At 45.1% G+C, this 1,153,433-nt stretch overlaps 7 protein-coding genes, 1 long non-coding RNA gene and 2 pseudogenes across 29 annotated transcripts; 6 read left to right on the top strand and 4 right to left on the bottom strand.

The window, feature by feature from the left end:
* Positions 1-60,650: 60,650 nt before the first annotated feature.
* Positions 60,651-99,955, top strand: LOC117978810 (probable E3 ubiquitin-protein ligase DTX2). 5 transcript variants are annotated; one of them, XR_010112617.1, is made up of 11 exons: positions 60,652-62,920; positions 64,619-64,792; positions 73,612-73,723; positions 75,161-75,261; positions 80,371-80,511; positions 84,614-84,693; positions 86,471-86,629; positions 87,599-87,760; positions 88,529-88,618; positions 93,716-93,870; positions 99,908-99,955. XR_010112617.1 is itself a non-coding variant. In XM_063605917.1 (9 exons), the coding sequence occupies exons 3-9, from the start codon at positions 75,219-75,221 to the stop codon at positions 93,776-93,778; spliced, it is 738 nt and encodes a 245-aa protein (XP_063461987.1). In that variant the 5' UTR covers positions 60,654-62,920; positions 64,619-64,792; positions 75,161-75,218; the 3' UTR covers positions 93,779-93,869. The 5 variants fall into 5 exon arrangements, 3 of the variants coding, with proteins under 3 accessions (XP_063461988.1, XP_063461989.1, XP_063461987.1); XR_010112616.1 differs by having other exon boundaries at positions 60,653-62,920; positions 99,903-99,952; XM_063605917.1 differs by lacking the exons at positions 73,612-73,723; positions 99,908-99,955 and having other exon boundaries at positions 60,654-62,920; positions 93,716-93,869.
* On the top strand, positions 93,793-102,792 carry LOC134728416 (putative postmeiotic segregation increased 2-like protein 11). Its single transcript, XM_063606251.1, has 5 exons — positions 93,793-93,941; positions 94,748-94,819; positions 99,903-100,042; positions 102,004-102,090; positions 102,268-102,792. The coding sequence occupies exons 1-5, from the start codon at positions 93,793-93,795 to the stop codon at positions 102,372-102,374; spliced, it is 555 nt and encodes a 184-aa protein (XP_063462321.1). The 3' UTR covers positions 102,375-102,792.
* A 604-nt stretch (positions 102,793-103,396) lies between these two features.
* LOC117978809 (protein CASP-like) lies at positions 103,397-169,024 on the top strand. Of its 7 annotated transcripts, XM_063605913.1 has the most exons (12): positions 103,397-103,758; positions 106,820-106,906; positions 133,088-133,158; positions 158,360-158,487; positions 159,238-159,304; positions 160,251-160,363; positions 162,945-163,061; positions 165,103-165,186; positions 165,871-165,927; positions 166,911-166,991; positions 167,783-167,847; positions 168,091-169,024. In XM_063605913.1, the coding sequence occupies exons 2-12, from the start codon at positions 106,881-106,883 to the stop codon at positions 168,158-168,160; spliced, it is 879 nt and encodes a 292-aa protein (XP_063461983.1). In that variant the 5' UTR covers positions 103,397-103,758; positions 106,820-106,880; the 3' UTR covers positions 168,161-169,024. The 7 variants fall into 7 exon arrangements, with proteins under 7 accessions (XP_063461983.1, XP_054970521.1, XP_063461982.1 ...); XM_063605912.1 differs by lacking the exon at positions 103,397-103,758 and having other exon boundaries at positions 105,110-106,906; XM_055114546.2 differs by lacking the exons at positions 106,820-106,906; positions 133,088-133,158 and having other exon boundaries at positions 103,421-103,758.
* On the bottom strand, positions 111,172-253,602 carry LOC117978808 (speedy protein E18-like). Of its 2 annotated transcripts, none has more exons than XM_063605911.1 (9): positions 250,100-253,602; positions 120,324-120,502; positions 119,157-119,375; positions 117,623-117,850; positions 116,531-116,589; positions 115,219-115,304; positions 112,937-113,180; positions 112,710-112,814; positions 111,172-111,856 (listed from the first exon to the last, which is right to left on the bottom strand). In XM_063605911.1, exons 1-8 carry the CDS (start codon positions 250,156-250,158, stop codon positions 112,755-112,757), a joined length of 1,134 nt encoding a protein of 377 aa, XP_063461981.1. In that variant the 5' UTR covers positions 250,159-253,602; the 3' UTR covers positions 111,172-111,856; positions 112,710-112,754. The 2 variants fall into 2 exon arrangements, with proteins under 2 accessions (XP_063461981.1, XP_054970516.1); XM_055114541.2 differs by lacking the exon at positions 250,100-253,602 and adding an exon at positions 122,295-127,449 and having other exon boundaries at positions 120,324-120,904.
* LOC117978807 (SH2B adapter protein 2-like) lies at positions 170,126-222,242 on the top strand (annotated as a pseudogene).
* On the top strand, positions 222,264-294,213 carry LOC129398161 (polypeptide N-acetylgalactosaminyltransferase 17-like). 2 transcript variants are annotated; one of them, XM_055114552.2, is made up of 5 exons: positions 222,264-224,658; positions 231,392-231,478; positions 232,803-233,161; positions 291,373-291,540; positions 292,628-294,213. In XM_055114552.2, exons 3-5 carry the CDS (start codon positions 232,922-232,924, stop codon positions 292,754-292,756), a joined length of 537 nt encoding a protein of 178 aa, XP_054970527.1. In that variant the 5' UTR covers positions 222,264-224,658; positions 231,392-231,478; positions 232,803-232,921; the 3' UTR covers positions 292,757-294,213. The 2 variants fall into 2 exon arrangements, with proteins under 2 accessions (XP_054970527.1, XP_054970529.1); XM_055114554.2 differs by lacking the exons at positions 222,264-224,658; positions 231,392-231,478 and adding an exon at positions 231,674-231,758.
* LOC129398162 (uncharacterized) lies at positions 234,449-278,913 on the top strand. Its single transcript, XR_010112619.1, has 2 exons — positions 234,449-236,332; positions 273,455-278,913. It is a non-coding gene; the product is annotated as an uncharacterized LOC129398162 (long non-coding RNA).
* LOC117978811 (speedy protein E5-like) lies at positions 240,675-250,741 on the bottom strand. Of its 2 annotated transcripts, XM_055114537.2 has the most exons (8): positions 249,829-250,741; positions 248,658-248,876; positions 247,116-247,343; positions 246,027-246,085; positions 244,714-244,799; positions 242,361-242,679; positions 242,134-242,238; positions 240,675-241,280 (listed from the first exon to the last, which is right to left on the bottom strand). In XM_055114537.2, exons 1-7 carry the CDS (start codon positions 249,986-249,988, stop codon positions 242,179-242,181), a joined length of 1,131 nt encoding a protein of 376 aa, XP_054970512.1. In that variant the 5' UTR covers positions 249,989-250,741; the 3' UTR covers positions 240,675-241,280; positions 242,134-242,178. The 2 variants fall into 2 exon arrangements, with proteins under 2 accessions (XP_054970512.1, XP_054970511.1); XM_055114536.2 differs by having other exon boundaries at positions 240,723-242,238.
* Positions 294,214-362,401: 68,188 nt separating the features above from the next.
* Positions 362,402-1,025,259, bottom strand: CALN1 (calneuron 1). Of its 9 annotated transcripts, none has more exons than XM_034952089.3 (7): positions 1,025,129-1,025,259; positions 980,984-981,227; positions 856,219-856,343; positions 683,723-683,866; positions 599,878-599,990; positions 391,665-391,821; positions 362,402-370,820 (listed from the first exon to the last, which is right to left on the bottom strand). In XM_034952089.3, the coding sequence occupies exons 2-7, from the start codon at positions 981,112-981,114 to the stop codon at positions 370,693-370,695; spliced, it is 798 nt and encodes a 265-aa protein (XP_034807980.1). In that variant the 5' UTR covers positions 981,115-981,227; positions 1,025,129-1,025,259; the 3' UTR covers positions 362,402-370,692. The 9 variants fall into 9 exon arrangements, with proteins under 9 accessions (XP_034807980.1, XP_008961619.1, XP_054970496.1 ...); XM_008963371.5 differs by having other exon boundaries at positions 981,036-981,227; XM_055114521.1 differs by lacking the exon at positions 1,025,129-1,025,259 and adding an exon at positions 989,907-990,246.
* Positions 711,886-714,001, bottom strand: LOC129398202 (tigger transposable element-derived protein 1-like; annotated as a pseudogene).
* Positions 1,025,260-1,153,433: the final 128,174 nt, after the last annotated feature.

Below are 1,153,433 nucleotides of genomic sequence, written 5' to 3'. Positions count from 1 at the left end.
CAGTAAACAACTAAACAGCACTATCCACAATAAGCAGTTGTTATTTATTAATGACCTATTATTTCACCAAACTTATAGTATTAAAATTGTAATTAGTAGTTGCTATCCATTAAGTACCTATGAGCCTAGCACCATACAATACAGTATACATTGCCCTTAATCTTCATATTACTTAATAATATGATTAATAATCCCCAAAATATGTAAAATTAATTGAATTAGCATACATAGGAAAAATTCAAATGCATTCTAAAATTTCTCTATTAAAATAAGCTAGATAACTATGTGGTCAAAATGCTGTCATCTATTACCTACGTTGACTTATTGATGAATGTGTGTAGATACTTTGTCACTGGGTCACTTATGTCTTCAGGCTGCTTATCCATGTCTGCAGAATTTTGCACAGAGTTCTTCCAGGAACCGCCAGGCTTTCTCAGGATAAGATGTATCAGATGCATTCAGTGTGATCAGACACATTGGGGTACATTTCACCCAGAGGTGTACCTGCTGTTTGTAATGCTGCTCAGGATTTGTGCGTACAAACATAGGAATTCTGACAAATTCTATCTTACACAATTCCCATAAAAATATATGTTGTGGGATTATGGTTACACTTATACTTTTCAGGTATATTCCTAATAGGAGAGACCCATCATTTTGACTAGGCATCTACAAAAACTTAACTCTACCCCTGTCTCTTACAATTTTTCATGTTTAATGTTTAGAAGAGTTTTCAACAGACCATCTTCTAGCTCCAGATATTTCACCTTTTCTCTGCCACTACCCAAGTATTTTTCTATTTCTTTAATTTTTTAAATTAAACTTTTTTAAAGTAAATCATAGATCCACATGCAATTGTAAGAAATAATACAGAGAGACCCACTTCTTCCATATGGCAACGTCTGGCAAAACTATTCTATAACATCGCAACCAGGATATTGATGTTGATACAGTCAAGATTCAAAGTACCACCATCACCACAAAGACCCCTTATGGTGTCCTTCTTCCCTCCTGCCAGACCCACTTCCCTCCTGCCCCCACCTCCTCTTTAACCCTGGCAACCACCAATATGTTCTCTATTTCTATGTTTTTATTTTTTCAAAGATTTTATATAAATGAAATCATATAGTATGCAACTTTTGGTGACTGCCTATTTTCAGTCACCTGAATTTTCTGGAGCTTCATCCAGGCTGCTGTGTATATGAATAATTTGTTCCTTTTTATTACTGAGTAGTATTCCATGGTATGAAAATACCGCCCAACTATTTTTATTGCCAAACTCTGTAGTTCACGTTCATATCACAACATGACCTCCACCCCAGCACCTTCATGACATGATGCCAAGTAAGTCAACTTAGTGGGCAAAAGGAATGTTCCTTACAGGTATTCAAATTCAGTTTAGTGATGCCTGAATTATATTTGGAAGTTTTTAAACATTCCAAACTTCATCTCCAACTCAACTTTCTCTTAGTAAAATGCAAAAGTTAATTAATTTTTAAAAGAAAGAAAAGAAAAAGAAAAAATTATGTTGCCACTCCAATCCTGCCTGATATGAAGGGAAGTATGGCAGAGGGGAATACAGCGTGGAAAGAGACAGCGGTCTCACACAATTATGGTTAAAATATTTTACACTTATAAATTGTAAAGCAGTCTGTGCTCAGATGAATACATGGCTAGGGCCTCTTTTAGGAATCTTGAAAGAGGTCGGAGGAAGCATGGGACCTGGAGCATAGGGCTCTTTAGAATAAACCTGCTTCAACTTTCAAATTGCCTATATGTTAACAGGATCTCTCTTGTTACCTGGAGAAGCTGCCATGCTTATCTCACCAGGCACAAAAATGCTTCCAGCCAAGTCTTCACAATTGCCCTGAACAGGTAAAATGAAAGATACCCACACTTGAGGCTGATGCCCCAGAATACAAATTATTAATGGGTACAAGACCTATTAATGACTTGAGTCTGTAGAGAGCACCCAGAAAAAGAAAGAGCTCTTGATGTCTCACATAAAAAGACATTTTAATTATTGAACATTTAGTGGCAGGGATGAGGGAAGGGGAGTGTGGGAGGGCCCAGGTGGAAAGCAGAAATTTTCCTCTGCGACTCTCTAGCAACAGCAACTGCCAATGACAACAGCAGCTATGTGTTGAACGTTTGTTCTGTGCTAGTGCTGTCAATTCATTTAAGTCATAAAACAATTCTTTGAGGCAAGTACTTTATTATGTCCATGTTTAAAAGTCAGACTTATTAAGGTATAATTTATTTATCCTTTTTACTGCAAGCCTCGAAATCAGGTAGTGTAATTTTGCTAGGTTTGTAATTCTTTCTCAAAATTATTGGTCAGTCTTGGCCTTTAGCTTTTCCATATAAAATGTTATATCATCTTATGAGTTTTACTAAAAAGCCTTCTGAAATTTTGACTATTGTCGCATTGAATCTTTGATGAATTTGGGAATAATTGATATCCTAAAAATATTGAATCTTCTTAACCATGAATATAGTATATGTCTCCATTTATTTGGGTCTTTAATTTGTCTCAGCAACATTTTGACATTTTTATCAAACAAATCTTACAGATACATTGTTAGATGTATATCTAAACCTCTCATGACTTTGATAATATTTAAATGATATTTCCAATTTTCAATTGTTTACTGCTAACAATTGATTTTTATATTGACTTATTTACTGTGACCTTGCTAACCTCATTTTATTAGTCCTAGTAGATATTTTTGTAAATTCTTTGAGATTTTCTTTAGAAAGAATTATCCTGTTTGTGAATAGAGACACATTCATTTATTTATTTTTGATCTGTATGTCATTTATTTATTTCTCTTGTTATAATGTACTTGGTATAACCTCCAGTGCAATGTTGGAAAGAAGTAGTGAGAGTAAACACCCTTACCTTATGCCTGACCTTGGGAGGAAGGTATTCATTCTGTCTTTTACTATTAAATCTAATATTAGCTGTGGACTTTTTGTAGATATCCTACATCAGATTGAGGGAGTTTCCTACTATTCCTAGTTTGCTGAGAGTTTTATAGTTGAAAACTATTTTCAATAGTTGCATAATTCATTGTTAACTAGAATATGGTCTATGTTGGTGAGTGTTTCATGTGTACATAAGAATTATGTGTTTCCTGCAACTGTTAGGTGGAGTGCTTTCTAAATATTAAGTAGATTCATATTATCAAGTAGTTTAGTGTTATTAGAATCTGTTATCCAGGTCCTCTATATTCTTACTAAAATTTTGTCTACTGATTCCATCAGTCAATTAGATAGCAAAGTTAAAATATCCAACCATAATTGGGATATACCTATTTCTCTTTTATGTTTTATCAGATTTTTGCTTTCCATATTTTGAAGCACTGTTATGAAGTGCATACAAATTTACAAATTATTATTTTTTCTTGGTGAATTCGCTTCTTTATGTTATATGTCTCTTTACTTCTGAAATTATTGATTAGCTATTACAATATATTTTTCACTCTTTTTCTTTCAACCCATCTATGTTGTTATATTTTAAGGTTTTGTTTTATAGACAGCATATGATGTATTTCTGCTTTTTGATTCTATCTTAATATCTATGGTTTTTAATTGGGGTATTTTAACCCTTTATTATATTGCTATTTGTTTTATTTTTCCTTTGTCTAATCTGTTCTTTTTAGTTTTTCTTTGTTTTCTTCTGCTGTATTTTATTTTATGACTCCATCTTATTCCCATTTTGGTTTATTAGGTAAACATCTTTATTTTTTCAATTTTTTAATGATTACTGTACAATTTAAATTATATTTTTAAAATTTATCCAGTCTATCTTCAAATGATATTTCTCCACTTTAGATACCATTAGAAACCCTGAAACAGTACACTTTTATTTCATCCAGTCCATTCTTTATGAAGTTGCTGTAATGCATTTCATATCTATATAAGTTATAAACCCCATATTGAATGTTGATATTTTTTCTTGTTTTTTATTTTTTTATTAAAACAGTTCAAAATTAAATCAAATTCTTTTGTATTTATCTTCATTTTTACCACTTTTAGAACTCTGTATGTCTTATGCAGATCAAAAGTTTCACCTAGTATTATACTCTTGCTTGAAGAACTTACTTTGACAATGCTTGTAGTACAGGTCTACAGGCAATGAGTCCTCTCAGATTTGTTTTGTTTATTTTTTGTCTTTATTTTTATAAAGATATTTTTACTGGATAGCAAATTCTGAATTGGCAGGTTTTTCCCCTCCAAGTACTTTAAAGTTGTAACTCCATCGTATTTTAATTTGCATGATTTCTGCAAAAATGTTTGCTATTGTTCTTAGTTTTGTTACCTTATGTATAATGTGTTTTGTTGTTTTTCCTTTTGACTGCCATAACATTTTCTCTTTGTTTTGGTTTGCAGTAGTGTAAGCATAATGTGACTAGGTATATTCTATTTTCTCTATCTATCTATCTATCTATCATCAACTGATCAATTGATTGATCTATACTTATACTGCTTGGGATCACCTGGGCTTCTGGAATTGAAAATTTGTTGACTTTCATTATTTTAGAAAATTCTTACCTAGTCTCTTCAAAATTTATTCTGCCAAGTTTCTCTCTCTTCTTGTCTAGGACTCCAATTACACACATATTAGACTATTTGACATTGCTTCATAGCAGCTGGATGCACCATTATGTTTTCTTCTCTTTATGTTTCCATTGATATACCTTCTAGTCAACTGAGTCTATTCTCTGCTCTGTCCAGTTTGCTCATACACCCACTGAAGGAATTTTTTATTTGTGACATTTTATTTTTTTATTTTGACCCTTTGCACATGACACATATTTCATATAGTTTTCATCTCTGCTGAAATTACTCATTTGCTTATGTATGTATAACATCTATCCACGAAATCCTTTAAAATATTAAACATAGTTTATTTAATGTTTCTATCTGATAATGATGTCTGGATCATCTATAAATCTGGTTTTGCTGGCTACTTTATACCTTGACAGTAGGTTGCTTCTCCCTCAATATCTCTTTCTCTCTCTCTCTCTCTCTCTCTCCCCACCCCTGACCAATGAGTATGTGTGTATCTTGTAATTTTTGGTTTATTGCTGAACATTGTGTTTAAAATAATATAGACTGAGGTAAACAGTCTTTATCCTGGAAAACAAGCATGCCTTTTATTTTCTCATGCCATTCATATGCATGTCATGTTGGGAAGGTTTAGTCAGTCTAATCAGTTTTTGAGCTTGGTTTGTGTTTTGTTATTGCCATGATAACCTTCATTCCAGCAATAACTTCACATTCCACTAGCATTTCACTGTTGATACCTTGTGCTTAATTGGATTTTGTCATAGGAGGATTCTCCCCTGTGTTCTTGCTCTATTCTCAATTTTTAACAGTCCTTGTATGCTTATGCCATTTAGGAGTATCTCTTTATACTATTGTTCTGTCTTAATTATTATTTTGCACATTGTTCAAGGTGTGATGGGTAAAGTGGGTAGTTTTCTATTATCTTGACCCAGCCTCACACTTACGTAAGTCCTGGGTGTCTAGACCTTGAGAATGGAGCTCTCTCAGTGTTCCTGCCCATCCTCATCTGGTAGCCAAATGTTTCCCTTATTTCTGTAGGAGGGTGGGGGAGCTGGGTGGGAGAGAATACTGTTATTTCCCCCTGTGCATTGTATCATCTCAAAATCCTGGGTCCTAGCAGTGTTTTTTCCTCTCTCTCAAGGAATATAGATTTTGTTTTCATTCCTCTTTTGGTTCCAATTTACCCCTGCCTATTTCTATTGGCAGGGGTTTTCTTAGCACTTCTACAGTAGTACACTGCTATTGCTTATTACTCAGTACAAACCTTCTGGTTGGAACTGGCAGCTTTTGCTTCTATTCCTTCCTCCTTTCCTTTTCCTGGGACTGGAAGTAGTTGAGTTTTTAACTCCTCCTCCAGAAGCAAACTACTTTGCTTTTTACTTCTCCCACAGGCAGTAGTTCTTTGCCAGGGTGCTAGTAGAAGAAGGAGTTACCCGCCCCTTTTCTGGGATCAGAAAAAGGGAGACAACCGGTATTCATTTGAGAGAAATATGAAGATGCACCATTGAGGGTGTTCACTTAGTTTTCCTCCCCTTCCCTGAATACTTTCTGTGGGCACAAGTAGGGCCTGTAAATTTAAAAAATACTTAGAAAGTACAGACTTCACACATATCTGAAGTCCTGGGGATTCTACTCTATCATATTAACTTTACACTTGGCCTTTTAAAACGTGTTAAAAATTTTGGCTATTTTCTCCTTACTGGCTGTAATTGACAGTCACCTCTTTCTTTCATAATCTTCCAAAGGTGAAATGGTTTATTTGACTAATCTCCTTTTGGAGGGAGTTTCTCAGCCTTTGAAAATAAGATTCTGTGATTGGAAGCCTCGTCTCTTTATTTTTTATTTTTATTTTTTTTGAGACGGAGTCTCACTCTGTCACCCAGTCTGGAATGCAGTGGCACCATCTCGGCTCACTGAAAGCTCCGCCTTCCAGGTTCATGCCATTCTCCTGCCTCAGCCTCCCAAGTAGCTGGGACTACAGGTGCCCGCCACCACGCCCAGCTACTTTTTTGTATTTTTAGTAGAGGCAGGGTTTCACCGTGTTAGCCAGGATGGACCCGATCTCCTGACTTCGTGATCTGCCTGCCTTGGCCTCTCAAAGTGCTGGGAATACAGGCGTGAGCCACTGTGCCCAGCCGTCTCTTTAAAAGAGTAATGTTTTCATAGATTTTGTTGTTATTTTTGTTGGTGGAGTAAAATGACATTCTCTTGCAGCTTTCTACATTTTTAGCGAAAAGGGAGACAACCAGTATCATTTTATATGAGAAATATGAGACTTGGAGAGGCCAAGTAACTTGCCGTGTATCGTAATCTATTAAATGTTAAGGCCAATATTTAAGCTCAGATTTTTCTGAAATAAAAGCCTATTGTCTTAAACATCACACTGCAATATATCTTGTGTAATCTTCTCATCAAAAGTACGTATTTGAGGTGTCTAATTAATTCTAGTCAGACCCAACTGTTTTCCTTTTTATTCCAAATGAGCACTGGAAGCAATGTTAAAACTATTCAACGAGTCAATACATTTTCTATCCTAAGTGCATCTAGAGTACAAGATTTTTTTTTTTCTTCAGGTGAGTATGCCTAGAAAATCTAAGCCCTTCTCTGATACCTCAGCCATTTTGGAAAGTAAATGCTCAGCACTTTTGCCATTATTAAATAGGCTTGGATAACTCTAAAAATTTCTACTAGCGCTGCCTTGTAAAAATGCACAGGCAAGCCCAATGAGGACATCATGTGATCACAGGAGCTTGAGCTTAAAAAGAGAGGACAGCTTCAGGGAAGAAGAATTCTGCATCAAATTGGGGAAGGCAATGGAGAGGCAACTCGGAACAGATGGCGCAACAGAAAGCAGCCTAGTAGGAACTGATATTGTTACCAGAGAAAGTATCAAAATCAAAGGCAGAGGCAAAGATAGAAGCTAGAGCACAGAGAATGGTCAAGAAAGGAGGACAGAATTAGGCTTTTGAAAGAGGTGGAAAAGTGGCTTGGAAGAGATCTACAAATGTAAAATATATCCTTCTAGTCACCTGCAGAAGCCATCCTGGTAGTTAGGAACCTGTGAGAGTCTGATATGCAGCCAGATGGCCCTCACACCTTGGCCAGACATGTGTTTATACAGTAAATTCTATCTCATAAACCACTTTCTCATGTTATCTTATTTGAAATTCATGGCAATCCTATGTAGCAGGGACAGAAGGTATTGTTAGTTCCATTTACCAGATGAAAACCCTGAAACAGAATGTTCATAATTCATCAGATTTTGCAACCATACCTGCACTCATAGATCATGACATAAACAACAATGCTATTTTTTCATCAGTCTGATCATGCATATTTATGTGTTTATATTTACTTCCAAGGTGTCTACAGAGTTGCACACACTCTCTGAATGTTGCTAAGATATATAAATGTGGTTACTTTTAAAAATCACAAGAAATCCATTAATGATTCATTCCATTTAACAAATTACAACATGATAAAAGGGAAGAAATTTAAAAGGGAAGAATTCTCTCCAAAGTTCAAGCAACAAATTTTCATGTGATGTTGGGAAAAGCAAAATGTTTTACAGCTTTTAGAGGCGTAAATCAAAACCTTCCCACTAACACTTACAACCATTTTGAGGTTTTATTAAAGAAAAAAATTATCTGAAAATTCATTACTTGGATGATGAATAGGACTAGAAAGAAAGAGGAAAGGCCTGCATGTGGTAAGTGGAAGGCATTGAGGAATATTTGGAACATTCTTTTCTTAAGCCCCTCTATAAACTGTTTTCCTACATCATCTTTAAACTGCACAGATCGGTTCATGAATCTGGCTTCCTCACTATAGCAGGACATTCTTAAAGGCAGGGTCTGGACGGATTCACTTTTTATATCCTAAGTGCCCAGCAGAGTTCCTAAATGCAGTAAATGTTCAATAATATTTGGTGGATAAAAGAATGGTGCCATTACAAAACACACATATACACACAAGTACATATACTCACATAATAGTAGCACCCATACCATTCCATAAATGTATACAATTTTATACATACCTAATCCATATGTATGTATATGCACACATATTTTCATCTATATAATGGGCTATATATCATTATAAATAATACAGAATCATATAGGTGTTGTTGCTATGTGAGTATGTGTATACTCATATAAAAGTATGTTTCATACACGTGTGTGTATATGTATACATATATGTATATAGTCATTTTATCTTTGAATTTTTCACATTATATTTTAATCTCAAATAAGCTTTAGTGAAAGTGAGTTATAACAATGAGAATAACTGATTTTAGTCTTGACTAATGAGAATCTCAACTAAAAATGTAAGTCTGAAGCATAGCATGTCAAATATACATATGTTTATATAATATAAATTATTTTGGAGGTCCCCGATACTTTTCATTACCTGATCACAATTACAGGTAATTGAAAGTTATTAGAAACTAAGCATAAAGCTGTGCACTCCCGACACCACAAGACCTCCAACCCACTAGTCAGCTAAAACCGCTTTCTGATATACTCTGCACAATGACCCTGGTGGCTGTCAGCTCTTTCCTGCTTTCCTGCTTCCCTGGAACCTGACAGGGCCCCAGTGATGATTTACCTATGTCACGTTATGTAGTCCACAGCTTGACTGAGGTCCTGTTCTGATTCACAGCGGAGTGTTGAACAAAGTCTGTCTGGAATAAACTGAATGCATTCAGGAAAATTTCCTTCTCGTTCATTCATTTATTTCCTCATTCTCAAACATTGAGCATCTGCAATGTTACAGATACTGCATTAAACATTGGGGTCACAAAAGTGAATGAGGCACAGTCCCTGTCTAACTGCTGCTGAGGTTTCCACAGTGACATTTTCTTAAACCCCAACTTATACAGGGTGTTTTCAGAGTGGGATTGTACATGTTCCAAACCCAAGTGATTTTGTTTAATAATTTTGACCATCAAAAATCCAGTTTGAAAAATGAACCGGAATACAAATATACAACATTTAATGACAGAGAAAAAATAAAGGCATACAGTTTTTTAAAGAAATATTTCATCCTTTGAAGAATACCGAGAAATCTGAGTTCAAAGGTGATGTGAGCATGCTTCAATCATGACTATACACAACAGAATCTGTACTCAGCTCAGTATTGGCTAGAGAAGTTCTCTTTCCCTCATTTAAGCCAAGACCAGAACTCCAAGGCTGAGGCTTGACATAGGTGTACTGTAAATGAAGTGTTAATGAGATGGAAATTCTCCAAGTTGCTTTTGAGTCTCACTCTATATCAATGTAGACCTGCCTAAAATATGTAAGAGCTAAGAATCCTTTTGAAATGATTCCAAACTCTTGAGTCTGAAAACCGAGCTGGGAATTCCTTTGTAACAGTTTTGTGGGTTATTTTGGCACTTTGGTTTATAATCCTAGCTGGACCCCATCTGAAGTTCTAAAGCTCATAAAATAAGAATGAATGGACAATGTAAATAAGCCAAATTTGAGAAACTTCAGACCCTGCTTGGCTGAATGTTTCTGTTAATCTACCTTGTCTGTGCTGGTAGAACTGCCATTTTGCTATAACTCCTTTGTAAATAAGAAACTTTTCTTCTCATCAGGCAGGGGATCTTTCTCTTCAAAGGCTGTGATGTATTATACTATATTGAAATTAAATTGTTTGGATATGTTTTGCTGAATACTGATAAAACTATGATATAAAGCATATTATCCTTAATCAAAGGTTACTTTTATTTGCAGATTTTAAAGGCAACAAAAATTTTTATTTGACAGGTTCTAATAGTTCTAGTTTGGCATACCTGCACATTTTTATTGTATCCTGGGAACAGGCATAAATCAACTGATTTCCCACAGACAAATAAAAGTGGTGGAGTAATATAGTTCCTGGAATTTAACACTTCATGGTCAGGAGGTCACATATGCTAAGTTGCTTATTTACGCGCCTCTTAAAGTTTAAGTCTGTGGGCAAGAGACATGAAGCAATGTGACTTACTATATCAATGAAGAATGTATTGTTCTTTTTCTTCGGGTAGATACAATTAACAGTGTTGGAACAGCAGATCACACAAGAATGTCATCAGAAACATCAGCCATTTTTTCAAATGTGCTTGCTTGATGATTCTCTTTGTTATTACAATCATCAGTTTTAAACAATGAGATTTATTAAACATTTTTTTAAGTGGGGAAGAGAGAGTTAGTGTGTACCAATCATTGACATATTAGCTGGCATCTCGAAGCCTAAACTTGCAGTTAGGCCAATGTAGCCAGAATGGAGGTGATGCAGCAACCCAGGTGCCTCCTCTGGCCCTCACTTTTGCTGCCAAAACTGATCTTACAGCCCACATATTACAGATGGTGACTGTAAACTGGAGAGATAGCCATTTGACCCACATTTAACTATGATACAAGATAAGCAATAGTTATTTTCACAGCTTTCCATATAAAGGATTTTGATGAGAACAAAGTTACATACAAACAAAGTTCATTTACGCAACACAATTGTATTGAGATCCCAGTATGTAACTAGTACTAAACACTTCTTATACATTATTCCCTTTTCACATGCTCACCCATTTAAAATTTGACAGCATTCTTCAGATCAGTATATTAAGGCTTAGAAAAGTTTTGACTTGCTAAAGACACATAGAAATCAAATGAGTCAAGATTTGAATCCATATCTCCCTGCTCAGCATCTACACTTTTCTTCGCTGGAGAGTACATTAGAAGCCTAAGCTGATCATATTCCATTAAACCTCAAGTCATTTTGAGCCCAAGGCTTCAGTTTCTTCCTTTAGAAATATATCTCCCTTCAAATATACCTGGAATTTATAGGTGAAACACTGGCAAATTAATAAAGGAAATCACATCAGTGCCCTAAGAAAGGCAGGCCAAGAGTGCTGGTAGGAACCATAGAAGCAAGAAAACCCCTGCAGCTTTATCACAGTCCACATGCAGTTACTTATTGCAGCATTTAAAGCCTTAAACCCTTGTCCCTTACCTGGTGGCCTCACTGGATCCAGCAACAAGGAAGGAGGCTGGGCATGGTGGCTCACGCCTGCAATCCCAGCACTTTGGGAGGCCGAGGTAGGCGGATCATCTGAGGTCAGGAGTTCAAGACCAGCCTGGCCAACATGGTGAAACTCCATCTCTACTAAAAATACAAAAATTAGCTGGGCATGGTGGCACATGGCTGTAATTCCAGCTACTTGGGAGGCTGAGGCAGGAGAATCACTTGAACCCGGGTGGCACAGGTTGCAGTGAGCTGCGATCACACCATGGCACTCCAGACTGGGCAATAAAATGAGATTCCATCTCAAAAAAACAGCAACAAAAAAAAGCCAGCATGGTACGCCTGTAATCCCAGCACTTTGGGAGGCCTAGGCAGGCGGATCACCTGAAGTCAGCAGTTCGAGACCAGCCTGGCCAACATGGCGAAACCCTGTCTCTACTAATGATACAAAAATCAGTCGAGCATGGTGGTGGCACGTGCCCGTCATCCCAGCTACTGGGTTGGGAGGCTGAGGTAGGAGAATCGCTTGAACCCAGGAGGCAGAGGTTGCAGTGAGCCGAGATCACGCCAAGGAAGGAGGTAGAAGGAAGGGTTTTCTTCCTTCCATATTAAGGAGGCCAACTGCATTGCCAGGACTCTCCAGGAGGCAAACTGAAAAATGAAGCTCTTTCTGTTTTTCTATGCAAATCGCAATGCTGAACTTTCTGAGACCTGGCATAATGCAGTCACATGTCTTGTTTTTGCATTCAGAATATTGTCTTTTCATAGTCTTGCAGAATATGTTAAGGAGGTTTCACTATATATCACAAATCATGGTTTAAATTTCAAAGCATTAGATAAAAATGACCTTACACTGCATTTGTAGATGTCACTCTCAAGCCATCCCAATGTAGTTTCCATGGGAACTAATGTACATCAAAGAAGAAAGAGAGAGAAAGAGAGACTGTAAGATCAAATTTTTAGTTCCTGCCTCCTCTTTTTTTGGGAAAACCAAAATGAGCCCCATGTTAAATGCTGTTGAAATTAGATACTGAATCTTATCTTCTATGTGAATGCAGCTTTTTGTTTTTTTCCTCCTAAGAAGGAGTACTACCTATATGGTCATGCACAATTTTTCCATAGAGTCCATCCATATAATTTATAAGTTGTATTTACAGCCTCAGAAGGCACATGTGCTTATTTAGGAGGAGAGTCAACATCATCCATTATTACTTTGTTTTCAAGTTGCTTTCAGAATTATTATTATTACACAGATTTACAACTTGTTGAGAATCCACTCTATGGCAACCATGAGTGAAAGTGGTTCATGAATGAAAGTTTATAGTCACATAAGAACACATTCCTAGATTGTCCTCTGTTGGTGTAGTGTCTTTCATAGTCATATGCCAGACAGAGTAACATGAGTAGCTGTCATTAGCTTCCCATCCAAAAAGAACAGTTACCAAACAGTATTGTTAAAAAGAGCATGTTGCAGCTATTTTTCTTTTTTTCTTTTTTTTGAGACAGAGTCTTGCTCTGTCACCCAGGCTACAGTGCAGTGGTGCCACCTCGGCTCACTGCAAGCTCCGCCTCCCGGGTTCAAGCTATTCTCCTGCCTCAGACTCCTGAGTAGCTGGGACTACAGTCACGTGCCACCACGCCTGGCTAATTTTTTGTATTTTTAGTAGAAACGGGGTTTCACAGAATTAGTCAGGATGCTGTCAATCTCCTGACCTTATGATCCACCCACCTCAGCCTTCCAAAGTGCTGGGATTACAGGAGTGAGCCACCACGCCCAGCACAGCTATTATTCTTAAATCCAATGCCACATATCAAGGCCAACTTTATCTACCTCTGTCTCATAGGATTCACCTGGGTTATAAAATAAATTCAATACTTTAATCGGGGGGTGGTTGGAGAGAGACAATGATATATTATATTCTCAATTATAATTGAGAATGGTGATATAAAATGTATTTGTAGCCTGTAGATAATTAACTAGAAAAACAGGTGATCATGTGGTTTAAAATGACAATTAATTTAAGAACTTAAAATAAATGTTTTTAAAAAGATATATAATAGTATTATATGTCTTAATAATTATATTTATTAAATATAATAAATATCATTACTATTATACTATATTTACAATATTATATACTATTATATTTATATTTATAAATATGTTATATAATAGTTATATTTATATTATATATTTATATATTATATTATATAATATATAAATATAAATATAATAACTATATTATAAATATAATAGTTATAAAGACAATATGACAAATAAATATTAACCATTTAATTTATATCAGTCACTACCCTAAGGATTGTTCTTTTATCTAATACATTTTATTCTAATAACTCTGTTAATTAGGAATTCATGTTCCCATCTAACAGATTAAGACATTGAAGGACAAGAAGGTCAAATAAAGGGCTGAAAAAAATCTCGTAACTTCTAAGTGAACCAGGCAGTTTCCAAAACCTGCCTCTTAGCTATTATGCTATAAATATTTGAGAAAAGTATTTACATTGACAAATAACTATGAAGTTTTTAGAACTTATGAAGATCATGATGAAGAAAAAACTATTTGTAACATTAATTATCAAATTGTTTATTCCTTTCTGAAATCATTTATTCAATATTATTTATTTGCAGATAATAGGTACCAGGCATTGAGAAATTCAGAATGAATACGAAAATGGAATAAACAAAGGGTTATAAAAAAATCTAGGATGGGTTATTCATTTTAAAAGAGAATGGAGCTTAGGTGAAAAAAAGCGAAAATATACACAAGGCCTTGAACATTCTAACATAATGAGCAAGTCATACCCTGCCAGATCCATGAGAGTGGATGACAGGATGTGCTGGAAAGGAACATGGGAAGTACCTAAAATGAAAAGGACCTGAAATGCAATTCTAAAGATTTCGTCTAAAAGAAATGGCAAGTTGGCAGATAATTTTTAAATTCAAGTGTAAATAATCTGATAAGTATTTTAGAAAGCTGACTGGATGGTATAAAGAGGGTGGATTAGAGAAGGAAAATATGGGTGGCAGGGAGATCTATGAGGGTTTTGTGATGGGTTGAATAGTGTCCTCCCAGGAGATATGTTGAAGCCCTATTTTTGGTACCTGTGAATATGACTTCATTTGGAAATAGGATCTTTGCAGATGAAATCTAGTTAAGATGGGTTCATTAAGGTGGGCCCTAATTCAATATGACTGTTTTCCTTATAAAAAAAGGAAAAGACGGAGAAACAGGGAGAAGAATGCCACATAACAATGAAGGTAGAGAATGGGGTTACACAGCTACAGACCAGAGAACATGAAGAACTGTCACCAACACCACTGGTAAGAGAAGGGCACAGAACAGATTCTCCCACAGAGCCTTTAGAGGAAGCAAGACCCTGTCAACAGCTTTTCTGAGTTCTAGCCTTCAGAACTGTGAGAGAATAAATTTCAGCTTATGGTACTTTTTATATGACAGCCCAAGGAAACTAACACAAGTATTGGTGGAACACTTCTTCAACAAATAGCACTTGAATTAAGGCAGCGGCACTAAAAATGGAGAGGAGGAGGTATGTGGTAGACCAGGGATATATTTGCTAAAGGACAAACGAAGTAATGAGACTTAGAAACAGAATGATGGAGCCACAAAGAATGCCTGAAATGGTAATAGGATACATGCTTGAATGTTGATGGGCCCCATTTCCACAAGCCTCCAAATCTGCTTCTAGATCCCATTCGAGCAAGGGAGGATTTGTTCAGAAGAAAGGCCTTTTGAGAGCACCAGTCCCTCCACCAGCCAGTCTAGTCCTAAGAGCTCTGAAGGCCAACCTTGGAAGTGGTTTAGGAGGGAAAATGCAGGACCCAGGATTTCAGTTGCCAAGCCGGAGAGCAGGGGACCCAGGAAAGAATATTGGCATTCACTTGATTTTTCCATCTTCTGATATAACCTTCAAATGTTAATAGTGTGTCGAAGAATTTATTGGAAGTGAGAAACAAGAAAACAGTGAGTCTAACCTAGTCATTCTAGAATTGGGAGGTAATAGAAAAGAGAGAAATGGGAAAGTTGCTCAAATGCAAGTCCAGTGAATCAGAGAGAAAAGGCTCAAAGCAGCAGAACAAAGCTTCAATAAAGAGATATTGTGACTTGGAGAGATGGCCTTTTGTCCTTTGTTCTATTACCGGTCAGAGGATGGGGAGCACACCCGAGCCTGAGACAACAGCTCTGCTAAGGGCCCTTGAGAGGGCACGGTGGGGTCAGCACCAAAGCCAGACCACTAAAGAGAAAAAGAGAGAAGGACAGGATTGCAGAGGAGAAATGAGAATGGCAGAAAAAATAATTTTTTAAGCCAAAAGGAATCAGAGAAGAGCAGAAGTGCCTCTAGGATAAAGCGTAGCAGGCAGTTAGGGAAAAAGGGCTGTTAACTACCTTGAAGCTCTGACTACATTAGAAAGCCTCGCAAGACAGTCGTTGCTTGCACGGGCAGGTAGAGAACTTTTCCTGTCCATTGTTCTTCTGAATTATAAATCACTGACCTCTTTATGATTTCTAAAGGGAAAATGACTTCAAGCTTCTTAGAGTTCCCCTAAGGCATTCTCTATATTCAATATAATATGGGAAGCCCTGGGTTTGTCTTTGTATGTTTCATCTGCAGTGACCTGAAATCTTCATAACCCTCTTCCTTTCTCCACTTATCAACTAAGGCGTGGTTGGCAATAAGGATGGGTGGGAGAGAAAAAAAAAAACAGAATTTGAGGAGGAGAGCATTTAAACCATCAGGCTGTGTGTTCTGTGACATCAAAGACTGGCAACATTCTAAAGGTAAATGTAACTATGCATCCCTTTGGGATTTTCAGATATCTTGTACAATCTATTTTATTCCTCTAAACATGGAGACTATAGAGCTGTGTGGAAATCAATCGTTTAATTCATTCATTCAACAAACAGGTGGTGAGTGCTCATCATAACAACCACATCATAATAGCTAACATGTTGAATGATTATCACACATCAACTACTATGCTAAGTGCTTTTCATGGTTTATGTCATTTAAGTATCACAAATAATACTACGAGATAGGTGCTCTTGTTATGTCCACTTGACAGATGAAGAAACTGAGGCCCAAGTCCCAGTCCTAAGATGAGGCAGAGCTATGTTAGAATTCAGGTAATATTACTCAGGAGGCCATGTATTAAACCTCTTTATAACATATCCCTGTATCATATCTGCATTAGGCATAGAAGATTCAAGGGTTATAGGGTTTCAGAGAAGGGAAGGGCTGAAGGGAGTTAATTAGGACAGGCTTTAGGCAAAAGGTGATACATGATGTTAGCTTTGAAGAAGAGGCAGATTTGAGTCAGCAGAGCGTGAAATCAAAGGCTCCCAGGTAAGGAATGGGAAAGCATGTGAGTGTAGTCCAAAGTCAACATAAGACAAAAGGCATTGTAGATAATGAGGGGACAATTTCGACCAGAATGGTGACCCTATGAGCAGTAAAAGAAGTCCGAGAAGATTGAGTTAGCCATTGGAGAGAAGTGTCTGACATGTTGGTGTTGGAAAATAGAAAATCTTGATGGTTTTCTTAGTCTAAGCAGTGTTGAAGGTAACAGCAGTGGTACACAGGATGAATTACACCTAATAGAAAGCCTGGCACCCAAGGATTTCAGCTAGGGTTTGTAGAAAGATAGAATTATATGAGATGTGTTCTCAAGGAAAAGTGATAGGACTTGTTCTCTGTGACATATTGAAATAAAGTATATGAACTGATTATACCAACAATAACTAACTTTATTGAGCATATACTGTGTCCTATAGTGATTTACATGTAATCATAGATTAATTCTCATAATAGCACCACGATTTAGAATTAAAGGAAGGCCCGTTCTAATCCTAGGATTTCTTTCGTTATCTATTGAAGACAATGAAAACAGTAATTCTTTAAATAATGTTGTGTTATGGGGGTATTATGATACCATTGACAGGAGTGAAATAGTTTGGAAGTTTAGGAGCAGAAAAGGACAATTTTGACTGAAGGCAAGTAAACCAATCAGGGGCAGTGTAACTCATTAGGTCGTCATAATAATAATTATTGTTATTATTATTTATTTTGATTCGACTATGAATCAAGATGTCCTGCAGATACCAAAATCAGTGGCTGCTCAAGTCCCTGATATAAAGTAGCCTGCCTTGACTACCCTTCTCTTTATAATTATAATTATTATTACAGCTAATTACTGCATGCTTATTATGTACCAGTGTTCTAAACATTTCACATGCCATAGCTCAGTTAAGATAGTAATAATTATAGTGTTCACTATTACAATAATAAGAGTTTATATTTACAGTGCTGATAGTGTTCCAGGCACTGATATGTTTTTAAATAGATTAACTCATTGAATCATCACAAAACCCACATGAAGTAGATACTAATATTCTACCTTCACTTTACAGATGAGGACACTCTGGTCCAGAGAATTTAAGTAACTTAACCAAGATCACAAAACTAATGATTGGCAGTGTCAGGGTTGAGCCCAGACTCTCTGGCTGTAGATTCTATTCTCTTAACAACTGCTCTACAAAATCATGATCTTTGGGGTCAGGCAGGTCTGGGTTGCAATCCCAACCTTGTTAACTTACTACTAGTGAGAACTTCGGTATGCTCCTTTTTTGTGTCTAAGTCTCAGTTTTCCCATAAGCAAATTTCAAGATAAGATAACAATAGTACTTTTCATGCAATAATTCCTATGAGATTAAGCTCTCCTACCCTTCTCTGTGCTTATCACATTGCTTCAAAACAGGAAGTCTTTGGTGTGTGTTTTACTAGTGAATGAATAAATGAATAAAGCACTTATCATCCATGCTGCACAATTAACATTTTGTTGTATGCTACTTTATATTATTTAACTTTTCTGTGCATGTACTTTTCTTGTCAATCCAGCTAGATTATATGCATCCTAGGACTAAACCACATGCTTTTTACTTTAATATGTACCCAGTTCTCTGAACAGTGATGTGCACATAGAAAGCTTCTCAATAACGATGACTCCCATGAATGAAGCATTTACTATGGCCTAGACATTGTGTTAAGTATTTAGTCTTCATAGCAACCCTAGATAGTAAGTACTAATGTTAATTCCAATTTACAGAATAGGAAACTATGCCTTAGTGAGCTAAAGTGATTTTCCAATGGCCATACCATTAGTCCATACAGAGTCAGATTAGATTGAGCTCTACTTATCTACAGAATTCCTGGGCTTGACCACCATGCTGTACTAGCTTGGTGTTAAAGCCCTGATTGATGGGTAATTTGACAAGAAGTCAGAGCCCATTATCACCTGCCTTTGGAAGGGAATTTCCTGCATCTGAAGTTCTTGTCTATTTGGCCCACTTGGCTCAACCACCTAGTTCACGGCTTTTCTGTAGATTTCTCCTCTTAGCACTCCCTCAACAGGCACAAACCACATATCCAAGTCAGGGATGCCATAAACAGTGGCTGCTGCTGTGGCTGGCCCACAGAGCATGGAAGCAGGAATACTCATGAGCCCCCTCTGTCATCTCAGTATATTATGGCTTCAGCATTCTCTTTGCTTAACAACCTCTGGCTGATCCACTGTGAAAATTGTGTGCAATAGTCTTCAAAATTTCTAATTTCATACCTGTGGTGAAGTAGCCTTGTGGCTGGTCAAAGAGAACACCTTTAAAGCTGACAGTGGAAAAAGCCTTGGCTCCTAACCTTCTGCAAAACTGTTTTTACTACTTCCTGCAAGCTGTTATTGGTGTCTTTATTTAGGCTGTATTTCTTCATTTCAGCGTCTATGTTTAGCAGTTATATAAAGGAGCGAAATGGGTTTAATGGCCTCAAGTGGCAAAGCAGCGACATGTGGTCCTTCTTGGAGCAACAAAAGGTCAAAAGACTGTGGAGGAGACTTCTTGTTTCCTGGTGACTAGGGGTCAAATTTCTTTTATCTGTCTGAGTCAAGGGGAAATGATGTTCCTTTGAAAGTCTCATCTTGTAGGTAGAGTGTAACAGAGTAGGGAGGTAGGGAAGGTTCCTTAAAGGGCCATGCAGATAATCTCATCTGTTGATTTGTCCTATTGTGGGTGATACAGACTCACATTCCCTTTCTGGAGAAGGGAGGGTTTTAATTAAAACTAAATAGATATCCACTGGGTCTGGGTATGTACATAATCTAGAAACTGTGGGCTTCTCAAGGCCTCTGCATTCAGCATCTCAAGAAGTCCTATGGGTACCAATTGATCCATCCTGGAATCACTCTCCTCTGCTTGCATGGGACTTGCCTTTCTGCCCTCCTTCCTTAGCACTCCCACCAGGCTAGGTATGAGCCCCGAGTAAGGAGCCCTGGTCTGATTCCAGCTTCTTTCTCTTATTGACTCTGTGATTTCAATAAGATATTTGACTTTACAAGTTCTGCGTCTTCATCTGAAGACGGAGATTATAATGAAAATACAAACCTTATGGATTTATTGTGCAGAGTAGAAGGACAAAGTACACAAAATGCTTTGGATAATTGTTATCTAACATCAAAATTTAGGCTCACATACCTGATGCACAGTAAGCCAAACACTGACACATCAGCATAAATGTTTATTCAATTTGGCCAAAGTGAGAGGGCAGGAAAGACAGTCTCTAAAGTCCAACCTTCCTTTACACATAATTGGGGGCTTCTATGAGTCAGGTAGGTATACAGGAAATGGGATACCCCAAAGACCAAAGCTGTTTATGTCTCTCGGCCTGATCAAACTTCTGGATGCCATCAAGGTTTGTGTGACCTAAGATTCATTTTTCTTCTCCAAAAAAAATACAGTTTATCAATCTTGCAGGCCAGGGGTGTAAGGATATGAAGTTACTAGTGACTACCTTCTACCAAAATGACTATGTGCAAGCAAGCATGCATGGAGGCAGAAAAAGGCAAGGAAAAGAGAAAACTAAGTTAAACAAACATCTTATGATTCTTATAATAAAGACTCAGTTACACAATAACGTTGTGCACACTAAAATCCCAATGAATGGGTGCTGTTAGTATAGGCAGCTGGCATATTTTTCCCTAGACCAATCAGTCTTGTATTTCTGTTTCAAGGCAGCCTGCACAGATTCTCCAAAGCAATTCTCAGCTTATTCATAGTAGAATCAAAATAATCAGGTGAAAGAAAAATTTATTCATAAATTCTTAATCAAAGCTTCCGCTGTACCCACCCTGAAGCAGTATGAGCACTAAAACCATCCTATTTCTTTTTATTATACTTTAAGTTCTAGGGTACATGTGCACAACGTGCAGGTTTGTTACATATGTATACATGTGCCATGTTGGTGTGCTGCACCCATTAACTCGTCATTTACATTAGGTATATCTCCTAATGCTATCCCTCCCCCCTCCCCCCACCTCATGACAGGCCCCGGTGTGTGATGTTCCCCTTCCTGTGTCCAAGTGTTCTCATTGTTTAATTCTCACCTATAAGTGAGAACATGCGGTGTTTGGTTTTTTGTCCCTGCGATAGTTTGCTGAGAATGATGGTAAAACCATCTTATTTTTACCATCTATTAAATGGGACAAAAACTTCAATACTTCTACAGTTGTTGTATACAATTAAATAATCTTCTAAATCCGATTGTCCCTCCTTCTCTTCTTCTCCTTTGATAAACAACACACCTCTCTGCATAGAGCAACAGAACTTCCTTTTGATTCTGGCCCACAACTTCCTATGTACACCTCGTTTGTAAAGAAGCTCATCTAAAGTCAACCAGCAAACGATGGGCCCTCCAACTCTGATAGCCTGTCACCAGCCCTAAGCTGCCAGGCTTCCTTTGAGTCTCTGTCATTGGTGAGATATAGGGACATGTGACCATTTTGCCATGGCTCTATGTTGCTGAACCAGGTGGGGCTGTGAGTTGCAGTGGGGCAAGTGGATCCTTTTGATCATTAGTTATTTTTGAGTATTGACTTTAATTTGTAAAATTTCCCATCTTAATCTCTGCCCTAGTCTCTAAGCAGATCCCAGGTCATTGAGGAGAGTTCAGGTATGCCAGCATGTTTTGGTGTTTTCCAATGCCAAAATAATATTTTGCCCACTGAATTCACAAGTGTTTTAGATGGTCATCCAGTTTTTGTATTGACCCCTCCTAAAGAGGTAACAGTTATCCCTTGGTATCAATCAAGGCATGGTTCCAGGACCTCCCTTGGATACCAAAATCCATGGTTGCTCAAGTCCCCAACATAAAAAAGGTGTAGTATTTGCATATAACCTACACACCTGTGTGTATATTTGCATATAACCTGTGTGTAGGTTCTCCCCTTTCCTTTAAATCATCTCTAGATTACTTTTAATACCTAATACAATGTAATTTCCATGTAAATATCTGTTACACTGTATTGTTTATGGAATAATGATAAGAAACAAGAAGTCTATACATGTTCACATAGATGCAAAATTTTTGAATATTTTCAAGCCATAGTTGTTTGAACCTGTCATGTGGAACCAAGGGATACAGAGGGCTGACTATATTTAAAAAAATGAAAGAATATTCTTTGACCACAGCAGGGGGCTACTGGCATTTGGGGATGGGGACAAAAATGTTAAATACTTTGCAATAAGAACATTAACACACAGTGAAAATTGTCATGTCAATGCTCCCTTCCTTGGGAAAACTGCAATTAGTTATACCTTTTCTCTCTCCTATTAGAGAAATCAACCAAGCCAAGCCTGAGTATCTCAGAATCAGCATCCTTCAAACTCAAATTTGAGTCTTGACTACTCAACATCTATAAGCGTTAAGCACTTACTTTGTCATTCAATACTCGTTTAATCTCCTAAAAGAACTGCAAGCTTCTTATTATTGCCCCTACTAGTGGAAAAAATAAAGCCAGAGAAAGCAAAGATTCTAACACTGAGCCCAGCACAAGTCTACCACCTTATGCTGTTTCTATGACATTAACTTTATAGCATGATCTGGATTGCTAAAAATGTTCAAGTTTGGGTCTTATAACAATAGAAAGAGAACTATATAAATCTACAGTAAGACTAAAAGTAGCTAAAACATATTACAAAAATAAAAAACTGGAGTACCTCGATTATATACAAAAGAGCCTTTGAAAAATGTCTAGGTGAATTTTTGTCTGTGTACCTATGTTGACATCACAAAATAACAACTTTCAATTCAAAACTCATTCCTTCTATATATTTTTCTCATACCTATTTTAATTAAAAGGCTTAACTTGAATATTAATCTTTCATGTCCTCCTTATCTATTTGACCCTCTGGAATACTGCTGAGTAATGTGGCATTCACAAGAATATTACTGTGTCCACTTATGTGATTTAAAATGTATTCTCAATAGCCAAAGTGTCCTCCTGACTCTTTGAAATTCAGCCATCCTATGTTTCAGATGGCCTTTCACTTGGGCTTTTAAACCACTTTACAGACATCTCTTTATTCTCCTTTATTTTATAAATTGGGAAATAGATCAAATAGAAGTTAGGTGGCATATAGAGGTCAATGGCAGATTACTGGAAGACCCAGGGAAAGGTATCACCCTTGACTCACCTGGAGTTATCCCTCAGATAATTTAACATTTCTTCAGAAGACTGAGGTAGCCTCTGAATGTAGGAGGCAGACTAAAAGATTATTTTTTTTCATGAGGCTGCCTCAAGCAGATTCACAATTAATTGTGATTCAACTGGCATCTCCTTTCTTGCTGCCACAAAATATCTATATTGAAATCAGGTTGACTGTTCATCTTTTCTTTCTGTTACATCTGCTAGGGATCAATAGAGATAAAAATATTTGGAGCTTTGTGTTCAATCTAAGTTCCTGCATGCAGTTGCTTGATATAATGATTTTGTAAGGAAGCAAGTAACCAAAGTATTTTTGCAGTGTTTTTGATAAAGGACTGCTCTTTGCTGGTGTCCTCCTCTCCACTACTAATTGACAAAACATCTTGAGGAAAATATCCATATGTTTAAATTATCCTTAAAAGCTCTATTGGCATTAAAAAAAGACCTCCGTTTTGATAAAGATTCCGATAAATATTTGGCTTTTCCAAGTCCAGCTTTATGACTAGAAATTTCTAGATCAAGAGTCTGCAAACGATGGTCTAGAACCAAATACAACTGCTGTCTGTTTTTGTAAGTAAGGTTTTATTCGAATACAGTCTTGCTTGCTCATTTAAATATTGTCTAGGCTGCTTTCATGCTACAATGGCACAGTGGAATAGCTGGGATAGAGACTATATGGCCCGCAAAGTCTAAAATATTTACAACTTCTCTATTTACATAAAAATTTGTCAACAACTGTTCTACATTAAACAATATATCAGCCCTGGCAGATGTAACTGGTTACCTTGAGTATCTCATAGCATGTATGCAGTGTAATTTTCAAGTTCCCAAACAAAACTTTCCAAAAGCCATTTCTTAAGACCACACACTATAGAGTCAGATCCACCAAGTTTTGAATTATCTGAACAGAGCTTTGCAAATGTCAAACCAGTATAGTAGATGATGACGATTTTGCTGAAAGATCACTCCACTTTCATCAGGGGAAACAAGCTATTGGGAATATATTTTAGGACCTCAATTTTCCACACATTGCTCTAATTACTAGAGTGCTATAGATGCATATCTCTGATTTACAGTCCACCAAGTCAAGATTTCTGAATTTCTTGGCATAAGTTTGGTAGTACAGTATTACTTTGATTATGGCTTCTTATATCTGGCATAAATATATTCCCTTTGTGCATATTCTTTTTAGATACAGTACAAAAAAAGTATGACTCTTCCTTTTTTCTCTCCTTTTACTTTAGGAAAAGCAGCTGTGAAGTCATAATTATGTTCACTTCCCACTGGCAACTGGCAAGCCCTTTATTTTTGTGCATTTGGAACTCACCAAGAATAAATAAAGTCCATTCCCTCCTTGAGGGGCTATTCTGCCATTCCATCTAGGATTTAAAAGTTTGCCAATTCCTAAAACATCTATTGTTATAAATAGTCTTGTGTCTTTCACAAAGCGGACTTTACAAAATAAGGTAAGGGACTTTACAAAAAAAGTACATGAAAAAAATCATCTCTAAGAAAGAGCAACAAATCTGCTAGCTCTTAAGAACTTATAATTATCATTGCTGGTTAATTGGTATTATAGATTACCCAGTTCTGACATGTAATTTTCTAACACAAAGAGGTTTCTATCATGTTACATTGTGCTTTGCATTTAGGGACTTTTTATTTTACATTTACACACTAAAAAACTAAGGGCAGAAGTCTTGAAATATGCAAGGATTTAGATAATGAATTGTATCCTAAATTTAGAAAATATATCAGACAATACAGATGATTCATTGTAGAATTTGTAATTCTGGAAAGGCAAGTTTTGGGGACCATTGTTTATAAATAAGCTAACTTTTATTGGCTCAAATCTGGATAAGTACCAGAAGCATTAACGAACATTTCTTCAGCTGCACACGGACCTTCAAAAAGTTCTAAAACAGGGTATGTTATTATGTTTTACAGGAAGATGTGTTTAATATTTGTAAGTCAATATGGATAATAACACTGATTTAAATGGACTGATAGATGCATTTGTCTTTTAATGTCTATTATAATAACAATTGCCAAAAGCCTATGAAAAATTCAACATTTACTTGTTGACTAGTCTGTTTTTGATTCATATATGCAATTAATTCTTAAGTGAAGTTTTTCAGAGACACTAGCCTCTCCTTAAAAGGCAACCATGTTCATTTGAAAATGTGAACAGACTATAGATTTGAGATTCTGGCTTCACGCTTTGTCCTGGGAAGCAACCTTGGATTTGGAATTTAATGGCTTCCTGGCTATCTGGACTGTGAAGAAATGCTTCTGAGGGGAGACAGATGTTTGTCTGAAACTCTATTGTTTAAAGAGCTGGACTTTGTCTGTAACAGCAGGTATGAAGATCAGAAAGAAAGATTGGGAGCCCAAATGAAGGCATTAGTACTTTGTAAACATAGACCTCTTGCCTCAGTCTGGGTGGATTGATGATAATGCTACAAAGAAAAATGCAGCAAAGGAAACTTAGGAATTAACCTAAAAGACACAGTGTCTTAGTAAACTAAAACGAAAGTAAAAGGAGACCTTCAAAGCCCACTGCTTGTAAGATGAGCTTCTTTTTTGAATATTATTCCTTAAAGGACACCACACACACCCAGGTGAACTCATGGAATTTGCATTAAATAATTGATAACTTTTTGACATTTATTTGAAGTTTCCTTCCAGGAAAAAATGGTTCAAGTAGCACTCTGGCATTATTTCATAATTAAGCAGCCTTTTGCATGTACCATATGCAACCACCAAATCTAAGGTCCTGTGTTATGTAGCCTTTCCAACCTTTCTAAATCTCAAGTTTTCAGTAAATTTAATGTTTTCTTTAGAGAAAAAGACAGTGAGAGACAGGCAGTGTCCATTTGAACATAGCAAATAGTCTGACCAGATGACGAGTCTACTAGCTCTTCTAGTAGCTGCCGCAACCAGCAACTTAGTGGGGGCAACATCCTCAGCCATGCCATGTGGGCTTTGCCTGAAGACAATAGATAACAGCCAAGAGGCAGACAAAGAAAATATGTGTAAAAACAATGGTAAATAAAGTAAATAAAATTAACGAATTAGATAAATGAATAAAAATAAAGAGCAAAAGCAAATGTCAACATGCATCAATTCCCCATCCAAATTACATACCTCATGTAATTTTTGTAAACATTTTGTAAGATTTACCTTCTTGATTTATCAGCAATCATTCTGGTTTGCAATAAAATAATACCTGTAAGTGGTTTAATTGGAACTGCTGCCACTGCTTGAGATTTATGAATTGGAATATTACATGATAATCCACAGGATCACCTTGCTTTCCTATTGCTGAAGTTTCCCTCAATTCTTCCTTCCATTCATTCATTTATTCAACAAGCCTCCATTGAAGGTCTGCTATAATTCACATAGGGGTCCCCCTCCCTTAAGAATTGCAAATTATACATGCAAGAGAAAATACTGTTTTCACTTTTTAAAAATTATTTCATTTCTATTTTTAAAAAGAGATTGTTTTCAGACAAATGGGCTACCCTGTACATTTTTTACTTTGACAAGTACATTCTGCAACGTTTTGTGGGAGAACTGAGTTTATCCTTTTGTTAACTTCAAAAGGTCAGGTATGTGCCTCAATCCTCATTTGTTTCTATTACAAACATCTTAGGAATCCATAAAGTTACATAAACTTTCAAATACTTTGATATTTGATGAGCAAATCTATGTTCATTCTGTTCATAACCTTTATGACATACCAAACACCAACCATTTTATCTCCAAATTCCACAAATGAAGGGGTCATTATCACCCACCAAAAAGCAGTTTACAAAGATTTTAACAATGTATAAACAATCTTGCTTGAAACTAATGAACTCTTACAATCTTTCTGTCTTTTTTTAAAATTTTTGCCATTACTTGTTAAAGAAAGTGACCCTATTGGATCGTGTTTTCATGTAATAAATTTTCTGTGAAATTTACTGTTTAGTCCTTGGAAGCATATTACTAAAAATCAAATTGGATTTTCTTCTGAAAGAAGGTTACAGAGTGTGACTTCATGAGTGGAAGTATGTTATGGCTAAAGAGCCCATATTTCATGCTGTAATATAGCCAAGTTACATTGGTATATATACTCCTTGGCCGTTGAAACAATGTTAAACACTATTTTTCTTTTGTCTAAGATACAGTTAGTTAAGCTGTCATTAAAAAATAAACAAATTGATAATCAGAAAAAAAAATCAGAGCAAAGCAAGCTGTCAAAGGTTGGCTGTAAATCCAGCACAAGGTAAAATGTGGCTATTTTAAAAAGGGCAACTTCTTCCTAAGATAACTGTTTTTTTTTTTTTTCTCTGCTTAAAATAGTCATTGAGGGATATTCAATTGGGACCAGAGAAAGGGGAAGCCAGAATCATTCATCAGGCACATACTTTGTGTCAGTTATAAACAGTACATTTCAAAATTAAGTATGAGAAACTCCAGGAGGAGATTAGACATGAGGAAACAAGCTCGGTAAAGCTAAGAATCTTGCCTATAGTCATCTGTGCAGTAAGAATACACTGTGACTATTACAGCTAAAATATCTTTTTAAATGCCAGGTATTTTCTATTCTAATTCTTGGAACAAATTAGAGAACTGAGATTTAGAGTGGCCCCCTCCTCTGCCTAAAAGCACTCCAGATCTGGTCATTTAGTCTCTTTGGTATGCCACTTGTCCCCAGGGAACCAAACTAACAAGTTTTTCTTCTGGTGTGCTCTTTAGCAAAAATGTAGAGTCATCAGACATTAGTGTGTTTGTTGCCAGCTTCGTGTGTGTGTGTGTGTGTGTGTGTGTCCCTTTCTCCCCTGCACTTCCAACTGATTTAACTTTCCACTTGTAGGTGGGTGTAGCTCAGAGAAGATCAAGAAATATTGCACTCCCTCTACCCAATATTGTGGAACAAATTAAAACATGTTCAATAGTTGTGTACCTACAATAGGTAGGAGAGCTAGGGGCTGGGGATTCAAAGATGGCAAACACAATTTATGCTCCTAAGCAAATACACAAGCTCAGCAATGGGATAGACAGGATCAAGTAAGACTGAATGTGCTGTGCTATAATTTGGGCACAGATCACATCCTCTTAATGCACAAAGAAAGAAATAACTCCAACAATGAGAGGAGAATGGATGGGAGGGACTGATGCAAACTTCCTGATGCCTGTAACATTTGAACTGATCTGGAAGGATGATTATAAAGGATTTTAATTGACAAAAACAATGGTGAAAGAGACTGCATGAGCCAGTGCAGGAACATTCTTACATTCTAATTATATTCTTATATTCTCATATTCTCACAGGACATTATCTTTACCAATGTTAAATGATTAAACTAGGTAATAAACAAGGCACACAATGATCAAAAGAAAGGGGCTCTGGGGATGAACATTCTGCCTTTAATCACTAATGGTGTGGCCTAAACTGTGGGGATTAAGAATGCTCTGTAATACCCCTAACTATGCAATGGGGATAAGAAGAACCTCTCCTCCACCTGGGCATTCTTCATTGTTGTCTTCATAAAGACTTAGGTGTATGGAAAACTGGGCCCAGTGACTGACATATGACAAAGCACTTGAAACATGATTCTATTTTTATCATTATTAGTTCTACCAATAATAATTATATACAATTAATAGAAATAATTCGCTTCCCCAAAATCAAGAAGACAGAATTTTAATATAAAATAAAGTTTTAAACTAAGGATATTTTTCTTCACTAGTAGAATTTTTGACTCAGCATCAGCTGGCAAAACGATTTAGGAAAATTAAGGAAATGTTCTAGCATACTCCAAATCACATGATGTAGTTGCCTACATATTCCAAAGGCTTTCATTCTTTGCTCATTGGCATCCATATTTCCACAGAAAAGGTTTGCAAGCTCAGGGCATTATGCTAATGTCTAAGACATTCCATCACCATTAAGGGACTTTAAAATTATTCCTAGTGACAACAATATGGTTCTTTGTGTTATTAAGTAAATCATGGAATAATAAGAACAGGAAGAACACCATCTCATTCACTAAATAAATGATCACTATCATTAAAGAGCTATTAAACCAAATTCTATCAGGTATTTTTTTAAAGATGTGTTCATTCTTTCTACTCACTTGCTAAATAAGAAAGAAGAAAAGCTCAAGAGTCTTTAAGCAGAAGCTCTGTTCTGCAGCTCACAGAATGGATTAACACCAGCTGGAAAAATCTGGGGAAAGTAGGCTAATCCTTGCTAAGTTGGTGGCCCTATCTAGCTGCTGCAGAAGCTGCAGCATCTGGGACTGGCTTTTACTCCCAACTGGCTTCACCCTTCCCCTATAACTCTTATCCTAATGTTATTCAAAGACAATTCCATCATTTGCCCTGATATAAGCATCAGGCACACAAAGTCAACCCACAGACACTCCTGCCTATCCCTAGAAATTTTGAAAGCTCCAGTATCTGTTTAGCACTAGTAAATCATTTCCTGCTTGGTCAATCCATATTTTACTTTGCGTATACAGCCTCTACTTTTATCCAGTTATATTTTATTAATAAAAATAATTCCTGTCTTCCAACTATACCAAGGAAAATTTCTTCTTTATGACACCATTTTAGAACATTTATTTACAACATACGGAAATACAATTATATCTTTAAGTTAACAACTTGTAACTGAGATAAGAAGGCATTGCTTCTCTGAGTTTATTTTGTTAGAGCTATTCTTTTTTTTTTAAAGGAAGCTTCTGCTCAGAAAATGTGAAAGAAATAATCTATCTCAAGACCTTGCTGTTCTTGACTGTTCAAAAATTCTTTAAATAAAATATAATATGGAAGCTGTGCTCTGCATGTTGAGACCATTTCACTGTTGAGCCTTCACAGCCAGAAAACAGGCTCAAAATAATTAGACTTGAACAAAATCACATTATTTACTTTTTGCTTTAATAAGGAGGTGATTATTAGAAGATGAACCATGACTACCAAGATAGGTATAGATTCTTTTTAACAAAATTAATTTAGATTATATTCACTATCTTAAGATACTTATGCACATAAATCATATCTCTATGTATTTTTGCATGAAACATAGAGTATATGAAATAAAATGAATGCAATGAATAGAAATTTAATCATATATTTACCTGAATTATTAGATTATTCATAAATAGCTTATTAGAGGCAGTAAAAGTTGACAGAGAATGATTGCAATATGCAGATGTGATGTAAGTCTGTGATATTTTAGAAGAAATTTTCCTGTAAATCACACATGAAAGATGCAGCCACTCATGCTGGACAACTGCCTGGTGTTCCCAAGAAACATAGGGACAACCAAAGGGCACCTCAGTAAGTTTATACTGGACCATAGATAATAAACTCATCAACAAACACCAGATTTTTGTTCTGGAGAAAAAGATGAAAGCTTTTGAACAGTACTAGTCATCACCCAGGAAACTGTGGTGGAGTAAAAAAATTTTAAGAAGATATCAACATTGCAGTAAATCAACCTAACCTGGAAATGTGTTTGGTGACAAACTGAATTTTCCTAGGTGTCGGCAAACTAACTCTTTTAAGGCCCCACTAGGGGCCTTAAGTGATCTACTCCCCAATTCTTCCATAGATGCACAAAAATACTAACTGATCTATTCATTGTGTGTCTTTAGAAATGCAGACATTTAATGGGTTACGAAGCTTAACTGCTAGACACATTCATTAGATGTGAACAGTTAATATGTAGTCATTTCTGTTGGCTTCTAAATTATCCTCATCACTCTTTTGAGACATAGCAGCTCATCCTAGGCCAATGATATCAACCATGGCTGTACTGTGAACTGTAATCCAGTATCTTTCTCTCAACACCTCCTCTCTTCTCAGCTAAGGGTGTTGTATGTTGAAGATGCTCTGCTTTTCCCTCTGACTTTCATCACTTAAAACTTTGTTGATTTCACCTGAGGCAAATTGACAAATATTTTTAATCATCTTTCACCTTTCTCACTTCCAACCCTTCTCCAATTGCCTGACTGAAATTTCTATTCCTTTTCCTGTTTTTTTCCTACATATTTCAGAAATGGCCCTGATTTGAGCAGAAAATATTAAGAATAATGCTAATAAAAACACATTCATGTTTTCAAATGTAATTAAATTTTTAAAAAGTTTAATGCTCAAACACTTCTAGAAATATCCTGAATTACATTTCAGAAGTTTTATAAACTATCTCAGCTATTTCTTTTCCTCTTCAAGTGAATATTTTATCATCATACATATTCAAAATAAATAAAATACTATGTTATTCAATTATTATGTTACCATACTACTGCTGTTTTAGTTCATTCAGCTATAACAAAATATGACAGACTGGGTGGCTTATAAAGAACAGAAATTTGTTTTACACAGTTCTGGAGGCTGGGAAGGTCAAGGTCAAGGCACTGGCAGATTTGGTGTCTGGTGAGGGTCCACTTTCTGGATCATATATAGTGCCTTCTCCTTGTGTCCTCACATGGTCAAAGGGGTGAGGGGTCTCTCTTGAGCAGGTTTTATAAGAGCACTAATCTCATTCCTGAGGGCTCTGACCCCATGACCTAATTATCTCCCAAAGTAACCACCTTTTAATACCATCCCCTTGAGGGTTAGGATTTTAACATATGAATTTGGTGAGGACACAAACATTCAGACCATAGCAATTGCCTTTTTCTCATAACATATAAACTCTCAAACTATATTATATGGTAATTAGACTTTAGAAATTAGTTTTAAAAATCTAACTACAATGTTCAAACAACGAATTCACTAGGAAACTTTTAGAAAATAACTGATTTCTAAGTTGGAGACATACTATGTAACTGTATTAAGTCACAAAGCTCAAATTCAGTTTTTCTATTTGACTTCAGTGTCAAGATTCTTCACATTTTTGCTAGGCTACTTACTCTCCATGTTCAAGTTATCTCTAATGACTATATCAAAATAGAACACAGATGAAAGCAAAAATAGAAATTGAACCACAAACATGAAACAGGTAACAAACAGAAAATGTCTCTGAGAAATGCCTTATAATTCTAAAATAAATTTGGAACTAGATTTTTGCAGAATACTGCTTAAGAAATTAAATTGTAAAACATAAGGGAATCATTTGAATAAGCCATTAATAAGATTAATGGAAAATAATTTATTCTCATTTTATCTCTAGATGCCATGTCCAGCCAAATAAATGAGACTGAACTTCATGGTTGTTGTTTTTACTTCATTCCGGCAAAAGAAATGAAATTAAATATAAAAAGCAGATGACCAAATAAAGTCCAAATGAATGAAGTATTGCTCCTAGTATAACTCACAGTTAATATAAGTTGACTATCCTCTCTGTAGACAACATTTTTCATCAACATTTTTCACCATACAGCTAGACCTCAACTAACAGTCAAGTGTCAAAAAAATGAATCACTTTAGAAACCATCTTAATAATGAGACAATTGACTTCTGGTACCCAATTTAGAACATCTACAAAAGGAGTGGTGAGCAGATTTCCACTGTGATGCAAAATCTTATTCGTTGGGCATTGATAGCTGAGTGCTGTGTTAAGGATTCTGAAGTGGTAAATCCCAAAGAATGCTGTCAACACACTTAGTAAGTAGTTAACACAGGACTTCTCTAGTATTAAAATTCATAATAGTGGCCAGGCGCGGTGGCTCACACCTGTAATCCCAGCACTTTGGGAGGCCAAGGTGGGCAGATCATGAGGTCAGGAGATCGAGACCATCCTGACTAACATGGTGAAACCCTGTCTCTACTAGTCTCTACTAAAAATACAAAAAATTAGCCAGGCGTGGTGGCGGGCGCCTGTAATCCCAGTTACTCAGGAGGCTGAGGCAGAAGAATGGCATGAACCTGGGAGGCAGAGCTTGCAGTGAGCCAAAATCGCCCCACTGCACTCCAGCCTGGGTGACAGAGCGAGACTCTGTCTCAAAAAAAAAAAAAAATCATAATAGCAAATAAATGGCATTCACGTTGTACCATCTCCTTTTTTGCTCATGGCAAGTAGTGTAATCCCTGCCAGAACATGGGAGGAGACAATGTAACACATGTGCCATTCATTTACTCAGAGGTATACAGTGTCTTTCCTTATGTGTTACCAAGTTTAGGCTGTCTGCACCCCTCTGTGCACTGTTTTTTGGAGACTGTTCCAATGTCACTAGGTAAGATGCTACCCCCTGTGATATAGCAAGACATATTTTGTGCCTAGAGTTACAAGGAAAATCTTTTTTTTTCCATAGAAACAAGACTAGGCATGACAAGTATATGTAGTTTTATTTGTTCAACAAATATTGAGATAATACACTATGGTTAGTACTGACGTAGAGCTAATAAGGATGACCTGATTTTTCTTCCCCTAGAAGGGTCTTTAACCTGTTGCCTGCTTGAGGAGTCCTTTATTATATTTCAAGTCCAGTAGTGTTAACAGAATATGTCCGTTAAATATATAGACTTAGATCTCCTTTTATAAATAAGTCCTCTTGAATTATATTTTCAAATACATTTGAATCATCCACCACTTTTCTAAACTCTACAAGCTCATATTTCTTTCCGTAGTCTTCTCATATCTTTCCTGAACTCTTACATGAATTTTTTGTGCTTTTATTTTATGAAAGCAGTTGCTTTAAGTCTTATTTTAATTTCATTGATACATTTAGGAACAACTTTTATTGTTCTGTGAAAAACGGGTTTGTTTTCCAGAGATTATTCTGTAACTGCCACTTGGTTTTTATGTTCTCTTTAAAAATGACAATACATACTATGCTAGTTTTTGTTGTTTTTAAGAATATACCTTTTTCATTTGACTAAAAATCCTTGACCAGCTCTTTCCAGAAAATGTGGCAGGGGAACAGAGTCATGTTCAAGTCTAAAAAGACAGAATTATATATGTTATTTCAATTTTACTTCGCCCCAGTCTACCAAAATCAATTCTGCAGAGCTGCTCACAATGTGAAATTTCCTTATGTCCTCTACCTCACTGATACTCTACCTGCAAATGCAGCTCATCTGTGAACATGGCCCATGAAGATTTCCCTCTCTATTTCTCCTCAGAATCAGACTCAGGGAATTTCCCACTAAGAGTCCCTAGACCTTGGTCCTGTTGTAAAGAAAAACGTGCCGTTTTGCAATAGATTGTGCCACTTAAGTTAGAAAGGAATGCTTTGCCAACATTTTCTGAGCTCTGAAGTTATGACCATTTTTTTCCAGTGTCTCTCTCCACTCACACCTGTTTCACCTTGACTGATTTGGGCTGCTCGCTTCTTATTTTGCAATTCAGAGATTTAAGTAGTCTGCTGGTTTCAACCAAAAATTTAACTTTTTTGCTTTTTATTTTTCTGGTTAGTTTTTAATAATAATTGAAAGAAAAAATAAGAAATGGTCATTTTAATCAGCCACCATAAAACTAAATTTTTTAATGTTTCTTTAAGGGAATATTTTAACTATATTTTGTTTCTTGTATTGTAATTGGGCTATTTAGGTTATCTACTTTTCTTGAGTCAATGTTAGTAATTTTCATTTTTCTAGAAACTATGCATTTCATCTGGATTCTAGATTTTTTTTAAATGTATATGCTATTTTACATATATTTCGTTACATGTATAATGATTACATATATGATAAAAATGATATATGTTATTCTTTTTATTTTTAAAAAGTTCTCTTTATTTGTAATTATATCCCCTTATCTTCTTTCTTCAACTAACTTACAAAGTAGATTGGTACAGATTACCGGATACTTTTCAATGTTGTTTAATTCATAATTTTTTCTTTGCAAATTCTGATTTACTTGCATTTTACTTATTATTTTCCTTGATTTAGAGTACAATACTTTATATTAAACTATGTTGTTTTCAATTAAGCATTTTGGGGATTGTGAAATTAACTCTGAATATTGCTTTTATTGTATCTCAGAGGGATTGATGGTTAATATTCTCACTGTTTGTTTTTAAAAAGTTTCTAACACCAATTTTGATTCTCTGTTTATTGTCACTGTTATGCATTTTTTAAATTTCTATGGTAAATGGATTTAATTGGCTATTAATTCATTGTTCTTTTCTAAATTTACGCATGTAGTTTAATGATATAGTCTGAATTATATCCATTTGGTATTTTGTTTTTAATTTCTTGAGATGATGATTAATGACTAATGTCTAGTAAATTATTTTAGATATTTCATTAATGTTAAAAATAATGTATATTCTTAGCTTAAGTAACATATTTCTGTTTAGTAAATATATGTTGTTCATCATGTTTTAAAAATTTCCTGTATTCTTAGTTTCCAAGAAAAAAGCATTAAAGTGCCATAGAATATTAAAGAGCAATTAAAAGAATGAAGATCTCTTCATATGCTGGTCAGAAAAGTCTTCCATATGTTTAGTGTTAAACTAAGTTTGGAACATCTCCTACAAGTCTTTGCCCAAATACTCTCAGTGAAGCTTGCCTGGCCATCTTATTTAAAATTGCGGCACTCCTCACTACACACACAAACTTCTCACCCCTCTTCCTCTGCTGTGCAATTTCACCGCATTGCCATCTTCTAAGATGTTACATGATTTGATATGTGATGCTTATTGCTCATCATCTGCTTTTCTCCACTAGAATGGAAACTTCACAAGCCCAGTAGTTTTTGCTTCCTTTGGTGACCAGTGTATCTTGGTGCCTGTACATGTGGATGCTCAGTAGTTACAGGTTGAAAATATTAGTATGTGCATTACGGTAATTCATGTAAAAACAAAACCACAAGCTACTTTGGAAACAAGTATATGCAAATGTATAGAAAAAGATCTGGCAGTACACTCACCAAATTATTAACAGTGTTTGATTTTAGGGTGTGACTGAAAAATCAAGACAGCTATTACATTTTATCAGATATCTTTTCATTACCTGCTGAATTTAATACTTAAAGAGTATTGTCTTTGTCATTGCAATGTTAAAATTTTTATTTGGAATAATAAACCATTCAGAAAACAATTAAACATTTTGATAACAAAGAGTAATAGATGAGGACTATCCTTGACATACATGAAAATACACTATAAGATTCCAATCATTCAATTAGAATGGTATTGATAAGAGAACAGACCTACAAATCATGGAACTAAACAGATATCTGATATAGATTACTTAGCATATGTAAGAAAGTACCACATAACAAAAGAGACCTTTCAAATCAGTGACAAATAGAAGGATATAGGAATAACTATTAGCTTTTGGAAAGACAGGGTAAAACAATGTAAATTTTCACTTTATATATAAAAATATGAGTAGATTTGTGAACATGAAACATAGCACTCAGCACAGAAAACATCATCAATAAAATTTAAAGTCCAATATTGTCTTAGAAAAAATTTTGAACAAACATAAAGACATTAGATTGAGATCCTTATTAAATCAAGGTCACTAATGAAAAACACTAAAACTCTAGTAAATAGACCAGGCTCTTAAGTATGTAGAACTGATTCAACTATAAACCACCAGTTTGTTTCTCTGATTTAATGGGACAAAAGGCACTTGCAGATGGTTACTTTATACAGAGTGACTCTATGAACAAAGTCTGTGGAATCCACAAACAGCACACTTGCAGAATTTTGAAAAAGCTTTGAGATTGTGGGAGTACTGCCCTTTACATAAACTGAGACTTCCCATGTTTATTTTTATTGTAGTTTAAACACAATTCAAGGATGCTAGTTCAATGACAAATCTGCACGAAGTAAACTGGGACAAGAGGTTATTCAATTGCCCAGAACAGGAAGAATTTGTCTCTCTATCATCCCTGTCAATAATAATTAGCCCTTTCTGAAAAGGGTGTTGTAGATACACAGTCAAAATGATCCTTAAAGGAAGGATATAATTTGGCTTACAGAAATCCATTACCAACAAATAACTGCTTGTGGAGGAAATATACAACAAAGCACCACACTTGGAAGTGATAATCACAGTAAGTAGCATCCCTAGCCTAGATTGGGTCTTATATAAGAAACTATCATATTGCCAATTAACAAGTATTTTCTCAGTGTGATGACACTTTGAAATGGCTAAATACAAAATTGGGAGGAGGAAAGAAATTGCTTAGTCTCTTCCCTACCCCTCATCCCCTGCCTCCACAGCTCCCCAAACTACCCAAGAGAAAACTCAATAATTCTGTAAGAATGCTTTTCCTGGCTCAGTTTTATAAGAGACTTGGAAATAATACAACATCAGTTTATAAACCAGACAGGGCTTGGCCTGCTATGTCAACATAGAAAATCAATCCAGGAGTCCCAACCCTGCTTTGTGGCCTTTAGGGCTGCTTCAGAAATCAATTCCCAAGAAGGATAAAAGGTCACTGCCATGGGGCTCAGGAACACATGCCTCAAATTGCCAGCTGCAGAGCTCAATTCCCCCAGGGACTTGGCAATTTTGGCTCTAAATGTGGATTCACAAGGGAGAGCCATCCTGACCAAGCACATATGCTCTTTTGAGGTAGTGGCCATTTTCATGCCGACATTTTTGAGGACCTATCATGGGTCAGGACTGAGCTGAGGCTTCCCATGCATTGCCTCACTGAATCTCCACAATAACTCCTGTATGAGTCCGTTTTCACACTGCTGTAAAGAACTGCCCAAAACCAGGTAATTTATAAAGGAAAGAGGTTTAATTGACTCACCGTTTTGCACAGCTGGAGAGGCTTCAGGAAACTTACAATCATGGCAGAAGGCGAAGAGGAAGCAAAGACTTTCTTCCCATGGTGGAAGAAAAGAGACAGCGTGTATGTCAGTGCAGGAAAAACTACCATTTATAAAACTATCAGATCTCATGAGAATTTGCTCACTATCACAAGAACAGCAAGGGGAAACCATATCTATAACCCAATCACTTCCCACCAGGTCTCTCTCTAAACATCTGGGGATTACAATTCAAGAGGAGATGTGGGTGTTGACACAAACCCTAACCATATCAGCTCTTGAGTAGATGCTATCATTATCATCATCCCCCTTCACAGAAGGGCACAGAGGGACTTAGAGCATGTGGCTGGCCAAGGTACTAATCTACCCAGTGAAGTCAGACCTTTTAACCTTTTTCTGGTATGTTTGTATTCATTCACTGGGGCTGCCTTAACAAAGTACCACAGATTGGGTGGCTTATTCAACAGAAATTTATTTTCTCACATTTTTAGAGGCTAGAAGTCCAAGATCAAGGTGGCGTCTTCTGAGACTTCTCTATCTGGCTTGTTTTTTTCCTTTGTCTTCATATGATCTTCCCTCTGTACCTGTCTGCCTCCTAATCTCTTCTTACAAGGACACCAGTCCTAGTGGATTAGGGCCCACTTTAATGACCTCATTTAACCTTAACTGCTTCCATAAAGGTCCTACATCCAAATGCAGTCACGTTCTATAGTATTGAGGGTTATCACTTTAACATATGAGTTGGGGGGAGCACAACTCAGTCCATCACATTCTCTATTATTGTAATTGTTCAGATCCATTTATCTCTTATAAACCAATGATCAAAACCTGTACATCCAACTCTCTGCCCATCCCATAAGAAATACCTGGTTGTGGCTGGAGAAAGAGCTACAATATACTGGCTGGTCTCACTTGGCATGTTCTTGACATTCAGGATAGGCGGAGTGACCCAGCAATCATATGGACACCATCCATTCCAGTGACACTCAGACTTCAGCGTGCATCAGAATCCCTGCAAGGCTTGCTAAGACACAGACTGCTGCGCCTACCTCAGAGTTCCTGATTCATCAAGCTGGAAGTAAGGCCTGAGATTTTTGCATTACTAACAAGTCTTCAGGTGATACCAATGCTGCTGATCTGGAGACTGCCTTTGAGAGCCACTATTCTCTTTCCCAATCAACTGTCCTTTCTCACCTCCCTTTTAAATCTCCAGCACCTGCTCCCTCATGTTCATTCTCAATGCACAATCTTTTTTTCTCCTTCACTGACAGAGGTGAAACAATTAAAAGAGAATTTCCCCAGTCTCTCACTACTGCACCTGCTCACCCTCCCACAAGCACGTGTACTCACTGTGCTTTTCTTGCTGTTTTGAAAGGTGAATTGTCTGTGGTCTTTCTAGAGCCAATCTCTTCACATGTGCACCAGATTGCAAGCCCTGCGGCCCACTCAAGGGCATCCCTGCATGTCTTCTCCCATCTCTTACCTTGTCAACTCTTTCCACTTTTTGAGTCATCCTCCTCAGCACAAAAGAGTGTTACTCATTTATCTTAAAAAGCAAAAAACTAAGCCAACAAAAACAAGAAAAAACAGAAAGAAAACCTTTTACTGGACCCTCTCTCCCTACCAGGTATGACTCCATTTCTCTTTGCCTTTGCAGAAAAACATTTAGAAAGGGGGTCTGTATTAATTCTATCCAGTTCCTCTCCTCTCATTCTCTCACAGACCCACTGAAATCAGGTCTTAACTCTCAACAAAATTGCTCTTACTGAGGTCTCAGATAAACTTCAGGTTGCCAAATTTCATGGCTCACATTTGGTCCTCTCACATTTTACGCCCCTTGACAGAGATGACACCATTCCTTGATACTTTTTTTTTTTTTTTTTGGCTTGTAAGGCTTCCTAATTCACTGGTTGCTAGTCTCAGAACTTTGTGAATGATTTATCTTTGCTTATACCTCTTAGTGCTGGACTGACTTGCCTCAGATTGTAGTTTCTTTTTTTATCCACTCTCCTTCCTTTGGGGATCTCATCCAGGCTCCCTCTGTATGCCCTTTGTTGCCAAATTTACATCTCCAGCCCTGGATGCTCCTTTGCCTCAGACTCCAAAACTATATTCAAAGTCTCTCATTTAGATCATTCAAACTTTTCAAGAGTGACTCCTGATCTTCTCCCAAATATCTGAGCTGCTCAAAGCTTTCCATCTCAGTAGATGAAAAATTCACCCCTCTAGTGCTTAGGTCAAAAATCTTTGAGTCACCCTTGTTTCCTCTCTTTATTACTCCCACTGCACATCCGATTCACCAGGAAGTCTTCCTGTGTTTACCCTAAACATAATTCAGAGACCAATTACTCCTCACCGCCTCCATGGCTATCACTTTCGTCAGACTTGCTACATTTTAGCAATCGTCTTATAACTGTTTTCCTGTTCCCACCCTTGCCTCCTTCCATTCTATTGCCCACAAAGAAGTATAAGTGATCCTTTTGAAACATAAGTCAGATCACGGCATTTCTTTCCCAAAAAGAAATACAAGTGTCTAAATTCTTCGCCTACCTCAGAGTAAAAGTCCAAGTTCTTATATGGCCTTTAAAGACCTCTGTGTACTCTCCTCCTCCCTCCATTAGTTCTCTGATCTTCCCTTCTTCTTTTCTTCCTCATCCTACTCTGCTCCAGCCACGCAGTCTTTCTGGCTATTTCTTGAACATAGTAAACATGATCCCTCCTCTGAGCTTTGAGTTGTTTCCTTTGCCTGGGAAATTCCATCTGGAGACTTCCGGGCTTGCTGACCTATATAGGCAAGTCTGTACATGAGACCTGCTCTGACCACTCAATTTAAAATGGCAGCAAAATCCTTCCTGGCACCCCACCTTTAAAATGGCAACAAAAGCCTTCCTGGCACCTTTCCTTTCTAGCTTTGGACCTATTACATAATCTATGTATCTTTTGTGTTATCATCTGCCTTCCCCGCCAGTATGTAAACTCCACAAAGGTTGAGATTTTTGTTTGGTTCACTGATGCATCCCAAGGACATAGTTCAGTATCTAACTTGCAGTGGAAACTCACCAAGTATTTATCAAATTATTTGATAAATGAATGTGATGATAAATGAATGTGACTGTAAAATGATACTTTATAGTCACTGGAGAGATCAGTCTCTGACATCCCCAGGAACAAAATCAACATTCTTTGGAATAGTCATTGATAAAGGGTTCATAACTTTTTGTGCCATGGACTTCTTTGGCAGTCTGTCGAAGCCTATGAACCCCTTCACAGATTAGTATTTTTAAATGTACAGAATAAAATCAATAAACTACAAATGTAGTAAATTATTTTATCAGAACATTTTTAAAATTATAAAACAAATTTGTAGCTAATAGTAATATACATACTTTGTTATCCATTAATTGACAACATCTGGTAGTGGTTCTAATAACGACCATAATTTTGAAGTACTGATGTCTAGAATGATATTTCAAGATGTCTGTAATAACTCTAATGTGATACGAATGTATCTGTAATTTCCATTGTGAATAAAGTCACTGGTACTGCTAATAGCACCATAGTTTCTTGCCTATATTCATAAATGAAGGAAATGTTAAATTTTAGCTAGTAAAAAAAAAAACAAAATGAAAATGAGGTTGTGTTTTCTACAGATACTTAAATGAATGCTTTGGAAACACTTGTAAGGAGTAGAAATAAAAGCAGAAAGACTTTCCCTTTTCTTACTCCCCCAAAAGGTGCTACTGAATTGTTGCAGATGAGGAAATTGTAAGATAATTGAAAAAATGATAAAAATCTGGAAGAATTCTGTACCAAGACTGTTTTTGCTTTCGCAAGTGTCTAAATTCTTGTTCTACTTTAATAGAATCAAATCTGCAAATTATCAGCGTGATGATGTACATGGTTCATATAAAGCAGACAATGTGGAACTCCAAGTATCTGAACAATCAGATCAAAATACCCAGACTACATATCAAGAAAGCAGGCTGAGTGTGATGATTCATGCCTGTTATCCCAGCACTTTGGGAGGCTGAGGCAGGAGGATTGCTTAGGAACTCAAGACCGGCCCAGGCAACACAGCAAGACCCGTCTCTACAATAAGAAAGAAAAGAAAAAAAAATAGAAAAGAAAAGGAAAAAACAGAAAAAGAAAGAGCTGGGCATGGTGTCACTTGCCTGTAATCCTAGCTACTAGGGAGGCTGAGGCAGGAGGATCCCTTGACCGCAGGAGTTTGAGGTTGTTGTGAGCTATGATTGTGCCAGTACACTTCAATCCAGGCAACAGAGCGAGACCCTATCTTTTAAAAAAATAAAATAGAAAGCAGTGCCTCCATGTGCTTCAATGTGCATTTATGTATTTAAGATAAAATAAAATTTTTATGATGTATATTTTTAATTTCCTATCATTTTTCACTCACAGTTTTGTGGTTTTCTCTTTCTTTTCTTTCCCTTTCTTTTCCTTCCCTTTATTTTTCTTCTTCCTTTTTTTTTTATTCACCAACTACCCACCTTCCCTAATTCGTAGGTTAGAAGGATTTCTCTACAGTTCTTTCTCTTTTTTCCAATCTCTTCTGGATGTTTCTTTGTCTCAAACTACATAGACATTGTGGAAATCAGTATCTTCATTTCAAGTCTAGGTGGGTCAAATTTGATTCTCTTGTATTTTCACTCTTAAAATAGCATCTTGAACTTTCACCTGTGATCCATCTATAAGGATCAAATGTAAGGACTTCAAGAGGGCATCTGCCCAATAATTTCTGTATACCCAGTACACCAAACAGGGTGGTATTGTTGATGTGTACTCAGTGCATACAATAGTATAGTAGTGTTGTATATGCTTTGCAGAGAGTAGCATTATTGTTGTTATCAGCACATAGGACAGGACAGTTTTATTGCAACATAACCAAAACATAGGTTAAATGTTAATGTTGTTGTATACCCAGTGCATAGAACAACATAAAATTGTTGTTATATGTTCAATGCAAACCACAGAGTAGAATGCTCAATTTTTGTTGAATGACATAAATGAATTAAATGGACACAGCATCACCTACATGCCTCACCTACAAAGGCCTAACTTGTAATGGGATTACTATTGTTGTTTTAATAAATTAAGCAATGAATACAGTTTCAAAAAGTACTTAGCTTTATTTTTCAACACAGTAAATATGAATATAACCCATATCAGTAAAAGTTGTTTGGGGTCTTCAATGATATCTTAAGACTATAAAGAGGTCCTGGCCGGGCGCGGTGGCTCACGCCTGTAATCCTAGCACTTTGGGAGGCCGAGACGGGCGGATCACGAGGTCAGGAGATCGAGACCATCTTGGCTAACACGGTGAAACCCCGTTTCTACTAAAATTACAAAAAATTAGCCGGGCGTGTTGGCGGGCGCCTGTAGTCCCAGCTACTCGGGAGGCTGAGGCAGGAGAATGGCGTGAACCCGGGAGGCGGAGCTTGCAGTGAGCCGAGATCGCGCCACTGCACTCCAACCTGGGAGACACAGCGAGACTCCGTCTCAAAAAAAAAAAAAAAAAAAAAAGAGGTCCTGACACCAAAAGGGGGAGAAGCACCGCAATCTTGCATGCTCCTGGTTCCTGAGAGGTTATTGCAGTCTGCCATACTATTGTATTTCCAGTACTTACATGGTGTTTTGGCAAAACCTGAGCATGTGTTGTCAAGTGGCTGATGAGGATGTGATTCTGAGAAAGGCACCACGAGATAAAAGATATGAATCTCAGCTGGTCGCGGTGGCCCACACCTATAATCCCAACACTTCAGGAGGCTGAGGTGGGCAGATCATGAGGTCAGGAGATCGAGACCATCCTGGCTAACACAGTGAAACCCCGTCTCTAGTAAAAATACAAAAAAAAAAAATAGCTGGGCATGGTGACAGGCACCTGTACTCCCAGCTACTGGGGAGGCTGAGGCAGGAGAATTGCTTGAACCCAGGAGGCAGAGGTTGCAGTGAGCCAAGATCATGCCACTGCACTCCAGACTGGGTGACAGAGTGAGACTCCAACTCAAAAAAAAAAAAAAGACACGAATCTCTTTAACGTGAGTAAGGTTTAGATTTTTATCCTCGTAGAAGAAACAGCAACGCAGAGAATAGACAAATCTACTAAGGTCTCAATTCCTACAAGTTCCCCCAGCTGCTGAGTGTGAAGCCCCACGAGGTTCTTTGAAAAGTGTTCCTTTGCCAGTCTAAACTGTTCTGGGACTTCATTATAGCAACGCCTGCTCACCACAGGCAAGGAACCAGCAATCTGATGAAGGATTTATTGAAAATGTGGGTAAATCAGAGTTTTTGTTCCCATGTGAATGATTCCCCCGGCAGGCTTGAGCTTTAGAAGCTCTATAAATACTTACTAAGTAATTAATTGATTGACTAAAGAAATAAATGAAAAAATAACAATAATTATAAATCGAGGAAATGTCAAATATGTATTATTGTCACAATGGATGAAAATATCCCAAAAGAGATCATTTGGTTGTGAGTTAGGTTTTAAAGTATACGCAATATTAGAAATGAATAATTGAAGATAGTTTCAATAATTTTAAAAACTACTGCCCAATGGTAAAAGATATAAAAGATGATGCAATTTACAAGGCAGATGTCCTATATCTCTTGAATTATTTTAGACTGGGACACAAAAAGCCCAGGCAGTCAAGATGATATTAAATGATTCAAAAATAGCATTATTTCAATTAAACAAATAAATGCCCAGAAGACCTATACAACAAGCTGAAAAAGTTAGGTGCTTATCACATCAGGATTCTATACTACCTTCCTTTAGGAAAAAAATATTATTGAAATACTAAATTGTATTGAAACATTGTTTTTAAAAGAATTAGGCAATGCACGGAATATACTTTTGAGTCTTTTTCCCTGAGTTTCAAAACACAATTCAGTTGTTTCCTTTCCAAGAAGTCAAACAAATATTATTATTTACAAACTAGGCAAATAGCATCAAGAGAAGAAAATATATTTCTTTTTACTTTTTCTGCCACTGAAGATCTACTAACACTAGCAGAGAAGACCATTAATACATAATAAGGCCACATTCAATGCCCCATGATTTTTATTATTCTACATCAACTTAAACAGGGGAATTCTAATTCTTTTGACTATGCACTTCCTCTTTTTCCATTTTCTTTTTTTTTTTTAATTAATGTTAAAACTTTCAGGGCTACAATATTGCAGTCTATTCTTTCAAAGCACTATTTGCCTATTAAAAGAAATTCCACCAAGTTCAGACATTGCCTTAGCAATACGGTAGAATATTTCTCTACTAATAAAAAAATCAACTCCTGCAGTTTTAACCAACACCTATGTGTAAATAGTCTTCTTATTTATATCACATTTACAACATTTCTGCTACTCAGTTAAGGTGCATAAGAGCAGAAACTGTGACTTCTCAGCACTAGGACCTAGCCAGATAGTCATTGCCCGGTTCAAAATAAGTTCAACAACTGTTAAATGACAAGTTTAGATGGTGCCATCTGAATCCTCCATAAGCACTGCAAATTCAGCATTTCATTCTCCCATTCTTACTTATCTGTGTTGATTGCTTCACCACCTACCCATTTGTTAAGGTCAAAAATGTTGGCTTCATCAATGGCTGTACACTCTCCTCCCTTTGAAATTCTTACCCTATTATTTGCCTAGTCCTACAGATTCTCTGCGAATTCTCTATTACTACACAAATTTAGCTTTCATTATTACTCATCAAAATATTACTTTTGTCTCTTTCATTGTCACCAATAGAATGCCTTCTCTACCTTCTCCAACCTATTTCATTATAAAGCTAGTTGTGCTTGCTTTCTAAAAAGTGGATATGCTTTTGCTTTCCTCCCAGTTTCCCCTCTGTTTAGATTTTTAATGGCTCCTGATTTTCTGTATTATCTAAATGCTCAGCATGTCCTACTGGACTTCACTACTACCTTTAAATAACAGCTCCCCGACCAGCTCTTGCCTAGACTCTCCTTGTGCCTTATATGACCAACAAATGTCTCTGTCTTAAGTTAGTTTCCCCAGAAGCAGATTCTGAGACAAAGATTTGAGTACCGGTGCTATATTATTTGGGAAATGATCCCGGGAAAGAACAAATGTCTGGAGAGAGATAAAGAGAAGGAAAGAGAACCAATAATTTGTGCCTTGTCAAGCAGGTGTTAGAGGTAGGGCAACTGAGTTCAATCTCATTGGGGAGTCCTAAAAGATAATGAGGAACACTCTTCCTTATTATCCAACCCCAACCCCTCCTGCCTCCAAGGGCAAGGAAGGTAGAGTGTGTATTCTCCAATCCATTTGCCACTGGCCAAGAACTGCTACTGTATACATTCATCACTTACCATTTCCAGCCTGCCCAATAAACAGAAAGTCTCAGGTAGAGAGTTACAGGTGATTCTAGCAGAATGCCAGAATGACATGGGTAGGCATTGATGCAGGACTGATTTTATGCACATACCACACAGCCTCACATATACACTATTGTTGTGCATAAACTGTTACTTGTGTAGGAACTCTCATTGTTGTTGTTCCAGTGATATTCTACTCAATCTTTAATCCCAATGTCAAAGGTCACTCTGATTCCATTTCTGAGGAAGAATTAATGATTCCTCCTGTACTTCCATAATACTTCCTTGGAGATTAAGATTTCAACTTGTACTCATGGTTCCACCTTTGTATCACTATGCAATGCAGTAATCTCCATTTAACAAATCAGGAAACAGTCAGAAAGATCATGCCAGAAATTACATGATTCCTAAAAGTTGGAGTGTGGAACTCCAACCTAGCCCTCTTAAAAATCTACTTTGCCCAATAAATCAGATATCCTCAACCTGAACTGACTATGTATCTGCTATATTAAATAATTAAAGACCAACTGGCCTAAATAAATGCCCTGCTATTCAGAGAACCAGCACTGCAATGTGGAACAGATCTACCTGCCTTATAAGCAAGAAGTCCAGTTTCTCCTTCTTCAGGCTCTTCACTCCTCTGGACTGTTCATAATCATGAGGGTTTCACAAACCAAAACAAGAACCTTACAAACTTCCACACTCAAGCCTGCAAAGACCCAGTATCTCAAGTAAGCACTTCCATTGGGTCTTGTTGCAGCATGGTGGACAATGGAATGTGGCCCCACGGTCTATTAGTCAATATTGGTCTCCTGCTATGGTCATCTCACTGCTCTAGATGCTTTCCAGCTGTTCTTCAAGGAAGCACACTGAAGCAGTAAGTTCTCAGTCCTTTCAGTCTCCTACACAGTCAACTCAGGGTGTTCTTAGTTCCAGGCAGCAGGACAGAATGGTTCAAGCACCTGTCACTTCGTATGAGTAGTGCTCTTTTTCCTTCCCTTCTTTTGCTTCTTATCCCCATCTCTTGAGCCATCATGTCAATATCACACTGGTTGTTCTTTTTAACTCTATTTACAGGTATGAATCTCAGCCCACAAATTCAGGTGAGCAAGAAATCTACAGTCTTTACATTATAAAACTTTATTTTTTGTTGTAAGAGCCGCCTTTCTCGCATAAGTAGTGGGAAACTTAAACTCAGTCCCATTCATGATTTTCTGTCCCTTAGTGGGTTCTCAGAGAGTGCCTTGGGATTAAGGAGTGGGATCTCTCTTATCCTTAAGCATCTGTCCACACACAGACAGCTACTGAGACACCCTCTGTCTTTCTCCACACGGCCCCTCTGGCATGCTGGCTCACTCCTGCCAGGCACACTTGGGACATAAAACCTTTCTCTGAGTTTGTCCATGGAAACCACCTTCTCAAATACCCCATACAGTCATTTCCTCTCAGGGGTTTTCCACCACTCAACCTTACTTCTGTTGACTGAGGCCTTGGTCTCTACCACACAGGGACTTTTACAAACTATCTTGCTTTCTCCTTGCAAGTGGAGACACATCTCTCTAGTCTTACAGGCTTTAGTCCAGCTCTCCCTACTGCTTCTGGCCAAGAGACTCTGTCCAGCCTGCCAATTCTCTCTTCTCTGTGGGGCTTTTAAAGGACAGATAAACTAACTAATAAAAAGCCAGAAATATCGGAGTGCCATTTGTTCTTTCTGCTTTTTAACACCCCTTCCCTGAGTTGAATGAGAGGAAGAGAATCAGAGATTCAGGGAGAAAACAATTCTAGATTAATATTACAAATGATTTCTCCAGATGTACCTAGAAACACAAAGAAATAATTATAGCCATTTCATCCCATTGGGGTTGTTAACTCTGTCCTTCTTACTCTACTTAAGCTAATATCCTAAATCCTTGTGCACTAATATCCTCTTTATATCCCACTTCCTCTCCAAAATATATCCTCTTTCCCTGCTCCTATTCTTGTAGGAGTAATTCCAGAAGGCCCTGACCATCGCTCCCCTTTTAGGGAGGAATTGCTCCCTCAAAGTCCAAGGTGGTTTTCTGGCTACAAATGTATTCTCTAATGGGGTAGTCTACATGAAACAACAGAAAACAAAATTAAATGTGTCAATTGATGTAACTTGATAAACCTTAATATCAACATATTTGCTACCAAAGGATGTGGAAAAAGGAGCAGGTGGAGATTAACCAGTGATTAGGAAACAAAATTCTGAGTCAGAACCTGGTCTTCTGTTTCAAACTTTATCCCTTCATCATAAAATACATGCATGTTTCTAGATAAAGCAACCTTTTACTCTTTTCCAAAAGGGGAAAAATATCTCTGTGAGTGTCTATTCCTAAATTCTAACAAGTGTCATCTTAGAAAACAAACAAAAAAAAATTAGAAAATTGCTGAACAATCCTGCTAGCTGCTATTCAGTTATGAAGATCATAGTCATTCTGTTCGTGAGATACTCTAGAGATGTTATTCAGAGGCTGCTTAGGAGAAAAAAAAGAAAAATGCAAACTGTTAGATCTCAGTTAAATAACTGAGTTTATTGCAATTTAAGCTAATAGTTATTCAGTATTCAGTCAACTATTTGGTGCAAACAAATAAATATTCTTCCACTTGTTAGTCCCTAGGGGCTTTCTTAATCCTATCTGAATTTACTTTCTGTGAATTTCTGAGTAATCAGAAGTTATAGGTTGGATACATCTTGTGCTAGGGACACCCATGGTGTAACTGCTTCATTTTTTCTTTTCATTTCAAAGGAAATGGTCCATCCAAAGTGAAAATTGTTGTGTTTTTTTTTTTTTTGGTGGTAGAGTATATTTTCCTCTTTGTTGGTGTTGTTATTGTTGCTGTTGTTTTAATCAGATAGTTATTTCAAACAGAAGCAATCAAGTTCCTTTTTTCATTGCCATCTCCCTCTACCCCTCCTACTCAATCCATGCTGTTAAGAAAATATCCTTGTTAGTAATGTGACATAAAGCAGCCTTAAAAATCCATAATTCAGCTGGGTCTAGTGGCTTGCACCTGTAATCACAGTATTTTGGGAGGCTGAGGTGGGAGGGTCAATTGAGCTCAGGAATTCAATCACACCACTGCACTTCAGCCTGGGTGACGGAGCCCAGACCCTGCCATAAAAAAAAAAAAAAAAAGATTCAGGCCCGGTTTGGTGGCTCACACCTGTAATCCCAGCACTTTGGGAGGCCTAGGCAGGCGGATCACCTGAGGTCAGAGTTCGAGACCAGCCTGGCCAACATGGTGAAACCCCCATCTCTACTAAAAATACAAAAATGAGGCCGGGCGCAGTGGCTCACACCTGTAATCCCAGCATCCCAGCACTTTGGGAGGCCGAGGCAAGCAGATCACCTGAAGTCGGGAGTTCGAGACCAGCCTGACCAACATGTAGAAACCCTGTCTCTACTGAAAATATAAAATTAGCCATGCGTGGTGGCACATGCCTGTAATCCCAGCTACTAGGGAGGCTGAGGCAGGAGAATTGCTTGAACCTGGGAGGCAGAGGTTGCAGTGAGCCAAGATCTCGCCATTGCACTCCAACCTGGGCAACAAGAATGAAACTCTGTCTCAAAAAAAAAAAACAAAAAAAAAAACGAACCGGGCATGGTGGTGGGCGCCTGTAATCCCAGCTACTTGGGAGGTTGAGGCAAAGGAATCTCTTGAACCTGGCAGGCAGAGGTTGTAGTGAGCCGAGATCACGCCATTGCACTCCAGCCTGGGCGACAGAGTGAGGTTCTATCTCAAAAAAAAAAAAAAAAAAAAAAGATTAATAATTATTTTTCATCAGTTCGTTCAGTCTTGTAATTAATTCTTGCTGTGATCTGTATTAGCAATTTCACAAACCCATCAGTTTCTTCATTCGAGTTTTGGATTTTTTTTTTTTTTTTTTTTTTTGACAGAGTTTCACTCTTGTTGCCCAGGCTGGAGTGCAACGACAGAATCTCAGCTCACTGCAACCTCCGCCTCCCGGGTTTAAGCGATTCTCCTGCCTCAGACTCCTGAGTAGCTGGGATTACAGGCATATGCTACCACACCCAGCTAATTTTTTTGTGTTTTTTTTTTTTTAGTAGAGACAGGTTTTCTCCATGTTGGTCAGGCTGGTCTCCAACTCCCGACCTCAGGTGATCTGCCCACCTCGGCCTCTCAGAGTGCTGGGATTACAGGCTTGAGCCACTGTGCCTGGCCGAGTTTTGGAAATTTAGTTCAATAGTGTGAACTCAAAGTTATTAGAAACCCGTACTTGTCAGACTTCATTCTTTCCATGAAGCTCCTTGAAGACATAACTCTCTGGGATTATAATTGCCTGCAAGAAGCTTTCAGAAAGACATTAGACTAAAGCAATTAAGTGTGGACATGAAGACTTCAAGTGACCATGGCCAAAACCTGGTCTGAGTCCATGGTAATGACGACATAATTGACAAGAATGTTATTTCTGAACCAAAATTGACTGATACCATTTATACCAAGACACATCAGATTTTTAAATATGTTATACCATTTTTCAGTATATTAATAAGATATCCATATAAATATACCTCAAGGTGAAATATTTCTTATTTTGCCAATCCTTCTCTTATAATTTATTTTATGTATTTCTTTTTTTTTTTTTTTTTGAGACGGAGTCTCGCTCTGTCACCCAGGCTGGAGTACAGTGGCGCAATCTCGGCTCACTGCAAGCTCCGCCTCCCAGGTTCATGCCATTCTCCTGCCTCAGCCTCCAGAGTAGCTGGGACTACAGGCGCCTGCCACCACGCCCAGCTAATTTTTTGTATTTTTTAGTAGAGATGGGGTTTCACCGTGTTAGACAGGATGGTCTCAAACTCCTGACCTCGTGATCCGCCTGCCTCGGCCTCCCAAAGAGCTGGGATTACAGGCATCAGACAACGTGCCTGGCCTTATTTTTTATTTTATTTTTAAAATTTTTAAATTTTTTGGCCGGGTGCAGTGGCTCATTCCTGTAATCCCAGCACTTTGGGAGGTCGAGGTGGGTGGATCACCTGAGGTCAGGACTTCAAGACCAGCCTGGCCAACATGGTGAAACCCAGTCTCTACTAAAAGTACAAAAATTGGCCGGGCGCGGTGGCTCACGCCTGTAATCCTAGCACTTTGGGAGGCCGAGACGGGCGGATCACGAGGTCAGGAGATCGAGACCATCTTGGCTAACACGGTGAAACCCCGTTTCTACTAAAAATACAAAAAATTAGCCGGGCGTGTTGGCGGGCGCCTGTAGTCCCAGCTACTTGGGAGGCTGAGGCAGGAGAATGGCATGAACCTGGGAGGCGGAGCTTGCAGTGAGCCGAGATCGCGCCACTGCACTCCAACCTGGGAGACACAGCGAGACTCCGTTTCAAAAAAAAAAAAAAAAAAAAAAAAAAATTAGCCAGGCAGGGTGGCCGGCGCCTGTAATCCCATCTACTCAGGAGGCTGAAGCAGGAGAATCACTTGAACCTGGGAGGCGGAGCTTGCAGTGAGCCGAGATGGCGCCACTGCACTCCAGCCTGGCCCATAAGAGCCAGACTCCGTCTCAAAAAAAAAAAAAAAAAAAAATTAAAATTTTTTTTGTAGATACAGGAGTCTCGATATTTTGCCCAGACTGGTCTCAAACTCCTGGGCTCAAGCAATCCTCCTGCCTTGGGGTCCCTTGGGATTACAGGCATTAGCCACTGTGCCCAGCCTCATATAATTTAATATATCAGATAAGCCCAATTGGTTTAATATTTCTTTTTTTGCAGATCCTTTGAGAGGTTCAGGGGTCCTCTGGAACATCCTAAAGTTAGTTTGAGGTCAAAAATACTTAATTTTGATTTTTTTTTTTTTTTTTTTTTTTGAGATAGGGTCTTACTCTGTCACCCTGGCTGGAGTGCATGGACACAATCATATCTCACTGCACTCTCAAACTCTTGAAGCAAGTGATTGTCCCATCTTAGCCTCCAGAGTAGCTGGGTCTACAGGCATGGGCCACCACGTCCAGCTAATTTTGTTTATTTTTTGTAGAGATGGGATCTTGTTATGTGGCCCAGGTGGGTCTCAAACTCCTGGGCTCAAGCAATCCTCCTGCCTCAGCCTCCCAAAGTGTTGGGAATTCAGGTGTGCGCCACTGTGTCTGCCTTAATTTTGATTTTTGAAAAGTTTGTCAAATATCAAAGTTTTAAAACGCTTGATCAAAGTAGGATCACAAGTCACTGTGAAATAAAACCAAAGTGAGAAAATATTTGAAAGACACAAAACACAATAAATACTCTTTTTTTTTTGAGAGGGAGTCTTGCTCTGCTGCTCATGCTGGAGTGCAGTGGTGTGATCTCAGCTCACTGCAACCTCTGCCTCCCGGGTTCAAGCAATTCTCCTGCCTCAGCCTCCCAAGTAGCTGGGATTACAGGTGCTCGCCACCACACCAGCTAATTTTTGTATTTTAAGGAGAGACAGAGTTTCACCATGTTGGCCAGGCTGGTCTTGAACTCTTGATGTCAGGTGATCTGACTGTCTTGGCCTCCCAAAGTGCTGGGATTACAGGCGTGAGCCACCGTGCCTGGTCAATTTTTTTTTTTTTTTTGAGACAGAGTCTCGCTCTGTCACCCAGGCTGGAGTGCAGTGGCACGATCTCAGCTCACTGCAAGCTCCACCCCCCGGGTTCACGCCATTCTCCTGCCTCAGCCTCCCGAGTAGCTGGGACTACAGGCGCCTGCCACCATGCCCAGCTAGTTTTTTTGTATTTTTAATAGAGACAGGGTTTCACCGTGTTTGCCAGGATGATCTCGATCTCCTGACCTCATGATCTGCCTGCCTCAGCCTCCCAAAGTGCTGGGATTACAGGCGTGAGCCACCGCGCCCAGCCCTGGCCAATATTCCTGATGAAACAGATTCTCTGTTTCCTAGGCCAGTTACCTTAAAGGTAAAGAAAAATCTTTTACAATTTTCTTGTAAAGGGTAGATCAATGGTCCACAAAAACTCTGTTGTTGCAAAATAGGGGCCCAAATTGCGGCCTTGTATCCATCAGTGTGCTTTTGATATTAATGCTCAGTTTTTAGCCTAGGCAACATGGGAAGAACTCACCGCTACTGAAAGTAAAAATTAGCCAGGTGTGGTGGTGCACACCTGTAGTCCTGTCTACTTGGGAGGCTGAAGTGGGAGAATCACTTGAGCCCAGGAGATTAAAGCTACAGTGAGTTATGATCATGCCACTGCACTCCAGCCTGGGTGACAGAGTGAGACCCTGCCTCAAAAAAAGCTTCAATTTTAGGCCGGGCGCAGTGGCTCAGGCCTGTAATCCCAGCACTTTGGGAGGCTGAGGCGGGCAGATCACAAGGTCAGGAGTTCGAGACCAGCCTGACCAACATGGTGAGACCCCCGTCTCTACTAAAAATACAAAAATTAGCCGGGTGTGGTGGCACACATCTGTGATCCCAGCTACTCAGGAGGCCGAGGCAGGAGAATCGCTTGAACCAGGGAGGTGGAAGTTGCAGTGAGTCGAGATCGAGCCACTTCACTCCAGCCTGGGTGACAGAGTGAAACTATCTCAGAAAAAGTAAATAAATAAAATAAATAAAGGAAAAGAAAGTTCAATTTTTAGAAAATCTTATAAATATTTATGGCTTTTTTTTTTTTTTGAGATAGAGTTTCCCTCTTGTCACCCAGGCTGGTGTGCAGTGGCATGATCTCGGCTCACTGCAACCTCCACCTCCTGGATTCAAGCGATTCTCCTGCCTCAGCCTTGTGAGTAGCTGGGATTACAGGCGCCTATCACCATGCCCAGCTAACTTTTTGTATTTTTAGTAGAGATGTGGTTTCGCCATGTTGAGCAGGCTGGTCTCAAACTCCTGACCTCAGGTGATCAGCTCGCCTCAGCCTCCCAAAGTGCTGGGATTGCAGGCATGAGCCACCACACCTGGCCGAAAAATCTTATAAATAATCCCCTTCTAATTTCGGCCACCTTAATCACACACCAAATTCCTTTCATGAGATTAATCTTCCACAACTTCTACACTTCCTTAAATCTTTGATTTTGTCCTATACTTCTTTTTTTATATTAGCAATCTACTTTAGGACAGAAATTTACTTTCCTTTCCTTTTGATTTTGACCAAAGTCCTCTCTTATGCAAAATGAAAAATTACTCTTTTTTCAACTTTCTTTACCAAAAATACATCCTCATACTTATAACTTTTTTTCACATCTCTCCTACTTACTGGCCTTCTTCCCACCTTGTTTCTATTTCCTTCCTAAATCCATATTTTGAAACAATCTTTAAATAACCCCCAACTTAAACAAAATTGCTCTTATTTAACAAAAAACTTATCTCAAAAAACCTAGCACGGTCACCAAGCGTGCTTTGCTTTTCTTTCTCTCTCTCTCTCTTTTTTTTTTTCTGGAGGCGGATTCTCGCTCTGTCAGCCATGCCGGAGTGTAAATGGCGCGATCTTGGCTCACTGCAACCTCCGCCTCCCAGGTTTTGAGAGATTCTCCTGCCTCAGCCTGCTGAGTAGCTGGGATTACAGTTGCGTACCATCACAGCCAGCTAATTTTTGTATTTTTTTGTAGAGATGGGGGTTTTGCCCTGTTGGCCAGGCTGGTCTGAAACTCCTGACGTCAGGTGATCCACCCACCTCAGCCTCCCAAAGTGTTGGGATTACAGGCATAAGCCACCGCACCAGGCTTGATCCCTTTTCTTGAACAACTTATATATCCCAAAGCAACACACCAGAATATTCATTTACAATGAGAATGAAACTATCCCCACAGGAGCGACAAGAACTGCATGCTGGGTTCTGGACAGAAATAGAGTTATAATTAAGCATTAATCAGGCTGCATTTTGGCCCACTTCCTTGTTGCTAAAAGTCAGGTGGCACTAGTTCCTGACCATTGCATACCATTGTTCCTATAGATAGGATTTCTGACATTAGAGTCATAAGACTGTTTTAAGAATTTATTTGGGGATCTCCTGGGGCTGTATCACAGGGGGAAAAGTGAAATAAAAAAAAAAAACACAATCAATTTGGGCTGGGTGCGGTGGCTCACACCTGTGATTCCAGCACTTTGGGAGGCTGAGGTGGAGGGATCTCTTGAGCCCAAGAGTTAGAGACCAGCCTGGCCAACATAGTGCAACTCCATCTCTACCAAACAAAATATAAAAATTAGCCAGGCATGGTGGTGAGTGCCTGTATTCCCAGCTCCAGAGGCTGAGATGGGAGGATCACTTGAGCCCAGGAGTTGGAGGCTGCAGTGAGATATGATCCAGCTACTGCACTCTAGCCAGGGCAACAGAGCAAGACCCCAACTCAAAAAGAAAAACAAAAGAAATTTAGATTAAAAAAGAAAAAGGGCTCGAGTTTGAATGCAGTGGCTCAAGCCTATAATCCCAGCACTCTAAGAGGCTGAGGTAGGAAGATCGCTTGAGCTCAGGAGTTCCAGGCTGCAGTGAGCTGTGATCATATCACTGCACTCTAGCCTGGACAACAGAGTGAGACCTTGTCTCTAAAACAAAACAAAACAAAACTTGAGAATGGGCCAGACGCAGTGGCTCACGCCTGTAATCCCAGTACTTTGGGAGGCCAAGGCGGGTGGATCATGAGGTCAGGAGTTCAAGACCAGCCTGGCCAAGATGGTGAAACCCCGTCTCTATTAAAAATACAAAAATTACAGCGTACCCGTAATCCCAGCTACTCGGGAGGCTGAGGCAGGAGAATCACTTGAACCTGGGGGGCGGAGGTTGCAGTGAGCCGAGATCGTGCCACTGCACTCCAGCCTGGGTGACAGAGTGAGACTCCATCTCAAAAAAAAAAAACAAAAACTTGAGAATGATAGTGTTACAGGAAAGGGGTCCCTACCCAGACCCCAAGTGAGGGTTCTTGGATCTCACGCAAGAAAGAATTCAGGGCGAGTCCATAAAGTGAACACAAGTTTATTAAGACAGTAGAGGAATGAAAGAATGACCACTCCATAGACAGAGCAGCCCCGAGGGTGGCTGGTTACCCATTTTTATGATTATTTCTTGATGATATGCTAAACAAGGGGTGGATTATTCATGCCTCCCCTTTTTAGACCACATAGGGTATCTTCCTGACGTTGCCATGGCATTTGTAAACTGTCATGAAGCTGGTGGGAGTGTAGCAGTGAGGACGACCAGAGGTCACTCTCGTCGCCATCTTGGTCTTGGTGGGTTTTAACCGGCTTCTTCACTGCAACTTGTTTTATTTATTTATTTATTTATTTATTTATTTATTTATTTATTTTTTGAAACGGAGTCTCGCTCTGTCACCCAGGCAGGAGTGCAGTAACGCGATCTCGGCTCACTGCAAGCTCCGCCTCCCGGGTTCACGCCATTCTCCTGCCTCAGCCTCCCGAGTAGCTGGGACTACAGGCGCCCGCCACCATATCCAACTAATTTTTTGTATTTTTAGTAGAGACGGGATTTCACCGTGTTAGCCAGGATGGTCTCGATCTCCTGACCTTGTGATCCGCCCGCCTCAGCCTCCCAAAGTGCTGGGATTACAGGCGTGAGCCACCGCGCCCGGCCACCACTGCAACCTGTTTTATCAGCAAGGTCTTTATGACCTGTATCTTGTGCCAACCTCCCATCTCATCCTGTGACTTAGAATGCCTTAACCATCTGGGAATGCAGCCCAATAGGTCTCAGCCTCATTTTATCCAGCCCCTATTCAAAATGGAGTTGCTCTGGTTCGCCTGCCTCTGACAATAGTAGGAGTTAAAAATAATAATAATAATAACTTCTTTAACTCCACTCCAGGTGGCATTTCTTAGTGCCTCTGAAGGTTCTGATCTAGAACCAGCCCCCAGCTCACCCAGAGCAAGGAAAGATCATGAAAACCCAAGCAGAAGCAAGACACTGGGTTCCAGCATCAATGCTAAGGCTAGAACATTTTCTGATGTTTTGCTTGGAAAGGCAGAATTTGGTTGTCTAGTGCGTCCACTAATTGGCCTCCATCTGATACCCTGGAGGGATGGGCTGATTAGAAGCCACAGCTGCTTTGCTCATTATTTCTGATGAATGGACATCACCTGGCGTCTCCAGTGATGGCGCCAGCTCAGGACCCAGGTGTGACCTGCACAACAAAGAAAAGCAAGATAGCTTTGCAGCCAACATGGTGAAACCCCATCTCTATTAAAAATACAAAAAAAAAAAAATTAGCCGGACGTGGTGGCGGGCGCCTGTAATCCCAGCTACTCAGGAGGCTGAGGCAGGAGAATCACTTAAATCTAGGAGGCAGAGGTTGCAGTGAGCCAAGATCATGCCACTGCACTCCAGCCTTGGCGACACAGAGAGACTCTGTCTCAAAAAAAAAAAAAAAGATGGCTTTACAGCCCTGAAGAGTAAACCAGTCTTCCCCAAATAATTATCTTATGTAAGTCCCAGCCCCTTGGAACATGTTTTGAAAGGGCTCGCCCATCTGGGCAGGTGACTCACGCCTGTAATCCTTGCACTTTGGGAGGCTGAGGCAGGCGGATCACCTGAGGTCAGAAGTTCAAGACCAGCCTGGCCAACATGGCGTAACCCCATCTCTACTAAAAATACAAAAATTAGCCAGGCATGGTGGGACACGCCTGTAGTCTCAGCTACTTGGGAGGCTGAGGCAGGAGAATCACTTGAATATGGGAGGTGGAAGTTGCAGTGAGCCGGGATCATACCATTGCACTCTAGCTTGGGCAAGAAGAGTGAAACTCCATCTCAAAAACAAAAGAAAAGGCTCACCCTTTTCACTGGTTCCCTTGTGGCAAATCTAAAATAAGGTACGTGTGCTCGCCGTTCACTCATCTGAAAAGTTCTAACAGTTTTCAAATACCCTCTACCCATACCCCACCCCCACGTGTTGTCCTTTTATTTTTTGTTTTTATTTGAGACAGAGTCTCACTCTGTTGCCCAGGCTGGAGTGCAGTGGCACAATCTCGGCTCACTGCAAGCTCTGCCTCCCGGGTTCACGCCATTCTCCTGCCTCAGCCTCCCGAGTAGCTGGGACTACAGGCGCCCGCCACCATGCCCAGCTGATTTTATTTTATTTTATTTTTGTATTTTTAGTAGAGACGGGGTTTCTCCATGTTAGCCAGGATGGTCTTGATCTCCTGACCTTGTGATCCGCCCTCCTCGGCCTCCCAAAGTGCTAGGATTACAGGCATGAGACACCGCACCCGGACCTTTTCTTTTTAAGAGACAAGATGTCACCCTGTCACCCAGGCTGGAATGCAGTGGTGTCGTCATAGCTCACTGCAGCCTGGACCCCCTGGGTTCAAGTGATCCTCCTGCCTCAGTCTCCCAAGTAGCTGGGACCACAGGGGTGTCCCACCACACCCAGCTAATTTTTTTATTTTTTGTAGAGATGGGGTCTTGTCTTGTCACCCAGGCTGGTCTTAAACTTCTGAGCTCAAGCGATCCTCCCACTTGGACCTAGCCAGGTGCTGGGATTATGGGTATTAGAGTTTAAATTTCTTTGCTCAACACCACTCCCCATTTTGTGGCCAACAGTCACATTCTTTCTTGGGCCACGTCATTCATTTTCAGTTGCTTCAGAGCACTGGTGGCCCCTTGGGTGTGTTGAACAAACCCCAGCCTTTGAGGAGTTCAAAAAAAAAAAAAAGAAAGACACCATCTCTAGGCGGAAAATTTCAGACAAAGAACCCCTGCCAGGAATATTTCCTGCCGCTGCTCCTGCCACTGCCCCTTAGGCTGTGGACCTTTATGCAAGAACGCAAGTGGCAAACTGCCCTACTGTGTATGTTGTGGGGAGTGGGGGTACTGCCAGAGAGGAGAGAGCCCTATTTTATTTTATTTTATTTTATTTTAAAGACAGAGTCTCACTCTGTTGCCCAGGCTGGAGTGCAATGGCACGATCTCGGCTCACTGCAACCTCTGCCCCCTGGGTTCAAGAGATTCTCCTCCCTCAGCCTCCCCAGTAGCTGGGATTACAGGTGCGTGCCACCACGCCTGGCTAATTTTTGTATTTTTAGTGGAGACGGGGTTTCCCCATGTTGGCCAAACTACCGACCTTATGTGATCCTCCCACCTTGGCCTCCCAAAGTGCTGGGATTAGAGGCATGAGCCACTGCGCCCAGCTGACAGCCCTCTCTAAATCTTTAAAAATTCAGTCAGCCGTGGTGGCTCATGCCTGTAATCTCAGCACTTTAGGAGGCTGAGGCAAGAGGAATGCGTGAGCCCAGGAGTTTGAGACCAACTTGGGCAATATGGTGAGACCCTATCTTGACAAAAAATACAAAAATCAGCCTGGCATGGTGGTGCACACTTGTAGTCCCAGCTACTCAGGAGGCTGAGGCAGGAAGATCACTTGAACCCAGGAGGTCAAGGCTGCAGTGAGCTATGATCACGCCACTGTACTCCAGCCTGGGAGACACTGTCTCAAAAAATAAATAAATAAAATCTTTAACAATTCTTCAGCTTATCCCCCTACCTTCTGGGGGCTTCTTGGGTCTCTTCCCAGAAACTTTCTTCGTCTGTAAGCCCATTTATTGTATGCTATTGTTTAAAAAACACAAATGAGTGCATATTCTCATATTCTCTACCCTCTATTTTGAATATTCCTTTTTTTTCTTTTTTTCAGACCGAGTCTCAGTCTGTCACCCAGGCTAGTGCAATGGTGCAATTTTGGCTCACTACACCCTCTGCCTCCCAGATTCAAGCAATTCTCCTGCCTCAGCCTCCCGAGTAGGTGGATTACAGGTGTACACCGCTGCACCCAGCTAATTTTTGTATTTTTAGTAGAGACGGGGTTTCACCATGTTGACCAGACTGGTCTTGAACTCCTGATCTCAGGTGATCCACCTGCCTCCGCCTCCCAAAGTGCTGGGATTATAGGCATGAGCCGCCTTGCCTGGCTCAAAGTTCCTTTTTGGTTTAACAATAGATCTAGGCCACTGTGAGTCTTCCTCATTCCTTCTAGGGCTACCTAGTGTTCCAGGGTTATTTAACCAGCCCCCTCCTACCAGGCAGTTGTTTTGTCTCTGGCCCTTTGCTACGTATGTATATTAGTTTAAAGTTCACTTTGCAAGTGGCCAAGCCTGTTTCCCTCATTTCCAGGTTCCCAGAGGGCAGACATCCTGCTGCAATTTCAGAAGTCAGCACACTCTTCTCTCTCCTGTCTAAAATACAAAAGTCCATGCCCCCCACTCTCCCTCTTGATACTGTCCTATTTTACTTCTTTTCACAACCAGAAGTCTTTATTTTTCCCAAATAAAAATAGTCCGTCTTTTCAGATTTTAAAAATGGAACTCTGGCCGGATGCGGTGGCCCTCACCTGTAATCCCAGCACTTTGGAAGGCTGCAGTGGGCAGATTGCCTGAGGTCAGGAGTTTGAGATCAGCCTGGCTGACATGGTGAAACTCTGTCTCTACTAAAAATACAAAAATTAGCCCGGATGCGGTGGCTCACGTCTGTAATCCCAGTACTTTGGGAGACCGAGGCGGGCAGATCACGAGGTCAGGAGTTCAAGACCAGCCTGGCCAACATGATGAAACCCTGTCTCTACTAAAATACAAAAATTAGCTGGGCATGGTGGCATGCGCCTGTAATCCCAGTTACTCGGGAGGCTGAGGAAGAAGAATTGCTTGAACCTGGGAGGCGGAGTTTGCAGTGAGCTGAGATTGTGCCATTGCACTCCAGCCTGGGCGGCAGAGCAAGACTCCGTCTCAAAAATATATATATATATACAAAAATTAGCTGAGTGTGGTGGTGCATGCCTGTAATCCCAGCTACTCGGGAGGTGAGGCAGGAGAATCACTTGAACCTGGGAGGCAGAGGTTGCAGTGAGCCGAGATTGTGCCATTTCACTCCAGCCTGGACAACAAGAGCAAAACTCATCTCAAAAAAAAAAAAAAAAAAAAGGAAAATAAAAATCCCTGATAAAGGATCAATGACCTTAGGATAATGTCATTCCAGGTAAGTATCTTTAACGGGGTACTTGGTCCTCCAAACATTTTCCCCACTATATCGTAATTGTGTGTTTAAGTGCCGGGCTTTCTAACTAGATACAAAGCTTTCCCAGGAAAGAAATCCTTTTCTTTTCTTCTTTCTTTCTTTTCTTTTCTTTTTTTTTTTTTGAGACAGATTCCCACTGTGTCGTCCAGGCTGGAGTGCAGTGGCACCATCTTGGCTCAGTGCAACCTCCACCTCCAGGGTTCAAGTGATTCTCTTGCCTCAGTCTTCCAAGTAGCTGGGATTACAGGCACGCGCCACCACACCTAGTTAATTATTATTATTATTATTATTATTATTTTTTTTTTTTGAGACGGAGTCTCGCTCTGTCACCCAGGCTGGAGTGCAGTGGCACAATCTCGGCTCACTGCAAGCTCCGCCTCCCGGGTTCACGCCATTCTCCTGCCTCAGCCTCCCGAGTAGCTGGGACTACAGGAGCCCGCCACTACGCCCGGCTAATTTTTTTTTTTTTTTTTTTTTTTGTATTTTTAGTAGAGACGGGGTTTCACCGTGGTCTCGATCTCCTGCCCTCGTGATCCGCCCGCCTCGGCCTCCCAGAGTGCTGGGATTACAGGTGTGAGCCACTGCGCCCGGCCTCCACACCCAGTTAATTTTTGTATTTTTAGTAGAGACCGGGTTTCACCATGTTGGCCAGGATGGTCTCAATCTCTTGACCTTGTGATCTGGCTGCCTCGGCCTCCCAAAGTGCTGGGATTACAGGCGTGAGCCACCGCTCCCGGCGAGAAACCTTTTCTTTTTCTTTTTTCTTCTTCTTCTTTTTTTTTTTTTCTTTTGAGAAGGATTCCTGTTCCGTCGCCCAGGCTGGAGTGCAATGGCGCGATCTTGGCTCACTACAGCCTCTGCCTCCCGGGTTCAAGCGATTCTCTTGCCTCAGCCTCCCGAGTAGCTGGAATTACAGGCACGAGCCACCACGCCCGGCTAGTTTTTTTTGGTATTTTTAGTAGAGACGGGGTTTCGCCATGATGGCCAGGCTGGTCTGGAACTCCCGACCTCAGGTGATCCGCCCACCTCTGCCTCTCAAAGTGCAGGAATTACAGGCATGAGCCACTGCGCCCAGCCAAGAAACCATTTCTGATTCACCTATTCCCTCCCGCACTCCCACTACACAGTAGCTAAATAAATAAATAAATATTAAAAATAAATAGGAAAGAAAGAAAGAAAAAAAGAAAAGAAAAAAACAAAAATTTAAATTTAAAAAGGTTGTGCTCGATGGCTCACACTTGCAACCCCAGTGCTTTGGGAGGCTGAATGAAGCAAGAGGATCGCTTGAGGCCAGGAGTTTGAGATTGGCCTGAGCAACGTTGCAGCATTTCAAAACCCCCATCTGTACAAAAAAGAAAAATAAAATTAATTTTAAAAACAGAAAAAGAGAAACAGTAGCACATGTATGTACTGGCACCATGTATGTACTAGTAAAAACTAGTTAAAATTAAGTCAGTAATTAATGAAGGAATAAGTCAATGAGTGAGCAGGCGAAGGAAGAAAACATAGACCGGAGCAGGGGCGCCTTGGGTTGAGCCCTTCCCCGCTGAGCCCCGCCTTCTGCCCGCCCTTGGGCCCTACCGGGACTACATTTCCCAGAAGGCCGCACGCCCCGGGCATGCGCAGCGGCTTGCTCGGAAGCTGCGACGCAGTTTCACTCCGGCTGCCTTCTCCTGAGAGACGGAGCAACAGCCAGAGCCCTGGCCAGGCCGAGCCGGAGCTGCAGCCCGAGCGCGGTGGTGCCCTCAGCCCCGTCCTCTTGTCCTCCTCAGCCTCGGTGAGAGGGCGGGCAGGCCACCTGCGCGTCGCTAGGGCTGCGGTCCCAGGGGCGCGGGGTGGCGCGGGGAGCCGGAGCCTAGCTGGGACCAGAAGGAGGCGGGCGTGGGTGTGAGGGGGGCCGACGGCCGGGGCGGCGGGGACACCCGGGGGTCCCAGGAGATCGGGGGTGTCGGGGGGATCGGTCTCCGGGATCAAGGTCCTGAGGGCGGGAGTTGGGGGACTTGGGAGGCGCCGACAGCTTTGGACGGGACAGGGTGCCGGGTGCGAAAGGGGACGTTCGGATGAAGGCTGAGGGGCTCGCAGGCGGAGGGGCGCGGTTCCGGGTCGCTCGGAAGGAGCGCACCCCTTTCCAAAGTACCCGGAGGAGGCGGTGACGAGATTGCCACCGGCTCCCTGACGAGGGGTTGGTCCTGCTGAGGTCTACCCCCAGGTGAAGGGACTCACTGGGCCGGGGGTTGTACTTTGGAGGAGTTTGCTTCCTAACTCTGCTTCCCTGCTTTCCTGTGGGGGGTCTTCCCAGGAGTTCCTGGGGCCCTGGGTCACTTTTTGGGGTGCGTAAGGGGTGCCGACAAAGATTTAGAACTCGGTTCCCTTTTCTGGAGCTGCGCTTTCATCGCGACTGTCTCAGCCAGCTGCCCTCCTCCTCCAAGCTGGCTCCACTTCTCTAAGCGCCAACAGCGATGGAAATAAATAGCATGTGTACAGACGCCTGGACCCTTGAGAAACTCAGAATATTTCTGCATGCCTTCCTAGCTCCTCTAGCGCTCTAGAAGGTAGACTTTCTGGTAGCCACCATCCGGGCTTAAGCCATCCGGATAGCAAATCCTCTGATTCGGTTGCTCTGTGACCTTAAATATTTACCCTCTCTGGTGTGTTGATTTCCTGGATGCTTAGCTGCCAGACTGGCTTATGAAGTCCTTTTAGAGTTTTCTGTAAAAGGGCTCAGGCCAGGCACGGTGGCTTATGCCTGTAATCCCAGCCCTTTGGGAGGCCGAGGTGGAAGGATCATTTGAGTCCAGGAATTTGAGACAAGCCTGGGAAACGAAGAGGATTCCTGAGATCACTGTCTCTATAAAAAATCAGATGGGCGTGTTGGTGGGTGCCTGTAGTCCCAGCTACTTGGGAGGCTGAGGCAGGAGGATCGCTTGAGCCCAGGAGTTGGAGGCTGCAGTGAGCTGTGATCACACCACTGCACTGCAGCATGGGCGACAGAGGGAGACCCCGTCTCAAAAAACAAAAAACAAAGAAACTAAAAAAACGAACTTTTTTTTTTTTTAAGAAAAGGGCTCAGAGCCAGGCGTGGTGACTCGAGCCTATAATCCCAGCTACTCGGGAAGCTGAGGCAGGAGAGTAGCTTGAACCTGGGAGGCGGAGGCTGCAGTGAGCCGAGATCACACCACTGCACTCCAGCTTGGGTGACAGAGCAAGACTCCATCTCCAAAAAGTAATAATAATAAAAAATTTTAAAAAGAGCTCAGGGTTTTTTTGTTTGTTTGCTTTTTGTTGTTTTTTCAACCATCTCCTTGATTGTTAAGTGGGTAGAGGAAGACTGTTGTACCTCCTGCTCCACCCAGGCTATTGGAAAATAAATCTGGTGATTTTCAGTCCCCAGGCACAGCACACGGATCCAACATCTGTACCTTTGTTTTTACTAACTGCTGTTTCTTAATTTAAAACCTGATCATCTTCTTCCTAGTTGGCAAAGGTGCCTTGGAATTTGTGTCGCTGAGTCAGCAAGCCTTTCAGATTTGCCCGGTTTTTGTTGTTTGTGGTTTGTATCAAGATGGGAACTCAAACAAGTCATTCCTCCTAAGGAGCTGGTGTCTTCATCCAGAAGGGACAGTTTGTGCCAGCTCTCCAGAGAGAAAAGGTGAGAGCCATGGGGACTTGACCTTGCTGCCTTCTCTATCTGGTGCAGAGAAGGTGGGGATTGGGGAGGGTGGAATTTGAGGTCTGCAGGATAAACGTGTGCCCTGGGAGTTGACTGTTGATTGCCACCTGTCTCAAATAAATTGCAGTGGCGTCTTGCCACTGCTTCTCCTGTTTAACTAACTAGTCTTAGAAGATGCTTTCCACTTTAAGACATGCTTTATGGGATAGAAGACACAAGTCACGATTTCTGCATTTGAACTGGCAGTTTTCATTTCTTTTGTTGCATAAACCCTTACTGGGTGCCAGACAAGATCTCTGTCTTTTGGGAGTGCATTGTTTGGTGGAAAAGACAAAGCAGAGTCAGCGACAAGGTGTTGTCAGTGTGATATATACTGAGCTGGGAGAAATCACAAGGCTCTCCTACCCACATCCAGAAAGGGGACGGTTAGAGGGAAGGTCAGGAAGGCTCCTGGAAGGTGGTAGTTGAGGGGGGTTGTGAAGGAGGAGTAGGACTTAGAAAGTGGGGCACAGTCGCCTGGGAGAGGAGTCAGCGTTTGCAAAGTCATGAAGCTACCGGGACACAGCTGGGCTACTGTAAGTAGCTTAGTATGTAATAGAGGAGGCTGGAAAAGCAGGCAGAGGGCTCTGAGCGAGGAGGGTTATGTGGGCCATGCCAAGACTCGGGAGTGGAAGGATTTTAGGAGATTTCCATGAGGGTCATTTTATTAATTATTTTTTTGAGTTGGGGTCTGCTTCTGCTGCCCAGGCTGGAGTGCAGTGGAGTGATCATAGTTCACCACAGCCTCAAATTCCTGGGCTCTGGGGTAGCTGAGGTGCCTACCACCATACCCGACTAATAATTTTATCTAGAGACAGTGCCGCTCTACGTTGTCCAGGCTGGTCTCTAACTCCTGGCCTCAAGGGATCCTCCCATCTCAGCCTCCCAAAGTGCTAGGATTACAGGCCTGAGCCACCGTGCCTGGCCTCGTGAGGGACATTTTAAAGGAGCACACTGGAACATGTGGAATGGGTTTAGACTGGATTATTCGCTTTGTGGCGGTCTTACAAGCAAGGCCTGGGAAGCGGGGAAGGACCTGGCAGCTTGGCATTGAAAAGAGTGGCTGTGGGGGGATGGGGCAGGGCATGGAGCTGGAAGGCTGAGCCAGGGTGAGGCAGCAGGGAGGGCAGAGGGTGGACCTGGAGAGCGGGTGAGAGGGCAGAAGGGGGCTGGGCGGAGCGGGGTGCTGTCCCAGCCTCACCACGCCCTGCCTTCCCGGCTTCCCCTGGGCCTGGTCTTCCTGAGGTCACCCCGCGTCCTCCTGTGTCCGGACAGTCCTGACCTGGACACACTGCCTGCTTCCCCATCCCGGCTCCACCCCGATGTTGGCAGGCCACTTGACCTCCTGTGCCTCAGTTTCCTCATCTGTAAGAGCGGGTGGGAGCCGTGGCATCTCATTTGCATGTGGCATGTGGGTGCCGAGGTGCCGTGGCCGTCCAGAGCCTACCTGACCCCTTGTACCTGAGTCCTGGCGGTCACCACACGGGTTAGAATCTACAGTCCTTTCACTCACGATGATTAAGGGCCTCCACATGGAGCAGAGTTAAAGGCCTGTGGCCTCTGCTTGCGGGCTGCATGGTGAGCATTGTGCCCGAGAACACTGGGTCACTGCCTGTACACTGACTCCCGCCTTGTGCCAGGCCCTAAGGACCCAGAGACCAGAGTATCAGCCCTTACTCCTGAGCCCTAGTCTAGTGCAAGGGGCTGTCAGCGCGGTGTGAGGGAGGGCAGAATGTGGAGCACGTGGCAGTGGCTGCAGGTGGCACGGGTGACCTGGCCCCCGTGATGATGCAGCCCAGCCCAGAGTGCCTGGTAGAGCGCTCAGCTCCTTGAGAGAGAGAGAATGATACCACGGGCCCAGTGCAGACCAGAGCGGGTGGCATTTAAAATGAGGAGATTGGTCAGGCACAGAGGCTGACACCTTTAATCCCAGCACTTTGGGAGGCCAAGGCAGGAAGATCATTTGAACCCAGCAGTCAGAGACCAGCCTGAGCAACACAGCGAGACCCCATCTCCACAAAAAAAAATTTTTTAAATTAGCCAGGCATGGTGGTACACACCTGTAATCCCAGCTACTTGGGAGACTGAGGCAGGAGGATTGCTGGAGACCAGGAGGTCAAGGCAGCAGTGAGCTGTGATCGCGCCACTGCACTTCAGCCCCCTAGGTGACAGAGCGAGACCCTGTCTTAAAGCTGGGCCCAGTGGCTCACGCCTGTAGTTCCAGCACTTTGGGAGGCCGAGGTGGGCAGATCACCTGAGGTCAGGAGTTCAAGACCAGCCTGGCCAACATGGTGAAACCCCATCTCTACTAAAAATAAAAAATTAGCCAGGCATGGTGGCCAGCGCCTGTAATCCCAGCTACTTGGAAGGCTGAGGCAAAAGAATCCCTTGAACCCAGGAGGTGGAGGTTGCAGTGAGCCAAGATCGTGCCACTGCATTCCAGCCTGGGCAACAAAGAGCGAAACTCCATCTCGGGGGAAAAAAATAAAGAAGATAAAATGAGGAACCCCCCCAGGATTTCCCTGGATTTGGCCAAGGTGAATGCTCTGGGCTGGCCGTAGCCCTCTGACTGGCTGACTTGGGGCTTCGTCATTCATTATTGAGAATGTTGGGCTTGGAGCACATTTTGAGAATTCAGAGTGGTAGCTGGGACAGGGCTTTCTGAGAGTGCCCTGGTGCGGGTGGTGAGGGAGTGGGCGGGCCTGGGGCCGCCCTGGTCCCAGGGCGGAAATCATCTCCTTTCTCTGCACTGGCCCTGGTCGGCATCCTGCTGCCTCCCTGCTCACGGGCCCACCCCTGCCCACCGCAGCCACGTCAAGGGCTGAAACTTCACAGGGTGGTTGAGACCTCCTTGGCAGCTTCTTGGACCTCTAGTATTTGTTCAGACTGGGTTTCCGAGGACCCTGCCAGCTTGTGTAAGACACAGTGACAGCGCCTCCCGCTCATTGGTTCGTGTCATGTGCCAGGCCCTCCTGAGCAGGCTGCGTGAGTGACTTCACTCATCCCACGATGCTCTCAGGCTGAGCAGTGTTCTTCACTTACAGGAGAGCACATTCAGGCCCATGAGGTTGGCGACACAGCCAGCAAGTAGCGGAGCTGGGATTCAGCCCAGACCCCAAGAGTGGGCTATCTGGGGCACATGGGGAGTTATTGACATTCCAGGGAAGGCAGGGGGCTCTTTTAATACATTTTAATTTTATTTTATTACTATTTTTAAAGACAAGATTTTGCTCTGTCACCCAGGCTAGCGTACAGTGGTGCAATCATGGTTCACTGCAGGCTTGAACTCCTGTGCTCAAGTGATCCTCCTGCCTCAGCCTCCTGAGTAGCTGGGACCACAGGTATACACCACCACACTCGGCTAATTTTTCAGTTTTACGTAGAGGCAAGGTCTTGCCATGTTGTCCAGGCTGGTCTTGAATTCTTGGCCTCAAGCAATCCTCTTGCCCCAGCCTTCCAAAGTGCTGAGATTATAGGCATGAGCCACCACACCTGGCCCAAAAGGCCTCTTGAGGGATGAGCTAGGAGGAGGCCAGTAGACAGGAGGGTGATGGGCTTTGGGTGAGTCAGAGTTTTCCTGGGCATCTTCTGCCAGGAGTTGGGGCACGTGCATCTGAGATCTTTCTGGGAGTTGGGAGTATAGGAAGGTGTCATCGGGGGTCTCTGAGGACATAGACATAGGCAAGCCAGGCTCAGGGAGATGCTCCCCCAACTTCCCTCCCTGAGTATCTGGGTCAGCCTGTTTCAGAGAACAGTGTGCTCTATCTTCTGGCCCAGGAGGGTTCTTAGAGGTGCTGGGACTTCTGTCAGCTCTGTTCCACCCAGCTTCCTGGAGCTTCTTAAGTTCTTAGGAATTATTTTGAGGCAAATTTCTAGATAGTGCTAGAGCTGGGATTCTGGAGTTAAGTCATTTAATGTGGATTTGTTCCTTTCTCCTGGTATTAGGCCTCGTTGGTCTTTCCTAAACCATTTCCATTTCTCCCAGTATTTCTCTGGGGTCCCCGTCCCTGGCCTGAGGGCCCCCAGAAGTGCTGATGTGGGTCCTACCGGTGTGGGCCAGGCAAGTTACAGAAAAGAAGGTGGATGGGCCAGTCTGTCTTCCCTTGGTGCTGGGGTGGGCATGCTGTGGCTTGCCCCACGTTGTAAGTCAGGAGGGAACCAGGCCAGCAGGCTCTGTTAGTGGAAACAGCCTCAAAGGGGCCTGCCTCCTGGGGTAGGTGTAGGTGCATCCTGATTCCTTTGGTTTTCTTGGAGCTGGGAGAGGTGTAATTCACCTGCACGAGCCTATCTACGCGCTGAAAAACAGGCTTTTCCCCTGCCTGATTTGTAGTGAGGCCCCCTGCAGTTAACCCTCCTCTGATGGATGTAGAGCCGGACGGGGCTTAGTAAATACCTGACCTCTTAACCTAGCAGGCGGCAAGGTTCTCACAGCCAAGTGCATGTCAACAGCATCAGGTGAAAGTTACCTTGGATGTGAGGAGGCAGGCAGGGCAGGCAGGGCCCGTCTAGAGCCAGCGCCATGGGCTGGGGAAGCCCGAGAACCGACTTTTTACTGGCAGCCACTGGAAATACCATGTGAGCGCGTGAAATCGAAAAATTTCCTGGAACTCACGTGCACAGCTTCCACGTGCCCCCTGGGAACAGGCCGTGATACAAGAAAGCGTGTCATCTGGGGCTGAGCTGCTGGGTGGCAGCAGATTTCCTGGTAGCTGAAGTTGATCCCTTTAAGCACCAAAACTTGTGTTTTAATGATGTTGGATGGAAATCTTTCCTAAATGTGTCATGCATGCTCTTGTCTCCCTTAATGGAGAGAGTGTGACACTGCTTAGCACTTGGATGGCTTGGGGTGGTGGTTATGACCAGCAGTCTGTCACAGCTCAGCGAGGTGAAGCCTGTGGGCGTTTTGCTCTGTGCTGAATGGCTCAGTGGCCCTACAAAACGGTGCTCAGCTCTTGGTGGCTTTCTGTTGTGGTGGGCTGCTGCTGCTGCTGCTGCTTTTGCCCTTGCCTCTAAAAGAACTCACTTCCTCTTCCTCCTGCTGCCACCTGTCTTTTGGCTTGTGGGATTGGAGTCATGGGGCCCAGATGGAGCCTTGCTCCTGACTTATGATAGGCCCTCGGTCTCTTTTCTTCTCTATTTTTTTCTTCTTTCTTTTCTTTTTCTTTGTTTTTTGTTTTGTTTTGTTTTAAGAGACAGGGCCTCACTCTCTCACCCAGGCTAGAGTGAAGTGGTGTGATCGTGGCTCACTGCAGCCTCAAACTCCTGGGCTCAAGGGATCCTCCTGCCTCAGCCTCCTGAGTGGCCAGGACTACAGGCTTGTGCCATTGTGCCCAGCTAATTTTTTAAATTTTTTGTAGAGACAGGTCTCACTATATTGCCCAGGCTGGTCCCAAACTCTTGGCCTCCCAAAGCACTGGGATTACAAGTGCGAGCCACCGTGCCCTGCCTCTTCTTCTTTTGAGCTAGTCGGTTTCTGAGGTTGCCTTCTGCTCTATTGTTGCTGTGGTTTTCAGGATGTAGTTAGGGCCCTACAGGAAAGTGCCTGGTGGCCCTTAGGGCCTGGCTTCACCTCCCTCTGCTCCTCCAAGACCTTGGCCCCATGGATATTTGTCCTGGGTCTCACCACTGCCCTGGCGGCCTTTGGGAATCATCCTCACAGGTAGAGGAATTGAGGCTCGGGAAGGGGACTTGCCATGCTCAGCACACACGGCTTTGAGCGGGAGCATACGCCTCTAGCATCGTCTCCAGCCTCTGCAGCTCATGGGACTGGCTGCCAGCCCCAATCCCAGAGGGTGTGGACTTGGAGAGGGGCTTTGGATCTCCTTCCTCTCCGGCCTCCTGGCTTTGCCCCTCGCCCTGCATAGAAAACTCGGAGTCCTCATGTCTCAGTTTCCCACTCTGTCTGGGATCTCCTGGAGATGGTCACAGACAGGAAAGCCAGGGAGGGCCTAATAGGTGGACCAGGAGTTGGGGAGAGGAGGAGGGTGCCTGAGGCCATGACTATAGGGACTTCTCAGAGAAGGACACTTCAGGGGGCAGTTGGTGCCCCCATCTGGGAATGTTCTGCAGGTCCGAGTCCTCTGAGGATGGTGAGGGCGATTGATAACCTCTGAGGTTCCGTCCACCCCTAGGGGCCCCTATCTTGGGAACCTCTGGATCCTTGTACGGTTCAGTTCCTAGAGGTCACAGCAGGGACACACACCGGGGAGGAACTGTGATTATATGGGGGAAGTGGTGACATTTTTAGAACTTTCTACAGAACATTCTCCTGGTTCCTGCTCTCCATTCGCAGGGTGAGCGCCCACTGGAAGCCTCGCTGTGCTTCTGCTTTCTCCTGTAGTCCTTGGAAGCAAGGACTTCTTGTTCGTTCTTTAGGAACGGAAGCAAACGTTCTCGTTCAGATATGTGCCTCTCCCTGGTGAAGGAAGACCTCACTTCCTGGGATTTTTCTGTGGGATGGTGCAGCCAGGGACCCCATCTCTGGTGGGGGTGGGGCAGAGGGGGGTGCACCATGGGCTTAGAGCCCCTCTGGGCCAGTGCTGCCTAGCCTGCTGCATAGCCCATTTGTTTTGTAGACTTGCAGTGCCAAATTTCAGCTTTCTGGGCTCCAACTACGGGCTTGAGCTCAGTGCTGCCCTAGAGGGTCCTGAATGCCTTCACTTACGGAACCTTAGAGTTGCAGAGACCATCAGAGATGATCCACTTTCCTTTAAAAAAAAGAAAAGAGGGCTGGGTAGGGTGGCTCACACCTGTAATCCCAGCACTTTGGGAGGCCGAGGTGGGTGGATCACTTGAGTTCAGGAGTTCAAGACCAGCCTGGCCAATATGGTGAAACCCCGTCTCTACTAAAAATACAAAAATTAGCCAGGCGTGGTGGCGGGCACCTGTAATCCCAGCTACTCGGGAGGCTGAGGCAGGAGAATTGCTTGAGCCTGGGAGGCAGAGAGGTTGCAGTGAGCCGAGATCACGCCACTGCGCTCCAGCCTGGATGACAGAGTGAGACTCCGAGAAAAAAAAAAAAAGTCGGGGGAAGAGTTGAAACCAGCTGAGGAAGGGGAGGAGCTTGCTCCAAATGAATGAAACTGAGTGTTCAGTAGAGTCAGGACCTTGACCCAGGTGTCCAGACTCCCTGCCCTTCTTAGCATTATCAGGGCCCCCAGATCCACTGCCAGCCTTGCCTTTGGATCGGGAGTAGGCAAGGAGAGCAAGAAGCTGCTCTTTGCTTTGCACAGCTACAGAGGCAATCCTGTTTGAGAACAGTCAACAAACAAACTCAAACAGGCCATGCACAGTGGCTCATGCCCATAATCCCAGTGCTTTCAGAGGCCAAGGTGGGAGGATCTCTTGAGGCCAGGAGTTTCAGACCAGCCTGGACAACATAGCAAGATTCTGTCTCTCTCTCTATATATATATAAAATTAGCCAGGTGTGGTGGTGCTCACTTGTAGTCCCAGCTACTCAGGAGGGTGAGGCAGGAGGATCACTTGAACCTGGGAGGTGGAGGCTGCAGTGAGCTATGATCGCACCATTGCCCTCCAGCCTGGGTAACAGAGCAAGACCCCAACTCTGGGCCCAGCATGCTTCCAGTGTGTCACTCTACCGGCATGACCCTACCTCTTAAAAAAAAGAAATATGATGACTTAAGACCAAATGAGTGGCCAGGTATGGTGTCTCATGCCTGTAATCCCAGCACTTTGGGAGGCTGAGGTGGGCAGATCACCTGAGGTCAGGAGTTTGAAACCAGCCTGGCCAACACGGTGAAACCCCTGTCTCTACTAAAAATACAAAAATTAGCAGGGTGTGGTGGCTCATGCCTGTAATCCCAGCTACTTGGGAGGCTGAGGCACGAGAATTGCTTGAACCCAGGAGGCAGATGTTGCAGCGAGCCAAGATCATGCCACTGCACTCCAGCCTGGGCCACAGAACGAGACTCTGTCTCAAAAAAAATAAATCCAAAGACCAAATGAGTGACTTGAACATAATCATTGTAGGGAACAAAACCCTCATATTAAAAAAAAAACAAACCCTTTATTTTATGGTAATTAAGTTTCCGGAAAAGTTAACAAAAGTAGTTGGGTTTCCATATCTCCCTCATCTGGCTTCTGACATTAACAGCTTTCATAACCATGGTTCAGTTGTCAGACCCAGAAAATTACCGCTGGTTGGCTGGGCGCGGTGGCTCACTCCTGCAATCCCAGCACTTTGGGAGGCCAAGGCAGGCAGATTACGAAGTCGAGAGATCAAGACCATCCTGGGCAACGTGGCGAAACCCCGTCTCTACTAAAAATACATAAATTAGCCGGGTGTGGTGGCACGCACCTGTAGTCCCAGCTACTCAGGAGGCTGAGGCAGGAGAATCGCTTGAACCTGGGAGGCAGAGGTTGCAGTGAGCCAAGATCACACCACTGCACTCCAGCCTGGTAATAGAGCGAGACTCCGTCCCCTCACCCCCCCGCCAAAAAAGAAAATTACCACGGGTATAATACTCTTAACTAAAGGTTTTTTTCTTTCTTTCTTGGTTTTTCACCAGTTTCCCACTACTGTCCTCTTTCTGTCCCAGGATCCAATCCAGGGTCCCACTTCGCTTCCAGTTCTTATTCTCCCCGTCCTCCTCTGGGCTGGAACAGTTTGTCAGTCTTTATCTTTCATAACCTTGTTACTTTCAAAGAGGTGCTTTGTTGAATGTCCCTTAATTTGAGTTTGTCTTGTTTTCCCATGTTTGGACAAAGATAATGCCCTTTATTATTTCTTTTTTGACAGAGTCTCCAGCCTGGGCTGGAGTACAGTGGTGAGATCATAGCTCACTGCAGCCTTGAACTCCCAGGCTCAAGTGATCCTCCTGCCTCAGCCTCTCAAGTAGCTGGGACCACAGGTACATGCCACCACACCTGGCTAGTTTTTTATTTTTTAGAGATGGGGTCTTGATTGTTGCCCAGGCTAGATAATGCATTTTTGACATTAAATCCCCCCAAAATGGTGTTGCATCCCTCCCAGAGCATCCTATCGTGGGGTTTATGATACTGACCTGTCTTTTACTGGTGATGAAGGTCATGATCATTTGCTAAAGTGGTGTCTGCCAGGTTTTTTCTCCTCTAAACAGGTGCTATGAGAACCTGCTTTTTTTTTTTTTTTTTTTTTTTTTTTTTTTTTTTTTTTTTTTTTTTGAGACTGAGTTTCTCTCTGTTGCCCAGGCTGGAGTGCAGTGGTGCGTTCTCGGCTCACTGCAACCTCTGCTGCCCGAGGTTCAAGTGATTCTCCTGCCTCAGCCTCCCAAGTAGCTGGGATTACAGGCACCTGCCACCACGCCTGGCTAATTTTTGTAGTTTTAGTAGAGATGGGATTTTGCCATCTTGGCCAGGCTGGTCTTGAACTCCTGACCTCGCGATCCACCCACCTTGGCCTCCCAAAGTGCTGAGATTATAGGCGTGAGCCACTGCACCCAGCCTTTTTTTTTTTTTTTTTTTTTTTGAGACGGAGTCTTGCTCTGTTGTCCAGGCTGGAGTGCAGTGGCACGGTCTCAGCAACCTCCACCTCCTGGGTTCAAGTGATTCTCCTGCCTCAGCCTACTGAATAGCTGGGACTACAGCTGTGTGCCAGCATGCCCAGCTAATTTTTTGTATTTTTAGTAGAGATGGGGTTTCACCGTGTTAGGATGGTATCAATCTCCTGACCTTGTGATCCACCTGCCTCGGCCTCCCAAAGTGCTGGGATTTCAGGCGTGAGCCACCACGCCTGGCATGAAAGCCTGCATTTTGATGACACTAGTGAGTGTAAAATATCTTTTTTTTCTTTTTATTTCCTTTATTCACAACAGGTATGAAATGATTGTTTTCAGAGTCTTTTTTTTTTTTTTTTTTTGAGACAGGGTCTCACTCTGTCGCCCAGGCTGGACTGCAGTGATGTGGTCATGGCTCACTGCAGCCTCAACCTCCTGGGTTCAAGCCATCCTCCTGCTTCAGCCTCCCAAGTACAGGTGCGCACCACCACACTTGGCAGACTTTTAAAATTTTTTTTGGAGATGGAGTCTCACTATGTTGCCCAGGCTGGTCTCAAACTCCTGGCCTCAAGTGATCCTCCCACCTCATCCTCCCAAAGTGCTGGGATTACCGGTGTGAGCCACCACACCCCTCCTGAGTCTCTCTGAATTGCCCAGGAAAACAAAACCAAAGGCCTCCACACAGGCACCCAAGGAGCATAAAAGCGCGAAGGCGCCTCAGTGACTCCCACTTGGCCATGACGCAGTGTTTCTCCAGCTCTCGTTTCCAATAAGTCAGCGGTGTGCAGTAAGCTCTGCTCTTTTCTCCCCCAGTGCCTCCCTCCCCAGCGGTCCCTCGAGCAGCCCGGGGAGCGTCCCTGCCACTGTGCCCATGCAGATGCCAAAGCCCAGCAGAGTCCAGCAGGCGCTCGCAGGTAGGTGCCTGCCCTCAGGCTGCAGAGCAGTCTGTGCCCTGCGGGACTTGGTGGGGAGGAAATTGTGATGTGGGGCCTTGTCACCCTCTGGATCCTCAGGGAGAGCCAAAGGGGCTCCCTGGGGGAGCAGTGCCTCTTTCTGGTGATGATGTCACCCCAGAGTGAGCCCAGGTGCCCCTCCTTTTGCTCTCTGGGGACGTGGGCCTGATGATGGTGGGCGCTCGGGTGCAGACCTTTTCACATCCTTTAACATTTTTGCATTGAATTGCATTATATTTAAATAGTCACTTTCCTGTCCTGAAATACTTTAAACATTTCCTTAAATGGGCCCTCTGGGGAATTAATAGATCTATTTCGGCTGTAGTTACTCTTACATCTTGAATAAGAGGCACTTTTTGGGTCCAACCAGATCTTTTGCTGTACTAACCATACATCTTACATCTTGGAACTGTTTTGGGTTTGGTTTGGTTTTTTGTGAGACAAGAGTCTCACTCTGTCACCCAGGCTGGAGTGCAGTGGCGCTAACCCAGCTCACTGAAGTCTTGAACTCCTGGGCTCAAGCAATCCTTTCACCTTAAGGATCCTTAAAAATACCTACTGCTGGCCCCCACACCCATTCTGTTTTAGCAGCCTGGCTAGCAGGGTTTTCAGAAGCTCCACAGGTGGCAGGATTTTTTTTCTTTTTTCTTTTTTTGAGATGGAGTCTCTCTCGCCCAGGCTGGAGTGCAGGGGTGGGATCTCGGCTCACTGCAACCTCTGCCTCCCAGGTTCAAGCAATTCTCCTGCCTCAGCCTCCCGAGTAGCTGGGATTACAGGTGCATGCCACCATGCCCGGGCAATTTTTGTATTTTTAGTAGAGATGGGGTTTCGCCATGTTGACCAGTCTGGTCTTGAACTCCTGACCTCAAGTGATCCATCTGCCTCGGCCTCCCAAAATGCTGGGATTACAGGCATGAGCCACCGTGCCTGGCCATTTTTTTTTTTCTTGTTATAAGAGACAGGATCTTGCTCTGTTCCCCAGGCTGGTGTGCAGTGGTGTAGTCATAGCTCACTGCAGCCTCCAACCCCTGGGCTGAAGCGATCCTTCTGCCTCAGCCTCCTGAGTAGCTGGGATTACAGACACATGCCACCATGCCAGGGAAGTTTTTTAATTTTTGTAGAGACAGGGTCTCACTATGTTGCCCAGGCTGGTCTTGAACTCCCAGGCTCAAGCCGTCTTCATGCCTTGGCCTCCCAAAGCGCTGGGATTCCAGTCATGAGCTGCCACGCCCAGCTGAGGTTATTTTCTAACTTCTGGAGATTGCGAGGTATGTAAGGAGGTGGATGGCGCCATCGTTGTTCACAGGGTGATGTGGCGGAATTCAATAATGAGTTGGTGTTTTAGGGGAGTCGCTGTCGTAGTGGCTAAGAGGGGACAGGCCTGGAGGCAGGGCGGCTGGTGCAGAGCCTGACCTCAGACCTGGGGGCACCAGCCAAGTCCTGACCAACTTCGAGGCAGTGGAGTGGAGGGGGAGGTTTGGCTTGAAACATTCAGAGGCATGAGCCGTCAGGCGGGGGGTTGTGAGGGGGGATTGGGGGTAGACTGAGGCCTGCTGGAGTGCAGCCAGTCACAACTGAGGAGCAGCCTGGGGCTTGGCGTGTGAATTCATTTCGTCCTTAAATCACTGAGGTGGAGGCTTTTGTTCCCATTTTCATTAGAGGAAACTGAGGCTCGGAGAATTTAAAAATTCTCTGCCAGCCCTTGGCAGAGCTGAGACACAGCCCCGGGCCTTCTTGCCTATGACGGTTCAGTGCTGCTGAGTCTAGGGGGAGGTTGGGAGGGGGTGATGGCTGTGGAGTGGCCGTTGGAGCTGTTCGGGGGCAGTGGGATTTGGCTGTGGGCCTCAGAAGAGCAGTCATGGGTGGAATGGGGTGCCCCTGACCCCTCGTGGGAGTGTGTGTGCCACAGAGACCGTGGGCGGGACTGAAGAGAAAATGAAGGAGCAGCCAGAGAGGTGGGGGCAGGAGGGAGAGGAGCTGGAGTGGGGCAGGGGAGACAGAATGAGCAAGACACACTGGCCAGAAAGTCCCTGCCCACTGAAGTCACCGTGCGGCGCCGTAGGGAAATCACAGTGTACCGTGTGTGCATGTGCGGCCGTGGTGGCATTGGAGACAGGTTGTTGGTAAACAGACGGGGCCCCCACACGGTTCCTCATGGCCCAGCTCCTTCCAGCTCTGGGGCTCTCGCAAGCCTTCGTGGCCAGGCCTGACAGTGAGCGACCTCTGAGGCCATGACACAGATCTGAGTGCCCTGGGTGTGGAGTTAGCACCTGCCCCCTTCCTCTGCTCTTGAGGCTGAAGGTCCTGTCCAGGCTGTGTCCCAAATTGTCCATCCTGTTGTCTGTCCCCGTTGCTCTCAGAGCAATCCTGGAGCTAAAGCAGGTATTTTAACATCCATTTTACTTGTGGGGAAATAGATTCGGGAAGCTGGTTCAGGCCTAAGGAAATAGGAGAGCCTGGAGGCTGTGTAGACTCCTGCCTCCCCCAATTCAAGGCCCAGTGTTGGTACCTACTGGGGGAGCATTGTCTAGGGGAGCAGGGAATGAGAGGAGCCTGGCCAGCACCCCGGAGCCAGAGCTGGAGAGCAGTGTCCTGTCACCCTGGTGTGCTTGTGGGTTGAGGAATTATACCGTGCCCGGCTGCGGAGACGAGCGTTTGCGCACAGGGTTTTTGCAGGGAGGTTTATAACCAGGAGGTCATGCTTTGGAAGGACTGAGTGCTGGAGGCACTGCTTCCAGGTGACAGTGCCTCCAGGTGACAGCTCCCCTGGCTGTGGCATAGCCCAGTCCCTCTATCGGGTGGGGGCAGGGACTGTGAGGCTGGGGCAGGGTCTCCACCCCTCACCTGGTCACAGCAGCGGTCCATCCACAGCTCACACTGCTGCCTGGGGCAAGGATGGGTGTCAGCAGCCTGCCCAGGACTGCTCAGCTGGTGAGGGCTGGCACTGGGCTCGAACCCAGGCTGGGGAGGTCAGAGCGCACAGAGGAGAGGCTTGGATCTCAGCCCTGGCCCTGGGTGTCAGAAGGAGGGGTGTCTGCAAATTGGAAGTGAGAATCAGTGAGTGGGGGCTTCACTCTTCAGGGCTCTGACAGCGGGAATCCTCCCAGATGGGTGGAGAAAAAGGCTGTGGCCCTCCGAGTTCTTCAGGTGATTTGAGGGCTGTCAGGAGTTTGGGGGGTTGTCCCTAGCCCTCCTCCTCTCCAGGCTTCTGGGTTGAAACTTGTGTGTTTGTGACTTGAATTCAGGGGAGTGGGTCCTGCATTGAAAAGGACACGTGTGTCACTCATGCGGCCTCCTGGGGGCTGGTGGTGGCCCAAGGATGTCTTCATTCCTCAGCAAACACAGAGGGCTGCAGGTTTCCCAGGGATCAGGCACTGCCCCAGCGGGGTGCTGGAGATGCAGCTACGGGTGGGACCTCATGGAACTCGTGCTGAGGGAAGACAGTCCATAGAAACAGAGGGGAGTGCAAAGCAGGAGTCCAGCAGGGTGGGGCGGGAGGCTTGGAGGGACAGGCCCCGTCAGGCAGTGTTCAGGGAAGGCCTGCCCGCCGAGGCAGTGTTGCCAGAGAACCCTGGGTAGGGAGACGTGTCCTGGCCTTTGGTCCTCCCAGACGACGTGGGCAGCGCAGAGGCACCAGGTTCTCTTGAGGAAAACTGCACCTGTCCCTGTCCTCTCCCATCTCTCTGCCACCCGCGCCCGCTTGTCCTTCTCTCCACCCGACATTCAGTTCCCACAGGAACCGCATTTGAGCCCAGGAACAAGCTTGGGATGTTGGGGGCATTGAACTCCTGGGCTCAAACCTCTGTCCTGGGATGCACGCTTTGGTGTCTCCTGCTGAGCGGCCACTGCAACTCACCCTGCCCACCTCGGCTCTGCTGCCCAGGCTGGTGGCTGGTCTCCGCTTCTGTCCCCACAGCCAGGCACATGTGCCGGGTTGAGAAGCTTTGTTCTTCTAGTGGGGGCGCAGTGGCTGGCCTGGCCTGGCCTTCACCCCTGAGTCACGCCATCTGTTCCTGGATGGGGAGTGGGGTCCAGGAGGACTGGGATCTCTACCAACTCCCCCGGCAGCCGGCTGTGCCCAGCTCCTGAGCCAGGTTCTGCAGACCCTGGAAGCCACCTTAAGGGATGGCTAAGAAGCTCTGGGCTTCCCCTTTCTCTGGAGAGGAGGTGCTTTTGACGTAACTGACCGATGACAGGGAGGACCGGGGAGCTGGCACTATGGAAAGTGGGGTAGGCCGAGGGTGTGGCAGGAACGGGTTCGTCCAACAGGACACGCTGTGTCCCAGGAAGCGCTGGGTCATCAGGGAGCACGAAGGAAGCAGTGTCAGAGGAGAGTCCCCCAGGGCAAGTGTGGGGTTCCCTGCAGGCATCCGGCAGTGGTGAGCTCTGGAAAGAGTGGCCGGTCTGTCCCAGCATAGCTGCTGGCCACAGGCCCACCCTTGCCCGAGGGCGCCAGAGCCACAGCCTGGGGCTTTGCTGCAGCCCAGCCCTCACAGTATGGGGATGCTGCAGTGTGGGAGCAGGCCCAGGGGCCGCGTTCCTGCCCGCCTACCCCAGCGCTGTCGCTGAAGGCCGTGGCACCCAGATCAGCCAGGAGGGGCATGGAGCACACACAGCGCCCAGTGGAGGCTGGAGGCCTAGTAACTCCAAGCCAGGAGGGCCCAAGGCCTCCTGGGGAAGCTGAGCCCTTGGAGCCAGCCCCACCCAGGAGACCCCATGTCCTGGGCGGCTTCCTGGAGTGGCGTCCTCCGCCCTCTGCTCTCCTGAAGTCACGGGTCCTGCCCTGGTGCCCACCTGCACACTGAGGGCACGGGCTTGTCTGTTGCTCCTATAGAAACCTGTGGGCTCTGGGGCCAGGGCTACCATGAGCCAGGCTGCCCCACCCTCTGATTCCTGGCCTGGGTAGTCCTGGAAGCCCCCAGAGGCCACATTCCCCAGGGAGACCTGTGCGTCCCCGTGGCCATTGATGGTGTCACATCCTTGGCCTGAGCAGGGTTTGTTGGCGTCACATGCTGAATGAGTCTTCTAATGTCTCTCCCTCTCTGCGTGTCTGCTCTCACACCCGTGCAGGCATGACGAGTGTTCTGATGTCAGCCATTGGACTCCCCATGTGTCTTAGCCGCGCACCCCAGCCCACCAGCCCTCCTGCCTCCCGTCTGGCTTCCAAAAGTCACGGCTCAGTTAAGAGATTGAGGAAAATGTCCGTGAAAGGTAATTCCTGTTCCCAAAAGCTCTCTGGCCTTTGCTAAGCCTCCTTCCAGCCTCGCTGCCTCCGACTCTTCTGCACAGACCCTCTTCCTTCTCTCTGCTCCCTGACTCCTGGGGGAAGGGGCTCAGTGGCCCTTCTCCCTGCCCCCACTCGGCAGCAGAGGCGGCCCCTGGAAGCTGACTTTCCACCGCAGCCCCAGAGTTCAGCTCCTCTCCTCCAGTCACAGCTGGCATGAGGGGGCTTGTTCTTGAGGACTTTGTGATTTTTGTAAGCAACAAGTTGTGGGTGAGAGGCGGCGCCCGGCTCAGGATGCGGGGACAACCGTCCCTTCCGCCGGGGCCAGCACGTGTCTCGGGAAAGGCCCCCAGACAGCAGCCCAGGTCTGCTGCCCAGGTCTGCTGCCCTGACCCCCAGCCCTGTGTGGCCGCCACTTGGGCTGCTTGAGAGGGGTCCCTCGGTGACCCCTGCCCTGCTCGTTGCATGGCCACAGAAGAAGGGGCTTTAGGACCACAGCAGGTCCAGGGAGTTACAGCAAGACCTGCTTGGAGCAGCCTGTGATGGTCAAGTTCTGAACCTTTCCCAAGCGGGTGCTGGCCCTGCTTCCACCCCTGGGCTGTGGAAGTGTGGACTGTGGCCAGTCCAGACGCTCTTGAGTGGGCGTGGTGGCAGGCAGGGAGGGTGGCCGTGGCCCTGCTGGCCCTCAGTGTCTGTGTCATCTCAGCAGGTCCTCTCAGAGCCTCCACTTAGCAGAGGGGCTTGGCGAGGTCTAGGAAATACTCGAAGCACCTGGCATGCGGCAAGGGTGGCTTCCGATCGTGTCTGACCTCCGGCCCACAGGCGAGGAGGTGGGCTCAGGGAGGGGTGGGCCTCGAGCTCCTGCCCCCAGCCCAGGGCTCTGCACGCCCTGCCCTTCCCCTGCCCTGGGGGAGGAGCCAGACTCATTGGCAGCCCGGGCTGGCAACCTTCTGTGGCACTCGTGTTTACCTGGGAAGGACATGCTCTTGGTGCGTCACCTGGCTGGCCCCTTCTGAGACACGTGGCTAATGGAAAGCTCCCTTCTGTTCTGAAAAGCTGCAAGGGCTGGGGTGGGTGGGCGGGGGTGGGATGCTGTGCCCGGCCTCACCAGGGCTGGGCAGAGGCGAGGCCCAGGGTCACCCGGAGATGGCTCTGTAGTTGGCAGGCTTTTCCAAAGGAAAAGGCCCCCCTCAGCCAGAGTAGGGCATTCCAGCCACACGGAGGGTGACCCTGAGCTGGGGGCCATCGTTCTGGTCTGACGTTCTCGCCACCGTGACAGGATTTGGGTTTGGGCAGTCTGTATGGGTGTGTGGAGGTGTGGGGGTGTGTGAGGTGTGTGGAGGTGGGTGTGTGAGGTGTGTGGAGGTGTGGGGTGTGTGGGATGTGTAGAGGTGAGGGTGTGGGGTGTGTGGAGGTGAGGGTGTGTGGGGTGTGTGGAGGTGTGAGGTGTGTGGAGGGGTGAGGTGTGTAGGGTATGTAGAAGTGTGTGGGGTGTGTGAGGTGGGGGTGTGTGAGGTGTGGGGGTGTGAGGTCTGTGGAGGTGTGGGGTGTGTGGAGCTGTGTGTGGTGTGTGGAGTTGGGTGTGTGGAGGTGTGGGGTGTGTGGAGGTGTGGGGTGTGTGGAGCTGTGTGTGGTGTATGGAGGTGTAGGGTGTGAGGAGGTGTGGGGTGTGTGAAGGTGTGGGGTGTGTGGAGGTGTGGGGTGTGTGGAGCTGTGTGTGGTGTGTGGAGGTGTGGGGTGTGTGGAGGTGTGGGGTGTGTGGAGGTGTGGGGTGTGTGGAGCTGTGTGGGGTGTATGGAGGTGTAGGGTGTGAGGAGGTGTGGGGTGTGTGGGGTGTGTGGAGGTGTGGGGTGTGTGGAGGTGTGGGATGTGTGGGGTGTGGAGATGCGTGGGGTGTGTGGTGTGTGGAGGTGTGGAGTGTGGGGTCTGTGAAGGTGTGAGGTGTGTGTGGTGTGGGAGTTGTGTGGGGATGTGTGTGGGGTGTGTGTGTGGAGGTTGGCGTGTGGAGATGTGTGGTATGTGGAGGTGTGGGGGATGTGTGGGGTGTTTAGGGGTGAGGGTGTGTGGGGTGTGTGGAGGTGTGGGGTGTGGAGATGTGTGGGGTGTGGAGGTGTGAGGTGTGTGGAGGGGTGAGGTGTGCAGGCTGTGTAGAAGTGTGTGAGGTGTGGGGGGTGTGACGTGTGTGGAGGTGTGGGGTTGTGGGTGGAGTTGTGTGGGGTGTGTGGGGGTGTGTGGAGGTGTGGGGGGGTAGGTGGAGTTGGGTGTGTGTGGGGGCTGTGGGTGTGGATTGGGGTATGTGGTGTGTGTGTAGGTGTGGTGTCTGTAGGTGTGGGGGGTGTGGGTGGAGTTGGGGGTGTGTGTGTGGAGTGTGTGGCGGTGGGGGTGTGGGTGGAGTTGTGTGTGTGTGGGGTGTGTGTGGATTGGGGTGTGTGGTGTGTGTGTAGGTGTGGTGTCTAGGTGGGGGTGTGGGTGGAGTTGGGTGTGTGGGGGTGTGTGGGTGGATTGGGGTGTGTGGTGTGTGTGTGATGTGTGTGTAGGTGTGGTGTCTAGGTGTGGGGGGTGTGGGTGGAGTTGGGTGTGTGTGGGGGGGTGTGGGTGTGGATTGGGGTGTGTGGTGTGTGTAGGAGTGGTGTCTGTAGGTGTGGGGGGTGTGGGTGGAGGTGTGGGGTGTGTGGGGTGTGGGTGTGTGGTGTGTGTGTAGGTGTGTCTGTAGGTGTGGGGGGTGTGGGTGGAGGTGGGTGTGTGTGGGGTGTGGGTATGTGGTGTGTGTGTAGGTGTGGTGTCTGTAGGTGTGGGGGTGTGGGTGGAGGTGTGGGGGGTGTGGATGGGGGTTGGGGGGTGTGGTCTTGCCAGCAGTTTCCCTCCAGGTCACAGCAGCCATGCCATCACAGCAATTCCAGCTTGGTTACATATTCGTCTTTCCCGTTTGAGATCGGGGAACCGAGGCTCAGAGGTGGCATGATTCGTTCACAGCAAGAGAACTAGAATTAAACAAACCGTGCCGACTCCAGCCTCCGCCCCACCACGCCACCTCCCTGCCAAACTGTCCCCTCCCTGGCCCTTTTTGGTGTAAAGGGAGTTCAGCAGGTGCAGTTGTGAGCCCTCAGGCTTAGAATTCTCTGCAGCCCCTGAAGGCCGTGAGCTTGGATTCAAACCAGAGCCCCTTCTGGTCCTGGAGTCTGGGACGACCGCAGCCCCACCATGACCTTGGGGTGGAGCCCCTGTCAGGAGCGCCTCCACGGGTGGCACTGGGCTCCCCGTCCCTCTTTCACCCCCGCACGGGCTTGGCTGCCGGCTTCTGTGGTTCTGCTACTCCCACTACCTAGAGAACGCCCCGGGCCGCGCCGATCCTCACCAGCTCGGGGAGCCTCTTGTCCGTAGGAGAGGCTTTACTGGATGTGGGGTTCGGTGTTTATGGAGATGCAGCCCTTCTCCCTCCAGCTTCGTGCACGTGTGCACAGACAGCGAGTGAGGCCGTCAGGGTGGGCTCCTGCCACGTCTTGGCCCCTCCCCAGAGTCGCTGGACTTAGGAGCTAGTCTGCACGTGACAGACCTTCCCAGTCAGTGGCAGGCGTTTCCCGGGACAGTGTCTGTGTGGCGGTTGGCGTGTGTGCAGCTGCCTGTACATGCTGGACCCCAGGCTCCCTTGTCCCTGTGATGTTCATGCCAGGGTAATGCAAGTTGAATCAAATCGTGCTGCCACAACGCCCCCTGGAGTAGTTTGTGCCCGAAGCGGCTGTCTGACTTCCGCGCAGCCTCAGAAGCGCCGGGGTCGGTTTCCTCACTCAATGTGCGCGGGGATGCGGCTCCCAGGAGACTGTGCTGCTGTTTCTGCTCTTCTGCATCCTCCATGGCTCCTGGGGCTGAGCCGGGTCCGCGGACGGTGGGACTGGGGAAGGCTTTGCCCGACGGAGCTCGGGGCTCTGTGCCTGGCGCTGAGCTCTCCCGTCCCGCACACTGGCCTCCCTGTCTGGGCCCCTCTCGCATTTCCTCCTGACAGCTTAGACCTCTCCCTTGCCTTCCTCGCTCTCTGGCATCCTCTCCAGCCTGTGCTCCTCAGGACGCTGCTTATGTACTTCTCTCTTCTAGGAGCGACCCCGAAGCCAGAGCCAGAGCCAGAGCAGGTCATAAAAAACTACACGGAAGAGCTGAAAGTGCCCCCAGATGAGGTTTGTGTCTTGGGACCTTGGCTGCCTTTGTTTCTGTTTGGAAACAACTCCACATGGAAAGGACATCCGCCCCATCTTGCTTGAAGGGTGCTTCCCAGGTGCCTCTGGGTGCCAGGGCCTTCCTCCAGCCCCTTTGGTTTCATCTCCCAGTCTCCCGAGACCCACATCGTTATGGTCTGAGCTTTGCACTTAAGGAGCTGTGGTCCTGAGCAAAGCCCCTCCTCTCCCGGCCCTGGCCTCTCCATAGCCTGATGGCCATCCTGGGAGCAGGAATTCCAGAGACAAGGGATGGGCCAGCCTGCCCCACTCTCCACCTTGCGGATGCTCCTGTAGAAGTGAGGTGGCCTCGTCCAGGTGGCTGTCCTGCCCCCCGGCTATTGGGAGAGCTGGTCAAGTTTCTTATAATTTTTTTATTCTTAAAGACGGGTGCACACTGTCGCCCAGGCTCAGTGCAGTGGCGTGATCACAGCTCACTGCAGCCCTGTCCTCCTGACCTCCTGTAATGAACAGGACCAATCAGACTCCTGTTGCGCTTCCATAGAACCTGAACCTCTGCTGAGCCACGTTTTGGGGGCTGCAGCACCACTTTCCCCTGATTTTAGCTGGGAGCCTGGGAGATACTGTTGGGGGAGGGGGTGGGTGAACGGCCGGGAGTACCAGTACCCAGAGATCTTCAGATACTTGGGGGCGGGTGGAAGGCCAGGAGCCCTAGTACCCAGGGACTCTTCACTTGTCTCTTTCTCCAGTCTGTTGAGTCCATGAGAAAAATCTGGTAAGTAAAGGTTTGGAAAGGAGCCTGAACGTCCTCCTCATGTGTCCCACCCCTTCCACAAGCCCTTGCCACATTCCCACCTGCCCAGCGCTCAGCTCTGTCTCGGCCCTGGTGTCCATCTGGTGTGACTGGGCCATTTCACCCCAGGCTCCTCCTCTCCAAGCTGCCATCTGCACAGCCAGCACGCAGCTTGGATCATGGGAGCACTCCCTGCCTGGAACCCCCAGCAGGACCCCCAACTCACACACAACCCCAAGCCCCTGAGTGTGGCAGCCAGACCCCCGAGGGCGCGCCTCTCCCTGATCCTGTCTCATCTCCTGCTCCCAGCCCACCCCCTGCCAGCTTTAGTGCCCATGCGCTGGCTCCTCGTTCAGAACGTCCTCCTCCCTCTTCCGGGTGCCCACTCTGTGCTTGTCCATCTGGCAATTCCTGTCTCCCTTGTAAGACCCCACTCCGAGGGCCTCCCCCAGGATCCTGCCCTGTCCGTCCTCTCCATTTGGTGGCTTCTGCTGTCATGTCGAGCCTGTGCTGCTGGTAAGCCCTTCAAGGGCACAGGTCCCGGTGACTCACCTGTGTCTCCAGCCTGTGGAATGGACTTTTTTTTTTTTTTTTCTGAGACGGAGTCTCGCTCTGTCGCCCAGGCTGGAGTGCAGTGGCACAATCTCAGCTCTGCAACCTCTGCCCCCTGAATTCAAGCGATTCTCTTGCCTCAGCCTCCCGAGTAGCTGGGATTATAGGCGCCTGCCAACACGCCCAGCTAATTTTTGTATTCTTAGTAGAGATGGGGTTTTCCCGTGTTGGCCAGGCTGGCCTCAAATTCCTGACCTCAAGTGATCAGCCTCCCAGAGTGCTGGGATTACAGGCCTGAGCCACTGCGCCTGGCCTCGGAATTGACTTTGACTGCACTTCCAGCATTTCAGCACATGAAAGCCTCTTTTTCCAAGACTGGCCCACGTCAGCCCAGCCCACTGTTGGCAAGCATGACCCGTGTTTGGTCTCCTCCAGGACTGCATCATCTGCATGGAGAAGCTGTCCGCAGCGTCTGGATACAGCGATGTGACTGACAGCAAGGCAATCGGGCCCCTGGCTGTGGGCCGTCTCACCAAGTGCAGCCACACCTTCCACCTGTGGTGCCTCCTGGCCATGTACTGCAACGGCAATAAGGTGCCCCCACTGGCCCGGGGCGGAGGCGGGTGGCCCGCCCCCACAGTCCTGAGCTGTCCCCTGCAGGGGCGGGAGGGTTCCGGGTGTGGCTGTAGGAATGGGCCTCTGCAAAAGATGGTGCTGGGCGTGGGGCCAGCTTGAAGACCTTTCTAAAGGCCTGGCCGGCTCTCCTAGGCCTGCCCTACTCTTCTAGGTCTGCCCCACACTTTAGAAAGGAGTACCAGGGCGGCTGGTTCCCTCCACCCCTCCAGCCAGGCCTGAGAAGATTCTGGGCTTCTCTGAGCCTCAGGGCACCGCCTCCCCCTCGGCCACTTGTAAGCACCGCAGACACTGTCTCCCTTCTTCCTTACAGCATCCCTGTGCAGTCAGCACAGTGCTCATGAGGGAGAGGCTCAGAGCAGGGGCTGTGCCCACGGTCACCCCACTGGGAGGTGGGAGCCAGGCCTTGAGGCAGGGCTGATCCTGGGCCCCATGGTAGCCTACACATGAAGAGCCGCGCCCAGACCGACCCCCAGCTGCTCTCCCTGCATCGGCCTTCAGGCGGGATGGGCAGAGTTTAGAGGCTTAGAGAACCGAGTCATGTGGCGCATCGGAGCCTGGCTCGGCCTTCCCTAGTGACTGCCGTCCTGGGCAGCCAGGGCCCAGCTCCGCAGATCAGACGCTGCAAGGCTGTCTATCCGACTGCAAATGCGATTCACCCGTGGAGATTTCTGCTCAGGATCCGAGTTTTCCCACTCGCCACCTGTCTCCTGATAGCATGTCCCTTAACGAAAATGGCATGAGTTGCTGGTGCAAAACAAAGCTTTCCAGGGAAGCTGTTGGAAGCCAGTTTCCGGGCAGGAGGCTGCCAGCAACTCCCTGGGATGGTGGCCAGCCCATTCCCGGGGCCCTTTACCATCTGACGGTGGAGGTGACGGTTTTGGGTGTTCTCAGACTGCCAGCTCAGTGGGTTGCGTCTGCCTCTCTCAGGATGGAAGTCTGCAGTGTCCCTCCTGCAAAACCATCTATGGAGAGAAGACGGGGACCCAGCCCCAGGGAAAGATGGAGGTATTACGGTTCCAGATGTCGCTCCCCGGCCACAAGGACTGCGGGACCATCCTCATAGTTTACAGCATTCCCCATGGCATCCAGGTGAGGGGCCTTCTTGAGTCCCCCACTCCTGGCCACTCCTCTTCCCACCCCACCCACGTCCCAGCAGTCTGCCCCTGGATCAAGGCTGAGGATGCCCATGTGGCCAAGCTCAGGCCCCCAGGTCCCCTAAGGCCAGGGCCATGGAGGGCCGGGAATGGGGAGGCAGTGCCGGGGCTTAGGGCAAGCTCTTAGGGCTGTGGCAGCAAAAGGCTGGCCCTCCACTCTTTCCTGAACCAAGGAAGGCTTCCTAGAGGAGGAGCCATCTTAGCTGGACTTGTTCTGGGCAGAAGGGCAGGCAGTTCAGTGGGAGGAACCCTGCGGAGGGGCTGGAGAAGCGGGGCCACAGCAGGGTGTGCGTCGAGGAACCTTGGGTTGGGAGTGGCAGGGCCAGGCGTGTGGGTGTCAGGAGCCCAGGCACAAGGCCCCAGAGTCCCAGAGGAGACTCAGACAGGCCCTAGCTCTTTTGGTCTCCTGTCTTGAGCCAGGGTGGATCGTAGGGCCTGGGGCAGGGTGGGAAGATAACGGGGCAGCAGGCAGCGGGCACTGGCTGCCAGCCAAGGTCCACCTGTGGTGGATGGAGGCATCTTTTTGTCTTGTTGAACCATGAGCCTTTCCCCTGGTTTCCCTCCACTTCTCCACAGCTCAGAGGGAAATTCAGGAACATTTGGGGTTGGCATCTCGGAGCGGGGGAGGAGCTGGAGCTGTGCAGGGGTCTGTCCCTGTGCGGGCTCTCGGAGCACCCTATCCTGGTGTCTGTTCCTCCCGCAGGGCCCTGAGCACCCCAATCCCGGAAAGCCGTTCACTGCCAGAGGGTTTCCCCGCCAGTGCTACCTTCCAGACAACGCCCAGGGCTGCAAGGTGAGTGCCACCATGCGCCCCGGGGGTGGACGGGGCCCTGACCAGGCGGCAGGAGGCCAGGCGCCACACTGGACTCTGCTTCTGCAGTGGAGGGTAGAGGCTGAGGCCGGGCCGAGTATCTGCTGCTCTTTTCTGGGGACCTGCTGTAGGTACAGGGAGGGCAGCCTGGAGCTCACATAGCCTCGAGGGAGGAGAGGCCATCACCTTCCAGCACCCTGCTGGGTGGGGTCAGGAGCTCCTGAGAGTCAGAGTGTGACAGGCAGGGACCGGGGGCTGTGTTAGACCAGGTGACCACGGAAGGCTGGAGCAGTGGTGTCTGCACTGGGACATGAATAGGGACTTTGTGGCTGCAGCCAGACCCAAGGGGCTGGGGGCCCTGCTGGAGTGATTCGATCCTGGCGCCCGCCCCCCTCCGATTGGGAGAGGCAGCCCCAGGGACCCCCACGCCCATATCCGTGGCTCACCTTTTGTCCCCCGTGGCCACAGAGCTGGTGCCCTACACACCACAGATAACAGCTTGGGACCTGGAAGGGAAGGTCACAGCCACCACCTTCTCCCTGGAGTAGCCGCGCTGTGTCTTGGATGGCTGCAGAGAAGGTTGGGGACGAGCCTTCCAGGAAGGCAGGATAGCTGGCGAGGAGGGTGGGAGCCCGTGGTGTGGGTGTGAAGACAGGGCTGCCCCCCAGGCCAGCACCAGGGGTGCCTTGGGTGCTTCTCCTTGAAAGGATTCTGAGGATGAGGATAGGAGAAAATATTTTCAAATTGCATACCTGATAAGGATCTAGTATTCAGAATATATAAAGAACCCATAGAACTCAGCAATAGGCCGGGTGGAGTGGCTTATGCCTGTAATCCCAGCACTTTGTGAGGCCAAGGTGGGTGGATCACCTGAGGTCAGGAGTTCGAGACCAGCCTGGCCAACGTGGTGAAACCCCCTCTACTAAAAATACAAAAATTAGCTGGGCGTGGTGGTGTGCACCTACAATTCCAGCTAACTTGGGAGGCTGAGGCAGGAGAATTGCTTGAACCCAGAAGGCAGAGGTTGCAGTGAGCCGAGATCACGCCACTGTACTCCAGCCTGGCGACAGAGCAAGACTCCGTCTCAAAAAATATATATAAAAACAAAACCATGAGATGCCACACTACACCCATTACGATGGCTATACTAAAACAAAACGCGGTGTTGGAGAGGATGTCGAGAAATGGGACCCTCATCCACTGCTACTGGGAATGTAAAATGCAGCCACTTTGGCAAACAGAACCTCAAAAAGCAGCATTAGCATATGACCACAGTTCCACTCCTAGGTACATTCTCAAGAGAACTGAAAATGTGCCCACAGAAGCCTGCGCACAGATGCTCATGGCAGCATTATTTACAGTAGCCCCACAGTGGAAAAAACCAAATTCTGCATCCACGGATGAATGAAAGTGTGATACGTTCACAGGATGGAATATTACTCAACTGTGAAAAGGAATGAAGCAATCACAGTCGAGGAGGAACCTTGAAAAAGTAACAAAAGCCAGACACAAAAGGTCACATGTTGTGTGACTGCATCCTATGAAATGTCCATTATGGGCAAAACCATGGAAACAAGAAATAGCTTAGTTGTTACTGGGGACAGGGGAGAATGGAGAGTTACCATTTAATGGGTGTAGTGTTTCGTTTTGGAGAAGTAAGAAGGTTCTGGAATTGGTGATGGTTGCACAACCTTGTTGATATACTAAAAGCTGTTGGGCACTGTGGCTCATGCCTGTAATCTGGGCACTTTGGGAGGCTGAGGCAGGAGGATCCCTTGAGCCAGGAGTTCAAGACCAGGCTGGGCAACACAGTGAGACCCTGTCTCTACAAGAAATATATTTTTATTATATTTTTTTGAGACAGAGTCTCACTCTGTCATCCACGCTGTAGTGCAGTGGTGGGATCTCAGCTCACTGCAACCTCCGCCTCCCGGGTTCAAGTCATTCTCCTGCCTCAGCCTCCCGAGTACTTGGGATTACAAGCACGTTCCACCACACCCGGCTAATTTTTGTAATTTTAGTCGAGACGGGGTTTCACCATGTTCGCCAGGCTGGTCTCGAACTCATGACCTCAAGTGACCTGCCCACCTCGGCCTCCCAAAGTGCTGGGATTACCGCCGTAAGTCACTACACCCAGCCTCAAAAACTATATTTTTAAAAATTAGCAGCTGGGCACAGTGGCTCATGCCTGTAATCCCAGCACTTTGGGAGGCCGAGGCAGGTAGATCACGAGGTCAGGTGTTTGAGACCAGCCTGGCCAAGATGGTGAAACCTCATCTCTACTAAAAATACAAAAATTAGCTGGGCATGGTGGTGGGTGCCTGTAGTCCCAGCTACTAGGGAGGCTGAGGCAGAAGAATTGCTTGAACCCAGGAGGTGGAGGTTGCAGTGAGCAGAGATCACGCCATTGCACTCCAGCCTGGGCGACAGGGTGAGACTCCATGTCTCAAAAAAAAAAAAAAAAAAAAAATAGCCAGGCATGGTGGCTCACGCCTGTAACCCCAATACTTTAGGAGGCCAAGGCAGGAGATTTGCTTGATCCTCCCAGGAGTTAGAGATCAGCCTGGGCAACATAGCAAGATCCTGTTTCTATAAAAAATACATTTTAAAAAATTGGCCAGCCGGGCGCAGTGGCTCACACCTGCAATCCCAGCGCTTTGGGAGGCTGAGGTGGGTGGATCACCTGAGGTCAGGAGTTCGAGACCAGCCTCGCCAACGTGGAGAAACCCTGTCTCTACTAAAAGTACAAAATTAGACAGGTGTGGTGGCACATGCCTGTAATCCCAGCTACTCAGGAGGCTGAGGCAGGAGAATCACTTGAACCCAGGAGGTGGAGGTTGCGGTGAGCCAAGATCGAGCCATTGTACTCCAGCCTGGGCAACAAGAGTGAAAACTCCATTTCAAAAAAAACAAACAAAAAATTGGCGGGTGTGCCAGGCACGGTGGCACACGCCTGTAATCCCAGCACTTTGGGAGGCCAAGGCGGGTGGATCACTTAAGATCAGGAATTTGAGACCAGCCAAGCCAACGTGGTGAAACCCCATCCCTACTAAAAATACAAAAATTAGCTGGGCGTGGGGCATGTGCCTGTAATCCCAGCTACTTGGGAGGCTGAGGCAGGAGAATCGCTTGAACCCAGGAGGTGGAGGTTGCAGTGAGCCCAGATCACGCCACTGCACTCCAGCCCGGACGACAAAGGAGACTCCATCTTAAAAAAAAAGTAATTAAATAAATTTTAAAAATTAGCCGGAGCATGGTGGTGTGTGCCTGTGGTTCCAGCTACTGGGAAGGCTGAGGTGGGAGGATTAACTGAACCTGGGAGTTTGAGGCTCCAGTTAGCTGTGAACTGACCTCCCTGGGTGACATATATATATTTAAGCCACTGAGCTGTGAAGGTTGTGAAGGTATGTGAGTTATGTCTTGAAAAATACACACATAGTGAGCGCCAAATCCCGGGAGTAGTGTTTAAGTGTCGGGCTTGTCAGCTGTCAAGGGCTCTGCAGCCCTTTCTCTGAATCCAAGTTGTTCTTCCTGTGGACAGGGAACCGAGGCTGTGAACTGGGAGGATGTGGCCTCGTGGGGGGCAGGGCCAGCGTGCTGTGATGGGGATGGGGCTGGGCAGGTTGGGGCTGCCTGCTACTCCCCACTCCTGACTCTGGGTGGGGACAGAAGGCAGAGGGAGGCTCCTGGCACCTGGGGCACAGGAATCTCAGGCATGTGGTCCTGAGCCTGTTTCCAAAAGCCAGACCCTCCTCCCCAGGGCGGAGAGACTGGGAGGGGCCCCAATCCAGGCTCCGGGATGGCCTGGCTGGCATCTGGGGTTCCAGTGGCCCCTCTCCCTTGGCCCTGGCAGTGGGGCTGGATACTGGCCTGCCTCCCACCAGAGTACCCCCAGCTCCTCCCTTCTGTGGGCTGGCCTGGGAGGAAGGGGGTGGGGTGCACTTACATTTGCAGGTCTTTCCAGCCCCTGGGGCAGCCTGATTAACCAGCTTCTCCAGGGCCAAGCTGTTGGGGGTGGGGTGCAGCCCGAAGCAGCCAGACCAGCCCCTGAGCCTCCCGGGTGCTGGCGGCTGTCATGGGGCTACCCTGGGGGCAGCCTCACCTAGGGCTGCAGATGCTCCTCCTGGCGTTGAACTGTCTCTGGCCCAGCCTGAGCCTGGGTGAGTGGGGGTCCCGGATGGACGCGTCCAGTCAGACCCAAGGGGCTGGGGGCCCTGCTGGAGTGATTGGACCCTGGGCGCCCGCCCCCCTCCGATTGGGAGAGGTAGCCCCAGTGACCCCCACGCCCATCTCCGTGGCTCACCTTTTGTCCCCCGTGGCCACAGAGCTGGTGCCCTACACACCACAGATAACAGCTTGGGACCTGGAAGGGAAGGTCACAGCCACCACCTTCTCCCTGGAGCAGCTGCGCTGTGTCCTCCATGGGCTTGCCAGCGCCAGCGATACCGTCTGGCTCGTAGTGGCCTTCAGCAATGGTGCAGGGACTGCTGTGGGGCCTGGGTGAGGGTGACGGCTGAGGAGAGTGGTGGGCCCTAGGAGCCCCTCACCAGCAAGCGCCTTCAATGATTGAGCCCCTGTGGGGGCCTTTGGGAGAGTAGGTGTGGATGAATTGGGCTTTATCTAAAGGGGTAATATGTGTATTGAAAAATACACACGTAGTGAACACCAAATCCCGGGAGTAGTGCAAGTGGTGGGTTTGTCAGCTGTCAAGGGCTCTGCAACCCTTTCTCTGAATCCAAGTAGTTCTTCCTTTGGACAGGGAACCGAGGCTGCGACCTGGGAGGATGTGGCCTCCTGTGGGGCAGGGCTGGTGCACTGCGATGGGGCTGGGGCTGGGGCTGGGCAGGTTGGGACTGCCCGCTGCTCCCCACTCCTGGCTCTGGGTGGGGACAAAAGGCCAGAGGGAAGCTCCCCTTCAGGGGTAACAAAGTCGACTGGGTCTGGACTATCTCTGGGGGCTCTGAGGGAGGAGGTGGCATGGGGGGTCAGGGCTGGAGACTGGGTGAACACAGAACCCCCACTCATAAGGACAAAGCTGCTTTCTCCCCTCCCACCTCCATCTGTTCTCTCATCCTGCAGCCTCCAGGGGCTTCCAGAACCCGGAGACACTGGCTGACATTCCGGCCTCCCCACAGCTGCTGACCGATGGTCACTACATGACGCTGCCCCTGTCTCTGGACCAGCTGCCCTGTGACGACCCCATGGCGGGCAGCGGAGGCGCCCCCGTGCTGCAGGTGGGCCATGACCACGGCTGCCACCAGCAGCCCTTCTGCAACGCGCCCCTCCCTGGCCCTGGACCCTATCGGTGGGTGGTCCCCACCGGAGCCCTGGGACTGGGGCTGTGCTTGGGGTGGAGGCATTGCTGGGACCAGGGATGCTCTCTCTAGCATCTTTCCAGGGAGGGGTCCCCCGGCCCCGGTCCTCCCCTTTGCAAGCCCGGGCTCCTTCCACTGTAGAGTCAGCAACAGTGCTCACCCCCGCTGGGGCCGGGCAAGGCCCAGGAGGAGCGGGTGGGCACCTTGGGGAGGCGGGATCTTAGTCAAGGTGGGAGGGGGCAGCTTCCTCAAAGTCTAGGCCCCTGTCCCCCACCACGGGCAGATCTGGCAGGAAACTCGGGGGCCAAGTTCAGACCCAGTCTCGTCGGTATTAGGCAGGGAGCAGGAGAGGTGGCTCCCACCCACTCTTACAGATGAGGAAACTGAGGCACAGGAGGTCAAGTGGCCTGCCAACATCGGGGTGGAGCGGGATGGGGAAGCAGGCAGTGTGTCCAGGTCAGGACTGTCCGGACACAGGAGGAGGCGGGGTGACCTCAGGAAGACCAGGCCCAGGGGAAGCCGGGAAGGCAGGGCGTGGTGAGGCTGGAACAGCACCCCGCTCCGCCCAGCCCCCTTCTGCCCTCTCACCCACTCTCCAGGTCCACCCTCTGCCCTCCCCGCTGCCTCACCCTGGCTCAGCCTTCCAGCTCCATGCCCCGCCCCATCCCCCGCAGCCACTCTTTTCAGTGCCAACCTGCCAGGTCCTTCCCCACTTCCCAGGCCTTGCAGAGCTCCCAGCCCTGCAAAGACACAAACCGAGCCCCTCTGCGGGGCTCCTGGTGCCCTGGGTCCTCAGGCTGCTGGTGATTGAGCCCCCTGCCCCCCGGCTACTGCTGCCCCTCCTGGAGGCCTGTGACCCCTGCCCCATGTGCCCTGCTAAGCCACCTTCACCTGGTCTTTTGGCTTGTGACATTTAGGAACCAGGGCCCCTAAACCAGCATCCCCGGCCCAGGTCTGGTGTCTGGAGAGCAGTTGCTCAGGGGGATGAGGGGTGGTGGCACAGGCCAATTGGCTGGAGACATCTGAGGGGATTCTCAGAGCAGGGCCAGGCCATGGGCTGCTGCTCTTGATGGGCACCCCCACTCCACATCCATGGGAGGGCCCCAGAGGAGCTGCCTGGGGCTTGGCCCTGCCCAGGGTGGTCCCGGCCTCTGAAGCTCTCCCCTCCTCCCCCACCACCTCCCATCCCCAGGGTGAAGTGAGACCCTGTCTTGAACGAACAGGCCAGGCGCAGTGGCTCACACCTGTAATCCCAGGACTTTGGGAGGCTGAGGTGGGCAGATCACTTAAGGTCAGGAGTTAGAGACCAGCCTGGCCAATGTGGCAAAACGCTGTCTCTACCAAAAATACAAAAATTAGCAGGGCATGGTGGTGGGGGCCTGTAATCCCAGCTACTTGGGAGGCTGAAGCAGGAGAATCACTTGAACCCAGAAGGTGGAGGTTGCAGTGAGCCGAGATCTTGCCACTGCCCTCCAGTTTGGGTGACAGAGCAAGACTCCGTCTCCAAAACAAAACAAAACACACAAACAAACAAACAAAAAACCCCACCACGGTGGAGCCCAGGTCCCTCTGCCTGGAACTGAGAGAGAGTTAACAGACGGGCTTGGTGTCTCATGCCTGTAATCCCAACTTTGGGAGGCCAGGGCAGGCGGATCACTTGAGGTCAGGGGTTTGAGAGCAGCCTGGCCAACATGGTGAAACCCTGTCTCTGCTAAAAATACAAAAATTAGCCTGGTGTGGTGGTGGGTGCCTGTAATCCCAGCTACTTGGCAGGCTGAGGCAGGAGAATCACTTGAACCTGGGAAACGGAGGTTGCAGTGAGCCGAGATCGTGCCACTGCACTCCAGCTTGGACGACAGAGCGAGACTCCAACTCAAAAAAAAAAAAAAAAAAAAAGACAGAGTTAAAAGACCACCTCCCTGTCAGTGACCCTTCAGCAGAGACTGTCTCACGCTGTCCTATCCAGACCCAAGACAGTTGGCTAGGGGCCCGACCCCGGAGAGGTATGACAGGGAGAAGGAGGGGGCCGTTGGTGTTTGCTGTGTGAAAAGATGAATTAATCCTCCCCGGGTTCAAGGACCAGCTAGGAACAGGATTGCCACGGCTTTTTTTTTTTTTTTTTAACGTGGAGTCTCACTCTGTTGCCCAGGCTGGAGTGCTGTGGCGCGATCTCTGCTCACCGCAACCTCCACTTCCCAGGTTAAAGTGATTCTCGAGCCTTGGTCTCCTGAGTTGCTGGGATCACAGGTGCCTGCCACCACACCCAGCTAATTTTTGTACTTTCAATAGAGATGGGGTTTCGCCATGTTGGCCACAGGCTTTTGCATGTCCTGGGGCCCTTCTGTGTTTGTTCTTACTGTGACAATCCGTGCTGATGCCAGGCGCAGCGCCAGGGACTTCCCATGCGAGTCTGCAGCTGCCCCTCCCTTCTGCACAGCCTCTCTGAGCCCACTGAGGAGCTGCCGTCACCCTCAGGAGCCGCCTGGAACTTGACTTTGGAAACACCCTCTAAACAGATCTTGGAACCTAGGGTGTAAAGACTGAATCATAGTCCAGGAGCCGAGGGGAGGCTACTGGCCCCCACTGAGAGCCAAGGGGGCTTCCTAGGGGTTCTTTCTTTTTTTCTTTTTTTTTTTTTTTTGAGACCGAGTTTTGCTCTTGTTGCCCAGGCTGGAGTGCAACAGTGCGATCTCAGGTCACTGCAACCTCTGCCTCCTGGGTTCAAGCAATTCTACTGCCTCAGCCTCTGGAGTAGCTGGGGTTACAGGCGCCTGCCACTACACCCGGCTAATTTTTGTATTTTTAGTAGAGATGAAATTTCACCATGTTAGCCAGGCTGGTCTCGAACTCCTGACCTCAGGTGATCCATCTGCCTTGCCCTCCCAAAGTGCTGGGATTACAGGTATGAGCCACCACGCCTGGTCCCTGGGGTTATTTCTGAGCTGACTCTTTTTTTCTTTTCTTTCCTTTTCCTTTCTTTTGAGATGGAATCTTGCTCTGTTGCCCAGGCTGGAGTGCAGTGGCATGATCTTGGCTCACTGCAACCTCCACCTCCCGGGTTCAAGTGATTCTCCTGCCTGAGCCTCCCAAGTAGCTGGGATTACAGGTGCCTGCCATCATGCCTGGCTAATTTTTTTGTATTTTTAGTAGAGACAGGATTTCACCATGTTGGTCAGGCTGATCTTAAATTCCTGAGTTCAACAGATCCTCCCACCTCAGCCTCCCAAAGTGCTGGGGTTACAGGTGACAGCCACCATGCCCGGCCTTGAGCTGAATTTTGAAGGGCAAATGGAAGAAGGAGGCCGAGGCAGGAGGATCTCTTGAGCCTAAGAGTTCAAGACCAGCCTGGGCAACACAGCAAGACCCCATCTCTAAAAAGTTTTTTTAAAAAGAGGGAAGAAGGAGAGAGAGCTACTCAGAGAGACCAGGGGTGTATACGGTCCTGTTCTGCAGTGGCACCCATGGTGGCCAGGGGGTGGTAGCAGGGATTGTGGGCTGGGAAGAACCAGATCTGAACCAGGGCAGACAAAGAGGATTGGAGAGGAAGAGTTGGATTCCAGAAATATGCAGGAGGTGGCCGCAGGAATTGGGAGATAAGGCAGAGGGAAGAGGCCATGCCCAGTTTCTGATGTGGCCTGGGCGTGAATGCAAAAATTGGGGTCTTCTGTGCTTTGCAAGTGAGTGCACCACCACAGTTTGCTTTACGGCAAGGCCCCAGGAAAAGGGGTTCTGGGGATGTCATCTCAACGGCAGGTGTGTTCCACAAGAACATTAATACATCGTTAATATTTTTGAAAGACAAGACTGGGCATGGTGGCTCACACCTGTAATCCCAGCACTTTGGGTGGCTGAGGCAAGTGGATCACTTGAGCTCAGGAGTTTGAGACCAGCCTGGGCACCACGGCAAAACCCCGTGTCTACTAAAAATACAAAAAATAGCCAGATGCGGTGGCTCGTGCCTGTAGTCCCAGCTACTCGGGAGGCTGAGGCAGGAGAATCGCTTGAATCTGGGAGGCAGAGGTTGTAGTGAGCCGAGATCACACCACTGCACTCCAGCCTGGGCAACACAGCGAGACTCCATCTGAAGAAAAAAAAAAGAAGAAGAAGAACCCAAGGGAGGGGGCACTGCCCAGCACAGGCACAGTCCCATCAGGCCCTGGGGAGCCATGCCAGGGCGTTCTGCCCAGCACAGTCACACCTAAAAGGGTCCTCAGCCGAACCCCATCCCCTTGAATACCAGCTCGTGACGGCTTTGAGCAGAACATGTCACGGGAACGGCATTGTGCAGAACTTTTTATTAAATGGCATTTAAAATATTCCCCAGGACTGTGTAGTTGGGGAAACACCACAAAATCCATTGGCCCGGAACATAATGGCTCAATGGTTTGAAACAAATGCATTGTTAAAAAGGAAAAACTGTTGCGGGGTAATGACTTGCAGATGACTCAGCAGGCCAAACATCAAAGGAATTCGGATGGCAGCAGGTGGGCACAGGCAGCCAGGAAGTACCCCTCCCTCACTCTCACTTCCAGCGATTGCTTTACCTCCCTGGAGTGTCTAAGCCACCCATTTCTCTCCATCATCCCTGCAATCCCCAAGCAAGAGCCACCTTGGTCTCCTGCTGGGATGTCCGTGGCTCCTCTCTAGCTGAACTCTCCACGTCTACTCCTGCCCGTCGCCCATTCCCCTCTCAGTATCCAGAGGGACCAGGTTCTTTGTTCTTTTTTTTTTTAAGATAGAGTCTCACTCTGTTGCCTAGGCTGGAGTGCAGTGGTGTGATCTCGGCTCACTGCAACCTCCAGCTTCAGGTTCAAACAATTCTCCTGCCTCAGCCTCCCAGGTAGCTGAGACTATAAACGTGCGCCACCGTGCCTGGCTAATTTTTTTGTATTTTTAGTAGACGGGGTTTCACCATGTTGACCAGGCTGGTCTCAAACTCCTGACGTCGGGTGATCCACCCACCTCGGCCTCCCAAAGTGCTGGGATTACAGGTGTGAGCCACTGCACCCAGCCAGGACCAGGTTCTAAACCTGATCACATCGCACCTCTGCTCCCAACATTCAGGAACTTCACACTGCAAGAACAGAATCTAGGTTCAGACAGGTGTGGCGGCTCACATCTGTAATCCCAGCACTTTGGGAGGCCAAGGCAGGCGGATCACTTGAGGTCAGGAGTTCGAGACCAGCCTGGCCAGCATGGTGAAATGCCATCTCTACTAAAAATACAAAAATTAGCCAGGCATGGTGATGGGTGCCTGTAATTTCAGCTACTTGGGAGGCTGAGGCAGGAAAATTGCTTGAACCCGGGAGGCGGAGGTTGCAGTGAGCTGAGATCACACCACTGCACTCCAGCCTGGACGACAGAGCGAGGCTCTGTCTCAAAAAAAGCAAAACAAAATAAAACATACCAACATCTAATCTCTATAAAATATTTTTAGAAGTTATCCAGGTGGGCCGGGTGCAGTGGCTCATGCCTGTAATCCCAGCACTTTGGGAGGCCGAGGTGGGTGGATCACTTGAGGTCGGGAGTTCAAGACCAGCCTGCCCGACGTGGTGAAACCCCATCTCTACTAAAAAAAAATACAAAAATTAGCCGATTACAGGCATGAGCCACCCCACCAGGCCATGCTTTCAGTTTTCAAGAAAGAAGACACCATTGTTGCCAAAGATTTTGGTAATTTGAGAGATACAATGTATGTTTTCTCCAAGTGGATCCTAGATAGTAAGGATCTGTTGAATTTGAAGTATCTATCCAGAAGTATTTTGGGTACATGTTTAAGGATTGTAAAACTGTGTTTCTATTTCTGGATATAATAAATGTATTTGTTAATATAATAAATGAACAGATTAGACCCATAAACTATTTACAGTGTTGAGTCATTTCCCACAGTTAAAATCAGGATGAAAATATGTAGCTGAATACTTGCTTTGTTTCTTGTAACATTTCTTTAGTACAGAACCTGCTAAGGCCATCAAACCTATTGATCGGAAGTCAGTCCATCAGATTTGCTCTGGGCCAGTGGTACTGAGTCTAAGCACTGTAGTGAAGGAGTTAGTAGAAAACAGTCTGGATGCTGGTGCCACTAACATTGGTAAGTTTGGGAGAGTTTTAAGCCACAAGAAATGATTAGTGTGTGTTGTTGCAGTCAAGAAACATTTGTTATTGAAATAAGAGTATCAAGTGTTGATGTAGTAATAAATTATTATTTTTAAGTTAAAGTTAGCACCTATTATGTGCCTAGTACTTAGCTAGGTAGTAATAATAATAACAACAGCTTTTATTGTGTTCTTATGGTGTGCCAGGCAGGTGTTATGCTAAGAATTGCACAGAAATATCTCATTTAATTTGCAGAATAGCTGGGCGTGGTGTTTCACGCCTGTAATCCTAGCCCTTTGAGAGGCCAAGGTGGGGGGATTGCTTGAGGCCAGAGTTCAAGACCAACCTGGCCAACATGGTGAGACTTCATCTCTATTAAAAAAATAAAGCAGGCCGGGTGTGGTGGCTCACACCTGTAATCCCAGCACTTTGGGAGGCCAAGGTGGGTGGATACCTGAGGTCAGCAGTTTGAGACCAGCCTGTCCAAAATGGTGAAACTCTGTCTGTACTAAAAATATAAAAATTAGCCGGACCTGGTGGCAGAAGCCTGTAATCCCAGCTACTTGGGAGGCTGAGGCGTGAGAATTGCTTGAACCCAGGAGGCAGAGGTTGCAGTGAGCCGAGATCGTGCCACTGCACACCAGCCTGGGACAGAGCAAGACTCCGTCTCAATAAAATAGGCATGGAGTAATGGCTCACATCTATAATCCCAGCACTTTGGGAGGCAGAGCAGGGCTGATCATTTCAGGTCAGGAGTTCAAGACCAGCCTAACCAACATGGTAAAACGCTGTCTCTACTAAAAATACAAAAATTAGCCAGATGTGATGGTGCATGGCTGTAGTCTCAGCTCCTCGGGAGGCTGAGGGAGGAGAATTGCTTGAACCTCGGAGGTGGAGGTTGCAGTGAGCCAAGATCAGATCATGCCACTGCATTCCAGCCTGGGTGACAAGAGCAAAACTCCATCTCAAGAAAAAACAAGAAAAAAAAAAGAAAATAACACAATAAAAGAAACCTAAAAAATTATTAATCAGCTGAGTAACTTTATGAGATAGAACTTATTATCTTCATTTTACAGATGAGGAAATTAAGGAACAGGAAATTTCCTTTTTTTGAGATTATAAAGCTAATAAAATAGGATCCAGGAAGTCTGATTCCAGAACCAGTTGTCTTTTTTTTTGAGATGGAGTTTCGCTCTTGTTGCCCAGGCTATAGTGCAACGGTACGATCTCGGCTCACCGCAGCCTCCGCCTCCCGGGTTCAAGCAATTCTGCCTCAGCCTTACGAGCAGCTGGGATTACAGGCATGCACCACCACACCTGGCTAATTTTGTATTTTTAGTAGAGACAGGGTTTCTCCACGTTGGTCAGGCTAGTCTGGAACTCCTGACCTCAGGTGATCTGCTCACTTTGGCCTCCCAAAGTGCTGGAATTACAGGCATGAACAACCGCGCCTGCCCCCCTTTCTCCTTACTGGGTATGTTAAAATTATTTCTTTCAAAAGAAAAGGCTGGTCAAAGTGCAACGGTGTTAACCACTAATTGATCACAACCAGTTACAGATTTTTTTGTTCCTTCTCCACTCCAACTGCTTCATTTGACTAGCCTATGGACAAAAAAAAAAAAAAGAGGAAAGAAAAAGCTAAACTATTTAATCTGGGCTAGTAAATGGCCAGAAAGGGCTTTATAAAAATGAAATATACAAAATGATACTCGTACGTTTAACTAAAGGTATAGTTATGACTCTTCAATTTGCATATGTTATAAATAATATCAATATAAAAGCTTATAGCATGGGTCCATTTTTTTTTTTTTTTTCTTTTTGAGACGGAGTCTCACTGTCTCCCAGGCTGGAGTGCAGTGGCGCGATCTCGGCTCACTGCAAGCTGCGCCCCCCGGGTTCATGCCATTCTAGCATGGGTCCATTTTTAATAAATACATAAATATTTAAACTTTCTAGATCTAAAGCTTAAGGACTATGGAGTGGATCTCATTGAAGTTTCAGACAATGGATGTGGGGTAGAAGAAGAAAACTTTGAAGGCTTAAGTAAGTTGACTTTTTCTAATCCTATTATAAAATAATTGGGCCACATGTCTCAGAATTTTGAGTAACACTGTCTTGGGAAACGCAAAAACAGTTTTTTAAGCCAGTTACTAGATATCATGTATATCTGTTGTTTTAGCACTTGAGGTGTCTTAGTCCTTACTTTACAGTCTCTTTCAGCTCTGAAACATCACACATGTAAGATTCAAGAGTTTGCCGACCTAACTGAGGTTGAAACTTTCGGCTTTCAGGGGGAAGCTCTGAGCTCACTGTGTGCACTGAGGTGATACAATGTTTTTATCCATTCACTTGACCCCTTAGAAAAACCTCTCAGAAAGTTAATTGGAATCGTTATTATTTACAATTTTCTATCTCGGTATCTCAGCTTCTAGCTTCTGAATTCTGTTTTGTCTCACTGCCAATCTAAGTCCTAGTACTTCTGAAATGTGGGAAATAAATGAATGAAATGAAGCAAATAGTATTGTTAAAAAAAAAAAGGTTACCCTTATTAGAACAGTAACTTCTCAATTTTAACATAACATATAGGTAATAAATGATAGTTACCACTGCTTTTCATCATCAAATTTTAGGGAAACATTTCTCCAAAGCACTATTTAATTATAGCCCAGATACTAAATTTGTATAATTATATTTAAATATATATACACATATATATGTGTGTGTGTATATATATACACACATATATGTGTGTGTGTATATATGTGTGTGTGTGTGTGTGTGTATATATATATATATATATATATATATTTTTTTTTTTTTTTTTTTTTTTAGACAGAGTCTCACTCTGTCACCCAGGCTGGAGTGCAGTGGCACAGTCTCAGCTCACTGCAATCTCTGCTTCCCAGGTTCAAGTGATTCTCGTGCCTCAGCCTCCTGAAGAGCTGGGACTATAGCGTGCACCACCACTCCTGGCTAATTTTTGTATTTTTAGTAGAGATGGGGTTTTGCCATGTTGCCCAGGCTGGTCTGGAACTCCAGGCCTCAAGTGATCTGCGCTCCTCGGCCTCCCAAAGTGCTGGAATTACAGGCATGAGCCACCGCACCCTGCCCTACATATACATTTTAATTATAATATCTTTTGGATTCTTCAAAAATTTAAAAAAATTTTTTTAATTCTTTAAAAAATTCTTTAAAACAATTTTATTTGAAGAGTAATAACAAAACAAATCTCTATTTGTGAATAAATAAACCTTGAGATCATTTATGGTTTTGCAATTCAACCTGAAAAATGAAATCAAAGCTTTTATCAAAACAAAGCATGTTTAGTGCTCTCTGTCTCACTGTCTTTTAGATGCCAAACCTTAGATTTTATGATGACTCCTCAACCGTTTAGATCTTGGTTATCTCAGAGGGATCATCAGCTTTTTAAGAAAGTTTTGAGAGAAAAGCAAGTGAAGAAAAGCATAGTCAATGTTCAACATCACGGGTCTCTCACTGAACACACCACACCTGGTATTCTCTCACAGCGATGTCACCATTTCTACCTGCCACGCATCGGTGAAGGTTGGGACTCGACTGGTGTTTGATCACGATGGGAAAATCATCCAGAAAACCCCCTACCCCCACCCCAGAGGGACCACAGTCAGCGTGAAGCAGTTATTTTCTACACTACCTGTGCGCCATAAGGAATTTCAAAGGAATATTAAGAAGGTACAGTAAATTAATCTTGGTTTTCAAGAGTATTGGTTAATGCACATGAGCAAAAGATTTACTAAAGATGTTTATTCTTCAGTTGATTCTCTTGCCATAATCTATTGAGAAATGCTTTATTTGCATTTCTCGTTAAAGACTTAACATTAAAGACTTAACTTTAGGGTGATTTACTTTTTTCTTTTCATCACATAGTGTTTATTAGGACTGGGCAACATAGTGAGACTCTGTTTCCATGAAAAATTAAAAAAAAAATTGACTGGGCATGGTGGCATCCACCTGTAGTTCCAGCTACTTGGGAAGCTGAAGTGGGAGATTCACTTGAGCCCAGAAACTTGAGGCTGCAATGAGCTATGATTACACCACTGTATTTCAGACTGGGAGACAGAGTAAGACCCTGTCTGGAAAAATATATATACATATATATATTATTTTTATTTTTAATTTTTATCTTTTTTTGAGATGGAGTCTCACTTTGGCGCCCTGGCTGGAGTGCAGTGGCACGATCTCGATTCACTGCAACCTCCACCTCCTGAGTTTAAGCGATTCACCTGCATCAGCCTTCTGAATAGCTGGGATTACAGGCATGCACCACCACACCTGGCTCATTTTTGTATTTTTAGCAGAGACGGGGTTTCACCATGTTGTCCAGGCTGGCCAGGCTGGTCTCGAATTCCTGACCTCAGGTGATCCGCCCACCTCGGCCTCTCAAAGTGCTGGGGTTATAAGCGTGAGCCACCATGCCTGCCTTATGTACTTATATTTTAATGAGACTATTTCTCTCGGTTTTCTGATAAATGAGTTACTGGAAACCTTATGAATCTGAATGCAAAAGAAACAGCTAAATGTTATGTAATTGTTGTGTTTAAAAACCAGATTATAAAACTATCTGTATTATATGATTACAGTTTTATAAAAAGAAAACAACGGCCTAAATGTGTATAGTATAAAGGCTGGAAGAGTCAGCACTTTCATGTTCTCAGCGGTTATCCTTGGATGTGAGATCTCATGCACTTTTTGCTCTCTTCTTTGTGCCTTTCCATTTTGTATGTGTATTTTTTACAATCTAAAAAGTTACTTAAACATATGCAGCTAAAAATTTTTTTTACTCGTAAAGCATTTGGTGCTAATTTTAACTGTTCTTTTTTTAGACAGAGTCTTCTCACTCTGTCGTCCAGGCTGGAGTGCAGTGGTGTGATCTTGGCTCACTGCAACCTCTACCTCCTGGGTTCAAGTGATTCTCCTGCCTCAGTCTCCCAAGTAGCTGGGATTATAGGTATGTGTCACCATGACCAGCTAATTTTTGTATTTTTAGTAGAGATAGGGTTTCACCATGCTGGCCAGGCTGGTCTTGCACCCCTGACCTCAAGTGATCTGCCTGCCTCAGCCTCCCAAAGTGCTGGGATTACAGGCATGAGCCACCACGCGTGGCCTTTTTTTTAAAGCTTTTTTGTAAGTCAGCTAGCAAGAACACAGGAAGAAATACTCAAATCTCCCTTACCCAGCTGGGGGCTATGTCAGGTTTTATAAGCATAGGGTAATGAGTTGTGATTTGATTGGATCTTGCAATAAAGTAATGCTGGGAGGTGTGATCTGACTGGATCCTGCCATGGGGTGACAGCAAAACTCAATCTGATTGGATCCTGGCTCCTGCCATGGAGTGTCCAGTTCTTAAATCAGTCTCAGCTCTTCAGGCCGAGCTTTTAGTTTCCACTCCGTGGTTGCATGCTTGGTTAACCTGGGCATGCACAGGGTACATGCCCTTCAACCTGTGGGTCCATGGCAATTGAAAAACAACTGACAACCTCATTACATAAAAGTTGAACTGAGCCGGGTGCAGTGACTCACGCCTGTAATCCCAGCACTTTGGGAGGCCAAGGCAGGTGGAGGTCAGGACTTCAAGACTAGCCTGGCCAAAATGGTAAAACTCCGTCTCTAATAAAAATAAAAATATTAGCCAGGTGTGGTGGTGCACCCTTATAATCCCAGCTATCTGGAGGCTGAGGCAGCAGAATCACTTGAACCTAGGAGGTGGAGGTTGCAGTGAGCTGAGTTCATACCATTGCACTCCAGCCTGGGTGACAAGAGTGAAACTCCGTCAAAAAAAAAAAAAAAGTTGAACCAGATTTGGTCTGATGCAGTTACAGATCTACAAACCTCACCGTCACACTCCTGCCAACACCTTCCACTCCTCATTGTTGAGGGATTAGGGATGGAGGTCACGCTTCTGCTTCGACTTCATGCTGAGCAGGGCACTGAGTCCCCTAAAGTGAAAGGAATGAAACTCTTGGGCTTCTGAGTTCAAATGAGTTCTGGGGTCACCCGGAGTAGCTTGAAAGGCTGGTATTGTTGCAATACAAGCTGAAGGTGGAAGTGTTGGAGCCTGGAGGACAAACAGCTCACCATCCATTTAAATAAATAGGACCAAAAAGTAACAGAACAGTGGCCACGAGGGGCCCCAACAGAGGAAGAAACCAGGTGAGGTGCGGTATAGTGGACTCGACTGCCTTCTAAATCTCAGTTGTTGGCCGGGTGCAGTGGCTCACGCCTGTAATTCCAGCAAAAGAAAAGCCGAGGCAGGGTGATCACGAGGTCAGGAGTTCAAGACCAGCCTGGCAAACATGGTGAAGCCCTGTCTCTACTAAAAATACAAAAATTAGCTAGGCATGGTGGCATGTGCTGTAGTCCCAGCTACTCGGGAGGCTGAGGCAGGAGAATCGCTTGAACCCGGGAGGCGGAGGTTGCAGTGAGCCGAGATTGTGCCACTGCACTCCAGCCTAGGTAACAGAGCAGGACTCCATCTCAGTCAATCAATCAGTCAGTCTCAGCGGTTGAACTACCCTTGACATGGTTCAGCTCTGTATCCACACCCAAATCTCATGTCAAATTGTAATTCCCAGTGTTGTGGGAGGGACCTGGTGGGAGGTGATTGGCTCATGGGGGCCGACTTCCCCCTTGCTGTTCTCGTGATATTGAGTGAGCGCTTGTGGGATCTGGTTGTTTAAAAGCGTGCAGCCCTCCCACTTCACTCTCTCTGTCTCTCCTGCTCCAACATGGCCAGACGTGCCTGCTTCCCCTTCGCCTTCTGCCGTGATTTTCAGTTTCCTGAGGCCTCTCCAGCCATGCTTCCTGTACAGCCTGCAGAACTGTGAGTCAATTAAACCTCTTTTCTTCATAAATTCCCCAGTTTCTCATAGTTCTTTATAGCAGTGTGAAAACAGACTAATGGCCCTTCTGGTTGAAGGAATGCAGCCATTCTGCTTGTTTGACTATGTCCTTTCTATTCATCTCTATTTCCTGGGAAGTGTTTATCCCAGTGCAATAGGAGGTATTGGTGACCGCACAGTCCCCTCACTGTTCTGCTAGTAAATAGTTGAAGGTTGATCATTGATCTCCTGCATTTTCAGTCTGGCATGGAAAAGCCCCCGTGCAACTGGTAAAGATATCAATAAGCACCAGGAGGTATCTAAATCCACCAGGAGCCATAGGCGTCACGTTGACGTCCATTTACCAGTCTTCCCTGGCAAGATTCTTCTGAATTGTGCTGCCTTGACCAAAAGCGGTATGGGAGGGGCTGGGCGCAGTGGCTTGTGCCTGTAATCCCAACATTTTGGGAAACCAATTCAGGTGGATCATTAGAGGTCAGGGGTTCAAGACCATCCTGGCCAACATGGTGACATCCCATCTCTACTAAAAATACAATAAGTTAGCTGGGTTTGGTGTTGGGTGCCTGTAATCCCAGCTACTCAAGAGGCTGAGGCAGGATAATCGCATGAACCTGGGAGGAGGAGGTGGCAGTGAGCTGAGATCGTGCCATTGCACTCCAGCGTGGGCAACAAGAGTGAAACGTCGTCCCAAAAAATAAAACAAAAGTCCGGGCGTGATGGCTCCCACCTGTAATCTCAGCACTTTGGGAGGCCAAGACGGGTGGATCACGAGGTCAGGAGTTCAAGACAAGCCTGGCCTAGATGGTGAAACCCTGTCTCTACTAAAAATACAAATATTAGCTGGGCATGGTGGCATGCACCTGTAATCTCAGCTACTCAGAAGTCTGATGCAGGAGAATTGCTAAAACCCAGGAGGGAGAGGTTACATTGAGCCGAGATTGCACCACTGCACTCTAGCCTGGGCGACAGAGCAAGACTCCGTCTCGAAAGAAAGAAAGAGAAAGGAAATTCCCCAGGGAAGTACCTCGGCTTATTTCATAAACAGGTACTGAAGGAAGCAGAGGCATGTGGAGGACTTCCCAACCTCATGCAGCTATTTGGGCCATGGCATCTGAAATTTATTATTTCAGAGTCACCCCTTTGATGACCTTAGCAGTGAACTGCAGTCATCTGTTTAGGCCTTTCCATGGCCCACGTCAATGCCGGTATTTCTGTCTGTTGCACATTTGATTTCCTTGTTGTTGGCATTTAGAAGGCCCCCCGTTTCCCAGATCACACCACGGGCATGGACCACAGAGATTACATCTTGTGAGTCTGTAGAAATGGTCAAGGCCTTGTCCTCTCTTAGGTCCAGAGATCAGGTTAATGCAGATTTTCCCGGCCATCTGTGCTGAAGTCCCTGTGGGGAGGCTGCTGGCTGGTTTCCTGTAGGTAGACAGCTACACGTCCTGCCCTTCATTGGCTTCTTTTCATGAAGCTCCTGCCATCTACAAAACATGTCTCCCTTCTTGAATCACATCTCTGTTATTGAAACTCTAGAAGTCGACCGGGCATGGTGGCTATGCCTATAATCCCAGCATTTTGGGATGCCTAGGCGGGTGGATCACCTGAGGTCAGGAGTTCAAGACCAGCCTGGCCAACATGGCGAAACCCCGTCTCTAATACAAATACAAAAATTAGCCAAGCATGGTGGCCACTGTACTCCAGCCTGGGCAACAGAGCAAGACTCCGTCTCAAAAAAAAAAAAAAAAAAAAAAAGAGAAAGAAAGTGTCATGCTTTTCGGCATTCTGTGAATTGTTTTAGTGAGTTATCGAACTTGAGGGCATGGTGGGAACCTCCAAATTTGCAGCCACTTGGTGACAAGTACATGTGGTCTGAGGACACCCAAGCCTGCAGGTGTGTCTAAAGCAAGGGCAGCCTGGTGGGGGCTGGTGGCCTTAACCTGTGGCATTTGAGGTAACATCAGGGAGTTGACATCAGAATTGCATCACATAGGCTGGGTGCGGTGGCTCACGCCTGTAATCCTAGCACTTTGGGAGGACAAGGTGGGCAGATCACGAGGTGAGGAGATCGAGACCATCCTGGCTAACACAGTGAAACCCCGTCTCTACTAAAAATACAAAAAATTAGCCAGGCATGGTGGCGGGCGCCTGTAGTCCCAGCTACTCGGGAGGCTGAGGCAGGAGAATCGCGTGAACCCAGGAGGCGGCGCTTGCATTGAGCCAAGATCACACCACCGCACTCCAGCCTGGGTGACAGAGCGAGACTCCATCCCCCCCCCCAAAAAAAAGACAAAAAACAGAATTGTGTCACACAGGCCAGATGCAGTGGCTCATGCTTATAATCCCAGCAATTTGAAAGGCAAGGTAAGAGGATCGCTTGAGCTTGAGTCTGAGGCCGCAGTGAGCTATGACCACACCACTGCACCCCAGTCTGGGTGACAGCGCAAGACCCCAACTCCAAAAAGAAAAAAGAAAAATCACAAAGAATTGCATGGCAGAGTGCCTGTCTTTCACAGCTTTAACTGTTGAAGGAACTTTCTTTTTTTTTTTTTTTGAGAGGGGGTGAGGAGACACAATCTCTGCTAGTGATTCTCTTGCCTCAGCCTCCCAAATAGCTGGGATTATAGGCGTGCACCACCACGCCTGCCTAATTTTTGTATTTTTAGTAGAGACAGGGTTTCACCATGTTGGCCAGGCTGGTCTCAAACTCCTGCTGGGATCATGGGCGTGAGCCACCACGCCCGGCCACCTTTAGAGTTTTCTTACCACCTGGTTTTCCTCTCTCAATATCTTTCTCTCATTTCCTGCCTTAAAACTCTAGCTTGGCATCTGGGCGCAGTAGCTCATGCCTGTAATCCCAGCACTTTGGGAGGCTGAGGTGGGTGGATCACTTGAAGTCAGGAGTTTGAGACCAGCCTGGCCAACATGGAGAAACCTTGTCTCTACTATTTTTAGAAAAGTTAGTCGGACGTACAGACGGGTGCCTGTAGTCCCAGCTACTTGGGAGGCTGAGGCAGGAGAATTTGTTTGAACCCAGAGGTGAAAGTTGCAGGGAGCCGAAGTTGTGCCACTGCACTCCAGCCTGGGAGACAGAGCAAGACTCTGTCTCCAAAACAAACAAACAAACAAACAAAAAAACTCTGTAGCTTGAGCCTTCTCTTCTATTGTTTTTCTTTAAAAAATAAAAATTAAAAATAGATGTAGATGCTATGTTGCTGAGGCTGGCCTCAAACTCCTGGCCTCAGGTGAACCTCCCGCCATGACCTGCAAAACTGCAGGGATTGTAGGTGTGAGCACTGCACCCAGCCTTATGTTTTTTTCTACATAAAAAACAGCACAGGATTATCTTCCAGAGCTAATAAATATGTTCAAATAACCACAACCCCATTAAGGAAAAATATCACTGGGCAGCAAATAATCAATCTAGACCAATATGATCACAATTGCTGTGAAGGTGAGAAAAGTTCATTTTTATTATGTTTCCCCAAGAGACGCACTCTATTGTTCTCTTGAAAACACACAGCTTGTGTCCTCCTTTAGAACACACATCGTCTTTAAAGTAACATACAAACATGCCAAAACAAGGTAAAAAATTACATCTGAATTCTCACATTTCAAACATATATGAAATATCAAATAAAAATTTATTTTTACAAGAATTTAGGGGAACTACTACATAGCTATAAATGTAATATATATGTTAACTAAGTATCATAGATAAAAACCATGCTCCCTTCAGCAGCACGTGTAATAATAGATACAAAGATTGAAAGGTAAAAGATTTAGGATGAAAAGAATCCTCTCTTAAAAAGGAAAACAAAATTATATGTATGTGTATATAACAGTTATAACACCCATCACACAGCTTTATAGAAACAGCATCTATTCAAAAATACCAGTATTTCCAAAATATTTAAAATAATATTTAAAGTAATAATAATATTTAAATAAATAAATATATTTAATAAATATTTCAATAAATAAAATAATATTTAAATAATTCTATACCCATGTTTTTCAAAATAAACCAATAAAATAGATAGTATATATTAGACGTGTTAGTATATATATCTGAGACATGTTAAAAATCACAACTGAATTCTCACAATTCAGTCACAAACCTAAACAGCAAATAAAAATTTCTATCACCGGAATTATGTTTTTTTCTGGTGGGGAACTACCAATAGCTATAAATAGAAGAGATTATTATGGAAGTATCATAGATAAAAAGAGTGCTTGCTTCAGGAGCACATATAATAATACAGAAACAAATTTAAAGATAATAAAATATTTAGGATAAAAAGAATTGTCTCTTAAAAATGAAAAGAAAATTATCTTTATGTATATATAACAACTATAACTCTCATCAAAAAACTACAGGAACAGCATGTTTTCAAAAGTACAACAATTTCCAAACTATTTGAAATAAATCTATGAATAATTCAATGGCCAACATTTTCCAAACAAACCAATAAAATGCAGAGTGTGCATGAAGCTATCTGTTACAATCTGTGGCACTGATATTTCACAAAAGAATTCTGTGCCAATCTGAGCCCCTGCACTGTGCCTTCAAATGCTCCTGGACCGTGGCAACCAAGTCCGTAAGAAGCAGGACCTCCAGGTTCCGCCCCAGGGAGGTTGGAATTCAGCAATATAAAAAGGGTGGTGGTGCCGCAGGAAAGGGTGGAACTGGAAACACTCCTGGTTTCTTAGTTTTCTCCAAGGACTCCTAGAAGTACCCCCACCCCCCTCCCCCCACCCCTGCTCCTAGGAGGACAACGTGATGACTGTATTGAGCTCCATCAAGAATGGTCCAGGTTCTTCTAGATGATGTGCACAAATGGTTCCTCTCCTCCTTCCTGGTGTCTGCCATTAGCATTGGAATAAAGTTCCTGCTGAAAATCCACATCTCCCCTGGGTCCGGTGTTCTGGAAGTGAGAGAGACAATGTCACACTTCAAGGAGGCAGCTCTCTAGACAGGAAGGTTATTCACATCCCATGTCAATTCTAGAGTTCAGAGAAATTGAGAAATGCAATTTTATCTGCTGCCTTTCATTCTATACCCTGCTTCTGAACCATCGTGTTCAACTGTGAAACTCACACTTTGGTGACCACGACTCCAAAACTCACTTAATACACCCAAGGTCAGCCCCAGTGATCTGCTTCATAGCAAGGACTTTGGGTGGGTCTTCCCAAGGAGTAGGGCACCCTCAGAGAATGTGGCTTTGGACTTCATCACAGCTGGGGCCTTTTGTGTCACTTAAGATCTAAACTTGTAACCATGCTAGATGTGTTTCTAATGTGACAACATCACGAACCACGAGTCCAGAAGCCTGATCCTTAATCCTACCTCCTCATGATGAAGTCTCATGCTCTGTGCTCACCGTGGTTAGCTGCACAAGATGTAAACCAAAGCTTCACTGAACCCTCGACCCAAATCGGTAACTCAAGTGCGTCAATCATAATGAACTTCCCCAAACTCAGTATTTGTGATTATTTTTGAGGCAGGGTCTCACTCTGTCACCCAGACTGGAGTGCAGTGGCAGGATCAGGGCTCCGTGCGGCCCCGACCTTCCAGGCTCCAGCGATCCTTCCGCCTCAGCCTCCTGAGTAGTTGGGAGTAGAGATGCGTCCCACATCGCCTGGCTAATTTTTGTATTTTTGTGCAGAGGGGATCTCGCCACGTTGCCCAGGCTTGAAGCGGGATCAAGCAATTGGGTTCCTCGGATTTCCAAAATAGACCCCAATATTCTGCCTTTACCCCGGAGGATGCAGATGTACCTTCTCTCAGGCCGATGACCTCAGGCCTCCACGGTCCCTGGAGCTCTAGGAAAGGTGAGCGCGATCTCGCGCCCACACCCAGTGCTCTGGGTCATAAGCCTGGATCTGGAAAAACAAATGCCCTTTGAGAAGACGGGGACTCGCCAGGATACCCCTCTCTCCCCTCATCCAGCCTCCAGCCCACCCAATTCCTCCCCAGCTCCTCCACCTCCCCAGGCCCCACTCACCTCCTCCAACTCCTCCGGTGAAACCCAAGCCCTGCCGCTCATGGAACAGAAGAACTGGAACCGAAGTTTCTGGAACAGGGCTATCTGAGAGCGGTTCTTCCTGGCCCTCGGGTTCATGTAACGGCATAACTGGAACCGACGCTTACGGACCAAGGGTATGTGAGAGCGGGTCTTCCCATACAGGAAGTAGAAGATGTTTTGTTTGGAGTCCTCGTCATCCTCCTCCATGTCATTGGCCAGGTAGCTGAGGACAGAAATCAGGTTGCTGCTCAGGGGCACCACCAGGAGAGACCTCTGGCTGAGGTCAGCTTCCCAGAGAGGAAGGTAAGGGACCGTCCCTAGCTCAGGACTGGCACCCACCCTGCAGAGAGCCACGCCTTCCTCAGGAAGGCTCTGCTGAACAGAGACCTGATCAAGGGCGTCTCCCACTCCTTCAGGATGGAGACAAAAACCCAACTGGTGGCCGAGAGTGGTGGCTTACGCCTGGAATCCCAGCACATTGGGAGGCCAAAGCAGGAGGATCACTTGAGGCCAGGAGTTTGAGACGGGCCTGGGCAACATAGCAAGACCCTCGTCTCTATTAAAAATAGAAGAAATATGCCAGACGTGGTGGCTCATGCCTGTAATCCCAGCACTTTAGAAGGCTGAAGCAGGTGGATCGCTTGAGACAAGGAGTTGGAGACCAGCCTGGTCAACACGGAGAAACCCCATCTCTACTAAAAATACAAAAATCAGCCTGGTGCGGTGGCACACCCGTTAGGCCTAGCTACTCAGGAGGCTGAAGCATAAGAATTGTGTCAACCCAGGAGGCGGAGGTTGCAGTGAGTCGAGATTGGGCCACTCCATTCCAGCCTGAGAGGCAGAGCAAGACTCTGTCTCAATAAACAGACAAACAAACAAACTGTCCAGGTGTGGTGGCACAGCCCTGTAGTCGGAGCTAATAAAGAAGCTGAGGTGGGAGGATCGCTTGAGCCCAGGATATGGAGGCTGCGGTGAGCTATGGTCTCACCACTGCACTCCAGCTTGGGGGACAGGGCAAGTCTGTCTCAAAAAAATAAAAGAAATTGAATACATTGATATTTTGCCAGGACCCTGCCTTCTACAGGCATCTAGTCTAATGGGACTGGGAGTAATCAAGGCAGATGACCTAATCCCAGTGTCCAGGATGTAACTAGAGAGCTACGGGCATGCAGAAGTTGGAAGATGAGGGAAGGCATCACAGAGGCTGTGGGGTGAACTGACTTCAAGGAATGGGTCCTTCCCTTCAGAGCCACATGTGTGCGGGACACCCAGACAGAAAACACAAACACAAAGTCGAGTGGAGGGCATTTGGAAGGAGCAGTGAAGCCGAGCTAGGAAATACCAAGATGGCGAGCCAGTGTGCTTGTAGAGATTGTAGAGAGGGTAGAATTGACACTGTGGACCCTGGCCTCGATAGAGAAAGGCATCAGCTAAGGAAGTTGTTCAGGTGGGCAGTGAGGTTGTCGTGCTTTGGAAAGATGTTCAGGCTGCACTAGGAAGCCCCCTGGCTTGGGGAGAGACTCCAGGAGACCCCAGCAGGGAGCATTTGACAGTGGATTCGAGTGATGCGAGGGGGACCTGAACTGTGGCCTCTGTCATGGGAACCCAGAGGAGGTCGATGGCGTTTGTGGTTGATGTGGGAAGGAGAGAGAGAGAAGAACCAGAAACGTCTGCTTGCTGGAGGAAGCGGCATGTCCGCTCCTCCACTCCTTTTCTTTTCCCCTTATGAGCGGTTTATGGTTCCTTTTGTTTTATTCTTTTATTTGTACACTGGCATTGGAGTTTGTTTTTTTGGCTTTTTTTTTTTTTTTGAGAAAAAGTCTCACTCTGTCACCCAGGCTGGAGTGCAGTGGCTCGACCTTAGCTTACTGCAACTTCCACCTCCTGGGTTCAAAGGGTTCTCTTGCCTCAGCCTCCCAAGTAGCTGGGATTACAGATGCACACCACCACGCCCAGCTAATTTTTCTATTTTTAGTAGAGACGGGGTTTGGCCATGTTGGCCAGGCTGGTCTTGAACTGCTGACCTCAGGTGATCCGCCTGCCTCGGCCTCCCAAAGTGCTGGGATTACAGGCGTATGCCACTGTGCCCAGCCAGAGTTTCTGTTTAGAAGCAACAGTCTATGATAGTATAATCCTCTCTTTTTTGTACACAGAGTAAAGAGGACAAATAGGTGAAAGAATAAATGAAAGGCTGGAATCCCACTTCCCCCGCTGTCCCAGGGCATTGGATATTGACGGATAGGAGGCAGCAAACCACTCACAGAGCCAGGAAGAAATGAATGCGTTGGTATTGCCAGGAGGGGAGGCCGGCCCGGCTGAAATACGCTATGACCATAGCCAGGAGATACTGATGGAGAGAAAGGAACACAGGGAGAGGTCACATCTTGGAAGAGGAAGATTGTGGAGAGGGGGAATGAGGGTCTGGGGAGGGGCTGCCCATCAGAGAAGGGACCTCAGTGTTGGGGTGACTGTACTCATTTGGAAATTGCGGGATGGAGGGGTATTCGAAGGTCGGATGCAAATCCGAGAAGCCAGAGGAAGGGTTTTGGGTGATGCTTCCAGGATGGTGGGCTCCATTGGGGTCTTTGGAGGGGGTGTGTGTAGGTTGGCTGGTGTCAGGAGGGTCTTTTGTGTGCCAGGCAGAGAACTGTCCCGAAGAGCTGAGAGTAGAGGGGCCAGGAGCTTCAGGGCTGCGGCCAGACTGTGGCCCAGAGCTCAGATCCCAAAGGACCCATAGGAGAGGCAGGGGCCACTCATTCACTCTGCAAGAGACCAGCAGAATCCTGAGGGAGATGCTGACAAATCATAAAAAGACCAAGAATAGCTGGGAGTGGCGGCTCAAGCCTGTGATCCCAGTACTTTTTGAGAGGTGGAGACAGGAGGATCATGTGAGCCCAACAGTTGGAGAACAACCTGGGCAACATAGTGAGACCCTGTTTCTACAAACATTTCAAAAATTAGTTGAGCATGGTGGCATGTGCCTAGTCCCAGCTCCTCAGGAGGCTGAGGAAAGAAGATGGCTTGAGCCCAGGAATTAGAGGCTGCAATGAGCTATGATCATGCCACTGCACTCCATCCTGGGGAGCAGAGCTAGACTCTGTCTCACAAAAAAAAAATTTGTGGGTGCCAAGACTCAAGACTGTGGGAGCTGGTCGGGCACAGTGGCTGACGTCTATAATCTCAGCACTTTGGGAGGCCAAGGCGGGTGGATCGCCTGAGGTCAGGTGTTCAGGACCAACCTGGCCAACATGGCAAAACCCCGTTTCTACTAAAAACACAAAAATTAGCCAGGCGTGGTGGTTCATGTCTGTAATCCCAGCTGCTTGGAGGCTGAGGCAGGAGAATCGCTTGAACCCGGGAGGCATCGGCTGCAGTGAGTCAAGATCGAGACACTGCCCTCCAGCCTGGGCAACAGAGCAAGACTCTGTCTCACAAAAAAAAAAAAAAAAAAAAAAAAAAGACTGTAGGAGCATCTGGTGGGAGGTGGTGGAGGGAGAACTGTGGGTTTGGAAGCTGCGCCCTCCGCCCAGCCATGCGTTGGAACAGGAACAGTTACATGGAGAACAACCTTACCTTGTCCGACACCCTCAGATCTTTGTCCCAGGCCAGGAATCTTTTAATGACAGGATCCTCTGTGATTAGAGAGCAGATGTCAGTGTGAGAAGCAGGACAGGGTTTCCGTGGGAGCAGCAGGGCAGCAAGGAGAAGTGTGCCTCCCGGGGGGAGGTCTCAGGATTGTGGCCGCGGGTGAGGTGGATGGGAGAGGGGAGAATGACTTTCACTGGGCAAGGGAGAGAGGCTCCTGCTCTGAGACTCCCCTGAGAAGAGGCCGAAGGAGGCCCTGGGTGTGAGAATCTACAGGATGTAGAGCTGGGAATCAGCCAGGACCCCCTCCAGCAGACACGGAGGGACCACTGCAGAGTCATAAAGGAATTCCCATCATTTCCTCATGAGACAGTCACATCAGGGTGTGACCATGGCCTTGGTATCCCCCACTATGGATGGAGACACTTAGGTTTAGAAAAGTCAGTAAGAGACATTAAGTTTCAGAGGGCACAGCTGAAACCACTTTCTTTGTTTATTGATTTTGTTTTTCTTTATTTGATTTTTATTTTTACTTATTTATTAATTTATTTTGAGACAGAGTCTTGCTCTGTGGGCCAGGCTGGAATGCAGTGGCCTGATCTTGGCTCACTGCAACCTCTGCCTCCCGGGTTTAAGCGATTCTCCTGTCTCAGCCTCCCGAGTAGCTGCGATTACATGCATGAGCTACTGTGCCCAGCCTTGGTTTTTCTTTTGAGACAGGGTTTTGCTCTGTCACCCAGGCTGGAGTGCAGTGGTGTAGTCATAGCTCACTGCAGCCTCAAAGTCCTGAGTTCAAGCAATCGTCTTGCCTCAGCCTCCCAACGTGGTGGGATCTCAGGCGGGAGCCACTGCGCCTGGCCCGAAACCAAGCTTTCTTATCCCAAGCGCTGACCTTTATCAAGTTGACCTAATCCTTTATCATCTCCTAAGTGTCCCTCATGAGTGATCACTTCACATTCCTCCCACATGGAGAGCTCACCCACTGGGGCATATTTTTCCCATTGGAAAAGTGTGGTTATTGGAAGTTTCCTGTTTTTGGAAAGAACAGGATTGGAGGTGCTCTCTGGGGTGTCTTCCTACCAAGCAGCCTGTTGAAGGCCTCGTGGTGCTCAGGGAGCACGAGTGACACTCGCCGTCGCTTCAGCTTCATCTTGAGGCCACACAGCATCTCCGCCACCCAGATCTCCTCAGGCTCAGGGGCGAGCACCTTCCGTAGCTCCTCCTCCGACTCCTCAGATTCGTCCCACCACTCCCTCTTCCTTTTCCAGCAAAAGGACCTATGCGGGGGGCTGGGATCTACCCCAGGGGCTGAGTAAAGAAACCAGGCCACGGTGTAATGCTTCTGCAGTTGATCACACTAGAGCCCGACCCAAAACCCCAAACCATTCTCCATCCTCCCCAGCCTCTCAGACTGCTGGCTTCTCCAAGCCATCTTTCCTTCTGTCTGTCTCCTCTGCTGAGCTCCATGTGCCGCTCCTTCTCCTCCCCATTCTCCCGTTTCTCTGTCCTCAGAACACTTCCTCATATCCTTCCCTGGTCCCTGGCTGAGTCCCTTTGTTGTTGTTGTTGTTGTTGTTGTTGTTGTTAAGAAACAGTCTTGCTTTGTGGCCTAGGCTGGAGTGTAGTGGTGCGATCTTGGCTCACTGCAACCTCCGCCTCCTGGGTTCCAGTGATTCTCCTGCCTAAGCCTCCCAAGTAGCTGGGATTACAGGTGCCCACCAGAACGCCCAGCTCATTTTTGTGCTTCTAGAAGAGACAGGGTTTCACCATGTTGGCCAGGCTGGTCTCCAACTCCTGGCCTCAAGTGATCTGCCTGCCTGGCCTCCCAAAGTGCTGGGATTACAGGTGTGAGCCACTGCACCCTGCCTCAGTACCTCCATTCTTCCCACACACCCTCCTCATGTGCTCCTTCCTGACTTCTGGGCCCTTCCTTCCTTCTTTTTTTTTTTTTTTTTGAGACAGCGTCTCACTCTCTCACCCAGAATGGAATGCAGTGGCGCTATCTTGGCTCAAAGCGACTTCTTCCACCTGGGTTCAAGCGATTATCCTGTCTCAGCCTCCCGAGTAGCTGGGATAACAGGCATGCCTGGCTAATTTTTGTATTGTTAGTATAAATGAGGTTTCGCTATATTGGTCTGGTTGGTCTCGAACAACTGACCTCAAGTGATCCACCCATCTCAGCCTCCCAAAGTAATGGGATTACAGGCATGAGCTACCACACCCGGCCTTCGTTTTTCTTTTGACACAGGGTTTTGCTATGTCACCCAGGCTGGAGTGCAGTGGTGCAGTCATACATAGCTCACTGCAGCCTCAAAGTCCTGAGTTCAAGCAATCCTCTTGCCTCAGCCTCCCAACGTGCTAGGATCTCAGGCGTGAGCCACTGCACCTGGCCCGAAACCAAGCTTTCTCATGCCAAGCGCCAACCTTTATCAAGTCTAGCCTAGTCCTCTATCGTCTCCTAAGTGTCCCTCATGGGTGATCACTTCTGAGTCCTCCTGCGTGGAGAGGTCACCCACTGGGAGCGTATCTTTCCCACTGGAAAAGTGTGGTTATTGGAAGTTTCCTCTTTTTAGAAAGAACAGGATTGGAGGTGCTCTCTGGGGTGTCCTCCTACCAAGCTGACTGTTGAAGTCCTTGTGGTGCTCAGGGAGGATGGGTGACACTCGCTGTTGCTTCAGCTTCAGCTTGAGCCCACACGGCATCTCCACTACCCAGGTCTCCTCAGGCTCAGGGGCGAGCTCCTTCTCCGGCTCCTCCGCAGATTCATCTGACCACTCCCTCTTCCTTTTCCAGCCAAGGGACCTACATGGGGGGCTGGGATCTACCCCAGGGGCTGAGTAAAGAAACCAGGCCACCGTGTAATGCTTCTGCATCTGATCACCTTAGACCCCGACCCAAAACCCCAAACCACTCTCCATCCTCCCCAGACTCGCAGACTGCTGGCTTCTCTAAGCCATCTTTCTGATTTTGTCCTCTGCTCAACCCCATGTGCCGCTCCTTCCCCTCCCCATTCTTCTCTCTCTCTGTCCTCCGAACACTGCTTCATGTCCTTCCCTGGTCCCTGGCTCTCTGAGTCCCTCCTTTTTTGTTTTGTTTTGTTTTGACACAGAATCTTGCTTTGTCACCCAGGCTGGAGTGTAGTGGTGCAATCTCAGCTCACTGCAACATCCATCTCCTGGATTCCATTTATTCTTCTGCCTCAGCCTCTCAGGTAGCTGGGATTACAGGTGCCTGCCATAATGCCCAGCTCAATTTTGTACTTTTAGTAGAGACAGGGTTTCACCATGTTGGCCAAGCTGGTCTCAAACTCCTGGCCTCAAGTGATCCGCCTGCCTTGGCCTCCCAAAGTTCTGGGATTACAGGTGTGAGCCACCGCACCCAGCCTGAATTTCTCCATTCTTCCCACACACCCTCCTCAGGTTCTCCTTCCTGACCGCTGACCCTTCTTTTCTTTTCTTTTCTTTTTTTTTTTGGAGTGCAGTAGCGTGATCTCAGCTCACTGCAACCTCTTCCTCCCAGTCTCAAGTGATTCTCCTGTCTCAGCCTCCTGAGTAGCTGGGATTACAGGTGTGCACCACTACCACTTGGCTAATTTTTATACTTTTAGTAGAGATGGGGTTTCACCATATTGGCCAGGCTGGCCTTCAACTCCTGACCTCAGGTGATCCACCCCCCTCGGCCTCCCAAAGTGCTGGGGTTACAGGCGTGAGCCACCGCACCCGGCCCCCTTCCTTCATCTTAGTCAATCCTATCCCACCTCTTCTTCCACCAGTCCCCTCACCTGATGGTCCCAATGCTTCATCATCCACCACCTCCTGGAGGGGGTACCCCGAGGTGCTCCGCTGGGGACTCTGCTCATTCTGGGGGTGCGGTTGACGGCTGGTCGTGATCTTTCCTGTAATCTGTCCCCTCTTACGGAACCTAGTCTCCGTTCTGTCCATGGCCTTCTTCTGGACACTGCTCGGATTCAGAAGAGTATGTTATCAATTCTGAAGCCTAGGAGAAGTCAGGAGTGGAGAACAGCTCTGAGAAGATACTGTTGTCCAACTGATCTCCAGGCACCACGGAGTCCGGTCCCTCCAATCAGGAAGGTCGGAATCTCTGATGTCATGGCTCATGCCAACCTGGCAACCAGTTTGAAAAAAAACACTTGTAACTGCCAGGCTGATCTCTTGTCCTGGAGATCCTGGGTGAATGGTATCTCCTGCCACTGTCCCAACCTCAGACCGTTGTCCAAAAGCATCTTCAGGGACTCCACATCCCTCTGTTCCCTGTCCCAGCAGAGGCTGTGTTCTCTCCACTCAAAGCCTGAAGCATGTTGGGGTCTCTTCGTCTCTGTACATGCCCATTTCAGAGTCCAGTCTGGTGGGAGAGGGAACAGAGTGGGAAAGAAAACTAGGGTAAGCAGAAACGATGAAACCTTATAAGAGTGAGATTATCATGTACAAGAGTGAGATTATCATGTACAAGAGTGAGATTATCATGTACAAGAGACATTTTGAGGCCTAAAAATCATAGGAAACTGCCCCTTAGCTCACACATATTTCCAATGGTGTCCCCAATTTCAGGGAATCCATGGATTACCTAAGCCAGCCCCTCCAGTTAGGCTAAGAAATTCTAGTCTATATATCAAGTTTTGTATCATATGTATTGCTCTGAACTCAGAAATTTCCCTTCCATTTATGGAGTCTATGAATAAAATATCACATGTACAAAAAGACTAAGTTGAAAATTTCAGCTGTGCACAGTGGCTCATGCTTGTAATCCCAGCACTTTGGGTGGCCAAGGGAGGAAGATTGCCTGAGGCCAGCAGTTCAAGACCAGTATAGGCAACATAGCAAGAGCCCATCTCTAAAAAAACAAAACCAAACCAAATTAGCCAGGTGTGGTGGCTGGCACCTGTGTTCCAACTACTTGGGAGACTCATGTGACAGGAAGATCACTTGAGCCCAGGAGTTAGAAGCTGCAGTGAGCCATGATCTTGCCCCTGCACTCCAGTCTGGGCAACACAGCAAGATATTGTGTCAAAAAAATTTTTTTTGATAAAAAATAAAAGAGTTACATGACATTCAGAGACCATCCAAAAAACCTGTGGGTTCCCGGCTGGGCTCAGTGGCTCATGCCTGTAATCCCAGCACTTTGGGAGGCCAAAGTGGGTGGATCACTTGAGGTCAGGAGTTTGAGACCAGCCTGGACAACATGGTGAAACCCCATCTCTACTAAAAATACAAAAAATTAGCCAGGCATGGTGGTGGATGCCTGTAATCGCAGCTACTCAGGAGAGGGCGCTGGAGAATCACTTGAACTCATGGTGCGCAGGTTGCAGGGAGCCAAGATCGCACCATTGTGCTCCAGCCTGGGCAACAAGAGCAAAACTCCATCTCAAAAAAAATAAAGAACCTGCGAGTGAGTTCCCACACGTTTTCCTAATGGGCTGCTGCTTTCCTAGGAGTCTCTCGCTCATAGAAAAGGCACACACTGAAAGAGGAAGCAGATCCCATTGCTGTGGAAGTCCCATTGTTAGGAAGCTCTGCTTTTCTGGAGTTCAAATTCGCATTCATGACGCTTTAAACCGTCAGAGCTGGGTGGGTCCTCCTACAACAAAATAGTTTGCTCTCTCCTAGTTACCAGGCTTTCAAATATTAGAAGATCGATGTTCTGACCCCATTAAAATTTCTCTTTTGTGGAATGAAAAGCTCTGACTTAACCCATCTTCAAGCCTGGTTTGATGGAGGAATAGGGGCTGAGTCACCTGCATTTCCCCTCCCTGCACAAAGTCCTAGGCCCAGATCTGGGGTCTGTCTCTGCTGAGGGTGGGGTGAACCAGGAAGCACCTCCCTCTACATCTCCTTGATGAATGGGTATAATGGTTGCCATGGAACTGGGGCTTGTTTGATGACCTGGGGCTGGGTGGGCCTCTGAGAGCCTTTATAGCTGATTGCCTTTTGGGAGAAGGCAGGTGGGAGCCCTACCCTGTCTCATGAGTCACCCCAAAGGTGCATGGGCAGGCAGGTGCTGGGGAATCGGCTACTCCCCAGAGCTTGGCGTGGCCATCCCTGTGGCCCCTCTGGGAGTCTGGAGCCCATTCCCTCACACTGGTACTCACTGCGGCTGGGGACATCTGCACTAGGAAGACAGGACACGGCATGGAAGCTGGCCTCTGCCCAGAAGCCATGACATTCTGGTCACCAGCCTGATGCTATAAAACGAGTGTCACGGCCGAGCATGGTGGCTCACACCTGTAATCCCAGCACTTTAGGAGGCCAAGGCGGGTGGATCATGATGTCTGGAGTTCGAGACCAGCCTGGCCAACATGGTGAAATCCCGTCTCTACTAAAAATAAGAACATTAGCCAGGTGTGGTGGCACATACCTGTAGTCCCAGCTCCTCTGGAGGCTAAGGCAGGAGAATCACTTAAATCCAGGAGGCGGAAATTGCAGTGAGCCGAGACGACGGCATTGGACTCCAGGCTGGGCAACAGAGCACGACTCCGTCTCAAAAACAAACACAAAAAAACGAGTGTCACCTGGGGCTACTTGGCCAGACACAGAGAGCAAGGAGACATCCCTATTATCTGTCAAAAATAATTGTTGGGGCTGAGCACAGTGGCTCATGCCTGTAATCTCAGCACTTTGGGAAGTCGGGGCAGGAGGACTTGAGGCCTAGAGTTTGAGACCAGCCTGGGCAACATAGCGAGCACCTCATCTCCAGAAAAAATTTAAAAATTGGCTGGGCGCAGTGGCTCATGCCTGTAATCCCAGCACTTTGGGAGGCCGAGGGGGATGGATCATTTGAGGTCAGGAGTTTGAGACCAGCCTGGCCAACATGGTGAAACCCCATCTCTACTAAAAATACAAAAATTAGCTGGGCATGGTGGTGGGCACCTGTATTCCTAGCTACTTGGGAGGCTGAGGCAGGAGAATCGCTTGAACCCAGGAGGCAGAGGTTGTAGTGAGCTAGGATCATGCCATTGTACTCCAGCCTGGACAGCAAAGCTAGACTCCATCTCAAAAAAAAAAAGAAAAAGTAAAAAATGTAAAAATTAGATGGGCATGGTGACATGTGCCTGTAATCCCAGGTACTAAGGAAGCTGAGGTAGGAGGATGACTTGAGCCTGGGAGTTCGAGGCTGCAGTGAGCTCTGATCGCACCACTGCACTCCAGCCTGAGTGACACAGCAGGACCCTGCTTCGAAAAAAAAAAAAATTACTGGACACAATTATTGTGCCAGACCCCTAGGTTAACAGTGAGGATTCAGTGGGAGAACTAAACAGATAAACAGATCCAGTCCCCGCCCTCAGAGAGTTACAGTTTAATGGGAAAAAGAGACATTCACCAAAGAAGGACACAGCCCACTAGTGAGTTACACTCGAGAGGGATCATTTACAGAACAAAGCAGACTATAAAAATACAGCGATTGGCTGGGCGCAGTGGCTCACGCCTGTAATCCCAGCACTTTGGGAGGCAGAGGTGGGCCAATGACTTGAGGTCAGGAGTTCTCAACCAGCCTGGCCAAAATGGTGAAACCCCATCTCTACTAAAAACACAAAAATTAGCCAGGCGTGGTGGTGGGCACCTGTAATCCTAGCTAGTTGGGAGGCTGAGGCAGGAGAATGAATCACTTGAACCCAGGAGGTGGAGGTTGCAGTGAGCTGAGACCGCACCATTGCACTCTAGCCTGGGCAACAAGAGCAAAACTCCGTCTCAAAATAAATACATACATACATACATGCATACATACATACAGGGATTAAAATAGTCTAGTACTGACACCTGAACAGATAGATTGATCCAAGAAATGAAACAGAAATTCCAGAAGTTGACCTGAATACACACACACACACACACACACACACACACACACACAGAGGAAGGCATGAAAGACTCCATGACCCTCAAGGTATAAGATGCATTATTTTTTTTTTTTGAGACAGGGTCTCACTCTGTCACCCAGACTGCATGCAGTGGTGCACTATCCCAGCTCAGCTCTACCCTCCATCCCCCCAACCTCCCCCAACCACCCTGAGCTCAAGCAATTCTCATGCCTCAACCCTCAGCCTCATGAGTAACTGGGACGACAGGCGTGCACCACCATGCCCAGCTAATTTTTGTATTTTTAGTAGAGATTGTGCGGGGTGGGGGGTGGGGTGCGGGTTTCACTGTGTGGCCCAAGCTGGTCTCAAACTCCCGACCTCAAGTGATCCTCCCGCTTCAGCCTCCCCAGGTGCTGGGATTACAGGCATGAGCCACCGCACCCAACGGGGACAGGACAATTTTGCCAGCTGGAGAAGGGGTGGCCCCCAAATGTCCCCTTCACCACCCTCCTGCCTCTTCCTTCAGAACACTTTTTCCCTGAAGCCCTCCTGGGTAGCCCCCTACCCACACACCTCAGCATTGGGAGGTGGGGAGTGTGGGGGTCCCCCTTGCTCCTCAGCCCCATTTGGAGTAATGTCCTGTGCAGCTGAGCTCACAACTCCTCTTCCACCTGTCCCTCCACCCGGTGTCATTGGCAATTGCTCACTTCCTGGGCCTGCATCCACTCGGCTCCCCTATCCCTGGGCACCAGCCTCAGCTAGCTCCCATGTGGACTAATGACCCTTGTCCCTCCCCTCAGCTGCCTCTCTTTTTTCTTTTTTTTTGTTTTTGAGACAGAGTCTGGCTCTGTCACCCAGGCTGGAGTGCAGTGGCGCGATCTTGACTCATTGCAACCTCCACCTGCTGGGTTCAAGTGATTCTCGTGCCTCACCCTCCTGAATAGCTGGGATTACAGGCACCCACCACCATGCCCGGCTGATTTTTGTATTTTGGTAGAGACGGGGTTTCACCATGTTGGCCAGGCTGGTCTCGAACTCCCGACCTCAGGTGATCCGCCCGCCTCAGCCTCCCAAAGTGCTGGGATTACAAGCATGAGTCACCGCACCCAGCCCATCTTAAGCTTTTTTTTTTTTTTGACGAGGTCTCTCTCTGTCGCTCAGGCTGGAGTACAGTGGTGCCATCTCAGCTCACCGCAACCTCCACCTCCCAGGTTCAAGCGATTCTCCCCGCCTCAGCCTCCTGAATAGCTAGGACTACAGGCGTGCACCACCACACCCAGCTAATTTTTATATTTTTAGTAGAGACAGAGTTTCACCATGTTGGCCAGGCTGGTCTCAAACTCCTGACCTCAGGCGATCCATGCACCTTGGCCTCCCAAAGTGCTGGGATTCCAGGCGTGAGCCACCGCCCCTGGCCCATCTTCACTATTTTTAAGTGGACAGCACGGTAGTATTAACTATATGCACATCGTTGTGCAATAGATCTCTGGAACTTTTTCACCTTGCAATACTGAAACCCTACACTCAACAAACAACTCGCTTTCCCTGCCCCGCTCCAGCCCCTTAAAACTTCTACTCTCCTTTCTGCTTCTGTGAATTGTACTATTCCAGATACCTCCCATAGATGGAAGCAACCACTATTTGTCTTTCTTTGTAACTGGCTTATTTCACTTAGCATTATGTCTTCAAGTTTCATCCATGTTTTAGCATGTGTAAGAATTTCCTTTCTTGCTTTTTTTGTTTGTTTGTTTGTTTGTTGAGACTGAGTTTCACTCTTGTCACCCAGGCTAGAGTGCAATGGTGTGAACTTAGCTCACTGCAACCTCTGCCTCCCGGGTTCTCTTGCCTCCCGGGTTCTCAAGCAATTCTCTTGCCTCAGCCTCCAGAGTAGCTGGGATTACAGGCACCTGCCACCACGCCCGGCTAATTTTTGTATTTTTAGTAGATATGGGGTTTCGCCATGTTGGCCAGGCTGGTCTCGAACTCCTGACCACAGGTGATCCACCCACCTCGGCCTCCCAAAGTGCTGGGATTACAGGTCTGAGCCACCACGCCTGGCCTTGTTTTTGTTTTTGTTTTGGAGACAGAGTTTGGCTCTGTCGCCCACGCTGGAGTGCAGTGGTGCGATCATACCTCACTGCAGCCTCCCCTCCTAGGCTCAAGCAATCTTCCTGCCTCGGCTTTCTGAGTAGCTCGAACTACTGACACACACTACCATGCCTGGCTAATATTTTTATTTTTTGTAGCAAAGTGGGGGGTCTCATTATGTTGCCCTGGCTGGGCTTGAACTCCTGGCCTCAAGTGATCCTCCCATCTCAAGCCTCCCAAAGTGCTGGGATTATAGGCATGAGCCACTGTGCCCAGCCTCAAACACTTTTTCTTTCAACGACATTGACCTATAGTGAATATCAAAAGCATGCACTGAAACTCAAGAGCTGCCTCCTCTCCTGTGCCAGGATGCACTGTAACTTTTGTGAGCCCTAGGCATGTTTGACTTATATGGGTTAAGATATTCAAATACGGCTAGGCACGGTGGCTCACACCCGTAATCCTAACACTCTGGGAGACTGAAGTGGGCAGCTCACCTGAGGTCAGGAGTTTGAGGCCAGCCTGGCCAACCTGGTGAAACTCCATCTCTACTAAAAATATAGAAATTACCCAGGCGTGGTGGCAGGTCCCTGAAGCTCTGGCTACTTAGGAGGCTGAGGCAGGAGAATGCCTTGATCAGGGAGGCAGAGGTTGCAGTGAGCTGAGATTGCGCTACTGCACTCCAGCGTGGGTGATAGAGCGAGACTCCACCTCAAAAAAAAAAAAAAAAGATATTCAAATGTGTATTTTACAACTGCTTTGGCATAAAGACTGACTGATACCAGTCAGGCCAGATTCATTATTACATATTCATTACTATTATACTCCTGTTTGACTAGGCATGGTGGCTCACATCTGTGGTCCCAGCCCTTTGGGAGGCCAAGGCAGGACTTGAGGCCAGGAGTTCTAGACCAGCCTGGGCAACATAATGAGACCCCCCATTTCTACTAAAAATAAAAAAAAATAGCCAGTCATGGTGGTATGCATCTGTAGTCCCAGCTACATGGGAGGCTGAGGTGGTAGGATTGCTTGAACCCAGGAGATTGAGGCTGCAGTGAGCTATGATTGCACCACCACACTTCAGCCAACAGAGCAAGACCCTGTTTCAAATGCATACATACATACATACATACATACATACATACATACATACACACACACACACACACACACACAAACTAACCAATCAACCCCACTTGGGGTGCACAGTCATGAATTTGAAATTAGACTGGCCTGGGCAACAGAGTAAGACCCTGTTTCGAAAAAATATATATATATATGTATTTTTTTTTTCTTCTGATTCTAAAAAACATAAAAACACCCAGGCACGATGGCTCATGCCTGTATTCCCAGCACTTTGGGAGGCCGAGGTGGGCAGATTACCTGAGGTCAGGAGTTCAAGACCAGCCTGGCCAACATGGTGAAATGCTATATCTACCGAAAATACAAAAATTAGCTGGGCGTGGTGGCGCGTGTCTGCAATCCCAGCTACTTGGGAGGCTGAAACAGAATAATTGCTTGAAACCGGGAGGTGGAGGTTGCAGTGAGCCGAGATCGGGCCACCGCACTCCAGCCTGGCAACAGAGCGAGACTCCATCTCAAAAAAATAAATAAACAAAATAAAATAAATAAAAACATTTTTGTGGGTCTCTAAAAATACATAGCCAGAGGCTAGGGTATGGTGACTGTAATCCCAGTGCTTTGGGAGGCTGAGGCAGGAGGATTGCCTGATCCCATGAGTTCGAGACCATCCTAGGCAACATGTCAAGAACCCAGCTCTACTTAAAAAAAATATTAATTTTTTTTTTTTTTGGACATTGCCCAGGCTGGAGTGCAGTGGCACAATCTTGGCTCACCACTACCTTCGCCTCCCAGGTTCAAGCAATTCTCCTGCCTCAGCCTCCCAAGTAGCTGGGACTACAGGCATGCGCCACCACACCTGGGTAATTTCTGTATTTTAGTAGAGACAGGGTTTCACCATGTTGTCCAGGCTGGTCTTGAATTCCTGACCTCAGGTGATCTGCCCGCCTTGGCCTCCCAAAGTGCTGGGAATACAGGTGTGAGCCACCGTGCCTGGCTGTTTTTATGCCCGCCAGAGATTGGTGTGTCTGGACTAAATGGTGGAGCCAGGACTAGGCTCCCCTCCCGGCCCCACCCTCTGACTCACCCCCTCCCCAGAGAGCAGTTTCTGGGAATGTGCTAAAAACTTGGCTGGCTTCCCTAGCTGAATCCTGTGTTAAGGATGTTCTGCCCTAGGAGTCCCCGAACTCACAGGCTGTGCTCCCATGGGGAGGGATGATGGGGATGAGAAGGGGAGGGTTTCATGTGCCCTTAGGGGCTGGAGCTACAGCAGAATGGCAGGTGTTGAGAACAGTCCAGCAACCCCCAGGCAGGGAGCCTTCTTTTTTTTTTTTTTTTTTTTTTTGACTTTTAAGACAGAGTTTCACTCTGTCGCCCAGGCTGGAGTGCAGTGGCCCAATCTCAGCTCACGGCAACCTCCACCTCCTGTGTTCAAGTGATTCTCCTGCCTCAGCCTCCTGAGTAGCTGGGGTTACAGGCATGCGCCACCACCTCACCCAACTAATTTTTGTATTTTTTTTTAGTAGAGATGGGGATTTCACCATGTTGGCTAGGCTGGTCTCGATCTCCTGACCACCACCAAGCGATCCATCTGCCTCGGCCTCCCAAAGTGCTGGGATTACAGGAGTGAGCCACTGTGCCCGGGCCCCAGTTTCCTTCTGAAATGGAGTGTGCTGTAGGATTCTTGGCATGTCACGGGAATCTCAGGCAAATAGAGGTGATTATCTACCCAACAGGGTGTCATGAGAATCAAATGAGAAAACTGTGGGTGCCAGGAGTCCAGGAGACATCTAGTGGGTGCTAAAGGCTGTCATCTGGGGTGTGACATGGAGAAATTCCATTTTTGAATTAATTTATTTTAAATTTTTATTTATTTATTTTTGAGACAGGGTCTCCCTCTATCACCCAGGCTGGAGCACAGTAGCGCAATCTCAACTCACTGCAACCTCTGTGTCCTGGGTTCAAGCAATTCTCGTGCCTCAGCCTCCTGAGTAGTTAATCATGCCCAGTTAATTTTTTTGTATTTTTGGTAGAGACAGGGTTTCACCATGTTGGCCAGGCTGGTCTTGAACTCCTGACCTCAAGTGATCCAGCCGCCTTGGCCTCCCAAAGTTCTGGGATTATAGGCGTGAGCTGCTGTGCCTGGCATTGTTTATTTTTGTTTGTTCTTTCTTTTTTTTGAGACAGGATCTCGCTCTGTCACCCAGGCTGGAGTGCAGTGGTGCAATCACAGCTCCCCGCAACCTCCATCTCCTGGGCTCAGGTGATCCTCCGAACTAGCTGGGACTACAGGCTCATGTCACCACTCATGGCTCCCTTTTTTTTTTTTTTTTTTTTTTTTTTTTGTATTTTTTTGTGAAGACGGGGTTTCACAGTGCTTCCCAGGCTAGTCTCGAACTCCCGGGCTCAGGTGATCTGCCCACATCAGCTTCCCAAAGTGCTGGGATTACAGGCATGAGCCACCAAGCTGGGCCTATGTATTTATGTTTTTTAAGAGACAAGGTCTCACTTTGTCACTGAGGCTGGAGTGGAGTGGCATGATCATAGCTCCCTGCAGCCTCAACCTCCTGGGCTCAAGCAATCCTCCTGCCTCAGCCTCCCGAGTAGCTGGGACTGCAGGTGAGCACCACGATGCCCAGCTAATTTTTTAATTTTTTTGTAGAGACGGGTTCTTGCTGTGATGCCCCGGCTGGTCTCAAACTGGCATGGAGAAATTTAAGATACTGCGGTGAATCTAGCCACTGTTTGGGCTCCCAAGCACAAGAACCCCCTTTGTCTCTGCCCAGGGGCCTCCTTCTCCCGGCTCCCAGCAGAGATGCCAACAATCTGTCGCTGGCTCTCCCAGCCTTGTCTTGAAGAGGGATTCAGAGTGTAACAGTTGCAGTGGCAGCACAGGGCATCCCATGTTGGTGTGAGATGAGGGGTCTGGGGCCAGGGCCAGCGATGGGGGTGTCTGCACCAAGCCACTTGTACAATGTGATGTGCGGCCTTCATGCCTGATTCTCGGGAGAGTCTGTGACATACTAGATATCCATCTAATGAACGCTTTTTTGTTTAGTTGGAGCTGGTTCTTGCTGCTTTGAACCAGAAATCGGGAAAGCGTGGCACAACAAAGCTAAGGGGCTTGTGGGTGGCATTATTGAGGGTCTACTGCTCTGGAGAAGGGAGGATTTCATTTGTTTACATCTGTTTTGTGCAGCTATACTCTAGAAGGGCTGGGGACCAGGTCACTGTGGGATCTAGAACTCTTGGCGGAGGTGGTTGAAGGCTCTGGGGGAGGGAGGGATGTGCTGGCTGGACTGTTGTAGGGAAACCAGCCATGGTTTAGGCCCCAAGGGCCTCTCTTGGAAGGCTGAGGTGGGAGGATCTCTTGAGGCCAGGAGTTCGAGACCAGCCTGGGCAACAACGTAGCAAGACCTCATCTCTACAAAAAAAATTTGAAAAGTAGCCGTACATGTTGGCTTGTGCCTATAGTCAAAGCTACTTGAGAGGCTGAGGCAGGAGGATTGCCTGAGGCCAGGAGGTCGAGACCAGCCTGGGCAACATAGTAAGACCTCATCTCCATAAAAAAAATTTTACATTAGCTGTACGTGTTGGCTTGTGCCAACAGTCAAAGGTATTTGAGAGGTTGAGGCAGGAGGATTGCTTGAGGCCAGGAGTTCAAGACTAGCCTAGGCAACATAGTGAGACACCATCTGTACAAAAAAATACAAAGTTAGTGGTGCATGGTGGTGTATGCCATGGTCCCAGCTACTCCAGAGGCTGAGGTGGAAGGATCACTTGCACCCAGAAGGTCAAGGCTACAGTTAGCCATGATCCTACCACTGCACTCCAGCAGGGTCCACAGAGCAAGACCATGTCTCTCTCTAAAAAAAAAAAGAGAAAAAGAAAAAAAAGAGGCCAGGCGTGGTGACTCAAGCCTGTAATCCCAGCACTTTGGGAGGCCGAGGCGGGTGGATCACCTGAAGTCAGGAGTTCAAGACTAGCCTGACCAACATGGTGAAATCCCATCTCTAAAAAAATACAAAAATTTGCTGAGCATGATGGCAGGTGCCTGTAATCCCAGCTACTTGGGAGGCTGAGACGGGAGAATTGGTTGAACCTGGGAGGCAGAGGTTGCAGTGAGTCGAGATGGCACCATTGTACTCCAGCCTGGGTAACAAGAGCGAGACTCCGTCTCAAAAAAAGAAAAAGGATTACAAGACTGATAACAAGTAGGCTACTAGGACCGGGGGAGCTGACATTCTCCTGAATGTTGGTGGCCCTGTACTCAGAAACAGCCACCACCTCGGGAAACGTGGCAAATCCAATGGACTTTCTGCATGCCCCTGTCTTCTGGCCTGGAGATTCCTTTTCTAGGAATTTATTCTCAGCTGCATTTGCTCCCATGCAAAATGTGTGAGCCATGCAGTTGTCAGGTAAAAGCAAATGTTGGCAACAATTGGCCTGTTCACTAACAGGGAACCCAGACCTGTTGAAGAGAGATGGTATGTCTGCCCAGTGACAGAGAGAATGGGCATGCTTGCTTGCTTGCTCTTTTTTTTTTTTTTTTTTTTTTTTTTTTTTTGAGACAGGGTCTTGCTCTGTTGCCCAGGCTGGACTGCAGTGGCGCGATCTTGGCTCACTGCAACCTCTGCCTCCCCCAAGATTCAAGCAATTCTCCTGCCTCAGCCTCCTGAGTAGCTGGGACTACAGGCGTGTGCCACCACGGCCAGCTAATTTTTGTATTTTTAGTAGAGATGGGGCTTCAGCATGTTGACCAGGTTGCTCTCAAACTCCTGACCTCAGGTGATCTGCCCGCCTCAAGTCTCTCAAAATTCTTTTTTTTTCTTTCTTTTAAAAGACACATTTTCAGCCAGGCACAGTGGCTCACACCTGTAATCCCAGCATTTTAGGAGGCTGAGGTGGGTGGATTATGTGAGGTCAGGAGTTTGAGACCAGCCTGGCTGATATGGTGAAACCCTGTCTCTACCAAAAATACAAAAACTAGCCGGGTGTGGTGGTGGGTGCCTCTAATCCCAGCTACTCAGGAGGCTGAGGCAGGAGAATCACTTGAACTGGGGAGGCAGAGGTTGCAGTGAGCTAAGATCGCACCACTGCACTCCAGCCTGGACGACAGAGTGAGACTCTATCTCAAAAAATAAATAAATAAATAAATATAAAAATAGAAGACACATTCTCCCTCAGTTGCCCAGGCTGGAGTGCAATGGTGCAATCATAGCCCACTGCAGCCCCAAACTCCTGGGCTCAAGCAATCCTCTTGCCTTGGCCTTCCCAAGTGTTGGGATTACAGGCCTGAGCGCCTGGCCGGATGTTTTCCTATGTATAAATATGTATGACTCTCCAAGTTAAAAGAAGTGAAACTGTAAGTGTAAACTGTAAGCTACTATTTGTGTATAAAAGAAAAATATATATATATATATATATGCTGATGCATTATAAGCAGAGACTGCTGCCAGAACAACTCACAAGGAGCTAAGAACACTAGATGCCTGTGGGAGGGAATCTGTGTGGCTGGGTGAGACTTGTAAGACTTACTTTTCTTTTTTTTTTTTTTGAGACAGAGTTTCACTCTTGTCGCCCAGGCTGGAGTACAATGGCGCGATCTCGGCTCGCTACAACCTCCACCTCCCAGGTTCAAGCGATTCTCCTGCCTCAGCCTCCCTAGTAGTTGGGATCACAGGTGCCCACTACCACGTCCAGCTAATTTTTTGTATTTTTAGTAGAGACAGGGTTTCACTATGTTGGCCAGGCTGGTCTCGAACTCCTGACCTCAGGTGATCCACCCGCCTCAGCTTCCCAAAGTGCTGGGATTATGGGCATGAGCTACCACGCCCGGCTAGAGACTTACTTTTCATTGTAATAATTGCAAACTCTCAGTATCTTTTGAATTTGATCAAATGTGCATGTACCATACAAATAACAAAATAGGAAAACAATATAACAGAAACTAGAATCTGTGCTAGACAGCCCCCCACACACAATATCTCCTGTGTACTTTGTTTTTTGAGACAGAGTCTCAATCCTTTACCCAGGCTGGAGTACAGTGGCTGGATCTCAGCTCGCTGCAACCTCCCACTCCCAGGTTCAAGCGATTATCCTCCCTCAGCCTCCGGAGTAGCTGGGATTACAAGCACCCACCACCATGCCCGGCTAATTTTTGTATTTTTAGTTGAGATGGGGTTTCGCCGTGTTGGCCAGGTGACCTCAGGTGATCCGCCCACCTCGGCCTCCCAAAGTGCTGGGATTATAAGCGTGAGCCAGCACATCACAATATCTCCTGTGTACTTTGGGCAGGTGTTTCTGCTCTCACGACCTCTTTGCAGTCGATGAAACTGAACCAGCTCACAAGCTCAGGAAGCTGCCCAGGGTCACCCAGCAAGGGAGTGAGTGGTGAAGCTGGGTCCCGACCCAACTCTGCAGTCATGCTTGCGACAATGCCCTCAGGGGAGCCAGCTCCCCAGGGCCAGTCACTGCTGTGCAGGGCCCCAAGACTGAGCCATGAAGATGGATAATTCTAGAAACTCCGCTCTGGACAGAATCTGTGAGAAGGTTCTCACCCCAGTGGAAAGACCTGCCATCAGGGAGTACTTGGGAGGCCAACCCTGGCAAACCTGGCCCCGCCCCGGTGCCACCTGTGTGACCTCCTGACCCTCCAACAGGAAATCTTCCCACTGTGAACCTCATCGAGGTCCACTGTGGAGGGACGCAGGAGGAGTAAATGAGGTGACAATTGAGAAAGCCGCTCCTCCCAAGCAGGTGCACAAAAAATCAAAACAAAAACAGGTCTCTCAGACCCAAAACCTCTGAGCTTTGAGTTAAAATAAAACACATTTACTCCACGTATTTTTTAACAAAAAGAAAACGTCACATCAGGAAACTCTGATTTTGTGGTAGCTGACATGGTGTTTTCTTGTACGTGAATAGAATCCTGACATGTAGTGCACATTGATGTATAGCTTTAACTGACCCTGGGTTTTGCAGACCAGGGTTTGTTTAATACACTCCATTCTAGGCCAAATCAGGACAAAAAAAAAAAAAAAGAAAAAAAAAGAAAAGATCCGAATCTAGGTGTTTTATAATCTGCTTTTTAACCTCTAACCGCAGAGCACGCTGATCAGACCTCATATCTTGGAGGTTTAGGAGACAAGTTAGAACTGTAGCATGTACCTGTTAATTTTGTTTAATTTATGGTGTCTCAATCTGTCTGTGCGTCTGCACATGTGCAAGCATTGAAAGAAAGGAGAGAGTAGTCCGGGCGAGCACAGCAGGCAGTTCCAGGGCCAGATGGGCCCATCCCCAAGTAGATAGCAGTCTATGGATCTCTCTCTGGCACAGAAGGCACCTCACCTCATACCACTCTCCTGGACACCTGATGAACTGAGCCCTCCCAGGGGAAGACACTCCCCAGGCCTGGGCAGGGCTTACATGCGCACTCTCTCTCTTCTTTCCCTTTTTCTTCCCACCGCAAGCACTGATGACCCTGTTGAACTCGTGGGAAACTTCCTTTCTCTGCAGGAGAGAGAACGTGGCATTCTGGGCTCCCCACTCCCATCCCTGTAGAAATGGCCCAAACTCACACCAAAACGTGGATGCTCTTCAACTTCCAAACCTACCATTTGCCCTTCTTTCATTTCGCCTCTTAGTTCTTTTTACGCACAGTTTTAGGGCAGTCTAAGTACAAACTGAAAGTCTAACTTGTCTCTGATTCCTCCCTTGTCTATGTGTATATGCGTGAGAATAGAGGCGGGTGAGAGTATGCGTGCGTGTGCGTGTGTGCAATTTTATACGTCTGTGTATTTTCTTAAGTACCTGTGCACACGTAGAGTGCATTACTGCCACCTTTTTCAATAAGCTGTTTTATCAGTTACGGCTTCTACAAGTTTGCTAATTTAGACTTCTTTATTGCCATATCTTTAAACTAACAATAGATGATTTCGGTATATATATATATATATTTTTTTTTGCTTATTTATAGGTGCCGTATTTTATTATCTGATTGTTAGGAAGGGATGAAAGGGGCAAATATTCTTTAGAGGGATAGACTGCCGGCAGTATTGGGTATAATTTACAAGATGTAGTTGTCATACTGTATATTACTGATTGAAAACTTTTTGACCGTATTGTGTATCCTTGAAACCTTTGTCTTAGGTCAACATCTTTGGATGACATTTTAATGGTGCATTCATTATTTCTTAAGTTTAATTAATATTACTTTTTTTTTTATTTGGGGGCTGGGAGGGAGTTATAATTTTAAAGGTACGCTCTGGCTGTTCCACCTCCGTGTGCTTGTTAATTAACTTGTAGGACTTTGACTGTAAGATGTGAAACCACGTTTCTTGCATGATGTTTTAGAGATTATTTCATTTACAGTCTTTTAACCTGCAGTTGCAGCACTTAGTTCATGTTTTCACAAATTTCGAGAGTCACTACACTAAAGACAATGCCTTTTCATGAATAAGAAGTTTTCAGAAGGCTCTAGGGGGCTGGGAGGCAGGCTGTTCGTTTGTCTTTTGTTGGGGGTATCATTTCTGAACTTGAAATCCAGTTCAGGGAGAAGAGAATTCAAAATTAGAGGAGCTTAAGGGGACATGGGTCAACATCTAGCTCAATTCAGGTGCATTGAGAAGAGTGAGTTCCCATCGGTGACCCTTAGGACAGTGAGTGGCAGAGCCCTGACGACTGTGGTGTCCTCTCCACAAAACCCTCAAGGGACTTTTGTCATCATGTGTGATGAATCTTTAAATATCGTCTAATTTTCATAAGAATGAAAAGAAGTTAACAGGAAATAGTAGGCTAGGGTTTAGTTTTAAAGGCATGACTGTTATTTACAAAGGTGTTAAATCTGAGGAAATTGACAAATACAGATTTGTCCATTCTAGTGGCCAAACAGTAACAGTCTAAAATGCAGTCATTTTGACCCTCCCAAGCAATTTAGTCATATGTGTTGTTTTCTCTTTTCTGTTTATACTTCTTAGATTTTTAACTAGGTTACTGTTGGTTCCCATTCTGTCTTTTTTGCCAGACTTACATCTGGTGCCAGATACAATCAGTTGGTTAAATTTTGCTTGCAGTTCTGTGTATTTTTTTTCCTCTATTATTTATTTTTTTTTAAAAAATAGAGATCCTAACCTTAGATCTTTGATGTGAAGCTAGCACTGTCTGTAATACTTGTAAGAGCTGCCACTAAAATAATACAGCAATCCGTGGCCAGGGGAGCACCCCCTCCTGGTTGGGCCCCTCAGTTGGAGTCTAAGGGTTAATCTCTCATCTTGCTAAGCAGTATTCAAGTGCCTTGAACAGTGTCCCCTCGGCATGGCTCCCCTTCAGCAGGCTGGCATTCCAAGCAGTGGCCCCCGCAGGCAGCCGACCCCCTTACTCTTCACGCTGTATGAATTTAAAAAGCTGATTTGTACCTTTCCCCTGGGGGAAACGGTTCCATATAAAACACTAACACTTAATTACAAGCTCCATTATGCCATTTTAAATGGCTTCTTTTTGTTAATTGGAGGCATTGTTCATAACTTAAGGCTTTTGCCATTAACTTAGCTGGCTAAGCAGAGGCTCGGCGTAAAATCAGTGTTTGCATTTAGCCTCTTGACCCGGAGTTCCGGCCCGAGCTCCCTTGTGATAGCCGAGATGGCAGGTGTGTGAGTTCTGTCCTAGACCTGTGCCCAACTCACTTCCACCCCAAAGGCGTCTTCTGTCCTCCTCCCCAACCCCCGAGCTCCCTGGTAACCTCCTCTTGAATTTCTGTATCAGTGAAGACATCTGTGGTTTCTGCTCACCAGATCTCTCTTTAGAAAGGGTTATCAGAGCCATGGAGCTTAGCTCAACTGGATTCTTCTAGACGATCTTAGGAGGCATCTTGGCATGAGGCAGCTTCTAAGCATCTCCTGGGACAGGATCGGGGTGACAGCCCAGGGATGCATGTGTGGGAGAACTCTCTGAGAAATGCCAGGATCGTGGCTCACAGGGGCCCACCATCAAAACCTGCTACTTTGTGCAGGTAATTGAGGCAAAAGATACCAGTCAACAGCCTCCCTGGGGTAGATCCCTTGTACCTCCAAAGTACAAATACCTCCCTGCTCAGTTTCCTTCCTGTCGCCATCTTTGTTTTCTTCCCATTGAAAAACCATCCTGTCTGATGTGGACGTTCAGGTCTGCTGGTTGGCGGTCCGGGCCCAGAGTGCAGCAGAGCTCTGCGTTAAATATTCCTTTCTGGCCACCGCCCAAGCCCAGGTGGCCAGCTCTCATACCCTATCTCCCTCTTTGGCCAGGGCCAGCATCAGGCATGCAGCTCATGACCAGTTTACACAGGCTGCAAAGAGATCGCTGTGGGCCTCGGCTGACTACTTTAAGATTATGCCACAGCCAGGCCCTAAAAAGAGAGGGGAACAGGAGTCCCCAGGTGAGCTCTCTCATGGGCAGGTGCCTTCCCGACTAAGGTTGGACTGGATGACTTTGTTCCTCCTGCATGCATGTCCTTTGATGCAGGGGTGATCAATGAACTCTGTTGACATTCTATGCAATGTTTTTTATTCCTCTGATTTTAGCAAAGCAAATCTTACTGAAAAATAGCAGAGCCAGGGGAACAGACGCATGTCCTTCTGGGAGTCACACAAAAGCAGAGAGATTTTGAACTGAGGGGTGACAGCCTTTGCCTTAAATGCAGTATGACAGGCGCTTCTTGGCAGACCAGTAAAAACAAAAGCCCATAGACCTTACTCATCCCAAGGCCGACAAGCCAGCTGTACAGGGTGAGATGTAGCAACACGGGGCATGAGCGGTGGGCGTGCTGGGCTATTTGCTGTGGTACTTTAGGCTGGAGGTTTGGCTCCTGTGCTGCCGGTGGGGGGCCCTGTCCCTCCCCAGATGTCCTCCCTCTTCTTCACACTCCTCATTGTCCCTTCTACCTCACTAACCTGTGTTCTCCATCTGATGTCACCCAGAACCACACCCCACAGAACTGTGAGGCACGTGGGCTGGAGAGAGCAGAAAAGCTGCCAGCGCAGCAGACACGAACATCCCTCTGCCTGGTGGGCCGGCTTTGGGTGTCTCTCCTTTTGTGAGCGCAACACGGACAAACAGCTGTGCTCTGCAAGGCACACGGATGTTTCCCTTCCACCTGTTCCCAAAGCTCCAGCAGCTGTTTCTTTTGCAGGCAGGGCGTGGTCTCGGGCCTCTGAGGGTCTTGTCTTTGGTCTGCCTTCCTTTCTGTCCAGTCCTGCTCAGCTGTTAAGATCCATCATGGCCATTATCCTTGTCCCGGACTGCCCCAAAGTGGCCACATGAGGACACTTCCTAAGATTCCCAGCTGGCTTTGGGGAACGCTGTAGCTCTTGGGTGTCTCTTGTCTCTGGCATGGTTTTAGCGTCACTGCGAACACTCCTTTGCAAACATCAAACATCTCAAAGACGGAAAAGGATAGATGGCTTCCTCCAGCCTACACGCCCCGTCCACAGTTGCATCACCCTCTTATCCCAAAAGAATATGCCAGTTCCCATCCAGCACCGAAGAAAATCAGCTCCTGGGGCTGCTGGTTGGAGGTGGGTCTGTCCACTGTGGGGGCCAAAGTGTTCCCCTGCTGGAGACAGTTTGCAAGTAAGAACCTAAGGATGGGGACAGCATCCTGTGCTTGGGCATTGACCAGCCAAAGCTCACATTTAGAAATCCCTCAGTGCTTCTGTGGTTTCACCTGGGCATCGATGACATTAGGGAAGTCTTTGTGACCACAAGGGCAGGGCTTGTGCCCTGAGTGGCAAGGTGGTGACCTGAGGCCAGTGTGATGTGGTTGGATCTCAGCGTGTACTGAATGCCAGTCTGGCCGGCACACTCGAACGCTAAGAGAATGGTCCAATTTGATGATCTTATTTCTATTTCGATCAGGTTTTGACTTTTTGTAGATGAAAACTACCAGGGAAAAGGGGAAGCAGGTACCCAATAAAGTTTAGAAAGATCCAGTCTGTGAAACCCTTAGAGATGGGCTGAAAGTTAAGTCCACAACCCTTGGGCTTAATCAGGACGGAAGAGGAGGGGGTGTGGGGGGCAGAGCGTAAAACAAGCCCCAGCCCTACTCCCAGCCCCCCAGCCCAGTCTTCCCAATCCCAGAGGCCCCGGCGGCCTGTGCTCCTCACCACCCTGGTCAGGGGAATGGAAGGAAATGCAATTTCCGCCTGTCTGCCCAACTTCCAAAAACTGCCTCCTCCTGCCCAGGTGTCTCCCACCACCACCTTCCCTCCAAAGATAACCGTGTCCATGCCATCCGTGGCATCATCTCGAGTTTTCATTTTTGGATGAAGTGACATTTAGCTTTAACAAGACATTTCCAAAGTGCCTAGTCTCCTCCAAAATGCCAACTTTAAAAGTTGGGCATTGTAGGCGAAAAATCCCGAAAAAAAAAAGACAAAAAAAAAAAAGGCTGGCGAGAGAAAGACATTTGGCTATGCATAAATGTGCACTTCCCCCATGCCCCCGTTCTTAAACTCTTAAGATGCCTTTGAGTTGCTTTTCATGAATCCTTTTAGTTTACCCGATAATGTTAAGAAAGCATTAGTCTGCGTTACTGTAATTTCTGTAGTGTTTACGCTTTAATTTCTACCACAAAATATGCTATATGCTATGTATCAAGCTTTCTGTAATCAGAAAGAAAAGATGCCTTATATCCCAATGTCACGGCTACATCCCTATGGAAATTAATCAGAAGCACAGTGTGTACGGAAGCATTGGGACTTCTGCTGGTGAAACAAGAGACCATTCAGCAAGACACATTGAAGTGGCACGGAGCTGCTTTTGTTTTATAATTCTTTTTTCCCCCCTTTTCCTCCTTTTTTATTGTTATTATTTTTTTGTAGTTTGCTTTAAACAGAAAGCACTTAAATAGATGACTATGTGTAAAAGCTCTGTGCAATTGAAATCATTTTTCTTCATTTTAAAAAAATAACGTATTGCACACCAAATGAACTCAAAGTAGGCTTTAGACCAGGACGATTCAGGTTATGAATGAGTTTGTTCACTGTAGTTCCGTTTGTTCATGAACCGAAGGGAAAACAGGCCTCCCCAACTCCCTCCAGTCTCCCAGCCTGCCTCTTGGTGACCACTGTGCTGGGCGTGCAGGGCCCGCGGGCTCTGGCTGGAGCCGCTGGCCTGACAAGGCAGGATAGGGAGTGTCCGTGATTCAGAAGCTGAGACCCTTCCCCAGTGTCTGAGGCCACAGCCATCCCTTCCAGCACTTAATCTTGTCTTGTTGAAATGGACTGACTGCTACTGACCTGCCGGCGTGCGTGAGGGTGATTATAAAAGGATGTTTCCTTGAGAAAAAAAAATATATATTTCTATCCTCTTCTATTTATTATTAGGTTAATCATTTAAGTACTTATCAGGAGTGTATTGTTATTTTGTGTTTTGTTGTCATAAATGCTTTTTGCTGTCACTCTAGTGGTTACTATCCTCTGCCTTCCTCTCCTCTTCTACTCCCCCAGAGAACCAAGGCGTCTGGGGGATTGACTGGGGGGCAGAGGGGGTTTCCCCAGCAAAATCAAACACCTGTCTCCAGAGTAGCCACTCAAAAACTGGTGGTCTCTACGTGTCTAACTTTTTAAATGAGAGTGTTTATGAACAAAAAAATTTACCAACGTTTGAGGGAGTTGCTGAGTTGAAGAATGCTCGCTTGAGGAGCTTCAGAGGAATCTTAGCAAAGCCAAGTTCAGTTCCCCAAAGCCTCCTAGAGCCTCTGGTAAGACTTCTGGGTTCATGAAGTTTCGGCGAGCCGTGGTCAGAGAGGGCGCGGTGGCCTGGCCAAGACTTTACCTCCAAGCGAGAGAGTGATTTCTTGCAAGGCCCGCACGGGTTGATATGTTTTGGTTGGTTTTTTGTTGTTGTTGTTTTTCTTGCGTACAAAGTTGGTCAAAACCATCTTTCAAAGCAACAGTGTTTTGTAGTAGCAGGCTGTGGCTTGAGGGCTCACCTAGGAGATCATAGGCAGAGGGCCCCTTTCCCCTATAGGTGGTTCAATGTGGAGGAAGGTTGGGTGTGGAGATTGCTTGCTGTGGCCCCAAGCTCAGCCAGCAGGACACCCAGTTGTTGCCAATCGGGTGTGAAGGTGAGGCGCCCTGCCTCGATCCCATGGGCCCAGCAGAAGGAAACTTACCCCAGGCCAAGGCAAGGGCCCTGCTCACCCCAAGGTAGGCTGGGAAGAGCATCTCTTTCCATATCGTCACCTCCCCTTCTCCAAGATTGCCGGGGGCCCTGATTTTGTTCTCTCTTTGAAAGAAACCCTCCACTGAAACAATGGTCCCCATCTCCCCAGAAGCCTTTTTTTTTTTCATTTTTCTCTAATTAGTCTATGCATTTCTCTCTCTCAAACCATCTTCTGCCTCTTCCCTTGAGAAAACGGGCATCTCACGTACCCCCATCTGAGACCTCTTGGAAAAAAAAAATCCCGTGTATTCTGGAGATGTGAGAATTCACCCAAAATTCTTAAAACATTGGAGAATAGCTTGTTATAAAATAAAAGTGGGGGTAAAAAGAAGGTGGTTTTCCCCACATCCCTTTGCATTGAATAAGAGACCTAGTTCTTTGTGTTTGTGCAATAACTCTTTGCTGCTTGCCTTGAGAGCGGGTAGCACCACGCTCCTGTCCAGACTACTAACAGCACAAGGCACACTCACAGGGTGGCGGAATCTTCCGGAAAACTCTTTATAAGCTCAGCTCCCCCCACCCCACCCCCACTCCAGCATTTTGTCACGTCTTACATTTTAGCAGTATTTTATATTTTCTGTAACGCACCAAGTCTTAGATCTTTCTAGAGCTTGTTCATCCTCACAATCACAGATTTTTTTCTCCAATCCTCACAGAGACCCAATTGACCAAAAAAGAAAAAAGGAAAAAAAAAAAGGCATCTTTTTTTTTTTTTTTTTGTACAAATCGCTTTGAGATGCCTCTGGTGTGTTGCTGTGTGACATCTCTCTGGTAACATTTTCTTGCTATTTGTTTTTCTACATTAAGAGTCAAAGTTGACCTGGCTGGCGTAGGGGTGGGGGAGGCACCCGTCAGCCCCTTGGTGTTGTCCCTCTGTCTTTGGTTAGCCATATGATGTTTGTTCTCAGCACTGTACAACGGTCCCTATATAATACGGAGAAGCAATATCACTGTATGAGACTCACACCATGTATTATTATTCACTAGCACCCTAGGTGTGATAATTGAAGTAAATATCTTTTATACAAACACAAGAATGTGAGGGTTGTTTTTATTTAAAGTGCTCTGGCCTGAGGACGAGCAGCAAACACTGTCATTCGGGGTCCAAAGGGCACCTCAAGAATCGCCGTTCCCGAGGTCATCCTCTTTGCACCTGTCCGCAGGTCCTCGGGCGTGTGGCTTCCGGGCACACAGAAAACCGTGTGGTTCTAGGATACATGGGGATCTCGGGCACTGCTCTGTCAATCTGCATCTGGTTCACAGGAAGGGCTTCACCAGGGCCTGCGTTCCTACTTGCTGTTGTCACCAGCACTGTTTGCCTACCCTTGAACCAAGCCCTTGCCCTCCCTGGCGTCCGCTTCCTTGTCTGTAAAATGGAGACACCATCGCCTGTCATATAGGCTTGCTGTGGGGAACCAGGAATGGTGGCCAGTGCTGGTGCAGCACTGGGCTGGTGGTGGCAGCCCCAATCGATGGCACTCGGGCGACCAGGACTACGGCCAGTCTCCTCTGCCGTGTGGCCTGCAGCTGGTCAGTGGTGTGGCCTCAACCTTCTGTGTGGGGGTCTCACTGTGCCCCTGACTCCTGATGTAACAGAAAGACAAGTGAAAGGCACCAGTTAATGCTTGCGAGTGGGACAGTGGCTTGCGGGTCTCTGGAATGATGGGGCTACTGAGAAGAGTCTCTTTCCAGATGGCGCTCGGGCTGGACGTGGGGGGAGAGCTCTGCAGAGGTGGCTGTTAGGCTTCTCCGCGCAGTTGTGACTCAGAGGCTGTTGCTCGTCTTGGGTTGGAAAAGAGCTGTCTGCCAGGCCGACGTGTGTCTGGTGGAAGTGGGGGATGACTTGGTCGCGTATTAATTTGGAGATTTCAGATTGTGAAATGTCCACATGTGATACAGAATCGTAAGCCCCTCTCCCAATTCAACTGGATTCAATCCTTCCTCCAGTGGGAGAACCCAGAGTATGGGATGGAGACACCCCCCAGTGCCAGGTGCCCTCGGCAGCCCCGTGTCTGATGCAGTCACTTAGGGCTGGGGGTGTCTCTAGAGTTGCCCAAAATGCTGGTCCCCTCAGATAGGAGAGGCCTGCATAAAACCCTAAGAGCTGGCCCGGCGCAGTGGCTCACGCCTGTAATCCCAGCACTTTGGGAGGCCGAGGCGGGTGGATCACTTGAGGTCAGGAGTTCAAGACCAGCCTGGCCAACATGGTGAAACCCCGTCTCTACTGAAAATACAAAAATTAACCAGGCATGGTGGTGGGTGCCTGTAATCCCAGCTACTTGGGAGGCTGAGGCAGGAGAATTGCTTGAACCTGGGAGGCGGAGGTTACGGTGAGCCGAGATTGCGCCACTGCACTCCGGCCTGGGCGATAGAGCGAAACTCAGTCTCAATAAAACAAACAAACAAAAAAATAACCCTAAGAACTCTGCCAATTTGGTATTTGACAGACTGAAGTCTAATGTGGTTAATTTTTCTGTTTGCTAGTTTAGGTATGCCCCTATGTATTTCATGATCTGCTAACTAAATTAAAATAAGAAATGTTAAAAAAAAAAAAAAAAAAGAAAGAGAAAGGAAGGAAGGAAAGGAAGGAAGAAAGAACAGTTGGGCACAGTGGCTCATTCCTGTAACTCCTATAGGCCCAGCACTTCGGGAGGAGGTCAAGGCAGGAGGATTGCTTGAGCCCAGGAGTTTGAGACCAGCCTGGGCAACATAGTGAGACCCCATCTCTACAAAAAATAAAAAATTAGTTGGGCATGGTGGCATGTGCCTGTAGTCCTAGCTACTCTGGAGGCTGAGGTGGGAGGATCACTTCTGCCCAGGAGTTCAATGCTGCAGTGAGCTATGATGGCACCACTGCACTCCAGCCTGGGCAACACAGCAAGACCCTAAATCTTGAAAAAAAAAAAAAAAAGGAACACTTAGCTCAAAGTCTTTTTCCTCAGAAAGTTGAGACAGGATCTCAGTCTGTCGCCACCTCCTCCTCCCAGGCTTAAGCAACCCTCCCATCTCAGCCTCCCAAGTAGCTGGGACCACAGGTGTGCACCACCATGCCTGGCTAATTTTTTGTAGAGAAGGGGTTTCACCATGTTGCCCAGGCTGGTCTTGAACTCCTGAGCTCAGAAGATCCACCCACCTGGTTCTCCCAAAGTACTCGGATTATAGGAGTGAGCCACTGTGCCCGGCCTCCCCATGTGCTTCTAAAGTGAGATTTAATTAAGCAAAACTGCAGTTGCACCTGGTTTTGCAGGGCCAGCTTCAGAGGCAGAAAAAGAGTGAGATTTCATGTTCTGACTGCAATTGGGCGATGCCTCCATTCCAGGCAAATGGTTCAGCCTTGACCTTTCTCCCGTCCCTGCAGTTAAGTGGGTCTGAACAGAACCTTGTTCCTTGCTTTTGTTTTTGTTTGAGACAGAGTCTGTCTCTCTTGCCTAGGCTGGAGTTTAGTGGCGCGATCTCGGCTCACTGCAACCTCTGTCTCCTGAGTTCAACCAATTCTCCTGCCTCAGCCTCCCGAGTAACTGGGCTTAGAGGTGTGCGCCACGACGCCCAGCTAATTTTTAGTATTTTCAGTAGAGATGGGGTTTTACCATGTTGGCCAGGCTGGTCTCAAACTCCTGACCTCAAGTGATCTGCCCACCTTGGCCTCCCAAAGTGCTGGGATTACAGGCGTGAGCCACCACACCCGGCCCCTTATTTGTTATTTGTTTCGTTTCGTTTTGTTTTTAAGATGGAGTCTGGCTCTGTCACCCAGGCTGGAGTGCAATGGTACAATCTCGGCTCGCTGCAACCTCCACCGCCTGGGTTCAGGCGATTCTCCTGCCTCAGCCTCCCAAGTAGCTGGGATTATAGGTGCCCGCCACCACACCTGGCTTTTTTTTTTTTTTTTTTTTTTTTTGTATTTTTAGTAGAGATGGGGTTTCACCATGTTGGCCAGGCTGATCTTGAACTCCTGACTTCAAGTGATCTGCCTGCCTCAGCCTCCCAAAGTGCTGGGATTACAGGCGTGAGCCACCATACCCACCATACCTTATTTGATGCTCTGAAGAAACACAATTGCAGGTAGACAGGGTGGCGCGACGTGATGATGAGATATATTAGAGCACTTGAATTGTCTGCAATGGTCCTGTGTGCTTCTGTTACAAAGCCCCTCTGAGTGGCTGCCTGGGGGCATGCTGCTCCTCTCCACGGTCCTAACATGCCAGCTTTGGGGGCACACAGCTTGCTGGTATCTACTTCAGCTCATCACTGATTCCTGTGAGGTGGCAGAGGCCTGGGCCTGCATGTACGGACCCAACCAGGGAACTGGGAGGGCTCCACAGAGCTACCGTGATGTTGCCCGGGCTCCCGGCCAGTGGGCCGTTGCTTAGCAACCGACTCATACAGTGTGGAGTGACCGGCCTCCACAGACAGGGGAGACACAGCCTGGGCCCAGCCTTAGGCAGGCATTGCTGAAGTTCCTGTCTTTTCCAAGAAATTCAGACTCTTAGAATACCAACAGGAAGGGCCCTGGTTGAGCATGGTGGGTCACGCCTGTAATCCCAGCACTTTGGGAGGCTGAGGTGGACAGATCACCTGAGGTCAGGAGTTTGAGACCAGCCTGGCCAACATGATGAAACCCCATCTCTACTAAAAATACAAAAATTAGCCAGGCATGATGGTGCATGTCTGTAATCCCAGCTACTCAGGAGGCTGAGGCAGGAGAATCACTTGAACCCAGGAGGCGGAGGTTGCAGTGAGCCAAGATTGCGCCACTGCACTCCAGCCTGGACGACAGAGTGAGACTCTGGCTCAAAAAAATAAAAAATAAATAATACCAATACGAAGAGCCCCCTTTTTTTTTTTTCAAGCAGAATCAAGTATGGATAAGTAATAGCAGAGCTTCCCATTTGGGGCAGTGGTGTGGCCTCCAGGGAGCGGGATTTGAGGACAACCCTCCCATTGTTCAGGGAGGCGTCAGTGTCTCTGTGGTCAGGAGACACTGGCTGTATCAGGATCCCAGCAGCGTCTCTTAGTGGCTGATGACCGTGAGCAAGTCTTAAGTCGATGCTCAGGAAATCTTTGAAAGAATAAATGAGTTTAACTTCCTAGTGCTTCTGTTTCTGTCTCTGTAAAGGGGATATAAAAAGCCAAACTCGGTCGGGCACGATGGCTCACACCTGTAATCCCAAGGCTTTGGGAAGCCAAGGCAGGAGGATCACTTGAGGCCGGGAGTTCAAGACCCACCCTGGGACACATAGCAAGACCCCATCTCTACGAAAATGTTTAAAATTCGCCGGATGTGCTGGCACATGCCTATAGTCCCAGCTACTTGGGAGGCTGAAGGATCGCTTGAGTCCAGGAGCTCAAGGCTGCAGTGAGCTATAATTGCACCACTGCACTCCAGCCTGGGTGACAGAGTGAGACCCTGTCTCCAGTTGAAAAAATAAGAGGTAGGTGGCTCATGCCTGTAATCCCAGCACTTTGGGAGCCGAGGTGGGTGGATCACGAGTTCAAGAGATTGAGACCATCCTGGCTAACATGGTGAAACCCTGTCTCTACTAAAAAGACAAAAAAATTAGCCAGGCATGGTGGCAGGCACCTGTAGCCACTCAGGAGGCTGAGGCAGGAGAATCGCTTGAACCCAGGAGGCAGAGGTTGTAGTGAGCCGTGATACCTCCACTGCACTCCAGCCTGGGCGACAAGGCAAGACTCCATCATGGATGGATGGATGGACGGATAACTCACAGGGTTACTGAGAGGACCCAGGGAGAAGACCTGGAAACCACTCACCCAGTACCCAGTGGCAGGGCAGAGCCTGGAAGGATCCAAGTGAGGCCTATGCAGTTACTGGCAGTGGAAGCAGCAGAGGACTGGCTGGCCCTGCCAGGGTCTTGCTGCCCGTGGCCAGGCCCCATCTCCTGGGGTCTTTAGTCTCCTCTAACACACATGGCCTCTGGGTTTGGCTGTGATGGGGTGGGACTGAGCCGTGGTAGATGCTTACATCAGACGGATTGCAAAGAGGGCCAGCTGTGCCCCAGCCTGGGAGACCCTGCAGCTGTGGGAATCCCGGTGCAACTTTCCAACTGAGGAAACAGATGCTTGCCGCGGGGTAGTATCCACTCGCCCGTGAGCTAATACATACCGAAGGCTGACCGTGGGCCGCTGCCTTACACGCTGGGGTTATTACAGGGCAAACCAGGAGCTCACCTTCTTGTGGGAGGGACAGACAGTAGACGTAATAAATAAGTGAATGAGATAGTTGCTTCGAAGGTGATCAATGTTATAAGGAGGATGGGAAGAGCAAGTGAAAAGGGTTAAACTTTTTTTTTTTTTTTTTTTTTTTGGAGATAAAGTCTTACTCTGTTGCTCAGGCTGGAGTGCAGTGGCATGATCTCGGCTCACTGCAACCTCCACCTCCCAGGTTCAGGTGATTCTCCTGCCTCAGCCTCCCAAGTAGCTGGGATTACAGGTGCATGCCACCACGTCCAGCTAATTTTTGTATTTTTAGTAGAGACAGGGGTTTCACCACATTGGCCAGGCTGGTCTCAAACTCCTGATCTCAAGTGATCCACCCGCCTTGGCATCCCAAAGTACTGGGATTACAGGTACGAGCCACCACACCTAGCTTTTTTTTTTTTTTTTTTTTTTGAGATGGAGTCTCACTGTTGCCCAGGCTAGAGTGCAGTGACACAATTTCAGCTCACTGCAACCTCCTCCTCCCAGGTTCAAGCAATTCTCCTGCCTCAGCCTCCCAAGTAGCTGGGACTACAGGTGCACACTGCCATGCCCAGCTAATTTTTGTTATTTTTAGTAGAGACAGGAGTTTCATCATGTTGTCCATTCTGGTCTCGAACTCCTGACCTCAGGTGATCTGCCCGCTTCAGCTTCCCATAGTGCTGGGATTACAGATGTGAGCCACTGGGCCCAGCCGAAAGGGGTTAAAGTTTTAAATCGGGTGGTCAGGGTAGGCCTCCCTAAGAAGTTCACTTCTCTGTTTAATTTATTATCTTTTTCTCTTTTTTTTTTGAGACAGGGTCTCACTCTGTCACCCAGGCTGGAGTGCAGTGGTGCGATCTCAGCTCACTGCAACCTCCACCTCCGGGGTTCAAGCGATTCTCCTGCCTCAGCCTTCCGAGTAGCTGGAATTACAGGCGTGCATCACCATGCCCGGCTAATTTTTGTATTTTTAGTAGAGACGGGGTTCACCATATTGGCCGGGCTGGTCTCGAACTCCTGGCCTCAAGCGATCTGCCTGCCTCGGCCTCCCAAAGTGCTGGGATTACAGGCATGAGCCACCATTCCCAGACAGAAGTTAACTTCTTCTTTTTTTTCTTTTTTGAGACAGAGTCTTGCTCTGTCACCCAGGCTAGAGTGCAGTGGCGTGATGTCAACTCACTGCAACCTCCGCCTCCCAGGTTCAAGTGATTCTCCTGCCTCAGCCTCCCAAGTAGCTGGGATTACAGGCGCCCACCACTGCGCCTGGCTAATTTTTGTATTTTTAGTAGAGACGGGGTTTCACCGTCTTGGCCAGGCTGGTCTCGAACTCCTGACCTCAGGTGATCCACCCGCCTCGGCCTCCCAAAGTGCTGGGATAACAGGCGTGAGCCATCGTGCCCAGCCCAGAAGTTAACTTCTAAACAGTACTGGCAGAGCTGAGGGAACGAGCCCTGCAGATGTGAGAAGGAAGGACGTTCTAGGCAGTGGGAACTGCCAGTTCAAAGGTCTCGTGGTGCAAATGTCTCTGGAAACCAGCATGGCCGCAGCATCGTGACCAGGAGGAAGAGTGGGAGGTGATGAGGTCAGAGAGACCAAGGAGAGGCGGAGCATGGGGGCCTTGTCGGCCATTGCTGAGGCTTTGGTTTTTACTCTGAGTCAACTGGGAGGCATTGGAGGGTTTGAACAGAGGGTCCTGGCTCTGGTGGGGAAACAGGAAGTAGGATTTATTGGTAGGAGTGAGTAAGGAGGGGTCAGTACAGGGGAAGCCCTCAGAAGCTCACCCAGGAGGCCACAACTGGGGCTGCGTTTAACCCCCCCAGCCATGCCAGATGAGCTGCTTCTCAGCCACCATGTGGGATCAATTTCTTCCACACTGAACTTGGTCAAGGCCCGCTGCTTTGTGCTGTGGATCTTCTGGCAGCCAGGGAACTTAGACTTGGCCCTGCATATGGCCTCAATCACACGCTCATGGTTCTGCTCTTAGTACGGATAGACACAATGACCTGGCCAACATAAACCCTGGCTGTCACACCCTGGGGCTTTCCAAGGGCACCCCGAATACTTGCCTGGTGCCTAGACCACAGACAGCACGAGGTCAGAGACACAAATGTCCAGTGGAAAGAATTGTCTCCAACGTTCCTTAGGGCAACCCATGTAAGAAACAGACTGTGTGGCCGGCCGTGGTGTCTCACGCCTATAATCCCAGCACTTTGGGAGGCCAAGGTGGGTGGATCACCTGAGGTCAGGAGTTCAAGACCAGCCTGGCCAACATGAAGAAACCCTGTCTCTACTAGAAATACAAAAATTAGCCGGGCATGGTAGCGGGCGCCTGTAATCCTAGCTACTTGGGAGGCTGAGGCAGGAGAATTGCTTGAACCCTGGAGGCAGAGGTTGCAGTGAGCCGAGATTACACCACTATACTCCAGCCTGGGCAACAAGCGCAAAAATCTGTCTCAAAAAAAAAAAAAAAGAGAAAGAAAGAAACAGACTGTGTACTTTACTGAGGAGGCTGCTGTTTACAACCACTGCACCCTACAAGGTCACTATTTTTTTTAAGAGACAGGGTCTCACTCTGTTGCCCAGGCTAGACGGCAGTGGCATAATCATCGCTCACTGCAGCCTTGACCTCCTGGGCTCAAGCAGTCCTCCTGCCTCAGCCTCCCAAGTAGCAGGGACAGGCGTGCACCACCACACACGGCTAATATTTTAATTTTTTGTAGCGACAGTCTGGCTATGTTGCCCAGGCTGGTCTCAAACTCCTGGACTCAAGCAATCTTCCTGCCTCAGCCTCCCAAAGTCCTGGGATTACAGGCATGAGACAGTTGCACCCGACCAACTTTTTAAAATGCTCTCTCTGGCTGCTGCTTGGTGCCCAGATCATAGGTTGCAGAGGGAGGCCAATGAGGAGGCTGATGCCATCATCACAATGAGAGGTGGTCATGACTCGGACTAGGTGGCAGCAGTGGTAAAAAGAGACTGGATTCCGGAGATATTTTGAAAGTAGAGCCAAAAATGAGACTTAAGGCAGGGGCAGGGGCAGTGGCTCACGCCTGTAATCCCAGCACTTTGGGAGGCCGAGGTGGGTGGGTCACTTCAAGCCAGGAGTTTAAGACCAGCCTGACCAACATGGTGAAACCCTGTCTCTACTAAAAATACAAAAATTAGCCAGGCGTGGTGGTTCATGCTTGTAGTCCCAGCTGCTCAGGAGGCTGAGGCAGGAGAATCTCTTGAACCCAAGAGGTGGAGGTTGCAGTGAGTTGAGATCACGCCACTGCACTCTAGCCTGGGTGACAGAGTGAGACTCCGTTTCAAAAAAAAAAAAAGAGAGAGACTTAAGACAGATTCAGCATCAGAAGTGATGGAGAGGAGTGAGGCTACCTCCCGGGGTTTGGTCTGAGCCACCGAAGGGTCGCAGAGAGCTGGGTCAGGCCGGGAAGGGGGTCTCTGCCTATCCCTGCAGATGTCACCTCCCGAGGCTGGACTACAGGGGTCCACACTTGGGCTTGGGGAGTACAGACTTGGGGAGGAAGAGATCAGGCTGAAATTCAGACCTGTGAAGGTTGAAATGCCAGTAGAAGATCAAGTAGAAGATAAATCCAAGGAGAGGCGTGGACTGGAGTCCCACACTGGGGAGGCATCGGCTTGTCAATGGCATCCCGCATGGCCAGAGCGGATGAGGGGGCAGAGTGAGGCATCTGCGGACGGTCCCTGTGCAGCAGCGGCAAGAAGCTTAGCAGGGAGGGCAAGGACCAGTCAAGGAAACAGGGCAGAGCAGCCAGCCAGCGAAGGAGGCCCAGGAGGGTCAGTGACCTGGAAACTAGCTGCTAACACAGCAGCTCAGATGAGAGCCAAAAAACAAGGACGTGGCAATGTGCGGAAGTCATTAGGGACCTTGGCAAGGACAGTCAGCGTGAGGGGTGGCAGAGTCTGATGGGAAGGGCTTGAGGAATTGGAGGAGCGGAATTAGACGCTTGAGAAGAGACAGCTTCTTCAAGGAGTTTTGCCGGAGTGGGGTCAAGGGAAGGGGCGTGTGTGCATGTGTACATGCCTGCTAGGAGAACATGCTTGCATGCATGTAGAAGGCAAGAGCCGGTGCTGCAGGAGAGGGTGGCATTGCTGGAGACCCCATTGCGTAGGGGTGGGGGCCAGCACCTGCAGGCATGGGGAGCCGGCCGGGGGGGGCTCAGTGGTCACCTGAGGCTACCTGCAGGATCTACAGGTGCAGAGGCAGGGAGGGGTGGATGAGGCAGCAGCTTGGCCCCCTCAGTGTCCTCCTAGCAGAGATACCATGTGCACCGAGCGTCTCCACCATTCCTACCTGGCCTGCAAGTGATTTAATAAGACAGGGGCAGCCGGGCGTGTGGCTCATGCCTGTAATCCCAGCACTTTGGGAGGCTGAGGCGGGTGGATCACCTCAGGTCAGGAGTTCGAGACCAGCCTGGCCAACATGATGAAACTCTGTCTCTACTAAAAATACAAAAAAGCCAGGCATGGTGGTGCATGCCTGTAATCCCAGCTGCTTGAGAGACTGAGGCAGGAGAATCACTTGAACCTGGGAGACAGAGGTTGCAGAGAGCCGAGATCATACCATTGCACTCTAGCCTGGGTGACGAGTGAAACTCCGTCTCAAAAGAAATAAAAAATAAAAAGACAGGGGCCCCTCGCGCCTTCAGGAAAACCATAGGTACAACACCGCTGGCCTCGCTATGATAAGTCTCTGCATTTAATCCTTCTGCAGTCAGAAATCATGCCTAGACTTTTTTTGGGCGTGGTGCAGAGAGGGACAGGGTCTTGCTCTGTCACCCAGCCTGGAGTGCAGTGGTGCAATCGTAGCTCTCTGCAGCCTGGAACTCCTGGACTCAAGCGATCCTCCCGCCTTCGCCTCCTGAGTAGCTGGGACCACAGGTGCACACCACGATGCCCGGCTAAGTTTTGTATTTTTCTGTAGAGATGACGTTTTGCCATGTTGCCCGTGCTGGTCTCAAACACCTGAGCTCCAGCGATGCTACCACCTCTGCCTCCCAAAGTGCTGGATTCCAGCCGTGAGCCACCGCACCGGGCCCTCCTGAAGTCTTGACCTTAAAGATGCTTTGATTCCCTCCTCCCCTCTGTGAGGTGCCCCCTCTAGGATGTCTTTGTGGGTTCTCCCAGAGGATGAGGTCCCAGTCTTTCCTGAGGGGAAGGGGACCGTCTTGGGCCCTTACCCCACAGACTCCTTTTCTGAGCCCCTTTCCCTGTCTTATGCTCACTTATCCACCCGTCGCCTGTCATCCCTCTCTCCCCTAAACAAAATCTGTCCCTCTCTCCTGGGTTTCTGGGTTGCAGATGGTCCATTCCACACACTCTATGCTTCTCAAGCTCCCCTCTCGGGCACACGTTACTGCTCTTCCACCACTTCTGCCCATCGGGCTGTGCCTTGCAGCCCTGCATGCCCCCACCACCTCGACAACAACACCTTCGCCTCGCTCAGCCTCTCTGTAGCTTCTGACCCCCTGACCCTCCGTATTCATTGACCCTTCTGCCTCATCTTGGTGCCTTCACATGCATCCTCCTGGTGTCTCCCCTGCCTCCTGCCGCCTCTTCTCAGGGTCTTTGCGGGACCCCCTTTGTGGATCACCCCCTGAAGCTCTGGCCACCTCACAGCAGCACTGTCTCAGGACCTGTCCACCACCCCTGATTTTCTGTATGAGCTGTTCTTGCATTGTATAGAGAAATACCTGAGGCTGTGTAATTTATCAAGAAAAGGGGTTTCTTTGGCTCATGGTTCTGCAGGCTGTACCAGAAGCATGGCGCTGGTGTCGGTTTGGCTTCTGGGGAGGCGTTGGAGGCTTTACTCATGGTGGAAGGCGAAGTGGGAGCAGGTGTGAGACATGGCGAGGCCAGGAGGAAGAGAGAGAGAATGGGGGTGGGGGAGGTGCCACGCTCCTTAACCAGATCCCTATCTCAGAGACAGCACCGCGCCACAAGGGACCCGCCCTGTTCCCCAAACACCTCCCACCAGGCCCCACTTCCAACACTGGGGATTAATTACTTTTTTTTTTTTTTTTGAGACAGGGTCTCACTCTGTCACCCAAGCAAGAGTGCAGTGGTGTGATCACAGCTCACTGCAACCTCTGCCTCCTGGGCTCAGGTGATCCTCCCATCTCAGCCTCCCTAGTAGCTGGGACTACAGCTACACCACCACACCCAGCTAATTTTTTGTGTGGGTTTTTTTGTTTGTTTTGTTGGTTGTTTGTGTAGAGACAGGGTTTTTCCATGTTACCCAGGCTGGTCTCGAATTCCTGGGCTCCAGTGATCCTCCCTCCTCAGCCTCCCAAAGTGCTGGAATTATAGGCAAGAGCCACTGCACCTGGCTTGATTACATTTCAACATGAGATGTGGACAGGGATGAATATCCAAATTATATAATTCCACCACTGCCCCCTCACGCAAATCTCATGTCCTTCTCACATTGCAAAATACAATCATGCCTTTCCAACAGTACCCCAAAGTCTTTTTTTTTTTTTTTAGATGGAGTTTCACTCTTGTTGCTCAGGCTGGAGTACAATGGTGCCATCTCAGCTCACTGTAACCTCCGCCTCCCAGGTTCAAGCCATTCTCCTGCTTCAGCCTCCCAAATAGCTGGGATTACAGGCGCCCGCCACCATGCCCGGCTAATTTTTTTTTTTTTTTTTGTATTTTTAGTAGAGACGAGTTTTCGCCATGTTGGCCAGGCTGGTCTCAAACTCCTGACCTCAGGTGATCTGCCCGCCTCGGCCTCCCAAAGTGCTGGGATTACAGGCATGAGCCACCACGCCCACTCCCAAAGTCTTAACTCATTACAGCATTTTGGTCACAACCATCGAACAAGTCTCTAAGAAGTTCCAAACTTTCCCTCATCTTACTGTCTTCTTCCAAGCCCCCCAAACGCTTCCAAGCTCTGACCGTTGGGGCCCTAGATCTCCTCAACCGGCATATCCAGCCTCAGGTCCACAGGTCCAAACCCCACCACACACATGCCCTTAGCTGTTCACAAGCACCTTCGTGCTTACCAGAACCGAGCCAGCCAGCTGCCCACCCCTTCCCCCACAGGGGGCCAGGCCCGGGCCTCCCCACCTGGGTTCTGTACAGCAATGGGGTCGACAGCTCTCTCTCCAGCTCCTTCTGTGGCCTCGCCCCAGAGCCCTGTACTCCTGAGGTTGAAGAACTTGCCGAAGGTCGTGAAATTCATAAAAGGCAGGGCCAGAATGCAAGCCCGGTTCTGGACTTGACATCAAGTGGCCACCAGAGATGTCACCCCAGCTTCCCCACCTGCGTGTTCCAGCCTCCAGCAGAGAAGGCAGGGTGAGGCAGCCGGTGGGGGATAGGGGACCCTCCCATGGCCGGTGAGGCCCTGTCCTTCTCTAAGTACATCTAACTGAGGCCCCTCTCTGGGGGAAGCCCGCACAGCCAGTCTCCTGGCCTTCGCTTCCTCCCAGCATGGAGTGACAGTTTCAAAGCACAGCTCTGGTTGCTGCTGGGATCCAGCTGGGCTCTGGGACAGTGTCCAGATCCTGTCCCCTGCAGCCTCCAGTTCTCTGTCCACCCCCCTCTACCCACAGCCTTCCCTCCAGTCTCACCGTCTGCCAGCCTCTGCTGCCCTGTCTTACCCAGCCTGTTCTCTCTGCCTCACGAGCAGCCATCCCCCAATTCTGCTGCCCGTGCAACTGGCCTGTGCTCCTATCACCCCAAGCCACCTCTTCAGGGATGGCCTCCCCCAACCACTCAGCCCTGCACCCTCAGATCCCCTCAGGAGCTAACCCAGTGCCCAGAGCATCTGCAGCAGTGCCAATGGCCAGGCCTCCAGGCCAGCTTAACACATGGGCCTTTTCCAGGATAGCAGGCCACCAGCTGGGAACTGGGGCAGCCTAGGATAGAGGGTTTGCAGCCAGGGTGCTCACACCTGCACAGAATGTCACCTATATACACGGCAGGACTGTGTGCCCACCCCTGCAGTAGCAGACACAGGAACAAGTGCACGGGGACCAGGCCCACGCACCCCATCATCTCCCTGGTGCCCACGGATGGTGCTGGGAGCTGCAAGTTGCTGCCACCCCAGGGACCTGACCAAGACCACACTGGGGTGGTCACAGACTGGGGGCAGATAAAACAGGCAGTGCAAGGAATCATCTCAGCAGCTTTTTATCCACCCCTCTTGCCAGGCGCACACCTCCAGGGAAAAGGGCTCACTCTGGCTGGGCAAAAGTCACCTCTGCAAAGGTTCTCCATCTCAGCCCTGTCTCTCTGTCCCCTGGGCCCTCATCCCTGAGGTGGAATGTGGCTTCCCTGAGCCCTGTTGGAGCTTAACGCCCTCTTTTTATCCCAGGAGTCTGTCCCCATGGTCCCAGCACGGTTCTTGGATGTGCTCCTGTTTGTGGCCAAACTGAAGCATCCCCTCCCTTGGTCTAGGACCTTCACCTCTATTAATGTGACCCAAGGCCCCATTAGCTTTCTGGTGGCTTCCTCTCCCTACATCTCACAACCGCTGTCCATCTCCCATCCTAAGCATGAGTGGCCGGCTCTGCCATCCCATCCCACAGGCCAGGACCCAAGGACTCTGTACTCAGGCCAGGAGGGCATGGTATTTATCGTCTCTCTGGACCTCTCCCCTTTGGGGTCTCCTTAAAGTCCCTGCAGGTGGCCCAGGGCCAGCCCCAACCCTGCCTCCAACAGTCCTCCCTCCAAGGCCGGGTCCTGCCTTCAGGTCCTGCCTCTTCCCTCATCCCCTCCTCACTTCCACAGATACCACCTTCCTGCCAGGGACCCAGGGGCTCAGTGAATGTCTGAAGGAAGAAATCCATTTAGGGGCCCAGTGCGGTGGCTCACGCCTCTAATCCCAGCACATTGGGAGGTTGAGGCAGACAGATCACTTGAGGTTGAGACCAACCTGGACAACATTGCTAAACCCCGTCTCTACTAAAAATACAAAAATTAACTGGGCATGGTGGCAGGCGCCTGTAATCCCAGCTACTCAGGAGGTTGAGGCAGGAAAATTGCTTGAACCTTGGAGGCGGAGGTTGCAGTGAGCCAAGATGGAGCCACTGCACTCCAGCCTGGGTGACTGAGTGAGACTCTGTCTCAATAAAATAAAATAAAATAAATCCATTCGGGGCCTGAACGAGGCAAGACTCTGGTGTGGGCAAGGGCTTAGACAGAGCTGGGGGTGGATGCCTTGGGTTCGGTCCCAGGTCGGGAAGCCTCCGTTCTTTGACTGTAAAATGTGAATCGTCTTTTCTGACTCATCTTTAAGGACTTGGTGTGCAGTGGGAACCCAGGAGCATGTGGGGGTGAGGCTGGGCTGCCCCATCCTGGCCCAGGACACTGAGCCCAGCCAGGGCAGATATGACAGCCGGTCAGCAGGCCGCGCAGTCAGGGATGAGTCCACGGAGGAGGCTGCACATACCATTTCCCTGGCACTGCCCACAGCCTGCGGCCTTTGGGCCTTTCTGAGGCCACAGTGCCCCCTGGCGGCTGTGCAGCCTACCCCAAAGGACAGCGTCCTGGGTCTCAGGCCTCAGTCTCCCTCTCTGCGGCCCCAACAGCTCACCCTAAACAAGGTTTATTGTCACCATGTTACATGTCACCATTTGGGACCAGAAAGGGGGATCCAGTGGCCCTGAGCCGCACAGTCAACCAGAAACAGGGCCAAACCTCACCCTCAGGGCTGCCTGGCTCCTGGGTCACTGAAGTCCTTCCTGGCAATGCGTGCTTGGGTCTGGGTCCCTTCCCCAATGTCTCTCACCCTCCTGCAGGGCAGGAAAGTCACAGTTTGGATGCTTTGTTATAAAGATGACCCTGGCACCTGGAGGAGGGAGAGACAGACAGGGCTGTGGGTTGGGGGACTCCTTGGGGACCACGCTGCCCCCACCACTGCAGCTGGAGCCTCTGTTGGGGGCGGGACCAAGCACCTCTGTTGTCAGCCCAGAGGTGGGACCCCTACGCGCCCCACTGCAGCCCCGCAGCTTTCTCTGCCTCTCCTACCCCCAGGCTTCCCACTGGACATTATCCCAGAACATCAGCTAGGAAGCAACTTGAGCCTCCTTGCCCCTGCCTGACAAGCAAAGTGAGGCCCAGAGAGGGAAAGGGGCTGGCCAGGGCCCCCCAAACAGCCGTGGGCAGAGCCACGTTGCACCGGTTTCTCCTAATCCCTGACCTGAGCTCCTTCTCCTACCCAGGGGATTTCATCAATCCAGAGAGTGCTTGGGGCCAGGAGTGCCTCTGACAGTCAGGGAGGGCTTCCTGGAGGAGGCCCTAGGTCTAATGGGGTCTTCTAGGCAGTGGTGAGTTGGGAGGGAATAGCCAGCACTCTCACAGCATCCAGGCAGCCCTGCTTCCAGACCGTGGGTTGGAGAGGCAGAACCAGGGGAGGGCACCAAGGATCCCACCAGGCTCCCTCTGACAGCCATGTCTTCCTTTGGCCACAGGACGCTGTGCGGAGCTGCAAGTCCGTATCACTGAGGCTGTGGCCACAGCCACTGAGCAGAGAGAGATGATCACCCGCCTGGAGCAGCACCTGAGCATCATTCAGTCCATCCAGCGGCCCGATGCTGAGGTGAGCCCACCCCCCTGCCCCATGCCCATCTCGCTACCTGCCCAACTGACTTAGCCTCTGCAAACACTGACTTCCCAGATTAGCCTGTGTATCAGGCAGCTGGTGACAACCCAGAAGGGCTGTCACCTAAAACCACTGGGTTCTCCCTGCTTACTCCATGAATACCACCCTGCCTCCGATTTGGGGTGACAGGCCATGGGGCAGAGGCCACAGGGCTTCCTAGCGGTAGCACAGAGGCCCGTCTTTCCAGGCACTGCCCTGAGAGCAGAGGCAGAGGCAAGGCCAGGACCATGCACCCATCTCCCAGCTAAAGGACCTGGAGCCCAGAGATCACAGCAGGCTGGGACATAAACAGCCCAGGGAGGGCATCTCCTCGCCCACCTCCCATTCTATAGAGTCCACAGTGGGACTCCAGGAGAGAAGTCTGGGCTGTCCCAGGTCACGTGGCAGGCTGGTTGCAGGGCCAGGGAGGCCCAGGTGTCTGATGCATGTCAAAGCTGAGTGGCTGCGAGGAGAGCTGCACTGCTGCTGAACTCTGGCCTCAGGAGTGACTCAGGGCCCAGCCGTCTCTTCTTTGGTAGCTCATGCCACGTGTCCAGGTCCGGGCCCTCCTGCAGCCAGCCTGCACCCCGGATGGCCCCACCCACTCCTTGCCACACCCACCCTGCCATTTGCCTTGGCCATGCTGAAAGGGAATATTCCGTGCCCATTGTGCGGAGGCACCTCCTCATCGCTTCCTGTCACCTGCAGGGTGCCGCTGAGCACCGCCTGGAGAAGATCCCAGAGCCCATCAAAGAGGCCACTGCCCTATTCTACGGTAAGGAGAGGCCTGACCCATGGGAGGAGGGGAGAGGAGGGAGGAGGAGGGAAGAGGAGACAAGTGATACCGCCTGAGAACACAGATCCCCAAAGAGTAGTCCCTTCCTCTAAAAAGGTCAGGTCCCCACGCCTGCAATGCAGCAGCAACCTTCAAAGGGTCGGGTAAGGCTAGGTGTGGTGGTGCACACCTATAGTCCCAGCTACTTTGGAGGCCGAGGTGGGAGGATCGCCTGAGCCCAGGAATTGGAGGCTGCAGTGAGCTATGATGGTGCCACTGCACTCCAGCCTGGGCGACAGACCAAGACCCTGTCTCTAAAAAACAAAAAGGTGAATGAGCCCTCAACCTGCCTTTCTGGATCTTAGACTGACACCCCCCACCTTGGGGCCCTGACCCTTCAGCCCTGCCGGTGGCCTGTGAAAGGCTGGTGAGTGGTGGTCAGCCAGGCCTCACTGCCAAAGTGCAGCCGGAGGTCCATGCAGTGAGGGGAAGGCAGCCTCCTTGGGTATTGAGGACAGAACCTGAGGCTGCTAGACTGGGATACTGGGGGTGTGCCCATGCCTCCCCAGTTCCCCTCCTGCCCCTTTGCTTCCCCAGGGGATATAGGCCTAGTCTGACAGCTGCAAGGGTCTCAGATTCAAGGACAGAGTGACTGGGAGGGGAGTTCTGGGCCTGGCCCTTTGACAGCGCAGACGGGGGTGCTGGGCCCTTCCCCAGAGTGCGTATTGTCAGGTCAGCCCCTGCCATCCATTCTCACGCTCCCCGGTTCCCCTGGCTGTCCCCTCCCCTTCCCCGACCTGCTCAGCACCAGGGAGTCAGACACCATGTGGCTTCTACCCCATGGCATTTGGCAGAAATCCCCCAGGGCTGGGGGACCCACCCCAAAGGGCCGCCTGCTGGGTTCCACCTCCTGCCACCCCCCAAGCCACCCTCCTCTACCTGCTAGGACCTGCTGCACCAGCCAGCGGTGCCCTCCCAGAGGGCCAGGTGGATTCACTGCTTTCCATCATCTCCAGCCAGAGGGAGCACTTCCGTGCCCGGAACCAGGAGCTTGAGGCCGTGAGTCACATCCTTCTCTCCCTGATGCTCCTTGGGCCCAAGGACACAGTTGGGGAACACACAGGCTTTCAGGAGAGAGATGCGGCACAGACCGTAAACCTCAGGGGGAAGAGATTTGTTCTGTGCAGTCAGGGAGGGCTTCCTGGAGGAGGTCATGCCACACTGGGCTTTGAAAGAAGACTCAGATGCTCACAGTAGAGGAGACATGGGGGCCAGTGAGCCAGAAGGGAGCATAGATCATTCCAGGCGAAACAAGTCGCCAGGCAAGTGCCCTCTTGCCAGGCTGGGGGGCGTGGCCTTCAATCTGCAGGGAGGGGCACCAAGGAAGGATTTAAGCCAGGCAGTGGCACTGCAAGAATGCAGGGTGAGCCAGGTGCGGTGGCTCACACCTGTAATCCCAACACTTTGGGAGGCTGAGGCAAGTGGATCACTTGAGGTTGGGAGTTTGAGACCAGCCTGGCCAACATGGTGAAACCCCGTCTCTACTAAAAATACAAAAATTAGCCGGGCATGGTGGCGGGTACCTGTAGTCCCAGCTACTTGGGAGGCTGAGGCAGGAGGATCGCTTGAACCTGGGAGGTAGAGGTTGCAGTAAGCTGATGAGATCGTGCCACTGCACTCCAGCCTGTGTGACAGCAAGACTCCATCTCAAAAAAAAAAAAAAAAATCCTTCCTTTTTAAGGCTGAATAATATTTTATTGTGCATATAGACCACATTTTGTTTATCCACTCACCTATTCATTTACATTGCTTCCACCTTTTGGCTGTGGCGAATAATTCTGCTGTGAACATGGGTGTATAAATATCTCTCCAAGTCTCTGCCTTCAATTCTTTTGGGTACCTACCCAGAAGTGGAATTACTAGATCCTATGGTAATTCTATGTTTAACGTTTTTAGAGGAAGCGTCATATACTTTTTTGTACTGCTCAAGTTTTGGTTGTGTTTGTTTTTTGAGACGGAGTCCCGCTCTCTTGCCCAGGCTGGAGTGCAGTGGCACAATCCTGGCTCACTGCAACCTCCACCTCCTGGGTTCAAGCGATTCTTCTGCCTCAGCCTCCCGGATAGCTGAGATTACAGGCGTCTGCCATCACACCCAGCTAATTTTTGTATTTTTAGTAGAGACAGGGTTTCTCCATATTGGCCAGGCTGGTCTCGAACTCCTGACCTCAGGTGATCTGCCCACCTCAGCCTCCTAAAGTGCTGGGATTACAGGCATGAGCCACCGCGCTGGCCACTGCTTGAATTTTGAATAGTGTGAAAGAAACACTTATTCAAGCATTTGAATAAATTGAAAACTGAGATTCCATTTCACGTTGCCTTTAGATTGGCAAATCTTAAAACCACAGCGTGTGATTCCATGAATATGAACATTCGGTATAGGCAAATCCATAGAGACAAAAAAGAGACTGCCGGTTACCAGGCAGTAGGGGAGGAGGGAATGGGGAGTGACTGCTGGCAGGTTTGGGGTTTCTTATTGGGGTGATTTTAAATGTTCTGGAATTAGGTAGTGGGGATGGTTGCATAACATTGTGAATACAAATGACCGAACTGTACACTTTGAAATGCTGATGTTTATGTTATGGGTATTATATCTCAATAATAGTTTTTAAAAGGCTAATACCAATGACAAAAAAAAGTATGAAGAAATCTGATCAGGCATCGTGGCTCATGCCTGTAATCCCAGCACATTGGGAGGCCAAAGTGGGAAGATTGCTTGAGCCCAGGAGTTTGAGACCAGCCTGGGCAATGCAGTGAGACCCCGACTCTGCAAAAATAAAAAAGTAGCTGGGCATGGTGGTGTGAGCCTATAGTCCCAGCTACCTGGGAGGCTGAGATGGGAGGATCGCTTGAGTCGGGAGGCTGAGGCTGCAGTGAGCTCTGGTCATGCCACTTTATTCTAGCCTGGGTGATAGAGCAAGACCCTGTCTCTAAAATATAGAGACAGGGGCCAGGCGCAGCAGCTCATGCCTATAATCCCAACACTTTAGGAGGCAGAGATGGGTGGATCACCTGAGATCAGGAGTTCGAGACCAGCCTGAACAAAATGGTAAAACCCTGTCTTTACTAAATACAAAAAAACTAGCCAGACATGGTGGCACATGCCTGTAATCCCAGCTACTTGGGAGGCTGAGGCAGGAGAACCGCTTGAACCTGGGAGGCAGAGGTTGCAGTGAGCTGAGATTGATTGCGTCACTGCACTCCAGCCTGGGCAACAAGAACGAAACTCCATATCAAAAAAATAATAAAAATAAAAATAAAAAATAAAATAAAATATATAGACAGGGTCTTGCTCTGTCATATATTAAGGTTGATGCAAATGTAATCATGGTGTTTGCCATTACTTTTAAGGGCAAAAACCACGATTACATTTGCAGCAACGTAATATATATGAAGAAACCTGACCCAAGATCCCTGACTTCTGCCTGTGGTGGGGCCACAGTGGGGGAAGGGGCAGCTTTACAGAGTCAGGCAGGTCAAGGAGAAGGCTGTGGGCACAGAAGGGGCTCCAGGTAGACGGAGCAGCACCTGTGCCAGCACGGAGGCCTCTCCCCCACCCCTTTCCTTGCCCCTCCCCCCACAGGAGAACCGCCTGGCCCAGCACACCCTCCAGGCCCTGCAGAGTGAGCTGGACAGCCTGCGCGCCGACAACATCAAGCTATTTGAGAAGATCAAGTTCCTGCAGAGCTACCCTGGCCGGGTGAGGGCCCTCCCCTGGCCTCAGCTCCAGGTGGACCAGGCAGGGAGAGAGGCCGATCGGGGCTCTGGAGATGGGAGGGTCGGGGACCAAGACCTGCTGGGCAGCACTGGGCCCCAGAGGCCCCCTGAGGCCTTCCGACATCTCCCCACCCACCCACCTGCCTGCTAGCTGCCCTCCCTAAGCCGGGAGAAGCTCACAGAGTGCAGCCCCTGTCCAGATTCATTCATAAAAACTGGCCAGAAGGACCAGGCACGGTGGTTCATGCCTGTCATCCCACCACTGTGGGAGGCCGAGGCAGGAGAATTGCCTGAGCTCAGAAGTTCGAGACCAGCCTGGCCAACATGGTGAAACCCCGTCTCTACTAAAAATACAAAAAAAGTATCCGGGCATGGTGGTGCACACCTGTAGTCCCAGCTACTCAGGAGGCTGAGGCAGGAGAATCGCTGGAACCCAGGAGGCGGAGGTTTCAGTGAGCCAAGATCACACCACTGCACTCCAGCCTGGGCAACAAGAGCGAAACTCTGTCTCAAAAACTAAACTAAACTACACTACACTACACTACACTACACTACACTACACTACACTACACTACACTACACTACACTGCACTGCACTACACTACACTACTAAACTAAAAACTAAAAAAATAAAATAAATAAAATAAAATAAAATAAAATATAAAATAAAATAAATAAAATAAAAAAATAAAATAGTAAAGTAAAATAAAATAATAATAAATAAAATAAAATAAAATAGAAAAGAAAATACTAGCCAGAAGGGCCAGGCACAGTGGCTCATGCCTGTAATCCCAGCACCGTGAGAGGCCGAGGCGGGTGGAGTTTGAGACCAGCCTGGCCGACATAGTGAAACCCCATCTCTACTGAAAATACAAAAATTAGCCAGGCATCGTGGCACGTGCCTGTAGTCCCAGCTACTCAGGAGGCTGAGGTGGGAGGATCACTTGAGCCCAGGAGGTACAGGCTGCAGTGAGCTGAGATCCAGCCACTACACTCCAGCCCAGGTGACAGAGCAAGACCCTGCCTCCAAAAAATAAAAATAAATAGGCTGGGCATGGTGGCTCAGGCCTGTAATCCCAGCGATTTGGGAGGCTGAGGCGGGCGGATTATTTGAGGTCAGGAGTTCCAGACCAGCCTGGCCAACATAGTGAAACCCCGTCTCTACTAAAAATATAAAAATTAGCTGGGCGTGGTGTCATGCACCTGTAATCTCAGCTACTCAGGCGGCTAAGGCAGGAGAATCGCTTGAACCTGAGAGGTGGAGGTTGCAGTGAGCTGAGGTCACACCATTGCACTCCAGCCTGGGCGACAGAGCGAAACTCTGTCTCAAATAAATAAATAAGCAATAATAAAAAATGTAAACAGAATTTGGTCCACACTCCAAAAAGCAACCAAGAGAGTGGATCAGAAACTCACTTGCCGAGTTTTTCTGGGCTAGGGAGGCCTGTGTGTGGCTTCTCTCAGCCCCCAGGCCTCCCAGGGACCACCCCGTGCCAGGAAACCCTTTCTATGAGTGAGAGAAGAGCGTGGGGCATAGTGGGGCAGGGATTCACCTCTCCCTCTTCCTTTGGGGCCCAGCAGCCCCCAGCCCTGTCCCCACCCATCAGAGCCGCTCCTTGGCCACCAGAGGGCACTCAGACTCTGCAAACCAGCCTGGCTCTGGGTGGCCAGCTGGGGGGCATCTCCTCTCCCAGCTGCCTGCCTGCCCGCATGACCACCCCACACTCCCAGCAAACCCACCTTCCTGCAGCTGCGCCCGGCCCTGCCTGGGCCTCAGTTCCCCATCTGTGCCCGGAGGCACTGTGGCCCTGACCCCATGGGTAACTCCATGCCCCTGTGGCAGGAGGCACCAGCCATATTCACGTTGTCACCCCAGCACCCTCTCCTCCCGCCTCTGGGATCTAGGGCTCCCTCCCCCACTTCCCTTTTTTGCAGATGAGGAAACTGAGGCTCCCCTGGGCTCCTGCCCTTCCCGCTGGGCCCCAAGGCACTGACTGGTTCTCTTCCCCTCCCTGTCTGTGCAGGGCAGCGGCAGTGATGACACGGAGCTGCGGTACTCGTCCCAGTACGAGGAGCGCCTGGACCCCTTCTCCTCCATCAGCAAGCGGGTTTGTGAGCCCAGCCTGGGCAGGGGAGGGGAGGGGCATCAGCCCAGGGAAGCCCAGGGGTCCCCCCCATCACCTGCCCCCCATCCCTGAGCACTCGGCCTTCCCTGGCTCCCCTCCACCTGCCCTCGTCTGGGTGCTCTCGGCCAGCCTTGCCACGCCAGCCCTGCACACCCTGGCCCCTCAGGCCAGGAGCCCCCCCAAGACAGCCTCCCCACCGCTTCAGTGCAATGTAGGCCCAGGGCCCATTCAGGAACACCTGCCGATGGCTACCTGAGGGTGTGTGGCAGTGACCGGGTTAACCTGGAGTGCATTTGCGGGACAGGCAGACAAGGAAAAACCAGTTACAGCTCCCAGAGTCGGGCGATCCATTGTGGGGACCCCACCCCACAACTCCCCTCCCCCACCCAGACTGCAGAAGTTCTGCCCGTGGAGAACTTTCCCATGGGCAGAATGGACAGCTGCAGAGGCGAGGAGGGGCTCTCACAGATGTCAGGGGAGTCCAGAATGTCACACTGAGTAGACTGTGCACCCAGGGAAGCCCCTGGCAGCACCCTGGCAGCCCCCTGGGGGTCTGCAAGAACAGCGGGCAGGGTGTCCTGTGGCTGGCCAGGCCCTGCTCTCTGCCACAAGCCAGGGCCTGTGAGGTCCTTTGGGGTCCTTTCCTGATTGTCCCTCCCTGTGCAGGAGCGGCAGAGGAAGTACCTGAGCTTGAGTCCCTGGGACAAGGCCACCCTCAGCATGGTGAGTCCCTGCCCCTACCCACCCCCTCCCTGGACAGGCCTGAGCCTCTGTCTCCAGGCACCTCTTCACCTGCCCTGCAGCCCAGGCTGGAGGAGCCGCCTGCCCTGCCAAGAGTGGCTGTGTGATCTGGGACAGGGTCTCTCCCCTTCCCGGGCAGATCCTCTGAGAGCATGGTTCACAGCATGGTTCTGAACTGGGCTATAGAGGGGGCATTCCTCAGAATTCCTGCAGCCTAGAGTCAGACATGGTGGCTCACACCTGTCATCCCAGCACTTTGGGAGGTGGGAGGATTGCTTGAGCCCAGGAGTTCGAGACCAGCCTGGGCAACACAGTAAGATCCTGCCTCTACAAAAAATAAAATTAGCCAGGCGCAGTGGTGTGCACCCGTAGTCCCAGCTACTCAGGAGGCTGACGGAGGAGGATCACTTGAGCCTAGGAAGTCAATGCTACAGTGAGCTGTGACCACTACATTCCAGCCTGGGCAACCTTGTCTCAAAAAAAACGTTTTTAAAGAATTCCAGTGGCCGGGCACAGCAGCTCACGCCTGTAATCTCAGCACTTTGGGAGGCCAAGTTGGGCGGATCACCTGAGGTCTGGAGTTCGAGACCAGCCTGGCCAACATAGTGAAACCCTATCTCTAGTAAAAATACAAAAATTAGCTGGGTGTGGTGGCGCACGCCTGTAATCCCAGCTACTCAGGAGGCTGAGGCAGGAGAATCACTTGAACCCAGGAGGTGGAGGTTGCAGTGAGCCAAGATCACACCACTGCACTCCAGCCTGGGCGACAGAGGGAGACTCCGTCTCAAAAAAAAAAAAGAATTCCAGAAGCCCATGTCCCTGGCCCATAATGATGGAATAGGGGCCCCAGCTTCCTGTCCCTTCCCTACCCTTGCCACCCTAGGGCCCTTTCTGTGAAGCCCAGGCAGCCCTGCAGGGGTGGGTGAGGCCGGCCCCATCCCCACTCACCCCCTCCTTGCTCCCAGGGGCGTCTGGTTCTCTCCAACAAGATGGCGTGCACCATCGGCTTCTTCTACACACTGTTCCTGCACTGCCTGGTCTTCCTGGTGAGTGTGCACACGGGCGGGCCAGAGGCACATTCACCACCCCCAGCCCTGACCTCCAGGGCAGCAGGGGCCTGTTACGGTGGCCTGGCCCCTGGGCCTACCCCAAGCTGCATCTCTAGCTTGCGGCCACGCCTCTCCCCTTCGAGAGCCTTGGCCCACCCCAGGGACGAGAAGGACCCACCCCATTGGGACCTCTGGCCAGGGCACCAGCCGGGCCACTCCGTGAAAGAGGCCTGGCTGATCACATCTGGGACTGGTCCCGGACGGGCTTCATAGGAAGAAGGGATGGAGTGGGAAGGGAGCAGGTCTAATGAACTCCACCAAGGGACAGTCACGAAGACTGCACAGAGAAGGGGCGTCTTGAACTAACCTCCCCAGCTGTGGAGGTGGCGTTCTAGTTAGCGGATAAGGGCCTCCATGTCTGCCAAGTTGGGGGAGAAGAGGGGTGGAAGGCTGTGTCTCTGGAAGGATCCAGCCTTGGGGACTCCTGTCCCCAGCACAGTCAAGATGGCCCCTACAGAGCTAACCTGGGCTCAAGTTCTGACCCCAGGGTCCAGCGGCTCCTGGCCCTTCCAAGGGTTGGCCCACAGTATTAGAGGAGGTGCCTCCGTGTCTGGGCCCATCTGATCATCTGCAGAAACAGTGGGTGCAGGAACATGTCTAAGGCCCACCCGCCCCGGAGTCTGGGGCTCGAGAACCTTTATGTTCCAGGCCAGGCCCAGGGGCCATGGGTGGGCTGCAGGGGTGGCCTTGAGGCGAACGGGCAGCTCACCGTGTCTCCACCTGGACAGGTGCTCTACAAGCTGGCATGGAGCGAGAGCATGGAAAGGGACTGTGCCACCTTCTGCGCCAAGAAGTGAGGACCCCCACTTGGGCCCCCCCTCAGCCCCACAGCGAGCTCCCAGCACCCCCACAACACCCCCGAGTTCCTGCCTCATGTCCCCCACTCCTTAGCCCTCCATCACAGCCCCCCATTCTGGCCCTCCCCCACCCCTCCTCCCGGTATCCACTACCCCCTAGCCCCACCCCATCACATGGTACACACCCCCCTTCCCCAATACACACACTCGGCCTCAGCAAAGCTTCCCGTGTCCCCCAGGTTTGCTGACCACCTGCACAAGTTCCACGAGAATGACAACGGGGCTGCGGCTGGTGACTTGTGGCAGTGATACCCCGGGGCCTCCCCCGTGACAGTGACGGCTGCGCCTCCACCCCGACTGCTCAGTGCATCTAATCAGACTCCCCTGAAGAATTCCCCCATGGAAACTGCCCTTATCCGCTGTCCAGCAGCTGCCAGAGGCCCCAGGTCACCTCGGGTCCCCTTGAAAGAATGTCTCGGTCACATCAGGCCCGCTAGGTCCAGAGAGCGAGCCCCCAATACCCGGCCAGGCTAAGCCGCAGAGACCCTCTCAGCCCCCACCTCAGGTTAGGGCTCTGCCCGCAGCCTGACCTCTAGCCCTGGTGGCAGAGGTCCCTCAGCTGCGAGGCTGATTGGGTGACCACCGATTCCAGCTGCGGTTAATCCAGCTTGTGCCTGTCTGCACTGCGATCCTCTTGGGCTCTCCTAGATCCCCCCATGCCCCGTAAGAGGTGGAAGACGCTTCCTTCCAGGACAGCAGGCTTTGAGTCCAGCACCCCGAGCCTGCCTTTGCCACCGGCCCCACCCTGCAGAGTATAAGAGGCTTGACAGAGTCTGCCCCCTCCCCCACTGCACCCCAAGAGAGAGAGCCCCAGCCAGCGGAACAGTTTCTATTACCCCCTCCCTGCCCCCAGACCCATGTGATTTCTGCTTTCTTCTTTAGCAAGATATTCTGGTTTCTAGATAAGGAAGAGTCTCTAATGAGCCCCCGAGCCCCAGTCTCTTCAGACTCATGGATTGGTCTGAGGGGCCTGAACGTCTCCTAGCCAATCAGAACTGGCTGTGGACCACCCTAGCACGGCTACCTCTCAGGGCCACTGGCAGGCCTTCCTGAGTTAGATTTGTAGTTGCATATTTAGCTTTGCACATTTGAAATAAACCACGGTTGCAGCCACCCTGGTGCCCTGTGCTCTGGGACGCTGGAGGGACTGGAGGCTGGTGGGGATGCCTGCGGTGCCACCCCTGGGAGCTGGGGCTGGCCTCACAGCTGGGCACACAGAACATTCCTCCCCCTCTTCTCATCTCCAGGAATTCCATGAGTACGTTCAGAGCTCTGCTGAAACCCAGATCCAGTGTCCGAGTGCTTTTGAGAGGACAAGTAGCACCATCAAAAAGGGAAACCCATTCCTTTATTCAAAAACCACCCGGGGCCAGGCGCGGTGGCTCACACCTGTAATCCCAGCGCTTTGGGAGGCCGAGGCAGGTGGATCACTTGAGGTCAGGAGTTCGTGACCAGCCTGGCCAACATGGTGAAACCCCGTCTCTACCAAAAATACAAAAATTAGCTGGGCTTGGTGGCGCATGCCTGTAATCCCAGCCACTCAGGAGGGTGAGGCAGGAGAATCGTTTGAACCCGGGAGGCGGAGGTTGCAGTGAGCTGAGATCGTGCCAGTGCACTCCAGCCTGGGAAACAGAGTGAGACTCCATCTCAAAAAAAAAAAAAAACCACCTGTCGGGCTGTGGTTGGGTGTATGACGTGTCTTAGTCCACGTCAGTTCCTGGGGAATCTCTGCTTCCCTTTCTGTGCTCCCCTTTCCCATGGGCGCCCGCCTGCCAGGGGCTGCAAAGCCTGTGCCCATCAATCCCCCTGAGCACCAGCCTCGCATGGGAACCCCCCGAGACACAGGTTCTGGGCCACCTCACCTCCAGCCCAGCCTCAGATAGAGGAGCGCATTCTCTGGGTCTGGAGTGGGTGCATTAACCCATTGTCCAGCTGTCACAAGACTGGCTGCAAACCCAGGTCCCCCACTGCAGCCCACCAGGCCAGGGTCCCCTGTGCTACCTCTGTCTCCATTTTAGTTCTGAACAGTCTAAAGCGTGTGTATCCAGGGGCCTTTCTTTGGGGTCCCAGTCCCAGCACCCCTCATCTCCCCCATGAGGACTTCTTCCAAGCCCCTCAAGCCTCCTGCCCTCAGGGACCCAGGATGGACCTTTCCTCCCTGACCCTCATTCCTATCCCCAGCGAGGTGACAGCTGTTCTTGGCCAACCACGCCCCCTCCACCCCCACAGCCACTTCCACATCTCCATCAGTTCCTCCTTGTGGGTCCGAGGCGCTCTGCTGCCGGCCCCTCCTCACTTCTTCCTCCCTGGGGATGGATCCAAGCTATTGTCCTGCCCATGGCTTCCCATCTCAGGACCCTCTCTGGCCGCTATCATCCCAGCAGTGGAGTTCAGCCCACTACTCTGAACCAGGTTAGTCCACCGCGGGGTCAGGCTCTCCCCTCTCCCGGGAGGGTGGAGACCACAACCAGGCCATGTATGGAGCTTCCCTTTCTCCCACGCTCGGGCACCCCCTCCTCCCCCTTCCCGGCCTCATTCATAGGTGTCCTGGTTCCCAACCAGGCGTGCAGGCCTGTGTGCAGCTCCGATCGAGGGCTGGCCCACTGCCGAAGCTTTCATTAAAGTGTCTGCTGGCCTGGTCCTGCGGAGGGAACAGAGCCGAGATGTGGGGCAGGGAAGGGGTCTGCCTGTCTTCCGTGCCCCTGTGGAGGGCAGCACCGGAGTTTTGGGCAGCAGGTGAAGGCTCTGTCCCCTCCACCTTCAACTCTGGAAGCCCCACCTTTCCATCCCTAAGAAGGGTTTGATAAAAACCCTTGTCTGTAAATTAGAGATGGGAAATGGCTCTGGGAAAAGTCAGAGGTCAGTTTGGGCCCGGGAGGGCGACAGATGGAGGCAGCTCCGGCTGGCAAGGAGACCAGGACAGAACTGCCAGAGGTGGGGGCAGGGGACAAGGAGGGAGATGAGGGGAGAAGACACCCAGGGGTCCCCCCCTGCTATCTCCAGGAGCAAGACTACTCTCTTCTCTGAGCGGCCCTTTCCACACCTCTGCCCCCACCGAAGCCCTCCCTCCCCTCTCAGACCCCTTCCAGGCCTGCTGAGCCCCCTGCACCTCTTTCAGGAAGCCTCCCAGAGCCCCCGCGCCGTGCCCTCAGCACCAGGGGTCAGGCTACAAGTGCCCCGCAAAGCCCAGCGGGACTGTTTCCTCAGCCCCACTGGTCTCTGCCCTAACGCAGGCGAGTTCTGGAGCCAGGCAGGGGTGAGCAAGGTGCCAGGGTTGTGGCCCCTCATCGCCCCTCTATGATCTCTGACACCTCTCCGGGTGGCATCAGGCCCCCATCACAGCGAAGGCTGGGTGGTGGGGGCACTGCGCTCAGGGGGGCCGTCCCGCCCTGTGGCCCGGGGGCGATTTCCCGCACCGGAGGGCTGCAGGGAGGGGGCGTGGTGGCGCCCTCGGGATTTATGAGAACCAGGCGTCGACTTCCTCCGTTGCGACATCCAGGCCTCCTCCAGGCTCCCATTGTCCCTGCTGCGGAGAGTCTGGCCACAGCGGCGGCTCCCGCGAAGCACCCGTCAGCGAGGGGCGCTTCGAGGGCGTCCGCGTCCCATACACCCGCCACGCAGGACATTCCCCCGGCCCCACGCTCCGCGCTCCCGGGGCCACCACCACCGCGGGCTCGAGGGGTGGCCTCCGCGAGGAGTGGGAGTCCCGCGCCTGGCCTGGGGCCGGCTCGGCGACATGGGAACCCCCGCCCAGATGGGGCGACTCGGAGCCGGCTCCTAACCCCTCTCTCCGGGCCCCAGGACCGGGCAGTCTCGGCACCGCAGCTGCGGGGAGCCAGCAAGCACCGGCCACCGGCGCCGCTCGGGCTCCGCGGATGGCCGGGGGCGGGGCCTGAGCGGCGCAAGTGGGGGCGGGCGGGGGCGGGGCCAGGACGCGCGAGGGGGGCGGGGCCGGGGCTCGCGGCGGGGGCGGGGGCGGGGCCGGGGCCGGGAGGGGCGCGCCGCGCGGGGCTGGGCTCGGAGCGCGCGGAGCTCGGCTGCCAGAGAACCGCGCGGGGGACGCGCCGGGACCGCGAGGAGCGCACGACCCTTCGAGGCGGTGAACGAGGGAGGGAGCCCAGTCCGCCGCGGGCCATGAGCCACCGGGCCCGGGGAGCCCGGCCGCGGTCCGGGCAGCGCTCAGCCGGCGCCCCAGCCCGCTCGGCCGCAGCTGCGCGCCTGTAGGTATGGCCTCCTTATACCCAGTTCCTCGCTCCCTGGTCCTTCCCCCGGGACCCCTGTCTGTCCCCGGGGACGTGCGCTGTGTGCGCACCGCTGCCCGAAGGAGAGCGGCCGCACGCGCCTCGGTCCGCGCGTGTCGTCTTTGTGTGCGCGGGTGGGAGGGAGGAGGGCGCGCGAGGGAGGGGAGGCGCCCCCGGCTGGGATCTGCTCCCCGATCCCCATCCCGGACGGGGCGGGGAGCCGCTGGAGGGGCCGAGCCGCCTCTGGAGCAGCTGCGCCCCCGCCCCCTGCTAGGGCCCCGGCCGGGTAGTGGGGCGAGAGCAGCCGGGCCCTTAGAGGAGGGGTCTCTGGTTGGGGGAGGGGGTGCCCAGGTCTCTTCCCTACGCTGGGAGCGCTGGGAGGGGGCGTCAACCTAGAATGAGGGTGATGGCCACGGGATGGGATCGGGGAGGACCTCCTCCAGGCCACAGGCACGCCCTCCCTTTGGCCCAGGCCCCCCTTTCTCGACCCGCCCAGCCGGGGAGCTCCCCGGAGCCCCCGATTGCCGGGAGGATCGTGGAGGGTGCCCAAGAGGCCGGCGCCTTTAAGAAGGGGCGGGTTCGTGCCCTCCATTCAGGCCCTTGGGCCTCGGCCATTGATGAACCTGCGGGCAGCGCGGGCCGGAACCGCGCCAGCCCAGCGGGCTGAGGCCGGGCAGAGGCAGGGACGCATCCTGGCCCCCTGCAGCCCCGAAATGGGGGCCTTCAGGGAGGGAAGTCTGCAGTGACTGGAGCCTCTCAGGAGCCACGCAAGGCAGACCGGGCAGCCCCAGGCGAGACTCTGAACACGAATAAGCCAGGATCTACGTGCACTTCGAGCTAGTGCAAGGGAGAGCCTCAGGCTAGGCTGTCAGACCTGGGTGGAGCCCTACCAATGCCCCCGAGCCAACATCACCTACCCTGTAAAATGGGATGGTGCTGCCTGCCTCCTGGCTAAGGGACCGGCAACTCCCGGCAGGAATTGCGTCCCAGAGTCAGGTCCCTGGAGCTCCTCTGGGAGGACTGGGGACAGGGGGTGTGGTTTCCCCAAGAGGTTTTGACTGCCTCTTGAGCTGAAGCCCCCCCTACTGTGTCCCACCTTGAACTCTCCCAACCTCTTCCCTCCTGGCCTCCCCGCTCCACGCAGGAAGAGGTTGGGAGAGTGACCTAGAACTTTTCAGCTCCAGGAGCTTTGGGAGAGGTCTGGTGGTGGCGGTGGTGGCACTTCTTTTAGGCTAGTGTGGATCAGGGCATTTTTGGGGGTCTCAGAGACAGTTTCCCACCAGCTACTTCCTTAGAGGTCTGTCCCACCAACATACAAGAACAGCCCCACCCCGTGGCAGGCCGGCTTCTGATGCTGCTTGGTTGAATGCTTCTAGGTAATCAAGGGTTAATGCACACGCTTTTCTTTTTACCCTTGTTGTGAAAAATCTGTCTAAAGTTTCTAAATCCCTCTTCCCTACTTAGCGTGAATCTCCTAGGGAGGACTTCTATACAAATACCCAGGGGTGGGCTTCCTTTGGGGGTCTTGGAAGTGGGATCTCCACCCAAGTGATCCTGGGCCTCCCAGGGCTGAGCTTTTGGTTTCAAACTTACTTGTGCCAAGCTAAGGGCATCAGGGTCGCCGTTCGTGTCATCTTTACAACAATCCTGTGGGTTTAGTGCTATTATAATCCCCACACACTTAGGGAGGGGAAGTGACTGGCCCAAAGTCCCGCAGTCAACAAGCCAGGCCTCCCAACCACTCCTCTCTGACAAGAGGCTGGCACTTCTTGCCCTGCCTACCCAGCCTGGGTTGCAAGGAATTGGGGGTTTAGGGGCTTCAGGCCTCCTGGCTGCTGTCTTCCTGGGGCTACGCTCATTCTTACTGTCCAAGTGAGGCCAGGGGACTGGTCAGAGCCCTGGGGCCTGGGGAGGTTTCTCTTCCCTGCTCACCTGGCTGGGTGCCATTTTATGGCTATGCTCTGTCTAGGGGGATAGCAGGTGTGACCCCTCAACACGAGGTCACAGCCCACACCTGTTTGGGCAGAGCAAGGCAGGGCATCGCTGTGTGGGCGTGCAGCATCTTTTGGTTCCTCTGGGTGAAGCAGGGTTTGGGCCCCGTTCTCCACATACTTCCGGGCCATCTGAGGGTAGCGCCCACCTGGGGGGTGGGGAGGACAGCCAGCCAGGAGCTCACGGTTCGGTGGAAGAGACAGGTCACAGCCATGTGGTGTGGTGGAGGGGCAGGGGGCAAGGGTGGAAGTGGGAAGAGGATCAAGGGGCGTTCCCGAGGCCTCTGTGGGCTTGGGGGCCTGCCTGCTATTGGGGCAGAACAGGGGAAGTAGGCAGTGCCCAGCTGGGTGCTGAGGCTCTGTGCAGAGGACAGGCAGGAGTTGGAGGAAGAGGATGTATTTGAACTTGGATGTGGTGAGTTTGAGGTACCTGGAGATCAGCCAGGCTGGGAGTTGAGCTCAGAGAAAGGCCCAGGGAAGCTTTATTAGCACCTGTAGTCTCCAGAGTTTGGGGATGCTCAGATCTTAGGGGTGCCACCAGAGGTCTCAGGAGGCACTGGTATGAGTGTCCTGGAAAAGCCAGAAGGCAGCTGGGTGGGATGAGTTGGTGAGGGGCACTAAGGGGGTATCCTGCAGGTTTAGGGGGCTGGGCCAGGGCCCATGTGAGAGTTATGAAACTGGGGGAGTGGAAGGGGCTGAGTGTCTCAGGCCAAGGCTAGAGATGGGAGGGGGGAACCTCTGCTCTGCAACCCCAGAAAGGCAGGGTGGGGTGGGAGTAACCAGGGCCAGTGCAGCTGGAACCAGCCCAGCCTGCCCTCCACCTGCAGAGCCCATCCAAGAACTGTCCAGCACTGGGTGATCCTGAAGGAGGCTGAGTCTGCCTCTTGAGCCCACAGGCCCTGGCTTAGCTTGTTGTCCTGGCCCCCACTCCCTGCTTATCTGACCCGCACTTCCTGCAGAGCCCAGCTGTGGATTCCCCCGCCCCCCCACCCAGCCGCTCAGAGTGCCCCATCCTCTAAAGGTGGTCATTTCCTTTCGTGAAACAGGGATTCAGTCTTCCCACTCTGCCCTTGGAAGCGGAGTTCCCCAGAAACAGGTCTCAGAAAGGGACCAGCCTGGAACTTGGCTCCATACCCCTTTTTTTAAATTATTTTTTTGAGACAGAGTCTTGCTCTGTCGACCAGGCTGGAGTGCAGTGGCGTGCAATCTCAGCTCCCTGCAACCTCCACCTCCGGGGTTCAAGGAATTCTCATGCCTCAGCCTTCTGAGTAGCTGGGGTTACAGGTGTGCACCACCACGCCTGGCTAATTTTTGTGTTTTTAGTAGAGACGGGGTTTCATCATGTTGGCCAGGATGGTCTCAATCTCTTGACCTCCTGATCCACCCGCCTCGGCCTCCCAAAGTGCTGAGATTACAGGCATGCTCCACTGCACATGGCAGTCTTGAGTTTTGGAAATGACTGGGCTCCTGGGAGGAGAACAGACTTTAGAGGAAGTAAGATCAGGATCCCGGGGACCATAAAGCAGCTGCTGGAGTGCTGCATGCAGGAAAAATAGTTATGTGAATCCCAGGACGGCAGCCTGGACCTGGAGGAAGGAGCTGAGTCCTCGGTATATTTCAAAGGTCCAGCCAGCAGGATTCCATGTGACTTCTTCCTTTCTACCGGGCTTTGGGGAACATCAGAAGAGGTCACTGAGGAAGTGAGGTCACCAGAGGCTCATGGGGACCCCACTTGAAAGCATCCATCATCCCAGCCTCTTCTGCCAGCCCCAGGAATGACCCTGAGGTCCCTGAGACTACTATTTGGGGAGAGAATGAATGCAGGACTGCCCCTTCTGCAGACACCACCTCCTGCCTCCCCAGTTGTCTTTCTCTTATTTTTTGCAGTCTCCCTCTGTCGCCCAGGCGGGAGTGCAGTGGCGCAATCTCGGCTCACTGCAACTTCTGCCTCCTGGGTTCAAGTGATTTTCCTGCCTTAGCCTCCAGAGTGGCGAGGACTACAGGCGTGTGCCACCACTCCTGGCTAATTTTTGTGTTTTTACTGCAACCTCCGCCTCTTGGGCTCAAGCAGTTCTCCTGCCTCAGCCTTTCGATGGCTAGGGTTACAGTGTGCACCACCACACCCGGCTAACCGGCTAATTTTTGTATTTTTAGTAGAAACGGGGTTTCACCATGTTGGCCAGGCTGATCTCGAACTCCCAACCTCAGGTGATCCACCCACCTCGGCCTCCCACAGTGCTGGGATTACAGGCGTGGGCCACCGCGCCCGGCCCCAGTTGTCTTTCTCTTTACACACATCCATGCTGCTTGGAATGGCTGCCTGCTGTAGTCCCACAACACACACGTGTGCATGTACACACACACCCACACAGCCCCAGAGCGTCCTAGGGGAGCTGGAAGGAGGGGACAGGTGGGCGCATTGATCACAGGCCTGAAAGTCACTGCGCGCTCTTCTCGCCCGCAGCCGCAGGTGGCTGCGATGGGATGGAAGCCATGAATGGTGCCGGCCCTGGCCCCGCCGCAGCCGCCCCCGTCCCGGTCCCGGACTGGCGGCAGTTCTGCGAGCTGCATGCGCAGGCGGCCGCCGTGGACTTTGCGCACAAGTTCTGCCGTTTCCTGCGGGACAACCCAGCTTATGACACGCCCGACGCCGGCGCCTCCTTCTCCCGCCACTTCGCCGCCAACTTCCTGGACTTCTTCGGCGAGGAGGTGCGCCGCGTGCTGGTGGTTGGGCCGACGACTCGGGGCGCGGCCGTGAGCGCGGAGGCCATGAAGCCGGAGCTCGCGGACACCTCTGCACTCAAGGCGGCGCCCTACGGCCACTCGCGGAGCTCGGAGGACGTGTCCACGCACGCTGCCACCAAGGCCCGCGTTCGCAAGGGCTTCTCGCTGCGCAACATGAGCCTGTGCGTGGTGGACGGCGTGCGCGACATGTGGCACCGGCGCGCCTCGCCCGAGCCCGACGCGGCAGCTGCCCCGCGCACCGCCGAGCCCTCCGTCGAGCCCCGCGACAAGTGGACGCGGCGCCTGAGGCTGTCGCGGACGCTGGCTGCCAAGGTGGAGCTGGTGGACATTCAACGCGAGGGGGCGCTGCGCTTCATGGTGGCCGACGACGCGGCCGCGGGCTCCGGGGGCTCGGCTCAGTGGCAGAAGTGCCGCCTGCTCCTGCGCAGGGCTGTGGCCGAGGAAGCTTCCGCCTGGAGTTCTTCATGCCGCCCAAGGTGAGTTACCCCATAATCCCACCTCCTGGGGGGACCAGAGGAGGCGCCTGGGCAGCAGCTGAGGGTGCCAGGGACTGCCTTTGGGGACCGCGTGGTCTAATCCGGTTGACAGGGTGAAGTATTTGGTGCCAGGACCCTGGGAGGTGGGCCTGTCATGCCTCTTGAACAAGTCACCCCTTCAACCCCGGTTCTTCCTTTGCGAGGAAGGGTCCTCTGGCTACACCAAAGGGTTCTGGGGCACTAATTTTTTCTTTTCGTGTGTGTGTGTGTGTCCGTGTGTGTGTGTGTGTCCGTGTGTGTGTGTGTGTGTGTCCCTCTGTCACCCAGGCTGGAGTGCAGTGGTACGATCTCGGCTCACTGCAACCTCTGCCTCCCAGGCTCAAGGGATTCTCCTGCCTCAGCCTCCCAAGTAGCTGGGATTTACAGGCACCCACCACGATGCCCGGCTAATTTTTGTATTTTAAGGAGAGACAGGGTTTTGCCATGTTGGCCAGGCTGATCCTGAACTCCTTACCTCAAGTGATCTGCTTGCCTCAGCCTCCCAGTGGTGGGATTACAGTCGTGAGCCACCATGTCCAGCCTTTCTTTCCTTTTTGTTTTGAGACAGGGGCCGTCACTCAGGCTGGAATGCAGTGGTACAATCATGGCTCACTGCAGCCTTCACCTCCCAGGCTCAAGCAGTCCTTTCTTAGCATCCCAAGTAGCTGGGACCACACACACCGCCACTCCCAGCTAATGTTTTTTATTTTTCGTAAAGACGGGATCTGACTATGTTGCTCAAGTGGTCTGGAACTCCTGAGCTCAAGAGATCCTCCCCAACCTTGGCCTCCCAAAGTGCTGGGATTACAAGCATGAGCCACTGTGCCCAGCCCAGGGCACCGTTCTTGATGTTGTTCAAGAGCCCGGCTACCTGCCCTCCTCTCCTGCAGCCCAAGGGTGCCTGGCACCTCCCAGAGCCGAGGCCTGCAGGGATGAGGGCAGGAGTGACCGAGCACATTCGCAGAGGGCTCCCAGGGAGGTCTGTGTCTGACTCCATGGGGCTCTGCTCTTCCCCAGCGCAGCTGCCAGACTCCAGCCCAGCCCCTGCCCAGGGGGTCCTTTTCTGGCCAGGGGGATGCCAGGCTTCTTTCTGGCTGTCACCAACATTGTTGCTTACTGGCATGCACTGACCCTTCCCCTCTTAGGGGCTGGCCATCAGGTCCCTGGCAGTAGTGTCACGTCTTCTCCAAGGTGGCCCCCCTGCTTTGGAAAGTGGGAATAGCTGTAACAATAGTGCCCACCCTCTGAGAGCCCACAGTGTGTCCAGACCCCAGCCTGGTGGGCATCTGCACAGACACACTGTCATCCTCTGGGTTCCCCACCCCGGCAAGGTGAGCACATGGTCCCCAGATTACAGAAGAGAGCGCAGACAGATGCTCAGAGAGGGAAGTGTGGCCTGCCCAACGTCACCCAGCTGGCGGGTGCCAGAGCTGGTCTAACATGGTAGGGCATGGTGGCGCACACCTGTAGTCCAAGCTACTTGGGAGGCTGAGGCAGGAGAATCGCTTGAACCCAAGAGGCAGAGGTTGCAGTGAGCCAAGACTGCACCACTGCCCTCTAAGCTAGGCGACAGAGTGAGACCCTATCTCAAAAAACCAAACCAAAACAAAACAAAACAAAAAACTGGGGGCCGAGCGCGGTGGCTCATGCCTGTAATCCCAGCACTTTGGAAGGCCGAGGCAGGCGGATCACCTGAGGTCAGGGGTTCGTGACCAGGCTGACCAACATGGAGAAACCCCATCTCTAATAAAAATACAGGATTACATGCCTGTAATCCCAGCTACTTGGGAGGCTGAGGCAGGAGAATCACTTCAACCCAGGAGGCAGAGATTGTGGTAAGCCGAGATCACGCCATTGCACTCCAGCCTGGGCAGCAAGAGTGAAACTCCGTCTCAAAAAAAAAAAAATCTGATCTAATGATACCTGCCACCCTGGTGGTCCCAAGAACAAAAGGAACATGGAAGTGGAGGTCCTTGGGCACTGAGAGGTTTAGGCAGGGGGAGGTTTTGCTGGTGCAGCAGCCGACAGCACCCCCAGGGACCACCGGGGACCCCACACCCACCTCCCGCATCAGGGCCCACTCTGTCCCTGGGTGCTCTCTGAGTCACCCGCCACTTCTTGGCTCTCTCTCCATCTCTCAGTCTGCTGGGGTGCAGGGGTGTGGGCTCCCCAAGGCTCATTGCCCATGAGCCACATGGGCCCTGGAAAAGTGACTTCCCGGGGACACAGCTACTCTCTGAAGAGCTTTTTCCCCAGGTCCCAGCACCCCTACACTTCCCTAGGGCTTTTTTCCTGCCCAGGCCCCTGCCTTTAATTCCCTGGGAGAAATCCTAGACCCCTAAGCCCGACTCCACTCCTTGTCAGAAAGGGAAACCAAGGCCCAGTGACGGGTGGGGTGGGGCTTACCCGGGGTCACCCAGAGGGCAGGGACAGAAGCCCAGGGCTCCAGTGCCTTGGGCCTGAGTGACAGTCACAGCTGCCCTTCTGTAAATAGCAGTGTCTGCTGCCCTCGGAGAAGGGGAAGGAGCAGCTGGTGCCCGCCCCCGCCCCACTCCACCGCTTAGTCCCAGCAGAGCCCACTAATTTTGCTGCTGGCAGAGGGCAGCGTTCCTGCAGGGTCACTGGGCCCTTCCCCTCCTTTGTGTCATGCAAAGGTGGGGGCATTTGTGGGTATTCAGGAGTCATTCCCATGGGAGGGCAGCTCCTACCACGCTAAGAACTTGGTTGAGTTTCCCAAATGTGTCTGGTCCCAGGAGACAGGCTCCCAGGGTGAGTGAGCCCCCTGGGATGCCCTGAATGATACCCCCACTGCCTCTGCACCCACCCACGGTCCAGATCTCTTGCCTCCAAGAGGCCTAGATGCACCCTTGGAGCAGTCAGGAGCTCGGGGCCTGCAGGCTCAGAAGCCATTGCCTGGCACCTTAGATTTCCCTCTCACACAACCTTTGAGGTGCCAGCCCTGGTGAGTCAGGTCTCTGGCTTCCTGCCTCCTCACCCCTGCAGGAAGAGCCTCCTGAACTCCAGGTCCCCTCATTGCCCTATGCCAGGCCAAGCCCTGGGGACCCAAGGAACAATGAGGCCGGCCCCCCGCCATTAGGGAAACCACTGGGAAACCTGGTATTTTCAAGATGTTTGCAAATCTTACTGGGGTGAGCCCCGGAGGAAAAGCTTGGGCTACCTAAGTGTTCACCAGGTGGCCAGCACCCTGGAACAGCACTTTTGGAGGTTCAAGCTCTGTGGGCAAAGGCCTGGAGTTGTAAAACAAGTTGACCATTCAGGCATGTGGGCACAGTGAGTTGTGGCTGGAGCAGGTGGGAGGAAGCTGGACCAGGACTGATGGACCTCAGATTCCAAACTGGGGAACCACAGCATCTCTGGCCAGCAGGATACCTGCTGAAGCTTCCAGTCCAGGCCTCCACTGCAGGCCTCTGTCTGCTCTGTCCCCAGCCCCGCTGGCCGGCACGATGGCCACACACCGGGGTTAGCCAGGCCCCATTCATGCTCCAAGCCTAGCCCTGCACCCGCTGGACAGGGGCCAGTTCTTCCTGGAATTCCCATCTGCCTGCCCATCAAATGTGTGGCCTTTCCATTTCCTCCTAAGAAAGTTCCTGTCCTGGAGACAGCCCTGCTGGGAATCTCACTCAGGCCAGCCCCAAGGGGGCCTCAGGCTCACGGCAGGGAGCTTTGAGGCAGAGCGAGTGGGGCCAGGCACAGAGTGGTGGTCCCACAGAGCCCTGCCAGCTCACCTTGGATCAACCCTGCCCGCAGCGTTGTTGGGAACGCTGGTCCCTTTTACTCACTCCAGGAAACAGTGAGCCCCGTTCTGAGTCGGGGGCTCCAGGCCCTGCTCTGGAAGGTGGGGTCTGTAGTAGGAGACCAGCATTTTTTCTTTAAGCAACCAGGTTTTAAGACCCATCATTTTTTATTTTTTTATTTTATTTTATTTTATATTTTGAGACAGGGTGTCACTCTGTCGCCCAGGCTGGAGTGCAGTGGTGCAATCTCAGCTCACTGCAACCTCCGCCTCCCGGGTTCAAGTGATTCTCGTGCCTCAGCCTCCCAAGTAGCTGGGATTACAGGCACGCACCACCACGCCTGGCTAATTTTTGTATTTCTAGTAGAGGTGGGGTTTCATCATGTTGCCCAGGCTGGTCTGGAATTCCTGACCTCAGGTCATCCTCCTTGGCCTCCTGAAGTGCTGAAATTACAGGTGTGAGCCACCACACCCAGCCAAGACCAGCATTTTTTAAAACGTGAACTAGAATAGAATAGAAAATATCACACTCTATCACACACAGGAAGGGTAACTATTGTCTGGTGAGATGTTTGTTTCAGAGATATTTTTACCTGCTTATGTGTGTATTGGGCCCCAGTGTTAAATGTATTTCTCACAATGGGTCAAGGTCAAAAATAAGAAAACCACAGATCTCGTGGGTGCATTGGGCAGAGGGCAGCCCAGGTGGGGTTTTCTCCTCAGGGCTTGGAGGTGGGAGGCTCAGATGTCAATTCTGGTTCTGTCCTGGACTTGCAAGGTGACTATAGGAGGAGGTCCTTTTTTTTTTTTTCTTTTCTTTTTTTTGAGGCATCGTCTCACTCTATCACCCAGGTGGGGGTATAGTGGTGCCATCATAGCTCACTGCAGCCTCGACCTCCCCTGATCAAGCGATCCTTCCACCTTAGCTTCCCAAATAGCTGGAACTACAGGCACGCATGCCACCACACTCGGCTAAGTTTTTTGGTCTCTTTTTGTTTCGTTTTTTTTTCTGTGAAACGGAGTTTCATTCTTGTCGCCCAGGCTGGAGTGCAATGGCGCAATCTCAGCTCACCGCAACCTCCGCCTCCTGGGTTCAAGCGATTCTCCTGCCTCAGCCTCCCAGATAGCTGGGACTACAGGCATGCACCACCACGCCTGGCTAATTTTGTATATTTTTTAGTAGAGATGGGGTTTCTCCATGTTGGTCAGGCTGGTCTCAAACTCCTGACTTCAGATGATCCGCCCGCCTCAGCCTCCCAAAGTGCTGGGATTACAGGCGTGAACCACCGCACCCAGCCCATTTTTTGGTCTCGAGTAAAGATAAGGTCTTGCTATGTTGTCCAGGCTGTCCTTGAACTACTGGACTCAGGCCATCCTCCTGTCTCGGCCTCCCAAAGTGCTAGGATTACAGGCATGAGCCACCATGCCTAGCCAGGAAAAATTTCTTTCTTGTTTCAAAGAAATGCCTTCCTCAGCTTCCCCCTCTGTGAAATGGGGATTGGGATACCTCTGTACCAGGGCGGCTGTGGCAGTCTATTTGAGGGCCACTCTAACGCCTGGCAGCGGGGAGGGGATGGAAAGGGTGTCGGGAAGTGCTGGGGCCACTCACTGTCCTTCTTCTGGCCCCCAGGCCTCCAGGCCCAAGGTCAGCATCCCACTGTCAGCCATCATTGAGGTCCGCATCACCATGCCCCTGGAAATGCCAGAGAACGATAACACATTCGTCCTCAAGGTGAGGTCTCACCCCTAACCTCAGAGATCCTCCGGCTGCTCCAGGCCACCTTCCCTTTAGGTGCTACAGCTCCGTAGGGGAGCGAGGGGAAGGAGCCTAAGGCAGGACAGTAGTGGGAGGGAGCCCTGGTGTGGGGGGTTCCCAGACCCTATGACAGATGCCTAGCACATAGCTAAGACTTGAGTCTGGGCTCCACAGCCAGGTGCCTCGGGCGTCACCCAACATCTGGGCCCCTTGCTCCCATTTACCCCTGGGCCTGGGCGAAGCTCATCAGTTTCACTTCCTGCCCTCCCTTCCCCCACTGGAGCTAGCACACACCCACCTCCACCAGCTGGCAGCAGTTATGCAAATGTTCCTGTCCCAGAGCACCGGAGTGTGGGAACTGGGCGGTCTCCCACAGAGGGCACAAAGGCATCAAGTGTGGGCGGGGAGGCATCCCGGTGGGTCTAGGGGCAGCCCAGCCTTTCCCAGGCCCCACACCGCTGCCAGGGTGGCCTGCAGGGGTTTCTGAGGACACGGCTCCAGGCTGCCAGAGCTGTGGTCCCTGGGCCTCCGCAAAGGATCAGAGGGTGTTGGTGAAGCAATGTCCCCGGGGAGGCCTGGTCCCACCCACTCATCCTGCATGAAGCCCCCACCCTCTTCTCCCAGCTTCTGGTTGTGTTTGTGTTTCTGCCCGTTCTCATTTGTTTAGTCACGGACTCACTTATTCATTTAGCGAGTGTTTACCAACCCCGGACCCTGAGTCATCCCAGGCTGGGGGCTGGGGACACAGCCCCTGCCCACCTGGTACCCTCTAAACTGCTGATCATGCATGACAGCCTTGAGGCAGAGGGGCTCACCTGCCTCAGTTTCCCCATCTGTTCAGAGCGGGATTAAAGGCAGTCTCCGAGAACCCTCCCAGCTCTGTCATCCTGGGAGCCCAACAACTACATTTTTTTTGTTTTTTTTTTCTTTGTTTGGAGATGGGTCCCACTCTGTCACCCAGGTTGGAGTGCAATGGCGCGATCTCGGCTCACTACAACCTCCTCCTCCCGGGCTCAGGTGATCCTTCCATCTCAGCCTCTTGAGTAGCTGGGACCAAAGGCACACGCCACCATGCTTGGCTAATTTCTGTATTTTTGGTAGAGACAGCGTTTCACCATGTTGCCCAGGCTGGTCTCGAACTCCTGAGCTCAGGAGATCTGCCCTCCTCAGCCTCTCAAAGTGCTGGGATTACAGGCGTGAGCCACCATGCCCGGCCCAACAACTGCATTTTGACAAGAGGCACACCACCGGAAGCCAACAGCACGGGACCTGGGTGTCCCAGAGACCTGGGTTCAGGCCCTGGCCCTGCCACTGGCTGCTGTGTGACTTTGAGCAAGTTCCTTGGCCTCCCTGAACCTTGGTCTTCTCATCTATAAAATGGGGGAAATGGCTCCTCTCCCTCACAGGGCCGTTGGGAGGAGTTGAGCAGAATGCAGGGTTATGCTCTGGGCCTGGCCCCAGCAGGGATGTCTCCTGCCCTCTTCCCCTTCAGAGGCTTCGTATCTCAAGCGCATGGCCATGCCGGTAGAACTCCAGGCACTAAGACATGCAAGCCCCCCTACTCAGTGTGCTTGGCCAGCCTGTCTCTCCACTCAACTTGAACCCCACCCCTGGGGTGCCAGGGCATGGGTTGGGGATGCTGGGCCACCCATCCCTCCCCCTGCCAGCATGGCCTCCTCAGAGGCTGCGTCTCTAAGGCAGAGGAGCTGAGATCAGTGGGGTGGGACATATCCCCAGTGGGGAGGCCCAGAAGGGAGGGAATACAGAGTGTGAGCTGCAGGCTCACAGAGTGTGAGCTGGGTCCCTGGCCTGAGTTCCAGGTGGTGCCCGACGGTGACCCCACTTTCTTTCCTGCTGCTCATGCCCTTGAGCCCTGCTGTGGGAGAGGGGGATCAGCCATTTGAGCCACTCTGACCCTATGTCCTGTGGTCTGGAGCCCATCTGCTGACCGTGTTCTGCACTCCCGGCCACCTTCCTCCCCAGGTAGAGGATGGAGCCGAATACATCTTGGAGACCATCGACTCTCTGCAGAAGCACTCGTGGGTAGCTGACATCCAGGGCTGCGTGGACCCCGGGTGAGTGTCCAAGTGGCCCGAGGATGGGTGGACAGGCTGGATATATCCTTGGTCCAGCCTTCACCAGGAGCAGCTTCCTAGCAGGGCGGGAGCTCAGCTTGAGAAATGAGCTATTCAATGCGATTCAGGTTGGTGCCAGCCAGGATCACCCTCCTTAAAATACCCCCTACCTCCAATCGCCAGCAGACTCTGTGAGGCCTGCTCTATGGGGCCAGGGCCTGGGGACCTGGAAGGAAGTTGGACCAGGTCTTGTCTTCACCCCAAGAGAGCCTCAGAGCACTGGGAGTTGGGCAGAGATGGCAGTGAGTCCCCAAAGGGCTGGGGGCCTGGTGCAGTGGCTCACATCTGTGACCCCAACACTTTGGGAGGCCCAGCTGGGAGGACCGCTTGAGCCAAGAGTTCAAGACCAGCCTGGGCAACATAGCCAGACCCTCTCTCTCTCTTTTTTTTTTTTTTTTTTGAGACAGGGTTTTGCTCTGTTGCCCAGGCTGGAGTGCAGTGGTGTGATCTTGGCTCACTGCAATCTCCGCCTCCCAGGTTCAAGCAATTTTCCTGCCTCAGCCTCCTAAGTAGCTGTGATTACAGGCACCCACTACCATGCCCAGCTAATTTTTATATTTTTAGTAGAGACGGGGTTTCATCATGTTGGCCAGGCTGGTCTCGAACTCCAGACCTCAAGTGATCCGCCCAACTCAGCCTCCCGAAGTGCTGGGATTACCGGCATGAGCCACTGTGCCCAGCCAACCCTGTCTCTTAAAATAAAAAAAAAAAGAAAGAGCTGGAGAGAGGCTCCTAACCCAGGCCTGGGCTCAGGTCAGGGAAGAGTTGCTGTTAGGCATGCTCACCTAACCCGAGGCTTAAATAAAGTGTGGACCAATGCCAGGCAGAGGAGGATGGGAGAGGGCAGAGAGAAAAGCCCAGCAAAAAGAGTGGAAATGGAACTGGGCACGGTGGCATGCATCTGTTATCCCAGCTACTCAGGAGGCTGAGGCTGGAGGATCACTTGAGCCCAGGAGTTGGAGGCTGCAGTGATCTAGGATTGTGCCACTGCACTCCAGCCTGGGCAACAGAGCAAGACCCTAACTCTTAAAAAATAATAATAAAAATTTGGCCGGGGCCAGGCACAGTGGCTCATGCCCGTAGTCCCAGCACTTTGGGAGGCTGAGGCAGGCGGATCACCTGAGGTCAGGAGCTTGAGACCAGCCTGGCCAACATGGTGAAAACCTATCTCTACTAAAAATACAAAAATTAGCCAGGCATCGTGGCGGGCATCTGTAATCCCAGCTACTCGAGAGGCTGAGGCAGGAGAATCGCTTGAACCCGGGAGGCAGAGGTTGCAGTGAGCTGAGACTGTGCCATTGCACTCCAGTCTGAGCGACAGAGCAAGACTCTGTCTCAAAATATTAATAATAATAATTTTAAAAGGTGTGCAAGTGTACAAGCACCTGGGACTCGCAGGGAACATCAAGGCCTTTGGGGTAGCCAGTGAGGAGGAGATTTTGATGAGAGCTCAGGAAACGGGTAGGTCAGGGACAATGGGAGCCATGGCAGGTAATAGGCAGAGGGCAGTTACGGTCAGCTGTGAACAGGAAGAGCAGCAAGAAGGTTGGCTCCACCATCCAGGAGAGATGCCAGGCCAGGAGTAGGAGGGATAGGCAGCCCGACAGGCTGAGCAATTGGCAGCAGCTCTGCTGGCTAATGGGGTGAGCCAAGCCCCGGGGGGAAGGGCCGCTGCTTTCTAATTAACAGCTTCATTTAAAGAAACACAATTAAGGTCCTGGGCGCCTCCCAGGCCCTGATCCACAAAGTGATTGTAATCCCTCCTCCACCGCCCTCCGGACCATCTGCTCTGCAAACTCTTTCCCCAGCCGCTGTGAAGGTGAACCTCACTTAGTGGAATTTTTGAGCTGGCAGGGTCCCAGACACCTCATGTCACAAATCGGGAGAGAAACCTTCCCACCCTCTGAGGGTCTCCACGGGATCCCAGGAGGAGCCCAGCCCCTCAGGGATAGTGGGCAGGGATCATGGGCCCTCAGTGGGGACTGTCCACTCAGTGGTATCCGGGCCAAGAGAGAGCCTTCCCCTTGGCTTTCTGAAGTTTCAGTGGAAAATCAATTTGCAAATGGCAGATAAATGAGAGAAAAGGCATACAAATTTATTTATTTATTTTTATTTTATTTTATTTTATTATTTTATGTTTTAGAGGTAAGGTCTTGCTCTGTTTGCCAGGCTGGAGTACAGTGGTGCAATCAAGCTCACTACAGCCTCGACCTCCTGGGCTCGACTGATCTGCCTGCCTCAGCCTCCCAAGTAACTGGGACTGTAGGCACATGCCACGATGACTGGCTTAATTTTTTTTTTTTTTTTTGAGATGGAGTCTCGCTCCATCATCCAGGCCGGAATGTAATGGCACAATCTCAGCTCACTGCAACCTCCACCTCCCAGGTTCAAGCAATTCTCCTGCCTCAGCCTCCCAAGTAGCTGAGATTACAGGCACCTGCCAACAAGCCCAGCTAATTTTTATATTTTTAGCAGAGACGGGGTTTCCCCATGATGGTCAGGCTCATCTCGAACTCTTGACCTCAGGTGATCTGACAACCTCATCATCCCAAAGTGCAGGGATTACAGGTGTGAGCCACTGCAACTGGCCTTTTTTTTTTTTTTTTTAGAGACAGGATCGGGATCGTGCTATGTTGCCCAGGCTGGTCTTGAATTCCTGGGTTCAAGAGACCCGCCTGCCTCAGCCTCCCAAAGCACTGGGATTACAGGCATGAGCCACAGTGCTTAGCTGCACAAGGCAGATTAATAGGAGAAAAAGCGTGTAAATTTATTTAACGTGTATACATAGGAGCCTTCAGAATGAAGACTCAAAGATACAGGGGAGGGCCGGGCGTGGTGGTGCACGCCTGTAATCCCAGCACTTTGGGAGGCTGAGGCAGGCACATCACCTGAGGTCAGGAGTTCGAGACCAGCCTGGCCAACATGGGGAAACCCCATCTCTACTAAAAATACAAAAATTAGCTGGAGGTGGTGGCGGGCCCGCTGTGATCCCAGCTACTCGGGAGGCTGAGACAGGAGAATTGCTTGAACCTGGGAGGCGGAGGTTGCAGTGAGCTGAGATTGCACCACTGAACTCCACTGGGTGACAGAGTGAGACTCAGTCTCAAAAAAAAAAAAAAAAAAAAAAGCCCAGGCATGGTGGCTCATGCCTGTAATCCCAGTACTTTGGGAGGCCGAGGCAGGCAGATCACGAGGTCAGGAGTTTGAGACCAGCTTGGCCAACATGGTGAAACCTCATCTCTACTAAAAATACAAAAATTAGCTGGGCCTGGTGGTGGCATGCGCCTGTAATCCCAGCTACTTGGGAGACTGAGGCAGGAGAATCACTTGAACCTGGGAGGCAGAGGTTGCAGTGAGCCGAGATCACGCCACTGCACTCCAGCCTGGGCAACAGAGGGAGACTCTGTCTCAAAAAAAAGATACAGGGAAATGGTCCATTTTTATGCTTAGGTTCAGCAAAGTATGGACAGCAGTGTAGAAAGAGGATTGGACACAAAGGGTAGGATCTAAAGGGAATAGACTGAGCAGGGGACCCAGCCAGGCCTGTCTGTCCAGGTTCTTCTTGGCCTCTCTGAGTAGCATTCCTTCCTTCTGGGTGTGGGACAGAACCCTATCTTGAATGGGGGTCTTATGACCTACAGTCAAACCAGGCAGATTGGGTAATTTCTTTCTTTCTTTTTTTCTTTCTTTCTTGCTTTCCTTTCCTTCTTCCCTTTCTTTCTTTCCTTTTGTTTTTACTTTTTTTTTTCTGCTCCGTTGCCCAAGCAGGAGGGCAGTGGGGCATGATCACAGCTCACTGCAGCCTCCAACTCCTGGACTCCATTGACCCCCCTGCCTCACCACCATGCCCAGCTAATTTTCTTTTATTAAGACGAGATTCTCAGGGCCGGGCGCGGTGGCTCATGCCTGTAATCCCAACACTTTGGGAGGCCAAGGTGGGCGGATCACCTGAGGTTGGGAGTTTGAGATCAGCCTGGCCAACATGGAGAAACCCCATCTCTACTAAAAATACAAAATCAGCCGGGCGTGGTGGTACATGCCTGTAATATCAGCTACTCGGGAGGCTGAGGCAGGAGAATTGCTTGAACCCCCGGGAGGCAGAGGTTGCAGTGAGCCAGGATTGCGCCATTGCACTCCAGCCTGGGCAACAAGAGCAAAACTCTGTCTAAAAAAAAAAAAAAAAAAAAAAAAAAAGACGTGTTCTCGCGGCCAGGTGCAGTGGCTCACGCCTGTAATCCCCACACTCTGGGAGGCCAAGGCGGGCAGATCACCAGTTTGAGACCAGCGTGGCCAACATGGTGAAACCCCATCTCTGCAAAAAATACAAAAAAGAAAAAAAAAAATTAGCTGGGCATGGTGGCGCATGCTTGTGATCCCAGCTACTCAGGAGGCTGAGGCAGGGGAATCACTTGAACCTGGGAGGCAGAAGTTGCGGTGAGCTGAGATCATGCCACTGCACTCCAGCCTGGGTGACAGAGCAAGACTCCCATCTCAAAACAAACAAACAAACAAAAAAGATGGGGGTCTCGCTATGTTGCCCAAGCTGATCTCAAACTCCTGACCTCAAGTGATCCTCCCACCTCAGCCTCCCAGAATGCTAGGATTACAAACATGAGCCACTGTGCCTGGCTGGATAATTTCTTTATGACAAGTTTTTACATAGAATATTTTTAGGTTGGCCGGGCGCAGTGGCTCACGCCTGTAATCCCAGCATTTTTGGAGGACGAGGCAGGCAGATCACGAGGTCAGTTTGAGACCAGCCTGGCCAACACAGTGAAACCTCATCTCTACTAAAAATACAAAAAAATTAGCCGGGCATGGTGGCAGATGCCTGTAATCCCAGCTACTCAGGAGGCTGAGGCAGGAGAATCGCTTGAACCCAGGAGGCAGAGGCAAAGTGAGCCGAGATCGCGCCACTGCACTCCAGCCCTGGCAACAGAGTGAGACCCCGTCTCAAAAAAAAAAAAAGAATATTTTTAGGTTTTATGACTACATTTTGGAAAAAGGGGTTCTGGTTTCTGTGACCCACCTTGGGAAAGAGGGACTTTTGTTTCTCTGGTGCCTCTGGGGAGAAGAGGACTGAGAGACAAGTAGGCAGGAGAAGGTCAGAGAAAAACTTTTTTGTTCGAGGCTGCTGCTGAGGACTTTGTTTGGCGGTATTGTTTTCTGAGCCCCAACAGTGGCCTGGTCAATCACACGGTGGCCACAGAGCCAGTGTAGGGTGGGACAGAGGGACATGGAGGCAGAGGGAGGTGACCAGAGCCAGGAGGCCTAGATGCTGGGCCATGGGACTGCCAGCCACTGCCTCGCCACATAAGTAGCCTGTGTTCCGAGTCCAAGTCCCACGGCAGGACATGGTTTCCATTTCTTGTTTCCACAGTGACAGTGAGGAAGACACCGAGCTCTCCTGTACCCGAGGAGGCTGTCTGGCCAGCCGCGTGGCCTCCTGCAGCTGTGAGCTCCTGACTGATGGTAGGGAGGGGGACAGGGTTGAAGGAGGGGCACACTCAGGGTGGACAGATAAAGATACGTGCATCTTACCTGCCACTTCCCCAGCAGTCGACCTGCCCCGCCCCCCAGAGACGACAGCCGTGGGTGCAGTGGTGACAGCCCCCGACAGCCGAGGTCGAGATGCCGTCAGAGAATCCCTGATCCACGTCCCGCTAGAGACCTTTCTGCAGACCCTGGAATCCCCGGGCGGCAGCGGCAGTGACAGCAATAACACAGGTGCCAGTGGGGACAGGCTGCTCTTCCCATCCCACCTCTCCTGGACCCCCACCCCCAGCCATGGCCACCCATGGGCTCCCTAAACCTTGCTAAGCCTCAGAAGCTGTGACATCTCATCCTCCTGGGTCCTTCACACGTCTCCGAAGTACTTCTGGCTTTTGTAGACTTGTCTAGGAACCTGGCCCCTCCCACTGGACCCAGTTTCAATAGAAAATGTTCACAGGGGCCGGGTGCGGTGGCTCACGCCTGTAATCCCAACACTTTGGGAGGCCAAGGCGGGCGGATCACCTGAGGTCAGGAGTTCGAGACCAGCCTGGCTAACATGGCAAAACCCCATCACTACTAAAAATATAAAAATTAGCTGGGTGTGGTGGTGCACACATGTAGTCCCAGCTACTCGGGAGGCTGAGGCAGGAGAATCACTTGAACCCGGGAGGCGGGGGTTGCAGTGAGCCGAGATCACGCCACTGCACTCCAGCCTGGGCGACAGAGTGAGACTATGTCTCAAAAAAAAAGAAAGAAAAGAAAATGCTCACAGGGGCTGGGTGCAGTGTCTCACACCTGTAATCCCAGCCAGTGTTTTTTGAGGCTGAGGATCACTTGAAGCCAGGAGTTTGAGACTAGCCTGGACAACATAGCAAGACGCTATCTGTACAAAATTCTTGAGACAAGAGTCTCACTTTGTTGCCCACGCTGGAGTGCAGTGGCGGATCACAACTCACTGCAACCTCCACCCCCAAGTTCAAGCAATTCTCATGTCTCAGCCTCCCGAGTAGCTGAGATTACAGGTGCCCGCCACCTCGCCTGGCTCATTTTTGTATTTTTAGTAGAGATGGGGTTTTGCCGTGTTGGCCAGGCTGATCTTGAACTCCTGACCTAAGTGCTGGAATTATAGGTGTGAGCCACCACGCCTGGCCACAAACATTTTTGTGCCTGTAGTCCCAGCTACTTGGGAGGCCGAGGTGGGAGGATCACTTGAGCCCAGGAGGTCAAGCCTACAGTGAACTGTGATCACACCATTGTACTCCAGCCTGGGCAACAGAGAGAGACCCTGTGAAAAAAAAAAAAAAAAGAAAAGAAGAAAGGAGGGAGGGAGGGAGGGAGGGAGGGAGGGAGGGAGGGAGGGAGGGAAGGAAGGAGCTCACAGAAAAGGGTCCATTGGGTTGGAATCAGGGATTGGGAACAGGTGACTGGATTTGTTCCTAAGTTTGCTGATGACTTACAGAGCAACTCCAGGATAGTCCCTCACAGCTCTGTGCCTCAGTTTACCTCATAGACTTCACCAGTGGGTTGGGTCAGCTCCCTGCCCAACTCTAAAATTATTCCAGCTGGGCACAGTGGCTCATACCTGTAATCTCAGCACTTCAAGCGGCCAAGGCAGGAGGATCGTTTGAGCCCAGGACTTCCAGACTAGTCTGGGCAACAAGACTCTGTCTCTACAAAAAATAAACAAAAATTAGCCAGGCATTGTGGCACAGGCTTATAGTCCTAGTTACCCAGGAGGCTGAGGTGGGAGGATTGCTTGAGCCCAGGAGGCCAAGGCTGCAGTGAGCTATGATTGTGCCACTAGACTTCAGCCTGGGTGACAGAGCGAGACCCTATCTCAAAAAATAAGTTAAATAAATAAATAAAATTATTTGGCTGGGCGCAGTGGCTCACACCTGTAATCCCAGCACTTTGGGAGGCCAAGACGGGCGGATTGCCTGAGCTCAGGAGTTAAGACCGGCCTGAGCAACATGGTGAAACCCTGTCTCTACTAAAAATACAAAAATTAGCCTGGTATAGTGGTGCATGACTGTAATCCCAGATACTCGGGAGGCTGAGGCAGGAGAATCACTAGAACCTGCAAGACGGAGGTTGCAGTGAGTCGAGATCACGCCACTGCATTCCAGCCTGGGCAACAGAGCAAGACTCTGTCTCAAACAAAAAAATATTCAGGCCAGGTGCAGTGGCTCACACCTGTAATCCCAGCACTTTGGGAGGCCAAGGCAGGAGGATCACTTGAGCCTAGGAGTTTGAGACCAGCCTGGGAAACACAGCAAGACTCCATCTCTAAAAAATAAAAAATAAGGCTAGGCGCAATGGCTTACGCCTATAATCGCAGCACTTTGGGAGGCCGAGGTGGGTGGATCATCTGAGGTCAGGAGTTTGAGACCAGCCTGACCAACACGGTGAAACCCCATCTCTACTAAAAATACAAAAATTAGTTGGGTGTGGTGGCGGGCGCCTGTAATCCCAGCTACTTGGGAGGCTGAGGCAGGAGAATCGCTTGAACCCGGAAGGCAGAGGTTACAGTCAGCCACCGGGATTGCAGCATCGCACTCCAGCCTGGGCGACAAGAGCGAAACTTCGTCTCAAAAAAAAAAAAAAAAACTAAAACCCAACAAACTTTTTAAAAATTATTCCAACAGCATTTTGCATGTAAAAAAACCAACAAGATGCCACCTCTCTTCTCACATTTATTTATTTGTCCCCCTTTCTCCTTCCCCCCATGTTCCTCACACTGTCATCCCCACCTCAGGGGAACAGGGTGCAGAGACGGATCCCGAGGCTGAACCCGAGCTGGAGCTATCCGACTACCCATGGTTCCACGGGACACTGTCCCGGGTCAAGGCTGCTCAACTGGTTCTGGCAGGGGGGCCCCGGAACCACGGCCTCTTCGTGATCCGCCAAAGTGAGACTCGGCCTGGGGAGTACGTGCTGACCTTCAACTTCCAGGGCAAGGCCAAGGCAAGTGTGTGGGGGGCGCCATGGGGGTGCAGTGGCCAGGCCTGAGGGAGAGGGGTCATGGTGACCCCGGTCCTGAGGCTGTGCCCTGGAAGCAGCTGCAGGCAAACAGGTGTGGCATGACTTCCCACGGGCCCCACTCACCCCAGCCGTGCTCCGTGAGCCACCTGCGTCCCTCCTACACATCACTGAGGGACTGCAGTCAGCCCTATTTCAGCCTCTCCATTCTCCAGAAGGGGAGGCCACCTACTGGCGGCTGAGCCCTCAGGAGGCTGGGCCCTTCTAATAACCCAAATTTGCAAATCCTTTCAGCTCCTGCGCGCGGGGGATCTCATAGCACTGGAGCTTCGGAGGGTCTCCACCCAGAGATCGCCCAGTGGGGGGTGGGAGCCAACCAAGGCCCTCAGAGCCCCACCTTCTGCCCCACCGACCTCAGACAGCCCCTCTTCCCTGCCCAGGTTAGGTCACCAACCCCTGAGGAACACACACGGGCAAACCCTAGAGACCCAGCAGGGGAGGAGGAGCTGGGCTGGGTGGGAGAGCTGTGCAGGGTCTGGGGGGTGGGGTTCAGCATTGGAGGGGACAGCCTGATCAGAGACCTGCAGGGGAGGGAGAATTGTGGAGGGGAAGACAGTCAGGGAGGCGATCCCGACAGCACCCAGCTGGATCAGAGGCATGATGGTACACCCAGGCGGTGTGCTTTCAAGGAAGAGGATTCCTTGCTATATTGACCTAAAATGCTTTGTTTTTGTTTTTGTTTTTGTTTTGAGACAGTCTCGCTCTATCCTCCAGGCTGGATTGCAACATCGCAATCTCAGCTCATTGCAACCTCCGCCTCCCGGGTTCAAGCGATTCTTGTGCCTCAGCCTCCCAAGTAGCTGGGATTACAGACACGTACCACCACACCTGGCTAATTTTTGTATTTTTAGTAGAGTCAGGGTTTCACCATGTTGGCCAGGCTGGTCTCAAACTCCTGACCTCAGGTGATCCACCCACCTCAGCCTCTCGAGTAGCTGGGACCAAAGGCACACGCCACCATGCTTGGCTAATTTCTGTATTTTTGGTAGAGACAGCATTTCACCATGTTGCCCAGGCTGGTCTCGAACTCCTGAGCTCAGGAGATCTGCCCTCCTCAGCCTCTCAAAGTGCTGGGATTACAGGCGTGAGCCACCATGCCCGGCCCAACAACTGCATTTTGACAAGAGGCACACCACCGGAAGCCAACAGCACTGGACCTGGGTGTCCCAGAGACCTGGGTTCAGGCCCTGGCCCTGCCACTGGCTGCTGTGTGACTTTGAGCAAGTTCCTTGGCCTCCCTGAACCTTGGTCTTCTCATCTATAAAATGGGGGAAATGGCTCCTCTCCCTCACAGGGCCGTTGGGAGGAGTTGAGCAGAATGCAGGGTTATGCTCTGGGCCTGGCCCCAGCAGGGATGTCTCCTGCCCTCTTCCCCTTCAGAGGCTTCGTATCTCAAGCGCATGGCCATGCCGGTAGAACTCCAGGCACTAAGACATGCAAGCCCCCCTACTCAGTGTGCTTGGCCAGCCTGTCTCTCCACTCAACTTGAACCCCACCCCTGGGGTGCCAGGGCATGGGTTGGGGATGCTGGGCCACCCATCCCTCCCCCTGCCAGCATGGCCTCCTCAGAGGCTGCGTCTCTAAGGCAGAGGAGCTGAGATCAGTGGGGTGGGACATATCCCCAGTGGGGAGGCCCAGAAGGGAGGGAATACAGAGTGTGAGCTGCAGGCTCACAGAGTGTGAGCTGGGTCCCTGGCCTGAGTTCCAGGTGGTGCCCGACGGTGACCCCACTTTCTTTCCTGCTGCTCATGCCCTTGAGCCCTGCTGTGGGAGAGGGGGATCAGCCATTTGAGCCACTCTGACCCTATGTCCTGTGGTCTGGAGCCCATCTGCTGACCGTGTTCTGCACTCCCGGCCACCTTCCTCCCCAGGTAGAGGATGGAGCCGAATACATCTTGGAGACCATCGACTCTCTGCAGAAGCACTCGTGGGTAGCTGACATCCAGGGCTGCGTGGACCCCGGGTGAGTGTCCAAGTGGCCCGAGGATGGGTGGACAGGCTGGATATATCCTTGGTCCAGCCTTCACCAGGAGCAGCTTCCTAGCAGGGCGGGAGCTCAGCTTGAGAAATGAGCTATTCAATGCGATTCAGGTTGGTGCCAGCCAGGATCACCCTCCTTAAAATACCCCCTACCTCCAATCGCCAGCAGACTCTGTGAGGCCTGCTCTATGGGGCCAGGGCCTGGGGACCTGGAAGGAAGTTGGACCAGGTCTTGTCTTCACCCCAAGAGAGCCTCAGAGCACTGGGAGTTGGGCAGAGATGGCAGTGAGTCCCCAAAGGGCTGGGGGCCTGGTGCAGTGGCTCACATCTGTGACCCCAACACTTTGGGAGGCCCAGCTGGGAGGACCGCTTGAGCCAGGAGTTCAAGACTAGCCTGGGCAACATAGCCAGACCCTCTCTCTCTCTTTTTTTTTTTGAGACAGGGTTTTGCTCTGTTGCCCAGGCTGGAGTGCAGTGGTGTGATCTTGGCTCACTGCAATCTCCGCCTCCCAGGTTCAAGCAATTTTCCTGCCTCAGCCTCCTAAGTAGCTGTGATTACAGGCACCCACTACCATGCCCAGCTAATTTTTATATTTTTAGTAGAGACAGGGTTTCATCATGTTGGCCAGGCTGGTCTCGAACTCCAGACCTCAAGTGATCCGCCCAACTCAGCCTCCCGAAGTGCTGGGATTACCGGCATGAGCCACTGTGCCCAGCCAACCCTGTCTCTTAAAATAAAAAAAAAAATATAAAGAGCTGGAGAGAGGCTCCTAACCCAGGCCTGGGCTCAGGTCAGGGAAGAGTTGCTGTTAGGCATGCTCACCTAACCCGAGGCTTAAATAAAGAGTGGACCAATGCCAGGCAGAGGAGGATGGGAGAGGGCAGAGAGAAAAGCCCAGCAAAAAGAGTGGAAATGGAACTGGGCACGGTGGCATGCATCTGTTATCCCAGCTACTCAGGAGGCTGAGGCTGGAGGATCACTTGAGCCCAGGAGTTGGAGGCTGCAGTGATCTAGGATTGTGCCACTGCACTCCAGCCTGGGCAACAGAGCAAGACCCTAACTCTTAAAAAATAATAATAAAAATTTGGCCGGGGCCAGGCACAGTGGCTCATGCCCGTAGTCCCAGCACTTTGGGAGGCTGAGGCAGGCGGATCACCTGAGGTCAGGAGCTTGAGACCAGCCTGGCCAACATGGTGAAAACCCATCTCTACTAAAAATACAAAAATTAGCCAGGCATCGTGGCGGGCATCTGTAATCCCAGCTACTCGAGAGGCTGAGGCAGGAGAATCGCTTGAACCCGGGAGGCAGAGGTTGCAGTGAGCTGAGACTGTGCCATTGCACTCCAGTCTGAGCGACAGAGCAAGACTCTTGTCTCAAAATATTAATAATAATAATTTTAAAAGGTGTGCAAGTGTACAAGCACCTGGGACTCGCAGGGAACATCAAGGCCTTTGGGGTAGCCAGTGAGGAGGAGATTTTGATGAGAGCTCAGGAAACGGGTAGGTCAGGGACAATGGGAGCCATGGCAGGTAATAGGCAGAGGGCAGTTACGGTCAGCTGTGAACAGGAAGAGCAGCAAGAAGGTTGGCTCCACCATCCAGGAGAGATGCCAGGCCAGGAGTAGGAGGGATAGGCAGCCCGACAGGCTGAGCAATTGGCAGCAGCTCTGCTGGCTAATGGGGTGAGCCAAGCCCCGGGGGGAAGGGCCGCTGCTTTCTAATTAACAGCTTCATTTAAAGAAACACAATTAAGGTCCTGGGCGCCTCCCAGGCCCTGATCCACAAAGTGATTGTAATCCCTCCTCCACCGCCCTCCGGACCATCTGCTCTGCAAACTCTTTCCCCAGCCGCTGTGAAGGTGAACCTCACTTAGTGGAATTTTTGAGCTGGCAGGGTCCCAGACACCTCATGTCACAAATCGGGAGAGAAACCTTCCCACCCTCTGAGGGTCTCCACGGGATCCCAGGAGGAGCCCAGCCCCTCAGGGATAGTGGGCAGGGATCATGGGCCCTCAGTGGGGACTGTCCACTCAGTGGTATCCGGGCCAAGAGAGAGCCTTCCCCTTGGCTTTCTGAAGTTTCAGTGGAAAATCAATTTGCAAATGGCAGATAAATGAGAGAAAAGGCATACAAATTTATTTATTTATTTTTATTTTATTTTATTTTATTATTTTATGTTTTAGAGGTAAGGTCTTGCTCTGTTTGCCAGGCTGGAGTACAGTGGTGCAATCAAGCTCACTGCAGCCTCGACCTCCTGGGCTCGACTGATCTGCCTGCCTCAGCCTCCCAAGTAACTGGGACTGTAGGCACATGCCACGATGACTGGCTTAATTTTTTTTTTTTTTTTGAGATGGAGTCTCGCTCCATCATCCAGGCTGGAATGTAATGGCACAATCTCAGCTCACTGCAACCTCCACCTCCCAGGTTCAAGCAATTCTCCTGCCTCAGCCTCTCGAGTAGCTGGGATTACAGATGCCCGCCACGATGCCTGGCTAATTTTTGTATTTTTAGTAGAGATGAGTTTTCACCATGTTGGCCAGGCTGGTCTCGATCTCTTGCCCTCGTGATCCGCCCGCCTCGGCCTCCGAGAGTGCTGGGATTACAGGTGTGAGCCACTGCACCCGGCCTCCACACCCAGTTAATTTTTGTATTTTTAGTAGAGGCGGGGTTTCACCATGTTGACCAGGATGGTCTCAATCTCTTGACCTTGTGATCTGGCTGCCTCGGCCTCCCAAAGTGCTGGGATTACAGGCGTGAGCCACCGCTCCCGGTGAGAAACCTTTTCTTTTTCTTTTTTCTTCTTCTTCTTTTTTTTTTTTTTTTCTTTTGAGAAGGATTCCTGTTCCGTCGCCCAGGCTGGAGTGCAATGGCGCGATCTTGGCTCACTACAGCCTCTGCCTCCCGGGTTCAAGCGATTCTCTTGCCTCAGCCTCCTGAGTAGCTGGGATTACAGGCACGAGCCACCACGCCCGGCTAGTTTTTTTTTGGTATTTTTAGTAGAGACGGGGTTTCGCCATGATGGCCAGGCTGGTCTGGAACTCCCGACCTCAGGTGATCCGCCCACCTCTGCCTCTCAAAGTGCAGGGATTACAGGCATGAGCCACTGCGCCCAGCCAAGAAACCATTTCTGATTCACCTATCCACTCCCGTACTCCCACTACACAGTAGCTAAATAAATAAATAAATATTAAAAATAAATAGGAAAGAAAGAAAAAAAGAAAAGAAAAAGACAAAAATTTAAATTTAAAAAGGTTGTGCTCGATGGCTCACACTTGCAACCCCAGTGCTTTGGGAGGCTGAATGAAGCAAGAGGATCGCTTGAGGCCAGGAGTTTGAGATCGGCCTGAGCAACGTTGCAGCATTGCAAAACCCCCATCTGTACAAAAAAGAAAAATAAAATTAATTTTAAAAACAAAAAAAGAGAAACAGTAGCACATGTATGTACTGGCACCATGTATGTACTAGTAAAAACTAGTTAAAATTAAGGCAGTAATTAATGAAGGAATAAGTCAATGAGTGAGCAGGCGAAGGAAGAAAACATAGACCGGAGCAGGTGCGCCTTGGGTTGAGCCCTTCCCCGCTGAGCCCCGCCTTCTGCCCGCCCCTGGGCCCTACCGGGACTACATTTCCCAGAAGGCCGCACGCCCCGGGCATGCGCAGCGGCTCGCTCGGAAGCTGCGACGCCGAGTTTCACTCCGGCTGCCTTCTGAGAGTCGGAGCCACAGCCAGAGCCCTGCCCAGGCCAAGCCGGAGCTGCAGCCCGAGCGCGGTGGTGCCCTCAGCCCCGTCCTCTTGTCCTCCTCAGCCTCGGTGAGAGGGCGGGCAGGCCACCTGCGCGTCGCTAGGGCTGCGGTCCCAGGGGCGCGGGGTGGCGCGGGGTGGCGCGGGGAGCCGGAGCCTAGCTGGGACCGGAAGGAGGCGGGCGTGGGTGTGAGGGGGGCCGACGGCCGGGGCGGCGGGGACACCCGGGGGTCCCGGGAGATCGGGGGTGTCGGGGGGATCGGTCTCCGGGATCAAGGTCCTGAGGGCGGGAGTTGGGGGACTTGGGAGGCGCCGGCAGCCTTGGACGGGACAGGGTGCCGGGTGCGAAAGGGGGCGTTCGGATGAAGGCTGAGGGGCTCGCAGGCGGAGGGGCGCGGTTCCGGGTCGCTCGGAAGGAGCGCACCCCTTCCCAAAGTACCCGGAGGAGGCGGTGACGAGATTGCCACCGGCTCCCTGACGAGGGGTTGGTCCTGCTGGGGTCTACCCCCAGGTGAAGGGACTCACTGGGCCGGGGGTTGTACTTTGGAGGAGTTTGCTTCCTAACTCTGCTTCCCTGCTTTCCTGTGGGGGGTCTTCCCAGGAGTTCCTGGGGCCCTGGGTCACTTTTTTGCGTGCGTAAGGGGTGCCGACAAAGATTTAGAACTCGGTTCCCTTTTCTGGAGCTGTGCTTTCATCGCGACTGTCTCAGCCAGCTGCCCTCCTCCTCCAAGCTGGCTCCACTTCTCTAAGCGCCAACAGCGATGGAAATAAATAGCATGTGTACAGACGCCTGGACCCTTGAGAAACTCAGAATATTTCTGCATGCCTTCCTAGCTCCTCTAGCGCTCTAGAAGGTAGACTTTCTGGTAGCCACCATCCGGGCTTAAGCCATCCGGATAGCAAGCCCTCTGATTCGGTTGCTCTGTGACCTTAAATATTTACCCTCTCTGGTGTGTTGATTTCCTGGATGCTTAGCTGCCAGACTGGCTTATGAAGTCCTTTTAGAGTTTTCTGTAAAAGGGCTCAGGCCAGGCACGGTGGCTCATGCCTGTAATCCCAGCCCTTTGGGAGGCCGAGGTGGAAGGATCATTTGAGTCCAGGAATTTGAGACAAGCCTGGGAAACGAAGAGGATTCCTGAGATCACTGTCTCTATAAAAAATCAGATGGGCGTGTTGGTGGGTGCCTGTAGTCCCAGCTACCTGGGAGGCTGAGGCAGGAGGATCGCTTGAGCCCAGGAGTTGGAGGCTGCAGTGAGCTGTGATCACACCACTGCACTGCAGCATGGGCGACAGAGGTAGACCCCATCTCAAAAAACAAAAAACAAACAAACTAAAAAAACGAACTTTTTTTTTTTTAAGAAAAGGGCTCAGAGCCAGGCGTGGTGACTCGAGCCTATAATCCCAGCTACTCGGGAAGCTGAGGCAGGAGAGTAGCTTGAACCTGGGAGGCGGAGGCTGCAGTGAGCCGAGATCACACCACTGCACTCCAGCTTGGGTGACAGAGCAAGACTCCGTCTCCAAAAACTAATAATAATAAAAAATTTTAAAAAGAGCTCAGGGTTTTTTTGTTTGTTTGCTTTTTGTTGTTTTTTCAACCATCTCCTTGATTGTTAAGTGGGTGGAGGAAGACTGTTGTACCTCCTGCTCCACCCAGGCTATTGGAAAATAAATCTGGTGATTTTCAGTCCCCAGGCACAGCACACGGATCCAACATCTGTACCTTTGTTTTTACTAACTGCTGTTTCTTAATTTAAAACCTGATCATCTTCTTCCTAGTTGGCAAAGGTGCCTTGGAATTTGTGTCGCTGAGTCAGCAAGCCTTTCAGATTTGCCCGGTTTTTGTTGTTTGTGGTTTGTATCAAGATGGGAACTCAAACAAGTCATTCCTCCTAAGGAGCTGGTGTCTTCATCCAGAAGGGACAGTTTGTGCCAGCTCTCCAGAGAGAAAAGGTGAGAGCCATGGGGACTTGACCTTGCTGCCTTCTCTATCTGGTGCAGAGAAGGTGAGGATTGGGGAGGGTGGAATTTGAGGTCTGCAGGATAAACGTGTGCCCTGGGAGTTGACTGTTGATTGCCACCTGTCTCAAATAAATTGCAGTGGCGTCTTGCCACTGCTTCTCCTGTTTAACTAACTAGTCTTAGAAGATGCTTTCCACTTTAAGACATGCTTTATGGGATAGAAGACACAAGTCACGATTTCTGCATTTGAACTGGCAGTTTTCATTTCTTTTGTTGCATAAACCCTTACTGGGTGCCAGACAAGATCTCTGTCTTTTGGGAGTGCATTGTTTGGTGGAAAAGACAAAGCAGAGTCAGCGACAAGGTGTTGTCAGTGTGATATATACTGAGCTGGGAGAAATCACAAGGCTCTCCTACCCACATCCAGAAAGGGGACGGTTAGAGGGAAGGTCAGGAAGGCTCCTGGAAGGTGGTAGTTGAGGGGGGTTGTGAAGGAGGAGTAGGACTTAGAAAGTGGGGCACAGTCGCCTGGGAGAGGAGTCAGCGTTTGCAAAGTCATGAAGCTACCGGGACACAGCTGGGCTACTGTTAAGTAGCTTAGTATGTAATAGAGGAGGCTGGAAAAGTAGGCAGAGGGCTCTGAGCGAGGAGGGTTATGTGGGCCATGCCAAGACTCGGGAGTGGAAGGATTTTAGGAGATTTCCATGAGGGTCATTTTATTAATTATTTTTTTGAGTTGGGGTCTGCTTCTGCTGCCCAGGCTGGAGTGCAGTGGAGTGATCATAGTTCACCACAGCCTCAAATTCCTGGGCTCTGGGGTAGCTGAGGTGCCTACCACCATACCCGACTAATAATTTTATCTAGAGACAGTGCTGCTCTACGTTGTCCAGGCTGGTCTCTTAACTCCTGGCCTCAAGGGATCCTCCCATCTCAGCCTCCCAAAGTGCTAGGATTACAGGCCTGAGCCACCGTGCCTGGCCTCGTGAGGGACATTTTAAAGGAGCACACTGGAACATGTGGAATGGGTTTAGACTGGATTATTCACTTTGTGGCGGTCTTCTTACATCATGCCAGCTTCTTCGTGGGGAGAGGCAGGTGAGTGGTTTTGCCCTCAGTTGCTTATAGTCTAGTTGAAGAGATAAAGTGAACATAGAGAACTGAAAAGGAACTTGCTAAGAGGGTGTTTTCTTTCATTCTTTTTGTTGTTGTTGTTTTGTTTTGTTTGTTTACTTTTTGAGACAGGATCTTACCCTGTCACCCAGGCTGGAGAGCGGTGGTGCAATCTCAGCTCACTGCTCAACTTCGCCTCCCAGGCTTAAGAGGTTCTTGTGCCTCAGCTTCCCGAGTAGCTGGGCTTACAGGTGCACACCATCATGCCTGGCTAATTTAGAGGGTGTTTGCTTTCTGCTGGGCACGTCCAGGCATCGTGGGAAGTGCTATTTAAATTGGGCCATAAAAGGGTGGGTAAGGTGAGGACAGGGGACCAAGTGGGTGGGATTCAGGGTGGAGCACAGTCATGGGGGTGGGGACAGACACGCTGATGCACATGGGAGTAGTGGATCCTCACTTACACTCTGGAAGGGGATTGTGGAGAGGGAGGTATAGATGAGGGGATGGAAGGGAAGGGCACCGGCAAATATTGTTGATAGCAAGGGAAGGACCGTATTGTGATCGGCTTTGACTGTCAGCCTAAGGAATTTGAATTTCATTCTAGAGATCCAGGGGAGGTGTGTAAAAGACAGGATCAGAACGTTAGTTCAGGAAGCTTAATCCTTTCTGCCCCCCCATCTGAGATGTACAAGAGGGTTAGAAAGCAGAGTTGGAGAAGCTGTTTGGGAGGGAGCACTTATTTTTGTTTTGTTTGGTTTGTTTTTTTGAGATGGAGTCTCGCTCTGTTACCCAGGCTGGAGTGCAGTGGCGCCATCCTGGCTCACTGCAACCTCCGCCTCCCAGGTTCAAGTGATTCCCCTGCCTCAGCTTCCCAAGTAGCTAGGACTACAAGCACCTGCCACCATGCCTGGCTAATTTTTGTATTTTTAGTAGAGACGGGGTTTCCCTCTGTTGGCCAGGCTGGTGTCGAACTCCTGACCTCAGGTGATGCACCCACCGAGGCCTCCCAAAGTGCTGGGATTACAGGCGTGAGCCACTGCACCCGGCAGGGAGGGGGTACTTATTAAAGTGAGAGGCATAAGGGTCCTGGCCAGGTGTTAGCAGGGGGCTTCAGAGGTGAGGAGAGAGCAGGGCAGGCAGCTGCTAGGCCTGGGGGAGCGGGCTGCGGAGGACTGAGAATCTGAGGTTTTTCTCTTGGCCGCCTGGGGGAAATCCAGGGGGAAAAGGAGAATGAGGAAGGAAGATGCGTTTGGCCTCAGACGTGTTGAAGGTATTAAGAGGCCAACAGAAAATGAGGCCATGGGCTAGAGAGAAGAGCCCTGATTCATTCCCCAAATGCCTCCCGAAATTCTGTGCGCCGAGGCTTGTGTTTGGCACTTGGAGTACAAAGATGACTTCAGCAGTCTCTTTGGTGTTTGCCTATAGCTCACTGCAGCCTTGAACTCCCAGGCTCAAGTGATCCTCCTGCCTCAGCCTCTCAAGTAGCTGGGACCACAGGTGCATGCCACCACACCTGGCTAGTTTTTTATTTTTTAGAGTTGGGGTCTTGATTGTTGCCCAGGCTAGATAATGCATTTTTGACATTAAATTCCCCCAAAATGGTGTTGCATCCCTCCCAGAGCATCCTATCGTGGGATTTATGATACTGACCTGTCTTTTACTGGTGATGAAGGTCATGATCATTTGCTAAAGTGGTGTCTGCCAGGTTTTTTCTCCTCTAAACAGGTGCTATGAGAACCTGCTTTTTTTTTTTTTTTTTTTTTTTTTTTTTTTTTTTTTTTTTTTTTTGAGACTGAGTTTCTCTCTGTTACCCAGGCTGGAGTGCAGTGGTGCGATCTCGGCTCACTGCAACCTCTGCTGCCCGAGGTTCAAGTGATTCTCCTGCCTCAGCCTCCCAAGTAGCTGGGATTACAGGCGCCTGCCACCACGCCTGGCTAATTTTTGTAGTTTTAGTAGAGACGGGATTTTGCCATCTTGGCCAGGCTGGTCTTGAACTCCTGACCTCACGATCCACCCACCTTGGCCTCCCAAAGTGCTGAGATTATAGGCGTGAGCCACTGCACCCAGCCATTTTTTTTTTTTTTTTTTGAGACGGAGTCTTGCTCTGTTGTCCAGGCTGGAGTGCAGTGGTACGGTTTCAGCAACCTCCACCTCCTGGGTTCAAGTGATTCTCCTGCCTCAGCCTGCTGAATAGCTGGGACTACAGCTGTGTGCCAGCATGCCCAGCTAATTTTTTGTATTTTTAGTAGAGATGGGGTTTCACCGTGTTAGGATGGTATCAATCTCCTGACCTTGTGATCCACCTGCCTCGGCCTCCCAAAGTGCTGGGATATCAGGCGTGAGCCACCACGCCTGGCCTGAAAGCCTGCATTTTGATGACACTAGTGAGTGTAAAATATCTTTTTTTTCTTTTTATTTTCTTTTTTCACAACAGGTATGAAATGATTGTTTTCAGAGTCTTTTTTTTTTTTTTTTTTTTTTGAGACAGGGTCTCACTCTGTCGCCCAGGCTGGACTGCAGTGATGTGGTCGTGGCTCACTGCAGCCTCAACCTCCTGGGTTCAAGCCATCCTCCTGCTTCAGCCTCCCAAGTACAGGTGCGCACCACCACACTTGGCAGACTTTTAAAATTTTTTTTGGAGATGGAGTCTCACTATGTTGCCCAGGCTGGTCTCAAACTTCTGGCCTCAAGTGATCCTCCCACCTCATCCTCCCAAAGTGCTGGGATTACCGGTGTGAGCCACCACACCCCTCCTGAGTCTCTCTGAATTGCCCAGGAAAACAAAACCAAAGGCCTCCACACAGGCACCCAAGGAGCGTAAAAGCGCGAAGGCGCCTCAGTGACTCCCACTTGGCCATGACACAGTGTTTCTCGAGCTCTCGTTTCCAATAAGTCAGCGGTGTGCAGTAAGCTCTGCTCTTTTCTCCCCCAGTGCCTCCCTCCCCAGCGGTCCCTTGAGCAGCCCGGGGAGCGTCCCTGCCACTGTGCCCGTGCAGATGCCAAAGCCCAGCAGAGTCCAGCAGGCGCTCGCAGGTAGGTGCCTGCCCTCGGGCTGCAGAGCAGTCTGTGCCCTGCGGGACTTGGTGGGGAGGAAATTGTGATGTGGGGCCTTGTCACCCTCTGGATCCTCAGGGAGAGCCAAAGGGGCTCCCTGGGGGAGCAGTGCCTCTTTCTGGTGATGGTGTCACCCAAGAGTGAGCCCAGGTGCCCCTCCTTTTGCTCTCTGGGGACGTGGGGCCTGATGACGGTGGGCGCTCGGGTGCAGACCTTTTCACATCCTTTAACACTTTTGCATTGAATTGCATTATATTTAAATAGTCACTTTCCTGTCCTGAAATACTTTAAACATTTCCTTAAAGGGGCCCTCTGGGGAATTAATAGATCTATTTCGGCTGTAGTTACTCTTACATCTTGAATAAGAGGCACCTTTTGGGTCCAACCAGATCTTTTGCTGTACTAACCATACATCTTACATCTTGGAACTGTTTTGGGTTTGGTTTGGTTTTTTGTGAGACAAGAGTCTCACTGTGTCACCCAGGCTGGAGTGCAGTGGCGCTAACCCAGCTCACTGAAGTCTTGAACTCCTGGGCTCAAGCAATCCTTTCACCTTAAGGATCCTTAAAAACACCTACTGCTGGCCCCCACACCCATTCTGTTTTAGCAGCCTGGCTAGCAGGGTTTTCAGAAGCTCCACAGGTGGCAGGATTTTTTTTCTTTTTTCTTTTTTTGAGATGGAGTCTCTCTCGCCCGGGCTGGAGTGCAGGGGTGGGATCTCGGCTCACTGCAACCTCTGCCTCCCAGGTTCAAGCAATTCTCCTGCCTCAGCCTCCCGATTAGCTGGGATTACAGGTGCATGCCACCATGCCCGGGCAATTTTTGTATTTTTAGTAGAGATGGGGTTTCGCCATGTTGACCAGTCTGGTCTTGAACTCCTGACCTCAAGTGATCCATCCACCTCAGCCTCCCAAAGTGCTGGGATTACAGTCATGAGCCACCGTGACTGGCCATTTTTTTTTTCTTGTTATAAGAGACAGGATCTTGCTCTGTTCCCCAGGCTGGTGTGCAGTGGTGTAGTCATAGCTCGCTGCAGCCTCCAACCCCTGGGCTGAAGCGATCCTTCTGCCTCAGCCTCCTGAGTAGCTGGGATTACAGACACATGCCACCATACCAGGGAAGTTTTTTATTTTTTGTAGAGACAGGGTCTCACTATGTTGCCCAGGCTGGTCTTGAACTCCCAGGCTCAAGCCGTCTTCATGCCTTGGCCTCCCAAAGCGCTGGGATTCCAGTCATGAGCTGCCACGCCCAGCTGAGGTTATTTTCTAACTTCTGGAGATTGCGAGGTATGTAAGGAGGTGGATGGCGCCATCGTTGTTCACAGGGTGATGTGGCGGAATTCAATAATGAGTTGGTGTTTTAGGGGAGTCGCTGTGGTAGTGGCTGAGAGGGGACAGGCCTGGAGGCAGGGCGGCTGGTGCAGAGCCTGACCTCAGACCTGGGGGCACCAGCCAAGGCCTGACCAGCTTTGAGGCAGTGGAGTGGAGGGGGAGGTTTGGCTTGAAACATTCAGAGGCATGAGCCGTCAGGCGGGGGGTTGTGAGGGGGGATTGGGGGTAGACTGAGGCCTGCTGGAGTGCAGCCAGTCACAACTGAGGAGCAGCCTGGGGCTTGGCATGTGTGAATTCATTTCGTCCTTAAATCACTGAGGTGGAGGCTTTTGTTCCCATTTTCATTAGAGGAAACTGAGGCTCGGAGAATTTAAAAATTCTCTGCCAGCCCTTGGCAGAGCTGAGACACAGCCCCGGGCCTTCTTGCCTATGACGGTTCAGTGCTGCTGAGTCTAGGGTGAGGTTGGGAGGGGGTGATGGCTGTGGAGTGGCCGTTGGAGCTGTTTCGGGGCAGTGGGATTTGGCTGTGGGCCTCAGAGGAGCAGTCTTGGGTGGAATGGGGTGTCCCTGACCCCTCGTGGGAGTGTGTGTGCCACAGAGACCGTGGGCGGGACTGAAGAGAAAATGAAGGAGCAGCCAGAGAGGTGGGGGCAGGAGGGAGAGGAGCTGGAGTGGGGCAGGGGAGACAGAATGAGCAAGACACACTGGCCAGAAAGTCCCTGCCCACTGAAGTCACCGTGCGGCGCCGTAGGGAAATCACAGTGTACCATGTGTGCATGTGCGGCCGTGGTGGCATTGGAGACAGGTTGTGGGTAAACAGACGGGGCCCCCACACGGTTCCTCATGGCCCAGCTCCTTCCAGCTCTGGGGCTCTCGCAAGCCTTCGTGGCCAGGCCTGACAGTGAGTGACCTCTGAGGCCATGACACAGATCTGAGTGCCCCGGGTGTGGAGTTAGCACCTGCCCCCTTCCTCTGCTCTTGAGGCTGAAGGTCCTGTCCAGGCTGTGTCCCAAATTGTCCATCCTGTTGTCTGTCCCCGTTGCTCTCAGAGCAATCCTGGAGCTAAAGCAGGTATTTTAACATCCATTTTACTTGTGGGGAAATAGATTCGGGAAGCTGGTTCAGGCCTAAGGAAATAGGAGAGCCTGGAGGCTGTGTAGACTCCTGCCTCCCCCAGTTCAAGGCCCAGTGTTGGTACCTACTGGGGGAGCATTGTCTAGGGGAGCAGGGAATGAGAGGAGCCTGGCCAGCACCCCGGAGCCAGAGCTGGAGAGCAGTGTCCTGTCACCCTGGTGTGCTTGTGGGTTGAGGAATTATACCATGCCCGGCTGCGGAGACGAGCGTTTGCGCACAGGGTTTTTGCAGGGAGGTTTATAACCAGGAGGTCATGCTTTGGAAGGACTGAGTGCTGGAGGCACTGCTTCCAGGTGACAGTGCCTCCAGGTGACAGCTCCCCTGGCTGTGGCATAGCCCAGTCCCTCTATCGGGTGGGGGCAGGGACTGTGAGGCTGGGGCCAGGGTCTCCACCCCTCACCTGGTCACAGCAGCGGTCCATCCACAGCTCACACTGCTGCCTGGGGCAGGGATGGGTGTCAGCAGCCTGCCCAGGACTGCTCAGCTGGTGAGGGCTGGCACTGGGCTCGAACCCAGGCTGGGGAGGTCAGAGCGCACAGAGGAGAAGCTTGGATCTCAGCCCTGGCCCTGGGTGTCAGAAGGAGGGGTGTCTGCAAATTGGAAGTGAGAATCAGTGAGTGGGGGCTTCACTCTTCAGGGCTCTGACAGCGGGAATCCTCCCAGATGGGTGGAGAAAAAGGCTGTGGCCCTCCGAGTTATTCAGGTGATTTGGGGGCTGTCAGGAGTTTGGGGGGCTGTCCCTAGCCCTCCTCCTCTCCAGGCTTCTGGGTTGAAACTTGTGTGTTTGTGACTTGAATTCAGGGGAGTGGGTCCTGCATTGAAAAGGACACGTGTGTCACTCATGCGGCCTCCTGGGGGCTGGTGGTGGCCCAAGGATGTCTTCATTCCTCAGCAAACACAGAGGGCTGCAGGCTTCCCAGGGATCAGGCACTGCCCCAGCGGGGTGCTGGAGATGCAGCTACGGGTGGGACCTCATGGAACTCGTGCTGAGGGAAGACAGTCCATAGAAACAGAGGGGAGTGCAAAGCAGGAGTCCAGCAGGGTGGGGCGGGAGGCTTGGAGGGACAGGCCCCATCAGGCAGTGTTCAGGGAAGGCCTGCCCGCCGAGGCAGTGTTGCCGGAGAACCCTGGGTAGGGAGACGTGTCCTGGCCTTTGGTCCTCCCAGACGACGTGGGCAGCGCAGAGGCACCAGGTTCTCTTGAGGAAAACTGCACCTGTCCCTGTCCTCTCCCATCTCTCTGCCACCCGCACCCGCTTGTCCTTCTCTCCACCCGACATTCAGTTCCCACAGGAACTGCATTTGAGCCCAGGAACAAGCTTGGGATGTTGGGGGCATTGAACTGCCGGGCTCAAACCTCTGTCCTCTGATGCACGATTTGGTGTCTCCTGCTGAGCGGCCACTGCAACTCACCCTGCCCACCTCGGCTCTGCTGCCCAGGCTGGTGGCTGGTCTCCGCTTCTGTCCCCACAGCCAGGCACATGTGCCGGGTTGAGAAGCTTTGTTCTTCTAGTGGGGGCGCAGTGGCTGGCCTGGCCTGGCCTTCACCCCTGAGTCACGCCATCTGTTCCTGGATGGGGAGTGGGGTCCAGGAGGACTGGGATCTCTACCAACTCCCCTGGCAGCCGGCTGTGCCCAGCTCCTGAGCCAGGTTCTGCAGACCCTGGAAGCCACCTTAAGGGATGGCTAAGAAGCTCTGGGCTTCCCCTTTCTCAGGAGAGGAGGTGCTTTTGACCTAACTGACCGATGACAGGGAGGACCGGGGAGCTGGCACTATGGAAAGTGGGGTAGGCCGAGGGTGTGGCAGGAACGGGTTCGTCCAGCAGGACACGCTGTGTCCCAGGAAGCGCTGGGTCATCAGGGAGCACGAAGGAAGCAGTGTCAGAGGAGAGTCCCCCAGGGCAAGTGTGGGGTTCCCTGCAGGCATCCGGCAGTGGTGAGCTCTGGAAAGAGTGGCCGGTCTGTCCCAGCATAGCTGCTGGCCACAGGCCCACCCTTGCCCGAGGGCGCCAGAGCCACAGCCTGGGGCGTTGCTGCAGCCCAGCCCTCACAGTATGGGGATGCTGCAGTGTGGGAGCAGGCCCAGGGGCTGCGTTCCTGCCCGCCTACCCCAGCGCTGTCGCTGAAGGCCGTGGCACCCAGATCAGCCAGGAGGGGCATGGAGCACACACAGCGCCCAGTGGAGGCTGGAGGCCTAGTAACTCCAAGCCAGGAGGGCCCAGGGCCTCCTGGGGAAGCTGAGCCCTTGGAGCCAGCCCCACCCAGGAGACCCCATGCCCTGGGCGGCTTCCTGGAGTGGCGTCCTCCGCCCTCTGCTCTCCTGACGTCACGGGTCCTGCCCCGGTGCCCACCTGCACACTGAGGGCACGGGCTTGTCTGTTGCTCCTATAGAAACCTGTGGGCTTTGGGGCCAGGGCTACCATGAGCCAGGCTGCCCCACCCTCTGATTCCTGGCCTGGGTAGTCCTGGAAGCCCCCAGAGGCCACATTCCCCAGGGAGACCTGTGCGTCCCCGTGGCCATTGATGGTGTCACATCCTTGGCCTGAGCAGGGTTTGTTGGCGTCACATGCCGAATGAGTCTTCTAATGTCTCTCCCTCTCTGCGTGTCTGCTCTCACACCCGTGCAGGCATGACGAGTGTTCTGATGTCAGCCATTGGACTCCCCGTGTGTCTTAGCCGCGCACCCCAGCCCACCAGCCCTCCCGCCTCCCGTCTGGCTTCCAAAAGTCACGGCTCAGTTAAGAGATTGAGGAAAATGTCCGTGAAAGGTAATTCTTGTTCCCAAAAACTCTCTGGCCTTTGCTAAGCCTCCTTCCAGCCTCGCTGCCTCTGACTCTTCTGCACAGACCCTCTTCCTTCTCTCTGCTCCCTGAATCCCCGGGGGAAGGGGCTCAGTGGCCCTTCTCCCTGCCCCCGCTCGGCAGCAGAGGCGACCCCTGGAAGCTGACTTTCCACCGCAGCCCCAGAGTTCAGCTCCTCTCCTCCAGTCACAGCTGGCATGAGGGGGCTTGTTCTTGAGGACTTTGTGATTTTTGTAAGCAACAAGTTGTGGGTGAGAGGCGGCGCCCGGCTCAGGATGCGGGGACAACCGTCCCTTCCGCCGGGGCCAGCATGTGTCTCGGGAAAGGCCCCCAGACAGCGGCCCAGGTCTGCTGCCCTGACCCCCAGCCCTGTGTGACCACTACGTGGGCTGCTTGAGAGGGGTCCCTCGGTGACCCCTGCCCTGCTCGTTGCATGGCCACAGAAGAAGGGGCTTTAGGACCACAGCAGGTCCAGGGAGTTACAGCAAGACCTGCTCGGAGCAGCCTGTGATGGTCAAGTTCTGAACCTTTCCCAAGCGGGTGCTGGCCCTGCTTCCACCCCTGGGCTGTGGAAGTGTGGACTGTGGCCAGTCCAGACACTCTGGAGTGGGCGTGGTGGCGGGCAGGGAGGGTGGCCGTGGCCCTGCTGGCCCTCAGTGTCTGTCATCTCAGCAGGTCCTCTCGGAGCCTCCGCTTAGCAGAGGGGCTTGGCGAGGTCTAGGAAATACTCGAAGCACCTGGCATGCGGCAAGGGTGGCTTCCGATCGTGTCCGACCTCCAGCCCACAGGCGAGGAGGTGGGCTCAGGAAGGGGTGGGCCTTGAGCTCCTGCCCCCAGCCCAGGGCTCTGCATGCCCTGCCCTTCCCTTGCCCTGGGGGAGGAGCCAGACTCGTTGGCAGCCCGGGCTGGCAACCTTCTGTGGCACTCGTGTTTACCTGGGAAGGACACGCTCTTGGTGGGTCACCTGGCTGGCCCCTTCTGAGACACGTGGCTAATGGAAAGCTCCCTTCTGTTCTGAAAAGCTGCAAGGGCTGGGGTGGGTGGGCGGGGGTGGGATGCTGTGCCCGGCCTCACCAGGGCTGGGCAGAGGCGAGGCCCAGGCTCACCCGGAGATGGCTCTGGAGTTGGCAGGCTTTTCCAAAGGAAAAGGCCCCCCTCAGCCTGAGTAGGGCATTCCAGCCACACGGAGGGTGACCCTGAGCTGGGGGCCATCGTTCTGGTCTGGCGTTCTCGCCACCGTGACAGGATTTGGGTTCGGGCAGTCTGTATGGGTGTGTGGAGGTGGGTGTGTGAGGTGTGGGGTGTGTGAGGTGTGTGGAGGTGTGGGGTGTGTGGGGTGTGTGGAGGTATGGGGTGTATGGAGGTGGGTGTGTGAGGTGTATGGAGGTGTGAGTTGTGTGGAGGGGTGAGGTGTGTAGAAGTGTGTGGGGTGTGTGAGGTGGGGGTGTGTGAGGTGGGGTGTGAGGTGTGTGGAGGTGTGTGGTGTGTGGAGGTGGGTGTGTGGAGGTGTGGGGTGTGTACAGGTGTGGGGTATGTGGAGATGTTGGGGTGGGCAGGTGTGTGGAAGTGTGCAGGTGTGTGGGTATGTGCAAGTGTGGGGTGTGTGGTATGTGGTGTGTGCAGGTGTGGGTATGTGGAGGTGTGGGGTGTGTGTAGGTGTGATATGAGGAGTGGGGTGTGGAGGTGTGGGGTATGTGGAGATGGTGTGTGGAGGTGTGTGGTGTGTGCAGGTGTGGGGGTGTGGAGGTGTGGGGGTGTGGAGGTGTGGTGTGTGTGGAGTGTGGGGTGTGTGGAGTTGTGAGGGGTGTGGGTGGAGTTGGTGTGTGGTGTGGGATGTGTGGAGGTGGGTATGTGAGGTGTGTGGGATATGGAGGTGTGGGGTATGTGGGGGTGTGTGGAGGTGGGGGTGTGGGTGGAGTTGGGTGTGTGGGGGGTGTGGGTGTGGATTGGGGTGTGGTGTGTGTAGGTGTGTGTGTAGGTGTGGTGTCTGTAGGTGTGGGGGGGTGTGGGTGGAGTTGGGTGTGTGTGGGGGGGGTGTGGGTGTGGATTGGGGTGTGTGGTGTGTGTGTAGGTGTGGTGTCTGTAGGTGTGGGGGGTGTGGGTGGAGGTGGGGGTGTGTGGGGTGTGGGTATGTGGTGTGTGTAGGTGTGTCTGTAGGTGTGGGGGGTGTGGGTGGAGTTGGGTGTGTGTGGGGGGTGTGGGTGTGGATTGGGATATGTGGTGTGTGTGTGTAGGTGTGGTGTCTAGGTGTGGGGGATGTGGGTGGAGTTGGGTGTGTGTGGGGGGGGTGTGGATTGGGGTGTGTGGTGTGTGTGTTGGTATGGTGTCTGTAGGTGTGGGGGGTGTGGGTGGAGTTGGGTGTGGGTGGGGGATGTGGGTGTGGATTGGGGTGTGTGGTGTGTGTGTAGGTGTGGTGTCTAGGTGTGGGGGGTGTGGGTGGAGTTGGGTGTGTGTGTGGGGTGTGGGTGTGGATTGGGGTGTGTGGTGTGTGTGCAGGTGTGGTGTCTGTAGGTGTGGGGGGTGTGGGTGGAGTTGGGTGTGTGTGGGGGGTGTGGGTGTGGATTGGGGTGTGGTGTGTGTGTAGGTGTGGTGTCTGTAGGTGTGGGGGGTGTGGGTGGAGGTGTGGGGTGTGTGGATGGGGGTTGGGGGGTGTGGTCTTGCCAGCAGTTTCCCTCCAGGTCACAGCAGCCATGCCATAACAGCAATTCCAGCTTGGTTACTTATTCGTCTTTCCCGTTTGAGATCGGGGAACCGAGGCTCAGAGGTGGCATGATTCATTCACAGCAAGAGAACTAGAATTAAACAAACCGTGCCGACTCCAGCCTCCGCCCCACCACGCCACCTCCCTGCCAAACTGTCCCCTCCCTGGCCCTTTTTGGTGTAAAGGGAGTTCAGCAGGTGCAGTTGTGAGCCCTCAGGCTTAGAATTCTCTGCAGCCCCTGAAGGCCGTGAGCTTGGATTCAAACCAGAGCCCCTTCTGGTCCTGGAGTCTGGGACGACCACAGCCCCACCATGACCTTGGGGTGGAGCCCCTGTCAGGAGCGCCTCCACGGGTGGCACTGGGCTCCCCGTCCCTCTTTCACCCCCGCACGGGCTTGGCTGCCGGCTTCTGTGGTTCTGCTACTCCCACTACCTAGAGAACGCCCCGGGCCGCGCCGATCCTCACCAGCTCGGGGAGCCTCTTGTCCGTAGGAGAGGCTTTACTGGATGTGGGGTTCGGTGTTTATGGAGATGCAGCCCTTCTCCCTCCAGCTTCGTGCACGTGTGCACAGACAGCGAGTGAGGCCGTCAGGGTGGGCTCCTGCCACGTCTTGGCCCCTCCCCAGAGTCGCTGGACTTAGGAGCTAGTCTGCACGTGACAGACCTTCCCAGTCAGTGGCAGGCGTTTCCCGGGACAGTGTCTGTGTGGCGGTCGGCGTGTGTGCAGCTGCCTGTACATGCTGGACCCCAGACTTCCTTGTCCCTGCGATGTTCATGTCAGGGTAATGCAAGTTGAATCAAATCGTGCTGCCACAACGCCCCCTGGAGTAGTTTGTGCCCGAAGCGGCTGACTCTTCCGCGCAGCCTCAGAAGCGCCGGGGTCGGTTTCCTCACTCAATGTGCGCGGGGATGCGGCTCCCAGGAGACTGTGCTGCTGTTTCTGCTCTTCTGTATCCTCCATGGCTCCTGGGGCTGAGCCGGGTCCCCGGACGGTGGGACTGGGGAAGGCTTTGCCCGACGTAGCTCGGGGCTCTGTGCCTGGCGCTGAGCTCTCCCGTCGCGCACACTGGTCTCCCTGTCTGGGCCCCTCTCGCATTTCCTCCTGGCAGCTTAGACCTCTCCCTTGCCTTCCTTGCCCTCTGGTCTCCTCTCCAGCCTGTGCTCCTCAGGACGCTGCTTATGTACTTCTCTCTTCTAGGAGCGACCCCGAAGCCAGAGCCAGAGCCAGAGCAGGTCATAAAAAACTACACGGAAGAGCTGAAAGTGCCCCCAGATGAGGTTTGTGTCTTGGGACCTTGGCTGCCTTTGGTTCTGTTTGGAAACAACTCCACATGGAAAGGACATCCGCCCCATCTTGCTTGAAGGGTGCTTCCCAGATGCCTCTGGGTGCCAGGGCCTTGCTCCAGCCCCTTTGGTTTCATCTCCCAGTCTCCCGAGACCCACATCGTTATGGTCTGAGCTTTGCACTTAAGGAGCTGTGGTCCTGAGCAAAGCCCCTCCTCTCCCGGCCCTGGCCTCTCCATAGCCTGATGGCCATCCTGGGAGCAGGAATTCCAGAGACAAGGGATGGGCCAGCCTGCCCCACTCTCCACCTTGCGGATGCTGGTGTAGAAGTGAGGTGGCCTCGTCCAGGTGGCTGTCCTGCCCCCCGGCTATTGGGAGAGCTGGTCAAGGTTCTTATAATTTTTTTATTCTTAAAGATGGGTGCACACTGTCGCCCAGGCTCAGTGCAGTGGCGTGATCACAGCTCACTGCAGCCCTGTCCTCCTGACCTCCTGTAATGAACAGGACCAATCAGACTCCTGTTGCGCTTCCATAGAACCTGAACCTCTGCTGAGCCACGTTTTGGGGGCTGCAGCACCACTTTCCCCTGATTTTAGCTGGGAGCCCTGGAGATACTGTTGGGGGAGGGGGTGGGTGAACAGCCGGGAGTACCAGTACCCAGAGATCTTCAGATACTTGGGGGCGGGTGGAAGGCCAGGAGCCCCAGTACCCAGGGACTCTTCACTTGTCTCTTTCTCCAGTCTGTTGAGTCCATGAGAAAAATCTGGTAAGTAAAGGTTTGGAAAGGAGCCTGAACGTCCTCCTCATGTGTCCCACCCCTTCCACAAGCCCTTGCCACGTTCCCGCCTGCCCAGCGCTCAGCTCTGTCTCGGCCCTGGTGTCCATCTGGTGTGACTGGGCCGTTTCACCCTAGGCTCCTCCTCTCCAAGCTGCCATCTGCACAGCCAGCACGCAGCTTGGATCATGGGAGCACTCCCTGCCTGGAACCCCCAGCAGGACCCCCAACTCACACACAGCCCCAAGCCCCTGAGTGTGGCAGCCAGACCCCGAGGGCGCGCCTCTCCCTGATCCTGTCTCATCTCCTGCTCCCAGCCCACCCCCTGCCAGCTTTAGTGCCCATGCACTGGCTCCTCGTTCAGAACGCCCTCCTCCCTCTTCCGGGTGCCCACTCTGTGCTTGTCCATCTGGCAATTCCTGTCTCCCTTGTAAGACCCCACTCCGAGGGCCTCCCCCAGGATCCTGCCCTGTCCGTCCTCCCCATTTGGTGGCTTCTGCTGTCATGTCGGGCCTGTGCTGCTGGTAAGCCCTTCAAGGGCACAGGTCCCGGTGACTCACCTGTGTCTCCAGCCTGTGGAATGGACTTTTTTTTTTTTTTCTGAGACGGAGTCTTGCTCTGTCGCCCAGGCTGGAGTGCAGTGGCACAATCTCAGCTCTGCAACCTCTGCCCCCTGAGTTCAAGCGATTCTCTTGCCTCAGCCTCCCGAGTAGCTGGGATTATAGGCGCCTGCCAACACGCCCAGCTAATTTTTGTATTCTTAGTAGAGATGGGGTTTTCCCGTGTTGGCCAGGCTGGCCTCAAATTCCTGACCTCAAGTGATCAGCCTCCCAGAGTGCTGGGATTACAGGCCTGAGCCACTGCGCCTGGCCTCGGAATTGACTTTGACTGCACTTCCAGCATTTCAGCACATGAAAGCCTCTTTTTCCAAGACTGGCCCACGTCAGCCCAGCCCACTGTTGGCAAGCATGACCCGTGTTTGGTCTCCTCCAGGACTGCATCATCTGCATGGAGAAGCTGTCCGCAGCGTCTGGATACAGCGATGTGACTGACAGCAAGGCAATCGGGCCCCTGGCTGTGGGCCGCCTCACCAAGTGCAGCCACACCTTCCACCTGCTGTGCCTCCTGGCCATGTACTGCAACGGCAATAAGGTGCCCCCACTGGCCCGGGGCGGAGGCGGGTGGCCCGCCCCCACAGTTCTGAGCTGTCCCCTGCAGGGGCGGGAGGGTTCCGGGTGTGGCTGTAGGAATGGGCACCTCTGCAAAAGATGGTGCTGGGCGTGGGGCCAGCTTGAAGACCTTTCTAAAGGCCTGGCCGGCTCTCCTAGGCCTGCCCTACTCTTCTAGGTCTGCCCCACACTTTAGAAAGGAGTACCAGGGCGGCTGGTTCCCTCCACCCCTCCAGCCAGGCCTGAGAAGATTCTGGGCTTCTCTGAGCCTCAGGGCACCGCCTCCCCCTCGGCCACTTGTAAGCACCGCAGACACTGTCACCCTTCTTCCTTACAGCATCCCTGTGCAGTCAGCACAGTGCTCATGAGGGAGAGGCTCAGAGCAGGGGCTGTGCCCACGGTCACCCCACTGGGAGGTGGGAGCCAGGCCTTGAGGCAGGGCTGATCCTGGGCCCCACGGTAGCCTACACATGAAGAGCCGCGCCCAGACCGACCCCCAGCTGCTCTCCCTGCATCGGCCTTCAGGCGGGATGGGCAGAGTTTAGAGGCTTAGAGAACCGAGTCATGTGGCGCATCGGAGCCTGGCTCGGCCTTCCCTAGTGTCTGCCGTCCTGGGCAGCCAGGGCCCAGCTCCGCAGATCAGACACTGCAAGGCTGTCTATCCGACTGCAAATGCGATTCACCCGTGGAGATTTCTGCTCAGGATCCGAGTTTTCCCACTCGCCACCTGTCTCCTGATAGCATGTCCCTTAACGAAAATGGCATGAGTTGCTGGTGCAAAACAAAGCTTTCCAGGGAAGCTGTTGGAAGCCAGTTTCCGGGCAGGAGGCTGCCAGCAACTCCCTGGGATGGTGGCCAGCCCATTCCCGGGGCTCTTTACCATCTGACGGTGGAGGTGACGGTCTTGGGTGTTCTCAGACTGCCAGCTCAGTGGGTTGCGTCTGCCTCTCTCAGGATGGAAGTCTGCAGTGTCCCTCCTGCAAAACCATCTATGGAGAGAAGACGGGGACCCAGCCCCAGGGAAAGATGGAGGTATTACGGTTCCAGATGTCGCTCCCCGGCCACAAGGACTGCGGAACCATCCTCATAGTTTACAGCATTCCCCATGGCATCCAGGTGAGGGGCCTTCTTGAGTCCCCCACTCCTGGCCACTCCTCTTCCCACCCCACCCACGTCCCAGCAGTCTGCCCCTGGATCAAGGCTGAGGATGCCCATGTGGCCAAGCTCAGGCCCCCAGGTCCCCTAAGGCCAGGGCCATGGAGGGCCGGGAATGGGGAGGCAGTGCCGGGGCTTAGGGCAAGCTCTTAGGGCTGTGGCAGCAAAAGGCTGGCCCTCCACTCTTTCCTGAACCAAGGAAGCCTTCCTAGAGGAGGAGCCATCTTAGCTGGACTTGTTCTGGGCAGAAGGGCAGGTAGTTCAGTGGGAGGAACCCTGCGGAGGGGCTGGAGAAGCGGGGCCACAGCAGGGTGTGCGTCGAGGAACCTTGGGTTGGGAGTGGCAGGGCCAGGCGTGTGGGTGTCAGGAGTCCAGGCACAAGGCCCCAGAGTCCCAGAGGAGACTCAGACAGGCCCTAGCCCTTTCGGTCTCCTGTCTTGAGCCAAGGGGGATCGTAGGGCCTGGGGCAGGGTGGGAAGATAACAGGGGGCAGCAGGCAGCGGGCACTGGCTGCCAGCCAAGGTCCACCTGTGGTGGATGGAGGCATCTTTTTGTCTTGTTGAACCATGAGCCTTTCCCCTGCTCCACAGCTCAGAGGGAAATTCAGGAACATTTGGGGTTGGCATCTCGGAGCGGGGGAGGAGCTGGAGCTGTGCAGGGGCCTGTCCCTGTGCGGGCTCTCGGAGCACCCTATCCTGGTGTCTGTTCCTACCGCAGGGCCCTGAGCACCCCAATCCCGGAAAGCCGTTCACTGCCAGAGGGTTTCCCCGCCAGTGCTACCTTCCAGACAACGCCCAGGGCCGCAAGGTGAGTGGCACCATGCGCCCCGGGGGTGGACGGGGCCCTGACCAGGCGGCAGGAGGCCAGGCGCCACACTGGACTCTGCTTCTGCAGCGGAGGACAGAGGCTGAGGCCAGGCCGAGTGTCTGCTGCTCTTTTCTGGGGACCTGCTGTAGGTACAGGGAGGGCAGCCTGGACCTCACATAGCCTTGAGGGAGGAGGAGAGGGCATCACCTTCCAGCACCCTGCCGGGTGGGGTCAGGAGCTCCTGAGAGTCAGAGTGTGACAGGCAGGGACGGGGGTTGTGTTAGACCAGGTGACCACGGAAGGCTGGAGCAGTGGTGTCTGCACTGGGACATGAATAGGGACTTTGTGGCTGCAGCCAGACCCAAGGGCCTGGGGGCCCTGCTGGAGTGATTAGACCCTGGCGCCTGCCCCCCTCCGATTGGGAGAGGCAGCCCCAGGGACCCCCACGCCCATATCCGTGGCTCACCTTTTGTCCCCCGTGGCCACAGAGCTGGTGCCCTACACACCACAGATAACAGCTTGGGACCTGGAAGGGAAGGTCACAGCCACCACCTTCTCCCTGGAGCAGCCGCGCTGTGTCTTCGATGGGCTTGCCAGCACCAGCGATACCGTCTGGCTCGTGGTGGCCTTCAGCAATGGTGCAGGGACTGCTGTGGGGCCTGGGTGAGGGTGACGGCTGAGGAGAGTGGTGGGCCCTAGGAGCCCCTCACCAGCAAGCGCCTTCAATGATTGAGCCCCTGTGGGGGCCTTTGGGAGAGTAGGTGTGGATGAATTGGGCTTTATCTAAAGGGGTAATATGTGTATTGAAAAATACACACGTAGTGAACACCAAATCCCAGGAGTAGTGCAAGTCGTGGGTTTGTCAGCTGTCAAGGGCTCTGCAATCCTTTCTCTGAATCCAAGTAGTTCTTCCTTTGGACAGGGAACCGAGGCTGCGACCTGGGAGGATGTGGCCTCCTGTGGGGCAGGGCTGGTGCACTGCGATGGGGCTGGGGCTGGGGCTGGGCAGGTTGGGACTGCCCGCTGCTCCCCACTCCTGGCTCTGGGTGGGGACAAAAGGCCAGAGGGAAGCTCCCCTTCAGGGGTAACAAAGTCGACTGGGTCTGGACTATCTCTGGGGGCCCTGAGGGAGGAGGTGGCATGGGGGGTCAGGGCTGGAGACTGGGCGAACACAGAACCCCCACTCATAAGGACAAAGCTGCTTTCTCCCCTCCCACCTCCATCTGTTCTCTCATCCTGCAGCCTCCAGGGGCTTCCAGAACCCGGAGACACTGGCTGACATTCCGGCCTCCCCACAGCTGCTGACCGATGGCCACTACATGACGCTGCCCCTGTCTCTGGACCAGCTGCCCTGTGACAACTCCATGGCGGGCAGCGGAGGCGCCCCCGTGCTGCAGGTGGGCCATGACCACGGCTGCCACCAGCAGCCCTTCTGCAACGCGCCCCTCCCTGGCCCTGGACCCTATCGGTGGGTGGTCCCCACCAGAGCCCTGGGACTGGGGCTGTGCTTGGGGTGGAGGCATTGCTGAGACCAGGGATGCTCTCTCTAGCATCTTTCCAGGGAGGGGTCCCCCGGCCCCGGTCCTCCCCTTTGCAAGCCTGGGCTCCTTCCACTGTAGAGTCAGCAACAGTGCTCACCCCCGCTGGGGCCGGGCAAGGCCCAGGAGGAGCGGGTGGGCACCTTGGGGAGGCGGGATCTTAGTCAAGGTGGGAGGGGGCAGCTTCCCCAAAGTCTAGGCCCCTGTCCCCCACCACGGGCAGATCTGGCAGGAAACTCGGGGGCCGAGTTCAGACCCAGTCTCGTCGGTATTAGGCAGGGAGCAGGAGAGGTGGCTCCCACCCACTCTTACAGATGAGGAAACTGAGGCACAGGAGGTCAAGTGGCCTGCCAACATCGGGGTGGAGCCGGGATGGGGAAGCAGGCAGTGTGTCCAGGTCAGGACTGTCCGGACACAGGAGGAGGCGGGGTGACCTCAGGAAGACCAGGCCCAGGGGAAGCCGGGAAGGCAGGGCGTGATGAGGCTGGAACAGCACCCCGCTCTGCCCAGCCCCCTTCTGCCCTCTCACCCACTCTCCAGGTCCACCCTCTGCCCTCCCCGCTGCCTCACCCTGGCTCAGCCTTCCAGCTCCATGCCCCGCCCCATCCCCCTCAGCCACTCTTTTCAATGCCAACCTGCCAGGTCCTTCCCCACTTCCCAGGCCTTGCAGAGCTCCCAGCCCTGCAAAGACACAAACCAAGCCCGTCTGCGGGGCTCCTGGTGCCCTGGGTCCTCAGGCTGCTGGTGATTGAGCCCCCTGCCCCCTGGCTACTGCTGCCCCTCCGGGAGGCCTGTGACCTCTGCCCCATGTGCCCTGCTAAGCCACCTTCACCTGCTCTTTTGGCTTGTGACATTTAGGAACCAGGGCCCCTAAACCAGCATCCCCGGCCCAGGTCTGGTGTCTGGAGAGCAATTGCTCGGGGGGATGAGGGGTGGTGGCACAGGCCAAGTGGCTGGAGACATCTCAGGGGATTCTCAGAGCAGGGCCAGGCCATGGGCTGCTGCTCTTGACAGGCACCCCAACTCCACATCCATGGGAGGGCCCCAGAGGAGCTGCCTGGGGCTTGGCCCTGCCCAGGGTGGTCCCGGCCTCTGAAGCTCTCCCCTCCTCCCCCACCACCTCCCATCCCCAGGGTGAAGTTCCTCCTGATGGACACCAGGGGCTCACCCAGGGCTGAGACCAAGTGGTCAGACCCCATCACTCTCCACCAAGGTAACGCTGGGCAGGAGGGGCGCTGCCCCCAGTGGACTCACGATCTCTCTGGGCCACCTCTGCTGAGCTGGCCACACCCCTGCTCCCACAGGGCTGGGGTCCTGGAGGCCATGTCCAAGTCGGGCCCAGCCCCCAACAGAACCTCATGCTGGGGGAGTGGGGCACCCAGCCAGCCCCCTCGGCAGGGGCACCATCTTGGCCCATCCGCAAGCGTTTGCCACATTGTGGGCACAGACAGCCTCCCCCCTCCTGTAGGGAGTCAGCCTGTGTCAGCCCCTGCTGGGAGGGAGGAAGAGGGTGTGGAGGAGGTCAGGGTCAGGGTCGGGGCTGGCTGGGGAGGCAGCCAGCTTGAGTTCTGAGCAGACCCCAAGGGGCAAGCGTGAATGTACCAGGCCCAGAAGTTTCGAGTGCCACGGCCCAGGTGTCGGGGGTGGGGGTCTCCTGGGAGACAGCTTCAGAGGTCAGGGGGTATGGGGTGGAAGTCTTGTCATCTGAAGGCCTTGACTGCTGGGCTCCAGGGAGCAGGGCAGTGGATGAGCACGTGGGTGGGAGCAGCCTAGAAGGTAGGAGCAGGGCGGAGGCTGTGGTCCAGGCTGGCAGAGAACAGATGCTGTGCCGTCCCGAGGAAGAGGGACGGGGGGTGGGATCAGGGGGGCGCCTGGGGATATGAGACAGCCAGGCCTTGAAGCTAGGCCAGCGTGGGTGGGGAGGGAGCGAGGGAGGAGATGACAGCCAGCCCTGGGGTCGAGGGGCAGCCCCTCTGAGCAGTTGGTGTGTGTGCAGGGAAGACCCCCGGATCCATCGACACCTGGCCAGGGCGGTGAAGTGGCAGCATGATCGTCATTACCTCCATCCTCTCTTCTCTGGCCGGCCTCCTACTCTTGGCCTTCTTGGCAGCCTCTACCATGCGCTTGTGAGTGGGGACACCCCCTCGGGCCCCTCTCCCACCCAGAACCCCTCTGTTGAATTGGTCCCAGTGTCTGGAAGCCCTCCAGGCATGCCATGGGGTTTATTTTTGGTAGAGACAGGGACTTGCTATGTTGCCCAGGCTGGTCTGGAACTGCTGGGCTCAAGCAATCCTCCCGTCTCGGCCTCCCAAAGTATTAGGATTACAGGCGTGAGCCACCTTGCTGAGCCCCGTGGTTTCGAGCTGGGCAGCGCCCCTCCCTGGGCCTGTGCAGGGAACTCCCACCCTGAGTATCTCGCACCTCAGGGGTCAGTGATGGGGCCAGCAGCCCCTCTGAGGACAGGTTCGGGAGGTCCCGCCTCACTCGGGCCCTGTCTTTTCAGTGTGTCCTCAGCCAAGGCCCTTCTCCTCCCGGGCCTCACCTGCTGTCTGTGGATCCTCTGGTGGTTTAGTAAGCTGACGCCAGGGTAGTCAGGGTGGTCACCTGGAGAGGTGGTCCTCCAATTGGTTCTAGAAGGGAGGAAGGAGGGATCAGAGACTGCAGGTGAGGCCAGGTGCAGTGGCACATGCCTGTAATCCTAGCACTTTGGGAGGCCGAGGTGGGAGGATCACTGGAGGCCAAAAGTTCAAGACCAGCCTGAGCAACATGGTGAAACCCTATCTCCACTAAAAATGCAAAAATTGTCCGGGTGTGGTGGCAGGCATCTGTAATCCCAGCTACTCGGGAGGCTGAGGCAGGAGAATCGTTTGAACCCGGGTGGCGGAGGTTGCAGTGAGCTTAGATCACACCACCACACTCCAGCCTGGGTGACAGAGCCAGACTCCATCTCAAAAAAAAAAAAATGAAAAAAGAAAAGAGAGAGAGAGAGACTGCACATGAGGGAGCTGGGAGGGAGGAGAGCAGGCCTTGACCCAGCACGTGCCCCATGTGGCAGGGACATATGTCTCTTCCTCCTCCTCTCCCCGCCCAGCTCCAGCCTGTGGTGGCCGGAGGAGGCCCCGGAGCAGCTGCGGATCGGCTCCTTCATGGGCAAGCGCTACATGACCCACCACATCCCACCCAGCGAGGCCGCCACACTGCCGGTGGGCTGCGAGCCTGGCCCGGACCCCCTCCCCAGCCTCAGCCCCTAGCCTGGCCTCTTTGCATGGGGCTGGGGGAGATGGGGCGCCGGGAGTGAGTGCATGGTGCTTTGTCCCAGCTCCTGCACCCACAGGCCCCCTCAGGGCTCCTTGCCTTTCCCCCCCTACCAGCACACCCCGTACCCTGCCTGGAATCCCAGCACCAGCCCCCCTGCCTCTCCTCTGCCTTTCTGGTTTCTCTCCCTCTCCAAGCATCTGTAAGTTGCACTCAGGAGGGTTTAGGGGAGGGCCATGGGTAGGCTGGCCAGTCCCCACCTCCATCCCCACCTCTGTCTCACCTGACCTCCTGCGAGGGAGGCTGGAGACTGTGTGGACAGGCCGCCCTGACCGCAAGCTTCCAGACCCTGGGAGGAGGCCTGCAGAGGACTGTGCTTTGCCTGATGCAGGGAGCTGGGCCCATCCTGGGGCCTATGAGACCTGAGCCACCCTCCGTCCCCCATCCCACACATCAGTGGCTGGGCGAGGTGAGGATTCAGAGGCATCTCTACTGCCCCTGGGCACAGCACCTTTCTGAGAGTGGGACTCTCCATGGTCATCTGACTACCAATTCTGGCCACCACCTCCAACCCTCTTGCGCATATGGATGGCTCTAGCCCTTATCCACCCCCTCAAGCATTTATTAAGCATCTGCTGTATGCGACATACAGTGTTAGACTTGGGGCTTCAGGCATAGCCGGTCCTGACCTTGGGGAGCTGCCTTCTCTAGACCTGAGACGACCACGTGTCCAGATGTGACCTGTTGCTGTCGGGGGTCTGTCAGGCCCTTAGACCGTCACCCCAGTAGGCTCTCCAGGACCCAGGAGCCTCCATCACCTGGAAGGACCCTCTGTGCAAAACCTCAAGTGTCCATCTGTGCACAAGGCCAGTGGTTCCCGTCGTCGCCACTCGGGGGTTGCCGGTGAGCCGCAGCCAGGCCGCCTCATGGCCAGTGCGCGTGCGCGCTCCTATTCGCTGCCCCTTCTGCCTCCGAGGCGGTAGCAGATGCCACGTTGGCGGGGTCGGTGAAGGTCAGGACTCTAGGCCTCCCTCCGCCAAGCCAGAGTGATGAGCAGTCACGCCTGAGAGCCCACTGCGTGCCATGCAGTCCGCACAGCCGCAGCGATTTTCTAGATGGAGAAACTGAGGCTCAGTGACTTGCCCGCTGCACTCTGTCCACGGCCGCTGCACACGCCCCCTTGGGCTGCGCTCCCGGACCTTCTAATGTGACCACGGCTCCCGGCATGCAGGCCCTGCCAGCGGAGGGAGCCCGGTGGTGACCCTTGGTCTGCAGCCCTCTTTGGAGGTGAGTAAATGCGGTCTGGAGCCCACCCTGGCCTGAATGGTGCCCCTGCTGGGACAGGAAATTTATACCGGGAGCCCAGGGCCCTGCTCAGCTTCTGCCCCATGGGGTTACCCCGAGCCTGTCCCTTGATTGCTGTCCCGGCTTGTACTTTGAGGTGCCCCCATCTCCTAGGAAAATCCACACATGCGTTTCAGGGCCAGGTATGTGGTTTAGGTAGTGCTCCCTCCCAAGCAAGCCCTTGAGCCCCTCATCTCTGGAGGCTTCTCCTCCATGCTGGCTGCACCCCCACCAGCCACCAGAACCCCTTCAGGTATAGACAGAAACAGATTCAGTCAAATTCCTTGGTGTCCCAGGTGACGTCTGGCCAGGGGAGCCAGCCCCTTTAAGTTACACTATTGCATGGCTCACACCCGGAATCCTAGCACTTTGAGAGGCTCAGGCAGAAGGATTACTTGACCCCAAGAGTTCCAGACCAGCTGGGGCAACAACATAGTGAGACTCTATCTCTACTAAAAATGAAAAAAAAGATTAGCCAGGGGTGGTGGTGTGCACCTCTAGTCCCAGCTACTCGGGAGGCTGAGGCAGGAGGATCACCCGAGCCCAGGAGTTTAAGGCTGCAGTGAGCCGTGACCATGCCACCGCACTCCAGCCTGGACAATAGAGTGAGACCCTGTCTTGAACGAACAGGCCAGGCGCAGTGGCTCACACCTGTAATCCCAGGACTTTGGGAGGCTGAGGTGGGCAGATCACTTAAGGTCAGGAGTTAGAGACCAGCCTGGCCAATGTGGCAAAACCCTGTCTCTACCAAAAATACAAAAATCAGCAGGGCATGGTGGTGGGGGCCTGTAATCCCAGCTACTCGGGAGGCTGAAGCAGGAGAATCACTTGAACCCAGAAGGTGGAGGTTGCAGTGAGCCGAGATCTTGCCACTGCCCTCCAGTTTGGGTGACAGAGCAAGACTCCGTCTCCAAAACAAAACAAAACACACACACAAACAAAAAAACCCCACCACGGTGGAGCCCAGGTCCCTCTGCCTGGAACTGAGAGAGAGTTAACAGACAGCCTTGGTGTCTCATGCCTGTAATCCCAACTTTGGGAGGCCAGGGCAGGCGGATCACTTGAGGTCAGGGGTTTGAGAGCAGCCTGGCCAACATGGTGAAACCCTGTCTCTGCTAAAAATACAAAAATTAGCCTGGTGTGGTGGTGGGTGCCTGTAATCCCAGCTACTTGGCAGGCTGAGGCAGGAGAATCACTTGAACCTGGGAAACGGAGGTTGCAGTGAGCCGAGATCGTGCCACTGCACTCCAGCTTGGACGACAGAGCGAGACTCCAACTCAAAAAAAAAAAAAAAAAAAGACACAGTTAAAAGACCACCTCCCTGTCAGTGACCCTTCAGCAGAGACTGTCTCACGCTGTCCTATCCAGACCCAAGACAGTTGGCTAGGGGCCCGACCCCGGAGAGGTATGACAGGGAGAAGGAGGGGGCCGTTGGTGTTTGCTGTGTGAAAAGATGAATTAATCCTCCCAGGGTTCAAGGACCAGCTAGGAGCAGGATTGCCACGGCTTTTTTTTTTTTTTTTAAACGTGGAGTCTCACTCTGTTGCCCAGGCTGGAGTGCTGTGGCGCGATCTCTGCTCACCGCAACCTCCACTTCCCAGGTTAAAGTGATTCTCGAGCCTTGGTCTCCTGAGTCGCTGGGATCACAGGTGCCTGCCACCACACCCAGCTAATTTTTGTACTTTCAATAGAGATGGGGTTTCGCCATGTTGGCCACAGGCTTTTGCATGTCCTGGGGCCCTTCTGTGTTTGTTCTTACTGTCACAATCCGTGCTGATGCCAGGCGCAGCGCCAGGGACTTCCCATGCGAGCCTGCAGCTGCCCCTCCCTTCTGCACAGCCTCTCTGAGCCCACTGAGGAGCTGCTGTCACCCTCAGGAGCCGCCTGGAACTTGACTTTGGAAACACCCTCTAAACAGATCTTGGAACCTAGGGTGTAAAGACTGAATCATAGTCCAGGAGCCGAGGGGAGGCTACTGGCCCCCACTGAGAGCCAAGGGGGCTTCCTAGGGGTTCTTTCTTTCTTTTCTTTTTCTTTTTTTTTTTTGAGACCGAGTTTTGCTCTTGTTGCCCAGGCTGGAGTGCAACAGTGCGATCTCAGGTCACTGCAACCTCTGCCTCCTGGGTTCAAGCAATTCTACTGCCTCAGCCTCTGGAGTAGCTGGGATTACAGGCGCCTGCCACTACACCCAGCTAATTTTTGTATTTTTAGTAGAGATGAAATTTCACCATGTTAGCCAGGCTGGTCTCGAACTCCTGACCTCAGGTGATCCATCTGCCTTGGCCTCCCAAAGTGCTGGGATTACAGGTATGAGCCACCACGCCTGGTCCCTGGGGTTATTTCTGAGCTGACTCTTTTTTTCTTTTCTTTTCTTTTGAGATGGAATCTTGCTCTGTTGCCCAGGCTGGAGTACAGTGGCATGATCTTGGCTCACTGCAACCTCCACCTCCTGGGTTCAAGTGATTCTCCTGCCTGAGCCTCCCAAGTAGCTGGGATTACAGGTGCCTGCCATCATGCCTGGCTAATTTTTTTGTATTTTTAGTAGAGACAGGATTTCACCATGTTGGCCAGGCTGGTCTTAAATTCCTGAGTTCAACAGATCCTCCCACCTCAGCCTCCCAAAGTGCTGGGGTTACAGGTGACAGCCACCATGCCCGGCCTTGAGCTGAATTTTGAAGGGCAAATGGAAGAAGGAGGCCGAGGCAGGAGGATCTCTTGAGCCTAAGAGTTCAAGACCAGCCTGGGCAACACAGCAAGACCCCATCTCTAAAAAGTTTTTTTTAAAAAGAGGGAAGAAGGAGAGAGGAGGAGAGAGAGCTACTCAGAGAGACCAGGGGTGTATGCGGTCCTGTTCTGCAGTGGCACCCATGGTGGCCAAGGGGTGGTAGCAGGGATTGTGGGCTGGGAAGAACCAGATCTGAACCAGGGCAGACAAAGGGGATTGGAGAGGAAGAGTTGGATTCCAGAAATATGCAGGAGGTGGCCGCAGGAATTGGGAGATAAGGCAGAGGGAAGAGGCCATGCCCAGTTTCTGATGTGGCCTGGGCGTGAATGCAAAAATTGGGGTCTTCTGTGCTTTGCAAGTGAGTGCACCACCACAGTTTGCTTTACGGCAAGGCCCCAGGAAAAGGGGTTCTGGGGATGTCATCTCAACGGCAGGTGTGTTCCACAAGAACATTAATACATTGTTAATATTTTTGAAAGACAAGACTGGGCATGGTGGCTCACACCTGTAATCCCAGCACTTTGGGTGGCTGAGGCAAGTGGATCACTTGAGCTCAGGAGTTTGAGACCAGCCTGGGCACCATGGCAAAACCCCGTGTCTACTAAAAATACAAAAAATAGCCAGATGCGGTGGCTCGTGCCTGTAGTCCCAGCTACTCGGGAGGCTGAGGCAGGAGAATCGCTTGAATCTGGGAGGCAGAGGTTGTAGTGAGCCGAGATCACACCACTGCACTCCAGCCTGGGCAACACAGCAAGACTCCATCTGAAGAAAAAAAAAAAAAAGAAGAAGAACCCAAGGGAGGGGGCACTGCCCAGCACAGGCACAGTCCCATCAGGCCCTGGGGAGCCATGCCAGGGCGTTCTGCCCAGCACAGTCACACCTAAAAGGGTCCTCAGCTGAACCCCATCCCCTTGAATACCAGCTCGTGATGGCTTTGAGCAGAACATGTCACGGGAACGGCATTGTGCAGAACTTTTTATTAAATGGCATTTAAAATATTCCCCAGGACTGTGTAGTTGGGGAAACACCACAAAATCCATTGGCCCGGAACATAATGGCTCAATGGTTCGAAACAAATGCATTGTTAAAAAGGAAAAACAGCAACTGTTGCGGGGTAATGACTTGCAGTTGACTCAGCAGGCCAAACATCAAAGGAATTCAGATGGCAGCAGGTGGGCACAGGCAGCCAGGAAGCACCCCTCCCTCGCTCTCACTTCCAGCGATCGCTTTACCTCCCTGGAGTGTCTAAGCCACCCATTTCTCTCCATCATCCCTGCAATCCCCAAGCAAGAGCCACCTTGGTCTCCTGCTGGGATGTCCCTGGCTCCTCTCTAGCTGAACTCTCCATGTCCACTCCTGCCCGTTGCCCATTCCCCTCTCAGTATCCAGAGGGACCAGGTTCTTTGTTCTTTGTTTTTTTTTTAAGATAGAGTCTCACTCTGTTGCCTAGGCTGGAGTGCAGTGGTGTGATCTCGGCTCACTGCAACCTCCAGCTTCAGGTTCAAACGATTCTCCTGCCTCAGCCTCCCAGGTAGCTGAGACTATAAACGTGCGCCACCGTGCCTGGCTAATTTTTTTGTATTTTTAGTAGACGGGGTTTCACCATGTTGACCAGGCTGGTGTCAAACTCCTGACCTCGGGTGATCCACCCACCTCGGCCTCCCAAAGTGCTGGGATTACAGCTGTGAGCCACTGCACCCAGCCAGGACCAGGTTCTAAACCTGATCACATCGCACCTCTGCTCCCAACATTCAGGAACTTCACACTGCAAGAACAGAATCTAGGTTCAGACAGGTGTGGCGGCTCACGTCTGTAATCCCAGCACTTTGGGAGGCCAAGGCAGGCGGATCACTTGAGGTCAGGAGTTCGAGACCAGCCTGGCCAGCATGGTGAAATGCCATCTCTACTAAAAATACAAAAATTAGCCAGGCATGGTGATGGGTGCCTGTAATTTCAGCTACTTGGGAGGCTGAGGCAGGAGAATTGCTTGAACCCGGGAGGCAGAGGTTGCAGTGAGCTGAGATCACACCACTGCACTCCAGCCTGGACGACAGAGTGAGGCTCTGTCTCAAAAAAAGCAAAATAAAACATACCAACATCTAATCTCTATAAAATATTTTTAGAAGTTATCCAGGTGGGCCGGGTGCAGTGGCTCATGCCTGTAATCCCAGCACTTTGGGAGGCCAAGGCGGGTGGATCACTTGAGGTCAGGAGTTCAAGACCAGCCTGCCCGACGTGGTGAAACCCCATCTCTACTAAAAAAAAATACAAAAATTAGCCGATTACAGGCATGAGCCACCCCACCAGGCCAACCTGGCCAACATGGTGAGACTTCATCTCTATTAAAAAAATAAAGCAGGCCGGGTGTGGTGGCTCACACCTGTAATCCCAGCACTTTGGGAGGCCAAGGTGGGTGGATACCTGAGGTCAGCAGTTTGAGACCAGCCTGTCCAAAATGGTGAAACTCTGTCTCTACTAAAAATATAAAAATTAGCTGGACCTGGTGGCAGAAGCCTGTAATCCCAGCTACTTGGGAGGCTGAGGCATGAGAATTGCTTGAACCTGGGAGGCAGAGGTTGCAGTGAGCCGAGATCATGCCACTGCACACCAGCCTGGGACAGAGCAAGACTCCGTCTCAATAAAATAAAATAAAATAAAATAGGCGTGGAGTAGTGGCTCACATCTATAATCCCAGCACTTTGGGAGGCAGAGCAGGGCTGATCATTTGAGGTCAGGAGTTCAAGACCAGCCTAACCAACATGGTAAAACCCTGCCTCTACTAAAAATACAAAAATTAGCCAGATGTGATGGTGCATGGCTGTAGTCTCAGCTCCTCGGGAGGCTGAGGGAGGAGAATTGCTTGAACCTCGGAGGTGGAGGTTGCAGTGAGCCAAGATCAGATCATGCCACTGCATTCCAGCCTCGGTGACAAGAGCAAAACTCCATCTCAAAAAAAAAAAAAGAAAAAAAAAAGAAAAAAACAAAATAAAATAAACATAAAAAATTATTAATCCACTGAGTAACTTTATGAGATAGAACTTATTATCTTCGTTTTACAGATGAGGAAATTAAGGAACAGGAAATTTCCTTTTTTTGGGATTATAAAGCTAATAAAATAGGATCCAGGAAGTCTGATTCCAGAACCAGTTGTCTTTTTTTTTTTTTTTTTTTTTTTGAGATGGAGTTTCACTCTTGTTGCCCAGGCTATAGTGCAACAGCACGATCTCGGCTCACCGCAACCTCCGCCGCCCGGGTTCAAGCAATTCTGCCTCAGCCTTACGAGCAGCTGGGATTACAGGCATGCACCACCACACCTGGCTAATTTTGTATTTTTAGTAGAGACAGGGTTTCTCCACGTTGGTCAGGCTAGTCTGGAACTCCTGACCTCAGGTGATCTGCTCACTTTGGCCTCCCAAAGTGCTGGGATTACAGGCATGAACAACCGCGCCTGCCCCCCTTTCTCCTTACTGGGTATGTTAAAATTATTTCTTTCAAAAGAAAAGGCCGGTCAAAGTGCAACGGTGTTAACCACTAATTGATCACAACCAGTTACAGATTTTTTTGTTCCTTCTCCACTCCAACTGCTTCATTTGACTAGCCTATGGACAAAAAAAAAAAAAAAAGAGGAAAGAAAAAGCTAAACTATTTAATCTGGGCTAGTAAATGGCCAGAAAGGGCTTTATAAAAATGAAATACACAAAATGATACTCGTACGTTTAACTAAAGGTATAGTTATGACTCTTCAATTTGCATATGTTATAAATAATATCAATATAAAAGCTTATAGCATGGGTCCATTTTTTTTTTTTCTTTTTGAGACGGAGTCTCACTGTCTCCCAGGCTGGAGTGCAGTGGCGCGATCTCGGCTCACTGCAAGCTGCGCCCCCCGGGTTCATGCCATTCTAGCATGGGTCCATTTTTAATAAATACATAAATATTTAAACTTTCTAGATCTAAAGCTTAAGGACTATGGAGTGGATCTCATTGAAGTTTCAGACAATGGATGTGGGGTAGAAGAAGAAAACTTTGAAGGCTTAAGTAAGTTGACTTTTTCTAATCCTATTATAAAATAATTGGGCCACATGTCTCAGAATTTTGAGTAACACTGTCTTGGGAAACGCAAAAACAGTTTTTTAAGCCAGTTACTAGATATCATGTATATCCGTTGTTTTAGCACTTGAGGTATCTTAGTCCTTACTTTAGAGTCTCTTTCAGCTCTGAAACATCAAACATGTAAGATTCAAGAGTTTGCCGACCTAACTGAGGTTGAAACTTTCGGCTTTCAGGGGGAAGCTCTGAGCTCACTGTGTGCACTGAGGTGATACAATGTTTTTATCCATTCACTTGACCCCTTAGAAAAACCTCTCAGAAAGTTAATTGGAATCGTTATTATTTACAATTTTCTATCTCGGTATCTCAGCTTCTAGCTTCTGAATTCTGTTTTGTCTCACTGCCAATCTAAGTCCTAGTACTTCTGAAATGTGGGAAATAAATGAATGAAATGAAGCAAATAGTATTGTTAAAAAAAAATGGTTACCCTTGTTAGAACAGTAACTTCTCAATTTTAACATAACATGTAGGTAATAAATGATAGTTACCACTGCTTTTCATCATCAAATTTTAGGGAAACATTTCACCAAAGCACTATTTAATTATAGCACAGATACTAAATTTTTATAATTATATTTAAATATATATATATGTGTGTGTGTGTATATATATACACATATATGTGTGTGTGTATATATATACACATATATGTGTGTGTGTATATATGTGTGTGTGTGTGTATATATATATATATATATATATATATATATATATTTTTTTTTTTTTTTTTAGACAGAGTCTCACTCTGTCACCCAGGCTGGAGTGCAGTGGCACAGTCTCAGCTCACTGCAATCTCTGCCTCCCAGGTTCAAGTGATTCTCGTGCCTCAGCCTCCTGAAGAGCTGGGACTATAGCGTGCATCACCACTCCTGGCTAATTTTTGTATTTTTAGTAGAGATGGGGTTTTGCCGTGTTGCCCAGGCTGGTCTGGAACTCCAGGCCTCAAGTGATCTGCGCTCCTCGGCCTCCCAAAGTGCTGGAATTACAGGCATGAGCCACCGCACCCTGCCCTACATATACATTTTAATTATAATATCTTTTGGATTCTTTAAAAATTTAAAAAAATTTTTTTAATTCTTTAAAAAATTCTTTAAAACAATTTTATTTGAAGAGTAATAACAAAACAAATCTCTATTTGTGAATAAATAAACCTTGAGATCATTTATGGTTTTGCAATTCAACCTGAAAAATGAAATCAAAGCTTTTATCAAAACAAAGCATGTTAAGTGCTCTGTGTCTCGCTGTCTTTTAGGTGCCAAACCTTAGATTTTATGATGACTCCTCAACCGTTTAGATCTTGGTTATCTCAGAGGGATCATCAGCTTTTTAAGAAAGTTTTGAGAGAAAAGCAAGTGAAGAAAAGCGTAGTCAATGCTCAACATCACGGGTCTCTCACTGAACACACCACACCTGGTATTCTCTCACAGCGATGTCACCATTTCTACCTGCCACGCATCGGCGAAGGTTGGGACTCGACTGGTGTTTGATCACGATGGGAAAATCATCCAGAAAACCCCCTACCCCCACCCCAGAGGGACCACAGTCAGCGTGAAGCAGTTATTTTCTACACTACCTGTGCGCCATAAGGAATTTCAAAGGAATATTAAGAAGGTACAGTAAATTAATCCTGGTTTTCAAGAGTATTGGTTAATGCACATGAGCAAAAGATTTACTAAAGATGTTTATTCTTCAGTTGATTCTCTTGCCATAATCTATTGAGAAATGCTTTATTTGCATTTCTCGTTAAAGACTTAACATTAAAGACTTAACTTTAGGGTGATTTACTTTTTTCTTTTCATCACATAGTGTTTATTAGGACTGGGCAACATAGTGAGACTCTGTTTCTATGAAAAATTAAAAAAAAAATTGACTGGGCATGGTGGCATCCACTTGTAGTTCCAGCTACTTGGGAAGCTGAAGTGGGAGATTCACTTGAGCCCAGAAACTTGAGGCTGCAGTGAGCTATGATTACGCCACTGTATTTCAGACTGGGAGACAGAGTAAGACCCTGTCTGGAAAAATATATAAACATATATATATTTTATTTTTATTTTTTATTTTTATCTTTTTTTGAGATGGAGTCTCACTTTGGCGCCCTGGCTGGAGTGCAGTGGCACGATCTCGATTCACTGCAACCTCCACCTTGCGAGTTTAAGCGATTCACCTGCCTCAGCCTTCTGAATAGCTGGGATTACAGGCGCGCACCACCACACCTGGCTCATTTTTGTATTTTTAGCAGAGACAGGGTTTCACCATGTTGTCCAGGCTGGCCAGGCTGGTCTCAAATTCCGGACCTCAGGTGATCCACCCACCTCGGCCTCTCAAAGTGCTGGGATTATAGGTGTGAGCCACCATGCCTGCCTTATGTACTTATATTTTAATGAGACTGTTTCTCTTGGTTTTCTGATAAATGAGTTACTGGAACCCTTATGAATCTGAATGCAAAAGAAACAGCTAAATGTTATGTAATTGTTGTGTTTAAAAACCAGATTATCAAACTATCTGTATTATATGATTACGGTTTTATAAAAACAAAACAACGGCCTAAATGTGTATAGTATAAAGGCTGGAAGAGTCAGCACTTTCATGTTCTCAGCGGTTATCCTTGGATGTGAGATCTCATGCACTTTTTTGCTCTCTTCTTTGTGCCTTTCCATTTTGTATGTGTATTTTTTACATTCTAAAAAGTTACTTAAACATATGCAGCTAAAAACTTTTTTTACTCGTAAAGCATTTGGTGCTAATTTTAACTGTTCTTTTTTTAGACAGAGTCTTCTCACTCTGTCGCCCAGGCTGGAGTGCAGTGGTGTGATCTTGGCTCACTGCAACCTCTACCTCCTGGGTTCAAGTGATTCTCCTGCCTCAGTCTCCCAAGTAGCTGGGATTATAGGTATGTGTCACCATGACCAGCTAATTTTTGTATTTTTAGTAGAGATAGGGTTTCACCATGTTGGCCAGGCTGGTCTTGCACCCCTGACCTCAAGTGATCTGCCTGCCTCGGCCTCCCAAAGTGCTGGGATTACAGGCATGAGCCACCACGCATGGCCTTTTTTTTTTTGAAGCTTTTTTTGTAAGTCAGCTAGCAAGAACACAGGAAGAAATACTCAAATCTCCCTTACCCAGCTGGGGGCTATGTCAGGTTTTATAAGCATAGGGTAATGAGTTGTGATTTGATTGGATCTTGCAATAAAGTAATGCTGGGAGGTGTGATCTGACTGGATCCTGCCATGGGGTGACACCAAAACTCAATCTGATTGGATCCTGGCTCCTGCCATGGAGTGTCCAGTTCTTAAATCAGTCTCAGCTCTTCAGGCCGAGCTTTTAGTTTCCACTCCGTGGTTGCATGCTTGGTTAACCTGGGCATGCACAGGGTACATGCCCTTCAACCTGTGGGTCCATGGCAATTGAAAAACAACTGACAACCTCATTACATAAAAGTTGAACTGAGCCAGGTGCAGTGACTCACACCTGTAATCCCAGCACTTTGGGAGGCCAAGGCAGGTGGAGGTCAGGACTTCAAGACCAGCCTGGCCAAAATGGTAAAACCCCGTCTCCACTAAAAATAAAAATATTAGCCAGGTGTGGTGGTGCACCCTCATAATCCCAGCTATCTGGAGGCTGAGGCAGCAGAGTCACTTGAACCTAGGAGGTGGAGGTTGCAGTGAGCTGAGTTCATACCATTGCACTCCAGCCTGGGTGACAAGAGTGAAACTCCATCAAAAAAAAAAAAAAAAAAAGTTGAACCAGATTTGGTCTGATGCAGTTACATATCTACAAACCTCACCCCCACCCTCCTGCCAACACCTTCCACTCCTCATTGTTGAGGGATTAGGGATGGAGGTCATGCTTCTGCTTCGACTTCATGCTGAGCAGGGCACTGAGTCCCCTAAAGTGAAAGGAATGAAACTCTTGGGCTTCTGAGTTCAAATGAGTTCTGGGGTCACCTGGAGTAGCTTGAAAGGCTGGTATTGTTGTAATACAAGCTGAAGGTGGAAGTGTTGGAGCCTGGAGGACAAACAGCTCACCATCCATTTAAATAAATAGGACCAAAAAGTAACAGAACAGTGGCCACGAGGGGCCCCAACAGAGGAAGAAACCAGGTGAGGTGCGGTATAGTGGACTCGACTGCCTTCTAAATCTCAGTTGTTGGCCGGGTGCAGTGGCTCACGCCTGTAATTCCAGCAAAAGAAAAGCCGAGGCAGGGTGATCACGAGGTCAGGAGTTCAAGACCAGCCTGGCAAACATGGTGAAGCCCTGTCTCTACTAAAAATACAAAAATTAGCTAGGCATGGTGGCATGTGCTGTAGTCCCAGCTACTCAGGAGGCTGAGGCAGGAGAATCGCTTGAACCTGGGAGGCGGAGGTTGCTGTGAGCCGAGATTGTGCCACTGCACTCCAGCCTAGGTAACAGAGCAGGACTCCATCTCAGTCAATCAATCAATCAATCAATCAATCAATCTCAGCAGTTGAACTACCCTTGACATGGTTGAGCTCTGTATCCACACCCAAATCTCATGTCAAATTGTAATTCCCAGTGTTGTGGGAGGGACCTGGTGGGAGGTGATTGGCTCATGGGGGCCGACTTCCCCCTTGCTGTTCTCGTGATATTGAGTGAGCGCTTGTGGGATCTGGTTGTTTAAAAGCGTGCAGCCCTCCCACTTCACTCTCTCTGTCTCTCCTGCTCCAACATGGCCAGACGTGCCTGCTTCCCCTTCACCTTCTGCCGTGATTGTCAGTTTCCTGAGGCCTCCCCAGCCATGCTTCCTGTACAGCCTGCAGAACTGTGAGTCAATTCAACCTCTTTTCTTCATAAATTCCCCAGTTTCCAGTAGTTCTTTATAGCAGTGTGAAAACAGACTAATGGCCCTTCTGGTTGAAGGAATGCAGCCATTCTGCTTGTTTGACTATGTCCTTTCTATTCATCTGTATTTCCTGGGAGGTGTTTATCCAAGTGCAATAGGAGGTATTGGTGACCGCACAGTCCCCTCAGTGTTCTGCTAGTAAATAGTTGAAGGTTGATCATTGATCTCCTGCGTTTTCAGTCTGGCATGGAAAAGCCCCCGTGCAACTGGTAAAGATATCAATAAGCACCAGGAGGTATCTAAATCCACCAGGAGCCATAGGCATCACGTTGACGTCCATTTACCAGTCTTCCCTGGCAAGATTCTTCTGAATTGTGCTCCCTTGACCAAAAGAGATATGGGTGGGGCTGGGCGCAGTGGCTTGTGCCTGTAATCCCAACATTTTGGGAAACCAATTCAGGTGGATCATTAGAGGTCAGGGGTTCAAGACCATCCTGGCCAACATGGTGACATCCCATCTCTACTAAAAATACAATAAGTTAGCTGGGTTTGGTGTTGGGTGCCTGTAATCCCAGCTACTCAAGAGGCTGAGGCAGGATAATCGCTTGAACCTGGGAGGAGGAGGTGGCAGTGAGCTGAGATCGTGCCATTGCACTCCAGCGTGGGCAACAAGAGTGAAACGTCGTCTCAAAAAATAAAAAAAAAGTCCGGGCGTGATGGCTCAAACCTGTAATCCCAGTACTTTGGGAGGCCAAGACAGGTGGATCACGAGGTCAGGAGTTCAAGACCAGCCTGGCCTAGATGGTGAAACCCTGTCTCTACTAAAAATGCAAATATTAGCTGGGCATGGTGGCATGCACCTGTAATCTCAGCTACTCAGAAGTCTGATGCAGGAGAATTGCTAAAACCCAGGAGGGAGAGGTTACATTGAGCCGAGATTGCACCACTGCACTCTAGCCTGGGCGACAGAGCAAGACTCCGTCTTGAAAGAAAGAAAGAGAAAGGAAATTCCCCAGGGAAGTACCTCGGCTTATTTCATAAACAGGTACTGAAGGAAGCAGAGGCTTGTGGAGGACTTCCCCACCTCATGCAGCTATTTGGGCCGTGGCATCTGAAATTTATTATTTCAGAGTCACCCCTTTGATGACCTTATCAGTGAACTGCAGTCATCTGTTTAGGCCTCTCCATGGCCCACGTCAATGCCGGTATTTCTGTCTGTTGCACATTTGATTTCCTTGTTGTTGGCATTTAGAAGGCCCCCCGTTTCCCAGATCACACCACGGGCATGGACCACAGAGATTACATCTTGTGAGTCTGTAGAAATGGTCAAGGCCTTGTCCTGTCTTAGGTCCAGAGGTCAGGTTAATGCAGATTTTCCCGGCCATCTGTGGTGAAGTCCCTGTGGGGAGGCTCCTGGCTGGTTTCCTGTAGGTAGACAGCTACACGTCCTGCCCTTCATTGGCTTCTTTTCATGAAGCTCCTGCCATCTACAAAACATGTCTCCCTTCTTGAATCACATCTCTGTTATTGAAACTCTAGAAGTCGACCGGGCATGGTGGCTATGCCTATAATCCCAGCATTTTGGGATGCCAAGGCGGGTGGATCACCTGAGGTCAGGAGTTCAAGACCAGCCTGGCCATCATGGCGAAACCCCGTCTCTAATACAAATACAAAAATTAGCCAAGCATGGTGGCCACTGTACTCCAGCCTGGGCAACAGGGCAAGACTCCGTCTCAAAAAAAAAAAAAAAAAAAAAAGAGAAAGTATCATGCTTTTCTGCATTCTGTGAATTGTTTTTAGTGAGTTATCGAACTTGAGGGCATGGTGGGAACCTCCAAATTTGCAGCCAGTTGGTGAGAAGTACATGTGGTCTGAGGACACCCAAGCCTGCAGGTGTGTCTAAAGCGAGGGCAGCCTAGTGGGGGCTGGTGGCCTTAACCTGTGGCATTTGAGGTAACATCAGGGAGTTGACATCAGAATTGCATCACATAGGCTGGGCGCGGTGGCTCACGCCTGTAATCCTAGCACTTTGGGAGGCCAAGGCGGGCAGATCACGAGGTCAGGAGATCGAGACCATCCTGGCTAACACAGTGAAACCCCGTCTCTACTAAAAATACAAAAAATTAGCCAGGCATGGTGGCGGGCGCCTGTAGTCCCAGCTACTCGGGAGGCTGAGGCAGGAGAATGGCGTGAACCCAGGAGGCGGAGCTTGCATTGAGCCAAGATCACACCATGGCACTCCAGCCTGGGTGACAGAGGGAGACTCCATCCCCCCCCCCCACCAAAAAAAAAAGACAAAAAACAGAATTGTGTCACACAGGCCAGATGCAGTGGCTCATGCTTATAATCCCAGCAATTTGAAAGGCAAGGTAAGAGGATTGCTTGAGCTTGAGTTTGAGGCTGCAGAGAGCTATGACCACACCACTGCACCCCAGTCTGGGTGACAGCGTAAGACCCCAACTCCAAAAAGAAAAAAGAAAAATCACAAAGAATTGCATGGCAGAGTGCCTGTCTTTCACAGCTTTAACTGTTGAAGGAACTTTTTTTTTTTTTTTTTTTTTGAGAGGGGGTGAGGAGACACAATCTCTGCTAGTGATTCTCTTGCCTCAGCCTCCCAAATAGCTGGGATTATAGGTGTGCACCACCACGCCTGCCTAATTTTTGTATTTTTAGTAGAGACAGGGTTTCACCATGTTGGCCAGGCTGGTCTCAAACTCCTGCTGGGATCATGGGCGTGAGCCACCAGGCCCGGCCACCTTTAGAGTTTTCTTACCACCTGGTTTTCCTCTCTCAATATCTTTCTCTCATTTCCTACCTTAAAACTCTAGCTTGGCATCTGGGTGCAGTAGCTCATGCCTGTAATCCCAGCACTTTGGGAGGCCGAGGTGGGTGGATCACTTGAAGTCAGGAGTTCGAGACCAGCCTGGCCAACATGGTGAAACCTTGTCTCTACTATTTTTACCAAAGTTAGTCGGACATACAGACGGGTGCCTGTAGTCCCAGCTACTTGGGAGGCTGAGGCAGGAGAATTTGTTTGAACCCAGAGGTGAAAGTTGCAGGGAGCCGAGGTTGTGCCACTGCACTCCAGCCTGGGAGACAGAGCAAGACTCTGTCTCCAAAACAAACAAACAAACAAAAAAACCCTGTAGCTTGGGATCAGCCTTCTCTTCTATTGTTTTTCTTTAAAAAATAAAAATTAAAAATAGATGTAGATGCTATGTTGCTGAGGCTGGCCTCAAACTCCTGGCCTCAGGTGATCCTCCCGCCATGACCTGCAAAACTGCAGGGATTGTAGGTGTGAGCACTGCACCCAGCCTTATGTTTTTTTCTACATAAAAAACAGCACAGGATTATCTTCCAGAGCTAATAAATATGTTCAAATAACCACAACCCCATTAAGGAAAAATATCACTGGGCAGCAAATAATCAATCCAGACCAATATGATCACAATTGCTGTGAAGGTGAGAAAAGTTCATTTTTATTATGTTTCCCCAAGAGACGCACTCTTATTGTTCTCTTGAAAACACACAGCTCATGTCCTCCTTTAGAACGCACATCCTCTTTAAAGTAACATACAAACATGCCAAAACAAGGTAAAAAAATTACATCTGAATTCTCACATTTCAAACATATATGAAATATCAAATAAAAATTTATTTTTACAAGAATTTAGGGGAACTACTACATAGCTATAAATGTAATATATATGTTAACTAAGTATCATAGATAAAAACCATGCTCCCTTCAGCAGCACGTGTAATAATAGATACAAAGATTGAAAGGTAAAAGATTTAGGATGAAAAGAATCCGCTCTTAAAAAGGAAAACAAAATTATATGTATGTGTATATAACAGTTATAACACCCATCACACAGCTTTATAGAAACAGCATCTATTCAAAAATATCAGTATTTCCAAAATATTTAAAATAATATTTAAAGTAATAATATTTAAATAAATAAATATATTTAATAAATATTTCAATAAATAAAATAATATTTAAATAATTATATACCCATGTTTTTCAAAATAAACCAATAAAATAGATGGTACATATTAGACGTGTTATTATATATATCTGAGACATGTTAAAAATCACAACTGAATTCTCACAATTCAGTCACAAACCTAAACAGCAAATAAAAATTTCTATCACCAGAATTATGTTTTTTTCTGGTGGGGAACTACCAATAGCTATAAATAGAAGAGATTATTATGGAAGTATCATAGATAAAAAGAGTGCTCGCTTCAGGAGCACATATAATAATACAGAAACAAATTTAAAGATAATAAAATATTTAGGATAAAAACAATCGTCTCTTAAAAATGAAAATTATCTTTATGTATATATAACAACTATAACTCTCATCAAAAAACTACAGGAACAGCATGTTTTCAAAAGTACAACAATTTCCAAACTATTTGAAATAAATCTATGAATAATTCAATGGCCAACATTTTCCAAACAAACCAATAAAATGCAGAGTGTGCATGAAGCTATCTGTTACAATCTGTGGCACTGATATTTCACAAAAGAATTCTGTGCCAATCTGAGCCCCTGCATTGTGCCTTCAAATGCTCCTGGACTGTGGCAACCAAGTCCGTAAGAAACAGGACCTCCAAGTTCCGCCCCAGGGAGGTTGGAATTCAGCAATATAAAAAGGGTGGTGGTGCCGCAGGAAAGGGTGGAACTGGAAACACTCCTGGTTTCTTGGTTTTCTCCAAGGACTCCTAGAAGGACCCCACCCCCCTCCCCCCACCCCTGCTCCTAGGAGGACAACGTGATGACTGTATTCAGCTCCATCAAGAATGGTCCAGGTTCTTCTAGATGATGTGCACAAATGGTTCATCTCCTCCTTCCTGGTGTCTGCCATTAGCATTGGAATAAAGTTCCTGCTGAAAATCCACATCTCCCCTGGGTCCGGTGTTCTGGAAGTGAGAGAGACAATGTCACACTTCAAGGAGGCAGCTCTCTAGACAGGAAGGTTATTCATGTCCCATGTCAAGTCTAGAGTTCAGAGCAATTGAGAAATGCAATTTTATCTGCTGCCTTTCATTCTATACCCTGCTTCTGAACCATCGTGTTCAACTGTGAAACTCACACTTTGGTGACCACGACTCCAAAACTCACTTAATACACCCAAGGTCAGCCCCAGTGATCTGCTTCATAGCAAGGACTTTGGGTGGGTCTGCCCAGGGAGTAGGGCACCCTCAGAGAATGTGGCTTTGGACTTCATCACAGCTGGGGCCTTTTGTGTCACTTAAGATCCAGACTTGTAACCATGCTAGATGTATTTCTAATGTGACAACATCACGAACCACGAGTCCAGAAGCCTAATCCTTAATCCTACCTCCTCATGATGAAGTCTCATGCTCTGTGCTCACGGTGGTTAGCTGCACAAGATGTAAACCAAAGCTTCACTGAACCCTCGACCCAAATCGGTAACTCAAGTGTGTCAATCATAATGAACTTCCCCAAACTCAGTATTTATGATTATTTTTGAGGCAGGGTCTCACTCTGTCGCCCAGACTGGAGTGCAGTGGCAGGATCAGGGCTCCGTGCAGCCCCGACCTTCCAGGCTCCAGCGATCCTCCCGCCTCAGCCTCCTGAGTAGTTGGGAGTAGAGATGCATCCCACATCGCCTGGCTAATTTTTGTATTTTTGTGGAGAGGGGATCTTGCCACGTTGCCCAGGGTTGAAGCCGGATCAAGCAATTGGGTTCTTCGGATTTCCGAAATAGACCCCAATATTCTGCCTTTACCCCGGAGGATGCAGATGTACCTTCTCTCAGGCCGATGACCTCAGGCCTCCACGGTCCCTGGAGCTCTAGGCAAGGCGAGCGCGATCTCGCGCCCACACCCAGTGCTCTGGGTCATAAGCCTGGATCTGGAAAAACAAACGCCCTTTGAGAAGATGGGGACTCGCCAGGATATCCCTCTCTCCCCTCATCCAGCCTCCAGCCCACCCAATTCCTCCCCACCTCCTCCACCTCCCCAGGCCCCACTCACCTCCTCCAACTCCTCCGGGGAAACCCAAGCCCTGCCACTCATGGAACAGAAGAAGTGGAACCGACGTTTCTGGAACAGGACTATCTGAGAGCGGTTCTTCCTGGCCCTCGGGTTCATGCAACGGCGTAACTGGAACCGACGCTTACGGAGCAAGGGTATGCGAGAGCGGTTCTTCCTGGCCCTCGGGTTCATGGAACGGCCTAACTGGAACCAACGCTTACGGAGCAAGGGTATGCGAGAGCGGTTCTTCCCATACAGGAAGTGGAAGATGTTTTGTTTGGAGTCCTCGTCGTCCTCCTCCATGTCATTGGCCAGGTAGCTGAGGACAGAAATCAGGTTGCTGCTCAGGGGCACCACCAGGAGAGGCCTCCGGCTGAGGTCAGCTTCCCAGAGAGGAAGGTAAGGGACCATCCCTAGCTCAGGACTGGCACCCACTCTGCAGAGAGCCATGCCTTCCTCAGGAGGGCTCTGCTGGACAGAGACCTGATCAAGGGCGTCTCCCACTCCTTCAGGATGGAGACAAAAACCCAACTGGTGGCCGAGAGTGGTGGCTTACGCCTGGAATCCCAGCACATTGGGAGGCCAAAGCAGGAGGATCACTTGAGGCCAGGAGTTTGAGACGGGCCTGGGCAACATAGCAAGACCCTCGTCTCTATTAAAAATAGAAGAAATATGCCAGACGCGGTGGCTCATGCCTGTAATCCCAGCACTTTAGAAGGCTGAAGCAGGTGGATCGCTTGAGACCAGGAGTTGGAGACCAGCCTGGTCAACATGGAGAAACCCCATCTCTACTAAAAATACAAAAATCAGCCTGGTGCGGTGGCACACCCGTTAGGCGTAGCTACTCAGGAGGCTGAAGCATAAGAATTGTGTGAAGCCAGGAGGCGGAGGTTGCAGTGAGTTGAGATTGGGCCACTCCATTCCAGCCTGAGAGGCAGAGCAAGACTCTGTCTCAATAAACAAACAAACAAACTGTCCAGGTGTGGTGGCACAGCCCTGTAGTCAGAGCTAATAAAGAGGCTGAGGTGGGAGGGTCGCTTGAGCCCAGGATATGGAGGCTGCGGTGAGCTATGATCTCACCACTGCACTCCAGCTTGGGGGACAGGGCAAGTCTGTCTCAAAAAAATAAAAGAAATTGAATACATTGATATTTTGCCAGGACCCTGCCTTCTACAGGCATCTAGTCTAATGGGACTGGGAGTAATCAAGGCAGATGACCTAATCCCAGTGTCCAGGATGTAACTAGAGAGCTATGGGCATGCAGAAGTTGGAAGATGAGGGAAGGCATCACAGAGGCTGTGGGGTGAACTGACTTCAAGGAATGGGTCCTTCCCTTCAGAGCCACATGTGTGCGGGACACCCAGACAGAAAACACAAACACAAAGTCGAGTGGAGGGCATTTGGAAGGAGCAGTGAAGCCGAGCTAGGAAATAACAAGATGGCGAGCCAGTGTGCTTGTAGAGATTGTAGAGAGGGTAGAATTGACACTGTGGACCCTGGCCTCGATAGAGAAAGGCATCAGCTAAGGAAGTTGTTCAGGTGGGCAGTGAGGTTGTCGTGCTTTGGAAAGATGTTCAGGCTGCACTAGGAAGCCCCCTGGCTTGGGGAGAGACTCCAGGAGACCCCAGCAGGGAGCATTTGACAGTGGATTCGAGTGATGCGAGGGGGACCTGAACTGTGGCCTCTGTCATGGGAACCCAGAGGAGGTCGATGGCATTTGTGGTTGGTGTGGGAAGGAGAGAGAGAGAAGAACCAGAAACGTCTGCTTGCTGGAGGAAGCGGCATGTCCACTCCTCCACTCCTTTTCTTTTCCCCTTATGAGCGGTTTATGATTCCTTTTGTTTTATTCTTTTATTTGTACACTGGCATTGGAGTTTGTTTTTTTGGCTTTTTTTTTTTTTTTGAGAAAAATTCTCACTCTGTCACCCAGGCTGGAGTGCAGTGGCTCAACCTTAGCTTACTGCAACCTCCACCTCCTGGGTTCAAAGGGTTCTCTTGCCTCAGCCTCCCGAGTAGCTGGGATTACAGATGCACACCACCACGCCCAGCTAATTTTTCTATTTTTAGTAGAGACGGGGTTTGGCCATGTTGGCCAGGCTGGTCTCGAACTGCTGACCTCAGGTGATCCGCCTGCCTCGGCCTCCCAAAGTGCTGGGATTACAGGCGTATGCCACTGTGCCCAGCCTGAGTTTCTGTTTAGAAACAACAGTCTATGATAGTATAATCCTCTCTTTTTTGTACACAGAGTAAAGAGGACAAATAGGTGAAAGAATAAATGAAAGGCTGGAATCCCACTTCCCCCGCTGTCCCAGGGCATTGGATATTGACGGATAGGAGGCAGGAAACCACTCACAGAGCCAGGAAGAAATGAATGCGTTGGTATAGCCAGGAGGGGAAGCCGGCCCGGCTGAAATACGCTATGACCATAGCCAGGAGATACTGATGGAGAGAAAGGAACACAGAGAGGGAGAGGTCACATCTTGGAAGAGGAAGATTGTGGAGAGGGGGAATGAGGGTCTGGGGAGGGGCTGCCCATCAGAGAAGGGACCTCAGTGTTGGGGTGACTGTACTCATTTGGAAATTGCGGGATGGAGGGGTATTCGAAGGTCGGATGCAAATCCGAGAAGCCAGAGGAAGGGTTTTGGGTGATGCTCCCAGGATGGTGGGCTCCGATGGGATCTTTGGAGGGAGTGTGTCTAGGTCGGCTGGTGTCAGGAGGGTCTTTTGTGTGCCAGGCAGAGAACTGTCCCGAAGAGCTGAGAGTAGAGGGGCCAGGAGCTTCAGGGCTGCGGCCAGACTGTGGCCCAGAGCTCAGATCCCAAAGGACCCATAGGAGAGGCAGGGGCCACTCATTCACTCTGCAAGAGACCAGCAGAATCCTGAGGGAGATGCTGACAAATCATAAAAAGACCAAGAATAGCCGGGAGTGGCGGCTCAAGCCTGTGATCCCAGTACTTTTTGAGAGGTGGAGACAGGAGGATCATGTGAGCCCAACAGTTGGAGAACAACCTGGGCAACATAGTGAGACCCTGTTTCTACAAACATTTCAAAAATTAGTTGAGCATGGTGGCATGTGCCTAGTCCCAGCTCCTCAGGAGGCTGAGGAAAGAAGATTGCTTCAGCCCAGGAATTAGAGGCTGCAATGAGCTATGATCATGCCACTGCACTCCATCCTGGGGAGCAGAGCTAGACTCTGTCTCACAAAAAAAAAAATTTGTGGGTGCCAAGACTCAAGACCATGGGAGCTGGTCGGGCACAGTGGCTGACGTCTGTAATCTCAGCACTTTGGGAGGCCAAGGCGGGTGGATCGCCTGAGGTCAGGTGTTCAGGACCAACCTGGCCAACATGGCAAAACCCCGTTTCTACTAAAAACACAAAAATTAGCCAGGCGTGGTGGTTCATGTCTGTAATCCCAGCTGCTTGGAGGCTGAGGCAGGAGAATCGCTTGAACCCGGGAGGCATCGGCTGCAGTGAGTCAAGATCGAGACACTGCCCTCCAGCCTGGGCAACAGAGCAAGACTCTGTCTCACAAAAAAAAAAAAAAAAAAAAAAGACTGTAGGAGCATCTGGTGGGAGGTGGTGGAGGGAGAACTGTGGGTTTGGAAGCTGCGCCCTCCGCCCAGCCATGCGTTGGAACAGGAACAGTTACATGGAGAACAACCTTACCTTGTCCGACACCCTCAGATCTTTGTCCCAGGCCAGGAATCTTTTAATGACAGGATCCTCTGTGATTAGAGAGCAGATGTCAGTGTGAGAAGCAGGACAGGGTTTCCGTGGGAGCAGCAGGGCAGCGAGGAGAAGTGTGCCTCCCGGGGGGAGGTCTCAGGATTGTGGCCGCGGGTGAGGTGGATGGGAGAGGGGAGAATGACTTTCACTGGGCAAGGGAGAGAGGCTCCTGCTCTGAGACTCCCCTGAGAAGAGGCCGGAGGCCCTGGGTGTGAGAATCTACAGGATGTAGAGCTGGGAATCAGCCAGGACCCCCTCCAGCAGACACGGAGGGACCACTGCAGAGTCATAAAGGAATTCCCATCATTTCCTCATGAGACAGTCACATCAGGGTGTGACCATGGCCTTGGTATCCCCCACTATGGATGGAGACACTTAGGTTTAGAAAAGTCAGTAAGAGACATTAAGTTTCAGAGGGCACAGCTGAAACCACTTTCTTTGTTTATTGATTTTGTTTTTCTTTATTTGATTTTTATTTTTATTTATTTATTAATTTATTTTGAGACAGAGTCTTGCTCTGTGGGCCAGGCTGGAATGCAGTGGCCTGATCTTGGCTCACTGCAACCTCTGCCTCCCAGGTTTAAGCGATTCTCCTGTCTCAGCCTCCCGAGTAGCTGGGATTACATGCATGAGCTACTGTGCCCAGCCTTGGTTTTTCTTTTGAGACAGGGTTTTGCTCTGTCACCCAGGCTGGAGTGCAGTGGTGTAGTCATAGCTCACTGCAGCCTCAAAGTCCTGAGTTCAAGCAATCGTCTTGCCTCAGCCTCCCAACGTGCTGGGATCTCAGGCGGGAGCCACCGCGCCTGGCCCAAAACCAAGCTTTCTTATCCCAAGCGCTGACCTTTATCAAGTTGACCTAATCCTTTATCATCTCCTAAGTGTCCCTCATGAGTGATCACTTCACATTCCTCCCACATGGAGAGCTCACCCACTGGAGCATATTTTTCCCATTGGAAAAGTGTGGTTATTGGAAGTTTCCTGTTTTTGGAAAGAACAGGATTGGAGGTGCTCTCTGGGGTGTCTTCCTACCAAGCAGCCTGTTGAAGGCCTCGTGGTGCTCAGGGAGCACGAGCGACACTCGCCGTCGCTTCAGCTTCATCTTGAGGCCACACAGCATCTCCGCCACCCAGATCTCCTCAGGCTCAGGGGCGAGCACCTTCCGTAGCTCCTCCTCCGACTCCTCAGATTCGTCCCACCACTCCATCTTCCTTTTCCAGCAAAAGGACCTATGCGGGGGGCTGGGATCTACCCCAGGGGCTGAGTAAAGAAACCAGGCCACGGTGTAATGCTTCTGCAGTTGATCACACTAGAGCCCGACCCAAAACCCCAAACCACTCTCCATCCTCCCCAGCCTCGCAGACTGCTGGCTTCTCCAAGCCATCTTTCCTTCTGTCTGTCTCCTCTGCTGAGCTCCATGTGCCGCTCCTTCTCCTCCCCATTCTCCCGTTTCTCTGTCCTCAGAACACTTCCTCATATCCTTCCCTGGTCCCTGGCTGTCTGAGTCCCTTTTTTTTTTTTTGTTGTTGTTGTTGTTGTTGTTGTTGTTGTTGTTGAGAAACAGTCTTCCTTTGTGGCCTAGGCTGGAGTGTAGTGGTGCGATCTTGGCTCACTGCAACCTCTGCCTCCTGGGTTCCAGTGATTCTCCTGCCTAAGCCTCCCAAGTAGCTGGGATTACAGGTGCCCACCAGAACGCCCAGCTCATTTTTGTGCTTCTAGAAGAGACAGGGTTTCACCATGTTGGCCAGGCTGGTCTCCAACTCCTGGCCTCAAGTGATCTGCCTGCCTGGCCTCCCAAAGTGCTGGGATTACAGGTGTGAGCCACTGCACCCTGCCTGAGTACCTCCATTCTTCCCACACACCCTCCTCACGTGCTCCTTCCTGACTTCTGGGCCCTTCCTTCCTTTTTTTTTTTTTTTTTTTTTTTGAGACAGCGTCTCACTCTCTCACCCAGAATGGAATGCAGTGGTGCTATCTTGGCTCAAAGCAGCCTCTTCCACCTGGGTTCAAGCGATTATCCTGTCTCAGCCTCCCGAGTAGCTGGGATAACAGGCATGCCTGGCTAATTTTTGTATTGTTAGTATAAATGAGGTTTCGCTATATCGCTCTGGTTGGTCTCGACCTCAAGTGATCCACCCATCTCAGCCTCCCAAAGTAATGGGATTACAGGCATGAGCTACCACACCCGGCCTTCGTTTTTCTTTTGACACAGGGTTTTGCTCTGTCACCCAGGCTGGAGTGCAGTGGTGCAGTCATAGCTCACTGCAGCCTCAAAGTCCTGAGTTCAAGCAATCCTCTTGCCTCAGCCTCCCAACGTGCTAGGATCTCAGGCGTGAGGAACTGCACCTGGCCCGAAACCAAGCTTTCTCATCCCAAGCGCCAACCTTTATCAAGTCTAGCCTAGTCCTCTATCGTCTCCTAAGTGTCCCTCATGAGTGATCACTTCTGAGTCCTCCTGCGTGGAGAGCTCACCCACTGGGGGCGTATCTTTCCCATTGGAAAAGTGTGGTTATTGGAAGTTTCCTCTTTTTAGAAAGAACAGGATTGGAGCTGCTCTCTGGGGTGTCCTCCTACCAAGCTGACTGTTGAAGTCCTTGTGGTGCTCAGGGAGGATGGGTGACACTCGCTGTTGCTTCAGCTTCATCGTGAGCCCGCATGGCATCTCCACTACCCAGGTCTCCTCAGGCTCAGGGGCGAGCTCCTTCTCCAGCTCCTCCGCAGATTCATCTGACCACTCCCTCTTCCTTTTCCAGCCAAGGGACCTACATGGGGGGCTGGGATCTACCCCAGGGGCTGAGTAAAGAAACCAGGCCGCCGTGTAATGCTTCTGCATCTGATCACCTTAGACCCCGACCCCAAACCCCAAACCACTCTCCATCCTCCCCAGACTCGCAGACTGCTGGCTTCTCTAAGCCATCTTTCTGATTTTGTCCTCTGCTCAACCCCATGTGCCGCTCCTTCCCCTCCCCATTCTTCTCTCTCTCTGTCCTCCGAACACTGCTTCATGTCCTTCCCTGGTCCCTGGCTCTCTGAGTCCCTCCTTTTTTGTTTTGTTTTGTTTTGTTTTGACACAGAGTCTTGCTTTGTCACCCAGGCTGGAGTGTAGTGGTGCAATCTCAGCTCACTGCAACATCCATCTCCTGGATTCCATTTATTCTTCTGCCTCAGCCTCTCAGGTAGCTGGGATTACAGGTGCCTGCCATAATGCCCAGCTCAATTTTGTACTTTTAGTAGAGACAGGGTTTCACCATGTTGGCCAGGCTGGTCTCAAACTCCTGACCTCAAGTGATCCACCTGCCTTGGCCTCCCAAAGTTCTGGGGTTACAGGTGTGAGCCACCGCACCCAGCCTGAATTTCTCCATTCTTCCCACACACCCTCCTCAGGTTCTCCTTCCTGACCGCTGACCCTTCTTTTCTTTTTTTTTTTTTTTCTTTTGGAGTGCAGTAGTGTGATCTCAGCTCACTGCAACCTCTTCCTCCCAGTCTCAAGTGATTCTCCTGTCTCAGCCTCCTGAGTAGCTGGGATTACAGGTGTGCACCACTACCACTTGGCTAATTTTTATACTTTTAGTAGAGATGGGGTTTCACCATATTGGCCAGGCTGGCCTTCAACTCCTGACCTCAGGTGATCCGCCCGCCTCGGCCTCCCAAAGTGCTGGGGTTACAGGCGTGAGCCACCACACCCGGCCCCCTTCCTTCGTCTTAGTCAATCCTATGCCACCTCTTCTTCCACCAGTCCCCTCACCTGATGGTCCCAACACTTCATCATCCACCACCTCCTGGAGGGGGTACCCCGAGGTGCTCCGCTGGGGACTCTGCTCATTCTGGGGGTGCGGTTGACGGCTGGTCATGATCTTTCCCGTAATCTGTCCCCTCTTATGGAACCTAGTCTCCGTTCTGTCCATGGCCTTCTTCTGGACACTGCTAGGATCCAGAGGAGTATGTTATCAATTCTCAAGCCTAGGAGAAGTCAGGAGTGGAGAACAGCTCTGAGAAGATACTGTTGTCCAACTGACCTCCAGGCACCACGGAGTCCGGTCCCTCCAATCAGGAAGGTCGGAATCTCTGATGTCATGGCTCATGCCAACCTGGCAACCAGTTTGAAAAAAAACACTTGTAACTGCCATTCTGATCTCTTGTCCTGGAGATCCTGGGTGAATGGTATCTCCTGCCACTGTCCCAACCTCAGACCATTGTCCAAAAGCATCTTCAGGGACTCCACATCCCTCTGTTCCGTGTCCCAGCAGAGGCTTTGTCCTCTCCACTCAAAGCCTGAAGCATGTTGGGGTCTCTTCGTCTCTGTACATGCCCATTTCAGAGTCCAGTCTGGTGGGAGAGGGAACAGAGTGGGAAAGAAAACTAGGGTAAGCAGAAATGATGAAACCTTATAAGAGTGAGATTATCATGTACAAGAGTGAGATTATCATGTACAAGAGCGAGATTATCATGTACAAGAGATCCCAGGAATACTGACTTGATGAAAAAGTCACATGAGAGCACTCAGTTTGGCAGAGCTTTTCTGCCGAATGTTTACTCACATTCACTGTCCGAGATTCTATACTGGGGGTACACACGTCCTCTGCCCTAAGGCAATTTTGAGTCCAAGAGACATTTTGAGGCCTAAAAATCATAGGAAACTGCCCCTTAGCTCACACATATTTCCAATGGTGTCCCCAATTTCAGGGAATCCATGGATTACCTAAGCCAGCCCCTCCAGTTAGGCTAAGAAACTCTAGTCTATATATCAAGTCTTGTATCATATGTATTGCTCTGAACTCAGAAATTTCCCTTCCATGTATGGATTCTATGAATAAAATGTCACATGTACAAAAAGACTAAGTTGAAAATTTCAGCTGTGCACAGTGGCTCATGCTTGTAATCCCAGCACTTTGGGTGGCCAAGGGAGGAAGATTGCCTGAGGCCAGCAGTTCAAGACCAGTATAGGCAACATAGCAAGAGCCCATCTCTAAAAAAACAAAACCAAACCAAATTAGCCAGGTGTGGTGGCTGGCACCTGTGTTCCAACTACTTGGGAGACTCATGTGACAGGAAGATCACTTGAGCCCAGGAGTTAGAAGCTGCAGTGAGCCATGATCTTGCCCCTGCACTCCAGTCTGGGCAACACAGCAAGATATTGTGTCAAAAAAAAATTTTTTAATAAAAAATAAAAGTTACATGACATTCAGAGACCATCCAAAAAACCCGTGGGTTCCCGGTGGGCTCGGTGGCTCATGCCTGTAATCCCAGCACTTTGGGAGGCCAAAGTGGGTGGATCACTTGAGGTCAGGAGTTTGAGACCAGCCTGGACAACATGGTGAAACCCCATCTCTACTAAAAATACAAAAAATTAGCCAGGCATGGTGGTGGATGCCTGTAATCGCAGCTACTCAGGAGAGGGCGCTGGAGAATCACTTGAACTCATGGTGCGCAGGTTGCAGGGAGCCAAGATCGCACCATTGTGCTCCAGCCTGGGCAACAAGAGCAAAACTCCATCTCAAAAAAAATAAAGAACCTGCGAGTGAGTTCCCACACATTTTCCTAATGGGCTGCTGCTTTCCTAGGAGTCTCTCGCTCATAGAAAAGGCACACACTGAAAGAGGAAGCAGATCCCATTGCTGTGGAAGTCCCATTGTTAGGAAGCTCTGCTTTTCTGGAGTTCAAATTTGCATTCATGACGCTTTAAACCGTCAGAGCTGGGTGGGTCCTCCTACAACAAAATAGTTTGCTCTCTCTCTCCTAGTTAACAGGCTTTCAAATATTAGAAGATCAATGTTCTGACCCCATTAAAATTTCTCTTTTGTGGAATGAAAAGCTCTGATTTAACCCATCTTCAAGCCTGGTTTGCATATTCCTCTCTCTTCCGGCCACCTTGTCTAGTCACACTACACTGAGGCCGTGCCCATCGTAAATGATGTTGATACGTTGTCAAAAAATTGGCAAACCAGGCGCGGTGGCTCATGCCTGTAATCCTGCCACTTTAAGAAGCAGAGGCAGACAGATCACCAGAGGTCAGAAGTTCGAGACCAGCCTGTCCAACATGTTTAAATCCGTCTCTACTAAAAATACAGAAAAAATGAGCTGGGCGTGGGGGTGCACATCTGTAATCCCAGCTACTTGGGAGGCTGAGGCAGGAGAATCGCTTGAACCTGGAAGGCAGAGGTTGCAGTGAGCCGAGATTGCATCACTGCACTCCAGCCTGGGTGACAGAGCGAGACACCATCGCAAGAAAAAAAAAAAAAATGGCTAAACAGCCGAGGTTTGGTCTGATATGTTCAGAAAAAAGCAAAACAGTCACCTCTCACCTTTTCTTTTCCCGCAGTGATGCAGTTGAATACAACAATGGCTGTAGGTATGCGGCAGAAATATCATTCAAGTGAAACAGAAGGGCTTTCCTGGCCAGACACAGTGGTCACTCCTGCAATCCCAACACTTTGGTTGGCTAAGGTGGGAGGATTTCTTGCAGCCAGGGGTTCAAGGCTGCAGTGAGCTGTGATCCACCACTGCATTCCAGGCTGGGCATGAGTGAGGCCTCTCTCTAAAAAAAAAAAAACCCTTCACTCCCCAAAAAAAGGGATTTGCAAATACCAGCCTTTCAGCATGAGGATCACATGGAGGAACATTAAGATACAGATGCTGGGACCCAGCCCTATTGATTGTAATTCAAAAACTGAGGTGGGGCCTGATTTAGCTCCATCATTGGAATCCATTCCCATTTGAAACTCTCTGGGTTGGACAGTGCAAGAGAGATCCTAAAGAAAGCAAAATCACTATGGACTGAAATGAGCAGACAAGGTTTTCTGAGCATGGTGAAATATGATCTGGGCCTCGCTTGGGAGGGCTGTGGCCAGGCCTTGAGTCCTTGGCTCAGTGGGACCTTCTGAAACAGCCTCCAAGCTGCGCCCCTGCTTCCTTTGCTTTTGGATGACCCCCTCCAGCAGCTTTGGTGCTGATGGGAATAAGTCGACCTGCAGCGGAAGTTCAGCCCAAGTCTCAGCCCAGCAGCCTCCCCAAACCTGGCCAGGGTCTGGTCATGCTGCCATCTCTGCAGTTCTCTGTGGAGTTGTGGTTTCTGTACCTTGAAGAGAACTTCCCCTTCTGGGACCCAGAAACCCAGTGAACCCTCAGGAAAAAAGGGAATGAAATTACTGAAGACAACTCTGTGGCAGGGAGAGGGAAAAGAGGCTCTTGTTTTTGTTTTTTATTTTTTATTTTTTTTATTTTTTGAGACAGAGCTTCACTCTTGTTGCCCAGACTGGATTGTAATGGCTCAATCTCGGCTCACTGCAACCTCTGCCTCCCATGTTCAAGCACTTCTCATGCCTCCGCCTCCAGAGTAGCTGGGACAATAGGCACACACCACCACACCCAGCTAATTTTTGTATTTGTAGTAGAGATGGGGTTTCGCCATGTTGCCCAGGCTGGTCTCGAACTCCTGGCCTCAAGTAATCCACCTGCCTTGGCCTCCCAAAGTGCTGGGACTACAGATGTGGGCCATCGTGCCCAGCCCTCACTGCATGGATTTTCTAAAAAAAAAAAAAAAAGATTACATTTGTCTTACTTGCCAAAAGGGAAATTAACCTTATCTCCTCTCCTTTTTAAAGAGTATTTCATTGATAAACCTTGTAATATAAATAACTTCTTTTGTGCCTTTGATATGTACCTAAATCTTTTAAAAAGGTAAATGAACTTCTTGCCAACATTACAACCCAGGATTTTTTTTTTTTTTTTTTTTTTTTTTTTGAGACAGAATCTCGCTGTCACCCAGGCTGGAGTGCAGGGGTATAATCTCGGCTCACTGCAAACTCCACTTCCCGGGTTCAAGCAATTCTCCCATCTCAACCTCCTGAGTAGCTGAGACTACAGGCGTCTGCCACCACGCCTGGCTAATTTTTGTATTTTTAGTAGAGACAGGGTTTCACCTTGTTGGTCTGGCTGGTCTTGAACTCCTGACCTCAGGTGATCCACCAGCCTCGGCCTCCCAATGTGCTGGGATTATGGGCGTGAGCCACCGTGCCTGGTCACAATCCAGGAATTTTTTTCTTAAGAGCCTAAGAGTCTTGTCTTTGAAATGTAAACCTGGAGGAAAATAGTGTCCCTATCTTCCTGTTGCCTAGGGAGTTTAGCCTAGGCACCTTGAGCTGTTACTACCTGCTTGTCAAGGAGATGTGAGAAGTTTTATTTTTTCATTGGATACAGGTAATTAACTAGCATGGATGGCCACGTTGATTTCCAAGTGAATTTAGGATGAGTGTTTAAGAATGCATAGCAGGCCAGGTGCGGTGGCTCACACCTATAATCCCAGCATTCTGGGGGAGGCCGAGACGGGCGGATCACTTGAAGCCACACAGAAATCGAAAGAAGGAGTTTGAGTCCAGCCTGGGCAGTATGGCGAAACTCTGTCTCTACTAAAATACAAATATTAGCTGGGCATGATGGCACATGTCTGTAATTCCAGCTACTTGGGAGGCTTAGGCACGAGAATCACTTGAACCCAGGAGGTGGAGGTTACAGTGAGCCAAGAAGATCACACCACTACACTCCAGCCTGGATGACAGAATGAGACCCTGTCTCAAACAAAACAAAACAAAAAAAAACTGCATAGCAAGTCCTTTTGCATGAGGATGAGTTACTATTTATCTTGAGAGCGTGTATGCAATGGATTGTATCTGCCAGGCTATATAAAAAGGACGCTTTGGCCGGGCGCCATAGCTCACGCCTATAATCCCAGCACTTTGGGAGGCCTAGGCGGGCGAATTACGAGGTCAGGATTTCGAGACCATCCTAGCTAACATAACGAAACCCCATCTCTACTAAAAATACAAAAAATTAGCCAGGTGTGGTGGCACGCACCTGTTGTCTCAGTTACTTGGGAGGCTGAGGCAGGAGAATCGCTTAAACTGGGGAGGCAGAGGTTGCAGTGAGCCGAGATCGCACCACTGCACTCCAGCCTGGGCGACAGAGCAAGATTTTGTCTCAAAAAAAAAAAAAAAAAAAAAAAAGGAGGGTTTATTTCTCTTTGCATCTCATTAATGGATGATCTGTGATGGGCATCACAGTCTGGTTTAATGCTTATTCAATAATAAAATTGTTTTCTTTATTTTCTGAATTTGTGGAGAGAATATTGTAGGTTAACAGAATAATCTATTTATTTACTTATTTATTTTGAGATGGAGTCTTGCTCTGTCTCCCAGGCTGGAGTGCAGTGGCCTGATCTCGGCTCACTGCAATCTCTGCCTCCCAGGTTCAAGTGATTCCCCTGCCTCAGCCTCCCAAGTATCTGGGACTACAGGCACGCACCACCACACCCAGCTAATTTTTTGTGTTTTAGTAGAGATGGGGTTTCACCATGTTGGCCAGGATGGTCTTGATTTCCTGACTTCATGATCCGCCGGCCTCGGCCTCCCAAAGTGCTGGGATTACAGGCGTGAGCCACCGCGCCCGGCCCATTGCTGACATTTCTAAACGGCAAAACAAATGCAGAACAACCACCTCAGACTGGTTACCGTGTGAGAGGGTTCAGTGTCTTTTGTGCTTAAGCCACTGTTGACATGGGGTTGTTACTTGTAGCCAAATGCACACACCAAGACCTTTGTGGTCTCCATCGGTGTCGACTTGTCAGTGAGGGGGTGCACTCACTGAGTCCCCAGCCTGATGGTTCCACCTATGCCTCCTGGATCAGCCTCCTTTTTTTTTTTTTTTTTTTTTTTTGCCAAGAGATAACACAATTTATTTAAATATATTCCAACTCAAGATGAAGGCAAGCGGTTTACTTAGAAAGGTTTACGTATTTTAGCTATAGTTTTTCACTGAACCATCTTTTTTGAAGTGCCATTCTTTTCATTCATGCTTCTTTTATTCTCTCTCTTTAGAAGTTCACAGTGTTATATAAGTCAAAAACAAGACAGAAACCACCCTAAACATGTGGCTTTATGTACATAAAAAATTCAGTAATGTTGCCATAACCCCTAATACAGTGCTGGATCAACCTGCTTTAAGAAGCAGGTGGCGGCAGGTCTCAGCGTTGTAGAACCCCAGTATTTAGGTCCGTGTACCCGATTCACAGTAAGGCAAACATTGACACATCAGCGCTTAGGAGCAGAGAAAGATACATTCAATTTGGCCAAAGCAAGAAGGCGGGAGACCTGAACTGTCACAACCGACTGACTTGAACTCTCACATAACTGGGGGCTTTCATGAGTGAGGTGGGTATCCGGGAGGTGACATCCCCAATGATCAACACTGTCTGCACCCCTCGGTGAAACTTCTGGATGCCATCAGGGAGGTCTCCATGACCTAAAGATCATTGTTCTTTAGAAGAAAGACAAGTTCATTAATCATGCATGCAGCCCCTGGGGTCAGGATATAAAATTTATCAATGATGAGTGACTCCCCCCTACTGAAATGACTATGAAATGAATCATGCACAAAGAAACAAAAGGACAAAGAAAAAGGAAAATAAGTGAAACAAACACCTTATTTTTTGTTTGTTGGTTGGTTTTCAGTTCTAGGGTACATGTGCACAACATGCAGGTTTGTTACGTATATGTACATGTGCCATGTTGGTGTGCTGCACCCGTTAACTCGTCATTTACATTAGGTATATCTCCTAATGCTATCTCTCTCCCCCTTCCCCCCAACCCCTGACAGGCCCTGGTGTGTGGTGTTCCCCACCCTGTGTCCAAGTGGGAATTGAACAATGTTTTTGTTTTTGTTTTTTTGACACGGAGTTTCTCTCTTGTTGCCCAGGCTAGAATGCAATGGCATGATCTTGGGTCACTGCAACCTCCGCCTTGTGGGTTCAAGCAATTCTCCTGTCTCAGCCTCCTGAGTAGCTGGGATTACAGGCATCCACCACCAGGCCCAGTTAATTTTTGTATTTTTAGTAGAGACCGGGTTTCACCATGTTGGCCAGGCTGGTCTCGAACTCCTGGCCTCAGGTGATCAGCCCGCCTCAGCCTCCCAAAGTGCTGGGATTAGAGGTATGAGCCACTGCGCCCGGCCACCTTATGATTTTTATAACACAGGCTCGGTTGCAACAGGACTCAGACTCTGGAATGGCACTGGGAGGAACAGGACATCGTGGCAAGGCTAGCTGAGTCTGCTGGCAGGGACAGCACCCTAGGACTTCAGGTTCCAAATAGAACGTTAGTGAGAGGTTGCCACGGTGGCCCAAAGACATCCTGGCCCGAAGTCTCAATTAGTTTCCTGAATCCCCATAGCAAGGTAGAAACATCCGCTGACCCGGGGAAGTGGGGAGACTCAGGCCCTTTTCTTTTTTTTTTTTTTTCCTTTTGAGATAGTGGCTCGCTCTGTCACCAAGGCTGGAGTGCAATGGCGTGATCTCGGCTCACTGCAACCTCCGCCTCCCAGGTTCAAGCAATTCTCCTGCCTCAGCCTCCCGAGTAGCTGGGACTACAGGCGCGTGCTGTCGTGCCTGGCTAATTTTTTGTATTTTTAGTAGAGATGGGGTTTCACCATAACCAGGATGGTCTCAATCTCCTGACCTCGTGATCTGCCCGCCTTGGCCTCCCAAAGTGCTGGGATTACAGGCGTGAGCCACCACTTCCGGCTAACTCGGGCCCTTTTCTATGGAGCTAGCCAGGGACCAATGGGACAGCCCCCAAGGCAGCCCTCAGCAGGTGCACAGGTGATAAGAATGTTGTGGAAGTGGCAGCCGCCCCGTGGCTGGCATGGGGTCAGCCTCTGTATCTGAGGCACACAGTGATGCATGTTGTGACTTGAAGGGTCTCAGGAGCCCACTCCACCCCTAAGAAGTGCCCCACATAGGACAGTGCAGTGGCTCATGCCTGTAGTCCCAACACTTTGGGAGGCTGAGGCAAGAGGATCACTGGAGGTCAGGAGATCAAGACCAGCCTGGACAGCATAGCAAGACTTCATCTTTATGAAAAAATTTTAAAATTAGCCTGGCATGGTAGCACACACGTGTAGTCTCAGCTACTCAGGAGGCCAGGGTGGGAGAATTGCTTGAGCCCAGGAGTTTGAGGCTGCAATAACTTAAGATCACACATACCACTGCTCTCCAGCCTAGGAGACAGACCAAAACCTGGGGAGGGGAGGGGAGGGAGGGGAGGGGATAGGGAAGGGAGAAGGAAAAAAATGGGGGGGAGTCCCTAACCTGAAATTCCAGCACTAACAAATTATTTGATTTTAGACAATGGTCTCTTTCTGTGTCCCCTTTAAACTCTAAGTCCCCACAAAGGAACAGCATAATGAGTGTTCCGTTCCCTTAGAAGATTTGTGTGGAAGAGAAGTCACCAGAAAGCTGAAGGGAAAAGATAGGGCAAGGTCCCCAAACCTTTTCTGGAAAGGGTTGTGTGGTCTCTGGCCCACTATTCACTCTCTGCCATCCCAGCATGAAAACAACCACAGACAATTCACAAATAAATGAGTGTGGCAGTGTTACAACAAGTCTTCAGTTACAGACACTGAAATCAATTTCACGTGATTTTCACATGTCAGGAAATACTATGTTTCTAATTTTTTTCCAACCATTTAAACATGTAAAAGCAATCCTTAGCTCACAGTCACAAGGAAAAATGTTGCAGGATGAATCTGAATCATAGGTGATAATTTTCCAATCCCTAGGATAGAAACATGCCTGTAATCCCAACACTTTGAAAGGCTGAGGTAGGAGGATCACTTGAGACCAGGAGTTTAAGACAAGCCTTGGCAACACAGCGATTTCTTATCTGTAGAAAAAAATTTAACAATTAAAATTAGCTGGGCATGATGACCTGTGCCTGTGGTCCCAGATACTTGGGAGGCTGAGGCAGGAGGATTGCTTGAGCCCAGGAGGTCAAAGCTTCAGTGAGCTATGATTGCGCCACTGCACTCCAGCCTGGCTAATGGAATAAGACCCTGTCTCGATTAAAAAAAAAGAAGAAGAAGATAGAAAGGAAGGAAGGAAGAAAAGGAAGGGAGGGAGGGAGGGAAGGAAGGAAGGGAGAAAGAAATGTGGAGCGGAATGATCATTTATCTAATACTAGGATAATATTTTATTTATTTATTTATTTATTTTTGAGATGGAGTCTTGCTCTGTTGCCAGGCTGGAGTACAGTGGCATGATCTCGGCTCACTGCAACATCTGCCTCCCAGATTCAAGTGATTCCCCTGCCTCAGCCTCCCAAGTAGCTGGGACTATAGGTGCACGTCACCACACCCGGCTAATTTTTTGTATTTTAGTAGAGATGAGGTTTCACCATGTTGGACAGGATGTCTCGATCTCCTGAGCTCATGATCTACCCACCTCGGCCTCCCAAAGTGCTGGGATTACAGGCGTGAGTGATAATAGGATAATCTTATTATGGGGGGCATAGACTCTTGGCTTCCTAAAGTTTCACTAAAAATCACTGACTTGAGGCAGTTTGATTAACAGGAGAAAAGACACACAAATTTATTTAACGTATATACAGGGGACCCTTCAAAAGGAAGACCCAATCTCCCAAGGAGTTACAGAAACTTAAATACCATCCTGATGCCACAGTAGAAAATGCAGACTCAGCCAGGCTCGGTGGCTCACGCCTGTAATCCCAGCACTTTGGGAGGCCAAGGCAGGTGGATCACCTGAGGTCCAGAGTTCAAGACCACCCTGGCCAACATGGTGAAACCCCATCTCTACTAAAAATACAAAAATCAGCTGGGCGTGGTAATCCCAGCAGGTGCCTGTAATCCCAGCTACTCCGGAGGCTGAGGCAGGAGAATTGCTTGAACCCGGGAGGCAGAGGTTGCAGTGAGCCAAGATAGCACCATTGCACTCCAGCCTCGGCGACAGAGCAAGATTCTATCTCAAAAAAAAAAAAAAACACATGCAAATTTCCCCCAAAAGACAACTTTGCAGGGTCCCCACATCTCCCCCTGACAACCTTTTTTAGAGACAGGGTCTTGCTGTGTTGCCCAGGCTCCAGTGCTGTGGCACGACGATCATTCGCTGCAGCCTCAAACTCCCGGGCTCAAGCGATCCTCCCACCTCAGCCTTCCAAGTAGCTGGGACCACAGGCATGTGATTCCACACCCAGCTAATTTTTTAATTTTCTTTTTTAATAGAGATAGGATCTCACTTTTTGCCCAGGCTGGTGTTGAACTCCTGGCCTCAAATGATCCTCCCACCTTGGCCTCCCAAAGTGCTGGGATTACAACTGACAGCCACTATGCCCAGCCCAAGGCTACTTCTGTTTACTGGCGAAACAGCAGCCATTTCAAAATATGTGAAAAATATATATTTTGGGGTAAAATATGTTTATTTCCTTCACTGCTAAAAGCTCTGAAAAGCCCCAGCTGGGGTTGGCTGCCTGGGGAAGGAAACTCATCAATCCCACAGAGGTGGGAGAGGCGCTGATTTTGCCCGGCCTCAGTGCTCTGGCTCTGAGTCAGCTACTTAATGAGCTCCCTGGAGCTGACCCTGAGCACAGCAGGAAGGTGTGAACACTCCCTCCCAAAACAGTGAAAAGGTGGAGGGAGTTTTGTCACCTGTTGCAGGCTCCAGCTGCTCCCAGGGGTAATGGCCTGGGCGGCATTCACACCCCCACTTAGCTGTGGGCAGGAAACTCACAGCCAGGCTGCTGGGACGAGAAGAGCCATGTGATGGCTTGAAGTGAAAGAGAGCCAGAGGGATGTCTTTGGGGAGATGAGAAGAGACTCACTAAAGCAGAATTCACAAGGAATTATTTTCTTCCTCCTTCCAGACTCAGCAGGATGGAGGGAAAGTCTCACTGCAGACAGGGACACAGTCAGATGACGTGGCAGCCAGGCAGCAGACAGCTTTTGCTGATGATGAGCTATTACATTAGTCAAGACTTTACTGCAGGTGATAAAACCCACTTCCAATACACCCAAGTGAAAAAGAAGATGATTTGTGTTTCCCATGACTGGGTTGTATAGGGGCAGAGCTGTGCTCTGGAATGATTGGGACCTGACGGGATATGGGATCCATCTCCAGATCAGCTTCTGCACACAGTCAGTGTGGACAAAAAGAGTCACACTGTAAAATATTTGAAGAGATTTATTATGAGCCAAATATGAGTGACCATGGCCCATGATACAGCCTCAGGAGATTCTGAGACAAGTGCCCAAGGTGTTAGGCAACAGCTTGGTTTTATACATGTTAGGGAGACACAAGACATCAGTCAGTACATGCAAGGTGTACATTGGTTCAACCTGGAAACATGGGACAGCCTGAAGCAGGGGAAGCCGGGGAGGGGGGTTGGGGTGATCTGAGGTCATAGGTGGATTCAGAGATTTTCTGATGGGCAATTGGTTGAAAGAGTTAAGTTATCAGGCCGGGCACGGTGGCTCAAGCCTGTAATCCCAGCACTTTGGGAGGCCGAGGCGGGCGGATCATGAGGTCAGGAGATCGAGACCATCCTGGCTAACACGGTGAAACCCCGTCTCTACTAAAAATACAAAAAATTAGCCGGGCGTAGTGGGAGGTGCCTGTAGTCCCAGCTACTCGGGAGGCTGAGGCAGGAGAATGGTGTGAGCCTGGCAGGCGGAGCTTGCAGTGAGCCGAGATAGTGCCACTGCACTCCAGCCTGGGCAAAAGAGTGAGACTCCATCTCAAAAAAAAAAAAAAAAAGAGTGAAGTTATTATCTAAAGACCTGGAATCAATAGAAGGAAGATCTTTGATTTTTCCCAATATTGAACCCAGACAAGGGACTATAGAGACCAAGAATCTTATTTGTACATGAAGCCTCCCGGTAGCAGGCCTCAGAGAGAATGGATTGTAACTGTTTCTTATCAGACTTAATAAGGTGCCAGAGGCCAGGTGCAGTGGCTTGTGCCTGTAATCCCAGCACTTTGGGAGGACGAGGCGGGCCGATCACGAGGTCAAGAGATTGAGGCCATCCTGGCCAACATGTTGAAAACCCATCTCTACTAAGAATACAAAACTGAGCTGGGCATGATGGCATGCACCTGTAGTCCCAGCTACTCAGGAGGCTGAGGCAGGAGAATCGCTTGAACCCAGGAGGTGGAGGTTGCAGTGAGCCAAGATCGCACCACTGCACTCCAGCCTGGCGACAGAGCCAGACTCCATCTCAAAAAAAAAAAAAAAGGTGCCAGACTCTTAGTTAATTCTCTCCTGGATCAGGGAAAAGACCTGGAAAGGGAAGGGGATTCTCTACAGAATGTAGATTTTCCCCACAAGAGACAGCTTTGCAGGGCCGTTTCAAAATATGTCAAAGAAATATATTTTATGGTAAAACAATTCAATTTCTTTTGGGGCCTGCTATCTGTCATGTGACGCTATGCTAGAGTCACATTGGAATGTGATACCTTACTGCTCCAAAAAGTCTGTTTTGTCAGTCTTAAGATCTGTTTTAATGGTTAATGCAGGTCAGCTGCGTCGGAATTTCAAAGGGCTGAGAGTATAATGAGGTATGCCCACTTCCATCAAGATCTGAACTAGATTTTCAGGTTTACTTTGGAAAGCCTTTTGCCAAGGGCTGGTGGGGGGAGGGTGGTCCATCAGTCAGTTGGGGGGCTTAGAATTTTATTTTTGGTTTATACCAGGGATAAGGGAATGGGCAGTTCTGACCTTTCATCCTTACGTTGTGTGTCCAAAGAGGAAATAAAGCCCCTTTTTTCAGCGTGATTTGCCAAAATCCAGGTAGGTCCTCCAGTTGGTGCAGCGTGGGTCCTGCACACATCCAGACCATCGCCATCTCCAGGGGGCAGCTATAGCAGCTGACCCAAGTCACAGTGATGTGGCCAGTCTCAGGGCCATGACAGGTTAGGGAGGCTGAGCCCCCCAGCTTCAGTGAGTGAGTGTATCCCACAAAAGGGGATGCCATTGTAGGCTGAACAAAACAAATGCCCCGCACAGCACCCCATCCCTCCCACTGTAATTCTGAAGGACATGACTGCCCTCCAAATGAAGAATCCGCAAGTGGAATGAGCACATCTCCACTACTCTAAGAACAGCCAAAATAGGCAGTGAAGCTCAGCTTTCAGGAAGCGTTGCTTTCATTCAGAGTGGGTGTGCTGATGGAGACGGGAGAAAACTCAAAAGGGGGTGGTGGTTATTGTCAAAAACAAAAGGCATTTTAAAAACTCTGGATATGCTCTTTCTACCCCTAGGCCTTAAATGGCCTTTCCTGTCTTCATCTGGGAATCTCCTATGCATCTGTTAAGACACTGCTCAAGGCCTGGTGCAGTGGCTCACACCTGTAATCCCAGCACTCTGGGAGGCCAAGGTGGGCAGATCACCTGAGGTCAGGAGTTCAAGACCAGCCTGGCCAACATGGTGAAACCCCATCTCTACTAAAAATATACAAAAATTAGCTGGGTGTGGTGGTGGGCACCTGTAATCCCAGCTACTTGGGAGGCTGAGGCAGGAGAATCACTTGAGCCTGGAATGTCAAGGTTGCAGTGAGCCAAGATCACACCACTGCACTCCAGCATGGGTGATAGAGCAAGACTCCATCTCAAAAAAAAAAAAAAAAAAAAAAAAAAAAAAAGACATTGCTCAACCATCGCCTCCTCCGTGAAGCCTGCCTTGGTTCTCCAAGACAAAGTTAGCATCTCATTGCTGCTCCAGATTCCAAGAGTAGTTTGCATTTACTTCACTGGTGTTTGTTTTTTGTTTGTTTGTTTGTTTGTTTGAGACAGGGTCTCACTCTGTGAGTGAGGCTGGAGTGCAGTGGCACCATCTCAGCTCACTGAAACCTCCACCTCCTGGATTCAAGTAATCCTCATGCCTCAGCCTCCTGAGTAGCTGGGGTTACAGGCACACACCACCACACCTGAGTAATTTTTGTATTTTTAGTAGAGATGGAGTTTCGCCATGTTGGCCAGGCTGGTCTCGAACACCTGACTTCAAGTGATCTGCCCATCTCAGCCTCCCACAGTGCTGGGATTACAGGCAGAGCCGCCATGCCTGGCCTCTTCACTGGTTTTTAATCTCTGGCTCATGGGTACTGCCTCTCTCCTGGGTACTTCGCTATGTGAAGTTTTTCTTCCAGCATCCCAAGCATAAACCTAACCCTCAGCAGGTGTTCCTGACCAGTTTGGTGGGTGGTTAAACTACACAGCAAGATGTATATTTCCTGTGAGAGATGGTGTTATTTACCACGTGGTTTTCTCCTAATAGAACCCACCTCCCATAATAGAGGCTGTAAATTCCACCAACTTCTGCTCCCAGCCTCCCTTACAAATGGAGGTTGACAGGGGACTCATTTATGGTGAATAAGACTTAAGAAATCTCCAAGGGGCTTTTCCCCCTCCTTGATATAAAGAGCACCTCAAGAGAGAGAAACTCTCTTGCCTGTCCTCTTCCTTCCTGTCGCTGAACACAACTGTGAGAGACTGTGATGCCTGGAGCTGCAGCAGTGATCTTCAGATGATGAGGCAATAGCTGTGGTGGTCATCTTGAGACCGTGAGGCAACAGCTGTGGCAGCCATCTTGAGACCATGAGGCAACAGCCTGGAGACAAAAGCCAACATGTTCAAAATGATGCAGTAGAAATGTTGGAAGTGGGTCTTTGATTATTCATCCTTAGATTCAAGGTGGGTAACATACTTCCATATCACTTCAAAGAGAAAACAGAAACCTCTATTGTTTAAAGGCATTTTTAGTTAGCGATTCCATTACTGGAACCAGAGAGCATACTCACTGACATATGCTTTCTCACCCATGGCAGCAGTTAGGGACTCCACAGTACAAACATCTTTTCCCATCTAGCACCAGTTTAGAAAAAGGAGGGCCAAAAACTACCTCAAAAATTAAAATTATGGCCGCGAGCAGTGGCTCATTCCTGTAATGCCAGTACTTTGGGAGGCCGAGTCAGGTGGATAACTTCTGATCAGGAGTTCAAGACCAGCCTGGCCAACATGGTGAAACCTTTTCTTTACTAAAAATACAAAAATTAGCCAGGCACAGTGGTGTACGTCTGTAATCCCAGCTACTCAGGAGGTTGAGGTAGAAGAATTCCTTGAACCCAGGAGATGGAGATTGCAGTGAGCTGAGATCACACCATTGCACTCCAGCCTGGGCAACAAAGTGAGCCATGATCATGTCTCAAAAAACGTATATATATATATTAAAATTATGGGTCATGTATTATGGCTCATACCTGTAATCCCAATGCTTTTGGATGTTAAGGCAGGAAGATTGCTTGAGGCTAGGAGTTTTGAGACAAGCCTGGGCAACATAAGACCCTATCTCTACCAAAAAATATTTAATAATTTAAAAAATTAAAATTATGAAGGTATTGTCCTTGTTTTGTTTCCAACTATCAATTTATTTGAAGTTAAACACTAAGTGAATAATAATGTTCTGTGGCTTCAGCATAAACTCAAAGATCGGACCTCCTGGTTGGTCACCTGAGTACATGTCTAAGTCACCTATCTATTCAGTCTTTCCCCTCATGTTTTTGTTTTGCTTTGTTTTGTTTTGTTTTTGAGATGGGGTCTCGCTCTGTTGCCCAGGCTGGAGTGCAGTGGCATGATCTCAGCTCACTGCAACCTCCACCTCCCAGGTTCAAGTGATTTCTCCTGCCTCAGCCTCCCGAGTAGCTGGGATTACAGGTGCCTGCCACCATGCCTAGCTAATTTTTGTATTTTTAGTAGAGATGGGGTTTCGCCATGTTGGCCAGGCTGGTCTCGAACCCCTGAGCTCAAGTGATCCGCCCGCCTCGGCCTCCCAAAGTGCTGGGATTACAGGCATGAGCCACACAACCTCCCCTCATGTTTGTGAAGCATCATTTCCCTCCCCAACCCTCTGACCCTGAAGATGGCACCATGAATAAGGATGCTGTGCCACAAGGGTAATATTTCACTCAGTAATTTACTCAAAGGCTATGAATTATGCAAATATGCTGAAAAGCTATGTGCTGAGTTGCCTTAGGTGAAAAAAAAGAAAATCAGGCAAATATGTACTTTAACCATCAAGCCAATGCAATAATCTGAATGTTACTTGCAAATCACAACTCAAAAGTTTGAGTTCAGAAGCTAAGCAGGAGCTGGTCAGGTGGATGGAGGTAGGGATGGGTATTATAGACTGAAACAGTGAGCGGTGGGGAACAGCCAAATGTCCTCAGGCTGATAAGCTATTCCACAGGACTCAGGAGTGAAATGTGTCAGAGCAAGAGGTCGGAGCATGTGGAGCCAGCCGACATGCTGAGGAGTTTGCACTTGCCCATGGGCTTGAAGGAGACATTGGAGGGTTTAGGTGGAAGAGACATGGTCAAGTACACATTCTAAAAGCCAGGTGCAGTGGTGCACATCTTTAATACTAGCACTGTGGGAGGCCAAGGCAGGAGGACCGCTTGAGGCAGGACTTCAAGACCAGCCTGGACAACACAGAGAGACCCCATTTCTACAAAAAAATTTGGCTCATGTCTGTAATCCCAGCACTCTGGGAGGCCAAGGTGGGCGGATCATGAGGTCAGGAGTTTGAGACCAGCCTGACCAACATGGTGAACCCTGTTTCTACTAAAAATACAAAAATTAGCCAGGCGTGGTGGCACATGCCTGTAATTCCAGCTACTCGGGAGGCTGAGGCAGGAGAATCGCTTGAACCTGGGAGGTGGAGGTTGCAGTGAGCTGAGATCGCCCCACTGCACTCCAGCCTGGGCAACAAAGCAAGACTCCGTCTCAAAACAAACAAAATATTAGTAAAGCGTGGTGGCATGTGCCTGTAGTCCTTGTTATTCTGGAGGCTGAGGTGGGAGGATCACTTGAGGTCACAAGTTTGAGGCTACAGTGAGCTATGATCATGCTTCTGAACTCCAGACTGGGTGGCAGACCCAGTTTCTTAAAAAACAAAGCAAAACAAAAACAACACACACATTTATGCATTCTAGTATCATTACTCTGGAAGCTATCTGGTGGCTGGACAGAAAAGAGGGAAATGGAATTTAGGTTTAGTCATAGAGTTATAATTTGTTCTGGGATTTTTTTGTTGTTGTGTGTTTTTTGAAACAGGATCTTGCTCTGTCACCCAGGCTGGAGTGCAGTGACACAATCACAGCTCACTGTAGCCTCAAACTCCTGGGCTCAAGTGATCCTCCCACCTCTGCCTCCTGAGTGTCTAGGACTGCAGGCATGTGCCACCATGCCTTGCTAACTTTTTAACTTTTTGTAGAGACAGGGTTTTGCCATGTTGCCCAGGGTGGTCTCAAACTCCTGGCCTCTAGCAATCCTCCTGCCTTGGCCTCCCAAAGTGCTTGGATTACAGGCATGAGCCACTGCGCCTGGCTAAGTTAATAGTTCTTGCCAGTGTCTGCCATTTAAACCCTGAATCTAAAGGGTGTGGGTCATTCACAGTGCCTGACATATAGGAAGGAGGAAGGGCTCAATAAGTAGCCACCATTATTATTTCTATGATTATGTGTCCACCACCACCATCTGCAGAATGATGGCTAGATAAAACATATCAGCTAGAGGAGTAACTCAGCTGATACTGCAACCTCCACCTCCTGGGTTCAAGTGATTCTCCTGCCTCAGCCTCCTGAGTAGCTGGGATTACAGGCACCTGTCACGATGCCCAGTTAAATTTTTTGTATTTTTGTAGAGACAGGGTTTCACCATGTTGGCCAAGTTGGTCTCGAACTCCTGACAAGTAATCCACCCACCTCAGCCTCCCAAAGTACTGGGATTACAGGCGTGAGCCACTGCACCACTGGCTGATACTGTTTCTATCAGCAACACCTAACACCACCAACCCCAGTGACATGCCACACACACTTGCTGACGACCTGCTATGGCAGCCTTTCAACTGTACCTTCATGCTCCATGTAGGCCCCTGTCTTTCACCACTCCACATTCTACCTGATTCACTAGGGCCTCACTTTTCATACTGAACCCCAGCTCTCCCCATCCTAACACTGGCAGTCAGAAGCTGGCTGTGTTATAGAGGAAGTGCTGTCTTCTTGTCCGTTGGGTAGGGTCTAGGTCAGAGATAAGTCACAGGATCCCAAGTCCCTAGGAAGAAATGTTTCAGGGACCATGGGAGCCTTTCACCAGGAATTACCATTCTGTGTGTGGCAAACAAATGGTGAGAGTTCCCAGACCATCTTGTGCCCCTGCAGACATCACAAATCGATCACTGCACTCTTTCCTGCTAAACCAGATGTGCCTGAATGTCCTCCTCAACATGGTGCCCAGGCAATCATTAGTAACAGGTCTAAGCGAGCACATGCTTCACTAGGGGCCTTAGTCTGTTTATGCTGCCATAACAGGATACTTGAGACTGAGTGATTTATAATGAAGAGAAATTTATTTTCTCATTCTACAGGCTGGGAAGTCCAAGATCAAGGTGCTGGCATTTTGCCAGGGCCTTCTTGCTGTGTCACCACATCCATGGCTGAAGGTAGAAGGGTCAAGAGAGAGTGAGAAGCTGGGCACGGTGGTTCACGCCTGTAATCCCAGCACTTTGGTTCACGCCTGTAATCCCAGCACTTTGGGAGGCCAAGGTGGGTGGATTACTTGAGCTCAGGAGTTCAAGACCAGCCTGGACAATATGGTGAAACCCTGTCTCCACCAAAAATACAAAAAAAAATTAGCCAGGCATGGTGGTGTGCAACTGTAGTCCCAGCTACTCAGGAGGCTGAGGTGGGAGGATTACTTGAGCCCAAGAGGAGGAGGCTGCAGTGAGACAACATTGCACCACTGCACTCCAGCCTGGGCAACAGAGTGTGACCCCATCTCAAAAAAAAAAAAAAAAAAAAAAAAAGGAGAGAGGGTGAGAAAGAAAAAGAGAGCTGAACTCGCCCTTTTATAACAAATCCACTCTAGCAATAACAACATTAATCATTCACTGCACCCTCATGGCCTAATTGTCACAGGACAGACTCCAAAATTGGGGTTCATCTTGGAAGGCCACACAGATTTTTGGCTTTGTGCAGGAAGGAATTCAAGAGCAAGCCGACAGAGTGAAGTGAAAGCAAGTTTATTAAGAAAATAAAGGAAGAAAAGGGTGGCTACTCCATAGGCAGAGCAGCCCTGAGGGCTTCTGGTTGGCTATTTTTATGGTTATTTCTTGATCATATGCTAAACAAGGGGTGGACTATTCATGAGTTTTCCAGGAAAAGAGGCAGGGAATTCCCAGAACTGAGAGTTCCTCTCACTTTCAGACCATATAAGATAACTTTTGGATGCTCTCATGGCATTTGTAAATTGTCATGGTGCTGGTGGGGCTTTCCTTTGGTATGCTAATGTATTATAATCAGGGTGTAAAGAGCAGCGAGGATGACCAGAAGTTGCTATAATCGCCATCTTGGTTTTGGTTGGCTTTTTTTTTTTTTTTTTCTGAGACGAGCTCTTGCTTGCTCTGTCGCCCAGGCTGGAGTGTAGTGACGTAACTATATATCACTGCAGCCTAGACCACCTGGGCTCAAGCAATCCTCCTGCCTCGGCCTCCCAAGTAGCTGGGACTACAGGCACATGCCACCACACCCAGCTATTTTTTTGTATTTTTAATAGAGGTGAGGTCTTGCTATGTTGCCCAGGCTGGGCTTGAACTTCTGAGCTCAAGCAATCCTCCAAGTTTGGCCTCCCAAAGTGCTGGGATTACAGGCATGAGCCACCGTACCTGGTCTTGGCAAGCTTCTTTACTGCACCCTGTTTTATCAGCAGTCTTTGTGATCTGTGTCTTGTGAAACCAGTCCTGGTGAACTCCTATCTCATAATCACGTCTCATTAGGCCCACCTACCAATACTGTTGCATTGGGGATTAAGTTCCCATCACATGCTCTTTGGGGGATACTTTTTTTTTTTTTTTGAGATGGAGTCTTGCTGTGACATCCAGGCTGGAGTGCAATGGCACAACCTCGGATCACTGCAAACTCTGCCTTCTGTTTTCAAGTGATTCTCCTGCCTCAGCCTCCTGAGTAGCTGGAACTATAGACATGCACCACCAAGCCCAGCTAATTTTTGTATTTTTAATAGAGATGGGGTTTCACCATGTTGGCCAGGCTGGTCTCGAACTCCTGAGTTCAGGTGATCCGCCTGCCTCAGCCTCCCACAGTGCTTGGATTCCAGGCATGAACTGCCATGCCCGGCCTAGGGGATACTTTCAAACCATAGAAGGGCTCTTATCCCCTATGCTCATGTTTTCCCCCTCTACTGCTCTGGAGTGAATTAGATTATGCTGACATTCCTGGGCCCTCGTCTCTATCCCCTCCTTAAAGGAGGAAGATGCTTCGTAGTGGTGAGAATGGCGTTTCCTAATCCCCACCTGATATGGTTTGAATATGTGTCTCCACCCAAATCTCATGTTGAAATGTAATCCCTGATGCTGAAGGTGGGTCCTGGTGGGAGGTGATTGGACCATGGGGGTAGTTTCTCATGGTTTAGTACCATCCCCCCCTTGGTACTATACAGTAAGTTAGTTCTCATAAAACATGGTTGTTTAAAAGTGTGAGGCACCTCCCCTGTCTCTCTTCCTCCTGCTCCTGCCATGTAAGACGTGCCTCTCCTTTCTCTTCACCTTCTGCCACGATTGTAAGTTTCCCAAGGCCTCCTCAGCCATGCTTCCTATACAGTCTGCAGAACCAGAAGCCAATTAAACATCTTCCCTTTAAAAATTACCCAGTCTCAGGTATTTCTTTATAGCAATGTGAGAACAGACTAATACACTACCTGAGCAAGGGTTAATGTGTTGGCAGACAGCCCAAGCCCTCTGATTTACTGAGTCACAGGCACAAAGGAACTGCAGGCTCCTCCCTGCAGGTGTGTAGAGGGACCCTCTCTCTCCCATCAGCATGCACACAAATCTTGCAGGGGAAGGGAGGCCCCAGTTGATTGAAAAAACTATTTTGACTTTTCAACAGTCCAAGTTATTTCATCCAACTTCTCCTAAGCAAATAATCAGAGTATAAATTTCTAGTAGTTCTCAGTAAGAGACAATTAGCTACCCAGTTAATTAGCTTCCTCAATAAGGGGGGAGGCAAAGACATTAACGGAGGCTTCAGTGTGTTTGATAAGTGTTTGCAAGTAGAAGAAGCCCAGAGAATTGCAGAACGTTTGCCTGCTGCGATTTTTTTTTCTTTTTTTTTTTTTTTTTTCAGACAGAGTCTCGCTCTGTCACCCAGGCTGGAGTGCAGTGGCGCGATCTCAGCTCACTGCAAGCTCCGCCTCCCAAGTTCACGCCATTCTCCTGCCTCAGCCTCCCGAGTAGCTGGGACTACAGGGCCTGCCACCACGCCCGGCTAATTTTTTGTATTTTTAGTAGAGACGGGGTTTCACTGTGTTAGCCAGGATGGTCTCGATCTCCTGACCTCGTGATCCGCCCACCTCGGCCACCCAAAGTGCTGGGATTACAGGCATGAGCCACCGCGCCTGGCCTGCAATTTTTTTTTTTTTTACAAAGATGCGCTGTCTTTGTTCCCCCAGAAATGTGTTGTTTCCCTGACAGTCAGATGCATCCCTGCCTGCCTTAAACAAACAAAGGTCTGTGATCACTTTCTTTAACATCAAGGCCAGAGTTCCTGAAATCAATGAGAAATTCTAAACATACCAGGATGCCTTACAAACAGGTGGGCTTTTTGTTCTCCAGAAAATGCAATGAATTTAAAACATTGTACCAAACATCTTCAAAACCTAGTCATGAAAGTAACATGCTTTATTACATTAAATGAAATTAAATCAGTAGAGGACAAATGCACTAAGGAGGCTAATGGCCAACATGATTAGTCACTGCTAACTTGCATGAAATCAATAGTAACCAAGAGGAGTTCATCAGTTTGCACTGAAACAAAACATGAGAGAAGAATCCAGCATACTGGAAGAACAACGAAAAAGATTAAATAATCTTTTAGCTGGGAAAAATATGTTGTTTTGAATATTTTGAGTTTATTTTAACTTCAACGATAAGCTTAATTCCAATTTCAGGATATTATTTAAGGAAAAGCTTAGACGTGTACTCCACAAAGAATTAAGAAACGCATGTCCTCATAACTTTTATTATGTTCTTTTGATTAAAATAATACATATTCATTCCTATATGCTCCTTCATATTACAAATGATTTTTACATCATGAAGATGATGCTATTCTGTGTTCTGTATTCTGTTTCGAACTTAGAATTATACTTCATAAACATCTTCTGTGACTAAAACTTCTCCAAAAACTTTCACTGGCTGCTGGCGTTCCACTAAAAGTGTCATCAATGACCCCATCAAAGGATATTTTTCTGTCATCCTCCCAGAATTCACTTCTCATTGGCATCTGGTCCTGTCAATTCTTCTTTTTTTTTTTTTTTGAGATAGAGTCTTGCTCTGTCACCCAGGCTTGGAGTGCAGTGGTGCGATCTCACCTCACTGCAACCTCCGCCTCCCAGGCTTAAGCGATTCTCCTTCCTCAGCCTCCCAAGTAGCTGGGACTACAGGTGTGTGCCACCACCTCCAGCTAATTTTTTGTATTCTTAGCAGAGACAAGGTTTCACCATGTTAGCTAGGCCAGGCTCAAACTCCTGCCTCAAGTGATCTGCCTGCCTCGGCCTCTCAATGTGCTGGGATAACAGATATGAGCCACCGTGCCTGGCTGATTAGTCTTTTCTTGATCCACTCTTCCCACTGGATTTCTGTGACTCCACGGCCTGGTGTCTCTCCTAAAACTGCCTTTGCAAAAAATTATAACAGTAAGGAAATGACGACAGTGAAAGATTGGATCTCACCAATCCCCATCTTGCCTTCAACATCCAAACTGCCTTTAATCATATCTGGGCTTGGGCCAAGCAAACTTTGGGAGACATTTAGTTTATAGTTTAAATGATAATATCCCTTCTCCAAAACTCAACCGCCTTCGTAAAGCTAATGAGAGACCACCAGGCGAGGAGGATGAGAAGAGTCTGAATTCTGCTGAGATGCAGACTAAACAATTACCAGCCATTATTCCAGAGGTCACAAGATTTGCAACCCCCCAATAACTCCTACAGATAACGTCACTATTACAGAAACTAAGATTGGCCTTTTGAGATAAGGTTTCAGGTTTGTGCATTTCCGACAACCAACGGCTCCACTTGGACCCACCAAACTCCCTCTGGCCCCACCCAGAAGTGAACTCGGCAGACAAGGACCATTTTTCACACCCCTATGATTGCATCCCCAACCAATTAGCAGCACCCCTACCCTAGCCCCCTGCCCACCAAATTATCATTACCTCTGAATTTTCAGGGAGATCAAGTTGAGTAATAATAAAACTCCAGTCTCTCATTCAGCTAGCTGTATGTGAAGTAAGCTCTTTCTCTATTGCAATTGCCCTGTCTTGGTAAGTCAGCTCTCTCTGGACAGCCAGCAAAATGAACTCATTGCACACGGTTACAGTCTCATCTCTACCTGCTGTAGACTCGCCTCCTCTGTTGGAGCTCATCAAGGCTGGGTCTCTCCTGTTCTCATTTTATTCTCTCTCCTTAGGTGATCTCAGCCCTCCTCCAGGCTTCGATTATAACTTACAGGATTGTGATTCACACATTTCAGTTTCCACCACAGGCCCCTCCAGACATGTCCATCTGCCTGCTGTGTTGACTTTTCCCTTTGGAGTCTTGAGGCAGCTACAAGCTTACTGACCAGAAATGAACTCAAGCTCTCCCTGAAGCCTGGTCCTCTTCCAGGATCAGCCAGCCTGGAAGATGGCACTGTCATCCACCCTGTTCTCAGGCCTGCCACCCAGGAGTCAACCTTAGCCCCATCTAATTGTCAGAGGCATCTGAACCAGAGCAACTCCATCTTGAGTAGGGGATGGGTAAAATGAGGCTGAGACCTGCTGGGCTGCATTCCCAGACAGCCAAGGCATTAGCCACAGGATAAGATAGGCAGTTGGTACAAGACACAGGTCATAAAGACCTTGCTGATAAAACAATTTGCAGTAAAGAAGCCAGCCAAAACCCACTAAAACCAAGATGGCAACGAGAGTGACCTCTGGTCGTCCTCACTGCTACCCTCCCACCAGCACCATGACAGTTTACAAATGCCATGGCAATGTCAGAAAGTTACCCTACAGGGTCTAAAAAGGGGAGGCATGAATAATCTACCCCTTGTTTAGCATATTATCAAGAAATAACCATAAAAATAGGCAACCAGCAGCCCTCAGGGATGCTCTGTCTATGGAGTAGTCATTCTTTTGTTCCTTTACTCTCTTAATAAACTTGCTTTCACTTTACTCTATGGACTCGCCCTGAATTCTCTCTTGTGCAAGATCCAAGAACCCTCTCTTGGATTCTGGATCGGGACCCCTTTCCTGTAACATAATCAATTTGGTGCCAAATGCATGAAGTGTTATCTTCTAGGTCTCTCAAATCCATCCACTGTTCTCCATCCAGGAGAGTGTCACCAGGGCTGGCACAGATGGTTGCATACTGCAGAAAGGTCACCACCCAAGCCATTACCTCTCACCTGTTCCATGAAAATACCAACTCATCTCCTTCCCTTTTGGCCTCTCCAAGCCATATTCCAACCCACAGCTAAAATGATTTCATTAAAATGCAAATCTAATGTTGTTCCTTTGCATAATTGCTCTGGGGAGAGTTCTGGCCTCTGTCTCCCTGAGTCATCACCCATTATGTGTCCCTGGTGTCCCCGTGTGGCCTGGCTCTTTCCTTCACTTTCCACATCATCCTTCAGCTCCAGCCACTGTGGCCTTCCTGCAGCTGCCCAGGTGTGTCACGCTCCAGTATTTGTCCATTTTCACGCTGCTGATAAAGACATACCTGAGACTGGGTAATTTATAAAGAAAAAGAGGTTTAATGGACTCACAGTTCCACGTGGCTGGGGAGGCCTCACAATCACGGTGGAAGGTGAAAGTGACGTCTTACATGGTGGCAGACAAGAGAAGAGAACTTGTGCAGGGAAACTCCCCTTTATAAAACCATCAGATCTTGTGAGACTTATTCACTATCTCGAGAATAGCACAGGAAAGACCCACCTCCATGTTTCAATTACCTCCCACTTGGTCCCTCCCACAAAACATTAGAATTATGGGAGCTACAATTCCAGATGAGATTTGGGTGGGGACAGAGTCAAACCGTATCAGTCTCCATAAATGCCCTATGATGTAATCTATAATTATCCCAATTTTTTTTTGTTTTTTTTTTTTTGAGATGGAGTCTCACTCTGTCACTCAGGCTGAAGTGCAGTTGCACAATCTCCACTCACTGCAACCTCTGCCACTCAGGTTTAAGCAATTCTCCTGCTGCAGCCTCTGCCACCCAGATTCAAGCAGTTCTCCTGCCTCAGCCTCCCAAGTAGCTGTGATTACAGATGTGCACCACCACGTTCAGTTAATGTTCGTATTTTTAGTAGAGACGGGGTTTCACCATGTTGGCCAGGCTGGTCTCAAACTTCTGACCTCAAGTGATTCGCCCGCCTCGGCCTCCTAAAGTGCTGGGATTACAGGCGTGAGCCATGGTGCCCACCCAGCCATTATCCCCATTTTAAAAAATGAGGAAGCGGAGTCCCATAGGGCTAAAGTAATTGGCCCAGGGCCATAAAATCATTAAGTAGCAGAGCCTGGATTTCTTAAGCAGGCCCCAGAGTCCAAGTCCTTAACCATTATACTCCTGTCTCTCTAATGACACAGCAAGGTCAGAAATGCTGCTCTAGTTGGCAAGCGAAGAAAGTGAGCTGGTTGAGCTGTGGTACAGAAAGCCAGTGCTTGCTAGCATGTCCACACTGAACCAGGATACAGCCCTCCCTTCCCATTTCACATATAGAGACAAAAAAGAAAATTCATGTTATCAGCGGTCTGTCCTACTGAGAAATAAAGTCTTTGCTTCCTTAACCAATTCAGCAGTCAAAGGTGTGCTTTGAAGATGTGCTTAGGAATATTCTCCTGATTCCCTAGAAGTCGGAGTGGACTACGCATTCCCTCTCTCACCCAGCTCTTCCAGCTCTCATCCTGGTGCCCCACACCAAGAGAGGGCCCAGGTCTCTCCACAGGTCATGTGGGCCAGACCCTGCCTCCATCAGAACTGCCCCAATCTATCCACTCCTAGAACTGTCTCTGCAAGAAAATCAGCCTGAGGTTTTTGTGGCACAAAGATGTATCCCCATTCATTCCAAGTAGCAAATGCATTTTCTGGAAACATAGTGCTTGAATCCAGCATGATGAGTCATATGGCAGAAGGGAGAAGCCAGCAGAGGAAGGGCCCTTGGGACCATCCCAGCCCCCAGGAGCTGGCCCTCTCTGCAGGAACCATCTGGTTCCATAGCATGCTTTCTAAGCTCCCATATATATTTTTAAATCAACTATATGGAAGCGTAAGGTAAATAAATACACTGCATCTATTTAGAGTGTGCAATCTGATGAGTTTTGCCAGGTGTGTGCACCTGTGAAGCTGCTCTTGAAATCAAGATTCAGAACATTTCCATCTCCCTCAAGGATTTCTCATGCTCCTTTTCTAACCCCAGCTCTCAGGCAGCCACCACTTGCCCACTGTGAGACATTTATTTTCTATATTCAGTTTGGGATTGGGCATTTGGAATTTTTCCAAAGGCAGCATCCTCTGTAGATGTCTACAGGCCCCTGGAGACAGAGCATCTTCTCAGGCCTGTATCCTCCATGCCTGGGACTGGGTCCTTGCTCTCAGGACAGCCTAGAGGGGCTCCTGTCCACTGCTGGGCTGCCTCTTTCTTTGCTTGGCCCAGCTTCCCAAACACCCAGGATAATAAAGGAGAAACTCTGTCAATTTCAATAATATGCACATGTACTTGCAGTCATAAGAAACCATTCTTCTGGGCTTTAACCAAGCAATAAATAAATTTACTCCAAAGCAGATCTGAATTAATGGAATATATCTCTCTGTCTCTTGAGTAGAAGCTGGGAAACCTGAACTTTTCTTTTTTGGTGTTTGTTTTAGAGATAGGATCTTGCTCTGTCACCTAGGCTGGAATGCAGTGGTGCAGTCATAGTTCACTGCAGCCTTAAGTTCCTGGGCTCAAGTGATCCTCCTGCCTCAGCCTCCCTAGTAGCTGGGACTACAAGCATGTGCCACCATGCCCAGCTAGTTTATTTTATTTTATTTTTATAGAGACGGTGTTTCACTATGTTACCCAGGCTGGTCTTGAACTCCTAGCCTCAAGTGATCCTCCTGCCTCACCCTCCCAAAGTGCTGGGATTACAGGTGTGAGCCCCTGTGCCCAGCCAAGAAACCTACATTTTGCATTTAGCCATTGTTTTCTACACTGACTGCTGGATTTTAAAATCAAGAGAAAGGCCTCTAATAGGAAAGCAATTGCAAGCCATGTTTTTATTGATAATCTGATGGATTTTGCCGTGTTCTGGAGTCATTCTGCAATTATTTATCTGGTTTTTGTTTATTTGGCTGTAACCTGCATATTCTAGTTTTCCTTCAAGGCTGTTAAATTTGGGTTAATAGTTGTATGTGTCTCTTAGATCACCTCAAATGGAAAATTCTTTTCCCCTAAATGAGAATTAATTGTATTTGAGCTCAGAGGGTTTTTTCCTAATGCATTAGGGTGTGGATAATGACGTTCATTTCTCCTCATGAGCCCAGGAGCCAAATAGAGTAATCCCATTCACTTCCAAAGACATTTATAGAGCATTTGATTTTTGCAAGATACTTTTGTTGGTCCTTAATGCTGGATAAAAATGGGTATAATGCTGCTAAAAATAACAATAAGAAAATCCTATAGCAAAGAAAGACACATTTATAAAATACGAGATTATGTAAGTTGGAACAATCATATCTGGGTGGGGGCTATATGGAGCCAGTGGAGACAGGGTGGGGCTAGGGAGAGAATATCCTGCATATACAGGGAAGGCAGGCTGGACGGTCAGCTGTTGTTGAGAAACCTCATATCATCTATCAGACTAAGCCAGAAAAGCAAGAGTTACACCTGAAAAGGTAAGTGGGACCATAGAGTAAAAAGTCATGGTAGAAAGTTTATTCTTAAATTGGTGGACCATGAGAGCAATGGAAGATTGAGGCAAGGAATGGTATGGTTATAACCTGCAGGACTGGGTAGGGTAGATGGGAACTGTGAGGGTCTGGAGGCAAGAGAACCAGTGATAAAGATCTGTCTTTATCTGCATCTGTCTCAGAATAGTAAGAATATTCGGGTATCAGAATAGTCTGGAATTTTGGGAGGAAATATTTAGAGGCAGGAATCGGAGGACATGCAAATTTGTGGATGAAAGGATGAGGGAGGGGAAGGGCGCAAAGTTGATTCAAGTGCACAAGTCTAGAACTAGGGGACTCTGGGTGCGTAACAGGGAGCTAATTGTCTATTGGCTCCACACTGCAGGAATGAGAGTCACAAGTTTCAGGCAGTCGTAAACTCAGAGAATAATGCATTACCCATCCTTCTCCCACTAGCAGGATTACCTTGGCAACAGTGAGCATCATCATACCAAGATGATAGATTTCACAGATAGTGGCTTGGCCATAATTTGGTGAATGAGCATCACAGTAATGAAATAGCTTTCAGTAGTAGAGTACATTAGATACTTTGAAGGGTCTCCCTGCTCTCATATAGACAGATTTTAGATAAACTATAACAAATATTATTTAGATTTTTCTTCTAGGCTCATAAGAAAGTGGTTGTATCAGCCGGGAGTGGTGGCTCATGCCTATAATCCCAGCACTTTGGGAGGCCTACTCAGGCAGATCACCTGAGGTCAGGAGTTCAAGACCAGCCTGGCCAACATGGCAAAACCCTGTCTCTACTAAAAGTATAAACATTAGCCAGGCGTGGTGGTGGGTGCCTGTAATCCCAGCTACTCAGGAGGCTGAGGCAGGAGAATTGCTTGAATCTGGGAGGCAGAGGTTACAGCGAGCCATGATCACGCCACTGCACTCCAGCCTGCACAACAAGAGCGAGACTCTGTCTCAAAAAAAAAAAAAAAAGAAAAGAAAGAAAGTGGTTGTATCAGTGAGCTTTTGCTGCATAACAAATTATCCCAAGACATTTTCAGATAAACTAAATCTGACAGTGTGTCTGTCCTATGACAGACAGTCACCAAAGGAACTTCTAAAGAATGTACTGTAGGAAAAAGGAAAATGACTGCAGAAGGATGTCTTGAGGCAAGAATGAATTATAAGCAAAGAAATTTATAAACACATAAATCTATGCAAACATTTATTGCATAAAATCATAAGAATAATGTCTAATTTGGGGAACAAGGGAGATATAACCAAAATACTGAACTATTAGAAGGAAGTGATCAGATTTGGTATCCTAATGTCTTTGAATTTTATTGAGGGGAAGCAGATGTTAAGATATTTTATAAAATTAGATTTTGCAAAGTTGTCACTGGTTAAATTTGAAGAGTAAACAATAAAATAATAGAAATGGAGTGTGATTTTTAAATCTGTAGAGGGGAACAATGAAATCTGATAACATGTCAACAAATCAACCAAACGCAACTAATCCAAGCAAAGGCAAGTAGAGGAGAAAGAAGGAAACAGAGGAGCCTGGACAAACAGAAAGCACAAAGAGAGATGGTAGAAATAAGTACAAATATATCATTAATTACAATGAATATGAATGGATTTAACTCTTCAGTTAAAAGACAGAGATTGCCACCTTAAATTTTTAAAACTCCAGCTGTATTCCATTTTCAAGAGACACATAAAAAACGTCAGGAGAGCGCCAGGCCCAGTGGCTCACGCCTGTAATCCCAGCACCTTGGGAGGCCGAGGGGGGCAGATTGCCAGAACTCAGGAGTTCGAGACCAGCCTGGGCAACACGGTGAAACCCCGTCTCTACTAAAATACAAAAAATTAGCTGGGCATGGCAGCGTGTGCCTGTAATCCCAGCTACTCGGGAGGCTGAGGCAGGAGAATTGCTTGAACCAGGGAGGTGGAGGTTGTAGTGAGCCAAGATCATGCCACTGCACGCCAGCCTAGGCAACAGAGCAAGACTCCATCTCAAAAAAAAAAAAAAATGACCAGGCGCAGTGGCTCACACCTGTAATCCCAGCACTTCTTGAGGCTGAGGCCAGTGGATCACGAGGTCAAGATATTGGTACCATTCTGGCCAACATGGTGAAACCCCGTCTCTACTACAAGTACAAAAATTAGCCTGGCATGGTGGCGCACCTGTAGTCCCAGCTACTCCGGAGTCTGAGGCAGGAGAATCGCTTGAACCTGGGAGGCAGAGGTTGCAGTGAGCCGAGATTGCACCACTGCACTCCAGCCTGGGTGACAGAGTGAGACTCTGTCTCAAAAAAAAAAAACAAAACCCAAAAACCAAAAAAAAAACCCTCAGGAGAGTGAAATGTTGAATTAAAAAGATGGAAAGGGTTATGTCAGGCAAATTCTAAAGAGCAGAAAGCTGGGGTAACCTCGTTAATATCAAACAAACTAGCCTGTAGATCAAAATGCGTTATTAAAGATGAATGCGGCCTGGACACAGTGGCTCATGCCTGTAATCCCAACACTTCGAGAGGCTGAAATGGGAGAATCATTTGAGCCTAGGAGTTTGAGGCCAGCCTGGGCAAAATAGTGAGACCCTGTCTCTATGATTTTTTTTTTTTTTAAATAACCAGGTGTTATGGCATGCACCTGTAGTCCCAGCTACTTGGGAGGCTGAGGCAGGAGGATCACGTATGCGCAGGAGTTGGAGGCTGCAATGAACTATGATCACTTTACTGCACTGCAGCCTGAGTGACAGTGAGACCCCTGTCTCAGAAAAAAAATAAGGTGAAGTGTGTCAGTGTATGATGATAAAATATTCCATTTTCCAGTAAGATAGAATAATTATTGGCCAGGCACAGTGGCTCACGCCTGTAATCCCAGCAGTTTGGGAGGCCAAGGCGGGCAGATCACTTGAGGCTAGGAGTTCAAGACCAGCCTGGCCAACATAGCGAAAGCCCATGTCTACTAAAAATACAACAACAACAAAAAACTAGCCAGGCACAGTGGTGCACACCTGTAGTCCCAGATACTCAGGAGTCTAAGGCCCAAGAATCACTTGAGCCCAGGTGGCGGAGGTTGCAGTGAGCCGAGATCACACCACTGCACTACAGTTTGGGTGACATAGTGAGACTCTTTCTCAAAAAAAAAAAAAAAAAAGAATTCTTAACTACTTAACTTGTATGCATTCTCAAATCTGTCTTCTTCTAACCTTCACTGTCACACTTGAGTTCAGACCTTCATCCGCCCCTCTACTTCCATCCTCATTGCAGTTCATTCTCCACTCAACTGACAGTGTGGTCAGCCTAAAATTCAGATGGCTCTTGATGAGAAAGCCCCGATTCCTGAGCTTGATGGACTCCATCTAGTGGAGTCTCACCTTCACTAGACCCAGCTCCCCCACCTCTATACTCCATCATGGTGAAAGCTATGCTTGGGTTCTCCAAAACACCACATTTCCTCTGGTCTCCAGGCCTTTAAACAGCTGCTCCATATTCCTGGTCTGATCTGTTTTTCTCTTACTTGCCTAGTTGGCTGACTCCATCAGGGCTTGACTTCAATGCCTTCTCCTCTGGGAATCCTTCTTTGACCTTCCTCTTTTGGATGGGGACTCATCCTATTCTGCTTTTATGAACCCACCGTGTATTTCCTAGCAATATTTCACATTTTATCATTGCCTTTTTACTTGCCTGACTCCAGTGAGTAAGCTGTGAACACCTCGAAAGCAAGCACTGTGTCATTCATTCATGATGTCAACAAATATTTATCAAGCACCTACTATATGCCAGGCATTCTTCTAAGAGCTAGAGATAGAGCAGTGAACAAAAAAGTTAAGCAAACACACCCCTGCCTTCATGCCACTCTCATTCTAGCCAAGGGAGCCAAACAACAAACTGGGTAGGTAAGGAAAATAGATGGTTTAATAGAAGATAATAGGTGTTTGCAGAGAAGTAAAGCAAGGAGAAAGATAGGGAGTAAGGGGTGGATGTGAAATTTTAAATAAGATGATCAAGGGAAAGTCTCAGCAAGAATATGACATTTGGCCGGTCACGATGGCTCACACCTGTAATCCCAGCACTTTGGGATGCCAAGGTGGGCAGATCACCTGAGGTCAGAAGTTCAAGACCAGCCTGGCCAACCTGGTGAAACCTTGTCTCTACTAAAAATATAAAAATTAGCTGGGCATGGTGGCAGGTGCCTGTAATCCCGGCTACTCTGGAGGCTAAGGCAGGAGAATCGCTTGAACTCAGGAGGTGGAGGTTGCAGTGAGCCAAGATCGCGCCATTGTACTCCAGCCTGGACGACAGAGTGAGACTCTATCTCAAAAAAGAAAAAAAAAAGAATATGACATTTAAGCAGAAACTTGAAAGAGGTGAGAGAGTGAGCCATTCAAACATCTGGAGGAGGCACTCCTGGGTATCTACCCAAAGAAAAAGTAGTCATCCTATCAAAAAGATGCCTGCACTTGTATGTTCATCACAGCACTATCCACAATAACAAATTCATGGAATTAACCTAAGTGCGCATCAAGAGTGGATGGGATAAAGAAAACGTGGTGTAAGTGTATATATATATATGTGTGTGTGTGTGTTTGTGTGTATATATATATATATATATATACATACATGTCATGGAACACTATGCAACCATAAAAAAGAATGAAATCATATCCTTTGCAGCAACATAGATGTAGCTGGAGGCCATTATCCTAAGTGAATTAACAAAGGAACAGAAAACCTAATACCACATGTTCTCACTTATAAGTGGGAGCTAAACATTGGACATAGAAATGGAAACAATAGACACTGTGGACTACCAGAGTAGAGAGAGAGGGAGGAGGGTAAGGGTTGAAAAGTGCCTACTGGGTACTATGTTTACTATTTGGGTGATGGGTTCAGTAGAAGCCCAAACCTCAGCATTATGCAATATATCCATGTTACAAATATGTACACTACCCCCTGAATCTAAAATTTTTAAAAATATAAAAAGAGAAAGATACCTAAAGGAAGAGTATTCAAGAGAGAAGGAACAGCCAGTGCAAAGGCTCTGAGCAGGAGCAGGCATGGACGGTTCACAGATCAGCAGCGAGGCGCATGTGGCTGGATTAAATAAGATGATCAAGGAAAAGTCTCAGCAAACAATATGACATGTGGCTGGAAGTTCTGGAAGCTCAGAAAGCTATTATTGGATTGCAAGACCCATCGCAAGGATCTTGGACTATTATTTTGGGTGAGATTGGAAGCTTCCAGAAGATTTTCAGCAGAGAGATGGCACACCCTGACTCCAATTTAAAGTAACATGATTTTAAATAATTTAGTATTTTAAAAGCAGTCACTCTGGATGGTGTGTTGATAAAAAGCTGAGGGAGGCAAGGAGGGGGAACTGGGGAACCAGTTAGGAGGCCATTGCACTAACCTTATCAAGAAAGGAAGTTGGCTTAGAACAGGGAGGTAGCTGTGGAGGTGGAATCTGGATATGATTTGCTAATGGATTGAATATGGTGGATCAGAGAAAGGGGTAAGTAAGGTGTTTGGCCTAAGCAACTGTAAGGATGGAGTTATCATTACCAAGAAGGAATAGATGCTGGATGAGTGTATGGGTGATGGTGGTTACACAAGAGGATCAGTTCAGTTGGGTCATCTAAATTTAAAATGCTTATTAGACATCCAAGTGGTATGTCAAGTAGGGAGCTGGATATACAAAGTTGGAATTGAGGGAAATTTTTGGTTTGGAGATAGAAGTTTCAAACAGCCAAATTAGCATGTAAATGCTATTGAAAGCGCTGAGGATGGAAAACTCTCCAAGAAAGTGACTACATATAGGAGAAGTTATATCAACTGTACTCAGCACAGTGCCTGGGGGCAATTGAAGTTTATAATTTATAGATCCTGGTTTATTAGGCTGTTCTTGCCTTGTTTTAAAGAAATACTGGAGACTGGGTAATTTATAAAGAAAAGAGGTTTAATTGGCTTTTGGCTGTACAATATCTGCTCAGCTTCTGGTGAGGCCTCAGGGAGCTTTTGCCCATGACGGAAGGTGAAGCAGGAGCAGGCACATCAGTGGGCAAGAGTGGGAAAAAGAGAGTGAGGTGAGAAGGTCCTAGACTTCTAAACAACCAGATCTTGCATTAACTAACTAAGCAAGAACTCATTTATCACCAAGGGGATGGTGCTTAAACCATTCATAAGGGATATGGCCCCATGATACAGTTACCTCCCTCAGACCCCATCTCCAACACCATCAATCACATTTCAACATGATATTTGGAGGAGACAAACACTCAAACCGCATCACCTGATAACCTTTAAAAGAGCAATTTCAATAAAGTAACAATGGCAGAAGTTAGGTTTCAAGGCATTAAAGGTATAAGAGAGAGGAAATTCAAATTAAGAGATAAGTAGAGCTGTGGCTAGAGTCATAACGATCTGGTTATATTTGTAGCTTGATTGAAGAAATGAAAGAAAGGAGTGAATAATGGCTTAGGGTACCTACAGTGTGGGAAGAGGGTCAGAGACCGAAGGAAATGAGAGTGAAGGAAGACAGGTTTTTGAGAAGTAAGGGAGACAACTTTTCAACAAAATGGAAAGTAATATTCTCTGAAGGCAGTAAGGGCCCAGGACACCAGGATAGGAGATTGAGGAGGAAGAACACATTTTTAAAAATCTAGACTGTGGCAGGGATGGAAGGCAGTGTTGGCTGACAGAGAGTCACATGAGGCAAATGAAAAGGTGAGAAGGGCCCAGGCACAGTTGGAACACAGGTCTCCAGTGGGTGTGGTCAGTTGGCACCTGTCCCTGGCTGTGTGAAAGCAAAGACCAAGGAGACTCGTAAAACCTGCAGTTCAGAGTGACCATGAGGTCCCTGGGTGGTTGGTGTGATCACAGAGGTGTATTAAACACACTACTTGCACTGGCAATGAACATTCTGAAAAGGGAATTAAGAGAACAAAACCATTTACAATAGCATCAAAAAGGATTAAATGCTTAGGAATAAATTTAGCCAAAAAAATGCAAGACATGTACACTGAAAATGAGAAAACATTATTGAAAGAAATTAAAGATCTAAGTAAAAAAGATATCCTGTGTTCATGGATTAGAGGACTTAAGAGTGTTAAGATGGCATTTCTTCCTAAATTGATCTAGAGATTCAATGCAATCCCTATCAAAATGCCAACTGCCTTTTTTTTTTTTTTTTTTTTTTTTGCAGAAATGGAAAAGCTAATCCTAAAATACATATGAAATTCAAGGGACACAAAATAGCCAGAACAGTATTGAAAAAGAACAAAGTTGCAAGACTCACACTTCCCAGTTCTAAGACTTACTACAAAGCTATAATAATCAAAGCAGTATAGTGTGGCACAAAGATAGACGTGGAGATCAAAGGAATCACATTTAGAGTCTAGAAACAAACCCTCACATTTATAGTCCATTGATTTTTGACAAGAGTGACAAGACAATTCAATAAGGAAAGAATAGTCTTTTCAGCAATGGTGCCGGGACACAGATATCCACATGAAGAAGAGTGAATTTGGACCTCAACCTTATACTATACAGAAAAAAAATTCAAAGGGCATCAAAGACCTAAATATAAGAGATGAAACTATAAAATTCTTAGAAAACACAGGGGTAAATCTTCATGACCTTGGATTTTGCAATGGTTTCTTAGATATGACTTCAAAACCACAAATAACCAAAGAAAAAATAGCTACTTTGTATTTTACCAAAAAGAAAAACTTTGATGCTTCAAAGGACATTATCAAGCAAGTGAAAAACAACCCACAGAATGGGAGAAAATATTTGTACATCATATGTCAGAAAAATGTCTTAGTATCCAGAATATGTAAAGAACTCTTATAACTCAAAAATAAGAAGACAAATAACCCTTTTTTTAATGGTCAAAAGGGTCGAATAGACTTTTTTTTTCAAAGAAGATATAAAACGGTCAATAAGCAAATGAAAAGATGCTCAACATCTTTAGTCATTAGAGAAATGCAAATTAAAACCACAGTGGCCACTTCACACTCCTACTAGGATGACTAGAATCAAAAAAAGCAGACAATAACATGAGTTGGCCAGGATGTGGAGAAATTGAAACCCCGGTTCATTGCTGGTGGGAGTGTAAAATGGTACAGCTGCTTTGGAAAATAGTTTGGCAGTTCCTTAGAAAGTTAAACATAGAGTTACCATATGGCCCAAGGATGAGTAATTCTACTCCTAGGTGTATACCTCAGAGAATTGAAAACATATGTTCATATGAAAATTGTACATGAATATCCACAGCAGCATCATTCATAATAGCCAAAAAATGGAAACAACCCCAATGTCCATCAGCTTGAAAAGGAATAAACAAAATGGTCAAAATGAGGAGACCACACCTTGAAGAGACACATTAAAGCAGCACATACATCCAGTTGCTCCAAAGACCTGAAAGGAGAGGTCTGGGGGCTGGAAGACATTGTGCAGGAGAGAGAATCACACTGAAGCCTAGGAAAGTTGAAGCCAGAACATTCTAGAGGAAGGCCAATCAGTAGCATCTCCAGGCAGAGAAACACACCTAGACAAAGACTTAGAGGCAGGAAAGCCTATTCAATGTGCAGAGGACAGGAAGAAGAGACCCTCAAGGAAGGAGCATGAGGGATGAGGAGTCATGGTAGGTGGACAACACCCCAAAGGCTCCTGGTTCAGGACTGGGGCAAACTTTGGACATTTGGTTGACAGCAGATCCAAGGGTTCACTACCCACCTGCCTCATGGTAGAAAAGCAGATGTGAGATCTGTTTGCCTAACTTTAGCCCCATCATTCTTCAGACCACAGTACTGGCTTCTAACTTTCTCAGAAAAGGAGGCAAGTATTGGTCCCTTGGCCAGACCAGCAGAACCTATGCACATGACCCAGTATTTTCAGTGAGATAAACACCTTCCCCTGGAAAGGAAATCCCACTCAGGGGCCCTCCTCACCTGCCCCAGCCTACCCTGCATGGCTGCATGGCTTAGGACTGCCATGTGGCCTCTGCAGGTCCTGGCATTCTAGGTCTCATTGTTTCACTCCCTAACAGACCTCAGAAAGGAGAACCTCTAACTCCCAGTGACATTTAGCTTCCCTCTTTAAACATCTGGGTCACAGATATGCTCAGTTAATTAATGTTCTTAGTGCTGCTCATCTGCCTGCTGGATAATAGATTGATTCATAATTTCAGTAAGCAGCTGTGTATATCTTTCCCTGAACATAAAGGCAGCTTGCTGTCATTCATCACTTTGCATTTGGAGAATTTAAATATATTCAGGCAGACATTGTTTAGGGAGGGGGAGGGAGGGCTTCTGATTTTCTTACCATTTTGCTTCTAATGACTTTGATTTGGAACTAATTGGGGTTTAAAGCACACGTTAACCACATCTCTCTCAAGGGCACTTAATAAACTCCCTGTCCCTTGTTCAAGGAGACCAGCCAGGCCCTCCTTTTGGGATAAGAGCCAAGAGCTTCTGAGTGCCTTTCACCAAGAAATGAGAACCCTATGCAGAGAATCTTATCTGCCAGAAAAGAGCCACTCCTGTCCCTGAGCAGAGCTACTTATTTCATTCCTGGGCAGAATATGCTCAAGCTTTCTGGAGGAGGTGGGGTTCTCCTGGCAATCTGGGAGGGGGCTCTTTTGCTGCTCAGCTGCTGGGCCATGGCAGCCAACCATCAGGTATTCGGTGACCAAAAGAAAGCGGCCAGCACCCAGCCAGGTGACCAGATGTCTTCATGCCTCAGTTTCCTCATCTATAAAATGTAAAGAATAATAAAACATATCTTGCAGAGTTGTTGGGAAAATTGCATTATTCTCTTTACAATGGTTAGAAATGATGCAGAGTGTTTTTTTTTTAATTTATTAGGCAACAGCTGTGTAGATGTGGCTGCCTTTTCAAATGATGCCATTCACCACAGTTATGTGCTCAACCCCAAACACGTTTTGAGCACTTGGTCTGTGATTTGCTCCTAGTAAGGAAGGAAATCAATTAGGCACAGCCCCTCCCTCTCAGGAGTGTGAAAGATGGGTGAATGGATGCATTTTTTTTTATTTTGGAATATGATTCTTAAACAATATAATTTTCCTTCCCCAGGAAAGTAAAGGCAGCAGAGGTGAGGCTACTAGCATAGTACAGGCCCTGTTGTGGGAAGGTTGCCAGGCAACACCTTCCCTGTATCAGTCAGGAATTGCTGCATAACAACTACCCCAAAACGTAGTGGCTTAAAACAATATGCATTTTTTATTGCTCACGAGTCTACAGGTCAGCTGGATGGTTCTCTGATCTGGACTAGGCTTGGCTGATCTAGGCTGGATTCATTCGTGCATCTCCTATCAGCAGCTGGCAGGTTGGCTGAGGGCTCCCTGATCCAGGTTGGCCTCATCCATTTGGTTAACTGGTGGTTAACTAGCAATTGGTTGGGCCACATGACTCTCATCCTCAAACAGGCCAGCCTGGGCTTATTGTTCCAAGAGACTGAAAGGATTCATACAAGGCTAAAAGTCTAGTCTAGGAACAGGCGCCTCACTTCTGCTCCATTCCATTGGCCAAAGCAAGTCACAGGGCCAACCAACATTCAAGGGATGGGGGAACAGACTCCATTTCTTGATGGAAATTGCTTCAAAGCCATCTTGCCATGGGTGTATAGAAGGAATAGCAGAGGATGTGGTCAGTTTTGCAACCTACCACAATCATCCAGCATTTGTTGTTGTATATAGAGCATAAAGCAAGTACTAGGATTATGTTGCCCACTTACGATATTTTTGCTCTGCTCTTTCATTATTATAAATTCTGTTGCAATAAATACCCTACCCATGAATTTTTTGTTTGCAATTCTGATTATTTCCTTCTGATAGAGTGTATTAGTCCAGTCTCATGCTGTTAAAAAAGACATACCCAAGACTGGGTAATTTATAAAGAAAAAGAGGTTTTAATGGACTCATAGTTCTACATGGCTGAGGAGGCCTCGCAATCATGTTGGAAGGCGAGGGAGGAGCAAAGGGATGCCTTATGGGGCGGCAGGGAAGAGAGCATGTGCAGGGGAACTGTCCTTTATAAAACCAGCAGATCTCATAAGACTTATTCATTATCATGAGAACAGCATGGGAAAAACCTCCCTTCATGAATCAATTACCTCCCACCGGGTCCCTCCCACAACACATGAGGATTATGGGAGCTACAATTCAAGATGAGATTTGGGTGGGGACACAGCCAAAACATATCATGGAGTTCTACAAATGGATTCTTTTTAATTTCTATTTTGATTCAGGGGAGTACATATATAGGTTTTTAACAAGGGTGTATTGCATGATGCTGAGGTTTGGGGTATGCTTGAAATCGTCACCCAGGGAGTAAGCATAATACCCAATAGGTAGTTTTTCAACTCTTGCCTTTCTTTCTCCCTCCCTCCTTTTGGCATTCCCAGTGTCTGTAATTTCCATCTTTATGTCCATGAATACCCAATATTTAGCTCCCACTCACAAGTGAGAACATCATACAGTATTTGGTCTTCTGATTCTGCATTAATTCTCTTAGGATAATGGCCTCCAGCTGCATCCATGTTACTACAAAAGACATGATGCTGTTCTTTTTCATGGCTGTATTGTATTCCATGGTGTATAGGTACCACATTTTCTTCATCAAATTCACCATTTATGGGCACGTGGGTTGATTGCATACCTTTGCTATTGTGAATAGTGCTGCAATGAATGTGTAAGTGCATGTGTCTTTTTGGTAGAATGATGTCTTTTCCTTTGGGTAGATACCCAGTAATAGGATTGCAGGTCAAACAGTAGTTCTACTTTTAGTTCTTTGATAAGTCTCCAAACTTCTTTCCACAGTGGATGAACTAATTTACATTCCCACCAACAGTGTATAAGCATGCCTTCTTCTCTGCAGCCTCATCAACCTCTGTTATTTTTTGACTTTTTAATAATAGCCATTCTTGCTGGTGTGAGATGGTATCTCATTGTGGTTTTGATTTGCATGTGTCTGATGATTAGTGATGATGAGCATTTTTTCACATGTTTGTTGGCCACTTGTATGTCTTCTAGTGAGAGTGTCTGTTCATGTCCTTTGTGCATAAAAGTGGATTAATTGAATCAAAGACCATGAACATTTTAAAAGAACAAAGTATATATTTAGAAATCTCCTTTTTGAAAGGTTGTAGTAATCTACCCTCCCTCCAGCCCAATAGTGAGAGGGCCCATCTTAGACTTCAGTCACCAAAATGTGGTGAATAATCTCTGATTTTAGTTTCAGTTTTTGGGTTTTTTTTTTTTTTTTTTTTGGTTTTGGTTTGTTTTTTGAGACAGAGCCTCACTCTGTTGCCCAGGCTGGAGTGCAGTCGCACAATCTCCGCTCACTGCAACCTCCGCACCCCCAGGTTCAAGCAATTCTCCTGCCTCAGCCTCCTGAATAGCTTGGATTATAGTTGCTCACCACCACACCCAGCTGATTTTTGTAGTTTTAGAAGAGACAGAGTTTGGCCATGTTGGTCAGGCTGGTCTCGAACTCCTGGCTTCAAGTGATCTGCCTGCGTCAGCCTCCCAAAGTGCTGGGATCACGGGCATGAGCCACTGAGCCTGGCCTAATCTCTTTTGTAAAACGTGGTATCTCATTATTTTAGATTTTTGTTTCTTTTCATACCTATGAGGTTGAGTACTGTTTAATGTCTGTTTCTTCTTCAGTGAATGGCTTCTTTGAGCCTTTTGCAGCAGGGTAGATTTAGTCAATCCCCCTTTGTAAGTGGAGAGGAAATGGAGACTCAGGTTACTTGTTCAAGGTGGCCCAGCCAGCTGAAAGTAGAGCCATTTAGAAATTAGACATCCAGCTTCTTCATCTATTTCTTCTCCCCGACGTTGCTGAACAGAAGACTAGGTCCTAAAACACTGACTGAGGATATGCTTAGATAAAAGATCAGGGCCGGGCGCGGTGGCTCATGCCTGTAATCCCAGCACTTTGAGAAGCTGAGGCGGGCAGATCACGAGGTCAGGAGTTCAAGACCAGCCTGACCAACATGGTGAAACTCCATCTCTACTAAAAATAAAAAATTAACCGAGTGTGGTGGTGCACGCCTGTAATCCCACGTACTCAGGAGGCTGAGGCAGGAGAATTGCTTGAACCTGGGAAGCGGAGGTTGCAGTGAGCTGAGATTGTGCCATTGCACTCCAGACAGGGCAACAGAGTGAGACTCTATCTCAAAGAAAAAAGGAAAAAAGATCAGAGAGTTGCCCTGGGGACTCTGTATCCAGGCTCAGAAGCCTGGGTGGCTTTCTGGAACAGGGCTGTCCTGTGAGGTGAGCATATGGCCTGAGTGACAGGCTGGGATGGTGGCCAGGACCGTGGTATTGACAAACAGCAGGAGTAAAGCCGAGAGACCTGAGCCCTGCTTCCTCCCATGTCTCACTCCTGCCTCCCACTTCCATTCCCCTGCTGCTCTGGTCTCTCGACAGCTTGCCAGCTACACCAAGGAAGGCTTCCTGCACTTGGGTGCCCTGGGGACCACCACACTCCTCCCTGATACCCGCTGCCTGGTGGACAACTCCAAGAGTCGGCTGCCCCAGCTCCTGGACTGCGACAAGGTCAAGAACAGCCTGTACAAGCGCTGGAACTTCATCCAGGTGAGTGCTGTATGGACAGAGCCAGCACCCAGAGTAGCTGCAAGAGGCTGCAGACCACAGAGGGGAATCCTGCTTCCCCAGGGGTCCCCAGCAAAGAGCGACCCTGAACCCAGGTCTCCCTGCCCCGGGCTGGGCTTGTGGACCCAAAGCACTTCCTGGGGGCAGCTGTGGAGTTTCTGCATGGAGTAGCATTTCTGATTCCTACGTCAGTGCTAGGCTGGTTGAGCTCTGATCAATCCTGAGATAGGAGTGAGGGGGGACTTCCTTGAAATACACTAAGTACCCACAGCCAGTGGGGTTGAGACCATCAGACCAAGAATATCCCAGGAAACTCAACATCCTGACCCCATCCTGACCCCATCCCCCACCAATGCTCCTCACCTGATTCAGATACTCCAACTGGGTGAAGCTTATTTAGGTTCTGACTTCAGAGTCCTCAGAGGAGGTCCTTATGCTTCCCTGCCCCAGTCTCATGCAAAGAATTTTGGTGGAATTGATTCTCTGCAAGAAGCTATGTGCCAGGCGCCATGATAGTTAAGCCTCTCTCTTTCTTTCTCTCTCCTATTGCACTCTTTCTCTCTCCCTCTCTCTCCCTCTCTCCCTCTCTCTCCCTCTCTCCCTCTATCTCCCTCTCTCTGCCTCTCTCTCCCTTTCTCTCTTTCTCTTCTCTGTCTTGTCTCTCCTCTATCTCCTGTCTTCTCTCTGTTCCTCTCTTCTCTTTTTTCTGTCTCTCTCCCCTTTATCTCTTTTTCTCTCTCCTCTATCTTCTCTCTTCTCTCTCTTCCCTTTTTCTACCCCTCCTCCCTTTGTCTTCTCTTTGTCTCTTTCTTTGTCTCATTCTCTCTCCTGTCTCTTTCTCTTCTGTCTCTATCTTCTCTCTTTCTCCTCTCTTCCCTCTTTTTCTCTCTCTCCTCTTTCTGTCTTCTCTTTGCCTCTTTCTCTGTCTCTCTCTCCTCTTTCTGTCTTCTCTTTGCCTCTTTCTCTCTTTCTCTTCTTTTTCTTTTTCTCTTTCTCCTCTCTCTGTATCTCTCGCTGTCTCTCTCTCCTCTCTCTCTTCTCCTCTCTCCTCAATTTTGCCCCCTCCCAGAATGGAGCCATCATGAACAAGGGCACGGGACGCTGCCTGGAGGTGGAGAACCGCGGCCTGGCTGGCATCCACCTCATCCTCCGCAGCTGCACAGGTCAGAGGTGGACCATTAAGAACTCCATCAAGTAGAGGGAGGGAGCTGGAGCACTGGAGCCTGGCCCCCAGGACATGGCTGCTCCCCCCAACATCTGGACCAGCTGCCCTGGCAGAGAGACAGCAAGGGGCCGGCAGGTGCTCAATGGGCCCCCCAGGGCTTCTCCAGGGCAGCACAGGGACCCCGGATGAAGACTCTGTCCCCCCTCAGGCATTCAGCTGCCCACAAGTTTCCTGCACCCTGGAAAAGCCCCCCACCCTTCCTCTGGGAAACTGAGAGCTGTCTTCCACAGCCTCTGATGTGGAGCTGGTACTGAGGAGCAAGACTGTCCAGTTCTCCTCCACATCTCCCATCCCAGAATCAGGATCTGGGACTGGCAGGGTCCCCTCCTGTGTCTCATCTCTTGCAGCAGCAGCTGCTGAACTCCAGCCATCAACACGGTGGGAGGCAGCGGGGGCTTCAGCCATGTCCTAGCTCCCCACCCTAAAAGGAGGCAGTGAGGACCGGGCACTATTTCCTCCGAGGTTACTTCTATCCAGATGACACCTGCCTGTTCACGCCCCAAGGCAGCTACTGCCCCTAACCCTTCCCACCAGGGTAGCTTTGGGCACTGCAGCTCTGGACTTTTCTGGCCCCTCCTGAGATGACCTGATGGAGCTGATGCTTTCTCTCCTAATCACCTGGGCACTAGGCTCTTATCAGTGTGCTTGGGCCAGCTCTCCTGCCTGTGTCTAGAGGAAGCCAGAGACAGAAATAGGCTAAGCCTGCAGTCGGATCTCAGCCACAAGGGCCCCGCAGGATGGAGCTGGGTCCAGGACCAGGGAGCCCTGACTCCCAGAGGCTGCCACCGGGGAGAAGCAGCGGTCCTCCATCCAGAACCTAAGGGCTGAAGCAAAGGCTGCCAGGACCCTTGAAGATGCTTTTGGCTCACCTCATTTCACCCCACGCTCTGCTGGCTGGCAGAGGAGAAGGCAGTCGTTTCCTCTCTGAAGAGTATTTTTTTTCGATTGCCCTCTGGTTAGGGTGCACATATAAATCAGAGTTAATATATGAACGCGTGTGCATGCACAAGCCTGTGTGTGCCTGCGTGCTGTGCGTGGCAGGGTGTGTGTGTGTGTGTCTGGCTGTGCGTTCCAGAGTGTGTGACGATGCTGACCTAGCTGTGTGGCCTTGGGCTTGCTGCTTCATTACTCACCTGGATGGGGACGAGGGATGAGAAGGGTGTGGGTTTGGCTCCATGTCACTGGCCGGAAGGATGTGTCTCAGCCCTGCCCTGTGGGGTGCCCCCGCTGGGAGGCTGTCCCATCTCCCAGTCCCCATCTCTTTTTCCCCACACTGTCCCTGGCCAAGCCCTGCCCAGAGCTGAACCCTGTAGCTGCCCCCTTGCCCTGTGTGGGATTCGCAGTGTCTCATTTGGTGACATCTTACTGGTGATCATCTCCTCACCCCATCTCCCACCTTGTGGAATAAATACATGTTAGCACTTCCCAGAGCGGCCTCCTTTGTGTCTTGATTTCTCCAGAACTGGAGGTGGGGAGGGGAGTGATGGAGATGTAGGAGGAGAGCTTCTTTGGCTTTGAGGGTTTAGTGTTACTTATTTATCTATTTATTTGAGATGGGGTCTTGCTCTGTGGCCCAGGCTGGAGTGCAGTGGTGCAATCATGACCCACTGCAGCCTCAAACTCCTGGGCTCAAATGATCCTCCCACCTCAGCCTCCTGAGTAACTGAGACTACAGGTACACATCACCGTGCCTGGCTAATTTTTTAAAAAAGATTTTTTAGAGATGGAATCTTGCTATGTTGCCCAGGCTGGGCCTGAACTCCTAGCCTCAAGAGATCTTCCCACCTTCACATCTCAAACTGCTGGGATTTCAGGTGTGAGCCACTGCATCCAGCTAATTAAAAAAAAAATTGTAGAGAGGGGTCTTGCTATATTGCCCAGATTCATTTCAAACTCCTGGCCTCAGGCAGTCCTTTCACCTCAGCCTTCTGAGTAACTGGAACCACAGGCACAGGCCACTAGACCTGGCTGATTTTTGAGAAACAGGTTCTTGCTATGTTCCCCACTCTGGTCTTGAATTCCTGGCCTCAAGTGATCCTCCCACCTCAGCCCCTCAAAGTGCAGAGATTACAGGTGTGAGTCAGTGCACCAGGTCTGGGTTTGCTCTTAGTAAAGGCAAAAGGCCCCCGCACACTGGGGCTGACTAAGGCAATGCCGGTCTACCCTCGCACTCGCCTTTTCCCCCTCAAAGCAGGACAGAACTGGACACCTGACCCTCGCTTACTAACCCTTGTGTGTCCCAGGTTAGGAACGTCAGGTTGGCACAGAAAGCTGTAAGGAAGGGGCGACTTACCATGGGACTTGGCCTGATCCAGCCGCTTCCTGCCACTATCCAGAAAATTCCACCTTTTTTTTTTTTTTTTCACTCTTCTCACCCAGGCTGGAGTACAGTGGCGCAATCTTGGCTCACTGCAAACTCTGCCTCCCAGGTTCAAGTGATTCTCCTGCCCCAGCCTCCTGAGTAGCTGGGATTACAGGCGTCTGCCACCACACCTATTTTTTTTTTTTTTTTTTTTTTTTTTTTTTTTTAGTAAGAGACGGGGTTTCACCATGTTGGCCAGGCTGGTCTGGAACTCCTGAACTCAAGTGATCCTCCACCTCGGCCTCCCAAAGTGCTGAAGTTACAGGTATGAGCTACTGCATCTGGCACCCCCTCTTTTTTAGGGCCACACAGTGGCAGGACAAGATGGCCCGCTTTGCTTGTTTATGTGGCGTGGGGGATGCTGGCTCAGGACCCCTGAGACTCTCTGGTACCAGCACATGTGCTCTGAGCTCTGAACCTTGGTTATAAGGTCCAGTAGCCTGGAGGTGCTGTTCACATCAGAACCATCTGTCAGCAGCTTCCCGCCATGGGATCAGGATACCTGGGGAGACTGCTCAAAGCATGAGGTCAGCATCCCAGGGCAACACCCTCTTGACCCCATGGGGTCCCATCTGGGCTTGATGGCACTGGGAGTGGCCATGGACCAAGGGAGTGAAGAAGAATTAACAAAGCAAGAGAAAGGGAGGAAGAGAAAAGAGAAGCAGGACCCTGGTGGGGAGGAAAGGATCGGTCCTAAGTCCTTCGGGAGAATTTAAAAGCTCTGGATGGCCGGGCGTGGTGGCTCACGCCTGTAATCCTAGCACTTTGGGAGGCTGAGGCGGGTGAATCACTTGAGGTCAGGAGTTCAAGACCAGCCTGGCCAACATGGTGAAACCCCATCTCTACTAAAAATACAAAAATTAGCCAGGCGTGGTTGCGTGACCCTGTAATCCCAGCTACTCGGGAGGCTGAGGCAGGAGAATTGCTTGAACCCAGGAGGCGAAGGTTGCAGTGAGCCGAGATGGCGCCACTGCACTCCAGCCTGGGCGACGGGGCAAGACTCCGTCTTGAAAAAAATAAATAAAATAAAAGTTCTGGAGATCGTAGGAGTTCGAGACCAGCCTGGACAACATGGAGAAACCCCATCTCTGCTAAAATATACAAAAATTAGCTGGGCATGGTGGCAGGCACCTATAATCCCAGCTACTCAGGAGGCTGAGGCAGGAGAATCTCTTGAGCCCAGGAGGCGGAGGTTGCAGTGAGCCGAGACTGCACCACTGCACTCCAGCCTGGATGACAGAGCGAGACTCTGTCTCAAAAACAAAAACAAGGCCAGGCACCATGGCTCATGCCTGTAATCCCAGCATTTTGGGAGGCCAAGGCGGATCATGAGGTCAAGAGATAGAGACCATCCTGGCCAACATGGTGAAACCCCATCTGTACTAAAAAAAAAATAGGAAAATTAGCTGGGCATGGTGGCGTGCGCCTGTTGTCCCAGCTACATGGGAGGCTGAGGCAGGAGAATCGCTTGAACCAGGGAGGCAGATGTTGCAGTGAGCTGAGGTCACACCACTGCGCTCCAGCCTGGGTGACAGAGTGAGGCTCTGTCTCAAAAAAAAAAAGAAGAAAACAAAAAGTTCTGGAGACCCCATGTCTCTGCACAAGGATGGCCAGGGCAGCAAACTCCAAGCCTTGAGCTGAAGGGAAATCTCACACTCCTTCATTATGTCAGTCATTGGCATCATCTATAGTTTGAGAAGTGACAGATCCATTTCCTGACCTGAGCACCCTCCATGGTCCCCTCTGCCGTGGGGGAGAATGCAGGCCAGGACAGGAGGCTGGGCTCTGGCTATGTCACCCTCCTGCCCTGCCCAGCCCCTTCCCCTCACACCAGAACTCCTGCCCTCCCCTAGCTGTGACCATTTCTTTCTCTTTCCTCTAATTTCTTTTCCACTCAATGTATATGGCAAAAAAAACACAAAAAACAAAAAACAAAAAATGTTGCAGATGGTAGTCCTGGTAAATGCTCAAGCTGTCAAGCCAATGCCTTTGAATCTCTGTTATTTCAGACATCTCACATGTTTTCTTTCTGGTTAGATGGGTGCTGGGGGCTAAGGAAAGAGAAGAATCGGAAAAGATAGAATCAGCACACTGGGGGCCAGACACTGCCCTTATAAGCCACTCCAAGCCTTTTTATGTGAGTTTCTGAAGCCATTTTTTTCATCTGATATTTTTTCTACCATCCTTGAAAAACAACCCAGTTTCCTAAAGTGAGGGAGGCCCCTGAGCAGAGCAGGTCACTCGCCCAGGGCTGCAGTGAGTGAGTTATCATTGATTGACGTGCTATTTCTCCTCCTTCCTCTTTGCCAATGCTTTTCTGGGAAGGGTAGGGTCACAGCCAGCCAGGAAAAGGCTTGCAAGGGGCTTGGCGCCTGTGTAGGGAACTAGGCATTTCATGAAGCCTTCCCAGGCTTCAGTAAGCCCAGCAGCTGAAGCCAGGAGCCCAGTCCCTGCTGAGTGTCAGGATGTCAGCCTCACGTTTCCATCTGAGCTCCCTGTGCCTGCCAATGATCAGTTCCTGATGTCCCACAATCATGAATCTCTGAGTGTCTTGGCTTCCCTGTTTTTTCACTTCTCAGATAAGTCTCCTTAGACCCAAGTTTGGGGATCACTGCTCAACCCCAAAGTGCAGAGGTGCATTTCAGTTCTGTTCAACAAATATATTTGGACACCTCTGTGGTTTGCTTCTTATGATTTCTTTTTTCTTTTCTTTCTTTCTTTTTTTTTTTTCTTTTTTTTTGAGACGAAGTCTTGCTCTGTCCAGCCCAGGCTGGAGTGCAGTGGCACAATCTTGGCACACTGAGACCTCTACCTCCCGGGCTCAAGCGATTCTCCTGCCTCAGCCTCCCGAGTAGCTGGGATTACAGGCACCTGCCACCACGCCAGTCTAATTTTTGTATTTTTAGTAGAGATGGGGTTTCACCATGTTGGCTGGTCTCAAACTCCTGACCTCAAGTGATCCGCCCAACTCAGCCTCCCAAATACTGGGATTCCAGGCGTGCGCCACTGCGCCTGGCCCTTATGATTTCTTGGGAAGGGAAAGGAGAGAGAGAGAGAGGAAAGGAGGGAGAGAGGAGATTGAGCTAAAATGTGTTAAGTGTGAGGCACTGTGATGAAGAGAGAAGCAGCATGGTTTTTGCCCTTGGAAGCTCCTATTTAAGAGAAGAAAACAGACACTGTAGCAGGACGAGTCACAGATAAAACTCCTCAGACACCAGATGAAAGAAGGAAGAGGTTTTTATTCGGCCGGGAGCGTCGGCAGACTTCGCATCTTAAGAGCCGAGCTCCCTGAAAAAGAAATTCCTAGCCCTTTTAAGGGCTTACAACTCTAAGGGGTCCACATGAAAGGGTCATAATAGATCAAGTAAGCGTGAGGAACATGACTGGGGGCTACATACATCAGCTAACAGAACAAAAAGTTTTACAGTGCTTTCTCATACAATGTCTGGAATTTACAAATAACACCAGTAGTTTTGGTCGGGGGTTAATATTATTATTATTATTATTTTAACCACCAGGGCCAGGTGGTGGTGCCAAGGTCATCTAGCTATTTATCTTACTTCTGTTTCTTTCCAACTTTTTGCTTTCTCCCTTTTCTCCTGTCTTATAAACTAGGGAAAAGGGAGGGTTGGGGAAAAGCTGGGAAGGACAACAGGAGAAGTGGTGGTCTCATTCCAACACAATATATTGGGCTTCCGCCCTGTAGCCCAAGCAGTCATGAAATGGGGTCTATGCCTATTGGCATGAATAGGGCTCCAGGCATATTAGAAAATTCCAGTGTTCTTTCCCCCAAAGAGGCCCCAGCCGATGGATGGACCTCACACATGTGGCTTCCAGCTTGACCTCCTCTGCTGGGTATTGATACAGCCTCCCAATACTGATTAGCCAAAAACAAGGAACCAAGAATGGAAACAAGGAGAGCCAGACAGGGATCAATCGATAATGCTGTGGATGGTTCCAGAAGACAGGATACTGTCCAGCCTCACCAGAGATTATTATCATCCTTAATACATGGTTGATGGGCTCATATTCCTCCAGGAACACAACTGCATCTTACCCACTCCCCTAGTGGACGCCCACCTACCTGTCCAAGTAATCAGTCAGTATCTGCTTGATAAACTCTAGAGACAGGTTGTTCTAAGGCAGGAAAACTCTTTCTGACAGTGAGCCAAGCATGATCTGAATCTCAAGAATGTCTTCCCACTGTCCCTCCCTCTGGAGGCTGAAGACAAGACTAAGCTTTCTGTCACCTGATGAGATTTAAACCTACAGTGAAGGCTGGGCAAGGCACCTCACACCTGTAATCCCAGTGCTTCCGGAGTACAAGGCAGGAGGATGCTTGAGGCCATGAGTTTGAGACCAGACTGGGCAAAATAGTGAGACCTCTGGCCGGGTGTGGTGGTCATGCCTATAATCCCAGCTCCTTGGGAGGCCAAGGAGGCTTGATCACCTGAGGTCAGGAGTTCGAGATCAGTCTGGGCAACATAGTGAAACCCCGTCTCTACTAAAAATACAAAAAAATTAGCTGGGCATGGTGGCACACGCCTGTAATTCCAGTTACTCAGAGGCTGAGGCAGGAGAATCGCTTGAACCTGGGAGGTGGAGTGTTGCAGTGTGCCGAGATTGCACCACTGCACTCCAGCCTGGGTGACAATGGGAGACAGAGCAAGACTGTCTCAAAAAAACAAAATGATACAATACAAACAACAACAACAACAAAACCCAAATAGTGAGAACTTGTCTCTACAAAACAAAAAATTTAAAAACTACCCCGGTTGCAGTGAGCTGTGATTACATCACCACACTCCAGCCTGGGCATCAGAATGAGACCCCTGTCTCTAAAACACAAAAAAAATTTAAGCTATAGGATGCCTGAAAGTCAGTGGGCCCCTTTAAGCTTGAACACAGCTGCCATAACTATAAGGGGAACAACCTCTATTCCGTGGGCAGCACCTTGATCAGTGGATAGAATTCATTTCTGCCACCTGGAGAAATGGTTAACTTTCTTGGCTAGAGAAGCCATATGCCATTTCCTGCAGGATGGGGTGTATATTGTTGACAATTTTAATCTAGTGTGTCCTTTTTTCTTTTTTTTTTTTTTAAGAGGCAGTGTCTTGTTCTGTCACCCAGACTGGAGTGCAGTGGTACAATCATAGCTCACTGCAGACTTGAACTCCAAGGCTCAAACGATCCTCCTACCTCAGCCTCCCAAGTAGCTGAGGCTACAGGTGCACATACTGATACAGGAGTTAAGAAGAAATTACTTAGGTAGATAGTAAGGGCAAAGAAGTCCTCGGTAACATTTTCCTTTTAATAAAAAGCAACCCCCAAATGATTTTCTTTTCTAACAAAGAGCAGCCTGTGAAATCAAGCTTCAGACAGAGACAAGCAAGCTGGAAGCTTGCACTGGTGAATGCCGGCAGCTGTGCTGACAGGATAAGGCTACCTGGGAATCGGCATGTCCAACACAGCAGCTCCATCTTCCCTTCTCTTTGCCAAATCATGTGGACAGTAAGGAGAAGACAATATGGCACCAGCCAGGCAAAGACCCCATTTGCATAATAAGGTTAGAATGGGGTGACCAGCCTCCCCTGGCACACTATGTAAACGTCACACCTGGCTGAACCAATCTGTGGGCCTTATGGAAATCAGACACCATCTCCTCAAGCCTGCCTATAAAATCTGGTGTAGTCCAAGGGCTGGATTTTCTTTTTCAGGAATCCCTCTCTCTCACAAGGGAGAGACCTGTTCTCCTTTCTCTTTCTTTTGCCTATTAACCCTCCGCTCCTAAACTCACTCCTCCTGTGTGTCTGGTCCGTGTCCTTAATCTTCTTGGTGTGAGACAATGAACCCTGGGTATTTACCCCAGACAACGACACTGCTTCAATACCACCTTACCCGGCTATTTTTTTTTTCTTTTGTAAAGATGAGATCTCACTATGTCACCCAGGCTGGTAGTATTTCTTAAATAAAGTAATAAGTGGCATCCTTCTAAAGAAAAAAAAAAAAAAAACTCTCACAGACCCTCAGGGCTGACCTAATTTATTTTTTACTATAGTGTTTCTCAAATATGTGTAAACATAAAATGGCTTCTACTCATAGGTCTATTGCAGCTATAATATAAGAATAAATTTACAAGTCGATATGAACAAACCAACAAAGTAGATAAAATTTCAGTTAACAGTATTCATTTAACCTGGTGGCACTGTCACTCACCGAAATGGAATCGTTGCTGCTTCTGATGTGAATGTGGAACCAACTGAACCAGCAGAGGTTCTTCTGTGTCTCATGATAACCTGATTCTCCCTCTAGTTTCCTGTACTCTGGAGTATTTTGGAAATGTTTACTCACCATTCATTTACCCCATATTTATTGAGCACCTACCGTCTCTCTAGGGTGTAGTAAATTAGTAAGCAAAGAGGATAGAAATCCTGCTCTCTGGGAATTTATATTCTAGCAGCTTTCCTGAGCAACAAACACATTTCTATTAAAATCTCCACCCTCAGCCAGGTGCAGTGGCTCACGCTTGTAATCCTAGCACTTTGGGAGGCCAAGGTGAGTGGATCACCTGAGGTCAGGAGTTCAAGACCAGCATGGCCAACATGGTGAAACCCCATTTCTACTAAAAATACAAAAGTTAGCTGGGCGTGATGGTGAGGACCTGTAATCCCAGCTACTTGGAAGGCTGAGGTGGAGGTTGCAATGAACCGAGACTGTGCCACTGCACTCCAGCCTGGGCAACAAGAAGGAAACTCCGTCTTGACAAAAACAACAACAACAACAAAAAAACCACCACTCTCTTCTTGCTTTTACACCACTCTCTTCTTCTTTTTATGACAATTCCCGTAGAACAACTTAGCCCCAGGGCTGTTGGCACACAAACACATGAACTAAAGCCACGTTCAGTACTCATCTGGGCCATCCAGGTAATGCAGAAGATGCTCATATTATTTTTTTTTTTTCGAGACAGGGTCTCACTCTGTCTTCCAGGCTGGAGGGCAGTGGCATGATCTAAGCTCACTGCAACCTCTGCCTCCCGGGTTCAAGCGATTCTCCTGCCTCAGCCTCCTGAGTAGCTGGGGCTACAGGCGTGTGCCACCACACCTGGCTAATTTTTGTATTTTTAATAGAGATGGGGTTTCACCATGTTGGCCAGGCTGGTCTTAAACTCCTGACTGCAAGTGAATGGCCCATCTCGGCCTCCCAAAGTGCTGGGATTACAGGAGTGAGCTACTGCACCTGACCTAATTTTCCGATAATCACCAAAATAAAGACAAAAAAACTTTGAAAATCTTACAGACATCTTGTACATGCAAAAGTCAGAGGCTGCCTAGATGCCTGCAAATCCCTAGTTGGAGAAGCACAGCTTGAGTCACTTTCCATTACACACACGTCCTTTTATCTTGTTGAGAAGTTTGATAAGGAGGTGCTACCAACAAACCAACTGCAGCTCTTATCTCTAAGAGAAAAAATTACCCACAGAGTGGGTGTTTCTAACTCTTGCTTTTCTTCCTATCTTACCTTGTGGGGAAAAGAACTGTCTTAGTCCATTTGAGTTGCTGTTATGGAAAACCTGAGGCTGGGTGCTTTTATAAAGAAGTGAGGTTTATTTGGCTTACGGTTCTGCTGGCTGCATAAGAAGCATGGTGCCAGCATCTGGTCTGGTTAAGGCTGTGGGCTGCTTCCACTCATGGGGGAAGGTGAAGGGGAGCTGATGTGTGCAGAGATCACCTTGTGAGAGAGAGAGAAGGCAAGAGACAGAGGAGGAGGTTCTAGGCTCTTTTAAACCACCAGCTCTCACAGGAATAAATACAGCAAGAACTCACTCATTACCCAAGCCAGGACCAAAACACCTCCCAACCAGGCTCCACCTCCAACTCTGGGGATCACATTTCAACATGAGATTTGGAGGAGGCAAATATCCAGACTGTATCAAGAACAAAATCTCACAGTTTGTTGGGTAGGACATTGGAAAGCTTGGTCAGAGTGAGGTATAGGGATACTTGGTGGACTTCATCTATATCGATTGTACTAATCTTTTTCCTGAATACATAGTTCATTGGTAGCTAATATTATATCTGCTCCTCCAGTCCTGAGAGTGTGGGCTGTCCTTCACTGTGCCACTTGGAAAGGCAGAAAAAGGTAAAGCTTTTGGTGGGATGGTTGCAATAGGCCCTGGGCAACAGCATGAGCTTTGGGTATTGAGATTTCTACAGAGGCCTGCGGCACAGCCACTGGTTAGTTATGAAGCGGAGCACTTGTAATCCCACCATGAAGATAAAAAAAGGAAGATATAGGCTTCTCAGTTTTTCAGTTATTCCCCAGGCATTTTGCCCTTGAAAATACACAAAGAATGAAATCTCCAGTCCTAGCCCAAGGCACCAAACCAAACTTCTGGTGCCAGAGGCTACACCTCTTGATTTCTCTGCCTCGATACAAGATGCAACCTCTTTGATTCGGAATTTGTGATACTTGAGTTTAACATATGCCTAAACGTTTGCTCATATAAATAAGGCTCAGAAAATGAAAAATTTTTTTAAAAAGCTATTTACCTGTGTGTTTTCTCAGTGCTTCAGAGGCCTCCCTTGGGATGGATCCTATCTGTCTGCTATTTGTACCCACTTCATTGAAGAGTGTTCTCCGCCTGGGGCTCATGTGGGAACTAGAGGAAAGTTCTGGTTCAGGTGTACCCTGAGACTGCGCTGATATCACCACTGTTTTATAATTCAAATTCCCTTTGCCCCCAAAAGCTCAGACCCAACCTACTATAAACGTGCCCAAATTAATGGGGTTCTAAGTACTTATCAAAGCCATTACCATAATTATTTTATTTTATTTTATTTTTCAGAGATGGGGTCTTGCTCTGTTGCCCAGGCTAGAATGCAATGGCACAATCATAGCTCACTGCAGCCTTGAACTGCTGGGATCAAGCAATCCTCCTGCCTTAGCCTTTGGAGCAGCTGGGACTACAGACACACACCACCATGCCTGAATAATTTTTAAATTTTTCGTAGAGACAGGGTCTTACTGTGCTGTCCAGATTGGTCTTGAACTCCTGGCTTCAAGCGATCCTCCTGCCTCAGCCTCCCAAAGTGTTGGGATTACAGGCATGAGCCGCCACGCCCAACCTCACAATTCATTTAGAGGGTAGAATCTGGCACTGGCCCCTGGAAAGAAGCTGTTTTTCTTTCTGGAGAGTTTGCGTGAGGTTCTAATCGGTAACCAGCCGAAGGCACAGTGACAAAGCAAAGGAAACCTGCAAGAGGTTGGGAAGAAAGAAAACCAGAGACTCCTGATTCCCATCCACCCTGCCAGCCTCCAGAGACTGAGGCAGGAGGATCGCCTGAGCCCAGGAGGTCAAGGCTGCAGTAAGCTATGATCACGCCACTGTACTCCAGCCTGGGCCCCAGAGCAACACCCTGTGGATTAGTCTGTTCTGACACTGTTATGAAGAACCTGTATGCAACCATCCATGATGACCCTCCGTGCTCTTCCGAGCTCCCCCAGTGCATGTGACAATATCCCAGAGGTGTCATCCAAACTCGTGCCTCACTCTTGACTGCTGTGAGATAAGTATGAGTGATGACAGCTTCCTGGAAGAAAGCCCCTCGATCTTTACGGAGGACATAGCCACTGCTTTCCATTGGTGTCTTGGGAAGAACTTGCTGTTGTGTTATTGTTTTGCTTTGTTTTAAGATATCTGCTTTTTAAAAGAATTTCCCAGAGGGGTGAAGAAGTTGAGCACCAGAGGCCAGATGGGGAAGGTGACTATTTCTCTCAAATACAGGGAAGGCTTTTGGTTTTGTTTGGGATTGTTTTGTTTGTTTTGTTTTGTTTTTATTGCTTTCCCTGGATTTATCTTGTGGGTATGCTGGTTTATCAGGCTGCTGTTAACTGCATTGCCTGGGGATATTTTCTGATAGGGTAGATTCAAGCATGGTGCCCAGTGAGGAGGGCAGAAAAGGATAATTGTCACTGTTAACCATAAGTACCACCATGATTTGAGCACTTCCTATGTGCCAGGCACTATGCAAAGGGTTTTTTGTTTTTGTTTTTGTTTTTTTTAAACGGAGTTTTGCTCTGTCACCCAGGCTGGAGTGCAGTGGTGTGATCTCGGCTCACTGCAACCTCTGCCTCCCAGGTTCAAGCGATTCTCCTGCCTCAGCCTCCCGAGTACCTGGGACTAACAGGCGTGTGCCACCACACCTGGCTAATTTTTTTTTTTTTTTGTATTTTTAGTAGAGACGGGGTTTCACCATGTTGGCCGGGATGGTCTCCATCCCTTGACCTTGTGATCCACCTGCCTCAGCCTCCCAAACTTCTGGGATTACAGGCGTGAGCCACCACGCCCGGCCTGCATAGTTTTTTATAAGCACCTTCTCTTTTCATCCTCCCAGCAAGCTTATGGGCAGGTGCTATCATTTTCTCTTTATAGATGGGAACACTGAAACTCAGGGAGATTAATAACCTGTCTCAATATCACATAGTCTGTACCTGGCAGGTTTGGGTTTCAGACCTCAGTCTATCTCACTCAGATCTCTTGTTCTGGGCTGGGCATGGTGGCTCATGCCTGTCATCCCAGCACTTTGGGAGGCCAAGGCAAAAAGGTCAGTTGAGGCCAGGAGTTCAAGACCAGCCTGGGCAACATAGCAAGACCCTGTCTTTACCTTAAAGAAAAATCTCTTGTTCGGTACCACTAGGCTATACTGCCTGCCATGTGGCTTTGCTCTGCTGTCCCTGTTCTAACATGAAAACCTTAGATGAGAGAGGAGGAGGGAAGTGAGGATCTGCAGGAATATGTCTAGATACATTGCTGTGGACCCTTAAATGCTAAAGGAGCAGAGATTCATTGGGGGGTGTGTGTGTGTGTGTGCGCACACACACACGCACATGCACTCAGGCCCTGGGAGGAGCTTCATTCCAAAGGAAAAAACAACTGCTTTACAACAGCCAAGTGCTGCCTCAACCTCCAACCTCCTGTCACACTTCTGCGTCTGTCTTTCACCTTAAAGTGCCAACAAATGTGCACTTTAAGGATTCTCAAAGAGTGACGAGTTCTCCCTGAAATAGCTCAGAGAGTCCTCCGCAGGCTGAGAAAATAGTCTGACTCACGTGAGATTAAAAAGTTTTTTGGTAAATTGCAAAATAATTAAGAAGTTCATTCAAGAAAAAATGATAGTCCAGGTAAGTAATAATGGAAATAAAATAGCATCAATAATCCTACCACCCGGAGAGATTTAAACTACGGTTTCACGTCATTCTGAACCTCCTTTCCCAATAAGACTTGTGTGTAGATGCATACAACCTCATACATGATACGCAACAGGGTCAGGACACAATTACCTTTAATGGAATAGCTTTGAGTTCCTGCATTTTCGTCATCAAAACCAGCTGTACTAGGCCAGGCATGGTGGCTCATGCCTGTAATCCCAGTACTTTGGGAGGCTGAGGTGGGCGGATCACGAGTTCAGGAGATGGAGACTACCCTGGCTAACACGGTGAAACCCATCTCTACTAAAAATACAAAAAATCAGCCAGGCGTGGTGGCGGGGGCCTGTAGTCCCAGCAACTCGGGAGGCTGAGGCAGGAGAATGGTGTGAACCCAGGAGGTGGAGCTTGCAGTGGGCAGAGATCGTGCCACTGCACTCCAGCCTGGGCGACAGAGCAAGACTCCGTCTCAAAAAATAATAATAATAATAAATAAAAAAACCAGCTGTACTAATGCAAACTAGAGGAGCTAGGGCTGAGCGAGCATCTGATATAAAATGAGATGGGCTTTATTTAAGTTGCATCAATGAGTCAGCAGTTTCCATAAGAAGCCTATGGGGTCTTAGGGTAGAAAATCCAGGATAAAGTCCTGGTGTGTGGCTCATGCATGTAGTTCTAGCACCTTTAGAGGCCAGGGTGGGAGGACCACTTGAGGCCAGGAGTTTGAGACCAGGAGTTTGAGGCAACATAGCAAGACCCTTTCTCTACAAAAAATTTAAAAATTACCCAGGCATGGTGGCGAATGCCATATAGTCCCAGGTACTGCAGAGACTGAGGCAGGAGGATTGCTTGAGCCCAGGAGTTCAAGGCTACAATGAGCTATGATCACACTACTGCACTCCAGCCTGGGCAACAGAGCAAGACCCTGTGTGTTAGTCCGTTCTCACACTGCTGTAAAGAACTACTCGAGACTGGGTAATTTATGAAGAAAATATATTGACTCACAGATGCACCTACAGGAAGCTTGGTTGGGAGGCCTCAGGAAACTTACAATCACGGTGGAAGGTGAAGGAAAAGCAGGCACATCTTTCCATGACTGGAGCAGGAAAGAGAGAGAGACAGTGAAGGGGGAAGTGCCACACACTTTTAAACAACCAGATCTCGTCAGAACTCACTCAGTATCATGAGAACAGCAAGGGGGAAATCCGCCCCCATGATCCAATCACCTCCCACCTGCTTCTTCCCCCAACATTGAGAATTACAATTCAACATGGGATTTGGGTGGGGACACAGAGCCAAACCATACCACTCTGCCTCAAAAATAAGAAGAAAAGAAAACCCAGGAGGCACCTTGAAGTCCACTCAAAGGAGAACAGCTGGGGTGTTAATGAGCCTGGAAGTCACATCTTAACAATGAAGAAATCAAGAACCAAGTGCGTTGGGCTAGGGGGAATCTGACTTGGGCAGATCATCATCAGTGCCTTGAACAATCAGTGGGCCATGGTGGGGGTGTGTGTGCAGACGAGAACATCATTGGGAGATATGAATTTGTTCTTTATGACCTAGAGAATGGGAGTGGGACCAAATGGATGGAAGCCAGGCGATGGTTTTGACTCAATGAAAGAACCTGTTTTCTAACAGAGCCATGCTCCCAAAGCTGGGATGGAGGTTTCAGGAGGGAGAGAGCCCTGTGTGCCTGGAGAGGTTCAAGCCTTGACTGCTACTGCTAGTCCCATGCCTACGTGACCCCACTGTTCTTAGGTGACCCTTCTGACAGCTCCCTGTCCCAGCATCCAAGTGCTGATAAGAATGTGAGCTGTGTGCTCAGGTGACAGAAATGAGTGTCCAAGAGCCTTCTTTTCATGGAGATGTGCACAGCAACTGGGAGATGAAAGCTGTATTTGTTACATGTCACTTGTAGAGAGGAGAACCAGACTTGACAGTTCAAAGTTTATTTAACTGGATGACTCTCAAAGGGGAAAAGAAAACACACTATTTATATAAAAAAATACTTAATATTTAATCATGGGCAAAGTCAAATGTGCCTTCCTAAGTCTTTTGTTTCAAGAAAATGCAACAGGCGTATTTTAGGTCTAGCAGACGGAGAAGAAATGATCATAGACTCTTGGCTCTTTCAAAATTTCTTCTTGAGAAGAAGCAAATCTCATATATAGAAGATTTCCAAATAAATTATGTAGTTACTTTATGTAAAGGAGGGGAAACACAGCTCTTCACTCCTTAAGTGTGGGCTGTACATAGTGACTTTCTTCCTAAGAATGCCCTATGAAAAGGTAGAAAAAAAGGTTTACCGCGGAGAAAGCTGACAAACGCTGTGTTAGCCGGGTGATCAAAGTCAGCATCAGCTGTCAAAAATCTTGTCCATAACATGTCCCATTGATGCGATGCGATGAAAATTGTAGTTCCCCTCTGCAATCTTCCTCCCCAAAATCCATAACTACAGTTCAATCATGAAAGAAACATCAGACAAATTACAATACAGGGGCACCCTACAAAATATCCGACCAGGACTCCTTAAAACATCAAGGTCATTAAAAACAAGAAAAGCTTGAGAAAATGTCACCTCTTAACCAAGAGGCACCTACGGAGACATGACAAATAAATGTCATATAGTATCCTGAATGGGATTTGGAACTGAAAAAAAGGATATGAGGATTCACGAAAATCTGAACAAACAATAGGCTTCAGTTAATAACGATGTATCATTCAGCCTGGCAAACATGGTGAAACCCTGTCTCTACTAAAAATGCAAAAATTAGCTGGGCGTGGTGGCGTGTGCCTGTAATCCTAGCTACTTGGGAGGCTGAGGCAGGAGAATCACTTGAACCCGGGAGGTGGAGGTTGCAGTGAGCTGAGATTGCACCACTGCGCTCTAGCCTGGATGACAGAGTCAGACTCTGTCTTAAAAAAAAAAAAAAAGATTTATCAATATTGGTTTATTAATTCTAACAAACATATCTAACCCGTGTAAGATTTTTATGATAGGGGAAGTTTGTGTGTGTGGTGGCGGGGGGTAAATTATGAGAACTCTTTGTACGATCTCAGTCAATTTTTCTGTAAATCTAAAACTGTTCTAAAATAAAGTCTAATACTAATTTTAAAAAACGTTCCATGGGCATTGTCTCATGCAATCATCTCAGGCAGCCCTGGCCAATTCTGGATGCCTGGGTCTGAGAAGTGGTCATCCATTTGCCCAAGAGATATCACTGCCATTTTCTAACACTGGGCTATTATTAGCTATAACAAAGGAGCCAGTGGCCTTGGGGTGTTCTTCTCAGCAGAGCCATAAAAGTGCAGTGATACAGACACTTTAGTCAATACCATTAATAGCTATTACAGAAAAGCCAATTGGGACTTGGATCTGTGGGAATCCATCTTTCTGCTCCCTTACAGAGTAAGAGGATGTGTCAGAGACTGCTGGCTGCCTGCCCAAGTTCCCCTTCTTCTTGAGTTGGATAGTTCTACCCCATATTGCTGTGTTCTGCAATGCATGCAGCTGGAAAACCACAGTTCCTGGCCTCCCTTGCAGACAGGGGTGGCCAATGAGAGGTAAGTGGATGTCATTGGGTTGAATTATGGGAATGCTCTTTAAAGAGGATAATTCAGCTGGGTGATACACCCTTTGGCCCTTGCCTTCTCTTTTTACTGCTGCCTGGAATACAGACATAATGGCTGGAGCTGCAGCAACCATCTTGCAGACTATTTTGCAAAGATAAAAGTGGCTTTGAAATGGTGCAGTAGAAATATCAAGGCTCAGCCTGGCACAGTGGCTCACGCCTGTAATCCCAGCACTTTGGGAGGCCGAGGTGGGAGGATCACGAGGTCAGGAGATCGAGACCATCCTGGCTAACACAGTGAAACCCCGTCTCTACTAAAAATACAAAAAATTAGCCGGGCGTGGTGGCGGGCACCTATAGTCCCAGCTACTTGGGAGGCTGAGGCAGGAGAATGGCGTGAACCCGGGAGGTGGAGCTTGCAGTGAGCCAAGATCATGCCACTGCACTCCAGCCTGGGCGACAGAGTGAGACTCCGTCTCAACAAAAAGAAAAAAAAAAAAAGAAAGAAATATCAAGGCTCCTGATGAAGCTACCATACTAACTCTGGCTTGCCTACTTAAGAGTTTCTTTACAAGAGAGAAAAATAAAGTGGAAAATGAACCTTTGGTTTATGCCAGTCATCTGGATTTCTTCATATGCCATTGAACTTCATCTTTACTGCTCCAGGAGCAGATTTCTTGCTGATTCAGAAACAGTGTAGTCTAAAATTCGGGTACAATGGTTTGACCTGAAGATGAAGATGTAGTGTTGGGTGGAAACATTCCGGAGCTCATAATTTTGTAGGTGAGTTAGAAATAAATCAACCACTGCCCCACACAAAAGCCACTCACTGAAGCAGATCAAACACTCTGTCAAATCTACAGCCTGAGTAGAAGCAGGCCAGAGGAGAGAAGATTCTCCCAGGCTGTGGTTAGGCAGCATGAGGACACATGGGCCACGTACGAGATGAAAAAAGGATTGGGAGGCTGAGGTAGGTGGATCACAAGGTCAGGAGTTTGAGAACAGCCTGGGCAACATGGTGAAACCCCGTCTCTACTAAAAAAAATATAAAAAATTAGCCGGACATGGTGGCAGGTGCCTGTAATCCCAGCTACTTGGGAGGCTGAGGCAGGAGAATTGCTTGAATCCAGGAGGCGGAGGTTGCAGTGAGCCAAGATCGCACCATCGCACTCCAGCCCAGGCAACAGTGCGAGACTCCATCTCAAAAAAAAAAAAAAAAAAAAAAGAAAGAAAGAAAAAGAAAAAGAAAAAGAAAAGAAAAAGAAAAAGGAAAGAACTTCTCAGTAGACAAGTCCCTGACAATTTCAGTGTCAGGAGAGGTGACATGGAGACGAAGAGCCTAGGTAGGGCCAGACTCCCTAGGGCCAATATATATTGAGTAGTTTGAGGCTAGGCCTATACTATGCATTCTAAGATTGGAGCCACCATCAGTAGATATAGCTCTCAATCTCCTTAGAAAGTAAGTGGAAACATGCGATATAATTTTCCCCAAGAGAGGCCAGGCACAGTGGCTCATGCCTGTAATCCCAGCACTTTGGGAGGCCTAGGTGGGCAGATCACTTGAGGTCAGGAGTTTGAGACCAGCCTGGCCAACATGGTGAAACCTTACCTCTACTAAAAATACAAAAAAATTAGCTGGGTGTGGTGATGTGCACCTATTATCTCAGCTACTTGGGAGACTGAGGCAGGAGAATCACTTGAACCTGGGAGGTGAAGGTTGCAGTGAGCCGAGATCTCACCACTGCACTCCAGCCTGGATGACACAGCAAGACTCCAACTCAAAAAAATATATAATAATAATAATAACTTTCCCCAAAAGAATGTGAGTAGATATCACAGGTAGCTCTTTGGGGCTGCGCTTTTGTGGGAGTGACTTTGCCTTGACCACGCTCCCTTTCTCCTTCTGGGCTGGATGCAGAAAACAACGGGGCCTTAGGGGATGGTAGAGCCATAAGGGGGAAGGAATCTAAGTCCCTAAATATCTGCATGAAAGAGACCCTCCTCATTGACCTGAACACCAAACCAGGATTGTTTTGTTGAGCCATTTCATGTCTGGGGTTATTTGTTACTGCACTTTAGCCTGCTCTAGCTATAACACAACATCTTTTACATATTGTGTTAGTTATCTATTTCTGCATAATAAATTCTCCCAAAATCCAGTGACTTAAAACAACAGCATTTATCACCTCATAGTCTCTGGGGGTCATCTCCTGAAGGCAGCTTTGGGGAGTCCTTTGCTTCAGGGGCTCTCCCAGGCTGCAATTAAGATGTCGGGTACAGCTGGAGACATTTCAAAGCTCAACTGGGGGAAGATTCCTTTCCAAGATTCACAATTGTTGGGATGATTCAGTTGGCCTGAGACCCTCTGTTCTTTACTGGCTGTTGGCCAGAGGCCAGAGGCCTGAGTTCCTCACCATGTGGGCCTCTTTGTAGGGCAGCTCATGACAGTACAGTTTCATCAAAGCACGCGAGCAAGGAGCACCTTTGAGAAGAGCTGGCCCGACGGAAATCAATTTTGTGTAGCCAAATCTCAGAAGTGAAATCCCATACTTTTGCCATAATCTTTTTGCTAGAAGTGAGTCTCTCAGTTTGGCCCATCACAAAGGGAGGGGATTATAGAGGGGTGTGAATAACAAAAGGCAGCAGTCACTGGGAGCCATTTCAAAAGCTGTCTACAGGCAGGGCAGGATGACTCACGCCTGTAATCCCAGCACTCTGGGAGGCCAAGGTGGGCAGATTGCTTGAATTTAGGAGTTTGAGACCAGCCTGGACAACATAGTGAGACCTCGTCTCTACAAAAAATACAAAAAATTAGCCAGGTGTGGTGGCGTATGCCTGTGGTCCCAGCTACTCGGGAGGCTGAGGTTGGAGGACCGCTTGAGTCCAGGGAATCCAGGCTGCAGCGAACCATGATAGCACCACTGCAGTCCAGCCTGTGTGACAGAGCAAGACCATCTCAAAAAACAAACTAAAACAAATCAAAAACCCCACACTGTCTTCCACACATAGTAGTCTCACAAGACCCCTGTTTAGATACAAGATTTAATCTAATTTGGAGAGGCCCATTTAAACAAGGAAACAGACCCAGAGAGGTTCAGTACCTTATCCCAGGTGACTCGGGTCATTGGTGGTAGAAGGAGAACGTTCTGTGAGATGCTAGCACCTGTGGATTTGCACACCACCACCTACAATGCAGGCTGCACTGTGCCCTGTGGTGAGTCTGCCTGGAGGAGGAGTCACAAAAGGGCCTGCAGTATTTGACTATGGAAGCAATGATTAAAGAGGCTGCCCACCCACTGCAATCCCTGCGGATTCCCGGGTTTCATGAGCTGCAGGGCTGGCCTCCAGCCTCAAAGAGCTGCAGGCCTAGGAGAAAAATCATGAGTGTGTGTGTGTGTGTGTGTGTGTGTGTGTGTGTAACAGAGACAGGGAGAGGGAAAAGTAGAAAGAGGCAGAAAGGGACAGGAGAGATGAAAAGAGATAAAGAGATACAGAGAAACAAGTACAGAGTGACAGGGAGAAATAAACAAGGAATTAGAAAAATAGAGACAAGAGAGAAATATTTACAGAGACAGCCAAAGAGAGTGGAAGGGAGGAAGGAAGGAAAGATAAAAGAGGGAAAGAAGGATAAAAAGGAAGAAAAGGGAGGAGAAAGAAAAGGAAGGAAGGAGAGAGGAAAGTAGGAAGGAAAGAGGGAAGAAAAATGAAGGAGGGAAGGAGGGAGGGAGGGAAGGAAGGAAGCAAGAAAGGGAGGGAGGGAGGGAGAGGGAGACACAGGGAGTGCCAGTCTTGCAAGGGAGGCGTGCGGGCTGGCTCTCCCTGCACCTGCAGGCGCAGCGCCCCCGTTGGAAATCTGAACTGCATTCTGGTCGTGGCTTCCCCCTGATGTCCTACCTAACCTGTTGAAGGGAATGCACATTTTAAGGTATACAGCGACAGCAAGCTGTGAAGCGGCCTAGGCTGCCCAAGGCTAGGTCTGGCCGGGTGTTTGGAGCACCCGCAGGCCCCCCGAGGAGGGAGGCGCCCTGAGCAGGCGTCTGCCCTTGGACGTCCCGCGCGGGAGCTCAGCTGGGAAGCCAGGCTCTGAAGACCGATGCTCTGGCGCCCCCTGCTGGCGCCTGGCCTTGATTCCGCTGCTTCCTTTCCCCTGAAATGAAGGAAAGCAGGAGGGTTGTGAAGCTTCATTGATTTCTCCCCGGCGGAGCAGCGATGCGGATGGGGATGAGGAGTGGTCAGAGGAGACCAGAACTAGCGAACACGTTCCCTTCTATGACCTGGCCTGTGCTGCGACGCATGGTACCAGCCCTGGGTTGGCCTTGTACCTCCAGGCATTTGGGGGCCTTCCAGAGGCAGGAGGACGGCTTGAAACCAGGAGTTCCAGATGAGCCTGGGCAACATAGCGAGACCCCATCTCTTAAAAAAAAAAAAAAAAAAGAATTATCTGGACATGTTGGCCCACCTGTGGTCCCAGCTACCTAGGAGGCTGAAGTGAAAAAATGCATCACTGTAAAAAAAAAAATCTAGAGTTTAAGACTGTGAAATTTTATTAGTCCTTTCTCACACTGCTATGAAGATATTACCCAAGAGGTGGGAGGATCACTTGAGCCCAGGAGTTCGAGGTTGCTGTGAGCTATGATGGCACCACTGCACTCCAGCCTGTGAGACAAAGTGAGAACTTGTATCTTTTCAAAAAAAAAGAAAGAAAGAAAGAAAATAAATAATGTATACTTTATTAGAACTATATGTACTTTTGATTAATGCATTAAATAGACTATAAGTGATGGGGCTACTCGCTATAATTTCAAAGTTGTATGAGCATCAATGTTATTACAAGATTTCTGCAGCACCTATAATTTGACAAAAAAATCTGTGATTTCTGTTGGTGACAAAAGATCAGGTTCTTTTTTGTCTACAGTGGTTTGTTGTTTACATTCATAATTAAAGGAAATGTTATCTTTCATTTAGAGGTAAGCGAAACAAAGGGAATAATTTTCCCATCCAAGCTCATAGATTCCCTGAATCCTACACATGAAGCCCTGATGAGTCCCATGAACTTGTTAAGCTGCAGAGGGCTGGGCACCATGGCTCATGCCTATAATCCCAGAGCTTTGGGAGACCAAGGTGAGAGGATCACATGAGGCCAGGAGTTCGAGACCAGCCTGGGCAACATAGCGAGACCTCATCTCTATTTTTATTTTTATTTTTATTTTTTGAGACGGAATCTCACTCTGTCTCCCAGGCTGGAGTGCAGTAGTGCGACCTCGGCTCACTGCAGCCTCCGCCTCCCGGGTGCAAGTGATTCGCCTACCTCAGCCTCCTGAGTAGCTGGGATTACAGGTGTGCGCCACCATGCCTGGCTAACTTTTGAATTTTTAGTAGAGATGGGGTTTCACCACGTTGGTCAGGCTGGTCTCAAACTCCTGACCTTGTGATCCACCCGCCTCGGCCTCCCAAAGTGCTGGGATTATAGGTGTGAGCCACCGTGCCTGGCCTTTATTTTTAAAAAATAAATAAAATTTTAAAAATAAAAAAGAAGCCGCCGAGGTAGCGTTTTTGCTCACATCTTACATTGCTAGGGCACAGCAAGATGTCAGACACCATCCTCAGAGGTGAAATCCCCAAAAGTATTAAAGGCAGGTAGCAATTCAAAGTATGGATCCCCTGGTCACTAAGAATAGTAACAGTAATGCATTTTTAAAGAATAGCAACCAAAATGCCTTACATGCTGGATACCATGCAAGGGACTTTTTATCTCATTCCATCTGTCCACCCCAGACCTCTTAACCATCCCAGGTAACCTGACGATATCCCAGGCTCATTTCCTGGGTTATCACAGCCAGCTTTCATACCTGGGTCCCTGGAGGGGGGCTCAGGTCAGAAGAGGGTAATGAGAGCCTGTTTGTCACCTAGGATGTGCTCCAGAGTGATTCAGCCATGCCCTGGCGAAATCTCTGCAGGGGGTTTTCTAGACTCTGTCCTGACAACAGAACCCTCCCATTTTGTCTTTGCTTTCAGCTTTCTTGATTCTAAGCTTCAAATTTTGCCATATACTGGGTCAAAGGTACCTGCCTGGGCCAGGCACAGTGCCTCGTGCCTGTAATCCCAACACTTTGGGAGGCTGAGGTGGGAGGATCACTTGAGGCCAGGCATTCAAGACCAGCTTGGTCAACATAGCAAGATTCCATCTTTACAAAAATAAAAAAATTAGCCGGGCATAGTGGCGTACACTTGCAGTCCCAGCTACTCTGGAGGCTGAGGTGGGAGGATGGCTTGAGCCCAGGAGTTCGAGGCTGCAGCGAGCTAGGATTGCACCAATGCACTGTAACCTGGGCAACAGAGTGAGACTCTGTCTCAGTAAGTAAATAAATAAAATAAAATAAATGCCCACCTCTGTGGTCATATCCTTCAGATACAACAGATCAAGTCTTTGGGTTGCAGAGCAAGGATCAACTCTCGTGGCTATCACAAGAGCGCTGAGGTCGTGAGCCATCCAGGAGCTGGTTAACTCTGCCCATCAGGACACTCAAGCAAAGGCCAATCCTGGTGGCCCACATCCCAAAGACAAGCATCAGCAGGGAAACCCTAATCTGCATACAATCGCTTTTACGACAGGGCTGTGTGCTTCAGCAAAACTCTAAGTTTAAATATGGCATTCAGGGCCCCATGGACACCATAGAGAGAAATCCAGAGACAAGCCACTGAGTAGAAGAGATCTGTGCATTAAAATCTTCTTGCCACCAAAGTCCTGCCTGGGTCTCTGACGGTTTCCCATCGCCTAGGTTTCTGAAGCAAGCACTGCAGCAGTGCCATCTAGTGGGCAAAAGGCAAAGTGTCACAACTGAGAGGATCCTCCAAGAGGAAACAGAAGTTGTGGAATTCAGGGGCGAGGACACGGTTGACCTAGACTCAGCTTGACTGGACTTTAGATGGGCTTCTTGACTCTCACCCCGACCTCCCTTCTCTTCTACCATTAACTTGAAAAAACACTGCCAGGCATGGGGGGTGCGTACCTGTAGTCCCAGCTATTCAGGAGGCTGAGGCGATGAGGCAGGAGGATCGCTTGAGCCCAGCAACCACAGATGACCCAATCACAGAAAAAAACATTTGCAAACTCTGGAACAACTCAATGTACTTGGCACATCCCACCAAGCAACCTTACCCCAACATCCTCCAGGACTTTTGCACTAGGGCACCCCAGTGCTTATGCTTAGAAACTCTCCAGCCCATGGTGTCAGCAGAGTCGGGGTTAGCTTCCCCTATCATCTTGAATAACATCTTCCTTACTGGCGTAACTCTGACTCATGCAAATTCTCTTCGACATAGCTTTTCTGAGCACCCACCCTAGAGTGAGGTCCACTCCCACACCCTCAGGATGCTTCAGAAGCAACAGAGCTCCCCTTCTCCTATTCATAAGATAGACATTCTGCCTATAGCCCCTGCTCTCCCAGGCTACCCCCGCCTCCCCCAACTCCCCCCACTCCCCTACTGCCCCAACTCAGGCCCATGGTACAGAAGTCAGAAGTTTACAAAGTCAGGAACACAGCTGCCCTGGGAGAAGGTTTCATTGCCTAGGTTCTCACTGATTTTTTTTCCCCTTTTCTTTTTAAAGCTTTCTTCTGGCCAAGCGTGTTGGTTCATGCCTGTAATCCCAGCACTTTGGGAGGCTGAGGCGGGTGGATCACCTGGGGTCAGGAGTTTGAGATCAGCCTGACCAACACAGTGAAACTCCATCTCTACTAAAAATACAAAAATTGGCTGGGTGTGGTGGTGGGCACCTGTAATCCCAGCTAGCTAGGAGGCTGAGGCAGGAGAATTGCTTGAACCCAAAAGGCAGAGGTTGCAGTGAGCCGAGATGGCGCCATTGCACTCTAGCGTTGATGACAGGAGTTAAACTCAATCTCAAAAAAACAAAAACAAAAACAAAAAAACCTATCTTCTCTGTTATTCATGGGATTCCCGGTAAAAGGAGAGTAGTCAAGTGTTGAGGCCATTCCCGCATCAATGACTGTAAAGGTTTCTCAGTACACACAGAGGTTGCTATTCTGAAATGCAGGCGGTAGTGTGTCCGCAATTGGTGGGTTCTTGGTCTCACTGACTTCAAGAATGAAGCCGCGGACCCTCGCGATGAGTGTTACAGCTCTTAAGGTGGCGCGTCTGGAGTTTGTTCCTTTTGATGTTCAGATGTGTTCGGAGTTTCTTCCTTGGTGGGTTCGTGGTCTCGCTGGCTCAGGAGTGAAGCCGCAGACCTTCGCGGTGAGTGTTACAACTCTTAAGGTGGCGCGTCTGGAGTTGTTCGTTCTTCCTGACGTGCTCGTGGTCTCGCTGGACTCAGGAGGGAAACTGCAGATCTTCGCGGTGAGTGTAACAGCTCATAAAAGCAGCGGTGAGTGTAACAGCTCATAAAAGCAGCGTGGACCCAAAGAGTGAACAGTAGCAAAATTTATTGCAAAGAGCAAAAGAACAAACACTCCCCACTATGGAAGAGGACCCGAGTTGGTTGCCAATACTGGCTCGGGCTGCCAGCTTTTATTCTCTTATCTGGCCCCACCCACATCCTGCTGATTGGTAGAGCCGAGTGGCCTGTTTTGACAGGGCGCTGATTGGTGCGTTTACAATCCCGGAGCTAGATACAGAGTGCCAATTGGTGTATTTACAATCCCTGAGCTAGACATAAAGGTTCTCCAAGGCCCCACCAGAGCAGCTAGATACAGAGTGTTGATTGGTGCACTCACAAACCTTGAGCTAAACACAGGGTGCTGATTGGTGTGTTTACAATCCCTGAGCTAGACATAAAAGTTCTCCACGTCCCCACCAGACTCAGGAGCCCAGCTGGCTTCACCTAGTGGATCTCACACCAGGGCTGCAGGTAGAGCTGCCTGCCAGTCCCGGTGTCGTGCGCCCGCACTCCTCAGCCCTTGGGCGGTAGATGGGACTGGGCGCCCTGGAGCAGGGGGCGGCGCTTGTCTGGGAGGCTCGGGCTGCACAGGAACCAACGGAGGCAGGGGAAGGCTCAGGCATGGCGGGCTGCAGTCCCGAGGCCTGCCCCGTGGGAAGGCAGCTAAGGCCCGGCGAGAAATCGAGCGCAGCGCCGGTGGGCTGGCACTGCTGGGGGACTCAGTACACCCTCCGCAGCCGCTGGCCCGGGTGCTAAGTCCCTCATTGCCTGGGGCCGGCAGGGCCGGCCGGCTGCACCGAGTGCGGGGCCCGCCAAGCCCACGCCCACCCAGAACTCCAGCTGGCCCGCAAGCGCGCGCAGCCCGGGTTCCCGCTCGCGCCTTCTCCCTCCACACCTCCCTGCAAGCTGAGGGAGTCGGCTCTGGCCTTGGCCAGCCCAGAAAGGGGCTCCCACCGTGCAGTGGTGGGCTGAAGGGCTCCTCAAGTGCCGCCAAAGTGGGAGCCCAGGCAGAGGAGGTGCCGAGAGCAAGCGAGGGCTCTGAGGACTGCCAGCACGCTGTCACCTCTCAGTAGGGCCAAAGACTTTCTCTTCCTGGAACACCACCCACCAGCTCACTTAAAAAACATCTAAGCAACATCAGGTTTCATGGTCCCCGGTCTCACTTGTCAATCCTGAAACTTCTAAAGTTTAGGTAGCTGGAAGTTGTATTAAGAGTCACCTCTAGAGGCCAAGTACAGTGGCTCATGCCTGTAATCCCAGTGCTTTGGGAGGCCAAGGCAGGAGGATCGCTTGAGCCCAGGAGTTTGAGGCTGCAGTGAGCTATGATTGCACCACTGCACTCCAGCTTGGGCAACAGAGGGAAACCCTGTCTCTAGAAAAGAATTTAAAATGTTTAAACATAAAATAAATTTTTCCAAAAGCAAATTTGGGGCCAGGCACAGTGGTTCACTCCTGTAATCCCAGCACTTTGGGAGGCCGAGGGGGGTGGATCATGAGGTCAGGAGATTGAGACCATCCTGGCTAACACAGTGAAACCCCGTCTCTACTAAAAATACAAAAAAAATTAGCCGGGCATGGTGGTGGGCGCTTGTAGTCCCAGCTAGTCGGGAGGCTGAGGCAGGAGAATGGCATGAACCCAGGAGAGACGGAGCTTGCAGTGAGCCAAGATCGTGCCACTGCACTCCAGCCTGGGTGACAGAGCGAGACTCCATCTCAAAAAAAAAAAAAGCAAATTTGGTTAGTTAATTCAAAGTTATAACTTTTCTCTCAACTTTTCAAACATAACCATATATAGTCTGACAGCAGGAGGCGGTGTCTCTGGCATATATGTTATCCTGGGGGTCACTGCTGGCCTCTCTTAAGATGTCCGTCATCCTGTACCCGGTGGATGGTCTCAGAGAGCAACTGTGAGTCGTGCTGGCATCAACCTCTGTTAACCAGGGGCACCCATAGTGGATGGCCACCTTGTCCTGTCCCCAGGCTTTTTCTATGTCATTGTTCCCTTCGCTGATTCCAGGTCCTTACAGTGGTGCTGGCAGAAACTTCCAGGCCCTGCACAGGCCGTGAATAGCTGAAAGCCTCACCTGCCCCCAGGGGCCGGGCCTCTATTTCCACAGTCCTCTGGCTGCCACACGTTGGCATAGGACATTCTGCAAGGAACCTATTTTCCCACTAAATTCCAAAGCCCTCTCTGTTTCAGCTTCTACTTCTATCTTTCCACCTTTCTTCTTTCCCGCCTTCTCCAAATCTGTCCTCCACAATTCCCTAGTTGAAAGGTGAAAGGCAGCTGTCATTTCTCTGGGGGGAACAAGACCTCTTTGATATCAAAGCCTCCCAACACCAGCAGCCACAGTGAATGTCTATATTCAGACCACCCAGCATGGCTCTTGCTGTTGTAAAGAGAGGCAATTGGAATTCAGAAACCCTTTGCTATGCCAACAAAAGCCTACAACAGCGAGTTTCCTATTGGCTCAGAAAAGTATTGTTTGAAACACAGAACTAAATGAGAATGCTTTATCCTGGGCTACATACACCCCCTCTTGGAAGCAGTGAGTCCTCTCGTTGAATAGGTGAGGGAGAGACTTGGCCCAGCTGAGAATTAGGGATAACTGATGTTAAAGTGAACTAAATATGGCCTGAGAAGGACTCCGTGTTTCTATATTTGAGTCCTTGTGGATGAACCATAACCTAACTTAATAGGTAGACAAGATTGAAAACCTAACAGGAATATGTGCCTGTAACAATAGTTGAGTCTTGGCCAATTCCAGTGGCCATGCTTCAACCAGTCATGCGCTGCTGAGTGTCCAAACTCTGTTCAAATAAGGCAAATGCCAAGCTGGATGTAACCAATTCAGCTGTTTCTGAACCTCGCTTCCGATTTCTGTATGTCACTTTTCTTTTTTAGTCTATAAATTTCTTGTGACCATGAGGCACCCCTGGGGTCTTTCTGACTCTGCTGTGATTCTGGGGGCTGCCTGATTCACAAATCATTTTCTTTCTTTCTTTTTTTTTTTTTTTTGCTCAATTAAACTTTCTTAAATTTAATTTGTCTGGAGTTTTCTTTTAACACTGGGAATGAAAATACGTTGGTTTATTATCTAAGAAAATGTGATCCTTTGTTAAAATTTTGCACGTATGTCCATTTTAGGGAAAGAGAAAGTTCATAGCTTTCATCAAATTTGCAGAATATCACGTTATGGAAATGTTAAGACAAGCTGTTTGTAAACCTCTATCTGGCTAGTCTTGGACAGTATAATTTGCCTTATGCTTTTAGGAAGCACATTACTGTTTCAATACATAAAAATTAATTGTGATTACTTTGTTGCATGTTGGCGTCTCCCAGCATCTTTCTGTGACAGACAGGGCTGTATTATGGCCTGGATTGTACAGAAGAGAAAGTCAAAACGCAAATTTTCTCATTTTGATCCAGCAGCTAGTGCTGTTGGCCAACTTTAAAGATGCCCTAGGCAGGGTGTGGTGGCTCACGCCTGTAATCCAAGCACTTTGGGAGGCCGAGGTGGGTGGACTACTGGAGGTTAGGAGTTCAAGACCAGCCTGGCCAACATGGCGAAACCCCATCTCTACTAAAAATACAAAATTAGCCAGGTGTGGTGGTGTACACCTGTAATCCCAGCTACTCTGGAGGCTGAGGCAGGAGACTTGCTTGAACCTGGGAGGCAGATTGCAGTGAGCCGAGATCGCACCATCGAGCTCCAGCTTGGTAACAAGAGTGAAACTCTGTCTAAAGAGAAAAAAAGAAAAAAAAAAAAGCCCTCACAATTTAGACAGCAAAAGGGCCTTGGAGATTATCTATCTTGGCCAAGCCTGTTGGTTTTCAGGGGAGGAAATTAAGCTAAAACAACAACAAAAACCAAGAAAGGTCTCATCTCCTCCATACCCCATCAGTATTGGTACACAAACAAAACTAAATGGTCTGTTAGTCGAGGAAGTGGAACAGCAACAATTTTGAAGATGGGGACAGAGAAATCAATGATGTCCCATCTTAGAAACTGAAAAACCTCTTGCCAGTTCCTTCATCTGAAACTGTTATTGTCAGCAAAACCATAGCTGTCAAGATCAGGGCTTGAGAGGAAACATCAGATTGGGAGCTGGAGGTGGTTAAAAGTAACATTAAGTATATATCTTAAAACACAGCTAATAAAAATTCTATAAAGCATCTCTTCTCAAAACATTTCAAATTCTTCAGTAACAAAAACTTCCCCTTGTAGATAATGATTTTCCTGAATCACTATCTTAAATTGTTCAGAAAATGCCAACAGGCATCATGATTCTCCATGTTTGGTTAAGGCAGAGTAAAACACAGTGTTTTCTTGTTTGTTTGTCTTTAAATATTTGTAACAGTCCCTGACAGCTTGAAAGTTAATATCTTTTCAATTACATTCTCCTTTTTTCCCTCCCTCTCCTCCCTCCCTCGCTCCCTCCCTTCCTTCCTCCCTTCCTTCCTTCCTTCCTTCCTTCCTCCCTCCCTCCCTCCCTCCCTCCCTCCCTTCCTTCCTTCCTTCCTTCCTTCCTTCCTTCCTTCCTTCCTTCTTTTCCGCACCTCCTTTCTCTTCTTCCCCATGAGTCTCTGCTAAATGCTATGAATGAAAATGTGGCCTATTTATCATTCACTGCAGTATGTAAATTCATATCGCTGGGTTTGGTCTTGTAACCACAGATTCAGAGATTGTCATAGAGTAAAGCTCTCTCGGTGCCAATTCCTAATCTTTCCAGAAAGCTCTTTTCTTGAATGTTTTTCTTTATGGGCACTCAACTGAACTGTCTACAGGTTTTTTTAAAAATCAAAATTAAAAAAATAATTTTTAGCTTTTATTTTAGATTCAGGGGGTACATGTGCAGGTTTGTTACTAGGCATATTACATGATGCTGAGGTTTGGGATACAAATGATATCATCACCCAGATATTGAGCATAGTACCCAATAATTGGTTTTTCAACCCTTGTTTCCCTCCCTCCCTCCCCATCTAGTAGTCCCCAGTGTCTATTTTTGCCATTGTTATGCCTGTAAGTACCCAATGTTTAACTCCCACTTACAAGAGAACATACAGTTTAGCTCCCACTTATAAGGGAACATGCAGTATTTGGTTTTCTCTTCCTGCATTAATTCACTTAGGATAATGGCCTCCAGCTGCATCCACGTGACTACAAAAGATATTAATTTGTTCTTCTTTATGGCTGTGTAGTATTCCATTATGGTGTATATGTACCACATTTTCTTTATCCAATTCATCACTGATGAGCAACTAGGTAGATTCCGTGTCTTTGCCATTGTGAATAGTGCTGTGATAAACATACCAGTGCAGGTGTCTTTTTGGTAGAATGATTTATTTTCTTCTGACTATATACACAGTAATGGGATTGCTGAGTCAAATGGTAGTTCAGTTTTAAGTTCTTTGAGAAATGCCCAAACTGCTTTCCACCGTAGCTGAACTAATTTACATTCCCACCAGTAGTGTAGAAGCATACGTTTTTCTTTGAAGCCTTGCTAGCATCTGTGATTTTCTGACTTTTTAATAATGGCCATTTTGACCAGTGTGAGATGCTATTTCATGGTAGTTTTGATTTGCATTTCTCTGATGATTAGTGATGTTGAGCATCTTTTCATGTGTTTTTTGGCCACTTGTATGTCTTCTTTTGGGAAGTATCTGTTCATGTATTTTACCTTTTTTTTTTTTGAGATGGAGTCTCTCTCTGTCGCCAGGCTGGAGTGCAGTGGCGTAATCTGGGGTCACTGCAAGCTCCGCCTCCCGGGTTCACGCCATTCTCCTGCCTCAGCCTCCTAAGTAGCTGGGACTACAGGCGCCGCCACCATGCCCGGCTAATTTTTTGTATTTTTAGTATAGACGGGGTTTCACCATGTTAGCCAGGATGGTCTCCATCTCCTGACCTCGTGATCCACCCGCCTCGGCCTCCCAAAGTGCTGGGATTACAGGCGTGAGCCACCACGCTCAGCCTTTTTTTTTTTTTTTTAGATGGAGTTTTGCTCTTCTTGCCCAGGCTGGAGTGCAATGGCGTGATCTCGGCTCACTGCAACCTCCACCTCCCGGGTTCAAGCGATTCTCCTGCCTCAGCCTCCTGAGTATCTGGGATTACAGGCTTGCACCACCACGTCTGGCTAATTTTTTTTTTTTTTTAGTAGAGATGGGGTTTCTCCATGTTGGACAGGCTGATCTCGAACTCTCGACCTCAAGTCATCTGCCCGCCTCGGCCTCCCAAAGTACAGGGATTACAGGCGTGAGCCACCGCATCTGGCCGGCCTTTACCATTTTTTAATGGGCTGTTTGTTTTTTGCTTGTTCAAGTGTTTAATCTGTTTAAGTTCTTTATAGATTCGGGATATTATACCTTTGTTGGGTGCCTACTTGTGAATATTTTCTCCCATTCTGTAGGTTCTGTGTTTACTCTGTTGGTAGTTTCTTTTGCTGTGCAGAGAACATGCTGTACAGAAGCTCTTTAGTTTAATTAGGTCACACTTGTCATTTTTTTTGTTTCTCTTGCAATTGCTTTTGAGGACTTAGTCATGAATTCTTTCCCAAGGCTGACGTGAAATGGTGTTTTCTAAGTTTTCTTCTAGGATTCTTATAGTTTTAGGTTTTACATTTACATCTTTTTTTTTTTTTTTTTTTTTTTTTTTTACAGAGTCTCGCTCTGTCTCCCAGGCTGGAGTGCAGTGGCACGATCTCGGCTCACTGCAACCTCTGTCTCCCAGGTTCAAGCAATTCTCCTGCCTCGGCCTCCCGAGTAGCTGGGACTAAACGCACGTGCCACCACACCCGACTAATTTTTTTTGCATTTTTAGTAGAGACAGGGTTTTACCATGTTGGTCAGGCTGGTCTCAAACTCCTGACCTCAAATCATCTGCCTGCCTCGGCCTCCCAAAGTGCTGGGATTACAGGCGTGAGCCACCATGCCCTGCTACATTTATATCTTTGATCCATCTTGAGTTAATTTTTATATATGTATATAAATATATATGTATAAATATATATATATTTTATATATAAAGGTAGGGGTCCAGTTTCATTCTTCTGTATATGGCTATCCAGCTATCCAGCACAATTTATTGAACAGGGAGTCCTTTTCCTATTGCTTATTCCTGATGACTTTGTCGAAAATCAGACGGCTGTAGGTGTGTGGCTTTATTTCTGAGTTCTCTATTCTGTTCCATTGGCCTGTGTGTCTTTCTGTACTAGTACCATGCTGTTTTGGTTACTGTAGCCCCATACTAAAGTTTGAAGTCAGGTAATGTGATTTTTCTGGCTTTCTTCTTTTTGCTCAGGATTGCTTTGGCTATTAGGGCTCTTTTTTTGGTTCCATATGAATTATTTTAGAATTGTTTTTTCTAGTTCTGTGAAAAATGATGTTGGTACTTTGATAAGAATAGTGTTGAATCTATAAAATGCTTTGAACAGTATGACTATTTTAATGATTTTGATTCTCCCAATCCATGAGCATGGAATATTTTTCCTTTGTTTGTGTCATCTATGATCTATTTCAGCAGTGTTTATAATTCACCTTTCACCTCCTTGGTTAGATGTACTCTTAGGTATTTGTGTGCGTGAGTGTGGCTATTGTAAATGAGATTCTGTTCTCCATTTGGCTCTCAGCTAGAATGCTACTGGGGTATAAAAATACTACTGAATTTTGCACATTGATTTTATATCCTGAAACTTTACTGAAGTTGTTTATTAGTTCTAGGAGCCTTTTGGCTTTCAAAGAGTCTTTAGGGTTTTCTAGGTATAGAATCATATTATCAGCAAAGAGAGATAACTTGACTTCTTTTCCTATGTGGATGACTTTTATTTCTTTCTCTTGCCTGATCGCTCTGGCTAGGACTTGCAGAAACAAAAAAATAATAATAACAAAATTAGTTTGAGCATAAAACCAAGTTGTTTCAAAACTCCGGGTGGGAATTGATACACATACTATGTACCCACAAAAAGTAAGGATTAAAAACAGAAGAAAAAGAATAAAATTTAACAGTGGTGTGGTGTGGAGGTGGGGGGAGCTCCAGATGGGGAAGGCTTGCCAGTGCCTCTTACTTGGCTTGTAACCTAGGCAGTCATTCCCTTGCTAGAAGTAAATAGTCATTTTTTCCTTTATAATGTGGTATGGTTTGGCTGTGTCCCCACCCAAATCTCACCTTGAATTGTAGCTCCCATAATTCCCACGTGTTGTGGGAGGGACCCGGTGGGAGATAACTGAATCATGGGGGTAGTTTCCCCCATACTGTTCTCCTGGTAGTGAGTAAGTCTCATGAGATCCGATGGTTTTATATATAAAGGGGTTTCCCCTTTTCCTTGGCGCTCTCATTCTCTCTCCTGCCTGCTGCCATGTAAGACATGCCCTTCGTCTTCTGCCATGATTATGAGGCCTCTCCAGCCATGTGGAACTGTGAGACCATTAAATCTCTGCTTCCTTATAAATTACCCAGCCTCGGATATGTCTTTATCAGCATCGTGAAAACAGACAAGTACGTAATGCCTAACTGCGTGCTTACTTAGGGTTTTTAAAACTCCGAGAAATAGCCTTGAAATAAAACCAAGGCTGTGAAAGGTCCACCCCTAGAAAAATTCTGAGGAGTTCATCTTCAATCTTGCTGCAGTCTAGCTGATACCAGCTGGGCCACCAGATGGCCCATTACTCAAGATAATCACTGGAAAAAGACATGCTGACTTGCATGTAGGCAACTTCTATACAAAGTTTGCCTAACTGCCTCCCTTTAAAACCTCTTCAGCCAGCCCAAGAAAGGGGAGATGGCCTTTGCAATGCAAGTCTGCCATCCCCTTAGGTTATCAGCTCCTGAATAAACCTGCTTTTCCTCCCACCAACCCTTGCCTCTCAAGTTTTGGCTTTGAAGCAGTTAGTAGCTGAATCTGAATCAGTTACAGGCTCATGGAGTCACCAGCAGATTTCGTTGTTGAACCTGGGGAGCTCTTAAAAATTTAGATTCCTGGAGCCTCACTCCAGCCCTATTAAACCAGAACCTTCCAAGCCTGGGCACCTTTGCTTTCTTCAAGTTCTGCTGGTAATGCCTATGCAACTAACCTAGCATAAGCTAGTAAGAACCAGGCCTGATGTGGTGGCTCACACCTGTAATCCCAGCACTTTGGGAGGCTGAGGCAGGTGGACCTGAGATAAAGAGTTTGGGGTTAGCCTGGCCAACATGGAGAAACCCTGTCCCTAATAAAAATACAAAAATTAGCCAGGCATGGAAGCACACGCCTGTAATTCCAGCTACTCAGGAGGCTGAAGTGGGAGAATAGCTTGAACCTGGGAGGCAGAGGTTGCAGTAAGCTGAGATGGCACCAGGCACTCCAGCCTGGGCAACAGGAAAAAAAAAAAGAACCAGTGAGAGATAATACCATTTTGGGTGGAGATAGTTCTAGGAGTGTATAAATTGTGTGGGCATGAGTGCTGTGCAAGGTAGGGGTGGGACAAGAGCAAGTGCAATTTCCTTTGTCCTCCAACTTGGCTACTTAGGCAATCTCCCTGCTTGCAATGATTTTGGTCTGGCTTTGGTGGCATACACAACAGGGCATGTCCTTGACCCTCGAAGCCTTAATCTCCAGTCAGCGTGAAGCACAGCATCCTGACAGCAGATGTATTAGTCTAGCTTTCCAGTGAAACAGAACAAATGAAATGGATGGATGGATGGATGGATAGATATGTCTGCGAAAGGAATGTATATACAAAGCAGCCCACAAATGCCAAAAAAGCAAGGAAACCAAAAAATGAGGCAGACAAATTCAGTCTGTTGGTATTCGGTGATTTATTAAGAGAGCTTACAAACAGGCGGGGCGCAGTGGGTCACACCTGTAATCCCAGCACTTTGGGAGGCCAAGGTGGGCAGATCATCTGAGGTCAGGAGTTTGAGACCAGCCTGACCAACATGGTGAAACCCATCTCTACTAAAAATGCAAAATTAGCTGGGCATGGTGACGCAAGCCTGTAATCCCGGCTACTCAGGAGGCTGAGGCAGGAGAATTGCTTGAACTTGGGAGACAGAGGTTGCAGTGAGCCAAGATTGTGCCACTGCACTCCAGCCTGGGTGACAAAGCGAGACTCTGTCTCAAAAAAAAAAAAAAAAAAAGAGAGAGAGAGCGAGCTTACAAACAGAAGCACAGCCTTGAGTGGCTGCAAGACAGGTAGGTCTCTGTACTGCAATCTCCTAGACCCAGGACTTATATTTTGGGAAAAAAAGCATATGTGCTCCAGAAGGAATGTTCAAATGGCTATGGGCATCACAGCCTATAATTTCTGCAACAACAAGGGTTGCCTTGGAGGAAACTTGCAATGAATAGGTGTTCCTAAATAAAGAGCTATACATTACTTAGACATTTTGGAGGCATTTCCAAACTTGGGGTTAGTCAGAAGTTACATGACAGACTAACATTTAAGAGAAAGTGATTCTTGTCCCAATGGATAGATAAATACATAGACTTACTATAATAAATTGGAGGCTCGTGTGAGTATGGAGGCTGAGAAGTCCAAGATCTGCCATCAGCAAGCTGGAGACCCAGGAGAGCCAATGATGTAGCCTCAGTCCAAATTCAAAGGCCTGAGAATCAGGAGGGTCAATGATGTAACTTCCAGTCCAGATCTGACTCTGGAGGCAAGAGAAGACTGATGTCCCAACTCAAAGGCAGTCAGGAAGAAAGAGAGAATCATTTCTTACTTATCCTTTCATTCTATTCATCCCTTCAATGGATTGGATAATGTCCGCCCCCACTGGGGAGAGCCATCTATTTTTCTCAGTCTACTGATTCAAATGCTAAGTGATATGGTTTGGCTGTGTCCCCACCCAAATCTCATCTTGAACTGTAGTTCCTATAATCCTCACGTGTCATGGGAGGGGCCCCGTGGGAGGTAATTGAATCATGGGAGTGGTTACCTTCATGCTGTTCTCACAATAGTGAATAAGTCTCATGAGATCTGATGGTTTTATAAAGGGGAGTTCCCCTGTACAGGCCCTCTTGCCCGCCACCATGTAAGACATGCATTTGTTCCTCCTTTGCCTTCTGCCTTGATTGTGAGGCCTCCCCAACCATGTGGAACTGTGAGCCCATTCAATGTCTTTCCTTTATCAATTACCCAGTCTAGAGTATGTCTTTATTAGAGCATGAAAACGGACCAATACATTAAGCTTATCAAAAAACACCTTTACAGACATACCTGGAAATAATGCTTAATCAACTATCTGGGCACCCCATGGCCCAGTCAAGTTGTCACCTATCATTAACCATCACATCAGGTATAGATTCCTATATTTACAGCTTATTGGAGGCCAAGTACTCCAATGCTGTTCTTACCACCTGGTCCATACTTCTTTGATGACAATGAGAAAGCCCTTCTCTTTTCAAATGCTTTGTAAAACTATCAGGCATACTGTAGAGTGAGAAGGATCAGCAATTTTATTAACCCCATAAGGCAGTGTTTTGGTGGTCCCCAAGATTACCCTTGGGTTCAATGATGGACTCCTAGGATGCAGAAAAATGGTTACACTCACAGTTATGGCTTATTCAATGAAATGTTACAGACTAGAATCAGCAAAGGGAAAAGATGGAGAAGACAGAGCCCAAGAGAAACCAGGCACACACTTCCAGTTTTCTTCTCCCCATGTAGTCACATGGACAATGCTGATTTTCCCAGCAATGATGTATGATGACATGTATGAAGTATTGCCCACCCGGGAAGCTCACGTGAACCTTGAGACCCCAAATTTCTATTGCAGATTACACAGGCACAAAACACCCACATGACCGACCTTAGCTGTTCTGCTTCCACCACCCCACCCACCAGAAATCAAGTGGATACTGCACGGTCTAGGGCCCCAGGCAAACAAAAACTGGCATTCATCATAAATCATGTTGTTTGCATAAACAAAACAGCGTGGCCCATGTTCTCAGGTCGACAAAGACACTCTTATCAGAGAGGAGATCCAAAGACTCAAAGGTTATCACCCAGGAACCAGTCAAAAGCCAGTCCTGAAGACCTTTGGAAAGTTCAAGGTCTGGGGTAACACAAACATGGTGACAGGCAGGCAGGCAGGGCAAGAATTACTATCAACAACGAGCACATAGGGAGACAGATTGAAATATGCACATTGTCACAAGGGAAGACAATTGCAGAAATGAGACAAGAAGTGGGGTTTCCTACTGCCAGATCAATACTCTTGCATGCCAGAGGGGTACAATTCAAGACAGAAAAAGTGTGTGAGGAAGGGATTGAGTGAGATGAGCAGTTTCAACCCCCTCCCTGGGGTGGCATGGGGGTCTTGCTGGCAGAAGAATTGAGCAATAGGCAGCATCCTGGCTGTTAGAGCTGTCCTGGGTGGTGATTAGCAGAGCCAGGGTACAGAGAGCTCCAACCTGCAGCCTGGGAAAAGAGGATTATTTATTTGGTTAATGGGACTTTGACTCCTAAGCTTGGGAAGCTCATGGGCATTAGAAGTTTCATCATTTAAGTAAGGCTGAGATGACCTTAAGGGTTTGGTTTCTAGTTCTAGGAAAACAAAGGCACAGGGAGGCTTCCCCCTATGGCAGCTGCCCAGCAAGGCTGGATGGGAAGAGGAGATTTACTAGAGTGGTCCAGGTGTGGTGGTGGAATTGCATGGCCCAGAGGTTGGCAGAGGTCCTAAAGCCCCCTGCACTGTTGGCCAATATGCCTTGAAGTGCTTCTGCGAGGAAAAACATGACCCTAGCATTGAAGTGAGGAAAAGTGCTAAAGGAACATATCTATGCTGAGAGCCTCTGGTTGGCAACCACCCACACCAGCCACCTTCACCTATCATATTCCATCCTTGGGTGCTTTGCTGGAGCTTTTGGTGCTGTGCTCAGAAATGTACCTGGTGTCGCCGGGCGCAGTGGCTCATGCTTGTAATCCCAGCACTTTGGGAGGCTGAGGCGGGCGGATCACCTGAGGTCAGGAGTTCGAGACCAGCCTGACCAATATGGTGAAACCCCATCTCTACTAAAAATACAAAAATTAGCCGGGCATGGTGGCAGGCGCCTGTAGTCCCAGCTACTGGGGAGGCTGAGACAGGAGAATTGCTTGAACCCGAGAGGCGGAGGTTGCAGTGAGCCAGGATCATGCCACTGCACTCCAGCCTGGGTGACAGGGCAAGACTCCATCTCAAAACAAACAAACAAACAAACAAACAAACAAAATGTACCTGGTGTCTTAGTGCTGGCACTTTCCTGCAGGCAGATCTGCATCCATTCCTTGGGAACAAAGACCCAGAGATGCCAACAGAGTCTCTGCCTCTCACAGCCAGCCTCCCCAGGGCACCTGGTGTTGCACAACTCACGTTTATTCCCTTATGTGATTTAATCACTTAGTCCTTGTCTATCAGGGTTTCCAGGGTCTGTAGGCTTCACGAGTGCTTTCGTTGAAGTTGAGGGAGGGTGGTATGGAAAGTGCTTTAGGGAGATCCACCCTCTCAAGGTTCTTCAGAATCTAGCTTTGAGTGGCTTATATTGTTCTCATTTGATTCCCTGTGCTACTGGACAATGAAATGTGGCTGGTGCAAGGCTATTTAAAAGATTCAGGAAAATTGTTCTAATTTTTCTTATCATTTAGGTACTGCTGGTACTCAAAATCCCACAGATAACTTGAAGGTTTTCCAAGTGTGGTCCCAGGAGCTGCAACATCAGAACTGCTACAGGACCACTAGGGTCATAGGCCCACTGGACAGTAACAGACCAATTACACGGAGACAGCAGAGTTTGCAGCAGAGAAAGAGTTTAATGAGTGCAGAGAAGCCGAGTGAGGAGACAGGAAGAACCCTCAAATCCATCTCCCCAAGGAGTTCTGGGCTTGAGATTTTAAGGGAATCATGAAAGGCAAGGGGCTGGAGAATTGGGGTTGTTGATTGGTCAAGGAAAGCGGGAATAATATCATCAGGCTGTGGAAAATTCATTCTTTGGTGAGTCGGCTCCTTGTGGAGTCCTTCAGACCAGCTGATGTCAGTAGTTTCACTGGTATGCAGGACCTGAAAGAGTATCTCAGAGGGAAAACTTAACATTTCACAAAGCTTAAGTTGTTATCTATAGAGCAGTTAGGGGGAACTATAATCTTATGACAGGAAACAGCTATGAAGAAGCAGGTCAGAGAGCAAGCTGCCTTTATGATGAACGCTGAATGTGCTGTAAGCTTGGTTTATCTTCATTTCTTCCCTGACTAATTTTATAAAGTGTATAGGGAGGGTTTCAGAGTAACCTGGAAACATGTTAGAAATGCAAATTCTCAGGCTCCACCTCAGACCCACTGAATCCGAGACTCTGGAGTGGGCTCAGCCATCTGTGTTTTTGCTTGTTTTTTGTTTTGTTTTTTAGAGACAAGGTTTCATTCTGTCACCCAGGCTAGAGTGCAGTGGTACAATCATACTTCACTGCAGCCTCCAAATCCTGGGCTCAAGTGATCCTCCCGCCTCAGCGTCCCAAGTAGCTGGGAATACAGGTACACATCACCACACCTGAATATTTTTTTGTTTTTGTAGAGCTGAGCTTTCACTGTGTTACTCAGGCTGATCTCAAATCCAGACCTTAAGCAGTCCTCCTGCCTCGGCCTCCCAAACCACTGGGATTACAGGTGTGAGCCACCACACCTGGCCTCAATCTGTTTTAACAAGCCCTGCAGGTGATTAGGATGCACTCAGCTTTGAGAACCACTGAGGTTGCAATTTAGCCTTCTCGAGGAACCATCCTCCTAGGGCTTTCTTTGAGTGTCCAAATCCCTTAGATGAAGGCAGAGATCAAATCAGTAGGGGACTGAGGGTTCATTAAGAGAGAGAGTGATACCGGGAGCCCGGAAGCAGGCAACAACCACAGTTTCTTACATACCCTAACAGGTAATAAACTCATTCACATGCTTTCACTGAGTCTTCATAATGTGGCATTTGAATGATGTAAGCAAGCCAGGAGCTTTGAGCTTCCTGTACCAGGTAAGGACACTAAGACCAGAGAGAAAGACAGGCTAAGGCTAGGGTCTGGGGACAGGCAGAACCTGGGTTCACCTCTGCCACGGAGGTTTGCTTGGAGAAGAAACAGGCAGGATTCAGTCAGAATGGCGATTGTTAAAAAGTCAAAGCCGGGCGCAGTGGCTCATGCCTGTAATCCCATCACTTTGGGAGGCTGAGGCAGGCGCATCATGAGGTCGGGAGTTCGAGACCAGCCTGGCCAATATGGTGAAACCCCGTCTCTACTGAAAATACAAAAATTAGCCAGACATGGTGGCGCACACCTGTAATACCAGCTACTTGGGACGCTGAGGCAGGAGAATCGCTTGAACCCGAGAGGAGGAGGTTGCAGTGAGCTGAGATCATGCCATTTTACTCTAGCCCAGGCAACAGTACCAGGCTCCATTTCAAAAACAAAACAAAACAAAACAAAAGTCAAGAAACAACAGATGCTGGGGAGGCTGTGGAGAAATAGGAACACTTTACACTGCTGGTGGGAGTGTAACTTAGTTCAACCATTGTGGAAGGCAGTGTGGCAATTCCTCAAGGATCTAGAGCCAGAAATACCATTTGATCCAGCAATCCCATTACTGGGTATGCACCCAAAGGAATATAAATCATTCTATTATAAAGATACATGCACACGTATGTTTATTGCAGCACTATTCACAATAGCAAAGACATGGAACCAACCCAAATGCCCATCAATGATAGACTGGATAAAGAAAATGTGGTACATATACACACCATGGAATACTATGGAGCCATAAAAAGGAACAAGATCATGTCATTTGCAGGGACATGGATGAAGCTGGATGCCATCATCCTCAGCAAACTAACGCAGAAACAGAAAACCAAACTCCGCATGTTCTTACTCATAAGTAGGAGCTGAATAATGAGAACACATGGACACAGGGAGAGGAACAACACACACCGGGCCCTGTTGGGGGTGGGGGCGAGGGAGGGGAGAGCATCAGAATAAATAGCTAGTGCATGCTGGGCTTATTACCTAGGTGATGGGTTGATAGGTGCAGCAAACCACCATGGTGTACATTTACCTATGTAACAAACCTGCACGTTTTGCACATGTATCCTGGAATTTAAAGCAAAATAAAATAAAATAAAGAAAAAAGAATAGGCAGAATGGTATTTCTAGGGCAGTTACAGTGGGCAGTGTTGGATGGCGGAGGACGTGGCCCTGTCCTTGGTACACACAGGTGTGAGGGGATAAGGTACATTCTACGATGCTGGCTGTAGCAGAGGCTAGCCAAGGTCACCTTTTTCTTTTTAAATTTTATTTTATTTTATTTTAGACTCAGGGGCAGCATGTGCAGGTTCGTTACATGGATATATTGTATCGTAGTGAGGTGCAAAGGTCACCTTTCTTTGCTTTTGGCTGCAAAATTATTAAAGCAGCCCTGTAGTCATACGTGTTGCCTCAGCCGACCTCACTCTACCTGGAATTCTGATTTTTTTTTTCCAAAAGGAAAAACGTTCAATGTTATTTTATTAAATGCAGAAGATAAAACGTTTCGCAGCACAGGGTCCAAGGAAGTGCAATACAACAGCAAAATGCAATGGCCGCAGCAGCTCAGTGATGGGCCGAGACGCGTCCGGTGTGGCGGAGATGCTGGCATCCCCCCTGTGGCTCCAAGCGCTGAGCTTGGCGGCGGGGACCCGGCGGCCCCGGCTCGGCTCGGGACAGGCAGGTGTGGGGAGCCGGCGGGTTGGAGGGCGTTTTGACGCTAGAGGGCGCTCGGTGCCCGGCGAGGGAGGCGGCCCAGGCCGGCGGGGGAGCGCGCGCCTCTGCACTTGCACCCAGCTCTCCGCTGCCTCCTGCCCTGTCTGCTCCCCAGCTCAGGACACTGTGGTCACAGCAATAGGAGCGGCGGTGCCTGGGCCTCTCCGAACCTAGGTCACCTGCTGGAGGAGGGAGAGGTCGCCTGCTGCTCTGCAGGAGGGCTTCCGTCTGCAAGGTGAGCTGGGCTGGCTGCAGCGCCTCCTCCTCCTTGCAGCCCTCCCTGCTACACCCCGGGCATTTCTTGCAAGCTCTCTGCCAACGCGTAAGACACCTGGGAGAACTGGGAGTTCATCCCCGGGGCCTGATGTGTCCAGGCTGTTGGTGTGGAAAGGAGTCTGTGCCAACAGACACCCAGGGTCACTGCCACCCCGGAAGCTGCTCTCACCCTTCCGAGGACCGGGAAAGCAAGTGTCCAGCAATGGGGAGCCTCTCCATTAGCCCGGCGGCCTCCTTGACTGCCAATCAGCAAGCCTGAGAGGTAGTGCCAGCAGAAGAACCGTTCGGGGGGCCGGGGGGTGCACCTCCAGCTCGGCCAGTCCTGAGAAGGGGCAGCTGTGGTAGCCAGGGCAAGTCACCCATCTTTCTGCAGTTCAGACCTCACCTGCAAAGTCTTAATTTTAGGATAGGATTTTCTAGATTGCTAGGGAAAAATATCTATGAAAATAAAGCCGATCTAAGGAGAAAAGGGAAAGAAGAAATAAAAAAAGCAAGGGAGAAATGGGAGGGCAGGAAGGGGGCAGAAATGGAGGATGTCTCTGTCTCTGTCAAAAACCTAACTTTTGTCAAGATCATCATCCCTGGGCCCTCTCCTTAGTGCCAACCACTGGCATTTTAAATTTTGTTTGTTTATATTAGAAATGGGGTCTTGCCGTGTTGCCCAGGCTGGACTTGAACTCCTAGGCTCAAGCAATCCCCCTACCTTAGCCTCCCTAGTAGCTGGGACTACAGGTGCACACCACCATCCCCAGCTTCTTTCTCTTTTTTTTCCTTCCTTCCTTCCTTTCCTTTCCTTCTCTTTCTTTTTCTTTTCTTCCTTTGTCTTTTCTTTCCTTCTCTTCTTTTCTATTCTTTCTTTATTTTCATTTTCTTTTCTTTCTTTCCTTTCTCTTTTTCTTTCTCTCCCTTTCTCTTTTTCTCTCCCTTTCTTTCTCCCCCTTTCCTTTCTCTCTCTCTGTCTCTGTCTTCTCTTTTATTTCTTCTCTTTCCTTTCTTTCTTTCTCTTTTTTTTTCGTTTTCTTTCTTTCTTTCTTCTTTCTTTCATTTTCTTTCCTTTCTCTCTTTCTTTCTTGATGGGGTCTTGCCATGTTACCCATCGCCCAGACAGGATTCAAACTCCTGGATTGAAGGAATCATCCTGCCTTAGCCAGCAGAGTAGCTGAGATTCAGACGCACATCACCACAGCAGACAACCACTGGCCTTTGAATGCATGGTCTCGCCCCCACATGTCTCATGCCTGCCCCTCTCCTCTACCTAATTCCTCTCTATTCTCTTTCCTCCACACTGTTCTCGGAGCTTCTAGAGGAAGCCTTGATGGAAGAAGCAGCAGCCTTCCAGCTTGGCCTCTGCCACAGATTCCCCAGGGTGCACCTGTCCCCAGGCCTCAGTTTCCCCATCTGCTAAAAAGCCTTCTGTGACTTCTAAGTCCTTTTCTGCTCTGACATTTCAAATAGTCAAACAGTCCAGGCTCTCAAATTTCCCTGGCTCAAACATTAAAACTGCCTGGGGAGCCTTAAAATATTATGGCCTGGGCACTTTCCTCCCCCTCCTCATTGAGAAGTAATCAGTCTGCGGTGGAGCGTTGCAGCAGTATTTTTTAAAAGTTCCCCAGATGATTCAAATGTGCAGCCAGGGTTAGGAACCTCTGGCATCATATTCCTGCTCTGAACGATTTGCATGTTCCTAGGAGACCCCTGGAAACCGTGAATTTCGCCACTCAGCTTATCTCTGATGTTGGAATAGCAGGCAGGGACAAAGGTTTGGGGTGGTATTTTCGGACAGCCCCCTCAAAGGCTTATGGGTCCCTTGAAACCCTCTGCAGCCCTAGGTAGACAATGGGCATTAGAAGGAGAGGAGAGGGGTTTCTCTCTCTCTCCCTGCCTCTATGCCCCTTACTTCGACCACTTCCTGCCTGCTTCTCCCCTCCCCTCCTCCCCCTCCTCCCGGTCTGGCAGCTTCCACCATCTGGAATTGCTTTCCTGCCTCAGCCTTTCTCCCTAGCTTCTGTGTTCTCTTTTGTTCCTCTCTCTCTCTCTCTCTCTCTCTCTCTCTGAGACAGGGTCTCACTGTGTCACCCAGGCTGAAGTTCAGTGGTGCAGTCTCGGCTCACTGCAACCTCTGCTTCCTGGGATCAAGCGATCCTCCCATTTCAGCCTCCCGAGTAGCTGGAACTACAGGCATGCACCACCACGTCCAGATGATTTCTTGTATTTTTAGTAGAGACCGGGTTTCACCATGTTGCCAAGGCTGGTCTTGAACCCCTGAGCTCAAGTGATCTGCCTGTCTTGACCTCCCAAAGTGCTGGGATTACAGGCATGAGCCACTGTGCCCAGCAACTTCCACGTTCTTTTGAGACCCTTCCTTCTCCAGGATAAGTTCCTTCTCCCTCTCTCAGTCCTCAGCCCGAAGTGGCAACCAGAACCCCGCAGCTAAGCCCTGTGGGGTGATGAGTCCCACAAAGGGAAAAATCCCTCACGAGGACATTCCAGGGCCCATGCATGGAGCAAACACATCAGCATCTTCATTGCCTGGGCTGAAGCCGGACTCAGACTCATTCTGGGAACTGTGAGATTCTGTGGCTGTCTGGAGGCTGAGAGGGGAAGTTGTGCACTGTGGGTAAGAGGCAAGGCCAGGGCTTGGGGACCTGGTTCCTGTCCTAGTTCTGCCATTAACTGCTTGGTGCATAACCTTGAGCTCAGTACTTCTGTCTGGGTGGTATGGTTTGGCTATGTCCCCACCCAAATCTCATATTGAATTGTAGCTCCCATAATCCCCATGTGATGTGGGAGGGACCTGGTGGGAGGTAATTAAATCATGCTGTTCTTGTGATAGTAAATAAGTCTCACAGGATCTGATGGTTTCATAAAGGGGAGTTCTCCTGCACACACTCTTTTTGCCTGCCACCATGTAAGACATGCCTTTGCTCCTCCTTCATCTCCTGCCATGATTGTGATTTTTTTACTGGGTAAAAATCTAGGTTGATACTTTGTTCTCAGTCTTTTAAAGAAATTACACCACTATTTTCTAGACTGATTCCTGATGTCTTTAGTCATTCTTTTCTCTGGTTCTTTGTGTATAATGTCTTTTTATTTTATTTTATTTTTTTGAGATAGAGTCTTGCTCTGTCACCCAGGCTGGAGTGCAGTGGTGCGATCTCAGCTCACTGCAGCCTCCACCTCCTAGGTTCAAGCAATTCTCCTGCCTCAGCCTCTTGAGTAGCTGGGACTACAGGCGCATGCCACCATGCCCAGCTAGTTTTTGTGTTTTTAGTACAGACGAGGTTTTGCCACATTGGCCAGGCTGGTCTTGAACTCCTGACCTCAGGTGATCTGCCCACCTTGGCCTCCCAAAGTGCTGAGATTACAGGCGTGAGCCACCACACCTGGCCTATAATGTCTTTTTTCCTCCTGGATGTTGAATTTTTTTAATCTTTATTGCTTGATTTAAGCAACTTAGTGCAAAATCCTTCATGTTTCTTGTGTTTGGGATTCACTGAGCTTCTTGAATCTATGGTTTATAGTTTTCATCAAATTTGGAAAAGTTTTAGCAACTGTTTCTCCCCAGATTTACTCAGGTACAATTGACAAATAAAAATTGTACACACTGAAGTATACAATGTGATGTTTGATATATGTAGATATTGTAAAATGATCACCACAATCAAGCTAATAGACATATTCATCACCTCATATAGTTTGTGTGTGTGCGTGAGAACACTTAAGACTTATTTACTCTTTCAGCAAACTTCCAGTGTACAATCCAGTATTATTAACTAGAGTCAACATGCTAACCACTAGTTCTCCAGAATCTGTTCATCCTGCATAGCTGAAACTTTGTACCCTTTGACCTATATCTCCCTATTTCCCCTGACATACAGCCCCTGGCAACCACCATTCTACTCTCTGCTTTTATCAGTTTGACTATTTTAGATTCCACACATAAGTGAGATCATATAGTATTTTTCTTTCTGTGTCTGGCTTATTTCACTTAATATAATGTTTTCCGGGTTCATTCATGTTATCACTAATGCCAGGCTTCCATTCTTTTGTATGGCGGAACAATATTTCATTGTGTATGTACTGCACATTTTATCCATTCATCCATCAATGGACACTCATGTTGTTTCCATATTTTGGATATTGAGAATAATGCTGCAGTGAACATAGGAGTGAAGATATCTCTGTGAGACACTGATTTCATTTCCTCTGGATATATACCCAGAAGTGCTGGATCATATGGTTACTATATTTTTAATTTTTTGAGAAGTCTCCATACTGTTTTCCAAAATGGCTGGACTAATTTATATTCTCACCAACATTATGCAGGGGTACCTTTTTCCCCATATATTTGCCAATACTTGTTGTTTTGCTTTTGAAAATAACCAGTCTAACAGGTATGAGGTCATATCTTGATACAGTTTGGCCATGTCCCCACACAAATCTCATCTTGAATTGTAGCTCCCGCAATTCTCACGTGTTGTGGGAGGGACCCAGTGGGAGGTAATTGAATCATGAGGGTGGTTTCCCCCATACTGTTCTCGAGGTAGTGAATAAGTCTCACGAGATCTGACGACTTTATAAAGAGTTTCCCCTTTTGCTTGGCTCTCATTCTCTCTCTTGCCTGCTACTATGTAAGATGGGTCTTTCACCTTCCATCATGATTGTGAGGCCTTCCCAGCCATGTGGAACTGTAAGTCCATTAAACCTCTTTTTCTTTATACATTACGCAGTCTTGGGTATGTCTTTATCAGTAGCGTGAAAACGGACTAATACATATCTCATTGTAGCTTTTATTTACATTTATCTGATGATTAGTGATATTGAGCACATTTTCATATACCTGTTGGCCATTTGTATGTCTTCTTTGGAGAAATGTTTATTTAGGTCTTTGTCTGTTAAAAAACGAGGTTATTTTGGATTTTTCTTTGGTTTGGGGAGGTTTTCTGTCTTTAGCTATTGAATTGTTTGAGTTCCTTATATATTTTGGATATGAACCCATAAACAACTGTATGTTATGCAAATATTTTGTCCCAATCCACAGGTTGTCTCTTCCCTCTGTTGATTGTTTCCTTTGCTGTGCAGAAGCTTTTTAGTTTGATGCAGTCCTATTTGTCTATTTTTGCTTTCGTTGCCTGTGGTTTGAGGGTCATATCCAAAAATCATTGCCCAGGCCAGTGTCATGGAGCTATTTATCTGTTTTTCTTCAAGTAGTTTTAAAGTTTTAGGTCTCATATTCAAGTCTTTAATTGATTTAATTGATTTTGAGTTGATTTTCGTATGTATTGTGATATGAGGGTCCAATTTCATTCTGCATGTGAAAATTCCATTTTCTCAACGCCACGTATTGAAAACTGTCCTTTACTCACTGTGTGTTTTGGGCACCTCTGTTGAAAATTAATTGATTATAAATGTGTAGGTTTATTTCTGGGCTCTCTGTTCTGTTTCATTGGTTATTGCATCTACTTTTATGCCAGTGCCATGCTATTTTGGTTAGTAAAGCTTTGTAATATATTTTGAAATCAGGCAGTATGATGCCTTCAGCTTTTTTTCTCAAGATTGTTTTAGTTTATTTGGGTCTTTTGTAGTTCTATACAAATTTTAGAATTTTTTTTTATTTCTGCAAAATATTTCATTGGAATTTTGATGGGGATTACATGGAATCTGTAGATCACTTTGGGTAGTATGGACATTTTCACAATATTAATTCTTCCAGTGCATGTACAAAGGATGGCTTTCCATTTATTTGTGCCTTCTTCAATTTCTTTCATAAATGTCATACATAGTTTCTGGTGCACAGATCTTTCACTTCCTTGGTTAAATTTATTCCTAAATATTGTATTGTTTTTGATCCTATTGTAAATAGAAAGTTTAAAATTTCTTTTTCTAGGTAGTTTGTTCCTAGTGTATGGAAACACAACTGATTTTTGCATGTAAATTTTGAATCCTGCAACTTTACTAAATTTGCTTATTTGTTCTAACAGGTTTGTGGTGGTGTATCTAGGTTTTCTATATATGAGATTATGTCGTCTGCAAACACATACCATTTTACTTCTTTCTCCATGACTCAGATACCTTTTATATCTTTTCTTACTTAATTACTCAGGCTAGAACTTACAATACCATGTTGAACAAAAGTGGTAAGGGTGGGAATCCTTGTCTTGTTACCGATGTTAGAGGGAAAGCCTTCAACTATTCACCATTGAGGATGATATTATCTGTGGGTTCATCATACATGGGCTTTACTATGTCGAGGCACATTCCTTCGGTACCTAATTTATAGAGAATTTTTTTTTACCATTAAAAAATGTTGTCAATTTTTGTCAATTTTTTTTTTTTTTGCCAGTATTGAGATAATGATCTGAATTTTTTTTTTTTTTTTGACAGAGTCTCGTTTTGTCACCCAGGCTGGAGTGCAGTGGTGCGATCTCGGCTCACTGCAGCCTCTGCCTCCCGGGTTCAAGCAATTCTCCTGCCCCAGCCTCCCAAGTAGCTGGGACTACAGGCATGACCCACCATGCCTGGCTAATTTTTCATATTTTTAGTAAAGATGGGGTTTCACAGTGTTAGCCAGGATGGTCTTGATCTCCTGACCTCATGATCTGCCCACTTCAGCCTCCCAAAGTGCTGGGATTACAGGCGTGAGGTGATCTGATTTTTATTCTTCACTCTGTTAATGGGCATATCTTAGTACTGATTTATATATGTTGAATCACCCTTGCATGCCAGGGATATATCCCATTTCATTGTGGTGTATGATCTTTTTGATGTGTTACTGAGTTCAGATGGCTAGTATTTTGTTGAGGATTTTGACTGTAATTTTCTTTTCTTACAGTGTTCTTTCTGGTTTTGGTATCAGGGTAATACTGGCCTTATAAAATGAATTTATAAGTATCCCCTCGTCTTCAATTTGTTGAAAGAATTTGAAAAGGGTTGACATTAATTCTGTTTTAAATGTTTGGTAGAATTCACAAGTGAATACATCTGACTCTGTGCTTTTCTTTTTTGGGCTATTCTGATGACTGATTCAATCTCCTTATTCATTATTGGTCTGTTTTCTATTTCTTTATGATTCAGTCTTTGTAGGTTGTATGTTTCTAAGAGTTTATCTGTTTCTTCTAGGTTATTCAATTTGTTGGTATATAATTATTTATAGTAGTCTCTTATAATCCTTTGTATTACTGTGGCATACGTTGTAGTGTCTCTTCTCTCAATTATAATTTTCCTTTTTTTTTGAGCTGGAGTCTTGCTCTGTCACCCAGGCTGGAGTGCAGTGGTGTGATCTCGGCTCACTGCAACCTCTGCCTCCTGGGTTCAAGCAATCCTCCTCCTGCCTCGGCCTCCTGAGTACCTGGGATTACAAGTGCCTGCCACCACACTTAGCTATTTTTTTGTTTTGTTTTGTTTTGTTTTAATAGAGACGGGATTTCACCATGTTGGCCAGGCTGGCTTCGAACTCCTGACCTCGAGTGATCTGCCCACCTTGGCCTCCCAAAGTGCTAGGATTATAGGCGTGAGCCACTGTGCCTGGCCTCATTTCTAATTGTTAAATTTGTGTTTTCTCTCTTTTTCCTTGGTAATTCTAATTAAAATTTGCCAGTTTTATCTTTTTTTTAAAACTTGACTTTTTACTTTTATTAAACTTTTGTTCTTGTAGTCTCTGTTTCATTTATTGCTGCTTTAATTTTTATTTCCTTCCTTCTGCTGACTTCGGGCTTACTATGTTCTTATTTTTCTAATTCCTTGAGACTTAAATTTGTGTATTTTAGAGCTATCTTTTTTTCACCTAGGTGTTTATCACTATAAACTCCCCTCTTCGAACTTATTTTGCTACATCCCATAAGTTGGCATGTTGTGTTTCAATTTTCATTTGTCTGAAAGTATTCTTTGATTTACCCTTTGCTTTCTTCTTTAACCTATTTGTTGTCCTGGAACATGTTGTTTACACATATTTGTGAAAATTCAAATTTTTCTCTTGACATTGACTTTTAGTTTCATAGCAAAAAAGATAGTTGATATAATTTCGCTCCTCTTAAATTTGTTAAGATTTGTTTCGTGCTCAACATACGATCTATACCAGAGATGGTCTGTGTACACTTAATAAAATGTGTAGTCTGCTGCTATTGTATGAAATGTTCTGTACATGTCTGTTTGGTCCACTTGGTATGTAGTGTATTCAAATCTGTTGTTTCCCTACAGAATTTTCAGTCTGGATGGTCTATTCATTGTTTACAGTTGGGTGTTGAGGTTCCCTACTATTATTGTATTGTTGTCTATTTCTTCAGTTCTATTAATATTTGCTTTATATATTTTTGTGTTCCAGTGTTGAGTACATATATATTTAAAATTAGTATAACCTCTTGATGGATTAATCCTTTTATTATTACACAATGAGCTTCATTAGCTCTTATAACACTTTTTGATTTAAAGTCTATTTTGTCTGATATAAAACAGCCAAACCTGCTCTCTTTTGGTTATGATTTGTGTAGAATAACCCTTTATATATATATATATATATAAAATACATATATATAGAATATATATTATATATAATTATATAATATATAAAATATATTATATAATTATATATATTAATATATTTATAAATATACACATATATTATATATATTTATATATAGATATATTTTATAATATATTTATATTTTATATAAAAATATATATTATATATATAATATAAATATATATAAATAAATATATATAAATATATAACTATATTTATATATATTTATATATTAAATATTTATATATATTTATATATTTATTTTTATATATATTTTATATATTTATATATAAATAATATATATAATATATATTTGATATATAATATATAATATATATATTTAATATATAAACCATATATAAAATATATATAATATATTTATATAATAATATATAATTATATATATATAAAATATAGGTTTGCTTGATGGTGTCTCATAAATCTCATAGGCTTTCCCCATTCTTTTTTATTCTTTTTTTCTTTTGTCATCTCTGACTGGATAATTTCAAATGATCTGGCTTTGAATTCATAGATTCTTTCTTCTACTTGGTGGAATCTGCTGCTGAAGCTCTCTATTGCATTTTTCATTTCTCCTATTGTATTCTTCCCCTCTAGATTTTGTGTTTGGTTCTCTTTAATAATTTCTATCTCTTTGTTGAACTTCTTATTTTGTTTATGTATTGATTTCCTGATTTCATTGAGTTGTTAATCTGTGTTCTTTTGTAGCTCACTGAGCCCTTTAAAACAATTATTTTAAATTCTTTGTCAGACAGTTTTGAGATATCCATTTCTATAGGGTCAGTTAATGGAATATTATTGAGTTTCTTTGGTGATGTTTTTGTTCACTGATTTTTCATGTTTCTTGAAGTCTTGCATTGCTGTATTCACATGTGAAGAAGCAGTGACCTCATCCAGTCTTTACTGACTGGCTTTAGAAGAGAAAGACCTTCACCAGTCAGCCCAACTAGTAATTCGGTGTCTCTCAGACATTTTCACTGATACACTCTAGTCCTCTTGTTCTGTCTTGAGGAGAAGGTCTTAGGATTGTATGCCTTCTTTCAATTATGCAAAGGCAGCTGGGTGCTGAGAGTGTCCCGTTTATTTTTCCCAGGGCAGTTCTTTAAAGTATGCAAGGTTAAATGCCTTTTCCCAATCTAGCAGGGCTGAGACAGCTGTCTATCTGTGCTTGTGCATGACCTGCAGATGCTTGAGTGTGCTATCAGTGGGAATGCATTCAGGGTATCAGCTGTGGGAGGAGAAGGGCACACGAAATACTGGGTGAGTGCATGAATTAGTTGGGGAAATCGCCAGGTGCTATGTCCTAACTACGTTCATGGGCAGGCCTCTTGCTGGAGAAGAATGTGAGGTAGTTAGTAGAAACAACAGCCTTTTGTTGAGTTCTGTGTCCCAGATGGTTTGAGCCCCTGTCTCTTATTGTTGCTTTTTATCTGGTCCCAGACTATTCAGCTGTGCCAATCTGCTTCGTGTTCTGGATGAGACAAAAAAGAAGTGGACCTCTTGGACAGCATCCCACATGGTTGGGGAAAACAGGCACTCACTATGCTTTCACTTTCCCCTGTGGCAGAAACTGCAGGCCAAGGAGTTCTCTTGGCACTGAGCTGTGCTGCTTTGGGGGTGTGGTGACATGAGTAAAGTGAAATTGTTCTTCTTACCCTTTTCAGCGCATCTATTTTCAGATTTTTTGCTCCAGTGAGGTGCTGGGACCTCTCTGCTGGACTCCCAGGCTCTCACAAATGGACTCTCATCTGTGGGTGGTTGTCAAAATCAGTGTTCCTGTGGGTGAATGAGTGCTGAAAACTCCTATTCTGCCATCATGCTTGTGTCACTCCCCCTCACCTTTTTTTTTAAAAGATTTATTACTTTAGAGCAGTTTTAAGTTCACAGCAAAATTGAGTGAAAGGTACAAAGATTTTCTATTTATCCCCTGCCCTCACACATGCACAGACTTTCCCATTATCAACATCCCTAACAGAGTGACATATTTCTTACACTTGGTGAACTTACATGGACACATCGTTATCACCCAAAGTCCATAGCGTATATGAGGCTTCATTCTTTATGTTGTATAATCTATGGTTTTGGATATTTGCCCTAAAAATCCTCTATGCCTTCCCTATTCATTGTTATCTTCCCTTTAACTCCTGGCAACTACTGATCTTTTTATGGTTTCCATAGTTTTGCCTTTTTTAGAATGTCATATAATTGGAATAATACAGTATATAGTCTTTCCAGCTTTGCTTCTTTCATTTACTAGAGTAATATGCACTTGAGGTTTCTTCATATCTTTTTATGGCTTGCTAACTCATTCTTTTTAGTACTGAATAATATTCCATTGCCTAGATGTACCACAGTTTATTCGCTCACCTATTGAAGAAGATCTTGGCTGCTTCCATGTCTTTCCAACTATGAATGAAGCTGCTATAAACCCCCATATGCAGGTTTTTGGGTGGACATAAGTTTACACTTCGTTTGGTTAAATTCCAAGGAACAAGATTCCTGAATCATATGGCAAGAGTATGTTTAGTTTTGTAAAAAACTACCTAACTGTCTTCCAAAGTGGTTGTACCATTTTACATTCCTACCAGCAATGAATGAAAATTTCTTTGCTTCACATTCTTGATGTTGTCAATATTCTGGATTGGAGTTGTTCTTATAGGTTAGTGGTATCTCATTATTTTAATTTGCATTTCCATGATGACATATGATGTGAACATCTTTTCATATCCTTATTTTCCATCTGTATATTTGCTTTTGGGAGGTATCTTTTAAGGTATTTGTCTCTTTTTTAATTGGGTTGTCTGTTTTCTTATTGTTGCATTTAAGAATTATTTGTATGCTTTGGATAATAGCCCTTTATTAAATATGTCTTTTGCAAATATTTTCTTCCAGTCTGTGACTTCTTTCATTCTTTTGACAGTGCCTTTCACAGAGTATAAATTTTAATTTTAATGAAGTTCAGCTTATCACTTCTTTCTTTTATGGATTGTGCCTTTGATATTGTATGTAAAAAGTCACTGCTAAACCCAAGGTCATCTAGATTTTCTCATATGTTATCTCCTAGGAATTTTATAGTTTTGTCTTTCACATTTAGGCCTGTGATCCATTTGGAGTTAGTTTTTGTGAATGGCACAAAGTCTGTGACTAGATTCTTTTTTGTTGTTGTTTTTGCATGTAGGTGTCCTGTTGTTCTAGCACCACTTGCTGAAAGACTATTTTTTTCCTCCATGTTATTGTTTGTGCTCCTTTTTAAAAGAAAAGTTGACTATATTTATGTGGGTCTATTTATGAGCTCCCTATTCTGTTCTACGAATCTATTTGTCTATTTTTTTTATTAATACCACACAATCTTGATTACTGTAGTGAGGTACTGCCAGTCCTCTTTTTCTCAATTCATAATGTGGTGGCCACTATGAGTCTTTTGCTTCTTCATAATAAATTGTAAAACCAGTTTGTCAATATCACAACATAATTTGCTGTGATTTTGATTGGAATTGCATTGACGTTATAGATAAAGTTGGGAAGAACTGACATCTTGACAGTATTTAATCTTTATATCTATGAACATGGAATGGCTCTCCATTTATTTAGCTATTATTTGATTTCTTTCATTAGAGTTTTGTAGTTTTCCTCACATTGATCCTGTACACACTTTACTGTATGTATTCCTAAGTATATTATTTTGGGGGGTAACAATGAAAGTTGCATGTGTTTTTAAATCCAGTTTCCACTTGTTTTTTGCTGGTATATAGGAAAGTGATTGATTTTTGTATATTAATCTTGTATCCTGCAACCTTGCTATAATCATTTATTAGCTCCAAGAGTTGTTCTTGTCAGTTATTTCATATTTTCTTCTCAGACTATCATGTCATCTGTGAATAAAGACAGTTTCATTTCTTTCTTACCAATCAGTGTACGTTTTATTTCCTTTTTATGTCTTATTACATTAGGTAGGACTTGTAGTATGATGTTGAAAAGCAGTGGTGGGAAGAGGTATCCTTGCCTTGTTCCTGATCTTAGTGGGAAAGCCTCATGTGTCTCACCAGTAAGTATGATGTTAGATGTAGGTGTTTGGTAGGTAGTATTTATCACATTGAGGAAATTACTTTTTATTTCTAGTTTACTGAGAGTTTTTATCACGAATAGGTATTGGATTTTGTCAAATGCTTTCTCTGCATCTACTGATATAAACTTGTAATTTTCTTTTTTTTTTTAACATTTAGAATGTAGTTTATTTAAACACTGTAAATAGAGCCTATAGTAAAAATATTTTATTTAATAATAATAAACTAATTATGGATTTTATTGCTATGAAACTAGAAATAATAGTTATTGTAATCCTCCTTCCCCCACCCAAAAACCCCACATAGTTTTCTCTCAAAAATGTCATGTTGTGAGGCTGAGGATCTGGTGGATGTTGAGAAATTAGAAATGCTTTGACCACACTGGGTCTCCTAATAGCTGGCCATGTACAGGAATAGGTCTTCATCTATAGGTGAAAGGTAATTCAATCTCCTGGTTTGATTTATTCTGGTTTATCGTTATTGTTTTATAATTTAAACTTTTATTTTAGGTTCAGGAGGTACATGTGCCGGTTTGTTACATGGGTATATTTCATGAAGCTAATGTTTGGGGTATGAATGAGTCTATCACTCAGGTAGTGAGCATAGTACCCAATAGGTAGATTTTCAGCCCTGTTCCCCTCCAGTAGTCCCCAGTATCTACCCAATGTGTGGCTCCTACTTACAATTGAGAACATGTGGTATTTGGTTTTCTGTTTCTGCATTAATTCACTTAGGATGATGGCCTCCAGCTGCATCCATGTGGCTACAAAGGACATAATTTCATTCTTTAATGCAGCACAGTATTCCATGATATATATATATATCACGTTTTCTTTATACAATCCACCACTGACAGGCACCTAGGTTGATTCCATGTCTTTGCTATTGTGAACAGTGCTGCGATGAACATACGGATGCAGATGTCTTTTTGGTAGAATGACTTATTTTCCTTTAGGTATACACCCAGTAATGGGATTGCTGGGTTGAATGGTAGTTCATTTTAAGTTATTTGAGAAATCTCCAAAGTGCTTTCCACAGTGGCTGAAGCAATTTACCTTCCCACCAATAAAAATTAGCTTTTCTTTGCAACCTTGCCAACATCTGTTATATTTTAACTTTTGCTTCTTTAGAAAGTGATGTGATGGATTACATTAGTTGATTTTTCAAATACTGAGCCAGCCTTGCATAACCTGGATAAATTCTACTTGATTGTGGTACATAATTATTTTTACACATTGGTGGATGACATTGGCTAATTCTTTAGAGAATTTCTGCATCTATATTTATGTAAGTTATGAGTTGGTCATTTTTTTCTTGTAATATCTTTTTTTGTTTTGATAGTAGGGTGATGCTGGCCTCATAGAATGAGTTAGGAAGTATTCCCTCTGCTTCAGCCTTCTGAAAGAGATTGCAGAGAATTGTTATAATTTTTACCTTAAATATTGGTAGAACTAACCAGTAAACAAACCCATCTCAGTCTTGTCCATTTCGTCTATGCTGTTATTTTCACAAATTACACCTTTATATTTTATGTGCCCAATTAACACAGATTTATAATTCTTGCTTTATGAGTTGTCTTTTTGGTCAGACAGAAAAAAGAGTTACAAACAAAACATCCATTTATATTGACTTTAGTTTTGCTCCATATAAAATTTTGGTTCACAGTGTTTTATTTCCTTTCAGCATGTTGAATATGTCATCCTAACAGCTTTTGACCTTCTTGGTTTCTGATGAGAAATTAGCTGTTAGACCCAAGCCTGTGTTCCTCAGATGAGGTAATGGAGAGAACAGTGGATATCTCTAGGATAGAGGGCCTCCGATTCCCCCAAAACCACAGACATGGGTAGTAAAGGAAATAAAAGGGCACTTATTATGTGAGAAAGGAAAGATGTAGGCTGTTCTATATTAAGCTGGCTCTAGACTCCCCATTGGTTGTAGCTTGGCAGAATTACTATGGTTCAAAAGGTAGCATGTAAGTTAATCATCTGTTGAATTTCTTCTTCAGTCTTTCAGGTTCTGTGGTTATCAGAAATTTTCTTCTCAACTTTTATCTTTGGTTTCCAGTGTTAAATTTTGTCCCTCTATTTGTACATCTTCATGATTATTTTAATGGAAACACAGGAAAGAAAAATAATACATAATAAGAATATAATGAAGCATTTTCATATATGTAAGTTGGAGTCTCGCTCTGTCACCCAGGCTGGAGTGCAGTGGTGCCATCTCGGCTCACTGCAAGTTCCACCTCCCAGGTTCATGCCATTCTCCTGCCTCAGCCTCCCAAGTAGCTGGGACTACAGGTGCCCGCCACCACACCCGGATAATTTTTTGTATTTTTAGTAGACATGGGGTTTCACCATGTTAACCAGGATGGTCTCGATCTCCTGACTTCATGATCTACCTGCCTCGGCCTCCCAAAGTGCTGGGATTACAGGCGTGAGCCACCACGCCCGGCCTGAAGCATTATATTTTAACTTCATTTATTTATTTACAGACAGGGTTTTGCTGTGTCACTCAGGCTGGCATGCAGTGGTACAATCACAGCTCATTACAGGCCCTAACACCTGGGCTCAAGCAAACCTCCTGCCCAGCTTCCCAAATAAATGGAACTACAGGTGCACACCACCATGTCTAGCTAATTATAAAGAATTTGTTTTGCAGAGATGGAGCCTTGCTATGTTGTGCAGGCTGGTCTTGAATTCCTAGCCTCAAGCAATCTTCTCACCTTGGCTTTCCATAGCACTGGTATTACAGGTATGAGCCACCATGCCAAACCTGCTTATGTCTTCTTGAATGGCTTTTACACCACAAATACATGATAAAGTAAGGAAAAGCGTAGAGAAAGTTACTACTGATGGAAAAATAGAAGATGGTTCCTGAGAATAGTTGTCCCTCTTTGCTTCATGGAGTGGCAGACAAGAACGGGCTTGTCGGGAAGAGCCAGTTCTAATCCCTTTGGTTATATACTTCTCTGTGGTTCTGCTAAAATATATTTGGAAACTAATCAAGTTGTGTTGTGAGGGTCTCTCATATTTCACATCAGTTTTTACACTAAAGGTTTCTGTCCTGACAAGTGAGTATAAACTGATTCTCAGGTCTTTCAATATGGTGACAGGTGTTAATATGTAGTTACACATATGGCTCAATGCTAAGACACTTTCATACAAATTCTGAAGCCTCCAAGCTTGCTGAGAGAAGGCAGGGGCAGTGGTGTTGCCAAAGTGATTCAACTGAAGACATTTTTGCTTTTATTTTTAATTTTTTTTATTTCCTCCAGTAAAGGAGTTCAAAGCATATTTTATTCTGAAAGTCAAGCAAAGAAAATTCCCTCCAATGACATGGATATTTGATCTTATACTTCTCAGGCAAGATAAACTATTCTTTGGTGGGGGCTGATGCTAAAACTCTTGCCAACATTCTATTTGGGTTTAATAGGATAGATTACCTTAAAGCTTCCTAGAGTCAAAATAAGCAACTAGCAGAGATTGCTGAAGACAGAGCTATAAAGTCTCCCAGAAATCGTAGAGAAAACTCAAGTTAAGGAGCAAAACCACGTGAGTTCAACTTGATTTCAACTCTCACATTTCCTGGAAATCGTGCATGAAAACCCAGGTTTGGCAATAAATCTGTTAAATAATTGAGCTGAGGTCAAGATGAGCAATGTGTGTGGTGGGGCAGAGGGGGTTGTGGCTGAGAGTGCAAGTGACCACATTGCTTGGGTGTGCACATTGTTAAAGGGCCTTACAGGAGTTCAAGGCCAGCCTGGGCAACATAGCAAGACCCTATCTCTAAAAAAAAAAAAAGAGTATGATTTTTGTTTTTCTTTTCTTTTCTTTCTTTCTTTTTTTTTTTTTTTTTTGAGACTGTTGCCAGGCTGGAGTACTGCAACCTCCGACTCCCGGGTTCAAGTGATTCTCCTGCCTCAGCCTCCCGAGTAGCTGGGATTACAGGTGTGTGCCACCACGCCCAGCTAATTTTTGTATTTTTAGTAGAGACGGGGTTTCACCATGTTGGCCAAGATGGTCTCAATCTCCTGACCTCGTGATCCGCCCGCTTCGGCCTCCCAAAGTGCTGGGATGTTTTTCTTTTTTTAATTAGCCAGGGGTGATGGCATGTGTCTGTACTCCCAGAGCTTTGGGAGGGTAAAGCAGGAGGACCGCTTGAGGTCAAGAGTTGAAGGCCAGCCTGAGCAGTACAGTGAGACCTCATCTGTACAAAAATAAAATAAACGTAAATTAGCCAGGCATGCTGGTGGGTCTTAAAGTCTCCACTTTTAGCTACTTGGGAGGCTGATGCAGGAAGATCACTTGAGCCCAAGAGTTCCAGGCTGCAGTGAGCTGCGATTATGCCACTGCACTCCAGCCTGGGGGACTGAGCGAGACCCCAACTCTGAAAATGAAATAAATGTATAGAAAGAAAAAGTGGCCTTGAAATGAATCATACTGAACTGAGTGGAGCAATGTTCTTGGAATGCAGTTTTGATCCCACAGCCACTACTGCTGTTTATTTGAACCTTGGAAACCACTACAGAGTTTCTCCTTAAATTCTTTGGGAAATCAGTGGATACAAAGGAAACAATGGCAAAATCAGCAATAGGATTTCTTTTAATATGGGCAATTGAGGCACCGTGATTTTTCTTTCTTTTCTTTTCTTTCTTTCTTTCTTTTTTTTTTTTTTGAGACAGAGTTTCACTCCGTTGCCCAGGCTGGAGTGCAGTGGCTACAATCTCTGCTCACTGCAACCTCCGCCTCCCGGGCTCAAGCGATTCTCCCACCTCAGCTTCCCAAGTAGCTGGGATTACAGGTGCACACCACCACACCTGGCTAATTTTTGTATTTTTAGTAGAGATGGAGTTTCGCTGTGTCACCCAGGCTGGTCTTGAACTCCTGACCTCAGGTGATGTGCCCGCTTTGGCCTCCCAAAGTGCTTGGGATTACAGGCATGAGCCACTGTGCCCAGTCGGCTGTGATTTTTCTCCATGACACTAACCAGTTTACCCTCTCAGGGACGGCTTTGATTTTATTCCCGCCTTCCAGCCTCCCATTGGCATGAAACTCACTCACGTGCCCAGTTCCTGTACAGCCAGGCTGATGCTGGGTCTAAATGATACCAGAGAGCGTGAAGGAAACTGAGCAATTTTCTTGAACACTGGATGAGTCTAAGGTTTGAACAGTGGCAAATACCCAAGACAGGCTGCAGTTCCCTCTCTGGTCAGGAGGTAGAGAGGGAAGGAAGAAGTGGATAAGAGAGGTTTGAATGCAGACTTCTCTGGGTGGGTGCCTTATTCTCTAGTTTCTAGAAGGGCAGACAGACTTGTGGCTTGCTTTTCTGCAGCAAAAGCCATACAGCCCAGATCTCTCTAGTTGCCTATCTGATATTACCAGCGTGCCCTTAAAGGCATGACTGAAACCAAATGCAATATCCTCCACCTCTCCTGAAACCAGAAGCCTGGAAGTCTGCCAATAGCACCAAGTAGCCTGGATGTTATACCTGAGTCACTGCCTCCTTCAAGACAGGAGAATCACCAGGGCCCACGGGATCTCCTTCCTCAATTTCTCTTGGGTCCGCCCTGTTCTCTATAACTCACCCTCACTTTCTGAGTTTAGGCCACCCACATTTTCCCCCTGGATCAATGCAAAATCCTCATACCTAGTCTCAGGCAAGTGTGCCAAGCCTTTGGACCTTTGCACACACTGATCCCTCTGTCTGGAATACACTGTCCCCACACTTCCTGATTAACTCTTTTTTTCTTTTCTTTTTTTTTTTTGAGATGGCGTCTCGCTCTTTCGCCCAGGCTGGAGTGTAGTGGCCGGATCTCGGCTCACTGCAAGCTCTGCCTCCGGGGTTTACGCCATTCTCCTGCCTCAGCCTCCTGAGTAGAGTAGCTGGGACTACGGGCGCCCACCCATGCCTGGCTAGTTTTTTGTATTTTTAGTAGAGATGGAGTTTCACTGTGTTAGCCAAGATGGTCTCGATCTCCTGACCTCGTGATCCACCTGCCTTGGCCTCCCAAAGTGCTGGGATTACAGGCGTGAGCCACCACGCCCGGCCTCAATGTTTTTGTTTTTGAGACACAGTTTTGCTCTTGTCGCCTAGGCTGGAGTGCAGTGGTGTAATCTCGGCTCACTGCAACCTCCGCCTCCCAGGTTCGAGCAATTATCCTGCCCTCCCTAGTAGCTGGGATTAGAGGCCCCCACCACCATGCCTGGATAATTTTGTATTTTCAGTAGAGATGCGGTTTTGCCATGTTGCCCAGGCTGGTCTCAAACTCCTGACCTCAGGGGATCCACCAGCCTCGGCCTCCCAAAGTGCTGGGATTACAGGCTTGAGCCACCGCATCCGGCTCCTGATTAACTTCTTTTCCTGGAAGCTTTCCTGCCTCTCCAAGAATTCTCATACAAAAAGTACAGATGGGATCTGTCTGTGAAGGCGAATTTTATGCATCAACTTGACCACACCACAGGATGCCCAGATTAAACATGTTTTCTGGATATGAGGGTACTTCCAGATGACACCAGCATTTCAATTGGTGCACTGAGTAGGGCAGATTACCCTTCCTAATGTAAGTGGGCATCATCCAATTCACTGAGAGTCTGAACAGAACCTAAAGGTGGAAGAGGAGGAATTTGCCCTTTTTCTTCCTGCCTGCTGAGCGGGGATGTCTCATCTCATCTTCCCCTGCCCTTGGACTGAGATTTACACCATCAGCTCTCCTGGTTCTCAGCCCTTCAGACTCAGAATGGAATTGATACCACAGGCTTTCCTGGATCTCCAGCTTGCAGGGAGCAGATCACGGGATTTCTCAGCTTCCTAAATTGCATGAGCCAATTTCTCATGATCACCCTCCTTTCTCTGGAGAACCCTGACTACTATAGCATCAATTTCAGGAATAGAGTTACATTCAGAGAGGGAGAGGAAGTGAGAAAGCTAGACTAGGCTGGGGCATTAGCAGCTTCTCTAAGGTTTTCTTTCTTTTCTATTTTTTTTTTTTTTTTTTGATGGAGTCTCACTCTGTCACCTAGGCTGGAGTGCAGTGGCGCGATCTTGGCTCACTGCAACCTCTGCCTCCCAGGTTCAAGCAATTCTCATGCCTCAGCCTCTGGAGTAGCTAGGATTACAGGTGCATGCCACCATGCCCAGCTAATATTTTGTATTTTTGGTAAAGACAGGGTTTCGCCATTTTTCCGAGGCAGGTCTCCAACTCCTGGCCTCAAGTGATCTGCCCGCCTCAGCCTCCCAAAGTGCTGGAATTACAGGCATGAGCCACTGTGCCCGGCCTCTCAAGTTTTATTTCTTGAAAAAGAAATAGAGCCGGGTGCGGTGGCTCCTGCTTGTAATCCCAGCACTTTGGGAGGTTAAGGCGGGAAGATGGCTTGAGGCCAGGAGTTGAGGACATGCCTGGGCAATATAGCAAGACTCTGTTCCTACAAAAAAATAATAAAATATTAGCTGAACATGGTGGAGCATGCCTGTAGTCCAAACTACTTGGGCAGCTGAGATGGGAGAATTGCTTGAGCCTGGGAGGTAGGGGCTGCAGTGAGCTATGATTATGCCATTGCACTCCAGCCTGGACAATAGAGTAAGTCCCTGTCTCTTAAAAAAAAAGAAAAGAAAAAAGAACAGAAAGAGATAGAGATGAAAATTCAGAAGGAGAGAATGAGAGAGAGAGATCTCTGTTAAATGTGGGTGATAAGAATGCTGCTATTTTATGTGTGTTTGAAATATTTCATAATTAAAAATAAAACTTTTAAAATGAGCAATGCTCCCTCTCTTTTATTGCTCTAATCTTGTGTGATGAATCCTTCCATAGGACTTCTGAACCCGGGCTGTTACTTTAGGTTTTCTTGAGTGTTCTTTCTACGAAAATGTAAACTGCCTGTGGGTTGTTTGTATCCCTCCCACATCCTATCAGTGCCTGGCAGACGCTTGCTGGTGACTCGAATGAATCTCTAAGGTGTCTGCTGTGTGGTGAAGGCTGGGGCTACTGGGTGTTGTTGGCAGTCAGCAGATGTGTGTGGAAACCTGCAGAGGGGAGAGAGGAGGAAGTTCTGTAGGGAATTTGGCAGAATCCATCTGGATCAGTCCATTTTCACACTGGTGATAGAGACATACTCGAGACTGGGTAATTTATAAAGAAAAAGAGGTTTAATGGAATCATAGTTCCACGTGGCTGGGGAGGCCTCACAATCATGGCGGAAGGTGAAAGGCACGTCTTATATGGCGGCAGACAAGAGAGAATGAGAACCAAGCAAAAAGGGAAACCCTTTATAAATCCATCAGATCTTGTGAGACTTATTCACTACCATGAGAACAGTATGGGGGAAACCTATGATTCAGTTATCTCCCACTGGGTCCCTCCTACAACACAAAGGAATTATGGGAGCTGCAATTCAAGATGAGATTTGGCTGGGGACACAGTTAAACCCTATCACCGTCTATTCCAGCCCAGGGGGGTGATGTGTTGAGGCTGTGAAGACCTTGGATCCAGCCAGGGGGACTGATGCTGTGTTTCTCAGGGAAGGTGATTGGCTTGTCTCTTGGCCAGAGGAGAGCCCAACTCCATAGCACCAGATGCTGGCTGAAAAGTGCCCTCCGGGACTAGATGAAGAGGCTGTAGATCACCTCCCATCCCACCTTATCAGAGAGGATAAAGAATTCCTGGACAGGCCAGAGAAACTAACACAAAAACAAATAAACACATAAACACAGAGCATCCCTGATTTTGCCAAAGGCATGAGAACCAGGGGAAGGAGGATGGGAGGTGGAGGAAATTTTATATTTTAAAAATAAAATATAAAATATACTTTTATATTTATAAAGCACCTGTCCCAGAGAGAAGAGATGGGAAAGCACGAGAATTCTGCACCCCCCAGACAATTTGTATATCTGAGCCATGAGATGTCATTTGGTTTGTTCAATTATTTCTTCAGCAAATATTTTCTGAGCACTGTGCTTGGCACAGTGTTAGATGCTGGGAATAAAGTGATGTGCAAAATAAGCTGTCGTGTGGCTAAGGAAGATTATTTCAGCCACGGAGCTGAGGCCATTTGTCCATCCAAGGTCACAGATGAAATGGAATCTGTGCACAACCTCTCTCCGCCCCACACAGCATGACCCCATGTCCTCCCTTATGTGACAGCACGGTAGACACCTCCAGTGCCCCCTAATCCTCACATTCTGTTTTTGTTTTGTTTTGTTTTGTTTTGTTTTGAGATGGAGTCTTACTGTGTCGCCCAGCCTGGAGTGCAACAGTGTGATGTCAGCTCACTACAACCTCGGCTGCCTAGGTTCAAGTGATTCTCCTGCCTCAGCCTCCTGAGTAGCTGGGATTACAGGTGCCCGCCACCATGCCTGGCTAATTTTTGTATTTTTAGTAGAGACAGGGTTTCACCATGTTGTCCAGGCTGGTCTCAAACTCCTGACCCAGTGATCCACCTGCCTCGGCCTCCCAAAGTGCTGGAATTACAGGCGTGAGCCATCACACCTGGCCCCACATTCTGTTTCCTGGACTGGACATTTCATCCTCCGAGGAGAAGGCTAGCGGAGGGACCAGAGGCTGGCACTGAAGAGACACCAACCAAGAAGAAGCTATTCCATGGGGTTATCGGCGCATAGAGGCTTGTACAGACGGAGGATCAAATGTGCAAACCATTCCATGTGGTTCCTGTATGTCAGAGGTTCAAATACATGGAGGGTCAGGTTGGGTTCTCTTTATTCCAGAAGGCTGGGAAGAGTTGAGGCTGAAGGAGACACATACTGAGCCCTTCTCTGGGAGGGTGCACTCATGCCTTGCCCGGCACTGCCTTCTGGGATGCAGGACTTTCTGCTCAAGATACCCGGGGAATAGCAGGGCTCTGCCAGCTGCCCCATCACAACTCGAGGTTCACATATGCACAGGAAGCTCAGCATCTCCATCCCTCCACCTCTTGGGGAATCTTGCTGCTTTCCCTTTCCTTATTGAAGCTGCTGTTTGGGACTTTTTTTTTTTCTGATGGGTCCTTGGTCTGTCACCCAAGCTGGAGGGCAGTGGTGTGATCATAGCTCATTGCAGCCTCAAACTCCTGGGCTCAAGCAATTCTCTTGCCTCAGCCTCTCAAGTAGCTGGGACTATAGGGGTGTGCCACTACAACTCTATTTATTTATTCATTTAGATGGAGTTTGCTCTGTCACCCAGGGTGGAGTACAGTGGCACAATCTTGGCTCACTGTAACCTCCACCTCCCAGGTTCAAGTGATTCTCCTGCCTCAACCTCCTGAGTAGCTGGGACTACAGGCGTGAGCCACTATGCCTATTTTTTATTTTTTGAAGACAGGGTCTCACTATGTTGGCCAGGCTGGTCTGGAACTCCTGACCTCAAGCAATCGTCCCACCTCGGCCTCCTAAAATGTTGGGATTACAGGCATAAGCCACCATGCCAGGCTATGCCTCCTTTCTGATGATCCTTCACGGCTTCCTCAAAAGATCCCCACCAGGCAGCCCTTCCTCTGACATTCAAATTCAGTAGGTTTGAGGTGAGCTCTATGCATCTTTACATGTATAAGGTACCTGATGATTCTTATAACAATTGCAATTATGTATTGATCTCAATGTCCATCACTGTGCAAAAGTGTTACTAAGACAATGGTCCTTAAACTTGAGGGGGCATCAGAATTACCAGGGGCTTGTGGTTTTGGGCATCGCCAGAATTTCTGATTGCATAGGCTGTGATGTGGCCTGAGAAGATTAACTTCTAACACGTTCCAGGTTCTGCTTCCCTGGGAAGCACACGAGTCAGAAAGAGTAGGAGGAACTCACTGCCCTAGTTCTTCACTCTGTGCAGCTAGAATCACTGGGTGAGCTTTTAAAATCCCTGAGGTCCAGGCTGCATCCCAGAACAATGAAGTCACCCAGAACAATGGAATATCTGGGGGCGGGGCCAAGACAGTGTCAGATTTTATTTTATTTTATTTATTTTATTTTAGAAAGAGTCTCATTCCATTATCCAGGCTGGATCGTGGTGCTGCGATCATAGCTCACTACAGCCTGGAACTCCTGGGCTCAGAGATCCTCCTGCCTCAGCCTACAGAGTAGCTGGGACTACAGGTGCACGCCTGTACAATTTTTTTTTTTTTTTTTTTTGAGATGGAGTCTCGCTCTGTTGCCAGGCTAGAGTGCAGTGGCATGATCTCAGCTCACTGCAACCTCTGCCTCCCGGGTTCAAGCGATTCTCCTGCCTCAGCCTCCTGAGTAACTGGGACTACAGGCACATGCCACTACGCCTGGCTAATTTTTGTATTTTTAGTAGAGACAGGGTTTCACCATGTTGGACAGGATGGTCTTGATCTCTTGACCTCATGATCTGCCTGCCTGGGCCTCCCAAAGTGCTGGGATTACAGGCGTGAGCCACCGCGCCCAGCCTACTATTTTTAAAACATTTTTGGAGGAGGGAGGAGGTCTTGCTGTATTGTCCAGGCTGATCTTGAACTCCTGGGCTCAAGTGATCTTCCCGCCTCAGCGTCCCAGAGTGCTAGGATTACAGGCATGAGACACTGTGCCTGGTCAACAGTGATATTTTTTAAGAGCTCCCCAGGCAACTGTCATGTGTAAGCATGGTTGAGGACCACTGCCTGGGAGAGGTCTTTGAAGCTCAGCTAACTTCGAGCTACCCTGAGAGCAGAGAAGAAAGATGGGGAAAAAGTGAGAAGCCGAGGTCCCAAGAGCCAAAGTGGGGCTATGAACCGCAGAGAATCTGAGACAGCATGTCATCTTAATACGGCTCCGGAGATTCCTGGTGGTTGGTACCTGCGTCTTTCTTCTTGGTCTTAGGAAACTCAGAAATGAGAGCAGGGTTCTTGCCTGGTGCAGGCAGCCAGGTCAGAGCACAGCTGCAGCACGGATTACCAAAGACCACTGAAACCAAAGGAGCCCTCTGGCCACACACTGACCTATGCTTGGGATGTGGAGCATCGCCCCAGGTGCAGAGAACCAGGAGCTACAGGTGTGTACCTGGGAGGCTAGAACATAGCTGTTTCCTCTGCACAGGGCATGGCCTCGTGATTGAAACCTGGGTGTTCTGGGCCGGGTACTGCGGCTCATGCCTGTAATCCCAGCACTTTGGGAGGCCGAGGTGGGTGGATCACCTGAGGTCAGGAGTTCGAGACCAGCCTGGGCAACATGGCGAAAACCCCGTCTCTATGAAAAATGCAAAAAAATTAGCTAGGCAGTAGTGGTGGTGTGCGCCTGTAATCCCAGCTACTGGGGAGGCTGAGGCACAAGAATCACTTGAACCCAGGAGGCGGAGGTTGCAGTGAGCTGAGATCACGCCACTGCACTCCAGCCTGGGAGACAGAGCAAGACTCTGTCTTAAAAAAAAAAAGAAAGAAAGAAAGAAAAGGAAAAGAAACTCAGGTGTCCTGTGTCCTAAAACCAGGGAGTGCAAGACAGAACTTGGCCTCAGGTCTGTGGCAGCCACTGCACCGATCCTTTTGTCACTCAAAACAAAGCTCCTTGCTACAGGTAGACCTTCTGGATTCAGCAGAGAATCCACGGGCACAGCTTTCTAACTGCGAATGTGGCTGAACCACAAACCTTTATGTGAAAGAAAAGCCTTTGAATTTCATTTTGCTACGAAATCATGGAAAAATTTCGGCTGGGCGCGGTGGCTCACGCCTGTAACCCCAGCACTTTGGGAGGCCTAGGCAGGCGGATCACGAGGTCAAGAGATCAAGACCATCCTGGCCAACATGGTGAAACCCTGTCTCTACTAAAAATACAAAAATTAGCCGGGCGTGGTGGTGTATGCCTGTAACCCCAGCTACTCGGGAGGCCGAGGCAGGAGAATAGCTTGAACCCAGGAGGCAGAGGTTGCGGTGAGCTCAGATCGCACCATTGCACTCCAGCCTGGGCAATAAGACTGAAATTCCATCTCAAAAAAAAAAAAAAAAAATTTCAATGGGACTGAAAGGTAGGTTCACATCTTAAGGGAGAATTTTGTTTTTCTTTGGACGTTATCCAGTTTGGGCCCACATTGGACGATGAGTCTTTGGGGTTCATTGTCCTCATCTCAGTGTGTCAGGGCTCGGAGACACTGAGTTCTGTGGTCAGTGCTCTGGTGAGCAGTTTGTTATACAGGAAACTCCTGGGGTGAGTTGCCGGGGAAAAAGAATATTCATAACTAGGTGCTAGATTGTAATAACAAAAATGAAAAACGGCAGATCAGAGAGGATAACCTCTAAGTCATCATCTCCCTGGAATTTTCCAGAGGCCTTTAATGGAGTGAAAAGCATAAAGAAAAGTGTGCTTTATGCCTGAAACATTCTATTTTTAGGATTTTTAAAACAATAACAGATGCTTAGTGAACTCACCTCATAAGCGACCCCTGAGAAGGTATATAAAATGGAATATTTAAAACAGGGTGCCCGAGAGGACCCTGGAAGATCCAACCCAATGGGAAACTCAGTTTTTTGGCTAAAAACAAGGCATCTGGAAAAATGTGAGATAACATTTTTGAGAAGTGAAGAAAATATGAGATGCTTCATGGTTCTTGGAAACAGGAGGCCGAGTTCTGGTCCAAATTTGGGCAGTGAACCCGTAGTCACAGCTAGTCGGGAGGCTGAGGTGGGAAGATCACTGGAGCCCAGGAGTTTGACACCAGTCTGGGCAATAGAGTGAGACCTTGTCTCTGCCAAAAATTAAAAATAAAAATAAGCTGGGTGCTATGGGATGAGCCTGCAGTCTCAGCTATTCAGAAGGCCAAGGCAGGAGGATCACTTGAGCTCAGGAGTTCAAGACCAGCCTGGGCAACATACTGAGACCCCCATCTCTAAAAAAAATTTTTTAATTAACCATTCATAATGGTGCCCACTTGTAGTTTCAGCTACCCAGGAAGCCGAGGTGGGAGGATCACTTGAACCCAGGTGTTCGAGGCTGCAGTGAGCTATGATTATACCACTGTACTCCAGCCTGGGTGACAGAGGGAGACCCTGACTCTAAAAAAAGAAAAGAAAAGAAATTTTGGGCATGATCTCAGCTAGTGCCCTTAATCAAGTCACTTAACTTTGTCATACCCTGCGTTTCCTTATTTAAGGAAATAGGTGTCTTCTTCTATTTCCAAGAAGCTCAGATAGCATTAAAAATTCCAAAAGCTTAAGTAAAAGCTATGCAATGCCTTAACGTAATGTTGAGAAGAATCTGGCAAACAGAATCCCAAAAGGATGACACCATTAGCTTGGGTGTCTACAAAGTTTTAAAAATTATAATGTCTGCTCCCTAGCCAGAAGACACTTCATAATTCTCACCATATGTTCCACAGTCCACTTACTTGCCCTAACGCCAGTCATCTCTCTTTAGCATCCCAGCAGACAGTGAGATCCCAAGGCCGCTTTCTCACCTGTGGCTTCTTGGTGATGCCAGGCTGTCATTGAACAGAACTGGTTGCCCTTTGGGGTCCCAGGAATGAGTCTCCTGACCCATTTGTAAATCAAACCATACATAATGAATGGAATCTCTTGTCAAAAGAAAAAAAAACTTTTATTTTTTCTATTGCATAAATAATGGTAAATTAGACTCTTTTTATACAGATTATATATTTACAGACAAGTTCGGTTAAAGAAAACATCTGGTAAATATGGCAGTTTTCCTTTATACACTAAGATAACATATTAATAATATATACTTCATTTGATTGGTAAGTTGCATGCTAAGTTAATTTATATTAATATGTACATTTTATATAAAGATTCTTTTTTGACTAGTCTGCTGACTTTCTCATCACTTAATAGCAGAAATCATCAACTAATACTGAATGAGAGAAAATGGGATGCTAATGAGGTAAATGGGAAGATGGTGATTGATGAGTTCCGTCTTAGTGGCTTATTCTGGATATGAGAGCTGCCAAGCTCCAATCGTCCTGGCCATGATCAATCCCCAGCTGTGCTTCTATTTACACCCAACATATTGGGGGCAATATACAAAATACAGTCATTTACTACTGTGCTTTGAGAGACAACTCATGTCCCAAGTCTAATGACCGCTACGATCACAGCGACCCCTCCTCCCCACCCAACAGTTGACAGTTCACCAACCCAATGCCTGGACAGACTTTCTGAGTCTAATTTTTCTCCAAAGTCATTGTTTTTGGTTAGTCCTTGGAGAAAAAGCTTCTTCCTGGATTCAGAACTGGGGAAGAAAATCAGACCCCAATAAGGACCCCTGAAAGCTGATTTTGAGCTAAGAAAGAGAAAATATGCTTTAATTTTCCTTGGAGAGAGTTGAGAGCCACTGGCTTGTGCAACTCTCCACCAGGAGCTGACAGGATCCTTTCTTGGCCAATCTAGGTCTTTCCCAGGGAGAACAACAGGGCTTGTTAGAAAAACAATTACTGGGACGTCAGTCTACTTTAGGAAGAGGGAAAAAGAACAAGAATCTAGGGTTTTATGTTTCCTGGGGCAGAAGGGCTAGAGACTTGTGGATCCTGCAGCTGCTCTCTTCCTGCCCTCTCTCCCTGGTCATGGGTGGGCCACATCAAAAGCAGGCACCGCTCAGCACTCAGCATCCCTCATTAGCCATTTAAAGGGCTATCGCAGGTAGCCGGTCCCCCGCGACTGTTAATCTAATTCCTCACAGTCACCAAAGATCACGACTCTCTTCTTTCTGCGGTATTAGGAATAATTACAAGCTACTATCAACATATACTGGAAGTGCTGTTATAGTGGCCAGAAAAAAAAAAAAAAGCAAAGAAAGAAATAACTGGAAATTGTGCTCTTTATTCAGTAGCTTTCAGTAAGGCTTTCTCAAATGGAGAAACAAGCATCTCTTCGTGGAATCTGCCATTGTTTCCTCCAACTTTCTCCTGAATTCTGATTCACGTGACCTTTGGGGAGGTGACTGACTCCCTTTATTTTCACACTTGCCAAGACAAAGACAGAAAGCTCATCTTTGATGCTCCCTCGAGTCAGCAAGTCCTTAGAGAATAAACAAAACCTCTTGCCTGCAAGCTGTGACACATTTAACATACACCAATTTGCATTGTTTCATTTACAGACAGCGGACACCAAAAGAGAGACTTTATCACAACTGCCTCTTGGGACTTGTGTTCAAAAAGGAGCTCCCAGTTCCTAGTGCAATTCATGGGTGAAATCCAGACCCTCTCAGTAGGGAGCATTCACTCCATCTTGTTTCAGACAAAACAGATGGGAGGGCTTGTCTGGTTTACTTTTCCTCTGGCTTTAGAGAAACCTGAAGCCAGGGAGGAATGTCACTCAACATAACCTAGATAGTGGGTGGAAGAGTCCTGGCTCCTGGGCTTTCTCCAGCTGGTAGTACCGACCACACTTTGAGTTCTTTCTTCTGCTCTCCTGGCCTCAGTTTAACAGGTCTGAGAGCCCTGAGAGAGGCATTCTGGGCTTGACAGATGTCAGCATCCTCCCAGGAATGGCGAGCTACCAGCCTGCTCTTGAAATTCACAGAGCCTTTCATGTGGATCAGACTGATGGGCAGCCCCGTGACACTCAATGGCCTGCATGTTTCCAAAGTAGGCCAGCGATCCGGAGAAGACCTTCAGAGGACAGCATCTGCAGCCCTTTAAGAACTTTCTTTGTCTCCCTCAGGTCCAGGGATGGAGCAATATCGCAGTTGCACCTTGCATTCCCTGGAATATTTCTTCCTAATTAGCCTGCTCTTCTATCCCACTGGAAAATTCCAGCCTCTGCATCCTTTCCACTTGGACAATAACTTCTAACAGTGCGAGAAACACTAGTTTGAAAGCCAACCCATCACACCAGAGGAAAAGAGATGGGTGAGTCTATGCCCGGCATGGGGGTTGTGCTCAACTGATGAACTACCCCAAGGTCAGGGTAGGGGCAGGTGGCCGGGCAAGCTTTTCCACTTTCAGAGGACTGTCTCGTGGGTGGGACTGGAAAAACCTCATTCTTTGTGATATATTTCCAGTCAACGGAATAAAATTAATTTTGCCTTGGAGACGTTTTGAACAGTATTGTCATGTCTCTCGAGACCCTATGAAGAGTCCCAAATGAATATGAAGGAGAAACCACAGCTGTCAAAATGACCATATGCATTAGCAATGACCATAGGATACTAAGAGAAATGCTTGGCTTGTTGGTGTAATTGATCTCATTGCTCCAAACCAATCATAGAGGTTGGATATTTGTTCCCCCCAAATTTCATGTTGATCTCCAGTGCTGGAGGTGGGGCCTGCTGGGAGATATTTGGGTCATAGGGACGGATTCCTCATGAATGACTCGGTGCCCTCCCTGTAGTAATGAGTGAATTCTTACTTTATTAGTTCATGCAATTGCTGGTTGTTAAGAAAAGGAGACTGGCACCTCTTCTCCTCTCTCTTGCTCCTGTTCTTGCTGTGTGACGTGCCTGCTCCCCCTTCACCTTCCACCATGGGTCAAAGCTTTCTGAGGTTTCACCAGAAGCCAAGCAGATGTTGATACCTTGCTCAAACAGCCTGCAGAACTGCGAGCCAAATAAACCTCTTTTCTTTATAAATTACCCAGTGTTAAGGTATTCCTTTATAGCAATGCAAAATGGACTAACATACACCTATTTATGGCAGGGCCAAAAAATTGAGGACAATCCCGAGTGACTTAGTCAAAGCAAGTATGAAGTGAAGCTGAACAGTTGTGACACTCAAATTATCATGGAGACTGGGTCGGTAAGAGGCAGCCCAAATTCTCCTCTATGTTGCTGTCACTTTAAATAATTTAAATTGAAAAGTCTTAGCTGGTGAATGATGTTTCTTTTTTAAAATTATTTTTTGAGATGAAGTTTTGCTCTGTTGCCCAGGCTGGAGTGCAGTGGCGCGATCTCAGCTCACTGCAGCCTCCGCCTCCAGGGTTCAAGTGATTCTCCCTCCTCAGCCTCCAGAGTAGCTAGGATTACAGGTGCCCGACACCATGCTCGGCTAATTTTTGTATTTTTTTTTTTTAGTAGAGATGGGGTTTCACCACGTTGGCCAGGCTGGTCTTGAACTCCTGATCTCAAGTGATCCACCTGCTTTGGCCTCCCAAAGTGCTGGGATTATAGGTGTGAGCCACCGCACCTGGTCCTTAATGCTTCTTTTCTATTTCAGATAGATTCTCCCCTTCTGGGGCAGTTGAGCAATCAGGTGTGGAGGGAAGATGGCTATGGTAAGGCCTTTAGGTTACGGACTCTTAGCTCCATGGGGATCACTGAAGAGGCCAATGAGAATGTTCTGATTTGAGGTCTTTTAAGACAGATGTTCTTCAGGGGTTGCAGCTCTGCAGACCTCCTGGTTATACAACCAGGATGTGTGACGTGCTGAAGTTTAAAAGTTTAATCTCAGTTCATCTGTACCATCACGGTGATATAGGAAAAGGGGCCCTTCCTAGCAGGGGAATTCCAGACCCCCCCTGTTATCTTGGTGAAATGGTAAAAAATGTAATGACTATGGGCCTTTGGAGAAATAGTGTGGCAAAATGACCCAATAGGGTTTGAGACCTGCAGTTAGGAGGAGCAGAGCTTAGCAGCTTCTGCAAGGAAGGAGAGCAAGGACACAGTAAACACGGATCCCAGGACATGTGACCACACGTGGCCAGGCCAGCCCAAACCAGGGAGCTGTCCTGGGTGGTTGCATCCTTCATTTTCTGTCCATGCCCTCATAGGGCCTCAGGGAAACTGCTAGATTTAGGTGAAGAGCAACGTGCAAAACTGTCTTTGATTTATGACCTGAGTCTGGACTTAAACCGAGTAGGAGGCATTTGGAATAAAAGGTAAACTTTTCTCTCTCAGTTCTGAAACATATCACTTTATGATTCTATGAATGGGAAGTTGGGAGGGGCATTATTGTCAAAAGCAGCTGTCCATTTTTCATAGGCTCTTTTGGATAACTGCAAGATCGTAGACCATTTGTCAAGTGAGATTTGAGACAGGGCAGGTATTGAGAAAGAAGACTCATAAGACACATCTTGTTCTCTGCAAATAAAACACCCAGACATTTCTGAAACCACTGGGTTTGCCTAAGACCACACCTAAACCTCAGTTCACCAAAGTTCACATGTCTGGCTTGCAGGAGTGTGCTCAACAGGCAAACCAATACTTTTAAAGATTGGAGGCTTAATATCTTGTTTGCCTTCCAAGATGATATTTCTGTCTATTTACCTAGATTAAGGGGTCCTGGCTCTGGACCCTGGGAGAAGGGGCTGGGAGTAGGGATGGGGAGATACCAGGGCTTACAGGTAGCTCCTGCTCTCCTGAGTAAATAGAAGGACAAGTTCAAATGCCAGACAAAAAGGCAGAGATACCACCCAGATTCTTTAAGGGTAATTGCCTCTCCCAGCAGGATACAGATGCAGAGAGTCAGGTTGCACTCAGGCTGAATTGGAGTGTTCTTTAAGAAAATGTTCCCTATTTTTGTGTGCCTTGGCAAACTCAGGGTGGAATGCAAGGGTTGCCATGGTAATATCCCTCTTTTTTTTTTGTCAGATCAGTCACGTGGGACCCAAGCACATTCTGGAAGCCACTGCTAATAGTCCCGATGCTAGATTCTGTCTGGGGGTTTGTGGGTATCTGGAAAGGTGGAGCGCAGCTTCTTTGGGGATCAAGGGGGTCAGGGTCCATTTCCCCTTCTCTCCCAAGGAAAATGCCTTCTTGCTCATCACTTGTGCTTTCCAGGGGGGCGGCGGGGGGTACCTGCTCTTGCAGCAAGAATGAGCCAACCTGTGTTTGTCAATCACTCAGCCTCCACACAGTTGGGCAGCCAAGGTCACTGGTTCCTAAGTCTGGAGGACAGAGTGAGGGGTGAGCTCTTCCCTCTCAATTCCTGCGAAGTCACTTCCAGCTGGGGCTACATGGCATCCCTTGGGCATGGGAGACCAGGACCTTCTGGAACCTTCAGCCGTGAGCTTCATAGCCACCATGATGGGGACACTGACTGGCATGGGGCCCTAGCATAAAATTTGTGTGAACAGGGCTGGGAGTTGGCTGCCTGACAAGGAAGGCTTCCCTATACCCAAGACAAACTGTCCAAGCAAAGCAGCCAGGGTGCAAGTCACCGGGACAAACTCTGAGCTCCTGAAGTCTAAGGAATGCCGCTAGCTCAGGGCCGTCTCCACGCACTGTGTCCTTCAGTCCCTGGGTGCCACATGGGGGGTTACCACAGTGGGAAGATAACTCCTAGGCTGTCAGAAAGAATTCTGTGTCTTCCTTCTTGCCATCTCTCTCTAGCAGTCTGCAGAGGAATGCATTCTCCTAGATTTTCCCCTGGGGAGGGTGGGCTGGCTTCCAGGTCACTGGGAGCAAGAAGAAGGTCACCGTTAGGAAAGGAATCCTGCAGCCTTTGCAGAAAACAGGATGGCGGCGCCTCTCCAGAACTCCTTTTCCTCCCTACTCCTGCACAGTGGCTAATCTCTCTGCCAATGAAATCTAACCCTCACCTCTTGAAGGGTCTCTGTTCTCCAGCAGGAGGCAGAAGAACTCGCAGAAAAGTCACCTTCAAAGAAGTACTCATTTTCTGCCCTGAAGACCAGCCTCAGCTGTAGCATTTCAGTCCCCTCTCATGGAGGAGGGGGCTTTGAAGAATCATCCCTGGGGTTTCTACCCAGTCTACTTAGGGTCCTGCACCCCTATGGATGTGGTTTGGTGGTTCGGGGGTCAGGGAAAAACAGGAAAGTATATCCCTTCAAGATCTGCTATGCCCTCTCATCCAAGTCCAGATGGGAGAGGGCAAACTGCCCAGGGCAGAGATTAAGGATGAAGTTGTTCGATGTATTAAATATTCTGCATTTGGACCTGTTCTAGTTGAGAATTCCAATCCTAAGGGGACAGTGGTGAGTCAGCCAACGGGAGCAGCAGAAGGGGCAGGCATGCAGTGTGCAGGCAGCAGGGCAGGTAAGGGGGAAAGGCAGGTTGCTGCCTCATTGGTCTGTCCTTGCTGGGCTGAACTCCAGGAAGTTTTGCAGAGGGACCTGCGATCCCCCAGGCTCTTGGGAGCTTACATCTGCTCCCTCCTCCATATTATGGCTGAAGCCTTAGTTTTACTTGTGCTCATCAGGAATATTCATAGTCTCCCACAGAGGGAAAGTTTCTACAGCTGCCCTCAGGCTGTTGCCAGTAGCACTTGCAGAGGTGAATGAGAAAACTTTCATTGGAGACCTCGGGTGCTCCAAGTCTGAAAAGGCAGTAGGGAGAAAGCTGAGCAGGAAGACAGGGAGGGAGATCAGGAACACAGAACGCACCAAAAAATCCTACCCACTGCATTGAGACAAGAAAGCTTCTGGTGGCTCGCTACTGGAAGGGGGGAAGCATGTAGTTTTAGGATGTAATCAAAAGAAGTAGGAGCAAGGTAATTCCATTACAAAATAAAGACCTGAGCTTGGAAAAGTACAAAGGGAACTATTACATCTAGAGATTACTGGCTAATCTGACTACACAAGCTTGAATTCATAGTAGTGGCTGACATCTAGGAAAAGTCAGGAAATTACAGACTTGGAATGGTGTTGAAAACAGATCCTTGGATTCAGTTCTCTTCCCCAACGAAAAGTATTCTGCAGGCAGGAGTAAATTACCTGTTCTGTTGGCTAAACTCATAAACATCTTTTCCCCCAACCTCCTGAAAATGAGTCAGTTGCAGAATCTGAAGGCCAGAAGATCTTATGTGAAAGTACAGTCGTTTGATCTCTCCATCTTTCCATTTTGGATTGCATTTCTCTTTTTAGCTGGGGAAGACTAACAAAGCAAACTCCAAGGTAAGGGAAAGGTAAGATGCACAAGGACCTTAACTTACAAAGGTCATCCGGCATAGAGACGTGGTGGGTCTCCATGACTCCAGATGGCTGGGTGTGGGTATCAAAACCTCACCGCCAGTCCCAGTCCCCTCCCCACTCAACCTGCCTCACCCCTGCCCCAAAGAAGCAGGGATGAGTGTGGGAGGGAGGACACGCTTATATTAGGTGTAAGCGATTAGGGAAGAATGACATCACACACGAAGAAGCCAAATATATATATCTGTCTATGTTATAGATATGCCCACGATTATGCTTCTTTTTTTCTCTAATGGCAGCACAGGCGGCAAAGCTGGGAGAAAGGCTCTCTGCAGGTTCCAAAATGCTGGTGCGGGATGGGCTGTAGGAACAGAAAGCCAAGTGCCGACGGAAACTGAGAGCACCCCAGCTCTACCAATGGCAGTCCTCTAGAAAAGGCAGTAAGAACGGAAGCGGTGAGGGGTGCAGCTGAAGACCGCCAGGGGCTGCACCCCACTTAATGGCTTTCCCCTCATGCCTTGGGGGGGTCTCCACTGGGTGGAGGAAGGAAGCCAGGGTGGGATGGAAAGCCCCCTCTTCTGTGGCAACCCTGAAGTCAGCCTCTTGGAACTGAGGGTTGACCTCAGCAGAGAGTCTCCTGTTGACCCTTGGGTTGAAAGAATGGGGAGTGGAGGTGACTGTGTGTTCGTGCCTCTCTCTTGCTCTCTCACCATTATACCTGGATGGCCGCTGGAATTCCGAGATGAAGATGAAGTTTTTCTCTAGAGTTATGACTGATGGTTGAAGCAATAATTTGGAAATCCTGGCGATTTATTGCATTAGAAAACAAAACCATTAAAGCACTGAAGACAGCCCTTTAGTGTCCCTGCCAAGGAGATGAAGCTGAAGTGCAACCCCAGTTGCACTCAACCTTGGGTTCTTTACTGAATGGTTCCATCGTCCGCATCCATCCATAGTCCATAGGTCCGTGTCTGCTGTGTGGAGGAAGAGTCTGCCCGCACGGCATGCACATGCGCGGTGAGCTGCAACACAGTGTGGCTGGCGGGAGGCTGCTACTCCATGCCGCTCCGGAGTATCTGGTTGGCTGCAATCAGCATGACACTGATGATGAAGGCCATAGCAAAGGCGCATATGAGGCTCTTCCGGACGCAGGTCTGTCTGTTCTGCTTCTGGGAATGCACTGGTGGTGGGAGAAGCAGGTGTGGGAAGAAGGAAGAGGGGTTGGGAGAAGAGAGAAGAGAGAAATAACACAGTGAGATAGGTTGCAACTCTTCCTCAATAGGCCAGCAGTGAGTCCTATAGGATGAGACTGTTCAAATCAAGTTGACAGGCACTTATGGGACCACTGCCATGGAGACTGCATAATACAAAATGCCTTCTGGTGAAAGGTATGAAATGAGAAAACTTCTATAACAAGAACCATGATGGATGTGATGATCAGAGTAAGGCCTAAATTTTCTGATAGAATAGAGCCAGAGTGACTTTCAGAGCCCGGAAATATGGGACATTCCAGGGTGAGTTTCATAAAAGACATCATCCAGTGACTGCTGTATCCATTTCTGCAGCTGATACAAAAAGAGTGGAAGTTCAGATGCTTCCCTACACCTCTGTGATCAGCTGGGTGCAACTTACCTTTCCTGGACATTTTCTTGGGTTTTGCTAATCACCATAAGTGACTTCTTGCATTATTTCAGACATACACATAGTGGTTCTACAGTGGGGTCGTTGGACAAGCAGCATTCCCATTACTAAGAGCTTTTTTTGTTTGTTTGTTTGTTTGTTTGTTTTTTAGAGACAGTGTCTTGCTCTGTCTCCCAGGCTGGAGTGCAGTGGTACTATTGTAGCTCACTGCAGCCTTCTTAACCTCCTGGGCTCAAGCTGTCCTCCCACTTCAGCCTCCTGAGTAGCTGGAACTACAAGTGTGTGCCACCGTGCCTAATTTTTTTTTTTTTTTTTTTTGATACTGGAGTCTCTCTCTGTCACCCAGGCTGGAGTTCAGTGGCATGATCTTGGCTCACTACAAGCTCCGCCTCCCAGGTTCATGCCATTCTCCTGTCTCAGCCTCCCAAGTACCTGGGACTACAGGTGCCCGCCACCATGCCCGGCTAATTTTTTGTATTCTTTAGTAGAGATGGGGTTTCACCACGTTAGCCAGGATGATCTCGATCTCCTGACCTTGTGATCTACCCGCCTTGGCCTCCCAAAGTGCTGGGATTACAGGCGTGAGCCACTGCGCCCGGCCGACTAATTTTTTTAATTTTCATTTTTGTAGAGATGGGGTCTTGCTATGTTGCCCAGTATAATCTCGAAATCCTGAGCTCAAGCCACCCTCCTGCCTCTGCCTCCCAAAGTGTTGGGATTACAGGCATGAGCCACCATGCTTGGCCACTGGGAGGTTTTTGAAAATGCAGATTCTTGGCCAGGTTTGGTGGCTCTCACGCCTGTAATCCCAGCATTTTGGGAGGCTGGGGTGGGCAGATCACCTGAGGTCAGGAGTTTGAGACCAGCCTGGCCGACATGGTGAAACCCCATCTCTACTAAAAATACAAAAATTAGCTGGGTATGGTGGCACATGCCTGTAATCTCAGCTACTTGGGAGGCTGAGGTAGGAGAATCGCTTGAACCCGGGAGGCAGAGGTTGCAGTGAGCTGAGATCAGGCTACTGTGCTTCAGCCTGGGAGACAGAGCGAGACTCTGTCTCAAAAAAAACATGCAGATTCTTGTCCAGCCCCCACCCCAGATTTGCTGCATCAGAGGCTCTGGGAGTGGGGGTCCCCATCTGTGTTTAACAAGCCCTCTGTGAGATCTTGGATGCTGCTGAAGTTGGGGAAGTGGGGATTGCTTGCTCTGGGCAGCACCAATGTGAAGATGGGGGGGCACCAAACTCTCTTAGACATGCCAGAGGCAGGGTGTCCTGCCTCCAGATACCACGGCCCCACAGGGTTTACTTTGGGTCTAGGGGTTTCGTTCTCTTAATCTTTCTGTTGTGCCAGGTCTTGCACTTTCATTTTTATAACGCCCATGAGAAACCATGTATAGGTCTCAATCAAAAGGCATGAATTAGCGGATATTAATATGGGCCAGAAACAGATAAATGGAAATAACAAGAAAAAGCATTAGCCTGTAATTGCAGCACTTTGGGAGGTCAAGGCAGGAGGATTGCTTGAAGCCAGGAGTTTGAGACCAGCCTGGGTAACATAGAAAGACCCCGTCCCTACAAAAAATAATTAAAAAAAAAATTTAGCTGGGTGTCGTTGGTGCATGCCTATAGTCCCAGCTAGTTGGGAGGCTGAGGCAGAAGGATCGCTTGAGCCCAAGAGCTCAGGGCTGTGGTGAGCTGTGGTCACACCACTGTATTCCAGCCTGAGCCACAGAGGAGTGAGACCCTGCAGGAGAGAGAGAGAGAGAGAAGAAAGAAGAAAGAAAGAAGAAAGAGAAAGAAAAAGAAACAATCAAAGAAAGAGAAAGAGAGAAACAAAGAAAGAAAGAAAGGCGAAAGAATGAAAGAAAGGAAGGAAGAAGAAAGAAAGCAAGAAAGCAAGCAAGAAAGAAACGAAGGAAGGAAGGAGAAAGAAAGAAGAAAGAAGGAAAGAAAGAAAGAAAAGAAAGAAAGAAAAGAAAGAAAGAAAGAAAGAAGCAAGCAAGCAAGTGGGCTTTGATGAAGTGCATCAAGGATCCCAGGCATTGCATTACCTAAGGGGAAACTGAGTGGATGTCAGAATGTCTTTTCCATCTCCTCCTCCTTTTCCTCTACACTTTCTCCCTTGCTGTCTGTCCTGCAGTTGTGCACGGTTCCCCAGATAAGCTTAGAGGAGACATCTGTGCCCTTGAGGTCGGCAGGAAGCCACCTACTCCAGAGCAACTGGCTGAAACAGCAGCACCAGCGCCAGCTGAGAGTTTGATACAAATGAGATTCTCAGCCCTATTGCAGAATTACTGAATCAGACCTCTGGGGTGGAGGTTGGGAATTTGTGTTTTAATAAGCTCTCCAGGCAATTAAGCAATTGCTAGACACCCACTCCGGAGTTTCTGATTCAGTAGGCCCGGAGTAGGATGGAGCTGCCGGGGACAGGAGGGGTGTGTGTGTGTGTTGTTGGGGACATGAAATCAGGGGTGTTGAAGAAGATGGCTCTTTACATTCAGCTGTTAAAGAAGACTGCGTAGCAAAAGAAAAAGGTCAAGGTTGTGTTCACATGCCTTTAGAGAATATAAAAATCACTGAAGCTCAACTACCTCTCTCCCTTGATGTGAAGTGGCTCATCCAAACTCCTGGTATTAATACCAGGTAAGAAGTAGGAAGCTGGCCATATTTCCAAAGGCAAACAGAATTTTCTCCAAGAGAAAGGGTCCCAAGGGCTTGTCAAAGGATCTCTAAAAATGGCATTGATCTTTTTTATGGCTGTGTAGTATTCCATGGTGTTTACGTACCACATTTCCTTTATCCAATCTACCATTGATGGCCATTTAGGTTGATTCCATGCATGTGTCTTTATGGTAGAACAATTTATGTTCCTTTAGATATATACCCAATAATGGGATTGCTGGATCGAATGGTAGTTCTGTTTCTAGCTCTTCGAGGAATCGCCACACTGCTTTCTACATCCTTTACAGGAACATTAATGGTGCTGGAGGCCATGATCCTTGGCAAACTAACGCAGGAAGAGAAAATCAAATACCGCATGTTCTCACTTACAAGTGGGAGCTGAATGATCAGAACACATGGATGCAAAGAAGGGAACCACAGACACTGGGGCCCACTTGAGGATGGAGGGTGGGAGGAGGGAGACGAGCAGAAAAAAATCACCATTGGGTTCTAGGCTTAGTGCCTGGGTGGTGAAATAATCTGTACAACAAACGCCTGTGACACGAGTTTACCTACAGAACAAACCTGCACATGTATCCCTGAACCTAAACTAAAAGTTAAAAAAATGGCATTGAGGCTGGGCACGGTGGCTCATGCCTGTAATCCCAGCACTCTGGGAGGCCGAGGCGGGCGGATCATGAGGTCAGGAGATCGAGACCATCCTGGCTAACATGGTGAAACCCTGTCTCTACTAAAAAATAGAAAAAAATTAGCCGGGCATGTTGGCGGGTGCCTGCAGTCCCAGCTACTGGGGAGGCTGAGGCAGGAGAATGGTGTGAACCCGGGAGGCGGAGCTTGCAGTGAGCCGAGATCGCGCCACTGCACTCCAGTCTGGGAGACAGCGAGACTCCGTCTCAAAAAAAGAAAAAAAAATGGCATTGAGCAGGAAGGTTTCTCCAGAAAGCCAGGCTTCAAGAAAATGCACTTCAAATGCTGGGTGTGGTGGACAGAGCTGCGACCCGGCACTAATTCATGCGTTTCCTGATAATTATTGAAGATTATCATGCATTTGCATTGTACTATATTTTTGTATATTTATTTACTCTTGCCTCTTGCTGTCTATTATTTAGAAGTCTGTAATAGAAGACTATAGGTCAGCCTGGGATAAACTGTAAGTCTAAGATCTAACTTACAGTGACCCCAGTGAGCCAGCCACAGCCCCCAGCCCCTTCACCAGTATGATACTTGTGAATTATTTCGCCATGGTCTCTTAGGTCTCATCTCGTTATCTTTATTCCTTCTGAATCCACTGATTTCTGCTTCCCTGGGGCAATTTAAAGTATATGTGGCTCGGCTTTCTTCTTGCCGATTCAAGCTTCCACCTTTTGGCTACTACAAATAATGCTGTTTAGGTGTGGGTCTCAGAATCTTACAAGTTCTTACCTGGAGGAAGACAATATCCTTGGGGTAGAGATGGGCTTTATCCCATCAGTAGGCAAACGTACAAAGATACCAAGTCCCAGGAAGGAAAAAGGAGGTGGCATTTAAGAAGGAAAGGGCCAAAGAAGAAAATAAGATGAGAATGTGGAAGTAGCATATCCTAACGCTTTCTGGCTAATTTATTCTGAGTAGCTGCTTCTCCTGGAAATGTTTCCGAAGGCAGCCCTCTTCCATTCCATCTTGAGGGCCCGCGAAAGCGTTAGGAAGAGAAACATTGCATGACTGGGCTGAGGGAGAAAGTTTTTGCTGAAGCCCTTCTTCGTGAAGGTCAACCAGGAAACAAGGTTACCAGCAACAGGGATTATCCCCCAGGAGAGCGGGGCTGCAAGTTTGATCTAAAAATCCGTCCAAGCAGTAGGAAGGGAGAGATAAGGACTGAGCAATCGCCTGGAGAATTCACACCAATGTCCTATAAGCGGAGAGGAGCAGAGCCGGGTGCGGTGGCTCACGCCTGTAATCCCAGCACTTTGGGAGGCTGAGGTGGGTGGATCACCTGAGGTCAGGAGTTCGAGACCAGCTTGGCCAACATAGTGAAACTCCGTCTCTACTAAAAACACAAAAAATTTGCTGGGCATGGTGGCAGGCGCCTGTAATACCAGCTATTAGGGAGGCTGAGGCAGGAGAATTGCTTAAACCCAAGAGGCAGAGGTTGCAGTGAGCCGAAACTGCGCCATTGCACTGCAGCCTGGGCAACAAGAGCGAAACTCCATCTCAAAACAAAACAAAACAAAAAAGCAGAGAGGAGCTTCTAGATCATTAGTGGATTATAGCAGCTCTGAAATAGACCTTAGTCTGAGTCGGTACCCTGTGCTTTGAAGAGAATCATTTTACACCACATTCTGACATCATCACGAATAGTGTGGCTAAGCAAAGAGGAATGACTTTGGAGCCAGACCAAAATCTGGATCATGATTCTCTGTGTGACCTTGAGCAAGCAAATTTCCCTAGGCCTCAATTTTCTCATCTATAAAATGGGATAATAAGATCTATCTTTGTTGGGCTGGGTGTGGTGGCTCACACCTGTAATCCCAGCACTTTGGGAGGTTGAGGTAGGTGGATCACCTGAGGTTAGGAGTTTGAGACCAGCCTGGCCAACATGGCAAAACCCCATCTCTACTAAAAATACACAAAAAAATTAACTGAGCACGGTGTTGTGTGCCTGTAATCCCAGCTACTCGGGAGGCTGATGCAGGAGGATCACTTGAACCCAGGAGGCAGAGGTTGATCACGCCACTGCACTCTAGCCTGGGTGACAGAGCAAGACTCTGTCTAAAAAAACCAAAAAAACAAACAGAAACACAGACAAAAAAGATCTATCTTCTTGTGGAGATTATGCATATAGGAAGGAACTGGAAAATTGTTTGTGCCCAACGAATGCAAGCTCCCTTGCATAAACCTTTTAAATGCTCCTATTTCCTTATTGAACACCAGCCTCAGTGGGCTGGGTACTGCGTTAAGTGCTTTTTTTTATGTGCAGAGGCTGCATAGTGGCACATACCATGTGTGATGGGTGTGTTGTCTTCATTTATTGCGTGAGGAGCCTGAATTCCAATAAGTGAAGTTCAAGGTCATTTGGGAAATGGCAGAGGTGGGATTTGAGCTGAGGGCTTACTGTTATGCCCAGGTTCAAAACTTGTGTACAAATTCTTTTTGGTCTCCTGCATAGCAATAAACAGGTCCAAAGAAAATGCACTTCAAACACCGAGTGTGGTGGACAGAACTGCGACCTGGCACTAATTTATGCATTTCTTGGTAATTATTGAAGGTTATCATACATTTGCATTGTACTATATTTTTGCACATTTATTTACTCTTGCTGTCTATTATTTAGAAGTCTATAATAGAAGACTATAGGTCAGTCTGGGAAAAACTGTGAGTCCAAGATCTGACTTCTTCTCCTAATTGCCACTTAGAAGCCCCGGACAAGTGAAGGAACTTCTGCGAGCGTCAGTTTCTCTCTCTGTAAAAGGAGCTAATAATTGCTCTGCTCATCTCAAGAATTATTTCAAAGATCAATGAGCTAATCAAAGTGAAAGCTACATCCAACTGTAAATTGCCAGAGAAATACAAAATTTCATTCTTGCATCCCCTGAGGACAGGAGGAAACCCCTGCTGGTTTTTCATCCTATTCCCTGCAGCCTACAGCACGAGGCTGAGACTACCTCAGATGCTCCCAAATCTTTGTTTTCATCTCTTCCTTCATCAAGTCATTCAGAACTGCAGCTAGACTCACCTTTCCCTGCAGGCTTCCTGCAAAGGCCCCCGCTGATGGGAGAAGCCTGTTCCAGCCCCTAAGCTCAGCACATAAGACCATAGCTCACTCTTCCCCGCTTCCTGGCTCTGTTCCAGCCTTGGCCACTTCTGTTCCAGCCAAGCAGGTCTCCTCATTTTCTTCAGTGTAGATCAGTGGTGCCTTCTGATCTTGCCTCTTTTTCTTTTCTTTTTTTCTTTTTTGAGATGGAGTCTCACTCTGTTGCCAGGCTGGAGTGCAATGGCACGATATTGGCTCACTGCAACCTCCAACTCCCTAGCAATTCTCCTGCCTCAGCCTCCCAAGTAGCGGAGAGGAGATTACAGGCACACACCACCACAATCAGATAATTTTTGTATTTTTAGTAGAGACGGGGTTTCATCATGTTGGCCAAGATGGTCTCGATCTCTCGACCCTGTGATCCATCCGCCTCGGCCTCCCAAAGTGCTGGGATTATAGACATGAGCCACCGTGCGTGCCAGGCCATCTTCCCTCTTTTTCTCTGGGGCCCAGCCCAAACTATTCTTTCCTCTGAGGTTTCTTCTGAACACCCTGCTCTATAAAAGGGCCTGCTCCTTGTGTTTATTTGTTGTAATGATCTAGCTTTCAATATTTATTTATTTTTAATTAAGATATAGTTCACATACCATAAAATTGGCCCTTGTTCTAAAATTATGTCCAATTCAGCAGCGTTTAACACATTCGCGAGATTGCGCAACCATCACCACTACCTAATTCCAGAGCATTTTTTCACACTAAAAAGAAATCCCAGGCACATTAACAGTCGCTGCTCATTCCGCTCGCTCTGCAGCCCCAGGCAAACACTAATCTACCGTCTGTCTCTAAGGATTTGCCTGCTCTGAATCTTTCAAATAAATATGATCATACAGTAGGTGACCTTTCGTGTCTGGCTTCTTTTAGCATAATTTTTCAAGGTTCCTCCAGCTGTATGTAGCATTTACCAGCACTTCATTCTTTTTTTTTTTTTTTGAGACAGAGTCTTGCTCTGTCACCCAGGCTGGAGTGCAGCGGCACCATCTCGGCTCACTGCAAGCTCCGCCTCCCGGGTTCACGCCATTCTCCTGCCTCAGCCTCCCGAGTAGCTGGGTCTACAGGCACCCGCCACCACACCCGGCTAATTTTTTGCATTTTTTTTTAGTAGAGATGAGATTTCACTGTGTTAGCCAGGGTGGTCTCAATCTCCTGACCTCGTGATCCACCCGCCTTGGCCTCCCAAAGTGCTGGGATTACAGGCAAGAGCCACCGCGCCCGGCCATTTCATTCCTTTTTATGACCGGATAATATTTTATTGTATGAATATGTCACACTTTGTTTATCCATTCGTAAGCTATAAACGTTTGGGTCCCTTCCACCTTTTGGGTACTATGAGTCATGCCGCTATGAACATCCATGCACATGTTTACATGTCAATATATGTCTTAAATTCTCTTGGGTGCAAACCTAGAAGTTGAATTACTGAGTTATATAGTAACTCTATGTTTCTTTTTTTTTTTTTTTTTTTTGAGACGGAGTCTCACACTGTCGCCCGGGCTGGTGTGCAGTGGCATGTTCTTGGCTCACTGCAACCTCTGCCTCCCAAATTCAAGTGATTCTCCTGTCTCAGCCTCCCGAGTAGCTAAGATTATAGGCTCCTGCCACCACGCCCGGCTAATTTTTCGTATTTTTAGTAGAGATGGGTTCCACTACGTTGGCCAGGCTGATCTCGAACTACTGACCTCATGATCCACCTGCCTCGGCCTCCCAAAGTGCTGAGATTACAGGCGTGAGCCACCGCGTCCAGCTTATGTTTCGTTTTTTCAAGGAACTGACCTTTTGGGGTCTTACTGAATATGTCATGCTGCTGGTGATCTTTTCTATCTTCCCACTAAACCTTGGGCTCTTTTTCAGCACAGTCCTTGGCACAGTGGAAGCTCAGAAAGTATTTGGGAATGAAACATGAGTTGAGGAGGCTGCCGCGGGAGGACACAGAGGCAGAGTTTCCTGTTTTCCTGCAAGCTTGTTCACAGGCTCCATGCACGACAGACTGGTGGCTGCCTCAGTGAGACCTGGGTGTGCAAGCTCTAGTGACAGACTGTTTGACTGTTTCTTTCCCTCTCTTATTTTAACAGCCATTCACACTGCTCTACTCAGCAAATGACAGGCAGTGGTTCTTGGCTTTTCTCCTGGAGACAGTCATCTGCAGAGACTCTGCCACTCATCAGCCCATGGCCCTGGAGACAACAGGTTCATAATCCCTCTGCCTTCAATCTCCACATTTGGGAGCTGGGCTGCATGTTTTCAGAGACACCGGCTTCCAAATGAGGCAAATCAGAGCCACGAAAATTCTGATTCCTTGCTCCGCGACAGACCAAAAAAAGTCATATTATTTCTGGCAGGGAGCTGGGGGTGCAGGGATGTTAAAAAATAAGACAGTAGCAATCTCAACTCAGGTGATTCTTAGGATAACCAGAGCCACCAGGTCTGGGAGCTATTTTTGCTCTGTGATCCTTCCAGTTCTGATATTTTATGATTCTATGAAACTGGCTATTTATGCACCCTAAAATGGAACTAATTAAGAGCTTTTCAAAGAGAATTTTGTATACACCAATGATATCAGAAATGCCCAGGTACCCAAAACTCAAAGGAAGAGCTGGAGGATGTGGCTTCTATGGAATAAGAGTGAGACTGGTATGTTTCATGATGCTTTTGTTAAGAGGAAGATAAGTCATGCTGACTTGTGGGGCTGGGAGCTGGTCCCTTCTCTACAAAATCTCATGCCCCGCATCTCAGGTTTGCTAGACCCCAGACAGCTGTGTTTTGCTTTGAGGGTCCTACAATGAACTCTGGTGCAGTAGCCAGGCATTGTTTTTGTCTCTCTGGAAGCCCTACCCCTTGTTCTAATAACAAAATTCATCTTTTGTGCTTGGGACCTGCACCACTCCATCTGGTGGAACTTAGTCCCTGACTTCACCTTTTCCACCATCGCAAACCAGGTTGACCAGGTGTCATACCCAAAGATTGTTCTGCAGTAGGCACCTGAGTTAATCAGGTTTGATTGGAGCTCCTTTTTGGATGAAGACAGATACTGAGAGAGAAAATCTTGATACCTTGTGAAGAGAGAGTCTGCCCAGGAATGGAGCTAACAGGGAGTTAAAAAGGACAGAGAGAGGGAGAGGCAGAGAGCAGGCAAGAGAGAGAGACAGAGAGAGAGAGACAGAGAGAGAGAGACAGAGAGAGAGAGAGAGAGAGAGAGAGATGTTGCTTGAGCTCTTTGAGTCCAGGCCACCCAAAGTTCATGCACTTGACTTCCCCCATTATTTGAGCCAGTGCTTTTTGGTTTAAAAGAATCTTGGTTGGCTTTATTTGCAACCCAAACTATATTTTATTTATTTATTTATAGAAACTGGGTTTCACTCTGTCTTCTGGGGGCAGAGCAGTGGTATGATCACAGCTCACTGCAGCCTCGATCTCTTAGGCTCGAGCAATCCCCCTGTCTCAGTCTCCTGTGTAGCTGGGACTGCACCACGCTTGGCTAATTTTTTAAAAAACTTTTTGTAAAATGGGTCTCACTATGCTGCCCAGGCTGGTCTCGAACTCCTGGGCTCAAGTGATCCTCCCACCTTTGCCTCCCAAAGTGTTTGGATTACAGGTGTGAGCCACCACGCCTGGCTGGTAAGAGTCTTTTTTTTTTTTTTTCTTCTCAGATGGAGTTTTGCTCTGTCACCCAGGCTTGAGTGCAGTGGTGTGATCTCAGCTCACTGCAACCTCTGCCTCCGGGGTTCAAGCAATTCTCCTGCCTCAGCCCCCCAAGTAGCTGGGATTACAGGCATGCACCACCATGACAGACTAGCTTTTTTTTGTATTTTTAGTAGAGACAGGGTTTCACCATATTGGCCAGGCTGGTCTCTAACTCCTGACCTCGTGATCCACCTGCCTTGGCCTCCCAAAGTGTTGGGATTACAGGCATGAGCCACCACGCCCGGCTGAGAGTCTTGATGAATATCCTTGATACCCCCAATGTGGGTAGTGATTTGACTCCGGGTATGAATGTGTCAACAGCAAGGCTGCCACCCCCTGCATTTGGTTCCTGCCCCATGAAGACGTGGAGCTCCAGCAGCAGCACATGTTCAGCAATGTCTCCAGGTAAAAAAAATAACTAGAAGAAGATAACTGGGGCTAGGGACTGGTTAGCCTTGCCTTTCATTCATTCATTTCCAGTGCTTACTAATATATTGAGTTTTGTACTGAATATTGTCATGGATGATGTTGTTTAATCCTCAAAACAACTGCATGAGGAAGATTGTATCATGATTCCCCTTTCACAGATGGAGAAAATGAGGCTCTCAATATTTACCCAAGTGCCTCACTCAAGTGAGGGCATGCTGGGGAAGGATTTTAAGCCAGGCTTGTCCTGGGTGCAGAGCTGGAGCTCTTAACCAGCTCTGTTTCAGTGTTATTTATACAAAACAGCTCTCTGGGCCTTTTTAATTAATTTATTTATTTAGTTAGTTTTTGAGACAGAGTCTCACTCTGTTGCCCAGGCTGGAGTGCAATGATGTGATCTCAGTTCACTGCAACCTCCACCTCCTGGATTCAAGCGATTCTCCTGCCTCAGCCTCCCTAGTAGCTGCGATTACAGGTGCCCGCCACCATACCCAGCTAATTTTTTTTTTTTTTGTATTTTTAGTAGAGATGGGGTTTCACCATGTTGGTCAGGCTGGTCTCGAACTCCTGACCTCAAGTGATCCACCGGCCTCAACCTCCCAAAGTGCTGGGACTACAGGCATGAGCCGCCGCGCCCAGCTGGGTCTCTATTTTCTGTTTCAGAATCTCATTGCTTCCTACAGGTGTGCTGTGAAGGGTCCCCAAACAGAAGAAAAATTCCTTTTTGTCTGAAGTCCCAAATCTCTTTGAAAACTGTCCTCTGTCTCACCACTGGCTACTGACCTCAGCTCCTTAACCTCCTATGTCTACCCAAGGAGAAAGGTTTTATTTCAGGAAAGTCACAGCACAGGAGAACTGAGAACAGATGGTGTTGATGACATATTGTGCCCTTTTTATTTAGATGGGCATGAGAGAACCATCGTGCATGGCTAGGTGATGGGGCAGGTCTCCCCATCCAGGTGTGAACCTGACAGCCCGACAGGAATGCTGTGACTTCAGCGGGGAGGACTGAGCTGGGAACCTTGGATTTGGCTGCAGAATTCCTTCTGACCTTCCACTGAGCCCAGAAGTTTCTGTATTTAAATATGACCATCATCATCCAGCCTTTTCATGGGATGGATGAGGAAAATAAGGCTCAGAGAAGTTAACCAACATTCCCAGGGTCACACAGCTAGTTGGCACAGAATCCACACCTCTTCCCCAGGGGGCTTCCTGGGGCTGCCTGGCCTGTGTCACCATCCTTGGCACTTGTTTCTTTTGTCCCTCATATGGAAGCGCTGAGTGATTCAGAGCAGCTCTGTCTTGTCTTTCACAGAAACTATTTATTCCCCAGTTGGTGATTTCGCTTTACTTGCCTCTCCCGTGCCGGTTGTCAGAATGTCTAGAAAAATCTGACAGCTGGTATTCCATTTAGGGACAACACTTGGGGGATGTGTCTTAAGAGGGCGCACACACAGATCTTGCTGTGCTTCTACTCAACTTCCAAATATAATATGCTTTCGTCGGCAATGAAATGGAAAATGAGCACGGGTGATGAAGCACCGTTTTGTATGAAGACTTTGAAATTCCAAAGCCCAGGTAAATGACCCAGGGTGACCAATGAAGAGGCCAGGGCTGGGCATTGACAGGTAGACCCAGGTTAAAATTATTTTCTTTTGTTTTGACTCAGCAATTTTTAAAAAAAATTTATTTTAAGTTCCATGATACATGTGCAGAATGTGCAGGTTTGTTACATAGGTAAACGTGTGCCATGGCAGTTTGCTGCACCTATCAACCCATTAGGTAGGTATTCAGTCCCGCATGCATTAGCTATTTATCCTGATGCTCTCCCTCCCATTGCCCCCTGACAGGCCCCGGTGTGTGATGTTCCCCTCCCTGTGTCCATGTGTTCTCATTATTCAACTCCCACTTATGAGTGAGAACATGCAGTGTTTGGTTTCCTGTTCCTGTGTTAGTTTGCTGAGGATAATGGCTTCCAGCTTCATCCATGCCCCTGCAAAAGACATGATCTCATTCCTTTTTATGGCTGCATAGTATTCCATGGTGTATATGTACCACATTTTCTTCATCCAGTTAAAATTCTTTTTATAAAAACATTGAGACAGGGTTTCGTTCTGTCACCCAGGCTGGAGTGAAGTGGTGCGACTGTGGCTTACTGCAGCCTCAACCTCCCAGGCTCAAGTGATCCTCCCACCTCAGCCTCCTGAGTAGCTGGGACTACAGGTGCCTGCCACCAGGCCTGGTTATGTATGTATGTATGTATGTATGTATGTATGTATATATGTATGTATCTATCTATCTATCTATCTATCTATCTATCTATCTATCTATCTATCTATCTATCTATCTATCTATCGATTGAGACAGGGTTTTGCCATGTTGCCCAGGTTGCAGGTTAAAATTCTTAGCCACTATTTGACTTGGGAAAAATGACTTCACTTTGTGGAGCCTCAGTTTCCTCATCTACATGAAAATGGTAACAGAACTTGTCTCTCAGGGCCACGCAGAGGGGTCAATGCAATGTGTTCATATTAGGTTGGTGCAAAAGTAATTGCGGTTTTGGCCGTTAAAACACTTGCCATTGCTGGGCACAGTGGCTCATGCCTGTAATCCCAGCACTTTGGGAGGCTGAGGTGGGTGGATCACCTGAGGTCAGGAGTTCGAGACCAGCCTGGCCAACATGGTGAAACCCCGTCTCTACTAAAAATACAAAAAATTAGCTGGGCGTGGTGGTGCATGCCTGTAATCCCAGCTACTCAGGAGACTGAGGCATGAGAATTGCTTGAACCCAGGAGGTGCAGGTTGCAGGGAGTTGAGATCATATCACTTCACTCCAGCCCGGGCAACAGAGCAAGACTGTGTCCAAAAAGAAAAAGAAAAAATTGCCATTCCTTTTAATGGCAAAACCCGCAATTACTTGTGCACCAACCTAATAAATGACCAGCACTTGGCAGGCATGCGCGACAGTTCCCTTCCACCCTCTTCCTTCTGGACTGCATCCATATGGATTAAACAGTAAACATCCTGGAAGCAAGCACTATCAACCTTAATAGATAGTATAATGTGTCATGGGAGCACTTAATAAGAATCTGGTGACCGGCAAATAGATGATTCAACCACAAAGACCACTGAATTCCATAGATGCCAGCAACTGGAACCAAATAATAAGATATACATTCGTCTCAGTGTCATTGAGCTTATGATCTCTAAAACCAAGAATGTCTGGTGCCTAAAATGGGTGGAACTGAGGCAAAACATCCTTAAAAACTCCCTTATTCAGTATGAATGGTGAATGGGTACTTTCAATAGACACATACTTAAATGTCCAACCTGTTATGGGGATATGGGCTTGGTAAGTTTTTTATTCAGAGTTGGGGTCTTGCTCTGTTGCCCAGGCTGAAGTGCACTGGTGCAATCATAGCTCACTGCAGCCTCGAACCCCTGGGCTCAAGTGATCCCTCCACCTCAGCCTCCCGAATAGCTGAGACTACAGGCATGTGCCACCATGCCTGGCTAATTTAAAAATTTTTCTTTTTGTAATGAAGAGGTCTTGCTATGTTGCCAGGCTATGGTAATTTTTCCAAAAAATTAGGACGCAAAGATTGACAAGTAACACAAAAGTATATCAAGCTGCGTACGGGGGCTCACGCCTGTAATCCCAGCACTTTGGGAGGCCGAGGATGGGGAATCACTTGAGGTCAGGAGTTGAAGACCAGCCTGGCCAACATGGTAAAACCTTGTCTGTACTAAAAATACAAAAATTAGCCAGGCATGGTGGCGCATGCCTGTTAATTCCAGTTGCTCAGGAGGCTGAGGCAGGAGAATTGCTTGAACCCAGGAGGTGGAGGTTGCAGTGAGCTGAGATCTCGCCACTGCACTCTAGCCTGGATGACAGAACAAGACCCTGTCTCAAAAAAAAAAAAAAAAGAAAAAGAAAAAGAAAAAAAAAATATAGAGCAAGCATATTTTATCATAATTATGGGATTCAGAGATATCTGAGAGACTGGGAGTGCCTGAAAGTCATGCTTTTAACCAAATAGTCTCATGATACTGGGGACATATAAAGTTCTAATACTATGTAATGCCAGAGAGTTCCTGAATTCAGAGGGGTGAAATGAATTCATATGCACAAAGCACCCAGCACCGCGGGTGGAATGTGGTCAGCACCTGACACAGTTTGAGTGATTTTCCATCGGGAAGCCAGGTGTGATTGATGGAAAGGTCGACTGCAGACCCCTGAGCTAGGGTCTTCTAGCCTCCTCCCTGCCTTCAAAAGGATTTCTGTAGGGAATTCCTTTTGGTGCTGTAGGAAAATGAATTCATATGCAATGTGAGCCCCTGATACAGGGTTTCCTGGAGCAGTCAGGAAGACTTGCCTTCTTTTTTCTTTTTTTGGCAGAGTCTTGCTCTGTTGCCCAGGCTGGAGTGCAGTGGCACAATCTCGGCTCACCGCAACCTCTGCCTCCCGGGTTCAAGTGATTCTCCTGCCTCAGCCTCCTGAGTAGCTGGGATTACAGGCTCCTGCCACCACACCCAGCTAATTTTTGTATTTTTAGTAGAGACAGGGTTTCGCCATGTTGGCCAGGCTGGTCTCGAACTCCTGACCTCAGGTGATCCTCCCACCTCGGCCTCCCAAAGTGCTGGGTTCCTGCCTGGTTTCTGGTGAAGAGGCAGATGGGCTCTTCCACCTTCTGATGGCAAAGACCTTCCTAATTGGTGTGATTGCCTGTTTGCTCTAATGAGAGCAGCAGGAAAGAAATTCCTAGGGATGAGGGGTGGGTTAGCAAGAGTAGAGAAGACCTGAGTGGGGGCTCTGGGGCTGAGGGAAGAGGCCCAGCCCGTTCCTTTCCCTCTCATTGGTCATGTGGGGTTGTGAGGAGGATTCAGTTTAATGAGAAAAGAATTTCATCACTTGGAAGAAATAAAGGAAACCATCTTGGCCCTTTACAGTTAGGTGCTAGATTGATCAAGACTTGGGATGGAGGGAGCAGACAGAGTGAGTCAGGGATCTGAGATTGAACTGTTCTGCCCCGATACACCTTAGAAAATTAATCAAGGAAGAAGGGCAGGAGAGAAACAAAAATAAACCAAATTTGACACACACTCAGTGTTGATCGTGAGGTCAGCTCGTTTTCCAACTTGCTGCCTCATAGGCGTTTGCTGCCTATTGCCCCAGAATCACATAGACCCTATTATAAGATTATAGTTCTTTATAATATAATGATTTATATTCCTTTGGGAATATACCTAGTAATGTGATTTCTAGGTCAAATGGTATTGCTGGTCCTAGATCTTTGAGGAATTGCCACACCGTTTTCTGATAGACTAGATAAAGAAAGTGTGTACATATACACAATGGAATACTATGCAGCCATAAAAAGGAATGAGATTATGTCCTTGCAGGGACATAGATGGAGCTGGAAGCCATCATCCTCACCAAACTAACACAGGAGCAGAAAACCAAACACTGCATGTTCTCACTGCATGTTCTCACTCATAAGCGGGAGCTGAACAATGAGAACACATGTTGGGGGGTGGGGGATGGAGAGGAGAGCATCAGGAAAAATAGCTAATGCATGCTGGCTTAATGCCTAGGTAATAGGTTGATAGGTGCTGCAAACCACCACGGCACACATTTAAATGTAACAAACCTGCACGTCCTGCACATGTACCCCAAAACTTAAAAATTAAAATGAAGAAGAAAGCCAGGTGTGCACATGCGCACGCATGCACACACACACACACGCGCGCACACACACACACACACGATTATAGTTTCCCCCTCCTTTTTTTTTTTTGAGATGGAGTTTTAACTCTTGTTGCCCAGGCTGGAGTGCAATGGCGCGATCTTGGTTCACTGCAACCTCCACCTCCTGGGCTCAAGCAATTCTCCTGTCTCAGCCTCCCGAGTAGCTGGGATTCCACGCACATGCCACCACACCTGACTAATTTTTGTATTTTTAGTAGAGACGGGGTTTCATCATATTGGTCAGGCTGGTCTCGAACTCCTGACCTTAGTTTATCCACCCGCCTTGCCCTCCCAAAGGGATGGGATTACAGGCGTGAGCCATTATAGTTCCCCTTAATTGCCCTATTGATAACAATTTGAACAGTATAAAACATTAAGTTTTCCCTTTGAGATATTCTTTAGGTTCTGCATGTCAATGAGACTACTGATGTCAGCTGGTCTGAAGGACCCCCCCAGGGAGCTGACTTACCAAAGAATGCAGTTTCCACATCCTGATGGTTTCATCAAATCAACAACCTCAATTTTTCAGTCTCTTGCCCTCCACAATCCCCTTAAAAACCCTAGCTCAACACTCCTCAGGGAATGGATTTGAGGGTTCCTCCTGTCTCCTTGCTCAGCTACCCTACTGTCATTAAACTGTTTCTCTGCTGCAAACCCCGCTGTCTCAGTGTATTGGTCTATTACTGAACAGTGGGCATAAGAACCTGGTGGTCCTGTAACAGGACATCAGCAAGGGCATGGTTGACGTGGCTGGACAAGGCACGCCCCTTAGGCCAAGGGCAAAAGAGGATAGGGAGGAGTTGACAGTTTGGGAGAGATGGGGAGGCCCCAAAGGGCTCAAGGCTGGGAGGAGGAGAGGGAGATTTAGGAGGTGGAAGCAATGCAGCTGTGCAATCAGGTCTTGATAGAAGAAGGGAAAGGTTCAAAATGCCAACGGGCCCCCGTTTGTGGATATGGGAACAATATGGAAGCAAAGGGTCTAAGGTGAGCCACAGGGTCTCAGACAAACTCCTCTAGTCCTAGGATGCTAAGCAGGTAGACTCAGGAACTCAGTATTCTCTTCCTAGACACCTCTGCCCAAAATGCAACCAGGGAGGCTCTTTCTTGCATGTGGAAAGGCCTGTGAGCATTAAATATATTCACCCATCACTTTGATCACGCTTGAAAAATTCTTAAACCTAAACACAAATCAACGAGCTTGTGTCTGGGGGACAAACAACCCTGACATAATGTTTTTGCAAAGTTTCTCTGAGATAAAAATATGCAAAAGGGATTATGTAATGATGGTCCCAGAGGTCATACAAGAATGCAACATGCAAATTACAAAATAACAGCTTTTTTAAATGAAATAAGATAATGAATTTTAAACCACTTAGTGCAGTGCCTGGACTAACAGGCTCACACCTGTAATCCCAGCACTTTGGGAGGCTGAGGAGGGGGAATCACTTGAGGTCAGGAGTTCAAGACCAGCCTGGCTAACATGGTAAAACCCCATCTCTACTAAAAATACAAAAATTAGGCCGAGTGTGATGGCTCACGCCTGTAATCCCAGCATTTTGGGAGGCCGAGGCGGGCGGATTACGAGGTCAGGAGATTGAGACCATCCTCACTAACACAGTGAAACCCCGTCTCTACTAAAAATAGGAAAATTAGCCGGGCATGGGGGTGGGCACCTGTAGTCCCAGCTATTCGGGAGGCTGAGGCAGGAAGATTGCTTGAACCCGGGAAGCAGAGGTTGCAGTGAGCCGAGATTGCACCACTGCACTCCAGCCTGGGTGACACAGTGAGACTCTGTCTCAAAAACAAACAAAACAAAACAAAACAAAAATACTACTATAGTTATTGGTTAGGTAATGGTTAGGTACCTAACCATGGTTAGATAATACCATAATTATTACCATAATTATTAATTATGATATTTATTAAATATGGTGATAATTATTACCATAATGGTTAATTAATGTTAAGCCACTTAGTGCAGTGCCTGGGCTAATAGTTATTAATGGCAATTAGTAATGGTAACAATTATTAGTCCAGGCACTGCACTGACTTAAAATTATTAAGCCATTATGGTAATAATTATTAATAAACATTAATAATTATTTTATAACAATAAGCATTAATAATTTTTAATAAACATAATTAATACTTGCATTATGGTTATTAATAAATATAATTGCTATTAATGATCATTAATATATTAATCATATTACATTAATTATAAATAAGCTATTGACAAATCATTAAAGCAAACCCAGCAAGGCTTCTGTTTGGTAGCCCCTTTGTCAGGCATTTATTTTATTAATGTATAAGGTTTTGAGAAATAAAAAGTCCTTACTTCGAATTTAGATTATTTCCCAGTATAGCCTGACCTTTCCCAAATTACTAAGATCTATGACATTTCCCTGAACAAAACACTGATCCACCAACAAAGGCTGTTGTGGAAAATGAGATGATACCCAAAAATACCCTTCTCCACCCATCTCAAGAGTGCTCACTAGCAGTAGAGCGCTTGAGCCCCACATGCTTTCATTGCGTGGGGCTCACATCATCTGTCAGCCCCGAGCGAGATGGATTGGGAAGGCCAGGTCTGCTGTTTTCCCAAGTTTCAGTTCTCAATCCCTTCGCTCCTCACCCCTCCTCACCCTCGCATGTCCTGCTGGAAATGGCCTTGGCTGTGACCACCCCATCCTGCCCTTATAAGATCAGTGTGACTCCCACTCCAAATACAGTCATTGATGCTATCACCCCATTGTCACGGCAAGGAGACCAAGGCAACTTCAGGACCACAGCTGGGTTTTGTTTGATGCGCATGGCAGTTTTGCAGTGTTTAAATTTGAGTGACTTCAGAAGAGATCATTGCTTTCTGCTTTGCAACAGACTCCACTACTCCCTCTCTCCCACTGTTTGCAACCTCAGAGTATAGGCCATCTCCTGTTCCCTCCTGTCGTGGCCTTTAATGCTGGGTCCATGATGCAGCAGTTCAGCCAAGACAGGGCTGATGGGAGCCTGGGTTTGCATGGACAGTTCTGGTGCCTGGGACCAGCTCAGCTCCAAGCACACTAGCCTCCCTCCATAGCACTCACTGGCTCTAAGGGAGACAGCTACGAGACCAGGCAACCAAATATATCCTTCTAGTGTCTATGTGACAGCTTCCCAACTATGTATACTGACTTATTTAAATGTTCAAAAAAAAAAAAAAAAAGAAAAGAAAAAAAATTTGACCTCCTTAAGAAATGTCAGCATTGAACAGAAAAGTTGCTGATAGCCTGCTATATGATGTTTTAATGTAATTAAAAAATTTTTTTCTATACAACAGGGCTATTAAAGCCACTCTGATTTTCAAAGTTGGAAAGAAGGATTAAATCCTTTAGCTTCTCAGGAATTCTCTACTGATTAGGAGATTCAGTAGGCTCTCTTTTTTCTTTAAATTTGCTTTCATGAATTAAAAAAAAATAACCTTTCATGGGTCTCTTTTTTGGCCTCCAGAGAACCTTATTTCTTCTGTAACTACTTGGTTAAGTTCATCAGAGGACTCTGTCCCTTTTTTTTTCTTTTTTTTGGCCAGTGCATTTGGGAACATAGAGGTCATCCATTCCTAAGAATTCTGCGAAGTAGGTGTAATTATCCTGATGTTTACAGATGAGGAAACACAGAGAAGGTCCATCCTTTGCCCAAGGTCACACAACGGACTCGACCCAAGTTTGCCGGACAGCCAAAATAGGCTCTTTGCACCGCCCCATGCAGCCACAACCAAGAGAAGGCAAACAGCACAAAACCACACATCCAATCACACGCAGACCTCAGAGAGCCTTGAGAGAAAGGACAGGGTCAGTGGAGATTCTGCAAAAAATGCAGAATTTGGAGGAGAAAGATGGAGAAAATGAAACCCACCGCATCTTAGCAAAAAAGATCTTTAACCTCAGTCCTGGATTTTTGGCTTCAGTACAAGGCCACATCAGCCCAGGAGCCTGTGTGTGAACGCATTTTTCATATAGAGAGTGTGGTGCATTGGCCTGTCCCGGACTGGGGAGGGGATGGCAGCAGGGGCACCTACCTCCTTCAAACTCTGTTTGGCAGTTCCCCGAGGTCTCGTTCAGGCTCTCTTCCTCATTGATAATGATGTTCTCAATGTCCTTCATCGTTAGGTGGTCTCGGAAGGCATGATAGAGAATGTGCTTCAACTCTTCCAGAGTTATCCTTTGCATGTCAAACTGTGGAGATAAAGAGTAGTGAGATGGTCAGAAGCATGCGGAGATGGGAAGTCGGCTTGGGCCATGACAGGCCAGACCCACAGCTGCTCTGCAGAAACTTGTCTCAGCGTTTCAGGATATCAGGTGAACAGTTTTCCATCCTGTTCAGCTCCAAGTATACTCGTGAACTTGCAGGGACTTATTGGAATGATAGAGAGTGGAACATATTCCCTTCGCTTTAGATTCTTGGAGAAAAAAAATGCCACCCGCCAGTCTGGTTTCCTATTCATCCAGCCATCTGCTGTCAACCCTGCGTACTTTGTGTACTTTAGAATGGTGAAACCCTTTATATAATGCATACGTCTCTAAAAATTTTATAATTTACCAACACTCTGGCAATTCCCATATTGGTTTAAGTATGTATCTTTTTTTTTTTTTTTTTTTTTGAGATGGAACCTTGCTCTTTCGCCCAGGCTGGAGTGCAGCGGCGAGATCTCGGCTCACTGCAACCTCGCCTCCCGAGTTCAAGCGATTCTCCTGCCTCAGCCTCCGTAGTAGCTGGAATTACAGGTGCCCGCCACCACGCCCGGCTAATTTTTCTGTATGCTTAGTAGAGACGGGGTTTCACCGTGTTGGCCATGCTGGTTTTGAACTCCTGACCTCAAGTGATCCGCCCGCCTCGGCCTCCCAAAGTGCCAGGATTACAGGCCTGAGCCACCACGCCCGGCCTAATTATGTATCGTTTAAAAAAAAATTTAGAGACAGGGTCTTGCCCTATCATCCAGGCTGGAGTCCAGTGGTGTGATCATAGCTCCCTGCAGCCTTGAACTCCTGGGCTGAAGCCATCCTCCTGCCTCAGCCTCCCAAGTAGCTGGGATTACAGACATGAGCCACTGCGCCTGTCTAACATTTACAATTTTTTGTAGGGACAAGGTCTTGCTATGTTTCCCAGGCTGGTCTCGAACTCCTGGCCTCAAGTACTCCTCCTGCCTTGGCCTCCTGAAAGTGCTGGGATTACAGGTGTAAGCCACTGTGCCTGGCCATGAATCTTGTTCTAACAAGATAAAAACACAAGTTCAAAGTCACGTTCATGAAGAAAAGCTGCTGAAGGAGAGGTGCAGAGTTCCTGATTACATCCTGCCCCTCCCCGAGAGAGGATTGTACTTTTCCACCCCATTTATATTAGGTTTGATAGTGTCGCTTTCTTTTTTTTTTTTTTTTTTTCCGAAATGGAGTCTCGCTTCCATCTCGCAGGCTGGAGTGCAGTGGCGCGATCTCGGCTGACTGCAAACTCCACCTCCCGGGTTCAAGCAATTCTCCTTCCTCAGCCTCCCGAGTAGCTGGGATTACAGGTGTGCACCACCACGCCCAGCTAATTTTTGTATTTTTAGTAGAGACGGGGTTTCACCATGTTGGTCAAGCTGGTCTCGAACTCCCGACCTCAGGTGATCCACCCGCCTCGGCCTCCCAAAGTGCTGGGATTACAGGTGTGAGCCACTGCGCCTGGCCAGTAGTGTCACTTTCTTGGCCAAAATAAAATGTGAGTAGAAGTCACATCTACCACATCTAATTCACAGCTTTATGAATCATTGTGTGGTTCTAACATTTGTTCTTTCCCTCTGCTATGAGAATTACATGCCCCAGATAGAGGCTGTTCCTTCGGGCTGGGTCTCAGAATGAGGATAAAGTGGGGAACACCTACAGCTGAATCACAATGGACAGCTCACGTCAGGAATACCCTGTGTTGTTATGAACCATTGAGATTTGGGGCTTGTTTGCTACAGCAGCATAACTTAGACCATTGTTGGTCTATGTCAAAAAGAGAGAAATTGGTACATAAAACTAAGAGGCTACCATAACCAAAATTCTAAAATACAATGTACTGGTTCCGGAGCCAGGCAGTGAAAAATGAGAAAACTGTGACTGGAGGCTGGAAAGACACAGATCCCTGTAATACGATAGCAAAACGTTTGGTAAAACTGTTGCCTGTGATACCTTGGAGGACAGGTAGATATTGAATCCGAGTCCAGTGGCTTTAGGTAAAAAGTCTGTGAAACAGAATGCCGTGATTCACAATTGAAATTAGTTGCATCTAACAGAGCACCACAAGAAAGAGATGAGCTCAGGAAAGAACTGGTTGATTTGCAAGCCAAAAATAAAAACCACTCAGAAATTCCTGGCGTTGCAGCATTGAAAGAAGCAATTGTTTCTTTTTTTTTCTCGTAATGATCTTGTTATCTTCCTATCCCCACATTTCTCAAAGCCCCCTTTTCGATTTCTAGTTCTATTTTTTTAGAGACAAGGTCTTGCTCGGTGGTCCAGGCTGATATGCTGTGGTGTGATCACAGCTCACTGCAACTTCAAACATCTGGGCTCAAGTGATCCTCCTGCCTCATCCTCCTGAGTAGTTAGGATGACAGACATGCACCACCATGTCCAGCTATTTTATTTATCATTATTATTATTATTATTATTTGAGATGGAGTCTTGCTCTGTCACCCAGGCTGGAGTACAGTGGCGCAATCTTGGCTCACTGCAACCTCCACCTCCTGAGTTCAAGTGATCCTCCTGTCTCACCCTCCCAAGAAGCTGGGATTACAGGCACACACCACCACACCCAGCTAATTTTTGTATTTTTAGTAGAGACAGGGTCTGGCTATGTTGCCTGCCTCAGACTCCCAAGAAGCTGGGATTACAGGCATGTGCCACCACACCTGGCTAATTTTTGTATTTTTAGTGGAGACAGGGTTTCACCATGTTGGCCAGGCTGGTTTCGAACTCCTGGCCTCAAGCAATACTCTGGCTTCAGCCTCCCAAAGTGCTGAGATTACAGGCACTGCACCAGGAGCAATTGTTTCTCATCTCCAACTAGTAAGAGAGAAAATAAAGAAATGCTTTAAGTAATAATACAGCCCTATTAAAACAAATCAATGCCTCTTTAAAAAAATCTCTGAATGTGTTAAGTGACTCTCCTAGGAAGCCTGTTATTAAGTTTAGAGAGAGGTATGTCTCAAAAATAATTGTGGATGTGTTTATTAGCATAACTGATTGGAGCCAGATAAAAATATAACTAAGTCCTTGAGAGCTATACTGGCCAAGAGCCAACAATCTTGGATTAAAAGACACTATAACTGTTCCAAACTTTAAAAGATCTTTGGGGCCGGGCGCGGTGGCTCACGCCTGTAATCCCAGCACTTTGGGAGGCCGAGGCTGGCGGATCACAAGGTCAGGAGATTGAGACCATCCTGGCTAACATGGTGAAACCCCGTCTCTACTAAAAAATACAAAAAAATTAGCCAGGCATGGTGGCGGGCGCCTGTAGTCCCAGCTACTCAGGAGGCTGAGGCAGGAGAATGGTGTGAACATGGGAGGCGTAGCCTGCAGTGAGCTGAGATTGTGTCACTGCACTCCAGCCTGGGTGACAGAGCAAGACTCCATCGCAAAAAAAAAAAAAAAAAAAAAAATCTTTGGACTTCCCAACCTATGGGCCCAAGCAATTAAGAGGATAAGCTACACGGGTCCCAGGAAGGGTGTATTACACAATGCCCTCATAGAGTAAGTACAAGAATAGTGGAAAAGGACAGCTTTCCTGGGAATCCTGGAGAACAATGTCATCCAGGGTCACTTCTAGGAAGCAGAAGCAGCTAATTGAGGGAAAATTCCTCACCCCAAGGTTTTTGTCCAACAGGGTTTAAGAACTGCTCTGAGCCTCTGACCGCTACGGGTATCCCATGTTTTGCTTTCCAGAGGGGAATGTTTTTGGTGGTTGGCCTGACCCTGGTCCACCACCATATGTCAAGTGTGTGTTTGTGTCGGGCAAGGGTGAGGGGTAATTTGTCTTTTTAGTTTTTATGTTTCCATACCAAGAAGAGCCACATCCAGATTTGATGAGCATCATGAGATTCTAGAGCTTGAGTCTGGTGTTATAACTGGATGGGACTGTTGGGAAGTCTCCCCTGGGGAGGGGAGGAGTATATTTTGCAGCTGAAGAGAGGGAAATGAATATTGATGAGCAAGAGTGTGGACTGTAACAGGGTCTATTATTTCCAGCTATAATTGAGCCTTGAAAAACATGGGTTTGAACTGTGTGGGTCCACTTATACGTGGATTTCCTTCTCCCTCTGCCATTCCTGAGACAGCAAGACCAACCCCTCCTCTTCCTCCTCCTCCACCTACTCAAGGTGAAGACCATGAGGATGAAGACCTTTATGATGATCCATTTCCAGTTAATGAACTTACTTCCTCCTCTTTATGATTTTCACAATAGCATTTTCTTCTCCCTAGCTTACTTTATTGTAAGAATGCAGTGTACAATACATATAACATACAACATATGAGTTAATCAACTTTTTTTTTTTTTTTTTTGAGACAAAGTCTCGCTCTGTCCCCCACCCTGGAGTGCAGTGACGCAATCTTGGCTCACTGTAATCTCCGCCTCCCGGGTTCACGCCATTCTCCTGCCTCAGCCTCCTGAGTGGCTGGGACTACAGGTGCCCGCCACCAAGCCCAGCTGATTTTTTGTATTTTTAGTAGAGACGGAGTTTCACCGTGTTAGCCAGGATGGTCTGGATCTCCTGACCCTGTGATCTGCCCGCCTCGGCCTCCCAAAGTGCTGGGATTACAGGCGTGAGTCAACACAATCAGCCTTGAGTTAATCAACTTTTTATATTATTGGTAAGGCTTCCAGTCAACAGTAGGCTATTAGCAGTTAAGTTTTTGGGGATTCAAAAATTATACTTGGATTTTTGACTGCACGTGGGTCAGTGCCCCTCATCTTTGCTTTGCCTAAGGGTCTACTATATTTGTTTCCCCTTGTAGGAGAGGATGATATCTCCTTGCCTGTTGATGTCACAAGCTTTGGCCAATCAACTGAGAGCCAAAGTGATAGAAGTATGAAAGTCCAAGGAGAAGCTTCAAAGCCATTGTGTTTTCTGCCATTTCCCTTTCTCTTCTTTCACATAACATTTACACAAAAGAGGGGCTGCTGCTTCATTCTAGGTTCTGGAATGACCTAGGAATTCAACCTGAGCAGATCCTCAACCATCCCACAAAGGACGCGAGATCTGAGTGAGAAATAAATGCTTGCTGCTAACTGCTAAGACTCTGTGGTTTCTGCAGCGTAACTTAGTCAAGGGTGAACACAAAACTCAGTGTTTTCAGTTACTCTGCACTATGAGGAAGGAAGTTTTAGACTCTTTTTTCCCTCTCTCTCTCCCTCCCTCCCTTCCATCCTTCCTTTCTTCCTTCCTTCCTTCCATTCCCTTCCTCCTTCTTTCCCTCCCTCTCTCCCCCTCCCCCTTTCCTCCCTTCCCACCCTCCCGCCCTCCCTTCCTTTCTTCCTCCCTCCCTCCCTCCTTCCTTCCTTCTTTCCTTCCTCCCTTCCTTCCCTCCTTCCTCTCTCTCTTACTTTCTTGTTTCTTGCTTTGTCACCCAGGCTAGAGTGCAGTAGTGCGATCATAGCTTACTGCAGCCTCAAACTCCTGGGCTCAAGCAATCTTCTAGCTGGAACTACAGGTGCATGACACCAGACCTGGCTAATTTTTTTTTAATTTTCTTTTTTCTTTACAGAGAGAGTCTTGCTATGTTGCCCAAGCTGGTCTCAAACTCCTGGCCTCAAGCCATCCTCCTGCCTTGCTTGCTTGTTAAACAATTTGTACCTTGCTTTAACTGTGCACCTCTGTTCTAAAAAATTAAATTGGGATATTGAATCTTGCTGTAAAATCTAAATGATTCAAGTTCAAAGCCATTTATACACTTCAGAGCAACTGAAGGGGAGGTGTAAAACAAACTTTTCTTCTGCATTAGAGTTTAACGATCCTAGACAGGAATTTTGACATACACTCAGAGAAAACTCATGGGACCCTGTCTCTTTATATTGGGTAAGGGAGCAAGGTATTGTTCATTTGGCTTTGGGGAAAAACCTGGCAGAATGCATGAAGAGGATGATTTACAGATGAGAACACCAAGACCCCCTGCCATGATCAGAGATGAAGAGTGGCAAGATCAAGGTCAACAAGACTCAGAAAATGAGTAACCATTTCCTAACACTTGAAGAGTGTGGTGCCTGGAAAACCTCTAACCTGTTGAGAGGTTGCTGTCATTCAGAAATCAGGCCAAAAGATTGGTCAGGAGCAATGAGAAGAGAAGGAAAGATACAGACTCCAAAATCTATAGTTTTGGGCCAGGTGTGGTGGCTTATGCCTGTAATCCCAGCACTTTGGGAGGCTGAGGTGGGCAGATCATGAGGTCAGGAGTTCGATCACGAGGTCAGGAGTTTGAGACTAGCCTGACCAACATGGTGAAACCTTGTCTCTACTAAAAATACAAAAATTAGCCAGGCTTGGTGACGCATTCCTGTAATCCCAGCTACTCAGGAGGCTGAGGCAGGAGAATCGCTTGAACCCGGGAGGTGGAGGTTGCAGTGAGCCGAGATTGCACCACTGCACTCCAGCCTGGGCAACAGAGCGAGACTCTGTCTCCAAAAAAAAAAAATCTATAGTTTTGGAGATCTGGGTCATGTTTTAGTATTAGGGTATATATTTAGTATTAGGACATCTAAACAAAATAAGTTGCGTAGCATTCCATATATCTCCTATATTGTCATTATCTATCTTTCAAAAGTTTGAAAAAAAATCACTGTAAAACAATGTGTACCCCATGCCAACAAGCCTTTCTTCTGTGATTGTCGGTCCATTTTACTTTTCAGTTTTTCTTCAGTCAATTTTGGAATGTTGTAGTTTTTTGGAAAACCAGAGAGAACATTTTCATTATTATTAGTATGCAACTATGGACCCTAGTCCTGCAATTTTAAATTCCTCCCAATCATTATTACATCCCAGTTCTCCTTTGTACTTTTATTGGTTTCTCTCTTCTAGTTGATTTTCGTCACCTTTTTCTGTTGTTAATGGATCATAGGGAAGAGAATGTGGCCCATACATCTGCAATTTTTGGAAACCTAAGGAATTTTCCACTATAGTAGAATCTCTGTAAGGTTAGTTATACAAATATATTTACATTTATTTGTTTATTCATTTATTTATTTTTTTGAGATGGAGTCTCGCTCTGTCGCCCAGGCTGGAGTGCAGTGGTGCGATCTCAGCTCACTACAATCTCTGCCTCCCAGGTTCAAGTGGTTCTTCTGCCTCAGCCTCCCGAGTAGCTGGGATTACAGGCGCCCACCACCATGCCCAGCTAATTTTTGCATTTTTAGTAGAGATGGGGTTTCACCATGTTGGCCAGGATGGTCTTGATCTCCTGACCTTGTAATCCACCTGCCTTGGCCTCCCAAAGAGCTGGGATTACAGGTGTGAGCCACCGCACCCGGCCATATTTATATTTATTAATTACATTACGTAACCTTATAATCTTTTTCTATAAACTTACTTTTTTTTTTTTTTTTGGACTACTGGAGTCAAGGACCATGAGTAGCATATTGAAGTCTGTGAAGAAAACTTGTTCTCCATAAATTATTCTTATAGTTCAAATATTTGTTAAATGAGGCTATTCTGTAGTGCAAAAAGATTTATATACTAATCCAACAAATGGTTATTGGGAATGAGTCTGCCAGATACTGTGACGGGAATACAAAAGCGAACAAGACATAAATCCTGTTCTTGAAACCAAGCAAATGAGTCATTTGAATTCAATGTGGTACATGCTGTGGGAGGGAAGCCAGGATGTCTTGGCACCACCTGGTTGGGGGTGAAGGGTGGGTCAGAGGGGGCTTTCTGGAGAACATGCCTACTATCAAAGACCTAAAGGAAAAAGAGGCTGACTTTGCCAGGTGAGTGAGGGGAGGGTGGGAAAAGGATAAGGAGGGAAGAGGAGAAGGCCAGGTAGGGTAGGGGGCAGCCGTACCAAGGCACAGAGTTGCAAAAGCTTGACATGTTCATTAACTGACAATATGTTGAGTTCTTCTGAGCCTTCGAGTAGCCAGGAGAAGGTGGGAAGGAATGAGGTGAAGGATACAGTTGGGGCACTAGTCAGTAAAGGCCTTGTATGACACGGTGAAAAGCTTAATTGTATTTTGTTTGTTTTTATTTTTTAATTCTTATTCATTTTGTAGAGATGGGGTCTCACTATGTTGCCCAGGCTGGACTTGAATTCCTGTGCTCAAGTGATCCTACTGCCTCAACTTCCCAAAATGCTGAGATTACAGGCACTTGCCACCATGACCAGCTTATTTTATTTATTTATTTATTTATTTATTTATTTTTTTTTTTGAGCTGGAGTCTCACTCTGTCACTCAGGCTGGAGTGCAGTGGCGCGGTCTCAGCTCACTGCAACCTCCACCTCCTGGGTTCAAGCGATTCTCCTGCCTCAGCCTCCCGAGTAGCTGGTATTACAGGTGTGCGCCACCATGTCTGGCTAATTTTTGTATTTTCAGTAGAGATGGGGTTTCACCATATTGGCCAGGCTGGTCTCGAACTCCTGACCTCGTGATCTGCCCGCCTCAGCCTCCCAAAGTGCTGGGATTACAGGCGTGAGCCACAGCACCCAGCCGACCAGCTTATTTTTAAAAAATAGTTTTGTAAAGACAGGGTCTTGCTATGTCGCCCAGGCTGGTCGCAAACTCCCAGGCTCAAGCAATCCTACCACTTCAGCCTCCTGAGTAGCTGGGACTACAGACATGCACCACCACTTGTTTTTATTTATTTATTTTTATTGTGGTAAAATATAATAACTAAAAATTTACTATTTTATTCTTTTTTTTTTTTGAGACAGGGTTTCACTCTTGCTCCCCAGGCTGGAGTGCAGTGGTGCGATCTTGGCTCACTGCAACCTCCACCTTCCGGTTTCAAGCAATTCTCCTGCCTCAGCCTCCTGAGTAGCTGAGATTACAGGCATCTGCCACCACACCCGGCTAATTCTTGTATTCACCATGTTGGTTTCACCATGTTGGCCAGGCTGGTCTCGAACTCCCGACCTCAAGTGATCTGCCCGCCTTGGCCTCCCAAAGTGTTGGGATTGCAGGCGTGAGCCACTGTGCCTGGCCTGTTTTATTCAAGTGTACAGTTCTGCGGCATTAAGTACTTTCACAGTGTCATACAACCACCACAATTACTTCTCTCCAGAAGTCCTTCATCTTCCCAGACTGAAACTTTGTACACTATTATTATCATTAAACACTATCTCCCCATTCCTCCCTCACTGCAAACCCAACAACCACCATTCTATTTTTTGTTTCTCTGTGTCTTTGACTTTTTTAGGTACCTTTACCTTATGTTAAGTGGAATCATATGATATTTGTCTTTTTGTGACTGGTTTATTTCACTTAGATAATGCCCTCAAGGTTCATCCATGTTGTGTCATGTGTCAGAATTCCCTTCCTTTTTAAGGCTGGACCATTTTCTGTAAACCCAAAATAGAATTCTAAGCTCCACAACCATCTGAATGGACCCCACTTCTCAGCCAAGGGTGTTCCAAAGTTAACCTGAAAAATGACTTCAGGCTATGATGGGAAGGAAGAATTGAACATGACTCATTATACCCTCCTCCCTTTTGGAATTCAGGCCCAAATATTAAAGTTAATTAATGTTTCAATTAACTAACATTAAAACAGAGTAAGACTGATAGGACAAGGAACACTTACAATCTATTCTCTTTGCAGCCTGCAACCTGGAGGCTTCATCTGCATAATAAAACCTTGGTCTCTACAATCCTTATCATAAGCCAGACATTCCTTTTGATTGATTCCAAGTCTTTAGATAATACCTCAACCAACTGCCAATCAGAACCCACCAATGACCAATCCACCTATGACCTGGAAGCTCCCCACCCACCAACCTCCAGTTGTCCAGCCTTTTTAGACTGAACCAATGTCATCTTACGTGTATTGACATCTTACATCTCCCTAGAATGTACAAAACTCAGGTGTAGGCTGACCACCTTGGGCACATATTCTCAGGACCTCCTGAGGGCTGTGTCATAGGCCATTGGTCATTTGTATTTGGCTCAGAATAAATATCTTCACATATTGTTTAGAGCCTGAGTCTTTTCATTAGCCATTCCGTTGTATGGACATACCACATTCACAATAGACATAAAGTAGAAAGAAGCAGCCCAAGTGTCTGCTATGGATGTAGGTGTACAAATATCTGTTCCAGTCACTGCTTTTAACTCTTTGGGGTATATACCTAGAAGCAGAATTGCTGAATCATATGGTAATTGTATGTTTAAATTTTTCAGGAACAGAGCTTGGTTTTATCTGTTGAGTATCTTTGAGTTGTATTTTTATCCACTAAAACATTTTCATCAGAGAAATTACTTGATCAGGTTTGAGCTTGAGAAAAATTACCCTTTGCTGATACAAGGGTCCCAACAACCAGAGAGGAGGCTATTGAAGTTACAGATTCTGAGACTGAAGTAGGCTATGGAGATAGGGAAAATTTAAGAGCTGTGTAAACGAGAGGTTGATAAGACTTGATGGATCACTGTGTGTGGTGTGTGAAGGAGAATGGGCCATCCAGGGAGACACCTGGGTTTTACGTTCAGCTGAATGGATAGGCTTAGAAAGAAAGGCTACACGTTAAATTTTGGATGCATTCTTTGAAGGTTCCTGAGGGACAGCCCAGTAGAATAGCCTAGGATGCAGTAGAATGTATAGATACAGGTTAATGATACAGATTTAGCATTCATTTGCATACAGATGATGATAAAGTCATCAGAATGGATGACACCACCCAAGAAGAGAGTGTGGGCTATGAAAGCCCCAAGGGATGCATTCAGAGGACATCAAGATGAACAAGTGGGTGGCCCTCGTTACTGAACGCACAGAGTGTGACTTTTATCTTCATATTAATCCGTTTTCATATTCTTCTAATGAAGACATACCCGAGACTGGGTAATTTATGAAGAAGAGGTTTAAAGGCCTCACTGTTCCACATGGCTGGGGAGGGCTCACAATCATAGTGGAAGGTGAAAGTCATGTCTTACATGGCAGCGGGCAAAAAAGAATGAGAACCAAGCAAAAGAGGGAAACCCCTTATAAAACCATTAGATCTCATGAGACTTACTCACTACCACCAGAACGGTATGGGGGAAACTGCCTCCATGATTCTATTATCTCCCACTAGGTCCCTCCTACAACACGTGGGAACTATGGGAGCCACAATTCAAGATGAGATTTGTGTGGGGACACAGCCAAACCATACCAGTCATTATACACGGTCTTTAAAAAATATTTCAGTGCTTTGTTAATGTCTTTTGGAAAAAAATCTATTTTTGTATCAGTACAGCTATGCTTAATTCCTTTGGTGTGAATTCTGCTAAATGTTTCTTTTTTTTTTTTTTTTGAGTCAGGGTCTCGCTGTGTCACCCACGCTGGAGTACAGTGGTGTGATCATGGCTTACTGCAGCCTTGACCTCCTGGGCTCAAGCAATTCTCCCACCTCAGCCTCCTGAGTAGCTGGGACTACGGCTAATTTTTGCATTTTTTATAGAGATGCAGTCTGGCCATGTTGGCCCAGGCTGGTCTTGAACTCCTGAGCTCAAGTAATCTGCCCGCCTCAGCCTCCCAAAGTTCTGTGACCACAGGTGTGAGCTACCATACCTGGCCTTTCTTTTGGTTTTTAAACTTTTTAATGTTATATTTTAGAGGTATGTCTCTTACAAGGAGGCTAGAATTGGATTCTAAAGAAATCTAATTTGAGATTCTTTGCTTTCCAATGGTAGAGTCTAATTCCATTTTTATATATTGTTATAAACATATTTGGCTGTACTGTTGTTATTTTATTTCCTGCTTCTGGTTCTTCTGAGATGGCGTTTCGCTCTTGTTGCCCAGGCTGGAGTGCAATGGTGCGATCTCGGCTCACCGCAACCTCCGCCTCCTGGGTTCAAGTGATTCTCCAGCCTCAGCCTCCCGAGTAGCTGGGATTACAGGCATGTGCCATCATGCCCGGCTAATTTTGTATTTTTAGTAGAGACGGGATTTCTCCATGTTGTTCAGGCTGGTCTCGAACTCCCAATCTCAGGTGATCTGCCCGTCTTGGCCTCCCAAAGTGCTGGGATTGCAGGCATGAGTCACCGTGCCTGGCCCGCTTCTGGTTCTTATGGTTTGTTTTCTCTTTTACATAAGAAACCTGTGGACATTTTGGTTTTGGTTATGCTGCTGGATGTTTTTCCATTTGTGTAATGCATGACTTAAGCCACCATTTCTTAAATTATCAAATTCAAGAAACTAAATGGCATCCTGTCATTTTTTCTTGTATGTAATAAGATTAATAGACCTTTTATTTTCCTACCTTTTACCTCATGCTTTTCAGTCTTTGTAAGTTTAATTTGAGATTTATGATGACACATTTTCTACTATTTGCATCTTTTTCTAGAATAGTATTTGGAGTGTGCATTTAATTTTGTAACAAAATTTACAACAGCTCCTGCTACTTCATTATATTTAAGTGATTCCAATGCTTACTTCCATTTTTTAATAACTGTCCCTACCCTAAGTGCCTGATTGTCATCCAAATATCTGCTAGAGAACATTTAAAACTATTTGACAATGAAACATTTGTGAATATTACATTTTCTGCATTCTTAGAATTCTGATAATACCTTTCTCCCCTTCTCTCATGACAATTTATTTTGACATAAAATTCTAGAATCATACAAATCTCCCCCTCAAAGTTGTTGAAGCTTCTCCAGTTTCTTCTCTCTCTCTCCGTCTCTCTTTTTTTTTTTTTTTTTAAGAGACAGGGTCTCACTCTGTGGCCCAGGCTGGAGTGCAGTAGTAAGATCAGAGCTCACTGTAGCCTTGATCTCCTGGGCTAAAGTGATCCTCCTGTGTAGCTGGGATTACAGGTGCATGTTAACAGGCCTGGATAAATTTTTATATTTTTTGTAGAGACGGGATGTGTGAGTCTGTTCTCACGCTGCAAATAAAGACATACCCGACCCTGGGTAATTTATAAAGAAACAGAGGCTTGGGCCGGGAGCGGTGGCTCACACCTGTAATCCCAGCACTTTGGGTGGCCGAGGCAGGCGGATCACAAGGTCAGGAGTTCGAGACCAGCCTGGCCAATATGGTGAAACCCCGTCTCTACTAAAAATATAAAAATTAGCCGGGCGTGGTGGCAGGCGCCTGTAGTCCCACCTACTTGGGAGACTGAGGCAGAAGAATTGCTTGAACCCGGGAGGTGGAAGTTGCAGTGAGCCGAGATTGCACCACTGCACTCCAGCCTGGATGACAGAGCGAGACTCCATTTCAAAAAAGAAAAATAAAAAAAAATTAATAAAAAGAAAAGAAAAAGAAAAAAGAAAAGAAAAGGAAAAAGAGGCTTAATGGACTCACAGTTCCACATGGCTAGGGAGGCCTCACAATCGTGGCAGAAGACGAAGGAAGAACAAAGGGACTTCTTATATGGTGGCAGGTAAGAGAGAGAACTTGTGCAAAGGGACTCATCTTTATAAATCCATCAGATCGCGTGAGACTTATTCACTAGCATGAGAACAGTATGGGAAAGACCCGCCTTCATGATCCAATTACCTCCCATCAGCTCCCTCCCACGACACGTGGGAATTGTGGGAGCTACAATTCAAGATGAGATTTGGGTGGGGACACAGCCACACCATATCATGGGTGTCTCACTATGTTACCCAGGCTGATCTCGAACTCCTGGACTCAAGCAATCCTCCTGCCCAGGTGCCAGGCCTCTCTGTTGTTTAGTGTGGGGAAAAGAGCCAAGAGGTTGGATAATGTATGCAGAATACATGTTTTCTGAATGACTAAACCTGAATCTTCTATTTGCTCCACAGCCCAGTCTTTCCTGCCTGTTTCCCCTTCCTCAATCATTGTCCCCCCAAAATCCAGGAGAAGGCCAGGAGGAGCACTCTCTACAGGTGGACTTCCCATGTTCAGCTTCTCTACCGTGTTGCACGGAAAAAGCAGACTAACTGAACTTGTTTTCCTGCTGTGAAAGGAACCTCAGGGGTGCCTGAGTCCCCAGTGAAGTCTGAATCCCCGATAAGATGAAATGCCAGGCTGCCAAAAGGCCAGAGCTCGCTGCTGGCTGCCGGCTGCCTTGTGAGGCCTTTGCTCCATTTTTCGTCCCTGACTCATACTGGGACCTGCACAGCTGGGGGCCAACATCTTTCCTGCCCAGATTTGTGAGCGAGTCCAATCTCATGTCAACTTTCACTGAATGTCTGGAATGAATTTGATGACACAGTTCTTTCTCCTCTGGAGAAAAAGACAGGCGGAATAAACTCCAAAATATTTCGCACCTCTATTCCTTTCTCTGCCCATCTGCAAAAGGCATTTTCCTGCCGAGAGAGAGCTGCCTGGATGATCAATGGGTCGGAACTTCTTAACCAGAGAGCAGAATTGGTTGCAGTTCACCACAATAGTAACTCCTGTTGTCTGGGGTCTCCTGATGGGGTCTTGAACAGCTGGAGTCCTACCTACACAGTTGAGTGATCTCACCCATTTATCTTGGTACACAGTATAAAAATACAGTCATGTTTTAAGTCTGCCTTGAGCGCCAACGTGACCAGGCCAAGCGAGGTCAGTAGATCTGCATAACTTCCTTCCAGGGCCTTCTCCTTCCTCCTTGGTCCCCACAGCGCAAACAATGCAGCCTCTTCTATCAAATAAGCAGACCCCCTTCCTAAAGGGTGGGTCCAACCATCAACCTCCCAGGGGGGTCCAGATGTGAAGGGCAGGAGACACCAATGTAACCAGAAAGACGTCTAGAGTCTGACTGGTATGGTTTGGCTGTGTCCCCACCCAAATCTCATCTTGAATTGTAGTTCCCATAATTCCTGTGTGTTGTAGGAGGGACCCAGTAGGAGATAACTGAATCATGGGGGCAGTTTCTCCCATACTGTTCTCATGGTAGTGAATAAGTCTCATGAGATCTGATAAGTTTTATAAGGGTTTCCCCCTTTTGCTTGTCTCTCATTCTTTTTTGCCTGAATGCACAGAGTGTGGCTTTTATCATCTTATTAGTCCGTTTTCATGTTCTTCTAATGAAGACATACCTGAGACTGGGTAATTTATAAAGAAGAGGTTTAATGGACTCACAGTTCCACATGGCTGGGGAGGCCTCTGAGATTTTTCCCTATATGAGGAATTAAACAGCGGGACCGAAATGAAAGGTATCCTGAGACAGACTCCTCCCTGCCAAGAACAAAGAGACAGACGTACCTTGGACAAGACTGCTTGGGAAGATGAGTAGTTTGGGCAAAGAAATGGAAGACTGGTAAAGGTATTGAGAAAATGCAACGTTCAAAGCAGAAAGCAGGGCTGGGCATGGTGGCTCATGTCTGTAATCCCATCACTCTGAGAGGCCGAGGCAGGCTGTTCACTCGAGGTCAGGAGTTCAAGACCAGCCTGACCAACATGGTGAAACCCTGTTTCTACTAAAAATACAAAAATTAGCCGGGCGTGGTGGCAGGCGCCTGTGATCCCAGCTACTTGGGAGGCTGAGGCAGGAGAATTGCTTGAACCTGGGTGGTGGAGGTTGCAGTGAGCCAAGACTGTACCACTGCACTCCAGCTGGGTGGACAGAGCGAGACTCTGTCTCAAAAAAAAAAAAAAAAAAAAAGGCAGAAAACAACAAAAAACCCAAAACAGTAGGTGCCAGACTATGGATAAATCCATTTGGACTCCTGCACATCTTGCCTCATTGGTATGGAGAGACAGGAGGACAGAGAGAAAAGTGACTCCCTGCCTTCTTTGGCCCACAAGGAATCAGCTCAAGGGAGCAAGGGGATGGGGCCAGGGCATGTGACTAAGCCTCTGCAGTCGACCCCCAGAATGCACTGGCGGCTTAGAAAAAGATGAAAATGCCCAGTAACACCCAAACGAAGATTGAGCACCTATTGACTCCCACAGTCTAGAAGAAATTTTCCACTAACAGCAAGATCTATGGAGCAGACATGTGACTCAGACATCGTGGTTGACTTTGAAAAGCTTTGCTCTCTGAAAAAGAGCACAAGATCATTCTGAGTGAAGCCAGGAAGGTGCTTTGACCTGCCCTTGAATACCTCAGGCTAGGGTGTCCCCAGTCTCTGCTCCTGAAGCAGCTCTGACCCCAACCCTAGCCTCTTGTACCAGCAGTCCTCCCTCCATTCCTCTTCAAAGGCAATCAACCACAGACCATGTCGGAGGGGACAGGGGACCTTGACGTGGCCTTGCTGCTTGCCTGCCCAGCATCGGATGAAGTGAGGTGTGAATCTGTTGTTCCCACCTCTGATCTCATTTCCTACAGGTCTCGCCCAATGTGGGGTCTCATCATTGCAACCTCTGCCTCCCAGGCTCCAGCAATCCCCAGTCTCAGCCTCCTGAGTAGCTGGGACTACAGGTGCATGCCACCATGTCCACATAATTTTTGTATTTTTTATAGAGACAGGTGGTCTTGCTATGTTGCCCAGGCTGGTCTCCAACTAGGTTGCTATGGTGCCTGGAGATGTCTATTTCTTATAAAGCACAGCCCTGAACACAAGTCAACATCAAGGGCTCAGATGAAGAAATTGATCTCTTGCAGCCTGGAGGAAATGCCGGCCGGATGCACGTAGGGATAGGGTGCAGCCGGAGTCCAGGTCACGTCGCAGAGCCTGGGCTTGTCACAGAGCCTGGGATCTGTGGAAGATGGTATTCCCCTACATCATGGGTGAGAGGAGGCTGCATTTCAACTTGGCGTGTCACTTAAATGAAGACCTGTGAATACAGACAGCTTGTCTGGGAGCTAAGCCCATCGGTGGGTCCTCCGGCGGCAAATCTGAGAAGGGATGGGCACAGGACTGGGCTGTCGGCATGCCAAGTGTCTGGTCCCCACCTAGGCTGTCTGATGGCAGGTCAGAGAGGCTAGATGCAGGGAGAGCTTCCTCTGAGCCAGGAGCACAGCCGATGTGGCCTCATTTAAGTCTCATGGAGGAAGCAAAGGCTACATGATGCCTATTTTACAGATAAACACAGTGGAGTTCAAAGAGGTTAAATAACGTAGGCAAAGATAAGAAACCAAAGAGTGAGGCCGGGCATGGTGGCTCACGCCTGTAATCCCAGCACTTGGGGAGGCCGAGGTGGGCAGATCACTGGAGGTCGGGAGTTCGAGACAAGCCTGGCCAACACAGTGAAACCCCATCTCTACTAAAAATACAAAAAATTAGCTGGGCATGGTGGTGGGTGCCTGTAGTCCCAGCTACTCAGGAGGCTGAGGCAGGAGAATTGCTTGAACCTGGGAGGCAGAGGTTGCAGTGAGCCGAGATTGCACCACTGCACTCCAGCCTGGGTGACAGAGTGAGATTCCATTTAAAAAAAAAAAATAAATAAATAAATAAATAAGGACTCCAGGGAAAGTCACATTGAGAAGGTGATATTTGAGGAGGAACATAGAGGAGGCAAGGGTGGGTCCATGTGGATATTTTGGGGACGGACATTCCAGGTACAGGGACCAGCGAGCGCAAAGACCATGAGGCTAGAACCTGCTCTCTGTGCTGGGGCTGGAAGGGAGATGAGGGCATGTGTTTCCACAATGAATATGTATCACTGGAAGAACCAGATAAACGTTTCTCCTTTTAAAATGGAGATAATCACCATGCTGAAGTGCATTTCCTCGGGTAAAATTATAGGTATGGTTTTGGAGGACAGGTCAAAGGAGAAGCCCATTAGTAGCTCTCTGCTCCCAATTTCCACCACTATCCTGATGGGAGCCTTGACCCCAAATAATAATTCACTGGTGTCTCAGCCCTTCACACCAGCTTGATCTGACCCGCTGGAGTGCAGAATGTGTGAGAACTCCAGAGAATAGAGTTCACTCTGCCCTCAAAGAAATGGGTTTTGTGATAAGCCAATTGGTGGCCCCAAAGATATCCACATCCTAATCCCGAGAACCTATAAATGGGTTACCTTACATGGTAAAAGGACCTTTACAGGTGCAAAGATTCACCTGGATTATGCGGATAGACCCTGTGAAAGGAAAATACCTTGGGACCCCAAAATTACTGAGCTAAAGGGAAAATTCAAGCTTGGAACTGGTCAGGGCAAATCTGCCTCCCATTCTATTTTGGAAAGACTTTATCAGAAAAAAGAATGCAACCATCTGTCTCTCATCTTCCAGTGACCTAGAAGCTCCCTCCCTGTTTTGAGTTGTCCCTGCCTTTCTGAACAGAACCAATGAACTTCTTACATATATATATATATGTGTAAGATATATACATAAGATATATACATATATATACATATATATGTGTATATGTGTGTGTGTGTGTGTGTGTGTGTGTGTGTAATTTGGGGTTTTGTGTGTTTTTTTTGAGACGGAATCTCGCTCTGTCGCCCAGGCTGGTGTGCAGTGGCGTGATCTTGACTCACGGCAACCTCCGCCTTCCAGGTTCAAGTGATTCTCCTGCCTCAGCCTCCCAAGTAGCTGGGATTACAGGCACACACCACCACACCCAGCTAATTTTTGTATTTTTAGTAGAGACGGGGTTTCCCCGTGTTGGCCAGGCTGGTCTCGAACTCCTGACCTCAGGTGATCCTGCCATCTCGGCCTCCCAAAGTGCTGGGATTATAGGTGTGAGCCACCGCGCCCGGCCACATATATTGATTGATATCTCACCTCCCTAAAGTGTATAAAACCAAGCTGTGCCCCAACCACCTTGTGCACATGTCAGGACTCCCTGAGGCTGTGTCACAGGTACGCGTCCTTAACCTTGGCAAAATAAACTTTCTAAATTAACTGAGACCTGTCTCAAATCGGGGTTCACAACCCTAAATGTAATCATGTAAGACTGGGGGAGAGAGAGATTTCACTAAAGAGGAAAAGGCCCTGTGGGGAAGGAAGATGGGGCAAGCGGCCACCCACCTTGTCACCAAAAGCCACCAAAGGGCATGGAAATGGATTCTTCCCTTGGAGCCTCCAGGAAGACACCTTGGTGTCAGCCCAAGGGAATTGATTACAGACTTCTGACCTCCAGAAATGTAGAATACATTTGTGTTGCTTTAAGCCACAAAGTATATGATAATTTGTTATAAGAGCAACAGGGAATGAATAGAGATTTATTTTGGTTGTTGTCTGTAAAGTAAAGGGCTTTTATGCCAAGAGCTCACTCTGTCTGGAAGTAACACATCATCAGAAATCTGGACACAGGGTAGGCTGTGGTTTGCTAGTGGCGGCCACACAGCTATTGGATTGCCTGGGTCGGGCCCTGAGGATAAGCTGTGAATAGCCTCTAGAGTAAAGTGGGATGCAGGCGGAGTTCTCAACAGGGAGCCCACTCTATTCAATACCTGGGAGCTGTTTGCAGTCTGCACTGTCTGGGGATGATGAAATGGGAAACAAACAGGGCAAAGGAAAAACATTCATAACCTCACAGCACTCCTGAGAATAAACAACAGAGAAAATTCCCCATTGCACATCGAAGAGGATGTGCCAGTGTTCTCAAGTGGTTCATTTTATGTGAAACAGACAAGCATGTATTACAGATCTGAGTGAAGATGAGGACTTACTGAAGAAGCCATTGTCTGTCTGTCTCTCTCCGTCTTTTTCTATGTGTGTATGTGCGCATGAGTAAGTTCCTTTTTTTTTTTTTTTTCTTTTTTGGAGATGGAGTTTTGCTCTTGTTGCCCAGGCTGGGGTGCAATGGCACGATCTTGGCTCACTGCAACCTCTGCCTCCCAGGTTCAAGTGATTCTCCTGCTTCAGCCTCCCGAATAGCTGGGATTATAGCCATGCGCCACCACGGCTGGCTAATTTTGCATTTTTAGTAGAGATGGGTTTTCTTCATGTTGGTCAGGCTGGTCTCCAACTCCTGACCTCAGGTGATCCACCTGCCTCGGCCTCCCAAAATGCTGGGATTACAGGCATGAGCCACCGTGTCTGGCCACAAGTTCCTTTTTTCTTTTTTTTGAGACAGAGACTGGCTCTGTTGCCCAGGCTGGAGTGCGGTGGTGCGATCTCGGCTCACTGCAACCTCTGCCGCCCAGGTTCAAGCGATTTTCCTGCCTCAGCCTCCTGAATGGCTGGACGTACAAGTGCCCACCACCATGCCTGGCTAATTTTTGTACTTTTAGTAGAGATGGGGTTTCACTATGTTGTCCAGGCTGGTCTTGAACTCCTGACCTCAAGTGATCCACCTGCCTCGGCCTCCCAAAGTGTTGGGATTACAAGTGTGAGCCACCATGCCCAGCCAATGAATAAGTTCTTAGTAGGAATAAACTGAGAAAAAGTCCTCGAACTTGATTCTTACTCAGATACCATCACATAGGGGCTGTGTGACTCATTGAAAGTTACTAAACTTCTCTGTTCCTTAGCTTCCCTGTGAAAAATAGAGATGATTTGTTTACAACATGTAGTTGTTATGTGGATAGAACTCTTTTTATTCCCAAATCACACATCTTCATTTTGCTGTGGCCCACACATAAAAAGTTAAGGAGAAACAAAGTCATTCAGTTTGTTATCGCAGAGGTAAGAACTCATTGACACCCTGATTCCCCATCCAAAGCTCCTTTGTGTCACTTTTATTGGCAGCTGCAGCTGTTCCAGAAAATAAAATGAATCAGCTAAGTTCTCTGCCTCCTCATGCACATAAATGCAGACCCCGAGTTCAGGAGCTAACGGACTCATAATCTAGGATGGATTCTGCCACTAACTAGTTGCGTACCCTGAAGCAGGTCATTTAATGGCTTGGAATCTGTTTCCTCATACATTTAATAGATAATCCTAATGATAAAAAGAATAGGGCCAGGCGCGGTGGCTCAGACCTGTAATCCCAGCACTTTGGAAGGCTGAGGCAGGTGGATCATGAGGTCAGGAGTTCAAGATCAGCCTGGCCAAGATGGTGAAACCCCATCTCTACTAAAAATACAAAAAATTAGCCGGGTGCAGTGGCGTATGCCTGTAATCACAGCTACTCAGGAGGCTGAGGTAGGAGAATCGCTTGAACCCAGGAGGCAGACGTTGCAGTGAGCCAAGATCGTGCCACTGCACTCCAGCCTGGGCGACAGAGCAAGACCCTGTCTCAAAATAATTAATTAATTAAAAGAATAATATGAATAGCAATAATATGATAAGAATAACCATAATAATGAAAATCCCTTCCTTATCCACCTTATAGAGGTTTTTGTGAGGATTAAATAAAGTAAGAGGCTGGGTGTTGTGGTTCGCATCTATAAGCCCAGCACTTTGGGAGGAGGAGGTGGGCGGATCACTTGAGCTCAGGAGTTTGAGACCAGTCTAGGCAACATGGCAAAACCCCGTCTCTACAAAAAAATACAAAAACAAGCCGGGTGCAGTGTGGCGGCACGCACCTGTAGTCGCAGCTACTCGGGAAGCTGAGTCAGAAGAATCGCATGAGCCCGGAAGGTGGAGCTTGCAGTGAGCTGAGATCGCTCCATTGCACTCCAGTGTGGGTGAAGGGAGTGAAACCCTACCTCAAAGCAAACAAACAAACAAACAAACAAAAAACAAAAAAAAACTAAATAAGTAAATAAGAAATGTTAATTTTCTTCCACAAAAAAATGCAAAGTAATACAAATATAAGACATACTGTTGATAGGCCCATTAATGATGTGATGCCAATTTCATCTCTGTATTTAGGCTCAGAATGTCCATCTCTGCTCCAGGCGGGAGGCTGATGTTGTCCAATTCATAATTCTCCCTGAGAACGGTGAAATTTAAGTTCCTCGTGGCTAAAACACCCCTGCTTTTTTTTGTTCTCATTTAAAGAATGTCATGTAGGCTTTTAGGTTTCCCTCAACAGCTTCCATCTGGCATTCAGCAAAGCAAGAGGATGAGATGTCACTGCTATGACTTGTCTCGTTCTGGACAGTTCCTTTTACCACACCAATGACCCTAGGCAAGTAGTTCTTATTGAATATCTTCAGATAGAGAAGAAAGCCATTTCTGATGGGGTTTTGAAGGGGACGGAAAAGAGTCAAACAGCAACAAAGTGCAATCTAAATAAGGAGATGCCTTTTTGCTTGTGCTTAGCAAATGAATGAAGTGTGGATTTACCTTGATTCTGTACGCAGGGACTGTGACTTTTGTAGATATGGGCACTTATTCAGAAACAAGTTCCCAGATGCCAAGGTGACCGCTGAAACCCTTCAATGACTCTTAGTTCTTTCATCATTGAGTCCAAGTTCTGAAACACAGCTCCTAAGTGTTTCCTTTTTTGTTTTTTGAGACAGTCTTGCTCTGTCGCCCAGGCTGGAGTGCAGTGGCACAATCTTGGCTCACTGCAACCTCTGCCTCCCAGGCTTAAGTGATCCTCCCACCTCAGCCTCCTGAGTAGCTGAGACTACAGGCCTGCACTATCACGCCAGGCTAATTTTTTTTTTTTTGGTAAAGAAGGGGTTTCGCCATCTTGGCTGGGCTGGTCTCGAACTCCTGAGTTCTGGTGATCCACCCGCATTGGCCTCCCAAAGTGCTGGGATTACAGGTGTGAGCCGCCATGCTCGCCCACTTCCAAGTGTTTCTATAATATCATCCAGCCTTGTCATTGTGTCCTGCCCACGACGTCTTGATCCTCCGTATGCCAACCATTCTACTTAGTGGCTGCTCTATGCAACAGGCTTTCTTTCATCCATGGGTTTTTGCTTAGTCTTTCTGTCTGGAACACCATTCTCCGATGTGTCCTCCTCCAAAGTGATTCCTCCTTTAGGCCTCAACTTCTCTGACATTCTCTGGCAAGCCTTCTAGAGTTCTAGGGGTTGGATGTGTTTTCTCTTACGTGTGATCCATGTTATTCTATACAACCTTAATAGAACACTTGCAACGGTGTGTGAGAATCGCCTGCTGACATTTTTGTTCTGTCCATGAGACTGTGAATTCCTACGGGATAGCAACCATGCCCTGTTGGTGGTTTTATCTCCATACTACTTAGCACACGTGAGCCCTAGATCAATATTTGTTGAATACAAGGATGAGTGCACATTGTCCTAAGAAACGGGTAAAACAACCAATGCATGGAGGAAAATCCTCACTTATGAAGAAAAATATGTGGCAAATGGAGACGTTCAACAAAATAAGCCATGATTCTATAGAAGCATTAAAGCAAGGAGAGGGGTGGAAAATAAGGAATGGAAAATACAGGATATAACATGGTAAAAAAAAAAGACCAAATAGAGGATGAAGAATCAGAAGACCAGGCGAGGCACAGTGATGAATGCCTGGAATCCCAGCACTTTGGGAAGCCAAAGCAGGAGGACTGCTTGAGGCCAGGCATTTGGGACCAGACTGGGTACCATAGCAAGACCCTGTTTCTACACCCCTGTGCCCCTCTAAAAAGAATTAGCTGGGTTTAGTGGTACAGGCCTGTCATAACAGCTACTTGGGAAGCTGAGGTGGGAGGATCACTTGAGCCCAGGAGTTCAGGGCTGAGCTATGATTGTGCTACTGTACTCTAGCCTGGGCAGCAAAGTGAGATCCTGTCTCTTAAAAAACAAAAAAAAATCTTAAAAGTTAAATTGGCCCGGTGCAGTGGCTCACACCTGTAATCCCAACACTTTGGGAGGCCGTGGCGGGTGGATCACAAGGTCAGGAGATCGAGACCATCCTGGTCAACACGGTGAAACCCCATCTCTACTAAAAATACAAAAATTAGCTGGGCATGGTAGTGCGTGCCTATAGTCCCAGCTACTCGGGAGGCCGAGGCAGGAGAATCTCTTGAACCCAGGAGGCAAAGGTTGCAGTGAGCCATCATGCCACTGCACTCCAGCCTGGTGACAGAGTGAGACTCCATCTCAAAAACAAACAAACAAACAAACAAAAAACTAGTTAAATTAAATTACATAAATGACACAGAGTAAAAAGGAAGTGGCCACCTGCTATCTCAGTCTCCCTTTTAAAGGTAATTACGATCCACCCTAAAAAAAAAAAAAAAAAAACCAGAAGACTTAAGTCAATTGAGCCCAGGCTGAGTGAAGAGTAGAAAAGAAATACGTATATAGAAGTGGTTGAGAGGAACAGCAAGGTAAGGAATGTGTCCCTTTCATGCTGTACAAATATTAGCATCAATTGTTAAAAACATTGGGAAAACTAAGCTATTGTGTTCTGAGATGTAAAAGTGTTCTGAGATGGAAAAGTGAAACTAAGGGGGTTATTATGATTTTTTTCTTAGAAGCCCAAAATACTCAGAATATTCTTGCACCAGTTTTAGTTCCCAGGGGAAGCCCTATGCAATTTGGAGACCTCCTTCTTCTTCCAGGAAACAACCAGACAGGATTCCAAGGTTAGGCCCGGGGCCCTCTGTTCATTAAACAGATGACAAATGCAGACTGCGTTTAAGCCATAGTCACTGGGGCACATATATGGTGTATGGGAATGTGGTACAGGACTCTGTTTTAGCTTTTTCATTTCTTTGAGACAGCGTCTTACTCTGTCACCCAGGCTGCAGTACAGTGGCTTGTTCACAGCTCACTGCAGCCTCAAACTCCTGGGCTCAGGCAATCCTCCCACCTCAGCCTTTCGAGTAGTTGGGACTACGGGTGCACATCACCATGCCCAGGTAATTTTAAAAAAAATTTTCATAGGGACGAGGTCTCACTATGTTGTCTAGGCTGGTCTCAAACTCCTGGCTTCAAGGGATCCTCCTGCCTTGCTCTCCCAATGTGCTGGGATTACAGGAATGAGCCACTGTGCCCAGCCAAGACTTTTGTTTTCATAACCAGCTCACAAACACGGCACTTGCCTAAGCCCCTGGCCTTTTGTTTTGGTAACTGATCACAAAGGTAACATGGCTGAGCTTATAATCCTCCGGTAACCAGATCACTAATATGGCACTTGGATAAGTCACACTTCCTTCTGTTTGTCTTACCAAATCATACATAAGGCATGCGGTTAGGAATTACAACCCTCTGTTTTAGTAACCACAGGGAAACATGGCGGCACAGAGGTAAGTGGTAGAAATATCTATTATATTTAGGAACCATATCACGAACTTAGCCTGTGTTTAAGCCGTAGCCTCTCCCTTTTAATAAACAGATCACAAATATGGCAAGTGGCATTGCCTCTCAGATCACAAATCGAGCACACGGCTAAGCTGTGCAATGTGACATTTGTTAGATTCAATTATACATCCTGGCCTCATCTTTTTAAATTTATTTGTTGCTTATGAAATTTTAATTAGCTAAAGAAAAACAAACACTTTATAGAAACAAGGTAACAGAGGCCATAAAGCACATAAACCACCAGCCCCATAGAAGCACTTAAAAAGATAGGTAGAGATCACATCTAGGAAGTTACGGAGTCAAGGCAGAGAAAATTGTAGAAGAAACACACCGACCCCACTAGAGTTGGCACTGTGAGGGCATCCGAGCAGCCATGGGGTAGACCAAGGACCTTTCCTTGTGAAGCTCTTTTGTCCTCGTGAATCATCATATGTGGGGACAGCTGGGAGTTATAATTTGGAATATTGCAAAGCAAATATGTACTTCTCTCACTTTGGGGTATATTCCTGCCTATTGGTGTTAGACTTGGCTAGGTGACTTGCTTTGGGCAATGAGGTGTTAGCAGCTGTGGAATGAGCAGAGGCAATCGGTCATGACCTCTTGCACCAAAGACATCTCAATGAGAAAAACTTGCCTTGAGTTTCTGCTGCCTGGACCCAGAATGAATACTACATAAGACAGACCTGACCCAACTTCCTCTAGAAGCAGAGCCTCCCAGCTGAGCCCAGCCTGGATCAACCGGGTCTCTGCCCACCTGCGGATACTGGAACATCAGGGTCAATGCTTCTTGTGATATGTCACTGAATTTGGGGGTGGCTGCAACCTCATTGTGCAACATTAACTGTTACCCTTGCAATTTCCAAGGGCAAGAGTAACAACATGATGGGGGCAGGGAGCAGCTCCAGGGAAAAGGCTGCACAGGTGGACCTGGATCTGGAGTGGAGGTCAGGTCCAGTGAATAAAAGGGAGGAAAAGACCTTGCATCTCTGCAGTGGTGCAATCGCATCTCTGCAGTGGTGCTGACTCCAGGTTCAGTGACTTTCACCTTCATAGAGAAACAGCTATGCAGAGATTAACCGCCCTTAAGGGACTTATCTGTATTCCATGCTCTCTGCACATTCAGGAACTGTTTCTGGCTCACTGAGACTCATTCTATTTTATGGCAAATTCTGTCCCATTGTTTCTGTCTCTTTTTTTTTTTTTTTTTTTTTTCTGAGACAGAGTTCTGTCGCCCAGGCTGGAGTGCAGTGGCGGATCTTGGCTCACTGCAACCTCCGCCTCCCAGGTTCAAGCAATTCTTGTGCCTCAGCCTCCTGATTAGCTGGGATTACAGGCACCCACCACCACGTCCATCTAATTTTTGTATTTTTAGTAGAGATGGGGTTTCACTATGTTGGCCAGGTTGGTCTCAAACTCCCAACCTCAAGTCATCTGCCTACCTCGGCCTCCCAAAGTGCTGGGATTACAGGCGTGAGCCACCGGTGCCCAGCCAGAAAATTATTATTTCTAAACAAGAGCCACTGGCCAGGCAAGGTGGCTCCTGCCTGTAATCCCAGCACTTTGGGAGGCCGAGGCAGACAAACCACTTAACGTCAGGAGTTCAAGTTCCGCCTGGCCAACATGGTGAAACCCTGTCTCTACTAAAATAACAAAAGTTAGCCGGGCATGGTAGCACGGGCCTGTAATCCCAGCTACTCAGGAGGCTGAGGCACGAGAATCACTTGAATCCAGAAGGCAGAGGTTGCAGTGAGCTGAGATCACGCCACTGCACTCCAGCCCGGGTGACAGAGCGAAACTCCATCTCAAAAAAAAAGACAAAAAAAAAAAAAAGCCACAAAGTTAGCTCTCCAGATCTGTTGGGCTTATTGTTAACCAGGTAACATAATTTAATAGATGTCTAGCCTTAGATGTACCTTGATGGCTGATGTGTTTGAAATGCAAGAATAAAGAAAACATTGTGCAAATATCTTGGCATAAAACGTGAATTAACTATAAGGGAAGAAAACCCTTCTGGGACAATCCTTGGATACAACAGAGAGATTCCAGGACACAATGGAGAGATATCACTGAGTTTTTAGGGCAAAGGGCTTTTACTTAAGAATTTGACACCTGGGAAGGTTACGATCCATCTACAAGGCAACAGAATATAAATCAGTTATGCGAGAGCTCAAAAGCATAAAATCTATCACCCTTCCTAAAGAAATACTGAAAGTGCACATAGGCCCTGAGACATGAATCAAAACAAGGGGTTCAAGAATGGGGGTAAAACAGGGTCTTAAGGTTCTGTTTCTGAGAACTGAAACCATCCACATCTAAAATTTAATTTAAAATAAAGGCCTTAAACACAGCTATAGAACAAAATGGAAATGACGTGGTGATGGGTTGAAAGGGAAGACACAATATGAAAAACCAATAATTTTACCATAACAAACTGGATCTAAATCCCATATTACATAAGCAAAGATCAAAACGCCAGAACAGGAGGGATGAAAAGGAGTGGGGTGGGAGAAGTACTAATTTTATTATTTAAATGGGGGCAGAGTTCTTATTTAATTACACTGATTAGTAGATTAACGTTAAGTGGTAGTTGTGGTAACAGGCATATTTATCATGTTTCAGATTTTAATGGACATGGCTTTAGAGGCTGCATAAAATTGCCGTGTATTTTTCCAGATTTTGTTCTGTGGAAAAGAGTTCCAGGAAGTAAAGTGCTCTTCAAAAAAAGGAAAAACTCTGCCATGGTTAATATGAATGGAAATATAGCATATGATTTCCCCAACCGGAAATGAAAAAATGAAAAATGCCTGTTAGTATAAATCTTTTTAAGCAGGCTTGTAGTTAAGAGATCATTTTTTAAGTCTAGTGTTTGCCAGTAATTAAAGCAGGAAAATCTTTTCTCATGGACTATTGTGGTAAACATTTGGCATTGTCCTCTAACATCCATTCTGTCCCAGATGAGCATGTGACCCAATTTTGACCAAAGAGATACTCTTTGATGCCCGCTTTATAGAGACAGGGTCTCGGTCTATCCCCCAGGCTGGAGTGGAGTGGCACAATCATAGCTTGAGCCCAGTCTTGAACTCCTGGGCTCAAGTGATCCTTTTGTCTCAGCCTCCTGAGTAGCTGGGGCTACAGGCATGTACCACCACACCTGTGGTATGGTTTGGCTGTGTCCCCACCCAAATCTCATCTTGAATTATAGTTCCCATAATCCCTATGTGTTGTGGGAGGAGCCCAGTGGGAGGTAATTGAATCATGGGGGAGGTTACCCCCATTCTGCAGTTCTGGTGATAGTGAGTGAGTTCTCAGGGCATCTGATGGTTTTATAAGGGGCTTTTCCCTCTTTTGCTTGCCACTTCTCTTTGCTGTAGCCATGTGAAGAAGGACGTGTTTTCTTCTCCTTCTGCCATGATTGTAAGTTTCCTGAGGCCTCCCCAGCCATGCTGAACTGTGAGTCAATTAAACTTCTTTCCCTTATAAATTACCCACTCTTGGGTATGTCTTTATTAGCAGCATGAGAACTGACTAATACAACCTGCCTGATTTTTAAAATTTTCTTTAGAGAGAGGGTCTCACCATGTTGCTCAGGCTGGTCTCAAACTCCTGGCATCAAGCAATCTTCCCACCTTGACCTTCTAAAGTGCTGGGATTACAGACATGAGCCACTGAACCTGGCCCATTTTATCATTCTTGAGAGAGAGAGAAAGGGAGACCCATAAAAGAGATACTCCCTCTTTAAACTCTAGGTATTGTCATGTCTAGATGTGATGTCTGGAACTGCTGTAACTATCTTGTAACCGTCATGAAAATGACACTTTTGGGCCAGGAGCTCATGCCTGTAATTCCAGCACTTTGGGAGTTGAGGCAGGCACATCACTTGAGGTCAGGAGTTCGAGACCAGCCTGGCCAACATGATGAAACCCCATCTCTACTATAAATACAAAAAGTAGCTCGGCATGGTGGCACACACCTGTAATCCCAGCTAGTCAGGAGGCTGAGGCAGGAGATTCGCCTGAACCCAGGAGGTGGCAGTTATAGTGAGCCGAGATTGCACCACTGCACTCCAGCCTGGGTGACAGAGTGAAGCTAAGAAAATGATACTTTTCTGGTTATCACTGCTGTATAACAGCTTAATCATTTTATGGATTCTGTGGGTCAGGAAAGAATCAAATGCTGGATCGGATTATCTGCTGAAGCCTTGTTCACGGTGCCAGAGCCGGAAGGAGTCTGAGACCAGGAGTGCCAACTCAGCCCCTCTCCATGGCCTCTCCAAATGGCTCAGCTTCTACCTAGCATGGAAGCCTCAGGCTGGCTGGACTTCTTATGGCGGCATCTCAAGGCACTAATTACAAATGATCCAGGAAACAAGACAGATACTGCATTCCCTTCCCTGACCTAGCATCACTCTTGCTGCATTCTCTGGGTTACAAAAAAGTCACATGCCCACCCAGATTCAAAGGGTGGGAAGGTGGACCCCTCTCTCTATGGAGGGCTGCCCAGGTCACATGCAGTGCCACGGCTGTCTTTGGAGAATGCAGTCTGCATGGAAGTCAGCACTAAGGCAGGGAGAGGGGGCTCAAAGAATCTGGGTTACTGTTGGGCCACAGATTCAACCAACCCTGCAGTTTTCCCTGACTCTGTTTTTCTGTTTTCTGAGATATTTTCCTATCCTTTAAGCCATTTAGAATTGGTGTGTTTTGTTTTTGTTTTTGACTTGTTGCAAAAGTGTTCTAACAGAAGCAAACAGGCAAGGGGCAGTGGCTCACACCTGTAATCCCAACACTTTGGGAGGCTGAAGCAGGAGCATTGCTTGAGCCCAGGAGTTCAATGCTGCAATGAGCTATGGCTGCATCATAGCCTGTGTGACACCACAAGACCCGTCTCCACAAAAAATTTAAAAATTAGCCGAGCACGGTGGTGTGCACCCGTAGTCCCAGCTACTTGGGAAGCTGAGTCGGGAGGATCATTTGAGCCCAGGAGTTTACAGCTGCAATGAGCTATGATTGCACCATGGCACTCCAGCCTGGGTGACACAGTAAGATGCTCTCTTTAAAAAAAAAAAAAAAAAAAAAAAGAGAAAAAGAAAAAGAAACAAACCCCTTCTTAACATCCTGCAGGGCCAAGTGTGTGGAAGAAATTGTCCAGACAGTGCTTCTCTTTAGACATTAAATTCGGAGAGACCTGTGACTGTATGGCTGGGCTCTCTTAGGCATTGATTGAACCGCTCAGAGCAAAACCTCAGTTTCCTTATATATAAAATGGGGATAATGATACTAATGAATAGGACAGTTGTGAGGCTGAAATGAAGCAGCATTTATGAAATTTTTATTGTTGGCACAGAGGAAACAGTCAATAAATGGTAGCCTTCGTTAGCACTGTTTGACCATGACTATTTCATGGTAATATATGATAGCATTTTGGAGGGAAAACCACATTTTGGATACATCCTTTCTATATTTTACTAAGATATGTGTGTGTGTGTTTTAAGAATGTATTGAAGTCATTTTCCCTTTTTCTTTGAAAAAAAAATACCTTTTTAAAGGTGAAGAGTCAGGGAAGCATCTGTCACAGAATGATAGCCTAGAGCTCTTCATTATCTTAGTGGAGACGTTTTGCAAACAACCAGAAATCCTTCCAAACTGAGTTAGGTAACAAACAGAGGCTATGTCGGAAGGACAAAAGGAAGTGCCATAGAATCCTAGGAGAGGAGATGAAGGATGCAACAATGGTTCTCCAAGTGTAACAAGGGTAGCTGTGTTCCACAGGATCATTGAAAGTAGAATGCACTACCTTCCCCAGACTCTCACCCCGGTAAGGCAGGCTGCTGCCTCTCTGCCCTCCCTCTCTCTGGGACTGTAAGACCCTCAGCTCTTTCTTCTTCTCTGTTCATGTGGCAGGAAGGAGCCTGCATGACTGTATGATGGTTCCGTCCGTTCATGCCTGCAAAGACTGGATGGAATCATCATGGGCCAATTCCAACAAGATCAACAAATCTCAAAGCAGTATGGAGATTTCCCAGAGAATTCTAAACAGAACTACCACTCAGCCCAGCAATCTGATTTTTACTGGATATCTACACAAAGGAAAATAAATCATTCTACCTAAGACACCCACAGTTGTATGTTCATTGCAGCACTATTCACAACAGCAAAGACATGGAATCAACCTAGGTGCCCTAGATGGTGGACTGGATAAAGAAAATGTGGTAGATATACACTGTGGAATACTATGCAGCCATAGAAAGAGTGCAGTCATGGCCTCTGCAGCCACATGGATGCAGCTGGAGGTCATTATTTTAAGTGAATTAACACAGAAACAGAAAACCAAACACTGCATGTTCTCAATTGAGTGGGAGCTGAACATTGGGTCCATATGGACATAAAAATGCCAGCAATAAACACTAGGGACTACTAGATTAGGGACAGAGGGAGGGGAACAAGGGCTTAAAGACTACCTATTGAGTATTATGTTCACCATTTGGGTGATGGGTTCAATAGATACCCAAACCCCAGCATTGTACAATATATCCATGTAACAAACCTGTACATGTACCTCTTGAATCTAAAAAAGAAAAAAAAAAGACAAAAAACAAATCTCCCAGCCCTTCTTGGTCAAGTGTCCGTGCCAGTTTGTTACTGATTAGGAGAGAGAGACATATGGCTCATATCTCACATAGGGAGGCTGGAGATAGCTAGATACTAGGCAGCAACTCACGTGTCTGCCTCTGTCCTAAAAACAAAGTCTAGTCCCGAGCAAACTCTTTGACAAGCAGGATTCACCCAATGTGACAATGGAGAATTGCAGCTTGAGTGTGAGTCCTCAAATGACTGAAGCAAGCAATACTATCCTGCCCTGCGGGAGCATAAAAGTGAGGACCCTGCTTTGTCCTGAAAGCTTACTCCGATTCACTGGATGCTCCTCCCAAATTTCTCCCTGATGTTGATCGCTGCCGTTTTGTCTGGGTTCTTAGAGACAGAATCCATTGTCACCTAAGATCAAGGGATGAGTCTGAGCTGTTGGGATTTTGCCCCTGTGGCTTAGCTGATTTCTTCCTGGGATTCTGGCAGCAGGGTTGGTGGCACAAGAGCAAGACATCCACGTTTACAGTGAATTCTGAATTAAGAAAACCTCAGCGCAGCCTGGAATCCAGCCAGAGAAATACACTGGTACATTAGCTTCTCTGCTTCCATTTGCAACGTTCACCGATGCCTGCAAGCTGTGCTTGTTAGAGCACTTTGATAACATGCTAATACACTTAGTGAGGCAAAAATAAATAATAGGGCCTCTTCAAGCTTGCCTGGCTTTGAACCCCATAACTATTAGTACTTCCATAAGTAATTATTCCCAAAAGCTTACAGGTCCATTCCTGTACCCTCAGCACTGCCTATCTTCGGGGTTATACCTCCTGTAACTATATTTAGACTGTACCATAACTACATTAGACTGTCATATTGCATTTTATCCTAACAATACTCTAAATACTTTACATGACTGTAAATCTGATTTATAAGGATTCTTGGAAAATCAGTGAAGGAAAATCCTAGACCTCCAGCATTCCAGGGTAGTGAGAGGTTGTTATTTCATTTTTTTCTCTGCTAGGCATTAACTAATAAAGGAAGAGATGTGAGGATGGGTATTGGACGGCCTCCAAATAGGAAATGTAGGTGAAACACATAACTGATAGAAGCTGGATCCACCATAATTTCTACATCTTCTTATTCTCCCTAAGAAGACACTTCTCCTTTCCCCTCTTTAAATTTCTTTCCTATGCTTCCTGAAGACCTCTTAGAAGCTGGGTTGATCTAGACTCTATTCTATTTATGGCTAGTACTGCATAGGTATATGTGTGTCTTGATATTTGGTAACTCTTTGTTCTTTTTCAATCTTGGATCTTCCTATTTTTTTTTTTTTTGCCACATGTATTTTAGGATCAGTTTAGCGATTCCATGAGAATCTTGTTAGGATTTGTTTATTAGTAATCAGGGAAATGCAACTTAAAACTATAGGATGCTATTTTAAATCTATCCAGTTGGCAAAATATTCACATTTGATGGTATTGAGGGTTGGAGAGAATTTAGTAAGAAAAGGTCTTCTATATTATTATAGTAACTTTTTCTTTTAAAAGACAGGATGTTATTCAGTTGCCCAGGCTGGAGTACAGTGGTGCAATCATAGCTTACTGCATCCTCGAACTCCTAGGCTCAATGGATCCTCCCACTTCAGCCTCCTAAGTGGCTGGGGCTATAGGCGCATGCCATCACACCTTTGTCATTGTTTTGTAGAGATAGGGTCTATGATGCCCAGGTTAGTCTCAGACTCCTAGCCTCAAGCAATCCTCCCGCCCAGGCCTTCCAAAGCACTGGGATTACAGAATTGAGCCATCGCACTCAGCCCGCACTAGCAACTTTTAAAGGTGATATGACAATGTCTATTAAAGCTGAAAATGTGCATGGCCTACAACTTGGCAATTCTGCTTCCTAGAATCTCTCCTAGAAAAATCCTCACACCTGTGTGCATGGAGGCAAGAACACATATGTTGCCCGAAGGATTCTTGTGAAAGGAAAAAGTACTGGAATCAAATGTCCATCATTAGAAAAACTAAGGAAAATATCCTTACATGGAATCTATGCCATATATCAAGAGATCTAAGTGCGTAATATACTAACATACTGTTTTTGTTGTTGTTTTTTCTTGGAGATGGAATCTTGGTCTGTCACCCAGGCTGGAGTGCAGTGGCACATTCTCGGCTCACTGCAACCTCCGCCTCCTGGGTTCAAGCGATTCTCCTGCCTCATCCTCAAGAGTAGCTGGGATTACAGGCGCACACCACCCCACCCAGCTAATTTTTGTATTTTTTTAGTAGAGATGGGGTTTTGCCATGTAGTCCATGCTTGTCTCGAACTCCTGACCTCAGATGATTCACCTGCCTTGGCTTCCCAAAGTGCTGGGATTACAGGTGTGGGCCACTGTGCCAGCCTGACATTCTCTTGAGTGAAATGAAAAGCAAGAATACTAAATGACTATGATATTATTTGTGGAAAAAGAAAAAATCACTCAAGAAAATAGTATATTTTTTGTAGGGGGGAGGTTATAGATTCTGGAGGGATCTATACTTAAGTAATAACAGTGGCTAGTTAGCTCTGCAGAGTTCAATATTTGGCAGGCAGGTAGTGGTAATGAGGTGAAAGCACACAGAACAATACAATTAGCTCTTAAAAGCATAGATTAGTGAATAAAATAAAGAACAGAATAAAATATATGTTATGAATTTTGTTTACTACTATCCCTAGGCAGAAAGTAGTGGTTGACACATAGTGAGTACTCAATACATATTTGATAAATGAATGAAAAAACAGGATACCATTTATGTACATTAAATATGCATGCAATATTGGCCTGGTGCAGTGGCTCATGCCTCTAATCCCAGAGCATTGGGAGACTAAGGTGGGAGGATTGCTTGAAGCCAGGAGGTCAAGACCAGCCTGGGCAACATAGACAGACCTCTTTTCTATAAAAATTAAAAAATGGATTAGCTAGGCATGGTGGTGCACACCTGTAGTCCTAGCTACTTGGGAGGCTAAGATGTGAGGGTTGCATGAACCCAAGTTACGGTGACCCGTGACTGCATCACTGCACTCCAGCCTGGGTGACAGAGAGAGACCTTGTCTCAAACACACACATACACACACACACACACACGCACACACACACATGCATACACACACATCATACATATACAGCTGGGTGCAGTAGGAGGCCGAGATGACCACTTGAGGTCAGGAGTTCCAGATCAATCTGGTCAACATGCCAAAACCCCATCTGTACTAAAAAAAATACAAAAATTAGCCAGGCATGGTGGTGGGTGCTTGTGATCCCAGCTATTCGGGAGGCTGAGGCACCAGAATTGCTTGAATCTAGGAGGCGGAGGTTGCAGTGAGCTTTGATCATGTCACTGCACTCCAGCCTAGGTAACAGGTGAGGCCGTGTCTCAAAAAAGAAAAAAAAAGTATATATATACATATATATATGAATATATACACACACATATATATATTCACTAAAAGCAAAAATGCAAATTTTGCACCAACAGCCACAAATTAAAATCCTTTGGATAATTGCCCATAGGAAGAGAGGTGGAATAGGAGGGAAACAGAGAGAAAAGGAAATAAACAAATGAGCAAACAAACAAGTAAGAGAGAGGCTTTGCATGGATCTAAGATGGTGTCCTACCCTAAATGGAGAAATATAATAGATGCAACTCTCTGCCCATGATGTAGAAAAGTGCACAAACAAACAAATGTGTCTGTGAACTGACAAGAAAGGAAGAAAACTCCAGAGGGCAGACATTAAGAACAAGCAGTTAATTAAGGGAGAGCTCAAAGCTGGCTTTTTTCCTGAGAGGATCTGCCCAAGCCTGGTGCCTGGAAGCTGTGGTTTAATGACCCTGCAGAACCCGAGGGACAGGAGGCAGAGTCTATGGACCACACAAGAGGAGGATCTAAAGGAGGTTCTGCAAGAAGGCAGAATCCTCAGAGCCAGGTGGAATGGTTTCGATATTCATCCATGTCATTAGAACATGATTAGTTCATTCCATTTTGTCATCGAACAGCATTTCATTGCACATGTTCACCACAATTTTGTTTATCTCTTCTCTGGTTGATTGACATTTGGTTGTGTCTAGTTTGTGGCTATTACGATCAAGACTCCAAGAACAATCTTGTACACATCATTTTACGGACATATGTTTTCACTTCTCTTGGGAAAATACCTAGGAGAAGAATGTTTGGGTTAAAGAACAAGTATGTATTTAGCTTTATAAGAAACTGCCGACTGGGCACAGTGACTCACACCTATAATCCTAGCACTTCCAGGAGCTAAGTGGGGAAGACATATTGAGCTCAAGAGTTTGAGACCAGCCTGGGCATTACAGTGAGACCCTGTCTCTAAAAAAAAGAGAAAAAATCTTAGCTGGGTATGGTGGCTTGTGCCTGTGGTCCCAGCCACTCAGGAGGCTGAAGTGGGAGGATCCCTTGAGCTCAGGAGTTTGAGGCTGCAGTGAACCATGATCGCACCACTGCACTTCAGCCTGGGTGACAGAACAAGAGACTCTGCCTCAAAAGAAAAAAGAAGAATACAGAAACTGCCAAACAGTTTTCCAAAGTGATCGTAACATTTTACACTCCTCTCAGTAATGTCTGAGAATCTCATTTACTCCACATCTTTGCCAACATTCGGTATTTTCAGTCTTTTCAGCTTAACTTTTTTTCTGGGCAAGAAGTGGGTAACTCATGGCTGTTTTAATTTGTAATTTATCTAGACAAACGATGTTGTATGTCTTTATATTGATTGTGCTTATTAGCCATTTGTATATTTTCTCTTGTGAAATAACTAGATGTTGAGCACAACCTTTACAGGATTGTTTGTCTTTTATAGTATTGAGTTGTGAGACTTTTAAAATGTATTTAATATATTCTGCTTATGACTCTTTTCTCAGATAGATACGTTGAAAATATTTTTTTCCTAATCTGTGCCTTGCCTTTTCCTATTCTTAGTGGTTCCTGTTAGAGAGCTGAAGTTTAAACACTTATTATTATTTGCTTTTTTTTTTGAGACGGCATCTCACTCTGTCACCCAGGCTGGAGTGCAGTGGTGCAGTCATAGCTCACAGCAGCTTCTAATTTCTGGGCTCAAGCAATCCTCCTGGCTGAGCCTCCCAAAGTGCTGGGATTACAGGCATGAGCCACTGCACTCAGTCTAAAAAGTTATTTTTAAAATTGGATTTTAAAATAAATTTGAAAATATTTTCTAAAATTTTATTTATATAATTGGCAATTAAAAATTGTATATATTATTATTTATGGCATCTAATTTGATGTTTTGATATATGTATACATTATGCAATGGCTAAATCAATCTATTTAACATATACATTATCTCATATGCTTATCAGTTTTTGTGATGAGAACATTTAAAATCTCTCCGCAATTTTAAAGTATACAATATATCTTTATTGAGAGTCTTCACAATGTATGATAGATCTTTTGAAATTATTTTTCCTGTTTAACTGAAATCTTCTGTCATTCTGAAATTTTAATTTTTTTTTTATTTGAGACAGGGTCTTGCTGTCAGCCAGGCTGGAGTGCAGTGGCACGATCTCAGCTCACTGCAACCTCTGCCTCCCAGGCTCAAGCAATTCTCCTGCCTCAGCCTCCCGAGTAGCTGGGATTACAGGTGTGTGCTACCACACCCAGCTAATTTTTGTATTTTTAGTAGAGACGGGGTTTCACCATGTTGGCCAGGCTGGTCTCGAACTCCCAATCTCAGGTAATCCGCCCGCCTCGGCCTTCCAAAGTGCTGGGATTACAGGAGTGAGCAACTGCGCCCAGCCTGAAGTTTTAAATTTTGATTAAGTCCATGAGTCCATTTTTTAATGGTTCGTGATTTTCATGTTCTGTCCAGGAAACCTTTGTCTACCTCCAGTTGTGAAGATACTGTTTTCTTCCACAATCCACATATTTCTATGCTTTTGGGACTATGATCAGCCTAAATTAATTTGTGTGTGTGTGTAGGGTTTGAGGTAGAGGCCAAATAGATGGTAGAATTTTAACTTAAATTTGAATCCTTGATATTTGCTTTAAAAAGTCTTTACACAACATGGGCTAGAAGAAAACACCCCAAACCATTGACAGCGTGTGTTTCTGAAAATGAATGGAGAGAAAGAAACAGGCCGGGCATGGTTGCTCATGCCTGTAATCCCAGCACTTTGGGAGGCCAAGGCAGGTGGATCACCTGAGGTCGGGAGTTCCAGACCAGGCTGGCCAACGTGGTGAAACCCTGTCTTTACTAAAAATACAAAAATTAGCCGAGCATGGTGGCAGGCACCTGTAATCCCAGTTACTCGGGAGGCTGAGGCAGGAGAATCTCTTGAACCTGGGAGGCAGAGGTTGCAGTGAGCTAAGACCATGCCACTGCACTCCAGCCTCAGTGACAGAGCAAGGCTCCCTCTCAAAAAATAACAATAAAAAACAGACAGACAGACAGAGAAAGAAAGAAAGAAAGAAAAAGAAAGAAGAAAAGAAAAAAAGAAACTGAAATGGCATATAAAAGAGATATCAATGAAATCAGGAATGTGCTATTTATTTTAAGAGGAAAGAAAAGGTCAGAAACAATTATAGCAAGTTGGTGATGTTTGTTCATTCTGCATTGTGGTTACATGCATGTTTGTTGTAAGGACCCGGTTCTTTTTCCTATTGCAAATAATTTTCCTAAGTAAAACCAAGAAAAAGTGTACACTACAAAGTAGCAATAAAAAGTTACTTTGAAGATTGGCAGTTTCATGCTAGACAGTGCAATTAGATGCAGTTGAAGTTGCCAAACTCTCTTGAAAGATCACAGAAATTTTCAGATTTGGAGAAGCCACATAGCTGATTCATTCACTGTGAATGTCTGTCACTCAGTGGGTGATAACTGTCAGAAGCTTCGGGCTCATTTCCCACGAAAAACTATATAATGTGAAGCCAAGCTTAATTCAATTAAACAAAGAAAATAAATCACGGCTTCCCTTAAACATTAAGAAGCAGAAAATCTCACAGTTCTTTGATACATCTCAAAACTATGCTGCAATTCAAAACGATGCTAACCCTGTCTGGACAAGGGCTATGAACTGTGAAAAGCTCTGTGCTGTTCTGAGGTTCTGTGTAAAGAACTGCCGATGGCTGAAAGTGATTTAGAACATGCTTCATACTAACTGTGAACACAGCTTAAACTCAAACTTCGAGCTAATAAAGAAGAAAGGGATATGGAATTGTATGCATCAATGCATGCTAAGGTGAATTGAAAAATAAATATGCATTCTAGCGTCGTTCTCCAAGTGTGGTCTATGGGCTGGCAGCATTACCCGAGTGCTGATTACAGATGCAAACTTGCATGTCTCAAGTCTGACTTACTAAATCAAGGGGAGTAGCTCAGGAGTCCGTGTTTCGTGAAGCTTTCCAGGGGATGCTCTGGCTGACGCTGGACAATGACTGCTTTAGTGGAAATGTGACATTCAGTTTTAGGTGCACACGGCACCCAAATTTCCTTTCTACATTGGGCGGTGCTTCATCTTAGGAGCCTTGGTAAGTATCCCCCACCTCAACTTAGAAGCCCCAAAGGCCATAAATGTCACCATCCCCCATGCAACTGAGATTTCGGCATGTGACCCAGGCTTGGCAATTCAAATGCAGCACCCCAGCCTTTCAATCTGGAGCTAGGGTTGCAAAGAAGCTGTTTTGGAGGTTCCGTCTGATCCTAGGCAGCACCCAAAGTGTTGTGGTCCCTAGTGGGCACTCTCAGTCCCCTAGTGGCAGTGAGGGTCTTGCTGTAGCTGTTGGTGATGGCATTTGGACTGTGGTGCTGGCTACCCTATACCTCACTTATTTCCTATGCCTTCTCCAAGCCTGACCCACCAGCCTTCCTGTCAACTCTGTGAGCTACCCAGTGCTTTAGAATACATTTCTTTTCAGCTTAAATTGGTCAGAGTTGATTTCTGCAGTGGGCGTTAAGAGTCCTGACTACATGTGCATTGAATGCAGTGCTTTTTCATTTATTTTATTTTGGTTTTGCTCCAAAGGCACTTTTTCAACTGATATTATGTGTGTGTGCGTGCACATTATATACACACACATATATATACATATTGAGACAGGGTCTCTATGTATGTATGTATTTTGTATATGTAGATATGTATATATTTGAGAGTTTCAAATATATATGAATATATTAAAGATATGCATGTATATATTTGAGAGTTTTCATATATATATTTGGAACTCTCAAATATACACATGCATACATACATATATACAGCCCTTGCCTGGGGTGATACATATGTAAATATACATATATATTTATAAATATACATATACATAAACTCCTGAGCTGTTCATTCTGCAATCCTTCATTAATTTTAATGTAAATATTTTGTTCGTATATATTTTGAGACAGGGTCTTACTCTGTGGCCCAGGTTGGAGTGCAGTGGTACAATTACAGCTCACTGGAGTCTTGACCTCCAGGGCTCAAGCAATCCTTCTGCCACAGCCTCTCCAGTAGCTGGAACTACAGGTGTGCACCACCACACCTGGTCAATATCTTTGATGTTATATTTTAGAGTCAAAGATGTTTTTAGAATTTAAAAACATTACTTATTATATGTATATATATGAACATATACATCTGGATGTGGAGGTAAAACATCTGGAAAAAATAGATCATACTGTTTAACTGCTTCATTTTCCACTGTTCTGTATTTTTATATTTGTTTTCCCAAGACTATACATGTATGTCCAAATAAAAAATAATAACTGGCCGGGTGTGGTGGTTCATGCCTATAATCCCAGCATTTTGGGAAGCTGAGGTGGGCAGATCACTTGAGGTCAGGAGTTCAAGACCAGGCTAGCCAATGTGGTGAAACCACATCTCTACTAGAAATACAAAAATTAGCTGGGTTTGGTGGTGCATGCCTATAATCCCAGCTACTCAGGAGGCTCAGGTGGAAGGGTCGCTTCAACCTGGGAGGCGGAGGTTGCAGTGAGCTGAGATCGTGCCATTGCACTCCAACCCGGGTGACAGAGTGAGATTTTGTCTCAAAAATAAAATAAAATGAAATAATAACTGTAGACAACCTCATGGTGTGTATATGTGTGTGTGTGTGTGTGTGTGTGTGTGTTGCAAACTAAATTTGTCCAGGCCTAAGTGTAGAAACTATGTGTTATTCAAATGGACCATGCTTCTTTTAAAAAAGAATCAGAAATTCAAACAAAGATGTAGGTCAAAAATATCTATCACAATTATTTGTAATTAATACAAAGGACATGAGTTAAATAATCTCACAAATGGGCTAAGTGAATTTCGGTGCCTCCATATTCTGCAATCTTACATGGCTATTAAATATTAGATTTTTGAAGAAAGGTTCATTCTGCATCTTCCCGCCTCTGGCACTGTCATATTGCTCAGAGTTAAGAATTCAATATAGGGAATGTGTCAGACCCTTGTGAAGTGGGAATTCACCCTGTGAGTCAAAGGAGTTTAAATGGAGGGGCTGGAAGTGCTGTCAGGGCTCTCACCCATTCTGGCTGAGAACTGCTGCCTTGGGCGTTTCAAAGGATTGCTCCTTTAGAAAATCATCAGGGGAGATTTACCCACATCCATCCTTCATCCTGTCTCCAGACAACTGGCTGTCTCACCGTCTCCTCTTCCCTTTCCTCCCCCTGTTCTCTTGGTGGAGTTGCCCACGCTCACTTAATCAGGCGAGCGCTGAGGCTGCAGAGGTGGCACTGGCCAATCGCCCCAGGCAAGGGCTCTGCGATCCTTCATTAATTTTAGTGTAAATTAAATTGTTCAATTTATTCCTTCCATGGGAGAGGGCCCAAGGACCAAGGTATCTTAAACCAAGATGTCTGATGAAAATATAAAACAATAATTAGAAAAGGAAAAAAGGCATAATGAGAAACAGCTGAGTCCTTCATGGTTCAGAGACTCCAAAGGCCACATCACGTTCCTGGGAATGCCGCATATTCTATATTTCTATTATCAAGGAAGTGGGCCAAAGAACTGCAGAATCCTGGCACTTAAGAAATCAGGTGATGATAAAAATGTCACAAAAGATGTGCAAAAGGCAAATAAATCTCAGGACCCCTGATATGGTTTGGCTGTGTCCTCACCCAAATCTCATCTTGAATTGTAGTTCCCATAATCCCCACGTGTCATGGGAGGGACCCTGTGGGAAGTAATTAAATCATGGGGGTGGTTACCTCCATGCTGTCCTCATGATAGTGAGTTCTCATTAGATCGGATGGTTTTGTAAATGGCTTTCCCCTGACTTCACTCATTCTTCTCTTTCCTGCTGTTACGTGAAGAAGGGCGTGTTTGCTTCATCTCCTGCCGTGACTGTAAGTTTCCTGAGGCCTCCCCAGCCATGCTGAACTGTGAGTCAATTAAACCTCTTTCCTTTATAAATCACCCAATCTCGGGTATGTCTTTATTAGCAGTGTGAGAACAGACTAATGCAACTCCCAAATCACTAAGTCAAAGGGAAGAGTTGAGCTGGGAACTATGTCAGGCAAACCTGCCTCCCATTCTGTTCCTATACAAGATAGCTACAAAGAGTAAAGAAAAAAAAAAAAGCTACAGACCTCCCTCACAATTTGCCCACCTTGCCCACAAGGAAATTCCTTATGGACAGAGGACAGACAGAACTCAAAGTCATCCTTCTGCTTATGTGAGACAAATATATATCTGATTGCTTCCCCCGCCCTAATATTTCACTAAGCCAGACTAAGAGATAAGTGACTCTGCCCTCCTCTCACATGTAAATTGTGTGTTCAGTGAAAGGCCAATCAGAGATTCAAAAGAGTGAATCTACCTATGACCTGGAAGCCCCCTCCCCACCTCAAGTTGTCTTGCCTTTCCCGACCTAACCAATGTACATTTTACACATATTGATTGATGTCTCGTGTCTCCCTAAAATGTATAAAACCAAGCTGTGCCCCGACCACTTTGGGCACATGTCTTCATCAGGACCTGCTGAGGCTGTGTCACGGGCACGTCCTTAACCTTGGCAAAATAAACTTTCTAAATTGACTGAAACCTGTCTCGGATATTTTGAGTTCACAGATGTAAACTGAACAAATTCAGAGTAGGAGGGGTCCTCTGCTGCGTAATCATTTTTCTTTTTGTCTTTTTTCTTTTTTTGTTTGTTTGTTTGTTTTTGGAGACAGAGTTTTGCTCTATCCCCCAAGCTGGAGTGCAGCAGCATGATCTCGGCTCACTGCAACCTCTGCCTCCTGGGTTCAAGTAATTCTCAGGCCTCAGCCTCCCAAGTACCTGGGATTACAGGCAAGTACCACCACATCTGGCTAACTTTTGTATTTTCAGTAGAGACAGGGTTTCATCATGTTGGCCAGGCTGGTCTCGAACTCCTGACCTCAAGCAATCTGCCCGCCTCAGCCTCCCAAAGTGCTGGGATTACAGCCACTGTGGGGCATCATTTTTTATTTGTCTGTTGACCTCCGGACACCAAGTCAGGCTAAGCCACTCTTCATGTTGATGTGTTTCTATCACTTTATGCTGTCTTTGAAAGGAACGTGTATGGGTTGTTCCCGTCAGAGGCCTCTAGGAACTTCTGTTTCTCCTTCAACCTCCAGTTGACATCATGACCCTTGGCTATATGAGTTTGAGACTGTAAGTGTGGACTCCTGTATCCAGGTACACTCCAAATTCATTTGATCTCCTGTCTCCTCTGCTCATTCCAAACTTGAAAGAATCTATAGCAATTAAGGATATCAAACTAGAGACTAAATTAAAAGTTGCCCTTCCTGGCAATGTGGCCCTGCTGCATGGTGTATATGAATAAGCTGTAGGATGGAAAATCCATCATTGTTAGTTCTTTTTAACTGAGCCCATGCGGACATGGTATCAGAGGCGTGTGAACCAGAGTGACTCCATCTTGAATAGGGGCTGGGTAAAATAAGGCTGAGACCCACTTGGCTGCATTCCCAGGAGATTAGGTATTCTTAGCCTCCAGAGGTGTATGATTAAGGGAACAGATTGATAACATTTACTAAACAGACCCAGACTCAGGAATGTCCTAATATCCCGATATCTTGAGAACAGGAGCATTCCTAGTCTTGCTTTAAAGATAATAATATCAATTCTTGCAAATATAGTAATTAAGAAAATTAACCCCTTATCACAAACCCTTGTAGTAGAGCATATCTCCCAGGATATTTTTGCTACCCTGTATAAACAAGCACTGTACCTAGGGTGGGTGCATTCCTCCTTTCGGGAAAGCCCTGCTCTGCCTTTATTGAGCATTCCTTATTTTCATTTTTTTTTTTTTTTTTTTTTGAGAAGCAGTCTCGCTCTGTCACCCAGGTTGGAGTGCAGTGGAGTGATCTCAGCTCACTGCAACCTCCGCCTCCTGGGCTCAAGCGATTCTCCTGCCTCAGCCTCCTGAGTAGCTGGGACTGCAGGCACATGCCACCATGCCCAGCTAATTTTTGTACTTTTAGTAGAAACGGGGTTTCACCATGCTGGCCAGGCTGGTCTTGAACTCCTGACCTCGTGATCCTCCCGCCTTGGCCTCCCAAAGTGCTGGGATTACAGGCATGAGCCACTGCACCCAGCCTTGAGCATTCTTTATTCCTTTACTTTCTTAACAAACTTTCTTTCACTTTACTCTATGGACTTGCCCTGAATTCTTTCTTGGGTGAGATCCAGGAACCCTCTCTTGGGGGCTGAATCAGGACCCCTTTTCGGTAACAACAACACTAATAGTTATGACATGCCCCATAAAAAATGACATGACATTGTTACACAGCAAAGAAACACCAGGTCAATGTCACATTGCAAGCCTTTAAGGCCACGTACCACTGCCAGGAGAGGTTGAAAGTGAAAGACAGAAAACAGGCAGCGAGGAAGAGTCTTCAGAGTAAACTTCCAGGCAGCACTCTGCCAGGGATGATTAATGCCTGAATCCTCCCTGGGTGGTGCTACTCTCACCAAAGCTACAGAGAGCATTTGCTGAGGGGACATTTATAGGCAGAGGATGATCCCAAGGAGAACTCTCTGTAATCAGGAGACCAACAATGACAAAGAGAACCATCTAGTTCAAAGTAACCCACATTATTAACTTAACATGTGTGGATCTTCAAAGAGGACCATTTAGGTCAGATACAGAGAGGCAGAACAAGGAAAGAAGAGAAGACACTCCTTCCTCATGTCTCCAAGAGATGCATGGAGACATGCATGCTTAACACTGAACCCTGAATGCCATTTTGCATGCATAAAGCAAACTGGTGTGGTGTGGTGTGGTGTGGGGCGTGTGTGTGTGCGTGTGTGTGTGTTAAGGTTATGCAAGTATAAGCTGACCGATAAACATTAATTGAGCATCTACTTGTTTTGGGCACCAAACTGAGTGTGCAAAAAAGAGAGACATCTTCCCTGACTTCAAGAAATGTATTACTCTACTCCTCATTTCGAACTGGTCTCTTCACTTAATTTTCTTGTCCTTACAAAATCTCTTTTTTAATCCCTTCTGGTGTTATTTAATAGCGTCAGGGGAAACTCAGATTTGGACCCCACCCTCAGAAAGATCTCATAGGTTATCAAATCTGTGTTCAAGAGTAATGTCCAGGCAAGATATGGTGGCTCACACCTGTAATCCCAACACGTTGGGTGGCTGAGGCAAGGGGATCCCTTGAGACCAGGAATTCAAGACCAGCGTGGTAACATAGTGAGACCCTGTGACTACGAAAAAAAAAATTACAAAAATTAGCCAGGCATTGTGGTGTGCACCTAGTCCCAGCTACTCGGGAGGCCGAGGTGGGAGGATTGCTGGACCCTGAGAGGTTGAAGCTGCAGTCAGCCCAGATCACACCACTGCACTCCAGCATGGGTGAAAGAGTGCAACTCTATCCAAAAAAAAAAAAAAAAAAAAAAAGAGAGAGAGAGAGAGAAATGTCCAAAACATGTTGATTGGGTTTCCTGCTTTAAGGACTTTATTTTAGCCTGGTGTAGACCTTTTCAGGTCCTTTTCAGTTTCCTTAGAGAATTCCAGGGCTGCCTGTCTACTTAGATGAAAATCCTTGACCATCCAAGACAGGCAGAAGCAGGGAATGGGAAGCTTCACCTTAAGCTGCTAGCTTGTGAGCTGTGCTTGCTTCCTCAAAGGTTAGCAACTAACTTTCTCTAAGACGTGCCATCTCATCTTTCCTTGACCCTTTTGCGCTGGACAGAGAATCCCGAGCCTAATTCTCGGGAACAACTAGACTCTCATAAATCTGCAAAGGTACCTGCTGTAAGCAGCTGGGATTCAAGGCTTACTCCCCTTTGAAAAATCTAGGGTGTGGCTGAAATTAAGATCAGCACATGCTGGAGACACTAGCGTATGCTGTTAAGGCCCAAGAATGCTGATACGATTTGGCTGTGTCCCTACCCAAATCTCATCTTGAATTGTAGCTCCCATAATTCCCACGTGTCATAGGAGGGACCCAGTGGAAGGCGACTGAATCATGGAGGCAGGTCTTTCCCGTGCTGTTCTCGTGATAGTGAATAAGTCTCACGAGATCTGATGGTTTTATAAAAGGGGCCCCTGCACACGCCCTCTTGCCTGTTGCCATGTAAGACGTGAATTTGCTTCTCCTTTGCCTTCTGCCATAATTGTGAGGCCTCCCCAGCCATGTGGAACTGTGAGTCTATTACACCTCTTTCTCTTATGAATTACCCAGTCTCGGGTATGTCTTTATTAGCAGCATGAGAACAGTTTAATACACATGCTGAGTTAGAATGGAAAGACAAAACCACTCTTGTAATTGCTAGGAAGATTCATGCAATCTTGATAAGCTCACATCTTTAGATACATTATCCTGACCAGGATTTAAATTCCCAGATTTTGTTCAGCGTTTCTTCTAAGTAAGGCAATATGGTTACTTACTATTCCAGTGGATCAGCTCAAGATAACAATCTACTAGTGGGCAGAAATTCAGGAGATAGGGCGCCCTCCAGTTCCAGCAAGTGGACAGAGAAGAGGAAATCTCATGTAATGACAAGATAATCCAAGTTAGTTGAATGTGGCATGAATGAACTTCAATAGGCGAACTATTATGAAACAACAACGGCTGGGCATGGTGGCTCACGCCTATAATCCCAGCACTTTGGGAAGCCAAAATGAGTGGATCACTTGAGGCTAGGAGTTTGAGACCAGCCTGGGCAACATAGGGAGACCCCTATATCTACAAAAATTAAAAAGTTAGCCAGGCATAGTGGTAAACACCTGTGTCCCAGCTACTTAGGAGGCTGAGGTGGGGAGATTGCTTGGGCCTGGGAGATGGAGGCTGCAGTGAGCCATGATCGCACCACTGCATTCCAGCCTGGGCAACTGAGTGAGACCCTCTCTCTCTCTCTAAGAAAAAAAGGCCAGGCACAGTGGCTCACATCTGTAATCCCAGCACTTTGGGAGGCCAAGGCAGGCGGATCACCCGAGGTGAGGAGTTTGAGACCAGCCTGGCCAACATGGTGAAACCTCGACTCTACTAAAAATACAAAAATTAGCAGGGCATGGTCACACACGCCTGTAGTCCCAGCTACTCCGGAGGCTGAGGCAGGAGAATTGCTTGAACCTGGTAGGCAGGGATTACAGTGAGCTGAGTTCATGCCACTGCACTCCAGCCTGGGCAACAGAACTAAATTCCATCTCAAAAAAAAAAAAAAAAGAAGAAGAAAGAAATAACAACAAAACACCCATACAAGCAACTAGCTTGATGCCATAGAAAACACACTGCAAAACAATGGAATTACTATTGGGAAGGCTCCACGCAGGAGTCTGTCTACACAACTGACTGTAAGATTAAGAAGTATAAGGCCAGCAATCATGGCACCTGCAGCAATCCTCTAGCCTGTCTACATCTCTTCCCTGTGTTCTCATGAAGTCTGGGAAGTTGACATTCCATCCTGACTGATGATGCCTCAATCTATGTTTCCAGCTCTCTCTCTTTCTTGAGCTCCATGCATGCATAGCTAACTGTGAATTCTCCACTGGATGTCTGTATCGAATAGGAATCTAAAAGTTAGCATGGCCCAAGCTGAGCTCTTTAATTCCACTTCTACTAATTACTAAAGTCAAAGTCCTATTCCCCTATTCTCTGCAAAGCATCCAGTTAGCTTTGTTCTTTACAGATTCTCTATTGAGGTTAGTGATTTTTAATGTTTAAATAAGATCCTCCCCCCCGATTACAATTCTTCAAATAGCTTCTTATTGCAAATAGAAAAAAAATATATTTTTCCTTCCCGCTGTGGTAGACAGAATTTTAAGATAATCTTCAATTACCAACAGTCTTTTATAACCTCCTTCACTTGAGGATGGGATATCACTCCCATGATTAGCTTAAAAATCAGTTGCGTTTGAGTTGATGGAAATGGATAGTACACTGGGTGGGCCTGCCCAAATCAGGTGAAGTCGGTGAACCAGGCTCTGGTTGGCCTGGAAGACAGCAAATGTGCATGCTGTGAAATGCCTGTGTGAGCCACACAGCAAGGATTCATGGGCAGCCTGTAAGAGCCAAGAGTAGTTCCTGGCCCAAAGCTAGTACAAAACAGGGACTTCCATCCTGGAGCCATGAGGAACTGAATTCTGACCGTGAATTAGAATGAACCTGGACTAGAATCCTGAGCTCCAAATAAGCATCCCAATGTAGCTAACACCTTGACTGCAGCCTTCAAATAGCTTCCCAAGCAGAGGACCCACCTAAGCCTCCTGACCTACGGAGACTGAGAGATGATATATTTGAGTTGTTTTAAATCACTAAGTTTGTGGCAATCTATTATACAATGATAGAAAATAAATGCACTGGCCAGGTGTGGTAGCTCATGCCTGTAATCCCAGAAATTTGGGAGGCCAAGGCAGGAGGATCACTTGAGGTCAGGAGTTTGAGACCAGCCTGGCCAACATGGTGAAACTCTGTCTCTACAAAAAATTTATAAATTAGCCAGGCATGGTGGAACACACCTGGTAGTACTAGTTACTTGGGAAGTTGAGGTGGGAGAATCTCTTGAGCCTGGGAGGTGGATGTTGCAGTGAGCCGAGATCACGCCACTGCACTCCAGCCTGGATGACAGAGTGAGACCCTGTCTCAAAAAAAGGAAAAAAAAAAAAAAAAAAAAGAAAGAAAAAAAAAAGCAAGCAAGCAAGACAGAAAGCAAGAAATAAAGCAAGCAAGCAAGAAAATAAATGCACCAATAAAATCTGATTTTTGATAATGGTTTGGCTCTGTGTCCCTGCCCAATTCTCACAGTGAACTGTAATCCCCAGTGTCGGAGGTGGGGTCTGGAGGAGATAATTTGATCGTGGGGGTGGTTTGTCATGGTTTAACATCACCCCCTTGGTGCTGCCCTGTCAAGAGTGAGTTATTGCAAGATCTGATTGTTTAACAATGTGTGACACCGCCCCTCTCTATCTCTTCCTCCAGCTCTGGCCATGTAAGAAGTGCCTGCTTCTCCAGGAGGTGGAGGCATGGCCTTCCGCCATGATTGTACGTTTCCTGGGGCCTCCCCAGAAGGTGATGCCGCCATGCTTCCCGTACAGCCTACAGAACCATGAACCAATGAAACCTCTTTTCTTTATAAATTACCCAGTCTCAGATATTTCCTTATAGCAATGTGAGAACAGACTAATACAGTTCTCAAAGCCTTATCTGGTTCTTCCCTGCCTCGTTGGCTTTATTTGCTATTAATCTTCTCCTTCACTCATCATGGAACATTAAAACATAGCTTTGTCACAATGGCTGACCTTGGAGGGGGTTGTTAATTGGGAGGACACATGGTGGCTTCTGGGGTATTGGTAATATTTCACATCTCATCTAGGTGCTGTTTAGTCAAGGGTATTGAGTTTATTTATAGTTAAAATTCATTTAACTATACATTTGGATTTGTGCATTTTTATTTATGTATTATACATTAGAGTCAATAAAGAGTTTAAAGTTAGTTTTGCAGAATAATATTTAATGATGTGACAAATGCTCCTGTTAATATTTATGTGAAACAAATCAAATAAAAATTACCAATTTTAGAAAGAGTAGTAAATAAAACACAAAAGTATACGAATAGCAGCTTTCTGAGAAATGCAAAAATTGTTAAATACAAGGCACATTTTTTTTCTTTTTTTTTTGAGACAGAGTCTCACCCTGTCGCCCAGGTTGGAGTGCAGTGGCATGATCTTGGCTCACTGCAAGCTCTGCCTCCCGGGTTCATGCCATTCTCCTGCCTCAGCCTCCCGAGTAGCTGGGACTGCAGGCACGTGCCACCACGCCCGGCTAATTTTTTTTGTATTTTTAGTAGAGATGGGGTTTCACCATGTTAGCCAGGATGGTCTAGATCTCCTGACCTCGTGATCCACCCGCCTCAGCCTCCCAAAGTGCTGGGATTACAGGCATGAGGCACCGCGCCCAGCCAATACCAGGCCAGTTTTATATGTTTATTATATATTACACATGCAATATTATATATTTATTATCTGTTCCATATGCTATATTATGTATATTATGCAATATACATATTATATATGTAATAGATCTTATAGACATTTCCCCATTTTTGCTATTTGTTTTACATGGAACTGTAAAGTAAGTAGCCTATGATCCATATGTTATCGGTAAAAAACATATAGATCATTGATAGATATTGGAAAGAGATTTTATAAAATGCAATATTTGGTTTTGAATTGTAAGCCTTTTAGCAAGCTAATAATGGAATGAATTGAGTACTCCACATGCTTGAGAACATTTAACTGAAACTACCAGTCAACATCCTACCGAACCCCCAAACCTAGAGATGGTCCAGGTAAACTCAGGGGATGATACAGGATGCTTTTCAACTTCAAAATAATTTAGCATGATTCTAGAATTTCAAACCAATATAGTAGAGTTATGAAATAGGGGGAGAAAGGTCTGTTATTTGAAAAAGGAGAAAATTTGGCAGATAATTTGTCTACTAGAAAATCTAAGGGCAGGCCGAGTGTGGTGGCTCACGCCTGTAATCTCAGCACTTTGGGAGGCCGAAATGAATGGATCACTTGAGGTCAGGAGTTCGAGACCAGTCTGGCCAACATAGCAAAACCCCGTCTCTACTAAAAATACAAAAATTAGCCAGGGGTGTGGTGCATGCCTGTAATCCCAGCTACTCAGGAAGCGGAGGCAGGGGAATCGCTTGAATCCGGGAGGCAGAGGTTGCAGTGAGCCAAGGTCACACCACTGCACTCCAGCCTGGGTGACAGAGCGAGACTCTGTCTCAAAAAAAAAACTAAGGACATTTACAGTAGCATTACTCAAATTGATAGAGTATGATCTGGAATGGAAATAAACATAAAAATCAACAGCTATCTTATACACCAGAAGGAGTCTGTCAGGAAATATGAGGGAAAAAAGAGGCCAGTCACAATAACATGTAAACTATAAAATACATCAAAATGTCCTTAGGGGAATGACAGGAACATAAACCCACCAGAATTTGACCACATGTAGGTTTGAATGCATTTGGTGGTGTGTTGTGGGGAGAGATGGGGACTGCCTTTTTACTTATTTATTTATTTATTTTGAGATAGAGTCTAGCTCTGTCTCCAGGCTGGAGTGCAGTGGTGCAATCTCGGCTCATTGCAACCTCCACCTCCCGGATTCAAGTGATTCTCCGGTCTCAGCCTCCCAAGTAGCTGGGATTACAGGGATGCGCCACCATGCCCAGCTAATTTTGGTATTTTTAGTAGAGACGAGGTTTCACCATGTTGGCCAGGATGGTCTTGATCTTCCGACCTCGTGATCTGCCCACTTTGGCCTCCCAAAGTGCTGGGATCACAGGCGTGAGCTACCGTGCCCGGCTGGGGACTGCCTTTTAGAATACTCCTTTTGTTCATTTGTTTGGTTTTCTTTTTAACCATCAAAGACCCACAGTATTTGTTGACAGCTATGTCAGGGCTGTGAGAGTGAACAGAGCCACGCCAAAGGCAGGCTTGCTGGTTACAGGTAGCTGAAGGCTTCTCTGACTCAGCTCTTACTTATTTATAAGGACTATTTACATATTAGAAACAGTCCACTTATGTTTTTAAACATCTACGATAGACATATCTCCTTTTTCATTATTTTAATGTACAGTCTTTTCACGTATAAAAGTATTCTTTTTTTGTTTTCAAATCTATTACCATTTATTTTTGCTTTATTTATGCTTTCAAATATTTATGCTTACAAAATCTATCCCCATCCTAGAATCTGCATAATTCGGAAGAGGGGCAATGTATTAGCCTGTTCTCGCATGGCTATAAAGAAATACCTGAGACTGGGTAATTTATAAAGAAAAGAGGTTTCATTGGCTCACAGTTCCATGGGCTATATAGGAAGCATGGAGGCTTCTGCTCCTGGAGAGGCTGCAGAAAGCTTCCAATCATGGCAGAAGGCAAAGAGCAAGCGAGACATCTCACATGGCAGGAACAGCGAGAGGGGAGGAGGTGCTACACACTTTTTTTTTTTTTTGAGACGGAGTTTCGCTCTGTCACCCAGGCTGGAGTGCGGTGGCGCTATCTCGGCCCACTGCAACCTCCGCCTCCCGGGTTCAAGCAATTCTCCTACCTCTGCCTCCTAAGTAGCTAGGATTACAGATGTCCGCCACCACGCCCGGCTAATTTTTGTAGTTTTAGTAGAGACAGGGTTTCGCCACGTTAGCTGGGTTGGTCTCGAACTCCTGACCTCAGGTTATCCAGCTGCCTCAGCCTCCCAGAGTGCTGGGATAAGAACTCATTCACTCACTATCTCAAGACTAGCACCAAGGAGATGGGGCTAAAGCATTCATGAAGGGCCACCCCCATGATCCAATCACCTCCCCCCAGGTCCTACCTCCAACATTGGGGATGATAATTCAACGTGAGATTTGCTCGAGGACACAGATTGAAACCATATCTGGGAAGGATCTGTTTGCCCTATTAATAGTAAAAGAGGATATAAAGTGATAATAAGAGTTCAATCACTGTGTTTGTAGCCTAAGAATAGAGGTTCCTGTTGAAATATACGCTGACTCCAGGAAGGAGACCAGGAGAGGCTGGCTCAGCTGACCAAACTGTCATCTGACTCATTTCCTCTTAGCTTCCATGGTCTCCTTTTTAAGAACAAGTTGGGTGAGGTAGCTATGTTCACTTTAACAACCTCAGTGAGTCACTACCACAATGGGGGCAGGGACAGAGTGCTTCTCCTCTCCTAAAATGGGAGATGAGAAACTCTCCCATAAGGGTCTATATATACAGCTGCTGGAGATCTGTATAGCAGAGAATACATTCAACTTTTTCAAGACCTGGAAAAAACACTTTTTTTTTTTTTTTTGAGATGGAGTTTCACTCTTGTTGCCCAAGCTGGAGTGCAATGGCACGATATTGGCTCACTGCAACCTCTGCCTCCCAGGTTCAAGGGATTCTTCTGCCTCAGCCTCCCGAGTAGCTGGGATTACAAGCATGCACCGCCATGCCTGGCTAATTTTTTGTATTTTTAGTAGAAACGGTGTTTCACCATATTAGCCAGGCTGGTCTCGAACTCCTGACCTCAGGTGATCTGCCTGCCTCAGCCTCCCAAAGTGTTGGGATTACAGGCTTGAGCCACCGTGCCTGGCCAAACACTCCTTTAAATACTGGCTTATGGTCAACTTTCAGCCTTGGTTTCTAATACTGTTATATTTGCCCTTTGGTATTTCTTCATGTAAAACCTAACAAGTAATCAATATTTTTTAATGTGAATTTGAAGTCTAGAGTGGGCAAACAGTACTACTCTGCCACCCTGTTAACCTGGGATTAATTTCATTCTTGGAACATAATGTATATATCTGAATATTCATGAAGTAGTACATTTTACACTCTACTCTCTGGGGTGATCGGGTTGTTTGAAGGAGACAATGGAATCGTGTAATACAATTGGAAGATGCCCCAGAAAGGTGAGTGAGACTGCGAGTTGCCGCAGGATCGTGTTTTGGGAGTAGAGCAGAGAGGTCACCACCTCCTTGGGGTGGGCCTCAGCTTTGCAGACCAGATTCCTCAGGTTTCCTGGAATTACCAAAACCAAGACACCAACCCAGGTGGGCACTGATTAGCACATCGCAGGAAATCCCCAACGGCCGTAGTTACCTCTGGGGAGAAAAGGAACGATGAGGAGTGGGGATGGGCTTTACCTGCACCTATAATATTTTATTTGTTAAAAAACAAAGAGTGGCTGGCGCAGTGGCTCACGCCTGTAATCCCAGCACTTTGGGAGTCCGAGGTGGGCCGATCACCTGAGGTCAGGAGTTCGAGACCAACCTGGCCAACACGGTGAAACCCCGTCTCTACTAAGAATACAAAAATTAGCTAGGCATGGTGGCATGTGCCTGTAATCTCAGCTACTAGGGAGGCTGAGGCAGGAGAATTCCTTGAACCTGGGAGGTGGAGGTTGCAGTGAGCCAAGATGGCACCAGCTGGGCAACAACAGAGAAACTCCATCTAAAAAAAAAAAAATGAGTGCTCTAAAGCAAATATAGCAACATGTTGACACCTGTTCATTTGGGTTGTTTGTAAATTATTTTTTATACCTGTCTGTATGTTTGAAATGACTCATAATTGAATATTAATTTTTAAGAGAAAAGGCTAAAAAGAAAGAAAATATATTACAATTAGTGGCTGTCTTTGAATAGTAGAATTTTTTCCCTCCTTCCAAATTTTCAATATTTTCCAAAATTTTGATATAGAGTCTCTGTTACTTTTATAATTAGGAGAACAACAAGCTCCATTTGAATTAGGCATATCACCAATCAGCCGAGATCAATAGAAACGTACTGAGGAGGAAAATGGATCAAGGATGATGCTGATAAAATGGCAAATGACGAAGCATAAAATGTGGTTAAGTCTCATCACTTTGTATTTTACTTATTCTGAATTAGTTAGTGGGCAGTTGGGTTGGCCTTGCATGGTTGGTGGAGAGAAAAGACTGCTTAGCACTAGGTGGGATTCTACTTTTAATGCTTATTCTATTCTGGAGTCCCACCATACACTTCCTATAGGCAAGGGACGTGTTTTCTACATATTCAGTTTCTCCTTCCGTTTTGGGGATTTCTGGGCCCTCAACTGTCTGACAACACGCACCTGTTGAAGGAATGATTAAGCAAAAAACAGAAAAAAGAAAAAAAGGTAATCAAAATTGCGGGGAGGCAGAGAGATTCTCAATCTACTTAAGAGAACAAACTCTTTTAACAGCTGTTAGCTCATTAAGTGTTGAAATGTAAATATTGTAGCTAATTAAATACAGCTTTATTTATTCATTTTGGCAAGACCCAGCTGAACATAAATTATACAGGATACATTTTTAATGAATAAAAGAGCTTTAAAAAAAACCTATGTTTTTGCTAACACTGGCTGACCTTTTTCCAATTAGCGTGAATTGTCATCGAGCCTCATTTCCCCGGTATCTGTAGCCTGTAGGGCTTTCTCCAACAAAAACTGGACACAACCAGCCCTCCACCTACTCCAGACCTGCACCCACACAGCTGAATGTGACTGGGAAAAAGCATCAAGTTGCCACCTCCAGGCCGGGCACCATGGCTCACTCCTGTAATCCCAGTGCTTTGGGAGGCTGAGGCAGGAGGATCACTTGAGGCCAGGAAAGTTTGTGACCAGCTTGTACAACCGAGTGAGACCCCATCTCTACAAAAAATAAAAACTCCTTGCTGTTCCTAGACTGCCTCCTGCCTGCCCCCACTCCCACCACCAGATGGCTCCTCCTCAGGACATCGCACCTTCTGTTCCCACTCCTGGAATGCTCTTCCATCATTTACTCTTCTCTGGTTTCCCATGAATCACTCTCCTCTGGTTTCCCATCACTCACTCTCCACTCTTATGTTTTTTTTCAAATATCACCTTTTCAGAGAGATTCTCAGATTTATATAAATGTCAGCTCCCCTGTTCTCCACATGGCCTGTTGTCCTTCCCAGATCTGCTTTTTACCATAATATATTTCATCTTCTACCATGGTCTCGATCAGGACCATCCACAGAACTTTCTGCCATGATGGAAATGATCATTCCGTACTGTCCAACACGGTAGCCACTGGCTACATGTGTCTACTAGGCACTTGAAAATGGCTAACGCAATAAGATAACTTTTAATGTTATTTAGTTTTAATGAATTTAAGTTCAGTTTAAATAACCATATGTAGCTCAGGGCTACTGTGTTGGACATAGTAGGTCTAACATTGATTTATCCCCTTGCTAGTTTATTCAGAGGTTGACAGTTTGCACATTTGATCTTCCTGAAAATAATACCCCTGATTGACTTATCCCCATCACTAGCATGCACCCTCCATAAGGGCAGATGTTTTTCCTGCACCTGACACATAGTAGGTGTTCAGTAAGTGAGTCAATGCCCTTTACCTCAAGTTTATCATTTTAAGAGCCAGAGTGTTTTCATTCTAAACATTTTCAGAAATTATTCTAAGCTCTGCAGAATCTGTCCTTATTTTAACTTAGTACCAGAATGTATTGTTTCCTTGCAATTTCAATGTCGCTTTTCTGTACATAACTTGTTATGTTGTAATAAATTGTGTCCTCAGAGACGGTTAATGTCATTCCTTCAACAACTGCACAGATTGCTGGGTTTTTACTGTCTACTAAATGACTGTTTATCATTAACTTTTTCTTATGTCTGTCTCTATTATATGCTTTATTTACTTTTCTTTTCTTTTTTTTTTTTTTTTTTTGAGATAGAGTCTCATTCTGTTGCCCAGGCTGGAGTGCAGTGGTGTGATTTCAGGTCACTGCAACCTCTGCCTCCCGGGTTCAAGCGATTCTCCTATCTCAGCCTCCTGAGGAGCTGTGACTACAGGCATGTGCCACCATGCCCAGCTAATTTTAGTATTTTTAGTAGAGACAGGGTTTCACCATGTTGGCCAGGCTGACCTCGAACTCCTGAGCTCAAGCCATCCTCCCGCCTTAGCCTTCCAAAGTGCTGAGATTACAAGCATGAGCCACGGCGCCCGGCCGTGCTTTATTTTTCCATGGAAATGACTGGGTAAGGTTTGAAGGTACTTCCATTCTCCCACATAGTTACACACACAAAGTTTGTGACAATTTTTTTTTTTTTTTTGAGATGGAGTCTTACCCTGTCACCCAGTCTGGAGTGCAGTGGCACGATCTTGGCTCATTGCAGCCTTTGCCTCCCGGATTTAAGCCATTCTCCTGCCTCAGCCTCTTGAGTAGCTAGGATTACAGGCACCCACCACCACGCCTGGCTAATTTTTGTATTTTTAGTAGAGACAGGGTTTCACCACGTTGGCCAGCCAGGCAGGTCTCGAACTACTGACCTCAGGTAATCTGTCTGTCTCAGGCTCCCAAAGTGCTGGGATTACAGGTGTGAGCCACCACGCCCAGCCGAAAATTTTTTTTTGGGGACACATTCATGGTCTGTTCAGAGAGATTGCTTGCCTATACATAGTCATCATGAAAATAATATCAGAAATAATAAAGAAGGCAGTTATTGCTATTTCCCTTTATAAATTGGACCACGAAAATAAAAGGTTTGAAACCTAAAGCCATTGAGCTAGAATTAAAACCCAGTGTTTTCCTCTGAGTCCAATGTTCTCATCTAACCCAGTTCTTCTCAAAAGCGTAGTGCATAAATCATTTACTAAAACTCATCTGCTTTCGACTCAAAGTTGCTCAAGAAAAAAATAAAAGTAAAAACAAAAAAAATCACCTGCAGTGCTTGTTCAAAACAAACATCCCTGGGCTACCCACCAGACCTACGTGGGCAGAATCTTGGGGCCAGGCCCCAAAAATCTGTAGTTTTAACGCACTGCAGAGTTTGAGACCCACTGTGCTAAGTTTACTTTCTGAAGACTTGACACTACCTTGAGCTTTTATTCTACAGGGGAAAAATGACACTATTTTCATTGGCTCCCAAATCATAAACTTGTAACAACTATTCTGTTGCAAACCAAATGAGGATTTTAAGCCTTGATATATACATTCAACTAACCTGACCATAAGTAGAGATATGATCAGTAAAAAATGTATTTCAGTAATAGACTATAGGTCAAAAAATACTTCTAGATTCGGCCAGGTGCAGTGGCTCACGCCTGTAATCCCAGCACTTTGGGAGGCTGAGGCGGGTGGATCACTTGAGGTCGGGAGTTTGAGAACAGCCCGGCCAACATGGTGACATCCCATCTCTACTAAAAATACAAAAATTAGCTGGGCATGGTGGTGGGCGCCTGTAGTACCAGCTATTTGGAAGGCTGAGATATGAGAATCGCTAGAACTTGGGAGGTAGAGGTTGCAGTGAGCCGAGATCTCACCACTGCACTCCAGCCTGGGTGACAGCGAGACTCTGTCTCAAACATAAAAAAAAAAAAAAATCTAGATTCCCTCACCGTGTCTTAGGAACAGAAAGATTCATCCATCAAGTATTAAGACCTAAGAGGATACCATTGCTACAATGTAGGGCTAATCTCAGAAAATCTAAAAGGTGGTTATTCTATGCAATAAAGAAGGTCATTTGCAGCAAAAGCAAATGCACGTGTCCTTTTGCTAGGTTCACATTCTTCATTCTCTAGTTTGGGTTCCAGAGCACGGAATGACTTTGTGATTTAAAGCCACACTTGCAGCGTGGACTGGGACTGGCTTTGAATATTAGTGTTGTGTATACTCACCAGCCACTACAGTAATTGGGTCTAGAATACAAGAGAACAACTTTATTTTTCTGTGATTCCCCGGGGCTAGTTCTGGCAAGAAGAAATTCTGGCAGAGCTTTTGCTTCTGCAGTGATTCCAGGGACTTCGAGTGAGACAAGACCGGTCTAGGGCAAATAAGGGTACAAAGGGGAGGCCAACGAGAGAAACGGCCAGAGTGGGAACTCAGGAGCCGAGTCCAGCAGGGCCGAGCACATAGTTGGAAGGGCTTTATGTGTCTTGGGGTGGGTAAAGGATCAGTAAAATGGCTGGGTACTGTGATCCATGCCTGTAATCCCAGCACTTTGTTTGGGAGGCCGAGGTGGGCGGATCACTTGAGGTCACGAGTTCAAGACGAGCCTGGCCAACATGGCAAAACCCCGTCTCTACTAAAAATACAAAAATTAGCTGAGTGTGGCGGTGCATGCTTGTAATCCCAGATCCTCAGGGGGCTGAAGCACCAGAATCACTTGAGCCTGGGAGGCAGTGGTTGCAGTGAGTTGAGATCATACCATTGCACTCCAGCCTGGGTAAAGGAGACTCTGTCTCAAAAAAAAAAAAAAAAAAAAAAAGAATCAGTAAGATGAGCTCCCTAGTGAATGGTGTCACCAGCTGTGTCAGCAGATGGGCAAATGCAAGGAGCCATGCAGGAGACCAGAGACCTGACAGAACTGGGACAAACTACCCTGAAGTATGGGTCACACCCAAGTTTGCCACCAGATACCAGGGATCAGTTTACAGGGAAACCTGGATTTCTAGGCAGGAACTGCAGTCCAGGAAAGCCGTGGGGTGAAGAGCAGTAAATCATTTTGCAGATTGGGAAAACATGGTAGAATGCCAACTTTTGATGGCACTGTGTGTGCTTAACTATGATATAATGAAGCCAGTAATTGAGGGTCTGGGTCATGGGGCATAGTCATCAATTATGAGTCTGTGGCAGGAGGTCATGGCAGGAAGCCAGACCCTAGGACCCTGATACTGGGGACTGTGGTAGAATAACATGCCCCAGATCCTCTGCTCAGCCATCATCTACCATCAGGAGCTATGTATCCGGAGAATAGGTGAATAAGAAGCCACCTGTCACTGTCTTTCTAAAGTGAAAAAGAGGTGGGGTAAGGGGGCCCAGCTAGGTTCTTATACTACACACTAGACAGACTCAAATTCCAGGAACTCCATATTGGTCTGTGTTATTGGGAGACTCCATGGGGAGAACTTTAAAAGTGGTCTGTTGGCACTTTTGTTATTTCCTGCTCAGTCCACCATGGTGAGAAAAAGGTAGTGCTCACAGACCATGGTCAGTAGCAAAGTGTCCCTGACCATGAGCACAAGTTCAAGGCCAGCAGTCAAGAGGAGACCTCACCCCAACCTCCACAGAAACCTATTTATCAGATGAGAGGTTTGGGGCATTTGGCCAAGAAACCACACAAGTGACTCCCTCTGCTTCATGGTAGGTTATGTTTTGACAGTTAACAGGGAAAGAAAAAAAAATAGCCTTGCTATGGTGTGAAAATGGTTTGTCTCCACCAAAAGTCATGTTAGAATTTGATTCCTAAAGTAATGGTGTTGAGAGGTAGTAGAACCTTTAAGAGATGTTTGGGTCATGATGGCGCCATCATGAAGGGCATATGCCACTCTTGTGACACTGGGTTAGTTCTTGTGGGAGTGAGTGAGTTCTTGCTCTTGCAGGATTGGATTAGTTGCCTTTAGAGTGGGTTGTTATAAAGCAAGGTCACTCCTCATGTGTTGGCCCTTTCACATGCACTCACTTGCATTTTTCCATCGTGTTACAAAACTTTGTGCCAGAAGCTGCCACCAAGCTTTTGGACTTCCCAGCCTCCAGAACCATGAGCCAAATAAACTTCTTTTCTTGATAAATTATCCAGTCTCAGCTATTCTGTTATAGCAACAGAAAACAGACTAGGACAAGTCTTTTTATAAAAAATTCCATAAATGAGGGTATAGAGCTAACTTTTATTGATTCTTTGTAATACATGATCTCTTACTTGGTAAGGGGGGGAGAATGTGATTTCGAGAGGAATGACCCCGGGTGTCCTCCCCTCCACTCCAACTAACCTAAACGAATCTACATAATGTGTTTAGAAAAACACAGTAAAAGTTCAATAAATGCTAGCCATTTTTCTTACCCAAATTTGCCCAGGTTGCAAGTGGCAGAACAAATATTGGGACCCAGACTTCTCTGAGACAGAAACTCACGCTCCGACCCACCACATTATTACTGTTATCAATGATTACCTTTTATCTGTCGTTTGGTTTAGTTGTGATGGTAAAAGATGAAAGAGCTCCAATAATTAGGTGTGCAGGCATTTGTGTTTTAGCTTATCAGACTTACGTTGTGTTCAGATAACTTACCTAAGCAATCAATTAGAACCCTTGTTTCTTTGTTTTTGTTTTTTAAAGAAAACTGATGAAACCAGAAAATTGATTGCGATAGGAATTTGTGTTTCTTCTTGCTACAGCATAAGAGCAACACATTAAAGAAAAAAAACCATATAAATATCAATAGACGCTGGAAAGACATATGGTAAAAATCAACAGCCATTCCTAATAAAAATCTTCATTATAACAGGGCTAGAAGGAAACCACTTAAATGTATTAAAGACCACCAAGCCCAATAGTAAATGTTATTCTAAATGTTGAAAAAGTAAAGCTGTTTTGAATTGAGTCAGGAACTAGACCGGTGCATTTGCTTTTGCTATTATTTTTCCACATTGTTTGCAGGTTCTAGTGAATGCAGCAAAACAAAAGAGAGTATAAACATAGAAAGAAGAAAATTATCTTCTCATTAAAAATGTCACTGCAAAAAATTACAAACCACTTGAATAAATAAGATAATTTAATAAAGTGGCTAAATATAAGATAAATATTTAGTTTATATAATAGCTTTTTTCTCTAATTGGGTAATACAAATCTAGAAATGGAATAGAAAAAGTACTTAACTCAATATAATGACCTCAAACTATAAATTATTTATGAATACATTTGGCGAGAAAGTCAGAAGACCTTTATAAAAAAAAAACAAATTGATGGAGAAATAAAAAGACATTTTGTATTCTCAGATATAGACACTTAATGTCACAAAAATGCCAGTTATCCTAATGTTAATATATAATTTATTGCAATGCCCCATTGGAACCACAGACTGTTTTAATGGAACGGAATTTATGTTCATTTGAAAGAACAAATACATGCCCATGAATAGACAAGAAAGTCTGAAATAAAACACTGATGAGGGGCATTGATTTTATGACAGTCAATATACAAGCATCTAGTAGAAAGCCATTTTGCCATAGTGGTTGTCAAATGTCAGCATGCATCAGAATTTGCTGGAGGACTTGTTAAAACACGGAAGACCAGGCCTCACCCAGAATTTCTGTTTCAGTAAGTCTGGAGTGGAGCCCAAGATTTTGCATTTCTAACAAGTTCCCAGGTGACGCTGATGGTGGCTGCTGGGCTAAGGAATACTCTCAAATCAATACAGTGTTGACCAAAAAGAAGACAAACCAGTAGACTAGACTAGAAAAGCCAGGAATTAGCCTAGTATAAGTAAGTATTTAAGAAATGACAAAGATGTCCACGAGGTGCCACTGGGTAAGAAAAGTAAGATGTATAAAAGTTTGTATAATGTGGGCCAGGCACAGCGGTGCATGCCTGTAATCCCAGCTACTTGGGAGGTGGAAGCAAGAGAATTGCTTGAACCCAGGAGGCAGAGGTTGCAGTGAGCTGAGATCATGCCATTGCACTCCAGCCTGGGCAACAGAGTGAGACCCTGTCTCAAAAAAAAAAAAAATGTACAATGTGGTTTCATAGGAAATGCAAAATTAGTTTCTCATGGACCAGCTGGGCCCTATGAGACAGCTGGTACAAGGCTGTCTGAAGGACCACTTAAGAGGGAACATCAGACCAGACCCCAGTGCAAAGGAGCTACAGGTATGACAGAATCCCTAAAAGCCGGAGGAGAAGGAAGTGAACAGCTGAAATGGAAGTGGATTTTACCTGACATGAACACCACAGGTGAGTGATATTGACCACTGTAGAGTGTGGGAGGTCCTTGAAAACACAAAAATGCCCACAAAATGTGAGAAAGAGGTGGCTTTAACCATCTGCCACATCCAGACAGCTGAGACTCTAGATCATCACAATAGTAATGATTACAACTGTGCCAGTCAAAAGGAATGACCCCTGCTGTCCTTCCCTCCACGCCAAGCCTGAATTCCTGGTGACCCAGAGACCACAGCCGTGGAGCTCCAAGAGGAGCGGAAGAATCAGGTGAGAAGAGAGAACCAAATCAACCAAGACCCTTCCCACAACCTGGGTCAGGGATGGGGTGCTGGGACAGTGACTTCCAATGGAACTTGCAGTTTCGACGACGGCAGTGAACTGAGGACTTATGGGACCTCAAGTGACCATAGCACAAAACATTTTTACTGTCTAAGAGTGAGTAGAAAAATCTGCCTGTGTTTTTACCTGATGGCAGAGAAAGAATAAAATTAAGGGACATGGACAGACAAAAACAGAGTTGCTTTATTCCAAGAGTGTATTTCTTCAATTTAAGAGTTACATAAGACCATAAAATATTTAAATAAATTGCCATTGAAAAACAACTGAGATGTGTTTTTCTCTCCCCATGAGAAGATGATTATCTCTGTCCTCTGAGTAGGGAACTCCAGATTTTGGGGGCTACTAACAGCTGCAGAGTTTCAACACCCTAGATAGAATGGTCTGGCACCTAGAAGATAAGCCTACTCACATCTCCCTCCAAAAGATTTTGTGCAAGAGGCGAAGGCTTGTTTAAAGGAGGGGAGATAAACTCTTGCTGAGAGTGGAAAGGCAGAAATGGTCTCCTGTGAGGTGGAGGCTTCCCTTCCAGAGGCTGAGAAAGAGGAGAGATTGTGGGGTTTCTGAAAGTTGTAGAGACCTGTCCCCTCCTGTTGTTACTTCCCTAGCTGGACTGAGTGCAGGATAGCTGTCTGGCAGACCAGTTTTTTCTCAGGCTTAGAGACTAAATGGAAAAGATACTCTGAAGAGCTCCAGGGTCCAAGGGATGGCAGAGAGGAAAACTATCAGCATCTTTCTAAAGCAAAGGGCAAGAGGGTAACCATGGCAACCTGCAAAGAAGGACCAAAAGGACCCTCCTGGGCTCCAGGTACCACTCTGATGCTTACATGCCTCACAGGGATGGAAAGAGGCTCCTCAAACATGACTGAGAAGGAGTTTCTCACCACTGTGGTGTGGGAGATTGTGAGCTAGATTAACTCTGAATAAGCCACTCTGGAACACAAAATATTTGGAGTATATCCATCTATGCTCTGGACAGACATCTAGGTACTGTAAGCCAAATCCTTGAAAAAACAGAGGTTAGGCTGGGCATGGTGGCTCATGCCTGTAATCCCAGCAACTTTTGGAGGCTGAGGCAGGAAGATCATTAAAGCCCGGGAGTTTGAGGCTATAGTGAGCTATGATTGTGCCACTACCCTCCAGCCTGGGTGATGGAGCAGGATACTGTCTCAAAAAACAAAAACAAAAATGGAGGTTAGAGATTTTCACATTCTCAAACAATTGCTCAAGGTTGATTAGTTTGATCCTTCAATTGAGCTCATCAACCTAAAGTGAAAGAGGGAAAGAAATTAACTTGACACAGTGCTAATTCTCCATGTGATAGCATTCTCCCAGGGTTGAAGCTATGTCCTCTTCCAGCTTGCATTTTGCTTCAGGAAGACTATAATTACAATATCACTACCTCTTGCATGAACTTTCCCTTGCTCTCTGTGGCTGTGTGTCTCAGGCTGCCCTCCAAATCCAAGAATTGCCCAAGGCTTAGCCCACCTCTACTGGCTTCCTTCCCTTCCCCTCTCTTGCCTTTTCTTTCCCCCTTCTCTTTTCTTCTATGTTTAGGGGATCCTATCTGGTTCTATGCTGATGACCTTTGCATTTATTTCTTTAATCCAATCTCTCTCCGAATTCTAGACTTTTACATACAACTTCTTATGAAACATCTCCATTTGGGCATCTAAGGACCATTTCAAACTTAAGTTCAAAATGTAATTCTTAAGCCCTCTCCCTCTCTAAAAATAGAAAAATAAATAAGTTAAATAACTAACAATAAAATCCCCAGACTCTTCCCTCCCTTTGTATTTCAGTAATGGGAATTCCACAGTTGCTCAAGTTACTTGCTATTTGTCAGGAGTTATCTTCCCTACCACTTTCCCTCGCATTCCTTCCATCTAGTTGTGATGGTGAATATTGAGTGCCAACTTGTTTGGATTGAAGCATGCAAAGTATTATTCCTGGCTGTGTCTGTGAGGATGTTGCCAAAGGAGATTAACATTTGGGTCAGTGGACTGGAAGAGGCAGATCCACCCTCAATCTGGGTGGGCACCATCTAATCAGCTGCCTGCACAGCCAGAATAAAGCAGGCAGAAGGACATGGAAGGACTTGACTTGCTGAGTCTTCCGGAATTCATCTTTCTCCCATGCTGGATGCTTCCTGCCCTTGAACATCAGACTCCAGATTCTTCAGCTTTTGGACTCTTGGACTTACACCAGTGGTTTGCCAGGGGCTCTCAGGCCTTTTGGCCACAGACTGAAGGCTGCACTGTTGACTTCTCTACTTTTGAGGTTTTGGGACTGGGACTGGCTTCCTTGCTCCTCAGCTTACAGATGGCCTATTGTGGGACTTCACCTTGTGACTGTCTGGGTCAATTCTCCTTAATAAGCTCCCCTTCATATATACATCTATCCTATTAGTTCTGTCCGTCTAGAAAACCCCAACACATACACTAGCTTATCAGCAAGTTCTATGGTCTTCACCTTTGAAATAGCCCAGTCCTGGCACCTTCTCATTGTCCCATCATCACTTCTCTCTAACTGGTCTCCATTCCCCAACTTCTCCCTCTTTGGGTTATCTTCTACCCAGAAGCCACAATGTTGATATAAACATGCAAATTGGATCACAGTTGTCCTTTGCTCAAAATGTTTCCAAGGCATTGATTCACGGTCCGATTAGAGCTCAATAGCCTTACCTAGGGTAAGGCTCCGCAAGGCTATCCCGGGCTCTCCATGATTTGACCTTTGTATCAGGGTCCCAGTGCTGCTATTCCAAATTACCATACACTTAGTGGCTTACAACACAAATTTATTCTTTTATAGCTTTGGAGGCCATAGCTGAGCACAGTGGCTCATGCCTGTAATCCCAGCACTTTGGGAGACATAGGTGGGAGGATTGCTTGAGGCCAGGAGTTTGAGGTCAGCCTAAGCAATGTAGCAATACCCTATATTTACAAAAAAAAAAAAAAATTAGCCACGTGTGGTGGTATATGCCTGTAGTCCCAGCTACTTGGGAGGCTGGGATAGGAGGATCACTTGAGCCCAGGAGTTAGAGGCTACAGTGAGCTAATTGTGCTACTGGACTCCAGCCTGACAGAGTCGGACCCTGTCTCTTAAAAAAAAAAAATTGGAGGTTAGAAGTATAAAATCAAGGCATCAGCAGGATCACGTTCCTTCTGGAGGCTCTAAGGCAGAATCCATTTCCTCGCTTCTTTCAGCATCTTGAGGCTGCCTGCATCCCTTGACTCATGGGCCCATCCCTCTATCTTCGAAGCCAGCAGTGTTGCATCTCCTGTTCTCTCTGACCTCTGCTTTTGTTCTCACGTCTTCTCTCTATCTACCTGGCCCTCCTGCCTTCCTCTTATGAAGACCCTTGTGATTACACTGGGGCCACTTTGGTAATCCAGAAGAATCTCTCCTTCTCAAGGCCTTTAATCACATCAGCAAATTTCCTCTACTGTGTAAGACAGCATAGTCTCAGGTCCAGGGGTTAGGACATGGACATCTTTGAAGGGCCATGATTCAGCCCACCACACCTGCTTAAATTAGCTCTAACCTTGTCTCTGAATACCTGCGTTAGCACTGTGGCTTTAGCCACACTAGCCATCTTGCAAATCCTGGATACATGAAGTTTGTTCTAGATAACTGCTATCCTCTCAGAGAGGCCTTCCCCTTTGCATCCAATTTAGAATAGTCTTCCCCCAATACTTTATTCCTTTGTCCTACTTAAAAAAAAAAAAACTTTTTAAGAGATGGGGTCTTGCTATGTTGCCCAGGCTGGAGTACAATGGCACAATCATAGCTCACTTCAGCCTCCAACTCCTGGGCTCAAGTGATCCTCCTGCCTCAGCCTCTGGAGTAGCTGGGACTATGGGCATGCCACCATGCCCATCTAATTTGTGTGTGCGTGTGTGTGTGTGTGTTTGTAAAGACAGTGTCTCACTATGTTGCCCAGGCTGGTCTCAAACTACTGGCTTCAAGCAATCCCTCCACCTCCACCTCCAAAGTTTCCGGGATTACAGGCATGAGCTGCCACACCCAGCCTCATCTTACTTTACCTTTGATAGCACTTATTATTATTGACCTACTATATATTTATTTGTTCATTTTCCCTCTATCACATGAAATACTATGAGGATAGTGATATATATACCTATAGCTCTATATCTATATAAATCTATCCATCTATACACATATACACACATGCACACACACACATTTTGTTTGTTCACTGTTGTGTCATCAGTATCCAGAAGAGTTTGTGGCACAAAATAAGTACTCAGAAGTATTTGGTGCTGTATGAATAACTGAATGAACAATTATTCATTATTCTAGATTTGGAAGGCCTAGGTGGGAGGATCGCTTGAGGCCAGGGGTTTGAGACCAGCGTAAACAACATAATGAGATCCCATCTTTACAAAAACCAAAAATGGTGGGGGATGTCTTCAGAGCCTCAGAACTCAGTAGCCTTTTAAGCTCCTAAGTTGTAAGTCACTCCGTTTCTCTTCTTCCCACTTCTTGTTAGGAACATAATGAGCAGGAAGTAATAATGAGCAGGAATGAGGAGTTAGGAACATAATGAGCAGGAAGTGTGGAGGAGAAGGGCAACTCCACCTTGCATGCTAATCCACCATACTGACTCACGGTTAACCCTGTTCCTGGAATGCCTCTAAGACTTCCAGTGTATCTACTGCTCCTTGTGTAAGAGCAGGTGCTTACTGTAAATCCCGCCCTTAGGTCAAACAACCTTGATGTGATCATATTTCAATTACCTTACCCATCCCTTCTGAACTGTCCTTTCCCTGTGGTATATAATCCCTGGGTCTTGAGGGTATTGGCATGAGATTTACCATCTTGTTTCACCGCTGCCCAAGACACATACATGGCTTCTATTTATATGTCTCCATTAAATGTTTCCTCCTGAGAAACTGGATACATCAGCCTCTTTCCTTCCTTCCTTCCTTCCTTTCTTTCTTTGACGGACTCTCTCTGTTGCCAGGTTGGAGTGAAGTGGCGCGATCTTGGCTCACTGCAATCTCCGCCTCCCAGGTTCAAGCGATTTTCCTGCCTCAGCCTCCCGAGTAGCTGGGACTACAGGTGTGCGCCACCACGTCCAGCTAATTTTTTGTATTTTTAATAAAGACGAGGTTTCACCATGTTGGCCAGGATGGTCTTGATCTCCTGACCTCATGATCTGCCCCCCCTCGGCCTCCCAAAGTGCTGGGATTACAGGTGTGAGCCACTGTGCCCGGCCATATCAGCCTCTTTGGTTAGCCTCTCAGCTTCCTGGGACTTTTGGGGATGGGTTTGCATAGACCCGCCCACCTTGAAACATATGCCTTAAGCAACTTCCACATGCAGTCCTGGAGGAGGTCCAGAATCTTGGGGGGTGTAAGCTGCCTGTTTCCCTTCCTTCCATCAAAACACTGGACAGGGCGGACACATCATGCTATCTGAATACTGTGAAAATCAATGGAATACGAAACCCAACAGAAGCCACAGACCCTGAGGCTGGGGGCGATGATCACTGAACCATGAGGTCACCATATTCCAGCTTGGGCCAGATCGATCTCTCGGTGGTGGTGATGGTTTACACTGGGAACAGTCACCTTTTAAAAATAATACTGAGGACTAAACTCTGATTCTTTTAAATCTTGCGCAAATTCCTAGTTAAGGGGTCTGGGGATTCATGCCCTACAAAAATCATAAATTCTAATCAGATGGGTTTTATTTAAACTTATATATCGTGATTTACTTTCCAACCCGACTCTGGCATAATATTATACAACAAGGAATCAAAATATTTTACCCCGAAACCTGTTTCTTTGCCATATTTTGAAATGGTCCTGCAAAGTTGTTCTTTGTGGGGGAAAATCTGCATCTATAATAATCTCTATTAACGTAGCTAGATCTTTTTCTTCCAGACCTTCCCAATCCTAAAAAGACTAACTAAAATTTGAATAGGAAAACTTGTCATCTATTGTCTCTAAGGGCAGCCACTGTAAGACTTCAAAAGAACTTTGGTCTCTGCAATCTTTATCTTAACCTGAACATTCCCTTTCTATCAATTCCAGGTCTTTAGACAAACTCAACAAATTGTCAACCAGAAAATGTTAAAACTTCACCTATAGCCTGGAAGCTCCCTGCCCGCTCCGCTCTGAGTTGTCCTGCCTTTCTGGACCAAACCAATGTTATTTCTTTTTTCTTTTTTTTGAGACAGTGTCTTGCTCTGTCGCCCAGGCTGCTGTGCAGTGGCGTGATCTCGGCTCACCGCAACCTTTGCCTCCCAGGTTCACACCATTCTCTTGTCTCAGCCTCCCGAGTAGCTGGGACTACAGGTGCCTGCCACCACACCTGGCTAATTTTTTTGTGTTTTTAGTAGAGATGGGGTTTCACCATGTTAGCCAGGATGGTCTTGATCTCCTGATATCGTGATCCGCCCACCTCGGCGTCCCGAAGTGCTGGGATTACAGGCGTGAGCCACCGCCCCCAGCCACCAATGTTATTTCTTAAATGTATTTGATTGATGTCTCCTGCCCCTTTAAGATGTATAAAACAAAGCTGCACCTGGACCACCTTGGGCACATGTTCTCAGGATCTCCTGAAAGCTGTGTTCACTTATATTTGGCTCAGAATAAATCTCTTCTAATATTTTACAGAGTATGACTCTTTTCATCCACAATATTGTCTTTCTTTTGGGAGTGAGTTCTGTTGGGACAGAATGAGCAAACAGAATTGCTGAGATTAGCACATAAACTACAAACCAAACAAATAAACAATAGTGAGACGCGCTGACCACGAGCAGACAGATTTGCCAAATGTTTCTGACTATTACACATCCCCAGCTCTCTCTTCCTGTGGTTCTATTTTCATCCTTTCCCCTCTTTGGGGAGAAATTCACAGGAGTCTTGCAAACCTTGCTGTACAGCCTGCAAATCAGGAAGGAACCACAAAAGTAACAAATTCATTTCCATAGTAACAGGCTCAGGACCATCCCGGCTGCCAGTACAATGAGCCGATTTAATTCCTTCCCAACAAACATATCCACCATTTTAACATGTGAATGGCAGAAAAAAGTTAATCTGAGGGGTCTAGAGAAGATAGCTGGCTGAAAAATTCAGGGTGGGTTCCAAGTCCCAGCGAAGAATCCAGCACACTGTTAACACAAATCCAAAAGAAAGTTGTAAGTTTTCTCTGCTTTGAAAGGAGTGATTCATCATTTCACAGTGACATACAAAGCCTTTGCCCCACCGCCGCAAGGCGAATGTCTCCTTTGAAAGCTTCATTGTTAAATCCAGCAGGTTCCTTAGGACAGCTCAAAGTCACAACAGCCCAAGTTGGAATAGGCTGGCCTGAAGTGCCCTGGAAGGGATTTTCGGCAGATCCTGCCTTTCCCTTCAGTGTCCAACGCTTCAGCCACTGCCACGCCCCCTTAGCATGTCACTCACGTCTTTGTGTTGAAAGGAATCAGGATAAAGCTTCATGTGCTCTTTCATTCATGCAAGAGTCTGCGGTCAATTATTGCAAGCCTTCTGGCTGGGCATGGTGGCTCATGCCTGTAATCCCAGCACTTTGGGAGGCGAAGACAGGCAGATCACCTGAGGTCAGGAGTTCAAGACCAGCCTGGTTAACATGATGAAATCCTGTCTCTACTAGAAATACAAAAATTAGCCAGGCTTGGTGGTGGGCGCCTGTAATCCCAGCTACTTGGGAGGCTGAGGCATAAGAATCACTTGAATCTGGGAGGCGGAGGTTGCAGTGAGCAGAGATTGCACCACTGCACTCCAGCCTGGACAACAAAAGTGAGACTCCATCTCAAAAAAAAAAAAAAAAAAAATATATATATATATATATATATATATATTGCATCCTTCTATGTTATGGGGTAGCATTCTGCAATGAGGATCCAAGCTGAGAAATGGTGTTCGCTGCTGAAGAATTCACATTCTACTGGGGCACAGAGACATGCCCTGAAACCATAAAAATGGGGGCATAGCAAAATAGGATTAGGTACAAAGTGCTGTGAGAACTTAGGGGAGAGAGTGCCTACCAGAGCTCCATCGTAGAGAGTGAGTGAGATGTTGCTAAGGGAAAATTCTGAATGGAGGAAATTCTAAATAATGTTGCAAATGTGTGAAGGTGTAAGAAGGATGGCATGGTTGGGGAGCGTCGAGGGATTTTGTGCGGTAGGAGTGGGGGTGTCAGGAGGAGATCTGTGAGGTTGGCAAGACAGATACAGTTCTGCTCATCAGGATCTTGAAACTCGTACTCAAGTGTTTGGGCTTGATCTGTAAAGTCAAGTGCACCAGGCACACACCACGGATGGTTTTAGCTGGCAAGTCCATAATTATGCTTTTGTTTTTTGAGATGGAATTTTGCTCTTGTTGCCCAGGCTGGCATGCAATGGTACAATCTCGGCTTACCACAACCTCCACTTCCTGGGTTCAAGCAATTCTCCTGCCTCAGCCTCCCAAGTATCTGGAATTACAGGCATGCGTCACCACGCCTGGCTAATTTTGTATTTTTAGTAGAGATGGGGTTTCTCCATGTTGGTGGTCAGGCTAGACTTGAACCCCCCCACTTCAGGTGATCCACCCGCCTCGGCCTCCCAAAGTGCTGGGATTACAGGCATGAGCCACCCCACCCAGCCCATGATTATGTTTATAGTTTTGGAAAAGCGCTCTGGTAGCAAACATAGGGGGAGGGAGATTAGAGCGGGGGTCTCTGCAAAAGTCAAAGCAAGAGGTCATCAAGGTGTGAATTGAGGCAGCCACAGTGCAGGAGAGAGGAGGCAATGCAAGTAAAACATGCTCAGGGATGTAGAGTTAGCAGAGTCTGGCGAAGGCTGGAGATGGAGGGTGAGAAGGAGGAGAGCAGGTGGACAAGGCTTACTTTGAATTACACAGTGAATGCTGCTACCGAGAATGTGTGTGCAAAATGTGTTGCAATAAATGATGGCGGCATGGGTGTTGTGGGCTTGGAGGGCATGATTCGTTCAACCTGGGACCCGCGGAGTTTGACATGTCTGTAGGGCAACTGGTGCATACGTGCATTAAACTTGCAACCATGGCACTGAAGTTTTGAAATGAGTCTGGGCGTAGAAAGAGAGCTGCGAGGATCATAGGGAAGTCCGGGATAAAAGCATAGGCTGGAATAAGACCTCCCAGAGTTTGGGGGCAGTGTAATATAAGAAGAGGGCTAAGGAGTAGGGTGTGGGAAACAAAAATGCTTAAGATGCTGGAAGAAGAAGAGAAGGCTGAGAAAGAACAGTCAAACAATTTTGGCTAACTGGGAACAAAAAGCATCTGAAAAACCAACGGGCTGCTAATGGGCATGGGTTTATTTTGGGGGGAGATGAAAATGTTCTAAAATCGACTGTAGGGATGACTGCAGAACTCTATGAATATACTGAAAACCGCTGACTTGTGCACTAAAAGTGGGGGATTGTATGGTTTGTGGATTGTATCTCGATGAAGCCATTATCGAGAGAGAGAGAGAGAAAGACATTTTTTCTTAAAAAAAAAAAAAGCAAAAAAACAAAAAACAAAACAAAACAAAAAAGCAATGAATACCTATGTCCAATACAGCCAAAGATCAATAAAGAAAGGGCTAAAAAGTAGTCTTTGATGTTGCTAATTAGGACAGTAGCGTTGATCTCAGGGAAGGAGGCATCAATAAAGTGAAGGGAACAGAAAGCATATGGCAATAGGTTGGGTGAGAAGGGAGTTAGTCGTTTCTAGGGTAGGTCGGTGGTTAACAATCACAGGCAGAGTTCGGAGCTGGTAGTGAGGAAGTGGAAAGGAGGTGGTGGCAAGAGGGGTGACGTGATGGGGCCCATTCCTAAAGGAGAAAGGGGAGGAGGGCAGGGGACCCAGAGCTTGGGGTGGGGTGCTTTGGGCAGAAGGAGACACCATGATGCCACTGAGTTTGGCAAATGAGGCAAAAGAATGAACAATGTTCACCTTCGATGTTCCCTTTTGTTCATAACGTAGGAATCCAGGCCACTGCTGAGGAGGAGGGAAGCCGCAGTGTGGTGAGGAGATCAGGGAAGGTAGGAACAACTTGGGGTACCAGCTACACAGAATAGAAAAAGTACAGGCTAGGGACAGGTGCAGAAACTGCACCCCAGTGCCCAGGACCCAGGTGTGATGTGAGATCAGGTGTCTTAGTTCCTTCTGGCTGCTACAACAAAATATCATAAACTAGGTAGATTCTAAACAACTGACATTTACTTCTCACAGCTCTGGAGACTGGGAAGTCCAAGATCAAGGCATCAGCAGATTTGGTGTCTGATGACCTGGTTCCTAGATGGCACCTTCTTCCTGCATCCTCATGTGGTGGAAGGCAAGCTCCCTTGGGGCTCTTTTATTTATTTATTTTAAGAAACATAACATTTTAATAGATGAAATAAATGCTCCAGTACATGCAAGGTAAAAACTTGACGTTGGGGCAAAAAAAAAATCACTCTATAGTGTAAATTAAAATATAAAACACATGCTCACAGTAGCTTCCCCCCATTTGCAAATCACTGGGGCTCTTTTATAAAAACACCAGTCTCATTCATGAGGACTCCACCTTCATGACCTAACCACATCCTGAAAGGCCCCGCCTCCAAATCATGACCTTGAAGGAGGTTAGGGTCTCAACCTATGAATAAGGGGGGACACGGATATTCCAACCCCACACCATGGATTTGTGATTGTGTTGAAAAGAATTTGAGTCACTTGGCTGGGCACGGTGGCTCAAGCCTGTAATCCCAGCACTTTGGGAGGCTGAGGTGCGCAGATCACCTGAGGTCAGGAGTTCAAGACCAGCCTGGCCAACATGGCGAAACCCCATCTCTACTAAAAGTACAAAACTTAGCCATATGTGGTGGCACACGCCTGTAATCCTAGCTACTCTGGAGGCTGAGGCAGGAGAATCATTTGAACCTGGGAGGCAGAGGGTGCAGTGTGCCGAGATCGCACTACTGCACACCAGCCTGGGTGACAGATCTGGACTCCGTCTCGGGGAAAAAAAAAAAAAAAAAAAAGAATGAGTCACTTTAGAGTGTAAATTCTCAGAGAAACACAACAGTGGCTGATTTTGAGGTTATTTGAGTTGAATCCCCTTCCATTCCCTGAATGAGAGCGATGAGAACGAGAACAGAGCTTTTATTTATTTATTTTTTTGGAGACAAATCTCACTATGTCACTCAGGCTGAAGTGCAGTGGCACAATCATAGCTCTCTGCAGCCTCAAACTCCTGGGCTCAGGCGATCCTCCCGCCTCAGCCTCCCAAGTAGCTGGGACTACAGGTATGCTACTGCACCCAGCTGAGAACGGAATTTTTAGGAACAGAACCCAAGACGGGCACATCAGCCATGACAAATGGCGCCTTGGAAGTTGCTATGCTCTGGAGCCATTACTTGTTTATAAGGTGTGGGACTAGTCCATGTTCTGCCTTCTCCAACCAGACTGTGACATAAAACACTCATCTTCCCTTCCCTCCTTTCCAAACAGTTCCTGGGCTTCTGATTCCCTCTTTCTCTCTCCATACTGTGTTCCTCCTTTATTCTAGCAATACTTTGTTAAAGTCTTTAAAGACCTTTCATTACAGTAGCAACACATGCTCATATAAAATAGAAAAAATTATTAAGAAAAAAAATTATCCATAATATTTTATCTAGACATAACTACTGATAGTATTTGGTATATCTCTTTCCAATATCTTTCCATGCACCTATACCTATATACCTATACCTACATGCACCTATGTTTTAACATTGTTAAGGTCAAATGTGCAATTTTGTTTTCTAGCTTTTTTTTTTTTTTTTTTTGAGATGGTGTCTCACTCTGCTGCCCAGACTGGAGTGCAGTGGTGCAGTTATGGCTCACTGCAGCCGCAAACTCCCCAGGTTCAGATGATCCTCCCACTTCAGCCTCCTGAGTAGCTGAGACTACAGGCATGCACCACCATGCCCAGCTCATTTTTGTATGTTTGGTAGAGACAGGGCTTTGCTATTTTGTTCAGCCTAGTTGCGAACTCCTGGGCTCAAGCAATCCACCCACCTCAGCCTCCCAAAGTGCTGGGATTACAGGTGTGAGCCACCATGCCTGGCCTTGTTTCCTAACTTTCAACCTAAATGTCTACCCTTTAAAAACCTTCTCCTAGTCATTAAATCTAATTATAAACACAATTTTCATGGCTGTATAATATTCGACATACAGATATACCATAACATAGGAACATTCTTGTGTTCTTAGTTTGTTTCGATTTTTATTGTATTAAAAATGCGACAAAAGCAAAGGAACTCTAATTTTTGTCCACAGCTCTTACTTCCTAGAAATCAAACTATTAGTTCAAGTCACCATGAATATTTTAAAGATTCTTGATACCTGCTTCCCAATTGCTTTTCAGAAGGCTCATTATTCTTCTGGACTTACTTGACACAAGTCATGTTCAAGGAAGCCCTGTTCCAACTTCCATGGTGCTTTCTCCAGAAGCTGCCTATCAAACTGGTTAAGAGCAGGGACTCTGGAGCAGAATTATTTATCCTAGACTCCCACCTCTGCCACGGCTGTTGTCTTTAAGGGAGCTACTTAGCTTTTGGGTGCCTGCATTTTCCCATCAATAAAATGGGAGGATAATGACAGTGCCTATTGCATAGGGTTCTTAAGAGAACTAAAAGTATCAGAATTTGTAAAGTGCTTTCCTAGCATATAACAAGTGCTATATGCCGGGCATGATGGCTCACGCCTGTAATCCCAGCACTTCGGGAAGCCAAAGTGGGCAGATCACTTGAAGTCAGGAGTTCGAGACCAGCCAGGCTAACATGGTGAAGCCCCGTCTCTACTAAAAATACAAAAATTAGCTGGGCATGGTGGCTCACGCCTGTAATCCCAGCTACTCTGGAGTCTGAGGCAGAAGAATCGCTTGAACCTGGGAGGCAGAGGTTGCAGTGAACCAAGATTGCCCCACTGCACTCCAGCCTGGGCGACAGAGTGAGACTCTGTCTCAAAAATAAATAAATAAATAAAAAATAACAAGTGCTATGTATGTGTTTGTTAAATTAAATTGATTATATAGACTAGAAGCTTGAGGGCAGAGACTATATCATGCCTGTCTTGGTATTCAGAGCTCCCAGCTTGGTGACTGGCACACAGGTACTCAATAAATAAATGTTTACTGAAGTGCACAGAACCTTGGCCACATTGAATATTTTCATCACTATTTAATATTTGCTGATTTGATAGTCTGACATTGTATCTTGTGCTAATTTATATTTCTTTTACCATGAATGAAGTTTGATAGATTTTAAAAAAATGATTATTGGCCATCTATTTTTCTGCTTTCATTCATCTGTTCCTGCTTTTTGCTTACCTAACTATTGAGATTCTAGTATTTTTCTCATAAAATAAAGATCCAGGGCCAGGCGCAGTGGCTCACGCCTGTAATCCCAGCACTTTGGGAGGCCGAGGTGGGCGGATTACTTGAGGCCAGGAGTTCGAGACCAGCCTTGGGCAACAAGGCGAAACCCCGTCTCTACTAAAAATGCAAAAATTAGCCAGGCATGGTGGTGCCCACCTGTAATCCCCGCTACTCATGAGAATTGCTTGAGCCTGGGAGGCAGAGGTTTCAGTGAGCCAAGATCATGCTATTGCAATCCTGGATGATAGAGTGAAACTCCATTTCCAAAAAAAAAAAAAATCCAAATTATTTTCAGTAATTATTATAGATATTTTTCCTGGTTTCTTGTGTGACTTTCAATTTCATGTATGCTGGGCTTTGACAGCAGAGTAAACAGAGGGGCTTACAAAGCCCTCCTCATTCACAGGCTTGAGAAATATCTACTTCTGTCTCCTTTCACATTTTGTATGTTCTGAGTTTTGTATGTTTCTAATAGTTAAATAATTAACAAAACAGCTAACTCTCTACCTAATAAATGACGTGAGAACCACGTCATTTTTTTTTTTTTGGAGACAAACTTATTTTTGTCTGCATGTCCTAGCTTTTAGGAAGCTTAAAATGATCATTGAGGTGTGATGTGTCCAAGTAAATTACAACTTGCAAGGCTTTGAAATTGACTCTGAAAAGCCAATAAAAAGGTTCTGTTTAATAACTCCTTTTTTTCATTTTCTTTTCCTGGTTCATTACGTTAGATACCACTGTTAAGAGCCCACATTTTCTCGCTAAGCTATCTTATCCTGGTGGTTCACCACTGGGAAGATCCTGCACCCTCAGGGGACATTTAGCAATGTCTAGAGATATTTTTGGTTGTTTACCACTTGGCTGGGCAAGTGGCGGGGGATATCCTACTGGCGTTTAGTGGGTAGAGGCCAGGGATGCTGCTAAACACCCTGTGATGTACAAGAAGGCCTCCCCCTACAAAGAATTGTCTGGCCCAAAATGTCAATGATGCTGAGGTGGAGAAACCCTATTTTAAACTGAAGTGTACAATCTAGTTGAAATAAGGTGCTTTTGGCCAGGCGCCGTGGCTCATGCCTGTAATCCCAGCACTTTGGGGGGCCGAGGCGAGGTAAGCGGATCACTTGAGCCCAGGAATTGAGACCAGCCTGGCCAACATGGCGAAACCCTGTCTCTACTGAAAATACAAAAATTAGCTGGGTGTGGTGGCATGCACATGTAATCGCAGCTACTTGGGAGGCTGAGGATGGAGATTCACTTGAACCTGAGAGGTAGAGATTGCAGTAAACTGAGATCACATCACTGCACTCTAGCCTGGGCGACAGAGCAAGACTCTGTCTTGAATACAAAGAAAAAAAAAAAAGAATAAGGTGCTTCTGCAAACTCTGAGGCTATTCTCGGGATGTCAAGAAGAAAATACCGTGAGATGAACCATTAAGGTTTCCTCCGAGCCTCTTTAGTTCTGCCCATTGCAAGATTTGGGCCTCTCTGGGAATAGAGGAGCTGACATGAAGGCTAAGGAAATAATATTGGTCCAAAGATCATCTCTTAGAGATCTGTGTATGTTTTCTCTGTGAATCAGGCTTGTACTCCTTCCCATGATGCTGCCCACCTAGACATCACACAAGTTGATAAAATCTCCCAGGATTTAAAAAGCTTGGCAAGACTCGTTTTTTATATTCTGTCACGTTCTTCAGGACTCAAACTCCTATAGCTACTGAAACTGGGTTCTGATGCCTTGTGCCTGATATTCTAGCACAGCCAGAGCCCTACTTGTGGAGTAACCCTTAGTGATTTTTAGTGCTTCCTTTGTCCCATCTGATGTCTTTATTTATAAACGGGTTTAATTCTGGACCTATTATACTGTCGATTTCACTGATTTAAATACTATAACTTTATACTATGTTTTAATATCCCATTGGCCAAGTCTCACTTATTCCTTCTATCCCCACTCAACCAGAAAGACAGGATCTTGCTCTGTTGCCTAGGCTGGAGTGCAGTGGCATGAGACACGCCAACCAGGCTGTCACCTCAGCCTTCTGAATTGCTGGGACTACAGGTACACGCTACTATGCCTGGCTAATTTTTAAATTTTTTTTGTAGAGACGGAGTCTTGTTATGTTGCCCAGGTTGTTCTCAAACTCCTGGCCTCACTCAGGTGATCCTCCCACCTCGACCTCCCAGAGTGGTGGGATTACAGGCATGAGCCACCGTACCCAGCTCAATCAATTATTTTCTTCAAGGTCTTAAGTTTTTATTCTGTATTCCAGATGAGATTAGAATATATCTGCCATTTCAATAAAAGTTCCATTGGAATTTTGATTCAGAGCACAATGATCTATGCATTAATCTGAAGGAAATAAAAGAAAAACCCCTATCGTTATTTATTTTGCTTTCTGAGAGCATGATATGTTTTTTCACTTAATCAACTCTTAGTTTAGTTTTCAGTAGTTTAATTTGTATCAATTCTGTATATTTCTTATTAAGGTTATTCCTGTGTGCTTTATATTTTTGTTGTTACTAGAAATGAAGTTTCCATATTTCTGACTGGTTATTGATAAGAAAAACAGACTCTGTAATGTTTGTGTTGCATTCAGCTACCTTGAATTTCATTTTCTTTTTCTGGAGACAGGGTCTTGCTCTATTGCCCAGTCTGGAGTGCAGTGGTGCGGTCTTGGCTCACAGCAACCTCTGCCTCCTGGGCTCAAGCAAGCCTCTCATCTCAGCCTCCCCAGTAGCTGAGACCACAAGGGTACATCACCACGTCCAGCTAATATTTGTATTTTTTGTACAGACGAGGTTTTCCTATGTTGCCCAGGCTGGTCTCAAACTCCTGGGCTCAAGCAATCCACCTTCCTTGACCTCCCAAAATGTTGGGATTACATACATGAACCATTGTGCCCGGCCTTGAATTTCATTTTCAATTTGTGTGTAATTTTAAGTGATTCTCTTGACAATTTTCTCTCTTTTCTTTTCTTTTTTTTTGAGACAGAGTCTCGCTCTGTTGCTCAGGCTGGAGTGCAGTGGCATGATAACTTTATCTCATTTTAATTGTTCCTCTTGTTTTGATTTCATAGAATTGTCTACAACTTTCAGAAAATGTTAAATAAGATGATCGTAGTTCTCATTCATTCGACAAGAGTGACATGACTCATTTTGTTTCTGCTTTTGGTAGAAGCACCTCTCATGTATCACCTTTGGCTGGGCTGACTTTCCCCACTCCCTGGTGAAATTTCCAATTCTCTATTATGGGGTCTAAATTCTGATATAAATATTACATTCATGCCAGGTGCCCAACAAAATTCTCTGTAAGAGTTATGATAGAATGACAAGGTAATATACAGAAGAACAAAAATGACCTTTTAAGGAAGAAATCTGAGAAGAAAAATGACTCCTGCTAGAGATGTACCTACTAAGGCATGGATTCCTTCCAGTCATTCATTAGAGTTCGTGCTTGACTCTAGCTGAGAATGAAAGTAATGTGGAACTATCACTTTTAATGGCAAAAACCGCAGTGACTTTTACACCAATCTAATAGTTCCATCATTACCTTAGATTCTAAACTAATAGGAGGGAGGTCCAAATGTCAGTTGTTAATAAACTTGGAACCACACTGGCCACAGAAGTATCTTAATGTGCTTATTTCCTGAAAATAATGATCTCAGTAGGCTCCCTAAAATAGGAGTGGGCTGCCCTGTATAGTGCCTGCTGTGCCCAGAAGCCAACTGAATTCTACAAAGGGCACCAATTATTCTGAAAATGACACTCACAATACCTTTCCATTTTAATAATATACGCTTTAATATTTTTTAACCGTCCATTCATTTGCAGTTGTTGCCCAGATGAGGAGGGATGTGATTTGATTGGTAATGTCACATTTCTTTGCAGGGCACCAAGCCTCATACATAATACAAATATCTGACTATCCGTGACCACATAAACTCGACAATTGAGGGCTGATTTGTCACTAAATATCATCTCTCTTTACTAATTCACTGTGTCTCTAGAGAACTTCTTTCTTTCTTACAAGCTCAGCACTTCCTCATGTTTAATAAAAGATTAGGTTTCCCAAAAAATAGCTGAGCAGGTTAAAATGGAATCATGCTTACAAGGCCTGATGCAACAGTTCCCAGTTTCTCAATAAAATACTTGCGAAAGAACAAAAAACAATAAACACCGAAATTAGATGAGAATCTTATAGGAATTCACAATGAAAGGCCTGTGATGCTGGATTCACAGACAGGATAGGAGGGCCTTGTGTAGGTCCATCAAGCTTCCTGCTCTTGAGTATGAAAGGAAGGAGGACCAGGCTTTGAGAAACTCTCAGTGTGTGTCCATCTCACATAGGCCCTGAGAGCCTCAGACTGAACCAACAGCAAAGCTGGGCACACGTCTTTGTTCTGAGGCAGCCAGAGAGCTCTTAGCTCCTCTCCACCTCCACTCTCATTTTAACTTCCTTCTCTGTCCATACAGAGCTGCAGTTCCCTGATAGTATTCTGCTCCCAAACAGAGGAGAATGGCGAGCTTCCTGGGAGGAGGGTTCTCTTCTGCAGAGCACTGCATGTTTGCCAAGGAGGAAAAAGAAACGCGCTGTGGCAGAGGTTTTCCCTATATTCTACATTTTTGTGTTTCAACGAGCCAGGAAATAAGGCTATGAGAAGACCTCCATCTCAGTCTAGCAGAACCTTACTGGAGGGTCATTTGCTAAAAACAAAGCAAAACAAAAATCCCTGGAAACTTGCAGGCAGCCCTGGAAATGTGTTCATCCACCAACACAAGAGAAAGCTTTATGGACCTACAAAAGGCCTCCTGTAATATCTGTGAGTCCAGCATCACAGGCCTTTCGTTGTGAATTCCTGTAAGATTCGCATTTAATTTTGGCGTTTATTGTTTTTTGTTATTTCAAAAGTATTTTAGTGAGAATTTGGGAACTGTTGCACCGGGACTTGTAAGCATAATTTCATTGCAACCTGCTCAGCTATTTCTTGGAAATGTAATCTTTTATTAAACATAATATTAAGTGCTGAGCTTGTAAGAGAGAAAGAAGGGGGATTCTACAAAAGGGCCGGTTGGAAGAACCAAGCACTTGCTATTCTGTTGGTAAACACCAGTTCAGCACACATTTCTTCCTGTCCAAGGATAAAAGAACAGAAAACAAAAATTTCACCTTGAGCCTCTGGAAACACAAGGTAAAGGGAAGATAATTGTGACTGCTCAGATTAAATATACCATCTTCGAAATTTATTTTCTAATGAAAAGGAAGGAAATTGAGCATTTCCTTCTTCTTATTAACAGGATGCAGAAAGATCCTGCAATGGGAAATGAGGAGAGGGGCTGGGGGGAAGATAATATCAACCCAGGCCTCAAAATATTTCTGTTAGTGTTCAAATCTAGTATCCCACAAATAATAAAAAATAGTGTGGCCTATGAAGAGACAACACATTATGAACCCAAACCAGCAAAAACAGCAGAGAACAGAAACAGACTTGGAGGGAATTCCAATATTGAGGCTATCAGACACAGACTGTAAAGCAATGTGGTTTACAATGTTCATGGAAGAAAAAACCAAGCTTGAGAATGTTGTCAATCTAGCCAAGGAGTAGTGTTGGAAAAAAACAAAAAACAAAAAAAAAAAAAAAAAAAGAGAGAGAGAGAATGTTGGCAATCAATTGGAAACTATCAGAAAGAACACAGACATTGCAAATAAAGAAAAATAGTCGGATCACCTGAGGTCAGGAGTTCAAGACCAGCCTGGCCAACATGGTGAAACCCCATCTCTACTAAAAATACAAAAATTAGCTGGGCATGGTGGCACTTGCCTGTAGTCCCAGCTACTCAGGAGCCTGAGACAGTAGAATCGCTTGAACCCAGGAGGCGGAGGTTGCAGTGAGCCGAGATTGCACTACTGCACTCCAGCTTGGGCAACAGAGTGAGACTCCATCTAAAAAAAGAAAGAAAGAAAGAAAGAAAAGAAAATATCCCAAAATTTAAAACTCAATAGTTGGGTGTAACAGCAGATGGGACATGGCTGATAAAAGGATTTAGGAACTGAAATGTAGGTCAAAATGAATACTCCTGAATGATACCGGTAGAGGACAGAGAGTACAAGAGACATAAAGCATACTATGAGAAGATCTGACATAAGGTTTATTCCAGAGTTTCACAAGGAGAGGAGATAGAGAATGAGGCAGAAGCAATATGTGGGGGCTTAAAGGCTAAAATATACAAGCCATGGTTTGAAGAAGCCCAACAAAGCCCAAGGAAGACACATAAAATGAAATCCACAACTGGACCCATCATAGTAAAACTTGAAAAATGCAAAGACATAGCAAAAACCTCCAAAGAGGCCACAGAAAAAATAAGAAGTTACTCTTAAAGAAGCAATAGAGAGACTGATGGCTGACCGATTGCCCTCAAGAAATAGCATCCAGATAGAGAAGACACATCTCAACAACAATGGATACAAGAAGACACTGGAATAATATAATCTCATTTGAATGAGAAAGTGACTGCTTGCTTAGAAATTTATTCCAGAAATAAAGGGCATAACTTAGAAATTAGAAGACAAAATTACAGTTATTGAACTGTATAGAATCATATATCCATAGAAGCTAACAGACTAAGGTTCAATAGGGTGAATAAAATTCAGCAAAACCCAACAGCTTCTGTAAGCCAAAATACTAAAATATAAAGAAAAATTCCATTCACCACAAATACACAACTTCTCTCTCTCTCTCACTCTCTCTCCCAGGCCCCTGCAGAGACATCTTTTTTTTTTTTTCTAGACGGAGTTTCACTCGTCGCCCAGGCTGGAGTGTAATGGCGCGATCTCGGCTCACTGCAACCTCCACCTCCTGGGTTCAAGCGATTCTCCTGCCGCAGCCTCCCCAGCAGCTGGGATTACAGGCATGTGCCACCGTGCCTGGCGAATTTTGTATTTTTAGTAGAGATGGAGTTTCTCCATGTTGGTCAGGCTGGTCTCGAACTGCCGACCTCAGGTGATACGCCCACCTCGGCCTCCCAAAGTGCTGGGATTACAGACGTGAGCCACCACGCCCGGCTGAGACACCTTCTATAAAATGCCAAGAAATGCTAACAAGAAATTTATGGGATGCTTATGAAAAACAGTAAGCATCACCACTGAAATTTATAAAGGAAAAATAAATATTTAGACAGGGATTTCATGGTCCTGAATGGCAACAGCCTATATCTTAAAGGTCCTTAAAGTAATTTAATAAACATCTTGATGATATTTATTTTGGAATTAGAAAAAAAATCACTCTGAAGTTCATATGAATAAATAAACAGGAAAGAATAATGTGAGAGGGCCAGGTCTCCAGGTATTAAAGCATATAACATACTTCAGAATAACTGAAACCATGTCGTAACAACAAAATGTCACCATATGGATGCAAGGCATAGAATATGTCCATACATATATTAGGCACATTAAGACGTTTGATTCTCTGGAAAAAAAATGAGGTGAAATTCTCATCACATAAATAAATGTAAGCTCTAGAAGGACTGAAGAATTTAATGTTACTAAATCAAACTATAAGCCATAGAATTTAGAATAGGCAACTATTTAACTCATCACTATAAGGGCAAAACCTTTTAAATCATAAAACCCACGGAGTAAATAAAATAAAAACTTGCTAGACTTGTCTACTTTAAATTTTTTAAACTTTATCATGTCAAAAATAGGAGAACGAAGATGAAAATACAAAGGAAAACTTGCAAAATAGCTTCCATAATTGTGACAGACAAATTTTTAACATCCTGAATATTACGGCTTTTATAGATCAATAAGAAAAGCAGTTAAGGTCATAGAAAAAGAAAATGCAAATAACTATGGCTATTTTTTTAAATGGCTAATTTAAGACAAAGATGTCCACTTTCACCACTCCTATTCAACAGGGTACTGGAAGTCTTAGCCAGAGCTATCTATCAAGAGAAAGAAAGACACTCAAATTGGAAAAGACAAAGTCAAATTATCTCTGTTTGCTGATGATATGATCTTATACCTAGAAAACCCTAAAGACTCTGCCAAAAGACTCCTAGATTTGATAAATGAATTCAGCAAGGTTTCAGGATACAAAGTCAATGTAGAAGAATTAGTAGCAGTTCTATACACCACTAACAATCAAGCTGAGAACCAAATCAAGAAGTTATTCCATTAAGGCAGGCAGTTAGTGAAGGAATGGGGCACAATTACTTGCAGGTGGCTAAGAGCAACACAAATGGGGCCAAACAGGTTAGCACAAGGACCCCAGTCAGTAACAGATGTTCCAGAAGGGGGCTAGGGCAGATGTCTGTGGTCACCTGTGGTTGGCAACTTCCTTGCTGAAGGAGGAATGACTGTTGGAGGGAAAGTCCCAAAGGCTGAGCATGCATACTGGCAAAGGACTGTGTCGTTATGCTGAACTTTGCTCATTTTAATAGTAAAAAACACACCACTGGGTGGAGATTTAAAATGCTAATGAGACATCCGATGTATGTAGTAGCATGTACAATAACTGTGCACGTGGGCCCAAGAGACCATCCACAACATGCTGAGCAACAATGCCCATTCCAGCCCTTTCATGAATAATCATGTAAGACTCACATAAAAGGAGTTTCCCCAGTGCCAGTCAGCACTGTCTCATTCTTGAGCAGCCCACCGGACCCAGCTATCAGAGTGTACTTTTGCTTTACAATAAACTTCTTTGCCTACTCTTACTTTGGACTTGCTCTCAAATTATTTTGGGTGGTGAAGTCAAGACCCTGAACCAGCCCTCTGAAAACACTATAATTACAAAAATAATAACAATAAAATACCTAGAAATGCATTTAACAAAGGAGATGGAAGATCCTTACAAGAAAAACACTAATAAAAGAAATTTTAGATAACACGAACAAATAGAAAAATATTCCATGCTCATGGATCAAAAGAATCTGTATCATTGGAATGCTGCCCAAAGCAATCCACAGATTCAATACAATCCCTATCAAAGTACTAATATCATTTTTCACAGAGTTAATAAAAAACAATCCTAAAATTCATATGGAACCAAAAAAAAAAAAAAAATAGAGCCAGAATAGCCAAAGCAATTCTAAGTAAAAGGAACAAAGCTGGAGGCATCAACATTACCTAACTTCAAATTATACTACAAGGCTGCAGTAACCAAAACAGAATGGTACTAGTATAAAAATAGATACACAGACCAATGGAACAGAATAGAGAACCCGGAAATAAAGTAACATACCTAAAGCCAACTGATTTTTGACAAAGTCAACAAAAACATATACTGGGGAAGGGACACCCTATTCAATAAATGGTTCTGGAAAAACTGGAGAGCCATATACAGAAGAATGAAATGACCCTCTCTCTCACCATATACAAAAATTAACTCAAGATAGATTAAAGACTTACATATAAGACCCAAAACTATTTAAATACTAGAAGAAAACCTTCAAAAACCTCATCTGGATGTTGACTTTGGCAAAGAATTCATGACTAAGACCTCAAATGCAACAAAAACAAAAACCAACAAACGGGACAATGGGACTTAATTATTACTAAAGAGCTTTTGCACAGCAAAAGAAATAATTAACAGAGTGAACAGGCAGCCTGAAGAATGGGAGAAAATATCTGCAAACTCTGCATCCAACAAAGGCCTGATATCCAGAATCTACAGGGAACTCAAACAATTCAACAAGAAGATAACAAGTAACCCCATTAAAAAGTGAGCAAAGGACATGAACAGGCTGAGGCAGGAGAATGGTGTGAACCTGGGAGGCGGAGCTTGCAGTGAGCCGAGATGGAGCCACTGCACTCCAGCCTGGGTGACAGTGCGAGACTCCGTCTCAAAACCAACCAACCAACCAACCAACCAACCAACCAAAAAAAAAAAAACACATAAATGGCCAAAACTCTTATGGAAAAAATGTTCAACATCACTAATCATCAGAGAAATGCAAATTATAACTACAATGAGATACTATCCTACACCAGTCAGAGTAACTATTATGAGTAATAAATAACAGTAAAAAATAACAGGTATTGGAGAGGATGTGAAGAAAAGCGAATAGATGGATAGACCAATGGAACAGAATAGAGAACCCAAAAATAAAGCAACATACCTAAAGTCAACTGAGCTTTGACTGTTGGTGGGAATCTAAATTCATACAACTTTTATGGAAAACAGTATGGAGATTTATCAAATAACTAAAAATAGAACTACCATTCAATCCAGCAATCCTACTACTGGGTATCTACCCGAAGGAAAATAAATCATTATACCAAACGATATGTGTAAGTTATATTCTTGTATGTTTATTGCAGCACTATTCACAATAGCAAAGATGTACAATTCATAAAGAAGTATTGCATAAGGAAAATGTGCTGTATATATATTACGGAATACTACTCAGCCATAAAAAAGAATGAAATAATGTCTTTTACAGCCATATTGGTGGAACTGGAGGCCATTATCCTAAGTGAAATAACTCAGAAAGTCAAATACTACATGTTCTAATTTATAAGAGCTAAACAGTGTATACACATGGACATAGAGAGTAGAATAGTAGACATTGGAAGCTTGGAAGGGTAGGAGGGTGAGAGGAAGGTGAGGGATGAAAAATTACTTAAAATTTTTTTAAGGAAAAATTTTAAAAAAAATTTTACTTTTTTTAAAAAAAAGTAAAACAATTACTTAACGGGTACAATATACTCTCTTCAGATTGCTACATTAAAAAGCTCAGACTTCACCACTATACAATAAAACTGCACTTTTACCCTCTAGATCTATAATAAAATATTTAAAAAGGGCTAACTTAAATGAGAAACCATTTTTTGAAATCACCCAATTGGCAAGATTTAAAATAAATTCTAGTGTTTAAAGTTGCAGGCATCACATTACCTAACTTCAAAAAAATACTATGAAGCTATAGTAAACAAAGCAGTATGTTATTGGCATAAAAATAAGACGCATAGACCCAAGGAACAGAATAAAAAGCCCAAAAATAAATCCACATATTTACAGCCAACTGATTTTTGACAAGGGTGCCAAGAACACACAATGGGGAAAGAATAGTTTCTTCAATGAATGGTGTTGGGAAAACTGGATATCTAAATGCAGAAGAACGAAATTAGAACTTTATCTCACATCTTATACAAAAATCAACTCAAAATGGATTAGAGACTTAAAGGTAAGACCCAAAACTATGAATTTACTATATGAAAACATAAATGAAAAGCTTCATGACATTGGTCTGGGCAAAGACTCTTTTGGGTAAGACCTCAAAAGCACAGGCAGCAAAAGCAAAAACAGACAAATAGGATTATATCAAACTAAAAAGTTTTATACAGGAAAGGAAACAACAGAGTGACAAGACAACCTACAGAATGGAGGAAAATATTTGCAAACTATGCATCTGATAAGGGGTTAATATCCCAAAACGTATAAGGAATTTAACTCCATTGGAAGAAAACAAAAAACTGGATTCAAAAATAGGCAAAAGACCCGAATAGATGATTTTTTCAAAATAAGACATATGAATAGCCAATAGGTATATGAAAAAATGCTCAACATCCCTTATCATCAGGGACATGCAAATCAAAACTGTAATGAGATATCATCTCACCCCAGTTAGAATGGCTATGATCAAAAGGACAAAAGATAACAAATGTTGGGAAGATGGGGGAAAAAAGGAAACCCTTATAAACTGTTTGTGGGAATGTACATTAGTGCAGCCATTATGGCAAACATTATGGAGGTTCCTCAAAAAACTAAAAATACATCTGCCCTAAGATCCAGCAATCCCACTACTGGGTACATGTCCAGAGGAAATGAAATCAGTACACTGAAGAGAATCTGCACTCCCTTGTTTGTTACAGCAGTATTCACAATTGCCAAAATATGGAATTAATCTGTCTATCAAAGGATGAATGGGTAAAGAAAATATAGTATATATTCCCAATGGAATACTATTCAGCCATGAAAAAGAATGAAATCTTGTTATTTGCAACAACATGGATGGAACTAGAGGACATTGTTAAGGGAAATAAGCCAGGCATAGAAAGACAAATACCAAATAATCTCACTTACATGTGAAATCTAAAAATGTTTATCTCATAGAAGTTGAGAATAGAATGGTGGTTATCAGAGACTGGGGTGGGTAGTGGGGAGAAGGAGATGAGGAGATACTGGTGAAAGAACACATAATTACAGTTTGAAAGGAGAAGTCAACTCAAGAGCTCTATCGTACAGCAAGCTGACTATAGTCAGTGACGATAGTATTCTAAAAAAAATGCTGAGTGGACAAATGCATTCTCCACAAAAATGATAACTATTTGAGGTCATGCATTTACTAATTAGCTACATTTAATTTATCCCACAATGTACGTATACTTCAAAACATTATGTTGCACATGGTAAATACATACAATGTTACCTGTCACTTTTTTTTAAATGTAAAAATGAAAAGAGTTCATATTTCTGTGGAATGTGTAACAATATACATTTATGGTTTTGGCTTAGAATTATATTTTGTTGTTTTTGTTCTTAATTTCTTTCTTTATTTGATTTATTTATTGAGATGGGGTCTTGCTTTTTCTCCCAGGCTGGAGTGCAGTGGCGTGATCTCAGCTCACTGCAACCTCCGCCTCCCAGGTTCAAGCAATTCTCCTGCCTCAGCCTCCTGAGTAGCTGGAATTACAGGTGTCTGTGACCATGCCCAGCTAATTTTTGTATTTTCAGTAGAGACGGGGTTTTAACATGTTGGCCAGGCTGGTCTTGAACTCCTGACTTTGGGTGATCCGCCTGCCTCAGGTTCCCAAAGTGCTAGGATTACAGGTGTGAGCCATCGTGCCTGGCCTATTTATTTATTTTTTAAAATTATATTTCAATAGCTTTTGGGGTACAAGTGGCTTTTTGTTATATGGATGAATTACACAGTGGTGAATTCTGAGACTTCAGTGTACCCATCACCTGAGTAGTGTACATTGTACCTAATGTGTAGGTTTTTTTTTTTATCTCTAGCCCCTCTCCTACCCTCTAAAGTCTCTAAAGTCCATTATATCACTCAACTCAGGATTATATTAACTTTTCTGCCTTCTGTCATAATGTTGTCCAAAAAGATCAGGGCTTTTTGGACATCCTACGGAACATCTCATTGATCCTCTACATCAGTAGCATGCTAAGCTTACTGAGCTGGATGAGCAAGAAATGGATTAGTCCTCTGGAGACCTTGGCAAGACATACGCACTCCATAGAGTGGGAGATAAACTCTATAAAGATTCCAGGGCCTGACATGTCAGTAAAATGTTTAGGAATCCAGTCACCAGAGGTACCTGGAATATGTCCTCTAAAGTGAAAAATGCATCATTATAAAAAAAATCTAGGGTTTAACACTGTGAAATTGTATTAGTCTGTTCTCACACTGCCATAAAGATACTACGCAAGACTGGGTAATTTATAAAGGAAAGAGGTTTAATTGACTCACAGTTCCACATGGCTGGGGAGGCCTCAGGAAACTTACAATTATGGCAGAAGGTGAAGAAGCAAGCACCTTCTTCACATGGTGGCAGGAGAGAGAAGAGGAAGCAAAAGAGGAACTTGCCAAACACTTATAAAACCATTCAATCTCATGAGAACGAACTCACTACCACAAGAACAGCATGGGGGAAACTGACCCCATGATTGAGTCACCTCCCACCAAGTTCCTCCCTCAATATCTGGGGATTACAATTCAAGATGAGATTTGGGTAGGGACACAAGCCTAACCATATAATAAATGGACACTCCCAATCATTGCTGGAAGCAGTGTGCTTGGTGCCATCTTTCTGGCACGCTCTGGTGATCATTCCTATAAATGTGAGACATTGTGGAATCTGGCAGCAGCCGGGCGGAACTTTCCATTTTCCAGGCTTTGGGAAGTGCAATTTAGAGGTAGACCACGTTATTTCCCGGGCCACGAGCCAGCAGGCAGTGAGGAGGAGCTTAGATATTGATCCAGAGACTCCGAATGGGTGGGGAGATGCAGATGGAATTCATAATTTAGGGAGAAATATAGTAGTCACTAGAGTTGCAAAATCCAGGGCAATAGGGACAGGTAAAAGTCAGGTCAGAAACCTTGGTTAGGAGCCAGACAGAAAGCTTGGACAGGCTCATTCATTGACAAAAATGGAGCAGGCATGACAGACCAGGCACTGGGTATCACCGATGGTGGTACCACTTGTTACTGATGGTGACAAGCTTGATGTAGTCAAGCACCAACAAGCTTACACTGTAGCGGGGCAAATTGGACAACCAGATTTTAAAAACCAAGCAAATGAGCAAACTTCAAAATAATGCAAGTTTTCATGAGAATGATGAAGGAAATAGATCTGGCATCTAGACAGAGTTAGGGCAGGGACCCTCATTTCCAGAACAAAACAGAAAGCGAGGAGTAAGACTGGCAGCAGCCAAGGGTTTGCAGTTGGGTTGCCCAGGTGGCAAATAGGTTCACGATGTCTGTTTTTGCAAAATTAAAAACAAAAAGGCTGCATGTAATGTTCAGGTCTGCAGCTCTGTTTTACGCATCTGGGCATCTAGATGAGGAGGTTTCCCCACCGGGTTCAGGTGACAGAGGCAGGGGGCAGGGCCTGGTGCCATCCTGCCCTTTTGCAGCTTGCTTGCATCCACCCTGGGCAAGGTAAAGCTGACTGAACATGGGGGAGCCATTCTCTGCATGTGGTTTGTGTGTGCTTCCTCTGGCCTTTTCAGCTTTGGATAATTGAACATTTAAGTGATTGTTCCACTTCATAAAGTATGGTCCAGGGAGGCACTGTGCAAATTGCTAAATCAATTTACTTTTAAACAGAAATGAGGTTTAAACACACACACACACACACACACACACACACACACACACACACACACACACAACTTAAGGAAGGCTTGATGTGTTCCATCGCAAGCGTCTCCAGAATGCTGCACTGCTCTCCCTGTGAAGTCAATATTACACATTCCTGGGCTGCAAACCAGAAGGACAAATTGGGGGCAATGTGCACAGCCTCATTATTTTTCTCGTTTGCAAAGGTCAGTGATTCTCCATGCATCAACTATGAAGCACACCACACAGCACCTCAGCATCAGCAGAATAAAGCTGTGAGTCAGAACTGGGTTTGGAGCTAGAAAAAGACCTGGATTCCAATTTCAGTCCTTCCCCTATGTGATTTTGGAGCAAACTATTTAACTTCTGGGCCCTGAAGTCTCTTCATGGTTTAAAAGCGATAATACCTACTTTGCTAGGTCTTGCTGAGAATTAAATGACTTTATAATAACAATAGTTGCCAACCTGTATGGAGCACTTATTATGTTCCAGGAACAATGCATAGTGCCCTATCTGTGAATTCTCAGATGTAGATATCCTTAGGAGATGAAAACAATTCAATTCCCATTATGCATCTGGTATTTGTAATGTGCAGAGCACACACTTGTAGTTCTTCCATTGGTCTACAAAATGACTTGTCATGCACTTATTTTGTATTCAAAGGTGTTAGATTTGATGATATCCTGTCCCCAGGGACAAAGGATTAATAAAAAATGTGTATGCATATGCGTGTGTGCGCATGGACATGGGGGCAACGTTGAAACAACTGCTCTTTTGAATCAGAAATGTTTCCTATACCAGATTATTGTGGATTTTAGGTCTAGCTTTCGGGTTATTGCTCCAATCATTTTTACTTGGTTCTGTTACCCTTCAGACAAATGATTTTCTTCTAGGCTTCTCACTTCACACCTCCAGTGAGCTCAGATCAAATCCTCTTTTCTCTGTCTGACCTCCTGAACCCTTTGGTGGCCCCCTTTGTTGCAGGCCTCCACCCAAAGTCAACCAATTTTTGGTCCTCATCTCCCAAAAATCTGAACTCCTGGTATTGCAAAACTTGAATTTTCCCCTATGCTTACACTATATAATTCTTTTTAAAATCATGGGCTTTAAAAAAATTTTGGAATTATTTTTCTTCCAATTTAGGCTCAATTGCAAAACCTGGAGTTTGGTCAAGGAAAGCTACTTTCAATGCGAAGTGAAGACAGAACATAAATCACAAAGTTAATGTCGAAAGGTTTCTGAGAAGCCTGGAGAAAGATCAAACCTAAAGGTGACCCTGGAAGTCTGGCTGGGAATAGAAGATAAAAATTCCTTTCTTTAATTTCCAAAGTTCACTGATTCACGAGAAAAGTAGATATCTTAAAAGGACATGGAAATGCACCAAAAAAAATAAACACAACGATGCATAACTAGCTGTTTTAATTCAACACCCTCTCTCCTGTGCCTGACATGGTATCTCTACCATATCCTCCAAAAAGTAAGGACAGGCAAGGACTGAAGTGTCCTCCTTATTGTGAAAGGGAACTGAGGTAGAGCCTCCTACAGTGGTCAACTCACTAACAGCTTAAGCTGGACAAAGCCAAGTCAATGTGTCCACCCCCAGTTCCAATGAGTCAACTTGGTCCATTGATTCAGGGCAAATCAGGGTGTTCTTAACCTTCTATCCAGGGACGTCCTTTCAGGGATCCAGGGACGTCCTTTCAGGGATCCAGGGACGTCCTTTCAGGGATCCAGCAACGTCTTATTGAGCACTTCAATGTTTGTTCATGTTTCATGTCTGGAAATATAACCTTAATGACTTCTCCGTGACATTTTATTGATTGATTGATTGACTGACGGGCAGACAAGGTCTTGCTCTGTCGCCCAGGCTGGAGTGCAGTGGTGCAGTCATAGCTGACTGCAGCCTCAACCTCCTAGGCTCAAGCGATCTTCCCACCTCAGCCTCCTGAGTAGCTGGGACAATAGGCAGGCACCAACACGCCCAGCTGATTTTTATTTTTTAGAGATAGGGTCTTGCTGTGTTGCCCAGGTTGGCCTTGAACTTCTGGCCTCCGGAAGTGCTGGTATTACAGGCATGAGCCACTGTGCCCAGCCTGTATGATGTTTAATTTTGAGTTTCTCATTGCAGCAAGCCATCTTTATTTGTCGAATGTATTTCCTTGAGAAAAAATCAGGTATGCAAGGATTCACATATGTTTCTCATGCAAGCACACCATTTATTCCTCCTTATACAAACACTTACTGGTTAAAAAAAAAAGCAGACTGCTAATAAAGGCTTTCTGTACTTCACATGGATTCCAATGGATTGGAAGCCAATGAGCCTTGGAATATTAGATTGTTATTATCCAATAATAATATTCTAAGTCTGGGCATCTCAGATTGAGAGAATGAAATTAGGCAGACACTCATCTGAACAGGTCTGGTGTACAATGACAGGCTTCCATACCTTTTTGTCATATTTGTGGTGTTTCAAGTTGCAAGGCAGATTTCTCCCCAAGTTACACAGGGGACGTTTGGTATCACTTGGTTTCCATTCTCTGAATACTCTATAGAACACTGTCCAAAGGGGATGCATTTGTCAGGATTGTTGAGTTATGCCATTGGTTCTAACTACCCCGAAGTCTCAGGTGATGATAACCCCTTAGAGACCCAGTGTATTAGTCAGTTCTCACATTGCTGCAAAGATACTACCTAAGACTGGGTAATTTATAAAGAAAAGAAGTTTAATGGACTCACAGTTCAGCATGGCTGGGGAGGCCTCCCAATCATGGTGTAAGGTAAAGGAGAAGCAAAGGCACATCTTACAAGGCAGCAGGCAAGAGAGCTTTGCAAGGGAACTTCCATTTATAAAACCATCAGATCTCAAGAGACTTATTCACTATCACAATAACAGTATGATTCAGTTATCTCCACCTGGCCCCACCCTTGACACATGGGAATTACTACAATTCAAGGTGAGATTTGGATGGGGACACAGCCAAACTGTATCACCCAGGAAGACAGAGATTCTATCATCTTATGATGCTGCCATGTCAACGCCAGACCTGAGAGTTTGCCATGGTGGGGAAAGATATGGAGAACCACACAGCAGCTCTTAAAGGCTTCCATCCCCAAACCAACCCACATCACTTCTGCCCAAGTTTCATTAGCCAAATCAAGCCATACATCCACATCTAACTTCCAAGGGTTGGGGAGGACATTCCTCTTACGTGCCAGAAGGCGAGGAGATCAGGAAATATTGGTGAACACCAGTAATGTCCGTGCACCGAACGTGTGTTTGTTCTGGCTGTCCTGCATCTACACCTAACAGACAGATGAACCAAGTTGGGCCAACTGCACCCTCTCTCCAGGGTATCAAATCCACTGAAGCCATGTTCATTTACCTGCAATACCAAGAAACTAACTGAGTCTAGAGATGAAAGTCTCTCTAGAGACTTTTGTTCTTGAGTAGAGTTATGTAAGAACAGAGAAAAAAAGGGCTCACTCATTCTAGCAGATTCTAGCAGCCTCATCTTGCTAATCCTGTCAGTTAATTTCCTCTTGTCCAGTCCCCCTGAAGCTACCCTTGTTTCCTGCACCTTTTTTTTCTCAGCTTGTTTCTCGAACTGTCCTATGAACCTGGGCACTACCAATACCCTCCCAATGTATTGCTTTTGTGCTTAGTATTAAGACTCAGTTTCTGTTATTTGTGCCAAACATTTTCCCAAACAGAAAGCAAAAGCCAAAAAGAAAATAAACGCCCAACAGAAGCAATTTGCTAGGTGCTCTGAGATATACACACAGGTATGAACTTGTAGGGGGAGGTAGGAAAATTGGGTTCCTGTCTCAGGTCTGTCACCTGTCTTGCTGTGTGAACTTCAACAAACCCCCAAATTCATCAGTAAAATGAAAGTCTGGGACTAGTTAATCTTCAAAGTCCTTACTGGCGCCAGCAGACAATGACTGTGCCATTTTGGGATTGCTGAAACAAGCACAAACCCTGTATTTTGGTAGCTGATTGAAACCCAAACCAGGCCCCACACTTTGACAAATAACCTGTCAAGTCTCCACATTTGCTGAGAATCACATTAGCCTAGGAAATCACGGATTGCTTATATTTTACATTTCAAATGTGTAGAGATCTTGGCATTGATCTGAGGGTATGCCATCACCCTGGGGATTCGTCTCAGCAGCAGGGCTGGTATTCAGTGCAAGCAACCACACTCGGTACTCATTGGATGCCTATATACTGTGTAGTATGTCCTTTAGTTTGTTTGAGACCAGTTGGGGTCCTTTATTTGCCCGTCAGCTTAGTACTTGAGAGGCAGAAGGACCTGACATTTCTAGAACATTGTGATGTACTAATATCAATAAAAGTAAATTATTATTATAAAACCTCAGCTCTCCATCTCTGATTAGAACTTCAGGAGCTGGGCAGAGAGAAAAATCCTAAGTATGTCTGTGCAGGTGGGTGTACAGATGAAAAATGAGATGACTTTCCCTGTGAATAAGTTTCACCTCTGATTAAAATTCTGCCTAGAATGAAAGGGCGATGTGCTAAGATATGAATGACTCACTAAATCAGAAGGGCCTCTCTGTACACATTATTCTTCCTGCCTTTAGCTGCAATAAACTCTCTCTCATTCTTACATTGATAAAAATGGAGGTTTTCAGGATATCCTGCCCCGATAAAGTAACGATGAAGATGAGTTTCCATCAGGAGCATGGGTGATCCTTGTCTTTCATACACATGAAGGTGCTTCACCAAATCCCAGAACACCACGGTCAGAGGAATTTCAGGGGTCACTGATTCCATAGGCTATGGTCAGGGGGCAGTCTCTGCTTGTGGATAATTTTTTCCTCTCTGCAAAGCTAACTGGGTGAAACGGGCTCAATCCTAAGATCTGGACCTCTTCAATCCAGGACTAACTAAGTAGGACTGCACTTTAAAGCGGACCTCAGTGAACGTTAGTCTTCTGTGTGAGATGAGAAGAGAAAGGCTTAAGTGGCCGGCCAAACAGAACGGAGGTCCAACTGCCTAGTGATTTCAGAAGATCCTGACAAGCTATGTCTTATGGAACCTGAGACTTTCTGCTGTGCCAGAGCCCTTGTTCAGTTCCTCAGCAAATTCTCAGTGGTCCCAGTTGATGATAACAGACAGTGCCCTGCCAAACCAAAGTTCCTGGCAACTGGAAGGTGTAGTTGCTCTAGGATGGATCTCAAGTGTTTCCAATGCAGTTTTCCTGTTGAACACAGTTACAAATGTGATACCTTGCAGCAACTTAAAAACACAGAAACCGGCCACACACACAATTTGTGCATGTTTGTGTTCAGTACCAGAAATGTGGCTTGTAACTTTTCTGTCTTTAATACAAGGTAGGGAATTTTTAAAACAATCCACTGCTTCCAGCTTTGGCTCTTTCTCAGGTAGGACTCACCCAGTAGATATAACTGAGTTCCCGCTGAACTTGGCAGTAGAGAGCGAACCCAGGAATTTGGCAGGAAGTAAGTTATGACTGCACAACCTGAGAAGCTACACGTCTGACTCAGGATGCCATGGGTTTGGGGGTTGGGATTATTCTCCAGATCCCAAGAATCCATGTCCAATGATTCCCTTATGGCCTGAACTATTGATCTGGCAGCCCTGAATTTGGTTTTCAGTATTCAGTTCCAGGGCATCCACTTGTAAAAACAATCCACAAATGAGATTCTCAGACTCAGCAGTTTCTGCCACTACCGACTTGACGGACTGAGCCAGGGCTGTGATTGAGCCAGAATTCCTTGGAGGGGAAGCCTGGGGTGCCGATTGTGAAGCAGCACCCATCAAGTGGAGGCTGAGGAGAGCATCTAGGATAAGCACTTGCAGGTGATGAGCTGCGAGTGTTTATCTACTTCATCAACTTTAATAGGAAAAGAACAAGACCAGGATGTGCATGATCCACTCAGGGTTACCTCGTCCCATCTGGTTGCAGCTGATGACTTTCACCAGAAAGAGGAAAAGTGAAAAGTAAAGAGAAATGAGGAGCTGGCCAGGCCAGGGCATGGAAGATGGCTTTCATCAATTTCCAAATTCTAGCAGTAAGTCACTTCTACTGTGCATTAGGTGAGTTCTCTGCACTTTGCCACAGAAAGCCTTATAGCCACTGTTAGGATTCTATGAGCTGGCTTCTGAAACCTCCTTTAGTGGCAAATTCTTCAAAAGATCAGAGGGGCAGCAACCCCTGAGGATAATATTTCAGCTGAGGAGATGAACAGTGCTCATTGTAGGTACTAACTATAGAGTTCAGGGCCAGGCTTCTCTCTATGTATAAGAAAGAAGGATGTTGGTGGCAAAAGCCTTCCCACTCCCATAGTACAATACAAGTTGCAAAAGGTTTTATTGTTTTTTAAAATGTACTTAATGTTTTAGAGACAGGCTCTCCCTCTGTTGCCCAGGCTGGAATGCAGAGGTGCAATCATAGCTCACTGCAGCCTCAAACTCCTGGGCTCAAGTGATCCTCCTGCCTCAGCCTCCTGAGTAGCTTGGACTACAGGCATGCACCATCACACCTAGCTAAGGGATACAGCACCTGGTATTCACAGGTGGTCTCCCATCCATGCACTAACCAGGTCTGACCCTGCTTAGCTTCTGAGATCAGAAAAGATCAGTCATGTTCACAGTGGTACATCTGCAGATGCTACAAAAGGTTTTAATACACATTATCCATTCGAGCTTCATCACAAGCCTGTACAAGGAGTGAGTTAGGAATCATTGTCCCTGGCTTATGGATGACAGAAATGATTGACTGAGGTGAAATAGCCAGTCCAAGTTTATGAGCTAGTAAGCAGCAGAATTGAAATTCTTTCACACCATTTCTCCAAAAGCAAAGGTTTTGTTTTTTAACTTTTAAATTCAGGGGTAAAAGTGCAGGTTTGTTACATAGGTAAGCTTGTGTCATGGGGGTTTGTTGTACAGATTATTTCATCACCTAGATATTAAGCCTAGTATACATTAATTATTTTTCCTGATCCTCTCCCTCCTCTTAACCTCCACGCTCCAAAAGGCCCCAGTGTGTATTGTTCTCCACTGTGTGTCCACGTGTTCTCATCATTTAGCTCCCACTTATAAGTGAGAACATGCAGTATTTGGTTTTCTGTTCCTGCGTTAGTTTGCTAAGGATAATGACCTCCAGCTCCATCCTTGTCCTTGCGAAGGACATGATCTCATCCTTTTTATGGCTGCATAGTATTCCATGGTGTAGATGTACCACATTTTCTTTATCCAGTCATTGATGAACATTTAGATTGAGTCTGTGTCTTGGCTATTGTGAATAGTGCTGCAGTGAACATATTCGTGCATGTGTCTTTATAATAGAATGATTTATATTCCTTTGGTATATACCCAGTAATGGGATTGCTGGGTCAAATGATATTTCTGTCTTTAGGTCTTTGAGGAATCACCACACTGTCTCCCACAATGATTGAACTAATTTATACTCCCACCAAGAGTATAAGTATCCCTTTTACTACACAAACTTGCCAGCATCTGTTATCTTCTGACTTTTTAGTAATAGCCATTCTGACTGGTGTGAGATGGTGTCTCATTGCAGTTTTGATCTGCATTTCTCTAATGATCAGTGATGTTGAGCTTCTTTTTCCTATGATTGTTGGCCGCATGTATGCCTTCTCTTGAAAAGTGTCTGTTCATGTCGTTTGCCCACTTTTTTATTATGCATCCAACAAAAGTCTAATATCCAGTATATATAAGGAACTTAAACAAGTTTACAAGAAAAAAACAAGTTTACAAGAAAAAAAAATAAAGTTTGCAAAATGGTTTTAACTCTTACTGAAGGATATATACCCTACGACTAAACAATGGTGGCAACAGGACGCTGGTACACAAACACTTCCTGTGTTTTGTTTAAGGCAACATCACAAAGGGATTAGTCTCTCCACTGCCCTGGGTCTCTCCAGGTCAACGTTCAAGAAGCCTAAATTTTCTCCTTTTGCAACCTGAATTCTCTATTATAGGCCTAATCTCACCCCCTTAGGGGGCCAAGGTCTCCAGTGCAACAAAAGCCCAAGAGAGGATTAACTCTCAACCACACTTGCAATGACTGCCTTAGAAATGAGAAAAGCAATGAGGTCATCTCAGTGGGACTTTCTTTCGAAAAGAGATGAACCAATTAAGTTTTTGACGACCCCTTTCTTCTTTCTCACTTCTTCCTCACATCAGGCTCTGAAACCAAATATCTAGGAATGAAGACATGGCCTGCTGATGTCAAGCAACTATGTATTAAAATACCAATCTGGGCCAGGCACAGTGGCTCATGCCTGTAATCCCAGCACTTTGGGAGGCTGAGGCAGGCAGATCGCAAAGTCAAGAGATGGAGACCATCCTGGCCAACATGGTGAAACCTTGCCTCTATTGAAAATACTAAAAAATTAGTTGGGCATGGTGGTGCATGCCTGTAGTTCCCGCTACTCAGGAGGCTGAGGCAGGAGAATCACTTGAACAGGGGAGGCGGAGGTTGCAGTGAGCCAAGATCGCTGCATTGCACTCCAGCCCCGCAACAGAGCGAGACTGTCTCAAAACAAAAACCAACCAAACAAAAAAAAACCCAATCTGCCCAAGAGGTAGAGCAGGGCCCTGAGGATAAGGAACTACCTTTAGTGGACACAGTTTACAATTTCTTGAGAAAGAAAACCCATCCCTCCAACCCATCCTCCCAACTCCCAGGATTAGAGGCACCACTGTTGCTGCAAATCTGCAGCAACATGTGTCTAGCAGCTAAAATGTCACAACCCAAGCCCCACCGTTTCTGGAAATGACTTAGAGCAACAGGGCAATAAGACAATAGCATTCTTCCTCCCTGTCCTGTCCCTCCACTTCCACCTCCAATCCAGCAAATCTTAAAATAGTGAATTTCCCTAGACATCAATGGTAAGGATTATTTGTTTTTAATGTGGGATGTGACACTTGAGTGAAGATTGGAGGTGGGTTCTAGAAACACAAAGGGATGTTCCCATCAAGGTTGCCTAGGATAGTAGTATAAGAAAGAGGATCTTGAGTATATACTAGCGATATAAACATATCTGTTAGTCAATCAAACATTCTTAGTCCAGGAAGAGAGAGAGGACTTGGGAGGTAAAATGTAGACTCCTTCCTCAGAGAAGATGGTGAATCAATCGCCTGAAACCAAGCAGAGGACAGGTTTGATACAAATGTGATTTTTTTTTAATGAAGAGAAGAGTCAGGCAAAGAGTGGGCAGAGGAGAAGAAAGGCATCAATGATTTTCTGGATAAAGAAAATGTGGTACACATACACCATAGAATACTATGCAACCATAAAAAGGAATGAGATCATGTCCTTGCCAGGAACATGGATGGAGCTGGAGGCCATTATCCTCAGCAAACTAATGCAGGAACAGAAAACCAAATACCACATGTTCCCACTTATAAGTGGGAGCTGAATAATAAGAACACTTGGACACAGGGAGGGGAACAACACACACTGGGCACCTGTGCTGGGGGAGGAGGAAAAACATCAGGAAGAATAGCTAATGGATGCTGGGATGATCTGTGCAGCAAACCACCATGGCAGATGTTTACCTGTGTAACAAACTGCACATCCTGCACATGTACCCTGGAACTTAAAAGTTGAAGAAGCAAGAAAAAAAAAAAGTCTTGCGATATAAGTAGCATAGGTTCTGAACATCCACTGAGTTTCTTTCCCTGGGCCACAGACAGTCTTCTGACGTGGTACCATCATGTTGTCTGAGGACAGCTGGGGTTTTTTATCAGACTGTGAGGGCATTCCACAGGGAGTTAGGGACAAAAGGTCCCATTTTCCACCTTATAGCTCACAGAGAAGACAAACACCAACATATTTCCTCTAAAGATAATGGATTTAACAGCCTAAGAAATGGTAATGAGCTAGTTGAGAAGGTGCTTTTCTGAGATGTGGAAACCTTGAGCTCAGAGCAGCAAAAGCACAGTGCTGCTTCTTCCAGGAGATTTCACTGGAATTGTCTCATGGCCCATTGATACATTTGGAAATGCCATCAAAGGCTGAGGAACTTTCAGAAACAACAGGATGAGGCAGGTTGCCAGAGGTCAAAGGGTGGTAGAAATGGGGAGATAGATGTTGGTCAAAAGGTACAAATGTTCAGTTGGAAGATGAGTATGTTCTAGAGGTCTAATATACAAAATGGCGATTATTGTTAATACCACTATTATATAATTGAAACTTGATGAGAGCAGATTGTTAAGTATCCTCGCCCTACATGCATACGAAATGGTAACTATAAATGGTGATGATATGCTAATTAATTGATTGCTGTATTAGTCCATTCTCACACTGCTATAAAGAAATACCTGAGACTGGGTAATTTATAAATAAAAGAGGTTTAATTGACTCACAGTTCTGCATGGCTGGGGAGGCCTCAGGAAACTTACAATCATGGCGGAAGGCACCTCTCCATGGGGCAGCAGGAGAGAATGAGTGCAAGTGGGGGGAGGAAATGCCAGATGCTTAAAAAACCATCAGATCATGAGACTCACTCATTTTTATGAGAACAGCATGGGGATGATTCGATTACCTCCACCTGGTCCCACCCTTGACGTGTGGGGATTATTAAAATTCAAGGTAAGATTTAGGTGGGGGACACAGAGCCAAACTGTTACAATTGTGATTATTCTTACACAAAGTATGCATATATCAATCATCACGTTGTACACATTGAATATGCACAATTTTTATTTGTTAACTATGTCTCAGTGAAACTGGAAAAAGAAAGAAACCTCAGATATGAAAATCCAGAGTCACGACCAAATGTGTTTAGGGTCGATGGCATGCATTATAAAATGATTCTCTTCAATTTTTTATTTTCCTCCAGTTTCCTCATCTATAAAATTTGGATAATAACCCCTGACTTGCCTAGAAGATAGGAATTGCATAAGGATCAAATTAAATCATGCACAACTGAGTGTTATGTAAAACACACAGCTATACTTGCTTATCACCATTCTTAGGAACATTAAAACACTGTACACACACATGTGTGCTGCCTGGCTGAATTACTTTCATGAGGACCTGAGAACAAAGTGTCTCTTGCCATTTTTATCCACCTGAAGACTCTCAAAGAGTCGTGAGGCAGGTTACTGACAAAATTGCTTCCTTTGAAACAATGCATCTGTGTGAATCAGGATTTCTCAATAATGAGCTGATCTAAGACTGAAATTCAGCAAAAATGCTAACAGCTCTGGGCCTCAACTTATTCCAACTGTAAAACGGGAACAATAACTCAGCCCTTGTAGGGTTTCTGATGATTTAGGAGGTGGGGTATGTAGACTGCTTTCCTACTGGGAGAACTGAGGCATGCCAAGGTTTTTGCTTGTTTGTTTTTGCCTGCAAGCGCAAGAATGAGAAAATCTGGAGGGAGAAAATGTTGGCACTAGGCCTGAAATTCTTGAAGACAGTGTGGGAAGCAAAGACCCCCTTCACCTTCTCAGGCACAAAATGCACGTTCCCAGAAGGAAGAAGGTCAACCTAAAGCAGCCTAGACCAAGGACATTTGCTGAGAGTCACTAGGGAAAGGTCATTCCTACTGTCCACCAAATGCTTAATCCAGCCCCCAGCTCCTTGGAATTCTATACATTTCTTAAAGCCATGTTCAAGTCTTCCTTCCTTTGTGAGACACTCCCAGACCTCCTCATTTGGAATTTCCATTGTTTTCCTAGTTCTACTTTCTTTGGTTGCATTATATAACATGCTTTATAGTTTGCCATATTTTATTATTCGTGGGCATCTTAATCTTTTTAAGAGACTTTGGAGAGCAAGGAGCATGTATTTTTCATCTTTATGTCCCTTATACTGCTCCATAATGATGTCTGCTTTTGAATGAAATGTGTTTGAAATGCTCACCTCATCATTCATTTAAAGCCAATTCTATAAATAAGCAATGAGGGCTGTCTTTGCCATCACCACCTAATGCCCGATGCTGCCACGCTTCTTAACAGGCATCTTGTCTTCAGACTGGCCTCCCAGATTCATCATCTTTAAATGCCATTTTAAAACTCCTTATTCAAATTTCCCACTCAAAATCTTTTAACGGCTTCACAATGCCTACATGATAAGGTACAAACGTCAAAGCCTTGAATGTAAGACTGTCCACCAGCTGGCTCCAATCCAGCTAAACTCATTTAACCCACATATTCCCAAAGCAGTGGGCTGACTTCATTCATTCATTCATTCGTGCATTTCATTCAGCATGGATTGAATGTCCCAGTCATTTTCATAGTCATTGTGTTAGGTGGTAGAGATATCTATAGGAAAAGACATAGTCCCTGATCTCAATGCAGTTATCATCCACTGAGTTGGCGTGAAGTAAAGAGAATATTACAATTGTAAGTGATAGTAGCTATAGCAGAACAATGTACAAGAGACACTGTGAGTATAGAAAAGCTGGGGCCCAAACTGGCCTAAGGGAGTCAGGGGAGTGTTAGTAAAAGAAGAACAAAAGGAAGACTGGTTTTCCAGGAAGACACTATGGTGGAGTAAAGAGACTGCATTTGAAACAGAGAGAAAATAATATGCCCCCTACACATACACACACACAAAAAAACCCTACAATGATGCTACGAGAATCTGGTATAAAGTTACCAGTGGTCCGGGAGGACCTAGTTGAAGCTGAACTCAAACTAAAAGGGATTTCTTGTGTCTGTAAGTGGTATTTATTATCTAATGCCAGTATTTCCCAATGTGTTCCTGAGCCTGGTTCTGAGAGGCACAGTAAGTAGCTCACCACGACGGAAAGAAAAAAATATTCTGTGGTCATAAAATGTCTGCAGAGTAAACACATGCTTTTCTCCTTCTTGGGAAGGTACGACGTTCAAAAGCATATGAAAGCTTCTGCTAAGTTTTGCAATAAAACAAGCTGTTTAAAGCGTTGCAGACATGTTTACCTATAGAGTATCATGCCACTATGTACTTCCTGCAGATTGAGATCCAAGAAAGAGTTTTGGAAACACTGGTCTGTATCTGTACCCTGCTCTTTAGATGCACCTGTACTAGCCTGTAAATAGTTTATGAAGGCACAGGCTTCAAGGACAAACACACTTGGTTTTAAAGCTTGTCTGCATCACTTAGTTACTGTTTGACCTTGGACAAATTAGTTTTTTTTTTTTTTTTTTGAGATGGAGTCTTGTTCTGTCACCTAGGCTGGAGTGTAGTGGCGCGATCTCGGCTCACTGCAAGCTCTGCCTCCCAGATTCACACCATTCTCTCGCCTCAGCTTCCCGAGTAGCTGAGACTGCAGGCGCCCGCCACCACGCCCAGCTAATTTTTTGTATTTTTAGTAGAGATGGGGTTTCACCGTGTTAGCCAGGATGGTCTTGATCTCCTGACCTGGTGATCCGACTGCCTCAGCCTCCCAAAGTACTGGGATTACAGGCGTGAGCCACAGCACCTAGCCGACAAATTAGTTTTTTTATGGACAGTTTCCTCAGTTGTAAAATGGGCATAATATGTACTTTCTCCATGTGTAGTTTTATTGAGCACATATGCCTGACACATACCTGATTAAACATTTTCTTTTCATTATTAGTGGCAAACATATAAGCTGAACTAGGTATAAGAACCTTGCGGCAATTTCTCAAGGATCTAGAACTAGAAATACCATTTGACCCAGCAATCCCATTACCCAAAAGATTATAAATCATTCTACAATAAATACACATGCATACGTATGTTTATTGTGGCACTGTTCACAACAGCAAAGACTTGGAACCAATCCAAATGCCTATCAGTGATAGACTGGATAAAGAAAATGTGGCACATATACACCATGGAATACTATGCAGCCATAAAAAAGGATGTGTTCATGTCCTTTGCAGGGATATGGATGAAGCTGGAAACCATCGTTCTAGCAAACCAGCACAAGAACAGAAGACCAAACACCACATACTCTCACTCATAAATGGGAGTTGAACAATGAGAACATATGGACAGAGGGAGAGATACATCACACACACACACCGCGGCCTCTCGGGGAGTGGGGGTCTAGGGAAGGGAGTGCATTAGGAGAAATACCTAATGTAGATGACAGGTGGATGGGTGCAGCAAACCACCATGGCACGTGTATACCTATGTAACAAACCTGCATGTTCTGCACATGTACCCCAAGACTTAAAGTATAATAATAAAAAAAGAACCTTGTAAGTAAGTTATATAGATTTGTTCCTCTTTTAGCATTCTAGCAGAATTTCTTTCCAATGGCTCACCAGTGATTCTTATTTACTGATACTTAAACCTTGGCACAAAAGGATTCCCTGAAATATTGCAATTACATAAATGAGAAGAGAAAGAAGAAGACAAAAAACCACCTTAATACATATATTATCAGGATGGACTGATTTTCCTAAGTGAGGTGCCATAATATTCAGAATAACCCCAATGTCCCTTAGTGGTTGAAAAATAAACTATATAAAAAAGAAATATCTACCACGTCAGGATTAAAATTATGGCATTTAGTGTGGAAGAAATCTTAATCTGCAGATTTTTAAAAGTAGGTGAGGAGGTGCTCTCTTCCATGTCTAGCCTGGGACACATAATCTGTCCTTGGTCCTTGGCTTTGAAAACCCTTTCTCACTGTACCTCCGCACCATCCCCCCCGCCGCCATCCTACCCCCTTCCCAGACACATCCTGGCCAACTCAACTCAGCCATTATTTTCTTCAAAAAGTTGTCCTTGACTCCCCAGGTTGAGGCAGGTAACAACCTTTGGTTCCCATAGCCTCCTGCGCACACATTTCCATTAGGCAACAATGAGTGCGTTCTTACTGAGTGGCCGTTACGGCCAGGGAGCTGGAGATGCAATTGTTGGCCAAACAGAGGTGAGCCTGCCCTCAGGGAGCTTACTGTCTGATGCAGGCAGCACATACCAAACAGGTAAACAGGTGAGTCAGGTATGGTCACAAATGGAGACAAGCACTATGAGCAAATAAAAGAGACGTTATAATTGAAAGTAAAATGGATTCTCTTTTAATTATTTATCTTGTCTCTTCGGCAGGCTATGAAGGATTTGAGTGTAATATCTGGTTCACATTTGCATAACTTGGCATGGCAATGTGCCTGTATACATTGAGCAAGAATTAACTGCCTCATGAATAAACGAAAGAATGAATGAATTCAACGACAAAGCTGAGACCCATAGGACTAGCCTACAGTGACAACTAGTTAGTGACAATTTAAAGTCCCCTTCAGTTAAAGTGACTATATATAATTATATTTATTTATATTTACATATAAATATAAATATATATTAATATAATATATAATATATAAATACCCAATATATAATATACAGAATATATTATAATATATAATATACAGAATATATAATATACAGAATATATTATAATATACAGAATATATTATAATATATAATATACAGATTATATATGAATATATAATATACAGAATATATTATATATAATATATAATATACACAATGTATATTAATATATAAACATATATATTAATATATGTATATATTTGTATATAAGCATATACAATGTGTGCTTATAGATATATAAGATATGTACATATATAGATCTATGTATCCATCTATCTCTATGTATCTATCTAACTACACTATACTATACTATTCTATACTATACTATACAGCCAGCACATCCAAACAACCTCTTAATTTCCAGGCCTAAGAAATGGGTAATTTTGGGTACTCAAAATTTATTTTTGGCCCAGCCCTGGCTGCTGTTCTTTGTTGGTAAACAAGTGAGTAGCTTCAAAGTGGACTTTACACCACGCAATGTAGAGAAGGCACCCTTTATGCTCATTTGTTCTTTCTGACAGAAAAAGCCTACAGCCAACCTCAGAATGATTACTTCTGTGCTCTGTTGATGCTTGCTTTCATTTGGCTGTTTGGTTCTGCCAGGCCTTATAAAAACACAGATATAATCAACGGCTTCAAAGGAGAACTAGCCAGCTTGAAGGAAGAATGCATTTTATTTGGGAAATGGTGGCTCCCCTATGCACTTGTGATTAAAGGGGGAAGAAAACATTTGTGATTCATCCAATTAACCTCAATAGCATGTCATTCAAGCAAGGTCCAGACAGGAGTCTCACTCTATTATTCCAAATCTTTCATTAAACCAATTCCATCTGCAGCCGGCACTTTCCTGTTTTCCCGGTGCATTCTTGTGATTACCTAATTTAAATAAAGAGCTAGTTTATTGTTTTTCCTGGGTGCCAGGAAGATTTAGAGCAATGACCTGGAGCAGGGATAACATTCTCATGTAATTTTCAGAATTTACAAAAAGTTAGAAAGTACACTTAAGGATGCTCATATCCTTCCTGGAGACAGCTAGACACAGATGCACTTTTTTTAGAGCATCACAATAGACCACAGTGTCCCCTCCCTGTGGCCCCCACTAACATTTGATTTTTAAAATGTCACCCATGTTAGCATGGCCTTTGAAGGCTCTGCAACCAGAAGTTTGCAGTCCAAGATTAGGATTTCAGGGCTGGGCATAGTGGCTCACACTTGTAATCCCAGCACTTTGGGAGGCCAACATGGGTGGATCACTTGAGGTCAGGAGTTCAAGACCATCCTGGCCAACATGGTGAAACCCCGTCTGAACTAAAAATACAAAAATTAGCCAGGCATGGTGGCGGCCACCTGTAATCCCAGCTACTCGTGGGGCTGACGCAGGAGAATCGCTTGAACCCAGGAGGCGAAGGTTGCAGTGAGCCGAGATTGCGCCATTTCACTCCAGCCTAGGCGACAAGAGTGAAACTCAGTCTCAAAAAAAAAAAAAAAAAAAAAAAGATTAGGATTTCAGATCTTTTTTAAAAAGATTAGGATTTCAGATCTTTTTAAAAAAGATTAGGATTTCAGATCTTTTTGCAGTGACTGGTGGAACCCACCTCTGCACTTCAGACCAGCCTTTCCAGATATAGAATATATTTCCTTGGTGAGAGGTATAAAATTAACCTTTACATTTTTAATATAATACTTAATATATACAAAAGAATGTTTATATATTACTTTCAAGGCAATGATCATAATAAATAAAACATCTATGAAATTCTTATCCATCTGAAGAACCAGAACACACCCAATACTCTTGAAGTTATAGATGGGGTCTTTCCAATCCATGCTATCTCAGATAAAACAATATCTGAGGTTTGTGTTCCTAATTCCTTGTTTTTAAATAGCTCTACCTTAATCTGTTTTTCTCTGTATTTTTTTTTTACTCTATCTGCCTTCATGATATCTCTTTACCTTTGGTTTTCAGTGGTTTGACTATGATGTCTATCTTCAAATAATACAATGCTCATTACACATAAGAGCCTGAAAACAGTATTCTCCTGATTTTTTTCTCTCCAATCTTTTGTTCTATTGTTGTCAATCATTTAACTTTGACATGTGCTACAAATACATTATGTCTTAAAACTATTAATTGCTTTAAATAATTGCTTTAAAGGATCAATTATTTTTAGGGTGAATCAATAGAAATTGATTTAAAATAAAATCAACCTTTAGATTTACAATGAAATAAATTTGGCCGGGTGCAGTGGCTCACGCCTTTAATCCCAGCACTTTGGGAGGCCGAGGTGGGCAGACTACTTGAGGTCAGGAGTTCGAGAGCAGCCTGACCAACATGGTGAAACCCTGTCTCTACTAAAAATACAAAAATTAGGCTGGGCATGGTGGCACATGCTTGTAATCCTAGCTACTCGGGAAGCTGAAGCAGGAGGATCGCTTGAACCTGGAAGGTGGAGGCTGCAGTGAGCTGAGATTGTGCCACTGTACTACAGTCTGGGCAACACAGTGAGACTCTGAGGGGGAGAGAGAGAGAGAGACAAAGAAAAGCAAGCAAGCAAGAAAAGAAAAGAAAGAAGAAAGATTGATTTATATTGATTTGCCTTTCAACTATTCCTAGAAATTCTTATTCTTTATGAAGATGTTAAGTTTCTCCCATTATCATAATTGTTCTGCTTTAAGAATGTCCTTCACTATCTTTTATAGTAAAGGTCTGCTGCTAATGTGTTCTCAAAACCCCCCTCCTCCTATTTTTTGTTTTTTTGTTTGTTTTTTTTTTGGTTGTTGTTTGGTCTGGAAAGTCATTATTTGTCTTTAGTTTTAAAAAATATTTTCCTTTAATTTTAAAAATAATTCATTTTTAAAATATTTTCCTTTAATTTTAAAAATATAGACTTCTGGGTTGACAGATTGGGTTTGCATCAGTTATCCATTTATTGCCTCTCAGCTCTGAATGCATCTTCCAATACAGGCAATACAATAAAGTGTGAGAAGCAATTGAATCCCTTTGAGCATTTCTCCTTTAAAGTCAGCAGGATGTTGAGCTTTCTCGGTAGAGGGTGCTGAAGCCAAACTGGAGAAAGAGGCATTCTGCAATTCCTGGTGTCATCCAAGAGGGGTCAGTGGTGCAGTTTGTTGTTGTTTGAAATGGAGTCTCTCTCTGTCGCCCAGGCTGGAGTGCAGTGGCGCAATCTCAGCTAACTGCAATCTCTGCCTCCCGGGTTTAAATGATTCTCCTGCCTCAGCTTCCCGAGTAGCTGGGATTACAGGCACCTGCCGCCATGCCTGGCTAAGGTGGTGTAGTTTTGAGGACAACCGTCACAACTCAGATCATGGTCCCTCTGTGGCCTTGAAGCCTCAGTTTGGCAATAATCTTTCTGCAGCCCTCTCAACACAGAAGCTAACTCCCCACATGCTCGGGCTCCCTAAGCAAGCTTCCTCCTCTCCCCAACCCCCTAACCACCACAGCCTGCACACAGCTCCATGTGTCCCCGATGAGCATTTTGCAAGTCTCCAGATACCCAAGCTTGCTCCTTCAGCACTGAAAGCCTTTGGCCCCTGCCATCATCCAGATTCCCACTGCATACTGCTTCACAGCCAGCACTCCAGAAAGTTACCTATTGTTTGCCCAGCAACTCCAGACCAGATCTTTTCTGATCAAACCAATGAGCTTCTCCACTACCCAGTCATCAGAACATACCATCTCCAATAGGCCTATTGGATAGCAAACCCTATCCATGCTTGTTCTGCTGATTAGACCCATTCTGTTACAGGGTTCTCTGAGCATCTTGGATCTGTGATTTGATGTCTTATATTATTTGTAGATAGTGTTCTGCTATTATCTCTTCAAGTAGGTTGTCTGTCCCTATCTCTTTCTAATCCTTCTGGCATTCCAATTGTACAAATTTCAGACTATCTGATATTAGCCCATTGATCTTGGATGCTCTATATTTTTAAAAATTTATTCTTTTTACCTCTTTGTGTTTCATTTGGTCAATTTCTATTGATTCACCTTTAAGTTCATAAATTTTTTCCTTGGCTGTGTTAAGTCCAGTGATAAGTCCATCAAAGTCATTTTTCACCTCTGTTATTGTATTTTTTATTTCTAAGATTTTCTGTAGACTCTTTCTTATAACTTCTGTTGAAATTCTCCACCATGCATATTGCCTACTTTTTCCATGAGAGCCTTTAATATATTAATCATAGGTATTTTAAATTTCCCGAGAGTTCAAACGTCTTTGTCATCTTTGAGTCTGGTTCTGTTGATTACTTTGACTCTTGACAGTGAGTTGTTCTGTCTTGCATTTTTATTTGTCTTGTAACTTTTTATTGCACATGAACACTGTGAGGTATGATAGTAGAGAATAAAGTAAACAGTACTTTTGCTTGGTCTGCCAACATAAAGAAGAGTCTACTGGAATTGATCTGGGTTTAGTCTTTGTTGTTGCTATGGTTACCTTCAGTGTACTACCAGTCTCAAATTTTTTGTATGTGTTTTTTTGAGACAGAGTCTCACTCTGTTGCCTAGGCTGGAGTGCAGTGGTGCAATCTCGGCTCACTGCAACCTCTGCCTCCTGGACTCAAGTGATTCTCCTGCCTCAGCCTCCTGAGTAGCTGAGACTACAGGCGTGCACCACCATGCCTGGCTAATTTTTGTATTTTCAGTACAGATGGGGTTTCACCATGTTGGCCAGGCTGGTCTTGAACTACTGACGTCAGGTGATCCACCCGCCTCAGCCTTCCAAAGTGCTGGGATTACAAGCATGAGCCACTGTGCCCAGCCTCAAATGTTTTTAATGTAATCTAGTTCTTTGGATGGGGTATGTGTTGCATGTAAGCTGTTTCTAATATTCCTGTTTATCTCTTAGCTTTTGTCTTTCTCTGTGTGTCTGTACCTCAGAGAAGGTCCCTTTTTTATGCTCTTCCTCTTCTCTCCGTGATAGATTGCTACTGTTACTTGATGCCTGCTGGTCTAGTAGTGGTGTATAGGAGAAGACAGGTCTCTGTTTTCCTAGTCCAGCCTTGGTCTTAGGAAGGCCCTGTGTCCCTAAGTCTTGCAGATCAGGCTTTCTCTGTAATTCTGATCCTCCTCCCTGTAGCAGCCAAATGATGTCTTGAATCTTTGGTGGCCCTTGTGAACGGGAGAGTTTCTTGCTCTTCCCCCAGTGGTAGGAGATCTTTAATGGCCTGGGTCAAACACCCAGGAATGGAAGACTTTTCCCTTTTCTTTCTGCTTCCTTGCTGCAATGGTCTTTACCTGTGTCCTAGTGACCACAAGGTTTGCTACCCTTCTCCAGCATCCTAAGGCTTTTGATCCTTAGAGGACTGACCTTGGTGAGAATCTGTGCTTTGCCACAGAAGTGACACTCATCTCCTCTCTGTCTTCAATATGGAGGAAGGCTTTCTCTCACCTCCTGCCCCATCACCAATCTTTCTTGTGAGTGCACAACGGATGTCCATGGAGAAGACCCTGTAAGTGGGCGCAAGCCTATATTCTCATGCAAATCCACCCCACGACTTTAGAAATTGGTTTAAAAATTTCACTGAATGATTCTCTCCCACTTTATGGCACCTGGCATCTCTTCCTCCTTGGTTTCCCATAGATGACTCAATGGTTGTGTCCAATCTCTCCTTGGGAATGCCTATCTTTCCATTGATTTCAGGCCACCCAATTGCCCTGGGGCTTCAATTCTCTGAGAGGTTTGCCATTACTTTTAATGGCAAAAAAAAAAAAAAGGTCTGTACGTGTTTTGTACAGACACAATTTTACCCCGAATATTTTTGATCCACGGTTATTTGAATCCATGGATGCAGAACCCGTGGATACAGAATGCCATTACTTTTAATGTCAAAAAATGCAATTACTTTTGCACCAATGTAATAGTTCACATACCATATCTTTCACTTAAAGTATACAAGTCAATGGTTTTTTGTACAGTCACAGAGTTACGCCATCATCACAACAACAGATTCTACAACTGATCTTACAACACTTTTATCGCCGCAAAAAGAAATATTCTAGGCCTGGCACAGTGGCTCATGCCTATAATATCACCATTTTGGGAGGCTGAGGTGGGCAGATCACTTGAGGTCAGGAGCTCCAGACCAGCCAACATGGCGAAACCCCGCCTCTACTAAAAATACAAAAAAAAAAGAAATATTCTTGATTTTCACCTACCCGCCCCCCACCCAAATCCGCCAGCAACCCCTGCTGCTCTCCTACCAGGGACCCACTTCCCTGCTTTCTGATTCAATGGATTCACCGATTTTTGATGTGTCATGTAAATGGAATTATATGATATGTGACCTTTTGTGTCTGGCTACTTCCACTTAGCATAATGTTTTATTCACATTGTAGCATGTAACGGAATTTCATTTTTTTAATATTTATTTTTCCAACTTTTAAGTTCAAGGGTACATGTGCAGGATGTGCAGGTTTGTTACATAGTTAAACACGTGCTATGGTGGTTTACCTCAGATCATCCCATCACCTAGATATTCAGCCCAGAATCCATTAGCTATTCTTCCTGATGCCCTCCCTCCTCCCACTCCCCACCCTCTGACAGGCCCCAGTGTGTGTTGCTCCCCCTGATGTTTCCATGTGTTCTCATCATTCAGCTCCCACTTACAAGTGAGAACATGCAGTACTGGTATTTGGTTTTCTGTTCTTGCATTAGTTTGCTGAGGATAATGGCTTCCAGCTTCATCCATGCCTCTGCAAAGGACATGATCTCATTCCTTTTTATGGCTGCATTGTATTCCTTGGTGTATATGTACCACATTTTCTTTATCCAGTCTACCATTGATGGGCATGTAGGTTGATTCCATGTCCTTGCTATTGTGAATCATTTCTTTTTATTGATAAATAATATTCCATTGTATGGATATGCCACTTTTGTTTATTCATCAGCCGAAGGACATTTGGGTTATGTCCACTTTTTGGCTACTGTGAACAATGCAGCTATGAATATTCTTGTATATGGTTTTTGTGGATGTATGTTTTTATTTCTCAGTATTACCCAGGAGTGAAATTGATGGAGTATATGGTAATTGTTCAGCTGTTTGAGGGATGCCAGACTGTCTTCCCAATTGGCTGCACAATTTGCATTCACAGCAGCAATGGATGAGGGTTCCAATTTTTCCACATCCTTTTTAGTACAGCTGTCCCTTGGTATCTGTGGGAATTGGTTTCAGGACATCTGATGGATACCAAAATCCACGGATGCTCAAGCGTCTTATATAAAATGATGTTGTATTTGCATATAACCTACGCACATGTTCCTGTATACTTTAAATCACCTCTAGATTACTTACAATACCGAATGCAATGTAAATGTTATGTAAATAGTTGTTATATTGTATGGTTTAGGGAATAGTGACTAAAGAAAAAAATCTGTACATGTTTTGGACAGACACAATTTTTTTCCCAGACTATTTTTGACCTATAGTTATTTGAATCCACTGATGCAGAACCCACGGATACAGAGTGCCAACTGTACTTACTGGTATCTGTCTTTTTCAATATAGCCATCCTAGCAGGATGGTGTGGTGACTCATTATGGCTTTGATTTGTGTTTCCTTAAAGACATAATGTCGAACACCTTTTCATGTGATTACTGGCCTTTTGTGTATCTTCTTAGGAAAACTGTATTTTTTAGATCGTTTGTCCATCCTTTCTGTATGTTGTCTATCATTGAAAGAATTCTTTATACATTCTAGACACAAGTCCTTTATAAAGCTATATGATTTTCAAATATATGCACCCCATGGTGTGAGTTGTGTTTTTAGCTTCTTGATGGTGTCTTTTTAAATTTTTAATACACTTTTTAATTTTGATGAAGTCCAATTTGCCTATTTTATCTTTGGTCCCTTGTGCTTTATGAACATTTGCTCCTATATTTACTTCTAAGAGTTTTATCGTTTCAGATCTGGAATTTAGGTCTTTGATCCATTTTGAGTTAATTGTTGTGTTTGGTGTAATGAAGCAGTCCAACTTCATTCTCTCGCATGTGTGTATTCTGGTGTCCCAGTTCCAGAAACTCTTCTGCGCTTCTCACATGCTGTTTTCTGGGTCTCGAAACTCCTTCCCTTCTCTTCTCCATCTTTAAAATGCTTAATTGCTTTTCAAGTGCAGCATAACCCATGCCAAAGTCTTCTCTGACTTCTTTGTCTAATTTAGATGTCCCTTTTGGTACTTTTGTAACACTGTACATGTTTCTAGACAGAGGTCTGCAAACTTTTTTTCTGGCAAAGCGACAGATTACAAATATTTAGGCTTTGTGTGCCAGAAGGAAAAATCAAGGAAACTGTGGAGGTACTTAATAAGAGAGAAAACAAATTTCCAAAAATACCTGTATTGATGAAATTAACAAATAATAATAGAGGTTTTTCTTTTTGAAATGTGGGTACATGAATAAGAAAAATTGAATTCTTTTTTTAGAGGGGATAACATTTTGCTTAATTGGGATTTAAAGTTAGTTCTTCCTATCATCAAATTGGTAGCATATGTTCATCTGTGAAAACCATCCTCTTTTTTTTTGTTTGAGATGGAGTCTCACTCTGTCACCCAGGCTAGAGTGCAGTGGAGTGATCTCGGCTCACTGCAACCTCCGTCTCCTGGCTTCAAGTGATTCTCTTTGCCTCAGCCTCTGGAGTAGCTGCGATTACAGGCATGTGCCACAACACCCAGTTAATTTTTGTATTTTTAGTAGAGACGGGGTTTCACCACGTTGCCCAGGCTGTTCTTGAACTCCTGAGCTCAAGTGATCCACCTACTTTGGCCTCCCAAAGTGCTGGAATTACAAGCGTGAGCCACCGCGCCCAGCTGAAAACCATGGTTTTCTTGGGCCCTACGAAAACAGGTAGTGAGTTAGATTTGGCTGATGGACTGTAATTTCACGACATGGTAGTAGGTCAGTAGTTCTAACCCTTTCTTTCAAAGCCGTTGCTACTGAGGGATATAGTGCAATCCCAGTCATAATTGTGGATGGTTAGACAGGGATTCTCTTTGAGGAGGGTGATGACGGGAGGCTTACGGTGGCAGGAATTACAGATTACCTTAATCAATAATCATTCTTCTGATTTGTCTTCCCAAAGCGTAGAGGAGCCCAAAACTCATTTATTAGACTTCTTTGCAGCAAGGGGTCTGCCAGCCTAGCACACTTTACATCAAACCTTGATTTGGAAGTGAGACACATGAGCAGAGAATCAGGGCAGTTGGCATGCAGTTTGCCAGTGTGAATGATGACACTGCTGGTGTGATTCTGGAACTGGCAATTAAGGTGGTAGCTTCTGGATTCAGCAAATGGCTCACTGAATCACCAGCTTTTCTGTTGTGCCACCGGAGATAGCCGCCTTGGAGTCCCAGGTTGTCAGTGTGCTTTGGAGAGTGGTTCTGGGAAACTAAGACTTTCCAACAATGCTGTGACCCAAGACCCCTAATAAATGTTTTATTTATTTATTTCATTTCTCTGTCACCCAGGCTGGAGTACAGTGGCATGATCATAGCTCACTGCAACCCCCAACTCTTGCGCTGAAGCGATCTTCCCACCTCAACCTCCTGAGTAGCTGGGACTACAGGCACACACCACCATGCCCAGCTATTTTTCATAGAGATGAGGTCTCACTATGTTGTCTAGGCTGGTCTTGAACTCCTGGTCTGAAGTGATCCTCCTGCCTCGGCCTCCCAAAGTGCTGTGGTTACAAACATGAGCTATCGTGCCTGGTGGTAAAATGTTTTAAACTATATTAACTTGAATCTTTTGTCTACAACCTGACTATAAGAAGTATATGTGCCGGGCAGGGTGGCTCACGCCTGTAATCCCAGCACTTTCAGAGGCCGAGGCGGGCGGATCACAACGTCAGGAGATCGAGACCATCCTGGCTAACACGGTGAAACCCTGTCTCTACTAAAAATACAAAAAAAAAATTAGCCGGGCATGGTGGCGGGCGCCTGTAGTCCAGCTACTTGGGAGGCTGAGGCAGAATGGCATGAACCCGGGAGGCAGAGCTTACAGTGAGCCGAGATCGCATCACTGCACTCCAGCCTGGGTGACAGAGCGAGACTCCGTCTCAAAAAAAAAAAAAAAAAAAAAAAAAAAAGAAGTGTATGTTAGAATCTAGGGAGGTATGGGAAGATTTTTATTCTGATACGCTTCTCCCCATTCATAATCACTACTTTTGACAATTCCAGATAGTGCGCATGTCACATTGATGTAGGAGTTAAGAAGAAACTACTTAGGCAGATAGTGAGGGTACAGGAGTCCTTGGTAAGGTTTCCCTTTTTAACGAAAAGCAGCCCCCAAATCATATTCTAACAAAGAGCAGCCTGCAAAATCAAGCTACAGACATAGACATGCAAGCTAGAAGCTTGCATGGGTGAATGCCATCAAGAAAAAAGCTACCTGGGACTAGGCATGTCCAAAATGGTGGCCCCATCTTCCCTCCTCTTTGCCAGCCGTGTGTACAGTAAGAAGACAAGATGGCGCCAGTTAAGTGGGAAACCCATTTGCATAATAAGAGTAGGGTGAGGTGGCCAGCCTTCCTGGCGTGGTATGTAAATGTCACACCTGATGGAACCAATCTGTGGGTCCTACATAAATAAGACACTGCCTCCTCAAGCCTGCTTATAAAATCTGGTCAACTCTGCCACCGGCTGGTCTTTCCTTTCGGAAGCCCCTCTCACTAGAGGGGGAGCTGTTCTCCTTTCTCTTTCTTTTGCCTATTAAACCTCCGCTCCTAAACTCCTCATGTGTGTCCATGTCCTAAATTTTCTTGGCGCAAGATCATGAGCCCTGGGTATTTACCCTAGACAACCACACCGCTTCAACATCGTAAAAGAAATTGTTGCTTTGCTTAACACTCATCAAGTCACAATTTTGTGTGGGCAGGCACTTTGTCTTACTCACCTCTGAATCCTTGGTGCCAGGCAGTCAGTAGAAGCTTCACAAAATGTGCATTTCTAGGTTTTTATGTTCTAGAATTAATTCTCTATATAAATCTTAGCTTATCTCCCAGTGAGAATGTAAGTTATTTTATGCAGAGAGACTTTAACATAAGGTATTATAAGTCACACGGTCCTGCTGTGCTAGGTTCGGAGCAGTACTGATAATTATTGGCCTTAGTAGGGTCAAGGGATTATCAACACCAGGGTCAGGCAGGTGACGTTAAGTGAGTGACATGGGATGACTGCAACACAAAAGGGGTGGCAAAGATCAAGGAAACCTCAAATGTATGTACGTGCAAAGGAAGCAGCTTCAGTCGGGGGCTGCCATATGGGAATGTAGGTTCACTCTTTACAGAACAGCCAATCTGAGTTTTTGCATTGAAGCTCCCTATTTGAAAATGCTGATATCAAATTTTTTTAAATGTGACTTATATTTGCCAGACAAAAGAGGGCTGCAGGCTGGAACTGGCTCATGCAACTTCTAGCTAAAATAGTTCTCCCGACACCTCAAAAGATTGTGAATTCTCAAAGAAAGATAATATTCAATGAGAATTGTTCTTTCTTAGATCCCATATCTGAAGGTGTTCTGTTAAGTGGAATAGAGAAAACTGTGGAAGATTGTTAGTACTTATGGGATGTGTGAAGTCACTGGTATAGTCATTGATTATCTTAGTCTATTTTGCATTGTATAAAGAATACCTGAGGCTGGGTAATTTATAAAGAAAAGAGGTTTACTTGGCTCATGGTTCTGCAGGATGTACAAGCATGGTGCCTGTATCTACTTGGCTTCTGGTGAGACCTCAGGAAGCTTTTACTCATGGTAGAAGGCAAAGGGGGAACAGGTGTGCCACGTGACAAGAAAGGGAGCAAGAGAGATGCCAGGCTCTTTTTAAGCAACCAGCTCTTGAATGAACTAACAGAACGAGAACTCACTCATTACCATGGGGAGGGCACCAAGCCATTCATGAGGGATCTGTCCCTATGACCCAAACACCTCCCACCGGGCCCCACCTCCAACACTGAGGGTTGTATTAGTCTGTTCTCATGTTGCTAATAAAGACATACCCAAGGCTGGGTAATTTATAAAGAAAAAGAGGTTTAATGGACTCCCAGTTCCACATGGCTGGGGAGACCTCGCAATCATGGTGGAAGGCAAGGAGGAGCAAGTCACATCTTACATGGTGGCAGAGAAGAGAGAGAACTTGTGCAGGAGAACTCCTGTTTATAAAACCATCAGATCTTGTGGCACTTATTCACTAACACGAGAACAGCACAGGAAAGACCCACCCCCATGATTCAATTACCTCCCACCAGGTCCCTCCCACAACACATGGAAATTATGGGAGCTATAATTCAAGATGAGATTTGGGTGGGCAAACAGCCAAACCATATCAGGGTCACCTTTCCATATGAGATTTGGAGGCGACACATATCCAAACTGTAGCACTGGTGTAGATGTTGTTGTCTCAGGATCTAGAGTAGATGAAAAAGCTTGAGGGGTCCAGGCCAAGGCAATGGTGAGGCTTTACTGAAGACAAACTAGACAGAAGGCTGCTAACATTGGTGTGAATCTGGCAAAGGAGTTGTTTCAGCTCTTCCCAGAGCAGAGAGCAAGCAGGGTGCAGGATAGCAGTGGGTTAAACAAGTGAAAGAAGGAAAAAGTGCTTCTGGCCCTAGGAAGAAAAAAGTGGGAGGTCTTTCTGCCAGGAATGAGACTGTCTGCAGAGTGAATTAGCAGTGGTAGATGGATTCATTAAAAGGTATCCCTCTAGGCCAGGCACGGTGTTTCAATCCCAGCACTTTGGGAGGCCGAGGCGGGCGGATCACCTGAGGTCAGGAGTTTGAGACCAGCCTGGCCAACATGGTGAAACCCCGTCACTACTACAAATACCAAATTAGCCAGGCATAATGGCGCATGCCTGTAATCCCAGCTATTCTGGAGGCTGAGGCAGGAGAATCGCTTGAACCCGGGAGGAGAAGTTGCAGTGAGCGGAGATCGCACCCTTGCACTCCGCCTGGGCAACAAGAGCGAAACTCCGTCTCAAAAAACAGAAACAAAAAACAAAAAACATCCCTCCTCCTGTACTGCCAGGGCACTGCTTTTCATTTTCCATCTTTCAGCTGTGAGTGAAATGAAGACACCCATCTGCCCAATGGTAGTTGAGGTTGCGGGATGCTTGACCACAAAATGCAGTCTACAGGTTACATGTACCTTCTGCAGCTTTTGCTTTTAGCTAAAGCTTTTTCTGTAACCTCATTTTGGCAGTGCAGGCAAGGAGGGAGTGTTGACCTGTCAGTGTAGTAGAGACCCCCAGGTGTGCTGGGTGAAGTTGTGCAGAGCATTTGGGATGTTCTTAAAATAATACTCTGGAAGTTCTTCTCTGCATGACCAGAAGCCATGTCAGAACTCTAATGGCATCACCTGCTGAGTTAGAAAAAAGTTTCCAGAAACCACAAGTTTGATTTCATAATAAACAGCTTCTCAGGGCCTCTTCGGCATGGCTACATAAATCTGACTGCTTAAAAATAGATGAGTGGACTGGGCGCGGTGGCTCATGCCTGCAATCCCAGCACTTTGGGAGGCTGAGACGGGTGGATCACGAGGTCAGGAGATTGAGACCATGCTGGCTAACAAGGTGAAACCCCATCTCTACTAAACATACACAAAATTAGCTGGGTGTAGTGGCAGGCGCCTGGGCGACTGAGCGAGACTCCGTCTCAAAAAAAAAAAAAAAAAGATGAGCGTAGAGCCTTGCTTCACTCCTCTGGCATTGTACACCAAGCTGGAAGGGCCACTGATGATACTGGAACCATCTTCTAGGCCCCTGGGAAATTCTGTGGGAGGTCAACATGGACACTGAGCTCTAGGGCGTGAAGATTCCATTTTTCTGGTATGGGGCTGCAGCAAAGGCTGGAAGGTGGGTATTTGGGTCTCATCTGCTGAACTGCCCTTGTTTCTAAGGTATTCTTCCCCAACCCCTGTTATCTGCCCTCCTGAAAGCTTTTTTCAATTTGATCCCCACTTCCAAACTCCACTAGTCATATGGTCTGGCTCTGTGTCCCCACCCAAATCTCATCTTGAATTGTAGCTCCCATAATTCCCATGTGTTATCGGAGAGCCTGGAGGGAGACAATTTGAACCATGGAGGCAGTTTCCCCCATACTGTTCTCGTGGTAGTGAGTAAGTCTCATGAGATCTGATGGTTTTATCAGGAGTTTCTGCTTTTGTATCTCCCTCATTTTCTCTTGCTGCCACCATATAAGAAGTGCCTTTCATTTCCAGCCATGATTCTGAGGCCTCCCCAGCCATGTGGAACTGTAAGTCCAATTAAACCTCTTTTTCTTCCCAGTCTCAGGTATGTCTGTATCCACAGCATGAAAATGGACTAATACAATTAGGCAGCTCTTTTAATATCTATCTTTCTAATCTATATATCACACGTAGGAAACCCTGTCTCTACTAAAAATACAAAAGTAGCTGGGCATGGTGGTGCATGCCTGTAAACCCAGCTCCTTGGGAGGCTGAGACAGGAGAATTGCTTGAACCCGGGAGACAGAGGTTGCAGTGAGCTGAGATCGTACCATTGCACTCCAGCCTGGGCAACAAGAGTGAAACTTCGTCTCAAAACAAAACAACACCAAAAAAAACCCCATACATATTTATATGTGTGTATATATGTAGATACACATATAAATATGTATATATGTATTTACATATACAGACACATATAAATATGTATGTATATGTATATACATCTAATATATATATATATAGATGTATAATTTCACGTGTATATATGCAGGTATATATGTATAAAACTTTCCCTGTGGACCAGACGGGAGTCCAGTGGTGCAATCATAGCTCACTGAAGCCTCACATTCCTAGGCTCAAGGGATCCTCCCACCTCAGCCTCTTAAGCTGTTAGGGCTACAAGTGTGTACCATTACATCCAGCTAATTTTAAAATGTTTTTGTAGAGACAGGGTCTCGCTGTGTTGCCAGGCTGATCTCAAACTACTGGGCTCAAGCAGTCCTCCCACCTCAGCCTCCCAAACTGATGGGATTACAGGCATGAGCCACTGCACCTGCCAACTCTTTAAATATTTGAAGGCTGTAGCCATACCTTCTTCCTACCTGGTCTGTTTAAGGAAAAATAAAAAAAGCAATCTATGTTCCATCACGCAGCACCCAAGTGAAATGCAGCCTGTGCTTTCACCAATCTGACTGCCCTTTTTCAGAACCACATCATTTTTATCTCTGTCACTATTTATTCAACACAGATTTATGCAGCACTCAGGGAGGTCCCTTGGGAGGGTTAGGGAAAGACTGACGTTTTACGCAACATCTGGGTTGGGGCTTGTAGAAAGAGAAAGAGTTTACCAAAGAATGGGCAAGTTCCCAAGAGTATCAGAGAGATTGGCACAGAGATAATCAGGAAATATCATACAGATGGGGGCTGCATTCTTCCCTGGGGTGGAAATTTCATTCCATAGCCATCATTTCCAGATAGGGACACATAGCTGTGCCTACCCTGCCCAGAAAGACAGTGAGAAAGTTGTGATACAATGACGACAGACTTTTTTTTGCTTATTTGGTGCTCTATCCCCAGTGACTGAAATCATACTTGGAACACAGAAGGTGCTCAAAAAACATTGGGTAAATAAATCAACAAATGAATAAAGTGAAGTCAGTAGGAAGATCAGGGAAAGGTCAGTTAATGGGGCTTCCAAGAGATTCCCATAAAGGACATTATAGCCATAATGTGTGTCTGAGAGTGGGGTGGGGGAAAGAAGAACTGAGAGGAGCATTATAAAAACGTACACAGGGCCGGGCACGGTGGCTCATGCCTGTAATCCCAGCATTTTGGGAGGCTGAGGTGGGCAGATCACGAGGTCAGGAGTTCGAGACCAGCCTGGCCAACATGGTGAAACCCCGTCTCTACTAAAAATACAAAAATTAGCTGGGCGTGGTGGCAGGCACCTATAGTCACAGCTACTCGGGAGCCTGAGGCAGGAGAATCACTTGAAACTGGAAGGCAGAGGTTGCAGTGAGCCAAGATGGCGCCACTCCAGCCTGGGCGATAGAACGAAACTGTGTCTCAAAAAACAAACAAATGAACAAAAAAACCACACACAGACCCCACAGACTCACTGAGAACAGAGAGCGCCATGGTGGGATAGCAGGAGGGGGCCATGAGGCTTGAAAGAGCAGGAGACGGACAAACATCTGCACTAAATCAATGCTTCTCAATGCCTTCATCATCAATTCAATGCATTCAGTCATCAGGATGATTGAATGATTGAATGAATGAATGAATGAATCCAAAATGGAGTGCTGGAAGAAAACAAGACACAAGGAAACCCAAGCTTTTCAGCAATGTTCTAATAAAAGAATAAGAGGGCAGACTAAAGACAGCATGCATTTTAAGCTTCTTGCAACACAAATGATAGGCAAGGGAAAATCAGGTCAGGAATTAGGAATACTAGGTCATATCTTTTGTGATACTGGATACTACTTATTCCGTGTTTAACATGTGCCAAAGTACAGCAGTGACCACAGTCTCAATACACTTAATGTGTATGGATGTGGCCGGGCGTGGTGGCTCATGCCTGTAATCCCAGCAGTTTGGGAGGCCGAGGTGGATGGGTCACTTGATACTAGGAGTTCCAGACCAGCCTGGGCAACATGGTGAAACCCCACCTCTACTAAAAATACAAAAAAAAAAAAAAAAAAAAAAGTTGGCCAGGCATGGTGGCGGGCACCTGTAATCACAGCTACTTGGGAGGCTGAGGCAGGAGAGTCACTTGAACCTGGGAGGCAGAGGTTGCAGCAAGCCGAGATCGTGCCATTGCACTTCAGCCTGGGTTATAGAGCAAGATGTTGTCTCAAAAAAAAAAAAAAAAGTTTATGGATGGTAGTTATGATCATCCTCTCCACCCCACATTCCCTAGACAGGAAAATGAGGCAAGAAACAAAGGTAATTTGCCTAAATACACTGCTTGGAAGTGGTGGAGCTGGGATTGGGATTCACACTGTGATTTGAGACACCTCTTTATATCAACTAAGACAGACCCTAACATTAAGGACACAGAGGATACCTAGGGGTAGAGGTCAGGGCCTGGCTGGCATGGTGCATTTCTAAATTCCTCAGGCTACTAGGAAATCCATACTCTTGCCAAACTCCCTAACAATGGGAGCTACCAGGGAAGTTATCAGCTGATTTACAACCCAGACCATGTCAACTCCAATGGACAGAGGATACGCCTTACAAACAACATAAGCAACTGCGGACCTTAAGCCAGTTTCAGCCAGCTTATAGAGGCTGCACAAAAACTGTGTGTCCTCCTAAACCTTTGTTATTGTTGTTGTTTTGCAGTTTTCCCTCTCTTCAAAGGTATATCCCTTCAAGGGTCTCAACTGGAAACCTGGAAGTTTACCAGGGTTCCTCCCTTTTTCCAGGCTCTGATCTCCACTTTTTTTCTCCTCAGCACTGTGAGACTGACAAAAATCTGATTCATTTTTTATGCTTTGAGCACCTAGAAACAAAGATGTATTGAACTTGTATTTTACAGTTTATGAGTTGGTGAATGCCTTGAGGTGAAATTTCATGCAATCTGTTCTTCTGGGATGGAGCCCTTCAAGTTCAGGCTGACTTACTAGCCATTAACTCCAATCCTGTAGACTCATCCCAGTGAGTACCACGATCTCAATGCCACTGCTTTCTCTTCCACCTTTCTACTTGTTACAGCAAATTTCCTGAGAGTAAAATGCTGTGGAAAACATCAGGCTTACGTCAATGCACTCTTCTCTCTGACTTTTTGGACCCTCAAGTCTTAGTTGTCTTGTTTACTTTCCAATACCATGAAACAGCTGTTCTGTTGTTTGCTATTCAGTTTTTATAGTTCTTCTTCTGTTTTTTGTTTGTTTGTTTGTTTGTTTTTTCAGAGGGGGCCTCAATCTGTCACCCAGGCCGGGTTGGTGTAGTGGCATGATCTCAGCTCACTGCAACCTCCACCTCCAGGGCTCAAGCGATCCTCCCACCTCAGCCTCCCGAGTAGCTGAAACCACAGACACGGACCACCACGTCCAGCTAATTTTTTGTAATTTTAGTAGAGACAGGATTTTGCCATGGTGCCCAGGCTGATCTCAAACTCCTGAGCTAGGCAATCCACCCGCTTCAGCCTCCCAAAGTGCTGAGATTACAGGCGTGAGCCACTGCACCCAGCCTATAGTTCTTTGTTATAGAAGCTTAGTTTTATACAAATTACTCCACTATATCCAGTCGATGTCTAAGGAAATTATTTTCCAAACAAGACTCCAAGGTTTAATAAAAGCCCCCCAAAATCAGTGGATATAATTATATCAATATTATGAATTTCTGGCCAGGCATGGTGGCTCACGACTGTAATCCCAGCACTTTGGGAGGCCAAGGTGGGCGGATCACCTGAGGTCAAGAGCTCAAAACCAGCCTGGCCAACATGGTGAAAACCCATCTCTACTAAAAAAATACAAAAATTAGCTGGGTGTGGTGGCAGGTGCCTGTAATCCCAGCTACTTGGGAGGCTGAGGCAGGGAGAATTGCTTGAACCCGGGAGGTGGAGGTTGCAGTGAGCCTGGATCACACCACTCCACTCCAGCCTGGGCGACAGAGTGAGACTGCATCTCAAAAAAAAAAAATGAATTTCTGTTCAATAAGGACACCATAAATGAAATTAACTGATGGGGGGAAGACCGAAGGCAATATTTGAAGCCTCTAAAATTGATGGTACCTAGATAACAAGATAGCAGACCCAGTATAAAAAATGAACAAAATATATGAATAAGAAATTCACAGAAAGGTAAACCCAACAGCCTCCAAGTTTATGAAGAGAGGTTCAATTTCATTCGTGCTTAGAGAAATGCAAATGAAAAGCAACAATGGTATACACTTGACAACCATCAAATTGGTAAAAATTATAAAGTCAGATAAATGTTCATGAGAAATTAGAGAAAAAAGAATCTTTTGTGCTGCTGGGAAGAGGATTAGTTAGCATCATCATGCCAGAAATCAATCTAACAGGCAGTGTGTACTTTATATGCCAGCAATCCCATTCCAAATGACATATTCTAGAGAAATTCACACAGGTATGTAAGGGGCCATGAGTGAGAATGTTTATTAGAATGTTTGGGGATTAGGGATTGGGAGACATTCTGACTGCCCCTTGTTAGGGACATAAAAAAGTCAACTGGGCCGGGCCCGGTGGCTCACGCCTGTAATCCCAGCACTTTGGGAGGCCGAGGTAGGCAGATCATCTGAGGTCAGGAGTTCCAGACCAGCCTGGCCAACATAGTGAAACCCTGTCTCTACTAAAAATACAAAAAGTAGCTGGGCGTGGTGGTGCACACCTGTAGTCCCAGCTACTCGGAGGCTGAGGCAGGAGAATTGCTTGAACCCAGGAGGCCAAGGTTGCAGTGAGCCCAGATCACATCATTGCACTCCAGCCTGGGAGACAGAGCAAGTCTCTGTCTCAAAAACGAAAAACAAAAAACAAAACAGTCAACTGACTCTGCCAGACCGCCACGCCGCCGTCATGGACACCAGCCATGCGTCCAGCCAGGGTCACCAAAGTCCTGGGCAGGACCGGCTCTCAGGGACACTGCACGCAGGTGCGCGTGGAATTTATGGACAACACGAGCCGCTCCAGCATCCGCAATGTAAAAGGCCCCGTGTGTGAGGGGGACGTGCTTACCCTGTTGGAGTCAGAGCGAGAGGCCTGGAAGTTGCGCTGAGCTTGGCTGCTCACTGGGTCTTGGATGTGGGATTTGACCACTTGGCTGGTGGGAATGGTGTGCCATGATCTGCTCCTTTATTTTTTGCCCGCCACATGGGAATTGAGATGCGCCTTTAAAACATTTGTGCTTCAAATTAAAAAGAAAGAGTAAGCTGAGATGGATGGATGTGATGGAATGCTCTGTGGCGATCCATCAACTAGTGATATCTTTAGCAGGTGATTAGATCTTAAAAGCATAATGTAGAATGAAGAAAGTATGATATAGAAGGGTATCTGTAGTACGAAAGGAAAATATCTTGGGCCCCTAATATCACTAAGGAAACCTAAAGCCGGGAACTGCTTAGGGCAAACCTGCCTCCCATTCTATTCAAAGTCACCCCTCTCTGCCCACTGAGATAGAGGCATATCTGATTTGCCTCCTTTGGAAGGGCTAATCAGAAACTCAAAAGAATGTAACCGTTTGTGTATCACTTGTCTGTGACCTGGAAGTCCCTTCCCCTGTTCCAATCTTCCGCCTTTGATTCAAGTTGTCCCACCTTTCCAGACCGAACCAATGTACTTCTTACATATATTGATTGATGTCTCATGTCTCCCTAAATGGATAAAAGCAAGCTATGCCCCAACCACCTCGGGCACATGTCGCCAGGACCTCCTGAAGCTGTGTCACGGGTGCATCCTCAACCTTGGCAAAATAAACTTTCTAAATTAACTGAGACCTGTCTCACATTTTCTGGTTTCACAGTAGTTGCACAATAACATTCAAATACATTTTAAAACACACACACGAAACAACAGAGTATATTTTAAAATATAGAGTAGATACAGTACTGCAGAGTGATAGAGCTCAGGTTTTATGTAGCCTGGATTCGAGTCCTCATGCTGCCATATGCTAAATGCATGATCTTGGGAAAATTACTTCACGTATCCATGCCTCTGTTTCCTCTTCTGTTAAATGGGAACAACAAAAGAATTTTTCTTTTTTTGAGACAGGATCTCACTCTGTCACCCAGGCTGGAGCATAGTGGCACGATATCAGCTCATGGCAACCTCTGCCTCTGGGGTTCAAGTGATTCTCGTGCCTCAGCCTCCCAAGTAGCTGAGACTACAGGCATGTGTTATCACATGGGCTAATTTTTTATTTTTAATAGAGATGGGGCTTCACCATGTTGGCCAGGTTGGTCTCGAACTCATGAACTCAGGTCATCCACCCACCTCGGACTCCCAAAGTGTTGGGATTACAGGAGTGAGCCACCAGGCCAGGCCAAAACAATGTTTCTCATAGTGCTGTTGGGAGGATGAAAGAAGAGAATGTGTATAAAAGTGCTTGGAACAGGACCTTGGAAAATTAAATTGGAGTCGGCAATAATATTAATTTTCAAAGACATCTATGTATAGGCAGGATGAATATGGGGAGTGAGCATGGAGATAAAGAAAAAATAATAAAATAACCCAACAGGGTGTCTTTCATGGGCTTATGGTAAGGGTGTGCCCTGAATTGACAGGAATAATGAACTCAAGTTTTGGAACCTGACATTCCCCAAATCTGCAAGAGTTGAGCCTAAAACAAACAGACCAAAGCCCCAGGTTATGAATCTAGTCACTGTTGAGCAGTGAGCTTTCGCCATCTTCCTTCTGAGAAGGAGCTCAGTGGTTATATGATGTTTTTGTAGTGTTAAACAATGCTGCTAGGCTGGGTGCAGTGGCTCAAGCCTGTAATCCGAGCACTTTGGGAGGCCGAGGTAGGCAGATCACTTGAGCCCAGGAGTTCAAGATCAACCTGGGCTACATAGTGGGACCCCATCCCTATTTTAAAAAATAAAAATTAAGAAAACAATGGCTGGGCGCGGTGGCTCACACCTGTAATCCCAGCACTTTGGGAGGCCGAGGTGGGTGGATCATCTGAGGTCAGAGGTTTGAAACCAACCTGGTCAACATGGTGAAACCCTGTCTTTACTAAAAATGCAAAATTAGCCGGGCATGGTCGCACATGCCTGTAATCCCAGCTACTTGGGAGGCTAAGGCAGGAGAATCGCTTGAACCTGGGAGGCAGAGGTTGCAGTGAGCCGAAATCGTGCCATTGCACTCCAGCCTGGGCAATAAGAGTAAAACTCCATCTCCAAAAAAAAAAAAAAAAAGAAAGAAAACATTTCTGAATTTATGTAATAATTTACCTATTGTGTCTAAGCTGTTCTTTAAAAAACTAATTGCTATCAAAATGCTTAATGAGTCAATTACTAATTATAAATCAGTGAATTAATACATCCCAAGTCAAGAATCTGTTATGTTTACAAACAATTGCTACCCTCTGTCACCCTCTGTCTAATCTTTGAATTTGTGCTCATGAAGAAATTGGCTACCAATGTGGTACCAGTCTCCCAGCATCCTTGAAGAAGAGTTAGGAGGCAGGAGAAAACACATGTACGTCTTTCCCTAGAGGTGACTACACTGAAATCTAGCTAAGCGATACAGTTTGGATGTTTGTACCCTCCAAATCTCATTTTGAAATGTGATCCCCAATACTGGAAGTGGGGTCTGGTGGGAGGGGCATGGGTCATAGGGGCGGATCCCTCATGAATGTCTTGAGGCCCTCCCCTCAGTAATAAGTAGGTTCTCACTCTATTAGCTCAAAGGAGAGCTGGCTGTTTAAAAGAGCATGGCATCTCTTGCTTTCTCTCTCACCATGTGATGTACCTGCTCCCCCTTCCCTTCCACCATGAATAAAAGCTTCCCAAGGCCTCACCAGAAGCCAATCAGATGTGGGTGCCATGATTCTTGTACAGCCTGCAGGAACCAGGAGCCAAGTAAACCTCTTTTCTTTCTAAATGACCCAGTTTTGGGTATTCCTTTATAGCAACACAAAATGGGCTAAGACATTAAGTCAACAAGATACACAAAATAACGCAGTTAAGTACCAACACAAAGCACAACCCAATGAGAATGAAATAGGCATTGCAGAGTGCCAGTGCTCGAGAGCAGGGCTCCCCAACGCCCGGGCTGTGGACCAGCACCAGTCTGTGGCCTGTTAGGAACCAGGCTACACAGCAGGAGGTGAGTGGCAGGTGAGCAAGCATTGCCGCCTGAACTCTACCTCCTGTCAGATCAGCAGCAGCATTAGATTCTCATAGGTGCTCAAACCCTATTGTAAACTGCACACGCAAGGGATCTACATTGTGCACTCCTTGTGAGAATCTAATGCCTGATGATCTGTCACTGTCTCCCATCACCCCCAGATGAGATCGTCTAGCTGCAGGAAAACATGCTCAGGGCTTCCACTGATTCTACATGATGTGTAATTACACGTTGTGTAATTATTTCATTATATATTACAATGTAATAATAATAGAAATAAAGTACATAATAAATGTAATGTGGTTGCATTATCTGAAAACCATCCTTCCTCACTGGTCTGTGGAAAAACTGTCTTCCACAAAACAGGTCCCTGGTGCCAAAAAGGTTGGGGACCGCTGCTCCAGAGTTCAGAGAAGTTAGGGCAGAGACGACCAGGGCAGGCTTCTGAAGGACTTCCCCATGAACGGAATTCTGCTCAGCAGAGGCATGGGGTGAGGGCCGCTTTAGGGACTGCATCTGGTGGAAGCTCAAATGCAGACTTTGTGGATTAGCTAGGCAATTCAAGTTCCAAAAGGATTTTTGGAAATTGTGGATCTTAGGGAAATGGTAGATGTTGGGCTCATTTTGTTTTAATTAGCTGAAGAACATAACAAGAAAAAAAGTTTCTCCAAAGGAGGGAAATCAGAATATCTTCATACATTTCTATTTTTGTCTGTTTCCCAAGACCCTGAGTAAAAAAATCTAATTCTTAAAGAAATAGTGACAATCATAATGGTAGCCTAAATTTATGTTGCCTTACATCTAGCGGGTTCCATTTTTTTCTTTTTTTTTTTTTTTGAGACAGGGTCTTGCTCTGTCACCCAGAGTGGAGTGCAGTGGTGCAATCATAGCTCACTGCAGCCTTGACCTCCGGGGCTCAAGTGATCCTCCTGCCTCAGCCTCTCGAGTAGCTAGGACTACAGGTGCACGCCAACAGACTCAGCTAATTTCTTTTTAATAGACAAAGTCTTGATGTATTGCCTAGGCCGGTCTTGAACTCCTGGGCTCAAGCAATCCTCCTGCGTTTGCCTCTAAAAATGCTCGGATTACAGGTGTGAGCCACCATGCCTAGACAGCCAAGAACGTTACATACACATACATCATTTTCCCACATCTGTCATGAGGCAAGCATGACAAGGCCTTTTTTCCTCCTTGAGATGGAAAATAAACTGTAAGGCATTGGATGGTACCTGACATGGTCTGGAATCAGGATTTCCTAACTTTGAATTCGGTGCCGTGAGTGATGGCAAGGAAACTGCTGTTTTTCAGTCACCTGAAACTTTAGGTGAGTTGCTGTGTTGCCCAGGCTTCTCATGAACTCCTGGGCTCAAGCAATCTTCCTACCTTGACCCAAAGCACTGGGATTATAGGCATGAACCACCATGCAGAAGCCACGTTTGGTGGGATTTGTGTTTTTGTTGTTGTTGTTGTTTGTTTTTTTGAGACAGAGTCTTGCTCTGCCACCTAGGCTGGAGTGCAGTGGCGTGATTTCGGCTCAATGCAACCTCTGACTCCCAGGTTCAAGCCATTCTTGTGCCACAGCCTCCCGAGTAGCTAGGATTACAGGCACCCACCACCACGCCTGGCTAATTTTTGTATTTTTAGTAGAGACGGGGTTTCATCATGTTGCCCAGGCTGGTCTCAAACTCCTGACCTCAGGCGATCTGCCCACCTCGGCCTCCCGAACTGCCGAGATTACAGGCTTGAGCCACTGCGCCCCACCAGTGGGAGTTTTATGTACATTATCTCAGGCAATGCAACCACATCATGAACTAAGGCAATTTTACAGAAATGGACAGAGAATCAGAGGGCATCTTTCAGTTTGAGTTAAAATCCAGTACAATGAAGACATGATACTGATAGTGAGAATGAGATCAGACATGGAAGCCGGAGACTCTCTAGACACACCCTTTTCCTATGCTATGGTATGTCTTGAATTTCTGAAAATATCACTGGGCTTAAAAGTGAAGAAAATTATACTGGAGGTTTTTTCTTCTTCTAAAAATCTCCACATAAATGGGTCACCTTGAAATACCGTTCTCATAATGCAGTTACAATTTTTAAAAATTGCTGCCGGGCATGGAGGCTCACACCTGTAATCCCAGCACTTTGAGAGCCCCAGGCAGGTGGATCACCTGAGGTCAGGAGTTCGAGACCAGCCTGGCCAACATGGTGAAACCCTGCCTCTGTTAAAAATACAAAACTAGCCGGTTGTGGTGGTAGGTGCCTATAATCCCAGCTACTCGGGAGGCTGAGGAAGGAGAATTACTTGAACCTGGGAGGCAGAGGTTGCAGTGAGCTGGTTGCACTGCACTCTAGCCTGGGCGACAGAGCAAGACTCTGTCTCAAAAAAAAAAAAAAAAGAAAAAGAAAAGAAAAGAAAGATGTGGACATGCTTTTTTCTTCTCTTTTCCAGGGAGGTAGGTATGTAGGAAGATCCACAGAGGGGCAGTGCATTTTTGGGGGACTGATGCCCAGATTTTGTTCAGGTGATAATTATCTGCCAGACTTCTCATCAAAAGGGCGATAGTGCATGCAGGGAAAAGGTACCTTGAGCCAGCACCCCGAGGAAGATGTTTGTATTATGAGGACTCACAATCGGTCTGGGGAAGGTGTGGATGTCAGCAGAGAAGGAGCCGCACCGCCACAAGGACTCTGTTCTGAGTGGGGGGAAGAGGACCACATAGTCTCTTCCCTTGCCCAGGCAGCAAAGGTCCCTTTTTCATCAGCAAATCAAATCAGCAAATAAAAGCTGATTTGATGGGTCTTCCAAATGCTCAGTTTCTCTATTACTCCCATGACCCAAGGAAGCCACGGCCTTCTAAGAGAGAGTCATCATACATGTGACACTGAGCTCCATTAGAATTTGGTTTCAGGCCGGGCACGATTGGCTTATGCCTGTAATCCCAGCACTTTGGGAGGCTGAGGCGGGCGGATCACCTGAGGTCAGGAATTCCAGACCAGCCTGGCCAAGATGGTGAGATCCCCGTCTCTACTAAAAATAAAAAATTAGCCAGGCATGGTGGTGCATTGCCTTAATCCTAGCTACTTGGGAGGCTGAGGCATGAGAATCGCTTGAACACAGGAGGTAGAGGTTGCAGTGAGCCAAGATCATGCCACTGCACTCCAGCCTGGGTGACAGAGAGAGACTCTGTCTCAAAAAAAAAAAAAAAAAAAAAAAAAAGAATTTGTTTTCAGCCAGGTGCAGTGGCTCATGCATGCAATCCCAATGTTTTTGGAGGCCAAGATGGGATGACTGCTTGAACCCAGGAGTTCCACACCAGCCTGGGCAACATAGTGAGACCCTGTCTTTACAAACAAATTTAAAAAATAGCCAGGCATGGTAGCATGTGCCTGTAGTCCCAGTTACTTGGGAGGCTAAGGTGGGAGGATCACTTGAGCCCAGGAGTTCCAGGCTGCAGTGAGCTGTGATGGCACCACTGCACTCCAGCCTGAGTCACACAGCAAGACTCTGTCTCTTAATAAAAAAAAAAAAAAAAGAATTTGTTTTCCATGCTGCCAGTTTGTCACTATGACAGTGCGGTCTGGACTGAAAGACTGGCCATAAATATTGTGGACATTCAGAGTAAGGAAGTGAATCCCTGACAGGCTGTGAGGCAGGAGAATAGGGTTTGGAGACAGGGAACATAAGGACTTCCTAGAGCTAAATCAAATGGAAACACTTCAGCTATGACAGGAACTGTCCTCTCCATTTACGAAGGGTGTACGTCGAGTAAGTGACTGTAACTTTACTTCATCCTCTTCATTTACGTAAGGCGTATACCAAGTAATCAATGGAAACCTCGAGAGGGTTTTTTGTTTGTTTGTTTGAGATGGAGTCTCACTCTGTTGCCCAGACTGGAGTGCAGTGGTGTGATCTCGGCTCACTGCAACCTCTCCCTGAGGTTCAAGCGATTCTCCTGCCTCAGCCTCCTGAGTAGCTGGGATTACAGGCATGCATCACTGTGCCTGGCTAATTTTTGTTTGTAGTAGAGATGGGGTTTCACCATGTTGGCCAGGGTGATCTCGAACTCCTGACCTCAAGTGATTCACCCACCCTGGCCTCCCAAAGTGCTGAGCTTACAGGCATGAGCCACCAAACCCAGCCTTAGAGGGTATTTAAACCCCAAAAAATTCTGTGACAGGGCTCTCGAGCCTCTATGCCTGGGCCTGCTCCCAACCTGTGGAGTGTACTTTCTTTTTTTTTTGAGATGGAGTCTCGCTTTGTCGCCCAGGCTGGAGTGCAGTGGCACGATCTTGGCTCACTGCAAGCTCCGCCTCCCGGGTTCACGCCATTCTCCTGCCTCAGCCTCCCGAGTAGCTGGGACTACAGGCGCCCGCTACCACGCCTGGCTAATTTTTTTGTATTTTTAGTAGAGACGGGGTTTCACCATGTTAGCCAGGATGGTCTCAATCTCCTGACCTCATGATCTGCCTGCCTCAGCCTCCCAAAGTGTTGGGATTACAGGTGTGAGCCACCATGCCTGGCCACTTTGATTTTTAATAAATCTCTGCTTTTGTTGCTTCATTCCTTCCTTGCTTCATTTGTGCATTTTGTCCAATTCTTTGTTCAAGATGCCAAGAACCTGGACACCCTCCCCTGGTAACACCTGGAGAGTGAGCCCCTTATGGGAGGAGAATTGCTCACAGTTGTTTTAGCCACAGCACAAGTATGGGCAGGGCGGAAAGGGGTCTTTCATGTAATCTGTTCCAACTCCATCATTTTACAGGTGAGGAAACTGAGGCAGAGGGACTCATTCAAGGTCACCCATAGATACATGGAAGGGTTGAGAATAGGATCTAGGTCTCCGACAATCACTACCACGCATTTTTGGATATTGCAGAGTACTTGCCAAAAAACCTAGGCATCATCTTTGATTCTGTGTCTTCCTTCAACACCCCATTCCTACGACCAATCCATCACCACGGTCCTCTTAAAGACTTGCAAGCATAGCCCGAATTGATCCTCTCCCCACCACTCTGGCCCAAAACAGCTCATACTGAGTTCCTCCCTGACCCAGAGTAGTCAAGTCCTTCTTTTGTCCCTAACACCCCCGATCCACAGAGCCACCCGAGTCAGACTTTGAAACTGTAAATCCAGTCAGAACACACCTCTTTAAACTTAAAGCTGCTTCAGACCACACGGGGAATCACGTCCATACTCCTACCTGATCAGCCCACTGCGCATCTGGCACCAGCCAGTCTCCCTCAGTCTGCTCCAGCCAGACTGGCTTTCTTAATGCTCTGGGAACATGCCAAGCTGCTCCCACCTTAGGACTTTGTATCTGCTGTTCCTTCTGCACAGAATGCCATTCCCAGAGTTCTTCATAAAGCCGGCTCCACCCTGTCATTCCTTTCCTAGCCATTTCACCCTCTCTGAGAAGCCTGCCCTAACCAGGCATTCCTGAATAGGCCCCCATCTATCCCCGTTTTATTTCTACCATAACATTTATCTATAAATGACATTTCCTTGTTTGTTCATTTATTGCCTGTCTGCCCCATCTCTCTCATTCACAGCCAGTGCCTGAAACCTGCTGGACACATAGTAGGCTCTTAGTAAATATCAGTTTAATTACTCAGTCAAAAGATGACAGCATAGCTGCCTCTAGGGCACAACACCCTTTTCTTTTTATATGGCATAAGGGACTTTGATCAAAGAGCTCTCTAGCACCATGTACTCTCCAGAAAACACTCTCAGTAAAGAAATGCTTTTACTTACAGTAAAGAATAGCAGAAACAGCCGGGCGCATGGCTCATGCCTGTAATCCCAGCACTTTGGGAGGCCGAGGCAGCTGCATCACCTAAGGTCAGGAGTTCAAGACTAGCCTGGCCAACATGGTGAAACCCTGTCTCTACTAAAAATACAAAAATTAGCTGGGCATGATGGTGCGTGCCCGTAATCCCAGCTACTTGGGAGGCTGAGGCAAGAGAATCGCTTGAACCCAGGAGGCAGAGGTTGCAGTGAGTCGAGATCATGCCACTGCATTCCAGCCTGGGCAACAGAGCAGTACTCCATCTCAATAACAAACAAACAAAAACAAAACAACAACAACAACAACAACAAAAAAACGAATAACAGAAACAAGTTTTTCCAGCTTCTGCAAGAACTCAGTGAGGAGTCTGGTCTGCTATAGCATCTCTAAATATACTTTTTGGATTGGCAGATGTCACATACCCTACTAAGACAAAACTGATCACAGCCAGAAACCTGGCATCTATGGCTCAGTGGCTGGTTCTGATTGGCTCACCCTGAGCCAGGATTTGAAATCAAAGTCTTTGACTTTGAAATTCATGCAAGCGACTTGCAGAATGGTGGATCTTCTTATGTCTTGCGCTTTTTCTGTGCTCTAGTTTGTCAAACTGCTGCAGCCTTTTTTTTTCTATTCCCCTCCTGGGAGTCAGACCCAACCAATCCATCACTTGCCCAAACCAACAGATGCGGCTGCTGATGGTGGAGGGAGAACCAGGCAGGACCACCCCAGGATGTGAGTGAGTCTGCTTTCTGGGACATCTTCAAGAGAAACAGTTGCTAGCTGAAGTATGAAAAATGAAGAGTCTGCCCAGCAGCTTCCTTCTTGCATCTCTATTAAATCACTGATCTGTTGAATTGGATATGCGACCTGCAACTGCTAAATTGAAGATACCACAAGTCACCTGGCAGGATCTTCCTAAATCATGAAACTTTCATGCTTAGGGTCCTCCCATTCTTGGCTCCACCCTGACGCCTCAACAGCGGCTCAGTGGCTCCCAGTCATTTCTGCCTTTGCCAAGTGCACCCCCCTCACCTCCTTGCCTGAGGAAGATGTTGGTATTAATATGATAATAACTCCACAGTTGGTCCAGGGAAGGCGTGCATGTCAGCAGAGAAGGAGCTGCTCTGCCACAAGGACTCGGCTCTGGGTGAGGGGAAGGGGCCCACATAGGCTTGTCCCTTGGCCAGGCGGCAAGGCTCCCTTTTTGAGGCTAGCGGCACATGAAAGCTGATTTGATCGGTCCTCCAAACGCTCAATCTCTGCATCACTTCCGTGACCCAAGGAAGCCATGGCTGCATTACTTCCATGACCCAAGAAAGCTAGTGTAGATCGCTAGCGATCTCAACTCATTCCTGGACTATTACAAGTATGGCCGTACCGACGCCCCAGGTGCTGGGCTGTTCCCTCTTGCACAATCTGCTGAATTCTTTTTTCTAAAACCAAGTCCCACCATGCTCTTGTCGGCTCGGCCCCTGTAGGAACCCTGCATCCTTCCTGCCTTCACATTCAAAGCTCATCAATACCTGTCCAGCTTCTTCTAATCCCCAGAAGGTCTTCTTTGATTCCTCTGATAGGAGAAAGTGTCTTCCTCTTTAGCTTGTCATAAATGCCTTTTGCATGGCTTTCGTGACTCAGTCCTCCATTATTTATTTATTATTTGGAGATAAAGTCTTGCCCTGTCATCCAGTTTAGAGTGCAGTGGCGTGACCACAGCTCACTGCAGCCTCAAACTCCTGGGCTCAAGCAATCCTCCTTCCTCAACCTCTTGAGTAGCTGGGACTACAGGCACGCACCACTACACCCAGCTGCTGTTTTTAATTTTTTGCAGGAACGGGATCTCGTTATGTTGCCCAGGGTGGTCTTGAACTCCTGGCCTCAAGCAAGCCTTCCACTTTGGCCTCCCAAGTAGCTGGGACTACGGGCATGAGCCACTACAGCTGCCTCAGTCCTCCACACTTTATCTTAATCTGTTGGTGCCCATGGCTTCTCTCCTCCATCCTGTTCTTCATCTTAATATTTTCCATATGGCCTTGTTCCCTGCACTATTTAAGTAGATGCGTATCAACACACACTTGTGGTAAAAGAATGGATTTATCATCTTAAATGACCACTCCAGGCCACTCGAATTGCTGTATCATTGGCAGGAGAAAGATATAGTTACCTCTTCTTCTCCTTTATATACTGTCAAGGCTTTGGAGAAAAGCCAATTTTCTGCTTTAATATATATATTCTCTTTCTGGTGTTTTCCGCATTCTAAGGTGCTTTCACGCCTATTAACGGCATTTTACCTTCATAATAGCTCTTTTGAGATGTGTGTAAAAGTGTTTTGAATAATTGTTGATAAAGTTTCCTGAGATAAATATTTACTGAGTGCCATTTATGTGTTAGGCATTGTGCTGGGAGTGGGGACCCAAGGGCCGGCAGGGCTTTGCAGAGACTGACAAGCAGAGGACCAGTTTCCATGTCATGGGGCAGATGCTCTGATGGGGCTGGGCTGATGTTTCTACAGGGGAACATAGGAGGCACCTGTCTCCTGGGGGGTGAGGGAGGCAGCTAGGAAATGTCTTCATAGACAGGGAGAGCTAGCCAGGCAAGGTGGGGTTGGTGGTTGGCAGTGTGGACAAAAAAAACACGATCTCAGTCTCTCAAAGAAAAGAGAACCTGAGAATCTGGCTTACTGGAACAACTGCAATGAATTCACTATTGCTAGAGAATCAGGGGTAAAGGCTGGGCACAGTGGCCCACGCCTGTAATCCCAGCACTTTGGGAGGCTGAGGCAGGAGGATTGCTTGAGGCTAGGAATTTGAGGCCAACGTGGGCAACATAGCAAGACATCATCTCTATGAGAAATTTTTAAATGGGGCCAATCACTGTGGCTCATGCCTGTAATCACAGCGCTTTGGGAGGCCGAGGGGCTGATCATGTGAGGTCAGGAGTTCAAGACCAGCCTGGCTAACATCTTGAAACCCTGTCTCTACTAAAAATACAAAAAAATTAGCTAGGCATGGTGGCACACACCTGTATTCCCAGCTGCTAGGGAGGCTGAGGCAGGAAAATCATTTGAACCAGGGAGATGGAGGTTGCAGTGAGCTGAGATCGTGCCACTGCGCTCCAGCCTGGGCAACAGAGTGAGACTCCATCTCGAAAACTTAAAATTAATATTTAAAAATAATAATAAAAATTAGCTGGGCATAGTGGTGTGCATGTGTAGTCCCACCTTCTCAGGAGGCTGAAGCAGGAGGATTGCATGAGCCTGGGAGGCCATGGCTGCAGTGAGCTGTGATCACACCACTGTACTCCAGCTTGGGTGACAGAGTAAGACCCTGTCTCAAACATTAAAAAGAAGATACGGATTGAGAATTGACTGTGGGATTTAGCAACATGGTGGTCATCAGTGACCTCCACTAGAGCTGTTTTGTTTTATGGAATGGTAAGAATGAAAATCAAGACAGAGTAGATTCAGGAGTCAGTGGGAGAAGAGAATTGGCAGCAGTGAGTACAGACTACTACCTGGGGGGCTGATTCAGAGCAGTGAAGAGGAGTGAGGTTTAACTCTTCTCTACAGGGGAACAGACAGTTTCATTTGACTATTATTCTTCTTATTTATTTTACCCACATCTTACAAGGCGTGGAATGTTGTTTTTTAGGATGAGAGTTGTCTAAGTATGTTTGTATCTGTATTAGTCCCTTCTCATACTGCTAATAAAGATATACCCAAGTCTGGGTAATTTGTAAAGGAAAGAGGTTTAATGGATTCACAGTCCCACATGGCTGGGGAGACCTCACAATCATGGCAGAAGACGAAGGAAAAGCAAAGGGACATCGTACGTGGCGGCAGGCAGGAGAGAGTGAGAACCAAGCGAAACGGAAAACCCCTGACAAAACCATCAGATCTCGTGAGACTTATTCACTACCACGAGAACAGTATGGAAGAAACCGTCCCTGTGATTCAGTGATCTCCCACCAGGTCCCTCCCACCACACATGGCAATGATGGGAGCTACAATTCAAGATGAGATTTGGGTGGAGACACAGCCAAACTGTATCAGTATTCTAATGGGAATGACACAGCGGAGAGGTTGAAAAGCTGATCAACTTTTTGCATACATTCCTTTATTTAAATCTCAAAATGCTCTTTGAGGTCAATATGACCCCTACTCCATAAGTGAGAACTGCAAGAATCAGTGAATTTAGAGATTCCACACTTAGTCAATGGCACAGCAGGGGTTCAAATCCAGGTCTGTTGAACCCCAAAATGAACGCTTTCCCCACTGGTCTAAGTGGAAAATATTACAGAACATACTGCATTGCTTTCCTTAGATTAAAAAACTAATCAACATAGAGGTAATATAGGGTACAGATCTTAAGTTTTGAGCATGCCCTGGCTCAATAAGCCCCTGATGTTCTGGAACTCAGGAGATCCGTCCTGGAAGGAGTCAGATTCCAACATGACCTGACTATGATGCACTTATTTCAGAGCAAGCAGACAGACAACCTCCTCTGGGAGGAAAGTCAGAAGTAGAATGTACTCTAAGAGGGCTTGGGGGCTGAAGATTGAAAAGCCGCTATTTAGTCTGGCACCTGGGTGATACTTGGTGATCTCAGAGCCGGCAGTTTCACTGAAAGCCCCCAACCGAGATAGTATAGACTGGGCCATGTATGTTCTGGATTTTTTTTTTTTTGAGATGGAGTCTCACTCTGTCACCCAGGCTGGAGAGCAATGGCACTATCTCGGTTCACTGCAACCTCTGCCTCCTGGGTTCAAGCAATTCTCCTGCCTCAGCCTCCCAAGTAGCTGGGATTACAGACATGTGCCACCATGGCCAGCTAATTTTTGTATTTTTAGTAGAGACAGAGCATCATCATGTTGGCCAGGCTGGTCTCGAACTCCTGACCTCAAGCGATCCTCACTCCTCAGTCTCCCAAAGTGCTGGGATTATAGGCATGAGCCACTGTGCCCAGCCCGTTCTAGAATTTTAATAGCAGAAAGGAACTTTGTTTCCTTTTGTGATGAGTAGGATGATTGAGGGCACATATGTATGCCGTAGCGGAGGACTTGGGAGCTACAAAAAGACTGCAGATAAGAGTGCCCGGAAATTTTACTTTTGGGCATTATTTCAATTTAAAGTATTTTTTAAAAAATTATTATTATTTTTGTTCTGATAAGTTTTTTTTTTTTTTTTTAAACAGAGGTAGGGTCTCGTTATGTTGCCCAGGCTGATCTCAAACTCCTGGCCCCAAGTTACCCTCCAGCCTCAGCCTCCCAAAGTGCTGGGATTACAGGGGCTGACTGTGTCCAGTCCCAATTTAAAGTTTTGATTGTATGTAGCAGTGTAGGCACACAGCAAGCCAGGAGCATTTACATTTTATTTTATTATTTTATTTTATTATTTGAGACAGAGTTTCACTCTGTCACCCAAGTTGGGAGTGCAGTGGCACAATCTCAGCTCACTGCAATCTCTGCCTCCCAGGTTCAAGCGATTCTCCTGTCTCAGCCTCCTGAGAATCTGGAATTATAGGCACCCACCATCACGCCTGGCTAATTTATGTATTTTTAGTGGAGGTGAGGTTTCACCATGTTGGCCAGGCTGGTCTCAAAACTCGAGACCTCAGGTGATCCACCCACCTTGGCCTCCCAAAGTGCTGGGATTACAGGTGTGAGCCACCACACCCAGCCCTATACTTTAATTTTTTGATAGTCAATCCCTTCATCTCCCTTCACGGGAGCTTTATGAATTGGTGGGGAGGTGGTGAACGCAAAATGAGACACCAAGAGAAGCTCTGAAATTAATCATCTTGTTTCTATCGCAGCCAAAGACATGGTCTGGATGCTGAAGTAATCAAGCAGCCACTCTCAGCTTTGATGGACAATTCACTTTCATCTTCTGTGAGAGAATTTTGATTTACTTCTTTCAGAAAGATTGATAGGAGGTGGGTGGGACTGTGACTTTTAAATTTTTGGTTAAATCTAATATTTTTCTTGACTGTAAGAATTTATCATTAATGATTCTGGAAAGACAAAAACGTGATGAAATCTGATACAAAAGCCTAGAAAGGAAATAAAGAGGTTTAAAAAAATAAAACAAAGACACTCTTTTTGTAGTAAGCAACTCAGAGATGAAATATTTCACTCTGCAAAAAATCAAACCCCAAAAAAGACACCACTCTCAAACCTTGACACTCTTTCTCTACCCCATTACGATCTGTCGCCTGTACTGATCACTGCAAACCTAAAATGCCTTCCTCAACTTACAAATGGCAAATCTCTTAAGTAACTTCAGTTCTCAGACAGATTAATGCAATTTTCTGGTGAGTTAGACAGACATGAAGTGAGGTGATTCTCTGGATTTTTTGTTTTGTTTTTGAAGAAGGAGAAGAAACTAGGAATGTTCTCATTTTAAGACTGAAAAATTTAGGCTGGGTGCTGTGGCTCACACCTCGCACTAAGAAAGTGCAGGTTTCTGCTGGGCATGGTGGCTCACGCTTCTAATCCCAGCACTTTGGGAGGCCGAAGCAGACAGATCACCTGGGGTCAGGAGTTCGAGACCAACCTGGCCAACATGATGAAACCCCATCTCTATTAAAAATACAAAAATTAGCCAGGCGTGGTGGCATGCACCTGTAATCCCAGCTACTTGGGAGGCTGAGGCAGGAGAATCTCTTGAACCTGGGAGGCAGAAGTTGCAGTGAGCCCAGATTGTGCCATTGCACTCCAGCCTAGGTGACAAGAGTGAAACTCCATCTCAAAAAAGAAAAAAAAAAAAGAAAGAAAAAAAAGAAAAAGAAAAAAAAAGAAAGTGCAGTAATTACCAATCTCTTACATGGTATATTCCATCATGGTGAAGTCTGAGATTTTAATGGATCCATCATCTTAATAGCGTACATTGTACCCAACAGGTAATTTTTCAAATCTCACCTCTCTCCCAACCTCCCCCTTTATGAGTTCCCAGTATCTATTGTTCCCCTCTGTTTGTCAGGTTTCTTGCCCTATTCTCATACTGGTCTTGTTAAAATGAGCTTATTATTAGTTTGATCCATTCTCTGTCTCATGAGACTCTTGGCTTCCTCCAGTTCCCTGTCTTCATTGTAAGACACAACAGACAACTCAGGGAGGCCCCTTTGTGTAGTCTTCCTATCTGTCAAAGACCTTATTGGTCCTTGACAAAGTACCAATAGACTACCAAGTTTGCCCAGGCACATGTGGTATATACAGTTCCTGGGAGAAGGGGAAGCTCATTTTCCTTTCCTCAAAAGGACTTGCCTCTCCACCCATCTTAGGAAAGTTTTCCAAATATATAAAAACAGCAAAGTCTGGATTCTCCAATCCTATGTTTGCGATCTCCAAGAAAGAACAGGACACACTTCCGGACAACTTGCGTTGCCATCCTTCAGAGCTGACCACAATGGTGCTAGCCACATTATGTGGTCTCTTCTGTTAGATTTCATGTTAGTTGCTTGTTTAAAATCAGGCAGAAAGGCAGCTCCTCCTGCACCGTGAGACCTGACCCATCACTGCTACCTTAACAGACTGAGTCTCCCACCCAGCCTCACAATAGACATTGCCCAGAGTTCTTTCTTGACTGACAGATCAGACCCTCAGATCACTTTCCAACATGCTGCCTGACTTCTCCGAGTGGCTTTCCTTATGACGGGAGACAGGCTTTCACATGCCTGTACTTTGGGTCACTTGTTAGTTATAAAAGATAGGCATAGGCTGCTCAATTAAAGCAAGAATGTTCTGGAAGCTGTGGCACTATCAATGGCTAGGAGAGAAAGCAAACTGAATGGCCTGCCCCTCTCCTTTTCATCAGACTTAGTAGCAGCGAAGCACCTGTCATGGTAGGCAGTGATGGGTCAGGTCTCATGGTTCAGGAGGAGCTTCCCTTCTGCCTGGTCTTAAATGACAAGTTAACATGAAATCTAATATTCACATAATGTGGCTAGCACCATTGTGATCACTTCTGAAGTTTGGACAAGTTGTCCAGAAGTGTGTTCTGTTCTTTCTTGGAGATCGCAAACACAGGATTGGAGAATCCAGACTTGGTTGTTTTTCTATATTTGGAAAACTTTCCTAAGATGGGTGAGAGGCAAGTCCTTTTGAGGAAAGGAAAATGGGCTTCCCCTTCTCCCAGGAACATCTACCAAAACGACTATGTTCCTTTCCCAGAGCATAGAGCATAGGGGTATACCAGTTCTCCTGATGAGTTTTAACATGATATAGATAGAAGAGACTTGGAGTTTAGGACCTCTCTACATATTCCAGGGTTTTGACTTTTTTACCTTTCCAGCTCTTTTTTTTTTAAGTGGGGGAAGGGTATGTGTGGTGGATACTTTCAGCAAAGGTGAGACACGATGGTCACCCAGTCCCAACTCCATCAGCACAAGAGGACAGTGGTCAGACCCCATGGTGCTCATAGGACTAGAATCTATTTCTAGTTCTAGTCTCTTTCAATTCCTGGGCAAACCAAATGTGATGTCTCTTCACAGTTGTATTCTTTTTTAAAAATGCATATTTAGGCCAGGCACAGTGGCTCAGGCCTGTAATCCCAGCACTTTGGGAGGCCGAGGCGGGCAGATCACCTGAGGTCAGGAGTTTGAGATCAGTCTGGTCAACATGGTGAAACCCCGTCTCTACTAAAAATACAAAAATTAGCTGGGCGTGGTGGTGGGCACCTGTAATCCCAGCTGCTCTAGAGGCTGAGGCAGGAGAATCATTGAACCCAGGAGGTGGTGGTTGCAGTGAGTCAGGATGGCACCACTGCACTCCAGCCTGGGCAACAGAGAGAGACTCCATCTCATAAATAAATAAATAAATAATAAAATAAAAGCATATTTAGAGGATACAAATGCAGGTTTCTTACATGTATATATTGCATCATGAACCCATCATCTGGACAGTGTACACTGTACCCAATAGGGAATTTTTCAAATCTTACTTCCGTCCCAGCCTCTCCCTTTATGGAGTCCCCAGTATCTATCATTCCCTCTGTACATCCATCTGTACCCACTGTTTAGCTCTCATTTATAAGTGAGAACATGTGCTATTTGACTTTCTGTTTCTGAGCTATTTCACTGAGGATAGTAGCTTCCACTTCCATCCGTGTTGCTGCAGAAGATAATGATTGCATTCTTTTTTATGGCTGAGTAGTATTCCATGGTGTCTATGTACCACATTTTCTTTATCCATTCCTCCACTGATGGATATTTAGGTTGATTCCATATCTTTGCTATTGTGAATAGTGCCGCAACAAACATACCAGTGCAAGTATCTTTTTGATACAATGATTTCTTTCCTGGTAGTGGGATTGCTGGATTGAATGACAGTTCTAATTTTAGACCTTTTTTAATAGTTATATTCTTCCACTCTCTACCTCCATGCAGGTGCAAACTCCTACACCATTACCTGGTCGTGATATTAAGACTTTTTATTTTATTCTAATTTAATTGTTTTTTGAGACAGAGTCTTACTCTGTTGCCCAGGTGGAGTGCAGTGGCTCAATCTCAGCTCACTGCAACCTCCACCTCCCAGGTTCAAGCGATTCTCGTGCCTCAGCCTCCTGAGTAGCTGGGATCACAGGCTTGTGCTACCACACCTGGCTAATTTTTGTATTTTTAGTAGAGATGGGGTTTCACCATGTTTCCCAGGCTGGTCTTGAACTCCTGACCTCAGGTGATCTGTTTGCCTTGGCCTCCCAAAGTGCTGGAATTACAGGCATGAGCCACTGCTCATAAGACTTTTTATCTTAAATGAATTTCACATAATCAGCAAAGTTACTATCATTGTCAGTCCAATGAGTCTATACCCATAATACATAAGGTATCTGAAAGATTACTTCTCATTCATTTATTCACAATGCCAGGAACTGTGCCAGATACTGGGTATACAATAGCAAACAAGACAGACAAGGAATCAAACCGAGCTTACATCCCCTCTTCTAAAGACAGATATTTACATCCTAATAGAAATTTCCCTACCAAATGTATTTATACATGAAACCCAGTTCTGTTTTAATGTTAGCACATGAGATCTAGCTGATGAAAATGTTACCTGTATTTCCCCCTTGGGAGTCAGCCCCATAGACCAGTAATTACCCATCTCTTTTCTGCCATAAAACCCGTAATAGATTACGTTCACTTGTGTACTGTACTCCCATGGGTACTGTTACATGAAATTTGCAAACTTCTTTCTCTCACTATTAAAACAAACAAAAAGGAATAAGAAAATGTGTGTGCGCAATTCTCCATTTGCCATCTCCACAAGCCATTCCCTCCCTGCACCTCTCTGCCCTGGGCCCTTGGAAACTGATCTCTGTAGATTGCATCTCCTAGACAAACTTGCTGCTAGCTTCTGTTTGGGTTAGGCCAATTCAGACAATGGCAAGAAATCCAAGGGCAGCAGAAGAGAGAGGGCAGGGTCCTCCTCCCCTGCATACTTTCTGACAAAACTCTGCTACTCTGGCAGTAGCTATGTCTCTTCACAAGCCTATTTCCCGCTGAGTGGCACCTCTTCCAGACCTCGTGAGGTTCCAGTAACCCTTTCCCTTCAGCCCTTGGAGTGGGAACATTTTCCAGCTATTGTAGCCTCAGGAGCCTCATTATATCTTGTTTGTTCCTTTCACCTGCCTACCCTATGTCCATCATCTCTTCATTTGTATCTGCGTATTCCGTTTTCTCATAAAACAAGATGCAAGTGCAAGATAGGAAAGTTATTATAAGAATAACCTTGTGGCCAGGCACAATGGCTCACACCTGCAATCCCAGCATTTTGAGAGGCCAAGGCTGGAGGATCACTTGAGGCCAGGAGTTTGAGACCAGCCTGGGCAACATAGCAAGACCCCATCTCTAAAAAAAAAAAAGTTTAAAAAATCAGTCATGCCTGGTGGCATGCACCTGTTGTTCCAGCTACTTGAGAGGCTGAGGCAGGAGGATCACTTGAGCCCAGGAGTTTGAGGCTGCAGTGAGCTATGATGGCACCACTGCACTGCAGCCTGGGTGAAAGAGAGAGACCCAGCCTCCAATAAATTAATTAATGTGAGCAGAAGCCAATTACCTGTAACAAATACCAATACCGAGTCCATGCTGCAAACTGCTGGCAAAAGCCATGCCATATTTGAGCCCTCCGCATTTGCTACCGTTTGAATGGACATTCTGGACTATATAGAGAGTGAATATTTCCCCTCATCTCAACCTTTCACACTGGTGAGCTCAGGGGGCTAGAAAGTGTGAGACTGACTAAGAAGATTTCAAATTCCCCTAGAAACCTTTCATTATCTAATACCTTTTAAAATTCCATTTTGGGTGACGTGAGGAGAAGATTTCTCTTCCACATCTTTTCTACAAATTGATGAAAGCTTTAAACCAGTTTTATCTACAGTATGTCATAGCAAATGTGGGCCTTTTTTCCTTCTAGTGCCTGATCTGTCAGGAATTGCCAGGCCAAAAAGAAAAAAGACAATCCCTGGTGAGATGAACAAAGTAACAAGGAAAAATGAAATCAGAAGAGATCAGCGGGATCTCATCAATTCAATGCTTACTCAAATTCTAGTAACCTTGAAAGATTCAAGTATAATAAATTCTCATATATAAGGATCTCAGTTTGGCCTTCAAATACTACAAAGAGGACAGGTTTAAACATAGGTATCCAAGATTTGTAACTGGTATTTAAGTTTTGGAATCTCAGTTACCAGGTAAACCTGGAAAGTTTACTCTTGCTAGTGTCACAAATTAGGGTCACCTGTACTAAACAGTAAGCTCTAAGAAACTTTATTATTTTTATTATTATTTTTGAGACAGAGTCTTGCTCTGTCACCCAGGCTGGAGTGCGGCGGCGCGATCTCGGCTCACTGCAACCTCCGACTCCCTGGTTCAAGCGATTCTCCTGCCTCAGCCTCCAGAGTAGCTGGGATTACAGGTGCACGCCACCACGCCCGGCTAATTTTTGTATTTTTAGTAGAGATGGGGTTTCACCATGTTGGCCAGGATGGTCTTGATCTCCTTACCTCGTGATCCGCCTGCCTCGGCCTCCCAAAGTGCTGGGATTACAGGTGTGAGCCACTGTGCCCAGCCCACACGGCTAATGTTTGTATTTTTAGTAGAGACAGGGTTTTGCCATGTTGGCCAGGCTGGTCTTGAACTCCTGACCTCAAATGATCCACCCACCTTGGCCTCCCAAAGTGCTGGGATTACAGGTATGAGCCACCGCGCCCAGCCTAGGAAACTTTTTCTCTTCTTTTTTTCTTATCGTCTCTCCTTGGTCCCCAAATTCCACTTTTTTTTCCCTTACCCCCTTAGTCACCACTTTATATGTTTTATATGTAATACTGATACATGTACTGTAATAATAGATTACACTTATTAGCACTTATTCTATATTTTAAATGCTACACATACATTAACTCATCAAATCTGGATAGCAATGCAATGAGATTATCACCATTTTGCAAATGGGAAAACTGAGGCACAAAAATTAAGTAACTCATCTAACATAAGAGGTAAATAGTGGAGCTGGGATTAGGACCTATGAAGTTTGGCTGAGGAATTCATATTCTTATCCCCTCTGACACACTGTCCCCAAAATATGTGTTGTTTTCAATGTCCGTGTATTTAAACATAAATGTTTCCTGCTATGAATCTCATTGTTTCTTTTTTGATTAAAGGGAGCATTGTTAAGGTTTATCCACACTGCTATGTATGTACATCTGAATTGTTGCTAAGTATGTCATATCATATACTTTGGCTTACGCATTCCCCTACGGATGGACACTGAAATGGGAGTGTTCCTTTATCCCCCGTCACAGGATGTGCGACAGGGTTGTGACTCTTCTTTGCTGCCCTGCTGCTCAAACTCCTAAGAAAGCATGCAGACGGGCAGGTGTAGAGGTCGTGGGGAGCATTTTTGGGCTCTGACCCCACAGCAGTGCCTAAGGGTGAGTGTTTACAGCTCCTGAAGCCTTGGTGGGCGTCTGTTACAGTGTGCTCTTTCAGCTTTGCCATCTGCAGACAGCTTGTGTTAATGAGCTCAATTAGACCCTCTGCTTATCGCAAGGACAGAGGGCTTTCTGTATCCTGGGTTCTTGCCCTAGTGTACCGGAAAACTTGGATCACATGTGGGCTTGGAGAATGAGTGTAAGGTTTTATTGAGTGGTGGAGATAGCTCTCAGCAAGATCATTAATATCATTTTCAAAAGAACAACCGGCTGGGCGCAGTGGCTCACGCTGAGATCACGCCACTGCACTCCAGCCTGGCAACAGAGCGAGACTCTGTCTCAAAAAAAAACCAAACCAAAACAAAACAAAAAAAGGAACAACCCTTTATTTCATTCCAAAGTATAGATATATTTAACTTATTGAACACTTCATTAAAAATGCATGCCTGTTTCCCTCTGTATAAATGATAAGTCTGGGCTTTGCAAGAAATGTTGGGAATGAGATGGGCTTTGGGTAAGAGTCTTCCAATACTGACCAATGTAATGTTCTATCAGTCCATGAAGAAATCTGTAAGGAATAGATGGTTTCACTGACTTGGGTTGAGCTCACAATCAGCACCTTAAAAACACTGCCAGACTTTGAGTTAGTAGAGACCGTTTTTGAGGATTCAGGGGAAAATAAGAATGTTTTCTGGCTCACGTTTTATTTTTAACTTTTTAATTTTGGAGACATGGTCTCACTCTGTCCCCCAGGCTAGAGTGCAGTGGTGCCATCGTAGCTCACTGCAGCCTCTACCTCTTGTGTTCAAGTCATCCTCCTGCCTCCACCTTCCAAGTAGCTGAGAACACAGGCACATGTCACCCCACCCAGCTAAACTTTTTATTATTCTTTATAGAAACAGAGTCTTGTTATGTTGCCCAGGCTGGTCTCAAACTCCTGGGCTCAGGTGATCCTCCCGCCTCAGCCTCCCAAAGTACTAAGATGACAGGTGTGAGCCACCATGCCCAGCCTCACTTTTTAAAAAGTATCCCTTTAATTGTTTAGATACTAAGATACTACTTTTGGAAAAGCACAATCTTTAGTGTGAGTCCTAGAAAGAAGGTGCCAACCTTCTGTAAGGAAAACTAAAAGCTTCCTCTCACTTGCAGATGACATAATTTTATACTTATAAGCCAGGAGTGACTTTAATAGGTATCTCATTCATTCTACAAAGAAGGGCTTCAGAGCTGCTATTTGAAAAACAGTAACAACAAACAAACAAACAAACATTAAATGCACTTAAATGGTGTATAGCTAAATTCCTACATAGGGACTTACCTTATTCATTTAAAAGAGATCCATTTTTCAACTGATATGGTATATGCACAACCAAAAGATATATTGGTGAAAGTTCAAAGTTAGGCATATGGTAGTGACCACTTAAAATATTTCACAATTTAAAATTATTGCAGCTATGTTCTGGGGCATAAAAAGATGCCCCAGTATCACTCAATTGAGTGATCCCTAAATAATTTACAAAGATAACTTAGTATTTAAAAGCCTAGAGGATCTTTCTTGGTCTTCTTCCTGTAGAAAAGGACAGTAGCAGTGCTTCTTAGAGCTTTTCACTGTTGAAATATGGAGTTTTGCAAAACCATCAACACCACAGTTCTGCCCTCCAAGTACTACCAAGGAGTATAATCTTGCATTCAATCTACACAATACTCAATAGAAAAATCAGTTGAGACAATTTCTATTTTGCAGGTTAACCTGAAGGATACATAGTCTGTCTATGCTTCTGTGCAAGACCAGATAACAAATAGTCTGGTGCTCCTTGTAGTTTCTATCCCAACAATTCAACTCTACAGTCAACTCTGTTACCATAAAGCAAGCAGCCATGGACAATACAAATTAGTGTGGCTATGTTGCAGTAAAACTTTACTTGCAAAATAAGTGGCAAGCTGGACATGGCCTGTGAACCTTGGTCTGTGGAATCCTGCCCTAGGTCAATGTTTGATATGGTTTGGATCTGTGTCCCCACCCAAGTCTCATGTTCAATTGTAATCCTCAGTGATGGAGGTGGGGTGGTGGGAGGTGGTTGGATCATGGGGGTGGATTTAGCATCATCCTTCTGGTACTGTCCTCTTGATAGTGAGGTCTCATGAGATCTGGTCATTTAAAAGTGTGTGGCACCTCCCTCCTCTCTCTCTGTCTCCTGCTCCTGGTCCTGCCATGTAAGATGCACCTGCTTCCTCTTTGCCTTCTGCCATTATTGTAAGTTTCCTGAGGCTTTTTCAGAAGCTCAGCAGATTCCAGCATCATGCTTCCCGTACAGCCTGCAGAATCAAGAGCCAATTAAACCTCTCTTCTTTATATATTACCCAGTCTCAGGTATTTACAGCAATACAAGAACAGACTAATACCATGGTTCTTAACGTTTTGGGGAGCAAGTGGTGGTCACTGCCCCCATTGAAAGCCTAATGAAAATTATAGTTCTTCTCTTCCAAAAAATTTAAAGCTAGATTAATTTTACATGCAACTTTGTAAGTTGTAAATCCCCCCAAATGAAGAGGCTTTCTCTAGACACTCTAAAATTTATCATTGAATTCTGTCAGAACAACAGAAAGATATGTCCTTGTTCAGCTTCCCCAGTAGAAGCTGTTTCTGGAATATTCTTTGCCATGATGTCATTGGTTTTTATTGAGAACTGTTTAGGAAACATATCTTTGAAACCCATTCACTTGTTTATTCCAATAACGTAGTGGATAAACAGTTCAAAATGGAAACAACTTAAATATTAAACCTAAAACTATAAAATATACAGAAGAAAACAGAGAAAGCCTTTATCTAGGCAAAGATTTTTTAGATAAGATGCATAAAGCATGAATAATGAAAGGACAGAAATAGCAAACTGAACTTCACAATAACTGAAAACTTTTATTTTCAAAAATCACTGTTAAGATAATGAACACATGAGATATAATATGGCAGAAAATATCACAAAACAAATACCTGTTAAAGAAACCTGACTAGGTGTGATGACTCATGCCTGTAATCCTAGGGCTTTGGGAAACCAAGTCAGGATGGCTTGAACTCAGGAGGTCCAGACCAGCCTGGGAAACATAGCAAGACCTTGTCTCTACTAAAAATCAAACAAATTAACTGAGCTCAGTGGTGCATGCCTGTAGTCCCAGTTACTCAGGAGGCTGAGGTGGAAAAATCGCTTGAGCCCAAGTCAAGGCTGCAGTGACCCGTGATCGTGTCACTGCACTCCAGCCTGGGCGACAGAGTGAGACCCTGTTGCAAAAAAAAAAAAAAAAAAAAAAAGAAAAGAAAAACGTCTGTGCCCAGAATAAAGAATATAAAGAACTTTCAAACTCAATAATAAGAAAGCAATCAGTACAATTTAAAAAGGGGGAAGATTTGAGCATACATATTACTAAAGAATTTACTAAAGTAAATGAAAAGAAAGCAAACAAAAACCACAATGAGATGCCACTGTAGACTTATTAAAGAGGCTAAAATTTAAAAGCGAACAAAAGAAGCTAAGAATATCTATTGCTAGCAAAGATGTAAAGCAACTGGAACTCTCATATATTGCTGGTAGGAATTAAAAATGGTATCACCACTTTGGAAAACATTTTGGCATCTCTGTATAAAGTTAAACATACATTTCCCATTTTATTCAGTAATCCCACACCTAGGTATTTACTTGAGAGAAATGAAAATATATGCCCACACAAATGCCTGTACATGAATATTTATAGCGACCCTATTCATAGTTATTCCAAACTGGAAACAAGTCAAATGTCTACTAACTAGCGAAGGGATAAATGCACAGAGTGTAAGCTATGGTAGTACACTCCTGAACAAAAAAAAGAAATTCGACTCATAATACACACATCCACACTGATGAATCTTGAAAGCATTATACTGAATGAAAAAAAGCCAGGCCAAAAGGTTATATACTGTTTCATTCTATTTCTGTGGCATTTTGAAAAATGCAAAACTACAAGAAGTGAGATCAGACCAGCAGTTCCTAGGGGCTGGGACTAGGGCTACTGACTCCAAAGGTACATGAGGCCTTCTTTGGAGTGACAGAAATACTCTCTTTTATTTTTGAGATGAAGTCTTGCTCTGTCTCCCAGGCTGGAGTGCAATGGTGCAATGTTGGCTAACTGCACCCTCCGCCTGCCGGGTTCCAGCAATTCTCGTGCCTCAGTTTCCCAAGAGGCTGGGATTACAGGTTTCACCATGATGGCCAGGCTGGTATTGAACTCCTGACCTCAAGTGATCTGCCCATCTCCGCCTCCCAAAGTGCTGGGATTACAGGTGTGAGCCACCGTACTGGGACCCGGGGTGATGGAAATATTCTCTATCTTTAATGTAGTGCTAGTTAGATGAGTGCATAAGTTTTATCAAAATTCATAGAAGTGGCTGGCTGTGGTGGCTCACACCTGTAATCCCAGCACTTTGGGAGGCTGAGGTGAGAGGATTGCTTGAGTCCAGGAGTTCAAGACCAGCCTAGGCAACACAGCAAGACCACACCTCTACAATTTTTTTTTTTTTTTAATTAGCCAGTTACAGTGGCACTCACCTGTAGTCCCAGCTACTTGGGAGGCTAAGGCAGGGGGATTGCTTGAGCCCAGGAGGTTGAGGCTGCAGTGAGCTATGATTGTACCACTACATTCCAGTCTCGGTGACAGAGTGAGCCTCTATCTCAAAAGAAAAAAAAATCATAGAACTGCACACCTAAAGGATGAATTTTGGAAATTATATCTCCAAATACTTCATTCAGTCTCCCCTTCATGTGGAGTCAAAGAAGAAATGTTTCAGCACCAGAAATGGTTATACAGCACTTCTCTTGAGTACTGGAGTTGTTTTTATCTTTTGCAGCCTGTGAACCCTGTAACTAATTAGTGTTACCCTTTGCCCAGGCTCTTAGCAAGCAGGGCACTGGGAGTCTGACATGCATTCTCGGTATTAACCTTCTCCTTAGCATCATCTTACTTTCCTACTTTCATTTGCCTTTTGTCCTGATTTCTTTCTAACAAACTGTTTTATCTTAATGTGGTCTAGATACTTGTCAGAGACTAAGTATTTTTTTAATCAAGGTACAGTGTACATAACCGAATACATATATACATAAATAAATCATGACAGTGTCTCCTCCTGACACATATTAATAAACGTTCAAGCCATAAAAACATAATTCATTAAGGCTTACATCATGCAGAATCTACCATGCTTTATTCAATTTGGGATGTTTCTTTTTATGAGGAATAAGGATCTGAACATAGCATTATCAGAAAAAGGTAAACAGGATGGTACTTAGGGAACAGGGAAGTTTATCCCGGAGAAGAGAAAGAGAAAGACAGTGAAAACACAAAAGCTGTCTTTAAATATTTTATGAGTTGTCAGGTAGAAGGGAAGTAAATTAATTCTGACTTGTCCCATTGAATTAGGTGTGGGGCCAATGGGTATAGGCTACTGTAGGACCATTTTTTTTTTTTTTTTTTTTTTGAGACAGGGTCTCACTCTGTCACCCAGGCTGGAGTGCAGTGGTATGATCTTGGCTCACTGCAACCTCTGCCTCCTGGGCTCAAGTGATCCTCCCACCTCAGCCTTCCAAGTAGCTGAGACAACAGGCTCATGCCACCACTCCCAGCTAATTTTTTGATTTTTGGTAGAGACAGGGTCTCACCATGTTGCCTAGACTGGTCTCAAACTCTTGGACTCAACTGATCCTGAACTCTTGGACTCAACTGATCCTCCTGCCTTGGCCTCCGAAAGTGCTAGGATTACAGGCATGAGCCACCACGCCCGGCCCAGCAACCCATTCCTAATGGGGCACAGAACAGATACAATGTACTGTCCGAGAAAAGACAGAGTTTCTAGGCAGTGGTTATCACTATACACAGGTTGGATAGTCATTTGAGAAGGATCTCCTATAAAGATTCATTTAGATAAATGATTGCTTCCTTCCAATCCCAAGACTTAATAGTTACTTAATCCTGCAAGAAAACAGTACCCTTCTGATATGAAACTAACTTATTCTGACTAAGCAAACACCCTCATTTTCTTACTTATCAACTTACATTATTATATTAAGTTATATCACAATCCCAGCATATTTGACCAAGTAGCAATGAAAAGGCTATACCAAGAAGACATTCTTATACTCATTTTAGGCTTTGGCCGTTAAGAAATCCAATGCAAAATGGCAACTAGGCTTTTTGGGACTTGTATCTGCAAAATATACCTTTTTTTTTTTTTGCAGCCAGCTGCCCTTTTATGCCCACCAGAAATAGGCAGGCAATACAACATTCTCTGAATGGAAGTTAAAGTGATTTCCCACTTCGTCCCCGCGCTTTAACACTTAGGCAATAAAGCTCATGACATTTTCAATAAGGAGCAGAGAAGGGAAGTGCTCCTTATTCACAAAAGGGCTCAAGTCATCACCAACCCAGCGTTTTCCTATTTGACAAGGCCCAGTTACTGCCAAATGGCAAGACCTACAATTTAAAAACCACTTTGATCAGCACCAGGGATCTGAGGCTGATAGGTTCAGCAAAATTGAGAGCCAATTTCAGGCTGGCTTGAACACCTAGATTCCAAGCCTGTGCGGGTTCACTCGGCATTCCCAGCGGAGGCAAGAAAGATCCTGAAGGCATCTTAGGTGTGATTATGACACTAGGAACCAGTAAAGGAAAGAGCAAAAGCAATACTGCAATATGACTGAGAATTACAGGCACACAGCCACAAAAGAGGACTGGTAAATAGGGAGTAATGAGTGTGTCTGCTGGAAGGCACGCTACAAAAAGACGCCAAAGAAAGGAGATGAGGCCAGGCGCGGTGGCTCATGCCTGTAATCCCAGCACTTTGGGAGGCCAAGGCGGGCAAATCACCTGACGTCAGGAGTTTAAGACCAGCCTGGCCAACATGGTGAAACCCCGTCTCTACTAAAAATACAAAAAATTAGCTGGGCATGGTGGCAGGTGCCTGTAATCCCAGCTACTCGGGAGGCTGAGACAGGAGAATCGCTTGAACCTGGGAGGCAGAGGTTGAAGTGAGCTGAGATCGTGCCACTGCACTCCAGCCTGGGCAACAAGAGCGAAACTCTGCCTCAAAAACAAACAAACAAACAAAAAACCCCAAATATTTACTGAGACCCTTGTATGTGCAAAGTATGAAACTAAGTATTCTATATGCATTATCTCATTTGATTGTCACATCTGCAAGAAGCAAGGTCATATTATTATTCTCATTACACAGGTGAAGAAATACAGGGCCGTGTATGATGGCTCACACCTGTAATCTCACCGTTGTGAGAGGCCAACGCAGGTGGATCACTTGAGCCTGGGACTTTGAGAACAGCCTGGGCAACATGGTAAAACCCCGTCTCTACAAAAAAGTAAAAAATTAGCCAAGTATGGTAGCATACACCTCTGGTCCCAGCTACTCAGGAGGCTGAGATGGGAGGACCACCAGAGCCTGGGAGGCTGAGGCTGCATTGAGCTGTGATTGCTCATAGCTCCATTCATAGTCACTCCAAACTGGAACCACTGCACTCCAGCCTGAGCAACAGAGTGGGACCCTGTCTCAAAAAAAAAAGAAAGAAAGAATGAAAGAAAGAATGAAAGAAAGAAAGAAAGAAAGAAAGAAAAGAAAGAAAAGAAAGAAAGGAAAGAAAGAAATACACACTCAGAGTTGACGCTATTTGCCCAAGTTCAACCCAACTAAAAAGAGGTGAATATGGACGTAGTACCCACGAATAGACGAGTAAATGAATACACAATACCCTCCAGACATCTGGACCCTGATATGTTTAAATTTGCATCTCTCTCTGAAACCTTCAGCCTTCTAGGGGTCCACAGGCCCAAAGCTTAATGATGACATTCAATTCGTTCTGAACACCCCACAGGATTTTTCAATAGTGGGCGTTTGCATTTTGTTGCACGCTCAGGGAGAAGAAACTTCGTGTATATCTGACTCGAAAATTGTGTGGGCCAAAAGACTTCTGGTTATAGAATGGCGGCCTTTGTGAGAAATGATCCTTTGGAGGTCTGATCCATTTTTTGTTTTAGTTTATATCTGAAAGGAGAATATTTTTACCTTCTCTTTTATGTTCATCTGCTAAGAGAGCGTGCAATACTTCCACACAGGCAGAAAGAACAGACCTAAAGTGGGATAATTTGGCCAAAGGTGTATCCTCTTTTCCTTTGGTATTTTGTCGCAAGTGATAAATGATGTCAGACAAAGCTGTCAGATGAGATTTAGACGGTGTGCAGAGAGACAGCAATCAATTTCCAACTTAGGAAATTTAATGGATTTTAATGAGCCACTCTCTGTTGATTACCATGCAGCTTTCAGCTTCATGCGTGCTTCATTCACACGTGTGCTTGGCAGTGATTGATGGGCCGTTAAGCTCCCCTAATTTGATTCCTGTATAGCAATCAAGGCTGTCTCAGCTGTAACCAGGAGAGGCTGATGTTGAGACCTGTAAGGAGTGTGGGCAGAGTGTGATCTCTTGCGATCTTTTGTTTGTTCCCCATATTTTGCAGCTTGGAACAGTCACCTGATGTTCACTCATGAAAAGAGGGACAGTTCTATAAACATTGAGCCCCAGGAATTGCCAGGCAGGTGAGAGAATTGTCCTCCAAAGCCCTCACACCATCCCCTCACTGGTGGGTGGGTTCTTTGAGGGCAAACGCTGATCTATTCCAGTTGATGGTCTCATAACAGCAACACAAGTAGGTGCTTTCTCTCTATTTTTGAAAAAATAATCCTGCGCTACTTAACAGGCACATTCCCTGAAAATTGAATTCTGGTTTTTTTTTTTTTCCCTCTTTTTTTAAGACACAGTCTCACTCTGTTGCCCTGGCTGGAGTGCACTGGCACAATCTTGGCTCACTGCAACCTCTGCCTCCCGGGTTCAAGCGATTCTCCTGCCTCAGCCTCCCGAGTAGCTGGGATTACATGTGAGCACCATCACGCCCAGCTAATTTTTGTATTTTTAGTAGAGACGGGGTTTTGCCATGTTGGCCAGGCTGGTCTCAAACTCCTGACCTCAGGTGTTCCATCCGTCTCAGCCTCCCAAAGTACTGGGATTAGAGGCGTGAGCCACCTCGCCCAGGCTGAATTCTGGTTTGAGTATTCCTTGCTTCTGATGTTTGCACCATAGAAATAATGGCTAAGCCAGAAGATACGTATCTGTGAGCCAATATACGGTTATCTCACCGCGTGGCGAGAGCAGAAATGTGTCTTCTCCTTGCTTAAGATGAGGCTTTTAAAACCAGAGACGTGTTTATGAACTGTAAACTCTCATTAAGAATTTTAGATTTGGCACATTTAAGATGTATGATAATTTGATGAGGGGAGGGCCTAAGTCTTCATCTCCATTATCACTGAAAATGAGCTCCCTGGCCAAACAAAGGGTAAATAAAATGACACAGCTATGTTTAAGTGACTTAAGTAAAAAGAAAACTGCCAGAGACTTTGGCGTTTTAATTGAGGGTATAAAAGGATGCTCTAATTATCAATGTGTCTCAGAGCTTCCATTTAAAAATACTTTTTAAAAGTAGCAGTTAGTTTCAATTACCTTCGATATACAAAAATGTGGGGATGTGCTGTAATAAAGCCCCATTTCTTCAAAATGTCTAAATAATGAGGTATCTCTAAGTAGTCCAGGCTGGCCTTCCCTGCATAGTCTGAATTGATGTAATTCAACCAAATATATGGTAAACAAAATGATGATTTTTATTAACTTGGATCATCCTTGCAATAAAGACACAGCTTGGCTGGGCATGGTGGTTCACGCCTGTAATCCCAGCACTTTGGGAGGCCGAGGCAGGTGGATCACCTGAGGTCAGGAGTTCGAGACCAGCCTGGCCAACATGGCAAAACCCTGTGTTTACTAAAACTACAAAACTTAGCCAGGCGTGGTGGTGCATGCCTGTGATCCCAGCTACTCAGGAGATTGAGGCAGGAGAATTGCTTGAACCCGGGAGGGGGAAGTTGCAGTGAGCTGACATCATGCTACTGCACTCCAGCTTGGGTGACAGAGCAAGACTCCATCTCAAAAAAAAAAAAAAAAAAAAAAAAAAAAGGAAAAAGAAAAAAAAACCCACCCAGCTTATATTGCTATCTAGTCCTTTTTAGAAAAGAATACACAGGCTAGGTGCCTGTTCCACCACCCCTTGAGGTGTTTTCTTCTGCTACAATGCTTACTGACCATTCTGTCCTTGAAGATTCTGGGCAGAATGCAGTAGACTATAGTGACAATCTGTGACCTGGATGAATTGACAAGCATTAAGTGGGCAGGTATCGGCAAGTTCTGGAGAACAAACCATCCGCAGAGATGTCTATGACTTGGAAAGTGCAGCCACAGATGTTCTTTTCCCCTGGCCCTGCTGTCAGTTGGAACAAACTTTCTGGCACTCTGGGAAGGAAGACGGTCACCACCTGGCCCACGGCTCTGCAGCTCCGAGGTTGGACTGGTGCAATTCCGCTCGGATTAGCAATTAGGTTGGAAGCCAGCACAGGCTCCATTTGGGCAATAGTTCTGGGAGATGAGATGAAGGCCCCTGAGATGTTTTGCTCTCTGTTCTCATTAACCTTCTGTCTGGGGAAAGAAGGTCCTGTCCTTAAGCCAGGAACCCACAGCAGGGCGGCACATCAGTCACCAAATCCCACCCAACCAGCTGGGGCTTTCACCAAATCCAATTAGTCACTGGCTGTGTTTCTTCTCATCAGCAAGAAGGGTGCTGTGCAGGGACAGATACTCTTCTCTGGGCAAACCCATCCCAGCAAACAAGCCCAGAGACAGGTCCTGCAACAGAGGCACATTTAGGGAGGGATGTGAGCCCCGTGCTAGCCTCTTGTTCCACCAATTTGACATTCACTCCTCTGGTGGGTGGCATCTGTGTCCTCAGTCATAAAAAACAATAAAGTTTAAATCCAATGGCAGAATCAATATTTGTAGTCTCTATCCCATCCACCACCTCCCTTGTTAATTTTCCTGGCACAAGCCATATCCAATATCTTCCATGTGCTTCATGGAACATACCTGTGCTCTTTCATTTTTATTTTTATATTTTTTAAAGAAGGGGGTCTTGTTCTGTTGCCCGGGCTAGAGTGCAGCAGTGCAATCATAGCTCACTGCAGCCTCCAACTCCTGGGCTCAGGAAATCCTCCTGCCTCAGCCTCCACAGTAGCTGGGACTACAGACATGCACCACCACAACCAGCTAATTTTTTATTTTTATTTTTCTAGAGATAGGATCTTGCTTTGTGACCCAGGCTGGTCTTGATTTCTGGCCTCAAGTGATCCTCTTGCCTCAGCTTCCAAAAGCGCTGGGATGATAGGTGTGAGCCACCACACCCGGCCTCTTTTTTATTTAGTTTTTTAATGAGATCACACCAATAATTATTTTTAACCATGAAGACCCATGCCCCTTAATCCTCCCTCTATGCACTAACTTTCACTCTCTTGCTCTTCCATCCTCTTTTCATGATACCAGTTTCAGTACAAAACACATTAGGTTAGGTTGGTGCCAAAGTAATGGCAGCTTTTGCCATTACTTTTGATAGCAAAAACTGCAATTACTTTGGCACCAACCTAATAGTATTACCAGCTATATTAAGGCTTTTAAAATTTGAGATCTCGAGTACACTCTAATTATGCCAGACTCCGGTCTCCACAAGAGACAATTTCCAACCATTCACACCAGACTGAGAGGATTCTCAAGACAAACATTTATTTCTGGTCACTGGTCTTGGGTCCACCATTGACTTTATTTGAACAACGATTTCGGTCAAGAACCAAAGAACTTCAGAGGATACACTGATGTAAAACACATGGGGGTAGATCCCAAGGCTGGCCATCTGGTCATGGCAATGACTGAAAGGTGATGAATCACGTAACATCCCCAAGCAGGGTGGACTGAGAACCAGAGAGAAAGGCAAATATGATAGCTGGACGTGACCTTCCAGGGACCCTTCCTTTGTGGAGCTAGGTCATGGGGATGGTCTTGGGCCACACATTCCCAGCACTGAGCCTGGCTCCTTCTCCCAGAGATTCTCCCTCCCCAAATGCAGAAATGGGAGCAGCCTGTGTCCTGGAGCATAGATGGCCTCTACAGACTCTTGCACGGAACCCTAGCCTAGGTTCTGTCCAGAGACAGGAGCGCTGGGCGCAGGGATGGCTGAGATGTTCCCAGAGATGGGAAATGAACGAGGTCCTCCCTTTGATCCTTATCCTATTGAAAACGGATAGGCTGCGTGAGAGGCTGCGTGCAGTGACTCACGCTGAAACCGTGCCCCCGAAGAGTCAAAAGAAACCAAAAGTGAATGGAAATTCTTGAGTCTGCAGGATGGCAGATAGAAAAAGAAACAACTGGCTGAAACTCCCTCTGCTTATGAGATAAAAGAACTGACTGAAATCGATTGGAACCAAGATGGCTGGCTGGAGTTTGCACAGAAGGAGCCTGCTGATGTCACAACCTGAATTTCCCCTGCCTGTTTCAGACTAACTCCCCCTGCAATTTGCACGTGCAACCCGTGAGCTAACATGAAGAGATAACTGCGCATGCCCAAGGACTTTCCAGAGCACTTCTTTCTTTCCACCAATCACCTAATCTCAAAATCCACCCGAATCTTTTCTAATAAAAATACTGCCTTGAAGCCAACCACAAACAGACGAATTTGATCTTGACACTTCTGTCTGCTTATGAGTTGACTTTCCATATAAAGCTTTTCTTTTCTAAAAAACCTGATGTCATAAAACTGATTTTGGTCAAAAACCAAAATCAATTCTAGTGCATTGGGCACCCTTTTGCTTGATAACAATGTCTCTAATCTCAGTGCTTTGGGAGGCCAAGGGAAGAGTCTGAAACCAGCCTTGGCAACATAGCGAGACCCTATCTCTACCAAGAAAAAGAAAAAAATCAGCTGGCACAGCAGCATGCACCTGTATAGTCCCAGGAACTTGGGAGGCTGAGGTGGGAGGATCACTTAAGCCAAGGAGTTCAAGGCTGCAGTGAGCTTTGATGGCACCACTGCACTCCAGTCTGGGCAACACAGCAAGACCCTGTTTCAAAATTTTTAAATAAATAAATAAAAATGAAAATGTGACCTTGATGAGAATGTAGACCAGACAGTGTTGCACCTGCTTCTTCTCATCAGATTTTACAATCAGAGGGGCTAGTGCCTGGCACTCAGCCACATAGGTCTGTCTTATGGGCTATGGACACCTGCTGGGAGTTTACCTGAGACACATGTCTCCACAGTGCTTACAAAAAGCAATGCAAAGAGCCAGGTGTGGTGGCTCACACCTGTAATCCCAACACTTTGAGAGACTGAGGCCAGTGGATCACCTGAGGTCAGGAGTTCAAGACCAGCGTGGCCAACACGGTGAAACCCCATCTCTACTAAAAATATAAAAATTAACCATGCATGGTGGCGGGCACCTGTAATCCCAGCTAGTCGGGAGGTTGAGGAAGGAGAATCGCTTGAACCTGGGAAGCAGAGGTTGCAGTGAGCTGAGATTGTGCCACTGCACTCCAGCCTGGGAGACAGAGTGAGACTCTGTCTTAAAAAAAAAAAAAAAAAAAAAGCAATGCAAAGAAAACCAAAATCATCCCTCTTCATGCCCACCAGCTCCTGAAGCAAAAGCAGACTAACACACATCTTAGCAGCTGCCAAAGATATGTGTCCAAGCAAAGTGTAGGCTCAAGATCTGCATTCCTTTCTTACGTCTGGAAGCTTCCCCACCATAAGAGTCTTGGTGGGAATTTGAGCCACTTCTGAGAATAAACCCTCAAACAAGTCAGCTTCTATGCCTAAGGATCGTCCAACCAGATGCAGGCAATCAGGATGCTGAATCTTGAGTCAGTATTGCAAAAACTCAGGGACTCTAGAGAATTTTTTTTTTTTTTTTTTTTTTGAGGAGGAGTCTTGCTCTGTCGCCCAGGCTGGAGGGCAGTGGTGCTATCTCGGCTCACTGCAAGCTCTACCTCCTGGGTTCACGCCATTCTCCTGCCTCAGCCTCCCAAGTAGCTGGGACTATAGGCACCCGCCACCGCGCCTGGCTAATTTTTTTTGTATTTTTAGTAGAGACGGGGTTTCACCGTGTTAGCCAGGATGGTCTTGATCTCCTGACCTCGTGATCCGCCCACCTCAGCCTCCCAAAGTGCTGGGATTACAAGCATGAATTCTTTACGGTGCTGGCAGAAGAACAGTAGCAGCCTTAGCTTAGCACTGAGGGCCGGGGCAGCGCCAGCTGTGGCTCCAGGTGTTGTCACGAGACCTATTGTTGACAGGTTTTGCCTGGTCCTATTGCTTCCCATTGTGCATACAGAGAGAGACCAAACTTCCCTGAATTGACTGCAGTTTATTCCCAGAGTCATAGGCAACACTAGAGATCCATCATCCATCTCTGGTGACTATTATGCTTTCACTATATCCTATCACTGTAATACATTTATGCACATAATGGAACTGCGGAAAAGACTTATTGAGCAACTATTTGTTGGAAGACAATTCTCTGTGGATCTCTTACATTTCTGTATGTCTTATAAGCACAGGCACCAAATGCTTTTGTTCAGTACTGTCTTTTCAAGGATGTTTGCAGAGAGAACAGCCTTTGAAGCCACAGTGTCTCCTTCCAGAGAAAGTGCAAATTTAATTACTGCCCAGTATGGTAGAGATGATGTCTCCCTCCAGGACTGAGGTCAGGCAAGCCTACTGCCCCTTAGCTAAGGGGTCCACCCCTATAATTTTATGCAGATGACACTGTGTCCTCTGAGCATCACTCTATGGTAGTGGTTCCCCAACTTGGCACCAGGGACTGGTTTCATGGAAGACAATTTTTCCTAGGACTGGGGAGAGGGGATGGTTTTGGGGATGATTCAAGCACATTACATTTATTGTGCACTTTACTTCTATTATTATTAGATTGTAATATATAATGAAACAATTATACATCTCATCATAATGTAAAATCAGTGGGAGCCCTGGGCTTGTTTCCCTGTAACTAGACAGTCTCATCTGGGGGTGATGGGAGACAGTGACAGATCATCAGGCATTAGATTCTCATAAGGAGCGTGCAACCTAGATCCCTCACATGCGCAGTTCACAATAGGGTTTATGCTTCTATGAGACTCTAACGCTGCCGCTGATCTGGCAGGAGGCAGAGCTCAGGCAGGAATGAGAGTGATAGGGAGCGGCTGTAAATACAGATGAATCTTCGCTGACTCACCCACCTCTCACCTCTTGCTGTGCAGCCTGCTTCCTAACAGGTCATGGACCATTACTGCTCCACGGCCAGGGGGTTGGGGACCCCTGCTCTATGGGAACTGGGGCTCAGGGGACCAACTGAAAATAATGATACTCTGCCTACTGCTATGGCTTGAGGAATAAAGTTCTTTGTATAATTTAGGTGTCTCATGTCTTCTGCTAGCATCCAGAAAACCATGGCAGGTCACTGGTTAGCATGCAAGTAGTATAAAATCTCAGACACATCAGGATTCTTTTTTTTTTTTTTTTTTTTGAGACAGAGTCTCACTCTGTTGCCCAAGCTGGAGTGCAGTGGTACAATCTCTGCTCACTGCAACATTTACCTCTCAGGTTCAAGGGATTCTTCTGCCTCAGCCTCCCATATAGCTGGGATTACAGGTGTGTGCCACCACATCCAGTTAGTTTTTGTATTTTTAGAAGAGACAGGGTTTTACCATGTTGGCCAGGCTGGTCTCAAACTCTTGACCTCAGGTGATTCTCTTGTCTCAGACTCCCAAAGTGCAGGATTACGGGCGTGAGCCACCATGCCTGGCCTCTTCTTTTTCTTTCTTTTTTTTTTTTTTTTTTGAGACAGAGTCTCACTCTCTTGCCCAGGCTGGAGCACAGTGGTACTATTTCTGCTCACTGCAACCTTCACCTCCCAGGTTCAAGTGATTCTTCTGCCTCAGCCTCCCGTGTAGCTGGGATTACAGGTGTGCACCACCACGTCCAGTTAATTTTTGTATTTTTAGTAGAGACAGGGTTTTACCATGTTGGCCAGGCTGGTCTCAAACTCCTGATCTCAGGTGATTCTCCTGTCTCGGACTCCCACAAGTGCTGGGATTACAGGTGTGAGCCACCACGCCCAGCCAACACATCAGAATTCTTGACACCACTTTACAATGGCATAGTGTTCCTCATAGGGATATAGAAATGAAATACTTTAAATGGTTCTTATCCTCAAGTAACTCAGGATCTAGCAGTAGTGCACCAGTCCAGTGGGCGATAGAAGGGCCTGCTCTGAGCACCACTTCCACGCCCTCTGCAACATAAATAAGGGAAAGACACTGTCCATTTAAAGAACAAAGTAATCATTTCTACAGGCCAAAAACGGAACCCAAATGTAATGCAGAAAATTGCCCTGAAACTGAAGGCCTGCTGACTTCGGGTACAGAAACAGAGAGAGGTAGCGGGGTGCTCCTCCCCTCCTGTGGAAAGATGTCTAAAATTGCCCCCTACAAAATGAGACACCTGGGCTCAGCTCACTCCTTGAAAGCAGGTGCTGAGAGCAGGCTCCTCGACTCAGGAAAAGAGGCCACAGGGTTCTTTCCAACCCTGGGGCTGACGTGGAGCTGATCTTAAGAAGGCCACAGGAAGCAGAAAAACCACACACCAGGACACCGCCACACTGCCCCTGGCTCCCTGGCTAAGACTACAGGAGTCTACAGTGGGAATGTGGACACCGGGAATCATTCACCGCAGTGCTATGATAATATTAGTTTTTGCCCATGGTTCCTGGTCTGTAACTCCCTTAGCCCTCGTTACAGTCTTTTGTTATAATATTTAGTGTGTTAGATCTTAGGAACAAGTCTCAGGAGACAGAATCTCTCTGATTTTCCCCTGCCCCCCTTTCATCTGCCCAAAGGCAGGACTCTAATCTTCCCCTGCCTTTCTGATTGTGGGTCTTAAGACCCTTTCCAGAGAGGGTCCTCCCCTATACCCTGGGGGACAAAATGCTGACATCGTGAGGCGTCCATAAAAACCCAAGAGGGGCTGGGGGTGGTGGTTCACGCCTGCAATCCCAGCACTTTGGGAGGCTGAGGCGGAAGGATCACCTGAGGTCAAGAGTTCGAGACCAGCATGGTGAAACTCTGCCTCTACTAAAAATACAAAAATTAGCCAGGCACACCTGTAGTCCCAACTACTCAGGAGGATGAGGCACAAGAATCGCTTGAACCTGGGAGGCGGAGGAGGTTACAGTGAGCAGACATCACACCACTGCACTACAGCTTGAGCGACAGAGCGAGACCCTGTCTCAAATGAAAAAACAAAACCAAAAAAAAAACAAGAGGACAGGGTTCAGTTTGGGGAGCTTCTGGATAGCTGAACACGTGGAAGTTCCTGGAGGGTGGAACTACCTACCTCTCTCTAGGTAGATAGTGTCAGAATGGAACTGAAGGACTCCCAGCTTGTGTCTGCTGCTTGGTGTGGGAGGAAAACCCCTGCGCATCTGGTCACAGAAGTCTTCCTCTGTGTTGACAGTTGTGGTGGTGGTGGTACGAGAGTCGAGGAAAAACACAGCTGAAGAGTTTTTCTGAAACACTCACTCTTTTCCTGCAATGGGAAACACTGCAGGCTCCCAGCTCATCCCAGCCAGGCACGCTGCCTGGCTTCCCTCGCCTTGCCTTTGGTGTTTTCTCACTTTTTAGTTGACTTCCAGCTTTCTCTCTTAGGTGATCTATTCAGTATGTGATTATCGACTGGCTGTTTTGGTTCTTCTTTGTGAAGGAGGTGAGTACCAGATGCCTCTGGTCAGCCAATGTGAAGCCCCTCTGTCTCCCTGCCTCTGTGATATTATCAGGGTCACCCAAAAAATCAAGAAAAAATGAAGGTGGCGGTGGCCACAGAGATGCTGAATAATTAATTTTGAACTTCATTAAAACATTTTAAAAGATATTAAAATGCAAGGGTCGGCCGGGCACAGTGGCTCACGCCTGTAATCCCAGCAATTTGGGAGGCGGAGGCAGGTGGATCACCTGAGGTCAGGAGTTCAAGACCAGCCTGGCCAACATGGCAAAACCCTGTCTCTACTAAAAATACAAAATTAGCCGGGCATGGCAGTAGGTGCCTGTAATCCCAGCTACTCTGGAGGCTGAGGCAGGAGAATCACTTGAACCGGGGAGGCAGAGGTTGCAGTGAGTCAAGATCACGCCATTGCACTCCAGCCTGGGCCATAGGAGTGAAACTCTGTCGCAAAACAAAACAAAATAAAAAATAAATGCAAGGGTAACCTCTAAATTAACAGAAATACAATTTATAGCTTCCAAACCAAGGAAGTGAAATAGGAGTTAAGAAGAAATGATTTGGGCAGATAGTGAGGGTAAGGAAGTCCTCAGTAAAGTCTTCCTTTCAGTGGAAAGCAGCCCCCAAATCATTTCCTTTTCTAACAAACAGCAGCCTATAAAATTGAGCTGCAGACATAGAAAGGCAGGCCAGAAGCTTGCATGGGTGAATGCCGGCAGTTGTACCAGTAGGAAAGGGGCTACCTGGGACTAGGCATGTCCAACATGGCGGCTCCATCTTCCCTTCTCTTTGCCAACCACGTGTGCAGTAAGGAGCAGACAACCTGGTGCAGGCCAAGTGAAAGCCCATTTGCATAATAAGATTAGGGTGGGGCAGCCAGCTTCCCCTCACACTATATAAACACCACACCTGGTCCAACCAATCTGTGGGCCCTATGTAAATCATGCACTGCCTCCTCAAGCCTGTCTATAAAATCCAGTGCAGTCTGCTGCCAGTTGGGAGTCCCACTCAGGCACCCTTCTCTCTCGAGAAGAGCAAGCTATTCTCCTTTCTCTTTCTTTTGCCTATTAAACCTTCACTCTTAAACTCACTTCTTGTGTGTGTCCGTGTCCTTGATTTCCTCGGCATGAGGCATGAACCTCAGGTATTTACCTCGGACAATGATGCCAATTCAGAAGGAAACAAAATGAGAAGAGGGTTAATCTACTCAACAGGTAAAGAATGCAACCTAACCAATGATATAGAGAACACAAAATAAGGATAGTACAAATGAGTCCAACAGTGTCTCTATTCACACATACACACACCCACATATGTGCACACACATACACACAGAGGAAGTGGATTAAACTGATCTCTTTAAAGACAAAGACTATCTGATTGGATGCTTTTTTTTCTTTTTTTGAGACGGAATTTTGCGAGTGTTGCCGAGGTGGGAGTGCAATGCTGTGATCTTGGCTCACTGCAGCCTCTGCCTCCTGGGTCCAAGCAATTCTCCTGCCTCAGCTTCCTGAGTAGCTGGGATTACAGGTGCCCGCTACCATGCCTGGCTAATTTTTGTATTTTTAGTAGAAACGGGGTTTCGCCACGTTGGCCAGGCTGGTCTCGCACTCCTGACCTCAGGTGATCCACCCACCTCGGCCTCCCAAAGTGCTGGGATTACAGGCATGAGCCACCACACCCAGCTGATTGGATGCTTTTAAATCCAGCTATATGCTACTTACAAAGACAAACCCAAGTAAAAACACACAGAAATGTTGAAAATAAATATAATCAAACTATATTAAAGAGACATTAATAAATTATGATAGAAAAAAAGAGGAGATGATAACCGCGCCAAAAGATAATAGTTTGTAAAGACTAATAATATAGATGGACCTCTAGCTAATCTAAAAAATATATATAAACTCTTAAGTGTAAATAATTAATCAAAAGAATACTCTCTTACAAAGGAGGAAAGAAAAGATGATGGCTTTCTAGCTAGTGAGGTTAATTCAGGTGAAACAGCACAGATGAGCCAAAAAAACACTCTTTCTCTTTGCATAGTGGAGGGTGGAAGAGAGAGAGTGAGGGGGGAACAGGCAGAAGTGTGAAATGATTGGGAGCCTTTGATCATTTAAATGAGAAGGCCAAGAAAGCAGTAGGAAGCCAGCCAAGTAGAATTAAATGCTTGATCAAAGTCGCAAGGTGTGTAAGCCACTCCTGGTTGCTTTAGAATCAGAATCTACTCATCTCATGAAATAAACGGTAATTTGAAGAGAGATGTAGTGTATCATCCTTCAAAGTCACAATAACCAAAATAGCAAGAATGATGTTATCCAGGTGAAGAATTTGAGTGATGTATAGAAGGGTTAACTTGCCCCCACGCACTGGAGAGAACATTTGGACCATGCTGACTGGTTCCAGCCTCCAGTGACTCATGAACATGTGGAGGTGCTTATTCTCTCCCTCTTCAATCCTGCCCCACCATGTGAACATCACTGGAGGGGTACAGGAGACCCATGGCAGGGGCTGGTACCCTTTTGGAGAGATATGGGAGACCCATGGCAGGAGTTGGGTCTTGCCACCCAAGGCCATCCCAGACCAGCTGCAGAGTAAATGCACCTGACAGCAATAACTTCAGCATACACTTAGAGTAACCCTGTATGGCAAACACACCTGAATGACTCTGGCTAAGCTTATGTAGGAAATGAACCATGGAGTTGCAGATTCACGCAATTAAGTATCCACACATGGTTGGCTGTTATCCTCATTCATTACTGCCCAGATTCTTCTACTTGGCAAAGATGGAAGTTCTTTCTCTCTCCTGGGGACGTAGCAAGTTGGCTTGAGTTTGGAGCCGTCCAGGCAGACTGTAGCTTGAGTTATTATTTCTCTGCTTGCTACTGCCCAGGAGCACTGAGTTACTCCATGTAAGAGTACAACAATGAATCAAAACAAAGAAGAAAAAGACACACCACCAAATTGAAAAACTTGGCAAAGACGATGAACAAGCAAGTACAAAAGAGAGAACCCAATTGGCCAATAAAGACGGGGAAATGTTCAGCCTCTCTGAAGTGAAAAGCAGAGCAAATCAAAACGACTATGAAATATCATTTCACACTCTGCATATTGGCAAAGATTAAGTTACCAAAGATGCAGGTAAGTGGGAGCTTTCATAAGGTATTGATGAGATTGTGCATTGAAACAAAGCTCTTTAGAAAGCAACGCAGCAGGCTGGGTGCAGTAGTTCATGCCTGTAATCCCAGTACTTTGGGAAGCCGAGGTGGAAGGATTGCATGAGCCCAGCAGTTGAAGACCAGCCTGGACAACATAGCAAGACCCCATCTCTACTTTAAAAACAAGAGAGAACAACTTACCAATTCTTAATGGAACTAAAGATATGTATTCCCAATAACACAGTCCTAAAGAAACTCATGCTGTACAGGTAGTTTTCTTTCTTTCTTTTTTTTTTTTTTTGAGATGGATTATTGCTCTGTTGCCCAGGCTGGAGTGCAGTGGCTCAGTATCAGCTCACTGTAACCCCTGCCTCCCAGGTTCAAGCGATTCTCCTGCCTCAGCCTCCTGAGTAGCTGGGATTACAGGTGCGCACTGCTATGCCCTGCTAATTTTTGTATTTTTGATAGAGACAGGATTTCTCTATGTTGGCCAGGCTGGTCTTGAACTCCTGATCTCAGATGATCCGCCCACCTTGGCCTCCCAAAGTGCTGGGATTACAGGTGTGAGCCACTGTACCTGGCCAGTAGTTATGATTTCAATAGCAACATGACTTGTAATAATAAAAATTTGGAAGCAATCTAAATGATCCATGGTATGAGACTGGATGTATTGATGATGGTATAATGAAATATTCTGCAGCATTTAAAATAATCTATATTGACACGCATCATCATGGATAAATCTTTCTTTTTTTTTTTGAGACAGAGTCTTGCTCTGCACCTAGGCTGGAGTGCAGTGGCACTATCTCAGCTCACTGCAACCTCCTCCTCCCTGGTTCAAGCAATTCTCCTGCGTCAGCCTCCCGAGCAGCTGGGACCACAGGCATGTGCCACCACACCCAACTAATTTTTGTATTTTTAGTAGAGATGGGGTTTCACCATGTTGGTCATGCTGGTCTCGAACTCCTGATCTCAGGTGATCCACCTGACTTGGCCTCCCAAGGCCTGCCTCAGGCCTCAAACCTGAGGATTACAGGTGTGAGCCACTGTGCCTGGCCAGATAAATCTTAAAAAGCATCTTGATGCTTAAAAATATAAACCCAGCTCATTGCAGTCTTACACCATTTAGATAAAATTATACAAGATATTCTCAACACGCACAGTGTGGGTGAACAGAAACTGGCTGCGCAGAATAAAGGTCTTGATCTTCAGCTGCAGACATCACCTTTCATTGATACCTTTTATGTAAAGCACATTACTGTTTACACTACACACCTACATAGAAAAACAGAAAAATGTGGTTAGAAAAGATAAAAGCCAATGTGGCCCAGTGGGAAAAAGAGAAGAACTTAAAACCGGGAAGAAAGCTAAGAGGACACAGATCTACAATATTTCACCTCTTTAGAAATTCTGAAGCAAATGCTGCATAGTTTAACATTTGTTCAGTACAGGTGATTTGTTATATAACACGGTGTTTCCTATATTTGCTCTGTACTTTGTTGTAGGAGTAAAATATTTAATTCTTAAAAGTCTTGTGGGGCCAGGCACGATGGCTCATGCCTGTAATCCCAGCACTTTGGGAGACTGAGGCAGGCAGATCACTTGAGACCAGGGGTTTGAGACCAGCCTGGCCAATATAACAAAACACCGTCTCTATTAAAATTACAAAAATTAGCCGGGCGGTAGTATACGCCTGTAATCCCAGCTACTCGGGAGGTGGAGGCAGGAGAATCACTTGAACCTGGGAGGCAGAGGTTGCAGTGAGCCGAGATCCCGCTACTGCACTCCAGCCTCGGTGACAGAGCGAAGCTTCGTGTCAAAAAAAAAAAAAAAAAATCTCCTCCACACTCAAGTCACAGGCCTGCCAGAATTTTCACCTAGGGACAAAGTGACATTTCTCTGATGGGATACATTTTAAAGGGGCAACAGAAGGAAACAAATATAAAAGTTGTGCTTTGATTATGTCACGAGTTGTGCTTATTCAGTGTCTGTGAACATGAGGAACCACTGGCTTCAGGACAGGGGCCCGTGTGCTATTGCACAAGTCCATGCGGGGGCTGTGAGGGCACAGGAGCAGGGCCCCCAGGGGTGGGCCAGGCAGTCTGCTTCCCCAGCGAGCCCTGACTACTAAGCAGCCTATGAATGCATGATGGGGGCATTAGCTTCAGGGAGGAGAGCAGAAAGGGAGGGGCCCATGGGCACAGGGAAGAGCCACTGGGCAAGTGTGGAGGTGCGAGGACATGTGTTGGGACCATGAGTAATTTGGGAGGTTTTCAGGGTAGGCTTGTGAAAGTGTTACGCAACCCCCATGAGAGGGGACTGGGCTTAGGAGGCAGATCATGAAGGGTTTCGGAATTTGCACTGTCCTCAGAGAGAAGTGGAGTCTTTGAAAGATTTTGAGCAGAGGCGTGACCTTGAAGGATCATGCAGTTCAGTCTCTTGCCTGCAGGCAGATAAATGTCTAAATCTTTCCGGATAGCAGGCTCCTCTCTTTTTTATTGTCTCTAAGGACAGGCTCTAGAGTCTCCATCCTTTATCTTTTTTAGTGTTGGGCATATATAGCTGCGAGTAGAGAAGGTGACTGCACAGTGCAGGACAGATGGGGAAGGGAATGAGACCTCACTCCTCGAATCCAGCGGGTCCAGGGACACAGACTGGAGAGCAGTGGGGGAAGGGAGGCCGTGTCAGTCAGGCAGCAGGGCACAGAGTGCCCAGGTGTGACAACAGGTGTCAGCAAACAGTCTGCAGCAAGAGACAATGTCTGATGACAATGACAAGGATGGCCATCTTCATCATCATCATCAACACCACCATCATCGTCGTCATCACAGCAGACACTGATACAGTACTTGTCATGTGTCAGGAAGTGTTTAATGCTTTGCACAGTTCCATCAACCCTAGGAGGTGCGTAAATCATATCCCCACTTTAAAGATGAAGGAAATGAAGCAAAAATAAGGAGAAGAAGTTGACTGTGCTTCCACAGCTTGTAAGGGGCATCTGGCACTCAGAAGCAGCCAGTTGGCTCCAGCATCTATGAGCCTAACCACAACACCATATCATATCTCCAAAGGTGTGTGCGCGCATCCTGCCAGGCACAGAAACTGCGGCAGAGGAGGCTCTCAGGAAGGCATAGCCGGTGCCCCAAGCCCACAGTCATGTGGAATAGACTCAGAGAGCATACTTGTTGGTTTCTTTCTACATCCTTTCTCCGACACATGGCTGAATTAGTGGAAATTCCTCCCAGATATAGGCCTGTGGTCATCTTTTATCTCTAGGTCACAGTTGGCACTGACTATATTTTTAATTTATTTGTGTGTGTATTCTTCTGGGAAATTAGGAGGAGTCTCCACAGATGAGACGCTAAAAGCAGGGCCCTAGCTATGAGAATGAGATCCAGGCACAGACGCTGACCCGGGCCGTCGATCAGAGCTGGTTCACAGCAAGTCTGATGCTTGCTGTTTCCATGTAGAGCACTGGGAATAGGAGGGAGGGGACTGGACACAGTGAGTGACAGTGTGTCCAGCATCTCAGATGTGGTCTCTCATTTCATCCTCACAATGACCTTGTCATGCAGACATTCCTATGAGAGCTAAGGAAGCAGGCTCAGAGGGGCACAATAACAGGCTCACAGTCCCACAGCAAACAGGAGGCACAGCTGGAAGTAAGATTATTTGCCTCAAAGCTCTGTGCTTTTTTCTATTACTCCTCACTGGGAATTTTGCAAGTATCAGCCAATTGCATGCTGGCCCAGAGTCAAACCAGATTTCCTTGCTAATTTCCCAGAAGAATACACAAAGAAATAAAAAAGATAGTGCCAACTGTGAACTATAGATAAGAGATGACTGGCTGGGCACAGTGGCTCATACCTCTATTCCCAACACTTTGGGAGGCTGAGGTGGGTGGATCACCTGAGGTCACGAGTTCGAGAGGAGCCTGGCCAACATGGTGAAACCCCGTCTCTACTAAAAACACAAAAATTAGCTGGGCGTGGTGGCATGTGCCTGTAGTCCCAGCTACTCAGGAGGCTGAGGCAAGAGAACTGCCTGAAGCCAGGAGGCGGAGGTTTGCAGTGAGCAGACGTCGCATCACTGTACTCCAGCCTGGGCAACGGAGTGAGATTCCATCTATTAAAAAAAAAAAAAAAGATGATCACAAGGCCAATATCTGGGAGGAATTTCCACTAATTCAGCTATGTGTCTAATTCAGCCGTGTGTCTGACAAACGATGTAGAAAGAAACCACCAAGTACACTCTCTGAGCCACAAGAAGACAAACAGCCCCAAAGAAATTGGGAAACCAAGATAGATAACCTTTGCACTTTGCGACAAATCGCAGGATACTGGGAAAATACGGATCCAGGGCGAGGGTTGGAGGGGAGTTAGCACAATAGTTTTGAAAAGGAAATGAAGGAAAATAAACATTATCCTGATTAGAGGAGAAAAACAACTCCAAAAATCACTGTTAGCAAACAAAGATGGTGCTTTAACACAGCTTACTGTCTTAAAAAAAAATCCAGGCACACTATGGAACAGAAGCAGGAGGAGAAGAAATTGAAAAGGGGATGAAGCCGAAAGGGATTCAAGAAAGACAGAAGAGGATATTAGGAAAATAAAAAACCAAGAGCAAAATGAAAATTACGTTGTAGGTTGTGTAGGCTTTGAAACCAGGGTGACTCCATCTTGAATAGGGGCTGGATAAAATGAGGCTGAGACCTACTGGGCTGCATTCCCAGGAGGTTAAGTCATTCTAAGTCACAGGATGAGACTGGAGTTTGGCACAAAATACAGGTCACAAAGTTGTTGCTGATAAAACAGGATGCCATGAAGAAGCTGGCCGAAACCCACTAAAACCAAAATGGCGATGAAAGTGACCCCTGGTCGTCCTCACTGCTCATCATATGCTAATTATAATAGATAAGCACGCTAAACGACACTCCCACTAGCACCATGACAGTTTACAAATGCCATGGCAATGTCATATGGCCTAAAAAGGGGAGGAACCCTCAGTTCCAAGAATTGCCCACCCCTTTCCTGGAAAACTCATGAATAATCCATCCGTTGTTTAGCATATCATCAAGAAATAACTATAAGAATACTCAGTCGAGCAGCCCATGCCACTGCTCTGCCTGTGGTGTAGCCATTCTTTAATTCATTTACTTTTTTTTTTTTTTCTCCATTCTGTCACCTAGGCTGGAGTCCAGTGGCTTAATCTCGGCTCACTATAACCTCTGCCTCCCAGGTTCGAGCAATTCTCCTGCCTCAGCCTCCTCAGTAACTGCGATTACAGGCATGCACCACCACGCCCGGCTAAGTTTTGTATTTTTAGTAGAGATGGAGTTTCACCATGTTGGCCAGGCTGGTCTTGAACTCTTGACCTCAAGTGATCCACCAGTCTTGGCCTCCCAAAGTGATGGGATTACAGGTGTGAGCCACCACGCCCAGCCTATTCCCTTGCTTTCTTAATAACGTCATTTTACTTTGTTAATAAACTTGCTCTTACTTTACTCTAAGGACTCGCACCAAATTCTTTCTTGTGCGAGGTCCAAGAACCATCTCTTTGGGGTCTGGATTGGGACCCGTTTCTGGTTAACAGTTTCATACAGCACAACATACACTCCAGAAATCAAGGAGTACTAACGCAGAGGACCAACATCAGAATCTCTCTAAATCAGGAGTACTAACGCAGAGGACCAACATCAGAATCTCTCTAAATCAGGAGTACTAACGCAGAGGACCAACATCAGAATCTCTCTGAATTCAGATGGAAAAGGTATGAAACAGTGAGGGGGGGGGGTCGACAAATATGAAGGAAGAGAACAGAAGTAAGAATTCGATGTGTTGCACAGGAGAAAACCATAAGCCTGAATAAGAACAAAATGAAAGCATAAGCAAGAATTAAAAAAGAAAATAATAGGCCAGGCAAGTTGGCTCACACCTGTAATCCCAGCAATTTGGGAGGCCAAGGCGGGCAGATCATCTGCAGTCAGGAGTTTGAGACCAGCTTGGCCAACGTGGTGAAACCCCGTCTCTACTAAAAATACAAAAATTAGCCAGATGTGGTGGTGGGTGCCTGTAATCCCAGCTACTCGGGAGGCTGTGACAGGAGAATCACTTGAACCCAGGCGGCAGAGGTTTCAATGAGCTAAGATCATGCTACTGCACTGCAGTCTGGGCAACAGAGTGAGATTCTGTCTCAAAAAAAAAAAAAAAAAAGAGAATAGCAGAAAACTGCACTGGATGGAAGGCCTGTGCCTACATTTTAGAAGTGCAAAGCAAAGTAATAAAGATGAACCATTCTGACCAATCAATCTATAACATGATTTTAAACAAATAAGAAAAAAAAATCATAAGCACCAGGCAGGTTGTACAAAACAGATTCTCTACAAGGAATATAATCAAGCCAAGTTCAAACTTATTTTCTACAAAGAACAAGAAAACAAGGGACAGATACTTAAAAGTAGTTCCAGTGAGGCATTCTGCTTACAATTTTACTTAGAGGAAGGTTGTGGCTGGTGCCATTTGTGGTATGGCCAGAAGCCACTCACTTCCCCTCTTCCTTTCTTAAAAAACAAAACAAAACAAAAAACTGATTTGATTTGATAATAATGAGTTGCAAAAATAAGTAATTCAAAATCTAAGCTGTTGGAACTTTAAAATACTTTGACCCTTAAGGGCATGTGATTATGGGAACTGAGTCACATAAACAGGCAGCTATAACCTTTGTTTGTATGATTATAGATTATTCTTCTTCCTTACCTGTTAATACATTGTTTTAGAAATTGTAAATGATGAAAGCACATCAGGGAAGACCCCTTCTCTGTTCACTGTTTATCTTCATTATAGATTAACTTCCCACTTACCTTTCTAACACAAAGACATTAATGACTATCACATTGTCTAAGATGGAATGTTAAATACACTTGTTTAAATTGGAAAGGAAATGAAAACAAGCTGCATAGAAAAGAAAATAAACTGTAACTAACTAAATTGCTGCAGCTCATAAACTAGCCTTGTATAAGAAAATGTTATAATTCTACTAAATTCCTTTGTTTACTGCCTATATAAGCAAGACTTTCACATTTTTTTTTACTATTATTTTTCTTAGAGAAAGAGCCTCATTGTTGCCCAGGCTGGGATGCAGTGGTGCAATCATGGCTCACTGCAGCCTCAAACTCCTTGGCTTGAGCCATCCTCCCACCTCAGCCTCCTGAGTAGCTGAGACTACAGGTGCACATCACCATGCCCGCTAAGTTTTAAATTTTTCTTGTAGAGATGGGGTCTCCCTATGTTGCCCAGGTTTGTCTCAAACTCCTGGCTTCAAGCAATCCTCCAGCCTTGACCTTCCAAACCAATGGGATTATATGTGTAAGCCATCACACCCAGCAAAGACCTTAACTTTTAACTTGAGAGCACTGACCCCATTTCTCTGGAGTTTGTGTTTCCTGAATGGCTATTCTTACCTTTGGGCTGCAATAAACTCTATACTTAATCTTATTTTCGAGACCAGCCTAAATATCGTTACTAAATCTCGTTACTTAAGGTTGACAGACTCCAGCACCAAGGGTGGATCATAGCAGATCTAAGCCAATCACGATCACTGGCCTCTTTTCCTATTTTCTCAGCTTCTCTTGCTGCTAAGAGTAGGCATACCATTCTGATCTGGCTGATGAAACTTACAGGGAAAAGCTGCTAGGAGATTTCTGAGAAAGAGTTCCCTTCGCTCATAAGAAAGAGAACCATTGGAGAAAAAAGGCTTTTTTTGCTACCACCCCCACCCCATTCCAAATATAGTTCTGGTGTCTGACGCTGTAGCAGCCCTTTTGTAGCCAGAAGGCAACATGGATGAGGATGTACTTCCTACGGGCTGAGGATGTAAAGTGGAAGACGGAGGTGCAGAGGCCCAGGAAGACATATCACCAGCCTCTGCTGCCACCTTGACTTCCCATTTTTGTTAGGTCTGTGTCTTTAGTATTTAAGTCATTGTCAAGTTCTCTTTTAGATATAAGTAAGTGCTCACTTATTATATCTCTTAGTGGATGGTGTGTACCTGTAGTCCTAGCTACTTGGGAGGCTGAGGTGGGAGGATCACTCAAGCCAAGGAGTTTGAGGCTGCAGTGAGCTATGATTGCACCGCTGCACCCCAGCCTGGGCAACAATGAGGATTTTTTTTTTTTTTTTTTGTCTGTCATGGAGTCTCACTCTGTCACCCAGGCTGGAGTGCAGTGGTACAATCTCGGCTCACTGCAACCTCTGCCTCCCGGGTTCAAGCGATTCTCTTGCCTCCACCTCCTGAGTAGCTGGGATTACAGGTGTGTGTCAACACACCCAGCTAATTTTTGTATTTTTAGTAGAGATGTTGTTTCACCATGTTGGGCAGGCTGGTCTCGAACTCCTGGGCTCAAGTAATCCACCTGCCTTCGCCTCCCAAAGTGCTGGGATTACAGGCGTGAGCCACTGTGCCCAGCCTGAGGATATAAATATTAACAGGAAAAGCACACCACACAAAAATTCCATCATCATCATTTTATCACTTGAGACACGATACGCTAAACAAAATTAAACAACCTTCTCAAATGAAGGCCTTAATTAAACTAATGTACATTATGAACCTGCAAGAGATGAACTGATATGAAGCATTTTTACTACAAAAAATGTTGAATTATAAGACTGAAATTTAAATGTTGTGACCCCAAACTCTATATTCAGTCCTATTTTAATTTTATTCATAAAGTTAATGGAATAATATTTTCAGATCTGCAAAGGCCTGGAAAAATATGTCTCTTGAGTAATACCCAACCCCTACTATAAAAATTTTTAAGAAATGTTTAAATTTTTAAAAATTTTATGAGAGATTAATTATAATTAACAATTCAGATATAAGAAATTTAAAGTACAAAGGAATGACAATATAAATAAAAACTGTTTACAGATAGTAAAATTGGGCCAGGCACGGTGGCCCATGCCTATAATCCCAGCACTTTGGGAGACTGAGGCAGGCGGATCACCTGAGGTCAGGAGTTCAAGGCCAGCCTGGCTAACATGACAAAACTCCATCTCTACTAAAAATACAAAAATTAGCTGGGCACGGTGGTGGGTACCTGTAATCCCAGCTACTTGGGAGGCTGAGGCAGGAGAATCATTTGAACCTGGGAGGCAGAGGTTGCCGTGAGCCGAGATCGTGCCACTGCACTCCACCCTGGGCGACAGAGCAAGACTTCATCTCAAAAAAAAAAAAAAAAAAAATAGGGATAGTAAAATTGAAGTGGTGTTATTCGTCTGGAGTAATACATGAGATTCATTGCCTCATGCTAAGGAAATTAAGGATACCAACACACCAGAGTGAGGTTAAGAGCAAAAGTTTAATAGGCGAAAGAAAGAGGAGAGCCCTCTGTACAGAGAGGGGTCCTGGAGAAAGATGGGTTGCCAGTTCTGTGCTGAAATGCAGAAGGTTTCATAGAGTAGCTTAAGGAGGTGGTGTCTGATTTACATAGGGGATGAAAGATTGGTTGAACCAGGTGTGCCATCTGCATAGTTCACGAAGAACCTGGCTGCCCCTTCCTAATTTTTTTTTTTTTTCGAGACGGAGTCTGGCTCTGTCCCCCAGGCTGGAGTGCAGTGGCGCGATCTCAGCTCACTGCAAGCTCCGCCTCCCAGGTTCACGCCATTCTCCTGCCTCAGCCTCCCGAGTAGCTGGGACTACAGGCGCCCGCCACCACGCCTGGCTAATTTTTTATATTTTCAGTAGAGACGGGGTTTCACCGTGTTAGCCAGGATGGTCTTGATCTCCTGACCTCATGATCCGCCTGCCTCGGCCTCCCAAAGTGCTGGGATTACAGGTCTGAGCCACTGCGCCTGGCGCCCCTTCCTGATTTTTTATTACGCACATGGGTTCTCTACCTGCCCAGGGCCATGTTGCCTGGTCCTTACTGTACACGTGATGAAGAGAGAAGGGAAGACAGAGCCTCTGTGCTGAACGCATCTGGCTTCCAGGTCCCTCCTTTATTAGCACAGCTGCCGTCATTCACCCGTGCAAGCTTTAGCCTGCTGATTTATGTTTGCAGCTGGAGTTTTTAGGCTGCTCTTTGTTAGAAAAGAAATTATTTGGGGGCTGCTTTTTGTTAAAAGGGAAACCTTGCTGAGAATTCCTTTAGCCTCACTATCTGCCTAAGTAATTTCTTTCTAGCTCCTGTATCAAAATTAACTGTTGTAAATTTGATACAAAACTAAACACAAGGCCGGCTGCCGTGGCTCACACCTGTAATCCCAGCACTTTGAGAGGCCGAGGTGGGTGAATCACCTGAGGTCAGGAGTTCGAGAGCAGCCCCAGACAAACCCCACATGACAGGCAAGGAGGATCTATTGGAATACCACTAACAGTAAAAAGCTAAGGGAGGTGCTTTCCTTCCCTGGCAGGCCTGAAATCTCCCTCTCTCACCAAAATATAACATGGCAGCCCCAGCAAGGTAGATCTCCACCAAAATAAACAGCCTGATCCTTGTGGTTGAATCCACTATACTGTTGCCCAGAGATTGGAGGCAACAGTATAGTGGATTCAACCACAAGTGCGTGGCCTGGGGAATGCTCTGTTCCCCACAGCAGAGGAGAATCTCGTCATAAAAAGCACTTGGCTTAGGAAGCCTCCTTGTTCCTGCTTAAGAATCTCCTCCCGCAAAGAGATACACCTGCCATCTTTGCCTAAGAAAATCTTTTCTGCCCCGTCAAGCAGCACCAGGAGGAACCACTGGGACCCCAGCAGCCCTGTATAAACCAGGCTGGCTAATAGAGCACCATAAAGGCACTGCAAACAAGTTCTCATTGCAACCATAGTCCGCAAAAGTATACCAGAATCTAAACCTAAACGAGGTGACTAAACCTAAACATGACTAAACCTAAACAAGATAACTGCCTACTAAAAGAAAAGATTTAAATAGAATCCAGAGTCCACTAAGCTACCAGATGAAATATCTGCGATAATAATAGAAAATCACTCATCACATCAAGAACCAAGAAACTCACAACTTGAATGAGAAAAGACACTTAACTGACTTCAATACTCAGATGAGTCAGACATTGAAATCATCCACAAAGGATTTTAAAGAAACCATCACGCCCCAGTGAGTGTTGTTCCCCTCCCTGTGTCCATGTGTTCTCATTGTTCAGCTCCCACCTATAAGTGAGAACATGTGGTGTTTGGTTTTCTGTACCTGAGTTAGTTAGCTGAGGATAATGGCTTCCAGCTCCAGCTACGTCCCTGCAAAGGACATGATCTCATTCTGTTTTATGGCTGCATAGTATTCTGTGGTGTATATGTACCACTTTCTTTATCCAGTCTGTCAGCAGAGCAAGGGGGAGGGAGAGCATCAGGATAAATAGCTAATGCATGCAGGGCTTATTACCCTGGATGATGGGTTGATATAGCCACCATGGCACATGTTTACCTATGTAACAAACCTGCACTGTCCTGCACATGTATCCTTAAAATAAAATAAAATTAAATTAAAAAAAGAAGTCACCATGATGTTTCAACAATCAATTAAAAAGTCTACTGAAACAAATGAAACATAAGAAAATCTCAACAAGTAAATAAGAGTTATAAAAAAGAACCAGCTGGGCTTGGTGGTGCAAGTAAATAGGAGTTATAAAACAGAACCAGCTGGGCTTGGTGGCGCACATCTATAATCCCAGTACTTTGGGGAGGCCAAGGTGGGAGGATTGCTTGAGGCCAGGAGTTCAAGACCAGCCTGGAAAACACAGTGAGACTTTATTTCTACAAAAACAAATTTAAATTAGCTGGTTGTGGTGGCATGCACTGATAGTCCCAGCTACTCACGCGAGTGACTGAGGCAGGAGGATGGCTTGAGCCCAGGATTTGGGGGTTGTAGTGAACTATGACTGCACCACTGCTCTCCAGCCTGGGCTACAGAGCAAGATCCTGTCTCTAAAAAAAAAAGAAGAAAGAAAGAATCAAATGGAACCAAATGGAAATTACAAAACTGAAAAAAATCAAAATGTACTGGATAGGAGAGTAGAGGACAGATGACAGATGTCAAAATCAGTGATTGTGAGGACAGATCAATAAAATTCACTCATTATGAACACCAGAAAGAAAATAGATGAAATGATATAAACAGATCCTCAGGGGCAATTAAAAAATTCAACGCTCATCAGAGTCCCAGAAGGAGAGGAGACACAAAATGGTGCTAAAGAGTATTCAAAGAAGGAATAGCCAAAAATCTCCAAATTTGGTGAAAAACACAAACCAAAGATGCAACAAGCTGATCAAACCTCATACAGAAAAAATCCAAATAAGCCTATGCAAAAACATGTTACAACTGAACTTCTGATGATAACTAAAAACTCAGAAAAATTCTAGAAAGCATCCAGAAAGAAATGATGCATTACTTATAGGCAAAAAAAATTCAAATGACAACAATGTCCCTATCTGAAATTATGGAGGCCAGAAGTGGCACAACATTCTTCAAGTTGTGAAAAATAAAAATAATTTTTATCTATGAATTTAATTTTATTATTTATTTAGTTTTGAGATGGAGTTTTGCTCTTGTCCCCCTGGCTGGAGTGCAATGGCGTGATCTCAGCTCACTGCAAACTCTGCCTCCAGGGTTCAAGTGACTCTTGTGCCTCAGCCTCCCAAGTAGCTGGAATTACAGGTGCACGCCACTGTGCTTGGCTTATTTTTGTATTTTTAGTAAAGACGGGAGTTTCACCATCTTGGCCAGGCTGGTCTGAAACTCCTGACCTCCCTAGGTGCCTCCACCTGCCTCAGCCTCCCAAAGTGCTGGGATTATAGTCGTCAGCCACGGTGCCCAGCCCATCTATGAATTTTACATCTGGCAAAATTATTCTCTAGAAATGAGGGGAAATAAAAACATTCTTGGATAAAGAAAAACCAAAAAATTTACCATGATCAGATTTACCCTTAAAAACTGCCCTAAAAGAAGTTCTTCAAACAGAAAAGAAATGGGAAGAGAATCAAGCTTGGGGCATCAAGGAGGAGGAAGAAATAAGAGGAACAAGTAGCAATCTGGGTACATACAATAGACTATCCTTTTCCTTTTAAATTGTGTAAATTATATTTAATGATTGAGACACAAATTATTAACAACCTCTTGTACTCAAGACAATGATATTTAAGAGCAGGGAAGGTAATGGTTCTAAAAGGAAATGCAGTTTTCATGTTCCACTTGAAGAGGCAAAATGTCGATACCAGTAAAGTTTGATGTCACAGAGCAACCACTACAAAAACTATACAAACAGATATACTTTTTTTTTTTTTGAGACAGTCTCACTCTGTTCCCCAGGCTGGAGTGCAGTGGCATGATCTTGGCTCACTGCAACCTCTACCTCCCCAGTTCAAGCAATTATCATGCCTCAGCCTCCCAAGTAGCGTACACCAACATGCCCAGCTAATTTTTGTATTTTTAGTAGAGATGAGGTTTCACCATGTTGCCCAGACTGGTCTTGAACTCCTGGACTCAAGCAATCGCCTGCCTTGGTCTCCCAAAGTGCTGGGATTGCAGGTGTGAGCCACCGCACCCAGCCAAAGAGATATACTTTAAAATGCAATGAAAAAATCAAGATGGAATCCTAAAAGCTGTTCAAGTACCCTACATGAAAAGAAAAACAGAGGAACAAGAATCCAAGGAACCAAACAGAAAAAAATTAATAAAATGGTAGACTTACATAGATAATTAACTTAAATGTAAATGGTCTAAGTACACCAATAAAAAAACAGATTGGCAAAGTGGACAGAGACACAATCCAATTTTATGCTGTTTACAAGAAACTGACTTCAAATTCAACAACATAGGCAGAATGGAAAATTATATAACCTGAAAATATTAATTTTAAGAAGCAGCAGTGGCTACATCAATACAAATAAAGTCAACTTCAGAGCAAAGAAAATCACTATTTAATAGAAGCAAAGAGGGACATTATATAATAGTGAAAGGATCAATCCACCAGGATGATATGCAATCTTAAATATGGGCACATCAAAAAGCTTCACAATACATGAAGCAAAAACAGAGTTAACAGGGAAAACAGACAAATCCACAATTATAGTTGGAAACCTGAACAGCCACCTCTCAGCAAAGGACAGAACTACTAGGGAGAACAATCAGTATGTATACAGAGAACTACACAGCAGAATCAACCAGCAGGATCTAGCTCATATACACAGAACACTCCATCCAACAGCAGCTTATGCATTTTTTTTTTTTTTTGAGTTGGAATCTCACTCTGTCACCCAGGCTGGAGTGCAGTGGCATAATCTTGGCTCACTGCAACCTCTGCATTCTGCCTCCCAAGTTACTCTCCTGCCTCAGCCTCCCAAGTAGCTGGGATTACAGGCATACACCACCACACCCTGCTAATTTTTCTATTTTTAGTAGAGACAGGTTTTGCCGTCGGCCAGGCTGGTGGCAAACTTCTGACCTCAAGTGATCCACCAGCCTCAGCCTCCCAAAGTGCTGAGATTACAGGCATGAGACACTGTGCCCAGCCATATGCATTTTTTAAAAATGACTATGGAACATTCACCAAGGCAGATAATATAAAGGCTATAAAACAAACCACAAAGATATAAATAACTGAAATCACACAGAATATGTTACCTGGCCATAATGAAATCAAACTAGAAACTAGCAACAGAAAGACACCAGGAAAACCTCTAAATACCTGGAAAATTAACAACACTCAACTTGCTGAACTCAAGGTTCAAAGAAGTCTCAAAGTAAATAAAAATACAGAGAACTGAAAGAAAGTGAGCGTGGAATGTCAATCAATAATCGAAGTTCCTATCTCAAGAAACTAAAAAAAGAACAATACAAAACAAAAAGCTACAAAGCAGGTGGAAAGAAGCAAATAGTAAGCTAAGAGCAGAAAACAATGAAATTGGATAAAGAAAAATAAGAGAAAAATCATTGAAACAAAAGCATATTTTTCAAAAAAAAAAAGAATAAAATTGACACACCTCTAGCAACAGTGACAGAAAACAGCCACAGAAAACACAAATCACCAATATCAGAAATGAAACAGGGAATATTATTATATATCCTGCAACCATTAAGAAGAGAATAGGGGAATACTATGAATAATTTTATACTCATAAATTCAACAACTTAGAAGAATTGGACCAATTCCTGGAAAACCACAAACCCCTAGAACAGATGAAATAGATGATTTGAATGATGCTACACCATTAAAGAAATTGATTTCATAATTTAAAAGATTTTGAAAAAAAGAAAAAATCTCCAAGCCTAAATAAGTTACATTGGAAAATTCTACCATTTAAATATGAATTAAAAACCATTTTATACCATCTCTCCCATAAACAGTTTTACACAACTCCCCACAAAATAAAAGAAATAGAAACACTTACTAATTCATTTTACAAGGCCTCATAACAAAACCAGACAGCACAAAACAAACAAACAAACAAAAATTGCAGACCATATCTCTCATGAACTTAGATGTAAGAATCCTAACAAAATACTAGCAAACTGAATCCAGTAATGTATAAAAAGAATCATACACCATGACTGTTACAGTAGGTAGTCAGGCAGACATCAGCAGGGCCGGAGAGGGTTCCCTCGACCAGGAATGTCAGAAGACCATCAGGTGATGGGCAGGTAGTTGTTAAGTTGTCTCTCTAAAATAGTAATTGGTCATAGCTAGCACCAGGGAAAGGCAGTCTCCCAATAGGTAGAAAAACCTGAAGCAGGTGATCAACTTCTCAATAAGATCTCAGGAGTTGGGTGAATGGACTCACGTATATGCACTAAGTAACAGTAATTGGTTGTAGCCAGCATCAGGGAAAGGCAGTCTCTAAACAGGTAGAAAAACCTGAAACTGGTGATCAGCTTCTCAATAAGATCTCAGGAGTTGGGTGAATGGACTCATGTATATGCACTAAGTAACAGTAATTGGTTGTAGCCAGCATCAGGGAAAGGCAGTCTCTAAACAGGTAGAAAAACCTGAAACTGGTGATCAGCTTCTCAATAAGATCTCAGGAGTTGGGTGAATGGGCTCGTGTATGTGCACTAAGTGGCAAAGTGGCAGAGTTTAACAGGTGCATGACCTTCGAGGAACATCCAACTCAAGAGAGCATGAGTGCAACTCCAGTACACACATGTGTACTGTACACTGTATACACATGTGGCCTCTCCTAGGTGCTGGCAGGCCACTGTGCATGTGGACAGCCCACTCCAAGGGGAGAATAAGGGGAGAAGGGACACAAGACCCCGGAAGTATGCCAACATATAAAACCCTAAGTCAAAGGTCAAACCACGCACTTGATAGCTCACACTGCCCACTTGGCCTTCTTCCAAGTGTACTTTACTTCCTTTTGTTCCTGTTCTAAAGCTGTTTAATAAACTTTCACTCCTGCCTTAAAATTTGCCTCAGTCTCTCACTCTGCCTTATGCCCCTTGGTTGAATTCTTTCTTCTGAGAAGGCAAGAATTGTGGTTGCTGCAGACCCATACAGATTGGCCACTGGTAACATGACAAAGTCAGATTCATGTCAGGTAAGCATGTCTGGTTCAACAGCCAAAAATCAATCAATTTAGTCATGTTTAACATTTTAAAAGTCGATCAACATAATCCACCATATCACCAAACTAAAGAAGAAAATCATATAACCATATCAAGTGAAACAGAAAAAACATCTGACAAAATACAACACCCATTCGTGATAAAAACTTTCAGAAATTAAAGAAGAGAAGAATTAACTGAACTTGGTAAAGAACAACTACAAAAATTCTACAGCTAATGTGAAGGACTGAAAAAAATTGAATGCTTTCTCTATAAGATTGGGAAGGAGCCAAGAATATTTACTCCCACCACTGCTAGTCAACATCATACAGATGCTCCTTGAGTTATGATGGGATTTGATCCTGAAAAACCACTGTAAATTGCAAATATGATTAAGTGGAAAATGCATTTAATACACCTAACATACTGAACATCCTAGTTTAGCCTAACCTACCTTAAACATGCTCAGAACATTTATGTTAGCATACAGTTGGACGAAAATCATCTAACACAAAGCCTATTTTATAACAAAATGTTGACCATCTCATATAATTTATTAAATACTATACTGAAAGTTAAAAAGCAAAGCAGATATATGGGTAATTGAAGTACAGTTTCTGGTGAATACATATCACTTTTGCATCATTATAAAGTTGAAAAATTGTAAGTTGAACAACCATAAGTCAGGAAATGTTTGTACCAGAAGTGCTAGCCAGCTCAATAAAATAAGAAAAATAAAAGGTATACAGATTGGAAAAGAAGGAATTAAATGGTCTTTATTTGAAGATGACATCAACTTTGATGTAGAAAATCCCAAGAAATCTACAAATGAATCCCTCCTAGAACTAAGTGAGATCAGTAAGGTTACAAGACACTATTATATTCAGCTTTTAAAAAGAAGGAAATCCTGTCATCTCTGACAATATGGATGAACTTGGAGGACATTATGCTAAATGAAAAATAAACCAGGCAAGCACTCCATGATCTCACTTATATGTAGAATCTAAAAAAGTTGAAATCACAGAAACAGAGAATAAAATTATGGTTATCAGGGACTGAGGAGTTGTGAGGTGGGGAGATATTGAGGAAAGGATACACAATTTCAGTTATGCAGTAGGAGAAAGTTCAGGAGATCTATTATATAATATGGTGGCTATAGCTAACAGTCTATTGTACACTTGAAATTCCTGAGAGATTAGATTTTAAATGATCTCAGTAAGTATGTGAAGTAATTGATATGTTAATTAGCTTGATTTAGCCATTCCACAATGTATAGATATCAAAACATCATGTAACCATAAATCTATACAATTTTTATTTGCCTATTTGAAAAATTAATCCTATTAACACAAAAAATCACATTTCTATTTACTAACAATAAACATGTTACATTCACTCCAAAGAAGATGAAATACTTAGGTATACCCTTGTCAAGACAAGTATAGGGTCTTTATTCTTAAAATTACAAAATGTGGGTGAAAGAAATCAGTGACTTAATAAAAGGAGAGACATATTGCTTTCATGGACGAAAACAGGTGTCCCCAACTCCCGGGCCATGGACCGGTACCAGATAGCAAGAGGTGAGCGGTGGTTAGGAACTGGACTGCACAGCAGAGGGAGAACGGCAGGCTAGAGAGAGAAGCTTCATCTGTGTTTACAGCTGCTTCCCATCGCTCGCATTACCCCGAGCTCCACCTCCTGTCAGATCAGCAGTAGCATTAGATTCTCACAGAAGTGTGAATACTATTGTGAACTACACATGTGAGGGATCTAGGTTGTATGCTCCTTAGGAGAATCTAATGCCTGATGATCTGTCACTGTCTCCCATCACCCTTAGATGGGACTGTCTAGTTGCAGGAAAACAAGCTCAGGGTTCCCACTGATTCCACATTATGGTGAGTTCTATAATTATTTCATTATACATTACAATGTAATAATAATAGAAATAAAGTGCATAATCAATGTGATGTGCTTGAATGATCCCGAAACCATCCCCCACCTTGGTCCATGGAAAAATTGTCTTCCACGAAACCAGTCTCTGGTGCCAGAAAGGTTGATGATGCTATTCCTAGACCACTGGACTAGAAGACTCAACATAATAAAGATGCCAATTCTCCCAAGTTGACTTATAGGTTTAAGGCAATTCTTATCAATATCCTGGTGAATTTTAGTAGGCACAGACAAGCTTATTCTATAATTTACATGGAAATAAACAGATCTTAGAAGAGTTAAAACAATCTTGACAGGAAAGAATAAAGTACAAGAAATCACTTAACTGATATTAAGTCTTACTATATAGTTACAGTGATCAAAATAGTGTAGAATTGGCAGCAGGACAGACACATGGATCAATGAAACAGAACACAGAACCCAGAAATACACCCACATAAATATGCCCAATTGATTTTTGGCAAAGTCATCAAAGTAATTCAATGGAGAAAGGACAGCCCTTTCAACAAATGATGCTGGGGTAAGTGGATGTTTGTAGGTAAGAAAATGAATCTTGACCTAAAGGTGTGAACCTTATCCAAAAATTAACTAAATTCTGGATCATGGACTTAAATGTAAAACATAAAACTATAAAACTTTTAGAAGAAAAAAATAGGAGAAAATCTTCAGTATCTAGGGCTAGGCAGAGTTCTTAGACTTGACACTAAAATCACAGTCCATACTGGGAAAAATCGAAAAGCTAGACCACATCAAAATTAAAAGCTTTTGTTCTTCCAAAGGTTGTAAGAAGAGAATGAAAAGATAAACTACACACTTGCAGAAGACATTTGCAAACAACATATCTGACCAAGGAGTAGTATACAAAATATATAAAGAATTCTCAAAACTCAAGAGCAAAATAAAACAAAACAAAACAAAACAAAAACAACTAACCAATTTGCAAACAACATATCTGGCCAAGGAGTAGTATACAAAATATATAAAGACTTCTCAAAACTCAAGAGCAAAACAAAACACAAAAACAACTAACCAATTAGAATATGGGCAAAAGACATCAACAGACATTTCACAGAAGAGGACATACAGATGGTAAATGATCACTGTTAAAGATTAGCCATCAGAGAAATGCAAAACCGCAGTTGAGAGATCACTCCACACCTACCAGAATGGCTAAAATATAAAATAGTGACATACCAAAGCTGGTGAGAATTGGAAAAACTGAATCACTCACACATTGCTGGTGAGAATGTAAAATGTTACCATCACTGTGGGAAAAAAATAGCAGTTTCTTATAAAACAAAACATGCAGTTATGATACCACCCTGCAAGTGCATTTGAGCTCTTTTATCCTGGAGAAATGAAAACATGTTTACACAAAAACCTGCATACAAATGGTCGCAGCAGCTTTATTCATAAAAACCAAAAACTTGAGACAGCCTAGGTGTCCATCAACACGTGAGTGGGTTAAATAAGTTTCATACCATGAAACAGTTCATCCTGTAAAATACTACTCAGCAGTAAAAAGAAGCAAACTGTTTTTTCTGTTTTGAGACAGGGTCTCGCTCCTTCACCCAGGCTGGAGTTCAGTGGTGTGATCACGGCTCACTACAGCCTGGAACTCCCAGGCTGAAGCCACCCTCCCACCTCAGCTTCCCAGGTAGCTGGGACTACAGGCACACACCACCATGCCCAGCTAACTTATAAATTTTTTTAATAGAGATGGGGTTTCCGCCATGTTGCCCAGGCTGGTCTCAAACTCCTGGGCTCAAGCAATCCTCCCACCTCAGCCTCCCAAGTGCTAGGCTTATGGACATGAGCCACCCATGCCTGGCCCAGAGCAAATTATTGATACAACAATTTGAATGAATCTCAAGCATATTATGATGGAAGAAAAACGCCCACTCCAAAATTACATAGTATATGACTCCATTTATATACAATTTTTGCAATGGCAAAATTTTAGACTTTTTAGAAAACCAAGACCTAGTTGACAGAGTTAGGGGTGGGGGTGGGGATGCGGAGATGTTGTCATTAAAGGGCAACAGGGGTGATGGAATTGTTCAATAGCTTGATTGTGGTGGTAGACACAGAAACCTACACACGTGATAAAACTGTATGGAAATCAACACACTTTCACATGTGAGTACAAGCAAAACTGGGGAACTCGAAGACTATTAGCAGTTTGTATCAATATCAAAATCTCAGTTATGATATTGTATTACGGTTTTGGAAAATGTTACTATTAGGAGGAAATTGGGTGGAGTGTACATGGGATCTTTCTGAATGATTTCCTACAACTGCATGTGAGTCTACAGCCATTTCAATAACTTAAAAAAATCCAGCTTGCATAGTGCCAGATTTAACAGACATTGGGAAGTAAATGGGGAAAGTAAATATAAGCCAAATTTTCTTCCAGGAAAAGTAAGAGGTTAGTTTTTCCTTTGAATTTAATATTCAGACAAATATAGTTTTAAATACATATTTCATGAAGGTAAAGAAAATCAGTAAAAGGCTTCTAACAAGAAGAGCTATTGTTCCATTTAATTTAGGAGATAAAATATACAAAACAATCAATAGAGCAAAAGATGGAAAATAAAATAGCTTAAAAGCAAAAAGAATAATATGGGGCCACTGAACTGTGAACAAGCAACAGTTATAACAGGATTGCCAATGGATTAAACCACTCTATTAAAAGACAAATTCTCTCAGACTGGCTTATAAAAATAATTCTGACACGATGATTTTTATAGAGAGGGACATCTAAAAAAGTAGATTTTTTTTAAAGAAAAAGGATGAATGAGGTTATACCCAGTCAAAACAAATAAAGAGAAAATGAGATGAGGTTAGTATTAATATTAGAAAAGGAGGATTCAAGAAAAAAATAATGGATGGACCACGAAGGCTATTTATAGGTATAAATGGTAATCATGGATGCATAATGGAAGTGCCATATATTAATTTAATGAACAGCTGTAATTCAAATATAAAGCTCATGTCTGTTCCTTACACACCATCTCAGCTCCTCCAACCCTAGTCCGAGTCATCCGCATGCCTCCCAGACTCCTAAAATAACTTAATAACTGGGTCCCCATTTCCATTCTAGCCCCTACACTCCTTCACACAGCAACCAATGATGTACTTTGCATACAGATTAAATCAATCCACTCAAGTTCTTAAAACACTCCAATGAGAACTGCTTGTACATGAAATCATATCCAAACTCCACACACTGATGAGATGAGAGACAGTTCTTCCTCACGTGTCAATTCACCCTTTCTTAATGGCAACCAAATCCCCAATTTTTAAAATTCTTGGACCAGGACTGTTCGGAATAAAGACGACATTTCCCAGCTTCCCTTGCTGCCACGTATGGCACGTGACTGACTTCCACCAGCCACGTGACTAACATCTGGCCGGGGAACATAGGTAGAAGTGATGCTTGCAACTTCTTAAAGAACTTGTGTCCAGGTGAAGTGGCTTGAGCTTGCAATCCCAGCACTTTGGTAGGCCGAAGTGGGCAGATTACCTGAGGTTAGGAGTTCAAGGCTAGCCTGGAAAACATGGAGAAACCCTGTCTCTACTAAACATACAAAAAATTAGCTGGGTATGGTGGCGGGCACCTGTAGTCCCAGCTACTTGGGAGGCTGAAGCAGGAGAATCACTTGAACCCAGGAGGCAGAGATTGCAATGAGCCTGGATCGCATAACTGCACTCTAGCCTGAGAAAGAGAGCGAGACTCTGTCTCAAAACACAAAACAAAACGAACAAAACAACTTAATATTATCTGAAATTTCCTTATTCATTATCAATTTATTTAATGCCTATCTTTCTCCTACCCCTTACACTAAAATGTAAATTCCATGAGTGCGAGAGCCTTGTTTATTGATCACCACAACATCTGTGCTCTACGCGAGACTTTTTAAAAATTATTTTATTAAAAAACAATAGAGATGGGGTTTTGCTATGTTACCCAGGCTAGTCTTGAGCTCCTGGCCTCAAGTGATCCTACTGCCTGGGCCTCCCAAAGTGCTGGGATTATAGCCATGAGTCACTGGGCCCAACCTCAAAAGACTTTCAATAAGCCTCTGTTGAATGAATGAATGAATCAATCAAATAATGGCAGGGAATATCAAATACACACAGACACACACAAAGAGAAGGTGTCAGAAACAGAATTGAGACAAATGTTAACACTATCAGTCTAAGCCAGTGAGTAGATAAAAAATAAATGAGGACATTCATGATTTTAATGTAATTTTTAGTGGAAAGGGGTCATGGATCAATAGCTCTATTTCTTATAAATTGTGCAAGCAATCTATTCAATTACCATATTACGTTTGCAGAAATCAAACACATATTGAGACACAATAAATGGATACAATAAATAGTATGAAGATATTATGTATCTGACATTCTATGATTATGCAAAAAAATGAAAAACCAATAACAAGTATTTAAACAAGGTATTCAGTAACATTCTCCCAAATAACTATTGAGTGAATGAAAATATTATCTACAATTATAGACCATATAGTAAGTGAACACAATACATATAAAAATCTCCAGAATGGTGACAAAGCTATACGAAGAAGAAAATTTATATCTAAATTATTTCATTAATAAAAAAGAGAAAACTAAATAAAATAATTTGCACAAATTATTATTATAAATGATAATAAATGATCAGAACAAGAAGCAAGAGAAGGGAAATGAAGAGAAAAGCTGAAAATACTAGAATGAAAACAGAGAAAAAAGGATTATTCATTAAATAGAAGCATAGATTTTCCCCAAAATCACTAAAATAGACAATCATCTGGCATATCAAATTAATTCAAACAATGGTATGAGAACACTTTCAATTTTTTTTTTTTTTTTTTTTTGAGACAGAGTTTCACGCTTTTGCCCAGGCTGGGGTGAGGCAGTGTGATTTCGGCTCACTGCAACCTCCGCCTCCCGGGTTCAAGTGATTCTCCTGCCTCAGCCTCCTATGTAGCTTGGATTACAGGTGCCCGCCACCACGCCCATCTAATTTTTGTATTTTTAGTGGAGACAGGGTTTCACCATGTTGGCCAGGCTGGTCTCAAACAACTGATCTCAGGTGATCCACCCACCTCCGCCTCCCAACGTGCCAGGATTACAGGCGTGACCCACTGTGCCCGGCCTCAAATAGATTTTTAAACAATGTTATATGTAAGTAAATGCTAATAAACTAAGTAATTTTGAGGAATTGGTAACCTGAAGGTAATATAAGTTTTCAAAATAGACTGAAGAACAATTAACTTCTAATGTTTATCAAATAATCACCTCAAAAAAATGAAAACAAAACAAAAAAGCAGTTTATGAACTAGCAAGCCTAAAGTCAAAGTTATAAATCAATTCCATACTGTATAGAATTTATTATACATCACAGAAAATAATAGAAAGCAAACAAATTAATTTCATCATGCTAGGTTAACTATGTTTCAAGAACTAACAATGACACTTGTAATTTTGTATAAACTATAGGTCACTTTTATTTATAAATATGAATAAAAAATAAAAATGGCAAATCAAATTCAAAACTTACACTACAAATTCAAATTGCATTAAGAAAATGGGCTACCATGACAACTAATATTAACCCTAAGAATACAAAAATGATTTAATAATAGGAAATCTATTAATTATCACATCTTGTCCAAACAAGAATAATCACATGATCCTATTATTATAGATTCAAAGACCACTTGAGAAAAAGCTATCATATATTCATGGTTTTAAAAATGTTGGTAAGTTAGATATGGTTTGGCTGTGTCCCCACCCAAATCTCATCTTGAATTGAAGCTCCCATCATTCCCATGTGTTGTGGGAGGGACCATCCCTGGGGGAGATCATTGAATCATAGGGGTGGTTTCCCCCATACTGTTCTCATGATAGTGAACAAGTCTTACAAGATCTGATGGTTTTATAACGGGTTTCCCTTTCATTTGGCTCTCATTCTCTCTTGTCTGCCACCATGTAAGACATGCCTTTCACCTTCTGCCATGATTGTGAGGCCTCCCCAGCCACGTGGAAACGTAAGTCCATTAAACCTCTTTTACTTTATAAATTACCCAGTCTCGGGTATGTCTTTATCAGCAGCATGAAAACAGACTAATACAGTAAGTAAGAGGTTAATTTCCTAAAGTCAACTATCACCCTTACAGTTTATTAGTAATAAATAGGTGTCAGTCAACACAAATGGGATAAAATATACACTGCTGAAAAGAAGGTAACAAAATTGCTGCAATTTGTAGACAAAGTCATTGCAGGGATAAAGAGCCTAAGAAAATCGCTGGAAAAATCTATGACTGCTGTCTGTGTTTTCCCAAAATTCATATACTGAAATCCTAACCCCCATTGTGATGGTATTAGGAAGCGGGCCCTTTGAGAGGTGATTAGATCCTGAAAGTGGAGACTCATAAAAAGGATTAATCCCCTTATCCCAAGGGATGAAGGGATAAAAGGACCCAAGGAAATCAGTTGATATTCTGCAATCTGGGAGACGGCCTTCACCAGAACCTTCTAGAACTGTAAGCAATGCATTTCTCTTGTTTATAAGCTACCTGGTCTGTAGTATTTAGTTACTGCAGCCGAAACCACCTAGACTCTTGCTAATGAGAGAATTCAATGAGGCAGCCAGATGAAGCCCAAAATTCCAAAGCCATTTTCCATCATACTGGCAGAAAGGGGTTAGAAACATTTAATGAAAAATTAAAATCAGGTGCGGTGGCTCACACCTGTAATCTCAGCACTTTGGGAGGCCGAGGTGGGCGAATCACCTGCATTCAGGAGTTCAAGACCAGCCTGACCAATATGGTGAAACTCCATCTCTACTAAAAATACAAAAATTAGCCAGCATGTGGTGGCGCGTGTCTGTAATCCTAGCTACTCAGGAAGCTGAGGTGGAAAAATCGCTTGAACCCAGGAGGCGGAGATTGCAGTGAGCCAAGATCACGTCACTGCGCTCCAGCCACAGAGGAGACCCTGTCTCAAAAAAAAAAAGAAAAGAAAAGAAAAGAAAAAGAAAAAGTAAAGAGAAGAAAAAGAAAAGAAAAGAAAAGGAAAATTAGCCAGGCGTGGTGGCTAATGCCTGTAATCCCAGCACTTTGGGAGGCTGAGGTGGGCGGATCATGGGGTCAAGAGATCAAGACCATCCTGGCCAACACAGTGAAACCCTGTCTCTTCTAAAAATACAAAAATTAGCTGGGCATGTTGGCACGCACCTGTAGTCCCACCTACTTGGGAGGCTGAGGCAGGAGAACTGCTTGAACCCGGGAGGCGGAGGTTGCAGTGAGCCGAGATGGCGCCACTGCACTCCAGCCTGGCGACAGAGTGAGATTCCGTCAAAAAAAAAGAAAAAAAAAACAAAAAAGAAAGAAGGAAAATTAAAATCCTATTCACCATGGCAATATAGGAAAAAACAAAAAAAAACAAAAACAAAAAACCAGACAGCAGTACCTCGACAAGACAGTATAGGGCCTGCTCCCCAGTGTCTGGCTGGGAGGGGGTCAGGAGTGTGGGGATCAGGGCCCACTGACCAGAGAGTCAGGTGGCTGTAGCCACCTCCCTGGTCTCTTGGCTGCACCGTTGAACCTCTGAACTCTACGCTGTGGGTCAAGAGCATTGGAGCCGTGGTCAGAGGCTCCTCCAGGACACCGTCCCTGAAGCACAGCAAGACCCTTGTTCCCTCTCCTGAACCTGCCTTTGATCACTTCTGGTTTGGGGTTTGAAGGGATTTACCTGACTGACCCCAAGAGGTCCCCATCAGCTTCCATGCCTGTCTCGCTCCTTTCTCTGCTTCCTCTGAAATGTAACAAGTTCAGGGCCAAGATTCTACTTCTGATAGCATCCATCCTAATCATCTTTCCTTTCTCTCCTGTTTGCTTCATTGAGAGAGAGTCTCACTCTGACACCCAGGCTGGAGTGCAGTGGCACGATCCTAGTGATCCTCCCACCTCAGCCTCCCAAGTAGCTGGGACCACAGGTATGCACCACCAGACCCAGCTAATTTTTAGGTTTTTTTTGTAGAGACAAAAAAACGTTGCCCACACTGGTCTTGAACTCTGAACTCAAACAGTTCTCAGCCTCTCAAAGTGCTGGGATTACAGGCATGAGTCACCATACTCAGCCCATTTAGATAACTTTCAATGAAAATTCTGCACCTTCCTGGGCGTCTACAGTTCACATCATACCCTATGGGTTAAACACTTGAGGATAAGTAGATTGAATAAAAAAAATACTTTCAAATATAATTTGGGAAGGTTCTATGGAACAGAGATAGGAAACCAGTGGTGCCAGGACTTTCCCAATAATGTGACCAGTGATTTTTCTCTTCTCCCCACCTACAGCCGCTGGTCAGCTCATCTCAGCTACAGGCTGAAGTACCAGCCATGAGGTTATTTTGAAGCAATTTTTTAAAATTACTTGTAATCGGCCAGGCACGGTGGCTCAAACCTATAATCCCAGCACTTTGGGAGGCCGAGGCAGGCGGATCATGAGGTCCTCTTGAGACCATCCTGGCCAACATGGTGAAATCCCGTTTCTACTAAAAATACAAAAATTAGCTGGGTGTGGTGGTGGGCGCCTGTAGTCCCAGCTACTCAGGAGGCTGAGGCAGGAGAATCACTTGACCCAGGAGGCGGAGAGTGCAGTGAGCCGAGGTCGTGCCACTGCACTCCAGCCTGGCAACAGAGTGAGAGTCCGTCTCAAAAAACAAAACAAAACAAAAATTACATTTAATCAATTTATTTTTTGTGATCATAAAATCATTTCAGACTTTTTCCCAAAATATGAGTTTTCAGCATATTAACTGGACATAAGGCTGGTATGTGGAGAGCAGCGTCTGTGACAGTCCTGCCTCTTGCGCCTCCTGCAGCCTCTGCAGCAGAGGGTCATACAGCGGCTTTGGGTGACAGCTGCCACTCAGTGGTCTCCAGTGAGTTCTTTTCCTCCTGGCAGCTGGCAGCTGCATTAATTTTGATTTTAGGCTTTATTGATTGATAGATTGATTTTGAGACAGAGTCCCGTTCCGTCACCCAGGCTGGAGTGCAAGGGCGTGATCTTGGCTCACTGTAACCTCCGCCTACAGGGTTCAAGCAATTCTCCTGTCTCAGCCTCCTGAGTTGCTGGGATTACAGGTGCACGCCACCACGCTTGGCTGATTTTTTTGTATTTTTAGTAGAGACAGGGTTTCACCATAATGGTCAGGCTGGTCTCTAACTCCTGACCTCAGGTGATCCACCTGCCTCGGCCTCCCAAAGTGCTGGGATTACAGGCATGAGCCACTGTACCCAGCTGTCTTTTATACTCTCATATCAACTTTGTGCTCCATTTACCATAACCATGGGCATGTGAACTAGAAATGCTTTAAATTCCAATCACTTCTCCCCTTTTTGTTTTTGCCCCTGAAAACAATTGTTGGATAATGTAATTTTGCTAATTTGAGATTTTTTTTTTTTTTTTTTTTTTTTGAGACAGGATCTGGCTGTCACCCAGGCTGGAGTGCAGTGACGTGATCATGGCTCACTGCAGCCTCAACCTCCTTGGCTCAAGTGATCCTCCTGCCTCAACCTCCCCAGTAGTTGGGACCACAGGTGCATGTCACCACACCCAGCTAATTTTTTTATTTTTGGTAGAGACAGAGTCTCACTATGTCGCCTAGGCTCCTGTCAAACTCCTGGGCTCAAGTGATCCTCCTGTCTTAGCCTCCCAAAGTGTTGGAATTACAGACATGAGATACCACGCCCAGACTAATTTGAGATTTTGTTAACTTTACTGAATAATAACAGAATAGACCATATAGCCTAATACAAACAAGTATAAAGAAAAAATTATTCACTTTTGTGCCAGTCAAAATAAGTACAATCAGAATTTTTTCCATTTTTTTCTCTGACTATAAATGGATGCATAATAGATGAATATAATGGGCATATAATAGATGTAGGATGGTAATGTAATTATACTGTAAATTCCATCTCTATCTTGGCTTTTCCATTTAGTATAAAGTGAAAATATTATTTCTAACAATTATATAATATTTTATCTTTATAATTGCATTTTCCTACATCTCTGACTGATTTTATATGGTAGATTACTAAATGTAGAATTATTTTAAATCACAGGGTTTGAACATATTTTAAATTATAGGGCTTTAAAAATTATGGCCAAGTGTCACCAAATAGTTTTCTGAAAAGTCGTACGATTTACAAATTTACATTTCTACAAAGAAATTGTAAATACATTTCTTTCTATTTACATTTCTATCAGTGTTATATGAGTTGGCCCTTTTTTTTTTTTTTAGATGGAGTTCCACTCTGTTGCCTAGGCTGGAGTACAGTGGCTTGGTCTCGGCTCACTGCAGCCTCCGTTCCCTGGGCTCCAGTGATTCCCCTGCCTCAGCCTCCCAGGTAGCTGGGACTACAGATGTGCGCCACCACGCCCAGCTAATTTTTGTATTTTTAGTAGATACAGGGTTTCACCATGTTGGCCAGGCTGGTCTCAAACTCCTGACCTCAGGTGATCCGCCCACCTCAGCTTCCCAAAGTGCTGGGATTACAGGCGTGAGCCACTGCACCCAGCTGAGTTTGCCTATTTTATCTTGCTCTTGACAACTTTGAGTATTACATGATTTATTTTCCATTCTGAGAAGATAACTGTTAACCAATCCCTATTTTAATTAACATTTCTAAGATTTCCGGTGAGGTCGAGCTGTTTTAATGTTTATTTCAAATGTCTATCAGTTGTCTATTGCTCTTTATCCCATTTATTGTCAAGAGGTTTCACATAGCTTTAGAAATGTTCTGTACCTGTGTTTTATTCTATAAATTGCCATATTTTTGCCAGTTTGTTAGCTTTTCTGTTTGTTTGCTTTTTGAGACAGGGTCTCGCTCTGTTATCTAGGCTGGAGTGCAGTGGCATGATCATGGCTCCCTGCAGCCTCGACCTCCCAGGCTAAATTGATCCTCCCACCTCAGCCTCCCTAGTACCTGGGACTACAGGCATGTCCCACCATGTCTGGCTAATTTTTGTATTTGTTTGTAGAGTCAGGATCTTGCTTTGTTACCCAGGCTGGTCTCAAACTCCCGGGCTGAAGTGATCCTCCGCCTCAGCCTCCCAAAGTGCTGGGATTACAGGCGTGAGACACTGCATCCAGCCTTTGTTAGCTTTTTAAATATTCTTATAATTTAATAGTATAAGTTAGTATTATTTGATTGTTCCATTGCCTCCAATGCTTAGAAAATTATTTCCTACTTAGAAAGTAGCTACATATTGATAGGTAATTTCTCCACCTTTTCAAAACAGTTTAAAACGATAGTGTTAAATAGACTAAAGATCAATTACACTTATGAATAAGGATAACTAAAAGAAAAACCCAAATTACCAAGCCTGGAAGGAAGCCAGGGTCAGAACCAGATCAGTAAAACTAACTCGCTGCCTTGTCCCAAATGTCAGGCTCATTAAAATCCTGTAACTAAGTGGATCTCAAACTCAAGCCAGTGTCGACGTCACCCAGCGGGCTAATAGAAACAGATTGCTGGGCCATAGGCCTGGAGTTTCTGATTCAACAGGTCAGTATTGAATATTCAATTCAATAGGTCAGTATTGAATATTCAATTCAATAGGTCAGTACTGAATATTCAATTTAATAGGTGGGGCCCAGGAGTTTGCATTTCTTTTTTTTTTTTTTTTTTTCTTTTTGAGACAGGCTCTCACTCTTGTCGCCCAGGCTGGAGTGAAGTGGTGCAATCACGGCTCACTGCAGCCTCAACTGCCTGGATTCTGCCAATGTCCTCACCTCAGCCTCCAGAATAACTGGGACTACAGGCATGTGCCACCACGCCAGACTAATTTTTTAAATTATTATTTCTAGAAATAGGGTTTTGCTATGTTGCCCATACTGGTCTTGAACCCCTGTGCTCAAGACAACCTCCCACTTCTGCCTCCTAAAGTGCTGGGATTATAGGTGTGAGTCACTTGCCGGGCCAGAATTCCCATTTCTAACAAGTTCCAGGTATTACTAATGCTGCTGGTCCAGGAACCACACTTTGAGAACCACTGTTGACATGAATGCTTCCTATATTCCATTTTTCCACACTTGGTAAGATCCCTGTGGGGACTGAAGGCTTGCTGTCAGTCTAGCAGGCCTTGATATAGACATCACTGCTGAAAACTATTAAGTTTCCATTAGATGATTAAGAATGGAAGAGAGGCCAGGCACGGCGGCGCACGCCTGTAATCCCAGAACTTTGGGAGGCTGAGGCCGGCACATCACCTGAGGTCAGGAGTTCCAGACCAGCCTGGCCAACACGGTGAAACCCCGTCTCTAATAAAAACACAAAAATTAGCTCGGTATGGTGGTGGGCGTCTGTAATCCCAGCTACTTGGGAGGCAGAGGCAGGAGAATTGCTTGAACCCAGGAGGTGGAGGTTGCAGTGAGCTGAGATTGCGCCCCTGCACTCCAGCCTGGGCAACGGAGTGAGACTCCGTCTCAAAAAAAAAAAAAGAAAAGTCACTGTCAACGATTGAATATATTTCCTTCCAGTCTTTTTATGCATAACAGATTTGCAGTCACATTGTATTGTAGCTTTTTGTATGTAATATTTCCTTCACATGTCACAACCATGAAATGCAAATGCTCTCAACTGTCCATGGGTCAAGAATTTTATTTATTATTATAATTATTTTTTTTTTGAGACAGAATCTCCCTCTGTTGACCAGGCAAGAGTGCAGTGGCATGATTATAGCTCACTGCAGCCTCAACCTCCTGGGCTCAGGCAATCCTCCTGCTTCAGCCTCCCGAGTAGCTGGAACTACAGGTATGTACCACCATGCCTCGCTAATTTTTGAATTTTTTGTAAAGAAAGCGTGTCACTCATTGCCTGGGCTGCTCTTAAACTCCTGCTTTGGCCTCCTGAAGTGCTGGGATTATAGGTATGAGCCACTGTGCCAGGCCTAAAGTCAGTAATTTTAAAACCAAACCACCTGCCCATCTCTGCCATCACCGTGGGACCAGCTTATAAAACGTCCCAGACAAAAGCCTGGGCCTGGGCTGGGAAGAACTAGGTTTTGCATGAGGACCTGAGACAGAGATCAAGATTCCTAGACCAGGCTGGGCATGGTGGCTCATGCCTGTAATCCCAACAATTTGGGAGGCCGAGGTGAGCGGATCACTTGAGGCCAGGAGCTCAAGACCAGCCTGGCCAAGGTGGCAAAACCCCGTGTTTACTAAAAATACAAAAAAAAAAAAAAAAAAAAAAAAAAAAAAAAAAAAAAGCTGGGTATGGTGGCACACACCTGTAGTCCCAGCTACTTGGGAGGCTGAAGCATGAGAATCACTTGAACCCGGGAGGTGGAGGCTGCAGTGAGCCGAGATGATGCAACTGCACTCCTGCCTGGGCAACAGAGAGAGACTCTGTCTCAAAAATTAAAAAAAAAAAAAAAAAAAAGAGTCCAGGACCAGAGCAGAAATGGAAAGCCACAGGAGATACGAGACCACAGCAAGAACTGGGATGGAGAGACAAAAGGTAAAGCCTTTCCGGAAAGGTTTCTGGGGAGTAGATGCAGGTATTTTACTGCACCTGCTACATATTCTCCCACCAGACGAGTGAGGATTGGACAGCAGCAGACCTATGATTGATAACCAGGGAGAGGCAAAGCAAGTCAGCATGGCAAACAGACTTTCATCCCAACCAAATTGGGGAACGAGTACCCTATGCACTTTCAGGCTAGGGTAATTTACAATGTCTTGCACATTGCACACAGCTGTGGGATAAACAAGCTATTCTAAAGACCAGCTTGCAGAATGGCTCCCTGGACTTCGTGTGTGCTCGGGAGTATTGCCCAGAAGTCCTGAGCATGCAAAAAGACCAGGGAGCTATTGCGGGCTTCTTGTCTCCCAACCTTTGGCCCCGGACTCATTCCAACACGAGCAGCACCATCCAATGAGCAGATCTATTTGCTCACAAACTGTGAATATTTCATTTCTTAAAACAGAAAGTCTAAATTAGTGAAGTCTTCATGAATAAGGTTTGATTGTGAATAAGATTAAAAATGTGAGCAAAGGAACCCAGTTCTACATGAGATGTTTTAGGCATCACTCTGGCCGAGGTGTTCTTGAACCTCACGGTGGCAAAAGTAAGACACACAAACAGCTCAGCTCTCCTCACCAAGTGCGGGACTCATTTCTCTGTTTCTTCAGAGGGAAAAGAGGTTAACAGAAGTGTTGGCTGGCCCCCGGGACTGGCAGACCTGTTTAATCTCCCATGATCCTTTCACATATGCTCTCTATAGCTTGCTGTCTGCAAACTCACGGCAGAACACGGTTGCACGGGGCTTGAGGTCAAGCAGAAGAAAATGAAAAAGGCTGCTGGGGTGAATTCATGAAAACACCATGATAAAATAGCAGGGCTCTTTCCTCTGCCACTTGGGGACATCTACTGTATCATAAGCCTCTTATTCTTGGATACAAGTAGGCACATGACGTGTGGTGTAAATAAATGGTGGAAAAGCAGGGACCCTGAGGACCATGCTTGACTTCTTGGCAGTTGCAATTAACCTGCAGCATTGAGCAGGAAGGCTACTCCCCAGTCCCGAGTCTCAGCCCCGCTCAGTCCCTTCCTTCCCTCCTCTCCTCTCTGCCATTCCCATATACCATATCCTAAGGCTGACTCCAAACACAGTTTCACATTTCCTCAGCAAATATACCACTGCAGTAACAGCAAACACACAGAAGCTTGATGAACGAAGACTAAGAACACAATCACAGCTTTACAACTTATGCATAGGAAAGCGGTTCTGAACTGGCTGCCAAGAGTCTCACACCCAGAGGGCTGAGCGTATGCCGGGAGGACTGGAGACCCTGGGGCATGACTCTCAGACCATCCTCCCCAGAAAGGAAGCCGCATTTGTAGCCAACTATATTCCCCCTTCACTGATAATCAATTTCCTGCAAAGAGCCAGGGGCTCATAACTTTTGCGACTAGTGCCAACCAATAAATAGCTGTTTTTGCTGAATCACATTTGATTTTATTCTACCCTTGGCACTATAGGCTAGAACACCAGTAAGGAAAGCACTGGAAAAAATTATTTTATTTATTTATTTATTTTTGAGACAGGGTCTTGCTCTGTCACCCAGGCTGGAGTGCAGTGGCTCGATCTCAGCTCACTGCAACCTCCACCTCCCAGAATCAGGTGATTCTCATGCTTCAGCCTCCTGGGTAGCTGGGATTACAGGCGATTACCACCATATCCAGCTAATTTTCTTTTTTTTTTTTTGTATTTTTTTTTTCAGTAGAGATGAGGTTTCACCATGTTGGCCAGGCTGGTCTCAAACTCCCCGCCTCAACTGATCCGCCCACCTCGGCCTCCCTAAGTGCTGGGATTACAGGCATAAGCCACCCTGTCTGGCCTGGAAGAAGGATTTTATTAGGAAAAGGCACCTAGTGCTTGATAGGATTGCTTCTCAGTGATACAGAGAATAGCTTTGGTTATAGGTTTCCTCTAAGGTAGGAAGAAACCCAAGCCTGGGGAAAATGGAAGGCTTGGGGCAGCAATGTCAGATCAGAAGTTGAAGTCCAATGACAGAATCTTTACCCTTTATGGTAGCTAGCCTCCAAAGCGATCCACAATGGCTCCTGCCTCCTGGCATTCACCGGGAGGCTGTTCTCTCCCACACTTAATAGGGATGACCTGTGTAACCAAGAGAATATTGTAGAAATGATGGTGTCCAACTTGATAGCTAGGGCATAAAAGATATCGTTGCTCTTGCCTAGCACTGTCCTGGATCACTGGCTTTGAGGGAAACTGGCTGCCATGTCAGGAGGACACTCAAGCAGCATTGTGGCAAGGTCTGTGCAGTAGGGACCTGAGGGCTCCCGTCAACCACCAGCGTCACCTTGCCAGCCAGGTGAGTGAGCCACCAGGAAGCACATCTTCCAGTCCAGTCAAGTCCAAGGCTGGTCACAGCTCCAGCCAGCATCTTGGCTGCAACTGGATTAGAGACCCTGAGCTAGAACCACCCAGCTTAGCCAGCTTTCAAATTCCCAACCCACAGAAACTAAGTGAGATAGAAAATATTTAGTGTTGTTTTCTGGCCCTAGATTTTGGTGTAATGTATTATGCAGCCAAAGATCACAAATATATACCCTTCTAGAAGTAGTCTCAGGTCTGTTTCCATGGAAAACTGACTATGTCACTGATGGGAAGCCTTGCTAGAGTCTCTTAGGTAGGATGGTCTTCTTTCAAGGATATCAGTACCTCCTAAGATCAATATCTTCTGCCTGGATATCTGGAGGTGAAAAGCTACTTTTCCTATTTTTTATTTTTGTTTTATTTTTTGAGACAGGGTCTCAGTCTGTCACCCAGGATGGAGTGCAGTGGCACAATCACAGCTCACTGCAGCCTCAAACTCCTGGCCTCAAGCAATCCTCCTGCCTCAGCTCCAGAGTAGCTAGGACTACAGGTGCATACACCATGCCCAGCTAATTTTTCAATTTGCTTTAGAGACAGGGTCTCACTGTGTTGGGAAAGCAACCTTTCTGCTTTTTTGTATATTATCTTCAATCACTTCAAGGAAGGAAACACACACGTATATATATGTGCACACACACACATGCACACACTCAGCTTTCTTCTAAACCTGAAAAACCACCCAAGCACTGGGAACCTGAACTCTTTTCCAGAAACAAGCCAATGCTGTAGAAGTTTTAAGTAGCATTTTTTCACGCTGTCTCTGAAGGGGCAGGCAGTCGCAGGGGGAAGAAGGGGAGGCTGATTACTGAGAATTGATGGATGTTTTTGTTCTTGCTTGCTAGTCGTAAAATTCTGAGCTGGGTGAGCACTAGCAGGAGAGGAAAGCCACAGCCACAAAGTCTGTGCCTTCCAGCATTGATTTAAATATTTCAAGATGGAATTTTCCCTCCTTTCTCCAGCCTATCTTTTCACCCTGAGTGGGGAAGAAAATCTTGAGTAAGACAAAAACATGGAGACTTTGTGAGCATTATAGCATGTCTGAATTAAGCTACAGGCAGTCCATATATTGTAAGAGATATATTTCCTTGCAGTGTACATGCTCTACTGTGATAAACCTGGAAAACAGGAGGAGTAGGAGTGTAGATTAAGTAGCCATAGCTCCTTCTCATCCAGATGAGGGCCAGAAAGAAGAATGCTTAGAACTCACAAGGCCCTGGAACATTCTCCTAGGCTAGAGTTGGCCCTAAAGATGGAGGTAAAGAGTAGGAAGCATTCAGGGGCTCAGGTGCCATGGATCACTCCTGTAAACTCAGCACTTTAGGAGACCAAGGCAGGAAGATTGCTTGAGGCTAGGAGTTTGAGACCAGCCTGGGCAACATAGCAAGACACCATCTCTACCAAAAAACACACAAAAATATAGCAGGGTATGGTGGCTTGCACCTGTGGTCCCAGCCACTTGGAAGGCTGAAGTGGGAGGATCACTTGAGTCCAGGAGTTCAAGGCTGCAGTGAGCTATGGTTGCATCACTACACTCCAGCCTGGGTGATGGAATGAAACCCTATCTCTAAAATACACAAAAAACAAGCAAAAAGGCATTCAGGAGAATAGATGGAGAATGAGAGAAAGAAGAAGGAGAAACACCTAGGGGAGAAGCAACTCGCCAAGGCCCATCATCAGAGTGGACCTCCATGGGTCAAAAGATGGCCAGATGGGAAACAATATTCCTTCATCTTCTGAACTCTAGGGTCATTTCTTTTTTTTTTTTTTTTTTTTTTTTTAATTATACTTTAAGTTTTAGGGTACATGTGCACATTGTGCAGGTTAGTTACATATGTATACATGTGCCATGCTGGTGCGCTGCACCCACTAACTCGTCATCTAGCATTAGGTATATCTCCCAATGCTATCCCTCCCCCCTCCCCCCTCCCCACCACAGTCCCCAGAGTATGATATTCCCCTTCCTGTGTCCATGTGATCTCATTGTTCAATTCCCACCTATGAGTGAGAATATGCGGTGTTTGGTTTTTTGTTCTTGCGATAGTTTACTGAGAATGATGGTTTCCAATTTCATCCATGTCCCTACAAAGGATATGAACTCATCATTTTTTATGGCTGCATAGTATTCCATGGTGTATATGTGCCACATTTTCTTAATCCAGTCTATCATTGTTGGACATTTGGGTTGGTTCCAAGTCTTTGCTATTGTGAATAATGCCGCAATAAACATACGTGTGCATGTGTCTTTATAGCAGCATGATTTATAGTCATTTGGGTATATACCCAGTAATGGGATGGCTGGGTCAAATGGTATTTCTAGTTCTAGATCCCTGAGGAATCGCCACACTGACTTCCTAAAAGATTTAAACGTTAGACCTAAAACCATAAAAACCCTAGAAGAAAACCTAGGCATTACCATTCAGGACATAGGCGTGGGCAAGGACTTCATGTCCAAAACACCAAAAGCAATGGCAACAAAAGCCAAAATTGACAAATGGGATCTAATTAAACTAAAGAGCTTCTGCACAGCAAAAGAAACTACCATCAGAGTGAATAGGCAACCTACAACATGGGAGAAAATTTTTGCAACCTACTCATCTAACAAAGGGCTAATATCCAGAATCTACAGTGAACTCAAACAAATTTACAAGAAAAAAACAAACAACCCCATCAAAAAGTGGGCGAAGGACATGAACAGGCACTTCTCAAAAGAAGACATTTATGCAGCCAAAAAACACATGAAAAAATGCTCATCATCACTGGCCATCAGAGAAATGCAAATCAAAACCACTATGAGATATCATCTCACACCAGTTAGAATGGCAATCATTAAAAAGTCAGGAAACAACAGGTGCTGGAGAGGATGTGGAGAAATAGGAACACTTTTACACTGTTGGTGGGACTGTAAACTAGTTCAACCATTCTAGGGTCATTTCTTATTTCCACCAGGGGACTCTACCTAGTGGTCCTTGCAAGTGTCAAGTCATAACTGAAGGTTCCATGAGCACTGCAATATTCTCCTTGCATGGTGAGTAGGGTCCTGGAGATGTTCCGGATCCTAACAACACTTCAGGGAGATGGCGTTTTCCTGTCAGCAGTGGGGGATTCATGAGCCCCTGTCTCACTCTCCCCTGACCCTGGATGTCCTCTGGGACCAGGTCCCATCTCTCTGCTCATCCTCTTTTATGCACCTTCCCTCGGTGAGCTCATCCTTGCCTATAATTTTACCCACCAGCTCTCATGAATCTCAATCCGGTGTTCCAGCCCCAACTGATTTCAGCTGTGCATAGACTTCCTCCCTTTACTTGGCTGCTTGACCCTCACCTTCTACTCAGCATGTCCAATTGAGGATTCAACCCCACAAGACTTCTCTGTTGCTCCATGATCTGACCCCTGCCAATAACAGCAAGTTGGGAACTCTGGAATCAGCCTCACCTCTTCTGTTTCTTCAGGCCCTAAATCCATTCTGCCAGTGGGTTTTGAGGTCTTGCCCTTCAAACGGTATCTTAGTCATGGTCAATGACTTCCCCATGCCAACCCCTTTTCAAACTCTCATCATGGCAGACCTGAAATGCCCTCTTTTCTTTCTTTGCATTTAATTCCACCCATACTTCAAGGTTCAAAGCAAGTGTCACATTCCCTAAATTCTTTTCTGACCCTTCAAGACTGTATTTTCCTCCTTTCTTGCCCTTCCATTCATCTATTGAAACAAATAGTTATTGAGGGCTTGCTGTGTACAGCATGCACAGAGTGAGCTACAACTCTGAAGCCCTGTGCTTCAACGAGTTACAGTCTAGTGACCATCACACTAATTAATCACTTGTTTGTTTTCCCTCTCTTAATTGTGTTTCCCTAGCCAAATTATTATTTTTGTTTGTTTGTTTGAGACAGGGTCTTGCTCTGTTGCCCACGCTAGAGTGCAGTGGTGTGATCATAGCTCACTGCAGCTTTGAACTCCAGGGCTCAAGCAATCTTCCTCCCTCAGCCTCAAGAGTAGCTGGGACTACAGGCATGCGCCATCACATTTGGCTAATTTTAAAAATTGTTTGCAGAGACGGGATCTCGCTATGTTACCCAGACTGGTCTTGAACTCCTGGCCTCAAGCGATCCTCCTGTCTTGGCCTCCCAAAGCGCTGGAACTACAGGCATGAGCCACCAAATTCAGCTTCCCCAGCCAAATTCTGAAATAGCTAGGTCTGAGTCTTAAATGCCTTTTGTAAAACCCACAAACACTGGTAGATTATAGCACACGTAAGTTCTTACTAAATACTTGTTGGTTCTATGCAAGATGGGTACTTGAATAAGACTAGAAAGACACACCAACTGCAACCCTTATCTAGGTTAGAGAAATCTCTTGGTGAAGGGAAAAGACAGTATTAAGAAATTTAAAAAAAAGAAAAATCATGCTGTGTCTGAATGGCGTTTTACGTGTCTAACCGGTAATTTAATTTAATTTGACAGACAACTTACGTGATTCAAATTTTTTAAAATAATGATTGATAACCCACTCCCTAAATTTTATAATCATAAAATAATTGTCACATTTTAAGAGTAGAGAACTAATATAAAAATGATTTCATTATACTTTAATAATTACAATGTTAGATGTTTGGAATTTCCTAAGAGATTTTACAAGATAGAAACAGGAGCTAATTGAGAAGCACTGAATACACATTCTTAGACAAAACCATTCTCTCTCATTAAGTGCAAGGATATTGATGGGATCCAAATGTACCAGGCAACCATGCCATTCTCTCAGCAAAGATATCCCGGAACTGGGGTCAAACACAGAACCGGTTCAGATAATATTAGTGTGCCCCTTTGAAGTGTCCCCAGGAAAAAGACTTTTGTGAATGTGCAGTAGAATAATTTCATTTTTCCCAAATGCAAAAAAAAATTGCTATGAGAAAAAAATGGGGAGATATTTCACTCCTCCAAACCCTAAAAAAGTAGTTGTTTTGATTCTTTGTTCTGCAACATATGTCGCTCAGCCCAGAAGAGATCTTCACGTGCCAAATAGAAGTTCAAGAATTCAGTCAAAAGTTAGTCTCAGACACATTTACTGTCAAACTTAGTCTGAAAAAAAATATTCTTACTCACCTGCCAGAATATGCTGTCTATCGTGTTCCCAAGAAAACCATCACGACCTTCTGAAGACACCAGTTTGGGGCCAAGAATGGTCATGAATTCATCAAAATCCACCTGGCCATCCCCTGCAAGGAGAAGATGTAAATATGAGTTGCAAACAAGCTGAACTTGACCTACCATACCTGATGCAATAAACACCTCTATGCTTTTCTTCTTGGCATGACCTCAATCAATGAAGAAGAGCTGGTAACATTACTTAAAACTGTTCAATGTTCTTCAATGACTGAAAGTACCACAAGAAACTGGCAATTATTAGTACATCCAAAACCACATATTCCTAAACATTTGACAGTATTTCTAGCTAAATGTCCAACCATCACTTCCCACTTAACATGGCTATACCTCACCCCTGCTTCTCCTTTTACTCCGAATTGCCCAGTTGTACATGATGGAAGTGGCAGCTTCACCCCACCTCTTCCACCATCCTTGTTACCCACATATACATGTAGTCATCAAGCCTTCTTGATTTCACCTCTTAAGTATCTGTGGTTGCTGTATCTTCCTCATTACTCAATGGCTAGTTCTCTTTTCAATGATGAAGGTGAGAAAATCCTTCTAAGAATTAATGTTCCTAGCTACGATTCTGTTATGAGTAGCATGGCTTTTACACTCTAACCTTCGCAGTCTCTTCTATGCAGTTCTGAGTTTAATTCCCCAAGACCAAATCTCCTCATGCTTTCTATATTTGAACAGCACTTTTTTTTTGTTTGTTTTTGAGAGGGTGTCTTGCTCTGTTGCCCAGGCTGGAGTGCAATGGCGTGATCTCGGCTCACTGCTACCTCTGCCTCCTGGGTTCAAGTGATTCTCATGCCTCAGCCTCCAGAGTAGCTGGGATTACAGGAGCAAGCCACCAAGCCTGGCTAATTTTTGTATTTTTAGTAGAGACAGGGTTTCACCATGTTACCCAGGTTGGCCTCAAACTCCTGACCTCAAGTGATCCGCCTGCCTTGGCCTCCCAAAGTGCTGGGATTACAGGAGTGAGCCACCATGCCCGGCCTGAACAGCACCTTTGACTGAAAATAGGGATACCACCTCAGCATAGCGTTCAAGCCTATCTCTTTTGCATCAATTTGTCCCCAACCTTTGCATAAAATACAAGCTCCTTTACACCTCTGCGTGCATGTGTATGCCTATCCCTCTGTCCGGGATGCCTTCCCTCACTTGTCTATCTGGTGAATTCTCTTTCTCTAAGACGGAGCTGAAATGTCATGTTCTCTTTTTGTTTTGTTCCTGATCTCATTAGGCAGAACTGGTCGAACCTTTTTTCTCTCTCTCCTACTAACTCCATGTGTACCTACTGTAGAATTTAAAACCATGTATCCTGGCCAGGCACGGTGGCTCATGCCTGTAATCCCAGCACTTTGGAAGGCCGAGGGGGGTGGGTCACCTGACGTCAGGAGTTCGAGACCAGCCTGACCAACATGGTGAAACCATGTCTCTACTAAAAGTACAAAATTAGCTGGGTGTGGTGGTCCATGCCTGTAATCCCAGCTACTTGGGAGGCTGAGGCAGGAGAATCACTTGCATCTGGGAGGCGGAGGTTGCAGTGAGCCAAGATCGCACCGCTGCACTCCAGCCTGGGCAATAAGAGCAAGACTCCATCTAAAAAAATAATAATAATAAAACAATAAAATAAAATAAAACCTTATATCCCAGTCACTGATTTGCATGCCTATCTCACAAGCAAAAGATTGTGAGTTCTGCAAGGTCAAGGACTTGGTCTGAAACATCTTTGTATATTGAACACCAAAGCAGGCGTTCAGTATGTACTTGTACAATGAATGAATGATGTCTCTTGCTCGTTCTTTCTTTGTTCAATTCAGCATCTGTTGGATCTTTCATGCTAGAGCTGACAGTAACCAGAAGGTGGACTTGAGCCAACTCAACAGACAAAAGCGAACCTTCAAGGCATTGTTGGATCCTCCAGGAGTCATCAGTGTAGCATTCTGCACCCTCTGAACTGCTCAAAAGGGCAACTCCATCAAAAGTTCACCACATCCCTATCTTGGCTGCAGCCAGCGCAGACAGCCAGGTGTCTGCACACAAGAGTTTGTCCAAATGCCCACACATAAATCAATGCCCTCTCAGAGTGCATTCACCTTCAAAGAATATTCATTCAAAACCTATTTCACAATGCCAAGCAGATGTGAGCATCAAGATGCCAATAATTCAGAACAGATTGTCTGTCCAGGGACAGATCCCAGCAGAGGTAAAACTTCCTAAAGGATTAGGGAGGCGTGGCAAGTCAATGGGAAAGGGAGGATTTAACCACCAAATGAAGAGGGGCACTCAGTGGCCTCTGGAGAAGAAATTGATTTATCTTATCATCCAACAAGATAAATCTAAAATTTCACTCTTGCTGGTAATCATAAGAAAGCTAATTCAAGCAACGAGTTACCACCTTGCCTTCAAAATTATCAAATACTTCCAAAAGCACACTAGTCGATGCTGCCAGAAATACAGAGAGATCACCTCTATAATGCATTCCTGGTGTACTTGTCCCAGATATAGACAGGAAGTACCAATCAAGATCCTGTAAAGTGCTGTTTCCTTTGGATCTAACAATGCACTTAACAAAATAGAGGGGGGTTGGGTGAGGTGGCTCACATCTGTAATCCCAACACTTTGGGAGGCCGAGGCAGGTGGATCACCTGAGGTCAGGAGTTCGAGACCAGTCTGGCCAACATAGTGAAACCCCATCTCTACAAAAAATACAAAAATTAGCTGGGTCTGGTGGCAGGTGCCTGTAATCCCAGCGATTCGGGAGGCTGAGGCAGGAGAATCGCTGAACCCAGGAGGCAGAGGTTGCAGTGAGCCAAGGTAAGACCACTGCACTCCGCCTGGGCGACAGAGCAAGACTCTGTCTGGGGAAAAAAAAATAGAGAGGGGGTCTTGCTATGTTGCCCAGGCTGGTCTTGATCTCCTGGGGTCAAGTGATCCTCCTTCCTCAGCCTCCCAAAGTGCTGGGATTACAGGCATGAGCCACCATACCTGACCTTAATAACTTCATTTTTAAAGAAAAAACAAAACAACATTTATCTTGAATATAGAACAAGATATTTGCCTACAGATAGATACTCAACTGGTATTTGTAAAAGTGAAAAGTAGAAAGCTAGAGGGAAAGGAGAATGGCCCAGTCTACCTAGAATTTGACACCTCTGAAAGCTAACTCCATGTGGCTCCACGTCTTGGATAGACATGCTTGTTACATTTGTGCAGTAACTCTCTGCTCACCCCAAATCACCTCCACTGGTCACAGGTGGGGCTGGATGGCCAAACAGTCTTGAACTAAACTATGCATTCTCAAGAGAGACAGTATCACCCACAATGGGGTGAAAATGGCTTCTTAGGGAACAAAATAACATTAGCCAATGTTAGATATTACAATCGCTTGCGGCTCTTCTAGGGCTACAGTACATAATACACAGTGTATCTGTACAAAATTTCAAGAGGGTGGGACTACTAGAAAAATGCATATCTGAAAAGGCTCTTGGGAGGTGCTTATTTAAAAAAAGAAGAGGAAGGTTAAGAAGCACTGGACTAGCAGACGCCCCAAGTACTGTGGTTCTTTTTCCTAGGTACTCCCTCTGGAATGTCGGTCTATCAGCAGTGGGCATCATCTCACTATCTGCACCCACAGTGAGGTCTAACTGTTCATAGAGGCTTAGAAGCTCAAGGACATGAATCTATTTTTGCAAAGACGTCATGAGGGCCGGGTGCGGTGGCTCATGCCTGTAATCCTAGCACTTTGGGAGGCCGAGGAGGGTGGATCACTTAAGGCCAGGAGTTTGAGACCAGCTTGGGCAACATGGTGAAACCCCATCTCTACTAAAAATACAAAAATTAGCCAGGTGTGGTGGTGGGCACCTGTAGTCCCAGCTATGTGGGACACAGAGGCAGGAAAATCACTTGAGCCTGGGAGGCGGAGGTTGCAGTGAGCTAAGATGGCACCACTGCACTCCAGCCTGGGTTGACAGAGTGAGTCCCTGTCTCAAAACAAACAAACACACACACACACACACACACACACAAAAACACATGAGACCTGATCTAAGATATGCCCACCAGGCTGGGCCACTTAAGCTCCTGACCGTGATATAATGGGCACCATTCTCTCCCACTTGGGAACCTCATAGTTTACGAGATGTGGCAAAACCCATGCTTGCCAGCACCAGGAGAACGAGGCTGTCTTTGAACAGTGCACCTTCAAGGTAGCAAGAGGAGCAAGACCACCCACCTCTCCGAAACCTCGACTCAGGGTGCAGGGAGTGCAGCAGTTTGGAACTGGTGCATTTCACAGGTCCACATGGAGCTCTGGGCCAAATCATCACAGTACCAGGCAGTGCTCACAGATGGTGCACTTGGCTGGGAACTACAGACCAAAAGCTGACAAGCAGAAACGATGCTTCTGAAACATATCTTGGTCCTGGCAAAGGGAGCAGCTCATTTGCTATTCCAAATTGTTGGCCAGAGAAGAAGCGATGGAGAAGGGCACTCAGGATCCTATGGGCAGGGCCAACTATGGCGTGGAGTACACGTGACTTGGCAGAAGAGGTACAGATCATGGAAATATTTGCTTTTAGTCATTTAGGAGAGGACATTTGGAATTCCAGATTGGCCAATATGTGTTTTTCGCTTGTGATACTGTGATTTATAATAAGAAATGCATATTGGCCAGGCGCAGTGGCTCATGCCTGTAATCCCAACACTTTGGGAGGCCGAGATGGGTGGGTCACTTGAGGTCAGGAGTTTGAGACCAGCCTGGCCAACATGGTGAAACCCCATGTCTACCAAAAATACAAAAATTAGCTGGGTGTGGTGGTGCACACCTGTAATCCCAGCTACTTGGTAGGCTGAGGCAGGAGAATCGCTTAAGTCTGGGAGGTGGAGGTTGCAGTGAGCTGAGATCATGCCACTGGCCTCCAGCCTGGGTGAAAGAGCAAGACTCCGTCTCAAATATATACATACAGACAGACAGACAGATATAGATATAGAAATCTTTGTCTCTGTTTCCTGGTACACAGCTCATAAAACACTGATAATTCCCTAAGTAATAGAGGTGCAAAGAGCATCTTTTGTTCTAATATTTGGTCTTTTTTTTTTTTCTTTTTGAGACAGAGTCTCACTCTGTTGCCCAGGCTGGAGTGCAGTGGCATGATCTCAGCTCACTGCAAGCTCTGCCTCCCGGGTTCACGCCATTCTCCTGCCTCAGCCTCCTGAGTAGCCCACCATCACGCCCAGCTAACTGTTTGTATTTTTGGTAGAGACGGGGTTTCACTGTATTAGCCAGTGAAGATTAGTCAATCTTCTGACCTCGTGATCCGCCCGCCTCAGCCTCCCAAAGTGCTGGGATTACAGGTGTGAGCCACCGCGCCTGGCCAATATTTGATCTTTGACCCCAGTTCCTGGCCAGAACTCCTAAATCCTTTGGAATTTCCTGGGTGATAGGAATGTCTTTTGTTCTAATGAAGCACTTCTTGGTGGGCTTCCAGTGGGAGATGATCACCAGAAACACCAAACCATGATTAGAACCTTGGAAATTTCAGCGCCATCTCCCCAACCTCCAGAGAGGAAAGAGGAGCTGAAGACTGGGTTCATAATCAATCATGCGCACATGATGAAATCTGCATAAAAATCCCTAATGTATGAGGTTCAGACAGTTTTCAGGTTGGTGAACACGTGGAGATGCTGGGAGGATGGAGCTCTGAGAGAGGGCGTGGGAGCTGCGTGTACCACTCCCATTACCTTACGCCTCTCTGGCTTTCCCTGAGTTGTATTCTTTTCTAACAAATGGGTAATAATTAGTAAAGTGCTTTCCTGAGTTCTGTGAACTGCTCTAGTAAATGAATGAACCCAAGGAGGGAACCTCTGATTTATGGTCAGAAGCACAGGTGGCCACGTGGACTTTGAAATGGTGTCCTAAGTGGGAGCAATTTTGTGGGACTGAGCCCTTGACCTGAGGGACCTGATGCAAATGGCAATTGTCTAAACAGGTGCTCCTCAAATAATGCTAACTCCAGATAGATAGTGACAGATAGTAACGGAATTCAATTTAATTGTAGGACATCCAGTCCAGTGTTTGTAGATAATTGGGGAATTTCTTGGTGAGGGAGAAAAACCCACACTTTGGTATATTTGGTGTTGAACGTGAGAGTATTGGGAAAACAGTCTCCTTTTCTCATACACTCTCTTTGTTACTCAATGAGCAAAGGGGGATGTCTCCAGGCCCATGGTTGGAGGAATAATCAGGATAGGTCCCCCATATCTCTAGCTGTCTCCCAATATTTCTCAGCTCTGGTTCCTAAGTATGTAAGGACACAGCACATTTTCTGCAGATCTTCAGTAAATGAAGACTCTTCCCTCTAATCTACAATTCTATACCAACCCTACTGGTAACATCAACGTTCTATTCAGATTTAGACTACAGAAATGACCTCTTTACCAGATTTTAATTTAACAGACAAACAGGGCTGGGAATACCCCCCAAAAGTTATCAGCATTGTACCCAGAAGTCTGATCCCTATGCCCCCACACCCTCAACCTTAGAGGAATGGAGACAAATAGAATCTCAGAGGTAGGTTTTACACTAAGTCCCTAAAAACCACTCCCAAGCTGCCAGGCTGAAGCAAGGTCCAGGAAACCTGATAATCACAATAATATCTAACATTTACTAGGCACGCACAATGCGGCAGACATGGTTTTTTAAAATACCCACACGATTTTTTTTTTTTTTTCTTAGAGGCAGGGTCTTGCTCTGTCACCTAGGCTGGAGTGCAGTGGTGCCATCATAGCTCACTGCAGCCCCAAACTCTTGGGCTCAAGGGATCCTCCTGCCTCAGCTTCTGGAGTACCTGGAACTACAGAGGCATGCCATCACACTTGGCCAATCTTTTAAAATTTTTTCAGAGACGAGGTCTTGCTATGTTGCCCAGGCTGGCCTCAAGCAATCTACCTGCCACCACCTCCCAAAATGCTGGGACATATACTAATTCATTTACATCTTCCTGCTGCCCATTTGACAAATGAGAAAACTGAGGCTCAAAGAGGTTCAGTAGCTTGCAGAAGCTTACGCAGGTAGTAGAGCCGAGATTCCAGCCCCAGCAGTCTGCCTGTGCTTTTTGTGACCTTTCAAAAGGTCACTCACTGATATGGTCTGTCTGGATCACTGTCTCCTGATCCCAGCTTTTCTTACCAAGCGAGTGCTATGGCACCAGGTACACAGAGTCAAACTGAAATCTAAATGGCTCCCTGTGGTCTAGCTCTTGCATCTCAGGTCAGCCACCAGAGGCCATTCTTCATCATTTCAGAGAGTAATAATAAATAATAGGAACTACTTATTTAACACTTGCTATGTGCCAGGCACTGAGCTCAGGGCTTCACATGTATTCCCTTGTTGAATTCCATGCCAATACTATAAATAGGTTCTCCCCTTCCACATTTTATCAATGAGATAACTTAGAAAAAAAGAGGTTAAGAATAACTGTATCAAGGCCATGCAGCTACCATGAGGCAGAGTGGGGGCTCAGCTCAGAATCTTAATTGTTTTGTTTTCTGTTTTTCTAGAGACAGGATCTCACTCTGTCACCCAGAAGTGCAGTGGTGCAATCATAGCTCACTGCAGCTTTGAACTCCTGGGTTCGAGTGATCCTCCCACCTCAGCCTCACGAGTAGCTAGGACCACAGTTATGTACCACCACGCCTGGCTAATTTTTTTTTTTTTTTTTTTTTTTGAGACAGAAACTCACTCTGTCATCCAGGCTGAAGTGCAATGGCATGATCTTGGCTGATCGCAACCTCCGCCTTCCGGGTTCAAGTGATTCTCCTGCCTCAGCCTCCCAAGTAGCTGTGATTACAGGCACCCGCCACCATGCCCGGCTCATTTTTTGTATTTTTAGTAGAGACAGGGTTTCGCCATGTTGGCCAGGATGGTCTCAAACTCCTGACTTCAGGTGATCCGTCCGCCCTCCTCGGCCTCCCAAAGTGCTGGGATTACAGGCATGAGCCACCACACCTGGCTCTTTTTTTTTTTTTTTTTTTTGAGACAGAGTCTCACTCTGTCACCCAGGCTGGAGTGCAGTGGCACGATCTCAGCTCACTGCAAGCTCTGCCTCCCGGGTTCACGCCATTCTCCTGCCTCAGCCTCCCGAATAGCTGGGACTACAGGCGCCCACAACTGCGCCCAGCTAATTTTTTGTATTTTTAGCAGAGATGGGGTTTCACCGTGGTCTCGATCTCCTGACCTCGTGATCCGCCCGCCTTGGCCTCCCAAAGTGCTGGGATTACAGGCATGAGCCACCGCGCCCAGCTGCTCCTGGCTAATTTTTAAATTTTTTGTAGAGACAGGGTCTCACTATGTTGCCCAGGCTAGTCTTGAACTCCTGGCCTCATGTGATCCTCCCACCTCAGCTTCCCAAAGCACTGGGATTACAAGCGTGATCCACTGCACCCGACAAGAATCCTGGTATTAACCCCCATATTGTACTGCCTTCCCTTGATATCAGAGACCCCAGCTCTTGGTCCTGGCATAGGATCACAGGATCTCAAGCTCTTTTCAAAGTTTGAGAGTTATAGTATGTTTTCCTATCTGGGTGTTTAGGAAGGAAGTTAGTGGGAAATTGGGAGAGATGGCTATCAGGAGCTTTAATGCAAATGGCAATTGTCAAAACAGATGCTCCTCAAATCGCCTCTTTGTCTGCAGTCAGGATCTTAGTAATTCTCTATGGGTGCTCCATTCCCAGGGAGGGGATACAGGTCGTTCACATAGAACCCTGCACACGTCTGAAGTCTCTTCCACCAGAAAAGAATTGGTCTGATGAACAAAACCTGTTCAGGCCCTGCAGGGTCCCATCAAACTGCCATTACAGAATCACATGCCCCCAAAAGACAATGGTGACTCTCTTCCCAGATCTGCAACCTTTCATGGAATGCAGGAGGTCCTAAATGCAAAAGCTTTGATTAAATTCTTTTATCACTCTTGAATGAGCAAGTAGCTGCAGGAAGAAAGAATGTAATTCACTCAGACCAGGCCTCATTTTCCCTTCTCTAGCTTCCAAATATCATGATCCACTTAGCAAGAAGCACAGAAAGCTAACCTGCCAAGGACTGTGTCTCGTGGTTTCCCACTGCTATGTGAGTCAAAGTAATGAACTTGAACTAGGGCAGGAAGCTGCAGGAGTGCCAGGACTGTACAACATTCATTAAGACCAACCAGCCGAAATTCTCATAAGGAGGTAAAATAATCCTTTAAAAAATCACTGCAAAATAAAAGGGAGGAGAGGAATATACAGGAAAAGTGGGTGGGCTTCAAAGGGTAACAAGAAGACAAGAAAAAATGTCTATCTGAGACTCCATTCAAATTAGTTGATGAAATCTCCAAAGCATAAGGCGCAGCTTAGCTTCCAGGGGCTTGCAATCCATTACCCAAGGCAGAATGAAGGGAGTGCTATAATTGACCTAAAAGCATTGTGTTAAGGCAGGACAAAGTCAGGAACGCAGGGTCCAGACAGGTCATTTTCCATGATTTTGCAGTGAGCCTTTAAAAGAGGGAGGGATTCTAATGAATTGCAAAGGGAGATAAGCTGAGTGGCCTGAGCAATGGTGAGGATGCTAGGAAGGAGGGAAGGTGACCGACCACCCTTCATGCTGGATAGAGGATCCCCATAGGAAGAGAGCAGGACAAGCTGGGCCCAGAAGGTCAAGGCAGGCTGAGGGGCTCATCTTCGATGCAGAGTCAGTAGAACCTGCCCAGGCTTGGGTATGAGAGCGCCAGAACTTTGCTCACCAAAGATCAATCTGGGGACAGTATGAAGGTTGGACTTGGTGGGGTAGAGCTGACTGGGGAAAGGGTCTTAGTTAAGACAATAGGGAAGGCAGCCAGTGTGGAGGATGGGGATTGGAAAAGTCTGGATAAAAGAAAAGGGCATTTCAGATGGAACTAACGAGACATGGCAACTGACTGGAAGGGTAGGAGGCAAGAGTGATGCTGAGGTGTCTGGTTTGCGACACCAAAGGGACCATGAAACTAATTAGGAACAACAGGCCAGGTGCAGTGGCTCATGCCTGTAATCCCAGCACTTTGGGAGGCCGAGGTGGGCGTATCACGAGGTCAGGAGATTGAGACCATCCTGGCTAACACGGTGGAACCCCGTCTCTACTAAAAATACATAAAAATTAGCTGGGCATGGTGGCGGGTGCCTGTAGTCCCAGCTACTGGGGAGGCTGAGGCAGGAGAATGGCGTGAACCCAGGAGGCGGAGCTTGCAGTGAGCCGAGATTGTGCCACTGCACTCCAGCCTGGGTGACAGAGCAAGACTCTGTCTCAAAAAAAAAAAAAAAAAAAGAAACTAGGAACAACAAACAAGTCAGGAGGAGGACGTACTGGGGAAATGCTGGTTTCGAGGTGCAGGCAGGATGGTGTCAAGGAGTGCCTGACAGCTAAAAAATGTGGATTTAAAAGTCTCCAGGATGTGCCCGGGAATGGTGGCTCACCCCTGTAATCTCAACACTTTGGGAGGCCGATCAGACAGATCACTTGAGGCTAGGAGCTCGAGAGCAGCCTGGCCAAGATGGCAAACACCATCTACTAAAACACAAAAATTAGCCAGGCATGGTGGTGCTTGCCTGTAATTCCAGCTACTCAGGAGGCTGAGGCATGAGAATTGCTTGAACCTGGGAGGCGGAGATTGTGATGAGCTGTGATCATGCCAATGCACTTCAGCCTGGGCGACAGAATGACAGAGTGAGACTCTGTCTCAAAAAAAAAAAAAAAAAAAAAGTCTCCAGGATCTATGGGAAGATCCCTAAGATCTTCAAGATAGCTTCTCAAGTTGAAGAAGCAAGGTACAGAACTGTATTTTAGTATGCTACAATTTGGTTAAAAAAATGGGGAGGTCAAGGAGAATATATAGTCTGATTTCTCTGCATAAGTATTTATATAGAAATATCCAGACATGTACCCACTCCCCAAAAACTAATAATAGCAATTTATTCATTGGCACGTCTGGCAGGTGGGGCATAGGAATAGTAGAGCATGTTCTCATGACAGCTCCTTTTTTTTCTTTTAGTAAAATATACATAATATAAAATTTACCATCATAACCATTTTTAGGTGTGCAGGTCTAGTATTAAATGCATTCGTAATGTTGTGTAACCATTACCACCACCATCCATCCTCTGAAATCTTTTCTTCTTGCAAAACTGAAACCCCCACCCATGAAACCATAGCTCCTCATTCCCCCTACCCTCCAGCCCCTGATGACCACCATTCTACTTTCTCTCGGATTTTGACTACTCCAAGTATCTCATGCAAGTAGAATCATGTCCTTTTTGTGTCTGGCTTATTTCATGCATAAAGTCCTCAAGGTTCATCCATGTTGTAGCATATGCCAGCATTTCCTTCCTTTTTTAGACTAATAAGGAGGAACTTACTTCTGTCATTTTCCTATTTGTTTCCACATGCCTTAAGGCTTCTGGTCCCTCATTTTCTGCATTGCTGTCTTCTTTTGTGTGTAGTTGATCTTTTTGTAGTGAAATATTTAAATTCCTTTCTCATTTCCTTTTTGTGTATATTTTATATCTATTTTCTTTGTAGTTACCATGGGGATTACATTTAATATACTAAAGTTATACATTCTAATTTGGATTTATACCAGCTTAACTGCAATAACATACAAAAATACTACTCCTTTACATTTCCATTCCCACTCCTTTCAATTGTTGATGTCACAAAATTACCTCTTTATACATTACATGGCCAAAACCACAAACTAGTAATTTTTGAAAACGCATTAATGTCTTAAATTATGTAGAAAACAAAATGTAGAGTTACAAACCAATGTTACAATAATATTAGCTTTTATAATTGCCCACATAATTGCACCTTTATTGTGATCTTTATTGCTTCATACGGCTTCAAGTTACTGTCTAGTGTCCGTAAATTTCAGCCTGAAGGACTCTCCTTAGCCTCTGTTGCAGGGCAAGTCTAGTCATAACAAACTCCCTCAGATTTTTGTTTATCTAAAAATGTCTTAATTTCTCCCTCACCTTTGAAGGACAGTTTTGCTGGATATTCCATTCTTGATTGACAGGTATTTTTTTATTTTATCATTTTGAATATATCAGCCCACTGCCTTCTGGCATCCAAAGTTTCTGGTGAGAAACATGCTGACAATCTTATTGACAATCTCATATGTGATAAGACACCTCTCTCTTACGGCTACAAAGATTCTCTTTGTCTTTTGAAAGCTGATAATGTGTCTTGCTGTGGGTCTCTCTGAGTTCATCTTACCTGGATATTGTCAATCTCCTTGAATGTTTATTTTAATATTTTTCATCAAATTTAGGAAGTGTTCAACCATTCTTTCTTCAAATATTCCCTCTGCTCCCTCCTCTATCTTCTCTTCCTCTGGGACTCCCACAATAGGTCAATTGGTCCACTTGATGGACACGATTCCTTAGGTTTTGTTCACGTTCCTTCAATCTTTTTTCTTTCATTTCCCCAGTCTTGGTAATTTCCTTTGTCCTATCTTCAAGTTTACTGATTGTTCCTTCTGCCTGTTTGAACCCCTCTAGTGAATTTTTCATTTCCATTATTATACTTTTCGGCTTTAGAATTTCTCTTTTCATTTTAGGTTTTCTATCTCCTTACTGATATGAACTTACTTCAAAATTATTTTCTTGACTTTCTCAATGTCTTTCTTTATTCTTTGTGTATTAGATCTGCTATCAGGTCTTTTTCAGGAACAGCTTATTTTTTTTTCCTTTGAATGGGCCATTCTTTCTTGTTTCTTTTATGCTTTCTGATTTTTTTTGCTGAAAACTGGATATGTTAATGTAATAAGTGGTATCTCTGGAAATCAGATTCTCCCCTCTCCCAAGGATTTATTTTTTGTTATTATTTTTGTCATTTTTTATTTGTTTTCATTTACTTGTATTGTTTTAGTTTTTGTTTACTGTTTTGGTTGTTGCCCAGGCTGGAGTGCAGTGGTGTGATCACAGCTCACTGTAAACTCAAACTCCTGGCCTCAAGCCATCCTCCCAAAGTGCTAGGAGCTAGGACTATAGGTGTGAGCCACCCTGCCTAGCCTTAAATATCTTTTCATAATTTTTTTTTTTGAGACGCAGTCTTGCACTGTCACCCAGGCTGGAGTGCAATGGCGCAATCTCGGCTCACTGCAAGCCCCACCTCCTGGGTTCACACCATTATCCTGCCTCAGCCTCCCGAGTAGCTGGGACCACAGGTGCCTGCTACCACTGCAGCTAATTTTTTTGTATTTTTAGTAGAGATGGGGTTTCACTGTGTTAGCCAGGATGGTCTCGATCTCCTGACCTTGGGATCCACCCGCCTCGGCCTCCCAAAGTGCTGGGATTACAGGCATGAGCTACCGCACCCAGCCTCTTTTCATAATTTTTGATATTTGAACCATATCATTTATTACCTGTTTAAAAAATAAATAAAATGTAAAGACTAAACAATGAATTCAGTTGTTTGTATCCAGCCAGATGAACTCATCAAGGTTCAGAGGAAGGAAACACTGCAATCATCAGTGACCGGAACACAGATCCCTGATATTTCGAGGACAGGATGTTTTTATTTAACCTAGTTCTTGGAAACTGTGTGCAAGCTACTCCTGGAATGCATACACAGCTTCCTGAAACACTAGTACAGGGTTGTGGGTGGGGAATGGGGAGCTGCCTTTACCACTCAAGCCTGAATATCTTGTCTCTATGCCAATGATCAATCTGACTAAACTGAATGTCTTCTCAGGTCTTTTCTGTGCCTGTACATTTCCCTGGGCCTGTGTAGTCACTTTCTAGCGTTCCTTGTAGAGGCAATTGCTTTTGAATGTCCCACTCCTTAATGTCTGGCTCCCCACAGGGGGAAGATAAAAGTGGAGAAGTTGGGGAAGGCGAGATGGAGGGACAGGATACTGGACCTTAAAATCCCCTGAAAGCAACTTCAACCAGAGGGGAAGGGGCTTGCAATAGGGGGCCAGGTGCACCACCAATGGCTTCCAGCCTCTTTGTCTGCACCTCTGTAGTCAGAACCACTGATCAGTGGTCAGAACACAGGTCCCTGATATTTGGAGAACAGGATGTTTTTATTTAACCGAGTCTCGCAAATTGTGTGCAAGCTACTCCTGGAATGCATACTCAGCTTCCTGGAACACAAGTACAGTGTTGTAGGTGGGGAATGGGGAGCTGCCTTTACCCCACCCCCAAAGCTTCTCCTGGAATTTTCAAGTCTCCATGGACTCCACAGTTCCCATTCCATCAGCATGGCAAAAACTGCAATTACTTTTGCACCAACCTAGTATCTATTTTTTTTTTTCTTTTTTGAGATAGGGCCTTGTTCTGTCACCCAGGCTGGAGTGCAGTGGTGTGATCACAGCTCACTGTAACTTTGAACTCCTGACCTCAAGCCACCCTCCCACCTCAGTCTCCCAGAGTGCTAGTGTCAGAGGTGTTTGAACCAGAGCAACTCCATCTTGAATAGGAGCTGGGTAAAATAAGGCTGAAACCCTCTGTGCTGCATTTCCAGATGGTTAGGCATTCTAAGTCACAGGATGAAACAGGAGGTCGGCACAAGATACAGGTCATAAAGACCTTGCTGATAAAACAGATTGCAGTAAAGAAACCAGCCAAAGCCCACCAAAACCAAGATGGCAACGAGAGTGACCTCTGGTCCTCCTCACTGCTACACTCCCACCAGCGCCATGACAGTTTACAAATGCCATGGCAACATCAAGAAGTTACACTATAGGGTCTAAAAAGGGAAGGCATAAATAATCCACCCCTGGTTTAGCGTATCATCAAGAAATAACCATAAAAATGGGCAACCAGCAGCCCTCATGGCTGCTCTGCCTATGGAGTAGCCGTTCTTTTATTCCTTTACTTTCCTAATAAACTTGCTTTCACTTTACTCTATGGACTCACCCCACAATCTTTCTTATGTGAGATCCAAGAACCATCTCTTGGGGTCTGGATCAGGACCCCTTTCCTGTAGCACTATGAGCTAGAACTACAGGTGTGAGCCACCCTGCCTAGCCTTAAATATCTTTTCACAATTTTGGGTATTTGAACCATATGACTTTTTACCTGTTCAAAAAGTAAATAAAATTTAAAAATTAAACAGTGAATTCAGTTGTTCGTATCTAGCCAGATGAACTCATCAAGAGCAAATGAAGGAAAGGACCAAGGCAGGGAAGAGAAGAGGACTAAGCAAAGGGCTTGAGGAGCAGCTATGTAGGTGGCGTGTTGGATGAGCTAGACTCCACAGGATGCAAGCAGAAACACTTTGCTCTTTCTCACAACTCCCTGTTCAAGCTTCCCTGTCTCATATCTTTCCCTGGAGAGAGTACTGGGCTGGTCCCATTGCTTTGTTATAGACTCTTAAGGAATCAAAAGTCATCCAGTAACTTTTAGATAATAAAAGATTCCGTGCAGGCTACTAATCACATAACTACAGACTTCCCTCCTTTGAAAGAAAACACCTTCCCTCTTTTGACTTGGGTTTGACCCAGGCTAGTAAACCTAGAGTGGGTAAGAGGAATAGATCAGGGTCTCCCCCACCACCACCACTCTTATTGAGTCCACCTCCTTCCCCACTGTGCAGCTGTGGTTTCTAGCCACACCATAGTTGGATAGGCTTAGAAGGAGGAGTAAGGGAAAAGGGGGCCCAGGCCTCTCACCCTTTTGGCTACTGAAAATGTCCTCCCCAAACCTCTGGGCTTCTGAAGGTCTCTCCCTCCTCTGGGGCAACATTAGCACTCTAGGAGGTCCTGAAGACCCCCCCAAGCAGGCTCCTCCATTGCCCCATGTGTCATTGAGATGGCAGCTCTTCCAAAGCTAGCCCTCTCCTGCTCTGCTTGGTTACTAAACTCAACAGCAGCTCCAGCTCCAGCCCAGGCCTTTAAACTTTTTGCAGGTGGCTGAAACATAAGCTGCCTTTATGCTTTATACTGCAGCAATCACAAGTCAATCTCTACAGATGGCTCTTAGGAAACACCTTTAGCTCAAATTGAATGAGAAAACACCCCTTCCCCACCCTGAGAAGGTTAGGAAAAAATTCAACTATTTCCCAAGGAAATTCTTTTGCCTAATCCTTTAATGTCAACCTCTTAAAAAGTGTTATGAGGCTGGGCATGGGTGGTTCATGCTTGTAATCTCAGCACTTTCAGAGGCTGAGGCAGGAGGATCCCTTGAGCCCAGGAGTTTGAGACCTGCCTGGGCAACATAGTGAGAGCTCATCCCTACAAAAATTACAATAAAAAAAAAATAGCCAGCCGTGATGGTGTGTGCTTTTAGTCCCAGCTACTCAGAAGGCTGAGACAGGAAGATCGCTTGATCCTGGGAAGTCGTGGCTGTAGTGGGCTATGATCATGCCACTGCACCCCAGTATGGGCAACAGAGCAAGACCCTGTCTCAAAAAATAAATTAATTAAATACAGTTGAATTAAATTTAAAAAGTGTTATGGACTGAATTGGGTCCCATCAAAGTTGATAGGTTAATTCCCAATATGGTTGTATTTGGAGACAAGGCCTTTAAGGAAGAAATTAAGGTTAAATTGTCTCATAACTATGGAGCCCTAATCCATATGCACACATGCACAGAGAAAATGTCCAAGTGAGGGCACTGATAAAACATGGCCATGTGCAAACCAAGGAGAGAGGCCTCAGTAGAAACCAACCCAACCAGCATCTTGAGGTTGGGCTTCCAGCCTTCAGAACTGCAAAAAGTGGCCATGTGCAAGACAGGAAGAGAGGCTTCAGTAGAAACCAACCCAACCAGCATCTTGAGGTTGGGCTTTCAGCCTTCAGAACTACAAAAAAATAAACAAATTTCTGCTGATGAAGCCACCAGGTCTGTGGTATCTTGGTGTAGCAGCCCAAGCACACTGATCCATAGAGAAGAACAATGGGATAATGGCAGCAGAGCTGATGCCATCTTAGCTTGGGGGTGGTCTAGCATGTACTTCTAGGAGGAAAACTTGGCATCTACTGTATTATTCTTCAGCTTTACGGCCTAAAATTGAGGCAAAAGAGTGCCCTTTTGATATCCTGTTACACTCTACGTAAGAGGCAGGAGATGAAGGACAATGGGAACAAAATAGTCTGAGAAGAGAACCAAGAGGGAGGCATGTGCCTAAGAGATCAAGGGACACCTCCAATCAAGGGCAGGTGGTTTGTCTCTAGTAATGTTCAATGCCACAGAGGGCCAAGTAGGATGAAGACTGAGAAAGGGACACTGTGGGGCTGATAACTGGAGTGAGGGGATGGGGGTGTGATATATTTTGGCTGTGTCCCTGTCCCCACCCAAATTTTTCTTTTTTATTTTTGAGACAGCATCTGGCTCTGTTGCCCAGGCTAGAGTGCAGTGGTACGATCTCGGCTCACTGCACCCTCTGCCTCCTGGGTTCAAGCATTTCTCCTGCCTCAGCCTCCCAAGTAGCTGGGATAACAGGTGCACACCACCACGCTCGGCTAATTTTTGTATTTTTAGTAGAGACAGGGTTTCATCATGTTGGCCAGGCTGGTCTCAAACTCCTGACCTCAGGTGATCTGCCCACCTCAGCCTCCCAAAGTGCTGGGATTACAGGTGTGAGCCACCACACCTGGCGCAAATCTCATCTTGAATTGTAGCTCCCGTAATTCCCACATGTCATGGGAGGGACCCAGTGGGAGGTAACTGGATCATGGGGGTGGGTCTTTCTCGTGCTGTTCTCAAAACAGTGAATAAGTCTCATGAGATCTGATGATCCGATAAAGGGGAGTTCCCCTGCACATGGCCTCTCCTTCTTTGCCTGCCACCATGTAAGATGTGGCTTTGCTCCTCCTTGCCTTCTGCCATGATTGTGAGGCCTCCCCAGCCATGTGGAACTATAAGTCCATTAAAGCTATTTCCTTTATAAATTATCTAGTCTCGGGTATGTCTTTATTAGCAGCATGAGAACAAACTAATACAGAGTAGCAAGGTGGCAAAAACCATGTTCTTGTCCTGACAGCAGCACCAGAATTTTTATAAAAGGGACTAGGAGTAGCAACTTGGTTTGAAGGGGACTGAAGGCTTTCAGATGGGTTATGCATTGGAGAAGTTAAGGTTAAATTGTCCAATGTAACCCACCTAACCCACGTTAGGTGGGTGGGCCATGTGTTGGAGGAACCCCCAAGACCCATTACCATGTTCAATAATTTGGTACAAGTCCTCCCAAGACTGAGCATACAGTTGTATGTGTAGCTGTGATTTACCATGGAGAAAGAATACAACACACAATCTTCTGAAGGATCCAGAGTGTGGGGCAAAATCTAGAGGAAACCAGGCTCAAGATTTCAGAATCCTCTCCCAGTGGCATCCACAGGACATGCTTCACTCCCCTAACAACGAGTAGCGGCAATAGATGTGAAATGCTGCTCACCAGGAAAGTTCATTTGAGAATGAATGTCCAAGGTTTTCATTGGGGGCTGGTCATGCAGGCACTCTCTGCCTGGCATGTACTCAAATTCAAGACTCTCAAACAGGGGCAGGAGCAGTGGATCACATGTATAACCCCAGCACTTTGGGAGGCTGAGGCTGCAGGATTGCTTGAGGTCAACAGATTGAGACTGCAGTCAACTCTGATTATGTCACTGCACTCCAGCCTGGGCACCAGAGTGAGACTTTACCACTTAAAAATAAATAAATAAGACTCCCAAAAGGAAAAAGGGTGCTTAGCATAAACCATATTGTTTGAACAGTTTGGCCTTGATGAACCACTCTTAAAAGTTTTAGGAATGGTGGGACCCCTCCAAAACTCCAATTTTCCAGAAACCAGCTAAGGGCCAACCTTGCAAGTGTGCCATCCTAAGGATATCTTGCTAGGCCAACACTTCTGCACACACCCCCACTCTCACTCTCAGTTCCTGAGTCATTCAGCCAAGGCCACAAAAATTTATAGAAATAAACATTTCGACCTAGAGCAGGAATAGATGCATGGCTTCTCGTGGTTCAGAGGCCCTAATATAGATCTTGCAGCTGCTGGTGACACAAGGTAGGGTCCTTCCAGATCTGGGATGTTTAACTCTGTGCAGTGCAAGGTTGCTGCTGTTATTCTGAAAGAACTAGCACAGTCTCGTCATTCTCTTGCTTCTGTTCATGGAATTTTACATTCAGCAGGCTCTCCTAGTTCCTGAACTACCTTATCCTCACACAGCTGGTCAAAGTAAAACAAAGGTCTGGACAACCCAGAGAGGTTCATTGCCTTCAGCAGTCCAGAACCCCCAGGAAGCCCATTTCCCAGGGGAGCAGAACAACAAGCACAAAGTTTGTATATGTATTACATAATGCAGAACAATAAAAATAGAAAAAAATGCTTTTATGCACACTTTACATTAGAATGAAAAATATCAGTTAACCATAGCAGAGTAGGAAAATCAAGCCAGGCATGGTGGCTCATGCCTATAATCCCAATAAGTTGTGAGGCTGAGCTGGGAGGATTGCTTGAGGCCAGGAGTTTGAAACCAGCTTGGACAACATAGCCAGACCTCATCTTTACAAAAAATAAAAAAAACTTGGCCAGGCATGATGTCACTATGCTTTGGTCCCAGCCACTCTGGAGGTCGAGGCAGAAGGATCGCTTGAGCCCAGGAGTTTCAGGCTGCAGTTGTCCGGTCTAGACAACAGAGTGAGACCCTGTCTCTTAAATAAAAAAGAGGTAAAGGGGTTGTATTAGTTTGTTTTCATGCTGCTGATAAAGACACACATGAGACTGGGCAATTTACAAAAGAAAGAAGTTTAATTGGACTTACAGTTCCACATGGCTGGGGAGGCCTCACAATCATGGCAGAAGGCAAAGGAGGAGCAAGTTACATGGATGTTGGCAGGCAAAGGAGAGGGCTTGTGTAGAGGAACACCTCTTTTTAAAACCATCAGATCTTGTGAGACTTCTTCACTATTACAAGAACAGCATAGGAAAGTCCCCCCACCCCCACCATGATTCAATTACCTCCCACCGGGTCCCTCCCACAACACGCGGGAATTCAAGATGAGATTTGGGTGGGGACACAACCAAACCACATCGGGGTGAATATGAGAGTTGGGGTAGGCTGATGGCACTTCCTAGTGCTGCTATTGTCCCCTCTCTCTCCTCTCCTCCAAACAGCAGAACAGGAGGAGCAAATCAGATTGGGTTGGCTCCCAGGATGTGCTCAAAGTTTGTGCTCAGAGCTGAAGCCCATTTCTGGTCATGTTTCTCATCTATGTGGTAGGTTCATCCAGAGCTGGCCTCCTCAGAGTAGGCCAAGCCACCTCATCCCTGTCTTCTTTTCTGCATGGGGAGATGGGGGACGAGCAAGGCAGATATAAAGGGGGACTTTATTTCCCATTCCAACTTCTCCTATACACACACCTCTCTCAGGGATCCATATGGAAGAGAAATTATCCAGGCAAGACAGAAACAGGCCTCTCAATTGCATCAAACCTCGTCTTCTATCTACTCCGATGGTTGCAGGGTATTTTTTAACCTTCAGAGAATAATTTCCGTTTAAAACTTTTTTTTTTTTTTTTTTTGAGGCAGAGTGTTGCTCTGTCACCCAGGCTAGAATGCAGTGATACAATCATAGCTCACTGCAGGCTCAAACTCCTGGGTTCAAGCGAACCTCCTGCTTCAGGTTCCTGAGTAGCCAGGACTACAGGTGTGTGCCACCATGCCTGGCTAATTTTTTGTTTATTTAATTATTCGAAGAGATGGGGTCTCGCTATGTTTCCCAGGCGGATCTCCACCTCCTGGCCTCAAGCAATCCTCCCACCTCAGCCTCCCAAAGCAATGGGATTAGAGGCGTGAGCCACTGCACCCAGCTACAGCCTAAAACTTCTGATCTGAAATATGTTAGGCATTTTGAGAATATGGATGCAATGACTGCAGAATTAAGAGGACTTCAGGATTAAGAGGCACGGAGATACCAATTTCTGATGTGTTTTTGCTCAACTTCTCACGGAAGTCTCCATGCAACTAGAAAAAGACACAAAGTCACAGCGGTCCTAGAAGCTGAAGATAGTCATCCATTTGAATGAATCTGGGGAAACGTACACTCACCATGGCTCCAGTGAAGCGGATGGAGAAATAAAGCTGGTGGTCTCTGCAGGCACTACTAGAAAGCACCTGCCAGGAAAGGGTAGGAAGAGTCGTGAACAGCATGCACTGCCTGCTCCAAGCTGGGAGACCCAGGTCTGCAAAATCCAGGCACCCAGACAACCAGCTCCTGACTATGTGTGCTTGGATTACTAGGAAGTCTGGCATCTTGTCCCCCTTCCCTTTTATCCATTTCCTCTCCCTTCCTGGTGCCTCTGTTTTGATCTTGAATTGCAGGAACAACACCAGCATATTACGTGGGGAGAAGTTTCAGCACTTGCAAGTAATGCAATGAGTGAGAGCCACAGGCAGCTCCCTCCACAGGCTCTCCTGTTTTCTTCCTTTTCTTTTTTTGGAGACAGGGTCTCTTTCTGTTGCCCAGGCTGGAGTGCAGTGACACAATCACAGCTGACTGCAGCTTCCAATTCCAAGGCTAAGGCAATTCTCCTGCCTCAGCCTCCTAAGTAGCTGGGACTACAGGCACACAACACCATGCCTGATTCATTTTTTAATTTTTTCGTAGAGAGACCAGGTGCGGTGGCTCACGCCTGTAATCCCAACACTTTGGGAGGCAGAGGTGGGTGGATCACCTGAGGTCAGGAGTTTGATACCAGCCTGGCCAACATGGTGAAACCCCGTCTCTACTAAAAATACAAAAATTAGCTGGGTGTGGTGGCAGGTGCCTGTAATCCTGCTACTCGGGAGGCTGAGGCAGAATCACTCAAACCTGGGAGGCAGAGGTTGCAGTGAGCTGAGATCGCGCCATTGCACTCCAGCCTGGGCAACAGCGAGACTCCCTCTCAAAAAAAAAAAAAAAAGGATTGAGAACTAAGGCCAGGTGCAGGAGCTCACCCCTATAATCCCAGCACTTTGGGAGGCTGAGGCAGGAGAACTGCTTGAGCCCAGGAGTTTGAGACCAGCCTGGGCAACCTAGCAAAACCCTGTCTCTATAAGAAATACAAAAATTAGCTGGGCATGGTGGTACATGCCGACAGTCACAGGTACTCAGAAAGCTGAGGTGGAAGCCTCAGGCTCCAGTTTTCTTCTTTTTTTGGAGATAAGGTCTCTTTCTCTTGCCCAGGCCGGAGTGCAGTGGCACAATCATAGCTCACTGCAGCTGCAGCTTCCAATTCTGAGGCTAAGGCAATTCTCCTGCCTCAACCTCCTGAGTAGCTGAGACTACAGGCACACACCACCATGCCTAATTCATTTTTTAATTTTTTTGTAGAGAGGCTGGGTGTGGTGGCTCATGCCTGTAATCTCAACACTTTGGGAGGCGGAGGCGGGTGGATCACCTGAGGTCAGGAGTTTGAGACCAGCATGGCCAACATGGTGAAACCCCGTCTCTACTAAAAATACAAAAATTAGCTGGGTGTTGGCAGGTGCCTGTAATCTCAGCTACTCGGGAGGCTGAGGCAGAAGTATCACTTGGAACCCAGGAGGCAGAGGTTGCAGTGAGCCGAGATCACGCCATTGTACTCCAGCCTGGGCAACAGAGGGAGACTCCCTCTTAAAAAAAAAAAAAAAAAAAAAAAAGGATTGAAAACTAAGGCCAGGTGCGGTAGCTCACACCTATAATCCCAGCACTCTGGGAGGCTAAGAATTGCATGAGCCCAGGAGTCTGAGACCAGTCTGGGCAACCTAGCAAAACCCTATCTCTACAAGAAATACAAAAATCTAGCAAAACCCTGTCTCTACAATACAAACATTAGCTGGGCACGGTGGCACGTGCCTATAGTCACAGGTACTCAGAAAGCTGAGGTGGCAAAATCACCTGAGCCCAGGGAAGTCAAGGCTGCAGTGAGCCAAGATCGTGCTGCTACACTCTAGCCTGGACAACAGAGTGAAACTCTGTCTCAAAAAAATAAATAAATAAAAATGAAAACTAGTGGGGAAACATAAGGTTTAATCCAGCAGAGAAGGGAAGCACTGCCCTTTAATGTACAAAAACAAAATTAACTCCTCCAAATTATTCACTATCAGAGACAGAAGAAAGGTTAAGAAACACCTGCTTTGTGTTAGATATGGCCAATGAAAGCCTTCCACAAAGAAGAGTTTGTCCACAAATAGACATACGAAGATGAAAAGACAAGAGGCTGAAACAGGAACGGAAGGAGGCTGAGAGCCACAGAGTGGCTACCTGTAATTTCAGCACTTTGGGAGATCGAGGTGAGAGGCTGGGAGTTTGAGACCAGCCTGGACAACACAGCAAGACCCCATCTCTACAAAACAAATAAAAAATTAGCTGGGTGTGGTGGTGAGTGCCTGTAGTCCCAGCTACTTGGGAGGCTGAGGCAAGAGAATTGCTTGAGCCCAGGACTTAGAGACTGCACTGAGCTATGATCACACCACTGCACCGCAGTCAGAGTAACGGAGCAAAACCTTGTCTCAATAAGATAAAATAGAAAAGAAAATGAGCCTGGCTTCAGTGAGGAGAACAAACAAGAACAATGACAATGCACCAGCAAAGTCAAAGCCTACCTGGGACGCGCTGGCAGGGAACTGCAACTTCTAACTCATGTCAATAAATATTTACCCAAACCCATGACGTGGCAGCCATCGTGCTCGGCCTTGGGGATACTGCAGTGAACAGGGGGCATGTGGGCGCTGCCCTCTAGGAAATTAGAGTTCAGCTGGGAACAGAGACAACCAAGGACTCACAAGGGTGTGTGTGTTAAAAACGGGAAAGTGCTGCAGAAGGAAAATGCAGGGAAATTGGATATTGTCTGGGACAGTGGTCTCCATGATGTGAGCAAAGTAAGAGATGCTCATAGGCATCTAACACAGTGTGGGCACAGATATCGGATGCTTCATTCATTCATATTGCTGCTGCTTTTTTTTTTTTTTTTTTTTTTTGAGACAGAGTCTTGCTCAGTCGCCCAGGCTGGAGTGCAGTGGCATGATCTTGGCTCACTGCAACCTCCGCCTCCCCAGGTTCATGCGATTCCCCTGCCTCAACCTCCCAAGTAGCTGGGAGTACAGGTGTATGCCATCGCACCCGGCTAATTTTTGTATTTTAGTAGAGACCAGGTTTCACCCTGTTGGCCAGGCGGGACTTGAACTCTTGAGCTCAAGTGATCCACCCGCCTCGGCCTCCCAAAATGCTGGGATTACAGGCGTGAGCCACCACACCCAGCCCATATCTCTTCTTAATCATCCTTTTCAATTTGTTTTTTGGGTATGCGTTATAAGGGCCGCCATGTGTGAGTAGAGCAGCACCTCCATGTGACACGATAAAGAAATAACAGGGAAGGGGTAGGACACAGGACCTGGGAAGGGCAGAAAGAGAAGCCATTGTGTAATGGAAAAGTTGAAATCTGCATGATATGAACTTTTTACTTATACACTTAGACTTCATATACTCCTCTGTTATGTTACTTAAAATAGCATATTAGTATATTAATTTTATAGAGGTAAATATAAGTGCTTTCTGAAAAATATAATTTCCTTCCTTTTCCTCCCCTCCCTCCCTCCCTTCCCTCCTTCCTTGTCTGCCTCCCCTTCTTCCTCCCTCTCTTCTTTCCTTTTTCCCTCTTCTTTCCTTCCTCTCTTCTCTGCCTCCTTCCTTCCTTTCCTCCCTGCCTTTTTCCCTCCCTTCCTCCCTTCCTTCCTCCTTCCTTTTCTCCTTCCTTCCTTCTCTTTCTTTCGACAGGGTCTCGCTGTGTTGCCCAGGCTGGAGTGCAGTGCCGTGCCATGATTATAGCTCTCTGCAGCCACCTCAACCTTCTCAGCCCAAGCAATCCTCCCACTTCAGCCTCCCAAGTAGCTAGAACTACAGGTGCACACCACCATGCCCAGCTACTTTTATTTTTTTGTAGATACAGGGTCTTGCTATGTTACTCAGGCTGCTCTAGAACTTCCAGGTTCAAGCAATCCTCCCACCTTGGCCTCCCAAAGTGCTGGGATTATCGGTGTGAGCCACCGCACCCAGCCAGAAAATATGATATCATATTACCTGGGGCAGGGGGAGCGGAGAACAATTCCAGAAGCATAATAAATAGCAACAGCCACAGCACAGATAATCACATCAATAACCTACAGCCCCAACCTAGTCTAGACAGGGAAAATAAAAAAGAAGTAAAATGATGAGAGAGAAAGATAATACATGAAACACAGAAATTGGAGACTTGAACTTTACAAGAGAGAAAGACAAAAGGATCCGAGAATACTAGAAGGTATAGTAATGAGACATTTTTTTTGGAGCTAAGAAAGGGAAGACTTTCATGTGCTATCAATCACTAGCAGATCAAATAAGCAAATATTAATAACATCACTCACTGTGATGAACTATAGGGCAGGCACATTGTTAAGCTATTTTACTTATGATAGCAATGCAAGGTAGGATTTATTTATTTAGAGATGAAATTTCACTCTTGTTGCCCAGGCTGGAGTGCAGTGGCACCATCTTGGCTCACTGCAACCCCTGCCTCCCAGGTACGAGCGATTCTCCTGCCTCAGCCTCCTGAGTAGCTGGGATTACAGGCATGCGCCACCATGCCCGGCTATTTTTTGTGTTTTTAGTAGAGATGGGGTTTCACCACGTTGTTCAGGCTGGTCTCGAACTCCTGACCTCAGGTGATCCACCTGCCTCGGTCTCCCAAAGTGCTGGGATTACAGGTGTGAGCACCCGGGCCAAGTCTATTTTATTTTTTATTTTTTTTGAGATGCAGTCTCACTCTGTCACCCAGGATAGAGTGCAGTGGTGCAATCTCGGCTCACTGCAACCTCTGCCTCCCTAGTTCGAGTGATTCTCCTGCCTCAGGCTCCGGAGTAGCTGGGACTAGGGGCTCGCGCTACCACTCCTGGTATACTTTTTTTTTTTTTTTTTTTTTGGTATGTTTAGTGGAGACGGGGTTTCACCATGTTGGTCAGGCTGGTCTTGAACTCCTGACCACAAATGATCCTCCTGCCTCAGCCTCCCAAAGTGCTGGGATTTCAGGCGAGCCCCCTCGCCCAGCCGAAGGTAGGTATTAACTGATGTCCCTGTTTTAATAAGGCATAAGGGAGGTTCAGATATTAGGTGACCTCTGTAAGATTATGCCACTAATTGTAATAAAATTCAGTTTTGAACCCCGATTTACCTTCACTCTAAAACATTCTTTCCATTATGCCATGTTGTCTTTCAAGATGAAAATTTCAGTAGTACAATTGCAATTACTAGATTATTAGCCATACACACAGAAAATAACAGATAATATACAGAATGCTGTAGGAAAAAAAGGCTGTACTCTTAAAACATTCATGAAACATTTATAAAAACAGGATTATATGGTAGATCACCAAAAATCAACTAATTTTTCAAAGCTGAAATAAGCAGACCTCATTCTCCTACTCAAACCCAAAGAAACTAGGATTTAATATTAATAGTAAACATTGAAGCAGAGCCCTAGATCACTCTGAAATGGAAAACACTCTCCTGATCAATGAAGAATACAAATTCAAGATAGTATCTTTTAAAGAAAATGACAGTGAGAAAATTACATAACTCAAATATGTAGGTATTAATCAAAGTTGTTTTCAGATGTAATTCATAACATTAAAATAATTTCATTATTTTGGGCTGGGTTTGGTGGCTCACGCCTGTAATCCCAGCACTTTGGGAGGCCAAGGTGGGAGGTTCATTTGAGGTCAGGAGTTTGAGACCAGCCGGGCTAACATGGTGAAACCTCATTTCTACTACAAAAGTACAAAAATTAGCCAAGCATGGTGTAATCCCAGCTACTTGGGAGGCTGAGACAGGAGAATCGCATGAACCCAGGAGGTGGAGGTTGCAGCGAGCCACGGTTGTGCCACTACTGCATTCCAGCCTCGGTGACAGAGCAAGACTCCACCACAATAAATAAATAAATAAATAAATATTTTGTTATTTGGAAAGGAAAAAATAAAACATTTTTAAAACTTTAGAAAAGTTAGACTTAAAGGTAATAGGGGTAATGATATAATTAGGGTGATGGTAGAATTAGTTAATTGGGAAATTCACAAATAGATATGATATGTGTTGTATCAAAAAGAGAATTATTTGAGAAAACTATAAAATATATGAATGATTGACAAATCTAATCCAGAAAGAAGAAAATATAATTACAGCTGAGAAAAGCTATGCAGCCACAAATATAGAAGAGATAAAAATTATGAAATACTGTACTTCGTATAACCAAAAGCTAATCTATTTCAAATTTTTTGTGAAACTATTGACTTTATTAAAAAAGATTATTATAGATTTAAGAAAATGCAGAAAAACAACAAAATCAGATTTCTAAAACTGATAACCTATTTTAAAAAAATACCTGAAAAGCTTCTCAAATTAGGAAAAATTATATCTGAGTTTTTTCCTGTTGTTGAGAAATAGACACTCCTCATGTTATATTAACTGTTCCAGGATGAAGAAAAAGTGGAAAAGCTAATATAACTCTCATACAAAAATACACAAAAGAAAACCAACCAACACATCTCACATGCAAAAACTCTAAAGCTGGAACTGGAAAATCTAATTTAAAATATGCTCCAAACATAGCTGACCACGGCCAAGTACAGATCATTCCAGAATTTGAGTACAATTTAATACTAGAAAAATCAATCCATATATGAAATCAAATCAATAGACACAATAAAAAGTGTGGTGGTCTCTATGGAAGCTGCAAACAGTGCTGGGGAAAATATAAGATTCCTTCAGGACTTTTTAGAACAAGGACAAGAATAATCCTTTCTTGACAAAGTAAGAGTGATCTATCTCAAGGCAGAAGCATATTCTCCTACACCAGAGGAATTTCCATTAACATAAGCAATGCCCCAAGGACGCTTGTTATCATTTTTATTCAATGTTGTTCTCTGTGTTCTGGCCAATATTATGACTTGAGATACAAGTGAGAAAGATGACTAAAGGAATTCATGAGACAAGATGATCACTATTCAGGGGATGGTATGATTGTCTATCTAGAAAAAAAGAAATGACTCCATCGTAATTCTGGGAATTTACTAACCGTGGCTGGGTCCTGGACAAACATTTAAAAAATCAATCGTTTCCTTGTGTGGCAGCAATAATCATTTAGAAAATGGAGCAAATGCGGAGTTAAGGGGCTGTGAATATATAACAGCAAGAACTCCTGATCTGCTGTCCCGACAAGTCGCCTCTGGAGTGGACACCGGCCAGGGAAGGCAGGTCTCTGGAGGGAAGGTAGAGAGAAGATACAGAGGATCTGCCCCTTCCCCAGGAAGCTCCCCGAGAAAGGGCCACACCTGTTTACTCCAGCAGGCTCTGGGGGGATTCAGGCTTGGGGGTGATGGTCTTGACCTCACTGACTACTGACCACCTGAAGAAAATCTGCTCTATAGCCCGTGTCTCCTGCTCCTGGGCGGGATGTACCCTAAAGAGAGGGGGCTTCCTCCTTGACCTCAGGAAGGAGGCACACTTGTTTCTGGTCAGGCGAACATGAAAACCACCGGGCTTCCCCTAACCTGTTGGTGTGCCTTTGCCCTGACTTGGCAGAGAAGGCGGATGGAAATCTACAGCCAGGCAGAGAAATGACAACTCACTTCAGTCTCAGAAATGACAACTCACCCCGTCTCAGTGACCAGAGACAGGGTGACTCAATGAGCCTTTGAAGCACTTGGTTCCCACTGACTACAACTAAAGAAAGAAGACATAGGTAAGAACTTAAGAGGGTGGCCAGGTGTGGTGGCTCACGCCTGTAATGCCAGCACTTTGGGAGGCCAAGGCCAGGTGCAGTGGCTCACGCCTGTAATCCCAACACTTTGAGAGGCCAAGGCCAGGTGCGGTGGCTCACGCCTGTAATCCAAGCACTTTGGGAGGCCAAGGAGGGAGGATCACCTGAGGACAGGAGTTCAAGACCAGCCTGGCCAATATGGTGAAACCCAGTCTCTACTAAAAATACAAAAATTGGCCAGACATGGTGACGGGAGCCTGTAATCCCAGCTACTCGGGAGGCTGAGGCAGGAGAATCACTTGAGCCCAGGAGGTGGAGTTTGCAGTGAGCCAAGATCTCACCACTGCACTCCAGCCTGGGTGGCAGAGCGAGACTCTGTCTCAAAAAACAAACAAACAAAGGAATATGTGCTCCCAAAGAGTGGAATCAGAGTACACCAAAGACTCCCAGAAAGTAAAAAGCATGATTTTCAAATATGCAGATTCATAGACACTCTGAAATTACCGGCTGGTAGGTGTCAGGAACTGAGACGGTAGCCTGGAACCACTGCACAGAACAACAACTCAGAGTATATACCCAGTAATGGGAGTGCTGGGTTGAATGGCAGCTCTGTTTTTAGCTCTTTGAGGAATCGCCACACTGCCTTTCGCAAGGGCTGAACTGATTTACACTCCCACAAACAGTATATGAGTGTTCCCTTTACTCCCCAACCTTACCAGCATGTGTCATTTTTTTTTTAAGATCTATGTAGCAACTTTGGTTTTTTTCCGCAATCTTTATCAAAGTTTATTTATTTTTTTTATTTTATTTTTCCATAAGTTATTGGGGTACAGGTGGTATTTGATTACGAGTAAGCTTTTTAGAGATTTGTGAGAACGTGGTCTACCCATCACCCAGCAGTATACACCATATTTGTTGTCTTTTATCCCTCACCCCCCTCCCACCCTTCCCCCCAGGTCCCCAAAGTCCATCGTATCATTCTTATGCCATGGCGTCCTCATAGCTTAGCTCTTACGTATCGGTGAGAACATACGATGCTTAGTCTTCCATTCCTGAGTTACTTCACTTAGAATAATAGTCTCTAATCTCATCCAGGTCATTGCAAATGCTGTTAATTCATTCCTTTTTTTGGCTGAGTAGTATTCCATCGTATATATAGATATATACCACAATTTCTTTATCCACTCATTGATTGATGGGCATTTGGGTTGGTGCCATGATTTTGCTATTGCGAATTGTGCTGCTATAAACACGCATGTGCAAGTACCTTTTTTGTATAATGACTTCTTTTCCTCTGGGTAGATACCCAGCAGTGGGATTGCTGGATTGAATGGTAGTTCTACTTTTAGTTCTTTAAGGAATCTCCACACTGTTTTCCATAGCGGCTGTACTAGTTTACATTCCCACCAGCAGTGTAGTTATTTTTGACTTTTTCATAGTAGCCATTCTTACTGGTGTGAGATGATATCTCATTGTGGTTTTGATTTACATTTTTCTAATGGTCAGTGATACTGAGCTTTTTCTGTATGCTTGTTGGCTGCATGTATGTACATATATGTATATATATATATAATGGAATACTATGCAGCCATAAAAAAGAATGAGATCATGTCTTTTGCAGGAACACGAATGGAGCTGGAAGCTGTTATCCTTAGCAAACTAATGCAGGAATAGAAAACCAAATACTGCATGTTCTTACTTAGAAGTGGGAGCTAAATGATGAGAACACATGGATGCGAAGAGGGAACAACAGATACTGGGGCCTACTTGAAGGTGAAGGAGGGACAGTACCCCAAATAACTATTGGGTACTAGGCTTAGTACATGGGTGACAAAATAATCTGTATGACAAACCCCTGTGATAGGAGTTTCCCTATTATAACAAACCTGCACATGTGCTCTGGAACCTAAAATAAAAACAAAACAAAACAAAACAAAACAAAACACACAAAGCTAGAGACTGGGAGGTAAAAGCTGAGAGACCTGGAGACTAAGATCCCTGAGGTCTAACCTGATGAGGACAGGAATTCCAAAGAAAGAACAAAAGAACAGATGGAAGAGAAATGCTGTTCATGATCGCTGACATCCACAGAGCATTTTTTATCTGCCAGGCATCATAGTACATGAGTTAACTCATTTAATCCTCACATCACACTAACGAGGTAGATATTATTACTATTTCATGTCCTAAATCAGGAAGTGGAAATCAGAAGAGCTTATGCTCAATTTGCATGGGCCAGGCCTGGGGCTGGGTGGGGCAGGGTGAGGTGGGGGTTCTGAATTTGGCAGTCTAACTCCAGAGTCCATCATTTTAACCAAGCTGGTAAAGACTAACAGAGGCTGATTAAACAAATAATAGAAAAAGTAACCCCAATGCAAATAAAGACATAAATAGCCAGGAAATTAAAACTTAGAAAAGTTAAACATAAATATGGTAATAGGGGTAATGATAGAATTAGGGGAAAGGCAGAATTAGTTAACTGGGAAATACACAAATAGATATGGTAATCACCGTTGCAAAAAAAAGAGGATTCTTTGAGAAAACTATAAAACATACGAATAATTAACAAATCTAACCCAGAAAGATTCAAATAAAATTGCAACAGACAAAAACTATGTAGCAACAAATACAGAGGAGATAAAAATTATGAAATACTGTACTTTATATAACTGAAAGCAAACACATTTTAAAACTTTTGTGAAATGAGTAATTTTATTGAAAAATTACTAGTTTATGACATTTAGCACCAAGCTCAATGGCTCACATCTGTAATGCTAATGCTCTGGGGGGCTGAGGAGTGAGGATTGCTTGAGGCTAGAAGTTTGAAACCAGCCTAGGCAACATAGCAAGACCTCATTTCCACAAATAACAAAAAAATAAAAAAAATTAGCCAGTCTTGGTGGCACACACCCATAGTCCCAACTACTCAGGAGGCTGAGGCAGGAGGATTGCTTGAGCTCAGCAGCTGAGGCTGCAGTGAGCTATGATCACACCACTGTAATCCAGCTGGGGCAACAGAGCAAGACCCTGTCTCAATTAAAAAATAAAAGACATTTAGGACCCATATGAAGAAACCTATACAACTTTAGTGATACATTTTTAAAGCCTTTAAAAGAAAACATAAAAGAATACCATGCTTCCTGGTAGAAGGATTACTCTAACAATTTTTATTCTTCTTAAATTCATGGATATGTTTAATGCAATTTCAGGATAAATCCCTATGGATTTTTTTTGGAAATGTCCCAGTGAATTGGTCATTTGGAAGAATGAGCAGGAAAGAAAACCTCTAAAAGGAATTAAGGACAGTAATGCTATATCTAGTTATAAAATCTATTATAAAACCACAATAAAAAAGTACTGATGAAGGCTAAGTAGGAGATAAACAAAACAGGGCAATTCAGAAATAAGCCCTAGTAAATAAAGATAATAAACATAAAAAATCGAATGGAAAAAAGGAGGCTTAGTTAACAAATGGTGCTGAAAATACAGGTAAAGAATTTGGAAGGAAAAATCGATTTTATTCCTCACTTGGCATTTTACTCTAGAACATGAATTAGAGGATAAAAAATTAGAGAAATATATAGGTAAAATGAAGAAAATCCTATCTAAGCTTAAAATCAATAAAGGAATAACAAAAAAATAGAGATTCACAGACTTGCTAACATACTCTGCATGTTAAAAACATCAGGGACTAAATTAAATATTTAGCAATAATCTAGGAAAACTCTATGCAATGAATATGGCAAAAGAATAGCATTCTTCAAATACGAAGAAATTCATTAAAAGATGAATACTAAAAGATAAAAACAGATAATCCACAAAAGACAAATACAAATATTAAACATGTAGAAAATGTTCAACTTCAATAATATGAAAATAAATGCAAATTAAAGCAATAGTGAACTAGCATTTTCCACATCCCCAGTATGCAATGTTATTTCATTTTTGTTTTGTTGTTGTTTTGTTTGTTTTAAAAACAAGGTCTCACTCTGTTGCTTAGGCCGGAGTGCAGCAGCATGATCATAGATCATTACAGCCTCAAATTTCTGGCCTCAAGTGCCCCTCCTGCCTCAGCCTCCCCAGTAGCTGCGATTACAAGCACATGCCACCAAGCCCACCTGTTTTTAAAAAAAAAAAGTTTGTAGAGATGGGGTCTCACCATGTTGCCCAGACTAGTCTTGAACGCCCGGCCTGAAGTAATCCTCCCAGTTTGGCCTCCCAAAATGCTGGAATTACAAGCTTGAGCCATGAAGCCTGGCCAGATTTTAAGTGAAAAGACTGAGAGTACACAGTTTGCTGAGTCTTCTCACTAATACTGATGGTAACAGACATGCGCATAGACTTTCTGGATACTAATTTGGCAATGGCATTTAGATAAAAAGTTCCTTTTTAAATGTTCTTTTTTTTTTTTTTTTGATTCAGTAATTCCTTTTCTGGAATCTGTCCCAATGAAGTGTTCAGAAATTTGGTCATAGATTTCTGCATCATGCTGTTTATCATAACATTATTTGTAACAGTGAGAAATGGAAAAGAATAAGGAATATAAATAGGAAATGAAAAATCAACCCATCGCCCAGAAGTAACATACGTGTATTTTTTCTTCATTTTCTTCTAAGCAAATAAACAAAATAATTAAAATTATGTTTTCCAGTCCTTTTTACTTGATATTGTATTGTGAAGATTACATGTTATTAAAACTCTTTACAATAATGAGTGTAGAAGACTTATTGGGAAAAAAAAACCTCTTCAAAATAAAATTAGTTGTATGACATCTTACAGAAAGCCATAGATTTCTCCATTGATCCCCTATTTTGGTGTGGTCTTATCGTTTCTGTATTGGCATGAAATATGTTTGTAATAGAACAGGAAGTTGTTTCTCTTTTTCATGTCTTCAAGTGTCTACATGAAAGCGTTCTTGAGGGGTAATGGTTCTGGCAAGCGAATACTGCAGCTGAATGCTGATAATTTCCTCTGTGGAACACGTAGCACAGTTTTCTAAGTCGTGCAGAAGTTAAAATGTCACTTGGCACCAGCCCATATTATCCAGAATGTTATACAACCACCATCCGGATCATTTCACGCAAAATTAGAATTGTATAGAAAATTGCTCTTCTGGGGCCCCACCACTATACCACATATATTAAATAATCACGCCACGTTAAACACCTACACGTGCTACCAAGTCTTATCCAGATGAGACCCTGGATGATCGTAAGTGCAATTGTTTCACCTCCAGAAATTAACTTGCTTGAGTAAAAAGTGGGAGTAAATATCTCTTAGTGGCTGCTGGGGGTTGCTACAAGCTGCAACAAGCTGGAATCTTTTTTTTTTTTTTTGAGATGGAGTCTCGCACTGTTGCCCAGGCTGGAGTGCAGTGGCGCCATCTCGGCTCACTGCAACCTCCACCTCCCGGGTTCAAGAGATTCTCCTGCCTCAGCCTCCCAAGTAGCTGGGATTACAGGTGCCCACCACCACACTCAGCTATTTTTTTGTATTTTTAGTAGAGATGGGGTTTCACCATGTTGGTCAGGCTGATCTCAAACTCCTGACCTCAGGTGATCTGCCTGCCTCGGCCTCCCAAAGTGCTGGGATTACAGGCACAAGCGACCATGCCTGGCCAACAAGCTGGAATCTTTAGGGAACACCCAAGAGTGTCTGTCCACACCCTGGGCAGAGGGCCAAGGGGGCAGGACTTTGGAAGATGGTAAGCTCTGAACTGAAATAGTGGAGAAGAATAACTTCACAAAGCTCTCTATGAAAAATACGCCTTTGCCCCATATAGATCATAGACACTGGGGATGCTGAGTTGCAATGCAGTGCAAAAGGACAGTGACGTGCAAAAGAAGCCATGGTATTCTGCATTAAAAAAGCAAAAGTCGAAAACGAAGAACGCTGTCTGGCTTTAAAACCCAGCTGTCAACAGGGGGAAGTGTAATCATTTTGACATGTTTCCGTTTCGTTGAAGATTCAAGGTTTTAAACTTGGACTTAAACCTAAATGTTATGCTTCCTGGATTGTGAACATCCAATTTCATTTATATTTTTAAACTAAAACTTTAGAAATGGATTAAGCAGTTGAAAACTTCTGGGATTCACAAGAGATGTACAGAATATATTCCTTTTAAATGGTCACTTTCAAAAACCTTTATCAAGGAAAATTAACAAACCACTCTTAGGAATGTCATTCCATCTATGGTCTTCAAAATCTTTCTCCATCTTTCCAAGATCTAGACCTCCTAAAAGTAGGTCAGAGGGATTACTTTTTCCTGCCACTTACCTGGTCTTCATTAGCAATGGTATGATAGGGATGGTATATTAAAGGAATGCTCAAATGACAACAGTAGGGATGAAGATTTCTTCAATAACCCATGTCAAGAAAATATGGGCAGATTGAAGCAAACCCTGACAATCCCTCATACTTAGGAACTCCCAACCCTCATTCTTGCCTTGGCAAAAGTTTTCTGAAAAAAAGCCAATAAGTCAATACTTCAGGCTAAATTTAAAGGAAACTACTTGGAAATTACCTTGCTCTGAAATCTTGTTAGAAGCATAATATTTCCAAAAAGAAATTGAACTATAATAGGTTTCAGAGCTTAGCTTTCAAGGTTGCAAATGACCGTCAATTGTGAACTCAGGGTACCCACAGCAAAAGACTCATGACAGCTGATATCCCTATTTTTGGTGAGTCCTTACAGCATTCACTCAGTATTTTATAATCCCAGTCCTCCTGTAATTTCCCATAACTTAGTTATAGTGACCTCATTTATGATGAAACATTCAATTAACCACTTAGGTTGAAAAAAAACTGTGAAAAATTTCTGAGAGTTTCTGATGATGGGTAGAGGAAGCAACACTCTACCCTGCTTCTTTCCACTGCTGGCAGCTGTGGAACATGCAGAGAACGCATGGAACAGCTATTTGGGGATTCTGAGAAGTAAGTTGTAGTAGCAGGTGATTTGGAGAAGACCTGAATTTAAAGTACCACCAAACCAGCAAAGAGTTTGCTACAGTTTTTCCTCGAGTACCCCCAGCTAGATGCAATGCTAAAGACCCCGGGCAGTGGGCATTGGTGTGGGTGGTGAGAGCTCCAGGAAGCCTCTAGTTTTGGCTTGAGGGGTAGGAAAAGGGTCTCTAACATTCAGAGAGAGTGGGGGAAATACTTCCTGCCTTTTCATTTCACCATTTCTTCATGCCTCAACCCATGGTAACCTGCAGGTGCTTACATGCTCTGAAGGAGAACCTTTCCTTCTGATCAGTGGAACCATTGTCTCGAGTAGGAACAAATGCCTGATGCCTTTTTCTCTTTCTGTTCTCTTGTAGCTTGGATCAGGAAGCTGATACAGCCAAGGAAAGTATGCGTAAGAGTAGGACAAATAAAGCCTCAGCTTGCTGGACATAGGAATGAAAAATAGAGTCCTAAATAAATGGTAGTATCAAGGAGGTCTTGGAGAGTGAAGAGGTTGGCAAAGCTACCCCGCCATTTTGTGTATGAAATCCTGGGCTCACCTGTAAGTTGTTCATGCCTGTCTAACCCTAAACAGTCTGCCCTAGACTCTGAAAACTAGAAAACATGTGAGATGGTTTGGATATTTGTCCCCTTCAAATCTCATGTTGGAATGTGAGCCCCAATGTTGAACTTGGGGCCTGTGGGAGATGTTGGATCATGGTGATAGATCCTTCATAAATGGCTTGGTGCTCTCCCCACCGTGATGCATGGTAGTGAGTTCACGCAAGATCTGGCTGTTTAGAAGAGTCTGGGATCTCCCCCGTCTCTCATGCTTTGTGACACACCAGCTCTACTTCCCTTCTGCCATGACTGAAAGCTTCCTGAGGCCTCACCAGAAGCTGAGCAGATGTGGGTGTCACGCTTCTTGTATAGCCTACAGAACTGTGAGCCAAATAAACCTGTTTTCTTTATAAATTACTCAGTTTCAGGTATTTCTCCATACCAAGGCAAACTCCTCCATAGCAACAACTAACTCAATGGGACAAAGTACTACACAGCTCCCAGAATGGCCAACGGGTGGAGCACGAGCAGAACAGATCTGAATAGTGTTGCAAAGCCTTGGAAAACTGAACAGACCACAATCCAAAGAAAGCTGGTCAGAATTTTCAGCCTACACCCAACCAACTCAATCTGCCTGCTCAAACAAAAATATCAACATTCTCTGGAGGATTTAAAGAAGAGCCGGGGTCTCATAGCGTAATATTCAAAATGTCCAGACTATAATACAAAATTAATCAGCATATGAAGAAGCAGGAAAATTTGACCTGTATAAGAAAACACAATCACCAGACGCTACAGACACAGTTGTTGGAATTACCTGAAAAAGATGTTAATGAAACCATTAACACTGTGTTCTTATTTGTATCACTTATTTCTTTGTTGAGAGGTTTTTATCTTTTTCTATCTTTCCACTCCTCTCATTTGCAAATCCTCTTGAGAGGAATGGGAAAATAGAAAGTCTAGACAAAGAAATAAATGATATAAACAAGACTACAATGAAAATTTCAGAACTAAAAAAAAAAACAGTAACAGCAAAGAAGCTCTATAGAGAGGCTCAATGTAGACATGGAGGTGATAGAAGAGCTAGTGAATTTGAAGATAGGTCAATAAAAAATGTGAGTCTTTCTCCTCTTCTTCTATGATTAATGCTCCTACTATCAGAGGCATAAAAGGAGATGAGAAAGGCTGCAGAGAAGAAAAAATATTTAAAGAAATAATAGCCAAAAACTTTCTAAATTTCTCAATAGAAATAAAATGGCCTGGGCGACAGAGCAAGACTCCGTCTCAAAAAAAAAAAAAAAAAAGAAATAAAGCAACAGATTCACCAAGCCCCTAAAGCCCCAAATGGGATGAACCTAAAATAATACATCCTCAAACATATCACAATCAAATTGCTGAAGAATAAAGACAAAGAAAAACATCTTGCAATCAGACAGAAATAAATGATGCATTACCAACAGAAAGCAATGATTCCAATGACTATAGATTTCTCATCATAAAACACTGAGACCAGAAGGAAGTGGAACAACATTGTTAAAGAGCCAAGAGATAAAAAACTGTCAACCCAGAATTCTACATCCAGTGGAAACATCCTTCAGGAATGCAGTAAAAATGAAGACATTTTCCAATGAAGAAAAGTAAAGAAATTCATTGTCAGCACACCTGCTCTAAAAAAAATTTTAAAGGATGTTCTCCAGAAAGAAATAAAATGATACCAGGGCTGGGCACAGTGGCTCACGCCTGTGATCCCAGCACTTTGGCCAAGGTGGGTGGATCACTTGAGGTTAGGAGTTTGAGACCAGTCTGGCCAACATGGTGAAACCTCATCTCTACTAAAAAATACGAAAATTAGCTGGATGTGGTGGTGTATGCCTGTAGTCCCAGCTACTTGGGAGGCTGAGGCAGGAGAATCTCTTGAACCAGGGAAGTGGAGGTTGCAGTGAGCCAAGATCATGCCACTGCACTCAAGCCTGGACGACAGAGTGAGACTCTATCTCAAAAAAAAAAAAAAAAGAAAAAAGAAAAATAAATAAAATGATACCAGAAGGGAACTTAGAACATAAGAAATGGCAAATATATGGGTAAATATAAGATTATTCTTACCCTGTTTGGTTCTTTAAAAATGTTCTATGGTTGAAAACAAAAATTATAACATTGTCTCATGTGGTTTTCAATGTAGGTTGATATAACATCTAAACCTTTAACTAGAATGACAAAGGAAATGGATTGATTCTTCAGATAATACAAAACTCACCAACGAAGAAACACACATCCTAAATAGTCCTATTAAAGAAATTGCATTCACAGTTTAAAACTTTCCAAAAAAGAAATCTTGAGGCCCAGATGGCTTCCTTGGCAAATTCTACCAAAACATTTAAAGAATTTTTTTCTTTATGGATAAATAATGCCATTTTTACGCAATCTCTTCCAGAAAATAAAAGAGGAAGGAACACATCTCAGTTTATTTGATAAGGTTAACATTGTCCTGATACCAAAACCAAAGACATTACAAGAAAAAACAAACAAAAAAACACCTAGAGTCTAATACCTCTCATGAACTTAGACACAAAGACATAAGGTTTTCTTTGGTGTCAAAACCTGATCAAAAAAAAGGATCAAGCTGTTCTTGAGCTGTATCTTGAATGTGCTGACCTGTACATGTATATGAATTTACACGTGTTAAAATTCACAGAACGGTACACCCTCAAATGTCAATTGTATGTTAATTCAAAATTTAAATTTTAAATATAAAAATGTTTTAGGGCCATAACTCTCAGATTGCATTAAGAAGCCAGTTTCAACATCTGCAAAGCCATACAATAATCTTTCAAAATGGTATGACATGCAATGCCATAAGTCTCTTGGGAAAGTTTTCCTCTCTCTTAAAAGGGGACAGCCCTGGCTTTGCATATTGTTCTGTGAAGATGCAATATATAGCAGCCATCCTGTATCCACAGGGAGAAGCCAAGAGAACTGCAGAGTTGCTGAGCTAGATAGAGGCCTGGCATCTTGAGTGGCTGCATTCACCAGCCAAGAGCTCATCTTATCTCCAGACTTGCCATGAGAGCCAACAAAACCAAATCATTCCATGTACTGGCAGCTGAAAAAAGCATAACTTGGATAGTATAACTGAATATCTATTTGAATTACTTTATACAGGTTGAGTATCCCTAATCCTAAACTCTGAAATCAGAAAATGCTAAACAATCTGAAACATTTTGAGTGACAACCTGACGTGGAAAGGAAATGCTCATTGGGGCATTTCAGATTTTGGATTTTGGGATTGTGGATGCCCAATCAGTAAGTATAATACAAATATTCTCAAATCCACACCCCCACCCCCAAAATAAAATCCAAAATCCAAACACTTCTGGTCCCAGGAATTTCAGATAAGGAATACTCAACCTGCATAGCTTTTATGGATGAATTGGACATATGCCTTCTTGTAATAGCAAATTTAAAAACTTCTTTTTCTGGCCAGGCACGGTGGCTCATGCCTGTAATCCCAGCACTTTGGGAGGCCAAGGCAGGCAGATCACCTGAGGTTAGGAGTTCGAGACCAGCCTGTCCAACATGGTGAAACCCCGTCTCTACTACAAATACAAAAATTAGCTGGTCATGGTGGTACGCTCCTGTAATCCCAGCTACTCAGGAGGCTGAGGCAGGAGAATCACTTGAACCCAGGAGGCAGAGGTTGCAGTGAGCTGAGATCGTGCCACTGCACTCCAGCCTGGGTGACAGAGTGAGACTCCATCTCAAAAAAAAAAAAATTAATTAATTAAAAATAAGTAACAATAAAAATGAAAACTCGTTTTTCTCTATGAAGATTCTATGACCCCCTCAAGGTGCAATTGAACTTTCTGAGGAGAAAATTACTCAAAATCAATTAAGGTAAGGCAAAACTAATCACTTTTGGCAGGTGCTCTTTGTCAGCCAGATGGATAATTCTAAACAGCTCTATTAGACTGGGTAACTGATCCAGTTAGGTGGGGAAGGGTTTTGTAGCCAGCAAATCCTGACAAGCTATCCTGATATAACCCCAGTAAAAATCATATATTTTGCAACAACTATTATTTTAACATAGACAGGGATGGTTGTTAAATCCTGACATAGAATCTTCTAACTCAAGGTCATCTCTTTCATGATCCATGATGCAAGACTCCTAGCCTTCCAGATTTCTGATTTTGGATTTTTTGATTAGGGATGCACAACCAGTAAGTATAATACATATATTCCAAAATCCATCCCCCCTCAAAAATCCATAATACTTCTGGTCCCAGGCATTTCAGATAAGGGACACTCAACTTGCATAGCTTTTATGGATGTATTGGTGCTTGCTCAGGCATTTAAGCTGATCCTAGGCTGATCTTTTTAAAAAAAAAAAATCTGAGCTCTGTTATTATGTGGCTCTAGGACCACTTCTGTGCAGAAACATAGCTGCAGTGCACTTGGGCACAGACAGACATCAGGCTATTTGTAAAATATATTAATATTCTGAAATAGTGATATACATGTAAAATATATTTATATGTTAATATATGTAAAATATATTTATATGTTAATATTAACATATGTAAAATATATTTATGTTAATATATGTAAAATATATTTATATTTTAAAAAATATTAAAATATTAATATTTTAATGACCTTTGTCACCTAGACATTTGAAATCTAACAAAACATGGGCTACCTTTAAATCAACAACGCATCATGGCCAGCAATCTCAACTATTAGTTGTACTGTTTGTTCATACTACAGCCCAATCCGTTGACTGCTGGAAGTTTTAGTAGCCATGTAACTGTACTTTCCATCAAACTCTTGCCTTCACAGCAGTGGCCTCCCCGCCCCCGCCCCAGCTGGTCCTTGTTATAGTCTTGAGAGCCACCCCAGAAACAGACTCATTCTTCTTCTGCGTGACAACCCTTCAAATACCAAGTGGCAACCTAAACTGTTTAAAGACAACTACCATATCTTCACCTATTCTTCTCTATAAAGCAAGCATTCCCAATCCCATCTCGGATTCATTACAGAATGTATTCTGGAGTCCCATTGAGATCCCGGTTCTTGCCTCCAAATGTCCTCTGTGGGATCTCAAGGTGAGGAAAGCAGGACCGAACCCCATGCTTCATCTGTGTGGAAGTCAAGAGTTCAAGACCAGCCTGGCCAATGTGGTGAAACCCCATCTCCACTAAAAATACAAAAAATTAGCCAGGCGTGGAGGCGGGTGCCTGTAATCCCAGCTACTCAGGAGGCTGAGGCAGGAGAATCACTTGAACCTGGGAGGCAGAGGTTGCAGTGAGCCAAGATCACACCACTGCACTCCAGCCTGGGCAACAAGAGCAAAACTCCATCTCAAAAAAAGAAAAGAAAAGAAAAAAAGAAACAGCAAGGATAGGAGGATAATTACTCATTTTGATATGATGCAATACCTCTAACAGTGCAGCCTCCAAGTAAAATTCGCATTATTGATAGTCCCATCATTCTGTGGATCCACATCCAAGCTCAAGTCCGTCACCTGCACCTGTGCTGGAAACCGGTCCTGCTCTTGTCACACTTTTCTTCTCTTGTTTTTGTATAGTTGATTGTTTGGATGCAAATGCAGGACCTTACAATTGTTTCTGCTAAATCTCATCGTGTTGGATTCGGCCTAATTGTCTCAGCCTGTCAAGACTTTTTTGGATCTTAATTCCATCAGGCACTGGCTTCAGGGAAGCACTGCTAAAACTTTTCAACACAATAAAGTGGGGGACAGAGCCCTCGGGCACGTTACTGGGAGTCTTCCTTTGGGCATAATTATTCACCCAGTCCTACTTCTACCTAATTGCAGTAGCATCCAGCTCATATTTTTCTATCTTAACCACACACATACCAAATTCGTCAATGTAAACTTGTCAAATGCTTTGGTGAAATCCAGATTCACTCCGTCTAAGGCACTCATTTTCCTTTTTTTCAGTACTTTTTTTTTTGATAAAAGTGAATGTTTCCAGGAACCAACTGTCCCTTTCTGCTTACTGCTTTACAACCAAATGCAACCGTACCTGCTTCGATCTGCCTTTGTAGACAGCTACTATATGTATGACTCTTTTTTAAGAGACAGGGTCTCTTTCTGTCAATCAGGCTGGAGTACAGTGGCGCCATCATGGCTCACTGCAGCCTTGAACTCCTTGGCTCAAGTAATCCTCCTGCCTCAGCCTCTGAGTAGCTGAGACTGCAGGCATGCACCACCAGGCCCAGCTATTTTATTTTATTTTATTTTTTTGAGACAGAGTCTCACTCTGTTGCCCAAGCTAGAATACAGTGGCACGACCTTGGCTCACTGCAACCTCTGCCTCCTGGGCTCAAGATATTCTCTCGCCTCAGCCTCCCCAGCAGCTGGGATTACAGGCACGTGCCACCATGCCCAGCTAATTTTTTTTTTTTGTATTTTAGTAGAGATGGGGTTTTACCATGTTGCCCGGGGTGGTTTTGAACTCCTGAGCTCAGGCAATCCACCCACCTCGGCCTCCCAAAGTGCTGGGATTACAGGCGTGAGCCACCACGCCCAGCTGGAACTATAATTCTTAAGTACTTACTCCCCAAGTAGGATGGGTCTGAAATCAAAGGAGAGGCTTCTTCCATGTTTTGGTCAAGTGACGCAGAGATGGGAAAATAGAGGCAGAAATTTAGGTAGAGCCTGACATCTACAGAGCCAAAATAGGTTTCTCCATACCTTTTCTTAGACACAAGGTCTCTCTCTGTCACCCAGGCTGGAGTGCAGTGGTGTGATCATGGCTCACTGCAGCCTCCACCTTCCAGGCTCAAGCTATCCTCCTGCATCAGCCTCCAGAGCAACTGGGACTACAGATGCTATATTACCATGCCCAGCCAATTTTTTCTATTATTATTTTTAATACAGATGAGGTTTTGCTATGTTGCCCAGGCTGGTCTCAAACTCCTGGCCTCAAATGATCCTCCTGCCTCAGCCTCCGGAAGTGTTGGAATTACAGGCATGAGCCACCACTCTCAGCCACTCCATAATTTTTCTATGACTCTCTCAAGCCTCCAGAGCCTCTGGAAAGCAGTATCTTATAAAGAAAAATAAAAAAAAATCAGCTATCTCTCAATAAAAAGTTATAGGGGAATCTGTCAATAAGTTACAACCAATCGCTATGCTAAGGAGGAGTCCAGTGAGCTGACTGCTGATCCACCGAATGGCATGCCTCTCTCATGTACCTGGGCAGCGGCACTTGGTATGCTTGGGCCCCAGGTCCAGCAAGGGCTGACCTCAGACCACCTTCTGCTGTCCTCTTCATCTGCATTTGGTGGCAGAGACAGACCAGGAAGGAGTCACAGGCAAGGAAAGTCAGCTGATTCTACACGGCCTTGCAACTTTGCAGAATGTTTTAATTTTTCAAAGTTATTCCCTCTGTATCTGCTTCTGTGTGCTTTGTATCTTAGTCATTATTTACAAGTCTGGCTTGGCTACCAGATAATGAGGTAAACTAAACTAATTCAGCAATCTCATTATCACCAACCAATTTGTGCCCACGTGTTCATGCATAAATATCATCCTCAATTAAAGCTTAAATAATCAATCTTGGCTAAAACGAACAACGATGGGGCAGGGTGAGGGGAGAGCAATTTCCCTACTTTTTAAATGCAAGCACCTCCACCAGCAAAAGATTTTAAAATATACATGACATTCATTTATTCGCAAATTATATACATACACTATTTACTCATCAAATATTAACAGAGATCTATTCTTAATTTTAGATGAGAAATAGATACGAGAAGGTTCTAAATTTTCTTTTTATACCCCAATGGATTTTTCCCACAACCCTTTAACTACACGCACACCACTTTGAATCCCAGTTGTATCAACCATGATGAAGTTAAACAAATCCTGGATTGTAATCATGGCTTACTGACCTAAACCAAGTCATTCCTCCTCTTTGGGCCTCTTTTTCTGGGCCTCCTGTTTTGTTTGTTTGTTTGTTTGAGACAGAGTCTTACTCTGTGACCCAAGGTGGAGTGCTGTGGTGAGATCTCAGCTCACTGCAACCTCCACTTCATGGGTTCAAGCAATTCTCCTGTCTCAGCCTCTCAAGTAGCTAGGATAACAGATGCCCGCCACCATGCCCAGCTAATTTTTAAATTATTTTTAGTAGACATGGGGTTTCACCAGGATAGCAAGGCTGGTCTTGAACTCCTGGCCTCAAGTGATCTGCCTGCCTTGGCCTCCCAAAGTGCTGGGATTACAGGCATGAGCCACCGCACTGGGCCTGGGCCTCATTTTGCATATTTTTTGTTGGATTAATAATACTCACTTAGCTACCTGACACAAGATGATTAAAGAAAAAATCTCCCAAATGGTTAAACCATCACATAGATGTAAAATAATGCCATTTTTATTATTGTGATTATCTTATTGATTGAGGACGGTGGAAAAACTGGAGGAAATAGGTACACTGAAAACACTTGGAAGTAGATATAGACTGATTCTAAGTTGCAGGAGAGTTCAGAACTGCTTTTGAGTACAATGAAAATTGCTTTCCCATCAAGAACAATTTGGATGGTCATCCAGAGGAGCAGATGCCAGTGCACACAAAGAGGGCAAGTGACACTGCAAAGTGGCTGGAGACGTCCGTGCGGAATCGCAGACTTCAGGAGAACCACTGCAACTGTCAGAACTCTGACCTCAGGATGAGATGTCACAGCCAGGTAATGGGTCCCCGCTGCTCAGGCAGACACCTGTCAGGGACCAACCTAATGGGACATTGGCCTTGGTGGATGGGTGTAATGAGGTGACATCTTGGATTAGTTTCCCGAGGCAGTTGTAGCCAAGTATCACCCACCTGGTGGCTTTAAAAAAACAAAACATGACCTAAATGAATGATCTCACAGTTCTGGAGGCCAGAAGTCTGAAATCAGTATCACTGGGGCCAAATCTAAAGCACTCCCTCTGGAGGCTCTAGGGAGCATAAATTCTTTGCCTCTTGCGGCTTGTGGTGTCTCCAGTATCCTTTGGTTTCTGGCTACACCACTCCAATCTCTGCTCCATCTTCACAAGCCCTTCTTTTCTCTGTGTGTCAAATCTCCCTGTGCCTCCCTTGCAGAGGGATACAGGATGGCAATTAGAACCCACCCTGATTATCCAGGATAATCTCCCCCCAAATCCTTAACTTAAAAAGGATTGCAAAGACCTCTTTTCCAAATAAGGTAACATTTACAAGTTCAAAGAGGGAGAGCTTGATATCTTTGGGAGGTCATTTTTCAGCCTACCATACCCCTCCCCAATCTCCCTCTATCTTGAGATACTAGGATTCTATGGTTTATGCATAAGCAACAGTATTTGGTACGAATAAAGTAAAGTGTTACATAAGTGGCATAATGAGTGCAAAAGCAGTCAGAAAAGGGAGGGAGAGCCCAACTATGACCTCTTGGGGGTGTCCTGAGGTCCTCACCAGGAGTGTCCCTTCCCAAGAACAACATCTGTCCCCAAACTCTATGGGGCACAGAAGAGAGAGATTCCCAGAGCCTGACAGTCTCCAGGCAACTCCCTCTAGCCTTGATCCATCCTATTCTCTATTCTACCTAATATTTTCTAATTGCTTTAGGAAAAATCCTTGTCACTGCAAAGAAAACAGCCTCTCTGTCAAAACTAGTTTGGTCAGTCAACTATAACAACACATATGAAAAGGGAGGGCAGAGGAAGGTGAAATGCCTTTGGGAATGCAGAATCATTATGGCATTCTCATCTTTCTCTCTCCCAAAATGTAAAAACTTGCACTAGAAGAAAAGTTGCACTAGGTCCTCGCTTTTACATTGCTTCCTCAGGAGCAAGGCAGAATATATGAGGTATGTCCTGAGTCAGAGAATTTGTCCAACTGCTGCAGGTCCATGAGGCTCTTCCTGGCCCAGCATTCTGTTGTTTACGGAAACCTCAGAGACTCAGCTAGGTTCTCCTTCCTGATGGCAACCTCAAATATTAAATATATTCCACCTGCTCTTCATAATTATTGGTGATTCATGAATCTGCTTGGGCCCTTTTAGAATTTATTTATTTCTCCCACTTCGTTCTTCTTCAAGGGATATGAAGAGTTCCCTGACTTTATTGTGGCTTTATGAATTAGGATTTAATTTTGTATCCAAAACTTCTCATTCAAGGCAAAAGGGACCACTAGGTATTAATTTCCAGATCTGACATATGATTCTGGGCAAATGCTCTGTAGTTACAACATTATAGATTTTAATCTCGTCCCCGTTAGACTTTGCCACTTCAGTCTGAAGGGACCAAACTTTGCAGTTTTTATAAGGTCTCCTCTCCTGTCTATAATTCAATTTCTTAAGTCCTATTGGACATTTGGTTCATGAGGCCTGCTGTGAAATAACATAGAAGAGCTTCCAATGCAAAGGCTTAATTGAGTTCACCCAGAAAGTCAAAACAAAACTGGATGGAGAAGATGGCAAAGCAGAGAGCATTAGGAATCTGTTTCCCCACCTGGACAACAATCATGCTGGCAGAATTTGTCCTGTGTGACTATTTTGAAACTCCAGGCTATTGAAGGCTTGCAACTTCCAGGGGAAGGCTTGGTTGGTAAATTGCAGTTAATTTCCATCAATTTCAGCTCTTAGCACAGTAGCCGCTACCCATCCCCTACTCCCAATCCCATGGCAGGGAGATGTGCACATGTTCCTGGAGCAGCTTGCATGCAGCCAGCAGGAATCAGGTTGGGCAAAAAAGCACCCTGTCCTCCAAATATAGGGGTTCCGTGCTCTGACCAGAGAGGTGCAGACAAAGAGGCAGGGGCCACTGTTGCTACACCTCTGCCCATTGTATAAGCTCCACCCCACCCCCAACCCTGCCTTGCAGCTGAAATGATTTCCAGAGGATTTAGAGTCAGCACTATTTTCCCCCGTTTCATTTTTCTCTTTCCGTCTTTTGGAAGTCAGACATCAAAGACTAAGATATTTAAAAGCAATCACACATACAGGAGAAATAAGAAAAAAAAATCATGCATATCCATGAAAAGGTGCAGGCTCAGAAAAGACCTGAGAAGACCTTACATTTACACCTCAAACTGATCGTTGGCCCAAAGACAGCCTATGACAATTAAAAAACAAACAAAAACAACAACAAATGCTGGAGAATGGGGAGAATTGAATTTCCAGAGGTACTCCATTATTAGCTTCAAATGTCTAGTTTTCTAACAAAAAGTCACAAGACATACAAAGAAACAGGAAAGTATGGTCCATTCAAAGGAAAAAATAATAAATCAACAAAAATTGTCTTTCAAAAAGACCTACTGGTGGAATTAATAGACAAATACTTTAAAACAACCGTCTTAAACATGCTCAAAGAAGGAAGACATAGAGAAAGTCAAGAAAACAATGTTATAAAGAAGATGGGTGATTTGAGCAGGCAGAAGGAAAAAAAGATCAGTGAACTTGAAGCTAGCTTAAAGGAAATTATCACTTCTTCAGAGCAGAAGGAAAAAAAGACTGAAGAAAAGCAAACAGAACATAAAGTATGTGTGGGACATCATCAAGTGGACCAACATATACATTATGGAAACCTGAGAAAGAGAAAAGGGTAGGGGAATATCTGAAGATACAGTGGCTGGAAACTCCCCCAATCTGATGAAAGATATTAATATCAACATCCAAGAAGCTCAATGAACTTCATCTAAGATGAACTCAAAGAGACCCACATCAAGACATACTATAGTCAAACTTTCCAAAGACAAAGAGAAAATCTTGAAAGTGGTGAGAGAGAAGCATATTTCCACACAAATTCCCCAACATGAGTATGAGCAGATTTCTCACCAAAAACTTTAGAGGCCAGAAGGCAGTGGGCTGATATAGCCAATGTGCTATAAGAAAAAAAGCCTGTCAACCAAGAATCCAATATCCAGCAAAACTGTCCTTCAAAAGTGAGGGAGAAATTAAGACATTCCTAAACAAAAGCTGAGGCAGTTTGTTATCACTAGACTTGCTCTGCAACAGATACTAAAGGGAGTCCTTCAGGGTGAAATTTAAGGACACTAGACAGTAACTTGAAGTGATATGAAGAAATAAAGATCACAAAAAAAATGGTGCAATTATGTGGGCAATTGTAAAATCTAGTATTATTGTAACATTGGTTTGTAACTCTACATTTTGTTTTCTACACAATTTAAGAGGTTAATAATTTTTTAAAAGAAATTATCAATTTATAGTTTTGCCCATATAATGTATAAAGAGGTAATTTTGTGACATCAACATGTAAAAGTGGGGATGAAGTTATAAAGCAGCATTTTTTATATGCTATTGGAGTTAAGCTGGTATAAATCCAAATTAGAATGTATAACTTTAGTATGTTAAATGTAATCCCCATGGTAACTACAAAGAAAATAGACATAAAATATATACAAAAGGGAAATGAGAAAGTAATTTAAATATTTCACTACAAAAAGATCACTACACACAAAAGAAGACAGCAATTCAGGAAATGATGGACAAAAAGGTTTAAGACACATGGGAAACAAATAGGTGAATGACAGAAGTAATTACCTACTTATCAGTCAATCTAAAAAAGGAAGGAAATTCTGACATGTCCTACAATATGGGAGAAACTTGAGGATTTTATGATAAGTGAAATAAGCCACTCATAAAAAGACAAATATTGCATGATTCCATTTATATGAGATACTTACAGAGTAGTCAAATGCATAGAGACAGAAAGTGTCTATGGTTGACAGGAACTGGGGGGAAGGGAGAATGGGGTTATTGCTTAATGAGTACAGTTTCAATTTTCCAAGAAGAAAAACGTTATGAAGATGGACAGTAGTGATGCTTATTAAACAATATTTACTTGCTTATTTCCACTGAACTATATACTTCGAAATGGTTAAACGTTATGAAGATGGACAGTAGTGATGCTTATTAAACAATATTTACTTGCTTATTTCCACTGAACTATATACTTCGAAATGGTTACAATGGTAAAATTTATATTATGTTTATTTTACACAATAAACAAATGGAAAACAAAAACAGTTGTAGTGCCTCCAGTAAGATCTGCTTTCCTTTTGCTTTTCTGTGGCTTCAAAAACCTACAATTTCAGACTACAAGTGTGGTTATTAAACACCAGCCTGGAGAAAAAGGGGAGGGGAATAATAAAAGTGTTTATCTGTGTGGAATTAGGGCTGCATTTAGTCCTTTCTTTCTTTCTTTCTCTCTGTCTTTTTCCTTCCTGTCTTCCTTCTCCCCTCCCCTCCCCTCCCTTCTCCTCTCCTCTCTTTTCCTTTCCTTTCCTTCCTTTTCGGGACAGGATCTCATTCTGTCACCCAGGCTGGAGTGCAGCAGCACAAACATGGCTCACTGCAGTTTCAACTTTCTGGACTCAAGTGATCCTGTCACCTCAACCTCCTGAGTAGCTGGGACTACCTGTGTATGCCACCATGACTGGCTAATTTTTTAATTGTTTTCTAGAAATGAGGTCTTACCATGTTGTCCGGGTCAGTCTTGAATTCCCCAGTTCAAGCAATCCTCCTGCCTTGGCCTCACAAAGTGCTGGGATTGCAGGTAAAAGCCACCATGCCTGGCCTGGTCCCTCTTTCAATAAATATTTGATCAGCACCTACTAGGTGCAAGGAGTCGGTTAAGAACTGGGGAGAATCAAGTGTCAGGTCTCTGCCCTGAAGAAACTAACCATCGTATAGCGGGTTAAAGCATGAACAAAACTACTGTATTAGTCTTTCTAGATCAGACAGTCAAAACCAGCCTTTGGTTGATTAATTGAGAAAGTGAACCAGTGAGGAGATATAAAAGATCATGTTTTGGGTTCAGAGAAGAAAAATATCATATTGGACCCATGAATGAAAATGTTTCCAGAGAGAAGACGCAGTCTGATATAGGTCTCAGAGAAACACAGTGCCCTAGTCATAGCGGCAGGACCTCTCAGGGCCACCTCAATGACTCTTTGTGACCAGTTCCCCTCTGCCATTAACAGATGAGCAAATATACCTTTTTTTTTTTTTTTGAGACAGAGTCTCGCTCTGTCAACCAGGCTAGAGTACAGTGGTGCAATCTTGGCTCACTGCAACCTCTGCCTCCCAGGTTCAAGCGATTCTCCTGCCTCAGCCTCCTGAGTAGCTGGGATTACAGGCACCCACCACCACTCCAGACTAATTTTTGTATTTTTAGTAGAGATGGGGTTTTGCCGTGTTGGCCAGGCTGGTCTCGAACTCCTGACCTCAGATGATCCGCCCACCTTGGCTTCCCAAAGTGTTGGGATTACAGGCTTGAGCCACTGCACCTGGCCCCAAATCTACCCCTTTTACAGGAAACCTGGCATCAGATTCAGTGCCCTGACTGTCACCTACTTGCCAAGCCCACAAACATTCACTTACTCCACTAATCAACAAATACTCATGAGATGTCTACCATGTGTAGGACATTTAGGCTGGGAACCTGGGGAACCAAACATAAATAGGAGTAGATCACACTTCAAAGAAGTTTAACAGTCTCATGAGGTAAGATCTATAAATAAACAGAAGTCAAAAACTTATTAATTAAATGGTATGAAAACAAAGAATGGAAGCATTGCTTCTAGCCACATTGGAGACCCAGGAGAGCTGATGGTGTCATTCCAGTCCAAAAGTCTCAGGAGGGCTGAGGCCCAAGAAAAGCCAAGATTTCAGCTTGAGTCCAAAGTCAAGAAAAGACTGAGGTCCCAGCTGAAGCAGTCAGGCAGGAGGAGCTCTCTCTAAGTCAGGGGACGGTCAGCCCTTTGTTCAGTTCAGATCTTCAACTGGTAAGATGAGGCCCACCCACTAGTGGGAAGATAATCTACTTTACACAATCTACCTATTTAACTGTTAATCTCATCCTAAAGCACCCTCACAGCAACATCTAGAATAATGTTTGACCAAATATCTGGGAACCCTGTGGCCCAGTCAAGTTGACACATAAGATTAACCACCTCAAGCAGGAATAAAGACAATCAGGCTGAAAGTTAAAATGCATAGGCTGGAACATCTCACCTTTTAGTTCAGCTGAAACAAAGTCTCTATCTTTAGAGAATTTTGGAACTTACCTAGTTTACTGTAGCTTTCTGTCTACCGATTGAGCCTGTGCCTGCCTTACTCTACAGCCTACCCTGAAGGGTGACGGCCACAGAGAAAGTGCTCAGTAAACACTTGGTGGGAAATTAATGCTCCTCTTCCAGGCTGTGTTGACCAGCTTTGTCCCTGTCTTGGCCTGGGTGACAATGCTCAAGCCCAACCCTGGCCCTGCTCAGCTCCATCCCTGTACCAACGTATTCAGATTCCCTGTGACACTGGTGGCTTCTCACTGTCAAGTTTGCTCCTTTTGTCTGATAGCTGCATCGGGCCCCCTGCCCTATCTTCAAAGCCCTCAGGCCATGGGAGGTTAGGTTTCAACAAATAGAGACATCTGGGTGTCAGGGGAAGCTAAACAGCAGAGAGAACAAATGTGCTGGGGAGGAAGGGTAAAAGTTCTCAAGGATCTGAGAGTGGATGTCTCTCTGGGGCACAGGGCATAGGCACTCATGGGCATGGGGGAGAGGGGGTGTCAGGAGGAGAGGAAGGATAAAGCCCAGGACAGATGAGGCCAATTCATTTATTCCATAAATACTTCTTGAGCACCTATGAAATGCCAAGCTCTGTCCTAGGCTAATAGAGAAGCAAGCTCAGTGAAAATCTTCAGGGGTGCAAAGCTCACAGTGGCCGAGGACCTCATTTCAAAATGTGAAACTGCAACAGCCAAAAAGAGCTAATGCATGCTGGACTTAATACCTAGATGATGGGTTGATAGGTGCAGCAGACCACCATGGCACACGTTTACCTAGGTAACAAACCTGCACATCCTGCACATGTACCCCGGAACTTAAAAAATTAAAAATTAAAAAAAAAAAAAGCAGGCCAGGTGCGGTGGCTCACTCCTGTAATCTCAGCACTTTGGGAGGCTGAGGCGAGCAGATCACTTGAGGTCGGGAGTTCGAGACCAGCCTGACCAACATGGAGAAACCCCGTCTCTACTAAAAATACAAAATTAGCCAGGTGTGGTGGTGCATGCCTGTAATCCCAGCTACTTGGGAGGCTGAGGCAGGAGAATCGCTTGAACCTGAGAGGCGGAGGTTACAGTCAGCCGAGATCACGCCATTGCACTCTGGCCTGGGGAACAAGAGTGAAATTCCGTCTAGAAAAAAAAAAGCAAAGACATGCCCTCCTGCTGTCTGTCCAGTTGACACCCACTTCTCCAGAATGAAAACAGTAGTGGGCAGCCACTCCTCAGAGGCTATCTCCTATCCTTTGGAAAATTCTCATTTGCAAATCTAAAACCAATTCCAGGTTGGGTGAAGGGAACTTTGAGAAGGTTACTGGATTGGGCCAGGATACTAGACCAGCAAGGAACAGAAACAAGTTGAAAACACATCTTTCTAAGTGTCTCCAGTATCCTTTCTCTCTCTTTTATTTATTTGTTTTGTTTTTTATTTTTTATTTTTTTTTTTGAGACAGAGTCTTGCTCTGTCACCCTGGCGGGAGTGCAGTGGTACCTCTTTCTCTGCCTCTTGCTACAGCAAAACCAAGAATCAAAACCAAGGGAGAAGTATCTCTTTGATACACAAATTTCTTTCCTTTGGATAAATACCCAGTAGTAGTAGCATTGGTGGGTGGTATGGTAGTTCTGACCGTTACACCTTCTATGCATGTAACAAAATATCACCAGGACTCCATACCTATTTGCAAATATTATGTATCCATAAAAAATAAAATTGGAATTCACAGTTCTGAAATCAAACAGGAGGACACTAGCTGGGGCAAAGAAGGAATTTTTATTTTATTTTATTTATTTTGAGACGGAGTCTCGCTCTGTCGCCCAGGCTGGAGTGCAGTGGCACAATCTTGGCTCACTGGAATCTCTGCCTCCTGGGTTCAAGCGATTCTCCTGCCTCAGCCTCCTGAGTAGCTGGGATTACAGGCGTACACCATCACGCCCAGCTAATTTTTGTATTTTTAGTAGAGACAGGGTTTCTCCATGTTGGCCAGGCTGGTCTCGAACTTCTGACCTCAAGTGATCTGCCCGCCTCGGCCTCCCAAAGTGCTAAGATTACAGGCATGAGCCACTGTGCCCAGCTCTTTTCTCTCTTTTTTATTCTCTTCCTTTTCCCAACCCCTGTCTCTCTTCAAAGGAGTCTTGTTTTCCCTGGACAAAATCTATAGGAATGTGTGTATGTGTGTTTGCAAACCAGGATCTCACACAGATAGGTGTGTGTCCAAGGGGACAAATGACACTGGTGAAATAAGACCACACCCATTGTGTTTGCATTTGATCATCGTGCTCCCAGGGACAAGAGAGGCAGTCAGCAAACCAAAGCCATCACTTTGCAGACTATTTTCCAGCAAGATGCTTTCCTTCCTTTCTATGCCAGGTACCTGATAATTGTCACTTACAGACTGTTGGAAACATCGAGGCTCCTCCTGCCCCCTGAAATTCTCCTCACCTGTCAAACGCTGAGAGAGGAGCACAAGGCTTCTAGACAGTTTCCAAAATGAAGTTGTGCTGGGCCCACAGGTCTATGTCTGGAAGGTACAGTTGCCATAGCAATCCCAGCTAATGACTAGGTATGTAAATGAGGGAAGAATCTATTCATCATTTGCCAGTTGTTCTAAGTGTTTGCCCTTTTGGAAGCTTAGGGGAGCGAGGAGTGGTGTGTTAGAAAAGCATATGTTTGGTAAAATTTTTGAATAAATGTTTGCTTTCAGAGCTCCCCATGAGAAACGATTATTTTGGGTGGTATCCTCATAGAGTGGTTTACTCTGCAGCTACCCCGAGAAGGGAATGAGGATTAACCAAAAACACATACGACGATCCCACCTGTATTCTGGGTCCCTCTGGGAAAACTGCAGCCATCACTTCTATCACAAGCAGTGGGTTTTTGGTCCTCGGGTAGTTGGGAGTCTTAAGTAAGGCCTCAGAGACTCGCAAGCTGTCCCTGGCAGCAGATGAGCAGTATCTGACTTCTCCTCCCCTGATTCCTAATTAAAATGCCCATGAAAATCCATAAACAGACAAAAACTGGCAACAGTAAACTGATACTGGAGACAACCAAACACTGAAGCCCAGATTCCCAGATTGTCGAGCAACTCTACTGCCCAGGAGAGGAACCGAGAAGGGCCCCTCCGCCTTCTGAGTAAGAACACTGTCAGGGAGGGCCAGGCGCAGTGGCTTGTGCCTGTAATCTCTGCACTTTGGGAGGTCACCAAGGCGAGCAGACCACCTGAGGTCAGGAGATGAAGACCAGCCTGGCCAACATGGTGAAACCCCACCTCTACTAAAAATACAAAAATTAGTTGGGCGTGGTGGCAGGCACCTGTAATCCCAGCTACTTGGGAGGCTGAGGCAGGAGAATCGCCTGAACCTGGGAGATGGAGGTTGCCGTGATCACGCCATTGAACTCCAGCCTGGGTGATAGAGTGAGACTCCGTCTCAAAAAACAAAACAAACAAACAAACAAACAAACAAAAAACAGCCAGGGAGACGAAGATGAGAAAGGAAGCTGCCCGTCTGTAGTGGAAGTCAGTCCTGTTGAGCACTTGCTTTACTCGGCTGCTGCAGTTTCGCATTTTGAAATGAGGTCCTTATGAAATGCCAGGCTCTATTCTAGGCTAATAGAGAACCAAGCTCAGTGAATTCTTCAAGGATGCAAAGCTCACAATGGCTGAGGACCTTCAAGGATGCAAAGCCGAGTAAGGCAAAGACATCATTGTTCAGATCATACTGGAAGACCTCGGGCAATCGACTTAATTTCTCTGTGCTTCCGTGTTCTCATCTGGAAATCAGAACAATAGAAGAACCTACTTCCTAGGGTTACTGTGTGGATAACATCGAGTTAAGATATGTAAGAGGAGTCTATTCCCACTAGAATATAAACTCCATATAATACCAAGGTGTTAATTTGACCAGGTCTTCCTGACCTGCTTGCTTTTGGCCACTTGCTTTTTATTATTTTTGTTACTTTTCCTTTTGCCACGTAGCTCATGGCCACACAGCTATTAAGTTGGTACGAGAGTAATTGGTGTTTGCCATTTTGAAAGTAATGGCAAAAACCGCAATTACTCTCGCACCAACCTAATAAATGCTGAAACTTAATGAAGGTTAAGTGAAGACTGGCTACTGTACAGGTCATTCCTACATTTCTGGGTCACCATGGTCATAGTCGCTTCTGTTGTTTTTTAGGAACTTGGGCCAGCTCCTGACCAGTTCAGACTCACTGAAACCACTGGCCCTTCAACTAGGCCTGTGCAAATGCCCAAGAGGTTGCCTTTTTCCTTTTTTTTTTTTTTTTTTTTTTTTTTTTGAGATGAGGCCTCACTCTGTCGCCCAGGCTGGAGTGCTGTGGCGCGATCTCGGCTCACTGCAGCCTCCACCTCCTGGGTTCAAATGATTCTCCTGCCTCAGCCTCCCGAGTAGCTGGGATTACAGGCATCTGCCACGATGCCCAGCTAATTTTTGTATGTTTAGTAGAGATGGGGTTTCGCCATGTTGGCCAGGCTGGTCTCGAACTCCTAACCTCAGGTGTTCTGCTCACCTCGGCCTCCCGAAGTGCTGGGATTACAGGCGTAAGCCACCGCACCTGGCCCAAGAGGTTGCCTTTTGACATCAGTGGGTGAAAAACCCCACCCTCAGATCATACTAATGCCACATTTACTGTAAACATGTCCTATGAAATGCCATGAACCCAACTACACCTGTGCAGAACGAACCTGTTACTTCATTTTTTTCCCCACCACTAATCACTTTTCCCTATGCCTTAAAACCACCCCACTTGCCTAACTCACAAATAATCCTTTAGCCTTATCTTTGGGGAAGTGGATTTGGGAGCTGTTCTCCTGCCTCCTCGCTCCATGCCCTTGCAAATAAATCTTTTCTCTTTTGCAAAACCCGTGTCACAGGGATTGATTTACTGCGTGCAGGCAGAACAGACCCGGACCTGGAAGGTAACACACAGAGGCAGGGATTTTGTTTGTTTCATTTGTGGATCTATGCCAAGTGCCTGGGATGGCACATAGAGGGTGTTCAACTAATGTCTGTGGAATGAACAAGCTGGTTGTTAATTGTGAATGTGGGGTGTAGAGGGTAGAAGCAGGATAAGAGAGTCCCTAGTGTACTGTGCCCTGGGGTATTTGACAGAAAAGGAAAGCTGTCAGCACAAGAATGAGGAAGTGCCTGCTGAACAAGGCGTGCTAGGAGGGGTGGGTTTCCACACAGACTCCAGGCAGGAAGGCACCACGCACCCTGTATGCTCTGATAGGTCAGAGAACTGGGTAGAGGTACCTGGAATGGGAAAGATGCCTGCTAAAATCAGCAAACCACTCTTTTACTAGCCCAGGGGGAAGCTGATGGCTGTTCTCAGCAGGTTTGAGATCGTGTTAGTGTGCGTATTACAGAGAAAGGATACTGGAGACACTTAGGTGCATTTTCAACTTGTCCCTGTTTGTTGCTGGTCTAGTATCCTGGCCCAATCCAGTGACCTTCTTAAAGCTCCCTTCGCCTAATCTGGAATTGGTTTCAGATTTGCAAATGAGAACTTTCCGAGGGATAGCTGAGGACAATGCACCCACGCTCACTTTTCGCAATAGATCATGTCAGGCCTGGACATTTGTTCCTCATTTAAGGACTGATGTACAGCAGTGAGAGCATTCTATCTGTAGGGCGTGTGAAGGATTTTGCTATGGAAAAAACCGTCTTCAGAAACAGCATACTCGTGACACAAACTGTACCATAGAAATCAAAAGAAACATAGTAGAAAGGGTCTAGGTTATGTTAGCAGAAACTTCTAGAAAACATGAACTGTGAAAGACAAGCCTAAAGAAACTAGGGGTGGGCAAGGACTTCATGTCCAAAACACCAAAAGCAATGGCAACAAAAGCCAAAATTGACAAATGGGATCTAATTAAACTAAAGAGCTTCTGCACAGCAAAAGAAAATACCATCAGAGTGAATAGGCAACCTACAACATGGGAGAAAATTTTCGCAACCTACTCATCTGACAAAGGGCTAATATCCAGAATCTACAGTGAACTCAAACAAATTTACAAGAAAAAAACAAACAACCCCATCAAAAAGTGGGCGAAGGACATGAACAGGCACTTCTCAAAAGAAGACATTTATGCAGCCAAAAAACACATGAAAAAATGCTCATCATCACTGGCCATCAGAGAAATGCAAATCAAAACCACTATGAGATATCATCTCACACCAGTTAGAATGGCAATCATTCAAAAGTCAGGAAACAACAGGTGCTGGAGAGGATGTGGAGAAATAGGAACACTTTTACACTGTTGGTGGGACTGTAAACTAGTTCAACCATTGTGGAAGTCAGTGTGGCGATTCCTCAGGGATCTAGAACTAGAAATACCATTTGACCCAGCCATCCCATTACTGGGTATATACCCAAATGACTATAAATCATGCTGCTATAAAGACACATGCACACGTATGTTTATTGCGGCATTATTCACAATAGCAAAGACTTGGAACCAAACCAAATGTCCAACAATGATAGACTGGATTAAGAAAATGTGGCACATATACACCATGGAATACTATGCAGCCATAAAAAATGATGAGTTCATATCCTTTGTAGGGACATGGATGAAATTGGAAACCATCATTCTCAGTAAACTATCGCAAGAACAAAAAACCAAACACCGCATATTCTCACTCATAGGTGGGAATTGAACAATGAGATCACATGGACACAGGAAGGGGAATATCATACTCTGGGGACTGTGGTGGGGAGGGGGGAGGGGGGAGGGATAGCATTGGGAGATATACCTAATGCTAGATGACGAGTTAGTGGGTGCAGCGCACCAGCATGGCACATGTATACATATGTAACTAACCTGCACAATGTGCACATGTACCCTAAAACTTAAAGTATAATAAAAAAATAATAATAAATAAAAAAATAAAAAATAAGAAACTAGGGGAAATTCAATTATGGTTAAAATTGCAGGAAGTCACAAGACCCTATCTCCCTCACCCCAACAATGAAAACAGTTGGCATAAGACACAAAATCATAGGGTTGTGTGTGTGTGTGTGTGTGTGTGTGTGTGTGTGTGTTTGTTTTTGGTGTGTTTTTTTTCTTTGAGACAGAATCTTGCTCTGCTGCCCAAATGCAATCATAGCTCACTACAGCCTCCAACTCCTGGGATCAAGCAATCCTCCCTCCTCAACCTCCTGAGTAGCTGGGACTACAGGCGTGCACCACCATGCCGAGCTAGTTTTTTTTTATCTTTTAGTAGAGACGAGGTCTCACCAGGTTGCCCAGGCTGGTTTCAAATTCCTAGGCTCACGTGATCCTCCTGCCTCAGCCTCCTAAAGTGCTGGGATTACAGGTATGAGCCCTGCTAAGAAACCTACTGAGAACAGCCGTTAGCTTCTCCCTGGACTAGCCAGAACTCATCCAGATGGCTTCCTAATTGGAGCGGGCATCTCTCCTACCCCAGATACCTCTGCTGAGCCTGATTTATCATTCTAACCCATCAAAGAGCTAAGAAATAAAGAAATCTAAACGAGATAAATTCTGCAAAGTGATGAGTCCTTCCTAGCAGAGAAGAGGCTCCCAGAGGTTTTCATTCATGGTAGACATGGGCTTCAGGAGGAGGCTGCCTAACCTGGAACAAACTTTTTTTTTTCTTTTGAGACAGAGTCTTGCTCTGTTGCCCAGGCTGGAGTGCAGTGGTGCAGTCTGGGCTCACTGCAACCTCTGCCTCCTGGGTTCAAGCGATTCTCCAGCCTCAGCCTCCCGAGTAGCTGGGATTACAGGCATGTGCCACCAGGCCGGCTAATTTTTGTATTTTTAGTAGAGACAGGGTTTCACCACGTTGGCCAGGCTTATCTCGAACTCCTGACCTCAGGTGATCTGCCCACCTCACCCTCCCAAAGTGCTGGGATTACAGGTGTGAGCCACCTCGCTCCGCCGGAACAAACTTTTAACAGCTGCTGTGACAGAGTCACGTTCCAAAATGCCGCAGCGGAACAGCACGCTGTACCCACCACTACTTTAGTCCTTAGACCTTAACTGGGTGCAGGCAGTTAGTACGGTGAAGGTTGGATAGGGCAGGAGAGCTGAGGGAAATCCCTCTGAGACCCTCCCTCCATGGCTGAGGTCCTTCCTGCACCTGCTCTTTGAGGACTAGAAACAGAATGGAAGGAGACCTCCTGAAAACCCAGAAAACCATGGTGGAAATGGACAGAAAAAGACAGTGAGCAAAATGTCAGCATGGTTCAGAAAGCTTGGCAGCTCCATTATAAAGCATAAAGACATCTGCAGAGTCTTCTCATTGCTCGCATCACAAGCTCTGCAAAACAGAAAGTCCTGATGCTACCCTCGAAATCTTTGAAGTTGCTGTGAACCAACTTCAACTAAAGCTGTAACAGAACTCCTATCCAACTCAACTACGGATTACATTGCATGAAAGCCTGACTCCAGTGCCTGGCAGGAGGGTTCTGCCATTCTTTGGTGCGTAGATTTTCTTTATTTTAGACTTGCAGGGTTTTTTTACATGCAGTATCTGGCATTCAATCAGGAATTATGAGAAGATGCAAGAAAGTAGGCCAGGTGTGGTGGCTCATGCCTGTAATCCCAGCACTTTGGGAGGCTGAGGAGGGCAGTCACCTGAGGTCAGGAGTTCGAGACCAGCCTGGCCAACTTGGCGAAACCCTGTCTCTATTAAAAATACAAAAATTGGCCAGGTGTGGTGGCGGGCGCCTGTAATCCCAGCTACTCGGGAGACTGAGGTGGGAGAATCGCTTAAGCCTGGGAGGCGGAGGTTGCAGTGAGCCGAGATCGCACCACTGCACTCCAGCCTGAGAAACAGACAGAGACTCTGTCTCAAAAAAAGATGCAAGAAAGTGTGACTGATATGCAAGAGAAAATTTCACAGAAGCAGACTTAAAAGATGGTCCAGATGTTGTAATGATCAGAATTTAAAATAAGTATGATAAATGTGCCAAAGATCTCATGGTGAAATAGAAAATGTGAACAAATTGGGGGTTTGAGCAGAGATATGGAAATTATTTAAAAAGAAATAGTGAGACCTCCATCTCTACAAAAATTGTGTTTAAAAATCAGCCAGGTGAGGTGGCATGTGCCTGTAATCCTAGTGCTTTGTAAGGCCGAGACAGGAGGATCACTTGAGCCCAGGAGCTTGAGGCTGCATCGAGCTATGATCATGCCACTGCACTTCAGCCTGGGTGGCTGAGCAAGACCTCATCTCTAAAAAAAAATAAAAATAAAAATAAATGAAAATGCAAGGAATAAAAAATACATATAGGCCAGGCACAGTGGCTCACACCTGTAATCCCAGCACTTTGGGAGGCCGAGGCAGGCAGTTCACGAGGTCAAGAGATTGAGACCATCCTGGCCAACATGTTGAAACCCCCTCTCTACTAAAAATACAAAAATTAGCTGGGCATGGTGGCATATGCCTGTAGTCCCAGCTACTTGGGAGGCTGAGGCAGGAGAATCGCTTGAACCATACCTAAGTACAGCACAGACTGCCAAAAACTTGCAAAAAAACCTTAAAGACAGTCAATGGGAAAGACATACTACATAACAATCACTGGGTGTGGTGGCTCACGCCTGTAATCCCAGTACTTTGAGAGACCAAGGTGGGTGGATCACTTAAGGTCTGGAGCTCAAGACCAGCCTGGCTAACATAGTGAAACCCTGTCTCTACTAAAAATACAAAAATTAGCTGGGCATGGTGGTGTGCACCTGTAGTCCCTGCTACTCAGGAGGCTGAGGCAGGAGAATTGCTTGAACTTGGGAGGCAGAGGTTGCAGTGGGCCAAGATCATGCCACCGCACTCCAGTCTGGGCGACAGAGTAAGACTCAGTCTTAAAAAAAAAAAATTAAAAAACATACTATATAATTGTAACATTAAAAATATTTGTGAATGTCTCATCAGAACTAATGAAGGCCAGAAGATAAAATATCTTTAAGGTACCCAATGAAAAATCTGTTACCTAGAATCTTCCATCTGCACCTTAAAAAATAAGGGCAAAATAAAGACATTTTCTTTAAGAGATACATGGAAGTATAAAAGTACTATCATAAAAGTACTATCTTCAAGACAGTGTGCTATTAGTGTACAAAAGAGAGCAAGGAGATCCAAAACATAGAACAGAGAATCCAAAAATGACCTGTCACATTTATGGTCAACTGATATCCAATCAAGCTTCTAAGTCAATTCAGTGAGGAAAGAAAAGTAGTTTTAACAGATTACACTGGCTGGGCGCAGTGGCTCACGCCTGTAATCCCAGCACTTTGGGAGGCCGAGGTGGGCAGATCACGAGGTCAGGAGATTGAGACCATCCTGGCCAACATGGTGAAACCCTATCTCTACTAAAAATACAAAAAATTAGCCGGGCATGGTGCCTGTAGTCCCAGCTACTCAGGAGGCTGAGGCAGAAGAATCGCTTGAACCTGGGAGGCAGAGGTTGCAGTGAGCCAAGATCATGCCATTGCACTCCAGCCTGGGTAACAGAGTGAGACTCCATCTCAAAAAGCAAAACAAAACAAAACAAAACAAAACAAAACAAAACAAAACAAAACAGATTACACTTAGAATAACTAAAACTTTGTACAGGGCAAACCAAACCTCAACTTCTACCACACTCCACATATGAAAACTAATTTCTCATGGCTCACAGACCTAAAAGTAAAAGCTAAAACCATAAATCTTCCAGCAGAAAATGTAGTAAAATATTTTTTTCTTTTTTTTTTTTTTCTGGCATGCAGTGGGCTGATCTTGGCTCACACTGCAACCTGCGCCTCCCGGGTTCAAGCAATTCTCTTGCCTCGGCCTCCCAAGTAGCTGGGATTACAGGCACCCACCACCACGCCCAGCTCATTTTTTTGTATTTTTAGTAGAGATGGGGTTTCACCATGTTGGCCAGGCTGGTCTCAAACTTCTGACCTCAAGTGATCCACCCGCCTCGGCCTCCCAATGTGCTGGGATTACGATACTTTTGTAACATTGATGCAGGCAGAGATTTTTTTCGACAGGAACCAAAGAGTACTGAACATGAAAGAAAAAAGTGATAAACTGGATTTAATCAAAGTTTCAAATGTCTGCTCATCAAAAGATACCACAGTAGTTCCCCCTCACCTGTGGATTCACTTTCTGTGGCTTCAGTTACCCCTTGGTTAACTGGTCAACTGCGGTTGGAAAATATTAAATGGAAAATTCCAGATATAAACAATTCATAAGTCTTCAACTGCACACTGTTCTGAGTAGCGTGATAAAATCTCATGCCATCCCACTCCAACTTGCCAGAGACGTGAATCACTCCTTTGTCCAGCATATCCAAGCTGTCTATACTACCTGCCCGTTAGTCACTGCTGCCATCTACTTTTGACATTGTCATGGCTCCATGATGACCAGGATCACCGAAGCACATGATCCTCTTTCTGACTTACGGTCAGAAGGTCAATAGCAACCAAACGCTATGTCATTATGCCCACGCCATTCACCTCCATCTCATCACACAGGCACTTTATCATCTGACATTATCACAAGAACATGGCAGCTCAAGCCTGTGATCCCAGCATTTTGGGAGGCTGAGGTGCAAGGATTGCTTGAGACCAGGAGTTTCAGACCAGCCTGGGCAACACTGTAAGACCCCATCTCTACAAATTTTTTAAAAATATTTTAAAAGGGGGAGTACAGTATAATAAGATATGTTAACAGAAAGGGAAATCACATTCACATCCTTTTTTTACAGTATATTGTTAAGATTGTTCTATTTTATCATTAGTTATTGTAATCTCTTACTGCACCTGATTTATAAATTTAACTTTATTATAACTATTTATGTATAGGAAAAAGCATAGTATATACAGGGTTTGGTATTATGCACAGTTTAAGGCATCTAATGAAGGTCATAGGGCTTATGCCCCTTGGATAAGGAGGGGTTATTATATTAAGACATGAAATGTAAGCCACAGAGTGGGAAAAATTATTTGTCAAGGGACTACTTGGGGTAATAGAAATGTTTTATACTTTGTATTGGAATATGTGTTTTACTGCTGTTTATAATTGTCAAAATTCATCAAACTGAACTCAAGAGCTTTACATTTTATGGTATTTGAATTATGTCTCACTTAAAAAGTAAAAAATCAGGTGGTACAGGCTGAGATGAAAAAGAGGCTGAAGAAAACAAAAAATACAACAAACTAGAATAACTCCTAGCAGAATTAAAATCCACAATGCAAATCTTCCCTCCAAAAATTGACCTAACGCCACTATTAATCAAGACAGTGATATAATTCTCTGGGTAAAAATAGATGTAGAAGGAAAATCATCTGAAAGTCAGGTTACGAAAAAAGAGATTAAAAAAATATATAAAGTTAGAAATCTCAAAGATGATATATTTACAGAATTAAAGAACATTAAAATATAAAAGAATGGCAAGTATACATTTATGTTAATACATATGAAATCCAAAAAGAAATCAGTGATTTCTGAAATGAATGGATAATTGGATCCACTAAAGAAAATGATCACTTGTGTACATTAATGAACGTGACATAAACTAAATATTGTTAAAGAACTGTCCTAAACTGTTTTAAGTTTCATGTGATTTCACAGAAATATGTGTTCAAATACTTGAAAATGGTTATTATGTAATCTCTTCCAGTGCAAAAAAGATGGAAAAGTCCCAAATACCCTATACATTTAGCCTAACCCTGGTATTAAAAACCTGAAAATGGAAAGAAAATGAAATGGATCAATTATTGTAGTTGTTATTATTATTGTTATTATTAGAGAGGAGTCTTGCTCTGTTGCCCAGGCTGGAGTGCAATGGCATGATCTCGGCTCACAGCAACCTCTGCCTAGAGTTCAAGCGATTCTCCCACCTCTGCCTCCCAAGTAGCTGGGACTACCGGCCCGTGCCACCATGCCTGGCTACATTGTATTTTTTTGGTAGAGATGAGGTTTCAGCACGTTGGTCAGGCTGGTCTCAAACTCCTGACCTCAAGTGATCCACCTGCCTCAGCCTCCCAAAGTGCTGGGATTTTTACACAGGCGTGAGCCACTGCGCCTGGCCCAATTATTTTTATGGATATATTTGCAAAACCTAAATTAAAAAATTAAAAAATAGTCAAACTTAACAGGATATAGAGAGAGAAGCTCAGCTAAAGAGAAGTAATCCATGAACTGTAGCAGTTTTTCAATTATTGTAAATTCAATTAAATAAGGGTCAAATAATAAAAGTCAAATAATAAAAAGACCTGATTTCGTCATGAAGTCAAATAATAAAAATTACATGATTATCTCAATAGACGTCAAAAAGTTACTCAAAGTTGTTACTGACTTAAAAAGAAAAAAAGGGTAAACTACAAGTAAGATATTACCCTAACCATAATAAATATGTCCATCTCAGACAACAATCGATGTAATTTTCAAGTTTAAACTCAGAACTCTGGGAAACAGTACTATTAAAGTCAGAAACAAAAGAGCGTCTGAAATAACAATTACTATTGTTTTGATCTAAATGTTTCACCCACTGAAATAGGCCAGAAATGAAAAATAAGAAGTACCTCTCATAGCACAGACCCAGAACCTCAGGGAGCATTTTGTTACTACAAGAAATGCCTTTGGGAGGCCAAGGCGGGTGGATCACGAGGTCAGGGGTTTGAGACCAGCCTGGCCAACATGGTGAAACCCTGTCTCTACTAAAAGTACAAAAATTAGCCGGGCACGCTGGTGTGCTCCTATAATCCCAGCTACTTGGGAGGCTGAGGCAGCCACCACCAATCAATTGTCTGACTCAGCAACTGCCCAGCTCTAAAACAGATCCACCAAAGAGTGTTAGAAAAGTATCTAGTTTATGTCCTCGACAACTAACTAAAAGATGTCACATCAACCAGATTGGAAAAGCGACAAGAGATAATTCCACAGAGAGGAGAAAGCATTGTTACAAAAATGAAATCCAGTGATCAGTAGACTACTCACTGGAAAACCTCCAAGTAGTGAAGCAGAAAATATATGTATGAGAATATAAAAGGCTGAGGAAAAACATAGAGAAAGAACAGCTATGAGGGGTATTGGAAGGCCATAGCCCAGGATCTAAGCTGTGGATAAGGCTAGTAAGAGAGATTGAAATATGCGGAGCAAAAGCAAAAAACAAAAAAGGGTTGAACAAATGTTTTCCAGAAAGAAAACTCGGTCTAAAAATTGAGAGTGTAGGCTGGGCGTGATGGTGCACGCCTGTAATCCCAGCACTTTGGGAGGCAGAGACAGGAGGATCACTTGAAACCAGGAGTTTGGAAACAGCCTGGAAAACACAGTGAGACCCCGCCTCTACCAAAAAGAAATTGAAAAAATTTGCCAGGTGTGGTTGCACACGTCTGTAGTCCCAGCTACTCTAGAGGCTGAGGCAGGAAGATCGCTTGAGCCCAGGAGTTTGAGGTTACAGTGAGCTTTGATTGCACCACTGCACTCCAGCCTGGGACACAGAGTCAGACCCCGTCTCTAAAAACTGAGAGTGTGAATCATATTCCAAGGAACCACAACAACAACATAACACCAGGCACCACCACTACTAGAACACACAGATGAATATGAACTGGTGACATTTTCAAACTTCCTGGATAATGATTACATCCTAAGCCAAATTAGATTATTCACAAGGAAGGAAAAGCAGGTTATCACAAACTTAACAATATTAAACCCTAACAATAATGAAGGAGCACTCGTAGACCTTCAAAAGAAAAGGGTTATGGGCCGGGCGCGGTGGCTCACACCTGTAATCCCAGCACTTAGAGAGGCCCAGGCAGGTGGATCACCTGAGGTCAGGAGTTGGAGACCAGCCTGGCCAACATGTTGAAACCCCATCTGTACTAAGAATACAAAAATTAGCCAGGCACGGTGACACGCACCTGTAATCCGACCTACTCGGGAGGCTGAGGCACAAGAATCACTTGAACCCAGGAGGTGGAGTTTGCAGTGAACCAAGATCACACCACTGCACTCCAGCCTAGGAGACAGAGTGACACTCCATCTCAAGAAAAAAAAAAAGAAAGAAAGAAGAAAGAAGAAGGAAGGAAGGGAAGGAAGGAAGGAAGGAGGTTACAGCCCAAGAATTTTTTATCTAACCCATTTGTTTATGTGTGTTAAGATATTCTCAGATCTGTATGAATATGTGTGAAAGATATTCTCAGATTTAATACTAAGAGGATTAATGCTTGAAGTAAACTTCCTGAAAAATAAAATGAAATTTGGGAAACTTTATGTCAGAACAAATATATATTAATTAAAAATAAGAAACAGAAAATGAGTTAAGTATAGCTGAGAGTAAGCACTAAAGACAGATATAGAGACAAGTGTTTCTAATATTATTATAAAACTGATATTTTTTAAATTGAAAATAATAAAAGTTGTAAAAAATGGGAGGAACATATTTATAACCACCTTACATTAAAATTAACAAAGAACAGAAAAGAGAAAGAGATAACATTTAATTTCTTATCTTCCATAAAAAAGGTATTAATCATTTGTAACTGATGTTAGCTGTTAGAGATAATCTCACAAAAAATTTTACGGCCATCACTAAAGAGGGTAAAAGTAAGATATCTACCTTCCACACAGTTGGGTGGATAATATAAAAAAGAAAAACACAACCATAGTCACAAAATAATAACTTCATAGTAGGTACACAGGAGAACCCCCACAAAACAAAATGACGGAATTAAGACTCAGCCTTAATGTGAAATAAATATAAAAGGCTAAGTGTACCAATAAAAGGGCTCTCAGAATAATTAAAAATGACAACATAATCACACATATTGGGTAAAAGTTTCACCCCTAACAAAATCACAGAAAAAGGTAGGGCATCGTGTACCGTATTCCTGGAAGGAAAAGAAACTGAATAATTGTGAACGGTCCCAGTGACCACTGCGCATAAAGATAAATGTTATGCAAACACAAGCAAAAAGGTTATGTGGCAAAAATCAACAGGACTCAAAAGCATTTAAAGAACATTTGCACTGATAAAAGGTGAAATCCACTATGAGGACAGAGCATTGAAAATTAAAATAAAAACTGTTGGAAGTAAATCCAGGAAGTAACATAACATCAATACATCACAATAATTTATCTTGGACAAAACAACCAAAAATAGGGCTACAAGGCACATGGGTAATGTGAAGATAACTTCTATGCACATACAAAAAGCCTTGTAGCATAGAGCCACTACCTTCATGAAAGTTCATCTTATTCTTGGTTACAGAGAAAAATCTTAGCAAATATCAGGTTATACTTACTTTGCATAATGCAATGAAAATAGAAAATTGGCTCACGCCTGTAATCCCAGCACTTTGGGAGGCCAAGGTGGGCAGATCGCTGGAGGTCAGGAGTTCGAGACTAGCCCGGCCAACATGGTGAAACCCCATGTCTACTAAAAAAAAGTACAAAAATTAGCCAGACCTGGTGGCGCATGCCTGTAGTCCCAGCCACTTGGGAGGCTGAGGCAGGAGAATTGCTTGAACCTGGGAGGCAGAGATTGCAGTGAGCTGAGATCGCGCCACTGCACTCCAGCCTGGGTGACAGAGCTCCATCCGAAAAAGAAAGGAGAAAAGTAAAATGTAAACTAGAAACTTAAAAATCCCAGTGACTTGGAAATTAAATTGTAAGATGGTTTTCTATAAAATTTATGAAGTAGCAGAGGGAATTTTAAAAATACAATAAAATATTATAATGAAAACATCAAAACCATCTATTAAAATTTGAGAGATATTACTGAGACTTTTCTCAGTGTCCAATTTCCCATCCTAGTTGCCTTAATTATTAAATAATAAAGAATTTAAATAAGTAATCTATTGAAGTAGCTAGAAATGGTAACAAATACACAACAAAAACCCACAAAAACATCAATTCCCTTATCTGCACTTTCGTGTTTACAACAGCATTATTCACAATAGCTAAGATATGAAATCTATTCAAGTGTCCATCAATGGATGAATGGATTTTTAAAAATGTGGCACATTTACACAGTGGAATATTAGCCATAAAAGGAAGGAAATCCTTTTACTTGCAACAACATGGGTTGAACTGGAAGACACTATGTTAAGTGAAACAAGCCAAGTGCAGAAAGACAAATATCTCATGTTCTCACTGATCTATGGTAGCTTAAAAAAAATATTGAACTCGTGGAGAAAGAGAGTAGAACGATGATTATAGGGGCAAGGATGGGTAGTGGGTGTGGGGATAAGAAGAGATGGCTAATGGGTATAAAAATACAGTTATTTAGAAGGAATGAGACCTAGTGTTCAGGAGCACAATAGGGTGATTATTATTAACAGTAATTTACTGGCAGGGCGCAGTGGCTCATGCCTGTAATCCCAGCATTTTGGGAGGCAGAGGGTGGGCGGATCACCTGAGGTTTGGAATTTGAGGCCAGACTGGCCAACATGGTGAGACTCCCTTTCTACTAAAAATACAAAAATTAGCCAGGCCTGGTGGTACACACCTGTAATCCTAGCTACTTGGGAGGCTGAGGCAGGAGAATCGCTGGAACTGGCAGGCAAAGGTAGCAGTGAGTCAAGATCTCACCATTGCACTCCAGTCTGGGTGAAAGAGTGAGACTCCGTCTCAAACAGACAAACAAACAAACACCCCAGTAATTTATTGTATATTTCAAAATAACTAAAAGAGTGCAACTGCTATGTTCCTAACACAAAGAAATCGTGAGCACTTTAGGCGATGGATACCTCAATCACCCTGATTTGATCATCACACATCATATGCTTGTATCAAAATATCACATGTACCCCATAAATATGTATAACTTATATCCATAAAAAATAAAAATTAAAAACTAGAAAAATTAATTCCCTACAATTAAGGGAAATGAGGAATGAAAATAGAATGGTAAAATATTCCCTTATTGCTGGTCTGTATAGGTAGGGTCGCAAACTCTAAAGCCTATAGAGACCAAGCCAGTCCATCAGTAGGCAGGCATAGAACACTAATGAACAGTGGAGACTGTGGCAGATGCCGTACCCAGAGGGGATGGCCACTCAACTCCACCAAATTATTGCAATGAAGGAATGCAGGTCTAGTCTTGCCAAATTCTCCAATATTTTAACAGGAGAAATGTATATTTTTAATGTGAGATTTTCTGCTTTATAAAATGGTGTACGGCCAAATATAACATGGCTATGAGCTGTATTTGGCTGGTAGGCTGCAAGTATGCAACTTCTGATTTAGACTATTGACTTCAGCTTGAACCAATTTCAATAATTTACATTTTTCCAGAAAAATCTCCATTTCATGTAGATATTCAAGTGCATTAATATGAAACTGTATCAAGTATTCTTTTTAAAAATCTCCCATATTTACTTTTCATATCTAGTTTATTTTAGTGGTAATGCTTTCCTTAATTAAATATGCTATCTTTGTGAATTTGTTGCTTTTCTTTTCCAAAGAATCAGTGCTTGGATCTGTTCATGAGATTGAAAGGTTTTTGGTTTTTAATTTTTAAATTTCCAAGTGGGTGGGATTCTTATTCAAACTTTCGTTATTAATTTCTTGTTTATTGTATTGTAGTCAAAGAATGTGCCTATATTACTTGTTCTGTGCGATTTAATTAGGTTGTCTTTGTAGCCTAATACATAGTCATGTTTTATTTAATGTTCCAGAATCACTTAAAAAGTAAGCTGTTCTCTTTTTAAGGGTACAAAATTTATAACACACACACACACACCCACACACACACATATATACACACATTCTGTGTCATTCAAATTCTGTTACTTTGCTTTATCCACTTGATCAAATGGAAAGGAATGTGTAAAGTCTCCCATAATAATTGTGTTTCGCCCTTCTTCATGGTACTTCTAAGAACTTGCCCTGCAATAAAACTTTTGCAATGAATATTGTATTCTAGTAAAAAAAAAAAAAAAAAAAAGGAGAAGCCTAAAATTCTAAAGTTATCATTAGTGTTGTTCACCAAGTATTTCCACTTTGTTCCCTTCTGGGCATATAGTTGGGTTGTACTCCTCAACACCCTTTGATAATAATCATGGCCATGTGACTTGCTTTAGCCAGTGAAATGTGAATAGAAGTGACAAAACCCTTAAGAATCACTGTGTGATTCCCCGGGTCTCTTTCCCCTGCCTTAGCTAACATGGAAGGAGAGATGGGCTGGAGTCTCTTTCTGCCACAACTCTTGAGTGAGGATGTCACAGAGAAAAGACCCAACCAACTCGCGATGACACACAGTCTGAGTGACAGCTTTAATTTTGTGGTTTTAAGCCACTGCTATTTGGGGGTATATTTATTGCTGCAGCATAACTTAGCCTATCCTTACTGAAACAGCTCTGAAAACAAAGTAGGCAGCCTGCAAAGGGGAAAAAAATGGGTAACCAATCAATATATTTAAAAAATTCTGCCTCTCACATACTAGTTAAAGCAAAATGAATTGCCACTTTTCACCATCATGTTACTTATGATTTTTAAAAATTATAATACTTAATATTGGTCAAAATGTTCTAAGACAGGCATTCTCATACATTCCTTTTGGTAAACCCTGCCTAAGAAAATGTTACTTAGCATGAAGAATTTTAGCAATTTCCTATATTTCACATAGAATCTAACTTCTAGGAATCCAGCACGGTTTCTGCATTGAAGATGGCACCGTACACTCGTACCAGGGAGAAAACAAACTTCCAAAGTGGGATTCTGAGATTGGTTTGCTTGCCTCTAACCTTAAATGAAGTGCTGACCTCCTTGCCCACTGAAAAGGGGATACCAGTATCTACTGCATGCATTAGCATTATGATTAATTAACTGTCATCTGCGGTTTCTTGGGATACAATAATTATTTAAAGTAAGGCTTTGGAAGACCTAAGTGGCTCCAAGGTTTGACCTTTATGGTAACGATGATGACTACCAGGACTGCCAGCTGGGATGGCTGCTTCTGAACACCCTTGTAAGAACAAACAAGCTCAGACCTTTAAACTCTCAGCCCAAGTCACAGAGAACTAGATTGCTTCTGCGGTGGTTCTAAAATAATCACTTATTTCTTATAACCCTGCAGGGAAGATGCCAAATTTAACTGTGTGCTCTGTAGAATTATCAGTTGAAATCACAGACTCATCAAATCTCTTATGTGAAATTTCAGGTCCTGATGGAAAAGGAGTGGGACCTGAGATTCAGAACAGGAATTTTTAGGTGGATTTAGAAAACTGATTCCCAAAGTCTCCCTTACGTCCTCTCTTACAGCTCAGACAAGATCAACTTGAAGACCATGAAGACCTGTAATAAACACAACTAAGGCAGTTGCCTTGATAGGGGACGCCTATTTCTTCAAGGTCTACCCCTACCAGGTTTGTCTCTAAGCCCATGGCTAGAATGAGACTGGCATATCCCAAGAGGAAACATTCTAGGTCTGATGTGAATGAACAGAGAATTGCAATCAGCTTACATCTGGGGAATAGGTGTAACAATGGACTCTAGGTGTTAAATCAAAGAAGATACACTGTAATATTGGATGAGGCTGCTCTTATTGAAATAGGTGCACATACCAGAATTTTTTTTTTAACTCTTGTTGCCCAGGTGGGAGTGCAATGGCACAATCTCAGCTCACTGCAACCTCTGCCTCCTGGGTTCAAGTGATTCTCCTGCCTCCACCTCCCGAGTAGCTGGGAATACAGGCGCACACCACAACACCCAGCTAATTCTGTATTTTTAGTAGAGATGAGGTTTTTCCCTGTTGGTCAGGCTGGTCTCGAACTCCTGACCTCAGGTGATCTGCCTGCCTCAGCCTCCCAAAGTGCTGGGATTACAGGCGTGAGCCACCATGCCTGGCCCAGAATTTTTTTTTAATATATTGGCTTGAATAGCTAGAAGGGACTCAAACAGTCTAGTTAGTCATTGGCTGAAACTTGAATTCAACACGGTCAATGTTAATAAGATGGAGATGGCATACCTTCCTGGGCATACTGTAGAAGACAGACTTGCTTAGGGAGATAGGAATGTTGGAGAGGAATTGCCATGATCATCCACTACCATTCCATGTCCCAAGAAAGTCTGAAGAATTCTCCCTTCACCAAAACAATGAGAAACCTAAAGACTGTCTTCAATTCACATCCTCTGCTCTCATACAAGGATATTTTGGGGAGTGGCTAGGGTCTTTCGCCCAACCAAAGGTAACCTCATGAGAACCCCATGTTTCTAGAGACTATTTTGGAAAGCAATTGGAAGCCAAAACATTCACATATAGGTTTGAAATACCAAGGTATTTATGACTCAGGGGCGTGTGTGTGTGTGTTTTTCAGAGTTTCAATGTCCTGTTGTCACCCTCAGGGACCTATATCCACTAAAATTGCAAAAAGAATACTATATCTAAAAGCTATCTGGTTAAGATCTTAGAGTCATATGGCTCTTACTAGTGGCATGACCTGTGCAAGTTTCTAGAAACCTCGGTACTTCATTTTTCTCATCCACAAAATGAGAATCATAATAGTTAGCACCTATGGCTTTTGTGAGGACTAAGTAAGTTAATAAATAAAGTGCTTAGAACAGTCTTTGGCCCATGATGAAAACTCTGCATGCATTAGCTAGTATTATTGTTATCCAGGGTTATTATTGGGGTCCTGGTGAGCATTACACAAGTGTTATTTATCATTAATTACCCAGTTAAAACTTGCCACAGTAAGATCAAAAGCACACAAGCCATAATTCACTAACACAGAGTGAAATACAAAAGAGTTTAATGCTAATTATGCTTATTCACAAATGCAAGCATTTGCAGAGACATTTTTCTTTAGTTGTTCTTCACCAACACTAGTAGCTTTGTGAATTATATCGTTTGTAAACTTACAAATCTCCAGGCACTGAGCTCCCTGCAGGAGACTAGGGAGGGGCTTCACTCCCTAGAGAGACTCTCAAAGAAGGAAACATAATTGGGTTTGCTTTCCATTTGTCAAAGTGTGCCTCAGACTAGGGTATCTCCAACTTCAATGTGTATATGAAACATCTGGGAATCTTGGTAAAAGGAAAATTCTGGGCCAAGCCTGGTAGCTCACGCCAGTAACCCAAGCACTTTGGGAGGCCAAGGTGGGAGACTGCTTGAGGCCAGGAGTTCTACACCAGCCTGGGCAACATAGCAAAACTTCATTGCTACAAATAATAAAAAATAAAAATTAGCCAGGCATGGTGACGACGCATGCCTGTAGTCCCAGCAACTCGGGAGGCTGAGGCAGGCGGATGGCTTGAGCCCAGGGGGCAAGGCTGCAGTGAGCTATGATGACACCACTGCATTCCAGCCTGGGCAACAGAGCGAGACCTTGTCTCTAAAAAGATAGATAGATAGATAGATAGATAGATAGATAGATAGATAGATAGATAGATGGAAAATTCTGATTCAGCAAGTCAGGGGTAGGGCCTGAGTTGGAGCATCTTAAACATGCTTCCAAGTGATGCTGACTCTGCCTGTCCCTGGACCACACATGGAGGAGAGAGGACACCAGGTCTCTGCACATGCAAGCACTTTGAGGGCCACCTGCATTCAGACAGGGGTGACTGAACCCCTAAGGACAGACTTTACTTCCTTCATCAGGTTTCCAAGGGAAAAACTCCTCATCATCTCACATGTATCTTCCACTCAGACCTTCTTGCTCCTGCAAATATCCACAAGCTCTATGACTTCTCTGTAGCCAAAGAGTTTTCTTTTAACCAAGGGTCCCCCCGCCCCCACCCAATTGTGTCAATGGACAGATTGCTGCACAATAACCTGATGTGATTGTTAAAGGATCAGGCTCATGGCCGGGCATGATGGCTCACACCTGTAATCTCAGCCCTTTGGGAGACCGAGGAGGGCCCCTGAGCTGCCGAGAACGCTTCCTGGTTCGACTGTTTCAGGAAAGCATTTGCAAAGCTAGCTGGATTCACTCCAGATGACCTAGTAGTGTGGTTGTGGAGAAATAGGAAAAGTTTTACACTGATGGTGGGACTGTAAACTAGTTCAACCATTGTGGAAGACAGTGTGGCGATTCCTCAAGGATCTAGAACCAGAAATACCATTTGACCCAGCAATCCCATTACTGGGTATATACCCAAAGGATTATAAATCATGCTGCTATAAAGACACATGCACACATATGTTTATTGTGGCACTATTCACAATAGCAAAGACCTGGAACCAACCCAAATGTCCATCAATGATAAGACTGGATTAAGAACATGTGGCACACATACACCACGGAATACTATGCAGCCATAAAAAAGGATGAGTTCATGTCCTTCGTAGGGACATGGATGAAGCTGGAAACCATCATTCTCAGCAAACTATCACAACGACAGAAAATCAAACACCGTATGTTCTCACTCATAGGTGGGAATTGAACAATGAGAACACCTGGACACAGGAAGGGGAATATCACACACCGGGGCCTGTCGTGGGGTGGGGGGAGAGGGGAGGGATAGCATTAGGAGATATACCTAATGTAAATGACGAATTAATAGGTGCAGCACACCAACATGGCACATGTACACATACGTAACAAACCTGCACGTTGTGCACATGTACCCTAGAACTTAAAGTGTAAAAAAAAGAACACTGAAAATGCAGAAATCAGTCAAATACATCCCTTAGGTTTTGAGGATATCAAGCCTTTATTCCCCAGTGAATGATGCAGGAAGCTCTGAGATCACCCAAACAGCTGCTGTGGGGACCACAGAGCTAAGGGGAACACACAGGGTGTAGCAGAGCCCACAGTGACTTCAAGAAGCCATTCTTCTCAACCTGCTTCTATAATTCAGCTGTGGCTGGGTGTGGTGGCTCAAGCCTGTAATCCCAGCACTTTGGGAAGCGGAGGTGGGAGAATCACTTGAAGCCAGAAGTTCAAGACAGCCTGAGCAACAAAGTGAGACCCCCTGTGTCTACCAAAAAAAAAAAAAAAAAAAATTAAACAGAATACAGCTTTGGAGACAATTTTTTGAGTGACTATTTTTTTTTTCTTTTAAATATATTTTTTGAGACAGAGTCTCACTAGGACACCCAGGCTGGAGTGCAATGGCACAATCTCGGCTCACCGCAACCTCTGACTCCCAGGTTCAAGCAATTCTCCTGCCTCAACCTGCTGAGCAGCTGGGATTACAGGTGCCTGCCACCATGCCCAGCTAATTTTTGTATTTTTATTAGAGATGGGGTTTCACCATATTGGCCAGGCCGGTCTCAAACTCCTGACCTCAAGTGATCCACCCGCCTCGGCCACACAAAGTGCTGGGATTATAGGCGTGAGCCACCACGCCCGGCCTTTAAGTGACTATTTTGTCAACGAATCCAAGGATGATACAGAACTAATATGATGCACAGGATGGAAGTCGATTCCTGACATGCAAAGGACACCTTGGGAATTGGGCTTAAAGGTCTCAAGGAGCCTGGTGGAAAAGAGCTGCAGGCTTCCAGAATCAGGGCTGATGGAGGGATCCTGGCCCCCAAAAAAGGCATCCAGGAAAGGTGAATCTTGGTCCCCAACTGGTGCTTGGTAAAAGTCACTTTAGCTGCAGAGGCTGATGAAAGAGAAATGGAAGAGTGACCACAAGAGAACAAAGAACTGAGTTAAAGTTCCAAGAAATAACTTTTGCAGTGATGAGCCAAGGAGGAGACCCCAGGCACTGGGCAGAAGTTTGGGCTTTTTGTTTATTTAACTCTGAATAGTTCAGGCTGTGCCCAGTGGCTCACATCTGTAATCCCACCACTTAGCGAGGCTAAGGTGGGAGGATCCCTTGAGGCCAGGAACTTGAGACCAACCTGGGTAACAGAGTGAGACTTCATCTCTGCAAAGAATAATAAAAAAACTTAGCTGGGTGGGGCTGCACACACCTGTAGTCCCAGCCATTTGGGAGGCTGAGGTGGAAGGATAGCTTGAAACCAGGATTTTGAGGCTGCGCTGATCAATGATTGCGTACTACTGCACTCCAGCTTGGGTAACACAGTAAGACCCTGCCTCTATAAAAAATAAAATAAAATAACTCTGAGCAGTTCAGCCCATTTGGCGCGCACACACACACACACACACACACACACACACACACACACAGCCAGTCCCACCACTGAGGGCAAACTGGCTCCAGGCCAGGTGAGCAATCCCAGACCCTCCTGCCTGCCTTCCATTCTGTCCCCTGGAAATGTCTGGCTGGATCCGTGTCCAGGAAATCCAGGCGAGATCCCTAATCCAGGGAGATGACTGTTCCATGTGCAGCCGGCAAGGCAGCCCCCCTCCCAGGGAGCCACCTAATGAAAACCTCATGTGTCAACTTGAGTTGCACAGACAAACCCAGGCGAATTCCAGCCGGGCCTCGTGCCGAAGGTATGACCTCACTGTCGGGCAAAGCGGCAGGGACCCCAGAGAAAGAAGACTGGTGTGTGGGCCAGACCTGCTTCTAATCACAGCCAGATGGGACGGATGGAGGCACCACTGCCATCCTGCCCGCCCGATACCGGGGTGTACAGACCAGGAGGCATGGTCATCCTACAGCGAAGAATCCTAAGCTTTGCCCCAAACACTCCTTTTTTTTTTTTTTTTTTTTTTGGCATCATCCACATACTAGTTTGGTGCGATTACTTTTGCATCAACCTAATAAACGTCGCTGCCATTCCACATGTTCCACACCAAAGAGAAACTTAATTAGGTAGGCTCGAATCTCTGGAGGATTCCCAGTTACAGAAGCGAGGAAGGAAGGATATAATTAGAATCTTTTTTTTTTTTCTTAACAGAACAGCTCAAAAGGCCCCACTAAGGACAATTAAATGCAGTCATTCCATCCATAACCAGAACCTGGTACCTGAGAAGTTTACTCATTGGCAACGTGAAATTTGCAAAATACCTTCAAGACACGCACTTCAACCTCAGACTGGGCATTTTTCATTTAGCTCTTTTCACACTTAGGGACTGTATACATTTTTGTGGCAGCAATACCCGTAGCCTACACTGATGCGTTATTTTCATGGATTTTGTACTAAATCTTTTGTAGGCAACAAAACAAAACTTCAAGGAAGCTGAGCTTCAAAAATAAATAAATGTGCTTTTACGTGATGGGTCACCGTGAAATAGTTGATGACTTGGGTTTTTGTTAAAGGAACAAATGGAAATTCGCTGCAAGATTTGCTCAGAAGTTCTGCTTTCAGCATTGGTAGCTGAGTATGATGAGTTGCAAATAAATTGGTGAAACTTGTAGTCTCTTAAACCGCATACCAGATGCCTGAGCCCTGATGAGCTCTTTGAACAATATCATCACATAAAGCCCCAAGGGACTCCAAGCTCTCATGAAATCAGGGAGGATTTGCAATAATCTAAAAATTTCCCCACAAGCTGGGGTCCAATGAGAGAATATACAAACAAGCATGAACTTGGGGCCGAAGACGCTTAAATCTTTTTTTTAATTTTTTTGAGTTTTTTTGTTTTTTTTTTTTAGAGATAAGGGTCTAGCTCTGTTACCTGGGCTGGAGTGCAGTGGTACAATCATAGCTTACTGCAGTCTTGAACTCCTAAGCTCCAGCAATCCTCCTGCATCAGTGTCAACAATCCTCCTGCCTCAGCCTCCCAAGTAGCTGGGATTACAGACATGTACCACTATGCCCAGCTAATTTTTTCTGTTTTTGCAGAGATGGGTTCTCACTATGTTGCCCAGACCGGTCTCAAATTCCTGGCCTTAAGCAGTCATCCTACCTTGGCCTCCCGAAGTGCTGGGATTACAAAATGTGGGCCACGGTACCCAGCAAGATCCTTAAATCTTATAGGAATAACTCTCCCACAATTATAAGAATAACTTCTGGGCCGGGCGCAGTGGCTCATGCCTGTAATCCCAGAACTTTGGGAGGCCGAGACAGGCAGATCACGAGGTCAGGAGATCAAGACCATCCTGGCTAACACAGCGAAACCCCATCTCTACTGAAAATACAAAGAAAACTAGCTGGGCGTGGTGGCGGGTGCCTGTAGTCCCAGCTACTTGGGAGGCTGAGGCAGGAGAATGGCATGAACCTGGGAGGCGGAGCTTGCAGTGAGCCAAGATCGCGCCACTGCACTCCAGCCTGGGCAACAGAGCGAGACTCCGTCTCACAAAAAAAAAAAAAAAAAAGAATAACTTCTGGACATAACTAGGAATAACACTCTACAAGAAAAATGAGTCCAACCTATGTGTAAAGAAGTTGCTAATTGCTAATTCCATTCACATTTAGTCCATTTGACTAGGATTTTTGTTTGTTTTGTTTGTTTGTTTTTTGAGACGGAGTCTTGCTTTGTCACCCAGGCTGGAGTGCAGTGGCGTGATCTCAGCTTACTGCAACCTCTGCCTCCTGGGTTCAAGTGATTCTCGTGCCTTAGCCTCCCGAGTAGCTGAGATTACAGGCACATGGTACCACGCCTGGCTAATTGTTTTGTATTTTTAGTAGAGACAGGATTTCACTATGTTGGTGAGGCTGGTCTCAAACTCCTGACCTCAGATGATCCGCCCGCCTCGGCCTCCGATAACAGGTGCGATTGACTAGGTTTTATTACAAGAGTTGTGTGAGCAGAATCAAAGACCCAAAGCCTTCTTAGTTCCAGAAACAGACGTATAGATTAAGACTTTTCTTATTTCAAGGAGGAAACTTTTTTTCCTGCAAATGTATCTCTGAAGTAATGATGGAAGTCACTGGAAGTGAGATCTTGCTGTAAAAGGTGTGCTTTGCTCCAGCTTTTCAGAAATATCTCTAAAATATAAAGCAACGTCAAATCAGGCCTACAAAGACATGGTGAGTCACCATCAATCAGAATTGGGAGAACAAGCTGAGAACCGCTCACACAACTGAATACCCTGGAAAACATCTCTATCCTGAACCAGAAAATAAATGTCTACAGCTGCACTTGGCAGTTGGCCCTAGGGTCCATTCACCATATGGTCACCCTTATTATCATCCTCCCAACAAGTCCGGCAAGATAACAGGCTAAAACCACGCTCTTGCAACTGGCCTGCAGGCCAAGCAAACATCTCCTTATCATAACCTTGGTCTGTTCTTCCAAAGAGACTTCCTGCCCATCTTCTCTGTCCTTGCTTCTTGGTGTATATCTAATGCTCAACCTGGGCACGCGAAAAGCCCAGTCCTCTCGTGCCCGATGCCTAGAATTAAGCTGCTTTTCAGAGGGAAAGGGTGTGTGTTAACAAAACAAAACAAAGAGGCCTCCTTCCTGGACCTTTATCTAAGGCAGGATCTAGCTGGTTTGGGATAAAACCTAGGGTTTTAGACTAGGGAAGAAACTTAAAGATTATCAAATGCAGTCATTTTTCAAAGCTTATTTTATTTTTAAGATGGAGTTTCGCTCTTTGTCACCCAGGGTGGAGTACAATGGCACGATCTCGGCTCACCGCAACCTCTGCCTCCTGTGCCCAGTCCATTTTTCAAAGCTTTTTAAACATTACGAGGGCTGGGTGCAGTAGCTCACGCCTGTAATCCCAGCACTTTGGGAGGCTGAGGCAGGCGGATCACTTGAGCTCAGGAGTTCGAGACCAGCCTGGCCAACATGGTGAAACCCCATCTCTACTAAAAATACAAAAATTAGCTGGGCGTGGTGGCGCACGTCTGTAACCCCAGCTACTCAGGAGGCTGAGGCAGAAGAATAGCTTCAATCTGGGAGATGGAGGTTGCAGTGAGCCAAGATCATGCCACTGCACTGCAGCCTGGGCATAAGACAGAGTGAGACTCTGTCGCAAATTTAAAAAACACTACAAAGTTGTATTTTTTCCAGTGAGGTTGTATGCAGAAACTCAGTAAATAGAAAATAGACATAAAACAAGCTGTTATGTCCATACAATGGAATAGGAATATGGCCATCAAAAGAAATGAAGTCATGATAAATGCTATAACACAGGTGAACCTTGGAAACACTATAGTAAGTGCAAGAAGCTACTCACAAAGGAAGGCAAATTATATGATTCCATTAATAGAAAATGTCCAGCAGAAGCAACTATAGAGACAGAAAATAGAGAAGTGCTTGTGTAGGGCTTGGGGAAATATGGGGATTCAGAGGTGATGGCTAAGAGGTACAAGGTTTTGTCTGGGTGTGGTGGCTCACGTCTGTAATTCCAGCACTTTGGGAGGCCAAGGCAGGCGGATCACAAGGTCAAGAGATCGAGACCATCCTGGCCACCATGGTGAAACCCTGTCTGTACTAAAAATATGAAAATTAGCTGGGCATGGTGGTGGGCACCTGTAGGCCCAGCTACTTGGGAGGCTGAGGCAGGAGAATTGCTTAAACCCGGGAAGCGGAGGTTGCAGTGATCAGAGATTGTGCCACTGCACTCCAGCCTGGTGACACAGCAAGACTCCGTCAAAAATAAAAAAAAATAAAAAAAAGGAAGTGCAAGGTTTCTTTTTGGAGAAATGAAAATCTTCTAAAATCGACTGTGTGGTATGCGTTGCACAAATCTCTGAATCTAGCCTGGCCTGGCTGACCTGGCAGAACCCCTACATACTCCTCTCCTGGATATGCCCACCAATCACCTGGATATTGAGACCATCGATACCCTGGCAGACACCATCAATGAGTTTGAGGGTGGTATGAAGCTAGTCAGCTATGACTCTGGACTCATTCAGCAAGTGAGGTCCTGGCCAGGTGTGAGGTACGGCAGAGAGTGTCTAGGTGGTTGGGTGGAGCAGTCATGGCATATGAAGGGGCGTAGTACTTGCTTACTGAATTAAGAAAAGAGGCTCAGAGTGTAGACACAGGTGGCGAGGCCCAGATCTTACGGCTCTACTTATGGGGCTACTTTGAAAGTGTTAAATGAAACACTTCATTTCTTCAGTAGCTACTTGGAGATGTTAACCAACTTGGGATTGTTGAGCCAAATGGGGCAGAGAGTTGGGTAGAAAACAGGGTGCTTTTGCTACTGGTCCCAAGATTCTTCAATCCAAAAACAGGATTCTACTAAGAAGGGCGTGGACTAGACAGGGGACTGCCACAGTCACTGGAGAATAAGCTGCAGGTCATTTCTCTGAAGCTTTGGAGAAGATGGAAATTGCGGGGGCGGGGTGGGGGGAAAGGAGGCTGAGAGTGAAGCCTCTGAACAGATCTGGACAATGGGAACGTCCAGACAGAAGGAAGTGACAATGGGAATGACACAGTAGCTCCAGCTTAGAAGGCTCCAAAGCCTGCGGGTTATCGTGTCCTTGGGATAGACCATCCCAAAAAACTTAGAGGTAGTGAGGCAGTGTGCAGGATATGGGCTTGTGGGGTAGGGCAGGAAGATAATGCCATTTTCTTCCTTAGAATCCCCTTCCATCAGTCTGCTGGGCAAGAATGGGGACAGTGACTGGGCCAGGATTAAGTCTAGGATTTGTTTTCCAGGTTGCCTAGGAAATGTGTGTCTGTGGGAAGCAGAGAATCACTGAATGGCCTGGAGACACCCTGGCCCACAGGGAACACCTCAAGTGCAAGCTGGTAGATGAGAATCCCCAGCTCACCAGAAGGACATACAACACATGAGCCCTCTGGTCTTGGGTTAGGACCTCCGTCTGGAGACCAACAGCTGCTACCCGTTGACCAGTCTCTCAGACAACGTAGAAAAGTGGTTGCCTAGGGCTTGCGGGGACAGGGGGATTGGGAGGTGATGGCTAAGAGATGTGGAATTCCTTTTTGGAGTGATGAAGGTGTTCTTTTATTTTCCTTCAACTTTTATTTTAAGTTCTGGGGTCCATGTGCAGGATGTGCAGGTTTGTTAGATAGGTAAACGTGTGCCATGGTGGTTTGCTGCACAGATCAACCCATCACCTTGGTATTAAGCCCAGCACCCATTAGCTATTCTTCCCAATGCTCTCCCTCCCCACCCCCAACAGGCCCCAGTGTGTTGTTCCCCACTATGTGTTTATGTGTTCTCATCATTTAACTCCCACTTACAAGTGAGAAAAAGCACAGGTATCTTGGAACCTAAAATAATACACAATTTAGGCCGGGCGCGCTGGCTCACACCTGTAATCCCAGCACTTTGGGAGGCCGAGGTGGGCAGATCACAAGATCAGGAGATTGAGACCATCCTGGCCAACATGGCGAAACTCTGTCTCTACTAAAAACACAAAAATTAGTCAGTTGTGGTGGTGCATGCCTCTAGTCCCAGCTACTCTGAAAGGCTGAGGCAGGAGAATCACTTGAACCCGGGAGGCGGAGGCTGCAGTGAGTCGAGATCGCATCACCGTACACCAGCCTGGGCGACAGAGAGAGACTCCGTCTCTAAAATAAATAATAAATAAAATACAATTAAAAAAATTAAATGAAAATAAGATAAAAATGTTAAAATAGACCTGTCATGAAAAAAAAAAGGTGAGAACATGTGGTGCTTGGCGTTCTGCTCCTGTGTTAGTTTGCTGAGGATAGTGGCTTCCAACTAAAATCCATTGTGGCGCTGGTTTTACAAATCTGTGACTCTCGTCTGGCTACACTGGGGCTACACCCTAGCACTGCTGCAGCACTACTCCCCTGGCTCCTCCCCTGCCCCTGCACCTGCCTTAGCTGCACTCTTAACTACAGCGGGACAGTTACCTGTTTCATGTCCTCCTTCCACTTATATTTGTCCATGTCTGGACTTGACTGGCTGTTCCCTGCAGCCTCTTGCTGGTGAACTTTTCCTGAGTGTGATGCAGCCAGAGACACTGAGGGTTAGCCCAGGAGCCCAAGGCCAGGCTCTAGCCCATGCAGGAGCTTAGGATTCTTGTTTGGGGGGTTTTGGTGATGTTGGAGGACATTCCCCAACTCACTGCCCCCATTCCTTTTTGCTTCTAGTTTGGAGCTCTGGACCAAGACCCTGGTCTTGGTCAATTTTTAAATAATTTCTCAACAATGTAACTTGTAGATCTGTGTGACATCTACAAAGCATCCAATAAAGAAAGAGGAAACAAACAAACAAAACTCTGCACATCCACTAAGCACCACTGAATTGTGCACTTTAAATGTGTGAATTTTAGAGTATGTGAATTCTATCTCAACAAAGCTGTTATTTAGAAGAGGAGGAGGAAGAGGGGCAGGGAGAGGAGGAAGAAGAAGAAGAGGGAGGAGGAGGGGGGAGGGAGTGAGGGAGGGAGTGAGGGAGGGAGGAAGAGGGAGGAGGAGGAGGGGGAGGGAGAGGGGGATAGGGATGGGGATGAGGGAGGGGGAAGAGGGGGATGGGGAGGTGGGAGGGGGAAGAGGGGGATGGGGAGGTGGGAGGGGACAAGAAGGGAAAAAACAAGATGCTGTAACTGTTCCACCAGCCAGGCCTCTTTCCTCACCCCATCCTATAGTGGCCCTGAAACCATCTCTACAGGCCCCTAGAACTCTATGGAAAGTTACTGAAAAAGCCTGTTCTAGTCCAAGTTTCTGCTTCTCAAATGTAAACCAAGTCTCTGGATTTAAAAGTGCAAGGCCCTGCATAAACCGAAGGTCTCACTGATGAGACCGGGGCATGTCTCAGGGGAGAAGCTGCTTGTCCGGGTCTTACCGTCCATGTCCAAGCGCTGCATGATGATAGCCAGCTCCACCTCGCTTGGCATGTACCCCAAAGAGCGCATGGCCATGCCCAGCTCCTGCTTGGAGATGAAGCCGTTCCCATCCCGGTCCAGAACCCGAAAGGCCTCTCGGATTTCTACAATGGAAAAGCAAAGAAAGTCCAGTGGTCACATGGCTGGCTTTATTGCACTGCAGTTATTGGTGATTGCCTACTGAGAACTCGTAACTGCTTTAAAAGCAGTGATTTGTTAAAACTCTTTAATCAGATAAAAGGGAGGACAGAAGAAGAACACAAGAAAAGAAACGAAGACAAGAAAAAGGAAAGAGAAAAAAGGAAATGGAAGGGAGGAGAGGAGAAGGGAAAATGAGAGAGGAAGAGAAAGAAAAGGAAAGGGAGAGAGAAAAAGAGGAAGGTGGAAGGGAGAGTGGAAGAGAGGAATGAAGGGAGGAAAAAAGAGAAAGAAGAAAGGAAGGGAGGGAGGGGGAAAAAGGGAAGGAGGGAGGGAGAAAGGAAGGAAGAAAGCAAGGGAGGAAGGAAGGGAGAGACGGAGGAAGGGAGGGAGGGAAGGAGGAGGGAAGGAAGGAGGAAGGAAGGAAGGAAAAAAGGAAAGAACAAAAAGGAAGGAAGGAGGGAAGAAAGGAATGCAGGCAGACAAGGAAAAAAAGAAAAAGAAACGAAGAAAGGGAGAAAGAGAGAAAGAAAGAAAGGAAAGAAAGAGAAAGAGAAAGAAAGAAAGAAGGAGGAAGGGAGGGAGGAGGCAGCTCGACCTGAGCATCCTCCAACTCTGTAGGAGGCACACAATTAGATGGTGGTCCCAGCAGAGAAGCATGTTAACCAAGGACACTTTCTGAGCAAAGATGAGGATTTGGTTTCAGCTGTGAGGAGAAAGCTGCCTCTTAACTGCAGTCCTCAGGAGGAAAGGAGAATGCAGCTCCCCTCTGCAGGCATATTTCAGATCCCTGCTGCTGTAGGAGCTGTGCAGAAAGCTCTTCCAGCCTCATAGGAGGAGGAGAGTTAAGTATCCGGCTGTTTTTGACTCATTCTCCTAATTTACAGGTGTTTTGTAGATATAAACAACCTCAGATCAATAAGAGCATCGTGAAAACTCAAAAGATGCCTTTAATCACTTTACCCCTGGGCTAGCAGAGAACTTGACTCTGCGGTCAGCAAGGGCTGTTTCACTTGGCAGGCAATCTCTCCTCTTCCCCTAAACCAGAGTTGCTCTAAATTCCACCCAGAGTCCCCTTCTCCAGAGCCACTGCAGCTGTCAGTCCTGGATTGGATGTACAACACAAGGAATTGGAGGTCACAGTGTGAAGATGAAAGGTTCGTTAATTGTTTCTGAGCACACCAGACCTAGAGCAGCTTTGACTTTTCATCAATAAACCCAGTGCAAGCCCAGATATGTCAGCTGCCATTATTCACCATGCCACGCTAGTTGATAGAAAGTCAACTAGTATTGACTTTCTATTCCGTGAGAAGCACAGTATTAATAAATACGGAAAAATAAAAATGATCCACCAGGCATTGGGGTTCTCCCACTCAGCTCGACTCCACTCAGGATGGTAAGATGCATGCAGAAACCTTCTATCACTCTTCAAACGCATACAAGCCCCTCGGTTCTGACTCATTTACTTACTACCGCACTGAATATCTGACCATGCCCTGGCATGATCATTACCACAAACTTGGTGATTTAAGACAATAGAAATCTATTCTCTCACAGTCTGGAGGCCAAAATTCAAAAATCAGCATCATTAGATCACAATCATGATGTCAGCAGAGCTGTGCTCCCCGTGAAGGCTCTAAGGGAAAATCCATTTGTCTCTTCCAGCTGCCAGAGGCTGCCAGCATTCCTTGGCTTGCAGCCCCATCACTCCAATCTCCATCTTCTCCTCTTCTGTCTGTAAATCTCCCTCTGCCCTGCTCTTATAAGGACACTTCTGTTTGCATTAGGGACCACTCAGATAATCCAAGATAATCTCCCCATCTCAAGATTCTTAACTTCATCACATCTTCAAAGACTTTTCTGTAAGATAGCATTTATAAATCTCAGAGATTAGGATTTGATATCTTTGGGGGCTGGTTTTGAGATTGCTACACTATTGCATCCAGTGCTTCTGCCTAAAATATCTTCCCTTCTTCTTTTCCCTGCCCAAAATTATGTCCATCCTTCAAGGTCAAGTGTGGATGCTAAAGTGACTCCATCTTGGATGCTAATCTGCCATGTTGACTTCTGACAAACTCTAATTCTGGGAATGCCTCCCAGATTTCTATGTTATCTACTGTTCCTTGTGTAAGACCTTGTTCTTACCATACACCCTGCCCTTAGGCAGACTCCTGCCTTTCCCTACAATCGTCTATACTTTCCTTCCCTATGATACATAAGTCCTGGGTCTGGTAGGTGATGGCTGGGGGCATCCACCATCTTGTCTCACCATGCCGCAAGACACAGACACAGCCCAAGTCCCTATTAAATGTTTCTTTCTGACAAGCTAGATATATCAGCCTCTTTTTTCAGCATCTCAGCTTCCTTGGACTTTGGGAGTAAGTTTGCATGGACTTGCCCATTGCAAAACACCAAACCAGGGGTCATGGATTCCGCAAAACTGTCTTTGCTCACCATAGCCAAGTTATCTCCCTTTCTGCTGACTGTTCACAGCAGGTCATTCATTCCTTTCTTGTGACATCCAGCATACTCCATCTAGAAATACTATCATTGGCTTCTTTTCTGAGCGGTAAGCACCTCCTACCCTTCTTTCATCTTAGTGTGTTCCCCGCCCACACTGTAGGAGGCGCTAGACAGATAACTGTTCAAGGGATGATGAGTCTGAATGGGTAAGGATCATATATTAGTAGTAAATTCATTATCAATACTAATCCAGCATGCTGAATTCTTTCTGGGACAAATTGTGGGCCCCAGCAGAGAGAAGACCAGCCTGTGCACCAGGACCCTAGGCTCCCAGCCAGGCGTATTAGCTAATTAGGTCCGCGGCCAAACCCTGGAGGCCTCAGTTTGTTCATGCGTAAAATGAGCTGTGCTGGCTGCAAGGATCCCTCAGGTCCTCCAGCCCTTCTTTCTGTGCATCCGTGGACATCGTTAAAGTGTTTAAGTGAAGAACAGGAAGCCTGTGTTCTCTTACACACCCTATTAATCTGCTGTTCAACACCTCCTCCCCTTTCTTTCCATCAATGGTATAGAAACAAATTTTAGTCCAACCCAAATTCTGAATCAAGGCGTTTGTCTGCATTTTGAGCTTTTCCCATCAATGAAATATGCCCAAGGTTACCTAAAACAGCCATATGTTTTCCTACCAAGTCCCGACTGGCCTGGAAGGAGCTTGGAGCCACTACTCAGCTTGAGGTCATGGCATACTGTGCTCAAGGACACTGGGGTGGAGGACATGGCCTCATGTGGCCTGAGCTCAGATCCCCAATTGCCAAGGATGGGAGGACGCAGAGGCCAGGCCTCCCGACGTGAGAGTCAGCCCATGAGGCAGCCAGCGCCAAGCGCCAACTCTGCTCTGCAAGCTGGTGCAGCCTTCCCCCTCAGCCTCAATTTCCCCATCTGAAAAAATGGGTTAGGTGTGATGTCCTTCCAGCCTCTATAGCAGGGTTTTACACTGGGGCCAGGACATACGATGCAACAGTAGGAAGTGTCAGAGGATGACAAGGTCTGCGGCTGCAGTTACTGGATAGCCAGTTGTAAGCTAAGTCTTGCTCTTAGTTCTCCGGAAGGCTCCTTCCCAAGGCATCATCTCCACTTCCCATTCCTTCTGACTCAATCCTGAACTCTCTGGGTTACTGATATGGCTGGACAGGGTGGGTCCCTTCCATTGACAGACCTTTGTTCCTGTGGTCTTTCTGTATGCCCTAGACCTTACGGGTAAGCATCAACCTACATCCTTACACTGGGCGACACCCCAGCGGGCCCTAGCTGGGGGTGTTTGAGAACATGGCCTGGAAATGAGGACCCGGACAGCTGAGCCTTTGGACCTCCGAGTTGCCCCACCTTTGGGGTTACTGGATTTAGCAAGTCAGACCATAGATGGAGGTCAGTCCAGAACTTCCCTCCTCTAAAGGGACCTGCTCCTTCGAAGCCTTGAATGCCTGTGGCTTACTCTGTAGTCTGTAGCAAGGCTGGCCTCCTCCAACCAAGCCCAGGACAGGGCAGGCCACACATCAGCTCAGGGTTCTATTTTCTGTGGCATGCAGGTAAGTAGGACAAAGCTGTCCTTCTTTATTCTCTATTTGCATAGGGAGCTCCTGGCTCCCACGTAGAGAATTCGTGTGTGTGTCTATGTGAGTGTGTGTGTCTGTCTGTCTGCAGAAGCAGACAAACCTCACTAACTTTTTTTTTTTTTTTCAAAATAGCAGAAACAGGAAAAAAAAATACAAAACTAGAAATCCATAATAGGCACCTCTGGAGAGTTAATGTTTCTAGGGTAAGGAAAGCCCAGGCAAACCGAGGCTTATTAGAAGGAAATGGGTCTTGCAGTCTGGGAAAGACATGTGATGTGTGCCTCATTTTATTTTTAATAGCAAAACAGGGTGTGAAAAATATGCCCGTAAAACCCACGGAGACATTGGAACAGGCAGGATCCCTCTGGCTCTAGGAGGACGGCTCCCAGCATTGAGTGGGCTTTGGCCACTTTCCCATCCTTGGGAACTAGGGACCACAGATCAAGTTTTCAAGAACAGCCAGTAATGTTGTGTGCTTTTCACTGAAACGTACTCCTTCTTTAGCCTAAAGTCTCTGGTGCGCCAGGGCTACGTGAGCACGCTGTATCTTTGGTCTTTAATTAAACTTTACTCCTCCATCTCATGCAACACGTGCACGTTAGACACTAGTATGCCAATTTTAACCACCTCCAAGATGTCTTTGTGGGCCACAGAAATGCTCTCTGCAATGGTGATAGGAACCTGTCCAACTGTCATTGTGTGGTGTATGAAAGGACACGTGGCAACACGCATCATCTGAAAGGACTCCAGTCTCCGCAAGCATATGGAGTCGCCCAGAATCAAAGTTGGCGTTCCCACAGGGATCTGAGCCCCTCCTCCCTAAAGGGAAGCAGAGTGTCTTGAGCCAAGCAAGGACTTGGAAAGAAATAATCCTGTTATTCAGCCCCAGAGATTTACTTCTCATTATGCTGGTAACTTATTTTTTTTTCTGAGATAGTCTTGCTCTGTTGCCCAGGCTGAAGTGCAGGGGCACCATGATATCTCACTGCAGCCTTGAGCTCCTGGGCTCAAGAGATCCTCCTGCCTTGGCCTCTTGAGTACACACCACCATGCTCGACTAATTTTTTATTTTTCATTTTTTGTAGAAACAGGGTCTCGCCATGTTGCCCAGGCTGGTCTCAAACACCCAGCCTCAAGCAGTCCTTCTGCCTCAGCCTCCCAAAGTGCTGGGATTACAGGCATGAGCTGGTAACTCTTTTTTCTTTTTTTTTTTTGTTGGAGATGGCATCTCGCTCTGTCACCCAGGCTGGAGTGCAGTGGCATGAGCTCAGCTCACTGCAACCTCCGCCTCCCTGGTTCAAGCAATTTTCCTGCCTCAGCCTCATGAGTAGCTGGAATTACAGGCGCCCACCACCACGATGGCTAATTTTTTGTATTTTTAGTAGAGACGGTGTTTCACTATGTCGGCCAGGCTGGTCTTGAACTCCTGACCTCAGGTGATCCACCCCCCTCTGCTTCCCAAAGTGCTAGGATAGCAGGCATGAGCCACCGTGCCAGGCTCTCTTTTTTCTTAAAAAAAAGTCTGCATTGGGACCTAGTGCCCTCTGAGAATCAGGCCTCAGCTCCATGATGCTTCCTAATGACACAGCCAATTCCAGGCAGGAACAACAGCAAAAGCACAGCTATCGCAGGGAGGAGACTCATTTCTCAGGCATCAGATAAAGTCCAGACACCAGCCAGCATCGATATTAGTTGGCTGATGTTCTAGCTTTGAAGAATCAGGTGAAATTTACAGTACTAATTTGCCACCTCAAATTGGTAATGAAGAACAACAATTTCTCCTATCTCAGTATGTGTACGATGCAAAATCTGCTTATTCTTCACAGAAATATATCTTCAGGAAGAATGTGGGTCTTCATTGCATAAAGTGACAGCTTTATTAACAAAGAAGATGCGTTGTGAGGCTAGATGGCATTGAGACATTGCAAAACTGGAGAAAGATGCGGTTCAGCGAGGCTAGGCAAGGCAGTTATTTAAAAGCAATGGAAATGCACCGGAAAATGTAAGATACAAACCTAGAGTTATTTATGCAAAGGAAGAAATTGGGCAGGGACTGAGCCTATGACAAAGAGATTTAGAAAGGTTTTCACCTTCTCTAAGAAAGGCAAAAAATGAATATTTACCAATGATTAATAAGCCATTCATTCTGCAAAGAGTTGCTGTTTACTTATATGTCAGGGGCTGTGCTAGGATAGATAAGTAGCAAAAGAAACTTTCCAGGCTGCAAGAAATCTGTATTACAGTTGAAGAGACAGAGAGGTGACCAGATGTTCATAAGCAAGAATGACAAGTGCTATAATACAAGTCTACACAAAATCCCACGGAGGTCGAGATGTTGAAGGGACAACTCTGAGGAAGGGCTGTTGGGGTTACGCTTGAATCTTTTAAATCTCAAGTCTATCAAGAGAAGGGCAAACAGGCAGGGGTGGGAAAATGTGGCAAGACACGGGCATGTCTACAATTCTGGCTGCCCGGTGGGTGGAGAAACGAGAAACACTGAGAGATGAGAATGGAGAATTGCACTAGGGCGATGCTATAGTTTGAATGTTTTTTCCCCAAAATCTCATGTTGAAATTTGATCTCCGGTGTTGGAGGTGGAGCCTAATGGGAGGCCTATGAGCCATGGGGCCAGATCCTGCATGAACAGATCAATACTCTCTCTGGGAGGAGGAGGAGGGGCTGCATGAGTCCTCAATTAGTTCCTGCAAGAGTTGGTTAAAAGAAAAGAACCTGGCACCTCCCTCTCTCTCTCTTGCTTCCTCTCTTACCATGGGATCTTTGCACACACTGGCTCCCCTTTGCCTTTCTCCATGGGTAGAAGCATCCTGAGGTCCTCACCAGCAGCCAAGCAATTGCTGGTGCCATGCTTCTTATACAGTCCGCAAACCATGAGCCGAATATATATTTTCTATATAAATTATCTAGCTTCAGGTTTTCCTTTATAGCAACGCAAAACAGACTATGACAGGCAATATTGCAATGGGCCTTCAGAGCCATCTGGGCTCTACCCCGCAGGCCAGGGGTTGGCAAAGGATGGCCTGTAGCCAAGCCTAGCTCACCACCTTCTTTCACAAATAAAGTTTTATTGGAACACAACCATGCACATTTGTTTCTATATGTCTCCACTGGTTGTCTATTTTCTCCTGTTTTTGTGCTACACCAGCAGAATGGAATAATTGTGACAGGAACTGTGGGGCCCACAAAGACTAAAATATTTATGCTCCGGACTTTTCTTTTTAAAGTGTGTGACCCTTTCATGTAGGCCACAGGGAGCTCCCAGTGGTTTTAAAATATATATTTTTTAAGGGTGAGATTTTTAGACCAAGAGCTCAGGCATCAGGGTGGCTACAGCTGGAGTGACAAGAGATAAGAGGCTGTCACAGAGTCTAAGGGGAAGATGAGGAACTCAGAGCTAAGCCAGCATGGTGGCAGAGGACACTGTGGAAAGAAGAGTTTGAGAGACTTTTCAGAGATAGAGTGGATGGTGCTCAAGGAGAGCTCAGATGTCAGAGTCTGGGAGAGGGATGATTTGAAAGACAATGCTGGAGGGCTGGGCACAGTGGCTCACGCCTGTAATCCCAGCATTTTGGGAGGCTGAGGTGGGTGGAACACTTGAGGTCAGGAGTTTGAGTCCAGCTTGGCCAACATGGTAAAACCCAAGAAAGAAGTAAAGTAAAAGTAAAAATAAAAGTTGAAGGGAAGGGAAGGGAAGGGAAGGCAACACTGTAGTTTACGTGATGGCATTAACAACGAACAATTCAGGAGGGACTGCAGGCTGTCTTGGAGGGAAGTGAGGTTTGGCCACACTGAGGATAGGTGTCTGAGTGATACCCTGGTGATTGCTTCTAGCAAGCAGCTGCAAATACTTGGCAAGAGTTTGGAGACAGGTGATGCTGAAAATATGACAAGAATGGAAAATGGGGATAAAATGATGATCGCTGCATAGGAAATGCTGGTTTAATCCCAGGGAGGGCTTTAGTGTGAATGAGTTCTGATTTAATTACAACCTATCAGTCTGCAAATAACGACCAACTGACTTCAGAAATTAGGAAACATAGAGGTGAAAGGGACAGAGCTACGAAGGCAGATGGAAGTGTGCTAGAAAAAGGAGGCTGGGGCTAGGCATGGCGGCTCATGCCTGTAATCCCCACACTTTGGGAAGCCGAGGTGGGCAGATCACCTGAGGTCAGGAGTTCAAGACCAGCCTAGCCAACATGGCGAAACCCTGTCTCTACTAAAAATACAAAAATTTGCTGGGCGTAGTGGCACATGCCTGTAATCCCAGCTACTTGGGAGGCTGAGACAGGAGAATCACTTGAACCTGGGAGGCAGGGGTTGCAGTGAGCCAAGATCGTATCATTGCACTCCAGCCTGGGCAACAAGAGAAAAAGGAGGCTGGGCATGCAACAGGAGCTCAGAAGTGTTCCCATTTTTAGTAATGTGGGACATTATGGACATTACATTATATATGGACATTATACTATATATATAGTATAATAGATATAGTATAATATAAATATATAGTATAATGTCCATGTCCCACATTATTATATACTGTATAGTATATATTATACATAATATACAATTATATATATTAATGTATAATATATAATATATACTATATATAATATACAGTGTATAATAACAACATGGGCCACAGAAACAAGCCACTTAGATGGAGGGGTGGATACACTGCTGCTTTGTATAACTCACTTTTTAGCACCATCATCTCCACCTGGATTTTTTTTTTTACTTTTTCATGGAAAGATCTATTTTATTTTTTAATATTTTTAATTAAGGTCAAAAATATAATTTACCATCTTTGCCACTGTTAAGTGTTCAGTTCAGTAATGATAAATACATTATACATATACATTCTTTTTTTTTTTTCTTGAGACACAGTGACTGTCGCCCAGGCTGGAGCACAGTGGTGCGATCTCGACTCACTGCAACCTCCATCTCCTGGGTTCAAGCAATTCTCATGCCTCAGTCTCCTAAGTAGCTGGGATCACAGGTGTGCGCCACCACACCTGGCTAATTTTTGTATTTTTAGTAGAGCCGGGTTTCGCCACGTTGGCCAGGCTGGTCTCAAACTCCTGGCCTTGTGATCTGCCCGCCTCAGCCTCCCAAAGTGCTAGGATTACAGGCGTGAGTCACCGCGCCCGGCCATATACATTCTTTTTTATTTCCACCCCCCACCTTCTCTCCCCTCCTTCCTTACCTCTGGTAACCAGCAACCTACTCTCTATTTTCATGAGATCCTCTTTTTTAGCTCCCATATATGAATGAGAACATGCAATATTTTTCTTTCTGTGCTTTACTTATTTCACTTAACATAATGACCTCCAGTTCCATCCATGGTGCTGCAAATGACAGGATCTCATTCTTTTTTATGGCTGAATAACAGTCCATTGTGTATATGGACTACATCCTAGTTTTTATTTTTTCTGGGCACACTTTTAAAAAGGGATTGTGACTCCTTAGGTGATTTGCTATTTGAGGTGTGACTGCATCTATTTCAATAAATACTCATTGAACGTGCCTCTACTCCAGGCTCAGACTTGAAAAGAAGGCTCAAGTGAGACATGGCAGAGGCACGCCTGAGCCGAGCCCAGTCCTGAAGGCACTTCCTGCTTTTGTTTGTTGAAATGGAATCTTATTTCACAAAGCATTTTAGGCAGTTTTAAGGACTTAAATGAGACTAGCCTGGACAACATAGCAAGACCCTGTCCCTGTCTTTTTAAAAAAAGGCTTAAGATTTACCGAAGGGTAAAACATGCACAGGAGCTGGAGGAGAGAAAGATGAAATAGAAATCTCTGAGGAAGTATACAGGGAGGAGGTGAGATTTAGAGGCTGAGAGAGGCTGAGGCTTGGAGGAAGCATGGCAGAGAGGCCCTTCAAAGAGGGCACAACAGGGTACGGAAGCAGGAGGGGACTGAGCTGGGGCTTTGGGCTTCTCCTGGATGGCGCCATGCAAAAGGGCACAGCTAGCACTAGCGGCCAGCCATACCTCCAAGTTAGCTGCAAGTATTAATCTGGAACTAGTCACTGCATCTGTGCTGTTAAGATGAGAATCCAGTGTTGAACAGGACTCCTGTAAATCGGTAAATTCCCCAGCCCAGATTCACCTTGGCCAGCTACCACCCAGCTATTGACCAAAGGAGCCAAACTCTGTAAAATATTTAAAGAGGTTTATTCTGAGCCAATATGAATAACCATGGCTCAGGTACAGTCTCAAGAGGTCCTGAGAAAGTGCCCGAGGTGGTCAAGTTATAGTTTAATTTTATACATTTTAGGGAGATAGGAATTATAAGCGAAGACATAAATTAATACATGGAAGGTGAACATTAATTCAGCCAGATATCTTCAAGTGGGGGTGCTTACAGGTCATAGGGGGATTAAAAGATTTTCTGAGGCTGAGTGCAGTGGCTCATGCCTGTAATCCCAGCACTTTGGGAGGCCAAGACAGGAGGATCATTTGAGACCAGGAATTCAAGACTAACCTGGGCAACATAGTGAGAACCCATCTCTACAAAAAATTAAAAACCAAATTAACCAGGTGTATTGGTGCACACCTGTAGTCCCAGCTACTAAGGAGGCTGAGATGGGAGGATTGCTTGAACCCAAGAGTTTGAAGCTAAAGTGAGCTATGATCATACCACACTTAAGAAGTCAGAAGAAAGGAATGCTTGAGTTAAAATAAGGGGACTGTCGAAGCCAAGGTTTTTGTTACGTAGATGAAGTCTCATAGATGGCAGCCCTCAGAGAGTATGTGATGCTATATCGGTCAGGCTGGATTTGGTATATTACCTTAAGACACTGTTTGGTCAGTCTTACAATCTGCATTTTAATCTTAATGCTGGTCAGTTATGCCTAAACTCTGAAAGGGAAGGGATATAAACAAGGTGAGTGTGACCTCCCTTCCCATCATGGCCAGAATTCAGTTTTTCAGGGTGCTTGGGGGTCCCTTTGGCCCAAACTGGGGTCTGTTCAGTTGGCTGGGGGCCTAGGATTTTATTTTTGGTTTACATTGCTTAAGAATGAGTCACTGTTGGCCAGACACGGTGGCTCCCACCTGTAATCTCAGCACTTTGGGAGGCCAAGCTGGGCAGATCACTTGAGGTCAGGAGTTTGAGACCAGCCTGGCCAACATGGCGAAACTCCATCTTTACTAAAAATACAAAAATTAGCCAGGCCTGGTGGTGGGTGCCTGTAATCCCAGATACTCAGGAGGCTGAGGCAGGAGAACTGCTTGAACCCAGGAGGTGGAGGTTGCAGTGAGCCGAGATTGCGCCACTGTACTCCAGCCTGGGCGACAGTGCAAGACACTGTCTCAAAAAAAAAAAAAGAAAAAAAAAAAGAATCACTGTTGACCCTGGGAACAGACAGCAGGCAGTGTTGGGGAAAAAGGTGCACAGGCCCAGTGCTCAGGGCTGGTGGGCCATTGATAGGATGAACCTACTATGCATCTCAGATGTCCCTGCATGTCACACTCCTGGCCTTTCTCATTACCTCATGGCCAAAACCACATTTTTTAATTAAAACATGAATCTGACTCCTTCCCTAGCTATCATTCTTAAAGAAGGGCATTTTTGTAACTTATTAAGTGGTGAAATTATACCAACAAACACTATCTCAGGTTATGAAAAATAATAATTTCTTTCATGGTCAAAATCACATCTTTAATGGAAAAATTAAGTCAACTCCTTCCCTAGCTATCATTCTGAAAGCAGAGCATTTTGGTAACTTTATGAGGTGGTGAAATTCTACTACTCAGGTCATGAAAAGTATTTCTTTCTTAAGCTAGAATGGCACAAGATAGTCAGAAAGCTAGAGGCATTTCTAAGGGTTTAAGAACTAGAGCATAAAGTTAATCTGTCCCCAAACGTTACACCTGGACAGATTAAGCTGAATCGATTTTAGCATGCCAGGTAGGTTAAAGCTAATGGAAAATTCCTCAACAGTGAAAGAACAAAGCAAATTAGAACAGAAACAAACAAGGAAAGCCCAGCCCGGCCAGAGATACTGAAAGCTCCAGGCAGGGCCAAAAGGAAAATGAGTGGATGAGATTTAAATATGTATGAGAGTGATAATCACTGGAGGGTCTCCATTCAAAATGACAAATGACAAAATTCTCAGGGCTGACCCCTCTGGGAAGATGTCAAGTCAGAAGGGAGGGATCTCGCATTGCTGGAACACATCAGTTCCATTTGTCTGGAATGGTTCTAGACTCCACTGCTAGGTCATCAACAGCTGCAAGTCCAGAGGATCAACAAGGCAACTGCTCCTCCAAAAAAGCATGAAAAACTGTTCAGAATGGGTTTTAAAAATCAAAAGACAGATTTCAAGCAGTATCTATGTTGTGATCTTATTTTAGTAAAATAAAAATGATATCTATTTTGGAAGACTGCAAGAATAGACATCAAAATATTAACAGTGAACTTTCTGTGTGGTGAGATTACAGCTGATGTTTATTTTCTTTGCTCATGGGTATTTTCAAAGTCTCTATTGTAAACTTGCTGTATTAGTCCATTTTCACGCTGCTGATAAAGACATATCCAAGACTGAGCAATTTACAAAAGAAAGAGGTTTAATGGACTTACAGTTCCACATGGCTGGGGAGGCCTCACAATCACGGTAGAAGGTGAAAGGCATGTCTTACATGGTGGCAGAAAAGAGAAGAGAGAGGACTTATGCAGGGAAACTCTCCATTTAAAAACTGTCAGATCTCATGAGGCATATTAACTATCATGAGAACAGCGCAAGAAAGACCTGACCCCATATGATTCATTAACCTCCCACCGGGTCCCTCCCATAACACATTGGAATTCAAGATGAGATTTGAGTGAGGACAAAACCAAACCATATCACATGCATTATATGGTAAAAGAAAGGAAAAAAAAAACCAGAGCTAACCCTACATAGGATATTGTATTAGTCTGTTTTTACACTGCTGATAAAGACATACCCGAGACTGGGTAATTTATAAAGAAAAAGAGGTTTAATGGACTCACAGATCCACATGGCTGGGGAGGCCTTACAGTTATGGTGGAAGGTGAAAGGCATGTCTTACATGGTGGCGGCAGGCAAGAGAGAACTTGTGTAGGGAAACTCCCCTTTATAAAGCCATCAAATCTTGTGAGACTTGTTCACCACCACAAGAAGAGCATGGGAAAGATCCATCCCTATGATTCAATTACTTCTCACCCGGTCCCTCCCATGACATGTGGGAATTGTGGGAGCTAAAATTCAAGATGAGATTTGGGTGAGGACACAGCCAAATCATATGAGATATGCTACATTTTCCAGATTACATGTAGTTTTTTAAAAGTAATTTCAACTTTTACTTTAGATTCAGGGGGTATATGTGCACGTTCGTTCCATGGGTATACTGTGTGATGCTGAGGCTTGGGGCAAGAATGACGCTGTCACCCAGGTAGTGAGCATAGTGTCTAATAGGTAATTTTCCAGCCCTTGCCCCCAAGTAGTCCCCAGTGTCTATTGTTCCCATCTTTATGTCCAACACATATTTTTCAATGAAAAATGTCCCCAAAATGTATATAGAAAAAAATTATATTTCACTGGTCAGCAATAACCATTACTAACATATTAGCACATTTCATTCCATACTTTTTAATATGCAAATGTTCTTAATTCAACTAGGATCATGCTCTCTATATAGCTTTATATCATTTTTTTCACTTAACACACTCAATTTTCAATCTTCCATATTGGTAACTAGTCTGCAAAACAGCATTTTTGATGGTTGATCAGTATTCCATCCGATGGCCATAGCAAAATTGATTTTGCCAAACTCCTATTGTGGGATATTTAGATAATTCCCAATTTTACATAATGTTGCAATGGAAATCTTTGTACACAAATTGTCATGCATTTTCATGGCCATTTCCTTAAGATGACTTCCTAGGAATACAATCACTGGGTCCAAGGGCAGAAACACTTTTCAGTCACTTAATACACATTGCCAAGTTGCCCTCAAAAAGGCAGTATCAATTACACCACCCTCTGCTTCCCATCAATTTCAGGCACAGAAATATAGTACCCTTGGAAACACACCTTTCATCCAACTATCTCTTAGGTTTTAGTTCTTGACGTTCAAGATCCAGAGGATTACAAGGCTACGCTTCAAGGAAAAGGAGGCAATTCAGATTATGTCTGAAAAAGGCCTGCAGGGTGATCGTGGGATGGTGAGTGAACCCCACATGCAGCACAGGGCCTGGCCCAAAGGAGGTCCCCAAGAAAGACACACGAGCATCTGAATCCAGGTGAGGGGACCAGGACTCAGTGAGGGGAAAAGGGCTCCCCTGAAAAGGGAGAAGGTGAGGTGTGAGTGGGGAGAAAGCTACTCTCCTAACTCAAGGACCAGGACTGCTTTGGGGGTGGAATGCTTTATATTATATACATATTATCTATTATATATCTATATTATAACTTCTATATGAATTACATATTATATATAGAATCTATGATATATAATTATATATTATGTATTATATATAATTCCATATTATGCATTATATAGCTACATAATATATTATAATACATATCTATTATATATCTATATTATATAATATATAAATTATATAATTGATAAATTAAATGAATATATAAATTAAATATTAATATATAAATTATATATTATATAATTATGCAATATGATATATAAATTACATATATAATATAGATATGTTATATAATATGTATTATGTATAATATAGATATCATGTTATATAATTATATATAGTATAGATACATATAATATAGATATATAATTATATGTTATTTATAATATATAAAAATCAAAAAACACGAACATGAGTCCCTCAGCTTCCTCCTGGACTCTGAGCCAGGTCACTGTCTCTTTAGAGGAAATATGATATGATTTGCGTGTATGCACATGTGTTCTGGAATAGTTGGCTTGCTCTTGTGATTCGCTTAGGATTACATTTCTGGGTAGACAGAATTATCTATCTACCCAGAAACATGTTTGATTATTACAGACATCAAATGTTTATTATAATAAAAATGTTTTGATTACTATAAAGATTTTATCATAATGATTATTATAAATAAGCATATTATAATATGTATTTTGATTATTTTAAACATGGTTGGTTATTATAAACCTGTTTATCATAATATCTATTATATAATTATATAATATTAATTATACATTACATATAATATATATTTTATATATAAATATATATTATATTACATGTAATATATAATAGTTTGTTCTACAGAAAGATCGACCTTTTCCCATGTTCCAGCAAACTCCACAGCAGCAGGAGAGAAGCCTGGCACCCCCTCCACAAAACAGTCATTCGTCACACAGCCACAGGCATCTTCTCAGGGAAAATTAGACCAACTGCCTGCCGAAGACAGAAAGTAGGAATTGCATCATTTGGCCCATACGGCAATATTGGATGTGTCTCCAAGTGGCAAATTGAGTGGAATGTATCCGTGAACAACATGGCAATAATCAATACAGTTAATTTGTCATTAGATCACACTGTTCCTAAGCTGCAAACATTAATATACGGAGATTAGAGACTCCTTGGCATCTGAGGAAACAAAATCATTTTGTGGATTTAGCATAGATATGTAGGCCAGAAGAACAAAATCCAAGTTCCAGAAAGAAACTAGAGAAAAAGTGAATGGAGAGAAGGGAGCAGCTCTCTCAGGCATGGCACCACCTCCCCTGCCCCCAGGGTCTTGGGAATCCTTTCAAGAAGCTACGTTTGGCTGGGCATGGTGGCTCACACCTGTAATAGCAGTGATTTGGGAGGCCAAGGTGTGAGGATGACTTGAGGCCAGGAGTTCGAGACTAGCCTGGGCAACTATCTCTATGAGAAATTTAAAAAATTAGTCGGGCATGGTGGCACATGCCTAAAGTCCAAGCTACTGGGGAGACTGAGGTGGGGGGATCACTTGAGCCCAGAAGTTTGAGGCTGCAGTGAATTGTGATCATGCCGCTGTACTCCAGCCTGGATGACAGAGCAAGACACTGCCTCTAAGAAACAAACAAACAAACAAAGCTAAGTTTATCTTCGGATCATTCAATTCAACTAAATTCAACAAATGTTTCTTAAGCACCTACTGTATGTCAGGCAGCATTCTAGGTGCTAAGACCAGGTCCCAGAAAACCAAGGTATAAATAGCAACAAGACATCTAAGCAGTACTAAAGAAAATAATTGTTCAATGATACTTGTGAAAGCACAATCAGGCAGCCTTTAAATCAGCACCACTGCAATAGCTATAGAGACCACGGCAATGGGATTTTGTTATGGGGGAGAGAGACTGGGCTCAACTCTGAATACTGCATAGCCAAGAAAGAATTCAGAGCCAGGGAGCGGACTGGGGGTCACAGCTATTTACCACTGTTGCAGTGACCCCGATAGAACAAGAGGACAGCGATGGTCACACATTCGCTTGACTTCTCACTCCTAATTCACCCATTTTGTAGTGTCTTAAACCAAGACAGCTCAGGTGCCTACAACAGGGTCCAAAGACTTCTAGCTGCCTGCTAGAAGTGAGCAGAAAACTTTTTGCTTGTGTAGCTCAGCCCATGAAACAAAAAATTATCCTAAAGCCATCTGTCAATTAACTCATGGCACTGAGGTGTGGAACAAAATGATAAATGGTGGGAGTTGGAGGAACTGGTTCTAATCTAGACAAGAACTCCTCTTCTGTTGTGTGATTTTTTTCCCATTTTAACTCATATCAACCTTGTCCTTCCTGTCATCATGGGCAAGGGCACACGTAAACACCGAGCCATGTCTTGTTTCTAATTTGCTTGCAAATACGAGAGGCCCTGGAATCGCTATCTGTAAAAAGGAAGCCAGAGAGAATGCGAGACAACTTGAGGGTAAATCGTGGAAAGGATTGAGACTGGCTCACGGAAGCTCAGGGGAAGCCCAGGGAACCGCTCCCCTCTGTAGCTCATCAAATCCCTGCACACCAGCACTCCCATTTGTTCTCTGCCGCATTATTTCTCAGTCCATTTGGCCTTCCTGATAATTGATAAAGGGCTGACTATGAAGGAAATTGTTCTCCACTGCAGGGTGCATAAATATCCCATTATCAATAGGAAGCAATTTACTTGCTTAAAATTGCCGACTGTCTCATTTTGTTTTAACACACTGTTTCTCTATCGAAATAAGTCCACACCTTTGAAAAGGCTATCTCCAAAGCCTCACACTGGCTCCGGCTTGAAAAATAAATCTGAAATCAGCTGAGGCAGAGTGACTTCATCCCAGCCCTCTGATATCAAAAGGGCAGCTCAGAAAAGTGGAAAAATTGCTTTAGGAATTCTATCTACCAGAAATGTAATCCTAAGCAAGTTACAAGACAGTAGGCCAACTATTTCAGAACACACGCGCATACACACACAAATCATTCCGTATTTCCCCTAAAGAGACAGCGACCTGGCTCAGAGTCCAGGAGGAAGCTGAGCGGCTCATGTCCGTGTGGATTTGGGGATTCTGAAGGTAAATAGTGTGGGAAAGGTAACACTGCAATCTATTGGAGAAAACAGGAAGTACTCAATACATAGACTACAATGAACAGTTAAGAACTTGGAAAAAATTAAGTTACAACTGTGCATCACACCATAGACCCAAGTTCACTTTTGGAAAATTAAAAAGCAGAGGGAATTAAAACAATAATAATTAGATGACACTTCGGGAGGCCAAGGTGGGAGAATCACTTTGAGGCCAGGAGTTTGAGACCAGCTTGGGTAACACAGCCAGACCCCGTTTCTATAAAGAATTTTAAAAATTAACTGGGCATACACCAGGCACATAACTGCGTGCCTGTAGTCCCAGCTACTTGGGAGGCTGAAGTGGGAGGATTGCCTAAGCCCAGAAGTTTGAGGCTGCAGTGAGGTATGACCCTACCACTGCACTCTAACCTGGGAGACAGAGCAAGAACCTTTCTCTAAATAGTAATAATAATATAATTAGATGACAAAAGATCTTTGTAAACAAGAATTGAAGGCAGATTGATATATCAAAAAAAAAAGAAACAAAGAAAAAAAAACATGAAGATAAAAAGACAACCTGAAGAAAAAAAACAAATGAACTGACCTACAGCAGGCACGGAAATAGTCTTTGATATGTGAAAAGTTTTACCAGAATGTCCCACCAGAGCAATGCAAAAGACAAACAGATTTTCCCCAAAAGGAAAAACACAGATATGCAAAAATTACATAAAAAAAGAATTACAACTCATTTTTTTTAACTCATGGTATTTTTTTACTATTAATTTTCTAGTTCAAGTGAATATCACCATAATATACCATGGTTTTTCTTTTGCTTTGTTATTTTGTTTTGAGACGGAGTCTCACTTTGTCACCTGGGCTGGTGTGCAATGGTGCAACCTTGGCTCACTGCAACCTCTGCCTCCCAGGTTCAAGCGATTCCTTTGCCTCAGCGTCCTAAATACCTGGGACTACTCCCAGCTAATCTGTGTATTTTTTTGGTAGAGACGGGGTTTCATCATGTTGGCCAGGCTGGTCTCAAACTCCTGGCCTCAAGTGATCCACCCGCCTCAGCCTCCCAAAATGCTGGGATTACAGGCGTGAGCCGCCACGCCCGGCCCACCATGTTTTATCTATGAGATGCAAATGCAGCCAATAAATACTTGCTGATTGTCTCCTATGTGCCAGCCACTGTTCTAGGAGCAGGATATGGCAGTGAACAAAGCAAGGATCCCCGGCCTGCGTGCTTGCCATCCACTGGGGGAAGACAGACGATGGGCACTTTGTAAAGTAAATAACATGGTGTATAGAAAAGTGATAAATGCTACAGAAATTTTTTTTTAAAAAATGGAAAAGTAGACAGCGGTACAGAATTGTAGAGTGGACTAAGGAACAGGTTACAGTGTTTTAAAATTTTATTTCAACAGTTTTTGGGGAACAGGTGGGTTTTGTTACATGGATAAGTTCTTTAGTGGTGATTTCTGAGATCTTTGGTGTACCTGTCACCCAAGCAGTGTACACTGTACTCAATATGTAGTCTTTTACCCCTGCCGCCCCCACCTTCCTGTCCTCCCCAAGTCCCAAGTCCACTGTTTCTTTCTTTCTTTTTTTTTGTTTTTTGAGACGGAGTCTTGCCCTGTCGCCCAGGCTAGAGTGCAGTGGCGTGATCTCAGCTCACTGCAAACCTCCGCCTCCCAGGTTCAAGCGATTCTCCTCCCTCAGCCTCCCAAGTAGGGATTATAGGTGCGTGCCACCACGCCCAGCTAATTTTTTGTATCTTTAGTAGAGATGAGGTTTCACCATGTTGGCCAGGCTGGCCTCAAACTCCTGACCTCATGATCCACCCACCTCGGCCTCCCAAAGTGCTGGGATTACAGGCGTGAGCCACCGCGCCCAGCTCACTGTATCATTCTTATGCCTCTGCATCCTCATAGCTTAGCTCCCACTTACAAGTGAGAACATACAATGTTTGGTTTTCCATTCCTGAGTTGCTTCACTTAGAATAATGGTCTCCAACTCCATAAAAGTTGCTGCAAAGGCCATTATTTCATTCCATTTTATGGCTATTATTCCATGGTGTATACATACCACATTTTCTTTATCCACTCATTGGTTGATGCGCTTTTAGGTTGGTTCCATAATTTTGCAATTGTGACTTCTGCTGCTAAAATTTCTTCCAGTTCCTGACTCCAGCAACTGGAAGAAAGATCCACAAGGCTTGTTGGCTGCTATAAACATGTGTGCGCATGTGTCTTTCTCATACAATGACTTCTTTTCCTTTGGGTAGGTACTTCTTTTCCTTTGGATAGATACCCAAAAGAAAAGTGGTGATTTCTGAGATTCTGGTGCACCTGTCAACTGAGCAATGTACACTGTACCCAGTTTGTAGTCTTTTACCCCTCACCCCTTCCCCCTACCTTTCTCCTGAATCCCCAAAGTCCATTATATCATGTTTATGCCTTTGCATCCTCATAGCTTAGCTCACACTTAGAAGTGAGAACATATGATATTTGGTTTTCCATTCCTGAGTTGCTTCACTTAGAATAATGGTCTCCAGCTCCATCCAATTTGCTGCAAAGGCCATTATTTCATTCTCTTTTATGGCTGGGAGGGTGGGAGGGGTTGAGGGATGAAAGACTGTAACACATATTGGGTACAATGTACACTGCTTGGGTGACAGATGCACCAAGATCTCAGAAATCACCCATAAAGAATTAAATCACCACTAAAGAATGTATCCATGTAACCGAAAACCACCTGTTCCCCAAGAACTATTGAAATAAATATATAAATAAAATTTTAAAAAATCGTAACCCGTTCCTTGGGCCTCCAAGGGTAAAAACCCAAAGGAGAGGAAGTAGTGTATTTAAGTGGTACCATTCCATCCAGCAATCATTCCATCCAGCAGCAGATTGCTGGATGGAATGGTACCATTTAAATACAGAGGTTAGGGTATTGAGGGGACATTTGAGCAAAGACTTGAGGTAAGGGTGGTAGCCATGGGCTGTCTAGAGAAGAGTGTTCCAGACAGAGGAAACAGTCAGTGCTAAATCCCTAGGTAGATGTGTGCCTGATGTGTTGGAGGAACAGCAAGGATACTGAGTCACTGGGTTGGGGTGGAGTGAGTCAGGCAGGGAGAGAAAAATAGGTGAGAAGACCCAAGAGGGAATGGGTGGGAAGGCAGATTATGCACATTTTGTGTTTTTACTGTGAATGAGGTGGGAGCTCTGGCAGGTTACAGAGCAGAGGAGTCACGGGATCTGACTTGTGTATTAAAAAGATGCCTCTGGCTACTGGACAATCCTGAGAGCAGAGAGAGGCTGCTTCTGAGGTCCAGAGGATGACAGCAGCGGAGGAGGGAAAAGTGGTCAACGTATATATGGGTTTTAAGGTACAGCCAGCAGGGTGTTCTGAAAACTGGGGTTTGGGATGAAAGAAATGGAGGGACATCAGGAGGGCTCCAAGGTTTCTGACTCCAGCAACTGGAAGAAAAATCCAGAAGGCTTGTTTGATGATGTGCCTGGTATGGTGTAGGGTGACGGCAACATTTGCACTGTGCTAGTGGGAGTGTAAATTGGTACAACTGAACAGTAACTAATAACAGCCTTCAAAAATACAGACCTTGTTCATTCAGAGCAAATCTTAAATGCACATTTTTGAGATAACTAGAGAAATTTAATTATGAGAAATACGCTGATTTAAGCTAGAGAGATAGACTGATGTATTTTATTAATGAAATGATATGACATATGGGTTTTGCTTCACAATATTCCATGAAAAAAAATGGTGGGGGCAGGAGTGATCGATGAAATACAATCGGTAAAATGTTGAAAACTGTTGAAACTCAGTCTTTGGGTATGTTTGACAATATCAATAATAAAAATATTTCTTAAGTGTGCATACCCTGGACCCAGCAATTCCATTGTAGGAATTCATCCTAAAAAATAAGAGATACATATTAAAAGATATTTATTACAGCCTCATTTGTAATAATGAAAATAGGAAACCACAAGCAATAGGCAATTAGCTAAATAAATAATATGAAGCCATTTAGCTGAAAAATAGTAGAAAGATTAGAAATTGGTCTGTATGCATGCAGAAATTTAGTATATAACTAGAGTGACACTTCAAATAATGGGGAAAGATGAATCCAAAAAATAACGTGCGGACAACTAAGTAGATACCTGGAAAAAAGTAAGAATGAAACTGCACTCCACAATTTATACCAAAATACATTCCAAAACAATCAAAGATTAAGTATATTAAAACAAACTCATAATTGTTATTACAAAAACATGAGAATTTTTAAATAATTTTAAGAGTGAATAAGGGAGGAAACACGAACCAAAAGCCATAAAATAAAAGACCAATAAGTTCTATATAAATCTTAAAACGGGCCAGGTGCAGTGGCTCATGCCTGTAATCCCAGCACTTTGAAAGGCCGAGGTGGGCAGATCACCTGAGGTCAGGAGTTCGAGACCAGCCTGCCCAACATGGCGAAGCCCCATTTCTACTAAAAATACAAAAAATTAGCCAGGTGTGGTGGCAGGCATCTATAATCCCAGCTCCTCAGGAGGCTGAGGCAGGAGAATCACTTGAATCCAGGAGGCAGAGGTTTCAGTGAGCCGAGATCGGGCCGCTGCACTTCAGCCTGGGCAACAAGAGCAAACTCTGTCTCAAGATAAATAAAACTTAAAACATTTGTCAGGGCAAAAATCAGGATAAGCTAAGTGAAAAATCAGAAACAAAGTAAACATGTTTGTAATTTATGTTACATAAGAGGAGCTAATTTCCCTCACATTAAAAAATTTATATATATAGCATCAATAAGAACAAAGGCCAATAAGCCAAAATAAAAATGGTCAAAGAACAAGAGCAGACAGTTCCCAAGGCCAGAATTACATATGGCTTTTAAACATATAACACCAAGTTCAGCCCAACTCATAATCAGAGAAATGCAAATTAAAAGTACATTTGTATACTTATATTTCACCTAGAAGGCAGATAAAGATCAAATGGTTTGATAACACACAGTGTGGATAAGACTGTGTGAAAACAGGCCCTCTCAAACATTAGTGGTGGGAGTGTGTGTTACTATAAACTCTTTGACGTGCAATTTGGCAATTTATACTGGTTATAAATGCATACTTTAACTCAATGATTCCACCTCTAGAAATGTATTATTCAGGCATACAAACACATAGAATAATATATGAACCAGGCTAGTGGCTGTAATATTGTGCGGTGTGTGTGTGCGTTATAGATAGACAGATAGATAAATTTTAAAGATCATATTTAATGATACTAAGGAATTATTGTTACACCTGTTAGGAGTGATACTGGTTTTGTGGGGTTTCTTAAGTCCTCATATTTTTGGAGATATATGCTAAAATAATTACAGACGAAATGATATAATGTCTGGGATTTGCTCTCAAATAATATAGGAAGAAGGAGGGTTGGTAGCTAGGAGTGTAAATAAAAATGCTTGGTTCAAGTTAAAGCTTAGTGATGGCCCCCTTAGCATTCATGACACTCAAATCTTCATAATAAAACCTCAAATATTAAAAAGCTCAGAATCAACTCAAATAGCCATTAATAGAAAAGTTAAATAAACTATGATACACCCAAACAATGGAAAAGTATTGCTATGGTTTGAATATGGTTCATGATTTGTCTCCTCCAAACCTCATGTTGAAATTTTATCCCCAGTGTGTCAATATTGGAAGGTGGGGCCTGGTGGGAGGGGTCTGGGTCACGAGGGCAGATCCTTCATGAATAGATTAATGCCCTCCCTCAGGGGTGAGTGAGTTCTTGCTTTATTAGTTCTCTCAACAGCTGGTTGTTAAAAAGAACCTGGCACCAACACTCCCCCACCCCCCACCAGGCTTCCTCTCTCACCATGTGATCTCTTTGCACACATCCGCTCCCCTTCTGCTTCTTGCCCTGATTTGACACAGCCTGAGGCTCTCACCAGAGGCTGATGCCCAATTTTGAACTTTACAGCCACCAGAATCATGAGCCATATAAACCTGTTTTCTTTATAAGCTACCTAGTCTCAGGTATTTTGCTATAGCAACACAAAATGGACTAAGAGCTGTTAAAAGAGTAAGCTAAGTGGATTTTATATCCTGATGTGGAATGACCTGCAAGATGTATTGTTAAATGAAGAAGCCAGATGCAAACAGTGTGCATCAAATGTTTACCATTTACTTATGAAAAAAAGAAGAAAGACTAGACCAATGTGCTTGTAAGATGGGTCGGTGGTATAGTGGGGAGCGTAGCTGCCTTCCAATGTGCTTGTAAATATTGGGTTGGTGCAAAAGTAATTGTGGTTTTTGCCATTAAAAGTATGGACAAAACCACAATTGCTTTTGCACCAACCTAACGTGTAGAGTATGTCTGGATAATACATAAGAAACAGATATTCCTGGGTTGCCTCTGCAGAGGGAAACCAGGTGATGGTGATAAGAAGGAGGAGGGACAGGTGTTATGAGGGACACTTTCAGTATATGCTTTTCTACCTGTTGAAATTTGTACCATTAATGCATTATCTATCCACACAAGTAAAATTTGTGATTGTAAAAGTACACACTAAATCATTAACAGTGGTTATTGCTGAATGGGATTGCGGGTGATTCTTATTTTCCCAGTATTCCACAAAGCACATATTTTTCTTAGGTAATTTGAATAAACAGAAGGTTATTTTTGAAGAGGCAAAAATCAGGAAATGACTTAATCAAAGAGCTTGTCTCAATCAGCAAACAGAAAGTAACCCACTAATTCCTAGTTACAGGACATTGCCACAGCCCTCTTCCTTTGACAATCACACCTCTTGGTGTACTAAGCACCCATGGGTCATCAAGGACGGCGTAGGTAAGGACATGATGCTGAGTGAGATCTGTTTCTGCCCTTAAAGCACTCGTGAAGGGGCAGAGTGGAGAGAGAGGCAGAAAAGCCAGCAGGCCATTACAGCACGAGGAGATAAGTACCATAATATCCATAACTGAAGAAATCTGAAGAGGGAGGTGGGAAGGGGTCATGGGAGGAAACTGATTTTTCAGCGGGGATGTACAAGATCCTTAAAGATGAATGGCAATTGGATTCAAGATGCTATGGTGATGATTCTGTTTAGTGTCAATGATAAAATGGCTGACTCCATTTGTGAATTGACCTCCCCTGATGACTCAGCACTGAAACGGTGCCTAATAATTTGCATGGTCCTCCAGTGGGGAGCTGAGCTAAATTTATTTATCGCTGCTCCTCATGCTTTTAAACTTTTACCAGGTATCAGAACAAAAATCTTGCTCCATTCCCAGATTTTGGTTACTGTTCTAAGTGAATTCAATACCCGAACTGATTCTCTAACAGCTTTACCTCCACTCCATTCAAGAAACCCGACACATGGGCAAATTCTGGATCCTGCCCTGACCTAACATTGTTCACACTCTAAAATTTTTAACTCTAAAATTTCACTCTCATCCCATGACCTCATATTCGCCCAACCCTGCCACTCCCACCATCTGCTCATCAACAATCCAAGACTTTGACTCTTCAGCATTTCTCTGGATTGTCAGCCTTCATTGTCCCTTCCCACTCAACCCAACTAGTTAAGTTGCCTGGAACCACTCTCTTTCCAAAACCCTAACTCCATTACCTCCTAGCTCTCTGTGAATCTGTTCTGTGCCTCTAAGGAGTCTTTCCACTCCTGTGGCCAGACACAATTCTTTCCCCATCCCACATGATTGTTGTTCAAGATCTGCATTATCCTCTTCAAACCCTCAATCCCATTTCCCAAATCCATCCCCAAACTCTCAGTGAATAATGAAGTCCTCCAGTCGCTCAATGTACATGCAATATATGTTTATTGATATATACAAATAACTCAATCTACACAAAAACATATTGATCAATATCGCTCTATAGATGCCCCCTCAACTTAGGATAAGGTTATCTCTCAGTAAGCTCATTATAAGTTGAAAACATCACAAGTCCAAAATGCATTTAATACACCTAACCTACTGAACATCATCACTTAGTCTAGCCTCTCTTAAACATGCTTAGGACACTTCCATCAGCCTACTGTTGGGCAAAACCATCTAACATAAGGCCAATTTTATAATAAAGTGTTGAATATCTCATGTAATTTCTACAATACTGTACTGAAAGTGAAAAACAGAATAGTTCTATGGGTACTTGAAGTATGGTTTCTACTGGGTGTGTGTCGCTCTCACACCATCATGAAGTCAAAAATGTGTAAGTCAAGCCATTGGGGACCATTTGAAGTTAGTTCGTTTTCATTACTATAGAACATTCCATCTCCAGTTAACTGATATATAGGTTGCTTTAAAAAATTGTATGAAGGATGCCACCACAATAAATATATGTTTGCATCTTGCACAGGCAGTGTTTCTCTCCGGCAGCTGCACAGCCAGTCTACCAGGTGGGGGCCCAGAAAAAATTATATCAACATATGCTGAATCTGCACTTGTATGATACTGGAGTGGGTTAACTCCATTTCTGACAATATTGTATGTCCCCGGCTAATCAAATGAGGGTATTAGCATGCAAGACGGCTCTCTCCAAGACAATGTAGCCCATCAGAAAAGTTAAAGTAGGGGTCCCTAACCCCCAGGTTACGGACCAGTTTCGGTCTGTAGCCTGTTAGGAACTGGGCTGCAGAGCAGGAGGTGAGCAGCGGGCGAGTGAACATTACTGCCTGAGCTCCATCTCCTATCAGATCAGCAGCATCATTGGATTCTCATAGGAGCAGGTACCCTATTGCAAACTACACAAGCTAGGGATCTAGGTTGGGCACTCTTTATGAGAATCTAATGCCTGATGATCTGAGGTGGAACAATTTCATCCTGAAACCATCCACCCACAACTATCCATGGAAAAAATGGTCTTCCATGACACCAGACCCTGGTGCCAAAAAGGGTGGAGACCACTGAGTTCAAGCATTAAGTTCATTTGATGGACACTACACAATGACTAAAAATAATGCTTAGACTCCTAATGACATGAGAAATGTTCATAATTTATGAACAAGTGGAAATATAGAGTCATGTGACCATCACTTTGAATAATGAGATTATGCCAAAAGGATTTAAGAACCAGCTTGAAGAGGCTACTACTATATTAAAATGAACAGTAACAGCAGTAGCTTATAATCTGTTGAATAAAATAGGAATTAAAAAGTCCATACTGATATGAATGAATAAGACAAGGCTCTTACTTACAGAATAATGCCAAAAAATGTTGCAAAGATGGTGGACTTAGAAAAACCGTTCTATGATTATCATATGGTTACACATGGTAACCACTTTAGTAATAACTGATTCAGGCAAAAATCACTAATGGACGCTAAACCTAGTGGGTAAAAGTTTGACGATTATGGATATTCATATAGTTTCAAAGTATTTTCCCACTGAACACTAATTACAAAGGGGGAAAGAGCCACTTTAGAGTGGAAAAGCCTGGCGGACTTCACCTGAATTCAACGATCAAAGTCAACATGAACAGTAATGGGTCAAATCACCCCTACATATCACCTGATTAGGTTCCAGGACAAGGATACATCATTATTACTTCTGTGGTATTTCTGCAAAAGCTGTATAACTTAATATAACTATGAAGGAACATCAGACAAATTCAAAATGAGGAATATGTTACAAAATAACTGGCCTGTAACCTTAAAAATTATCCAAGTGGTGAAAGTGAAAAGCTAAATGCTACAGTTTGAGTATGTTCTCTTCAAAATTCTTCAAAATTCATGCTGAAATTTAATCCCCATTGTGGTGGCATTAAAAGGCATTAAAAGGCCTTTGGGGAAGTGGTTAAGTGATGAGGGCTCTGCCCTCATGAATAGATTAGTGCCTTCTGAGAAGGCTGGAGGGACCTAGCTTAGGCCCTTTTTGCTCTTCTGTTCTTCTGCCATATGAGGACATGGCATTCCTTCCCTCCAGAGAATGCAGCAACAGGGCGCCATCTTGGAAGCAGAGAACAGCCCTTGCCAGACACCATTCCTGCTGGCACCTTGATCTTAGACTTCTCAACTTCCAGAATTGTGGGAAATAAATTTCTATTCTTTATAAATTACCCAGTAATCCAAGGTATTTTGTTATAGCAGCTCCAAAGGACTGAGACACTAAACAAAACACAAAACCTAAGGAACCTTTTCAGATTGGAGAAAACAGAAGAGACATCACAGATGGATGCTAAATTCAGACATACCTCAAAGATATTGCAGGTTTGGTTCTGGACTACCACAATAAAGCAAGTCACACCAATTTCTTGGTTTCCCAGTGCATATAAAAGTTAAATTTACATTATACTTTTGTCTATTAAGTGTGCAGTAGCATTATACCTTTAAAATGTACTGACTTTTATTTAAAAATATTTTATTGCTAAAATATATGAACAATCATCTGAGCATTCAGCAGTTCATAATCTTTTACTGGTAGAAGGTCTTGTCTAAATGCTGATGGCTGCTGACTGATCAAGGTGGTGGTTGCTGAAGTTTGAGGTGCCTGTGGCAATTTCTTAAAATAAGACAACAATGAATTTGGCTGCACATAGATGGACTCTTCGTTTCATAAAAAAATTAATCTGTAGCATGCAATGCTGTTTGACAGCATTTTACCCACAGTAGAACTTACTTCAGAATTGGAGTCAATCCTTTTAAGCCTTGCCACTGTTTTATTATGTAAAGAATATGCTGATGGAATATTCTACAACATTCACAGTGCCATTTCAACAATGTTTACAAAGCATCTTTACCAAGAGTAGATTCTATTTCAAGAAACTACTTTCTTAGCTCATCCGTAAGAAGCAACTCCGCATCCATTCAAGTTTGATCATGAGATTGCAGAAATTCAGTTCCATCTTTAGGATCCACTTTTAACTCTCCTTCTCTTGCTATTTCCACCACATCTGCAGTGACTTCCTCCACTGAAGTCTTGAACCCCTCAACATCATCCATGAAGGCTGGAATCTACTTCTTCCAAACTCCTGTTAAATGTTGATATTTTGGCCTCCTCCCATGAATCACAAATGTTCTTAATGGTATTGAGAACAGTGAAACCTTTCCAGAAGGCTTTAAATTTACATTGCCCAGATCTATCAGAGGAATCACTACGTATGGCAGCTATCGCCTTACGAAATGCGTTTCTTAAATAATAAGACTTGAAAGTTTAAATTTTAACTCCTTGATGTATGGGCTGCAGAACGGATGTTGTGTTAGAAGGCATGAAAACAACATTCATCTCCTTGTACATCTCCAATAGAGCTCTTGGGTGACCAGGTGCATTGTCAATGAGCAGGAATATTTTGAAAGGAGTCTTTTCTTCTGAGCAGTATTTCTCAACAGTGAGCTTAAAATATTCAATAAACCATGCTATAAACAGATGTGCTGTCATCCAGGCTTTGTTGTTTCATGTCTAGAGCAGAGGCAGAATAGATTTACTATCATTCTGAAGGTCCTTAAGATTTCGGGGATGGTAAATGAACACTGGCTTCAGCTTACAGTCACCAGCTGGACTGGCCCCTCACAAGAGTCAACCTATCCTTTGAAGTTTTGAAGCCAGGAATTGACTTCTCCTACCCAGCTATGAAAGTCCTAGATGGCATCTTATTCCAATAGAAGGTTGTTTTAGGCTGGGTGCAGTGGCTCATGCCTGTAATCCCAGCACTTTGAGAGGGCGAGGTGGGTGGATCACCTTATGTCAGGAGTTCAAGACCAGCCAGGTCAACATAGTAAAACCCCATCTCTACTAAAACTACAAAAATAAGCTGGGCGTGGTGGTAGATGCCTGTAATCCCAGCTACTTGGGAGGCTGAGGCAGGGAGAATTGCTTGAATCCAGGAGGGCAGAGGTTGCAGTGAGCCAAGATTGCACCACTGCATTCCAGCCTGGGCAACAGAGCAAGACTCTGTCTCAAAAAAAAAGGGGGGGGGGGCTGGTTTTTTCTGCATTGAAAAATCTGTTGTTGAGTGTAGCCACCTTCATCAATTTTCTTAACTGGAACTTCTTGATAACTTGCTGCTGCAGCTTCTATATGAGCACTTGTTGCTTCACCTTGTACTTTTATATTATGGAGATGACTTCTTAAACCTCATGAACCAACCTTTGCTAGTGTCAAACTTTTTTTCTGCAGCTTCCTTTCCTCTCTCAGCCTTCATAGAATTGGAAAGAGTTGGGGCCTTGCTCACTCTGGATTAGGTTTTGGCTTAAGGGAATGTTGTGGCTGGTTTAATCTTCTATCCAGACCTCTAAAACTTTCTCCATATCAGCAATAAGGCTGCTTTGCTTTCTTATCATTTGTGTGTCCACTAGAGTGGCACTTTTAATTTCCTTCAAGTACTTTGCCTTTGCATTCGCAACTTGGCTAACTCTTTGGCTCAGGAGGCTAGCTTTCAGCTTATCTCAGCTTTTGTCATGCCTTCCTCACTATGCTTAATCATTTCCAGTTTTTGATTTAAAGTGAGAGACATGAGACTCTTCCTTTCACTTCAACACTTAGAGGCCACTGTAGCATTACTAATTGGCCTAATTTCGATGTTATTGTATCTCAGGGAATAGGGATCCCCAAGGAGAGGGAGACAGATAGGGAAGGGCTGGTTGGTGGAGCAGTCAGAACACACACAACATTTATTAAGTTCACCATTTTATATAGATGTAGTTTGTGTTCTCAAAAAAATCACAATAGTAACATCAAAGATCACTGATCACAATGTAAGAATTAAAGAAAGAGGAAAGAAACATGAAATGTGGCTCAACAGTTAAGGACAGGTTTATTTTAGAGAAAACAAACCTGAGAGGGGCTTCTGGCCAAGTTAGGTCAGAGAGCCCTTCTCTCTTACAGACTAAGTATATTTAAGGGTTTTGGAAAGGGGGGCTTGTCATAGGTTTAGAATGTTTCTATGTGAAGGAAAGTTTATTGCAGGGTTGGAGTGTCTCTGGTCGGAGGGGAGGCTCTCTCAGGGTTTGTATGTTTCTGGTCAGAGAGGGGTTTATCTTAGGGTTGGGATGTTTCTAGTTATGCTGACATTAGCCATTAGGCTGATGTTTTGGGGCTGGATTTAGGTGGTTTTTAAAGAGAACTTACAACGGTGGTGTTTTGATCAAGATGGCGATGCTCCTGCTCTGTCACACAAATCATCCTAACAGATATAATAATGAAAGCAAATAATGAAAAAGATTGAAATATTTGTTGGAATCACCAAAATGTGACCCAGAGGCACGAAGTGAGCACATGCTCTTAGAAAAATGATACTGACAGACTTGCCCAACCACGGGGTTGCCACAAACCTTTAATTTGTAAAAAACAAACAAACAAAACAAAACAAAAAAACACAATATCTGCAAGGTGCAATAAAGTGAAGTATAAAATGTGGTATGCCAGTATGATCCTGGATTGAATGATTGAGCTGTAAAAGAAATTATTTGGATAACTGGGGAAATTTGAATAGAGTCTGTGGATTAGGTGGTGGTATATGATGTTAAGTTTTCTTATTCTGATGGTTATAGTATGCTTATGCTGTAGCGTCTTTGTGAAAAATATACTCTAGCATATTCAACAGTGGAGGACATCACGCCTGCTGCTTACTGTAAAAAAGTTTAGAAAAAGAACAAATTTTAGTATAAATGATATAAATATAGCATATCTATTTGAGAGAGAGAATGATACGGAAATGTGCTCCAATGTCTACAATCAGGAAATCTGGGTGAAAGATATATAGGATTTCTTTGTACTGTTCATGCAACTTTCTGCTATTTTTGAAATTATTTAAAGTAAAATAGTAAAACGAAAATAGACTATGGGATGGCAACTTAATTATATCCGTGTGGTGAAATATTACACACATTCAAAAACCACATTTAGTAAATAACATGAGCAAATACATTTTCTTAAGAAATCAGTATATAAAACTATATGTGTAATATGGCTTAACCTGTCAAAACATGTGCCTAAGGGAAAAAGACATAAAGGAAATATATGACATGTAAAGATGGAATTATCATCAAATGATGCTAATTCTAGATGATCATGGGAAGTTCTTGTATTTTTATTTTGGATTTTTTTTTTTTTAATAAACGTCTCCAGGTGTCTGGCTCTTTTAAGAAGAACAAAATGTTATTCTACAAAATGAAACCAACAATGAGTAAACTGGAGGCTTGAATACAAGTGTTCTCTCCATGCTGGGGAGCATTTTCCTGACGCCATCTGAAGCCTCAGAGTAGAAATCTTGTTTCACAAAATTCAAAGCTTCTGTTCTTACACCTGATTCCTCGGGAAACTCTTTTCTCCTACTTGTATTAACCAATTCAGCTGTGAGGAGCAAAGGAGATGGGGACTCTGCCCTTAGCTGGGCTCTGAAGGTGCGTATTTTAGCACCGGCTGAGAACTGAGTTAGCTAATCTTCAAAGAGGCTGCCTGCCATCCCATTCAACAACATAAAAAGCAATTTGTTTACGGGGAGAAAAGCCATTTCAACATGAAAATTGGTTTCACGACAATATGCCTGATAAAACGGCACATGAAAGAACCATTGGTCGGCCTCTCTCCCCTGGGTCCCCCCACAACCCCCGCCCTTACGCTTTCTTTCAGAACTGTCACCATAATGGAAAAGGAAGTTATTCCAATGGAAAAACATGCTGGAACACATTTTACCTCTGGAGTAATGGACCAGGACTACCCACGCATTCAATGAAAAACAAAATATTTGGTCATTCTGCTCCTTCTACCTGAACGCATTCGAAAGCTTGCAATGCCATCATCTAGTGTTCAACCTCAAAAATTCATCCTTGACTCCTTCCCTTCTTGTTGATGGTACCTCCAGCATCCAGAGTGGTGTGTCAAAGACATCACGTCTAATCACGCTTCGCTTCAGCTTCAAATTTCTCACTGGCTCCCGTTCACTCATTCATTCAACAAGCAGGTTGCTATTCCACACCAGGCCAGAGCCCATGGGCATCCGGCAAGGTCACATCCATCCCCTCTTTGATGTCCCAGGCGCTTCCAGAACTGGGTCATGTACACCTTCTTCTAAGCACCTCAGCCCCATGCCTACCATCTTGTAAGCACCTCGGCCACACCCACCCTCTTCTACCCACCTCAGCCACGCCCAACCTCTTCTGCCCACCTCCACCATGCCTACCCTGGGTCTTCTACTCATCTCAGCCACGCCCACCCTCTTCTACTCACCTCAGCCACGCCCACCCTCTTCTACGCACCTCAGCCATGCCCACCCTCTACCAACTTCAGCCACACCCACCCCTCTTCTACCCACCTCAGCCATGCCCACCCTCTTCTACGCACCTCAGCCACGCCCACCCTCTTCTACCCACCTCAGCCATGCCCACCCTCTTCTACGCACCTCAGCCATGCCTACCCTCTTCTACCAACTTCAGCCACACCCACCCCTCTTCTACCCACCTCAGCCACGCCCACCCTCTTCTATGCACCTCAGCCACGCCCACCCTCTTCTACCCACCTCAGCCACGCCCACCCTCTTCTATGCACCTCAGCCATGCCCACCCTCTTCTACCAACTTCAGCCACAGCCACCCCTCTTCTACCCACCTCAGCCATGCCCACCCTCTTCTAAGCACCTTGGCCATGTCCACCCCCTCAGCCATGCCCACCCTCCTCTACCCACATCGGCCACGCCCCTTTCTAAGCACCTCAGTCAAGTCTACCCTCTTCTAAGCCTCTCATCCACGCCCACCTTCTTCTAAGCACCTCAGCCATGTCCACCCTCTTCTAAGCTCCTCGGTCACCTCCACCCTCTAGGAACCTCAGTGCTCTGCCCCTCCTTAACCCACCCTACAGAGCTGATGGCTGTATTTGGAGCAGGCCTTCACTTTCAGGACTATATACTATGTTGCTACTTCCCTTATCTCTCTTTGCAAATGACAAACACCTATTTATTCTTTCAGATTTACTGAGTCAGGTCTCCTACGAAACCCTCTTTAGGAAGAGGGAGAAGAGGCCCCTCTCCTCTGTAATCTCGTTGGAATATTTCACCACTGTTGGGGGAGGTCAGGAAAGCATGCTCAGAAGTGTCCTGTAATCTCAGCAATTTGGGAGACGGAGGTGGGAGGATTGCTTCAGGCCAGGAGTTTGAAACCAGCCTGGGCAACAAAGTAACACCCTGTCTCTGCAATAAATTTAAAAATTAGCTGGGAGTGGTGCTGAACACTTACAGTCCCAGCTACTAGGGAGACTGAGGCAGGAGGATCACTTGAGCCCAGGAGTTCAAGGATGCAGTGAGTCATGATTGCACCACTTCCCTCCAGCCTGGGTGACAGAGTGAGACCTTGTCTCAAAATAAGAGAGAGAGAGAGAGAGAGAGAAGAAAGAGAGGAACAGAGAAAGGGAGAAGGAAGGAAGGGAGGGAGGGAGGGAGGGAGGGAGGGAGGGAGGGAGGGAGGGAGGGAGGGAGGGAGGGAGGGAGGGAGGGAGGGAGGGAGGATGGAAGAAGGGAACAAAGGAAGCATGCAGCCGGAACCAGAGTCCCACCTCCTTCTGCTGTTCCTGTGGACCTGCCCAGACAATTTTAGCACACGCAGCTCTACAGTGAGACCCACTCAGAGGAAATCTTGTTGAAAGTATTTCCCTCTCCCTCCTATCAAAGGAAGACAAGGGTAGAAGCCCCCTCGGGGATTACACCCCAACCTTGGCAGGCAGGGTGTGGCCAGTCTAGGCCTATCTGGCCTATGTCTGTTGAATGGTAGGATAAATGAATGAACAGAGGCAACCCTGGTTGGCTCTTGAGTGGTGTGAGCTGGTCCTGTACCCAGATACTGGGGTGGCCTTGGCAGGGCCCTGGAACCAAATGAGTGTTCAAGACAACCTCCTATCGGAGCTCATCAACTTCCAGGACAGGAGAGAATGTGTCACTGCCTCTCTCATGCACAGTCCTGGGGGAAAGCTGGCAAGTACATCAGGGCTGTGCCTGCCTGTCCAGCCCAGGGCGCTGGGGCCTTGTTCTGCAGTCCTGTGGCAGCTGGTTCCCCACCTGGGAGGAGGAAGACAGCCCCATTCTGAATGTCTCTAAAACAAAAGGTAGAAGATACTAGCCTCCTAGTGTGGACCATGGCAGACTCAAGCTATAGCAACTCCATGGGCTAAGCATGAACTGGTGCTGCGCTGTCCCTCAACCCAAGGCCAAGGTCACTGGCTCCAGCCTCTCTGCGTCCTGAGAAAAGTAGCAACAATTATCCAATAGAAAAATTAATCTCACTGGATGCAGTAGCTCATACCTGTAATTCCAGCAATTTGGGAGGCTGAGGTGGGAGCATCACTTGAGCCCAGGAGGTTGCAGTGAGCCATGATTGCACCACTGTACTCCAGCCTAAGTGACAGGGCATGATCCTGTCTTAAAAAAAGAAAAAGAAAAGAAGGCCAGGTGCAGTGGCTCACACCTGCAATCCTACCACTTTGGGAGGCTGAAGCAAGTGGATCACCTGAGGTCAAGAGTTCGAGACCAGCCCTGGCAACGTGGTGAAACCCAGTCTGTACTAAAAATACAAAAATTACCTGGGTGTGATGGCACTTTCAGACCACCAACCCTTCGGCTGGGCCTATGCACGTGTCCCAAAACAACCTTTTGTGTCCGAGGGATCAAAACTCCACCCTCAGATGATGCTAACATCACCATTTTTTTTTTTCAAGACGGAGTTTCAATCTTGTCAATCAGGTAGGAGTGCAATGGTGTGATCTCAGCTCACTGCAACCTCCGTCTCCTGGGTTCAAGCGATTCTCCTGCTTCAGCCTCCTGAGGAGCTAGGATTACAGGAATGCATCACCATGCCTGGCTAATTTTTGTATTTTTAGTAGAGACACGGTTTCACCATGTTGGTCAGGCTGGTCTCAAACTCCTGACCTCAGGTGATCCTCCCACCTTGGCCTCCCAAAGTGCTGGGATTACAGGTGTGAGTCACTGTGCCGGGCCAATATCACCACTTTCTACAGATGGGCCCTATGACAAAACATGAGGCTTGATTACACCTGCACAGTGATCTGTTTTGGATGCTTGTCCCCTCCACATTTCAGGTTGAAATATGATCTGCAGGGGCGGTTCCAAGATGGCCAAATAGGAACAGCTCCAGTCTACAGCTCCCAGCGTGAGCGACGCAGAAGACAGGTGATTTCTGCATTTCCAACTGAGGTACCGGGTTCATCTCACTGGGGACTGTCGGACAGTGGGTGCAGGACAGTGGGTGCAGTGCACCAAGCATGAGCCGAAGCAGGGTGAGGCATTGCCTGACCCGGGAAGCGCAAGGGGTCAGGGAATTCCTCTTCCTAGCCAAGGGAAGAAGGGACAAACGGCACCTGGAAAATCGGGTCACTCCCACCCTAATACTGCGCTTTTCTGACGGTCTTAGCAAACGGCACACCAGGAGATTATATTCCGTGCCTGGCTCAGAGGATCCTACACCCATGGAGCCTCACTCATTGCTAGCACAGCAGTCTGAGATCGAACTACAACGTGGCAGCGAGGATGGGGGAGGGGCACCTGCCATTGCTGAGGCTTGAGTAGGTAAAAAAAGTGGCCAGGAAGCTCGAACTGGGTGGATCCCACTGCAGCTCAAGGAGGCCTGCCTGCCTGCCTCTGTAGACTCCACCTCTGGGGGCAGGGCATAGCTGAACAAAACGCAGCAGAAACTTCTGCAGACTTAAATGTTCCAGTCTGACATCTTGGAAGAGAGTAGTGGTTCTCCCAGCACGGAGCTTGAGATCTGAGAATGAACAGACTGCCTCCTCAAGTGGGTCCTTGACCCCCGAGTAGCCTAACTGGGAGGCACCCCCCAGTAGGGGCAGACTGACACCTCACATGGCTGGGTACCCCTCTGAGATGAAACTTCCAGAGGAACGATCAGGCAGCAACATTTGCTGTTTACCAATATTCACTGTTCTGCAGCCTCCGCTGCTGATACCCAGGCAAACAAGGTCTGGAGTGGACCTCCAGCAAACTTCAACTGACCTGCAGCTGAGGGTCCTGACTCTCAGAAGGAAAACTAACAAACAGAAAGGACATCCACACCAAAACCCTATCTGTACGTCACCATCATCAAAGACCAAAGGTAGATAAAACCACAAAGATGGGGAAAAAACAGAGCAGAAAAACTGAAAATTCTAAAAATCAAAGTGCCTCTCCTCCTCCAAAGGAATGCAGCTCCTCACCAGCAACGGAACAAAGCTGGACAGAGAATGACTTTGACGAGTTGAGAGAAGAAGGCTACAGACGATCAAACTTCTCCGAGCTAAAGGAGGAAGTTTGAACCCAACGCAAAGAAGTTAAAAACCTTGAAAAAAGATTAGACGAATGGCTTACTAGAATAACCAATGCAGAGAAGTCCTTAAAGGACCTGATGGAGCCGAAAACCATGGCACAAGAACTACGTGAAGAATGCACAAGCTTCAGTAACCGATTCGATCAACGGGAAGAAAGGGTATCAGTGAAGGAAGATCAAATGAATGAAATGAAGCTAGAAGAGAAGTTTAGAGAAAAAAGAATAAAAAGAAATGAACAAAGCCTCCAAGAAATATGGGACTATGTGAAAAGACCAAATCTACGACTGATTGGTGTACCTGAAAGTGACGGGGAGAATGGAACCAAGTTGGAAAACACTCTGCAGGATATTATCCAGGAGAACTTCCCCAATCTAGCAAGGCAGGCCAACATTCAAATTCAGGAAATACAGAGAATGCTACAAAGATACTCCTCGAGAAGAGCAACTCCAAGATACATAATTGTCAGATTCACCAAAGTTGAAATGAAGAAAAAAATGTTAAGGGCAGCCAGAGAGAAAGGTCGGGTTACCCACAAAGGGAAGCCCATCAGACTAACAGCTGATCTCTCGGCAGAAACTCTACAAGCCAGAAGAGAGTGGGGACCAATAGTCAACATTCTTAAAGAAAAGAATTTTCAATCCAGAATTTCATAACCAGCCAAACTAAGCTTCATAAGTGAAGGAGAAATAAAATACTTCACAGACAAGCAAATGCTGAGAGATTTTATCACCACCAGGCCTGCCCTACAAGAACTCCTGAAGGAAGCACTAAACATGGAAAGGAACAACTGGTACTAGCCACTGCAAAAACATGCCAAACTGTAAAGACCATCGAGGCTAGGAAGAAACTGCATCAACTAACGAGCAAAATAACCAGCTAACATCATAATGACAGGATCAAATTCACACATAACAATATTAACCTTAAATGTAAATGGACTAAATGCTCCAATTAAAAGACACAGACTGGCAAATTGGATAAAGAGTCAAGACCCATCAGTGTGCTGTATTCAGGAAACCCATCTCATGTGCAGAGACACACATAGGCTCAAAATAAAGGGATGGAGGAAGATCTACCAAGCAAATGGAAAACAACGAAAGGCAGGGGTTGCAATCCTAGTCTCTGATAAAACAGACTTTAAACCAACAAAGATTAAAAGAGACAAAGAAGGCCATTACATAATGGTAAGGGGATCAATTCAACAAGAAGAGCTAACTATCTTAAATATATATGCACCCAATACAGGAGCACCCAAATTCATAAAGCAAGTCCTCAGAGACCTACAAAGAGACTTAGACTCCCACATAATAATAATGGGAGAATTTAACACCCCACTGTCAACATCAGACAGATCAACAAGACAGAAAGTTAACAAGGATATCCAGGAATTGAACTCAGCTCTGCACCAAACAGACCTAATAGACATCTACAGAACTCTCCACCCAAAATCAACAGACTATACATTCTTCTCAGTACCACACTGCACTTACTCCAAAATTGACCACATAGTTGGAAGTAAAGCACTCCTCAGCAAATGTAAAAGAACAGAAATTATAACAAACTGTCTCTCAGACCACAGTGCAATCAAATTAGAACTCAGGATTAAGAAACTCACTCAAAACCGCTCAACTACACGGAAACAACAACCTGCTCCTGAATGACTACTGGGTTCATAATGGAATGAAGGCAGAAATAAAGATGTTCTTTGAAACCAACGAGAACAAAGACACAACATACCAGAATCTCTGGGACACATTTAAAGCAGTGTGTAGAGGGAAATTTATAGCACTAAATGCCCACAAGAGAAAGCAGGGAAGTTCTAAAAATGACACCCTAACATCACAATTAAAAGAACTAGAAAAGCAAGAGCAAACACATTCAAAAGCTAGCAGAAGGCAAGAAATAACTAAGATCAGAGCAGAACTGAAGGAGACAGAGACAAAAAAGCCCTTCAAAAAATCAATGAATCCAGGAGCTGGTTTTTTGAAAAGATCAACAAAATTGATAGACTGCTAGCAAGACTAATAAAGAAGAAAAGAGAGAAGAATCAAATAGACACAATAAAAAATGATAAAGGGGATATCACCACCTATCCCACAGAAATACAAACTACCATCAGAGAATACTATAAACACCTCTACACAAATAAACTAGAAAATCTAGAAGAAATGGATATATTCCTTGACACATACACTCTCCCAAGACTAAACCAGGAAGAAGTTGAATCTCTGAATAGACCAATAACAGGCTCTGAAGTTGAGGCAATAATTAATAGCCTACCAACCAAAAAAAGTCCAGGACCAGACAGATTCACAGCCGAATTCTACCAGAGGTACAAGGAGGAGCTGGTACCATTCCTTCTGAAAGTATTCCAATCAATAGAAAAAGAGGGAATCCTCCCTAACTCATTTTATGAAGCCAGCATCATCCTGATACCAAAGCCTGGCAGAGACACAACAAAAAAAGAGAATTTTAGACCAATATCCCTGATGAACATCAATGCAAAAATCCTCAATAAAATACTGGCAAACCGAATCCAGCAGCACATCAAAAAGCTTATCCACCATGATCAAGTGGGCTTCATCCCTGGGATGCAAGGCTGGTTCAACATATGCAAATCAATAAATGTAATCCAGCATATAAACAGAATCAAGGACAAAAACCACATGATTATCTCAACAGATGCAGAAAAGGCCTTTGACAAAATTCAACAGCCCTTCATGCTAAAAACTCTCAATAAATTAGGTATTGATGGGACGTATCTCAAAATAATAAGAGCTATCTATGACGAACCCACAGCCAGTATCATACTGAATGGGCAAAAACTGGAAGCATTCCCTTTGAAAACTGGCACAAGACAGGGATGCCCCCCCTCTCTCACCACTCCTATTCAACATAGCGTTGGAAGTTCTGGCCAGGGCAATCAGGCAGGAGAAAGAAATAAAGGGTATTCAATTAGGAAAAGAGGAAGTCAAATTGTCCCTCTTTGCAGATGACATGATTGTATATCTAGAAAACCCCATTGTCTCAGCCCAAAATCTCCTTAATCTGATAAGCAACTTCAGCAAAGTCCCAGGATACAAAATCAATGTGCAAAAATCACAAGCATGCTTATACAGCAATGACAGAGAGCCAAATCATGAGTGAACTCCCATTCACAATTGCTTCAAAAAGAATAAAATACCTAGGAATCCAACTTATGAGGGATGTGAAGACCTCTTCAAGGAGAACTACAAACCACTACTCAACGAAATAAAAGAGGATACAAACAAATGGAAGAACATTCCATGCTCATGGATAGGAAGAATCAATATCATGAAAATGGCCATACAGCCTAAGGTAATTTATAGATTCAATGCCATCCCCATCAAGCTACTAATGACTTTCTTCACAGAATTGGAAAAAACTACTTTAAAGTTCATATGGAAACAAAAAAGAGCCCACATTGCCAAGTCAATCCTAAGTCAAAAGAACAAAGATGGAGGCATCATGCTACCTGACTTCAAACTATACTACAAGGCTACAGTAACCAAAAAAGCATGGTACTGGTACCAAAACAGAGCTATAGACCAATGGAACAGAACAGAGCACTGAGAAATAATCCACACATCTACAACTATCTGATCTTTGACAAACCTGACAAAAACAAGAAACGGGGAAAGGATTCCCTATTTAACAAATGGTGCTGGGAAAACTGGCTAGCCATATGTAGAAAGCTGAAACTGGATCCCTTCCTTACACCTTATACAAAAATTAATTCAAAGATGGATTAAAGACTTACACGTTAGACCTAAAACCATAAAAACCCTAGAAGAAAACCTAGGCAATACCATTCAGGACATAGGCATGGGCAAGGACTTCATGTCTAAAACACCAAAAGCAATGGCAACAGAAGTCAAAATTGACAAATGGGATCTAATTAAACTAAAGAGCTTCTGCACAGCAAAAGAAACTACCATCAGAGTGAACAGGCAACCTACAGAACGGGAGAAAATTTTTGCAATCTACTCATCTGACAAAGGGCTAATATCCAGAATCTACAAAGAACTCAAACAAATTTACAAGAAAAACACAACCCCATCAACAAGTGGGCAAAGGATATGAACAGACACTTCTCAAAAGCAGACACTTATGCAGCCAACAGACACATGAAAAAAATGCTCATCATCACTGGCCATCAGAGAAATGCAAATCAAAACCACAATGAGATACCATCTCACACCTGTTAGAATGGCGATCATTAAAAAGTCAGGAAACAACAGGTGCTGGAGAGGATGTGGAGAAATAGGAACACTTTTACACTGTTGGTGGGACTGTAAACTGGTTCAACCATTGTGGAAGACAGTGTGGCGATTCCTCAGGGATCTACAACTAGAAATACCATTTGACCCAGCCATCCCATTACTGGGTATATACCCAAAGGATTATAAATCATGCTACTATAAAGACACATGCACACATATGTTTATTGTGGCACTATTCACAATAGCAAAGACCTGGAACCAACCCAAATGTCCAATAATGATAGACTGGATTAAGAAAATGTGGCACATATACACCATGGAATACTATGCAGCCATAATAATGAGTTCATGTCCTTTGTAGGGACATGGATGAAGCTGGAAACCATCATTCTCAGTAAACTATCGCAAGGACAAAAAACCAAACATTGCATGTTCTCACTCACAGGTGGGAATTGAACAATGACAACACTTGGACACAGGAAGGGGGACATCACACACTGGGGCCTGTTGTGGGGTGGGGGGGGGGAGGGATAGCATTAGGAGATATACTAATGTAAATGACGAGTTAACGGGTGCAGCACACCAACATGGCACATGTATACATATGTAACAAACCTGCATGTTGTGCACATGTACCCTAGAACTTAAAGTATAATAAAAAAATTAAAAAAAAAATAAAAACCAACCAACCAACCAAACAAACAAACAAAAAAAAGAAATATGATCCACAGTGTTAGAGATGGGGCTTGGTAGATGATGTTTGGATCATGAATGGATTGGTGCCCATCCCACAGTAATGAGTTCACATCAAACGTGATTGTTTAAAAAAAAAAAAAAAAAAAAAGTCTGGGCCAGGTGCAGTGGCTCACTTGTAATCCCAGCACTTTGGGAGGCCGAGGTGGGAGGATCACTTGAGCCCAAGAATTCGAGGCCAGCCTAGGCAACATAGCAAGACCCCATCTCTACAAAAAAGGAAAAAAAAGGAAAAAAAGAAAAAAGAAAGAAAGAAAAAAAAATAGCCAGCTCTGGTGCCTGTAGTCCCAGCTACTACTTGCGAGGTTGAGGCAGGAAGATTGCTTGAGCCCAGGAGTTTGGGTCTGCAGTGAGCCATCATTGTGCCACTGCACTCCACCTTGCAGCCTGGGTGACAATGTGAGGACCTGTCTCAAAGAAAAGAAAAAAGAGGCTGGGCATGGTGGCTCACGCCTGTAATCCCAGCACTTTGGGAGGCTGAGGCAGGCGGATCACCTGAGGTCAGGTGTTCGAGACCAGCCAGGCCAACATGGCAAAACCCCATCTCTATTAAAAATATAAAAATTAGCCAGCAATGGTGACAGGCACCTGTAATCCCAGTTACTCAGGAGGCTGAGGCAGGAGAATCATTGGAACCCTGAGATGGAGGTTGCAGTGAGCCAAGATCATACCACTGCACTCCAGGCTGGGTGACAGAGTAAGACACCACCAAAAAAAAAAAAAAAAAAAAGAAGGAAGGAAGGAAGGAAAGAAGGAAGGGAGGGAGAGAGGGAGGGAGGGAGGAAGGAAATAATAATTAAAATGAGCCTAGCATCTCCTGCTCTTTCTCTTGTTCCCTCTCTTGCTCTGTGATATGCTGGTTTCCCTTCACCTTCTGCCATAAGTATAAGCTCCCTGAGTCCTCTCCAGAAGCAGATGCTGACACTATGCTTCCCGTACAGCCTGCAGAACCATGAGCCAAATAAACCTCTATTCTTGGCCAGGCACAGCGGCTCACATCTGTAATCCCAGCACTTTGGGAGACCGAGGCGGGTGGATCACTTGAGATGTCAGGAATACCAAACCAGCCTGGCCAACGTGGTAAAACCCCGTCTCTACTAAAAATACAAAAATTAGCTGGGCGTGGTGGCAGTCACCTATAATCCCACCTACTAGAGAAGCTGAGGCAGGAGAATCATTTGAACCCAGAGGTGGAGGATGCAGTGAGCTGAGATCACGCCACTGCACTCCAGGCTGGGTGACAAGAGTGAGACTGTGTCTCCAAAATAAATAAAATTAAAATTAAAAAACCCCTCTATTCTCTATAAATTACCCAGCCTCAGATATTTCTTTATAGCAACACAAAAACAGATTAACACACACAGAAACCCTGATTAGCTCACCTTTCCCACCCTCCCCTCACCGTTCCCCACACTTTAGACCATGCTGCCTTCTATCCCATAATACTCCCATTCCCTATTTTCAGGGAGGCAGATTTGAGATTTGTTCTCCTATCTCCTCACACAGCACTGCATTGTGAAATCTTTTCTCTTTTGCAAAAACTCATTACCACAGTGATTGGCTTCTTGCACATGGGCAGAAAGGACCTGGTCACTAACAGGCACTGCTATAGGAGTTACCAGGACAGGCCGGGCACCGTGGCTCATGCCTGTAATCCCAGCACTTTGAGACATGGAGGCGGGCAGATCACCTGAGGTCAGGAGTTCGAGACCAGCCTGGCCAACATGGTGAAACTCTTGTCTCTACTAAAAATACAGAAAAAAAAAATTAGCCAGGCATGGTGGCAGATGCCTATAATCCAAGCTACTCAGGAGGCTGAGGGCAGGAAAATCGGTTGAACCCAGGAGGCAATCGTCAGTGCTGCCTCCCACTTGGGGGACCCTTTCCAATGTGCTACCTTCTCCCACATCCTGCTCTCAGCCAGGGAACGTTCTGAATGTGCCTGCAAGACTAACCAGCTACCTTCCACCCATGTGCCTGCCCAGCAGATATCGTTTTTGTTGTTGTTGTTGTTGTTAGAGACAGGGTGTCACTCCATGGTGTAGGCTGGAGTTCAGTAGCACAGTCATAGCTCACTGCAGCCTTGAACTCCTGAGCTCAAGAGATCCTTTGATCTCAGCCTCCCGAGTAGCTGGGACTACAGGTGCATATCAGCACACCTGGCTATTTTTATTTTTTATTTTTATTTTTATTCTTTTCTTTTTTTCTTTTTTCAAGACAGAATCTCGCTCTGTCGCCCAGGCTGGAGTGCAGTGGTGTGATTTCGGCTCACTGTAACCTCCATCTCCTGAGTTCAAGTGATTCTCCTGCCTCAGCCTCCCGGGTAGCTTGGATTACAGGCACCCACTACCACCCAGCTAAGTTTTGTATTTTAGTAGAGATGGGGTTTCACCATGTTGGCCAGGCTGGTCTCGAATGCCTGACCTCAAGTGAGACGCCTGCCTTGGCCTCCCAAAGTGCTGGGATTACAGGTGTGAGCCGCCATCCCTGGTCTATACATTCTTTCCAAACCCAAAGCTATGAAGAGATTTCATAGGTCTCTGCCTCCCCTATGGGGAGACCAGGGTTCTCTGTGAAAACAAAACAAAACAGGATGTTCTGTTTATGCCAAGATGACTGTGGCTTCAAGGCCTTCCCTCTCACATCTGCACCCATTTCTGTTGGTGTCTGATTTCCTGTGAGAGCCCTAGAGAGCTACGATCTTCACATAGCTGGAGTTTGCATGGTGCGAGAGAGCAACACATGAAAGAGATCTTTCTAGGGCTTCTTCAGTCCATTAGCGTCTGATGACTAGTGACCAGTTTGATACAACCTATCTACCTGCCAGGAACCACAGGTCTCAGCAGTCCAGAAGCCCAGCAATAGGAACAACACTGAGGAATCCATGGTTATGGTCCTAGAAGCAGAAACTTGAGATGTTTCCCGGCCAAAGCTGGTGCACATTGCCCTCCAGGAAAATTCAGGTCCTCAGACTTCAATTCCCAGCTACCAGCCGAGAGAGAGGCACCAGAGAGGATTAGAGTTTTTCCTAGTTTTTCTTAGGTTCTAAACGTGACAGGAAGCATTCCCCAGGCTACAGACTTGTTCCTCTAGGCTGTACAAAATCTGATTCAGGTCTTTCCAAGCTGGGAAAGGTTATCTGAGGTCACTCCATGGGTGAGAAGAATAAACAACTCCAAATAAGGCACTGTTTGTCCCCAGACTGTTCCTTGCCAGTTGGACAAACACACTCAAATACAAAGCTGTTTTGTCAGTATCTGAGCTATGTCCCTTTCATGGCTGAGTATCAATCAAAGCAACCACTAGAACAGGGTAGAACCTCAGTGTTCACACTGGGCTCCCCCGGCTACCAGAATCAAGCCACTTTTCCTATAAATCAGTCACAAACAGTGAATGTTAAGACTGGCACTTCTTGCTTAGAGACCCAAATTCTGTTCCAAGAAGAGTATTTAAGGATCTTCCTCTAACACCCCTTGGCTGCAGCAATCTTACCTGCCAGGGGACATTATTACAGCAAGATCACACCTACGCGTGGGCTGCTCCACCAAAAAATATGCCCACTGTTCCAGTAGGAGAGATCCTGCCTCTCTCTGCCCTTGGGGAACCTCTAGGGCAGACATGGTGGCAGGATCTTGGTCAGAAATTGTCTACCTGCTGCCAGTACTGGATTTCTAGAAAGTTGTCAGCCAGGTGCATTGGCTCACTCCCGCAATCCCAGCACTTTGGGAGGTCGAGGTGGGAGGACTGCTTGAGGCAAGGAGTTCAAGTCCAGCCTGGGTAATATAACGAGACCTTGTCTCTACAAAATTAAAAAAAAAAATAGCCAAGGATGGTGGTATGTGCCTACAGTCCCAGCTACTCGGGAGGCTGAAGCAGAAGGATCACTTGAGCCGGAGTTCAAGGCTGCAGTGAGCCATGATTCGTCACTGCACCCTAGTCTGGCCAACAGAGTGAGAACCTGTCTCAAGAAAAAGAAAAAGAAAGAAGAAAAAGAAAGTTGTTAGAAAAAGCTCCTCTCTGAGTAAGGGGAGGTCTGTATGGCGCCCTGGCCTTTCATCCCAGGACATCCACTGGGTAGTTTCTGCCACTGGGCACTTGAAGGATGCTTTGAAGCACTCTGCCTAGTATCAGCCTGGGAGCTGGTCCTGGCTAACCTGAGCTTTGGTGGTTAGAATGATTTTTAAGTATGCCCAGTGCTCTTGACATGAGACTTTCATGTTTCCAAGGCAGCCTGAACCACTAACAATTCGCATTTCAGGGCAGTGGAGTGGACATTGGCCCAGAGTAACTTCTCTGTGAATTGGACACTAGGAGGGAGGTCTCCAAGACTGGATCCCATGATGAGATGTCCCTGCAATGGTGTTGGAAGCATCCCTTTTACCAGGAAAGCCTCAGGCTAGATCACAGAAGGCTGGGATTGGGAAAATAGAAATGGCTTCAACTCCTAGAAAGATAAAATAATGACCTAGGGCCAGACAAACTGCTTCTTTTACTAAGGAGGGAAGTAAAATTAAAAAAAAAAAATAGGGGCATACTACGGGATTGACACCTTGTCCAGCGTCATGCAAAATGCCTTGGCCAAGCCAAACTTGAACTTGAACTTAACTCTCAAAGCTCGCCATCTACATGTCTGACGACTGGCCCAGAAGAATTCATTTGCCGTCAGTGAAAGACTGGCCAAACATGCTTGATGAAAAGTCCTCAAATATCCCAAATTAGCCTCTGAAGCTCTAGATTATAGAAGCAGAAGGTAAACTCACATGGGTACCGTCTTGAGGATACCAATGTGTCAGCAACGTCTCTACACACCACTCTTATTTGCAAAGGGCACTGAACACCCGAGATGTAAATGGCCTGAGAAACCTTTACCCCCTTTTGCCCTGATATAACCACAGAGGGCCTCTGTGTCTCCCTCTACTAAAACTCAGATGTTGAAGTCCTAACCTCCAGCAGGGCTTTTAAGGAGGTTATGGGGTTAACTAAGGTCATAGGGTAAGGCTTAATCCAATAAGGCTGGTGTCCTTATAAGAAGAGGAAGAGAGCCAGGCCCAGTGTCTCATGCCTGTAATCCCAATGCTTTGGGAGGCTGAAGAGAAAGGAGGATTACTTGAGCCTAGGAGTTGGAGACCAACTCAACATAATGAGAGCAACATAATGAGATCCTGTCTCTACAATTTTTTTTTTTAATTAGCTGGGCATGGTGGTGTGTGCTTTTAGTCCCAGCTACTCAGGAGGCTGAGGTGGGAGGATTGCTTGAGCCCAGGAGTCAGAGGCTGCAGTGAGCTATGATCGCACCACTGCACTCCAGTTTGGACAACAGGGCATGATCATGTCTCTAAAAAAATAATGATAATTAATTAATTTTTAAAAAGAAAAGGAAGAAACACCAGGGATCTCACTTTCTCTCCCTGCATGCCCAGAGGGAAGGACATTTGAGGGCACAGTGAGAAATAACCATCTGCAAGCCAGAAAGAGAGGCTTCACCAGAAACCAATCTTGCCAACACCTTGGGCTTCCAGCCTCCAGAACAGTTAGAAAATATGTGTTGTTTAACAAGGTCAGGAGATCGAGACCTTCCTGGCTAACATGGTGAAATCCTATCTCTATTAAAAATACAAAAAATTAGCCGGGCGTGGTGGCGGGTGCCTGTAGTCCCAGCTACTCGGGAGGCTGAGGCAGGAGAATGGCTTGAACCTGGGAGGCGGAGCTTGCAATGAGCCGAGATCACGCCACTGCACTCCAGCCTGGGCGACAGAGCAAGACTCTGTCTCAAAAAAAAAAAAAAAGAGAAACAAAAAGAAAAAGAAAATGTGTGTTGTTTAAGCCACCCATTCTGTGACATTTAGTTATGGCAGCCTGAGCAGATGAATAGAGCTTCATTTGGAGTTCCAAAAGTGAGTGATCCTATTTGGCCAGACAGAGACCCTTTGTACTAGGGAGGGCTATAATGCCAACCAAGGGGCAATATATTAGTTTCCCATTTCTGCTGTAACAAATTACCCTAACTCTATGGCTTAAAACCACACAAATTTGTTATCCTATAGCTCTGGATGTCAGAGGTCCAAAGTGAGTCTTATGGGGCCCAAAGCAAGGTGGTAGCCAGGATGGTTCCCTCTGGAAGCTCAGCAAATAATCCATTCCTTGCCTCTTCCAGCTCCCAGACACCAACCATGGCTCCCTCCTCCACCTTCAATGCCAGCTGAATAGCATTTTTTCCTCTCTCTAATCTCCTGCCTCACTCTTATAAGGACCCTTGTGGTTACATTAAACCCACTCAGATACTCCAGGAGAATCTCTTAATCACATCTGCAAAGTCCCTTTTGCCATAGAAGGTAACATATTCAGAGGTTCCAAGGTTAGGACATGAACATCTTTGCAGGGGCCATCATTCAGCTAACACAGGCAACTAGTGGTCCAAAATCACCCAATGAGATTCTCTAGAAGAGGACAAACCAAGGAGAACCTGGAAGGCCATCAGGGTCCAGCAATGGACTTCCATGTTTAAGCGAAAAGAATGGCATGGGCTTACCAAATAATGGAAGATTGTTTTCCTAAGGAAACCAAGCAATAGAAGGATTATAGGCAAAACTGCTTGGATAGGACAGGACCAGCTGCTCAGAAAGGACCCCTGAATACAGAATACTGTGAAGAGCCCCCTGTATCTTCAGACCATGGTGCAAAGAGGCACTCTCCAGCAGCATCTGCCCAAATGTGGGCACCTGATGGAGAGTAGGCAGTCAGGCCCACAACACTAGGACCCAAGCCACAAAGCTTGACTAATGCTCACACTGACTGGCCTGGAGGCAAGACTCCATCACTGCCTCTGTGCCTGGAAGCCAGCACAGAGCCATCCCTTGGGGAAGGGCCCCATGAGTCCCCATGTCACCACCGTAGCGACCTACAGGCAGACCGTGGTGCAGCTCAAGCTGGGCATCCCAACATATTGGGCCATGCTCACCACCATCCAGACATAAGTGCCCTACTGGGGCAAAGTGTTCTGTTTGTATCATAATCTCCTCACTCTGAGAGATGCACCTCCTGTGGTGGGAGTGCTCTGGGGGACAGAGACACAGAAGCCACCAGTTCCTTCTAAAGCTGCTTCAGGATGATGGGGCTGAATATCACAACCCCACCTGCAAAAACCTCAGAGGCACAGACTTCAAATCACAAAGCACTTCATGCACTTGTAAGTCTCTGTGAGTGGTGATGCTGAGTGTTGAGAGGATGCCAGGATTACTACCAAGACATAACCCCTGCCTACAGAGAGCTGTGATTGCCATGGTTGAGACAGATGCTCATGAAATGACATAAACGCCAGTCAAATTGATGGAAGGATAAAACAATGTACTAATTTATTAACAAATACCAGCAGAATGTACAAACCAATCGGTTGAGCCCATCTGTCCTAGTGGGAGATCTTGATCGATGACATGGGAACTACTGGTCAGAGCTCATTCATTCATTCATTCATTTACCCATTTGGCAAATATTTGTTGAATGCGTTGCATGCCAAGTACTGCACACAACAACGATATGCAAAGATGAGTAAGACACGGTCCATGTCCTCAAAAATTCCTGATCTAGGAAGATAGACAAGTACCTTAAAATACGTTGGCTGGGTGCAGTGGCTCACACCTGTAATCCCAGCACTTTAAGAGGCCAAGGCAGGAGGAGCACTTGAACCCAGGAGTTTGAGACCAACCTGTGCTACGGGAGGACTCATGGGCTTCCAACAATGCCTAGTGAGAGAAAGGTCTGGAAAGTTTCCCAGAGAAGGTGACATTTCCACTGAAATGTGCTTCCAGAGAAGGACTTAATCATGTAAACTGAGAAACAAAAAGAGTTTTAGGAAGACAGGGGGAAAAAAAAACAGGGTATTTTTGAAAAACTGAAGAAAGTTCCGGAAAACTGGAGGAGAGGAGGAAGGAGAAGTGGAAATGGAGCGACAGACCATTTCAATTGGCTTTCCAATTTCCAGAAGATAAGAATTCACCTCAGGGGCAAAGGAAAACCATTTGAAAGTCAGTCAGTTAGTTAGTTTGTTTGTTTTTGAAAGAGTTTTGCTCTTGTTGCCCAGGCAGGAGTGCAGTGGCACAATCTCGGCTCACTGCAACCTCTGCCTCCCCCATTCAAGTGATTCTCTTGCCTCAGCCTCCAGAGTAGCTGGGATTACAGGCACCCGCCACCATGCCTGGCTAATATTTTTTATTTTTAGTAGAGACAGGGTTTCACAATGTTGGCCAGGCTGGTCTTGAACTCCTGACCTCAGGTGATCCACCCAACTCGGCCTCCCAAAGTGCTGTGATTACAGGTGTGAGCCACTGTGCCCAGCCCATTTGAAGGTTTTAAGAGAGGATTCACAGAAGCAGATTTATATTTCACTCATTCAGCCAGCCAAGACATATTTAGTTAGTACCTTTGATGTGAGAGGCTCTGCTCTAGGGGATAAAAGCAGGAACAGAACAGACAAGGTCTCTTCCCTCATGTAGTTTACATTATCATGAGAGATGCTGACAATAAATAACTAAGCACATAAATTAATACAATAATTAAACACTTTGGAAACATCCCCCTGGCAGCAGCAATGTGGGGAGAATGGACTGAAAGGAAGCAAGACCAGAAACAAAGAGAAAGAGTAGGAGGCCCTGGCCGTAGTCCAGGCAGGAGATGAGTTTGCATGAGGCAGATCATATTGAATGCCTCCCCCAAAATATTCCTTCCCCACTCCACCTCTCCAACCCAACCTTCATCCTGGCCAGCAGAACCTGCTTCCCACACCAACAGCTGAAAATGCCAGAAACTCACTTTCACAGCCTTGTTTAGCTACAGCGTGGAGAAGTGACCCAATCATGGCCACTGAGACCTGAGAGTAAGGCTACAGTGGGCCCTCATAGGTAGGCTTTCCTTCCCCGTAAAGAGTGACATGACACAGCAAGACACATCTCTCTTCTTTGCTTGATGTGTATCTGCAAGTCATGCTGAGAACTGCTGCTGGCATCTTGTGATGCTAAGGACTGAGGCATTAAGGGTAGTGGAGCGAGTAGTTTGAAAGTACCCGAGTCTTGATGCCATTTTTGACTCACTAAATCAGCCCTGTAGCTGCCCTATCTCTTACCTCTTATGATGTGAGATTTATTTATTTATTTGTTTGTTTGTTTTTGAGATGGAGTCTCGCTCTGTCGCCCAGATCCGAGTACAGTGGTCTCGACTCACTGCAATCTCTGCCTCCCAGGTTCAAGCAATTCTCCTGCCTCGGCCTCCTGAGTAGCTGGGATTATAGGCATGAGCCACTATGCCTGGCTAATTTTTATATTTTTAGTAGAGATGGGGTTTCTCCATGTTGGCCAGGCTGGTCTCAAACTCCTGACCTCAGATTTCCACCCGCCTCAACCTCTCAAAGTGCTGGGATTACAGGCATGAGCCACTGAGCCTGGCTGTTATTATGTGAGATTTTTAAAGAAACAAACAAAAAGCCTCTCAATGATGAAGGCACTTTTGGTTGGGTATTCTGTTTATTGCAATCAATAATGGCTTCAGTGATATGCTGTGCAATGCTAGGACACTTGTGGTAGAGATTTAAAGAACTAGAGCCTGGGCAATACAGCAAGACCCCATCTCAAAATCATTTTTTAAAAATTAGCCAGGCATGTGGTGTGTGCCTGTAATCCAGCTACTTCAGAGGCTGAGGCAGGGAGGATCACTTGAACCCAGAAGGCTGAGGCTGCAGAGAACTATGACCATGCCACTGTACTCCAGCCTGGGCAACAGAGCGAGACCCTGTCTCTAAAATAAAATAACACAGCCAGGCATAGTGGCTTATGCCTGTAATCCCAGCACTTTGGGAGGCCAAGGCAGGTGGATCACCTGAGGTCAGGAGTTTGAGACCCACCTGGCCAACATGGTGAAACCCCACCTCTACTAAAAATACAAAAATTAGCTAGGCATGGTGGTGGGCGCCTGTGATCCCAGTTACTAGGGAGGCTGAGGCAGGAGGATGGCTTGAACCTGGGAGGCAAAGGTTGCAGTGAACCAAGATCACGCCACTGCACTCCAGCCTGGGTGGCAGAGTGAGACTTCATTTAAAAAATAATAATAAAATAAAAAGTGGGTAGGTGCAAAAAATATTTAGAAAGAAGCATTGACAGAGCTGAGTGATTATCACTGAAGGTGAAAGAAACAGATATCTCTGAAGTCTGTGACCAGCAGCCCAACACACAGACCATTAATCACTGTGTCAGGGAGCACAAAAAGAAGAGCAGATGTGGACAACTTGGAGGTTCCCTTGCGACTTCCAAAGTGAAGGCAGGTGAGAACAGACAGAAAGGCAAGGGCTTGTCTGGGCAACCAACCCAAACAAGTCCATCTGGTATTCCCCTATCCTGTGGGTCTGCACACTAAGTTACGTAGTAACACAGAGAATAACATGGTTATTCTACTGAGATGCTAGGGAGAGATTAGATTGCCATAAAATATGACTCCCTGATGAGTTCTCATGATGGCCACAGGAAGGAAGAGACATCCGTCATAATCATCAGCATTAAAGAACACTTTATTTATTTTCTTTTTAGTTTTTTTTTTTTTAACAGAGTCTCGCTCTGCCACCCAGGCTGGAGTGCAGTAGTGCAATCTAGTGCCACTGCAACCTCCAGCTCCCGGGTTCAAGTGATGCCCCTGCCTCAGCCACCCGAGTGGCTGGGATTACAGGCATGCGCCACCATGCCCAGCTAACTTTTGTATTTTTAGTAGAGATGGGGTTTCACCATGTTGGCCAGGCTGGTCTCAAACTCTTGATCTCAAGTGATCTGCCCACCTCGACCCCTCAAAGTGCTGGGATTACAGGCATGAGCTACCATGCCCAGCCAGAACACTTTATTTTTATGCAACACTAAAGTAAGCCTCTAACACTTAGTATTTGCACAACATGGATATTTGTGGATCCATTGCAACCCTGATAAATAACAGTGGGTTCATGAATTCAAAGCTCTGCTATAGTAAGGAGCTACTTATTATCTCAGCTTATCTTAGAATCTCAGCTCCCTCCAGCCTGAGATTCTGAGGACTGGGAGGGGCACGCCACTGATGGCAAACTCCTGCATGGAGAAAGGTTACCAGCACCATGGCTGCTGCAGCACTGTCCCCAAGCTAGCCCTGCAACCATTCCCAACATCTTCCTTCCATACCGGATAGAAAGCTAGGAGAAGTCAAATACTCACTTCCCAGCCTCCTTTGTTTGAAGGGATGACCACGGAACTCAATCTTGGTCAATGAAACCTAACCAAGTTAAACAGAAGCTGGCAGGGAGCTTCTGGGATATCTTGTGCTTTTCTGATGAAAAGGGCAGACAGAGCTGGGTCCCTCCATGTCCCTTCTCCCTCCCCCTTCTACAGAGTCAGGTCACCATGGCAGGAGCTTCAACAGCCATTTTGTGACCATGAGGAGAAACGCAAACTAACTAACTCAATAAATAAAAGGATGACATAAGGAGGATTCCCTGCCTTCACTTGGGAAATCTCAAGGGAACCTCCAAATTGTCCACATCTTTCTTTCTTTCTGTATTCCCTGACACGGTGATTAATCATCTACCTGTTAAGCTGGTGGTCATGGACTTCAGAAATATCTACCTCTTTCACCTTCAGTGATAATCACCCAGCCCTGTCAATTCTCCTTTCTAAAGAAGAATAAGGTGGAGAAGGATGGAAAGAGGCCTAAATAATGTCATGAATCAGTTGAATCCAAGGTAGTGGCTTTCTACCCCAGATTTCTCATATAAAACAATGGCAAAAAAATTCTATTTGCTTAAGGCACTCAATTTGTTTACTTACAGCTAAATATATCCTAAATTATCTAGAATTTGGTACCTAAAATGGTGGCTGGAAGCAACAGACCCTAAAATGTGGAACTCTGCCTGAAGGAGGTAGAATGCTGGGCAAAGAAGACTCAACTATTTTGAGCTAGAAAGTTGGCGATTCTTGTACCGCATGTTCTCACTTGTAAGTGGGAGCTGAATGATGAGAAGACAGGGACACAGGGAGGGGAGCAACACACACGGGGGCCTGTAGGGGGCAGTGGCGGGTGGGAAGAGGGAGAGCATCCGGAAGAATAGCTGATGGATGCTGGGTTTAATATCTAGGTGCAGCAAACCACCATAACACATGCTCACCTACGTAACAAACCTGCATATCCTGCACATGTAGCCCTGAGCTTAAAACAAAACTTGAAGAAAAAAAGAAAAAAAAGTCGGTGATTCTTGTAATGTCATGGAGGCAAATCTAGGAACTGAATGATATAATAATTTATATATATATTATATATATATTAGGATTTTGGTATATGTGAGTTCCTTCTAGAAGTTTTCAACAACATTCTATAAGACAGAGACAAACTTAGAATAGCGGTAACTGATATTATAGCAGAGAAAGAATAAATTACATCTTTGCTACTAGAAGCTCTCTCTGCCTTCTACCTGGAAACAAAATTCACTGAGAGTCACATAATCTATTACCTTGAGTCTTAAGAGCCAATTTCTGTGCCCTAAATTAAATATATAAAAATTGTTGGCACAAAGTATTGGTTTCAGTAATGGCAGAGTAGCTCTTATCAGACTAACCCTCCTACAGGTAACAGCAATAAATTCTAAACAAAATATGGAAAATAAATATTTGAAGGCATAGGATGGTGGCCAAAAGCAGATAGAAAGTGAAGGGGATCAGAATCTCAGGGGTTAAAAAACAAAGAGGATATATGGGCCAGGCATGGTGGCTCATAGCTGTGGTCCTGGCACTTTGGGAGACTAAGGTGGGCAGATCACTTGAGGACAGGAGTTCGAGATCAGCCTGGGCAACATGGTGAAACCCAGTTTCTACTAAAAATACAAAAAAAAAATTAGCCAGGCATGGTGGTGCATGCCTGTAATCCTAGCTACTCAGGAGGCCGAGGCAAGAGAATCACTTGAGCCTGGGAGGTAGAGACTGCAGTGAGCCAAGATCATGCCACTATACTCCACCTTGGGCAACAGAACAAGACTCTGTCTCAAAACAAAAAAACAAAAACAAAGAGGATACATACATGTTTATATGGCTTTTCTTCTGAAGATACTCCTCTGTATGAGCCATGAGGTGGTTAGAACTTAAGGATAACTTAAAGTCTTAATGGATCAAGGTGTCAGATACAAAGTTTGGGGCGCCAGAAGAGTTAAAAATAGAAAGGAAATATTCCAGAAAGGAGAGAGCTGCACAGGGCAGAGCCTTTCAAATCCACAGCTGACCTCTGAACTGCTCAGGCACAGGAGCACAAGGGGACAGAATTGCCAGAATGCTGAAAGTGCTGAGCAGAGATTTCAGCTGCCGCCCTCCATAGAGGCTGGAGAGACAGAGTTTGGGGTTAAAATCTTGTCAAATTACAGAGATTGGTAAAACGTTTGGAATTTCAATTGAAACTAGAAGGGCTAGTCCCTTGAAATAAAAACTAAGTCCCAAAACTGAGGGGTTCATCCTAGAATCAAGGACAAAATTGAAAAATGCCATAAAAGAGCATAAGAACAAATTTCTATAAAGTCAAGGTGTTTGGACAATAACTGCTTTTGAGAATAAAAACAACATTATTCAAGAAAAAGAGCATAATTAAGATTCTTTACAAGGCATTATCCACAATGTACTACAAGAAAAAAATTTATTGGAGATAAAAAAACAACAGAAAAACATGTCACATAGTGGAAAACACAGTCAATAGAAACAGACCCCAAGATGACTCGATATTGAAATTGGCAGATAAGGACTTTAAAAGAGGAATTAAAATGAAGTTCAAAGACTCAGAGGAAAATATGTCCTAATAGGTGACTAGATGGAGAACCTCTGCAGAGAAACAAAAACGATTACAATGAACCGAATAAAAATTCTAGAACTAAACAGTACGATATCAGTAATAAAAAGTTCACTGGATGGGCTCAACAGAAGATTAGAGATGGCAGAAGAATCAACGAATTTGAAGACAGATCAATAGAAATCATCCAATCTGAAGAACAGAAAGAAAAAGATACAGAAACATATTGATGGAGATTCAGTGACCTGTGAGACAATGAGAGATTTAACATACATGTAATGAAAATCCAAAAGGGAAGACAACATAAAAGAAGGAATATTTGAATATATAACAAGTGAAGATTTCCCAGGCTTCCTGATGAATCCATGATCAGACTACCACAAACAAGATAAAGGCAAAAAGAAAGAAGAAAGAAAGAAAAAAATGTAAAGAAAGGAGATAAAAGATCAAGAAAGAAGAAACCTATACACATTAAAGCGAGAGAAAAAACAGAGTAGGATGGACTCTAATCCAACAACTGGCATCCTTTTAAGAAGATGGCCATATGGACCAGGTGCAGTGGCTCACACCTGTAATCCCAGCACTCAGGGAGGCCAAGGTGGGCAGGCCATCTGAGGTGAGGAGTTCAAGACCAGCTTGGCCAACATGGCAAAACCTCATCTCTACTAAAAATACAAAAATTAGCCGTGCATGGTGGCACATGCCTATAATCCTAGCCACTCTGGAGGCTGAGGCAGGAGAATCACTTGAACCTGGGAGCCAAGATCACACCATTGCACTCCAGCCTGGGTGACAAGAGCAAAACTCCGTCAAAAAAAAAAAAAAAAGAAGAAGAAGAAGAAGAAGAGACACATAGGAAGAACGCCATGTGATAATAAGGGCAGAAATTGGAATTATACTCTTATATGCCAATGAATGGCAAAGATTGCCGAAAACCACTAGAAGACAGAAAGAGGCAAGAAAGTAGAACGTTCTCCCTACAGGTGTTAGAGGAACCACAGCCCAGCTGACACCTTCATTTCGAACATCCATCCTTTAGAACTGTGAGAAAATAAACTGACACTGTTTTAAGCCACTCAGTTCATAGTACACTTTGTGATGGCAGCCCAGAAACATGGTTACATGAGTATATACATTTTTTGTGTATTTGTTTCAGAGATAGGGTCTCCCTCTGTCACCCAGGCTGGAGGGCAGTGGCATGATCATGGATCATTGTAACCTTGAATTTCTCCTCCCACCTCAGCCTCCTGAGCAACTAGGAATACAGGTGCATACCACCATGCCTGGATAATTTTTTAATTTGGGTGGTATTTTTTAGGGTTTTTGTTTGTTTTTTGTAGAGACAGGGTCTCCCTATGTTGCCCAAACTGACCTCAGACTCCTGGCCTCAAGGGATCCTCCTGCCTCAGTCTTCCAAAGTCCTGGGATTACAGGCATAAGCCACTGCACCCAGCCAAGTATATACTTTTAAGTGGTTACATAGGCATATACATTTACCAAATTCATCAAATTGTGCACCAAAGGCCTATGCATTTCACTGTTTCTAAATTGTAAATTTTAAAGTGTAAACAAGGAGGCAGATGTTTTACCAAGATATAAGATTAAAGACCCTGGTAGCAAAGAACAAGTTCACCATGGTATCTGCCCACCAGAACCCAGAACCTACCGTTTCAAATTTCTTCATACATTTAGGTGTAAGAAGGATGGTAGAAACTAGAAGTGGCGGCCAGGCATGGTGACTGGCTTCTGTAATCTCAGCAATTTGAGAAGCCGAGGAGGGCAGATCACTTGAGGTCATGAGTTTGAGACCAGCCTGGCCAACAGGGTGAGACTGCGTTCCTACTAAAAATACAATAAATTAGCCAGGCATGGTGGTGCATGCCTCTAATCCCAGCACCCCAGCTACTCAGGAGGCTGAGACAGGAGAATCGCTTAAACCCAGGAGGCAGAGGATGCAGCAAGTTGAGATCACACCACTGCACTCCAGCCTGGCCAACAGGGCCAAACTCTGTCTCCAACAACAACAACAAACAAACAAACAAAAGCGAAAATGGGAAGGGAAAAGAATTATCAAATTTTAAAAATGGAGCCTAAATAATATCTTTATCCATGGTACTAACATTTAAAATTGCCCAGAAATAAATAAAACTTAAGCCATGAGGGCTGTCTCCTTGAGGAAGGTTGAGTGTATACTAGATAAAATGCAGGGAAGAAGGAAATCAATTGTGTTTGTAATGCCAGGTAGTCAGGTTAAACAATTTATATGCATTGCATTGCATTTTATCAATTCAGATGGAAACCCTTGAACCATGATGTTGCCAAGAAACTGCACCAGTAGGCATGTTAGGATCAACCAAATATGTGGGGCTGCTACCCAAATTGTGTAATAGACCTTTTTAGGTGGCTGACCCAGCAATTTTCCGAACCTCCTTCTCCTTTCTCATGCTTTGCTACAGAGGCTAGAAAACTAAACATTTACTGTTCCAGCCTCACTTGCAGTGAGCACTAGCCATGTATTACAGTCCTGGCTAATAAAAACATTAGAAGAAAGGTTATATTTTCAAACAAAGGTGTCTCAGGAGGTGAAGGTGTTTTGCCCTGGTTCAGGTTTCTGTTTTTTGTTTGTTTGTTTGTTTGTTTTTGAGACAGGTTCTCGCTGTTACCCAAGCTGGAGTACAGTGGCATGATCATAGCTCACTGCAGCCTCTAACTCCTAGGCTCAAGCAATCCTCCTACTTCAGACTCTGGAGTATCTGGGACTACAAGTATGAGCCATCATGCCTATCACGGTCTTGCTGTGTCTTGCAACGGTGTTGCCCAGGCTGGTCTTGAACTCCTGGCCTCCTATGAGCCGCCATGCCTATCACAGTCTTGCACGTGTCTTGCAACGGTGTTGCCCAGGCTGGTCTTGAACTCCTGGTCTCAAGTGATCCTTCCACCTCAGCCCCCTCAAAGTGCTGGGATCACAGGCATGAGCCAACACACCAAGGTGAAATTTCTTATTAAGTGAGCAATGATTCTTTGTGACAAGCCACTGTTCATCAATATTTCTATTACTTGCTACAAAATGCATTCCTTTTTTTTTTTAATTATACTTTAAGTTTTAGGGTACATGTGCACATTGTGCAGGTTAGTTACATATGTATACATGTGCCATGCTGGTGCGCTGCACCCACTAACTCGTCATCTAGCATTAGGTATATTCTCCAATTAAAAGACACAGACTGGCAAGTTGGATAAAGAGTCAAGACCCATCAGTGTGCTATATTCAGGAAACCCATCTCACGTGCAGAGACACACATAGGCTCAAAATAAAAGGATGGAGGAAGATCTACCAAGCAAATGGAAAACAAAAAAAGGCAGGGGTTGCAATCCTAGTCTCTGATAAAACAGACTTTAAACCAACAAAGATCAAAAAGACAAAGAAGGCCATTACATAATGGTAAAGGGATCAATTCAACAAGAGGAGCTAACTATCCTAAATATATATGCACCCAATACAGGAGCACCCAGATTCATAAAGCAAGTCCTGAGTGACCTACAAAGAGACTTAGACTCCCACACATTAATAATGGGAGACTTTAACACCCCACTGTCAACATTAGACAGATCAACGAGACAGAAGGTCAACAAGGATACCCAGGAATTGAACTCAGCTCTGCACCAAGCAGACCTAATAGACATCTACAGAACTCTCCACCCCAAATCAACAGAATATACATTTTTTTCAGCACCACACCACACCTATTCCAAAATTGACCACATAGTTGGAAGTAAAGCTCTCCTCAGCAAATGTAAAAGAACAGAAATTATAACAAACTATCTCTCAGACCACAGTGCAATCAAACTAGAACTCAGGATTAAGAATCTCACTCAAAGCCGCTCAACTACATGGAAACTGAACAATCTGCTCCTGAATGACTACTGGGTACATAACGAAATGAAGGCAGAAATAAAGACGTTCTTTGAAACCAACGAGAACAAAGACACAACATACCAGAATCTCTGGGACGCATTCAAAGCAGTGTGTAGAGGGAAATTTATAGCACTAAATGCCCGCAAGAGAAAGCAGGAAAGATCCAAAATTGACACCCTAACATCACAATTAAAAGAACTAGAAAAGCAAGAGCAAACACATTCAAAAGCTAGCAGAAGGCAAGAAATAACTAAAATCAGAGCAGAACCGAAGGAAATAGAGACACAAAAAACCCTTCAAAAAATCAATGAATCCAGGAGCTGGTTTTTTGAAAGGATCAACAAAATTGATAGACCGCTAGCAAGACTAATAAAGAAAAAAAGAGAGAAGAATCAAATAGACACAATAAAAAATGATAAAGGGGATATCACCACCGATCCCACAGAAATACAAACTACCATCAGAGAATACTACAAACACCTCTACGCAAATAAACTAGAAAATCTAGAAGAAATGGATACATTCCTCGACACATACACTCTCCCAAGACTAAACCAGGAAGAAGTTGAATCTCTGAATAGACCAATAACAGGAACTGAAATTGTAGCATTGGGAGATATACCTAATGCAAAATGCATTCCTAATTGATAAAACTAACAACTACCTCCCTCCTACCTAACAGTCCTAACAAACAAGAGCAAAATATGGGAAACAGAGTGGAGTGGCAAACGGATTATGTAAATATACCAAGCATTCTTCAAAGGCTATGAATAGATCAGAGTTTACTTGTTGGCTACCTCTAGCATAAAAATACCAAGGTAGTCCAGGCACGGGTGGTGGCTCACGCCAGTAATCCCAGCACTTTGGGAAGCCGAGGCGGGTGGATCATTTGAGGCTAGGAGTTCAAGACCAGCTTGGGCAACATGGTGAAACCCCATCTCTACTACAAATACAAAAATTAGCCTGGCGTGGTGGTGGCATGCACCTGTAGTCTCAGCTACTTTGGAAGCTGAGGAATTAGAATTGCTTAAACTGGGAAGGTGAGGGTTGTAGTGAGCCGAGATCATGCCACTGCACTCCAGCCTGGGCGACAGAGTAAGACCCTGTCTCAAGGAAAAGAAAAAAGAAAAAGAAAAAGAAAACACCAAGGCAAAAATAAAGCAGTTAATAATAAAAGAAGGAGAAGAAGTAAAATAAGAATTGTTAATATTCATTGATGGCTTTCTAGGTTCTAAGTAATTTACATGCATTGTGTTATTAATTCAGATGGAAACCCTTGCACCATGATGCTGCTGAGAAACAATACCAGTAGGCACATTGGGTCAACCAAGTACGTGGGGCTGCTACCCAAACTGTGTAATGAGAAAACAATAGTAGACTGAGAATCAGTAGACTAACATTCTAGTTTCTTTTTTGTTGTTGGTTTTGTTTTTCTTTTTTTGAGACAGCGTCTTTCTCTGTTGCCCAGCTTGGAATACAGTGATGCGATCTAGGTTCACTACAACCTCTGCCTCCCAGATTCAAGCAATTCTCCTGCGTCAGCCTTCCCAGCAGCTGGGACTACAGGAGCCCGCCATCATGCTCAGCTAATTTTCCTAATTTTAGTAGAGACGAGGTTTCACCATGTTGGCCAGGCTGGTCTTGAACTCCTGACCTCAAGTGATCCACCCTCCTCAGCCTCCCAAAGTGCTGGGATTACAGGCATGAGCCACCGTGCACAACTGCATTCTACTTTTCACACTGCTAGTCACATGCTCTGTGAATTTGAAGAATCACTTAATATCTCTGAGATGGTTTTTCTTCCCTTAAAGACAGACGTTGGAGAAAATTATTTGTAGGATGCACTTGACATCAAACATCCTAATTTCCAACCTATTTAGTTTGGCTGAAGTAATTTGGCTGGATTTGTAACAATTCATGGAATATTTATGAAACATCACAGTCATGTCAAGAGAGCGACAGCAATTGATTATCCCAAGCTCCAAAGACTTCGCAGAAATAGTCAAAGCAGGATACAGAAGATAGAATTCTGCTAATAAAGATAACTTCCTAAGCACTCTCAACAAGCTTATACAGTAGCTGTGAACTTAATAAAGGAATTATTGCCTGGGCAAGATGTGAATTTGTTGCCAAATTTATGCAATCTATGTTAATGGCCAGAAACTATGTTTAACTGACTCAGGGATACAGTGATGGCTTATTTTGGGTTTTCTCTAAAAGCAAAATTTCCCTTCAAAATTATTTCTCCCCTGAAGCTAGCATTAAAATTCATTTACATTTTCTCAACACATACTTAATTTTTGCAAACAAGCAAAAAAAAAAAGAAATAAAATAAACAACTTGGGAAGAGGATCTGAGTTTGAAATATTCACATAGACAGTCCAACGATCTATAATCTGTAGGGTGGAGAATCAAAGGTTGATTATTTGTGAACTAGACTGTGAATAAATTTTTTAAAAAGTTATTCAAGATGCAGAAAATTGCATGGATATGTATTTATGTTTGGCATCAGTAGTAAAATTACATTTTCTAATGAATCTACAGCTCAGGGCTTTAAAATGTGGATCTTTTAAAATGTACGAAGCAAAATTCCAAGCATTACAAGAAATGTTTTATTTATAATGTTTGTGTGAAGCTAGGCATGGCACCCATCTGTCTCTTCCAATATATTTTCACAACTGGATTTATAGACTGTAACTAAAAAAGTAAAAGAGACAGTGTTCTGACTCCTGTGTAGTCTAATTCAGTCTATTATCATAATTTTATTTGTTATAAGCTGTCAATACAATTTGCCATACTACCCTTCCTCTGCCAGTTTCATGGCAGTAAGTTTTGTGTCCCCTTTCTGAGAAACACTTCAAGGATGCCTGCTTATTCTTTTTTTTTTTTTTTTTTTTTTTGAGATGGAGTTTCACTCTTCTCAACCAGGCTGGAGTGCAGTGATGACACTGCGGCTCATTGCAACCTCCGCCTCCCAGGTTCAAGCGATTCCCCTGCCTCAGCCTCCCGAGTAGCTGGGATTACAGGTGCCCCCCATCACGCTCAGCTAATTTTTGTATTTTTAGTAGAGACGGGATTTTACCATGTTGACCAGGCTGGTCTCGAACTCCTGACCTCAGGTGATCCACTCGCCTTGGCCTCCCAAAGTGCTGGGACTTCAGGCATGAGCCACCACATCTAGCCCTATTTATTTCTTTATCACCTTCTTCCCTACATTTACACATACTTGATGTGGCAGGAGATAAGTAAGTATTGAATGAAGGATCAGAACTCTCACTGCACCACATAAAAAGAACTTAAAAGACAAAAAAAAAGCTCCAAAAAAGTAAAATTTTTCATGCACTCTCCTTGGCCCTCACTTGCCTCTTGTTTTCACCTTTTTGCTTTGTTAGTTTTTATGGTTTTGTTTTTGGTTTGGAGACAGAGTCTCACTCTGTCATCCAAGCTGGAGTACAGTGGTGTGATCATACCTCACTGCAGCCTCGAGCTCCTGGGGTCAAGTGATTCTCCTGTCTCAGCTTCCCAAGTAGCTAGGACTACAGGTGCATGCCACCACACCCAGCTAATTTCTTTATTATTATTTTTTTTCCAGTTACAGAGTCTTTCTATGTTGCCCAGGCTGGTCCTGAACTCCTAGCCTCAGGTGATTTTTTTGCCTCAGCCTCTCAAAGTGCTGAGGTTACAGGCTTGAGCCACCGCGCAGCCTTGCCTCTTGCTTATACCCTCATTCTCCTTCTAAGGCTTTAATTTTTTTTGTTATTTTCTTTTTCTTTTTTCCTTTTCTTTTCCCCCAAGACAAAGTCTCACTGTGTCACCCAGGCTGGAGTACAATCGCGCGATCTCGGCTCACTGCAACTTCCACCTCCCGGGTTCAAGCAATTCTCCCTGCCTCAGCCTCCCCAGTAGCTAGGATTACAGGTGCCCAGCACCACACCCGGCTAGTTTTTGTATCTTTTTAGTAGAGACAGGGTTTTGCCATGTTGGCCAGGCTGGTCTTGAACTCCTGACCTCAGGTGATCCACCTGCCTCGGCCTCCCGAAGTGCTGGGATTACAGGCGTGAGACACCGCACCTGGCCAATTTTTATTGTTATTTTCTTAGGGACAGGATCACACTCTGTCACCCAGGCTGGAGTGCGATGGTGCATAATCACAGCTCACTGCAGCCTGGAACACCTAGGCTCAAGCAATCCTCCCTCCCAAGTAACTAGGACATGCCTCAGCTAATTTTTTTTTTCTTTTTACATTTTGTAGAGACAGGATCTTACTATGTTGTCCAGGCTGATCTCAAGCTCCTAGCCTCATGTGATCCTGCTCAACCCTTCAAGTGGCTGGGACTACAGGTGTGTGCCATCGTGCCTGGCTACCTCTCTAACTCTTTATTTTGCTGGCATTTAGTTCTACTCTCTTGTCTATTTATGGCCTTAATAACTCTGATGCTACTTTAGAAAGCATTTCCTATTCATTTTTAGCAATCACCATTCAGTCTTCGATCGTGACAAGGTCCTATATAAGTCAACCAGATGAGCAGCAGCTGCAACCACTTGCAAAACAATCTTCAAAAAGATAAAAAAGAAGTGAATGACCATTTTTACATAACTTGGTTAAAGTCGCAGGAATTTCAACCTGGACGTTAGGGCCAGTGGCATTGCCCCTACCTTCTTCCAGAGAACAGAGAACATCAGGCACACACATAAAGAGTCTCCTACATCCTAAGCTCCAAGATGGGGTTCCTGAGTCATTCTCTGCCTAATTTAGGTCATCTGTCATTGTCATGTCTTTATCAAAGTTTCAAAACAACTAAGAAACCAGATTTTTTGAGCAAAGTCATTCAGAGAGAGAGACCAGTTATCTGGTATATTCTACCATAGATTTGAGATGAATTGAATTAAGCACTAGAAACTCATACTTGTGGATACTTTTAAACAGGATGCTGAACAATGAATATGATTTCACAGAGTCAGCCAGGCATGGTGGCTCACGCCTGTAATTCCAACAATTTGGGAGGCCAAGGCGGGTGGATCGCGTTGAGTCCAGGAGTTTAAGACCAGCGTGGGCAACATGGCAAGACTCTGTGTTACGAAATATACAAAAATTAGCTGGGCATGGCGGTGTATGCCTATAGTCCCAACTACTCGGGGGCCTGAGGTGGGAGGATAGCTTGAGCCCTTGAGAGTTCGAGGTTGCAGTGAGCCAGACTGCACCACTGCACTCCAGCCTGGGTGACAGAGTGAGATTCAGTCTCAAAACAAAACAAAAAAAAGATTTCACAGAGTCAAAATTAGGTATTGGCTGGTTTAAACTTTTCACACCTAAAAGATAAGCTGACTTCCAATCAAATCCAACTTGAAAGCCAAGGACTTGGGTATTAACTAGAGCTCTACACCTCCAAATAATCAAAGTCTTTTAAAATACATTCCTAAAATGTGTAGCCAGGTGTGGTGGTACACACCTATAATTCCAGTGTCTTGACAGGCTCAGAGAGGAGGACTGCTTGAGGCAGGAGTTTGAGACCAGCCTGGCCAACATAGTGAGACCCTATTTTTCTTAAAAAAATAAAAATTAAAAATTCCTAAAATGCATGGTGACTGATATAATTTGTAATAAATGGCTGACAAATGAACAAATAAATCAATGAAGGAAAAACATCTGAAAACCTGTATTATTTAGCCTCGTATGTTCTCAGTACAAACTTTTTCACCTGCAAAAAAGAGGCCCACATCCAGGACTAACATGTGAAGTAGGAGAGGGGAGAAAAAAAGAGATTTTTGAAGATCTTTGTACCAGGTCCTGTTCATTTATTTTTAGCTTGAAAATAATACTGTGGGATCCTCCTCATTTTACGTATTATTATATTTATTTTAGAGATCAGTAAACTAAGGATCAGAGCATTTAAATATTGAAATAGTAATAATGTTTACCATTTACACACACACACAGGTCCACACACACACCCATCTTTGATTCTTACAACCTTTCAACTAATGTGTCGCCATCCCATTTTAAAGGCAAAGAAACTGGGGTCCAGAAAGATCACAGGTCATGTAGCGATCAAGTAGCACAGCCAGAACCATAATGAGAATTGATGACAGCAGGAAACCTCCCAGCAGCATCTCTATCTGCTGGTCATTTTGCAATTATCTGTCTTTGCCATTGTCACAAACAGGCTCATCAACAAGAGAGTAATCCACCAGGGAACACACCCATGGGGTCCAGCCTGATTGTGACTAAGCAAGAGCCATGGAACCTGTGGAAAAGTTGAACCAAAGAGTCTGAGTTTTTAATAGTCATTGTTCAGACTCCCTGTCCACCTCTTAGTTTTTCAAGGCTTTTCAAGAGTAAAAATGAAGTCATCCTTGCCTGAGAAGATGCCATAAAGATGCATGAGATGTCTACCAGGGAGTGCTTTGATACCTTCTCAGTCACATTCAGACCATTTGTCCCTCCTTCACAGCAACCAGTGATGGAGAAGACTTAGAGCCAGAAGGCTCACTAGTCAGTCTTGCATAGATAGCCCTGGTGCTTTGTGTTCAAGAGTGAAATGGACCAAAAAGCAGACAAAACAATGATAAGAAAAGAAAACTCCAGACCAATAACTCTAGTGAACAAAGATGCCGAAATCCTTATTACAGTATTAGCAAATTAAACCAGTAATCTACAGAAATATATCAAAAGGTATATAACACATCATGACTAAGTAGGGTTTATTCCAGGAATGCAAGCCTGGTTCAACATTTCTTTAAAAAGAGATAATTCACTACTTCAACTGAATAAGTTGAAAATTCTTACGACCATTTCAATGACTGTAGAAAAAAATACTTGACAAAATTTAACAACTATTCATGGTATAATCTCTCAGCAAATTAGAAATAGTGGGTAATTTCCTCAGTCTGATAAAATCTGTTGTATATGAAAGACCTGTATCTCACATCATCCTTGCCAGTGAAAGACTGAAGACTTCCCCCCTAAAATTGGGGACAAAGCACAAAGCAAAGATGTCCACTGTTCCCACTTCTATTTACCACTGTATTGTATCCTAGGTCTTAGCCATTGCAATAAGGAAAGAAAAAAAAGAGATATCTTTTTTTTTTGAAGATCTTAAAATAAGTAAAATGATCTCTTATTTGCAGATGAATGTTTGTATAGAAATGTACAAGATATCTACAAAACAATTTCTAAAAAGAATAAATAAATTTAACAAGGTCATAGGATACAAGGTTTATATGAAAACAATTGCTGTATTTCTATATAGGAGCAGAACAAAAATGAAGCTATAAAAATCAATTCCATCTGCAGTAGTATTAAAAAAAGAAAAATAAAGTACATATGAATAAAACTAATCAAAAGTTATACAAAATCTTGAAGTTGAAGGTTATAATTTAACGTTATTTGGGCCTTAAGGAAGACCTAAATGAATATATATATATCGTGTTTATGGGTTAAAATATTCCATATTGTTAAGAGATTAATTTCCCCAATTGATTATAGAGTTAATGCAATTACTATCAAAATTTAACCAGACTTATGCAGACATTGACAATTTGGATTCTAAAATTTACATATAAAGGCTAAATGCTATAAAAAGCCAAAGAAATGGTTTAAAAGAACAAAGTGAAAAGGACTTAACTGCAGCTGATCTCAAGACTTATTCTGAAGGCCCAGTCAAAAGGATAGACTTCTAGATAATTGAACAGAATACAGAGTCAAGAAATAGAGATACATATAAATGGATATTTTACAAACGTGCTAAGGTAATTCAGTGGCAAAAGAAAGGTGGTTTTGTTTGTTTGTTTTTAATAAATGATGCTGGAATGCCTAAATATCCATATGAGAAAAAAATAACCATTTTTTCATCTTGTATGTAAAAATGAACTCAAAATTGATAATAGATCTAAATAGAAAAACAAAAACTATAAAACATTGGGAACAAAAGACAAGAGAAATCTCTGTGAGCATGAAATAAAGATTATCTAGATAGCACACAAAAAGTATGAATCATAACACAAAATACTGATATATCTAACTTTATAAAAAATAAAAATGTCTGGTCTTTAAAGGCCACTGTTGAGAAAATAAAAAGGCAAACCACAGACTGGGAGAATATATTTGCAACACGCATGCAAACAAAGAACTTATATCTAGTATATATAAAGAATTTATATAGCTAAAAAATACAAGAGGCTTCAAAAATGAAGAAATACAAATAGCCAATAAACACAGGAAAAGATACACATCATTAGTCATTAGGAAAAGGCAAATAGAAACAACAATTATATACCACCACACTTCAGCAGAATGGTTAAAATTAGACATAGCATCAGGATTGGCAAGGATGTAGAGCAACTGGAACTCTCATACACCAATGGTGGGAGTGCAAAACAGTACAACTACTTTGAAACACAGTTTGGCAATTTCTTAAAAAGTCAAATATCCATCTATCATGCAACCCACCCACTCCACTCTTAGCTATTTACCCAAGAGAAATGGAAACATATGTCCACAGGAAGATTTGTATAAAAACATTCAAAGAAGCTTTATTACATTTTTGACTATTACTTATAATAGTCAAAAACTAGCTAAACAAAAAACACAAACGTCCATCAACAGGTGGATGGATAAATTGTGGAATATCCACACCACAGAATATCACCCAACAATAAAAAACAAACTACAGATACATAACAACACAGATGAATCTCAAAATAATATGCTAAGAGAAAGAAGCCAGACACAAGAGTATACATATTGTATTATCACATTTCTATAAAATTTCAGAGAACAAAAACTGAACTGTAGTGATAGAATGCAGATCAGTTTGGGACAGGGAGGTGACAACATGGAGGAAGGAAGGAATTGCAAGGACCATCACGGAATTTTGGGGTGTGATGGAAATCTTTGGTCTCTTTATTGGGTGGTAGTATTATAGGTATATACTTAGTCAAAATTCAACAAATTGCACACTTTAAATATGTGCAGTGTACTGTATGTAAACTATACCTCAATATAATCAATTTTTTTTTTTGAGATGGAGTCTCGCTCTGTCTTTGGTCTCTTTATCGGGTGGTAGTATTATAGGTATATACTTAGTCAAAACTCAACAAATTGCACAATTTAAATATGTGCAGTGTACTGTATGTAAACTATACCTCAACATAATCATTTTTTTTTTTGAGACGGAGTCTCACTCTGTCACCCAGGCTGGAGTGCAGTGGCGCAATCTCAGCTTACTGCAAGCTCCGCCTCCCAGGTTCACGCCATTCTCCTGCCTCAGCCTCCCGAGTAGCTGAGACTACAGGCGCCTGCCACCACACCCAGCTAATTTTTTGTATTTTTAGTAGAGACAGGGTTTCACCGTGTTAGCCAGGATGGTCTCGATCTCCTGACCTCATGATCTGCCCGCCTCGGCCTCCCAAAGTGCTGGGATTATGGGAGTGAGCCAAATCATTTTTTAAATAAGAATAAACCAGAGCAAATTCAGAATACAGTAAGTGGGGTAAGAAAGCATGCAATCTGAGACACGAGTGAAGACTCTTGAGGAGCATCATGACTGTCCTCAGATGTCCATTAGATACAAGAGTCAGCTTCTGGACAACCTCACTGCAAGGACCGGGATATACTGGTGGCATTTGGAGACGGCAAACTTCATCTGGGGATAGAGAACAATTTCCTAACCAGGAAGAATAATCCACTGCTAAAACTGGCTGCCACGCTGGAGAGGGTATTCCTTGGTACTGGAGGTATTCATGGAGAAGTAGGCAGACCAGGGCTTTGGAGGAACTTTGTGAGAACAAACACCGCCACTTTAAGTTCCAGCTCCCTTTCTAACCTCATGCATTTCAAGGAAATTACTTCTCTTCTAACAACAAGCAGCCTGAAAGAACAGACAGTAAATCACAAATAAAACAGCTCAGGCAGAGAGGAAGAAGGAAAGTCTCTTAGGTAACCACCAAACTTCACACTCATACAATGGGCCCCAGTAAAACAGTGGGCCCTAATAAGCATATTCCTTTCCTTTTAAGTGCACTAAAATAAAAAAAAACTGAATGCAAACTCAGAGGGTATGCCTGCAACTGCAAAAAAAAATGTATGGGAACAGACACAAAACTCTCCCTCCCAGATAAGCAAGACAAAGACACACAGAAACATTCTGAGTCTGTGATAAGCTCTTCCACCCTGAACCCTTAAAAACTCTTAATCTGTAAGAGACAGCACCTCTGACCTAGCTTGGCCAGACGCTCCTCTCAGGTTTATTCTCCAAAATAAACCTGTCTTTGACTGTTAAGCTACTTTTCGTGTTTCTTTCCTCTTTCTTTAATTCTTACAGGCAGACCAGGGCTTTGGAAGAACTTTGTGGGAAAGGTAAGGCCTCTTCCAGCCTGAAGATGCTAGAATTCTGCAAGACTAGGCATTCCCTGCTGTTTGCTGTTGGCATATGATAGAGTTTGGATGTTTGTCCCCTCCAAATCTCTTGTTGAAATATGATTCCCAGTGTTGGAGGTGAGGCCTGCTTGGAGGTGTTTGGGTCATGGGGGCGGATCCCTCATGAATGTCTTAGTGCTGGCCTTGATAATGAGATCTGGTTATTAAAAAGTCTGTGGCACCTCCTCCTTCTCTTTCTCCCACTCTCGCCATGTAACATGCTGGCTCCTCATCACCTTTCCTCCATGACTGGAAGTTTCCTGAGGCCTCACCAGAAGCAGATGCAGGCATCACACTTCATGTACAGCCTGTAGAACCATAAGCCAATTAAACTTCTTTATAAATTACCAAACTTCAGGCCTTTCTTCCTAGTGATGCAGGAACAGCCTACTACAGCATAGGAAAGCCCAAAGTTCAATAGAGTCTCCCTTTCCCAGACAATTTTCTCTAAAGAAAATTCAAATGTCAGGATGGAAATGAAGAGGAATTTTCCACCCTGTCTTATTTGGTGCCAGATCCCCTTCTTTCTGTTGGCCCAAGAACACTTACACTGAAGATGGATGATTTTTAGGCTTGCTCCCTTCCAAAACCTCATCCTGTAATGACTAATTAGTCTGAAGTTAGCACAAACAGTAGCGGCTGAGTGGAAACACCTATTGTAATTTCTGGTGTGCTGGCTCCCAAAGCCATCCTCATATTACATCTAACTCATAGCCTTCGTCTCCTGCTGAAACAGTGAGGAGGCGGGATGTGTGGGTGTAATCCTTAAACGTGATGACAAACCAGTTGAGCTACAAGAGCTCATTCACTCATTCATCTGTGCATTCATTCAATGAGCACATGAGCATTCTGATGCACCAGAACACTGTCTCCCCTGCTGCGACTGTGTAGCCCCTTCTTATTGTTATTTCAAGTGCTTACCCTGACTTAGAGAAGAGGACACTTGGAGGAGGAGACAGATTTAAGGAAGGTAAACAGAAATAAGACATCCCGGGCTATGTCATGACTCTTAAGCAGGCCTGGCCAGAGGGTCTATGTAAGACTGATCAACAGCTCAGGGTTTTTGTTAATTAATTTTTGATTATTCTCAAAGAGCTCAGGGTTCTTATTTTCTACACCAAGCTTTATATTACAATAGGACATTTGGGCAGGGCAATGTGGTTCATGCCTGTAATCCCAGCACTTGCGGAGGCTGAGAAGGGCGGATCACTTGAAGTCAGGAGTTCGAGACCAGCCTGGCCAACATGGTGAAACCTCATCTCTACCAAAAATACAAAAATTAGCTGGGCGTGGTGGTGCATGACTGTAATCCCAGCTACTTGGGAGGCTGAGGCAGGAGGATCACTTGAACCTGAGAGGCAGAAGCTGCAGTGAGCTGAAATTGCACCACTTCACTCCAGCCTGGGCGACAGAGGGAGATTCCATCTCAAAAAAAAAAAAAAGGACATTTGGTGATGATTTTGCCCTTCTGAAGAGTCATTCCACAGGCTCCAGGAACCATGGCAACCACGCTATTTGCTCTTTATTTCCCTTCTAGCATTCTCCTTTGTAACATGTTCGCGTCCCTTAGCACCTCCACCCAGTGCTGATCCAGGGCAACAATAAAAGAACTCACTCTGGTCCAACCACCTTGCCAAGTGCTCTTGCTCAAAGAGCCAAGGCAGCAGCTCATTTGGTAGAAGTTGAATCTGAGGCCTTTTATTACCATTAATCTAACCTGTCCCAATTTGAAAGGATGAGGAAGGTGTGTTTGCATTCAACTCAAATCACATCCCGAAAAATGGGGGAAAAAATTTGTAAGCAATTCAGAAGGAGAATAAGGCCCAATGTGTATTGCATAAAGGAATAAAACTCTGAACAATAGTGCTGTCAGAAACAGGAAGGAAGACCTCTTTCCACAAATCCAGATGAGACTAATTCAGCATGGAGAATTATTTCAGCTTGACATTAAAGGGAAATTCTGAGAAAGAAAAGGCAATGGGAAGTATAACTGTTGGAAAAGGCTGCACTTGTGCAAGAGGTCGAATGGAGTAGCATTCAACACATAATCACTGTAACTGCTAACTTAAAAATGGGTTCTTTGGGCCAGGAGCGGTGGCTCATGCCTGTAATCCCAGCACTTTGGGAGGCTGAGGTAGGTGAATCACGAGGTCAGGAGTTCGAGACCAGCCTGACCAACATGGTGAAACCCTCTCTACTGAAAAGACAAAAATTAGCCAGGCGTGGTGGCACGCACCTGTAATCCCAGCTACTCAGGAGACTGAGGCAGGAGAATCATTTGAACTCGGGAGGCAGAGGTTGCAGTGAGCCGAGATCGCACTAATGCACTCCAGCCCGGGCGACAGAGAGAGACTCCGTGTCAAAAAAAAAAAGAAAGAAAGAAAGAAAGAAAAGGTTCTTTGACAAAGTCCCGCTTTATTTTTCACTTGGGTAATATTTTTACGCGTATTGTAGATGTCTATTTCAATTAGGAACTACAAATGTCATTTTGTCAGATTTAGACCCCATTGAAAAATAAACAGCAAATTTTGAAATGCTTTGTTCTTGTATTTTATATCAAGTTTATTTGATAAAGTCTGAAGTCTGGGTTTTCCGTGTTTTCAATATTTTTGGTCTTTAGGCATCATGGCTTACTTTAAAAGGCTAACCCCCAATAATATTTGGTTTCCTTTGTAACACACAAGATACTAAATGAAAACTGGTGATTTTTTTGGACTAAAATTAGCAAAAGTAAAACTTAGATATTTTCTCACATGCAAGCAAGTTTTTAGTTGAACTCATATCTCACACTAATTGGGTGAAAAGTTAATCTAAATTAGAGATGCTTTAAATTCAGTATAATGACTTTCAAGGGCATTCAGTAACAAAAGGAAGTAGATAAGAAAAACATTCTATTTATACGTCTAACCAGGACAGCTCTGAGAGACTAAATAAGTTTCACGGGTAATTAACATCATTTGCATGAGGACTAATATGCTTGAGATTAAAAGTTCTTTTTTAAATGTCATACAATTTTTTTGACTGTTCCCATCTTGACTTAGAGTAATGACTAGCGCTGGTAAATACATCTGCCCCCAAAGACCAAACAGGTTAAGGCAAGTGTCACTATACACTTACGTCTGCACCGGAGTTTCCATCAGCCAAAACCAGCAAGTTTTCTCTAATGGAGAATCTTGTCTCATTATACATTGGTAGACTATTTAACTTATCATGAAAATTAAAACTGAAGAAGAAAATAATAAATATATATATATGAATATAAGCACATGTGTGTACATATATATGTGTAACTTCATATATCCACCTAATTGTCAAACTTGCTCAAAATGACAGATAACTAAATGAATCGCCATATAACCATAACTCAGCTTCAACAATTAGCAATATTTTGCCACATTTGCTTCATCTTTTTCCCCTTCTTGCTAAAATATTTTAAAGCACTTCTCAGACATCATGTCATTTCACCCCTACGCACTGCAATGCACATCTATTAAAAAAATTACATTTTCTTATGTAAAAAAGTTATATACTGACTCAAAGGACATATACTGTTCACTTATTAACAAAAGACATAATAATTCTCAGGATTAAAAAAACTCATCTGATAGTCATCCATGATCCCACCTCCCTAATTGTCTCACAAAGGTCATTTTACATGATCCGTCTGCATCAGGATACAAACAAGGCACACATGTTGCTTGTCTCTAATGTGCCCCACCCTCCCCAGCTGCTCATTCTTTTCAAGTCATTGACTTGTGGCAGAAACCGTGTCAGCTGTCCTGAAGACTGTCCCACATTCCAGAAGCCCTTGGGGTATAATTTAGTTTGTTCCTCTGTCCCTCATATTTCCTGTAAATGCAAGTTGGCCCTAGAGCTTTGAATAGATTCATATTCAGCTTTTCATGAAGACAACTTCATATGGGGTGCTGTGAGCTTCAGGTTGTACTACATTAGGACCCCACCCTACCTAGATATGCCAACTATAGTGACAACTAGCAGGTTCAGGGGGTGACAGCCCAAAATGCGCATTGTCAAGTTCTCCATAAACCTTTCATCTCATGGTTTCTTTCATCACAGAGCCTTGCTTGATGCAAACACCGTATTTCATTCTTGGTGGCAAACTGGTGATTTCCAAGTGCAATTAATTTCTTCCACAATTATTCATTGACATCTTCATACAGAAGGTGTCCTTTTTTTTTTTTAAATCAACTTGGGCTATTTGGTTACTGTTACTTGGGCTATTTGAAATACTGTTTATGCTTTTTTTCTTTTTTTTTTTTTTTTTTTAGAGACAGGATCTCACAGTGTGGGTCATGCTGGAGTGCAGTGGCACCATCATAGCTCACTGCAATATCAAACTTCCAGGCTCAAGTGATCCTCCAGCCTCAGCCTCCCAAGTAGCTGAAGGCTACCACCTACCACGCCGGGCTTGTTTATGCTTTTTAAGTGCCAATCTTTGGAGTAAAGATTTGGTACCTGGCCAAGCACGGTGGCTCACACCTATAATCCAAGCACTTTCGGAGGCCAAGGAGGGCAGATCACCTGAGATCAGGCACTCAAGACCAGCCTGGCCAACACAGTGAAACCCCATCTCTTCTAAAAATACAAAAAATTATCCAGACATGGTGCAGGTGCCTGTAATCCCAGCTACTTGGGAGGCTGGGGCAGGAGAATCACTTGAACCCGGGAGGCGGAAGTTGCAGTGAGCCACGATCACGCCACTGCACTCCAGCCTGGGCAACAGAGCGAAACTCCATAACCACCCCCCCAAAAAAAAAAAAAAAAAATTTTGGTACCCTATAAGCTTTTACCCCTACCATGTTAAAGTACCATGGAAGTAAGTCTATATATGTATGTATTGTTAGAAACTCATTGGAATATATATAATATATAAAATATATATTATAAACATATAGTTTTTAGTATATATTAAAAATATACAATATATAAATTATGTAAAATGTTTATATATGTTATATGAATATATTTTTAATGTGTTGCTACCAATTGCATTTATTATTTTTTTACTGCTTAAATCATTCCATTTTGGGCAGTGGAAATCCTTTCAGTGGCCTCCAGTTCTTAGATAACCTGTTAAGTCTTTGGACTTAGCACACACTGCCTAGCTCATAATAAGGACTTCCATAACTTTTTTTTTTTTTTTTTTTGAGACAGAGTCTTGCTCTGTCGCCCAGGCTGGAGTGCTATGGCATGGTCTTGGCTCATTGCAACCTTCACCCCCAGGTTCAAGCGATTCTCCTCCCTCAGCCTCCTGAGTAGCTGGGATTACAGGTGTGAGCCACCATGCCGGCTAATTTTTGTATTTTTAGTAGAGTCATGGTTTCGCCATGTTGGCCAGGCTGGTCTCGAACTCCTGACCTCGTGATCCGTCCATCTTGGCCTCCCAAAGTGCTGGGATTACGGGCATGAGCCACCACACCCAGCCGACTTCGATAACTTTTATCTATTACTATATGAAAGCGAAACTTACTTCCACATAACAATGACCATAAGAACACAAGTATTCAGCCTATCCAACATATCTCTATCACGAGCATTTACTGGGTCCATACTATGTACCAGCACTATCCAAAGTAACTGGACTACAAAGACAGGTATAGCATGTTCAGTGATTATGGGATTACAGACTCGAGCAGCTGTTTATAAACACAGCATTCTAGTGCACCTGCACTTCAGGGTTAGGTGAGAAGTTAGTCATGAATCATTTATAGCTTGCCTTAGAGAAGACTAGGGATAATTGCAAATGACAGGCTTCTTAAAGAAATAAATGAGAAGTGATTCAAGGTGAGCCCTAGAATGCCGCTGGTCTCAGTGTATCTCAATATTCAGAAAACCAGGGAGCAGACGCAGCTGGATCGCTCAGCATTGCACACCGCAGCGTGTCCTCTATCTGTGCATCATTGATCAAGTGTGTCATGCTCTGAAAAAAAAAGCTGGTCTAGGAAGAGCAATGTGTTACCAGACAACTATAACACAGTGGGATGTGTTCTCACAATGCCATCAGAATAGAGATGAGCATGTGGTTGAAAAAAAATCTGTAGGAAGGGAAATATCAGTTGGGCTTTTAAAAGATGACTGAAATTCATTTTTCCAGATGCAGTAGTTCAAACCTATAATCCAACCACTTTAGGAGGCCGAGAAGGGCAGATTACTTGAGGCCAGGAGTTCGAGACCAACCTGGGCAACATGGTGAAACCCTGTCTCTACAAAAAATACAAAAATTAGTTAGACGTGGTGGCGCACACCTGTAGTCCCAGCTACTTGGGAGGCTGAGGCGGGAGAATGGCTTGAACCTGGGAGGTGGAGGTTGCAGTGAGCCGAGATCGTGCCACTGCACTCCAGCCTGAATTACAGAGTGAGACTCTGTCTCCAACAAAACAAAAAATGGAAAAAAAATGACAAAAATTCTACCAATGTTGTAAAAAAAAAACAAAAACAAAAACAGAAGAGACGTTCTAGATAGGAAGACTAGCTTCTGTAAAGGCACAAAGCTGTGACAATTACATGGACAACAGTGACAGGTTTTGTGTGGCCGGAAGACAGAGTATGCTTGAGAGGTAGCAGAGGAAGGTCGAACGGGACCAGGTGGTAAAGGCATTGAATGCTATGAAAAGGAGTCTACGTGTGGTCAACACCAGAAGGAACCATCCAGTTGTCAAGCAAGAGTAATATGGTCAGCTCTATGGGGCTTTTTTGTTTGTTTTGGGGGTGTTTGTCTGTTTGTTTCAGACAGAGCCTCACTCTATCACCCAGGCTGGAATGCAGTGGTGCGATCTCGGCTCACTGCAACCTCTGCCTCCCTGGTTCAAGCGATTTTCACGCCTCAGTCTCCCAAGTAGCTGGGATTACAGGCATGCGCCACCACGCCCAGCTATTTTTTTGTATTTTTAGTAGAGACGGGGTTTCACCACGTTGGCCAGGCTGGAGATCTATGTTTTTTTAAAAGATAACAGAAGAAGGCAAGGAGGGGGAGAGGGTAGATGGACCAAAAGAGAGAAAAAGTCAAAACAAAAAGACGAGTTAGAAATCTACAGTGGCGGAGATGAAAAATTATGAGAGTCTAGAAGTATACCTTAAATCTGCCAGGTAGAAAAAAAGGAGGCAGAAATTCATTCCCAAAGCTTTTCACAGGTGAAATTTACAGGACTTGGTGACTGCTAAAATGCGAGAAGTCATGAAGAAGAAGAATGAAGGATGACTCTCAGGTTTCTGAGTGTAAACAGGAAGTCGCTGAAATGCAATTCCATTTGCTAACTAGCCAAATCACAGTGCAAATTGATTAAGAATTAATACATGACAGAGTGTATTTGCAAAACAGGCAAGTTGCAAAAGACATCTTGGAGAAATAAACTCATCAGGATTTCCATTTTAAAAACACATGCAGGGCAACTCACATTTATAGCCTCTCCATTTTTAAATGTTAATGTTCTCTGGAAAGTAAATTATGAACGTCCAGTATGCCAGGATGCCGTCCTTAGCATCAAAGATGAGTCCCAAATTTGAGGTATAGGTTGCCTAGCAACTAAAGTCCCCTCGAACAAAGAAAAACTGACTTTTTTTTTTCTAGTAAAGTCGCTTCATGGATCCAAAGCAGGAGTAGGGGGAAATGATCATTAAAAATTGACCTTATGACGACAGTTCAATTAAAGAAAATTGAATTTACTCAACCAGCAGGGGGCATCCCACCTTCTCCAAGAACCTTTGCTAAAGTTCTCCGTACAGGTTATTTCCCATCCTTGACCAATCTCAGCAAATGATAATCTCTCCTTCCTCTAAACTCTTACTTCACTGGGATGATCCTGGAGGCACAGCCTGGCATGATGGTTAATTTTTCAATCGTCGTCTTCGAATACGTTGACATATCTGGAGCCATTATCTTTTACGTCATTTATTGACTGTGGACCCGGACAGCCTAAGTTTGAATTGTGACTCTAGCCCTTACTACCTCTGTGGCCTTGAGCAATTGTGTAATGCCTCCATGCCTCAGTTTCCCCATCTTTAAATGCAGGCAGTAATACTACCCTCTCTCATGTTGTAAGCATTCTATGTGTGATACACGAATTTGTATTTTCATATTTATGAGTTCATATTTTTATGTGTATAATTTATGATATGTGAGCAATATAGGAGTTAACATAGTGAAGGTGCTTGACACAGTTCTGGCACATAGGAAGCACTCAGTAGTGGTTGGCTCTGATTAGTATTACATCATGTTACCTTGTATTCTCTGCCGTAGCTGGAAAGGTAAACACATCGCATTTATTTTAAAAGTGATGGGTGATTTTCTGGTTCTTTATCCACTGCTTCCTACTTTAATGTTCCATTTTGCAGGAAAACACTTGAATTTATCTCAGAGCTCCAAAGGGGCCTCAGGAATTACCTAAGTATTCTGCAGATACTTAGGGAGGAATCAGCCCAACCAAGACATCTTTTTTTTTTTTTCTTTTTCTTATTTTTTTTAGAGACAGCCTTACTCTGTCACCCAGGCTGGAATGCAGTGGTGCAATCCATAGCTCGCTGCAGCCTTGAACTCCTGGACTCAAGTGATCCCCCATCTCAGCCTCTTGAGTAGCTGGGGCTACAGGTGCACATCAACAAGCCTGGCTAACTTTTATTTTATTTTAATTTTTTTTGTAGAGATGAAGGTCTCACTGTGTTGTCCAGGCTGGTCTCAAATTCCTGGGCTCAAGCGATCATCCCGCCTTGGCCTCCCAAAGTGCTGGGATTACAGGCTTGAGCCACCACACCCAGCTTAGGCGTCTCTGTTGAATTAGTGTGAGAAATCTGCAATTTGTGTGCAGTTGACTTGAAGGTCCTTCCTCTGGGCCAATCAGTTCACCCAAAGAGTCCAAGCGTAGAAAATGTACATGGAAAAAATGTACATGGGAAAGAGATCCAATCTCTTTCCCATGTGCATCCCCATGAAAGGAAGGAGCATTTGCTGGGAGATGCTGAAGGCAGTCTCAAGAAGAAAGGAAAAGAAAAAGATGAATGAGCTTATAACAAACAGGTAGGTGGAGAAAAACCAGAGATAGACCTGAAAACACAGATTGCGCAGGAAGCTTTCATGGACAAGGCCCTGGGATTCGCAGAGGAAGGCACAGAACTTCCCTTTTCAAGGCCAGCCAACCAGGTTGTGGTAAGCAGAGTAATGGCCCTCCAAAGATGTCCATGTCTATAAATATGTCACCTTACATGACAAATGGGACTTTGCAGGTGTGATCAAGTTAAGGACTTTGAAATAGAGAGTGATATAGTTTAGCTCTGTGTCCCCCACCCAAATCTCATCTTGAATTGCACTCCCATAATTCCCACGTGTTGTGGGAGGGACCCAGTGGCAGATAATTGAATCATGGGGGTGGTTTTCCCCATGCTGTTCTTGTGGTAGTGAATAAGTCTCACAAGATCTGATGGTTTTATCAAGGGGTTCTGCTTTTGCGTCTTCCTCATTCTCTCTTTGCCTGCTGCCAAGCATGGAAGACATGATTTGCTCCTCTTTGCCTTCCCCCATGATTGCGAGGCTTTCCCAGCCATGTGGAACTGTAATTTCAATTAAATCTCTTTCTCTTGTAAATTGCCCAGTCTCAGGTGTGTCTTTATCAGCAGCATGAAAACAAACTAATGCAGAGGGATTATCCTGAATTATCTGGGTGAGTGCAATGTCATTACAAGAGTCCCTACTAAGAGGAAGGCCGGAGGGTGAGAGAAGGAGAGGTAAGGGCAGAGGCATAGCCACAGTGATGCATGGCCATGAACCATGGAGTGCTGGTCACCTCCAAAAGCAGGAAAAGGCAAGGAAAGGATTCTCCACTAGAGCTTCCAGAAGGAATGCAGCCCTGCTGCCCCACCCATCACTTCTGACTTTCAGAACTAAAAGATAATGAATTCCTGTTATTTTAAGCCGCTCAAATTGTGATTGTAGTTACAGCAGCAATAGGAACCGAATGGACAGGTGGGAAAAGGGAGGAGTCTGGGAGAAAATCCACGTGCCCTCCCTCAGATAGGCAAGGAGAAGACAGCAAGAGTGGAAGTGGCAAAGCAAACAAATTAGTGCCTGTATCAGCATTTTCCTTTGAATTTTTTTAAACTGTAGATTCGGGGGTACATGTGCAGGTTTGTTACCTGACGACATCGCATGATGCTGAGATTTGGTGAACTGAACCCCTTACACAAGCAGTGAACACAGGGCTCAACAGGTAGCTTTTCAGCCCTTGCCTCCTTCCTCCTTCCCCACTCTGGTAGTCTCCAGTGTCCCCATCTTTATGTCCATGAGTACCCAATGGTTAGCTCTCACTTACAAGTGAGAACATCCAGTATTTGGTTTTCTGTTTCTGTGTTACTTAGGATAATGGCCTCCAGGTGCATTTGTGTGGCTGCAAAGGACATGATTTTGTCCTTTTTTACAGTTGTGTAGTATTCTATGGTGCACATGTACCACCTTTTCTTTATGCAGTCCACCACTGATGGACACCTGTGTTAATTCTCTGACTTTGCTATTGTGAATAGTGCTGCAATAAACATATGAGTGCAGAGCTTTTTTTTTTTTTTTTTTTGATAGAATGATTTCTTCTCCTTTGGGTTATATCAGCATTTTCTAAACTGTTCTGTAAGATGATATTATGAGTCCCCAGAAAGGGACAGGGCAAGTAGGGGAGTTCAGAAGAAGATGAAAGTCGAACCAATTTGACAATCTGAGACTGATGGGAATTTGGTAAAAGAATATGATTGCTTTAGCCAGTTAAAAGTTGCAAGAAAGGTATTATCATTATTATTATTGTAACCATTACTATTATTATGACTCTTCTGTTTTCTGTGGGAAAAACAGGTGAGATTTGAAATGGATGAAAAAGATTCCTGGGTGTCTTGTCTGACACATTTTTCCAGGTTATCTCAGCCTTTCATCCTATTACATAATCTGTAAGTGGTAGAAAACTACTAAGAATGCAAGGAATTCTTGTCCATAGAGATGCAGATGAGTAGCATCTGGTGGAATGCAATCATTGTCTAGGACTGATGATCTAAGATGGGTACAGGTCCACAGCCTGTTAGGAACCGGGCCACACAGCAGGAGGTGAGGGAACATTACCTCCTGAGCTCTGCCTCCTGTAAGATCAGTGGTGGCATTAGAGTCTCACAGGAGCATAAGCCCTTTTGTGAACTGCACATGCGAGGGATCTAGGTTGCGTGCTCCTTATGAGAATCTAATGCCTAATGATCCGAGGTGGAATAGTTTTATCCCAAAACCATCCCCGCCTCAAGTCCATGGAAAAATTGTCTTCCATGAAACTGGTCCCTGCTGCCAAAAGGGTTGGAGACTGCTGGTCTAGGTGATAGACCCATTTTGTACCCACTTGTAAATCCATGTCAGCATTCGCTCTTTTCGTGTATACGTGTGATTCTTAGTCTTTTCCTTGGAACAAGTCATATCACCTTACTGGCTCTCTCAGTGAATGCCTTATATAAAATCTGTGATATATGTTCATCCTGTATCTGTATGGGAGTCACAATTTCTCATTTTCAAAAATTTATCCTGCAGGAAATGCAAATCAAAACCACAATGTAATACCACCTTACTCCCACAAGAATGGCCATTATCAAAAAATCAAAAAACAATAGATGTTGGTGTGGATGCGGTGAAAAGGAAACACTTCTACACTGCTGGTGGGAATGTAAACTAGGACGGCCACTATGGAAAACAGTGTGGAGATTTCTTAAAGAACTGAACGTAGAACTACCATTTGATCCAGCAATCCCACTACTGCGCATCTGCTCGGAGGAAAAGAAATCATCATACACAAAGGATACTGGCACACGCATGTTTACAGCAGCACGATTTGCAATTACAAAAATGTGGAACCAGCCCAAATGTCCATCAATCAACGAGTGGATAAAGAAACTGAGATATATATACATGTACATAGATACACACATATGTACATGTATATATATCTCAGTTTATGTATATATATTCTTTATATACACACATATATATATGATGGAATACTACTCAGCCATAAAAAGGAATGAATTAATAGCATTTGCAGCAACATGGATGGAATTGGAGACTACTAGTCTAAGTGAAGTAACTCAGGAATGGAAAACCAAACATCGTATGTTCTCACTCATAAGTGGGAGCTAAGCTATGAGGATTGAAAGGCATAAGAATGATACAATGAACTCTGGGAACTTGGGGGAAAGGGTGGGAGGGGGGTGAGGAATAAAAGATTACAAATTGGGTTCAGTGTACACTGCTCAGGTGATGGGTGCACCAAAATCCCACAGATCACCACTAAAGAACTTACTCACGTAACCAAATACCATCCATTCCCCAAAAATGTATGGAAATAGAAAATTTAAAAATAATCATCATATAAATTAAAAAGCAAAAAAGAAAACTCATCCTGCAATATTTTATTAGGATAGAGCCGTTGTGTAGCTAATATAGTCTGAAAGCATGTGTGTCCGTCTTTCTCCCACCTTCTCAGGAGCTGACTCAGGTACCACAGTGATGCAGCAAGGCCAGGTACCCGAGAGGTATCCCCAGGCCCCCACTCCCTACACCGCACACACACAAAGCTCTCCCCATCTTGGTCTAAGAGGGACTAAGCCTTCCTCCTATGAGGACTCTCCCTGCCTTCAGAACTGTGGCTCCTCCAGTGAGGAAAAAGAAAAGAGAGAAGCAGAAGGAACTGCAAAGTGGACCCTTGGATGCTGCTATCCAAAATCAGAGCCAAAATTAAGAGAATCTTAACCCCTGCAAAATTATCCAGGTTAAAAACATACGTGAGCTTCAGAAAGGGTGAACATAGCCATGGCTGAGAATCGTTGTGGATTATCATGATAGGAAATTGACATGCTTATGGGTGTTCTGTCCTTTGGGGTTGATGTCAGGGAGCCAAGTGGTTGCACTATTTCTGCTGTGTGTCCGAATTTCTAAAGTAATATTCGTGTATTGTTTGGAGAGCGAACTTTTTTGCTTCACTCCTACTTTTACATATGAGAATTTTGTTTCTCAAGCAACAAAACATTTGGTCTCTGGTGTCAAAGAGGACTTTATTATACTAGAATTATAAAGCTTTAGTTAGGAATAAGTGTTGGACATTATTAAATCAAGTTACTGCAGGCTGGGCATGGTGGCTCACGCCTGTAATCCCAGCCCTTTGGGAGGCCAAGACTAGTAGTCTCCAATTCCATTCCATCACTTGAGGCCATGAGTTCAAGACCAGTCTGGCCATTGTGGTGAAACTCCGTCTCTACTAAAGACATAAAAATTAGCATGGTGGCCTGCACCTATAATCCCAGCTACTCCGGAGGCTGAGGCAGGAGAATCACTTGAATCCAGGAGGCAGAGGCTGCAATGAGCCAAGATCCTGCCACTGCACTCTAGCCTAGGCGACAGCGCCAGACTTTGTCTCAAAAAAAAAAAAAAATTTACTATGTATGGAGATGATTTTTCATCTTTTCCTTAAATTAGTCATATGATGTACCATGCTAATGAATTCCTTCCCTAGCTTCTTTACTGGGGCATAGGATACAATACTTTGAATGCATATAGCCGAATTCTGTCTGCTAGTAGATTATTTTAGACTTTTGTGCCTGTATCAGCGTTTTTTACTGTCCAGCAAGATGTTAGCATGTACCAATGTTTAAAAAAGGGTTTATTCTCCAACTTGAGAAGTAAAATGGTGGGTAAACAAACAAACAAAACAAAACAAACTGCCGGGTGCAGTGGTTCATGACTGTAATCCCAGCATTTTGGGAGGCCGAGGTAGGCAGATCACCTAAGGTCAGGAGTTCGAGATCAGCCTGGCCAACATGGCAAAACCCCGTCTCTACTAAAAACATAAAAATTAGCTGGGCACAGTGGCACATCCAGCTACTTAGGAGGCTGAGCCAGGAGAATCGCCTGAACCCAGGAGGGAGAGGTTGCAGTGAGCCGAGCCGAGATTGCACCGCTGCACTCCAGCCTGGGTGACAGAGCAAGACTCCGTCTCAAATAACAACAAGAAAAAGCTTCAGCAGGTCTCTGCTGAATGAACACTGAGAAGCTGTAACCAGCTGATGTGCATTGTAAATTTCAAGATGAGGGAAGTGACAGCAGCATTTCCCAGATTTATTTGACTGTGGACCTTTCCCCTGGCACATCTATTCACATTTCCCAGCACACCATTCTGCAAATCACCAGTTTCCAAATGCTAGTTAATACAAAAGTGAGTCTTATTTCTGAAATACCTTTATTGAGGTTTGAGTTCAAGATCATGATTGCCTAAAACAAATTTAATACATTAATGTGTGCATGTTTCAGAAAAATTATTTTTTAATACAAGAGTCCTTTGAGTCCTTTGTACCTTGAATATTTGAAAGACTTAGCTGGCATTTTATCAGATGCCTCCTGGGAGAGGTTAGCATCGGATACATTTTGTAAATTCTTTCTCAGTCCCAACTTGCTCTGCCCTATTCAAGTGCCTACATCTGTACATCGATTTATTATTTTTTTTTTTCAGTTAAAAAATGTGTTTCTTTATTTAAAGCTCAAAACCTGATTGGCATTCAATGGTATGTTTTCATGTTTACATTTCCTTCATAGCTATTGTCAAATACACATTCCCATTTCTAATTCTGTTATATCTTTGGCATTCATTCATTGACCAAGAAACTCAAAGCGACTATTGTACGGCAGGAACCAGGCATGAAAAATGGCCAAGACGTAGTTACTGCTTTTGTGCAAGTCATGGTCTAGTGTGAGAGACAGATGCGCCAACGAATAATTACAACCCGCTGTAATGAAGGATGGAATAAAGTCATGGAAGCAGGCTGGGAAGACAAGAAGAATGCGACTGACAGCCTAGAGGAATTGGCAACTTCAAAGCCTTTGGATCCTACAAGATGAACAGAGAACAACATAGCAATTTAGGCGGAAGCTACAGACTGTGTAAGAGGAAGGAGAAATAAAGAATGGCAGAGGAGGCCAGCCATGGTGGCTCACGACTGTAATTTCCACACTTTGGGAGGGCGACGCAGGTGGATCACTTTAGGTCAGGAGTTCGAGACCAGCCTGGCCAACACAGTGAAACTCCGTCTGTAGTAAAAATACAAAAATTAGCTGGGTCTGGTGGCACATGCCTATAATCTCAACTACATGGGAGGCTGAAGCAGGAGAATCGCGGGTACCCAGGAGACAGAGGTGAGACTCCGTCTCAAAAAAAAAAAAAAAAAAAAAGAATGGCAGAGGAAGAAAGGAGGAAGAGAGTGCAGAGAGAACATGGAATGGAGGAAAGCAGGACATGAGGCTGGTCAAATCAGGTTGAACCACAGGTTTGAGTACGTGTTAGGTTCCCAGGGCTGCCATCACAAATTCCCACAGACCTAGTGGCTTAAAACCACACAAGTTCATTATCTGACTGTTCTAGAAGTCAAAGTCTGAAACAGGTTTCATTATCTGGCTTTTCTAGAAGTTGAAGTCTGAAGTGGGTTTCGCTGGATGAAATCAAGGTGTCAGCAGAGCCGCACGCTCCCCGCTAGGCAAGCACCCGTTTCCTTGCCTTTTCTATTAGGTTGGTGCAAAAGTAACTGCATTTTTTGCCATTACCTTTAATGGCAAAAAACTTCGATGGCGATTACCTTTAACGGCAAAAACCACAGTTACTTTTGCACCAATCTGAGAGCTTCCAGAGTGCACCTGAATTTCTTGGTGTACGGCCCCTTCCTCCACATTCAAAGCCAGTCATGTTGCATCTTCTCTTTCCTCTGACCTCTGCAGAAGGTTGGACATCATACAGCATTATTTACATAAACCTAGATAGTCTAGCCCACTACACGTCTAGGCTAGATAGTATATGCTATTGCTCCTAGGGTACAAACGTGTACAACGTGTTACTGGACTGAATACCGTAGGCAACTGTAACACAACAGTAAGCATCTGTGTCCCTCTGCTTCCATCATCACATTTCCTTCTCTGACTCTACTCCTCCTGCCTCGGTCTTAGAAGACTTGTCAAAACACAGTAATATATTCACAGGTTCTGTTCTGAGAATTAGGACGTGGGAATCTGTGGATGGGGCGGGCATTGTTCTGTCAATCTGCCTAGAGGCTGGATTTTATACAGCAGGCAATAAAGAGCAGTGAAAGATGTTTATGCAGGAAAGTTATCACGATGGATTGTGATAGGGAACTCTGACAGGAATGCAAAGAACAGCCTGGAGAAGGGGCAGACTGGTTTTAGGACCCGCTAAAATACCCTAGGCAACACTGGGAGATCCCATTTCTTTTTTTTTTTTTTTTTTTTTTTTTTATTATTATACTTTAAGTTTTAGGGTACATGTGCACATTGTGCACGTTAGTTACATATGTATACATGTGCCATGCTGGTGCGCTGCACCCACTAACTCGTCATCTAGCATTAGGTATATCTCCCGATGCTATCCCTCCCCCCTCCCCCCACCCCACAACAGTCCCCAGAGTGTGATATTCCCCTTCCTGTGTCCATGTGAGGGAGATCCCATTTCTACCAAAAACTTTTAAAAAAATTTTGCCAGGGCCAGGAACAGTGGCTCACGCCTGTAATCCCAGCACTCTGGGATGCTGAAACAGGCGGATCACTTGAGGTCAGGAGTTCGAGACCAGTCTGGCCAACATGGGAAAATCCCATCTCTGCTAAAATTACAAAAATTAGCCTGGAGTGGTAGCACATGCCTCTAGTCCCAGCTACTCGGGAGGCTGAAGCAGGAGAACCGCTTGAACACAGGAAGCAGAGGTTGCAGTGAATCAAGATTGTGTCACTACACTCTAGCCTGGGTGACAGAGTGAGACTCCATCTCAAAAAAAAAGAGAAAAGAGAAAAAAAAAAAGTAGCCAGGTGTGGTGGTGCACAACTGTGGTCCCAGCTACTTGGGAAGCTGAGGTGGGAGGATTGTTTAAGCCTGGGAGATCGAGCCTGCAGTGAGCCATGATTGTACCACTGTACTCCAGCCTGGGCAACAGAGAAGGGTAGAAGACTCAGACATTTCTGTAGAAAATTAAGCCATTATCCAAGCTTGAAAATAATAAAGAATTCACTAGGGAACCCATCAGGTCCAGATGCCACTGTAGGAAGACACAGACATGCGTCACTTAACATTGGGGACACATCCTGAGAAATGTGTCATTAGGGGATTTTGTGGTCATGCAAATACCATAGTCTACTTACAGAAACCTAGATGGCCTAGCCCACTACACATCTGGGCTAAACGATATATGCTATTGTTCCTAGGTTACAAACCTGTTCAACATGCTACTGGATTGAATACTGTAGGCAATTGTAGCACAGTGGTAAGCATCTATGTATCTCAATATATCTAAATATACAAAAGGTTCAGTAAAAATATTCTATCAGTCAATGAGTGGATAAAGAAATTGTCTATACTATTCAGCCATAAAAAGGAACAAAATAGTGGCATTCGCAGCAACCTGGATGGAATTGGAGACCATTATTCTAAGTGAAGCAACTCAGGGATGGAAAATGATACATTGTACGTTCTCACTCGTAAGTGAAAGCTAAGCTATGAGGATGCAAAGGCATAAGAATAATACAATAAACTGAGGACTTGGGGGAAAGGGTGGGAGAGGGTGAGAGATAAGACTACACATTGGGTACAGTGTACACTGCTCAGGTGATGGGTGCTCCAAAATCTCAGAAATCACCACTCAAGAACTTAGTCATCTAACCAAAACCCACCTGTTCCCCAAAAATCTATTGAAATAAATAAATACAAAGTATTATAATCTTGCAGAATCACCATTGTTTATGCAGTCCATCCCTAACTAAAATGTCATTCCGCAGTGTACAATGGCATCTCTTTGACTGGGTAGATGGCTATGCCATTAACCAAGGCTAAAACTCAGTGCAGTGTGGTAGCTCATGCCTGTAATCCCAGCACTTCGGGAGGCCGAGGCAGGTGGATCATCTGAGTTCAGGAGTTGGGAGGTCAGCCTGGCCAACACGGTGAAACCCTGTGTCTACTAAAAATACAAAATTAGCCAGGTGTGGTGGTACATGCTTGTAATCCCAGCTACTCGGGAGGCTGAGGCAGGAGAATCACTTTAGCCTGGGAGAGGGAGGTTGCAGTGAGCCAGGATTTCACCACTGCACTTCAGCCTGGGCAACAGAGTAAGACCCTGTCTCAAACAAAAACAGAAACAAAAACACGTTTGGGCAGAAGGGGATCTCCTAACTGGCTTTTTTTTTTTTTTTTGACAGAGTCTTGCTCTGTCGCCAGGCTGGAGTGCAGTGGCACCATCTCGGCTCACTGCAACCTCTGCCTCCTGGGTTCAAGCGATTCTCCTGCCTCGGCCTCCCAAGTAGCTGGGATTACAGGTGCCAGCCACCACGCCCAGCTGATTTTTGTATTTTTAGTAGAGATGGGGTTTCACCATGTTGGCCAGGATGGTCTCAATCTCTTGACCTCATGATCCACCTGTCTCGGCCTCCCAAAGTACTGGGATTACAGGTGTGAGCCTCTTGCCTTTTATTCCTCCCCTCTATTCTGTCCTCCACAATTCTCCCTCACTCTTCCTCGGTCCCATATGGTTCAGGTTAAGATCAACTCCTCATTCTAATATACAAGACACTTTATGGCCTGACCCCTCCCCCTGTCTCCAGCTGTATTCCTTGCCTCTCGTCCCATCCTCAATCCTCAACGTGAGCAAGTTCAAGTCACTTTACAGTTCGTCATGTGAAGCAGCACATTGCCAAAGTGCCTTCATGCATCAGCTCAGACTCACACCACTGCCTGAAGCGTCTGTCTTACAGACACTCCACTCACCTAATATCTGTGCAGACACACTCATCTTTTGAGCCCTTGCTCCTCTGTGCATTCTTTGATGTCCCTGCCAGATAGAATAACCACTGTCTTCTCCTACCAGTGGACAGGTACGGGCTTCCATTATTTAAATTCAGGCACATATTTAAGTGCATAACTTTCCCACAGCTGGAAAATAAGTATTCTGATGTCAATTACAATCTCTCTCTTTTTTTAAGAGACTAGATCTTGCTCTGCCACCCCGGCTGGAGTGCGGTGATGCAAGTAGTTCACTGCAGCCTTGACTTCCTTTGCTCAAGCTATCCTCCTGCTTCAGCCTCCTGAGTAGCTGGGACTATAGGCAAGTACTAACATTCCTGGCTAATTTTTAAAAAAAAATTTTTTAAGGATGGGGTCTCACTATGTTGTCCAGGCTGCTCTCTAACTCCTGGCCTCAGGCGATCCTCCCTACTTAGCCTCCCAAAGCACTGGGATTACAGGCATGAGCCACTGTGCCCAGCCAAGAACAATACCTTATTCATCAACCCATTCTTGGTGGCTAACACAGCACTTAACATTTTCTAGCTTCTAAATAAATGTTTGGTGAAGGAATTAATCAGTGGAGAAAGATGAAAAATAAAATGAAGTCATTAGAAGTTACAAGGTGTCATTATTTAGTCCACGAATTGAAAAATGGATAAACAAAATATTGGTATATCTATCCAATGGAATATGATTCAGCCATAAAAAGAAATGAGGTACTGATACATGCTACAACATGAAGGAAACTTGAAAACATTACACTCAATGAAAGAATATTTGATATTATTCCATTTATATGAAATGTCCAAAATAAGCAAACAGAGAGAGACAGAAAGTAGATTAGTGGCTGCCTAGGGTTGGGAGATATGGCGAGATTGGAGGAGTGAATGCTAAGGGGTATTAAGTTTCTTTTTCTTTTTTTTTTTTTTTTAGACAGGGTCTTGCTTTGTCACCCAGGCTCCAGTGGAGCGCAGTGGCGAGATCTCGGCTCACTGTGACCTCTGCCTCCTGGACTCAAGCGGTTCTCCTGCCTCAGCCTCCCAGGTAGCTGGGGCTACAGGCACATACCGCCATGCCTGGGTAACTTTTTGTATTTTTGCTAGAAATGCGGTTTCGCCATGTTGCCCAGCCTGGTCTCAAACTCCTGAGCTCAAGCAACCCACCCTCTTTGGCCTCCCAAAGTGCTAGAATTACAGGCATGAGCCACTGCTCCTGGCCTTCAGTTTCTTTATGGAGCAACAAAAATGTTCTAAAAGTGATTACCCTGATGGACACACAGCTACGGGATTGTACAAAAAGTCATGGAATTTCACACATTAAGTGGGTGAATTGTATAGTATGTGAACAGCTCAATCAAGCTGTTACCAAAAAAGAAAAAGATGTCATATGTAGATTCAAATATAATTCTTTAACGAAGAAAAAGAAAGATCTAGAGAAGCACACTGGGAGATAGGCCCAACTGATGGTGGACATTTATCCAAGGCAGCAGGGAGAAATCGGAATGCAAATACGTGTTCACATATATTAAATTCTTTTTATGTGCTTGCCACTATATCAAACACCTTACCTATGAAATTATTTCATCCTCATGAGTTAGATATTTTTATTCCTGATGAGAAAACCGGGTTATTTGCCCAGCAGCCCACAGTTAATATCATGAAACCAGCACTTGAACCCAAGACAACTAGCTCCAAAATCCACACTCTTGACCTTGGCTTTGCTTATGAACTTGGAGGGTACATTAAGATTTTCCTTTTTTGTTTCTTTAAATGAGGGATAGTCTGAAAAACTCTCTAGAGAAATGAGTTTATTTTCTTTAAGAATGGATGCACTTAAAACTATGAAATTTTACCTCTGGGTAATTTTGAGTGAGTTTGGCCAGAAGTCATTTGGATTGCCCTAATTTCTTATTGCTTAATTTGTTTTCCTATATTTAATTTCCTGTTGTTTGATTTTCATTGTCAAATGGAAGGTTTGCTTTTTTTTTTTTTTTTTTTTTTGAGACAGAGTCTCACTCTGTCACCCAGACTGGAGTGCAGTGGCACGATCTCAGCTCACTGCAATCTCTGGCTCACTGCAACCTCCGCCTCCCAGGTTCAAGTGATTCTTCTGCCTCAGCCTTCTGAGTAGCTGGGATTACAGGCGCACACCACCACGCATGGCTAATTTTTGTATTTTTAGTAGAGACGGGGTTTTGCCATGTTGGTCAGGCTGGTCTCGAACTCCTGACCTCGTGATCCATCTGCCTTGGCCTCCCAAAGCGCTGGGATTACAGGCGTGAGCCACCACACCTGGCCGGTTTGCTTCTTTAGACTGGTGTTACATTATGGCCGAAGAATGTGGCCTGGCTGGACATAGTGGCTCATGCCTGTAATCAAGCACTTTGGGAGGCTGAGGTGGAAGGATGGCTTGAAGCCAGGAGTTCAAGACCAGCCTGGACAACAATGTGAGTTCTTGTCCCTACAAAAAAATAAATAAATAAATAAACAAATAAAGATGGAAAATTAGCCAGGCAAGATGGTGCACACCTGTAGTTTTTGCTACCTGGGAGGCTGAGGCTACCTGGGAGGATCACTTGAGCCCAGGAGTTCAGCACTGCAGTGAGGTATGATCATGCCACTGCACTCTAGCCTGGACAATACAGAAAGATCCTGTCTCTGAAAAACAGAAAAATACAAATTAAAAATACATAAAAATAAATGTAAAAAAGAACGTGGCCTGCAGAGTTTCTGCATTGAGGGATTTAAGACACTTTTCTTCGTGGTCTAATCTAGAATCAGGTTTTGTAAAACTGCAGAACTCCTAAAAAAAAAAAAAGGTTCATTCCCCCTTTGGAGGGGAAGTGCCTAGCGCTCCCTGATATATTAAATATAAGACTTTCATAAAAGGAAATTCCAACTTCTTCTTAAATTATTTTAAAAACAGAATGGCCTTCTCAATAGTTAAATGTTTAATGCAAGCAACATGCTTAGAAGGAAGAGGAGGAAGAATGTGTCTGAGTAATTCAAAAGGCCAGAAAGAGCTCAGTCATTTGTAATCAGATATTTCAATACTTGCAAGGCTTTTTACTTTGGCATGATGAATGGCCATAAAAAACTATACACCTTCATGTAAAAGACGTTGGCTTCCTCTGCTCTTTACATAATCAATTTGACATTTGAATTTTGGCAAAGGATCGCAGGTACCTTGCTTTATTCATTACCTGAGATTAGATAAAAACATCACTGTTATCAAGCCATACCAGGCTTCTTCCTAAAATCATGTGCAATTTTTCAAGTAAGGATCACTTTGTCCTGACATCGAAGTCTCCCAAACAGGATTTCCAAGTATATTATACATAGAAGCCACATTCTCCTCCCTCCCTCCCTTCTCTTTCCCGTCTGCTATAACCACCCCCCACCCTTTAAAATAACCCACTCCCAGCAATTCTACCTTCTACCAACTGTGACATTTATAGCATGGGACCAACCTAAAAAAGAAAAAGGGATTACTAAAGCGTTCATCATCAAAACTGGGCCAGAAAAGAGAAGCACTCTCAGGCACCAACTGTGTCACTTTGCACACTATATGATCAATACTGAAAGGCAGATGGGTGCCCTAGGACCACAGGCTTGCTTTCATTTGGGATGGGAAGATTTTTAACACTGGGGAAAGGCTAAGAGGGCTACAGCCAGAGAAAAGCACTGAGGAGGTTATCAAGCTCTCACTAATCCCCGTACTTACCTCTGTGCTCTCAAAGGCACCCTTAAGAAAGGATCTGTCCAGAACCATCTGAAGAATGAGTAGAGGTTTAAAATGGTAAATTCTGGCTGGGCGCAGTGGCTCATGCCTGTAATCCCAGCACGTTGGGAGGCAGAGGCAGGTAGATCACTTGAGGTCAGCGGTTCGAGATCAGCTTGGCCAACATGGTGAAAGCCCATCTCTACTAAAAATACAAAAACTAGCTGGGCGTGGTGGTGGGCGCCTGTAATCCAAGTTACTTGGGAGGTGGAGGCAGGAGAATTGTTTGAACCTGAGAGGTGAAGGTTGCAGTGAGCTGAGATTGCACCACTGCACTCCAGCCTGGATGACAGAGCGAGACCCTGTCTCAAACAACACAACAATCAATCAATCAATCAATAAGTTCTAATGCCCACTCTCCCAGTTTCCCATGAAAGGCTAAAATCCAAAAATACAGAACCTCAGCTCTCTCTCCAAAAACTAAGCCAATGGTCAAACAGCCTAAATCTAGAAGGAACTGGCCAAGCACAGTGGCTCACACCTGTAATCCCAGTGCTTGGCAGGCTGAGCCGGGGGGCATTGCTTGAGACCAGGAGTTCAAGACAAGGAGTTCAAGACCAGCTTGGGCAACATAGTGAGACCGCATCTCTACAAACAATTAAAAAGTTAGCCACAGTGGTGCCCGTCTGTAATCCCAGCTATTCAGGAGGCTGAAGCAAAAGAATCACTTGAGCCCAGGAGTTCGAGCCTGGGCAACATAGCAAGAAGCTATCTCCACAAAATATTTAAAAAATTAGCCAGGCGTAGTGGTGCAAACCTGTAGTCCTAGCTACTTGGGAGGATCGCTGGAGCCCAGGAGGTCAAGATCACAGCTGCAGTAAGCTGTGATTGCACCACTATACTCCAGCCTGGGAGACAGAGTCCCAACAAACAAAACAACAACAACAAAATCCACAACTGAGCCAACGGTCAAACTATAGCCTAACTCTAGATGGAATCCCTATACTGCAGCCCAAACTATAAGGCTTGTCCTGGTTCTACCTCATGAAACAATGACGGGCAGCCTGCAAGGTTAGCAGAATTCTCAAGCGACCTCTACTAATGCCCCCTTCAATCTTCAAAGAAGAAATGGACTTTGCAGCTTCTATGGCAGTCTGCAATTCCCCTTATCCTACTGCCTCTCCACTATATCTCACCTTTCTTCATAAATGTTGATGTCCCGACAAATCAACTCAAAAAAAGCCAAATTAATATGAAATTGGGGGAGTAGAGGGAGTGGCAATGACACATTTTTGAGACAGCATGTATGGTGACATGATGGTGAAGAGCCCAGTCTCTGAAGTCAGACAGCCAGGGGTGAATCCCAGCATTACCACCTACTAGCTGTGCAACGATGGGCAAATACCTTAACCTCTCCAAGCCTCCTTCCTCTCTGTGAACTAGAAATGTTAATAGTGCCTACCTCATATATTAAAACATGTGAAGTCCTTGGAAGAATGCTTAACCATAGTGAGCACTCAGTTTATTATTTCTAGGTTTCAAGCACCTTACAAATAGTGTCTCGTATTATTTCATTTAATCATCCCAAAGATGCTTTGAGCTCCACTGTGTGGATGAACAAACTGAGACTTAGAGTAGCTCCATAACTAGCTCAAGGTAATGGAGCTGGTGGGGTGGAGCTGGGGCTTGAGCTGAGATCTGCCATCAAAGCCCAGGCTCTACCAGTGCACCATGCTATGCCCCTGGGGGATGCAGTCTCCATGAAAAAAAAACCACACACGGAGACAAAGAAAACACCAACCCTGGCAGCAGCAAACAATGATGATGGCTGTTTTTCAAGTGCTCTGTTGGTTTAAAGCAAGGAAGAACCAGACAGTGGGAAAAGAACAGGATGTCACATGTCAAAGCTGTAGCTATATTATACACTGGGCTTGTGAATTTGTTTCTCCCTGAGGAAAGCAACTTGGAGATTTCTCAAAGAGCTAAAATTAGAATTATCATTCCATCCAGCAATCTCATTACTGGGATATACCCAAAGGAAAATAAATCATTCTACCAAAAAGACACCTGTTACTCACATGTTTATTGCAGCACTATTCACAATAGCAAAGACATGGAATCAACCCAGGTGCCCATCAACAGTGGATTGGATAATGTAGTATATACACACCATGAAATACTATGCAGCTGTAAAAAAGAATGAAATCATGTCCTTTGCAGGCAACATGAGTGCAGCTGGAGGCCATTATCCTAAGTGAATTAACTCAGGAACAGAAAACCAAATGCTGCATATTCTCACTTATAAGTAAGAACTAAATATTAGGTACTCATAGACACAAAGATGGGAACAAGAGATACTGGAGACTACTGGAGGGGTTGGGGGAAGGGTTGAAAAACTATTGTGCAGGGCACCATGGCTCACGTCTGTAATCAGCACTTTGGGAGGCCGAGGCGGGTGGATCACTGACTTGAGGTCAGACATTCAAGACCAGCCTGGTCAAAACAGTGAAACCCCATCTCTATTTAAAATATACAAAACTTAGCCAGGCGTGGTGGTGCGCACCTATAATCCCAGCTACTCGGGAGGCTGAGGCAGGAGGATCGCTTGAACCTGGTAGGCAAAGGCTGCAGTGAGCTGAGATTGTGCCACTCCAGCCTGGGTGACAGAGTGAGACTCCATTTCAGAAAAAAAAAGAAAGAAAGAAAAAGAAAAACTATTTATTGGGTACTATGCTCACTACCTGGGTGACAGATCAATTGTACCCCAAACCTCAGCATCACGAATACATCCATGTAACAAACATACCCATGTACCCCCTTGAATCTGATTAACAAAAAAAAAAAAAGCAGTAACTGTGGTAAGCAAAAGCCAGCTAGAACCTGGAACCTAAATTTGGAACATCATACATCAAACTCCCCTCTAGCCTTAGAAGTGGAACTCACCATACATCACCCAAGAGGACAGAAGACGCAGCCTGGAGCAACCCACACTCCCTATCTGTTGGCAAGAACTACGTCCTGACAGACCTTGCTTTGAAATAAAGCGGGAAACTGACATGGAGATGCGTAAAACCCTTTCAGAACCATATCCCAAAGTCTCAGTGGGAGGAGCAAGCCTCAAAACAATTCAAGGACACGTGGACTTCACGAAATGTGAGTAAACATCTATAGTGAGAAAACCTCCTAAAGGAAAAATGAAATGGAAGGAGATAAAAAGGGATACAAGTAACATAAGATTTGCAAGAAACCAAAAAGCATTTAAATATCCTCATGGAGATATTTATCAGCAAGACTGATACCGCAGGAAAATCAAATCAGTGATATTAAGAATACACTTGAGAAGTTCTCCAAGAATGTAGAGGAAAAGGATAAAAGAATGAAAGTAATGAGAATGATAGCTCTGTGAAATCCAATTTTAAAACTCCAATATAAATATAATAAATTTTTCAGAATAGAGTAGAACAAAAACAACAAACTAATGAAAAAAAGAAATAGAAAACATCTTTTCTTGACCTTTAGGAAAATCATGTTCTATAAAAAGAGATCCTCACATAGACATATCCTGGCAGAATATGTATTGAAATGCTGGAAAACTTTAAACCATTCCTGGATCTGAGAAAAGTACTTAGAACTGAATGAAAATCAGACTGACCCTGGCTTTTCCTCTGTGATAGAAAGTTCAGGAAAACACCAGAATACCATCTACACAGTTGAGGGGAAGGGTTAGAAACCCAAGGAGTAACCAGAGACTTTGAAAACACACTTGTGTAGTCTGACATCTGTGAAAATAACATGCTTGGCTGTTTTTGCTTTGAGAGTACATATCACCAATAAGCAGCTTAAGAAAAATATCACCTTAGTTCCACCATTATAGAAGACAGTATGGCGATTCCTCAAGGATCTAGAACCAGAAATACTATTTTACCCAGCATACCCAAAGGGTTATAAATCATTCTACTATAAAGACACATGCACACATGTTTATTGCAGCACTATTTACAATAGCAAAGACTTGGAACCAACCCAAATGCCCATCGATGATAAACTGGATAAAGAAAATGTGGCACATACACACCATGGAATACTATGCAGCCATAAAAAAGAATGAGTTCATGTCTTTTGCAGGGACATGGATAAAACTGGAAACCATCCTTCTCAGCCAACTAACACAGGAACAGAAAACCAAATACCACATGTTCTCACTCATAAGTGGGAGTTGAACAATGAGAACACATGGACACAGGGAGGGGAACACCACACACCAGGGCCTGTTGGGGGGTGAGGGCAAGGGGAGGGAGAGCATTAGGACAAATACCTAATGCACGCGGGGCTTAAAATCTAGATCATGGGTTGATGAGTGCAGCAAACCACCATGGCATATGTATACCTATGTAACAAACCTGCACATTCTGCACATGTATCCCAGAACTTAAAGTAAAATAAAAAATAAAAAAATCACCTTAAATTTACGCAAAACAATGAGTAGGTCATAGGTCATGCTATTTGTGGGTTTTCCTTGAAAAATTTAGTTCCCAAACTCTGGCAGGTTTGGGGTGGGCTAAGGACTGCCAGGATGTTTCTGGGGACCTGCAATACTTCCCTTGATAACTCCCCTTCTCCCTGGTTTCTGCCAACTTCCAGAAACCAGGAACCGTGCTCCCTGGATCACATCCTGACTACTACAGTCCACACCAAGTTTTCCAACCAGTTAAAACAATCCCTGGTGCTTCTCTATTTCACTCTAATTAGCAAGGGCTAAATTATGTACACTGCTGGATGCTGTATGAAAATTAATACAAAGAGCTTTATTCCTCCTTCCCAAACAGGGCAACATCATTTAAAAGGTGTCTTTGTTGCCAAGTAATTTGAGGTCTGAATTTTCTGTTTATTATTTAATAACATTTTTTTCTAAGTGCAAAAGTCATACTAGCCCAATGCAGAAGATATACAAAAGCCAAGGGGTAAAATATACCCATTATCCCAATTACTAAAGAAAAACATTGTTACCCTTCATAATGTTCTTGCAGCATTTCCCATGCATAGCCTTCATATAAGAGGCCTCTTTTTTTTTTTTTTTTTTGTTTTTTTTTTGAGACAGAGTCTCGCTCTGTCACCCAGGCTGGAGTGCAGTGGCGCAATCTCAGCTCACTGCAAGCTCCACCTCCCAGGTCTACGCCGTTCTGCCTTAGCCTCCCGAGTAGCTGGGACTACAAGGCACCTGTCACCACACCTGGCTAATTTTTTTTTTTTTTTTGTATTTTTATTAGAGACGGGGTTTCACCGTGTTAGCCAGGATGGTCTCCATCTCCTGACCTCGTGATCCTCCCGCCTCAGCCTCCCAAAGTGCTGGGATTACAGGCGTGAGCCACCGCGCCCAGCCAAAGCCAAGAGGACTCTTTTTTAATGTTAATTGTATTCAACTATACACAGTTCGTTGTTGCCTTTGTTCATAATGTATCAAATTTCCACGTGAAAAAAAAATCTCCAACAATATTATTTTCAATGACCATATTGCATTCCAGTCCATGAATAATTGACTCATGATTAACACAACCAACCCGATCATTGCATTTTTTAACATTATAAAAACTATACTACACATTATACAATATACTATGTAATGTGGCAATTAAAAACTTAGTTCACGAGGTAAAATTTCCTGAGATCAAATCACTTTTCCACCATTTATTAGTCATGCAATGTTGGGCAAATTAAACAATCTGTGCCTGTTTCCTCATGAGCATAATGGGAATCACAACAGTACTTAACTCACAGAGCTGTGTGGATTAAATGAATTATACATGTAAAGACTTTAGAACAATCCCTGCAACATGGTAAACAGCATATATTTAGCTTGTTTCCAGTTCTTTGCTACAGTGTGGAATGAGCATCCTTCTACATGTAGTTTTTTAAACTAATACAGTTATTTTAAATATAAAATTCTTAAAAATGAAATTGCTGGGTCCCAAGGCAATTCACGTTTTTAAACTGCTATACATATTGTCTAAATTCCATACCAAAAAATTCTACAATTTTATAATCCCAACAATAAAGAATGAAAATGTCCATTTTCACACAGCATTGCCAACACTGGATATCTACTTTTTCTGTCCAACTCTGCTAAAATAGTGGATAGAAATTGACATTTTGTTGCTTTATTTTCAATTTCTATTACTAAAAGTTGGGGATTCTTCTCTGTAGGCTTATTGATCAATTTGATTTTTTTTCCTTTTGTGCAAAACCTGTTCACATTCTTTCCTCAGTTTTTTTGTTTTTATTTTTGCTTTTCTTTTGTTTTGTTTTTGAGATAGAGTCTTGCTCTGTCATCCAGGTTGGAGTGCAGTAGTGTGATCTCAGCTCACCGCAACCTCCGCCTCCCAGGCTCAAGCATCTTCTGCCTCAGCCTCCCTAGTAGCTGGGATTACAGGCATGTACCACCACACATGGCTAATTTTTTGTATTTTTAGTAGAGACAGGGTTTCACCATGTTAACCAGGCTGGTGTCTAACTCCTGACCTCAAGTTGATCCACCCGCCTTGGCCTTTCAAACTGCTGGGATTACAGGCATGAGCCACCACACCCAGCCTTTCCCCAGTTTTTGTCGGAAGTATTTTTCTCCTGATTGCAAAAAAAAAAAAAAAAAAATTATATATATATATATATATTCAGGAGAAACATTTATAATATATATTGGAAATATTTTATCTCAATTTGTCAGGCTGGTTTATAACGTTTTCTTTTTTTTAATGCTTTAAGTTTTGTAACATCAAATTTACCAATTTTTCCTTTATACCTTATGACTTTGGGGTTAAACTTGAAAAAGCATTCCCAAATTCAAGTTTATATGTATTTAACCTACAGTGCAATCTCTAACAGTTCTTTGTGATTTCATATTTTATATTTAACTCTTTAATCCAAATTCAATTAATTGTATGCTTTAGCATAAGGAAAGAACCCAACAATTATCTTCCCAAATATTAATACACTTCCCCAACCATGTTTACTGAATCCTTTTCTCACTGATTTTGGACTTTTGCCATATACTAGCCAAATAAACTCAAATATATCACCAGCTTCTCCACTGTGTTTTACTGGTCTCCCTGCTTTCATAGCAGCACCACTTTTCATTATTAGAGTTTTTAAAGTGGATCCTCAATATCTGGAAGATCAAGGGCTCACTCACCATTTTGTTTTTGTTTTTTGAATAACGTAATGGGCTCTTCACAGCCATTTATTCTTCAGATGAATTTTAGAATCATTTTGTCACATTCCCCAAAAAATGTTCAGTAGGAATTTTGTTATTGTTATATTTGAAATGCAGCATCTGTCATTGGATTTGTTTTGGCCTCTTCTTCGAAAATATAAATGGTCCCTCTGTTGGATCTTTGCTGTCTGTTCTCTGTACTTATGACGTCTCAAGTAACTTTTAGTTTCTTGTCCTCATCCTATACATTCTAGAGCTTCTCTCAAACTCCTCTTCTTTATGACTGCATAGGTTTGCTGTAATATTACTTCTGCCTCTTACTGCTTCTAATACTATATGTGACTTGCAATTGCATGATTTGCTTCTACTCTTTGAAATTTTGCCAAATTAATTTTCATCTTAGTCAGTGCCTTATCCTACAAGCTTATCTTTTTTTGTATTTTGCTCTTGTTTTAGAGTCTGTTTCCCTTTATTGTGTTTATTCTTTTATTTATTTCTTTTCTTGTTTCACTGCCTAAAATCCCTTAAGACTAGAACAGATGCAGACTAAAATTTGTTTTTGTTTTCAAAGAAAAAAATCTGTTTTTAACTATGCCCTTTCTTTACTTCTTGAAGAATATGTTTATCTCCTTTCACATTGCAGATTTGTTTATATATCCCATATTGAAGATTTGGTTTTTCCTGCTTATTCGGCCTTTAATAAGAATGGATTTATCCCTTGATGAGATTCGTCCCACCTGGCCACCTGGAAGCTGGGACAGCTGCAACATGGGACTCTCACTGAATGAGGTAGGTCCCTGTATTTTTATAAGAACCAAAGACTAGTAATCTTCCCAAACATGGACATTATCTGTCACTGAGCTCCTCTTTCTATCTTTGCTGTAAAGCTGTTGTAACAGTCTCTATATCATCTCTATCTAACATCAATATCAATGATAAAATATCAACTATTACAATTTGCCAGAAAGAAAAAGATGCTAATGAACGACTCAAAATGTTGGTAAAATCTGCATTTCATGGCATGACTAGCAAGGGCTCATTTGAGCTGGTCTTTCTACATTTACGCATCCTCCCTCTCTCCCCCCGATTCACTAGGCTCCAACCACTCTGGCCCTCTGTCTCTTTGTCGGCGGGAGGGAAAAACTTATTCTTATCTTGAGTTTTGGGTTGAAGGGAATGCTCTGCCCCTGGATCTTCCCATGGCAAACAACTTTTTGTTTTTCAAGTCTCCCTTCAAATGTCCCTCCCTTGAACACCCTCATTGGCCAACTCTTATGTGGTTCCCAACCTGCCAGCCTGTTTTATTTTCTTGAGAGCACTTACAAGTAGCTAAATTCAGCCAGTTTGTTTATTTAGTAGTAGTAGTAGTAGTAGTAGTAGTAGTAGTAGTAGTAGTAGTAGTAGTAATATTTGAGACAGAGTCTCACTCTGTCACCCAGGCTGGAGTGCAGTGGCGCAATCTCGGCTCACTGCAAGATCCGCCTCCTGGTAGTGCTGGGATTACAGGCATGAGCCACTGCACCCATCCTGCTTACTGTCTTATATGTCTCCCCTGCCAAAAATATATGCCTTGTAAGAAGGACATTCTCTGTCTTTACATTGCTATAACCCCATAATTGAGAACAGTTTCGTATAATTAACAGACACACAATGCATGTTTGTTAAGTGGATAATGGTTATATATGACAGGTGGAACTCTGGGCGACTTTTATTTTTCTCTTATTATTCTTTATTCTTCATACTTTGCAATGCATATATATTACTTTTATAGTAAAAAAGTGCATTTTAAGACAAAAATCTATACAAATTTATCTATGGTATTGGTTTTCAAAGTTTTTAACAGCAAAACTTTTTAACGAAATCTCTGTGAAACTCCAGTATAACAGACATAAAAGAAAGTATTTTCTTATCAATGTATTGTTAAACTCAGAAGATCATGACAGTTGCCTCTTATACAATCAACCAATAAAACAGAGAGGCTTTTTAAATGAAAAATTCAAATTTTAAATTGAGAAATAGGGAGGAAAGTTTTTATTTAATAAAAGCCTCAGATGGCATTCACTTATTTTAATTTAGCTATTTAATATTGAGGAAAATCCTGATTCACATAGATGGGTAGCTGCAAATGTAGTTTTAGTAAGTCACCTGGTTTTATGATATTCTTACACTGAATAGGACTTCCAAGAGAAAAGTTATTTTTAAGTTTACACAATCACAAGTTAATCAAGATACACAAGTTTTCACACTGGTGGTTTCTAGTAAGTTTGGTTTCTAATACATTTGGGTATCATTTTTATCATAGCTCCAAATAGAGCAGAATGTATTTAAAATGCTAAATATGAATAAAACACTTGCACAGCCACTCAGGCATGTGCATGGAAGACTGCAGTTGCATGGATGATATTTTGAAAACCGCAGGGAATGCCTGCTACTACAACAGTTTAACACTTCATAGGCAGAGAAAAAAAGAGTAAAAAAATACATCAATATGTTAACAGTGGTTCCACCCGGGTGGCAGAATGCCTGGAGACTTTTATTCCTTCTTCTTGCTTTTCCGTATTTTCCAGGGACTTTTTTTTAATGGATGTATGTTAATTTGTAATGGGAAAACAAGTATTTTTTAAAAAGCCAGAAGCCATGCTCGATACATAGGAATGTCACTAATGTAATGTTGAGCTAAGAGGCCAGACACAACAGACCATTTTGTTCCTTTTACCTAAAATGCAAAAGCAGGAGAAGTGAATACACAGTGTTAGAAGTAAAGGTAGTGGCTGCTCTCCAGGAAGGCTGGGGATTTGAAAGGCATCACACATCACCATTTCCAGGACTCAGAAATTCCAGTCATGTTCTGTTTCTTTCTTTCTTCCTCCCTCCCTCCCTTTCCTTCCTTTCCCTACTTCCTTCCTTCCTTCCCTCTTTCCTTCCTTCCCTCCTTCCTTCCTTCTCTCTTTCCTTTTTCTCCTTCCCTCCATCCTGTCCTCTCTCCTTCCTTCCCTCCTTTGTGTCATTTCTCTTTTTTTACTCCTTCCTTCTCTCCCTCTTTCATTCCTTCCCCCCTTCTCCCATGACTTCTTCCTTCCCTCCTTCCTTCCTTACATCCTTTCTTCCTCCCTTCCTCCCTTCCCTTCTCCCTTCCTTCCTTCCCTGCTTCCTTGCTTTTTTCCCTTCCCTTTCTTCCTTCCCTCCCTCTCTCCGCCCTCCGTTCCTCCCTCTCTCCCTCTCTTTCTCTTTGCAAACAATCAATGGTTTTTAGTATATTCACAGACATGTGCATCACTGCAGTCAATATTAGAACATTTTCACCACCTCAGAAAAAAAGAAAACAAAAAACCCTCTCTACACTTTGGCTATCGGGCTCTTTATTCCCCAGCCCTAAGCATCCATTACTCTACCAGCTGTCTCTATAGACTTGTCTATTCCGGGCATTTCAGAGAAATGGAATCCCACATGGCCCTTTGTCTCTGGATTCTCTCTCAAGCAAGCATGTATGTTTTCAAGGCTTAGGTTCTGTTTCTTGACCTAGGGGCTGGTTATCCCACTTGGTGAAAATTCTCTGAGCTGTACAATATCCTTGGTACACTTCTCTGTACCTATGGGATACTTCAATCAAAAGTTCTAGATAATACAAATTAAAACAAAGTCATAAGAGGGTGTTCCAGCAGCATCCCCCAAAGCCCTCGTTTCTGATGGTGGTCTCCCTTCTCCACCCTTCCAGGCCCTTCCCAGGCTTCCCATCACCTATCCCCTTTTGTCCTATTGAGAAGGACAACTGCAGGGACACAGTTTGCTTTTCTCATCTTCTTCCGTCTCCCCCTTCCAGCCATCCACCTCCTGCCTCCTACCAGGCTGCTGGGGCTTCTCCAGAACGGCCTCCCCTTGAGGCATGCCTGCAGTTCCATTTTTCCTGTTCTTCCCCACCCCACCCTAATCAAGCTTCTCTATGGTGTACTCCATCCCTCGGGAGTGTTGGTGAATGTGAAGAATAAATTATTTTGTGCTAAGATTTTGTGCTGTCAGAGTAATCTTTCTAAAGTGAACATTTAGGCTGGGTGTGGTGGCTCAAACCTGTAACCCCAGCACTTTGGGAGGCTGCATTGGTTCGTTTTCATACTGCTATAAAGAACTGCCCAAGACTGGTAATTTATAAAGGAAAGAGGTTTCATTGCCTCACGGTTCAGCATGGCTGGGGAGGCCTCAGGAAACTTACAATCATGGGGGAAGGCGAAGTGGGAGCAGGCACCTTATTCACAAGGAGGCAGGAAAAAGAATGAACTCAGGAGGAACTACCAAACACTTAAAAAAACAGCAGATCTCATAAGAACTCACTATCACAAGAAAGGTATGGAGGAAACCACCCCCGTGCTTCAATTATTTAATACCTCCACCTGGTCTCTCCCTTGACACGTCGTGATTATGGGGATTACAATGCAAGATGAGACTTGGGATAGGGACAGAGCCAAACCATATCAGATGCTGAGGTGGGAGGATCCCTTGAGCCCAGGAGTTCAAGACCAGCCTGGGAAAGATGATGAGCCCCTGTCTCCAGAAAAAAATTTTTAAAAAAATTAGCTGGGATGGTGGTACAAGCTTGTGGTCCCAGCTACTTGGGAGGCTGAGGCAGGAGGATCTTTTAGCCCAGGAGTTCAAGGCTGTAGTGAGCTATGATTGTACCACTGCACTCTAGCCTGGATGACAGAGCAAGACCCTGTCTCTAAAAAAATAAGTAAAATGAACTGAAATGAAAATTTGATTGTGACACTCCTAATGAAATCATTCAAAGGGTTCGTATTGCCAACAAAATTAACTTAGGCTCCCTATAGCCTAATTCTCCAGGCTGGCCCCAACCTGACCCTTTCCAACCTCTCCAGACCTCAGTCTCTGCACCTCTTTTCCCTTCCTTTCCAGGCTCCAGAGAAGCTGGGTCAGGTAGAGTTCCTCAAACCCATTACTCTGTTGCACACACCACTGCTTTCGCTGTAACTCTTCCTTCAGCCTAAAACACTTTTCCCGCCCATTCCCTTCCTATTAACAATGTGTGACTCAGCTAAAATACATACTGCTGACTCTCAGATGGAGCTCCATTTTGCCATTTATTTCAGCAAGAAAGGAGAGACTACATGCAAGCATCTCTCCTGTGTCTCCTGACTTTGGGCAAATGAACTTACTCCTATCGTAGTTCAGGGTACCCGTCTGTAAAATGATGATGATCCAAGAAACGACTCAATAGGTCTGTAGCAAGAATTAAATTAGATAACACACCTAGAGCACGAAAAACAAGGCCCGGTACATCACGAATGTTCAATGAATGTCAGCTATCATTGCAAAATATCATTGCATGTGCTTGTTCCTATTGACGGTCCCTGCTGCTAAAATAGGAGTCCTTGAGTTCTGGCTTATTCATCTAACTTGCTGGCAGATGAGGTGACAGCCAGTGATGGGGTCAGGCCTGGGTTTGAATTAACATTCTTCCACCTATTAGCTGGGCCAGTTTCTACATCTCTCAAATGGAAATATGATAGTGTTGTGCAGAGAATTAAAGAAGATGATGATAGAGAGCTCTTGGCACGTTTTCTGGCCCACATTAAAAGCACAATAAACTGTTTCATGTAAGACTTAAGACCTGACTTGTAATAGATGCTTGATGAATAACCGTTTTTTATGGCTCCTAGATATCTGATTATTTTCCACTTCAAATCCATGTTTCCTTTGCTCTTAAATACCAGAGAGGGGCCGGGCACGGTGACTCATGCCTGTAATCCCAGCACTTTGGGAGGCCAAGGCGGGCAGATCAGGAGGTCAGGAGATGGAGACCATCCTGGCTAACAGTGAAACCCATCGCTACTAAAAATACAAAAAATTAACCAGGCGTGGTGGCAGGCGCCTGTAATCCCAGCTACTCGGGAGGCTGAGGCAGGGGAATCGCCTGAACCCACGAGGTGGAGGCCGCAGTGAGTGGAGACTGTGGCACTGCACTCCAGCCTGGGCAACAGAGCGAGACACCGTCTCAAAAAAAAAAAAAAAATACCAGAAGGGGGAAGAATCTACCCAATAGATATGACATGGGAGAACTGAAGGACTATGACTAAGGAGAGTCCCAGCCCCCATTGAAACTATTCCAAAATATCTTCATCTTCAATCAATGCATTGGCGGTACCATAGAAGACCTATCTTAATATTCAGATATTTCTAGGCCTGGCATAGTAGCTCACGCCTGCAATCCCAGTGCTTTAGGAGGCTGACAGGAGGATTGCTTGAGGCCAGGAACTCAAGACCAGTAGGGGCAGCAAAGTGAGACTCCATCACTACAAAGAATGAAAAATGAGCTAGGCCTGGTGGCACACACCTATAGTCCCAGCTACTCAGGAAGCTGAGGCTGGAGGATCACTTGAACCCAAGAGTTGGAGGCCTCAATGAGTTATGATTATACCACTGCACTCCAGCCTGGGCAACACAGCAAGATTCTGACTCCTAAGAAAACATAAAAATAAAGAAAAGGTATTTCTAAATAACCAGTCTATCAACCAGTCAGTAGTGATGATGCAAAATACCTTAACACAAAACTGCTTGTGGGCCACCTTCCACATGGAGAAAATCCTTGAGAGAAACTTTTGATTGTGGAGTCCACAAAACAGAAACGCTCAAGAAAGCCTCACTCTCAGGACCCTCCTTGCTGTGGGCTCTGCCCTCATTTCACAGGGCTTGTGATCAACCTGCTGATGAATTTCTGCTCAGAATGAAAATCACTCTGAAGACGTGGGTCCGTTCTGGCAGTAACCCTGCTACCACTAAGACACATTCCATCCTGCCTCTTATAATTGCTAATGCATTGCGTGTCCTAATTAAAAATAACTAAACATTTGTTCAGACGTTATCCTTGTTCTCCGCTCTAGCAAGTTGTCCGGGACGGTCCACTCTGGCCTCAAAGTCAGAGACAGGAAGTGGCAGTTCTTGGACATCAAGGAATTTTCTGAATTATTTGCTGTGTGTCTTAACCTGGGTTCCCTAAACAAAGAAGCCTCAGGCAAAACTTTATGGGTCAGAGAAGGCACATCTACAGAAGCAGAAAATAGATTAGTGGTTGCCTGGGGCTGGGAGTGAGAACGGGAAATGACTGCAAATGGGCTTGAGGATGTGTTTTTGGGGTGATGGAAATCTACTCAAATTGGATTTCGGTGAGGGATGCGCATTGCTGTAGATTTTATGGTATGTAAATGATACTTAATAAATTACACTTCAATAAAGCTGTTGGGGGAAAAAAAGAAATGTGTATGAGCTAATGTTTATTTGGGGAATAGCATTGCAGAAAGGCAAGAGTGATGGTATAGGGTTGAGTTGGGGACAGAGGGGATGGCAGCTCTGAGAAGTGTTGCCACAAGGCTCTGTGACCAGCTGCGTCTACTCAACAATGCACTCCACTCCAGCGCTGTGTGCTCCAAACAGGGAGGGAGAAGGATGCACCCACCACCCTCAGGTCCCCCTGCATTATTGGGTTATGCATGAGCCCAGAGAGAGCGCCGTAGCTTCTTGCATTTCAGGGGCAACCTTAAAGTGAGAGACCAGGGCTACGAAGCAAAGGCGCTGTTGTGGCATTTGCTCAGCAAGCTGAGGGTGGAGTAGAGACCCCTGCAGTGAGCCCTTGGTCTAGGCAGGGGGTACCCAACACGACAGCCACAGAAGGAGCACAGGCCTCGCTAGCTCCACCCCAGCAAGTGCACCAATCTGGGCAGATTCCCCAGCTCAACCCTGTCCACTATGCAATGAACGATGCACAAACAGTTTGGTGACAAGGTGTTTAGCACCATAACTACTGACTAGTTAATGTGCTACCTTCTTTATAAATATTTGTATATTAGGCTGGGTGCAGTGGCTCACACCTGTAATCCCAGCACTTTGGGAGGCCGAGGTGGGCAGATCACCTGAGGTCAGGAGTTCGAGACCAGCCTGGTCAACATGGTGAAACCCCGTCTCTACCAAAAATACAAAAATTAGCCAGGTGTGGTGGCGCATGCCTGTAATCCCAGCTACTCGGGAGGCTAAGGCATGAGAATCACTTGAACCCAAGAGGTAGAGGTTGCAGTGAGCTGAGATCACACCACTGCACTCTAGCCTGGGTGACAAGAGCGAAACTCCTGCTAAAAAAAAAAAAAAAAAAAAAAAAAAGGCAAAGGAGAAAAAACGCAGTGAAGTCCCAATTTTAATCATCTCTATCCCATAATACTGCAAAAGACCTGAAATCAAGACAGCTCCACACGGAGCTACTGCCTTCGTACAGCAGCTGTGGATGGACCCAGCTAGGATCTCCCTGCAAAAAACAATTCTCTGCTGCACGAGGCCTTCTGGATTCACTCAGCGTTGAGCCACAGCCACGCCCTCCCCAGGCAGCCCCCAGCCAGTGACTGGGCTGGCCATGGGACTTGGTCCCGGCCATTTCTACCCAACACAGGATTCCTCTAATGGGCAGTCTTTGCTGCAGAGGTGAGCATGGGTCGGACCAAGGCTTTGTCAGATCTGCATGGGAATCTGAGACTCCTCCTGTTCAGTTCTACTTCCAGGCCGTTCAATTTCACAGCCATTATTATAATACTTCCTCCTTCCCCACCAATAAACCTTGCACACTTGATCTCAACATCTGTCTCCAGAAAGGCCCAACTAACAAACTTGTTGACCTTAAATATCACTGGGGCTGGGCGGGGTAGATCACATCTATAATCTTAATGCATTAGGAGGCTGATGGGGGAGGACTGCTTGAGGCCAGGAGTTCGAGACCAGCTTGGGCAACACAGTGAGACTCTGACTCTACAAAAAAAAAAAAAAAATTTAACATAACTGAGCGTGGTGGTGTGCACCTGTAGTCCCAGATACTCGGGAGGCCTAAGCAGGAGGATCACTGGAGCCCAGAAGTCTGAGCTATGATTGTACCACTGCACTCCAGCCTGGATGACACAAGACCCTATGTCTAAAAAAAAACACTAAAGATAAATGAATACATATATCTTTCATAGGTCTGGGGATTAGGAGGTGGCATCTTTGGAGAAGCCATAATTCTGCGTTATCATAGGGCGCATCCCAAGCGGAAAGTACCCTGACCCTAGGGAGGTGGAGAAGAGTCAGTGTGGGGCCAGTGGCTCTCTAAGCTCTTGTCACCTTCTGTCCCCTTCACCAGCCTTCTCACTCCTGAGGTCTAGACATAGAGAACAGTTATTGAACCAGATACACCTCTGATCCCAAAATAAAGCAGGGGACAGTGAAGCTGAGTGGTCTCCTGAGCTCTTTCTCCAAAAGAGACAACTTCGCAGCATTGTTTTTTGGTGAGAGAGACAGGGTCTTGCTCTGTCACCCAGGCTGGAGTGCAGTAGCACAATCACGGCTTACAGCAGACTCAACTTCTCCACCTGATGTGATCCTCCTGCCTCAGCCTCCTGAGTAGCTGGGAGTACAGGCACATGCCACCACAGCCGCTGATTTTTTTAAGAGATGGGGTCTTGCTATGTTGTCCAGACTGGTCTCAAACTCCTGGGCTCAAGTGATCCTCCCACCTCCCAAAGTGCTGGGATTACAGGTGTGAGCCATTACATCCGGCCTTCAGCATTTTTAAACCCATGTGTGAATGTGACAAGATGTTAGAGGCAATAGAGTGAATACAAGAAAGAATTAAGAAAAGTGCCTTTTTGGGGGTCTGCTTCCCCACAGACCAAGGTGCAGGCATTGTCCCACCATCAAACTCCCCCTAAGGGCTCTAGTCTCTGCTGTAGGACATGGCTAAATGGACAAGAGGGTTACTGGAGACCAAGCATACCCCAGCCGCTCCCCTGTCCTACGTAGCACAGCACTGTGCCCCAGTGAGTAACAGGACTCAGGAGCCTCAGGGTGGAGACAGGTCTGGGCCTGGGCATCTTGCCTCTTGGAGTATGACTAACACCAGCCCCAAACATGATTATAGAAAACAACTCTATAAAGCCCTGGTCCACGCCAATAAAGCGCTCTCCCTGGCCCTGACATCACCGCTTCTATAGCAACCAGTTGCTCTTCAAAGAGCAAAGTGTGGGAGACTGCAAAACAGAGTCAAAACTGAAGACACTAAGTCGTGCCAGATGAAGAAATGGGCCAGAAAGCTACATCAGAGTTCAGAGGTTGTCATCAGAGAAGGTCTAGGGGAAGAAGGACGATTTCACAGGCATCTCTAGGGTCCAAACCAGAAAGACCCAACTGACAAACTAGATGACCTTAAATATCACTGGGGCTGGGGGTGGTGGCTCACACCTATAATCCTAATGCTATGGGAGGCTGAGGCGGGAGGATTGCTTAAGGCCAGGAGTTCCAGACCAGCTGGGGCAATACAGCGAGACCCCCCCAGCCACCTCCACACACAAAAAAAATTTTTTTAAGTAACTGTGCAGGCCAGGCGCAGCGGTTCATGCTTGTAATCCCAGCACTTTGAGAGGACGAGGTGGGTGGATCACAACGTCAGGAGATCGAGCCCATCCTGGCTAACATGGTGAAGCCCCATCTCTACAAAAATACAAAAAATTATCTGGGCATGGTGGCATGCACCTGTAGTCCCAGCTACTCAGGAAGCTAAGGCAGGAGAATCACCTGAACCCAGGAGGAGGAGGTTGCAGTGAGCTGAGATCGTGCCACCGCACTCCAGCCTGGGCAACAGAGCGAGACTCCGTCTCAAAAAAATACAATAAAATAACTGCACGTTGTTGCTTTGGTGTCCCCCAAAGCAACAATGAAGTGCCCAGCTCAGTAGCCTGTTGTTATTGTGATTTGTTGCTTTTTCTGTTGTGTGGGGTGAGGAATTGAGTGAGAATCTCTAACCTGACCATGTAGAGGACGCCATGCTTGAAGAAGTTTCCAAAACCGAAATGTCACTTTGCTTTAGTATACAATGTCTAAGTAAACATAATTGTCCTTCAAAGAAGAGAAAACCATTAATCCACTCAAGGGGAACCCTGGGAGAGTAGGGACTGGGTGGTCATTAAGACCTTCTTATGGACGTTAATGAATGTGACCCTATAAAACAATGACTGGTAAAGCGCTATGTCCAAAGCACGGTTTCCCTCTGAAGGAGAAGTGCCTCATTATCCATTCTGTAGCACTTAGGCTATCTTCATCTAATCTGATCTGGCCGGCAGGTAAAAAGTCATGGAGTTCAGGAAGGGGCTGGGTAGGAGAGATGCAAATTGTGTAGTCCCAAGAGCGACAGAGTGCAGGGAACTGCAGATGCCATGAGAAGCACACCCCTGAAACAGGAAACTGCACCCTACCTGAATTACCCCACTCTTGACTCTGACAACTAACAACATGCATTTTTTGGGAATATGTATTCATTAAATAAGCACTCAGCCATTCTATTTCTCAATTACCTCTAGCGACCCTAAGATCTGACCATTAGCATAGAAGAGGAAAAATTCTTCCCTAGTGACAGCCAGCTGTAACTGAGTCAAATGCCCGTCATTTTTTCTTCATTTTCTCAAGAGACAGGGCCTTGCTCTGTTGCCCAAGGCTGGAGTGCGGTGGCATGATCATATCTCACTGTAACCTTGAAATCCTGGGCTAAAGTGATCCTCCAACTTCAGCCTAATGAGCAGCTAGGACTACAGGTGCATTCCACCACAACTGGCTAATTTTTCTTTTTATTTTTTGTAGAGATGGGGTCTTGCTGTGTTGTCCAGGCTGATCTCAAACTCCTGGCCTCAAGTGATCCTCCTGCCCCAGCCTCTCAAAGTGCTGGGATTACAGGCATGAGCCACTGCACCTGGTAAGATGCTCTTCATTTAAGAGTCAACTGAATTTCAGAATCAATCAGAGGTGCAACATGTAGTACTCCTTGACACAATTTCCCATTAAAATCCATGAAGATACACATGCGCACACACACACACACACACCCTTGCACACACATGCATACACATGCACACATGCAATGCACACACACACGCATGCATACATACACACAAGCATGCGTGCGCACACACACACACACACAGAGGCAGCAGAATAGGAAACTGCATATAATAGAATTTCCTATGCAAATGGGAGACATTTCAATGGCTGAACTGTCAATAGGGTCAGTTCGAGAGACAAAATCCTGGAATGAACAAGAGCTACCTTCTAAACCAGAACTGCATCGATGATATCAAAGGATGCAGAAAAACACATTGATTAGCCTCCTCATAAAAAAAAATTCAACCTCGCTGTAGTCAAAGTAAAACAAAACTCCAGTCTTATTTGAAGCTACCAAATTGGCAACAATTTCTAAAACCATAAACATGACGTTGGCGAAAGGGTGGTGAAAGGGGAGTATTTTTCACACATGGTTAGTAGGAGTGGAAACAGAACTAACCTATCAGGGAAGCAACTGGACAATCTGTTATAAGAGCCCCGAAAACGTGGAGACACGATGCCCCAGTGTTTTCACTTGCACAAGTCTTGGCTTTTTTTTTTTTTTTTTTTTTGAGACGGGGTATCTACCTGTTGCCCAGGCTGGAGTGCAGTGGCGTGATCTCGGCTCACTGCAAGCTCCGCCTACTGGGTTCAAGCAATTCTCCTGCCTCAGCCTCCCGAGTAGTTGGGATTACAGGCACCCACCATCACGCCTGGCTAATTTTTTTGTGTTAGGTCCCAGCTTTAAAAAACAATCACAAAGACAAGCAAAGATTTGTTTTTCCATAGTTCGCTACAGCACTACTTAGGACCGGGAAAAACTGGAAATAAAGCTGAGTGGCTGAGGCTGGACGCAGTGGCTCATGCCTGTAATCGCAGTACTTTGGAAGGCGAGGAGGGCGGATCACCTGAGGTCAGGAGTTCGAGACCAGCCTGGCCACCATGGTGAAACCCCATCTCTGCTAAAAATACAAAAAAAATTAGCCTGGTGTGGTGGCACGTGTCTGTAATCCCAGCTACTCAGGAGGCTGAGGCAGGAGAATCACTTGAACCCGGGAGGCAGAGGTTGCAGTGAACCAAGATCACACCAGTGTACTCCAGCCCGGGGAACAGAGCGAGACTCTTATCTACAAAAAAAAAGGGAAAAAAAAGCTGGGTGGCTGACAACAGGAGAAAGACTAAGTAAATGAAGGGGAAGGTGTTTCTCCAGTAGCTAGTGTTTTCAGAGTGAGTTCTCCTTCACTTAGACCTGCCATTAACCCGTGCCTGCCCCACTAAGCAGAACCTGACCCAAATCATCTTCCTGCGTCCTGCTCAGTCCTGCAGTGAGTCCAACCAGGACAAGGAGTTTATTTTCCGAATGTAATAAGAATTATGTAACCTGGAGCGAAATATCCAAGGAGAAATGAAGATAGGAAGGAACATGAGGAAGCAGGCTATTGAGTTGGCCCATACATCTTATTTACTTAAGATTTTTACCTTTACGTTCTTCCGAAAGCCTAGATTTCCCCCGCAAAACTAAACTCACCCAAAAGGAGAAAAGAAAATAAGAATGGAAGTGGGGAAGGGAGAAAAGGGGAAGAAAAATAGTTGCCACCAGCCGCCAGACAGGAATTTAATTAATATAACCGAGGACTGAATTCAGCAATACAATTCATGACAGCTTCGGCAGCACAGGAAATGCTTAGGTAATAAAGTCCTTCTTGTCTAATTGTTAAAAACAAAAGAATGGTTCTGTTGGAGAGATTATTATCCGGTATGGAAACAAAATAGTGATTTCACGCTTCTGTCATACATGGTTTTTTGTTTTGTTGAGACAGGGTCTTGCTGTGTTGCCCTGGCTGGAGTGCAGAGGTGCAATCATAGCTCACTGCAGCCTCAGATTCCTAGACTCAGGCAGCCTTCTGCCTCAGCCTCCTGAGTAGATGGGAATACAAGTGCACGCCACTATGCCCAGCTAACTTTTTAAATTTTTTGCAGAGATGTGGTTTCACTATCTTACCCATGCTAATTTCAAACTCCTGGCCTCAGGTGATCCTTCCACCTCAGAGACAGAAATGCAATGGACCAAGCACTCTCTGAGCCTCCTCTGATGTGAGGACTCATTCCTTGCACCTTCCCAGTGTTCATGTATCTCTTCTATTAAACAGAAAGCCCTCAAAGGGCAGGAACTGTCTGAGTGCACTTCTCAACCCTGCGCCTTCTCTCTCTCTTTTTTTTTGTGGGGGGGGGGGGCGCGGGATGGAGTCTCGCCCAGGCTGGAGTGCAATGGTGTGATCTCAGCTCACTGCAACCTCTGCCTCCTGGGTGCGAGCTATTTTCCTGCCTCAGCCTCCCAAGTAGCTGGGATTACAGGCACACACCACCACGCCCAGCTAATTTTTGTATTTTTAGTACAGATGGGGTTTCACCATGTTGGCCAGGCTGGTCTCGAACTCCTGACCTCAAGTGATCTGCCCACCTCGGCCTCCCAAAGTGCTGGGATTACAGGTATAAGCCACCGCGCCCAGCTGTCTGTGCCTTCTCAATCCCATCCTACACCTCCTGCCTAAAAGCACAGTTGAGGAACTCCAGGCACATACTGGTCCTCAATGCAAGTTTGTTCCAAGTTAAAATGGAACCTCGTTACTGCTCCTGAGACAGCATCTCTCTACTTCCCATGAAGTGCTAATAAAGAAACAATCAAAGACCAAGGCTCCTGGCTGGGTATATTGGCTCACGCCTGTAATCCCAGCACTTTGGGAGGCAGAGGCAGGCAGACCACCTGAGGTCGGGAGTTTGAGATCAGCCTGGCCAACATGGTAAAAGCTCGTCTCAACTAAAAATACAAAAATTAGCCAGGTGTGGTGGCGGGTGCCTGTACTCCCAGCTACTTGGGAGGCTAAGGCAGGAGAATCACTTGAACCAGGGAGATAGAGGTTGCCGTGAGCCGAGATCGTGCTACTGCACTCCAGCCTCCAGCCTGAGCAACAGAACAAAACTCCATCTCAAAAAAAAAACAAAAAACAAACAAACAAAAAAACAAAGACCAAGGCTCCTAGGAAACAGGAATTTCTACTTCCTGCATGTCAGGTGGACATATATTGAAAGACAGAGCTGGGGCACAATGGTGCCAGAGTGACAAACAGGGCCTCCACTAGGGTCACCTCCACCAAACTCTCCCTAATGACACCTTCATCTCCACCCCTCCCCGACACTTCCCACAGTGAAGAACCATTACCACCTGATATGGTTTGGCTGTGTCCCCACCCAAATCTCATGTTGAATTGTACCTCCCACAATTCCCGTATGTAGTGGGAGGGACCCGGTGGGAGGTAATTGAATCATGGGGGCGGGTCTTTCCCATGCTGTTCTCATGAAAGTGAGTAAGTCTCAGGAGATCTGATGGTTTTATAAATGGGAGTTTCCCTGCACAAGCTCTTTTTTCTTTGCCTGCCACCATGTAAGATGTGCCTTTCACCTTCCGCTATGATTGTGAGGCCTGCCCAGCCACGTGGAACTGAGTCCATTAAACCTCTTTTTCTTTATAAATTACCCAGTCTCAAGTATGTCTTTATCAGCAGCATGAGAACAGATTGATACACCACCATACCCACCAAAATGCCAAGCAGGCCTTTCTGAAGAAGAATGCTTCATTACCAAGGTGCAAAGTAAACTTTTTGTTTGGCTGGTTATCTGTGTGTGTGGACTTTATGCCCATTCCTATGCTTCTGCTTCATCAGAGACTCTGAATCAAGATCTTAGACATGCAGCCAGGCCCTCGGATTAGGAAATGCTCCCCCAGGTAATGCTGTGGTGCCCTTCCCTTAAGAAGCTGTGCTCTATCACAGGGGTGCTATATTAGTCCATTCCTATATTGCTATGAAGAAATACCTGACACTTTGGGAGGCCAAGGCAGGTGGATCATGAGGTTAAGGAGTTCAAGACCAGCCTGACCAACATGGTGAAACCCAGTCTCTACTAAAACTACAAAAATTAGCTGGGCATGGTGGCATGTGCCTGTAATCCCAGCAACTCAGGAGGTTGAGGCAGAGAATTGCTTAAACCCAGGAGGCGGAGGTTGCAGTGAGCTGAGATCGTGCCACTGCACTCCAGCCTGGGTGACAGAGAGAGACTCCATCTCAAAAAAAAAAAGAAGAAATACCTGAGACTGGGTAACCTATAAAGAAAAGAGTTTTAGGCCAGGTGCAGTGGCTCATGCCTGTAATCCCAGCACTTTGGGAGGCCAAGGCGGGCGGATCATTTGGGCTCAGGTGTTTGAGACCAGCCTGGCCAACATGGTGAAACCCCGTCTCTACTAAAAGTGCAAAAATTAGCCAGGTATGGGGGCACAAGCCTGTAGTCCCAGCTACTTGGGAGGCTGAGGCAGGAGCATCGCTTAAACCTGAGAGGCAGAGATTGCAGTGAGCCGAGAATGTGCCCCTGCGCTCTAGTCTGGGTAACAGAGCGAGACTCCGTCTCAAAAAAAGAAAAAAAAAGAAAAAGAAAAAAGGAAAGAAGGTTTAATTGGCTGGCAATTCTGGAGCCTATACTGGAAGTGTGATGCTGGCATCTGCTTGGCTTCTGGCCAGGCCTCAGGAAACTTGCAATCATGGCAGAAGGCAAGGGGGAAAGCTGGTATGTCACATGGCAAAAGCAGGAGCAAGAGAGAGGGGGGATACCACACACTTTTAAACTACCAGATCTCACGAGAGCTCACTCACTGTCATAAAGACAGTACCAAGGAGGATGGTGCTAAACCATTCATAAGAAGTTTGCCCCCATGATCCAATCACACCCTACCAGGCCCCCCTCCAACACTGGGGATTACAATTGAACATGAGATTTGGGTGGGGGACACAGATCCAAACCATATCAGGTGCCTCATTTGGAGGAGTCAGTGCTGGTTTTTCACCCACCTCTCAGGATCTTGCTTGACACAATCAGAGACCCCCATGGCCAGAAATCACAAGCTAAAAAGAAAGGGAGAAGGCCAGGCGTGGTGGCTCATACCTGTAATCCCAGTGCTTTAGGAGGCCAAAGGGCAAGGACTGCTTAAGCCCAGGAGTTCAAGACAAGCCTGAGCAACATATTGAGATCCTATCTTGATCAAAAACATACAAATTCATCAGGCACGGTGGTGTGCACCTGTAGTCCCAGCTACTTGGGAGGCTGAGGCAGGAGGATCGCTTGAGCCCAGGAGTTAGAGGCTGCAGTGAGCTATGATTGCACCACTGCAATCCAGTCTGGGTGACAAAGCAAGACCTTGTCTCTAAAAATCAATGAAAAAAGAAAAGGAGAGGGTAGCCCCTGCTTAGGGTGAGCCACAGGCTCCTGTTAAAGCAGTTGGCACTGGGACACAGGCAAGGGGGTGGTGGGAACAAAACATAATCAGAATGATGGGCTTTCCTTGCTATTTATTTAACAGGCAGCGGTCAGGCAGAGAAGAGGGGTTCCCATTCTTCTGACAACAGAGCTGAGCTTAATCTGAAATTGAGGTGGAGCTGGGCACACGGGAGAAATAAAATCTCCCAGGAGAATTAAAGTCTGAAGGAATGACTTCCAAGTCACTGGAGGAGGGAAAATACAAAGGAAACATCATTTCTAAACCAAAAACAGGGCCCAACCAGCATGAGGAAATCGTGCTCCTTCAGCTTCTAACTAGTATGGAAGGTGATTCATTTTTTGATGGATATGGCTTACAGGGTAAAAAAGGAACCAAGTGGCTTCTCTCAATGCTAGTGAACTGGAGGAAGACCCAGCAGCCACTGCTTAAAAAGAGCAGGACATTCCCTGCACTTTCCCTGAACTTGGTCTCTCATAGGCCTGATGTGGTCCCTCACAGGCCCCCACAAAAGGAAGTCATTACCAAAAGCAGAACTACCATTTGACCCAGCAAAAAAATAAATTGTTCTACCCAATTGTTCTATTGAAAAGCCACCCGTACTAGCACATTTATTGCAGCACTATTCACGGTAGCAAAGACATGAAATCCAGACAGATGAAATCAACAGTGGATTGGGTAAAGAAAATGTGGTGCATAGACACCATGGAATACTATGCAGCCATAAAAAAGAAGGAAATCGTGTCCTCGGCAGCAACATGGAAGCAGCTGGAGGCTATCATCCTAAGCAAGTTGATGCAGAAACAGAAAACCAAATACTGCATGTTCTGATGTACACATGGAGCTCAAGTATTGGGTACATGCAGACATGAAGATGGGAACAACAGACACTGGGGACTACTAGAGGGAGAATGTAGGGAGGAGGGCAAGGGTTAAAAAGCTACCTATTGGGTGCTATGCTCATTACCTGGGTGACAGGATCAATCATACCCCAATATCACACAATATACCCTTGTAATATATACTCATTATCACACAATATACCCTTGTAACAAACTGGCATATGTACCCCCTTGAATCTAAAATAAAAGTTGAAATTATTTTTTAGATTAAAAAATAAAATCTTCTAGGAGAATTAAAATTGGAAGAAATGACTTTTTCATTCACTAGAGGAGGTAAAATGCAAAGGAAACATCATCTATATACCAAAGACAGGGCAACGCCAGCACAAGGAAATAGCATTCCTTCAGTTCCTAAGTCATATGGAAGGCAAATTTTTTTTGGATGGATATTACAGGGTCAAAAAGGAAACAAGTGACTTCTTTTAATGCTGTTACTCATGTTCAGAATTAAAACCCGTGAACTAAAGGAAGACCCAGCCGTGCTGTTTAAAAAGAGCAGGATATGGCCAGACGTGGTGGCTCACGTCTGTAATCTCAGCACTTTGGGAGGCCAAGGCAGGTGAATTACTTTAACTCAGGAGTTTGAGACCAGCCTTGCAACATGGTGTAACCTGTCTTTACTAAAAATACAAAATTAGCTGGGAGTGGTGGCCGGTGCCTGTAATCCCAGCTACTGGGGAGGCTGAGACACGAGAATCGCTTGAACCCCAGAGGCGGAGGTTGCAGTAAGCCAAGATTGCGCCACTGCACTCCAGCCTAGGCAACACCGTGAGACCCTGTCAAAAAATTTTTAAAAAGAGCAGGATAAGGCCGGGCACAGTGGCTCACGCCTGTAATCCCAGCACTTTGGGAAGTCGAGGCAGGTGAATCACGAGGTCAGGAGATCGAGGCCATCCTGGCTAACACGGTGAAACCCCGTCTCTACTAAATACACACACACACAAAAAAAATTAGCTGGGTGTGGTGGCGGGCACCTGTAGTCCCAGCTACTTGGGAGGCTGAGGCAGGAGAACGGCGTGAACCCAGGAGGTGGAGCTTGCAGTGAGCAGAGATCACGCCACTGCACTCTAGCCTGGGTGACAGAGCGAGACTCCATCTCAAAAACAAAAAGCATGATATTCCAGTATTTTCCCTGCACTTGGTCTCTCATAGGCCCAATGTGGTGCCTCACAGGCCCACAGGAAGGAAGTCATTTTACCAAAAGAGGCCAGGCTCGGCTTTCACATCTCTTCCTCAGGGAAGCTTCCTTCACTGAGCACCAGGTTCCTGTCTGAGACAGCAGGACACACCTTAGCAGGGTGTCCTCCTGTGTGTCCCCAATTCTGTAAGCACCCTGCTTCGGTTCTTTTTCCAACTGACTCGATCCTTAAGTGCCAATTACCATTCCCTGGCACAGGGGAGGGGCAACGATACCCCAAAAAGGGCCACTTACAAAGAAGTGAGCAGGGCTTTCCGCCGTGTTGGTCAAGCTTCAAAAGGAGCGGCCAATGGGGAAAAGAGGTCATTTTCAGTTTTCTGTGCCAAAGACAAGCAGCTAGACGGAAAGATCACACACAGCTCGGTCTCTGAAGACTGATAATTCCACGTGTATTCTATTTTAAAGCGAAGCCCTCGGCGCTACCTTGATGATTTTGTAGAATTTACACTGAAAGGGCATAAAATGTCACGCCATCTTGTGTGTTCCTCACTTCCATGTGCTCTTTGCGAGAAAATCAAACTCGGCTGTTTCTGAGCTCCTAGCGAGTACCCACAATGTCTAAGGCTTACAATTTCAACTGTGCATATCTTCTGCAAGGCAAAAGGGTGCAGGGAAAGAAATAGCAGTGGATCAGGCCTGTAATCCCAGCACTTTGGGAGGCCGAGGCAGGCAGATCATGAGGTCAAGAGATCAAAACCATCCTGGCCAACATGGTGAAACTCCGTCTCTACTAAAAATACAAAAATTAGCCGGGTGTGGTGGCACACACCTGTAGTCCCAGCTACTCGGGAGGCTGAGGCAGGAGAATCACTTGAACCCAGGAGGCAGGGGTTGCAGTGAGCCGAGATTGCGCCACCGCACTCCAGCCTGGCGACAGAGCGAGACTCCACCCAAAAAAAAAAAAAATTAGCCGGGCATGGTGGTGCACGCTACTAAGAAGGCTGAGGCAGGAGAATCGCTTGAATCCGGGAGATGGAGGTTGCAGTGAGCTAAGATCACAGCATTGCACTCCAACCTGGGTGACAAGAGTGAAAATCTGTCTCAAAATAATAATTAAAAAAAGAAAGAAAGAATTAGCAATGGAAAACTGTTCATGCCACCGAGATGCTTCTCTGAACCATGATTTCCCCAACTGCAAAATGAGGCTAACTCTGCCTACCTGGCAGGGGTGACATAATGACCCAATGCATAGTCTAGCCCATAGGAGTCCTTGCTCTTCCCCTCTTTGGGCCTCAGTTTCCTCACCTAGAAAGCAGCAGGGAAGGGTCAAGAAAGTAGGCAACTTCATAAGATGACCCAGCTTCAACACCCCACATCGTTAGGACTTCCTCTAAGACATATCACTGAAGGTCAGCTTTCGCTATCCCAGTGCTTTCGAGGGTTACATGGACAGGATAAAAGTTATGATCCCCAAACACATCTTCCTACACTGTAGAGATAAGAAAGAGGGCTGACATTATCCTAGGCAAACTGATGCAGAAACAAAATCAAATACTGCACGTTCTCATTTACAGATGGGAGCATTGGGTTCACATGGACAAGAAAATGGGAACCATAAGGCTGGCCACAGTGGCTCACACCTGTAATTCCAGCACTTTGGGAGGCCGAGGTGGGCAGACGCCTTGAGGTCAGGAGTTCGAGACCAGCCTGGCCAACATGGTGACACCCGTCTCTACAAAAAAAAAATTAGCCACGCATGATGGCGCATGTCTATAGTTCCAGCTACCTGGGAGGTAAGGCAGGAGAATCACTTGAACCCGGAAGACAGAGACTGCAGTGAGCTGAGATTATACCACTGCACTCCAGCCTGGGCCGCAGAGCGAGACTCCATCTCAAAAACAAGACAGGAAAGTAAAGATGGGAACAACAGACATTGGGGAAACAGGGATGGACGGCAAGGGTTGAAAGACTACCTCTTGGGTACTGTGCTCGCTACCTGGGCGACAGGTTCAATCGTATCTCAAACTTCAGCATCATGCAATATACCTTTGTAACAAATCTGCACAGTACCCTCTGAATCTAAAATTAAAAGCTTAAAAAAAAAAAAAAAAAGAGGGCAGCCGGGAGTGGTGGCCCACGTCTGTAATCTCAGAACTTTGAGAGGCCAAGGTAAGCAGATCACTAGAGGTCAGGAGTTCAGGACCGGCCTGGCCAACATGGCAAAACCCTGTCTCTATTAAAAATACAAAAATTAGCTGGGCGTGGTGGCGGGCGCCTGTAATCCCAGCTACTTGGGAGGCTGAGACAGGAGAATTGCTTGAACCTGGGAGGTAAAGATTGCAGTGAGCCGAGATGGCACCACCGCACTCCAGCCTGGGTGACAGAGAAAGACTCCGTCTCAAAAAAAAAAAAGAAAGAAAAGAAAAGAAAAGAAAAAAGAAAAAAGGTGGGAACAATAGACATTGGGTTGTGGGGGGTGGGAAAAGGTTAAAAAACTATCTGTTGGGTACTATGCTCACTACCTGAGTGAGAGGTCCAATCACAACCCAAGCTTCAGCATCAGTAATATACCTTTGCAACAAATCTGCACAAGTACCCTCTGAATCTAAAATAAAAAGTTACAAAAAAGGAGAATCACTCGAACCTGGGAGGCGGGGGTTGCAGTGAGCCGAGACTGCACCACTGCACTCTGAATCATTATGAAGATGAGAAGTAGAGGCACCAGAAACCCAGGAGAGCGTTCCCCAAGCTACACTGTAGACACCATCCCAAAGGTCTTCCACCAGCTAGCAAGTACTCTGTCCCAGGACCCATGCCTTCTCCAAGCAACTTCCAGCTCCACGATCCCTACTCTCATTTCTGCTAAGCTCCTCCAATGTCGGATTTCAGGTTCACAGCAAAGCAGAACGGTTCTGAACAGGTTTGGGAATACTGAACCAAGTGCTGCTGTCTGTGCCTATCAATGCAGCTCTTCTTTCTTTGTCGTGGGAACTTCCATCCACACACAGCTGCTTAACGGGGACTGGGCTTGTCAATGAGATGCCTGTGATCCCAATGTGTTTCTCTCATCTAATTAGTTTGGTCAAAAAGAGAATGTAGTGTTTCCAGGGACTAGAAGACTTACCTTAATCTTCCCTTCACTCAACATTCTGTCCTCTGCTTGCCTAGAATGCATGTAACTCCACTCCTGAGCTTAGCATATCACATAACAATTAGTTTAAATGTCTGGCTTCCCCACTGGGTTGAGAGCTCCTCACCGGGTTTCTCTGGGGTGATAAAATGTGTTCTAAAACTGAATCACAGTGATGTGTGCACAGCTCCGTAAGATTATGAAAAATCATTGAACTGTACACTTAATGCAGGTAATTTGATGGTATATAAACTATTCCTCAATAAAGTTATTTTTAAAAATACTCCAGCATTCATTGGTGCATGGCTGTGGGCAAATTACTCTCTGACCCTCAGTTTCCTTATCTGTAAACTGGAACAACAATAACTGATGTTGTACAATAGTCGCAAGGTTTAAGTAAAGGTGACGATGGAAAGAAGGTGCTTAATGCAGGGCCTGGAATACAGCAAGCACTCCACAAGTGTTGGCTGCCTTATTTATTTATTTATTTATTTATTTATTGAGACAGGGTCTTGCTCTGTAGTCCAGGCTGGAGTGCACTGGTGCAATCATAGCTCACTGCAGCCTCAACCTCCTGGGTTTACATGATCCTCCCACCTCAGCCTCCTGAGTAGCTGGGACTACAGGCACATGCCACCATGCCTGGCAATTTTTTTTTTTTTTTTTGGTAGAGATGTTGGTGGCAGGGGGCGGGGATCTCACTATGTTGTCCAGGCTGGTCTTGAACTCCTGGGCTCAAGTGATCCTCCTGAAGTGCTAGAATTACAGGTATGGGCCACCACACCCAGCCCATTTTTAATTATTATTATTTCTCCAGCACTAAAGATACAATCAGGGAAAAGGGAAAAACGAACATGGAAGAAAAGCTGGGTGCTGTGGGAGGCAGAAAAAAGCCTCTCCAAGGATGACCATGTCCTGGTCCCCAGAACCTGTGAATCTGTTACCTCAGATGACAAAGAGACTTTGCAGATGTAAAAAGAGATCTTGAGATGGGGGTATTATCCTGTTTTATCTGGGTGAGCCCAATGTAATCACAAAGGCTCGTAAAAAGATGGAAGAGGAAAGCCGAGCATGGTGGCTCATGCCTGTAATCCCAGCACTTGGGAGGCTGAGGCAAGAGGATCGCTTACCATTTGACCCAACAATCCTATTACTGGGTGTGTACCCAAAGGATTATAAATCATTCTACTATAAAGACACATGCACACGTATGTTTACTGCAGCACTATTTACAATGGGAAAGACTTGGAACCAATCCAAATGCCCATCAATGATAAACTGGAAAAAGAAAATATGGCATATATACACCATGGAATACTATGCAGCCATAAAGAAGAATGAGTTAATGTCCTTTGCAGGGACACAGATGAAGCTGGAAACCATCATTCTCAGCCAGCTAACACAGGAACAGAAAACCAAACACCGCATGTTCTCACTCATAAGTGGAAGTTGAACAATGAGAACACATGGACACAGGGAGGGGAACATCACACACCGGGGCCTGTCAGGGGGTGGGGAGCAAGGGGAAGGAGAGCATTAGGACAAATACATAATGCATTTGCAGGGCTTAAAACCTAGATGACAGGGGCTGGGCACGGTGGCTCATACCTGTAATCTCAGCACTTTGGGAGGCTGAGCCGCGCGGATCATGAGGTCAGGAGATCGAGACCATCCTGGCTAACAGGGTGAAACCCCGTCTCTACAAAAATACAAAAAATTAGCCGGGCGTGGTGGTGGGCGCCTGTAGTCCCAGTTACTCAGGAGGCTGAGGCGGGGAATGGCGTGAACCCAGGAGGCGGAGCTTGCAGTGAGCCGAGACTGCACCACTGCACTCCAGCCTGGGCAACAGAGCAAGACTCCATCTCAAAAAACAAAAACAAAAACAAAAAACAAAACCTAGATGACAGGTTGATAGGTGCAGCAAACCACCATGGCACATGTATACCTAGGTAACAAACCTGCACGTTCTGCACGTGTATCCCAGAACTTAAAGTAAAATTTTAAAAGTATTTTAAAAACAGATCAGCCTGGGCAACGTGGCGAAACTCTGTCTCTACAATAGATACTAAAAAAAAAAAAAAAAAAAAAATTAGCTGGGTGTGGTAGCATACACCTGCAGTTCCACCTACTTGGGAGGCTGAAGTGGGAGGATCACCTGAGCCCAGGTAGGTCAAGGCTGCAGTGAGTCATGATCACACCGCTGCACCCCAGCCTGGGCAAAAGAGTGAGGCCCTGTCTTGAGAAAAAAAAAAAAGATGGAAGAGGACAGTAGGAGAGTCAGAGAGAGAGATCTGAAGATGCTCCACTGCTGCCTTTGAAGATGGAAGAGGAGATATGAGCTAAGGAATGCAGGCAGACTCTATAGAAGTTCGACAAAGCAAGGAAACAGATTCTGCCCCAGCACCTCCAAAGGAATGTAGCCCTGATAATATCCCTATTTTATCCCAGTAAGATGCACTCCAAACTCCGACCTCCAGAATTGAAAGATAATAAATTCGTATTCTGTTAAGCCGCTAAGTTAGCGATAATTGGTTACAGCAACCACAGAAAACTAATATAGGCACAGTCGTTTCCCCATCACCCACAGCGTCACTTTCTGCAGTTTCAGTTACCTGAGTTCAACCACATTCCAAAAATATCAGATGGAAAATTCCAGAAATAAAAAATTCATCAGTTTTCATGTGCATGCCATTCCAAGGAGCGTGATGAAATCTTATACCATCCCAAACTGCCCCACCTGGGGGCATGAATCGTGCCTTTGTGTAGCCTAGCCACACTGTCTACACTACCAGTCTGTCAGTCACTCAGTAGCTGACTGAGCTATCAGATCAACTGTTGCAGTACACGCTATTTTTTAAATTTTTATTTTAAGTTCTGGGGTACATGCGCAGGATGTGCAGGTTTGTTACATAGGTAAACGTGCACCATGGTGGTTTGCTGCATCTATCAACCCACCACTTAGGTATTAAGCCCAGCAGGCATTAGCTATTTTTCCTAATGCTCTCCCTCCCCCAACGCCCCTGTCCAACAGGCCCCAGTGTGTGTTGTTCCCTTTCCTGTGTCCATGTGTTCTCATTGTTCAGCTTCCACTTACAAGTGAGAACATGCAGTGTTTGGTTTTCTGTTACTGCATTAGACTGCTGAGGATAACGGCTTCCAGCTCCATCCATGTCTCTGCAAAGGACAGGATCTCATTCTTTTTTATGGCTTCATAGTATTCCATGGTATATGTACCACATTTTCTTTATCTAGTCTATCACTGATGGGCATTTGGGTTGATTCCATGTCTTTGCTGTTGTGAATAGTGCTGCAATGAACATACACGTGCATGTATCTTTGTAACAGAATGATATTTTATTGTTATTGTTGTTAGTCTCTCACTGTGCCTAATTTATAAATGAAACTTTCTCATAGGTAGGTACCTATAGGAAAAGATGTACTAGGTACAGAGCTCAGTGCTATCCGTGATTTCAGGCATCCACTGGGGGTCTTGGAACTCCTCCCTTGCTGATAACCCCACCCTTACTGTACCATGCTGTGGAACGCCTGGGCTGTCAGGGTAAGAGTAGACTAAGGAAAAGAGTGATCAACTAGAGCTATATTTTTTGTAATATCAATTTGTTTAGCAGCATGTAAGTTGCACTGGGGGGCAGGAGAGAGGCAGCAAGTGTCAGAAAAGACGCTGTTGTCTTGGACAAGACAGTGCATTGACAAGGAGCCTGACAGGTGTGAAATGTGTGTTGGGATATTGGATGCATAAAACATATGCGACTTGGAGATCCCCTACAGGCTGGGGCCAAAGGAGAAGGGTCAAAGAAGACAAAAGGCTGGCTCATGGGAATCACAGTGACACCATTCTAGGGGTCAGAAGAAACTGCCTCAGCGGGGGGGCAGAGAGGATGTAGGAGCATGCATCAGCTCCTGCAAGGGGTTTAGATTTGGGCCAAGAGCTTAGAACTGCAGTCAGAACTAAAGATCCCATTGTAGAACCGTCATCGCAGAGGTGAAAGCCAAAAATAATCCAGGTCCGGGAAGAAGACAACTAATTGAACAACTGCATTGTACGTGATAATACTATTTACAATAGCCAAGCATTGGAGAGAAACAAAAATCCAACAAATAAGAGATGGTTAAATAAGTTATTGTAACTTCATGCAATGGACTCGTAGAAAGCTTTCAAAAAATTTTTTTTTAATTTATTTTTTGAGACGGAGTCTCACTCTGTTGCCCAGGCTGTAGTGCAGTGGCACCATCTTGGCTCACTACAACCTCCGCTTCCCAGGTACAAGCGATTCTCCTGCCTCAGCCTCCCAAACAGCTGGGATTACAAGCACCTGCCACCATGCCTGGCTAATTATTATATTTTTAGTACAGACAGGGTTTCGCCATGTTGGCCAGGCTGGTCTTGAACTCCTGGCCTCAGGTGATCTGCCCATCTTGGCCTCCCAAAGTGCTGTGATTACAGGCATGAGCCACCACACCTGGCTTAAAAAATATTTTTTAAAGAATAGTTAATGGTTTAGGAAACATATGATATACTGAAATTTTTTTAATACAATATAAAAAGCCAAATTCCTTTAAAAGACTGGAAGGAAACAACAGACTTTAACACTATCTATATTGGGTATAGTGATGATAGTGACACTTTCTTCTTCATAATTTGCTATATTTTTAATTTAGCATAAATTAGCATGTTTAGCATGTAACATGTTTAGCATGTTTCCATAACATGGAAACACGGTTTTCAATAATATGCATATAATTTTATTGCACCTGTTTAAAAGCTTTGGCTTTATTAAGTTCTTTCTCTGATTGTTGATGAAAAAGTTTAGTTCCTTTATTTTGGTCACAAGGGACTGTTTTTCGTCACTATTTTTACTGTTTGACTTCTTGATACAATAAAGATCATTCTGTAAAAAGGAAAAAAAAAAAAAGAAGGCACTGTGGAGAAAGGCATGGAGGAGATCATTTGAGTAAAGGACCCACTGCAGGGTTGGAAGGAGGAAAAAAAGCAACCCCAAGGACAGAATAAGAGCCAAAGGAGAAGACGGTCTCGGGGAGTTGCCTGTGACCCTCAGTGGGATGGAGAGTTAAGGGGCTAAGGGGAGAAGAGAAGGCAGTGTTCACAAAGAGATGTTTCCTTTCAAGAGATAGAAAAAGGCTGGGTACAATGGCTCATGCCTGGAATCCCAACAACTCAGGAGGCCAAGGCAGGAGGATCACTTGAGACCAGGAGTTTGAGACCAGCATCGGCAACATAGTGAGACCCCATTTCTACAAAAAAAAACCAGAAACATTAGCCAGGAGTGGTGGTGAGCACTTATAGTGTCAGCTATTTGGAGGGCTGAGACAGGAGGATTGTTTGAGCCCAGGAGTTGGAGGGTGCGGTGAGCTATGGTCACACCACTGGGCAACAGAGCAAGGCCCTTTCTTTTAAAAACTAAATTAGGCCAGGCATGCTGGCTCACATCTGTAATCCCAACACTTTTGAAAGGTTGAGGCAGGCGGATAATCTGAGGTCAGGAGTTCAAGACCAGCCTGGGCAACACAGCAAAACCACATTTCTACTAAAAATACAAAAATTAGCCAGGCACAGTGGTGCACACCTGTAGTCCCAGCTACTCAGGAGGCTGAGACAGGAGAATCGCTTGAGCCTGGGAGACAGAGGTTGCAGTGAGTCGAGATCACACCATTGTACTCCAGCCTGGGCAACAGAGCAAGATGTTGTCTCAAAATAAATAAATAAATAAACAAACTAACTAAATTAAGCTAGAAAGAGAAAGAAAGAGGAAACATAACAATAGAAAGACACACTGATGTTTACAAGGAAACAGTAAGGTTGAGAAGAGTTTGCCATGGACAGTTTCAATCTTTTACCACAAAGATAGAGGCAGTTTGCAGGGAATTACAAGGTAAAGCAGGATTAGAACCCTACAGAGCACAGAGAAAAGCTGCGATCTCTGCTTTGGATGTCAACAAGAGAAGACAAGAAACTTCCCCAGGAGCCCAGCCAAGATTAGACTCTGCCTAGATTCCTCCAGCCAGCAAAGTACCTCCCACAGTCTAGCACATATGAGGCCATTAGTTAGGGTGGCCTCTGACATCTCCTGAATATTGTTGGCTTTGTTATTTGTTATCTGAAGTCCACTTGTCTTTTTTTTTTTTTTTTTTTTTTTGAGATGGAGTCTCGCTCTGTCATCGAGGCTGGAATGCCATGGCGCGATCTCGGCTCACTGCAACCTCTGCCTCCCAGGTTCAAGTGATTCTTCTGCCTCAGCCTCCCAAGTAGCTGGGATTACAGGTGTGCACCACCACACGCAGCTAATTTTTGTATTTTAGTAGAGATGGGGTTTTACTATGTTGGCCAGGCTGGTCTCGAACTCCTGACTGCAAGTGATCCACCCGCCTTGGTCTCCTAAAGTGGTGGGATTACAGGCGTGAGCCACCGTGTCCGGACATGAAGTCCACTTGTCTTATCTTCCTAACTTCTGGAAAACAGAGGCCATCTCTAATTTAATTTGGTATATTCTCCAGATGCTGGATCTCAGTAGATATCCCCTAAGTACTTAATTATGGGTGGAAAGCAATGGAAGAGAAGCAATAATAGCAAATGCTTCTAGTTGCTATTGCTATAATTTCCCAACATATTGATTAAAACTTGCTTTAAAGAAACACAACAGATAAAAACTTATAAAACAGACCTGGTGTGGTGGCTCATGCCTGTAATCCTACCACTTTGGGAGGCCAAGGTGAGAGAATCACTTCTGGAAGTTCAGAAGTTTGAGACCACCCTGAGCAATATAGCGAGACTCTGTCTCTGCCAAAAAAACTAAAAATTAGCCAGTCATGGTAGCATGCTCCTGTAGTCCCAGCTACTAGGGAGGCTGAGGTGGGAGGATCACATGAGCCCAGGAGTTGGAGGCCACAGTGAGCTATGATCACACCACCGCACTCCAGCCTGGATGACACAGTGAGACTCTGTCTCAAAAATAAATAAATAAATAAATAAATAAATAAGAAAAATAAATAATTTTCCAAAAAGTTCAAGCAGATCAATTAGAGTGTGTCCACGCCTTATAGAATTCCTTTAAATACTGCATTAGTATTGTCCTGGGTGCATTTTAAAAAGAATTTGCTACAGGGAAATCTACATTGAAGGCAACTCCTAAAGAAATAGCTCCACAGTGTAAAAATCATTTAATGCTAGCACAGACAGGCTTGCAAATGAAATCCTTCACGGCCCCAGCAGAAAGAGTCCCACACACTCTGCTGTGCAGCAGAGAAGGATGTCAAAGCAGCCCATGTTGATTAGACTGTAAAGGGCTCAGAATTCCACTCTGGGGACCTGGCACATTTCTAAACATGTGGGAAAACTCTCCAGCATCCCCCACCCCCGCCCCCCTAACCTTGGACTCCATGACATCTCTCCCTCTGCTGTCTTATGTTGTTATTAAGCCTGTCAATCAAATCTCTGCCCCATCACCCCTTGGCCATGTAGCCCTGGAAGGCCAAGTTACAACCACTGTCCCTTTGATTCTTGCCTACCCGGTACCCCATCCTTATATACCTGTACTTGCACCCTCTGCAAAGCAAATACCCCAAGCTCCAAGGTAGCACAGAACTGCTACCTGACCAAGAACCAGCCCTGGGGTCCAAATAACCTGATTTCACATTCTGGGCCAGGCACAGTGGCTCACACCTGTAATCCCAGCTCTTAGGGAGGCAGAGGAGGGAGGATAGTTTGAGCCCAGGAGTTCGACACCTGCCTGGGCAATATAATGAGCCCATTCTCCACAAAAAAAAAAAAAAGAAAGAAAAGAAAAAAGAAAAAGAATCTGATTTCACATTCCAGTCCAATTTCTTACAAGCTGCAAACCCTCAGAAAAATCACCTAATTATTGGGATAGTGACCATCCCAACCTTGTTATTCACGCAGCGTCTCTCACTTACGTAAAGGCTCATTAAGGTTGGGTATTCTCATTAAGTGTTTAAGGAAGAGTTGACTTGGCTTGTAAGGCTGAAAGAGAACATATAAAATACTCAAAGTCGAAATTCTCAGTGTTCAGAGCCACTCATCAAGCCCACCCGCCCTCCGAATCAACTGCAGAAGAAACCAATAAAATGGGATGGTCTCTCATCCAGCAAGTTCTACTGACAACAGTCAATATGGAGGCTCAAATATGTTCGTTAAACCAGGAAATCAGTGAGAAAAACCTGCCCATAGAGATAGCAGCAAAGACCCAAGGAGAACCTCAAGTCCTGCCATTCATCGGCATGCCTGAAAAAGTTCAGGGTTGCAGAATTTTTTTCCTCTTGCATCGTGTTGGAAAACGCCAGGCTCATCGCAAAAATCAAATTATCCCTACAATATCTGATAATTAATGGTTGGATTATCTGAACCAAATGACATCCCAGAGCAAACTGTGCTAACTGTTGGGAGGAGGAAATAAATGTGTCATTGATTTTCAGCTTTAATGATATAGTACAGGTATTTGTGACTATCTGTCACATGGGAAAGACTCAAGACATGTTCGTTATTATTATTTCATAAGCAATGTTCATGGTCTTTGGCCAAGGGATAGATTTGTGTCCTAGGACACCTCCCCATACTGGGAGTCTACAGAATTTAATTGATGTGTTGAAGGAGCCTGCAGTGGGAGGTGAAGTCTGATCTAGTTGGGAACTTCTTTTTTTTTTTTTTTTGAGATGGAGTTTCCCTCTTGTTGCCCAAGTTGGAATGCAATGGTGCAATCTCGGCTCACTGCAACCTCTGCCTCCTGGGTTCAAGCAATTGTCCTGCCTCAGCCTCCCGAGTAGCTGAGATTACAGGCATGTGCCACCACACCTGGCTAATTTTCTATTTTTAGTAGAGACGGCGTTTCACCATGTTGGCCAGGCTGGTCTCAAACTCCTGACCTCAGGTGATCCGCCCGGCTCGGCCTCCCAAAGTGCTAGGATTACAGGCATGAGCCACTACACCCGGCCCTGGGGAATTCTTATTATACTGGTAAGAGAAGATCAAATGGATTTGAGGTATCACTAAACTGCAACATCACAAACATCTGCTGCTCTGAGTCCCACCCCCATGGCCAGAAGCTGAAATTGGGAGGTCCTTATTCCAGATAAGGGAGACAGGGAGAGAGGACAGGGCCAAAGAAGTAGACTGCACCTGTCACTGAGCAGAGGACTAGAGAGAGCAGCAGACCAGGAGAGGCAGAGACCGGCACAGAAGCCACAGCGAGGACCAGGAGACAGAAGCAGAAAAATGCATTAGACCAAGGAGAGTCTTCACTGCCTGTTACAGCATTTCAGGTTGGTTTTTTTAGGTTCTTGGGGCTGAGTCCTGGGAGGGCTGGTTTCACTCAAGAACCATCAGCCCTTACTGAGTCCTCCCTCTCTTAGGAGTTCCCCAAAATGACCAACACAAAAGCAAGACAGAGAGAAACCCTTCCTTCTTCTAGCCCCTTCACAAATCCAGAGTTTCTCTGGCTACTCAAGAGGAAATCTATAAGGTGAGATTGCAGACATCAAGGGAATGAGGACTGTTTGACGAGGAGTGCCCCAGAAATGTTACCATGGAAAATGGAAGTGCCTGCAACATCATGGCTCTTTCTGCCTGGCATTGTTGACAGCAAATGCATAAAGGACAAGGCTTTGGGCAAGTTGATGAATGTATAAATCTAGCATCTTGAAGGACTCCAAAAACAGAGGTGGCGTTCAGAAGCTTGTGAAGGTAATGACCCACAAAACAAGGAAGCCCTACAGAAGACAGCCGGGTTCACCAAAGCTCCAGGTGAGAGCTAATTGTTTAGGGTCTGCAGGTGTCCACCTTGGGAAACATTGAAATTGTTGCTCAGGAATAATACTCTTAAATGAAAAATTCACAAAAGGAAATCAGTATTCTATGATAGTTACAAGAGCACATCAAAATTAAGTTTTAATATTTCCATTTTTTTCTTTGATTTTTAAATTTTAACTGGAGTCTTCTCCATCCAGAGAAACAAATGTCTATGAGAATGAGTTGCAAAGAGACTGAGCTGCTGGCTTTATTCCCTAGAAATTCATGGTATAATGAATTTATTTCCTAGAAATTTATTGAATGAATTATTTAATGAGTATAATTTATTCTTTAATGAATTTTTTTATTTAATGAATTTATTCCCTAGCAACACTTTATTCCCTAGAAATTCATGGAATAATGAGTGTCTGATATGGTTTGACTGTGTCCCCACCCAAATCTCATCTTGAACTGTAGTTCTTGTAATCCCTACGTGTCATGGAAGGGACCCAGTGGGAGGTAATTGAATCACAGGGGGGTTAGCTCCATGTTGTTCTCATGATAGTGAGTGAGTTCTCACAAGTTCTGATGGTTTTTTAAGGGGCTTTTCCCCTCTTTGCTCTGCACCTCTATTTGCTGCCGCCACGCGAAGAAGGGCATGTTTGCTTCCCCTTCCACCATGATTGTAAGTTTCCTGAGACCTCCTCAGCCCTGTAGAACTGTAAGTCAATTAAACCTCTTTCCTTTGTAAATTACCCAGTCTCAGGTATGTCTTTATTAGCAGCATGAGAACAGGCTAATACAGTGTCATAGACAAAGAAAAGATTGTGACAAGACAGAGACCCAGACCTCTCATGATCAGACATCCCCCACTAATGTGGACACAGCTAGGAAGCAGGAGAGAGGGCCCTCAGACTCTTGCCCCACCTTAAACAGCCTGACTCTTCACACTAATCTGTGCCTTTACAGCCAGTAAGATGTTGTACTCCGTGACTTCTAAAATATCTCCTGGTGCTTTCTATTCAAATATTCTGTGATGGCTGGGAAAAGTGGCTCATGCCTGTAATCCCAACAATTTGGGAGGCCAAGACAGGAGGATCACTAGAGGCCAGGAGCTTGAGACCAGCCTGGGAAGCACACCAAGACCCCACCTTTCCAAAAAAATAAATAAATTATCCAGGAGTGGTGGCACGTCCTTGTATTCTCAGCTATGCAGGAGGCTGAAGCAGGAGGATCACTTGAGCTTAGGAGTGAGGCTATAATAAGCTATGATTGCACCACCGCACTCCAGCCTGGACAACAGAACAAGACCTTGTCCCTAAAAATAAATAAATAAATAAACCAAAGATTCTGTGACGCTCTGCTGTCTTAGCTTCTAAACCCTCTTGAGGTGCAGAGATTTTTGTTTATTTCTATTGTATTCTGCACATCTGACACAGCATAAATATCAACATATAATAAAAGTTTACATTTAAATACAGGAATATACTAAACAGCAAAATCTTCCTAAATTCTCTGGGTATAACTTTTCTAAGGTGTTAATTTCCTAAATCCCCAAGGTGCATGGGTTTGTAGATCAAGTTAACTCAACAGAATAACATGGGATGCTACAGAAAAAAAAATGTGGATTTTCTAATGACACAGAATGCCCAGCCTCTGCCAGGTAGCTCCTACATGTGCCCTCGATCCCAACAGGGTTCAGAAGAGAGAATGTCCACCACTTCGTACACAATGCACAGCTTCGACTGTGCATTCCCTTACTAAAACCAACAGAACCACTGTCAAAGTGCCTCCCCTCCTGAAAGTAGGATAGTCTTGTACATTGCATGCCAACAGAGACAACACAAGCCAAGGGTGGAAGGGCTTAAGGATTTCTATTCGACCATGCTGAAACCAAGCTTTAAGTTTAAATATGAGTGACATTCCTACAACCAGCTCATTTTGCTGGGTAAACAACTCAACAATCCTGGAGAGAATCCTAGCCTCAAGTTCTAGCTGTAATGACTTGAGACTAATGTTTTGAAGAGAGACTCCAGGAGTGTGGGGGCTACTTTGGGAAGTCTCATAGGATCCACCAGTCCTATAGTTCTAGAAACACTTGGGGAAATTTCTTTTTTCTTTTTTTTTTAAGTAAAGATGGGGTCTTGCTTTGTAGCCCAAGCTGGAGTGCAGTAGAGTGATCATAGCTCACTGCACCCTTGAATTCCTGGGCTCAAGCTATCCTCCCACCTCAGCCTTCTGAGTATCTGGGACTATAAGGACGTGCCACCGTGCCAGGCTAGCTTTTTAACTTTTTGTAGAGTTCGAGTCTTGCTCTGTTGTACAGGCTGATCTTGAACTCCTGACCTCAAGCAATTCTCCAGCCTTGGCCTCCCAAAGCGCTGGTGTTACAGGTATGAGCTGCTGCGACTGGGGGAGATTTGCTGAATAGCTTCCAAAGCCAGTGTCTAATGAACACAGATCAACTTGTTACTGCGTGTTCATACAAACATTATTGCCAGTTTGATCAATCAACTGCTCCACATGATTTGACTCTAAACTGCCATTCTCTGTTGCTAAAACTACCCTCATCTTCAGAAGAGGATTCGTTGCTGTTAAGTTTATTCCTGAGGATGTCTCAAGGGCCTACAGTCAGCTGGCAAAGAAATCCAGTCATTCACTGAGTGTGGGCAGTGTTCTTGGAGAAAGAATCACTAATGTGTAGGGTCTATCACTTCCACTGGTCTGAATTATGTTTCCAAGTGACCTATACAAATCAGAGTGTATCGTGCTTTCCTGCTGTTCTCTCTACCTGGAAGGCCAGTCCCATGCCTGTTTACACTGGACAAATATTTGGTTTTTAAAAGCATTATTTGGCCTTCTGGAACCTTCCTTGAGTGCTCCCAGCCACCTCTAAAAGCATTACTTACTCCCCGCATTATCAGAGTCTATATCTGCCCCTCTCAATAGACTGGAGTGGAATCAAACTATCTTTGAACCATTTCAATTCCAATCTAGCATTTACTACATTCTCTGGCACACGGTCGATTCTTAGTTAATATTTGCTGAATTTGGATAGTTTTAGTTCAAGTAAGTTGGCTTGAGAATCACTCATGTTAGAGTCTGTTTTGCACAATGAAAGTATTCACCATTCAACAGGCATTTATTTGTCACTAAACTTATGCCAGCCATGGACTAGGGGAAGGGCGAGTCGTTTCTTAGTGTCTTTTCTCAGACTTGTGCACTGCATTTTTGGGGTGTCTTTATTTTGTTCTGTTTTTAGTAATTTTTAAAAGTCAAGAATGGTACGAGCACATTCTGTTTTCCCCCCACACATTTACTTAAACAAAAAAGGTTCAGACCGGGCGCAGGGGCTCACACCTGTAATCCCAGCACTTTTGGAGGCCAAGGCAGGCAGATCACCTGAGGTCAGGAGTTCGAGAGCAGCCTGACCAACATAGAGAAACCCCGTCTCTACTAAAAATACAAAATTAGCCAGGCGTGGTGGCACATGCCTGTAATCCCAGCTACTTGGGAGGCTGAGGCAGGAAAATCGCTTGAATCCAGGAGGCAGAGGTTGCAGTGAGCCAAGATCACGCCATTGCACTCCAGCCTGGGCAACAAGAGTGAAACTCCGTCTCAAAAAAAAAAAAGGTTCAAATATATCTGATGCAACACACTCATGTCTAAAACAACAGATACCATAACTCAGCCATGCCTCTTTAGTTTGTCTCCAAACAAAAGCAGCCCATGCTATCTAAAAAGTATAGGCCACTAGGATGAAAGTTTATGCATTTAAAATCTCTCTCTCTCTCTTTTCAATCATTTAAGGTTTTGAGTATACAGTTCAGTGGCATTAAGTACATTTTCATTATTGGGCAACCACCACCATCCATCCTCAGGACTTTTTCATTATCCCAAAGTGAAACTCTACCTATTAAATAATTCGGCACTTGTTAAACAACCCTATTCCTCCTCTTCTGAGCCCCTGGCAACCACCCTTCTACTTTCTATGAATTTAGCTATTCTAGGGACCTCATAGAAATGGAATCATACAGTATTTGTCCTTTTGTGTCTGGCTTATTTCACTTACCATGCTATCTTCAAGGTGCACCCACGCTGTAGTGTGTGTCAGAATGTCCTTCCTTTTTAAGGCTGAATAATATTCCATTCAATGGCTATACCACATTCTTTCCACCTTTTGGCTATTGTGAATAATGCTGCTATGAACATAGATGTGCATATATCTGTTTGAGTCCCTGCTTTCCATCCTTTGGGGTATAGGCATAAATTGATGGATAATATGGTAACTTTATGTTTGGGTTTAAAAATCTTAAATTATTTTTAACCTTTGGGAGTAAGAGAGAACAACTCATTATTTTTTGTACACGGTTGGGAAAATAAAATCCACTCTAGTGGAGGATCTGGAAATGTCAGGTTTTTACCTACTCATAAACAATTCAAAAAAAGTAAATGATCATACCTTCAGGGACTCCTAAAAGCATTGGCTAAATATGGTTGAAATATTAAAATTAAGGCCAGGCGCAGTGGCTCAAACATGTAATCCCAACACTTTAGGAGGCTGAGGTGGGCAGATCACTTGAGGTCAGGAGTTTGAGGCCAGCCTGTCCAACATGGTGAAACCCCATTTCTGCTAAAAATACAAAAATTATACAGGCGTGGTGGCATGTGCCTGTAATCCCAGCTACTCAGGAGGCTGAGGCAGGAGAATTGCTTCAACCTGGGAGGCAGAGATTGCAGTAAGCCAATATTACACCACTGCACTTCAGCCTGGGTGACAGAGCAAGAATCCAACTCAAAAATAAAATTAAAATTAAAAAATAAAAATTAACTGGCTTTCAATTATTGCCAGAAAAATAATACTAAAGTTAGCAAAGACATTTGATATTATAGATATGGACGTAGATATTCCCAAAACCCAATTTCACTCAATGATCTGAACCTAACCAGTAATCCAGATAAAGGGAAGTGATGCGGAGTGAATGCTTGAAGCCTTAATTCCCAATGTGATGATATTTGGAAGTGGGACCTCTAAGAGGTAATTAGGTTTAGATGAGGTCATGAGGGAGGAGCCCCCGTGATGGTATCAGTGCCCTTATTAGGAAAAGAAAGGACTGAGCTCTCTCTCTCTCCATGTGAGGACACAGGAAGAAGGCGGCCATCTGCAAACCAGGAAGAGAGCCCTCAAGAACTGAATCAGCTGCCGTCTTTAATCTAGACTTCCTAGCCCTTTAGAACTATGAGAAACAAACTTTTGTTATTTAAGCCACCCAATTGATGGCATTTCTATAGCAGCCCAAACTGACCATGATAAGAAGTAATTTTGATTATTTTCCTACTCCCAACTGTCTAACGTTTGTTTTTTAAATCGGTGAGCTTCTTTTGGTGCTAAGTGCTGACCTAGCAAACCTTAGCTGCATCCGGGGATGCAGTGTTGGGGACTCAGAGAAACAGTCCCAGGCACAAGAAGGCAGGAAGAGCGCATGAACCAGCACTCCCCACTCCTCCGCCCCTGCCCCCAGCACTCACTGTCAGGACTTAGTGGTTTCTCCTGTCTGGAGTGAGTGACCTTAGACAAAACCCCTGGCCCTTCTGAGCCAATCAAGCTGCTAGGCTGATCTAATGAGATTCTGTATGTGGACAGCAAAGTGGGCCATAGAACTAACTGTGAGTCCTCACTGGCCCAAAGGAAAGAACTCATTCTACCTAAGTGAATTTCTCTACCTAACTAAAGTCCAGAGACAAAGTCCACTTAGTAAGTTTGAATGGAAATACTGCTGAAACATATGACATACTTCTATTCCTTCTTTTTAGTTTTTATTTGCTAGCTCAAGGTCACCATGAATGCCAACTGTTCTACCTCTATCTACCGTACAATGGTCTTTCCAGGAGCTACTGTCAAGTCTGTATATTGAATTCTCCCATCCTGCTGAATGGAATGAGGACTTTTCTGAAGGCTGAATCTCCTTGCTGAAGGCTAAATCTCCTTGCTCGAGACCATACACATAGAAGGTACAATGCATGGGCTGACCCTGCAAGGAACTCCAGAAAAGAACCTAAAGTTATGTTTTTGAAGACATCTCTGATTTTAGGCACAGAGACCTCAACTTTTTCATCACTGCATTCCCAGTGCCTGGCATATAGCAGATGTTCAGGAAACCTTTACTAGATTCCAATAAAACGATAGGGTAAAGATCCCTCAAACTCTGATTATTTCAGAATTCTGGGTATTTGGTTTCAATTATTTCAATGCAAAGCTATTCAAGAAGTCCACAAATACTGTATTAAGTTCCTACAACGTACAAGACTGCTGTAAACAGGATTGAAAAATAAGCGTGTTCCTGCTCTCTAGGATGTAATCCAGTAGAGAAACTAAAATATATAAACAAGAAAACAGAAAAGTTCTACAATTTATTATTGGGATATAAATGAGGAATAAACCAAGTTAAAGCACAGAGAATGAATTCCTTTTTTTTTTTTTTTAATCAGCTTTCTCAGGTTGAAGAGAATGAATTTCATCTAGCTGTAGGGTGATTTTAGAAGGTTCCATAAAGGATGTGGCAATTAAAATGGGGGTTGAGTAGGAACTCAGCAGGTGAAGAACAAGCAGAAAGGGGTTCCCAGACAGAGAAAATATAAGTAGCTTGCAGGCAGAAAAATGTGGTTTTATGGCACTATCAATGGATAGAAACAATGACTATTCCCTTTCTCAACTCCACAGTTAGCAATAACTTACATAACTTGGCGCTCAACTTCAGAGAGAGAGGAAAAGCAAATTCCAATTACCTAAATTGTACCAAATACTAAGACGGCCCTACCCTCTGACTCCCTCTGACTTTTATTCCAACTCCTCTAAATCATGGTGTGGAGAGATGGATGACATCACCAGGCATCCTACATCTCACATGAGGAAAACAGAACAGGACCATTATTCAGCATCCTCATCACCTTGCTCCATCCCAAAACATTGTAGGTGATGAGTTCTCTTGGAGGAAAATATTCAAATGAGGTGACATAGACAGAACAATCCCCGCTGGAGGTGCTATGTAGGGTTTTCCCTCCTCCCTCTGAACTGTTCAAGTTTTCATGAATCATCTGCGCAGGCAGCCCAGCCCTGCCCTGGTAAGGACAATATCATCTGAGCCACCAATTCCTAGGCACCAGTAATGTGCTGACTTTTCCTGCAACCCTATGTGCAGTACTGTGATGTGACTCATTTTAAAGCTGTGTGAAGTGGGCCTGGGCGCAGTGGCTCACGCCTATAATCCCAGCACTTTGGGAGGCTGAGGCGGGTGGAGCACCTGAGGTCAGGAGTTCGAGACCAGCCTGACCAACATGGTGAAACTCCCGTCTCTACTAAAAATACAAAATTAGCCGGGCATGGTGGTGGGCACCTGTAATCCCAGCTACTCAGGAGGCTGAAGCATGAGAATCACTTGACCTGGGAGGCAGAGGTTGCAGTGAGCCGAGATTGCACCACTGCACTCCAGCCTGGGCAACAAGAATGAAACTCCATCTCTAAATAAATAAATAAATAAATAAAGTTGAGTAAAACAAGATCAGAGACAGAATTCACTTCCCAGACATCACACCATTGGCTAGAGGCAATGCTGGGATTTTCATCCAGGTATCTGCGACTCCAAAGCCCATGGTCCTTCTTTGCTAGGCTGATGCCTCAGCAAAACTCAAAAGACCAGTTCTTCTTTCAATAGCGACTGTGCACCAGTGTTCTGGTGCCACCATTTCTAGATGTGCTTCCATTCCACCAGCAAAGAAATGTAGCTGGCCACAAGGTCTCACTGCCCTGGCAGCAATGCTTACACTGCAAGGCGTCCTCCACATTTTTGAATTGAAAAAAGGTCACTATGAAACAAAACTCAGACCTAAGATGTACCCAGCCTCCTTTCTTTTCTCCCTATGGGATTCCCTCTCTCTTCTCTAGTTCCAGAGTGACCTCTTATCTGACAAAAGTAATTTCCAGACACTTTATTATGATAACATCTTTCCAGTTCTACTTCCTGTCTGGGTCTTGGGATGAAGGAATCAACTCCTTATGCAATGGGACCTCTGGACCATCAAACCCTTACCTCAGAAACACCCCCTTTCCTCTCTCAGATAGACCTGAGGTTTCTTTCTTTGGCAGAGGATAAAAGCTCTCATTTCAAAATTAGGGACTGGCCTTAAAATGCTGACACCATTGTGAGGGGTGAGGGCTCCTGCAGACACCTCTGGACTGACTCCAACTCAGAAGACTCGGGCTCTGCGGTCTAAGGGACACACGGTGGCTTGGTGATGTCCCTTGGAGAGTGGTGTCCTCCCTGGGAAGCCCCAGGAGCTGCCCTGTCCTGCCCCCAGTGTCACTTGCCAGGCTAACTTTCAGTAACTCTATAATTCTGTGATCAAAACTCATCCAAGGTATAAATTAGTATTACCAGATTCTCTTTTGAGAGAATGTTTTGCTAAGAAAGTGATGAAAAAAAGGAGACTACTACTAAATGCCTCAAAGTGGACAGGAGAAAAAAAGACAGAAAAAAAGACATAGAAATAAGGACACGGTCCTTTGACCATCTTCTTGTTTTGTCCAGGACTATCCGATACCCCATCCTCACAGTTAGGCCAATGATCCTCATTCCTACCAGAAAAAAAATTTTTTTTTTTTTTTTTTGAGATGGAGTTTCACTCTTCTTTCCCAGGCTGGGGTGCTGTGGCGCAATCTCAGCTCACTGCAACCTCCGCCTCCCAGGTTCAAGCAGTTCTCATGCCTCAGCCTCCCAAGTCGCTGGAATTACAGGCATGCGCCACCATGCCCGGCTAATTTCATATATTTAGTAGAGACAGGGTTTCTCCATGTTGGTCAGGCTAGTCTCGAACTCCCGACCTCAGGTGATCTGCCCGCCTCGGCCTCCCAAAGTGCTGGGATTACAGGCAAGAGCCACTGCGCCCAGCCGGCCCTACCAGAACAATTTTTATATAATCACAGACAGCCCAGTGTATGCCCTGTGGCCACCTTCCTCTACTCACCCTATCCCCACCCAGATAGTCATGGAGAAAGCTACAAGGTATTTCATGAACTTCGTGGGTCCTTGGTCTGGCAAGGGTTTTCAACAGACCATTTTCTTTTTTCTTTTTTTGAGATGGAGTCTCACTCTGTCACCCAGGCTGGAGCGCAGTGGCGCGACCTCGGCTCACTGCAAGTTCCGCCTCCCGGTTCACGCCATTCTCCTGCCTCACCCTCCGGAATAGCTGGGACTACAGGTGCCCGCCACCACGCCCAACTAATTTTTTGTATTTTTAGTAGAGACGGGTTTCACCATGTTAGCCAGGATGGTCTCAATCTCCTGACCTCGTGGACCTTGTGATCTGCCCGCCTCGGCCTCCCAAAGTGCTGGGATTACAGGCATGAGCCACCGTGCCCGGCCTCAATAGACCATTTTCTTATTAAAGATAAATTATGATTATCATGCCCACTTTACAGAAGTGGTAACATAGTCCCCTGGTAGACATCTGTATTTGTTTCCTGTGGTTGCTGCAACCAGTGATCACAAAGTTAGTGGCTTAGAACTATACAAATGTGGCCAGGCATGGAGGCTCATGCCTGGAATCCCAACACTTTGGGAAGCCAAGGCAACAGGATTGCTTGAGGCCTGGAGTTGGAGATGACCAGCCTGGGCAATACAGCAAGACCCCATCTCTACAAAAAATTTAAAAATTAGCCAGGCATGGTAGGTAATGCATGCCTGTAGTCCCAGCTACTTGGAAGGCTGAGACAGGAGGATGGCTTGAGCCGGGAGTTCCAGGTTGCAGTGAGCTACAATCACACTACTGCACTCCAGCCTGAGCAACACAGTGAGGCTCTGTCTTTAAACAACAACAAAGAAAAACACAAATGTATCATCTTATAGTTCTGGAAGTCAGAAGTCCTGAAGTCAAGATACTGGGAGGGCTGTATTCCTTCTGGAGGCTCTAGCGGATAATCTATTTGCCTTTTTTTTTCTTTTTAGATGGAGTTTCGCTTTTGTCACCCAGGCTGGAGTGCAATGGCACGATCTTGGCTCACTGCAACTTCCACCTCACAGGTTCAAGCAATTCTCCTGCCCCAGCCTCCCAAGTAGCTGGGATTACAAGTGCTTGCCACCACACCCAGCTAATTTTTGTATTTTTAGTAGCAATGGGGTTTCACCATATAGGCCTGGCTGGTCTAGAACTCCACCCACCTTGGCCTCCCAAAGGGCTGGGATTACAGTCGTGAACCACCACGCCTGGCCTCTTTGCCTTTTCTCACTTCCAGAGGTTGCCTGCATTCCTTGGCTCATGGCCCCTTCCACCATCTTCCAAGGCAGCAATGCAGCAACTTCCAGCCAATCTCTCTTCTTTCTCTCTTCCATTCTCTCTTCTTCCATCATCACATGGCTTTCTGACTCTGACCCTCCAGCCTCCCTCTTATAAGGACACTTATCATTACATTATTATTCCCACCCAGATAACCCCAAATAATCTCTCCATCTCAACATCCTAATGTAGTCACATCTGCAATGTACTTTTTGCCATATAAAGTAACATGTTCACAAGTGTCAGGAATTAGGAAACGCACATCTTTAGGGGGATATCTTTGGGGGTACATCTTTCAGGGGACATTGTTCAGCCAACCATAACATCTATTAAATTTCTATCTAAATTTTTTTTTTCAAAAATATAATCTCAATCCCATTTTGAGAATCAGGATAGTCTATAATCGATCATGTTTTGTTGCTATGGGAAACATTTCAAAAGGACATTTTAAGTTTTAGAATGTTCCAAGATAGAAAGGCTTAAAAGAAGTATTTTTAATCAAGAAGACAAAAGGAAAGCAAGGCAAATTAATTTAAAAAATCACATAAGCAGTGATGGATCACGAATTCCTTCATTAAAGAAACACTGAAAAACCACATGGGTTGTGCTAAAAGGCAACTAGACATCGCAGAGTTCCGACTGACCTGATTAGACACAGACATGCAGATTCATCATTCTGCCCTGAGTGAGGACAAGCTCAGGCCACCCCTGCCTGGCTCAGTATCACTGATGAAAAAAATCAGACAGATTCACCAGCCCCTCCACTCCAGTCATGAGCAACAGAGGTGTCATCTTCCTGTACAAAGCACCAGACACCTGCCCATACACAGCTCATGAAACCATCATCGCAACACCACCAGGAAGCCAGGCAAGCATTTCCACTCTCCTGTGTCGGGTCAAGAAGTCAGGGCTCAAGGAAGTCAAGAGACTTGCCCAAGATCACATGTTTAATGGCTGGTGGAGGCAGGACTAGCCCAGGCAAGAAGGCACACTTTTCCCCCAGATCTATCCACAGGATCTTCAACAAGAAACAGACCTTCAGCAGGGCACGGTGGCTCATGCCTGCAATCACAACACTTTGGGAGGCTGAGGCAGGCAGATCACTTGAGTTCAGGAGTTTGAGACCAGCCTTGCCAACATGGCAAAACCCTGTCTCTACAAAAAATACAAAAATTAGCTGGGTGTGGTGGCAGGTGACTGTAATCCCAGCTACTCAGGAGGCTGAGGCAGGAGAATCGCTTGAACCCAGGAGGTGGAGGTTGCAGTGAGCCGAGATCACACCACTGCACTCCAGCCTGGGTGACAGAGTGAGACCCTATCTCAAAACAAACCAAAAAAAAAAAAAAAAGAGAAAGAGAGAGAGAAATAGACCCTCAGTGAACCATGCTGTTCCTGCTAAGACCGCTCCTTTAGCTCAGATGGGCTCTTTCACAATTCCGTAATTCCCTGCAGTCTTCATTCCAAAATCTTTACTATCCTTCTTCACCCAACACCACTCTTTCTCAGAGTCCCTCCCCAAACTTATCTGAAAAAATTCTATCTTAATGCAGTGTTCATCTTTTCTAGCCACTGGCTCCTCCCCTTAAAAATAAGCCTGGGATCTAAATAAGATGATTAGGAGAGGCTGAACTGTGAGAGGTTCAAACAAGGAGCCTGGAAGTCAGACAGCCTGGGTCTGCCACCTGGCTTTGCCTTGCTAGCTGTGTGACCTTGAGGCAGTCACTTAACCTCTCCATGCCTTAGCATTCTCATCTGGAAATCAGAATAATGACAGCATAGGACCTGGCAGAGCAGTTGTGAATACTGAATGAGAGTGATGTCAGGCACATGGATAGCCTGGCTCCTGCACCCGTACTCTTAACCATTCACATGTGGTACAGACTCATTTTGGGGGCCATCTGACATATAGTTCAGATGTCTGTCCCCTCCAAAACTCATGTTGAAATGTGATCCCTGGTGTTGGAGGTGGGGTCTGGTGGGAAGTGTTTGGGTCATGGGGCGGATCCCTCATGAATGGTTTGGTGCCCTCCCTGCGGTAATGAGTGAGTTCTTTCTCTATTAGTTCATGTGGGAGCTGGTTGTTTAAAAGAGGCTGGCATCTCGCTTACTCCCCCTCTTGCGATGTGATGCCCACTCCCCTTCCTCTTCCCACCATGAGTAAAAGCTCCCTGAGGCCTCACCAGAAGTCAAGCAGATGCAGGCACCACGCTCGTACAGCCTGCAGAACCATGAGCCAAATAAACCTCTTTTCTTCATAAATTACCCAGTCTCAGGTATCCCTATATAGCAATGCAAAATGATCTCATACACCATCCTTTTCCAACCTCTGTGAGGTTAAGGGCCTGGCTTTCCTTTATCCTTGGCTGTTTGGCAGGGTCTCTCTGGTCACCCCAATGTTCCCCCTGCTCCATTCCATTAAAGACATAGAGACCAGACCAATCATCTTGGAGCTGAGGCTGCACCCTTTCAAGCTCAGAAAACTTCCAAGATCCCCCAGCTACCTCCCTACTACAGTCCCAGCTTTTGACCTGGTACCCTAAGCCCCCAGACCTAGTCAGCCCTTCAATTCTGCTTCTGATGTGCCCACCTCTCACCTTCCACTCTGGTCAAAGCCCAACAGCCTCCAAGGTCCAACACACACCAAACTTCCACATCACAGGATTTTTTTCATTCTGCCCTTTATTATACTATCTATCCCAATTGTTCTTATCCTTCAGGGCCCATCTCAAGTGCATTCCTCTGTCTGAGCAGTTACACCAGGACATTCTTTCTCTTTCCTCTGAACTACCTTTTTTTTTTCCTTTTTTCTTGAAACAGAGTGTTGCTCTGTTGCCCAGGCCAGACTGCAGTGGTGTGATCATAGCTCACTGCAGCCTCAACCTCCCTGGGCTTAAGCAGTCCTCCCACATCAGCCTTCCAAGCAGCTAAGACTATAGGTACACATCACCATGCCCGGCTCATTTTGTTTATTTTTTGTACAGACAAGGCCTCACTCTGTTGTCCAGGCTAGTCTCAAACTTCTGGGCTCAAGCAATCCTCCTACCTCAGCCTCCCAAAGTGCTAGGATTACAGGCATAAGCCACCATGCCACAGCTTATTTTCTGTAGTGTTTATGGCATCTAATAGATTACGTGAATATGAGTGAGTTGTGGTGATGGAAAGGTTCTATATATTAACTGTATCAATGTCAATATCCTGGTTGTAATACAGTACCATAGATTTGCAAGACATTACCACTGGGGGACACTGGACAAAGGGTAGAGGCACCTTCCTGCATTATTTCTTATAATTGCATGTGACTCTACACACATCTCACAATAGGAAGTTTAATTTTAAAAATATAGATTAAGAATTATAATTAATTAATTGATCAATCATTAAGGTTATTCAGCACCCAATTTTGCCGCACACAAGATATTTTACTTATGTAAATCTTAATGCTTCCCCAAAGTCCAGACTCAGTTTTGTAATGGCCTACTCAGAATCTCCACCTGGATAGCTAGTAAGTATTGGACTCAACACGTTCAATACTGAGCTCCTGGACTTTCTTTCTCCCCTCTCAGTTAATCTCACCTCTATTCTTCTAGTTGATTGAGCCAACAATCTTGCTAGTCCTCCCTCACTTCTTTCTTCCTCTTGCACTCTACACCTACCCCGCACCCCAATCAGCAAATCTTGGTAAGTCCACCTTTGAAATAGATCCAGAATCTGTCCAGGCACAGTGACTCACATCTATATTCCTAGCACTTAGGGAGGCCAAGGCAGGCAGATCACTTGAGCTCAGGAGCGTGAGGCCAACCTGGGCAACATGGTGAGACCTCTTCTCTGCTAAAAATACAATAAAAAATTAGCCATGTGTGGTGGTGCTTGCCTGTGGTCCCAGCTACTACTGCTTGAGCCCAGGGTGGGTGGAGGTTGCAGTGGGCTGTGATCACACCACTGCACTCCAGCCTGAATGACAGAGCAAGACCCTGTCTCAAAAAAAAAAAAAAAAAAAAAAAAAAGACAGAGGAAGGAAGGGAGGGAGGGACGGAGATCCAGAATCCCACTGCTCCTTCCAACCTCCAGGGCCACCACCCTTGTCCTAGCCACCACCGTATCTCGTCTGGATTATTACAAAGCCTCCATGCTACTCCTGCTTATTTTATTTTCTGTAATTTTTATAATATAATATACTATGCCTCCTGCCACAAGAGCAGAAGCTCTATGGGAATTCTACTTTGCTTATTGCTGCATCCTGGAACTTAAAACTGTGCTTCAAACACTGTAGGCACTCAATCAACATTTGTGAATGAATGAGCAGATCAATGAATATTATGCCTTCGGCATTTAAAAAACTTCACGAAGTTACTTATTATTGTCTCATTTTTACAAGTGGGGAAACTGAGGGTCAGAGAAGGTCAAGGCTCTGGAAGGGATGAGAGCTGAAGTTCCCCTATTCTGAGACTGACATTCCATCCACCCTGTTCTACCTGGACTTAGTCTCTTGGCTGGGTCCTCAGAGGCTGGACCTCTGTCTGATTGATCATTTTGGTTTTCAGCATCTGGGAATACTGCTTAGATATTGCAGAAATGCAATAAAAACTTGAAGAACTAATGCAAATTTTTGATCATTTTATGAAAATGTACCAAATTCAGTTATGAGTTTATTTCTCATTTATTTATTACCTCTATGGAACTGATGCCTTCATCTTTAGAACTTTCTTCTGTGAGTCAAGGTGTGATTCTGAGATAACAATTCCCATTTGTGTTAGTTTGTTTTAAGGACTGCTATAAAGACATACCTGAGACTGGGTAATTTATAAAGGAAAGCAGTTTAATTGACTCACAGTTCTGCATGGCTGAGGGGGCCTCAGAAAACTTACAATCATGGCTGAAGTTGAAAGGGAAACAAGCACATCTTACCATGGCAAAGCAGGAGAAACAGAGCACATGCAGGAGAAACTGTCATTTATAAAACCATCAGATCTCATGAAAACTCACTGTCATTAGAACAGCACGGGGGAACTACCCCCATGATCCAATCATCTCCCACCAGGTCTCTCCCTGGACATGTGGAGATTACAATTCAAGAAGAGATTTGGGTGGGGACACAAAGCCAAACCATATCCCCATTTTTTTTTATAGACAAAGTCTCACTCTGTTGCCCAGGCTGGAGTGCAGTAGCGTGATCCCAGCTCACTGCAACCTCCGCCTCCCAGGTTCAAGCAATTCTCCTGCCTCCGCCTCCAGAGGAGCTGGGACTACAGGGGTCTGCCACCACACCTGGTTAATTTTTATATTTTTAATAGAGATGGGGTTTCACCATGTTGGCTAGGCTGGCCTCGAACTCCTGGCCTCAAGTGATCTGCCCACCTCAGCCTACCAAAGTGCTGAGATTACAGGCATGAGCAACTGTGCCCAGCCTCATCCCCATTTTACCAGAAGGCAAACTGAGGCCCCATTTCTGCTCTTCTTGGTGGCTCTGACTATTGGGTAGCACTGCCTGTCAGCAAACTAGACCAACTACTGCACAGAATACACAGGAACCTTTCTCGGTGCTGCGCTGTCTCTCTTGTGTAGTGCACTATAGAATCTTGTGATGAAGTCTTTCCTGTTGGTTTTCCTTAGGCTGGCAATGAACAATTTTATAGCTGCCTTCTCTACAGATGCCCTGGTTCTGTTGCACAGAATTTGCTCAGGACTGCATCAAATTTGGGGAGAATGCAGAGAACATGATTGTTTGAGTGTACTTGATTTGTCTCTGCCTGGTAATTTGTTAAGGCCATGAAAGAACAACGTGATGCATGAGTCCCCTGCCTGGATCCATCGTCTGCTGTCCCCACTCATCAGCCTCCCAAGTGACTTGTAGCTATCTCGAGCACACACACAGAGCCACTGTCTCTATGAAGACAAATGTGTTTTACTGTGAGAGGGCAATGCTTTAGGGCAAAAAACACATTATAATCAAAAACAGTGATCAGAGGCTCAGAGGGCACTTCCTCACTCCGTTGTTGTTTTTTTTTTGTTTGTTTGTTTTTTTTGCTGAGGTGACAGAATCTGTTTATGAGCTCTTAGTCATAACATGCAGCACAAGTCAACCTGAAGCCATTAGCACTTACCTTCACGTCTTAGCTCACTTACATAAACATTCTTTTTTTTTCCCCGCTGAGACAGAGTCTTGCTTGCCCTGTCGCCCAGACTGGAGTGCAGTGGTGCCATCTCGGCTCACTGCAACCTCTGCCTCCCAGGTTCACGCAATTCTCCTGCCTCAGCCTCCCGAGAAGCTGGGATTACAGGCTTGTGCCACCACGCCTGGCTAATTATTTTTTATTTATTTATTTATTATTTATTTTTTGTATTTTTAGTAGAGATGGGGTTTCTCCATGTTGGTCAGGCTGGTCTTGAACTCTTGACCTCATGATCCACCCACCTTGACCTCATGGATCCACCCACCTTGGCCTCTCAAAGTGCTGGAATGACAGGCATAAGCCACCATGCCCAGCCTTTCTTTTCTTTTCTTTTCTTTTGAGACGGAATCTCTCTCTGTCACCCAGCCTGGAGTGCAGTGGCACGATCTCAGTTCACTGCAACCTCTGCCTTCAGGGCTCAAGCGATTCTCACGCTTCAGCTTCCCCAGTAGCAGGGATTACGGGTGCCCGCCACCACGCCCGGCTAATTCTGTTTGTTTGTTTGTTTATATTTTTAGTAGAGACAGGGTTTCACCATGTTAGCCAAGCTGGTCTCGAACTCCTGATCTCATGATCCACCTCAGCCTCCCAAAGTGCTGGGATTACAGGGGTGAGCCACCACACCCAGGCTTTTTTCTTTTCTTTTCTTTTTTTATTATTATTGTTATTTTTTTTGAGATGGAATCTCGCTTTGTCACCCAGGCTGGAGTGCAGTGTCATGATCCCGGCTCACTGCAACCTCTGCTTCCTGGGTTCAAGTGATTCTCATGCTTCAGCTTCCCGAGTAGCTGGGACTACAGGTGCCCCTACCAAGCTTGGCTAGTATTTTTATATTTTTAGTAGAAACAGGGTTTTGCCACATAGGCCAGGCTGGTCTTGAACTCCTGACCTCAAGTGACCCACCGGCCTCAGCCTCCCAAAGTGCTGGGATTATAGCTGTGAGCCACCACACCCAGCCTAGCTCACTTAAATAATTTTTTTTTTTTTTTTTTTTTTTTTTTTTGAGACAAAGTCTCGCCCTGTCGCCCAGGCTGGAGTGCAATCTCGGCTCACTGCAACCTCCGTCTCCCGGGTTCAAGACACTCCTGCCTCAGCCTCCTGAGTAGCTGAGATTACAGATGCGCACCAGCACGCTGGCTAATTTTTGTATTTTTAGTAGAAATGAGGTTTCACCATGTTGGTCAGGCTGGTCTCAAACTCCTGACCTCGTGATCCACCCGCCTCGGCCTCTCAAGGTGCTGGGATTACAGGCGTGAGCCACCGCGCCCGGCCTAAATAAATATTCTTTAAGGAGAGATATACTGAAGCGATGGGCACTTTTCAAGATTTCACAACTTGTGGGGACATTATTAGTGTCCTATTAGATGAGGGCTTTTTTGCCCCTACACTTCAAGAAATTCCATCTCGAAGAATTCTTTCCTGGCCTGACACAGTGGCTCACACCTATGATCCCAGCTGTTTAGGAGGCCTACGTGGGAGGGTCGCTGGAGGTCAGGAGTCTGAGACAAGCCTGAGCAATAGAGTTAGACCTCATTGCTACAAAAAGTTTTAAAAATTAGCCGGGTGTTGTGGCATAGGCCTGTGGTCCCAGCTACTTGGGAGGCTGAGGTAGGAAGATCACTTGAGCCCAGGAGTTCAAGTCTGCTGTGAACTATGATCATGCCACTGCACTCCAGCCTGGGTGAAGAGCAAGACCCCATCTCTAAAAAAGAAAAAAGAAGCACATGCACACACACATACACATACTTCTAAAAAAGATGACCAAAATTCTGGATTCACAGATAAGACTTGGTTTTTCCCTTTCACATTAAAATATCCTTCACACTTTCCAGTTTTGTTCAATCAATTATTTTTTTTTTCTTTCAAATTTGAGACCAGGTTTTGGTCTGTCACCCAAGCTGGAACACAATGGCACCATCATAGCTCACTGCAGCCTCAAACTCCTGGGCTCAAGCAATCCTCCTGCCTCAGCCTGGGCATTACAGGCATGCATGACCATGCGCCTGACCCAGTTAACTCATTTTTAATTGGACAGACTGGAAAAGATAAAGGAAATTCATTATTGCCCTATTCCCTTACTCCTTCCCTCTGACATGCCAAGCAATAGTACTAATACTCAGCTATTGCCAAGTACCCTGCCATGTGCCAGGCATCATGCCACATCCTCCTCCCAGGAGGTGGGTGATTATATTCCCCACTGTATTAGTTCATTTTCACACTGCTATAAAGATACTACCCAAGACTTGGTAATTTATAAAGAAAATAGGTTTAATTGACTCATACTTCCATATGGCTGGGGAGGCCTCAAGAAACTTACAATCACGGCAGAAAGAGAAGCAAGGCACATCTTACATGGCAGCAAGAGAGAGAGCGTGCGCAGGGGAAACTGCCACTTATAAAACCATCAAATCTCGTGAGAACTCACTACCATGAGAACAGCATGGGGGAATCCGCCCCCATGATCCCCAATCACCTCCCACCAAGTCCCTCGCTAGACACGTGCATATTGCAATTTGGATTACAATTGTTGATGAGGTTTGGGTGGGGATACAGCCAAACCATATCACCCCATTTGACAGATGAGGACACTGAGATGAAAATTAAAACCACAATGAGATGCCACCTTACTCTTGTAAGAATGGCCACAATTTTAAAAATAAAAAAAAATAGATGTTGGCATGGCTGTGGTGAAAAGGGAACACTTCCATGCTGCTGGTGAGAATGTAAACTAGTACAACCACTATGGAAAACAGTGTGGAGATTCCTTAAAGAACTAAAAGTAGATCGATCTACCACTTGATCCAGCAATCCCACTATGGGGTTCCTACCCAAAGGAAAAGTCGTCATTCTATAAAAAAGACACAAGCACACACATTTATAGCAGCACAGTTCGCAACTGCAAAAATGTGGAACCGACCTCAATGCCCATCAACCAACGAGTGGATAAAGAAAATGTAGTATATGTGCACCATGGAATACTACTCAGCCATAAAAAGGAATGAAACAATGGCCTTTGCAGCAACTTAGATGGAGTTGGAGGCCATTATTCTAAGTGAAGTAACTCAGGAAGGGAAAAGCAAATATTGTATTTTCTCACTTATAAGTGGGAGCTAAGCTACGAGGATGCAAATGCTTAAGAATGATATAATGAACTCTGGGGACTCGAGGGGGAAGAGTGGGAGGGGAGTGAGGGATAAAAGACTACATATTGAGCATGGTGCACTCTGCTTGGGTGATGGGTGCAACAAAATCTCAGATATCACCACTGAAGAACTAACCCATGTAACCAAAACCCACCTGTACCTCAAAAACTATTGAAATGAATTTTTTTAAAAAAAACTTGCCTAAGAGCACAGAGATATAAAACATCCAGGATTTGACCCAAGTTCAGTGTGATTTCACAATCCCTGGAATTTGCTCCTTCACCGGCAAGAAGTCAAGCTCCTTATCCATGGGGCAGCCCTAATTATAGGCAGGCAATCTTTGATTTCCTGCAGTCTCTTTATGGTTCCATTTAGCAGAGAAAACTACAGCATATTTCTATGATACCCTGAAAAAGAGATTTGTGTGGCCAGGAGCCAGAGTGAACTTCCTTTAAAGTTGGAGACAGCTACTGGGTTTAGACCGGTTTCTGATTCAAACAAGCAGTTTGAAAGAGAAGAACTCCATCCATCAATAACCCAACGGCACTGTCAATCAATAAACCAGATTAACTGAGCACAAATAGGTGACTTTTTGAACTCAACATCTTTCTGATACGGGATTTTGGCTTTCAGAATACTATGGGAAACTAGGGGACTAAACATGGCATGTTAAACACAGCCAAAAGATATGAAGAAGCCAGGTGTGGTGGCTCACGCCTGTAATCTCAGCACTCTGAGAGGCTGAGGTGGGCGGATCACCCGAGGTCAGGAGTTCGAGACCAGCCTGGCCAACATGGTGAAACCCTGTCTCTACTAAAAATACAAAAATTAGCTGGGTGTGGTGGTGGGTGCCTGTAATCCCAGCACTTTGGGAGGCTGAGACGGGCAGATCACCCAAGGTCAGGAGTTCGAGAGCAGCCTGGCCAACATGGTGAAACCCTGTCTCTACTAAAAATTAAAAAAAAAAAAAAAAAAAAAAATTAGCCAGGCATGGTGGCACACACCTATAATTCCAGTTACTAGGAAGGCTGAGGCAGGAGAATTGCTTGAACCTGGGAGGCAGAGGTTGCAGTGAGCCAAGATCGCATCACTGCACTCCAGCCTGGGCGACAGAGCGAGACTCCATTTCAATTTAAAATATATTATTTATATATATATATGTATGTATCAAAAAAAGACATGAAGACACTTAGCTGGAGAAGCAGTGACTCCCAGTTCTCCAGCCACCATTGACCACCCTGTGATCAAGCATGATTAAGACTACTGGGCCTTGGGGATGGGTCTTTGGCTGTCTTCTCATTATCATCACTTAAGTATAATGAAGACTCCAAAATCTGTATATCTGGGATAAACACTTTGAGTCCCAGAAATCAATATGCAAGAACCCACTGGACATCTCCAGTAAGATGACCTTCAGTTCTCATCACCATCCCACCCTATCCAGACTCCCTGGCCCTGGTCTCAGCGGTTGTCACCACCTGTACCTCATTACCTAGTTAAGCGGCCACACACCTCACTCCTCACCCCCACATCCATATCTCATCAAGATGAATTACAGTAGAGACAATTTAACATGGTAGTTAATTAAGAGTATGGGCTTTGGAGTCCAATTAAGCTAAGCGGGAATCCCACTCCCACCAATTATGAGCTGTGTGACTCGGCCAAGTGACTTTTAATCCCTCTCACATTAATTTCCCTCATCTGTATAATGGGGACACCAATGCCTCCCAGTTATTGCAAACATCAAATAGAATAACATAAACACAGCAAGGGTCTGTATTTTTAAATTCCCATGCCAACTTCTCCCCAACTCATTGCTCCTTCCTCAGTCTAAGCCCTTTCCTTTCTTTTCCTTTCTCCCCTAACTATGCAAAAGGGCTTCTGGTTGTTGCCCCAGCCTCAAGGCCCACTTCTCTCAAATCCATTCTGCAAACCACAACCAATGCAACCTTTTAAAATGCAAAAAGGATCTCATCAGCAAGCATCAATATACCTTGTCCAGTCTTCCCACCAAAAGCAAAACACTCCAGTGCTTTGGGAGGCCAAAGTGGGAGGACAGCTTGAAGCCTTGGATTTGAGACCAACCTGGACAACATAGTGAGATACCATCTCTACAAAAAATGTAAAAATTAGCCGAGTGTGATGGCACACACCTGTAGTTCTAGAGGCCAGGAGTGTGAGGCTGCAATGAGCTATGATTGCACCACTGCACTTCAGCCTGGGAGACAGAGCAAGACTCTGTTTCTGGAAAAAATAAAATAAAAAACAAAGCAAAACAAAGCAAAAGCCCTGTGCAGTGATAAGAATAAGAGAAGTCCAGTTCATGAAGCATGGATTAGCAACTGATGATACCCTTTTTGTTGAACTCTTTTGACAAACTCCGTTTGTTGAACTCCATATGACAAAACTTACAGATCTGTCTTCTCTCCAGAAAAAACATCACTACTCACAAACACACACAATATTGTTAAGCTCCACAGGTGCACAGACCCCAGGTTAAAAACTTCAGACTTAGGCTGCTAGGCTGATCAACCACAGTCACGGAGATTCAAAATCTGAAACATTTTTCTTAACTTGCATACTGAGGATCTTCAAAATCTGGCAAGAGACTTCGGCAGCAGCTCAGGGCACTTTTCCCAGAAAGAGTGGCACCTCTGAAGGGATCTTAAAGGGAGTAGCACAAAACCATGATCAATCATGCACCTGAAACCCTCAAGTTTTACACCCCCAGTGGGTGCTGGCTAAGCCATTGCACTTGGCTATCTGAGGAGCCCCCCACACAGATGTAAGAAACACTAAGTTCTCAGATTTGTCTCCATGACACCCCTTTTCCCACTTCCCCCCACCACAGCACCAGATGGCAGACAAGCAAGCTCTCCAAAGTCCCCTACAAATTGCACAGGGGTACCAGACCAAATTTTATGATCTATCATCCCTACGGTGTTTCTAGGCTCAGAGATGTTAAATTGCCACCCAGATGGTTGAGGTCTGCAACATACCCTGAGGCTCATTTCACTGGATACGAGCAGAGTAACAGCAGCAAAGCCCACACCAACTGGCACCAGTTTAAAAACTATCAGTAGGCTGGGCACGGTGGCTCTCGCCTGTAATCCCAGCACTTTGAGAGGCCGAGGAGGGTAGATCACCTGAGGTCAGGAGTTCGAGACCAGCTGGGCCAACATGGTGAAACCCACCTCTACTAAAAATACAAAAATTTGCCGGGTGTGGTGGCACGCACCTGTGATCTCAGCTACTCGGGAGGCTGAGGCAGGAGAATTGCTTGAACCTGGGAGGCAGAGGGTGCAGTGAGCGGAGATCACGCCACTGCATTCCAGCCTGGGTGACAGAGCGAGATTCTGTCTCAAAAAAACAAAAACAAGAACAAGAACACAAAAAATCTATCCGTACACATGAGCATGTAAATGGTGGCACACTCCTGAGGCCAGCATCACCTGCAGTCCTGAAACCATTTATTTCAGCAGCTTTTTCCTTTTTTCTTAGAGTATCACTCTGTTGCCAAGGCTGGAGTGCAGTGGCTGGAGTGCGATCATAGCTCACTGCAGCCTCAAAGTCCTGGGCTTAAGCGATCCTCCTGCCTCAGCATCACAAATAGCTGGGACTACAGGTGTGCACATCATGCTTGGATAACTTTTTCAATGATTTTCTGTAGAGATGGGATCTTCCTATGTTGCCCAGGCAAGTCTCAAATTCCTGGGCTCAAGTAATCCTCCTGCCTTGGCCTCCAGAAGTTCTGGGATTATAGGCATGAATCACCACACCCAGCCTATTTTAGCAGCTTTACAGGAAAAAACACCACCACCACATTTTTCACCATCACCATGAAACTTTAGTGTAACAAACAAACTCTTAATATTGAAGTTGATGAGTAGAGTTTGGAAGCACCATTGAAACAAAAATGGCCTTGAATGTTAACCAGATGAGGTTAGGGAAACCGCAAGAGGAGTGAGAATAATCAGGGAAAAGGAACACTCCTGAAAATAGGCATGCTAACATCCACCACCAGCAATACGCACGGTTGGGCTCTTCCATTTTCAGAAAGCTTCGCTCTTCAAACACCACCTCCCGCTTTAGAGAGGAAGGCAGAGAAATATTTCCAGTGTGCTGAACTCAAAGAGAGGCCAGTGTCACCCTCCACAGGGGAGTGAGTTCTGGTCAACCGGCCTTGCTTTCAGCCTCCCCATGTCCCATCACCACCGCAGCTCCAAACCAAGGAATAAGTATTATAGGACACATCTGTTAAGTTTAAAAGGAGATCTATGGACACGTTCCCTCCTGATCCTTGGGAGCATCACACGGAGGACTTGGAAGGCCTGCATATGCAGCCATCTGCAGATGTTTCCCACATTGAAACCCAGGTCTTAGAGGATCCTGAATCTTTTTTCTTTTTTCTTTTTAGATTCAGGGGGTAACCTGTGCAGGTTAGTTACATGGATATATTGCATGATGCTGAGGTTTGGGCTTTGATGGAACCCATCACCCAAACAGTTAACATAACAGTACTACTCAAATAGGTAGTTTTTCAACGTGCCCTTTTCCTCTCTCCTCTGTTTTGAAGTCCTCAGTGTCTATTGTTTCCATTATTATGTTCCCGTGTACCCAATGTTTATGTATCACTTGTAAGTGAAAACATGGAGTATTTGGTTTTCTGTTTCCACATTAATTCACTTAGGATAATGGCCTCCAGCTGCATCCATGTTGCTGCAAAGGACATGATTTCACTTTTTATGGCTGCACAGTATTCCATGTTGTATATGTACTACGTTTTCTTTAAGAGGATCCTGGTTCTATCCCTCAGGACAATTCAAGGTTTGGAAACTATTATTGGTTCCTCTTCCCTCTCCTCTCTCTGGCAATTTAAGTCTGTTACCTCCAAACCAATGAGGACGGCCACTGCGATATAAAGTGCTGAGGTTGAAGTGGGGGAGTAGGAAAGGTATCCTTATGCGCTTAGAGCTAAGACACAAAGAATCACAATGGGTTGTCCAGATTCTTCCATTTACTGACAGGCCTCTCCAGTTAGAGGCATTTACATTGTGAAGTGGGCCTGTCCTGGCAGAACAATTGCATTGGACCCTGTCCAGTGTTTTGCTTCTCCTCTAAAGAGCTACTATTTGCCCCAGTGTTGGAGTGGTGGTCCTTTGTCTAGGTTTGTTCCATCATAATAAGCATCATCATCATAACAATAATTACTATTCCTGCTATTGTTCCCATACTGTGTGTATTTGGCATGCAGTAAGTGCCCAACAGATAGGAACAATAATAGGAATAGTAATTCCTCACTTTGCATGTATTATCTCTTATTATCCCTATAAAGTATATATTATTATCCACATGGTACAGGTGAGAAAATCAAAACTTGTGGGGTGGTGAAGTAGGTCAAATGCCATGCATCTTCAACCATGCTTTTTTATTTTATTTTATTTTTTATTTTATTTTTTTTAAGCAGGGACTCACTCTGTCATCCAAGCTGGAGTTCAATGACATGATCGTGGCTCTCTGGAGCCTCAAATTCCTGGGCTCACACAATCCTTCTCCCTCAGCTTGCTGGGCAACTTGGACTATAGGTACCCACCACCATGCCTGGCTAACTTTTTAATTTTTTGTACAGGCTGGTTGCCCAGCCTGTGCTATGTTGCCCACTATGTTGCCCGGGCTGGTCTTGAACTCCTGGCCTCAAGCAATCCTCCCTCCTCCGCCTCCCACAGTGTTGGGATTACAGGCACGAGCCACCATGCCCAGCCTAATGAGCTCATTTTTTGACAAAGTTCTCTTATCAGAGGAACTAGTGTTCATTTACTCAACAAGTATTTTTGAGCAGTCACTATGTGCCTATCATTTCACTGTGTTTGTTCCCAAGGATAAGCATGATATATTTAGGCACTGCCTCAAGGATGAAACAAATTCCCCCCAAATTAATGTCCTCCTGCAGGCTTCAAGGGTCTAGGCCATCCAGCCTTCCCTGTTGACTCCCCTCCTTTTACCTTGCTGAACTGCTTTGCATAAATATTAAGTGAAATTGATGAGGGCCATTGGTTTGGACGGAGCTCCTGCACGCGGCCCAATAAACCAAACCAAAATGGAGTCCCTCATGCTAAAAGTTCCACACGACCGAGCCAAAACTAATTGGTTTATATGACCTTCTGAGAAGTCAGGAGACTGAGAGCTGGTAGCCAAACCCTAAGCAAGCCCATTTTAGCCAGCATGTGAAGGAAGTCCCTCTGCTCTAACCTTTACAAGGAAAAGTCGCTCTGAAACAATCAATCTGCTTTTTTTGTTTTCTGTTTCTGCTTTCCTCAGCCCTTTTCTGTCTATAAAACCAAACTTCTCTGCTCAGCTCATAAGAACACTCACTTTATAGAATGAGGTGTTGCCCAACTCCAGAACTGCATATAAAAGCCAGTTAAGATCTTTGAACAAAATATATCTTCAAAAAAGGACAAATCTCCAACACTTTAAAATTATAGATCTGTCTGTAGATCCTAATCTGCTACAACACTTCCTGCTCAAAAATAATAAGCAGGATTTTTTTTTTTTTTTTGAGACAGGGTCTCGCTCTGTTGCCCTGGCTGGAGTGCAGTGGTGCGATCATAGCTCATTGCATCCTGGAACCTGGAACTCTTAGGCTCAAGCAATTCTCCAGCCTCAGCCTCCTGAGTATCCAAGACCACAGGTGTGCAAGTACCACACCCAGCTGATTTTTTGTGGTTGTTGTTAACAACTTTTAAGTTTAGGGGTACACGTGCAGGTTTGTTCCATAGGTAAACTTGTGTCATAGGGGTTTGCTGTACAGGGTTATTTCGTCACCCAGGTATTAATCCTAGTACCCATTAGTTATTTTTTCCTGATCCTCTCCCTCCTCCTACCTGCCTCCACCATCTGATAGGCCCCAGTGTGTATTGTTCCCCTCTATGTGACCACGTGTTCTCATCATTCAGCTCCGGATTACAAGTGGGAACATGCAGAATTTGGTTTCCTGTTCCTGCGTTAGTTTGCTAAGGATAATGGCCTTCAGCTCCATCCATGTACTGCTAATTTTTGTAGTATTTGTAGAGACAGGGTTTTGTCTCGAACTCCTAGCCTCCAGTTATCCTCCTGCCTCACCTCCCAAAGTGCTGGGATGACAGGCATGAGCCACCACGCCCAACCTAAACCAGGAAGTTTTTGAGTCATTTGTTACACAGTAATATGGCAATACAGGTCTGGATGTAACTTCAACACTCTTCCTTCTTGAGAAGTAAATATTAATGACCATGTTGATAGAGCAAATTTGTATTTTAAATGGGTGTGTCCTAACTCATCACCTGCGATGAGTGGAGCAACGTTTAGATGCCCTGGATGCCACTGTGAAGAGAGAAGACCAGTGAGTCATTGCTGCTAGAACATGTTGCTAATATCACATTCTTGAGTCGTCCCAGGGAACAGTTGAACCTACTGCTGGCCAATTACTGCAAGGAGAAACAACTCAGTGTCAGTGAAGCCAACATCGGAATGATGGGTTTTGGCAAACTCCCTTCAGCATCCAGATGGATAATGTTGAACAACTCTACTCAACAGGTTAACTCATTTAGTTATCTGGGGGAGCACGATGGGGCTTAATTAGCTTACTAGATCTATTATGATGCATTTCTGTTGAAAATGAAAGGTTCCCCAGGAACAAGATAAAGGTGATTTTATGACTGAGATAAACACGTGGTTACTCCTGTTCCTCAAATAGCTCAAGTCAAAGTCATGCTTTAAGATGCAGCAGGTTCTTTTGCATAACAAGATACCACCCTCTGCTTGCTATCTCATGCAGGCTTCTTAGAAATAAGAACCTAGGACACATTTTTCTAAAGCCAGTATTTAGATCACCTGTTGGGAAGGCTTTCCAAACTACAAAGGCTGGGCGCAGTGGCTCATACCTGTAATCCCAGCATTTTGGGAGGCCAAGGAGGGAGGATCATTTGAGCCTAGGAGTTCCAGACCAGCCCGGGAAACACAGTGAGGCCCTCTCTCTCCAAAAATAAAAAACAAAACAAAATTAGCCAGGTGTAATGGCACGCACCTGTGCCATTGGGAGGCTGAGGTGGGAGGATCGCTTGAACCTGAGAGGTTAAAGCTACAGTGAGCAGTGAAGGCACCACCGCACTCCAGCCTGGACAACAGACCAAGATCCTATCTCAGGAAGAAAAAAAAAACTAAACTACAATGTACCCCCATCTCCTTGCATCTAGAAAGTCTAGTATGAGCACCTCTTTCCTCATTGAAAATCACCATCATGATAGCTTACTATTACTAGAAGAAGTATGTTTTGAAAAAGTCCACAGAAATTTGATAGTGAGGTAAGGTTGAAAGCCACCAATGTGTCTGAAATAATACAAAATACTTGTATATTAGATAATTTGAATATGGGGCAAAGAGTTCCTGCTTAAAATATAGTTGAGAAAACCATTCTTCCAATAGACACTTTAAGGCCATCACTGGAATCAGGTAACTGGTGTTTAACTTTTTGCCTCAACCAATTGGAAATTTGCAGCTAATGTCATGCACATTCCGAGCCAATGTGTTCCTTTAAGGGGCTGTCATATTTTTTTCCTTCCTCCCTGTGTGTGGATTTCTATTTTCTATTTCTATTCTGACAGCCTTTGCAGTTGTGTTTTTTCTTTTATCTTATGATGTCTTGATCGCTTTTGGAAACAGGCAGAATATAAATTACAAATTAATAGCATGAAGCTGGCGGGGAAAGTAGGTACTCGGGTTTCTTTCTTGGCCACAGCTATCAAAATGCATTTTCAGAAAAACATGCGGGAAACTACCAGAAGACTTAGCAAGTGCCCCTTTAAGGAATGGGCCCTTGGAAGCAGCTACCATCAGAGAAATCCCTGCTCTGCCCTGCTAACAAAGCCTCACAACTCTCCACAAAAGATATCTCTCTCAAGGCTCAAAGGGCAGGTCAAGCCTCCAGGAGGAAGGTACCCAGGCAGATAAAAGACGTAAGTTGTAAAGCTAATTCCCAGCTCAGGGCAGAGCTGTATATCTGACACTCCCCCTCTTATTGGGATGATGATGTGGCTCATTCATTGCGTAGGTTTTAGGCTTCCTCTGGAGGAGAGAACTTTGAGCCATCAGATAAGAGTTGTGAGCTTCTCTTCTTGTCACAGGAATGTTTCTGCCTCCTTCAAACCTCCTCTTAGAAAGCCTGTAGAGAGAAGTGTCTCCAAAAAAGGCAAGTTGAGTTTGCCTCTGGGATCCTGAAATCAACCGGCAAAAACAGGGGAGAAAACAGTAGGGGACGGGGGGACCTTCATTACAAGAAAATGTAGGATGGACCAGATGGGTGGCAGGTGGAGAGGGCCCTCCAGAGCTTACTGCACAGAAACCAGCCCCCCTCCTGGCATAAAGTCATGCTCATGGCCAGCCTTTCCTGGGCTGCAGGGCACCTCTCCTCTCAGTAAGGAGCACTCTGGGCTCACACAGAGCTTTAAAAATATCTCTCCACCCACTGAAATTTGACTAATCAGCCAAGTGCTCACCCATGTGTCACAGTGGTGGCAGAGATATATGTGATGGTGACATGACGGGTACAAGGGAAGCACACAGGATCTCATCTCACAGGGAGCAGGATTCAGTACATAAAAGTGAATGGCATGGGCTGTGCAGCCAGGTGGCAGCTTGAATCCCAGGTCCAGCAGATGCTGGTTATGTGACCTTGGACAAGGTTATTTAACTTATGGATTTTTCAAGTTCGCAAAAATGTAGTTAGTAACAGTACCTGGGCCGGGTGTGTTGACTCACATCTGTAATCCCAGCACTTTGGCAGGCTGAGGAAGGAGGATTGCTTGAGGCCAGGAGTTTGAGATCAGCCTGGGCAACACAGCAAGACCTTGTCTTTGCTAAAAATTTAAAAATTAGCTAGGTGTGGTGTTGTGCACTTGTAGCCTCAGCTACTCGGGAGGCTGAGATGGCAGGATTGCTTGAGCCCAGAAGTTTGAGGCTGCAGTGAGCTATGATCGTGCCACTGCACTCCAGCCTGGGCAACAGAATGACAGCCTGTCTTCAAAATTTTTTAAATAAATAAATAAAAATTAAAATAATAGTATATGCATAATAGGATGATTGAAAAGGTTAAATGAGTTAATCCACATAAAACACTTTGAACAGTGCCTAGCACATAGTAAGCACTCAATAAGCTTTAGCTGTGATGATGATTATGATGATGACAACAGTGACAATAGTGAAACTAAAAAGTTGAATGAATAGGTAGGGATTTCCCAGGCAGACAAAGAATATGTCTGACCCAAGAAGCTTAAACAAAAGCGGAGAAGGAGGAGGGAGCTCAAGGCAGCAGGGGATCGTGTGGAGGGTAAGCAGGGAGTTGAAGCAGACAAAAAAAAGAAGGGATTCAGCCACACAGGACTTCATACGCTTTGTCACCAAGTCTAGATACCGGTAACATGGCTGTAGGCTGTATAGAGCTATGTAAGAATGATAAGCAGAAGCAAAATGTTAAAAGTGCTATAATGGTTGACAATTTTAACTAATTCAGGTAAACAAAATAAAATTAAATTAATTGTAACAGGATGAGCATGGTGGCTCATGCCTATAATCCCAACACTTTGGGAGGATGAGGCAGGCAGATCCCTTGAGCCCAGGCGTTCAAGACCAGCATGGGCAACATGGCAAACCCTGTCTCTACAAAAAATACAAAAAATTATCCAGGCATGGTGACATGCACCTGTAGTCCTAGCTACTCGGGAGGCCGAGGCAGGAGAATCACTTCAGCCCAGAAGGTGGAGGAGAAAGTAAGCTGAGATCACACCACTGCACTCCAGCCTGGACAACAGAGCAAGACCCTGCCACACACACACACACACACACGCACAGAACTAATTGTAACATACTTCTGGGTATGACAAAGAAACTTGTGCAAGAATAACCCTCCCACCATGTGCCATAAGCCGGGCACAATAAAACTGAACCAAATATATGAGGCAACTGTTTTCAGGCAAATGACAACAGGCAGCACAAGATTACAATTGCAAGGAGAAGGGAAATTCACATGACAAGCCCCATGCTCACCCTGGCTCTCTGCCTGGGGACAATTTCCCAACCACAATTCACGTAGTAGCTGCAGGAACTAGAATCTGCAGGGTAGGACAGGAGAGAGAAGAACACTATGCAGAGAGGGAACATCAGAAGCCCATGTGTGGGTTCCCCATGAACATCTGGTTGAAGCCTATGTTATCTAGATGCAAGGTGAGATTTTATTTTATTTTATTATACTTTAAGTTTTAGGGTACATGTGCACAACGTGCAGGTTTGTTACATATGTATACATGTGCCATGTTGGTGTGCTGCACCCATTAACTCATCATTTAACATTAGGTATATCTCCTAATGCTATCCCTCCCCCCTGCCCCCACTCCACAACAGGCCCCAGTGTGTGATGTTCCTCTTCCTGTATCCATGTGTTCTCATTGTTCAATTCCCACCTATGAGTGAGAACATGCAAGGTGAGATTTTAAATAAGACTTACCAGGAAGCAGCTGTTATGAGGTTGAGAACAGAAAACAAATACTATAACTGAAGCAGCAGATAGTGGAAAAACCTCATTAGTACTCCGGGCATCCAGCTAAGACACTAGAAAGACTACCTCTTAAGAGATGGTCAGTTTCCACTGATTTGCCCCAACAGAGCATAAAAATGAACCTGCAAAAATTTAAGGTGGTCAGCCAGTAATTGAATTACCTACTAGAACAAAAATCAGCACTCTTCAGAGAAAGATAACACATAATCACTCTAACATAGGATTCACAATGTTCAGTCTATAGTCAAATATTCACAGGCATGCAAAGAAAAAAGAAAATCTGACCACAGTCTTTTTAAAAAGTCCATAAAAACCAATCCCAGGATGGCCTAGAGCCTTGATGTTGGATTTAGCACATACAACTTTAAAGAGCTATTATAAACATAGAAAAGTATATTCAGAGAATTAAAGAAAACTATTGTCTTAATGATTAAACAGATAGGGTATCTCACCAAAGAAATGGAAACTATAAAAAAGAACCAAATGAAAATTCTAGATCTGAAAAAAAATTATGTGTTTCCGTGTGTGTGTATGTATGTGTGTGTGTGTGTGTTGAGAGAGAGAAAAAAAACCCTAAATGCTGAAAAATGTTAAAAAGTAAGCCAGGCACAATGGATCATGCCTATAATCCCAACTACTTAGGAGGCTGAGGCAGGAGGATCATTTGAGCCCAGGAGATCAAGACTACAGTGAATTCTGATGGCACCACTGCACTCACCAGGGTGACAATGCAAGACCTTGCCTCAAAAAACTAAATAAATAAATTCTAAATAAATGAAGGATATACAGATATTCACTTTTACTTTCCAAAAACCTCTGTGGATTTGAATTTTTAAGACTAAAGAAATGTTTTTAAAAATGTATTTTTATTTGTATATACACAAAAAAAGAAGATAAAAATTTTAATAAGCCAAGGCTGGGTGTGGTGGCTCATGCCTGTAATCCCAGCACTTTGGGAGACTGAGGTGGGAGGATTACGTGAGCCCTGGAATTCAAGACCAGCCTGGGCAACATAGTGAGACCCCCATCTCTAAAAAAAAAATTTTTTTTTAATTTAGCAGGTGTGGTGACACACACCTGTAGTCCCAGCTCCTTGGGAGGCTGAGGCAGGAGCATCACTTGAGATCAGGAGGTCAATGCTACAGTGAGCCATGTTTGTGCCACTGCACTCCAGCCTGGGCAACAGAGCAAGACACTGTCTTAAAAATAAACAAAAAAAGAAGTTATAAGCCAAGGAATAACCTAACTAAGTGTGCGTTTGAGTAGCATCCCTCCAATGGTATCAAACTGAACTGACATGTGGGTGGATCATAGATGAAACCCAGTAAGATCAGCTCCAGTGAATGCTGTTGTCTAGGAAGTGGAAACCTGACCCAAGGCAATACCAATGTGGTCAGAGAGGAAGGAAGACTTACAGAATACGAAGAGAGGTCAAGATATATGGGACTAAAGATTGTATGTAAGGACCAAGAGATAACTAGGATGATTCCCAGATGACTGCTGTGGCTGACTGGCAATATAATTTCCTGGGAAAAATCCCAGAGGAGAGGCAGTTTTCAAGAATAAAGAAAATCCATTTCGGCTTTAGATATTTGGAGTTTAAGGGACTTGTGAGACACCTGCACAGGACTACAGGTACTAGGTCTAAAATCCAAGAGGGAGGCAGGACTGGAGATACGTATCTTGAGGTCATCAGCATGTAGATGCTCGGGCAGAAGGCAACAAAAACCAACCCCAGGAGACGAGTGTGCCTCATATTTCTTTAATCTTTTTTAAAAATTTCAAATCTATAGAGGTTTAGGAATGCATGGCAAATATCTATCTTCCATTCTTTCTTATAATATTTCTTTTTGTTTTCTTTTTTCTGAGGGAGTGCCATGGCACAATCATAGCTCACTGCAACCTTGACTTCCTGGGCTCAAGCAATCCTCCCTCCTCGGCCTCATGAGTAGTTAGGATTATAAGCATGAGCCACTGTGCCTGCCTTTAAAAAAAAAAAATATATATATATATATATATGTATAGTTTTCAGCAGGCAGGAGATGAGGGGTACACAATGAATGCAGAGATGACAAATATGTAGAAAAGAGGAAGGAGGAGATCTAGGTAACGACATGGGTACCAAGGCAGTGATGGACTGCAAAAATTAAGGTGTGAACAACAGTGCCAGATGCTGCAGAAATTCCTGAATAAACATTAAAAGTCATCTAGGCCAGTCATGGTGGTTCATGCCTATAATCCCAGCACTTTGGAGACTGAGGCAGGCAGATCACCTGAGGTCAGGAATTCAAGACTAGCCTGGCCAACATGGTGAAACCCCATTTCTACTAAAAATACAAAATTTAGGCGGGCGTGATGGTGGGCACCTGTAATCCCAGCTACTCAGGAGGCTGAGGCAGAAGAATCGCTTGAACCCAGGAGGCAGAGGTTGCAGTGAGCTGAGATCATGCCACCGCACTCCACCCTGGGTGACACAGCAAGATTCTGTCCAAAAAAAAAAAAAAAAAGTCATCTAGAGGAGGCAAATAGGGGCTCCTAGAGAAAACTGAGCTGCAGGAGAGCAGTGACTCTGGAATAGTCAAAGTGACACTGGTCAACTACTAAAATGGAACCCCAGGTTCAAAGGATGGCAGTCTGGTATGTCTATTCCCATACTCAAAATATCCCCTACGATATACAGAAGAGTATATCAGTATAAATATTAATTTTGAGGCCAGGTGTGTTGGCTCATGCCTGTAATTTCAGCACTTTGGGAGGTCGAGGCAGGTGGACCACCTGAGGTCAGAAGTTCGAGACCAACCTGGCCAACATGGCAAAAACCCATCTCTACCAAAAATACAAAAATTAGCCAGGTGTGGTGGTGCACGCCTGTAGTCCCAGCTACTTGGGAGGCTAAAGCCGGAGAATCGCTTGAACCCAGGAGGTGGAGACTGCAGTGAGCCGAAATCGCACCACTGCACTCCAGCCTAGGCAACAGAGCCAGACTCTGTCTCAAGAAAAAAAAGAAAGAAAGAAAGAAAGAAAGAAAGAAAGAAAGAAAGAAAGAAAGAAAGAAAGAAAGAAAGAAAGATTAATTTTGAGACATGCACACATGTGAGAGGCTGGGAATTTTTGCTAATTGCCCCGCCAATGAAATTGGAGAGACACAATTTCCACCCACACTTGGAACTACAGTGGCACATAAGGAAGACTGACTCACCACAATACATTGACAGCAAATCATGCAGTCACTCCCTACTTCACAGCCACTGTTTTCCATGGGAATCTATTCCTCAACCCAAACCCACTTCAGCAGCACCCTTTTTTAAGCTCATTTGGGGAACACAACTTAACCGCAGCCATGGGTTGATATGTCCCATCCTGGGTTATCTATACAGCACAGGTGAAAGCCAAAATGTTCCTAGGATGACCAAACGTACAAGAGTAGTTTGGGAATGGGAAGGAGGGAAGGAGAGAAGGAGAGAGGAAGAACAAACAACAGAGATGGAGAATTCTGTGGCATAGGGAGCAAAGACAGCAGGAACAACCACTGAGACCCCCACCTCTGCCCAGAGCCATGGGCTACATGAATGTCTTCTGGAAACTGGAGACGGCATGCATATCAATCTCTCACCAGTCTAAGGATAAAAAGGCTTAGGCCAGGCACGGTGGCTCACACTTGTAATCCCAACACTTTGGGAGGCCAAGGTGGGCAGATCACAAGGTCAGGAGTTCGAGACCAGCCTGACTACCCTGTCTCTACTAAAAATACAAAAATTCGCTGGGCGTGGTGGTACACGCCTGTAATCCCGGCTACTCAGGAGGCTGAGGCAGGAGAATCACTTGAACCTGGGAGGCAGAGGTTGCAGTGAGCCAAGATTGCACCACTGCACTCCAGCCTGGGCGACAGAGCGAGACTCAATCTCAAAAAAAAAAGGGTGGGGGGGGTGGGGAATATTATCTCAGGTTTGGGATAAAGTGAAGAAGGCAAGATTCTTTTTTTTTTTTTTTTCCCCTAGAGACAGGGTCTTTCTTTCTCACCAAGGCTCAAGTGCAAGTGCAGCAGTACAATCATAGCTTACAGTAGCCTCAAACTCCTGGGCTCAGGCGATCCTCCCACCTCAGCCTCACAAGCGGTGGGGACTACAGGCATGCACCAACACATCCAGCTAATTTTTTGTAGAGACAGGGTCTCCCTATGTTGCCCAGGCTGGTCTCCAACTCCTAGGCTCAAGTGATCTTCCTGCCTCAGCCTCCCAAAGTGCTGGGATTACACAGGCATGAGCCACTGTGCCTGACCAAAGTTAGACTCCTTACAAACCTTGTTTACTGACAAATACTGAGCCTACAAAAAAACTTCATAATGTTGAGTTACAAAGCATAATAGAATAAAGCAATATAAATTATACAAAAAAAAGTTTCATGCAAAAGAAAGTTACCATCATCTGGAAGACATAGAGAAAAAGACTTTTATTATGAATATATATACAAATAATTTATGACCAGAAACAGAAGAGATTTTCACTAACTGAAAAATAGCTAATAGCTATTTCCTAATAGCTCCAAATTGGAAACAACCCAAATATCCATTGAGAATAAAATAGGAAAATAAATTAAGATATATTTATATACAATGGAACATTATATATTAAAGAAAACAGGTAAACTTCAGATGGAGGTGAATTTAGTTTAAGATTAAGATAGCATTACAAGGCCAAGCACAGGGTCTCACGACTGTAATTCCAGCACTTTGGGAGGCCAAGGTGGGTAGATCACTTAAGGTCAGGAGTTCAATACCAGCCTGGCCAACATGGTGAAACCCTGTCTCTACTAAAAACACAAAAATTAGTCAGGCGTGGTGGCACATGCCTGTAATCCTAGCTACTTGGGAGGCTGAGGCAGGAGAATAGCTTGAACCTGGGAGGTGGAGGTTGCAGTGAGCAAAGATCGCACCACTGCACTCCAGCCTGGGTGACAGAGTGAGACTGTCTCAAAAAAAAAATTAGTATCACAAGATTATTCAATAAATAGCATTAAGAAAACTATTCTTCAACAATCATACTGCATATATCTAATAGAATTCCATATAATGCACTCTAAAAGTATAAGATATTGCTAATAAATCTGGTATATGCATAAACTTCCTGGATAGACGTAAGCTCCTTGGAAAGAGTCAATGAATATTATGCTTATTTGATTTTCCTCTACTACCTAGAAGGCATTTCCTCCTCCACCTAGTAAATATCCGTTTAATGAATGAATAAAAATGGATGAATGAATGAATGACTGTCTCCATCAATCCACCTTCACTGAGTTTGGCTGGGTGATTCCCAACTTTAATCTGATCATTTTGAAGCAGCTTTGCATGTTTCCCTCCTGAGCTCTGTGTAAAGAGAAGAAATAGGGACTTCCCAGAAGGGAATTGCAGCTGAAAATGACCTGCGTGGCAAGTGGTCCTTTTCATGCCTGTTTTCAGAGGATAACCATTCATGAAGTGCACACCTTTGGCCCTTACACTGGAGGAAAGGGATTTTCCATCATTGGTGATAAACACAAACAGGTGGGGAAACCTGTAGCCATTCACAAGCAGAAGGCTGCAGTGGCTGCAGGGTGGGGAGCTAGACAGCAGATAAGGATAGCACCCAACTAATGCCTATGCTCAAGGCAGCCAGACCACAAAGGATGCTGCGATGTCCATCAGTGTCCAACACATCAACTCCCAGTGCAGCACCACCTGTCCTCTGAGGGTAAATGAGTGCCCCCAACCAGCAGAACTTTAGGGTCACCTTGCCATGCAGCAGCCCAAGAGAACAGAAAGCAAACTATGCCCCGGAAACAGGCTTCCCCAACACCAATCCATAGTCATCTGAATTGATTCAAGCCAGTTGGTTTCCAGACCCTGCGTGCCTGCTCTAAAATCAGAACACATTCGCACTGTCCTGCCCGGAGCCCCGAGATGCTTGTAATAAACTAGGAACAGTCATAACTCAGTGTTCGCCTTGGCAAAAACTAAATAAATAAGTAGAACGAATCTTCTGTCAGAAAATAAATGGCCCTTCCCCAGGCTGAGAGCCTGGATTACCCTCCTGAAGGACAAACACAGCATCTTCACCAGCCAATCTCGGGACTTTATAAAGCCCCCACTTCGCTCAGTAAACTACCCCAAGGCTGCCAATGCTCAGGCTGCCAGCCTGGGCTTGGAGGGCTCTTAGAATTACTCTCGCTAATCTACATACTGAAAAAGTGCATTTCAGTGCTTCTCAAGCTGCCTTTGCCTGATTAAAATAGCAAGTTTATATGCTTTACTGTTCGTCCAAGAAAGTGGAGGGCATTTCACCAGGGCACCCAAGTAGGGAGAGGAGGGTTGAAATCCAGCCAGCAGCCCTCTTGAAAAGCCATGCACCCCCACAGTGGCCCTGAACAGTTGCCTTAGCAGAGCTTGAATTTAACAGTGAAAAAAGCCATTGCGCTGAGAAGTCACAGAGAAATCATCTCCTGATCATTCATGGCAAGTTGGGAAGGAGGAAGGGGGGAGAATATGGAAAGCCACAGATGATTCCAAACTCCATTTGGTTAGTGATTTTTAACCTCTTAAAGAATTGCCCAAAACATATAGATAGTGTTGCCCAGTTCTCAGCCAGGGCCACTCAGTAGGTCCTGCACGCATGGGGGACTCCCAGTCCCTCCTGCTGGTGACTGAGCCTGGAGGATCTACTCAAATAAACACAAGCAAACATCCACCCCACATTAATGCACCACCTGCCCTAATGTCCATTCACAGTGAAGACTCCCATAGGTAGGAAAAGCCTGGGCCTCACTTCACCTCCCAAACACACCTGCTATGAGCTGAATGTTTGGGTCCCCCCAAAATGCCTATGTGGAAACCTAACCACCAATGTGATGTCATTAAGAAGTGAGGTCTTTCCGGAGGTGATTAGGAGGGAGCAGCCCTCATGAATGGGATTAGTGCCTGCTATGGTTTGAATGTCCCTTCCAAACCTCACATTGACATTTGATTAGCATTATGACAGTGCTAAGAGGTGGGATGGTTAAGACGTGATTGGACTATGAAAGATCTGCCCTCATGAATGGATTAATGTCATTATCTTGGGGGGAGTTCATTATCCAGAGCGTGGACTATTATAAAAGTGAGTTTAGTCCTCTCTTGCTCTCTTGTTCTTACCCTCTCTCGCCTTTCCACCTTCTGTCATGGGATGAAACAGCATGAAGGCCCTCACCAGATACCAGTGCTATGCACTTGGACTTCCCAGTCTTCAGAACCATCAGCCAAATACACTTCTTTTCTGTATCAATTACCCAGAATGTACTATGTTGTTATAGCAACACACAGCAGACTAAGACAGTGCCCTTACATACTCAAGGCACAAAAGAACTTATTCACTCTCTCCACCATATGAGGACACAGCAAGAAAGTGACATCTATGAATCAGAAAGTGGCCCTCCCCAGACATCAAATCTGCTGGCACCTTGATCTTAGACTTCCAAGCCTCCTGAACTGTGTGAAATAAATTTCTGTTCTTTATGAGCCACCTCGTCTATGGTGTTTTGTTATAACAGCCTGAACAGACCAAGACGCCACCCAAGTGACATCTATGAATCAGAAAGTGGCCCTCCCCAGACATCAAATCTGCTGGCAACTTTATCTTAGACTTCCAAGCCTCCCAAACTGTGAGAAATAAATTTCTGTTCTTTATGAGCCACCTAGTCTATGGTGTTTTGTTACAGCAGCCTGAACAGACCAAGACACCACCCAAGGGCAGCCTTAGCCTGAATTTGTGGTCGCCTGTATGGGCTCACTTTGGAGGAGGTCAGAGCTCAATTTCCTGCTTCTGTGTCCTGCACCAGCACACCTTTTGCTCAACTGAAGACCAGAAGGTGTAAGGGTTCCTGCTCTCCTCTCAGGCCACCAGTCTTTGTCCAGACCACAGTGAGCAGCCGCTATCCCTAGGAATCTTGACTCTGCCCCAGTCACTCCACTTCTTCAAACATCCCCCAGACTCTCTTTGGACCCAGCCCACCAGGGCCACATCCTCTGCTGCCTCCCTGCTCATTCATGTAAATAAGCAAGCATTTAAATAAGCACACAAGCAAAATGGATGAGAGAAGGAGAAGCTATTCAATGGCCTCTCCTCTTCACCTCCCTCACTTCCTGCCTGTTGTGAAGCAAATTTGGCTTCACTGTCTCAGAGCCAAATGTCCTCCATCTTCCTTCTGGGAGAAATGAGGCTCCCTAATGTGCACATACAAAGCACACTGATTTGAACCATTACACTTAAAAGCAAATATGTGGGCCAACTGGGGTAATTTTGACTTCTACTTGAGAAAGTAAATTTAAACTTTGTGCCTTAAAATGATGGTATTACAAACAACAAAGTATTCAAAAACATGAGGGAAAACTGATTCTGGTTTGACCTCAGCCGATGTAGTACCTAGGTAAAAACATCAGGCCAAATCAACCTAATCCTCTATTCCAGGGGGGAAAAAAAACCTTGTTTTTCCTATTTTCAATTAGAGGATTGGTTTATCCAAGATACAATGAGACACAGTCCTAGGATGAATTTAGTCATCACGTTCCCAGGTTTATGTCCATCCCTAACCCCTGCCTTGAGCACCCAGGGCTGTACTGTGTTACAAAGAAACAGAGGCAATTAAAATAATTGCTATCCCCTGTCACCTAGACAGAGCTTCCAGATGATTCTGATCTGGACAGGATTCAAAGCACCATGGCCAGAAGTCAAGAGACAGCCATTCACAGGGCTTAAACCTCCCCTGCAAATGGACTCCATTGTCAGTGACAACACAGAAACAAGACAATTCCATTGGTGATAAAGACTCCGGAAATTGGAAAACACATTTTAAGAGAGGTGAAGGCTATCCCCCCAGTCACTATCCAAGGAAACCGAAATATCCACCATAGATTGCTCAGGCTATCAGGTCTGTCCACACACACACACACACACACACACAAGTCACTTGGGCAAAATTTTGTCTCTGAACTCTTTCCCATTATGCCATGGCTACACTTGGCCACAACTGCCAAGGAATGGCCAAAGTCCAGGGCTTTCAATTGAGCTTCACAATAGCCAGAAACACCTCCCTGGGAGGGGGGCCAACCCCCCAAACAGGGTAGGCTCCTTACCATCGAGCTCCTCCACGGAGATATTAGCCAGCTGTTCGCTGTCACTGCCAGCAGAGAGCGATCGGTTGAGGTAATTCCCCTTGTACAACAAGCCGGCGGTCACATGGTGGAACGGCATCTTTTCCCTGCCCAAGAGAGAACAGGGGAGGGGAAAAGAAAGACATCATCATTCATTCTTCCTTTCCTTTCTTAAAGGACCATCTGATTTTCAGATGGCCAGTGTCATTTTTAAAATAGCAATAATATTTCTAGTGGGAAAGTCAAGATATTTCCAGGGTCCCAATGACCTGAGCAATTTCCAAAGGAATTCAGGTTCTTCCCATTCCTTCACTGTACATCTTACTTCATTTTCCCCATTTAATTATGAATTTGAACGATGTTGTCCTTGTTAATCATGGCACACCACATCACCATCGAACTATCTCTTTGCAAATGGCAATATCCTTGACTCCTTTCCTTGGCCCGATAAATTCTCACTTGATGCTTGTAAGGAAGGACTGAGAATCCCAGAAGCGTAGGGATGCCCAGGGACTAGATGTCTTGTCTGTGATCAAGCAGAGATCCAAATGTCTCATTTCTCCCAGATAATATAGGCATTGCACTCACACAGCACTCAAAACAGGTAGGAAATGCCCAAGCTCTAAGTAAGTACATGCAATGCTCTGCATCTCAAGAAGCAGCTGCCAAACCTGGTTGAGATGCAGATGCTGCTTACATGAGTGGTGTGTGAGCACACACATTCTGAAATGCTAATCACACCTGCCCTGCTGGAAACAGGAATGATGCCTTCAGGTGTCCCACAATGAAGCTACTTCCAGCACTCTCACACAAAGTTAAAGCATCCTTCTAGACCAATAGAAAAAAGCTCCTGAACCCAGATGGTCATCAATGGGGCTTAGAAGTTTCCACTAATGCAAGGCTGACTGGAGGCTCCAGGCTACGGAAAAAAGAGATGTGAGATAAAAGGACAGCAAAGACAATGGAAGAGAATGGAAGAATGAGCAAAGACAAGAAAGAGGAAAGGCAGATGGGAAGATTATCTTCTCCAAAGCAGAAAGAGCATAGCTCCTGGCCCAACTTGTCTAATGATGCTCTCCGTGACTTTGAACAAGACGTCGAATGCTTCACATTCTGCTTCCCCATCTAGCAAAGGGGACTAAGAGGATGGATAAACCTCTGAGCAGAATTAGGGCCAACAGGCAGGAAGCACAGGAGTCAATCACAAGGAGTGGGTAGAGAACATCTTTGTATCAGAGCTTCTGGAAAGTGAACTGGGCAGCACTCAACCTGTGAAACCCCTGAAAATTAAAAGGTTTAACCAGGAGCACAAAGCCAGTTAGTGACAGAAGTTGTTCTAGAACTCCAGCATCCTACATGCTATTTCCATTAAGCAGCCCCAGCTAAGTGCCAGACATTTCCACCTGGATGTCAAACCCTCATTTCAAACTCAAAATGTCTAAAAATGAATTAATTATCTTCCTACAAAGTAGGCTACACTTTCTGGTTTCTCTATTTCTATCAAAGGTGCTTTTCGCTCATCACAACAACTGGGACAACTCTCCCAAATGCTCGGGGCCCCCAAAATGTAAAACAGACACATGGCTGAGGCAAGAGCCAACTGTCAGCTTGCAACCCATCCCCTCGCCCTTAACTCTTTCCATAGCTAACAGCATGTACATCCACAGGACAATTGCAAATGGCAGGATGCTGATTACAAAGGGTATATGCATTTGCCAATTATAAGAGGTACATCTTCAGCTAGTTACAAGTGAGATGTTTCCAAATCTATCCTTATATTTAAACAGAATACAAGAATCTTTCTCTAGAAGAACACTTCAATGACCACCTCCTTTTTTCTCCAAGTTAATTTCCAGACCAAAAAGCTTTAAAAGGAAGAATCGCATGTGTGAATTAGGACTACTCTATCTTTTCCTTAAGGCCAATCCTGATTTCTTGGGACTGTGTGTCATGGTCATTTGAGTACGGACTGATACCCACCGCCATAATGTGAATGTCTCCCCAAAATTTTGTGTGTCAGAAACTTAATCCCCAATGCAACAGTGTTGAGAGGTGGGACCTTTAAGAGGTGATTAGGTCATGAGGACAGAATTAATGCTGTTATTGCAGGCATAGGTTACCTATCACAAGAGTGAGTTCCTGATAAAAGGATGAGTTCAGTTGGGTGTGGTGGCTCACACCTGTAATCCCAGCACTTTGGGAGACCTAGGCAGGTGGATCACCTGAGGTCAGGAGTTCGAGACCAGCCTGGCCAACATGGTGAAACCCCATTTCTACTAAAAATACAAAAAATTAGCTGGACATGGTAGTGCACACCTGTAATCCCAGCTACTCGGGATACTGAGGCAGAAGAATTGCTTGAACCTAGGAGGCAGAGGTTGCAGTGAGCTGAAACCATGCCATTGCTCTCCAGCCTGGGCAACAAGAGCGTCTAAAAAAAAAAAAAAAGATGAATTCAGCCCCTTTCCCTTCTCTGCCTCTTTCATTCTCTCTCTAACACTCATGCTCTCTTCCTCTTCTGCTATAGGACGACACAGCAAGAAGGCCCCTGAAAGATGTAGGACCCTTGCCCTTGGACTTCCCAGCCTGCAGAGCTATAAGAAACAAATCTTGGCTCTTTGTAAACAACCCAGTCTCAGGTATTCTGTTATAGCAGCACAAAACAGACTGAGACATCCATAGTCCAGAAAATGAGATGTCAACCCTGGCTAACACTTCTTATGTGATTTCAACTTCACCCTCAGTACCAGTCCCACACACAGTGAGCCTCACCAGCTGTTATCGTAACATGTTTAAGTCTTCATAAACATGGGAAGACACCTGCTCTGATATTATCTAATTTGTTAGCTAAGCCTCATTAGATGAGCCTCACCAGCTGGTATCTTAACCAACGTTTAAGTCTTCACAAGCATGGAAAGACACCTGCTCTGTTCTTATCTAATTCACTTCCTGGAACAAGACCCACTAAGGTCGGTACAAAAAGCATTCCTTCCATTCCACCATGCATCACTCTAGTTTCTCAGCATTTTATAAATATCTTCCTATTGTCACCTTTTACCTGGTTGTCTGCAGCTTTGGATTCACTACGCAAATTTTTACAGTCATAATAAGGATGTTATACTCAAGCAAGCATCTCCAACCCACGCCCCAGTTCAGCCACAGAATAAATGTTGAGTACTTTGCAGAGAAAACTGGTCACAACTGAATCCCACTTGATATACCAACATAATTTGCTTCTGAAAAAAAAAGGCAGCTTACAAAATTAGGTACACATTCAGTTCGTTTAGTCTCTGCATTCAAAAAGCTCAAAGTCTAGTGGGGAAGAAACCATGTGCAATGGAACGATCCATATAGATATATAAAGTCATGTTCAAGAAAGGGAAGAACATTATCCTAAGTAAGCTAAAAACAGCTGCTGCAATTAAGGACTAAATTTCACTCCAAGCTGCCTAGGGAAACCCAAGCTTTAAGATTCTCTCCTTGGCTAAGGGAAGAGAAATACACAAGTTCAAGCAAAGATAAACCTTGTCCTGAAACTAAAACTTGAAGATGGATCCTTCTATAGAGAGCAACAAACAAAAATAAATAAATATTTTCAACAGCAGTTTCACTCACTGTGAAATATTTAAGCGACTGTCATGAAAACAATCATTTCTGTGTTTTATGTAAGCCAGTGATATGGTCTGAATGAATGTGTCCCCCAGTAATTCATACACTGGAATCTAAGACTCTAATGTGGTAGTATTAAGAGATGGAGCCTTTAGAAGCTGATTAGGTCCATGAGGGCTCCTCCCTCACTGATGGGATTAATACCCTTATAAAAGGGTTGGAAGGAACTAGCAAGGCTCTTTTGTCTTTCTGCCTTCCACCATGTGAAAATGCAGCAACAAGGCAGCATCTTGGAAGCAGAGAGCAGCTCTCACCAGACACAAAATCTATAGGTGTCTCGATCTTGGACTTCCCAACCCATAGAACTGTAGGCAATGAATGTCTGTTGTTTATAAATTAGCTAGTCTAAGGTATTTGTTACAGCAGTAGAAACTAAAGCAGAGTGGTTTCATGGTTAAGAATTGGCTGGGTGTGGTGGCTCATGCCTGTAAACCCAGCACTTTGGGAGGTTAAGGCAGGCAGATCACCCAAGGTCAGGAGTTGGAGACCAGCCTGGACAACATGGTGAAACCCCATCTCTACTAAAAATACAAATATTAGCCAGGCATGGTGGTGGGTGCCTGTAATCCCAGCTCTACTTGGGAGGCTGAGGCACAAGGATCACTTGAACCCGGGAGTGGAGGTTGCAATGAGCCGAGATCGTGCCACTGCACTTCAGCCCGGGTGATAGAGGGAGACTCCATCTCAAAAAAAAAAAAAAAAAAAAGAATCAGCACTTTCTAGTCAAAAACAGTGTTAGATTTGAATCCTACCTCTGCCCTTATTAGCCAGGTAAATAAGTAGTTTGACCTCTGTAAACCTGTCTCCTCTTCTGTAAAATGGGTTTTAATATATACTGAAGAGAATAGTACTGTTGTAAATATTAAATAAGATAAACGGCCAGGCATGGTGGCTCACATCTATAATCCCAGCACTTTGGGAGGCCAAGGAGGGAGGATCACTTGATGTCAGGATTTCCAGACCAGCCTGGGCAACAGAGCAAGACCCTGTCTCTTCACACAGACCAAAAAATAAAAAAATTTAGCTGGGCATGGTGGCACACACATGTAGTCATAGCTACTCCGGAGGCTGAAGTGAGAGGATCATGTGAGCACAGTAATTTGAGACTTCAGAGAGCTATGATCCCACCACTGTACTCCAGCCTGAGTGACAGAGCAAGACTCTGACTCTAAAAAGATAAGATATAGAAAGCACTGTACTTAGCACCAGGCATCTGCTCAGTGAGTAACACCAGTAATTATTTGCTAAGGATTATATGAAGCAGGATGCAGGGGCAACAAGAAGTCATGGATGAATTAGATTGATGCCTGGATTACATGCTGGATTACAAAGGAGGGTCAGTGAGACCTGACAAAGGGCAAGCTTCAGGGAGAGGCTGGCATGTAAACCACTGTGCTGAGGGATCAGGTGTGAGCAGCAAAGCACCAGCGGGTTCCAGTGCTGAATGGTGTCAGCATGCAGAAGGGGCTACTTGAATGGAAAGTGCCAGAGCCAAAGAAGAGTCCATTTCCTGGGTGCCAGGGAGGCTGGCTGAATTGTCATATCAAAGAAAAGATCTTGTGAGGTTAAAACCAAAAGGGATGGTTCCTGTTAATGGGGTCAAGGAACTGGTACATTTCTTGACAGAGTAATATACTGAAGAGGCCATGTATGGTGCCTAACACCTGTAATCTCAGCATTTTGGGAGGCTGATGCTGGAAGATTACTTCAGGCTAGGAGTTCAAGACCAGTCTGGGCAACATGGTGAGACTGTGTCTCTACAGAAAAATTTTAAAAATTTTAGTCAGGCATGGTGGTGCATGACTGTAGTCCCTGCTACTCAGGAGGCTTAGGTAGGAAGATCGCTTGAGCCCAGGAGTTTGAGGCTGCAGTGAACTGTGATCTTGCCACTGCCCTCCAGCCTGGGCAACAGAGGGAGACCTTGTCTCTAAAAAGTTAATTAAATAAATACACTAAAGAGCCTCATTCACATTAACTTGAAATGATGCCCTTTTGTGATGGTCAATTTTATGTGTCAACTTGACTGGGCCATGGGTTGCCCAGATATTTGGTTGAACATTATTCTCTGTGATGTGTCTGTGAGGGTGTTGCTGGATTAGGTTAACTTTTGAATTGGTAGTCTGAGTAAAGCAGATTCTCCTCCCCAGTGTGGGTGGGTCTCATCCAACAGTGAATAGAATGATAGGCCTACATGGAATGAACACACTAAGAAAGAATTTGCTCTTCAAACTGTCTTCAAGCTGGTACATCAGTCTTATTCTGCCACTGAACTCAGACTTGGACTGTAGCTTTTCACTAACTGATTCTCAGGTCTTCAAACCAGACTGGAACTATACCGTCATTTCTCTTGGGTCTTCAGCTTGCTGACAGCAGACTGTGGAATTTTCAGAGTCTGTAACTGCATGAGCTAATTCCTTATGATAAATCTCTTTAAAGTTATACAGATAGATTAAGATTAGATAGATAGATAGATAGATAGATAGATAGATAGATAGAGAAATATGATAGATGATGGATGGATAGGTAGGTAGGTAGATAGATAGATAGATAGAGATATATGATAGATGATGGATGGATAGGTAGGTAGGTAGGTAGATAGATAGATAGATAATTAGATAGATAGATAGATTCTGTTTCTTTGGAGAACCCACATTAATGTACCTTCCTTTTTTTTCCTCTACAGTACCAAGGACCCAGGCACATGGCAGTAGGGTATTATTATTATTCTGAGCAAAGCCCTGTGTGTTCTGCAGGGCTTCTAAAGCAGTGCTACTCAAAGTGTGGTCTATAGACCACTGCCAATTGCATAGCATTTGTTGCTGGTCTGCGGTGAGATAAATACAAGAATTGAGAGAAAGCACTGAAATAGCAATTTAGAGCATTGCCCCAACTTCTAAGCACTTGACCAGTGGACTTGATTTTTGCATATTTTTGCTTCTTTTATTTTTCCTGGTAATTCTTTCTTACTGGTTTTTGTTTTGTTTTGTTTGTTTTTGAGACGGAGTCTTGCTCTGTTGCCCAGGCTGGAGTGCAGTGGCGCGATCTCAGCCACTGCAAGCTCCGCCTCCCGGGTTCATGCCATTCTCCTGCCTCAGCCTCCCAAGTAGCTGGGATTACAGGTGCCTGCCACCACGTCTGGCTAATTTTTTGTATTTTTAGTAGAGATGGGGTTTCATCGTGTTGGCCAAGATGGTCTCGATCTCCTGACCTTGTGATCTGCCCGCCTCGGCCTCCCAAAGTGCTGGGATTACAGGCGTGAACCACAGCGCCCAGCTCTTACTGTACTTTTTTAAAGTATCAGTCTACAAATGACCGAAACTAAAAAAAATTAAAACTGGTCCTTCCTCACAAATAGTTTGAGAAGCACAGCTCTAAAGTATTTAATTTATGTTGTACAGATTTCTGGTAATGAACCACAGAGAAAGCAAGAAAAACATTTGGAGAAATGCATCTTAACTTGTCCCTGAAACTTTTTCAAAGAGCTTAAGATTTCTTAAAAGTCTTAGATGGACTTCTGAAAGAAGCTGAAAGACTTCAATTGATTCCTGAGCTCTCTATAGAGTGCTAGAGAAGTACAATGCATCTCTTGCAGACTTGACAGCAATCCGTGTCCTCCAATTACCAGACATACAAGGGGCAATATTGATCTTGCATGCTAAAGGTTAGAGCCTAACCAGTCCTGACACAGCCTTTGCCAAATTCCTGTAAAAACAACCACGAAAGCACACCAAAATAACGATATTCTCAACACCACCAATGCCAGGGTATGGAAGAAGCTTTCATAAAATCAGTGCAGTTAGGATTAGAATGATGAATAATCAGTGGTGCAGCCTTGAAGTCAGAGACGGAATAACAGAGTCAGATAGTACAGGGATAAGAAGAGATTGTTATCTACCCAAATTCTCTTCTGTTTCAGGGACTTAGGGATGACCAACCATAACAGCAGGCAATCACCCTTCTGACTGGAATTGCTTTATTAAAGCAGCCAAGGTCAAATCCCACCACCGTCTCTTCCACCACTGTGAAGCAACAACTTTTTTTCCTCTAGCTACTCATGGATCATAACTCCCAGTATGCAAGGTGGCTAGGAATGGAAGGTCTGAGACATGGACCCTGCACATGAAGATGAGAAATTAGCTGCAAGGCACAGGTGTTGGTGAGAAGGATCCCAGGAGTAATGACCTATGGGGATTATGATTTTTCATGCATTGCTTCTGATTAAGAAAAAACTGCAGAAGGCCTCAAATAACCCAGAAATATATATGTCTTCCTCTCTGTTCAACAGCTACATGGTGGGGACAAGAAGATCTCATCTTACTCCAGCAAAGATGCTCTCAACAAAGGCCAGCTAGACCCTGGACATTTGGCTAAGCGCTTACGAAACAGTTTTGTTCCCCTGTTAAAATCCTGCAGGGGCATGCCAGTTGGCAAACACTTGGTTTGGACAGATCTCAAATCAGACAAGAATGAGTAAGCAAAAACACTAACATAGTGGTCTGTGTAAAAGTTCTGCATCATTAGAGAAGGAAGAACTTTCAAGAAGAAGTACAGCAAAAGCCTATTGCCAGTAATGATATAATACAAGAAAGGACAATTTTACAAACTTTAACAAGGTGTCTATGACATAAGAATGCAAATTCATAAAGAAATATCAGAGTGAGAAGAAGAGATATCAAGACAAAAAGAAAAGGCAATAAGCTGAGAGGTAAGCCGGTTTGGAAAAGGTGCATGCATTTGCAAACAAAGGAGAAATCCAAAAACAGTAGCAGAATGAAAATCGGCATTAAAGGCAATGAAGAATATTTCAAAGAAACAGAAATTTTAGCACACAACATAATGCACCCATGTACCCACCACCCAGATTTAATGATATTTTGCCTTCTTTGCTTATTTTTTAAAGAAATAACATATTACACTGAAACCCTTACCACCTACTCTATTCTTTCACTTCCCTCCCTCCACAGTGACAACTCTATTATCCTTCCTGTCCATGCTTTTAAATTTGTCCAGATTTTGATGTAACTACATAGAATATATTGTATCATTGCTGTGTCTATCTTTAAATTTACATAAATGATATTACACCATCCATATGCTTTTGCAACCTGCATGGTTCACTCTATATTGGATTTCTGAGATCTATCTAAATCCATACACATACACCAAATTAATTTTTTTTTTTTTTTTTTTTGAGACGGAGTCTCGGCTCTGTCACCCAGGCTGGAGTGCAGTGGCGCGATCTTGGCTCACTGCAAGCTCCGCCTCCTGGGTTCAAGCCATTCTCCTGCCTCAGCCTCCCGAGTAGCTGGGACTACTGGCACCCACCACGACGCACGGCTAATTTTTTGTATTTTTAGTAGAGATGGGGTTTCACCGTGTTAGCCAGGTTGGTCTTGATCTCCTGACCTCGTGATCCACCTGCCTCAGCCTCCCAAAGTGCTGGGATTACAGGCGTGAGCCACTATGCCCGGCCTAGTTAATTTTTAACTGCTCAACAGTTTTCCATTGTATATAAATTACACAATCGATGGAAAAGTGTGCTGCAATGAATACCCCATGTGTGTCTCTTCATATATATTTGCAGGAATTTCTCTTAACTGCATATCTAGATAAAATACTACCTGGTTATTGAGTATGCGAATCTTTACCTTTATTGGACTTAGTGAAATTGCACTCCAAAGTGATTGGGTTATTTATTGGTATATAATAGTTATTTATTGGTATATAATAAATTACCCCTGAACTTTGTGGCTTAAAATAAATATTTATTATCTCAGGTTCTGTGGGTCAGAATCAGGAGCTGCTTAAGCTGGGTGGTTCTGGCTCAAGGAGTCTCCTCTGATTGCAGTCAAGACACTGGCTGGGGCCACCATCATCAGAAGGCCCGACCGGGGCTGGAGGATCCATTTCCAAGATGGTGCACTCACATAGCTTTGTTCATGTGAGTTGGGAGCACTCACATGGCTCCCAACATGATGCCATTAAACATGGATTTGGAAAGAGGTGTTCATAAAAGGTCTCACTTTCTTGTGGGTCTCTCCATAGGGCTTCTGAAGTGTCCTTATGACATGGGAGCTGGATCACCCCAAGCAAGTGATCAAAGACACGGGGGCAGGGGCTCTTATGACTTGGTCTTGGAAATCACACATCATCACTTCTGCCACATTGTTTTCATTAGAACTGTGTCACTGAATACAGCCAACACTTAGGGGGAACGGAATTAGACTCCACCTTTTGAAAAATGGAGTATCAGATAATTTTTAGATGTATTTTAAAAACACCTTAGTGATTGTGACAATTTACAGATCCACCATTAGTCTAGGAGTGTGTCAATTTCCCCGATAGCCTTGCCAAAACTTGGTATTAGCAGACTGTTTCATTTTTAATTGGATTTCCTTCACTGCTAGCTTAAGCATCTTTTCATATGGCTTTTACTCATTCAATTTCTTCTGCTACAAGTATGCTTTTCATCTTTATGTATTGGATTGTTTATGATTTTTGCACTGCTTTGTCCTTCTATGTTATTGTCCAGTGTCCAATTTCAATCTTATTTTTAACCCCTTTTCCCCAAAAATTAGTCAGAATTATTGTTTCTTACAATCGATACTTATGTAAACTTTTCCACAAGTTTGCCAATTTTCTGCTCATCATTGGTTCTTGCAGGCTACTCCTTTGTTCCAGATTCAATTTCTTTTTCAATGAAGTGTAAATGTAAATAAGGGGCTATAAATGGCAAGCTTTCTAAGTCTTTGTCTTAAAAAGTCTTTATTTCAACTTCATTTGAATTATGAAGGTTAACCTAGTAGAGAATTATAAATTAATGATTTCCTTAGCACTTAAAAAATGTTTTGTTGCTGATGAGAAATCTATAGGTATACTTGCTGTTCACCTATTCATACTCATTCTGGACAATTCTAAGTCATTATGTTTTCAGATATAGGTGCTCTCCAAATCTCTCTATTCTCTTTTTGGTAAGCTCTTATTAGATGTACGTTGGACCTCTTTGTTCAAGCTGGATTCTCTTGACTGGTTCACCCAAAAGCTATTCACAGTTCATCTGACTGAGGAAGCTGGGAAGCCAATAACTATTTTCCAGACTTTCTTGCTACTAAGGTTCTGGATGAAAGTTAGTTCTAATATTCAAAAGCTCTTACACAAAATTTGCAATATAGACATGAGGTGAAGGCAGTGATATACTGGTAAATGTTTAGCACTTGGTCTCAAAAAGAAACACTCTTGATGTGTAGCATTTTCCATTTTCATGGCGAAAATATTCCCACAAGGACCAATTCCAAGCTCCCAACATGGTACCACTAAACATGGATTTGGAAAGAGATGTGCAGCAGTATACCAGCATACCACCATGAAGTATCTCCACCACACACACACAATAGACTAAATTAACCACAAAATCACAAATAATAGTAAAATGTAGCAAAATGATTAGGAAGTGATGAATTTTAAATATTTATTACCTTGATTTTTCACTTATTTCATTGTAAGTTCATATTCCATTTTTAAGAATGAATGCATAGGCTAAGTGTGGTGGCTCACACCTGTAATCCCAGCACTTTGGGATGCCAAGGTGGGAGCCCGGAGTTCAAGACCAGCTGGGCAACATAGCAAGACCTCATTTCTACAAAAAATAAAACAATTAGCCGGGCATAGTGGTATATGCCTGCAGTCTTAGCTACTCAGGAGGCTGAGGTTGGAGAATCGCTTAAGCCCAGAAGTTCAAGGCGGCAGTGAGCTATGATTAAACCCCTGTACTCCAGCCTGGGTAACAGAGAACGAGACCCTGTCTAAAAAACAACAAACAAACAAACAAACAAAACGGATGCATTTAATAATCACCTCACAAAATCCCTTAAAATTTAAAAGTGGGCTCTCACAAGCCAGTATGAGCTTATGAGCTAGCTCCAGCATGTCACTGGCTGTTTCCTTGCCATGTTTTGACTTTCTACAGAAAAGAAGACATGAAAACATGACATTTTCCTGCAGCAACATTCCATTGTTCACTCTCCAGTTTCCTGGCTGTGACAAAGCAGCTATGGTGGTGGCAGCAACGGCTTCTGAATCCCCAGATCACAGCTCTAGGGGACCATTCTCCAAATGCTGGGAAGTCAAGAGAATGTTGCAGGGACAATATACAGCAGTGGCAGCCTCAGTGGTAGCAACTCTCCTGGAGAGTTGACTTTGAGTTATTCTGGAATTCATTCTGGACAACCACCTAAAATCCACTCCTTCAACCCTTGAACAGTTATGCAAGCATCAAATCCCTTATACTAAATCCCCTCCTGCTTAAAATACCCAGAGTGGTTACTGGTTCTTGAACTAAGTCTTCACTGATACATCATAGTGTTGTCCATATTCTTTAAACTTTTTAATTGTTCACATTTTTACCTCTCTGTGTATCTTAGAAGTAATCTCCTCAAATTATTTGCAAATTTGTACTTTCTCTTTTCAGTTTTTACTGAATGGTGGTTGAACCTGTCTACTGAATTTTTCATTTACATGACTGTATTTTCCATTTCCAGAAGTTTACTTTGGTTCTTTTATGAACACACCTCTTATTTTTCACGGAGTATCAATCTTTCATTATGATTCCTATACTTTCTTTCACCTTTTAACCATTTTTTTTTTTTTTGAGACAGAGATCTCACTCTGTCACCCAGGCTGGAGTGTAGTGGTGCAATTTGGGCTCACTGCAACCTCTGCCTCCCGGGTTCAAGCAATTCTCCTGCCTCAGCATTCCAAGTAGCTGGGATTACAGTTGTGCACCACCATGCCTGGCTAATTTTTGTATTTTCAGTAGAGACAAGATTTCACCATGTTGGCCAGGCTGGTTTCGAACTCCTGCCTCAAGTGATCTGCCCACCTTAGTATCCCAAAGTGCTGGGATTACAGATGTGAGCCACCGCGCCTAGCCCTTTTAACCATTTCTGACTTATTTCATATTTTTCTTCAGAATGTCATTTTATAATTTCCATTTCTGAAGGCACTAATCCTCTTTTTGTACTACTCTGATTTTCCCAGTGACAAACTGTTTCCCAGTATGGCCTGTCATTTGTTGAGGGGAGGAACCCCAGCAGCCTTTGCAACAGGTGACGCTTTTCCCACTGGAGTTCCAAGTTCACAGAGATCCCCGTCCATCACACAGGGCATCTCACCAGTTCAGAACCAGTCATTACATTAATTCCTTAACTTAGAAGCCTGCACCACACAGGTAGTGTACATTTGGACTGCACATCCCCTGGAACACTGGCTTAGAGTTTTGATTTGTCACTGTAGCCTTTCTCTTTTGTAGCCATTGATCTGGGAAGAAAATAAGCATCGCTGCTACTTTGCTGGGCCAGTGGGGAGACTGAGTCTAGCTCCCACCTGTAAGTGAAAACTGTAACCTCCACCTCCCAGGTTCAAGTGATTCTCCTGCCTCAGCCTCCCAAGTAGCTGGGATGACAGGCATGTACCACAATGCCCGGCTAATTTTTGTATTTTTGGTAGAGACAGGATTCTTCATGTTGGCCAGGCTGGTCTCGAACTCCCGACCTCAAGTGATGCACCTGCCTTGGCCTCCCAAAGTACTGGGATTACAGACATGAGCCACCGAGCCTGACCATATGTTGAAATTCTTATTGCCAATGTGATGGTATTAGCAGATAGGGGCCACTGCACTTCAGCCTGGGTGACAGAACAATACTCCATCTCAAAAAAAAAAAAAAAAAGAATTTCAACATATGACTTTTGGGGAAACACAAACATTTAGTCCATGAATAGTAAGTTGCTACTAGGTTGTACAAGAGTAATTGCAGTTATTGCCATTACTCTTGCACCAACCATTACTTTTAATGGCAAAAACCGCAATTACTCTTGCACCAACCCAATATAACAGAATATGTGGCTTAAACAACAAACATTTATTTCTCATGGTTCTCAAGCCTGGAAGGCCAAAATCAGGGTGCCGGCTTGATCAAATTCTTGATGAAGACCCTCTTCCTGGTCTACAGGTGGCCCTCTTCTCATTGTGTCCCCATGAGGTGGACAGCAGACAGCGCTCTGGTCTCTTTGTCCCCTTATAAGAGGACATTCGTGAGGATTCCACCTCATTAGTGAGGCCTCCACCTCCCACTCATTAGCAGATAGGGCCTTTGAGAGGTGATTGGGTCACTATATCATGACCTAATCACCTCTCAAAGGCCCTATCTGCTAATACCATCACATTGGCAATAAGAATTTCAACATATAGTCAGGTGCAGTGGCTTATGCCTGTAATCCCAGCACTTTGGGAGGCCAAGGCAGGTGGATCACTTGAGGTCAGGAATTCAAGACCAGCCTGGCCAACATGGTGAAATCCTGTCTCTACTAAAAATACAAAAATTAGCCAGGCATGGTGGCGCATGCTTGTAATCCCAGCTACTCGGGAGGCTGAGGCAGGAGAATCACTTGAACCTGGGAGGTGAAGGTTACAGTGAGCCGAGATCGCACCACTGCACTCCAGCTTGGGCAACAGAACAATACTCTGTCTCAAAAAAAAAAAAAAAAAAAGAATTTCAACATATGACTTTTGGAGAAACGCATTTAGTCCATGAATTACAGGGGGCTGGGAAACCGGAGTCTCATTTCCTATTTCCTGCCTGTGCCAGTCCAAGACCACATCTTTTGTCTCTGCGTGAACATTAAAACCGCATCACCAGAGCTTTCTGAGGGGCAGGGAGGTTCCTGTTGTTCAGTAGCGCCCACTCCTATGCTTATCTCCCTGGGCTCTGAGTTTCCCCTTCCTTCCTTTCTTTCTAACTGATTTTATTCGTCAGAGCTTAGCCAGGAAAACAGAGCCTGTATCAGGCAGTTCAACAAGAGGATTTAAAACAGCTATCTACTAAGTTGTTGGAAGGGTGGAAAAGCCAAACAGAGATACTTAGCAGAGATTAGAGATGGCAGCAACGTATTCCCACCCCTAGTCTGGAAGGACGTAGGGAGAGGGTGGTACTATCAGAACCTCAAAGTTGAGTTTCCCAAAAGGATCTAGCACCGTGGTAGGGGCTGCCCAATAGGAACTAAAAGGAGAGATGGAAAGGCTTTGCTCTGCCAAGATTCAAAGCAAGAACCACTAAAAAGAGACAGCCACTGCTGGAGACAATTATCAAAAGCAGATCGAGATGGGGAAAAATACCCCAGCCTCTCTCTTTTTCCCGCCTTTTCATTTCCTGCTGGTGTCTCCTTTTGGCCAAATCAGTCAGCAGCCTATTGCCAGGGAATCTGGAAATGTAGTTTGCAAACATCAAGCCCTACCATGCAGGGTAGCAGGAGAAAAAGGCAGATAAATCCCTAAGAAAGCAGGCAGATGACCAGCAAAGCGACACGTTTGATATTTTTTTTCTATTTTATTCTGCATTTCTATGTTGATAGCAGAAAAAGCACCCATGTTAGCTTAGGACACTGACAGAGGTAGATCTCCAGGTGACATTTTTGAACTTCAAGGATAAGAAAAAATGCTCTGAGCATTCAGGTAGAAAATACAGTTTACCGGCCAGGCACGGTGGCTCACACCTGTAATCCCAGCACTTTGGGAGGCCAAGGGAGGCAGATCACTTGAGATCAGGAGTTTGAGACCAGCCTGGCCAACATGGTGAAACCCCGCCTCTCCTTAAAAATACAAAAATTAGCCAGGCATCATGGTGCACATCTGTAATCCCAGCTACTCGGGAGGCTGAGGCAGGAGGATCACTTGAACCTGGGAGGCGGAGGCTGTGGTGAGCCAAGACCACACCACTGCACTCCAGCCTGGGGGACAGAGCATATCCACAAAAAAACAAAATGAGATTCAGTTTCCTTCAGAATAATAATGGCTTCTGAAGATTCCTCCAGAAGCAACCACAAAAACAACACTATCTCCACCTCCTGCCGCCTTGAATGGGTCACTTAAATTAAAATAAGTAGAGAAGTTTATGAAGTAAATCATGAGGAAATATTGTAAGTCAAATGTAATAGAAAATAAAGTTCTCACTTCAAACAATTCAAACTAAAAAACACTGAAGTACAGTGAAGTCCAAGTGAAAGATGATGAAGGTCATTTCTATGTTTGAGGGTAAAATTCAAAAGGATAGCATATTAGTCATAAACTTCTATGTACCATATCATAGCACTGTAAAGTAAAAATAATTTAAATATAAAGAAAAACTGGCTGGGCACAGTGGCTCATACTCATAATCCCCACACTTTGGGAGGTTGAGACAGGAGGATAACTTGAGGCCAGGAGTTTGAGACCAGCCTGGGCAACACAGCAAAACCTCATCTCTATGAAAAATTTAGAAATAGCCTAGCGTGGTGGTGCGCACCTGTAGTCTCAGCTACTTCGGAGACTGAGGTGGGAGGATCGTTTGAGCCCAAGAAGTCAAGGCTGCAGTGAGCATAATGTTGCCACTGCACTCCAGCTGGGACGACAAAGACTGTCTCTAAAAAAGTAATAAATAAATAAATACAGATTTTTTAAAATGGTTGAAGTCTTTAAAGACACCCTCTAAGCCTCTGATAAATTACCTGGACAAAAAATAAAAACAAAAAGGATATGAAGAAAAGTGGGTATTAGGCTATGAAGGCTAATTTAATGTGTGCGTTTCTGAGTGTGTGTGTCCCCCAGAGATCTGTCAAATGATCAAATATAAGACCACAGAGCAAACTTCAGCATACGTATTTAAAAAGTTGGTCTACCGCAGTTGAATTTAAGTAGAGACAATAATGAAAGTCAATACTTTCGGTGTATACTGGGCAGGTGATGGGTGCACCCAAATCTCACAAATCACTACTAAAGAATTTATGTAACCAAACACCACCTCTTTCCTAAAAACCCATGGAAATAAAATTTTTTTAAAATAAAATAGAAGCCAAAATTGAAAATTTTATTATATTCCCCTAAATATTTCCTAGGTCAATGTTTAAATTAAAGTTATAATTACGGGCTATCTTTAAAGTAATGAAAATGGAAACAATACTTATTTTTAAAAATAACAAAAACAATACTTATTTTTTTAAATCACAGAGTGTAGCAAAGGAGCATTCATATGAACTTTAAAGTAGTTTTTTCCAATTCTGTGAAGAAAGTCATTGGTAGCTTGATGGGGATGGCATTGAATCTGTAAATTACCTTGGGCAGTATGGCCATTTTCACGATATTGATTCTTCCTACCCATGAGCATGGAATGTTCTTCCATTTGTTTGTATCCTCTTTTATTTCCTTGAGCAGTGGTTTGTAGTTCTCCTTGAAGAGGTCCTTCACATCCCTTGTAAGTTGGATTCCTAGGTATTTTATTCTCTTTGAAGCAATTGTGAATGGGAGTTCACTCATGATTTGGCTCTCTGTCTGTTGTTGGTGTATAAGAATGCTTGTGATTTTTGTACATTGATTTTGTATCCTGAGACTTTGCTGAAGTTGCTTATCAGCTTAAGGAGATTTTGGGCTGAGACAATGGGGTTTTCTAGATATACAATCATGTCGTCTGCAAACAGGGACAATTTGACTTCCTCTTTTCCTAATTGAATACCCTTTATTTCCTTCTCCTGCCTAACTGCCCTGGCCAGAACTTCCAACACTATGTTGAATAGGAGTGGTGAGAGAGGGCATCCCTGTCTTGTGCCAGTTTTCAAACGGAATGCTTCCAGGTTTTGCCCATTCAGCATGATATTGGCTGTGGGTTTGTCATAGATAGCTCTTATTTTGAAATACATCCCATCAATACCTGATTTATTGAGAGTTTTTAGCATGAAGGGTTGTTGAATTTTGTCAAAGGCTTTTTCTGCATCTATTGAGATAATCATGTGGTTTTTGTCTTTGGCTCTGTTTATAATGCTGGATTACATTTATTGATTTGCGTATACTGAACCAGCCTTGCATCCCAGGGATGAAGCCCACTTGATCATGGTGGATAAGCTTTTTGATGTGCTGCTGGATTCGGTTTGCCAGTATTTTATTGAGGATTTTTGCATCAATGTTCATCAAGGATATTGGTCTAAAATTCTTTTTTGGTTGTGTCTCTGCCCGGCTTTGGTATCAGAATGATGCTGGCCTCATAAAATGAGTTAGGGAGGATTCCCTCTTTTTCTATTGATTGGAATACTTTCAGAAGGAATGGTACCAGTTCCTCCTTGTACCTCTGGTAGAATTCGGCTGTGAATCCATCTGGTCCTGGACTCTTTTTGGTTGGTAAACTATTGATTATTGCCTCAATTTCAGCTCCTGTTATTGGTCTATTCAGAGATTCAACTTCTTCCTGGTTTAGTCTTGGGAGAGTGTATGTGTCGAGGAATGTATCCATTTCTTCTAGATTTTCTAGTTTATTTGCGTAGAGGTGTTTGTAGTATTCTCTGATGGTAGTTTGTATTTCTGTGGGATCGGTGGTGATATCCCCTTTATCATTTTTTATTGTGTCTATTTGATTCTTCTTTTTTTCTTTATTAGTCTTGCTAGCGGTCTATCAATTTTGTTGATCCTTTCAAAAAACCAGCTCCTGGATTCATCAATTTTTTGAAGGGTTTTTTTGTGTCTCTATTTCCTTCAGTTCTGCTCTGATTTTAGTTATTTCTTGCCTTCTGCTAGCTTTTGAATGTGTTTGCTCTTGCTTTTCTAGTTCTTTTAATTGTGATGTTAGGGTGTCAATTTTGGATCTTTCCTGCTTTCTCTTGCGGGCATTTAGTGCTATAAATTTCCCTCTACACACTGCTTTGAATGCGTCCCAGAGATTCTGGTATGTTGTGTCTTTGTTCTCGTTGGTTTCAAAGAACATCTTTATTTCTGCCTTCATTTCGTTATGTACCCAAGGAGCATTCAGAAAAAAAGTTTTGTTATTTAAATGTTCTCTTTATCTTAAAGAGGAAAAAACACTAAGTCCTCAATGCTAACTTCTTAGTTAAAAAATAACAACAAAAATAAGAAAATAGGAAAAAAAGGAAATAATGAAAGTGAATTAGAAAACAGATAATTTGAAAAAGCTAGTTCTCCAGAACAAAACCAATAAACAACAAATCTCTGACAGGTTTATTAAAACAAATATAGAAAGCATAAATAGATAACAACCTGAAATATGGGAATTCTACATGCAACTCCAGACTAATAAATTTTAAAACACTGGTTAAATGAATAACTTTGCTCTCAAGATAAAGAAATTGGATTTTTTTAGTGAAAACAAGATGATTTAATATTATTCACACTTATTGAAAACCTTGACATAACACTTTGTTATACAGTAATTTGAAGATTTGGTTTTGGGTTGAGTTTATTTCCAGACTTTATTTTCATGTCTGCCATAACCAAAAATACACCTCCGTAAGAGACACAGATCCAAATGGAAGAAAAATGTCATTGGCAGTATTTACGAAGTCATAATATTCATTCTTCAATTCCATCTGACAAGCATGCCAAGGTTTTTGCTGACATTTGGCTGGTAAAGTTTCATCTTCCCTAACGTCAACAGATGATTTTGCAAACTGAAAGCAGTTGCATTTTCATATTTTTAACAAATGAGTCTGCAACTCCCTTGATCTCTTCATTTGGAAGTTTCTCACACAGTTGACAAAGTTCTGTTTCCAGATTTTTGAACTTTACAGAGTAGAGTTTGTAGATAGTGCACTCACCATCTTATTATTTTTTTTAGCTACAAAATCACATAATAGTTGAGACATTTCCGAAAACATCTATTTTCAAAAATGTTCTTTCCACAGCATAAGGTTCCTTTGAGAAGCGGTGATTTCCTCAATCTTTGTTAAAATGTCATCTTTACCTGTGTATGGCCAACAACATCCCACCATCTCAGAAAAGACCAGAAAGTGTGGATCATTTGACTGTTTATGACAGAAAGCGTGCGACTCTTATTTGTGTTTGACAATTCACTTAAGAACTTTGCCCCGAAATAAGACGCACACTTTGTTGTGGCACAAAAGCCACCTGCAGCCATCTTCCATCTCATTTCAAAGATGTAGGCCAGTGAGAGTCAATAGAGATCTACATTTTAAATTGTCTTTTGGAAGTCTGTTAATTGTTTTGGCCAACTTCTGTCCAATCTGATGAACTCCTCAGTGCTCTAACTCATAGAGTAACTAATGAAGGGCTCCTTTTGGGAGCAAAGGAAATGTCAGCTTGGTCACTGTCTTGGGGTCTACTTGGGCCTGTTAGATCAGCATGATCAAAAGCTGAGGTTTCTTGGTAGACGTTCTGTAAAGCCTCTTGCCCATTATCTATTAGTCTAGTTGAAGCAAATTAATATAATCTGTAAATCCCTGATATGGTTTGGCTTCGTCCCAAGCCAAATCTCATCTTGAATTCCCAAATGTTGTGGGAGGGGCCTGGTGGGAGGTGACTGAATTATGGGGGCGGGTCTTTCCTGCACTGTTCTTGTGATAGTGACTGAGTCTCAAGAGATCTGATGGTTTTAAAAAAAAAAAAGAGGGGAGGGGTGCGGAGTTTCCCTGCACAAACTCTGCTTTTGCCTGCCGCCATCCACGTAAGATGTGACTTGCTCCTCCTTGCTTTCCTCCGTGATTGTGAGGCCTCCCCAGCCATGTAGAACTGTAAGCCCAATTAAACCTCTTTCTTTTGTAAATTGTCCAGTCTCTGGTATGTCTTTATCAGCAGCTTGAAAACGAACTAATACAATCCCCCTAACCAGGCACTTGTGTCACAAGTCACTGGAAGGTACCACAATACCTCCCAGTGTGAGATGCTCTCCTTTTCCTAAACACTTCACACCAGACCAGACAGCATATGGGCAACTGAAGGCGGCAGTGTCATTCTCTACTGTAGATAATCAGTAAAGTATAATTTCCTCCTTTTATTCTTATACTCCAAAAAAACCCTTACATGCCCTCCCCTTTGAAAATCAGGCAGAGAAATTACCATGAAACAAGGACAAAGACAAGAAGCCCATTATGTCCACTATTAAATAACACTATCCTAGAAATTCTACTTAATGCAGTAAAGCATGAACACAATAAGAGACTATTTAAGAGGAGAAAAACTAAAAAATAAAAATGAAAAGCCTAGAGTGAAATACATGTAAATATTTAACTCATCTTTCATAGTTAAGAGGCAGAGTTTACGTAAAACAAAAGAAATTACAAAGGAAAAGATGAATAGCCTTGCCAGTATAAAAATACAAACTTCTAAACATTATAAACGATATAAATAAAGGTAATAGGCAAACAGGGAATGCAAAGACTGTATGATCAGACAATTCACAAAACTGGAAAGACAAAGAATTAATAAAGTATGCAAAAACAACAGTTGATCTCACAAGTAACCAAAGAAATACAATTTTTTAAAAGATGCTCTTATCTTTTTTTTTTTTTTTTTTTTTAAAAAAGAGAGACTGAGGTCCTGCTGTGTTGCCCAGACTGGTTTCAAACTCCTGGGTTCAAGGGATCCTCCTGCCTCGACCTCCCAAAGTGCTAGCATTACAGGCCTGAGCCACCATACCTGACCATGTTATCTGCTTTTTCAATGGGGGAGAGTTTTTGTTTCAATTTTTGTTTTGTTTTTTTGTTTGTTTGTTGTTTTTTTCTGAGACGGAGTCTTGCTCTGTCACCCAGGCTGGAGAGCGGTGGCACGATCTCGGCTCACTGCAATCTCTGCCTCCCCGGTTTAAGCATTCTCCTGCCTCAGCCTCTGAAGTAGCTGGGATTACAGGCGCATGCCACCATGCCCAGCTAATTTTTTGTATTTTTAACAGAGATAGGGTTTCACCATGTTGGCCAGGCTGGTCTCGAACTCCTGACCTCATGATCCGCCCACCTCGTCCTCCCAAAGTGCTGGGATTACAGGCATGAGCCACCATGCCCAGCCCTTTTTCAAGTTGTTTTTAACGTACTGGTGAGAATGTAATGGGACTGATACTTCATAGCAATTGAAACAACAGTTCAGAGAAAGTAATTTGGCCATTTTGCATCACAAGTCTGAAAAAAATAGTTCTGGCCCTTTGACCCTGTAACTCTATGTTTTTTTTCAGTCTGTCCTGAGATGCAGCCAAAGATTTGTGTATCAAGAAAAGGCACTGCGTTGTATTTTTAATGAACAACAACAAAAAAGATAAAAACAAGAAAAAAAACAGTTAAAAATACAGAAATCAATAAGCAAAGTGCATTCATATCAGAGTATGTTGTGGATCAAAGATGCTCACTAAAATTTTAATGACATCCAAACATCTTTATAATGTACCACTAACTCTAATACGTGTTTCAACTGAGAAAAACGAACACACTTCTCTCCTAAAATTCTATTACAATCATGATATAGGGAACAAAACAGAATAAATGCATAAACACAGATGTATGTATTTAAGTATAAATTGTATTTGTTTAATTATATTTATAGCCAGTCACGGTGGCTAATGCCTGTAATCCCAGCACTTTGGGAGGCCAAGAGGGGGCAGATCACTTGAGGTCAGGAGTTCGAGACCAGCCTGGCCAACGTGGTGAAACCCCGTCTCTACCAAAAATACAAAAATTAGCTGGGCATGGTGGCACGTGCCTGTAATCCCAGCTACTCTGGAGGCTGAGGCAGGAGAATCGTTTGAACCCCCGAGGTTGGAGGTTGCAGTGAGCAGAGATCATGCCACCACACTCCAGCCTGGGTGACAGAGTGAGACTCTGTCTCAAATAAATAAATAAAAATGTAAATAAGCACAGAATATCAGGGAAAGACCGTCATTGGCCCAAAAACTTTGGCAGATCCCTGGAGGGCAGGATGAATTCATCCATCTTTACAGACGTAATTGGGCAGACAGAAGCCAGGCTGAAAGCATGCAAACTGGAAAGAAAGTGGAGGAGGGAGAAGCGCTGAGAGCACACAGAGTATAGTCCCAGTCGGCAGTTGCTAAGATCTGGACTGGAGACAGGGTGGACAGGGGGTGACTGATTTAAGTCCTTCACTTAGATCAGCTTGCTGGGTTTCCCACCCCTAGAAAAAGATCCTCTTAAAAGCAAGCAGGCCGGGCGGGGTGGCTCACACCTGTAATCCCACCACTTTGGGAGGCCGAGGCAGGTGTATCACTTGAGGTCAGGAGTTCGAGACCAGCCTAGCCAACATGGTGAAACCCTGTCTCTACTAAAAATACAAAAATTAGCCTGGCTTGGTGGCGCGTGCCTGTAGTCCCAGCTACTCGGGAGGCTGAGAGAGGAGAATCGCTCTAACCCAGGAGGCAGAGGTTGCAGTGTGCTGAGATCACGCCACTGTACTCTAGCCTGGGCGACAGAGCAAAGACTTTGTCTCTCAAAAAAAAAAAAAAAAAAAGCAAGCAGTGATCTGCCTGAGGAGTAGATCTGAAGTTGATCCCCCAGAGTAAGGCCTTCAACCCCCGGCATTTACATGGGGCATCCTGTTCACCCCTTCCCAGTCTTGAACCCTACAATGAAGCCTACTGGTCAACATGCCCCACTGCTATAAAAGGGTTTGCAGCCATTGGTCTCATTCAGAGAGAAAGGCTGCTACTAAAACCTGCCTCTTATCACAGCCCATCACATTCAGAAGCGCCAGGAATGGCAATGACCAAACAAGGATTGCCAGACACTTCAAGAAAACCAGTGTCACCGACAAGCAGGACAGAAAAGGTGACCCCAGACACAGCAAGGATGATTCTGGAAAAAAGAAGAGACCTTGGAAGAATTTTAATGTAATGCTTCAGGGAGAGCTGAGAGGCTGCTAAAAAAAACAGTCTGAGATGAGGAATTTAAGAAAGTTTAAAAAACTGATGAAATAGGAGAGAAAATTCAAATTGTATACACAGTGAATTACTGCAGATGCGTTTCAGAACAAGAGAACAGAGACCACGGAGAGGAAATAATACAAGAGAAATTCCCAGAGCGGATGAGATGAAGCTTGAGACTGAAAATGCCTGTCAGCTGCTATATGGGATAAATGAAAAGACCCACAAAGAGCCAAACCTCATAAAATTTCAGAACATCAGAATTAAAGAAAGCACCTAAAGCCCTAGAGGAAGGAACAGACAACGTTTTAATGAATGGCGATCATGCTGACATTAAACTGCACATCAGCATCATCAGACACGAGATAACAGTGGAGCAAGTGGTCTGGACATCACAGGAAAAACTAATTTACACTCAGTCAAAATCCAATCAAGACAGAGGCTTAGAAAGTTTACAATTTGGCTGGGCGTGGTGGCTCAGGCCCGTCATCCCAGTACTTTGGGAGGTGCAGGCATTCCAGATTAGCCAGCATACCAAGCCCCCATCTCTACAAAAAATACGAAAACAGGATGAGCGCAGTGGCTCACACCTGTAATCCCAGCACTTTGGGAGGCCAAGGCACGTGGATCACTTGAGGTCAGGAGTTCATGACCAGCCTGGCCAACATGGTGAAACCCCGTCTCTACTAAAAATACAAAAAATTAGTCAGGTGTGATGGTGGGCACCTGTAGTCCCAGCTACTAGGGAGACTGAGGCACGAGAATTGCTTGAGCCCAGGAGGCAGCGGATGTTGCAGTGAGCCGAGATCGCACCACTGCACTCCAGGCTTGGAGAGAGAGTGAGGGTCTCAAAAAAAAAAAAAAAATGAAAAGAATCTGGGCCTGGTGGCATGCATCTGTAGTCCCAGTTACCACAGAGACTGAGGCAGAAGGATCCCTTGAGCCCAGGAGTTCAGGAGTTCAAGGCTACAGTGAGCTATGATTGTGCCATTGCACTCTAACCTGGTGAGAGAGAGAGACCCTGTCTCAAAAAAAAAGAAAAGGAATTTTACAATTCATAGACATCACCTAAAAAGAAATCACTCAGTGAATTATTTCAGCAACATGCAAAAGGAATCCAAGAAATGAGAGAAAATGAGATCTAATTCATGAGATGGATTCTAACAATGAGGTGAGAGCCCAGAAGACCACAGTGGGGGCAGGTGTTGTAAATCAGTGCCAAGGAGGACAGGAAGAAGTGAACTTCCAGCATCAGTGCATTAAAGAAACTGCATACCAGGTGGCCAGATCATCTGAGGTCGGGAGTTCAAGACCAGCCTGACCAACATGGAGAAACCCTGTCTCTACTAAAAATACAAGCCAGGCGTGGTGGGGCATGCCTGTAATCCCAGCTACTTGGGAGGCTGAGACAGGACAATCGCTTAAACCTGGGAGGCAGAGGCTGCGGTGAGCCAAGATCGCGCCATTGCACTCCAGCCTGGGCAACAAGAGCGAAACTCCATCTCAAAAAAAAGAAAAAGAAAAAAAGAAACTGCATATGCTTAGTGAGAAGGAGAAGCCAGCATCAATATCAAATATCAAATAAATACAATGAGAGTGGGCTCGCCCTCCCTCCTTCACTCTCTCTTCCAATTTATTTATCCTTTTCTCCTATAAATGTTACAGCACTAGGTGGGGTGTGCTGGCTCACATTTGTAAACCCAACACTTTGGGAGGCCGAGGCAGGAGGATCCCTTGAGCCCAGGAGATCAAGGCTTAGTGAGCTCTGATCATGCCACTGTACTCTCATCTGGGTGACAGAGCAAGACTCTGTCTCGAGAAAATAAAAAGTAAATGTTATGGGATTGCTTATATCATATTTGTTTCTGCAGTGAGTAATTATTTACATAATCATAGTAATCATATTCACAAAATCTTTGGTTTTGAATTTGAAATAGGAGAATCATGGAAATTTCAGATAGAGAACAAATGTAAGTGCCTGCCACTCTAAGAGTCAGTAATACAGAAGACAAGTTGCAAAAAAGAAGAAAGAAATGAAGAGGTGCTAAGCCCTCCCCCGAAACCACCGTCTTTCAGACTGGGAGGTCCAAAGGTATGGTTTCAAGTTAATAAAGAAAGACTTAAAGTTTATGAGCTAAAGCAATAAAGCTATTCAATTTAGATTGGAAAAATAAAAATGTGACTGGCAGAGACTGGGATGGGAAAGGGGAAAGACTCCACGTTCTTCCTGTCTTTCAAAGGAGAGGATGGAGAGATCCCATTTCAAGTGGATGCTCAAAACCACATAAGGTTGGGCACAGTGGCTCATGCCTGTAATCCCAGCACTTTGGGAGGCCAAGGTGTTCGGGGGCCAGGAAGGGGGGATTGCCTGAGCCCAGGAGTTCCAGGCCAGCCTGGGCAACAACAGGAAGGCCCCATCTCTACAAAATTAAAATGAATTTTTTAAAAAATCAAGTAAGCACTTTACTTGGAGTGATTTCATCCACCAGAATCACTGAGATGAAAAATGGCTTAAAATGCTTGCCTCTGACATGGGGGGGGTATAGCTGCCAGCGTCTCTTTTACGTCTATCTACTTATATTTTGTTTTTTTATTATCCTATTCTTATATTACTTTCATTAGGTCAGGCCATAAAATCCTACGCAGGGCATAATCACAACTATATAAATATAATTACCTGGCCTACCTAGCCACATACATATATATTTATAGAGATATATAAAGTTCTTCAAAGGATATAAACCGAAATGTAAATACTAGTTATTGCTGAGTGATGAACTTACTGTTGTTGTATACTTAGTTGTTTAACCTCTCCACACTTAGTGCCATGGGTCTATTTCATTTTTACAGCTAGAGAGAAATTAAAATGATTTTACAAATGAAAGAGCCTGGCTGGAATTTCCTCCACGTGGGAGTAAGGCCCCAGGAAGCCCTCAGACAGGACCAAGGCTGTCTGACGGCCACGGCTACAGTGACCTGCAGCCTCGCATGTGACCTGCTGTCTGCAGCCCAGGCCTCCAAAGAGAGCCTGGGTTGGAACCCTTTAAGGGCCCGTGTTAACAACTGGCTGTGTCAGCCAGGACAGACATGTGCCTCCCATCCTAATTTTGATTTTGATTGGGACTGGCCCCCAGAGAACTGCGGAGGATTGCAAACCTTCAGGTAATTAGATGAACGCTCCTGCTGGAAGAAATCCTGCACCAGCTTCACAAGGATGCCGGCGCTGGCCTGCCGACAGGAATGCTTTTGGCAGATGATTTTGAGTTGTTCTTTCTGAAAGTAATTACACAAAAAGTTCCACTGCTTGTTAAGGCTCCTTCTTAAGGCTGTTTTGATCTCTTTTAATTAATAAGTTGAATATGGAAGGATTTAATTGTGATGAATTTCTATGTAACTTCCTTCAAGATCCCCACGTAAAGTGGTCCTGCTAAGTCCACCATACACTTCTAGCTGCTCAGACACCTGTATCAAATCGAGAGGCTTAGATAGCTTTCTGCAAAATTTGAGAGAATCCTGCTGGCTGAGGCCTCTCCCAAGACAGTGAGAGGTCAGGGATTATTTGATCTATGGGAAATAACTGCACACTGTACCCAACATTGATTGTTGAGAGTTCTCTAGAACAGCACTTTTAAGACTTTAGTAGCTTAGTTTGCTCAGGTTACCATAACAAAAGACTACAGACTGGGTGGCTTAAACAACAGAAATTAATTTTCTTATAGCCTGAAGGCTGGAAATCTAAGATCAAGAGGTCAACATGGTCAGGTTCTGATGAGGACTCTCTTCCTGGCTTACAAACGGCCACCTTCTTGCTCTGTCCTCACATGGTGGGGGAGAGACAGAAAGAGAGAGAGCAAGCTCTCTGGTATCTCTATTTATAAGGGCACTAAATTCCATTATGAGGGACCCACCCTCAAGACATCATCTAAACTTAATTACCTCCTGAAGACTAAAGTTACCTTGCCCAAATTCCTATCTAAGGGGTCTAGGGAGTCATGCCCTACAAACCATAAACACTCATCAGATGGGTTTTATCTAACCTTGTATATCATGACTTACTTTCCAAACTGACACTGGTATAACATGACAAGACAAGGAAGAAAATCAAAAAATTTTACCCCAAAACATGTTTCTTTGCCATATTTTGAAATGGTCCTGCAAAGCTGTCCTTTGTGGGGGAAAATGTACATCTGTAAAGAATCTCTATTCACATAGCTAGATCTTTTTCTTCCAGGCCCTCCCAATCCTGAAGAGATTAAGTAAGAGTCTAGCAATTTTTTAAAGGTCTGAATAGAAAACATTTGTCATCTATCTATCTGTCTCTAACGGCAGCCACTATAAGCCTTCAGAAGAACCCTGGTCTCCACAGTCTTTTATCTTAACCTAAACATTTCCTTTCTATGGAACCCAGGTCTGTAGACAAACTCAACCAATTGTCAATCAGAAGATGTTTAAATTTATGGTGTACTTGGTTTCTCCAGTCGCCCACCTGGCCTTCCAATCTGTACTTTCCTTCTTTTCTTTTCCTACTGTTCTAAAGCTTTTAAATAAACTCTCATTCCTGCTCTAAAAAAACAAAAGAAGAAGAAGAAAAAAAGAAAGAAAAATAAAAAAGAAAGTGTTTAAATTTACCTATAGCCTAGAAGCCCCCATTTTGAGTTATTCCCTCTTTCTGGACCAAACTATTATGTTTCTTAAATGTATTTGATTGATGTCTCATCCCTCCCTAAAATGTAGAAAACTAAGCTGTGCCCTGACCACCGTGGGCACCTGTTCTCAGGACCTCTTGAGGGCTTTGTCTCGGGCCATGGTCACTCCTATTTGGCTCAGAATAAATCTTTTCAGGTATTTTACAGAGTCTGACTCTTCATTGACACTCCCAAAACCCCATCTCCAGATAGCATCACACGGAAGAGAGGAAGAGCCTCCACATGTGAATTTGGGGTTGCGGGACACAGTTCAGTCCACAGCACTAACCAGGTCGACAGCAAATATGATTGAAGACAGACAAAGTCAGGCAGGGGCCCTAGCCAGACTTCTGCTTTTGGTTTTTGCTTTTTGTAATTTTTTTAAAACTCAAATTAGCCCTATCTCAGCAGAAAAGGCTTTTAAGAGATTCAAGCAGAAAGGTACAGGACCTCTGGAGATTGGCTTCATTTTGGCCAATTAACATAAAATGAATAGTATGTAAATTAGATTCATTCAATCCATCATTCAGATGGAAAGCCATTTGAAACTTACATGTTATTTTTGAGTTGACAGCATGAGAATGTTTGGAAATAAGACTACAGCACAGAGGACAAAGATTGCATTATTTTTTCCTGAGGTTTCTTCTCATTCTGCCATAAAACCGAGGGCATGCCCTACGAAGGCTGAAGCCCGTCTGGCCGCAAGAGAGGTCAGTTCTTTCACTCGGTCGCTCGTGCAGTGCAGTGGGCATTTAACGCATCTAATGGGCTGTGATCCTCGGATGGTATCAGAGCAGAAGTCACAGCCTGTGGCCTCGCAAAGCTTGCAGAATAGCTATGATATGATATTATCTGGGCAATGCGACTGCCTGAGAGCTACGCATATTCAAAGACAGCAGAGTGGGGACTAGAAGCAACCTCCTGGCTGCGCCTCTGGTGCAGGTGCCGTGGGGAGGTGACGCTGGTCACAGACTTCCCAATGCAGACACAGACACTAGTGCCCTGCAGAGAGCAGCCGGCAACAGGGATGTCACCAGCAGGACACAAGATCATCCCAACAGCCGGGCAGAGGACAATGAATGAAAGATGGCTGTTGCCTCAGGACATCTGCTGGCAAGAGGAGGGTCCCAGATGACAAGAGAAGCAAAAGGCAGAGACAAAAAAAAAAATGAACACAACCTAACCCAAGAGGGTGAGTTCACCAGAAGGACATTTCGTGAGTCCTCTCACTCACTAACCTTCACGAAGACACGGTGATGGACAGATATCTGCTACAAGAAATCAGAACTTTTCTTTGTTCAAGATGTGTAATAAACAAAACAACAGAAATCCACAAACTAGGGCTGGGTGCAGTGGCTCACACCTGTAATCCCAGGACTCTGGGGGGCCGAGGCAGGTGGATTGCTTGAGGTCAGGGGTTTGAGGCCATCCCGGCCAACGTGGCAAAACCTCACCTCTACTAAAAATACAAAAATTAGCCAGGCATGGTGGTACACACCTGTAATTTCAGGTACTTGGGAGGCCAAGGCACAAAGATCATTTGAACCAGGGAGAAGGAGGTTGCAGTGGGCTGAGATCGCACCACTGCACTCCAGCCTGGGCCACAGAGTGAGACTCTGTCTGAGAGAGAGAGAGAGAGAAAGGAAAGAAAGGAAAGAAAGGAAAGAAAGAAAGAAAGAAGAAATCCACAAAGTACCACCAAACCTTGAGCTGCTTGGATGCAATGCCCTCCCAGTGTCAAGCCCAATGTCAGATGTACAAGGAATATTTGAAAATGTTTGCTGAATGCACGAATGAATGAATGAATGAACGATATGAGGGATCCTGTCCCCCTGGGAACTGCAATGAAAACACTGCAGATGACATAAAATGATCAGTCCCCCAGAGCTACCATCCTCCCATGTCCTTCTGATGAACTCACCCTCTTGGGTTAGGTTGTGTTCATTTTTTTTAGTCTCTGCCTTTTTGCTTCTCCTGTCAGCTGGGACCCTCCTCTTAGTTCCTTCCCGGAACAAAACACAACCTCGAAGTCGGTGGGGGCAGAACAATAAAAACTTGGGTGAGGAACTTTCATGGAGTCATAATGATTCTAGAAGCTTCCCTGGGGATCATTCCCATCTGGCATGTATGCAAGTACCAAAGGAAAATTTTGCATGAAATTCCATGCAACTAACTCACGCAGGAAAATAGTAAACATTTTTAGAGGGCTCACTATGTGCTAGGCAATTCTAGGCAATGTTAAGTAATGTCTCAGTTATACCTTATCCCCATTTTATAGATGGGGAAATGGAGCACAGGCCAATTAAATAACTGGTTCAAAACTGCAGAGTTAGTAAGTGGTAGACCAGGCAGTTTAGCTCCAGAGGCAACAGCTTGCACAAGCTCTATAGCCTGCCTTTTTCATTTTCTCACCTAAGCCAGGAACCTGGAGGGAGGCTCTACGGGAGGGAGACTATTCAGAACTCATCCTGAGCCAGATGGAGAAGACACAACTAAAGGCATTCATTTATCCTAGAAATCCATGCCGGTCCTGTTCATCTTTCTGAAGTCACATTCTGAGCCAGGGCCTCCACTCTTTGAAACATACACATCAGTCTGTGTGCAAACAAGGGACTCAAAAGGGTCCCAAGGAACTCAGGAATGGACCCCTCTCTTCTGATGGAGCACATGTCCCGTGCAAGGTCCTGTGGCCCGGAAACACAGCCCTAGCAGGTGTCAAAGGTGCTACAGAAAAGAATAGAGGAGGGGGGCTCACAAGGGTTACAAGGGACTCAAGGAACGGCAACGTGCGTGACCAAGGGAGGGAAGCCACCTTCAAGAGCCCTTGGCGGAGGGCATGGGAGGGAAGCTGATGAATCAGAAGTGGCAAGCAGGGAAGGGCAGGGAGAGGCAAAGCAAGCACAAGTGCAAGGTCCCCCGCTGTGCACTGTCGTCTCCTGTCCCACAGCCGGCCAAGAAAGACAGCGCTGGACCACTTCCCACATTCTGCTCCAAGCCAAAGAGGTCCAAAAGCCAACCTCATTTAGTCATCTCTCTACTCTCTCCTGAAACGACCTTCCTTCATCACCAGGTCCAGGGAGATTTGCTGACTTTGAATGAGAAACTTTACCTGCGCTTCCCGCTTCAAGGTTATCCAGGGCCAGGGGCAAGCCTGGACAAACTCCGATGCCCTCCAAGAGGCCCCTGCCAGCATTCTCTTCCCTGAGCACTGCGCCCTGTCACATCGGTCCGCCAGCATCCCCCAGGGATGCCCCCACACTGCCCTCCATGTCTTCATTCTCTGACTACTCATGGCTACCAGCTGACTGTTATAACGTCCTGATCAAGGACTTGCTCAGGAAGGAGGATTTCTGCAACCCTTAAGTCTCTAGATATACAAAGAGAGGCGGCCGAGTAGATTGGTCTGGTTTTCAAGCCAAAAAGCCCCCTGACCTAGTCCTGGCTCTGAAAAACCCTAGACTGTGCAATGCTACTCCATCTTAGTTTTGCCATGGATCAAATGGGAGTTGTAAGGTATCTACTTCATTGAGCCGTTGTGAGGGTTAATCGATATGATCCAGAAGATACTTATCACAGAGGCTGATATGTGGTCAGAAGATAATGCATCCAGCTCTTGGCATTCGAGATACTACCTAATAACAATGACTGCTTAATAACAATGGCAATGGCCTAGATGCAGCAGTGCTAATATCAGCAGACAAGGAACAGAGGGCAGAACAAAAGGAATCTTGGCTTCTGTGGTTATAATATTGACATCACCCTAGTGCCATTTAGACAATACCTTGGGTAGTGCCAGCTCTCAGCCATGTGCTGGCATGGTGTGGCGGTGGACACTTGATGCATCTGGTGACATCTACATCAAAACATAAGAGCAGGCCAGGCATGGTGGCTCATGCCTATAATCCCAGCACTTTGGGAGGCCAAGATGAGTGGATCACCTGAGGCCGGGAGTTCGAGACCAGCCTGGTCAACATGATGAAACCCTATCTCTACTAAAAATACAAAATTAGCCGGGCATGGTGGTGGGCACCTGTAATCCCAGCAACTCAGGAGGCTGAGGCAGGAGAATCACTTGAACCCGGGAGGTGGAGGTTGCAGTGAGCAGAGATCACGCCACTGCACTCCAGCCTGGCGACAGAGCAAGACTCCGTCTCAAAAAAAAAACCAAAAATAAAGAAGAAGAAAATATATATATACGGTGGATCCTTAAACAATATGACATTGAAAGGCACGGGTCTACTTACGCATGGATTTTTTCCAGTTATGCCAAGTGTGCCTTTCTCTCCTGCATTCCTTCCCACCTCCTCCACCTCTTCCGACTCTGCCACCCCTTGGGGAACAAGACCAGCCCCTCCTCCTCCTCTTCAGTCTACTCAACGCAAAGATGATGAGGATGAAGACCTCTATGATGACCTACTTCCATTTAATGAATAGTAATAAATAGATTTTCTCTTCTATATGGTTTCCTTAATAACATTTTCTTTTACTAATAACATTTCATTTTACTTTACTGTAAGAACACAATATGTAATACATCAAATACACAAAATACGTGTTAATTACCTGTTTACATTATTGGTAAGGCTTCCAATCAACAGTAGGCTATTAGTAGTTAAGTTTTGGGGGGAGTCAAAAGTTATGTGAATTTTTTACTGTGCAGAGGGTCAACACCCCAACCTTGCATTGTGGAAGGATCAACTGTATTTCTTTTTTCTTTTTTTTGTGTGTGAGACAAGGTCTCACTCTGTTGCCCAGGCTAGAGTCCAGTGGCTCGATCTCGGCTCACTGCAGCCTCGACCTCCCAGGCTCGAGCAATCCTCCCACCTCAGCCTCCCAAGTAGCTGGGACTACAGGCACATGCCACCACGATGCCCGGCTAAATTTTTTTTTTTTTTTTTTTTTTTTGTAGAGATGGGGTTTTGCTATGTTGCCCAGGCTGGTCCCGAACTCCTGAGCTCAAGCGATCCACCTGCCTCAGCCTCCCAAACTGCTGAGATTACAGGCGTGAGCCACCACCGCGCCTGGCCATCACCTGTATTTCAAGCAGAGTAAGGTGATCTGTGAAGGGTTTGAATGCCCTAACAAGGCTCAGACTTTGAAGAAAAATAGGAATGATCCAAAGAAACATGAAAGATCCAAGAAATGAGCATAGGAGAGTGATGGGAAAGAAGGAAGAGGAAAACAACAGTGGCTTTCAAGACCCAGTGGCAGAAGCAACCTGCCACAGGCGCCACTTCCAGCTGAGTAAGATCCACGTCCCCAAAGGATACTGTTGACATTTCTGGACATTGCTAAAAGCCACCTGCCCTAGACTACAAGAAGCATTCTGGTTTCAACAAGTCACTCCCAGGCTGGGCGCAGTGGCTCACACCTGTAATCCCAGCACTTTGAGAGGCTGAGGCCAGAGTATCACTTGAGGTCAGGAGTTCGAGACCAGCCTAGCCAACATGGTGAAACCCTGTCTCTACTAAAAATACAAGAATTAGCAGGGTGTGGTGGTGCATATCTGTAATCCCAGCTACTCGGGAGGCTGAGGCAGGAGAATCACATGAACCCAGCAGGCAGAGGTTGCAGTGAGCCATTGCAATCCAGCCTAGACAACAGAGTGAGACTTCATCTCAGAAAAAAAAAAAAAAAAAGTAAGTCACTTCCCTATAATATTTTGGATTTTGTTGTTCACCCCATGTTATACCTATAAGCCGTGTGCCCCAGGACAGACAGTGCTGGGCCACTTTGCAGTTGAGGGGGCAGAAAATTGGGTTGCAGGTGAGCCATGTATACCAAGAGATCCTCGTGCTAGGAGATATTTTTTCTTTTGCAAATTCAAAATGTAACTTTGGAAAAGATGCCTCAGGTTTAGAAAATTCAGAAAGGACAAGTAAGTCAAAGAAAGAAGGACAATGGCATCATTGAAAAGGAAAACAAACAGTTATGACAAGTTGAAAGATTTGGGACAACTAGAAAAATAGTGACCAAAAAGATCATGCTTATTTTCCTATTGAAAAAAATATGGATAATTTTAAAATAGAAGAGAGAATAAGGGAACATTTGCCCTATCATTTTTTTTTTTGAGATACACAGTCTCATTCTGTCGCCCAGACTGGAGTGCAGTGGTGCAATCTCAGCTCACTGCAACCTCCACCTCCCGGGTTCAAATGATTCTCCTGCCTCAGCCTCCCAAGTAGCTGAGACTACAGGCATACGCCACCATACCCGGCTAATTTTTGTGTTTTTAGTAGAGACAGGGTTTCACCATGTTGGCCAGGCTGGTCTCGAACTCCTGACCTCAGGTGATCCGCCCACCTCAGCCTCCCAAAGTGCTGGGATTACAGGTATGAGCCGCTGCACCTTGCCAATCATAAACTTTAAAGTTACTAAAATTAAACCACGGTGGCACTGGAAAAAGAATGAATGGGAGAATGGAGAAGAAACAAAAGATTTAGAGGTCAACCCAGATGAGTATGGTAATTCGGTACATAACAAAAACGACATTTCTAAATCAGTGAATGGATTATTTAGTAAGCATTATTGGGAAAATCGAAAAAACATTTGGAAAAAAATAACAATAAAGTTACATCCCTATATCCTACCATAGCCAAATTAATACTAGTTGTATTAAGAAAAAAAAAATTCTTTGAGACAGAGTATCATTGTGTCACCCAGGCTGAATTGGAGTGATACAATCTCAGCTCACTGCAACCTATGGCTCCAGGGCTCAAGCGACAGCTCCCAACTCAGCCTCCAGAGTAGCTGGGACTACAGGTGCGTACCACCATGCCTGGCTCATTGTTTTGTATTTTTTGTAGAGATGGGGTCTCACTGTGTTGCCCAGGCTGGTCTCAAACTCCTGGGCTCAAGCAATCCTCCCACCTCGGCCTCCTAAAGTGCTGGGATTACAGGCATGAGGCACCGTGCCCAGCCTGGATTAAAAAATTTAATGATGGGACTATATATGAGACTTCTGGCTAATAATTGGCAAACTGAACTCATTTTCCCCTCTCTTTACCTAAACACTGCTAAAAGAAGAACAAAGAACAGAGAGACAAGGGAGATACTCCCCTGTAAACTACAAGGAAACAGAGGAAGGGAAGGGAGAGATTTCAAAGGAGATGTGGAAGGCACAAAGAAGACGGAATGGTAACCACAGGGTGGACAAATTCTGTGCCTATTGTGGGTCTACACCACGAATGAGCCAGACAACAGGGCAGACAGACAGAGCCCCGTCCCTCACCCATGGAGTCAGCACATTGCCCCTATGCCTGTGTTCCTGGAAGCCTGCAGGCCAGCCTTGGCAGCAATGAATAAGAGGACACACCAGGCCCAGCACAGGGCTGGAGTGAGGTGTCGGTCGACTGAGGGCAAGGAGGGGGAGCCAGTCTGTGCACAGAATCAAGGGGCCCTCTGCCACCATCCCCCTCCCTGACGGCAGAATTCCAGCAGCTGAGCCTATGCCTGATTCCTGCTTTCCAGCACTTTCCCAGGGCAGCAAGGGACAGCCACTTTGTGTAAAGAGCCATTTAATACTATTCAATTTCTAAGCTATGTGCAATACACTATGTTAACATATATATATACACATATATATACATATACATATATACACATATATACACATATATACACATATATACATATATATATACACACACATATATATATACACATAGATTTTTTTTTTTGAGACAGAGTCTCATTCTGTCACCCAGGCTGTAGTGCAGTGGCACAATTTTGGCTCACTGCAATCTCTGCCTCCCGAGTTCAAGTGATACTCCTACCTCAGCCCCCGAGTAGCTGGAATACAAGTGCCCACCACCACACCTGGCTAATTTTTGTATTAGTAGAGACAGGGTATAACCATATTGGCCAGGCTCAAACTCCTGACCTCCGGTAATCTGCCCGCCTTGTCTGCCCAAAGTGCTGAGATTACAGGCGTGAGCCACCGTGCCTGGCCATATTTTTTAATTTTTAAAAGAATGCAGAGGTAAGCATTTGGGTAATCTCAGGGATGGGGAGGAATTTTCTAAACATGATTCCAAAACTTAAATATTTAAAAAGAAATAATAAAACATTTTGTTAAAAAAAAAATACTCTAGGCTGGGCACAGTGGCTCACACCTGTAATCCCAGCACTTTGGGAGGCCAAGGCTACAGGATCACTTGAGGCCGGAGTTCAAGACCAGCCTCAGCACACAGTGAGACCCATCTCTACAAAAAAAAAAAAAAAAAATTAATTAGCTGGACATGACGGCACACACCTGTGGTCCCAGCTACTTGGCAGGCGGAGGCAGGAGGATCACTTAAGCCAGGGGTTCAAGGTGGCAGTGAGCTATGATCGCACCACTGCACCCCAGCCTAGGTGACAGAGTGAGACCCTGTAACTATAAAAATAATTTTTAATAATAAACACAAAGTTAAAAAGTAATACTAAAGAAATAAAGGGATAAAGAGCAAACATAGAAAATTTTGCAACATGTAATAAAGGCTACTATTCTTTCCACTACAATTCTTTAAAAAACATTTTTTAAAAAACCTTGACCAATGAACAGACATAAAACATCAATGTGCAATTCACAAAAGGAAAAATCAAGCAGCCAATAAGTATATGAAAACAAAACGTATGTGCTCGCTTATAATCTCAGAAATCCAAGCTAAAACACCAACACAAAACCACTTTAGCTGTCAAATTTTGAAAAACAGAGGCCGAGGCGGGAAGATCACTTGAACCCGGGAGTTCGGGACCAGCCTGGAAAACACAGCAAGATCCTGTCTCTACAAAAATAAAAAAATTAGATGGTGTGGTGGTGGATGCCTGTAGTCCCAGCTACTCGGGAGGCTGAGAAGGGAGGATTGCTTCAGCCCAGGAGTTCGAGGCTGCAGTGAGCCATGACCATACAACTGTATTCCAGCCTGTGTGACACAGTGAGACCCTGTCTCTAAAAAAAAAAAAAAAATTTCAAAAAACAACGCCAATAGCAGACATTGGTAAGGATGGATAGAAATAAAGCCTCTTTTCATTGCTGCTGGAAATTAAAATAGGAAAAAGCTTGAAGAAAGTCTGCAAATTGTGGACCTGATAATTCCTCTTCTAAGAATTTCTCCGGCCGGGCACGAATCATGCCTGTAATCCCAGCACTTTGGGATGCTGAGGCAGGAGGATCACTTGAGGTCAAGAGTTCAAGACCAGTCTGGCCAACATGGTGAAACCCCGTCTCTACTAAAAAAAAATACAAAAACTAGCCAGGCATGGTGGCAGGCACCTGTAATTCCAGCTCCTCAGGAGGCTGAGGCAGGAGAATCGCTTGAACCCAGGAGGTGGAGTTTGCAGTGAGCTGAGATTGCACCACTGCACTCCAGCCCGGATGACAGATTATGTCTTTTAAAAAAAAAAAAAGAAAGAAAAAAAAGAATTTGTCCTTAAAAAAATACTTACAGATGTGCAATATTTTTCAATAGTGAAATCGAAAACAACACGTGGCACACCCATTTGTGGACTATGATGAATTCATTGAAAATGCTGAAGTGGGAGAATATGTAATATTAGGTTGGTGCAAAAGTAATTACGGTTTTTGCCATTGAAAGTAACGGCAAAAACCGCAATTACTTTTGCACCAACTTAATAACACAGAAACATTCACAGGATATTAAGTGAAAAAACAGTTCATTTAGGAATGGATGCTGCAACCCCTTCAGATAATAAAGAGGGGAATACAGAGTAAAGACACACAACATCCACACAAATGCAGACTCGGGGACATTTTAGCCTGAAACTGTCATCAATGATTACCTCTGGGGTCAGTGGGATTACGAATGAATTTAATTTTCTTCTATTTGCTTATCTTTAAAAGTTTAACCACAAACCTTTTACTTATGCACTTAAAAGAATATTTTAGGCCGGGGGCAGTGTCTCGTGCCTGAAACCCCAGCATTTTGGGAGGCCGAGGTGGGAGGATGGGAGGATTGCTTGAGTCCAGGAGTTCAAGACCAGCCTGTAACAGCATAGTGAGACCCTGTTTCTACAAAAAACTTAGAAATCAGCTGTGCATGGTGTCACATGCGTGTAGTCCCAGCTATTCTGGAGGCTGAGGCAGGAGGATCACTTGAGCTCAGGAGTTCAAGGCTACAGTCAACTATGATGGCACCACTGCACTTCAGCCTGGGCGACAGAGCCAGACTGCCTCTTTAAAGAAAAAGAAACAAATAAACGAAAGGAAAAAAAAAAGGAAAGGAAAGGAAGAAGGAAGGAAAGGAGAGGAGGAGGGAAGAGAGAGAGAGAAAGAGAGAGACACAGAAAGAGAGAAAGAAAGAGAGAGAGAGGGAGGAAGGGAGGGAGGGAGGAAGAGAGAAAGAAAGGGAAGGAGAAGGCAGGGAAGAAGGGAGCAGGGGAGGGAGGGAAGGAGGGAGGAGGGAAGGGAAGGAGGGAGGGAGGAAGAGAGGAAGAAAGAAGAGAAGGAAGGAAGGAAAGAAGGAGAGGGGGGGGGACGGAGGGAGGGAGGAAGGGAAGGAAGGAAGGAAAGGAAGGAAGGTGTTTCCAAATGAGAAAGCAAAAATGAGACAGCAGCAGTTTTCTCCTGGGGAAATCCCTGTTAGGTTGGTGAGTCCTACAAGCCATCATCCCACATAGGATTTATTCCTAAACATTTCTACAATGAAGGCTGAGGGGATCTAATGTTGCAGTTTGGTACCACAACTGTTCCCACAACTGTTTGCTCTGCCTGGCTGGCCCCACCAGAGAACTGATGACAGTCAGCATCTGGTAGGATGGGACGGCTGGGCTGCAAACGCTGGAGACAGAACTGTGACCACAGGGCGAACTGGGCTGCTGCCACTCAGAAAAGAACCTGTGTGGCACCTGGACAGACCTGGCCTAGGAAGTCCCCCCCAGACTCAGAAAGGAGTGCTAGGCTGAGAGGAAAGAAAGGGCTGAGGTTAGGGATTTGAGGAGAGCATTACTTCCAGTCTTTCTAAGAAAAAGAACTCAATGTCTCCCTCCAAGAGACACCAGCATGATACCGGCCCCAGAATTGGAGGCTCCAGCCCTGGTAAACACCGGGAATCCAAAGAACGTCCTCGCAACAGATGAAAAAGTAAGGACATGAATGAACTGGAGATACAGAAAAAAAGAATGTCAAACCACCCCACCCTTTAGGAAAAATATTTTACTCTGTGCAATAGATCAAATTCTACTTCCCAGTGATTTGCAAAACAGTATGGGACCTGAGTGTTATTTCTGATTGAGCTTCTATGGCTGCTTACAGGGACCCCTTTTCTCTGGTCTCACCTCCCTCTGTCAATAACCTGATCTGGAAATTTCACTCAAATTCATAAGGGGCATCCCTATTTCAAAGGACCCTACAACAGTGAATTATTTGGTTTCAATGCAAATGATACTCAAGTCTTACACATCTGTTCAGATATTCTTAAAGGGTCCCATTAAAAAACACCTTGATTTTACGTTATTTTCTCTTCTGCTAATTCTCTGAAGAATTCAAGGGACTGAAAGAAGTCGCTCATTTGACACACTTTCATTCTTCTCCTACTACCAATCTCTCCAATAGTGTCTCAACTATTATCTCCCTCTTACTCTGGAGCAAAAAAATCACAGAGCAAGGGACAGAAGATCAGGATTCCTTGCAGAAGAACCACCTTGCAAACAGACACAAGCTTATTCTTTCCACATTGGTGTCCAGGAGTTATGATGACAGAGGATCAAATGTACAGCTAGCTCTCCACAGTATACTTAGTCCTCCAATTAAACTTCATTTTTCTTTTGAGATGGTGTCTTGCTCTATTACCCAGGCTGGAGTGCAGTGGTGTGATCATAGCTCACTGCAGCCTCAAACTCCTGGGTTCAAGCAATCCTCCTGCCTCAGTCTCCTGAGTAGCTAGAACCACAGGCATGCACCAGCTAGAACCACAGGCATGCACCACCATGTGTAGCTTTTTTTTTTTTTTTTTTTTTTTTTTGGTAGAGACAGGGTCTCGCTATGTTGCCCAGACTAGTCTCAAACTCTTGGACTTAAGCAGTCCTCCCACCTCAGCCTCTGGAGTAGCTGGGATTTCAGGCATGTGTCAGAATGGCTATTATTAAAAAGTCAAAAGAAAAAAAAAAAGATGCTGGCAAGGATGTGGAGAAAAAGAATGTTTATACACTATTAGTCTGTTAGTGTGAATGCAAATGAGCACAACCTCTATGGAAAAGAATATGAAGATTTCTCAAAGAACTGAAAAGAGAATTACATTTGATCCAACAATCCCACTACTGGGTATCTACCCAAAGGAAAAAAAATCATTTTATCAAAAAGAGATCTGCACCCATATGTTTATCCAAGCACTATTCGCAACAGCAAAGATAAAGAATCAACTTAAGTGTCCATCAATCGAGGACTGGATAAAGAAAATGTGGTATAGACATATATATTCTGTATTATTTCATTTTCATGCTGCTGATAAACACATACCCGAGACTGGACAATTTACAAAAGAAAGAGGTTCCACAGACTCACGGTTCCACATGGCTGGGGAGGCCTCACAATCATGGCTGAGGGCAAGGAGGAGCAAGTCACATCTTACATGAATGGCGGCAGGCAAAGACAGAGAGCTTGTGCAGGGAAACTCCCTCTTTTAAAACCAAGAGACCTCATGAGACTTATTCGCTATCATGAGAACAGCATGGAAAAGATTCAATTACCCCATGATTCAACTACCTCCCACTGGGTCCCTCCCACAACATGTGGGAATTCAAAATGAGATTTGGGTGGGGACACAGCCAAACCATATCATATACACATACACACAATGGAATACTACTTAGCCATGAAAAAGAATGCAGTAGCACCATAGATGGAACAGGAGGCCATTATCTTTAAGTGAAATAAGTCAGAATACTATTTGGTTTCCAAGCTATGCACAATATACTATGTTAACAAATACATATATTTTTTAATTTTTAAAAGAACAGAGGTAAATCTGTGGTGAGGCTGGGGTGAGATGTCCACTGAAGGCAAGGGGGGTGGGCCTTGGGAGCTAAATAATGTGTACACACGGACATAGAGAGTGGAAACATAGACACTGGAGACTCAGAAAGGTAAGAGGGTGGGAGGGGATGAGAGATAAGAAATTACTTAATGGATACAATGTACACTATTCGGGCGATGGTTACACTAACAGCCCAGACTTCATCACTAGGCACAGCTTGGCCAACATGGTGAAACCCAGACTCTACCAAAAATACAAAAACAAATTAGCCGGGGCGTGAGACAGGAGAATCACTTGAACCCAGGAGGCAGAGGCTGCAGTGAGCTGAGATCGTGCCGTTACACTCCAGCTTGGACGACAGATCGAGATGACACAGCGAGACTCTATCTCATAAAAAAACAAAGAGCAGACTGTGGTCCTCTAAAAATCAGGCTGTAATACCAGGCAAGCAGGCAGAGAGGGAGGGCCAAGATCAAGCCAAGCTGCTGACCAGGACTAGGACCCCGGGCTAGGACCCCAGCCTACGACCTTGCAAAACGGTAGAGCAATCCAGTACCATTCAGGCAAGGGTAAGTCCCAGGAAATCCAGTCCAGTGAGTCGAGCCTGAAGTGCGGGAGGATTCGGGGAGCTCTATCTGTTCCCCAGGTGCACATGCTCCAGGAGTGGCTCTTATTGGGCAAGCAAGAATGAGGTAACAAGTTTCGGGATGGAAGCAGAAAAGAGCCACGGTCCTGGGACCTAGGACGACATAAGCAAAGAAGTACTCTGCAGACACTTGTACAAGTTGAGCAATTAGAATTACAGAGGCAGCTGGAAGTGATGGCTCACGCCTGTAATCCCAACACTTTGGGAGGCCGCGGTGGTCGGATCAATTGAGGTCAGGAGTTCAAGACCAGCCCGGCCAACATGGCAAAACCCCATCTCTACTAAAAATAAAAAATTACCCAGGCATGGTGGCATGCACCTGTAATTCCAGCTACTCGGGAGCCTGAGACAGGAGAATTGCTTGAGCCAGGGAGGCGGAGGTTGCAGTGAGCCGACATCACACCACTGCACTCTAGCCTGGGCGACAGAGCGAGACTCCATCTCAAAAAAAAAAAAAAAAAAAAAAAAAAGAATCACAGAGGCAGCCTAACCTAGCAGGTTAAGAGCATGGCTTTTAAAGTCATGAGTCCAACCTCACTAGTCCACAGCTGTGTGACTTTCAGCCAGGTATTTAACTTCTCTGGGGTTAGGTGCCCTCATCCATAAAAACGTTATTGAAAAGATTAAATGAATTAACCTATGCCAAGTACTTAGAAAGCAGCACTTATATAACCATAAGCTGTAATTATGCTGCCTCAATCTTTATGCTCACTTTCAGCTGCCCCCTAAGACTTCACCTATTCAATTTAAACACTTGATCTTCTAAGACATAATGCACACACCCTGAAAAAGCACTGTCTATTTGAGTCCTTGAGTTTTGCATTTATTGTCTTCATCTCAAGGCAGCTCACAAAGAGCCGGGCAGGAAACCGTCCCTGTCGACACTGACATGCTGAGACAGGTGACTTGGGTTGAGAAAGCAAGAAAAAAGGATCCAACGAAATACAACTTATTAGTCATCACGCGTTGAGCACATCACGGCTGGGTGATAAATGCCAAGAGCATCAATTATGAACTATTCTTACAACAAGCTGAACATATTCACCACGACACCAAGAAATCTATAGGTTACAAGTGTTCTCTATGGGTTTCAACGACAGGAGACAATATTTTGGGCGAAAATCGTAAACGTAATTGTTTTGCGTGAAGTGGGGCAGCCTACATCAGCGTCCCACCTGGAAACAAGCTGTTGAACATCTGTCAAGGTGTCAACTCCAACTGCAGAAGCAAAGAATTTCATTAAGCTTCTGTGTAGTTAACTCAAGTTGGTGAGGTGCCTGGAGGGAGGGGACGGAAAATCACAGGTATAATTAACTGTGACATCGCTGGAGTCACAGGTGCCTTTAACGTGACTATACCCACAGTCTTTCTGGATAGCTCTGTCTCCTGATTCTCCCTTACCAAGAACAGCACAAAGTGTCATCTCTCTTGGCATCTTCCTGCCACGTCTGTCCTCCTGAGCAGACCTCCTGTTCTAGCGGTCTGTGACTCTAAACAAATCACCCTGGGTCCCAGCTTCCTCCACCAAAAAACACAGTGGTTTAGACCAGCTGTCCCCAACATTTTTGGCACCGAGGACCAGTTTCGTGGAAGACAATTTTTCCCGTGGACCGGGGGCAGGAGGGGATGGTTTGGGGATGATTCAAGCACATTCCATTTATCGTGCACTTTATTTCTATTATTATTAGATTGTAATATATAATGAAATAATTCTACAACTCACCATCATGTAGAATCAGTGGGAGCCCTGAGCTTATTTTTCTGCAACTAGATGGTCCCATCCGGGGGTGCTGGGAGACAGTGACAGATCATCAGGCATTAGACTCTCATAAGGAGCTTGCAACCTAGATCCCTCGCACGCACAGTTCACAATAGGGTTCCTATGAGAATCTAACACTGCCGCTGATTTGACAGGAGGCGGAGCTCAGGTTTACGGTAATGTAAGCAATGGGGAGCGGCTGTAAATACAGAAGCAGCATCGCTCCCTTGCCCACCGCTCACCTCCTGCTGTGTAGCCTGGTTCCTAACAGGCCATGGACCAGTCAGTACCCATCCATGGCCAAGGGGTTGGGGACTTGTTTAGACTAGATAATTCCTAAGTTCCTTTCCATTTCTCCAAGCTTCCAATTCTGACACTATAAATTCTGACCAGGAGTGAAATAAACCAGGCACAGAAAGACAAACTTTGCATGTTCCCACCTATGTGTGGGAACTAAAAATTAAAACAATTGAACTCATAGAGATAGAGAGTAGAAGGATGGTTTCCAGAGGCTGGGAAGGGTAGTGGGGGAATGTGGGGGATGTGGGGATGGTTAATGGGTACAAAAAAATAGGAAGAATGAATAATACCCTAGTACTTGCTAGGACAACAGGGTAACTATAGTCAAAAATAATTTAATTTTAAATTTAAAAATTTAAAATCCCTTGTTCATAACACAAGGGATAAACGTTTGAGGGGATGGATACCCCACTTACCCTGACATCATTATTACACATTGCATGCCTGTATCAAAATATCTCATGTACCCTATAAATATGTACCCACAAAAATCAAAAAATTTTTTAAATAAATAAATATCCTGGGTGGAGTAGGAACAGAAAAAAGAGAGGGGAGGGGAGGGGAGGGGAAGGCACACAAAAAAACCAATTTGTAATTCAAACCACACACACACACACACACACACACACACAAAATTCCTGACCAGGGACAGGAGAATATGCTAAATCTTGAAGGATAAATAAGTTTCATCCTGACAACTGGTTCTGAGAGGGACCCTGTAGAGAGGACTCAGAATGTGCTGTGAGCCTTTGCAGTGAGTCTGTCTTGTTCTGAGGGGTGGGAAAGGCAGGAACCCAGTCCTTTGTTCTCTAACCCTGCCCTGGATGAACCCACGCTACCAAGCATCTCATGAAAAGGCAGTGATTCTGGAAGCCCTTCATGTGAAGCTACGGATGTCAGGAAAATGCTTCTCTTAACTAGCATCTTGGTAGTCCCACTGTGGTCCACCCTATAGCAGTGGTGGCTGCAGCTTGTTAGAAATGTCTGCTCCACGGGTGATTGCCTGAGGTCAGGAGTTTGAGACCAGCCTGGCCAACATAGTGAAATCTTGCCTCTACTAAAAATATTTTAAAAATCAGCTGGGCATGGTGGCATGCACCTGTAATCCCAGCTACTCAGGAGGCCAAGGCAGGGGAATAGCTTGAACCTGGGAGGCAGAGGTTGCAGTGAGCTGAGATCACGCCGCAGCACTCCAGCCTGGGGACAGAGCGAGACTCCATCTCAAAAAAAAAAAAAAAAAAAAAAAAAAAAAAAAAAAAAAAGAGAGAACAAAAAGAGAAAGAAAAAAAGGGAAAAAAGAGTTGCCTTCCCCAAACTCAACAATCATAATTTGCAGTTTAGGCTGAGCACGGTGGCTCATGCCTGTAATCCCGGCACTTTGGGAGGCTGAGGTGGGTGGATTGCTTGAGTCCAAGACTTTGAGACTGGCCTGGGAAACATAGCGAAACACCATCTGTACAAAAAACACAAAAATTAGCCGGGTGCTGTGGCACACGTCTATAGTCCCAGCTACTCGGGAGGCTGAGGCAGGAGGATCACTTAAGCCCAGGAGGTTGAGGCTGTGCCACTGCACTCCAGCCTGGGTGACAGAGTGAGACTCTGGGTTTTTTTTGTTTTGTTTTGTTTTTTTAAATGCAGTTCAACAAGATCCCCTGGTTGGCACATCCCTTGGAGAAATGGTGTCCGAGTACCCTGGTTCACAAAGTTGGCTGTACAGTGGAATCACCACCGCCTCCCAGGCCCTAGGAGACTCCTGGGATGTGATTAGAGCATTAGAATTTTTAAGCCTCCCCAGAGAATTTTAATGTGCAGCAAAGTTTGAGAACCACTGAATTAAAATCTCTGCTTCAGATTCTAGCACTCAAATCCAAGGTCTGGAGGGATTTCACCTCCTCCAGAAAGGTCTGTTTCCTGAAAAAGCATCACTGATAACCATCCTTTTCCAAGACCACAGCAGGGTCATCCCATCTCTGGAGTTATCATTTATGACGGGGTCACCGTCCCAATCATACCTGCCTCTTGCATTTACCTTCCCTCCTAATATTATTCCCCAATAACCTCCAAAATCTTTCCCTAGGAGTGGAAAGCTCATTTTCAGCTCTGGCTCTCTCTTTTTCCCTCCTTTTAAATGATGTTATTTATTTATTTATTTATTTAGAGACAGAGTCTCCCTCTGTTGTCCAGGCTGGAGCTCAATGGGGTAACTTGGCTCACTGCAACCTCCGCCTCCCGGGTTCAAGTGATTCTCCTGCCTCAGCCTCCCGAGTAGCTGGAACTACAGATGTGTACCACCACACCCGGCTAATTTTTGTATTTTTTTGGTAGAGACAGGGTTTCACCCTGTTGGCCAGGCTGGTCTTGAACTTGTGACCTCAAGTGATCCACCCGCTTCAGCCTCCCAAAGAGCTGGGATTACAGGCATGAGCCACTGCTCCCAGTCTCAAATTTTTCCCTGTTGCCTACTACCCTTTGAGGGTTCCAGGGAGTTCTGTGCTGGGTTTTTGGAAGCTCGACAGATGCATTTATCTCTTTGGGTGTCGAGAATTAGAGAATTTCAGCGTTTACTTAAAGACTGCTGGGTGCACTGGCTCCTACCTCTAATCCCAGCACTTTTGAGAGGCCAAGGCAGGAGAATTGCTTAAGGGCAGGAGTTCAAGACCAGCCTGGGCAACATGGTGAAACCCCGTCTCTACAAAAAAATTTTAAAAGTAGCTGAGCTTGGTGGCAAACTTTGGTCCCAGCTACTCAGGAAGCTGAGGTGGGAAAATCATTTGAGCCCAGGAAGTTGAGGCTGCAGTGAGCCATGATTGTGACTCTGCACTCTAGTCTGGGTGATAGAGACTCTGTCTCTGAATAAATAAATGAAAATAATGCTGTCCGGGTGCAGTGGCTCATGCCTGTAATTCCAGCACTTTGGGAGGCCAAGGTGGGTGGATCACCTGAGGTCAAGAGTTCGAGACCAGCCTGGCCAACATAGGGAAACCCTGTCTCTACTAAAAATGCAAAAACTGAGCCGGGCGTGGTGGTGAGCACCAGTAATCCCAGCTACTTGGGAGGCTGAGGCACAAGAATCGCTTGAACCCAGGAGGCAGAGGTTACAGTGAGCCAAGATCACACCATTGCACTCCAGCCCGGACAACGAGATTGAAACTCTGTCTCGAAAATAAATAAATAAAACAAGAGTGAAACTCTGTCTCAAAAATAAATAAAATAAAAATAATGCAGGAACCAAGTCAGTTAGTTGCCTAGGTAACTAACTTGAGGCTTGGGTCTTGGCAGGAAAAGAAAACCACCCATCTCAGCTGAGGGCAGATGATCTATTGGTGACCTGCTCCCACCAAGTGACTCATGAAGGGAACGGATTGAAGGCAACCCACAAAACAGGCTTGAAAATGCAATAACCTCTCAGAGACCTCTCTGCCGCTTGACATCTGGGCAAAAAATGTGATTTAACTGTTTTTTGGTGGGCTTTTTTAGAAGACAGGGTCTTGTTCTGTCACCCAGGCTGGAATGCAGTGGCACAATCTCAGCTCACTGCAACCTCCACCTCCCGGGTTCAAGCGATTCTCCTGCCTCAAGCCTTCTGAGTGGCCAGGATTACCGGTGCCCACCACCACGCCTGGCTAAATTTTGTATTTTTAGTAGAGACTCAGTTTCACCATGTTGGCCAGGCTGGTCTCGAACTCCTGGCCTCCCGAGGTCCGCCTGCCTGGGCCTCCCAAAATGCTGGGATTACAGGCGTGAGCCATCATGCCTGGCCTTAATTTAACTATTGAAAGTGGTTTCCACAAACTCAGATCCTGATCGTCCTTGCACAAAGGTTGCTTGTCTTGGATAGGCACAGACAGGATGAAGGCTTTAGCTAGTGGGTTTCATACCTCTGGGTTTCCAAGTACTAAGCCGTGACCCTGTGCAACATCTCTGTGACCTGGCTACATCTCTGTTTCTTCATCTGTAAAATGGGAGAAATAAAGCAGATGACACCTACTAAGCACTAAGCTAGTTTGCCTGCTGAGATGGAATATGTGTTTATGTGTATGCATATAAAATGAATCATCAGCCACAGATCAGATTAAAAAGCAGAGCAACTGGTTTTCCGAACCAGCAGTAGGAATGCTGGAGGCTGAGACGCCACATCAGTGTTCAGTACAGATGTTTGAGGTTTTCTTACCAGGCTATAAAAATGTTTACACAGTAATTAGGCCTGTTATCAGTACACAAACAGATTACACTTTGCAGAATGAATGAACGGCTCAAAAACCCTCTCGGTTTTCATAAGGTTCGGAGCATTTTCCTAATTCTTGGGTTTACGAAAATAAATTCGGTTTCCAATAACAAGGAGCCACGGCTGAGTGTAGGGGAAAGGACTCTGGGGTGTGAAATAAACTCTGACAGTGCACATGTCACTCAGTCTCTCTGACTGAGTCTCCCCATCTGTCAAATGAGCTAACCAAGGTTCCTCTTCTCCTTTAAATTCCATGGTTCTATTACTTTGCAGTCAATGTCTTCTAAACACATATTCATTCTTTTCACCACAAAAGGATATGTTTAATTAATGATTTTTAAGGTAGTAATTCTGCTGAATCACATGAGACTCCAATCCAACACTATTCAGTCATATTGAGACTGAGTTTGTGGCAGTTAATTCCTGACAATGAAGCCCCCAAGCCCAGTCTGTAGGATGAGACCACAAGGTCAACTTGGGCTTTATGTGAACATCCAGCTCTTCCAGAACACATCAATGGTTCTGAGTAACACTTGATTGAGGCTGGGTGCAGTGGCTCACGCCTGTAATCCCAGCACTTTGGGAGGCTGAGGCGGGAGAATCACTTGAGGTCAGGAGTTTGACACCAGCCTGGCCAGTATGGTGAAACCCGTCTCTACTAAAAATACGAAAATTAGGTGTGGTGACACGTGCCTTTAGTCCCAGCTACTCAGGAGGCTGAGGCAGGGGAATCCCTTGAATCCAGCAGGCGGAGGTTGCAGTGAGCTGAGATCACGGCACTGCACTCCAGCCTGGGCAACAGAGCAAGACTCTGTCTCAAAAATAAATAAATAAACGAACACTTCATTGAACGTTTTTCTTTTCCTGTTTTCAAAGAGTAATACTTAGTTGTAACAAATATGACACCAAAATAATTAGCCAAGCTGTCGAATTTGCACTTCTAAATTTTCCTATTGCCTAACTTTTGATAATGAAAAAGTGCACGCGATTTGTAATCGTGATACAAACTTTTGGGATCCAATGATGTTTGGGAAAGCAATAATGTTTAAATGTTCAGAAATAAGCTTTTAATGAATATTTAATTGCTCTATTCTTCATAAGTATAAATTATGCTTTCAGTAACACTCTGAATACTAAAAAGGCAAGGTTCAGTTCTTCCTAGTTATGTGTTCAAATTTCCTAATAATTTGTTTAAAAGGGGGAAAAAAGGTCATCTTGGTTTCAACCTCTATGAGAAGAAACTTGGAGAGTAATTTAGAAGCAAAGTAACTTCTTACAGCAATACCTCAAATTCAACAAAATTTAGATGTATGTATTTGAAATGCATAGAAAAAAATCTAACAATATATGTACTTGAAATGTTAATGGTATTGAGAATGAGAGTGAAGAAAGGTGCCTTCCAAGTTCTATGTAACATTTCTGTATAGCTTTTAATTTCTTTTTTTAAAAAAAAAATGTTTACTTTCATCGCTAAAAAATGTCTTAAGCACAAAACAGAGCCACTTATTGGGCACCTTGTCAAAACATGTAATACATTGGCTGTGTCCCCACCCAAATCTCACCTTGAATTGCAATAATCCTCACGTGTTAAGGGTGGGGCCAGGTGGAGATAATTGAATCATGGGGGTGGTTTCCCCCATACTGTTCTCATGGTAGTGAATAAGTCTGATGAGATTTCATGGTTTTACAAATGGGAGCTCCCCTACACAAGCTCTTTCCTGCCATCATGGAAGACATCCTCTTGCTCTTCCTTCATCTTCCGCCATGATTGTGAGGCCTCCCAGGCATGTGGTACTACTGTGAGTGCATCAAGCCTCTTTCCTTTATAAATTACCCAGTCTCAGGTATGTCTTTATTAGCAGTGTGAGAACAGACTAATACAATGAGCATCCTGCGTTTTGTCCCAACCAGGACCATGGGTTTTTGAGATTAAAACTCCCAAAATAAGATGGTAGGGGAAAGTGTTTAGTAGATATAGTCTCCCAACATTCTATTCAAGGCATTGGTGATCATCGGTGTCTACATTTATTTACTTTTGTTGAGACAGAGTCTCGCTCTGTTGCCCAGGCTGGAGTGCAGTGGCACAATCTCAGCTCACTGCAACCTCCGCCTCCTGGGTTCAAGCAATTCTCCTGCCTCAGCCTCCCAAGGAGCTGGGATTACAGGCACCCACCACCATGCCCAGCTAGTTTTTTATATTTTTAGTAGAGACGGGGTTTCGCCAGGTTGGCCAGGCTGGTCTTGAACTCCTGACCTCAGCTGATCCAACCATCTCGGCCTCCCAAAGTGCTGGGATTACAGGCGTGAGCCAACGCCCCCAGCCCGGTGTCTACATTTTAAAACAAACATTTTTCCGATTGTAAATGTGTGTTCATTTGCAAAACCATAAAATCATTCATAATGCCAACAGCTTTGGACAAGCATTGTTAACATTTTTGGTCCATTTATTTCCATTGTTCTTCTGTACCACGTTTTTAAACAAAACTGAAATCATACTATAATTGCAGTTTTGTTTGTATCCACACTTAACCGGTACGTTAGAAATCACCAAATTAAGGTCACCAAAGCATTTTCTCTCCGTTACTCTTAAACACTACATTTTATTTTACACTCTGATAGATAAAGACTCACTTTATTGTACCACAGTAGTGCAGGCAGAATGGACAGCTGGAGACAGGATGATCTTTGGAAAATATAGACTAAGTCATATCATTCACCTGCTTAAAACCCCTCAGTGGCTTCTACTGAACTCAGTATCAAACCCAAACTCCACAGGGTGACCCTATATGAGCTAGCCCCCATCTCTCTGAACTCATCTCCTGCCACACCAGTCTCCTTCCTTCTCCTCTAATGAACCCAGTTCATTCCTGCTTTGAGACTTTTGCACTGGCTGTTCCCACACCCTGGAAGTTCTTCCGCAGATATTTCCCCACTTTATCCCTTCATGTCATTCTGGTATCAGCCTAAATAGAGCTCATCATTGAGACCTTTCTTGGTTGGGCGCGGTGGCTCATGCCTGTAATCCCAGCACTTTGGGAGGCTGAGGCAGGTGGATCACTTGAGGTCAGGAGTTCGAGACCAGCGCGGCCAACATGGTGAGACCCCGTCACTACTAAAAATCCACAAATTAGCTGGGCGTGGTGCCATGCACCTGTAATTCCAGCTATTCAGGAGACTGAGGCAGGAGAATCGCTTGAATCCTGGAGGCGGAGCTTGCAGTGAGCTGAGATCGCGCCACTGCATTCCAGCCTGGGCAACAGAGCAAGACTCCATCTCAAAAAATAAATAAATAAATATAAATACATAAATAAATAAATAAAAATAAAAATACAAAAATTAGGTTGGGCGCAGTGGCTTATGCCTGTAATCCCAGCACTTTGGGAGGCTGAGGCAGGCGGATCACCTGAGGTCAGGAGTTCAAGACCAGCTTGGCCAACATGGTGAAACCCCATCTCTACTAAAAATACAAAATTTATCTGGGCGTGGTGGTGGGCGCCTGTAATCCCAGCTACTCTGGATGCTGAGGCAGGATAATTTCTTGAACCTCAGAAGTGGAGGTTGCAGTGAGTTGAGATCATGCCACTACACTCCAGCCTGGGTGACACAGTGAGACTCCATCTCAAAAAATAATAATAACAACACAAAAATTAGCTGGGTGTGGTGGTGCATGTCTGTAATCCCAGCTTCCCGGGAGGCTGAGGCAGAAGAATCACTTGAATCCGGTAAGCAGAGGCTGCAGGGAGCCAAGATCGCGCCACTGCACTCCAGCCTGGGCAACAGAGCAAGACTGTCTCAAAAAAAAAAAAAGAGAGACCTTTGTTGGCCATCCAATCTGAAGTAGCCCTTGCATCTGTCTCAATTATATCCTCCAATTTTATTTCTATATTTTTTATTGTGTCTTACACCACTAGACTATAAGAGTACCATCTCTGTCTGACGAATTCATCATTTTCCCCAGTACCTGAACCAGAGATGCTCAATACATTCTGGTTGGATGAATGAAAGCATTTTCAAAGAATCCAGATTTGTGGTGCATGAGATAAAGTAACCTACTTAAATAGGTCTTATTCACAGCAGCACAGTCCCTTAATGAGGCTTTTTAAAATAGATTGTCACCCTCTCCAATAGCCTGGTCATGGAGAGCTGCCCACAGCCCTGCCAGTGGGAAAGCAAACCAGTTATTTAGTCTTGCTCGGACTTCGATTTTACTTCTCCACCCTGTTACCTAAACCAGAAACCCAACAGTGACACCCTCCCTTTCTCCCACTTCCCCACCAATTAATAATCCTGCCAATTTTCCCTCCTATGGAAGACAAGCTCAACATCACTGTCACTGTCTTTTAGCAGAATCATTCCAGTTTCCTTTCAGAAAACAATCTCTCCTGGCCAGGCACGGTGGCTCATACCTGTAATCCCAGCACTTTGGGAGGCCAAGGCAGGTAGATTACCTGAAGTCAGGAGTTTGAGACCAGCCTGGCCAATATGGTGAAACCCTGTCTCTACTAAAAATACAAAAATTAGCCGGGCATGGTGGCGGGAGCCCATAATCCCAGCTACTCAAGAGGCTGGGGCAGAAGAATCACTTGAACCCAGGAGGCAGAAGTTGCAGTGAGCCGAGATCACGCCATTGCACTCCAGCCTGGGCAACAGAGCGAGACTCCATCAAAAAAAAAAGAAAGAAAAGAAAAAGAAGAAGGAAAACAGTCTCTCCCAATCCCAGTGACTTTTCAGAAACCTACCCCTAGATACAGGGACCCAAAACTATGCCAATCAGATATGTCCTCTGAGCATCTTGAATGCAGCAGAATGATACAGTAACAATAACGGAGGACAGGTGAGCCTAAAATTGGGGCTTAGCCTGGGAGGGTTCTTGGCTTTGCCCAGGAAAGAATTCAAGGGCAAGCCAGGGGTGTGAGACAGCAACTTTTTTTTCTAATAGTCACAGAATATCTATGTATTTATTTACTTATTCATTTTATTTTTTTTCCAACTGCTACCTTGTTTTTTTTCCAAGTTTTATCTTAAGTTCAGGGGTACATGTGCAGGATATGCAGGTTTGTTACACAGGTAAATGTGTACCATGGTAGTTTTCTGCACAGATCATCCCATCACCCAGGTATTAAGCCCAGAATCCATTAGGTATTCCTTCCTGATGCTCTTCCTCCTCCCACCCTCCACCCTCTAACAGGCCCCAGTGTGTGTTTGTGCGTCCCCATGGGTCCATATGTTCTCATCACTTAGCTTCCACTTATAAGTGAGAACACGCAGTATTTGATTTTCAGTTCCTGCATTTGCTAAGGATAATGGCCTCCAGCTCCATCCATGTCCCTGCAAAGGACATGAACTCATCATTTTTTATGGCTGCATAGTATTCCATGGTGTATATGTACCACGTTTTCTTTATCCAGTCTATCACTGATGGGCATGTAAGATGATTCCATGTCTTTGCTATTGTCAATGGGAGACAGCAACTTTCACTGAAGCAGCAGTGTACAGCAGCAGCAGAGATACTCCTTGTAGAGCAGGTCTATTCCCTAGGCAACGTGTGCAAGGTAGCACCCCAGAAGCAGTGCTGCAGTCATATTTACACCCACTTTTAGTTACAGGCAAATTAAGGACAGTTTATGCAGAAATTTCTAGAAATAGGGTGGTAACTTCTGGGTGGTTGGGTCAGTGCCATGGAAAGGGGTGATAACTTCTCGTTGTTACCATGACAACAGTAAACTGACATGGCACATGTGTGAGTGTGTCTTATGGAGAGCTGCTTCCACCCCAGCCCTGTTTTAGCTGGTCCTCAATTTGGTCCAGCTACTTGGACCAAATTGAGCCCCACCTCCAAAGTTGAGTCCCACCTCCTGCCTCAATAATAATAGAAAAGGTTGGTGATCATTTACTTCCATAGCATCCCCTGGGAGAGACCACAAGTCAATTCCTGCCACTGAGATCCCCTGGACTGCCTAATGCCTGAGTATTCCATGCCTGGTTCTTCAGGGATGTTCTTAATCCTGTGAGTTTCCATCAGTATTCCTAATGCGATCTTTGTTGACATTGTTAGCCAGACTTAGTTTCTGTTGCTTGCAACCCAAGGATCCTAACTGACAACTCTCCTGTTTGCCAAATCCATCCCATCTTCTCCATCCTCCCCACCATGGCCTCATCAGCCTTGCCCGGCTTTCAGAGCCAGCTTCCTCCCTGGTATCCATGTTTCTGGTCTTCTCAGTGCCAAATCCATTCACCACGAAGTCTCCAGCCACATCTGACCATGCCATCCTAACGGAGAAATGCCGAGTCCCTGGTCCTGACTAAAGGCCCCCATCTATCATTCTGGTCACTTCTTTTGTACCTCCCTGTCTCAACCTTTAAGCACCAAGAACTCCAAACTACCAGCTGCTTCCTCATATTCTCCACATGTGTTCTAATTTCTCAGACTTTCCCACCCTTTCCTCTGCACCAGAATACCCATGAAAAGCTAACCACGTCCTAATCATCCTTTAAACTCAGCTCAGATATCACCTCCACCCTTGCCTAACTACCATCCATCTCTGCTCACAAATGTTCAACCCTAACACATGGTCTGGCCTCCCCACTAATCTGTGAATTTTTTGATGACAGGCACTGTGTCAACTTCATCTATCTATCCGTACCACATAATAGGCACTGAATAAATGTTTGTTGAATGTTAAATGATTAAAAACTTAATTCACATTGAAAAACCCCAGGTTGGATGCAACAATGGTGTTTTCCTTTTCCTCCTTCCGAACCACATTTGGAATTATCCTCAAATTGAGCGTTCTGAGAAATCTGCCAATGTTCTGCTAATCTTGAAGGATGGTTTCATAGCTTAAGAGTCAGAACTCACACTGTTTTAACGAGCATCAGAGGCTGTTGCTGGTTGCACTGCTTAATGGTTCTCAATCGTGAAAGGACATTTCAGACACTCTGACTACACCAGCTGAAGCCCCAAGTGAAGCCTATACCAACATGGGTACAGAAAGGGAATATGCAAAAAAAAAAAAAAAAAAAAAAGCTTACCATCAATCATCAAACCAGTCTGGGCTCAAACCAGTACAGGCACACGTGACAAAGAAAGGGTTTTGCTGTGGGATTCTCCTTCCACACCCCAGACCAACTGCACAGACACAGCTCCTCCTGTGCCTCAGTTTCCTCACCAGGAATGAGCTGCTGACCTAGATTCACTCAACGAACATAGGGCACCCACTCTGTGTCTGACTCTAAACAAATTACTGCAGGTCAAAGGTTCCCAAAATACTTTTCCTAAGGAAGCAATGTGGAAAGTGCCCCGCACATAGGATCGAAACCCAGCCTGTTAGCCTCAAACCGTAACTCTGCTTCTGACCTGCAAGCTTCACAGCCCCAGGAAAAGTGATTTCACTTCCCTTTGTATCAGTTTCCAAACACAAAGAATGAGGATGACATGAGCTCAAAGGTGTGAAAGGGTCTGGCACACAAGTAGGGTCTCAGAAATCTGAATTAAGAGGGTCTCCGAAGACTTTAAACGTCCAAAGTCTATCAGTTGGAATTTCTCTCGTAATGAGAACCAGTGCCCCCTTCTGACAACCAGCAAACACTGCATAGGTTGTCAGTACAAGAATGTGGTAAAAGACACCACTGCACACACCACAACAGAAGGAAGGACCAGCCACAGATATCCCACCCCGGCTGGTGACCCTCAAGAGACCGGTTTCTATGAAAAAGAAATTTCTAAATGCGACCCCAGCCCTGCCCAATATTTATGAAGGGATCAGAAGCTACCCACTGGAGAGATAAATGTAAAACTCAACAATGAACAGTTGTCATCCACCCCTCAACCTGTACCCCCCTCCCCTTACAGAGGAAAGGGCATCATGTGTGTCAATCAAGTCTTGCCCATCGTTTCTCAACAGAAGCAGCTGAATTAAATTATTTTCTTTCTAAAAAGCCCTTATCCTGCACCCTAGCCGAAGGCCTGATTACTGGCAATAGTTGCTTTCAGAGTTCAGGGAAAGGTGACATCTTGGTGAACAATTCTAAGAGGATTTAGCTCTCCTCCAATAAAATATCGTGAGGATTGGATTTCCAAAGAGTTTTGTTTTCATTACTCCACTTGGATACATCCAGTAACCAACTTCACCATCGTAGAACAGCTTCTCAGTAAACAGCTTCATGCAGCTATTGCCATGAAAAACCCACACGTCTGCAGTGAACTCAACAAACAGAGCCATTCCACTGGTCTTCCACCAGGGCAGGCTACTCTGGAAACACAGCTCAGGGCATCCTTGGGGCTTTGGTAGAAGACCCCACCAATTGCCCGGGGAACTAGCAAAGTTATGCAGTTCCTGGAGCCCTGGAATGAATCCTAAACTGGGCGTGGTGACAGAACCACAAGGCCGAGAGGTCTGAGGTGACACCTGGACATGAGTACAGGTAGCAGATAAAAATCAAAACTCCACATTCTTCTTCTTCCAACACCTCCTCCCACCCCACAAAAAATGAAATAAAACCACGAACAAGCCAAGAAGGAGAGCTGGAATGGGGCTTCTATGAAAAACACGTCCTGTTCTAGCCTCAAGACAATTTCACACCAAATGGCTTTAAATTCCTTTCCAAAGCTCTGATGCCCGAATTGAAAAATAATTTCCCTTTTTGAGCAAAAGTCATCAGTTAAAGAAGCAGAACCTGAAAATCCTAGAAGCTCATGAGTTCTCCTATGTGCACGAATGTTGCGTGTGTCTCAACACACGCAGCGCAGAAATCTACCCATTCTTTCTGAGAAGGTCATCCCAACTCTGTCGCAGAGGCTACTGTGGGTCACTCTAGAATGTAGTTATTATCACCACTAAACAGACTTCCCAGCCACACACAGCCGGCGCTAAGCTGCTATTCCCTGAGCCCAAAAAAGTCTCCTTTTTTGCAGAAAACCGGCTCAGGGCCTGGGGATGGCTGGCGCCCCAGTCTTGGCACTCAGGGAACTGCAGGCACTGCTTCACCCAGGAGCTAAGGGCTTAGACCCAAATGGAAGAAAGGCGCCTTCCTCACACAAGCCTCGTCCAAGAAAAAAGAGCAGTGGGAAACGATGGTGGGCTGGTGGCCCGGGCGCACGTGGCCCAAGGCTAAGACGCAAGCCGATCCCCTCGGTGCACGCTCTGTACCCCCAGCCCGTCTGGATGGGGCGTCCCCCGCTCGCCCTCGCCCCAAGGGTGGCCCAGAACTACCTGCTGCTGCCTAGGCGCCCTCGGACCAAGTCTCGGGAAGTTCACTCCGCGCTGGGCTAGTCCGGAGAGACTAGGAACCCGAGTAAACCCAGCCTGTCCGGGGAAGACGGATCCCACCCCCGCCTGGGCGCCAGACCCATCCAGCTGCTTGGAGCTCAGAGACTAGGTCCCAGCCGGACTGCAGAGGCCTCTCTGGTTACCCCTTGCACCCTGGCGCCCCCGGACTCGGGGTGGGTGGCGGCGAGGAGCGTGCGCCCAGAAAGGCAAGCAGTCAGCGCTAGGGGCCGGAGGTGGAGAGAACCCTGCCTCCCGCCTCCCCCGATCGCCATGACTCCAGCTTCGCGAAGAGACCTGGTTGCCGCCGGGCGCTCCCACCGGGGCTGCGGTGCGGCTCCGAGTACCCTGCCCTCCCTCCCCACAGCCCGGGCGCCTGCGGACGGGGGCGCGCAGCCTGGTAGCCACTGGCGCTTGGGGGCTAGAAGAGCGGCTCCCAGCCTCCAGCCCGCACGGTGCCGGGACAGTCGAGTCCGCCGCGGCCCTTCCCTAGCCCCACGCCCCCAGGCAGGCGGCCAGGAGCCAGCTCCACGGAAGGCAAGGTGGCCGGCGCGGCCCCCAGCCCGCGGGGTGGGTGCCCCAGTGTCGGAGCCAACAGGTACGAGAGGCGCTGTCTGCCAACCATCTGCCCACTCTGAGCACCAGGGCCCGCGACAGCCCTGAGGTTTGGACACCCTAGAGAGAAGCGAGGACCGAGGAAAGAAGAAAAGAGAGCGCGCGCGCGGGTAAGCTGGGGAGCCGGCGGCGGCACTCACCTCTTGCTGGGCCGGGGCTCCGCAGCCCGGCAGCCGAGGCGCCTCCGCACCGCGCGGGGGGCTTCCTCCGAGGCCCGCAGGGAGGGGGCGGTGCGGAATGGAGGCGCCGAGCGGGCAGCGCTCAGCCTCTCGCTCACACCCCCAGCCGGCAGCCGCGTCCCCGTGCCGGCATCCTCGCTGCCGCCGGCTACCTCGGCGCCCCCGGGCCGCTCCCCACGCGCGCGCCGGGACCTGCACGAGCCCCCTCGTCGACTCGGAGCGCGATCTGGGCGCGTGCCTCCCTGTCCTTGTCCTCTGCTCCCGTCTGGGGACGTGTGCCCCGCACCCCCTGCACCGCGCGCTCCTCTACCCCTCCCGCTCCCGCTGGCCGCGCGGGTTCAGCCCATGTGCGCGGCTGCCTCGCTGCGCCCCGGAGCCCAGTGGCCGAGGCCCCGCCGGAGTTGCGCGCCCTAGAAACTCCATGCAGCTCCGGCCTCCTCCCCAGCTCCTCCCCAGCGGATCCCCCAGGGCCTTGCGGCCGCCAGCACCACACTCCTCACTCTGCCAGCACCCGCGTTCAGGAGCCGGGCTTCTGGGCTCGCCTTGGCCGCCTGCGCCCCAGCTCCTCCGAGGGTCGGGGAGCCCCCACCCCCCAACCTCCGCCTCTCCAATGGCTCCCTCGGTTTCCAGGCAGCGCAACCTGAGGAACGCCTCAGCGCGCGCGCACTCACACTCGCGCGCACACACACACACACGCATGCACATGCACGGCACACACAGGCAGACACGCGGGGGGCGAGCAGGCGCTTGGCAGACGGTGCTCCTTCCTTCCCTTCCCAAAGAGGCTGCCCACGTTAACTCCGGCAAACTGCTGCTCCTCAGCACAGGACAACTCACCCTAGCGCCCGCCGCCTTCACTACTTCATCCCAGGTGCCCACACCCTAGATCCACGATTACACCTGAGCCCAGGGGGAAGGCGGGGCGCCGAGGTGGAGGGGCCGATGGCCGAAACTGCGGGGACCAGCATTCCGCGTGACCGCCCCTGGAGACATCCAAGGAGGCACGGCTGCCGCAGGGCATCGCCCACCCACCAGGGATCCCGCTCCTCCAGGGCCTGAGAACATGTGGTGTGGCCCCCACTTCTTCCAAGGTCATAGGATGGATCCGATGGGAGGGAGAGGGCGCTTGGGCACAGGTGTGAGCTACAAATTCGCAGACTGTCTGCAACCTGCCCATGCGCTGACCTCTACTGAGTCTACGCCCAGACAGACCCCTGCCCCAGGTCTCAAGGGCAACGCGTGTGCTTGGAGTCAGCAGTCACCTTTCCCAGTCCCCACCTGTCTGCCTCCCAAGAACTGACGGAATACACAGTGCAACCAAGGTTTGTCTTGGCAAGAAAAAGAAAGCAAGCACCAAGGTGGGTCTCAGACTGTCCCGCAGACAGATTAGACGCTTGCCAGTTCCTTTCTGCTGCCCCCAAGGTTGTGCCAATAAAGAAAGAACAACAAACCTGGCTGAAGCAGGCTAGTCCTTCCTTACAGCACCCTCCTCTCCCGGGTCCCCAGTTTCTTGTCCCCTCTTGGTGGCAGAAAGACTGCTCACCAGCTCAGATGTCTTCAATTCCCAGAACCAGAGAAAAGATACATGTGAAAAATTTCACACCAATCAGAAAAAAAGCAGGCAATGCTGCTCTAAGCCTCTCATCCAAACAACTCAGCAATCACCTCTCCACTGTTTGGTTCAACTGCCAGGGAAGTTTGGGCATTTTTGTCAGCCAGCAGCACAATCTCTGTGTGTGTGTGTGTGTGTGTGTGTGTGTGTGTGTGTGTGTGTGTGTCTCACCTGGGTGTGGTTTCAGAGTCCCTGAGGCACTCACTGTGGGTGCCACGCCTTTAGCATTTAGCATTTCCTAACCTGTATTATTACTATCTTGTATAGACCCTACTTCCCTAGTAATCTTTTTTAAATATGTTTTTGTTATTTTTATAGATACATGGTAGGTGTACATATTTATGGGGTACATGAGATGTTTTGTTACAGGCATGCAATGTGAAATAAGCTCATCATGGAGAACAGGGTAGCATTCCCTCAAACATTCATCCTTTGAGTTACAAACAGTCCAATTACACTCTAAGTTATTGTAAAATATATGAGTTATTGACTATAGTCACTGTGTTGTGCTATCAAATAATAGGTCTTATTCATTCTAACTTGTTTTTTTTTTTTTTTTAACCTATTAGCCATCCCTACCTACCCAACCTCCTCACCCCCCACCCAGGCCCCCTCACCCTTCCCAACCTCTGGTAACCACTGGTAGATTCTCTATGTCCATGAGTTCAATTGTTTTGATTTTTAGATCCCATAAATAAGTGAAAACATGTGATGTTTGTCTTTCTGTGCCTGGTTTATTTTACTTAACATAATGATCTCCACTTCTATCCATGTAGTTACAAATCACTGGATCTCACTCTTTTTTATGGCTGAATAGTGCTCCATCGTGTACATGTCCCACATTTTCTTTATTCATTTGTTGATGGACACATGGGTTGCTTCCAAATCTTAACTATTATAAACAGTGCTGCAACAAACATCAGAATGTAGATACCTCTTCGATATACTAATTTCTTTTCTTTGGGGTATATACTCAGCAGTGGGATTGCTGGATCATATGCTCCCTAGCAATCTTATAACTGAGATGTAACAGGTACCACTCTTAAGGACTTGCTGAGTACCCCTCCCCCACCCCAGCATGAAAACACAGAAAAATCCTGAGTTCCTTCAAAGAAACTCCAGGTACCTAGCTAGCCCTGAGAAGTAAACCAGCAACTTGATAAGCAAGAAGGTAATTTTAGCTTAAAACAATAGCCAAAGAAGTTAAGAGTCAGGAAATGTTTTTGTTCCCTGTATCAGTCTGTTCTTATGCTGCTAATAAAGACATACCTAAGACTGGGTAATATACAAAGGAAAGAGGTTTAATGGACTCACAGTTCCACATGGCTGGGGAGGCCTCACAATCACGGCAGAAGATAAAGGAGAAGCAAAGGCACATCTTACATGGCAGCAAGCAAGAGAGCTTGTGCAGGGGGAACTCCCATTGATAAAACCATCAGATCTCGTGAGACTTATTCACTATCATGAGAGCAGTATGGGGGAGACCTGTGCCCATGATTCAATTTCCTCCCAACAGATCCCTCCCACAACACATGGGAATTATGGGAGCTACAAGTCAAGATGAGATTTGGGTGGGGACACAGTCAAACCATATCATTCCCTATAGAATCTAAACATAACATCTTAGTGTCCTTGAGTTGTTTTTCAGAAACCTGGACCCCCATTAAACTGATCGACTAGCACACAGACCTTGGATGAGAGGGAACTGAGGACTAAACTCTAACTGTGGTTCTTGTTCTAAATTTCTTCCTGAAGGGTCTGGAGGAAGCCACACCTACAGGCCAGAGTGAACATTCTTTTCTGCAAACCCCATATTTTTAGACAAAGCTTTACCTCCTTAACTAATCACAAATCAGAAAATCTTTGAACTCACTTATGACATTTGTAGAGATGGGATCTCCCTATGTTGCCCAGGCTGGTCTCAAACTCCTGGCCTCAAGTAATCCTCCCACCCCCACCTTCCAAAGTATTGGGATTACTAGTCCCAATGTGAGCCCATGTGGGCCTCTGCTCCCAGATGTCTGCTTTTTTAAGTCAAACCAAATGTAGAGCTTTCATGGATTGATTTATGGCTTTGCCTGTAGCCTCTGCCTCCCACCTTTAAAAATCCTTTCCTGTAAGCCAACTGGGTGGTTGGGACTGAAGCATGAGCTGCCTGATTCCTCTTGGTTGGTGCCCTGCAAATAAATGCCTTCCTTTCTCCTGCTGCAAAACCTTGATGCAGATAGCTGGTCTTACTGCACTGGGTGAGCAGCCCAGTTCCATTCAATAACATGACATGCTTGACCCACTGGTTGAGTTTTATGTACCTAGTTCAGAGATGCGCATAGAAGGTGATATGGTTTGGCTGTGTCCCCTCCCAAATCACATACTGTATTCCCATAACTCCCACATGTTGTGGGAGGGACCTGGTGGGAGATAATTGAACCATGGGGGCGGTTTCTCCCATTCCATTTTCATGGTAGTGAGTAAGTCTCACAAGATCTGATGGTTTTATAAGGGGAAACCCCTTTCACTTGGCGTTCTCTCTCTCTCTCTCGTCTGCTGCCATGTGAGATATGTCTGTGCCTTTGGCCTTCCACCATGATTGTGAGGCCTCCCCAGCCATGTGGAACTATGAGTCCATTAAATCTTTCTTTTGTAAATTACCCAGTCTCAGCTATGTCTTTATCAGCAATGTGAAAGCGAATTCATACAGAAGGTATTATATTTACAGGGGTTTCCACAATGGGTCGCAGGCAGATGAACACAGTTGACAGGATCTCCATAAGATCTTTCCCTTTGATCCCTTAGTTTGGATGAATGCTGCATCATCTAACAATCTGTTGCCTCTGTAAGCAATTATTCTGACACTTTCTAGATGACAACCATGTCACCAAAGTGCCTTGGTAGGGCCAAGCACGGTGGCTGAAGCCTGTAATCCCAGCACTTTGGGAAGCCGAGGTGGGTGGATCACTTGAGGTCAGGGGTTCGACACCAGCCTGGCCAACATGGTGAAACCCCGCCTCTACTAAAAATACAAAAATTAGCTAGGCATGGTGATGGATGCCTGTAATCCCAGCTACTTTGGAGGCTGAGGCACAAGAATCGCTTGAACCTGGGAGGCAGAGGTTGCAGTGAGCCGAGATTGTGCTACTGCACTCCAGTCTGGGCAACAGAGCGAGACTCAGTCTCAAAAAACAAAAAAACAGACAAACAAACAAATGCCTTGGTAAGTGTAGAGATACACACATGAAGTTCCTGGTAAAATGTAGGGCCCTCCCACATAACCAGAGTGGGAAACATTTGGCCAAAGCTCTCATTCTGCCCTCCCTTCCTGCCTGCGTAAATTTGGGCAAGTTGTTTATTCTCTCTGAATCTCATTGCCCTCATCTATAAAATGGGGATAATCAGAGTATCTATTCCATAAGGTTTTGAGAAAATTAAATGTGACTATGTGAAATAGCAGTTCACTCAGTTAACCTGGCTCCAGGCATAGAGTAAGCTTTCAATAAATGTTGGCTGTTGTTACAAGTGAATAGTCAACACAAACACGTATCAAAGACCTTACTTTGGGAGGAAAAAAAAAAAATCAAGGATCTCTTGCCTTAGGACACTAAGCTCAGCGAGCCTCAGAAGGCAGTGGCTCACACTTGTAATACCGATACTTTGGAAGGTCTAGGTGGGAGGATTACTGGAGGTTGGGAATTTGAGACCAGCCAGCCTGGGCAACATAGGGAGACCCCACCTCTACAAAAAATGATTTGCAAAATTAGCCAGGTGTGGTAGCATGTGCCTGTAGTCCTAACTACTCAGGAGGCTAAGGCAGAGGATGGTTTGAGCCCAGGAGTTCGAGATTACAGTGAACTGTGGTCACACCACTGCACTCCAACTTGGGTGAAAGACCAAGACTTTGTCTCGAAAAAAAAAAAAAAAATCAGAAACACAAAGAACTAGAGAAGCTGGATGGCAGACTTCTGCAGTTTCTTGGTCTTCCCCAGCTATGACCATTTTGAGACCTCCATGTTAAGGTGGTTGCAGGTTTACAGGCCCTGGCACTTTTGCTCCAACTTTTATTCAATATATGTGGTCAAAATGTGTCAGCTCCTTCCTATGAAAATACCAAAGAAAATCTTTTACCAATTACCGGGATGGAGGCTAAACTCAACATGGAACAAAATGAACAGGAAGGACTTCTCCTTATCGTGCATTTGTAGCTGGATTTAGCATAAGTTCTCTAACCTAGAATAGTACAGCCCTCCAGGAAACAGTGAGGAGTCAATTTCAACTTCCTTCTACCACCTGCCTCTAGCTTTGGGATTCAGAGTTACACAAATCAGACACCAAGACAAGTGCTACCTTGCCAGTGATAATCCTCTGGTAAATATCCCCTTCCCTTATCTTCTTCCATTTTACCATCAGTAAATATATCTACTTCAAGTGCCCAAGACGCCCAAGGGTAGAGGGTGATGAAAAGATTCATTGCACTCTGAATAGAAATAGGTAGAAGCAGAAAAAAAAAATCATTCAAGAAATATATGTTGGAAGGTAAAATTTTTCATGTCTTCCATCAAAGTATGGAATCCAGGATTCACTAAATTCTTTACAACCCACATTCTCTCCTGTGTGGCTAGGGGTTTGCCACAAACTTTGCAGTGGTTTGCTTTGCAGTAATCGATAACCAGGACAAAATTTGGTATCTGGAAGGAGAGTGCTGCTGTAACAATAACTTAAAATACTGGCTTTGGGATTGAGCAATGGGAAAAAGCTATAACTGCCTCGAAAGACTATTAATGAGAGTTGCAAGGACCTTTGGAAAACTCTTGGAGGAAACATGAAGGGCACAGAAAGTGCTTATTGGAAGCTGGAGAAAAGAACGCCTAAGTCACGTCCCAGCAGAACAGTTAGCAAAATTGCTGCCTGTCAATGGTCAGCTGGGTGCGGTGGCTCACACCTGTAATCCCAGCACTTTGGGAGGCCGACGCGGGTGAATCACTTGAAGTCAGGACTTTGAGACTAGCCTGGTCAACATGGTGAAACTCTGTTTCTACTGTAAATACAAAAAATTAGCCAGGCATGGTGGTGCATGCCTGTAATCCCAGCTACTCGGAAGGCTGAGGCAGGAGAACTGCCTGAACCCAGGAGGCAGAGGCTGCAATGAGCTGAGATCAGCCACTGCACTCCAGCATGGGTGACGGAGCGAGATTCTGTCTCAAAAAAAAAAAAAAAATCAATATAACCAATGGCAAGGATACCTAATGACCTCATGGATCTGACTAGGGTGATTTCCAAGTGGAAAAACAGAAAATGCCAGCTGGATTTTTCCAGATGCCTATGAGAAAAGGTAAGCAGAGACAGGTTAATTGAAGAAGAAGCTATTCCAGTTTTTTAGCAGAATTGAGATGGAATAGCAAGGAACCAGGGTTTGCTGAGTTAGAAAGGATTACTGTTTCTCTGCTGGGTTAGAAAGGACTACTGTTTCTCATTGTGGTGTCTCCAGGCAAAACCTTTCAAATCTAGGGCAGTAAAATCTGGTTTCTGGGAAAGATGGACTCAAGGATGGGGCTGTAAGATTCTTTGTTAAGGCCTCAGACATATTTAAGGGGATGCCCAAAAGGGCTTCTACATGTCTTAAAGACACTGCCTCACTCAGCAGCTTTGCAGGAGACTAAAGATAAAGAAAGGTCTATTTTTTTTTATTTTTTAATTTCATTTATTTATCTATTTATTTAGAGACAGAGTCTCACTCTGTTATCCAGGCTTTAGTGCAGTGGCATGATTTCAGAGAGGAAAAGAGAGACAGGGAGAAAAAGAGAGGTTCCGGGCCTGTCTGCAGCTACTCAAGCCCCTGCTGTGAGCGTCTTCCCAGAGAAGGCTACAGATTCTGTTGGAGAGAGACAAGCCACCCCCACCATGGGCTATCTGAATTCCCAATCCACAGAACCACAAGAGGCAGTCATAAATTTTTGTTTTAAGTAACTTTGTTTGGGGATGAATTTTTGTTATGCAGCAATAAATAACTAGAAAAATTAGATTTACTAAATTAGAAAAATGTCAAAAAAAATGTTGTAAAGTGAAAAAAGTTAATGGCAAAACAACATGTATGGTGCCACTTTTGAAAAAGAAAACTTTGTATATGGGATCCATGTACACATATGTGCACAGAATATAATTCCAATGCTTTCTGTTAACTAACTCTGGAGAACAAGTATTGAGGGGATAAATATATATATTTATTTATATATTCTATTTATATGTAAATACATATTTATGTATTTTATGTATATATATAAATTTAAATATATATTTATATTTATATATTTTTATTTATATAAATATATATTTTATTTATGTATAATTATTTACATTTTTATTTATATATGCTTATTATATAAATGGCTTTTTATAAATGGAATATAAATGGCTTTTTGCTTTTTCAAAAAAATTTTCAAAACGTATATTAACCAGCCAAAAAAATGAAATCTAGGTTAAATATTATACATTAAAAAATATAAGTATGTATAGCATATATTTATATAACATATAAATAGATAAATAGCATATATTTATAGCATATATAAATGTATATGTGAACATATATTTATTCATATATGAATTATTTTATGTGGTATTTATATTTAAATATTTATAAAAATAATGATATATAATACATTATATATGTACAATATAATGGCACATGTTATATATTATATCGTATGTACTGTTATATTCATGCATGTTATGTATAATTATACATATTATATAATTATAATTATATGTTATACAAAATTACATAATATATGTATTAGATACTATTATATAATGCCAAAAGAAAAGAACATCTTACAGATCTTAAGAGCATCACAGGCATAGAAGGAAAAGGAAACCTTGGAAAGTGGAGGCGTCATTGTGCTCCATTGTCCCCTTAATGGCATTCATTCACCTGTGTTTGAAACTGCACATGGTGAATGGTTAAAAAAAAAATAGCAAGAGAAGGAAAGAAAGAAGAAAGTGGAAGGAAAGAAAGAGAAGGAAGGAAGGAAGGAGAAAGAAAAAAGGAGAAGGGAAGGAAGGAAGGAAGGAAGGAAAGAAGAGAAAGAAAGGAAGGAGGGAAAGAGAGAAAGACAAAAAGACGAAAGAGAGGGAAGGGAAGGGACGGGAGAGAGGGAGAGAGGAAGGGAGGGAGGAAGGGAGGAAGGAAATAAGGAAGGGAGGGAAGGAGGAAGGAAAGAAGAAAGGGAGGAAGGGAAGGAAAGGAAGAAAAAGCAAGGGAGGAAGGAACCAAGCAGCAGGAAGGAGAATTCTTGGGAAATTGGAGTCTATAACCTCCCTAGGAGGAGGGGCACTGATAAACACCCCAGGGTTTCAGTTGAACCTTTTGAAATACTACATGCATTAAGATTAAGGGCAAACCAAAAGCCTTTGGAGAATCAAGTTCGGCCTTAAATTATCTCAATAATTGACTAGCCAAAAATGATCTTTACGTACCCTAAACGCCTGCCGGATGAAAAGTTAAATCTCTCTGAGAGAGAACAAATGTATAGCCACTATAATTTTTTAAATATAATGTGGCATTTAATCAAAAATCAACAGGCATGTCCGGAAAAAGAACCGAATTAAGAAAAAATAAAGAGAAACAGCAGACAACAGGAAAATCAAACATAGGAAATTCAGATACTGGATTTATATAAAACAGACATTAAAACAATTGTATAGATGTTTAAGAAAATGAATGACAAGATAAATTCACCGGTGAATAGCTAAAGTCTATTTATTTATTCTTAATTTCTTTCTAATTCAATAATTTAACTTTTACTTTTTATTAAAGTGATCCATAATTTTTAAAGGTCAAATGGTAATTTGTTATGCAGAAATAGAATTCAAAAATAAACATCAAACAGTTCCAAAAGGTCAATTGTGCAAAATGGTGTTCTCTCTTTCCTCCTCCTCCATTCCTTTTTCCCAAAGATAACCACTTTCAACTAGTCAGTTACCTCTTTGGATAATTATATCCATATTTCTAAATAAGTGATTTTTTAAAAAATATTTATTTTCTTTTCTGATTAAAACACCTACTGAAGGATGAAGATGTAATACTCTTACTTGTTTCTCCAATCCACACACATACATTCTGTCCTGATTCTCCCATATATAATTTTTAATTTGATCTCCATTCAGTTAAAATTTATTTATAATTTATTTATTTGAAACGAAATTTCACTCTGTCACCCAGGCTGGAGTCCCAGTGGCACGATCTCGGCTCACTGCAACCTCCACCTCCCAGGTTCAAGCGATTCTCCTGCCTCAGCCTCCCGAGTAGTTGGGGTTACAGGTGCCCGCCACCAAGCCCAGCTAATTTTGTGTATTTTTAGTAGAGACGGGGCTTCACATGTTGGACAGGCTGGTCTCGAACTCCTGACCTCAAGTGATCCACCCGCCTTGGCCTCCCAAAGTGTGGGATTACAGGCGTGAGCTGCAGCGCCCGGCCAAAATTTGTTTATTTTTAACACAGAATAAAGTAGCAATTCTGGAACCCATCAAAAAATAAAGAAAATGCACTCAATAGATGTGGTTAAAGCAAATTGGACACAGTAGAAGAGATTAGCGAACTTTAAAGAGGTCAGTAAAAAATATCCTGCTAATGTGTGAGAAGGAAAGGTGGGAATAGAGAAAAGAGAATAAGAGAGAATTAGAGCACAGTGAATTGTCAAACATGTAACTGAAGTTTGAAAAGGAAAGGGGAGAAAGAATGGGGTGGATGCAATGCTGGCTGAGAATTTTCCAAAACCAATAAAGACATTAAGCCACAGATTCAGGAAGTCCTATAAACTCCGAATAGGATACGTGCAATGAAATCCACATGAAAGCAATCATCATTACATTTCTAAAACCCAAAGACAATTTTTTTTTCTTTTTTTTTTTTCCTTTTTTCTTTTTTTTGAGACGGAGTTCCTCTCTTTTTGCCCAGGCTGGAGTGCAATGCCGTGATCTCAGCTCACTGCAGCCTCTGCCTCCCGGGTTCAAGTGATTCTCCTGCCTCAGCCTCCTGAGTAGCTGGGATTACAGGCATGTGCCACCATGCCTGGCTAATTTTGTATTTTTAGTAGAGACGGGGTTTCTCTATGTTGGTCAGGCTGGTCTCGAACTCCCGACCTCAGGTGATGCGCCAGCCTCGGCCTCCCAAAGTGCTGGGATTACAGGGGTGAGCCACCAAGCCCGGCCAAGACAAAATAGTAAAAGCAGCCAGGCCCCCTCTCCTTCACACACACATACACCTTTCAAAGAACAATTTGCCGGACAGACGACTTGTTAACAAACGTAATAAAAGCTAATACAACTTGCAATCATTGGTATCATCTTTGGTGCACTAAAAGAAAATAGCTATCCACTAAATTCTGAATGCAGTGAACATGCCCACTAAAAAGAAAACGGAGCAATTTTTGCTTCTATGTTACTAGGTTGGTGCAAAAGCAATTGCAGTTTTTGCCATTGAAAGTAATGGCGGTAGGGCGAGATGGCTCAGGCCTACAATCCCAGCACTTTGGGAGGCCGAGAAGGGTGGATCACTTGAGAGGTCAGGAGTTTGAGACCAGCCTGGCCAACATGCTGAGACCCTGTCTCTACTAAAAATGCAAAAATTATCCGGGCATGGTAGCAGGTGCCCATAATCCCAGCTACTTGGGAGGCTGAGGCAAGAAAATTGCTTGAACCTAGGAGGCGAAGGTTGCAGTGAGCTGAGATCACTCCAGCTTGGACAACAGAGCGAGATTCTGTCTCAAAGAAAAAAAAGAAACTAATGGCAAAAACCTCAATTATGTTTGCATCAACATAGTTAGTTTCCTTCCCACTATTAAGAATTAGAAACTAAACAAATGTACAAATTAAGTGTTTTCTGTAATTGGACAGCAGATAGTACAGGGCTGTGATCCATGTGAGAAGAGGTACAAATTACGTGTGTCCTGCAACTGCCCAGCTTTCTACCTGGAGATCGTTTCTGTATCGCTGCAGAGGAAAAGGAAGCCAAACAGAACACAGGGGTCTCACTAAATTGAGGGATCAGAGTTCATGAAGGCTTAGGTAGCTAGATTTTGGGGGGCAGAGAACTGGAGAGGAGAAGGCAACACAGAAAGGTGGAAATTTTTTATAAGGATTTCAGTTCCTAGCTGACAACTAAGATGTGCATGAAGAGACAAATCCCATGCCGCTAGGCAGAGAACAGTTAGTGGAGAGTTGTTAAGTCGAACAATTTCTAGACGTAAGAAAGAACTGGAAAATAGGCAAGTTCTGATGATCCTGAGTGAGAAAACTCATTGAACACCCGGCGGATACAATACAGCCCATATGGATTGCCCCTTCCTGGTAGCAGGAATAAAATAGCTCTAGAATAACAGCTATTTAAGACTTGACCTAATAAAGCTTAAGAGCAAACATCAAATGGATCAAGGTGATTCCCAAGTTACTAATCCAATGCCTAGCAAAGAAACTTCAAAACTCTTCAAAGGACAAAAGGAAAATTCAGAAACTCAACAACATAACACCCACAGTGTCCATGGAAACAGAAGGAAAAATAACAATGGCGATGGAATCTGCAGAAAGGGGCTTTCGAGCAGCTATTAGGATGTTCAAGGATTTAAAGGAAACTGTGAACAATAAAGGAAGGCATGCAAACTAAAAAAAGAAGCAAATAAAATTGTAGTGCTGAAAAATGTATATTTAATGTGAAAAAGCTATTTGAGGGCTTAACATAACATTAGGTATTGTAGAAAAATAAGTGAGTTTGAAAAAATAGAAACTGAAGCAGAGAAAGAATGCTGGCTAAAAAAATCTTAAAATCTTTGATGGCAGGTGGGACAATATCAAGCTACCTAACATATGTTCGATTTTAATACCTAAAGCGAGAGAAAAAGAGAGAGAGAGACTGTACACACACGTGCTTGTGTGTGTGTGTGTGTGTGTGTATGTGTGTGTTGGGAAGATTAAACAGAAAAAGGATTTGAATAAATAGTGGCTAATATTTCCCAATTTGATAAAAGCCTAAATATACAGCTCCACATGACAGAATTTACTGCAAGAAAGATAAATACAAAAAATGCACACCAAGGTACCTTATAATCAAATTGCTGAAAACCAATGATAGAGAAAAATCTTAAAGTATCCAGAAGAAAAAAACATTATAGCAGGAGAACAAAGAGAAGATGTAAAACTAACTTCTTTTAAGGAACAATACAAGCCAAAAGACAATGGAACATTTTTAATGTGCTGAAATTGAAAACAAAAACAGAAATACTGAGATTTGTCATCACGGTTTTGACTTGCATGTCTCTATAGAACAATTAGTGATGCTGAGCTTATTTTCAAATGCTTATTGGCCATGTACATGTCTTCTTTTGAAAACTGCCTGTTTGTGTCCTTTGCCCACTTTGTTATGGGGTTGTCTGCTTTTTGCTTGTTAATTTAAGCACCTTATAGATTCTGGATATTAGCCCTTTGATAGATGCATATTTTACAAATATTTTCTCCCAATTCTGTTGGTTGTCTGTTTACTTTGTTAGCTTCTCTTCCTTTGCAGATGCTCTTTAGTTGAATTAGGTCCCATTTGTCAATATTTGTTTTTGTTATTGCTTTTGGCATCTTTGTCATTAAATCTTTGTCAGGATCTACGTCCAGAATGGTATCTTCTAGGTTTCCTTCAAGGGTTTTTACAGGCCCATAAACCCTTTAGGTTTTGTGTTTAAGCCTTCAATCCAGCTAGAATTGATTTTTGCATATGTTAAAAGGAAGGGGTCCGGTTTCAATCTACTGCTTTGGCTAGCCAGTTATGCCAGTAATATTTATTGAAAAGGGACTCCTTCAACTGTGGAAAGCAGTTTGGAGATTACTCAAAGAACTCAGAACAGAACAAGCACTTTACCCAGCAACCCACTGGGTATAATATACCCAAAGGAATATGAATCGTTCTACCATAAAGTCCTCTGCATACATGTGTTCATCACAGCACTATTCACAATAGTAAAGATATGGAATGAACCTAAGTACCCAGCAATGCTAGACTGGATAAAGAAAACGTGGCACATACACACCATGGAATACTACTCAGCCATAAAAAAGAATGAGATCACGTCTTTTGTGCAACAGGGATAGAGCTGGAGGCCATTATCCTAAGCAATTTAACGTAGAACAGAAAACCAAATACTGCATGTTTTCACTTCTAAGTGGGAGCTAAACATTGAGTACACATGGACACGAGGAAGAGAACAACAGACACCAGGGCCTATTTGAGGGTGGAGCAGGAGGAAGTTGAGGATCAGAAAACTACCTACCAGATACTATGCTTATTACCTGCGTAATGAAATAATCTGTACACTAAATCCCTGCAAGACTCAATTTACCTATATAACAAACTTGCACATGTACCCCTGAAACAAAAGTAAAAGTTAAAATAAATAAATAAATAAATAAAATACTGAGAATTTCCTAATCAGCAAAAATATTCTCTGAATTTAAAGGTGATGGCTGGGCGAGGTGGCTCACGCCTGTAATCCCAGCACTTTGGGAGGCCAAGGTGGGTGGATCACCTGAGGTCAGGAGTTCAAGACCAGCCTGACCAACATGGTGAAACCCCGTCTCTACTAAAAACACAAAAATGAGCTGGGCGTGGTGGCAGGCACCTGTAATCCCAGCTACTCGGGAGGCTGAAGCAGGAGAATCACTTGAACCCGGCAGGTGGAGGTTGCAGTGAGCCGAGATCACGCCATTGCACTGGGCGACAAAGTGAGACTCTGTCTCAAAAAAATAAACAAATAAATAAATAATATTTTTTTAATTTTAAAAAATAAAGGTGAAATAAAGAGTTTTTCAGATAAACAGTAAAATAATTTATAGGCCAGGCACAGTGGTTCATGCCTGTAATCCTAGCCCTTTGGGAGGCTGAGGCAGGAGGATCACTTGAGCCCAGGAGTTCAAGACCAGCCTTGGCAACCTAGCAAGACCCTGTCTCTATTCAAGAATTTATAGCCATCAGGCTGAAGTAAATGACAACAGAAACTTAGGAATGATAAGTCCTGGGAATGGAAAATATGTGAATAAAAATTAAAAGTTTGTCATTATTTTTAACTTTCTTTAAAAGGTGGTTTACTGTTTAAGACAAAAATATTACCCAATGCATTTATGGGATTTATAAGACATGTATAAGTAAAACATGTACGACAGCTACAGCACAAAGGGAGTAAGGAAATGGAAATATACTATTAAAAGATAGTCAATTTATCCCTGAAATGGTATAGTATCATTTGATATCACACTGTTATATTTGAAGGTGCACATTGTTAAACCCCAGAACACAAAGAGATACAGCAAATAAGCCAATAGAGAATAAATACAATATTTGAAAAATAATACCAGAAAAGTCATGAAAAGGGAAAAATGAACAAAGAACAGATGAAACAAAAAAGAAATAGCAAGATGGTACATTTACACCTAAATATATTGTGAATTGCATTTAATTTAAAGAGTGTGAACCACTACCAAATTTGGCCATATTAAATTTATAGAGCACTATATTAACATAATCTTTTCAAGTGCCTTTTGAATGTTCATAAAAGATAAGACTCTGTATCTTGTGCCACAAAATAATTCTCAGTACTTTGGTATTTTAAGCCAGGTGTGGTGGCTCATGCCTGTAATCCCAGCACTTTGGGAAGCCAAGGCAGGCAGATCACTTGAGGTCAGGCAGGAGAATCGTTTGAACCCAGGAGGTGGAGGTTGCAGTGAGCTGGGATTGCACCACTGCACTCCAGCCTGGGTGACACAGCGAGACTCCGTCTCAAAACAAGCAAACAAACAAAAAAAAACACTTTGAGATTTTAAAGTTATCCCATCTCTACTAAAAATACCAAAATTAGCCAGGCGTGGTGGCACATGCCTGTAGTCCCAGCTACTTGGGAGGCTGAGGCAGGAGAATCGCTTGAACCTGGGAGGCAGAGGTTGCAGTGAGCCACTATTGTGCCATTGCACTCCAGCCTGGGTGACAGAGTGAGACTCTGTCTCAAAAAAAAAAAAAAAAACTTTGAGATTTTAAAGTTATCAAAATCATACAGAAAACATTCTATAACCATAACGGAATTAAATTAGAAATCAGTAATAAGAAGACACCTTAAAAACTCCCCAAGATTTCACAAGTAAAAAACAGTTTTGCATAATGCGTATGTCAAAGAATAATCACAAAGGAAGTTTAAAAATATTTTGAACTAAATGAAATGAAAGCACAAGGTATTGAAATTGGTGAGATCAGCTAAAACAGTGCTTACAAGGAAAATTATAGCTTAAAATGTTTACTTTACAAAAAGATGAAAGGTTTAAAGCCAATGTTTTAAGATTCTAACTTAAAAAGCTAAAAAGAGAAGAACAAATTAAGTTGAAAGAAAATAGAAGAAAGGAAAAAGGATGGGGAAATCAAATTTAAAAATGGACAGAAAAATGAAAGAAAACATCATAAAATTAATAAATCTGTAGCTAACTAGATTTGAAAATATGGCAAAAACACAAAGTACCAAGATCAGGAATCACTATAGATCCTAACGATATAAAAAAGAATAACAAGGGAATATTATAAAGCAATGTTATGACAAAAAATGGACAATTTAAACAAAAGAGAAAAATTTTTTTAAAAAACACAAATTACCAAAATAGACCCAAGGAGATATAAAAAATCTGAATATTCCTATATCTTTTAAAGAAACTGAATTCATAATTAACCTCCTATGCCCTCAAAACATAAACAAATTCCTCTGTGCCCAGATGGTTTCTCTGGTGAATTCTAACATTTAATGAAGTGCTAATACCAATCTCATAAAATGCTTTCATAAAATAGAGAGCGGGAACACAGCTCAACTCATTTCATGAGGCTACTGTCTCTCTGTTATCAAAATCAAATACAGGCAATACCAAAACAGAAAATGAAAATAAATGCAAAAAAAGCCTTAACATATATTAGCAAGCTAAATCCAGCAATATATAAAAAGGATAAGACATCTTGACAAGGTGGAGTTTTTTTAAGTCATACAAAATTAGTCTAAATCTTAAATTCTAAAAGATGAATCAATTTAATTTATCCTATTTATAGAAGAAAAAATTACAATCATCCTAATGCATTCATGAGGAGTGTTTGACAAAATTCAACACCTATTCTCCATGAAAACTTAGAAAATTAGGAATAAAAGGGAAGTTTTTCATCCTGCTAAGGGGTACTACAAAAAAACCTACAGCTAACATCACACAAAATGGTTAAAAACTGAATGCTTTCCCTGTAAAATCAGGAAAAGGGCTTCTATTGAACATTTGTTGGAGGCTCCAGCCAGTGAAATAAGTCAATAAAAAGACAGAAAATGCATCCTGATTGGTAAGTAAGAAGTAAAATTGTTTTTATTGAAAAGCAACATGATTGTGTAAATTAAAAAATAAGGGTATTTGAATGAAAGTGACCTTAACAAGGTCACAGAATACAAGGTCAATGCCAACAATAAACAACTGAAAAATGAAATTTTAAAAATAGCTCCATTCAGGCCGGTCGTAGTGGCTCACACCTGTAATCCCAGCACTTTGGGAGGCCAAAGTGGGTGGATCACCTGAAGTCAGGAGTTCGAGACCAGCCTGGCCAACATGGTGAAATCCCGTCTCTACTAAAAATACAAAAATTAGCCAGGCGTGGTGGTGGGCCCCTCTAACCCCAGCTACTCGGGAGGCTGAGGCAAGAGAATCACTTGAACCCAAGAGGGGGAGGTTGCAGTGAACCGAAATCATGCCACTGCACTCCAGCCTGGGTGACAGAGCAAGACTTCATCTCAAGAAAAAGTCCCATTCACAATAATATCAAAACCATGAAATATTATGGATAAGCTTAACAAAATAAGTGTAAGTTCTGTATACTAAAAACCTCAAAACATTGCTGAGAGAGATTAAAGAAGACCAAAAATAAATGGAGACCTATACCATGTTAATGGATTAGAGGTTTGATAATTTTAAGATGTCAATTCTCTCCAAATTGATCTATAGGTTCAGCATCATCAATATCCTAATAAGCTGTTTTGCAAAATTTGACAAGCTGGTTTAAAAATTTATATATGTATGCAAAGGACATAGAATAGCCAAAACAATTTTTTCAGAGAAGTTGGAAAGACTTTCTTTCCAACTGATTTCAAGACTTAACTATAAAGCTAATCAAGAGAGTGTGGTTTTGGCACAAGGATAGATGTATAGAGCAAAGGAACAGAAATGATTAGGAATAGACTCACTTGCGTGTGACCAATTAGTTTTTCACAAAGGTGCCAAATTAATTCAAATTAGTTAATTTAATGAGGATAGTCTTTTCATCCAGTTCTGCTGGAATAACTGGATATTCATGTGGAAATAAATGAACTTTGATACTTTATTTACCCTATAGGCAAAGATTAACTCCGAATGGATCGTAGACCTAAATTAAAAGATAAAGCCGCAAAACTTTTAAAGAAAACCCAGGAGAAAATTTTTGAGAACTTGAGTAAGCAAAAATTTCTTTTTTTTCTTTTTTTTTTTTTTAATTTCCCTTGAGACAGGGTCTCGCTTTGTCGCCAAAGCTGGAGTGCAGTGGCACAATCACAGCTCACTGCATCCTCCACCTCCCGGGCTCAAGCCATCCTCTCACTCAGCCCCAGAATAGCTGGGACTACAGGCTTGCGCCACCATGCCTGGCTAATTTTTGTATTTTTTATAGAGACAGAGTCTCAGCATTTGCCCAGGCTGGTCTCAAACTCCCATGCTCAAGTGATCCACCCACCTCGGTCTCCCAAAGTGCTGCGATTACAGGCGTGAGCCAACGTGCTCAGCCAAAAACTGCTTAACGAGGATACAAAAGGCACAAATTGGCCGGCCGCTGTGGCTAACACCTATAATCTCAGCACTTGGGGAGGCCAAAGCGGGCGGATCACTTGAGGCCAGGAGTTCAAGACCAGTCTGGCCAACATGGTGAACACCCATCTCTACTAAAAATACAAAAATTAGCTAGGCGTGGTGGCACACGCCTGTAATCCCAGCTACTCGGGAGGCTGAGACAGGAGAATTGCTTCAAGACAGAGGTGGCAGTGAGCCGGGATTACACCACTGCACTCCAGCCCGGGCAACAGAGTGAGACTGTCTCAAAAACAAAATGGAACAAAAACAAAACAAAACAACAGAAAGCCCAAGTCATAGAAGAAAAATTTGATCATTTTGATTTCATCAAATTTTAAATCTTATGCTTCTGAAAAATTCATTTTTGATAAAATGAATAGACAAGTCACAGGCAGGCAAAAATTATTCATAATACATATCCATTATTTCATTCTTATGAAATTCTAGAACAGAAAAAAAAATCTGTAGTGACAGAAATTAAATCGGTGGATTCCTGGGGCTGAGTGGTTGACTCCATCAGAGTACAAGGGAACAGTTTAGGTTGAAGGAAATGTTTATGTCTTAATTATGGTGATGGTTACAAAGGTTTATACATTTTGTCAAAACTCATCAAAGTGTACATTTTAAATGGGTGCATTTTATTATATGTAAATTATCCTCAATAAAGTTGATTTGAAAAGAAAGAAGAAAATGAAGCCTTAAAAAAAATTATGGTTGTACAAAAGGAAGATAAATGTTTGAAGTGACTGATTGGCTAGTTACTCTGATTTGATCATTACACATTGTATACATGTATCAAAATATTACACTGTATCCCATAGATATGCACAATTATTATGTGTTCATTTAAAATGATAATTTAAAAGTTAAAGATTGTGGTTAACATTTTGTAAAAGGAAAGAATTGCTATAGTGAGCTATTCGGACAGAAAAAAATATGGTTTCAAATGGAGGAACAGAGATGAAAGAGTAAGGAGCACTGGAAATAGCAAATATGCAGGTAAATCTGAATAACTATTGTATTTTAATCTAATAATAATAAATGCTAATAATGTTTGGTAGTTTCTTAAATCCACGAAGAAATAAAATACATGAAAACAATTGCACAAAATGTAGGAATGGGGTGAACAAAGTGTTCTAAGGTCCTTGCAACTTTAGATACAACTTGTATTAAAGTGATAAATGTACTAATTTAGGATATATACCAGTGGGTCAAGGATACACACTGCGGTCTCTAGGGATATCACTAAAATAATAATAAAAGAATGTAAAACTAACAAGGACGACTAAAATTGTATAATAGGTGCCAATCTCCCTGAAAGATGTAACATTTCAAAAATTGGATACACCTAATAATATAGGCTCAAAATATATAAAGCAAAACCTACAAAATTAAAAGCAATTATTATTGTGTATTATTAGCTCAATCTGATTGACATAGTAAATAATCAAAGAACTAGAAGAACGCAAATTACAACGTAAGAGAAAAAAATCAAAATATATTAGCTAAAAACTGTAAATTAAGAAAATGAGTATATTATTTAGTCTGGGCATGTTGAAACGGATCTGATTAAACATAGCTGCTTCAGGGCGGTGAGAAAGCTTAGAGCAATATATTAGTGCTTGTCAACATATGTCTTGCTCTAAAACCAACACTTCTAAGCTTTGGTTTTGCTTTTTTGTTTTGTTTTGTTTTTAATTCAGGGAAAGAAGTGGAGACTTCCAGGAAACATGACGGTGTTAATTGGACATTTTTAAAACCTCCTCCCTGAAACCTACAAAAACCAACAAAGGAACTAATGATTAAAATGAAAACCAAACTGAAACTTAGAGACAGCCTTAACCTTGCCCTACAAATGCCAAGGAATACTTGCCAGATACAACACAACTTGAACCAAAATGAAATATGATGCTGGAGTTTGGCCACAATTCCTGTGCTTCGGAACCAACGCAGTGCTGTGGGCCCAAGAGCCTTGCTAACACATCCCCCCCGACCCCAAGCTGAGATCTGGCGATGTGGTTGGACTCAGAATGAGAAAGGTTCCTCCTGCACCACAGATCAGCTCCAGCGGAGAGGCCTCGTGGGACCAGGTACTGCCAATGTTAATGAGTCCCAGCTTTTTTATGGTGAAACAAAGGGATTCGATTGGAAATAAAGCAAATTTCTTATCAAAGAAGAAAATTAAAGGTAGAGAAAAGTGTGTGCTGATACCACCCCAGGCCATCCCTAATCAAATCTCAGGGCTGCCTTGATCTTACCATGAGCATCATGAATGAAGTTTTTGAATGCTTTTAAATACACATATGAGACTCACGTCAAATCAACGGAATCAGAATCTACAAAAGCGAGGCTCAGAAAACAGTAGTTGAAAAATCTCCCCATTATGAGATAACATGTTTAGCCTAATCAATAGGCAAAATTTAAAAATATTTGTAACAACCCAATGTTGGCAGAGGTAAAAAGAAATGAACATGTTTATAGGAATTGTGAAGAAAATGGTCATGGGGTAAAAAACTTTTTTCTTTTATTTTATATATTTATATATTTTTATATATTTATATTTTTATATATATTTATATATATGTATTTTTTTTTTAGATGGAGTCCCCAGCTCCCAGGCTCAAGGGATTCTCTTGCCTCAGCCTCCTGAGTAGCTAGGATTACTGGCACACACCACCATGCCTGGCTAATGTTTTTGTATTTTTAGTAGAGACGGGGTTTTGTATTTAAGAGGCAGAATCTCACTGTCTCCCAGGCAGGAGTGCAATGATGCAATCATAACTCACTGCAGCCTCAAACTCCTGAGCTCAAGTGATCCTCCCACCTCAGCATCCCAAAGTGCCAGGGTTATAGGTGTGCACCACCATGCCCAACTAATTTTTTAATCTTTTTCTGGAGACAGTGTCTCACTATGTTGCCCAGGCACTGGTCTCAAATGCCTGGCCTCACGTGATCCTTGAGCCTTGGCCTCCCAAAGTGCTAGGATTATAGGTGTGAGCCACTACCACGCCTAGCCTTGGATCACAAATTTTCACGTGGAGTGATATCCACTAGTGTAACACTCTGGATCTCTGTATTTCCTCGCTCACTTCTCTGATTAGTAAATGGAGAAAGGAAAAGGACTGTTAGATACAATCCTCTTGTTCTCTCTCCTCAGCTCTCCCTTCCCACAGAGAGCACTGACTTTGACATTGTACTTAGCCATCACTCCCTGTGGCTGGCCAAGTGGTACATGTCCTAATTCTGGGTGCAACATACCAGAACTGGCACTGTGATCTCCGTCAACCTGACCCCAACTTCGGAGAGAGAAGAAAAGCGCAATTCGTGAATTCCCCTCAAGCCCATCGGGGCAAAGTCAACAACAATAGATGTAAAAATAACATTGGCGGCCAGGCGCGGTGGCTCACACCTGTAATTCCAGCACTTTGGGAGGCGGAGGCAAGCAGATCACGAGGTTAGGAGTTCGAGACGAGCCTGGCCAACATGGTGAAACTCCGTCTCTACTAAAAATACAAAAATTAGCTGGGCATGGTGGCGGGCACCTATAACGCCTGTAATCCCAGCTACTCGGTAGGCTGAGGCAGGAGAATCGTTTGAACCCAGGAGGCGGAGGTTGCAGTGAGGTGAGGTCGTGTCACTGCACTCCAGCTCCAGCCTGGGTGACAAGGTGAGACTCTATCTCAAAAAAAAAAAAAAAATTACATTGGGTGCTACCAACGCCACAAACCTGCCACCTCATCACAGTGCATCCTTTTTTCTTCTTCCCCATGAAGAGGCCCTGCATCTCTTCCTGCCAAAGGCCAGGCCCTCCGCTGTGCTTCGTAGGATACTATTCCTCCCCATTTTCTAGGAACCCTGCACTAGATCTCATACCCTTTATCTGTGGATTTTACTTTGCTAATTAGCATAATGCTCTATTTTAGAAGCCAGGCCACGTCAGAGTCACTCTTGGCACCTTCCTCCTCCCCGACCACGTTCTCAATCCATTTCTGAGTCCCATCACATGGTTCAATATTCCAATGTGAAAAACAATATTCAATAACACATCTCCCTCCCCGTTTCGTCTTCCAGATCCTCCGATCTCCTACAGGGCAAGCACTGTAACTTTCTTGCGTCTCTTTCCAGAGACATTTTACATATATCTGCTGCTTCTTTATACAAATGCTAACACACTGTACACATTGTTCTCTACCTTTCTTTTTCACTTGACAAGGTACTACTTTTAGGTCACATGTACATATAGTGAGGTATAGGATATGCGGGCACCACGTGCCTCCTGGTATGACACAGTGAAGATAACAACACATGTATGCACTATTCCTGACAAAAAAGAATAACCTGATTCCAATCATGAGAAAACCTCATACAAACTCAATCAAGTGGAGGAACCTTGTGAAAGTTGACCTGGATTGGGGCCGGGAAAGATGGCTCACGCCTGTAATCCCAGCACTTTGGGAGGCTGAGGCGAGCGGATCACAAGGTCAGGAGTTCAAGACCATCCTGCTGAACACGGTGAATCCCCGTCTCTACTAAAAATACAAAAAAAATCAGCCGGACGTGGTGGCGGGTGCCTGTAGTCCCAGCTACTCAGGAGGCTGAGGCAGGAGAACGGCATGAACCCAGGAGGCGGAGCTTGCAGTGAGCCAAAATCACCAAGCACTCCAGCTTGGGTGACAGAGTGAGACTCCATCTCAAAAAAAAAAAAAAAAACAGAAAGTTGACCTGGATTCTGCAAAAATGTGAATGTCCCAAAATACATAAAAAGAAGCTAAGAAATTCTTACAGCTTAAAGACCTGGCAGCGAAATAGAATGTCCAACTCATGGTCGAATCTTGGTTTTAAAACAAACTATAAAGGACATTATTGCAACAAACTGGGAAATTTGATTTTGGCCTGCATTTACTTTATTAGTGTTAAGCTTCCTGGATACGGTAAGTATATTGTGGTCACATAGGAAAATGTAATTGTCTTTGTGAAATATCTGCTAAATATTTAATGGTGAAGTCTGTTGTGATGTTTTCCATTTATTTCTACCTAATATTCAAATGGTTCGAGAGAGAGTAGAGAAAAGGAAAAGAAGAAACAAATGTGCAGGATATACGGCTGTTTTTGGTACTATTTTTACGATGTCTCTAGTTTTGAAATTTTTTTATTTAAAAAAATCAGAGAAAGAATGAAGACATCACACATGTTTATAGATGCATACAAAAAAATGGGTTTCATAAAAGCCAAACTGGCATCATTGGATGTCAATCACCTTGGAGGGGTGGAATGAAACGATAGCATTAGATAGAGAAATAAATACTGTAACACTTTTTCTTTTCTATTTTTTTATTATACTTTAAGTTCTAGGGTACACGTGCACAACGTGCAGATTTGTTACATATGCATACATGGCACATGTATACATATGTAACATGTAACAAACCTGCATGTTGTGCACATGTACCCTAGAACTTAAAAAGTATAATTTTGAGACAGAGTCTCCCCTCTGTCACCCAGGCTGAAGTGCAATGGCATCATCTCAACTCACTGCAACCTCCGCCTCCCAGATTCAAGCAATTCTCATGCCTCAGCTTCCTACGTAGCTGAGATTACAGGTGCACACTACCGTGCCAGGTTAATTTCTGTTTTTATTAGAGACAGGGTTTCATCTTGTTGGCCAGGCTGGTCTCGAACTCCTGACCTCAAGTGATCTGCCTGCCTTGGGCTCCAAAAGTGCTGGGATTACAGGCATGAGCCACTGCGCACAGCCTAACATTTCTTATTCTATTTCATTCTGCCTTGTTGGCATTTGTTGCAATGAGAATGTACTACTTTTCATTTTTTGTACCAAAAAAATAAGCTTACATTTTGTAATTTAAATTCTCCACAGGTTATTCATGCACAAATCAAGATGAAGCATCAAATATCTCCAAATATCCCCAACTCTCCAGCCCCACGCCTGGAGACCCCCTGGATTTCCCCAGATCCAAAGGCCAAGCCTCCAGAGCCTTGGTCCCTGGGGCTGGATGCTAAGGATTTTGAATACCACCTACTATGAAATCCATTCATAAGTAAAATTGATGTTAAATAAAAACGAGTTCAGACCAGGCGTGATGATGTGCGCCTGTAGTCCCAGCTACTCAGGAGGCTGAGGCAGGAGGATCGCTTGAACCCAGGAGTTTGAGGCTACAGTGAGCTATGATGGCACCACTGCACTCCAGCCTGGGTGACAGAGCAAGTTCCTGTCTCTAAAAAACAAACAAACAAAACAAAGAATTCATCTTTAACTCCAGAGATTAATTTGTACATGTAAATGTTTTATAAAAGTTTACCATAATATCATACACTGGACCAAATGATACCACGTTTACATTCACTTGATCGCATCATTTACCAGAAGTTTACCAGGTTACCACACTCTGGACTCAGGAAATGCCAACTGAGTAGTGGGGAGAACAAGGAGAAAGAAGTAAAAAGAACGGAAAGGAATAATCTATTTCTTGATCTTTCAGAGCAAAGGTTCAATAGAAACTGCTTGATTTCAAATAGAAACTGATTTCAAGGTAAGTTTAAGTGAAAAACATCAGCTTAAGCACGTAAAGTTATAAATTAGTGGACATTATACATGTAATATCCATTACAAATCACCAAAGAGAAAAAAGATTTTAAGATCATATGACACATTTTTTTCTTACGCAGTTTTATTCATAATTTTTTTAATGCGAGTTCTAGATATACTCAGAACAGGATAAAAACAGGAGAGAAAATTTCCTCATTATCTTGGTAAATAGCATGTATTGTGTAACCATAGTGCTATTTCTTCCTTGGACAGGTTTCTGTCATTAACAGAATACAGTATTTGACAGTTTCTTAAGTATGTTAATTTTGAGGTCCAAATGAATAAAATATCCACATCCAGGGTTAGCACAATTAAAGATGTTCACAGCTTCATTCGTCGCTAACTGTGGAAGCATTATGGATCTTATGTCTGGATCTTATGTCTACCAATCTGATGACTTTTGATAAGTGATACGCCCACATGGCCACCTCCCAGTGAAGATATAGATTTCCACCATGTACAGTCGCAAGAGTTTTGTAGCTTACATATTTCTCAAGTCTGTTGACTTCTCTCCATGGCCAACAGAGCACTCTAAGTCTCTGTCCTCTCTCTACCAGCTTCTCTGGTGGCTTACTAGGCATCACCCTAGGAGGGTGATCTTCTCAAAGCCTCATCTGGTCTGGGTACCACGCTATCTATAAAATACACTTCCTTCACTTCCTTTTGCTCTCCAGGTAAAGATGCAAATTCTTTCACAGATAATGATTCTCCATGGTGGCCTGGTTCCAGGGGCCTCTCATCTCACACTCTTTTACCGCAAGTTCTCTGTACCCCTCCACACAGCTGGCTGTCATTCTGTCCTGCCTGTGTGCCCAGTCCCTGCCACCCCCAGGATATTCCTCTGTGGCCCGTTGTCCTGGGGACTCTCCCCCTCCTGCAGCCTTTCTCCCTTTCTTCAAGGAAGAAATCGTACTCATCCTCTTGATCCCAGCCCAGCCATCACCTCCTCGGGCCAGCATCCATTTCCTGGTGTCTGCCCCGAGCAGCTCATATACATTTACCATATTCCGGTAAATGAAGCAGACTTCTAATGAGCAGAATCCTGGTTCCGTGTTTGCCCAGGCACCTGTCCCGTCACAGGCCAGCAGCCTGGCCCAGATATTACTTCATTGCAGGCAATTATAGACAAGGTAGAAGCACCTGGTTTTAAGGATGTTCTTTTTTTTAATTTAACTTTTAAGTTCAGGGGGTACATGGGAAGATTTGTTATACAGGCAAACTTATGTCATGGGGGTCTGTCGTACAGATTATTTCATCACCCAGGTATTAAAAATATTAGTTATTTTTGCTGATCCTCTCCCTCCTCCCACCCTCCACCCTCTGATAGGCCCCAGTGTGTGTTGTTCCCTTCTGTGAGATTATGACACATTATTTTATTTTATTATTTTATTTTTGAGACGAAGTCTCGCTCTGTCGCCTAGGCTGGAGTGCAGTGGCGTGATCTCGGCTCATTGCAACCTCCGCCTCCCGGGTTCAAGCGATTCTCCGGCCTCAGCCTCCCAAGTAGCTGGGATTACAGGCAGGCACCACCATGCCCGGCTAATTTTTGTATTTTTAGTAGAGAAGGGGTTTCGCCATGTTGGCCAGGCTGGACTCAAACCCCTCACCTCAGGTGATCTGCCTGCCTTGGCTGCCCATAGTGTTGGGATTACAGGCGTGAGCCACTGCACCCGGCCTAATTTTAAAAAGACAAATGCACATAAACTTACTTTTTTTACAGAAAAAAGTATCCGTCTAGGTTTTATACTTAATAGACACAAAATGTTGAAAGTAAAAGTATTGACAGCAGGCATGCATTGGTGGGAATATGTAGTAGCTTAATGTCTGTAACAGGCTACTTGCAACATATGGTTAAAAAAACATTTTTTTTTTTTTTTTTTTTTTTTTTGAGAGGGAGTCTTGCTCTGTCACCCAGGCTGGAGTGCAGTGGCACAATCTCGGCTCACTGCAACCCCCGCCTCCTGGGTTCAAGTGATTCGTGATTCTGTTGCCTCAGCCTCCCAAGTAGCTGCGATTACAGGCAGGCACCACCATGCCCAGCTAATTTTTGTATTTTCAGTAGAGAAAGGTTTTCACCACATTGGCCAGGCTGGTCTCAAACCCCTGACCTCAGGTGATCTGCCTGTCTCAGCCTCCCAAAGTGTTGGGATTACAGGCGTGAGCCACAGTGCCCGGCACAAAATGTTTTTTTAATTTGAAATTGCAGTAAAAAAAAAAATACTTGACTATAATGGAGAAAATTTGAAAATTCTTCTAAGGGACATGAAAAGACACTTGAACAAAAGAAAACTTCAGTAGAGAAGCATACCTCATTACCAGATAAGAAAAGACTTTTGTAAAGATGTCAGATCTCTCTAAATTAATTTCAAAATTCTAGGCAATCACAACAGAAATCCCAGTGAGATTTAGGTTAGAATTTGATCAAACAATTCTAAAACTTGTCTGTAAGATTCAATATTTACAGAGTCAAAATAATTAATGGGGAAGAACTAGCTCTACCTGAGCTTAAATACACCATATATCTACAGGAATTACAACTATAGATGTATCTGTAATTGTCATACTAATTCTGGAGAAGAAATAAAAATGTTTATGATTTAGTATTTGTCTCTATACCTCCCTCTGAAATGTGGGAAGCTTCATAAGGAAAGGAATTTTGTCTCTCTCTCTCTTTTAACTAATATAGCACAAATTCTTAGAAAAGTGCCTGGCCAAGTATTTGTTGGGTAAATAGATGAACAAAACACAGAATTATATTCTCAGTACAGAAATAGACAAACATAGATCCTCAGGAATTCTGAATATTGATAAAGTGTATTTCAAATTAGAAAAGAAACAACAGTGATAGTTAAGTGAGATATGGGTGTGTTAGCTTGATTTAATCATCCAACGTTGTATTCATATATCAAAACATCACACTGTGCCCCATAAATATATAAAATTGATTTGTTATTCAAAAGTAGTATTAGTATTCGAGATCAGCCTTGCCAACATAGTGAAACCTCGTCTCTACTAAAAATACAAAAATTAGCCGGGCATGGTGGCACACACCTGCAATCCCAGCACTCTGGGAGGCCAAGGCAGGCGGATCACCTGAGGTCAGGAGTTTGGGATCAGCTTGGCCAACATGGTGAAACCCAGTCTCTACTAAAAATATAAAAATTAGCCGGGCGTGGTGGCACACACCTGCAATCCCAGCACTTTGGGAGGCCAAGGCAGGTGGATCACCTGAGGTCAGGAGTTCGAGATCAGCCTGGCCAGCATGGTGAAACCCAGTCTCTACTAAAAATACAAAAATTAGCCAGGCCTGGTGGCATATGACTGTAATCCCAGCTACTCGGGAGGCTGAGACAGGAGAATCACCTGAACCCAGGAGGGTTCAGCAAGACCCCATCTTTACAAAATTACATACACATATGATAAAAAGTTGTGCCACTGCACTCCAGCCTGGGTGACAGAGCGAGACCTTATCTCAAAAGAAGAAAAAAATAATAATTATATCTTCAGTATGTACAGAACTTATAAATCAGTGGGAAAAAACAACAATAAACAACTACCAAAGTGCATAAAATGACAAATACATTTTCTAAAAAATGTTTATTTTTTGAATAGGGTCTGGCTCTTGTCACCCAGGCTGGAGTGCAGTGGTGTAGCCTCAACCTCCTGGGCCCAAGCGATCCTCCTACCTTAGACTCCTATGTAGCTGGGACTATAGATGCATGCCACCACTCCCTGCAAATTTTTTAAATTTTTTTGTAGACACAGGGTCTTGCTATGTTGCCCAGGCTGGTCCCAACTTCTGAGCCCAAGGGATCATCCCACATCAGCCTCCCAAAGTGCTGGGATTACAGGTGTGAGCCACTATGCCTGACCTAAAAGGTGTGTAAGATCACGAATAATCAAAGAAACATTATCTAATGCAAAGATGTGAAATTATTCTACCATATTGGCAAAGCTTAAAAATATAGGGAAAATTCAGTGTGAGTGAGAGTATATGAAAACGTACCCTCTCGCTCAGTTGGTTAAATTCTAAATTATACTTCATCATTTCAAGAAGAAAATTGGACAAGTATCAAAGTTTTAAATGCACATGGGCATACCCTTGGATTCACTAAATCCAATTCTAAGTATTTATCCTAAAATGATAACCAGTGAATTGCATAAAGACATGTTTATAAGGATGTGGAATAAAGCATTGCTCATATTACGAAAAATGAGAAGTACGAGAAATGTTTATTGATGAGTGTCTAAAGTATGGTACATTCCTATAATGAATACTATTTTTTATCTTTTTTATTTTATTTTTAATTTTTTATTTTATTTTATTTATTTTTGAGACAGAGTCCCACTCTTTCACCCAGGCTGGAGTGCAGTGGCGCCATCTCAGCTCAATGCAACCTCCACCTCCCAGGTTCAAGTGATTCTCCTGCCTCAGCCTCCCAAGTAGCCGAGATTACAGGTGCACACACCACCATGCCCAGCTAATTTTTATATTTTTAGTAGAGATGGGGTTTCACCATGTTGACCAAGCTGGTCTCGAACTCCTGACCTCAGGTGATCCACCTGCCTTGGCCTCCCAAAGTGCTGGCATTACAGACATGAGCTACAGCGCCTGATCTATTTTTTTTCTTTCCAAAAATTTCAATAGCTATTGGGGTACAAGTGGTTTTTGGCTGCATGGATGAATTTTGTAGTGCTGAATTCTGAGATTTTTAGCACACCAGTCATCTGAGCAATGTACACTGTACCTAATATGTAGTTTTTTAGCCCTGGCCCCCTTCCATCCTCCCACTTCTGAGTCTCTAAAGTTCACATATAATGAATATTATTAATTGACATGAAAAAAGTCTCACTTGTTTAATGACTAAAGCAGGTTTCAGGATAGTTTGTCCATTATGATAACTATTTATTCAAAGTTGCATCTAAATTGCATGTATATGACCTGGCAGTTTCTTTCTCAGGGATATAACCAACAAAAAAAAAAAGGTGTTGACATGCTCACAAAAGACATGCACTAGAATATTTATAGCAGCACTATCCAGAATAGCCCCAAGCTGGAAACCACACAAAAGCCCATCAACAATAAAATGGATAAATAAATTATGATATATTTACACAAAGGGAAAGAATATACCACAACAATCGTGAATAAATGACAACCTCCTACAACCACATGGATGAACCTCACAAATATAATGTTGAGTCAAAGACGACAGATAAGACAGAAAGCATGCTTCATGATTATATTTTAATAATAAAAAAAAACAGGCAAAAGTAACCTATGTCATTAGAAATCAGAATACTAGTTAACTTGGGTTGGTGGAAGCAGGTTGGGACTAGAAGCAGATACAATGATAGCATCTGGGGTCACACCTGTAATCCAAACACTTTGGGAGGCTGAGGCAGGAGGACTGCTTGAGGCCAGGAGTTCGAGAATAACCTGGGCAGCACAGCGAGGCCCTGTCTCTAGAAAAATAAAAAATTAGCTGGGAGTGTTGGCATGCACCTGTACTCCCAGCTACTCACTCAGAAGGCTGAGGTGGGAGGATTGCTTCAGCCCAGGAATTTGAGACCAGCCTGGGCAACAAAGTGAGCTCCTGTCTCTGCAAAAATAAATTAAAAAATTAACGGTGTGGTGGTGCATGCCTGTGATCCCAGCTACTTGGAAGGCTGAGACAGGAGGATGGCTTGGGCACAGTATTTCAAGGTTACAGAAGCCTACGATTGCACTGCTGCACTCCAGCCTGGATGGCAGAGCAAGACCCTGTCTCTACAAATAAAAATAAAAATTAGCCAGGTCTCTACAAATAAAAATAAAAATAAAAATTAGCCAGGTTTGGTGGCACACGCCTGTGGTCCCAGCTATTCAGGAGGCTGAGGCAAGGGGATCGCTTGAGCCCAGGAGTTCCAGGCTGGAAGAAGCTCCGATTGCACCACTGCACTCCAGCCCAGGTGACAGAGCAAGACCTTGTCTCTTAAAAATATATATATAGGCCGGGTCCAGTGGCTCACACCTGTAATCACAACACTTTGGGAGGCCGAGGCGGATGGATCACCAGGCCAGGAGATTGAGTCCATCCTGGCTAGCACAGTAAAACCCCATCTCTACTAAAAATACAAAAAATTATCTGGGCATGGTGGCAGGCAGCTACTCGGGAGGCTGAGGCAGAAGAATGGCATGAACCCGGGAGGCAGAGCTTGCAGTGAGCCGAGACTGCACCACTGCACTCCAGCATGGGCGACAAAGCGAGACTCCGTCTCAAAAAAAAATACATATCTATATCTATGTGTGTGTATATATATATGTGTATATATATGTATCTGTATATATATGTGCATATATATGTATCTATATATATATCTATGTGTGTATATATATCTATGTGCGTGATATATATATCTAGGATGCTAGTAATGTTCTGTTAACTGTTAACTGAGTGCTGGTAACGTAGATATATTCAGTTTGTGGAAAGCTGTACACTTGTGATTTGTGCACTTTTTACATATATACACAAAGGGCATACATGCACAGCAAGCACATAAGATGGCAGGAAGGATGTCGGCAGAAATATTAATATTGGTGCCATATAGAAATGGGATTCTGCACGACTTTGGCTTCTTTTTGTGTGTTTGTATCATTCAAATTTTCTAATTTTTCAAGAAATTAGAAAAATCATCAAAAACGAAAAAGGAGAATGAATAAAGTAACAAAGATATGAGCTACAAAACCATCAGATCATACGGAGGTCATCTGAAAGTGATTGATATGCTTTCTCCCAAATGACCATTAAAGAACTCATGAATTTACACAAGAAGACAAAGTGAAAAGTGACACTTCAACCATAAGCCAAAGCCAAAGTCCTAGGGAAATTTATGCTGATTTCACCATCACAGAGAATGGTTTGAAACCCTCCTTTTTTTTTTTTTTTTTTTTTTTTGAGACAGAATCTCACACTGTTGCCCAGGCTGGAGTGCAGCGGCACAATCTCAGTTCACTGCAACCTCCACCTACTGGGTTCAAGTGATTCTCCTGCCTCAGCCTCCCAAGTAGCTGGGATTACAGGCACCCGCCACCACGCCCAGCTAATTTTTGTATTTTTAGTAGAGACGGGGTTTCACCATGTTGGCCAGGCTGATCTCGAACTCCTGACCTCAAGTGATCTGCCCACCTCTGCCTCCTAAAGTGCTGTGATTACAGGCATGAGCCACTGCACCCAGCCTGAAAACTCATTTTAAAAACAGATGTATTGAAATCTTATTGACACACAATAAGGTTCATGTAAAGTGTACAATTTGTAAGTTGATAAGTTTTATACCTGTATACACCTGTGAAACCATCACCACAATCAACATGGTAAACACATACATTACCCAAAATGTTATATACATATAAAATATATATATTTATATATTTATAAATATTTATAATACGTATAATTTATAAATATATATAAATATTTATATATTTTTTGTTGTTGGTGGTGGTGGTGGTTTTTGAGATGGAGTTTCACTCTTGTTGCCCAGGCTGGAGTGCAGTGGCAATCCCTGCTCACCTCAGCCTCCGCCTCCCAGGTTCAAGCAATTCTCCTGCCTCAGCCTCCAGAGTAGCTGGGATTACAGGCATGCACCACCGCAACTGGCTAATTTTGTATTTTTAGTAGAGACGGGGTTTCTCCATGTTGGTCAGGCTTGTCTTCAACTGCTGACCTCAGGTGATCCACCCACCTCGGCCTCCCAAAGTGCTGGGATTACAAGCGTAATCCCTCCCCCTTCCATTTCCTCATTCTCTCCTTTCACTCGTAAGAATTACCATAGTTTGCATTTCCTAGAAGTTTATAGAAGTAGAACTGTCCTATATGTACTTTTGTTGTCTGGCTTCTTTATCTCAGCATAATTATTCTGAAATTCACCCATGTTGTGTCTAGGAATGGTTTTCTGAGTCGTATTCCATTGTATGAATACACCACAACTTGTTAATCCACTAACCTATTGATGGACATTTAACATGCTTTCAGTTTCTCACTATCACAAATAAAGCTGCAATTAGTAGTCATGTTTGAGTCTTTCTATGAATATATGCTTTCATTTATTTTGGTTAAATACCTAGAAGTGTAATGTACATCATACAAAAAATGTATGTGTGTTATTTTTAAAACCGCCAAACACTGTTAATACAAAATAGTTGTACCATTTTACATTCCCATCAGTCATGCATGAGTTCCAATGACTCTACATTGTCACCAGAACTTGGTACAGTCATTTTAACTTCAGACATTTTAAAAGGTATGTAATGACATCTAATTGTAGTTCTCATTTACATTTCCCTAATGATCAATGATGTTGAATATCTTCTCAGATGCTTATTTGCCATCTGTATATCTTTTTTGCTGTATATATTTTACCTATTTTTTATCTTGTGCTCATGTCTTTTACCCATCTTTAAATTGGTAGTCTGTTTCCTTATTATTAAATTTCAAAAGCTCTTCATATGCTTTAGATATAAGTCCTTTATAAGACATGTGATTGACTTTGGGAGGCTGAGGCAGGTGGATCACAAGGTCAGGAAATCGAGACCGCCCTGGCTAACACGGTAAAACCCCGTCTCCAATAAAAACACAAAAAATGAGCCAGGTGTGGTGGCACATGCCTGTAGTCCCAGCTACTTGGGAGGCAGAGGCAGGAGAACGGTGTGAACCCGGGAGGCGGAGCTTGGAAGGGTGAGCCGAGATCACGCCACTGCACTCCAGCTTGGGTGACAGAGCGAGACTCCGTCTCAAAAAAAAAAAAAAAAGTAAGATTAATATATGCAATTGACAAATTTTTTTTCTGAGTTCATGGCTTTTCTTTTCATTCTCTTAACAGTGTCTTTCAAAGAGAGAGCTCTTGACTGGGCGTGGGCTCATGCCTATAATCCCAGCACTTTGGGAGGCCAAGTCAGTGGATTACTTGAGGTCAGGAGTTTGAGACCAGCCAGGCCAACATGGTGAAGCAGCATCTCTACTAAAAATACAAAAAAATTAGCGGGGTGTGGTGGCATGTGCCTGTTATTCCAGCCACTTGAGAGGCTGAGGCATGAGAATCACTTGAACCTGGGACGTGGAGGTTGCAGTAAGCCAAGATCACCCCACAGAACTCCAGCTTTGGCGACAGAGCAAAAGTGTCTCAAAAAAAAAAAAAAAAAAAAGAGAGGGCTCTTAATTTTGATGAAGTCTGGTATATTAATTTGTTCTCTTATTAATAATGCTTTTGGTGTCCTATTTTTAAAAATTTGCCTAACCTAGGGTTGCAAAGGTTTTCTTCTGTATTTCCTTCCAGAATTTTTATGATATCATGCTTTACATTTAAGTCTATGATCCATTTTGAATTAAGTTTTGTGAGATCTAAGGATTGAAGTATGTATGTTTGCATGTATGCATATGATATGGTCAGGCTGTGTCCCTATCCAATCTCATCTTGAATTGTAGTGCCCTTAAATCCCCTAAACATGTTGTGGAAGGGACCAGGTGGGAGGTAATTAAATCATGGGAGCACTTACCCTCATGCTGTTCCCATGATAGTGACTTCTCATGAGATCTGATGGTTTTATAAAAGGATTTTCCCCCTTTTGCTTGGCACTTCTCCTTCCTGCCATCATGTGAAGAAGGACGTGTTTGCTTCCCCTTCCACAATGATTGTTTCCCGAGGCCTCCCCAGCCATGTGGAACTGTGAGTCAGTTAACCTCTTTACTTTATAAATTACCCAGTCTTAGGCAGTTCTTTATAGCAGCATAAGAATGGACTAATGTAGCATGTATGTATGCATGTATGTGTTATGTATTATGCATGCATGTATTCCATATGGATAACTAATAGTTTCACTGATAAAACTATGCTTTCTCCACTGAATTACCTTTGCATCTTAGTCCAGGAATCAATTCAGTAGTCTTCCATTTCTGGGTAAGATAAAGTAAGCATGTTCCACCCTTGCTCTCCCCATGAATGCAGTGATAAAATCAGGGCAGAATGCATGGAGCAGCTATTCGAGAACTCTGAACATATACACTAACAGGCATATTGGGAAAGAAGATGAAAATTCACTAAACAACCAAACTGGTAGTGAGTTTACCATTTCCTCCTTCTGGCATTTCTGAGATTGAATTCAGTATCGCCTGAAAGTTGAACGTAGGTATTAGCAAAACAGGGAAGGCTCCAGGAGACACCTCTCATTCTGGCTTGATGAAAGGATACATGGTTTCCTAATACTCAGAATGTGAAAATCCCCTATGATTATTGCTTTCTTTTCCTTTTCTCTATCGTCTTGCACCTCAGCCCCCAAATAATTCGTAACAGCAGAAGCAGTCATGGCGGTGGGGACAGTAGGAACCTCAAACTCTGAGGAAGGAGAGCCTTACTCTCCAATAAGATAATATGTGGTCCCCAAAAGGATGGGAAAAACTTCTGTTGCTTTTTCTGTGTTTCTGCCCTCTGTTTACTTGGCCCCAACACAACTGTAGTTGCAGAAAGCATGCAGCAGATTGGGGTTAACTAAAGCTGCAACTTTCTAGCTGGAGGGCCAACAAAGGGAGTACCAAGAAAATGGAAAGTACTGATAAGATCATGGATAGGGAAAAGTTTGCTAAAGTAACTACTTTGAGTTGTTTATAAATATTTGGGCTCAATTTCATATGAGTATATTGATTCAATCCTAATCAATCTATAAACTTTGAGAACTGAACAATGGAGTAGACAATAGCTTTGGTGCCAAACTAGTCACTGGTGTCACACACAGGGGACAGATCTGAATAGCAATGCAAAAGCTTTGGAAATTAACTGAAATTGGAACCATAACCAACATAAAATTGGTCAGAACTTGAGGCCTGGATCCAACCAGACTGATCGCCTACTAAAATAAAACCAAAAAAATTCTACATTATCCATGACCCTGAATCATGTAACAAAATACTCAAAATGTCAAGGATACAACTCTAAATTCCCAAAATACAATGAACCAAGAAAATCCAAATATGTGTGGGTGAAGGTAACCAACACATGGGATGCCAAAATGACACTGATGTTGGAATTATCTGGCAAATTATCTGGCAAAAAGGTAGCTACCATAAAATGCTCCAAAAAGCAATGGAGAACACTTTTGAAAAGAACAGGAAAACAAAGTCTCAGCAAAGAAGTAGAAGATACGAAGAATGACCATGTGGAAATTTTAGAACTTAAAAATACAATAACCAAAATTTGAAAAACACACTTAACCAGCTTTGCATGACAAAACCGGAGAAAGAGCCAGAGAATGTGAATATAGACCTATACAAATCACGCAATCTGAACAACACAGGAAAAAAAGGAAGTTTGGGGAAAAAATATGCACAGAGCCTCAGGGGCCTGTGGAAAAATTCCAATACTATTTGTGTAATTACAGTCCCAAAGGACAGAAAAAACATATGATGCAGAAAAAATATTTTAAGACATAATGGCTGAAAACTTTTCAAATTTTGCAAAATGCAGACAGTCTCCAAATTAAAATGGTCTTAGGATTTTTTGACTTTACAATAGTGCAAAATCAATACTCAGTCAATAGAAACCATACTTTCAGTACCCATACAACCATTCTGTTTTTCACTTCAGGACAGTATTCAATAAACTACATGAGATATTCAACACTTTATTATAAAATAGGCTTGTGTTAGGTGATTTTTCCCAACTATAGGCTAATATAAGTTTTCTGAAGATATTTTAGGTAAACTAGGCTAAGTTATGATGTTTGGTAGGTTAGGTATATTACATGCATTTTCAACCTAAAGATCCTTTCAACTTAGGGTTGGTTTATCAGGATGTAACTCCATCATAAGTCAAGAAGCATCTGTATGTAAATCTATGGATTCAGTAAGCTCATAGAATCAGAAACAGAGTAAGTCCCAAGAAACTCACATGAAGACACACCATAAACTGATGAGAACTAAGATAGAAAAACATCTTGAAAGTAAACAGAAAAATGATGCATTGCTTGTAGAAAAGCAATGATTCACAGAACTGTGGATTTCTCACGTGGAATCATGAAGGCCAGATGGAAGTGGAAAAATATTTTGAAAGTGCTGAAAGGAAAGAATATTAAACCAAGAATTCTATATCCAGTGGAAATATCCTTCAGGAATGAAGGTGAAGGTGAAATAAAGACATTCTCACATGCAAGAAAACAAAGAGAATTTCTTGCCAGTGGACCTGCTCTAAAACAATTGCTAAACGAGGTTTTTCAGACAGAAGGTGAATGATACAGAAAGGAAACCTGAAACCTTAGGGAATGAAGAACAACAACATAAAAGGAAATATCTAGGGGAATGTAATAGACTATTCTTCTATTGAAATGTTTAGCAGGCTGGCTGCAGTGGCTCACGCCTGTAATCCCAGCACTTTGGGAGGCCGAGGCAGACAGATCACCTGAGGTCAGGAGCTCAAGCCCAGCCTGGCCAACAGGGCAAAACCCCGTCTCTACTAAAAATACAAAAGTTAACCGGGTGTGGTGGCGGGCGCCTGTCATCTCAGCTATTCAGGAGGCTGAGGTAGGAGAATAGCTTGAACCTGGGGGAGGCAGAGGTTGCAGTGAGCCAAGATTGTGTCACAGCACTCCAGTCTGGGTGACAGAGAGACACTCTGTCTCCAAAAAAAAAAAAAAAAAAAGGAAAAAAGAAAAAGAAAAAAAAAACAGAAAACTAGAAATACAAAGGCACTTTCTTAACCTTATAAAGGACATCTGCACCAAACTTCAAACAAACTTAGAGCTAGCATCATTTTAATGAAAGATGAATGCTTTACCCCTAAGATCAAGAACAAGGAAATGGTATCCCCTTTCCAATTATATCCAAAATTGTCCTGGAGATTCAAGCCAGTGCAATAAATTTCCTCATGTATCACCTTCTCCTAAGCATGAGGTTATTTAACGTTTTGTTTGAAATTATTATCACATATTTTGCTCAAATGAAAACCTGTAAATAGCTCAACCTCTTAATTTCAATTTTACCTGAATACTACTGGGATCATCTGTAAACACTGTGATTTTTATACATTCAAGCGCTTTTTACATATAAATATGGATCTAATTTTCCCTGTATGTTAAAAAATCAATAAAAATTAGTTATTTATACTTACAAAAACTTAAAAAATATAAAAAAGGCATCCAGATTGGAAAAAAAGATTGTCTTTATTTACAGATGACATGGTAGTTGTATTAATTTGTTATTGCTGCATAAAAAATTACCACCATCAGTGGCTTAAACACCCATTGTCTCGTAGTTTCTCTAGGGCAAAAGTCTTGGTGTGGCCCAGCTGGGCTCTTTTCTCACGGTCTCAAAAAGCTGAAATAAAAATGTTCAGTGAGCTCTATTCTCATCTGGAGGCTTGACCAGAAAAAAGAATCTGCTTTCAATGGGGTGGCTCACACCTGTAATCCCAGCACTTTGGGAGGCCAAGGCAGGAAGATTGCTTGAGCCCAGGAGTTTGAGAACAGCTTGGGCAACATAGTAAGACCCTGGCTCTGCAAAAAAATAAAACAGATTAGTCAAGTGTGGTGGTGAACACCTGTAGTTCCAGCTACTCATGAGGCTGAGGTGGGGAGAATTACTTGAGTTCTGGAGGTCGAGGCTGCAGCGAGCTGTGACTGCACCACTGTACTCCACCCTGGCAAAACAGCAAAACCCTGCCTCCAGGAAAAAAAAAAGAAAAGGAAAAAATAAAAGAATCTGCTTTCAAAAGCATAATACAAAATTAAGCACATATAAAAATATAGACTTTAAATATTTTGAGACAGGGTCTTGCTATGTTGCCCAGGCTGGTCTTGAACTCCTGGCCTCAAGCAATCCTCCTGCCTTGGCCTCCCAAAGCACTGAGATTACAAGCGTGAGTCACTGTGCCTGGTCTAAAATATATAATTTTACTTCTTTTTAAGTATATAATTCAGTTTGTTAGTATATTTACCATGTTGTATAACTATTACAACTATCTGATACTAGAACATTTCCACCACCCCAAACAGAAACCTCATTCTTCCCATTTTCCCCTTCTCCCCATCCCAAACACTCATCTACATTTCATCTTGATGGGTTTGCCTATTCTAGATATATCTCATAATTGGAATCATACCATATACAGCCTTCTGTGTCCAGTTTCTTTGCCTAGCATAATGTTTTTAAGGTTTAGCCATATTTGTATTTTATTCCTTTAGTTGGCTGGTTAATATCCACTTTATGGATTATATCATCTTTTGTTTATCCATTCATCAGTTGATGGACATTTGGGTTGTATTCAATTTTTAACTATTGTCAATAATTCTGCTACAAGCATTTATATACAAGTTTTTGTGTGAACATGTGTTTTCAATTCTTTTGTGTATGTATCTAGGAGTGGAACTGCTGGATCCTATGGTAACTCTATGTTTACCCTTTGAGGAATGCCAAGTTGTTTTCCAAAGTGACATCATTTTACAGTACAATGCAAAAGGTTTACAATGTCTCCGCATCCTTTCTGAAACTTCCTGTTGCTGTTGTTATCACCAACCTAGTGGGTTTTGATCTTATTGTGGTTTTGATTTGTATTTCTCTAATGACAGATGACTGAGCATCTTTCATGTGCTTACTGACTACTTGTGTATCTTCTTTGGAGAAATATCTACTCTAATTATTTGTCCTTTTTTAATTTAGCTGTTTGTCTTTTTGTTGAATTGTGCAAGTTCTTTATATTCTCTACATTTGACCATTATAATGTACTTTACTTGCAAATATTTTATCCCATTCTGTGGGTTATCTTTTCACTTTCTTGATGGTGTCATTTGATTCACATACGTTTTAGATTTTGATGAAATCCAATTTATCTATTTCTTATTTTGTTGCTTGGACTTTCTGATTCACATTTAGGAAATTGCTGCCTAACCCAAGTCATGAGATTTACACCTGTTTCCCTCTAACAATTTTAACTTTAGGTCTGGCATTTGAAGTTAATTTTTGTATATGTTATGAAGTAGGTATCCAACTTTCTGTATTTTTGCATGTGGACATTCAGTTGTCTCAACATTATTTGTTGAAAAGACTGTTCTTTCCTCCATTGAATGGCCTTGGCACCCTTGTCAAAAATCAATTGACCAAAATGTATATAGGTTTTCTTTTTGGACTCTCAATTCTATTCCATGGCATATATTTTTATACCTATGCCAGTGCCACACTGTTTTGACTACTGTAGCCTTGTAGTAAGTTTTGAAATCAGAAAGTGAGTCCTCCAACATTTTTCTCCTTTTTAAGATTGTCTAGTCATGGTTCCCTGAATTTCCATATGAATATTAAGATTAGCTTGTTTATTTTTGCACAAAGGCAGTTAGAATTTTGACAGGAGTTGCACTGAGTCTGCAGGTCAATTTGGGGACTCTTGTCTTTAGTTTTTTTTAGATATATTTTCCTTCAGCTTTTTAAACATTTTACACATAGCTGATTAAAGTCTTTGTCTAGTAAGTTCACCATCTGGACTTCCTCAAGGGTAATTTCTGTTGATTGCTTTTTTACTCTTTGGGTAATATGGGCCACACTTTCGTGTGTGTGTGTCTGTGTCTGTGTGTGTGTGTGTGTGTTTGCATGTATTATAATTTTTTATTGAATGCTGAACATTTTTTTGACTATTATAAAGGAATAATTATGGAAATTAGGTCGCCCTTGCTTAGGGGTTTGTTGTTGATGCTTATTTTAGTTATTGTTTGTTTGTTTAGCAACTTCTCTGAACTAATTTTGTAAAGTCTGTATTATTTGTCATATGTGGGCATTGACAACTTTGTTCAGTTAGCTTAGTGGTCAGCTAATGAGTGGACTGAAATTTCCTTAAACTTATGAAACCCCAAATTTCCCAGTCTTTCCAGAAGAGCTCTGTTAGGTTTCTCCAACACTCAGTCAAGAAGTTGACAAGTGTGACATAGTCTTCACTTTCTACCTGCGTAGAAGCTGAAGGTCAGCAGAGGTGAGCACTTAGGGCCTCCTCAGGTCCTTCCTGGGCATACTCACAGCTCTGGGAATGAGTGTTAACTTCTAAATTCCCAGGAATATATTGGAGTTTTTCAAAGCCTGCCCCTCCCCCTGCCCCCATTTCCCCCAAAGCATTTTATTTCCCAGCCATTCGTCCTAAACTTTTTGATTAGTCTGTTGTTTGCTTCAACTGTTATCCATTGGCTTAAACAGCAGGAACTAAGTCATTTGCCTGCAAATGTTTTCAACTAACAACCCCTGGTAGTGGTTTCAGCACTGGGTGATTTCCAAGTTAGATGAGAAAAAGTCAAGCCTTTTGAGCTATTTTTTTCAAGGGAGCCAACAGACAAGCTAAAACAAATACTTACATTTTTTTGTGAATGAGGTTTATTCTATTACCAGTACTGGACATGTGGGCTATCATTTCAAGGCTATCACTTATCTGGGGAGCAGAGAATAGGGAAAATTAACATTCCACAAAGCTGCTTGTTCTGTTCTCACCAAAATTCAGCCATTTTTCTTGAATAAGTGCTTCCCGGGTTGCTGCCAGCTTTTGACTAGTTTCCAGAGTTCCAACAAGTTGATTCTGACCATTTTTTCAGGATTTTTTAATGGCTTTTATGGAAACACAGAATTTTAGAGTTCCCAATCTGCCACTTTCACTGATGTCACTCTCTAGTTAATCACTTCAAGTAGAATGTAAAAATCTTACCGGCACATAAGTCCTTTATGCTCTTCTTTTATATTGTAGTCGTCTTACACATTACTTTCATATACCTTAGAATCTCCATTAGGTAATGTTATAATTTTTACTTCCATCTGCCAAGTTTTTTTTTTTTTTGAGACGGAATCTCAAAATACAAATATAACATCTTTTTCTGTATTTTTAGTAGAGACGAAGTTTCACCATGTTGGCCAGGCTGGTCTTGAACTCCTGACCTCAAGTGATCTGCCTGCCTCCGCCTCCCAAAGTGCTGCAATTACAGGCATGAGCCACTGCGCCCAGCCTGTATCCTACTTTTCTGAAAGTTTTTCTTTTTAAGCCAGGAATGAATGTTGGATTTTGTTAAATGCTTTTTCCGCATCTAAGAAGATGATCATGTGGGTTTCCTTAGTCTGTTATGGTGAATTATGTTGTTTGATTTTAGAATGTTAAACCAACTTTCCATTTCTGAGATAAACGTTCACTTGGTTGTGTTGGATTATCCTTTTTATATATTTTTTCATTTGTCAAAATTTTGTAAAGAATATTTGTGGCTGTGTTCATAAGTTTTTGTATTTTTTTGAGACAGAGTCTTGCTCTGTCACACAAACTGGATTACAGTGGTGTGATCACAGCTCACTGCAACCTCTAACTCCTGCACTTAAGCAATCCTCCCACCACACCCTCCCAAAGTGCTGGGATTAGAGGTGTGAAGCACCACACCCGGCCAATTTATTCTCATTTTCTCTGATAATACAGTAATTTTTAAAGGATACATTAAAGGGTTAAACCCTAAATAAAGTATTTCCAATTAATGGCAATGGTAATAGCTAACAGTTATAGGGTGCATACCAGACACTAGACTAAATGCTCTTCATGAATTATCTCAATTAATACAACAGATATACCAGAAAAGTCACTCAACCTCTACAAGCAGCACCACACTATTCATTATGTCGTTTCAAAATTCCAACTGACTATAGCTGGCAATTTCAAGCAATTATCAGCCATTCCCTGGTCACAGTGTTCATGACCCAGGTCAAATTTCACCTTGAAAACTCTTGCAAAACACGTTCACAAAAATGTCCAACAGAGACAGGACACTCAATGAGGAGTTTTCTTCACACTGCTTGAAAGCATTCCTTATTTATTGCACGTTTCTCATTTCAGTCATGTTTTAGCATTCTATCTGTCTAATCCATCCATCCACCCCTAAGCAGCTGTGTAGCTGGTTCATCTCTTAATATGACTCTGATGTTAGGACTTAAAGCCTGCAGGGACCTGAAAATGACATGGCCACCTCCCAGGTGCATGAGAATATTTTTGGAGACTGCTGGCATCACATGCAACCTTCTCCCACTCACTCAACTTCTCTCTGTTTTAATTCACTACAACTCTTACCATGCAAGAAACCAAGTATGCCTGTCGGTCTATGCTATAGATGGAGAAGTATTATAAATAGGGTATTTGCTACTGAAACATAGTATGTGAAGAGCAGTGCAGATAGTTAGAAATAGTGCACATTGTTTTTTATTAATTTGATGAGTTCTCCAACAGAGTCAGAAAATCCAATAGTCAGACAAAGAGAAGATTCCACTTAGGTTCCACAGCCCCATGCCAGCTGGATACCAGTCAAACCCCACAAATCAGCAAATGCCAAGCTTCAATGAAAATGAAAGAGTAAACATGGGGCCTATGAGAAGACACTGCAACACGCAGGAAGGAAAACATTGTCCCAATTCTCAAAGAAAGAGCCTATTCCATCTTAAGAAACAGAGGTAGGCTGGGTGCAGTGGCTCATACCTATAATCCCAACACTTTGAGAGGATCATTTGAAGCCAGGAGTTCCAGACCTGCCTAGACAACATAGCAAGACCCCGTCTCTACGAAAAATATAAAAATTAGCTGAGCATGGTGGTGCGCATCTGTAGTTCCAGCTGCTCAGGAGGCTGAGGCAGGAGGATCGCTTGAGCCCATGACTTCTCATTTACCTGGGCGGTGACCGTGTCTGTTTTCAGTTCCCTGCAAGCTTCATGTCCTAGCATCAGAGTCATATTAAGAGATAAACCAGCTAGACGGCTGCTCAGTGGGTTGGTGGATGGATGGATGGATGGATACATACATTAGATTAGATAGATAGATAGATAGATAGATAGATAGATAGATAGATAGATAGATACATACAAACATACATACATAGATACATAGATACATAGATAGATAGTGTTAAAGTTTGCTTGAGCCCTGAGCCTCACCCAAGGCTGCAGTGAGCTATAAAACCATGGCACTCCAGTCTCAGCAACAGAGCAAGACTCTGTCTCAAAAAGAAAAGAAACAACTAAATTTTAGAAACCATGTCGATGGGGTCACCCTAAAAGGATGCAGAAGACATGGCCTTTGTGAGACTGGGGCAGATCACTGCAAAGAGAGCACAGCATAGTGACAGGGAAGCCACAAACAAGAAAATAAGGGGAGAGGAATGGAAACATCCAGCAGCTGAATAAAAATGCACATCAGAGGCAATAAAGACTAGATGTTTTCCTGAAAAATAAACCAAAGTTTTGATATAAGAGAAAAACTAGAAGAGCTCTCCCAGAATGCAGACGGAAAGCACAAAGACATAAACATGTTGATAAATGTGTATTAAATTATGCAGAGCAAAGAATGAAGATGCAACCTAATTATAGGTGTTCCTTGCTTTTACACTGTTGGTGAGAGTGTAAATTAGTTCAACCATTATGGAAGACAGTGTGGCGATTCCTCAAGGATCGAGAACCAGAAATACCATTTGACCCAGCAATCCTATTACTGGGTATATACCCAAAGGATTATAAATCATTCTACTATAAAGATACATGCACATGTATGTTTACTGCAGCACTATTTACATTAGCAAAGAGTTGGAACCAACCCAAATGCCCATGAATGATAGACTGGATAAAGAAAATGTGGCACATATATACCACGAATACTATGCAGCCATAAAAAAGAATGAGTTCATTTGCAGGGGCATATGAGTCCTTCACAGGGGCATAGTTGAGCTGGAAGCCATCATTTTCAGCAAACTAACACAGGAACAGAAACCCGAACACCCCGTGTTCTCACTCATAAGCGGGAGCTGAATAATGAGAACGTATGGAAACAGGGAGAGGAACATCACACACCGGGGCCTGTCAGGGGCATGGGGACAATGGGAGGGAGAGCATTAGGACAAATACCTAATGCATGCAGGGCTTAAAACCTAGATGACGGGTTGATAGGTGCAGCAAACCACCATGGCACATGTATACTTATGTAACCTGCACGTTCTGCACATGTATCCCAGAACTTAAAGTAAAATTTTAGAAAAAGAATTATAGATGCTCCAAGAAATAAGCCAAACCCATAGAAGAGAGGATATCATAAGAAAAATGCTTAAAAAGTTTTTTCCTGAACTGATTAAAGAGTAAGTATGAAGTTCAAAGTGGATCACAACTTGGCGAAATCAATGAGAAGAGACTCACAGGTAATAGTTAACATTTTTGAAATTTATGGGTGGAGGGGATAAAATCACTGCAATGTACAAACAAAACAAAAATGCAAGCCCCTTGGATGGACCCTAAGAGGAATCAAAGCTGCAAGTGTTGGAGTCAAGTCCTTCAGCTGATGGGAGCACTGTCCGTGGGCATTTCCAGCTGTGACCTAGTAATGGCTATATCCAGGGAGATAAGCAATAGGAATTTTTCTATCAGTGCAAGACATTCATAGGAGAGGGCCGTCTTGATGATGAACGATGAGAAAGGGAGAAAAATGACAGCCGTCAGGCAAGAAATAAAGAGAATCTGGGCTCACAGACATGGGAGAAACACCTCTGCAGAGTCTGGGAGGCTTAAGTTCCCAAAGAGTGAGTGACAGACTGTCAGAAAAATGCTTCCTGGTGACTGTTATTAGAATTGCATTTTTTTATTTCAATTTTTTTAGATTCAGAGGATACATGTGCAGGTTACATGGGTATATTGTGTAATGCTGAGGTTTGAGGTACAATTTTATCCATCACCCACGTAGTGAGCATAGTACCCAATAGGAAGTTTCTCAACCCTTCCCCACCTCCCTCCCTTTCTCCTCTAGTAGTCCTCAGTGTCTGTTTCTTCGGCCTTTATGTACACATGTACCCAATGTTTAGCTCCCACTTATCAATGAGAACATGCAGTATTTGGATTTCTCCTTCTGCATTAGTTCAACTTAGCATGATAGTCTCCCAGGAGCACCCATGTTGCTGCAAAGGACAGGATTTCATTTTGTTTTTTGAGATGGAGTCTCACCATTGCCAGGCTGGAGTGCAGGAGTGCGATCTTGGCTCACTGCAACCTCCACCTCCCGGGTTCAAGCAATTCTCCTGCCTCAGCCTCCCAAGTAGATGGGACTACAGGTGCACGCCTCTACGCCCAGCTAATTTTTGTATTTTTCTAGAGATGGGGTTTCACCATATTGGCCGGGATGGTCTCCATCTCTTGACCTCATGATCCACCCTCCTCGGCCTCCCAAAGTGCTGGGATTACGGGCATGAGCCACCCTGCCCAGCCAGGATTTTGTTCTTTTTTATGGCTGCATAGTATTCCATGGTGTATGTGTACCACATTTTCTTTATCGAAATCCACCACTGATGAGCAGCTAGGTTGATTCTATGTCTTTGCTATTGTGAATAATGCTGCAATGAACATAACGGTACATGTGTCTTCCTGGCAGAACAATTTATTTTCCCTTGGGTCTATATTCTGTAATGAGACTGCGGGGTGAAAGGACACTTCTGCTTTTAATTCTTTGAGAAATCTCCAAACTGCTTTCCACAGTGGTTGAACTAACTTGCATTCCCACCAACAGTGTATGAGCGTTCCCTTTTCTCTGCAGCCTCATCAGCATGTTATTTTTTGACTTTTTAACTAGTGTGAGGAGGTATCTCATTATGGTTTTGATTTGCCTCTCTCTGGTGGTTAGTGATGTGGAGCATTTTTTCATGTTTGTTGGCTGCCTGCATGTCTAGGATGTGATCCCCAGAGAGCAGGCCCTATGGGATGCCGTCTTCACTTCTGTCCCCAGCAGCTGGCGCAGATGGTCCTTGTATAACTACAAGTATAGGACCCCATCTTACCTCTAAGGAAGTGTTCTGGGAAGGGACAGAGCAGGGAGTCTTTACAATGAGGAAGAGAAACGTCCTGTCTGAAAATTTGTTCCTACCCAGTAAAGAGAATAAGCAATGATTTCACAGCTTATTTTCCAATCCATAGTGCAGCTAAGGGCGGAGGCATAGATGAGTTGGCCCTGTTGTCCCATTAGCATCACAATAATCCCCCTTTTTAAAATTTTACTTTAAGTTCTGGGATATCTGTGCAGAACATGCAGGTTTGTTACATAGGGATACATGTTGACCCAGCAATCCCATTACTGGGTATATACCCAAAGGATTATAAATCATTCTACTATAAAGACACATGCACCCATATGTTTATTGCAACACTATTTACAATAGCAAAGACTTGGAACCAACCCAAATGCCCATCAATAATAATCCCCATTTCTTATGCATAAATGCATTCCTGGATATGACTTGGAGGAAGGAGGAGGCAAAATGCTTTCTCCATTACTGGCAGGGGACATTTTTGCAGATTGTTGCCTTTAATACAATAGTTTTTTTCCATTATGTGGACTTACATAAAACTGTCTCTGAGAAGTATAATTTTTCCTTGGGAGGTGAGTGAATGTCTGCAAGTGTGTGCATATTCTCTCCAATATCTACTCCTGGGGGATTAGAGGAACACAGAGAGAATAAAAAACGTATGTTGATTTCAACAAATGCTGCTGGAACAACTGAATGATCGTACACAAAGAAATGAACCTTAAAAAAGGTAAAGAAGAGAGGAAGAAAATGAACCTAAATATAGAACTTATACCTTTTTATTAATTTGGGTTAATGAAAATTAATTCAAAATGGGGCTTGGTGTTGTGTGCCTGTAATCCCAGCTACTCAAGAGGTTGACGGGGGAGGATTGCTTGAGCCTGGGAGTTCAAAGCTGCAGTATGCTATGTTGCATGTGTGATCAGCTACTGCACTCCAGCCTGGGCAACATAGTGAGACCCCATCTCAAGAAAAAAAAAAGTAAAAGCAAAATGGATCATAGGCCTTAACGCAAAACACAAAACTATAAAACTTCTAGAAGAAAACACAGGAGAAAGTAGAGGTGACCTTGTGTTTGGTGGTGGGCTTTCAGATAAAACGCCAAAAGCATTATCCCTGAAAGAAAAAAAAATTACTAGTTTGGACATTATTAATATTTAAAAAGATACTTTTAAGAGAAGGAAAAGATGAACCACAAATTGGGAGAAAAATATTTGAAGAACGCATATCTGATAAAGGACTTGTAGTCAAAATATACTAAGAAATTTTAAAACTCAAAAATGAAAAAAACAAAGAATCTCATGGGAAAAGTGGTCAAAAAATTTGAACATACTCCTCCACAAGAAAAAATATACGGATGGCAAGTAAACATATGAAAAGATGCTCAACAGCGCTCGTCATAGAGAATTGAAAATTAAAACAAGATACCACTACACACGTATTAGAATGCCTAGAACATGTTTTAAAAGACAATAATAACTGCTAGCAAAAATGTGAAGCAACAAGAACTTTCTTCCTTGATGATGGGAATACAAAATGGTATAGTCACTTTGGGAGACAATTTAGAAGTTTCTTACAAGGCTAAACGTAATCTTATCACATGATTCAGCAATCAGGGTCTCAGGTATTTACTCAACTCATTTGAAAACATTATGTCCACACAAAAATCTACATGCAAATGTTTATAGCAGCTTTATTCACAATCACAGAAAGGTGGAAGCAATTAAGGTGTCCTTTAATAAGTGAACGGATAACTGTGGTACATCTATGAAATGGAATATTATTTAGTTATAAAAAGAAATGCCATATTGATATGGTTTGGCTTCATGTCCCCACCCAAACCTCATCTCGAATTCTCATCCCCAGGTACCACAGGAAAATGGAATACTATTCAGTTATTTAAAAAAATGCCATATTGATATGGTTTGGCTCTGTGTCCCCACCCAAATCTCATCTGGAATTCTTATCCCAAGCTGTCAAGGGAGTAACTTGGTGGTGGTGATTGGATCATGGGGGTGGTTCCCCCCTGCTGTTCTTGTGATAGTGACTGCGTTCTCATGAGATCGAATGGTTTAAGTGTGTGGCAGTTTCCTCATCACACGCTGTCTCTCCTGCTGCCATGTCAAGAAAGTCCTTGCTTCCCCTTCACCTTCCACCATGACTGTAACTTTCCTGAGGCCTCCCTGACCATGCAGAACTGTGAGTCAATTTAACCTTTTTTTATTTATACATTACCCAGTCTTGGGTAGTTCTTTATAGCAGTGTAAAAACAACTAATACAAATTATCAAACCACAAAGATGCGGATTGATCTTAAATTCATATATGTAAGTGAGAGAAGCCAGTTTGAAAAGGCTACCTACTGTATGCTTCCAATCACACAATATTCTGGAAAAGGCAAAACTATCAGGGATAAAGGGAAAGGTTGAAGAGGTGGAGCAGAGGCATTTTTCAGGGCAGTGAAACTATTTTGTATGGAACTGTAATTGTGGATACATGACAATATGTATTTGTCAAAACCCATCGAACTTTGGCACAAAGAATGAATCTTAATGCATGCAAATTTTAAAAAATGATCTAGGAGGTCCATGGAATCCCAGGATGGAATACAGAATGTGACAAATCAATCTGTGTTACAAATGGTATGACACAAACTCACTGAAGGGGTGAGGAGAAAAGTGCTGACTTAAGTAACTTTGGAAATGGCTGGGTTCTAGAAAACTCACTGCAAAGGAACTATACACAAGCGTTTTAGTTGATAAGGTTGTCTCCTATGGGTAAATTGGTTAACAATTCTGATATTATTGTACATGTAAACTAGACCTAAACAAGCAAATAAATGGTGGATGGTAGGAGCCAGATTGCAGTACTGAAGTGGGGGTTTCCAGTAAACAAGGGGAGAATTCTAGGATGACCATGTAATAACAGCTTACAGTTGGAGACATCAGTGTAAACCTATGTGTTGTTAGTGTTTTTTAGAGATGGGGTATCACTCTTTCACCCAATCTGGAGTACAGTGGTGTAATCATAGCTCACTGCAACCCTGAACTCCTGGGCTCAACAGATCCTCCTACCTCAGCATTCTGAGTAGCTGGGGCTACAGGGGCATGCCACCACACCTAGCTAATTTTAAAAAATAAATTTAAGGGGTCTTGTCACCTTGCCCTGGCTGGCCTTAACCCCATGTTTAGTTCAATATAGATACAGATGGTTACATATAGAAGTATAGATATGTGTACATACATAGTTTAGTATATATACATATATTTCATCATTCTGTCAGCTGAGGGGACCTAGAAATAACAATGCCTCAGTAGCAATACACAAGATGAGCCTGGAACATCTTTCAGTGCCAGAAAGAAAGTTCTCAAAACACAGGAGGCAACAGTTCCCAATGGCCAAGGGTGCAACACTTTGAGCAATAAAAGAAAAAAATTTGTACTGGATCATAACCCAAAGTATAAAATAAGTATCCATAAGTCCATACTTATGAAAATACATGATCAAACTAAGGAAGGAAGGGAGGGAGGGAGGGAAGGAAGGAAGGAAGAAGGGAAGTGAAGGAAGAAGGGAAGGAAGAGAAGGGAGGGGAGGGGGGGAGGAGGGGAGGAAGGGAGGAAGGGAGGAAGGGAGGAAGGGAGGAAGGGAGGAAGGGAGGAAGGAAGGAAGGAAGGAAGGAAGGAAGGAAGGAAGGAAGGCAGGCAGGCAGGCAGGCAGGCAGGCAGGCAGGCAGGCAGGCAACTCCCATACACAAGAATTCCATAATTTATAGGTAATCTGCTCTCATGGAGCAGGAGCATAACTCCTGTTTCTTAAGTGTAGTCTGTGCAGTGACTTTCTCCCAAAGGATACAGTATGGAAAGAGCGAAAAGTTGTAACTTCACAGTAGAGAAACCTGACAAACACACACTCCCTCCGCCGGGTGATCAAGGTCAACATCAACGGTGATAGTCATGTTGACAGTGTAAGCCTTTGATACAATGTGATGAAAATGGCCCTTCCTCTCTGTGATCTTCCTCCCCTACACCCATCACCCCATTCTAATCATGAGAAAACCGTCGGATGAATCCCACTTGAGACAGTCTACAATATACATACCCAATACTTTTCAAAGCTGTCAGGGTCATCGAAAATAAGAAAAGTCTGAGAAACTGTCACAGCCAAGGGGAACTAAGGAGACAGGACAAGTAAATGCACCATTGCCAGGCACAGAAGGACAAACACCACATGATCTCACCCACAGGTGATCTGAAAAGGTTGATCCCATAGAAGTTGAAAGTAGAACAGTGGTTACCAGAGGTTGGGGAGAATTGGGGGATGGGGGTAGGGAGAGGCTGGTTGGTATAGTCACAGTGAGATGAGAGGAATAAGTTGTGTTCTATTGCACAGTAAGGTGACTGTAACAATAATATGTTGTATATTTCCAAAGAGTTACTAGGTTGGTGCAAAAGTAATTGGGGGTTTTGCCATTGACTTTTAATGGTGAAACGCAAAATTGCTTTTGCACCAACCTAGTAGAAGAAAGGACTTTTTAAAATGTTCTTCCAACAAAGAAATGATAAATGTTTGAAGTGATGAATATGCTAATTACCCTGATTTGATCAATACACAATCCACAAATGTGTAACATTACACTGTAACCCATAAATATGACAGTTATTGTATCCATTAAAAAATAAAATACAATTTTTTAAAAAGGGGCACGTCCTTCCATCTTCCCAAGACGTACTTCCTACCTCCTGTCCTGCCTGGACATGGTCTCAGGAGTCTTGGAGAGCAAGGAAAAATGCAAAAAAAACAAACAAAAAAAGGTACCGTTATATCCTATAATGAGATCCAAGCACAGAAAAAGGACATTAAGTACAAACCCGAGGAAATTTGCCTAAATCATGAGCCTTAATAATAATGTATCAAAGTGGTTCATTAACCGCAGCACATGTACCATACTTAAGTAAAATGCTAATGGGCGATACTGCGTGTTGGGGATATGGGCACTCTGTGCTATCTTTGCAATGTTTCTGCAAATTCAAAACCGTTCTTAAAAAAAAAGTTTATTTTTAAAAAATTTAGTCTCATATTGTCTCCCCCATCTGTGCCCTCTCCCTAAAAGATGGCCTAAAAATGCATAGAGAGAGAGAGAATCATGGCTTAAGCATCCTGCTTGCTGATCCCACATACATGACCACAGACACCTGTTGGTCTCCAGGGGGATGTGTCTTGTCACCCGGTCGCAGGTGTGCACTGCCTGGCCAATAACCCTGAAGTTCAGAACTGGTGCATTGGGCTCCTTCTAGTTGGTGCAATGCTTTCAGGATTCCTGGTATCTGCCCTGAGTGTTTGGGCTTCCTCTCAGCTCTGTGTGGCTGCAGATCGCTGGGTCTCTATTTTGCCCTCTCTCTAGACCTGGCCCAGTAGGCTATCCTCTGTTCTGGAAACCCCTGGCATCCAGCACTTCCTTCAGTTACCACAAAGCTATTGAGTGAGACTCAGGAAAGCTACCTTGTTGCGCTCTCTACTCATTTAACTTGCAAGCAGCATTCTGAGCAGGTGCTCTGTCCGGTGGGCTCCCAAGGTCTCCATGGCGGGGCAACGCAGGAGCCCCTGTCCCTGGTATTCACATCAAACACCCCCTGGGGACCAATCCCAGAGAGAAGGATGCAGGAATTCTTCCAGTTCTCCTGCCTCTTTCTCATTTTGCCCTTCTCTTCTCCAACTTTGAATCAGAAAGTAGAAGTTTCCTTTACTTCTGTTTCATAGCCTCCTTCTTTCTGGCTCCATCCTCAAAATTAAGCCTTAAAAGTGTCTGAGGCATCATCTTTACATTAGGAAAATAATTTTTAAGCCTTAAAAGTGTCAGAGGCATCTTCTTTACACTAGGAAAAGAATTCAAAAATCTGAGTCTTCCCTGTTAGGCTTTAATTTTGCAAGCTTTCACTGCCCGTGAAGCATGGTTTTAAAGTGTAACATCTCCTTAAGTAGTCAAATGACTGTTGTTATCTTGCCCTGGGGTAAAAAGTCTCTTGACTTAAGCTCAGTTGCAATCAAATACCAATGGGCCGAGCTTGGTGGCTTGTGCCTGTAATCCCAGCACTTTGGGAGGCTGAGGCAAGTGGATCACCTGAGGTCAGCAGTTCGAGACTAGCCTGGCCAACATGGTGAAACCCTGTCTCTACTAAAAATACAAAATTAGCTAGGCACAGTGGTGCATGCCTGTAATCCCAGCTACTCGGGGGCTGAGGCAGGAGAATCCCTTGAACCCGGGAGGCGGAGGTTGCAGTGAGCCAGGATCACGCCATTGCAGCCATTGCACTCCAGCCTGGGCAACAAGAGCAAAACCCCATCTAAAAAAAAAAAAAGAAGAAAGAAAGAAAAGAAAAAAAAGGGGAAAATTAACAAGCACTAGTTTGATATTTGCCAAAATATCATTCCCATGGCTTACTGCTGGGGTAGTATGATGAGTTCTATGGGCTGGCTGGGTGAGAGACCAGGTTGGCTAAGGAGGGGTGGGACCTCTGCCCTGGGAAGACCTGAAAAAAGCGGCACTGGCTCTAAGAAATAAGGGGGATTGGGGCCGGGCACGGCGACTCACCCCTGTAATCCCAGCACTTTGGGAGGCCGAGGCGGGTGAATCATGAGGTCAGGAGTTCCAGACCAGCCTGGCCAACGTCGTGAAACACCACCTCTACTAAAAATACAAAAAAATTAGCGGGGCATGGTGGCAGGCACCTGTAATCCCAGCTACTCAGGAGGCTGAGGCAGGTGAATCACTTGAACCTGGGAGGCAGAGGTTGTAGTGAGCCGAGATCACGCCACTGCACTCTAGCCTGGGTGACAGTGCGAGACTCCGTCTAAAAAAATAAAAATAAAAAAATAAATGAGAGATTGGCTGCCCTGAGACAGTGAAACGTGGCTGAGAAACTCACAAGCCAGAGGGCCCAAGAATAGAATTCAAGAGGTCCACAAATTTGGATGGGAAAGAATATACCTTTATTTCCATTATCCTGTAAATGAAATCTAGCATTTTCTTCAATTAGGAATGCAAGCCACAAGGCACCGTGGAATTAGCAATGCCTGACTGTGCCACTAGTATTTTACTATCATGTTCCCACTGTCCCAATTACTTTGAAATGTTGTTTATGCTTACCCTAACAGCACTTCAAAATTATGATTATTATATCTACCAATAGCCCTTATTATTTAATACATCAACAAAGAAGCACATGTGTTATTACATCAACACATTTGTTCTGTTTAGTATTTTTGATACCATGCTTATGTATAATACATTTCCCTTCGTTGTTACCTCAAGTATTCTATTTTGTGCATTTAGAAACATAATTCACAGGCCTCACCAGACTGCCAAAGGGATCCATGCACCAAAAGTACCCTTAAAATATATTTTTTCTGACTCTAAGAAGATTTCTTTGTACATTGTAATTTTTCCTGACATTGAAATTCTCCAGTTACTCCCAAGCCTTCGGTAAAATCTGATTTATATACATCTGCTGTGTGTTAATGGGCTTGTGGAGAATTGAGAGAGGATGGAGTAAAACAAATTTCACCCTCCCTACCCACCTCCCAACCGCAGAGGCTGGTGACTTGGTAGCAGCCACATATTGAAAGAAGATGGTAGATCCAGAGTCCCAGATGTAGACCCAAAGTGAAGCTGCAGAGGGCTAAGATGCTACAAAGCCCAGTTAGTTTAGCAAAAATGTTAAGAGACAAACACTCTTCAAACCTAATAATGATCAGAGGTATCCACAGGATCCTCAGATTGCTGGAAGGCATCTTATCTTGACTTCCCCTAGAATCCTACTTTTCCATTTCACCCAGCAAGACACCAGAAGATCCCAAAAAGGTGCACTGCTAGGACCAGGCAGCAAAAGGACCCAGCATGATGAAGAAGTGTGGTAGTTTTAAAATATGGCCCCTGATATAATTTGGCTATGTCCCCACCCAAATCTCATCTTGAATTGTAAGCTCCCATAATTCCCACATGCTGTGGGAGAGACCCAGTGGGAGATAATTGAATCATGGAGGGGGTTTCCCTCATACTGTTCTCGTGGTAGTGAGTAGGTCTCAAGAGATCTGATGGTTTAATAAATGGGAGTTCCCCTGCACAGGTTTTTTTGTTTTTTGTTTTTGTTTTTGCCTGCCACCATGTAAGACATGCCTTTCACCTTCTGCCATGATTGTGAGCCACACCCCCAGCCACATGGAACTGTGGGTCCATGAAACCTCTTTTGCTGTATAAATTACCCAGTCTCAGGTATGTCTTTATCAGCAGCATGAAAACAGACTAATACAGTCCCCAAATTCATTCAGCCTCCTTCTGTTGAGATGTGGTGTCTATGCCTCCACTCCCTGAATCTAAGAGGATTTGCACTGCTTTGACCCCTAGAGTATGGCAGAAGCAATAGCTTGCAAGGTTAAGTCCTAAAATGCCAACCGGGTTCCATCTGTTTCTCTTGGAAGGCTCACTGAGATGCTCCCTTTTAGGATGCTCTTCTTACAACCCAGATACCAAGCTGTCAGAACACAAGCCACATGGCAAAACCATATGTAGATGCTCCCAGCTGAGCTAGTCCTTCAGCCATCCCATCCCAGGCACCTGACATGGAAGTGATCAAATAATGTCAGCCCCCAGCCATCTGCGTTTCTCCAACAGAGGTACCAGACATCCTGGAGCAGATACAAGCTGTCTCTACTGAATTCCTGACCTCGAGATTCCACAAGCGCAGGATGGTTGTTGGTTTATCCCCCTGAGTTTGGGGCGGTTTATTACAAAGCAATAGTAACTGGACTCAGAGACAAGAAGTTCAGGAAGAGGCTTCTGTGATGGCCACATGGTTCACGGATGGAGAGCTGAACGCTGTCTCTACTGAATTCCTGACCTCGAGATTCCACAAGCGCAGGATGGTTGTTGGTTTATCCCCCTGAGTTTGGGGCGGTTTATTACAAAGCAATAGTAACTGGACTCAGAGACAAGAAGTTCAGGAAGAGGCTTCTGTGATGGCCACATGGTTCACGGATGGAGAGCTGAACGGTGCTGATGGGAGAGACTGGGGAAGGGGCACATAGCGAAACAGGACTGAAAGTCAACTTGTGTCTCTCCAGTGCCCTTTGCACTGTGATGAGTAGAAATGACTTGTACCCAGAGTAGTACTGTCTCATACGGTCTGCTAACAGCAAGACTATTTAGGGCATGAACTCTATTGACTAATCCTCTCCCTTACCCCACTTTCTCAATAGGAGCAAAATCCTCAAATTAAAATTTGGTACAGGTCAATGCAGTGGCACATGTCTGTAATCCCAGCAGTTTGGGAAGCCAAGGTGGGAGGATTGCTTGAGGCCAGAAGAGTTCAAGACCAGCCTGGGCAACATAGCAAGACCCTGTTTAAATTTAAAAAGACCCTGTTTCATTTAAAAAAAATTAATTAGCCAGACATGTTGGCATGTACCTGCTGTCCCAGCTACTTCGGAGGCTGAGGTGGGAGAACTGTTTGATCCCAGAAGTTCAAGGCTGCAATGAGCTATGATCTCACCACTACACTCCACCTGGGCAATACAGCAAGACTCTGTCACTTAAAAAAAATTAATACAAACACCAGGAGTGTGTTAGATGAATTCAGTCTCTCTCAGTGATTCCAATTTTTTCCATGAAAGGACTTCTAATGAAGGACAATTACAGGGTCATAGCCCAAAGCAGCCCAGCCACAAGCAAGAACCATCTTTAAAGTCCAATATTTTTGCCTTAAAAACTAGCATTCCGGCCGGGCGCAGTGGCTCACACCTGTAATCCCAGCACATTGGGAGGCCGAGGCGGGTGGATCATGAGGCCAGGAGATCAAGACCATCCTGGCTAACACGGTGAAACCCCATCTCTACTAAAAATACAAGAAATTAGCCGGGCATGGTGGCGGGCACCTGTAGTCCCAGCTACTCGGGAGGCTGAGGCAGGAGAATGGCGTGAACCCGGGAGGCGGAGCTTGCAGTGAGCCGAGATCGCGCCACTGCACTCCAGACTGGGAGAGAGAGCAAGACTCCGTCTCAAAAAACAAAACAAACAAAAAAACTAGCATTCTACACCATAACATATGAAGTATGTTTTTAACAGTACAATGTCTTAAACTACCTGTCATAAAGCAAGAAGGACACTGCATGAACATGTACTCTGTTGATCATCAGATGTCAGATGTACTCTGTCCCACAGCTGGGCTCCCCCCAGGCAAATGCCAAAAGAATAGATATACAGAATTCTGATGCTCCAAAGCCCTTTTGAAGGAATCAGGTGCCTAGGAGTCGGCCATTTAGCTTATTGACCATAGAGCTTTTTTTTTTTTTTTTTTTTTCTATTTTGAGACAGAGTCTCACTCTGTCACCAGGCTGCAGCGCAGTGGCACGAGCTCAGCTCACTGCAATCTCCACTTCCCGGGCCCAAGCAATCCCTCTGCCTCAGCATCCTGAGTAGCTAGGATTACAGGCATGGGCCACCGTGCCTGGCCTCGGAGCACTCTTAAATATTTATCAGCATTGATGTTAATCATCAAGTTGTGGCATGTTTTATTAAAAGAATCACATAGGAAGTAAATGGATCCTGAGTGAACAGATTTCCAAGAGATGGGGTCAGCAAATCTCCAGGAAGATGAAAAAGTGATCAGAATTTCTTAGCTAAGATCATTGGTAATATGTATGGTGGAGTGCAGAATTTACACTTTGTGCATATAGAATTTTTTTCATCATGAAGACACTTCTCTTGATCCTGCACCCTCTCACTTCCTCAGGGACATGACTCAAGCACTTCCTTTCTGTCACCTCCTTCCCCTCCACTCTGGTGTCCTTGTCCTCAAAAGCCCTTCCCTTAGGTGAATTGGTATGGTAATTCTGGAGAGCAATTTGACAAAACCTAGCAGAAGAAAAAATGTACATGTTTTGACCCAGATGTTTCACTTCTAGAAAATGTAGCTTTAGCTATGCTTGCACAAGTTTGTAAGGATAAATGTTGCTCATACACAGATGCTCTCCAAAGCATTGCCTGTGAGAACAAAAACAGAGCATGACCTGAACAGACATCATTACAGGACTGGTCCAGTACATTGCAGTACAATAGAAAAGGATGCTGGTAATCAACTGTTGAGTGAAAAAAAAGTTGCATAGCAATGTGATCACATTCATAATAATAAACTGCATATTTTGATGTATATATGCTTATTTAATCGGAGTGTATGGCACAACTTCAGGGGTACCATTGACTTTTTCTTTTTTTTTTTTGAGACACAGTCTCACTATGTTGCCCAGGCTGAAGTGCAGTGGCGCAATCCTAGCTCACTGCAGCCTTAAATTCCTGGGATCAAGCAATCCTCCCACCTCAGCCTGCTGAGTAGCTGAGACTACAAGGGTACCACCATGCCCGTTTTATTTTTTGTAGAGATGGAGTCTCACTAGATTGCCCGGGCTGGTCTCAAACTGCTGGACTCAAGTGATCCTCCCACCTCAGCCTCCCAAAGTGCTGGGATTACAGGCATGAGCCACCATGCCCAGCCTACATTCTATTCTTGTCTTGTAAGTGAATGAATGGTACACATGGGAACTGCACATCTGCATATGTGTGTCAACTGATGTGCCCCAGGAACGCCCTGAGCTTGCATGTATCCTAACACATAAACTCTATGGTAAGTACTAACCTACCTCCCCAAGACCCTGTAAACTGCATGAGGAAAGGATTATTCACCTTTTTATCTCCAACATGCAGCACTGTACCTGGCACACCAATGGCACTTGAATAAATAAGGGTGTGAGCATTCATGGGCCCCAGAATATGTCAGTTATCTATTATTTGCATTGATCTAAGAACTAGGCATGTCCCCGGGAGAGAAAATAAACACTTAATAGGTGGTTTCCAGGCTTTAGCAAACACATACACACACACGCTGTGCGCACACACACACACACATATCCAGGGTTCCAGGCTCAAACTGTATTTGGAAAAGCTGAGATAAACGAAGATAAACCATTTTCTTGGCTGTAGGGCATCACTAAGATTTTAATTTGCATTGATACTCTCCAAGAGGCAGATACAGTATGGAGTATCATCCGAATTTTACTGACCATGAAGCACCTTTAGAGGAATATTTATTTACATTGATGTTCTGAGGATCATTCATCTGTAACAGGCTGCATTAGAAGAATCACAAAGGAAGTCAATGGATCCCAGGTGAAAGTCAGATTGCCAAGAGGTGGGGTCCAAGAATCTCCAGGAGGGTGAAAGAGTGATGAAAAGTTTCTTAGGTAAGATCATTTGAAACTCCCATTGGATGTCGAAAACCGAGAAGGAAAAGATTTGGTCAATGGAACAAGAGCGAGCAAAGCATGCTTGTTGAGCTGACAGCAGGGTGGCAAAAATCCTCCCCCTGGGGACTTCTGGGACCCTGGCAGGGATGTCAGGGAAGGAGCCCAGTGATCACAATTCCAGGAGCTTCCTGAAAAGCTTCTGATTTTGGAGGTAGGACCTCCAAATATATATATTTTAACTCACCAGATACATTTTGACGTTGAGCTAAATTTTGAACTGGCCATTGCTTGACATCGCTCCTTCTGCTCTGACACTAGCTCTTGTTCCCTCCAGAATCTGATCAGCAAACTGATGGGAGCAGAGGCTACATTACATGAGGCGAGATTAAGAAGGAAGTCAGGCCGGGCACAGTGTCTCAAGCCTGTAATCCTAGCACTTGGGAAGCCAAGGCAGGCAGATCACTTAAAGTCAGGAGTTCGAGACCAGCCTGGTCAGCATGGTGAAACTCTTGTCTCTACTAAAAAAAAAAGAAAGAAAGAAAAAAAAAGAAAAAGAAAAATTAGCTGGGTTTGCTGGCAGGCACCTGTAATCCCAGCTACTCGGAATGCTAAGGCAGGAGAATCGCTTGGACCTGGGAGACAGAGGTTGCAGTGAGCCAAGATCATGCCACTGCACTCCAGCTTGGGTGACAAAAGGAGACTCTGTCTCAAAAAAAAAAAAAAAAAAAAAAAAAAAGGAAACAAAAAGTGGAGAAATAGAGCAATGGATGCAATTTTTCTTGGGGGAAGAAAGAAGACATTGGTGAATAGGATGGAGGAGGTATAATTGATGGAATAAGGTCTCTAAAGACAGTGTGGTGGGGAAGAGATATCTGAGCACATGTGGCAGGTGGTCCTTGGACTTGGGAAAGGACCGTCCTCTACTATAATGGGCAGAGAGGGGCAAAGACAGAGCTGAATGTAGAAAAGGTGACAGTTGGGTGGGCAGGGAGTTGAAGATGTTTCTGCCTGGGGTCTTTGTTTTAATTGTGAGTGAGAAGGTGACACCATTCTTAAGACAAGTGAGTCGGGGTTGAAATAGTCATGGAGACCTGACCACTAGAACCATGACTCACACTGAGAACTTCGTTGAGGTTGAAGGTTAGAAGTATATAGGATCATCTATCTGTGTCCCATACCCTTGTAGAATCTTTTAGTAGTAGTAGTAAAAGTAGTAGTAAGACTAGTAAGACAGGGTCTGTCTGTGTTGCCCAGGCTGGAGTGCAGTGGCATGATCATAATTCACTGCAGCCTCCAAATCCTGGGCTCAAGCAATCCTCCCCCCTCAGCCTCCCAAGTGGCTAGGACTACAGGCATCCACCACCGTGCCTGGTTAATTTTTTTTAGTTTTGCAGAGATGGGGTCTCACTATGTTGCCCAGGCTGGTCTCGAGCTCCTGGCCTCAAGCAATCCTCCTGCCTCAGCCATCTAAAGTGCTGGGATTACAACCATAAGCCATCATACTCAACCCATGTAGGATTTTACCCCGGAGCACTCCACATACTGAAGCAGAAGTAACAATAGAAAACAGCTGTCAGGGAGGATGCCAGAGAGAGGCAGGTTGCAGTGTAAGCACCCAGAGGGTCCACATCTAGAGCATGACAAGATCAAGGCTGAGGCCACAGGAGTCAAAGTCAAGAGGATAGAAGGTCACAGGAGTTGAAGTTGAGGCAACAAGAGGTGAGAATGTTGCCTGGTCATCTCCATGCTCATTCATCTCCCCAGTATGATCAGGACTTGCAGCAGATATAAGAATGAACAAGCTGCTAGGGAATTCCAGGAGTGAAGGGGTGACTAGAAGAAAAGCAGGTGACAGCAATGAGGAAGAGGGAGTCAGGAAATGTGTTCCTCAATGGGGCAGAGATTTTTACACAATGGTTAGGAACAAGCATATGAAGGTCTACCAGTAGCCTCTTCAAGTGAAGCATCTCACTGCTCCTCTTGGGGGATCTTGGAGAGCACCCATTCTCACACACACACACACACACACACACACACACACACACACCCACCCACCTTGCTCCAACCAAAGTGGGTCCTCTAAGTATTAGCCTTCCCCTTAGGACTTACTTTAGAAAAGCTTTTATGAGCAAAACAAAAAAAATTAAACACCATTGATCATGCCTAGCCCTTCCATTATAAGCCAAGGATGAGCTTGATGAAGGTACCCACTGCTGCATCCTGCTAGCATGCCACGTGAGGTACACTCTCCCCTAAGACACAGCTCCTGGATGATGCATCCTTTTAGGGCCAATGAGTTCGGCACCACTGAAGTCCAGAAGAGCCAAGCATTGTGGGGAAGTAGGACCATTGGCCAGAGAAGGACCATGATGGAAGCCCTTGGACACCTGTTAGGGACAGGGAAGAGAGGCAAGAAGAGGAGAAATAAAGATGGCAAGCAAAGAAGAGTCCAGCTGATGATTCCAATCTAGCAAGGAAGAGCAGCTCAGCGTCCAGGCAACAAAGGCTGAGTTCCTTCAGCCTCTCACTGTGCAGGACCTTCCGTCACAAGGAAGTTTACGGGTCTTGTTTATATGTAGACTTTTTATAAGCTATTCAGAGCAGGGGTGGGAGGGAAAACTAGAGAGAAAAGTTCCCTTTGAATTTCCATTGCTTTCAGAGTCGGCAATTTAATGAGTCAGGCATTCTAAATTCCTTGCTTTGTCTACACGTTTTCATTTCAAAATACGAAAAAACACTTTGTTTGGAACATGAGTTATTTTTAGATCATATATCAATAGTGCACATCCACTTCTCCCCACATGAATAAAAAAGTTTCCTTTGGACTGGGCTGAAGCCATACCACAGTGGTAGGGTTATTTAGCTGGCATTCGTTGAAGCTACCTGGGCATCACTATAGTCCCTGGAATCTGTCTTCTAGGTGGCATCATGGATGAGTCAGCTCTAGACCTGGTCCAAAGAGCTCCCAATCTCATAGTCTGGACAAAAAGTAAAGAAGTGAAGGATTTCACTGCTCCTCTTAGGGGTCCTGGGGGACACCCCGTTATCCCAAATACATACGCACACACCTTGCTCCAACCAAAGTGGGTCCTCTGAGTATTAGCATTCCCCATATGACTTATTTTAGAAAAGTTTCTATAAACAAAAACAAAAAAATTAAACACCATCGATCATACCAAACCCTTCCATTATAAGCCAAAGATGAGCTCAAGACCACACAGTGAATTGAGGGAGGTACCCACTGCTTCCTCCTGCTAGAGTGTCCTTTCAGACCTCCATGCCAAGGAGTCACCTTGACAGGCTAGAAAAAAGGTCACGGCTTCCTTGCTTCACTCCCTTGTGAAAACTTTGAGAAAAAGGAGTAGAAGAGAAGGAGGTCACCATCTACAGGTCACCTCCTCCAGATGCATTGAGAGAAGCATGCTGACACCTTAGCAAAGACAGGAGTGGACAATCTAGGATCTTCTGCAGTAATGTAGGCTGACAAATGGGAGGACAATGGGCGGCAAAGCTGGCTGGCTGTGGGAAGGGTGGTGTCCCTACCTCTACAGTCCCCAGCCAGTTTTGTCTAACCTATTGCCTTTTTTTTTTTTTTTTTGACATGGAGTCTCACTCTGTCACCAAGCTGGAGTGCAGTGGCGCGATCTTGGCTCACTGCAACATCCGCCTCCCAGATTCAAGTGATTCTCCTGCCTCAGCCTCCCGAGTAGCTGGGACTGTAAGCGCACACCACCACCCCCAGCTAATTTTTGTATTTTTAGTAGAGATAGGGCTTCACCATGTTGGCCAAGATGGTCTCGATCTCTTGACCTCGTGATCCACCCACCTCGGCCTTCCAAAGTGCTGGGATTACAGGCATGAGCCACCGTGCCTGACCTGACCTATTGCTTTTGTTCCGTAAGTCACAGTTCACTAATTTGGGTCTTGCAGGGGTCACCTTCTTAAAAAGCTCCAACTTAAAACCTTAATAGCAAATACTTTCCCAGCACTTCATGGAGAGTCAACTAACTCCAAGAATAAGACATACATCTAATAGCTCAAGGAACTGGAGTGATATAGCTTGGGTATTTGTCCCCTCCAAATCTCATGTTGGAATGTGATTCCGTGTTGGAGATGGGGCCTAGTGGGAGGTGTTTGGGTCATGCAGGCAGATGCCTCATGAATGCCTGGGCACCCTTCCTGTGATAATGAGTGAGTTCTCACTCAATTAGTTCATGCAAGAGCTAGTTGTTAAAAAGAGCCTGGCATCTCTCTTGTTCCCTCTCTCTCCATGTGACATGCCTGCTCCCTCTTTGCCTTCCACTATGATTGGAACCTTCCTGAGGTCCTCAGCAGAAACAGATTAGGCCATCCTTCTTGTACAGTCTGCAGAACCATGAGCCAAATAAACTTTTTTTAATCAATTACCCAATCTCAGGTATTCCTTTATAGCAGCACAAAACGGACTAATTATGGGGGTGAGGAGGCACCCCACTTCTCTAGTCATTCCCCCTCCCCATCTTCTGTCCACCCATTTATAGTGGCAGCAGCTACGTTCATGCATCTGACCCTCTTCTCTTGGGCACTACTGATTTGATCTGGAGTGGACAGCAATGAGCTTGTTTCCCAGGGGATTTGGAATTAAGACCACACTGATTCCTCCATTTGATCACTGTCAAACAGGTAGCTGTTTGACAGGAATCATCTTCACATGGACAGAGAAACCCAAGAGACTTAGCTTTCTCAGATTTTCCACATCCTTCTAGGTCCTTGATGATGAGCTAAATTTTGAACTGGCCATTGCTTGGCATTGCTCCTTCTTCTCTGACACTAGCTCTTGTTCCCTCCAGAATCTGATCAGTAAACTGATGGGAGCAGAGGCTACATTACATGAGGTGAGATTAAGAAAGAATCAAGGCCAGGCATGATGGTTCAAGCCTATAATCCCAGCACTTTGGGAGGCCAAGGCAGGTGTATCACTTGAGGTCAGGGGTTTGAGACCAGCCTGGTCAACATGGTGAAACCCTGTCTCTACTAAAAATATAAAATTAGCTGGGTTTGGTGGCGGCCACCTGTAATCCCAGAGCTGCACCTCTGGCCTTAGATTTCATGAGACCCACCCTCTGCCCACTCCCATGGATATCTCCCTAACATGTTTCCCTTTTTACTTCTGATAACTCTCCTGGACATCTGTCCCTTGCAACCAATATGGCTCTGGGAGGTGTGAAAGTGATCTGGAGATGGAAGACGAGACACATCAAGACGACTCCTCTCTGCTTTCTAACTTCGCCTGCCCTGCCCACACTGTGCATAACCACTCAGGCCACTGCAGCGAGGAAACACTGGTGGCTCTTTTTTGAGCATGCTTTGGGGTCAGAGGAGGGCCCTGGTGCCCCTGTTTTTGCTAAGGTGTCAACATGCTTCTCTCAATGCACCTGGAAAAGATGACCTATAGATGGGGACCGCATTCTCTTCTACTCCTTTCTCTCAAGGGTCTCACAATACCCAGGCAGTGCTTTACCTGAAGGAGGTTCCCAACCAAAGAACTGAAGGGCAGGAGGCAGTGCACTCTGAGAGATGACATTACTGCTGAACCTAAGGGGAGAACACGTTCCTGACGGGCTGTGTTCTCACTCCCCTCCACTTCCAACTCCCTGGAGCCAAGACCTTGACCACAGATCTCCCTCCTCTGGCCCCACCCGATCCCCTGCTTTTTGGCCTTCTCTCTCTCAGCCCACTGCACAAAGAAATCTTTGACGAATGTGTGGATACGTCCCCAAGGAAGGAATAACAAAAACAGAAACATGTTCAGTGCGTGTGTGTGTGCGCGCACACAAATGTGTGACTGCAACAAGCCAGGAGGTGTAGAGACCCTTAGCCCCAGGGTCTAAAGGGAGTTCATGTTCAGCCCCAAAGGAGAAGCACATGCCTTGGGAGAAACTGACTCCTTGGGTCATCACTGTCCCGCAGAGACAGGTCACACTCAACTGCCTAATTCACACTGCTCGCAACTCTTGCCAAAAAATTCCAAATTCCCGAAATTCAGGAACAAATGAAACATTTTTAATGTGACAGTGTGTTGAGCAAAAAGATTTGTCTGTTTGCTGTGTGATATCCTCAGATCTAGAGGTAGGCAAATATCCCTTTCCTCCGTCACACCAGCTTTCTGTAAGGCAGCCCTCCTAGGACTTACCAAAATGTTTCTCTTACTCAATTCTTATCTCCTTTTCTCAACATGCCCCACCCCCTTTTCCAGCGGAAGTGTTCAACATCCTTTCATTTATCCTAGGCTGGTAAAAGTCCAACCATGCCTGCCTTTGGTGGAAGGTCCTCTCCTGGAAGGTATGAGCTGGGATGGGGAGACCATCCCAAGATGATCTCTGACTCTAGCCAACCTTCCTTGCTCTGAGCCTGCCCTTCAGCATTTGCCATTTCCAGCTTTACATTGTCCTATTCCAGATGCTTCCTCAGAGGCTAAGAGAGTGGCTTCCCCAGTAGGTAAGCGTTCCCTTGGCCAGGGGTCTCATCAGCTCCTGCCCTTGACTTCTCAAATGTCAAGTTGTGTTGGAGAGGGTTCTGAACAGAGTCTTGTGGCATCCTGTTCCGGGGTCCCACAGCCTAGCTCCCTGCTCATGGGAGAAACTGCTGAACATCAGGAGCTCTAGTCACCAAAAATACATCCACTTCCTTTTCTTCCCCACAAGCCTAACTCTAAACTCACTGCCCCCACCATATACACTTACAGTCGCCACTGGAAGCTGGTGGCTAAAGCTGGAGATCCCATTCTGAACAGCCTTAGGGAGACAATTTCAGGATGTACCCATTTATAGGACTCACCACAGACCAATTCCTTGATGCCAGCATCCACACAGATCAAGATTGTGTTCTATACCAAACCACACCCAGAGTCGAAATTCCTCTTGGGTTTGTATAGCCATGAGGGTCTCCGAGGAGAAGAAAAAGAGCAAGATCAAAAACCCAGGGAGGCCTGTGGCTTGGTAGCATAAAAAACTCCTCACCCCGAACTGACCGCATCAATGACCAGAGAGCGACAGGGTAGCCTAGTGGTTAGGAGCATAATTTTTTGGGGGGATGGGGTGAGATTCAGAGAGACTTGGGTAGGAATCCCAGGTTTGTCTTTGGCTGTGATCTCAGTCAAACTGCCTGTTTCTGTTACTTTCCTCCTGTCGAAACGAGATTAACAATACCCTTATGAAATTATTTGAGAATTGATTGAAATTGTCTATGCAAAGCTCCCATTTTTATGCTAGTATATAGTCCACACTCTGTAGTTGTATTTGTCATTGTTCACCTGAAAACAACCATGTCCCTCCCCAAGAGTCAGTTTGCAAACCCATCCCTTCATCGCATCCACACATCTCAAATAGGCTCAAGAAAGGGGATAGAATCTCTGTACCCAGCCAGGACAGCTCTCCCAGGTGTCCATCTCATAGATTCTCCTCTCCAGCCTAGACACGCAGCAGCGGCAAAGCCTCCTGGACCCCGCGCCACCCCCTACCTGAGGGCTGCCAAACAATCTAGGTCCTGGGGTTTGGGAGAAGAAGACTTGCCAGGTGGGGAAGTCGGGGGCCTGGCTCCTCGGCGGCTCCTCTCCCCCTCCAAGGGCTCCTCCGTCCCCCTTTTTCTCATTCTCGGGCTTCCCCTCTCCAGGTTGCTCTGGCAGCCGCATCGGGGGTCCAGGGCGATGTTCTCAGAGAGAGTTAGAAGCGCATCAAAGGAACGTCAGCGAAGGCACTGAGACTCTGAAAGGAGTTGACAGAAACTTACAGCCTGTACAGTGCTGGGCGATTATTCTTCTCAAAGCCTGCCGCCTAAATAATTCACACCCTCCCTTCCGTGTTTACACAGGACAATGGTAGAAACACAATCCTGGCACAAAAAATATAATTACCGTTGAGACAGATGCTTAGTTATTAATAAGGCCTCAATGTCACCAGAGGGTATTGCACAACAAGCCAATAATGGGCTTTTGGAGCCAACCTTAATATTTACAGGTATTTTTCCATTCGTACCCCCGTGGGCACTGCTGGAGTATGTGCAGTGTGGAAAGAGCTACAGCCGCCAAAGTGATTGCAACTTGCAAGGAAGCAAAACACCTTGCCAGCATCATTTGTTTCCTTGCTGCTGACACCAGGAAAGCCACAGAAACAAAATGGGGGACTGAGCTGGAAATCACTGTCTAACGGTGAAGGACTCTGGCCCAGCCTCCCAAACTTAGTCATGCTGTCGCAATCCCAGGGCAATACCCTCCTAACTTCCTTAAAGCATACAGCATCCAAGATGGCATCCCATTACCAGCTCCAGGGCAGACCTGCAACCCACGCATATGGAATCTCTAGGTCCACTTGATGTCACCAAGTGGCAACATCCTCTTTCTACCTCTCTCTGGTATCGTTACCACCTACTTGTCCCTTACAACTCAGCTCAGGTGTCACCTCTTCTGAAAAGTTGTCCTTGACCTGGCCCTCTCCCTTGGTTGGGTTAAGGCACCCCTCGTCTCTGCCTGCTTCTACTGTCATTTGTCCACAATCTCCGTCCCCTCCTCCCAACATTGTGTTGAGAAAAACCCCAGGCAGGGAAGAGCTCAGATGCACACTGTGTGGTATTTAGGCCCAGGCAGGGACAACCTTAAAATAATTGGTGCTCAATAAATATGTATTGAACACACAGTTAATCAATGTGTGGAACCAATCTCTTTGGTTCCATTGAAGTTAAAAACAAACAATAATAAAGACAAACAAAGACTCTCTTGAGATGTGAAGTTCAGAGAGTGTAAATGGAAGACGTTGGTGATGAAACCAACAAAGCCCCGGCCACCATGGATCAGGGCCCCATCTGAGAAAGTTGTACCCATAAGAATGTCTACACATTGCAGCAGGCAATGGCTTCTCGCAGAAACACACAGATGAGTCTCCATTTCTCACTACTTGGCCCCTGAACATTGTATCCTGGGAAGAGTCCCTCTGCTCTCTCTCTACTCTCTCGATTCTGGTGAGAGGTGCATGCTCATGCGTGGGAAGTGGTCTCCTATCAAAGTCAGCTCTTAGGAGATCAGGCTCAGAAAATGACTGCAGAAAGCAGGAAGAAGGCTTGAAGAGCTGTATGTGGATGGTGGACATTATTGTTGCAGATTGTTGTTGTAAATCTGCACACACAGTACCCACTGAAAGTCAGCCTCATTCGGCTCAAATGAAACAGGCTCAGCCCAAAGCCCTGTGAGTAACTCATCAGCTACTGGTGTGAATGAATGATGGACAGACACATAAACTAACTAGATGCTTTGTAATTTCCATCTGAACCAGAAACCCCCATGGTCTTAGCTCAGAGCTGGACCAGATGGTGTCTGGGTGCCCCAACCTCCGAGGTCTCTGGTTCCCCAACGGTTGTGGGATGGAGTTAAGCCCTCCATCCCACAGGAATGATGAGATAGGACAGGAAGGGTGTTATGTCCTGTGATTGGGCTGGAACTTCCCAAGGACTGGGATCTCAAAGACACCTTAAAGAGAGTAAGTGTCTCAAAGCAAGAAGTCACATCTCACCAAACAGCACATGTGCAACGCACCCATGCAACAGTACTTGGCCTCAAACACATACATGCACACACACACAACAGCACTGGTCTTCAGATGCGTGCTCACAGACCAGCCTTGTAACACTCATAGCCTAGGGATGATCTTAGACCCATCTAGCATGGCTTGGGAGGTCTCAGGAAACTTAACAATTATGGTGGAAGGCAAAGGGCAAACAGGCATGTCTTCACACGCCTGTTTCCTGAGACATATGCCCAGGAGCACTCACCCCCACACCCACATGGCTCCCACGCAACTTCACACAGCTGCACACTCTGTCCCCAGCAGCACACACCCGTACGCCGCTCTCTTACACATGCCTATGACTCATCTATTCACACACACTACAACGCCCACTTCCCCACACACGCGGCACATGCCGAAACTCTTGGAGACTTCTCTAGTTAGCTCGTTAAGTTAAACAGGAGAAACAAGTGTGTCATTACAGTAGAAACGCAAAAAAAAAATGACATTTTATTTTCAGATATGCTTTTAGTTGCCATGGCAGTCCCCAGCACCATGGAAGTTGTGATTGGTGGTAAATGCATATTTCAAAAAGCAGTAATTAGCTCCCCAGATGCAAAAACTTCTGAATATGTTGAGTCCCTTCTCTTGTCACGTCCCCCCAGGCAGTGTGGACATCAGAGCAGGGCACCCAGATGAGAACTGCCGGGAGCTCTCTCAAGGATGTTCCAAGCTGATGGTCGCCAGGCTTCTGAGCCCAATACACTTAATGACTTGGAACCTGCCCACAGCTCAACAGGCGCACGGCACTGAAGGTGGCAGCTCCCCGTAAGGAACAATCGCTCCTGCTGCTCAGCCGGCCTCTGGTGCCCTCATTGCGGCACTCGCGATGTGCCAGAGAAACACAAAGCCAGGGGACCCAAAATGGAGCTGGCTCCCATAGCCAGAAGCCGTCTCTCCAGAACTCCCCTCTCCCAGTCACAGCTGCCTGCTGGCGTAACGAGGGAAGCCAAGCTGCCCTGCACAAGCCGGACTAACCACCGTTGGCCAACTAATGAAGCACCCCATGTTGGGCATCTGCACAGAAGACAGACCTCCATCTTCCCCCAATTTAACTGGAAGCTTCTCCAAGACACAGGCACCTCCTGAGTCCTCACAGCCTTATGCATCTTGGGACCCAAGGTGCATTTCCCAATGAGCTTCCTTGTCCCCAAATTAACCGGTTACCTCATTTCCTGATGCGATTCCTAAGGGCGATTAATTTCCAGAATTTGTCCTCTAAAGTCCATTTGCTAAATGCCTTTACAATTGTCATCTGAAAGGTCAGCCGGAAGGAGCTGGATTTTTGAGCCCCAGTCTTGACGTTAGATCTCTGGGCTAATTCCTAGACCCACATGAGAGTCCTTGTCAGCATTTTTTTTTTTTTTTTTTTTTTTTTTTTAAGACGGAGTCTTGTTCTGTCACCCAGGCTGGAGTGCAGTAGTGTGATCCCTGCTCACTGCAGCCTCTGCCTCCCAGGTTCAAGCCATTCTCCTGCCTCAGCCTCCCAAGTAACTGGGATTACAAACAAGTGCACAACACCAGACTTGGCTAATTTTTGTATTTTTAGTCGAGACGGGTTTCACCATGTTGGCCAGGCTGGTCTTGAACTTCTGACCTCAAGTGATCTGCCTGCCTCAGCCTCCCAAAGTGCTGGGATTACAGACATGAGCCACCGCGCCAGCCCCTTGTCAGCTTTTCATTCCAATAGGTGACCTACCCACTTCCTTTAGCACTGAAAATGTCCCTGGAACACTGCCCAGTCACTCTTTCAGGGCTCAGAGCAGTAGGAGGCACTCTCATCCACCCAAAAAGTGATGTAACCCTGGGTCTACGCTTTGAGTACTCTATCAGCTGCATCACTTTTACCAACCCACAATATGCAGAGAATGGTGAAGTAATATTGTTAAGAACATCGCTAATCAAATTAGACCATCCAGTTCAAATCCTGGCTGTGCCACTTAGGGGCTGTGTGACCTTGGGCAAGTGACTTAACCTCTCTGGGCTTCACTTTCCTGATCTGCAAAATGAACCTGATAATAACACCTACCTTTTAAAGTTACTGTAAAGTGTTAGGCACAGAGCAGGTGCTACATATGCTAGCCACCTGATATGGTTTGGATTTGTGTCCCCGCCCAAATCTCATGTCAAACTGTAATCCCCAATGTTGGAGGTGGGGCCTGGTAACAGGGACTGGATCACGGGGGTGTATTTTTCCCACTTTCATGCTGTTCTTGTGATACAGTTCTCATGAGATCTGGTTGTTGCAAGTGTGTGCAAACAACTTTGCTGCTTCCCTCCTCTCTTCTCCTCCTGCTCTGGCCATGTGAAGACATGCCTGTTTCCCCTTGGCCTTCCACCATAATTGTAAGTTTCCTGAGGCCTCCCCAGCCATGCTTCCTGTATAGCCTGCAGAACCGTGAGCCCATTAAACCCCTTTTCTTTGTAAATTACCCAGTCTCAGGGATTTCTTTATAGCAGTGCAGTAACAGGCTAACACACTATCATTCTCCATTTTTTTCTTTTTGCACTAATAGTGACTGAGCTCCTTCTCCGCTCAGATGGGCGCTGGACTGGACACAGGGCCGGATGGAGGTGGGATGTGTGGAAGTGAATCCACCACAGATGTAGCCTCACGGAGCTCAGAAGAGTCAAGCTGGAAACTCAGACACAAACACACGGAACCGGGGAAGATTGTCCCTACTCCTTCAGTCTGGAGGATCACCTTCAGTCTGGAGGATCAGTTTGTTCCTGGGGGTATCCAAGAAGGGAGACTTTGATTCTCCCCTTCTGTGGCACTAGGTATGCAAATATGCACTGTATGGCATTTAGGCGCAGGCAGGAGCAACCTTGAAATAATTGGTGTTCAATAAACATATATTGAACACACATTTAATCAATGTCAGTTCCCTTTGGTTCCATATTGACGTTAAAAACAAACCGTAGGCCTGGCATGGAGGCTCACATCTGTAATCCCAGCACTTTGGGAGGCCAAGGGGGGTGGATCACCCAAGGTCAGGAGTTTGAGCCCAGCCTGGCCAACATGGTGAAACCCCATCTCTATTTAAAAAAAAAAAAAAAAAAAATTAGTAGTGCGTGGTGGCTCACGCTTGTAGTCCCAGCTACTCAGGAGGGTAAGGCATGAAAGAGAATCACTTGAACCCGGGAGGTGGAGGTTGCAGTGAGCTGAGATCACGCCACTGCACTCCAGCCTGGGCAACAGACTCGGTCTCAGAAAAAAATTAAACACACACACAGAGATAATAAAGACAAAGACTCTCTAGAGACGTGAAGGTCAGAGAGTGTAACTGGAATATGCTGGTGATGTTGGTGACAAAACCAACAAGGCCCTGGTCATCACGGATAATTTTTTGTATAAATTTATGGGATACAAGTGCAATTTTGTTACATGCAAGGATGGCACGGTGGTCATGAAAAGACATACAAATGACCACCAATTATTATCTTTTCCTTTTTTTTTTTTTTGAGACAGGGTTGCACTCTGTCACCCAGGTTGGAGTGCAGAGGCACAATCATAGCTCCCTGCAGCCTCAACCTCCCGGGCTCAAGTGATCCTGCCACCTCCGATCCCCTCAGTAGCTGGGACTACAGGCGGGCACCATCACTCCTGGCTAATTTTTGTATTTTTTGTAGAGATGTAGTTTCACCATGTTGCCCAGGTTGGTCGCGAACTCCTGGGCTCAAGTAATCTACCCACCTCAGCCTCCCAAAGTGCTGGGATTGCAGGTGTGAGCCACCACACCTGGCCCCAAGTATACTTTTTTGGGGCAGGGGGGCAACGGTGGAACACAGTCTTGCTCTGTGGCCCAGACTAGACTGCAGTGGCACTATCTCAGCTTACTACAACTTCCGCCTCCCGGGTTCAAGAGATTCTCCTGACTCAGCCTCCCGAGTAGCTGGGATTACAGGCGCCCGCCACCACTCCTGGCTAATTTTTGCATTTTTAGTAGAGACAGTGTTTCACCATCTTGGCCAGGCTGGTCTCCAACTCCTGACCTCATGATCTACCCGCCTCGGCCTCCCAAAATGCTGGGATTACAGGCAGAAGCCACTGCACCTGGCCCAGCATACTCTTAAATGGACCTCTGTGCTTGTAACCCATGCACCAGATTAGGCGAAGGCCACAGAGGCTGAAATGATGAGGTTGGCCAGTCCACTCAGGCTGTATCCACATACCTCCCCCCTTCCTCAGAGGCTGGCGCAGAGTATAATCTTAAACGGATCTCTGTGCCAGCCTCTGAGGAAGGAGGCATATGGATAGTCTGAGTGGACTGGCCAACCTCATTATTTCAGCGTCTGTGGCCTTCAGCAACCAATCTGGTGCGTGGGTTACAAAGCAGACTCAGCACACCAAAGTCTTTCATGGATTTGATCCCTTTCGCAGTATCTAAAATTCCAATCACTGGGAGCAAGATTGAGCTGAAAATCTAATGTTTGTGAATGGAGAGGGATGAGTCTGCATTGTTTATGGGCATAAATAATTCATAAGCATGGGTTAAATGGTTTTATTTAGCCTCTGGGACCCCATGGAACAGTGGTTCCCAGGCTGTTACTCGAAGACCCAGTTCAAAGAATCACCAAGGAACATTCCCTCTCTTTTAACCACGTTGGGCATCAAGTTACAGTCTTTTGCATCTTGTGGTCTCTGCTAGATTTTACAATTGTTGAGGGCCACATTATAATCAGTTTTTTCCCTGTAATGCTTGATAATGGTTTTCCCCTTGGTCCTTTCCTCTAAAACCCTGCAAAGATGCACATTTAACCCACAAGAAGAATTTATTTTTGTTATAACTGAACATAATTCTTTCTTGAAGGTATCTTTTGGACAAAATGTTGCATTGTGCGGGTCATGCCATATGGTGTGTAATGGGGTACGAGTTGCTGACAAAAAAGAGGACGGGGCAGAGTGTGAGCTCCAGCCTGCCCCAGATCTAAGCCCCGCATTTGCTGGAACATGAGAGCCTGGAGCTCTTAAATATGTAAGAGAGGTTGTCAAATCTACTTAACTGCTTTTGAGCAATGAAGTCTCATCACTGCACTTGTGTTTACTGACTCTGCAAAGGTGATTGTTGGCCATCATTTTGAATATCTTACTACTAAGATGTATTCAAAAGCACAAAAAAGAAATCTAAAACTGCCAATCTAGGACGTAGAAAATGTCCATGGAATTCCTTGAAAGACGCAAAAACAAAATCCTTCTATGTGATGTAAAATCAAAGTTTTCTCCCTATCTCTGCCCAAAACCAATTAGATATCATGGAAATAAAATATATACACAGGCAAAGCCAAAATTCTAAGTCCACATCTGAAAACTGAAATGAGCTTTTCAAATCACCTCAATTCTTCTGCAAGTGAGACTTCTCAGGAGCCCTAATGTCCCTTCATGTCCTGGCTTAGATTCGCATAAGCAAAACACCCTAAACCCTGGTTCTTCAAAATGAAAACCAAGACCCTATGAACGGCTCACAATATAGTTCCCTATTTTACTCACTGAAAATCAGAGTAAAATAGGGAACTATATTTCCTGAACATAAATACACACACCTCCGTATCAGCTCACGAGTCAGCACCCTACCTTCTTACTTTCCAAGAAGCACTAGAAACTTTATTGCCAAAATCAGAAAAAATACAAGGATGTTCACTATCTCTGCTACTATTAACACTGTATTGTAGGCATTAACCAACACGATTAGACAAACAATTAGAGGCATAAGATGGGAAAAGAAATAAAGTTATTTTAAGGTGATATGATTATATGTCTGGAAAATCCCAAAGAATTCATGAAAAAAACGATTACAAATAATAGGTGAATTTAGTAAAGCATTCGAATAAGACCAACATACAGAACTTAACAGGACATGTGCAGAAACAGATAATGTATGAGCAGAGCCTATTTATAAGAGCAAACATAAAAGTTTTACAGATTTGAAAAAAACTATCAAAAGGAAAAAAGCAAAGCAATTCCTTAAAATAGAAAATGAACTGAAACATGCAAACACAACTGTATTTCAAGTTAATGGCTTAACTACAGAGAAAACCGTTTTTTTCAAGTTACTTTAGAATATTTTGACTGAGCTTTCCAAGTGAGACATAAGTCTCAGGACAAAAAGAACCACAAAGAAATCATACATAAGAGATTCATGTATCATCATTAGGAATCAAGATTTTCTATGTTAGAGAACAGAGCTGTAAATATAACAATTTTAAGGTTAAGTAAAAACTGAAATCTAGTTTGAATAAAAATATCACTGTGAACTCATAGTTTATTTTTGTCTTAAAAAAATATGGACGTATCAGTTATGTCACTGAAAAGACATCAAGGTAATAAAACTCAGGCAATGAGCACTCAAATTGTAGTCTCAAAATACCATTTCCGGCTAAGTAATCAGCTCCATGGGAGGAAATACGAAAAGTCTTGTCAGGCCTAAAAGTGGGTAAGTTCTCAATGATGCCAAATGACAGAGAAACTAACTGGAAGACACAGCCAATCACCAAATATGGTACAACTCATTATCCTGAAAATTGACATGAATGTAATTGCTAAGGAATAAACTAATTACTCTTTTAAAGTAATAAATAAGAAAAGAACCAAACAATTGTCCTGCCTTTTCCATACAGATTACATTACAGGATAACCGAATAGTTGATGAAGCAACTCTCTTTTAGAGAGGTATCATAAACCGATAAAGAAAAAATCATAGATTAGACCACCACCATAATCCGGAACTTGTCTCCAGACTACGAAAGTACCCAGGTGGCTCCCAAACCTGGTCCAGCTGGGACCTGCATGCAGCTGAGCCCACCGTGCTCTTTAGTTTCTGTGCCCACCTGTGTGCGGAATTTATTCCTTCTGCTGGGTTCTTGGTCTCGCCGACTTTAAGAATAAAACCATGGACCTCGCGGTGAGTGTTACAGCTCTTAAAGGTGGCGCGTCCGGAGTTGTCTGCTCCTCTCAGTGGGCTGGCGGTCTTGCTGACTTCAAGAACGAAGACGCAGACCGCGGCCGTAAGTGTTAAAGGTGGCGCACACCCAGAATAAGCAGTAAGCTTTATTAAGAAGCAGGAAACAACAAAACACAAACGCAGGCAAATAGCACCCCAACGAACTTCCCCAGCTGGCTCGGGGAGCCAGCTTTTATTCTCTTATTCAGCCCTGCCCATGTCCTGCTGATTGGTCCATATTACAGAGTGCTGATTGGTCCATTTTACAGAGTGCTGATTGGTCCATTTTACAGAGTGCTGATTGGTCCATTTTTACAGAATGCTGACTGGTGCATTTACAATCCTCTAGCTAGACACAGAGCACCGATTGGTGCATTTACAATCCTCTAGCTAGACAGAAAAGTTCTCCAAGTCCCCACTGACCCAGAAGCCCAGCTGGCTTCACCTCTCACACCCAGGGGCCACTGCTGGAGGAGCAGCCCCAGCCCTTGTCCCCTCACCCTTCCCCCATGGAACCTGCTTTGGGAAAAACAAACTGGAACAATAAAAATGCCCCACATTCCAAATCAAGCCCTTGTCAAAGTCCCTTGCTTTCAGCCCAGGAAGTTTCTAGAAGCAGTCAAGCCACAGGACAGAGAAATATCTGGTGGCCCAGCTCTCCCTGGAGAATCCATCTCCCACCTCCAAAAGGAAGCACCCAGACCATGGAGGCCACAGCCCCAGGCCTGGCTTTCCTGGTAGGATAATATTTAGGGTTACCCTCTTTCTCCTGGGGCAGCTGGTCTAGTTCCGAGAAGGTTCTCTGATGGCTGTGCTGGCTCACGCTAAGCCCACCTGGAGTAGGCCAGTGGCTGGTGGCCACCTTCAGACCTGGGCTCACCCCGGGGGTTTGCACTGATGGACGCCCTGGCAGAGATCACAGAGGCAGGTTCTGTTAGACACATGTGCACACATACACTCTTACACGTATGCTCAGACACTTACACATACACTCATATGTACACACTGACACTTGTGCCCACCCACTCACACACACACACTCATACACACATATACACTCACACACACCACACATACACACATATACATTCACACACACCACACACTCTCACACACATGCACACACCACATGTACACACACGTATTCATACACTAACATACAGTCACATCCACACATACATTTACATACACTCATCCACACACATCCACACACACCCACGAACATACACACTCATACATGCACACCACACATGCACATTCTTACACGTACACTCACATAGACTCACATACCACACATGGACACACGTGCATACTCATACCACACATGCTCACATAAGGACACAAACTCACACATCAGATACACTCATAAACACACACGCACACTCACAAGCTCATACATGCATGCACTCATATGCATACCACACACACACTCATACATATACACACTAACATGCACACATACACATATACACTCTCACTACACATACGCATATAAACTCACAGTTATGCACACACATACACATATACATTCACACTCACACTACACATACACATATACACTTACACTTATGCACACTCACATGCACGGCACATATGCACACATACACATAACAAACACACACACTACACATACGCACCACTCGCAAACATTCCCACTTATGCATTCACATGCATGGCACATACACAAACATGCACACACATCACACACACTCATGTATACACATACATGCACACACACACTCTTACATACATACACACGTACACACCGCACTCCCATACACGCACCCTCACATATACTCCCCCTTCCTTCTGTTTCCATGATGTCTGCTGTCTCCAAGGCTTTCTGTTTTTGAGTCCCCTGCTACAATTAAAATACTCCTGAGGGCAATTAAGCTTTGGCAGCTAATAACTTAATTACCCACTAATACCGTATCTTCCCATCACCCTCGCCAAGCAGGAGCAGTGAGGTATGAGACAGATTCACTCATTGGAGGCAGACCGTGGGAAGATCCAGGATCCTGGAGTTTGGCGGGAAGATCCAGGATCCTGGAATTTGGCGGGAAGCTCAAGAGACCCATGCTGGAGCCAGAGGCCCATGGGCCTCCTTGAGCCCTGGGGCCGAATCCTTCGTTCTGTGCACCTACTACAGAGCAGTGTCCTTAACCAGGGCTTAAAATTATCTACTAACATGAAGAGTGACCTACAAAAGAAACTGATCTGATCAACCCCTAGTTCACAATTGGGTAGAGCGAGACAGAGAGGCTGAGTGGCTTCCCAGGGTCACACAGCTTCTCTTGCAGGCCAGTGCCTTCTTGATGCCAGACCAGGGGTCCTGGGATGGGTGGTGGCAAGACCCTCACACCAGCCTCCCTGAACTCACTCCCCACTCCACCCTAACACTAGCATGGCAGCACAGAACTTCCCAGAGACGTTACAGAACAGCAGAGATTGGAAGTCCAGTGTTGGCCCCCAGTCTGGATAATTCAAGCAAATGTTTGAAGGGAGGATGTCCTGAATTTGCCATAAGCTGTATTTCTCCCAGGACGACTGAGAAGCAGTATCTGTAGACGGGGGAACATGAGCTCTGTGCCCCTCTCTGTTGCCAAGTTCATCCATTTCATGGCAATGGTTTCCTTCCGTTATTGTGACATGCTTGGATGGCCCAAGACTCCACTGGTCATTTAATTTCCCTTCCCAGCCCCCAAATATACATCCTGAATTCCAGATATGCTATGGAGTGAATTGTGTCCCTCCTCCAAATCCTTACGTTGAAGCCCTCAACCCCAATGTGACTATATCTGAAGATAGGGGTTTGGGGAGGTCATTTTAAATGAGGTTTTAAGGGTGAGACCCTAATCCAATTGGACTGTGGCTTTGTAAGAGGAAGAGAGGGATCTCTATCTCTGCCATGTGAGGACACAGCAAGAAGGCAGCTGTCTGCAAGCCAGGAAAGGAGTCCTCCCTAGAACCTGACCATGCTGGCACTTTGATCTTGGACTTCCAGCCTCCAGAGCTGTGAGAAAATAACAGCTGTTAAGCTGTAGTTTAAGCTCCCCACCCGCCAGTCTATGGTATTTTGTTATGGCAGCCTGAGCAGACTACTACAAGGTACCTAGATCTTTCTCCCTGTGGGAGCACCTGGGTCTAATTCATACTATTGTGTCATCCACTCCAGATGCACCTGTATTTTCTCCTTCTTATAAAACGGGGCATGCCAGCTCAAATGCCTACAGGGACCAGCAGTCATGCCAAGAGGCAAAGACCACGAGGAAGTGGCTCCCTTTGTGCAAGGCGGTAGCCACGACTCATCATCCATCCATTGTTGCTATGAGTGAGTATGGCCCGGCATTGCCAGATGTCATGATTTAAAGAGGAGCTGGAAATCCAGATTGTTAATAAATCAGCTGATTTTTTAAATGCTGGCAACAACTTCTAAGTTTCAAAACACTTTGGGAGAAAACCATAACAAACACACAAGTAAACAAGAAGAAACAACAACAAACCTGTTTGTGGGCTGAACCAGGCCTGCGAGCCACCAACTCACAATCTCAGTTTAGTCGATCCTCCTGGGAAAATGCTGGAAGCCTGAGCGGTGACTAAGACAGCAGGGTCCCAGGCAGTGGGCAGAGGCCAGTGAGGGTACGGGGGGTGCGGGGGGCATAGAACTGCGCTACTGGACGGTGACGCTGCCTGCAGGTACCACCACGCTCCTTCACCTAGGGCTTCCTTTGGCCAGTGCCCACCCAGGTGCCTGAGTCTGATCTGTTCCCAGGGACCAGGATCCCACATCTAGAGGCAGGACAAAAACAAACAGCCCCAGCCCTGGGCTCCATTTCTTTTGAGGTTGTGGGTCTGCTTCTGAAGCTGATCACCAATGCTTGTACCGTTCCCTTCGCCCTACCCTTGACATTTTCCAGTCTCCACCTGTGATGTTGAGGTGGGAGGCAGGACTTGACTCCAGACCAGACTGAAGACTGGCTAAAATAGGGAAGAGGCCCTGGAAGCACCTCTCCGTGAGACACACCCACCAGTGCCATGACAGTTTACCATTGCCACGGCAACACCCAGAAGTTACCACCCCTCTTCTAAAAATTTCTGAATAGCCTGCTCCTTAATTTGCATATAATTAGAAGTGGGTATAAATATGACTGCAGCACTGCCCCTGAGCTGCTGCTCTCCACACACTGCCTATGGAGTACCCCTGCTCTGCAGGAGTAGTCACAGAGCTGTTATGCTGCTACCTCAATAAAGCTGTTTTCTTCTGCCACTGGCTCAGCCTTAAATTGTTTCCTGAGTGAGGCCGGGAACCCGGCTGGACACGGTGGCTCACGCTGTAATCCCAGCACTTTGCGAGGCTGAGACAGGTAAATCCACCTAATGTCAGGTGTTCAAGACCAGCCTGGCCAACATGGTGAAACCCTGTCTCTACTAAAAATTCAAAACTTAGCTGAGCACGGTGGTGTGTGCCTGTAATCCCAGCTACTCAAGAGACTGAGGCAAGAGATCACTTGAACCTGGGAGGCGGAGGTTGCAGTGAGCCGAGATCGCGTCACTGCACTCCAGCCTGGGTGGCAAAGTGAGACTCTGTCTCAAAAAAAAAAAAAAAAAACAAATAACAAAAAGAAACTTCCCGGGCTTCATCCCAATTTGGGGACCCACCTCTCCTGCATTAATGTCAGCATCTATCAGCCGAGGGTTGAGCTGGGCTGGGCTGGGCTGGGCTGGGCTGGGCTGGGCTGGGCTAGGCCAGGAGGCAGAGAAGTGCAGGGCACAAAGAGGCCACAGAGAGCTGAGACCAAGTCTTTGGTCCAGGGCAAGTCAGTGGGGAAAGGCGTGCTTCGCCAAGGCACGCTTCAGGTCTCCAGGTCAGCTGCCAGATGGAGGCTCAGCTTCCCCGGGATTCCCATAGAGCCTGAGTCTTCATCCAGGCCCAGAAACCTGGAGATATGCTCAGTGAGTACAGTCGGAGGGCAGTCCCAGCCGTGATCTGGAGGCCAAGGATAATAAGACAACAAGGGTTTGAGAAGCACCACTGCTGTTTGGTGCCCTCGCCTCCCGAGGGAGGACATGAGTGAGATGCCCCGTGCAATGGGATTGGCAGAGACCTTGGGCAGACCCCTGCGGTCTCTGGCCATCAGCCTGCCAAAAACATCCTGCCTCCCCTACTCCACCTTTCCGTCCCAAATGACACAAAGATTAAGCACCAGCCAACAAAATCAGGTTGCAGGAACCACAACCAGTTTGTGTGGATTTGCCTGAGCCAGGGTGGGAGGAAGTAAATGAGAACGTAAACCAAAGGTGACAAAGAAATCAGTTGCAAGCCTGGGGTGGCTTTCTACTTCTGTCCCCGCTACCGTGGGCACTTGCCACATAGTCCTTGGTTACCAGTCAGCGTGCTTTACCAGCACTGGTTCCTAAGTGACTATTTAATCATGCATTGTGTGTTTGAATGTATTCATTATATTTTAATATGATTATATTCAATCCAATAGACTGAAACTGATTTGTCCAGATGTATAATTATTTTCTAAATGCTTATAATTCTTGGCGGCAGAGTTGGCAGAGGTTTTGAGAAAGAAGAGGAGTCCATTAGCTCTTCATGTTCATTAGTCATGGTTGTGGGAGCCTCATCAGTGGGTTTGAGGTAATCGGTGCCGTGCTACCCTGGGACACCCTGGCCTTAAACATGATCACAGAGACCTTGTGTTTTGAGCCCTACGCAGGGAATCACTGGGTCTCTAAGTTTCATCTGGAGCTCCTCCCTCTGCTGAGCTGTTTTTCCCTGTTCCTCTTTTTGTTTGTTTGTTTTAAGGGTTTTAAAATGTCCAACTTTAATTTAGATTCAGAAGGTACACGTGCCAGTTGGTTAAATGGATATATCGTGTGATGCTGAGGTTTGGGGTAAAAACATTCCCATCATCCAGGTAGCAGGCATAGTACCCAATAGGTAGTGTTTCAACCTTTGCCCCCCTCCCCCTCTTCCCTCTCTAGTAGCCCCCAGTGTCTGTTCTTCCCATCTTGATGTCCACATGTACCCAATGTTTCTTTCCCACTTACAAGTGAGAACATGCAGTATTTGGTTTTCTGTTCCTGCATTAATCTGCTTAGGATAATGGCCTCCAGCTGCATCTATATTGTTGTAAAGGACATGATCTCATTCTTTTTCATGACTGTGTAGTATTCCATGGTGTATATGGACCACATTTTCTTTATCCAATCCACGAATGATGGGCACCTACGTCGATTCCATGTCTTTGCTCTTGTGAATAATGCTGCAATGAACATACAAGTGCAGGTGTCTTTTTGGTAGAGCAAATTATTTTCCTTTGGGTTTGGGAAGGGGCTCTGCCCAGGGTGACTGGCGCACTGCACCCTCCAGGGCTCTGGAAGACAGTAGCTCCCAGATTTACCACAGTATCCTCAGTACCTCAGCCATATATTCACCACTTCTGGACAATCGTCCTCTGTAGCTTCCCCCCCCCGCCGGCTCACATAGGGCTCCTGGAGTTTACCAGAGCTTTCCACAGAGATTCTTAGTCTTTTGCTCAGCCCCATCTGGATGGGTCTCCCTGTAGTTCAAGCTCTTATGTCACTGGGTGATGTGGCTTGCACCTATAACCCCAGCCCTTGAGAGGGCAAGGTGGGAGGATTGCTTGAGGCCAGGAGTTTGAGGCCAGCCTGAGCAACATGGCGAGACCTTGTCTCTACCAAAAAATCTTTTTAAAAATTAGCCAGGCATGGTGATGCATGCCTGTTATCCCAGCCACTTGGGACACTGTGCCGGGAGGATTGCCTGAGCCCAGGAGGTTGAGGCTACAGTGAAGTATGATCATGCCACTGCACTCCAGCCTGGGTGACAAAGCAAGACTCCAAGTAATCCCTTTGTTTTTTGGTTTGGTGGACCTCTACCCATTGAAAAGCCTAGAAGTAGATTCCCAGAAACACCAAGCAGCGAAGAAGATGGATGCCTATCCCAGTGGGTGCAAAGTTGAGCTGGACAACACACGAATGCCATGCTGACGACGCCCTGCCGCTGCTCAAAGCATCACAGTTCTCACCCTACTGCTCCAAAATTCCGTGTTGCACATGATAATTGTGAAAATGGTCTAAAATGGGTTGTGGTGATCACAATCCATTTTAGACCATTTTCATCATTCCCAAAAGGAACCTCATATCCACTGGCAGAGTCACTCCCTAGTCCTTCTTTGGGAAGGAAGATTCCTCAGGTCTTCCTTCTTTGATAACCCATGGAATCTTGGGGCAGGGCATTTGGCTGCCGTATTTTCCTCAGGATTCATGTCTGGATTGGCTCAGGTGATCCCCTAAGGCTGGGTTTGGGAGGCACTGATTTGCCCTTCTTGGCTTTGACTGCATGAATACGGGTGTACCAGAAATCCCACTTCTCCCAGTTGGCCTTAGAGTCATCCTGATATAGAATGGCTGGGCTCCTGGCTAAACCCCACCCTCAAGCTTGGAGCCTCGGCCCTAAGTGGAAACAGCTGGCCCAATTTTTCTGCCCAAATGATTGCCTTATTGGCCTGCCACACCCCTATCCTGTGCTCATAAAAAGAGAAAAGAGCAACACAAGTGGCTGACCGGCAAGGATACAAGTGGCTGAGCAGTGAGCAGAGAAGGAACAACTGAGCGTTGGAGACTACAGGTACATGCAGTTAACTTCAGATGTGTGGTTTTGGAGGGGAGCCCAGCCAGACATGGCTGAGCTTCAGGGAAAAGATCACCTTCTCCCCACACCATCCCCTTTCCAGCTCCCTCTCCACCAAGAGCCACTTCCACTGTTCAATAAAGTCTTCTGCATTCATCACCTTTCACACAGTTCATGTGACCTGATTCTTCCTGGACACTGAACAAGAACTCGGGTGTCAAAAAGGACAGGTGCAGAAGACTGTCACCCTGACCCTTCACGGAGCCATTAACACTTAGCCGTCCGCAGTCTGCAGGCTGAGTGAAACGAGCCACTTCAGTTCCTGCCCACGAAGGGGCAAGTTAGATGCTCACGTTAACCCTAACCCTAACTCCCACCCTAACACTCACCCTTGGGTTGTATGAAGACATGACTAGAAAGAAACTTGGGAAAAGAAGGACAGAGGTAGCCAGACTCATAAGATTGAGGCACGATCTAAAGTGGTCCATCCTGCCTTGGCTGGAGCCCAGCATGAAATAACTACATGACCTGGCTCTAAACCCCACAGGCAACTCTTCCTCTTGCAACCCCAAACAGGGGCAGATTTTGCTGAGTAGATGCTGGCTGGGAGGCTTCACTCACTTCAGAGTGAAATCTGAATCTAGGGCTCCCCTTAAGGAGGGAAGCAGGGCTACACCGAGAGGGAGAGGAGCTGGCATTCACCTGGGCACCTGTTTCAGGTCATGAGAAATCACCTTTTTAAAAAATTCCCCCAAAGGCAACAGTGCCTCTGCAGAAGACAGGTTTACCAGGCCTGCTCCAGGCTGATCTGGATGCATCTTTTTTTTTTTTTTTTTTTTGAGACGGAGCCTCGCTCTGTCGCCCAGGCTGGAGTGCAGTGGTGAGATCTCAGCTCACTGCAAGCTCCGCCTCCCGGGTTCACGCCATTCTCCTCCCTTTTCCTCCCTCAGCCTCCCGAGTAGCTGGGACTACAGGAGCCTGCCACTACGCCCGGCTAATTTTTTGTATTTTTAGTAGAGACAGGGTTTCACTATGTTAGCCAGGATGGTCTCGATCTCCTCGTGATCCACCCGCCTCGGCCTCCCAAAGTGCTGGGATTACAGGCATGAGCCACCACGCCTGGCCTGGATGCATCTTAAACATGCATCTGCAAGAGTCTTTTTCATATAATAACTTCTTTCCTTTTGGGTAAATACCCAAATTTCCCAATTTCCAGGGAGTTCTGGGTCTAGAAACCCGGGCAGGTTCTTAACTGCACTTTCCTTTGCGCCCAGTGCGTTTTTAGAGTGAGCATTGTCTGGGAACTTTCCAGAGATCAGATTCCTTTTTTTAAAAAAATGGTAATTTATTTCAATAGTTTTTAGGGTACAGGTGGTTTTTGGTTATATGGATGAGTTCTTTAGCAGTGATTTTTGAGATTTAGTGCACCCATCTCACACTGTACCCAAGATGTTGTCTTTTATCCATCACTCCACTCCCAACCTCTCCCCACCCTGAGTCCCCACAGTCCATTAGATCGCTCTGTATGTTTTTCTATCCTCATAGCTTAGCTATGAGTGAAATAACTCAGGAATGGAAAACCAAAAGAATAATTCTTATTCTTCATCCTTAACGTAAATCCTCACCTTTTCCGAATTGTTTTTCTCTCTCTTCCTCAACCTTTCTGCTTTTAACATCTTATCTTCCTGGCTTTATCTTTTACATGAACTCTCGTGGTGTCACTTTGTCTTTATTTTATCTTACAACATTCATCATATTTCAGATTATAAGATTTCATGTTATCCTACTTTTTTTTTTTTTTTTTTTAGACTAAGTCTTGCTCTGTCAGCCAGGCTGGTGTGCAGTGGCACAATCTCAGCTCACTGCAACCTCCGCCTCACAGGTTCAAGTGGTTCTCCCGCCTCAGCCTCCCAAGTAGCTGGGACTACAGGCACATGCCACGACACCCAGCTAATTTTTTTGTAATTTTTAGTAGAGACAGGGTTTCACCATGTTGGCCAGGCTGGTCTCGATCTCCTGACCTCATGATCTGCCAGCCTCAGTCTCCCAATATCCCACTTATTAATGAGAATATATGGCATGTGGTTTTCCATTCCTGAGTTACTTCACTTAGGATAATGGCCTCCAGTTCCATCCAACTTGCTGCAAAAGACATTATTTCATTCCTTTTCACGGCTGAGTAGTATTCCATGGTGTATATATACCACATTTTCTTTATCCACTTGTGGATCGACCGGCACTTAGGCTGGTTCCACATCTTGCAATTGTGAATTGTGCTGCTATAAACATACATCTGCAAGTGTCTTTTTCATATAATGACTTCTTTTCTTTTGAGTAAATACCCAGTAGTGGGATTACTGGATGAATGGCAAATCTACTTTTAGTTCTTTAAGGAATCTCCATACTGTTTTCCATAGTGGCCATCCTAGTTTACATTCCCGCCAGCAGTGTAGAAGTGTTTCCTTTTCACCACATCAATGCCAACGTCTATTGTTTTTTGACTTTTTAATTTTGGCCATTCTCGCAGGAGTAAGAAAACCACATTGTGGTTTTGATTTGCATTTCCCCGATGATTAGTGATGTTGAGATTCTTGAGTAACCACAAGCCCCCCTGGCTGTTTATTTTGATGAAGTCTTTTCAAGGTAGCAGCAGCAGCTGATAAAGTTGCAGGGTCCCCAGCATCTTTTAATTCTTCTTGCTGAGTGACACCGTCCTCTGCAGAGGGGAGGCTTAGTTTAGGATACTCTAAGAACCAGTTACAAAGTCACTTCCCTCCTCCTCTGCAAGTGCTTCCAGCTGACTTCTTAAAATATTCCCTCCCAGTGAGATTCCATTTATATAAATTGTCATTTACCTGTTTCATTCTTATTCTTCATCCTTCATGTAAATCCTCACCTTTTCCTAATTGTTTCTCTCTCTTTGTCAACCTTTCTGTTTTAACATCTTATCTTCTTGGCTTTATCTCTTACGTGAACTCTCATGGTGTCATTTTGTCTTTATCTTATCAGATTCATCTTATTTCAGATTAAAAGATTTCATTTTGGCCGAGCGCATCGGCTCACACCTGTAATCCCAGCACTTTGGGAGGCTGAGGCAGGTAGATCCACTTGAGGTCAGCAGTTTGAGACCAGCCTGGCCAACATGGTGAAACCTCATCTCTAATAAAAATACAAAAATTAGCCAGGTGTGGTCCCAGCTACTCAGGGGCTAAGACATGAGAATCGCTTGAACCCAAGAGATGGAGGTTGCAGTGAGCTGAGATCACACCACACTCTAGCCTGGGCAACAGAATGATACTCCATCTCAAAAAAAAAAAAAAGAAAGAAAAACAAAATATTTCATTTTATCTTATCATTTCATCTTATCAATTTCACCTAATCTTAATTTTTACTGGATGGAATTATTCAGAACTTGTACTATTGTATTTTTCTTTTGTCTTTATTCCTTCTGATTTTTCTTTCAAGTTTTAATTTTCCTACTTTCTACAAGTCCTATATCACTGGACAAATGTGCTTCTTTTATTTCCCTTCTTTCCTCTTTCCTTTTCCATTTTGCTTTTCTGAGTAGCATAGAAAGCCTAGCCCCAGGGCAGGGACCAGCAGAGGGGCAGGGCAGGAGGTTTTCCTCCTTCACAGCTGTCCTTAAAGCTGTCTCTCCTCCAAACAGACCTCCAGACCATCCAAGGCTGGCTTTCCAGATAACCTCACCCCCAGGAGACCCAGAGATACCAGCCCTGGGACACAGCAGTAATAATAACCTTGCTACTTGTAACACACCTGCTCTAAGAAAAGGGTCTGGCATCTGATGCCCCACACCACCTGGGCGAACTCAAAGAAGATAATCCAGCCTCTCTGGAAAGTACATGCTTCTGGCCAGGCACAGTGGCTCACACCTGTAATCCCAGCCACTTGGGAGGCTAAGGAGGAAGGATGGCTTGAGCCCAGGAGGTGGAGGCTGCAGTGAGCTGTGATCATGCCACTGCACTCCAGCCTGGGTGACAGAGCAAGACCTTGTCTCAAAAAAAAAAAGAGAGAGAGAGAAAGAAAGAAAGAAAAAAGAAAAGAAAGAAAGAAGAAAGGGAGGGAGGAAGGGGGAGAAGGAAGGAAGGGAGGGAGGGAGACAGAAAGAGAAAAAGAAAGAAGAAAGAAAGGAAAGAAAGGCAAGAAAGAAAGAAAGAAAGAAAGAAAGAAAGAAAGAAAGAAAGAAAGAAAGAAAAGAAAAGAAAGAAGGGAGGGAGGAAGGAAGGAAGGAAGGAAAGAAGGAAGGAAGGAAAAGAAAGAAAGAAAATACATGCACCTGAATTTGTACCTTACTGCCAGCTTGGGTTAGGGACCCAGGCTTCCTATCCCTTAGCAGGAGCCAGAGAGCACTGAAGAGCCCCCTGGGAAAGGCAACAGGGAGAGGCCAACCCTGCCCTCAGTCTCAGGTGTCCAGTTCTCACTGGAGCCCCCTTGTTTTGTTGGGTAGGAAGATTCTTCCCCCAGGCAGCCCTCCAGGCTTCCTTCCTCCATCAGCAAGTTATGAGGACTTCCAGTTACTTACAATACAGTCCTAAGGCAGAGGACCCACTTGAGTTGAGTCATAACATCTGGGGCTTTTACATTTTAAAATTTTAAAGTTTAAACTTTCTAGAACTGGGGACTAAAATGTGTAGTGCCCTAACCTAATGGCACTTTTGGATTGTAAAAATGAATTTTAGGCACACTAAACCCACCCAGCATTTCAAGACCATCTCATACCCCAAACCATGCACCTTGCAAAAATATGAATCTGGTATAAAACAAGATTGTTTATTTCCATCCTTTTAATTCTCTCTCTTAATTTATTTTATTTTATTTTTTTTAGAGAACGTGTCTCACTGTATCACCCAAGCTGGAATGCAGTGGCGTGATCATAGCTCACTGCAGCCTCAAACTTCTGACCTCGGGAGATCCTTCAACCTTAGCCTCCCCAGTAGCTGGGACTACAGATGCATGCCAACACTCCCGTATAATTTTTTTATTTTTTGTAGGGATGGGATTTTGCTATGTTAACTAGACTGGTCTTAAGCCCCTAGCCTCAAAAGATTCTCTTGCCTCAACATCCTGAGTAGCTTCCTTTTTTATTTTCTACCTTGGTAAGTTGGGGCCCATCCTAGATGAATGGCAAGATTCACAGGACTCACTCAAGCGGGTGTAAGGCTGGGCCCATCTCTAAGGTTTCTCTCCTGAGCCTGAGGATGCTACACAGTGATATAATCAATCCACAGGCTCTAGGACTCATTGGCATGATTTCCACCATTGGCATCCATGTTGCTAAAGGACCTAAGGACCTCAGAGAGGGGTAGGGTTTGCTTTTGCGGGGCTGGGGGGTTGTTTTTTTGAGACAGAGTCTCACTCTGTTGCCCAGGCTGGAGTGCAATGGCACAATCTCGGCTCACTGCAACCTCCACCTTCCTGGTTCAAGTGATTCTCCTGCCTCAGCCTCCTAAGTACCTAGGATTACAGGCATGTGCCACCACACCCAGCTAATTTTTGTACTTTTAGTAGAGACAAGGTTTCACCATGTTGGCCAGGCTGGTCTCAAACTCCTGACCTCAAGTGATCCACCCACCTCAGCCTCCCAAAGTGCAGGGATTACAGGCATAAGCCACCACGCTCGGCCTCCTGCCCAGTTACTACTGGGGGCCCTCCATCCCCACGTGCCCATGGCTGAGACCACGCTCCCAATAAGTGCCATGCCTCATTACTCATGAGTTCCAGCATAGCTTCAGTCCATCCACGACTGTGAATTTATTCCCATCCTGATGGGTTGGCCATTCTTAATTATGGAAAATAGTATACCTCATCGTTACTATTGCAGCTAATGTTAATTGACAGCTCCTTAGTGCCACATTCTGTTGAGCATGCAACAGGCCATTCACAGATTACCATCTCATCTGAGTCTCACAGCCATCCTGTGAAGTATGAGGTGTTTGTATTCCTGCTAATAGATGACGTTAAGGGGGCTATAAAGCTTGCAGAATTTGACTTTGCAGACTCTTAAGATTGCAGATTTGAATCCAGGCCTCTCTGCACACTGAGTCTCACATCTAAGCTGCCACTCTGTCCCTTAGGGAGATGGCTACCTGTCGGCTTTGGGAAAGAGATTCCAATAATTACAATCAAACTCCTCCTCATCCCAGGGTGCCCTCGGAGGGAGCCGAAGACATAAGGAACCACAGCTAAGAGGAAGCCAAATGCCTCAGGGCGAAGGTAAGCTGCTGCCTCTGATTGGGAGGCATCTCTGATGGGGTGTGCTGGCACCTAGGCTTAGGCCAGGAAACCAGGAGGGATTTCTGCCATTGTCTTCCCGAAAGTGAAGAATGCATTGTCCAGACTTGAGTCCACTTACCCCAGGGACTGTGTGGATGAGCCTCACCTGGATGAAGGACCAGAAGAAGGTGAGGGGCCCAGGCCCAGCCCAGCCCAAGGCGGCTGGCCCATCTACTGCCTGCAAGTGCTCTACTGATATGGTTTGGCTGTGTGTCTCCATCCAAATCTCATCTTGAATTTTAATCCTTAGGTGTTGAGGGAGAGACCAGGTAAGAGGTGATTGGATCATGGGGGAGTTTCTCCCATGCTGTTCTCATGATCATGAGTGAGTTCTCACAAGATCTGATGGTTTTATAAGTATTTAGAAGTTCTTCCTTTGTTCACTCTTCTTCCTGCTGCCATGTGAAGGACACGTTTGCTTCCCCTTCCGCCATGAGTGTAAGTTTCCTGAGGCCTTCTCAGCTATGTGGAACTGTGAGTCAATTCAACCTCTTTCCTTTATAAATTACACAGTCTCAGGCATTATCTTTAAACCAGTGTGAAAATGAACTAATACATCTACTGTAGCTGAAAAACTACGAGCCTGACTATCCCAGGTCAGGCACCACGAAACTGATAGACAGGGCCAGGCAGGGCTGTTCTGCTGTAACCACTGGGCTGTATTTATCCCCCTGAGGAGTGGTCTCTTAGGAAGCACTTCTATCAACCTCACTTGAGTCTTTGGTTCTGGGGACAGTGACCAATTATGGCTTGCATTGACCACTCATGTTTGCTGTTCATACAGACTCAACAATGTGTGGCGATGCTCATTGCCCATGGTGGGCCTGTCTGAGTGGTGGCATTCTTACCCAAGCCCCTGTCTTCCCCCTCCCACAGGAGCCCCCCATTGGCCTTCCTGCCTATTGTCTGCAGAATCAGAGCAATCTTTATTTTTAAAGTGATGAGATCTCACTCTGTCACCCAGGCTACAGCGCAGTGGTGTGATCATGGCTCACTGCAGCCTCAACTTTCTGGGATCAAGTGATCCTCCCACCTCAGCCTCCCAAGTAGCTGGGATGGTAAGCACATATCACCATGCCTGACTAATTTTAAAAAATTATTTGTAGAGATGGGGCTTTGCCAGGCTGGTCTCAAACTCCTGGCCTCAAGCCACCCTCCCACCTTGGCCTCCCAAAGTGCTGGGATTACAGGTGTGAGCCACCTCACCCAGCCACTACCCTGCCCTTTGAGAACCAAAAGAAGAAACCAAATTTTCCTTAGCTCAACTAGGGCCATTTCCCCAATTGTTTCATCAGCAAGGAGCTGGTTATTGGGCTGTCCAGACCTCTCAAGCAGCACAGAAATGAGATGAGGGCATTTTCCTGCTGCTCCACTCTGTGCAGAGTTGGAGGATGACGTTTACTCTTTGCAGAGAAAGATACTCTGTAGGCACCTTAGGATGAAGGGGACCTGATTCCAATGTCCTTTTGTTTTCTTCTTTAGAAACAGGGTCTTGCTCTGTCATCCAGGCTGGAGTACAGTGGCACAAACATCACTCCTGAGTAGCTGGGATTACAGGTGCATGCCACCACACATGGCAATTTATTTTTATTTTTATTTTTTTGTAGAGACAGGGTCTTGACTCCTGGCCTCAAACAATCCTCCCACCTTGGCCTCCTGACGTGCTGGGGTTACAGGTAGGAGCCACGGCGCTGGGCTGCAGAGTGATCTTTTAAATGAGCAAAACAGATCACATCACTGTCTTGCTTAAAGTTCTCTCAGTGGTAGATCATTTTATGTAGAATAAAATCTCAATGACTGTCGCGTGGTCCAGCTGCTGCCTGCATCTCTGCCTTCCTTCTCTCTTGTCCCCACTGCCTAACCCCTGCCTCTCCAGCAGCCTAGCTCCTTCTTGCCTGAACATTTTTACACCTGATATTCCGTCCAGGGTGCTCCTGCCCCACCACGCAAATGCAGCTTTCCCATGTCATCCCAGCCTCAGCTCAATGTCCCTTCTGCGTTCATTTGAAGTGACCCTCCACAGACACACTCAAGACACTCCCTGCCATGCTGTTTTCCATCATAGCATTGATCACTGTGGGGAATGATCATATATCTGTTCACTTACTTACTTGCTAAGTTTTAGAGTTCTTCTCATAATCACAGAGTAGCTCATATTTGACCAGCTCTCCTACAAATAGTAATCATAAATTCTGGACAATATGCAAAAGAGAATGCTCAAAAGGCACTGGCAAGTGGCCCAAAGCAGGAAGAAACTGAAAGGGAGGCGATTTTTGGAAGTGAGAAAGGCACAGATTGATTTTTTTTTGTTTTTATTTATTTATTTATTTTTTGAGACACAGTCTTGCTCTGTGGTCCAGGCTGGAGTGCAGTGGCCTGATCTCAGCTCACTGCAGCCTCAACATCCTGGGCTCAAGTGATCCTCCTGCCTCAGCCTCCCAAGCTGCTGGAACTACAGACGCATGCCACCACGTCCAGCTAATTTTTGTATTTTTTGTAGAGACAGGGTATCACCATGTTGCCCAGGCTGGTCTCAGTCAGCACTGCTGCTGGCGTGAGGCCAGAAACCTGAAGTCTTACTATCAAGAAATCAGAAGAGAGTTTTCAGGATGACACCAGCAGCTAGAAAACTAGAAGGATGGTCTGGCACAGTGGCTCATGCCTGTAATACCAGCACTTTGAGAGTCCGAGGCGGGCAGATTGCTTGAGTCCAGGAGTTCAAGACCAGCCTGGCCAACATGGCGAAACCCCATCTGTTTAAAAAATACAAATGCTAGAGGGACCTATCAGAAAAGAGAGAATCACAGAAGGGGAACCCAGATTCTGAGAGTGGCTCTATCAAACCTCTGGTTGACCCCCTAACTACACATACACACAGGGCAGACCTCCAAGCAGCCCAGCTCAGCCTGAGAGAACCAAATAGACATTTCAGCTGCTGTCTGGCCTGGCTAACTTGGTACTAAAACAAAAACTGACAAATAATATTCTTCAGATGTGCCCAACAGAACCTTTAGTCTGCCCAATAGATCATTCATGAAGTCCAGGGTAGAATGCAAAATTACTAGACATACCATAAACAGGAAAATAGAATCCATCTTCAACAGGAAAGTCAATCAATGGACACCAACCTCAAGTGGATTCAGATATTGACATTAGCTCAAGGTCCTAAAAGAAAATATTAGCTAAGTTTTCATTATTTGTGTTTCACCCCTAGACTATGAGTCCCGTCAGAGCAGGACCTTATTGGTTTTGTTCCTTGCAACATCTCCAGCACCTAGAATAGCAAATGGCTCGTCGAAAATATCCCCCCAAAATGAACGTGGCGTAATGTGGGATTTTCCCCTCATTTTCTGCCTTTAGGACTTGAGGCCCCTCCTAGATGAACAGAATGCTGACAAAGAACAAAATCATCACCGTTCTCTTTTCAACGGAGGGCATGGTTTTATGGTTATGAATTAGTAGCAGCTGTTGTAGACAAGTGGCTTTGATCTGAGATTACTGCCAAAAAGAAAGCATGTAGAATAGCTATTCTGAAACTCAATGTCATCATTTAAAAAAAACAAAAACCTCTCACATTCTTCATGATTTAACTCCCTTAGAATATCTCTATATATATTACATAAATATATATAATTATTATATGTAATTCTATATATGTCTGTGTATATATATATATACACATCTGTATATATATATGTATATACATCTATATGTATATGTGTGTGTGTATATATGTGTATGTGTGTCTATATATATATATTTGAGATGGAGTCTTGCTCTGTCACCCAGGCTGGAGTGCAATGGCGTGATCTCGGCTCACTGCAACCTCTGTCCCACTGGGTTCAAGTGATTCTCCTGCCTCTGCCTCCCGAGTAGCTGGGATTACAGGCACCTGCCACCATGCCCAGCTAATTCTTTGTCCTTTTAGTAGAGACAGGGTTTCACCTTGTTGGCCAGGCTGGTCTCAAACTCCTGATCTCAGGTGATCTGCCCACCTTGGTCTCCCAAAGTGCTGGGATTACAGGTGTGAGCCACCGCCCAGCCTGTAATTATATATTTTAACAAATATATGTAATTATTATAGATTTGTATATAATCGTATATTTATACATAGGTAATGTATATTTCTACATAATAATTATATTTATAGATTATATATTTACACATAATAATTATAAATTTATAGAAAATATATATTTATCTATAATAATTATATATTTGTATCTATAATAATTATACATATTTTAACAGATATAATAATTATATATATATAAATTCTAAGACCTAGGTATTTAATTTGTGGTCAATTTGTAACACGATACACCAGGAAATTATGATGTTTAAGGTTAAACATAAAATTTTACAGGGAGGTTAATTACTGAGGTGGCTGTTTAGGTCGCCTGCTTTAAGTGTTTTCTGGATAAACGTTTTTCTACCAGGGTCAACACTTGGGATGTTGTTACACCTTTTGCCTGGACTTCACATGGGACCCTAAATATTCCCCTCAAGGGGCTTCTCAGCCTGTTCACACACAGGTGAATGTCAGTATTTAACCACCCGTAGGGCGCATGCACTGACCAATCAAAATGAAGGTGAGCTGAGCACCAGCCAATCAGAAGCAATGCCAGCTCTAATGACCCGGTCTGGCTGTACCTGCGCTCTGCATGGTATCCTGTTCCGGAAGGTGTCCTGGTCACCTGTTCCCTGTTCCTAAGAGGATTTCAGTGCCACCTCCGGCTCTACCAACTGTTAAAGCATATGGGGTTGCACTCAACCAGCAGCCCAAGGCAACTGCCCTCCAAGTTTTTGTCAAGGAGAATTATCTCAAAATTCCTCGCCCAGTGCTCACAGTGTTGGGAAAATAACTACCCATGGAGTGAAGCCAAGCTATTTTTTTTTTTTTTTTTTTGAGATGGAGTCTCGGCTCACTGCAACCTCCGCCTCCCGGGTTCAAGCGATTCTCCTGCCTCAGTCTCTCGAGTAGCTGGGATTACAGGCCTGTGCCACCACACCCGGCTAATTTTTGTATTTTCAGTAAAGACGGGGTTTCACCATATTGGCCAGGCTCGTCTCGAACTCCTGACCTCAAATGATCCACTGGCCTCAGCCTCCCAAAGTGCTGGGATTACGGGCATAAGCCACTGAGCCAGGCACCAATCTATTTTTCTCAACCACTAATAAAGCTATTATTAGTAGTGGTGGGCCCTTTTCTTCAGGTAAAATATTATGAGGAACTCCAACATGAAAATTACAAAAAAACTGAGGGTTTGGGGGAAACAGAACCCTCCTGATCTCTGCACCCCAATCCTTTGGCATTCCTCCAGCACACACACACACGTGTACACCCACATGCACACACACATGCACAACTTAACGCTGCAGCAGCCTCTGTTGCCACTCCGTGGAATCACTTGCCATAGAGAATGACTTGGAGGGAAGGCAGCCCACCATAGGTAATCTAAGTGCTAAGTCAGATTAAGTCAGGTGCAGTGGCTCATGCCTATAACCCCAGCACTTTGGGGGGCCAAGGCTGGAAGATCGTTCGAGGCCAACAGTTCAAGACCAGCCTGGGTAGCACAGTGAGAGAGACCTCATCTCTACAGAATATTTAAAAATTAGCGAGTGTGGTCATGCGTGCCTGTAGTCCTGGCTACTTGGTAGGCTGAGGTCAGAGGATCTTTGGAGTCCAGGAGTTCAAAACTGCAGGGAGCCATGATCATGCTATTACACTACTCCAACTGGGGCAAGAGAGTGAGACCTCATCTCCAAAAAAAAAAAAAAAAAACTAAGTCAGACTATCAGAGAATGTTTTGGGACAGATCTACCTCCCTAACCACCTCCTAATCTTGAGGAATATTACAAGAGGAGGCAGCAAGTCCTATTAAACTCCTTGCCATCATGAACTGTGAGACTGTTCGGGACATTATTATTGCATGATACCATGTCTTCCCTTTGAGGATTGATATGATTTGGCTGTGTCCCCACCCAAATCTCATCTTGAATTGTAGCTCCCATAATCCTCATGTGTCGTGGGAGGGACCCAGTGGGAGGTAACTGAATCATGGGAGTGGGTTTTCCTGTGCTGTTCTGGTCATAGTGAGTGAGTCTCATGAGACCTGATGGTCTATAAAGGGCAGTTCTCCTGCCTACGCTCTCTTGCCTGCCACCATGTAAGACGTGCCTTTTTTCCTCCTTCGTCTTCTGCCATGGTTGTGAAGCCTCCCCAGCCATGTGGAACTTTGAGTCCATTAAACCTCTTTTTCTTTATAAATTACCCAGCCTTGGGTATGTCTTTATTAGCAGCATGAGAACAGACTAATACAAGGACCCATGGGCAATATTCTCTCTGCCTCCGGGAACAGAAATAGCTGTGCGTCTCCTGAGCAGCTGCTTGCTTTCATCACATAGATGCTGGGTCTCTAACAAGGGACTGTTTCCCTCTCTGTGTTGGCTGAAAGAAAGCTCAGGGCCACCCCAGACTTTTGCCTCCGGTAAATGCACAGGATCTGATGTCATGAATTTTGTCTCCTAACCTCATTCCTGGCTCCATCCTTGCCTTCCCGGCCTGCTTTTCCCTTTGTCTTGTTTTCGTTGTCTATTTATTTTTTCATTTAATTATGTCCTGTAATCGGATACTCATCTTTGCAAATCGCCTTGCATCCTTTCTGGAACAAGGTGGAGAGTATATAAATGGATCCTAAATGTTGGGTTTCTGCAGTGCACCAGAGCTCTCTGAAGTTGGCTACTTTATGACATGCTTCAGCAAGCACCAGCTCTCACATCAGCAATTTTACTGTCTTTTAAAACCAGGAAATCGATCTGCCTCGGCAAAAAGACGGTGCTGGTAAACTAACTAGATTTCCCTGCATTACATATTCATGTAATTGCGTTATCTTCTAGATAGCACATCAAGGAGAGGCGGGAAAAGAACAAGGCCATGGCTCTGTTTGAACCCAACATTTGTTACTCTTTCTACACACCCTATGGACTATCTTTAGGCTCAAGGGCAGAAAAGGAAGATTCAGGGTGTTGGACAATCTCATTGGAGCTTGGGTGTCTTAAATTTCTGCTGGTATAATTCCATTTTCCTCTGAATCACTGACTACAAGGGGGAAAGGAATCTGCCCCTTGGAGAAGTCTTTGAGATATTGATCGCCCTCCAGCAGCCCCCTGACCAGGTAGCAGCCTAAAGTGTCCCCGGGACAGAAAAATAGATTAACTGTTATCCAAACAAGAGAACACATCCACAAGACAGCAGGAATTCAACCAAGCAGTCTCCTCCCAACTCTTAGCATGCATCAGCTGTGCTATATAAACAGGAACAAAAAAGAAACTGGTTAGAAGAAACAGGGGACTAAAAAACCCAAGAGTTCTCCCACACTGGCCCTGAGTTTTTCAGTTCGCCATGGATCCCACAGATTATGCCAAGGCTGGGAGCCCCCCCACAAGATCAGGAAGCAATGTCCTGCTACCCCATCCTGGGTGCTTGCGGCTCCTAAGTAGAAATCCATGGAAACCCCAAGAGAAACACCCGAGCACAGTGGCAGAGACTCCAGAAAACTCTCAGCTTTGGCTCTGCTTCCCTACTTCTTCTCAAGCAGAAGCGTCTCAGGCTTCAGGTGAATTTACAATCTAGCTGGGTCTCAGGGTAGCAAGAAGGACCCAGGGCTAGTAAACCAATGCGGATGCTGCTATCAACTCAAAGATAGGTCTTATGGGCTCTGATTCAAAATGTACGTTGGAGGCGGGGCACAGTGGATCACGACTGCAATCCCAGAGCTTTGGGAGGCCAAGGTCGCTTGAGGCCAGGAGTTCCAGACCAGCCTGGGCAACATAACAAGGCCCCATTTCTGCTAATAATAATAATAATTAGCCAGGCAGGGTGGTGGCACACACCTGTAGTCTCAGCTACTCGGGAAGCTGAGGCAGAGGATCACTTCAGCCCAGGAGTTCAAAGCTGCAGTGAGCTATGATCATGCCACTACTCTCCAGCCTGGGTGAAAAAGTGAGACCCTGTTCCTGAAAGAAAAAAAAAAAAAACTGCATATTGGATTTGCACAAATCACTTCCTGTTTTCTAGTTCACTCTCTGCTTGCCACCTCACCCCCAAATCAAGGAAGAGTGCTTAAAGTTAACAAATAGGAAAATAACATTTCTTTGTTTTAGGATAAAAATAATTTACCAGCCAGGCACAGTGGCTCATGCCTGTAATCCCAGCACTTTTGGAGGCCAAGGCAGGTGGATCACCTGAGGTCAGGAGTTTGAGACCAGCCTGGCCAACATGCTAAAACCCCGTCTCTACTAAAATACCAAAAACAAAAACAAACAAAAAAAATAGCTGGGCGTACTGGCGGGCACCTGTAACCACAGCTACTCAGGAGGCTGAGGCAAGAGAATCGGTTGAACCCAGGAGGCAGAGGTTGCAGTGAGCCAAGATCATGCCACTGCACTCCAGCCTGGTGACAGTGCGAGACTCCATCAGAAGAAGGAGAAGGAGAAGGAGGTGAAGAGGAAGAGGAAGAAGAAGGAGAAGAAGAAGAAGGAGAATTTACAAAGAATGGTGGAATTAGTTACTGGAAAGATCTTTCCAGGGGGAGAGGCAGCAAGGTGAGCTCTCTTAGCTGTAAGACCATGGAGGGCTCCCTTCATTCGAAGGACTAAGGACTAAAAGCATGTCTCCCTGTCTCTGAAAACGAGTAAACATCATCCTCCAACTCCCCACAGAGCAGAACAGCAGGAAAAACTTTTTTGCTGCATTTCTGCACTTCATGCGAGGCCTGGACAGTCAATAACCAGTTCCTTGCTGATGAAGCAATCCGGAAATGGCCCTAGCTGAGCTAAGAAAAATTTGGCTTCTTCTTTGGGTTTTCAAAAGGCACGGTAGGGGCCACGCATGGTGGCTCACACCTGTAATCCAAGCACTTTGGGAGGCCAAGGTGGAAGGATTACTTGAGGCTAGGGTTGTGAGACCAGCCTGAGCAACATAACAAGACCCTGTATCTACAAAAAATGGTTTTTTAAAAAAAATTAGCTGGATATGGTGGCATGTGCCTGTAGTCCTAGCTATTCAGAAGGCTGAGGTGGGAGGATCACTTGAGCCTAGGAATTCGAGGCTGCAGTGAGCCATGATTGCACCATTGCACTCCAGCCTGGGCAACAGAGCCAAATCCAGTCTCCAAGGAAAAAAAAAAAAAAGGAAAAAGAAAAGAAAGGGAAGGGAAGGGGAAGGGGAAAGAGAAGGGGGAAGAGACATAGGAAACAGGCCAGCAGAGAGAGCAGACGAGAATGTGGTGGAAGCTCATCTACAATAAATAGCTTTCCTGGGCTCAAACATTCTGTCTGAAGACTAGAGACGGTGAGTAACTGTGCCTCCTAAGTGTAAACACTGGAGAAACACAAGGCCCCATTCATCCACGCCTCCCTCGGCCTGCGGGGGCCTCCTGGAAGTGCACAGATGGGTTTCCTTCCCCTGGGACCACAATTGCAGCCCCAGAGAGCCTCAGGCAGCACAGAAGAGAGGCAGCAGCCAGCGCGGAGAGGCCAGCAGCGCCCTGTGAATTTGTGAATGTGCTGTCCCATTTAGGGCTCTCTGGAGAATTCCAGGAGCCAACCCTCAGCCTCCGTTTGACAGAGCCGCTTTTCATCTTCCCTGGCTCCGGCACAAGCAAATGCACACAGGCGAAAATCAGTTAATAACTGTGCACATTTTCTAATAAATTTTATCAATTTAAGAGTGTGGTACAGCTTTATTATAGTTTTTATTTCACTACACTAATTCAGCGCGTAATAACCTGCCAGAGACACAGAATTCACTTGACATATGCTCTGAGTGCCAAGATAATGGAATAAGCTCAAGAGGAACCTTGAGTCTCACCCAGCTGGGCACTACCCATTCCCTTGGGGAGTGACAAAGGGGTGCTGGCCTCAGAGTGGCTGCAAGGGAAATGTGAGCTATGAGATGCCCCCCAGTCTGGGTCTAAATGGCCAGCTTCCCTGTGATTCCCTCTCCATAGAAGGCAGAAAGACGTAAAAGCACAGACAGTGCTGTATTTAATGACAGCCTGGTTCCTGGGATTAGTCCCAGGGCTCAGCCTGCTACACTGCTGATATGGTTTGGCTGTGTCCCCACCCAAGTCTCATCTTGAATTGTAGCCATAATCCCCACGTGTCCTGGGAGGGACCCCATGGGAGGTAATTGAATCATGGAGGTGATTTCCCCCATTCTGTTCTCATGATAGTGACTAAGTTTCACAAGGTCAGATGGTTTTATAAGGGGGAGTTGCCCTGCACAAATTCTGTCTTGTCTGCTACCATGTAAGATGTGCCTTGTGCCTTTCAGCTTCCATGATTGTGAGCCCTCTCCAGCCACGTGGAACTGTGAGTCCATTAAGCATCTTTTTCTTTATAAATTACCCAGTCTCAGGTATGTCTTTGTCAGCAACATGAGAACAGACTAATACAACTGCATTCCTTAAGTCTCTTGGTGACTAGGAGGTGAAATGGTGTTGATCTTCTTGGGCCTGGCAGCTGGCCACCTACACCTCATTCAGGCCTGACCCAAGGGAAATGAGATCAGGTCAAAGAAGATGCTTGCTTCTAGGGGCCCCAGTCTAGCTGCTCTCACTCCCTCCCTGCCTGCTCTGGGCACACCCCCTCTTAAATAATGTTCTCCAAGCGTGGGCCCAAACAAGCAGCCTCAGCATCACCTGGGAAAGCTGTTGATGCTGCAAATTCTCAGCCTCTTCCCAGCCCTACTGAATCAGAAATTCAGAAGGGGTGGGGCCCAAAATGTCTGTCTTGACAAAACCTCTAGATGAGCCTGGTCAACACAGAGAGGGCTCGTCTCTGCAGAAAATAAAAAATTAGCCAAGCGTGGTGGCACACACCTGTAGTCCCAGCTGCTTGGGAGGCTAAGCAGGGAGGCTTGAGCCGCTTGAGCCAAGGAGGACAAGTCTGCAGTGAGCTGTGATTGCATCACTGCACTCCAGCCTGGTGACCAGATGAGACCCTGTCTCAAAAAAAAAAAAGGAACCTCTAGATGATTTTGGTGCTTGCTGAAATTTTAGAAACACTCAAATTTTAGAGATTAGGAGGGAGAGTTTTGAAAATGCCTGGAACTAGGGAGTTCTGGAAATACAGTCAAGTAGTCTGGCGATCTGGGGTTTAGCTCTGCTGTTCTCTCTACCTTGCCAGGAAATCATGGGCCTCAGTTTTTTCATTCGGAAAATAAGAACACAGGCTGGACACTCACTAAGGCCCCTCCCTGGCAGTCCTGACATTCTGGGACTGATGGCTGAAATAAAGTTGACAGATTACAGACAGTGCCCCTTTCACTAGAGAGAAGCCTGAGTGGGTCAAGTTCGGTTGCTAAGGGCTGTTTTAGCTTCAAAACAAAAGAGAACAATGGCAAGGAGAAGGGTCTGTCACCAGGAAAACTTAAAGAAGGTGAGAAACCCAGTTGTGTGGAGTGTGTGTGTGTGTGTGTGTCCACAGCATGCAAATTTATCTTTTTAGGTCTTTGCTTGCTTTAACTGTCTTTTCTCTCCTCTATATCTTTTGCCTTTCTTTCTTTTTCTTTCTCTTTCTCTCTTTCTTTCCTTTCTTTCCTTTTTTCTTTCCTTCCTCCCTCCTTCTTTCCTTCCTTCTTTCCTTCCTCCCTCCCACCCTTCCTTCCTTTCTTTCCTTCCTACCTTCCTTCCTTCTTTCCTTCCTTCCTCCCTCCCTTCCATCCTCCCTTCCTTCCTTCTTTCTTTTCTTCCTTCCTTCCTTCTTTTCTTCCTTCTTTCTTTCCTTCCTTCCTCCCTCCCTCCCTCCTTCCCTTCCCTCTCTCCCTTCCTTCCCTCTCTCCCTTCCTTCCTTCCTTCCTTCTTTCTCCCTTCCCTTCTCTTTCTTTCTTTTTGAGATAGAGTCTCACTCTGTTGCCCAGGTTGGAGTGCAGTGGTTCAATCATGGCTCACTGCAGCCTTCACTCCTAAGCTCCAATGATCCTCCCACCTCAGCCTCCCAAGCAGCTGGTTCTGTAGGCGTGCACCACCACACCCAGCTAATTCGTTTTTCTTTTTATTTTTTGTAGAGATGAGGTCTCGCTATGGTGCCAGGCTGTTCTAAACCCCTGGCCTCAAGCAATCCTCCTGCCTCAGCCTCCTGAGTAGCTGGTTCTCCAGGCATGCACCACTATCCCTGGCTCATTATTTTTATTTTTGTTTTTTGTAGAGATGGAGTCTCACTATGTTGCCCAGGCTGGCCTTGAACTCCTAGGCTCAAGCCATCCTCCCACCTCAGCCTCCCAGAGTGTTGAGATTACAGAAGTGAGCCACGGCACTCAGCCTTGCCTGTATTTCTTGACTCCCTATTTCTCCAAAAACACGATTAAGTCTCCCTCATTCTATCGAGAAATAAACAAAATCCTTCCTTATATTTTGCAAGGTCTTCTACCTGCCATCTTTTCTCTCCTTCCCATGAGAATAGACCATCTTAAAATAGTAGCCGCCACGTAGAGACATCACAGCAAATCTCTTATTCCTTCCTTGACCTCCTCCCTCAATCTGGCTTCTACCTCCATCACTCCAGGAACCTGGCTGGCTGCCTCCTACTTTCTAACTCCGAGGGACACTTCCAGGCCTTATGTTGCTTCATCTCGTTGGCATTTAACACTCCATCCTCTCCAGATTCTACCTTCTGACTGCCCCTGGTTGGGCTTCAAGCGATGCCAAATAGCTGCCACTCTTAGCCTTAGCTTATAAGTTTATATTTTATGTTTCATTACACACATAAAAATTTGCATGCTATCCAAAGTATGTAATGGAAATAGACAAGGTACAAGCTACCTAACTTTTCAACATTCCTTAAAGGAAACCCCAGAAGAAAATACAGTTGACCCTCAAACCCTGTGGGGGTTAGGGGTGCTGCTCCCCCTACCCCATGCAGTTGAAAATCTGCATACGACTTTTTCTTTTTTTCTGGAGACAGCGCATCACTCTGTTGCTAAGGCTGGAGTGTGACGCCATCATAGCTCACTGCAGCCTCCTGGGCTCAAGTGATCCTCCCTCCTTAGCCTCCCGAGTAGCTGTAACTACAGGCACACACCATCATAACTAGTTAATTTTTAAAATTATTTCTAGAAATGGGGTTTCGCCATGTTGCCCAGGTTGGTATCAAACCCCTGAGCTCATGCAATCCTCCTACCTCAGCCTCCCAAAGTCTTGGGATTACAGGCATGAGCCACTATGCCCAGTCACATATGACTTTTGAATCTCCAAAAACTTGACCGCTAATAGCCTACTGTTGACTGGAAGCCTTACTGATAACGTAAACAGTTGATTAACACATATGTTGTGTGTTACATGTAATATATTCTGTATTCTTACAATAAAGTAAGCTAAAGAAGAGGAAATGTTATTAAAATATCATGAAGAAGAAAAAATATATTGACTATTCATTAAATGGGAGTGGATCATCATAAAGGTCTTTATCCTTGTCGTTTATTCTTTTTTTTTTTTTTTGAGATGGAGTCTCGCTTTGTCGCCCGGGCTGGAGTGCAATGGCGCAATCTCGGCTCACTGCAACCTCCGCCTCCTGAGTTCAAGCAATTCACTGCCTCAGCCTCCTGAGTAGCTGGGATGACAAGCGCCCGCCACCATGCCTGGTTAATTTTTTTGTATTTGTAGTAGAGATGGGGTTTCACCATCTTGGCCAGGCTGGTCTTGAACTCCTGACCTCATGATCCACCTGCCTCGGCCTCCCAAAGTGCTGGGATTACAGGCGTGAGCCACTGTGCCGGGACTCTCCTTGTCTTTTTCACATTGAGGAGGCTGAGGAGGAGGAAGAAAAAGAGGGGTTGGTCTTGCTGTCTCAGGGGTGGTGGAGGCAGAAAGAGATCCATGTATAAGTGGCCCCTTATAGTTCAAACCCAAATTGTTCAAGGATCAACTGTATTCTTTTAGAATTAAATGCCAGAAAGCTTTGGTTTTCCTTAAGGAACTAGCATATCATCTCACGGACAACAAAACTCAGAAAGCAATTCCCAAAATAGTTTAAAACAGACAAATGGTTAATGTCAGTCCCCGGAGAGAGAACCAACTGGAAATGATCACGGGGTGGCACTGGGGTGCAGACCATGTCCTATTTCTTGGTCTGGGTCCTGGTTAGGTAGCACCCAGAATACCCAAAACCCAAAGATGTATTCACCCATACAATGATGATCTCAGAGCACTGGTAAATTTTTTTAAGAAATCCCCATTTTCTGTTTTCTGACCAGAAAGTTCTGATCAGATTAGAGGCTCAATTATATTCTTATACAGTTTTATGACCAGCCAGGCACAGGGGCTCATGTCTGTAATCTCAATACTTTCGGAGGCCAAAGTGGGAGGATCACTCGAGGCCAGGAGTTTAAGACCAGCCTGGACAACATAGTGAGACTTTGTCTCTCAAAATTAAAATAAAATAGAATCTGGCCAGACACAGTGGCTCAAGCCTGTAATCCCAGCACTTTGGAAGGCTGAGGCAGGCGGATCACTTGAGGCCAGGAGTTCAAGATCAGCCTGGCCAATATGAGGAAACCCCATCTCTACTAAAAATACAAAACTTAGCTGGGTGTGGTGGCTTATGCCTGTAATCCCAGCTACTCCAGAGGCTGAAACAGGAGAATTGCTTGAACCCAGGAGGCAGAGGTTGCAGTGAGCTGAGATCGCACCACTGCACTCCAGCCTCAGCAACAGAGCGAGACTCTGTCTCAAAAACAAACAATAATAATAATACCATAGAATCTTATGACCTTTATTTCTGCATTCTGTTTTTTGTACTGATCTTGCTCCTCTGTTCTAAATTGTATTTTAGAATACAAATACAAATTTTTTGGTACAAAATTTTTTATGTTTAGTTTATGATCATATATTTTATATTTCATTATATATACATGTCAAAAAATGCTATCCAAAATGCTTTATGGAAGTAGACAAGGTGTAAATAAATATTCTTTCAAGTAGGGTAAAATCTGTCTTTTGTTTCCATGTTCTTTACTCCTGGTATGCAGCAGTTGTTTGATGAATGCCGAAAGAAATAAAAGTTTATCTGTGAAGAAAAAGAGAACAAGAAAGCAAAAGCTAAAGGAGTCAGTAGGAGCTAAGGGAAGATTGTTTTTAAGATGAGAAAGATCTGAGCAGACCTACAGGGAGGTGGGAAGAAGCCAGGAGAAAGGAATAAGTTAAAAATTGGGAGAATGAGGGCCAGGCACGGTGACTCATGCCTGTAATCCCAGCACTTTGGGAAGCCGAGATATGAGGATCACCTGAGGTCAGGAGTTCGAGACCAGCCTGACCAACAGGATGAAACCCCGTCTCTACTAAAAATATAAAAATTAGTCGGGCATGGTGACATGCGCCTATAATCCCAGCTACTTGGGAGGCTGAGGCAGGAGAATCTCTTGAACCCAGGAGGCAGAGTTTGCAGTGGGCCAAGATTGCACCATTGCACTCCAGCCTGAGCAACAGAGCGACACTCCATCTCAAAAAAAAAAAAAAAAAAAAAAGTTGGGAGAATGAGCTATAAGTCTTGGTCCCAGGAGAGATGAGGACGTAGAATGTACAAACAGGGCGAATCGTCTTGAGCAAGGAAGAAGGAAGCACCTCCCTCTCGATCTCCTGGTTTGGGTTTCTGGTCATCTTTTTAACCTGTAAATAGCTGTGATGCCTCAGAACTCAGTTCGTCGTCTCTTCCATCTCCTGATGATCTCATCTGAGATGGCTTTAAATACCATCTGTACTCTGATGATTCCCAAGGCTGTCTACAGCCCAAATCTCTCTCGTGAACCCAGGACTGCCCACTCAACATCTCCACCGGGAGCCTCAACAGACGTCTCCAATTTAACATGAGAAACACCCGACTCCTGCTCTCCTCCCAAACCTGCTCCACCCACAGCTGTCCCCGTCTCAGGCCAAGGAAGCTTGAGTCATCCTCGACTCATCTCACACAACTCACCAACCCATCAACACATCCCATTGCCTCCATCCTGAAAAAAACAAAAAGTTCAGAATCCTAGCACTTGGCAGACCTCCATTGGTACCCCACTGGCCAGCCACCATCACCTCTCGCCTTGATTAAATGTTCACCTCCTAGCTGACCTTCCTGTTCCCACCTTGCCCACCCACAATCTTTCCTCAACACAGCAGTGAGGAGGATCATTTAAAAATGTTTCTCCTCTGCTCAGAGCCCAGCGCTGGCTCCCGCCTCACTCAAAGCAAAAGCCAAAGTTCTTACAACGCCTCCAAGAGTTTTCATTCTGCTGCCACCTTTATTTATATAGGATTGCATTCTATTTAGGATTGCACTTTATTAAGGGCTGCACTTATTTAGGATTGTACTTTATGTAGGGTTGCACTTATTTAGGATTGCACTTTATTAAAGATTGCACTTATTTAGGATTGCACTTTAGGGTTGCACTTATTAGGATTGTACTTATTTAGGATTGCATTTTATTTAGGGTTGCACTTATTTAGGAGGGTTGCACTTATTTAGGATTGAATTTTATTTAGGATTGCACTTTATGTAGGGTTGCGCTTATTTAGGATTGGACTTTATTAAGGGTTGCGCTTATTTAGGATTGGACTTCATTAAGTGTTGTGTTTATTTAGGATTGGACTTTATTAAGGGTTGTGCTTATTTAGGATTGGACTTTATTAAGGGTTGCGCTTATTTAAGATTGCACTTTATTCAAGGTTGCAATTGTTTAGGATTGGACTTTATTAAGGGTTGCACTTATTTAGGATTGCACTTTATGTAGGGTTGCACTTATTTAGGATTGCATTTTATTAAGGGTTGCAATTATTTAGGATTGCACTTTATGTAGGGTTGCACTTATTTAGGATTGCACTTTATTAAAGGTTGCAATTATTTAGGATTGCACTTTATTCAGGGTTGCAATTATTTAGGATTGCACTTTATGTAGGGTTGCACTTATTTAGGATTGCACTTTGTTAAGGGTTGTGCTTATTTAGGATTGCACTTTGTTAAGGGTTGCACTTATTTAGGATTGCACTTTGTTAAGGGTTGCACTTATTTAGGATTGCACTTTATTAAGGGTTGCACTTATTTAGGATTGCACTTTATTAAGGGTTGTGCTTATTTAGGATTGCACTTTATGTAGGGTTGCAGTTATTTAGGATTGCACTTTGTTAAGGATTGCACTTAGGATTGAGCATTATTAAGAGTTGCACAGACACACGAATGCCTCATCACTGTCTCAGGACCTCGTCCTCCTCCTCAGCTGCATTTCTCTCCAGAGCGTGTGTCACCGTCTGACGTGCTATGTACAATTTACCTTTCATGACTTATTTTTTTGTCTTCTTCTCTGCCTGCAAGTTCTGCAAGAGCAGGAGATTTTGAGTGTTGTGTTCACCGCTGCATCCAGGTGCGTAGGACACAGTTTGGTAAAGGATAAATGCTCAGTGCGTATTTGTTCAATTCAATTTTCCCAAGTGATTCCGTTGCTTAAAATCCTTCAGTGTCTCCATCTCCTTCAAAATGAAGTGCCCGCCTTTCACGCACCCCGGGTCCTTTAGGATCTAACCCCTGTCTCCTCTCCGGCTTCTTCTTTTATCACATTGCCTCCCATAATGGTCAGACAGATTTGCTGCCACTCCCTCGAGTGTTTCTTTCACCTCTGTGCTTTGCATGTGTAATTTCTTCAGCCTAGGATGATGCTTCATAGCCACCTCTGTCGGGACTCAGTTTGGGGATCATCTACTTGAAAGAAGCCTTTCCCAAGGCCAAGATCATCATCCTCCCATGATCCACTAGACTCATGCCTCATGTATCCTATGACACACACAATTTAGCCCCCATCCCTTTACTTGAGAACAGGAGGCAGCCAATCTCACGTGGGTTCCTCCAGCCCCTAGCTAGAGAGACCCTCTGCAAATGTTAGGTGGTGGTATTCACTTTTATGATGATGATTATCTTTGATCAACTTTTTTATTTTTTTGAGACAGAGTTTCTCTCTTGTTGCCCAGGCTGGAGTGCAGTGGCGTGATCTCGGCTCACTGCAACCTCTGGGAGGTGGAGGATGCAGTGAGCAGAGATCATGCCACTGCACTCCAGCCTGGGTGACAGAGTGAGACTCTGTCTCAAAAACTAAATTAATTAATTAAAAAATTATTAAATCAATGACTCTCCCCAGTAGGTACTAAGTGTCTCCACACAAACCAACTTACTCTTTTTTAATGGATTGATATATTGATAGACTCGTACTACGCACCAGAGTAGCAGTTGAAGCTCCTCTTTCCATTCAGAGCGGTTCTCCCCTTTCAGAGCCTCTTCTCTTCTTCAAAGCATGAAAAAGAGGAAGTAGCACATGAAGAGGGAAGGCTGCTAGCAATCAGAACGGCTCCCAGGGCACTCCTGGAGTCCGCAGGCACCCGGTACAGGTTCCAGTGCAGGAGACGTTTTTTTAGTTACAGTTCAAATTTCCCCACAAATGGATCTATCTTAATCCCAATTTATTACAGTCACAAGGCTCTTCGATCTAACTGGCTCAGCTGTATTTCTTAAGTAAACTGAGTGAGAATTGGTTTTGCTCAGTCATTAAAAACCACCTATGTTGAAGGTTATGTGTCCACAGACTGGTGTGTATTCATTCAATAAACTTTTATGTTGTTTCCACGCCATGCCAGGCCCTTTGCTAGCTTTTGGGAGAGATAGAGTGACAGGCAGGAGGCCATCCCTGCCCTCAGAAAAGGCACAGTCCGGCAGTCAGTACAGGAGTCACTATAACTATTTAAACAGTCCAATCCTTTGTGTTAATGTTGACTTAACTCAAGGCAGCTGCAATTGAAAGAAGAGATACTCCTTTGTACCAGCTGCATACACAGACTTCAGCTAAATGACTCCATTTAATCCTGACAATGCTACCATGTTACAGACAGAGAAACTGACGCCCGCCCGATGAGATTAATCAGCAGCCCAGGCTACGTGCTCTTGTGTGGTGAAGCTGAGACTCCAGTGAAGGTCTGTTGGTCCCCAAAGGCCATGCCTTTCCCACCACCTTGTAAGCTAAGAGCCCACCACGGCCATTAAAGAAATGTCAACGGAACACAGAACTACACAAAGTTGCCAGATCTAAACAAACTCCACTGGGACCTGCTTACAGCTTCTTGAAAGCCAGCAGCCATCAGTGAATTAAACACACACACACACACACACACACACACACACACACACACACAACATTAAGTTGAAAAGAAAATTTGACACAAAGGAACAGTCTACTTAATTACTTATTGTTAATGGGCCCCAGCTGATACAAAAACACAGTTAGTGACATCTATTTCAAGCCTCTCTTGGCTTCCCCTAGAAAGTGAAAGAAGGCTGTTGACCTTTGGGCCACCAGGCAACACAGGAAGAGGTGACTATAGCTGTGTGGACGAACCTTCTCCACTGAACAGTCTGTGAGCTCAAGGAACTCACCCGGCTAACCATGGCCTCAGTCCGCTTCTACCCTCAGCTCCAGGAGAGAATCTGACCCTCACAGACCAGCTGAGAGCACGACCTTTAAAAATGACCTCAAACCTCCAACGCCACCCTCCCCAAAGCCTCCTCCCTTTAACCAGCATGACCAAGGCCTCCATGCTGAGTTTCTGTTTGCAGGAAACATCTCTCCCGGGGTTACTTCTTTAGAATCTTTAAATCAACCACACAGATCCACCGATGGGCATGGGGATAAGAATTCATTCCATCAAGCGCTTCACTCATAAGTTCTGAATGGTCTCTCCTAAACCAGAGAGTTTCTGCCACAGCGGAGAGTTTGATGATTCTGATCATACAAAATGCATTGCACCCCCAGTGTCTAGGAAGCAGACAGGCTGACTTCCGGGACATTCATCCAGAGAAAGTGCCCATCCTTGGCTGGGGGATTGCAAAGGGATTTAGCTGCAAACGCGGTAACTACCGTTCATGGAAATGGTTCAGAACTCTGCAGGCAATCACTTTGGGGGAAAATCTCTACTCACGTGAGCTGTGTTTTGGCTCAGATCCCCCTCAAGACTTGAACGGGGATGTTAACCATTCAGCGTGTTTTAAAGCCCCTGGAAAATTCAGTAAAAGCACTTCCCCTCCCAAGCTCCTCTCCCAGGTGGGGAATTGGAAGTCCTTAGAACCCTGCCCCTAAGCCACAAGAACCCATGCCCCTGGGACCCCCAGAGATGACTGTCACTCAGGCCAATGAAAATGCCTCCCTCTGCCCAAGTCTGACTTTCAGGGATGTCTGTGGAGTCGTGTCAAGCTGACGGAAAGGAAATCTTTCCTTTGGGTATGACTCGGAAAGAGCATTTCACCCAGAAGTCACCCCGTGAGGGTCAAAAACAAATCAATGAAGGATTTGCAGATAGATGTTCTCTGAGCCCAAGTACAATTTACACAATGCAATGTACAAAGAAGATAAATCTACTCCTTCTCTCTGCCAGGCTAGAGCAGATTCCTGAATCAAAACAACTCTTTGCCACAGAACCTGAGACTCGGCTAGAAGTGAGTTTCCTCAAAAGGCACAAGGGACAGGGTTAGGAATTCCTGAAATCATACAGCAAGCATTTGAAAGGAGCAGCGTTCAGAGAGTAAAGACGAGGGGAGAATGAGGGCAGGGGCGGGGAGGGGGGACAGGTGTCGGCAAGATGTTCCTCCGGGACGACTTACAGGGAAAGTTGTATGGAATGAGTTTTCCAATAACGTAGGAGTGCAGCCACACAGCCATGTTCTGACCCAGTGGCAGGGCACCGATTTGACAGGCAAGTCAAGTCAGGGTTATGCCCTTTTCATTATCTCCAAGGGGAAGGGACCCGGCCGGGAGGAAATGGTTTTGTGTGAGCCAGAGCTGAAAGAAGCGTGTCTCCCCACTCCTCCAAACCACTTTGACAGCTGGGTGAAGCTAGGGCCAAAACAAACGTGCCAAGAGCCACCACCACCTCCAGATCTCCCTACCCCTCCCCTTCCTCGGAAACCCATTAAAACTTGATTCTGTCTCAACTAAACACAAGCTGGGAAATTGGAGAGGAGGAAGAGGGGAAGAGGAAAAGCAGAAGGGGGAAGGCAGGCAGCATCCATGCAGTCAGTTATATCATTGATTGAGAGACACACAAGCTTCAGAGTGTCATCGGCAAGGGTCATACCTCCTGCTGATCTCGGGGGAAATTCTCCAAGATCCATGGCTGGGAGTTAAGGAGAATCTCTAAGCCATCAGGAAGGAGCAGGGCACTGCAGCTCCTCAGAATGATGGACCGGGGCGAGCTTTAATTAACAGGGTCTGATGCCTCTTCTTTTTTGGTAACTGAGCAGATTTAAAGGGCTAGAGTCCCAATTTGAAGGGTGCCAGTGCTGCTGCCGTGGCTGCTGCCGTGTCTGCTCTGGCTGCTGCTCCTGCTGCTGGGAAAGCTTCCTGCAGCCCTCTCACTCCAGCAAGAAAACGGGGCTGGGAAGGTGGAAAAGTGCAGCCAGAAACACCGGAGTCTCTCGTGCTGCATGGTTTGAATCGGAACCACAGGGCTGTGGACCCACGCACTGCCTACCCTAGGAAGTACCAAGGTCCTGCTCGCTGTCTTCCAGACCGAGGGAAAGAGCGGGGCTCCGTGGAGGCAGGGGGCATCAGTGACACCCTCTTCAGACACGGGGCTGCACGGGACACTGCCTGGGGAAAGTGGGAAACCTGGTCTGTACTGTGTGCTCCCCTCCTGAGAGCACTGCCACTTATGTAAGCTGCATGCACACACGCCTACCCATGTACACACACACCTGCCATGCACACACCCATGCCTGCCTATTATACATATGTGCCTGCCCATGCACGCACACACACCTGCCCACGCACAAACATGCCTACCCATACATGTACACACACCTGCCCATGTACACACACATGCCTGCTCGTGTATATGCATACACATTCCTATGTACACACATACCCACCCGTGTACACACACATTCCTGCCCATGCACACACACATGCCTGCCCATACCACACACACGTGCCTGCCCATGTACACACATACACACACGCTTGCCCATGTACACACACAGACGCCTGCCTAGGTATACACATGCCTGCCCATGCACACACACATGCCTGCCCAGGTACACACATGCCCGCCCAGGTACACACATGCCCGCTCAGGTTCACACATGCCTGCTCATGCACACTCACACACATGCCTGCCATACCACACACACACACCTACCCAGGTACACACATGTCTGCCCATACACCCATAGATGCCTGTTCATGCACACACATCTTCCCATGCACACACACCTACTTGCCCACTTTTCCAGCCATGTGCCTGCAGCCAGCTAGACACACTGCCTGCATATTACAGGCAGATCACCAAGAGAAATAGTTGTGACACAGAGCATGGCCAGGAGTGGAACAGAGAAAGGTAGCCACAGGGATGAGGGGAAGAGCAAACCCGTGTTGGGAGTTCCTGGCATCTCCGGCTGCCTTTGACAGAGCACGAATCTGTGTCAAGGACAGTTCCTGTGTCAGGGATACAGGGTCAGCCTCAGAGACCCCCTTCCCACGCTGCCTCTTTTTGCTTGCCCCTGCTTGAGCAGCTGCTGGTCCCTTTGTGAGCCTGTCTTGGCTAAGACCACCACGCCTCATCCTCACAATAGCTCATTGCACTTGGCATCCCACACTATGGAGTCAGTTTTTCAGAGATATTTCTTTAGTCAATATGGTGGCACCTTGCATGATCTTTTTTTTTTTTTTTTTGACGGAGTCTCACTCTGTTGCCCAGGCTGGAGTGCTGTGGCGTGGTCTCGGCTCACTGCAACCTCCGTCTCCTGAGTTCAAGCAGTTCTCCTGCCTCGGCCTCCCGAGTAGCTGGGACTACAGATGTGCACCACCATGCCCAGCTAATTTTTTGTATTTTTAGTAGAGACAGGGTTTCACCATGTTGGCCGGGCTGGTCTCAAACTCCTGACCTCATGATCTGCCCCCCTCGGCCTCCCAAAGTGCTGGGATTACAGGCGTGAGCCACCGCACCCGGCCGCATGATCTTTTTAATGCCATTTTCCCCTCATAAGCACGTGAAATAAATCCAGCCAATTGGTGCTCAGAAGCCAGAGATCTCCAGGGTACGTGCCTTGGAGTGAGTGTCAGGGGTGTCCAGGAGGGAGGTGGGCTGTAGTGTCAGAGTGAACCCCAGATCCCATCTCAGCTCTACTAAGAGCATGCATTTGACCCCCTTCCCCTTTTGAGCCTGGGTTTATAATTTAAAAATTAGACAGGGTTGAACTAAGCCAGTAATGCTCTTAACAGAAAGGGAAAGGAAGGAAGGGGATATATGGACTTTTAGAAAGCTTGTCAATTATCTCAGCACCAAGGTTGACCAAATCTTCTTGGCAGATGCGGACGGCGCACTGCAGAGGGCATGCCCTAAAAATCTTGAGAAAATCTGAGCAGGATCATCTCTAAGGACCTCAGAGTCCGTGAGGGATGGAGCAGAATGGCCACAATCTCCCAGATCCTAGCCACTTCTCTAAGAAATGGATCCTGCACTGGGCCAGCTCAGACTGGCAATGTCAGAAAGAGTAGGCTTTCAGCAAAATCCCTGAGCTTTCCCAGCAAACCTCCCTCTGTGCCCACTTTACCCCTGCCTGGTTCACACCCTCAGATACCCACAGCCCTCACCCCCACTGGCCGCAAAATCTTTGTCAGCAAAGAATCCGCCATCAGGCTGGGCGCGGTGGCTCATGCCTGTAATCCCAGCATTTTGAGAGGCCAAGGTGGGAGGATCACGAGGTCAGGAGATCGAGACCATCCTGGCTAACATGGTGAAACCCCGTCTCTACTAAAAAAACACAAAAAACTTAGCCGGGCGTGGTGGCCGGTGCCTGTAGTCCCAGCTAGTCAGGAGGCTGAGGCAGGAGAATGGCGTGAACCTGGGAGATGGAGCTTGCAGTGAGCCAAGATTGCACCACTGCACTCCAGACTGGGCAACAGAGCAAGACTCCGTCTCAAAAAAAAAAAAAAAAAAAAAAAAGAATATTCAGTCAGCTATTTAGGATGGACACTGTGGCTCACACCTGTAATCCCAACGCTTTGGGCGGCTGATGAGGGAGGATCCCTTGGGGCCAGGAGTTTGAGGCCAGACTAGGCAACATAGCAAGATCCCATCTTTACAAAAAATTTAAAAGCTAGCTGAACATGTTTGTGCATACCTATAGCCTCAGCTACTTGGGAGGCTAAGGCAGGAGGATCACTTGATCCCAGGAGTTCAAGGTTACCGTGAGCCATGATGGTGCTACTGTACTCCAGCCTGGGCAACAGAGTAAGCTCTTGTCTTTAAAAATAAAAATAAAAATCTGCCATCACCCAGTCAGACATCAGTTACATGCAATTTCTTGTCCTCCATTTTCCGAGGAGATTTGCATATTGCATCTTCTCTTCCCCTTAAAGAAAGGTGTGGGAAATAATGAGGTTGTAAGTGGGGGATGTACACCTGGCATAAACAGTGTCCACAGACTCACAATCCCAGAGCCCCCCGACCCCTAGCGCCCAGTGGGCCATCTCCAAGTAAAGTGGACTCAGGTCAACAGAGGATGGCACAGCACAGATGGCCAACAAGGACCACATGACGAGGAATTGTCTGGAGGGGAGTTCCAAACACTATTCCTACTACGTCCTCCTCAAATCTTTGGGTCTGTTTCTGCTTTTTCATTAACAAAATCAAGCCCCAGCCAGGCATGGTGGATCACGTCTGTAATCCCAGCACTTTGGGAGGCTGAGGCAGGCAGATCACTTGAGTCAAGAGTTTGAGACCAGCCTGGGCAACATGGCAAAACTCCATCTCTACTAAAAGTACAAAAATTAGCCGGGCATGGTGGTGCATGCCTGTAATCCCAGCTACTCGGGAGGCTGAGGCAGAAATCACACCACTGCACTCCAGCCTGGGCTACAGAGTGAGACTCTGTTTCAAAATAAAAATGAAAATAAAAATAAAATAAAGCCCTAACTTTTTTTGAGATTAGAGGATCCTCGCGTGGGGCAGGAGCAGTGGCCTCAACTCTGCCCTTTCTCCAGTCCCTTAGAGTTCTCTCAATCATGTCCCCATAGTCGCCACCATGACGGCCTTGTGGAAGCTCTGTGCCCCAGGATGCTACAGTTCATATCTTCCCCCAGCTTTCTCCACAGTTCCTCAGAACTTAGACCAGGCAGAAGAAGGACGAGGGGGAGGAGAAGAAAGGAGAAGGAGAAGAAGAAGATAGAGAAGAAGAAGGAGAAGGAGAAGAAGGAGAAGGAGGAGGAGGAGGAGAAGAAGAAGAAGAAGAAGAACAAGAAGAACAAGAACAAGAACAAGAAGAACAAGAAGAAGAAGAAGAGGAAGAAGAAGAAGAAGAAGGAGAAGGAGAGGAGGAAGAAGGAGGAGGAGGAGAAGGAGGAAGAGGAGGAGGAGGAAGAAGGGGCGAAGGGAAGAGAAGAGGAAGAAGGAGGAGGAGGAGCAAGAGAAAGAAAGAGGAGGAGGAAGAAGAAGAGAAAAAGAAGAAAAAAATAAGAAAGAAGGAGGAGGAGGAGTGGGGGAAGGGGGAGTAGGAGGGGGATTTGGGGAAGGGGGAGGAGGAGAAGGAGAAGAAGAGAAGCTGCAGCTGGTAACCTGCCCAAAGACAAGAACTCAACTCTCCTGGGGCCCCTAGGGTCCTGTGGGCTGGTAAGATGTCCACAGCATCCACCACCAGGGAGTACCCTCATGTCTACCTTGACCTATCAACCTCCAAACAGGAGAAACCAAAACCCAGAGAGAAAGAGACGGTCCCTCAGCTCCTGCCTAAGGTTCACCATTGGCACCCCTTTGACCCACAAGATGATCTGCCCCATCCCTGGTGATTGACAAGTCAAGGACAAATGAGAAGCTCCACCTTGTTTATTCCTGGCACATCCTTGTGTTATGTGTTTGTCATTTATTACACCAAGTTAACCTATCAAGAAGAAAAAATATTCCAAATCTAATTTTAGATGTGGTGAATTCAAAAAAAAATCAGGAGCAACTAAGAAACTCTATTTTGGGGCTGGGTGCAGTGGCTCATGCCTGTAATCCCAGCACTTCGGGAGGCTGAGATGGGAAGATCACTTGAGCCCCAGGAGTTCAAGACCAGCCTGGGCAACAAGTGATACCCCCATCTCTATTTACAATCAATTTTTTAAAGGAAAAGAAACTTCACTTTGGGAGAATTGAATGGAATATGCCAGCACAGCAAAAGACTATGGATAATTTACATATTAATATTCTGCTTGTTGTCTGGTTATGTTAGGTGTGTTAGGTAAATGTTAATATATTTTATGAATATTTTGGAACTTGGATGGGGGAGGTTATTAGAGAACTGGAGGGCTTTAATTCAGCTCTCAACTCACTCCTTGTGGGGTCTCTGCTCTGATCTCATTCCCATCTGCAGCAGTGGTACAGTTTGGATATTTGTCCCCTCCAAATCTCATGTTGAAATGTGACCCCCAATGTTAGAGGTGGGGCCTAGAGTAAGGTGTTTGGGTCACAGGGGTGGATCCCTTATGGATGGCTTGGCACCCTCCTTGTGATAATGAGTGGATTCTCACTCTATTAGTTAACAAGAGATTTAATTGTTAAAAAAAGAGCCTGGCACCTTCCTCCTCCTTCTCTCTCCCTTCCTCCCTCTCACCACGTGATGCCTGCTCCCCCTTCACCTTCCGCCATGAGTAGAAGCTTCCTGACACCTCACCAGAAGCAGATGTTTGTGTCACGTTTCTTGTACAGTCTGTGGAACCGTGAGCCAAATAAACCTTTTCTTTATAAATGACCCAGCCTCAGGTATTCCTTTATAGCAGTGCAAAACAGACTAATTCAGGGAGCTTAGCTTTATTGAACCTCTAAGAGATAAGCTTATCAGAATAGAATCCAGGAGGCCTAATGTCTGTTTAAGGTGGGAGTGATTTTTGTGGAGCTTCAAAATTGGCCTGTATGTAAATCTGGTTTTGTGCTGGTTACTTCCCATTGCCCCTCAGCTCCAGGATACCCACAGAGACTCTGCAATGTGGGGGCCAGGCTCTCCAGACCACAATTACTAGTGCTCCTACCTGCCGGCTTCCTGTTAGATTCAGTCAAAGGAGGACTCAGGAGATGGGAAGGCAAGGAGGAAGGAAAGCAGCAGAGAGTTGGCTCAAGCCTCCAGCAAGCTTTGGTTCTGCTGATGCCAGCCTCACTGCACCCCTCAGAGGTCCAGCCCTTCCTAAGCCAGGCAAATCACATCTTCCTTTTCTTTCCCCCAGCCCTAGTGGTAGTAGTAATGCAGGGCAGGTGAACCCCAAAACTGGGGCTTAGGCTGGGAAGTTTCTTGGCTGCACTCAGGAGAGAATTCAAGAGCAAGCCGATGGCAGAAGAAAACAGCTTTATTGAAGGGGCAGTGTTATAGCTCTGTGACTGCTCCTGCATAGCAGGGCTACCCCACAGTGTGTGGAGAGTAGCAGCTCAGGGGCAGTGCTGCAGTCATATTTATACGCACTTTTAATTACATGCAAATTAAGGGGCAGGCTATTCAGAAGTTTCTAGAAAAAGGATAGTAACTTCTGGGTCATTGCCCTGGAAAGGGGTGGTAACTTCTGGATGTTGCCATGGCAATAGTAAACAGTCATGATGCTGGTGGGCATGTCTTATGGAAAAATGCTTTAGGTGCCTCTTCCCTGTTTCAGCCAGTCTTCAATCTGGTCCACAGTCAAGTCCCACCTCCTATCTCATTAGCTACTCTTGCAATTACAAATCTCTGGGTTTTTTCAGCTTTCCAGTTCCTGTGCAACTAATCTTCTGTATGAAATGCCATCTGTTTGAAACATCTCATGTGGATTTTGTTTTCCTGACCGGACAAGAATTTTCCTTGGAGATTCCAAACTGGAGTGTTCTCATAGCCATGGTGCAGCCCTAATCTGAACAGCTGGGCACAGATAATGCACTTTGGAGTATAAATGTCAACATGGAAACATGAAAGGAATTATAAGAGAGAGTGAAGTTTTAAGATCATTCCTTAAGTTGGAGCCCGTTGGCACATCCTTGTATTACGTGTTTGTCATTTATTAAACCACATTAGTATATCAAGAAGAAACAATATTCCAAGTCTAATTTTAGATGTAGTGAATTCACAACCAAAATTATATATATATATATATATATATATATATTCATGGGCAACTAAAAAACTTTGCTTTGGGAGAATTAAATGGAATACCAGCACAGCTTGTTATCTAATTGTGTTAGGTGTGTTAGGTAAATGTCCGTACGTTTTACTAATATTTTTAGAACTCGGTTGGTGTAGGTTGTTAGGGAACTGGAAGGCCTTAATTCAGCTCTCAATTCATCATCTGTGGGATCTCTGCTCTGAGAACCATGCAAAGAATAGAGGAGCCCCAGGCAGTGCCTGGAGAAGCTGCCCTAGGCTAGGAGGTCTAAGAGATGACTGTGGTGTCTCCACTGGGAGGAGGGAGACCATCAGGGGTGATGAGACCTGGAGAGCAGGCTTGATCAGGCACCCACCAGACACAGAGAGAGGGGCAGCTAAAAGAGGCCAGCTTCAAGTAATGAAAGCCCTGTCCCACTGGGCTGTCTGCCAAAAAACAGGAAGATCAATAAAGTGACCAGCTGTGAATGGCAATGAACTTTCTGACCACAGACACCAGACCCTGCCACTAATCCAGGTCCCAGCTCAGGTCAGGGATTCACAAGTTCTCCTCCCTATAGAAAGCGATTGGCAAAAAGGCAAAAGCCCAGAGAATAAAACAGAAGTATTCCTTCACTACAGGAAGGAGCAAAAATGTGGGGAGAGGAAGAAAAATGTCTTTGCAACACTTCAGATCATCGTCCTACCCCTCTCCACTCCTCCAGCACACCACATCAAATGTGATTTATTTGTGCTATCTTAGAAATCCGGTCCTCAGCTGTCTCCTCCTCTCCGTTCCCACTGCTGCTGGCTTCAGTTAAGCCCTATTGATCTCTTCTCTGGTCTCTTTTTTTTTTTTTTTTCTTTTTGAGATGGAGTTTCGCTCTTATTGCCCAGGCTGGAGTGCAATGGCACCATATCCGCTCACTGCAAACCCCACCTCCTGGGTTCAAGCGATTCTCCTGCCTTAGCCTCCTGAGTAGCTGGGATTACAGGCATGCCCCACCACGCCCAGCTAATTTTGTATTTTTGGTAGAGACAGGGTTTCTCCGTGTTGGTCAGGCTGATCTCAAATTCCCTACCTCAGGTTATCCGCACACCTTGGCCTCCCAAAGTGCTGGGATTATAGGTGTGAGCCACCGCGCCCGGCCTCTGCTCTCTTACAAGAAATTTCTGGCTGGGCATGGTGGAGTGCACCTGTAGTCTCAGCTACTCTGGAGGCCGAGGCAGGAAGATCACTTGAGCCCAGGAGTTTGAAGCTGCAGTGAGCTATGATCACACCACTGTGCTCCAGCCTGGCAACAGAGGAAGGCCATGTTTCTAGAAACAATATATATATATATATATATGTGTGTGTGTGTGTGTGTGTGTGTGTGTGTACATAGGTATGTATATATAATACACATATATATATTTATGCACATATATTATATATTTTTTTTCTCTCAATGAATCCCCTATCTCCACTCATTCACAAATCATACCCCATAGCCTATGACTCAGTGACAAACGAGGGAGATAAAGCCCTCTTGGAGCGCAGGAGCTCGCAGGAAAGACAAATTTCAAACAATTGCAAAGGAGGACAAGTGTCTAAAGGAAGAAATGTACAGTACAGCCCCTGGTTCTCATCGTGAGGACTGAGTTACTCCGGGGACATGGAGGAGGCTCCTGAGATGGGCGTTGGTGACATTGGAACCTGGAAGATCATAGGTGTTGATGAGGTGATGGAGGAGAGATTGCTCCTAACCAACAGAATGAGCTCCAAGGTTCCCAGGCTCCAAGCAAGGGGGAAAAGCCAACATCAATCAAGGGGAGAGACCAGTCAAGGTCAGGCAGGAGAAATAAGCAAGAGATATTCATGAGGCTGTGAACTTGACAGTGAGGGAGAGGGGAAGCCACTATAGGGCTAAGCTGTGTCTTAACATGGTGAGTTCACGCCTGTAATCCCAGCACTTTGGGAGGCCAAGGCGGGCAGATTACGAGGTCAAGAGATGGAGACCATCCTGGACAACAAGGTGAAACCCCATCTCTACTAAAAATACAAAATTAGCTGGGCCTGGTGGCACGCACATGTAGTCCCAGCTACTCGGGAGGATGAGGCAAGAGAATCACTTGAACCAGGGAGGCAGAGGTTGCAGTGAGCCAAGATCGTGCCACTGCACTCCAGCCTGGCAACAGAGCGACACTCAGTCTCAAAAAAAAAAGAGAGATGTACCATTGTAAGAGAGATCCTTCATGGCTGGGCTTGGTGGGTCGCACCTATAATCCCAGCACTTTGGGGAGTCGAGGTGGGAGGATCACTCGAGGCCAGGAGTTCTAGACCAGCCTGGACAACATAGTAAGACCCTGTCTCTACAAAAATAAATAAATAGATAAATAAATAAATAAGCCAAGAATGGTGGTACACGCCTGTCAGCCCAGCTACTCAGAAGGCTGAGGCAAGAGGCTTGCTAGAGCCCAGAAGTTCAAGACTGCAGTGAACTATGACTGCACCACTGCACTCGAGCCCATGAGACAGAATGAGACCCTGTCTCCAAAATAATAATAAATATATAAAAGATCCCTCAGCCAGGCATGGTGGCTCATGCCTGTAGTCCCAGCACTTTGGAAGGCCGAGGCTGGCAGACTGCTTGAGCCCAAGAACTCAAGACAAGCCTGGGCAACATATGGTAAAACCCCATCTCTACAGAAAAATAGCCAGGAGTGGTGGCGTGCACTTGTAGTCCCAGCTACTTGGGAGGCTGAGGCAGGAGGAGCACCTGAGGCCAGGAAGTTGAGATTGCAGTGAGTCATGACTGTTCCACTGTACTCCAGCCTAGCAGACTGGAGTGAGACCCTGTCTAAAAAAATAAACATAAATAAAAATATAAAAGATCCCTCAACCATACGGCATATCTAAGGGATCTGTCTTAGAGCCCAAGTAGGTAATGAGGGAAACTTGAACAAGGGTATACAATTGATGCATAATTGGTTCAGTCTTTTTTTTCTTTTTCTTTCTTTTTTTTTTTTTTTTTTTTAGACAGAGTTTCCTTCTTGTTGCTCAGGCTGGAGTGCAGTGATGCAATCTCAGCTCACTGCAACCTCCACCTCCCGGGTTCAAGCGATTCTCTTGTCTCAGCCTCCTGAGTAGCTGGGATTACAGGCATGTGCCACTATGCCCAGCTGATTTTTTGCCTTTTTAGTAGAGATGTGGTTTCACCATATTAGCCAGTCTGGTCTCGAACTCCTGACCTCAGGTGATCTGCAGCTTAGTCTTTTTAACATGCAAAACATTTGTTTCTCATAGTGTTTGGAATAAAAATCAAACTCCACAATCTGCCTTAAATGCCCTTTCATAAGCTGCTGGCACCAAATGACCATTCACCACCTTCATCTCCTTCCAGCTCCCACTGAAAGTACATGGTCTCCAGCTACATGAAACCACTTGCAACTCCCAGAAGAGGTCAGCTGTACACACCTTGGGGCCTTAGTGAGTGCTGTTCCTCCAGCCTGGAATGCCCTTCCTTGCTGCCCTAGTGAACTCCTACATATCCATCAAGGCCCTACTCAGATGTCACATTCACTGGGAAACCTTATCCCAAGGATCACCTTTCCCTCTTCCTCCTCCTTCTCCCAGAGAGAGAGAGGTACCTATTCCCCTGAAACAGTCACCACACTGCATAGCCATTCATCCCTCCACAGGACTGTCCCCCACTCTTTAAAGGTGGTGTCCCTCCATAAGTGGCAAGTGGCCCTTACCTTCTTATTCTTTTTTTTTTTTTTTTGAGACAGGGTCGCACTCTGTCACCCAGGCTGCAGTGTAGAGGTGCAATCATAGCTCACTGCAGCCTCGACCTCTCAGGCTCAAGTGATCCTCCCACCTCAGCCTCCTGAGTAGCTGAGACTACAGGCATGCACCACCACGTCTCGATACTTTTTGTATTTTTTGTAGAGATAGGGTTTTGTCATGTTGCCCGGGCTGGTCTCAAATTCCTGGGCTCAAGCAATCTTCCCCACCTTGGCTTCCCAAAATCCTGGGGTTACAGGCATGAGCCACTGCACCCAGCCACCTTCGTATTCTTAGTGCCTGGTACAGAGTGGCCTCACAACAAATTCTGGTTAAAATGAAAATTGGTTTTATAAATATATATATATTTAATATATTTATATATATAATATGTATTTTATTTTATATATTATATTTAATATATTATATAATATATAATATATTTTATAATATATTAATTATATAATATATTTTATAATATATATTATATAATATATTTTATAATATATTATATATTATATAATATATTTTATAATATATTATATATTATATAATATATTTTATAATATATTATATATTATATAATATATTTTATAATATATTATATATTATATAATATATTTTATAATATATTATATATTATATAATATATTTTATATAACATTATATAATACATAATATATTGTATTTAATATATAATATAATATTTAATATATTATATAATATATTTTTATATATTCATATATATTTGTTTGTTTTGGTTTTTTGGGGGTTTTTTGTTCGTTTGTTTTTGTTTTGAGACAGAGTCTTACTCTGTCGCCCAGTGTGGAGTGCAGTGGCACAATCTCAGCTCACTGCAACCTCCGTTTCCTGGGTTCAAGTGATTCTCCTGCCTCAGCCTCCCGAGTAGCTGGACTTACAGGCATGTGCCACCACTCCTGGCTAAATTTTGTATTTTTAGTAGAGATGGGTTTCACCATGTTGGCCAGGCTGGTCTCAAACTCTCGACCTCAGGTAATCCACCTGCCTCAGCCTCCCAAAGTGCTGGGATTACAGGCGTGAGCCACCGCGCCTGGTCGTATATTTCTGTATTAACATGCGAAGTGAGCTTAGCTCCCTGATGTAAAATGTGTGATTTTTCAACCTCACACCTGTGAAATTCTAACAAAATGTCAACAACCTGTAGCCACTAATGGCCTGTAATCAAGGGACAGTCTGTCCAATAAGTAAATAGTTGTCTTATTTGTTAGAGTAATACACAAGTTATGATTTATTAATTTTTCTCATTTTCCTGACATTGCCAAAATTTTCTAGAGTTGTTTCACTTCATCTCTGCCTGTAGAAGCAAGCTAAGCTGGGCATGGTGGTGCAGGCCTTATAGTCCTAGCTACTCAGGAGGCTGAGGCAGGAGGATCCCTTCAGCCCAGGAAGTGGAGGCTGCAGTGAGCTATGATGGTGCCACTGCACTCCAGCCTGGGCAACAGGGTGAAATCCTGTCTCAAAAAAAAAAAAAAAAAAAAAAAAAAAAAGGCTAGACCGACCTAAATGTGGAAATAAAATGCCTCAGATGCAACTAGCCCTCCACTCTTGCTCAAGAGTTGCTGCATCAAAGGAAATGTATATTTTCCAATTTAAAGAAAAGGCAACCCAACATTACACAGCTTCCATGTGTATGGAATACAGGCGTGCAAGATACTAAGCCACCAGCTTCCGATATCACCAAAGTCCAGTCTCCAACCTATAGCCTTCTCTCATTTTATGAGTCCATTTTGCATTGCTGTTAATATAAAGGCATACTTGGGGCTGGGTAATTTATAAAGAAAGGGGGTTTATTTGGTTCACGGTTCTGCAGGCTGTATAAGAAGCATGGAGCCAACGTCTGCATCTGGGAAAGCCTCAGAAAGCTTCCAATCATGGTGGAAGGAAAAGGGGAGCCAGCATCACATGGCAAGAGAGGGAGGCCCTTTAAATCAGACCCTTTAAACAACCACATCTTATATGAACTAATAGAGTGAAATCCCACTCATTACCACGGAGATGGCACCAAGCCATCCATGAGGGATCCGCCCCCATGACCCACATACCTCCCACCAGGCCCCACCTCCAACACTGGGGATCACATTTCAGCATGAGATTCAGAGGGGACAAACATCCAAACGATGTGACTTATGAAGGTGGAAAGACATCCACTTTATTCTACAGGTGGTAAAATGGAGATGAAAATGAAGTCCTTGGCCGGGCATGGTGGCTCATGCCTGTAATCCCAGCACTTTGGGAGGCTGAGGTGGGTGGATAACCTGAGGTCAGGAGTTTGAGACCAGCCTGGCCAACCTGATGAAACCCCGTCTCTACTGAAAATACAAAAATTAGGCGGGCGTGGTGGCAGGTGCCTGTAGTCCCAGCTACTCAGGAGGCTGAGGCACAAGAATCACTTGAACACTGGAGGTGGAGGTTGCAGTGAGCCAAGATCACATGACTGCACTCCAGCCTGGGCAGCAGATTGAGACTCAGTCTCAAAAAAAAGAAAATGAAAAAGAAAGAAAATGAAGTCCTTATTGCCACATGAGATTTCTGTGAACGCATGGGATACATTGTATACATCTCGAGTTAAGTCTCCCCTTGAGTACCAGGTCTAATTTCCTGTTGCTCAGCCCTTGTGTCCCATTCTCTGACCTACTGTGGTCAGCTCTGTGGCCACATGTACTCAGTGGATGTGGCTTTGGGAGGTGCCCCCTATAGAGGTTTTGCTTCCCCCCACGGCAGGACAGACAGTTTTCCTTCTTGAATCACCCTGAGTCTGGGTTCAGCTCCATGGCTCTGAAGTTCAAGGTTTTGAAGGATTTGCAAATAGCAGAAATAGCACATTCCAACCATCCCTGATTCACTTCTCTCTCTCCAGCTTCCCCTCTCCTTCCTCCTTCCTTCTCTCTATCCCATTCCCTAGGCTGTGAGGTGGCACACCTATGCCATAGAATGCCTCATGAGGGGGCATGACAGATTCGAAGCATGAACCGGACCCACGAAGGGTACAAAAGTCAAAAAGTAACACATCGGTGAGACTGTGGGGAAAAGGGAACAATTATACACTGTTGGTGGAAGTGCAAATTAGTTCAGACCCTGTGGAAAACAGCATGGAGATTTCTCAAAGAATTGAAACAGAACTACCACCAAACCCAATCCCATTGCTGGCTGTCTACCCTGGAAAATAAATTGTTCTACTAAAAAGACACCTGCACTTATATGTTCATTGCAACACTATGCACCATAGCAAAGACATGGAATCAACCCAGTTGCCCATCAGTGGTGAATTGGATAAAGAAAATGTGGTATAAATACACCATGGAATACTACACAGCCATAAAAAAGAATGAAATCATGTCCTTTGCAGCCACATGGATGCAGCTGGAGGCCATTATCCCAAGCAAATTAACGCAGAAACAACCAAAAACTGCATGTTCTCACTTATAAGTAGAAGTTAAACAGTGGGTACACGTGGACACAAAGATGTGAATAATGGACCCTGGGGACTAAAGAGGGGAGCAGTTTGCTACTCTAACAACAAACCTGTACTTGTATCCCTGGATCTAAAGTTAAAATTCATATGGGTTGGGCGTGGTGGCTCAGGCCTGTAATCCCAGCACTTTGGGAGGCCGAGGTGGGTGGATCACCTGAAGCCAGGAGTTCGAGACCAGCCTGGCCAACATGGCAAAACCCAGTTTCTACTAAAAATACAAAAATTAGCCCAGCGTGGTGGTGCACACCTGTAATCCCAGCTACTAGGGAGGCGGAGGCAGGAGAATTGCTTGAGCCCGGGAGGTGGAGGTTGCACTGAGCCAAGATTGCACCACCGCACTCCAGCCTGGGTGACAGAGACAGACTTCGTCTCAAAAAGAAAGAAAGAAAGAAGAAAAAAAAAGGACATCACTTTGCGCTTTGGAGTTTCTTAGGACTTTAGGAGTTTTGTGCCAGGAAACAGGTCAAAGACCAACTATATGTTTCACTACATCACACCTTCACTGTGGTCCCTTTATTTAATTTATGTATGTATGTATGTATGTATGTATGTATGTATGTATGTAAGTATTTATTTGAGACAGAGTTTCACTCTGTCACCTAGGCTGGAGTGCAATAATGCAACTGTAGCTCACTGGAGCCTCAAACTCCTAGGCTGCTCAAGCAATACCTCCTGCTTTGGCCTCCTGAGTAGCTGGGACTACAGGTGTGCACACCATGCCCAGCTTATTTTTCTATCTTTTTGTAAAGCCAGCATCTCACCGTGTTGCCCAGGCTGGTCTCAAATTCCTGGGCTCCCACAGTCTTCCCACCTCAGCCTCCCAAACTGCTAGAATCACAGGCATGAGCCACCGCAACCAGCTTGTCCCTGTATCTTTAGTCAAGGCTGGTGTGCGGTGCCTGCTGGGAATGACTGATGAGGTTGAGCAGTATGGAGAAAATCCCACAATACTGTTGAGGAGGTCGCAGTCCAAATGGGCTGGGGGGACAATGACCAGCAGTCAAAGGAGTGCAGCTCACAGCGGGACTGGACAGCAGGGAGGAGCTTGCCCCACGCAGGTTCACCTGCCAGGTGGGAGATTCAGGGGCAGATGTGAGATGCACTTCCTTTTTCCCCAGAATTCTAGAGAACAGTGTCTGTGGAAGAGGAGAGATTTACACATGGGTTACACCCCTGGGTTCAACCGTGATTGTGCCACTGCCTGCCCGAACTTGCCGGGCACATACTTTCCTCTAGCCAGACCACACCGCCTCCACCAGAAAGTCTTCTTCTCCTCTCTCAACTGCCCAGATTCTACCATCCACGTAGTTCTGCTCAAGTCCCATGTCTTCCATCAATGAACATTACTATAGCAACAATTATGCGTACTGTTCAGCACCTGGTACATGCACTAGGTGAGGTGCATTTAATTCTCACCTCCATGCTGTGGGGTTAGCTACTATAATCTCCATTTTTCAGGTGTGGAAACTGAGGCTCACAGAGCCAGAATGCTTTGCATTTTTATTTATTTATTTATTTATTGAGACAGGGTCTTGCTCTGTTGCCCAGGCTGGGGTGCATTGGCACAATCTTGGCTCACTGCAACCTCCGCCTCCCGGGTTCAAGTGATTCTCCTGCCTCATCCTCCCCAGTAGCTGGGATTACAGGCACCCACTACCACACCTGGCTAATTTCTGTATTTTTAGTAGAGATGAGGTTCCACCAGGTACTTTTAGTACAGATGGGGTTTCACCAGGCTGGTCTCAAACTCCTGACCTCAAGTGATCTGCCCGCCTTGGCCTCCCAAAGTGTTGGGATTATAAGCATCAACCACCACGCATGGCCTGGTTTGCATTTTGAATATCTGCATTTTTCTGGGAGTTCAGGAAGCACCATCCACACAGAATACAGTGGTACTCCCCCCAACATTGGAGTTTTGAAATGTGGAGATCTGCCTACTTTATTTTATTTTATTTTTTTGAGTCAGTGTCTCACTCTGTCTCCCAGATTGGAGTGCAGCAGTGCAATCACAGCCCACTGCAACTTCAAACTCCTGAGCTCAAGCAACCCTCCCACCTTAGCCTCCCATGTGGCTGAGACCACAGGCAAGCATCACTACCGCTGGCAAATTTTTAAATTTTTTTGTATAGATGGGGTCTTGCTCTGTTGCTCAGTCTGGTCTCAAAATCCTGGTCCCAAGCAATCCTCCCACCTCAGCCTCCCAAAGTGTGGAGATTACAGGCGTGAGCCACTTTTCCTGGCCTGGCCTGGCTACTTAAAGGAATGGGTTTCTTAGAAGCAGGAGGATCACTTGAAGCCAGGAGTTCAAGATCAGCCTAAATAACAAAGCGAGAGAAGGAAGGAAGGGAGGGAGGGAGGGAGGGAGGGAGGGGAAGAAAGAGAGAGACAGAGAAAGAAGGAAAAGAAAGAAAGAAGAAAGAGAAAGAAAGAAAAGAAAGAAAGAAGAAAGAGAAAGAAAGAAAGAAGAAAGAAAAAGAGAGAAAGAAAGAAAGAGAAAGAGAAGAAAGAAAGGAGGGAGGGAGAGAGAGAGAAAGAAAGAGAGAGACATTTTAATTAACTGAGTATGGTGGCATGCACCTGTAGCCCCAGCTACTCAGGAGGCTGAGGCAGGAGGATTGCTCAAGCACAGGAGTTCAAGGCTGCAGTGAGCTATGACAGTGCCACTGCACTCCAGCCTGGGTAACAAAGCAAAACCCTGCCTCTTAAAAAGAAGAGAAAAGGGTTTCTCCCTTCATGTGGAACTAGACCACGCTATCTCTGAGTATCAATACTGACCTGACTTCAAAGCCTGTGTTAATCTTTTCTTCGATGCCTCTGGATAATAGAAATTCATATTCCAATGGTGACCAAATGTCCATATTAGCCACCTGCATCCCAAGGGAACCCACTGCTAGCTCCTCCCTTCATGCCAATCCCACACATTCCTCTTCTCCCTGTTCCGTGTGGTCAAGGTCCCACCAAGCCCTGCAGTTAACCCTTTCTTAGAGTTGCTAAGCCCACCTAAGATCATACATTGAACCTGCAAGAGCAAAGCCCACTGCAGACTCTAAAATTAACAGTTGCCCCAAGTAACAGTGACTGGAGCAGCTCCAGCTTTGGGAAGTTAGTAAGGTTAGAGCAATATTCCCAACCACAGGAGGAGCTGGCACTGATAAGTTGGCTAATGGGTCTCACTTAGATCCTTCCTTTTTAGTCCTGGGGACAGATGCCATCCATAGCAAAGATGTCGAAACCAGAGACCACCAGTGCCCTTTGTCCCAGAATGGGACCTGACCCAACCTAAGAATCTCCCAGACAGAAATCAGAGGCAGTGCCACCTATGTCAACCCTCATGGCATTCCAAGAACCTCCATGTCCTCTTGATGTCTCCAACTGTACTCAGGCCCAGCCTCAGGGTCCCAGAGGAACACCCACTGGTATGCTCAGTCCAGCTCAGACTTCAGAGTCCAGGCCACCAAGCCCAAATGTCCTGGACACAGCACAGGACGATATCTCAGATGCCTCTCTCTGCTCTCTCCAGAACTTGAGAAAGAGGAAAGAATTCAGAGGTCAGGGTACAGATGGACACACTCCTGGATAACTTTACTTGCTCTTCATGGCTCTGGGCAGACATCACCTCATCCGAGAAGTCTTCCTTCATGCCCAAGGTTAGCTCCCTGTGATCTCAAAGCATCATGCACCTCCCATACATATTTATCACTTCAGATGGTAAATTTCCAGTGCTCTGTCTGCTCCCAAATGCATGCTATGTTGTGTGCTTTTGAGCTTCTGGGCTCTGTCTTCCTTGCCCCTATAGTAGGCTCTAGCAGTGACCTGCATCTGCCAATATCCTGGATACCCTCAACTCCAAACTGGGGCTTTAAGACGTGGCCTGTGTGTGTTTGTATCAGGGCTAACATCTTTTCCACTCAAACCCATCCCTGACTGCTGCAGCCAGGAGAAATGAGCAGTGGAAATTGACCATGGAGCTCTCCAAGGCCAGACCAATAGGAGAGGGTTTTATAATGTCACAGTCAAAATTGGGAAAGAGACAAGACACTCTTCCATCATAATAAAGTACTAACATTATGCTAGCAGGAAGACATGAATCATATACATGGATCATTGAGGTCTGCGGGTAGGAGATTAACACTTGCAGTATAAAATGCCTGCTTTGTTGTTAAAACAGTTGGAATGATCAAAGAGAAACAGAAAGGAAAATCAAGCTGCCACTCAGAGTGCGGAATCCCCACCCTTCTCTCTTCAGCCTTTCAGGCTCCAGGTCTCCCCTGACTCTGTGTGACAGTGAAATGAATGGGGACACCGATACGGAAGAGGGTGTGGGACACCCCCACCACGAGACAATCCTGGACTTGGGAAAGGAGAAAAGCAAATCAGAGTAGAACAAAGATGAGAAACAGGATCCAAGGGGGAGATCTGGCCAGCCAAGAGAATATATGCTTCTGCTGGTGGATACCCTAAAGCTCTGCACAGAGAAGCCCATGCTTGGAAGGATGCAAGGGTTTGAGCTGTTTAGGTGGAGGTCACAGTGCCCACTCCACCTCCATTGCCCATTCCAGCTCTGTATAGTTTAGATTCTATCACAGGGACCTGAACAGGAGAACAGACCCAACAGACTTTTCTTGAGATGTGTGGTGTGTGTGTGTGTGTACACACACACAGGTGTGAACAGAAAATTACCTGGCAAAGAGAAGGAACTGGTTCTGCCTTCCCGGGTCACTAGCAGGCACCCAAGACAACTGTGGCGGTAAGTAGACCCCTGGAGAAAGACCCCCAGCCACAGTCTAGTGTGTCAGGGGAACCAAGAGATCATAAGGTATTTACAACATAGAGTAGAAAATGTTATGTAGGGTCGCCAGGCGCAGTGGCTCACACCTGTAATCCCAGCACTTTGGGAGGCTGAGGAGGGCTAATCACCTATGATCAGGAGTTTGAGACCAGCCTGGCCAACATGGTGAAACCCCGTCTCTATTAAAAATACAAAAAGTAGCCGGAGTGGTGGTGGGCACTTGTAATCCCAGCTACTCGGGAGGCTGAGGCAGGAGAATTGCTTGAATCCAGGAGGCGGAGTTTGCAGTGAGCCAAGATCGTGCCACTGCACACCAGCCTGGGCAACAGAGTGAGACTCGGGAAAGAAAGAAAGAGAGAAAGAGAAAAGGAAGGAAAGAAGGGAAGGAAGGGAAAGAAGGAAAGGAAGAAAGGAAGAAAGAAAAAGAAAGAAAGAGAGAGAAAGAAAAGAAAGAAAAAGAAAGAAGGAAAGAAAGAAAGAAAGAAAGAGAAAGAAAGAAAGAAAATGATATGTAGGAAGTGAAGGATGTTTTGAGGGCAGAGGAAGGTCACTTAGGGCATAGGAAGGCTTCCTGGAGGAGGTGATGTCAGTGTTGGGCTCTGAGGATCAAAGAGAAGTTAATCAGAAGCCTGTTCCTGGACTAACACCCTCCATTACCCCGAGAGAACAGTAGCAGGCCCTGCAGCAGGTCTAAGATACAAGGAGAGCAGCACTGGGTCACGCACACCTCAGATGTGTCTGAGACAGCCTATGACCAATATGAGTCCCGAGAGCTCTCAGGCCCTCTCATTTACCTGCGTTCCTGGGCAGTTCCAAGCCCTTTCCCTGGAGCTGCCAAAGAGGTCCCCAATCCTGCTGGTGGGGCTGAGAAGGCGGTTTGCAATGTCCACACGGCAGGGGGGGTCCCACGCCAGAGCAGCCCTGGCCCATCCTTGGAGCCCACTGAAGGCCTGCCAGACCCCAGCTAGGCTGTCAGCTCGGGCTGTAAGAGGAATGAATGTTGCGAGCTCCCTGGAGCTCGGCCAGGACTCCTGGGCCAGCCAGCCAGGTGGAGGAGGAGCCCGAGAGAGCCTTATAAAACCTCCAAGACAGCTGGCTGGTGGCGGTCTCTAGGTCCATGGCAGAGCCCCACCCAGATTGGTGGGGATCCACCTCCCTCACTCTAGCCCTCTGGAATGCTCTGGTTAACTTTGACTTGCTACTTCAATCAGAGCTGGCCGTCCATAGCCCCGACCCAACCCCCGCCCCAGCAACACACCCTAAGTAGAGTCCTCTGCTACACAACTATTGTCTTGCTTGGATCTTTTTAAAAAATATATTTTTATGAAGCTAAAATTCACATGATGAAATTGACCATCTTAAAGTGAATAACTTAGTGCATTTAGTACATCCACCTCTACCTGGTTGCAAAACATTGCATCGCCACAAAAGGAAACCCTTGACCCATCAGGCAGTTACTTCCCGTTCCCCTCTACCCCTAGCTCCAACAACCACCAATTTGTATTATATCTCTCTAGATTTACCTATATTCTGGATATCTCTTTGGATTTACCTATATTCTGGGTAGTTCTTGTAAATGGAATCATATAGTATGTTTTGTGCATAGCTTCTTTCACCTAGCATGTTTTCAAGGTCCATCCATGTTGTTGCATGTATAAGTACTTCATTCCTTTTTATGATCCCATAATAGTCCATTGCATGTAAACACCACAATTTGTTTATCCAGTCTTCCGTTGTTGGACATTTGGGTTACGTCTACCTTTTAGCCATTGTGAATAGTACTGCTACAAATGTTTCTGTACATGTATTTATTTGAGTACTTGTTTTCAGTTCTTTGGGGCATATTCCTAAGAGGGGAATTGCTAGATCATATGGTAATTCTGTGTTCAACTGTTTTTTTTTGTTGTTTTGTTTTGTTTTTCAGACAGAGTCTCACTCTGTCACACAGGCTGGAGTGCAGAGGTGTGATCTTGGCTCACTGCAACCTCCACCTCCTGGGCTCAAGCAATCCTCTCACATCAGCCTACTGAGTAGGTGGGACTACAGGCATGTGCCAACACTACTGGTTAATTTTTGTATTTTTTGTGGAGATGGAGTTTCGCTATGTTGCCCAGGCTAGTCTCGAACTCCTGAGCTGAAGTGATCTGCCAGACTCAGCCTCCCAAAGTGCTGGGATTAAAGGCATGAACCACCCTGCCTGGCCTGTGTTCAACTTCGTGAGGCACAACCAACTGTTTTCCACAGTGGTTGAACCATTTTCCACTCCCACCTGCAATGTACAATGGGTTCCAATTTCTCTACATTCTTGCCAACACTTAAATTTTTTTTTAAGAGCCATCATAGCGGCTATGAAGTCTTATCTCTTTGGAGTTTTCATTTGCATTTCTTTAGTGACTAATGGCACTGAGCATCTGTTCATGTGCTTGTCGATAATTTTTATATCTTCTTTGGGGAAATGCCTGTTCAAATCCTTTGCCCATTTTTAAATTCAGTTGTCTTTTTGTTGTTGAGTTGTAAGAGTTTTTTAAATATATTCTGTATACTAGACTCTTATCAGATATATGATTTGCAATTCTTTTCCCATTTTGACAATGACCTTCAATGCCCAAAAGTTTTTAACTTTGATAAAGTTAAATGTTTCTATTTTTCTTCTATTACATGTGCTTCTGGTGTCATATCTAAGAACCCACTGGTTCACGAAAACCTGGTCATGAATATTTACCCCTATATTTTCTTCTAAGGGTTTAATGGGTTTTAGTTCTTAGCTTAGGTCTTAAATCCATTTGGAGTTTTCTTGTTTGTTTGTTTAATGTAATATGGGGTAGGTATACAACTTCATTCTTTTTCATGTGAATATCCAGCTGTCCCAGTACCGTTGTTAAAAAGGCTGTCCTTTCCCTATTTCATGGTCTTGGCACCCTTGTCAAAAATCAGTTGGCCGTAGATGTATGGATTTATTTTATTTTATTATTTTATTTTTGAAGCAAGGTCTCACTCTGTCACCCAGGCTGGAGAGCCGTGTTGCCATCTCGGCTCACTGCAACCTCCACCTCCTGGGTTCAAGCAATTTTTGTACCTCAGCCTCCTGAGTACCTAGGATTACAGGCACACGCCACCACATCCAGCTCATTGTTTTGTATTTTTAGTAGAGACAGGGTTTCACCATGTTGGCCAGGCTGGTCTCGAACTCCTGACCTCAAATGATCCACGCATGTAGGCCTCCCAAATTGCTGGGATTGCAGGCATGAGCCACTGCACCCAGCCAGTTTATTTCTGAACTCTCAATTCTATCCCATTGATAAAACTATCTATCCTATGCCAGTACCACACTGTTTCGATTAGTATAGCTTTCTAGTAAATTGTGAAATCATTTTTTTCACTCTTGCCTGAACCCAGTCAAGGGTAGGTGACTCGAATCAGTTCTCCTTTTCCTAACTGGAGGCCTCATAGGCAGCCTCCTAAATTTCAGCTGTCCCTTGAAATTGTGGCTTCACGTCCTGATTCTGAAGTCAGCATAGAAGGGGAGATGGGGCAGTATAGAGCCTGCAGAGCCAGTGTAGAATTACTCCCTTCAGTTTCCCATAAAATGAGGGGGCATAACGCAGTGAAAAGAACATAGGCACATATGAGACTCTAGACATGTGACTGAACCATTTTACATTTCCACCAGCCGTGTACAATGCTCTGAACATGGTAGGCCACTCTGAAGCCTACCAACTATATTGTCTTGGGCAGCTTATCCTCTCTGACCCCTCAGCTTTGTCATGTGGAAAATGGGTTATTGTGAGAATTACATATGTGCAATAATGTGCATAGAGCCCAGATGAAGTCAGGTGTGGTGGCTCATACCTGTAATCCCAGCTACTCAGGATGCTGAGGCAGGAGGATCATGTGAGTCCAGGAGTTCAAGACCAGCCTGGGCAAGATAGCAAGACCCCCGACTCTAAAAAAAAATTTAAAGCCTGGATGTACCCCCAGTAATGTACGTCTGGCCAACAAATAGCATCAAATGGCACTTTGAGATGATCATGGAAGTGTGTGATTATCCTGACTACTCCAAGAGCAGAAATATACCTCCACTGGAAATGTGTGAAATGGGGATAGATTTCTTGTTTTTCATCAGTCACAGGCACATGCAGACCTAAGCCAGGCAGTAGAAGAGACAATTTTTCTTTTCTATGTCCTTACTTTCTTTGCAGTAAAACGAGTTCCTTGGTAAAATATAAAATTAAAATTAAACAATAAAATAAAATAATAAAATATGTCATATGTTGTGTGGGATACCATAAAGACCAATAAGGCTTTCTCTAAGTCCACAAATAGTGTTGTTGGCAGAACACGTGAGCAGGGGAAGCAAACCCATATCCAGAATTAGTATATTTCAGTGACAGCCAGTCAATGTCTTCTCCCTGATGGAAGGGAGAAATTCCCCGACATAGGTTGGATGGTCAGAGAAGCTAAATGTTAACAAGCAAGACAGTTGACCCCCACGTGCGGCATCATAATGAGATCCTTTGTTTGTTTGTTTGTTTTATTTTTGAGGCAGAGTCTTGCTCTGTGGCCCAGGCTGGAGTGCAGTGGTGCAATCTTGGCTCACTGCAGCCTTGAACTCCTGGGTCAAGCAATCCTCCCACCTCAGCCTCCCAAGTAGCTAGAACTACAAGCAAGCACCACCACACTGGCTAATATTTTTATTTTTTGCAGAGATGGGGTCTTGCTATCTTGCCCAGGCTGGTCTCAATATAATCAATCATCCAGCATTTCTATTAAAGGAACAGGCAAGTTGGAGCTTATAGGGTTTCCTAACTAGCCCCCAGAATTCCTTTTCATGAGGCATTTCTAGATGCTCAAGGATACCCCTAGGTTGAGACAGGTGTATTTCATTGGGATCTCCATTGGGGAGAAGGCACGTGAAGGGCCTGAAACCCATTGGTGCTGCCTGGTGAATGGCTTGAACCAGGTGCTAAAGAGAGGCTACCCAGTGTCAATGGGTCCTCAGCCATGCACCTCCCCTGGGGGGAACACACTCTCTCTGTCACTGGGCACATGCTGCTCTGTGCTGGTGCTGGAGGCAGGGTGTCTCTGCACCACCCTCACCAAAGTGGTGTCCATGGGGTTCTTGCTTCTGTGGGTCACTTGCTTCCAAACTGAAATGTATGCAGGTCCATGGGACTGGGCAGAGCCTCAATCACATGCCTGCCTTCAGCCGCAAGGGTGATGGGGAGAGCTTATTCCTGAGCTTTATTTTGGGGAGGAGCTGGCCCATCAAGCGGGAAATTCTCCCAACATCGGTTAGGTGTTCAAAGGAGCTAAGTGTTAACAAGCAAGACAGTTGTCCACCACTTGGGGCGTCACAATGGGGTCCTTTTTTGTTTGTTTGTTTTTGAGGCAGAGTCTTGCTCTGTGGCCCAGGCTGGAGTGTAGTGGCATGATTATAGTTCACTGCAGCCTTAAACTCCTGGGTCAAGCAATCCTCCTGCCTTAATCTCCCAAGTATCTGGAACTACAGGCAACCACCATGACACATAATATTTTTATGTTTTGTAGAGATGGGGTCTTGCTACGTTGCCCAGGCTGGTCTCAAACCCCTGGCCTCAAGAAATCCTCGCACCTCGACCTCCCAAAGTGCTGGGATTATAGATGTGAGCCACTGCGCCCAGCCAAGGAGGTCCTGTGAAGGCCTGGTAAACAGAATGCTGCTCCTCCACTTCCAAATCCACCACAGTGAAGGCAGGAACATGGATATTGAAAAGGGAGAGTGCCACTTTCTCAGCCATAGTCACCAAAACCTTCCCACCCGCAGCATCTCCGTTCCTGAGCCTGGCATTCGCAAGGCCATACATCATGTGTTGAGCAAGTGGATGAATGCATGGTCAATGGAGACAATGCAGACACACCTTAGTTGCCCCAGGCACAATATCTGCCATGCCTGGGATTGAGCCCCATGACCCCAACACATTCCCAACATGTCCCAACACTTCTCATTCTCACCTGCCCCCACCCATTGGCCAGATCTGAAAGGTGGAGCTTTTGCTGTGTTTCCAGTTCTGCAATGAAAGGTGTGTCTCGAGGCCTGGCACAGTGGCTCACACCTGTAGTCCCAGCACTTTGAGAGGCCAAGGTGGGAGGATCACCTGAGGTCAGGAGTTTGAGACCAGCGTGACCAACATGGCGAACCCCTGTCTCTACTAAAAATACAAAATTAGCTGGGCGTGGTGGCGGGCGCCTGTAATCTCAGCTACTCAAGAGGCTGAGGCAGGAGAATTGCTTGAATCCGGGAGGCAGAGGTTGCAGTGTGCCTAGATCACACCACTACACTCCAGCCTGAGCAACAGAGGGAGAGAGACTCCATCAAAAAAGAAAAAAGAAAGGTGTGTCACTCAGCCCAAACACATTGCTATCCCTCCCACAAGGGACAGAGCCTGCTCACTTTATCCCTTGGACATTGGCCAGGATTTGGCTTAAATTCTTCCTTCAACAGATTTACATCTAGAAATATAGGGCAAGGGGTGGGAGGCAGATATGCTGCTGCTGCTAGTCTAACCTTGAAATGACCTGCTGCAGAGAAGCCCTCCTTCCTGTACCATCTACTGGGCCAGGGTCCACACTGGCCCCAACCAAACTCCAAGTGCCTGTGCTTAGCTGGGTCAGCTCCCCTGTTTTTGAGGCTGTGCGATCTGTTCTTTTTGTTTTTTTTTTAGGAGACAGGGGTCTCACTATGTTGCCTAGGCTGGTCTCGAACTCCTGGATTCAAGCGATCCACCCACTTCCGCCTCCCAAAGTGCTGGGATTATAAACATGAGCCACCGCGCCCGGCCCAGCCTGTTCTTGCTACTCTTCACCCTCAAAGTCTCAGGTCTCAGGTGCCGAGGTCTCAGGGTACCCATCTGAGCTGTGATACTCCCTTTAATCCTCATGACAACCTTTCCATCTCAGGTTCCCCTCATCCCCTCCCAGCTTTGCTTCCCAAGCCCGAGACTAAAATGAAAAAATCGCTCCAGTCTTTCCAGTTCCATAACTCCCTCTTCAACGAGATTTTTGGCTGATATCACCATCGAAGTATAATTTTCAGAAAGTTAATAACATCGTTCTCATGTAAATGTAAAATGAACACATGCCAAAGATTTATTTAACTTATTAATGAAATAATTAAGAGAGTTGGGTAAAGCAGTTTCAAAAGTGAATAAGTAAAGCTGGTTCAAAACGCATTTGGGGGCCAGGCGCAGTGGCTCATGCCTGTAATCCCAGCACTTTGGGAGGCCAAGGCGGGCGGATCACCTGAGGTCAGGAGTTCGAGACCAGCCTGGCCAACGTGGCGAAACCCCATCTCTACCAAAAATACAAAAAATTAGCCAGGCATGGTGGCAGGCACCTGTAATCCCAGCTACCTGGGAGGCTGGGAGAATCGCTTGAACCCAGAAGGCGGAGGTTGCAGTGAGCCGAGATCACACCACTGCCCTCCAGCCTGGGCAACAAAGCGAGACTCTGTTTAAAAAAAAAAAAGAAAGAAAGAAAGTGAATAAGTAAAGCCAATTCAAAAAGCATTTGAGGAACTGAGTATTTACAGGTTTTTGAAAAAAAAGATTGTTAGAATAAAGTTGCTAGGTTGGATACGAAACTAGTTAGTGTCCTTACAGGGCAATAAGATCATAACATTTGGAAATATCACTTCTACCAGACAGAAATCAATTGCATTTCCACCGGGAAAACATTCATCAAGTTAACATGTAACTCCGCAATGGCTAGGCTTTTAATCAATACTGAATTAAACAAAGGTACACTCCTCTATATTTAAATAATCCAAGGGGGCTTGTTAAACAATGCTCCTGTGTGGCATTGAAAGAAGACATTGTTCTTTCTCTGTATTATTTCTTACTTTTTATTAACTCCTTGGACAGATAGTGAAACCAAGCTCTCAAGGAAATGTCACTAAGAGATGGACCTGCATGCAGTGTTTAAAATCCTGCAGGGACCAGGTGCAGAGGCTCACACCTGTAATCCCAGCACTTTGGGAGGCTGAGGTGGGAGGATCGCTTGAACCCAAGAGTCCAAGACCAGCCTGGGCAACATAGTCAAGCCCTGTCTCTACACGAAATACAAAAATTAACCAGGTGTGATGGCAATCCCTGTGGTCCCAGCTACTCAGGAGGCTGAGGCCAGAGGATCGCTTGAGCTGGGAAGGTTGAGGATGCAGTGAGCTGTGACTGCACCACTGCACTCTAGCCTGGGCAACAAAAGCGAGGTCTTGTCTCAAAAAAAAAAAAAAGTCCAGCAGAGACCCTTCATTGCTCCCTAAAACGATAAAATCCAACTCTTGGGCAGGACATATAAAGCCCTGTATGAGTTGAGACTGTCTCCCTCCTGCCTCTTGCTGCTTCTGCACATGTGCCCAGCACCTGGGGCTGTGCAGTCCCTAAACACACTGGCCTCTTCCATCCTTGACTTTGCCCAGGCTTCATTATCCCCCTGAACCTGAAACACCCTCCCCACAATCGTTCATCTGGATTACTTCTGTGCTTACTTCGTGACATGTCCCAGGCAGTACTTTGTCCCCCCCAAGCCTGGGGAATCAAACCCTCCCAAGACAGTATCTAAACATAGCAATTATGGCATTCTTCCCAATGACTGGGTTCTTAACATGCACCGGGCTTTGTCCTGAATCATGTATGGGTCTTATCCAATGGAAACCTTTCAGCGAAGATTGAACAAAGATAACGTTATCCCATTTTCCTTATAAAGAAAGTGAAGTGGCAAGGTGCGGTGGCTCAAGCCTGTGATCCCAGCACTTTGGGAGGTTGAGGCGGGTGGATCACGAGGTCAGGACCATCCTGGCAAACATGGTGAAACCCCGTCTCTACTAAAAATACAAAAAATTAGCCAGGCATGGTGGCACGCGCCTGTAGTCCCAGCTATTCAGGAGGCTGAGGCAGGAGAATCACTTGAACCCAGGAGGCGGACGGAGGTTGCAGTGAGCCGAGATCGCGCCACTGCACTCCAGCCTGGGTGACAGAGTGAGACTCTGTCTCAAAAAAAAGAAAGTGAAGTTCAGAGAAATGAAGTTGCTTTCCAAAAATCACACAGCCAGAAAGTGGCCAAGGCAGGACTGGAACACAGATCTTTCTGATGCATAACTTTAATTGTTCCTCTACCCTAGAGAGATTTACTTTTCACACTGCTCTGTGAAGATTTTCATGAGCCCCCTGAGGAAATGAATTTCATGGCATATGCCTTTTGCACAGATTGCTCAAGATTATCTGAAAATTTAGACAAGCTTGGCTCCAAAGAAGGAATATTAGGGATGTTGTAGAAGAGCATTGCCCAAATCTCATCTTAATTGTAGCTCCCATAATTCCCATGTGTCATGGGAGGAACCTGGTGGGAGGTAATTGAATTATAGGGGCCGGTCTTTCTTGTGCTGTTCTCGTGCTAATGAATAAGTCTCACGAGATCTGATGGTTTTATAAAGGGAGAGTTCCCCTGCACATGCTCTCTCTCTCTCCCTCTCTCTCTCTTTTTTTTTTTTTTTTTTTTTGAGACAGTCTTACCCTGTCACCCAGGCTGGAGTGCAGTGGTGTGATCTCACCTCACTGCAACCTCTGCCTCCCAGGTTCAAGAGATTCTCCTGCCTCAGCCTCCCAAGTAGCTGGGATTACAGGCATGCACCACCACACCCAGCTAATTTTTGTATTTTTAATAGAGACGAGGACTCACCATGTTGGCCAGGCTGGTCTCAAACTCCTGACCTCGTGATCTGCCTGCCTTAGCCTCCCAAAGTGCTGGGATTACAGGTATGAGCCACCATGCCTGACAGCACATGCTCTCTTACATGCCGCCACGTAAGATGTGCCTTTGCTTCTCCTTTGCCTTCCTTTGCTTTCTGCCATGATTGTGAGGCCTCCCCAGCCATGCTAAACTGTGAGTCCATTAAACCTCTTTCCTTTATAAATTACCCAGTCTTGGGTAGGTCTTTATTAGCAGCATGAGAACAGATTAATACAAGCATTTAGTGTGTAAATCATTGATAACCCCTGGGAATTCTGGGGTGACCTCCATTGGCAAAGCCTAGCCTATGAGCATAGTGCAGTGATGTGAGTCATTTCCTGAATGAGACCTCTTAGGACCTCCAAAATTGTGGAATTCTACTGGACATACCCACATCATATCTCAACCCAAGCCTGCTAGTTTCCTGGGGCCTTCGTACAACCAACCCCCTCAGCCTTCAAATGCTATCAGCCTATAGCATTCAGGGATGCTTTTCCAGCTTCTCTTCAAACTATGCATTCATTCATGCATTCCACACAATGATACTGAACACCTACCACGTGCCAGGCACTGTACAAGGGGCTGGAGGGGGCAGAGGTTAGCAAATCAGACAGGGGCAGAGTCCCCTGCTGGAGATCATGTTCTATTGCAGGAAAAAGCTACTGAGAGAACGAATATATAAATGTGAAACCACAGTGTTAGGGAAAGTGCTATGAAGAAAAGGTGCATCGCCAGGCGCGGTGGCTCACACCTGTAATCCCAGCACTTTGGGAGGCCAAGGCAGGTGGATCATTTGAGGTTAGGAGTTCGAGACCAGCCTGGCCCACATGGTGAAACACCGTCTCTACTAAAAATACAAAAACTAGCTGGGCATGGTGGCGCGCACCTGTAATTCCAGCTACTTGGGAAGTTGAGACAGGAGAACTGCATGAACCCAGGTGGCGGAGGTTGCAGTGAGCTGAGATCGTGCCACTGAACTCCAGCCTGGATGACAGAGCAAGACTGTCTCAACAAAAAAAAAAAAAGGAAAGAAAAGGTGCATGTCCTGAGAACATGAAAGATAAAGGAGCTATTGAGCTGAGATCTGATGAGTAGAATTGTATTAGGGGAGCAAAGAATGAGTTGAAGGTGAGGGACAGAGAGAAGGCATGTGAGGCCCCAGTACACAAAAGAGTTAAAGGAGATCTAACTGATATTGCTCAGGGCCGCCACCTTCTCCTTACCCCTTTTTTAATTTTTGTTTTTTTGTTTTTGAGACTCTGTCACCCAGGCTGAGGTGCAGTGGCATGATCATAGCTCACTATAGCCTTGAACTCCTGGGCTCAAGCAATCCTCCTACCTCAGCCTCCTGAGTAGCTGGGACTACAGAAGAGCAACACCACATTCAGCTAACTTTTTGTTGTTGTTTTTATAGAAACGGGGTCTTGCTTTGTTGTCCAGACTGGTCTTGAACTCCTAGCTTCAAGCAATACTCCCACTTTGGCTTCCCAAAGTGCTAAGTCTACAGGCACATGCCACCATGCCTGGATAATTTTTTCATTTTATTTTGTAGAGACGAGGTCTCACTATGTTCCCTAGGCTGGTCTCGAACTCCTAGCCTCAAGGGATCCTCCTGCCTCAGACTCTCCTTCTCTTTTCATTGCCTTGCCAAGAGTCACCTTTGTGTCCATTGGGTTCTCCCAGGAATACTCGCCTTTATTCTCCAAAACCTCCTCTATCTAATCTCCTTTGTTCCAGTTACATTCGTATCACGCTTTTCTGACATCCCTCCCTTACCCATTATTGACTAAGCTGCATTAAGACAGGAACCATGTGGTATTCATCTTCATGTCTTCAGAGCCTAGCACGTTGCCTGGATCAGAATAAGCACGTAATAAATGAATGAATGAAAATGGATGATGATGCCAGGGCCATTGGCTCATGCCTGTAATTCCAATACTTTGGGAGGCTGAGTAGGGAGGATTGCTTGAGGCTAGAAGTTCAGGACCAGTGGGCAACGTAGCAAGACCTTGTCTCTACAAAATATACATATGTATTTTTATAAATATATATGTTATATATTATATATATTGCCACTGCAATATTTATATATACTTTATATAAATAGTTATATTTTATGCAAATCTATTTATATTATATATTTATATAATATATAAATATAAATGTAATATATAAATAAATATATAAATATTATATAGAAATATACATATTTTTTCTTAACTAGATGGGTGTGGTGGCATGTTCCTGTAGTCCCAGCTACTCAGGAGGCTGAAACAGGAGGATTCTTTGACTCCAGGAGGTCAAGGCTGCAGTAAGCTATGATCACACCACTGCACTCCAGCCTGGGTGACCAGGACATGCCACAAACATCCCAGTCTCCCTAAAATATTCATCCCAATGAGGATATGAAGCCCAGAGAAGGCCCCTGAGATCTCAGGGCCTAGTAAGGTGTATCAGTCTGTACATGATTGCTTCCCCTGCTGCCTCCATGTCCTGACACCCTATCATGCAGAAAAGAACTGTGAGTGTATCATAAATAACCGGGTACCCAAAATAAAGTCAACATTTGCAAACAATGTGATTAAAATAATAAATTATAGGGCGTATACTGTAGTTTTAATTTGCATGTCCCTAAAAACTAAAGTATTGATTGTTTCTTCACAGGTTTATTTGCCATGCATACGAACCACTTCTTTTTTTTTTTTTTTTTTTTGAGATGAAGTCTTGTTCTGTCACCAAGGCTGGAGTGCATTGGCGAGATCTCGGCTCATTGCAACCTCCACCTCCCGGGTTCAAGTGATTTGCCTGCCTCAGCCTCCTGAGTAGCTGGGACTACAGGCGCGTGCCACCACACTTGGCTAATTTTTGTATTTTTTGTAGAGATGGGGTTTCACCGTGTTAGCCAGGCTGGTCTCGATCTCCTGACCTCATGATCCGCCCACCTCAACCTCCCAAAGTGCTGAGATTACAGGTGTGAGCCACTGCGCCGGGACCATGAACCACTTCTTGGTTGAAGTGTGTGTACATATATTTCATCTGTTTTAATGGGTTGTTTGTTTTCTTCTTATCAAGTTTGGAAAGTTCTTTATATATTCTGGATTCAAGACTTCTATAACAAGATTTACAAGTTATTTCCCACAAATATATTTATATGCCTTGTCTTTTCATTCCCTTAACAGTATCCTATAGACAGATGATTTTTTATTTTGATGAACTCTAATTTGTCTATTTGTAGTTTTTTATCATGCTTTTTGTTTTTAAGAAATTTTGCTTAACATAAGGTCACAAAGGTTTTCTCTTATGTTTTCTTCTAGAAATGTTATAGTTTTAGGTTTTACATATGGATATTCAGTTGTTATAGCACAATTTTTTTTTTTTTTTTTTTTTTTTTTGAGATGGAGTCCTGCTCTGTCACCCAGGCTGGATTGCAATGGCGTGATCTTGGCTCACTGCAACCTCCATCTCCTGGTTCAAGTGATTCTCCTACCTCAGCCTCCTGAGTAGCTAGGACTACAGTCACAGGCCACCATGCCCAGTTAATTTTTGTATTTTTGTAGAGATGGGGTTTTGTCATGTTGGCCAGGCTGGTCTGGAACTCCTGACCTCGGAAGATTCACCCACCTTGGCTTCCCAAAGTGCTGGGATAACAGGCATGAGCCACTGAGCCCAGCTTACAGCACAATTTATTGACTAGACTAGCCTCTCTCCACTCAATTGACTCTGTATCTTTGTTGAAAATTAATTGCCCATATAAGTGTGGGTGTATTTCTGAACTTTCTATTCCATTCCATTGACACTTTTGTCTACTTTTATGCCAATAATACCTTAGCTTAATTGCTGTAGCTTTATAATAATTCTGGAAATCAGGTAGCATTAATTTTCCAATTTTATGTTTTTCCTTCCAGTATGGATGCCTTTCATTTCTTGTTCTTATTTTCTGGCACTGGCCGAGAATCTCCAGTGCAATATTAACTAGAATGGTGAGAGGGCTCCTTAAGGGGAAACACAGATGTTCTTTATCAGATTGAGAACATTACCTTCTATTCCTAGTTTTCCGAGAGTACTTGTCAGGAATCAATGAAGGGTTTTGATAAATGTTTTATTGTGTCTATTGAGAGTGGATTACATTGGTTGATTTTCAAATATTAAACCAACCCTTCATTCTTGGGATAAACGTTTTTAATCTTTCATCTTCTTTATATTTATATGTTGTTAGATTTGATTTCCTGAAAATTTGTTTAGAATTTTTGCATTTATATACATGCGGGATATTGGACTGTCCCTTTTTTCTTATCATGTCTTTGCCTTATTTTGGTATTAGAGTAATGAGCCGGGAAATATTCTCTCCCTTTCCATTTTCTAGGAGCGTTTGTGTGGTATTGGTATTTTTTCTTCATTAATTCAGAATTCCGTAAAGTTCAGAATTCATCATCTGAATCAGTAGAATTCAGAATTCATCAGTGAAGCTGTTTAGGCTTGGAATTTTCTTTCTGTGAATGTTTTAAACTACAAATTCAATTTCTTCACTAGACATAGGGTTTTTCAGATTATTGATTTCTCTTTAAGTGAACTTTGATAGCTTACATCTTCCAAAGAATTTGTCTGTTTCATTTACATTGTCAAATTCATTGGCCAAAAAAAAAAAAATTGTTCATCATATTTTTTATAATTCACTTACTGTATATGGAATCTCTAACGATGTCACCTCTCTCATTCCTGATAGTGGTAATGTGTATCCTGATAAATCAGGCTAGATGTCTATCAATTTTACTTACCTTTTTTTGTTGTTGTTTTTTGAGAGTCTCGCTCTGTTGCCCAGGCTGGAGTACAATGGTGCGATCTCGGCTCCCTGTGACCTCCGCTTCCCGGGTTCAAGCGATTCTCCTGCCTCAGCCTCCTGAGTAGCTGGAATTACAGGCGCAGGCCACCAGGCACGGCTAATTTTTGTTTTTCTGGTAGAGACGGGTTTTGCCATGTTGTCCAGGCTGGTCTCAAACTCCTGACCTCAAGTGATCCGCCCGCGTCGGCCTCCCAAAGTGCCGGGATTACAGGCTGGAGCCACTGCGCCCGGCCTAATTTTTGTATTTTTAGTAGAGACAGGGTTTCTTCATGTTGGCCAGGCTGGCCTGGAACTCCTGAACTCAAAGCAATCTGCCAGCCTAGGCTTCCCAAAGTGCTGGGATTATAAGCATGAGCCACCACGCCCAGCTGATTTCACCAATCTTATTAAAGAACAAACTTTTGATTTTATTGATATTCTCTGTTGCTTTTCTGTTTTCTATTTCATTGATTTTTCATTCTGATCTTATTATTCCTGTTTTTAAAAACTCATTTTGGGTTTATTTTGCCCTTCATTTTCTAGTGTCTCAAGGTGGAAGCTTAGGTTATTTAAGAACTTTCTTCTCTAATATACTCGTTAGTGCTGTGAATGTCTAAATACTGCTTTCATGGCATGCAACACATTTTGATGTGTTGTATTTTGATTTTCATTCAATTCTAAGTGCTTTCTAATTTCACTTTTGATTTCTTCTTTAACCCGTGGGTTTTTTAAAAGTGTGTTATTTGATTTCCACGTATTTGGGAATTTTCAGGAAGCTTTTCTGTTATTGATTTAGAATTTAACTTGATGTCTAATTTAACTTCATTTTGGTCATAGGACATTTTTTATTATTTGTATACTTTGACATTTGAGACTTGTATGTTCTATAAATATCATTTAGATAACTTGGTTGATAGTGTTTTTCACATCTTTATGATCTTTATTGATTTTCTGTCTACTTGTTTTCTCAAATATTGACACAGAGGTATTAAAATATTCAATTATAATTGTGAATTTGTCTATTTTTCCTTGCAATTATATCAGTTTCTGCCTTCAGGTATTTCGAAGCTCTGTTATTAGGAACATAAACATTTAGAATTATTGATTAATCAACATCTTTGTTATTGTGAAATCAACTTTTTTAATGTCTGGAAATATTCTTGATTCTGACATCTACTTAGTCTGGTATTAATAGAGCCATTCAGCTTCATTTTCATTAGTGTTAACATCATTTGCTTCTGACCCATTTGGATTTTTATATTTAAAGTCTGATTCTTATAGGCAATATATAAAGGGTTCTTGCTTTTTTATCCAAACTGAAATGCTTTGCCTTTTTATTAGAGTGTTTAGACCATTTCTGTTTAGTGTAGTTACGATATAATGAGGTCTAAGCCTATCATGATAATATTTGTTTTCTATTTGTTCCATCTGTTCTTTGGTCACTTTTTCCTCCGTTTCTAGCTTCTTTTGAATGAATTGAATTTTTTCTTTTATTCCATTTAATCCCCCTTTGTTGGCTTTGTTTTGCTATTTTAGTGGCTGATCAGGGTTATAGAATATTTCTTTATGACAGTCTACCTTCAAATGATATTATACCACTTGACATATAGAACATTAAAATAGTATTCTTCAATTTCTCCACTCCTAACCTTTGACTATTATTGTCATATACTTCACTTTTCCATATGTTATAAATCCAATATTCCATTATTCATATTTTTGTATAAAAAGTCAATATCCTTTAAAGAGATTTAAATAATAAGAAAAAATACATATATATACTTATGTAGTTACCATTCCCAGTACTCTTCACTCCTTTGTGTAAATCTATATTTCCTTCTGGTCTCATTTTCTTTCCTCCTGAAAAAATTTCTTAAACACTTCATTTATTGCAGATATGCTTTTTGACTAATTCTTTCAATTTTCTGTGTCCAAAGAACTCTTTCTTTCACTTTCATTTTTGAAAGATATGCTTGCTGAACATTGACTTCTAGTGCAAAGGGTTATTTTGTTTGTTTGTTTACTTGTTTAATATTTTAGAGATGTTCCATTGTCCTCTCACTTACTTTGTTCCTTGCAAGAAAGCCACTGTCATTCTTATCTTGTTTATTTATATATAACATGTCTGCTTTTCCTCTGACTGCTTTTAAGATTTTTTTTAATCACTGGTTTTGAGTAGTTTGATTATGATATGCTTTGGTGTTGTTCTTATTTTCCCCTGATGTTTTTTGTGGGGTTTTGTTTGTTTGGTTGGTTTGGTTTGGTTTTTTTCGTTTTCTTTTTCTTTTTTTTTTTTTTTTTTTTTTTTGAGACAAAGGCTTGCTCTGTTGCCGAAGCTAGAGTGCAGTGGCACGATCTCAGCTCACTGCAACCTCCATCTCCCAGGTTCATGTGATTCTCCTATCTCAGCCTCCTGAGTAGCTAGGACTACAGGCACCCACCACCATGCCCAGTTAATTTTTGTATTTTTAGTAGAGATGGAGTTTCACCATGTTGGCCAGGCTGGTCTTGAACTCCTGACCTCAGGTGATCCACCTGCCTTGGCCTCCCCAAGTGCTGGGATTACAGGCGTGAGCCACCACACCAGGCCCTCCCCTGATGTTTCTTGTGCCTTGAGTTTATTGAGATTCTTAGATCTGTGAGTTTATAGTTTTCATCAAATTTCTAAATTTTCAGCCATTATGTTTTCAAATATTTTTTCTGCAATCCCTTCTCTCCTTTGCAGACTCCAATTACACATTTATTCGGTTGCTTGAAGTTGTCTAAACAATTCACTGATACTCTGTTCCTTGTTTTCTGTCTTTTCTCTCGGTGGTTCATTTTGGATAATTATCTTCAAGTTCACTAATCTTTTATTCTGAAATATTTGATTTGTTATTAACATTTTCCTGTCTATTGCCTCAGACATTGTGGGTTTCATTTCTGAAAAATTGGTTTAAAATTTTTTTTGAGACAGAGTCTCGCCCTGTTGCCCAGGCTGGAGTGCAATGACACAATCTTGGCTCACTGCAAATTTTTTATTACAGTCCCCATGTCTTTTCTTCACTTTTGAACATATGTAATACAATTACAATACTTATTTTAATGTCCTGTCTGCTCATTCTGACACCATTGTCAGTTCTGGGGTGGTTTTCACAACTGATTTTTCTTCTCATTATGGGTCATATTTTTCTGCATCTTTGCATGCCTGGTAATTTTAGATTGGATATGAGTTCATGTTGTGAATTTTACCTTGTTGGATGCTGGCTATTTTTAAATTTTTGTAAGTATTCTTGATTTTTTTTTTCTGGGACACAACTATTTAGAACTAGTTTATCCATTTGGGTCTTGATTTTAAGATTTGTTAGGTGGGACAAGAGCTGTGATTAATCTAGAATTAATTATTCTCCTGTTGAGGAAAGACCTGTGAACTCTAACTTCTGTCCCATGAATTGTGAGGTTTTCTATTCTGGCTGGTGGGAACAGGCACTATTCCCAGTCCTGTGTGTCAAGCATCATCACCGCTAATCCTTTCAGGTGGTTCTTCCCCCGGTCCCCACCGCCCGCCCCCGCGTAGTTTCCTGACTTCCATGCACTAATCAATATCCAGCTGAATAGTTGAGGGTCGCCCTCTGGTAACTCAGGATTCCTCTGTGCAGCTTGCTTCTGTCTGGTGCTTAGTCCTTTGAATTCTAGCCACCTTCATCTCCCCAGAATGTCAGCTATCTCTTCTCAACCCAAGAAGGCTTCCTGGCTCTGCCTGGGTTTCCCATTCCCACAACACTGCCTGGGTACTCTCAGAGAAGAAAGCTGAGCAATTGTAGGGCTTGCCTCATTTCTTTATCATCTCATTTCATCTCTTAGGGATAATGGGCCCTTATTCTCTGATATCCAGCGTTTTGCAACTGTTTTTTATTGTTTTTTATGTATTTTGTCTTTTTTGTGTGTCCAAGCCTATCTGGGAAATCTGATCTCTGTTCTTTCACCTTGACTAAAAGTGAAAGCTCTATACTTTCTTGAATGGGAGAGAAATAGGTGGCCTTATACTTGTCTTGGCAGACAGACAAATAATGCACAGCCTCTCTAAATAATGCACAGTCTCTACTAAAAATACAAAAAAAATTTTTTTAAATTACCTAGGCATGGTAGTATGTGCCTGTAGTCCTAGCTTCTTGGGAGGCTGAAGACAGAAAATGGGTTGAGCCCAGGAGATTAAGGTTGCAGTGAGCTATGATTGCGCCACTGTACCCCAGCCTGGGCAACAGAGCAAGACTCTTAAGTATTAACTCAACAACTAATACTGTGCCGGAGATGGTGGCTCACACCTACAATCCCAACACTTTGGGAGGCCAAAGTGGGAGGATCACTTGAGCCCAAGTGTTTAAGATCAGCCTGAGCAACATAGCAAGACCCTGTCTCTACAAAAGAAATTTTTTTAATCACAGAATTTAGAAAGTTTTTGCTATTTTAATTTAATCATTTTTTAAATCCATGCATAAATTTCATTTTAAAGTAAGGAATTGGATGAAGAAAGTTTAAGTAGTGCTGTCTACATACACATTTGTGCATAAGCTAGATTGATCTGTGGCCATTTCGCTTAACAGAAAGTTAAATGTGGCTGGGCATGGTGGCTCACGCCTGTAATCCCAGCACTTTGGGAGGCCCAGGCGGCAGACCACCTGAGATCAGGAGTTCGAGACCAGCCTGGCCAACATGGTGAAACCCCGTCTCTATTAAAAATACAAAAATTAGCCGGGCGTGGTGGCATGCACCTGTAATCCCAGCTACTCGGGAGGCTGAGGCAGGAGAATCACTTGAACCCAGGAGGTGGAGGTTGCAGTGAGGTGAGATCGCACCACTGCACTCCAGCCAGTTTGCAACAAGAGCGAAACTACGTCTCAAAAAAAAAAGTTAACTGTTACTGGACTAAATGTAGATATACAATCATATGTTGCTTAACAGTGAGCATATGTTCTTTTTTATTTTTATTTCTGGAGGCGGAGTCTCACTCTGTCGCCATTGTTAGGCTATTTCATCATTATATGAACATCACAGAACGTACTTACAGAAACCTAGATGATATAGCCTGCTACACACCTAGGCTAGATGATACAGCCTATTGCTCCAAGCTGCAAACCTGTACAGCAAGTGAGTGTACTGAATACTGCTGGCAATGGTAAAACAATAAGTATTTATGTATCTAAACATATCTAAGCATAGAAAAGGTATAGTAAAGATACAATATTATAATCTTGTGGGACCACCGTTGTATATGTAGTCCGTCATTGACAGAAAAGTCATTATGCAACGTGTGACTTAATGAACTTCTCAATAAAAAGGCTGTAGTAATAATACATATAAACCTGTAAATCATCTATATCATACCCTTTTTTACAATACAATAACTTTTTTTTTGAGATGGAGCCTTGTTCTGTCGCCCAGGCTGGAGTACAGTGGCATAATATCAGCTCACTGTAACCTCTGTCTTCTGGGTTCAAGCGATTATCCTGCCTCAGCCTCCTGAGTAGCTGGGATTACAGGTGCATGCCACCACACCTGGCTAATTTTTTATATTTTTGGTAGAGACTGAGTTTCACCATGTTGGCCAGGCTTGTCTCAAACTCCTGACCTCAAGCGATCCGCCTGCCTTGGCCTCCCAAAGTGCTGGGATTACGGGAGTGAGCCACCAAGCCCAGCCACAATACAATAAGATTTAGTCGTACTACCTCTTCACTTGTATGTAGGTCTAAAAAAGTGTTTTTGAAAAATTTAAAGCTTTAAGATTTTTTATTAAAGTCATTTATATTTTCTCCAATTTCTTCCTTCATTCATTCAATAAATACTCACTGATTACCTACTATATGGTAGCTAGTAGATTTCTTATAAAACATCAAATTTTTTTTCATCAGGTACTTTAGTTATAAAGTTATAGAATGCAACTGGGGCAACATTTATTTTGCTTCCATACAAAATTTTAATGGATTCAGAATCTAGCCACGTTCACGGGAGTATTCTTATTATGTATCATGTGTGTATCATGCTTTATAATCATCGTCGATGTGGATGTATCTCTCCTTCCTCTTCTTTCTTTCTGGAGATAGGGTCTTGTTCTGTTGCCCTGGCTGGAGTACAGTGGTGTGATCATAGCTCACTGCAGCCTCAAACTCTTTGGGCTCAAGTGATCTCCTGCCTCAGCCTCCTGTCGACTTCATCTTTGATATGGGTGAGGGATGAACAAGGATCTATAGGGCTAAACAGTTGGCGAGAATGGTGTGAAAACAGACAAGGTGAGTAGACCTCAGAAGAGGACCAAAACAGGGGGTTGTAAAGGTTTAACACGTGTGAAAAAGACTGGGACGGGAAGCTGCTTGTGGGTGTTGAGACCAGGAAAGAAAACTCCCCAGCTGGGGAATGAGAAAATAGAGAGGTGGCCAGGTGCGGTGGCTCATGCCTGTAATCCCAGCACTTTGGGAGACTGAGATGGGTGGATCACCTGAGGTCAGGAGTTTGAGACCAGACTAGCCAACATGGTGACACCCCGTCTCTACTGAAAATACAAAAATTAGCTGGGTGTGGTGGCAGGTACCTGTAATCCTAACTACTTGGGAGGCTGAAGCAGAAGAATCGGGTGAACCCAGGAGGCAGAGGTTGCAGTGAGCCAAGATTGCCCCAGTGCACTCCAGCCTGGGCAGCAGAGCGAAAGAAAGAAAGGAAAGAAAGGAAGAAAGAAAGGAAGAAAGAAAGAAAGAAAGAAAGAAAGAAAGAAAGAAAGAAAGAAAGAAAGAAAGGGAAAGGAAGGAAGGAAGGGGAAAGAAAGAAAGAAAAAGAAAGAAGAAAGAAAGGAGAAAGAGAAAGAGAAAAAGAAAGAGAGAAAGAAAAAGAAAGAGAAAGAAAGAAAGAAGGAAAGAGAAAGGAAGGAAGGAAGAAGGAAAGAAAGGAAGGAAGGAAGGAAGGAAGGAAGGAAGGAAGGAAGGAAGGAAGGAAAGAAGAAAATAGAGAGGTGCTTCATGAGCAGTTTTAACCTGAGCTCAAGGACAAATACCATGCTGGGCATGGTGGCTCACACCTATGATCCCAACACTTTGGGAGGCCAAGGTGAATCACTTGAGCCCAGGTGTTAAAGAGCAGCCTGGGAGGATCACTTGAGCCCAAGTGTTTAAGACCAGCCTGGACAACATAACAAGACCCTATCTCTACAAAAAAAAATTTTTTTAATTAGCCAGGCGTGGTAGCACATGCCTGTAGTTTCAGCTACTTGGGAGGCTGAGGCAGGAGGATTGCTTGAGCCCAGGAAGTTGAGGCTGCAGTGAGCCATGACTGCACCACTGCACTCCAGCCTGGGCAATAGAGCAAGATCCTGTCTCAAAAGAATAAAAAAAAATAAAAATAAGAATAAGTTTTAAAAAGGACTAATACTTCGGGAATTGATAGAGGTTAGGGGGCCTAAAGTTCACTCTCCCTTTCTTTCAGAATTCCAGCTGATAAGAGAGCACTCAGTGAGTGGCCAAATGGATACCAGAGAATCATTGTTATTAATGGGCCACAGAGTACCTACTAACCCCAAAGAGTAGGGCTCTCTGCTAAACTATATTGGAGCACGTGCCTTGGACCAGATATCTGATGTGTCTCCTGTTACCCTGCCAGCTTCAGGAAGAATCACAGGCCTGCCTCACGTACCCATTCACTTTTTTTTTAGATATAGGATCTCACTCTGTTGCCCAGGCTTGGGTACAGTGGTGCAATCATAACTCACTGCAGCTTTAATCTCCTGGGATCAACCCATCCTCCCTCTTCAGCCTCCCAAGAAGCTAGGACTGTAGGCACATAGCACCATGCCCAGGTAATCTTTTTATTTTTTGTAGAGATAGGGTTTCACTATGTTGCCCAGGCTTCCAGTTACTTCTTAAAAACTGATCCTTATTCTGACCCAGGTGAGCTTACTCATGGAAGCTGGAAGCATAGGAGAGCCTACAGACTCCTTATCGACCGTGAGACAGTCAAGATAGATATGGTAAAATATTTTTTTCTTCTAAACTCAATCCCCAGTTATGTGGTTCAAGGATTATTGGGCCCTGTGAGTCCATCCACCAACCCTCTACCCATGTGAAGAAGTATTGAAACCATGGGAACAGAAGTGAAGCTTTTCCCTCCAATACTCCTCCTCCAGGCCACAGATGCAGAAGGCCATCTCCTCTTTGGAAACAGGCAGAACAAGGGAAAATCATTCTCCCTTGACCAAAAAGAATCACGATAGCTTTTCTGAATTCAATTCAACATATCCTTGCTGAGTACCTATGATCCCAGCCCTCCTGGCACAGTCTTATCTGTAAATATTCTTAGCAGAAGTAAGAAAGCAGAATTGGAGCTTTTCTTATCTTTCACTTACACTTTCTTAGTACGATTTTTCTGGTAGCTTAAGTCTGATGTCCTATGAAGTGTGAGGGATCAAGCCCAGGACAGTCTAATCTCGAGAAAGAGTGTCACTCTATTAAAGTGACTGAATCCCACTGAGCTTGTTCACCAGCTGGAACCGCAGAACTCAATGTTGTTTCTTGACTGTTTGCCTCAAGAGGAACCTCTTGAAAGAGCCTTTATTTCATGTTCCTAAAAGCTGGAAGCAGCAAAAAGAAAGGAGTGGGTATGAAGGTTGGCAATTGCACCCTCTAAAGCCAACCCTTTGCATGAAGATAAGAAGGAAAGACACTATGGTGGAGGGGGTGGGTCCCATGGTAGCCCCAACCTTCAGCACCCTGTGACCAGGCAAGAGACAGTTGTTGCACCGTCTTCCTCATAGCAGAGTCTAGCTGCACTCAAAGACTTCCTTATCACTCCCCAATTCCAGGGCTGCTGGGACATGTACCCCAATGTCTTTCTCATACATTTCAGGTACCAGGAAGTCCACATATGGCTGGATCCTCATATGAAGCCAAGTCTCCTGGCTCCTAGCCAGGGCTCTCTAGACAGCCTAGTGGAGACCATTCCAGATAAAAATTACTTTCTTTGGTGTCTTTGCTGTCTTAGGCAAAGGAATTGCAAGTAAAGCTTGAAGAGATTAAGGCTAAAGAAATAAGTGGGAAGAAATAGAGACCATGGCTTCTCCTTGGCAAATAGAGGAAGACCTTCCACATTAGTAGAGTTCAAAAGAGTCCTCCAGAAATGGTCATCTATAGTGTGACTTTCCACATCAATCTAACCCCCAAGGGCTTAGGGATTCCAGCAAGTAGAAGACCTTTAGAAAATGCTTATACAGTATGATCTCAATTACGCAATTATAAAATAAAACAAAACAAACAAAAACACTGTGTGGACAAAAAGACTGGCAGAAAATACTATAAAATGTTGACAGAGAGGGTTATATAGAGCAATGACTCTGGAGTCAGGCAGACGCGGATTTTCATCTCTTCTGCCATTTACCCACTGTGCTGCCGTGGCCATGTTGTCTAACTTCTCTGACCTCAATTTCCTCCTCTACAGTAGGAATAATAGCACCTACCTCAAAGTGTTTGATATGGTTTAGCTCTGTGTCCCCACCCAAATCTCATGTTGAATTGTGATCTTCAGCGTTGGAGGAGGCGCCTGGTGGGAGGTGACTGGATCACGGGGGGCAGATTTCCCCCTTGCTGTTCTCCTGATAGTGAGTGAGTTCTCACGAGATCTGGTTATTTTAAAGTGTGTAGTACTTCCCCTTTGCACTTTCTCTCCTGTCACCATGTGAAGATGTGCTTGCTTCCCCTTCACCCTTCCACCATGATTGTAAGCTTCCTGAGGCCTCCCAGCCATGCTTCCTGTACAGCTTGCAGAACTATGAGTCAATTAAAGCTCTTTTCTTCATAAATTACTCAGTCTCAGGTAGTTCTTTAGGCAGTGTGAAAATGGACTAATACAGTGTTGTTGTGAAAATTGCATTATATAATGTATGTAATGCCTAGTGCTTAAAATGATGCTCAAGGCCGGGCGTGGTGGCTCATGCCTGTAATCCCAGCACTTTGGGAGGCCGAGGCGGGTGGATCACGAGGTCAGGAGATTGAGACCATCCTGGATAACACGGTGAAACCCCGTCTCTACTAAAAATACAAAAAAATAGCCAGGCGTGGTGGCAGGCACCTGTAGCCCCAGCTACTCGGGAGGCTGAGGCAGGAGAATGGCGTGAACCCGGAAGGCGGAGTTTGCAGTGAGCCAACCAGCCTAGGCGACAGAGCGAGACTCCGTCTCAAAAAAAAAAAAAAAAAAAAATGATGCTCAAAAATTGGTGGTTGCCCAGGTGCAGTGGCTCATGTCTGTAATTCTAGCACTTTGGGAGACTGAGGCGGGAAGATCAGTTGAGGCCAGGCCTTCAAGAGCAGCCTGGGCAACAGAGCAAGATCCTGTTTCTGCAAAAAGTTAAAAAATTAGCCAAGTATGGTGGTGTGCACCTGTAGTCCTAGCTACTCAAGAAGCTGAGGCAGGAGAATCACTTGAGCCCAGAAGGTTGAGGTTGCAGTGAGCTATGATTGCACTACTGCAGCCCAGCCTGGGCAACATGGTAAGACTCTGTCTCAAAAAGAAAAAAAAATGGTGTTCTGCAGCCTGGCAAGGGTTCTTTTCTTTCACGTTCATTCCATGAGGCACTTCACTGGAGCCTTCAGGACTGCTGTGTGCAAATAAAGCCCATTTCTTCAGGACAAGCCTCTGCCCTGTGCAATTAGCTGCAATGGGGAGGTAGTGGGGAAATGAAAACTCATAGAGTAGAGAGGAAGACCACTGCTCACAACTGCACTTTTATCCTCTCATTAAGTGACCAGAGGCCCTGAAAGAACACACCAACAGTCATTTTTTGCACAAGTAGCAAACACTGAGACACTGTTCCAAACAGCAAGGTAATTCAAGATGCCATAAGTTATGTCCTCTTGTTGCAAATATTACATAACAGATAGAATTTTCCCTTTAACTAAGATATGGGGCAAACTATGGAGGCCAAACAAGGGACTCCAACTCTCAAAGGCAGTTTCTCCAGTGCCCTCATCATGCTCCCAATCTCATCTCTACCCTCGGGCTCAAAGGATCAGGCACCTAGGCTAGGCCACAGCTTTTCAAATTACAACTACTGCAAACAACAGAGGTAGCTGACAGGTAAGACACAAACAGAAATGTGCCACCTTGGCCTTCAGTGTGAACTACATTTGTTCTCAAGAGTGTTTAAGCCAATAGCTCATGGAATTTAAAACTGAGAATGAACTTAAATGTCTAAGCCTTGGTTTCCCATATAAGACTCAATCTATTGACATACCCAAGGTCAGAGAGTTAGTGGCGTGATCTTGGTCAATTCAAATAGCAAAGCCAGGTCTAGAAGCCAAGCCTCCTAACTGCCAGCCAAAGATGCTTCCTCTAAAGATGGATTTTGCTTTGTCCCACATTGCTGGGTTGATTGGTTCCACCCTTTGGGAGGTGCTTACTACAGGGGCTGTTGTACAAGATGGAGCAACACAGATCTTGGATGCAAGTTGGGTGAGAATTGGAAGCAAGGCCTTGCCACCTGTGTAGTCCTGCGGCTGCTGTTTCTCACAGTCACAAGCTGTCACAGACCTCCAGCTAATGCCAGCAGGGCTGTGGGGGCACCATGCCAACCGCTGGGTCAGCCCTCATGGCTCTAATAGTTGGACTAGTGATTAGAATGAAAGTACCCACTCTTATCTGGACCTGGTCATTATCTGTGAATGGGGACAACAGATGAGCCCCTCACAGCACCATGGCAACGATCAGAAAATACACTGGCTGCCGAGCACCGAAACAGTCGTGCTCCTGCAATGCATCCCTGCTGGCACATGCTATCCAGGATGTATGGACAATGGTATGTTCGATCCTCAGAAAATCATCATCTCCATCACAGATGACTAACACATTTGCAGAGACTAAATCACAAGGACAACAAGATAAATGTAAAAATGTAGCTGAACACGAGTATTCTTTTTTACAGCTTTGAGATAGAATTCACCCATTGAAAGTATGCAGTCCAGTGGTTTTTAGAATACTCACAGAATTTGGCAACTATCACCACAACCTAATTTTAAAACATTTTCATCACCCCCGAAAGAAACTCCACACCCTTTAGCTGATATTCCCCAGTCTCCCGCCATCTCCCCGGGTCTCCCACCATCTCCCCGGGTCTCCCACCATCTCTAGGCAGCCACTAATCTCTGTCTCTATAGATTTGCTTATTCCAGACATTTCACAGAAATGGTATCATACAATATGTAGTCTTTTATAATGACTAAATGGCCTCTTTCATTTAGCATAATGTTTTCAAGGTTTGTCCATATGATCAATTATTCTTTTTTTTTTTTTTTCCTTTGAGACAAAGACTGACTCTGTCACCCGGGCTGGAGTGCAGTGGTGCAATCTTGGCTCACTGCAGCCTCCACCTCCCAAGTTCAAGTGATTCTCCTGACTCAGCCTCCCGAGTACCTAGGACTACAAGCATGCACCACCACTCCCAGCTAATTTTTGTATTTTTAGCAGAAACAGGGCTTCACCATGTTGGCCAAGCTGGTCTCGAACTCCTGACCTCAGGTGATCCATCCGCCTCAGCTTCCCAAATTGCTGGGATTACAGGCATGAGCCACTACACCTGGCCCGATTAATTATTCTTATCATAACTCTTACAGCATCTTTTCTAGATCTTGAAGCCCTTCTGAAATGTCCTCAAACATTTTGGTTACTATTGGAAGGAAAACAAATTCTATTTACCCAAGTTTTTAGTGTGCTAGTGCAGGTGGCATTGTGTTATTGCTGAGATAAGGTCAATCAATTTATTTATCTGTATCAACAGCCACTAAATACTTGGCTTAAAAAATATTTAGTGTGCTTTGTGGGTGTAGTTTTCTCATCATGTATAAGTCTAGGGCTTGTGGCAAGAAGCAATTATTCCCAAAATAACACACTTTGGAAGACTGACACAGGAGAATCGCTTCAGGCTAGGAGTTCCAGACCAGCCTGGGCAACATAGAGAGACCTCGTCTCCACAGAAAAATGAAAAAATAAGCTGGGCATGGTGGTGCATGCCTGTAGGCTCAGCTACTCAGGAGGCTGATGCAGGAGAATCGCTAAGCCCAGGGGTTCAAGGCTGCAGTGAGCCATGATTGCGCCACTGAACTCCAGCCTGGGCAACAGAGCAACACCTTGTCTCTAAAAATCAGAGCCCTGTGGAACTTGGAACAACTCTCTCTTTCACCTGATGGATGTTCGTGCATTCGGGGATGCACAACACTGCCCTCTGCTGGACAGTGTTCCAGGAAGACTAAAAAAGTCAGAAGAATACACCAAAGTCAGAAATGGCACCAAAGGTCCAGAGGACCTGCTAGCAAGCTTACCTTTATTTGTTCACTAATCAAAGAACATTTAAAGGGCACCCACGCCGTGCCAGGCACTGTCCTGGTAGTAACGCAAAGATAGGCAGTGACTATTGCCCTCCAAGTGCTCCCTGTTAGAGAAGTTCTTTTTGACGCAAGCTGGGACACCTCCCCACCTGCGGGAATTCCCTGGACCTGAACTTTGCCCAGAACACATGTCTCGGGTACCACATCAAAGGCAACACAGGCCGGGTGCGTTGGCCCATGCCTGTAGCCCCAGCACCGTGGGAGACCAACACTGATTGCTTGATGCCAGTCTGGGCAACATAGCGAGACCCCATCTCTAAAAAAAAAAAAAAAATTATTTTAATTACCCAGGTATAGTTGGGCACACCTGCAGTCCCAGCTACTCAGGAGGCTGAGGAGGAAAGATCGCTGGAGCTCAAGAGTTCGAGGCTGCAGTGAGCTATGATTGTGCCACTGCACTCCAGCCTGGGGGACAGAGAAAGACCCTGTCTCAAAAATAATAATAATAATAATAATAATAATAATAATAAAGATTGTTCCTCTCCATATGGTCCTCCCCAAGGGCTGTGTGAGTGCCCTTATGGCATGACGGCTGGCTTCCCCAAAATAACACCTGTAAGCTGCAACGCCTGCATGACCTGGTCTTGGAAATCACCCCCCATTACTTCCACTTTCTTCTGTGAGCCACACAGCCAGCTCAATCCAATGAGGGAGGGACCCACACAAGTGCATGAATTCTAGGAGGCAAGAATCATCGAGGGCCATCTTGGAGTCTGACCATTGCGTGATGATTCCATTTTTCTTCCATTTTCCATTCCCATTTGAAGGTCAAAATCCAGATTCCTAACTGTTGTTTGAGTCCACCCTTTAAATTTCTGCCAGGTGTTCATCCAATCTCTACCCAAATCCTCCTTGGGCAGGAGTCCAAGGTCCTCCAGCTCTGACTGGTCTGTCCTCAGATGGCACTGACTCTTGGAGATCTCCTACGCAGGCTGGGTCAGTTCCTCCTCGTGTGAGTCCTTCAGTTAGTTAAAAATAGCAACCACGGTCCTTCAGTAAATATTGATTGAGACCTACTCTGCACCCAACCCACTGTGCTAGCTGCTAGGGACATTGCAGGGAACAAGGCACAGTCTTTGTCCCAAGAACTCATTTTGGTTTGGCATCCCTTGCTCCATTCAAGCAGGTCCATGCCACACCCCATGAGCAAAAGACCCCTAAGCCTGACCTCAAAGAAAACCCCTCTCTGTTAGTCAAGGCTCTTCTGGTAGCAAATAACAGAGAACAAAACTCAAATGGCCTCAAGAAAACAGAGAAGTATGGACAAACAGTGGGCTGTAAAGTTGCTTGGAATCTGAGGCAAATCGTTATTGCTTCCGAAATACAATTGAAAAGATGTGAAGCTGATGGATAGAAAGCCACAGAATTTTTAATATTGCTCTGATATCTAGCATCCTTCCTGAACTTTTATTTTAATTAAAATTGCTTCTATAGATCCTTTCAGATTTGTATATCATGGGCAGATAATTCTATTTCTGTTTCTTCTATTCCAATTTGTTATTGTTTTCAGTTTTTTTGTTTTGTTTTGATGCTCTGTTTCCCAGGCTAAGGTGCAGTGGCACAATATTGGCTCACTGCAACCTGTACCTCCCAGGTTCAAGAGATTCTCCTGCCTCAGTCTCCCAAGTAGCTGGGACTACAGGCATGCATCACCATGCCCAGCTAATTTTTTGTATTTTTATTAGAAACGGGTTTTTGCCATGTTGGCCAGGCTGATCTCGAACTCCTGACCTTAGGTGATCCACCTGCCTCGGCCTCCCAAAGTGCTGGGATTACAGGTGTGAGCCACCATGCCCGGCCTCATTCCAATTCTTATACCTTTTCCTTTTTGCTTATTTTTAAACTTGTTAAGACCTCCAGTATAATGGAGAATGAAAGTAATGATAGTACACATCACTACTTTATTTTTTAATACTTTTTTCTTCTAGCTCTGATAATGGGGGATAGTTTGTGTCAGAAAAAACCATCTGTTGATAACAACTGTAAACAATGGACAAAATATTAAAACAACTATATCATGTCCTTGGAGAGTAGCCAAAGCCAGGCAGAAATTAGGGAACTATAAGCCTTGGAAAAATGGAAGTACACAATGTGAGATTCAAGTTTAACCAGCTTTTCTTCTGAAAGCACTCTTCAATTTGTTTGGGGCCTAGGGACTAGAATTCAATCAAAAAGCAAACAGTTGGGTTGGGTGTGGTGGCTCACGCCTGTAATCCCAGCACTTTGGGACACCGAAATGAGAGGATTGTTTAAGAACTGGGCAACAAAGCAAGACCTCACCTCTACAAAAAATTTTTAAAATTAGCCAGGTGTGGTGGTGTGCACCTGTAGTCCCTGTAGTCAGCAACTAGAGAGACTGAGGTGGGAGGATTCCTTAAGCCCAGGAAGTTGAGGCTGCAGTGAGCTGTGATCACACCGCTGTATTTCAGCCTGGGCAACAGAGCAAGACTTATTAAGCTAAAGTTTTATTAGGGCTTATAGTCTTATGAGGCCAAAGAATCATAGGTGAGAATTTGGAGCTGCCAGAGAACTGGAACTGAGAGACAAGGAATGTGGAAAAGGGAAGAGCCACAAAATCCTTATGTAAGTACGCTCTCAAATCCTTGGCTGAATTTTAACGACTGTGCATGGAGGAAAGATTCCAATGAGCCCAGAGGAAAGGAATAGCTGAAAGGGAAAAAAAGCTGAGCAGAGATTTTAGCAGCTGCTCAGTGCTATTAATAGAATGACAGACTTGGCCGGGCACAGTGGCTCATGCCTGTAATCCTAGCACTTTGGGAGGCCAAAGCGGGTGGATCACCTGAGGTCAGGAGTTCAAGACCAGCCTGGACAATATGGTGAAACCTCGTCTCTACTAAAAATACCAAAACTAGCCAGGCGTGGTGGCACGCATCTGTAATCCCAGCTACTCAGGAGTCTGAGGCAGGAGAATCGCTTGAACCTGGGAGGCGGAGGTTGCAGTGAGCTGAGAGCACGCCACTGCACTCCAGCCTGGGTGACAGAGCAAGACCGCATCTCAAAAAAAACAAAGGAATGACAATGACAAACTTTAGAGTTAAAATCTCACCAACTTAAAGGGGTTTGATAAATACGTCAAGATTTTTAATGACTCCTCAAAGGGCCATGCCCTGAGATTAGGAAGCACATGCTAGGGTTAAGAGCTACATCCTAGAAACGAGCAAAATCAAAACAGACCCATGAAACAAAGCTTTCAACTAAACTTCTGGGTGATCTGCCAGTAGGTCTACTAGATCTGCTAGAACAGAATTTAACACTCTTCAGAGGAAGATAACAGAATGCAGAGTCTCTACAATGTATCATCCACAAGGTTGTTATACAATAAAAAAATTACCAGACACGTGAAGAAGTAACAAAATGTGATGACTTATAAATAGAGGGGAAAAAGCAGTTAATAAATAGTATCCCCACAGGCAACCCATGTGTTGGTATTGAGAAAAGGACTTGAAGATAATTCATAACTATACATTAAAGTTTTACAGAAGAGAAATTGGATGTAATGGATAAAGAGACAGAGAATCTCAGAAAAGATGTGGAAACCCTTAAAAAGTACCAAGAAGAAATCTTAGAACTGAAAACTACAATATGAGAAATTTTTAAAAACCATTACACAAGATTTGTAGAAAATTGAATATGGGGGATGGGGGAAGAAAGGTTATTGATTTAAAGACAGATAAATAGATAAATTATCCAAAAGTAATCCAATGTATAAAAAAGGTGAAAGCCTCAATATCAAGTAATACCAAATAGATCCATAATACCAAACCTCCCTAATGTGTATTTGCCATCTCAGGAGGAGGGAATAGAATCGAGAATTTTTAAAATTTCAAGAAATATTGGCCAAAATTTCTCCAACTTTGGTTATAAACATCAAATCCTATTTATAAGAGGCTTAACAGGCCTCCAAAAAATTAGTTTAAAAAAAAACTTATACCTAGCCACATCATGGATAAAAACCAAAAAGAAATAGAAAATCTCAAAAGCAGTCAGGAAAAAAAGACACATTACATACAAGGAAGCAATAATAAAAATAACAGCCAACTTTGTACTCAATAAATGGAGCCTGGAAGACAAGGAAATTACATCTTTAAAGTATAAAAAGAAAAAACTGTCAACTTAGAAGTTTATGTCCAGTAAAACTATTCTTCAAAAATGAATGCAAAGAAAACAAGACATTTTTAGATAAATTCAGTTGAGATCATTTTTTGCCAGCAGATCTTTACCACGAGAAGTGCTAAAAGAAATTTTTTAGGCTGAAGGGAAATAATATTATTTGGAAAAGGAATACTACAAGTTATTAATTAATAGTTGATTGATTCATGAGTTTTCTTTTTATCACAAATGCAAAATATCATTATGAACTCATTCCTCACTATGATAAATAAAGCACTAATTTAGGTACTATTTTTTGAATGTTTTAAAATAAACGTTCTTATGAATTATTCATATACTTATTTTGCAAAATATCAACTTAAGATAAATTGACTCATACACAGACTCATATGCAAATAATTGTTCCTTGGGAAAAGGAACAATACTATTATAAAAAGGAATTAGTTAATATTTGGGCAAATATAAAAGAATAATTGTCTATAAGAAATAATTTTTTTTGAGACAGAATCTCACTCTGTAACCCAGGCTGGAGTGCAGTGGCGCAACCTCAGCTCACTGCAACCTCCACCTCCTGGGTTCAAGTGATTCTCCTACCTCAGCCTCCCTAGTAGCTGGGATTACAGGAACCTGCCACCACACCTAGCTAATTTTTGTATTTTTAGTAGACACGAGGTTTCACCATGTCGGCCAAGCTGGTCTCAAACTCCTGACTTCAAGCGATCCACCCGCCTCAGCCTCCCAAAGTGCTGGAATTACAGGCATGAGCCACTATGCCCGGCTAGCTGAAAGAAATCTTTTAGGCTAAAGAGGAATAATATTATTTGGAAAAGGAACACTACAAATTATTAATTAATAATCAATTGATTCATGAGTTTTGTTTTCATCACAAATGCAAAATGTTATTATGAACTAATTCCTCATTATGATACATAAATAAAGCAATAATTTAGGCACTATTCTTCTGAATGTTTTAATATAAACATTCTATAAATTATTCATATTATTTTGCAAAAAATCAGTTTAAGATAAACTGACTCACATGCAGACCCATATGCAAATACTTGTTCCTTGGAAAAAGGAAAAATACTATTACAAAAAGGAATGAGTAGTATTGGAGATGGTTAATATTTGGGCAAATATAAAAGAATCTATAAAAAATTATTTTTTAAGAATTTGCCATTAATTATAATTTTTGCTGCATACTTCCAGCTAAAACTTTCTTTCTTTCTTTCTTTCTTTCTTTCTTTCTCTCTTTCTTTCTTTTTTTTGAGACAGTGTCTCGCTCTGTTGCCCAGGCTGAAGTACAGTGGCACGATCTTGGCTCACTACAACCTCCGCCTCCCAGGCTCAAGCGATTCTCCTGCCTCCGCCTCCCTAGTAGCTGGGATTACAGGCATGCACCACCAAGTTGGGCTAATTTTTGTATTTTTAGTAGAGAGAGGGTTTCACCATGTTGGCCAGACTGATCTCAAACTCCCGACCTCAGGCTATCCACCCACCCCAGCCTCCCAAAGTGCTGGGATTACAGATGTGAGCCACCGTGCCCGGCCTCAGCTGAAACTTTCTGTGTCTCTTTTGTGGGCCTCATGAACTTCTGTTCTTTCCTTCTTTTTTTTTTTTTTTTTTTTTTGAGACAGTCTCACTCCGTCGCCCAGGCTGGAGTGCAGTGTCGCGATCTTGGTTCACTACAACCTCCGCCTCCCAGGTTCAAGCAATTCTCCTGCCTCAGCCTCCCGAGTAGCTGGGACTGTAGGCATGCACCACCACGCTGGGTTAATTTTTGTATGTTTAGTAGAGACAGGGTTTCACCTGTTGGCCAGGCTGGTCTCAAACTCCTAACCTCAAGTGATCCACCTGCCTCAGCTTCCCAAAGTGCTGGGATGACAGGCGTGAGAAACGTGCCCAGCTTGCTCTTTCCTTCTTTATCATCCCCTCTCCGCTGTTTATATAACCTGTCCAATTCCTGTGATTAATGATATTCATTTATTTAATAAGTAACATTTTGTTTCTTAAAATCTAAAAAAAACCTAAAACTGATATGAAAACATACACTCAAAATTCTGAGTGATGAGGCACTAATGTTATTATCTTATTCTTTGTGCATTTCTATTTTTAATTTTTTTGTTTACAATGTCCAGTTACTTCCATTCCAGATTCACTGTGTATTAATCAATTTATCTTAAATTGATTTTTTGCAAAATAATTATATGAATAATGTATAAGAATGTTTACATAAAATCATTCAAAAGAACAGTACCTAAATTGTTGAATTATTGATTTATCATAAGGAATTAGTTAATAATAAAATTTTGCATTTTTAATGAGAATAAAACTCATTAATTAATAAACTTTTCCAGGATTCTTCTCTTTTGCTGCCTCCTAAAGACAATTCTGTCTCTCCTCTCTTCCCATATCTTCCAAGAAGAGCTTTAGTGATACAAAATCAGGAGAATGGGTAGAAAGACACCAGGATTGGAGATAAAATACTCAGAGATAAGTTGGGGTAACAAGTGAATAATAATTTCAAGGATGAGTGGCTTCAGAGTAGCTAGACATGTAAGAAAACCACAGAGGAGTCCAGGTGTGGTGGTTCAAGCTTGTAATCCTAGCACTTTGGGAGGCCAAGGTGGAAGGATCACTTGAGACCAGGAGTTCAAAACTAGCCTGGGCAACATAGTGAGGCCACGTCTCTATTAAAAAAAAAAAAAAAAAAGACAAAGAAAAAGAAAAAGAGAAGAAGAAAGAGGAAGAAGAAGAAGAAGAAAAAAGAGGAAGAGGAAAAAGGAGAAGAAGGAGGAGGAGGAAGAAAGAAGGAGGGAAGGAGGGAGGGAAGGAAGGATGGAAGGAAGGAAGGAAAGAAGGAAAGGAAAGGAAGGAGGGAGGGAGGGAGGGAGGAGAAGAAAGAACATTCTAAGAACCATGGCTAGGAGTTATGAATTGAATGGATTATAATATTCTTGGCTGGGCGCAGTGGCTCACTACTGTAATCCCAGCACTTTGGGAGGCTGAGGCGGGCGGATCATGAAGTCAGGAGTTAGAGACCAGCGTGACCAATATGGTGAAACCACATCTGTACTAAAAATATAAAAATTAGCTGGGCGTGGTGGTGGGCGCCTGTAGTCCCAGCTACTTGGGAGGCTGCAGCAGGAGAATCGCTTGAAACCAGGAGGTGGAAGTTGCAGTGAGCTGAGATCATGCCACTGCACCCCAGCCTGGGCAACAGAGCGAGATTTCGTCTCAAAAAAAAAAATATATATATATATATAAATATATATACACACATATATATATATTCTTTAAATGATCTAAGTAAACATTAGAAAGACTTTTTAATTATTATTGTTTCTTTGCCAGTGCTAAGGGCCTCAAGATTTATTTGAGTTACATGTTCATAACTGAACATTTATGAAGTAACTGAAATTTTTTTCCTGCTGCCGTATTAGAAGAAACCTTAAAATCTTAGGAGGGACGAGGTCAGAATATTACATTTTGCTGAATTGCTTGTGGGGCGGGGAGGAATTATTTCATTTAAATACAGTGACAATAGAAGGGATTGGCTTAAAATCTTCGGATTTTTTAACTGAATTCTGAAAATATAATTTCTTAAACATCTGAGCACTTTGACCTGTCTTTCAAACTGTGACATCTTCTCCAACTTTACTAAAATATATTACATATATATACAATATATATTATATATAAATATAATTCAGAAACCTTACCATGTCTCTATTAACTACTGTTACAGGTATTTAAACATTTTAAATAGACTTCCCCATCTGCCATTCTCACAAAGTAATCACTTTCACCATATTTTAGCTTTGCAGGTACAAGTATTTACCTTCGCATTATACAATTTTCTATTTAAACTACTATTTCTTGATTTTTCAGTTTTAGGTAGTAACTATTGACTTCCTAATATGGAAGATGAAGATTCAACTTTCTTATACCCCTTCCCTTATCTTCCCAATATAGTTATAATTTTTGGTTAAATCCATATTCAGTGCCTATGTAAATATTCCTGGCTGAGTGGCACACTAGGAAAACAATTTCTCTCTTATATGGCATTTTATTTTCCTTAGAGTTCATAATTGTCTCATTTTTTTCCTTTGCTTGTTTTCTATAACTGTAAAAAGAAATTGTAGGCCGGGTGCAGTGGCTTACACCTGTAATCCCGGCACTTTGGGAAGCCAAAGGAGGCAGATTGCTTGAGGTCAGGAGTTCGAGACCAGCCTGGCCAACATGGCAAAACCCCGTCTCTACTAAAAATATAAAAATTAGCCAGACATGGTGACTATAATCCCAGTTATTCAGGAGGCTGAGGCAGGAGAATCGCTTGAACCTGGGAAGCAGTGGTTGTAGTGAGCTGAGATCGTGCCACTGCACTCCAGCCTGGGCGACAGAGTGAGACAGCATCTCAAAAAAAGAAAAAAAAACATGTATATAATTGTAAACCTCTGGCTATGAGTTGTTCTACGTGTCAAAAGGGGGCAGGGGCTGGGACGCTAGCACTATTCAGGATGATCATTTTTACTTAACTCCCCTATTTCCATTGCAGTGCCCTGACCCTCACCTTCATCCAATGTTCCTAAGTCAAACTCCATGTAGATTAAGCCCTTCAGAGAGGACTCCTTCAATGCTGTGCCATCAGGGGCAGTCACTGAGGTGGTGGTGTTCTCGGGGGTATTTGGGGGTCCAGTTGCTTCTCATAGGATTTCCACCAATCCTATTTGGCACTCAAGCTATCTTGCACTTTCAGAAATACCTGCAGCCTTCCAGGGTTCGGACATGCAGCTCAGTTTGCCTTTCACTTTTCCCTTCTGCGAGGTTGAGTTTCTCTTTTCTCCAATTTGCTATTCATCCCATGTCTATTTTCTTCTTATTTCCAGCTTCCCAAATTTTGGTTTCTAGCCTAACTTTTTCTGAAAACCGAGGAAGCCAGTACCAGTAACCTTCTCTGAGTCTGTTTTCCTAATCTATTAGACGAAACAGCCATGATCTCCTCTCCAGCACCTGGACTCAAATCCCAAAGCATCCTTGGTTTATATCCATCCTTGCAGCCTCTGTTTGCTACCGAGATCTCTGAGGGCGCTCTGGCCAGAGAGGAGGATCTGCAGGAAATGCTAATGCTTACCCTACACCGTCAGTCAAGGCGAGAATGCCTTGGTTTTTTAATGGCTCCCAGGGAATTTCACAGAAACATAGTTTATTCATCTTTTGTATGACTGCCCCTATTTTCAAGAGCTGTAGCAACAAATCACCCCATAGAGGAGTGTGGGTGGGAGGAAGGGAGAGAGAGGAAAATAACGAAGAGAAAAGGGAACAAGACAAACTGCTCTATCCCGACTTTCATGCACACGCCCCTGTCCCGAAGTTGGGAGACTCACATCACAGTGACCACAGTGGAGGCTCAGGCTGAGAATCCCACCGCATAAAGGTTAAGATGACAAAGGCAAACGGATTGCTGTGCCCGGCTTCATAGGCAATAAATCCCATGTGTCTTTCATCCTTCCCACCCTCTCCCCGGTGAGTCTATTTCCATGATGAAATACCATTCCACAAGCCCAGCTGGCTGATGGATTATCAAACGTACAAGACTAGCTCCGGTGAGCCCTTTGAAGTGGATTGAAACACGGGCTTTGTAAAAATGGATGTCATCCAGGCTCCCTGTTTCAAGGTTGGCAGCATAATTTTCTTTCTTAAGTGTAGGTCTCTACTTGGTACTGCAGATGGCTTTACCTCGGCCTGAACATGAATTACAGGCTCCCTCCAGAGTAACTCACAGCTCTCTCATTTCCTCTACCACTTCCCACACACACAGGGGTGAGGGGAGAGGCTGGCCCCATAGCCCTGAAGTCATGGAAAGAGAGGGAGCGGCTAGGCCACTCACCCTAGGCCATCCCAACCTGGAAATACAGGGAAAAGGCTCACAAAGCTTTTGAAAAAGGAAAAGAATAATAAAGAGGTAGTAGTTGGGAGCTGAGAATGGGGATGAAGGCCAATGCCTTCCACATCTGTGGTCTTCTGGGGCATTAGAAGTCAGTATTCTGGGCTGGGTGTGGTGGTTCATGCCTGTAATCCCGGCACTTTGGGAGGCCAAGACGTGTGGATCACCTGACGTCAGGAGTTTGAGACCAGCCTGACCAACATGGCAAAACTCTGTCTCTACTAAAAATACAAAATTAGCCGGGCGTGGTGATGCGTGCCTGTAATCCCAGCTACCGGGAAGGCTGAGGCAGGAGAATCGCTTGAACCTGGGAGGTTGCAGTGAGCTGAGATTGCTCCATTGCACTCCAGCCTGGGCAATAAGAGCAAAACTCCATCTCAAAAAAACAAAAAAGTCAGTATTCTGGCTGGGTGCGGTGGCTCACGCCTATAATTCTAGCACTTTGGGAGGCTGAGGTAGAAGGACTATTTGAGGTCAGGAGTTCAAGGCCAGCCTGGATAACATACCAAGACCCCGTCTCTATTTTAAAAAAATTTTTTTAATTAGCTGGGTGTGGTGGCTTGCACCTGTAGTCCCAGCTGCTCGGAAGGCTGAACCAGAAGGATGGCTTGAGCCTGACAGCTGCAGGCTGCTGTGAGCTATGATCATGCTACTGCACTTCAACCTGGGCAACAGAGTGAGACCCTGTCTCACCAGTTACCAGTCTCTGCTGATGGCTGTGTAAGGATCCTAGAGGCATGGGGGTGGGTCTCCCCTCAATCAGCCACTCTGGGGCTCCCTCCCTTCCCAGGCTGCCTTCTAGAGGTCTCCCTGGGAGCCAGAGGTACCACAGGCAAACCTGGAGAAACAGAAAGAGGCTGGCATGAAGTTAACCTCAGTTTTGTCAAGCTCCCAAAGAATGTGTTCAACCTGTACCAAGCTGTGTACCAAGAGCCTCTGAGATACACCCCTTCCTTCTCCCCAAAACCACATCCAGGATTCTCAGCACAAGACAGTGTCTCAATACCACATTCCAAAAGATTCCGCCTTTCCCATGTGTCCACCAGGAAATGATTTAAAATTGCATTAAACTGGATGGACTTGGTGGCTTACATCTGTAATACCAGCAATTTGAGAGGCTGAGGCAGGAAGATTGCTTGAGCCCAGGAGTTCCAGACAGCATTGGAAGCACAGCAAGACCCTGTCTCTACCAAAAATAAAAATAAAAGGATAAAACAAAAAAATTGCATTAAACCATTGCTCACAATCACAATTTTTGTTGTTGTTGTTGTTTAAAAATCAGCTTACAACTAATTGATGGGAGTGCAAAAGGAAAGAGAAGACAAGCTTCGTACTGCTAATCTAAGAAAAACTGCAAATATAGCAGGGTGTGGTGGCTCACCCCTGTAATCCCAGCAATTTGGGAGGCTGAGGCAGAAGGACTATTTGAGGTCAGAAGTTCAAGACCAGCCTAGCCAACGTGGCAAAACCCCGTTTCTACTAAAAATACAAAACAATTAGCCAGGCGTGGTGGTGCACACCTGTAATCCCAGCTACTTGGGAGGCTGAGGCAGGAGAATCACTTGAACCCGGGAGGCAGAAGTTGCAGTGAGCCAAGATCACGCCACTGCATTCCAGCCTGGGAGACAGAGTCTCGAGGCAGAGGCTGCAGTGAGCCAAGATTACACCACTGCATTCCAGCCTGGGAGACCGTGTGAGACTCCATCTCAAAAAAAAAAAAAAAAAGCAACTATAGCGGATAGCCAGCTGCATGAACAATGTATCCAGGGGCAGTTCTCCAAAACACAGCATGTGCCAATGGCAATCTCTCACTGATGGAGCTAAAGACTAAACCTCAAAGTCATCAGGATTGAGGTGTGCCCTGGACACGTCTCACCTGTTTAATGGCATTGAATAAGTGGACAAAAAAATAAGTACAGAATAGAAGAAATGAGCAGCATAATAATTTAAAGGACACAGGCCTCATGAATATGCATTGAACTTTATGCCTAATGACAGCAAACTGGTCTTCTCAAGCACACATGGGAAATTCACAGGAATTGATCATATTTTAGGTCACAAGGAAAATATCCGTAAATGACAGTAAATTTCATGTGGAAAAATAAGCATCCCAAAATAGCCAGGAACCCAGCACAAAATGGAAACTACGAAGGGGACACAGCGTGGGGGTTCACACCTGTAATCCCAGCACTTTGGGAGGCCGAGGCAGGAAGATCACTTGAGGCCAGGAGTTTGAGTCCAGCCTGGGCAACATAAAATGACCTCATCTCTACAATAAAAAAAAATTGCCAGGTGTGATGGCATGTGCCTGTAGTCTCAGCTACTCAAAAAGCTGGGGCAGGAGGAAGGAGCACAGGAAGTTGAGGCTGGAGTGAGCTATGATTCTACTTGCAGCACTGCACTCCAAACTGGGCAATAGAGCAAGACTGTCTCCCAACAAAAACCCATGAGAGACAACTAGCCCTGTTAGATAATACTACAAAGCTTTGATAATTAAAATAGTGTGGTATTGGTACATGAATAGACAGGTAGGTCAATGGAATAGAATAGAACATCCAGAAACAGATTCAAGTACATATGAGATTGTATTTTATTTACTCTTTTTTTTTTTCAATAGGACTTTGTCACCTAGGCTGGAGTGCACTGGCATGATCTTGGCTCACTGCAACCTCTGCCTCCTGGGTTCAAATGAGAGGCTCATGCCTCAGTCTCCCAATTAGCTGCATGCCACCACGTCTGGCTAATTTTTTTGTATTTTTAGTAGAGACAGGGTTTCACCATGTCGGCCAGGCTGGTCTCAAATTCCTGGCCTCAAGTGATCCACCAGCCTCAGCCTCCCGAAGTGCTAGGATTGCAGGATTGAGCCACCGCATCCGGCCAGTAATTTTAGTGTATGATAAAGGTGACATCTCAAATCACTGGGACAAAAATGAACTTTTAAAATTAATTGTGCTAGAACAACTGGTTAGCTACTTTTAAAAAGATAACATTAGATCCATACTTCACACCATTTACAAAAATAAATTCCCAATGGATCTGGGATTTAGTTTTAACCTGTCTAGCTCCATTTAAAAAGCTTGTTGGCATTTTTCATTGGGATTGTATTGAATTTTTAAATTTGTGAGGGTGTATACATATATATGCATGTTAAGAAAGTGTTCAGTTCAGGTACAGTGGCTCACACCTATAATCCTAGCACTTCAGGTCGAGGCAGGAGGATCACTTGAGCCCAGGAGTTTGAGACCAACTTGGACAACATAGTGAGACTCAGTCTCTGCAAAAAACTTTTTATAATTAGCTGGGCATGGTGGCATACACCTGTTGTCCCAGCTACTTGAAGGGCTGAGGTGGGAGGATCACTTGAGCCCAGGAGGTTGAGGCTGCAATGAGCCATAATTGTATTACTGCACTCCAGCCTGAGCAACAGAGCAAGACCCTGTCTCAAAAAAAAAAAAAAAAAAAAAAAGCATCCATCAGTTTCTATTTTCTTGAGTGTATTTATTAGGAAAGGCTGTTAAATGTTATTGAAAGTATTTCCAGCACCTATGGAGACAGTCATATGATATATCCTCTTCTATTTCTTGTGGAATATTTCGTGTGGATTTTAAATACTGAATTTGTATTCAGTTTTTGACTACAAATTTCTGGAATCTGTATTCAAATTTGTATTCCTGGAATAAATCATGCTTGGTCATGATGTATCATTTTCTTAATGCAGTATTGAATTCCATCTGCAAGTATTCTGTAGAGTATTTAAATAAATATTCATAAGTGACACAGGTATACAATTTTCTTATTTGTACTGTCTTTAGCATGTTTTGGTGTCAATGTTACACTCGCTTCATAAGATTAATTAGAAAAGTGAAGGGAAAAACAGACAAATGACAAATATGTTACCTAAATGCATCTTTCTCTTTCTAGAATTCCTAATAGAAGGATATTGAACTTCCTATATGGCCTCGTTAGGTGTGAAATGCATCTCATGTTTTTAATTCTCTCATTCCTCGCTTTTCTTGGCAGACTGTTTTAGTTCTATGTGCTTATTACATCTCCTCTAGTTTCTCTGATGATATTAATTAGAATTATATAATTTCTCCTTGCACTCAATTATTTATTTCTTCTGGATTTTCATGTTCTATTTATTCATTTTGATCCTTGTCTTTTACACTATTGATTTTCTTCAAATATGTAGAGATTCTTAATAGTCATTAACATTTATAAAGAAAGGACTGGGTTGCTTGATCAAGGAAGCTGATCTCACTTCTCCAGGCATGGGTTGCAACAATCTATAAGTAAAAAGAAGGCCTTGAGCAAGGAAGTGATATGGTTCCACTTACTTCCTAAAAAGTTCACTGGGACTGCTCTGCAGAAAAGTCCATTTCCAGGGCAAAGATGAAAAATGAAAACCGGGTAGCCATCTGACACACATGTTCTTTTCATGTTTTGTTTTGCTGTTTTGAGACGGACTCCTGCTGTGTCGCCCAGGCTGGAGTGCAGTGGCGCGATCTTGGCTCAACTGCAACCTCTGCCTCCTGGGTTCAAGCAATTCTCCTGCCTCAACCTCCCAGGTAGCTGGGATTACAGGCACATACCACCACACCTGGTGGTGGGGTTTCACCATGTTGGCCAGGCTGGTCTCAAACTCCTGACCTCAGGTGATCCGCCCGCATCAGCCTCCCAAAGTGCTGCAATTACATATGTGAACCACCACGCCTGGCCTTATCCAGTCTATCATTGATGGTCATTTGTGTTGACCCCATGTCTTTGCTATTGTGAATACCCAGTAAGGGGATTGCTGGATAATTTCACATTCTTGAAAAACCCTTTCCAAGTGTTTTGTGAACTGCTCTGCTCTGGACTGGTTTCCCTCCCCACCTGATGCACAGTTGTCAATGTCGGACCTCCCAGAACCACCTTCTGCAGAGTCTCTTCTCTCTCCTGTGGGATCCTCTGTTTCCTGGGTCCCATAGCTTCCTGCTTCTTGATTTTCTCCCCTATTTTGTTGAAGTGCATTCTCTGGTAGCACCTTAAAAGAGGGTGAATGAGCCTGTACTTTAAAAATGTTGCAGCCAGGTGCAGTGGCTCATGCCTGTAATCCCAGCACTTTGGGAGGCCAAGGCAGGAGGGTCATGAGGTCAGGATATCAAGACGATCCTGGCCAACATGGTGAAACCCGTCTCTACTAAAATACAAAAAAAAATTAGCTGGGCGTGGTGGCACACGCTTGTAGTCCCAGCTACTCGGGAGACTGAGGCAGGGGAATTGCTTGAACCCAGGAGGTGGAGGTTGCAGTGACCCGAGATCGTGCCACTGCACTCCAGCCTGGCGACAGAGGGAGACTCCATCTCAAAAAAAAAAAAAAAAGAAAGAAAAAGAAAAGAAAAGTTGCATGTCTGAAAATATTTTTATTAGCCTCTCACTTTAATTGGCTGCTTATGAAAAGCATGGTCACTATTTTACAGTGTTGTGGAAGTTGTGACTCAGGCAAAAAGGCTTGACACAGGCGCGGTGGCTCACGCCTGTAATCCCAGCACTTTGGGAGGCTGAGGCAGGCAGATCACTTGAGGCTAGGAGTTCAAGACCAGCCTGGCCAACATGGTGAAACCCTGTCTCTGCTGAAAATACAAAAAATGAATTGGGTGTGGTGGCAGTCACCTGTAATCCCAGCTACTCGGGAGTCTGAGGCGAGAGAATTGCTTGAGCCCAGGAGGTGGAGATTGCGGTGAGCCAAGATCACACCACTGCACTCTAGCCTGGGCAACAGAGCAAGACTCCATCTAAAGATAAATAAATAAATAAATAAATAAGGCTTGACACAGATTCAAAATATATAACAGGAGTAGATAAAATAATAAATAGTTGCACATATTATATATCTTTAACCCATTTCCCGTCTGCCCCAAGAATACTACATGGAAGTGAACTGCCCTTTTTTTTTCTAAATGGGGAATGGATTAAATTCCAATGAAACACTCTTTAGAAATTAAAAATAACAAAATTCTGTCATTCGTGGCACCACGGATGAGCTCGGAGGACATTGTGTTAAGTGAAATAAGCCAGGCACAGAAAGACAAATCCTGCATGGTCTCACTCCTATGTGGAAGCTAAAATAGTTGATCTCATAAAGTAAAGAGTATAATAGGGGTTACTAGAGGCTAGAAAGGGTGGGAGGAAGGAGGGATGGCCAGAGATTGGTTAATGGATATGAAAGTACAGCAAAATAGAAGGAATAAGTGTTCTACAGCCTTATGGGTGACTATCATTATTTTATTTTATTTTATTTTATTTTTGAGACAGGGTCTGGCTCTGTCACCCAGGCTGGAGTACAGTGGCGCAATCTCAGCTCACTGCAGCCTCGACCTCCCAGGCTCAAGCAATCCTCCCACCTCAGACTCCCAAGTAGCTGGGACCACAGGAGCATGCCTCCACGCCCAGCTGTTTGTATTTTTTTATAGAGATGGAGTTTCACCATGTTGCCCAGGCTGGCCTCAAACTCCTGAGCTCAGGCAATCTGCCCGCCTCAGGCTCCCAAAGTGCTGGGATTACAGGCATAAGTCACATTGCCCAGCCAGGTGACTATAATTAAAACTATTTATTGTATATTTTCAAATAGCTTGAAGAGTGAATTTTGAATGTTCCCAACACCAAGAAATGGTAACGCTTTGAGGTGATGGACATGCTAATTACCCCGATTTGAGCACTATACATTGTATGCATATATTGAAACGTCACCCAGTGCCCCATAAATACACGCAGTTATGTATCAAGTTTTAAAATTTTGTTTAAAGTCCAAGTATGTCAAAATAAATCTTGCTACAAAATTCTGTTGGGAGTTAGGGACTGAACTGTGTTCCCCCAAAATCCATATGTTGAAGCTCTAACTCCCAATGTGACTTTACTTAGAGATAGAGCCTTTAAGGAGGTAATTAAGATTAAATGAGGTTATATAAGAATGAAGCCTAATCTCACAGGGCTGGTGCCCTTATAAAAAGAGGAAGAGGGCCGGGTGCGGTGGCTCACGCCTGTAATCCCAAGCACTTTGGGAGGCTGAGGCGGGCAGATCACGAGGTCAGGAGATCAAGACCATCCTGGCCAGCATGGTGAAACCCATCTCTACTAAAAATACAAAAAATGAGCCAGGCATGGTGGTGCGTGCCTGTAGTCTCAGCTACTCGGGAGGCTGAGGCAGGAGAATTGCTTGAACCCAGGAGGCAGAGGTTGCAGCAAGCCGAGATCATGCCACTGTACTCCAGCCTGGGCAACAGAGTGAGACTCCATCTCAAAAAAAATAAAAAAGAGGAAGTGGCCAGGTGTGGTGGCTCATGCCTGTAATCCCAGCACTTTGGGAGGCTGAGATGGGAAGATAGCTGGAGCCCAGAAGTTCCAGACCAGCCTGGGCAACATAGCAAGACCCCAACTCTACAAAAAATAAAAAAAATTAGCTGGGCATGGTGGCACACCCCTGTGGTCCCAGCTGCTCAGGAGGCTGAGGCAGGAGCATCACTTGAGTTCAGGAGTTGGAGGCTGCAGTGAGCTATGATCATGTCACTGCACTCCAGCCTGGGCAACAGGGCAAGACGCTGTCTCAAAAAAAAAAAAAAAAAAAAAAAAAAAAGGAAGAGACACCAGATCTCTCTCTCTCTCTCTCTCTCTCTCCACTCACAGAGGAAGGGCCATATGGAGACACAGTGAGAAAGTCACCTTTGCAAGTCAAGGAAAGAAGCCTTGGGAGAAACTAATCTTGTGGGCCCCCTTGATCTTGGATTTCCAGCCTTCAGAACTTTGAGAAAACAGATGTCTATTGTTTAAGCCATTGGGTCTGTGGTATGTTATTATGGCAGCCCAAGCAAACTAATACAGGAAACATTTTCACTTTTCAAAGGCATTGTTCTATTTTCTTCCAGTAACCACTTTTACTATAGAAAAATCCACAGTCAGTTTTTTTTCTCTCTCTCTCTCTCTGAAAACCTCTAGGATCTTATTTTTACCTTCCCACATTCCAAAATTTCACAGTGAAAGGGTGGCCTTCCCTACCTATCCATCTAAAATGGCCACTCGCATCTTGCCATTTTTTTAGCTCATTTTCCTGCTTAATTTTACTTGTTTTTTTGTTGTTGTCATTGTTGTTGTTTCTTGTTTTGAAATGGAGTCTTGCTCTGTGGCCCAGGCTGGAGTGCAGTGGCACAATCTCAACTCACTGCAACCTCCCTCTCTCGAGTTCAAGTGATTCTCCTGCCTCAACCTCCTGAGTAGCTGGGATTACAGGCACCCACCAACACACCCGGCTAATTTTTGTATTTTTAGTAGAGATGGGGTTTCGCCATGTTGGCCAGGCTGGTCTCGAACTCCTGACCTCAAGTGATTTGCCCCCCTTGGCCTTCCAAAGTGCTGGGATTAGAGGCGTGAGCCACCGTGCCCAGCCTAATTTTATCTTGTTGAGTTTTTTCTCCTTGGCTAGTCTGTCTTCCATGAGGGTGAGAACTTTGGTCTGCTTTTTAGCTGCTGTATTTCCGCAGCTGAACCAATGCCTGCTACAGAGCCAGGACTCAGTGAGCACCTTTAGCTAGAGAAATAGATGAAGGGTGATGGCGTGGGTCTATTTCCACGTATCTTCAGTTATGGAAAATGTTCTGGAATTGTTTCTTTTATGATATACCCCCTTATTTTTCTCTGTGCTTTATCTCTAGAACTTCCACTGTTTGTTTGTTTTGTTTGTTTGTTTGGAGACTGAGTCTCACCCAGCCTGGAGTGCAGTGGCACAATCTCGGCTCACTGTGATCTCCACCTCCCAGGTTCAAGTGATTCTCCTGCCTCAGCCTCCCGAATAGCTGGGACTACAGGCATGCGCCACCACACCCGGCTAATTTTTGTATTTTTAGTAGAGACGAGGTTTCACCGTGACAGCCAGGCTGGTCTCAAACTCCCAACCTCAGGTGATCCACCCCCCTCAGCCTCCCAAACTGCTGGGATTCAAGCAGGAGCCACCGCACCAGGCCCTAACTTCCACTGTTTGGATGCTGGCCCTCTTCAAGTCATTCTTGAATTTTCTTATCTTTTCTCTCTTACTTATCATCTCTTTTTGCTCGACGTTATGGGAAATGTCTTCAATTTTATCTTCCAAACATTTTATTCAGTTCTATATTTCTTCTATGAGGCTTTTAATTTATTTCTTCTATCATGCTTTTGATTTTCCGGGAGGTCCTTTCTATTCTATGAGTGCGCCTGTTTTTATTTAAGAGCATCCTGTTTTGTTCTTTTTTATGAACGTATTATTCTCTCTTCTTTCTCTGAGATTATTCATGACCGTTCGTTTCAAAAAGTTGTATTTTCGGGCCGGGCGCGGTGGCTCACGCCTGTAATCCCAGCACTTTGGGAGGCCGAGGCGGGCGGATCACGAGGTCAGGAGATCGAGACCATCCTGGCTAACACGGTGAAACCCCGTCTCTACTAAAAATACAAAAAAAAATTAGCCGGGTGTGGTAGCGGGCGCCTGTAGTCCCAGCTACTCGGGAGGCTGAGGCAGGAGAATGGCGTGAACCCGGGAGGCGGAGCTTGCAGTGAGCCAAGACAGCGCCACTGCACTCCAGCCTGGGCGACAGAGCGAGACTCCGTCTCAAAAAAAAAAAAAAAAAGTTGTATTTTCCGAGTTATCTCTGTTTCCTCCCAGGTGGGTTGCTGTTTATTTGCATCATAATTTTTCCTGTTACAGCATTTTCTTACCCATCTAACTTTCCTTGATTTTCTAGTCATGTTTAGAAGTTAGGGGCTAAGAAGCCATCTGAAATCTATTAACCCGGCCTGGCGCAGTGGCTCACCCCTGTAATCCTAGCACTTTGGGAGGCCGAGGCAGGTGGATCACGAGGTCAGGAGTTCAAGACCAGCCTGGCTAAGATGGTGAAACCCCGTCTCTACCAAAAATACAAAAATTAGCCAGGTGCCATGGCAAGTGCCTATAATCCCAGCTACTCGGGAGGCTGAGGCAGGAGAATCGCTTGAACCCAGGGGAAGGAGGTTGCAGTGAGCCAAGATCGTGCCACTGCACTTCAGCCTGGGTGAGAAAGTGAGACTCTTGTCTCAAAAAAATATATATATATGTGTGTGTGTGTGTGTGTATATGTGTATGTGTGTGTGTATATGTGTGTGTGTGTGTGTGTATATATATATATATATATATATATATATATATATATATATATATACACATAAACCCTTAGACTATGGCCTTGAATGGAAGGTGGTCTGACTGGGTCATTTCACTGGAAATACCCTTGTGGAAAGACCCTTAAGTCTTTTTCCTGGGCTGGTCAGGATCATTGGCAGAAGGTCATCTGCAATAGTTTAGAAACAGAAGAGGGCTGGGGTGGATCACTGCTCTCAGAACATAAATGCGAGGCCAGGCACGGTGGCTCGTGCCTGTAATCCCAGCACTTTGGGAGGCTGAGGCAGGCGGATCACCTGAGGTCAGGAGTTTGAGACCAGCCTAGTCAACATAGCGAAACCCCATCTCTACTAAAAATACAAAAAATTAGCTGGGCATGGTGGTGGGCGCCTGTAATCCCAGCTACTTGGGGGGCTGAAGCAGGAGACCTGCTTAAACCCGGGAGGTGGAGGGTGCAATGAGCCGAGATCGCACCACCGCACTCCAGCCTGGGTGACAGAGCAAGACTCTATCTCAAAATAAATTAATTAATTACAAATAAAAGAACTTAAATGCTTGTTTTCTTTCTTTCTTTTTTTTAGACAGAGCTCTGCTCTTTACCTCAGCCTAGAGTGTAGTGGCGCCATCTCAGCTCACTGCAACCTCCACCTTCTGGTTTCAAGTGATCCTCCTGCCGAGTAGCTGGGATTACAGGTGCCCACCAACATGCCCAGCTAATTTTTGTATTTTTAGTAGAGACAGGGTTTCACCATGTTGGCCAGGCTGGTCTCGAACTCCTGACCTCGTGATCCACCTGCCTCGGCCTCCCAAGGTGCTGGGATTACAGGCGTGAGCCACTGCACCCGGCCTGCTTGTTTTATTTCTATACAGCTCACCTGCCTTCAGATGGGCTAGTGTCCTCCACCCTCCACAACTTACACCCACTTTTCAGGTAATGCACCTCTAGTCTTCTGCAGGGTGGAGGAAGGAAGTTGTGAGATGTGCAGAGTAGGAGTCAGGAACTGAGTGTTCACTGACTTTATAATTTGTTTTAATTGTAATTTTGACATAATTTTAGACTTCATATGGAAGTTGCTAAAGTAAGTAGTGGATATTGACAAATTATAATTGCGATATGGTTTGGCTGTGTCCCCACCCAAATCTCACCTTGAATTGTAGCTCCCATAATTCCCACGTGTTGTAGGAGAAACCCAGTGGGAGATAATTGAATTATGTAGGGGGTGGGAGGCTCCCCCCATACAGTTCTCATGGTAGTGAGTAAGTCTCACAAGATCTGATGGTTTTATAAGGGGTTTCCCCTTCCACTTGGCTCTCATTCTCTCTTGTCTGCCACCATGTGAGACATACCTTTCGCCTTTCACCATGATTGTGAGGCCTCCTCAGCCACGTGGAACTGTGAGTCCATTCAACCTCTTTTTCTTTATAAATTACCCAGGTTCTGGTATGTCTTTATCAGCATCCTGAAAATGGACTAATACAAATTGTATATATTTATGGGGTACAAAATGATACTGTGAGAGTTGAATATGATATGGAATAATTAAATCAAGCTAATCAATGTATCCATCACCTGAAATACTTATCATTTATTCCTCTCGTCTGAGACTTTGAACCCTTTGACCATCCTCACCCTATTCTCCCCACTCCTATCTCTGGTAACCACCATTCTGTTCAATTGTTTTAGATTCCATGTATAAGGGAGAACATATGGTATTTGTCTTTCCGTGCCTGGCTTATTTCACTTAGCATAATGTCCTCCAGGTTCATCCACGTTGTCACAAATAACAAGATCTCCTTCCTTTTCAAGGCTGAATGGTACTCCATTGTGAATATAGATCACATTTTCTTTATTCATTCATCAGTTGATAGACACAGGTTGATTCCGTATCATCGCGACTGTGAATAGTGCGGCAATGAACATGGAGGTGCAGATATCTCTTGAACATACTCATTTCAATTCCTTTGGATATATTCCCAGAAGGAGGATTGCTGGATCATATGGTAATTCTATTTTTAATTTTTTGAGAAACCCCTATACTGTTTTCCATAATGGTTACATTCATTTACATTCTCACCAACAGTGTACTAGCGTTCCCTTTTCTCCACATCCTCACCAGCACCTGTTAAATTTCATCTTTTGTTTTTGCTTTTTTTTGTTGTTTTTTTTTCTTTTTTGAAATGGAGTTTCACTCTTGTCGCCTAAGCTGGAGTGCAATGGTGCGATCTCAGCTCACTGCAACCTCTGCCTTCTGGATACAAGCGATTCTCCTGCCTCAGCCTCCTGAGTAGCTGGGATTACAGATGTGTGCCACCACACCTGGCTAATTTTTTGTATTTTTTAGTAGAGATGGGGTTTTGCCATGTTGGCCAGGCTGGCCTCAAACTCCCAACCTCAGGTGATCTGCCCGTCTCGGCCTCCCAAAGTGCTAGGATTACAGGTGTGAGCCACCATGCCCGGCCAAATTTCATCTTTTAATGTAATAGCCATTCTAATAAGTGTGAGGTGATACCTCATTGTGGTTTTAATGTGCATTTGCCTAGTGATTAGTGATGTTGAGCATTTTTTCATATCTGTTGGCTATTCGCATGTCTTCTTTTGAGAAATGTCCTTTGCTCATTTTTTAAAGAGGTTACTTGTTTTCTTATGAGTTGAGTTCTTTATATATTTTAGATAATAACCTCTTATCAGATATATGACTTGCAAATATGTTCTCCCATTTATTAGGTTGCCTTTTCGCTCTGTTGTTTCTTTTGCTGTGCAGAAGCTTTTTCGTTTGTAAACTGAACTTTTTAGTTTGTAAGCTTTTTAGTTTATAATCCCATTTGTCTACTTTTGGTTTTGTTGCCTGAACTTTTGAGGTCAAATCTAAAAACTCATTGCCCAGACCAATATCATGGAGTTTTTCCCCTCTTGATGTGAAAGTTTAGATTATTGGTTTGAAATCTTTCACTTTTCCTGGTGTAACATTTCTCGCTATGAATTTCCTTCTACACTCTGCATGTATATTCACAAATGCTAATCTATTGTATTTTCATTATTAATTCAGTTCAAGATATTTTCCAATTTCTCTTTCCAATTTTCTTATTTGACCTGTGGATGATTTAGAAACATGTTAGTTTCCAGATATTTGGAGTTTTCCAGACATCTTTCTGAAATTTCTCATTTAATTCCCGTTTAATCAGATGCTATTCTTTTAATGACTTGCATCTTTTTTGAATGTATTGAATCTTCTGGCCCAGAATATGGTCTATCCTGAAAAGGATATGGTTTTTCTGTTGTGAGATGGAATGCTCAATAAATATCAATTAAATCAAGTCGATTGATAATGTTAAATTCTTCTACATTCTTAACTGATTTTCTGTCTACTTGTTTTTTCAGTCAGGTTATTGAAATATTCAACTATAACTGTGGCTATAGTCATTTCTGCTTGTGTTGCTGTTAGTGTTTGCTTTGTATATCTGGAAGCTCTCTTTCTTTTATATATATATATATATATATATATTTTTTTTTTTTTTTTTTTTTTTTTTTTTTTGAGACAGAGTCTCTCTCTGTTGCCCAGGCTGGAGTGCAGTGGCACAATCTTGGCTCACTGCAACCTCTGCCTCCCGGGTTCAAGCAATTCTCCTGCCTCAGCCTCACAAGTAGCTGGGATTACATGCACCACGGTGTCCGGCTAATTTTTGTATTTTTAGTGCAGACAGAGTTTCACCATGTTGGCCAGGCTGGTCTTGAACTCCCGACCTCAAGCTGTTCGCCCACCTCAGCCTCCTAAACTGCTGGAATTACAGGCATGAGCCATCGCACCCGGCCTAGAAGCTCTCTTTCTAGATGCATAAATATTTAGGATTGTTGTGTCCTCCTAAATAATTGAACTCTTTATCATTATGATAATGACCTTTATCCTGTCTGGTAATATTCTTTGCTCTGAATCTACTTTGTTTGATATAAATATAGCTACTACAGCTTTTTCTTTAAAGTTAGAATTGGCATGGTATATTTCTTTTCTTCTTTTTACTTCTTTTTTTTTTTTTTTTTTTTTTTTTTTTTTTTTTGAGGCATAGTCTCACTCTGTCACCCAGGCTGGAGTGCAATGGCGCGATCTTGGCTCACCACAACCTCCACTTCCCAGGTTAAAGCGATTCTCCTGCCTCAGTCTCCTGAGTAGCTGAGATTACAGGCTTGCACCACCACATCCAGCTAATTTTTTTGTATTTTTAGTAGAGATGGGGTTTCACCATGTTGGCTAGGCTGGTCTCGAACTCCTGACCTCAAGTGATCTGCCCACCTTGGCCTCCCAAAGTGCTGAGATTACAGGCGTGAGCACCACACCTGGCCTACATGGGCAAAACTTTCTAAGTATAAATAATGAAAGGAAGTAGAAATAAAACAGAAGACTAATTTTTTTTTGTTTTTAATAAAGTTCCTATTTTGGAATAATTTTAGATTTTCATAGAAGTTGCAGAGATAGTACAGAGTTCCCATATACCCCTCACCCATTCCCTTCAATGTTATCATTTTACATTACCATGGTAACTTCATCAAAACTGAGAAATCAACATTAGTGTGTTACTATTAACCTAATTCCACACTTTATCCCAATTTCCCCAGATTTGTTGCTAATGCCCCTTTTCTGTTCAAGATTTAACGTATCCAACCCAAGACATATTGAATTTAGAAGAGTTATATTTCGACTGTATAAAAATTATTTAATTACTTATTTGAAAATGCAAAAACAAAATAGGGGCCGGGCACAGTGGCTCACACGTGTAATCCCAGCACTTTGGGAGACCGAGGCAGGTGGATCAACTGAGGTCAGGAGTTTGAGACCAGCCTGGCAAACATGGCAAAATCCCGTCTCTACTAAAAATACAAAAATTAGCTGGGTGTGGTGGCACATGCCTGTAATCCCAGCTACTTGGGAGGCTGAGACAGAAGAATCGCTTGAACCTGGGAGGTGGAGGTTGCAGTGAGCCGAGATTGCCCCACTGCACTCCAGCCTGGGTGACAGAGCGAGACTCTGTCTCAAAAAAATAAACAAAAATAAGAAACTAACAAACTGACAAAAAATAATAATAAATCTAGGGAACGTAAAGATCAACAGCCTAAATCAATTAGTTCTTAAAAACCAATACGTAAAATGCTAACCCACCCATAGAAAAATAGGCAAAGGACATAAATAGATAACTCAAAACATAAGAAATTTTATTAATGGGCTAATGAACATAAAGAACTTTGGGCCTTTACTAGTCCTCAAAGATTTATTTAACCTATCACACTGGTAACGATTTTAAAAATAATACTAGTCAGATGTCATTAGACAGGTCCCCTCATACGCTGATGGGGAGAGTATGTTACACAACTGTCCTGAAAAGCCTTAAAAATGCAGCCTCTTGCATCCCTAATCCATGTCTAATGCATGTCAGATTTCTTGGCCTGTTTTTCTTTTTTGTTTTTGTTGTTGTTGTTGTTGTTGTTTTCAAGACAGAGTCTCGCTCTGTTGCCCAGGCTGGAGTGCAGTGGTGCTATCTCCGCTCACTGCAACACCCGCCTCCCTTGTTCAAGAGATTCTCCTGCCTCAACCTCCTGAGTAGCTGGGATTATAGGTGCACACCACCACACCCAGCTAATTTTTGTATTTTTAGTAGAGACGGGGTTTCTACTAAACCCCCATTAGTAGCTGGTCTACTAATGGTTAGTAGTGGCTAACCATGTTAGCCAGGCTGGTCTTGAACTCCTGACCTCAGGTGATCTGCCTGCCTCGGCCTCCCAAAATGCTGGGATTACAGGCATGAGCCACCATGCCTGGCCCTTGGCGGGTATTAAAATTCAGATTCCCAGGCTCCCCTACCCAGAGATTCACCTTTGGTAGATCTGAGATGAGGCTCTGGAGTTTGGCCATACTCAGGAATTAATCAGAATGTTGGGCAAAAGTGGCTGAGCACATGGCCACCAATCATCCATGTGACAACCCAACTTTCTTGCCTGTTGCTACAGTCACTGGGGACACCCCACTAGTGCCTCCATCTCCCCTTGTTTGGCTTCCCCAAATTAAAAGAGAACACAGGAAGGAAAGAGAACATGAGAATAAAAGAGAAAATGGGAAATTTACATTTAAAAGAAAAAAGTCAGAAATAATCTAGATATTCACCAACAGGCAGATGTTAGATATATTATATATATATATATATATATATATATATATATATATATATATATCTCATGCAGTCATCAAAAATAGGTTTTGAAAGAATGTCTGCTGGCATAAAAAATTTCATAATAAATTTAAGTGGAAAATAGAGACTAAAAATTATCATTCCAATTTTTTAAGAGTTAAAAAGTATATGTTTGTGTAGGCATAGAAACTCTAAGCATAGTTATCTGAAGGTAATTGAATTTACTGACGTTTTTGTGTTTTTCCATATCAACTAAATATTCTACAAAAATACAACTTTAAAAACACTGAATATTTCCTTTTAACAAGTTCTAATCTCTGCATAACTTCCATGTGGCTTATGGGACTGGAAATATGTTTTTCTGGTTCAGTATCATGCTTTTGGTCCCAATGTTCCTGTCTTTCGGGAGCCTGCCTGCTGTGCAAATGATTAAGTACATACATTTTATTTTGAACCAAAAAGAAAATGTTTTTGAAAGTTCTTAGGAGATCAATCCAGAAGAACTAAACTAATTCTCCAAAGAAGAGCCTTCGGGGACCATCTGTGTTCAGTGGGCTCTTTCTCTCTTTCTTTCTCCCATGTCTCAGTCTTGGAACAAAGCTCAAAGCCAAGCCTGGCAGAGTAACCAGTTACTTGTTTGGTGGGGAAAAGAATAAGCAGTGTCAAGGACACCCAGGGAATGGCAGGAAGGAATTTTTCAGAGCAATGAACAGGAGGAAGCAGGAGCAAGACCTCAGCGGGCCATCTGAGGACAACTGCTGTCCCAGGAATGGGGCTGGGCTGGACTCAGTCTTTATGAAAACCTGGAAAAGAGATTTTGCCATGTATCACTTAAAGAGACATAAAGAGCCTTAAAGACACATAAAGAGCCTTTACAGGATAATTCAGGTAGTGACTGCAAAACCTACACTCCATATTCAAGGAAGCTTCTGTGTATATGTAGTAATAGTTGCTGGTTCTTTATATCAGTGTTGCTCAAAGTGGCCTGCCGACCAATATGAGAAACCATTAGAATCTTCTGGATGGGGGACAGGCACGGTGGCTCACGCCTGTAATCCCAGCACTTTGGGAGGCCCAGGCGGGCAGATCACTTGAGGTCAGAAGTTCGAGGCCAGCCTGGCCAACATGGCAAAAACCCATCTCTACTAAAAATACAAAAATTAGCCAGGTATGATGGTGCATGCCTGTAGTCCCAGCTATTCAGGAGACGGAAACAGGAGAATCGCTTGAACCCAGGAGATGGAGGTTGCAGTGAGCTGATCGTGGATCATGCCACTGCACTCCAGCCTGGGTAAGAGAGAGACTCAGTCCAAAAAATAATAATAATTTTTTTTAAAAAAAAGGGCTGGGCGCGGTGGCTCACACTTATAATTCCATCACTTTGGGGGGCCAAGGCAGGCAGATCACAGGGTCAGGAGTTTGAGACCAGCCTGCCCAACATGGTGAAACCCCATCTCTACTAAAAACACAAAAAATTAACCAGGCGTGGTGGCAGGTGCCTGTAATCCCAGCTACTCGAGATGCTGAGGCAGGAGAATCGCTTGAACCCGGAAGGCGGAGGTTGCAGTGAGCTGAGATCACGCCACTGCACTCCAGCCTGGGCAAAAAGAATGAAACTCTGTCTCAAAAAAAAGAAAAAAAGAATCTTCCGGTGGTGCTAGTTCAAAATGCCAAACTCCAGAACCTCATCTCAGATCTACCAAAGGTGCATCTCCAGGTGGTGGAGCCTGGGAATCTGAATTTTAATACACACCAAGAAATCTAACATGCATTAGACACCAAGAATCATTTCTCCATATTCTGCTATTACTCATCAATGGAGGAAAATAGGCAAAGCTAATCAGATATGTAGAGAATTTTATTTCTTCATGCATCACTCAGTACAAATGTATAGTCAGTACTATATATCAGGCAATGAGTCTAGTCCTGTTAGATCATACTATAGGAGAAAATTAGGTCTCCTGTAGGAGAAAACTGCATATGTGCTCATAGTTTGGAGCCATTAGCTTTGCTTGGGGAGGTTGTATTGGTGAAGATGTATTCAGCTGCAAGTTATGGAATATCCAACCAAAAGCAGCTTTAAATTATAGATATTTAATTGTCTATTAAATTAAAAAGTACAGCTGGATAGAGTTCTGGATTTGGTGAGCAGACCAACAGCAAGCCTCTAGCCTGTTACTACCACCCTGCTTGCCATCCTCAGCAAGCTGCCAGAGTGGAGAAGATGTCACCTCCTTTGTCCTACACATAGTATTCTTTTAACTCAGCCTGAAGTCACATTGGCACTTTTTTCTTTTTTGGCAGCCACATCAACTCCAACTCATTTGGAGTCAACTAGTACTCTTAGTTTTTTTTAACATGTTGCTGCTGCTAAGCCACTTCCCAATGACGTGTATTTTGCACAGATTTTACTTTATTTTGCTGTGTTGTTTTTGAAAGGTAACAATTTCCCTTGCATGGTAGCTTTGCAGAAAGGGAATCACTCTCCTGCAAAGGTGCACAAACTGCAATCCAGTACTTAAGGCAATCCGTCTTGTTCAGCCACAAGGCTTGGTTCTCAAGCCCCGGATCATGCCACAAAAGAGGAAGTGCTTCTTCAGCTATGAGCTCTTACGTGGCAAATCCTGTGGATAATAATCCCAACCTGCTGATTATGCCAGGGCAGATACTGATTCCCATTCCCCCCAAACACACATCTCAAGCTGGTAGGATGGGGCTGAACCCAAGATTCTGTCATGTCATATGGTTATTTTACCTTCTGACTACATACAGTGCCTGTTGGGACCTAATGTTTTTCTTTTTTTTTTTTTTTTTTTCAGACAGAGTCTCATTCTGTTCCCCAGGCTGGAGTGTAGTGGCATGATCTCAGCTCACTGCAACCCCCACCTCCCAGGTTCAAGCAATTCTCCTGCCTCAGCCTCCCAAGAAGCTGGGACTACAGGCGGCACCACCACACCAGGCTAATTTTTGTATTTTTAGTAGAGACAGGGTTTCACTATGTTGGCCAGGCTGGTCTCGAACTCCTGACCTCAGGTGTTCCACATGCCTCAGCCTCCCAAAGTGCTGGGATTACAGGCATAAGCCACCAACCACAGCCCCTAATGTTTTTCTTATCATGCAGCTTGAAAGTCCCTCAGCTTGACAGTGTGGGGAGATGAAGGCAAACCAGCATACAGGAAAGGAGAGAGCTACACAGAGAGAGAACCCCAGAGAGCCTGATATGGTTTGGTTGTGTCCCCACCCAAATCTCATCTTGAACTGTAGCTCCCATAATTCCCATGTTTGTGAGAGGGACCCCGTGGGAGGTAATTGAATCATGGGGGCGAGCCTTTCCCCGCTGTTCTCGTGATAGTGAATAAGTCTCACGAGATCTGATGGTGTTGTTCCCCTACACAAGCTCTCTTGCCTGTCACCCCATAACACATGGTTTTGTTCCTCCTTCACCTTCTGCCATGATTGTGGAACTGCGAGTCAATTAAACCTCTTTCCTTTATAAATTACCCAACCTTGTGTATGCCTTTATTAGCAGCGTGAGAACAGACTAATACAGAGCCAAAGAAAATTTCCCTAGAGAATTCACCCAAATATTGATTAGCACATCAGCATGATGAAAAGTGCCTAAGGCCAGGGGAGAAAAGCTGTCTGAAAGAAATAGATTGAACAGTGCCCAGCACTAACATAGGGCCTAGAAGGATGTCCGTTCCCATTAATCAGGCTGGAAAAAATTCATAATGCATGAGGCACTGGGTAGAGTATTAGGACAGGTCTTATCTTACACCACTCTGGTTCCACCTAAGAAATCGCTGTGTTTTTTTTGGAAACAGGGTCTCACTCTGTCGCATAACCTTGAATCACTACAACCTCAGCCTCCCAGGTTCAAGCGATTCCCCTGCCTCAGCCTCCCAAGTAGCTGGGATTACAGACGCCTGCCACCACACCTGGCTAATTTTTGTTTTTTTGGTTTTTGATGGGTTTTTTTTGGTTTTTGTTTTTTGTTTTGTTTTGTTTGAGACAGAGTCTTACTCTGTCACCAGGCTGAAGTGCAGGAGGTTGCTCACCGCAACCTCTGCCTCCTGAGTTCAAGCAATTCCCCTGCCTCAGCCTCCTGAGTAGCTGGGACTACAGGCGCCCACCACCACGCTCAGCTAATTTTTGTATTTTTAGTAGAGACATGTTGGCAAGGATGGTCTCGATCTCTTGACCTTGTGATCCGCCTGCCTTGGCCTCCCAAAGTGCTGGGATTACAGGCGTGAGCCACTGCGTCTGGCCTAATTTTAGTATTTTTAGTAGAGATGGGGTTTTGCCATGTTTCCCAGGCTGGTCTCAAACTCCTGACCTCAAGCAATCCACCCACCTTGGCCTCCCAAAGTACTGGGATTACAGGTGTGAGCCACTGTGTCCAGCCCCACCTAACAAATCTTAAAAGCAAGGATCAAAATGTTTCCAAGTTGCTTAGCTGTATTCCACAAGAAATGTCATGAATATAGGATTACAAAAAATCCGGCATTCAGGCCGGGCGCGGTGGCTCATGTCTGTAATCCCAGCACTTTGGGAGGCCCAGGCAGGCAGATCACGAGGTCAGGAGATCGAGACCATCCTGGCTAACACGGTGAAACCCCATCTCTACTAAAAGTACAAAAAATTAGCCGGGCGTGGTGGCGGGCGCCTGTAGTCCCAGCTACTCGGGAGGCTGAGGCAGGAGAATGGCGTGAACCCGAGAGGTGGAGCTTGCAGTAAGCTGAGATCACACCACTGCACTCCAGCCTGGGCGACAGAGCAAGACACCGTCTCAAAAAAAAAAAAACCCGGCATTCGATAAGATAAAATGTACAATGTCTTGCAGCCAATCAAAGAATAGAAAGCCTGCAAAGTAGCAGGAAAACAGAACCCATCATGAGAAGAAAAGCCAGTCAATTGAAAATGACCCAGAACTGACAAATATATTCAAATTAGCAGATGGGGACATTAAAATATTTATTATGATTATATTCTTTTTTTGTTTGTTGTTGTTTTTGTTGTTGTTGTTGTTGTTGTTGTTGTTTCTGAGACAGAGTCTTGCTCTGTCTCCCAGGCTGGAGTGCAGTGGCACAATCTCAGCTCCCTGCAGCCTCCACTTCTCAGGTTCAAGCAATTCTCCTGCCTCAGCCTCCTAAATAGCTGGGACTACAGGCGCCCCACCACACCCAGTTAATTTTTTCTATTTTCAGTAGAGAAGGGGTTTTGCCATGTTGGCCAGGCTGGTTGCAAACTCCTGGTCCCAAGTGATCCACTGGCTTCAGTCTCCCAAAGTGCTGAGATTACAGACAAGAGCCACCACACCTGGCATTTTTTCCTTTTTTCCTTTTTTTGAGACAGGGTCTCACTCTGTTACCCAGGCTGGAGCGCAGTGGCATGATCATGGCTCACTGCAACCTCCACTTCCCTGGGCTCAAGCAATCCTCCCACCTCAGCCCCACAAGTAGCTGGGACTACAGTGGGACTACAGGTACATGCCACCATGCCTGGTTATTTTTAGTATTATTTTGTAGACATGCGGTCTTGCCCCGTTACCCAGGCTGGTCTTGAACTCCTGGCCTCAAGTGATCCACCTGCCTGAGCCCCCCAGAGTGCTGGGATTACAGGCATGAGCCATCATGCCCGGCCTATATTCTTTAAGTTCAAAATGTTAAATAGAGACATGGGAGATATTTTTTTAAGACTCTAGAGATGAAAAATACAATGTTTAAGATGAAAAATACAATGGATGAGATTAATGGCAGATTAAACATGGCAGAAGAAAAGAGCAATACATACACTTGAAGATTTAGCAAGAGAAATTATCCAAAATAAAACACACAGATTAAAAAAAAAGAATTTTAAAAAGCTAAGAGGCCGGGCATGGTGGCTCACGCTTGTAATCCCAGTACTTTGGGTGGCCGAGGCAGGTGGATTAGCTGAGGTCAGGAGATTGAGACCAGCCTGGCCAACATGGTGAAACCCCATCTCTACTAAAAGTACAAAATTAGCCAAGTGTGGTGGTGTGTGCCTGTAATCCCAGCTACCTGGGAGGCTGAGGCAGGAGAATTGCTCAAACCCGGGAGGCAGAGGTTGCAGTGAGCCGAGATTGCGCCACTGCACTCCAGCCTGGGTGACAGAGTGAAAATCCATCTCAAAAAAACAAACACGAGGCCAGGCGCGGTGGCTCACGCCTGTAATCCCAGCACTTTGGGAGGCCGAGGTGGGCAGATCACGAGGTCAGGAGATTGAGACCATCCTGGCTAACACAGTGAAACCCCATCTCTACTAAAAATATAAAAAAATTAGCCGGGCGTGGTGGCAGGTGCCTGTAGTCCCAGCTACTTGGGAGGCTGAGGCAGGAGAATTGCTTGAACCCGGGAGGCAGAGCTTGCAATGAACCGAGATCTTATCACTGCACTCCAGCCTGGGCGACAGAGTGAAACTCTGTCTCAAAAAAAGAAAACCAAAAACAAAAAAACACCTGAAAACAATGTATTGTGTAGTTTATAGCATATGTAAAAGTAAAATATAGGGCAGCAATCACATCAAAGTTGAGGGAGGAGAAATGAAAGTACAGTATTGAAAGGTTCTTATCCTCTATGTGAAGTTGTATAATGTCGCTTGATGTATTCAATAAACCCTGAAGCAACCACTAGAACTTTTTTAAAGTTTTAGAGCTAATGAGTCAATGAAGGAGGCTGAAATAGGATTATTCAAAAATACTCATTAGGCCAAAAGAAGGCAGAAAAAATGAAAAAAAAAGAAAGGAACGAACAGTGGATAAGACAGCTAGACAACACATAGCAATAGCATAGATATAAACCTAACTGAATTATCACATTAAATGTAAATTGCTCTAAGCCAGGTTTGCTGGCTCAGGCCTGTAATTCCAGCATTTTGGGAGGCCAAGGCAGGCAGATCACTTGAGGTCAGGAGTCCAGGACCAGCCTGGGAAACATGGTGAAACCCTGTCTTTACTAAAAATACAAAAATTAGCTGGCTGTGGTTGTGCACGCCTGTAATCCCAGCTACTCAGGTGGCTGAGGTGGGAGAATAGCTTGAACCAGGAAGGCAAAGTTTGCAGTGAGCCAAGATTGCACCACTGTACTCTAGCCTGAGCCACAGAGCAAGACTACATCTCAAAAAAAAAAAAAAAAAAAAAAAGTGAATTGCTCTAAATATCTCAAAAGGCAGAAGTAGTTAGACTGGTTAAAAAGAAATCAAAACCTAAAAAAAAAAACAAAAAAAAACAAGACCTAATGATATGCTGCTATTAAATTGTACTTAAATATGAATAAATGAAGAGATATACTTTTTTAATAAGCAATTTGAAAATGTTGTATCATATAACAGTAGCAAAAAAAAAATCTAAAATGGCTCTATTCATATTGGCAAAGTAGATTTCAGAGCGAAGATTACCAAGAAGGTCTCATTATGATAAAAAGATCAATTATGCAAGAGGACATAGCAATTCTTTTTTTTTTTTTTTTTTTTTTTTGAGACAGAGTCTCACTCTGGAGTGCAGTGGCGCAATCTCGGCTCACTGCAACCTCCACCTCCTGGGTTCAAGCAATTCTTCTGCCTCAGCCTCCCAAGTAGCTGAGACTACAGGCGCATGTTACCATGCCCAGCTTATTTTTGTATTTTTAGTAGAGACGGGGTTTCACCACATTGGCCAGGCTGGTCTCAAACTCCTGACCTTGTGATCCACCTGCCTCAGCCTCCCAAAATGCTACGATTACAGTTGTGAGCCACTGCGCCCCGTCAACATAGCAATTCTTAAATGAGAATATACCTAATCATAGAGCTTTAAAATACATGAGCAAAAACTGAGAGATCACTAAGAGAAATCAGCAAATCCACAATTACAGTCAGAAAATTCCATGCCCTTTCTCTTAGTAACTGATAGAATAAGTAGACAGAAAATCAACAAAGACATAGTAGAGTTGAACAATATTAATTTAATCTGATTGGCATTTGTAGACCACATCATCCAACAATAGCAGACTGCATATTATTTTCAGGGGCACAGAGAACATTTATCGAGATAGACCATATTATGGGCCATAAAAACACATCACAATAAATTAGAGGGACTGAAGTCATGAGGAGAAGGTATCAGAAATAAGTGAGGTTATATTATTACATATTCAACAGATATTACAAAGGTAATAAAGAAATATTAACAACTTCATGCTTATAAATGCAATCACCTAGATCAAATGGACAAATTCCTTGAAAATCACAAAGCTCACTCAGGAAAAATTGAGAACCTGAACTGTTTATATCAAAAAAATTAAATTTGTAGTTCAAAAACTTTACACAAAGAAACTGCTAGGCCCAGGTGGCTTTTCTGTTGAATTCTACAGAAATTTAATGAAGAAATAAAACCAATTCTACTCAATCTCAACCAGAAAATTTAACAAGAGGGAATAATTGTCAACTCATTCTATGAATTCAGCATTACTTTAATACCAAAATTAGATGAAGACACTAAAAGAAAATAAAACACAGCTCAGTATTTCTCATGAATATAGATGCAAAAATTTTTAACAAAGTTTAGAAAATTGTGTGATATAAAAAGGATATATCATGACCAAGTGAAGTTTAGCCCAGGAATGCAGGGTTGGTTTAACATTTGAAAGCCAATCATGGAAATCACCATATTTACAGACTAAAAAAGAAAAAACATACCATCATCCCAACAGATGCAGAAAAGCATGTGAACAATTCTAACGTCTATTCTTGATAAAAAGTCACAGCAAATTAGGCCTAGAGGGAAACTTCCTCAACCTGACCAAGAGTATCTACAAAATACCTGTAGTATTTTGCCTCTAGTATTGTATTTAAGAAATCTTTGTCTAACTCAAGGTCACAGAGGTTTTTCTCCTTGTTTTCTCTTAGAGGTTTTGTAGTTTTGGGTTTTATATTTAGGTCTCTGATCCATTTTGAATTAATTTTTACATATAGGGCTAGGTATGGATCAAACTCCACTTTCCTTTCTCTTTCTCTCTTTCCCTCACCACCTCTGCATATAAATATCCAATTGTTCCAGCATCATTTGTTGAAGAAGCCAGGCCCCCTACCCCCTGGCAAAACAAACAAACAAAAAAAACAAGAGTACATACTGTATGATTGATTCCATTTATGTAAAACTCCAGAAAATGCAAACTAATCTTTAGTGAAAGAAAGCAGATCACTGGATAGGGCAGGGGAGGGGGAATGAAAGGAGGAATTATAAAGGAACACAAAGAAATTTCACTGGTGGGGGTGATGCACCTGTCCACTATCTTGATTAGGGTGATAGTTTCATCAGTGTATACATATGTCAGATGTATCACTTTGTATTTTAAATATGTGCAATTTATTATAGGCCAGTTATATCTCAATAAATTCATTGGTAACAACAACAAAGTTCTCAGTCCAAAGTCTGGGGTCCTCTCCTGGAGTCTGAAGTACTCAGCAAGCCACTTGGCTATTAGCAAGTGGCTTCTTTCTGCATTGAGACAAGAGAGAAGTTGTTGCTTGATTGGTGCAGAGTTCTGTGGCTTCCAAATAGGCTGCCCATCATGTTCTCAAAGTGGAGGGAGTGACAGACCTGTTCAGAAAACCTAGGCTCCTGGTTTTGCCTTAGACCTGGTAAGCAGAATGTGCCAGAAATCCGAGGGATTTGAGCCTTTGTCACACAGATAATGATGGAAACAACTGGTATATGGGTTTGGAGAAGAGGGAACAGAAAAGCTCAGTAAGCAGTTTTAACTGACTCTATGCTCCCCATACCAGGACCAGGACATGCCGTAACCACCAAAACAGCCCAATTCAATTCAACTTTGTGTAATAAAATGGAGAGTTTTCAGTTGCCATGTACCTCCGGGTTAAAGGTCACATAATCTGAGCATGTCCAGACGAACCAACTGTGCAACCATGAGCAGAACCTAAGTGCCTGGCCCAAGGAATGAGGACTGAATTAAGAAATGGACATCACGTGTCAGGATCCAATCAGATGAATCCCTGGCATCACCCCATGGCAGGATCCAGTCAGATCACGCCTCCCGGTATCACCTTATCAACTCATTTCAAGATCCAATCTGATCACACCTCATTACCCTACGCTTATAAAACCTATCCCAGCTCTCAGCTCAGGGAGACAGATCTGAACATTTCTTCCTATGTCCTTACCAGTCGACTTGCTTTTCTTTCCTCAAAAGCTTGTCCCATGGTATTGGCCACTCTGCACATCGGGAAACAAGCCCATTCCTTGCCTAGCAATGATGGAAACTACTGGAAAAGATTTATTTCAAATCTTCAGTGATTTCATCTCTGTAAAGGTGTGCTCCCCTGAGTGTGGTAAGGTTCTCATCACTAGAAGTATTCAGTTATGAACTGGACAACCATCTGGTTAGGATTCTTTAGAAATAATTGAAACACTGGTTGGGTGTTTCTGGGATTTTGAAAATCTTTTCAAGCCATTGAAATCTTTACTTTTCTACTTAAAACCTCCACATGTTTGTGTGCGTGTGGCTACTCACATGGAGGAAGGAGAATTTGCCTCTGAATTAATCCTCCCTTGAGCTTCATCCATATCAGATTTTTTTTTTTTTTTTTTTTTTTTTTTTTTTTTTTTTTTTGAGATGGAGTCTTGCTCTGTCACCCAGGCGGGAGTGCAGTGGTACCATCTCAGCTCACTGCAATCTCTGCCTTCTGGGTTCAAGTGATTCTCCTGCCTCAGCCTCCTGAGTAGTTGGGATTACAGGTGTGCACCACCACACCTGGCTAATTTTTGTATTTTTAGTAGAGACGGGGTTTCACCATGTTGGCCAGGCTGGTCTCGATCCCCTAACCTTAGGTGATCCACTTGCCTCGGCCTCCCAGAGTGCTGGGATTACAGGCATGAGCCACTGCACCCGGCCCCATATCTGATTTAGAGGAGAGATGAGATTTTAGACTTCAGACATTTGAGTTGATGCTAGAATGAGTTATTAGGTTGGTGCAAAAGTAATTGAGGTTTTTGCCATTGAAAATAATAGCAAAATCCGCAATTATTTTTGCATCAACCTATAAGACTTTTGGGGCTATTAGGACGGAAGGAATGTATCTTGTAAACCTATTCTCTAATATGATAGTGGGCCTTCGGGAGACAATCACTGATTCACCAGAGAAACTTCCAGTCCTGCAAGCTCCATTCATGGCAAGTGCCCTAGACAGGTGTACCATTTTAATCTTTTTTTCTTTCTTTCTTTTTTGAGAGCAGGTCTCACTCTGTCACCCAGGCTGAGTACAGTGGCATAATCATGGCTCACTGCAGCCTCAGCCTCCCAGGTACAAGTGATCCTCCCACCTCGGCCTCCTCAGTAGCTGGGACTACAGGTATGCACAAACACGCCCAGCTAATTTTTTTTAATTTTTTTTGTAGAAACAAGGTCTCACTGTGTTGCCTAGGCTGGTCTCAAACTCCTGGGTATCTCAAAGTGCTGGGATTACAAGCGTGAGCCACCATGCCTGGCCCATTTTAATCTTTTATACCAAATTTTTACTGGACATTTTCTACGTTTTGTTTTTTGTTTTGTTTTGTTTTGGTTTGGTTTGGTTTGGTTTTTGTTTTTTGAGACAGAGTTTTGCTCTTGTTGCCCAGGCTGGTGTGCAATGGTGTGATCTCAGCTCACTGCAACCTCCGCCTCCCCAGTCCAAGTGATTCTTCTGCCTCAGCCTCCTGAGTAGCTGAGACTATAGGCATACACCACCACATCCAGCTGATTTTGTATTTTTAGTAGACACGGGGTTTCACCATGTTGGTCAGGCTGGTCTCAAATTCCTGACCTCAAGTGATCCACCCACCTTGCCTCCCAAAGTGCTGGGATTACAGGCGTGAGCCACCATGCCTGGACAACATTTTCTATGTTTAGATATGTTTAAATACACATATATTTACCATTGTGTACAATTGCTTCCAGTGTTCAGTACAGTAACATGCTGTACAGGTTTGTAGCCTAGAAGCAGGAGGCTGTACCAAGCAGCCTGGGTGTGTAGTGTGCCATACATATGATCTAGGTTTGTGTAAGTGCACCCTGTGATGTTTGCACAATGATGAAATCACCTAACGACCCATTTCTCAGAACATAATCTGGTTGTTAAGTGATGCATGACCCTACTCAATGTGCTGAATACCTCACTCCAAACCATTTCAGAAAATTCAGATATTATCAACCCTCATTGCACTGCCTTCCATTAGAAACCTGGGAAGTTGTTTTGGAAAAGATGTACCTGCCCCTCAACCAGGCCCAGGCACCTGCTGAGCCTATGACAGAAGTTGCTACCCCTACCCCAGGTGAAAGTACAGCAGGACACTCTTTCCAAGTTTATCATGAGAAACTAAGCAAACCACCATCCGATACCCAACCCAGGCCCCTGTTCTACATAGAAGACAGATAGGAGTATTCACTCAGATTGATGAGAAAAGCATCCTGCACATCTCAGGATGGTCAAACCTCCATGATTGCTATGACTCTTGAATGACACCTTCCCCTGGAGAAACAGACAAGAGGAAATGGATTGAAATTGATGATAGGCCGGGCATGGTGGCTCACGCTTGTAATCCCAGCACTTTGGGAGGCAGGGGCAGGAGGAGGATCACTTGAGGTCAGGAGTTCAAGATCACCCTGGCCAACATTGCAAAACCCCATCTCTACTAAAAATACAAAAATTAGCAGGGCGTGGTGGCGCGTGCCTATAATCCCAGCTACTCAGGAGGCTGAGGCAGGAGAACCGATTGAACCCAGGAGGTGGAGGTTGCAGTGAGCCCAGATGGAGTCACTGCACTCCAGCTTGGACGACAGAGCGAGACTGTCTCCAAAAAAAAAAAGAAAAGAAAAGTTGATCATAAAAAGGAACACAATTCTCTTGGTTTTCCTTTAGAAATAACTCAATGCCTTTCAATTAATTTATAGAATCCATCTATTTATGACAAAATAGAGGAGACTCTCTCTCAAGGATGTGCTTCGGTTTCTGTGCAGAAAGGAAAGAGACCAAATCCCTCATTAATGTTTTCACATTTTGTTCTGTGGCAATGATGAGACGATGAGATTCAGAGGCTGTCGGGACTCAAATCAGAAAAACATGAACTAATTCTAGGGCATGTTATTCCATCTAATTTCCATTTGTACCTGAACGAACATGGAACATTTTATCAGCCTGAGAGAGTTAAACCATCAGAGGAAGTTTCCAGAATCAGAGAGAGAAGTGAGTGGCTGCCCAAATCTAAGGGTGGCTGTGGAAGGGCCCTCCTAGGCTGGGGGCTTCTCCTCCCACGGTCCACAAGGATCTCATGACAGCTGGGGCAGCGAGCTGGCTGGCCACTGGCGAGGCTGGAATAGGCATGTTGTACCAACAGCTCTGTGCGTGGACTTCTTGGGTGCCCCCTAAAGCTCACAGTCAAAGGACTCTCCCCTCAGCATTGCCTAGCATGACAGTTCAGTGCAAATCTGCCATGCAAGTTTGACTTGTATGTGTTTTGAAGGTTTTTTGTTTGTTTGTTTTTTGTTTCTTTTTGAGATGGAATCTTGCTCTGTCACCCAGGCTGGAGTGCAGCAGCACGATCATGGCTCACTGAAGCCTCAACCTCCCAAACACAAGTGACCCTCCCACTGCATCCTCCCGAGTAGCTTGGACCACAAGAAAGTGCCATCATGCCTGGCTTATTATTTCTTTTTTTTTTAGGAGATGGGGTCTCACTATGTTGACCAGTATGGTCTCAAATTCCTGAGCTCAAGTAATCCTTCCTCCTTGGCCTTCCACTGAGATTACAGATGTGAGCCACTGCACCAGGCTGAGAATTCTGCCTTGCAGAAGAGTACTCCAGGCAGGTGCGATGGAAGTTCAGCCCTGCCTGCTAGAATGGGACCTCCCCTGCCCACCTCCTGGCACCCATTTCCCCTTTTTTTTTTTTTTTTTTTTTTTGAGGCAGAGTCTCGCTCTGTTGCCCAGGCTGGAGTGCAGTTGTGCGATCTTGGCTCACTGCAACCTCCGCCTCCCAGGTTCAAGCAATTATTCCTGCCTCAGCCTCCCAAGTAGTTGGGATTACAGGCACCTGCCACCACTCCCAGCTAATTTTTGTATTCTTAGTAGAGATGGGGTTTCACCGTGTTGGCCAAGCTGGTCTCAAACTCCTGACCTCAGATGATCTGCCCACCTCAGCCTCCCAAAGTGCTGGGATTACAGGCGTAAGGCACCGCGCCTGGCCCTGGCCCCCACTTTCTTTGGGGTTTGTTTTCCAACCCTCTCCTCCTGCTCCAGCTGCTGGTGAGAGTCTGGCTGAAAATGCATGACCCTCAGTGCACAACATCCAGGCCTCTGTCCTCTGAGGCTTCCGTCCTCAGCTGTGTGTGCCCCTTGCCTCGTGGGGCCTGCTCAGATGCTGGGGAGTGGCCAAGCTCTGGCACTGCCATGCCTGCAGACTCCTGGGGGCCAGCCTTGGGTCTGCTTCTGGCTTCTCTCCCCAGCTGCAGGCCCATGTCACGGAGTCCCTCCTGTGGTGCCTCAAAGCCAAGCTTACAAGAATAGGGTACGTGTGCAATGGCACAGGCACAAGTCACTTCAACCATCAGAATCAGGTGCAAGCATGGAAAGTTATAAGGCCGTTGATTTCCACAGCCCAGGATTGAAACTTCTTTCTTATTTATTTGTTTTTAAGAGGAAATCTCACTCTGTTGCCCAGGCTGAAGTGCAGTGACACGATCTCGGCTCACAGCAACCTCCACCTCCCGGGTTCAAGCGACTCTCCTGCCTCAGCCTCCTGAGTAGCTGGGATTACAGGTGCCCACCACCATGCCCAGCTAATTTTTGTATTTTTAGTAGAGATGGGGTTTCACCATGTTGGCCAGGCTGGTCTCAAACTCCCGACCTCAGATGATCCACCTGCCTCGGACTCCCAAAGCGCTGGGATTACAGACGTGAGCCACCACACCCGGCCTGAATCTTCTCTTTTAAAATATCCAGGTGTATCTCTTTAGTGAAACAAAAGCAATAACCAAAACCAAGACTTCCATGTAAGAAGGGAAGAATGAGAGATGCCAGCCCCTGGCAGAGATGTGGACTGTTTGCACTGGTTTCAATTTAACAACCTCAGAGCACACGTGATTCATCAGAATGCTGGGGGCTGGCCAGGTGCCGTGGCTAATACCTGTAATCCCAACACTTTGGGAGGCCGAGGTGGGAGGATCATTTGAGGCCAGGAGTTCAAGGCCAGCCTGGGTTAACAAAACAAGACCCCATGTCTACAAAAAATATAAAATAAAACATAAATTAGCCAGGGGTAGTGGCGTGCACCTGTAGTCCCAGCTACTTAGAAGGCTGGAGGCAGGAGGATTGCTTGAGCCCAGGAGTTGGAGGTTGCAGTTAACCATGATTGTGCCATGGCACTCCAGCCTGGGTGACAGAGTGAGACCTTGTCTTTAAAAAATTTTAAAAATAGACGGGCACAGTGGCTCACGCCTGTAGTCCTAGCACTTTGGGAGGCCGAGGCGGGTGGGTCACCAGGTCAGGAGATCGAGACCATCCTGGTTAATACAGTGAAACCCCATCTCTACTAAAAATAAAAAAATTAGCCGGGCGTCGTGGTGGGTGCCTGTAGTCCCAGCTACTCAGGAGCCTGAGGCAGGAGAATAGTGTGAACCCGGGAGGCCGGAGCTTGCAGTGATCCGAGATTGCGCCACTGCACTCCAGCCTGGGTGACAGAGCCAGACTCCAACTCAAAAAAAAAAAAAATTTAAAAAATAACTTTTGCTGGGTTATGATGTCTGTCATGTCTCCTCATGTGTCATTGGCCACAGTAAGTCAAAAAGCCATCCCTTACACCAATGGGATGAGAAGAAAGTACACCAAATTCTAGGGGAGGCAGCAGGAATGGCACAAGTGATTAGTCCAGAGAGGGGCAGTAAATATTTGGAACAAATTATCTAAACTACACTACTGCAGGCCGGGCACGGTGGCTCACACCTGTAATCCCAGCCCTTTGGGAGGCCGAGGCAGGAGGCTCACCTGAGGTCAGGAGTTCGAGACCAGCCTGGCCAACATGGCAAAACCTCGTCTCTACTACAAATACAAAAATTAACCAGGCGTGGTGGTGAGTGCCTATAAACCCAGCTACCCGGGAGGCTGAGGCAGGAGAATTGCTGCAACCTGGGAGGCAAAGGCTGCAATGAGCCAAGATTGCACCACTCCACTCCAGCTTGGGCAACAGAGCGAGACTCCGTCTCAAAAGATAAATAAATAAATAGCCAGGTATGGTGGTGCACCCCTGTAATCCCAGCTACTCAGGAGGCTGAGGCAAGAGAAACACTTGAATCAGGAGGCGGAGGTTGCAATGAGGTGACATCACACCACTGCACTCCGGCCTGGGTGACAGAGTGAGACCCTGTCTCAAAAAAATAAAAATAAAAATAAAAATCAGCTACACTACTGCAGATCCCGGGGAGCCTTAGACATCTGAAAGGGGGGCCCTGGTCTGCTGACATCAAATCACAGACAAAAATATCAAAGATACAAAAATATTTTGAATCCGCTGGAAGAAAGCTGTGATATAGATATTATGACTCATTCCAAAATGTTCTCGTGGCAGATTAGTATACCTTAAAAGGATAAATCAATCCTGCTCAAACTCAGAAAACCATTTAGGGCCTTTCAAAACCAAAGGAGGTGCCAAGGCATTTTGAAAGAAGCCATTAGTGAGAGACATGGCAAGTTACCTCTGACTTATTAAAAAAGCAAATGATTTTATAAATGAGCCCATTACAAAGTATTCATGAGATATTAGAGCTCTGAGAACTGGCTGAATAGGAGGGAATGGAGGATAATTAGGGCAGTTAGAAATCTGTTATTTTGGGAGTTTGCCAAAGGAAATAATTCCTACATTTGTTCTTGGGCAGATAGTTACGATGGCTTTGCAGAGGGCCTGAGTGACAAATCTGGCACTGGGAAAAAAAAAAAAGGTGGTGATGACACCGTCCCTGACTCAGGGACTCACATCTGGGTTGGGGAGGGGAAGCAAATATTTACAGCAGTAAACCGCAATACCATGTGCTATGGTAATACTAGAAATATGGGCCAGGTGCAGTGGCTCATGCCTGGAATCTCAGCTCTTTTGGGAGGCCAAGACCAGCCCGGGCAACATAGCAAGGCCCCCATCTCTACAAAAGCCTACAAAAGTTAGCTGGGCACGGTGGTGTTCACCTGCAGTCCCAGTTACTTGGGAGGCTGAAGTGGGAGGATTGCTTGAGCCCAGGAATTGGAGGCTGCAGTTAGCTATAATCGCGTCACTGCACTCTAGCCTGGGTGACAGAGTCAGACCCTTTCTCTATTAAAAAAAAAAAAAAAAAAAAAAAAAAAAAGGCCAGGCGTGGTGGCTCATGCCTGTAACACCTGTAATCCCAGCACTTTAGGAGTCCAAGGCAGGTGGATCAAGAGGTCAGGAGATTGAGACCATCCCGGCCAACATGGTGAAACCCTGTCTCTACTAAAAATACAAAAAATTAGCCAGGCATAGTGGTGTGCACCTATAATCTCAGCTACTCGGGAGGCTGAGGCAGGAGAATCGCTTGAACCCAGGAGGTGGAGGTTGCAGCAAACTGAGATCACCCCACTGCACTCCAGCCTGGAAAACAGAGCGAGACTCCATCTCAAAAAAAAAAAAGCGGGTCACTCTGGCTGCAGGTAGGGTGTGGGAGGCTGAATATGATCCCCCCAAATACCCAGGTCCTAATCCTGGAAACCTGTGAATGCCAACTTACATTGCCAAAGGGGTTTTGCAGATGTGAGTACATTAGGGATCTTGAGATGGAGCAATCATCCCAGATTATCTGGCTGGGCCCAAAGTAATCACACATGTTCTTACGAGACGGGGGTAGAGAGAGATTCCATGACAGAAGAGGAAGGAGCTGACATGACGGTGCATGCAGAGAGATTTGAGGATGCTTTGTTGCTGGCTGTGAGGACAGAGGACAGGGCCCAGAGTTAAGGAGTGCAGCTCTAGAAACCAGAAAGGCAAAGAAATGGATTCTCGTCTGGACCCACTAGGAGCATGGCCCTGAAATACCTTGGTTTGAGCCCCAGGAAACCACTTGCAACTTCTGACCTTCAGAAGGGTAGGAGGATAAATTTTTTGTGTTTTGTTTTGTTTTGTTTTGTTTGAGACAGTCTCACTCCATCACTCAGGCTGGAGTGAAGTGGTGCGATCTCAGCTCACTGCAACCTCCACCTCCCAGATTCAAGCAATTCTCCTGCCTCAGCCTCTCAAGTAGTTGGGATTACAGGCGCCCACCATCACGTCTGGCTAATTTTTGTATTTTTAGTGGAGATGGGGTTTCACCATGTTGGCCAGCCTGGTCTCAAACTCCTGACCTCAGGTGATCCACCAGCCTCGGCCTCCCAAAGTGCTGGGATTACAGGCATGAGACACTGCACCCAGCCAAATTTTTGTTTTGTTTTTGTTTGATTTTTGTCTTTTGTTTGAGACAGAGTTTCACTCTTGTCGCCCAGGCTAGAGTGCAATGGCGAGATCTCGTATCACTGCAACCTCCGCCTCCCGGGTTCAAGCGATTCTCCTGCCTCAGTCTCCCACGTAGCTGGGACTACAGGTGCCCACCACAATACCCAGCTAATTTTTGTATTTTTAGTAGAGATGGAGTCTCACCACGTTGCCCAGGCTGGCCTCCGACTCCTGGCCTCAGGCAATCTGCCCGCGTCAGCCTCCCAAATTGCTGGAATTATAGGCATGAGCCATTGCACCCAGCCAAAAACATGGATTTTTATCCACCTCGTATTGCATTTTACATGTCTATTTTGGTGAATGTTTTAGCATACACTAGTAAAAAGTTGATGCATATGATGTATAAATACACATATATGTCCTTGGGAATGCCTCCTAGAATTTTTTTGTTTGTTTTGTGATAGGGGTGCATGATCAATAAACATGCAGAGGCCCCGGCTTAGAGGCAGGAAGAGCAATAGCAAGGCCTGCGAAGACCCAGACAGAGGAGCTAAGGGCTTGACCTGAAGGGGCGGCGGCAGCTGTCACAGACAAGTTTACCCAATCAGATCTGCTGAGCATGAGGAGCCCGTGGGCGTCTACAGCAGTTGAATAAACAGGTTTGTGGTTCAGATGGGAAACGGGCTGGGAATATCCATTTGAGAGTGATCAGGGCCGGGTGCAGTGGCTCACACCAGTAATCCCAACACTTTGGGAGGCCGAGGAGGGCAGATCACTTGAGGTCAGGAGTGACCACCCTGGCCAACACGGTGAAACCCTGTTTCTACTAAAATACAAATACTAAAATACAAAAATTAGCTGGGTGTGGTGGTGCGCGCCTGTAATCCCAGCTACTCGGGAGGCTGAGGCCCGAGAATCGCTCAAACCCGGAGGTGGAGGCTGCAGTGAGCTGAGCTTGTGCCACTGCAGTCCAGCCTGGGTGACAGTGCAAGTCTCCCTCTCAAAAAAAAAGGGGGGGAGATAAATGCTACATCCATTATAAACACACCCTTTATTTTATTTGTAGCATGTTTGTGTCTGTTTCTCTGTGTGTCTATATAGCATTTTCTTATTTTCCAGTAAAATTAAATGAAGACTTATTAGCTTTAGTAAACAGAGCACAAATAAATTAGTGTGCAGGGATGAGAGGCTGTTTTAATGAAAAAGGTTTTCATCCTTCCTTTCATCCCCCCTCTGCCCACTGCAGCCAGCACTGAGCTTCTACCTCCCACGGTCATCTCTGTAATATGGTGAATGACATCAGCGCCCCTTCTTCCTGGAACAATAGGCTGACTGTCTTGGAGGGGACACTGGGAAGAGTGGGACAGGATGCAATGGCCAAAGAAATGGCCAATTTGAGATTCTGAGTCATAAATTGTCATAATTAGAAGGCAGACAGAGTGTGTGGCTGTTGCTGTATTTGCTGCCTGTTCTCTGCAAAAAGCTTCGGGAATTAAAATAATAGGCTTTTAAAAGAAGCACCACGCAGGGCTTTACTTAATGGCCTGCACACGGAGCATTCGCTGCAGACAGACCCAGACAGACCGGTGGTCAGATTCAAATGTCAACTCTGGTACTGGTCCCCACCCCTCAACCAGGGCAAAGAAGCAAATAGGGAACCCTCATTATTTACTAGAACAGGCTAGGAAAGAGTCCCCGGGAATCTGCCTGCAAGGGTTACGGAATTAGGGTGACCTATTAAAGAAGTACAGCTTTGCAATGACACAGTAAATCACTTGGCCGGGCGCGGTGGCCCACACCTGTAATCCCAGCTCTTTGGGAGGCCGAGGCGGGCGGATCACGTGAGGTCAGGAGTTCGAGATCAGCCTGGCCAACATGGCGAAACTCTGTCTCTACCAAAAATACAAAAATTAGCCTAGTGTGTTGGCGTGAGCCTGTAATCCCAGCTACTCAGGAGGCTGAGGTGGGAGGATCGCTTGAACCTGGGAGGCAGAGTCTGCAGTGAGTCAAGATCACGCCACTGCAATCTAGCCTGGAAGATGAAGCAAGACTCCATCCCAAAAAAAATAAAAATAAAAATAAAAGAGTCCCAGGGAATCTACAAAGTAAAAGTAAATTGCTTGGTCAACGCATTGGCTCAGGCCTGTAATCCCAGTGCTTTGAGAGGCCAAGGTTAGAGGATCGACTAAAGCTAGGAGTCGAGACCAGCCTGGGCAACACAGCAAGACCCCAGCTCCACCAAAAGAAAAAAGTCAATTACTCAAGGGCAATTACAAAGTACCCAATCCTAACCATCCATCTGTGACAGCAGGGCCTGGCAAAGACAAGGCCTTGGCGGGAGGTGGGAAGGCTCAGGAAGGAGAGAAACGGCTGAGGGGAGGGAAATTTCCTACTCTGCAAATCAGACTTCTCCATAACATTGGGAGATCCCTGTGGGGTTAGCCACACTCAGCATTCCTCATCTGCAAGAGCCTACCCTGGCTCAGCTTATCACAAGATCAGCATTTCATATTTGGATATCCCGAGAAGAGGAAGAAAAAGAAGGCAGGCTGGAGGGTGGGGGTGGGGGTAATGTCAAACCTTCCTGCCTCTTAGGCCCACATGCAAATCCCCACTAAACAATCCAAGTCCTTTGATAGGCCCTGCGGTTGATCTTGCCAACCCGGTTTTCTAAGGAGTCACGCTGGGTGACCCATCTCCTCTTGGCCACCGAGGGGACTTCCCCCCAGGGCATTAAAAAGTGCAAGTGAGGCCGGGTGCAGTGGCTCATGCCTGTAATCCTAGCTCTTTGGGAGGCTGAGGCAGGTGGATCACTTGAGGTCAGGAGTTCGAGACCAGCCTGGCCAGCATGGTGAAACCCCATCTCTGCTAAAAATACAAAATGAGCCAGATGTGGCGGCGCATGCCTGTAGCTACTTGGGAGGCTGAGGCAGGAGAATTGCTTGAACCCGGGAGGCGGAGGTTGCAGTGGGCCGAGATCACACCATTGCACTCCAGCCTGGGCAACAAGAGTGAAACTCCATCTCAAAAAAAAAAAAAAAAAAAAAGTGCAAGTGAGCTCCACCTCTGAGCTGCATCCCTGCCTTCCTGCCAAATTTCCATACCTGTCACTTCTAGAATGAACCTTTGGAAGAAGAAAGAATAGAAGGGGCTGTCTTCTTGTCTTCTCATTGGTCTAAAAAGTCCTTGCCCAGTAGTCCTTGGCCTAGGGTGTTAGCCACTGAAGCTGAGTCTCCCCTTCCTCCTGATTCTGTTCAGGCACCAGGTGGAGTTCCAAACAACTCCCAGGTGGAGGATTTTTTGAGCTCAGGAATTCAAGATCAGCCTGGGCACCATAGTGAGACCCCATCTCTACAAAAAATAAAAACTGAGCCAGGCATGGCAGCACACACCTGTGGTCCCAGCTACTTGAGAGGCTGAAGTGGGAGGATCATTTGAGCCTAGGAAGTCAAGGCTGCAGTAAGTGAGCTAGGATCACGCCATTGCACTCCAGCCTGGGCAACAGAGTAAGATCCTGTCTGAAAACAAAACAAAACAAAACAAAAACGGAGCTTGCAGTGTTGCTGACATTTTTTTTTTTTTTTTTTTTGAGACGGAGTTTCACTCTTTTGCCCAGGCTGGAGTGCAGTGGCATGATCTTGGTTCACTGTAACCTCTGCCTTCCAGGTTCAAGTGATTCTCCTGCCTCAGACTCCTGAGTAGCTGCGATCACAGGCGCCCACCACTAATTTTTGTACTTTTAGTAGAGACGGGGTTTCTCCATGTTGGCCAGGCTGGTCTCAAACTCCTGACCTCATGATCTGCCCGCCTCAGCCTCCCAAAATGCTGGGATTACAGGCATGAGCCACCGCGCCTGGCCCGTTGCTGACATTTCTAAACAGCGAAACAAATGCAGAACAACCACCTCAGACTGGTTACCGTGTGAGAGGGTTCAATGTCTTTTGTGCTTAAGCCACTGTTGACATGGGGTTGTTACTTGTAGCCAAATGCACATGCCAAGACCTTTGTGGTCTCCATCGGTGTCGACTTGTCAGTGAGGGGGTGCACTCACTGAGTCCCCAGCCTGATGGTTCCACCTATGCCTCCTGGATCAGCCTCCTTTTTTTTTTTTTTTTTTTTTTTGCCAAGAGATAACACAATTTATTTAAATATATTCCACCTCAAGATGAAGGCAAGCAGTTTACCTAGAAAGGTTTACATATTTTAGCTATAGTTTTTCACTGAACCATTTTTTTTGAAATGCCATTCTTTTCATTCATGCTTCTTTTATTCTCTCTCTTTAGAAGTTCACAGTGTTATATAAGTCAAAAACAAGACAGAAACCACCCTAAACATATGGCTCTATGTACATAAAAAATTCAATAATGTTGCCATAACCCCTAATACAGTGCTGGATCAACCTGCTTTAAGAAGCAGGTGGCGGCAGGTCTCAGCATTGTAGAACCCCAGTATTTAGGTCCGTGTACCCGATTCACAGTAAGGCAAACATTGACACATCAGCGCTTAGGAGCAGAGAAAGATACATTCAATTTGGCCAAAGCAAGAAGGTGGGAGACCTGAACTCTCACAACCGACTGACTTGAACTCTCACATAACTGGGGGCTTTCATGAGTGAGGTGGGTATCCGGGAGGTGACATCCCCAATGATCAACACTGTCTGCACCCCTCGGTGAAACTTCTGGATGCCATCAGGGAGGTCTGCATGACCTAAAGATCGTTGTTCTTTAGAAGAAAGACAAGTTCATTAATCATGCATGCAGCCCCTGGGGGTCAGGATATAAAATTTATCAATGATTAGTGACTCCCCCCTACTGAAATGACTATGAAATGAATCATGCACAAAGAAACAAAAGGACAAAGAAAAAGGAAAATAAGTGAAACAAACACCTTATTTTTTGTTTGTTGGTTGGTTTTAAGTTCTAGGGTACATGTGCACAACGTGCAGGTTTGTTACACATATGTACATGTGCCATGTTGGTGTGCTGCACCCGTTAACTCGTCATTTACATTAGGTATATCTCCTAATGCTATCTCCCTCCCCTCTCCCCCCACCCCCTGACAGTCCCTGGTGTGTGATGTTCCCCACCCTGTGTCCAAGTGGGAACTGAACAATGTTTTTGTTTTTGTTTTTTTGACACGGAGTTTCTCTCTTGTCGCCCAGGCTAGAATGCAATGGCATGATCTTGCATCACTGCAACCTCCGCCTCCTGGGTTCAAGCAATTCTCCTGTCTCAGCCTCCTGAGTAGCTGGGATTACAGGCATCCACCACCAGGCCCAGCTAATTTTTGTATTTTTAGTAGAGACCGGGTTTCACCATGTTGGCCAGGCTGGTCTCAAACTCCTGGCCTCAGGTGATCAGCCCACCTCAGCCTCCCAATGTGCTGGGATTACAGGTATGAGCCAATGCGCCCGGCCACCTTATGATTTTTATAACACAGACTCGGTTGCAACAGGACTCAGACTCTGGAATGGCACTGGGAGGAACCGGACATCGTGGCAAGGCTAGCTGAGTCTGCTGGCAGGGACAGCACCCTAGGACTTCGGGTTCCAAATAGAACATTAGTGAGAGGTTGCCACGGTGGCCCAAAGACATCCTGGCTCGAAGTCTCAATTAGTTTCCTGAATCCCCATAGCAAGGTAGAAACATCGGCTGACCTGGGGAAGTGGGGAGACTCAGGCCCTTTTCTTTTTTTTTTTTTTTCCTTTTGAGATAGAGTCTCGCTCTGTCACCCAGGCTGGAGTGCAATGGCGTGATCTTGGCTCACTTCAACCTCCGCCTCCCAGGTTCAAGCAATTCTCCTGCCTCAGCCTCCCGAGTAGCTGGGACTACAGGCGCGTGCCATCGTGCCTGGCTAATTTTTTGTATTTTTAGTAGAGATGGGGTTTCACCATAACCAGGATGGTCTCAATCTCCTGACCTCGTGATCTGCCCGCCTTGGCCTCCCAAAGTGCTGGGATTACAGGCGTGAGCCACCACTTCCGACTGACTCGGGCTCTTTTCTATGGAGCTAGCCAGGGACCAATGGGACAGCCCCCAAGGCAGCCCTCAGCAGGTGCACAGGTGATAAGAATGTTGTGGAAGTGGCAGCCGCCCCGTGGCTGGCATGGGGTCAGCCTCTGTATCTGAGGCACACAGTGATGCATGTTGTGACTTGAAGGGTCTCAGGAGCCCACTCCACCCCTAAGAAGTGCCCCACATAGGACAGTGCAGTGGCTCATGCCTGTAGTCCCAACACTTTGGGAGGCTGAGGCAAGAGGATTGCTGGAGGTCAGGAGATCAAGACCAGCCTGGACAGCATAGCAAGACTTCATCTCTATGAAAAATTTTTAAAATTAGCCTGGCATGGTAGCACACACGTGTAATCTCAGCTACTCAGGAGGCCAGGGTGGGAGAATTGCTTGAGCCCAGGAGTTTGAGGCTGCAATAACTTAAGATCACACATACCACTGCGCTCCAGCCTAGGAGACAGACCAAAACCCGGGGAGGGGAGGGGAGGGAGAGGAGGGGAGGGGAGGGGATGGGGAAGGAACGGGAGGGAAGAGAGAAGGAAAAAAAGGGGGGGGAGTCCCTAACCTGAAATTCCAGCACTAACAAATTATTTGATTTTAGACAATGGTCTCTTTCTGTGTCCCCTGTAAACTCTAAGTCCCCACAAAGGAACAGCATAATGAGTGTTCCGTTCCCTTAGAAGATTTGCGTGGAAGAGAAGTCACCAGAAAGCTGAAGGGAAAAGATAGGGCAAGGTCCCCAAACCTTTTCTGCAAAGGGTTGCGTGGTCTCTGGCCCACTATTCACTCTCTGCCATCACAGCATGAAAACAACCACAGACAATTCACAAATAAATGAGTGTGGCAGTGTTACAATAAGTCTTCAGTTACAGACACTGAAATCAATTTCATGTGATTATCACATGTCAGGAAATACTATGTTTCTAATTTTTTTCCAACCATTTAAACATGTAAAAGCAATTCTTAGCTCACAGTCACGAGGAAATAGGTTGCAGGATGAATCTGAATCATAGATGATAATTTACCAATCTCCAGGATAGAAACACGCCTGTAATCCCAACACTTTGAAAGGCTGAGGTGGGAGGATCACTTGAGAACAGGAGTTTAAGACCAGCCTAGGCAACACAGCGATTTCTCATCTGTAGAAAAAAAATTTAACAATTAAAATTAGCTGGGCATGATGACCTGTGTCTGTGGTCCCAGATACTTGGGAGGCTGAGGCAGGAGGATTGCTTGAGCCCAGGTGGTCAAAGCTTCAGTGAGCTATGATTGCACCACTGCACTCCAGCCTGGCTAATGGAACAAGACCCTGTCTCAGTTAAAAAAAAGAAGAAGAAGACGAAGAAGAAGACAGAGAAGAAGAAGAAAAGAAGAAGAAGAAGAACAAGAAGAAGAAGAAGAAGAAAAAGAAGAAAAAGAAGAAGAGGAAGAAGGAGAGAAAGGAAGGAAGGAAGGAAGAAAAGGAAGGGAGGGAGGGAGGGAGGAAGGAGGGAGGGAGGGAGGGAAGGAAGGAAGGGAGAAAGAAATGTGGAGCGGAATGATCATTTATCTAATACTAGGATAATATTTTATTTATTTATTTATTTATTTTTGAGATGGAGTCTTGCTCTGTTGCCAGACTAGAGTACAGTGGCATGATCTCGGCTCACTGCAACCTCTGCCTCCTGGATTCAAGGGATTCCCCTGCCTCAGCCTCCCAAGTAGCTGGGACTATAGGTGCACGCCACCACGCCTGGCTAATTTTTTGTATTTTAGTAGAGATGAGGTTTCACCATGTTGGACAGGATGTCTCGATCTCCTGAGCTCATGATCTACCCGCCTCGGCCTCCCAAAGTGCTGGGATTACAGGCGTGAATGATAATAGGATAATCTTATCATGGGGGGCATAGACTCTTGGCTTTCTAAAGTTTCACTAAAAATCACTGACTTGAGGCAGTTTGATTAACAGGAGAAAAGACACACAAATTTATTTAACGTATATACAGGGGACCCTTCAAAAGGAAGACCCAATCTCCCAAGGAGTTACAGAAACTTAAATACCATCCTGATACCACAGTAGAAAATGCAGACTCAGCCAGGCTCAGTGGCTCACGCCTGGAATCCCAGCACTTTGGGAGGCCAAGGCAGGTGGATCACCTGAGGTCCAGAGTTCAAGACCAGCCTGGCCAACATGGTGAAACCCCATCTCTACTAAAAATACAAAAATTAACTGGGCGTGGTAATCCCAGCGGGTGCCTGTAATCCCAGCTACTCAGGAGGCTGAGGCAGGAGAATTGCTTGAACCCAGGAGGCAGAGGTTGCAGTGAGCCAAGATAGCACCATTGCACTCCAGCCTCGGCAACAGAGCAAGATTCTATCTCAAAAAAAAAAAAAAAAAACACATGCAAATTTCCCCCAAAAAACAACTTTGCAAGGTCCCCACATCTCCCCCGACAACCTTTTTTAGAGACAGGGTCTTGCTGTGTTGCCCAGGCTGCAGTGCTGTGGCACGATCATTATTCACTGCAGCCTCAAACTCCTGGGCTCAAGCGACCCTCCCACCTCAGCCTTCCAAGTAGCTGGGACCACAGGCATGTGATTCCACACCCAGCTAATTTTTTAATTTTCTTTTTTAATAGAGATGGGATCTCACTTTTTGTCCAGGCTGATGTTGAACTCCTGGCCTCAAATGATCCTCCCACCTTGGCCTCCCAAAGTGCTGGGATTACAAGTGACAGCCACTGTGCCCAGCCCGAGGCTACTTCTGTTTACTAGCCAAACAGCAGCCATTTCAAAATATGTGAAAAATATATATTTTGGGGTAAAATATGTTCATTTCCTTCACTGTTAAAAGCTCTGAAAAGCCCCAGCTGGGGTTGGCTGCCTGGGGAAGGAAACTCATCAATCCCACAGAAGTGGGAGAGGCGCTGATTTTGCCCGGCCTCGGTGCTCTGGCTCTGAGTCAGCTACTTAATGAGCTCCCTTGAGCTAACCCCGACCACAGCAGGAAGGTGTGAACACTCCCTCCCAAGAGAGTGAAAAGGTGGAGGGAGTTTTGTCACCTGCTGCAGGCTCCAGCTGCTCCCAGGGGTAATGGCCTGGGCGGCATTCACACCCCCACTTAGCTGTGGGCGGGAAACTCACAGCCAGGCTGCTGGGACGAGAAGAGCCATGTGACGGCTTGAAGTGAAAGGGAGTCAGAGGGATGTCTTTGGGGAGATGAGAAGAGACTCACTAAAGCAGAATTCGCAAGGAATTATTTTCTTCCTCCTTCCAGACTCAGCAGGATGGAGGGAAAGTCTCACTGCAGACAGGGACACAGTCAGATGACGTGGCAGCCAGGCAGCAGACAGCTTTTGCTGATGATGAGCTATTACATTAGTCAAGACTTTACTGCAGGTGATAAAACCCACTTCCAATACACCCAAGTGAAAAAGAAAGTGATTTGTGTTTCCCATGACTGGGGTGTATAGGGGCAAAGCTGTGCTCTGGAATGATTGAGACCTGACGGGATATGGGCTCCATCTCCAGATCAGCTTCTGCACACAGTCAGTGTGGACAAAAAGAGTCACACTGTAAAATATTTGAAGAGATTTATTATGAGCCAAATATGAGTGACCATGGCCCATGATACAGCCTCAGGAGATTCTGAGACAAGTGCCCAAGGTGTTAGGCAACAGCTTGGCTTTATACATGTTAGGGAGACACAAGACATCAGTCAATACATGCAAGGTGTACATTGGTTCAACCTGGAAACGTGGGACAGCCTGAAGCCGGGGAGGGGGGTGGGGGGATTTGAGGTCATAGGTGGATTCAAAGATTTTCTGATGGGCAATTGGTTGAAAGAGTTAAGTTATTATCAGGCCGGGCACGGTGGCTCACGCCTGTAATCCCAGCACTTTGGGAGGCCGAGGCGGGCGGATCACAAGGTCAGGAGATCGAGACCATCCTGGCTAACACGGTGAAACCCCGTCTCTACTAAAAATACAAAAAATTAGCGGGGCACCGTGGCGGGCGCCTGTAGTCCCAGCTACTCAGGATGCTGAGGCAGGAGAATGGCGTGAACCCGGGAGGCAGAGCTTGCAATGAGCCGAAATAGCGCCACTGCACTCTGGCCTGGGTGAAAGAGTGAGACTCCATATGTAAAGACCTGGAATCAATAGAAGGGAGATCTTTGATTTTTCCCAATATTGAACCCAGACAAGGGGCTGTAGAGACCAAGGATCTTACTATGTACATGAAGCCTCCCGGTAGCAGGCCTCAGAGAGAATGGATTGTAAATGTTTCTTATCAGACTTAATAAGGTGCCAGAGGCCAGGTGCAGTGGCTTGTGCCTGTAATCCCAGCACTTTGGGAGGAAGAGGCGGGCGGATCATGAGGTCAAGAGATAGAGGCCATCCTGGCCAACATGGTGAAAACTCATCCCTACTAAAAATACAAAACTGAGCTGGGCATGACGGCACGCACCTGTAGTCCCAGCTACTCAGGAGGCTGAGGCAGGAGAATCGCTTGAACCCAGGAGGCGGAGGTTGCAGTGAGCCAAAATCGCACCACTGCACTCTAGCCTGGCGACAGAGCCAGACTCCATCTCAAAAAAAAAAAAAAAAAATGGTGCCAGACTCTTAGTTAATTCTCTCCTGGATCAGGGAAAAGACCTGGAAAGGGAAGGGGATTCTGTACAGAATGTAGATTTTCCCCACAAGAGACAGCTTTGCAGGGCCGTTTCAAAATATGTCAAAGAAATATATTTTACGGTAAAATACTTCAATTTCTTTTGGGGCCTGCTATCTGTCATGTGACGCTATACTAGAGTCATGTTGGAATGTGATATCTTACTGCTCCAAAAAGTCTGTTTTGTCAGTCTTAAGATCTGTTTTAATGGTTAATGCAGGTCAGCTGTGTTGGAATTTCAAAGGGCTGAGAGTATAATGAGGTATGCCCACTTCCATCAAGATCTGAACTAGATTTTCAAGTTTACTTTGGAAAGCCTTTTGCCAAGGGCTGGTGGGGGAGGGTGGTCCATCAGTCAGTTGGGGGGCTTAGAATTTTATTTTTGGTTTATACCAGGGATAAGGGAATGGGCAGTTCTGACCTTTCATCCTTACGTTGTGTGTCCAAAGAGGAAATAAAGCCCCTTTTTTCAGCGTGATTTGCAGAAATCCAGGTAGGTCCTCCAGTTGGTGCAGCGTGGGTCCTGCACACATCCAGACCATTGCCATCTCCAGGGGGCAGCTATAGCAGCTGACCCAAGTCACAGTGATGTGGCCAATCTCAGGGCCACGAAGGTTAGGGAGGCTGAGCCCCCCAGCTTCAGTGAGTGAGTGTACCCCACAAAAGGGGATGCCATTGTAGGCTGAACAAAACAAATGCCCCGCACAGCACCCCATCCCTCCCACTGTAATTCTGAAGGACATGACTGCCCTCCAAATGAAGAATCCGCAAGTGGAATGAGCACATCTCCACTACTCTAAGAACAGCCAAAATAGGCAGTGAAGCTCAGCTTTCAGGAAGCGTTGCTTTCATTCAGAGTGGGTGTGCTGATGGAGACGGGAGAAAACTCAAAAGGGGGTGGTGGTTATTGTCAAAAACAAAAGGCATTTTAAAAACTCTGGATATGCTCTTTCTACCCCTAGGCCTTAAATGGCCTTTCCTGTCTTCTTCATCTGGGAATCTCCTATGCGTCTGTTAAAACACTGCTCAAGGCCTGGTGCAGTGGCTCACACCTGTAATCCCAGCACTCTGGGAGGCCAAGGTGGGCAGATCACCTGAGGTCAGGAGTTCAAGACCAGCCTGGCCAACATGGTGAAACCCCACCTCTACTAAAATATACAAAAATTAGCTGGGTGTGGTGGTGGGCACCTGTAATCCCAGCTACTCGGGAGACTGAGGCAGGAGAATCACTTGAGCCTGGAATGTCAAGGTTGCAGTGAGCCAAGATTGCACCACTGCACTCCAGCGTGGGTGATAGAGCAAGACTCCATCTCAAAAAAAAAAAAAAAGACATTGCTCAACCATCGCCTCCTCCGTGAAGCCTGCCTTGGTTCTCCAGGACAAAGTTGGTGTCTCATTGGTGCTCCAGATTCCAAGAGTAGTTTGCATTTACTTCACTGGTGTTTGTTTTTTGTTTGTTTGTTTGTTTGTTTGTTTGTTTGAGACAGGGTCTCACTCTGTAAGTGAGGCTGGAATGCAGTGGCACCATCTTAGCTCACTGCAACCTCCACCTCCTGGATTCAAGCAATCCTCATGCCTCAGCCTCCTAAGTAGTTGGGGTTACAGGCACACACCACCACACCCGACTAATTTTTGTATTTTTAGTAGAGATGGAGTTTCGCCATCTTGGCCAGGCTGGTCTCAAACACCTGACTTCAAGTGATCTGCCCATCTCAGCCTCCCACAGTGCTGGGATTACAGGTAGAGCCGCCACGCCTGGCCTCTTCACTGGTTTTTAATCTCTGGTTCATGGGTACTGCCTCTCTCCTGGGTACTTCACTATGTGAAGTTTTTCTTCCAGCACCCCAAGCAGAAACCTAACCCTCAGCAGATGTTCCTGACCGGTTTGGTGGGTGGTTAAACTACACAGCAAGATGTATATTTCCTGTGACAGATGGTGTTATTTACCACGTGGTTTTCTCCTAATAGAACCCACCTCCCATAATAGAGGCTGTAAATTCCACCAACTTCTGCTCCCAGCCTCCCTTGCAAATGGAGGTTGACAAGGGACTCATTTATGGTGAATAAGACTTAAGAAGTCTCCAAGGGGCTTTTCCCCCTCCTTGATATAAAGAGCACCTCAAAAGAGAGAAACTCTCTTGCCTGTCCTCTTCCTTCCTGTCTCTGAACACAACTGTGAGAGGATGTGATGCCTGGAGCTGCAGCAGTGATCTTGAGATGATGAGGCAACAGCTGTGGTGGCCATCTTGAGACCATGGGGCAACAGCTGTGGTGGCCATCTTGAGACCATGAGGCAACAGCTGTGGTGGCCATCTTGAGACCATGAGGCAACAGCTGTGGTGGCCATCTTGAGACCATGAGGCAACAGCTGTGGTGGCCATCTTGAGACCATGAGGCAACAGCCTGGAGACAAAAGCCAACATGTTCAAAATGATGCAGTAGAAAGGTTGGAAGTGTGTCTTTGATTATTCATCCTTAGATTCAAGGTGGGTAACATACTTCCGTATCGCTTCAAAGAGAAATAGAAACCTCTATTGTTTAAAGGCATTTTTAGTTAGTGATTCCATTACTGGAACCAGAGAGCATGCTAACTGACATATGCTTTCTTACTCATGGCAGCAGTTAGAGACTCCACAGTACAAACATCTTTTCCCATCTAGCACCAGTTTAGAAAAAGGAGGGCCAAAAACCACCTCAAAAATTAAAATTATGGCCAGGAGCACTGGCTCATGCCTGTAATCCCAGTACTTTGGGAGGCCGAGTCAGGTGGATAACTTCTGATCAGGAGTTCAAGACCAGCCTGGCCAACATGGTGAAACCTTGTCTTTACTAAAAATACAAAAATTAACCGGGCACAGTGGTGTACGTCTGTAATCCCAGCTACTCAGGAGGTTGAGGTAGAAGAATTGCTTGAACCCAGGAGATGGAGATTGCAGTGAGCTGAGATCACACCATTGCACTCCAGCCTGGGCAACAAAGTGAGCTATGATCATGTCTCAAAAAACGTATATATATATATTAAAATTATGGGTCATGTATTATGGCTCATACCTGTAATCCCAATGCTTTTGGAGGTTGAGGCAGGAAGATTGCTTGAGGCTAGGAATTTGAGACCAGCCTGGGCAACATAAGACCCTATCTCTACCAAAAAATATTTAATAATTTAAAAAATTAAAATTATGAAGGTATTGTCCTTGTTTTGTTTCCAACTATCAATTTATTTGAAGTTAAACACTAAGTGAATAATAATGTTCTGTGGCTTGAGCATAAACTCAAAGATCGGACCTCCTGGTTGGTCACCTGAGTACATGTCTAAGTCACCTATCTATTCAGTCTTTCCCCTCATGTTTTTGTTTTGCTTTGTTTTGTTTTGTTTTTTTGAGATGGGGTCTCGCTCTGTTGCCCAGGCTGGAGTGCAGTGGCATGATCTCAGCTCACTGCAACCTCCACCTCCCAGGTTCAAGTGATTCTCCTGCCTCAGCCTCCCGAGTAGCTGGGATTACAGGTGCCTGCCACCATGCCTAGCTAATTTTTGTATTTTTAGTAGAGATGGGGTTTCGCCATGTTGGCCAGGCTGGTCTCGAACTCCCGAGCTCAAGCGATCCGCCCGCCTCGGCCTCCCAAAGTGCCGGGATTACAGGCATGAGCCACATAACCTCCCCTCATGTTTGTGAAGCATCATGTCCCTCCCCAACCCTCTGACCCTGAAGATGGCACCATGAATAAGGATGCTGTGCCACAAGGGTAATATTTCACTCAGTAATTTACTCAAAGGCTATGAATTATGCAAATATGCTGAAAAGCTATGTGCTGAGTTGCCTTAGGTGAAAAAAAAAAATCAGGCAAATATGTACTTTAACCATCAAGCCAATGCAATAATCTGAATGTTAACTGCAAATCACAACTCAAAAGTTTGAGTTCAGAAGCTAAGCAGGAGCTGGTCAGGTGGATGGAGGTAGGGATGGGTATTATAGACTGAAACAGTGAGCGGTGGGGAACAGCCAAATGTCCTCAGGCTGATAAGCTATTCCACAGAACTCAGGAGTGAAATGTGTCAGAGCAAGAGGTCGGAGCGTGGAGCCAGCCGACATGCTGAGGAGTTTGCACTTGCCCATGGGCTTGAAGGAGACATTGGAGGGTTTAGGTGGAAGAGACATGGTCAAGTACACATTTTAAAAGCCAGGTGCAGTGGCGCACACCTTTAATACTAGCACTGTGGGAGGCCAAGGCAGGAAGACTGCTTGAGGCAGGACTTCAAGACCAGCCTGGACAACACAGAGAGACCCCATTTCTACAAAAAAATTTGGCTCATGTCTGTAATCCCAGCACTCTGGGAGGCCAAGGTGGGCGGATCATGAGGTCAGGAGTTCGAGACCAGCCTGACCAACATGGTGAACCCTGTTTCTACTAAAAATACAAAAATTAGCCAGGCGTGGTGGCACATGCCTGTAATTCCAGCTACTCGGGAGGCTGAGGCAGGAGAATCGCTTGAACCTGGGAGGTGGAGGTTGCAGTGAGCTGAGATCACCCCACTGCACTCCAGCCTGGGCAACAAAGCAAGACTCCGTCTCAAAACAAACAAAATATTAGTCAAGCGTGGTGGCATGTGCCTGTAGTCCTTGTTATTCTGGAGGCTGAGGTGGGAGGATCACTTGAGGTCACGAGTTTGAGGCTACAGTGAGCTACGATCATGCTTCTGAACTCCAGACTGGGTGGCAGACCCAGTTTCTTAAGAAACAAAACAAAACAAAACAAAACAAAAACAACATACACATTTATGCATTCTAGGATCATCACTCTGGAAGCTATCTGGTGACTGGATAGAAAAGAGGGAGATGGAATTTGGGTTTAGTCATAGAGTTATAGTTTGTTTTGGGATTTGTTGTTGTTGTGTGTTTGTTTTTTGAAACAGGATCTTGCTCTGTCACCCAGGCTGGAGTGCAGTGACACAATCACAGCTCACTGTAGCCTCAAATTCCTGGGCTCAAGTGATCCTCCCACCTCTGCCTCCTGAGTGTCTAGGACTACAGGCATGTGCCACCATGCCTTGCTAACTTTTTAACTTTTTGTAGAGACAGGGTTTTGCCATGTTGCCCAGGCTGGTCTCAAACTCCTGGCCTCTAGCAATCCTCCTGCCTTGGCCTCCCAAAGTGCTTGGATTACAGGCATGAGCCACTGCGCCTGGCTAAGTTATAGTTCTCACCAGTGTCTGCCATTTAAACCCTGAATCTAAAGCATGTGGGTCATGCACAGTGCCCGACATATAGGAAGGAGGAAGGGCTCAATAAGTAGCCACCGTTATTATTTCTATGATTATGTGTCCACCACCACCATCTGCAGAATGATGGCTAGATAAAACATATCAGCTAGAGGAGTAACTCAGCTGATACTGCAACCTCCACCTCCTGGGTTCAAGTGATTCTCCTGCCTCAGCCTCCTGAGTAGCTGGGATTACAGGCACCTGTCACGATGCCCAGTTAATTTTTTGTATTTTTGTAGAGACAGGGTTTCACCATGTTGGCCAAGTTGGTCTCGAACTCCTGACAAGTAATCCACCCACCTCAGCCTCCCAAAGTACTGGGATTACAGGCGTAAGCCACTGCACCACTGGCTGATACTGTTTCTATCAGCAACACCTAACACCACCAACCCCAGTGACATGCCACACACACTTGCTGACGACCTGCTATGGCAGCCTTTCAACTGCACCTTCATGCTCCATGTAGGCCCCTGTCTTTCACCACTCCACATTCTACCTGATTCACTAGGGCCTCACTTTTCATACTGAACCCCAGCTCTCCCCATCCTAACACTGGCAGTCAGAAGCTGGCTGTGTTATAGAGGAAGTGCTGTCTTCTTGTCCCTTGGGTAGGGTCTAGGTCAGAGATAAGTCACAGGATCCCAAGTCCCTAGGAAGAAATGTTTCAGGGGCCATGGGAGCCTTTCACCAGGAATTACCATTCTGTGTGTGGCAAACAAAAGGTGAGAGTTCCCAGACCATCCTGTGCCCCTGCAGACATCACAAATCGATCACTGCACTCTTTCCTGCTAAACCAGATGTGCCTGAATGTCCTCCTCAACATGGTGCCCAGGCAATCATTAGTAGCAGGTCTAAGTGAGCACATGCTTTACTAGAGGCCTTAGTCTGTTTATGCTGCCGTAACAGGATACTTGAGACTGAGTGATTTATAATGAACAGAAATTTATTTTCTCGTTCTACAGGCTGAGAAGTCCAAGATCAAGGTGCTGGCATTTTGCCAGGGCCTTCTTGCTGTGTCACCACATCCATGGCTGAAGGTAGAAGGGTCAAGAGAGGGTGAGAAGCTGGGCACGGTGGTTCACGCCTGTAATCCCAGCACTTTGGTTCACGCCTGTAATCCCAGCACTTTGGGAGGCCAAGGTGGGTGGATTACTTGAGCTCAGGAGTTCAAGACCAGCCTGGACAATATGGTGAAACCCTGTCTCCACCAAAAATACAAAAAAAAATTAGCCAGGCATAGTGGCGTGCAACTGTAGTCCCAGCTACTCAGGAGGCTGAGGTGGGAGGATTACTTGAGCCCAAGAGGAGGAGGCTGCAGTGAGTCAACATTGCACCACTGCACTCCAGCCTGGGCAACAGAGTGTGACCCCATCTCAAAAAAAAAAAAAAAGAGAGAGAGAAGGAGAGAGGGCGAGAGAGAAAGTAAAAGAGAGCTGAACTTGCCCTTTTATAACAAACCCACTCTAGCGATAACAACATTAATCCATTCACTGCACCCTCATGGCCTAATTGTCACAAGACAGACTCCAAAATTGGGGTTCATCTTGGAAGGCCACACGGATTTTTGGCTTTATGCAGGAAGGAATTCAAGAGCAAGCCGACAGAGTGAAGTGAAAGCAAGTTTATTAAGAAAATAAAGGAAGAAAAGGGTGGCTACTCCATAGGCAGAGCAGCCCTGAGGGCTTCTGATTGGCTATTTTTATGGTTATTTCTTGATCATATGCTAAACAAGGGGTGGACTATTCATGAGTTTTCCAGGAAAAGAGGCAGGGAATTCCCAGAACTGAGAGTTCCTCTCACTTTCAGACCATATAAGATAACTTTTGGATGCTCCCATGGCATTTGTAAATTGTCATGGCACTGGTGGGGCTTTCCTTTGGTATGCTAATGTATTATAATCTGGGTGTAAAGAGCAGCGAGGATGACCAGAAGTTGCTATCATCGCCATCTTGGTTTTGGTTGACTTTTTTTTTTTTTTTTCCAAGACGAGCTCTTGCTTGCTCTGTCGCCCAGGCTGGAGTGTAGTGACGTAACTATAGATCACTGCAGCCTAGACCACCCGGGCTCAAGCAATCCTCCTGCCTCGGCCTCCCAAGTAGCTGGGACTACAGGCACATGCCACCACACCCAGCTATTTTTTTGTATTTTTAATAGAGGTGAGGTCTTGCTATGTTGCCCAGGCTGGGCTTGAACTTCTGAGCTCAAGCAATCCTCCAAGTTTGGCCTCCCAAAGTGCTGGGATTACAGGCATGAGCCACCGTACCTGGTCTTGGCAAGCTTCTTTACTGCACCCTGTTTTATCGGCAGTCTTTGTGATCTGTGTCTTGTGAAACCAGTCCTGGTGAACTCCTATCTCATAATCACGTCTCATTAGGCCCACCTACCAATACTGTTGCATTGGGGATTAAGTTCCCATCACATGCTCTTTGGGGGATACTTTTTTTTTTTTTGAGACGGAGTCTTGCTGTGACATCCAGGCTGGAGTGCAATGGCACAACCTCGGATCACTGCAAACTCTGCCTCCCGTTTTCAAGTGATTCTCCTGCCTCAGCCTCCTGAGTAGCTGGGACTACAGACATGCACCACCAAGCCCAGCTAGTTTTTGTATTTTTAATAGAGACGGGGTTTCACCATGTTGGCCAGGCTGGTCTCGAACTCCTGAGTTCAGGTGATCCGCCTGCTTTGGCCTCCCACAGTGCTTGGATTCCAGGCATGAACTGCCGTGCCCGGCCTAGGGGATGCTTTCAAACCATAGCAGGGCTCTTATCTCCTATGCTCATGTTTTCCCGCTCCACTGCTCTGGAGTGAATTAGATTATGCTGACACTCCTGGGCCCTCCTCTCTATCCCCTCCTTAAGGGAGGAAGATGCTTCGTAGTGGTGAGAATGGCATTTCCTAATCCCCACCTGATATGGTTTGAATATGTGTCTCCACCCAAATCTCATGTTGAAATGTAATCCCTGATGCTGGAGGTGGGTCTTGGTGGGAGGTGATTGGACCATGGGGGTGGTTTAGTACCATCCCCCCTTGGTACTATACAGTAAGTTAGTTCTCATAAAACATGGTTGTTTAAAAGTGTGAGGCACCTCCCCTGTCTCTTTTCCTCCTGCTCCTGCCATGTAAGACGTGCCTCTCCTTTCTCTTCACCTTCTGCCACGATCGTAAGTTTCCCGAGGCCTCCTCAGCCATGCTTCCTATACAGTCTGCAGAACCAGGAGCCAATTAAACCTCTTCCCTTTAAAAATTACCCAGTCTCAGGTATTTCTTTATAGCAATGTGAGAACAGACTAATACACTTACCTGAGCAAGGGTTAATGTGTTGGCAGACAGCCCAAGCCCTCTGATTTACTGAGTCACAGCACAAAGGAACTGCAGGCTCCTCCCTGCAGGTGCGTAGAGGGACCCTCTCTCTCCCATCAGCATGCACACAAATCTTGCAGGGGAAGGGAGGCCCCAGTTGATTGAAAAAACTATTTTGACTTTTCAACAGTCCAGGTTATTTCATCCAACTTCTCCTAAGCAAATAATCAGAGTATAAATTTCTAGTAGTCCTCAGTAAGAGACAATTAATTAGCTACCCAGTTAATTAGCTTCCTCAATAAGGGGGGAGGCAAAGACATTAACAGAGGCTTCAGTGTCTTTGATAAGTGTTTGCAAGTAGAAGAAGCCCAGAGAATTGCAGAACGTTTGCCTGCTGCGAATTTTTTTTCTTTTTCTTTTTTTTCAGACAGAGTCTCGCGCTGTCGCCCAGGCTGGAGTGCGGTGGCGCAATCTCAGCTCACTGCAAGCTCCGCCTCCCAAGTTCACGCCATTCTCCTGCCTCAGCCTCCCAAGTAGCTGGGACTACAGGGCCTGCCACCATGCCCGGCTAATTTTTTGTATTTTTAGTAGAGGCGGGGTTTCACTGTGTTAGCCAGGATGGTCTCGATCTCCTGACCTCGTGATCCGCCCACCTCGGCCACCTAAAGTGCTGGGATTACAGGCCTGAGCCACCGCGCCTGGCCTGTGATTTTTTTTTTTTTACAAAGATGCGCTGTCTTTGTTCCCCCAGAAATGTGTTGTTGCCCTGACAGTCAGATGCATCCCTGCCTGCCTTAAACAAAGGTCTGTGATCACTTTCTTTAACATTCAGAGTTCCTGAAATCAATGAGAAATTCTAAACATACCAGGATGGCTTCCAAACAGGTGGGCTTTTTGTTCTCCAGAAAATGCAATGAATTTAAAACACTGTACCAAACATCTTCAAAACCTAGTCATGAAAGTAACATGCTTTATTACATTAAATGAAATTAAATCAGTAGAGGACAAATGCACTAAGGAGGCTAATGGCCAACATGATTAGTCACTGCTAACTTGCATGAAATCAATAGTAACCAAGAGGAGTTCATCAGTTTGCACTGAAACAAAACGTGAGAGAAGAATCCAGCATACTGGAAGAACAACGAAAAAGATGAAATAATCTTTTAGCTGGGAAAAATATGTTGTTTTGAATATTTTGAGTATATTTTAACTTCAACGATAAGCTTAATTCCAATTTCAGGATATTATTTAAGGAAAAGCTTAGAAGTGTACTCCACAAAGAATTAAGAAACACAAGTCCTCATAACTTTTATTATGTTCTTTTGATTAAAATAATACATATTCATTCCTATATGCTCCTTCATATTACAAATGATTTCTACATCATGAAGATGATGCTATTCTGTGTTCTGTATTCTGTTTCGAACTTAGAATTATACTTCATAAACATCTTCTGTGACTAAAACTTCTCCAAAAACTTTCACTGGCTGCTGGCGTTCCACTAAAAGTGTCATCAATGACCCCATCAAAGGATATTTTTCTGTCATCCTCCCAGAATTCACTTCTCATTGGCATCTGGTCCTGTCAATTCTTCTTTTTTTTTTTTTTTTTTTGAGATGGAGTCTTGCTCTGTCACCCAGGCTTGGAGTGCAGTGGTGTGATCTCACCTCACTGCAACCTCTGCCTCCCAGGCTTAAGCAATTCTCCTTCCTCAGCCTCCCAAGTAGCTGGGACTAGAGGTGTGTGCCACCACCTCCAGCTAATTTTTTGTATTCTTAGCAGAGACAAGGTTTCACCATGTTAGCTAGGCCAGGCTCAAACTCCTGGCCTCAAGTGATCTGCCTGCCTCGGCCTCTCAATGTGCTGGGATAACAGATATGAGCCACCGTGCCTGGCTGATTAGTCTTTTCTTGATCCACTCTTCCCACTGGATTTCTGTGACTCCACGGCCTGATGTCTCTCCTAAAACTGTCTTTGCAAAAAATTATAACAGTAAGGAAATGACGACAGTGAAAGATTGGGTCTCACCAATCCCCATCTTGCCTTCAACATCCAAACTGCCTTTAATCATATCTGGGCTTGGGCCAAGCAAACTTTGGGAGACATTTATTTTATAGTTTAAATGATAATATCCCTTCTCCAAAACTCAACCGCCTTCGTAAAGCTAATGAGAGACCACCAGGCGAGGAGGATGAGAAGAGCCTGAATTCTGCTGAGATGTAGACATAAACGATTACCAGCCATTATTCCAGAGGTCACAAGATTTGCAACCCCCCAATAACTCCTACAGATTATGTCACTATTACAGAAACTAAGATTGGCCTTTTGAGATAAGGTTTCAGGTTTGTGCATTTCTGACAACCAACGGCTCCACTTGGACCCGCCAAACTCCCTCTGGCCCCACCCAGAAGTGAACTCGGCAGACAAGGACCATTTTTCACACCCCTATGATTGCATCCCCAACCAGTTAGCAGCACCCCTACCCTAGCCCCCTGCCCACCAAATTATCATTACCTCTGAATTTTCAGGGAGATCAAGTTGAGTAATAATAAAACTCCAGTCTCTCATTCAGCTGGCTGTATGTGAAGTAAGCTCTTTCTCTATTGCAATTGCCCTGTCTTGGTAAGTCAGCTCTCTCTGGACAGCCAGCAAAATGAACTCATTGCACACGGTTACAGTCTCATCTCTACCTGCTGTAGACTCGCCTCCTCTGTTGGAGCTCATCAAGGCTGGGTCTCTCCTGTTCTCATTTTATTCTCTCTCCTTAGGTGATCTCAGCCCTCCTCCAGGCTTCGATTATAACTTACAGGATTGTGATTCACACATTTCAGTTTCCACCACAGGCCCCTCCAGACATGTCCATCTGCCTGCTGTGTTGACTTTTCCCTTTGGAGTCTTGAGGCAGCTACAAGCTTACTGACCAGAAATGAACTCAAGCTCTCCCTGAAGCCTGGTCCTCTTCCAGGATCAGCCAGCCTGGAAGATGGCACTGTCATTCACCCTGTTCTCAGGCCTGCCACCCAGGAGTCAACCTTAGCCCCATCTAATTGTCAGAGGCATCTGAACCAGAGCAAACTCCATCTTGAGTAGGGGATGGGTAAAATGAGGCTGAGACCTGCTGGGCTGCATTCCCAGACAGCCAAGGCATTAGCCACAGGATAAGATAGGAGGTCGGTACAAGACACAGGTCATAAAGACCTTGCTGATAAAACAGTTTGCAGTAAAGAAGCCAGCCAAAACCCACTAAAACCAAGATGGCAACCAGAGTGACCTCTGGTCGTCCTCACTGCTACCCTCCCACCAGCACCATGACAGTTTACAAATGCCATGGCAATGTCAGAAAGTTACCCTATAGGGTCTAAAAAGGGGAGGCATGAATAATCTACTCCTTGTTTAGCATATCATCAAGAAATAACCATAAAAATAGGCAACCAGCAGCACTCAGGGCTGCTCTGTCTATGGAGTAGCCATTCTTTTGTTCCTTTACTCTCTTAATAAACTTGCTTTCACTTTACTCTATGGACTCGCCCTGAATTCTCTCTTATGCAAGATCCAAGAACCCTCTCTTGGGGTCTGGATCGGAACCCCTTTCCTGTAACATAATCAGTTTGGTGCCAAATGCATGAAGTGTTATCTTCTAGGTCTCTCAAATCCATCCACTGTTCTCCATCCAGGAGAGTGTCACCAGGGCTGGCACAGATGGTTGCATACTGCAGAAAGGTCACCACCCAAGCCATTACCTCTCACCTGTTCCATGAAAATACCAACTCATCTCCTTCCCTTTTGGCCTCTCCAAGCCATATTCCAATCCACAGCTAAAATGATTTCATTAAAATGCAAATCTAATCATGTTGTTCCTTTGCATAATTGCTCTGAGGGAGAGGTCTGGCCTCTGTCTCCCTGAGTCATCACCCATTATGTGTCCCTGGTGTCCCCGTGTGGCCTGTCTCTTTCCTTCACTTTCCACATCATCCTTCAGCTCCAGCCATTGTGGCCTTCCTGCAGCTGCCCAGGTGTGTCACGCTCCAGTATTTGTCCATTTTCACGCTGCTGATAAAGACATACCCGAGACTGGGTAATTTATAAAGAAAAAGAGGTTTAATGGACTCACAGTTCCATGTGGCTGGAGAGGCCTCACAATCGTGGTGGAAGGTGAAAGCCATGTCTTACATGGCGGCAGACAAGAGAGAGAGTGAGAGCCAAGCAAAAGGAGAAATCCCTTTTAAAACCATCAGATCTCATGAGACTTATTCACTACCATGAAGACAGTATGGGAGAAAGAGCCCCCATGATTCAATTACCTCCCACCAGGTCCCTCCCTAAACATGTGGGAATTATGGGAGCTATCATTCAAGATGAGATTTGGGTGGGGACACAGCCAAATCATATCCGCCCCAACCCCTACCCCAGGAATTGGAAGAATTCTTCTCTTAGGCACCAGCACAATCAGTGCATGCCTCCTCCCACATCTCTGACTCCATCTCTCCAATGACACAATCACCCAGAGACTGTCCTTCTCTTTTGTGGCTCTTACCATCACTTGTGTTTGATGTATAATATTTATTTCTGTGGATCTTTGTCTTTGATGAATGTCTGGCACATCATAATGATAAGAAATATCCTTTCTTTTTCCTATCCTCCTTTCTTTTACTTATCAATAAATCCCCTGTAACTAGAACAAAATTGGTATTCAGTAAACATCTGTTGAATGACTTGAATTATCTAGACAATAGGGTGTACTGTAATGATTTTGCCATGCTTTCCAGAAATATTAAATGCCTCCTGTATTTTATTTCATTATTTATTTATTTATTTATTTGAGATGGCGTTTCGCTCTTGTTGCCCAGGCTGGAGTGCAGTGGTGTGATCTCGGCTCACTGCAACCTCCAGGTCCCAGGATAAAGTGATTCTCCTGCCTTGGCCTCCCAAGTAGCTGGGATTACAGACATGTGCCACCATATCTGGTTAATTTCATATTTTTAGTAGAGACAGGGTTTCACCATGTTGGCCAAGCTGATCTTGAACTACTGACCTCAGGTGATCCACCCGCCTTGACTTCCCAAAGTGCTGGGATTACAGTCATGGGCCACCATGCCCAGTGGCCTACTGCATTTTACTTTAAGTTTTCCTGGGTTTTGCTATTATTAAATGCTTTAATAATTGTAAGATACAATGAATTTCTCTTCAAAAGTTCAGCCTGTTAACTTCCTTGTTCTTTGTTCTCAAACCTAACTTTCTTGTTCTCCAAGCCTCCTTGCCGCTAGTTACTGTAAACAACTTTTCTGTCAGCTCTAATCAATAACTCACATCTGTTCCCTTGGTTACTCCCTCTGCACCCATTCCACCCTTTGAAACCACACCTCCCACACATCCCACCATTGTAACTCACATCCCCCTTCCCCCTTCCTTATTTGGGAAAACTATTCAAAAATACCCAGTTGGGTCACTTTAGATTGTGTGGTCAAACCCCAGCCCATGGGGGAGTAACACAGAGGTAGGGATTGCGTTAAGAACAAAAACCCCCATTTTCCTTTGTTCCCTGTGCTCCTGCAATCATGATTGACACAGACAGCACCCTTCTGCAGAAGTAAATTGCCTTGCTGAGAAAACTTTTGCCTGAGTGAGAGTACTGGTTTCACTTTGTGGCACCAAGCATTTACTTCTAACATAAATATATTTAAATATATATATATATATATATATTTTTTTTTTGGCCAGGCATGGTGGCTCACACCTGTAATCCCAGCACTTTGGAAGGCCGAGGCAGGCGGATCATGAGGTCAAGAAATCAAGACCATTCTGGCCTACATGGTGAAACCTCATCTCTACTAAAAATACAAAAATTAGCTGGATGTGGTAGCGTGCACCTGTAGTTCCAGCTACTCAGGAGGCTGAGGCAGGAGAACAGCTTGAACCTGGGAGGTGGAGGTTGCAGTGAGCTAAGATCATGCCACTGCACTCCAGCCTGGCAACACAGCAAGACTCCGTCTCAAAAAAAATATATATATATATATATGTGTGTGTGTGTGTATGTGTGTGTGTATACATATATATATATATAATTTTTTTCTTTAAATCATTTAACCCAAAGGTAACGATAAAAGTTCTCGGTATGTATTGCCAAACTGCTTTTGAAAAATCTGTATCTGGGCAAGTGCGGTGGCTCATACCTATAATCCCAGCACTTTGGAAGGCCAAGGTGGTTGAACTGCTTGAGCCCAGGAGTTTGAGACCAGCCTGAGCAACAAAGTGAAACCCTGTCTTTACAAAAAAAATACAAAAATTAGCCAGGTGTTGTGGTGTGCACCTGTAATCCCAGCTACTTGAGAGGCTGAGGTGGGAGCATAGCTTGAGCCTGGGAGGTCAGCGTTGCAGTGAGCCATGCTCATGCCACTGTACTGGAGCCTGGGCAACAGAGTGAGACCATGTCTCAAAAAGGAAGTCTATATTTTATTGTAATATAATAATTTTTAAAACTTTTGCTAATTTTGTAACTGCCTGATAGGTTCTTTCTGCCCACTGCACAAACAAAATAGACCATGGCATTGCAATAAAGAAAAACTTTAACTGACACGCCAGCCACACCACGTAGGAGACAAATTTACTACTCAAACCTATCTCCGTGAAGGCTCAGAGGTTAGGGATTTTTCAAGGATGGTTTGGTGGAGGCAGGGCGCAGTGCCTCACGCCTGTAATCCCAGCACTTTGGAAGTCAAGGCAAGCAGATCACTTGAGGCCAGGAGTTTGAGACTAGCCTGGCCAACATGGTGAAACTCTGTCTCTACTGAAAACACAAAGATTAGCTGGGCGTGGTGGTGCAAGCCTGTAATCCCAGCTACTTGGGAGGCTGAGGCAGGAGAATTGCTTAAACCCAGGAGGTGGAGGTTGCAGTGAGCCAAGATCATGCCACTGCACTCCAGCCTGGGCGACAGAGACTGCAACTCAAAAAAAAAAAAAAAAAAAAATGGTTTGGTGAGCTAGGGATAAGGGTGGCTAGGCAGTGGGTGCTTGCTGCCGATTGGTGGGTGAGAGAGAAAATCCTAGGGAGCTTGGCCAGACATGGTGGCTCACCCCTGTAATCCCAGCACTGTGGGAGGCCGAGGCAGATGGATCATGAGGTCAGGAGAGCGAGACCATCCTGGCTAACACGGTGAAACCCTGCCTCTACTAAAACTACAAAAATTAGCTGGGCGTGGTGGTGGGCGCCTGTAGTCCCAGCTACTCGGGAGGCTGAGGCAGGAGAATGGCATGAACCCGGGAGGCAGAGCTTGCAGTGAGTGGAGATCGCACCACTGCACTGTAGCCTGGGCGACAGAGCAAAACTCTGTCTCGAAGAAAAAAAAAAAAAATCCTAGGGAGCTGAAGCTATCTTCTTGTGCTGAGTCAATTCTGGGTGTGGCCACAGGAGCAGCTGGCAGGTCCAGGCAGAGCCAGGTGTGGAAAAGATATCTCAAAAGGTCAATCTTAGGTTCTACGATAATGATGTTACCTGCAGGAGTAATTGGAGAAATTGCATATCTTGTGACCTCCAGAATAATGGCTGGCAATTGTTTATATTTACAGATAGTACAAATCAGGCTTCTCTGTCCTCCTCGCCTGATGGTCTCTCATTAGCTTTACGAAGGCAGTTGAGTTTGGGGAAGAGCTATTACCATTTAAACTATAAACTAAATGTCTCCCAAAGTCGGCCCAGTCTAATCCCAAGAATAATTAAGGCAGCTTGAAGGCTAAAGTCAAGACGGGGGTTGGCTAGATCAGATCTCCCCTGCTGCCATAATTTTCTTACTGATATAATTTTTGCAAAGGTGGTTTCAATTTGATGAATAAAATATTCTTTTAATTTGCATTTCCCTGGAGAAAGTGAACAGTTCATATTTTGTAGCCATCTGTATGTCCTCACTGATAACACTTTATGTCGCATGTCCTTTGTTCATTCAGCCAGCCAAGTCTTAACATTTTTAAAATTCAACTATATGAGGTTTTTGAGGATTCGTCTATCACACTTCATACAAATTATTTCTCCCAATCTTTGCCTTTTGAGTTTATGTGATGTTTGATATATCAGACGCTTAAACATATTCTACAGTCAAGGATTTTTCGACCTTTCCTTTATGAGTTCTTACACTGGCTTTAGACCAACAATGGTTCTGAAAGTGTGGTCTCTGGGCTAGCAGCATTAGCAGCATCTAATGAAACCACCTTTGCAAAATTATGACTGAGACAGTGAAAGAGATCTAACTTCACTGACTCCATCTTGCTGTCCTTATTCATTCCTGGGCATAGGCTGAACTAACTTTGGGAGAAACTTGGTTTATAGCTTAAACAAAGACGGTAACAGCCCTTTCCCAAAGCAAAACCCTTCTTGCCTGGGGACTAGAATGCCTTTGTAGGACTAACATTAACCACAACATTAGATATTATGGTTTAGGAGTCATGCTGCTGGAGGCTACAAGATTCTGACCCTCCCTAAATTGCTCCTAAGATCAGTGCTCCAGATATTTTGCAGATGCTGCACTTGATGGATCAGCTGGTGCCACCCAGATTGATAAACTGGCTCATCTGATCTTGTGGTTCCCACCCAGGAACTGACTGAGCACAAGAAGACAGCTCCGACTCCCTGTGATTTCATCTCTGACCAATCAGCATTCCTGGCTCACTGGCTTCCCCCAACCCATCAAGTTGTCCTTAAAAACTCTGCTCCCCAAATGCTCTGGGAGACTGATTTAATAATAAAACTCCAGTCCCCCGCACAGCCGGCTCTGTGTGAATTACTCTTTCTCTGTTGCAATTCCCCCATCTTGATGAATTGGCTCTGTCTAGGCAGGGGGCAAAGTGAACCCCTTAGGCGGTTACACTAGGAGCCTTTTAGAAATGCAAATTCTACTCACTGAAGACCTATGATATCAGGATATCAGATACTCTGGGGCTGACCCCAGTAATCTGTATTAACAAATTCTCCAGGAGATTTCTGATGCAAAGGAAAGTTGTGGAAGCCACTAGTCAAGAAACAGCTTCCTTACGTAAGCTTTCTTCTGAGCATTTTGTTTCTCCTGATTCCTTTTGGTATATAATAGCACTAAATGTTTTTCTCCCAAACCCCCACCGATTTAGGATGCTTCCTTTATCTTAAGTTTTATAAACATTCAGATTTGCCTCTGTGCTTTCATTCTTTTTTAACAGCTTTATGAGATAAAATTCGCATACCATAAGATTCACCCATTTAAAGTATACTACAGTAAGGGGAGCCAGGCATGGTGGCTGCCTGTGAATCCCAGCACTTTGGGAAGCTGAGGAGGGTGGATCACTTGAGTTCAGGAGTTCAAGACCAGTCTGGCCAACATGGTGAAACCCTGCCTCTACCAAAAATACAAAAACTAGCCAGGTGTGGTGGCACACGCCTATAGTCCCAGCTACTCAGGAGGCTGAGTCATGAGAATCGTTTGAACCCGGGAGGTGGAGGTTGTAGTGAGCCAGATCTCACCACTGCACTCCAGCCTGGGTGACAGAGCCAGACTCCATCTCAAAAAAAAAAAAAAAAAAAAAAAGTGTACACAACAATTTGGGGACTTTCAGTATATTCAGACTCGTGCCAACATCACAGTGTTCCCACATTCTGATTTTAGTCATTTGTATCTTCTCTTTTGTTCCTGGTGAGTCTAACTAAAGGGTTGCCAATTTTGTTGATCTTTTCAAAGAACTACCTTACTATTTCACAGATTTTTCTCCACCGTTTCCTTTTCTGTATTTCATTTATTTCTACTCTAATGTTTATTATTTTCTTCATTCTGTTTGCTTTGAGTTTCATTTGCTCTTCTTTTTCTAGTTTCTTAAGGTAGAATGTTAGATTATTGATTTGAGATATATCTTCTTTTCAATGTAAGCGTTAACTATAAATGTCCCTCTAAGCATTGATTTAGTAGTATTCCATAAATTTTGGTGTTTTTATTTTCATCCATCTCAAAGTTATTTCCTACTTTCCCTGGATGATCTCTTTTTTTGACCTGTCGATTCTTTAGGATTTTTTAAAATGTTTACATATTTGTGAATTTCTTAAATTTTTTTCTGTGGTTGGTTTCTAATTTCCTCCCATTGGTTGCAGAACATAACTTGTATATTTTCAGTCTTTTTTAATTTACTGAGACTTATTTTATGGTCTAACATATAGTCTATCCTGGAATGTTCCATGTGCCCTTGAGAATAATGTATTGCTAAATGGAGTGTTCTGTCATGTCTATTAGGTGGAGTTAGTTTATAGTGTCACCCAAATCTTCCATTTCTTGCTGGTCTTCTGACTAATCCTTCTATCTATTATTGGAAGTGGGGTATGTAAGTCTCTATTATTGTGGTCTTTCTCATATACATTCTGTCAGGTTTCGCTTTATATATTTTGGGGCTCTATTGTTAGGTGCATGTATGTTTATAATCATTATATCTTTCTAGTAAATTGGTCCTCTTATCATTATAAAATGTTCTTTGTTTTTAGTAGCAATTTTATCTTAAAGTCTCTACATATTTTTTTCACGCCTGTAATCCCAGCACTTTGGGAGCCCAAGGCAGGTAGATCACAAGGTCAGGAGTAATGGTGACCAAGATGGTGAAACCCTGTCTCTACTAAAAATACAAAAATTGGCTGGGTGTGGTGGCGTGCACCTGTAATCCCAGCTACTTGGGAGGCTAAGGCAGGAGAATTGCTTGACCCAGGAGGTGGTGTTTGCAGTGAGCCAAGATCGTGCCACTGCACTCTAGCCTGGGTGACAGAATGAGACTCCATCTCAAAAAAAAAAAAGTCTCTACATATTTTTAATATTGCTGTAGCCACTCCAGCTCTCTTTTGGTTACTGCTTTCATGGGATATCTTTTTCCTTCCTTTAACTTTCCACCTATTTGCCTTTGAATCTAAAGTATGTCTCTTATAGACAGCATATAGTTGGATTTTTAAACAATTTTATCATCTTTTTAAAATTTTAGATTCAGTGGGTACATGTGCAGGTTTGTTACAGTGATATACAGCATGATGCTCAGGTTTGAGGTATGATTAAACCCATCACCCAAGTAGTGAGCATAGTACTCAACAGGTTTTTCTCAACCCTTGCTTCCCTTCCTCCCTCCCCAATTTTGTAGTCCCCAGGGTCTATTGTCCCCATATTTATGTCCATTTGTACCAGTGAAAACAATGTAGTTATTGGTTTTCTGTCTCTGCATCATTTCACTGAGTAATGGCCTCCAGCTTCATTCATGTTGCTGCAAAGGACATGATTCCATTCTTTTTTTATGGCTATGGGGTATTCCATGGTATATATGTGCCACATTTTTTTTTTTTTTTTTTTTGAGACTGACTTTTGCTCTTGTCAGCCAGGCTGCAGTGCAGTGGCATGATCTCAGCCCACTGCAATCTCCCACTCCCGGGTTCAAGCGATTTTCCGCCTTAGCTTCCTGAGTAGCTGGGATTACAGATGCCTACCACCACGCCTGGTGAATTTTTGTATTTTTAGTAGAGATGCGGTTTTACCATGTTGGCCAGGTGGTCTTGAACTCCTGACCTCAGGTGATCCACCTGCCTCAGCCTCCCAAAGTGCTGGGATTACAGACATGAGCTACCATGCGTGGCCACCACATTTTCTTTATCCAATCCACTGTTGATGGGCATCTAGGCTAATTCCATGTGGTTTGCTATGGCAAATAGTGCTGCAATGAACATAGTTAATCCATTCTTCCATCTCTGTCTTTTGATTGGGGTGTTTAATCCATCCACATAGTACAGTTACCTATAAGGTAGAAGTAATGTCTGTAATTTTTGCTACTTCTTTTTTTAATGTCTTATGATTATGCTGTTCTATTCCTCCATTACTGTCATCTTTTGTATTCAAAAGATATTTTCCATTGTATCTTTTAAAATTCCTTTGTTATTTCCTTTACCGTATGTATTTTAAATGTATTCTCTTAGTGGTTAGCCTGGGGATTACAATTAACATCTTAAAACAATCTCTTTTGGATTCATATCCACTTAATTTCAATAGTGGCAGTCAAGAGTCACTCCAATATACCTTTATTCTCTCCTCACTCCCTTGTGCTATTATTATCATACAAATTACATCTCCATATATTATAAGCCCATCAACACAGTTTTGTAATTATTGCTTTAGGCAGCTGTCCTTTAAAACAGAAAAGTTACAAACAAAACTGTTTATATTGTCTTTCACCATACCTACATAGTTACCCTTACCTCTGCTCTTTATTTCTTCATCTGGATGCAAGTTAATGTCTGGCGTTCTGGTCGGGCGCAGTGGCTTATGCCTGTAATCCCAGCACTTGGGGAAGCCGAGTCAGGTGGGTCACCTGAGGTCAGCAGTTTGAGACCAGCCTGGCCAACATGCTGAAACCCTGTCTGTACTAAAAATACAAAAATTAGCCAGGCGTGGTGGTGCGTGCCTGTAATCCCAGCTACTCGGGAGGTTGAGGCAGGAGAATCGCTTGAACCCGGTAGGCAGAGGTTGCAGTGAGCCGAGGTCGCACCATTGCACTGCAGCCTGGGTGACAGAGCGAGACTCTGTAAAAAAAAAAAAAAAAAAAAAAAAAAATCTGGTGTCCTTTCATTAAAGCCTGAAAAAACTCCCTTTAGTACTTCTTTTGGGAAGGTTTGCTAATGACAAATTCTTTGTTTATCCGGCAATGTCTTCATTTCTCCATTAATTCTGAAAAAGGGTTTAACTAGATAGAACATTTTTGGCTAACCATCTATTTCATCCTCTCTTCTGGCCTCCATGTTTTCTGCTGAGAAGTCAACTGCTAATTTTACTGAAGTTCATTCGATAGATGATTTTCAGTTTGTGGTGAAATTCCGGTTTATTATCAGAATTCTAAAATTGGTTTATTTTAGTTGTATTGCGCATATTTTCATTGTTTTAGAGGGAGACAGAGTTCACTGAGGCCTCCACTCTGCCATTTTGGAACTGATTTCATTTCATTTTAATTATTTAGGTAGCATATTTTAACATCTTATAAACCAACTTTCACTTAATAGTTATTTTTTCTAAAATTTCTTAACTATTGTCTGCTTGGCTAATTTTTCAGTTAGAATCATTTTCTTAAGCTCCAAAAAGAAATTCTGATAGAACTTGGGATGTTATTTTGCAAACAGATCACCTTCTTAGAACATTCAGGTTTCCCATTCTCTCCCACTTTTATACTGTTCAGCAAACTTAATGAATGTTTTCATGTAGATTGCACTGTATTTTCCTTAGACATTTCAAATGTTCTGTTGTGACTGTGAACTGGGCTTAAAGTGCTGTTATTTTAAATATGAATCAATACATCAATATTTTCTGGGATGAAAGAAAAACACTCATCTATCGATGAGTGTCAGGAGATTGAGATCACGAGGTCAGGAGATTGAGACCATCCTGGCTAACACGGTGAAACCCTGTCTCTACTAAAAATACAAAAAATTAGCCAGGCGTGGTGGCGGGCGCCTGTGGTCCCAGCTACTGGGGAGGCTGAGGCAGGACAATGGCGTGAACCTGGGAGGCAGAGCTTGCAGTGAGCTGAGATCGTGCCACTGCACTCCAGCCTGGGCGACAGAGCGAGACTCTGTCTCAAAAAAAAAAAAAAAAAAAAAGTTAATGGAATCAGGAGGGTTCATTCTGTAGGTAAGAGGTTTGCTTTTTTTTTCTTTGAAACAATAAAATATCTTTGTTCAATTTAAATCTTGAGGCCATGCATGGTGGCTCACACTTGTAATCATAGCACTTTGGGAGGCTGAGTTGGGCGGATCACTTGAGGTCAGGAGTTCGAGACTAGCCTGGCCAACATGGTGAGACACCCCCCCCCACCCCGCCATCTCTACTAAAAATACAAAAATTCACCAGGCATGGTGACTTGTGCCTGAAATCCCAGCTAATCAGGAGGCTGAGGCAGAGAATCACTTGAACCCGGGATGCAGAGGTTGCAGTGAGCTGAGATCACACCACTGCACTCCAGCCTGGGTGGCAGAGCAAGACTGTCTCAAAAAAAAAATCTTAAGCAGCACACCAATTCATAAAAAAGAAAAGCAGACCTGTGTGGTTGAAAAGAGGTTGAGGAGTAGCACAAAGTCCTGCATGCTCTGCCTCCTTCCTCGCTCCTTAGGGCAGCCTCCGAGGTGCTTTCCAACAACTGGATGCTTTGTTAGCTCTCCTGTATAAGAGCCCATCTGTGGGCTCCTTAGCATAAGCTCTTACTTTCTAACATTTCATCCTACTTGAAAGACTTTTTCCATCTCTCTTCAATGACCACTAACACATCTGTGTCTCAGTGAGACCCTGCTTCACTGACTTGGACCACCTGGCCCTGTCTGTTGCATTAAATCAGCAGAACAGGGGACTGAACAGAAGCTGAAAGATGTGGCAGGGACCAGGCATGGTGGTTCACACCTATAGTCCCAGTGCTTTGGGAGTCTAAGATGGTAGAATTGTTTGAGGCCAGGAGTTCAAGACCAGATTGGGTAACACAGCAAGACCCCATCTCTACAAAAAATTGAAAATTAGACAGGTGTGGTGGCATGTGCTGGTGGTCCCAGCTACTCAAGAGACTGAGGTGGGAGGATTGCTTGAGCCCAGGAGTTTGAGGCTGTGGTGAGCAGTGATTGCACTGCTGCACTCCAGCCTGGGTGACAGAGTGAGACCCCATCTGTTAAATTTAAATTAAATTTAAAAACAAAAAATGTTCTTAAAGACCTGGTGACTTGGGCCAATCGCAGTGGCTCACACCTGTAATCCCAGCACTCTGGGAGGTCGAGGCGGGTGGATCACTTGAGGTCAGGAGTTCGAGGCCAGCCTGGCCAACATGGTGAAACCCCATCTCTACTAAAAATACAAAAATTAGCCAGGCGTTCGTGGCACATGCCTATAGTCCCAGCTACTCAGGAGGCTGAGGCAGGAGAATCACTTGAACCTGAAGGCAGAGGTTGCAGTGAGCCAAGATCTCACCACTACACTCCAGCCTGGGCAACAGAGTGAATGAAACTCCATCTCAAAAAAAAGACCCAGTGACTTCAAGAAAGATAACACTTCTGTGCTTTGTCACTATCCCATCTGTGACATAATTTTATATATTTGATATTTAGTCTCTGTCCTTGGTACCTGGCACAGAGCTCTTGAAACCCTTGTAATCTCCTGAGTGCACCCAGCACGGGTGCAGCTTTTATCCTCATATTTGCTTTTTGACCCAGCTCCTGCCATTGAGCTCCAAATCTCTTGGAATGTCCTGGGTTACAGGAGCATCTTTTGTTCTAATGAAGTGGGCTTGCTTTTGGTGGGCTCCTGGATGGAGGCTGGCCACCAGAAGGACCGACATGATTAGAAGATTGGAACTTTCAGCCCCACCCCCGATCTGCTGGGGTGCCTACATGATGAAGCTTCCGTAACAACCACTAACTATGGCACATAGGGAGCTTCCAGACTGGTAAATACATCAACATGCTGGGAGGGTGGCACAGCTCAACTCCCCAGGGACAGAAGCTTCTCTGCCCAGGATCTTCCCAGACCTTGCCCTCTGTATCTTTTCATCTGCCTGTTCATTTGTATCCTTTGAAATATCCTAATAAGTTGGGCGCGGTGGCTCAAGCCTGTAATCCCAGCACTTTGGAAGGCTGAGGCAGGCGGATCACTTGAGGTCAGGAGTTCAAGACCAGCCTGACCAACATGGTGAACTCCTGTCTGTACTAAAAATACAAAAATTAGCTAGGCGTGGTGGTTCCTGCCTGTAATCCCAGCTACTTGGGAGGCTGAGGCACAAGAATCCCTTGAACCCATGAGGCAGAGGTTGTACTGAGCTGAGATTTTACCACTGCACTCCTGCATGGGCAATGGAGCAAGACTGTTTCAAAAAAAAAAAAAATCCTAATAAATCCGCAATAGTAAGTGAATTGTTTTCTTGGGTTCTGTGGGCTACTCTAGCAAATTATTGAACCTAAGAATGGGGTTCCTCTGATTTATGGCCATGTCAAACAAGCTGTGGGTAACCTGGGGACCTCCTACCTGCAACTAGTGTCTGAAGTGAGGGGCAGTCTTGTGGGACTGAGCTATTTTTTTTTTTTTTTTTTTTTTGAGACGGAGTCTTGCTTTGTCACCCAGGCTGGAGTGCAGCGGTGCGATCTCAGTTCACTGCAACCTCCGCCTCTTGGGTTCAAGCCATTCTCCTGCCTCAGCCTCCTGAGTAGCTGGGATTATAGGCGCACACCACAACGTCCGGCTAATTTTGGTAATTTTAGTAGAGATGGGGTTTCACCATGTTGGTCAGGCTGGTCTTGAACTCCTGACCTCAGGTAATCCGCCTGCCTCAGCCTCCCAAAGTGCTGGGATTACAAGCGTGAGCCAGGGTGCCCGGCGTTGGGACTGAGCTCTTAACTCAGGGAGTCTTTGTTAATTCATTAGCGTCAGAATTGAACTGAACAGTAGGATGCCCGGCTGGTGTCAGAGAATTGATTGGTATAGCAAAAAGCCCCACAAATTTGGTGTCAGAAGTGAAGGATTGAGTGGTGTGAGTACAGAGAGAAAAACGATTGGTCTTTCCTGTATTCACTGATCCATGTAACAATACAGAAAAGTATTTTGATTCTACCATTTAGAAATAAGTATGGTGGGGGTGGGTGCAGTGGCTCCCGGCTGTAATCCCAGCACTTTGGGAGGCCGAGGCGGGTGAATCACAAGGTCAGGAGTTTGAGACCAGCCTGGCCAATATGGTGAAACCCCGTCTCTACTAAAAATACAAAAATTAGCCAGGTGTGGTGGCGGGCGCCTGTAGTCCCAGCTACTAGGGAGGCTGAGGCAGGAGAATCGCTTGAACCTAGGAGGTGGAGGTTGCAGTGAGCCGCGATCACGCCACTGCACTCCAGCCTGGGCGACAGAGCAAGACTCCATCTCAAAAAAAAAAAAAAAAAAAAAAAAGAGAAATAAGTACGGTGGCCAGGTGTAGTGGCTCATGCCTGTAATCCTAGTCACTATGGGAGGTTGAGGCAGGAGGATCTCCCAAGTTCAGGAGCTCAAGACCAGCCTGGGCAACATAGTGAGACCCTGTGTCTACAAAAAACATCAAAAAAATTTAGCTGAGCTTGGTGGTGTATGCCTGCAGTCCCAGCTATGCAGGAGGCTGAGGTGGGAGGACTGCTTGGGCCCAGGAGATT

This window comes from Pan paniscus, chromosome 6 (assembly GCF_029289425.2).
Source record: "Pan paniscus chromosome 6, NHGRI_mPanPan1-v2.0_pri, whole genome shotgun sequence".
Taxonomy (NCBI): Eukaryota; Metazoa; Chordata; class Mammalia; order Primates; family Hominidae; genus Pan; species Pan paniscus.
This window is presented reverse-complemented; position numbering and strand designations above follow the sequence as displayed.

Bases quoted from the DNA above. Each gene is read 5' to 3' on its own strand.
- LOC117978810 (XM_063605918.1), top strand. From the start codon at position 75,219: ATGCAGATGCCAAAGCCCAGCAGAGTCCAGCAGGCGCTCGCAG. The intron at 84,694-86,470 runs GTTTGTGTCTTG...GGTCTCCTCCAG, and splicing joins TGAAAGTGCCCCCAGATGAG to GACTGCATCATCTGCATGGA. The intron at 86,630-87,598 runs GTGCCCCCACTG...TGCCTCTCTCAG, and splicing joins TGTACTGCAACGGCAATAAG to GATGGAAGTCTGCAGTGTCC.
- LOC134728416 (XM_063606251.1), top strand. From the start codon at position 93,793: ATGACGCTGCCCCTGTCTCTGGACCAGCTGCCCTGTGACGACCCCATG. The intron at 93,942-94,747 runs GTGGGTGGTCCC...CTGGGTCCTCAG, and splicing joins CCTGGCCCTGGACCCTATCG to GCTGCTGGTGATTGAGCCCC. The intron at 94,820-99,902 runs GTGCCCTGCTAA...ACATTTCTTTAG, and splicing joins GCCTGTGACCCCTGCCCCAT to TACAGAACCTGCTAAGGCCA.
- LOC117978809 (XM_063605912.1), top strand. From the start codon at position 106,812: ATGGCCAGACGTGCCTGCTTCCCCTTCGCCTTCTGCCGTGATTTTCAG. The intron at 160,364-162,944 runs GTGAGTCACATC...CTCCCCCCACAG, and splicing joins GGAACCAGGAGCTTGAGGCC to GAGAACCGCCTGGCCCAGCA. The intron at 163,062-165,102 runs GTGAGGGCCCTC...CTGTCTGTGCAG, and splicing joins TGCAGAGCTACCCTGGCCGG to GGCAGCGGCAGTGATGACAC.
- LOC129398161 (XM_055114552.2), top strand. From the start codon at position 232,922: ATGCTCAACATCACGGGTCTCTCACTGAACACACCACACCTGGTATTC. The intron at 233,162-291,372 runs GTACAGTAAATT...GTCTCTCGACAG, and splicing joins TTCAAAGGAATATTAAGAAG to CTTGCCAGCTACACCAAGGA. The intron at 291,541-292,627 runs GTGAGTGCTGTA...GCCCCCTCCCAG, and splicing joins AGCGCTGGAACTTCATCCAG to AATGGAGCCATCATGAACAA.
- LOC117978811 (XM_055114537.2), bottom strand. From the start codon at position 249,988: ATGGACAGAACGGAGACTAGGTTCCATAAGAGGGGACAGATTACGGGA. The intron at 248,877-249,828 runs GTGAGGGGACTG...TTCTTTACTCAG, and splicing joins TGAAGTGTTGGGACCATCAG to CCCCTGGGGTAGATCCCAGC. The intron at 244,800-246,026 runs GTAAGGTTGTTC...TCTCTCCATCAG, and splicing joins ATCTGAGGGTGTCGGACAAG to TATCTCCTGGCTATGGTCAT.
- LOC117978808 (XM_063605911.1), bottom strand. From the start codon at position 250,158: ATGACATCAGAGATTCCGACCTTCCTGATTGGAGGGACCGGACTCCGT. The intron at 116,590-117,622 runs GTAGGAAGACAC...CTCTAATCACAG, and splicing joins GGCCTTCAACAGGCTGCTTG to AGGATCCTGTCATTAAAAGA. The intron at 113,181-115,218 runs GTGAGTGGTTTG...TTCTGTCCTCAG, and splicing joins ATTCATTTCTTCCTGGCTCT to CTACCTGGCCAATGACATGG.
- CALN1 (XM_034952089.3), bottom strand. From the start codon at position 981,114: ATGAGAAAAAGGGGGACGGAGGAGCCCTTGGAGGGGGAGAGGAGCCGC. The intron at 683,867-856,218 runs GTAAGGAGCCTA...TTTCCATTGTAG, and splicing joins CTCCGTGGAGGAGCTCGATG to AAATCCGAGAGGCCTTTCGG. The intron at 599,991-683,722 runs GTAAGACCCGGA...TTCTCCTTGCAG, and splicing joins GCAGCGCTTGGACATGGACG to GGGATGGCCAGGTGGATTTT.